Genomic DNA, 1,153,433 nt, shown 5'->3' with positions numbered 1-1,153,433 from the left:
AGAAAGAGACCAGAAATAAAGAGTGTTAGCGAGCGACACGGAGGTTATAAAGATTCAAGAGAGAGAGAGAGAGAGCGAGAGAGACTGGCAAACGAAAGGGAGAAACAACGTGAGAGAGGCTGTAAAACACGTCGGAAAATATTGCATCAAAAACATATATAACAAATAAAGCAACTATCGAAGTGATAATCACAGTTGTTGCATGAGAACGTACATTTTCATGATTATTGCAGCCTGCCTATTGTCTAATCCTGCAAGAATTCACGTCTGCAGCGTTTGTGAGATTTGTTGTTGTTTTTTTAATGTTTTTCCTCTGCCGCTTCCAAGGAGACTCTCTGTTATGATATGCGCGACATACTGAATTATCCTTGGTTGAAAGAGTATAGAAAAATGAAGAAAAGTGGAACGAAGAAGTGACAAGAGATGCTTAAAAAAGCTAGGCCATACAAAATCGCATTTTCTGGACTGCCTGCATCACCTTTGACTTTTAGACTTTTTTTAGGAAATTGTGCTAAAAAAAAATATCAACATTTTCCACCATTTTCACAAAATGTTCTTAAAGCAAGTGAACCTTTAAAGCCCCTTGGGAAGAACAATTTGCTTCGCACTTTCATTGTAGTATTAGAAGATTTCATGAGTACACTCTCCGCTGGGCTCGTAAATACCCTGCAAGTTACATACTTTCAACCTATTCTGGGAGGAAGAAGTCGCCCAGCCCCAGAGAACCCTAAAGGAGGTCAGGCCTTTCCTGCTCCGCTTGTTCGCTCATTGCAACTGTGCTGGAATAAGAAGCAGTGTGCCCCCCCCCCCCCTTGTTTATAATGGCCATGTACTCTGTGACACCAGTATTCCATATTTACTCAATGGAAAATGCATTTGTCGAGAGGTGGGGGTGGCACCAATGGCAAACATGTGGTTTACTTTTACCGTTTCTGCCATTAATTCTCAAACTGTTGCTTTCGATATTGTTCAGCTTATTTCAGAGTCCATAAATAAAGAGACTTGGACAACTGATGTTAATAGGTGGATTTACAGCGCGTTTCAGGAAGCCAATATGCATGTCAAAGCCATGCATGCCAAAGTGCATCTTACGGTAGGGTTAACCTTATGGGAAACACAGAGTCCTCCAGGAGGCTGAGGACAGGGGCTGCTGTTTAGAAGTGGACCGGTCATCAGCTATCTAGACAGGCAAATAGCCTTGAAGGAATGCTCATAATGTTCTTTTAGACATTTATATATTTCCCCCATGTTAAAAACGGGGTCTGTAGTTGGTAGGGGTATGCACCCTCTCCAAGTAGGGATGACCACTCTAGTCAGGGTAAGTCAGATACACACTAAAAGATAACCTGTGCTCACTCTCTGGGCGCTTGCCACAGAGCAGTCAGGCTTATATAAAGAGTCAATGTGTAAAGTATTTGTGCAACACACACACACAGTAACATAATGAAAACACCACAAAAAGACTACACACAGTTTTAGAAAAGTAGATTATGATTTTATAAATAAAAATGAAAACGCTAAAAATCCAATGAGTAGATGTCGAGTTATGATTTTCAGAAGAATAAAAAGAGCTCTAGCGCTTAGAAGTAAATAGGGCTTCAGGGATTACTTAAGGTTGTGCTGGATGTGGACAAAGTCAAGAGTTTAGGCCGCCCATGATGGAGGGTAGGCCGGTTACAGGACCTACGTAGGGCCCACAGAGCAAACTACCGTAATCTTGGTCACAGAAACAAGATGAGTTGATTTTCCTGATGAAGTGCTGGCAAAGCGTTGGTTCAGAAGACAAAGAGCCTATGCTGCGATATGTCGGTTGTGAAGCCGATGCACTGGGTTTCTCCACGCAGTGAAATGATGAGCTGATCTTCCTTCAGCAGTGGCATCGATGCGGTGGTTCCAATGCACCTATGATGCGATGGTGACTTGGTGGCTCCAAAGGAGATGCACCAGTTCTACTCTCGCAACAGTGGGGATGCATCGGTTCTACATTTCACAGCAGGTGATGTGTCGCTGGAGCAAGTATCTGGGTCCACTTCTAGTAAACCAGGTACAGGAGCAGGGGTAAAGACTTTGGCAAGCCTGAGCCTCAAGCAAAAGACGGCAAGCAAAACAGCCCTTGGTGATCACTTTGGGGTGCAAGGCAGAGTCCAGATCTCCCTCAGCAAGAACGGAGCAGGTAGCAGGACCACACAGCAGAAAAGCAAACCTTCCAGGTCAGCAGTCCAGCAGAGTAACAGTCCTTGGTGCAGCACAGGAGTTCTGACAGAGTTCAAATGTATGTCCAGAAGTATCTGATTTGGTGGGGTCAGAGACCTAGTACCTATACCCAAAAGTGCCTTTGAAGTGGGGGTGACTTCAAAGAAGGGTCTTTAAAGTGCACAAGTATCCTTTCATCCTCAGCACTGGCTCCAGACTATAAGTAGGGGGTAGTCGGTCCTTTGTGTAGGGACAGGCACTGCCTATTCAGGTGTAAGTGTCATTTTCTCCTACCCTTCCTGCCCAGGAAGAGCCATCAGCATGCTGATAAAGGCAGATGAGCACTCATACACACCTAATATTCCTGTGTTTGTGGCTGCATAATGTGAAGCTGTCACCCATCCCAAATGAGAAGGTTATGCCCAGATGTGGGTCCCTTGCTCCCCATGCCACTGGAGTCAAGCTAGCCTGGCAGATGAAGGGTGATATCCTGAAACAGGTCCTAGGTGCTTGTTTCCAGTCCAGGGAGGACCTGGCTTGGCAATTCAGGCTGGACTATTCCCATTGGGAATAGGGTCAAGACTGATTTGCATATGCCAAACTGGAACGTCATGTGTAGCAAAAAAACGATGGACTTAGGCCCAGATCTCTGTACTGGAAGTGAATGTTTTACATTTTTCAGCATTCCGTCCATCACTTGTTCTTTTTGACTTTCTAAAAGTAGCATTTCTAAAATAGTAGAGCCGCATCCATCATGCACCTGTAGGGACTACCTGTCCCAGGACACACCAGGGCAAGGAGGAGCCCTGCACCGCAGCACAGCTGATTGTGCTTAAAAGCATGCCTTGTGTCACGTGGCGTGGTGGGAGCTGCATCCATCATGCATCTTTGGGACTACCTGTCCCAAGAGACACCAGGGCAAGGAGGAGCTCTGCACTTCAAGACAGCTGATAGCACCTAAAAGCACGGGGTGTCCTGCAGCGCAGGATGTGCCCTAGTAAGGGCGGGCTCGTCCACACACATTGAAGCCCACAAGAGACTTGCTCGCCCAGGGCCCTGCTTTCAGCTGTATATCAATGCAGATGTTCTAGTCTCAAACCTGACCCAGCTCAACATATAGCCTCTGCACGTTTGTCTGAGTTGCCAAGGTCGTACCCGAATGCCCGAACTCCATGGGAGGTGAGGGCCCTTGTACCACCAGGCCTAGACCCCCTGACCGAGGTAATTTTGATGAAATACGGGCTGTTACTATCAGTAAATCACAAGCTACAAACAAAAATGACCTGGAAGACTGCTCAAACACGCTATTACAATCAGTCATCAATCTACCCCCACCATCGGTTCCATATGTGGTGGTTCTGTTGGGAGTACCCGCATTGAGATAGGACCAAAGGGAGTCCCAGGTGGAACTACTTAATAAGACTTTGAACTGGCCGGGTCGCTATAAGAATTACCCTTCAGTCATGGACAGCAGCATTCTCTTAACAAGAAGGGTGGGCTGGAGTGGTGCAGGACCCATGGATAGGCAAGGGTATTGCATCATTGTAAATTTCAGGTCACCCCGTGTGGCGCAGCCATTGCTTTTTGGCCGGTAAAACAATCAGTGGGCAAGCAGCAGAATTGACTCACTGCCCCTGGGTTATTTTTCCCACTCATTTTGAGGGAAAAGGAATAAGGGGAGAGTGTAGGGTTGGAGGGATCAATGCTGCCTAAAGTAGTGGGATTCTGACATATGATCTCTACTATGCCCTGGCTAACGTGGATTGACTTATTGGGCATAAGCACAGGGCATTGCAAGTAGACAAATGTGCAGATGGGTCCCCGGATAGTGCTGAGGATGCCTCATCTAGTCGGGTTGCTGGTGGAAGTGTCCCCCTATTAGGCGATAGGGCCGCTCAAGCAGTCGGTGCGCATGAATGTGGGGATGGGCCTGTGGAAGGCCTGGTACCACTCAGTATGGTTGATGCTTGGGGTGTGAGAGTGGTAATGTTCGATCTTAGCTCTAAAAACAAATTGCTGTCGTGGAATATAGCAGGGCATTCATCCATGTTGCCCTGCCGTGAGTGGGGCACCTTTATAGATGATTATGTGATTTGCCTGTTCCAAGAAAGCTGGCTAACTAGGCCTCGGTATCACGTAGGATTTGTATCATTCACCAAGGAGGCTGTCACACTAGGGAGAGGCAGGCTAATGGGGGGGGGCTTGACAATTTGAGTTAAGGCAACCCTTTCTTGCTGTGTTAAGAAAGTAGACCTGTATTGCCCAGACTTCATGTGCATTGCCCTGATGCCACTAGGCATGGCAACAATTTACATTTATAATGTCTACTGTAGGCCAATTGCAAACAAGGTGGAATCCAAAGTAGTGCACATGCTGTCCGCCCACTTGGCCAAGCTCCTGGCTGAGGCTGTCAAGATCATTGGAGGGGACCTTAATTGCCAGTTTGAACCTCTTGATGCGCATGTGGGGTTTCAGCTACTTGAGGAAGATAGACTGTGGTCTATACCGGCTCGAACTATGCCCCCATAAAGAAATTGTCCCCCCGGCTCAACAGCTCATTTCTGTTGTGCTTAATCAGGGACTGTAATGGTAGAGCACAAGTTTGATCGACTACATTCTGCTCGATATTTGACTATAGCCCAAGCTGATAGATATGGTGGTGCTTCCCCGTCAGAATAGTGACCACAATGCACTTGCCTTGGAATTGAGAAGCTTCGTTTTTGTAGCTCAGCCAAATTGTAACAAGCCCCTAGAGAGAAGCTGCTGACACTATTAAATTCATTTGGGGAGGATGGTATGGTGCTATCTAAAATTACTGAAATCCATACTCAAATGTTTCAAAAGCCAAGGGACCATTTCTTTGTTGAAGCAAGCAGAATGACCAGGAGACCTGGAGTGCCTTCCTGGTACAGCCATCGATGCATGGAGGCAAGAAGGGCACTGATGGGCGCCATTAAGATCAATGATAGGCAGTTGATGAGGCATGCTAGGTGAGATCACAAAAATGCCATACGGGTTTCAAGGCATGACTGGGCGACTGAGAAGTGGGAAAACGTGCTAGTAGCAGTCAAAAGTGGAGATCCAAGAACGTTTTGGAATATTAACTTAACTGGTTCTAGGGTTTCTTCCCATTGAAAAATATGTAGCAATGGCCAAATGGGGTACCCACTTCACCAGTCTATATTCTCAAGGGGAGCAGAGTGTAGAGTCTTCCTTTTTTTGGCAATTAATATTCCCTAGAAGAGCAGGGCACAGGGTCTGGTTTAGCCGTGGGAGGCTGCTTGTGGTAGTTGTTGACTTGAAGGCCTTGTTTGATCTCATTCCTTGGCCCAAATTATGGCAAGTTCTAGCTGATATGGGAGTTCCAATTAATTTATTAAATTTAATAATAAGGCTCCACGATTGTAATTATGCCCAAGCAAGGTGTGGCTAGTTGGGGGAACTGACTGATCCTATCCACGTCTCCTATGGGACTGCAAATATTTGAGATAGGTTTGACAGTTTTTGCAAAGTTACAGGCTTAGATATTAATTTAGCAAAAACAGAGGATATGGTACTTATTTCTGTCTCTCCTCTAGACCTAATCCTATGTTGAGGAGGACCCCCTTGGAGCGAGTCCATACCTTTAAATACCAAGGGCCTTATTTATGAAGAGTTAGTGCTGCTTTTGCGTCATTTTTTGATGCAAAAGAGGAGCAAACTTACAAAATATAATTATTGCAAAGTCAGCGCTAACTTTTCATAAATCAGGCCCCAGGTGTGGTCCTGGATGAACATTTTCACTGGCAGACCCAGAGATCTGGACCAGAGCAGAACACCGGGAGACTATTGAAAATATTTAAAGCCTCGCAATTTTGCCCCATTTTGCCAGCATTATAAGTTTATAACTGTAAATCATTTGGATCCACGATTTATGGTGCGGAACTCTCGGGTCATAATGAGGACGCAGCTCTAGCTTTCATTGAAAATCATTTTATGAGGCATCTGACTGGCCTCCTGACTAGTACACCATTGCTCCCTCTGTGATTGGATATGGGGTTAAGAAACTTCTCACAGATAGCGAGGCTACGACCCCTCCTGTTCTGGACTAGGCTGTGGACAACCCCAAAATTGAGTCTCTATCAGCAGAGGATGGCCGAAATGTTGTCCATCTCAGGTGCAAGTGATCTTCCCTGGATCAGGCACATGAGAACAATGTTGACGGATATTGGACTTGATTATTTGTGGACTGCTCTGGATGAGGCCTTGGAGACTCCCAAGAGGCAGATAAAGAATGCCTTTTGGTGGTATCAAGTAGGCTTACTACAATCCCAAAGTAATATGGGTTCCTTGACATCAGCTTTTTTGAAGTTAATAGATAACTTCCAGAAAGACCAGTTCTTGGATGAAATAGAGCCCCCCATTGCTAAGAAGCTCTATCTACAATTTAGGTATGGGACAGTACCGCTAGTCTAGTTTACAGCCTGATGGGGGCAAATGGAAAAATCAACAGTTGCCCACTGTCCGCTTTGTGTATCTTGGGTTGAAACAATTGAGCATGTCTTGTTTCTTGCCCTGGTTACTGTGGTGCAAGAAATAAATGGATCACACCACTTTGTCGGAACCTTGGTGCCAAAGAATACAGGGAAGCACTAAGGATTGTCAGGTCTCATAATAGGCAATTTGTGTTTTTTTGCAGTTTCACAATTTTTAATGGCCATGTGGAGGATCAGGCTAAGAGTGCTTTAAAGGGGGATGTACATACTTGCTGTTTAATTTGTTTAATTGGTTTTAGCTTGCCTAAGCAATTTTTGTTATGCTATTTCATAGCTTTTACAATTTTTATTGTTTTATTTTTTAAATGTATGACAGAATTTTTATAATCTATGATGGTGAAGTTTCACCGAATAAAGAGTTTTTGTACTTAGTAAATAGTAAGGTTAAATCTGACTTTACCAATAAAGAGGATTTATCATTACCCTTCCAGTGATATGAAACATATAGCTCCTCATTCTCAAACAGGAAATGCAGCTTAAAAGTGTATTAAGGAATTCCAAATATTAACCTATGAAAAGGGTAGGCCTACCTTAGGTGTGACTTGTATGTAATAAAGGAGGAGTTTAAGGTTTGGCAAGGGGTTTTAAATTCCAAGTCAAAGTGCAGTCAAACTTCACACACAGACACTGCAGTGGCAGGCCTTAGATATGCTTAAAGGACTACTTAAGCAGGTGGCACAATCAGTGTTGCAGGTTTACTAGTAGTATCTAATTTGCAGGGCCTGAGTATATGGTATACCACTTTACAAGACATTTACCAGTTAATGAATTATGCCAATTGTGTATACATCAATGTTACCATGTCTTGGGGAGAAGCGCATGCACTTTAGCACTGGGACAGCAGTGGTAAAGTGCTCAGAGTCTCAAGACCAACAAAAGGAAACAGCAAAAATATGAGGCAAGCAGGCAAAACATTTGGGGGATAACCACCCTAAGGCTGACAGGTCTAACACTCTCCACTCAAAATTTTCATGAACAAGGTCAGACTCACCCACTACACTCATTCGGTAAAATGTGGGGCTGTTCTGAACATTTTTTCCAGGAATATCTGTACCTCCCAGTTGGCCAGTGTCTTCCAGCATTGATGTGCTCATAGGATGTATTCTTATGTAAGCAAAAGATACAGGCACATTGTTCAAGCACTTCCACTCTAAAGTATTGCTCTCACTAGTAGATATAGAATCATCCTTCAGAGTTCTGAGTTTGTAACTTCTGAACCACCTGATTACAGCAGTTTCAATACAAAGCATGTGGATCTGTGTGGATCTTTGAGGCCATGTGAAGATTGGAGTGGTGGGGCAAGGTGGGATGGAGAATGGTAGAGGGCTCCCAAAGCTTTTGTTACGCCAGTGGATGCCCCACAAATATCTACTGGCTATACAATCACAAGAATCTAAGTGCAGGATGTTAAGATAAGGATGAGGTAGCTTCCTTTAGTAGAATTTAGTAGAACATTGGCAAATACTCTTTATTGGGAGACACTGTGCCCAGTTTATGTACAAACAGTTCAAGCTCTCACTCACATTCTGTTTTCGAATTGCCTGGGCCAAGGAATGTGCACAACTATTACTACCACTTTTTAGAAACTCAGATTCACATAGTCAAAATGTGATGATTATAATTGATGTGGAAGACTAGGTATAGCTTTTGGGTAGCGTTTGACTTGATAGAATGTTGTTGTTGGGCTGGAAGGCTCCATAGAAATATTTAAAAATCTGTTTGATTGGCAGGTATTGTAATGATTGTCGATGTTTGTATTTCCAGCTTGTTGGTATGTAGGAAACAAATAAAACCTACTGCTTAGACATAGTACTGCAATCACATCTTTCAGAATTTCATTGAAATGTGAGCTCTTCATCATTTCCATGTTTTGCCACTTTGTTTTTTCAAAAGTGCTTGTTTTAAAGCACCTCACCTGCCCTTAAATTGGTTCTATGCACATCTTGCTTTAATTCTAAAAATAAACTTTTGTTAAAATGTCCCCTCAATGGAAATGCCCAAATTCCACATAAAGTGATGTTTTTTCTTTTCTGAAAATGTATGGAGCAACTTCAGAATTTACAATACATTTTGTTTTCTAAGTGAGCTGTTTCAAGGATGCAATATGTTCCTGGTAGAAAACGAAAGTGTCCCACGTACCTGCCCCCCACACTCCACTGGCTATTTGGGAATTGCAAGGTGGGAGGACAGCCTATACTGGCGTCACTAACCAAGCAGCAGAAAAAGCCTTCAATCAGCATTACGGGTGGTAATCATCATTGACTTTAGAATATGTGAAGTTTTCTTCTGACTCAGATTGCTCAGCTTGACGGACATATTTGACGTTAGATATTGAGCTTCAAACAAGGCCCACCATACAAATCTAAATTAAGCAGTACTGGCTCCATTGCTCACTTAGGGGCTGATTTACTAACATTTTGTGGTGTGTCTGCACTACTTTTTTGGCGCAGCCACAAGTGACGGCTCACTGCTTTAGAAATTGTTAGTGTGATCAGCCAGGCACTCCAGTAATAGCCTTTGGCGCAACCCAAAAAACTCTCAATCGTGGCCCGTTATTAACAGTGTTTATAATGGGCCACGATTAAGAGTTCGAGAGTTGAGGCTAATGGCAGTCCAAGTGTCTCACACTGCCTGCCAGTGTGTCAAATAAATAAAACAGTACATAATATTTTTTTTAAATATACTTACCTACTCCTCTCCGGTCCCAGAGTCTGTCGCAAAAAAGGCAGCAAGGGGTCTCTGAGCCAACCCCCCCAACCATCATGCATGAGAGCACCACCAGGATTGGTTGGAGCAGGCTGGCTCAGCGCTCCGACACGCACTGGAGGCCTGTGCCAGCTTTCCACCCAGCTGTCTAAGACAGCTCAGGTTGGAGATGTTTAAAGTGTGTATGTCAGACTGGCCGTCGCAAGAAAGCCGGCCATGGTGACATGCATACTTTAAACTTTAGGTGACAATATTTATGGTCAAGTCACGCAGTGCAGGGCAGCAAGTCATCTTGGTAGGCTGCACTGCGTGACAGGGAAAGGGCACTAATGTGCCATATTTATCCAATACAGCGCATTCCTGTCCTTTCCCCTTGTGCCATTTTGGCAGCCTGGCACCAATGTGGGAACACTTACGCCATGACAGGATTGTTTTTTTTTTTTGCAGGAAGGGGCACCTTTCTGCAAAAAAACAATCCTGAGAGGCGCTTCTATCTTTCTATGTGTGCTTCCTTATTTCTATGAATGTAGCACACATAGAAAGAGGAGAAAACAAGGAGAAATATATTTCTCCTCATTACACCTCTCCTGATGAGACATATCTTTTTGGTGTATTTCCAGGTTTACCTGGCTTAGTGAATGTAGAAATGTGTCAAAACCATGGAAGCTGCGTGGGAACATCCCCTGGCATAGACTAATGCAACACACGATGTGCGATGTGTTGCATTACTCCAGATTTTTTAAGCCATTCAAAGCCATGCAAAGTGGCTTTGTGTGGCCTGAAAAATCTAATGCAAATCAGGTCATAAATGTGACCCTAGATGTACACCATTCTTCCTCCTCTGCAGTCAGAAGTGATGACTTCACACCAACGCTTTGGTCGGGCTGGTCAACTGCTCTGAAAAATAAAGCAGTAATAAAATCATTTTAGTACCTTTTTTCCTGTTTGCTGCGTTGGCAGTAGTGTGGATGACTCTTCTCAGCCTTTATGGAGGCATCGCCTGTAGCAGCCACAATGCAAAATGTTAGCAGATATTTACAAAGCCAAGCAAGGGCCAGTTTGTGGTGCCTTTGTGGCTCTGAAAAAAAAAAAAAAAGAGTAAGGCAGACTGATGAGGTGGAGGCTTCCACAGAGGGAACTGCATCAGGGTAGAGTGCGGCAGAGTTGCTTGCGACTTGGATGGTTGAGTGGGCTCTAATTGGCCACTTGGAACTCTAAAGCTGCTGCAGCACGTATGTTGGAATGGGACTGCATGGTGTGCTGGAGTGCCACCTGTGGTCGTCGTCAGAGATGTATTTACTGTCCTTTTGATGAGGATTATGCTAAATGGGAGGAGATGGCTTGCTTGTACGATACCTTTTTGATGTATTGAATAGGTTTCATGTATTCAACTTTGATCTATAATGTACTGTGACCTGTGGTCACTCCTTTGTGCTATGTACATGTAACAACTGCCAATGGTGTAACTGTTCTGGTTTTGTTATATGAAAGTGAAAAATGAAGAATAAAAAAGAAGTATCCACCTATGGACTTTGATGCAATCTACTAAGGTCAGTAAATCTGGGATTGTGCCAAAACGGTAGTAATGAAGAGAAATATATGTATTCCTCCTTGTTACTTCCTTTTTTCATGTGTGATGCACTCTGCATGACTCATAGAAAAAGGAAAATGCCTTTAGGATTGTTGTTGTGCAAGAAGGATTCTGCTCATAGGACTGGCACTCTTGCACAAGGCTCAAGGGTGCCTGCATTTTGCGCTAGGCCGCCTAAGTGCACCAGCGCAAGGAAGGAGTAGAAGTGTGCCATATCTCAGTAGATCATATACTAAACTATGTTGCTCTACCTCAGAAATTTTTCAAAAACGAACGACAGTCTCCTCCCCGCAAACTAGATGTGATTTACCACATGCAGAAGTAGCACTGCTCTCTTTAAACATTTATGCATTTCACTTTTCTATTAATAATATGTTCCAACTCATGATTTCTTTGAAGGAAAAAAAAACAATCACTGGATCCAGAGGAAGCGTATTAATGCACATTGTCAGGAGTTAATTGCTCTTCACTGGGGATCTGCAACAACAATTGTTTCAGATAGGCCTTTTGTTAACACTCTTTCTCCCTTCATGCAGAAGGGGAAGGTATCTGAAATTCCCTAAAGCACGAGTCAACGATAATCATGTATCAGCAGCGGCTCTTGTCAACCCAATAAGAGAAATGGAGTTAACGGCTGGGCATATTCTAGTAACTAAGGAGCCTCTGATGTCCCTTGGTTACTTAGCCATAATTTGTGACTGCATTTTAATCATTTCATAATGTCTTAACACCATGCTCATCAGATGTCATGATTCACCCATCTAACAGCAGCATCTACAGAGCAAAGGAGTGACAGATCAGTTGTCAGCAAATACTGCCATTGTAACATGTGCCAATGTCTGCTTATGTTCTATTAATCTCGGTAAACACCTAGGAATCTGTCTGCTAACAATCTATTTTTGATACTAGGGCTCTCCGAGTAACAGGCCCTGTGTAAAGTTGTTACTGAGAAGCTATTACGTGGGAAATATGGGCTGCTATTCTGCACAACTGACCCATCTGGATTGCAAAAGTCTTGTCCCCTGTCACACCCCCTTATTTGTTGTCTCGTACCATCATCTAATGCTCCATAAGTCCGTAAAGTCAGGAGTGGATGGTTAGGAGTGGATAAAGTAAAAAAACATTGAAAAGAAAAAAAGGTTTAAAAGCGAGAGGGAAAGGTGTGTGTGTGTGCGCGTGTAAACAATTGAACATGCTTACTGGGATGAGGGCAAAAGTAAAACCGCACTAAATCATACAAGTACTTCATGCAAGAACAGCAGTGGTTGGCCTATGCCGGGGAGTGCCACCCAGTGATTAATTGCGATTGGAAATAGTTGGAGTGATATCAATAGTTACTACGGAAGACAGCCCAGAAGATAAGAGGATTGAGTGCAGAAAGAGATCTGATGAAATTCCTTTCCAGACAGGTTGAGTCTCAGAAAGTGAGAACAAATAACTCAATTATGGCACATTCTCCTCCTTTGTCTTTAATGTTCTTTTTTCCGTCATTTCATCCCCTCCCCACTCAGTAAAGGCAGCGTCACCTAGAGTCTCTTACTTCGTTTGAGAAATAATTAGATTTTGTTGTCAATTGAAAATAGCCTCAAAGGAACAAACGGGGTCCACAACTACATTCATGGTAACTTTTTCATGTTGCCCCACTAGTGGTAGTGGGGGAGGAAAGGGGACGGGCTTGACTCTTAAGTGACCTCTGCAGTTTATGTTTGAAAAGTACTTTCAAAATGGGGTCTATAAAGGACTTCTAGGGGTATGTAGGCCTGTGACTATAAGCATGAAGCATTCGGGTAATAACAATACTCTTTAGAGCATGTACGTGAATTTGGATAAATATTTTGTTGATTATTAGCAAATGATAATAACATTCACTAAAATTAAGTGGTCCCCCTACAGATTTAAAATTATTTTGTTTCATTAAAGAATAGGTTAATTCTCTTCATTTCCAAACAAAAGTTACCCTACAATAGCCTCGTCCTTCCACAATTCATGCCTTTGGCACACCCTTGCTTTTCTCCAAAAAGCTGGCACTGAGGAGACCCTGGCAACAAGCACCCAAGACATTGTTCTTGAGAAATGTTTATAATGCTTCACGTAGTTCCAGTTGAGGGATTTAAATATCTGTTTAAGGTAAAGGCTAAGGGGGTCATTACAACATTGGCGGTAAAAGCCGCTTACCGCCGTGCAGAAGACCGCCAACACACCGCCGCGGAATTCCGCCACAGCTATTATGACCCACATCTCGAAATCCGACAAAATTCAGACACTCACACAAGTCCGCCACACCAAAGGTCAGTGATAAACTGGCGAAAACAAAACCTCCACCGTCACGCCAACAGAAATACTCCCACACTACCACGACACACGAATCCACGTGGCGGTCTTTCAACCGCAGTAATCCATTGGCGGTACACACTGCCGCGCTCAAAATACACACACACATACCAAACACCGCCACAATGGACAATTCGAAAGACACACACCTGATACATATACACACACCACTCCCACACACCCATTACAATATAAAACACACACCCACATCACCCACAAACCCCTACTACCAAAAAGTTTCAGAAAGAAGGCCAGAGAGAGACACCACCATCTAAAAACTAGCAGCCACAGGCACCCAACACAACTTCCACGCACAAAACACCACACACCACGACATATCACCACACACACCAGCCCACACATCACCTACACCACTCCATGGCACGGCAAAGACACCCCAGGTTCTCGGAGGAGGAGCTCAGGGTCATGGTGGAGGAAATCATCCGGGTAGAGGCACAGCTATTTGGAGCACAGGTGCAGCACACCTCCATAGCTAGGAAGATGGAGCTATGGCGAAGAATAGTCAACAGGGTCAACGCAGTGTGACAGCACCCAAGAAATCAGGACGACATCAGGAAGAGGTGGAACGACCTACGGGGGAAGGTGCGTTCAGTGGTCTCCAGACACCACCTGGCGGTACAGCGGACTGGCGGCGGACCCCCACCTCCTCCCCCACAACTCACAACATGTGAGTAGCAGGTCTTGGCGATTCTGCATCCGGAGGGCCTCGCAGGAGTCGGTGGAGGAATGGACTCTGGTAAGTCAAGCCTTTAACTATCATATCCCCCACCCTACCTGCATGCTATCACAGACCCCCACCCTCGCCCCCTCCCCTATCACTCCAACTCCTCACAAATGTAATAATAACACAAACCACACATCCCAACACCAAGCCCTGCATGACAGAACAAAGCATGGACACCCATCACTAAAGCATGCCCACTGCACATACCCCTAACACCCCCCTCAACCATCATCACACAAGCCCCCACACAGGAATGCTAGCACTGGGGTACACACTCACCCACCCATTGCACACCATGACACACACAGATGCAATAATCATGCTTTTACACCCCTGCAGGACCACTACCCAACGTCACCAGACAGGAGGGTCCAGACATCTCCACCCCACCCACAGAAGAGGCCCACAGTGATGACAGCAGCTCTGTCCAACTGGATCCAGATGACCAGCCCCGACCATCGTGGTCCTTGGGACAGTCAGGTCCCCTCACACAGGCACAGCCCAACACAGACCTTCCACCCTCAGGTAACACCAGCACAGCACCCACCCAGCGGGCCCATACCTCCGTCCCCAGGACACGTCAATCAGCTGTGTGTCCACCACTACAGGTAACCCAGGATAACCCACCACTCCAACAACAGGGACCTGGGGGCAGTGGCAGTGGGCACACGGTCCAGGGGACAGAGGCACAGGAACACAGGGGAACTGGGAGGGCTGCTGTGCGACAGGGGGCGGACATGCCAAGGCAACCCACTCTCCACGAGGCCCTCTCCTCCATCATGGGAGCCTACCACCACTCCCAGGAGAAGATGGCAACGGTCCTGGCCAAGTTTCAGGAGACCCAGCGCATGCAGGAGGAACAGTATTTGGGGCTCAGGGAGGAACTCAGGACCATCAGCTCCGCCCTGGGCACCATAGTAGGGGTGCTGAAGGAAATACAATACTTAACACCAGGAGGGACACTGTGGCACTCCAAGGGGCCCCTGACACTAGCATGGACGATGAACTGCCCACCACCTCCGCCGGCGCTAGTGGACAGGAGGCACCGCCACAGGACCACCACACCAGCAACCCACCCCCTGCAGACAAAGAACCACCCCGCAAGCGGTCCCTGAGATCCAGGAACAAGACAGAGCATGATGCCAAGACCCCCGGCAAGAAATGAGACCACCCTGATTGTCAACCCACTGTCCCACTTTGTAACCCTGTCCATATTGGAACTGCCCCAGCTCCACTTCCTATGCCCATATGGGCAATGCACTTGTGAGACTAATAGACTGGACTCTGCCATGGACATTCCTCCACCATCACCCCTCACCATTTTACAACCCCCTCCAATATTGAGCACTTCAATAAACACCCTTGAAGCACAAAACAATCTGGAGTCAGTCTGTGATTTCGATATTGTGTATTAGCAATGACAGTGACAAATTGCTTTTTCAAATGTAAGACAACATACCTATGTCACACATCTCAAGTCCATGAGGAATCTAAGCAGATGACACACGCTGGAAACCACACCTGTGAAACCGTAAGGGAAATGTACTACTCAGTGACTATATAGTGGTTGAAATCGACAGACAGGATAGAGGTAGAAGTGTTAAAGTACTTGTAGTCGGCAGGAATGTTTTCTCACCTGTGTGTCACTGGAAATATTTCTGGATAACTGAGTCCCTGTTGTCAATGTCTTCTTCCTCTGCTTCCTCCTCATCACTGTCCACAGGCTCCACAGCTGCCACAACACCGCCATCTGGACCATTCTCCTGCAGAAAGGGCACCTGTCGTTGCAAAGCCAAGTTGTGAAGCATACAGCAGGCCACGATGATCTGGCACACCTTCTTTGGTGAGTAGAATAGGGAACCACCTGTCATATGGAGGCACCTGAACTTGGCCTTCAGGAGGCCGAAGGTGCGTTCGATCACCCTCCTAGTCCGCCCATGGGCCTCATTGTAGCGTTCCCCTGCCCTGGTCCTGGGATTCCTCACTGGGATCAGTAGCCATGACAGGTTGGGATAACCAGAGTCCCCTAATACCCACACCCGGTGCCTCTGGAGTTGACCCATCACATAAGGGATGCTGCTATTCCGCTGGATGTAGGCATCATGCACAGAGCCAGGGAACATGGCATTTACCTGGGAGATGTACTGGTCTGCCAAACATACCATCTGTACATTCATGGAATGATAACTCTTTTGGTTCCTGTACACCTGTTCACTCCTGTGGGGGGGGGGGGGGGACCAGAGCTACGTGTCCCATCAATGGCACCTATGATGTTGGGGATATGTCCCATGGCATAGAAGTCAACTTTCACTGTAGGCAAGTCCTCCATCTGAGGGAAAACGAGATAGCTCCACATGTGTTTCAGAAAGGCAGACAACACTCTGGACAACACGTTGGAAAACATAGGCTGGGACATCCTTGATGCCATGGCCACTGTCGTTTGAAATGACCTACTTGCCAGGAAATGGAGCACTGATAGTACCTGCAGTTGAGGGGGATTCCTGTGGGATGGCAGATTGCTGACATCAGGTCAGGCTCCAACTGGGTACACAGTTCCTGGATTGTGGCATGGTCAAACCTGTAGGTGATGATTAAACTTCTTTCCTCCATTGTCGACAGGTTCACCAGCGGTCGGTACACCGGAGGATTCCGCCATCTCCTCACATGTCCCACCGGACGGTGTCTAGGAAAGACAACAGTGACCACAGAGTCAAACTACTCAGAGGTATGTACCCACAGTCTACACAGAACACCATTCATACACAAAATGTGGCCTGTATTTGTGTTGTCAGACAAGGCCTAGGTATGAGTGACGCAGTTGGTAATTAGGCCATGTAGGCCCCTGAAATGGCGGCTGCCTGACCTCTAAACTGGGACAATGGGATGGGAGGTAACTGCGCTGGCGTTGTACACCGTTGCGGTAGGCAGTCGAAGACCGCGGCGCAATGCTGCATTGGTTAACATAGGAACCTATGGGTCCCAGGAGCCAATGACGATGTACGCCAGCGGTGATGGTACGCACCTCCGCGGACGTGACCGCCATTTTCTAACTGTTTAATCACTCGATACCTGATCTTTTACAGGAGAGGACCTACACTGCAAGTGCTGCTGTGACCTCGGTCTGGAAGAGACAATGGCTTGTGCGTCTGGGGAACGGGCCCCTGCCTTGACTGCAGAGGAGATGGAGAAGCTCGTCGACGGGGTCCTCCCCCAGTACATGCTACTCTACGGTCCTCCAGACCAACAGGTAAGTACACAGGGAGCATGTTGTATGGGCTATGCCTGTGTGGAGAGGGCTGGTTGTAAAAATGAAGGGGGCACAGTTCTGCGTGCATGAAGGACTGTGAATGCACGTGCCATATGGCAAGGGTAGGGATGTGGGCCACTCACTTAGACGGTGCAGTTGGTAATGACTTCTCTTCTTCCCCTGTACATGTCATGTAGGTCAGCGCCCACCAGAAGAAGGATATTTGCCGTGCCATCACCAAGAACGTCCAGACCCTGGGGGTCCACCACAGACGGAGCACCCACTGCCAGAAAAGATGGGAGGACATTCGCGGCTGGAGCAAGAAGACGGCGGGGCTCAGCTGGGGATGGCCTCCCAACGTGGGAGGGGTGCCCATCGAACCATGACCCCCATGATGTTCAGGATCCTGGCAGTGGCCTATTCGGAGTTGGATGGGCGCTTGAGGGCATTACAGCAGACACAAGGGGGTGAGTACAACATCATTGAGCGGACTTTGCGCACAGTGAAGGTGTCTGGGTGGGGGAGGAGGGCTGTGGGTTTCCCTAGGCCAGGGCGAGTTCCGTAGGCTAGACCCCTCCGTAATGCAGCCCATGTGGCACCCCACCCCACCTCTGTAGAGTGGCAAGTACAGGTATTAATGCCCCTGAGTCATCTATGTGTGCAGATGTCGTCCATAGCCATGTAGCCCATATCCCAGGAATTGCATCTGTAGAGCCCAACAGCGCAACGTAGTGCAGGGGGCTGCTGTGTCTGTATTGTCCGCCAACGGTAGTGGTAAGTCATGCACTCAACCTGTCTTTCTTCTGTCGCCCCCCCCCCCTTTTTGTGGTCTCCCTGTTCTTGTGTGCATTAGCATCATCAGGCGGAGGTACAGTGGCACCGGAGCATGAGGGAGCTGCATCCCACATGGCCATGGAGGGCCACACCACGGACTCAAAATACACCAGTGGGACGGAGGGCGAGAGGAGCACCACGGCAGTCACAGGATCTGCAACCAGCGGCACAGACTTGTCCTCCGATGGAAGCTCCCTTGTGGTGGCGGCAACATCTCTGCCCCCCACTTCTACAGGTACAGCCGGCACCCCCAACCAGCACCGCTCTCCCAGCAGCCCCTCAGCCTTCGCCCCGTGCCCGCTCACCCAGGAGGGTGGGCATCACCTTCGCCCCAGGCACCTAAGCCCCTGCCTCTGTCACCTGTGCTGCCCTCAGTGAGGAGGCCATTGACCTCCTCAGGTCACTCACTGTTGGGCAGTCTACCATTTTGACTGCCATCCAGGGTGTAGAAAGGGAATTGCAACACACAAATGCATTCCTGGATGGCATTCATCCTGGTCAGGCTGCCCTTCATCAAACCCTGCAAACTCTGGCCTCAGCACTGATGGCAGCCATTGTCCCTGTGTCTAGCCTCCCCCCTCCAACTTCCTCCACTCAGACCCAATCCTCTGTACCCCAGCCTAGCCCAAGCACACCATCAGACCAGCCTGCACACACCTCACCACACAAGGGAAGCTCAGGCAAACATAAGCACCACACATCCCACAGGCACTCACGCAAGCATCACACACATAGACACACCAACATCCACTGCCTCCACTGTGTCTCCCTCCTCCTCGTCTCCCTCCTCCCTCCCTGTCTCGTCTACACTCACACCTGCATGCACTACCTCTGCAGCCACTACGTCCCTCTCCAGCACACCCACCACCACACCCGCTCACGTGCAGTCACCACCCCCACTACCATTCACACGTCCCCTGTGTCCTCTCCCAGTGTTTCTGTGACGCCCCCTCCGAAGATACACAAATGCAGGCACACACCCACCCAACAGCCATCCACCTCACGACAGCCTCCAGCCCATGCACCTGCACCCAAATCCACAAAACTTACACCTCCTACAACCACCACCTCTTCCTCCACTCCCAAACCCCCTCCAGCTACCCGTCCCAGTGTCTCCCAAAAACATTTCCTGTCCAGCCTTAACCTATTTCCCCCCCTCCAACTCATAGGTCCAGTACCAGCACTTCAGCCAAAAAATCTCCGGGACCAGTGGTGCCTGTTGTTACAGGTATGTGGAGTGCACTGGCCACCAGGCCAGCCAGTGGCACGGAGCCACAGCACAGCCAGTCCCCCCCCTGTGAAGCACCAGAAGTTGGACAGTGCCCAGAGGAAGAGGGGGAAGACTCCAGCCAGCAAAGCCGCTCACAGGGGTCCCGGGAGGAGTGTCGACTCAGCTGTAACTCCCCCCCAAGGTGGGGAAGGGGCAGAGGGAATCTCCAAAGTCTGGGAGGAGCAGCACGGCGGAGAAGACCGCCATCATACCCGCTGCCCAGGAGGCCACCGCCAGAGTCACTGCCCAGGAGGCCACCACCAGCCCCATCGTCACTGGCCAGGAGGCCACCGCCAGCCCCATCGTCACTGGCCAGGAGGCCACCGCCAGCCCCATTGTCACTGGCCAGGAGGCCACTGCCAGCCCCATCGTCACTGCCCAGGAGGCCACCGGCAAAGTCACTGCCCAGGAGGCCACCACCAGCCCCAGAGTCACTGCCCAGGAGGCCCCCGCCAGCCCCATCTTCACTGGCCAGGAGGCCACCGCCAGCCCCATCGTCACTGGCCAGCAGGCCACCGCCAGAGTCACTGCCCAGGAGGCCACCACCAGCCCCAGAGTCACTGCCCGCCGTCGTGTTTTAGCACCGGAGCCCGTGGTTAGTGGCTACCGGGTGCTCAGCTTTCTTTTACCCTTCTTCCTGTCTGGGACATTTCTATACCGCCATTTTTTTAGGTTGATGGTATAGTGTTTTTCTATCCCCTAAGCCGGCTCAGGCTGCCTCTCTTAAGTATTTAATGACAGAGGGGAGCCAGCCGCGCAGCGAGTGACACACAAGTAGGCTCCCATTTTTTAACATTGATGATTGTGATAATTACTGTTTGTTGAATTTGACTGCTTTTTAAAAAAATTACGATTTTTAAATAATCACTGTTTGCTGAATTTGACTGCTTTTTTAAAAAGAATTACGATTTTTAAATAATTACTTTTTATTCATGGGTCTTTCACTCTGGGCCTTTTAAACTTACCTTTGACTTCTGTTTCTTTATTCACGCCGTGTTTGAGCACCGGAGCCCGTGGTTAGTGGCTACCGGGTGCTCAGCTTTCTTTTACCCTTCTTCCTGTCTGGGACATTTCTATACCGCCATTTTGTTAGGTTGACGGTATAGTCTTTTTCTCTCCCCTAAGCCGGCTCAGGCTGCCTCTCTTCAGTATTTAATGACAGAGGGGAGCTGGCCGCGCAGCGAGTGACACACAAGTAGGCTCACATTTTTTAACATTGATGATTGTGATAATTACTGTTTGTTGAATTTGACTGCTTTTTAAAAAAATGACAATTTTTAAGTAATCACGGTTTGTTGAATTTGACTGCTTTTTAAAAAAGAATTACGATTTTTAAATAATTACTTTTTATTCATGGGTCTTTCACTCTGGGCCTTTTAAACTTACCTTTGACTTCTGTTTCTTTATTCACGCCGTGTTTGAGCACCGGAGCCCGTGGTTAGTGGCTACCGGGTGCTCAGCTTTCTTTTACCCTTCTTCCTGTCTGGGACATTTCTATACCGCCATTTTGTTAGGTTGACGGTATAGTCTTTTTCTCTCCCCTAAGCCGGCTCAGGCTGCCTCTCGTCAGTATTTAATGACAGAGGGGAGCCGGCCGCGCAGCGAGTGACACACAAGTAGGCTCCCATTTTTTAACATTGATGATTGTGATAATTACTGTTTGTTGAATTTGACTGCTTTTTTTAAAAATAATTACGATTTTTAAATAATTACTTTTTATTCATGGGTCTTTCACTCTGGGCCTTTTAAACTTACCTTTGACTACTGTTTCTTTATTCACGCCATGTTTGAGCACCGGAGCCCGTGGTTAGTGGCTACCCGGTGCTCAGCTTTCTTTTACCCTTCTTCCTCTCTGGGACATTTCTATGCCGCCATTTTGTTAGGTTGACGGTATAGTCTTTTTCTCTCCCCTAAGCCGGCTCAGGCTGCCTCTCGTCAGTATTTAATGACAGAGGGGAGCCGGCCGCGCTTAACCTTTTCAGGAATTCTGCTCTATCGACCACCTGTACCTGTGCTACGTTTCCTGGATTCTCTTCCGGAGGTTGCAGCCAGTCATATCTGCAATCTCTCCAACTTAACTATTTTAGGAGATTTTAATATTCATCTCGACAACTCCGACTGCCCTTCGGCTAAATTACTGGCAACCTCTCTCGCAGCACTCCAACTAATTCAGCATGTATCTGGCCCTACCCACCAGAAGGGTCACACGTTGGATCTTATATTCAGCAATATTGCCAACTTGCTGACGGCCCCTCCCCTGCCATTACTCTGGACCGATCACTCCCTTCTCACTTTCACTTTCCCGTATGATGCCACCCAAGGGCACCTCCCCAGCACCACCACATCTGGACGCATTTGGTCAAAACTGGACCCGGAAGAATGGCGTAAGGCCCTCTTGACTTATGGCAAAACCGGTCACTCATCTGCCCCAGAAACTGCAGACTCTTTTGATAAATGGATCTCATCCTCCTTGGATGTTGTTCTACCCATCAGAACCAGAGTGGTTCCCTCACCCCACAAATCTAAACCCTGGTTCTCCCCTTACCTGCTTGAACTCAAAAAGAACTGTAAAAAACTTGAGAGACTGTGGCGTAAAAACTACACTCTCTCTAACAGAGAGATCTACAAGCAATCAGTCATACCCTATCACCACAATATTAAAACTGCCCAGTCTACCTTTTATGGTGGAAAAATAGAATGTTCTTCATGTCCTCAGAAAGAAATTTTTCAAATTTTTAGAGACCTTACTTCCCCTCCCATTTCTACCCCTATGACGGAAGCCTCCGTCTCCCACAGTGATCGACTGGCATCCTTTTTTCAGGACAAAGTCATCAGTATATACTCTGGGTTTCCCGTCTATATGAATGATCCCTCTATTTGTAATGACACTGATTCCCTTCCTGTAGGAGTCTCTCAAACCTCCTTCCCCCCTCTCACCGAGGAGGTGACCATTAATTTCCTGTCCAAAATTAAATCCGGCTCCCCTCTGGACCCCGCCCCTCCCTCTGCTCTCTTGCAGGTAGCAGGCACCATTGCTCCTCCTCTCACTAAAATTCTTAACAGCTCCTTATCCTCGGGCTCCCTTCCCCAGTCATTTAAACATGCTGTGGTTAAGCCCCTTCTGAAGAAACCCAAACTTGACCCCACTTTATTGGAAAATTTCAGACCTATTGCCCTCCTCCCTATCTCCGCAAAGATCCTTGAGAAACATGTCAACACTGAACTAACCAACTATCTCGAAAGCAATGAACTTCTTCATCCCACCCAAATGGGCTTTAGAGCCTTGCACAGTACTGAGTCAGCCCTCCTTTCAGTAACTGAGATGGCCTGCCAGCTCTTAGACCTAGGGTCTCACGTAGCCATCATCCTGCTTGACCTAAGTGCAGATTTCGACACTGTCGACCATGATCTGCTCTGTCGGAGACTATCGGATGTAGGAGTCGGAGGTTCCGCCCTCTCTTGGTTTTCCTCCTTCCTTAGAGACAGATCTTTCCAAGTCTTGGACCGGACCTTCTTTTCTGGCCTTTTCCCCTTGGCATGTGGATTCCCCCAGGGCTCGTCCCTTAGCCCCACTCTTTTTAACGTTTACTTGTCGCCTTTAGCTAGAGTAGTTGCCCCTCATAATCTGCCCTTGGTCACCTATGCAGATGACACCCAGTTAGTGGTATCCCTCTCCAGCTCTGGAGACTCGCCGGTGACCAATCTCTCCCGCTGTATGAGTGACATCGCCAAATGGATGACCAAGTCCAAACTCAAATTTAACGATGGAAAATCGGAAGTCCTGGTTTTGGGCAACGGCCCCCCCCCCCCTCTTCCCCTTCCCTCGCTCTCAGATGCCTTCAGTACTCTTCCTCCCCCCAAATCTCAGGTTAAAACTCTAGGTGTGATGCTTGACCCCAGGCTTACTATGGACTCTCAAGCCAGTAAAGTTTCTTCTACCTGCTTTGGTCTTATGTGCATGTTCAGAAAGATTCTCTCTCTTCTTCCTCCTACAGCCAGAAGAATTCTCATCCAAGCCTTAATTCTTTCCCATCTGGATTACGGAAACTCTCTGTTCCTTAGCTCCCCTTTTTATGTTATAAAGAAGCTGCAAAGAGTGCAAAATGCAGCTGCCAGGCTTCTTACTCAATCCTCAAAATATTTATCCGCCAAATTGGCTATCTCCACCCTCCACTGGCTCCCCATCAAAGAACGGATCCATTTTAAATCTCTCTGCATTGTCCATAGGGCCCTACATGGTAAAGGTCCCATCTCTCTAAGGAAACGGATCTCCCTGCATACTCCTTCTAGGAACTTACGTTCCTCCTCTCTTAGGTATGCACACATTTCTCGATCTAAGAGAGCCTGGGGCAACAATTCTTTTTCCAGTAAGGCCTCCCACCTTTGGAATACCCTTCCTTTGGAGCTCCGTTATGAATCCTCCGAGCACCTCTTTAGGAAAAAGCTCAAAACTTTTTTATTCTGTAATTAGCATTGATCCCCCCCTCCTATTTGTGCGTTGCTGCTTTTAGCGCTGGAATGCCTTCGGGTCGCCATGCGCTTTACAAATCTTATAAACTAAAACTAAACTAAACTGCCCAGGAGGACACCGCCAGCCCCATCGTCACTGGCGAGGAGGCCACCGCCAGAGTCACTGCCCAGGAGGCCACCACCAGCCCCAGAGTCACTGCCCAGGAGGCCCCCACCAGCCCCATCGTCACTGGCCAGGAAGCCACCGCCAGCCCCATCGTCACTGGCCAGGAGGCCACCGCCAGCCCCATCGTCACTGGCCAGGAGGCCACCGCCAGCCCCATCGTCACTGGCCAGGAGGCCACCGCCAGGGTCACTGCCCAGGAGGCCACCACCAGCCCCAGAGTCACTGCCCAGGAGGCCACCGCCATCCCCATCGTCACTGGCGAGGACGCCACCGCCAGAGTCACTGCCCAGGAGGCCACCGCCAGCCCCAGAGTCACTGCCCAGGAGGCCCCCGCCAGCCCCATCATCACTGGCCAGGAAGCCACTGCCAGAGTCACTGCCCAGGAGGCCACCGCCAGCCCCAGAGTCACTGCCCAGGAGGCCCCCGCCAGCCCCATTGTCACTGGCCAGGAGGCCCCCACCAGCCCCATCGTCACTGGCCAGGAGGCCCCCACCAGCCCCATCGTCACTTGCCAGGAGGCCACCGCCAGAGTCACTGACCAGGAGGCCACCGCCAGAGTAACTGCCCAGGAGGCCACTGCCAGCCACAGCCCAGCTGGCCAGGAGGGCCCGCAAGCCACAGCCCAGCTGACCCATGAAGGACCGCCAGCCACAGCCCTCCTCGGCAATGAAGGACCGCCTTGCCAAGCACTGCTGAACAGGGCAAAGACCGCCATGGAATGCCCCGCTGAACAGGTCTGACACTGGCAACTCAAGCACCGCTGAACAGGGCAAAGACTGCCATGGAATGTACCGCTGAACAGGTCTGACACTGGCAACTCAAGCACCGCTGAACTGGCCAAGGACCGCTGAACAGGGCAAAGACCGCCATGGAATGCTCCGCTGAACAGATCTGACACTGGCAACTCAAGCTCCGCTGAACAGGCCAAGGACCGCTAAACAGGGCAAAGACCGCCATGGAATGCACCGCTGAACAGGTCTGACACTGGCAACTCAAGCACCTACACTGGCAACTCAAGCACCGCTGAACAGGCCAAGGACCGCTGAACATGGCAAAGACCGCCACGAAATGCACCGCTGAACAGGTCTGACACTGGCAACTCAAGCACCGCTGAACAGGCCAAGGACCGCTGAACAGGGCAAAGACCGCCATGGAATGCACCGCTGAACAGGTCTGCCACTGGCAACTCAAGCACCGCGCAACAGGGCAAAGACCGCCATGGAATGCACCGCTGAACAGGTCTGACACTGGCAACTCAAGCACCGCTGAACAGGCCAAGGACCACTGAACAGGGCAAAGACCGCCATGGAATGCCCGCTAGCCCATTTGCGGCAGTGGCAGTGACGCAACTGGGACCGTCACGGGGTGTGTGCTGCACTCTGGGCACCAGTCCCCCTCCAGAACCAGTGGAGAACAGCATCCACTCCGTCTGTCCTTGGCAGGATAAAGCACTCTGGGCACCAGTCTCCCTCCAGAACCAGTGGAGAACAGCATCCACTCCGTCTGTCTTTGGCAGGATGAAGCACTCTGGGCACCAGGCCCCCTCCAGAACCAGTGGAGAACAGCATCCACTCAGTCTGTCCTTGGCAGGATGAAGCACTCTGGGCACCATGCCCCCTCCAGAACCAGTGGAGAACAGCATCCACTCCGTCTGTCTTTGGCAGGATGAAGCACTCTGGGCACCAGTCCCCCTCCAGAACCAGTGGAGAACAGCATCCACTCCGTCTGTCCTTGGCAGGATGAAGCACTCTGGGCACCAGTCCACCTCCAGAACCAGTGGAGAACAGCATCCACTCCGTCTGTCCTTGGCAGGATGAAGCACTCTGGGCACCATGCCCCCTCCAGAAACAGTGGAGAATGTTATCCACTTGAGAGACTGTGGCTTTGCACTCCCCAGGATTGAACAGTGGGCAAACCACCCACTGTAGAGACTTGGGAGACTGTGGCTTTGCACTCCCCAGGATGGTACAGTGGGCATCCCACCCATTGTATAGACTTGAGAGACTGTGGCTTTGCACTCCCCAGGATACATCAATGGGCATGGAGCCCCCTCGTGGATCTGGCTTCGTGCACTCATCCGGCTGAGGTGCACCCCTTTCCCTTCCCCCCTGAGGTGCCTGTTGTATTTCGATCTGATGCCCCTGCAGTGTTCTCTCCGTTTTGATCGGGTATTGAGTGTGGGCCTCGCCCATGCATTTTGGGCCCAGTGGTCCACGGACTATGAATGGTGCAATACCTGCACTACTAATCGTGGTGTATATTTTGTTTATTGTGTGTATATATATGTATATATTTGCTTCCTGTATTTTGATATATTACAATGGTTCAACTCATTTCCTTTTGTCTTTGCATTCTTCTGGGGGGGGTTGTGGGGTGTTACTGTAATGTATAGATATGCATTGGTGTGTGTGTTGTAGTGGGTGAGGGTCTGGGTGGGGGTTGGGATGTTGGTTGTGTGTGTCCCTGTGTTTTTGCCTCCCCCCTCTCCTATGTTGTAGGTGCAGTACTCACCGTGGTCTTCGCCGCCGGCGTTGATGCTCCTCTTAGATGAGCAGGAAGACTAGCGCTGGCAGGATTTGGAGTTCCGGCTCCATAGTGTCGTTTCTCGTGGAGTGTGTAGAGGTGAGCCGGTTCCCTTTGAAATGCCTGTTTCTGCCGTGTTTTTATCCGCAGTGAATCCGCCCCGGAAAAGGTGACGGATTTGTAGGTTGTGATACTGTGGGTGGTACATTGTCTCCCGCCTGTCTGTTGGCGGTGACCGCCGCGCTGTTTGTCTGTACCGCCGTGGCGGTCTGAGTGTTAAAGTGGCTGACTTTGTTGGTGGTTTCCGCCACGGTCATAATTGCAAAATTTTTACTGCCGGCCTGTTGCAGGTCTTACCGCCGCTTTAACACCGTCCGCCAGGGTTGTAATGACCACCTAAGTCTTGATTGTTTTGACCCGAATTCACTCTTTTTTACTTGTCACCCACAAACTCTGTTCCTTGGACTGAGAGACGTTAACAGTGTGTGGCCCAAGACTAATATAGGACATGCTTTAGTGTGGGGGAAAAACTCTAGCCATAACGACTATACAAACCCTGCCTCCTTAATGTAAAACTGATCCATCCACCTCTCATCTCCTCTAAGGAACCACATTGAAAATCCCCTGCTAGTCATACCTCTTCAGTCTTTGTTCACACCAAACGTTCACCCGTCAAACTGTTCACTGTCAATCAAACGCTTAACCTCCTGTAGGCCTTAAAAGTTTTCCTCCTCCCCCACTCCCCATTTCATCTCTGGACTGTGTTAACCTGTCCAACTTCCATGAAATAACTTCCAAACTGTTGAAACTACTTGCCCAAACGTTTGTACCTGCTCAGCAGCTAAACATTTTGACCTCACCAAGAAAACATTCCCCAAAACAAGAAAAAACAACCTGGCTCATCAAATATGGCCAAGCCACCCCAATCAAAGTGGGAGTCAACCTTATTGCCCCAATCACCAAACCAACCTCTCTTTTCCAGGATGAGAGGATGGGGAAAACTTTCCCTGCTCCTGCCGATGCACAAAACAAACTGCTCTCCGGACGCAGTAACCTGCTGTACTCTACCCTTTTAACCCCACACCCTTGCTAATCCTGCCAATCCTGTCTCTAATTTCCCTTGGGCATCACATCCTGTCAGAAAACCATGAGGGTGCAGGCATATCCCTAACACCCACAAGCCTCCATCAGGTAGGGCAGCACCCATTAAAACACAAGACATACTTTAGTGTGGGAAAGGCTGCTTTAATGAGGCAGGTGCAACTTTTACCTATACCGACTGTTAGAAATGGGGTTTCTGGTTGGCTAGGGTATGCACCTCAGCCAGGCAGAACCTACCCACTCTAGTCAGGGCAAGGGAGTTGCTTGGTAGCAGGCACTAACAGTCAGGCCTATCCCAGAGGCACTGTGTAAAGCGTTTGTACAACACATGTGATGCAATATCCCCACCACAAAGGAAACACAACACCAAGTTATATGAAAATATCCTGTATTGTACACAACGCAATTATTAGACAAAACATCACATATCAGTACTATCCTGCTACCTTAGCAGTTGTCAGAACGTTACACATTAGTTACTCTGCAAACTAGCAGTAGTCACATTTAACACACAGGTTACTCAGTATTCTGCAACTTAAGCAGTAGTCAGGAAACACGTTATTATACCAAAGCCCTTGTCATAAGAATATCATAAACGCCCATAGTAGGAACCTTATTAACCATATGGCAAGTCATAAAAACATATTAGTATGGTATGCCCATAATAGGAACATTTACATTCATATATAAACACATCAAAAGTAGGTAGGCAATATATGTATTCACAAAGTCTGTAGCAAGAACTTAGAATTTACATTATCCCTTTAGGGAATACCTGTTTTAATGATGAAGGCACCTCCAGTGCCTTGAAGATGAAAAATGGGGGCCCCAAGCACTCCTCTGCGCCAAACAGGGGGCCTCTACTACTTTGAGGCCTAGGAGGGTGGCACACACCTCCTTTGTGCTGTTGACGGGCCCCTCCAGGGGCCCATGATTACTGGGGGCTCCCCCGGGACTCAACCGGCCCTCCTTAGGTGGGCCAAAGTCCTCAAAAGTAGCGTAAGGAGAGGGGGTGCCATAAACCCCCTCCGTTCTGTGACGGGCCCCACCTGGGGCCCACGATTGCTTGAAGTCCCCCCCCGGGCCTGTACCGGCCCTACACTTGCTTCTAATGACATTCGGGCCCAAAGCAGGGCCTTCCGGTGCCCCGGAGGGTGCTCTATGAAGCAGTCCTTGCCCCGGGGGCACCAATAGGAGCACGCTTGCTCCAGTTGCTTGAAGGAAGGCTTTTCTTCGTGCCCTGGGTGCACCTCGAAGCGCGTTCCACTCACGCTTAGGTGAAACAGCCGCCACGGGCGGCGGCGGTGATTTCTACCACCATGATGCGCTTCCTCAAAAGCATGTGGACTTTAGACGAAGGCCAGGTCACGGCGGTGAAGGCCCCCTCACAGCAGATGAGCACTTTTTAAGGTGCAGAACACAGGAAAGGGGCAGCGCTTAAAAGGGCCAAAGAAATCCCCAAAGAGGCGCTTTCCAAAGCGCTTAATTCAGTAATGAAGTGAAGCACCCCTCGTGCTTAAAAATGGATGCAGGGGTCACGGGCCACAGCAACCTGCCCCTGGGGGACAATGTTCTGGAGAAAGGCCCACAGGTAGAAGGGCCCAGCAACAGTCCAGCACAAAGAAGATGCAGCAGGTGACAAGTCCTTCACAGTGACCCAGCAGGTCACAGGTCAGCACAGCAGCAGTCCATGGCAGTCCCCGGTGAGTCCTTCAAGCCTTCTGTGTCCAGTTCCAAGATGGTTCAAAGAGTCTCCAAATTGTGGTGAAAATTCCCTTGTACTTATACCCAGTCCTTGCAGTGTTTTACAATGATGGGAAGAGTAGGTTCCAACCAGTTAGAGCTGGTTCTGGGAGTGCCCCCTCTCTCCTTCAGCACAGGCTCCAAACATCAGTGGGGGGTAAACAACCCTATTGTGTGAGGCCAGGGCACAGCCTTTACAAATGTAGGTGTGCCCTGCCTCTCCTTTCTCTCAGCCCAGGAAGACTATTCAGTATGCAGATGCACCTCTGTGACACCTCCACCCTATCTGCGTACAGGCTGTCTGAAAAGTATGCACAAAGCCCCAATTGTCACTCTGCCCAGATGTGGATTGGAGTCAAGCTGCAAAACACCAGAGTCATAAGCAGAGAGAAATGCGCACTTTCTAGAAGTGGCATTTCTGTAACAGTAATACAAATACACTTACACCAGTAATCAGCATTTATTATCACCATCACAACCATACCAAACATGCCTACGCTACCCCTCATAAATCAGTCAATACCCCTTATAGATAAGGCAGGGCATTTCTAATGCAATCCTATGAGAAGGCAGCACTCCCAGCAGTGAGAGGCCAAGCTAGGATGTTTGTCACTACCAGGACAGGCCACGCCACCTACTTTAGCAGCTCTACAAGCAAAACTGACATGCCACAGCTATACCTGAATGTCTTTCACTTTAGCTTTATCTTTTGCGATATCTCAAAAACAAATCTCAACAATGTCCTCGGGCAACCTCACTTCCATTCTCACTGCATCCAGCTCCACTCCCAGGAATGTCAAAACAACCACTGGTCCACAAGTTTTCTCTGGGGCTATTGGAACTCCTATGTCCTGTAACAGTTCCTGGAATCTGCCCAACAGGTCTTTGGATTCCAAAGAATTTGGTGCTCCTACCATAAAAAAATCATACAAATAATACATCATGGCTGCTGAACCTGTAACAGTTTGAAACAACTGCTGCAACTTTGCACTAAAAGCTTCAAACAATGAGCAAGAAACATAACTACCCATACGCAACATTTTATCCACAAATATACAAGCTGCAAACTGAATCCCCAAAAGCTTGAAATCATCTGGGCAGACTGGCAACAGTCCAAAAGCTGATTTGATTTCAAATTTTTCCATCAGTGCACCTCTTCCAGCTCTGTGTATTAAGGCTATTGCTGAACCCACTGATGTGTAATGCAACCTGCTTCTTTCTTCATGGAGGAAATCATTGAGAGACATCCTTTTCTGACCATGAGAGATGTTGAATAATCCTGAACTCATCGGGTTCTTTTGTCAGGACTACCCCTATAGGAGAAATAATAACATTTGGAAAAGGCTAACCGGAAAAATGGTTGGCCATTCATCCTTCATCAACCTCTTTCATTAATTTGAGCCACACAGGCTCTTCTTGTCCATGGGCAGAACGCAAATTCTCAGACCATCAACCTTTATAGCCCAACTTAAATTCATACTCAAAACCTTGCAACAATTGTTCCCCCTTTGTCTGCTAATGCACAGTAATGCATCCAATATCGCAAGTGCTCAATTTTAACTGGTGTATGAGCCTTTTCCGATGTTGTGCAGGCCACCTTTTCATCTACCCCTGTCACTACCATTCTGCCACTGTCCCCCTCTGTTGTTCTGCCACTGTCATCCTTGGTGGGGCTCTTTGATTGCTCCCTTTCTGAGGGCAGGACGGGATGTCGCGACCTGCATTTGAAAATTTGTGTTGAAAAAAACAGTAATGCTCCCTGTTGCATGTTCTTTGTTAAAAGTCCAACACAAGGCAGCTGCATTTGTCTGTCCTCTCCTGGTCAATGCCACCCTCCTTTGGTGGGAAGGTCACGAAAGGGATTATAAATCACTGGCCACCCACTAGTTGTGTAAGTCATCAGGGTTGGCTTCGCTGGCACCATTATTTGCAGAATTAGTTCATTATTAAGTCGTCCCCGTATACTATCTGCATCATCCGCTACTCTTGCTCTAAATTCCTCATCATACCTGACCCATGCTCAATCAACAAATGTAATCTATGTCTTGCACATCACATGTAAGTACTTGGTAACTCCACACACCGCTCACAACATTTTTCACAATATACACTTGCATAAATTAAAAATGTAGCCGTCCAATTTCCAATATACGCCAGCAATGTTGGGCACTCGATCAACTTATATTCCTCCTCTTTTGACCCTTCTTTTGCCTCCACTTCCCTGTGCGGCAGTTTGAATATTTCTATGTACTCGCCTTTCCAAATTCTTTCCTTTGTGGCCATGGTAAGATGAGTCTCCAATGGTTTCGTGATGCCCATGTATGGAAGCTTCCTATGTCTAACCTCCTTACTTTCTTTCTTGTTCCCTTCATATTTGTTTATTCCCGTATCTCCTGTAACTGACCCAGTCACTTTCTCCTCACTCCCATCCGACAGAGCCTTACCATCATATCCTATCCCTTGATCTCAGATGTACTTCCCCTTCAGTTACCTGATCCCCGTCTCCTCCCAATTTTCCCCTGTGTTTACACCCTCTGACTGAAATCCAGCCTCCATACTCAACTTGCTTGTCTTACCTGGTTTTAGTGTCGGGACCCGGCCCACGGTCCGCTGGCCCACCATCATTCCTTTTACAGTTTGTACTCCAGAATCTTTTGTCCTTGTGGTCTTTTGCATGGCCTGAAAAACATTAGCTGATGCATCATCAACGATCCTTTGATGCTCATGACGTGATTTATTGGATGGTAACCACCATACTGCTTCGTCCTTGGCAGCCTCCCACAGCTCACGTTCCTCCAACTCCTCCTCATCATAATCAAACAGGTCATGCATGACCACATCTACATCTCCATATCCATCTGCACTTCCGCACAGTAATGCCCCACAATCAATACCACCAACACATGGTGTCCTCTAGAGGGTCCAACGCGTCACACTGACTGGAGTGGGGAGGTAAGCCTTCCCTCAATACCAATGTTACAGACCCTCAACATCTCAGTACCACATAAGGACATGCTCTGACTTCGGGTGGGGTAGCTGAGCCGTATTAAACTCTCCCGGCTGTGCGCGCGTCATAGCCACCAATGTCCCCTACTTGTCCACTCTGGTCAGGAACTGCTAGAACGTTCCCTGCCCTGTCACTCACACGGAGAACTTCATCTGGTATCCGCTGCCACTTACCTCCTGTTGACTTAACAACATTGGCTGAGCCCCCAGACGAGATGCTGCCTGGGCATCCTCACTGGCGACCCACATCATTCTACATGCACACAACTGTCCAGGCCACTTTCCCTCACTGCCTCCCATGGGCACCCTCTGGTATACCCTGTAATATGCTGGCTCCCAGCACCACTGGCCTATCCCTGCACACACTCGACCTACTGTAAGTGCCATGCATAGTTGGCACTGAGGCACTACTCTCCATGTTTTCTACCGGCCACCTTATACCCTCTGCAGCACCAGAAAGCGTGTCCCTCATCCCCCAACCAGTCATTCCAAGTGTCCCCAGAAATGCCTGCCCTGTTGGTGTAGTGCTAGCAAAGGCTTCTTTGTCTGCCCTTCTTCTTGCCTCAACATTCACTGAAGGACCAGACAGGTCCAAAATTGCCCCTACTGTCACACTCACTGCACCTGCACCATTAATTGTTAATTCAGGACAGGTCTGCCTGCTGCCAGACTACAAGTCTAGAAGCAGGCCTTCATCATTTGAAGCCCTGTTCCCGCCTGCACGTGAGCCGCCTTGCAGAGCCATGCAGGCCTCAGGACAGCTCCCAAAGAGGCAGGGGGCACCTTGCCTGGACCTACGGCACCCCCTTGCTGCCCGCTCAGCACTCCTTCCCCTCCAGCAAAGCTCCAGGCACGGAGGGAGGTAAGGCCCTCCTGAGGGCATCAGAGGTCCAAGGCATCTGTCTTCGCTTGGGGAGTCTTCAGGACCACGGACACCGCTCGATGCCGCCTCTTGGCTCGAGAGGGCTGTTATGCCTGGGGGGGAGTGGGTCTGTGCTCACTTCTGGGACACCACTCACCTAGGACTTTCTTTTTGACCTTTTCTCTGGGCGGTGAGCAGGGTATCACAGCCACCGCCACCCCACCAGTGGACCTGTGTTGTGGCCTGAGCCACTTTGGCACCCAGGCCTGATCAAGCACTCCAGGCTGCAGCAAGTAGGTGCGGCCCTCTGCCTCTAGCGTTAGCAGGACCTCCACCACTTTCCTGCTTTGGGCACTCATGCTGAACTCTACCTAAGGGGGGTGAAGCTGCTACCACTGCACTGGGACTGGAATAGCTTTCGACAATCGAGACGAGAGAGGAGGAGAGAGGAGTTCGACACACAACGCTGGTCGACGCTGGTGCCGGGTGGCTCGCGTCGCGGCTGCTCACCACGAGTGCGAGTGCGAGGTGCACGTCCGGCACACGGTTTGCTGCCGCCGCCGCTAGCCGGTGTCTGCCGCTGCTAGCAGGGGAAAAACAGCCGCGGAAAACAGCTCGGGAAGCCGGAAAAGCCGGGTGAGCTGCTTCTGTGGCGGGCGCAGTCGGGGGCTGCTGCTCCGCTCCGAGGTGCATGGTCCGGGGGCTGTAGCTGCTGGCTCGGGGAGAGCAGTTTTCCGTGAGCTTCCGTGAGCAGGCAGGCAGGCGTGACCAGGACTGCTGCCTGTTTCTTCACCAGCGCCTCTGGGGGCCTTCAGTTGCGCCGGTTCGCTGTAACGGTGCGGACTACGGCGTGGTCTGGGCACAAGGAAAAGCCAGAAGCCAGAAAGAGCACCAGAGTCCCAGAGCACCAGAGCACCAGAGGAGCACCAGAGGAGTTCCAGAGGAGTACCAGAGGGGCACCAGAGGAGAGTTTGGGGTTGCCGCCCTACCCTGCTACCATATGGACTAGGTGAGCCAAGGAGGTGAGCCAAGGAGGTGAGCCAAGGAGGGTATCCGTTGTTTTCAGCCACCGTAGCCACCACAGCGGCACCTAGCCATATTTAGTTTCTCTGACCTGACCTAAGGAAAATTACCTGACCTAAGTGACTTAAGCGACCTAAGTGACCTAAGTGGCTCCTGTGGCCAGTGTCGTGGCCGTGAGTGGATCGAGAGTGGGCCACATAAAGTAGCGCATAAAGTAATGCATAAGCAGTGCATAAGCAACGCATAAGTAGCGCAAGTAGGCGTAAGTAGACGCCTTTACAACAGAGACAGAGAGGATCAGAAGGGGCCAGATAGAGAGAACCAGAGAACCAGAGGAGGCCATTAATTGACATATTAAACTGCACTAGAGGGACAGATATCATTCGAACATCACGCTTTTTGTACGGCGTACTGTGCATACTGTGCGTCACCACACAGCAAAGCAAAGTCAAGCTCTACATTCTAGAGAAACGTCCTACAGATCCCGGAAATTTGTTGAAGTTGCTGATCCATTCAAACAGTAAGACTTCAAAAATGGTTGGAACAAGAGGGAAAATAAAGAAAGCCAGAGAGGCCAACGAGGCACTCAGTTATCCAGTAAAATCCCAAAGACCAGAGCAGGAACCCAACAGCTTACAAGATCTGGGGCAAGACCTGGACCCTAGAGCCACTAAATTATCCCAAGGGGAATTTATAACCCAAGGAGTGGTCACAGCAGAGGCCGCAGCAGCAGAGGACGCCCATAATGGGATTCCCAATGATGAAAGCAAACCAGGAGGGACACCCGAAACGGCACCAGGGTCTATGCTGTCTATGCGTCTAGTCCATATCGACTCTGATGATATGGGGCATGTATCACTGAATGCAGGTGAAACGGTGGGGGGCCCTGTTAGCCCTCTGCATAGGAAACAGCAGTATATACCGGCGCACCTGGGCTCAGGTGGGGCCAGGGGAGCAAGGGAAATTAAATCAAAGATAAATACTATTACCAACTACTACAACCATATAAATCTAAATTCTGATTGGCTGCAGAAGCAAACCTTTAAAGCTTGCGACCTCCCATCACAGCCATCAGGGGAAAAAGGTGACAATAATGTGGAGGGCGAGCTGGAGCTCTTAGAGACTGGGCATCAGGATTCCTGTTCATCCCAGCAGCGATCTGCCCGATCATCACGACCACCCTGTGGAACGAACAACTCTTTTGTGGGTAGCAAAGTGGGGTCAATTAGTTCCCCAGAAAGTTCCCCAGAAAGGGGCAGTTTCTCGGAAGAACAAAGACAAAGAAAAAGAAAAAGTAATGAATCACCTCATCCGGAAGCCCAAATGGGACCACTACATTCTGGGAGCTCTCCACTGATATTCCCTTTACTTCATCCAAAACTAGAACCTACGGTCCTTCAAAATGCAAAGGGGCCTGAAACAGAACAATCATTGCAGAAATATTCACATAAGCTCTCAACACCACAGCTTCACCATGGGAGCCAAACTGTAAAAACGAACCTAACGTTGAGCAGATTTGATCATAGTTCTTTTAGTCTGGAGCTCTCCTCGCCTGACAACTTCGTAATTGGTAGTATAGAGCCCCAATTAAACAGTATAACATTGGAAGATTTAAACCTCTTGGAAGGCAGCATAATGCTAGGTCATAGAGGAGAGGACGATAAGAACTCAGAAGGCCAGACAAATAATGAGCAAAGTGAGCAAACCTGGGGAAATAGAGACGATACCTCATTAGATCAACCAATTTTAAGCATCATGAAAGTTATATGCACAACATTGGACTCAATTGCAACAACGATCATGGTCCAGTCTCAAAAATTTGATGATCAACTTGAGCTAACTAAACAATTTACTAACTCATTACAGACCATAGATCATAGGATGGCCTTAGTAGAGGGTGTAATAAGGGAAAATCTGTTGCACCAGGCAGTGGCTGAAAAAATGGACATGATGGACAGGCAAGTTTGTGGCCCACTGCTGGAAAAATTACTGGAAGTTCCGAAAGTAATCAAAGACATAATCGAAGATTGCAAATCTAGTCTCAAGAACACACAGGCGTGTAATCACGAGTCAGCAAAAACAGAATCTAGAGTAACTGAAAGACCAATAGATAGTGAAGACAAAGAAGGGCCCTTTGGCACGGGACGAGACGAGTGCCCAGACGCAAAAACCCACATAGACAAGACGGAGAGAATCAACAAAAGTCCTGTATCTGCAATCGAAATCTCAAATACAGTAGAAAAAAGGACTCTGAGTAAAGGGCATCAACAAACAGGTAGACGGAAATACACATGGAAAAAAGCTAGAGGAAACAACAAAGTATCAGCAAAAAAGGCTTTAAATATGCCGAAACAGGCAAGCCCAACAGGGCAGATCAGGAACACAGGCGATGAGTTTACTCAACAGCAGCCTAAAGATCAGTGCATCAAGCCCGAGAGTCTCGAGAAACCAACTGACAAAGATATTAGTTTTATAAATAAAAATCCTGGATTATTGTGCGATAAAAGCTGCACCCACCATTCTCATATAAACCGAATCCCCATTGGCCCTAGGGGCTACCAAGCATCTGGGTACGACTTAGACAAAGGAAATAGACCAGAAAAAGACTCAGGTTCAAATCACGGGATCAATGAGGCAAACGATCTCTTAGTCAATGGACAACATAAATGGAGCCCAGAGACAACAAAATCAAGTACCGGCATTGATAAGCACCTCCCAGCCATAAAAAGAGAACACTCAATTCAGGCGCATTATCCAAATACAGTAGGAGTCCATAATGGAAAACGTCAGCAGTCTCTGAACTTTATCATCGAGGGGGTAGAACAAGAAAATAGCAAAAGTGAAAACGGAAGGGCAGAGAGCCCAGAATGCACAAGAAGTGAACAAAGTACAAGAAAAACCATGTGCGTGGATAATACAATAGCCCCGGTTCCCGCACCTCGGTCAAAAGTAAAATACTGCTCTCAGGCTAGCTCTGGAAACCACAACTTTAGTAGCCAGCCAGGGTGGGTTACTGATCCACCTGCTCCACCGCGTCCAGTGCTTGACTTGGAAACTAAAGGAAAAAAGGATAATTGGCCTCCACAAAGGCAACCTTACGATGAACTTAGGAACAAAGAGTTGCAACTCGGGAGGGAAAAAGGCCAGGTAGAACGAACATTGACTAGTTGGGCAGCTACTATTTACAATAAAGCAAAGGAAGATAATCAACCTCAAGGAAGATGGTCACAGGGAGGTGTCGGGCAAACCAAGATTCGCACTGAAATAATTAAAGAGCCTGATGCCACAATTACATTTATTCCCGAGTACTCCTCAAGAGGAAGTCACGACATTCTAAATAGGACTAACATCCTACATTTGGTCAATTCTTTGCCAGCTCTGCAGAACGTAACAACTAAAGACCTCCTCTCAGTAAGATTTATGCAAAGGAAAGAATCGGAGAACGGGGAATCAACAGAAACAGTCTGGGCTTCACCTTGGATAGTAGAACAGATTCTAAAATGTTCTAACATGATGAAGACATGGGGAATATCTACTGCTATTCCACAAAAGGAACCATATCCAACAATATTTCTTGAAAAAGCTCCAAAGCAAAATGTGTCGGGCAGGCAAGAGGCAGAAGGCAATTCTGGTTCGATACTACAGGGAGCAATTAGTTCCAAACAACAACTCCCTGAACGAATAAACCTGAGTAATATGAGGTTCTGCCTGTCTGTTAACTCCCCCAGAAACAGCAGGGGCAATCCCCCACAGTTGCAGAATGATGAAGAGCAACCATCTAGAAATTTGTAGCAACAAATGGGTAGCTCAAATATAAAAAATAGAACTAGTCCCACATTAAAAATCTTAAGCTGGAACATTGCAGGCCTAAAAAGCAAAATGGAAGATAAGGATTGGGTTGAATTTATTAAACAGCAAGACATCAGCTGCTTCCAAGAAACTTGGTCTACCAACGTCATTGACCTAGACGGGTTTTCCACTTTTTACATACCTGCTATCAAACAAAAAAAAGGAAGACCATCGGGAGGTCTGACCACTTGGATCAGAACTTCACTATTGGGAAACTCAGCTGTAACCCATGCCATATTAAGCAAGGAAATCCAGACGCTTGCAGTAAAACATGAGGAGTGGTCACTTGAAATAGTAAACGTGTACCTCCCTCCCGTTAGCCGGGCCCAAGTCATGCCTGGTGTGCGGCTCCTCGAAGATCATATCTCAAATAAAAGATCTAAGGGTTGGAGGAACCCAACACTAGGTCACGCGAATAACCGTCCCCCTCAGTTTTGTAAAACCCTTCTTCTAATATGTGGCGATTTTAACACTAAACCCCATTCTATTCTTTGGGATGAACAAGTAGTAGAGGAAGATCACGCCTGGAATATTCCAACGCCCCTCATCCAACATTGCCAAGATTCCAAAAAAGGGGAACTAATCTTTGAAGTACTAATAGAAGGCGGAATTCGCACAGTAAACGGAAGAACCAACTCAGACAGAACTTTTAAATCTACCTTCCGAACTGGAAAAAGACACAGCATAATTGACTATATGGCAATAAACATCGAAGCCTGGCATTATGTTATCGATATGGAAATAAGGGACAGGATCGAGAGTGACCACGACCCATTGCTAATGGAGATAATCCATCCGGACGCAAGCCTGGGGAAGGTTGAGTTTCCACTTAACGGAAATTGCTTAGCAATAACCATGAGACCAAATAGGAAAAACATACTAAGGTCGAACGTGGACGAACCCTATTTGAGTGTACCTAGTCAAACCTGGTTCCTATCACTTAGTACATTATTAAACCTACCAGTTAATGAAGCTTTACCCCTACTGGATAATTTTAACAACTTGCTACTACAAACAACAAAGGAAAGAACTAAGCATCCCCAAACTAACCCTAATACGATGGAGGGCTGGTTCGATGAAGAGTGTTTGAAACTAAAAAAGACACTATCGCAAGCACTAAAGAATCGCCATCTGAACAACCATAATGAGCAATACTTTTATGAATGCAGGCAACAGTACAAAAAATTACTAAGATATAAAAGGAAGACATTTCCACATAAGCTCTGGAAATCCCTCCTGCAGGCAATATCGGCAGGAAACTGCAAAAAGTTTTGGGAGATAGTCAGATGGGGATGCGAAGGCCCTTCGAAGAACCTAGAATTGAATATCAACCCACAACTCTGGGTAGAGCATTTTACCGCCTTGTACCAGGAAGAGGCCAAGACGGCATCCCGGAGTATGAATAACTCAACCAGCCTCATCCAAGGACTGGAAGGTAGTAACCAAAGATCAAACAAGGGAGTTCCACTTCAAACGACCTATGTAGCATCATCAAAAAGGTTTATTAGATCGTCAAATGGAACCCAGAATGAATTAGTCCCAAACGAACTCCTTGGCACAAATGCCATGCAAGCAACCCATTCTATCCCTCGTGCAATGGAGCTGACACCGGAATTCAGCGAGAAAGAGATTAAACAAGTTATTCTCCTTCAAAAACCGTATAAGGCTGCAGGCCCAGACGGCATACCTTCAGACGTTTATCGTAATCAGTTAACGTTATGGCTGCCTGCTCTAACACGCATATTCAACAGTATTTGGCACCACGAGGTAATTCCGACCTCTTGGAAGAAATCAATAATTGTCCCAATTCACAAAAAAGGACCTCGGGACTTGGTGTGCAACTATAGGCCTATCTCACTGCTTGACAGTGTTGGAAAAATCTTCGCCAAATTGATCCAGCTGCGTTTAGATCAATGGCTGGAGGATGGAGATTTAATATCGACACACCAAGCTGGTTTTAGGAGAGGCCAAAGCACAATAGATCAACTTTTTAAGCTGAATATGATCTGCGCGAAATACGCCACCCTAAAAGATTGTGCATTATATCTGGTCTTTGTGGATCTTCAAACAGCTTTTGACAGAGTCAATCGCCAAATATTATGGCAGTTATTGTCAGAAATGGGCATACAGGGGAAAATTCTAAGGCTGTTAATTCTACTGCACACAGGGAATACTGCCAGGGTTAGATATTCCACGAGAAATGATTATACAGCAGAAATTCCAATCCAGCGTGGCGTAAAACAAGGATGTGTTTTGGCCCCAACCTTGTTTAACTGTTATATAAATAAAGTAAGCCAAGATCTGAGGGAATTAAATCTGGATGTGCCAAAACTAGCCAATGAAAGTATACCTATCCTGCTTTTTGCTGACGACGCTGTATTACTGGCAAGAACAGAGATAGCAATGCATCGTCTACTTAGGGGTTTCGAATCATTTTGCACCTCAAGGAGCATGGTAATTAATGAGGAGAAAACAAAGTTTATGATTCTCAACCCAAAACAAACGATGCATTCGACCTTCAGGGTAAACAACAAGCCCTTGGCTCGAGTGACCACCTATGACTACCTGGGTTGCAGACTGGACGAAAAACAGACATGGAAATCACAAATCTACAAAAGTAACATCTCCTTGGCCCAGCACGCCGGAGCGGTACTTAGATTTGCTAAAGCCACAGGCAACCATTCTGTGAGTTCTGCACTGCTTGCTTATAAAACCAAAGCAAGGACGGCAGCACTTTACAGCGCAGAGATTTGGGGATTTAGAAAGACCCCATTAATACAAGTAACTGAGAATAATTTCCTACGCCGATTACTTTGTTTAGGCACTGCCGCACCAATGAATGCGTTGAGAACTGATTTACAAATGAGAAAGGTCGAGGATTACATTGCACTGGCCCCGATAAGATATTGGATCCGTATCTGGGCAAAAGAGGAACTCAAACCATACAGAGATACACTCATGGACATCATGAAGCTACAAAATTACCGAAAATTGCCTTGGTTTAAACACATCTCAACTACCCTGGTTGCTATTGGCCAAGAAGACCTCTGGCTTCATCCAGGGAAAATCAGAAAGCCCAGTTTATCTGTCATTAAAAAGGCATACTGGGACCAAAAGACTCAGAGTATGTGTGAGACACTTAGCCCTTTACTCAAGAGGTACATTTTGCTCAACCAAGAGCTTAAACCAGCAATTTTCATAGACTGCATCTATCCGGAAGAAAAAAGGGCTCTCTATTTTAAATTTCGTATGGGTACATTACCAGTGATGGCGGTGACTAACAGATGGCAAGCCGTCTCACAGTGCGGATCAGAATGCTGTCCTTACCTTCATGGTGGCCAAGAAACATTATCCCACTTCCTTTTATTATGTCATTTTACGCTTAAACTCCGCAAATTGTACTTACGTCCGCTTTTTAGATCATACGGGATCAGGAAATGTAATGAGGCGGAAGTGCTTTGTATGCGATCAGATGAGAAACATATTGTGGCGAAGGTTTCAACTTATATATTGGAAGCGTGGAAGTTACGTTCATCAATGTACTCACAGTTGGCCTAAGTATAATTACTTGTGTTATCCTAGCTATCATTAGTATGAGACATCGCTGAAGGTTGCTGATTAAACCAGGCAAGGTCCTGGGTTATTATTATACTGCTGGCAGGTATCGCAAGAACCCAAATGATTAGTGCAAGAATAGGATATTTAAATTTTAGATCTATAATGTTTTTAGAATAAGTAAAGAGTCTTATGCCAATTATGGCTAATAATCAAGTTTTATGATATTGCAGGGCATATTGGATTCACCTAGGGCCACGTAAAATCAAAAACTCAAGTATAGTTTTTCTTTCTTACAATGTTTTATTTAATGTGATTTTATTGCGTGTGATGGATTGATATTTATTGTGTATTATTGTTATGGCCGGATAGGCTGACAACAATTAAATAAATGGTAAATGGTAAATGGAATAGCTTTCCCTGCTCCTGCAGATGCACAAACCTAACTGCTTTCCCTATGTATTAACCCATCCTACTCGACCAGTCTAGCCCCACTCCCTCGCTAGTCCTGCCATTCCTGTCTTGAATTTCCCTCGGGCCGCATCACCTGCCCAAAAACCCAAGAGGTGCAGGCTTACACCGGACATCCCCAAGCCCCCTTTTTGCAGAGACATGTCAGTGGTCAGGAATCTAGTCTTTTCAATAAACTCAGGGCAGCATCTGTGGCCACTACCTCCTATTTCCAACTCTTGGTTGCAGTGCCTACGAAGTAGAACTTTACAGACAAAGACAGCAACAAAGTGGTAGATGGAAACTGTTGAAATAATCTGGACCATTGGCAGTTACGTGCCCATTACCTTGATCGCAACCCCTACCACTGTCTTTTTATCTCTATTATGTGCAAATCAGCCAGAAACAATAGTCGAACCCAAACTGCGAGGCCCAGTTTGAACAGTAAAAAGAACAAATTCAGTTCAACACAGCAAGCAAGTTTACGGACGTGACAGAGTCATATTCCCGCCTACTGTCGGTAGAAAAGATAAGGAGCACAGGGGCATGCTTCAAATGCTGAATCCATCTGGGTCATGACTGCTGCTGGTGACATATATTTTTGCTTCTCTAACTAAAGGAAAAATAGTTTGATGAATCAGGACCCAGGTTATTGAGGGAGAGAAATAACAGAGCACATACATTTATATATATCTGTTATAACAATATTGGAGGCTTCGGGAGAATATTTTCAGTTTAGAGAGATGAAGATGGCTGCTGATGGGAAATTTGGATGATTTACAGTGGCTATTCCCTTTTCAGTTTGGCAGTCCAGTGGCCATTATCTAGTGGAAAAATCAGCGCGTTGACTTTTACTTGTGGGGAGGGTTCGAGCAATCACTGCTCTAAAGTACAGGAAGGGTCAGTCAGAGGTCTGCTTGTAACAGGAAAAAAGATATATTGGCGTGCGTAAGAAAATAGTTCCCTTTGTTCCCTCTGATCAAATACACGCTACAGTCCCTGGTGCAATGTATCTGTAGTGTATACCAGAGTATCAAAGTACAAAGAGGAAATTTGCATATGCTCACACTGACTAAACTTCTTTGGTAAGATGGCAGAGGCCGGCTTCTGTGAAATGCCCCACAACCCCAGGAAATGTTTCTTTTCCCTGAGATGCTAAAGAAAATGCTTTTTATATTTGCACATTTGTTTTACATAACATTGACATTTCTTTCAAATTGAGCTGATCTCAATGATACTACAAACAAAATTGCTTGGGAAATACAACTACTTTAGAGTGCAAAAAGATAGTCTCTAGGTGTTAAAGCGCATCCCATATTGTTTTTAATCACCATATTAGTGAGATTAAAGTTACTTCCCCTCAAGCGTTTTTACTCTCAGTGTATGCCCAGTTAGGGCAAAATGCGCATGCAAATGTTGAACTACTTTGAGTGATGTCCGTCTTTGAAGGACAAATTCGATTTGCAATTCATGTTGTCAGATCAGTGTTTCTCAAATGTAACACAGTGTTGAACTTTGAAACCCAGGTTTTAGAGCATCACAACCCTGCTACCTTCATTTTCAAGAAAACTAAGGCCCATATTTATGGAAAGTTAGCGCTGCCTTAGCGTCATTTTTTTTTTATGTTAAAGCGACACTAACTTAACTCCATATTTATATTCTGACATTAGACCCTTCTAGCTTCAAAATATCTGCGTTAGCTACATTTTTAGGAAGCAACAATCCACCTTGCGTCAAATTGCGACAATGATATGCCCGATAAGCATTCCCTTCCAAAAGATGATGCTAGTCCTCCGGTGCCATATTTACCTCCCGACGCTAAAACGACACACACTAAGGAGGCAGACCTAAAGATTGAAGCTACAGCCGGTTAGCGTCAAATTTCAATGCCTGGGCAGAGCAGGCGTTAAAGTGCTGTTAGGCACATTTCCATTGGGAAACACCATGGAATGGGCACATAGATGCCCACCCCAACCCCATCATCACAACCACCCACACCACAGGGACACTACTGGAGAAGGGAGCCTATCCCAGTTAAGTTTACATGTATGTGTGTTTTGTGCCACTGGGGGCACCCTGGTTGGCACTGGGTCTGTTGGGGTTGTCTGGGGACACTGGTCCCCTCTGGTGGGCATTGGGGTTGTGGTAATGACTCCTGTCTGTTTTTACACAGCAGTCATTTTTTGGTTGCTTGTGCGTCAAAAAATGACGCTAGGCTGAAAAGCGGTAGATTTCTTGCTGCTAATTAGTCTAGCGTCATTTTTTACCTATTAGCACCATTTTCACTGATGCCATTCCACACCAGCTACCTTATTTTGTTCAGACTCTAGCCAGTCCTTACCACCATTGTGCGTCTTTTTTTAAATATGGCGCATGGATGGCGCTAGGGAATGGCATTAGCTTGCACTACATTTTTTGACAAACAACTGCGGTACCACAGTTGTGCGTCGTTTTTCATAAATCTGGGCCTAAATTCCTTATGTTTCCATCAGAGCCCCATTGAGAAGCTCCTAGTCTCAGCAAATAGGGGTTTGGGAATTGTGCTTTTTTGATTATTTGTATTTTTATAGCGCTTAATACCTCAGACAGGGCATTATGGTGTGGGTTGAAATCACTAATGCTAAAAAGTGAGTATTTTGGACTTTAATTATGCCCAGCTGCTGAGCCTCGCATATCCTGACCGATTTCTAACTTATTTCTCATACCACCCTAATTTTAGTCTTATGCTTATCAAACTGAAGCGTATGTCTCTCTGCATGCAAGTTACAACAGCCTCGCATTTAGATGCAGATATTTTTGTCCATATAGTTAGTTAGAGCTCTCTTCTCAGTGATGAACTGTAAAGGTACACAAATCACAGCTGTCTAGAGTGGCTGGCAACGATAATTCATTACATGAAATGTTCTTACAATGCTGCAGGATGTGATCCTTCATTAAAAGCTGAATGTTGAAATTCTGAGCCCAGCGATAGAGCCTCACAGTGTCAGCGAGTGCCAAAAGCAGTTTGTGTGTTAACAGAGTATGACTGCCAGCATGTCAAGATAAATATAAGGAACCTGATTTTAGGACCCTGAATGTTAACTTTCGCTGGATGACAGCCTGTGTGTCAGGATCTCTTCCCCTGTGAAAGTCAGGATTCTCTGATTGTCAGCATCTGTCTGTCTTTTACAAATGTCAGGCGTGTCTGGCTGTCAGCAGCGTCGAATTTCAGGATTTGTATTTTTTACTTCCAACCAATAACCTGGTGCATTTCTAGAGTTTGCACATTTATCCTTTTTCTTTCTCTTCTAGTACAAGCGATAGAGATGTACAGTTAACTACTCCACCAGTGACAAAACCTGTTAGAACCAGCATTTGCAATGCAATAGGTCTCACATTTGCTTGTGTTTGAGCTACTGACATCATGAATTCATAACTGGACTTTTCTTGCCACATAAATTGGTCACCCCTGCCTCATAATCTCATCTTTTCCTGACATATAATTCCAGTGGCCCTGCATATAACTAAAGCACTTCCATTTACCTTCTTCTTCTATCTGCAGCAAAACATGAAAATGTTGCCATTTAGCATCCTACTTTAAATCTGCCATGCTAGTTCCAATAGACTACCTCTTTCGCCACCGCACCATCAGAGTTGCTGGCTGCCTAACACAATTCCCTCAAAAAAGACACAAGACAGCCACATAGGAGAAATACACTAGAAGGGTCACCCAAACATATCAGGAGGGTTCAAACAGTCATAGTGTAATAAGGATGTTAAACTGGCCTGAATTATAATTGTCAAAAGGAGAGATTATTAAAACATATACAATTATCATGTAAACCTTTATCAGAGATAAACTTTTGGCATTAGACTGTAATGCTCACAATAGCCCCTAAAGGGCAACATAACAAAAATATCATTTGTAAGAAACATGGCCATGTAATCACATTGTTAGCCCCTAGAGGGGATAACCCCATGAAAGAAAACAAAAGAAAGCAATGCAGTGTAACCATATACTTAGCCCCTACATGGCATTTTTTTAGGGTTAGCAGGCCTACTGCAATGATATTACAAACAAGGCCCTTAAAACAAAACTTCTCCCACCCATAAAACAAAAGTTCTAGCCAGGCGAAAGCTTAAAAGACACTGAATGGTGGGAGAGGTTATTATTTTGGGGTCCCCACTAACGTAGTGTGGGGATCCAGAGATGATGTAGATAGAAAGAGTGCTTTGAAGGTGTTCCCATTGTCCTAGGACCACCACAGGCTGAGTTATGAGTAAAAATGTTTTGCAAAAGTAATGCCCTGAAAAGCATTATGGGGCAAATTTCTGTGCTGCAAACGTTATAGTATGTTGACTGCAATGCCCAGAACAGCCCCTAGAGGACACCACAATAAAAATAGCATTTAGAAGAAACTTGGTCATGTAACCATACAGCCAGTCCTTAGAGAGCATAACCACATGAAAAAACAATGGGAGAAAGTAATGCAGTGTGAGTCATATAGTTGGCCCTTAGAGGCCATAGTGTTTACATATATTCAGGGGTTGCAGACCTGTAACAATGATATCACAATCTATGTCCTTAAAACCAGGGCACAAGTCGAGGGTACGTGTGGGTACACAGCGTCCATCCACTATTTTCACAAGGTGGACGTCCTCCACCCTGCCAAGTATTTGTGCCACACTCTAATTTGCTGTACTCATCACAGTGTAATGTTTAAACACTGTAACGCATTCAGCTGCACATGCACATTGTCTGCTTTCCTTCTGAGCAGCAACTTGCAGGCAGCAGTCACAGCTTTCTTTTATTTTATTTTTAATTTTAGCTGGGGCCAAAACAAAGGCCGATGTTAAGTGGGCATCAGGCCTTCTTTTTTTCTCATAGGAGCTATTTGGAGCCTCATACCCACCTGTGAATGCAATGGAGTGGAAACAAAGGCACATGATGTGATGTCACATCACATGTACTTGAGAGGCATGATTTTGACTTTGGTCAGTCCCTGGATTTAAGAGATATGCATGCACAGTAAGAATGTCAGACATGCTGGTCTGTTCCTGTATTTGCACAAAGAGCAATTTAAATATCACTATTTTGTTTTGTTCCTTTTATAGTGCTTCTTATCCCAATGCAGGGTGTCAATGTGCTTTACATCACTTGTACATATTATACATTGACAATAAATTATGTGTGTAAATCTATATACAGGATGTATTACATAGGATAGTGAGGGTTACAAGGTGTGGAAGTGACGTCCACAGCTCCTGTGCTATATTAGAAGGATTACAATTTCTGAGCTGCAAGTAACAAAAGGAACTCTATGTTAAAATCAGTTGCCCACTTGCCTACACTACATAAAATAAAGATCTGTTACGATGTGCTTTACAGGAGACACGTTAACCCTCTATGGTACTTTGATTCAAAACTGGCAATAGACACAACACACATATCTCCGGCAAATGTGTTAATCACCAGAGTTATCTTACCATTATTAATATTCCCTGAGATGCATGGAGCATACAAAGCTCTCTGCAGCAGGTGCCTTAACCCCATAAGATAATGGAGACTTTGCAACCAATTAAGCAGAACAGATGTATTGCCAAGTTCCTCCCTATGCCAATTTCTTTATGGCAAAGATTTAAAAAAATAAATGTTGAAACTGAGGTCCAGATTTTGCCTCAGGGCTGGGTCACCTTTTTGGCACAACCCCAGCGCAAAATCTTATTGGTTAAATCTGGTAATTTGCTCAAATGTAACCTTTACAGACTTAATAAATATATGTGTGAGGTGTTAAAATCAGATGTCACTTCTTGTGAGGTCACTTCCTGTGAGATTATTGGTTGTAATGCCACTTACTGTGATGTCACTTCCTTTAATGCCACTTGCAATATTGCTCCATAATGTCATATACTGCACTTTCATGCCCCAAGATGTCATTTGAATACTGTCTAACTTGGTTAGTACCCCAAATTCCTTTTTCAGGACTCGTGCCCTGGCCTGCTCAAAACGTAAGCAACATCCAGCTGTAAAACAAAAGTTCCAGCCATGAGAGAGCTTAAATAGACACTGAACGTTGGAAGGGGTTGTTATTTTGGGGTCCCCACTAACCTAGTTTGGGGACCCTAAGATGATGTAGACAGAAAAAGCACATTGTCGTGAACATTTTGGTGGTGGTCCCATTGTCCTAGGACCACCACAGAGTTATGATCAAAAATGTTTTGTTAAAGTAATGCCCTGCAAAGCATTATGGGCCAATTTTTCCCAAGTGCAGTAAATATTGTAGCATCAGCTCTCCCTCTGTGCCGGGAGAGCCGCTTCCACTTTGAGGAATTTTGGTTTATGTAAAGCAATCACCAATTTCAAGTGTTATAAGGGGAGAGCCACAAGAAATTACACTGATTAGGTAACTGTGAACAATGTGACCAGCGCTCCATTGCCCCTGATCAAGTTCATACTGTTGTGCCTATTCACTCTATGAGCACCATGGCCGCCTTGCAGCACCAAGGGGAGAGACAAAAGAAATAGTTTGCCCACGCTGAAGTACATAGACAATCGTGCAATAATCCATGTACAGGGGAAGTCTTCAAGGTGTGACAAAAATAGTCTGAAGGCAAGAGAAACGTAAGGCATTTACCAATGACATCAAGTGATTTTTGAAAGGCAAGCCCACGAACAAGTGAAAGTGATGGGCGTAACATGGGCGTGGTTAAAAGCCCACACTACTTGCAACAGGTCAAACCGCTTGCGCACTCGACTTAAAAAGCCCTTCAAAACAACCAGGTAGGGTAGAATAACCGATCACTTGCCACTGCTACCACATGACAATACTTGTATTGGCATTTTGCATTTCGCCACTTCAAAGATAGCAGTAGCATCTAGCCACAGAATGTTCTGATGAAATAGGGTAGCTACTCCCACATTGTAATGACTTCTGTTGCACAACACCTGGTTATTTATGGCTTATTGACATGCAAGGTATCTTGAATCCTAAGACTCAGTACTTCATTGACACATGAGAATATATAAAAATGTGGTGTGAGAGAGTCAAACAGATCAAAAATTGAGTGACAGTTTGTTGGGATTGTCACACAGATAGATTATCCTTATACAGTGTGTAAGAATTTGTCTCTCTTGCTTGGTCACCCTCATTTCAGCTGACTGGTATTGCTGGTTTCTGAATTCTGCTTACTGGGGCACTGCTGACCAGGCACCAGTGTATGTGTTCTGACCCTTAAAATACGGTATATTTAACTAATCCCCACTTGACATAATGGTATATGGTGCAAAAAAATACACCATTGCCATGGGAAGGTAATTGTCTCCTGTGAGCTGCAGCACTTATTATGCCTTCCACTAAATTCACAAAGAAAACATGGCTTCAAGCATACCTGTGTAGCCAGAACTCCTGCTGATTTTAAACATACAGGCAAACCTGTCAAAATAACCTTTTTGACAGGAAAGAACCCTACATTTCAATATTAAATATCACCTCTAAGTAGGCTTTGAAACCCACAACCTAACGTGCATAGTATTTAGAAGTGGTATAAGCGAGCATTTAATGTTGGCATGAACCTAAAGTGACTAGCTCCCTGAGCTTATTTTCACTTTAAAGGAGTGTAACTGTCCTGTGAGAAAAAACATAGTTCAGAGCTAAATCATACCTCTGCTATCTTCTGATTGTGACAAGCTACTGGAATAGTTCAAACGCTATTTTTAATGCTAGTTAAAACCACATTTAATGGTGAAATTGACTTTAATAAATATTTAGAAAAAGGGACTTTTAAGAATTTACACTTTACCGACCTGCACCTTCTGTAGGCTCATTAGCATTAGGCTGCTGGCAGATGGTCTTGCCCATGATTCCCCTTAATGAGGTTTGAAAACTGTTATCAAAGTAGAACAAGCATTGGCAAAATCAATAGGCCTCACCTTTGGGACCTATTGGCTTTGGCAATTGCTTTTGGTGGGACCATACAGAATTGGGACAAACACTGCACAGTATTGTTAAAATAAAATAAAAACTTTGACATAGCCAATAGCTCTCACATAGGCGAGACCAATTGGCTTTGCAAATGCTTGTTGTTAATAGCAAGCCTGGTCTTCATACTATTGAGCTCGAATGGAGAAAATACTCGCCATACCTGCTATATCCAAAGCTATGTCATGTAGGCTCAAGGCAGATTTCAACAACAGATGCATTCATCCACCGAGTTATCCCACAGTCACACTATCTGTAAAGAATAAAGAAACGTGTGTCCCCCTCGCTCAGTTATATGTCCTTCAGTGATCAAAGTGCGACTCTTGTGCAAACTTTACATGGCGAAAGGGAAATAAAAAGTATGTGACTATTGCTGCTGCCAGTAGTTGTTCACTGCCGATAATAAACAAGACCTTCTTTAGGGACATGAGGAGGCATTGGAAAAGCCGGCAAGCAGTGAAGTGCTTGCCTCCGCATGCACCCTGCTGCTACACACAAAAGAGGAATTGCCAGTTGTGTACAGCAACAAGCCATGACATATGGTAGCACCTTCCACGAACAAGTCTAATCAAACATTGACTAAGCCAAAAGACCTCACATAGACGAGACGTACTGGCTTTGCCAATGCGTGTTTTTTATATCAGGGTGTGAGGTAAACACAGGAGGGAGGGTGAGTCAGGCAGCCTACATGAGGGTGGGAGGGGGTGTGGGCAGGCAACAACAATGGAGGGAAGTATAGTGGTTGAGACAAGCAACAATACAAGTGAGAGAATGACACAGAGGGGGAAGAGGTATACGAGAGAGACGCACTTGGGTGGGTGACATGTAGCCAACAAAGGCTAAGCAATTGGCGGGCTCCAAGCCATTTTTGTATACAATAGTGCGCTAGGACATGGTCTTGCAGGCTCGACCCTAAAAAGGCAAGAAATACCAGATCTCATAAGCACCTAAAAAGAAACCAAGGGAATACTGATTCTACTGTTAAGATCCTGAATCTGGTCTTCTGCAATTTCTTCTCTGATAAAATCAATTCTTGGCTGAGCATACACATTTTTGTTTCTGCTGATGATTTCCACAGCAGGTAGTGAAGGGGTGTCTAAAACTGGAGTACCTAAAACATGAGCACAATCGTGTGAGAAGATAGTGAGCTTGACTAGCACTTTTGGGATATACAAAATTAAAGGCCCTGCCTGGATGATTCCTTCTGCATAATAAAGAAGACCCTGTCTTCGCCATATCATCCACCAGGTCCAGATTGGCTGTAAAGGACACCGGGCTGTTTCCAGGTGGGATGGCAGGGTGGGAGCGGTTTTAGTGATGGTAAGGGCTAGCTTGTTTTGCTGTGGGCTGGGCTGGACCTGTTTCCTACCTGCAGCGCTTCAGCACTTTACAATCAATGCAAAACAAATGGATTCTGAGCGTGCCGAACAGAACACATTCACTTGATAACCATTTGTTTTTTAATTTGGTCTCCTTCACGGGGTTTGCCACGAGCAGTGCTGATCGTCGGGGGAAGGATGGTAGAGGGTCTGCTGATGCTTTGCTCAGGGGCTCAAGTACATATATGATAAAGACTCTTCAATTCAAATTAATGTATTTCTTTTTATTATGTGACTGTTGCAGTTTACAATGTTAAATTATCCACTGCGATTAGTGACAATTGTTAGAAGTGTTTTTTTTCATAAGGTTAGAAATATTCATGCTTCTCCACAACTGCACAGTGAGGATACCATTAGTGCATCAAGAGGAAAGTAAATGATGCATGGATTCTTGGTTTCAACTGGTGGACACTGCTTGGTTATCTTTTTTTGCATTTTAGACCAAAGCTTAATGTTTTGTATTCAATTCTTTGAGGTGCCAACTCAGTGCACTGTCTTAAATGCTTCACAAGGATTGGTGGTGGTAGTCTTTAGGGTGCATGGAGTTTTAATGCAGAAGTTACAATGAAAACTAGAGCACCCATCCTTGGCCAGTGCATTTATACCATTTGCTCCATGTAGCTAAAAATCTTTATTGATTCTCATCCATTCTTGAATTAATTCATCCACCTCCTCCTCACCCATTCACTATTCATTAATTTATCCTTGGAGCCATGAAGTCATATCTCTATCTATCCAATGATTGGACAAGGTTTCATATAGATAAATGTGTTGTAAAACACACTATTTGCATATTTTTTAAATGTCTCGCTCCCCCCTGCCCAAAAAGAACCTCCTTGCAATGGCTAGACTCACTTGCTACATGCAGTGAGGACTGGTCTAACAAAATTTACCAGGGCTATTTTTGATTTCCAGTCTGGCCCTGCCATCCATCAAGTAAAAATATGGTGTTCAGAAAGAGACAATCAGCAGGCCTGTGCTAAAAAGGTAACTGACTATAACACAGACCTGAATGCCAACAATACACTTTGCTAGTCGTTGGAGGATGTCCCTCATCCTCCATCTTTTGTTATGATTTACGGGAGTGGGGGTAATTCGAAATGTATTCTCCTGGTGTTGCAGTCACACACTTGTTTTCAATATAAAATTCCACTATCAGTCACTTTCTATGCTCTCCATGCAAACACAACTCACTCAGTGATGCCAGTGCAAGGTCCGGGTACATCATGGTAGGGGGAACTAACATTGCAATTGTAATTGTATTTATATAGCGCTTACAACCCCGATGAGGAATCAAAGCACTTTTTGGTGAGTAGCACTCTACTCAAGGACCCAAGAGGAATTAGTGGTGGATTAGTATAGGGAAATATCAGTACAGTATTAGTATGAGTTAATTTGAGCGGAGGATAAGTGAGTTTGTTAGTTGGATTGACTAGAGTAATGGAGGGGTTTAGGAGGGAGGAATCCAGAAGTGTTAATTGGGAGTTTATAGTAATAGGATAAGGCTTTGAATGAGTAAAGGAGAGATGGAGGAGGGAAGAGTCTGTGGAAAGGGGTAAGGGGGATCACAGTAGTAGAAGGGGTTTTGGATGAGTCAAAGGTGAGATAAATGAGGGAGACGTAGGGGTGTTTGGGGGATCATAGCAGTAAACTGAGGTTTGGGGTGAGTTATATGCAGTAGATGAGGGAAGAGCTTAGGAAAGCTTATATTGGAGATCAAATTAGTAGAATGGGTTTGGGATGAGTCAGAGTGGGGATGGAGGATAGAATGATAGAGACACAGGGTGATGGGGAGACAGAGTAAAGCTTACGAGAGAGTACATTTAATTTTATGATATTTTTTTTTTTTTTTTTTTTTTAATTTTATTCATTTGTATTTTTGTTTCCAGTACAGTAGAACTAGAGAACTAAATAGATATGCACATACATAGTAAGGGAATATATGTGTAAGGAATATAATACTGGGTATAATAATATCAGATGTAAAGTTGCATTGTATAAACAAAGACTTTCAAGATTTGCAATATTTGGTGTTAAATTATAAGTGTACTTTTCTAACATTCATTTATCTTTCCTCAATTTTTCAGTAGCAAAATGCTTGCTGATAAAACAGTTAAGATAATATTTGTTCATTGTGATATAAAAAAGAAAGCTGGGATTCATAATGATCTAATATAACAACTTATCTAGAAGCTATGCAATGACCTATGAACATGTTAAGCATAGAATAATACACACATATATAAGTATATACAAACACACACATCTACATATACACACATGCACACACACACACATATATTACATTTAACCGTGAGTAAATATACATTTGTTAAACTGGCTTTAAGGACATATGTATATTTTATTATTATGAAATAGTACCTATACACATTTCTTAACCCCTTCGCTGCCAGGTCTTTTCCCCCTCAGGTGCCAGGCCTTTTTGTGGCTGTTTGGAGCAGTTCGCGCTTAGGCCCCAATAACTTTTTGTCCACATAACCTACCCACGCCAAATTTGCGTCCTTTTTTTCCAACATCCTAGGGATTCTAGAGGTACCAGAGTTTGTGGGTTTCCCTGGAGGAGATCAAGAAATTAGCCAAAAATGTAGTTTTAAAAAAAATGGGACAAAAGAGCTGCAGAAGAAGGCTTACGGTTTTCCCCCTGAAAATGGCATCAACAAAGCATTTCTGGTGCTAAAATCACCACTTTCCCAGCTTCCAGGAACAGGCAGACTTGAATCAGAAAACCACATTTTCAAAACAATTTTGGCATTTTACTGGAACATACCCAATGTTCACTATATTTTGTGCTTTTAGCCTCCTTCCAGTTAGTGACAGAAATGGGTGTGAAACCAATGCTGGATCCCAGAAAGCAAACCATTTTTGAAAAGTAGACAATATTCTGAATTCAGCAAAGGGTCATTTGTGTAGAGGTTTTCCTACAGAAAATAACAGCTGAAATAAAAAAATATTGAAATTGAGGTGTAGAAAACAGCCCTTTTTCTCCATGTTTTACTCTAACTTTTTCCTGCGATGTCAGATTTTTTAAAGCAATATACTGTTATGTCTGCTGGACTCTTCTGGCTGTGAGGATATATATTAGGCTTGTAGGTCCATCAAGAACCCTAGGTACCCAGGGCCAATAAATGAGCTGCAGCTTGCAATGGGTTTTCAATGTATACTGGGTATAGATCAATTAATTTGCTGAAATATAAAGAATGAAAAATAGGTATGAAGGAAACCTTTGTATTTACAAAATGGGCACAAGATAAGGTGTTGAGAAGCAGTGGTTATTTTCACATCTGTGAATTCCGGGGTGCCCATACTAGCATGTGAATTACAGGGCTTTTCTTAAATATCAATATTTTACAGATGGGGAGCGACCCCTTAGGCAATTTTATTTTAGGCCAATCCTGCCTCACTAGGGGGCAGATTGGCCTATTTTTCTTAGGCCAATCTGCCCCAGGGGGAGCAGTAGCCACTAGACACCAGGGATTTTTTTTTTGTCAATTTCACACAAGGAGAGCTACCCCTTAGGCAAGGGTCATTCCCCTGAGGGGCAAATTCATTTTAGGCCATTTCTGCTGCACTTGGGGCAGATCAGCCTATTTTTATTAGGCCGATCTGCCACCAAGGGGGGCTGAAACCACTAGGTGCCAGTGTTTTTTTTGCGCCAATTTCATGCGAGTGGAGCGACCCCTTAGGCAAGGGACGCTCCCCTGTGGGGGGGGGGCAAATTTATTTTAGACCATTTCTTCTCCCCCTTGGGGGCAGATCAGCCTATTTCGATTTGGCGGATCTGCCCACGGGGGGCGGAGGGGCAGAAACCACTTAGGCACCGGGGATTGGTGTGTGTGTGCATGAGTGTGTTTCTTATATTTGGAAGGAACAAAAGTAGAGAAAAAGAAGGGGCAGTAACACTTGTTTTGCCATTCTGTGTTCCCCCAAGTTTCCCGATAAAAATGGTACCTCACTTGCATGGGTAGGCCTAATGTCCGCGACAGGAAACGCAACATGGACACATCACATTTTTACATTGAAAACTGACGTGTTTTTTGGAAAGTGCCTAGCTGTGGATTTTGATCTCTAGCTCAGCTGGCACCTAGGAAAACCTACCAAACCTGTGCATTTTTGAAAAGTAGACACCTAGGGAAATCCAGGATGGGGTGACTTGTGGGGCTCTGACCAGAGTCTGGTACCCAGAATCCTTTGCAAACCTCAACATTTGGCCAAAAAACACTTTTGCCTCACATTTTGGTGACAGAAAGTTCTGGAATCTGAGAGAAGCCACAACTTTCCTTCCACCCAGCGTTCCTCCAAGTCTCCCGATAAGAATAGTACCTCACTTGTGTGGGTAGGCCTAATGCCTACGACAGGAAATGCCCCAAAACACAACGTGGACACATCACATTTTCTCAAAGAAAACAGAGCTGTTTTTTGCAAAATGCCTAGCTGTAGATTTTGGCCTCTAGCTCAGCCAGGGCTTAGGGAAACCTACCAAACCTGTGCATTTGTGAAAACTAGACACTTAGGGGAATCCAAGATGGGGTGACTTGTGGGGCTCTTACCAGGTTCTGTTACCCCGAATCCATTGCAAACCTCAAAATGTGGCCAAAAAACACTTTTCCTCATATTTCGGTGACAGAAAGTTCTGGAATCTGAGAGGAGCCACAAATTTCCTTCCACCCAGCGTTCCCCAAGGCTACCAATAAAAATGGTACCTCACTTGTGTGGTTAGACCTAGTGCCCGTGAGAGGAAATGCCTCAAAACACTATGTGGACACATCAAAATTATCAAATACAAAGCTACCTGGTTTTTTTTGGGCGGGGCACCTGCGGTTTGAGTCCTGGGCTCAGCAGCCATGTAGGGAAACCTACCAAACCCAAACATTTCTGAAAACTAGACACCCGAGGGAGTCCAGGGAGGTGTGACTTGCGTGGATCCCCCAGTGTTTTCTTACCCTGAATCCTCAGCAAACCACAAATTTAGCTAAAAAATCAAAATTTTCTCAGAACTTTTATCGGTATAGATGCAACAATGCTGGGTGGTAGGAATCTTGAGGATTCCTGCAGATTCCAGAAGGTTCCATCACAATAATGTGGGAAAAATGTATGATTTCCAGCAAAGCTGGGGGTTTGCAGGGCATTGTTGATAAGAAAATGGTGCGGGTGTATGTGAAGCACACCACCCTGGAATCACCCAGATATTTAGTTTTCAGATGTGTATAGGTCTTCTGGATTTTTCTACATGGCAGCATCCCAAAGTCCAAGAAGTGCAGCCCTCACCATTCCAAGTGGGACAATTTTGAGAGTTGGACAAGCTCTCATGGCCCAAATGTAAAACCAAAACCCAAAATAATCAAATGTCCTTTTGCTTTCCATGGAATAAGATGTTTTAGTGTGTGGGGGAGAGCTAAAAGACTGTTACCCCCTTTAGTTGGCCATACTGGTTGGTAGCCACCACCCCACTATTTTTTTTTTTTCATTCCCTGGCATCTAGTACGCTTTTTGCCCACCTGGGGAGTGGATCCGGGGTAATTGCCCCATCTGCTCACCGGTGGGCAGAACAATTTTAGACCCATATATTTGGGGTGGGGTATGGCCATACCCCCACCCTCTTTTTTGGAGAAAAAAAAATCTTCCCTGGTCTCTGGTGGGCTTTCTGTCCCCCTTGGGGGCAGATGGGCTTTCCAAAAATAGGCCGATCTGCCCCCCATGGGGGGAAGATATGGCCAACAATAATGTGCCCCCATGGGGAGCAACCCTTGCCCAAGGAGCTGCCCCCCCAAACAAAACACACTCATGCACACACACACCAATCCCCGGTGCCTAAGTGGTTTCTGCCCCTCCGCCCCCCCGTGGGCAGATCCGCCAAATCGAAATAGGCTGATCTGCCCCCAAGGGGGAGAAGAAATGGTCTAAAATAAATTTGCCCCCCCCCCCACAGGGGAGCGACCCTTGCCTAAGGGGTCGCTCCACTCGCATGAAATTGGCGCAAAAAAAACACTGGCACCTAGTGGTTTCAGCCCCCCTTGGTGGCAGATCGGCCTAATAAAAATAGGCTGATCTGCCCCAAGTGCAGCAGAAATGGCCTAAAATGAATTTGCCCCTCAGGGGAATGACCCTTGCCTAAGGGGTAGCTCTCCTTGTGTGAAATTGACAAAAAAAAAATCCCTGGTGTCTAGTGGCTACTGCTCCCCCTGGGGCAGATTGGCCTAAGAAAAATAGGCCAATCTGCCCCCTAGTGAGGCAGGATTGGCCTAAAATAAAATTGCCTAAGGGGTCGCTCCCCATCTGTAAAAAAAAAATTAAACATCAAAATCCCTGGTGCCTAGTGGTTTCTGCCCCCCCCGCGGGCAGATTGCCCTAATTACAGTAGCCGATCTGCCCCCGGGGGGGCAGAAAAGGCCTTAAAAAAATTGCCCCCCCTAGGGAGCAATCCTTGCCCAAGGGGTCGCTCCCCTTGTTCATATATATAAAAAAAAAATCCCTGGTGTCTAGTGGCTTCTGCCCCCCTTGGGGGCAGATTGGCCTAAGAAGAATAGGCCAATCTGGCCCCAAAGGGGGCAGAAATGGGCTAAAAATTATTTGCCCCCCAGGGGAGCAACCCTTACCTAAGGGGTCGCTCCCCTCCTGCAAATATATAATAATAAATAATCCCTGGTATCCAGAGGTTTCTGCCCCCCTGGGGGCAGATCAGCCTAATAACAAGGCTCCCCCTATTGAAATATATAAAAATAAAAATCCCTGGTGTCTAGTGGGCATTTCTGCTGCCCAATCGCTTTGTCATCAGGCAGCAGAAATGCTAACAGAGACATGAAAGGAAAGGTCTTTCCTTTCCTTTCATGCCTCTCCCGCCCCCGGGGTTTGTAGGAAAGTACCATCTTGCCCGGCATTTTACCCCCATATTTCACTGTATATATGATGTTTTAGTCTATGTGTCACTGGGACCCTGCCAGGCAGGGCACCAGTGCTCATACGAATGTGCCCTGTATGTGTTCCCTGTGTGATGCCTAACTGTCTCACTGAGGTTCTGCTAACCAGAACCTCAGTGGTTATGCTCTCTCTGCTTTCCAAATTTGTCACTAACAGGCTAGTGACAAAATTTACCAATTCACATTGGCATACTGGTACACCCATATAATTCCCTTGTATATGGTACTGAGGTACCCAGGGTATTGGGGTTCCAGGAGATCCCTATGGGCTGCAGCATTTCTTTTGCCACCTATAGGGAGCTCAGACAATTCTTACACAGGCCTGCCACTGCAGCCTGCGTGAAATAACGTCCACGTTATTTCACAGCCATTTACCACTGCACATAAGTAACTTATAAGTCACCTATATGTCTAACCTTCACCTGGTGAAAGTTGGGTGCAAAGTTACTTAGTGTGTGGGCACCCTGGCACTAGCCAAGGTGCCCCCACATTGTTCAGGGCAAATTCCCCAGACTTTGTGAGTGCGGGGACACCATTACACGAGTGCACTATACATAGGTCACTACCTATGTATAGCGTCACAATGGTAACTCCGAACATGGCCATGTAACATGTCTAAGATCATGGAATTGTCAACCCAATACCAATCTGGTATTGGGGGGACAATTCCATGATCCCCCAGGTCTCTAGCACAGAACCTGGGTACTGCCAAACTGCCTTTCCGGGGTCTCCACTGCAGCTGCTGCTGCTTCCAACCCCTCAGACAGGTTTCTACCCTCCTGGGGTCCAGGCAGCCCTGGCCCAGGAAGGCAGAACAAAGGATTTCCTCTGAGAGAGGGTGTTACACCCTCTCCCTTTGGAAATAGGTGTGAAGGGCTGGGGAGGAGTAGCCTCCCCCAGCCTCTGGAAATGCTTTGATGGGCACAGATGGTGCCCATCTCTGCATAAGCCAGTCTACACCGGTTCAGGGATCTCTCAGCCCTGCTCTGGCGCGAAACTGGACAAAGGAAAGGGGAGTGACCACTCCCCTGACCAGTACCTCCCAGGGGAGGTGCCCAGAGCTCCTCCAGTGTGTCCCAGACTCTGCCATCTTGGAAACAGAGGTGTTGGGGGCACACTGGACTGCTCTGAGTGGCCAGTGCCAGCAGGTGATATCAGAGGATCCTTCTGATAGGCTCTTACCTCTCTTGGTAGCCAATCCTCCTAACTTGGTAGCCAAACCTCCTTTTCTGGCTATTTAGGGTCTCTGCTTTGGGGAATTCTTCAGATAACGAATGCAAGAGCTCACCAGAGTTCCTCTGCATCTCCCTCTTCACCTTCTACCAAAGGATCGACCGCTGACTGCTCCAGGACGCCTGCAAAACTGCAACAAAGTACCAAGACGACTACCAGTAACATTGTAGCGCCTAATCCTGCCGGCTTTCTCAACTGTTTCCAGGTGGTGCATGCTCTGGGGGTAACCTGCCTTCACCCTGCACCAGAAGCGCCGAAGAAATCTCCAGTGGGTCGACGGAATCTTCCCCCTGCTAACGCAGGCACCAAAAGACTGCATCACTGGTCCTCTGGGTCCCCTGTCATCCTGACGAGTTTGGTCCCTGGAACACAGCAACTCTGTCCAAGTGACTCCCACAGTCCAGTGACTCTTCAGTCCAAGTTTGGTGGAGGTAAGTTCTTGCCTCCCCACTCTAGACTGCAAAGCTGTGTATTGCATGATTTGCAGCTACTCCGGCTCGGTGCACTCTTCCAGGATTTCCTTCGTGCACAGCCTAGCCTGGGTCTCCAGCACTCCGTCCTGCAGTGCACAACCTTCTGAGTTGTCCTGCGGTGTCGTGGGACTCCCTTTTGTGACTTCACATGGACTCCGGTTCACTTTTCTTCTAAGTGCCTGGTGGGGTACTTCTACGGGTGCTGCCTGCTTCTGTGAGGGCTCTCTGAGTTGCTGAGCACCCCCTCTGTCTCCTCCTCCAAAAGGCGACATTCTGGTCCTTCCTGGTCCTCAGCAGCACCCAAAAACCTTTACCACAACCCTTGCAGCTAGCAAGGCTTTTTTACGGTCTTTCTGCGTGGGAACACCTCTGCAAGCTTCATCGTGACGTGTGACATCCGTCTTCCAAAGGAGAAGTTCCTAGTCCTCTTCTTTCTTGCAGAACTCCAAACTTCTTCCAACTGGTGGCAGCTTCCTTGCACCTTCAGCTGGGATTTCCTGGGCTCCTGCCCCCCCTGGACACTGTCACGACTATTGGACTTGGTCCCCTTGTCTTACAGGTACTCAGGTCCGGAAATCCATTGTCAGTGCACTGCTGGTGTGTGTTCTTCCTTCAGAATCCCCCTATCACGACTTCTGTGCTCTCTTGGGGTAGTAGGTGCACTTTACTCCTACTTTTCAGGGTCTTGGGGTGGGGTATTTTTCTAACCCTCACTGTTTTCTTACAGTCCCAGCGACCCTCTACAAGCTCACATAGGTCTGGGGTCCATTCGTGGTTCGCATTCCACTTTTGGAGTATATGGTTTGTGTTGCCCCTATACCTATGCTTGCCTATTGCAACCTATTGTAATTCTACACTGTTTGCATTACTTTTCTTGCTATTACTTACCTAATTTTGGTTTGTGTACATATAACTTGTGTATAGTACTTACCTTCTTACTGAGGTACTCACTGAGATACTTGTGGCATATTGTCATAAAAATAAAGTACCTTTATTTTTAGTAACTCTGTGTATTGTGTTTTCTTATGATATTGTGCATACACTAATAAGGGATAACTGGACCTGGCACAAGGTGTAAGTACCGCTGGTACCCACTACAAGCCAGGCCAGCCTCCTACAGGGACCTCGCTAGAAGCACAGCTTCCAGCATGATCTGAGGTAACCTCTGATGAGGTAAGAGTGCGATTTGCACGCTGACGTCATCAGACGTCACTGGGGGGTGGGGGAGGTCGGGGTGGAAAAGGAAGCGATTCCCCTTCCATACCTGCCCTGGGGGGTAGGTGGGAGGCTCATGAGGGGAGCGCTAGTGCTCCCCCTGTGGGCCCGGTGCAGGACGAGCTGATCTCGTCCCTGGTCCATGGGAACCGTGTGCGAGGACGAGACCAGCTCATACCGGGCACTGTAGGGGTTAAAGAACTATACATATCTAGAATATAAACATAATCAGATTATAAATAGGCATATGCAGTCCATTGCTGTTTGGATATGGGTATGAAGGACAGAGACAACTCTTGAGTAGTCTTCTGAAGACAAGATAGTTATCCGCAGATCTTGTACTTGGGCGTAATGAATTCCATGGTTTGGCTGCTTCAACAGAGAAGGAGGTACCATCTATTGTGTTTTTTCTTGTATGGTGGTGTTTGAAGGCGGGGAGCCAATCTTAAGGAGAGCTTTCTTTGTCGAATATATTTGGTTATTTTGTTTCTGATGAAAAGTGGTCCTGTTCTATGTATAGCTTTGTGGGTGATACAAATCAGCTTGAAGGTGGATCTTCTGGCAACCGGTAACCAATGTAGTGTTCTCAAGGCAGGGGAGAGGAGGGCTTGTGGCTTTACATGTAATAGTAGCCTTGCAGCTGAGTTCTCAATATGTTGCAGTTTTTTCATAGTAGATGGAAATGATCCATGGTAGAGGCCATTGGCATAATCCAGTTTAGATAGTACAAGAGAGACACTAGCCTGCACCTTGTATGGAAAAAGGTGGGGGAAGATACGTTGCATAGTCTTCAAGGTGATGAAGCTTGATCGTGCTAATTTGTCCAGTTGGACATTCATTGTTAACTAGGAGTCCATGGTAATTCAAGGTTTTTAACTTCCTTAGATACTTGAGGAGGTGGTCCCAAATCATCAGGCCAGGCGTCCAGTGGGTCAATATTTTTCAATTCGCCACATGAGAGTATTTCCGTTTTGGAGGCATTCAGTTTGAGATAGCTCCAAGTCATCCACTGATCAATGGCTCTGTGGCAACTGAAGATTTGTGAGTTTTTAATGTTTTGGGGGCATTCCCATTTAAGGAGTATTTGTGTGTCATCTGCATAGTTGTAGCATGTAAATCGAAAATCATTGATCAGTTCTAGTAATGACATCATGTAGATGTTGAAAAGCATAGGGGAGATGATTGATCCTTGAGGAACACTGCTTTTGTGAGGTAGGGTTTGGACGGGAAGGGAGGACAATAGATTATATTAGTTCTGTCTTGAAGGTAGGATGTAATACAGTTGAGAGCAGTCCCTAATATGCCAGCTTCGTGCAGTCTTTGAATTAGGATGTCATGGTCAACCATATCAAAGGCAGCTGAGAGGTCCAGGAGAAGTAGCGCAGCAACTCCATTGCGGTTGATTGTGTTTTTAAAATCCTCCTAGATTGGTATGAGTGCAGATTCAGTGCCTCTTACGGGCAGAATCCAGTTTGGTAGTCTGAAAGTATGGAGTTGTCTTCAATGAATTGTGACATCTGGGCGAATGCAGCTCTTTCTATCAGTTTGCCCAGGAGAGGCCCATTGGTAATTGGTCTGTAGTTGATGGGGTCATGCAGGTCCAAGTTTGTTTTCTTTAATAACGGGTGTATGTATGCCTTTCTCAGGTCTTCAGGAAAAGTTCCAGTAGTTAAATAGTTATTGATGATTCTTCATACAGGTGTGGCAGCAGAAGTAGATAAAAGAATGCTGTTGAAGATTTGTGGTGGACAAGGGTCAGAAGGGCAGCCTGCAGGCTTGCTTTCTTTGACCAAATCAATAAATTAACTTTGTGATATTTGTTTGAAGGAGTGCAGAGGCTGGGTTGGTTTACTCTCGGAGGGGATTTTAGGAAATGGGCTGGTGCTGATGGTTTTCTTTTGTTCTAAAGAGGAATCCAATGTGCCTACTTTCGTTGTGTAATGAATTGCTGGTTTGTTTGTGAAATCTTGAGTAGTGGGATGGCTTTCTTCCATGCATTTAGGTTTTCGAAATTCATTGAGAATTTTAAAAAACTTATTTAGTTGAAGATTTGGCATTTTGAAATTTGTCTGAGTAGTACCTTTTTTTTTTTTTAGCTTTTTTGATTGATGATTTGTACATTCTGTTCATTTTGCGTAGCTGAAGTTTGTCTTGCATGTTGTTTGTTTTGTGCCAGGTTCACTGCAGCCTTTTGATTCATTGCTTTATCTTTTTTAGTTCTTCCCCAGGTGTTCTCAGTGGTATTAGGCTATACTGAAAGCTTTCTGTAGCCACTCACATTTTGTAACAGAATGTATTGTGTCTAGCTCTGTGTTGGCTGTTAGTTGTGTTTCTAAGTCTTCAAAACTGAGTTTGTTCCATGGTCAATAGATGGATGTATGTAAGATGCTATTGGGTGTGTTGATTTGTGGTGTTTTATGTCGGAAAGTTACCAAATGGTGGTCTGACCATGTGATTGGCGTGATGCTTTGAATGATAACTAGTTCAGGGTTTGAAAAAATGACATCTAGGATGTGTCCAACGATGTTTGTGGGATTGTGTACAATCTGATGTAGGTTCAATGTGACTAAAACAGTGGTGATAGATTTTGGATCGGGCTTATTGGGCTTGTCAAACCAAATGTTTAGGTCCCCAAGAATGCATAGGTTGGGGTATAATGTTATAAGGTTTCAGACTATGTCTAGAAAAGTGTCTGAGGATGTTGAATTGTTAGGTGGAGGTCTGTAAAGGAGGAGGAAGTTGCAGGAGGAAGTTGGTGTAGGGTTGCATCTGGTGAGGAGGACCTCACAACCTTGCATGGAAATGCCTGTTTTACTGAGATGTATTGCTTGTTTGAATATAATATTCAGTCCACCTCCTCTTTTGCCTATAAGGTTTTGTGTGATGGTATGATAGCCTGGAGGAACGGCTTCATGCAACACTAGGGCCATGTCATCTCCCAACCATGATTCCGTTATGAATACTAAGTCAGGGTGTGTGTCAGTAAGCAGGTCATAGATGCGGTGCTTGTTTTTTTAGAGTATTCGAGCATTTATGAGCAGGCAGTTTAGAAAATATCTGTTTGTGGCGGTGTCATTTTGTTTCGGAGAAAGGTAAGCAGTATATTTTGAGCTTGTAGCAGGTGTGTTGTTAGGTGTGATAAGTGTATGAGGGTCACAATAGTCCTGTTTTTCCAGACATCTATCAGGCTTAGGAGGCATTGTGTTGGGTCTGTGTGTGTTGGCGGTGGACTTGGTGGCTGAGACTGACATGATGAGTGTAGTTCTTTCTGTAGAGTAGCCTCATTGGGTAATAGACAGGGGATGCAAAGTTGTTAAGAGTAGCATGTTGTTTATTTTGTTTGTGTCTGTTTAGTCTGGAGGGAGTATTGGTTAGGGATGGCAGAGGAGCATGTGGATCATTATGTAAGGCTCCAAACTGTGCAATGCATGAGAGGTGGGTGAATGAATGTTGCTGTGTTGGGGTGCTTATGGTAGATGTTGTGAAGAGTAAGAATTTAGCAGTAAAGATTGGTCAGGATTTGTATTATTTGTGTAGTCATGAGGATGAGAGTCGGTGTGACGGAAAGTATTATAAAAGTTTGTGTTCTGTTGATGTGCTGATGTGTGTTTGTTTTGTTTTTGTGGAGAAGTGAGAGGACATATTGATGTAGTGGTTTTCTGTGAAGGATTTGTATGTGAGTTAGTGCTGGTGAGTGGTATTAGAATATTAGAGGGCGTGTTTTGGAGAAGAGTTTATAAAGTGTTTAAGAGGGCATGGACAAGAGTTAAGGGTGTTTGTGTTAGATTTGATCACTGGAAGAGGTAATGTGTGGTGGAGTGGAGTGTAAAGATTGTATGGCTGTGCGTAGTTAGTGAAGCGAGGGAGAGGTTGTTTATGGATGGTGTGATAGAAGGCTGAGTTTGTTTTTTGTCATGATGAAAAAGGGTGTGGCAGGAGCAAATAGAGGATAGTGCTGTTGGTTTGCATGAACAGGGAGTGTGTCTGTGAATGGCTAAAAGTACTATATAATGTAGTTTTGTGTTATGTGGGTGACGGCTGGATGGGTCAGTGGTAATGGATAGAGTTGTGTTTGGTGTGAGAACGAATGTGTCTTAATGTTGTAGTTGTGGTGGATATGTGTATAGGTGTTGTATGTGGGATTTTGTGCTGCTTGATGTGACATTGAAATCTGTTTGTGGTGCATGAGTTGGATGCCTTTGATGATATTGGGGGTCATTTTGACCCTGGCGGTATGGGACCGCCAGGGCTAAAACGACAGAAGCACCGCCAACAGGCTGGTGGTGCTTCCAGGCGGTATTCCGCCACTTTTGCCCCGGCGGCCAGGGGATTACGAGTCCCCGACCGCCAGCCTTTTTCTGGCGGTTTGCACCGCCAGGAAAAGGCTGGCGGAACGGGGAGTCGTGGGGCCCCCTGACAGGACCCCATGCAGCTTTTCACTGTCTGCTATGCAGACAGTGAAAAGCGCGACGGGTGCAACTGCACCCGTCGCACGGCCGCAACACCGCCGTATCTATTTGGAGCCGGCTCCTATGTTGCAGCCGTGATCCCCGCTGGGCCGGCGGGCGGAAACCAGGTTTCCGCCCGCCGGCCTAGCGGGGATCTCCAAATGGCCGCGGCGGGGGTGTGGCCGCATTGGCGGCCGCATGGCGGTCAGATCTTGGCGGGCGGCTGATGCCGCCCGCCAAGGTCGTAATGACCCCCGTTGTGTTTAGATGTTGGAGGGTGTATAGGGAATAAGGCCTTTCTGGTAAATGGAAAATTGGGCAGCATTTCTGGCCCTAAGACAAACCAGCGTGGAGAGGCACAAACAGGCAACTGTCCTTCTTCTCTTTACCCATAGCCTTGACGCCCGGGCTGAGACGTCCTGAGCCCTTGGCTGATATAGCTCTATTGGCCAATAGAAACCTAGTCCTAACCCTAACCTATCAGATTCATAACCCTGTCAATAGGAGACTTAGCCCTATTAACCAATCACACCCCTAGCCCTCACAACAGCAACCCTAAAACCTCAGTCCAATAGGAACCCTAGCCCTATTGCCAATCACAATAGAAACCCTAAACACCACAGTCCAGTAGGAACCATAGCCCTATTACCAATCAGAATAGAAACCCCAAACACCACGGTCCAATAGGAACCCTAGCCCTGCTACCAATCACAATAGAAACCCTAAAACCACAGTCCAATAGAAAGCTTAGCCCTAGTACCAATCACAATAGAAACCTTAAAACCAGGGTCCAATGGGAACCCTAGCCATAGTACCAATCTAAACACAAACCCTAATCCTTAAGCCAATACTGTAGAAATACTAGTCCCAGCAACCAATCACAACAACATATGCAACAACCAATAGAAACTTATAGAAGGGCCAAATTAACTTAAGCCTAAGCTCCTGTGGAAGGGAGGAGGGAGGTGCTCCTCTATCCAGAAGCACCTTGGATACAGACAGGCAGAATCCACACTTCCAAGCTAGCAGAATCTACTTTCCAGGTAAGGGACAGATTGAAAACCACTGAAATACTGTATGTCGCTCACTCAGATATTTGGCTTTTTCAATGCAAAAACAAGTGATGCATACACTTTCTAAACGCATTTTAAATCACAGAGCAGATTAATAAGTCTCCTAAATACAATCTGGTTAGCCACCGAGGTGTATGTAGCCTTTTTGTTTTAAAATAGGGGGGGTGGCTTTATGCAGTCTTTTGTCGCAAACTAGGAGGGAAATTTCAAACAATCAAAAGTACAAACACAGCAGTTTAAAAACAGCAAGCTGGCTGAAACACAGGGAGCCTATTGTAAACAGGCACAGTAGCAGTACAAACACTTTTTAACAAATTACAAGAATACTGAGAAAGTCTGGGTCTCTTACCAGTCTCCTAGGATTTCTTGATCACTGAGCTGTATTAGGGCGCAGGGAAAGCTGGGCTCACAAAATCACAACATCAATGAGGCTGTTAGGTATCCCACTCTTCAAGGACAGTAGAAAGACTTGTCCTGTGCTTCATATATGAGAAAAAGGTATGCTGCTGCCAGCAGTCCATGATTATATCCTGGAACATATACAGTAGTTTTATGCCCAAGGAAAGCATGCTGTGTGCACCCCTCCAGACCAAAGATGCACACTCTGAGTCTGACAACCTTTCACACAGCCTAGGTGTAAGCATGTCTACATGATTGTTGTGCACACTGGGAACAAAAACTCACACAGAATACCAGTGAAAACTACAGTTGAGTTATTAAGGATATGGGTGGACTTGTGTAAAACTGTGCAATGGGCATCCTTGTCCAAGCACATTTTTTAAATGATTTTAGTGAAACATAGGTAATATTAGGATGTTAGTTTTTATGGATTTGGTGTGCACTAGAAACCAATGAGTGTAAGTTATATTGTTTTACTTAAAGAATGCAAAAAAACAAGCATTTGCAAAGCAATAGGTCTCACATTTGCTTGAGTTAGAGCTACTGGCGTTGTAAATGCATAACTGGATCTTTCTTGCGACATAAATTAATCAACCCTGCTGCATAATTTAGTCCTCTCTGCCACATAATTCCAGTGGTCCTGCATATAACGAAAGCACCTCCATTTATCTTCTTCCTCTATCTGCAGCAAAAAATGAAAATATTGTCATTATTTATTATATTTTTGTATATTATTATTTTGGGGTCCCCTTAACCTAGTGTGGGGACCCAGAGATGCTCTAGACAAGAAGACTGTGTCCCGCTGAACATTCTGAAGGTGGTCCCATTGTCCTAGAACCACCACAAGGTGAGTTATGGGCAAAAATGTTTTGAAATAGAAACATCCCGCAAAGCATTATGGGGCGAGATTCCCAAGTGCAGTGAATATTGTAGTAGGAGAGCCGCTTTGAGGATTTTCGTGTTTATTTCTGTTTTAAATGCTTCAGTTTGTATATTTTTTAACTGCTAAACTTGTAAAGTGTTCTCATGTAAAGCACTCCTCTGATCGAGGTTGCGCTATATTAAACTTCACATAGTGATGTAAAGCGCTCCTCCGATCGAGTTTGCGCTATATGAAACTTCAGCACTCCTCTGATGAAATTTGCGGTAAATGAACCTTTAAAAAAAATTATTAAATTAATTAAAAAGAACCCCCTCCTCCAGCTTGCAGCCGTTGTGTACAGACACCACAAAGAAACAGCGGCATGCTCAAAAACAGGAAGAGGAAGAAACAGCATATGGCCATGCAGCGCAAAGCAGCGAGGCAAAAGAAACACTAAGGGATGTGGCTGATGGTGCGATAATCCATGTGTTAGGGTCGGTCTGAAAGGAGTAACAAAGCAGCCTCAAGGCGGGACAAACATTAAGGAGTTACATACAAAATCAAGGCAACTTTTAAAGGCAGGCCCAGGAACTAAGGAAAGTGATGGGCATGAGATGGGCGTGGTTAAAGCCCACAGAGTAGATTACAACATGTCGAAAAGCATCGCTCGTGCCCTGCTAAGCTCGACCTAAAAAAAAAAAGCAGCATGTAAGTGGTACAGCTGAGCTAAGAGTGGAAATGTTGAGTACACAGAAGGGCATATTCTTTCAGTGTACTGCCAAAATATACATTTAAAGAGCAGAGTGATGCGGTTCTAAGTGACTTAAATAAATATCAGTCCTGCTAGACAATTTTGCAACATTTTCACCAATTTACCAATGAACAAACAAAAATGTGCTGGTGAGTCAGTACACATGGTGCAAAACTCACAAAGATGTGCTTCGTCGCACCTGCTGAGACATGCAAGTTATAACCAAACAGGGAATCATGAGACAGCATGAGCTGAGTACCTATTATGAACCAGGACAGAAAGAACAGGTGCAGCGTTGGGCACAATCAATATTCAAGGACCTCCAGACTTGAATCAGAAGATGGGAATTATATTTGAGAATGTTGTGTCCTTTTTAAAGAGCACCACTCTTTCCCATAAGGACGCTGCAAGGCGCAACATATATCGGTCTGGTGCATAAGGATATTATCCAAATGGGTGTGCAGAGCTAGTGATGGCGACTAGACATGATGTGGGTAAACAAGAAAACAAGTACGTAACATACAAACATGGGTACTGTGTAAGCATTCCAATGCACCTTTGACGTAAAATGTTACGTAATCCAGTTTCATGTTCTTTAACAGTGCAAATTAGTTATGTTCTTAAGTTTCGTTATTTAAAGGACCTGAAGCGGAGAGTGATGAAATAATTTGCCAAGGATTACACTGCTACTATGATCTACTTAACCCTTCCACAGACTCTTCCCTCAGCCACCCCCCTTTACTCATCCCAAGCCTTTGGGTTGAGTAAATGAGGGATATACCCCCAATTAACACTTCTGGATTTCTTTCCTCCTCCACCCCTCCATTACTCCAGTCAATCTAACTAACAAACTCTCATATCCGCGGCTCAAATTAACTCATAATAATACTAAAACTGTACTCATATTTCCCGATACTAATCCATCACTAATTCTTGTTGGGTTCCAGAGTAGCGTGCTACTCGCCGAAAAGCGCTTTGATGACTCGTCAGGGGTAGTAAGCGCTATATAAATACTATTACAATTACAAGTGAAAACTAAGCAGACCACCTCCCTATGGTTATTACCAATACTATTTCCATTCCTGGATCTTTGTGTGATACCCTGATATCTCCTGGGTGTTATAGAGTTGGTTTGCTTGTATCGAACACATTAGACCAACGCAAATGAAAACAATGTCTGTATGTGAAATGTTCATGACTGGAGAAAGCGTTCGTAATGACCAGGAGTGAGGTGGTCGCCACAGTGAAAACTGCAATCACAACACAGGACCTGTGGTTCCTGAGCCTCCATTACAAATATCTTAGTAACTGAGGGACCCAAGAGGACCAAAAGTCACCGTCCCTTATAATTACCAGGTGTGATAAAGTTCTCTCCTGTACTCCTTTCCCGGAATACATTTCAGCATGTGAAACCTCCCAGAATTTAATAAAAAGACAAACAGATTTTGGTGCAGGAAACACCAAATCTGAATGTTACCCTTCATTTGAATGGAGATATCTTGTAATAGTTAATGTTTTCTGCAGCCATTAAATGCTGAACCCTGGGATATCTGAATTTAACAAGTGTGATAACTATCTTACTTCCCCCTGCAGCACTTGTAATAGTAACCTTAGTCAGTAAGTTATGCACTTTTCCAAGCCTCATAATTCCAGAGGTAGAATGGAATAGGTCAAAACAAGGGTATTGCTTCCTTTTACATTTCTTGTGATCCACATTCTTTTTTCTTCACAATGCAGGCAGACAGGTTGGTGACACTATCTTCCAATGCCAAAACCAAAATAAGAAATACATAAATTCAGCTACAACTTTATTAGAGTAACCTCTTCGACTTCCCCTTTACCTTTTAAAAACTTGAGCTTTATGGGGAGATGTGGGCTAGTGGTTAATACAGTTTCTAGTCAAACAGATCAAAAGATACTAAAAATCTGACAAACATGTGCCTCCTAGTGGCAGGCCCTTTGTAAAGAAATATTAACAGGTCATCTTCCTGCTACTGTATTAAAAGTGTTAAACTTATACTAAAGAGCTAAAACCTTTGCCCGAAAAGTGTTATGATATGATTAAATGACAAACTAGTTATACTATCACACAATCTGCAGCATTATGCTTCATGATTTGCATTTTCTTACCACATAAATTAGTCAGTCCTGCCACAAAATGTTGTCATGCCCTGCCGCATAATTATAGTGGCGCTGTATTCCAGGATTACTGAACTGCCTCGTCCGTTATCAGTCACCTCCACAAGTGATCTATGTAACCATTCCACCTCTTATGACTGTGTCCTTTGTTAACAAACACATTTACATGATTTGAATGTTTTATTTGGACCACAGAGTTACACTGCACTTGTGAAGTTGCACACAGGGATAGTACTTTCTTCATCCGATTGAGAATCAAATAGACCTGTCTGAGAGAAAAAGAGGACCAGGAGGCAAGAACCACAGTGGTAACACTTCTCGCCAGCGTGGATGACTGTGGTGGCGTTCAGCTCCTGTCACACTCCAGGAGGGGTGTGGAGCATACAGGTTAGTCATCGTGTATGCAAATGGCTTCGTGGAGAGGGAGGTAGAGGGCAATCTACAAAGGAGTAATGAGGAAAGATGGTGAGAGGAAATTCTCATTGTGCAAAGCGAAAACCATTGAGTTTGTTACTACTGCATTTATATTGACAAGTTTCTCCTAATGATCTAAAGAAAACGGGCACATGCACGAAAACTATGTGTGAAGTTGGATAAACAAGCACTAAATGAATAAAACTAATTTTTTAAGATTTATTTTTATTTTCCTTAAACCTAATATTTTTCTTACATAGTGTGAGAATCATTCTAGATAGATTAGGACTGAGATTGGATGCAGTGAGGGTAGCCCATAGCAAAGACCACAAGACCTTGTCAAAGACCTTTTCGGCCCCTAGTGCAATTGCGCAGGCCAGCTGGTTGAGATATTGTGCATTCTCAATGACATGACTGAAGAGTCTGATATTACCATGCTGAATCTACCTTCAATGAATCCTAATTGTGACAAATGTATAATCGATTGAAGGATGGACTCCAATCTAGGGGCTAGAATGTTTGCCTATATTTTGCAGTCAATGTTTATTTGAGAAATTGGGAGGTGGCTATGGGGACAGAGGGAGTCATTTCCTTCTAAGTAATTTGATCTATATAAGGGACCTAAAGCCTGAATTACCATCAATGGAAACCTGTCAAGCAGCTTTAACCTACAAGGCACTAGACAGGAATGCCCTCTTTTCCATCTTCTTTTTCTACTCATCATTGAACCACTGCTTATAAAAATTAGAGAGAACCCCTGTATTCCCGGCATCCCTTTTTTCTGCAGGACCACAAAAAAGAGGCAACATAGGCAGAAAACATTCTCTTCTTCACTTCTCATGCTGACATGGCCATACCCAACATCATGTTCACTATCATGTACCATGCCGTAGTGTCAGGATACACTCTTAATAAGGACAAAATGGAGGATCCGCCCTCTTCATCAGCTCAGCTTTTAGGGGCCAAGGCCACAAATGGGTTTCAGACAAAACAAAGTACTTAGGCATTTGGTTTAGTCAAAACCTTAGAGAATCCTTTGACCTCAACAAAAACATAACCCTAGCCAAAATAAAAGATATACTAGATAAATGGTCAACTAGATTCATCACTTAGTGGGGGCATACTGAAACCATAAAAATTATGATCTCTCTACTCATCAACTTTCTAATTTACATGTCACCAATCCACTTGTCGGACTCCTTCTTCACTAAATAGATCTCATACTCAACAACTTTCTTTGACAAACGAAAATACCGAGATTAGCTCTAAAAAAAAAACTAATCCTCCCAAGGAAACTTGGTGGCCCAAATCTTCCATACTACTTTAGATTCTAAACTGCATACCTAGTGAGACAATTTGGCTTACTATTAAAAACAATCTTGTTCTACCTCTCATCTCCCTTATTACCACAAAGAAAATACTGATGGAACACTCTGCATGCATCCTCTCCCCACACAGCACAGTCACTACAGAAAATTGACAAACTTCCTAACAAAATACATTATTCTACATTTGCATTAATGTGGCATAAAAATAACCTCAAATCAGATGGCAAAATACTTTCCTTAGAGAAATGGCCTCATAACTGTATCATTTTTGTAGGAGACCTAGGCTCTCCCGCAGAATTCACACCCTTTTTACACTTCAAATCCAAATTTGAATTTGATGAAATAGATGTCTACCTATTTCTAAGGATTAAAGCTGTCATCACCAGATACAAACCCCCCAAGAACACCTGACTATCCCTCCACACGGATGATCATATCTAAGGAAGGTCACAGAGCTTCTAAACTCTACTATATACTAACTTCCACGAACACATGCTTCACTAAGTCAATACAAGCTACATGGGAGTCTATTTTGAGCAAAACAAACACTACGTGTAACTCGACCCTAAAGTGGCCATCGATTTGGTCCAATCTAACGACTAATAAGATTACACCCTCCTTAGCACAATGCAGACTATGGACTGCATACATGGTCCACTGAACCCTCTCCAAAGTATACAAACTTGGTCTCCTAGATTCAGACAACTGCTGGAGCTGTGGTAATGTAACTGGAGATCTATTCTATTTGCTACTCGAATGCACCTATGCTAAAATATTCTGGTCTGAACTTGGACCTACCACTTATCCTTCAGATAAGTTGGACCCCTGACCTCACCTCCATAGCATTAAGTATTCTACCCTCTGAAACATGTCACGTCTAGACAGTGAAGGTCGTATTTTATGGGGCATACTAGTTTCATCCAGTAGTAAGGCAATTCTTCTGAATGAAAAGACCTCTCTAAGCTCCCAAACTATGCTTGGTGGGAATGGGTTCCATTTACCAGGGGGGTGGATAATTCCCTAAACCCTTACCTAAAAACCTAATGGAGGAAAAAACTAAAAAAATGTTTGAAACTATATTTATACATCACTAGTAATACATCATAATATATGCAACGTTCCCCTTCTCTCAGATCTCTTCCCCAATCCCCTCTTGCCCACACCTCCCGCCTTCCCCCTACTCTCTACCAACCCACTGCCCCACTTTACTACTACTTCTCCTTTCTGTATCTTCTCTTTCCACCGTCTCCTCTCTCTTTCTTCTCCCTCCTTGTCTTAACACTACTCTGAGGTACTCCAACTCACAATACTTCACTAAAGTCCCAGACCTCCTCAATCACCTCTAGCACCCATGATACTTGGATATTATGTTTCATTGATATCATGTTATGTTATGATACTATGTCACCATAACACCATTTCTCTATAGTGAATTGCATTGTAACCTATTTCTTTCAGCATACCCCAGTATGCAACACTTCGTCTCATTCTTCTGTTCTGCTTTTGTACTATTTATTTATAAAACCTAAATAAAAATGATTCTGAAATTTTGAAATTTAAAAAAGCCTGCTATTAACCTGAGGATCAAAAAGGGAAAGATATACGCAATAGGAAGGAAGAAGTAGTTGAAAAGTAAAAGAGGGAAGGTCGATCAATGGAAAAAAAGAGAGATCCTTACCTGCTGCCTTTCTCTTTTCTAAATAATTCCAGTTTGGGAAGCTGTGTCTTGTGAAGAGAAAAGATGGGAATTAAGCACTAAAGAAGTAAGTAACAGTGACGAAGACCCCTGAATCTGAAGTTTAATGGAAACAAATGAAACAAATAAAGCAGTCAAAGGGTTGCCAAAGTGAAAAGCATGATTGGTTCCAACAATTCTGGCACGTACAACAATCATGAACCTATGCCACAGCTACAACCCAAAAGGTATGAGAGATCGAGAAAAAGGGAAGAACATGAGACAATATTTTCAGGTCATACAGTAATGAGCACTGGAAATCCTGTCAACCCATTTGAAGTCCCAATGCTCCTCACCCAACAGAGATCCCAGCTGGCACTGGGGGGGGGGGGGTGGGCAAGCCCACAACAATAGATAGGGCCACTGAAACAGCATAAATCAGCTGTCCCATAGGTGAGCTCCTGGAAAGGCTAAGCAGAGGCACTCCTAGAAGCCTCAGTTTGAGGGAGGAGGCCTGGGATAGAGGGATGATACCAAGCCATCACAGTCAGATTGGTCAAACAAAGCTGTAGTAGAGGAGAGAAGAGCAAAGAGAGAGGCAGAGGAAAGAACAGAGGTATAAGAACCATGTAAGGCCCAGACAACAGCAGCACTAGAGGGCATGTCTAAGCCTTCCTACCTAGAACCATCACAACTTGAATGGACCAGGCTAGAACATGGAGATATCTGTTTAGACAACTCGGAGGAAAAGAAGGGTTGAGCACAAGGCACTTGCGGCTTCACTAAAGGAAGGAATGCACATCCCTCTGAACGTGCGAAAATATATTTGCCATATAAGAGATGTGTCTGGGTATATGTTAATCATACCTGTAAATGCATATGCACTCACTTTAATTTATTGGAATTATGAATTCACAAATCAAGACACTTCTGTTCTCAAAAGATGACGATTATCCTGTTCTAAATATTGCAAAGCGGCACTGTTTCTTTATTATGAGTAACTCCTGAACTAATGCTTTAACACTTAATTGTGCAGTACACCCTAATTCACCTCACTCCAATCCCTCCCACTACAATCCACCCCAGTCCACTCCACCCCAAACCAATTCACCCCACACCAATCAAATCCACTCCAACCCACCACAGTCCTCCCATCCCACCCCAATCTAATCTGCCCCACTTTGGTTCACACCACTCGAAAACAATCTACACCAGTCCAAAATAATCTGTCCCACTCCAATCCAAAACAGTATGCCCCACTCCCATTTACCGCACTCCAATCTGCTCCACTCCAATCTGCCCAATCCAAAACAATCTACTCCACTGCAATCTGCTGCACTCCAATCAAAAAAATCTGCCCCACACCAATCTGTACTACTGCAATCCCAAACAATCTGCCCCACTCGATTCTGCCCCACTTTAATCCAAAACAATCTGCCACACTTCAATCTGCCCACTTCAATCTTGCAGACTCCAATATGTCCCACTTCAATCCAAAACAAGCTGTGCCACTCAAATCCGTCCACTCTAATCTGCCCTACTCTAATCCAAAACAATCTGTCCCATTCCAATCAACCCCACCCTGCCCTACTCCAATCCAAAACAATCTGTCTCACTCCAATCTGCCCCACTCCAATCTGCCCACACTCCAATCTGCCCACACTCTAATCCAAAACAATATGTCCCACTCCCATCCACTTCACCCCAATCAAATCCTCCCCACTCCAGCCCAATTAACCCCACTCTCATCCATTCCACCCCACACCCATCCAATCCTCCACACACCAACCAAGTCCAATCCACCCCACTCCAATCCAAACCACCCCACTCCAATCCACCCTTATACAATCTGCCCCACTCCAATCTACCCCACTCCTATTTGCCCAACTCTGATCCAAAGCAATCTACCCCACTCTTGTCTGCCCCACTCCAGTCCAAAATAATCTGTCCCACTCCAATCAATTTTAACCTACCCCAATCCAATCTGCCCCACTTTAATCTAAAACAATCTGCCCCACTCCAACCCATCCCACTCCACCCTGTCTCACTCCAATTACAAACAACCTAGTCCAATCCAAAACAATCTGTCCCACTCCATTTCGCCCTCTCTAATCCAATTCACCCCACTCCATCCCAATTCACCCCACTGCAATCCACCACAATCCACCCCACCTCACGCAAATCCAATCCACCCCAGTCCAATCTACCCCGCTCCAATTCCAATACACCTCACCCCAATCTAATCCACCCCACTCTGATCCACCTCTCTCCAATCCATCTCACCCACTCCAATCCAACCCACCCTACACCAATACTACCCACACCACTCCAATGCAACCACTCTACCCACTCCAATCAGGTTCACTGCTACCTAATCCATCTCACTACAAACAAATCCACTCACACCACTCCAATCCATTTTACTCCAATACAATTCACTTTAATCCACCCTACTCCAGTTCAATCCATTCCACATGAATTCACCCCATTCCACTCTAATCCACCCCACTCCAAACCACCTTACTCTACCCACTCCATTCCATTCCACCCCACTCCAATCTAATCCACTCTAGTCCAATCAACCCCAATCCACTCCAGTCCAATCCACCCAATCCACTCCACCCCACACCAATCCAGTCCACCCCACCTCAATCCAATCCATCCCACACAACCCAATCCACCCCACTCAATCCAATCCACCACACTCAATCCTATCCACCCCACCCTAATCCACTCAGTCCAATCCACTTCACTCAATCCAGTCCACCCCACTAAATTCACACATCCCCAATCCAATATGATCCAACCCACTCTACTCCAATTCAACCCACACCACCTCAATCCAATACCCACCCGATTTCAATCCACGCCACTCCAATCCAATCCATGCCACTCTACTCCAATTCACCCCACTTTACCCCAGTCCAATCCACCCCACCCCAGTTCAGTCCACCACACTCCAATCCAACCAGCCCACCCCAATCTAATCCACCCTAATCCAATCCACCCCACACCAATCCAATCCACCCAATCCCAGTTCATTCCACCCCACTCCAATCCACCCCACCTCAATGCAATCCAACCCACTCCAATCCACCCCACTCCAAGTGTCCAATGGCAACCATCTAGCTCATATCCACAGTTAGGCACAGCAGATCCTGAAACATTTATGGTTAGAAAAAAAGAACTTTAATGGAATTTATGACTAGCCCCCAATTTTTGGGAGGTTGCTCGTGAGGGTGCTTCTCTGGAGACACACAGTGATGCCAGGATCCCACAGGGCTCTTATTGGACCATTGAAATGCGTATTGGTTTTCTGTCTATGGAAAAGCAGTCCATGATGGTGGTTATCATCAAGGAGAGAGATGGATAAATGCCAAGCCGAAGGTAGCCATAAAAACTGCTTTCACTATTAATGCTTAGCTCCGGCCATATTTCCAAATCAGAAGAGGTATAAAATGGCCAGGGAAAAATTATGTACATTATTTGCCAAGGGCGGTGGGGTGCAGCAGGTAACTGGATCCGGCCTAAAGCAGAAATGTTGTTGAGTGGCTGTATAGCATTGGGGCGAACTTGTTCATTTGATTTCATCATCAGTGCGCCTTTAGCTACCAAATGTCTTTCATGGAAATAAATGAGTTAAGTATATAACTGGTTAAGAGAAAAAAACTTGATTTGGGCATTCCTTTTAGAAAAATACTAGGCGTTTCTTCATTTTTTGGAGTTACTCCATTGCCTGTAGCAGGCATTTGAATAATATTTTGTTTAAACTCTGCAGTGTCTTTTTCGCCTCCAGCCTGTATCTGTATGCTATAATAAGTTTTAGGATTACATTATACAGTTCTAAAAAATTCAGTTTACATATTCTTCAATTTTATATCTTTTGTAACTTTGAAATAGAAAAAACACTAGGCTGTGCCGATTTCCCATTTTTTTTACTGGCCTCCACATATAATTACAGGCAACATATGAATACCGGCAATGTCGCTAAAATCTATTAACCAGTTGGCACCCTAATAAGTGGGTGCTGTTCTGACTGAACATTGGACCAGCTTGCTCAGCTTCCACTCTCTCTCTCGAGACCTTCTGAATGACAACGAGGTTTTTTTAAATTCAGTGATTAGGACTGGAGATAAACCCACAGGGCGCATGTTGTAGATAATGGAACTTGTTAAAATCACACAACATCCTTGAACGCATATAGGGTACAACAACGTCGATTATATGCAGCGTTCAGTTTAGCACGTTATTTTTTATGCTGTTTATTACTCTTGATGTGCGATGCTTCTATTGCTGCAGTGTTCCCGTTTCACACTTTCTGCTGGTAACTATTTTGTATCTAGGTTTTAAAAAGGGGACAGAATGTATCTATTTTTTGAGGAACCTAGGCACTAACAGCTGGACCAGAGACGTTGATAGATTGAATGCAATGCTTTTCTTTCCTAACTATTGTTATAACCTATAACATTTTAACCCCTTCGCTGCCAGGCCTTTTCCCCTCAGGAGCTCAGCCTCTTTTTGGCTATTTGGGGCAGTTCACGCCTAGGCCCTCATAACTTTTTGTTCACATAAGCTACCCACACCAAATGTGCATTGTTTTTTTCCAACATCCTAGGGATTCCAGTGGTACCGAGAGTTTGTGGGTTCCCACAGAGGAGACCAAGAAATTAGCCAAAATACAGCTAAAATGTCATTTAAAAAAAAAGAAAAATGGGAAAAAGGGCTGCAGAAGAAAGCTTGTGTTTTTTTCCCTGAAAATGGCATCAACAAAGGGTTTGCGATGCAAAAATCACCGTCTTCCCAGCTTTCAGAACAGGCAGACTTGAATCATAAAACCACATTTTTCAGCACAATTTTGGCATTTTACTGGGACATACCCCTATTTTACTATTTTCCCATCAGTGACACAAATGGGTGTGAAACCAATGCTGGATCCCGGACAGCTAAACATTTCTGAAAAGTAGACAAAATTCTAAATTCAACAAGGGGTCATTTGTGTAGATCCTTCAAGGTTCTCCTACAGAATGTAACAGCTAAATTAAAAAAATATTGAAATTGAGGTAAAAAAAAAGAGCCATTTCTGTCCACGTTTTCTTCTATAACTTTTTCCAGCTATGGCAGACTTTTGAAAGCAATATTCTGTTACGTCTGCTGGACTCTTCTAGGTGCAGGGATATATAGGGCTTGTAGGTTCATCAAGAACCCTAGGTACCCAGAGCCAATAAGTGAGCTGCGCTTTGCAATGGTTTTTCATTGTATACCTGGTGTACAGCAATTCATTTGGTTAAATATAAAGAATGAAAAATAGGTATTAAGAAAACCTTTGTATTTCCAAAATGGGCACAAGATAAGGTGTTGAGAAGCAGTGGTTACTGGCACATCTCTGAATTCCGGGGTCCCCATACTAACATGTGAATTACAGGGCATTTCTCAAATTGTCGTCTTTTTTACACACTGTCTTACATTTGGAAGGAAAAAATATAGAGAAAGACAAGAGGCAATAACGCTTATTCTTCTATTCTGTGTTCCCTAAAGTCTCCCGATAAAAACGGTACCTCACTTGTGGATAGGCCTAATGCCCGCGACAGGAAACACAACATGGACACATCACATTTTTACTTTGAAATATGACGTGTTTTTTGGAAAGTGCCTAGCTGTGGATTTTGGCTTCTTGCTCAGCCGGCACCAAGGGAAACCAACCAAACCTGTGCATTTTTTTTTAAACTAGACACCTGCGGGAATCCAGGATGGTCGTGACTTGTGAGGCTCTCACCAGGTTCTGTTAACCAGAATCCTTTGCAAACCTCAAAATTTGGCAAAAAACACTTTTTCCTCACATTTCGGTGATAGCAAGTTCTGGAATCTGAAAGGAAACACAAATTTCCTTCCACCCAGCGTTCCCCCAAGTCTCCCGATAAAAATGGTACCTCACTTGTTTGGGTAGGCCGAGTGCCCGCGACAGGAAATGCTCAAAAACACAACATGGACACATCACATTTTCCCAAAGAAAACTGACCTGTTTTTTGCAAAGTGCCTATCTGTGGATTTCGGCGTCTAGCTCATCCGGCAACAAGAAAAACCTAGCAATCCTGGACATTTCTGAAAACTAGATACCTAGGGGAACCCAAGATGGGGTAACTTGTGGCACTCTCACCAGGTTCTGTTACCCAGAATCCTTAGCAAACCTCACAATTTGGCAAAAAAAACACTTTTTCCTCACATTTCAGTGATAGAAAGTTCTGGAATCTGAGGGGAGCCGCAAACTTCCTTCTACCCAGCATTTCCCCAGGTCTCTCGGTAACAAATGGCACCTCACTTGTGTGGATAGGCCTAGCGCCCGCAACAGGATATGGCCCAAAACACTATGTGGACACATCAAAATTATCAAATACAAAAGTACCTGTTTTTGCGGGGAAGAGGGCACCTGCGTTTTTGGTCCTGGGCTCAGCAGCCGTCTAAGGAAATCTACCAAACCCAGACCTTTCTGAAAACTAGACAACCGAGGGAGCCCAGGGAGGTGTGACATGTGTGGATCCACCAGCGTTTTCCTACCCAGAATCCTCAGCAAACCTCAAATTTAGCTGAAAAGAAATCACGTATTCACCACATATCTGTGTGGGATCACCACATCAGCACAAATTTCCTACCACACAATGCTCCCCTCAGTCTCCCAACAAAAATAATACCTCACCTGTATAGGTGGGCCAAGTGCTTGTGACAGGGAAGAGCCAAAAACATGTCAAAATTGAGGGGGAACCAAAGCAGGTCCAAAAGGGTAGTTTAGAAAAATCTTTTTTAGGCTGACAAGTGGGGTAGAATTGTTTTCGGTATAGATGTGACAATGTTGGGTGGTAGGAATTTTGTGGATTCCTGCAGATTCCAGAAGGTTTCATCACAAAAATGTGGGGAAAATGTGTGATTTCAAGCAAAGTTGGAGGTTTGCAGGGCATTGTGAGTAAGAAAATAGTGTGGGGTGCATGTGAAGCACACCACCCTGTACTCACCCAGATGTTTAGTTTTCAGATGTGTCTAGGTCTTGTAGGATTTTCTACATGGCAGTGTCTCAAAATCCAAAAAGTGCAGCCCTCACCATTCCAAGTGGGGCGATTTTGAGAGTTAGACAAGCTCTCCTGGCCCAAATGTAAAACCAATTCCCCAAATAATCAAATGTCCTCTTGCTTGCCTTTGGGATAAGATCGTTTAGTGTGCAGGGGAAAAGCTGAAAGACTGTTACCACCTTCAGTTGGGGTGGGGGTATAACCATGCCCATACTGGTTGGTAGCCACCACCCCACTATTTTGTTTTTTTAATTCCCTGGCATCAAGTAGGCTTTCTGCCCCCTTGGGGAGTGGATCGGGGAAATTGCCCCATCTGCCCACTGGTCTAATTTTTTTTTTTTTAAAGATCCCTGGCGTCCAGTTGCTTCTGCCCCCCCCCCCCCCCACACCCCAGGGGCAGATCGGCCTAATTAAAATAGGCTGATCTGCCCCCTGGGGGGCAGAAATGGCCTTATTAAAAAAATGCCTCCCTGGGGAGCCACTGTTGCCCAAGGGGCAACTCCCCTCATGCCTCTGTTACAAGAAAACAATCTCCCTGGTGTCTAGTGGGCATTCCTGCAGCCCGATGGCTATACGATCGGGCTGCAGGAATGCTCAGAAAGACATGAAAGGCCTTTCCTTTCATGTCTCTCTACCTGCCCCCACCCCCAATCGGAAGAGATATTAAAGCATTTCTCTTCCGATCGTGCTGCAAGGTGAGCTTCCAGCGCAATGGGGGTGGCCTCTGAGGAGGTTAGTGCGTGATCGCCCACTGATATCATCTGATGTCACTGGGGGGAGGTCAGGGGTGGAAGGGGAAGCGATTCCACTTCCATCCCTGCCCATGGGAGGGGGGTGGAAGTCCCACAGGGGGAACGCTAGTGTTCCCCCCTTGGGCCGGGTGCAGGACGAGCTGGTTACATCATCGCCACATGAGCGACAGGGCAAAGGACGTAACCAGTTCGTCCCCAGCACCCAAGGGGTTAAACAGTGTATTTGGAAAATGTTTTTGAATCTGAATATGTGACCCCATTTTCAAAGCATTTGTCCACCTAAACCCACTGGAAAGTCTTATATACCTCACTTGCTCGATGACACAAGTATTGCTAATGTCCATGATGTTTGTGTGGTGTTCCCAAAAGCCAGCATCTCCACTCAGAAAACAGTTCCATCACCACTGGTCTTTGCAACCTCTCTGGTAATGAAACCACTATTTCTTATTACTTGTTGGAGAGATGTTGTACTACTTGTATTGGTGACAGCTAAGTTCAGTCCAGCGTGTCTGCTAGGTTTAATTACAACACAGTCTATCTCATATCTCATTGATGGGCCTTCACATGTTGGAAGTAGTACAGAGGAAGTTCTACATTGCTATTCTTGTTTTCATGTTTTTGCAAATGTGGTGGGGGATCTTTTCTGTTTTTGCACCCTTACTGTCTTGGGTCTGGACTGTGCCATTGCAACAGTGAGTGTTAGTGTCAACTCTATGAGTGTGACTTGTCTGACTCAAGATCCCTGCATCTGTACCGAGGTCCTCTCAAGCAAACCATAAAGCTACAACTAGTCCAAAACTAAATCCACAATATATCCCTTGACCATGAACACAGGAATATCACAACATTGCAACTGCAGGCCTGCTACTGCCTCCCATTGTAGCAAAGGATAACCTCAAAGGCACTATACATGACTTCTAAGCTTCTAAAGCTTTTCCTCTACTTAAAAGCTTAGAAAAAACACTTAGGGCCATATTTATACTTTTTGACGCAAAACTGCACCAGCGCAGTTTTGCGTCAAAAATAATACCGCCGGCTAACGCCATTTTGGTGCGCCGTGTGGGCATCAAATTTATACTTTGATGCACGGCGGTGCAAACCACAGGTTCTAGTACATTTTTTTGACGCACACCGCAGCGTCAAGTCGTAAAGCAAAACGACGTTAACGCGGCGGAAACGACTGTGGGTCGATTTATGATCCCGCAAACCAGATATGCGCCGGTTTTTGACGCAATAGTGTCAAAATACTCCGCGAACACTGCCATTTCAGCAGAGGAGAGCCAAAATGGATCCCAGATGCCACTACAGACCCCAGGAAGATGACAACAGACCAGGAGCCAGCCAAGAAGAAAATAAAGTGTCGCTTCAGTGCAGAGGAGAAGGAAATTCTGGTTAAAGAGGTGACGGAACACCAGCACCAACTGTTTGTCACCTCAAAGTTGACAATCAGTAGGAGAGAGGCTATATGGCAACAAATTGTCGACAAGATTAACAGTGTGGCAGAAGTACGCAGAACAGTCATCGAGTGCAAGAAACGCTGGCATGACTGCAAGCGCAGGACCAAGGAAAAGATGGCCAGGAACAGTAAGGCAGCACTGCAGACTGGAGGTGGGAGTCCAGCACACCAGGAGGCCCTGGACCACATGGAGGAGATGGTCGCAGCCATCATCCCTGAGGAGATCGTCACAGGGATTCAAGGACAGGACAGCGCAGACTACCGGGAGACAATGCACATGCAGGGTAAGTCGCATGGGGAATTAAAATGCACTAATGTTAACTGCCAGCGGGGGGGGAATACCTACTACACAATGCATGTAAGTCATCATTTACATGGGGTGGCATGGGTAAAGGGGGATGGCATGGGGGCATGGCCTGCACAGACAGACTTAATACAATACATGTGACATGCAGGCGGGCCATAGGCCTGGGAGAAGCCCATCTGAAAGACTGGAGCAATAAACACGAAACAAGATCACAATGTGAATTCATCACAAGGCAGGCATGTCACATCACTAATGCCACAACACAGACACACTAATTGTACCCCGTTTCATTGCAGAGGAAGATGGATCTCCTGTGGACATGCCTGTCCCAGAATACCCTGATGACATGGATGACGAGCTGATAAACATTCCCCAGAAAACCATCCAAGAGGTCCTTGGAACCCTCCAGACCCCACCTTCAGTCACAAGGAGGAGCACAGAACAAGCAGCCATCGCAGGGGACCCACCCACCACCCCAATTGTAAGACCTGCCAGCTCCAATACAGCTAAGGACTCAGACGACACAGGCACCAGCTTTGAGAGAACTGTAGTCAGAGTACAGCGGGAGCTGGCCAAGGAGGTGCGGGTAGGGATGCAAACTATGGCGGCCAGCCTTGAGGGGGTGCGTTCGTGCATGATATCAACTGAAGAACAGGCAGCAGCTATGCAAGGGCGAACAACTATCTTTCAGGAAGTAGAAAAAAGGCTGAAGGAAATCAGCACAGCTGTAATACAGTTGACCCAACACCTACAAAAGCAATCCTGTCAACGCGTGCACAAATGCAACATTGAACCCCTCAGGGCTGACCTGGCTGCCTACCATCGTGATGTGGCTGCTATTCTCAAGAACCAGCAGATCCTCCTTTCTGCAGTACTGCCCTTAAGTCCTTCACAGGGAGCAGCGACTGGGATGTCTGACTCCACGTCTTCTAACACTGAGGTGTGTGTTGCCCCTTCACAACAACCACTAACAAGGACAGAGGAGGCAACACACACATCAGAAGAAGAAGACATGGAAAAGATCACTTTCACATGGAAAAGTACCCGGAAGCACTAGTCCCTGCCACATGGTCAACTATTAAAAAGGTCCTGCGCTTTGTAACATGCCAGTCTTACAACAACTCTACTTAATGACTGTTCTGCTTACCACTGTATATCTTGTCAGCCTGCCCTATGATTGTCTCTCTCTTACTCATTGGCAAATCCTGTCCCTCTGCACTGTCTGAAACATCACCCCAGCATGTCAAAAGCATTTCCTTAACCTCTTGTGTAGGATCACAATGGAAGATGTCACTACAATGGACTCACAATCATGGACAATGTACATATAGCACTACAGCACTTTTCAATAAATAGCACTTACACAACAAATCTGTCTCTGGGTAATGTGACATATCAACTGTGCAGTAGATAACTGAAATGTGCCTACTGTCAAATTGCGTAGCTTGTCAATACAACTGTCCTGATATTATGTAGTCAGATAATTCTGCACAGTGCCCATGATTGCATCATACTCTGCCCTTCCTGAGGGACATATCTGATGAAGTGAGAAACCATACACCATCATGCTGTGTTGGACAGAATAATGCTTCCTCAAGGGATATCTAAGTCATCAAATAGTGGCCTCAAAATGTTGTCACCATGCAATATTAACACATATAACAGTGCACACAAATCTAAGCAAACACTACAAAAACTGCATGAATGAAGCTGTCTGAGTTTACATACAAATAGGTAATCATGCTGAACTGTGTCACAAATGACGTATGTGAGTCATGAAGACAAGAATACAAGAGTGCTTACGAGAACTCATCTTATAAGGGTGTCCTTGATCATTACACTGCAGTCAGACCTAAAACTGTTCCCCCAATACCAAGTCTGGAAGCACTGTTTGTGACTTAGAAAACATACTTATCGACAGAAACACATTGGGATCCATATTAACTGTGATTGGTGGTTGCAACGAATGGTGGGAACTTTGCAAGGTAGCTCTGGGGTAGCTGCCAATCTTACAGCTCAATTTGGATTTGTTTGTAGCATAGGACACAAATGTAATAGAACAACATTCATGTACACTAATTCCAAGCCCATGATCAAGTAGCATTTAACACATACTGTTAAGGGTTATTAAATGCTAATCACAGAAGAGGAAACTGAGGGAAAAGTCTTACCTACCCTAATCTACCCTGACTACTCATTACCCACAACTGTCCCTAACTAACCTAAGCTAAACTTACTTATCACATGTAACTAAACGTTCAAAACATGCACCCCCCACCCCACTTATGAGACGGGACACATGGAGGCCAACACATACTAACCTAAACACATACTATACTATCCCAAACAAATATATATTTGTTTGTATTTTTTTTTTTTTACACACACAAGAACCCCAACATAGCCCAACACACGTAACAAGTAAAAATAGAAAGAATCAGGACCCCCCAAGTTTAGTTTAGTTTAGTTTTAAGGATTTATAAAGCGCGTAGTGACCCGAAGGCATCCCAGCGCTAAACCTAACCTGACCAGTGCTAGCAATAGGAGAATTCAGAGAGCTACCTACAGAAAAGAATGGTCTTAAGTTTTTTTCTAAAAAGCAGTTCGGAGTGTTCATGACGGAGTTCAGAGGGAAGATCATTCCAGAAACGAGCGGCCTTGGTGGAGAAGGAGTTGGCCCCCCAGGCTCTCTTAGACCGCAAGATGGTCACAAGTCGAGAGGAGGAGGACCTTAGACTTCGAGAGGGGACATAAAGATATAGCCGCTTTCTGAAGAACATTGGACCCTTATCTTGCAGGGCTCTGTGAACAATGCATAGGGTATTGAAATAAATACGCTGCTTAATAGGGAGCCAGTGAAGTATGGAAAAAGCAGGCTTAGCGGATAAATGTCTGGGAAGATTGACAAGAAGCCTGGCAGCTGCGTTCTGGACTGTTTGCAGCCTTTTTATGACATAAGCCGGGGCGCTGAGAAAAAGTGAGTTCCCATAGTCCAGACGGGAAAGGATCAGAGTTTGAACAAGGATTCTTCTGGCCATAGGGGGAAGAAGATTAAAGATTTTCCTAAGGACTCTTAAAATGCCAAAGCATGTAGAGGAAACTCTTTTTGCTTGATAATCCATGGTCAGGCGAGAATCCACCCAAAAACCAAGGCTTTTTACCTGGTCCTTGGGAGGAGGAAGATTGTTGAAGGCCTTAGAGTATAGTGAAAGGGGAGGGGCTGGGGGGGCATTGCCTAGTACAATGACTTCTGACTTTCCATCATTAAATTTAAGCTTAGACTGGATCATCCAAACTCCAATGTCTTTCATACAACACGAAAGGTTGGCCGCCGACGAATCCCCAGAACTAGATAGTGACACCACAAGTTGAGTATCGTCGGCATAGGTGACCAAAGACAGATTGTACCACTAACACTAACTAAACTAACAGTCTATACTAACCTAACACTAAACCCCCTAAGCCCACTAAGTATGAGAACAAGGAAAGAGGAGGTAGGGGAGGGAATCATGTCCATTGTTACATCAGTCTAGAGGTTGGCCCTCCGGAGGGTGCTCTTTATGGACTTCACACGCCTGTTAATGTGGCGAACATCCCGGCTCAGATGGCTTAACTTTCGCAACACACGGTCCATCTTCCGTTCCATGTTGTGGAATGCTGCAGGGTCAACTGATGGAGCTGGGGCAGTCTGGGTACCGGTGGAGGAGGTCTCTGCGTGGGTGGAGCCAAGGCCAGTGGGCTGTCCTGCACCTGTAGCAATGCTGGGGCCTGGAAGTCCCGCAGATGTAGGGACAACAGTCCCAGCTAAGGTTGGGGTACCTGGGTTGAAGTGGTGGTTGTGCTGGTGGTGGCTGTGGTGGGCAAAGTAGGGCCACCCTGTGGGAAGGCCCTCCATGCCCCGGAGGCCCATTCATGCTGGTATTGATGGGCCATCCTCCTGAACCCCGACTGTACCAGCAGGATGTGCTGGTATCTCATGGCCCGCCTCTGGAACTCACGGACCTGGTCTAGAGTCATGTTTGCAGCTGTGAAGACAAATGCAAATAATCTACATTAGGAACTGCATTGTGTAAAATGGCACAAGAAGTCAATCAGACAATACATCTACAGTACTTGTAACAGCTCATATCACAATACAGATCATTGAATGTCCCTGAGTAAGCACATGGCAGGCCAGCCTACAAAGGTCACATCACAGATAGCACATCCAAAACCTACAAGATGGGTAACAACTGGCATTGACTTGCCATCTGAGTTCTGCCAGTTATCAGCTAACAATCATGCTGCATATCCTCCGCCAATACCTAGGCTACAAATGTCAGTGTACGGAATGCAAAACTATAGCCACATGGTCTGCAAGTTGTAACAGGACTTGCCAGTATAGTACCCATGTGCCATACCTGAGTGTGTATACTAGGTTCCGAACAAACAGTCACTTATTCACATGTATGTGTAACATACTGGTAGCATCAGTCCTAGGTACCCTATTCACAAACCCATGCCTGTGTTTGAGGGTGGGGGGGGTGGATAAACAACTATCAATTCCAAACAATATGGACACCGAGGAGTTTATAGAAAACTCCACACGTGTTTGGCTCTACACACACACCACAGATAAGGTCTATCAACAATTAGGAGTCTGCAAACCCTAGACCAATCATAGCGCCACACATGTCAGGAAATGCAGAGCTTGGTACACAACATATACTTCCAGTAAGGCATGACTTACATCAGACACAGAGTTGCAAGAACACCCATGATCATGATTAGCATGCACACCTAGGCCATTGCACTCGTGTTCCACATACTTGTAGCACTACATGTGGAAGTACATGCTGTTAGGAAGTTCTACCTACAGTTTAATAAGTACCTTGGTGAATAGGGAAGCAGAAATCTGTTGGAAAGCAATTTGCTGTACCAATCTGGGAGAATGTGGGTCTGACTAAATCTGAGCTGACTTCAAGTGCGACTCTTGTTGATACAAGTGTCATCCACATGACTCACCCCAGTACTCACTGTGGTGCCTACGGGAATGGCCTACAATCCCTAGATAATACAATAGGATATGCATTGGCCAACCCAAAACATTTGAGAAACTGAAATCCCACTCATGGAACAAGACAAATGATTGGCCAACGCATCACACCTTGCTATGCGTTCAACACACAGGAGTCCATCACACATAACCAGCAAACACAACACATAACAGACATATCAACACTTACTGGAGTGGTTGGGGTCCTCAAATGTAGCCACCTGTCCCACAGTGTAGGGTGCCGGTCCACCTGTAAGGCATGAAAGGAAGAAATGTGCTCAAAATCTGTGCACTGACCAACAATTTCAAAGACATATACAATGTGTAGGCTGAATAAGGAAATGGCAGCCATTCAGACATGATGATACTGCATCTGATATATCACAGCCAACTTGTACATAGCATGGGTCTCCTGTGACAGGTACATACATATCTGCACATATGCAGTGGCCCTATCATGTGGTGGCAAACATGCCCCGTCATTAGTGACCAGAAAAAAATTATGGAGTGTAATCGTCTCATCATGTGCATCAAAGAGAGACATCCAAAGCCTGGTTACTTGAGGACTGCATTACCAGTCAAACAGCCTATGTGGCCATGACACATTTATTACACATAGGTACAATGTGCAGAGGGACAGGGACTTTTGTAAGCCCTCATGTTGTTACAGTTTCTTAATTTGATGTGCCCCAGCTATGGTGATTTACACCAACTATGGAGATGTGAACCCATGTGCATACCTTTGGACTGCCATCCCTAATTGGAATGTGGCACAACTAACTCCAAAAACCATTCTAAGATGTTAGCTGAGGGCACCTTACACCTTTCCCCGATATTTTCAAATCCAGATCTGACATGTATCCAAAAAGATGAAGGACCACAATAATCCCTAACATTCATAGAACTTCCGTGAACGCTTTCCTTCCACACTCACCAGACTCACATGAGACATATGTCTGGGCCACTTTGCTATCATCGATTGACGTGAAGGCAGCACTCATTTTCTGCATCATATAGTGATTCTAAAGTTAGTCTATCTATTGCGTCAACAAAGTTAGCCAATATGTTAGTACATCTTTACTTCTCTGGCAAATGTGGCCTATATAGACATGATTGGCTCCTAGTTTGTTTGGTTGTCTGACACAAAGTCAGCACCAATTTACTTAACGGAAAAGTATCCTGTAAGTTTGCAGAGCACGTGCTACTTGACAGCTAGCAATTGTGATCCTTCCCATAGTGCATCAATTACCCTGTATGTTTCCCCAATATTACACACAGTCAGCAAGTTAGCTGGCAGATATTGTACAAATCATCTTATGTCACTACAGAGCATTTAATCGTGCACATTTACATGATTAGTACTCACCAACAGGGCCACCAATCACGATTCCCAGGTGGTCCAAGAGATCCTGCTCCCTGGTGATGAGGTCAGCCCACCGGTGCTTCAAATGGTGGTCACTCCTCTGGCTGGCATGCACACGCTGCAGGTGATTCAGCACCTTTCCCCACCAGTATCACCCTGCCTCGATCATCAGTCGCAAGAAATGGCACACAAGCCATATGAAGCCCCCCAACTCCTCTTCACCCATCCTGCCAAGACGTGGCCTACCAGACATTGTACAAATGAGAAAGGGAATATGGGTTAAAGAAATAGAAAGGGGAAAAGGGGGAAAGTAGGGGTACAAATACAGAAGAAAAGCAAACTCAACCACTAAAAGAGCCCAACTATCCCCAAACTAGCACTACCCACAACAGACTCCCACAAACAACAAAAACACTAGAAAACTGGACAAATGTACACAAAACACAGTAGGACAGTATACACCAACAATATTTATTTCACAAATTGACAATAGAGACAGCACACAGGACACAAAAGTACAAAATCAATGGACACTACTCTCAACACAGCCACACAGTCTAGAAGAATCACAGACTGCAAAGTGAAAGTGAAAGTACACCCACTGTACATGATCTGTAAACAGGATATCCTATTACATCACTTCCTGAATAAAATGTCTGTCCTTTTTCGCGTTATGCGTCATATTTTTTTCACACATACAGTTTGTGCGTCATAATTTTCAACTCACAGGAGTGAAAATTAGCCCGCATCCAAATAATAGTGAATAGTCTGTATAATTATCTGGATGCGGCCTAATTTTCACTCCTGTGCATAAAAAAAAATGACGCAAATTCCGTATTGGTGTACAAAAAATGACGCAAAAAGCTAGCAACGTCAAAATTTCACTGCATGAACTGGTTTTGGGCATTTTTTCTGTTTTTATGTTATGTTACATTTGGGACACATCAGAGATAGGCTGATGGCACCCACTATGGTGTTAGTGGTGTATGTTCACATGTGTGACATCATACTGCAGCGGACCATGACCCGCTACTTCCTTCACAGTATTTTGACGGTTGGCTGACACACTAGATGGCCATATGTGTGGCCTACATAGATGTATTGCACAAATTGGGTATGTTTGGCATCAGGAGAGGATAGCAATGTGACACACATATGTACAATGCCTAAATGCCTATGGCTCAATGTGTGTGCTGTGGCAACCAATATATTTGTTGAACAAGTGTGTGTGCATCACATGATGCATTATTGCACATATGCTTGTATGAATGTGAAGTCCATGTGTCCAAACCTTAGATGCAAGTCATTGTGGAACTGAGAGAGGACATGTGTTAGTCATACATGTAGCAACATCCGTTATGTGCACTTCCAAGATTTAGGGTAACGTAGACACCACATATGACAAAGCATGCACCAGATAGATGGCAGACGCTTGTTCATGTCAATGGTCCACATTTTCAACATCCTATGTCCTAGAGTCTTGGTAACAGCTTCCTAGGCACTTGTTGGTGAATCCCACAGTGAGTCATACACATGCATTGAGGAAGTGGGTACCATGTTGTTTACCCAGACAGACAAAGGTGAACCGCAAATATATGATGACGCCACAGTTGAGGTCATTTAACTGATGTCAGAGTCACCAGATCCTCGGGGTCTGTGCACGTTCCCAACACTTCCACCACAAGACAGCTCCAATACTCTGATTAGATTTATCACAGAGTCTAAGAGAGTCCAAGTGGGGAAAAGGGGATTAGGACGGGAACAGCTGGGAAGGAGACCTGTAGGAAGCAAAAGGTTAAAACACAACATCAAAATTACATCTCATGAAATCAGTACCATGCTACAACTCTAAGCTTCGTCTTTTCCGAAAAAACATGAACAACCCTAGAATAGTCCTAAAACTGACTAGGCTTTAGATGACCGAATACCTGAGGAGGAAACAGGAAAAGTTAAATAGGACTTTCAGATTCAAGTACTTTCTTTAGCATGAGAATCAGGAAACACTCTGAGCAATTTCTAAACAACCATATGAATCTCCTTTTAAGAATACATATCAGGAACACACAGCATTACATCTAGAACTCTGGTATTGTTGTGTTCATCTCAGAAAAAAACATTGGAAAGTGAATTGCGCACATTGCAGATTTTTATATGAGTATTAAACACCGTAAAGGATTGTGCACCATGAAATCACACAACGTAGATTCAAGGAATAAATCATGCGACGTGTCAACTTGAAATGCTACCAAGAAAATGTCTTAGAATGGTAGCGCACAGTAATTTACATTATTTATACACGAGGAAAGAATTGCGCGTCTTGACGATTCAAATGCCACCATACAAATGCCAAGAAATGGTAGCGCACAATGAACAACATGAAAAGCAGTCAGGAAAAAAAATTGCGCGTCATGTCGATTCAAATGCCACCATGCAAATGCCAAGAAATGGTAGCGCAGAATTAATAACATGAAAAAACACTCAAGGAAAGAATTGCGCGTGTTGCCGATTCGAATGCCACCATGTAAATGCCAGAAAATGGTAGCGCACAATGAACAGCATGAATTACACACGAGAAGTGAGCCACCATGTAAATGTCAAGAAAAGGTAGCGCGCAATGAACAACAAAATTAAATGCTCATGAAACAAGTTGCACGTCTTGCCAACTCGTAAAACATCATGTAAATGTCAAAAAATATCAGCGCGCAATGAACAACAATGTAATAACGAAGTCAAATCTTTATGGAATAAATTGCGCGTCCTTCCTATTTGCAAACCACCATACAAATGTCAAAAAATGGCAGTTCACAAGTAATCTGTTATTCATTTAAGAATTAAAATCAAGAATATGAAAATTCTCAATTACGGTGTTGGAAAATGTCCAAACACGTCTTACCGCCTGGAAACAGTGATCACCAATGAGAGATGAGTGCAGAAGACTGGAAAATCCAAATAGGCCGCCGGGACAGGAGCTCAGGAAGAAGCTGCTGCTCTGCACCGGGACCTCTGAATAGTGAGCACTGGAAGTTGGGCTGACTCTCTTTTATAGAGTCTTGGCCCAGCCTAGAACCACGCCCAGGCATGTTGCAGAGAAAGTCTCTAGAAGGCCCTGGAAAGAGACCACACCCTAACACACTCTGAATGTCTGCAGCAATACATTGCAAATGTACAGTATTTATAAGCACCTTAAAAATGAATCTTTTGGATGGAATTCTGCAATGCAAAAGGTTAAACAATAACATATCATCACAATGCATAAATTACATTATCTTGCGAGTGTTGGTTTTTTGCATTCTAGATGCCCGTAGAGCACGCACTGTCCTGGTGTTGACAGTACTCCCCTCTCCCAGGCGCGCTCTAGGGCCTGGTTTATCTGGATTCAGATGAAGAAAGCATCTCACAAGTACTGAAGCATGAACATCAGATGCGGAAACCAATGAATTACTTTCAGGGCATAACCTTTCCATGAGATTAAGTACCATAGGTTACGCCCTCTCAGTTTAGAGTCCAACACTTTCTTGACTTCATATTCTTCTTCCCCCTGTACTAGAACAGGAGCTGGATGAGGGCGGACCTTTTGGACTGCCTTTTTTAAGAGGGAAGTATGGAACACTGGATGAATCCGTAATGATTTTGGCAATTGTAGTTTATAGGTCACAGGATTGATTTGCTGAAGAACAGTGTAAGGACCTATAAATTTGGGGTTGAACATGTGCTTCTTCTTGAAGTCTATATGTTTTGTAGAAAGCCCACTTTGTCACCAGGTTGATACTGCGGTCCCTCACAATGTTTCTTGTCATAATGCTTTTTGTATTTTTGTTTGGCTTTTTCTAAATGTTGTTGAATCGATTTCTGAGTTTGATGCAAATGTTGAATGATTTCTGACACAGCTGGAGTGAGAGAACTTTTTTGAGGAATTGTGATGGGCAAGGTGTCAGGATGATAGCCAAACAAACCAAAGAAGGGTGTAACGCCAGTAGAAGTGTGGAAGGAGTTGTTGAAGGCTAATTCAGCTAACCAGAGCATTGATGTCCATGAATTAAGTGCTTTTTCAGCGTAAGCACGTAGGTATTGCTTCAAAGTCTGATTTAGTCTCTCCGTTTGACCATCTGTTTGAGGATGGTGGCTAGTAGATAGGATAGATGTCACTTGGAGTGTTTTACACCACGTCTTCCAGAAGTTGGAGGCAAATTGCGATCCCCGATCGGAGAGGATCACTTTTGGCAGTCCATGATAACGAACCACTCTATTCAGTAAGATAGTTGCCAGTTCACTAGAGGTGGGTAATTTCTTACAGGCAATGAAATGTCCATATTTCGTGAGACTACCTACTACCACCAGAATTACTGAATGCTGTTGAACCACTGGCAGACCTGTAATAAAGTCTAAAGAGATGTGTTCCCACGGACGACTTGGGGTTGGGAGTGGGTGTAACAACCCTTTCGGTTTTGAATGACTTGTTTTAGTGCGAGCACAGACTTCGCAGTTGTTTACCATTGTTTTTACATCCTTTGTTAAGGTAGGCCACCAAAAATAGCATTGGATTAATTCAAGAGTTTTAGGAGTACCAGGGTGACCTGCTGTAGGTATAACATGCAACCAATGAAACACTATCTTGCGAAGTTTGGTAGTGGGCATGAACAAATGAGCATCGTGAAAGGGTAATCATTGCTTGATTGATCTTTTCGGATCTGCTTGGGCCCACGCCTGCCATTTTTCAACAGTGAATGAATTGCGGATGTCTTCAAAGAAATCTTCAGTTTTTATGATACATAGGACCTTGTCAGGAGCAATGATAGCTCTGGAGGTTTGAACTGCAGGCAATGTGGTAGACTCTTGGCGGGACAAGGCGACAGCTTTGCGATTATCTTTACCAGGCCGGAAGGTTACCACAAAATCAAACTCGGCAAAAAACAGCATCCAGCGTAATTGCAGAGGAGTCAAAAATCTGGCAGAACTCATGAATTGAAGATTGCGATGATTAGTATATACTGTGACAGTATATTTAGCACCCAACAAATTATGTCTCCATTCTTTAAAGGCGTCACGAATCGCCAGAAGCTCTTTTTCAGCAATGACATAGTTCAGTTCTGCTTCGTTCAGCTTCCGAGACATGTAAGCTACAGGATGAAGCTGACAAGTGTGTTTGTTTCGTTGTGACAAGACTGCTCTTATCGCCACATCTGAAGCATCAGCTTCCACTATGAAAGGTCGATCCGCATCTGGATGAGTCAAGACTGGGGCAGTGGAGAAAGCTTCTTTCAAAGTTGAAAAGGCTTGGTCTGCTTCTGGGGACCATACAAATTTTTCTTTCTTTCTTAATAACTTAGTAATTGGAGCCACTGTCTGGGAGAAATGATTGATGAACCTCCGATAAAAATGTGCAAAGCCCAGGAAACATTGTACATCACGAACAGTCTTTGGGATGGGCCATTCAGATACGGCTTTTACTTTCCTTTCTGCCATCACCATACCTTGAGGGGTAAGGATAACCCCTAAAAACTAAACTGTGGTAACATGAAACTCACACTTGGTTAGCTTGCAATATAAATGGTGTTTACGAAGGGCTCCCAAAATTTTCTTGACATGTTGAACATGTTCATTCTCATTGTCTGAGTAGATCAAAATGTCATCAATGTAAACTATGGCAAAGATATCGAGGTACTCTCTAAGAACGTCATTTAAGAAAACCTGAAATGCTGCTGGAGCATTGCACAGACCAAAAGGCATGACGGTGTATTCTAAAAGGCCATATCTTGTTTTGAATGCCGTTTTCCATTTGTCACCCTCTCTCATTCTGACCAAATGGTAAGCACCTCGAAGATCAAGCTTTGTGTAGATTTTTGCTTTCTTTACTTGTTCCAGTAAGACCGGAATTAGAGGCAAAGGATATTTGTTCTTGATGGTGATTTTATTCAAGCCCCTATAATCGATACAAGTTTGAAGCTCTCTGTTCACTTTTGGAACAAAAAACAAAGGAAAAGCTGTGGGAGACTTAGAGGGGTGGATGAAACCATTCTCTAAGAATTGATCCAAGTATTTTCGTAAATGTTGATTTTCATGTTCTGACAGGGCATACACACAACAGTTGGGAAGTATCCCACCTGGGACTAGATCAATTTGACAGTCATAAGATCTATGAGGAGGTAAGTTCTCTGCTTCCTTCTCATCAAATACATCTTCATAAGACGAATACTGTTTGGGCAACTGAACTTCTTTCTCTGCGGCGGTAGCTATGTAAGAATGGCAAACTTCCGATTCTTGAGTCCTTTGGAGACAATGGGGGTCATTACGACCTTGGCGGGCGGCATCAGCCGCCGCCAAGATCTGACCGCCGTGCGGCCGCCAATGCGACCACACCCCCGCCACGGCCATTTGGAGATCCCCGCTGGGCCGGCGGGTGGAAACCTGGTTTCCGCCTGCCGGCCCAGCAGGGATCACGGCCGCAACATAGGAGCCGGCTCCAAATGGAGCCGGCGGTGTTGCGGCCGTGCGACGGGTGCAGTTGCACCCGTCGCGCTTTTCACTGTCTGCATAGAAGACTGTGAAAAGCTGCATGGGGCCCTGTCTGGGGGCCCCACGACTCCCCGTTCCGCCAGCCTTTTCCTGGCGATGCAAACCGCCAGAAAAAGGCTGGGGGTCGGGGACTCGTAATCCCTTGGGCAGCGCTGCAAGCAGCGCTGTCCTGGAGGATTATCACCGCCGGGGCAAAAGTGGCGGAATACCGCCGGCCCCGGCGGTGCGACCGCAGCGCTTCTGCCGCGGTCATAATCCGCCTGGAAGCACCGCCAGCCTGTTGGCGGTGCTTCCGTCATTTTAGCCCTGGCGGTTTTGGACCGCCAGGGTCAAAATTACCCCCAATGTTCTTTACATAGCACTGATGAGAACACGATCTTTCGTTCTGCCCAATTAATCTCTGGATTGTGATGAGTTAACCATGGCAAGCCAAAGATGATCCCATACTGGGGAGCATGAATCACGTCAAGGATGAGTTCCTCTTTATATTTCTTTCTTTGATTTTTACCTTCACAAATTATTGTCAAGGGGGCAGTCTGAAGAGTTATCGGACCTCCAGTCAAGAGTTTTCCATCAACTGCCTGGATGGTTTCTGGGGTCGTCTTTTCAATACATGGGATCCCCCATGCACGAACCAATTGGGCGTCAACAAAGTTTCCGGTAGCCCCAGAGTCGACTAGAGCCTTCTTGAAATAGGTATTTTTCTTGACCTGAACTCTTATTCTGAATTTTAGATGTTTGGATTGTGAAGGATCCACAGTGACACCCAAGAGCAACCCTTCTCTGCAACTTGGGTGCTTCAGATTTTCCGACTCGACTGATGCATTGGTTGCAACTTTCTGAACTGGGCCTCGCTTGCTCTTTGTTTTGATTGGACAATCTTTGGCAAAATGACCTTTCCGCCCACAATAGAGACATTGCCCATTTTTTTGGCGTAGGTCCTTTTCATCTTTGGTCAAAGGTCTCCTGATGGTTCCAATTTCCATCAGTTCCGGCGTTCTTTCTCTCGGAGTTCTTGAGTCTTTGTTAACATGAGCATGCCAAGAATGTTTTTCAGTCTTTTTACGCGTTCCTTTTCGTTCATTTAAACGATGATCAAGCCTCAAGACAAGGTTTATTAAATCTTGACAGTTTGCAGGTTGTGGGTCGATTTGCACTAAGATGTCTTTTAGCTCCTCTTTGAGTCCCCTGTAAAACAAGGCCGCTTGTTTTTCTTCAGGCCAGGATGTCTCAGCGACCAGCCGATTAAAATTGGCTAAATATGACACTAAGTCCTGATTCCCTTGGCGCAAGTCTAATAATTCACGATCTGCTGACTGTGTTACAGTTCTATGATCGAAAACTCTCTCAAATTCACGAACACATTTTTTCCAGTTGTACAACAGGGGACTATTTTTACGCACAAGAGGAATAGCCCATGTAGCTGCATCTCCAGACAGATATGACAACAAGAAAGCTACTTTAGACTGGGCATCGGGGAAAGTATGTGGTCTGCAAGTGAAGTGAAGTTCCACTTGAACCAGAAAAGATTGCGCTTTCAAGGAATCACCTGCGAAGCGATCTGGGGCAGCTAAAGGAATGGCTGAAGGAACATTGAGGGAAATGTTAGTCGGATTACCTCCAGAAGTCTGAGAACAAGTACCTGGCCAAGACACACCTGTGGGACTTTGTTCTTTCTTCTCAACCTTATTCTGTAACTGACTCACCCTCTCAGCTAGACTATTTGTCAAATCCTTTGATGATACCACTTCTGACTGGAGCTGGGTGATAGCCTTGACTAGCTCATCCAGTGTGGCCATGATGAGAACATACACAAACCAGGAGGATAATAATTTGTGGGCTCACTATTCTGTCAGAGTCACCAGATCCTCGGGGTCTGTGCACGTTCCCAACACTTCCACCACAAGACAGCTCCAATACTCTGATTAGATTTATCATAGAGTCTAAGAGAGTCCAAGTGGGGAAAAGGGGATTAGGAGGGGATTAGGACGGGAACAGCTGGGAAGGAGACCTGTAGGAAGCAAAAGGTTAAAACACAACATCAAAATTACATCTCATGAAATCAGTACCATGCTACAACTCTAAGCTTCGTCTTTTCCGAAAAAACATGAACAACCCTAGAATAGTCCTAAAACTGACTAGGCTTTAGATGACCGAATACCTGAGGAGGAAACAGGAAAAGTTAAATAGGATTTACAGATTCAAGTACTTTCTTTAGCATGAGAATCAGGAAACACTCTGAGCAATTTCTAAACAACCATATGAATCTCCTTTTAAGAATACATATCAGGAACACACAGCATTACATCTAGAACTCTGGTATTGTTGTGTTCATCTCGGAAAAAACATTGGAAAGTGAATTGCGCACATTGCAGATTTTTATATGAGTATTAAACACTGTAAAGGATTGTGCACCATGAAATCACACAACGTAGATTCAAGGAATAAATCACGCGACGTGTCAACTTGAAATGCTACCAAGAAAATGTCTTAGAATGGTAGCGCACAGTAATTTACATTATTTATACACGAGGAAAGAATTGCGCGTCTTGCCGATTCAAATGCCACCATGCAAATGCCAAGAAATGGTAGCGCAGAATGAATAACATGAAAAAACACTCAAGGAAAGAATCGCACGTGGCGCCAATTCGAATGCGCACCATGTAAATGCCAGAAATGGAAGCGCACAATGAACAGCATGAATTACACACGAGAAGTGAGCCACCATGTAAATGTCAAGAAAAGGTAGCGCGCAATGAACAACAAAATTAAATGCTCATGAAACGAGTTGCATGTCTTGCCAACTCGTAAAACATCATGTAAATGTTAAGAAATATCAGCGCGCAATGAACAACAATGTAATAACGAAGTCAAATCTTTATGGAATAAATTGCGCGTCCTCCCTATTTGCAAACCACCATACAAATGTCAAAAAATGGCAGCGCACAAGTAATCTGTTATTCATTTAAGAATTAAAATCAAGAATATGAAAATTCTCAATTACGGTGTTGGAAAATGTCTACATCTAGATGCAGATATGGAAGCAATTTTGAAAAAAGGATTATCCTTTGTGCCTAGTGTATCAATCAACTATTTTGGACTTTTTACTGATTTAGACGCATTAGGCTTAGAAGATTCTTTGAGAACAGATACAATATTGTAGAGAACAACCTGTCAGGGTTGAAACCTATTTCTACTTTTACTCCCAGTCTTGATATGGTGGGACCAGAAAAAAGAATTTTTGAGAATTTGGTCCTAGAGAAAGTTAAAAAGTTGTGTAAATTTACTCCTAAACCTGTCGCTAATCTCACGAGAAATGAACAACAGGCCCTTCTTAAACTTCAGCAAAATAAGAACATTGTTATTAAACCCTGTGACAAAGGGGGAGGAATTGTGCTTCTAGATACAGATCAATATAAGCAGAAAGTCAATCTTATGCTAGGAGTGTCAGAGCACTACAGTAAAGCCAACAATAACTGGCAGAAGGATGTAAAAAAGGCAATTCAGGAAGTAAGTTTAAAAGCGTACAATGAAGGGCTGATTTGTGACAAAGAATACCTATTTTTGAATCCTTCCATTACCAGAGTTCCCATTCTGTATGGTTTACCTAAAATACATAAAAATGAGGTTGACCCTCCGTTTCGTCCTATAGTGTCCACGGTAGGGTCCATTACTGAACCCATATCGAAATTTGTGGAAATGTTTTTGAAGGAAAGAGTGGTACAACTCCCTGCATATATTAAAGACAAGACACAGGACACATTATTTCGAAATTGGAAGGGGTGAGGTTTAATCCAGATACTGAGCTTTTGGTGACTATGGACATCGAGGCTCTGTATACGAATATCCCTCAATATGAAGCTTGGCAAGCGGTCCATAAACTTTTTGAAAAGGAAGGTATGACTGATCATTTGTTGTTGGTCCTTGTTTGTTTAAAAATTGTATTGGAAGGTAATTTCTTTGAATTTGACGGAAAAATGTACCAGCAGAAGAAGGTAGTTAGTATGGGGGCAGCGTGTGCCCCCAGTGTAGCAAATATCTATGTGGGTCTATTTGAACAGACCCACATCTACAATGAATTTGCCCCCTTCTATGAGAAAATTAGGTTATGGTCCAGGTACATTGATGATGTTTTCTTTGTATGGTCAGGATTAGAAGAACAATTGGACAAATTCTGTGAATGGATCAATCTATGTGACAGAAATCTCAGATTCTCTATTCATAGAAGTAGGGACAGAATTGAGTTTCTGGATATTTGGATAAAAAGCCACAATCTTCAGATGGAAGTGTCTCTATACACTAAATCTACGGCAGAGAATACTATCTTGCATTTTGACAGTTACCATGCAAGTAGTCAAAAACAAGGTGTTCCCTTCAGTCAATTCCTTCGGACCTATAGAAATTGTACGGAACTTAGAGAATATAATATACATGCAGATGTACTTCAGAAAAAACTTTTGCTGAGGGGTTACCCTAAGAGACTGCTTAGAGAATCGTACAAACGAGCAAAGTACTATTACAGAGAAAGCATGTTCCAACAACGTACGAAAGAATCTAAACCACAATTAGTTTGCGTTATTCAACATTCTAACATGAAGGATAAAATCAGGAAAATAATTAACCACAATTGGCAAATCCTGAATTGCGATCAAACTACGGCACCCTTAGAAAGACCCCTTTTGGCGTTTAAGAAGAATCAGAATATTCGCAACAAACTGGTGAAGGCAGCCTTACCACGAGATAAGGAATTTTGTCAAAAGTCCATCACTGGACTAGCTCCAGTTAAAGGAAATCATTAATGTGGGACCTGCAAAGCATGTCCGAAAGCAATTGTAAGTGACTCGCTGGTTTGGAATCGAAGAAAATATAAATTGTCTGACATGACCAATTGCAAAACATCAAGTTGTATATTTTTGATTACCTGTCCCTGCCCGGCTGGGTACGTGGGAGAGACTGGTCGTGAAATTAGAGTTAGAATTTCAGAACATCTATCCAATATTCACAACAAGAGGGAGGGAGCTCCCTTAGTACAACATTGGTTGAAAGAAAAACATTGCTTGGATGATCTGGCATGGACGATTTTGGAAAAAATCAAGGACGTCCCAAGCAAAGAAAAAGAAAATACAAGAAAGAAACAGAAGATCTTTTGGATTTTTACCTTGGAGACACAATGTAATGGCTTAAATGAGTATTTTCCTTGGGAAAATGCTTTAATTTGAATGTTGCTTTGATGCTTAGTTTTATTTTTTGGAATGTAGCATATTTTACTTCAAAATTGAGAGAGTTGGTCATTTTTTTCCCCCCTTGTGTCATATGCATAGGGAGTTGGGAGTACCTACTCCTGTAGTGTTTAGACCAAAATGAGTTGATAGGCCCCCACTGGGAGCTCCAGGGGTAGTATGAGGGTTATCTTAGCCTGGTTTCAATCCTTAGTGGTGGTAACATCTTGTTTGGGGAAATTATATCCTGTGATTTTTTTTCCCTTCCTGGTATCTAATGGTCTAGTTGAGATTTTTTGACCATTTTAATATGGCCGACAGTAAGCTTCGTCGCCCCTTGGTTCGGGTTTTTGTGGCCATTATAAGATGTGTTGTGGTCTTTTGACAAAGAATCAGAGCGAGATGCCTGGCTTCTTAGATGAAGAGTTGCCTATTTAATGGTTGATCTGTTGGATTAGCGAAATATATTTTTGGCTTTCTTCTTCTTTTTCTTACAATTATTGTTTTCTATTTAGAACTATCGACCATCTTAAGATGGCCGCCATTGTTTGCTGCATTTTCCTGGGGCTGGGATCCCGCGTTCACACAAGATGTCTCGCGGTCTTTCGACCGAGATTTCGAGCGAGATGCCTGATTTTAAAATGGAGAGCTCTCCATCTAACAATCTTTGGTTTGGCATCCGCATTTCGCGTATTTAAGAGATCGGTTAATTACAAGGTATGTCCTTTAAGAAAAACTGATTTTTCCTGAAATAAAACAGGGGCTGTTAGTTTTTGCTGCCAGGAACTCAGTTTCCTTTATGTATATGAAATGCCTTGAAAACGCAAAGGCAGAAATCAGAGAACATATCCTGATAGGATGTAAATTTGTATTGGTACAAACTGTCAGTAGGAAACATTAACATTGTTGTAATCTGTAATAGTGGGGGACAGTTTCTTCCTTTTTCGATGGAACGGTCTATCTTGCAACATTAGGGCTAATTTCTCTAGTTGGTGAACGATGGGGCTCCTTAGTCTTTGAGGGAAGTTTTTTGCTTTAATTGTGCAGATTTACTAATTGAAAAGAATGTGGAACAATCGATAGTCTGTTAAAAGAATATTGGCAATTAGTTACCGTAGATGATTCTTGGGTTTGCGTTTTTTCCTTTTTCCTCTTCAGACGGATGGGCTATGAGATATGAAAGTTATGTATTAAGGATGTCCTGAGATATTCTTACCATAGAGACTATCTTGGTAAGTGGAACAGAAAGTTTCTGTGCCTATTGATAGAAGAGTGTGTTTCCACATCTTCTTGTTTATCTAAGGTTTGTCTGTTGAAAACATGGTTAGGTAATTCTTGCTATTTGGTTGTGTATTCGCATAAGGAGTCGTCTGTGAATTGACGTTGAAATCAGAGAACTTAAATCTTCTCTCATCATGGTTTTGGAAATTCATCCACACCTGCATATGGTATTTATTCATTTTTAGCATAGTGAATGTTGGTATTGAATATTTCCACACTCACTGGTGGTTTGCATGTATCGTTTTAAGTCACTTTTATGTTTTTTTTAGTTTCAACTTTTTTTATAATTTTTCGATTGGCATTCTTTTATTATTTTCATCACATCTTTTTCCTTATATTTTGTTTTTATCTTTATCTTTATTTTTATTTTCATTATTATTATTTTATTTTTGGTTTTGGACTCGAATTGGTGATGGTCACTGGTGGTTCACTGTATCTCAAGAATTTGGATCGAATTAATTATCTTTTTTGTATTTTGCTTGTATTAGGATGTATATCAACGGGAAGGACAATAGGATTGATGAAATCTGGGGCATTATATATATCAAATATTGAAAAGGAACTGCCCTGATGAAGGCGGCCTCATAAATTAGAAGGTCACCGCCGAAACGCGCGTAGGCTTGGTTCCTACTGTTGTTTAGATGGATTATGAATTTATGGTGCCAAAAATTCCTCTTTTCTGGATTAACTAAAATGGAGACATAATCAGGATTTGAATATTAGGATGATATCATTGTGACCATCAATAAGGCTCCAAAAAGAGAATTTGTATATATTTAGTTTGCACTTAGATGTACTTATGAAGTTTAGAGTCATATTTTTGTTAATTGTTATGGTTTTACTATTCTCACTGTCTTGTCTTGTGTGGCACCTTCTTTTTGTCAATCAATTTTTGTATACGTGTATGTATTTATAGAGTCTTTGGATTAGTATTTGTTCGCTTTACCGTGTAAATATTTGTATATTTGTATAACTTAGATATTTGTGTTTGTTTTTGGATGTACATACATATGTAATAAATATCATTGTTTGAATTTATGTCATTGTTTCTTTGTTTTGTTTATTGTTTTGGATAGTATTGAATATTGGCTGTAGCTCATTTTTCTTTTCCTTGTACTCAAGTAAAGTGGATGTGGACATAAGAACCTACATGGGGATGGTTCCAACCTGTCACTAAAGACGTGTAATGAGACAGTCAACAGGGCAACCTTGGTGTGCTGAGTGAGATAATGTCTCAGGTCTCATGTTCCGGCAGGTGTCATTACAACATTTGTACACAGGTTAGCCTCTGAAATTCCCACACCATCTGGGAACATCATAGCCTCTGTGGTGATTATTCTTGCAGCTATTCACCACACACGGCCCATCAATATGTTGTGAGCAATGTAATTGTGTGTGTGAACTGTCAGGGTCCTGACGTGTGTGGATTTTTCATGGACATTATCAGAGATTGCTGGTGCTGCTGAAGGCCCCGTTACCAATCCCTGCATACGGCCCTGGGACACTGTCACACTTTGTCAATCATGCATAAATGAGACCCAGACAAGGGATGGGCCATGAATTTTGGTTTTTACAGAGGATTTAACTCATATGATACAGTTAAAAGGTAGATGATGCTATACAATGTATTTGGGTATGCATTGAAGAAGCACATTCCCAAATACCCTCTGATGAATGAGAGGTTTGCTAACGCAAGTGTGGTACATATGTAGCCACACTGATACTTTAGGGTGACGCACATACAGATGCCAGTCAGGCTGACAGGATGCAGGGTGAATCAGGATCCAGCAATTTGACAAGTTACATAATCAGTGGTCTGACTAAGACTGTTTGGAGGAAGAACTAGACAGTTGACATGTTAAACTGTGTATGTCCTGTGTTTTTGAAGGTGACAAATGAACCCAAGGGCTGTGTTACACAGCTTAATTAGTATCAATGTTTAACGGTGTATTTGACAAAATAGCAACTCCTATGCTGTTCCAGGCATCAGTAGGGGCAGTGCTTCTTGAAATGGGTGGGGTGCATGGAGGTGATCACAGGTGTGGGCTGCATCTGTTTCTCACAAGTCCTGTAGGTGAGATTTGCATTCTAATGGCCAACAGAAATTTTCACACAGGAAGCAATCTACAGGTGCTAACAGGGCTTGGAAATTAGAAGCCAGTGTATTAATTGACCTGACGTCCATGCAGTCAGATGTTCTATGACAATGGTATACCATAGGAAAGGGTGTAGCACACTGGATTGCTATTGACATGCTGTGTGTGTAGAGGAGAGAATATCAGGGTACACATCTTACTATTCCAGGGGCCTCTTCAGACAGGTGGGCTGTGACCAGGTGCATGGGTGTGTCAGGAGTTAGGAAATGGGCTGACATGTACATGGAATGTCATGTGCGCAATGCTGCTCATATGTGTGACACTTGTGCTGTCTATGTACTGCTTGTAGGAAAGTACAATCTTGCCTGGCATGTTACCCCCATATTTCACTGTATATATGTTGTTTTAGTTGTATGTGTCACTGGGACCGTGCCAGCCAGGGCCCCAGTGCTCATAAGTGTGCCCTGTATGTGTTACCTGTGTTACGACTCACTGTCTCACTGAGGCTCTGCTAATCAGAACCTCAGTGGTTATGCTCTCTCATTTCTTTCCAAATTGTCACTAACAGGCTAGTGACCAATTTTACCAATTTACATTGGCATACTGGAACACCCTTATAATTCCCTAGTATATGGTACTGAGGTACCCAGGGTATTGGGGTTCCAGGAGATCCCTATGGGCTGCAGCATTTCTTTTGCCACCCATAGGGAGCTCTGACAATTCTTACACAGGCCTGCCTCTGCAGCCTGAGTGAAATAACGTCCACGTTATTTCACAGCCATTTACCACTGCACTTAAGTAACTTATAAGTCACCTATATGTCTAACCTTTACCTGGTAAAGGTTGGGTGCTTAGTTACTTAGTGTGTGGGCACCCTGGCACTAGCCAAGGTGCCCCCACATTGTTCAGGGCAAATTCCCCGGACTTTGTGAGTGCGGGGACACCATTACACGCGTGCACTACATATAGGTCACTACCTATGTGTAGCTTCACAATGGTAACTCCGAATATGGCCATGTAACATGTCTAAGATCATGGAATTGCCCCCCCAATGCCATCCTGGTATTGGGGAGACAATCCCATGATTCCCCGGGTCTATAGCACAGACCCGGGTACTGCCAAACTGCCTTTTCTGGGGTTTCACTGCAGCTGCTGCTGCTGCCAACCCCTCAGACAGGTTTCTGCCCTCCTGGGGTCCAGCCAGGCTTGGCCCAGGAAGGCAGAACAAAGAACTTCCTCAGAGAGAGGGTGTTACACCCTCTCCCTTTGGAAAAAGGTGTTAAGGCAGGGGAGGAGTAGCCTCCCCCAGCCTCTGAAAATGCTTTCATGGGCACAGATGGTGCCCATTTCTGCATAAGCCAGTCTACACCGGTTCAGGGATCCCCCAGCCCTGCTCTGGCGCGAAACTGGACAAAGGAAAGGGGAGTGACCACTCCCCTGACCTGCACCTCCCCTGGGAGGTGCCCAGAGCTCCTCCAGTGTGCTCCAGACCTCTGCCATCTTGGAAACAGAGGTGCTGCTGGCACACTGGACTGCTCTGAGTGGCCAGGGCCAGCAGGTGACGTCAGAGACTCCTTCTGATAGGCTCCTTCAGGTGTTGCTAGCCTATCCTCTCTCCTAGGTAGCCAAACCTCCTTTTCTGGCTATTTAGGGTCTCTGCTTTGGGGAATTCTTTAGATAACGAATGCAAGAGCTCATCAGAGTTCCTCTGCATCTCTCTCTTCACCTTCTGCCAAGGAATCGACTGCTGACCGCGCTGGAAGCCTGCAAAACTGCAACAAAGTAGCAAAGACGACTACTGCGACACTGTAACGCTGATCCTGCCGCCTTCTCGACTGTTTTCCTGGTGGTGCATGCTGTGGGGGTAGTCTGCCTCCTCTCTGCACTAGAAGCTCCGAAGAAATCTCCCGTGGGTCGACGGAATCTTCCCCCTGCAACCGCAGGCACCAAAGAACTGCATCACCGGTCCTCTGGGTCTCCTCTCAGCACCACGAGTGAGGTCCCTTGAACTCAGCAACTCTGTCCAAGTGACTCCCACGGTCCAGTGACTCTTCAGTCCAAGTTTGGTGGAGGTAAGTCCTTGCCTCCCCACGCTAGACTGCATTGCTGGGAACCGCGTGTTTTGCAGCTACTCCGGCTCCTGTGCACTCTTCCAGGATTTCCTTTGTGCACAGCCAAGCCTGGGTCCCCGGCACTCTAACATACATTGCAAGACCTCCTGAGTTGTCCTCCGGCTTCGTGGGACCCTCTTGTGCAACTTCGGGTGAGCTCCGGTTCACTCCACTTTGTAGTGCCTGTTCCGGCACTTCTGCGGGTGCTGCCTGCTTCTGAGTGGGCTCTTTGTCTTGCTGGACGCCCCATCTGTCTCCTCACGCAATTGGCGACATCCTGGTCCCTCCTGGGCCACAGCAGCATCCAAAAACCCTAAACGCTACCCTTGCAGCTAGCAAGGCTTGTTTGCGGTCTTTCTGCACGAAAACACCTCTGCACGACTCTTCACGACGTGGGACATCCATCCTCCAAAGGGGAAGTTTCTAGCCCTTGTCATTCTTGCAGAATCTACAGCTTCTACCATCCAGTGGCAGCTTCTTTGCACCCACAGCTGGCATTTCCTGGGCATCTGCCCACTCCCGACTTGATCGTGACTCTTGGACTTCGTCCCCTTGTTCCACAGGTACTCTTGTCTGGAAATCCATCGTTGTTGCATGGCTGGTGTTGGTCTTTCTTGCAGAATTCCCCTATCACGACTTCTGTGCTCTCTGGGGAACATAGGTGCACTTTGCACCCACTTTTCAGGGTCTTGGGGTGGGCTATTTTTCTAACCCTCACTGTTTTCTTACAGTCCCAGCAACCCTCTACAAGCTCACATAGGTTTGGGGTCCATTCGTTATTCGCATTCCACTTTTGGAGTATATGGTTTGTGTTGCCCCTATACCTATGTGCTCCCATTGCAATCTATTGTGACTATACATTGCTTGCACTGTTTTCTATTGCTATTACTGCATAATTTTGGTATTGTGTACATATATCTTGTGTATATTTGCTATCCTCATACTGAGGGTACTCACTGAGATACTTTTGGCATATTGTCATAAAAATAAAGTACCTTTATTTTTAGTATATCTGTGTATTGTGTTTTCTTATGATATTGTGCATATGACACTAGTGGTACTGTAGGAGCTTCACTCGTCTCCTAGTTCAGTCTAAACTGCTCTGCTAAGCTACCTTTTCTATCAGCCTAAGCTGCTAGACACCCCTCTACACTAATAAGGGATACCTGGACCTGGTGCAAGGTGTAAGTACCCCTTGGTACCCACTACAAGCCAGGCCAGCCTCCTACACTGCTTCTATGGAACTCTGGTCACAGATAGTCCTTGCAAATATTGGATGCAGTTGGACTTATTGCTGTCAAGGGTCTGGTCAGACATTCCTGTTACTGATGCAAAAGCACATCGACTGCCTCATGTATGAGGCTTGTTTTCCCCTTATTGAGTGATGGTGTCTTAGTTGTGAGCCATATGCTGCGATGAGCCATGATTTCAACATGTATGTGTGAAATAGGTGTGGTCCTCTGCTATTGCCCTTCAAAGGTGAAATGTACAGGATATATGTCATTTACAGTGTGTGTGTATGTGACTATTGTATGATACGCATCACATTTGCTCTGGGATTTTCAGTGTCCTAATCGGTATATCAGCAATGCTCCATGAGGCAACACTCTTATTCTGATAGTTAGAGATGAAGGTGTGCAAAAATGAATAGCCAAACGATGATATGGTGATTGTTATAGGTGTTTATTTAAATTAGTTCATAAAGTGGTGATGGTGATTATATTTAAAAGAAATTGTTCACGATATCTTGCCGCCTGCGTAAACCAGCGGCCGTGTTCTGTTGTTCCCCCTCATGTTGCAGGTCACCATCCTCCTCTTCCTCCTCTTCAGGCATGTGTGGCTCAGGTTCCAGGAGGGGAATGTTCCTCTTTATGCAAATGTTGTGCAGAATAGCACATGTTACGATGATCTTACAGACCATCTCCGGGGAATATAGGAGGCTACCACTAGTGATGTCGAGGCACCGGAATCTTGACTTGAGGATGCCAGAGGTCCTCTCAACTATGGTGCGTGTCCTCCTATGTGCGTCATTGTAGGCACGCTCAGCTGCAGTACTCGGGTTGCCAATAGGTGTCATTATCCATGGCTGGATGCCATACCCCTGATCAGCTGCAAGAGAAAATGAATGGGATCATGTTGATGTAGCTAGCCTTGTTGAAATCACCTTTCATGGCAGTTGTTGTCTTGTGTTGTCTGTGACTCTTTTGTGTTATTATGTCGCATCCTAGGCTTGTAGGATGTACCATCTGCATTGTGGTGTTTCCTTGGCTGAATGAGTGTTTGGCTGCTAACCGGTTGTCAGCAGTATGTTTTGGGATTTTCAGTACAGTGTGCCCTCCCTAGCATTGTGACTTGTGATACAGGTGTCCCTGTGTCTTCACTGGGAGTGAGATGATAGTTCCATACTCAGGTTAAGATTGACAGTGTTGTTAACACGTTCATATCAATGTACCCTGGACAACCCATACCTTTAGACTTATGCAATGGATTAATGTAAACACCATTGAGACACTTACAATTTGCAAGGTGACATTTAGGCAACCCACCTCAAACGTTGTGATCTTTGACGTCTTAACATTAGACTGTACACTAATTTCAGATGTGTGACAGGTTCAATGGTGACCTAAGAAACATGGCTAGCGGTGTCACAACCTCAGTGTGTTCCTGTCACCATGTTGCTGTTGTGGTGAATGTGTTGTGTGTCCTAGAGGGTTGCTATGAGGTGTGCATATAAGTAGGTTTCTGTACTTACCAACAAGTAGTTCATTGCCATACCGTCCATCCTGGAAGTGTTCATTGATGGTGCAGTGACGGAAGATGAATGAGTCATGGACACTCCCAGGATATTTAGCCACGATGTTGGTGATCAATCCTTGGTGATCGACAATGGCCTGCACATTGATAGAATGTGTGTGCTTCCTGTTGCGGTATAGGTGTTCAGTTGCAGCAGGTGGCACAAGGCGTACATGTGTGCAGTCGATTGCACCAAGGATGTGTGGGAAGCCACTAATGAGATAAAACCCCTGTTTTGTTTCCTGCTGCTTCTGCAGTGTGTTAGGGAAGCGGATGTGGCGGGGTGTAAGTCCAATGATGGCATCCAGTACTTTGGGCAAAAAGGCAGAGAATGATGGCTGTGATATTCCGGCAACCAGGGCGCCAGTTGTTTGAAAAGAGCCACTTGCCAGCATGTGAAGTACGGCAAGCAGCTGGGTTTCTGTTGGGATGGTGCGGGTGTCAGCAAAGTGGATGCCAACTGCGGCTCAATGTTGCGCAGCAGCTGCTGAATGGCCTGCCAGTTCAACCTGTACCTCTGGATGATGTTGTGTTCCCTGAGGCCCTGAAGGGTTGTTCTGGGGTGGAATATCCTCTCCTGCGCTGCCTTTGGGGTCCCTGCTGGTGTTGTGGTAGCTGCTGTTGTAGCTGCTGGGCTCTGCGTCTGCGTGAACGCTGGATAAGAATCACCTCCGTGTCTCCCTTTTGCTGCTCTGATGTTGCTTCTGTGTGTTCTGATTAAATACAGGTGTGTTTGCCCCATTTTAATGCCTGACCCAGGTGTTAAATTATGGCGCAAATCGGGCTGTGCGTCATTTTCCCGCTCCGACTCCTGGCCATTTTTGCCTGAAAGCATAAATACAAAGCACGGCCGTTTAAGTCATTTTTTGGACGGGAACGCCTACCTTGCATATAATTAACGCAAGGTGGGTTGCCGCATCCAAAAAATTACGCACGCAGCAGAATTTTGTCGTCCTCGGGCATCAAAGTTTAAATACAGGGCAAGGTTTGCACTGAATGTGCGTCAAAATTTTTGACACACATTCGGCGCAGACGGAGTATAAATATGCCCCTGACTTTTTAAAGCGCTATAGTATATTCCCAGGAAATTACCCACGTCAACTCTTCAATCTACACCCTCACCCTAAACACTGATACTATCCCTACACCTAAACCCTTGATGTGGTCACTTCCTCAGTACTATATCTTTTCTGTGTTTTTCTAAATATAAATTTCAGTGGAATACACTTCCTTTGTTTTAAAACATGAGCTTTTAAGAACACCTACTCACAAAATATATTGGTCACAAAGCCCCATGTATCTGATCAAATAGACTTCAGACCAACCCATGACCCGTGATCCACACATGCCTTAAAAAAAAGGTAGTCCACTGTAGCATCCTCCCAAGCCTTGGTACCCACTAATGACTCCGCAACACACACAGTTGTAAATCACACACCTTTAATCCTTTGCATGTACCTGTGAACTCCCACATTCTAAACCAAGCTTTCACTACATTCTATTCTAGCGCTTACATCACACTGATACAGAGTCCATTTAGAGCCAGAGAGGTTCGGTCTTAAAACATACAAGACACTACAACTTCTCCTCTGTTAATTCAAAAATTAAATTTCATACAATCAATAGACATATATATAAAAACATTTACAGCTATATCTCTTCAATCAGCTTTCTTGGCGCTTTGATCATACCACCCAATCTGCCTACTGGAAGCTGGAAGCCGACATCTAGAGTGTCAGAGATTGCTAAAGATGGTAAAGAGTCAGCAGTCTTTTTTTTTCATCATTTCAAATTGAAGACCAATGAATCACAGGCCTAAAGTGAGAAGAGTCTCTAGTAACAGTCTTCCCAGGGCACTGGACAGTCACCATGAGTCCCTTGATAGACACCATTTGGAAAAGTTCATCATCATGGGGAGTATCAGATTTTCTCTTGCATATCTCTCAGACAGTCACAAAATCTCCTTTCCTAAATGAGATGTCCTTTGTATGTTGCCTTTTGTCTGCATAAGCTTTCATTTTCTGCTTGTTAACCAAGTCCCTTACGTGAATCATGTTTTCACTTTTGTCTCTCTTGGTGTCCATTGAAGTAACTTGGTTGTTATTGCTCTCCCAAACATCAAACTTGCAGGACTTTTGCCTGTGGTTGAGTGGGGTGTCGAACGAAAAGTTCTGAGATAGAAAATTAAAGGAACTATCAAACTCCAGTGTAATGAACTGTTGGACCCCTGCATCAGTGAGACTGCTGGTACTGTGACCTATTGAACCTTTGACTACATGCATATGTGCACACACCTGCTTTGCTTTCTCTGCCAGCCTCTCGCGCTGGGAGACTGAAGGGCTGCTTGGAATGTGGTTTGAGTCAGACAAGACGAATAGCAGGCTCTGGGGTCTCTCAAGGGTCACAGGAACACACCAGAGCCCATCTCTCTGTTACTCACGTTCCTACAATACATTTGATTTACGATCTGAGCTGCCTTGAACATTCCTGCCAACCATATGTAACCTGCAAAAAGTGTATAAATACGTGTTCGGCGAAGTGTATAAATACGTGTGACACATTCTGAGACCGCTGCTGAGTGTGTCACACCGCATTGTACAATGCAATAAACCTATGACACTTTTTAACTAAGACTGTGGTTGACTGGCGTGCGTGCAGGTTGAATTGGCAAGACTCAGCCTACACTCAGGGTCAGTTCTGCAACAGTTCATAGAGCAGAATTAAGTGATGTTTTCAAATTGAGCTCCTCAACAAGTCCATTGGTCTGCAGCCATAAAGGTGTAATCTTTTGATGTTTGATGTTCAGATGCTCCAAAAATTCTTTGAATTCTTACTGTTAAAGGGCGGGCCATAACCAGACTTCACAATTGCTGGAATGCCCTATGTCGTGAATATGCCACCTGGTTTTTCAATAACTTGGTTCCTGAGTCGGGGATGAGAGATCTTCAACCAAAGGAAAAGGTGAATATTTATCTACAAAGACCATTAAATGATGTCCATTATCAAGTGGACCAAATAACTCAATATCTATTCTCTCCCATGCATGTCTAGGGTGTTCTGACATGTTCAGAGCATGTGCAGTAACACAGGTCACAAGGCAATTGCATATGAGACAGGACTAGCATTCCTTTTCAACTCTTTCATCTATGTATGGAAACCAAACTCGGTCTCTGAGAGCTCTCTTTGTGGCAATGATGCCATAATGTCTTTCATGAGCCACTTCAATTACTTTTTGTCGCAGACTCTCCAAAATCAGGATTCTTGACCCTCGCAGTATAACTCTTTCCTGAGTTAATGACAATTCATCTTTGACATTATTGTATTTTTGATATTCACCATCATTATTGAGAGGTTGAATGTGTTTGTTCCATGACTGATGTGTACTTCTGTCTTTTACGTTCAGCATGTTACTATCCTGGCTCGTGGCAGTGATAATCTGGGCTCATGATATAGCAGCTAGTGCACTTGACCTGAGGATCAAATTAATGTAGGCCTCAGCCGTCTTGGATACAGTACCGTCACCTTGTATAGGCACTCTTGAAAAGTAGCTAGCAGGATTCTGGTTCTTTCCTGGATGATGCACAATTGTATAATCGTATTCTTGCAATCAGATTCCCCATCGATCAATGTGAAAAGGCATCTTAGCTTTTGGACTGCCAAAGATGGTCAGTAAAGCTTGGTGATCAGTTACCAGCGAAAAAGGCTTTCCGTACAGGAATACATGGAAATGTTCACTAGCCCATATCACAGCCAAGCTTTCCTTCTTGGGTTGTGAGTAAGCATGTTCTATTTGGGACAAACTTCTATACTAGCACAGGCCACAAAATGCTGTCAAGCATTTGGACGTCCTCTATGCAGTGAAAGAATAGAGCCTAACCCGACCGTGCTAGCGTCAACAATAACCTCTCTATGAAGTTTTGGATTGAAGTAGGTCATTTCAGTAGCATTTTCAATTGTGTGTTTGATTCTCTTGAAACTTCTCTCACATTCTTGTGACCAATGAAAAGAAAGATTCTTCTTTGTCAACTCTTGTAATGGAGCACTAACTGTGGCAAAGTCTTGTATGTACCTTGAACAGTAACTGGCCATGCCTAGAAAAGAACATACCATTGAAACATCTTGTCGGGGGATCAGCATTTGACAGAGCTTGTAATTTTGCAGTATCAGGTTTCATTCCCCCATCAGAAGAGATATGGCTAAGAATTTTACTTTTGTCTTGTTGCACTCACACTTTTCAGCATTCAAAGTCAAACCTTCATCACTGACTAAACAACTTACTTGTGTGAGAGGAATTTTCAATCATTTCCTTTTGCAGAAAGTTCTTGACCAGCTTTAACTTCTTTTATCTTCAAAAGGAAAGTTTTATTTCAAGCCTCTACATCAGATATTACGCCACAGATAAGCATACTCACCGCTGGTTATTTTATCCGATACTGTCTTGTGATATGGTAACGGTTGTCAGACTCAGACACGGGAGGTATGCAGGTTTCGAACAACACAATTTATTTTAGATGAAGATTGATGGCTATGGTAGCATACTCATTCTAATTGAGTGGTATATTTACCTTATGAAGTCACAGAGATAATCCCAGATTGATAAAACATTGGCTGGCTGGAAATCAACCCCAATTTTTGGATTGTTAAAAAATAGAATTTCACTTATAGTGGGAAATCAACTCCTACTATGGATTGTTTGAAGATTGAATTTCATATATGACCAATTGGAAATCTACAATAAGAAGATAATGAAGTATTGATAATCCTGAACACGAAAGTACTTAGGTGGTCATTATGACATTGGTGGTGACTGTTAAAGTGGATGCAATATTGCTAACAGGCTGGCGGTAATTGCCGCCAAATTATGACCATGGAGGTGATAACTCCCATAGACTGCCAATATACCACACCATATATACCACACCAACCATCAGGGTGTTAACACCACTGACCACGGCGGTAGCCATCAACAGCCAGGCAGAAGACAAGGTACCACCTACCATATTAAGTCATAGCAAACCGCCACGATTTCCGGGGCGGTACTAACCTCATCAAAAGCCTGGTGGAAACAGAAGACAAAAGACTCACCATCAGAGACACAGAGAAGACCATCGCCGCCATGGAACGGGAACTTCAAGTCTTCTCGATGCTCTTCTATGCCATGCTCCACCTGGAACACCAACGCCGACGAAGACGACAACGGTGAGTACAGCCGCCTAGCACACAAGGGAGGGAGGAAAAGGAGAGTGACCAACACACACACACCATTCACACACTCACCATACACACAACCAGCTGCAGTGGAAAACCGGTCTCACAGGACACACGTCATAATAATGCAAGGACAACCTCTATCCAGAACTGATAGTGTAATTTGATGCTAACAGCCACCATATTGTCCATGTGACAAGAAATACATGAGTCACTGTTCAGAAAAGGCCAATGGCCAGTCCAAAGTACAAAAGGCCCACATGGCCACAGGGCACAGTCCAAGGCCCAACTCGTTCCCTGACGTAATCCACACTACACTGTGCAGGGGCATCATGTTGGGAATAGACAGGCACTTCAGTAGGAAGAGGGGTGGGGGCACCTCAGCTGAAGTGGGGAACTTGCCCACTGGTTCTGGAGGGGGCTTCTTGCCCATTTCACATTGCTAGGGAGTGCAAGGTCAATGTCTTTGAGGTGGGGAACTTGCCAACTGGTTCTGAAGGAGGCTCCTTGCCCATTTCACTTTGCTAGAGAGTGCAAGATCACAGTCTCTGAGGTGGGGAACTTGCCCACTGGTTCTGGAGGGGTCTCCTTGCCCATTTCACTTTGCTGGGGAGTGCAAGGTCACAGTCTCTGAGGTGGGGAACTTGCCCACTGGTTCTGGAGGGGGCTCCTTGTCCCTGGAGGGTGGCCTACCTGCCCTCTGCTGGAAGTGAGGGCTGCTGTGTCCCAACTGGAGGTGAGGGCTGCTGTGTCCCAGCTGGAGGTGCGGGCTGCTGTGTCCCAGCTGGAGGTGCGGGCTGCTGTGTCCCAACTGGAGGTGCGGGCTGCTGTGTCCCAACTGGAGGTGCGGGCTGCTGTGTCCCAACTGGAGGTGCGGGCTGCTGTGTCCCAACTGGATGTGAGGGTTGCTGTGTCCCAGCTGGAGGTGTGGGCTGCTGTGTCCCAGCTGGAGGTGAAGGCTGCGGTGTCCCAGCTGGAGGTGAGGGCTGCTGTGTCCCAGCTGGAGATGAGGGCTGCTGTGCCCCAGCTGGAGATGAGGGCTGCTGTGCCCCAGCTGGAGGTGAGGGCTGCTGTGTCACAGCTGGAGGTGAGGGCTGCTGTGTCCAAGCTGGAGGTGAGGGCTGCTGTGTCCAAGCTGGAGGTGAGGGCTGCTGTGTCCAAGCTGGAGGTGAGGGCTGCTGTGTCCCAGCTGGAGGTGAGGGCTCATTGACCACTGCTGTTGGAGGTGAAACCCTGCCAGCCTCTGCTGGAGGTGAGAGCTTCTTGCCCACTGCTGTTGGAGGGGGCCTCTTGCCTCTCTTAGTTGGTGGAGTGGGAACCTTCCCTTTCCTGGGTGGTGGAGTGGGATCCTTCCCCCTCTTGGCTGATGGAGTGGGATCCTTTCCTTTCTTGCCTCCAGGACTAGGAGGTGCCTCCACTGTCCCCGTGGACTGTTTAGCTGAGGTGCTGGGCTCGGTCGTTGTGACCCTGCTCTTACCGGCAGGACAGAGGGTTGGAGGGGGAACGATGAGGTCAAGTTGGGCAAGGAAAAGCTTCTTAGGGACGGTGGGGTGAGATGAGGGAGGAGGGATGGGAGTGGAGGTTGAGGGAGTGGTTGTTGGAGGTGTATGTCTGCTGGACATGGGTGCAGGTGCATGGGCAGTATGCTGATGTGAGGTGGATGGCTGTTGGGTGTCTGAGTGCATGCATTTGTGTCTCTTAGAAGGGGACAGACATGGTGGGAGAGGACACAGGGGACGCTTGGATGGATGTTGTGGAGGTGTCTGCAAGTGAGGTGTGTGTGCTGCTTGGTGTGGTGATGGTGGTGGTGGTGGTGGCTGTTGATGCAGTGCATGCAGGTGAGAGTTCGGATGTGACAGTGAGGGAGTAGGAGGAGGGGAGACAGTGGAGGCAGTGGATGTTGTTGTGTGTGCAACTGTCTGTTGTTTGTGTGAGTGCTTGTGGCCTGAAGTGTGCAGACTGTGTTTGTCTGTGCCACTCTTTTGTGATGTTTTGTGTGTATGCTTGTCTGTATGTGTGCATGGGATGGGTTGGGGTTGAGGAGATTGGGACTGGGAAGTGGTAGCTGGAGGGGGGACAGTAGGAAAAGGGGCACGAGCTGCCCTCAGAGAGGAGGCCAGAGCCTGGAACGATCTCTGTTGGGCCGTCAATACACCTTGAATGCCCCCCAGGAATGCATTGCATTGCTGCATCTGAGATGCCAGCCCCTGGATGGCATTCACAATGGTTGACTGGCCTACAGAGATGGATCTCAGGAAGTCAATAGCCTCCGCAATGAGGGCAGCAGGGCTCACTGGGGCAGGGCCTGAGGTGCCTGGTGTGAAGGAGATGCCCACCCTCCTGGGTGAGCGGGCACGGGCAACTCGGTGAGAGGCTACTGGGAGGGCGGTGCTGGTATGGGGGTGGCAGCTGTATATGTATCTGGGGTGGTCCCAGAGGTGTCCACCACCACCAGGGAGCTTCCATCGGAGTAGGGAGCAGAGTCAGTTTTGTCACCTCCTGTCTCCGCTGTGGTGCTCCCTTTGCCCTCCGTCCCACTGGTCCCCTCGGCGTCGGTGGACTCTGCCTCCTGGGTCCTGTGGGATGCAGCTCCCTCTGTCACCGGTGCCCCTGCTCCTCCACCAGATGATGCTAATGCACACATGGACAGGATGACAGAAGAAAAAACGGGGGGAGAAAGGGAGCACTGGATCAATTGCAGCAACAACACCACAGATGGCATACACATCACCGTCACACACAGGGATCAGGATTGAGCACCATGCATCGCACTGGCATTCCATTGGCTAGCTACCACAGCAAGATGTGAGCCAAACCCCACCAACTGCACCCCTCCTGGGAGTCACTAAGCCCTGTCTGACATGGAATGCAACCTAGCTAGGTTACCAGATTTAGCAATACAACCATTACTCTCACGCTGCGATCTCTGAGCTGGCATTAAGGGGCACCCACTAACTGACATCCACTACCAGGATCACATGCCACCTACCAATCATAGTTGTAACGCACACTGTACTCACCCCCTTGTGGCTGCTGTGATGCCCTTAAGCACCAATCCAGCTCTGGGTAGGCCACTGCCAGTATGTGGACCATCAGAGGGGTCGGGTTCCGATGGGCACCCCCCACCCTCGTTGGGAGGCCATCCCGAGCTGGGCCTCCACGGTCTTTCGGGCCCAGCATCTCAGGTCCTCCCATCTCTTCCTACAGTGGGTGCTCCGCCTGCTGTAGACCCCCAGGGTCCACACACCCTTGTCAATGGCACACCACAATCCCTTCTTCTGATGGGCGCTGACCTGCAGAGGAAACACAGACAGGAGGACACCATTGCACATACAATCCAGCCTGTCACACATATCGCCCACAAATCCACTTCCATCCCCATTGGCACACACATCACCCAGCACCCACCATGTACACTACCACCAGACATACCTCCCCCCCAAATGACACGATGCAGGATGCACATCTCCATGCAACCTTGTCACATGCATTGTGCCCAAGGTGTACTCACCTGTTGGTCTGTAGGCCCCCACAGTGGCTCAGACTGGGGAAGGACCCCATCCACCAAACCCTAGAATTCCTCTGATGTGAAGGCCGGGGCCCTTTCCACAGTCAAACAGGCCAAGGCAGGATCCAGACACAGGTCACAGCAGCACACACAGTGTAGGTGTTGTCCTGTGGAAAGTCAGGAAACAAGTGAGGGTATAGACAGAAAGTGGCGGTCATGCCTGCGGCGGTGTACACCGTCACCGCCGCCGGTGATCCCCATTTGCCACTGTAGTCCATAGAGCCCCATGTTATCCAATGAGGAATAGCACGGCGGTGCAAGACTGCCTTCCGCCATGACGAGCAACACCAGCGGAGTTACCTTACTTCCACCTGTCCCTACATACAGGACTGGCAGTTGCCATTTTATGATGGTGAACAATATTCGGATAAACTGCGTCGTTTCTATAATTTGTACATACATTGCCATTCCCATTGTCCCATCACATTAGTGCTCTATGTACACTGAGATGGTGGTTCCATTGTTAAAATTGTGACAGCCTACTCACTTTTGTGTCCCTTACATACCTACCACTGTGGAGGAATCGGAGGAGGAGGAGGCAAGCCCCCGTGTACAGACCCCTTGTGGACTTGGCTACACTGGAGGACAGGCACATAATACTCACCTATAGACTGGACAGGGCCACTATCACAGAGCTGTGTGCTCAGTTGGAGCCTGATCTGATATCAGCTATCCGTCATCCCAATAGGATCCCATCTGAAGTGCTCAATTTCCTGGCAACTGGTTCTTTCCAAGTGACAGTGGGCTTGGCAGCAGGAATGTCACAGCCAATGTTCTAAATCGTGCTAGCAAGGGTTTTGTCTGCCCTGGTGAAACACATGTGCAGCTACATTGCTTTCCCCCAGGTGGAAGATTTGACCACTGTGAAGGCAGGATTCTATGCAATGGGACATATATCCAATATTATTGGGGCGATTGACGGTACATATGTTGCGTTTGTCGCCCCCTGCCAGAATGAACAGGTGTTCAGGAATTGGAAGAGTTTTCACTCACTCAATGTGCAAATGGTGTGCCTGGCTGACCAGTACATCTCCCACATCACTGCCAAGTATCCTGGGTCGGTGCATGACGCGGTTCATCCTGAGGAATAGCAGCATCCCAAATGTAATGAAACAACGACAGAGGCATAGGGTGTGGCTAATTGGTGAGCCTGACTCCCCACTCAAAGTATGTCAGTGAATGCCTTCTGGTGTTAACCCTATACCATTGCGTAAGGCTAATGTTTGTCCCTCAATACTTGCAGGTGACTCTGGCTACCCAAACCTGTAGTGGCTCCTGAACCCTGTGAGGAATGCCAGGAGAGGGGCTGAGATTCGTTATAATGATGCACATGGGCGAACCAGATGAATTATTGAAAGGACCTTCGGCCTCCTGAGGGGCAGGTTCAGATGCCTCCATCTAACCGGTGGATCCCTGTGCTACTCACCCGAGAAGGTCTGCCAGACAGAAGTGGCATGCTGCATGTTGCACAACTTAGTCCTCAGATGAAATATGCCTTATCTGCAGGAGGAGGAGACTGGAAATGCCCCAGTGGCAGCAGTGGACCCTGAGGACAGTGAGGATGAGGAGGCAGAGGATGAGGATGTAGGCAACAGAACATTAGTTATACGTCAATACTTCCAATGACACACAGGTGAGACAGTGGAACTGACCATTCCTCTGATTACTGATGTTTTCTGTGTGGCTGTAGCAGGATGGCATTCAATTCCTTTGCATCTCTACTTACTGTCACCTGTGGCTTCTCATTTTGCAGATGTTGGTGATGTAACAACTGTGCACTGATGTGATGACTACAGACAGATACAGGTCATTAAATGTATGCTATCACATTGTTCAGATCATTTGCACATGATGTGACTGTTTCCATATATATGCACATTTTCATCAGATAAAACACTTTCACTCAAGTTGTGTTCAAGGATGTTTATTGTAGTGCAAATAATTGATGGAAAAATGAAATGGAATGGGGTGATGGTTGAGGAAACTCCAGGGTATTGTTCCAGTCTGTTTGTAGCACGGGTCCAGTGTCCAAGGGGCCATAGGAAGGAGAGCAAAGGCAGTTCAAAGTGGACAAGGTGGGGCACAAGGGGGACATTCAGGAGGGTCTCATTTCCTGGTGGTGGTCTTGGCAAGTGTCTCTGGCTTATCTCTGGGTCGCAGGGAACATTTGCGGAGTGGTTCACCTTCTGCAGGAGGAAGGGTGCTGGTGGCCTGTGGGTCGTGTGGCAGGGCCTCCTGCCCACTAGCTGCAGCAGAAGTGGTGTGCTGGTAAGCAGACTGGCTAGTGGGAGAGGCCCGCTGGTGTGCTGGCCATTCCCTCATGATGTTGGCCATATCTGCCAACACCCCTGCTGTTTAGACCATGGTGGTGTTGAGGGCTTGCAAATCCTCCCTGATCTCCTGATGGGTACCTCCTGCAACCGCTTGTTCTCCTGCATGTTGGTAAGGATCTGGCCCATCTTGTCCTGGAATTGTTGGTAAGCCCCCAGGACATTAGTGAGTGCCTCCTGGAGAGTCGGATCCCTTGCCCTGTCCTCCCTCAGGCGAACAGCGGTCCTTTCAGTGTCCATGTTCTCCTGTGCCTCTGTCCCCTGAACGGTGTGCGCACTACCACTGACCCTAGGTCCCTGATTGTCTTAGGGTGAGGTGTGGACTGGGGTCCCTGTACAGGTGGGTACACTTCTGATTAACGTGTCCTGGGGACAGAGGTGTGGGGACGTTGGGTGGGTGCTGTGGTGTTGGATACTCATGAGGGAGGCTCTATGGGGACTGTGAGTGGGCTAGGGTGGCCAACTGACCAGTGGTCTCTGATGGGCCAGGTAGTTCATCCAGATCCTGAAGCCCAGAGTTATTGTCATCACTGGGGGCATCTTCTGCTGGGGGACTAGATAGTCGTGGTACCTCCTCGCCGATGAGTTTGGCTGGGGCACCTGTGGGGATGTAAGTGATGTATTATACTTCATGTCTGTGACATATTGTACATCCCTTGCTTCCTCTCTATTGTTGGTGTTGCCCTGCCACCTTTGTTTATGTATGATGATGTACTGTGCGATTCTTAGTTCTCCATGTTGTGCATGCTTTGGTGATGGGTGTCCATGTAGGGCTGGGAGGGCTGTCCATGCATTGGTATAGCATGCAGGGCTTGGCATTGGGGTTAGTCAGATGTGTAGGTGCAGTGGGTGGGATGGAGTGGAGTGATGAGAGTCAGGGTGAGGGGGTGAGATGGCATGCCGATATGTATTAAATGTCTACTCACCAGTGTCCAGTCCTCCGACTATTCCAGTGAGTCCCTCATGATGCAGTATTGTCAAGACTTGCTCCTCCTATGCTGTGAGCTGTGGGAGAGGAGTTGCGGGTCCACCGCCAGTCCTCTGGATTGCGAGCTGCTGCCTTGCTGCCACAGAACGTACCTTCCCCCCGTAGGTCGTTCCACCTCTTCCTGATGTCGCCACTTGTTCTTGGATGCTGTCCCACGGCATTCACCCTGTCCACGATTCTCCGCCTTAGCTCCATCTTCCTGGCAATGGATATTTGCTGTACCTGTACTCCAAACAGCTGTGGCTCTACCCTATTTCCTCGACCATGACCCGCAACTCATCATATGTGAAACGGGGATGCCTTAGTGGGGACATGGGTGTTGTGTGGTGTGTGTTGTACACAGGGTGTTAAGTGGTGGGGTGTGGGATGTCGGGTGCGTGACGAATGTATGGGTGTTTGTGGCGTGTGTGTGTGTTGTTGTCTCAGTGGTCTTCGTGTTAGTCTCGTGGCCCTTTTTGGTATTCGGAAAGGGTGGTGTGTAATGTGGGTGGGTGTTTTATAGTGCTATGGGTGGCTGTGTGTGGTGTGTGTATCAGTGTCAGGTATGTGATTTTTGTTTTGGCCTATGTTGTGTTGTTTTGTATTTGGGTGGCCACTCTGAGCTTGCCGGTGTGTACTGCCGACTGTTTACCACCATTGAATGTCCGCTGTGGTGATTTGTGGGTCATAATGTGTTGGACTTTGTTTTGTTGGTGTAACGGTGTTCGTACCGACACTTTACCACTGACCTATGGGCTGGCGGATTTGTGTCAGTTTGGTGTGTGTGTGTCATAATACGGCAAACGGATATTCACCACCGCAGCGGTATGTTGGCAGCCATCACCCCGGCGGTAAGCGCCATTTACCGCCAATGTCATAATGAAGGCCTTAGTTTGAAATAAAACTTTCCTTTTGAAGATAAAACTGGTCAAGGACTATCTGTAGAAGGAAATGATTGGGAATGAACATTTCTCATGAAGATATTCATTGCTGAAGGATCTTTTGTGGTAGTGGTGTGTGCCTTAAAAATGTGCTAGTTATTTCATTCTTATGATTGGATGTAGGGGAGATGGGTGCTTCTTCCCTTTTAGGTTCACCACTTGGAAATACTTGTCACATGTAAGATGGGTTTATTATCTGTGAGCACTGATTACCTGTGAGTACACCCAGAGTTTGTGAAAGTAGATGCTTGTGTGAGAGCTCTATTGTACTTCTTCTATGTAGTTGCAAAAACTAACATGCCATTGCTATAATTGGATGCATTCACAACAGACTGTGTGCAAGGGAGTAGCTTCAGGGGGAGGTAATAAATGTATTTTAAGGTAAATAGTTGAGTGCAGATGCTTTCAAGCTACGCCCCTGTCTATATGATACGTTAAATGACATCTTGGAAAAAATTTGCAGCTGATGACACACCAAACCAAGGGGCATATTTATACTCTGTTTGCGCCGAGTTTGCGTCAACATTTTTGACGCAAATTCGGCTCAAACCTAACACCATATTTCTACTTTGACGCCCGAGCCTCCGAACATCAAAATTCAGCAGTGTGTCCCATTTTCTGGATGCGGGAAACCACCTTGCATTAATGACATGCAAGGTAGGCGTTCCCATCCAAAAAATGACTTAAACACCTGTGCGCCTTATTTATACTTCCACGTCATTTTGACGCACGGCAGGGGGAGGGCCTTAAAAAATAGCACACAGCCTGATGACCACCGTTTTTTAACGCCTGGGTCAGGGCAGGCGTTTAGGGACCTGTGGGCTTGGAAGCAGTCCACAGGTGCCCTTCCCTGCCCCCAGGGACACCCCCTGACACCCCACCCACCCCTGGAGGACACCCATGCCAGGTAAGTTGAGGTAAGTATTTTTTTTTAAAGTGGAATGGGGGGGCCTAACTTGGGTCCCCCTACATTCCACTGTGCCCAATGGCCATGCCCAGGGGACAGAAGTCCCCTGGGCATGGCCATTGGGCAGGGGTGCAAGACTCCCGTCTTTGCTAAGACAGGAGTCATTTCAATGGGGGTTGTGCGTCCACAAATGGCACAAGTCCGGTTAGAGACATGATTTTTGACTCTAAGCTGACCTGCACCATTTTTTGATGCACAACCCCCATTCTTCCCTACGCCGGTGCTGCCAGGTTGAAGTCATTTTTTTTTTTTTACTCTGACCAGCCCGCAGCGCCGGCTAACGTCAATCCATAAATAAGGCACCTGCCTGGTGCATTGGAATGGCGTTTGCTGGCGGTAAATCTTTTGACCCAACCCAGCGCTGGCGCTGGTATGCGCCAAAAAGTAGAAATATGGGCCCAAGTCTCTTGTATCTTAACAAATCAACATGTGAAAAAGAGGTTGTAATGTACCTGCTTTTTTCTTTCTTTAAGTTCCAACTGATGATAACTTTCATTAAAATCAAGTCTAGAAAAAAGCCTGCCACCATTTAATTGTGGTATCGTGTCAGCAATGTGTGGAACTGGATGTAATTCTTGTTCAATTGCTTTGTTTGCCTGATGCTTGTCAACACATATGCGTACAGCTCCTTCACTGTCCTTTTGAGGCACTACTACGATGGGAGAAACCCATAGTTTTGGACCAGTGGATTGCTTAATAATATCATGCTTAAGTAATGATTCAAGTTCTTTTTCATCAGCTTTGTGTAAATGAAAAGCAGTTAGTCTATGTGTCTAACCAACAGGACGGACATCCTCATTAATATGCAATTTACTTTTATAGTTATACGTTTTCCAACACCATGAAACAACAAAGGGAATTAACTTACTATTTTTTTATGAGAATTCATGTTTTAATTCACAGGAATCAGTCCCATATCAGCAGCTATACTGAAGCTGCGTAAACAGGCATGTGACATTTTATGGGCATTGATGCCGCCCAAGTATACAGTTTGGTCTTCGGCGCCGTAAGCCGCGGTAAAGGAGAAATACATTATATTTCTCTTCAGGCATTATGTTTATCGATGCACTACTATCAATTATGAAAGGTATCGAACAAGCATCTATTTTCAATGTAATCTTTGGACAGTGTTTGTATGATCTGGCCATTTTAGCAAGTCAACTTTCTTTGACTGACATTTTTCTTCCCATGCAACCAGCTCAACATGTGCATATTTTTTGTTAAACAAACATTGACATGACACAATAATTTTCTTCGCTTTCACTTGTTGTTGAAATGGATGAACTGTGCAATGATGATTGAGAAGACAACTGACTTTGTTTAGTATCAATTTGCCTCAACTGATGGCGCCACTTGACCTTGTGGGCGTGCATCGAACATTGCTTTTGGAATGTTCTGGTGGCCATTTTGTCTTTGCGCCGTGATGCGCTTACTTTTTTCTTCGCTTTACACATCGTCGCAAAGTGGTTCCCTTTCCCATAGCCTTTACATATCTGCATAATGGCGGGAAATGAAAATCGCCATATAAAACACAACTTCTTTTTACATGTAGACATCACTTTGTGTCCTTCAATCTTTATTCATAATATTTTTCACACTCATGGCTGACTCACTCTAGGCACCTTCGGCCTCTATGTCAGCAGCTTGTCTCTCTGCACATTCTTCAGCTCTGGCATCCTTCAACACTCACTCTAGACTAAGAGTTTCTCTTAGCATTCATAGTCTGAATGAATTGTACAAGCATCCATCAATAACTCTGAGATGGAGAGCTTCATCATTAAATTCATTAACTTACAATGTTTGATGAGTACATTGAGCCTTCTCACAAACTCATTGATGGTTCCACCAATTCTTTGACATTCTTGACTGAAAATGTATAGTTCATAATCAACATTTGAAACTGGATTGAACTTGAAATTTAAAGCATTTTTAATCTGATGGTACATGACCTCTTCATCAGTTCTTGGCATATTCTATATGACTTCTTTCAAACCATCACCAGCAAGATTTTTGAGATACTTGATCATCTTTCAGTTATTGGTCTCTTCAAGTGCATCAATGAAATCTCCAAATGTCTTCATCAAAGCAGGCCATCTATTTCCAATATTTTTGCTTTTTGGTGGTATCAAAAGGTGGTGGTGGTTTCAGCAACGTGGAATTGTTACTGGTTATAGGAATGTTTGGCATTGAGGGTGGAGCTCTTTTAAATGTTGTTGGCTGTCCCCTAGAATCTACTTCATCACTGTACCTGACGATGGATCAGCCTCCGGGTCATGCAAGACAGTTTTTGGAGAATTTACCTTTTTATTGGTCTCCATTGGAGCCTACTTATTCATGGAGAACTCTGGGGTTGTTCTGAGCCGCCATAAGACAGCCTTGGTGGTGTGTTACGTCAGGTATTGGAAAGCTCAGTAAACACAACCCCCAGTGCTTCTTCTTGGGTCTCCTCACCTGTTGCAGAGGTCATAATAAAGTGTTATAAAGGTATGCTTTCTTTTTTTCTTATTCTGTCAGCCAAGGCTATTATGTGCAATCTTATGTGATAAATTGATTGTCCTTGACTGCACTTTGCAAACCTGGGCCCATCCGCCTTCAGCTTCAGCGCTCCATGAAATGTATAATTTTATTTTGTGTGGCAGCACTGTACCTTTATTATGGTCTTGGTCATAGCTTCTTGACCAACGATGCGCAGACTTCTTAGTGAAGCTTCCTTTCCATTCACATGCTTCACACTGGCTGGAATTGCGCTTTGACTCCACATATGCCAACTGTTAACTCAGCACTTCAACGAAGGCACACATGGCATACACAAGCAGTTTGACAGGACCACAGCAAACTCTCCAGGAGAGCATTGTCTTTTTTCCCATTATTTATCCCCCAACTCGTCAGCGTCCTCCCCATCCTGGGTACCTGCCAATGACTACACTACACACAGAGCTGTATATCACATATATTTATTCCTCTATGTGTACCTGCGAACTCCAACATCCTAAACCAAGCTTTCATTACATTCTATTCTAGCAAATACATCACACTGATACAGAGTCCGTTTGGAGCCAGAAAGGTTCCACCCTAAAACATGCAAGACACTACAGCCAGCACACTACAACAGGATACATTGCAGCCATGGTGACATACCTGCTCATGCCACTCACATATTTCAGAACTGATCCAAATGTTAGTAAAATAAATAGCAGCATGCATTTTATGTAGCACACAATCCCGGAGCCATCCAAGCACACCAATAACAATATTTTATTAAGAAAAAAGAACATTTATATAATACATAGCACAAAATAAAGGTCTCTGGGTGCCTCGATTACACTGAGAAGGCCAGACAGAGTATCAGGTTTGCGAATCTGCACTACATTTTTCCCTAAAATCTTAAATTTCTTGAACTAACATCTTAGCAGGAAAGGGTGTTTGGAAAAGCTTATTTCAAAAAGCCATTTACTTTTCTTGTGGAAATCTCCAGAAGGAGGCAGAGTTGGGATATTTCATCATTCTCAATTCAAGACTGTTGGTGTTGTGAATTCGTAAGGCTGCTTCCAAATTAAGATGGCTCATGTACTTACTATGATGTTACTTCCTGGTTCATTAGTATAAAAGGCTGATAAATTCACAATATGGTGTGCTGAAACACAGCTGATAGCACTTTTTGTTGTCATCTTCACACATTCCTCTAGGTTTTTTTGTCACACTGTTTGTGCCTTATGATTTACCATGGATTTTAAAATATTCATCCAGATTCTCTACTTCAAATAATTTCCAATCTGAATTTCTGACTTCTTTCATTTTCCTCTGCCAGTTTTCTGTCTTAGTGGGTTTTCCCCCCTTGCAAGCTTTCTTGAGAGCACCTGCTTGGCATGCATTGTTGCTTTGCATAAGTAGCACCGTGGCTACAGGAAGAAATTATGCTTGCCTAAAGCAACACCAAAGTCAATACTGAAGCTCCAGTCCAGAACCCTAGCACTTGGTGACTCAGCAATAGGAAATATTGGTACTCAACTCAAGGATGTTCACTGTACTATTCTCGGGAAGATGAAGGGGTAAGGCAATTTGTTAGAAGCTGTCTCTAGTTGGCCGAGGTATGAACCCTGTCCAAGTAAGGATCACAGTCCTAGTCAGGGTAAGTCACAACACAGTCTAAATTATCATGTGCTCACTGTCTGGTAGCTTGGCACAGAGCAGGCAGGTTTAACTTAGAAGGCAATATGTAGGTATTGTGCAATAACTCAGAGTAACACAGTAAAAACATCACAAAGAGACTCCACACCAGGTTAGAAACATATAGAATATTTATTTGAGTAAAACAAAACCAAAACAATTAAACTCCAATCAGAAGAAGTTGAGATATGCATTTTTAAAGATTAAATCAAAAATAGTACTTAGACGTCACTGGCAGTCAAAAGGTTAATTGAGGTCATGAGGGACAGGTGCAAATCCAAATTTCAGACCATGATGGAGGGTAGTCCGGCTAGAGGACCCAGACAGGTCCAGCTGCCAAAGTACCTTGGATGGAGCAAGAGTCTACATCGAAGACTCAATGCAAGGAGTCACGGAGGTGCTGCGTCATTGTCGATCAAGGAGATGGAGGTGAAGCATCAGTGCCAATCCGTGCAGTCGAGGAAGTCTTCAGTGTCAAACCTCTCAATGTTGGAGGTGCTACATCGATGGCAAGCTGCGATGTCCAGCGAGGTCGTCGAACGACTGCTAATTCAGTGTCTGAGGGTGATGCCTGAGCTCCAGTCAGCCCAAAAGTCCCTAATGCGTCAACGTTGAGGTGAAAAAAACTGCTGAATCCCACTTCTAAGGCCCAGAGCTTGGAAGGAGGCACCTCAGGCAAGGGTGAGACTCACAGAATGCAGAGTCCAGCAGCACCAGGAGAGTTGCAAGTAGTCTTTGATGTCCCTGAGACTGCAGGAGAACAGGGTGCAAGCCAGCAAGCCAGCAAGTCCTTGGAGATCACTTTGGAGGAAAGGCAGAGTCCTTCCAGCAGTGTCAGAGAACAGCAGGCAGCAGGGCAACAAGCGGAAAAGCAGTCCTTTCAGAAAAGCAGTCCAGTTGAGTCTTTTGAGCAGCACATCAGTCCTTCTGACAGAGGTTCAGTTCCAGATCCAGAGGTGTCTTATTTTAGAGGGGTCAGGGACCCAGTACAAAAGTGCCCTTGAAGTGGGGGGAGACTTCAAAGTATGTCTGTCTAACAGGCTGTCTGTGGGGGTAATTAGTCCTTTATGTGTGGTCAGGTCACTGCCCTTTGAAGTGTAAGTGTGAGCCCCTCCCATACTTCCTGCCCAGGAAGATCCATCAGCATGCAGATGAATGCAGATGCAGTTGAGTGTCCTCTGTTTGTGTCTGTCCTGATGGAATGCACAAATGTAGCTTTCAATCCGTCCAGTCCAGACGTGTGTCAGGATCAAGGCTGCGTGCGGTCCAGGTTCCACTGAAGGTCCGCTGCGCGGATTTGCGGTGCATTATGCACACCACTAGTCATCCCTGCTTGTTCCAAGAATGGCTAGTAGTGTCATTTACCCTGTGGTAAAGCTCACATAGCTGCAGGTTCAGGCCATTGGTGGTCAAGATGCACTTATCAGTGCTATTCTATGAAGGGACTACATTTCCCATGTTTTTAGAGGCAGCAGACATCTTGAGGTGTGGCTGGCCTATAAAGCCAAGCCACACCCAACCTTGTGGCTCACTATTTTGAAGACTTCGATGCAGTCAGACCTCAAGGGACCTTCGTCTGGAGCAAAGCAGAATTTCTTCAAAGGCAGCTTGGCAGAAACTCAAAGGTTCCTGTTATTCCATTTGGGAATTCAGACACGAGTAGGTCGTACTCGTGGGCGGTAAGGTCGTGAAGAGCCCAAGTCAGAAGGGAGTTGATTCTTCCTAACTTTCAGCATTCCCCTAGCCTAACGAGCATGGCGTTTTAGGCCACTTCAGTAAAGCGCTTCAGTTCACGACAGCAAACACGCTCAGTAAAGCGCTTCAGTTCACGGCAGCAAACGCGCTCAGTAAAGTGCTTCAGTTCATGGCAGCCAACGCGCTCTGTAAAGCGCTTCAGTTCATGGCAGCATACGTGCTCAGTAAAGCGCTTCAGTTCACGGCAGCCAATGCGCTCAGTAAAGCACTTCAGTTCACGGCAGTAAGCGCGCGAAGTAAAGCGCTTCAGTTCACGGCAGCAAACATGTTCCGTAAAGTGCTTCAGTTCACGGCACCAAATGCGCTCAGTAAAGCGCTTCAGTTCACGGCAGCCAACGCGCTCAGTAAAGCGCTTCAGTTCATGGCAGTAAACGTGCTCAGTAAAGCGCTTCAATTCACGGCAGCAACGCGCTATCGATAAAGCGCTTCAGTTCACAATAATAACGCGCATTGACTTAGCGCTTCAATCAAAAGGAATAAATGCGCATTGGCATAGCGCTTCAGGTCCAGAGGAGAAAAAGGCGCTTTGGTCACAATATTTGAAAGCACTTCAGTTCACAGAAAGTAAAGCACCCTTGGCTCAATACTTAAAGCGCTTTTCATGTACAGGAGAACATTTATCCAAAAAGGGTTTCAAAGATAAAGAAATCACAGTTTCATTGTTTTAGGATGCATGATATGTGAGATACATATTAAGATGCTTTATATTGTTTGAAAATACCTCTTTAAGTGTTTTACAAGTCTTCTAAACTGAGATCTAATGTTTAGAGTTGTATCAATGCATAAGTGGTTCTATGACTGATATTTAAGAGAGTGTCCACGGTCTAAAACTCTGGTCTTCTTGGGACTCTGAGGTCTCAGTTCATTCTGGTGTTGTGATTTACAGAAGGGGCTAGTGCCCAAGCACAAAGAGTATCAATCTGGTATTATGGAGATGCATGTACGCAAAGGCTCTACTGGTGAATTAGATTGTCATTAATGAGTATATGCATGCTTGTTCTAACCTTTTCTTTTTCAGATCTCTCTCCCAGCTGTTCCCTACCTTAATTCCCTTCCCCCCGCCTGGCTTCATCATAACTCTGTGCTATTAAAGCTTTTAGAGTCGATGACGCCAGGGGGTGGGCCTTCTTGTTCAGCAGCGTGCAGATCCCGAGGAAAAGACACCGTGACACGTGTATTGGAGGCAGGCCATAAGGCACACAGAGCAGTAAGAGCATAGAAACATCTGCTTCCTAAAAGTGGCATTTCTAAAACAGTAATGCTAAATCCAACTGTACCAGTAAAAAGGATTTATCGTTACCATTCCAAGGATATGGAGCATGATCGAGCTGCTTTTTTTCATATCAGGAATTACAATTTAAAAGTATATTAGGGAATTCTCAGTGCTGGCCTATGAGAGGAGCAGGCCTCACAGGAATAACAAATGATGAGTTTCCTTACCAGGACATGTAAAACTTAAAATGACATGCCTGCCTACATGGCACCCTGCACTATGAGCTAACAAGGCCTACCTTAAGGGTGACATAGGTAATAAATGGGCCGTTTAAGGCTTGGCAAGGGGTTTTAAATGCCAAGTCGAGGTGACAGTAAACTCTACACACAGGCCTTGCAATGGCAGGCCTGTGACATGGTTAAGGGGCTACTTATGTGGGTGGCACAATCAGTGCTGCAGGCCCACTAATAGTGTTTATTTTACATGTCCTAGGCAAATGTAGTGAGCTTTACTAGGGACTTATAAGTAAATGATATATGCCAACTGGGTGGGAGCCAATATTACTATGTTTAGGGGAGAGAGCACAATCAGTTTAGCACTGGTCAGCAGTGGTAGTGTGCAGAGTCCTAAAACCAGCAAAAACTATCTCAGAAAAATAGAGGGCGGCAGGCAAAAAGATGGGGGAAGACCTCCCTAAGGCTGCCAGGTCTAACACAGTCATGCAGAGAAGGGCATGATATACAAAAACGCTGGTCACAAACAGTGAATGCAAATTGAGCAACAACTATTTGAAACCTGTCTGATTTTGTGATGTGAGCTTTGTACTAATAGGTTGCATACCAAACTCTCCACTGCTATTTGCGACCCCCTAGATTGTGTATAAGCACAAGGATAAAGGCCTCTAAGTAACAGCATACCACCATGCCTGTGTTTGCATTCCAATCAAAAAAAAATTAAACAGTCTGTGCTGCTGAAAGGACTCCTGCCTACTACACCAAGGCTGCTACCATCATTCCCACCTAACCCTACTTTGGTGTTTGAAATGGATCATTTTTTTGCAATTGTGATCCCAAACCACTGACTCACTGAACACCAAATCACAAGAAGGGAGTAATATCCTTTCCATGCCACCTTCATAAATGCAATTCGATAAGTAAGTAAACCTATCTTGTGAGTGAGAAATGCTTTTCTGACTCTCCGAATGGGTTTCATACATACTAAAAACCATTTTACAGTCTCCAATTCTGTGACTGTGTGAATCGCGCAGTTTGCAACTGCAAAATGACTTTGTACGCCAGGACCTAAATCCTCCGACATGAAAGTTACACACATTTCTGTGCAGCGGCCTCCAACCCACTGGGTTGATGTCACAGCCAGTATTAAAGTCTCACACGAGATAATTCCAGACAGTAGCAGTTACATTTTGTTTTATTTTAGGAAAACTCCCCACTCACCTCATGCCCTCGGCTCCTTCTATTTGCCATTAACTGCCACTAAAAGGCCTCTTTATACAGGGATTAAAGCTTAATGATATATAACTATTCTTCTGGCACAACTTCAAAGCGAGCTCATAAAGCATGCCTTGTACGGAGCCGTCGCTGAACCTTCGTGGGGCTCGCATATTTTGCATAAAAGCTAAAGCATTAACTTTAATGAAAAAACTGTCTTCAATGAAGACACAGTTTTATTCATTTGAGAACAATACCGTTTTAAAATCCCAAAAGGCGAAGGCCTGTTTCATATATTCTGTCAGTAAATTTATAGCAACGAGGATATAAAAAGGATATAAAGAAAATCAGATTTGCATAGTGCAGTTAAGACTGCTAATATGGCTTGAATAATTTTGCAGTGGGAGTCTCTGCCTCTCCTTGAAAAGCCACCGGGTAGAGTGGTTCTTTCCTGCTCAGGCCACACAGATATGTATGGACTCACACCTAGTCAATTTCCAAAACCCCATATGTGCCCTTTCACCCCTACTCCTCTAAGCAGTGATGTATACCCTTACTCCACAGCCATGTCTTCAATTTCTCCTGTCTACCACTCCCTCTTTATCCAACATTTGCCACATTTCCCTTCTAGCCACACAACATCTATCTTGTAGTTTCCGCTCCTCTTCTACCGCACGTTACCAAATATTCAATTTGCAACAATGTATCCATTCTTTTCAGGTCTACCTCCAAGTACCAAGACCCAATAAATGGCAGTCGTCAAGCATGATGCTTCTAACATAAGCCCCATCTCGGTACTGGTTCATGAAGTCCACCATGTTAATGTTATTTATCACTGAGGGTCAGATGTACTGACACACTTCCGTGGTAACATCCCTTGGGCGTTTGACACTCCATAAGTAGCAAAACCAAAGAGTCAAGGCTTACCTTAGGAGGTGACAGTATGGTAGAACCTCAAATTAAGCATGATACGAAAAATAGCATAAGAATTCAATGTCGAGCAGGAACTCTCCCCAAAAATAAAAAAGTGTTTATGCGCTTTAGCTTTAGCTTGCAGATAGCATAGAAAATGGTAGTTAAAACCAACATATACACAAACAAGTATTGGCAAAGCTAATAGGTCTGGCTTTTTTTCAGGTTTATGTGTTCTCTGTTTTACTGGCAGTGTGCTGTCTGATATTGTGATGTGACTGAATGTCCACAGAAAAAAACTCATAAAGACACACTTATGCATTAATAAAATGCCCAAATGCATGTACATGCAAATAAAGGCACATGAAGACAGAGGTGGATGTTAGTTGGATGGATGGATGATTCAGTTCTGGAGGCTGTAAACTGATGTATCCCCCGGAGAAGTACTTCCCTACTCCTTAAGGGACCATCGCTCACCAGTATAACAGACTAGGCAGTTGTAAGTCTCTTCAACCTCCATCTTGTGCACTACTCTTGCCCAGGTATTTCAAAATGGATCCCTGATTGTCACTGTTAAACACAGCACGCTCAATCCATGTATACTCTCCCACACTTGAACATTTTACACAACCATTCAACGTTCATATTCCAAACGAATGTAGCAAGGAAAACGGTTACAAGGTGTAATAAATTGGGTTACTGGTTGAGGAGTTAAAACTCTATTCAAGCAGCAACCACAATCCTTGTCAGGGTGAAGTCACAAGCAACCCCTAAATTACCCTGTGCTCACCCTCTGGTAGCTTGGCACAGAGCAGTCAGGTTTAACTTAGAGGAAACATATAAAGTATTTCTGCAACACTTCAAACAGTAATAACAGGTAAACACAACACAAGAAGAACCCCCACCAAATTAGAATAATAGAGTAAATTATAATAAATAAATCGAGCCCAAAACAACAAAAACCCAATCAGTAGAACCAGAGATACGTAAGTTTAAAAACTTCAGTGAAAATAGCATTAAAAAGCACCAAGTGCCAACTGTGGTTATCAGGTCCCACCGGACCAGGACAAAGTGACAATTCAGACAGACCGTGATGGAGTGCAGGCCGGCTACAGGGACCCACTTGGGTCCGATAAACACAGTACATTATTTTTGGTTGCAAACAGGTGTGGATTCTCACATTAAGGATACCTCTTGCAGCAGAGGGGACGCAAAGTCCGAGTGAGGAGATGCATCGTGCAGCAGCGGTTCCTGGGAGCTGCGAAGTGCAATGTAATATCATTGCATGGAGATACATCATGCAGCAGCAGTTGCAATGGGCTGTGATAGAGAATGCGACATGCTTTGGGGAAGTCCAAGCAGCAGAGAGGATGCATCAGTTTTGATGGTGATGTGTTGAGCAGCAGAGCTAATGTACCAGTTCTGCAGGGGATGCACCATGTCATGTACGAGATACATCCGTTCTTCTGAATCCACAGATGGGCTGGCAGAGCACCTTCAGGCCCACTTCCAGGGGTCCAGGACTGGGGAGAACCTCTTGGGAGGGCAGGACTCACAGATGACAGAGTCCAGGTGCTGGGTTCAAGGTTGTTGGAAGCTTGCTCTGTCCCTGATGCTTCTGATCAGGAGGCCAGCAAACTAGCCGTTGGAGTCACTCTGGGGTCCAGGATTTAGAGATGGAGGTCCAGTCTTTCTCACACAGCAAAAGGGCATCAGGGCAGATCATATATCCAGATTAATTAAGTATATTTAAAAAAAGAAGCAACGTGTATAATTTAAAATGTTAAAATATTCTGTGTTAAGGAATTTGAAATTGGAGGCTAACAATTAAGTTGGTATCCTCAGTTTGTTTCATGGGAGATGTGCAAAGACATCAAACAAAATATAGTAAGGATAATGGGTAGCATCAATTGAATTTAGAAAAGCTCAACCCCTCACTTTAAAGTTACAATTTTGATTTTTTTTACATTTGTTTGTAAATTGAATAAGATATTTAATCATTTGTGCATTTATTTGGTGAATGCTTATTTCTGCATTTATGTCCATTGTTTTGAGGTTCAAATCATTGATATTGCTTAGGCCAGAGTCCGCAGATTCCTGTCTCAGGCGATGGGTGGGGGCACGGATTCCAGTAATGATTCAGTGGGGGTGCCGGTTTCTAGTAGTGGTTAAGTGCATTTGCTAATGGATGGGTCCAAACTGGAATGGCATGTGAGCAAAAAAACTGATGGATTAAACCAAGATCTGTGACTGGGGTGAATGTTTGATTTGGTCTACATTCTGTCCATCAACTGTTCTTTTTGCATTTGCCGCCCCAAGTGGGAAGGGTATACCCAGATGTGGGTCCCGTGCTCACTATGCCACCAGATTCAAGCTAGCCTGGCTGAAGAGGGGTGATACCCCGAAACTGGTCCCAGGATGCTTGGCTCTGGTCCAGGGAGGACCTGGCCTGGCAGTTGGGTCAAGACTGATTTGCATATGGCTGGGTCCAAACTGGAATGGCATGGTGAGCAAACTGATGGATTAAACCCAGATCTGTGACTGGGGGTGAATATTTGATTTGGTCTACATTACGTCCATCAACTATTCTTTTTGCACCATTCCAACAGTGGCATTTTCAGAATGTTGACTCAAAATCCGATTTTACCATTAAAGAGATGTTTGTCGTATGACTCCCATTATTGGAATGAGACTGCTGAATTCAGGGTGACAGCGGCACTGTTTGTGGGTGACTGAGTGAATCCCACACCGCCTTGGCAGCTGTTGGCCCAACCATTTCGGTTAGCCAGAAGCACCTCACCCAAAACTGGAAGAAAAGGTGATTTGTGGCAGCCTGAAACATGACACACACTCTGTGCCTTCTCAGGGGAAGTTGTGGTTGATAAGTCTCATTAGAAAAGGGTCTCATACACAAACATTGCCCAAGAAAGAGATGCAGGATGGTTTTCAATACATTTATTGAGAAGACTGCAATCTATGACAAAATATATGAGCTGTAGTTATTAGGGCAATGAGACATAGCAGGATTAGAATGTTGGTGACCAGTGAGAACAAAATAAACAGTCCCAACATATTGGAATAACATAGATTAATTCTACCTAACTCCTAAGCGAGAGCATAGCGGTGATAGCCCAGTCTGTCCATACTTAGTCCATGAGAGGAACACCCACCCCCATTACCTGAGAACAGGGGACTTCGTGCCATCTCCCGGCTGGCTGTAAAGTCAGGTCTGAGGTCAACAATAAACTGGGATGCAGCGTGGACGGAATCCTGGTCGAAATGACCTCCCTAGTGTCCCCTGGCCTATACAGTTTTGTTTATAAGAAGCATATTTCTGTTCAGTGAAAATGCCTGATGTGGGCCTGTGCCTAAGTGTTGGACTGTTTACATACTCTTTTGGCGACAAATGCTAGCTGGATTATTATGTAGTGTTCTTGTCAGCCTTGGACAGAGGTACATGGTGAAATGTTTTGCACATAATAATAATAACAATGCCTTCACAGAATCACAAAGTTACAGCTGATTAGAAAATAAAAACATCCCCACTGAAAGCAGGCTAACTAAAAATGAATACATCTGAATACATGAAAGCAGAGTACATATGTAGGTGAAAGGGCACAGGCTGCAGGCCTAAATTAAGCTAAAATGTGAGTGCCCAAGCAGAGTGTAAAATGAACCCACAACAACTTTTAAGCACAATTCTTTAGACACCAAACTCAGCTGGCATACCTGCTCCCAATTGAAAGTTACAGTTTACGAAATGTAATAAGGTAACTCCAATGTCATCCTATGGGAGATGTAACCCTTCCAGTAGTGAAAATGGTTTTCACTACCAAGACATGTAAAACTTAAAAATACATTTCCCACTTTTTAAATACACTGCAACTTGCCTTCAGGGCTGTTTAGGTCCTACCTTTGGGGTGACAAATAAGTATTAAAAAGGAAGGTTTGGGCCTGACAAAAGGTTTATTTTGCCAGAATGACATAGCAATTTAAGAACTGCACACAGGGTGCAATGGAAGGCCTGAGACATGTTTACAGGGCTATCTAAGTGGGTGACACAATCAGTGCTGCAGGCCCTCTAGTAGCATTCAATTTACCGGTCCTGGGCACGAGGGACTTACAAATAAATTAAATGTGTAGTTTTGGGTGTAAGCCAATTCTACCATGCTATAAGAAGAGAACACAAGCAGTTTAGCACTTGTTAGCAGTTGTAAAGTGCCCAGCGTCCTAAAGTCAGCAAAAACAAAGTAATCAAAACAGGAGGGAAGGCAAAAAGTTAGGGGAAAACGACGCCAAGGATGCCAGGTTTAACACAGGCATGATCTGGAAGGCCAGTAGGCCACTCTTCCTGGGCAGGGGACAGGTAGAAAGGCTTGTCCTCCTAGTAAGATCAATATGCTGCCACCCCAGTCAGTCCTTCTCGGCCTGTTGAGCTGGTAGTAGTCATACTCAATAAAGGCGCATGCAGATTGTGTGCCCCTTAGATCCACAAAGACCAATTCTGGATCTCACTCCATGTCAGACCAGGCCCTCGGCCTGCATGCATGATTATTGCATGTGCTGATGGCTAAAATTCAAACACTCATGCAGAACATGATAAGGGGGACTCAGGGCTTGGCACCTGCTCTTTCCGGGCCATGCAGAGGGTTTTTGTGTCCCAACAGAGTGATGGAGAGGAAAGGAGGAGTAGGTAGAAAAGACCAGGAAAGAGAAATAGTGAAGGAGGAAGAGTGAAGATTGAATAGAAAAGAGTAAACATCTATAGACAGTCTAGGTATCATTTACCATTAACATGCTACTGCTGTCTGAATTGTGCTTTCATCTACAGTGGGCTAGAAAATTATTCTGAAGAATAACAGCAGACAAAAGTGTTATGCTGAGAACCTTTGAGACCTGTCCCTTCAAGCCTGAAACTTCTCACTTTGTTGGCTGGGCACTGTAGGGGAGTGGGTTGCATACTATTGTGAAATAACTTTCTTAGTATAGAGTTTAGGCCAATTCTTCATGTAGTAGTTCATTCAAGTGCTTGACCATTCCCAATCACTCAACTGCAGTGCCAGAGCAGTACAGTAGGGGACTCCAGCAGTAGTTGCAATCAATTATTTGCTGCCTGCTCCTCTACTGTGCCTACCCAAGAGCTCATCAGCTGCATGATGGACATCATAGACTCCTTTGCCATTCGCTTCTGCATAATGTAACAAAAAGCAGTATTGCAGCTGCCTTATACAAAATGTGGAAGATTCTGTAAATAAGTTATTACTGAAGAGGGCTGACCCAAAGTAGACTGTGTTCTTGTGTGTGAGTTGAGAAAATAAGGTCAATATGAGCCATCTGTAGCATGCCCTAAGAAAAGAGGTTAATAAATGACCCCATCCCACTTTATAGCACTTAATTGTGGAGTACTTGAATTTTGAGGCTGGGTATTATAACCAAGTTAATCCTAAAGGGGTAATTTAAGATGTTATTGGTTGCTTTTCAATGTCAGGTTTACCACTGTTTCTTTACTCCCCGCTGGTTAATGTAGCAGAGATACCAGACAAGGAGAAGCAAGTTATCAGCCCAAATATATGTCTTCTATCTGCCATAAGTAAGAGACGTTGTAAGGCATGGGATAAGTGTCAAATTGCCAGGGCTTGCACCTTTCAAGGGTCGCCTTGGTCAAAGATCAGGACAGTGCAGCCATATAACTTTAAAAAAGTTATAATTTTGTACTTTACAGTGAGAACTCTCCGCGCTAACAACTCCATCAAGCCTTCCTAATTGCTACTCTGACTAGATGAAAATGCGTCTAGTAAGCTGGTTAAAAGTGTATGTTTGTTTCAGCAGAGCAGCACTGCATATTTTTACTTTCCACTAGAGGAAGTTTGTTCCAGAAACAGATTAAGAACACAACAAAACTATGAAAAAATTATTTTGTTCATGCGTGAAAAATATTGGAGTATTTGAGTTATCATTGTGCACAGGGGGAATTGTTGTGTGTCATTCATAAGGACATAGGGCCAGATATATGAAGCCATTTAGCTGTTGCAAAGCCTGTGATGTACTAAGTCACAGGGTATAAAACCACTAAATGGCTTCTTACTGTGTACTAAGTCCAACTGATGATTTTATAACAGTTACAGAGTAACAAAATGGGTTTAGAAATACTTTCAGTATCACAATTTAGAAAGGGTGTGTTTAGGGAGTTCCTTCCTGCGATTGAGAAGGCTATGTATCAATGGTTTGCAACTGCAAATTCTATTGTAAATCATTGATAGGTTACCAACTACACCTAGTCATGTGATCCAAAACCAGGCTGCAAATGGTTAGAACAAGAAAAAATACCAACTTTCTAAAAGTGGCATTTTCAGAATTGTGACTTAATATCCGACTTTACCATTAAAGAGGGTTTTAAATTACAATTCCCCAGAAACCATGACTCTCCTACCTGCTCCCAGTCAAAAGTTATCACTTATTAATGGTAATAAGCTAACCTAATGTTATCCTAATGTAGCAGTAGGCCTCGCAACAGTGAAAAACAAATGTAAGATTTTTTCAGTACTAGGACATGTAAAACTTAAAAGTACAACTTTTTAAATACAAGGCACCCTGCCCCATGGGTTGTTTGGGGCCTGCCCTAGGAGTGCCTTATATGTAGTAAAAAACAGAAGGTTTAGGGCTGGTAAAAGATTTATTTTGCTAGGATGACATGGCAATTTAAAAACTGCACACACAGGCTGCAAAGGCAGGCCTGAGACACGTTTATAGCACTATGTAAGTGGGTGGAATAATCAGTGCTGCAGGCCCACTAGTAGCATTTAATTTACAGGCCCTGGACACATGTAATGTCGCCTTAATAGGAAATTACAAGTAAATTAAGTGTGTCAATTAGGTGTACTCAAATTTTACCATGTTTAAAGGACAGAGCACAAGCAAGATAGCACTGGTCAGCAGTGGTAAGGCGTGCAGAGCCCTAAGGCCAACAAAAACAAATTCAGCAAAACAGGGGGAGTGAAGTCAAAACATTTTGGAGAAACCCGCCTTAAGGATGACAAGTCTAATAAATGCAAACACTTTTCCTTTAAGGAAAATAGACTAGATTTTAAAAAAGTTTACTTTATTAAAATGTGATCACAGACATGGTAGTGTGCTGACCCCCAGCAAACCATCATATCTGTGATGGAATCAGAATGAGTCACAATTTGTGACCTACCTCACAAATATTGATGAGGTAGGTCAAATTGCGACCCACTTCAAATGATGATTTTGCAAAACAACCTATTATATGTGCCGGTATGCAAAATGTCAGCGCACAATTTTTGGCCACTTTCAGTGAATCAAATGTTAGTACATCTGACCCATAGAGTATTTGATATTTCTATTGAGAGTGCCTCTGAGTTACTGCTGGGTAATACTGCATGGGATTGGGTAATGGAAGGCAGCTAAAGTATATATCCTCATTTGCCTCCCAACCCTCATAGTTTTGCATAGTCCATGATCATGGTGTGATGAATCAGTGGGTTTAAGCCTTTGTTGTTGCTGTCTTTTCATCAAAACAGTTCAACTTTAATAGGGCTTCCAGAGATCCATACTTCCTTTGTCCTGGTGCAATGACTTAAATGGAGGGATCAGATAAGGCATTAAATGGTCTGATGTTTTTTCAAGGAGGCTGGGTACTATTTGTTTTGCGTACCTACAAATGAGCTCCCCAGGGTAGTTAATTTCATGGGGAAAGTATCTAGGAACTTGTTGGTTGAAGTCAAGAAATTTGATTGGCAGCACATACACTGGGCATACAATTTTGATTATTCGCAAATGGATTCTGACATTCAAGGTCTGTTACATACCACCTCCTCTGTGTTCTCACCTACAGGGGCCCAAGGCACACCTGATCATACATCCTCAAGTGAGGGTGATTCCGGTGTGGTCCTTGTAGGCACTGCAGTATGAGCCAAATGCCATTACACACTGCCACATTTCCTGCTTTAACCAAACAAAAGCTTGACCTGAGAATCTTTGATGCCTGCACTGTCATACTGTATGCAGCTATGTCATTGTTCTTATCATCTACTCTTAAAAGAACACCTATATGCTTTCAGCACAGAGACATGACAAAAACTAAGCTAACACACATCCTCACAAAACAGGTAGTGTTGTTTTTTATCACAAAGTCACTTAGAAAGTAACCAAATATGACATATATAAGAGTTTATGGGACATAAAGAGAACCCTTTATCGTAGTGGAGTTCATTATTCATACCTTTATGGTAGCTGGTACAGAAATATCTTAGTCAAAGTTGAAAATACATTTTCAGTGTATTCTGTGCCACTTGATTGAGCTAAATATGGTTGCATTCTCTTCACCCCTTCTATATTTAAATACTTTTTTCAAAAGTTTCAAACCACACAAATGGTTCACTGCACTGAATGAAATATTTTTAAGCTGCTGGCTAGAGAAATGAAACAACAGGTTGAAGGTCAAATTGAGCTAGGGCAGTTAGCTGGCTACTTATTTTATATCTTATTCACTTCTCCCACCCAGTTTGCTCTTCTAAGAAAGCATTCTCTTCACAAACTCATTTAGTTATAACTTAGGAAAGCTAGCAAACAAATAAAGCTTGTAATAGCATAAATCAACAGCACTAATCAACATAGTTCTCTGTTGATAACTGGGGGTAAAGAAATGGGTTCCTCCACATTTATCCTTATAATCGATCAATGATCAAGCAAGACCGTCTATCTCAAACATTTGCTCTAAAGTAAAAGTAAGTTTTAGCACTGCTCTACCGAAATATGTTTCCAACTTAGATAACAAAGAGAAACCAACAAATATCCCTTCAACAATATAAACATTACCTGTTCCACATACAAATGTTATTAAGCTAGCAAAGGTTGACTATTACCAATATTGAATTATGGAGGCCTCAGTCTTTTCAATGAACACTTTGCTGTTGCTTGGAAGTAATAGACACCTTTCCTCTTCAATTCCATTTGTCCATCATAGGTTTTCTCCCCAATAATGTTATCCAGCAAGAACTCCCACACACTCTGTTGCCAGTAGCCAATGCCCCCACAGAATTAGGATATTCCAGAAACTGAATTGTGGTGGCTTCTTGCTTCTCAAAGACACAACACTATTATTGGGGAGATATCTCACCCAGCTTCACCCCTTAATTCTATTGTGGCATTCTAAGTATTTTATCTGAATAAGTTATGATCTCACAGAGGGACCTTCCCTCAGATGAAATATGATATTTGTTCCCCGTTGTTACCCCTGCTTCACCCACTATTGAGGAAACCATCACTTGATTCTGGTGATCCATACAATTATGCGTCCATTATCTGCCCACTGCTGAAAATGCAGCGCAGATTGTTGGTTTTCATTGGCAAAGAAATATCTTTTTCTAAGATTCCATTGACTCATTGCAAAAATGATTCCAACTGGTCAGAAGAATGTTAGCTTTTGTTGCTGATGACTTCCAGCTGATTTCTTCTGAAAAAGCCATTGCTGCTTTGGGCCTTCTGGACCTATGTGTAGGACTAGATAGCATGGATCATGCAATCTTGACCTCTCATCTACAGCTGACCAGAATCATTGCAAAAGAAGTAAAATGGTTTCATCCTTTTTGATAGACTGTTACCAGACCACCTCACTCCCTCCTTTTTCTCAAAGAGATACCTGATCACATATAAAGTTCAATAGAGATCTTCTCTGGCAATGATCATGTTAAATGTCTCATACGATCATCAGCAACACTAATTCATTTGTTCATCTTACACTGCTATTCCTATACCAATAACACTCAAATCCTGTATTGCCTGTGTCAAGAACAGTTGACTTTAACTTCTTAGTTTCGAATCTGCAATGAGCCCTCCTCTGGTTCCTCTTATTTCTTCAGTCAAATAGGATAACTACCTCCCACAAGTGATGTGGGTAAACTCAGTGACTTCTGCTAGTTTCCTTCAGCTAAGGTTACTTGAAAAGATTCTTCTTTTAATACCACATCTACAAAATGTCTTCCTGGTTTCACACCACCACAGGTATGAGGAAGCCCCATATTAAGATTTTGTAGTGGCACAAATCAACAAACTAGATCTGATTCATAATGAAACTGACCATGTTCTATCCTTTAGAAACTTGATTTTGTGTTGGCAGCCTGGCACAAGCTTTGTTGGCTACCAGCCCAACAACACACCCACTTTAAGGTACTCTGAACAACCCTTACAGCCCTTAATTAATAAGGTCTCGTTGTTGTAGATGAAAAGCTGAGGCAGCCTGATCCCTAAGGTCTACTATTGGTCCATTTCTGACAGCCCCCTTTTTCCAGCGACCAAACCTAGGAGGCATTTTGCCATGGCCCTTCCTTGGCACTCCCAGTCCCACCATCAGATATTTAGGATAGCAACACAAACCTGCCTCTTGGCAGGCTAATTCCATGACGGCTTTTGTCAGGTCCCTTGATATCTGCCCTAGGCACCAAAAAGTCTTCAGGCGAATGCCCTGCTTTACATGTGGCACTATGATCAATGACACTGCTGTGTAAGGAATCCTATCTGAAGATCTGAACCTGGTTCCACATCATTTGTTATAACCTCCACCAGAACACTGTACTACTTCACCTGTGGTATATTTCAGTACTGACAAATGATATGAATGCCATGCCTTCAGATATAGTGTGTGTTGTAAAGGTTAACCTGACATACACAGCCTCCTTTCCGAAATTCCATCCATTCCCTTAGCCCAGGGCCAATTGGATAGGAAATTGTACACACACCCTTTACATACTGAGGTGTTTTGCAACTTCCAAAGTAGTTGATCTCACAAGTATAGCTCTCTTAGGTGATGTGAATTGTAGACCCATGTTGGTCTAGGAGGGACCAGCATCTCTATTTAGCTACATTTTAATTCATGTCCATAGTGGTAATCTTGAAATTCAGGTATGTATTCCATCCAGGACAACCCCTGGTGCAGATTCACAAGGCAGGAATCTACCTCCTGAGTGGGAGCAGTGGTATATTCCTGCACAACAAATGGAACTTTTTAGTGATGGCATACTATGTGATATATTTACCCATCCCTATCACTCAGGCTGAAATAACATGAGCAATCAGTTAAATTATGTGGCTGTACAAGATACTTTATATCTGATGAGTGCACTAATATGTGTGGTTCTGACAGGGGCTTTAATCAACAACGGATACCAAGCACCAAATCACTTAAGGTTCTAAATTTACAGTGTCCTCTCATTCAAGCCATGGTCAGGAAATTCAGACCGCATAATAGAAGATTTGCATTCTCCTACAGACATCTGCACCTGGTCATTATGTAGACAAGTCAATTGTTGGTGAGCAATACACTTCAAACCATTTTCCCAGTTTTTCCTTTATACACTCCCTGAAGCAGGAAAGATGTCTTCCATAGTGCTTCACTGTACAAAAATGGATTATTATTTGAGTTGTGCAGTTGTCACCATCAAGGAATAATGGCCCTAACTTCTCAGAGGAGACCCAACATCACTACATTAACTTGAACTCAGCCCCCTGGTAACTATGGAACAGAGCAGACAGGCATAACTTAGGGAACTTTGTAGAGCATTTATGCACTGCCAAAACTTAAGTCAAAACTTCAAACAAGAGTAAACCCAAACCAACAATTTAATGAAGATCCTGGGTCCACCCTAACTGGTCTTTCTTCAAGAGAAAGAAAAACACCTTCCCACACCCAGGTCATTGTTCTGGCTGTGGGAGCAGGTCTGACATCTCATTAAGGCCAAGAACTAGGCTGGACACCTGCAGAAGAGAGATAATATAAATTAGTCTCTATTAGTTTCATGCAGGGAAAAATGGGTTTTAGTAAATAGTAAAATAGTCTTTGAATTACTTTTGTGGCTAGTTTCTGTCAAAAGTTACAGATTATAGTTTATAATCTGGACTTTGACATTTTCTAGAATTCAGCTACAGCCTTGACAGTGGAAATGGCTTTTACAGCCTAGTCATTGTAGAAATATGCCAAATTTCATGAGTAAATATCAGGCATCCTACCGTGTGTTCAACAAGGTATACTGAGACGATATTTATTAATATTAAACACTAGTTTTTCTAGTTTTTTACCCTTGTCGAAAATACCTATTTTGGCAGGTTTGACAGCAGGTATTTAGGCTGCTGCCTCCACTCTACACATGGTAGGCCCAAACAGGCGAGTCATTAATCCCTATCTTTAGCATCTTGAGTGGGGTTAGAGTAGTGGGGTGTTGAGTGTGTGTGTTTTCACAGAGTTTGGTCTCCAAAAAGTTCATAAATAGCATCTTTTGCAGTGGGAGGGAGGAAGGGGTGGGGAGAAGTTTTGACGAAGAAGAAGAGGATGGAGTGATAGGTAGAGAGAGAATGGATGGAGAGATGGGTGGATGCAAAGATGGATGGAGACCAAATGAAGACTGGATGGAGTAAAGTTTGGATGGGGAGAAAGAAGAATGAAAGAAGGATGAATGGATGGATGAGAGAAAATGTAGAGTGATAGATGGAAAGAAGGAATGATGGATGCACGCATGGATGCAAGGAAGGATAAATAGAAAGAGGAAAAAGGCAAAACTTTATGAGGGAAGGAAAGATGAATGAAAAGAAAGATGAGAGAAGCAAGGCTGTATGGATAGATAAAACATAAGATGGGTGAATGGATGCATAAACACAAAGGATGGAATACAAAAAGGAAAAAGAAAGGAAAGGAAAGGAAAGCCTATTGGAAAAATACTTTCTTAATATAACAAAAACAGTTCCCCTACTTTATGTTAAAAGGTCATCTTGCTGGGAGTGAAAGTAAGATTGTCTCCTGTGCTGTGAAGAGGAAGACGATAAAGACAGCTAAACAAGAAACAAGCATTCTTGCCAGTGTGCCTGCTATCTAAAAAAATGTAAATGAAGCTTTGGGGTGACAAATATTACTTCTTTTGAGAAGTATTGTAAGGATGCTACGAGCTGGGTGCCTGGTTTTGACATCCAGTTAAAAAAAGGTTCCACTAGGTGAGGTTTTTGTATAGTAAAATCTATATTTTGGAATCACTTTTTATTTTAAACCTAAATCTTTTGCGCATTTGGTCTCATACTGTGTGTAATGCAAATACATAAGCCACTATTCCCCTCCTGAGCCAACCAGAATTTAATTCTGTGGCTCTCTGGTTAAACATACAGACATGTGCATCATAGCATTAACAATCAGAGGTTTCATACTGTAAAATTGTGCATGTCAGAACCCCTTTCAGAGGGCCACGGGACAAGCAGCGGTTAGTGGGCCCAACCATGGACGTTGAGGCCTTTTACTCCAGATTTCCTGGGGCCCAATCTCATTTGAATTCTGAGCAACTGGGCCAAGTACCCCTTCTGCACTGCACTTGACTCTCATGGTCAGACAGTCCAAGGCACTTTGGACAGGAGATGGTTACAAGAAAGTGAACACAGGTTCACAACTTAAAATGCACGAAGCCAAATACTCATTTTTATGAACAAAGATTGTGACTAACATAAAGGTAAAATAGGACATTCACATACAACTACACATTCCCCCTGAGGTCAGGGCTCTAGTGTTTTGCTAGGCAGTGCCCCTGATCTCACACCATTCTTGCTTACAGCTGTAGTGGTTATTCCCCATTTACTATAGTCAACATCCAAGGTGAGCCCCACTAGTAGTCCTAGTCTCAAGAGTGCACTATAACTATTTTTAAAGACAGCAGTGTTCCAGTGCCACAGCACTAATTAGCAGCAAGATTCCATGGTGCTGAATGGCCCAAAATCCGCCTTACCTGCACCTCACAGGATCTGAGTAATCGGAGTTCCTGAGCAGCAGCTGATTCAGGTGAGTTTGTTGCAAGATGCTCAAGTGGGATATACTTAGCGGTCGGACAGTCCTCACACGTGGTCACACCTCCAGAGTGACTGAATGTTCTCACCAGCTCCTCTTTGCAGGGTAAGTGTCTGATTCCTTCTACAATGGGGGAACAGGATATGAAGCTCCTAGTATGAATCCTTTGTCCCGAGTGGGTGTGCAGTGTCCCACAAGAGCCTTACTCCTCTCTGCCATGATTCAGAGCAGGTCAAGCGACTTGCTGGTTTCTGTGACCTCCTCTGGCATATGAGGTTAGCATATCCTCACGGTATGCGGGCTTCAGCCTGATCGGCACAGTGAAGCTTTTAGCACCGCCCCCTCTGGCATGTGAGGTCATGACCCACTACCGCACAGTAGCTACGACCCTTACCCCATGGCAATATTCTCACAGTGGCCTCACCTGGCACACAGGGTCACCACTTCCCACTAAGCACAGGCTCCATGCCAATCAGCGCATTGAAACAGATGACAATTCACAGCAGGCCTTCTTTGGCATACAAGGGTCACCAACTTCGTTCTGACAGGCCAATGACCCAATTGGTGCAGCAGTTGTCTCCTCACACCTTGCAAAGGGAGTCCACTTGACAGAGCTCCCCACTAGACCTTCTTAATCCTCCAGCACTCTCCTCTTCCTCACATGGCACACTGGTCTTGGCAAGCAGGTAACCACTGGTTCTCCAGGCTCCAGGGCAGGTGGTATTGGATTTCCTGGGTGATGTTCCCTTAAACAGCAGGGAGACTAGCACCTCCGACCCAAGTAACGCTCACAGCCAAAGTCTTGCAGAGCTTTCCCACCTCACACAGCCCATCTGGCTGCTTTGCAGTTGAAATTTTTGTGGTCTCATCTCTTCTTATAGTCGATTCCAGACATCAAATCTGATTTAGAGTTTAGGTCTTTGAAGTTTATATTGGGGGTCTGCTTCTTTTGAAGTGCCCACTCCTTTGTTCTTCCTCTTGAAAGCAGTCTATCACAGAGGAAGAGACTCCAAACTGTTAGCTCCACAATATTGGCCACGGAAGTGACGGGAGTTGACACCTAGATGTCAGCCACAGTGATATGTGCATCAAAAGGTTAGCCCAGGGCCCCAGCCATACTCTTTATGGTTCTCTTATCTGCCCCATCTCCTTCCTGAGATGTGCCAGGCACTTTCCTTGTGACCTCTCACTGAATTAAACAGCAGCCTTTGAAATGTACAGGGGAAGGCTGGTCTCCCCTCTCCATTTTGTGTCCCATCCAGCTTACAAGAATGCAGCAATACACAAATCTGTCTGGGAATTTTTCCCCATAATTTCCATGTTTCACCATGCAGGTCTTAGTCTCCCAAAATTGAACCCAGGGCACTCCATGTAATGTAGCATCTAAAGGCACCAATATGCCTGGTGCATGTAAACAACCTACACATATTGCACAGCACTGTATCCTCCATGTATTGTACCACTCATATGCGCACACACACCCAAAACATTCACCCAACATGCACACACTGCTCTGTTCTGCTTTATCCATTTATTGTACCTTCCCCAGGCACACATGCACCAAGTGCAGATACATCACTCTTGCGCTGTGCAGAACTACACACCAAACTAATGAAGACCAAGAATGAGTTAAGTACACAGCAACAGAATTTTACAAATTATCGAGCATGTAGGCCTCACTCACCAAGCACAGGTTATAAAGAACCTGTCCACTCCTACTGATCACTACACAATATGCTGCTTAACTCCTGGTGAAGGCAATAGCCTCCCACCATTATGAAGGTAGCGCTTTGGGTGCCTCTCCTGGTCCAACAAAAATGCAATCTGTGAGACAGTCCTATATCATGGCACACACCCATGACTGTATTTGCCTAAGATAACAAAAATTAGAATTAGGGATTCAGACATCAGTACAGCTGGGCACTCAGGGCAGGAGTGCACGTCCATTTGGACTTTTCTGTCCCAATATTTCATTTCTTACCGATCAGCTTTACCAGCATTTATTTTTCATTTAAGGTGTGCATTATTTTATGTGCATTATCTGATGGTGAAAGACCAATAAAATATTTTCCTCTTTTTTTGCCCCACCTTTGACCCTAGCTCCCTGCTCACTGACTATTGTACTCAGGATCACAGTTCCCATACTTTTTAATGCACTTCAAACACTGTATTTGGGACATGATTTAAAGTGAAAGTATGATATGTTTCTTGCTATTCCCTTGGGCCTGAAGCCATTTTTTCCTGGCTCACTGTTAGTGGCACAATAGGTGCTGCAGTCTACACGTGGCATTTAACTCCCAGACCTTGGTTACATTTTCTGAAGCATGCACTATAAGTTTATAGTAAACAGAGATAAGCCAATTTAACCATTATTAAAGAGGAACACAGGCACATTGTTCCTGTTCAACAGAGTTATGAATCCAGCAGAACAGGGCAGATATTAGAGGGAACCACACAAAAGATGTCACTTCCTATACTCATATTAGGTTTCAATACTAGAAACAGCAGGATCCTGACAGTGTTCATGTGTTGTGCAGAAATCCATTCTTAATGACTCACTGTTGTTTCAGCTACCCTATCCGGAATCTAAAGCTATAGTATTGGCATATTTTAAATTTCCATGTCATTTTTTTTTTTTTGTGGTAGGAGGAGGAAGAGGCCGTACGAGGAACTGCTGCTGGAGGCGTGAGGATGTGAGGAGGAGAGAAGGAGAGGAGGCCTGGTGTGCTTGGAGTAGCTCGGAAACTTCGTGGTGCAGGCTTCTTCTCTCCCCCACTCCCCGAGCTTCACGAGCCTCCATGACAAACTCAGCTGCTTTCCGGCCATAAGCCCTAGGTGCCAATCCTAAGTGCGGGTTCTTCCAGCTGCAATAGTTCGCAGTCCAGCAGTCCCAGCAGGATACCTTTCAGTCGCAGTCCAGCGGCAGGAGGAAGAGCTGTGAGCTGTGTGCAACGTGCCACGCACGATATCTTACAGCCGCAGTCCAGCGGCCGGAGGAAGGCGTGGCGCGAAGAAGGAAGGAAGTGTGAAGGGAAGTGTGCAGCGTGTGGCACGTGGGATCTCCCCCTCCTCTGGGCCTGATCAATAGGGGGGTGTAGCAGTCCAGCAACAGTGAGCAGAGTAAGGAATGTGGCCCCAGTCTGGTGGCCAAAACAGCCAGAGCAAAGAAGGGGAACAGATAGGTGTAAGAGGGTGGTGCAAGGTGCACCCCTAAGCACCTCTGAGTACGCCCTTGGCTCTTTGGGATTTCCATGCTCCCCACCCTTCCAGGTCTCGGCTTTTTCTCAGCTTTGTGTGTGGAAGTGGAGCCTTTGCCATTGGTTTACTGATCCATGCCTGTCCCTTACGTGATTTGTGAACGAGGAAATGAAGCAGAGACACTGGGTAGAAAAGCCTGGAATGTGGAGTGCGGAGCATAGAATGTGAACCCTCTATAGCCAGGTACATTAAAGTAAAGTGGTGTGGAGTGGTAAAAGTGTGTGAAGTGTGTGGAGGCGCAAATAAGGGATTGAATAAGAGCAGTGAGGAGCTGTAAAGAACCTAACTTGAGGGAGAAGGTGAAGTTTGAGCTGTGACCCCCCCTGTAGTGGAGTGGAAGTGGCTGACATTAGGTCAGTGTGGCCAGATCTTCCTAGATCTCCCAGGACGGCTGCCTCCCACCCCCCCAACTGCTGTCACCCCCCCAGTTGCTGTCCTAAGAGTCTTGCAGAGAGTCTCTGTGATTGGTGGTGATTGATCTGCTTGTCCTCAGGAAAAGACGCTTATCTCTCTTCTAACGAATCAGGTGCTCTCCTTACTCTCCTTGCTAAGGCACTGGTAGAGAGCGAGGAAGCCCCTTCTCCACAAGGATGACTGCCAAAAGCCTGCGAAGGAGCAGGACTTTTCTTAGTCGAGCATGCAAAAAGACTAAGTCCAATCCCCTAAGAAACAAGGGTCTCCCTCACCTGAATATAAAAAGTATAAATTACGTCCTCCCTTACGTTCAAAAGAAGCCACTTGAAGAACCCGTCCTAAATTAAGTAAACAGTTCCGTCGCTAGCTGCGTGGTCAATGGGGGGAGAAATGTTGATTTAATCCCTGTGAAGTGAATGCCCTCTTCTTCTGGGGGGGACTTAGTGAATCACATACCTCCCCCGGAGAATGAGGATGGCATCTCTGGAATAAGGGATGGAGTAGGGGATTTTTCTCTTCCCGATATTGACTTGAATTTTAAATGGTGCAAGGAATTTTCCCGTTAGTTGTCCTAAGATGCCTTTAGATAGCAAACCCAAATTAAGTTCGAGGACAAGGTCCCAGCTGGAACTTCCTCACACTGGGAAGAACATGAACTGGTCCAGATGAAGGAGAGGCCCAAGGGCATGGGAACCATTGGATCTCCTCCCCCATGAGGAGAACAAGACTTGACCCCTTTATGGGGTGTGTAACAGACTTATCCTCCAGCCACATTGAACATGATATCCGATTTAAATACTCGTGCTGTTTCCTTTTGTACTGTGAACGATAATGCAGTGTCATTGAATCCCTACATCGGCTTTTTTATAAAGTAGGGGAAGCACATAGTATGAAGGAAGTTACTAAAGGTCGTACAGAGACCCCTGAATGTTTAGAGATTTCTGCTTTCTTCAATTTGAATTTAATTTTAAACCATTCTCTATTCATTTCTTATTTTACAGAGATAGAGGAGCTAAAATGTATTGAAAGCAGTGACATCTCTCGGGTATTTCTCGATCAGAGTGTAGAAGCGATAAAGACAAAAGTCTAGTTTTTCTCCCAAACTGTTAGAAACCTGATTCTAGGTAACTGTGAGCAGTTATAGCCTAGAGGCATAGACGTAGTCCCAGAATGGGGAAAAAAAATCCATTCAATTGGCAGCAGTCGTCTCCTGTTTTACATTGAAATGACACTAATCCTCACCGAATGCTTGTCCTTACTTCTTCCTCTGTGAAAAATGTGAAAGTTTCCCATTTCCATGCTAAAAGAGTGGCGACGTTTATGGATGATGCCCCTTCACATCTTTCTGGTGCCAAACAGGAAAACTGGAGTTGGTTGGGGGGGGGGCTCTAAATAGCACTCGGGCGAAGGGAAAGTTTTCACAACCCGGTCATTAACCCCTTAGCTGCTGGGCCTTTTCCCCCCCAGTGCTGAGCCCTTTTTTGGCTATTTGGGGTAGTTCGCACTTAGGGCTTCATAACTTTTTGTCCACATAAGCTAACCACGCCAAATTTGCGTCCTTTTTTTCCAACATCCTAGGGATTCTAATGGTACCCAGAGTTTGTGGTTTCCCCTGGAGGAGACCAAGAAAATAGCCAAAATACAGTGAAAATTTTGTTTTTTCCAAAAAAATTGGAAAAAAGGGCTGCCGAAGAAGGCTTGTGTTTTTTTCCCTGAAAATGCCATCAACAAAGGGTTTTTGGTGCTGAAATCACTATCTTCCCACCTTTCAGGAACGGGCAGACTTAAATCAGAAAACCACATTTTTCAACACAAATTTGGCATTTTACTGGGACATACCCCATTTTTACTATATTTGGTGCTTTCAGCCTCCTTCCAGTTAGTGACAGGAATGGGTGTGAAACCAATGCTGGATCCCGGAATGCTAAATATTTCTGAAAACTAGACAAAATTCTGAATTCAGCAAGGGGTCATTTGTGTAGATCCTAAAAGGTTTTCCTACAGAAAATAACAGCTGAAATAAAAAAATATTGAAATTGAGCTGAAAACAACAGCCATTTTTCTTTATGTTTTACTCTGTAACTTTTTCCTGCGATGTCAGATTTCTGAAAGCAATATACCGTTTTATCTGCTGGACTCTTCTGGTTGCGGGGATATAAAGGGCTTGTAGGTTCATCAAGAACCCTAGGTACCCAGAGCCAATAAATGAGCTGCACCCTGCAGTTGGTTTTCATTCTATACTGGGTATACAGCAATTCATTTGCTGAAATATGAAGAGTGAAAAAGAGGTATCAAGAAAACCTTTGCATTTCCAAAATGGGATCAAGATAAGGTTTTGAGGAGCAGTGGTTATTTGCACATCGCTGAATTCCGAGGTGCCCATACTAGCATGTGAATTGCAGGGCATTTCTCAAATAGATGTCTTTTTTACACACTCTCTTATATTTGGAAGGAAAAAATCTAGAGAAAGATAAGGGGCAATAACACTTGTTTTGCTATTCTATGTTCCCCCAAGTCTCCCGATAAAAATGATACCTCACTTGTGTGGGTAGGCCTAGTGCCCGCGACAGGAAATGCCCCAAAACACAACATGGACACATCCTATTTTTTTTTTATAGAAAACACAGCTGTTTTTTCCAAAGTGCCTTCCTGCAGATTTTGGCCTCTAGCTCAGGTGGCACATAGGGAAACCTACCAAACCTGTGCATTTTTGAAAACTAGAGACCTAGGGGAATCCAAGATGGGGTGACTCTTGGGGCTCTGACCAGGTTATGTTACCCAGAATCCTTTGCAAACCTCAAAAAGTGGCTAAAAAAACAAGTTTTCCTAACATTTCGGTGACTGAAAGTTCTGGAATCTGAGAGAAGCCACAAATTTCCTTCCACCCAGCGTCCCCCCAAGTCTCCCGATAAAAATGATACCTCACTTGTGTGGGTAGGCCTAGCGCCCGCGACAGGAAATGCCCCAAAACGCAACGTGGACACATCAAATATTTTGAAAGAAAACAGGGGTGTTTTTTGAAAAGTGCCTACCTGTAGATTTTGGCCTCTAGCTCAGCCGGCACCTAGGGAAACCTACCAAACCTGTGCATTTGTGAAAACTAGAGACCTAGGGGAATCCAAGATGGGGTGACTTGCGGGGCTCTGACCAGGTTCTGTTACCCAGAATCCTTTGCAAACCTCAAAAAGTGGCTAAAAAAACAAGTTTTCCTAACATTTCGGTGACAGAAAGTTCTGGAATCTGAGAGGAGCCACAAATTTCCTTCCACCCAGCGTTCCCCCAAGTCTCCTGATAAAAATGATACCTCACTTGTGTGGGTAGGCCTAGCGCCCGCGACAGGAAACACCCCAAAGCGCAACATGGACACATCCACATTTTTGGAAGAAAACAGAGGTGTTTTTTGCGAAGTGTCTACCTGTAGATTTTGGCCTCTAGCTCAGCTGGCACCTAGGGACACCTACCAAACCTGTGCATTTCTGAAAACTAGAGACCTAGGGGAATCCAAGGAGGGGTGACTTGCGGGGCTCGGACCGGGTTCTGTTACCCAGAATCCTTTGCAAACCTCAAAATTTGGCTAAAAAAACACATGTTCCTCACATTTCTGTGGCAGAAAGTTCTGGAATCTGAGAGGAGCCACAAATTTCCTTCCACCCAGCGTTCCCCCAAGTCTCCAGATAAAAATGATACCTCACTTGTGTGGGTAGGCCTAGCGCCTGCGACAGGAAACGCCCCAAAGCGCAACGTGGACACATCCAAATTTTTGGAAGAAAACAGAGGTGTTTTTTGCGAAGTGCCTACCTGTAGATTTTGGCCTCTAGCTCAGCCGGCACCTAGGGAAACCTACCAAACCTGTGCATTTCTAAAAACTAGAGACCTAGGGGAATCCAAGGAGGGGTGACTTGCGGGGCTCGGACCAGGTTCTGTTACCCAGAATCCTTTGCAAACCTCAAAAAGTGGCTATAAAAACAAGTTTTCCTCACATTTCGGTGACAGAAAGTTCTGGAATCTGAGAGGAGCAACACATTTCCTTCCACCCAGCGTTCCCCCAAGTCTCCCGATAAAAATGATACCTCACTTGTGTGGGTAGGGCTAGCGCCTGTGACAGGAAATGCCCCAAAGCACAACGTGGACACATCCAAATTTTTGGAAGAAAACAGAGGTGTTTTTCGCAAAGTGCCTACCTGTAGATTTTGGCCTCTAGCTCAGCCGGCACCTAGGGAAACCTACCAAACCTGTGCATTTCTGAAAACTAGAGACCTAGGGCAATCCAAGGAGGGGTGACTTGCGGGGCTCAGACCAGGTTCTGTTACCCAGAATCCTTTGCAAACCTCAAAAAGTGGCAAAAAAAACAAGTTTTCCTCACATTTCGGTGACAGAAAGTTCTGGAATCTGAGAGGAGCCACAAATTTCCTTCCACCCAGCGTTCCCCCAAGTCTCCCGATAAAAATGATACCTCACTTGTGTGGGTAGGCCTAGCGCCCGCGACAGGAAATGCCCCAAAACACAACGTGGACACATCCCATTTTTTTCAAAGAAAACAGAGGTGTTTTTTGCAAAGTGCCTACCTGTAGATTTTGGCCTCTAGCTCAGCCGCCACCTAGGGAAACCTACCAAACCTGTGCATTTCTGAAAACTAGAGACCTAGGGGAATCCAAGATGGGGTGACTTGTGTGGCTCGGACCAGGTTCTGTTACCCAGAATCCTTTGCAAACCTCAAAATTTGGCTAAAAAAACACATGTTCCTCACATTTCTGTGGCAGAAAGTTCTGGAATCTGAGAGGAGCCACAAATTTCCTTCCACCCAGCATTCCCCCAAGTCTCCTGATACAAATGGCACCTCACTTATGTGGGTAGGCCTAGCATCCGCGATAGGGAATGGCCCAAAACACAACTTGGACACATCACATTTTCCCAAAGAAAACAGAGCTGTTTTTTGCAAAGTGCCTAGCTGTGGATTTTGGCCTCTAGCTCAGTCGGCACCTGGGGAAACCTAGCAAACCAGCACATTTTTGAAAACTAGAAACCCAGGGGAATCCAAGATGAGGTGACTTGTGGGGCTCGGACCAGGTTCTGTTACCCAGAATCCTTTGCAAACCTCAAAATGTGGCTAAAATAATACATTTTCCTCACATTTCGGTGACAGAAAGTTCTGCAATCTGAGAGGAGCCACAAATTTCCTTCCACCCAGCGTTCCCCCAAGTCTCCCGATAAATATGATACCTCACTTGTGTGGTTAGGCCTGGTGCCTGCGACAGGAATAGATCACACAACGGTCAATGTTGGTCCTTACGTGAGGCAGCTGTTGACCCTGGGGTGATCCATTCCTGACACAGGCACTAGGTGTAGGCACTCAAGTGGGGTAGAGTTTTTATCAGGACAGGTGAGGAGTCACTGGGTGGTAGGAATGTTGTGGATCCCAGCATATTCCTGTAGTTTGTGTGACAGAAATGCGAGAAAAATTGAGTTTTTTTTCAACATTTCAGCTTTGCAGGGTATTCTGGGTAAGAAAACGTTGGGGAATCCACACAAGTCACACCTCTGTGGACTCCCCCGAATGTCTAGTTTCCAGAAATGTTTGGGTTTAGTGTGTTTCTCTATATGGCCGCTGAATCCAGGACCAAAAACACAGGTGCCTGCCTTACAAAACCAGTTTGTTTTGCCATAGACAATTTTGATGTCTCCACAATATGATTTGGGTGGTGGAATTTGGGGCTGAACTAAATTGGGGAGCTCCCAAGAGAGCACTCTCTCTCTGCTTGCTGCCGCATTCACCTGCTCTCTGGGTTGGCCTAACCCACTATTACCCAGTTGCACGAACAGCTTGCGAAGGGACAGCAGGACTGTCCTCATCACCTCCCTCATAATGTACTGGAAGAGGAGTTATCGAATGGGACTCCTCTGACTGAAAAATCACTCCCAGAGTCTGCGCCATTGTCCTATCCCTCAGATGCTGTCTCAGTATCTGATGTCTCAGTCTCTGATCCTATGTCAGAGCGGTCCTCTATAACGCGAGTGCAGGCAGCAGTCATCCATCAAGATGCCATCTCTGCTATTGGCTAAACTGTTGCTCTAAAACACTAGCCTACGTAGACAGTCACAAAATCGATGGTGTGTGTGAGATACGTGCAACAGTAGAGGCCACCTTACCTGCGCTTCTCCCCTCAATCAGCACGTACTTTCAAGACACTCAAAAAAAACCTTGTCACATACCATTCATCACAGTCTTTAGCACCTCCTGCGCCCAGTCCAACAATCATTATTGGTGCTCCCACTCCCTCCTCCTCGGATTCCCTCATTACCACCCAGCAAAAGTGCCCTTCATCTCTCCATAGACTTTACTAATGTACTCAGCTATTTACATAAAATACAGATTTGCTCTTTGCAGTAGGCATATACACCTTCTGTGCTTCTTTATGGCACTAAAACTGCCACTAGACAAGTCGGACCCTTTTCCCCCCAGGGAAACCACACACATATTGACAAAAGTGATATATATATGACAGCCAACCACCTGAAACTCAACTCAAGCAAAACCGAAATAATCCTCTTTGGCCCACACAAAAACACCTGGGACCCCTCATGGTGGCCCACCACACTAGGCCCTGCACCCACCCCCGCCAACCACGCACGCAACCTCAGCATCATCCTAGACTCCTCCCTCTCGATGACCCAACAAATCAACGCTCTTACCTCCTCATGCTTCAACACACTCCGTATACTGAAAAACATTCAAATGGATCCCCACAGAGACCAGAAAAACTGTCACTCACGCACTCATCAGCAGCAGGCTTGATTACGGAAACGCCCTCTACGCCGGCACCACTCTAAAACTCAAGCGCAAACTACACGCATCCAGAACTCAGCAGCACGACTCATCCTCGACCTCCGCCGACACGAACACATCTCTCCACACCTCAAATCCCTCCACTGGCTCCCCATTGACAAAAGGATCACCTTCAAGATCCTCATCCTCGCACACAAATCACTCCACAACACAGGCCCTGCCTACCTCAACGAGAGTCACCTTCCACACCCCCACACGAAACGTCCGCTCAGCTGACCTCTCTCTCGCCTCTGTCCCCCGCATCAAACACACCACCACCGGGGGCAGATCCTTCTCCTACCTTGCACCCAAAACCTGGACCGCCCTCACAACCCACCTTTGCAAGACCCAAAACCTACTTCTTTTCAGGAAGGGCCTCTAAACCTGGCTTTTCGAACAGTCAACCTCCCAGCCCCTTTCCCTCCCCCAGTCCCCCCCCACCCCCAGCGCCTTGAGACCCTCACGGGTGAGTAGCGCGCTTTATAAATCTCTTTGATTGATATAGATCTACCTCTATATATATATATATCTATCTACATAGATATATCTATAGATATATCCATGTACCTAGATATATCTATCTACATAGATATATATAGATCTATATATACATCTATTTTTTTTTTAGTTGTTGTATGGTTTCCTTGGGGGCCAAAATGGCCACCAGGGAAACCCTACAACATCTAAAAAAAAATATGCCCAGCTGTGCTGCGATCGGGGGCCAGGAAACACTTTCAGGAAGGCCTCGTAAGAAAGGGGTGACTCTCCCCTTTCTTACGAGGCCTTCCCGAACGTGGGAAAGGCCGTTTTCCCCATCAAAGCAGGAAGCGGCCGCAAGGCTGCTTCCTGCTTTGATGGGGAAAACACCTTTAAACGTCAGCGCGCCTCGCGACGCGCTGACGTCACAAAGGGGCGGGTGGGGGGAGACACGGAAGCTTCCGTGTCTCCCGGGGGAAGTTTTAAAAAAAATAATAAATCCTTGGGTGCGACGCACCCGAGGATTTATTAATACCCTTACTGGTGTCGGCCACTGGTCGTGACCCGCACCAGGGAGGGTGTGTGGGCGTCGGCCACTGGCCGACGCCCGCACCGAAAAGGTTAACCATAATCTACATTTTGGCCTCCTATGTTATTGCCCAATCGGTGGAGGATATGATAGTCATTGATACACCGTTTAGTGATCACAAGATCCTTAACCTATCATTAAAAATACAGTTGTCCTATATAGAGTCTTGGAATTTTAAGGGCAAGGACATTCGTTTTAATGGGAAAACAGGTACAATCTATTGGACACCTGCCAAAATGTTATTGTTATGTTAGGTTAAAGAAGTACTTGAATGCTCAGTGAAAGATATTGATGAATGGAATGTGAATCCGTTAAATCACTTCACCAAGCTCATTGAATACATAACTCAAAGTGATCAGCCTAAGCGTAGTAAGCCTCTTCAAAAGAAAGTAAAGCTATCTGTCTTATTGTTGAATAGACAAATTAATAAATTGGTAAGGCAATAGTATGGATGGGAGTCTAAGGATAGGAGTAGGAGAATATCCTTATTAAAAAGAAGAAGAGCGCATGCGAAGTTAGATATAAGGAAGGAAGAGGCGGAACAGAAGTGGGTCGCATTGAGGGAAGCTGCTGTAACAAAAAACTCCCATAAATTTTGGGCTATTATTTCTAAAGGTTGTGGAAAGCGTAGATCCTCAATTGCCCCTCCCTATAGCCGAGGCCGATTGGAGGAAGTACATACTTTTCCCATATGTGGAAAATTGGGATAGGGAGTCATGGGAAATGGACTTGAGCACAAGTAATGGAACTGAATTGGATAGCTCTGGTCCCCCCCTCTGTGACTGAGATCGAGGGGTTTATAAGGTTGAAGCCGGCATCCGGAGCAATGGGCCCCAATGGCAATAATTATACAGGAACCGCTGCTCTGGGCAAGAATTCTCCACCCGGCCATCTGCGTCTGCTATGCACAAGGTAAAGTCCTGGACTCCTGGATTGGGAGTGTCATAGTCCCCCTATGTAAAAAGGGAGATAAATCTCTTCCCAGAAATTATCGTCAAATTGCACTGCTGGACCAAACTGGAAAGATATTTGCGAAAAGTATATTAACACACTTAACTTTTTGGGTTGAGGAAAATGCGATACTCCCTTTGAAACAAGCAGGTTTTAGAAAGGAACATAATACTTTGGATAATATTTTATTAGTGCAAAATATAAATTAAAAATATGTTCAGATCAGGGGCAGAATGGTATATGCCGCATTTATAGACTTCTCAACGGATTTTGATAGGATAGCGAAATTCTATGGAAGAAATTATATGAGTTGGGTGTCCTGCCAAACCTGTTACGTTTGGTTATAGCTCTGCACTCTTCAACCTGGTGCAAAGTTCTGTTAGGAGGAGAACAGAGCCTATCGTCTAAATTACCCACAAAAAATGGTTTGAAGTAAGGCTGTTTATTGGTTCCACTGCTATTTTCTTCATACATCCATGACCTGCCTGGTTTCCCCGTGGAATGAGGATGGCTTCGCACCCAAAATTGGAGTGCGTACAATCTTCTGCATTTTATATGCTGACGATATAGTGGTGATTAACCTTACTCCGAAAGGTCTAAATCAGCGTCTGGCCGGTTTAAATCCCTACTCCACACAGCATCATTTGAAAATTAATGTATTTAATTCCCAAGTAGTACGTTTTCTAGGGAAAAAAAAAATCGGGTGAGAAAGTTAATTTGTCTTGGTCCCTAGGTCAACATAAGTTAGAGCGGGTAAAAACCTATTGCTTCTCTTGGAAAATTGTATCCTGCTTACTCAGTGACCAAGATCACATTCATTATAACGTTAGTAAGGCTTTGTCTCCAACACAAGGTTTAGGTACCTTCTTTAACTCAGTTGGCCGGTGCTATTTTCATCATCTACTAACTGCTTATCAAACAAAGATTCCGGCCACCCTCTTGTACTCTTTAGAATCTACAGAGATCTCTAAATGGGATTTCCTTGACAAGATAGAAGGCCAGATCCTAAGATGCCTAGCCTCTTATAACAACTCAGCCTCAGTGGCAGCTCTAAGGCTTGAATTTAGTATTAAAACTACCTTTGTACAGGGCCTAGCAGAGGTGCTCCGCGGGGCTTACTGCCTAGCCCATAGTAAGGAGCCCACACTAAAACTCAGCCTTCACAGAAATTTTCAGCAGATTAAAAGAAAAATCCAAGTTTTTTAGAAACTATAATCTTGCTGTGCAATTGCTTGAGCTTAACCCGTACCTGATTCCATCACTACAGCCTACTGTCTTTAAATAAATCTTGAAAGAGGCGACATGGTCCAAAGGCTTTTCCCTGGACTTTGAGACCTGTCATCCAAAGAGGAGACTCGCTATATTAACTAAATCAATGATTTTTAAACATTCTCAGCAGTACCTTGTCTGGAATCTCCCTCCTGGGGTGAGGTGTTTTTTCATTCTGTTGAGATTAGATAGAGTGCAAGTCAGAGAACTAACCTCTAAATGGGATGGATCCGCTAACATCTGTGATCTTTGTTAATTGTGGGTGCAGAATCGTAAGTATGTATTTTTTGTTTGTCCGGCTTTAGACACATTTAGGAAAAAATGGTTGAAACCCCTCTGTTTGACTTTTAATATTCTCTCTGCCAGAGAGACCTTGGAATTTTTATATAATCCACCTAATGAAATATTCTGTTTTAGGATTTTTAGATTTTTCCAGTCATTTTTAAATTTATATTGAGTTTTCCTTGTATTGGTGGTAACAAGACGACTGTAAGTGAACTACCTAGACAGTTTTGAGGCTTATTATTTGATTCCTATTGTGCATTAGGAAGAGGTGTCTTCTTCTACTGAGTAGCAGAGCATGATAATGTTTTACAGTACATGTCTGACGGGCTGTGGGCTGGCTGTTTTGTATCCTACTGATTACTTCTTATCTTGTATTTTAAATGTATGCTTTATATTTGTCCTTATAGAAGATAATACTACTATGCACTAGGGAATCTAATAAGAGTGGCGTCTTCTAGAGTACTCTTTTCTGCACTGTATGATGCGCTTTATAGGCAGTATATCATAAAGAGTTAGAGGGGTTGAGTTTAATGTTTTTCACATAGAAGCTAATTTTCCTAGTCTGCTGCACTTTTATAAATTTATATCATTGCTTGTGATTAATTTTAGAATATAAGTTTGGCAGGCAGTATTGTGATTACATCACTTTTTATAGAAAATGTAATTGCTGTTATTTAGTTTTATTTAGGAATCTTATCCTTATTGTTTTAGGACATTTTATGTATTTGCTAAACATGTGGACCTCTTGAGAGTTCCAATTAATGAAATAAAATAAATTGAAATTGTCATCATAGATACATCAAATTCAGTGCTCTATACTGCAAATACCTGTCATGTTGAAAAACACTATGTTACCATACAGTTTGCCACAGGTTACCATATTGGCTGTGCATGACAATGTACCCAAATTGTAATGTAATGGATTTTAGGGATGACATTGTGCCTACAGGCTTCAGATTTTCTACTGATTTCTTCATTTAAATAAACCGAAGATTTTTTATTATCAATATTAATAGTTAATGTTTCATAGCATTAAGAACATAATTAGTAGAAAAACAAGGCATAATTAGTAGAAAAACAAGGCACAATTAATGACGTTTTGAGCCTAGCATCCAATAATGAGTCAGGCCTCGCAACAGGGTGTGGGAGATTGTGATTTAGGAACAGAAGCCGACTTCGATAATAGACAAAAGGAAACTGTACTGCATGTTTGAAAAACATGTACCAAGAGCAAACGGCTACAGCACCTCTGCAGAATGTCAGAACAATTAGCAAGAACACAAATCAATAGTCCAGAGGGGGTGGCAAGCAGATGTTCTCACGCTGTGACTACAAACACCGTGTCACGCACGAGGAGGATCACAACAGAGGATGTGAAACTGATGGATTTGGGCTCTCGTCATCCTTCCAGACATTTTTCCTCTAGAGTTCCAACACTGAATCACTTCTTCAACAGGGACAAATGCAGCCTGATGATGAATACAATTTTTTTTTTAAAAGGAAACTCACCTGCGTTTTTCCTATCACAGATTACTTGGGTTGCTTTCTACTTCTATAGGAGGTTTTATGATTATTTGTGTGGAAACTTATCTCTTTAGGACTGTTTATGCTTTACATCTATATGGAGAAATGCACACATTTACTGATGGGTTGATGTCAGGTCAGAGGAATGTGAGTTGTTACGATTGCAAAGTTTGAGTTGTCTATGATGTCACTTGGAGCCAAGAGGTTGAGTACTCTAGGTTATTGAGTGCTGCACATCTACAATGTTATCTACACCCCCAATCATTTCCTCTTGTGCACCAGATTTTGAATGAGCACGCAGAGGAAAAGGAATCATTGAGAAGCCGTGCACAGCATGCCATTTCTGCCCCCTTTCCCCAACTGAATTTAAAAGTAACATTTATCGGGGGCCGTATTATGCAAAGTGTCATGGGGCACAGCCAACGTTTGCAGCCTCTTTGCATGCCCCCACGGCACTTTGGTATTACAGAAGGGGCCGCAGATGCTTGTGCAACACTTTGTTTAATACAGATAGCCCTGGCGCGCACATAGCACCAACACTGTCATCAAAGGGTGTCCCCTCATCTGCATTGGGGTGTGGTCCCACGCAAATGAGGGAATCTCTTTACCTTTGCATCTGCCCCGTATTATACATGAGTGCGTAAAGGCAAAGAAGCCATCAGGGGGCACTGGTAGTGCGCCACAAAAACGTTAGCAAGCTGTCAGTGCACCCCCTCATGACAGCCCTCTGGTGGAGGGGAAGGATGCCCTATGAACCCCCCAGACATCCCCTTGCACTCGGGTGCAGTCACTCACTGTACCCGCCTGCAAGAGGATCTCTCACCCCTCCTAAAAGTGCAGGCGTGTTGCTGCATGCACAACGAAACACGGAGTAGCTGTTTGAAAGCCGCTCCGTATTTCACTTGAATGCACTGCCCCAGGGCAGCTCAAGTCTGCAGCTGCCCTGGTGTCAGTGCATTGATCCTAATATGGAGCATTCTCCTTGTTTGCACAGGGCGCATCGTTTGAAAGGTGTGCCTAGTACAAACCAGGAAAATACTCCGTATGTGTAATACTGTCTCTGATGTCCTTCAACCGACCCCATCACTTTCGTTAGCACCCTCCCCTTATCCAAATACATAGACTGTACCTGGCCTTGTGCCATGTATTAATACCACCACTGGTAGCCCCCTTCTCTCTCAAAAAATAAAATATACCCACACTACCTTCGAAAATACCCTCCTCCATCTCAATTCCTATTTTTTTTTTAAAACGCAATCCCTAGTGTCCTTCCCCCATCTCTCCTCACCCATCACCCACTGTGGAATGCCTCCCCCGAGGTAGATCAGTCTGAGATTAATCTCAATATAATTAATGGACCTAAAATAGCATGGAACTGAGGAATTTGTGGCAGTCAAAAAATACAAGGCAGCACATTTAAGATTTAAGTTGACGTGCATGCTAGTCCATTGAGTGTGTATTCTACCCAGCCCCCCTCTTGCATAGCTCTCATCCAGTTTGTTTCTATTCTGAGAGCTCCTGACTCAACTCATAGGGCGAATAATGCACCCTTGCTGGAGAGGGTGGACAGTCATCCAGCCGTATCCCTTTCAGTTTTATCACCCTGAGTGATGGGACTTTGAACCCTTCGGACAGCCTTCGTGCATTGATATCTGTGTCGTACCATATACCTTAATACTAAAATCAAATCATAACTCTTGTTCTGACACTGATACCCACACAATTCTCTGCCATAATCCCTGTCTACTGCATTTGATGTGATGGACTCACACGCAGTTCTTCTTAAACACCTTAATCCTGATCTAGTATCGCCCTCACAGACAAACGTTCACTTACTTCTCCAATATGATTCCCACGCATGGTGAGAAGTACTAACACTCCAGCAATTTTAAACAAATATTGGCATTTTTAGTTAACCACAGTTGTTGAAAGTGAGTGAAAGGGAGAATGGGAGAGGGAGTCATTCTCCAGTCCGGTTCGCAATACCCTTAAATGTGCAACAGTAAGTAGCAACCAATTGCCTGAATGACAAACTATTCAAACTTTTCCAAAATATGAAGTCCTCGCGATACTGACTCCAGTTCTGGTTCTTGCGATGTATTGCTGTATAGTGTGATGTATTTGGAAAGTTTGCTGGAAGAAGAGCATTAATTTTGGCCAGAGAAAAGTTTGTTTGCAGAACAAAATATAACAATGCACCTCTAAATGCTGTTGGATTCCTGTAATTTTCCCATCCTTGATTTGATCCCCTTATGCCCCCTATCTTATTTACGGCATTCACAATGGATAACGGAGTAATTACAACTCTAGGCCGCTCTATCTATAATTATGAGGTGACTGGTGGGGTTTATTTCCGGTAATTCAAAGAATTCTGCGCGGTAATTACTTTCCCTGTTTGTTCTCTCTAATTGTAAGGTTTTATGCAGACATGCGTGATTACTCTGGGAGGGCTCGAGGGGCAGCTGTGCTCCCTTCACAGGCCCTCCCCGCTCAGATAGCCCGTGTGCCCTGGAAAAGACTGTAAACGGAAAATCAATTCTCTATCTAAACCTTATTTCACTCCTGCTTATGCAATACAACTAACTCGGATATTCGCGTACATTTAGATCAGTGTTGTTCAAGAAGCCAATCAAAGCGCTACCCGGAAGATGACGCGGGGTCAGAGGGCATACGTAATCCCTAAAGTCATATACCAGAGCAAAAGAAAAACACCCAAAGCATTGAAGCGCAAGTTCATTTAAATTTAGGTTATATCGTTTGTCAACGAGGGGCCTGCGCGGCCTTTCGTGCTGGAAACGTGTGCTGTCCCCAGCTGCTGTTGCAGGATTAATTTTGCAAGATTAAACTATGCAATTTTAAACACACAAGTGAAGGGTGTGATTTAAACTTATTTTCTGCCTAATTAGGATTCTAGTTTCTCAATGTGTCTCCGCCAAGCTGCTGCTGCCGCTGCTGACAGGCGACACTTAGGTGGCCGCTGAAATTCTCAAAACGTTCCCTGTCTCTGCTCGACTGGAAAGCAAACGTGCTGGCGGTAGATTCTATTTTTGACAGCAGTGGGGAGCTGCGCCTGGAGACGGGGCTTCTGTGCCGTTATGCAACTGGATACAGTGAAAGAGCTGGCATGTTTAAATGCCCCCAGAGGCTCTTAAGAGAGGCAATTCAATTAGAAATATGAGGCGGTTTCTGGGCTCCATGACTGGGAGAAGCACATAGTGCTCTCAAATTATATAAAGGGTGTTATCAGCCGGTCCAATTTCCGAAACTTATGCAATGAGTTTGACAAGACTCTGGTCACGGATTCATTTGCATGAAGCTTTGACATGAATGCAGGTGTGTTTTGTGGCTAATGTCTACAGGGGCTTTGGACATATGGCTAATTGCCACACATAGTGGTATATTTATGGGGCTTTTAGCAAGAAATATATCTAGCAGTTCCCAATGACAATGCCCATTTAGTGAAAATGAGTTTCCCTTTAGGTTATGCAAGCAAGGGCAAAATCACAAACTCAGTCAATTTCCATCGGATTGTGTACACTGGTTTACCATCTAGACAGTAACTTCAAGAGAAGCAGTGAACAGGCACTCTGACAGGCCCAGGGAATGATCAGAAACATGTTCACTTACAGTGAAGTATCCCAACATCCCTCTCTGTTTAAAATCTTGTGCTGGGGAATGTCTTAATAAAGATTCTACCTACCACTGCACAATTCAATTTAATAGGTCCCTCGGTAGATAGAATACTATTTGACAATGCTGCCCTACTAGACCGCTTACAGCAGTGGATTCGCTGACGAAGCAGGCCACAAATGTGGCTGAGAACCTGGCATCATTAAAAAAAATAAAAAGTCCTACCTACGCCCATACAGTTGTCTGCATTCTGAACTTCAAGCTCTCTCACAGATAAACATGGCACAATATAGAAAGAAATACAGCTTTATTTTTGAGCCAGCGATCTTTTTTAAATTGAGCAATAGGTAGGTACCACGCCGTGAAGACATATAGAATCACCAAGCAACCTTTCTGCCCCACTAGTCAGACCTAAAATAAAAGGTAAAGTGTTCGGGAAGCCACACCTGTGGCTAGGAAGACTTGGAGTGATGAAGATTGCCAGAAAGTAATTGGAGCATACGTCCTCGTCCTTGTGCAAGAAGAGGTGCTGGCAAGATCTCTAACGTAGTCACTGCATGGGTCCCTTTAGGAAAAGGTTTATTTACAGTTGGAGCATGTGCACTGGAGTACAGGCTGTGGGTGACTGGGTGCATTATCTTGGTGCCACAGTAACAGCCCCAGCAAGCCATCTGCACCCAGGGTCATCATCCCTTACCTTTCTTGTCTGCTTCACACGTTCATCTTTTTGCTGTAGAACAGGTCCCTCATTTGAGAAGTGCCACCGTCACAATGTCAGCAGCCGCAGAACTTGGAGGCACCAATGGACTCCTTCCGCACATTGCATTGTTCGTATTCATCAAGAAAATTTCCAATTTCCCAGGGGTCTCTTCTGCCCCTATTAGGATGGCAAGAACTAGAGAAATATAATGTGAGAGGCAGCCATTGATATAAAGGTAGTACATGAACTCCCACACACACTGTTTGTTGCAAGTCAACTGAAGTTCTTCACTGCATTAATAATTCACCTAACCCTTAGAAAAGCACACCACTTCATGTGCTCGTGTACCTCCCTGAGACATTGTGTAGAATTATGGATGTCTGCTAAATCATCACCAGCACCACAGATAAGCTGCGGGTAATTATTGATTTATTGTATGGGGCTGTGCTTCATGCTGATGGTTTAGTTTTAAAACTGACAGTGCAGTCTTGGGTCCCAAAGTTTTGAGGACTCTCAGTTCCTTTGCCCCTTCTATCAAGCTCACTCACCTAGGAAAACCAATTAGGCTGCTGATCTACCTCAATCTGTTACCGCAGTAATTTGTAGGATAAATAATCCACGCAGGGGAGTCTAACGAACGTCTTTAGGGAGAAACGAAAGTACGATATGTTAAGTGCGGCCAGATTGGGACCAATGTAACTGGTGTCTGCAAGTCAATCTTATCATTCGTGTCATGACTGGTACCCGAATTCTGTATTCGGTCTCGACCTCAGAGGAAGTGTGAGCTCAGATGACTGTTCTCCCAAGCACTCGAACGTCTTGCACTGACTGCTCAAATAAAAAAAAACAAATAGACTATTAAAAACATTTAGTAGAAAGGGGAATGGGAGAGAGAAAAACATATGCCAGTGTACACAAAAGGAGAACCCTGTCGGATATTTCACCACTGTCGCCGTCTGTGCTGGTTTTGATCTGGTCTTGTGCAGTATGTAAACAAACATGTGACATTTCATCACAGTTATGCTTCTCTGCTTCTGTAAAGACCCACCTGTCATGCAGGCCACATATCCTATTCCTACTGGATTTGGTCGTAGATGTTTCCTTGGTTTGACTGCATTGCCTCTGTAACTGTCTTTTCACCTTTGTTGTGGTAATCAAACTGCAATGTGGTCTGTCGTCTATCCACCCATGGAAAAAAGTGAAAAACACCAGGATACTGCAACCGGCACTGTGGGCTCTACCTCACCTGTAACGCATTACTCTCCCTACATTTGTCTCGAGCATATCGAACCCTTATAATTTAACTCCGTGAAACATCACTCATTATTCCCCGCACTGTTATCCTCAATGCATAGACTTATACATATATGGTGTTCTCTGTGCTTGAGTTTTTTCACTACTTAATAGGTCTCACATTTAGCTCCATGTGCACGTTTTCTGAATTGATGCTTTCACTGACTTGTGTCACAAATAAATCACATGCATTGTTCTCCGAAAGATATGTTTCTGAATAGGATGTCCCACAGACTGTCTGTGGAGATGCTCAATGCTTGCCCTCCGGTGGTACCACCTCTCTGCGACCAAGGAGTTAAACCTTCAGTCCAAAGTTTTTAGCCGCCAGAGATCACCTCTGCTGCCGAGTAGCTCATGCTGCACTTTGCAGCTAAAGCAGCAGGCAAAGCAGAAGAGGCCACCAACCTATCAAGGAGAGGTAAGACTGGCTTAGAACGATTGGTCCAGAACCAAATGGAGCAGGACCAGAAGCATGTTCGCAGTGTTGGAGAGTGTGGCTTTGACAGTAGACAGGGCTTTAATACCTGGCCCCACCCATCATTCCTTCTATGGTTCTAAGTTCTCGCAAGAAGACAAACACTCACAGGGGGAACCAGTGTCAATCGAGACAGTGACACAACAGTGAACTGTATTCTGGTTATTTGTTAACCCCATGTTGCTTGTTCTGCCCTAGTTGGAGTGGTACGTCCTGGTCACTGTTGTCCTAGCTCGTGATGACATATGGTGTTTACCACAGCAAAAAGTTGTCAAGGGGTTAATCTGCCTGAGTTGCACTACACCACAGACCCTATTCTTAGAACAGTATCTCTAAGCTTACATACAGCACTCTCTTTATGTCCATCACATTTCTCTTGATTATTACACTGTCAACCAGGGGACCTACCGACATCTCTCATCAAAGCAAATAGGTTCAAGGAATCTACCTGAACACATTAAAGTATTTCTTTTTTATTGATTATGTCCATTGCAATGCTTTGCGTCATATGTATGCTTCTATGATTCGTGGTAGTAACTGTGTGGTTGTCATTAAACAGAGATGCATTCTTAGTCTGATCAGTTCCCGGGCTAAAATGTAAACACTGCTACATACTTCAGGACAAGGCTCTGCTAAACTACTTTACCACGTACAGTGTACTGAGTGACAATTACCTGTGCAGTGCACAGGGCCTAAATATGCTAAGAGCTTTCCTTATCACTTCATCATAAAGTATGTAGTTCTCTCTTTTAATGATTACAAGAACAAAGTGTCAGCACATAAATCTTGTCTTTAATTTTAACTCATGCGGCACCAATATCTAAGACTGGGAGCTCTGTAGTTGCAGTACAGACTTAGGTGCTCCCCGACTGGAGCCAGAGGTTTCTAGTGAAGGAAACCCATATAACGATGCTGAGAAATTTTCAAAAGAATGTCAGACAGATTCTTGTTTCAGTGCTTTATATAATTAATTAATAGGAAAATCACAGAAATGGAGCCATGAGTAACTTTAGCAACAAAGAATATAAGTCATAAGTACAAAAAACTCAGTACAGTTCTGAATCTTGCATAGATTACCCTTTTAAAGTTGGAAATCGGAAACATATCTCCTTACAGAGATCCACACCCTTGTATGTAGGTCGTTAGACAAAGACTTTAATACATTGAGTGGGAATATATGGTTCTCAGGATGGGGACCAATAGAAAATAAGCTAGAAGAAACATTTTACTACAGAATACATTCAAGGATTCTCTCAGGATAGTAAAACATTGAAATTTCAACCATTCATACAGTCTTAGTAGTACAGTGAAGCTGACACATTGTTCTGACATAACCCTGGGACAGGGAGAACAGTCCTTGATACAGTAAAACAACACAACTTCTCTGAAAACACTTTTTGCTTACTCAACTGAAAACTAGACCAGCTTTATTCAAAACAGAAATCAGCAACAGTTATCACATGATATATTGTGGCATTGAGGCAAGACAGAGGGCAGTGTAAATACAATCTAATGTTAGCAGAAGCTCAGTTCATAATGCTCTTTTAATAGATAGAAAATTTACTTTTACAGTCCTCTCCTTTAATCATCACTCAAACTCTTTATTATGCTACATCATTCATCAACTTTAGATGTTTCTACTTAGTCTCTCCTAGATCATTCAGGGTGCCATAAAGCTCGCTTTGCATTGCTTCAACTTGACATCAAATCTCTTCCGCTTTCTTTCTCTTGTTGCTGATAGCTTCTTGTACCCATAATTTATCAATTTTTGGGATGAAATTCCTTAGCAAAACGTCATGAAAATGAGCACACATACGATTCTAATTAGTCTGATCAAGAGAGGGTTAGAAGCAACTTCAAATGTCTTCCTCCTACACTACCCAGCTATTCTCCTATCTTGACAAATCCCCTACCAATGGATCCAAAGAAGAATGCTCCTAATGCTTCCAAGGCACATGATTCTTCCAGTTTGGTTATTTCATGTGTTGTGTTTGTGATATTATTAATATAGCTTTCAAGCTGCTTATCTATTGAAGGAACCTATGTACAGCATGTCCGAGCATGAATGACTTTGCAAACTCTGCCTTACTCCGCGAGGAGTAAATCCAACGCAAGGCATTTTTGCATAATCATTGCAAGCAAGTTGTTATTGATCTATGTCAGTGTGTCCGCACTGTTATTTGCAAGTTCAACAATTTTTTAACCTTCACATCATTTAATGCTACTCCTAAAGAGGGTGCAAGTGCTAAAAAAAATATCACTAAGAATCTGCTTACAGCTTTTCCTATTTCACCTAATATATTTCTCAAGAGGAAACTCTACCTCACTAGTACAATAGCTCCTGGGAAAAACTAATGTTTCATAACAACTGCGTACCCAATTGTGTGGTAGGTGGAAATAAGCAGATTTTCCACATGCGCTTACTGCAGACTTCTAGATTAGAGAAGGTCTTCCCTTTCACTAAATAAGCATGTTCACACTTACTCCAGCCCAACCTCTCAACTGTCATTTCCTTCGGACTGCTGTATTATGCATGATGGTCTTTTTTTTAGCTACTTAAATACTTAGTCTAGAGGGCGATTCCTTTAAGATACTACCTTTCCCAAAAATATGCTCTGCACTCATTTTTCCTTCTCCTCTTTCTTCATCTATTCTTATCCATTCATTCAATGTGTCTACAAACACTCTCTCATCTCGATTAATTCTGCAAGTTCCATCATGCAAGCTATAACTAATGATGATCATGTTATTCACAGGAGTAAAGAATTTCAGCACATATTCACAGTGGCCCCGCCCCATTTTCATCCTTTGTGGCAGTAAGAAATGTGTTTAGTAGCCTAGAGATACAGGGTTTCTCCATTGATAATAGGTACATTTTCTAAAGAGTCATCAAAATCAGAACAAAACACTTTGATGGAATTTTGCTAAGAAAACAGATTTTAGTAAACAGAGCAGGAGAATGAGTATGACAGAGGCAGATGAAAGTAAGCTGCTCCTTCAGCTGCCGAAGTAGGAAGATATGAATAGACAATACAATCCTCAACCTCCTTGACCTTTACACACACTGCTAACATCTGATAATATACATTATAGCTGTACGCATTGTCATGCTATGGGAAATGTGAAACCTTACTTGGGTGAGGGAGGGCTGGCTACAGGGTTAAGAGTAAAATTATTTGAAACCCGAGTTATCTCCAGCCACCAAGCATACAGCAGCCATCCAAGCATAGAAACTGAAATGGCAACTGCAAATTTACAATTATAATCTTGAAAGGTGCCTACACCATGTTCAACTTGAATCAGATCAAAGAACCCACAGAGAAAGAGTTAGTCCTCTAGTCCCTATCCTATTGTCTCTACCCTATCTCAAAATCTACCGGGATTGTTATTCTGTGTTAGCTGGAGGCCTAACCATCCGACCATTACCCTAGCCCTCTACTAGTCCTTTTGACATTTTGGGGGTCATTACAACATTGGCGGTAAAAGCCGCTTACCGCCGTGCAGAAGACCGCCAACACACCACCGCGGCCGCGGAATTCCGCCACAGCTATTATGAACCACATCTCGAAATCCGACAAAATTCAGACACCCAGACAAGTCCGCCACACCAAAGGTCAGTGATAAACTGGCGGAAAAAAACCGCCCACCGTCACGCCAACAGAAATACGCCCACGCTATCACGACCCACGAATCCACGCAGCAGTCTTTTAACCGCGGAATTCCATAGGCGGTACACAACGCCACGCTCAAAATACAAACACTTCTACAAAACACCGCCACATTGGACAATCCGAAATACACACACCTGATACACATACACACACCACTCCCACACACCCATTACAATATAAAACACACACCCACATCACCCACAAACCCCTACGACCACTATTACAGAGAGAAGGCCAGAGAGAGACACCACCATCCACAAACTAGCATCCACAGGCACTCAACACCATCACCCACACAACTTCCACGCACAAAACACCACACCACTACATATCACCACACTGATCACCACACACCACCCCACACATCACCTACACCACCCCATGGCACGGCAAAGACACCCCAGGTTCTCGGAGGAGGAGCTCAGGGTCATGGTGGAGGAAATCGTCCAGGTAGAGCCACAGCTATTTGGATCACAGGTGCAGCACACCTCAATTGCAAGGAAGATGGAGCTATGGTGAAGAATAGTCGACAGGGTCAATGCAGTGGAACAACACCCAAGAAATCGGGACGACATCAGGAAGAGGTGGAACGAGCTACGGGGGAAGGTGCATTCCGTGGTCTCCAGACACCACCTGGCGGTCCAGCAGACTGGCGGTGGACCCCCACCTCCTCACCCACAACTAACAACATGGGAGGAGCAGGTCTTGGCGATTCTGCATCCTGAGGGCCTCGCAGGAGTCGGTGGAGGAACGGACTCTGGTAAGTCAAACCTTTAACTACCACATCCCCCACCCTACCTGCATGCTATCACATACCCCCACCCTCGCCCCCTCCCCTATCACTCCAACTCCTCACAAATGTACCAATATCACAAACCACACATCCCAAAACAAAGCCCTGCATGCAACACCAACGCATGGACACCCATCACTAAAGCATGGCCACTGCACATACCCATACACCCCCCTAAACCATCATCACACAAGCCCCCACACAGAAATGCCAGCACTGGGGTACACGGTCACCCACCCATTGCACACCATGACACACACAGATGCAATAATCATGCTTTTCCACCCCTGCAGGACCATTACCCAACGTCACCAGACAGGAGGGTCCAGACATCTCCACCCCACCCACAGAAGAGGCCAAAAGTGATGACAGCAGCTCTGTCCAACTGGATCTAGATGACCAGCCCGGACCATCGTGGGCCTCGGGACAGTCGGTTCCCCTCACACAAGCACAGGCCACCACAGACCTTCCACCCTCTGGTAACACCAGCAATGCACCCACCCAGCGGGCCCATACCTCCGTCCCCAGGACACGTCAATCAGCTGTGTGTCCACCACTATAGGGAACCCAGGATAACCCACCACCCCAACAACAACAGGGACCTGAGGGCAGTGGTAGTGGGCACACGGTCCAGGGGACGGAGGCCCAGGATCACATGGGAACTGGGAGGGCTGCTGTGCGACAGGGGGTGGACAGGCCAAGGGAACCCACTCTCCACGAGGCCCTCTCCTCCATCATGGGAGCATACACCACTCCCAGGAGACGATGGCAACGGTCCTGGCCAAGTTTCAGGAGACACAGCCCATGCAGGAGGAACAGTATTTGGGCTTCAGGGAGGAACTCAGAACCATCAGCTCCGCCCTGGGCACCATCGTAGGGGTTCTGAAGGAAACACTCAACACCAGGAGGGACACTGTGGCACTCCAAGGGGCCCCTGACACTAGCATGGACGATTAACTGCCCACCACCTCTGCCGGCGCTAGTGGACAGGAGGCACCGCCACAGGACCAGCACCCCACCCCCTGCAGATGGAGAACCACCCCGCAAGCGGTCCCTGAGATCCAGGAACAAGACAGAGCACGATGCTAAGACCCCTGCCAAGAAATGAGACCACCCTGATTGTCAACCCACTGTCCCACTTTGTCACCCTGTCCATATTGGAACTGCCCCAGCTCCACTTCCTATGCCTATATGGGCAATTCACCTATGAGACAAATAGACTGGACTCTGCCATGGACACTCCTTCGCCATCACCCCTCACCATTTAACTTCCCCCTCCAATATATTGTATGTAAATAAACACACCTAAAGCACCAAAAGATCTGGAGTCTGTCTGTGATTTTGAAATAGTGTATTTGCAATTACAGTTGCAAAATTTCCAGGAAATAGTAATGTCAACATACCTATGTCACACAGCTCTAGTCCATGAGGAATCTAAGCAGATGACACACGTTGGGACCCACACCTGTGAAACCGTAAGGGAAAGTGACAACTCAGTGACCATACACTGGGTGAAATCGACAGACAGGATAGAGGTAGAAGTGTAAAAGTACTTGTAGTAGGCAGGAATGTATTCTCACCTGTGTTTCACTGGAAATATTGCTGGATGACTGAGTCCCTGTTGTCAATGTCTTCTTCCTCTGCTTCCTCCTCATCACTGTCCACAGGCTCCACAGCTGCCACAACCCCACCATCTGGACCATCCTCCTGCAGAAAAGGCACCTGTCGTCGCAAAGCCAAGTTATGAAGCATGCAGCAGGCCACGATGATCTGGCACACCTTCTTTGGTGAGTAGATCCACCTGTCATATGGAGGCACCTAAACCTGGCCGAAGGTGGCCGAAGGTGCGTTCGATCACCCTCCTAGTCCGCCCATGGGCCTCATTGTAGCGTTCCTCTGCACTGGTCCTGGGATTCCTCACTGGGGTCAGTAGCTATGACAGGTTGGGGTAACCAGAGTCACCTAACAGCCACACCCGGTGCCTCTGTAGTTGACCCATCACATAAGGGATGCTGCTATTCCGCATGATGTAGGCGTCATGCACTGAGCCAGGGAACATGGCATTCACATGGGAGATATACTGGTCTGCCAAACATACCATCTGTACATTCATTGAATGATAACTCTTCCGGTTCCTGTACACCTGTTCACTCCTGTGGGGGGGTACCAAAGCCACATGGGTCCCATCAATGGCACCTATGATGTTGGGGATATGTCCAAGGGCATAGAAGTCACCTTTCACTGTAGGCAAGTCCTCCACCTGAGGGAAAACGATGCAGCTCCGCATGTGTTTCAGCAGGGCAGACAACACTCTGGACAACACGTTGGAAAACATAGGCTGGGACATCCCTGATGCCATGGCCACAGTTGTTTGAAAAGATCCACTTGCAAGGAAATGGAGCACTGATAGCACCTGCACTTGAGGGGGGATTCCTGTGGGATGGCGGATTGCTGACATCAGGTCTGGCTCCAACTGGGTACACAGTTCCTGGATTGTGGCACGGTCAAACCTGTAGGTGATGATCAAATTTCTTTCCTCCATTGTCGACAGGTCCACCAGCGGTCGGTACACCGGAGGATTCCGCCATCTCCTCACATGTCCCAGCGGATGGTGCCTATGAAGGACAACAGCGACCAGAGAGTCAAACAAGTCAGAGGTATGTACCCACAGTCTACACAGAACACGATTCATACACAAAATCTGGCCTGTATGTGTGTTAAGAGTAGGTCGAGGTATGTGTGACGCAGTTGGTAATTAGGCCATGTGGGCCCCTGAAATGGCGGCTGCCTGACCTCTAAAGCGGGACAATGGGATGTGAGGTAACTGCGCTGGCGTTGTACACCGTCACGGCAGGCAGTCGAAGAACGCGGCGCAATGCTGCATTGGTTAACATTGGACCCTATGGGTCCCAGGAGCCAATGACGATGCACGCCGGCGGTGATGGTACGCACCGCCGCGGACGTGACCGCCATTTTCTAGCTGTTGAATCACTTGATACCTGATCTTCGACAGGAGAGGACCTACACTGCAAGTGCTGCTGTGACCTCGGTCTGGAAGAGACAATGGCTTGTGCGTCTGGGGAAAGGGCCCCTGCCTTCACATCGGAGGAGTTGGAGAAGCTCACCGACAGGGTCCTCCCCCAGTACACGCTACTCTATGGTCCTCCAGACCAACAGGTAAGTACACAGGGAGCATGTTGTATGGGCTATGCCTTTGTGGAGAGGGCTGGTTGTAAGAGGGAAGGGGGCAGAGTTCTGCGCGCATGAAAGACGGTGGGGGCATGTGCCACATGGCAAGGGTAGGGATGGGGACCACTCACTTTGACGGTGCAGTTGTTAATGACTTCTCTTCTTCCCCTGTACATTTCATGCAGGTCAGCGCCCACCAGAAGAAGGATATTTGGCGTGCCATCGCCAAGGATGTCCGGACCCTGGGGGTCCACCACAGACGGAGCACCCACTGCCGGAAGAGATGGAAGGAGCAAGAAGACAGCGGAGGCTCAGCTGTGGATGGCCTCCCAACGTGGGAGGGATGCCCGTCGAACCATGACCCCCCTGATGTTCCGGATCCTGTGGTGGCCTACCCTGAGTTGGATGGGCGCTTGAGGGCATCACAGCAGACACAAGGGGGTGAGTACACTCTCATTCTGCTGACTTTGCGCGCAGTGGAGGGGTCTGGGTGGGGGAGGAGGGCTGTGAGTTTCCCTAGGCCAGGGTGAGTTCCGTAGGCTAGGCCCCTTTGTAAGGCATGGCCCTATGGCCCCCCACCCCACCTCTGTAGAGTGCCAACTACAGCTATTCATGCACCTGTGTCATCTATGTGTGCAGATGTCGTCCATAGCCTTGTAGGCCATTTCCCAGGAATTGCACTTTAGAGCCCAACAGCGCAACGTAGTGCAGGGGGCTGCTGTGTCTGTCTTGTCCGCCAACGGTAGCGGTAAGCTATGCACTCAACCTGTCTTTCTTCTGTTCCCCCCCCTTTTTTTGCAGTCTCCCTGTTCTTGTGTGCATTAGCATCATCAGGCGGAGGTGCAGTGGCACCAGAGCACGAGGGAGCTGCATCCCACATGGGCATGGAGGCCCACACTACGGACTCTGAATACACCAGTGGGACGGAGGGCGAGGGGAGCACCACGGCGGTCACAGGAACTGCAACCAGCGACACTGATGGGAGCTCCCTTGTGGTGGCGGCAACATCGGTGCCCCCCACATCAACAGGTACAGCCGCCACCCCCCCTACCAGCACCGCCCTCCCATCAGCCCCTCAGCCTTCGCCCCGTGCCCGCTCACCCAGGAGGGTGGGCATCACCTTCGCCCCAGGCACCTCAGCCCCTGCCCCTGTCACCTCTGCTGCCCTCAGTGAGGAGGCCATTGACCTCCTCAAGTCCCTCACTGTTGGGCAGTCTACCATTTTGAATGCCATCCAGGGTTTAGAAAGGGAGTTGCAACACACAAATGCATTCCTGGAGGGCTTTCATTCTGGTCAGGCTGCCCTTCATCGAACCGTTCAAACTCTGGCCTCAGCACTGATGGCAGCCATTGTCCCCCTGTCTAGCCTCCCCCCTCCAACTTCCTCCACCCAGACCCAATCCCCTGTACCTCTGCCTATCCCAAGCACACCATCAGACCAGCCTGCACAGACCTCAACACACAAGAAAAGCTCAGGCAAACATAAGCACCACACATCCCACAGGCACTCACGCAAGCATCGCACACATACAGACACACCAACATCCACTGAGTCCCCCTCCTCCTCGTCTCCCTCCTCCCTCCCAGTCTCGTCTACACTCACACCTGCATGCACTACCTCTACAGCCACTACGTCCCTCTCCAGCACACCCACCACCACACCCGCTCACGTGCACTCACCACCCCCACTACCATTCACACGTCCCCTGTGTCCTCTCCCAGTGTGTCTGTGACGCCCCCTCCCAAGGTACACAAACGCAGGCACACACCCACCCAACAGCCATCCACCTCACGACAGCCTCCAGGGCATGCACCTGCACCCAAATCCACAAAAGTTACACCTCCTACAACCACCACCTCTTCCTCCACTCCCAAACCCCCTCCAGCTACCCGTCCCAGTGTCTCCAAACAACTTTTCATGTCCACCCTTAACCTATTTCTCACCACCCTGGTCCAACTCATAGGTCACGTACTAGCACCTCAGCCACTAAATCACCGGGACCAGAGGTGCCTGTTGTCACAGGTATGTGGAGTCCACCGGCCACCAGGCCAGCCAGTGTATCACGGAGCCAGAGCACAGCCAGTCCCCCCATGTGAAGCACCAGAAGTTGGGCAGTGCCCGGCAGGAGAGGGGGAAGACTCCAGCCACCCAAGCTGCTCACAGGGATCCCGGGGGGAGTGTGGACTCAGCTGTGACTCCTCCCAAGGTGGGGAAGGGGCAGAAGAAACCCGCAAAGTCTGGGTGGAGCAGCACGGCGGAGAAGACCGCCATCATCCCCGCTGGCCAGGAGGCCACCACCATCCCCATCGTCCATGAGGACCCCGCCAGCCACAGCCCAGCTGCCCAGGAGGGCCCCGCCAGCCACAGCCCAGCTGCCCAGGAGGACCCCGCCAGCCACAGCCCAGCTGCCCAGGAGGGCCCCGCCAGCCACAGCCCAGCTGCCCAGGAGGGCCCCGCCAGCCACAGCCCAGCTGCCCAGGAGGGCCCCGCCAGCCACAGCCCAGCTGCCCAGGAGAGCCCCGCCAGCCACAGCCCAGCTGGTCAATGAAGGACCGCCAAGTCAAGCACCGCTGAACAGGGCAAGCACCGCTGAACAGGGCAAGGACCGCAAAGTCAAGCACCGCTGAACAGGGCAAGGACCACCGAGTCAAGCACCGCTGAACAGGGCAAGCACCGCTGAACAGGGCAAGGACCGCCAAGTCAAGCACCGCTGAACAGGGCAAGGACCGCCAAGTCAAGCACCGCTGAACAGGGCAAGGACCGCCAAGTCAAGCACCGCTGAACAGGGCAAGGACCGCCAAGTCAAGCACCGCTGAACAGGGCAAGGACCGCCAAGTCAAGCACCTCTGAACAGGGCAAGGACCGCCAAGTCAAGCACCGCTGAACAGGGCAAGGACCGCAAAATCAAGCACCGCTGAACAGGGCAAGGACCACCAAGTCAAGCACCGCTGAACAGGGCAAGCACCGCTGAACAGGGCAAGGACCGCCAAGTCAAGCACCGCTGAACAGGGCAAGGACCGCCAAGTCAAGCACCGCTGAACAGGGCAAGCACCGCTGAACAGGGCAAGGACCGCCAAGTCAAGCACCGCTGAACAGGGCAAGCACCGCTGAACAGGGCAAGGACCGCCAAGTCAAGCACCGCTGAACAGGGCAAGCACCGCTGAACAGGGCAAAGACCGCCAAGTCAAGCACCGCTGAACAGGGCAAGGACCGCCAAGTCAAGCACCGCTGAACAGGGCAAGGACCGCCAAGTCAAGCACCGCTGAACAGGGCAAGGACCGCCAAGTCAAGCACCGCTGAACAGGGCAAGGACCGCCAAGTCAAGCACCACTGAACAGGGCAAGGACCGCCAAGTCAAGCACCGCTGAACAGGGCAAGCACCGCTGAACAGGGCAAGGACCGCCAAATCAAGCACCGCTAGCCCATGAGCGGCAGGGGCAGTGACGCAACAGGGACCGTCACTCTGGGCACCAGTCCCCCTCCAGAACCAGTGGAGACATGCATCCACTCCATCTGTCCTGCACAGGATGAAGCACTCTGGGCACAAAGCCCCCTCCAGAACCAGTGGAGACATGCATCCACTCCGTCTGTCCTGCACAGGATGAAGCACTCTGGGCACCAGTCCCCCTCCAGAACCAGTGGAGACATGCATCCACTCTGTCTGTCCTGCACAGGATGAAGCACTCTGGGCACAAAGCCCCCTCCAGAACCAGTGGAGACATGCATCCACTCCGTCTGTCCTGCACAGGATGAAGCACTCTGGGCACAAAGCCCCCTCCAGAACAAGGTGGAGACTGTTATCCACTTGAGAGACTGTGGCTTTGCACTCCCCAGGATAAAGCAGTGGGCAAACCACCCGCTGGAGTGACTCGAGAGACTGTGGCTTTGCACTCCCCAGGATAAAGCAGTGGGCAAACCACCCACTGGAGTGACTTGAGAGACTGTGGCTTTGCACTCCCCAGGATGTAACAGTGGGCAAACCACCCACTGTAGAGACTTGAGAGACTGTGGCTTTGCACTCCCCAGGATGGTACAGTGGGCAACCACCCACTGTAGAGACTTGAGAGACTCTGGCTTTGCACTCCCCAGGATGTAACAGTGGGCAAACCACCCACTGTAGAGACTTGAGAGACTGTGGCTTTGCACTCCCCAGGATGGTACAGTGGGCAACCCACCCACTGTAGAGACTTGAGAGACTGTGACTTTGCACTCCCCAGGATGTAACAGTGGGCAAACCACCCACTGGAGTGACTTGAGAGACTGTGGCTTTGCACTCCCCAGGATAAAGCAGTGGGCAAACTACCCACTGGAGTGACTTGAGAGACTGTGGCTTTGCACTCCCCAGGATGTAACAGTGGGCAAACCACCCACTGTAGAGACTTGAGAGACTGTGGCTTTGCACTCCCCAGGATGTAACAGTGGGCAAACCACCCACTGTAGAGACTTGAGAGACTGTGGCTTTGCACTCCCCAGGATGGTACAGTGGGCAACCCACCCACTGTAGAGACTTGAGAGACTGTGGCTTTGCACTCCCCAGGATACATCAATGGGCATGGAGCCCCCTCGTGGATCTGGCGTCGTGCACTCATCCGGCTGAGGTGCCCCACCTTCCCTTCCCCCTGAGGTGCGTATTGTATTTCTATCTGATGCCCCTGAAGTGTTCTCTCCGTCATGTTCGGGTATCTTGTGTGGGCCTCGCCCATGCATTTTGGGCCCAGTGGTCCACGGACTATGAATGGTGCATTACCTGGACTACTATTCGTGGTGTATATTTTGTTAATAGTGTATATATGTATATTTTTGCTTACTCTATTTTGATATATTACAATGATTACACTCATTTCCTTTTGTCTTTGCATTCTTCCGGGGGGGTTGGGAGGTGTTACTGTAATATTTGGATATGCATTGGTGTGTGTGTTGTAGTGGGTGAGGGTGAGGGTGGGGGTGGGGGTGGGGGTGTTGCATGTGTGTCCCTGTTTTTTGCCTCCTCCCTCCCCTATGTCGTAGGTGCAGTACTCACCGTGGTCTTTGCCGCCGGCATTGGTGCTCCTGGTACAGGAGCAGGAAGACTAGTGCAGGAAGAATATGGAGTTCCGGCTCCATGGTGTCGTCGTTCCTCGTGGAGTGTGTAGAGGTGAGCGTTTTCCCTTAGAAATGCCTGTTTCCGCCGTGTTTTTATCCGCGGTGAATCCACCCCGGAAAAGGAGGCGGATTGGCCTGTCATAATACTGTGGGCGGTACATTGTCTCCCACCTGTCTATTGGCAGTGACCTCTGCGCTGTTTGTTTGTACCGCCGTGGCGGTCGGAGTGTTAAAGTGGCTGTCTTTGTTGTCGGTTTCCGCCACGGTCGTAATTCCAAAATATTTACCGCCGGCCTGTTGGCGGTCTTACCGCTGCTTTAGCACCGTCCGCCAGGGTTGTAATGACCACCTTTGTCAGTTGTTGGTAGAAAAGGTCTCTGTCATTATAAGTTGTTCATCTCAGGGAGGCTCTTCATATTCTGTTAGCCAGTCATCTGAGTCAAGCTTGATTTTTGCAAGATACATCCAGTCTGGACCTGAGTATTTTTGATTCACCTACCTCTCCCTTTTAGGTCGTATAGTATTGATCAATTCCAAGTCAATGTCGGGATCATCAATCTGGTCCAAATGTTTTTGTTCTTCTAGCTCAATATCTTCCTTAATTGTCTCTGGTCTCATCTTGGGTGTCAGCAGTCAAGTTTTAGGAGTAGTAGTTCTTGGCCAACATTCCTTTAAAGTGCTTGAGATTTCTGGCTCTGGTGGGACCAATTCAATCCCTAGGGTTGAGTAACTTGGCCCAGCTCCAGCTTCTACTCCTGTGGAAAGTTTCTGTGGTAGGTTAGTCTCAGCTTTCCATGAATTGCTGTCCCAGTGAATGTGTATCCTCCATCCAATTGTCAGTATCACAGTAGTTGCTTGAATGACAGTATCCCCACTAGTCTCTGGCTCAGTAGGGGGTTCATGCAATGGAGATGGGAGATCTCCTGCCTGTCCCGCCTTGTCCTCTTTTGAAGACACTTCAAACCTAGGGCTACTTGAGGAACTGGCAGATGTTGGCTCTGCTTCTTCCCCTTCGTACCTTGCCCTCTTGGTGTGGGAGGCATGCATCCCATTTGGCAGACCAGTACACTTGACAGGATCCCCTGGTAAGGTCCACGCCAGCGCTCTTCCTGGTACGACTTGTGAACGTGTTTCTTGATGCCGACCTAGTCACCAGGATTCAAGTCATACTCTCTGGATTCTTGGACAGCAGGAGGAGCCATGTCAACCGGATAAGAGATAGAACGCACCACATCAGACAATGCTTTGCAATACTGGAGAACCATTTTATCTGTTATGTTCACAAGGGTAACTGCCGGGACAGAGGGTATTTGCATGGCTCTCTTCATCAACACTTTATGCGGAGATAATCCAGTTCTTTTTCAAAGGGCACTTTGATATTCATGAGCATTAAAGGAAGGGCGTCAGGCATTTAAGCAATGTAGTAATGAAAGTTTTAGCCAATTTTTCTTTTTTTTTTCTTCACAAATCCCGATGCCTCCGGTCTGTAACTACAGTGATATCTTTTGTCAAAGCCTAAAGCTGTACATATCAACTGCATGACTTCGTTTTTGAAGCCTGCCCTTGGTACATGCTGATGCCAGGCCACTATACACCAAACCCGAAAAGGATCTTGCTGCATTCTACTAATTTTGTCACCCTAAGTGGGAAGGGTATGCCCAGACATGGGACCCGTACTCACTGCACCACTGGATTCAAGCTAGCCTGGCTGAAGAGGGGTGAAACCGGTCCCAGGATGCTTGTTTCCGGTCCAGGGAGGACCTGACCTGGCAGTTCAGGCTGGGCTGTTCCCACAGGGAGCACAGTCAAGGCTGATTTGCATATGGTTGGATCCAAACTGAGGTGTCGTAGTGGGCAACAAAACAATGGATTAAACTCAGATCTTTGTGACTGGGGGGTGAATGTTTGTATTGTTCAGCATTTCGTCCATCATCTGTTCTTTTTGCTTTTTTCACCCTAAGTTGGAAGGGTATGCCAGACGAGGCTCCCATGCTCACTGGTCCACTGGATTCAAGCTAGCCTGGCTGATGAGGGGTGATAGCCTGAAACCAGTCCCAGGATGCTTGTTTCTAGCCCAGGAAGGACCTGGTGTGGCAGTTCGGCCTGGACTGTTCCCATAGGGAGCAGGGTCAAGGCTGATTTGCATATGGCTGGGTCCAAACTGGGGTGGCATGGTGGCAAAACAACAATGGATTAAACCCAGATCTTTGTGACTGGGGGTGATGTTTGCATTGTTCAGCATTTCGTTCATCATCTGTTCTTTTTGCTTTTGTCGCCCTTAGTGGCAAGCTCACTGGCTCAAGGGAGCTTTTTCAAACCCTGCCTCACACTCCAGCATGCAATCAGCCCAATTGCATTATGGTAAATGCAGTATAATTTGTTTTTACTTCATAAAGTAGTCTGTAGTTTTTCACCTTAGTAGGTGCAGCTAGTGCTGTATATCTCTGGACACGTGTTTCTGGATTTAGCCCTTCATCAGCAGAGAGCAGCAGGTCTATCTCTCAGGTTGCTGGAAATGCTACCAAAAATCCTCTCAGGTCCATCATATGTTCTTTTTGCTGTAGATTATATACCTTAGGCACAAATCTGCAGTGTTCTGAACCAGGGATTAAACAAATGAGAACGGAAAGTATAAGCCATTCCGTCTCTTCCCACGTGAGTTGGACCGTGCATGTGTCTCACCATTGCTGGTAGGAGGGAATTGGGCAGAAATGGCTTTCTTTCATTTGACACCCACCAAACATCAGTGGCATCTTTTACACATTCCATCCTTCCTCACTTAGCCTTTTCTATCTCTGGGGCAGCATGCTGCAATTCCCTCAGCTCACTGAATGCATACACAGTATTCAGTAACATATTGGTCACTGTCTATCTTTATGTGTTACGTGGTTCATCTAGGTGAAATGTGCTGGACTTAGGAGCTCAGTATCGGGCGACTTAACCCGCATAGCAGTTGCCTCTGGTGACAAAATAATTCCCGTTCTTGTGTGCAGCACACTTCACAATAGCTATGCTCTTTGGCAATTGGAGGGCATTTAGCAGATTTAAAACATACATTTCATTATGGATGGAGGTAGCAGCTGAATTCCGAAATCCCTGCTGTGATCATAACTGACCAAAATCATGTACAACTCCAAACACATACTGATTGTCATTGTACATGATAACTCATAAGCCTTCAGAGGTATAGCAAGCTCTGGTAAGGGATATCAATTCAGATGCTTGTGCAGAAGTACTTACAGCATAAGAAGCGCTTAAGATACCACCTCAGTCTCTCAGACACAACCCAAGAACAAAGAGGATATGATCAGAATCCGAAAGGCCAACATTCAGTATGTCAGGCCTTGGTTTTGTGCATATCTCAGTTACACTGATATACTCATGGTCGAAGTAAACCTCATCATCTCCCTCTGGGGTCAGTGATAGAGAGGCAGGGTGTTACATCTCAGGATGGAAACATTCTCAGCAGCCAAAATGCTTTTCTCATAGTGGGTTAGGTTGCTATTTGTCAAGTGCTGAAGTGGGTACGAGTCGTGAGTACCTCAATAGAGTGTAGCACCATCATAATCAAAGGATTGCCCATCACAAGACCCTCAGTTTGCTATATGCTAATGGTAACTGCTGCAACCCCTTTAACACAACATGACAATGCTGTAGCCACCAGATCATAAGCAGCTGAAAAATAGCCGATGGGATGCTTAGTATCTCAATGGGCTTGCGTTAGTACAGACAGTGCACACTCATCTCTTTCGAGGCAAAATAGCACAAACTCGTTCTGATAGTCTGGCAGTCTGAGAACAGGTGCGCTGCAAAGTACATTTTTAAGCTCATGGAAGGCTTCCATGTTTCCGTCATCCTTTGATACCAGTTTTATGATATCAGCATGTGTTAGTCTTGTCAAAGGCTTTGCCACAAAGGAAACGTTTGAGTTCTTTTGTCGGCAATAGCCAACCATGCCCAAAAATATCCTCACTTCTTTCTGAGTGGTTGGGAACTTCATTTTAAGAACTATCTCTATGTGTTCTTGTGGCGTTCGCCTCTATCCCTTTGCTTTTTGATGTACCAAATACATGACTTCCCTATGGAAAGTGTTGGGAGCACCCTACCTCACACTCCAGCATGCAATCAGCCCCATTGCATCACAGTAAATGCACTACAAGACTGTTTTTACTTCATAAAGTAGACTGTAGTTTTCACCTTAGTAGGTGCAGCTAGTGCTGCATATCTATGGACATGTGTTTAGCCCTTCATCATCAGAGAGCAGGAGGTCTATCACTTGGGTTGCTGTAAATGCTGCCAAAAGCCCTCTCTGGTCTCAGTACCACTCACTGGCATGCAGGTGCTACAATCAGAGCTCGTCAGCTCACTGGCTCAAGGGAGAATTTTCAACCAGAAAACAGTTGGGAGCACCCTGCCTCACCCTCCAGCATGCAGCCAGCCCAATTGCATCATGGTAAATGCAGTACAAGTTTGTTTTTACTTCATAAAGTAGTCTGTAGTTTTCACCTTAGTAGGTGCGGCTAGTGCTGTATATCCTTGGACACGTGTTTCTGGGTTTAACCCTTCATCAGCAGAGAGCAGCAGATCTATCTCTCGGGTTGCTAGAAATACTGCCAAAAGGGGGTCTCAGTACCACTCACTGGCACGCAGGTGCTACAACCAGAGCTCGTCAGCTCACTGGCTCAAGGAAGCCTTTTCAAACAGGAGACATTTGGGAGCACTCTTCCTCACACTCAGTATTGCAGCTTTTCATGTGAAACCTTATAAACTTTTTCAGTGAAATGACTGAGTAAAGCGATAGTGCTCTGTTTGCAAGCCTCTCCTTAATCATTGAGGCAATCAGGAGACCACCTATGTATTGGATTAGAGCCAAGCTGCATGGCATCTGCAAGTATTCTAGGGTCTTTTTAAGGATCTGGTTGAAATAGGATGGGTTCACTGTGTACCCTTCTGGGGCGCAGCACCACATGAGGGTCTTCTCTTGGATCTGGAACATGAAGAGAAACTTGCTCTCTTTGTGCAATGGGACAGAGAAGAATGTCTGACAAAGATTAATGACCGTGAACCACTCTGCCTCTGGAGGGATTTGGAACAGAATGACAGCAGGGTTCTGTACCATAGGATAGCATAGAATACAAATTTGGCTAATCTTTTGGAGGTCTTGAATGATCCTCCACTTTTTGTTTGACTTCTACAAGCCTTAATTGGGAAGTTGCTTCCAAAAACATCCTTCAGAATTCTTTGCTCTATCATATTCTCAATGACAGGGATGTTCCCTGCAATGGCTTCTGGGGTCATCAAGTCTGAGGGTAAACAGCACCAAAGGGTGAGCTTTAGGGGCTTGGCATCATAGATCAACCCAATTTCTCCCCCAATAAAATCCCAGACTTCTTCTTTGACTATCTCCATTAATTCTATTTAGTAGTGAGGACCAAGTACAGCCTGACGACAGGCTCTAATGACTGTATCTTAAACTCAGCATCAGGTGCTTGGGACTCAATTCCTACTCCATCCTGTGTACAATATATAACGCAATTCAGCTTGCAGAGAAGGCCTCGACCCAACAGGTTTACAGCACTGGTTTATGAGCCGGTGTTGCTCTCTAATGTTTCCGATTTTTACTGCCACTGGGGCAGTAACCTGATTAGTGTGTTGCTGATTGGTGATGTCCACAACTTGGACTTCTTTTTGCAAGAGGGGTAGGTTAGGGACCTCAACAGTTCTAACCATTGAGCGACTGGCTCCTATGTCTATTAGGAAAGATACAGGATGTCCTTTAACCTCTCCATCCACATACAGTCCATTCTGATCCACTTCAAGGACTGCACAAAGTACGCACTCCTCCTCAACAATCAGGCACCATCATTGATCATGATCAATGGAAGTTTTTAACATCACAGGGACTGGGTATCTTTGTGGTATTATTGGATTTTGAGTAATTCTGGGGTTTGGCTGTGGGATTGGGATATGTCCCTGCTTTGGCAGCAAGTTAAAGTTATTGGGTAAGGCTCTAGCCTTTGGAACTTTCTGAACAGCCACAAGGGGTTTTGGTACGGGAAAAACTCCCGCTGTCCTGTTGAAATCACCCCTTGGGATTCTGCAGCTATTTGGTCTGGATTATACCTTTACTCTTGCTTCTAATGTCCTACCCTGTTACAAATATGGCACTGAGTAACAATCTTTAGGGTGCTAATGTTTGACCCTAATGCATTTCCCTGTCCTCTCCCAGTTCCAGGTACAATCATGCTGTAGTATGGGGGAAACTCCTTGCATTAACACTTCAAAGCTGGGATCTATGTTGGACCCCTGGGGTCGGAACCTAAGTCCTTTTTGTCCCTACATTCTGTGCCAACTGGATTTGGGTAATCATGAACTTGTCCCTTAGCCCCTTTCGCTTAGAATCTAAAGCCTCACTGTGAAATATTTGCCATACTGTAGGAACTCATTTTGATTTGCTCTGCCATCAAAGGACACTTAGGATAATTTGATTGCTGATTTCTGGCCTTCTCTTTCTTGGACCACAGTTCCCTAAGCTCTTTGGTGTCACTCCATTCTCTAATGCTTTCAATTAAGTTCTTTGCATATGTTTGCAACCATCTCAACTTCCGCAATTACTTCTCACTCACATCCATCCTAGCATTCCTTCCCAACTTCTTCCGCTGTGTTGTATCGATGCTAAATTCATCTGCCACGTTACGTTTTCCACCTTCACATGGGCCTCTTTTGCCACCTTTGCTGCTTTCTTGCACACATAAAGCAACTTGTTTTCCCTGTAGTACCTTAAATAATCCATACCGCCATTCCCTTTCACTGGGTCCTCAAATTCCGTCTTTAACTGGGATAGGTTTATCCTCAGGGTAATTTGACCTGCACCTGGTGAGCTACCCACAATTTCTCTGTTGATCACGCTTCCCCCTTGATATACTCTTGTCCAAATAGGGACCACAATCCCAGTCAGGTAAGTCACAACACAATCCAAATTATCCTGTGCCCACCCTCTCGTAGCTTGGCACTGAGCAATCAGTCTTAACTTAGAAGGCAATGTGTAAAGTATTTGTGTAATAAATCATACATACAGTAACAGTGAAAATACCACAAAAATACACCACAGTTTTAGAAAAATAGGTAATATTTATCTGGACAAATTGAGGTAAAAACGACAAAGATACAATAAGCACAAGTTTAAATATAGCTTTTAAAATGTTTAAAAGAGTGTCAGTCTTTAGAAATCAATAGTTGTTTCTTTGTAACACATAGTACCTGGGATGCGTCAAGAATAACGAAACACGGGGACCGCAGAGGAAAAGATGTGCGTAAAATTAAGGTGTTGTGCCGAGTTTTTCCAACACAGCACAGACAATTCTTGGTTTCTCTCCACACTGTAAGTGGTTGCGTCATTTTTCAGGCACGCAATGTTGGTTCCTCATGGCAATGCAGGAATATTTCGACGCCCAGGGACGGTGCGTTGAAAATCCTTGACGCACTGGTAGAAGGAGCAGGCGCTGCATCGATCTGGTAGGCGATTTGTCTAATTTTCCATCGCTAGGCAGGTGATGTGCTGAATTTTCTGTCAGGAAGTCATTGCTGCATTGTTCCAGTCAGCGGTGCAGCAATTTCCCAGTTGTGATAAAGGCTTTGCGGCGATTTCTGCAGCCGTTGTGTCGATTTTTTACACATAAGGATTTTCTTGATAGGTGAAGTCTTTGTTGGTCCTGAGACTTCAGAAACAGGAGGCAAGTTCAATCCAAGCCCTTGGAGAGCACATCAGGAGGAAGGCAGAGACCTTCCAGCAGAGTCAGAGGCCAGCAGGGCAACAAGCAGGGAAGGCAGTCCTTCTCAGCAAAGCAGTCCAAATTAGTCCTTTGGGCAGCCAGGCAGTTCTTCTGACAGAGTGCAGGTGTAGGTCCAGAAGTGTTTGATTTGGTGGGGTCAGAGACCCAGTTTATATACCCAAAATGCCTTTGAAGTGGGGGAAACTTCAAAGAGGGGTTTTGAAGTGCACAAGTTCCCCTTTCAGTCCACTCCTGTCAGGATTCGTGTGGAGGGTTATCAGTCCCATGTGTAAGGGCAAGCCACTGGCCTTTGAAATGTAAGTGTGAGTCCCTCCACCCTTCCTCTCCAGGAAGACCCATTCAGTATGCAGATGAATGCAGATGTGACTGAGTGTCCTGTGTTTGTGGATGTCTGGGTGGAATGCACAAGGGGAGCTGTCAGCCAGCACAGACCAGACGTGGATTGGAGACAAGCTGTAAGGCACAGATGGTAGTAAGTGCAGAGAAATACCCACTTTCTAAAAGTGGCATTTCTAAAATAGTAATATTAAATCCAACTTCACCAATAAGCAGGATTTTCTATTACCATTCTGGCAATACCAATCAAGACATGGCTACTCCTTCCAGATCAGAATCTACCACTTAAGAGTATATGAGGGCAGTTCTAATGCTAGTCTATGAGAGGAGCAGGCCGCACAGTAGTGGAAAACAAATATATGTGTTTTTCACTACCAGGACATGTAAGTCCCATATGTACATATCCTGCCTTTTACCTACATAAATCCCTGACCTATGCCTTGCCTAGGGCCTAACTTATGGGTGTCTTATATGCAGAAAAATTGAAGTTTAAGGCTTGGCAAGTAGTTCCAAATGCCATGTTGAAGTGGCAGTGAAATTGCACACACAGGCCTTGCAATGGCAGGCCTGAGACATGGTTAAGGGGTTACTTATGTGGGTGGCACAATCAGTGCTGCAGGCCCACTCGTAGCTTTTAATTTATGGGCCCTGTGTACATGTAGTACCCTTTACTAGGGACTTACAAGTAAATTAAATAGGCCAATTTGGTGGAAACCAATGTTACTATGTTTAGGGGAGAGAGCATATGTACTTTAGCACTGGACAGCAGTGGTAAAGAGTGCAGAGTCCTAAAACCAGCAAAAACAGTGTCAGAAAAATGGAGAAAGACAGGCAAAAAGTTGGAAGATGACCACCCTAAGGCTCTCAGATCTAACATAACGAACTATGGCCATGCTCCCTGTTCTTGGTGCTGAACCCTGAGGAAACACGGAACAGATTCCCTTTGAATGGAGCTGGAAGGGGTCTCAATTAGACAAATGGGAATGATGCTCGGCAAGGGCAAGATACTTATTGCGCCTGATATTGGGGTCTGAGTAGAGGATGGAATTGGGGGCTCCATATAACCAGGGGCGTGCGTGAGGCTTTACTGAGAATCCAGCGGTCAACGCGTTCTCGGGCAACACTGGTGCTGTGGCACTTGGCGTGTCCACCGCTGTGGCATTACATAGGGGTGATCTGATGATGTCACAAGCCCCTCTTTTGCCCTCTGTTCTGTGGGATTTGCACACAGGGCTCATGTCACCTTTCCCCCCGTGGCACCTCATGGCCTTCTGCAAACCCTTTTTGCCTCCTAGAGCTCTTCACCCCCTTGACCCTCCTCTACTGCTGCTTCCCCTGTTGCATGCCTGTAAGAGTATCACATGTTTCCTGATTTATTATCTCCATCTGCCTTTACGTATTGCATGTAACCATTAGGTATATTTTTCCACTTGTCTTGGTTATTGGCGCCAAATAGCCTGACCTGTTGACTCTAACAAATAATGCTCTTGGTTCCGGCAGTTGGTTAATTGATTTCCAAACATCATGTTCACCTGCATCGGCAAAAGGTCATACCCATTAGGTTAACACATGTTTATTCCCAGGTTTGCATTGGAACTTTCAAGCCCTTCCATTTGAGCCACATGCCCATCAGGTATATAAATCCTGTCTAACCTCGGAGTCGGTCCTTAGCCTCGTTCCAGTCATGCACAAGCATCTTCCCTGCACTCACCTTCTGAGTCACCCAGAACCTCCAGCGCTCTAAGCTTTCAAGCCTCCTTGTGATCCTGACTCAGGCGACATCTCAAGTGCCTTCACGTCCAGGGCTATGATTTACTATCCTCTTGTAGCATCTTGCTCCTCATCCTCCAGATTCCAGTTGAAGAGTTTAATTCAAGACTTAGTACTGTTTCTCAGGTTAGTGCACACTAATCCGCAGCTCAATTTTGAGTATTGTCTATGACTGAGTTCTTTTGAGGATAACCACCCGTTCTTGGAATTTGGATATTAAGTGTACCTAAGTTTTGGAAGTCCTGTCACTCTGAACACGTTACCTTGAGGGCGGTCCAAACTTTATTTGACTCTGATCTGAAGGTCTTCATATTTGTATACTCGACAACATCTTTGTATTAAGAATTCAAAAAGACGTTAAGCGCATAAATGTTCTCCTTGTTGTGTTGGGCATTCTGTGGAGTGCCAAAAAACTCTTGTTTTTCCCTTTTGAATTTGTATCTCCTCTCAAGCCTTATTTACGATGAAGCCTGTAATGTTATAGCTGTAAACAACTGTTTAAACACCATATGCTAAGAACGGTTTGTAAACTACTCTTGTTGTTTCTAGTGCACCAAATCTGCATCCACACACAAGGGTCCAGGAAGAATAGATCCTACTGTGCAGTGTTCCAAGGCAGCTGAGCAGACCAGTGATGCAAGTCTATCTTTTTCTTGTTTTATTCCAACCCTTTTCCCCTAGAGTCAGTTAGTGAATTAAGGTTGTTGTTCACTTGATTTCATTCTCTGCCTCGGGGGGATTAGAGCTCCAGCATCGTTTCTCCTGGAGTAACCAGGTGAGTGCGTGACAAACACTAAGAAGTTCTTCTATGAAGTCATCATCCTCCTCACTCTGTTTCTAGTTCTTCTTCAGATATTTCCTTTTCTAACAGAGGATATGCCCCAACGTTCTCACTTACCTCCTCTCTCCACTTTCTCTGCCTTCCCTCGTCTTACCCTCTTCTCCACATATAATCTCTACTGAGAATATTGAATTAAAATTTCTTACTCTCCATTTCACGCGTCACTTGTTTTGAAAGATTTAGTGCCTCAAATTGTTTGGGTCTGGTTTGTGATTTTAAATCATGCATTCTTCTCCTCAGATTCTCTATTAGCGGGATGTGGAAGTCCCACTCAAGGAGAATCAAAGCTCCCCATCTTTGGGTGTATATTTGTGCAATTGGTTAAGCCACACACAAGTGTGTAACCCTTTCTTAGGCCCCATTTCCATAGCTGGGGTGCCTTTGGGAGGAATAATTTCTTCCTTATTTGCATCCTTCTCCCTTTTTGACAGTGGATTCCCAATTTCAACAACAATAGCAAGCAATTCCAGTTCAAACTTTCATTTATCTCACACAATTGCTTTATTCAGTCCACCAATCTGGACAGTGTGTCTCTGTCAAAGGTCACCCTATCACAGCTCTGTTTGACTAGCCACCAGCCAATCACTCCATGGTGTTGCACTGATGTAAATCTCCAATTGCCTGTAGGTCCCCTTTCAATCTTTTTTCTGTTTCCCTGCTATGACTACGCAAACGTGACAAGAATTACAGTGACAAGAATTCTACCTACTCTTGAGGTATGGTGAGCTCTCAACCTCTGAAAGTCATTACTGAGTGCATCCACTCCCTGTACACTAAGGAACAAACTACCACTGAGCTCTGTTAGTACACTCAAACAAGAAAAATGTGTTTCTAATTTGGTGTGTCTGATGCCTCCTCACCTACACCTCTCTTAGCAGGCAAGCTCATCGATTCACTATTCAACTTGAAGTACCTCTCTTCAAAAGTTTAAAAACATCATCAGAACTACAATAATTATCACTTCAACAAGTCTGACAATCAAAGCCACACAATATTTGAACTCAATTATTGTCCTCTGCATCCCTTTACTCTATGTTTACTACAACTCTCAACATGCGCCACTTACTTCATTCCCTTATTTCACATGCAGTCCCTATTGATACTCACGCCGTCATTCTTCTTCAGGCAAACTCATCTCTCCGGAACCAAGATCAAATTGGGATTGGTCAATTTAAATCTCAGGACAAATCGTCAGGACATTGAAAGTACTGTGTTCTGGTCTACAGCCATTTAATTCCTCAATTTATGGGTGGCTCCATTTGGAACCATCAACTCTTATACCAGATCTGTCAGCGCATAAATCTTGCCTTTAATTTTACTCATGGGATGCGCCAACATCTAGGATCGTGAGCAGTGTAGTCCTGAAATGGTCTTTGGTGCTCCCCGACTGGAACATTCCCTTTCTAGATAGGGGAACCCATATAATGATGCTGAGAAATTCTCATAAAAATGACAGACAAAGATTCTCGTTTCATTGCTTAATATAAAGAATTAATAGGTAAATCATAGAAAAGGTGCATAAGTTAAGCAACAAAGCATATACGTCATAGGTATAAAGAACTCAGTACAGTTCTGAATGAAACCAGCATAGATTCACCTTCTAAGGTGGGAAAAGGGAAGCAAATCGTCTTACAGAAATCCTTGCACTTATATAGGGCTTTAGACAAACGCTTTCATATATTCAGTGGGTATGCATGGCTCCCAGGGTTTGGACCAATAGAAAATGAGCAAGAAGAACTATTTCACTACAGAATACATTTGAGAATTCTCTCAGCATAGTAATACATTGAGATTTCAACCATTCTCACAGTCTTAACGATACAGTTCAGGTGATACATTGTTTTAATATAAGCGTGGAACCATCCTTGATTCAGTACAAGAAGAAAAAAACTTCTCAGAGAACACTTTCTGCTTCCCCAGTGGAAACTAGACAAGTTTTATTCAAACCAAGAATCAGCAACAGTTATCATGTGATATATTGTGATGTTGAGGCAAGATGGAGGGCAGTGTAAACACAATCTGTTAGCATAAACTCAGGTCGTAATGCTCTTTTTATTGACAGAAAATCGACTCTCACAAAAGCATCTGCGGCTTGCTGCAAAACATTAACTTCAATTTCTGTCTGTCAAAGCTGAGCACAATGGTTCCTGGGCTTCATGCCCACAGCCTTCCTCGACGGCCTTGCCTCATGCATTGCTAGCTGCTTTTGCTCTCATCTCTTAGACACCACGTTACCTCCTTTTTTCCAAACAACAACAGAAGCACACTTCTATAGAGTAAATGGAGCAAGAGTAACACCTTTGCATACAAAGATGCATTTTCCATTCTGGTGGAAATATGATGGCAGCCATATTTTGAAATGTCAAGGACACGTGGGAACGGATGAATCAGCTAAGGGCAGCAAGCAACTCCCTTTGCTGGGGAATCTCCTGGCAAACAGCTGTGGTCCGGGTGTGATGGTTTAAAGATTTTTTTGAAGGGCGATATGGAGTTTGTATTTTCACTCTGGGTTGCCTTGCCGTTGCTCCTTGCCAAGCATATTCACTTTCAGTTCCTTATTTATAGTGGTTTTGAGTAAATAATTATGTCGGAGGGCTAGCAAATACACACACTACATGAGCAAGTTATAATGTTTTCATTTCTTTCATTTCCAAGCAGCCCCCAGTCCACAGCTTGACTAACATCAGCCCTTTAATTGGCTCATTTTGTTTCTTTGTGCATCTAGTCCATTTCTTGCCTGCAAACCAGGACTCATACTGTCTGCATGCAGCTCTCTGGTTGCTCGCAAATCTGTCCTCTGGTTGCTTGTCCCTGTGATCCAATTACAGCTAGCTATACAAAAAGTAACCTTCAAGATATCTTGAAGCACACTTATGATGGACATAGCTATATATGTTTTCTGGTCTCTATCATTTTCAGATTTTCCAAGATTCTTGGAAAATGTTATTTTTTTTTTATATATACCTTATACTCTGAAGACAACATTTTTTCTTTAAATTAATTAGCATAGAATCACATTAGCACCATCCTCAAATCTCCTGCGCACCCCACCCCCCCCCCCCCCCCCCATTTTAGCAACAACTTGTCTTCTGTTACTCATTTTAGTTTGAGAATGTGGAGAATTGAAAAATACTGGTACGTTTTGCATAGCTACACCTCTATTTTCTTTTTTCCTTACCAAATTTCGTCTACTAATCCTTGAAAGGAGCATCTAACTGGCTTCATCTTCAATATCCCTAATCATATTTTTGACTTGTTTTGGTTCTTTCATGCGTAGCGCTTGTGTAATTATTGCTTCCACTTCATCTGTCCTCTTCCTCACATGATGGTAGCTGGTGCAAGCATTTATGTGGCCTGTCCTGAAGTGTTATATTTATAATACACTTTATGGCTAAATCAATTATCCTTGCTCGCATCTATGGGTTTTTCATAGGGTTCCAGGTATCATGTTCTTAAAAACGATTTCTTTTCTAGACACCCTTCATGTTTTCCATATTTATTACCAGATTTGCTTCATAGAGGCACTTCTGCATGTTTTTAAGACGATATTTTTTTTCTGGCTCGTGGGATGTGTTTTGAATAAGAAGAAGACCTCTGTTGGTTAACCTGAGGCCCCATTAGGTAAAGGGCACACTGTCACTCTTTGCACCGGGGTCTACATTGAACAAGGTACAGCAGATGCAAAGAGGAACTGTGCGCCCTATTAAAGACAATGTACTGCCCCCAGGGCAGACAAAAACTCCTGACTACCTGCCGCGCATTAGTGAAAGGAGAAGGGGCTGTTTGAAGTAGCTGCTCCTACTTTAGTAATGCAGTGGCACCCAACCTACAATTCAATGGGGTAGCAGGGATCCCCCTGTAAGCAGGTCTATGAGTGAGTGACTGCACCCACCTGCAGGGGGTGCAGGGAGGCCCATGGAACCTCCTTTGCCCCTCTTTCAGAGGGCAGAGTGACTTCACAATGCAGCGCAGGTGCATAGTCAAATTTACTCCCTCATTTGCTTGGGGCCGTGTCCCCAAGCAAATGAGCAAACACCCCAGGGCTAGATGTGGTCAGTATCATGTGTATTACAGAAGGGGCTGCATAAGTGTCTGCTGTCCCTTCTGTAATACCAGAGAGCCACAAGGGTGCACATAGTGGACATACATGTCTGTTGCACCCAAGGGGTACTCAATATAATACGGTCCCAGATGTTTAAGCCTCTTGTACCATTTCCATGCTTGTTGGAGTGTACATGCTGCACTTATAAATTTCTTTCAAAATTCATTAATCAGATTTTGCTTAAGCATCTGAACAATTTTGGGTGTGAATGCTGATTACCGGCAGGCCCAAATTGTTATCTAAACTGGCATAAAACACAGATTTGGTAAGTAGTTTGGGGCCTGTTGGCCTTGTAGTACTTTTTCTTTGCAATTTCTGACTATTTGATTATTTTCAGCAGACTCCTGATTTCTGTCCTAAAGATTATTGACTGGTACATCTTGGACACAAAGGGGAGTCGCATGCTCCCTACATTAATTGGCAGACGTAAGGATGTGAATAATATTTACTGCAGCCCTCTCATTTAGGTCCTACTGCAGCTCTCTTATTTAGGCCCTAGTGAACCGCCTTCAAAGTCAGTTCTAGATTCTAGTGTTAGTTAAAGAAAAAAAACATAGGGGCATATTTATTAAATACTTGCTTCGCCCTTGCGAACAGGGTGTAGAGGGGGCACAACAGCGACACACATTTTAAGTTAGATTTATCAAGCCACTCAAGGACACCTTTCGTGGCCTTGTCTGGCTTGATAAATCTAGGGTAACACAACACAGCACAAATTGCCAGGGAAGACATTCCATGGGTGGTGCATGAGTGTTCCCAAGCATCCACCCAAGGATTTTTGCACATTCCCAGATTTACCATTACTGGTAGACCTGGGAATGCGTCAAAATGCTACACCTCCCCAGACGAGGCTTAACAAGGAAAAAAATCATCATTTCTCTTAGCTACTTTCTCTTTCTATGTGTGCTGCATTCTGCAGCACATATAGAAAGGAGGAAATACCTCTAAGGATGCCTTTTGTGCAAGAATGTGCCCCTTTCTGTGGTTTCTAGCTAGCACGTTGTACAGGATGCAAGATTCTCAGAGATTTAGTTAAAGGTCGTTGATGTTAATTTTGAACATATTCTCCTTGCAATGGATGAAGAACAGCTGGAATGTTCTAATTTAGAAAACAGGGTCATTCATGTAAAGGATTGTGATTTTCTGCATTCTAGTTTTTGGGACTTCATGGGTAAATTTATGCACCTGTTCTGTGAAGTGGTTTATATACAAAATGAAGAACTGGGTGCAAAAGGCATCTGTATTTTGCTCCCATTATGATTTCAAAGTCTGCATGCTTATTCCATAGTTGACCTGTGCAGTTAACCTTAAACACAGTTACTTTCTTATTCTGACAAGGTGTGGTTTCATTGAAGTATTTTCAGTTTCTGTCCATCTCTATGAGTTGAAGAACGAAACAGTAGTCTAAAAAGTTCATTTTCTGGTGTGGTGTATTTCATGCTGAGTTAATGGAGAAAGGATTGATCTCCTGTCAATACCCAAGCCTCTATTCATCTCTTATAGGGAGAGCCTAGCTTTACTTCAGTTTCTCACATGCTGTTGACAGAATTTTGTGAAACCTTTTTAATAGCGTGGAAACAGGACCTAATATTTCAGCCCTAAGCTCTGGTCTGATTCTTTTAATAATAGTTTGAGTTACCCTTGGCGTAGGAGCTCACATGTGTTATCATAAAGACCCCCCACTCCATTTTCTGCTTTACTTTTAAGACAAGTCAAGATTGCATCAAATGGTAGCCATGGTATTGCCAAAATCCTCCTTTCCTGGACAGGAAATTGTATTAAAATTGACAGAGTGATAGTCACGGCAGAGAATTTATACCACCAATAGAAACTGGCAGGTTGATTGTGGGTACTGCATTTCATATTTTGCTTCAAAGGATGCCTATTTTAAATATTAGGCAGGTTTTGAAGTGCGTCTTGGTGATCATTATAGAGAATGTCCGTCATTGCTTAAGCTAGATTTCAACACTTGGACTCTTATTTGATTATGATGAAGTAAGTATTTATTTGCCAGAGTTTCACAACATATTGAAGAACGTAGTTTAAAAACCGTTACAAACTGTTAGAAGTAGCTGATGAAGCCTAGACCGAGGAAAGCAGATTACTCAAAAGATATGCTTTATTGAAACCAGGCCACATATTTGTGATGAAATGTGACAAACTAAAATTTCAATCTCTGTTTTTCCTCTCTTTATTCTCCACTCTGCACCCCCTTTTCCTCTCTCACCCCCCGAGGATCCCTCCATATCCCCCGTTTTCTAGTTCTGTTCCCTTTCTTTGCTCTGCTTTCCCTATTAGCAGTATGTTTCTTCCCTCTTTATCTTCAGCTCTGCACCCCCTTTTCCTCTCTCATCCTGCACTGCAACCCTTATCCCCCTCAATTTTCTAGCTTTCCTCTGCTTTCTTTGCTCAGCGTTCCTTCTTTGCAGCCTCTGTTTTCCCTTTTTTTACCCCGCTCAGCATTTTCTTTTCTTCTCTCATCGGGCACTTCCCCTCCGCCTCCCCTTCATTTTCTAGCTCTGCTCCCTTCTCCTCTTTGCTCTGCTTTCCCCTTTGCAGCCTTTGTTTTCCCTCTGCTTGTTCCCCCCTTTTCTCTTTCTGCCCCCTTCCTTTCCTGCTCACAGGCCCTGGCTCACTACTTCAGTGCTTCTTATCAGCCCAATAGCTGGGTACTCTTTAGACTATAATCATAGCTAAGTTTAAAGATATATATCAGCATTTTGGCAAAAAAACCTGTGTTTGTGTTAATTGTAAAAAGTTGAGACTATTTGTGCAATTCCACCCACCATTAGCCAAACTTTACTGCTACTAGATAGAGTGACCACCCATCCGTAATTTTCACGGACTGTCCGTAAATTACCCCTTCCATCTGTTGTCTGTGATGCATGGGTTAACAGACTGCATTAGTTCATAATTGTAGCCTTTTGTCTTAGTTTCTCCAGTGGGTGTGGAAGGCAGGGAGTCTCCTTATGCTCAGATCCCAAGGGAGGGGCAGCCAGATAAAAAACAGGCCTTCTTCCCAGGGTGCATGCTTCCCGAAAGAAATGCAAATGTGCGCAGCAAATAAATCTGCAAATGTACAAAGAGAGGTACTGAAAGAGTGTTCCAAGCTGAGCTGAGGAATGAGTGCTTTTAATGGACAGTTATTGAGCTAGGTATAATCTGTATATTATTGAAATCTATACTTTAGAAGCACTTGTTATCTTTAACCGAAATGTATTAGTGCATTTTGTGGCAGCCTATATCATCCTGTGTGTCATGCATGCTTAAAATAATGACTTACACAGTCACAGTGCTTTCAGGGACCTCGGACCACATAGTACTAACAAGCATTCGCAAAACCAATAGGTTGCATCTATCCACGAGCTACTGACTTTGCCAATGTGTTTTAGCCATGTTGTACACCAGCATGGCTGCTGTTCAGGGTGGTTAAAAGTTTGTGGCATAAAGGAGAGTTGCAAGGAGTGCTGTGGTGTGTCATGTATTGGAGTGGCATAGTGTAGAGTAGCATACATTGGAGCGGCATACGGAAGATTAGATTGGTGTAGAGTAAATTGGCGTAGAGTGTTGCAGAATATGGTGGTCTAGAATGCAGCATCATAGATAAGAGTGCAGTGGTGCAAAGCGGAGTGGTGCAGAATAGAGTGGCATAGAGTGCAGTGGTGTACTGTAGGATGGTAGAGTGCAGTGGCTTAGAGTGAAGAGTAGAGTCGAGTGGCATAGCGGGCAGTGGCATAGAGTGGTGCAGAGTATAGTAGTGCAGTACAGAACAGAGTAGAGTATAGTGGCTTAGAGTGGACTGATGCAGAGTAGAGTGTCATAGAGTGCAATGGCGTACAGTGTATTGGCATAGAATGCGGTAGTACAAAGTAGAGGGGTAGATAGTTCAGTGGCAGGGAGTGTAGTGTTGCACAGTGGAGTGTCAGAGTGCAGTAGTGGAGTTGTCAAGAACCCTCAAACTTGCCATGCAATAACAGCAAAAGTAGTGCTGGTAAAGAAGTATTCGCAGTGGAAAAGGCGATGTCCTTCTTGGAAGAAAGTTTGTCGAGTTGTGCTACACACGTTGCAAAGTAAATCCGGAAGAAAGGAATCCAAGATGGCCGATGAGGAGTTCAAACGTTAAGTTGTCGTTCTAGTGTTGCACTCAGTTTCGTTGCTATGATACGCGCTCGCCGCTAGAGAAGCTTTGCACTTCAACTGTGACCTGACAGGAATCCAGATGTGTTGAGAGAGCTCTCGTTTTGAGGAAAAAGTTTTCTGAGGCAAAATTGGCTTCGCATTGCTTTCACAGACTTTTCAAGTTAACTGCAGATAATATTTACTAGTTTAGAAGCAGTGACAAAGTTTTCACAGCTTGTAAAAGAATTCAGGCTGGAATTGTTTCTGGTGAACATTCAAAGAATTTAAATATATTATCAACCAGAGTTCAAAAGGTTTTACAGGAGAATATTTACACGACGAATTACAAGAAATGTACAGATTATTATTAACAGGAAATATAATTTTCACGCATTATTCTATCATACCAGACTTTTTTTCTATATATATATATATAAACATATATATAGCAACTATTAAAAATAATTTGAGAACATGTAATCAAACGAACTCAATATATGTCAGCACAAAGGTTGAGAAGTAAGCTAATCTTCACTTAGAAAAAATTAAGAACAACTTCTAAGGAAATCATTTACCATTAATTTCTATTATTCAACATCCAACCGTAATAGAGAAAGAAAGTGAGGCAACATCCTCAGGGAACTCAGTGTAAGAGAGTGTGAAATAATAGTTAAAGAAATTAATCATTAGTAAATGTAAATGAATGATGTAGTTACAATAGTGGGTCCCTAGTAATTGTAATTTTGTAGGTACCGTTATCCAGTTAAAATAAGAAGTGAATGGCAGACTGAGTATTAGAAGAAACACCATCTCTGAGACAGTCTCTCAAAATCCCATTCCCCTTTCCCCCTCCAGGGTGCTCAAAACGGAGATTTTATTTCGTTGCGAGTAGTCTGGGTTGGGACTGAGAATTTATTTACTGCTCCTGAGGAAATCACATCAAGGTACCCTGACAGGAGTAGAGTGGCATAGAGAGCAGTGGCAAAGAGAACAATGGTGTAGAGTGTAGTGGCATACAGTGCAGTTTGTTGAGTGCAGTGGCATAGGGTGCAGTGGCATAGAATGGAGTAGGGCAGAGTAGAGTGGCACAGAGTGCAGTGGTATAGGGTGTACAGTAGATAGTTTTAGAGTAGAGTGAAGTGGCACAGAGGTGAGTGGTGCAGAGTAGAGTGCAGTTTTGTTAAGTGGCACAGACCGTAATGGCATAGAGTAAAACGGTGTAGAATGTAGTGGCATAGAGTGTAGTGGAGCAGAGTAGATGAGAGTGATGTACAGTGGATTGGCGTAGAGTGCAGGAGCATAGAGGTGAGTGTTAAAGAGTAAAGTGCATTGGCGTAGACTGTATTGGCATAGAGTGCAGTGGCGTCAACTGCAGTGTTGCAGAGTGATCTAAAGTGGAGTTGTGCAGAGTAGATTGGTGTGGCCTAGACTGGAGTGATGTAGCATGCAGAGGCACAGAGCGTAGTGGTGTAGGGTGGTGTAGCGTACATTGGCATAGAGTAGAGTGGTACAGAGTAGAGAGGAGTAGCGTGAAGTGGCATAGAGTGCAGTGGCATAGAGTGGAGTGCTGTCAGAGTGGAGTAGAGTGCAGTGGCACAGTCGCAGTGGCATGGAGTGGTGTAAAGTGGAGTGGTGCAGACTAGAGTGCAGTGGTGTGAAGTGGTGCAGAAGAGAGTGCAGTGGCATAGAGTGGAGTGGTTCAGAGTGGAGTAGAGTGCAGTGGCACAGAGTGCAGTGGCATGGAGTGGTGTAAAGTGGAGAGGTGCAGAATAGAGTGCAGTGGTGTGAAGTGGTGCAGGAGAGAGTGAAGTGGCATAGAGTGGAGTATGCATGGTGTGGTAGCACACTGCCATTTCAGACAACACGTTTTTGATTGAAATGACCATTACATTTGCACAGATTTACAGTTTTACTAATAAAACTATACAGTGCACAGACGATGATGTGTGGAAATGGCATTCATATTAAAGTATTTGTTTCCAACACAATTCAGAATTAACAAAAAATGTGCTTCATTTGTGTTCTTTATTCTGATAAATTCTGAAATACTTGCACAGTTCATTTAAATGTTGTTATGTGATAGGAAAACTCTCTGTCCTACCCCGAGAAATCAGCAAGATTGTCACATAATTCCTTTCACTTTGAAGTCAGAGAAAGAAAAGTAAACACCAAGCTCTCGTTGAACACAGAGCCTGCCATTTGACCTTGTTCTTTGAATGCACAGCAAATGTGACAAAATAAGAACAAGATTTACAGGCCTGTTTACAGAACGGGAGCACATCCAGAAGGATACTGTAAATAAGGTTTAGGCAAGGGAAGGGACAAATTCAAGCTGCACAGCCTAAAACAAATAAAGCTAGCAAATCGAAAGCAAGGAAATGCGAGTTACAAACCACAGAGCCAGTGGCAAGCAACAGGCATAATTTATTCCCAGGGAAGCTCTTTGAATGTACCTAAACTGGCAGCCACGGATATTTGTGGGGATAGTCTGGTATTTTAGCCCATTCCAAATCTTGCAGAGGTTTGGCCATGTCTCCCAGGTAGTATGAAAAGAAGCCTTGGAGTGGTCTCCATGTTGCAGGAAAAGTCTGTTCACCCATCTTATCAGTTTGACACCAGTCCCTGTGGTGTAGAGCTTCTGACACACGTCATGTGGGGTTAGTGCTAGTTTGTCAAAGTGAAATAGGGCATTTAATGATTGTTTAAGGTGTTTATAAGTAAGGAGTTCGACCCATGTGAAGGATGTAGTCTGCCACAAGGGTTGGAAATCTCACGTCACAAACAAATCCCTCAATTTGAGGACACCTGCAGCATTCCACTGACTGAGTTGCTCTAAGCGCAGCCGTCCTGTGCAAGTGGGAAGGCCAGCAAAGGTAGTGCAGGAGTGTAGGGTTTCTTCGTGTGAGTGAGTTCACAGGCTCTAGCAAGGCAGAGAAAGCTGTACTGGATAACCTCGGATGGTGTTCTGTAGAGAGGTCAGTAGGAAATAATGAGCAGTGCAGTAAGCCGTCCTTAAAGTCTTTACAGATAAACCCCATCTCATACAGGGTGCAGCCAGACAGCCACACATTTGAGCTCTGCAGCTAAATAATAGCGTTCTAAGTCCAGAAGGGCTAATCCATCCGCAGTCACGGGGAGCTTTAGAGCGGAACAACCTACCAAATGGTGTCCCAGTACCAAATCAGATGTGGGGCATGTCTGAATGAGGGATGAGCAGAGGAAGGTTTGCAAAATAATACAGTAATTGGGGTAGCACACCGTCTTCCCTAGTGCCACATGGGCCATTACTGAAAGCGGAACAGAAGACCAAAAAGACCAGATTTCCATTGTTCAGATTAGTGGGGAAATGGTAGATATTAATCCCTAGGTATCGAAAGGTATTGGTTCCCCATTAATCTGAGCTACAACTGTAGATAAAGGGGAAAACACTACCATATGTTAAAGAAACACTGATTACATTTTAACATTGATTCTCATGTTCTTACATTTTGTTTGTGCAATTCACATCCCAAACACTTTGAAGATTCTATTTGTACTTTGACATATAGGGATAAGCCAGATCACCTGTGTGGCCTTTGCTCTGTTGCAAAATAATTTTACAACATGCTCACCCTTCGCAAGCATGAATAGTGGACCATTACACCAGAAGAGTTTGCCAGGGTGGGCGGGTACTGCTTGTTCAACCTCTTGACAGTGCCTGTTCTACTTCTCTCCTCTCTATTGAGGCAACTCCCAGGTTCCCAATCCTTTCTGATACTCTTGGTGGGCCCGCTTGTCTGATATTAGGAATTGTCCCACCTTGTTCTTCTCCTCCTTATTTATCCGGTTCTTAGCAACAACCATGGACATCATTTCGGGGTCACAGGTGCAACCCCTAGCGTGACCCTTATAACACTTGGCACTGCCTCTGCGACTGCTAGCCTCAGAGGTCGCAAAATCAGTGCCATGATCACAGGGACAGCTTGTCCTTATGGACGTTGTTGGGGCCCCACTTCCTTGCGTTTAATCAGCTTTTTATTACAGTAATAGTGAGTAATATATTATTCACTATTTGTGTGATAAAAAATGGAGTACAGTTAGCTGGAATATGAACCTCTTTGGTAGCTGAGGCAAGTAAAAAACACATTTACATGTATGTTGTGTGCATGCTTGCAGGTGAGAGTGTGCTTATGTTAAAGAAACTATGTATGAGTGAATGTGTGTGTATGTGTAAGCATGTCTGTGTGAGCATGTCTGTGTGAGTGAAAGTAAAGATGGAATGTCGTGTGATGTCACTGGCACTACCCCTGGCATTTTGATTAATTGACGTCCATGACAACAACCCTTTGAATAAGTTGCCATGGATCTCCTATCTGATAAAAATTTCATCATCCTCTTTTATTCACTTTGATTGGTAGTCCAGGCTCCCAGCTCTGAGATAAATATAGAGTCCTGCACGTACCCGCTAGTGCTGTGAGACTACCGACAAGATGTGGGTACATCAGATCCTGACATTAGGCGTGAGAGTGTCGCCCACACCATCTGCACTGCCTCATTAATTTTACTTTAGGTTTAAAGTCCCGTGGAGGTTGAGGTGAGCCAGATGTTTTTTCTATGTGTGTTTAAACTGGCATATGGTTACTTACCTTAATGTTTCCCAAACTTTTTGCCATGGGTCTTAGAATGTTCAGAAACATAATCAACATGTTGCTGTTGCTTTTTCTCCATGAAAGATTGGGTAGATTTGGGTAGGGGTGATGGTCTTGACACCGTGCTAAAGGGAATTAATTTACTACTGAACAAGGATGTAATGTGCCACCTGAAAATAGCATACCAGGAGGCAATAACAAAAAGTCCATAGTGAATAAGTAGTGCTATGTATAAAATAGTAAATAAATGCACTGATACCTTAGTAGGGTATTGTCTCTCCTTGGATGTGTCTGTAGAACTGATGTTTGTTCTTGAACTTTTGTCCTGAATTTTGACCCTTCGTCCTGAATTTTGACCCTCCATCCTGCATTTTTTTTTACAGAATTTGCCTCCATACCAGGTGGTCACCTTCCTGATAGACCCATTTTCCCGCCTCCCTCTTCCATTTCCCTCTTCCTACCTTCTCTCCCAGGCATAGCTTGTGGATTACAAAGCTGAACACACCCCTCCTCCATGTGTACATATGGTGGTTGCTGGACAACCATTTCACTGGGCCTGCAGGTGAGCCTAAGGGAGGATCACATGACCTCAACACCAGTCTTTACAAGCCCTCCTTTCTGGGAATCTCAGCCCAGGCACTAAGCCATTAACCAAACTTTACTGCTGCTAGGCCCAGTTTTTCCTGCCTTCCTCCTCTCCCCCTCAATTTCCCTTTTTCTTCCTGCTCTCCCAGACAGGTTGTAGATTAGAAACCTAAGCACGCACCCTTACTTCAGGTGCACTCATTTCATGGTTGCTGGGCAGCCACTTGGCTAGGCCTACAGGTGAGCCTAAGATGTTGAGAGAGGGACACATGACCTCACCACCAGCCTTTACTAGCCCTCTTTCCAGGGTGTCACAGCTAGGAGCACAGAGGACAAGGGTGACTTGCCTGTTTGGACCTGGTAAGGCATCTGGCCAGAAATGCTGCTCTTTGTCCTACCTACAAGCTTTCACCAGAACCCATTCATATCCATAAACATGCACACAAACTCACACCTCTTTCTTCCAACATAGAAGGGCACTCATCCAACCACTCACTCACCAAACACTAGCCACTCATATAAAACACTCCTACCCTTCTACCCCTACATCCACCCACACGTACACAAACCACAACCCTGTACCACAACACAACCAAAAATATATTTTGCCAATATACCAATAACCCACAAAGCACACAACCTCAATCTCACAAACACCCACACTTTCCAAACAAAATCCTTCCACTAGCCTCTGCTTACTCCTTGTATTGCCCTTGCCAACCCTCTTAGACAATTCTTCAACCTTCTATAATTCTTCCTCACCACACAACTCTCCCTTTCTACTCACACACAATCAGTGACAACAATCTTTCTATACTGCCCTCCACCAACAATGCAATATCTTTCCTCTACTCATCCTCCAACCATCACTCGAAGCCCCTGTTTACCTCCTCGCATACAACACAGAGATTCTCCTCTCACAACCAATCCTACAACCCCTCTCCTCCAACGTCCACAACTTGCCAGTCTTAAATATTCAAATGCTACCAACATTCAAGTAGCTACCAACATATCAGCTCATACTACCCCCACCAGACCAAAACAAAGCACACATGCAAATATTTAGCTGAAAGAAATCTCACAGATTCGAAAACACCCAGCCGTCCCAAAATACATACACAAAATTCACTCTTCTCTGAAAACCAACCCTAGATAACACACATTCAAACTCATCTCTACCTCACACTTTCCAAAAAACAAAGGTACCAGTTGCTCAATCCATAAACACACAATATACACAACATTCTTCACTTCTATTATCTGTTCTAGAATTTAGAGCCATAAAACATGAGTCTCATGCTCTAACAGCACACTTCACCCACACACTTTCCATCTCCAATTACGCAAAAGAAAGCAACCCCCCCAAAACACTCTTCATAACCTCGCATTCCCTTGTCTATCGCACAAAAAGCCTATCATTTGAAAACAACTTCACAGGCCCTCAATTCCCTCCAGTCTCACCACCCTCAACTCCAACCAGTCCCACCACCACCTACACACAGACTCAAAAACATGTCTTATAATAACAATAAACAAAAACAACACTTTCCTTGTCCTCCAATAGTTAACAACACCACCAGTAGCACATCATCCACAACTTCAAAGGACAATACTTACACTACAGCAACTCAAACTTTAGACTGCTTACTGATAAAGGCTCTTCCATTAAAAAAGTGCTACATATTTGACATATTGGTACACACAAGAACTGGCGTACATTACCAAACAGAATCATGGCTAGGGGAAGATATGGCATTAGTATTACATTAAGCTGTTCCAACAGGCTATCAAACTGGGACACAAAATTGCACAGGCAAAACAGGCGACAGCTAACGCCATATTTAAGGAGACATTAATGTCACCAAACCTGAGGATGTTTCTTTACAAGGTTTTGAGGCCCTCCTTGTCAGATGCAACCCAACCCTAATCTATTCATGTTAGATTCCCCTTCTTTATAGACTACAACTTAGCAATGGAACATTCCCATTTCTAGACACAATTTCTAACTTTGTTACAATATACTCAAACCTATGCATCCTTGATGACATGAATATAAGGTTTGGCAAACCTAGTTTATCATTCTTCATTAGCCTAGACACACATAACCTACAACAGCTCATTCTAAATACCACACAACACAGGATACATGTTAGATATCATTTTCGGCAACCCAGATCTTGTCTCGCTCCAAAGTATTACTCCAGCCACATGGTCAGACCACTTCCTGTATGCTTCCCAACACAAGAAGCCACGACCCACCAGGCCTAATCTCATCTTGCCTGTGACTACATCTCAACCTTGGAGGTAGCTGAATTATGAGAACTCAGACTGCCTGCTTACCTCTAACATAGTTATGGTTATAATAAATTCTGTGCAAACACTCTAGGGATGACTCCATGAAGCGTTTGTTCTCTTAATTCCACTGAAAATATCTATACATAACAAAAAAAACACACACACACCTTGGATGAATGCAGGGTTTAAAAAAGATCAAACAGAAATGGCTCAAATTCAAACAAGCCGCAAGAGAAAATACACCCTCACAAACATAACTGCATATACAAGTCAACAATCAAAAAAGCTAAAAAAAAATATAATATTCCAACCAAATACACAAAGCAAAATGTACCAATAAAGAATTTTAGAAAATACTCACAGAATTCTGAAAGCCAAAATGCATATAAGGAACCAATTGGATTTCTCAAGAGTTTTGAGAAAAAAAACTGGCTAATCATTATACAACTAAAGCAAACATGTTGGATTCTTATTTCACAACAACAATCCTTCCAGCGGAAAGCTAATGCCCCTTGTTCACCTCACATCTTCAAAATACAATATTTTAATAACGTCAGAGGCCATCTTAGTCAGAACACACATCAACAATCCCTTAACAGCAGGAGTTCTCCCAGAAGACTTAAAATAAAAGCATACATTTACCCTAGTATTAAAGAAAACTAACCTAGACATTGAAAACCCCGACTGCTGCAGGCCTATAGCAAACAGACTGTTCCTGGCCATAGAAAGAGCAGACTTTGCCCAAATGTCACTATTCATTAAAAACAACTCCCTACTTTACGACTTCCAAACTGGATTCCAAACATGAAGAGGCACTGAATCAAAACTAATCTCAATCTAGAATGACGGTAAAAGCACAGTAGACCAGGATGGGGTTGCCATCCTACTTCTCTTGAACATTTCAACAGCCTTTGATATAGTTGATCATGACATACCCACGGAAGTCAGACTAGAGGGCACAGCTCTCACTTTGATCAGATTCTACCTGCACAAAAGAACACATATTGTCTATACTTGTTTATTCTCTTCAAAACAATATAGCATAAAAGAAGGAGTCATTCAAGGCTCAATCATCTCATCCATATTCTTCAACATTTACATGAAATGATTCCCAAAACTTATCAATGGCTTTCACTTCACCTGCTATAACATAGCAAACAAAATACAGATACTTCTGAAACTGGAAATTCCAAAGGACATTGGAAAATCCAAAATCTGCAGTTGCCTCTGGGCAGTTGACCAATTGATGACATATAGCCACTGCAAACTGAATGTGTCCAAAACTGAAATACTCACCTGTAGCGACTAGAAAACCTAAGACCCCCTCCACGCCTGCCCTGACTATCTGGGATCACCACCAAGAATATCTAAAGAGGTAAGATACCTCAGAATTACTGTGCATGCCAATCTGTGAATAAATGCCCAGGTCAATAAGGTAGCCAAATCAAGCTTTCTTACAATGAAAACGCTTACCATAGCGAGGATTCCCCCACTAAGTCCAAGTGATAATTTCTCTTGTCCTAACAAAATGTGATTACACGAATACTCTATATCACTGCCCAACTTTATCAATTTTGAGAAGATTACAGAAAATGCGGAACTCTGCAGCTAGATTCCTCCAACACATAAATATGAGTATAAATATAGATGTGCTTATGATTAGTACAAAAACTTTACTATGTGTCATGTGTATAAGTATATATGTACATGCATATTAATACATATTTAAAAGAATGGGTATTTCTCTATACAGGTATACACACATTTTAATTATTTGTTTAATTCCTTCCAAACTTTATCCAGTACCATCTCTCTTTGACTCACCCCAAACCTTTCTGACTACTATGAACTTCCAAATAATATTTTCAAACTTCCACCTCCTTCTTATACAATTCACCAAATTAACAGGCACACAGGTACACTACTCACAATAACAATAACGACTTCCCTTTTCTAATCCACTTCCATTAATCTATCCCTACTCAAAACACTACCAACCCCATGAAAACTCAAGAGCACAAAATTAACACACTTACCACAACTAATCCACAAGGAAAAATGGAAGGCCATATTACTAACCTACTATTTAATTCTAATCTTGGGTCCTAGAGGAGAGCACTACTTGCCACATCAGGAGTAGTAAGCACTTTAAAAATTACAATTTATTATTTGGAAATTGGTGCAACCAAGGGTTGGTCAATTGCCATTGTCCCAACTCACCAGAGCAGGGGCAAAAGTCCCAAGTAGGCACTATGGGGGTCATTCTGACCCCGGCCGGCGGCGGTAGCCGCCGGCCTGGCTGGGACCGCCAGAAGACCGCCAGAAGACCGTCAAAAGACTACAGCGGTCATTCTGGGTTTCCCACTGGGCTGGCGGGCGACCGCCAAAAGGCCGCCCGCCAGCCCAGTGGGAAACACCCTTCCACGAGGAAGCCGGCTCCGAATGCAGTAGCACCCGTCGCGAATTTCAGTGTCTGCTAAGCAGACACTGAAATTCAAAGTGGGGCCCTCTTACGGGGGCCCCTGCAGTGCCCACGACACCCCTCACCGCCATCCTGTTCCTGGCGGTCGAAACCGCCAGGAACAGGATGGCGGTGAGGGGGTCGGAATCGCCCATGGCGGCGCAGCTGGGGGATTCCTCAGGGCAGCGGAAAACCGGCGGGACACCGCTGGTTTTCCGGTTCTGACCGCGGCCATACCGCCGCGGTCAGAATGCCCTCAGGAGCACCGCCAGCCTGTTGGCGGTGCTCCCACCGACCCCGGCCCCGGCAGTCAAGGACCGCCGGGGTCGGAATGACCCCCTATATGTTTTGCAGCTTTGATATTGACACATATGTTCATATGTTATTGGATTGTCATTTGTTTTTTGGTGCAGAAGAAAACTACTAGCACCATACTTCTAAACAATTAGAAATCTTATATTCAATTGTGAATAGTGACAAGCCAATGGTGAGGATTCAAATGACTGAATATTTGAACATATTTGAGCATCTTGTTGCATGTTTAAATATTTCATGTTTTACCTCTTTTGTTTCAATGTCTATTTGCTTAAGAGAGTGACATCAACTAAACCTAAATAATATATTCAAAATAGATATTACCAGGCCTCTGCTTAAATGATTGTGTTTGAAACTCATTAAGGTTACTTAAGACTCGAGTGTTCGTTAAAACTCAAAGTACTCTGAACTGAACAAGCGAGATCAGGTCAGCCTGTGACAGTGCTAGCTCAATAGTCATATTCTAATTTCTTTCCAAGAAACCTGATTGTTTTCACACACTGTGACCTGGTTGTCCTTATTAATTTCTGTTCACCTGATGCACGTTTGCCATAAGTTAAAGTGTGAAAGGGATCAAACTTCGGATTGCAGAAGCCAGTGATTCATCTTTTGTCTTACACCTGTTGTGCAATTGTATTCAGCTTTCACCATTGAAAAGAACTGTATCCAACTAACATTGCAAACATTTGTAGTGTTTAGCCTTATAAAAAATGTATAATTAGCCTGCAAATTTAATAATTGACTAGGCTTTCCATAATCAATCAATTTAAAGTGTAAATATTACTTCAAGGAGAACAATTTCTAATTCATTGTTTAATCATCTACACATTGCAACAGTGTTATGTTATTGTTTAGTTGTAACCAGAACGTGAGAAACGTTGTCACTGTTCTAATGTTATAATATGGCACGGGAGCAGAGGCAAACAGATATCCTCATTTGCATGGGGCTATGCCCCTATGCAAATGAGGAACACCCTCTGGTGATAGCGCTGACGTTATCAGTATTACAGAAGGGGGCGCACAAGTGTCTGCGACCCCTTTTGTAATACCAAAGTGCCCCAAGGGCGTGCAAAGCAGGCACAAATGCCTGTTGCACCTTGAGGCACTTCTGTAATGCGGTCCCAGGAGGCTACTTTGTTAATGGCTCATTTAAGGAAAATCTGATCCCACATCAAAGCCTGGAAGGGTTTATTAACAATATAAAAATATATAGCATGTGAATCACAGATGAGTCATCTGGAGTATGCCCTGGCAAACTGTGTCGGACCGTGCTCAACAAGGCAAAGTAAAAATGTACATTGGACACAGGTTTACAATAGAGAACATGTGATGGAGTCACACAAAGGGAGTATATACGTATCCAAAGACTGAGATCACAAGAAAGGAAGAAGTGGACCTTCTGATTACAAGAATACAAACACATTTCAGCTGAGCAATTTAATCAACACTTTATCATCTTGAAAAAGAGGCTTGAAACATCAGATATAAGCCTTCCTTTAGGCATTTGTGAAAGTGTGCAGAAATCAAGTCTGCCTCAAGTAACAGTTATGCCAATTAAATGTTACATTTCAGAGTCCCTCTTTCTGGCACTATTTTAATTGTAGAATTCTCAAAACCTATTGATAGATATCATCTCATTCAACTAGTTCCCTCTATGAGAGTCATAAAATTCCAAAGATTCATATTCAGATTTCCAATCAAAGTTATCATCATTCAATATTCAAAAGGGAAGAGGGGAAGGGACCTTTTCCACTGGCTAAACTGCTGACCAGAGCAATACAGACTCAGACAAGGGTACATATTAGTATGAGTGCAACAAAGATGATCAACACAATCTCTAAAATCTTCAATCGCTACCATGATCAAACACCATTGAATGCATTACCCAATGTATTTAACACCTTAATGCGCTCATGTATACAATCAATTTTTTCATGTATGCTAAAGAGAAATTTAAGAAACAAAAATACAAGTTCTGTACCTTTTATACCACAGACCCCACCTGTGACAATGAGGATATAATCAAGAGCCGTTATACTTTGTAATGTTACAGTTTGTCAAGCCTCTAATTGGTCAGAGATGAAGGATAAGATAATTGCGGTTGAGTTGGCTACCTCCTCTAACACTCAGGCATCTTTGCATATCTAATGGATGGATCATCTGTAACTAAGGATTAAGTTGGCAAAGAATTGGGCAGTCTCTGAAGTGTTTCTCAGTTTCCTCTTCCGAGAAACTATAGGTTGTGTTGAGGAATGTGCAACTGTGAGAAACAAATGAAGGCAGGAAGCATGAGTCAGATCAGTCATTAGGTAACCACATATATGCTCTGATCACACCGATGTTATATGTTCCAGACCTCTCAGTGGCCTTCTACAAACAAGCAAAACTTCAGAAGGGTATGGTATTCATGTCATATTCACTTTGGTGTAAACAGGAAAACAGATCAATTCAGAGCCTCAGAGAATAGTCAAGATACAGTCACTATGCTCTGTGTAAAACAATATCACTTCTAACTTCAGAAACAAATTCTCGGCTAGGAGATGTAAAGTGAACAGCAGAGGGCAGAATTAATTGACCAGGCCTGATCACTGTGAAAGGTGGATAATGCTATTGTTATATTCAGGTGTGCAGGTGTGCAGTGCCCATGTGCATACAAGACATCATGCCGTTCTTTCCAATTGAAAGACATCAGGATCACGGGCACTCCTCCACTGGACACCATGTTCTGGGCAAATTAGTGTATGCTCAACAAGAAGAAAGGTTCAAACCTTGTTCGTATTGCTCTAAGACTTGTAGTAAAGTATTGTCTTTGCAGAGGGAATATTTGTCTCGGATGTCAGCAGCAGGCTTGGTATACTTGAGTGCTCCCTATAGTCCCTATAGTCACAATCACTTGTTGAGCCAGTCAAACAGGCTATCAGCGAAGAGGGCTGGCCAAGCCAACTGAAGTATGAGGCAGCTGGGAGACTTACTATTAGTGGGGTTGTAGGCCATAGCTGAGAACAGGGGAAGCAGTGGTATCCTGATGATGTCAGTACAGTGAAACAGCAGGAATAGGGTCACATTGTTTGCAGGAGCAGACACAAGGTCAGGAATGTTTCATTTGGCAGGTCAGCTTATTTTGGATCTGTGGTCTGCTTGTAGTGTGGAATGGGTGATGGATATATTTATGGCTTCTTGAGTGTACATTATGCAAACATAAGCACTTCATTTAATATATGGTGATAACAATGTAACTGTCTACTGTTCTTTTATAATTTTGGAGACATGAACGATAAATTGAATGCAGAAGTTTGTAATTCTGAGATCAATAAAAGGTTTGGTCAACTGGCCTATGGTTAATAGATTATCATGTGGCTCCCTGTCAAGTCATGGGGAATAGAGAAACGGCATCGTATCAATATGAGGAGCAAATAACTTTTTTATTTTGAAAACCTGGACATGCAAAAGTGCAGAGTTTTAGTGGTCAATAACAGTGAAGTCACAATAGGTGGAGCAGCAACAGTGAGAAGTGATTCCACCACAATGTTTTCAGATACTTCAAGTAGATGAGCAACAGTTGCCACATTTGAAAGTAGCCCAGCCACTATGGCATCCAGAGCAGAGGAGTAATAAGAAATCAGTTTATTTTTGTCTCCCTGATCTTGTACTAATACTTCCATAGCAAAGCCCTCCCTCTGTTAACAATACAACATGAAAACTATAGCATAATCAAGCAATCTTAGAGTGAGTGTAGCAGACAATGTTTGTTGTAAAGATACAAATGCTTCTTCTGCCTCAATGGGACAAGTCTCATGGGTGTCCTTCTTAAAGAAATCTTGTAACTGTTTGATAATATTAGTAACCCCAAAAGCCACTACCTACAATATCCCATTATCTCCAAAAGAGAGCACAGGTGGGAGATGGTAATTGCACTGAGTAGGTTACGGATGTGTTCCAAAGTGATCAGCAGACAAGTGTCTCTCCCCTACTGAGATGTTATAGTCTAAATATAGAACAAAGGACAAGGAAACTGTTGTTTCCTCTTGTGTGGCTTGTTTCTTTTTAGACAATTCAGTCAGCAGATAGGGAGAATCTGCCTTGCATTGGTCCAATGGCTAGAAGCAGTTAACAACTCATCAACATATTGAACCACTTTGGGGGACGCCCAGGAAGCAAAAGGTGCTCAGAACTTTCCTGGGTGCCTATAAGAAGACTAATGGTGACAAAAACTTTTAAGATGATCCCCAGAAAATGAGAACGTGAAAAGATATTGACTATCCAGCTGCATAACAAAAGAAAAGAAAGCAGAACACAAATTTACAACAGTGAATCATATAGTGGTCGTGGTATACATGGCAGAAAACTATTAAGGTGTGGCACAACAGGGAAACTCATCCATATCAACACAATTTAAGGCATGTCAATCTTGTAAAAAAATAATAGGTTCATCTACCAGGCTTTTTGATTAGTAAATTAGGACTATTTCAATGTTAACAATAGACATCAAACCCTTTGCAGAACAGGAATGGATAGGCAGATCGCTGCCTCTGCCTCAGGGTGAAATCAGTGTTGTGTAATGCAGCAAGCAGTTTTTTTTTAATTCACTCTAAATTTGATGGGTTTAACAGAAAAATCAAAACCTACATCATTAGCATGCTAGGGTCATAAAGTGGAAATAACTTGATCAAGCACACTAAACTAAGCTGAAGTACGGAACTCTGAGATTTTCAAGCCTCATCTACTATCACCAGTATCAATAAAGTGTAACATGGGCTCACTGTTAATGTTAATGACACATTGTATACACAACAATGTTGATCGAAACAACAGAAGACAAGGAGAATTGGGCAGTGTAGTGAAATATGTGTTTTTGACCACTGACTTTGTGTTGCACCACTTTGCACCAGGATTAGCGGTCTAGAGTTCACCAGTTGCAGATTACATTTTGTATTCAGTTTAGCTGCCTATTGATTTTATCGTAGCGTTAGACATTGCCATGTTAAAGTCGTCCGTGATTTTCCACATTGTAAACTGTGCTTATTTTTGTGCTCTTTCTCACTGAAGAGCTAGGACATAATATCACCAAGAACTAGTACATAATATGGAGGAGGTAGGCAGTCAGCACAATAAGAATGTACCAGACTGATGTTTTTTAGTGCAAGCAGGGAATGGTTTGGGCTTGGGAGAGACAATTTGGGAAACTGATCAGTTCCAACCTGTTTCTTTCAACTCTGACCTACATTAGCCAGCATTTTTTAATATTTCTTTTTTATGGGAGGGGTTTTTCCATAAAGCCCTTCTCCGGTTCTTTAATATATAAAAATAAGGCCCTGCTCAGTAGCGGTGAATTCTGAGACCTCAGTCAGGATTAGACGTCAAATGCCTGACACCTGTCCCGTGAGGGTGGAGATCTCTTCCTGGCATTAGAAAGATGAAGCATCTGACAGGCCCTACGGTGATTAATTTTTACTTGCTTTGCAATTATAATATAATATAACTACATACATATATTTGCTGTGTACATTGCAGTTGAGAATCATTTTGGTATATTTTCCTTTCACTGCTGTGACTATTTTTAAATGTGTGCTTTTAACATGCTAACCGCCTTTTTAGCAACCTCGTGGTGAAATAATAATAAATGTCTTCTTTGAACTGAGAAGTGCATTCCAGAGATTTTTGTCAGCTCGGTCAGTAGTGAAAGCAAAACAGGCAGTTTAGTGTATGGCCTCATAATTTCAGAGCTCTGACCCCACCCAAAGGTGGCATGCTTCATCATCTGGCCTACTCCTCATTGGGCTGGCGCTGCAATGTCCAACAGACTCCTCGAGGGGCTTTTTGCTGGAGATCTTCTTAAAGTGCCAGGATGATAACGGAGATTTTGAGCATATCCTAGTATGATGATGTAGAAGACAGGAAAAAAGTGAGCCTTAAAAATTGACTAAAGATATTCCTAACACAATTTTAATATGATCACCAATATCTATATCAAGGTTAAAAACCTGGGGAAGTTAAAGAAAATAATGTTCCTAGTTTCTCCTAGATGATGCGTTCTATTAAATCACTACAAGATTAAGGTCGATATGTTTCATGCCTGTTTCGCCAGAAAAGATCAGATGGCATTTCAACAGGACCAGAAAAATGTAACCAATTTTCACTAGGGGAGAGTAATAATATTCTAAATAGAGGTATTACCCCATGTGTATGTAGTGTAACTTACACCAACATTTATGTACTTTTCTAATAGGTAACCTAAGAGAACAAAGAAAACAACAAAATGACACTTAAAAGGCATTATCTTCATGGTTACAAGCAGCGTTCACATGTATATCCTGGTGGTTGGTGTGATGTGCTTAAAAAGTCACGCCAAATTCATGCTCTCACATCACAGTGTGTGGGCCACACATGGAAAAACATTACATGGTAAATCAGTCAAACACGGAGAGGACCCTACTCTCCTACAGTGAGGAAAAGGGCCCTTGTGATCATTGTCGATGCAGCTTCACGATGCTAATGATACGCCCATAGTCTGTTCTTAGAGTTGATTGCATGCTAATGCATAATACAAGTATTCCTAACACATCAAAAGCGAGAAATGGGAGACCAATTTGGTTCAAAAGCCCCCTCAATATGTATATGTATTAGTATGAATGTGAAAATGCTCCCACCATCCCAATCATATAGGCTTGTCAGAACAGCAAACATTTGAAAATGCTCACGTCCTGAGTGCACAAGAGTAAATCATCAAGAGATACTAGTACACGAGGTAGAGTGGAGAACGTGCACACTTCTAATATCCCAGGACTCCCCGTACCTATCCAAACTGGTTTTTACGATCGTCACCTGACCAGACAGCAATTTACAACACAAAATATCCCTACATAGTCAGTAAACACTTATAGACTTTACATTTCATAAATTTAAAAGCATGATGGCACTCTCTGACCTAACTGGTGAGGCGAACATTGGGCTGTCCTTCACCCAAGCTCCTCACAAAGAACATTCTGTCTTACCTATGGTGCCTGCAACTATCGTATTGAATCCAGTCCAGCCTTGGTCACTGCATATGAACAAGTCCAAGCACTTCGAGGCCAGCCATGCCACGTCTGCCGGAGAAATTCTTGTCAGTCGTCAATTAAAGTCTGAAAGCATACAGTAACAAAAAATAAAATTAAAAGCATGTGAATCATAGTGTTGCATAGTTTCTCATTATCCTAATGAGGCTACTGGCTTTGGGTGGCAGAATTGCATAGATTGTGGGGTACTAAGTACAATTCCACATCATGTGACACCTGTCGGCCTAATCCGGGTTTTATGGCTAACTAGCAGCGCCTCATCTCTGCCCAAGAACAGGGATGATTGTGGCCACCAGGCGCATGTCAAGAAAGAGTCCTCAGGAGAATCGTGGTCGATCAGATCTCACCCCTTTCCCTCAGTTTCGTTAGTCCAACACAGGCAAAGACAACAGTGGCAGAATAAAGTTCAATAAGGATTTATTGAAGTAACTGCATCTTAGATAAAATGGCATGTATTGCAATAACTAGGTTGATAAAAAACACTAATAGAAAAAGGGTGACAAGGAGTGTGAAACACAAAAACAGTCCCTTCATACTGTCACTAGGAGGAGATATATATATATATACATATATATATATATATATTTCCTACCTAAGCTATGCTAGAGCACAGCACACTAAGCCTAATCCACCCTTCAAGTTTCCCCCCTGGGAAGACATCATCCCCCATACCTGAGCAAGGAAGCTTATAGTCTAGAGAGACTCCCCATATAGGCCAGGAATTCGGTAGTCTAAGCAGGCTGCTGTAGTGAAGGCAAATAGCATGCAGTCGTGGTCATCTGGCTCGAATCTCCCTCTAACATGTATGAGACAAAGGAGTGTTTTTATGATAAAATGGTTGGCATGTCAAGAAAGGGTCCCCAGGTAAGAGTATGTGTGTTTCTGTGAATGTTGGAGACACAGCATACCACTTTTGCCAGCAACCTTATCTGACTGCAGCCTTGAGGAAAGCACAAATTGAAATGAATGTCCTGCTAAGAATGTAATGCTTTCCTAGGCAAAAGAATAACTAGATAGAGAAAAATAAAACAATTCCACAAACGGGGTAAATGCTAGAAAAATAAAGTGATGCTGAATAAAATGTAACTGGGCTAAAGTTTTGCTAAAATAACATGTCTAAAGTATTGCTAAAATAGCTATATAACACCCTCCCCTTGCTGGTTCAAAGGTGGTTTAAAGCCTAAAATAAAATAAAAGCTTAATAAAGTCTATTTATAAAAGCATGTAAACATAAATGTCTATAATGACAAGTTAAAAGACACTTGAGCATGAAGGAAAAGAAGGACAGTTTAAATTTCAGTAGTGGCGCCAACAAAATGAAGTTAAAAAAGTCAGTGTCATTTTTAAAGTCGCCAATTATGTCTGGGACAATTGAAGCCAGGAAATGTCCCACTTCGGCAGGTGGCAAAATATCCAAATCATTGCCAAGGAAAACCATAGAGTACTCGTGTTCCAAAGCCTGAGCTCCAGCTGAGGCAGCAGCATTTCATGTTGTGCCCAATATTGAGTTAAGGGCCGCATTGTCCACAAAGGGCAACTCATAGGCGGCTTCCCATAGCAAAAGCAGCCTCAACGTGCATGCCTGCTAATGAGCCCTCATCGAGAACAGATCAGTGTCCAATGAAAGTAAGCGCGCGTAGGAATATAGACTTTCAGTGCACATTCAATAAGGCACCAAAGGCATCGAAACATTTCGCTTTCAGTCCTCCTTGCTGTGAAGGGACAGCCACTGCGCAGACAAAATAGCAACAGCAAGAAGCCACCTATTATAGCCAAAGTAATTAGAAATCCCCCCAAAATAGTCAAAAATATTGAGTGTATGGCTGAAGGTATTAAGCAAAATATAGAAGAGAAGGTGTGAAAGAAACCAGAACCAACAGCCTTAAAGAAATGCACAATTCCAGTAGTACTGGACGCTTTAAATATTCGTCTAATGAGTTCATCAAAGTGTCTTGGAAAGTTTGTACTTAAAAGGGAATGAATCTCTGCCGATGACCTCACAACTTGAAGCGCATAGGTCTCTCGCGCAGATGTAAGCGCCACATGTTTTTAAAAAAATTAAAGCCTTGAGTTGGCTCAACTTGTCAAAATTCACAATTGAAATAGCAATATGAGGCCAAATGTCTGTTACTCCTCCTTGATGTGGAGTGGGAAAGAGGGCATTCCTGCAACATGTGACAGTTTGGGAGACCAAAATGACATAAGCTATTCCGGCTCGCATTCCACAACAGCTCTCACTCTTTACTGAGCACATGGCTGCCATTTGGGAGCACATGAAATGCAGGTCTAATCAAGGGGACTGGAACTCCTTTCAGATAGCAAGCTAAGTTTGGTGCCAAGGCGTTACATTGCCTGTGCAAGGACAGCTGCTTACAAACCACTGAATGGCTCACAGAAGTCCAGCATTCACTACCTCTAAGAAAGACCTCTTTCATGCCACTGAAGCATTTGTACGAAAAGGGAATCTCCCAGCCTTTCATATCTGCTTACTGGAATATGTTTCAAGCAGGATGTGAATTGAAGTGTTGAAATAGGCAGATGCATAACTCTGTGTAATAGCCATTCAGCAGAAGGTATTTAACCCACAATAAAAGGCAACTTTTCTAATTTCTCGATGTTTAGCATTTTCCTGATCAATTTGTCTTAACCGGGCAGCCGCTTCTTGATGGGAAAGTTTCCAAATCTCATTATATACTGCATATAAGAAGCTTTTTCTGCGTGGTCTCCTGTAAATCTGTTTCGTTAGCCCGGAGACTGAGGTGTTCTTTAACAGCATCTAGTGAGGAACTTTTCAACCATTGCTAGCATAGTTTCCCTACACTGTATGTTGTTACTATACCTGTGTGTTCCAATGACACATAGCGAGAGTCTGGCCTATTTGCTCTGAAACCCCTTTGGAGTTTACAAAATGTGTATGGTACCTATTGGTGTCTACAGGCCACAATAACCAACCACCATAACGTGAAAGTGATGTGTTAAATGTTACAGTCTGGACCCATTCATCGAGCTGATCTTCAGATGTACTTAAATACTTTTGCCATTTATAAAATGTTGCAGGGGCAGGAAAATTGAGCGCATTCAATTCCTTAATTTTTTCCTAAGCCTAAACAACTTGTTTGTTGTACTATTTCATTTTAAAATATAATTTGAACAGGTATCAGGCATGCTCTAAATAAAGCTTTCTTTCCCCTTATTTGCCAATTTTTAGTTCCCCATACACTTTTCAAGTCTATTGACTTCAACTAGTAATCACAGCCTTCAATAGCTAAATGGGAAACAAAGGAATCAGAAAAAAAGAATTTTGTGTCTGTCAATAAAATAAGTTGACTTTTCATTACTGGCAAATTAAAATAATACAACTCAGCATTTTTAACATTGTACCCAGAGAAATATGCAAATTTTTCACTATACGTTTTGGGACTCCCCACTAGTGGAGTCGGACAGTGTTCCCACTGTGTGTAATTAAAGATAGTCATTCGGGTACTTGCTCTGTGAATAAAATGATGTCCATAGTAATTATAACAGAACATATCTCCATAATGTTCTTTGGATTGATAAACATCCTCATTTTCAAATACAGGATAATATTGCAAATTAGACCTCAAAGAATCAACTCTTTTCACATTAAAATCATCAGAAACTACTCCGGGTGTAATCACATCATTCATGGAAAGTTTGACTACATATGGAATTTGAATAACCTCTGTCGGGCCATATATATCAAATAATACTTTATCCCACAGAATCCCATCAGAAATTGGTATAGCAGAAATGTTCACTAGTGGAAGGTCACTCTGGACTTTTTGAGAAGAAAAATGTGGTTTTAGGACCTCAACCAGTTCAACTGTAGAGCGTTCAGGAAGGTAATGACCATGTATCAGTGAGAAGAAGAAGATGACAAACCCAATCCAAAGGAAGGCAAGTACAGTTATTAAAAACCATAGATAGTTCCATGGAAGAATGAAATAGTTAATTTTGAGCAAAAGTATCAGCTTACAAGCTCTTGACAGTTCTGTTGCGGTAGAGACAGATGAGTCAGTAAAGGTGTCATTGATGTCAACAAAATATCCAGAAGCAGTTCATGCAAAAACTGGAGCCGTGTTTGGAAAAGGAGAACTTGCACAAGACTCCCTCAGTGGTTCATAGTAGACTATGACATCCATTTGTGTAGAATTTGAATAGAATCGATCACTATTATTGGTGTTATTTGTAGAGGTAGAAGTTAGTGGAACCAATGGAAGCTCATTTTCCACCCTCCCCAAGCTTGGAGAGGTTTTAGCGTTGCTGCTTAAAACCTGTAGAGTAATATCCTGGTCTGTAGTGAGAAGGTTTTGGGTACTACCCAGAAGTCCCCCTTAGAATTTCTTTAGTACCAGGCAGTGATGGTAAAATGACAGTTCTGGTACCGTGTATTCCCTGGACTAGAACCAGTGCACGGTAATAAGGACCGAACTCCTTTTTCACAGCAATCTTTTCTCATACCAGATCCCCAACTTTTGGAATCCAGTCGGTAGGTGCTATTGATACATCCCTTATTCCCAAGGAGGCGTCACTGGCAGATGTGCTGTCGTCAATGAACTGTTGTACGTCCTGCAAGACACTGGCAATTTCATTTATATAAAAAGGTGGATCTGCAGCCTCCATGCCAGGACCATCAAGGTCTGGAACATACATCCATGTTCCGAACAGGCATTCACATAAAGTACACCCCACCACCAGGGACCTTCTGGGCAGATTTTGAAGTGCTCTCTGGACTCCATATAGGTGTGTAAGTCAACTACGACCCATGCTTAATACTCTGGCTGTTAAGGATTGCTTTAAATCTTGGTTTCATCGCTCCACAACACTATATCCTTCAAGATGAAATTGAGATGAGTATTGCAGTTGGACCCCTAATGAAGCCATGGCGTCCCTGAAAGCCCTTGTGGGAAAAGCAGGGCCCTGGTCCGAGTGGAACGCTGCAACAGTATATGTGCTGATAAAGACTTGCAGATCTTTAATAACAGCTCGAGCATCAGCTGTACATTGTGGCCAAACCCATAGAAATCTAGAGCATGAGTCAACAGTGACCAAAATGTATTTGTTTACACTATCAGGTGTCAGGGAACCACAATGGTCCAAGTGCAAACATTGTCATGGTTTGTAGGATATTAAGAGGGGTGTCTGCGGTGCGCATTTGACGGTGGATCCTTTTATTTGCTGGCAGATGTCACAACAAAGGACATACTGCTTGGTCTGTTTGTAGATACCTGGCCACTAGCAACATGCTTGTAGCAATGATATTGTAGCCACCACACCAGCATGGGCAGAAGCAACTCCCTCATGCGCTGCTTTGATCAATTCTGGTCTTTGGTCTTTATTGGGAATCACACGATTACCCACCCCTGATATAACTGCTAGGGCTGTATTGAGGCATGATCTGCCGTAGGAATATTTAGCAGGATATGCTTTTGGTAAGGCTGTGCCGTCAGCCGAAGCTTTCACAGCAGCTAGTGTTTCATCATCCATAATCTTGTCACATAATTGCTTCAGGATTTTTAAAATGCTGCTACGCAGAGCTCGATAAACCTCCATTGGTAACCCATCTGGTCCTGCTGCCTTCCCCAATTTACCTGCTGAGATTACCCTTTCTACCTCACTGAGCTGTACCGGTTCATTAACCATCCTTCTCTCCTCTTCATCCAGAGTCGGTAACTCTAATCCCCCAAGCCACTCCTTCAATTTCTCCTCTGACGGCTTCAAATCTTCCGTGTATAAGTACTTAAAGAAATTTTAAAAACCCTCTTCCACCTGCTCAGCACTTTTACTAATCTCACCAAGTCCTCATCTCGGATTTCTGTCACCCGATTCCTAACCCTATCTGATTTTATCTTTCAAGCCAACAATTTACTGCTATTCTCACTAAACTCGAAATGCATCACCCTATTAGCTTCACTACTCAATCTAACCCTGCGATCCAAAACAGCTGCCAACTCCAGACTAGCTGTCTGATGTTGCTTAACAAAGTTGTCTAACTCTTCACCCTGCTCCTTACTTAACATTCCCTGCTCACATTGTCGTATTTGAGTCTCCAACCTACTTATTTCTTCACTATATAATTTCCTCGTATATGCAGCAATCCTAATCAGACATCCCCTCAAAAAGGCCTTAAATGTATCCCAAACTATTGCTAAGGGAGCTGAACCCAAGTTTATCCTAAAAAATTCCTCTGAATCCGCCCGCAATTCCGTAACCACCTCATCTTCAAGCAAGGTTCTATCTAGAGTCCACCTATTTTCCCTTCTTTTTGTTGGCAACCTAAGAACTACGCTAACCGCCGAGTGATCCGATAAATGGGCCCCAATGTGTACAACTGATTTAACAAAGTCCCTCAAACCCATATCCAAGAGGAAATAGTCAATTCTGGACTGATGCCGATACTTCTTATTATAATAAGAATAACCTCTCTCTGACCCCCTTTTATGCCTCCAAACATCAAGGAGTATGTCTGAAAATAAACTAAGTTTTCCTTGGTCTAACCCTGTTGGGAGGCATTTTAGCCGGAACCCGGTGCACCCTTTGAATATCTTTAACAATGTCTTCCTCTGATGTTTCCACATTCACCTCTTGCTTTATCAGACGCGCCATAAACCCTTTTAAGTCACCTTCTTCCAGCCCTTCCGGGACCCTGAGAAACCTCAAATTATTTCTCCTCAGATTATTTTCCAGGGATTCCATTTTAGCCATCACCCCTGTTTCTCCTTCTTTTAAATATCTTATCTGCTCCTTATTTTCTTCCACCACCACTCTTAACTCCCCCACTTCCCCCTCCAAAGAGGTGGTACGACCTGCCAGATCATCGATTTTCTTCCCCAAATCTTCACAGAGACCCCTTATCTCCACCTGATTGGCATTAGATGTCTCAAAAGCCACTCTTCAGTTCCAAAGAGAATGCTTTTAACATATTCGCAATTGATTGCCCATGATTCTGTCCGACAGGTTGGGAAACCTGCACTACATTCGCTTCTACTTGCCTCTATATGGAATTCACATGAAGAGGGTGCTGTAACACACTTCCCCCATCAACCCGGAGGTCTGAGCCTCTACCCTCTGGACTAGCGGCAAACTCTAATCTGTCCATTTTGTCCAACTCTTGCGCATTCGTCCCTCCGGCTAACACCCTGGGGGCGCCTGGCAGTAATCTAAAATAAGACCTAACTCTCCTGTAACTCAGCCCACCAACGCTCTTCGCATCCAGTTGCCTCCTAACAGAACTATTATCTTGTTCTGCTTTACTTCTCACAAAAGACAATTTCAGAGGAGGGGGGACCAGACTTTCAATTTCAACTTTTTTCTTAATTTTCTTAGCGCTACGGAGGGAATGCGCTACTTGACCAACACAATTTTGAAATGCCACCTTCCCCCTTCTTTCCCAAACCCGACCTGCCCCTTTACCCTGTTCACCATAAGTTCTAACAAAGTTTCTACAGCATTTATAACATAAGCCTGAAAGAAGCCTTCCAGTCTTGGTACTTTCCTACCAGACTCAAAAGACCCCAAGTCCTCAGCCTGCTGAACAATCCTGAAGCACCTGCTCTTCTTGCTTCCACCGGTATCCACACTTGTGCTGGCTCTGCCTTGATTCCCCCAGAGGGAAACACGGGCCGCTGCCTCTCTGACCCGGTTGAGTTTCAGGGAGGCACTCAGCAACGGAGCAACTCCTTGCTCACAGGAATGCTGTCTCCCCACCAGCTCCTTCGTCCGTCGCAGCCCCGCCGAATCGGAAAACGGGGAAAAACAAACCCTTTTAGTCGCACTTGCCAAACCTTGCGAGCCCCCAGTACGGATTACATTAATTTCGTATTATCTTTTCAAGAGCGGCGTCCTCTGCGACCGGCTCCTCAGACGGCCGCCATGTTCCCAGCCACCCTCCACACTATTGTATGAAAAGATGGAGTGACTACTGTATCACCAGCCCCAGTTATCCCTTATTAGTAGATTAGTAGTGTTCTAGCAGCATAGGCTGATAGAGGTAGCTATGGCAGAGCAGCTTAGGCTGAACTAGGAGACATGCAAAGCTCCTATTATACCACTTATATCATCTAGCACTATATCATAAGAATCACAATACTCAGAGTTACTAAAAATAAAGGCACTTTATTTTAGTGACAATGTGCCAAAATATCTCAGAAGATATACTTCCTTACTCCCTTATGAGGTAAGTAAAATACACAAAATATACAAAAAAAACAAAATCAGGTAAGTAAACAGTTAGAAAAGTAGTGCAACACTGTAAAATACAATAGGATACAATATGCCTAGGGGCAACACAAACAATATACTAAGAAAGTGGAATGCGAACCACTTAGGGAGCCCAGGCCTAGTGTAGTGTGTAGAGGGTCACTGGGAGTGTAAGAAAACACTAAGGGTGTCCATGATACCCCACCCCAAGACCCTGAAAAGTAGGAGTAAAGTGACCCTACTTCCCCAGAAACACACTAAAGTCGTGATAGGAGATTCTGCAAAGACCACAATGGACTGCAAAGCACTGAAGATGGATTCCTGGACCTGAGGACCTGTAAAGGAAAGGGACTAAGTCCAAAAGTCACGAAAGTGCCTGGGGGGGGCAGGAGCCCACTAAACCCCAGATGAAGGTGCAATGTGGCGGTGGAAGAAGCTGAAGATTCTGCAACAACAGAAGATGCCAGGAACTTCTCCTTCGCACAGAAGATGTCCCACAGAATGCTGGAGGATGCAGAGTTGTTTCTACACAGAAACACTGCAAACAAGCCTTGCTAGCTGCAAAGGTTGCGGATGAAGAAAATGGGTGCTGCCCGGGCCCAGGAAGGACCAGGAGGTCGCCCCTTGGAAGAGGAGACAGAGGGGGCACTCAGCAACACAGAGAGCTCATGCAGAACAAGGCAGCACCTGCAGAAGTACTTGAACATGGGTTCAAGAAAACTGAGCACGGCGGCTGTCTCAACACTACAAAGAAGGGTCCCACAAAGCCAGTGGTAAACTCAGTGAGTTGAGCAATACAGGACGGAGTGTTGGGGACCTGGGGTGTACTGTGCACGAAGGATTCCTTGCAAAAGTGCACAGAAGCCCTAGCAGCTGCAGTTCAAGCAGTACACAGGATTACTGTCTGGCGTGGGGAGGCAAGGACTTACCTCCACCAAATTTGGACAGATGGACCACTGCACTGTGGGGTCACTTGGATCCAGCTCCTGTGTTCCAGGGACCACGTTCGTCACGATGAGAGGGGACCCAGAGGACCGGTGAAGCAGAAGTTTGGTGCCTGCGTTAGCAGGGGGAAGATTCCGTCGACCCACGGGAGATTGCTTCTTGGCTTCCAGTGCAGGGTGAGGGCTGCCCAGACCCCAGGAGGGCAGAAGCCTGTCTGTGGGTTGGCAGCAGTGGTAGCTGCAGTGAAAACCCCAGAGAGCTGGTTTGGCAGTACGCGGGGTCCATGCTGGAGCACCGGGGATGCATGGGATTGGCACCCCAATACCAGATTTGGCATGAGGGGACAATTCCATGATCTTAGACATGTTACATGGCCATATTCGGAGTTACCATTGTGAAGCTACATATAGGTATTGACCTATATGTAGTGCATATGGTGCAATGGTGTCCCGCACTCTCAAAGTCCGGGGAAATTGCCCTGAACTATGTGGAGGCACCTTGGCTAGTGCCAGGGTGCCCTCACACTTAGGAACTTTGCACCTAACCTTTACCAAGTGAGGGTTAGACATATAGGTGACTTATAAGTTACTTAAGTGCAGTGTAAAATGGCTGTGAAATAACGCAGACGTTATTTCACTCAGGCTGCAGGGGCAGTCCTGTGTAATATTGGTCTGAGCTCCCTATGGGTGGCAAAAGAAATGCTGTAGCCCATAGGGATCCCCTGAAACCCCAATACCATGGTTGCCTGGGTACCATATACTAGGGAATTATAAGGGTGTTGCAGTGTGCCAATCAGAATTGGTCAAAATGGTCACTAGTCTGCAGTGACAATTTTAAAGGCAGAGAGAGCATAAGCACTGAGGTTCTGATTAACAGAGCCTCAGTGACACAGTTGGGCACCACACAGGGAACACATTCAGGCCACAACTATGAGCACTGGGGTCCTGGCTAGCAGGATCCCAGTGAGACAGGCAAAAACAAACTGACACACAAGTAAAAAATGGGGATAACATGCCAGGCAAGATGGTACTTTCCTACACAACCCCCCCCCCCCCAAACAAGGGACAATAAGGCTAACCTTGCCCAGATGGGTCTTCATTGTCTAAGTGGAAACATCTGTAAAATCCATCTGCATTGGAGTGGGTACCCCTAGGTCTATGTTCCACTGTATAGTCCATGCCCTGTAGGGAGACGGATCACCTCAACAATAAAGGGGTTTTCACCTTTCATTTGTTTAAGCCATAGTAGAGGTTTGAGGTATGTCTGAACAATAAAGTGAGTACCAAACAGGTATGGTCTCAACTTTTTCAGTGCCCAGACCACAGCAAAGGCCTCTCTCTCTATGGCGGACCAACGCTTTTCTCTAGGGGTCAACCTCCTGCTGATAAAAGCAACAGGTTGTTCCTGGCCCTTAGTGTTAAGCTGTGATAGTACTGCCCCTACCCCTAATTCAGAAGCATCAGTCTGGACTATGAATTTCTTGGAGTAGCAAGGGCTTTTTAGGACAGGTGCAGAGCACATGGCCTGTTTTAGCTCATCAAAAGCCTTTTGACAGCTAGCTGTCCACAGTACCTTTTTAGGCATCTTCTTACTAGTGCAGTCATTAAGAGGAGCTGCAATGGAGCCATAGTTCTTAATGAACCTCTTATAGTACCCTGTGAGGCCTAAAAAGGCTCTCACCTGGGTTTGCGTTGTAGGGGGAGCCCATTCCATAATGGTCTGGATCTTCTCCTGCAGTGGTGCAATCTGTTCCCCACCTACCAGGTGGCCCGGATAAAACCCCTGCCCTATCTGGCACTTTGAAGCCTTGATAGTGAGGCCTGCCTTTTGCAGGGCCTCCAAAACTTTCCATAGGTGGACCAGGTGCTCATCCCAGGTGGAGCCAAAGACAGCTATATCATCTAGATACGCTGCACCAAAGGCTTCCAAACCTTGCAGGACTGTGTTCAACAACCTCTAAAAAGTGGCAGGTGCATTCTTCAAACCAAAGGGCATAACAGTGAACTGATAGTGCCCTCCAATGGTGGAAAATGCAGTTTTTGGTTTAGCATCTTCTGATAATTTAATCTGTCAATACCCTACAGTTAAATCAAAAGTGCTGAGATACTTGGCAGAAGCCAGTGTATCTATTAGCTCATCTGCCCTGGGTATACGGTGAGCATCAGTTTTGGTTACTTGATTGAGACCTCTGTAGTCAACACAAAACCTCATTTCTCTTTTACCATCTTTACTGTGAGGTTTTGGGACAAGCACCACTGGGATAGCCCATGTGCTTTCTGAAGTCTCAATCACTCCTAAGTCCAGCATTTTCTGTACCTCTTGTTTTATGCAATCTCTCACATGGTCAGGCTGCCTGTAAATCTTACTTTTGACAGGTAAACTGTTTCCAGTGTTGATTGTGTGCTCACACCAGGTAGTTGTACCTAGTATCAGTGAGAAGAGGTCAGAGAATTGGCCTAGGAGATTTATACAATTGTCCTTCTGCTCAGAAGTAAGGCAATCTGCAAGCACCACTCCCTCCACTAAGCTATCAGCTTCAGTGATTGAGAAGAGGTCAGGGAGAGGGTCACTCTCTTCTTCCTGCCCCTCATCAGTTGCCATGAGCAGGGTTAAATCAGCCCTATCATAGTAAGGTTTTAGGCGATTGACATGGAGCACCCTAAGGGGACTCCTGGCAGTGCCCAGGTCTACCAAATAGGTAACCTCACTCTTCTTTTCAACAATGAGTTGGGGTCCCCTCCATTTGTCCTGGAGTGCTCTTGGGGCTACAGGCTCCAATACCCACACCTTCTGTCCTGGGTGGTACTGGGTCAGGACAGTCTTCTAGTCATGCCATTGCTTTTGGCGCTCTTGGCTGGCCTGAAGGTTTTTACTGGCCTTTTTCATGTACTCAGCCATTCTGGATCTTAGGCCAAGTACATAGTCCGCACTGTCTTGCTTTGGAGCTTTTAAAGGTTGTTCCCAACCCTCCTTCACAAGTGCAAGGGGACCTCTTACAGGGTGCCCAAAGAGGAGTTCAAAGGGGCTAAAGCCCACTCCTTTTTGGGGTACCTCTCTATAAGCAAAAATGACGCATGGCAACAGGACATCCTACCTCCTTCTGAGTTTTTCAGGGAGTCCCATAATCATACCTTTGAGAGTTGTATTAAACCTCTCTACCAGACCATTTGTCTGTGGATGATAAGGAGTAGTGAATTTATAAGTTACACCACACTCCTTCCACATAGCTTTGAGGTATGCAGACATGAAGTTACTACCGCTGTCTGACACCACTTCCTTAGGGAAACCCACTCTGGAAAAGATTCCCAGGAGGGCCTTTGCCACTGCAGGAGCTGTAGTGGTCCTTAAGGGAATTGCTTCAGGATACCTAGTGGCATGGTCCACTACCACATGGATAAACCTATTGCCTGAAGCTGTTGGAGGGTCAAGGGGGCCAACTATGCCAACTCCTACCCTTTCAAAGGGCACCCCAACCACAGGAAGTGGAATTAAGTGGGCCTTAAGTGTGCCACCAGTCTTGCCACTGGCTTGGCAGGTCACACAGGAACAACAAAACTCCTTAGTGTTCTCTGACATGTGAGGCCAGTGAAAAAATGGAACAAGTCTGTCCCAAATTTTGGTCTGGCCCAAATGCCCAGCCAAAGGAATGTCATGTGCCAAGGTCAGAAGAAACTCCCTATACTGCAAAGGGATAACCAATCTCCTGGCAGCTCCAGGTTTAGGGTTCCTTGACTCAGTGTAAAGGAGATTGTCTTCCAATAGACCTTATGGCTATCAGTCACATCCCCATTCTGCTGTTTGACAGCTTGCTGTCTTAAACCCTCTAGTGTGTGGCAGGTCCGCTGTGCCACACTCAGCTCTTCCCTAGAAGGCCCCCTCCCTGCACCCAAAAGCTCGGCAGTGTCTGCTGCCAGCTCATCTGGTGTAGGTTCTGCACAGGGAAAGGATTCCTCTTCCTCAAAAGGGGAATCTTCTGGAGAGGGAGGGAGGGATAGTGGGCAAGGATTTACCCTTTCTACCCTTTTGCTTTTGGGAGCACTTGGTCCATTGTTCCAGGATCCAAGCTTCCCTGTCCTCTTTGCTTCTGGGCCTGAGCCCTTGTGAAAGCAAAGATATGCCCTGGAATGCCCAGCATTGCTGCATGAGCCTCCAACTCCACTTCAGCCCAATCTGATGTCTCCAAATCATTGCCTAGCAAGCAGTCTACAGGTAAATCAGTGGCTACCACAACTTTCTTTGGACCAGTAAACCCCCCAGTTGAGATTCACAACAGCCATGGGGTGGCTAATAGTGTTGTTATGAGCATCAGTCACTTGGTACTACTGACCAAGTAGGTGTTGATCAGGGTGAACCAGTTTCTCAATCACCATAGTGACACAGGCTCCTGTATCCCTGTAGGCCTCAACCTCAACACCATTTATTAGGGGAAGTTGCTTGTACTTACCCATATTAAGGGGACAAGCAACCAAGGTGGCAGAGTCAATACCACCATCACAGTCTCTGTGGTCTCCCTAACAAGACCAACCCCAACTACACTACCAATGGTGAGCCCAGCTACACCCTTTGATATGGTTATTTGTAGTAGACTTCCCACCACCGCTGCTATTACTAGGGACACTAGAGGACGCAGTTGTGGTTGTGGTAGGGGGAGCCTTGGTGTTTTTCTTTGGGCAGGTGGAATCACTTGCCCAATGTCCTTTACTTTTACATAAATAACACCATGGCTTCTTTTGATTGTTGGAAGAGTATTTGGACCCACCACCCCCAGAGGATTTTTGTGGGCCTAGTGAAGACTCATAATGTTTTTTTATCTTTGTCCCCACCCTTGTCAGAAGACTTACCATCGTTCTTCTTGCCATCCTTGTTACCACCTGTATGAACTTTTCTGTTCACTCTTGTTCTGACCCATTTCTCTGCCTTCTTTCCCAATTCTTGGGGAGAGGTCAAATCTGAGTCTACCAAGTACTGATGCAACAAGTCAGACACACAATTATTCAAAATACGCTCACTCAGGAATAGATTATACTGGCTTTCATAGTATGTCACCTTACTGCCATGTAACCATCCCTCCAACGCCTTCACTGAACAGTCTACAAAGTCTGTCCAGTCTTGAGAGGACTCTTTTCTGGTATCTCTGAACTTTATCCTGTATTGTTCAGTGGTTAAGCCAAATCCATCTAAGAGTGCATCCTTCAAAAATTTGTAGTTGTTGGCATCACTTTCTCTGACAGTAAGGAGCCTATCCCTACCCTTACCAGTAAAAGATAGCCACAAGATAGCAGCCCACTGCCTTTGAGGGACCAACTGTACCATACAGGCCCTCTCAAGTGCAGCAAACCACTTGTTACTGTCATCCCCCTCCTTGTAAGGGGGGGGGGACTATCTTATGCAGGTTCCTAGAATCTTGTTCTCTTACAGGTTACTATCAAGGACACTGCTGCTGCCACCATGAGGAACTAACCCCAACCTCTGCCTTTCTCTCTCTACATCTAGGGATTCCCTGTCTAAGGCCAACTGTTGCTGTCTCAGCTTCAGTCTGGCATCTTCCAACCTCAGCTTTCTGAGTTCCCTATCTAGGGTGTCATTCTCAGGGTGGGAGGCTTGGGAATTCTGAGACACAGAGGAAATGTGGTAATTGGCAGAAGTGGACCTGTCTCTAACTGGCTGGACTCTAGTTACCTGGCCTTTTGGAGTGAAATGTGCCCTACTAGTGTGTGACCCTCTCCCACTACCAGTGTCATTAGGTGGCCCGTCAGCTGGCAGGTCTTTGGATGAACCCTCCCCAGAGTCCTCAGGGCCCTCCCCTGATTCTTGCTGGGTACCCCCCTCCTCTACCTCCTGATCCTGGGAGGGGCCAGACTGGTTCTGGTCACTTTCTAGGAGAAGGCTATGGTGTCAGGGAGTCCGGATCCTCAGGGTTTGCGCCTGTTCCCAATATGTCCACCTCCTGCCAGCTCCAAACTCTACTAGCCATTATAGCACAGAGTTAAAGAATGGCCAAGTGGGGGAAGGGATTTTAGGTTGGGAACAGCGTGGAAGGAGACCTGTGGAAGGAAAAGTTAAGAACACAATAATCTGATTACACACTTTGACTTTCATAAACTTTGTTCAGGATAGCTATGGACTGATAACATGAATGAACAAGAGCCTTTATATATCATAACCTTATTTGCTCTGAGTACCTGGAAAATAAATAAGGATTATGCAAGCTTTCATATGAGCGTTTCTTTAGAATACAATCTGAGACTCTGAACCTTGAACAGACTCAAATTATTCTTTGAATATAAACTACTTAATAACAGTGATCAATAAACAAATTAGTTTTAAGAATAATATGCGTTAGGTTCATGAATGATACTGCAAAGGCACACTATAACAGTAATCAATGAACACATTGGTTTTTAGGAATAAACTGTGATAAGCTCATGAATGATACTACAAGGACACACTTTGTCTAGATCTTCAAGATTCAGTTGCTTAAGAATTATTATACACTTTAAATATCAAAACTGGGCATCAAGATTTTAATGTCTAGAAATGATCGCGCTTTCTGACGATCTGAAACACAAGGGTTAAATGCCAAGAATGACTTTCGGACTCTGCCATTGATTCAACCATCAGGATCCAAATGTCAAAATATGATTGCGCACTCTGCCGATCTGAGTTTCAAGTTTTAATTGCCAAAAATGAATCGCGCACACTGCTGTTGATTCGTTCAAAGTTCAAATGTCAAAACATGATCGCACACATTGGCTATCTGAACTACAAGCGTTAAATGCCAAGAATGAATCGCGCACACTGCTGCCGATTCAACCACCAAGGTTTCAATGCCAGGATACGATCGCGCACTCTGCCGATCACAACTGTGAAAGTTAAATGCCAAGAATGAATCACGCACACTGCTGCCGATTCAACCACCAAGGTTTCAATGCCAGGATACGATCGTGCACTCTGCCGATCTGAACTGTGAAAGTTAAATGCCAAGAATGAATTGTGCACACTGTTTCCGATTCAGCCATTAAGGTTTAAAATCCAGAATACGATTGCGCACACTGCCAATCCGAACTGTGAAAGTTAAATGCCAAGAATGAATCGAGCACTCTGTTGCCGATTCAACCATCAACAGCTAAATGCCAAGATATGTTCGCGTACACTGCCCATCCAAACTGTGAAAGTTAAATGACAAGAAGGAATCGTGCACACTGTTGCCGATTCAACCATCAGGGTTTAAATGGCAAAATACGATCGCGCACTCTGCCGAGCCGAACTGCAAGAGTTATATGCCAAGAATGAATCGAGCACTCTGTTGCCGATTCAACCATCAAGAGTTAAATGCCAAGATACGATTGTGCACACTGCAGATCCAAACTGCAAGAGTTAAATGCCAAGAAAACCATCGCACACGCGATGTAACCAAAAGGCCCAAAACTCGAGTATTTCTGAAAATGGAGTCGGGCCTAACTCAAGCTCCGCCTTACCGCCCTGCTGGAAGATCACCAAGGAAATGAAGACAGGGCCTGGAAATCCTAGGTAGGCCTTCGGAACAGGGGCTCAGGAAAATGCTGCTGCTCTGCACCGGGACCTCTGAATAGTGAGCACGTGGAGCTGGGCTGAGTCCCTTAAATAGACCCAGGCCCCGCCCATGTGCCACACCCAGCCAGGCTGCAGGAAGGGATTCTACAAAGGCTTAGAATAGGGACCACACCCTAACAACACCCTGTAATACTGCAGCAAAGCCTTGAAAATTAGCAATACATTGCAAACAGCATAAATGATGTTTCAACATGAATCTCTGCAATGCAAAAGATTAACATGCTGCATTAACACACAATGCATGAATTATTATATTTCATAAGAGTTGGTTTATTACATTACGTCGCCCGTAGAGCGCTCACTGTCCTGATGTTGACATAAGGAGAAGATCTTTGGTAGGGTTCTTACCAATGCTTAAACCTCTTTATATGCAGAGACCCCTCAAACTTTTAAAGTTTAAACTACCATAGGTTGCCTGGACAACCGTGCGAGTAAGTTCTACTGAAGACATAGTTGTAAGAAAGGGTTTAGGACAGAGAGAAAAAAGTTTCGAAACTTTTTAAAGAAAAGAGGAAAATGTTTTGAAACTTTTTAGAAAGTTTGTAGAAGTTAAGTTAAACTGTTTAGGTTAACTGTGTATATTTTTAAGTATTTGGAATATGTTTTTCTTATGAAAAGCACCAATGACAAAGTGGTAAAGCAGTTACAAGTACTTATCCCACCGCTGCCACCAATGTAGGAGGCTGGCCTGGCTTATAGTGGGTACCTGATGGTACTTACACCTTGGCCAGGTCCAGTTATTCCTTAGTAGTATATTAGTAGTGTTCTAGCAGTTTAGGCTGATAGAGGTAGCTAAAGCAGAGCAGCTTAGGCTGAACTAGGAGACATGCAAAGCTCCTACTATACCACTTATATCATACAGCACTATATCATAAGAATCACAATACTCAGAGTTACTAAAAATAAAGGTACTTTATTTTAGTGAGAATGTGCCAAAAATATCTCAGAGGATATACTCCCTTAGGAGGTAAGTAAAATACACAAAATATACATACAAACCAAATTCAGGTAAGTAAACAGTTAGAAAAGTAGTGCAAACACTGTAGAATACAATAGGATGCAATAGGCCTAGGGGCAACACAAACCATATACTGAGAAAGTGGAATGCGAACCACTTAGGGACCCCAGGCCTAGTGTAGTGTGTAGAGGGTTGCTGGGAGTGTAAGAAAACACCAAGGGTGTCCAAGATACCCCACCCCAAGACCCTGAAAAGTAGGAGTAAAGTGACCCTACTTCCCCAGAAACACACTAAAGTCGTGATAGGAGATTCTGCAAAGACCACAATGGACTGAAAAGCACTGAAGATGGATTCCTGGACCTGAGGACCTGTAAAGGAAGGGGACCAAGTCCAAGAGTCACGAAAATGTCCAGGGGGAGCAGGAGCCCACTAAACCCTGGATGAAGGTACAAAATGGCTGCCTCCTGGTGGAAGAAGCTGAAGATTCTGCAACAACGGAAGATGCCAGGAACTTCTCCTTTGCACAGAAGATGTCCCACAGAATGTTGGAGGATGCAGTTGTTTCTACGCAAAAAGACTGCAAACAAGCCTTGCTAGCTGCAAAGGTCGCGTTGAAGAAAATGGGTGCTGCCCCGGCCAGGAAGGACCAGGAGGTCGCCCCTTCGAAGAGGAGACAAAGGGGGTGCTCAGCAATGCAGAGAGCCCATGCAGAAGAAGGCAGCACCCACAGAAGTACTTAAACACGGGTTCAAGAAAACTGAGCACGGCGGTCATCTCAACACTACAAAGGAGGGTCCCACGAAGCCAGTGGTCAACTCAGCAAGTTGAGCAATGCAGGACGGAGTGCTGGGGACCTGGGCTGTACTGTGCATGAAGGATTCCTTTCAAAAGTGCACAGAAGCCCTAGCAGCTGCAGTTCAAGCAGTACACAGGATTACTGTTTGGCATGGGGAGGCAAGGACTTACCTCCACCAAATTTGGAAAGATGGACCTCTGGACTGTCGGGGTCACTTGGATCCAGCTCCTGTGTTCCAGGGACCACGCTTGTCATAATGAGAGGGGACCCAGAGGACCGGTGAAGCAGAAGTTTGGTGCCTGCGTTAGCAAGGGGAAGATTCCGTCGACCCAAAGGAGATTTCTTCTTGGCTTCCAGTGCAGGGTGAAGGTAGACAGCCCCCAGAGCATGCACCACCAGGAAACAGTGGAGAAAGCCGACAGGATTAGGCGCTACAATGTCGCTGGTAGTCTTCTTGCTACTTTGTTGGGGTATTGCAGGCGTCCTGGAGAAGTCAGCGGTCGATCCTTGACAGAAGTCAGAGGGAGATGCAGAGGAGCTCTGGTGAGCTCTTACATTCGTTATCTGAAGAGAATCCCACAGGAGAGTCTCTAAATAGCCCTCAGAGGAAGATTGGCCACCTAGTCAGGTAAGCACCTATCAGGAGAGGTCTCTGACATCACCTGCTGGCACTGGCCACTCAGAGGCCTCCATTGTGCCCTCACACCTCTACATTCAAGATGGCAGAGGTCTGGGACACACTGGAGGAGCTCTGGGCACCACCCCTGTGGGGTGGTGATGGACAGGGGAGTGGTCACTCCCCTTTCCTTTGTCCAGTTTCACACCAGAGCAGGGGCTAGGGGATCCCTGAACCGGTGTAGACTGGTTTATGCAAGGAGGGCACCGTCTGTGCCCTTCAAAGCATTTCCAGAGGCCAGGAGAGGCTACTCCTCTCAGGCCCTTAACACCTATTTCCAAAGGGAGAGGGTGTAACACCCTCTCTCAGACGAAATCCTTTGTTCTGCCTTCCTGGGACTGGGCTGCCCAGGCCCCAGGAGGGCAGAATCCTGTCTGTGGGTTGGCAGCAGTAGTAGCTGCAGTGAAAACCCCAGAGAGCTGGTTTGGCAGTACCCGGGGTCGATGCTGGAGCCCCAGGGATGCATGGGACTGGCACCCCAATACCAGATTTGGCATGGGGGGACAATTCCATGATCTTAGACATGTTACATGGCCATATTCGGAGTTACCATTGTGAAGCTACATATAGGTATTGACCTATATGTAGTGCATATGGTGCAATGGTGTCCCGCATTCTCAAAGTCCGGGGAAATTGCCCTGAACTATGTGGAGGCACCTTGGCTAGTGCCAGGGTGCCCTCACACTTAGGAACTTTGCACCTAACCTTTACCAAGTAAGGGTTAGACATATAGGTGACTTATAAGTTACTTAAGTGCAGTGTAAAATGGCTGTAAAATAACGCGGACGTTATTTCACTCAGGCTGCAGGGGCAGTCCTGTGTAATATTGGTCTGAGCTCCCTATGGGTGGCAAAAGAAATGCTGTAGCACATAGGGATCTCCTGGAACCCCAATACCCTGGGTACCTGGGTACCATATACTAGGGAACTATAAGGGTGTTCCAGTGTGCCAATCAGAATTGGTAAAAATGGTCACTAGCCTGCAGTGACAATTTTAAAGGCAGAGGAGCATAAGCACCGAGGTTCTGATTAGCAGAGCCTCAGTGAAACAGTTAGGCACCACACAGGGAACACATTCAGGCCACAACTGTGAGCACTGGGGTCCTGACTAGCAGGATCCCAGTGAGACAGGCAAAAACAAACTGACACACAAGTGAAAAATGAGGGTAACATGCCAGGCAAGATGGTACTTTCCTACAGCTCTCAAAGAACAAACTAGTCACTTAGCTGAAGTCTTTTCCGGAGTGCTGGAGGAATGTCTGGTGTCAGCTGGTACAGGAACGAAGAAAAGAATTGCCTCAAAAGTCCTGAATGCGAGGATGACAGCAGGGGCGTTACTGTCAAATCAAATGCTGAGATCAGGAAGCAAAAACAAGCCAAGCAGGCCGGCATGCTTCATTCTGCTATTTATAGCCAATCAGGAAAGCAGTTGAATTTCCACATGTGGATGAGTCACCACACCCAATTAGAAGCACATATCTACACCACACCCATTTAGAAGCACGTCTACACCTGCTCACATTAGCAAACAAGCATTGATAAAACCAATTGTGTAACACAGCACATTATGTTTACTTAGAAACATGAAGGTTTAACCAAGAACAGATATATGATTTAACCCTAATCCCTGGGGATGGTGACAGATAATGCAGGAGGCACCTTGGGGATCCCTGACAATATTCTTTGAAAGACTGGACACAATAGTGCAAATCACAGACAGTCAGCATCAGCTGCTCATGATCTGTGTGTTCTAGTGCCATTACCAGAGCTTTGAGCTCTGCTAGTTGTGTGGTGCAGTCCCCTAAAGTCTGTGTGTAAGTATGTTGGGGATGTAACTTGCCATCATTCATGTATCAACTCACGACTGCGCAAGCAACGGAATATTGATGTTTAGTGCCTATCGCTGGTTGAGCTGAACCTTCAGCATACAAAATTGTTTGATATTGTTCAATAGGCAATGTGTTTGCTGGAACTGGGTATTCAAGTTTGTATTGCAAAAACTCTTGCGTTTGTAATTTTGAGTCAAAAATATAGTCAACATCAGTGGCCATCAGAGACATTGCCCATTGGATCCAACGTGGATGTAATGCTTTAGCGTTAGAAACGCCAGCTTTGGTAACAGTGTCAAGGGCTGGGATGGGGGATACGACAATGATGTGTTGCCCCTGGGCCAGAGGTCTTTCTTTTTTGACAGCCATCTGAAGAGCAGTGAGAATTTGCTCAGTGGGAGCAAAGCGTTGTTCTGCTGTAGAGTACAAATGAGATTTGTATGCTATGGGACAGTTTCACTCTCATTGAATGTTACATAGGTTAAACCGATGGCACCAGCAATTACTGTGATGACAAGGGTTTTTTTGTTGTCCCTTGTATGTATGTGTTTTGCTTCAAGCATATCTTTTTGTAATGGTCTGTGAATGCGTGTGTGTTCGACTGTCCAGTATTTGCTGGTAAAGTCAGGACGTCTCAGGTCATTTAATGGTTTAATGTGTTGTGCATAGCCTGGAATATAAGTTCTGCCAAAATGTAAAACCCCAATAAAAACTGGAGCTTTTTATTGTATTTGGAGGTTGTAGTTGTGTGCATTTTCTAAAAATTGGGATGCAAGGCTCTTGCCTTCATCTGACAATTCATATGCCAAGAACAGGACACTAAGGAAGGCTATTTTTGTTTTCTTTTACTTGAATTTGTAGCTGAATTCGGCAAATCCTAGAACAATGCCGGCTACCCATCTTAAATGTTGCGTGAGGTTGTCGTCCATAAGGTAGATATCATCCACGTATGGCAACGCGTCAGGGTCAATGTTGTGTAAAATTTATGTAACTTGAGCTGAGAACAGTCCTGGACTGTTCTTGTACCCCTGTGAGAGTTGGCAGAATTTTCTGAGAGCCTAAGCCGCTGAAACTTGTTAAGTCCCTACCTTCAGGTGCTATATTTTGGCAGAAAAACCCATTGGATATATCCAGAGAAGTTTTGTATTTTTTGAGCACTATATTGTTCATAAGTGCTGTGCTGTGTGTGATTTGTATGGCAAATGTGCGAGTGTGACTGCTTAAATGTCTGTAGTCTAAACTATTCTGTATGAATGGTCAGGTTTAGCTACGGGGAACAATGGATCGTTCATTGGTGAGACACAGGATTCAATTACACCCTGATACTCTAATTGTTTGAGGATTTCCCTCACAGGTGCTTTAGCTTCATGGTTTATTGTATATTTGGGTTGAGGTTGGGATTTGATTGGTATTACGTTATAGGGGGAATCCTTATCCCACCCCACGTGGTTGCGGTATAACGCAGGTGCCTGCACCACTCCCCAATCAATGGCGTGTATTTCTACGAGCTTTCTAGGAACAAAGGGTGAGAAAGATTTTTCAATAATCTCTTCTCCATAAGGGAGAACATGGACAAATAGCTATAGAACAATAGATTCATTTGGCCAGATGGTCCCCCAGCAAACTGTTGGAGCATGCTTAACATGTAGAGAAAAGACACCACTTTATAGAAGCAGACAGACAGGTTTTCATGGGGAACACCTGATGCATTTCAACAAAAGGCGCACACTGATGTCTGAAGACTGGGATCATGAGAAAGGCAGAATACCTACCACGAGGCATGGAAAGTTTCAGCCGAGCTCATTTTTTGGGCTAGGGTGTGAATAAGAGATTTGTAACGTCAGAGATGGACTCTTCCTGTAGGCGTTTGTTAGAATTAGCTGAAAACATGGCTGAAGCAAGTAACAGTTAAGCTAACTAAAAAATCTATTCACAAAATATTAAACATTTCCACATACCCGCTCCTTTTGAATGCTTGTATCCGGACAGGTTAATAACTTTTTACCTTTGAACCCTGTCCATTTTTTTTTACAACATGTTAGATTCATAGGCAGTGATACAGTTAAAAATTAAATCCTCCTAAAGGTTTATTATTTACAAATTCGATTTCTACTCGTCTTTCAGTCCCAAAAGCCAGGAGAGGATGCTAGCCAGATCACGTACGATCATGCGGGACCTCCTTGCTCTTGCATATTTAAACCATCAAAATACAGCTTACACCTTACTGCCGCTGTTGCTGATCCACTGCTGGTTGATACCACATACCACAGTGGAAGTGCCAGTGGAGTGCACAAAGCAGTATATAATCTGAAGACTCTCTAATTCACCATGAAGATACAATAGCAGTCAGGGCAGGCCTGACCTGGAATATTAAAGAAAACAATCTTCAGCAAAGGCTCCCCAGATTATCATCAGGGTCTTTCAATTAAAATCGTAAAATAAGAAGTGAAATTACATGTCCTGGAAAGCTGACATCACAAGAAGCGACAAAACATTTTCAACCCCATGCCGAACTTTTGTATGTTTGTTTTGTTTTTAAATAATAATTACTATTGAAAGCCACATCATATTGATAGAAAGCAATTGTTTCAAGGCACAAACAATAAGACACTAACTGGCAGCAGCTAAATAGATACTTATTAAACTGTGAGTAGACACTAGTTAATTATTAAAGAACATTCTTATTTCAGAAGTCCATCATCAAGGGCGTCTGGATTCTTATATGGGTCTATACTATTATCCACTATATGATGCTATGCTGGATCATGGTTTAGCACTCTGTGTGCGGTTGGAATCGCTAAAACCATTCATAATAATAGAGTCATAGTAATAATAATCGTGTCCTGTTTTATCAATCAGCACTAAACGTTTCAAAGAAAGTGTAGCCCACTCACTTTTGGCGGATTTGGTGCAGAATGATTAAAATGCAGCAAATTCACTGTTGTCAAACCCCCATAGAGACTATTCGAATAGACCAGATGAAAATACACCACATTTAGCAAATTTAGATTGGTTGCCCCCCTCATTCAGTGCCTTTTGATCACTTCATATATTTTGTTCAGCTTTTTAGAGATAGTAAAGAATGCGTCATTGTACAAACGAAAAGTGAGGGTCGTATATACAGCCAGTAAATCAACACAATCAACACAAGTATCAGAAAAACTAAGAAAAACATAAACCTTCTTTTCAATTGGTCAACTGTTTTAAGTCTGGTGTTTCTGACTGTATTAAAATTATGTATAAATACATTTATTCAGATGGCCCTCAGGGTCCTTACATATTCGTGCCCAGAGTAGGAGGGGTTGCAATTTAATAAGATCCTCGAAAAAAAGTCAACCTCACCTCCTTATGGCAAAAAGATATTGCTGTGCATTGCGGGACTGCCAGTAGTCTTTGTATGAACTTATTCTGCAGTAAAGTGAAGTTAGTGTATCCCCAAATCCCTGCAACGAATACGAGAATAGAAACACATTTAATTTTATAAGTACTAAGCAGTTTCCTCTCTGGTTTATGGCCCAGCCTTTTTGCCAACTCAAAGACCGAGATTACAGCCTTTTGACGCTGCAGAACCCTTACAGTCAATGAAAATCTCCATTCAAGATCAATGTCAAATGGGATACCTAGATATGTAAAATTGTGGAGTTTTCTTAATTTCTTCACCTCCCAATAAAAATGTCCTTGTCTTGGGCTGCCTGAGTCCAAATTTCATTAGAAAAGATTTAGAGCAATTGACTGCTAGGCCTAGCCTATCCATAAAATAATTAAAAGCATTTTGCAAACACTGGAGGCCATTAGCTGTTCAGGCCATAAGAACGACATCCTCTGCATAAAGCAAGACTGGTATTCTCTGGACACCAAACTTAGCGATATCTGCCCTCACCCCAATCAAATGATCCTCAAGACCATTTATATGCAGTAAAAAAAGAAAGGCACCAGGACACATCCCTTTCTTACCCCAGAAATTGTTGGGAAGTCCTCAGTTAAGTCACACTGCCTTGTATAACAAACTCCAGCTGTCACATAAGCGTGTAGTCTCTGAAGCAGAGAAATAATAGCACCATTTATGTCCATTTGCGCCATAATCCCTCATAGCCTAGAACGGTCTATGGAGTCAAATGCACAGGTCAAGTCCATAAATGCAAGGTGCATACTGCCTTGTTACGCCTTAGTGTATTTCTGGATTATTAATGACAGATTTAAGGACTGCTCAACTTTACCCAGTCCTTGGTAAAAACCGAACTGAAGGCCCGAGAGCCCACGATTCTCTACCACCCAGTTTTCCAATTTCGCCAATATGACCCTACCCAGGATCTTAATAGTGCTGTCCAATAGCAAAATTGGCCAGTAGCATTGTGGTAGCCTTTTATCTCCCTTTTTAAGTGTAGGCACAATCGTTGCCTCCCTCCACGATCGAACCAAGGTGCCCCAAATTGCACTCTTCAGCACATTGGTAACTATGGGTCCCCAGAATTGCAAATCTGATCTAGAAACATCAGTAGGGATTCTGTCTGGACCAGCTGCCTTGTCAGCGGAACTGCTCTCTATCGGTTGAATGACATCAGCTACCTTAATCAAGCAACACAGATCTAAAGTGGTTGACTCACATATTACGTCTGTCACTTTTTCAAGAGGAGGCTCTAATGCTGCCCTGGGTCCAAAGATGGCTAAGAAATGAGCCACCCAGTCTTCCTTCGAGACCAGGGTCCAACTTAGGTGTAAACTCTCCTACGAGCATCTGATAGTTCACAATTTGCCAGGACGCCTGTGAGTCTTTACTCTCATCAGCGAGTCTTAACTCCTCCCAGGCTTTATTCTTCATCTCGGCTTCCTTCTTGAAGTTGCTTTCTTGTATGTTTTTTTGGCCTCCACTATACTAAGCTTGTCTCAGGGACTTCTCTTAAGTGGCATTTTTAGTGCTTTATGAGCTTTAGAGCAAGCCCCATCAAACCACTTGGGATTAGGTCTATTGCCACTAGGTGCTCTAGTCAATTTGTCTGCCATATATTCCTTGAGGGAAGTAAAAGCCCTAATAACCCCATGAGGGTGGGAATCTTCCTGAAGGATCAAATTGACCTCAGATTTCTTATGCACCAATAAATCATTATGAAAAACCTCCTTGTCAATTTTCCCCCAATGCACCCTAACCCCTTTGTTCTTGCTATAGCTAAACAGGAATTGCTGATTTTCCGGAGCAAAGTTAAATGTAGGTAGATTCCCAAGCACCAGCATTAGAGGATTACGATCACTAATACATGAGGTTATCGTTTTACGCCCTACCAGAGCCGGTAGCAACTCTTTGAACACCAAAATGTGGTCTAAAAAACAGCTCACCGAGCCACTAATAAATGAAGGAATTTGCGTTAGTCCCCAGACATTGGTTCCTGGGCAAAAACCATTTCATTGCCTATACGTAATCTATTTAGTGCATTGCCATATGGGGAATGTTTAAAGTATGTCAACGGGTTCTCATATTCATCACAAATATGACACACTGACAAAGAGCTATTACTACAAAGCTCCACATTAAAATCACCCACCGATGCCATACTACCAAAGCCCCTCTCCTTACATTGCTCAGGGATCTATATAAGGCCTAATCCAACCCATCAACAGTTACTGATACTGCAGAATTAAATATATTGTGATAGTAATTAACCAATAACTAGTCATAAGACTTGTAAATGAAAACAGGATTAACTGGAAATGAGGGTCCGAGGCAAATTCCGTGACTTTACACTCCACCATGGTTATAGAGCCAAATGTTACCAGACCTCCCTTAGCATGCCCTGAGTTTGATGCAGCGGCTATAACAGCTAGGAGACATAACCGTCCAATGACAGGGGGTCCTGCATCCATGGCTTCTGGCAATAAATAACTTGGTAATGGGTTACCAACTTGACCCATTCAGGGGACCCTAATTTCGCATATAAACAGTGACATTCCAAGAAAGTAACTTAAAGGGCCCGACTGTGATAAATCAGCTCCTATTGGCTGTCTAGAGAAAGCTCCCTGAGAGGGCTGCCCCTTCTAATGGCAAACTGAAGTGACTGTCTGAAGAGCCTGGCTTACCCCAAGGATGAGTCAGTCAATCCAACTGGTCTAAAGGCAGTGCTTTAATACCACACCTTGCACAGTTGGATTGAATACGTAGATGTAAGAGGGACTGGACCAAACTTGGCACCCTGAAAATGTACACTCACAGTCACCCAATGATGTTTTCTGCGTTGGACCAATCCAAGCCACCCTTCGTACAGAAATAATATCTTTAGTAGTTAAAAAGGTCATGATCCTATCAAGAATGCTTTTGTAGCCAATAGGAAACCTTATTTAAAAGAGATTAATGTGAGTCCCGGGTGGCCATGAGTAACAATGGAACATTCTCTAGGACAATAATATAGGGAGTACAATTGTGGGGAATATGTGGCCTGATATCCGTATTCATTTGCTCTGTCACCCTATTTGCTGAGACCCTATTGGGTAACCTTACTTTCTGCCAATTACTGGGAGGCAATAACTCCGAAAGAATATTGGGCTTTTGCATATTGGAGGCCATCTGGGAGCCGCCCCAGACTGCCCCCTTCCACTACTGGCTGAATAGTCCCAGTAAACCGAGGTAAAATACTGCCCTGAGGAGCTAATGGAGTATTAATATTTCCTTCCTGCACTAAGCATTGGCATCTAGGCGCCACATTGGAGTCTGGAGCACATAAATCACACTGGTCACCATGTGCACCCACCCCCCAACCAAGCCTCGGTTCACAGAGTATTTTAAGCTTCCCTTCAATAAAGCCCAAGCGTTCTATAAGTGGCTTCAACTTAGAGTCCAGAGCAGCATTTATCACTTCCTTGATCACAATCTTTAAAGTATCTTGTAAAGTATCCGAAACAGACTCCTTTCCCTTCAAGGTAACCTTCTGTTTAGGAGTCTGGTTAGTATTCACCTTTTGACGTTTACTAGCTTTAGCGGTCTCTTTTCTCTTCCTCCTACCCCCCCCCCCCCCCCCCCATAGACTCCTCACCATTTGTGGGCACTACTACCACAATGTCACACTCCAACGGGACAGTAGACACTGAGTTAGACCCATCAGAGCACTGCTGAGTTTGAAACTCCTGAGTAAAAACCAAAGGATCCAGCTGACTTATAACACACAAATCTGTCCCACCTTCATATGGGCTTAGGGGGAGAAAATTGAGAAGAGATGGAAAGAAGCTGTTGCGCTAACTCGATTTCTTTATTAATAACGCCCACCCCCCTTGATAAAAAATTATCTACGCTCGATCTCTGGGAACCTTGTAGAGCACTACGAGCCGCCTTATGCTTTCCTACCTGGGCATGTTATGGCTATAGTCAAATAATAAGAACCTTAATATAATCTTCAAATTGGAGGAAATAACGAATAATATGAAAGAAAAATACAAAATCAATACCTCTTCCCGGCAGGTGTAACAATCAAAGGGGATGGCCCGGCCCGGCCCAGCCTCGACAGGCCGCAGACGTGCCCACTCTTGGCCCTGGCACATGCCCAGGTGCATCCCGCACCATGGGTCTACTGCTCTGCCCTTAAGAGCCTCCTGGAGCACGTGATGTCAGGGCAGCCCCTTGTGAGGCCCGCTGGGAGTTGTATGACTCAGGCACTCCCTGGATTCCAAGTCAAAAGACAGAACGTCCCGCTGCTACCACCACGTGAATGATGCCATTTGTCCCTTTCATATAAAGACATTCACATACAAAGTAGTTCCCTTCGGTGCCAGGGGCTATCATGGCAATGTGTTTTTTTTAAACGTTGAATGCCATAGTTTTTTCATTTTTTTGTAGACGGAAAATGCCGCAGCAGCTTCCCAAAAATAAGGCTTTGCAAAAGCATAACAAGCACTGAAAGCCAAAGGCTCTTAGTCAATGCAAGATATTTTATCTTTGCCACTGTTTTAGTGTTTTTGAACAGTAAACTGTGATTGCCTATTAGAAGCTTTGTGGTTGGTTTAGGTGGTTTAGCAGATAAGGACAGTGTTTGCATGGGGCAAAGGCTGGTGCAAATCTCAAGACTCAACTATACCCAGGTCGATGGATCTTTGACTCAAATTGAGGCTTAACATCAAAACTATAATAGTATGTCAATAACAGTGAAGCACTTTTTGCCCAAGAATGACAGAGAAGCAGATTTGCAAACTATGAAAGTTTGTTATCAGATTTACAAATACAAACTCAAATCAGTCAAATTCATCTAGAATCAATAACAATTTTATTACAGTATAAGTCAATATAATCTGAGAAGATCAGACCAGCAAATGCAAAGCAAGGTTATTTAAGTATTGCAGGTAAATCGCACGAACGAGTATGTGGCTGATGACCTGGACGACTGGTCATCAATGAGCAGAGAACTGATGGTAGGAACTGAGGAGGAGATCTTAGAGAGAGATGACCCCACACATGCTATGTGTATGTATCGTGTTTGCTTTATAATATGTCATGACGTAAGTCACAATGTGAATTTAGTTCACTGAATGTAAAAAGCATATATAAAAAGAAATTAACGTATCGTAGGTAAATCACAAAGGATTTGGTTCCCCTAAATGCCATAATGCTAAGCTAAGGTTTCAGAAGCGAATTTAGTGAAGCTTAGGCAACAGGTGTCAGCAAAACAGAGTCTCTAAAGTAGAATTAGATAAAGGTTCCAATCAAGGAAAGGCGAAAGGGGGTTGTCCAAGCGATTAACTCTATGAGCAGGAATAAGAGAAGCTTGGCATCTCTAGAGAGGCAAAGGGACGGCCATTTTCAAAGGTGGGCAGGAGGAAGTCTGTCTACCACAATAATGCACACTTAAACCGTGGCCTTTAACCACAAGGGCACTCCTATGGTTCCCACAGAGAAAGAACCAATCAAAATTGAACATGAACATAAATTTCAGTGTCAGCCCTGTTCTCGTGAGTCATACAATGGAATATTTTCCAGCGCAGGAGAATTAATAAACATTGCACTAGGGAGGATTCTTCTTCACCAGCTTCTCTCACGCATAGGTGAAAACATTTTCTGTTGAGCTCATTCAAAGATACAATTTGTGACCTTACATGCAATCTGACAATAAGGGCTCAGTTAACAATTACATTGTTGGGACTTGGTTTCTGGAATGAGAGAAAAGATTATGCACAGCAGGCAGAAACAAAACATTTAATCTAACATGCCTTTCAAATCAAGGCTCATCGTGGTTATGTCTAACTTAAAATGAACACACTCTGACCATGGTTAACTCTAAAGGTTAAAAAAACACTTGTCATGGTCAATCAAAATATAAAAGGACACTGAAATGTGAACAAGCAAAGATTATATCTGATCTGCAATAATGTGTTGTCAAACAAAAATGAAAAATGGTGACAACATGTGTTAGATCTGTCAGCTTTATGGTGGAGGAGAAACGTTTTGCCTTTCTTCTCCATTTTTGCTGATCTCTATTTTGCTGGCCTTAGGACTCTGGGCACTTTACCACTGCTAACAAGTGGCACGCTTAATTTACTTATACAGTATGTCCCTGGTAGAGTTGTAGTATGTGTACTCCGGGCCTGTAAATTAAATGCTACTAGTGGAACTGCAGCACTAATTGTGCCACCCACTTAAGTAGCCCTTTCAAACACGTCTCAGGCTTGTCATTGCAGCCTGTGAGTGCTGTTCTAAACTGCCATTTCACCCTGGCCAAATAAACCTTTTGCCAGGCTCAATCTTGACTTTACCTCGGTCTGGCATAACCAGATAGCTGTGAGTGGCACTTAGGCCCTCATTACGACCTTGGCGGCCCTCGAAGATCGGACCGCCGGGCGGCCGCACCCCTGCCGTGGCCATTTGGAGATCCCTGCTGGGCCGGCGGGCAGAAACCTAGTTTCCGCCAGCCAGCCCAGCGGGGATCTCGACCACAACACAGGAGCCGGCGGTGTTGCGGCCGTGCGACGGGTGCAGTTGCACCCGTCGCGCTTTACACTGTCTGCTGTGCAGACAGTGAAAAGCTGCACGGGGCCCTGTCAGGGGGCCCCTGCACTGCCCATGCCACTCCCTGCGACTCCCCGTACCGCCAGCCTTTTCCTAGCGGTTCAAACCGCCAGGAAATGGCTGGCGGTAGGGGGACTCGTAATCCCCTGGGCAGCGCTGCCCTGGTGGATTAAAACCGGCAGGGCCATTGTGGCGGGAAACCGCTGGAACCGGCGGTGCGACCGCAGCGCTTCTGCCGCAGTCGTAATGCCATTAGAAGCACCGCCAGCCTGTTGGTGGTGCTTCCGTCAAAACAACCCTGGTGGTCTTTGACCGCCAGGGTTGTAATGACCCCCTTAGTGCTTTTAGGAGATATTTTCATCTAAATCTTTACAGTTGCATATCTCTGGTACTACTGGTTGGATTTTTGACAATTTGTTCTTGTTATATTTATTAATATCTACTCTATTATTCTAAATTGGTGTGGGTTTTTTCTTGTGTTGTAACTTTACTTTATTACTGTTTGAAATGCTGCAGGAATACTTTACACATTGTCTCTAGTTTAAGCCTGACTGCTCTGTGCCAAGCTACTACAGTATTGAGCACAGGTTAATTTAGAAACCTCTAGAAGCTTCTCCCACTTCAAAGGAAGCACCAGGTATAAGTATTGGACCTCACACACTAACTCTTCAGTACACTCCTGGGCCTGTGGATACTAAGAAGAAGAACTGCTGCGCTGCTTTGGTACCCAAAGGACCACCACTCTGCTGCACTGCTTGCTGAGAAGGAAGATTGGACTTGCATCCTTCATCTCAGGCTGAAGTGACTTCAAGGGTCAGCCATCTGGCCTCCTGTTCTTAGCTACAGGGGCATAACTAGTTTTGGGGCTCCTTGCAACTGCCCAGCTGACCTGCTCCTTGTTCTGCAACTGAGTCAGCCTGAGCCCTGCTAGCCTCTCCTGGAGTGAGTTTCTTACCCCCAGGTGGTGCCCCTCAGGTCACGAACCCTTGGTGTGGCTCAGATGAGCCCCCCTGATGTTTTTGGGCTCTTCATGACTGTGAATGGCCACATTGGCACAAAACCTTGCTGCCTGTGCCCATCACCACCATAAAGCTCCAGCAAACACTCTTCCAGCTACAGCATTGATCGCCGCAGTGATCACCAATGTGAAGCTTCCTCCTGATCATCTGCCACAACAACAGGATCTTTGTGCTACAGCAATGACTGTCCACAACACCCAGCCGTCTCTGTGCTCTACTTCGATCAACACCCTCTTTGATCCCCCAGCTCCTTACAGCTCCTCCCACTGGGAAGGGAACGTTTGGTGTTGGACTGAGAAGGTAAATCTTTTAACGGGGGAACCTGGTACCTGTACCCACCCACTCTCCATTACAGTCGGCCTGAACCTGTGACTTGGGCTTTTAGGTGCTATTTTCACCTAAATCTTTACAAATGCATATCTCCCATTCTATTAATTTGAGTTTCGTAATTTTGATCTGGTTTTATTTACTAACACCTACTCTATGTTTCTAAATTGGTGTGCGATTTTTCTTGTGTTGTGTTCCCTTCATTACTGTTTGAAGTGTTGCATAAATACTTTACACATTGCCTCAAAGTTAAGGCTGACTGCTTTGTGCCAAGCTACCAGAGGGTTTAGCACAAATTAATTTAGGGGTTGCTTGTGACTTCACCCCGACCAAGGATTGTGGTTCCTGCTTAAGTAGGGTTTCACCCCTTTAGCCAGAAACCTAATTTCTTATCACGTTACGAAGGATCCGAAAGCTTTCTAAATACCACCATGTGTTGACTATCATATTTGCTTCCGATTATCAACTTATGCTAGATCTTGATGTAAAAAGCTGATAGAGACATTTACTAAACCCAATCCACTTATACACACCTGATCAGTAAAAAGTAAAAATAAGGAGGGACAGGCAGAGAGCAGAGGGGTCATTGATCATCAATTTAGTGTGGAGAGTGAGTCCCAGGGCATTGCCTCATGGACGGTGGGTTGAGACTGCAGAGCGCAGAAGCAGCCGACCCTAAAAGTCAGTCCAGCTTCCACAAAGCACTGCCCTCTCACTATGTCCTTTCCCCTCTTTTTGCAGCCCTCCACAATCCATTACATTTAATTCCTGCTGTCACTGCAAACTTGCTACCTGAACCTTGAAGTCGGGACCATAGACCATTTGAAATGTGGTTAAGATATTGCAATTTGGTGGATGTCTACAAAATCCAAGTACATTTGCAGCACCATTTCTTTTCCTGAGGTTGAGGTTAAGTCAGGAAAACAAAGAGGCCAGGTGGCCCTCACCACAAAGAATCAATGTCCTAATTGTATAGTACAAGCTAATAAAAATATTTTGACCAACTCCAGGTCTATGAAGGGTCAAGATTTAAACAGTGTACAGAAGAATGAAACTCGTTGCAAACACTTTTCAACTTTGTCAATCGAATAGAGTCATCAGGGGCAAACCCTAGCCACAAGGAGTATGCAAACGTATTGGATCAGAACAAATTGTAAAAAGAGCACTTAAAGGAGTGCTCAAAAGACTCAGAAAACCACTTAATTGAACCATGGGACAGTGCACCAAACTTAAAGGATATGGAAACATTAATCTCTAAATATATTAAAAAGCATTCCCACTCCCTTGGCTGACCGTGAACCTTGCAAGGCCCCTGTGTAATAACGGTGCATTGTCATCTTGGGGGCAAAATGTAAGCGATTGCTGTTTGTCTGAGCCCGCCTCCTGGCCCCCAGCAAATCCTGGTACACCTGGTCCCTCAGTAACGGGCGTAGTGCTTTAGCGCTTTTGGCGTAGCAGGATGGCAGCAGCTGATCTGTGAGTCTGGGCCGCCTCCTGGCCCCCAGCTAATCTTGCGACACCGAGACCCTCAGTAAACGATAGCGTTCTTGCTCTGGAAACTAAGAGTGAATGAGCAAATCAAGTTAATACAGATTCTTTGACCAATGCTTATTGACTTTTCCTTCTGGACAAACTTCAAGCGTCAATTGCAGCCTTGATCCACCACTCAAAAAATGAGACATGCTAGTTGATCTATTAAACACCTTGGCTGTGTTTGTATCGGGAATAGACATCAAATTGGAAACTTTAAACAGCTGATTAGGAGGCAGTGGAATTCGAGGCACGTCACAGTTGTGCATGATCACCTATATTCGATAAATTAAGCCATCTACCTAATTTTATATCATCAGCCTTAATGGACTTAAAAATTCACTGTCACACCACAACCAGTCTGATATGGTGTCTCACGATGATTCAAACAGCTCTTTAGCCATCACTTGAACAAGCCTCGAAGCCCAGATTCATGCTTTAACCACGAATAAGGGTTCATCACTTCGATCAACACCTCCTACGTACTCTGCAGTCCTTCAGCTATCATCCAGAATACTTTTCAAAAGGTCACTGCGATCTACTGAATCGAGGAAATATAATTAAATTGTTAAAAGGGATTCCCCATCTAGCCCACAGTGGCCCCACAGACATTCATTCAATTTCATTGCCTTCTCGTAGTCGTCAGAAAAGCAAACCCATCCTTGTTTCTTGCTTCTCGGCAGAACTGGTGAGCCAAGGATGCCAGGAGAGAGCCAGGGAGTGAGGAATCAAAGTCACTCATTACATGGAAAACCGCTACCCTTTAACCCAAGGCTGTGAAGGCCCAGCAAGTACAAGGATTACGGTAACCTCGGATATTTACAAGCATTCCAAAATCAACAATCAATTTATGTCGACATGTACTTTAGACCTGACAAATCACTTGAGTAAAACGGTGATCTTGGACCAGTAATGAAATAATCTTATGCATCCCAGTTTGAGAAAGTCCACAACAATTCGGTCCTGATCTGGGAATCTGTAACTGGCTAACCTGTGGTCCAAGAATCACACACGCCTTATGATTCTAATAAGAGTCATTCGGTCGTATACCACGGACTTAAAGACGAAAAACATAACTAAATCAGCGAGAAAAGGAGCCGTAAAACATTTGATCAGATCATAAACTATCTAGAAAAGGGCAATTTATCAGCGAACAACTCAAACATCAGTGAAATAGAATAATTTGCATTTTTTAAATAATTCCAACAAATGATTGTTCCCCAAGGAGGATGTCATGCCAGCTTATGCAGACCTTTCTGATCAATGAACAGAGCCATGCTGCAGGACGGCCAGGTGGCCTAGACAAGGGTGCACCAATATCCCCATAACCCTATGACGAGTTTCAGGTGGAAAAAATCATTCGAGAAGATGGGCACCTTTTTGCTTGTATATAGCCCTGGTACCACCCATGGGACACCCCCTTCAAGCAAAGTAACGGAAAACACTATTTGGTTTTATTTTAAACAGCTTTCTAGTACAAACAAATGGAGAGCAAATAGTTTCTCAAGACTTTGAAGTGGTTTTCATAGAGTTTTATTTGATAGGAGAACACACAAAGGACAAATACTCTCCCATTCTTTATCAGTGGCGGCTGGCTTGTATTCATGTGGGGGGGACGAGGGAGGATACACAATAATAATATATATATATTTTTTAAAGCACTTACCTGACGGTGATGCATCTTTCTCTCCTCACGGCCTCCTCCTCTTGTCGTAGCTCCAGAGTGGCAGTGGGGACCAGGAAACTGCACTAACAAATCCTGACGTTCCTTTCATGCTGGTAACCAGTATGAAAGCTGTGTCAGGATTGGAGGGAGTTGCCTCTCTCAGTGCTCACAAGAGTGCTGGAGGCCTGTGCTTTTTCTAACCCAGCTGTTCTTAAGACAGTTGGGGTTAGAGAAGTTTAAAGTGCTTATGTCAGGCTGGCGGTCAAAAGCTGGCCGGCCAAAGGGACATGCATACTTTAAACTAAAGCACACAGCTCCCTGCTGCTGTCACTCAGCAGCAGTGGCCCGCCCTGTCCTTACACTTGGTTCAGGACAGGGTGCTTAAAAATAAAATGGTAATAAATCAACTTTACCATTTGATTTTTCAGTTCTGGGGCATTATTTTTTTTAGCAAGGTGATGCTCCTTCGCTCTCGTGGAGGGGCCGCCCGTTCTTTACATTGGTGTATTGGTACCTTGGGTTTTCCAGTCTACCACCCATGGTTTTTGATACAGAGTCCTACCTACTAATATTTCTAGACATGACTTTGCACCGAAAAAAAAACCTCCTTGAGGAAAGCGCAAGGTAGGAGAATTTATTCTCCAAACATTTCAAACTTTGCATGTGTTCTGCACCTAAAGTAGGAAATGTTCGAAAGTTTGTCTAGGTGTAGTATTTTCTATTGGAAGGATACCCTTCCTGGACAAAACCTACACTATACATCACCTATGGTGCAAAGGTGTGTACATGGCACTATGAAGTCTAAATTGTGTCTTCCTACTGTTTCCCGCCCATGCAATGCAGCACAGAAACTGGTTGGTGCACTGTGTGAAATATTAGTAAATATTCCCCCTACAGTCCAAGTCTTTGATTTTTTGACTCCACCCAGAAATGTATAACTATTAAAATGTTTATATTTCAAAATCTAAGGCACAGTTTTACCACAAACCACAAAACAATTTCCATTTCTGCCACTCCTTCCTTCTGCATACATAGAATTGCTGCTCCTTAGCATCTAGCACAGACCTGTTTCTAGGTCATAATATGAATTTTATCGATCCTGAAAGGAGCAAGGATGTAGTTAGCCCACAGGAACTCGAAACTGCAGGTTCGTGGATAAGTTCTGAGATCACTGAGTGATCTTGCTAGTATAAATAATATGCAATCTCAACCTATGCATACGCAAGTATTCTAGGTGGCTTTGCTAAGACAAAAACTACAGTCTGGAAAAATAATTTGCTGCTTTTGTCAGACAATATTCATCTTAAAAGCCCAAACAGGGATTCGCTGTTTCTCCCTTTCTGAAGAAAATTCCGACAAATAATTTCATTTTCTTTCTACAGTGAGTGTTTTAATTGCCCTAATCATTGACTTTGTTTTTAAACAAAGCTTCTCTCTTGAAACCACTCAATTGCCTGATGTACGAAAAGAGCACAAAATGGCACTCCTTACTGTGTTAATTTGTGTTGATGGCATTAGCATGGCTGTTTTTAATCTGCTCTTCAATAAATTGCCCATATTCAAAGGTGGCATTGATAGGGCTCCTGGGTGGTAAAGAAATTATGTTAAACTTCTAGACTCAGATTCACCTGGCTTGTTTCTGCTGCCAAGTACTTCTCTCATATGCTACAAACTAAGAGCTTGTATGACCGCAGGTCTCAGGCATCACTTCACCGAACAACAGATGTACGTGCATACGCAATTGGAGGCCATCCACAAATCACTGCTGGTAATCTCACACAACTTTTCAGTTCAGTATTGTCCGGAGTCAAAAGTAACGTCGGTGCTTCAAAAAAAGCGAGATAGGGAAGTAGCCTTAGTGAACACAGCAGCAAATTATAAGAAAACTCAGATAATTGTATATTTTTTTGTGGACAGGGAGTTCTCCAACAGCAAAAATGCTATTTCGCTTGCAACTCAAAATATTTTCATGTTGCTGAGCAGAAGAGATTTGGTTTGAACAAAAATGTTATATCTCCAGCAAGTCAGTGCCTCTGTAAATCCACTGAGACAGATGGCCAGGTGCTGTTATGCAAATTTAATTGCATCTTCGCCCTTGAAAGGTCCACTGCTAAATAGCCAAAGCGTGAAATCATGCAAAGTGAAAATCCAATTTTCCCAACTGGCCAAACGTTTTGACCATGGAAATCAGTTTCTTCCTAAGCATAAGTTGCCATGTCTACCAAAACAGAATGTTGAGCTTGTCAGTCTCTGTGTTATTTAGGTAACTGCTACTAGGGGAGGCTTGGGAATTTTAATAGGTTTGCTTTTAAACTAATGGGGTGCTGTTGATTTATTTCATTGTATTTATGTGCTTACATTTATATGGCATATATGACATGATGTATTGTGACTGAACGTTTTTGCATTGTAGTTTGTATACGTGCGCTCAAACTTACAACAATCGAGATTTTCCTAGACTTGGTGCCTGAAAGGTTAGATTTTATTAAAAACACAGAGGCAAGTATTAAACTTACTTTTCTTGCTTTATAAATTTAGCAGGCAAGAAAAACTTCAATGTCCAGAAACCCCGGGATAAAAACTACAACATTACATCACAAACGAATGACCAATCATACGGCGAGTAAAACCATAACAATCTTGACTGAGAGCAACAAGCCCTCTTTTCTTGCGAGAGTCAGTCAATATACAGGGAGTGCAGAATTATTAGGCAAATGAGTATTTTGACCACATCATCCTCTTTATGCATGTTGTCTTACTCCAAGCTGTATAGGCTCGAAAGCCTACTACCAATTAAGCATATTAGGTGATGTGCATCTCTGTAATGAGAAGGGGTGTGGTCTAATGACATCAACACCCTATATCAGGTGTGCATAATTATTAGGCAACTTCCTTTCCTTTGGCAAAATGGGTCAAAAGAAGGACTTGACAGGCTCAGAAAAGTAAAAAATAGTGAGATATCTTGCAGAGGGATGCAGCACTCTTAAAATTGCAAAGCTTCTGAAGCGTGATCATCGAACAATCAAGCGTTTCATTCAAAATAGTCAACAGGGTCGCAAGAAGCGTGTGGAAAAACCAAGGCGCAAAATAACTGCCCATGAACTGAGAAAAGTCAAGCGTGCAGCTGCCACGATGCCACTTGCCACCAGTTTGGCCATATTTCAGAGCTGCAACATCACTGGAGTGCCCAAAAGCACAAGGTGTGCAATACTCAGAGACATGGCCAAGGTAAGAAAGGCTGAAAGACGACCACCACTGAACAAGACACACAAGCTGAAACGTCAAGACTGGGCCAAGAAATATCTCAAGACTGATTTTTCTAAGGTTTTATGGACTGATGAAATGAGAGTGAGTCTTGATGGGCCAGATGGATGGGCCCGTGGCTGGATTGGTAAAGGGCAGAGAGCTCCAGTCCGACTCAGACGCCAGCAAGGTGGAGGTGGAGTACTGGTTTGGGCTGGTATCATCAAAGATGAGCTTGTGGGGCCTTTTCGGGTTGAGGATGGAGTCAAGCTCAACTCCCAGTCCTACTGCCAGTTCCTGGAAGACACCTTCTTCAAGCAGTGGTACAGGAAGAAGTCTGCATCCTTCAAGAAAAACATGATTTTCATGCAGGACAATGCTCCATCACACGCGTCCAAGTACTCCACAGCGTGGCTGGCAAGAAAGGGTATAAAAGAAGGAAATCTAATGACATGGCCTCCTTGTTCACCTGATCTGAACCCCATTGAGAACCTGTGGTCCATCATCAAATGTGAGATTTACAAGGAGGGAAAACAGTACACCTCTCTGAACAGTGTCTGGGAGGCTGTGGTTGCTGCTGCACGCAATGTTGATGGTGAACAGATCAAAACACTGACAGAATCCATGGATGGCAGGCTTTTGAGTGTCCTTGCAAAGAAAGGTGGCTATATTGGTCACTGATTTGTTTTTGTTTTGTTTTTGAATGTCAGAAATGTATGTTTGTGAATGTTGAGATGTTATATTGGTTTCACTGGTAATAATAAATAATTGAAATGGGTATATATTTTTTTTTGTTAAGTTGCCTAATAATTATGCACAGTAATAGTCACCTGCACACACAGATATCCCCCTAACATAGCTAAAACTAAAAACAAACTAAAAACTACTTCCAAAAATATTCAGCTTTGATATTAATGAGTTTTTTGGGTTCATTGAGAACATGGTTGTTGTTCAATAATAAAATTAATCCTCAAAAATACAACTTGCCTAATAATTCTGCACTCCCTGTAGGGTTCGGAAAACAAAATTATGACCAAACAAAATGACATTAAAGCAGCCATCAAATCCTAAAGGTGTCCATAAGGAAAGAAGTCGTCGAGAAACGACGAGTTGGAGTAGGCCCTGATATCTGTAAGAAGGAATCCAGGAAAGGAGAAGCTCCATGTGAGTTACCGGATGCAGCCGCACTTGTTGAAGGCAGCGGAACTGCAGAAAAAAGAACAGGGTGGGTTAAAGAAACTGTTTTGGGATAATACTCGCCTCCGTGTCTTTAATAATATCTAGCCTTTCAGGCACCGAGGCTAGGAAAATCTCAATTTTATTACAAGACCAGAGGCTCATATTATGCTTGCTTAAAGCAATGATATAACAGAGTCAGATGGATGATCAATAGTTTTACAATAAAAAGTTCTAAACGGGTTAACTCTTGACCAACCTGTAGATCTGAGAATGTCATGCAAACTAGCCCCCACCCAGAAAGCCCTAGAGGCCATAGCCTCCCTGACTGAATGAGCGCCAAAGGAAATGGTAGAAATGTCATCCAGGGACATGACCCATCTAACCCAATGGGCTAAAGTAGGAGCAGAAACGGGCTTATGGGGTTTCTGAAATGAAATAGGGAGCTGGGAAAAGGAGAGACTTCTGAGATCTGCAGTTCGACAAACGTAAGTTTTCAAACAATTACCAAACCATAATTTAGGTTGAGAGGGGGGGAAAAAGGGTAATGAAAAGACAATAAATTATTTTTGGGACGTCTATTGACTTGAAAATAAACTCCTAAAGAGGAGTAATGGAAAGAGGAAACATCCAGTGCTTTCACATCAGATACACGTTTAAAAGAAACCAAACACAAAAACTTAGCCAACTTGGCAGATGTATGTATGAGCGATAAGACATCATTGTCCGGCCGCAAGATAAATAATCAAAGCACGAAGTTAACATCCCACATAACATTATATTTGGGAACAGGAGGTTTAGCAAAACCAGCGGGTGCTCACCAATAGGTCTTCCATCCACCCTGACATGTTCTGCAGAAATTGCAGATCTGTAAGTACTAATGGTACAATAGGTTTTCCCTTAGGGTGCAAGGTAGAAAATTCACAAACAAGGTTACATTTACTGAAAGGAGATCAGAACCACTATCCAAACACCAGCTACACCAAACCAACCAGGCTGATTTATATATCCTTGTTGTACTGGGAGCTCGGGATTGCTGTATAAATTGGGCAGCCTCCTCTGAAATTCCTGGGGTTCTCCAGCAAGCCCAAAATCCTCCATGCTATGAGGTATAGGGAGCCCTCTAAAATGAGATTGTGGTGAAGACCCTGAGGGTTGAGGAGCAAATCGGGAAGTGGAGGAATTAGCACCGGGAGGTCCGAGGCTAGTTCTAACATTGTTGGGTACCAAGGTTGGGATTGCTAGAATGGAGTGATCAGAACAAGGGATGACTGTGGTCTGCTGGTTTGAGCAAGCACTCTGGCAAAGAAAAGGAACGGAGGGAAGGCATACAGGAGAAACCAAGGCCATGAATGAAGGAAGGCATCTGTGGCTATAGTCAGAGGATTTCGTCTCAAACTGAAAAAAGAGGAAAGATGGATATTGATACAGGAAGCAAAGAGGTCTGCTGACATGGTCCTGAAGACCAAAGAAAGATAATTGAATACTGAAGGATGAAGTCTCAAGTCACTTGAATCGTAAAGATGCCGGGAAAACCAGTCAGCCACTGTGTTCTGTCTTTTGTAAAGGACTGGTTGGTAAAGGAACCTGCATGCATCTCTAAGCAATTGATGTGCAGTGATGACCCTTGACTGGGCCATGTACCTCCAGTCGAGAGATGACCACATCTTGCGCCCCAACCTGTCCAACTTGCATCTGACTCTAAGACAATAGCTGGGGTGGCAGAGAAAATCGCTCTCTCATTCCATGCGTCTAAATGACTCAGCCACCACAGGAGTTATTCTTTGTATTCTGGATCCAGAGCTACTGGAATCTGAATAAGCTAACCTTTTGAGTAAATGGTGATTCTTCAATCTTTGAAGGGCTCTGTAATGTGGGCCCTGGAAAAATGGCCTGAATGGAGGAAGAAAGAAGGCCTACCAATCGAGCTATTGATTGGAAGGTACAGAGAGGAAGAGACAAAGAATGGCACATTTCCTTTTGTATAAGATCCACCTTCTGTTGAGAAAGTTAGAGGATTGATTTAGAGATGTCTGTTACAAAACCCAGAAATACGAGACGTTGAGAAGGAATCAGAGAGGGCTTCTGAGAATTTATTAGGAACTCCAGTCTTGACAAAAGGTCTTGGCAAAGATCTTAATGCGCTAAAAGACAAGATTTGTCCTGAGCCAGGATTTAAAAATTGTATAGACAGACTACAAGTCTCACACCTTGGCTTCTGAGGAAGGCCAATACGGGTTTGAGGATCTTGGTGAAACACCAATGGGCTGACGCAAGACGGAAAGGGAGAGTTTTGAAATGGAAAAAGAAGTCTCCGCATTGAAACTGAAGAAACTTCCTGTACGAAATATGAATGGGAACCGTCAAGTAAGCGTCTTGGAGGTCCAAACAGACTAACCAATCATTTTAAATTTTAAAGGAGTAGAACTATTAGATGAAAAATAGTTTCCATTTTGAAACAATGGTAAACCATAAAGTTGCTCAAGCGTCTTAGGTTTATCACCAGACAATGTTTGTTTTTCTCCAGAACTAGAAAGATGGTGCTAAGCCTGGTGGGTTGAATGTAGTCTGTTCTATAGCTTGCTTCACAAGCAGGGGTTGCACTTTTTCTTGAACAAGGAGAAACTACTCTTGAGAAAAGTGCAGAGGTTGAGGAAAGCGGCAATGTGTTGAAATCTGACACAAATCGATGCAGTAACCTTGAACAGTCTGAATCACCCAAAGATGTGATGTTAGAGACAACCAAGCATTTAGACAATCCCAATCTTCCTCTTACTAGAGGAGGGCCAAAATTGGAAGTTCTTACCTGAGAACTGGTCCCCTTTGGCTCTATGGCCCTTGTTCCTGATCCACGGGAGCGACTGGGGGAAAGGGAAGGGACGGGCAAAGACATTCCGATTTTAACTTATTTTTAGAAGATTTGTCTAGGGCATGCCTTCAATAAAAGGAAACATAGTCAGACACGTGGTCAGAGGGAAACCATTCTGAGGAATTTGGATGGCATATTGAAACAGGGTCAAAAATGGATCCCCAAAATAATCTATGTGATCATAGGACACTGGATGGGATGAATCATTCAAAGGAGAAATTTTCTGTCTTTTCTCCAGAGGACCAATCAGAGATGTCATCCTTGAAATTAAAATTAGCCCCAACATCATTCAAAACATCATCACCATCGCTATCAGTGTCATGTAAATTAACAATATTAAGGGGAGAGGAAGAGGAGGACCATATTTAACAGAAACGCTTTTTGAAGGCACATTCTGTGGTGCTACACATTTCTTCCCTTTTTTAGGAAGGAATATCCTTAGGGCCTTGTAGCATTTTGGAAAGAGAAGCTTCCAAATTATTTGACACATCTAACATGGATACCGATACTGCATGTTGCACAGAATCTTTGATGAAAGATTTCAAATTATCCTTCATGGTCTGAGATTCTTCATCTTCAGACTTTGTAACAAAGGAATTAATAAATAAATATACCAAAAAACAATATTTTAAATAATTCAAAATCTATCAAAGGTTGAGATATCTTTAAAAAAAAAAAAAATCTCTAGATTTGTAAACAGCAATGACTGGAAAACAGAGTTAAACTGTTGGGAGCCTGTGGGGAGGGCTAACCCTCAAGAGAGGTGTGTAAACAAAGAGTTAAACAGGAGTCTGATTGGAGGGCCTATCCTGGCAGGCCTGAAGGGAGGCATGTTGGGGGCATGTCGTAAGAGAGATACGACCTGGGAGGAAAAACTCAGGGAAGCTGTGAGTCTGATGCATCCGAAATACCAAGGCTTACACAGCGGAGCGCAAGAATAACAGCGCACAGAATGGAATCCTCCAGGGAAGCGGAGCAGTCTCTCATGAAGTCAGCGAGCATGCGAATGCCTCAGAGGATCACAAATGAACATTGATGAACGTTCTGAAAGAGCGCAACGAGCGCAACGATGAAGTAAGCTGAAAACATAAATACCATATGAAAATTGAATACAATATAAGTAAATATTAAATATTAAACATGCGTATACCAAAAAGAATATAACAAATGTGAGAAGAGTACTTATCTTGACAGTGAGAAACAAGAAAAGAGGGCTTGTTGCGCTCAGTCAAGGTTGTTACGGTTTTACTCGACATATGATTGGTGATTCTTTTGTGATGTAATGTAGTTTTTCTCCCAGGGTTTCTGGGTATTGAAGTTTTTCTTGGCTTCTATATTTATGAAGAAAGAAAAGTAGGCACAATATCAGCCTCTGGTCTTGTAATAAAATTTGTATTGTTGCGATTTATCAATAAAATAGATCGAACCGGAAATTAGCAACCACTTCACTATTAGGAGATATAATAATGCTGGGTATTGGAAGTTGTTTATACAAAAGAAAATGTGAACTGGCAACATCTGCGAGTAGCTCATATGTTAACAAACTACATTTTAAGAAAAGGAGTAAGCTGCCACAGGGCAATATCCAAACGAGATGTGCATTATGCCCACCCCAAGAAACCCAGAAGTAATGTTCCTCATCAAAAGACCTCATAAAACCCTATAAAAGCTCAGTAGTGTCAGACAGGGCGTTGCTAATATATAAGCTGATGCAATGTCTTATGAGGCGTGGTTGACATACGTTAAAATAGTCCTGCAGTGAGACAGAATAAGCAGAACATGGTGCTGGAAAAGGTGACCATACTATGTAGTCATGTTTAGCTTTTCTTTCTATGCCAGCTTATTTGGGTTACCTTGGCAGGGTGTAGTACAATCTGGGGTCTAACCCAGAGGGGACTGTGTCGCTGTCTGTGTAGACTCACTCACGAACCTGCAGTTTTCACACATCTTTTGTTTTGAGGCGCTCCAGTTTCCTATGATGCGGCAGTCTCTAATGCCACAGTGAAGATAGACTCCAGCTCTCTAGTCTGGTCCACATAAGCCCTTGATAGTAATAAAGATCCAAGGACATCATATGTTTTATGTCTTGACAGCTCCGTGGTCAATATAATTTCACTTTACCGACCACGTCATGATTTTCACATTCACACCACGTGATTTGCCTTCATGATGTCGCTTTTATGGTTTTCATGGAACATTTACATCAATAGGAAACCAGAAATCACCCTTAACTTCTGAGAGCAACAGAGTAGTTACTGAGGTTCATAATGCTCAACCACAGACACTTAATCAAAAGAATAGCTGTCAACCCATAACAGTTAGGAGTAAAGCAGGCTTCTGTAAAACTTGGAGGCCTTGGAGTAACTGTCAGAACTAGTCAGCTGCCTTCCTATCTGCCATTGCTGCACAAATGTCAACCTGTTTCCGGGAGGCCAAGCTGAGGGGGAAGGAGCAGGATTCACCCCACTCTCTTCTTAAATAAACAAGTGAGCTGCTGATTCCTCTTCAAATGTCTGAGAATAAATGATTCAGCATTGTTGTAAACCGCTCTGAAATCTACCAGAGAAAGTATTGATTCAATAACCCCAGTGAGTCACTGAGAGCTTCACTACGTTTCTATTTCTTCCTTTCTTTCTTTCTTTTCGATTTTCTTTCTTTGTTCTTACCTTTTTCTTTTAATTTTACTTTCTTCCCTTTCTTTTTCTTCATTTCTGTTATTTCCCTTTGTTTACATACCCTTTCCTTCTCCTTTTTTTCTTCCTTTTCTTTTCATTCCTTTTCTACCCCCTCCCTCCATTTTCCTTTCTTCCTTTTCTCTACCCTTTCGTTTTCCTTCTTTCTTTCCCATTCTCTTCTTTTCTCCATTTTTTCTTTCTTCATCTCTCTTTTCTTTCTGTCTTTTCTTGGCCAACTTTTCTTTGTTTTTTCTGTTTCATTCTTTTCTTGTTTTTCCTTGTCCTTCTTTGCTTTTACCTTCTTTTCATCTCTCCTGCAATCTTTCATTTCTTTCGCATCTTCTTTCATTTCCTTGTCTTTGTCTCACCTTCTGTCCTTCCATTCTCCTCTTTGGTCCTTCTTTTTTCTCCTGCTCATTCTTTCTTTCCTTCCTTAATTTCTTATTTAATTTATCTCCAGCTCTCCTTTATTACATGTTTCCCTTCCTTCTCTTCTGTTCATTTTCTTTATCCGTTCATTTCTTTCAGTTATCTTCATTTCTTTCTCCTCTCCTTCATTTGCACTTTGCTTCATTCCCTCCCTCCTCCTTTGTTCCCTTTCTCCTTCCTTTCTACGTGTTTTCCCTTTGTTACATTCCACTGTTCCATTCCTTCTCTCCCTCGTTTACTTCCTTTCTCTCCCACCTCCTTTTCCCTTTGCCCTTTCTTCCTCTCCTTTCTTGCTTGCTTATGTTCATGCCTCCCTCCCTTTATTTACATTTTGTAGACCATATATTAGGCACTTGCTCAGAATTGTTTTCATTCACAAGTAGCTTGCTCGATTGAAAAGGCTGGAGACTCCTGGAAAGGATTCAATATTAATTTAACAACCGAAATATGATTAAACATGGTCACATAAATAATTAATTGGCGTGTCTAACATGACCACCAATAAACTTCAACAAACTTGTCTGTATATGCATTTTACCGCCTTTGAAGAAAGAATACATTTCAACTTCTTCGATAGCTGTCTGCCAGTGGTAACTGTACAGAACTAAGGAAACAACAGTTTATTTTTTTTGTTACATATGTTTTTATTGTTTTGACATAAAATATATAACATTTTAACAGTACATTAGATAGTCCATCTGTAAAGGCGCCTTACGCTGCACATTAATATTGCAATCACCCGTAAATGGTATAGACTGATATGGATCATATCTTGTGTTCTGGCATATAGGCGGCTACTGCTCGGTTTCGCAGCATCTATGTGGTCCTGTACGGACTTTGGCGCCAGCCATCCTTACTCTTTCTTTGCCTCAGAGTGTCAGGTATTGGTGAGGAAAAAGGTAGCATTAAACTCTCGATTTAATGTGGGTCTAGAGAGTGAGCAGAGTCTACGAAGAACTCTTCATTTTTATGGGCGGGCACAAAGTGCTCCGTCCATTCTGTAATCTCTCTTTGGGCTTTAAAGCACGCCACATCAGTCACTTACATTGGTTTGTGGGCTTGCCTTTTAAAATCCGCTTGCTTTCATTTGTGAAAGGCATGCATACGTCATGCCTTTTCTGGTGTTCAGCCCACCTACACAGCACCGGTAAAGTACCAAAAACATACGAGGCTCGATGTTTTCAGCCTGGAGTCCGGACTACTTTATCTGTTTATTTTACAGGCAGCGCGATGGCGCTGCGTTTCTTTTTTGCTTTACAAAGCTAATAGCTCTAACTCGAACAACTGCATAAATCATAATTTACACATAGAGACTATGTACAATTTCGCAATGGAAATATTTATTAAATAGATAATTTTTGCAAAGGAACTAAGGAACATGACATAGGGACAGTTAAAATACGTTGAATGCCTTTTTTGCAGCACAATTATTCAACACATATCTGTACACATTCATATATGATAAACACTGGGTATCAATCACAGATTTCAACAAGTGTCCATTGGCCAGACTCGGGTATAGGAAACTGACATGATATAATACATTATTATGTGTCAGATTGAACAAGTACCCATACTCATACAAAGAATCAACCACTATGTGAGTTAGGGTACAACCGTCGACGTTCCATCCCTTGAAGCAATGCGCATGGGATCATCACCAGGTCTCATCCATGGTGCCTGGGAGTAAGACTATAAGTATGTGGAAAGAAAGGCAGTGTGATCACCACCTACGAAATCAAACAAGAGGAATTAAACTGCGGCGCTCGAGTGGCAAATGACAACTCCCCGCCACGCAGCGGACCAGATGCCAAGGACAGCCAATTATACAACCCGTATATATCGCAGTCATGTGATAATATCCGGAATTAGTGGCACATCTAACGGGGAAGTAACTCCCGAACCTTTCTCAAAACAGGGGACCGAGATGACAGTGTGGCAGACAGGTACGACAATTAAAAAACCTTACGCCATATTGTAGAAATGGGCGTGTGTCGGGTAAGGTCTCTGATAGCCAATGCAAGCCCGGCACTGAATTCCAAGTGTGTAGTCAAGGCGCGGGGGAGAAGCAGCGTGCAACTGATGACGAGCTAAGGTCGAGGTAAAGTCTCCGATAACCAATGCAAGCCCGGCACGGTACTCTCAGTCTGCAGTTAGGCAAGCGCGGCCTCTGGGAATGCCAAGTAAAGGCCAAGTAACAGCAGTGGTTAGAGAGGATGAATTGTGTTGATAGTATAGGGTGTTCATGACGCAGTGATGATCATCTGACCCATATTCCTTTAATACAATGCAGAAGCACGTCCTTTGACCAGTGTTCAACCTCTTTTTTTCCACGTGCTAACTGTATGGCGAGTTGGGGGGTTGTGGGGCGATGAGGATTTTCATTTCATAGTTATGGCTCAGTTAGTAACAGTGCTAAATCTGTAACATTGTTACCACTTCGGCCTTGTTGGATCTGAAATACATGCCGAGTAAGCAGTATAGACAGGCGAGCCAACAAATTTAGAAGGAGGGCCGAACCAATCTGGCTTGGATCTCAGAGCCTGTGCACAACACGAGCCCTGAAAATGTTTCTATGTAAATCATACAACAAATATCACGCAAAATATGAGAACGTCTCTTCAAAATTAAACATTTGATGGGATACCCTCTGGGGTGATTAGTGCACTATACAAATGAATATAACATTTGGAAGCTTTGTCATTAATAAGTCACATTACAGCCCTGCACTGAGAAGTTCCCATTGAAACCAACTGTTTTTAAACATGAACCAGTTAGGTTACACAAGGTCATATTCATGGTTTATAAGCATAGGTAGACTAAGTGAATTGCCCAGAATCAAAGGGTATTAATCCAAGGCAGAGACTCAAATCTAATTTCCAAGTTTAAGTCAGCAGCTCTTGCCATAAGGCCATATCCTGGAAGTGGGAGCGATGGGGGCAGTCAGGAGCCACATCAAAGTTCCAACAGGAGCTCGAGCTGAACCAAAGCCTCGCCTCAGGCTCGAGCGTTCAGTGGCCCGCCCACCACTAGCAAGCAGGCCTTCACATGTTCCAAGGGTGGCACCCTGTCACTATGGAAATAATCTGCTGCACTCCATCCCAGCAGGGCTGTAATCTTGCACAGTTGCAGGCCACGTGCCAGAAGTCAGCAGGGGAAGGGTGGCATTGAGGACATTCACCCACCACACCAGGGATAGCTGGACGAGTTTGTGTTAAGTGAGTTCAGCTTTGTGTTAAAGGTTAAATTGAATAAATTTAAAGCAGGCATTGTGGGAAACTCTTAGGATATATGCTGGGATTCGCTGCCATTGATCTCAAAGTGGTTGCATGGATGTCCAGGTCACCCTCATGAATGGCTTTTTTGAACCACGTAATGAGCCTACAGCCGGGTCCAATCATGTACAAAGTTTGTGTAACAGTATGTGTAGAAGGTTCAGCAAGATCCATGTGCCATAATGTCTTGCGCTTTTGATTCTATTATACAGCAGGAAGTGTCCATTTCATAGACTATATGATTCAACTAATGCCTGGTATTCTCAGTCTTCCCTCTTCGAAGAGGTGCCCAACTCTATTTATTAATGAGCAGTAAAATAATATCCTCAAACGTCTGGGGTTCCCATGCTGCCTTTTCTTAGTAGGTAGTTCCAATTTAGCCATGCTGACTCTGTGTCCACCAGTTCCCCACATGAGTTAAAAGTAGAATCCAATTGTTTAAAGTATGATGCACGTATTAGCAACAGCACATTCACAAAATAATTCAGGAGGCGGGGAGCATGATCATTTTAGCTATTACAATGCCGCCTGGTGCTGTGATGGATAAGGCAGTCCAGAAGGCTGCTTGGGGTCTCAAGCACTCTAGCTAGATTGCCCACAAGAAGCTCTGCCTATGCGTGAGAGATGTTGATACACACATATTCAAAGGTGTTGGGCTCCCACTGTAGTTTTCGGTGTTCCAGCACTACTGTGTTGTGTTAGGGTTTGTCAGAGTGGAAATCATGGATGTCAATTCACCAAAACACCAGGTGTAGCAGAAGTGACATCACACGCCATTTCATCTTTACTTTCACCCACACACACGCACACACATGCTTACTCATACACACATTCACTCAGAGTCAAGGGAAATGGCCAGTTCTAGGGTCAGCACAGAGTCCTCCACCATTTTCAGCTCAGAATTAATTGTTCAGTGAGTTTTTATTGTGACGTTGAGGCAGTAGCCCCACACAACAACTTTAAAGGATTCCCATTACAAAAAATCTGTAGACAGATGCAGTCCTTTCATTCTATTGAGAGCAATTCACTATAATTTTCTCAATTCCTCTCTAATGACAGAGGAATTGAGAAAAACTAAGTAATTGTACCATTTCAGAAATTGAGTTGGAACCTTTCTACAAAGTAAGCCTCTCTCCAATGGATTGTGATCTGATAATGTTTTCCTCACATAAGTGCATGATATAATGATGTTTTTAATGATTCTTACAATTGGTCTTGTGGGTGAGAGAACAGAATGATTATTCATGCATCCCATGGCTTTTCATTGCCAGGAGTCAGACAACGTTCATTCTCAGAGCTATACTTCAAGTGCTTTGGCACTGCATACTGGTAGTGACCATGGGGAGAAGGGGAGGTGGTGCGAGCAACCAAGATCTATGTCAAGGGCACTATTAAAATCCCCTCCTAGTATCCAAGGAATTTCCACTCAGTCTGAGAGTCTTGTGATAATTCATCTAGATGTCTAGTAACATTGCCCCCTCTATTTGTGTTTTAGCCTGGTGCCCTCCGTGTCTACCTGGTATATCTCCTGAAAGAATACTAATTCCCCCTCACCAGTGGCATAACTGCACCAGTACCTTATACCTCATCTTAGCCAAACCTACCCCTGCATATTCCAAATTGCAAAAATATATTTTCCTTTACTGGTCATGTGCGTTAGTATGTGCTGTGTTATCATAAGGTGATCAAACCCAAACTCGGCATAAACTATATAGCAGAATGTGTTTCCATCACCTCATTAGTGTGAAGGATTGGACATCTTTAGGTACAAGAACGCCCCCATCCAACTCCCTGTTAGTATTGGAATGGCATGCCAATCAATAACAGAAAACCTCCAAAACTGTCAACAAACCAATGTGATGGGGTGCATTGAGATGTGTGTGGCTAACAAATGAGGATGGGAGCAAGTACCGAATTGTGCCCATAATTTGAGAGACCTCTACATTTAGCCCAATGAAGAACCAGCCGTTCCATGTTATAGCCCATGTGGCAACCAAAGTAGTAGATTGACCAAACGCAGGGCAGTTAGCGCAGCTGGGTCAACATATATGTCTTTTAGCGGTTCACAAACTGGTTGCAGGCCTGCAACAAGGTTAAGGAGCTACTTAAGTGGGTGGTACAACCAGTGCTGCAGGCCCACTAGTAGCATTTAGGCCTTATACAGCAGGTTCACTCCTATTTTGAGCTATCTCTGGTCCAATAGTGTTCTAAAGGGGGTGCAGGGGATGCCATATTTATGCCTGGCACCGCCTTGTGTGTGTCCCTCTGCCACAAATTGGTCTGAGACCTCTGTCTTCCTCAACCAGTTGACAGTGGTTGGTGCTTAACGCTTTTTGGTGCTTTTTATTCAGACATTAAAAACACATCTTCAGCTCCCCCTTTTTGTTGTGTTGTTGTCGTGCTATTTATTAAAATATTCTCAAATTTTCTACATTGGTTTAGGATTTACATTGGGTTGTGTTTTTATCATATTGCCATTTTGGTACCGCATACTTTACACCTTGCCTCCAAGTTATACCTGTCTGCTTTGTGCCATAGTGTTAGACCTGACAGCCTTAGGGTGGTCACCCCTAACTTTTTGCCTGCCTCCCTCCACTTTTTAGATACTGTTTTTGCAGGTTTTAAAGACTCTGAGCACTTTACCACTGGTAACCAGTGCTAAAGCGCATATGCTCTCTCCCTCTCGGGGCCTGTAGACTAAATGCTACTAGTGGGCCTGCAGCACTGGTTGTGCCACCCACTTAATTAGCTCCTTAACCTTGTTGCAGGCCTGCCATTGCAAGGCCTGTGTGTGCAGTTTCACTGCCAACTTCGACTTGGCATTTAAAAGTACTTTCCAAGCCTAAAACTCCGCTTTGTCTACTCATAAGTCACCCCTAAGGTATGCCCTAGGTACCCCATAGGGCAGGGTGCTGTGTAGGCAAAAGGCAGGACATGTACCTGAGTAGTTTACACGTCCTGGTAGTGTAAAACTCCTAAATTCGTTTTTACACTGCTGTGAGGCCTGCTCCCTTCATAGGCTAACATTGGGGCTGCCCTCATACATTCTTTGAGTGGTAGCTGCTGATCTGAAAGGAGTAGGAAGGTCATATTTAGTATGGCCAGAATGGTGATACAAAATCCTGCTGAATGGTGAAGTTGCATTTAATATTACTATTTTAGAAATGCCACTTTTAGAAAGTGAGCATTTCTCTGCACTTAAATCCTTCTGTGCCTTACAATCCACATCTGGCTGGGTTTAGTTGACAGCTCCCTTGTGCATTCACTCAGATACCCCCCAAACACTGGATACTCAGCCTCACTTGCATACATCTGCATTTTGAATGGGTCTTCCTGGGCTGGGAGGGTGGAGGGTCTGACACTAGCATGTCAAAGGACAGTAGCCTGCCCTCACACAAAGGACTGCCACAACCCCTACTGGGACACAGACAGGATTGAACTGAAAAGGGACCTTTTGCACTTCTAAGCCACTCTTTGAAGTCTCCCCCACTTCAAAGGCTCATGTGGGTATTTAAACAGGGCCTCTGCCCCTACCAACTCAGACACTTCCTAGAGAAGAAACCTATACCAGAACCAGCATCCTGCCAAGAAGACCTGCCTGACTGCTCAAAGGACTCACCTGTCTGCTTTCTGTGAAGGACTGCTGCCTTGCTGTTGCCCTGCTGCCTTGCTGCTCTCTGGCTGTGGTGAAGAAGTGCTCTCCAAGGGCTTGGATAGAGCTTGCCTCCTGTTCCTTGAAGTCTCAGGACCACAAAGACTTCATCTCTACAAGAAGGACTCCTTGTGCGGCGAAATTCGATGCACAGCGTGCCAGAAAAATTCACCTCACGCCGAACCGGACCGACGCAGCCCGACTTTGCATCGAGAAGATCGACGCAGCGTCAGCGTAGCGACCGGAAATTCAACGCACGGCCCACCGGATCAACGCACAGCCGCTGTGACTTTGTCCTGCAACCGGCAGAGGATCCAGAGCCATCCCTGCGTGAAAACGAAACAACCCATCGCCATGTGCGGCCCGAGAAATCAACGCACACCCCTTTGTTTCCACGCACCTCCTCTGCGGTTCTTTGCGGAGATTTTGCATGCGAACCAGGTACTTTGTACTTGAAAGAGACTCTGGCCCTCATTCTGACCTTGGCGGGCGGCGGAGGCCGCCCGCCAAAGTCCCGCCGTCAGGTTACCGTTCCGCGGTCGAAAGACCGCGGCGGTAATTCTGACTTTCCCGCTGGGCTGGCGGGCGGTCTCGTTCAGACCGCCAGCCAGCCCAGCGGGAAAGAGGCTTCCACGATGAAGCCGGCTCGGAATCGAGCCGGCGGAGTGGAAGCTGTGCGACGGGTGCAGTTGCACCCGTCGCGTATTTCACTGTCTGCGCAGCAGACAGTGAAATACATGTAGGGGCCCTCTTACGGGGGCCCCTGCAATGCCCATGCCAGTGGCATGGGCACTGCAGGGGCCCCCAGGGGCCCCGCGACCCCCCCTACCGCCATCCGGATCTCGGCGGTCCGACCGCCGGGATCTGGATGGCGGTAGGGGTGGTCAGAATCCCCGCGGCGGTGCAGCAAGCTGCGCCGCCGCGGAGGATTCAATGGGGCCGCGGTACACTGGCGGGACCCCGCCAGTGGTGCCGGTCCGACCGCGGCTTTACCGCCGCGGTCGGAATCCCCATTGAAGCACCGCCGGCTTGTCGGCGGTGCTCCCGCGGTCCTCCGCCCTGGCGGTCAAAGACCGCCAGGGTCAGAATGAGGGCCTCTGTTTGCTTTTAAAAGACTTAAGGCTCTTGATATCACTTTTATAGTGATATCTCAACATTTACTTATTGCATTGTAATCGTTTTGACCTGCATCTTATCAGATACATATTATATATTTTTCTAAACACTGTGTGGTGTATTTTTGTGGTGCTAGATGGTGTTATTGTATGGTTTATTGCACAAATACTTTACACATTGCCTTTTAATTTAAGCCTGACTGCTCAGTGCCAAGATACTAGAGGGTGGACACAGAATAATTTGGATTGTGTGTGACTTACCCTGACTAGAGCGAGGGTTCTTGCTTGGACAGGGGGTAACCGGACTGCCAACCAAAGACCCCATTTCTAACACATAGTCACCAAGGTGTTGAGCCCTGGTTAATTTAGTGACTTTATGGCTCGCCCTGACAAGATTCGTTTTTATTACTTAAGGTGTGCATTCATCCACCTATTAATAACCCTATTTCTTGCACTCTAACTAATTCAGAAAGTTTTGTCTACTAGTATTGCCCACATGAAAAAGCTGAAACAGATTGCTCCTGTTATCTCCCCTGATAGTCATGCACAAATGGTCAGGGATTATGTTACATCCCAACTAGACCACTGCAATGCTTTAATATGTCAGTATTTCTGTTCAACGCATTACCAAGCATTAGCACCTACAAAATATCACTGTCAGGCTTGTGAGCCATCTCTGGAATAATGATTATGGCCCTCACCACAACTTGCCAAAGCCACGGGCGCCGAAATACCGCCAGCGCTGGTGGTCTTAAGACAACCCTAATACAACTGATCTCTGACTTCTGCCTGAAACCGGGTGGAATTCCAAGACCAGTCGTGCTGGCGGTTGGTGGTGCAGAGGCGGTATCGCCACGGTACCGCCACGCCAAAAAGATACTGCCCACCATATTACAACCTGTAATACAGTGTGGCGGTGTCCAGATGGCGAGGCGCTGCAGGCGGTGGAAGCGCCAGCATCCGTCCCCTCCCAGATGACCTCCTTGACAAACGAGGTAAGTGGATCGTCCTCAGGAGGGATGCGAGTGCGTGTGTGAATGTCGCAAATGCGGGTGAGGGGTAGGAGTGTTTGTAGGTGTGTGTCTGCGTGTGTGAGTGATTGTGTGTGGACAGGGAGGAGGCTGAGTGTTTGTGTGAGTGGATGGGAGAGCGGGTGAGTGCATGTAAGCAGTGCACAGGGGGTATGTGTGAATGTGTGTATGCGCATGGGGGAGTTAATGCGTGTGTGAGTGCGGTGTTTGTTTGTCAGTGAGAATGGGTGTGTATGTCGTGTTTTTGGGGTAGTGTGTTGGTGTGTAGCAGTGTGTGAGTGCATGTGTGCGGGTATGTGGACGTGTGTGCGAGTATATCCTGGCGACAGGAATGCTTATTCCTGTTGCCAGGGTGCAAGACCTCCAGCTTATTCTGGCGGTGCGACCACCACCTTGTGATACCACTAGCGGTATCAAGCCATCTGCCATGCTGGAGGTGCTCACCTCCAGCTCGGTGGAACGCGGTAATGTGGCCGGATGGGTGGAGGCGGTAAACCGCCTAACTCCTAATTCACCCAAGGCCCATCAGCGGTGACACCACCACAGCGGCCCTGGCGGTCTTCAGACCACCAGGGTCGTGATGAGGGCCTATGTCCTGCAGACTCACCAAAACTTACATTAGGTACCAGTGACAAAAGTAATTGAATTTGAAACACTCTGTCTAGAACACAAAGCATTTGAAAATACCAAGCCTCTCTTTTTCATTTTTCATGTTAGTTTGCTCCCTAACGTCCATTCAGAGCTTTGTGTTCCAGCTCTATACTGCTTCTAGAAGTCCCCACTTCAAAAGTACTAGTGGCAGAGTGACAGCCTTACATGTCCTGGGACTCAAACTTTCAAATGACCTTCTCTAGAAACTCAATGGTATTTTCGATTTTAACCAATTCAAATAGGCTTTTAGTACTCACTTGCTCTGGCAATTGTTCTCTTAGTGGTTTGTCCTGTTCTAATGTGAACATGCACTGAATAAATAGTAAAGAATAAAAATATAATAATCAATCTAAACATGCATACACTTTTTTGTAGGATTCCATACTAATCAAATACTACGTTGTAACTGAGTCTTCAGGTACTCCTATTAGGCGGTAGTGATTGCAACACAAGGCTCGCTTAATTGCTGTCGAGAAAATGCAGATTATAAGTACATAAACATGTTTAGATCTGGCTCTACGTTCATGTTATAATATCTGTACCATGCTGTGTTATTTTCGAAAATATTGCTGGTTAGGAAACGTCGGCCTACTCAATGTACATTGAACTTAGCAGCAAACTCTTCAGCTTTCCCTAAAAGTTAAATGGGATAAAACGAAAATACTCTTGGTGGGCCAATTAGACCCCAAATAAGCTGTGGTCTCATTAATTAGAATGAAGGGGAGGCCAGAATACTCTTGACAGTTACCGTTCTTGTTTTCACGGATACCATCTACTATCAGATGCCTAAATGCAAATCATCAGTCCCCTGTCCATCATGTGGGTGTCCCCAGTTGAACTCATTATTGAGTTCAGTGACCTAGCAATATCTCAGTCCTGCACGTTACAATATGTATTAGGATTTCAATCTCTGAGCCTTAAGGATAGCATTCAGTCCTATATTTCAGCTGGTTTCTCCATCAGCCACCACCACCACAGCGAAGGACTCCTTGCCAGCTCTCTTCACTGAAATACTGGATATAGCCCTTCTGATGCTCCACCAAAAGTGCCTTTTTTTGGAGTACACTACACTACTCAAACGTAGCCCTCGCTATTAGTTGGGCCCCAATTCAGTGAAAAGAAATAGGTCACACCCTTTGTGTCTGTCCACTCTCTTTGTGCCTTTTCGCCATTTCACTCTTTCTCACCCTATATGCCATTTGACTCTTTCTGCACTTTTACCTGTTTCTCTTGTTTGCATCTTTTATGCCATTTTATGCTCCTTGTGCTTTTTTTGTCTTTTCACGTACCCGAACCCTCTATACCGTTTGACTTTTCACTGACTCTTTCTGTGCCCATTTTGTCTGGTTCTCGTACTCATCCCCTCTGTGAATGCTGTGTCTCCCTGCTATTTCTCTCTGCCTTGTGCCTCTCTTGCTCATATTTGTTTCACCCCTGATTCCTCCTCATTCTCCACATCTCTCCTGCCTCCCGAGCTTTTCTGCAATCCTCCTCCCCCTTACCTGTTCTTCCTGCATCTTTCTCGCCCGTTTTCTCCCGCTGTTTGCTTCCCACCCCTCCCAGGACTTACTTAATGGCTGGTGCTACATGGCCTCACTGCTGACATACCCATTGACACCCATCTGTGCCTGGACCGCACCCAGCACCAAGGACTCTGGTCCATCCGTCCTCTGTCACTGCACTGACACTAACACTAAACTGTATGCACGCAACACTGGACATCTACACCACCTCTGCACCGTGTTTCACCTCACTCCATGGTAGAACCACTCTCATGCACACACTGCCATTTCTCCTACCTCAATATTCACCTCTCACCCACTGCCACATCACCTCACCACCCTCCATGCCTCACTTGCATGCTCAACACAAGATACCTATACAAACACACCACTTATGTATGATACCTCCTTAACTCCGGTTCACCTCATGTTCTCTTTTTAACAAAAACCTGGATCACATTGGCTGCGGCCCCAGATATCGCCAGGGCCATGCCCCTTAGCTACAAGATTGCTTGCCAGGACAGACCCCACCATACCGTAGAAGACCTCGCAATCATCCATAAAGAAACCATCACCTGCACCACATCAACAGACACACACTCCCTTCATGGAACACCTGCACTTAAGACTTCAACTCAGCTACACCTTGACCTTCACTGGCAGCCTCACCTATTGACCTCTTCGGGCCACACGCCACTTTCAGCAATCTCCTCACTGACTTCATTAGCCTGCTCATCATCAGATTCAACAACTGCCTGCTACTCAGGGACCTCAACTTTCATCTCGATCACGCAACAGACCCAAACTCCACCACTCTTCTTGAAAACCTCGCCAACATCGACCTCACTCACATCATTTGCCCTGATGTACATTGCAGGACACACCCACATATTCACAGCCAGCAACCTGTTCACTTTCAGCCACCACAACATCATGCACTTCCACATAAATACTCCTTGCCAAAAGACACCAAAACAGTTCAAGGACTTGAGGTGCAGATGGAGCAAACTGGCAGACGAAAGATGGACAATCACTCTCTGCTCCAACCAGCCTGCCCCCTCTGGCGACCTGCAAAACAACGTAAAGGCATTCAATAATTGGATCGCAGGCAGTGTCGACAAACTGGCCCCCCTCAAGGAAGACAGACAAATGAGAACTAACTCCAAGGCATGCTAGTACACAGGGGAGCTGGAAAGGAGATGGAGAAAAGTAGAAAGAGCACCACAAGGGACACTTACAGAGTGACCGTAAAGAGGTATCACTCAGATAAAGGAAACCAGGAAAATGTCACTCGCCCAGAGACTGGATTCTGCAAACAATTTAACATGGTGAGAGAATTCTTAAGCCTCGCTGCAGCCACCAACACCATCAACCTCTCAGACTTCATTCACAACAAGATTATAAAGATCTACAGCAACTTTAACCCACTGCAGAAGACTACCTCAGACAACTGCTACCCACAACCAAAGTTATTCTACTCACAGAAAGGACACCCTCCATCACAGATGGCACCGCAAGAATCATTAACACATCCACTCAATGGCCTCCACTGAACCCTGCCCACATGCTCAATGTAAGAATATAACAGATCAGCACCAAAGATACTGCAATCATAATCACCTCAATCCATAGCTGCATTTTCCAAGATGACTAAACTATGAAGTCCAAGCAATCCTGAAGAAACCCAGAGGAACTCAGTAACTACAAACCTATTTCACCCTTACCATTCCCTTCCAAGTTCACGAAGAAGGTGATCAACAAGCAACTATCCACCTACCTTGAATAGAACAACCTCTGACTTCAAGCAATCAGGCCTTCGCAGCAACCAACGGACTGAGACCACATTAATTGCAGCAGCAGACGTTCGGACCATCATGAACAAAGGGGAAACCCCTGCACTCATCCTCCTAGACATCTCAGCAGCCTTCAACACCGTATCCCATGCCCCCTTATCGGTAGACTACATGACTCAGGAATTCAAGGACCTGCCCTCAGATGGGTCATGTCCTTCCTCTCCGACAGAACCCAGTGCATCAGACTCACTCAGCCCAACTCTTTTCAACGTCTATATGGCAACCCTCACCCACATAATTAGAACACACGGCATCAACGTGATCTCCGGTACAGTTGTTCATCATTTGAATGCTGTGCAAGATCTTCAGGTGGCTTACCACGTACATTAGTTCAACAGTAACTCAAGCCCTCATAACCAACAGACTGGACTATGGCAATGCCCTCCTTGCAGGCTTATCCAAACAGCTCACACACAGTTTCCAGACCATCCAGAATGCCACTGCTAGACTCATCCTGGATGTAACCTGCAGTGTACACATCACTCCACACGTAAGAGAACTTTATTAGATTCCTACCCAGAAACCCTGATACATTAAACTACTCATACATGCCAAAAAAAAGCCCTCAACAATGCTGGACTTTCATACCTCAACAGCCATCTACACCTCTACCAACCCTCCAGACCCATATGTTCAGTATCCCTTGCCCTAGCACAGGTCCCACACATCCAGAGAAGCAAGTCAAGAGGACGGCCTTCTCCTACTGAGCTGCCAAAACCTGAAAAGAACCTTGCACAAGACATCAGGACCTCTCCATCCCCCCTCGACGTACAGAAGAAGCTGGAGAAGTGGATGTTCTACTAGGAGCCCATCCGGACCTACAAGCCAGCTCTAGCATCTGGATAACCTCATGGGTGATTAGTAGTGCTCTGCGAATTGACTTTACCAAATTGACAAAACATTATATAAAAACTTAGAATGGAATGAAACTTATCGAGCACATGTTCACCCAAGAAAGGCATCTTGGTGCCAGGAGCCAAAGCAGAAAAATACCACCCCTCAAAAGCATAAAGCAAAGCCTAGAAACTGCTTAACAGAAGAGATAGGTTTTAACGCTTTCCAAAAGGATAAATAAAAAATGGTTGATTTGATCCCCAGGAGTAAGTTATCCCAGAGTAAATATTGGAGTTCTGAGTGCTAGGTGTAAAGTATTTGTACCAACACACACAGTAACTCAATGAAAACACTACAAAATGACACAACACAGGTTTAGAAAAATAAGAAATATTTATCTAAACGAAACAAGACCAAAACGTCAAAAATCCAACATACACAAGTTAAGGTATTAATTAAAAAGCAAAAAGAGTCTCAACTCCTTGAGAAAACAGGTAAAACACTGTTATTGTTGAAAAGTACCTGAGTAGCGCCAAAAAAACATGCACGGGCAAATGTGCATCAAAAAAGGTAAGTGGTGCGTCGATTTCTCACCCGCAAGTGAGAACACAGTTATTGTAGAACGCTCACATGTTTCCTGTATGATTTGTACAACTGTTCCTTTTATAAGCCTTAAATGTGTGATGCAATAGACAACAGTCCGGTCTGTGTCAAAACGTGACCACTGTGAAGCGATGTGGCAGAGGACAACAAATATGGCCTCCACTCAGGGTCATGCTGTGTCCTGACAATTGGCGGTCAGGTATGTCTGTGCATGTAGTGAAGCACACACACATTATTGCTGCTGACTCGCGTGAAGGAGATGCGCAGAAAGAATGCCGCCACAGTTGAAAGGAATCACACTCGCCGCTCGAAAAATGCAGCCGAAGGTAGGCAGTTGACAACATTACGAAAGTTGTGCCAAGCAATGGGTAGCAGTGCCTACCTATTGACAAGTCATAATGCCCCAACTAGAATTCAATCAACCCAAAAAGTGCACACACTTGCCGGACCTCGTCTCTCTGGTTCCTGGCAGCACTTCATTCCTCTCTCCAGTTCTGGGCCTCTCTGCTCCCCGGCACATGCACTTCAGCACAGGGCCCCTCCTCACAATTTCTTTAACTCCACATAGATGAGATGTTCATTAAGCTCTTCGCCAATTTGTAGCATGGTATTTTAATACGGAACACACGTTTAACCAGTAATATATGAATATGGTTTATTCAAGCTCCAACCATACAGGAAACAGGTCTTCTCAGTCCCACTGCATCAGCTGATCTACCACAGAATGCTGAGCAGTGGAACCTTGCCTTGGCATGCCTACATCAGGCAATCCATGTCACCTGAATCAAGTAAATACAAACCATAACACCTACAGTTTGTATTTCCTTCCTAAACATAAGACTGTTATATTGCTGCAGTAGCATAGGGGTTAGATTGCTCCCGACCGCTGAACTAATTAAGCCATAGGGTTCTACCTTTAAAGCATTCATAGATGAGTTCAGTTGCCTCAGTTTTGCCATTTGCAAAAGGCAAAAGGACTCTGGATCCACTTGATTATTGTGTTCCTTCAGGCATAGCAGGCATTATGAGCCTGCTGGGACAAGAAGGTCCCCTGCATCGTAAAGGTCATGTACTCCTACTCTGAGTGACCAGCCTCCAAGTGACCAGCCTCAATGTGAAGCTGGTACACTGAGTCCTAAGCCTGTCCATGATGATTTGAAGACCTGAACCTGTTCTTTGACCTGGAAGACACACTTATTTTGATATGGGACTACTCTTCGCATACTGGGTTGTTGACATAAAGCAGTACATCTTTTTTTGGACTATAATATTGAACATGCCATTTTATCTAGTTTAGATGCAGCACAGTGACTACAGGCCTGACTTGTGTAAAGTTTCACTTATATATGGCACCCAGGTCTTTCCATGTCCAATTTGTGTGTGTGAAGTGTAGAAGGTAGCAAGATTTTGTTTTGTTTTGAATATATGGTTGTTGCGACCAGCAGAATCTATTTTGGTTTGTTCCATTTTTAGATGGCATACGTTTGAGGTTGGAGTACAGCTTCCTCAGGCAGTGGACATGCAAGAGGAGCCCTAGACAACGAATTTGAAGAATGGCGGCAGGAGTGCATTTAGAAATGTTATAAGGACCGTTTAACAGGGGATTGCTCATTAGTGCTCCTTTGGCACCGCCATTTGGTTAATAGCACGGAAATGTGTTCAGACAGCATGTTCTGTTGTTAGAGGAAAATGCATTTATACATAGGGCCCACCCCTTTTCTCTCATTGACTGCTACTTGAGGAAGGCTGAAGACTACCTGCTGCAAGGGCCGTCACCTTTAACAAAGACTGAGTCCACACTGAGGACCAAAAAATGCAATTTAAAAATAACCCACCACACGCCAGTTCCTGGCCTCTGGACAGTGGATCAGCATCCACTGAAAATCAGTACAAAATGGGACCCAAACCATCCCACCATGTTCCTGTTCCAGGTCCTACTTAACCAAGTAAGAAAGTTTTCCGTAGAGTACTTGAAAAGCTGCTGTAATCCAGGGATGTGTCTGCAGGGCCACCAGTCTTCCCGGGGTGAGAGGATATCATCTGAATTCTCTACAACTTGCTGGAGAGCTATGAGTATGCCTAGTTCCTAGTGCCTGGCTGTTTGTTGAGAAGGGAGAAGAAGTGTGCCTGGCCCTGCAGCAGTAGAGAATGTCCAGGGGGAGAAGCTCAACTGTGTTCTGGGAGTATGGCACACCTGAATGAGCAGACATGCCAACAGGACTGTAATCAGCACCAGCCCTAGCTAAGAGGGGGGTCCCCTGGCTTCCCAGCATGGTTTATGTTGCAAGTTATGTGAAGCGCCATTGACCCCCACGTGACAGGGATAATCAATTACCATTAAGTAGTCTTTCTGAACAAAATATAATACAAACAGACCTACAGGTTGAACAGCCCAATAGGAGCACACCTGTGCCTGATTTCTGCCTATGACCTTTCTAATTCTGCTAAACTCTACAAGACATCAGACTCTGCAATCCCTGTATAAAAACACGTCTGTAATTTCTTTAGAACGGGCAACTTGTGAAGCACTCTGTCACTAATTATAAAGAAATTGTATCAGAATGCATCTGTAATAACTTACTACAATTGAGTTCTGATGTCACAATGCCTGCTGCCAGAGTAGGTAACCAAGAGAATAGGCAGGTCAAGTCATGGGACATAATTAAAGCAGGTGTCTACAGAATTAAAAGAAAACATTGCTTTGCTTTTTCTTGCTCTGCTTTCCTAGCAGTGTACAGTGCCAAGCAGAAGGTAGATATTTATGGCAATATGTTTATTTTTCCACATCTTAGGTAATTATAGAAAAGTTAAAACTGTTCGGCATGTTTCTACTGGCCTTTTTAAAAAAAAAAAACATATGGTTTAAAATTACCAATTCCTTTTTGCAGTAAGTATCTAACTGATTTTTTGATGTGTTTAATTTCGCACTAGAGATTCTACTTTAATTGTTTATGTTTGCAAACATGTTTTCTTTCATATGAAAGAGCTATGCACAGAGGATTTAAGTGGTTTGTGGGAAAAGTGACGACATGACCATACGTTACAAGGAATAAACTGCATCCTGCCATACATGATAAAGATATTGCAAGTCACCTAGAAATTCCATAACTTTATAAAGAAATGCATTGTTTGGCCTCGATTCTGATATGGTCATGAAACTCCTCGGTGACCTGCAATATGTTTATAATGTACGTCAGGGTGTACTTTACCCCATATGTAGTCTGATATTCCTGTAGACCTCTGTTAGAGCCTTGTAGTTGTGTTTTGTGGAACTCTATAACTGAACCCCCTTTAATCCACACAGGATCTCAGGGAAACAGCAGCAAACTACCTCGACCACCACCATCGGGACCCAGTAGCCCACCCCAACGGCGCCCTCCCATTTAGACATTTGCTAGCTCTTCAGTGAGAGCCAGTGTAGAGGTTTCAAAGAAGTAAACTTTGGTTAGATTGTTTCAGTCCGAAAACTAATGTGACCCTTGTATCGGGATCATTGAGGCTGTTTCAGTAGTTTATCAGGGACTTTGTGTTAAATATATCGTAAATCTTTGTATTGGTTTCAGGGTAACAATCTGCATGCCAGCAAGCTGAAATTAAGCCTCAAGGTGCTTTTCTTGACTGTTTCCTTCCAGCACTCCGCAGGCTCTCAGCCCTTGATGAAACAGTCTGAAATTCCTGGAGCTGTTTTGTGGTTCTTCCCTATCTACCTTGAAGAACATGAACTGTAGCAGTAACCTCTGGTTCAAGCTTCGGTTGAACTGCCCACTTAATTTCCTATTACTCATGTTCAAACCGCCAAACGCGCCCGTTCATAGCCTCAAACCCTATGGCACCCAAACTTTCAATACATGTTTTCCAGTCTCCAAATGCACGGACGGTGACCCGGCTGATCGAAACACGCATGCTTTTCCGCAGACACTTGTTAAGTACATAGACTCAGCTAAGGTTAAGTTGATGCGGGTCCGTGCTCTTTCTATACATCCCTTGAAGGACTGCAGAAGGAATGATTCACTTCCCGCGCGCTGTGTATCTGTTCGGCAGGCGCGCTCTTTCAAGGACGCTCGAGCCTCTCAAGGTCAGCGGTGATGTGTTTAAATTTCCCGTTGCATTTATAGAACAATTACAAGAAACATTTCTCTCCAAGCATTTTCCGGTAAAAGTAAGTGTCTTTGTGGAGGGGAAACATTGAAAGACAAATAATATCCATCAGTAGCAAGTATCGGACTCGGGACTAGAAATGCAACATTTCACCAAGGCATGCGATTCGTACGCTATTACCACGTTCTGCTGTTTTGTGTTCTCAGCATTTGTGCACCTCTTTCTACCAGTAGTATGGCATTGCCTCGATGTCCGTTGCCAAGCCTGTGCAGATCGTTGTTTTAACAGTACTGCTATCCCAATAAGTACCTTTGTGCGAGTGAGGGGTTGTTAGGTTTCAGTTGACACCTGCATGATGCTAATTTTTACGTTGGTGTGAAGCGGAGGGATTTCTGCTGAGCTGATTTTCTTTTACTGATTGCATGAATTTGGTGTGATGTTGTTTCCGTGACGTTGTCAGGGGTCTGTCTAGTTAAAGGCAAATTGAAAGTCTGATTGGAAAGGTGCTGTGTTGTGAGCCCTTTGGGTGAAGATGAAGAGCGCTCTTGGTCCCACAACAGCTGATGACATGATGTACATGTGGGTTAAGATTGTATGCTGTATGTTCTGTTGTATGCTACGGTGTGACACGTCCTTGTGGTAAGTGCTGTTGCAGCACAGTGATTGATACGCAACAAAACGGCAATATTTGTGCTGTGTTCGATTATACCAAGATAGTTTGTGTAATATGTTATGTGAAAAATTGTCGTTCGTTGTTACTGGTGCCGAAGTATTCATCACTCTTTGGGGGCAGAGTTTTTCATGCGTTTATAAGCACCTACAAAGTGTCGGCCTGGGCAGAGGTAGGGTGGAATGCTGTGTATTTTTTCACCAAAAGAGCGTATTCACATGCAGTCTGGATGGTAACGTGCCCAGAGGTCATGCATCCTCTTATGGAAATTACTACAACTACGGCAGTCATAGTTGGTGATGTGAGCAGAGTCTGTGCATCTTTTTACGGGCAAGAGCACATACTGCTGCTGTATGTTATGCCAAAGAAGTGGGATAGAATTTGCTCCAATAGTCAGAGTTGGCGATCTGTGCAGATCCGCAGGAACCTTTTAACTCTGTTTTAAAATATTCTCCATGCACTGGTGCTGGGGCATTTGTCAGTGTGTGTGCGAGCGGAGGTTGGGGGTGCTGTAATCAAAGTTATGCCACTTAAGTCACAGGGTTTGTGTAAAATCAAAGTGCTGGTTGAAGGGTAAGTGTACCAAATCAGCCACATCCATTCAGCAGGAGAATGCTATGGCTGTACCATGCGCCGAGTAGTCTATTTTGAAGCATATTAGCCCAAAAGTAGGAGTAAAGTCATGGACGTCATTTAGGGGTCGCAGCTACGACCCCTGGCTTGCCCACTGCGACTCCTGGCATCGGAGGTGGCAAAATAAGAGTCAAGAACACTGGGGAGGCCCCATTGTAAGTGGCAGGTTCCACCCTCCTTTTTGGACCATTTTTTATGCATTATTAGTATAATTAGAAGTTAAGCTCCGGGGGCTGGAATGTGACAATCTGACACCTATGTTAAGTGAAAAACTGTTTCTATATGTACGTTGTGTGCATGTGGGTGAGAATGTGTTAAAGAGATCGTGAGAATGTCTTTATGCATGTGCGTGCGTCTGTGTTATGGGCTTTCTCACAGCTCTGTGCTTTCTACCAATATCCTGTCTTGCAGTCTGCCGTATAGCATAACGTAGAAACAGGTAGCACAGTTATTCATAAATTAATAAGATATATACCATTCTACGCTCAAACCATACTGCAACGAACACGCCTAGAGTTAAGCATCCGCAGGAATGACAATGCTTAAGCATTTTTTAAATTATATAATTTTTGTACTGTATTCGGCACGTTCCATTTTCACAACCTTATCGAACTGATACATAATATTTGAGAGCGCTGGTGGATGTTACATATTACCTATGTAGCTATTTTGTTTGAGTACTCAATTGCACAAATTCTCAAATAATTTATTCACAGGCTGAGTCAATACAAAAATCAAGAAAAAACATAACCAGTATTGTCGTCACGCTCTAGCAAACTATTTTGTTTTAATCAAACTTCACAAAGTAAATTATATTTCAAAGTAAGCGTTAAGATAAAACGTTTCCCTTATAAATTACAGATGGAAATTGCTGTGAAAAAAGCTTTGTAAACAACCTTGCAGCCATAGGAAAGCTACGTGGAAAAGTCAGCACACACTTTCATTATATTTTGTCTCCTAATACGTTTTGGAGATACAGAGTACTGATCAGTCCTTATAACCCAGTTCAAAGAAACTGTGAAATTATAGCGCATTCACTTGTTTTACATATTTAGATCCTACTACTTTCAATAATGTGTTAATTTCTATATCGTGCAAAAATATATAGTGTATGTGTATTAATTCTACAGGTACAAAAATAATATCAATTTACAATAGAAGGTAACTCATCTAATTAGAAACTTTCTAAGTACTTAGCGACTGACTTCAACATCTTGGAAATGTGCTTCAAAATGGATATCTTTATTTCAGCCCAGCCTGTAACAGAAACAGAAATGCATTCAGTTATGAGGCAAATAATGTCTATTCACATTACATTCAAACAGACTTTTAGATCTAGGAGTAACATCAGTTATGTTTAGTAGCTACCGAAAATGAGAAGAAATCCCAACCCAGTTACCTGGGGTTAAGTAGGATCCGACCATATCAAATGTGATCCACTATTTTAATCTTCACAAAGCTAAGTTATTCCTCCATCTCCAGTTATGTCATACCAATTTTCCCTACTTCATGAGGCAAGAACACTGAAGATTTCAACACACTTGAAGTGGAGATCGTGGTGGAAGCGAGGTCACAAAGTCCCTGGTCATTACGCCCCTTGACTGATTTTCATCTAAGGAAGAGGTATGTGAGGGTGACATGGCCGAGCCAAATGAAGACGAATGGCAGGACTTCCTCATGCCCCTGCCCAAGGATGTTCTACATGTCAAATTCTGCCTTGCTCAATTCTAGTAACTCCATGCGGTTTCCATTCTGTGTGAATACCGGGCACAAACAAATGTCTGTTTCTTGAGCTCCTCACCTAAAAGGCAAAGGGATGTCCTCGTAAAGAAGTAAGTTCTGGGACCCCTGGAGATACAACCTCTACCCAGACTAATAAACCTGGGGAACATTTCCTTTTGACTGTAATCTCTTACCAAATGTAGATTTGCTTGTTTCTTTGGAATGGTCATCCACTCCAAACAGATTAATTACACATATCGGACACAGGCCTTTTGAGGACTGTTGATTAGTGATTTTATCACCTTATATCTTCTTCTGGTCTGTACTATTTCAACTGCCAATACACTTAAAAAAAAATGAACAGTTATACACACATAAATAAAAGATACTCCTTCCCATTCTTTGTCCATACACTGTATCTCTTTTAATCTATTTTTAAAAGATCCACTGGATCATTCATTTTAATGTCACAGAAAGGGAAAATATAACATTATCTTTGCTTACTCCTACAGTCTGGAGCGCACTATGATCGGGGGATCCCAAAAGTGCAGACATGAATTACATAACATTCTGAACATGTATGCCAGAATATTTCAGGTATTCATGTGCCACAGGTGACATTCATCACCTAGAAGTTAAGGTGTCCTGCTCTACAAGTCTCTTACCAAAATGAATCCTGTTCATGTGCAGGTAGAGCCGGCAAAACTGCTCTCCTTCGATTCATGGCATTCCAACCCAAAATTGCATGAGAGCATATCTTTTTTAAGTAAGAGACACAGAGGGGTCCATCTTAAAATTAAGTGTAAGATGGACTCAATCTCTCATTATGTTTACGTGTGTGTTGGGATGGTAAGTCTTCTGCATGTCTCTGGAGAGCGTGCTCCCCTGCCTTATGGTGATCTACAGGCAAGTGTATTAAAAGTTACTGTATGGTTTCTGGATCCCTACCTCAGTGAACATGACAAATATGTATGTCCACTGAGGATCTCCCTGTTTACATGAACTGAGACCCAAGAGCTTAGCTGTGAGGTCGAGTGCAGCATTCATAGTGCATCCCGATTTCACAGAGAGTTACTACTGCCCTCTCTACCAACGCAGTGGTAGAAGCAATAAATCTATAGTCAGGGATACCTATATCCTTGTACCCTTGGTGGGGGGAGGGGTACTAGCCACCCTCCTGATCAAGTATGTGCAGTCTTATTTGCCTGTTGTCATGTTGCCTTTGTCTACCTGGAATGTGTGTCTGAGAGCCACTATGTTCCCTAGGGGAGAGTGGTGAGGTGAGGCATTGTGTTCAATGTGAGCTCAGCTGTTCTGCTTGACATTCCAGCTCCCTGTCCCCCTCCCTGTTCCTTGGAGAAGCTTGGTGGGCTGGGGTAGACACTTGCTCTTATCTGTGCTTAGCTGTCCTAACTCTGCTAGGAGGGATGATGGTCTGTGCCTCTTGGTCTGGAGTTAATTGAAATTCCTCTTATGAGAATAGCCCAGGCTGATACCCTGAGCCTGTCCTGAAGCCCAGTAACTCATCCTATATATGTCTTAGACACGCAGTGAGCATGACAGAGATAGGTCTCATGAATGGAGGGGCACCCAGGATACAAAAGCACCAGACTCTCTGATTAGATCAGCCTATCAATCAGAGGTGATAAAAGTCTGGCATGAGTGGTCAGTGGTTGTTCAAGACTGGTCTTTGGTTCTAAAAAACATCTACAGAAGACAGCTATGGGCCTGCAGTGTAAAGGCAAGGAAGCTTGCTCATCGCGTCTGAACTTGAGAGTTTTCTCTGTGATGGACGGTTTCTCTGTGATGGACGGATTCTGCTCAGAAGGAATTTGCCAATTGTGAAAAAGCAAAAGGATCAATAATCAGTCTGAATGCAGAAGCAGAGGATCAGCTGTTTGCGAGGCATCAGCTTGGAAGACAAGGAAATTGCAAACAGCTGCTCAAGATAAGGAAGCATGCAGCACATCAACAGAGACAGAGGGAGACGGGGAAGCTTGATTCCACCAATTCTTTGCCCAGACCCCTTCCCTGTGCTGTTGTAGCCTGTGATACTTCCAGTTACAATCTGTAGCTGGGGAAGAGTGTCCTGTGGTACCTTTCTCTTTTTGAACATGGGGGTACCAGGGTGTACTGGCACTCTGGCCACCTAATACCCTCCTACAGCTAGCCAGTGGCTACTGGTCAAGTCGGACTCCGTAAACTGTGCCAAGACATCAGGCACCTGTGATCAGATCCCTGACACCACCAAAGTGGTGTCCTTGCTAAGGATGGGAGGCTACTTCTGTTCTTTGGGTGGTGGGTTCTGGGGCTGATCTGGAACCTTTGACTTCACATCATATGCTGAAACTACACCATTGCTATACAAGGAATGGCATCATGGCTCTAGCAAATGAGGGCAACTCTGTGCTACATGGTCTGTAATATGCTATGATAATTGTGTGTCTACATGATAACTGTATTTGTATAGTGTTTAGTGTCTAGGCACTATAATACTGTTTGGGGTCAGAACTCTGGCCCAGAGGGTAGTAGAGATGTCTGGTCTTAACTGTTTATCCTAGTTTTATGTGTAGTGTATTTCTCTCATGTGTATTAAAGACTTTTCTTTTTCAAAAGTAAAGCACTGACTGGACATTGATCTTATTAGCTGGTAGTACAGTGTACCCTGCATTCTGAACGTCTAAACTCACCTCACCTCCTTGAGTAAGCCTTGCACTGCTCTGCCTCGCTAATCTGAGAAAGTCAAGTGCTGGAGAGGAGTACTTGGTTATCCAGTTTTGGGTCCCCTAGTGCTGAGGTCCCAGGACACCAGTGGGGGACACTCCAGTGAATGGAGCGGGGTAGCCCCCAAGTTCCCTGGTGCCCAGGAAACTGGATCTAGTGGTGTAATAGAGGATTTGTTCCCCGAACATTAGTGGCATTTTCCCATCTAACAGCAGCAGATGAATAAGCATGTGTAGGAGCAGTGTGACACACTGGCGTAAAGAAATCTGAGGGGACCCACCTGCAAAGTACCTTGAGGGGACCCCCTCTCCCTTGCACCCAGTCAGGGACCCTGCCGTCCACGCATAGGGTACTGTGCTTAGGGCCCCCCGCACCACAGGGGCCTGTATTACACCATTGGTGTGACAGCAGGATTGTTCATAGCTCTAAAGCTGACTGAATGTTTGCTGTTTACAGAGGTAGCGCTGTATGATTTGGCAAAAACCTACAGGTCTCTTATCTGCATCTACATTGTTGTGAAAGCAAAAGTCCTGCACACTCCCTGAACATCATCTACGAGCCAGGTGACGGGCATTATCAGAAACAGCTCTACCTATGAGGTTACACACAGGACAAGCTTCACAATAGGAGATTTAGCTGGGGCCATACAGGAAAAAGCACAGCTTGCCATCTTGTCTTGGGGACTCCCCTTGCGTTTGCAGGTTTTGCATTGAACCGACCCCCAAGACCTCTATAATCTAATTTTCCATGGCAAACCGGGTGAAGGGTAGGAAGTAAAGGGAATTATTCTGTTTGGACCTGTACAGGTAGCATTTGGGCCTCTGGGTGCAGCCACTGTGCTCAAACACCACCATTCCAGCCTGCACCCGAGTTAGATTCCTCAGCAATTCGAGGCACTGCATACTTGCACCACAGTGCACACACACTTTTCAGAATCCTACTGCTATATCTGAGTAAGGTTTGCTCCTATATATGCATACTTCTCATTCCCACTGTCTTCTGTTTGCTACCAGTCAGACTATGCTAATTTAAATGATTAGGTACATAATAAAATTAGGTTTGTAGATTGTTTGTTTTTCAGTCTCGCTGGTTATAGACCTAACAAGAGGTTTAAAGTTAGCACTACTGCTGTTCTTTCAATTTTTTACTTTGACCTCAGAATATTTCAGTTACACAGACCATCCAAGGCTACTCAGCCATTTTTTACATCGTAATTGTGCGTGTTCCCAGTAAATACTAAAATCATAAAATAAATAGAGTGGGACTATGTTTTTTAATGGGGTATTATTACAGATGAACAGAACAGCAAGGGAAGGTCTTCACAAGCAGCAGAACAGAGTACATAGCAAAGTGATCAGTAGTATCACAGGTAGCTTAACATACATTAGAGCACACTGGCGATGGTGCATGGAGTTGCAGTAAACAGGAATCAGCAGGAGACATCACTAAACGTATGAGAGGAAACAGCCCCCCGGTGCGTGGAGCACGGTGCTGGCTGATGCAGACTTGACAACACTTGATAGCAATTTTCACCTCTCATTCAGGGACTGGAATCATCCTCATCAGCTTTGGCTTCCATATTAGAAGACAGAGAAGTGATCAGGGGACCAGAAATCCTTGTGGAATGGGCGCACTGGCACCATCTCCCAATATGCCTCAAGCCATTTCTGACACTATGCTTAGTCATGTAGCCAGCACTTAAGGTTGAGAGCGGGGAGTAGGCACCAATGAATGGCAACTTTGGACTTAGCCAGGAGAAATAGCATTCCAGTAAAAGGTGGCAAACTCTGGGTGGAATTTCTTTCACATATCCCAAAAGGGCTACTAGTGATGATCTTGGAGGATATTCGTCAGTGATCAAGGCAAAAGTATTAAATATATCAGACCAGTACTGGGCAGCTGCAGGACAGTCCCATGCGAGGGACTTTGTCAGCTGCGCACGATAACACCACCTGGCCTCGGAGAATCCCATTTTATATAACTGATCAGGTGTAAATACATTCTGTGTATGAATTTAGTGTGCAGGAGGCAGAGCCTATAGCTCGGCGAGAGCCTAATGGATTGGGCACAGCCATAGCACCTTTGTTGTGGAAGGGGTCTAGGTCTGTGTGTATACCCTGTATCCAGAATATACTCAGGAATTGTCCTTCCGGATAGAGGTCACCAAATGCGTGGCGCTTCAGTCATTCTAATTGACAGCAGACACCTTGTCAGTCACAGTGGGGAGCATAGGGTGTCCAGGGAGTGGTATTTATAGCAAATACTGCCAATCAAGTCAAGCACAGCCTCTCCCATGCCCACATCATGCAAGTCACCGCATCCACTATGCTGGTAAGCAAAAAGCGGGACTCATCAGGCAAGGGGCTACACTATCAGACTCAACAGTTTGTGTGTCTGGAATTAGGAAGTGTACAGCCAATAGTGTGCAAACTGCACCTGCACACAATGATAATATAGGTCCATATCAGGGGCACAGAGATCGCCATGTTCGAAGGGATGGGTCCGTCTTTCTCGTGTGACTCTCAGCTGCCTGCCAGCCCAGGCCAGAGCTATGAGGTTAGTTTGGAGTCATAGAAGGAATTGTGCCATGAGAGGAATGGGAATATTGATGAATAAGCAGAGGAATTTGGGGAGTACAATCATTTTATCAATGGCAATCATTCTCGACATGGACAATGGCAGTCTGGACCAGACCAGGGTTTGGTCCTGTAGCCAGGCCATCATCTTGCTGTAGTTCACCCTCCAGAGTTCCTCTACATATCCAATAATCTATACTCCAAGATAGTGAACATTGCAATGGGAGGTCAGAGTCAAATCTGGCTGTTGCTAGAGTGAGCGGGAAGATCACAGATTTAGAACAGTTAATAAGAATACCAGCACGGGCACTGAAGCTGATGATCTCATGAATCATGGGGAGATGTTGGTCGCAGGGTCACAGATATAGAGCGTAACATCATCTGTAAACATTGAGACAAGTATTCTTCCAGAAAGGAAAAGCCTCTATGTGAGTGGTGCCTCAGCAACTGGGCTGCCAGGGATTCCATCACAACAGCAAATAAGATGTGCGGTAGAGGGCATCTCTGAATAGTACTCCTGGAAATGTGAAAGGGGCAGTTAATCTCACCAATAATATGTAACCTAGCACTGAGGATCATGCATAGAAGGTTAATCCAGCCAAGAAAATGTGCACTGGATCCAATATGTGTCAGCAACTGGAATGAATAAGGCCACTCTAAATAATTAAAAGTCTTAGTGGCGTCAAGTAGGATAGCAGCAGAACTAAGCTGGAGATTTATAGAATGAATGAGAGTGAACATCGTGTGCGAATTGAGAGCTGTGCAACACCTGGGAATAAATCTGGATGGTCATGTAGAACAATATCCAGTAGGAGTGGCAGTGTGCGTGTCGCAATCAATTTTGCAAGGACTTTCTAATGATTATTAGGAGAGGGGGGCATAGGGAACACAGCAGTCTGGTGGTTTACTGGGTTTTAGTATGGTGGCAATAACTGGTCTGCACAAGGAAGGTAACAGCTCACCAATTCCAAGATCCTCTTCTTAGACTGCCAGTCGGAAGGGGCAGGAATTGGAGTATATTTATTATAGAAGGACGTGGTCAGGCCATTGAGGCCAAGCTATTTATTTCCGGGCATACTCTGAATAACCTGAATAATATCCTCGGCAGTGAAGGATACATCAAGATATTTTCAATGAGTGTAATCGAACCAGAAGAGTTGGACTGAGTCAAAGAACTTGCTTAGGCGCAGGGGATCATGCAGCACCCTAGTGAGGTACAGGTCTCTGTAGAAACTATTCATAGCATGTATACTGCAGCTGGGATCAGTGTGGATTCCTTGGCTGGCAGAGCCATGTTAGAGAGCGGCCATTTTGCTTCATGGCTCTCTGGTGCCCCCAGCAGTGTGGAACTATTTAACACCTCTCTCCCACATGATGCTAAGATGAGGCATACCCCACCTGATTACTGCATCTTCTCCAATGATGTTCTACTTTCTTCCATGGCTAGTTACTTTACATCTCCCGAATCCAATTACTAATATAATGCACCTGGAGATCCATACTTCATGCATAGTTTGCAGGTAATATTTTGGCACATAATGCAATGTAATGCAACACAGCGTATTTTTCTGTTTATTAATTCTTACTGACATTTACAGACAGAAATAGCTAAACACAGTCAAATGGAATACAATCACAATGCTAACAACAGTGAAAGAAAAAACTAAATGTTAAGTTTTTTTCAAAAAATTAGTCTCAGAATGTTCCAGAGCCAGGATAGCTAAGTGGGGAGGACCAACGAGTGAGGATGGGGAACAGGGGAAGGTATAATAAAACATAACTGTGAAATATGATAGATGCAGTCATTAAATATTAATCGCATTGGGTAAGGCCCCCTAACATTAGGTATCCAGGTTCAGGCAGTCTCCGAGCCAGAGGAGGTAAATGAACCCCTTCAGAGACATGGAGCTTACCCTGTAGATTATCCTCTAATAAGAGGTTATTTTAGTGATTTCAATTGATCATTTCTCGATAATCAGAGCTGCTAACAAAACATCCAGTATCTCGGAATATAGGTCTTGGCCACAAACTTGCTTGCCATTATTACCAGTGACTTGTGGGAATCCCTATATAAAACATATTCTGTAGCAGTGCATCTTCTCAGCAATTGTGCCCACAGATGCCACTATAATGGCTCAACTTTTTCCTCAAGAATAGAACATTCCAGGTACTAGATCAGTCCTGCTACCCGACAGTCTACAACTGAGCTGCGAGGAGCCTCAGGGCTCTGCCCTGAACGCCATCCTTTTTAACTTATATAGGCACCCCCTGGCTGAAATTTTACGTTCCTGTGTGTTATTGGTCTTCTATGCTACAACACCCAGTTAGATATGTCAATCTCCCCAGATTCCAGCTCAAATCACCTCCGATTGCCCCCTTGTCTTCACGAAGTAGCCAGCTGGATGACAAACTGTTAGCTAAAGCTAAATAAAGACAAGACAGGACAGAGGTCATATTGCTAGGCATCAGCATCAGAAACCAGGCTCCGACCTTCTAGAAAGATTGGCTTGGGAGTCTTCTGAGCCCAAAAAGCCTGATATAAAGCATGGGATGTGGCTGGATAACAATCTCACCATGGACCATCAAGCAAAAAAAAGCTTGCAGCGAGCTGGTTCGGCGTTCTTAAAATGCTGAGAAAGGTCCTTCACCTCCTCCCCTTCCCTATCCAGAAGGCTGATTGTCCAGGCCCTTGTAATCTCACACCTCGACTATGGCTTGTATTTCGTTTCTCCCAGTTATGTGTTAAAGAGGTTACAGGCCAAAATGCTGCTACTCACCTTTTCATGAACATCCTGAGGCACCAGTCTGCCAAACTTTGGAACTCCCTACCTTTAGAGTTATGCCAAATGGACCATGAAGTCCCTTTTCATAAGGCTCTAAAAACATGTCTGTTTAAGATCTAGTTCCTCCCTTCCCAAGAATGTTTAGGAACTAGTCCCATCCTTCCCATGGTTGTGTGACTAGTGCAGTGTTGCTTCTAGCGCTAGGAGGCCTCAAGGTAGCCATGAGTTTTACAAGAACAATAGAAAATAATTCAACCATTCAACCGTACAACTGACTAATACCCTTCAGTACACAGGATGACCACAGGACATGAAGAATGCGTGTGAAGAATGTGTGTGCTTTTACCTCCAAAGGTGTGCATCATTTGCAAGGTAGCTCACTTCAAACATGGAGGTCTCCATTTCCACAGAGGGGGGTGATTAAGTTCAGTAATTAACTTCGCTTTTACATCTCACAAGTGGCTGTCACAATCCCATATAAAGCAGTCCACTTGAAAGATGAAAACTAGTATTCTCCAATTATTTTTTTTAAAAGAGTAATCATTTGTTTGGGGGGTGTTTTCCATCTGCTTAAAAAATGGTTCAATAAAGGTGCCATAAATGATGAACACCATGCCATATAAAGGAGTGAATTGTACAAGATAAGGGTCATTCGGCATATGCACCAGTAGATATTTTAAGCAGTGGACTAGATAATGTACCTCCAGTGTTAAAAAGAGGCTATCCCCTGTTCAAATTGTAAATTCTGAAAGGATCTGAAGTTGACTTAACATAAAACATCCTGTACAGAGTTGATCCCTTAAGAAGACCACTCCATATACAAAATGGGCTTCTTGTCTATTGGTACCTTTGTATTGCTCCACAATGGTGCTTCTGAATGGCTACATCTACGAACCTTTATTTGTCTGTTGGTGTAGTGTCATGCAGTGAACATGGAATGCAGATTCAGTTTCACACAATGTTAGAATATAAGTCTCATCCCATAGAGCCAATTAAGGTGGTCATGTTCCACCATTAAAGCTTCTTCTATTGTCGGCAACAAAGGGCTTTTACAGGCTTTGGGAAACATGCAATTTGAGAGTTGATGTGACTTCAAATGGATAGCCATTTAATGGAGTTGAGGTGGTGGTGGCCACATAAACTTTAGAGGAGGGCACTCTGTCTTTTCCTGCCCAAACAAATGTTTTTATCTTTGCTTCAAGTCCGCTCTGCAGAAATTTCAGAATAACAAGTGGAGGCATTCCAGATACCAATTGAATCTTGGTACCGTAGCCATCTTGATTATTGGAAGTTTGCCCCATACAGAGAGTTGTAGTTAGGGCCATAGTGTGAATTTGATGGATGATTTAACAATGATCTCCCATATGCTGTTTTGTACCATGTTTTACAAACCATGGTTTATGATTAGCCCCAAAGACTAAAGATTCTTGAAAAATCATGGGAAAGAGAAATGGCCTAGAGAAGAGACAATAGTGAAATACGTTCCAGTAGTATCTGTTGACAAACTACTCGGGCCAGCTCCAAGTGCGGTAACCCTTCAAAATCATCAATGTATTGTAGACAATACTCTCCCCGACTCAAGGACACTCTCGTCAGTGCAAAGCTTGCCGAGTGGCTGTCCTGAGCTAGGTTCAGGTAGAAGGCTGTATGAAGTGAAGTTGATTTCTAATGATAAGATCATGGTGAAAAATAAATAGAGGAAATAACCGGAGATTGCTTGCAGAGATGCCATCGTTTCAGCATATTAAATCATCCAGTCTAATATCAATGAAATTTCTTCCAAGCTGCAGCCCTTGTAGTCTGGAGCAAACCCTCACTTCGGGGAGAACGGCAGAAATTCCTCAATAATTCTAGATTCTAGATGCAAATCAGCAGTTTGAATCCTGGGGCATAGTTCTCACTAATCCTTTAAAGCAGTGATATCCCTTCCCTCTACTGGTCCCGTCCCCATGATCAGGCCAAAAACGATTCCTACTAACCCCTTGAACACTTTTCTTTGCAGATTCCTCAAGGGCCATTATCCTCAGAATGATTGACTAGGTCCCAAGTAAGGAGGGAACCCACATTGCAGCCAAATATCGATCTAGTTCCTCCTCCTGTATACTCTGTTCTACAGCAAGCTTGTGGTTCGGTAACTACGGGTTTTCACCGGCATGCTCGCGGAAGGAATGACTCCACTGAGGAATGGCGATGGATAGTATTCACTTTTAATGCTCCAAGGAAAAAGTGACCCCTTAAAGATGATGTGGCAACCAAGGTTCAGGCAATCATCATTAATATCATCTCGTTGAATATTGCAGGAGCAAAATACATCATTCATGATGGTTTTACCTTAGCAACACATGGCAGATATGATTTGGTCATGTTGCAAGAAACGTGGCTGACTCACCCGTTCCACTTAACGGGCTATGTTCTTCATCACATTAATGTCAAGAAACCACATAAATTTGGTAGACTCTGTGGTGGCTTGGTGATTTATGTTTCAACCACCTTACAATCAACTTCAGAACAATTACAAATATCTTCTGATGAGCTGCAGGTTAAGTTTAATTTTGGGAATGTTCCTCGGGCAACGCCTGTTGTGCTATTTAATGTTTATGCCAATCCTCGTAAACAAACTACTCCTCGAGATATCTGAAGTTAGATTTACCCATCCAAGCTGGGAAACTGTGCTGACAGGTGACTTTAATGCCAACTTAATTTGTACTCCAGATATTAACTAGCAGCTGGCAGCAAAAAAATGCCCCATGGTGAGTCATCCCCGGAAGCATCCCTTGAAGCAACCGGATCGTATTGGTCAGGAATTTGTTGCTGCACTAGAACACCTGGGCATGAGAGTCCTTAATCAGAAGACCAACCCAACAATGATATTTCACTTAAGTTTACTCACTACACCTCGACCTCCGGATCAACAATTGATTATACCATTGTGACCCTCCGGCTTTTATTCCCGACGAGGAAGTGTAAAATTTAATCTAAGCTGCAAAGTGACCATTCCTACCAGCATACAGAGTTGGCATTGAATGTAACTGGGTACGGTCCTGGGTCAGCGGTTCCAGGTAGACTTTTATCTATTAATCTGAAGTGATTAATATTGGCACATCGCTCCTTGCCGAGGCTGGTGGATAAAGTAAAACTGGCACTACACCTCACAATACCCTTATGTATGACAGCAGTAGATGTCTAGACTATCTTTTTGACAAGATTGATATAATTTGGCTCCACACCTTTTTTAGCCAGTGTCGGATCTGATGTCTTGGCCATCCACAACTCTATTAGCCAAAACTTGAATGCTAAGACTAGAACTGAGGAGAGAGCTTAAAAAAATCCGGAAATAAAATGTGCAACCCTCTAGATGCAAGACCATAAAAATCTTGAGAAAGAACTATAAGCAACAGGTATGGCAAGAACAGAAAGAGAGGCATAAGAAATTCTGAGCAAGACTACTCTTTAACTCCAAACAATCAAATGCCAGGGCATTCTGGGCAACTGTTAATGGAATGGCTTGGGAGGCAAGAGTTATTTTGGCTAGTCTACCTAACTGAAATCTTCACAAGGCACAAGGGTTATATGGTTCAAGGTCTTTGCCGTGCCGATAGTGAAGACGTGATAAACATCCTTCTGCAATTTCAATCGAGCAATATGCAAGATGATTTTCTTGCTCCCCTCTATACAATGGCTGTGGTAACTCAGTAATCAGAAAGGTGCGTAGAGATGGAACACCCGGGCCCAATGGTATTCCGCAGGTACTTTTTGAGTCAGACCCAGAATATTGGTCTGAGACACTCACAGCCTTATATTATGATGCTGAGCTGAGCCCTGCCATCCAGGCAGCTGGAGAGAATCTACTATCAACACAATCTTCACTAGTGGGGATCGATCAAAGCCAGCGAACTATAGACTTATAGCTCTAATTAATTTAGAGGCCAAATATTATGCTATCTTAACACATAATGATCTGGTAGCATGGTTGAATTTGGTCAATTTGGTCCCCTTTAACCAGACTGGGTTTCGGAAGGGCTACGGTACCATGATAAATATACCGTGCTTAACATCGATAGCCGACAAATTGAAATGCTCCAGGAAAAAAATTGCACTTGTGTTTTATAGATTTCAAAAGTGCTTGTGATCGGGTGGACAGATCCCTCCTATGAAGAAAGCTAAGAACCTGGGGCCTGCACAAAAAAATCCTTCAAGCCATTTAATCACTAAATGAAAAGACATTAAGCTAGCGAATGGCACGAGGCTCTTGAGGAAAATTCCAACTAATATTGGCCTCAAACATGGGTGTGTTCTCGCTCGTCATCTGTTTAACTTGTTTATGACAGACTTGTCACCTAACCTAGACAAGATCAACTCTCACCCGCCAAAGTTGTCCCTGCCATCTATATCACATCCCCCATTTGCCAACGATATTGTCCTTTTCAACCATACAAGAGTGGGTTTACAGACGTCAGTCAGTGCCATAGGTGAATTTGCTCAGGTGAATAAATTGGAAATCAATACTGTTAAATTAAAAACGATGTCCATGTGGAACACCTTGGCTCTGCACTTAATCTCAAGTTAGCTGATGCAACCTTGGAAGAAGTCACCCATTATAAATACCTGGGTCTATATTTTAATAATAAGTTGAACTTTTCGGCACATAAGCAACATATAATACGGGAATGCAAGGCACTGACAATCGCGTTTTGTGCCATTGCAAAGAAGCTGGATGGCCCCTCATTTGGTCCTTTGCTGGCTGTCATGACTGCAAAATTGATACCATCTGTGGCTTAAGGGAGTGCAGCACTAAATGGAAAGGATACCTTAACTCTAAATCAACAACAAAGTAAGATCTACATAACATGTTTTTGGCTTCCCTCGGAGTGCGTCATCTGCTCAAGTCAGACTAGAATTTGGTCTTGTGCAGCAACAGTTGGCAAGAAAGTATTTTGCCATCAAGTCATGATATACAATTCGATCCAACCATCTAGGTTCACTAGTAAGCGCATATGGCACTCTGTGGTTAATGACCCTAACTCAGTATACAGTCAATACTGAATGTGTTCCTTACAGGAAACACAAACGCTAGCGCTATGGAATTCCAACCAGACGTATCCCCTCTTCCGAGGTGTGATAAATAGACTAGCAAAATTACACTCTCTACTGGATGATAAACATACATTTTTGGCACAGTCACATGCTTGGATAGTCATGCACAATTATAACTCTCTTGAACAAGCACAGTATCTGAGTACAGCGTATCCAGTATACCTAAAATGACAGATGCTAGCCAAACGATTAGGGTCCTTGCCGTCACTGGCTGATCAAGCCACATGGAGGCACTGCGGTGCGATATCCTGTAGACTGTGCGGTGCTGGGAAGGAGGACATTATCCACCTGGTTTGCATTTGCCCAACATTAAAGAATCTCTGCATCCAGTTGTTGAAATGGCCCTTCATTGATCGAGGAGTACAATCCTGCCGTCCGGCTCTTATGAAAGCGCTCGACTCTGCTGATCCACAGATAAATTGTTGAACTTTTTGGCGGTGCATGCTAGGCTTCTTAAAGTTAATTGAGTTCTTTCTAGCATGTCCAACTGTTCTTTAACATGTATAAATATGTGTTTTGTTGACTGTGACATTGATCCGTTGGGATTGTTGCAGCTAAGCATGCTCTGTGTCTCATTAGAGACGTAAAAGGGCCAACTAACTGACTGATTGTTTCTTGTAGGGTCTCCTAGGACTTGCACAACCTCTGAGTCATCATTATAGGCTGCTGGAACACGAAGCTGCAGGTAGCAAACAGCACTTTTTGAATGGAGTAGGGAGGTAGGTTATGCATTTTTCAGCCTCATTCAGAATGTAGACTGCAGCTATCAAAAAATGCTTAGGCGACACGAACACCACAATTTTTCACATTTTAGATATTTTTAAGAGGCAGTACGTATTTTATTAAACATTGAATATGCACAGATGAGGCACGTTAGGAGTCTCTCTTGTCCTCGCTGGGTTCTGCTAAATGTGTATGATTCCACGCCGCCGAGAGTACTGGATGAGCACTCTATCTTGCAATAACCAGCAGTTACCGTGTTTAGACCTAGTTGACCAAGGAGTTAAGAGTAGAACTAAGAAGGGATTAACTGTTTTTAAGCAGAGAGAATAGTTTCTAAAGATTGCTTTGCAAGGTAAGTTATTCTTTAGAGGTTATAAACCTTGTATTAAATTATTGATTTTTAAATGGATGTTTGCATGATTATATTATCCGATTGTATTCTGAGGTTATACGTGTAATAGTTTTAATTAACTGCCCATGTAAATAAAAAAATAATAATGCAAAAATAATGAATTTTGTCAGGGTAAGCACCTCGGTCCATCACCAGTTCAATATGTGTCCCAAGAACCATTGCATTTATATCACCTGACACACAGAAACAATCATGATAATAATAAAAAGATTAGTAGGGAGAAAAGCCGCACACGGCCCCATAAGCTCTGACCTGAGACTCACACTATAGTGTCTTCCACTCCTATTAACCAAACAAAAAAGAATCACAACAAAGATACCTGTACAGACTTAGCCAGAAGAACACCTAGTAATGAAGGGGCCTTTCTCTGCATGACAACAGATAATTCAGGAATTCACAATAAAAACACCCAAAGCCAACATTCTCAGGTTTCACAATTAAGTTTTAAATTAGCATTCATGAGCATTTATTTATATTAACTGAAATACCTTTTAGTGTATCAGCACTGTAATGAAAGGAAATTATGGTTTCTACTTTATACATAAAGACCAGGATCTGTGGGTGATGTATGTCTCACAGGAAAACAGTTTATTGACTCCATCCATCGTTTAAGCAGCTTTATAAGTATTGTGGACTTTCATAACTTGGTGAATGACTCCAATAATACTACAGTAGCTTTTTCAGCGCCACAGGATTAGCGTCCCCCATATTAAATGGGCTCAATGTCATTGTTGACCAAGAGGAGTATGTTGTATATGTTGTTTTGTTCCCAAAGTTTCTGCAGAGGGGGCTGAAGGTGCACCATCGCATCTGAAGGGACTCAATGCTTTTTAACTGGAACCATCTACTAAGTTCAGTAGAGCAGGAATTTTACTTGGATGACCAGTTGGCAGCCCTCATTGAGGATGCTTCAAATTCAATGGCGGTTGGAGGTCTGCTGACACTGTTCCGATGATGTCACTAATGGACAGTAAAATTCTACTACCTCATGACTTCATGCAAGAAGCTTCTTTTTTTTGTTTAGACTTTTCATGTGGCAACGAGGATGGGATGTGCAAGGGAAAGGTGTACACGATTGCCCCTGGAGATGTCTGTTCATGTTTCAACAATAACAAGCTACATATCTGTGCCTGTAGAGTTTGCTCTTCTAAGAGCACGAGAGGCAAAGGCTAACACTCTTCCCTCACCTTTACTGTTCTGAGATAACACAGCACCGAGACATTTGAGACTAGCATCTGTACTTAAGGTAGTTTTTGCATGTATCAAAGTGCCTCAGCATAGGTATACTTCCTAGCTGTTTCTTAATTTCCTGTAAAGCAAGATGTACCAGAGGACTGAAATGGTGTTTGGCAATATATGCCAGCATAATGCTTAGCTATTTTATTCTAAAGGAGCCATAAAACTCACTTGATCAGTGGTGTGGCTGTGGATTTGGTTGGATATACCCCCATAAGGATAATGTTTAAAGGAAGAGAAACTTTGGGTAAGGTTTATGTGGCCAAGAGGGTACATATTGTACATAAAGCAATTAAATATTATAACTATTTACATGTTATATAGCCATCTGCCTCAGAAAACATGAACTTAAAAATGGATGAAGATACAATATATTAAAAAAAATGGAAAACGTCGTTACATCTTTAGCTGAAAGTCTAAAATTGCTTTATGTTCTACTTGAGAAAGACCCAAGGAGTGTTCATAGTTTATCATCGAAACAGAAGATTTGCTAGAACATTTTTGACTTCCTGTCCTCAGTTCTTCACACATCAGACCCTCTGACAAATCCATCATCGGCTCCTACACAAGCAACCGTCTCACTTGCTTGAGCCAACCTTGACAAACTCCACACATCACCTGATTTCATTACCACAACATTTTTTCACTCACACGATGCTGGTAGGCCTGAAACATTCCAACTGGCCTGTCTTTGTTATTCTTCCTTTCTTGTCCAACATCACATCCCTAACACGACATTCTTTCACTTCACCCTGTGATGATTAACATACTGCATTTTTGTTCCCTGATGCATCGCTATGTTTTCTAACAATAGCTCCCTGTAAGTCATATTTTTCCCTTCACCAAACCTTACCCAAGGTGAATCAAGCTTGGATCCAGCCTTTGACTTTTCAAACTCAGATACATCGATGTTCATGTCACAGTGGTTGGACTATTCCAGTGTTCCCATGCATTTTCCTAAAATAGCTTTCTTAGTGGTTTGCACCCGACTATTGACCGTGCACACATTTTTTAACCAATCTCCTCAGCCTCAAAGACAAATCATTAGATTGTGGAAAATACAAAGGAAAAATCCTTCAGAAACGCATGCATATTTGTAGATTTGAGTTGAACATCCTTATTTGTTATGATAGTCCTGGGCCCTTTCCTGGTGAGTTCCGCTACTTTAGTATTCACCAAAATCAATTTGTTCTAATGAACTTGGTCATTTAATGAACTAATATTATTAAATATTTGCAAGGCATTTAGCAAATCAAAAGGAGCTACAACACCCAAACATGACTTGTAACATGGTTCCTTCAGAATTTCATCTGAAGAGAAATGAACATTCCTCATATTCTTACTCTTGTCGCCGTAAGCAATCTCTTATTAAAGTCCTAAATCTCTGATCCACTACACACTACAGTACTGCTCTCTAGCCTTGGCCATTGTAAGAGCATGTTCAAAATATTAGGAATTAATTCAGTAATGTGCAGAATTAAAATGTAGGCCTTTGACAAAATAATGATATTTTAAACTTAATGAAATGCACTAGGCTGACACATTTACACGCATTAGGTTTGAAAGGCTGAACTACCATTTCCTGTGAAACTGACCTAGGATGAGAAACTGAATTGTTAAAAGTTTTACTAGGCTGACATGAAGTGAAATCAGTGACTTAATGTTAAAAATTTTAGTTTCGACCTTCCCATAGGCATATTTCATAGAATACAACAAATGTAGTTTAGTTTCACTCAGCTAAATGCTTCTAATCATACAAAGGCATTGTACATCACATGAAGAGATAGCCTGTGTTTTAGCAAAATGATGTAGAACCTTAAACATGAAATTGCAATTTCTTAGGGAAAGCAAATACTGAAAACCTTTTTGGATTAATACAAAGTATTTGATAAAAATAATTTATTTCAATGTTGCTGTCGATGGACTATTGTTTGTTGGTGAGAAGAAAACAAGGTGTTCCTGTTCCCATGAGAGCATCAAATGCTGATTGGCTGACGAATGGAAGAAGAAGAAAGATGTTGTAAAGTTCCAGATTGTGTGGTTGTAAGGAAATGCCTCCTTGGCATGGTTACCCCCTGACTTTTTGCCTTTGCTGATGCTAAGTTTTGATTTGAAAGTGTGCTGAGGCCTGCTAACCAGGCCCCAGCACCAGTGTTCTTTCCCTAACCTGTACTTTTGTTTCCACAATTGGCACACCCTGGCATCCAGGTAAGTCCCTTGTAACTGGTACCCCTGGTACCAAGGGCCCTGATGCCAGGGAAGGTCTCTAAGGGCTGCAGCATATCTTATGCCACCCTGGGGACCCCTCACTCAGCACAGACACCCTGCTTGCCAGCTTGTGTGTGCTAGTGGGGATAAAAAGACTAAGTCGACATGGCACTCCCCTCAGGGTGCCTATGCAGTATAGATAAGTCACCCCTCTAGCAGGCCTTACAGCCCTAAGGCAGGGTGCACTATACTATAGGTGAGGGCACCAGTGCATGAGCACTGTGCCCCTACAGTGTCTAAGCAAAACCTTAGACATTGTAAGTGCAGGGTAGCCATAAGAGTATATGGTCTGGGAGTCTGTCATGCACGAACTCCACAGCACCATAATGGCTATACTGAAAACTGGGAAGTTTGGTATCAAACTTCTCAGCAAAATAAATGCACACTGATTCCAGTGTACATTTTATTGTAGCATACACCCCAGAGGGCACCTTAGAGGTGCTCCCTGAAACCTTAACCAACTACCCGGGTAGGCTGACTGGTTCTAGCAGCCTGCCACACTCGAGACATGTTTCTGGCCACATGGGGAGAGTGCCTTTGTCACTCTGTGGCTAGTAACAAAGCCTGTACTGGGTGGAGGTGCTTCACACCTCCCCCTGCAGGAACTGTAACACCTGGCGGTGAGCCTCAAAGGCTCACCCCCTTTGGTACAGCACCACAGGGCACTCCAGCTAGTGGAGTTGCCCGCCCCCTCCGGCCACGGCCCCACTTTTGGCGGCAAGGCCGGAGGAGATAATGAGAATAACAAGGAGGAGTCACTGGCCAGTCAGGACAGCCCCTAAGGTGTCCTGAGCTGAGGTGACTAACTTTTAGAAATCCTCCATCTTGCAGATGGAGGATTCCCCCAATAGGGATAGGAATGTGACCCCCTCCCCTTGGGAGGAGGCACAAAGAGGGTGTACCCACCCTCAGGGCTAGTAGCCATTGGCTACTAACCCCCCAGACCTAAACACGCCCTTAAATGTAATATTTAAGGGCTCCCCAGAACCTAGGAACTCAGATTCCTGCAACCTAAGAAGAAGAGGACTGCTAAACTGAAAAACCCTGCAGAGAAGACGGAGACACCAACTGCTTTGGCCCCAGCTCTACCGGCCTGTCTCCCCACTTCCAAAGACACTGCTCCAGCGACGCTTTCCCCAGGGACCAGCGACCTCTGAATCCTCAGAGGACTGCCCTGCTCTAGAAGGACCAAGAAACTCCCGAGGACAGCGGCCCTGTTCACCCAAGACTGCAACTTTGTTTCCAAAGGAGAAACTTTAAAACAACTACATCTCCTGCCGGAAGCATGAGACTTGCTACACTGCACCCGACGCCCCCGGCTCGACTTGTGGAGAGACAACACTTCAGGGAGGACTCCCCGGCGACTGCGAGACCGTGAGTAGCCAGAGTTGCCCCCCCTGAGCCCCCACAGTGACGCCTGCAGAGGGAATCCCGAGGCTCCCCCTGACCACGACTGCCTGACTCCCAGATCCCGATGCCTGGTAAAGACTCTGCACCCGCAGCCCCCAGGACCTGAAAGATTGGAACTCCAGTGCAGGAGTGACCCCCAGGAGGCCCTCTCCCTTGCCCAGGTGGTGGCTACCCCGAGGAGCCCCCCCCCCTTGCCTGCCTGCATCGCTGAAGAGACCCCTTGGTCTCCCATTGATTTCCATTGAAAACCCGACGTGTGTTTGCACACTGCACCCGGCCGCCCCCGTGCTGCTGAGGGTGTACTTTCTGTGTGGACTTGTGTCCCCCCCGGTGCCCTACAAAACCCCCTTGGTCTGCCCTCCGAAGACGCAGGTACTTACCTGCTGGCAGACTGGAACCGGGGCACCCCCTTCTCCATTGAAGCCTATGCATTTTGGGCACCACTTTGACCTCTGCATCTGACCGGCCCTGAGCTGCTGGTGTGGTAACTTTGGGGTTGCTCTGAACCCCCAACGGTGGGCTACCTTGGACCCAAACTTGAACCCCATAGGTGGTTTACTTACCTGCAAAAACTAACAAACACTTACTCCCCCCAGGAACTGTGAAAATTGCACTGTGTCTAGTTTTAAAATAGCTATATGTGATTTATTTGAAAACTGTGTATGCTATTTTGATTATTCAAAGTTCCTAAAGTACCTACCTGCAATTCCTTTCATTTGAAGTATTACATGTAAAATTTGAACCTGTGGTTCTTAAAATAAACTAAGAAAATATATTTTTCTATACAAAAACCTATTGGCCTGGAATTGTCTCCGAGTGTGTGTTCCTTATTTATTGCTTGTGTGTGTACAACAAATGCTTAACACTACTCCTTTGATAAGCCTACTGCTCGACCATACTATCACAAAATAGAGCATTAGTATTATCTCTTTTTGCCACTATCTTACCTCTAAGGGGAACCCTTGGACTCTGTGCATACTATTCCTTACTTTGAAATAGTGCATACAGAGCCAACTTCCTACAGTGGTTTTATATTAGTTCATGTTCCTAGAGTAGGTTTCGCCATTGGTGAGATTGAATCTCTCTAGACTCATTTACTTTCCAGCCCGATGCTCTCAGACTCTGAGTTTCTTGAACTACTCTTAATGGAAAGTTCTGCTTTGATTTATAACTGATTTTGAATCTGAAACTTTATGCTTTAACCTCTCTATTTGGAACTCTTTATGGGTGCTGGCTGACACTTTCTCATTCTCCTAACCCATCCTTTAGCTTAGAATAGGGATTGTTTTCTTCATGGAACATGCTTAATGCACTTAAATTGGTATTGACTGATTATTATGATGTATTAACCAATGATCAAATTATGACATTCTATGCTGAGTTAAAAAAAAAGAATGAGATGCTAAACAATTATTAAATACAGCTTTTGAACTCACACCAACTTTCATCATTGGCTGAAAATAATAATTGAAATTGTGATGACTATTTAATTGATGTACAGCTCCTGGTTAGTCTCAGCTAATGTCCAAGGTCCATTGGCCTGGGCACAGCAGGGATGTCTCCCTGAATGATATGGTAAGTTATACTTTATAAACCAATATTTAATTGAGATCCCCATGCTCCGACGCCATCTTCAAATATTTCCCCAAAAGTCCATCATGTGCCAAATTGACAGTCTTTTCTCAGGCCAGAATGTGGATTAGAACTGTCCCCTCTCCATAACTCCCCATCAAATATGCATAATTATTCTCTAGCATTCAGTCACAGAGTAGTTCTCTTCTATGTCAATGAGTGAATAGTTTCCATAAACCACTATGTCTATGTTTTCTTAACTATTGTCCATTGCCATGAGCAAGACTGCTAACCCCTCTGCGGCTGTCATAAACTGTCAACACAATTTTTGTACTTGCATCAAAGTAACATCACATGGCAACTTTCATCATTTCCATTTTTATGCAATCAAAAACATTCCAATACTCACTACTTTATCAATTCTTGGCCCTTTTCCTAATCATTATTGTTAAAGGATGTACATACCAGCCAACTTCTGGATAAACTTTGGATGATATGGAGTAATAATCTCACTCGAACATAGTATGCAGGGAACTGTGCCTTCACAGTCGTTTCAACCAGGTCTATTGTGGTCAAATGAAATGGTGTGATTTAAATATGATACAGTGCATGCACAAATGTAATTAACATTTGTTTTATTTTAAGCGAGACCACATCCTTGCCATCTATTCAACACTTCATCATATTCTGCCTGGCTCTAGCCATACACCAATATGTCAACTTGAAACAACATGACCTGTTGGACAGTCTAAAGTTTTACTCCTGGCCCTGTGAATAAACATTGTAGAAAATGATAGGCAAAAGTTTTTCTAGTAAATAGAAAACTCACCAGTGTTGTCACAAATAAGGTCAGTGATTTAGATTATTTCTCCAACAACATCTTATGGGACTCAGAAAATAGGTCCATCTCAGAAAAAATCTTAACATCACTAATAATTGCCAAACCTTGAGATACATTTGACAGGGGTTTCCTATCAATCAATATGTTCTGGTTAAGATGTTAAGATCATTTTTGGAAACTTACAAATCATGTCTTCATCTTCATTAAAATGTGAGACCAACATAACTTGTTCAGATGAATTGGGATTAAGTGTTATCCCTTGGTCTTTCTAGTATTGCCATTCCAATAAATTGTTGCACTGTTTTGCCACATATCCTTTGCCTACAGTCTCCCTTCCCTTGAATACAATCTTCATCCTGGTAAAACTTGTCAGGTCAGTCCTGTTTTTGTCTAGAACACCTAGGCTTAAATCCAGCTTCAACAATCATATTTTATCATCACAAAACACTTTTTGCTACACTTTCTAACAAAATACCGTGTAAGGGGTTCAATATTCCACCAACATAATTACCACTTTTTCTCCTACTTCAATTTCACATTCAGGCATGGCAAGTTCCTGCTCCATTATAGATCCTCATGAAAACCTTAAAGTTGTTGTATTTTCCCTCACTTGGCACACCTGCACAAAGTGACATTTTTCCACATCTCCTGCAAAGAAAATTATTTGCAAAACATATGTCGTCAGAGGAATGGCCCACTCCTCTTTGTTTATATAGTCATACCTTCTCAGTTCCACTGACATTACTTGTCCTTTACTTTTTGTTTGCCAATACTTCTCCTCCACTGCATTTACAACCCTTGACACACCTCCTACCTGCCACATTAAGGGCCAGATGTAGCAAGCAGTTTTGCCCATTCTGTGTCTATGGGAAAATGTGTTCGTATTATGGACCTAAGTTCTCATTTCTATTGCCCACCCATATGACATTTCTTTGACTGGGAAATAGCTTCTAACAAAATAGGAATTTTTGCCAATAATCTTCCTCAAACATTATGTTTATTAGTGCAGTTCACTAATTGATTTGCTTTAGGCGATTCCATTATTTCTACAAAGTTACATGTTGTGACAAAGTTACTTAATTTAGCCACGTAATTACCCACTTTTTCAGTTTTCCCTTGTGGATGTGCAGACTTTGTCTTTTCACCACCACGCTAATGTATGGACCAAAATGCCATTCCTGGACCATCACTGGCATTTCATAAACATGCCTAGGTTCATCTTTAGCATTTCCTATTGGTAACTCTTAAGCGCTCTCAAAGTTTTTCCCTTTAATATCTAGGTTGTGAAATAATACCTCAAATTTCCTGGCAGGTGAACATTTTTTTCCTTTGATGTTAGAGATCTTTTCATCTGTTGTCATGACAACACCAAATCTGCCACCACTGTGAAGAACAAAGGTGGCTGTGACATGTTCGCTGCTGCCATGAATGTCAGTGAGCAATAGAGTAAAACAAGCAAAAGTAATTACCTATAGTAACAAGCCAACAAAACAATTTTAAATAATAAAGCAACACAAATACTGTGAACAAACACTCTCTTTTCTAATCAAAGATGTAGTTCTCAACAGTGGCCAATAAAGTATAGTTCCCCACACAAAGTTTCACACGCTCCATTTCCAGTATTATACTTAAGTAGTAGCAAACAGGATTTCCATGTGAATTATATACATTTTACTCCCTGTGTACTATTGTCTTACTCTGTACAAAAATGTCCTCTTTTGTTTTTCCTCAAATTTATAGCGAAAAGTGGTGTCCAACATTTCCAAAAAGAGATCCGTCACTACCATTAGTGTAGTCAACACACAGCCTGCTACCTTAACTGTGCGCACATTGTTACAAAATGGCAGCCGCTACCGCTACATGAACCTGGGTGTTGTTAGGTCACGCTGGATTTAGTCAGATGCAGCAACATTCTGTTACTGGAGTTTGCGTCAAGAACTGGGGCAGCAGATGAGACACAGCCCTTCAAGCATTTGCACTCGAGATAAGAACGGTGCTGTATCAGCCTTCCATTGCTCAGCTTGATGAACGTGCCAAATCACCAATGATACTTGTGTTATTTTCTGCTCTACTGTTTAATCACTGCACTTCAGCACTGACAATTTCCACAGTACCTTAAAAACACTTTGAAGGGTGCCACATGGTCAAATATTACGAATTCCTTCTCAGCGTCTGGTGGTATGAAATCAGAGAAGGTGGTGTGGGAATGCTTGACCTGCATAAATAATCCACTCATTGGCATGTTTTTACTATCTTCTTCTCAAGAAAATTAACATGTTCAACAGGAATAGAAATGTAGTGGTGAAAGGAACATGGTGGAACAAGATACGGATAGCATGCACCCTTCTACCAACAGGTCTCGTGAGATTCCAAAGTTCATAAAATACATTCCAAGAATGACATACAATGATTTAAGATCGCACATAACATTAAATGCCACTATGCCCAGTGAGAACAAAACAGCAACACATAATTTACGCATAAATGAGCGGATTAAGTTTAAGTCTCCTTGTCTGGTCATAAGCATTCACCGTTAACCAAATGGCACTGCTGATATCACCCCTTTGTGCAATCTGATGTCCTGTGATCAGTTTCTTTTTGCAGGCTCCCAAGGTTATAGGAACCCAGCCCTTAAGCAGTGTGTTTCCTGCCCTGTCTGCTTCCATGTGGAACCGTGCCTCCTATGTAAGGAAACTATTTGCTTAAGTTTAGGAAAGCCCTGAAATGTTGGCTTTACCTTCGCTAATTAGCCCATGAGCTAAGTTTGACACTTTTTCCAATCATAAGTTTACATTTATGGTACATAGATTGCCTTCGGATGAATGTTGATTGTAGAAAATAGGTAATAGATCCATGATCCCCTTACTGGGAACCAGGCACCCCATTGTGGTGCTTGACTCTCTCAGGGTAGCGATGAAGAGCAGTTCAAGGCCTTCTCAGGGGAGTTGGTGTTGGCTCGTAATGAGCACTCACTGACACTTTATAACACTCAATAAATGATCTTCCACACAGTACGTTTTCTTTAGAAAAGGAAATGTACATTTATTACACACACAAAACCAAATACTATGCAATAATGTACAACTATGTACATTGGTTGATGGAAAATACCATCTAGGACAGTGCATAATCGCTGTTGACCCCCATAAAAGGGGTCACACAAATATGTCAAGTGAGTCTATTGACTTTGTCTGGGTTCAAGAGCAACAAACCACATGTTAAAAAACATAATTTTGAACTTAGGTGCAATTATCAAAAATAATAATGCTACGTGAATGTACTATCCTAACATATATACTATGAGCAGTAACAATTGTCATCATTATGGGAAACCAATAAAGCATTTTTCTAATGAGTAAAGGGGGGGTTTGTGTATTTTTATAATACATTTTTAACTATCAAATTGCAATCATAAAAGCAGCCTCTAGAGGCCATCACATTGTAATGACACTACATTGCAACCATACATGTGGCTCCTAGACGGCACTTCAAGCCATGTATTTCCTTTAACCACCTTCAGACCTTTCGGGTCATAATGACTTTAACCATACACAAAGCCCTTCGAGGACGCAATACTCACAGCTGTAGAGCAAAAGCTCTCGCCTTAGTAAAAATATGGTGATAATCCTGGGGAGGTTAGTGTTTTTGTCCCATCTAACTTAGGATGGGGACTTCTCAAGTCATTTTGGGGGAAGGCTAAGCACTTCCTAAGGTGGTTGGTGGTTGGTGGTGACCCCGCCATCCTGAGGCCACCATAAGAAAAGAAACATCTAATTTAGGCAAAAACAGTGTACAATGCTCTGGCCCTGCAGGGCATTATGGTAGCGCTCCTTCTGAAGCTGTGAATATTTTATTATCGTCTCTCCCACTGAGCAGGGAGAGCCGCAATCGTGGTTTTCTTTGCTTTTTCCTCCTCGTTTTAGGGGCACCCGGTCTCACTAAGGCACCCTGCACTTGGTTCATGTTGGGGGTGGCCTGGGGAGCACACCGCTGGCTGTCCCTTCCGGCTCCCTGCTTGGGGAGGGGACCCCACGCACACACCCATGCACACCCCCTCCCTAGGGGCTGCAGTTATCAGATACCTCTTGTACTGACCTCCAGGTGCTGGCCCACCCCGGGAGTAGATTTAGAAACTGTGGTGGGATTCAAAAGGTCAAATGTCACCTAGCTTAAAAATGCCATAAGTCGGGCCCCATTAGGCTGAGTTCGATGATCATAGGCTTGTTTTTCTCTTGGTGGTGAGTTCTACCCACCAGGAGCAGTTGCAATAGACCTCCAAAGTGGTGCAGTCCTCAGGATGCTGGTTCGCCTGGCCCCCTGAGTCAGCTCTCCTCCTGAATGTGAGTTTTGGGTGCAGAAGTCCAGGACTTCCCCCAACTAGTCCTCAGGGAGTGTAAGGGAGCCAGGGTCACTGGCCCTTGGGGAGACCCACTGGTCCTTAGGTCAACTGGGAAGATTGCTTAGTTCTGTGTGAGGATCAGGGCAATCCTCTTTCCAGTTCTTCGTGGCGTTCCCAGGATCCAGCAGTGAAGTGTAGAAAAATCCACAGGCAAGAGAGAGTCTCCCCTTTCTGCAAGAGTTTTTAAAGGGGAGAGTAAATTTCCAGAAGTCAGGTGCTCCTGGCCAATCCTAGGGTACCATGTCACCTCCTCATACCTGTACTACCCCTCCTGCACAGCATGCTGGGACAGTTCAGAATGGCATCATCCAGGATCCACTGGTCATATCTGCTTCTCTGGTCTCAGCTTTGCTCCTCGCCGGGTTTGCTCCAGTTGTCTGGGTTCTCTCCTTTGTTCAGTGGGCTTGGGCAGGCCCATCCCTGATTTAGTGTGACATCTGAGTGATTGATGCAGATCATCTTGGACCACCCCTTTCCTCCTCAGGAGCTGGGTGAAGTACTGTTAATTGTTCCTTTTGTGTGGGACGGACTTTGTTCCTGCTGCTGGAGAGAAATGTAATCTACTGGGCACCGCAAGATGATAAAAGGCCTGGGCTCTGATCATGGGCTTATCCAGAGAAATATGACAACCCTGTATGACTCACAATATATACAGATATAATTTTGGAAATTACAGATAGATTTTTACGCACAGGTTACACTCCAATTCAAGACATCAATGGTCTGTGTAAGCCGGGGGGTGGGGTGAAACTGCTCTCTAAGGCAGTTCTGTCACAATGTGTTTAAAAGATGTCACTATAGACAAAACAGTAAATCACACGGACGTTCCCTGTTAGTGTACACTAACTTTATAAGGCCTATCCTAGGTGAATATCTAATCCTGCAGAGTCCCCATTGCGCCAGGCTACCAGTGTGCAGTTACCTGCCTGTGCAGGACAGTGGACTTCCATGCGCAGCCCACATACATGTGCATGGGTTCATGTGTAACAAGCCAAGCGCCCCTTATCCTTGCTGCATTGCAACAGCCTCATCTTAAAAGGCTGACACTGGCGGTAATCATGCACAGCCTGTTTGCCATATGATTACAATGAGTGTGACACCGGTAGCGAGTCTCATCACCAGTAAAAAGTCCAAAACCAGGTGATCCAAAAAGCAAAAAAAATGGGCATACTGAACAGGCAGAACCCAATGCAACATGGATGCACTCTACAAACAAAAATACAGACAGTGAATGCTTGATAAGCATCACCAGCTAAAAGATCTCCCTTATTGCTTGAGCACATTGACGGTGATGACTGTACACGACTAGTCTTCTGATGAATAAGCACAAACCTTCTATGATGCCTGGCCTCCTTGCAGAGCATAATAGGAAGATAAAACAGGAACCCAAGAAAAGGGCTATTGCTCTGTGAGGTCCTGCATTATTGCAGGGCAAGACAAATGAATACATTTGATACAAGTGTGGACAGCTCACAGAGAAAAAACAACAAACCAAAAACAAAACGTGGCACAGCATTACTAGCTGTGCTGGAGAGGCTGTAAAGGGACCCTCTACTGACATTCACAGGAATTGCATCTGTGATGCCGAAGTAGGTTCTAGTAACATTCAGGGTTATTGCATTATTTTGCTGCTGACCATAGTAACAAAGGCTGTTACTAAATGTTGCTGTGGAATCAGAGAAAGGCTGTGTGCAGTAAGTTCTGTCAGCAAGGTCACTAAGTATGTTATGTTATGGCTATTTATGGAGCGCATACCTACCCTGAGGCCTCCCAGCGCTTAAAATAGAAATCTCCAACAACTAAACATAGGGAACGGATGTTCATACAGCCAGGTTTTTAGTAGCCGCCGAAATGATAGCTTGTGGCTAGTTTCCTGAAGAGAAAGAGGTAAGGAATTCCAAAGCTTAGCACCGAGATAAGCCATTGATTTTCCACCCCATTTAACTTTTTTTATTGGAGGAATCATTGTTAATACTGCTGATGATGACCGAAGTTGTCTGGTTGGCTTATGCAGGAAAGCTAAGGTACGCAAAAATGGAGGACCCTTAGCATAGAGAGCACTGTGAAACAAAGAGTGCCTTGAACTTTAATCGTTGTTCAATGGGCAGCCAGTGTAAGGCTGAAAGGGCAGGTTTAGCCAATTGATGTCTGGGGACGTTGTAGACCAGGCGAGCAGCCGTATTCTGGACCACTTACAGGTTCCTTTTAACATAGTTTGGGGAGCCTAAAAACAGGGCATTTCCATATTCCAGATGTGAAATTATAAATGCTTGTACAATGAGTCTTTTTGCTATAAATGGGAGAACTTTGAAAACTTTCCTGAGGAGTTTGAATATCCCAAAGCAGGTGGAAGATATTTTCTTTGCCTGATGGTCCATTGTAAGCCATGTGGTAAGTATGTGAAATTTGACTTGGGCAGAGGGTAAGGTATATCATTACAAAACACCAGAAATTCATGAAGAAATATGTTTCAGGGCCAGTTTTGGTAAGGTATCAAGAAGATAAACGAGGTTTGCTCATAAAAACACAGACATTTCCGGTAAAAAGGTAAGTTGAATGGGTTTTATTGCTACAATACAAATTTAAGAAAACGCAATGAAATTCACAGTTTGGTGTGAGTATACATCTAGAACCCTCACGACGTGCCCTGTACTGTTTCTCGGTTTCTCTAGAATCCTACAAGTTGTGTGAGGCACATAAATGAAGTATCAATATAACTTATGTTATGTAATAAAGTTGTTATGTGCCACCTATTGATATAGATCTTACATATCATTTTCAACGATGTATTGCCCATATCTTGAACTTCCTGTGACAGGATACAGGAAGAGAGGGGTGCTGTCCTACATTATTGCAAACAGTGGGTTAAGTGCTATACCAACCATATTGTGAACCAGATACGCCACTTACCTCCTGAATGAAGGCTAAAGAGAAACATGGCTCCCACAGGGGGACTGCCGCAGGAGGTCAACCCCATTTTCAAGTCAAGCTGAGAGGCTGAGGAGTGGGCAAAAGAAATCAGTGATTCCTCATACAGAAGGCACCACAATGACAGTGATCAAGGAGGCATCGATGATCGATGCAGCATGAAGGGGAAAGGCCAGAACACAGTGAGATACTTTCTAGAGGAGGAGACAGCTGACAATCAACCCACAATGGGCCAATTGCACATAAGAATGAAGAAGTGATTAGAGACTGAGCCAAACGAAAGACAGAGAAAGAAAAGGGATATGTCCACATGGCTATAATTAGAGGGAAAGGTAGGTTCAATTGGGGAAGGAAAGCAGTGGAGACTGACAGCCCTGCCTTTTTATGTTGAAGGTATGTTTGGCACTGGAAGAAATGGGGAGGCATTCTAGTGAAAAAAAGAACATTGGAGAGTGCCAGGCTTTCCTTCTCCTCATTGCAGGGTGCATGATTCAGCCACGGAGACTGGGACATATAAAAAAAAAACATGATCTAGGAATTGGGATTTCGGACCTTTCTGAGGAGAGATCTTGTTGGAACTATTGTGAAATAAAGAAACAATAAATGATCTCCTTGAAAATTCTGTTGAGAGTGAACCCATTATTGAAGCTGTAAATGTTCTCCTTCCTTTCAGCTGTGGGGTTCATCTAGTAAGTTATAGGTAATAAAGACAGAAAATAATATATTATGAAACTTGCTTTTAAATACAATGCAAACCTACAAAAATATGTAATGCCCTTGTTAATCTGTAAGATGATGTAAATTTGGGACCAATCAAGAGGCTCGGCAGTTTACTTTTGTGATTCATGCACAACTGCATCTGGCGCAATTAAGAAATCAGGCCAATCCAATTAATTAAGAGTGGCCTCAAAGTGTCTAAAGGCAGTGCAGTTGGTATGCTCTTATGTGATGAACAGAGGAATCACTTAGTGGGTTAATTCATTTAGCTGAGAGAGAAGGCACAGACGGGCAATAGGCAGCTTCTTCTGTCTCCATCAGTACACAATTTCTATGACAACTACTCCATTCACAACATAATCCATACAATCAACATGCCCTAAAACTACACAAAGATTGTATCATTAGCAACATTTTGTCTCACTGAAACGAATGGAAAGCACTGCGTGAGAGAGAACCGAAGTTCACATGCTTTTGGTGTTTATTGTGGAATGGACACCAGTACTGAGGTTTCATTATTAATAGACTGAAATTACCAGGTTTGCATAAAAGCAAGCCCAAATCAAATTAAGGCTCGAAATTGAAACAAATGATCATTCACCAAAAAGAACGTACAACTGAGCCCATCAAAGCAAGACCTAGTTGACCAATTCAAGACAGAAACAGAGGATTACACTTGCATGCATTACAGGTGCATACACTGGGACACCTCTTATGTTAACGGCATTTAAATTGTGGTCCCTGTAATTGTGGTATGGTACAGCAACCATCTATGATTAAACAAAAACGACAATAAGACGCACAAACATTACTCTCACCCCTTCAACCTTGTAGCTTCATAATCTTTGCTCCTCCAATGTTTTTCCACGTGCTCACAAACACTGCTATCGGGCACCCTCAGTACACCTTGCTTCGGGCTCCTAGGATCACATCTGGGGTACCCACACATGGACTGAGTCATGCACTACTGCATGTCCCAAGGCCCTCTAAACAGGACTACAGCCCTCGTACTGACAAACTACTAACCTGACTCAAGGCACTCGTTACTGCATGTTGCAGGGCTCCATATTGGAGCACAGCCGGTGTGCTTGCACGCTGCTGACAAGGCACAGATGCCAATCATCTCTAAAAGTCAAATAGCCCCAAATGCTAAAGCAACCCCGGCAGGTGGATCCCACCAAGGTACACTTACTTCAACTAAAGAGTACTTTGGGAATGGTGTCAAATCCTATTTAAACATACCTAAGGATAATTTAAATATGGCCAAACAGGAAAATCTGCCTGGAATTATAAATGAAATAGTTCCACGGACAGAGATAAGCCAGAGAGGTGAATCCCACCAAGGCACACGCGACCCACTGAATCTGACATGAGGAAGGAACTCAAATGCCATACAAATACGGTCAAACTTAATTAAATGTGTAAGTTGCAGGAAAAACTCCTGGAATTATATTATATAGCACTCACTACCATTGCTCTGGGAAGACGGTCATTCAGACTGGAGGAACCATTATTTGATATTGTCAGTTCAGACTGAATGAACCATGATTTAAAAGGGTCTGTTATTGTGTTTGTGTTTGGTAGTGCCTAGTTAGTGGAGATGCTAAATTATTTTATTTTGAAATGATCGTATTAATGTTAAATTAAATTGTCTGACCTAGGACTATCTTTGTGATGATTGACATGTGTGGGTCCACCGAAGCACTTTAATTTTTTTTTCCCGAATGGAGACGATCAATTGTCTTGTTTCTTGGACAGAGAGCAATGCTTTTTATGCGTGCAGCACAGCCTAGGCCAGTGTTTTAGGATGCAATGGTGTGCCTGCACTATATATTACGTTTATGCTAGTTTTATCAGCGTACTTCTAAGGTGTATATTTTGGAGTGTGACAGTGCTGGGACTTTGGTAATGCTTTGGCTACTGTTTGGCATTGATGCACTTGAGGGCAAAGACGTTCTGTCTGGCATGACCATCTGTTAGTGGCATCGGAACAATGGTGTATGGTGCTACTGTTGGGTGCAGAAATACCCACACATGGGTCATCAGAGGTGTGTTGGTTGCACATGGTAAGAGTTATCTATAGACTGTCAGTGACAACCGTAAACAGTGTCAGACCAAAAACAAAACCTTTTAGGCAGGACCAAGCTACAGATACAGGTTGTACCGATTGCTAGGCTGTGTGTTGCTTTGGGTTTGAAGGATGGGAACAGTCAGAGAGAAAAACTAGTTATTCTACAAACCAGGGGACCTTTTATACACCAGTGTGATGCTGAGTGGCGGTTACTGAGGGTGAGTAGATAGCTCTGGTTACCCTGTTAAGAAATTCCCACGAAGAAATGCACAAGAGAGGCAAAACATCTTCACAGCCACAAATATACTCAATCTGACAGGAGTCATGCAGCTAGATGCAAGCCATTAATACATACTGAATAAGTGAAGATCAAGACACTAACTGCTCTCCTTTTGACTAAGTTGTATTAATGATAAGACGTGCTGTGATGTCACGCCAGTGAACACATGTGCACTACAGGTCAGTCAGCAACAATAACCAACCCTTTTATGCAGGCCCAAGCCACAGATCCGTTATGCTATCCACATCTGTGTAGCACCCCGTTGCTCCACACCAACAAGACACCCTAGCCCTCTCTTCATTTGGGCATACTTCTAGTATGGTTGATGTGCTTGTGTTTAGCAACAGAAAGACGAGAGAGGGAGGGGTTTAGACAGCGATAGGGACAGAGACAGAACGCATGAAAAGGAGAGAGGGGCAGGGTGCATAGACAGAGGGAGGGACATGGAATCAGTGTGCATGTGTTTGTGTGCACGGGAGCAAGGAATAGCCGGTTGTCTAGCTGCTGACTGAAACTGGCCAGGTCAGGGAATAAGAATAAAAGCTGGTCTGTTCAAGAGATGCTATGCTCGGCAGACTCCTAAGTGAGTAAGAGGTAACGCCTTCTTCCCTCTCTGGAAGTGTCAGCATTCAGAACACAGACCGCTTTGTTTCCACGGTTGATACACTTATTTACGTGCTCCACAAACTAAAGAGAAAGGTGGCCGTAGTAAGAGCCAGCGTTAATGGTATACTGCCTATTACCCAGGGCGTTTTGCCTTGTGAGAGGCTAAAGTGTCAGGGTTCAAGATGTGCTGCTGAGCATGCAGATGGCAATAACCTAGCTTAAAGTAGTTTGGGCTTGGCGAGCATAGTGTAGAGCCTCATACTATAATGCTTACTTATATGCTCTTCTGAAGAATTTATGTAGTTTGCTCAAATGAATAACAAAACAAAGATGACAGTTGAGGTAGAGTAATAATACATTGAGGTATACATGAGTATTGGGATGTAAATATTCCCTGCCTGGTAAACAGACAAGTACCCCTTCCCTGACTGTCAGACTGCATGTGAAAGTGATCTCCTCACTTTTATTTTGGCTCTGGCATCATGTTAAGTTAGTGTGCGCACATAGGCCTTGTTCCGTTCCTGACAAGACGACATCCAGAACCTGGACCTGCCTTGTGACCTGGAGTGCCACACAAATTATGCCTTCATGTTGTGCAGTGAGCTACTGTCTCTGCCCTAGGTACTTCACTTAAAGCGATGGTGGCACCCTACCAGGTTTATTGAATTTATGGCATGACCAGATTTTTTTCTTTGTCAGTGAGTGTGGTCCACTGAACTCTCTTGCATTAAGTTTCACTGTTATGTGAAATTCAGAGCCATGCATTCACATCCTGTGTGCACAACAAGTGCATGTGCAGCACATGAACAGTTCTAAGAAGCTGTTTGTTGTACGAGTCTGAATACAGGACCCGCTGGATCCATTTTGGTTACCCCTGGTTTCACAGGGCACAAGATGGGGGATAATTACACTAGACAGTGAAAATGCAATGGCTGTATTTCAGTGGCTAGAGTGTGGAGACCCAGACAATAAAGTGAGTAGGTTGGAGAAAGAGCTCCCTTTAGACATTCCATTAAGTTCTTGTTAGCAAAGGACTGCTGATTAGTTCTCTTTGAGCCTTACCATTCGGTAAGCCTTACCATTTGGTAAGTTTTAGGGTGTAAGTGGCAGGGCCGCAATTTATTTTCAAGGATGAGGACGTTTCTAGGCAGCTCAGCCCCTTTATCTCTGATTAATGCTTCAGGAAGGATGATAACAGCCAGCCGCAGAAAATGCATACGTCGTAGTGCCCACATTTTGAGTACTCTTGCTTGGAGCTTGCCTCACTGCTATCTGCTGTAAGAAATATCCCTCTGCACAACAGCTTTTTCTGGAGAGCAGCCTGGAAATAACATTTCAAAGACAACCATCATAAACCAGCTTTAAAACCCTAGTTAGTACGGATCTCCAGTCTGACAAATGTGTACAAGAGGAGGGTACAAATCAACCAGCTTTATTCCAGTCCAGTCCTTCATGACCAGGAAGGGAGTGCTCTGGAGAGTACTTGAAGAGCTGCTGTATAACCAGAGCTGATGTGTGTCTAACAGCCAGTCTCCCAGAGATGAGGGGACATCACCTGGAGACTGTAATTTGAGGACCTGCCTAAAGAACCTAGAACCCTGTCTGCTAAGAGGGGTCAGAGTGTGCCTGCCCTTCAGTTGGAGCAACTGTCCAAGAGGCAAGGCTTGTACCCAACATGTGGAGCATTCAGAGAAAACTGAAAAACAAAGAGAAAGCCAGGGGTTACAAGTGCTGCAAAGGGGTCCCCAAGTCTCTCTGCACTGTTCCAGGGTGAACTATCACAATTGCACCCTAGTGAAGATTCCTGTCTTGTCCAGCAGATCACCACAGACCTGAGACACTGGGACTGTCACTGCAAATGGAGTTAACAAAAGCTGTGTCACTGCAGAAGTGGGAAGCCAGCCAGTCTAGAAACCCCCAGATGTCACTGAGGATTCGTAATGTGGAATCTCAGCCAGGAGGCTCCAACAGCTTTGTCCAACCGCCACTGCTTAATATTGGTTATTAAGCAGGCCTACTCAGTGATTCGGCCCTCCAACCCTGACAACGCAGGACCAGCCTACCTGAACCACCGCGTCTCCTTCCACACCCCGCCAGATCCCTCCGCTCCACCAAGATGGCCCTGGCCACCATCCATCACATTCGCAAAACCACAGCCGGAGGACAATCCTTAACCTACATTGCAGCAAAGAGCTGGAACAACCTCCCCCTGCACCTCAGACAAAGCCCGTAGCTCACCATCTTCAGGAAGAATCTCAAGAAGTGTCTCTTCGAATGAGGCACCTCCCCTCCCCCCAGCGCCTTGAGACCCTCACGGGTGAGTAGCCGCACTTTACAAAAACTAATTGAATTGACTGATTGATGTGGATGGCCCGAGTAAAAGGAAGGCCCAGCGCCATAAGTCAGAGTACATCCACTGTTTGTTGTAGAGACAAACTCAACCATAGTGGGAAGGAGAGGGGCGATGTGAAGAAGGGTGATGTAGAGCTTCACTGTTAGATGCAACTGTTTACAACCGTCCATTATGCTGTCATTGTGTTGTAGAGTATTTAGATTAGCTGTGTGATCCAAGAGCATTTCTTTTCCTTGAAAGATGAGCACTGAGCTGGGCATCACATGATTGTGTCTGTTGGCTGGCTTTTCAGTTCTGAGCTCAAACATGAAAAAGCATCCCTGGCCTCCTGTCATCCATCTCAATCCCTACCATCTTCAATGCTGTGTGGAGTTATTTTCACTGTCAGTGTGGGTCTACAGCGCCTCTCGCTAACAGCAGAATGATGAAGTTGATTAAGGTACTGTGCTGCCTGTGTTCACCTGCCCTTATCAGGTATGTAGAAACCTGGGAGAAGGAGAAGGGCGAGACTATCAACCACCATTTTGCCACCATGCTTGATTCTCAACAGAGCTAAATGAAGCTAGATGACACAGGAAAAGTATCAGCCCCCGGTGGTGTCACAGTAGGAAAAAAAATTTGTTTCACACTTGTCACGTCTCAGCAGTGAATAACCGGATGTCGTTCTGGTTATTCATGCTAATGACTTCCAAAGGAAACCATACATAAGAACTTAACCATTGTATGGTAGATAACTTTGTCACTAACTCCTGTATCATAACCTTGTACATTTCTTACTGAGTGTTCATATAACCTCTAAGTTAACTGACTTATTGAGATTAATTAAGACTTATTCTGAAGAGTGGTGGGGGGGATTTAAAACCTATACTTTAAAAAAAAGAACTCACTGTTGGAAGAGATAGTGAAGGCAGGAGGAATAGAACTGGCGAGATTATGCAGGGGCTACAAGGATGCACAAGTTCTAAATCCCATAAAAATTATGAAGATCATTAGGAAGCAAGATACATTGCTATTACATTAGCACTTTTACAAACTCCCAAACACGCCATGCTCCTTCAGGATGTGAGCCAGAAGCACTAAAAGATCAAGGGCTGCAAACTAGTTGAAATCCATGATCATAGCATCTCAAAGATTGGGGATTTTCATTGTAGACACCAGCAATAGCATAGAAAACCACTATCAGAGTGAGTCTTTGAAAAGCTAGAAGTTCAAAAGAGCTGAAAAGCTGTGCTATCAAAAGATCAGATTAAAACCAGAGATGATCAGGATCACACTGTATGCCCACAATTAGAGTCAAGAGCCGTTCACACTAAGGCCCTCTTTACAACATTGGCAGTAAGTGCCGCTTACCGCCATGCTGACTGCCGCCAACATACTGCGACCGCGGCAGTATACTGCTACCCCTATTATGACCCGCACATAGAAATCCACCACTATACAGACACACACACACACAAGTCCACCGCACCAAAGGTCAGTGATAAACTGGCGGTACCAAAACCCATACCGTTACACCAACAGAAATACGCCCACTGCATCATGTCCCACGAATCACTGCGGTGGTCATTCAACCGCGGTAAACCATTAGCGGTACACACCGCCGCACTCAAAATACACACACACTAACAAAACAACACCACATTGGACAATTCAAACTACACATACCTGACACACATACACACACCACACCCACACACCCATGACACTATAAAACACACACCCACACTACCCACAACCCTTTACAACCCAAAGATTTTGGTGAGAGAGAGACAAGCCAGGAGCACCCACTGAATCTGAGCCACAAAACACCTTCATTCATACACCCTCCACACACCTCACAGCACACACCCCAACACATTACCCGACACACCCTCACACATACCACTCACACTAAACCCATGGCACCACGAAGACACCGCAGGTTTTCAGAGGAGGAGCTAAGGGTCATGGTGGAGGAAATCATCTGGGTAGAGCCACAGCTATTCGGATCACAGGTGCAGCAGACACATATTGCAAGGAAGATGGAGCTATGGCGGAGAGTCATGGACAGGGTCAATGCCATGGGACAGCACCCAAGAGCAAGGGATGACATCAGGAAGAAATGGAACGACCTACGGGGGAAGGTGCGTTCCGTGGTTGCAAGACACCAGATAGCTGTACAGAGGACTGGCGGTGGACTCCCACCTCCTCCCCCACAAATAACAACATGGGAGGAGCAAGTCTTGGCGATCATGCATCCTGAGGGCCTGGCAGGAGTAGAAGGAGGGCTGGACTCTGGTAAGTCAAATCTTCACTACTTTATCCCCCACCCTACCTGCATGCCATCACAAACAACAACTTCTACCCACACCCACATCACCCCACCACCTCACAAATACCACACCATCACAACCCACCCATCCCAATAACAAGCCCTGCATGCAACAACCATGCATGGACACCACTCACAGACCTGCATGGGCACCCATCACCACAGAATGCACACTAGTGACAATCACTTAGCCAAACCAATCACAACTCACACAAGCCAAAGCTACCTTGCTAATAACAACCATAGAGGGAAACATATCCATGCACAAGATGGCACATGCAGAAACAATAACACTGCATTTACATCCCCACAGGACCCCCACACAACATCACCGGAGAGGAGGTGCCAGCCACATCCAGTACCCCCCCAGAAGAGGCCCACAGTGATGACAGCAGCTCTGCACTCCTGGATCACAATGACCAACCTGGCCCATCAGTGACCTCTGGACAGTCGGTGACCCAGGCACAGTCCCAACCCACCACAGAGCCTCCCCCCTCAGGAAACACCACCACAGCACCCACCCAGTGGGCCCATCCTTCTGTCCCCAGGACACGTCAATCAGCAGTGTGTCCACCACTACAGGGACCCCAGGCAACTCCACAAACACAGGACGATCAGGGACCTGGGGTCAGTGGCAGTGGGCACACGGTTCAGGGGACAGAGGCACAGGACAATAGGGAAGCTGGGAGGACTGCTGTGCAACAGGGGGAGGATAGGCCCAGGGAACAGACTCTCCATGAGGCACACACCAACATCGTGGGAGCATACCACCATTCCCAGGAGACCATGGGCCAGATACTGGCCAAGTTGCAGGAGACCCAGTGGCTGCAGGAGGGACAGTACCTGGGGATCAGGGAGGACCTGAGGGACATCCACACCACCCTGGTCACCACTGCAGGGTTGCTGGCAGACATGACCAACACCATGAGGGAAGCAGTGGCACACCAACGGGCCCCTGACAGTAGCCAAACCGAAGAACAGCCCTCCACCTCCGCCGACGCTAGTGGACAGAAGGCCCCGCCACAAGAATAACAGGCCACCAGCACCCCACCCCCTGCAGAAGGATAACCACCATGCAAACGGTCCCTGCGATCCAGGCAGAAGCCAGAGAACATTGCCAAGACCACTGCCAGGAAATAAGACTCTCCTGATTATCACCCTTGTGTCCCACTCTGTCACCTGTCCACCTTGAACTGCCATTGCTCCACTTCCTATGCCCCCTGGACAATGCATCTGTGATACAAATAGACTGGACTCTACCCTGGACTTTCCTCCATCAGCAACCCAGCCCATTGCAATACCCCCTCCACTTATTAGCACCTAAACACACACCCTTGGAACAAAATCAAATATGGAGTCTGTCAATTGTTTGACAAATGTATTCGTTTCACAAACTGTAAACATTGCAATTCAAATGTACTGTAATATTTACATAGGTATGATCTTTAGTGGGCAGCAGTAAACACACCAAGAGCCAGAGTGGGGCACAGAGATCTGAAAACAGAGAGGCCAAAGGGTACAGTAAGTGGCCATAGAAATAGGGAATTCAGGCTGCCATGTTCAATGTCCAACACAAAACTGCAATGGACGGTGAAGTTACAGTGTCTTACCTGTGTCTCACTGGAAGGACTGTTGAATTAGTAGTTCTGTTGTGCACATCTTCCTCTGCCTCCTCTTTGTCACTGTCCACAGGCTCCACCGTTGCCACACGAACATCCCCAGGCTTATCAACCTGCAGAAAAGGCACCTGGCGTCTCAAGGCCAGGTTGTGCAACATGCAACATGCAACGATGATCTGGCACACCTTCTTGGGTGAGTAGTACAGGGATCCACCTCAGATGGAGGCACTGGAATCTGGCCTTCAGGAGGCCAAAGGTTCACTCAATGATCCTCCTTGTTCGCCCATGTGCCTCATTGTAACGTTTCTCTGCCCTTGTCCTGGCATTCCTCACTGGGGTCAGTAGCCATGAGAGGTTGGGATTAACCAGAGTCACCTGCAAATGTCGAGGGATACCTGTCGAGGACTCACCCTTAGGGCCAAACCCACACCCATATACCTACATCAACTGGGTGGGGACCATGGGCTCACCTATTAGCCACACCCGGTGCCTATGGAGTTGAGACACCACATATGGGATGCTGCTATTCCTCAAGATAAAGGCATAATGCACAGAGCCAGGATACTTGGCATTGACATAGGAGATGTACTGGTCCGCCAAACACACCATCTGTACATTCAGAGAGCGAAAGCTTTTTCTATTTCTGAACACTTGTTCATTTCTCCGAGGGGGGGGAACAAATGCAATATGTGTACCATCAATGGCACCAATGATTTTGGAGATATGTCCCAGTGCATAGAAGTCAGCCTTCACTGTGGCCAAATCCTCCACCTGGGGGAATACGATGTAGCTGCGCATGTGTTTCAGCAGGAGCAGACAACACTCTGGTCAGCACGTTTGAGAACATAGGCTGTGACATCCCTGATGCCATGGCCACTGTCGCTTGGAAGGAACCACTTGCCAGGAAATGGAGCACTGACAGGATCTGCACTAGAGGGGAATACCTGTGGGGTGGTGGATAGCTGAGATCAGGTCTGGCTCCAATTGGGCACACAGTTCTTGGATTGTGGCCCTATCAAGTCTGTAGGTCAGTATAATGTGCCTGTCCTCCATTGTCGCCAGGTCCACCAGGGGTCTGTACACGGGGGATGTCTCCATCTCCTATTCATCCTCAGTGGTTGAACTCTAGGGTGAAAAACGGTGAGCAGAAGGTCATATTCACACATATTTCAATATTACTATGCAATTTTTGCTTTACAGAAACAGTATGTAAACTTGTAAGTCAGTTGATGTGCCAGTGTCTGCTGTGACGCAGCTAGGTGCCATGGCTTGTGCCCCCCTGAAATGGTGGCTGCCTGACCCGTGAGGAGAGACAAGTGGAAATGAGGTAATTCTGCTGGCGTTTGTGCGCCGTTTGAGTCGGCGGTCGACGACTGCCGCGCAACACCACATTGGTTATCATTGGGCCCTATGGGTTCCAGGAGCCAATGGCGATGTACGCCGGCAGTGACGGTACGCACCGCCGCGGACGTGACCGCCATTTTCTATCTGTGCACTCACTTGCTGCCTGACCTTTAACAGGAGCGGACCTACACTGCAAGTGCTGCTGTGACCTGTGTCTGGAAGCGACAATGGCTCGAGTGTCTGGGGAAAGGGCCCATGCCTTCACTTTGGAGGAGTTGGAGAGACTCGTGGATGGGGTCCTACCCTAGTACACTTTTATCTATGGTCCTACAGACAAACAGGTGAGTACACTGTGAGCATGATGCGTGGGCCATAAAGGTATGGATTGCTGTGTGTGTAAGCCTCGTTGGGGGGGAGGGGGCAGGGTCTGAGGGGTCCTGGGCAGAGTGCTGCATGTATGGTGGGCACTGTATGTGCGTAAGGGGAACTGGGGGGATATGTTGGGCCATAAGTATAACAGTCCGGACGGTATGACTGATACCTTTTCTGCTGTTTTTTACTGCAGGTCAGTGCCCATCAGAAAAAGGGTATTTGGCGTGCCATCGCCAAGGATGTGCGGACCCTGGGGGTCTCTGACAGGTGGAGCACCCCCTGCCGCAAACAGTGGGAGGCCCTGCACCACTGGGCAAGGAAGACGGAGGAGGCCCAGCTGGGGCTGGCCTCCCAACGAGGAAGGGGTACCCATCGTACCCTGACCCCCCTGATGTTCCGCATCCTGGCAGTGGCCTATCCGGAGTTGGATGGGCGCTTGAAGGCATCATAGCAGCCACAAGGGGGATGAGTATAGATTCTGAATCATGACTTTGCGCGCATTAAGGTATTACCTGGGTGGGGGATGTGGGCTGTGGGTGCCCCTAGGCCACGGCGAACATGGCACAGTATGTTCAATGATGGGCAAGCTCAGATGCTCTCCAACCCCAATAATGTTAGTGGGCATCTACTACTGGGCAGGGTCCTGTGGGTTTCAGGTGTGCAGCTAATGACGTTAGGCATTGTACCCCATGGGCTGGTGGCTAGCATTGTAACTGGTAGTGCATGGCCTAGTGCATAGGGCTGTTCCCTGTGAGTTGTGTACACCAACGATAGTGTTGTTGCTTGCATTGACCAAGTGTATCCTCTATCTCTCTCCCGCCTTTTTATTTGGTCACCCTGTCCTTGTGTGCATTAGCATCATCTTGCGGAGGAGCAGAGGCACGGGCGATGGAGGGAGCTGCATCCCACATGGGCCAGGAGGCCAAATCCACAGACGGTGAGGGCACCAGTAGGACGGAGGGCGAGGGGAGCACCACGACGGAGATAGGACGGGACAGTACCGACAGCGACACCTCCTCTGATGGCAGCTCCCTGGTGATGCCGGACACCTCTGTGGCCACCCCAACTACAGGTACAGCCATCACCCCCGTACCAGCACCGCCCTCCCAGCAGCCCGTCAGCATATTTCCTGTACCCGCTCACCCAGGAGAGTGGGCATCTCCTTTGTCCCAGGCACCTCAGGCCCTGACCCAGTCAGCCCTGCTGCCCTCAGTGAGGATGCTATTGACCTCCTGCGATTCTTCTCTGTTGGGCAGTCAACCATACTGAATGCCATCCAGGGTGTAGCAGGGCATTTGGAACAAACAAATGCATACCTGGAGGGCATTCACTCTGGCGTGGCGGCCCAACAGAGAGCATTCCAGGCTCTGGCCAACGTGCTGATGGCAGCCATTGTCCCTGTCTCAAGCCTCCCTCCTCCTCTACCCAGTCCCAATCCCCTCAACCCCAGCCTACCCCAAGCACACCTTCAGACCAGCAATCACTCAAATCAACACACAGAAGTGGCTCAGGCACCACACTTCATCTCACAGGCACTCACACAAGCACCATCCACATGCAGACCCACCAACATCCACTGCCTCCACTGTGCCCCCTCCTCCTCCTCCTCCTCCTTGTCCCTCCCAGTAGCGTCTCCACTCACACCTGCATGCACTACATCATCATCCACCACCTCCATCACCAGAACTCTTATCACTACACGCCCCTCACTGGCAGTTACCACCCCCACATCCATGCACATGTCCCCTGTGTCCTCTCCCACTGTGTCTGTGAACCCTCCTCCCAAAGTACACAAACGCAAGCACACAGACACCCAACAGCCATGCACCTCACAACAGCATCCAACCCATGCACCTGCAGCCAAACAAAGCAGACTGACACCTCCTACAACCACTCCCTCTAACTCCACTCCCAAACCTTCACCGTTTTCCTGCCCCAGTGTCCCTAAGAAGCTTTTCCTCACCAACATTTACCTATTCCCTACCCCTCCCCCCATCCTTCACCTCGGGCCAGGGTGGCCAAAACCCAGCCCAGCACCCCAGCCACACAGTTCACGGCAACTGTGGTTTCTGCAGCAACTGCAGGTGTGAGAGGCTCCAAGGAGTCACCCGTCAGCCCAGCCAGTGTGCCAGCACCACCTGCCAAGGCCAAGAAGGGTCCGCCACCTAGCAAGGGCAAGAAGGGGACACCAGCCAGCAAGGGAAAGAAGGCATCACAAGCCAGCATGGGCAAGAAAAAGACACCAGCTGGCAGAAGCAAGGAGGCACCACCATCTGCCAAGGGCAGGAAGGGGCACACAACACCAGCCATGGCACTTCAGCCGTCTGAGGTTGCAGGTGAAGGCCTGGAGGCTACCACCACCACTGCCAGCACCGCCACCTGCACTGCGGCCAGCACTGCCACCTGCACCGCAATCAGCACCGCCACCTGCACACAGTCAGCACCGCCACCTGCACCGCCGCCAGCAGCACCACTGCCAGCAGCAGCAGGCCCAGTGGACTGCCGTCCGAGGCTGCAGGTGAAGTCCTGGAGGCTACCACCACCACTGCCAGCACCGCCACCTGCAGTGCAACTGGCATCCACTGAACAGCCGTCACCCCCGGCGAGCAGTGTGTAGTGGTGAGTACGTGGGCTGCAGTGCGTCCTGGCCCCTGCAACACCGGTTGGTGTGACACACAGGTAAGAGACTGTGACCTTGCCCCATCCACGATGAAGCACACTGGGGACAAGGCCCCCTCCAGAACCAGTGGAAGAAGCCATCCACTCAGCCCCTCCTTGCCAGGATGAAGCACACTGGGCACAAGGCATCCTCCAGAACTAGTGGAAGAAGCCATCCACTAATCACATCCTTGCCAGGATGAAGCACACTGGGCACAAGGCTTCCTCCAGAACCAGTGGAAGAAGCTATCCACTCAGCCCCTCCTTGCCAGGATGAAGCACACTGGGCACATGACCCCCTCCAGAACCAGTGTAAGAAGCCATCCACTCAGCCCATCCTTGCCAGGATGAAGCACACTGGGTACAAGGCCCCCTCCATAACCAGTGGCATAAAACATCCACTAGAGAGACTGTGGCTTTGCACTCACCAGGACCAAGCAGTGGGCAAACCACCCACTTAAGGGACTGCTGCTTTGCACTCCCCAGGACCAAGCAGTGGGCATGGAGCCCCCTCCAGGCCAGTGGCGTTGTACCATCTTCCGGCTGAGGTGCCCCCCCTTTACCCGCCCCCCTGAGGTGCCTGTGTGTTTTTGACCAGATGCCCCTGCAGTGTTCTCTCCGTATTGAGGCAGGAGTCAAGTGTGGCCTTGGCCTATGTGTTTTGGCCCAGTGGGCCACGGACATTTTGGAGTGGGTATTGTCCCTCCTTTTGTATATATTGTACATACTGTTTATTGATTTAAGTACGTATTTTTTTTTTTAACTGTACTATTACACTCATTTTACTCCATTCCTTTTGTCCTTGTGTTATTCCTGAGGGTTACGGGGTGTATATGTAATGTTGTTGCATCTGTTTGTGTGTATGGTGTTGGGAGTGGGGGTGTTGCGTGTGTGTGTCACTCTCTGTTTTCTCCCTCCCCTCCCTTGTGTACTAGGTGCAGTACTCACCGTGGTCGCCTTCGCCGGCATTCGTGTTCCTGGTGTATGATAAGGTACACCTGCATTGGGGAAAAGTGCAGCTCTGGCTCCATGGCGTCGTGGTTCTTCCTTGAGTGTCAAGAGGTGAGTTGTTTCCCTTCAGTGTTCTGTTCCCGCCATGCCTATGATGGCGTTGGTACCGCCACCGGAAAAGCTGGCAGATAGGCATGTTGTAATGCAGTGAGCAGTACATTGTCTTCCGCCTGGCTGTTGGCGGTTACTGCTGCAGTGTTTGTTGCTACTGCTGTGGCGGTCGGTGTTTTAAAGTGGCTGTTTGTGTTGCCGGTTTCCGTGTGGTCTTGATTCCAATTTTTTTTTTACCACCGGACTGTTGGCGGTGTTACCACCGCTTTATCACCGACCGCCAGGGTTGTAATGAGGGCCTAAATGTTCTTTGTAATTACTAGGGTTTGCAGAGGGACCACTCATCCTAGGCCAAAACATGTGGGCAGTAGCAGACACCTTTACTGACAGGGGGTAAAGGCTCAGGCAATTGGAAAGATGACCCCAAATGTGATGAAATATCAAAATAATCTGAGTCTGTTGGACGTACGGAGAGTTTTGCACAGTATAGAGAGGGACTACACATTTTTTTCTCACGTGCATTGTACCTACTCTAGGATTGACAGGACATATCTATCTAAAGACAAGATGCCTGTAATATAATGTGCCGTGACATGCTCTGTGCGGTCTGCCATCGCAATCTTCATAGAGTCCGAAAGATACGAGGTAGCGTTTAGGAAGAGACCATTGCAGCACCCTTCACAAAGGGCAGAAATAATTGGAGAGGGCCTTAGTAGGTCTTAAAGGTAAAGTGCATGAAAATGATAAGAAAGCCTATATCTTGCCAGCTAAAGACTGAAAACTAAGGGGAATTGTTCAACCTTAACATAGGTAAAAACAATATGGGGGCCACCTGCAATATGGCGAGAGAGTTAAGGTGGTGCTTTGCTGGGTACAGAGTGCTCAGAGCTGGTACCTACTGCTCAGAGCAGGTCCCTTGATAAGTTAAGACTTCCTGTAGATTAAGCCGTGGCGGCTCCAATATAAGATGACGAAGATGTCAAGGTAATAAAACAACCAAGATGTTCAAAGCTCTTGGATCAGATGGTTTCACCAGTGAGTACTGTAATACTTTTGCCCTGGGGCCGGTACCCAGAATGGTGAAAGCATTTCATATTGCATAGATGCTAAAAGCAGAAACGGGTTCTCTCCTAAAGCCATTAAAGATCCATAGCTATGCAGCTCTTAAAGTCCGACAATGCAGCTCAATATTGATAAAAAATATATATGACGCTCTTGGTGGTATCGTTAGTTGGACGCATTAGACATTCCTTAATCTTTTACGTGGCCTGTTCCAGGAAAGGACAAGACCCCTCCGTAGTGTCTTTGCTCCGCATAAATAAAAACAAGGCATAGCAAGCAGATGCCCGCAAAAACATCTGGAGGAAAAAGTCCTAAATCAGAAAAAAAAACCTTAAGCCAGAGGAGTATTTCTGCCCACAAAAATGTGCGATGCTTAAAAACAACAAAAAGAAGTCGAAGGAACAATGCTCAAGTAAGGCAGTAAGCAGTACTAACAACAAGTACAGGACTGAAGGTATCCAACAAAGCTGGAGCACAAGGAGTGGCATTTCCCCTATAGTTGAAGGGGGCTGTCAACCTATCAAAAAATAGGATTTTGATTCCATTACAACGCAGCGAGCAGAGGCATTTGATCTATCTTCATATTGTGGAAGAGCAGGAAAAGGAACTGTGTGACAGGAAATGTGGGAACCTAGGACTATGCTCCCAAAATCCAGGTTCCTTATCAACATTATATTGATATGAAAAGAAAAATGTGTCATAGACAAAGAAAGTGCTCTTAAACATATGTCGCACATCTGCCCACTTTTCCTACAATGACCATTGGCCATCGACTTCCAATCTGCCAAAGAAAAACAGGCAACAACAAAGAAGCTGGAGATTGCTGCATCATGCCCAAAGGAGCATGCTGCCTTGCACCCGACGTGGGTTAGAGCAGCTGACACCGAACAACAAACAGTGCAGGTAATCCGCGAATGCCACATTCTACATGAGGTCTGGAGCTACACTAAGTAAGGGCTGTGGTACGTCTTGATATCATGACCCCATGCCTTGTAGGCCCAGCAGCAGTTCCATCTCTCTTGGCCGTTTTGCCCTGCTTATGAGGTGCAACAGGTGGACAGACTGGCTGGTTACTACCCAATCTGATACATGAAGACTAGTCTGCTTTCAGTGGCCGTTGGCTCGTATTTACAAAGGGGGGCAAGATCTGGGGGGAGGGGGGTACAATAATAAAAAATAAAAAAACAGACTTCCCGTAGGACGTCCTGTTCTCCCTCCTATCCTCTCTCCTTCCAACATTTGAACAGGGACCCAGGAAACTGCACTAGCCAATCCTGGTGCTGTTTTCATGCAGGTAACCTGCATGAAGGAAGCAGCAGGATTGGTGGAAGCGGCCACAAGAGCGCTGAAGGCCTGTGTTTTCTCTAACCTAGCTGTCTTAAGACAGCTGGGTTACAGAAGTTTAAAGTGTGCATGCCAGGCAGCCTGTCACAAGACGGCCGGCCAAAGGGACATGCACACTTTAAATAAGTGCACAGCTCCCTGCTGCCACTCGGCAGCAACTTCCCCGCCCGTCCTGACACTCGGTTCAGGGTGGGGTGCTGAAAGATAAAATGGTAATAAAGTTTATTACCATTTTATTTTTCAGTTCTGGGGGCCATTTTGTTAGCGGGGCAATATTCCTCCGCTCTCATGGAGGGGCCGCCCCTGTCTGCTTTAGTCATATGCGTCAAACATTTGACAATATGAAGTCACTTAAATTCAGTAATAACATTTCCAGTAGATATTTTATCTTCCTGCAGATTCATCACCTTATGCCTAGCTTCCTGGTGACCCACTAAAACAACAGTTCCCCAGAGCCAGCAGGTAGCACCGTGCAGTTTCACACGTGACTGCCTGTCCAGGATGAGATGACATTGGGACATATAAGGTACCAACCATCACACTGTCAGTTTCTGGTACCTTCACCTGCCCCCTAAGAACGAAAGACAAAATACATGTAAAAGACGTACAGTGCAGGATAGGTTTGAACACACTGGGATCTTATGAATCACTGCAATAGTTTGGCAAGGGAGGAGGTGAGGCAATGAGGACTCTGCAGGGGATTTAGTATCCACCAGAAATATGGCTACCAAAGCAAACAACTTTTTTATAATAATGGAAACGTCTACCTGCAGATTCCTCACAATATAAATAAGTCAGAAAGCAGTACCCACCAAAAAAGTGGGCTCGAGTAATGCCGGTTTACAAAGAAGTCATGTAACACAGCCATTGCAAAGTATCCATGACTGTGAGTCTTTGCTGTGAAGCATTACATGTTTGGCACACGTATGCATAGATGAGCATGTGGCTGGCAGGCAGGTGCCAGCCATCAGAGGTTTCTCTTATGTATAGTTGAAGCAGCAATGGCCCACATGGAGTGAGCACCAACGTCAGCCACGGTGTCCTGCTTCATCAAAGGAAGGCATGGCAGATCTTGGTGCAAAGTGTAACCAAATATGACTGTGTCCTTGGTTACCTCTTTGCCCTTCTTGGCTCCAGCAAAGCCCACAAAAAAGCTGAGCTACTCTAGCTTCCCATGTGTTACTGTCATGACGATACACACCTGGAGTCCAGCCTACGCAGACACTCCTCCAGTCAGTGGTGTTAAAAAAGTTCACGAAAAACAATATGAAGAGAGTTTGGTGCAATGATTTCACAAAATATGTGCACATGTAGGCCTCAGTTTTTTGGAAATATTAGAGAAACAGTGCCATGATTTGCATGTGCTAAGCGCAATTTATGAGTGAAATTTTTCTACTAACCTTTTGATTAATGAATGGTTGTTTCAGAGAAACCGGCTTTGCAAATTAAAATAAGTCTGTTAACGAAACTGCGCTATGGTTTGAGGCTGAATGCCAAAGTAAGAGTAACATACTTTACAAAGAAATGCCATGGACATGTTCTTAGGTTTCAGACATGACTATTTACTTAGCAACTGACAACTGTCAATACACAGTACTTTTATAATCGCAAAAAAATCATTTACGTCTTTTCATTAAGACGCTTATACATTAAATACGTTTCCAAAATCCCTCACGGGGGGGCACCATCCTTGTTATGAAAAACCCTTATGGAGAATGCTGTCTTGACCGACCTATTGGTTATGACTGACGCCTGATAATACGAGTCTGCTGTGAGACACCCAGGGCCTAAAACCACAGACCACATTGTTCATATTAACAATACCTGAAATTCAGCTCGTCCCACAGTGGAGTTGATATGAAAGTGTGTTCAAAAGGCAGGGTGCTGAAAAGTATAAAATGGCCAGAAAGGGGGAACTCCGGGAAATGTTTGGCAGAGGATGCTTCTACAGCTTGTGTTGAGAGGTCTCCGTCTTAAGAGACATAGGATTAGCCCAGAAGGGCGTGCACATTTATTTGGAGTATTTTGGAGCAGACCAGTTTACAGATTTTTTTTTAGCAGACCAACTCTAGGCTATGAGCAGGTTTTATTTTTGATGCGGTTGAGGGATGGAGAGGGACACACTCGAGGTCCCAGAGCCCAGGGCCCCTTTCAAGATTGTGGCCCATTAAATGTTGTGGGTCCCTGCTCCTACAAACAGAACAATTAAACCACAAAATACTGCAATTCACGACCAGCGTTTGGTTTCAAACTTTTCTTACGAGGTTAGTTGGGCTGAGAGAATATAATTTTAGAAGACACGCGTTGACTTCTGCATGAGTGGGGTCGGGGCAAAGGGCGCAAGAATACAAGCAATTCGTACAAAATGTTATATTTCTTGCAGCATTCAGATAAACTATTGATTTAAAAAAGAGCCTTATTTTAGAGAAAGGTCACTGCAACACGGCTGAATGTGCTGCCTGGGAAGTTAAGAGAAAGCACTGTGGTTTTACAGTGCCGGTGGTGTAATAAAACCAATTTTCACATATTATATTAACACAAAACTACAGAACCACAGTTGTTGTTAGGTGCGCACTCCAATTGCAACACCACATTTTCTTCGCAATGCAGGACGCCTCATTCAGCTGTGTCAATGTATATGATAAAAGGTTTTATTTTTGACAACGATTTTATAGGTGTCTCTGACAGTGAAAACGGAGGTCACAGAGAGGTCAAATTTGACCCTGGGCCTTTTATAACTCAAACAACTTGTTTATAGTTGAGCTTTAGAAAAAATAGTTCTGGGTTTGGTGTTCCTTTGAAGGCAAATGTGTCCTTTTTAGGTTTCGCCTGCACACATGCGCTTGCTTGCTGTGCTTGCAAAATATTTTGTGAAGAAAAAAAAAATCTTAAAAGGGGCTTAAAACCCACCCCTTACTTACCTTAACTTACCATTCGTTCATTCCAACATTCTCATTTACTTGCTTCTCATTGTCCAGCATGTCGTCTACTTTCAGTTCCTGCTCTACTTTTGCTGTCAATGCCTTCAAGTGGAGTTGGGACCAAATAGAGCTTCCGGTCACTCGTTAATGACCACTGTCCTTCCACAAGAGTAATTACCCTTCTTGAGTAGCAAATGAGGCACTAAAGTGCCCACGTACTTGCTTCATCACTCTGCAGACTGATTGTTGTACCTACTGGTTCTGATGCCGAATACTCCTATCGCAGACAGAAAGTGACTGCACCTGCCCATGCTTATGCCCACCTCACTCACTGAACCGCAGCAGAGCCGCCACAGGATGTGGATTGCTGTGATGACCCCTCTAAAAACAATAGACTTCTGCCCCGTAAAACTGATAATCTGAAAGTACTTATTCTCAAATCATCTGTAACCTACTATTGTCATGAACTAACCTCTGGTATTATGTACATTGTATCATCATTGCTTTGGCGTCACGCCTACTCTACTATGCATGACAAGACTTTGAAGCCCATAAAGTGACGCAGATTTTCTTTGGATCATTAAAGCTTGAACGTTGGCCTTTCTTGCATATATTAAGCCTTCACATAAATGTTCGTGTTGAATCTGGGAGGTGCCATGGGGAGTCCTTTATTGACACAGAAGGCTGTATTTTTTTCTTGTTTTTTTCACTGACCTCAGGACCGTCTGGACAGCAGTTTGTCGCTGGGGGCCTGGTGGAGAAGGTGCAGGGGGAAGCCCAGCAGGTTTTAGAGACAAGGCAGAGGAGTTTTCATCAATCAACACTTTTCTGTTTCTCTTTGGTCCAGTACTAAAGGCCCAAACTACCCCCTTACTCCCTCTCTTTAATTTCTCACTAATCTGCTACAATATGGCCCTTGAGCTTTCAAATCATGGGTGACAAATGAGTGTAGAGTTTCATGGAGAAGTTAGAGGATGATTGCTGGCTCCAATTGTTTTAGTGCATGGTGCCTGCCCGGCTACAGCAGGCCACATCCCTTCAAGCTGCAGGCCTTGCTTTCAAATCTTTCGGATCTGGCATGGACAGCCATCAGACTGGCACTTGTTATCTTTTTATCTTGCACCCAAATTGTCAGTTGTGTCCTGGTTCCTCTGTGGAAATAGAGGGCTTGGGACGTGCTGTCACAGGGCACTAATCTACTGTTCTTAGTTGTAATACTTTATAATAGTCTCACCATCCTCTAAAATGTAGCACCTTGTTAGACCTGACAGCCTTAGGGTGGCCATCCCCCAACTTTTTGCCTGCCTCCCTCCCTCCACTTTGCTGCCAATGTTTTTGCTAGTTTTAGGACTCTGCGCACTTTACCACTGCTAACCAGTGCTTAAGTGCATATGCTTCCTTCCTTAAACATGGTAACATTGGTTCATCCCCAATTGGCATATTTGATTTACTTATAAGTCCCTAGTAAAATGCACGACATGTGGCCAGCGCTACTAATGGGCCTGCAGCCACCCACATAAGTAGCCTCTTAACCATGTCTCAGGCCTGTCATAACAAGGCCTGTGTGTGCAGTTTCACTGCCACTTCGACTTGGCATCTTCTACATATAAATCACCCATAAGGTAGGCCCTAGGAAATCCCATAAGGCAGGATGCTATGTAGGTAAAAGGCAGGACATGTACACGTGTTTTATATGTCCTGGTAGTGGAAGATTCCTAAATTTGTTTTCCACTACCATGAGGCCTGCCCCTTTCATAAACTAGCATTAGGACTGCCCTCAGATACTTTTTTGAGTGGTAGATCCTGATCTGAAAGGGGTAACCAGGACATATTTAGTATGGCCAGAATGGTAATAGAAAATCCTGCTTATTGGTGAGGTTGGATATTATACTACTATTTTAGAAATGTCACTTTTAGAAAGTGAGCATTTCTCTGCACTTAAAACCATTTGTGCCTTACAGCCTGTCGCCAGTCAGTGTCTGGTCTGTGCTGGCTGACAGCTAACTTGTGCATTTCACCCAGACAACCAGAAACACAGGACACTCAGTCACATCTGCATTCATCTGCATACTGAATGGTTCTTCCTGGGCTGGAAGAGCAGAGGCCCTGACACTTGCATTTCAAAGGCCAGTGGCCTGCCCTCACAAAAAGAATTGATACGCTCCCACTGGGACCCTGGCAGACAGGACTGGGCTGAAAGGGGAACTTGTGCACTGCAAAACCACTCTTTGAAGTCTCCCCCACTTCAAAGGCATTTTTGTGTATATAAACTGGGTCTCTTACCCCACCAACTGAGACACTTTCTGGACCTGTATCTGAACTCTATCAGAAAATCTGACTGGCTAAAGGTTTGAAGCTGGCAAATGGTTTATTGTGCCAGGTTGAAATGGCAGTTCTGCACGCACATGCTCTACAATAGAATGCCTGAGACATGTTTAAAACAAACTTAAGTGGGTGACAAAATCAGTGTTGCCAGCCACTAGTAGCATTTACTTTACAGGCCCTGGGCACAATTAGTGCACTTTACAAGGGACTTATAAGTAAATTAAATATGCCACTTGGGCATAAGCCAATGTTACCATGTTTTAAGCAGATAGCACAAGCACTTTAACACAGGTTAGCACTGCCAAAATTCACAAAGTCCTAAAGCCAACAAATTCTAATTCAGCAAAAAAGGGAGTAAGAAGGCAAATAGTCTGTGGATGACCATGCAGAAAGGGCCATTTCCAACATCTCCTTATGCCTGGCTTGATATTGCCTGAACAGCTGGGCCTTATTCCAGGAAGCTCAACCACTCATAACCTTATAACTCCCAGCAAACTTTGTAGATGCCAAGAAGGCTTTTGACCTGACTGAATGGAATATATGTTTGTGGTACTCGGCAAGATTGGAGTTGACAAAAAGTTTCTCAAGTTAATTTGTCTACTATATACTGATCCAATGACCCATATTTGTGTTATTGACTGTGTCAGAGGCCCTATAGGGATAGGTAGGATAACTTATTTTTCCACTAACTACACCTACTAGACAGTGCCTTCCTGAATTTCTCTTAAAGTGGACACTTGATCCAGCTTGTTACTGAGGCAAAAGGGTGCACAGAGACCACGTGGTCATCATCAATAGTAATTATGGAGTGGCCATGGCTAAACTACAACATTACTAGAAGGATAAGACTTCCATTGTCCCTTGGTAGCAGCAATGCCATTATGCAAATGGTAGTTTTGCCCCGGTTGCTCTGCCTATTCTTAAAATTACCCATAGCTTTATCCTGCACATTTTCCTGTAATTTGCAACAGCAGACGATCAGGCTTGCATGGGCAGGAAAGCAGCCGAGAGTGGAATGATCTATGTTGATACTTCTGTATGAGCAGAATGTCCTCGTGGCTCCTGACACAGAGCTTTATTATAATATTGCTCAGGCCCAGTTTCAACATTATTGGATCTATGGCCCTCCCTGGGCCACATTTGTGGATTGAGAGAGATGCAGTATCACCCATACTTCTTGAAGTAAAGCTTTTTGATCCCCCCCATTAGAAAATTCCAAAGCATTGACGCTGTTGGGACTACTATACATGTGTGGTGCTGGTTACTGAAGCACTCCAGTGGTTTTATATTAGCCAGGAATATGAATCGAGTGGTGTGCTTGGCTCCCAATTTGTTTAAAGTAAGGTGTATGTAACAGCTCTCATGTATGCAGATTGAAACAATGGGGGACTTGTTCCAAAAAGTCAAATTTAACCCCCTAGACCAGATCTATAGTCAGTACTCTGCCCTCCCAGTTTTGGTGAGCTTTCTCCGTTATAGAATTTAGTGTGCTCCCCAATTGTTGAATGCAAACCTTCCAACAGTAACTGACCCTTCCCACAATCAACTTACTTGACACACAATGCTAATCTTAAGCACATAACTTCTTGACTACATGCCTTTATTTGGAGTAGCGGACCGCAAGGCAGGACAGTGTCTTGCCAGAGATGGCAGAATGATTTCAACAGCAACATATCTGATGAACAATGATTGTTTTGATGTGTAGTCATCAAAATATCTCCCTTAATAGTCAAAATAGGCAAATACAGCTCCTGGATAGTCTCACAGGCAATAAATTGCACTCTTCAAATCAATATAACAACATTTGTACAACAATTCTGCTTCACTCTTGTAAAATTTCACAGGTTTGGTTCAAGAGAAGATGCTTGATTTCACGTGTCATAAGAAAGATAATGGCTTTATGCATGTCTTGAGTATGCCCTGGTATACAGGTATTCTGGAACAAAATATTCACAGAACTTGGCAGAATGATTGATATTAGAATACCATTGGACTCTCATGTTGATCTACTGCAATACATAAAAGGTATTCTGGCACTGATTCGTAAATAAGCTGCAATGCCATTGGTTCTGACCAAAAGAGGAGTTGAGATGCAGTTGGGTTGGGCCTTCCTAACACTATCAGTGATTGGGTAAATTATCTTACCCAAATGATACCACTACATTCGTACTTGGTGCAGTGTATTCCAGACTACGTTACCAGTGCACAGCTACCAGTGGTGCAGCCAGTGCAATACACTGGGGCAGAGAGGCGGGACGAGACCAACAACAACAGCCCCTCAACCTTGCTGAAGTTCAAAATTTGAACAAGGACTTTACATTTTGAATTTTTTCGAGACACTTTTGCTGTGTATTTGAAGGCAGAGGTCAAATGTCAGTCTAGTCTTCTGACCAATTGCTTATTCTTTTAAAATGTAGACTAGTGTTTTGCCTTTCTTTCGCTTACTGCAAAGTGTGAGGATTTTGTAAAGTGAACTATGTAAATGTCACGCACTCACCTGGTTCTGACTGCGGAGTTGACGCTAGACCTCTTATCCCCAATGGAGGGCAGCCAGTGATCAAGGAACCAAAACCTTTAAATCATACACTGCCCCCTGAGGGGCGGGGGTGAGGCGGGGGTAAAACATGAAAAAGATAGACTTGCATCACTGTGTCCGCTTTGCTGGCTTCGACTCTGCGTAGGAGGATCTGTACTCCCTGTACCTTTGGGTGTGGATGTGGGTGAGGTGCACTAGAAACAACAAGAGTAGTTTATCAACAGTTCTTAGCAAATGGTGTTTAAATGGTTATTTATAACAATGTAACTTACAGGCTTCATTACAAATAGCAGATACAAATTCGAGGGAATACTTAAGTTTTTTGGCATTCCACAGAATGTCCAACACAACAAAGTTAAATTCGACACTTGAAAGTCAAGATTGTGCACTCAAAGTCTTTCTGATATCTTAATATAAAACCTTGTCAAGAATACAAACATGAAGACCTTAAGTTCAGAGTCAAATAAAGTTCAGAGCGCCCACGAGGTAAAGTGTTTGGAGCGCTAGGACTTTCAAAACGTAGGAACTCAATGTACATTTTCCAAGAACAGGTTTTTCTCCTTGAAAGAACTCAGTCTTAGACAATACTCAAAACTTAACTAAGGATTAGTGCACACTAACCTGAGAATCAAGTACTTAGCCTAGTCTCTGATTCTTGAACTGGAATCCGGAGTAAGGCTCAAAGCTGAGGAGCAAGAAACCACAAAAGGAGGTAGAGTTGTAGCTCTGAACATGAAGGCACTGGAGATGTCAACGCAGTCAGGATCACAGGAAGGCTTGGAAAACTAGAGCAATGGAGGTTCTGGGTGACTCAAAAGTTGAATGGAGGGAAGATGCTTGTGCAGGACTGGAACGAGGCCAAGCCCTGACTAAGGTTCAGAAGGGATATTTATAGCCGATGGGAAGACTGTTCGTGAAGGGCACATGGCTCACATGGAAAGGCTGTAAAGTGCTAATGGAAACCTGGGAAAAAACACTAATGAATGTGACCTTTGCTGAAGGTAGGTGCAAGTTATGGTTGGAATCAATTAACCAAACAGTCGTAACAAAGAGCACTAGCCATTAGTGTCAATAGATCACGCCAGTTGGCACCAATAACCAAGGTAATTGAAAAAAAACACCTATATAGTTACATGCAAAAGGAAATGGCGGATGGAACTAATAAACTAGGAAAAATTTGATGTTCTTACAAGAGTACAACCAGAAAGTCCAACAGTACAGGAGGTTCAAGGGAGTGAAGAACTCTGGGAGGCGAACAACGGTTTGGAAAAGGCCATGAGGTTCCACAGGGGAAAACTAACATGAGCCCTGTATGCAACATCCACAGAACAGAGGACACAGGAGGGGTTTGTGACAGTAAAAACCCTGGTAGTGCAAGAAGAAAGGCTGTAGGGTGTCGTTTTTTCTATAAAAAAAAAATTAATAAATATAAATGAACTGTTCAAATATCTAAAAAATAAACAGGAAAGTACAAATAAAGTGTTTTATTCTTATTTGAAAAAGTGATAAAAATGAAGAGTTTAATAGGGTGAAAGCAAATCAACACTTTACTTGGTGATAAACAAATGACAAACATTCACTGAAACTAAATTACCGCACATTAACATTATCATTTGTGTGGCATATAGTTTTATCACTAAAATTGTATGTCTGTGCAAATTTACTGGTCATTACAATGGAAAATGTGCTGTCTGTAAATGAGGGTGTGCTGCCACACCATGCTTTAGTAACATATTTGTAACAGTGCACACTACACCCTTACCATTCTGCTGCTGAATGGTCCTGGCTCATTTGTGAAACTTGTTCTTTGAGTGGTGCTTGATTTTTTCTGAATCCCTGTGTGTTCAGTGAGAGCACTGACGGCAACACCACTGCCTAGTAGAGCCACAGGAGCTCTTCCAGCACTGGGACCTTTCTGTTAGTTCCATCTGATTCCCTCGCTGAAGCAGACAGGCTCTGAACAGCAGAATAACCATAAACACATGCGGGACTCATTTAATGCACACAGAATGGCCGTGCTATGCCTGTGCTCACTTCTGTGAACACAGAGTGTGCCATTCGATCCTGGCTGCCTGACACCATCAGAGGTCAAAGAAGAAGTTATGACCATGCTGCTAGGTGGCTTCCGAAGACAAGACAGTCACATTAATCTAAGTGTTCAGCGTTATGGGTGGAAGGGAGACAATGGAAGTTAGTAAAAGAACACTGCTTACTTCGGACAGAGTGTGAGAGCTGGGAAAATTAACAGAGAGAGCAGAGTTAAGGGTCTATCTTGATTTTAAGAGCCCAGGCACAAACTGGCCATACCACCCTTATTTCATGTCTTTGCAGGAAAATTGTGATGCTCCTGACTAGTGCTGTATGTATTATGGTTATGAGCCAAAGACCCCCTGTGTTCCGGCTCCCTCTGCTCTTTTTATTTGTGTGTTTCAGGACTGACCAAAAGACTGTTTTAGCTGTCTTACTAGCCTCATGGTTTCTAAAAAGTAACAATCTTGCATGGAGAAACCTGGCTTTAGGTAATCCCACTTCAGCTATTATTCAGAGAGAGTGTCATTTGCATTATGTTCAGCCCTTCAGAACAGCATCCATGCAATAGGGCAGTGGATAAGCCCTCTTCAGCCATTGGCTTTGTTGCCAATGTTTGGTTTTGCCTTGTAGATAACTGTTGGTCTTTAGGATGTCCAGTAGTCTAAGTATAAGTATTTTGCCTCCTTACAGATACATCTGACCTCGAGATATTTCCTTTAGTTCACCCCCAACAGCTCACCTGCAAATGCAGACTAGTGCTAATTGTGTAATGTGAGTAATACTATTACTGCTGCCATTGCACTACAACCTTTTTACACAGAGCACCAGGCATCACTGCTGCAAGCGTCAAAACCATGCCACCATCTTGAAACAGTATTCTGCATACTCCATCATTCTTTACAGTTCCAAGATGGCAGACCAGTGCAAAGCTTTACTTTTTTTTTATTGGAACACTTGCTCTCCACATTTAGTTGCCAAATTTACTCTTTTGTTTTTCTTTATTTATTTTAACATATGCTTACACTATAAAGAAAAGTACCACCTTGCTTTTAGAAGGCAAGTGGGACTTTTTTTATGCTAAGCCTCTTCCATGCAAAAGTCTACAAAGATCAGATTGACATAGTCTGCAGTGCTGGCTTAAGTGAGTAGCCAGAAAATTAAAATACTCCCTCCACTCCCATTACGAACCAAAGCTCTTTTGGCACTAAACAAATGAATCAGGTCATCACAGCCCTCCCCAGCAGAGCTCATGTCATTTATCCAAGCATGTATCTATTCATACATTCAACCCCCCATCCACCTACTGATATCTACCGTTTCACTTTTACATTGTCATCCATTTATTGTTTCATCCATCATTCAGTCTTTCGCCATTTGTTTGTCCATCCATGTCCAAACCAACCCATCCATATCCAAAACTACCCATCCACCTCCAAACCTATCCATTAAACCTATCCATCTATCTATCCATCCACCCTTGCATCTATCCCTCCTGGCTACCATTATTCAATCCATCCTTTGGATCATCCATCCATTCACCCTTTCACCCCATCTTTCCATCCATCCACCATTTCACTCCATTCATCCAACCAACTAAATCCATAATTTCATTAATTCATCCACCCATCCATCCACTCTTCCATTGTCCCATTTACTCTTCCACTCGCCCATCTATCCTTTTACTCATTTATTCATCCATCCATGCCTTAACTCATCTGCTCATCCATTCACACTTCCATTCACTCATCCATCCATTCTTTCTCTCATGTTTCATTCCACCCTTTCATCCGTCCACCCTCCTTTTCACTAATACATCTATTTTTTCAATCATCCATCCATTTATCTACCTTCCATCCACATTTCTTTCAAAGGATGGATGGATGGATGGATGAGTGGATAATTGGGTGAGTGAAATAATGGATGCTTTCACTCATTAGTCTATTCCACACATCCATCTCTTCACTCATCCGTCCATGCTCCTTTTCACTCATCCCATCCATCCATTTCACTCACTCATCCATCCACCCTTTTACTCATCCATCAATCCTCCCCTTCACTCATACATCCATCCATTCTTCTCTAATCCATTCATCCACCCTCCCTTTCACTCTTCCATCCATTCTTTCATGGATCCATCCTTACATCCATTCATCAACCCACTCATCCTTTTTTTTTACCCATCCATCACCTTTCCACTCATATCATCCATCAATCCATCCTATCACTCAATCGCCTTTTTATGCTAAGTTGCAGAGAGCAAAGACCCATCAAGAACTTCACCTCCACTATATCAGTCATATTTGGATGTTCATTACGCCAGCATCCATCCTTTCGCTCATCCATCTATCTACCCTTTCACTTTGTCCATCCAGCCAACCCATTACTCAAACCATCCATCCTTTCACTCAGCCATCCATACTTCCATTCACTTATGCATCTATACTTTCTCTCATCCTCCATTGATATTTTCACTCATCCATCCATCTTTTCATCCATCCACCCTCCCTTTCATCCATCCGTTCACTTATCCATCCATCCACCCTTTTATCCATCCATCCACTGTTTCACTCATCCACCCATTCTTTCACTCATCCATTCTTTCACTCATTTATCCACCCATATTCTCATCCACTCTTCCACTTACCCATCCATCCACTCTTTCACTCACTCACTTTCAATCACGTAACCACCCACCCACTCCCATTAATTATAAGCCTTTGTCTGCTGAGTTGCATGCAAAAGAGGAATATCATGAACTCTTCCTACAAAGCGGGGGTTCACGACGCCCCTAGTGCCGGTCAAAGATTGGCTTATGGGAGTCTTGATAAACTCAGAGGACATTCATGTTTCAATGTAGCTTTCTTCAAGAACTTTAAATTATAGTGGTGGACCGATGCACCACATACTCAGCCTGTGTATCCTACGCCAAACACTGCTCCTTCCTACTAAGCGTTATACCCGTGTGTGAGCAGTATGCTTGGATGAGTGCAGTATAGCCATCATGTCTTTTGAGTGCGCTCAGAGACGTGCCTGTGTGAATGTAAGATTAACATGGTCTTTTCTGAGTACATGGCAAGTGGTCGACAGGTTGAAAGTTGCGGCTGTGTGAGTGCAGATTCAGGCATTTGCCTGTGTGAGGGCAGTGTGAGGGATGCACCTAGGGGAGGGCAGCAGTGCGAGTGTAGAGTCCCTGCATAGTATATCTTAGTGTGCATGCACTTTACAATGCAAAACCTATTTGCTTTGGTAACGCTTCTTTGGGTTAGAGTTTGAAATGCAGAAACACCGTTTTTTTAGGCCACTTTTTTACACATCATCAGATGTTTGACATTGTCCAATTCCCCTTCTGGCCTACACATGGCACTGAGATGGCACTAGTTTTAGTCTCGAGATCTAATCTGATTGATGTCAGCCGATACAACCTCCTCTTTTCCAGTCTACATATAAAGCTTTGGATCAGGATGTCCCTCAAGGGTCTGCTGTAGCGCAACTCTATTTAATCTTTAGCTATGTCCCCTGGCATCTCATGGAGTAAAATTGATGAATTATGTGGATGGCACGCAGCTGATCATGTCTATTGACCAGACTGAGCTTTTGTGTGAGGGATATTTCATTGTGGCTATCTGTGAACTCAGAAATGTAATGGTGCTAAGACTGAGATTCTGTGCTCTTGTTACAACAGATCCTTAGGAGTGCAACCTTCTGATTTCTGCCCAATACTGGGAGACCTTGTTCTCTCCACCTTAGTTTCCATTCGGAACCTGAATTCCCAGATGGACGAAGATCTGTCACTAATAAATCATGTAAATTAGCTGTCATCCACTAGCTTCGCCATGTTGCGAGTGTTATGCAAAATCACTTGTGTCATCATATGCGACCTCTGGTAGTACAATCAATTATTTTAAGTAGGCTGAACTATTCTAAGGCACAATTTCAGGTTCTTGAAACTACATTTTGAAGCTATTTTACAGAACCAAATTCCTGTTTACAGATTAGCACTACAATGTCCAAGTCACTCCTCTGCATCGGATGCTGTAGACACTGCATTGGCTGCTTCTTCAAAGACGATAATGTTTAAAGCTATGTGATTTCTCTATGAGGGCATCTACACGCTAGGTTTGTTGTACCTGCAGCTGAAGTTTGTGGGATACATACCTCGACGCTCTTAGCAGTCGGCTGACGCGAATCTAGTAGTTGTACCGAAGATCTGGCAGAAATGGCTAGGGGTCAGAGCCTTTTCAGTTCAGGCTGCTCATTTATGGCACGCTCTTCACCTTTCTTTGCTCACCACACATTATTTGCTAATATTGAGAAAAGGCCCTTGAAACCTGGCTTTACGCACTCCAATCCTCAACTGTGATCAATAAATGTTTTACTAATAGCAGCGCCAGGACACCTGTACAGGTATTAGCAGCGCTCAACAGTTTGATAAAATCTTAAAACTGGCCGTGGTGCCTTGCGGCGACTGGTCAACTTGACCCAGGCAGTAAGGGGTCCATATATTGATTTTTACATTTGTACATCGCAACAAATGCACAGGAACTGGGTGCCCTGTGTTCGCACTAGACATAATACAGCAGTTTAAATTTGAGAAAAGAGAAGAGTTTTAAGATGTTTGAGGAAGCCCACAAGTTAGAGCAGACTTCCTAGGAAAATACAAGCTATTCCATGCTTTAGTCGTCTGACCACCCATGGTGGGCAAGTGATGTTGGATAGGAGCAAAAGACTAGAGGCAAACTAGAGGTACCAGAAGGGATAGCATGTGTGCAGCAAGGTCTACAGTGAAGTGGGGATTAGTTGACGCAGGGATTTGAAGAAACAAGGGTTATTGAAAGCTTTTAAAAGTCTATCTGTAGGGCACCCTGGCAATGAAGCTAATATACAGTAACCCAACTAAAGCAACAATGAGTACAAGAGGTAAATAATTTACAGCAATCAAGTTTCTTAAAGTCTTCCTAAATGCCAGTTGGTAAGAATTAAGATACAGCTGGCAGAGTAAGGAATGCAAAGGTTTGGCAACTGAATCGGCAAAGGAGCGGCTACGAGCTCTAAGACTGCAGATTCTGGGCAGGACCAAGAGCCAGGATGGGACCGAGTGCATATTACGCACGGGTTGACAGGCAGACATAAGTGTTGTAACCATACAATTTATGTATGTCCCATAGTTCATACTAACCTGTATCATAGTTATTGGTCTAATGTCAAAATGGATAAACGACAAAATCAGTATATAAGTTGTAAACTCATATATTAGTATTGATTCTGTATTAGTGGTATAGTCCAGCAGCTCCTAAGAATGTTGGGCATTGGAATGCCCTGGAGCTTGCCTTGGAATGTTGGTGAAGGACTGTGGAAGAGCTGGAGTTGGAGAGACGATGTTTGAGGAGCTTAGTGATTAAACAGCATAATATATAACAATATCTTACCTGGTTACTTCATTATTCAAGCAACGTTAATTGGAGGAATATAACATCTTTATTGGCGACGAGGATGGGATTCCTGTGCAGGGGGCAGTGAAACTCCTCACCCCTGATTACTTTCATCGTTTCCGTTGGATATTCAAGAACTCCAGTGTGGCGGTTGGTGCTTAGTTCTTCTGAGCTTAATGGTGATCTTTGGAGATGGTGGTGTAGTAACCGCGCAGTTCTCCACCCTCTGTAGTATCCAGAAGAAGAGCCATTGTGCGTGACGGGAGCGTCCAAAATTGAAGTACTTCTTTTGTGAGTCATTAAGTTTAAGTGCCTCGCTTCTGTCAAGTTCCAGAATTTTAGCGCTTCACGGCTGGTGAAGATTGCCTGAAGAAGTGGCGGCGATACTCTTCCCTGGACACGGTCGGGAAGTAACGATTGCCAGACAGGTGGACCTGTTCCAAGGTTACAACGCCTCGCTATCGGCGCAGAGTTGTGAGGAGGAGGTGCGACCCAGGCAGGGGGGGCGTCGCTCCTAAATTGAAGCGGCATTACGCTGCGGAACCGGAGCCGGGCGTCGCCCTCTGATTAAATCAGTATTGACATTGTAGAGGTGTAGCCCTGCATTCCCGGCACTACGCTATTCGGTGAGGTGTTGCCACAAAGGAGGTGGGAGTGTCGCTGTTAGATATTTACTAGAGGTAACGAGGAGCAGTGTTTTTGCAGGGCACGGCGCTTTGCGAGAACAGTTTTCTCATGGCTGAACAAACGCTGTATGAAAGCTGGCACGAATTCCTCGGAAATTTGCAGCTCGCGTTAACCGCATAAGAACAGATTTGAGAGACCACAGGTATTTGCTGCTCTGCAAGCGAGATATAGTCTGCATCTGAAGGGCTTACTGTCCTTTTTGTTCCATATTATTCCCTATTGAGACTTTTATTGTAGTGAGGCCAAGACTGATTTTCAGCACGTTAATAGTGAAAGACAAGTATCTTAAGGAAGACTTTGACTTGTGAAAACTTTGACTTGTGACAACTTACGTAATGGCGGCGGCTGGCATGTCACAGCCCCCACCATTTTTGAACGAAATTGGCGAACCTATTCTACCCTGGAAAGAGTGGGAAAAACTATTTGATTCTTACTTGATAGCAATCGGAGGGGAAAAATTCTCCGCATTGAGAAAGCAGCATATTCTTTTGCACAACCTGGGAGTACATGGTCGGAAGGTATATGAAAATGTAACAGACCCTGATGTTGGAGTGGATGGTGAAGGGGACGGCTTGAATGATTATGAGAGAACGGTTAGGAAGTTAGAGAATCATTTTGGCCATAAAGTCAATGTAGTACTTGAGAGACATAATTTTTTTAGTAGAACACAAGCTAAGGACGAGAAAATATCCAGTTACATTGCATGTTTGAGGGGACTGGCCAACACCTGTGAGTTTGGTAACCTTGAGGATTCCTTAATACGTGACCAGCTAGTAAGATGTACCAATAATTTAAAAATTCAGGAAAAATTGTTAGTTCACAATCCAACCTTGAAGGAGGCGGTGGACATAGCCAAGGGGATAGAACATACGGTGGAGTGCATGAAACTTATTAAACATTCCCCGGGGGTAGAAGATGTCAAACAGGTTAAGGAGGTCAAAGCTCATCCCAAACAAGAAATTAGTGCACTTAATCTAGATGAAGATTGCAAAGTTCATGAAGTTTACCTTAAGAGAAACACTTCGAGTAACGTAGATGGGATTAAGAGTAAGTGTTTTAGGTGTGGTAACAGCAGACATCTGGCCAATAATCCTATGTGTCCGGCCCGCAACTGCTTATGTCGGAAGTGTGGTGCGAGGGGACATTATGCGAGGGTGTGCAAGAATGAGAGGGTTGAGCGTAATGAGAAAAAGAATGTACATATTATTGAAGAGACCCAAGATTTAAAGAACAAGTTTGTACTGCAACTGAAAAACTTGAATGAGTATGAAAAAAGTGGTCCTTTATACCCTACGTGTTTTATCGAACTGGATGGTATATGTGTAAGGGTATTTGCAGACTCGTGTTCTCCATTTACGTTTATGGATTACAGTGTATTTGAAAAGAAAAAAAAAGAATAAGGGGTATAAATTACTACCTGCAGACATCTCTCCTGGGGGTTATAACAATGACCCTATACCCCTGAGGGGTATGTTATGTCTCCGGATAACCTTTAAAGATCGTCATACTAAAGGAAAAGTGTACTTCACAAACAAGGGCTCCAATCTTTTAGGGTGGAGACACCAAAGAGAATTAGGAATTAAGCTGGACCCTAATAATGATGAACCAGTTCTACAAGTGTGTGAATCCAATTGTGGCATGAGTGTCTGTGAGGAATTTCCAGACTTGTTTGGAGATAGATTGGGATTGCTGAGGAGTTACCAACATAAGATAAAGATGAAGGATAATGCTATACCTAAAGTCCATAAGGCCAGACCGATCCCCTATCTAATGCAGGAGCCTTTAAAACAAGAATTGAACAAGCTGGTAGAGTCAGGGGTCATAGAACCCATTGAAAGTTCAATATGGTTGGCCCCCATTGTAGTCACTAGTAAATCGGGAGGAAGAGGAATCTGGTTATGTGTTGACCTTAGGGACCTTAACGCCAATATATGGGTGGATAGGTTTCCCCTTCCCAGGATCAGTGAGATGTTGAGCACCATGGGCCCAGCCAAATACTTTAGTGTGATAGACCTGTCCTCGGCATATCACAAGGTAGAACTTCATCCTTCTTCTCGCTCCCTCACTTCTTTTATCACCCCATATGGGGCATTCAGATTTTGCAGAATGCCCTTTGGCTTAGCATCGGCGGCGGCTGTTTTCCAGCGTATCATGCAAAGCATATTGCAGGGCATAAACCGGGTAATGTGCTTCCAAGATGATATTCTTGTTTATGGTGTTACGGCGAGCGAACATGATGCTACCTTGCGGAAGGTGTTTACTGTGCTGGAAAGTGCTGGAATGACTATTTGTAGAGATAAATGCCAAATTGGAGTGGAGTCAGTTGAGTATTTAGGTCATAAAATCACAAAGGATGGGGTGGAACCTAAACTTGACTTAGTGGTAGCTGTGAAAGAGGCACCTGCACCTACCAGCAAGCAGGAACTCAAGTCATTCCTAGGTTTAGCTGAGTACATGGCCAAGTTTGTGCATAATTTTGCAGAGCTCACGGCTCCTATGAGAGTATTGTTGAAAACAAATGTCCTATTTGAATGGAATACGGAATGTCAGGAGGCTTTTGGCAAGGTGAAGGAGGCTATTATGAACTCTCCGAATCTAGGAAAATTTGATTTCAAAAGAAAAACATGGGTCACTACTGATGCCAGTGGGAAGGGACTGGGAGCCACCCTTTCCCAAGTTGTAGAGGGACAGGAAAGAATTATAGCATTTGCGTCCAGATCACTGTCAGCTGCAGAGATGAATTATTCCACCATAGAAAGAGAAACGCTTGCATGTTATTGGGCTATCAATCATTTTAGTTTTTTCTTATGGGGTCTACCCTTCACTATTAGAACTGACCACAAACCCCTCACCAGTGTATTCACCATCAAGGGAAGAGAACATGCCACCCCACGAATCGCGAAGTGGATTTTAGGATTGGAAGGATATAATTTTGGAGTGGAGTATGTTCCTGGGTAAAATAACGTTGTGGCTGACTTCCTATCCAGATCACCAAGGGGGGCTGGAATAGAAGAAGGGAGGGACACCCTTGAACCGGTACTACACATAGAATTGGCTGGCCTCACCAGGGATGAATGGATAGAGAAAAACTCAACTGATTCCGTATTAAAATCGCTTCGGGAGAAGATAGTCAAAGGTTGGCCAGAGAGAGCCAGATACCTCGAAGAAGAACTCAAAGGATACTGGGAACTGAGGTCAGAACTCCACATATTTGAAGACATGGTAATGAGAGGTGAGAGAGTTGTACCTCCGTGTGAGTTGTGGAACAAATTGGTGAGTTTAGCTCATGAAGGGCATCTAGGGAGGAGTCTTACCAAGAGTAGACTTTGAGCATCCTATTGGTTCCCCACCATGGATAGGTTAGTGGAAGACGCAGTAAGGGATTGTATCAGTTGTGCCCAGAGCGATAAGACAAATGTTACAAGGAGGGCTCCATTGTCCCCTATTCCTATTCCACTTAAACCATGGGACAAGTTGGGCTTAGACATTTTAGGACCCATATCACAAATTGGTGTTAAAGGCAAATTCATTTTTGTGCTAGTGGACTACCACTCACACTGGATGATGTTCAAGATAGTGAATCAGGTGACTACCCAAGATGCAATTGATTTCTTGTCAGAGGCCTTCTTGAGAGAAGGGATACCCAGCACCCTAGTGACAGACAATGGTGTGCAGTTCACCTCAGAAGCTATGAGAGAGTTTTTGATGAAGTGCGGTGTACATAATTTTAGAACAGCACTGTACAACCCCCGTGCGAATGGTCTAGTTGAGAGAGCCAATAGGATAATAAAGGAGTGTTTACAATTGGCGTCAACACGACAGGTACCGTGTGAAGTAGCTCTTAAGCAAATGTTGTGGTCGTATTACACCACGCCTAATTTGGTTACGGGAGTTTCACCATTCTTTTCACTCAAAGGAAGGCACCCGGGTACCAAACTTAGTCCTAATTGGCTGAAGGGAGGGGAACCATTCGATGAGCAGCGAGAGGAAGCTGGAATTAAAATCAGGCAACACCAAGAGAAATACCGGAAGCGCTACAATGATCGTTTTGGCGTCCAGAGGATACCCTGGAGGGTGGGACAATGGGTTAAAGTTAAGCTGCCTGAACACAAAAAGGAAAATAGTAGCAGGTTTTCTCAACCAAAAAGAATCATTAAGGTGCAAAAGAATGTGGTAACGCTAGAAGATGGCAGGATGTGGAGTATGGACAGAATTTCATGCAGCAAGGAACCAACTAGTATGCCCAGGCTGGATTCTGACGAGGAAATGGAGGACGTACCGCAGCGTTATTCTCAGAACAGACACGCCAGGACTACTAAGCGCCCGTTATGGCACAAAGACTTTGTTTTTGAACAGTAAGGAAGGGAGATATGTTGTAACCATACAATTTATGTATGTCCCATAGTTCATACTAACCTGTATCATAGTTATTGGTCTAATGTCAAAATGGATAAACGACAAAATCAGTATAAAAGTTGTAAACTCACATATTAGTATTGATTCTGTATTAGTGGTATAGTCCAGCAGCTCCTAAGAATGTTGAGCATTGGAATGCCCTGGAGCTTGCCTTGGAATGTTGGTGAAGGACTGTGGAAGAGCTGGAGTTGGAGAGACGATGTTTGAGGAGCTTAGTGATTAAACAGCATAATATATAACAATATCTTACCCGGTTACTTCATTATTCAAGCGACGTTAATTGGAGGAATATAACAATAAGCTTGATAATAAGGATTGAGCTTTTGTCATAAATAGGCTTGTGACAAGTACTAAAACTCTTAAAACTGGCCCTTTTGTCAATATGAAGCCTGTGAAGGCATCTGAGACTTTTTGAGACAGGTGCCCTGTGCAAGAGAACAAGACAGAGTCAGGCAGCCAGTTGCTGAATTAGCTATAGCTTACAGAGCTGGTTTTCAGGTACAGATAGATACAACACATTACAATAGCTGTATAAAGGACAGCTTGTAGCTCAAATAACTGTGAAACAAGTGCTGAACGTCAAGAAGCAAGGACTTGATCAAGAGCTTTTGAAAGGGTAGAACAATTAGGTTGATCATCCAAAATTATCCCAAGCTGGGAAGTGAGGGCCACCATTCACTAAACCACAAGGAGACAGGACCTCCAATATTTAGAATCTCTGTTTTTTAGAGTTTCATTTAAGAGAGCTCCTCTTCACTCAAGAAGCTGTAGTAGAAAAGAAAAGCAAAGTTGTATTGTGACATCTGGCGGTCCCCCTATCCACCTAAGTAATATTCAAGGATCATCTGCTTAAACTGACACCTCTAGTTGGAAAGAAAGGACCAGCCTCATTATGGGGCCACATAAATACTGAACTGGGTGGCGCTCAAAGCAAAACATTGAGGGACGCAGCAAGATAGATTGCAAAATAAGGAGTTAAATGGAGTGGAGGAAACTGCCTGGGCACAATGTTATAGAAACAATTCAAACCAGCCAATGTCTGTTGCAACAGGACTCGTCCTCTAGTAAAGTAAGTGTAGCGTCCCCCCGCATCCTATATCAAGTGATGTTGGCCCTTCATACTCGGAGCGACTTTGATACAGTACAATGAAACTCAACTAGGCCCTTCTGTTCACCCTCAAAATGGCAGCTAGTATTTAGAAGGGTGGATAGTTACTTATTAATCTCCTTTCCAGAAAATGACACCATAAACGGTAAAAAAGGTAAAAACTAGTAGGGATATTAGGGCCCTATTGGGCTGCTTTAAAAAGTAGGACTATAAGAGCTTTTTTCCATTTCAAGGGAACAGTGGCAGTGTCAAATGGAGTATTACTGGTGGTGGGATCCAGAGCATCCACTGCCATACAGAAAAACAGCTGGGCAGGGATCCTGAGAAAAGCCCAACTTAATACCCACTCTGGCAGAATTGACTTCATCGATCTCAATAGCTGAGCTATTGTGAGGGTGGGGCTTATAGGTATTGGGAATAAGGTCCAAGCAGCCCGAGATAGAATGGGCCTCAGCCAGAACAAATGAGACCTACATAGCTTCAATCTTGAAAACCAAGAAAAAGGATATGGCCTCCAAAGTTCTAAAGAAGAGGTTATGTATTTGCTACACACTATGGGTTGCTCGAACTACTTTTAAATAATTTGTTACTGCTATTTGCAGCCATTTTAATGTAACTAAGATAAAATCAATAGACATTTCAATCAAAAGCCATTTGTACAGCGCACAGCTGCTTCGACAGAAACGTCCCAGCGCTTAGGTGAAAGACTGGTTACCAATGAATACTGTGAAGAAAGCGGGGCTAGCCTTTGTTGGAAAGAAAGGTTTTCAGTTCTTTCTTGAAAGTCAATACAGAGGCAGCTCTGCGCAGGTTCACTAGGAGTGCGTTCAACAGCTTGGTTGTTAAGACTGTGAAGGATCTCCCTTCTTATCTTGCCTTTGCAAATATAGGGACTTGCAGAAATAGGAGACTATGGGCCTCATTACGACCCTGGCAGCTGGTGGTAACACTGCCAACATACTGGCGGTGTTTTGCCAGCTATTATGACGGTGGCGCAATAGCCACAGCCATACCGCCGGCCCCTCCAACATACCGCTGCCCTGGGGATTATAAGTCCCTGACCGCCAGGCTGTCCACGGCGGTAAACACCGCCATGGAAAGGCTGGCGGTAAGGGGGACTCGGGGTGCCCCTGCACTGCCCATACACTCGGTATGGGCAGTGCAGGGGCCCCCAGGCACAGCCCCATCGTGCATTTCACTGCCCGAATTTTGGGCAGTGAAATGTGCAAAGGGTGCTACTACACCCGCTGCACATCACGATCCGGCTGCAATGTTGATGTGACTTTTACGCTGGACCAGCGGACGGAAACACTGTTACCGTCTGCTGGCCCAGCGGAAAAGTCATAATAGGGAGCGAGAGATACCGCCAGCACTGGCGGTAAACTGGCGCCCGCAGCTTCAGCGGTCTTTGGCAAAGATTGCCGAAGTTGTAATGAGGGCCTATTTGACTTGAGCGATCTGCATTGCCTATAAGGACAGTCTTTTTATCAAATAGGAAGGAGCCTCATCAGAAAAATCCTTAAATGCTAGTGTTAGAGCTTTAAATTTGATCCGATTGAAGTTACTTCAAATGGGGGTGCCAGAGACTGCCTAAAAGGGACTACTCCTTCATTTTGGACCAACTGAAGTCTGTGAATTAAAAAGGCACGAAGGCACAAATACAGACTATTAGTATAGTCTAAACCAAAGGATACCAAGGTGTGAACCACCGTTATGAGTCTCCTCCAGAATCAAATGTAGCATATTCCTCAGGGTTCTAAGTTGAGCAAAACAGACTGATGAGACATGTTTGATTTGAGGGGAAAAAGAGAGACTCTAATCAAACAGTATTCCTAGATTTCCCGTGTAGGAAGGGGGGCTGGCAGAGGATTAAGTTCCTGCAGACACCAAAGGATAGGGAGGCAGGACAACATGAACCAAAGAAAAGAACTTTGGTTTTGTCTCAGTTTAATTTAAAGTTAAATAAAAACATGGACGGGGCAGACTTCGCTAGTCTTTTTTATAACTTTGAAGCATAATATTTAATTTTAATACACAGGTCATAATTCTCGTGTCAATCCTTTTCCAATGCTTTAATCCTACGCTTAGATGTTCTTAAAGCCTCTACAGGGGTCAGAGGAAGTTTTACAATACTATTTTGTAGTCCTGACAGGGACAATATGATCCAAGGTGTTTACAATCCAGCTATTTTAATTGTTGGCTGAGTCTTTCAGGTTAGCATCAACAACTGGAGGTGTTAACAGAAGGGCAGAACTCAAATTATGGATTTTAATCTTGGCATGCCTCGCTTTCAAGATAAGCAACGCTTCACGTTTAGCAGATCCAGTAATGGATGGTGACTTTAATAAGATAATAACCAGTCCAGCTGAGTGGTATAGTACTGATATTAGTAACAACAGCAGGAGTAGCATAAATAAGATCAATACTACATTCAGCACTATAGGCAGCTATTGGGACCAGTTTTTCAGACACAAAAGTTAGCAGGATTCATTAAGAGTACAGGTTCGCATAAATCAATAAGAGTACAGGTTAAGGAGAGCTGGACCACATGTGTCACCAAATCCAGTAAATACCCTCTTTATGCACCTGAGCTGTATTGTGGGCACATGCATCCGGACCCCGTGGCTTGGGTGACAGCGGGCGTCACTACATGGGGCAATCTATTCACTCACAAAATACTGTCCATGTTCGAGAGCCTGGTGGATGATTTTGGTATCCCCCAGGGGGCACTTCATCCTGTACGCTACTCTCATGATACAACTGTATGTAACCTGGCATAAAAAAACATGACGAACCACAGACGCCCCTTCTCTTACAAACCTTGCTGACACATGGAGCTGAACGCAAAGCGGTTACATACCTGCATAACTCCGTTCTAGCGGGAAACCATCACTTAATCAACTACGCACCTATTGGGATACTGCACTAAGCTTAACCCTGACAGTCGAATAATGGACCCAATGTCTGGAGATCCCAAAACTGACCTCCACAAATGCCCGCTTTAAGTACACACAGTTCAACTATTTACATCATACTTATCTTACTCCTGAGCACCTAGCACAAATGTACCCAGGGTCATCTGACAGCTGCCCTCATTGTAACACGCACCAGCCGATTTCCTACATATGGTATGGTATGGTGCTATCCAGCAATATCGTCCTACTGGGATGAAGTCACGAAATTTCTATTAGAGGCTACGGGCATCCACCTCCAGAAAACAGATACACATTATATACTGGGACTTACCTCCCGACCTACATCTCGCAAACAGTTTCATAGATTCACAGATGTAGCTTTAGTCCTGGCAAAGAGTCAGATAGCAATTAGTTGGAAGTCTGCCGTACCCCGCCGCGAAACAAATGGCTATCAGGCTTGAAAGCCAATACTAACAGCTGGGGGTTAGGCCACACAACGCTGAAGACAACCCCGAATTGGCAGGAATACTTACAAAAAGGTGGTGTCCGCCATGAATCTGGCAGCCACGATAGAACACCCACCTGTACACCAAGCCACCAAAAGCAACATAGTCACCCTAACCTCACCAGGACACTTACAGTGCGCCACACACCTCCCACCCCTGCCTAAGATCACATTAAACCTACACATCTGTCTCTGTAGCACATATTTTATAGTGCACAACTCTCCCTGGTGCCCTTCTGGATACAATCGCACGCGCAAAACATACAGGAGTCACATCACCAAATGCTGTCGACAAACAATATGCGGTTATAAGGGCAGAGTAAATTGCTACAGGGAACAACAAACTCTATCGGGAGTGAATTCAATTGTTGAGATGTAAGGTGAGAACCAGTTGATACTGAACGTTCTTTAAGCTTTGTCGATATGTACTTGGTTAATGTAATCCTGCCTCTGTCATGCAACTGTTTCTTGTTTCCAGAAAACAATAAAAAAAGATTAAACAAACAAAAAAAACTAAAAAAACTAAAAAAAGAGTACAGGTTAGGGAGGTGGAGTCATCATGTTCCTGATGAGAAATCCGTGCAGTTTCTCCACATAAATGGATATCCCGAGATCAGGCGTGATCGCTGTACTGTTAACAACCTAAAGATGAGTAATAATGTGTAAGGGAGAATGAGTTACAGTAGTACAGATTCCAAGGATGAGGGTGCTATGCTCGCTGGACTACTGTCTTCAAACAGTCCAAGTAGAGAAGAGGAAGGATTGTTCTCAGGATATTTAATTGCAGAAAAACGACTGTTAGTTTGGTGACATGAGTGCTAAAAGAGAGACGAGCTAAAAAAAATGGTCAGATTATGAGCTGAAATTGCAGGAGGCGACAGGAGACCGAAATCGTTCAGCCACAATTTAGGTCTTCATTTAGTAGAAATACCAAAAGCACGATTTTCGGTTTTGGAGGATCCAAGCATTCAAGCTGGGACAGCACTCATACAGCTCTTAAACTGTTGGAAAATGTTTTTGATTTTCCCCCAGACAGAGGAGCCGAGGATCCTCAGCATTAGCAAAGTAATTACAAGGTAATTAGCACTAAGGGAGCCAAATAGATGTTAAAAAGTGTGGGACTCAGTGCCAAACCATTTGGCACTCTACACGTGCTGGTTTTCAAGTTAGAGTTGTATGGCACGAGCATTACAGCCTGCCCATGGATGCTGAAGAAAGGGGACAATCATGCCAAAGAACAGTCTCTCACTTCAGTCTCAAAGTCTATTCAGTTAGATGGAGTGAGAAACTGAGTCGAAGACCACAGTGAGGCCTAAGAAGAATAAGAGATGCACTAGCCCCACCTCCCACTCTACTCTAGAAGCATGAACATTTCATCCACAATGTTTGTGAGGACCATTGTGGTCCAGTAGAGGGTAAAAAAACAGATGGGTGGGGGTCAAGGGTGTTGTAGTTTTCAGGTTAGATTAATCAGATGTTTACATACTATTGAAGAGGAAGGACTCAGATGGGTTTGAAGTTCAAATAAATATTAGGGTCTGAGGAAGGCTTTTCCAGCATGCGGATGGGCATGGCTTGCCTTCACCTGCAAGGAATAAGTCCAGCAGTTACAGAGCAGTTGCAAAAGGATGTCAGGAACTAGGGTTATCATTTCAGCTACAGAAATATGAATCTTAGGAGAGAAGAGGTGTAGTGGTGAATCAGAAGAGATGAGACAGTTTAGCTGCAACATCCTCTCCTGATACTGTGTTATAGGACACTAAAGGAAAGTAGACTAAAGTATGGCCACTCACAGAGCTGGCCAGTTGTTTCAAGCTTCTCTAAATTGTCCATAGAATTACTAACATTTTGGACTCAAAGAAATGAGTTAAATCGGTGAAGATACCCAGCATAACACCAACCACCCCACCTTTCTCCCACCGAGCTGCTTGTTGGCATTGTGGGGTTTTTGGCCATTCCAGGAAACGTTTCTCCCGTTTCCATTCTCACCCCTTTTTCTCAGGGTAAGAACCCCAAGTTGTCTCTAGAAACGACAATCTGGCTGTTACACAGCCACTGCTGCTACACAATCCGTGAATGTCGTTAGCTCTGCCTTACTGCAGGAATCACACAATTTGTCAGCTTTCTCCATGCCACCCATCAGGCAGCACTAATGCTCTCATGTCACTGGGGCTAAACGCCTGTAACCAGTACCTGTAGCCAAAATCTGATAATTCACTTTTCAACTAATTATGTTTTCACCTTTTCAGATTTCCTTTCAAAGCAGAACTACAAGAACAAGTTACTTACCAATAGTAATGCTCTATCTTGGGAATACTCTACCTTTTGGCAGGTGTCACTCTGACTCTGTAAAGGTTGCAGTAATTACTTTCGGAACGCTGATAAGGAGCTCCATTGAACTCCATGACAAATTCACCCCACCTCTGGAAGTGTTACGACATTGTGGAGCTGTACAAAAGCGCCACCCATGCGAGCTGACTTCATTTTATCATAAGGTACTCTGCACACTACAAAGCGACACATCAGTAAAAACAAAAAAACTTTGAACCAAGAGGGTGGAGGAGTCCAAACTCCCCACAGACTGGAGAGTTGGGAGTATTGAGAAATCTGCAGTTAGTGTATACAGCACAAAGAGATTTATCAAAGTCACATAACCTGTTCTTCTTATGAGATGTCTAACTGCAGATGTCTCACCTTTTGAGCAGATACCAAAGCAGTGCCTCTTAGTATTGCAGGACCAACCATGCAGAATGTCCTTCTCTGCGATCCTGCGAATCAAGGAAGCAAAGCCTAGGGAAGGTGCGGAATGATACCCAAGTAGCCATATGGCAGATGTCCAGCACTGAAACACCCCTGGTGAAGGCTGTTGTGGCCTTGGCACTAGTAGCATGAACTTGAAGCCTCCAGGAAGATTCTTCTTAGCCAAAGCATAGCACCTTTTTCGGCAGGGAACAATCCACCTATTTGTGACTCAACCTCTCCTTGTTGGTTGACCAGAGTTGTTCATTCTCTCGTTGCTAACTTAAGGGCTCTGTTGTGGTCTGATTATTGAAGTCTATCCTACTCCTTAACAGGATGTGACAAAGAAAAAAGCAGAATTATAGACAGGCCACATGGAGGTTGACACCAACTTTGGTAGAAAAGGCCCAAAGCACCAACTTGTCAGTAAAATAGGTGGTATAGGGTCGTGTTACTGACACTACCTGCAATTCAGTGACAAGGCACATTGTAGTATTGGAATAAGGAGGAGAGTCTTAAGGTTTAGAAGTCTCCACAAACATCTGTTCATAGGTTTGAAAGGTGTGCACATTAAGAAAGTTAAAATCAAGTTAAGGTTCTACTGTGGCTTGATAAAAGATGCAGGAGGAAACATATACGTATGCCATTCAAAAAACTTCTGAGGAAGTTAAATTCAATTTCAGACTTAGGCCCTCATTACAACCCTGGCGGTCCAAGACCGCCAGGGCTGTTTTGGCTGAAGCACCGCCAACAGGCTGGCGGTGCTTCAGAGGGGATTACGACCGCGGCGGTAGCACCGCGGTCGCACCGCCGGGGCCGGCGGTTTCCCGCCAAATTTGCCCCGGCAGTGATAATCCGCCAGGGGATTACGAGTACCCGACCGCCAGCCTTTTATTGGCGGTTTGAACCGCCAGGAAAAGGCTGGTGGTACGGGGAGTCTCAGGGCCCCTGCACTGCCCATGCTGCTGGCATGGGCAGTGCAGGGGCCCCCTGACAGGGCCCCATGTAGCTTTTCACTGTCTGCTATGCAGACAGTGAAAAGCGCAACGGGTGCAACTGCACCCGTCGCACGGCCGCAACACCGCCGGCTCCATTTGGAGCCGGCACCTATGTTGCGGACGAGATCCCCGCTGGGCCGGCGGGCGGAAACCAGGTTTCCGCCCACCTGCCCAGCAGGGATCTCATAATGACCGCAGCGGGGGTGCGGCCGCATTGCAGGCTGCCCGGCGGTCACATCTTGGCGGGTGGCTGTAGCCGCCCGCCAAGGTCATAATGAGGGCCTTAGTATCAAGACAACTTGCATTTTGGAAATCTAGAAAAAGTCTATCATCAATATAATGAGGGTGCCAATTGCCAGCCCCTTCCTCATCATCCTCACCTTGATGGCCATTATGAATTTCATGTACATCTGAGTCCAGCGCAGAGGCAAATGCACTGCAGGAGAACATTCCAAAACCACTAGCTAAACACTGGACAAGATCTAGCCAAACTCTCTTTCCGATTTGAGACTGGTGTCAGGATTGGAACGGGGGCTGGCATCTCTAAAGCCGGGGCTAGCATCAGCACAACTTAAGTGGCCTCCAGCAAAGTAGTCAAGATACCTGGCGCTGGTGGTGGAGCCCTAATGGGGTCAGTTGGTGTCAGGGAGGTCCTGCCACTAATAATCTGACTGGGTCCCAGCAGATGTGTGGGGGCTGAAGGCAGTCCAGCAGGAAGTAATTGTCCTGAAGAGCTGCAGCATTGCCACCTTGAAGGCATCTACATAGAGTCATGGAAGGACCAAGAAACTGTTGGCTCACTGGCTCAAACTGCAGACTGAAGTTGGAATCGGATAACTCATGCTGAGTTAAGGCCTCTGAGTGCTGACTCCATGAACCTTCCATTGAGTGAGAGTGACAGGAAGAGGACTCATGTCTGGACTTCTTGAGTTTGTACCAACATTTGCCCTTGGACTTCATCTTAAACTTATCAAAGAAGGAGGCAGTGGAGCTGCATCAGGTTAGGGAACAGACGTGGGCCATGATTTCAAGTGTGACCAACCCTGCTTCTTATGCTTGGTGGAATAAAGCTTCACCTCTTGCTCCAAGATTAATTTCGATCCCTTAGTTCAATGCAGGGATCATCATCAGAACATAATATCTAAGCTTGAGAAATAAAGTTTATGGTCACATAATCCAAAGCCTGTTGAAGTTTAAATCTGAACAGGGGGGTGCATGCTCATGAGCGCAGCTATTCCTGCTATTATGCTCCTCTAATCTTTGTGGCACTGCACCCCCCGGCTCACGGGCTCTAACTGGTACTGCCTGTTTGCACGGACTGAGGATTCCTTTGTTACTGGTCTCGCCATCCGTTGGCTAGTACACCCCACACTGCCCTAATTAGGACAGTAGCACTGTTGGCGCCATATTATTGTGCTTCCTTGCTTTTTGTTGTGCCTAATACAGATTTCTATTTCAGCAGGCATTGGATTATGTGATCCATAACCTTTATATCTGAGGCTTAGATTTTATGTCCTGATGATGAGCCCTGCATTGAACTAAGGGATTGAAACGTCGTCGACTGAAGTACCTTGACTCGGTCTTTGAACAGTCTTTTAATACGAGCGAGGATACTACAATATTGTGACCTAATTTTCTGACCTGTGTAATTTGTCACCTATGTGATGCCTGAGTATTTTTACTATGTATTTTTACTATGTCGTTTACCTGATGTATGTTACTTATTCCGTACCTTTGTTTTGTTTTCCCACTACACTGACTTAAATTTAAATAAATGTGTTTACTTTTTACATTTGCAAATTGAGCACAGACTCCATATGATTTCTAAGTGTTATTTGATTCTTATAGCTTTACTTAAGGGACCGCTGTTCCTCTTATAAAATACTTTGACCTCTGGTCCCTAAGTACCTGTGGGTTTTCCTTGTTTTCTAAAGTACCTCATGCTAGGTGTAGCATGAGAGCAGCACTAGGATTGCGTACGGAACCTGTGCTGGTGTCCCAGGGACTGCTGGGACAACATCCCCCCACACACAAACTTCAGATTTGCAGTGACCGTCACTGTGTAAAACACAAAGAATTAGTGGTTAGAGGCACCACAAATGTACTTTATTACAGTATTTGGATCTTATATTTAATTTACATTTTTACTAGTAAAGCTTGTCCCACACCAGACAGAGGTTTCACACCAGATACAATTTCAGAAATAACAGCCTAAAGATCTAATAAATTATATATTTTGTATGTTAAAACATAACTAGAAAGAAACATTGGGTAGATTAGAGAAGGACAAGAAAGCATTGTTAAAATGTAATCACAGTTATTAATTAGTTCCACATTGCCAATCACTGATTAAAGCAAAAAATGTGCTACATAAAAGAGCTCAGCTTGTCAACTACTCAAAGTGCCAAATGTGTAAGCAGGGTATTAATAAGTAGCTGCACAAAAATTAGTAGAGTGACTGGTAAGTGCTGTTTCACTTTTTTAAAATGAGAGGAAAGTTCTTCACTGACATGAGCAATATAAAATTACTGCTATGGATTTCTGGATAGTCCTGCTAATGTTTGCATGAAATAATTGTTTTAATATGATCTATCTACCATGCGGTCACCTTGGGAGGCTGCAAATCTCAAAATGCTATTTGAAATTATTTGAGATATAGTAGCATGTGTATCCTATAGCTTGTGCACAAAATTCAGATCTTGGTGCTCTCTGTTTTATTAGGGAATTAAGAACAAACTTTTTTTTATACTCTTCTCTTGTCGATCTCTGTGTTGTCGACTTCCCTCACCAAATCAGGACTTCAACCTCAGAATGGTTAATGTTGAGGTGATTTGCTTAACAATTTTGGGCTTTGGCATCCTGCAACAGCTGTTACTCATATCCTGTATGGGCACAAAGGACTGAATAGTTCACTTTCAAGAGTGCCATCGTAGACACTTTCATTAACAAGACACCTCCAGTAAGTGCTAGAAAGTGTTGAGAATGTTTTATGGAGATTGAGGAGTACCCATGTTAAGTAAATGTTTCTGTGAGCTTCCCATTAAGCTTCCTTTAGCTACCTGCGAAAAAGTGTTAAAGTGAAAGCTCATGATAATGTGAAGCTAAGCCTATAAAGTGAATGATTAATCAATAGAGGAGGTGAAGTCTAAAAAAGTTGTATATATATCCTGTATTTATGACATGATATAAAATACATGCCGGGTGGTTAACCTTGGCAAATCCTACAATAAACCTGTCATTAACCTGGTTATACCTCGAGGACCAGTTTGGTAAAGCAGTGAATGTGTAGAAACTGAATAGGTCTGTAAGGCAAGGGATTATCAGTCATGTTCATGTTATCTTGAGGGAGGTTTTGCAAAATTCAATTAGACCAAAAAATCATCAGTCCAACAAAAATCTCCTATGTTCACCAAAATTCTTTATTGCGAAAATTCATACATATATAAAAGTCAGCACACAACAGCCAACACGTGTCTCGAGGCAAAGCCTATAAATGATCATAGGAAAAATAGAAACATCTTAATATTAGTAACAAAATACTTTATAATACTTTATAAACACATAGCTAGAGCAAGCAGCACATCATCGTCATGTTCTCTGTCAGAATAACCATACTCTCGTAGAGAATGAGGTAGTGAAACACATGCAGCACCAGTTGTTCTGCCATCAGTCCCAGATATACTGATGTTCATGTACTGTTGCTTCAGAGACTGGCCTTGAATTATGAGTTGGCACATGTGCACCCAACTCTATAAGGGAGGCGCCTGTGTTGATGGTCACTTGCAGATGTGGGTGGAAAAAACAACCTGTGCAATAACAACTTCCTATGGTTTCATCATTGAAGTTTGTGCTGAACAATGGGGTTCCACCAAACCTAAACCTTCCCACTTCCAAGTCACTTGTGACAACTGTCTTGCAGGTACTCGTGCAGGGGTGTAGGGGCAAAATTGTTGAAGCTTATCTTTAGCTTTAGGCTTTGGAACTCTTCGAAAGATCTGAAGGGTTGTTCTCTTTTGGGGTCACCTCTGTGTGTTGGCTGGACGCTGAGCGGGGTGATGGAAATGTGCAGTGGTTGGTACAGTCAAGTGGTATGACGTTTGCATTGGATGCTTAGTGAAATCAAAAAGAGGTTGATGATTTGGTTTTTGGAGTGTGCTGGTTTGGTGTCATACTGTACCACACTGAGAACTGTTGGTTGATATTTAACCATTGGGCTTTGATTCAGGAGCGGATGCAGAAATCTGCCTGGATATTTCTGTGTTAGGGCACTCATCAGCTCTTGATGGAGGTGTCTGTATAAGACCTGGGGTTGAAGTAGTTTCCCTGAAGTGAATCTGAATTATGTTAACACTGAAGGGAACCAACCCCGAAGCCCTCTTTCATGGATTGGTAGGCAGACAGGTTGTGTTCCCTTTCGGTTCAACATTATTAAAGACCTCGACTTCTTTGCCATTGAGGAACTGTATGTCAGTCAACTTTATTCCTTGCAAAGGTTCTGATCACTTTCCAATCACCACTATACTAGACATGTAGAGTAATTGATAATTTAGCCAAGACTACTTCCTTCTGATAGGCTCTAAAGTAATAAAGGCAGGTACCAGGCATATATTCTTAGCAGAAGTTTACCAACGCTCATATTGTTTGTTCTCACTGTAGTAAACAAACTTGTTGTAGAGTTGAAGTTCTATGAGCTGTTCTCTGATATAAACAAAACCCTGATTCACTTCGTGCAAAGACAACCTTTGATCTATTGTTCTGGTATACATTACAACAGGTTGGACTATTAGCAAGGAAATACAACCAGGTTGCACTTAAAGGGTTCTTTATTTGGAGTATGATTCACAATGAGAACTCTATACGACAGATGAGGTGACCAAACCGCTGAATGAATGTCTTCATTAACTTTAAAGAGAGCCCCGTTTATTCTTATAGATCACATGATGATGCTTAACTTTGAATAAAACACACAACAAGAGAAATTTACATATGGATCATACAAAACACCAAAGAAGCGGGTGGTCCCTGTGAAACGTGTTGTAAGGCTACAATTCCACTGGTCTGACTCACATAAATAATTTCTCATATGAGCCTTTCAGGATTGGGAATAAGGCCTGAGGAATTTTACAATTGAAGTTTATTTCCAGAATGTATTATTAAAGACAATGATTGTGAAAAGTATGTTTTATATGATAAATGTACTATACTCCCCTTGAGATTTATGCAAAAAAAACCTCTTGATTCAGACGTCCACCTATTCATCTTAGCTTGATGCTGCTACTAAGCAGGGGGTTTCTTTTGGTGCTTATCTAGATAATTCTACATAATTCCCTGAACCTGCTTGAATTTGAGGACCCCTCAAGATGATTAATAGAAAATAATTCAGAGTCCTCTATCATCTGACTTTTAGCCATATGCTTTCCACATGAGCCATCATCTATCTGGTGTTTTACTGCTTATTTAGAGACTTGTCAAGGTGGTGGAGCTTCAACTCATATTTTTATTTAATAACTGTTCATATATAAAAACAAAAACAGATACATTTATTATTCAGTTCACATACTGACAAACATTTCATTTCAGTACGGACATATATTTAATCATCTAATCAATGAGTGTTACAATATTGTATGTATATGAGAATGTGCAAATTTTTTATAAAGAGTGTAGCGGTCTTTTAAAATTTCAGGTGTTCATTTAAGGTGTATAAAGATATTTTCAAAATCTGAGTATTACCAGTACACCTGATATCTGTGTTTAGCGCATTCGTTTAGGAAATAAATTGGGACATGTGGGTTGCACCCAGAGTTCAGGTTTAACTTGAGATGGAATACTTGTTAAATAATGCAAAACTGTGATAAACACTGTTGCAAAGTGCCCCTCTTTGGATGCTCACCCCCCACTTTTTGCTGCTTGATGCTGTTGTTTTTGACCTGTTAGTGTACTGATGCCTGCTAACCAGACCTCCATACTTATGCTCTTTCCCTTAAACTGTATGTCGAATTGCATAGGCCAATTTGGCAAGGACTTTAGCACCTCTGTAAGTCCCTAGCAATTGGTACTAGTAGTGGCCAAGGTGATAAAGGGGTCACCAGGGCTGGAGCACTGATTGTGCCCCCCCTGTGTGACCTGAGTAAAAGTGGGACTTCAGAGCTGCCATTTCAGCCTGCACGAGCAGCCTGATGCTTGAATGCGACTCTTCCCACACCAGGTGCAGACAGAGTCCCTGTACTGCCCATAAACAGGTCAGTCACCCTTAAGGCAGGCCTCTTATGGCTAAGAAGGCAGGGTGCACTGTACTGAGTGAGGACATATGTGCATGGGCATATATGACCCAGTGACAGCATGTAAAACGTAATGCTATCATGAGTAACCAGTGGTCCATAGGATAACATGGACTGGCACCTGGGCAGTTCCCAGATGTCCAGCTCCAGGATGGACCAGCTGATTCCCCCAGTGTTTGGTATCAAACGCCTTGCTTTTTAACCCGCTGCACAATGCCGATGCTCAGGATTAACTAGCATGTGTCCTTGTGGCACCCTTTGAGGGTGCCAACCAAGTTACCGAGCTCGCTACTGTTTTGGTGGGCTCTCATGAGACTCTGCCACCACAGACAAGAGTCTGCCCTACTTCTGGTTGTGCTAGCACTTAGCCAGGATGGAGACAAAAAGGCCTGGGCAGGCAGGTCACACCTCATTCTTCCCAGGATAGCTAGTGTGAAAAGTAATCAAGGCAGTCCTCTGTTACAAGTTACTTCTCTTCGGTAACGATTTATCTGGTAGAGACATATTCTAGTTTCATATTCCTTACCTTAGAAGTTCCCCAGGCGTCAGACTGGATCCGGATATATATATTTTTTTTACCAGTACTCTTGCGCACCATCAGGTGACGTTGGTCTACTCCGCATCTGTCGTCGTTGGTGTTGTGGTCGATGTGATGATGTTGGGGTCAGATATGGGCGCCGCCTCGGCGACGTCAGTTTCTTTTCACGAATTTCCATGCCAAAACACAGAGCCATGAAGAACACTGAGAAGGTGCGCCAGAGCTAAGGCCCTTAAAGGGGAATCCCTGTCCCTAGAAATCAGTTCACAAGCAGGGAGGATGGGAGGGTGGGTCGTTCGGTAAGGAATCTGCAACTAGAATATGTCTCTACCAGATAAATCGTTACCGTAACATGTTCATCTGACAGAGACTTATAGTTGCAGATTCCTTACCTTAGAATAGATACCCAAGCAATGCCATCCTCGGAGGTGGGCTACGAACCAAAATCAAACTTAAAAGTCCTGGAGGACCGAAAGACCAAAGCAGCTGTCTCTGCGGACCAGACTGTCGAGCCAGTAATATTTAGTAAACATGTGCAATAATGTGCACGTTGCTGTCTGGCAGATGTCCAGGACAGGAACTCCGCGTGCTAACGCTGTGGTAGCAGTTGTTGCTCTGGTTGAGTGAGCACGCAAACCCTTGGAGGTTGCTTCTTTGCCAAAGTGTAGCACATTTTGATGCAGAGAAGTGCCCATCTGGAGATGGTACGCTTCTGCACCACCTTCCCTTTCTTCGTACCCACATACCCAACAAAGAATTGATCATCCACCTGGATAGAATGCCAGCACTCTTTTTGGATCCAGGCAGTGGAGTCTCTCCTCCTCATGAGAAGGTGGTGTATAAAAAGTAGGCAAAGTGATGGATTGGCCTACATGAAAAGGTGTGACAACTTTGGGAAGAACAGCGGCCCTTGTGTGCAGCACTACCTTGTCAGGATGTACAGACAAGAATGGAGGCTTGGAAGAAAGAACCTGAAGCTCACTCACTCTGTGACCAGAAGTGATAGCCATCAGGAAGACAGACTTGAAGATAAGGAGCCACAAAGGACAACTGTGCAACGGCTCAAAGGAAACACACATCAAATAAGTGAGGACAAGGCTGAGATCCCCCTGAGGCATGATAAATGGAGTGGGAGGATACAAGTGGGTTGGACCTTTAAGAAATCTATCTACAACAAGGGATTTGAAAGGAGAAGGTTGATCTGGCATCTAAGAAAAGCCAAAATAGCCTTTAAGAGTGCCCAAAGCAGAGCCATGATGAGCTAGCGAAAGAATGAATAAAAGAACCTCAGAAAGGGGGACAGAGAGAGGGTCAACAGACTTGTCTGTGCACCATGCCATAAATTTGTGCCAACAACAGGCATATACTGTTTTGGTGGAGGGACGCCTGGCTGCCAAGATAACATCGCAGATTTCAGTCGGAAGGTCAAAAGGCGTCAACTGCTGCCGCTCAATCTCCACACAAGAAGGCGGAGACTGGACAGCTTTGGGTGAAAAAATTTCCCCGGCTGCTGCGACAGAACATCCTCCCGAAGAGGCAGTCTGATTGGAGGATCTGTTGCCATGCTCAGTAGCTCTGGGTACCAAACTCTTCATGCCCAGTACGGAGCCACAAGAATCACTTGGGCCCATTCGTTTTTAATCTTCTTGAGAACTCTGGGCAGAAGTGGTGTTGGCTGAAAGGTGTACAGGAGGCCTGAGCTCCACTCGAGATAAAAGGCATCACCGAGCGAAAACCGACTTGGAAACTCCAACGTGCAAAACTGCAGCCATTGCGCATTCTTTGCGGAGGCGAACAGATCTAACCACAGCTCTCCCCACTGTTGAAAGAGACCTTGTGCCACCTCCAGATGGAGACGCCATTCATGAACGACTATGCATCGATGGCTGAGTTTGTCTGCGCTAGCGTTCAGAGATCCCGCCAGATGTTGAACCACCAGGGAAATGCCCTGATGTTCCAGCCATGTCCAAAGGCAAAGAGCCTCTTGACAAAGGGTACATGACCCGACTCCGCCCTGTTTGTTGCAGTACCACATGGCGGTGGTGTTGTCGGTGCACACTTGCACCACTTTCCCTTTGAGAGAGGGAAGGAATGCTTTCAATGCAAGTCGAATCGCCTGGAGCTCCAATAGACTGATGTGGAGCTCAGACTCCCCTGGAGACCAGAGGCCTCTGATCTCTGCCTCTCCCAGGCGGCCGCTCCATCCCAGAAGTGACGCATCTGTCACGACTGTGAGATCTGGTTGGGAAAGGGCGAGGGATCTGCCGTTGACCAAATCCTGATTTGAAAGCCACCACTGCAGATCTTTCACAGTCCCCTCTGAGATCTGGAGCATGTAGGCGAGATTCCCCTGGTGCTGCGCCCACTGAAACTTCAGGTCCCACTGCAGAGCCCGCATATGCCTTCTGGCATTCGGCACTAATAGGATGCAGGAGGCCATGAGGCCAAGCAGCCTCAGAGAAATTCTCGCCGATACCCGGGATAGAAGCTGAAACATCAGAATCATAGTCCGAATATCCCAGACTCGATGATCGGGAGGATAGGCCTGAAACTGCGCTATGCCCAGAATGACTCTGAGGAAAGGGAAGGTCTGATAGGGAGTCAGGTGTAACTTTGGCATGTTTATAGTGAACCCCAGCGAATGCAGGAGGTTTGCAGCAGTCTGAAGGTGGGGAATGACTTTCTGGGGCACGTCTGCCTTCAACAGCCAGTCGTCGAGATAGGGAAAGTCTGAAATTCCCGACCTGCACAGATGAGCTGCGACCCCTGCCATCACTTTCTTGAACACCCAAGGGGCGCTGGTAAGGCCGAAGGGGAGCACAGTAAACTGAAAGTGCTCGTGACCTACCACAAATCATAGGTAACGTCTGTGGGCAGGCAAGACGGGGATATGAAAATAAGCATCTTGCAAGTCCAACACCACCATCCAGTCTCCTGGGTCCAAGGCAGAAAGGACCGGAGCCAAGGTGAGCATTTTGAACTCCTTCCTGAGGAAGAGATTGAGGGTTCTGAGGTCGAGGATAGGACGCAGGCCCTTGTCTTTCTAAGGGCACCAAAAAGTAGCAGGAATAGCAACCACGGCCTACTTCTGGTGCAGGAACCCTCTCTATGGCCCCCTTGGCCAAAAGAGCCGTGACTGCCTCGCAGAGAAGTACCAAATGATCCTCCGCTAGAGGGCCAAATGATGGAGGCATGGCTGGGGGGGGGATGTCTCGAAGGGGAGGGAGTAGCCCCTTCGGACGATCTGCAAAACCCACCTGTCCGTTGTGATGGATTCCCCATGGGCCAAGTGATGGCTCATCCTGCCGCCAACTGGTCTTAGGTGGGGGGACGGATTAGGAAGGTTTGGAGGCTGTAAACAGGGAGGGGGTGGGCTGGGCAGACCTCTGGATCCCTGGTCCACAAGCCTGTGGGATTCCACGTCCGTAGCCACACAGGGGCTGAACAGCATGCATGGCACGGTGGCTAGGGAGGGGACGTGACAGGGAGCCACTTGCGTGTCCACGAAAGGTGTGAAATGCCGACTGGTGGGGGCGAGAGGCAGTGAAAAGTCCAAGGTACCGAGCCATAGCACGGGAGTCCTTGAATCTCTCCAGCGCCAAGCCCCCCTTTTCTCCGAAGAGATGAGTGCCATCAAAAGGCATGTCCATGACGGTCTGTTGGACATCCCCCCCGAGAAACCAGAAGTTACTAACCAGGCATGGCGTCATAATGCCACTGTCGATGCAACTGATCTGCCCGGAGAGTCGGTCATGTCACGCCCACATTTTAAAGTGAACTTGGCAGCAACTCTCCCGTCTGTAACCGCCTGGGAGACGATCGCACGGGCCTCCTCTGGGATCTGTGGCAAAACGTGCACAACAGTGTCCCAGAAGGAGTGGGTATAACAGCCCAAAAGGCATGCAGTGTTCACTGACCGCAATTCCAGACTGGAGAAAGAAAACATCTTTCCAAGATTTTCCAGCATTTTAGATTCCCTATCTAGGGAAGCGGAGCGCTATGCGCAGGATAACGAGGATGACTGAATGACCAAGCTCTCAGGCGTGGGGTGTTGGGTGAGGAATTTAGAGACGTACCAGGCAGGTCGATGGCAGCGAGCAATTGTCCTATTCACAGGAGCCTCTGTGCTGGGTCTGGCCAAGGTACCCAGTAGGACATCAGTGAGGGCTTCATTAAATGGAAGAAGAGGTGACGAAGCAGAGGCCCCGGGCTGAAGCACCTCCGTCAGGATATTAGTCCTGACCGCAACAATAGGCATCTCAAGGCCGAGGACCCCAGCTGCTCTCCTGACCACCATGGAATAAGAAGCTTTGTGTGCCGTAGCCACGGTAGGAGGAGACAGCATGCCAGTGTCTGGGGAGGTATCAAGACCGCTGGCATCGCCAAATTCCTGAGCCCCGACCATGTTCTGCTCATCTTGCTGGTATTCATAAGGGTCCAGTGACTCCTCCAATCCTTCCTCATTTTCATACCCTAAGTTAAAAGGGTCTGAATCCAACCAGAGGTGGCTAGCCCTCGTCGAAGTCTGAATCGACGTTCCAACCTCTGGGTCGTCGATTTATGGGGCCAGCCGCAGTCAGGAGCATTGACGGCTTTGCCGGCTCTGGGTGAAGGTCTTAATGGTACGACTGGTGCCACCACGAATCTGGAGGGCCCCTCGGTAGCCGGAGCAGCCGGCGTGTTACTCAAAGGGCCCCTTTCTGAATTTTCAGGCCCCAAAGGCACCACAGAGGGGGTGGAATGCCCAAATATGAGGTGCATGTCCTCACAAAATTCTTTGAGTTGGGCAGGGGTCGATCTGGCTCCCGGAAATTCAGGAGGCACGGAGTGGACAGAACGACGGGGTGAAGTCGAAGAAGGCTTAGCCTTCTTCAATGACTCCTTCTTCTTACCCGAATGTCCTGATGATTTGGAGGGGGACGAGTGGTGATGACTCCGCGGCCGGTCTCGAGACCGTCCCCTCAAGCGAGACCGGGAATGATGCAGAGTCGAGCACTAGGCCGCCATGAGCTTTAGGGACCACTCCCTCAAAGCCTCCGGGTGCATGGCCCAGCACTCGGAGCACGACTTAAGGTCGTGGTCGTGCTCCAGACACCACAAACAGACTCAATGAAGATCTATCACCGACATCATTCAATGAAAATCCTCGCATTACTTGAACCCGGTCTTTGGGGACTTCCTAGACACACCAAAAGTCACCAGAAAATTCGACAAAAGTGTTGAGGCGGGTCAAAAAGTGACCAGGGTAGCTCTTCTCCGGATCAGCGTGTGGCGCGGAAAGAAAAGAACTGATATCACCGCCCGAGGCGGCGCCCATATTCAACCCTAATGTCATCACAGCGACCACAATGCCAACGACGGATGCGGAGTCGACTGACGCCACCCAACGGCGCGCATGTATACTGCTCGAAGAAAAAATCTCCGTATCCAGTCTGACGGCTGGGGAAATTCTAAGGTAAAGAAGCTGCAGCTATAAGATTTGTAACTACTCATCCCCCCAGTGAAGGACAAAGCCGTTCCCGCCCTGTCCAGCCTGACAGGTGGGAAAATTAGTTATGCAGGAGGCGTACACCGCCAAAAGACTAGCCACACCTTTAGGGTGGGCTAGGATGTCTGTACAGCCAAGGAATGGTTTTGCCATCTTGGCTACCCTTAGAAGTAGTGGGTTCTGGAAAGATAGTGACATCATCACACAGGAAGTTGTCACTACAGGGGTGGACTAGCCGCAGGGACCAGTAGACCATTGGCCACTGTCCCCAAACCCTTAATGCCCCCTAAACAAGGATTTAAGGGTCTCCCCTCACACCACACCCTCAGTTCTTACTTGCAAAGAGGAAGAGACACAAAGAAGATGTTATTACCGACAACAGGACCTGGACTCCAGCCGTAGCACGAAGAGAGGACACAGAAGTGACTTAAGGAGACCACCACTGGAACTGAGTGACCAATGTGTGCCCGGGGTGAAAGCTCTTTGGTTCCAGCAAGAGTGACCTGAGTGGACATCGAGAAGCCAAGAAAGACTCCCCTGACTGGGGGTACCAGTCCTCTGCAAACTGCAGGAGTAAATGCTGTGCTGAAGTCGAACAAGTGCGACCTGACAGGTTCTGTGTGAGTGAGTCTAAACAAACTCACTTTGCAACATCCAGAGAGTGGGAGTGAGGTCTCTGCCAAGTTTCAAGCATTTACTCCCTGCAGACAATGTCCAGCCATCAAAGTGTCAGCGGACCAGTTGTACAGCTACCACGGCTTGTCAGTCACCAATCCGGAAACTGTCAGCCATTCGGACATCACCGACCCCAGAGCAGACCCCCGCATAGAGACTGACATCGGCAACGACCCCTCTATTGTGATTCTGCATCCTTAACAGAGTGACCTCGAGAGGAGCAGCAAAGCCTCTTTGGCGCGATTAGCTTCCGTGATTGACAGCTAGAAGCCCCCTCTGCACCCAGAGCCACCAGATGTGGTGGCGAAGTTCTAACTCTTGATTCCTCGTCCTGGCCCCCCAAAGTTCTCTACACACAAAAGTACCCTTCTGTAAAGTGGTGCAAATGTGCCAACAGCCACAGACCTGTCAGCACCATGGACAGCTAAAGCACCTCTGCACCCGGACTCCCTGGGCAAGAAAATAACAAACTGACTGTTGACTCTTGGTCTACGGCCCTGCAGAGTCTTAAGTCTAGGTTGGTTACCTGGAACTCACCCTACAAGTGCAAGGGTGCACACTTTGATATTCCCCATTGATTTCAATGGTAACCATTTGACTGCAAGAAATACAGTATTTTCCAAAGCATCTAAAATTCCTAACTCTGGTTATATGCAAGATAAAAAGTTTGTTCTGGTGTCTAAATTTATATAAAAATAAGCTTTATTCTTCTAAATTGAGGTTGAATTTCTTTTGAGTTGTCTCTTTTACTTATCGTCCATGTTGGTATTGTGAAATGCTTTACACATGTTCCTCTAAGTAGCCTGACTGCTCTTTGCTACACTACTAGGACTGAGCTATGGTTTACTAGTGTGACCCCCGAGGTCCACTACTGGGTAATGTGCTAGTATTACATGGTGAGACCCCACCGCCCCAAAGTCATACCACATAATACTGTCACCTTGCTACAAATATAAACATTCTTTACAGCAATGCACTGAAAGGTACCCAAAATCAGAGAAATCCAGAAGGGCTTTATGCATAACAGAAAACTTGAAGTTACTATTGTGGATGATGTCATCTCTTGCATTAAAAGAAAAAGCTGCATTTCTTCGATAACATCGACAAAGATGAATATTGCATAACATTTGCACAACCTTTAAAACAAATTCTAGCTTTTAGGGTGTCACCACCAGCTGCCAACCAGAAAGAAGTACATTACCTCAAGGTGAACTAAATAATCTATCTTGCAAACAATGTCTCTCTTTATGCAAAGACAACACTTTTTTGGGACAAAGTACACAAAGCCAAACTGACTTCTGTACTGACCATGAACAAAGGAACTGGCAATAGTTCTTTATTAAACTCTGCTTTCTTTCATCCATGCAACCTTAATAAACCTGCCCTACCACTATAGGTTCATATGGGATCCGGTGACCCATCTTTATTGCTCAATAGAGCTGCATTTATTTTTTTAAGCTGTGAGAACTACAGCGCACCTTAGCATTTTTTCACACATTTACAATTAGTCATTTTGCTGGCAACCTTTATTTTTTCCTATTTATTACTTTCATTTTTGTAGGCTTGACAAATTTCCCTTTTGAAGACTTAAAGTTATGGGGTTCTTAATAGTCCAGGCTGTAAGTGCTTTATGCACTCCATCCACTTTTCTTACTGTCTAACTAACAGCACATTAATACTCCCTTTTGGATTACTACACCAGTAGAATTCTGTTAGAATCTTTGAATGATAACATGACCCGGTAATTGTGCATGTATCAAAACCATGTCAACATCACAGCCATTTAGGCCAGGAGAATTCTGTCTAGATTGGTTGAAATAGCTGTAATGTATTTCATTCCAAAACTGTCTTATGCCCTTGTATGTACAGTAGCTCACATAATATGTATTTTTTTACTGAGCACTTCTATTTATCTGACTGTTACTTGGTTAAATAGAGGTTGACTGGAAACATAAGCTGCATGGTTTCATTTATGAATAACTATAATGACCGACACTGGGCTATCCAACAGACTAACTGCAATTTTTGGATGATACCACAGCAAACCATTGTTGTTTACATGATCACCTGTGTTTATAGTAGATGTACAGAATAGTTTCTCTTTTGTTACTGTCTATTTTGTCAGTTGATCTTTTCAGAAAAAGATATAGAGGACAAACTGGCATCTATATAGACTACAAGTGTAGAAACCCAACAAATAATGCTTGTATTCCCAAGCAGGACTTGTTAGAGGAGAGGCATTCTGGCCTCCACGTCCCCTGGGACTAGATGCTCCAGGCTCCAAACTCCACACTTTTTGTCATCTCAGTAAATTAACTTCTTTTTCTCAACACTCTGCTCTCACAGTTACTCGAAAGGGCATCAGGGTTGCATCCTATAATGTACCCACCATCTATCCCTTCTGTGCCAGATGGTCGGCTTGTACCAAAAAGCTTTATAAGCCAAACAGGTGGACTCACTGAGGTCCAGCCGTAGACAAAGGTTACAGACCTTAAGCTACTCTGACCACAGGAACTCACTACTGAAATTAGGGGAAAAAATTAAATGGCATATTCTCAGGTCTGCCTCACCCAACAACCCACAAAGAACAGTAATTCTCATATAACCTAAACCCGGGCTTAATGATCCGATACAGCTTCCACAAAATGAGGAGGATATATCCTGGATAAAACTTGTCATATCACACTGACCAAGTAACTATCCACCAAGAGTAATTCATGTCAGCCCAAATTACATTTACTTCATTTAATGTGGCTCAATGTCCCTTCCAAAACTGGACTTTATTTATGCTTTACTATGATAAGGAGGTGCAAAAATACAAGAAGATGGAAAAATGTATTTAGGTTAAATTCATATATCACCATTGACATAACTGCAAGTTTTCATATTTTCAAAGGTATACATTTTTGAATGGCTACAACCCATAAAACCTAAAACGTTGTCAAAACTACTCAAATGCATCAGTTGAGGTAAATTATTAAAAAGTGATACCATAGCGCTGTACAAAAGACAAATATAAAGCATTATCTAACACAGAGAGTTTTAAATTACGTTTTTTCGAGTAAGTTAAGGTTGCATTTGCACGTTTCATCATGTGTTCTAGTCTATAGCATCATTTAGTATTTTAATCAACTGCCTTAACCTATGCATTTTGTAGTTTGACACTATCTTAAGTGATGTTGCCAGCACCCACTGTAATCTTAAATCCCATTAAAATGTGTTTCCAATTAACTTTTTTTTTTTTTTTATTTAATGGCAATGACAGCAAAAAGTTAAGAATTGGGTAGCACGCACAGTACAGATTTTAGAAGAGTAATTACACTTAGCTTGGGAATAAAATATATAAAATGTGCTCCACTAACAGCTGTACAAAGATTAATCTAAATTCTGTTAATTTTTTTAATCTTTCAATCATTCCTGTGAATGTGATTTTTCATGGATAAACTACTGAGGTGCACTAACTTCACTGTATGCATGTCCTTTGGGCACAAAGTTATTGTATTACTGATAATATATATTTGTTGGTATGACGGTACACCTATTAGTACAAACATGTCATTCAAAATGAACAGCACAAGAATATCAATTTGCAATTGTCTGTGCAGTACTACAGTATGCAAACAGCATGACCTCTGAATCATGTAAGATTTTGCTGCTGGTGTTGGGGTTATATGCATGGTATTCATTTTAATCCCAGAATGATTTATTCTGGTTTTCATCCCTCAGGGATCAAAAAATTGAATCTCTCTAAACAGGATGTTACTATGACCAGCTGTTTGAAGCAAATAGGAGCACTGACACAGCAGTACAAAGTACTATGTAAAAAGTCATGCTATTATTGTTAATACTGTGCATATCGTGTTTTTTGGATGCTTTACAAATAACTTAATTCACTGGACACATGTCAAATTACTGAAAAAAACAGGACAGTATTTAGCATGTTTCATTTGCCCACCAAACATTATCACTTAATGTATCACATTTGATAGGCACATATAACATATCTGGCCAGTCTTGACCAAAAGATCCTAACAAATGTCATTTGGAGAGGTCCATTGTTAAAAATGATGAAAAATCATTTGAATAAACATGTTTTATGGTATACATCACCAAAAATCTTGATTTCCCTTTTGTTTTTCCTAGCAGGCTGCTACAAATATGCCAAATGTGAGTCACATTTCAGATACTGCAGACACAAAAATTGATTTTGAACTGCAATTAAAAGTTTAATTTAATAACGGCATAAAATTCACTAAACTAACTTACCGTAATTATGGGATATATATTTTGCTTTCTTTTGATGAGGCATTGACACTATTTTAATAACAATGTGATCAAATCAAGTCAGTGCATTTCACTTTCCATAGAAATGCATGCTGACTGTGTAAGAGCTGATATGTGGAAAATCTATAAATCATACATAGAATCCAAATGACAAAATGTTTCCCATGACACTTAAGCACAGACAGAATCATGTGTTAAGTAGCATATTTTGGTGTAGAACAGCACTTCAAAGTTACATGGAACATGAATTCTTCAGTATTCTATCTGTTAATCACCAGTTTTACTTTTCAACTTCCTATTTTTACTTTAACTGACTTGTAGGATCTTGTTTTTTCTTGTTTCCACCATCGGACTACGTATTTATCATCAAAATGTAGAGTGATTATTTTACAAACAGCTACAATAAATGCAGAGAGCATGCCCGCAAAATAATATTATTAGTTTATAGCAGATCACAAATGCAGGTTGTCTCATATCTATTTTGAGGCTGACATTTGTAGCAATGTACACTTGTTTATTTGACAGTTTTAGAAAATATTTTTGTTTTCATAAAAATAAAAAGGTTACATATCCAATGCCATTTTTAGGGCAATCTGGCTATCTCTTAAAGTACCTTCTCTTTTGTCTGCTTTTCCTAATAACATTTATGTATTCATGAACAAAAAAGGACACAAGAAAAATAATGCACATAATTATTATTACTTTTTAGCATGTTACAAATATACAGCTGGATCAAATAAGAGCACAAAGTTATAAAACTGGAGAAGATGACTTAAGAAAATAGTATTGTATATATATTTTATATATAAAATTCTACAGTACTTACTATTGATACATCATTTTACAGAGGTTGTTGCTGCTAGCACACAATTTGTACATCTTTGATGTCATAAACCAGAGAACATGTTTTAGACTTTGGATTATTATTAAGATACTAACATTTGTATATACATATGCATATATTTATCAGCTTATGTTAGTGTTCACAATCAATGCATTACAGTAATTATTACAATCAGGATTTCAATGTATTGGTACAGTGTAGTGTTTAGCCACAGTTATAATGCAATGCATTGCACATTCTTAAATATTACCTACTGGATTTACACTTTCACACAATGTTCACTATATACATAAAGTGTGATTCCTGAACAAACATTAATTATAAACAAGACACTTGTTTTAATTAAAACATGTTAACTCTGTACCTTCAGTTTGGAAAACTGTTTTAGCAAGCAAAAGGCACCACCTGTCAACAACTGATCCATCATCCAACTTCACAATGTATGCACACAGTTGAGGTAAAAGGAAAATAAATGCTTGCTAGATGGTAGGGTGTGTTTTCAGGAGCGCTGTTAAATCTGCTTTTGGTGTCTTTTAGTAACAATTTGGTAAGGAATGTACACTGTAAAAGTGAGCTACAGTTGTGCTATTTCAACAACAAATAACCCATTTCAGACAGGGAGCAAAAAGTTTAAAATGCATTGTCACCACAATCTGCTAAAGCAAAACATTACAGTGACACAGACTGATATGTTTGTTTGTGAAACTATCAGATGTAATACCATAGTGCGAGGCAAAACAAGATAATCAGAAATGTGAAACCACATTGATATGGGTTTTACCACAGCACCCAAGGCACATAATGGTCTCTAAATGCAACAGCTATGGTCAAATTCATGACAAACATGCATATAGTTCTTCTAATACAGAGGATATATGCAAGGTAAAAAATAAAAATGAAGATCATATATTGAACTGCCACTGGTTCTGCTCTGCTGCCAACTTGGAGCAAATGGAAAACAAGATGACTAACAAATGAAAGCAAGAGAAATAGTTCAATGACATTAAATATGGCTAAAATGCTATGGATGTTGTTTTCATCCTGCTCAAAAAGTAGAAATGCAAGTGCAGGAATAACTTATACATTCAATACAAATGTGATGCGAGATGTTACGTGAAACAAGATATTTAATGCTGAGTTATGGTGTTGCACTTTGAGGTTTTCAATGGTTAAAAAAGTGGAACGAATGATGTCATTTATAGACAAATTAAGATCAAAAGAAGAAATTGTGGAAACATGACTAAAGATAACACCAAATATGTCAAATGTATATTTTCTGGACAGTGGTTGTATTGTTCCCTGTTATACTTCAAAGAGGAGAAATCAGTGATACGAAGAACAAGCATTTGGAATGCAATAGGGTCTCGCATTTCTCCAAGTTACAGCTATTAGCAGTTGTAACCTCCCAACCGGATTTTTTTTGCCACACTGAATGGAAAAAAAGCGTGATCGTGCTGCTACAGTTCACTCGTAGTGAAAATTATCGGCAAAAGTGCAATTATTAACGTAACCAGCAAAAGTACAATTAACTATGTAACACGGTCGATGTTATGCGAAGCGCTCGACTTCTGCCAAGTGAGATCGCGCTGCAAACAAAAGATAAAAAGTAGCCCACAAACCTGACGGGAAACAGTGAGCCTCACATGTTTTCAGTACTTGGTCACTGCGTTCGAGGAGGGCTAACCACCCGAAAAGGAATGATGTATGCGTGCCTTCCTCTAATGAAAGCAAGCAGATTTTAACAGGCAAGCCCACGAACAAATGAAAGACATTGATATGACATGGACGGGGCTCCGAGCCCTTTTCTAACTCCTAAAGCGTCTTGCAAGCGAAACGCATGCGCAAGCGTATGCAACACAGGCTCGACCCTAAAAAGCACCTCATATCTCACAGAAACAAATTGAGCCAATACTGAAAAAAGGCATTGCAGGACAAAGACTTCCAAATGTACACATTCAGCATTTTGTTTTACAATGTGAGTTGGGTGGAATAAGAAAAAAACAAATTTAATGTGACAGACCAACACATAAATGGTCACCCTTAGCTAAAATGGCTAACCTCTTTTTCAGCAGATCGTCATCAGATTATGACCCTAAGCTCAGTACTTCTGAACCCAAAGCTCCCAACAGTGATTTCTTTACTATCTCCTACTCCTCCATTGCAAATTTAACCCTGCAGTGAGTGCAGTAAGTCTGGAATCTTTGCCCGGACCCACAGAAATGGGCACTTATCCCCACCCCTCTTTCCCATTGTTGGTTGAAGTCCGGGTATTCATCTTGATACTAATCTTTCTTTTTGATCTCATGTATTTTTAAGTTATAAGTGCCTCTTTTTTCCATCTAAAAACAATTCAAATGATACTACTGTTTACTGACAACATATTTCATATCCCTATAATGAATGCACACATTCAATACTGCTTTAATTTCAGTAACTCCACTCTTCTATTTGTTCCTACAAAATCCATCAACCAACTTCAGCTACTTCAAAACAGGGCTGCAATCTTGATTTGTACAGTGACCCGACACCATCCCATTTCTCCTTTTCTGAAAGAATACTATTAGCTTTCAGTTTACCAAAGTAGTGTTTCCAAGGATACGAGAGGAGACGTTGCCACAAAAAAAAGGAAACATATGGGGTGCCTGGAGGACCTATTGGGGCATCTAAGAAAGTATGAGACCACTCTCTAATATGAACTTGTATGTTACCAATAGGGAGTGAGAGGCAATGCGAGAAGCCCAAACCATACCGTGTGGTTGGAAGATAATAGGGCCTCATAACTAGGCTCTGCAGGTGTCATGGTGAAATCTGATATATAGAATGAAAAATAAAATAAAAAGTGGTTTTAGAAAAGTATTGTTTTCAAGGCTAAGGTTATAGTCAACAGAGCAATCGCTAATTCCTAGATTTTATTGCTGCTAAATTTAGCTTACACACGGTCTTCTGGAATCTAAGGTAATCGTGTGTAATTTCTCATTGCTCCAAGAACAGTTACTTTGTGTAATCGCCTTTTTCAGAAGCTGCGGCCAGGAATTGGTAAACACTACCCTTTATCTATTTGATCTGAATCTGCTTACTCATCAACATTAGAAAGCTATTGGAAACAGTTTTGTTCCTAAATTTGTCTCCTCAACTGCCGTACGTATGGCCTAGGTTATCATAGTACCAAGAAACTTTGGTGCACCAATTCTTTAAAAGTAACCTACAACAGGACTTTAACATAAATAATAGCTTAACCTACCCATCCACACTGCTGGGCTACAAGTGCCACCAGAAATGCATTGAAACAGATCCAGAACAGGCTATCAATTTGGATGCGACTGCTAAAATTTAAATAATAAGTTATATCATCCTTTGAAGAATATGATTGAACCTTGATTTGAGAAAATCTGGACTGGCTATCAATTTGGATGCGGCTGCTAAAGTTTAAATAATAAGCTATATCATCTTTTGAAGAATATGATTGAACTTTGATTAGAGAAATCTGGACTTGGACTTTGGATCATAGCAATCTTGGAACAAAAGATCAATTAATTCTACTATTTGGATTTGGACAGTGATACTGTAATTGGGGATTATGTTGGAAATAATCCTATTAATTTTCAGAAATATATGACAAAACATTACCAATGTATACTGACTTATGAGTACTATTATTTTTCATGTTATAATGAGTGCCTCTTGTACTTTATATTTACAATAGTGCTTTTAGCATCTATCAAGACCTTTTGGGTGTGGTCTTTCAAGAGTGCACCATTTCTAGATTCGACATTCTTCGTTGATATTCACCTCGCTACCCAGAGCGCCTAGTTTTCTCCCAGTACAATACACCCACAGGTAGTTAGAGTACAGATCCAGAACAGGCCACCAACAAATGAAGGCACCAAATTACAGTAAAAGTCATGATAAAATGCCTTTTTACAAGGCAACTCAAGTGCTCCAATCGCCAATTGCTATTTTGCGGACAGCACTGAAAATCTTCACACTGTTTCTGGGTTCACTGTACACTCTAAAAAATCAAGTTAGTAAAACTCCTTCATGCACGGTTTACAATTCTACTTTTTTTAAAACATTTACAGTGACCCACATGCTGTTACTTATGAATGACCTACTATATACCTGTTATGACACGGTAGAAAAGAGTTGGAAAATACTCCTATCCAGTGGAGGTCGTCAGTCTATGTTTTCCCCTGGTTGAATGCTACCTTTTGGTTCCAGGCTGTGCCAGAAATAAGAACAGAGTGATGTGTCTCTGCAACTATACACTGCAGACAAAGGTCCTTCGTGTATTGCTCTTCATAAATGCTTAACAAAAGGGCTAGATAGGGAAATATACTAAGGACCACTTGGTACTTCTTAAATAATTGGACAATGTTCAAATACTTTTATCACAGCAGTCTTTAAGTAGATGTTATCAGAACTGTGCTGTCTAACTCTTCATTGTCTGTTTTTAACACGGCTGAACTCCTGTTTTTTTTAATCAATGTATACTCCAGTTGCAAATCGATATTTAAGATCATGCTGATAAATACTGTATTTCAAGAAAAGGGTGACACATCAAAAGATATTTGGGAATGCAGGATATGATGTAAAATCATCAGCATATGGATTACTTTGAAAACTTTCACAACTTGACAGATGTGCCTTACAATGCATCTTCCATAAGCGTAAACTATCAGGGTGGATGTTTATTTTTGATTTGTTTCTTTTTGTTATATCTTGAAATAAAAACCTTCTAAGAAAAATACTTTACATTGTTACATCAATGATTTTTATGCTGCTTTATAATCTTTAAAGATTGTAAACGTTTATTACATAAAATATGTACTTTGTAAGTTCTTTCACTTACATTTCAGCACACACTGAAAATGGAAATAGTGCTGAAGGAAGTGTGGTCTAGGCTTTACTGAACTAGCTGTGCTTTTAGGAAAAGAAGAATTCAGACACTTTCAGAAACCGTGAATCTACAATTTGAAATAGTAAATGAAGACTTGCCAACTACCTCTGATCTAGGACAAACCCCAAGGGAGCTTTAATAAACCACTATTCAGTGACTAAAGGATGATGTTCAGCAGATCCTCTGTGAAAGGTTTAGATTCAAAAGGGTCTTCGGGGACATAAATGCTATTGCTTCGTCAACATAATTAAAAGGTATCAATTTCTTCAGCAAATTTGTCCTGATATAAAATTACCAGGATTATCTTGAACTCTCTAGAGAGAGTATCACTACCAAAGACCAAAACTAGTCAGAATTGTTAATCTTAACAGTTTTTTCTATTAGCAACAAAGCACTGTAACTTCCTTGCATCCTTAAATGTAAGGATTTACATAAGATCTTATCCTCCACAAAATCGTCATCTCTATTAGTAGTCGAATAGTATTTTGTATACCTGTTCAGCTTAGTCATAGGATGAAGGCATCCTTCATCATGCCACGTTATTTCTGGGTTTAAGTTTTATATTTATGCTAGGAGTTATTGCCTTCTACAGGCTATGACTATGTCTAGGTGATATGCTAATCCATCATCCTTTTCATTCATACTGAATTATCTTCAATGTCGCCTGATCCAAATCTGCAACCCCCATAACCCACATAATTGATCATACCCTTGTGTATCAAAACCTGCCATGGGACTATGGAATATGTGGATCCAAACTTCTTTCAGCAGATAAACATAAAGCAACAGGCGAATGGTCACTGCCACGCCAAGAGAACGTGAAAATGTTTACACTTTAAAATGCAGAGTAATGGATCACAATGTAGTCAAAGCCAGTATTGAAACAGTGGAGGGGTCAGGCGAGGTAGGATACAAAAGGTCATTAGGAAGAAGGCACCTGCGTGAAGAAAGTCTATTTAGGTTTTAAAAAAAGGGCAATTGAATTCTGTACATATTAATGTTTATGGAAGTACAGTAATTCTGATGCAGCATTGAATCTGCTGTTGTATCCTGGGTGTAAATTGACAAATGCTCTGGTGAGGACTAAGGGCCTTGTTACGACTCTCGCAATCAGAGTGCGCTCAGAGGAGGCTGCCGTCATACCAGCGGCCTTGCCCCATGTCATATTACAATGTTCCCACCAGGCTGACCGGCGGGAACATCGTATTATGACGCTCCTGCCAGTCAGCCGGCGGGAACAGTGCTATGGTATCGGTCTCGGCTCCCTTAAGGGTGCTGGGCAAGAGGGTCCCTGCACTGCCCATGACACAGTCATGGGCAATGCAGGCGCCCCTCTGTGGCCCCCAGTACTTTCTTTTGCCAGCCTTTTCATTCTGGTTGAACCACCATGATAAGGCTGGTGTAAAGGGGACTCGTGCTCAGCACAGCGGTCTTGAACTCAGCATAACCATGTCTGAGCACGAGTCCGACCGCCATCAGCCCGTCCGGAACCATATTCCTGGTGGGGAGGGCGCTCCCCTGGCAGTCCGACCGCCAGGGTTGTAATGTGGTGTCGGACCACCTGGACTGCAGCGGTCCGACCATTACCACGAGTCTGGTGGAAGCCCTTAGTTTCTAGAGAGAAAAAAAAACACGAAAATCATGGTTTAGCATGCACAATGGAAGGAAGAGGGCTTAATAATAATTTGTTCTTGAAAATTAAATCTAAATTGTACAACATAATTTTTAACTAGAATTAACAGTTAAGTTAGCTAGAAGGTAGAAGTGTAGTTAACCCAAGAATTGAAAGTAATATTATGACTGGTATTAGAGGCACACAACATCAATAATAGGTTATAACCGCCAAGTGGTTGGTGGGTATTAAGAGGATTACTGAATGGAGTAAATGCAAAACGCTGTGCAGTCATTAGTATATGGGTGATTTGTCTCATAAAACCATTGTTATAAATGTTAAACAGTTATACATACCAGTGAAGACACTTTAAGCACTTATAGGTACATGAGTTACTATGGGGTTCTAGTAGTTTCGACCGGAACCCCTAAAAGGTATTATTTAATAAAGTAGTAGTTTAAGGAAAAGTGTTGTGTCATCTTCCCGTTGGTTAATATCTATGAGAGAACTGATGAAGACATGGGGAATGTAGAGTGTAGCTGGATGAGAATGGAACATGTTTGATACTCTCCAATATCAGCATAGTTCAACTGAAAGAAAGTATTAATGGCTACGCTTCAGCTGTTTCCTGGGCAATTTGTGGTATGATTCTGCTCTCAAGTGTGGTGTTAGGGCACTCCAGCACCTACAGCCTGGTACCCCTAGAGTCCGGTCTAAAGTTTTAAATTTGACCACACTGTGTCACTAAGGACAAGTAATCTTATTACCTTGTGGATGAGAAAGTTTTTAAGTGCACTCAAATTTAACATATTTCCAGGGCTGAGGCACAATAGTAAGCAATCTATCAACCAAAAGCAAAATAGCTACATTTGTTAAGGTATGTTAGAAAGGGGTTATGCAAGAAGAAGGAGAGACTTGAGGACCATACAGTCATTGGTAGATGGCTCAGTATGATTTCATGGTCCACTGTGTAAAATATGAAAGGTTGTTCTAAATAACTATGTAAATAGTCGTTTCTTATATCTCTGGGCTTGACAATCTTATACCTAACATCAATAATCTGGAGGTTTAGTTCCTTCTTAAGGATGGAAACAGGCCAGAGGTTTTAAACAAAGTTTTTTTTTAACTGGCAGACTTCTACATTTACTCTCACTTTTGAGATTAGCAGAAGACTGGATGTAGAAAAACAGCTACTAATTTCCATAGGATTGAGAGTATATTACATTCAATGCATTTATAAATGAAGTCTTTGTATCTGCTATTTTGATTTGCATTTAAAAGTGTCTGACTACAAGTGTTGTTCTGTTATTGTTGTAGTAGGTCCATGATCCTTTATAAAATGTGTAGGTCTGCTTATACAAGATGCCACCCTTGTTATTTAAAGGTGGGGCACTCAAGAACGTACTATGCATGGTCTTTTGTGTCCCTTAATCATCTACAGATTTACTCAAAATTGTTAATAAGTCAAACATTTTCAGATTTCTGATATTACAGTACTGCAAGTGTCATCAAGACAACCTACGTTAATGTTATGTTATGAGGTCTTATATAGCGCATGGCTACCCAAAGGCCTCCCAGGCATGAGACTGAAGACTTCAAAACACAGGATACCGACAAGGATCAAAAGAGCCAGGTCTTAATTAGGCGACGAAAGAAAAGTTCAAGGCTAGTTTGCCGTAGGCCCATCGGCAGGAAGTTCCACAACTTAGCACCCAGGAAGGCTACTGATCTTCGACCCCATTTAGCCTTTTTTTATTAAAGGGATTACGGCAAGGGTCGCCGAGGAGGACCCAAGATGTCTGGCCGGAATATGGAAGGAGGCAAGGGTTCGTAAGAGTGGGGAACCTTTGTTGTGGAGAGCTCTGTGGATGTAACATAGCATTTTAAATTTTATCCACTGCTCAACTGGGAGCCAGTGCAAAGTAAAAAAGAGCAGGTTTGGCCGATTCATGTCTGGGTATGTTGAAGAGCCGGCGAGCGGCATTGTTTTGCACCACTTGTAGTTTCTTTTTAACATATTTTGGAGCACCGATGTACAGGGCACTTCCATAGTCCAGGCGAGAGATAATAAGTGCCTGGATTAGGAGTCTTTTTGCAATAAATGGGAGTATTTTAAATACCTTTCTGAGGAGTCTTAAAAGTACCAAAGCAGGTGGAGGAGATTTTCTTAGCTTGATGATCCATATTTAACCATGGATCAAGCCATACTCCTAAACTCTTGATGTATTCTTTAGGAGGGGACAAATCTCCTAAGTAGTGATGCAAAGGAGAAATAGAGTTTGGCCGAGAAAGATGTCCTAAGATCATAACCTCTGTTTTATCTCCATTTAACTTGAGGTTACTTTCGGACATCCATTCCGATACTGCCCTTAGGCAAGGAGCAAGTGCTGTCTCCGATGAATTCTGCTCAGTCGTAAGGGAGACTATCAGTTGGGTGTCATCTGCATATGAAATTACTGAGAGACCATATGGCTCCACTATCTTTGCCAGCGGTGACATAAAGATGTTAAATGAAGTAGGGCTAAGTGAAGAGCCTTGTGGCACTCCCCAGCTGCTATTAAAGCAACTGGAGAGAAACAAGCGATCTAATACCTGAAATGATCTTTCCTCTAGAAAGGAGGAGAGCCAGCTGAGAGCCTTACCCATAATTCCAATCTCCTTCATTCTTTGACAAAGGATACTATGATCCACAGTGTCAAAGGCGGCACTGAGATCCAGAAAAATTATCGCTGAAACCAGCGCCCCTGGTTAAGGCATTTCCTAACCTCTTCCATAATGCCAATCAGTGCTGATTCAGTGCTATGTAGCGGTCTGAAGCCCATCTGCGATGGATGAAGAATATTTTTGTCCTCAAGAAAATTACAGAGATATGTGTAAACATGTTTTTCTAGTATCTTGGAGAGAGCGGGCAACATAGAAATGGGCCTATAGTTATTAAGCACAGACGCAACTAAGTGAGGTTTCTTAAGCAAAGGTTTCACTATGGCAGGTTTCCACTGATAAGGAATGCTACTGCTGGAAAACAACAGATTCAATATGTCAGTCAAAAAAAGGGGCTATGACGGATGACCCCAGCGCTAAAATTGTAGGAGGTGCTGGGTCCAGTGGGGAGCCATATTTAAGGGTATCCAATAGTGCTGATACCAGTTGTGGGGAGAGCGGTGGAAACTGCGAGAGTACAGCTGTATGGTTGGTACATTACTCCCTAAGGGCTTGGGTACCGAGAGTCCCGATCTGGAAGGTCGAATAGATGTCTATTTTGCTGGAAGAATAATCCCAGATTATTACTGTGTTCATAAGATGCTTCCACAGATTGAATGTGAGGGTGTGAGTGAGCAAGTTCTCTTAGAAGATGACAGATCTCTTTGGGAGAGTTAGAGCTCTGTTTTATTTTAGCGGAATAAGTACTTTGTGCTCATTTTATTTCCGCATGAAACAGCCTAATGCCTTTCCTATATTCATCTTTTAATGAGATATCATAAGTTTTTCTCCATCTTCTTTCCAAACGCCTGCAATCCCTCTTTAGTACACGTAGGTGGGGTAGAACCAGGGAGCACCTTTTTTCAAATGACCTCTCGCCCTCGGCGTGTATGGGAGGAGAATATCTAAGCTTTTCGTGATCTAGTCATTAAATAGCTCAGGGAGCAAGTTAAATTTCCCTTTAAGGCCGGTTTCAAGCTCTCTAGAGTGCTTATCCAGTCTCTGGCAATAAGCAGATGCCAACGCCTATAGGGCTGAGATGATATTTGGGCAGGTTTACCTGCACCCGGAGTGGCCAGGTTAAGCGCTATTAGAGAGTGGTCAGACCAAGCCAAAGGAATGAGGGGCAAGGCAGTTAGACCGGCGGCATTACCAAAGACTAGGGGGCCACATGTACCAATGTTTGGTTTTGCGACTCACAATTTGCGAGTCGCAAAACCGAATGTTGTATAGTGTCAATGACACTATTAGCGATTCACAAGGGAGTCGCAAATGCCCACCTCATGATTATTCATGAGGTAGGTTGCAATTTGCGACCCCCTTGGGAATGGCTGCCCTCACACGGATGGTGGCCTGCTGGAGACAGCAGACCACCATGTCTGTGACTGCTTTTACATAAAGCTGTTTTTTTTTTGTTTTTTTAAATGCAGCACGTTTTCCTCAAAGGAAAATGTAGTGCATTTCAAAAACTAAAAATGTAATGTTTTTGTTTCATGTTTTTTAAAGCAGGCAGTGGTCCGTAGGACTACTGCCTGCTCCGAAAAAAATGTTTTCACTGACATTCACAAAGGGGAAGGGGTCCCATGGGTACCCCTTCCCGTTTGCGAACGGGTTAGTACCAGTGTGACAATGGTACGAACTGCGACTGTTTTGCGACCGCATTTGCGGTCACAAAACAATCATACATGGGTCTGCGAGTCGCAATTAGGAAGGGAACACCCCTCCCTAATTGCGAGTCGCAATCCCCTTTTGCGATTCGGTAAATAGTTTACTGAATCGCAAAAATGGGTTGGTACATGGGAAAGTGCATTTTGCACGTCACAAACAGCCCGATTCGCTGTTTGCAACGTGCAAAAGCCTTCGTACATGTGGCCCTTGGTCAATAGTATGACCTATATTGTGTGTAGGTCCTTTGACCAACTGTATCAGATTCAAAGCGGCAATGCCAAATAGGAAGCTTTTAGCAACAGCGTTGTCTTGAATTTCAGAGTGGATGTTAAAGTCGTCAAGAATAGTAAAATTTGACTTACAACAAATTAATTCAGCAATTTGCTCAGGAAATGTTTGTAGGAAGTGTTGCACTGAACCAGGGGGACGATATACTAAAGCCCCTGAAAAGCTACACTGAGAATTTAATAGAATGCAGAAAAACATACTCTCACAGTCAGGCAGCTTGAGGGGTGGGAGGTAACCTTCACTGAATCCTAAAAGATCATGGCGATTCCCCCTCCTTTAGCAGAATCTCTATCTAACCTGATTATCGAGTAGTCTTTGGGCAGACCTAAGGCTACACCCGGAGCCGATCCCTCATGAAGATAGGTTTCCATAAGAATGAGAGCTGTAGGTTTATGATCGCTCAAAAGAAGGTAAATATCGAGATTATGGGCAGCAAGTGAACGGCAGTTGGCCAAAAGGAAAGTGCTTTGAGGGGATGTCTGAGGCCCATGGTCTGTCAGTGATGTTAAAAGAGCAGTCTTATCCAATTTTACACACAATTCTCACTTCTCTACCAATTGAAGACAAAATTCACTACCCCGTGGTGTTACTGCTGGAAGAAACCATGGAAATTAAGATTTTGCGTCTAATTAAATCAATAGGTAACCTTGTTATGCTATTACTAATATCACACTTGGCTCAGTCTCTTGTTCCAAAATACGTAAAGGTACTGTGAAAGAGCTGAGTGAGGAAGAAGCTGCTATGGCCATTATGAATAGCTCAACTTCTATTGGGTCTTTACATAAAGGAGATGGCCCAGGAAATAAGGCCTGATGTGTTTATAATCCAGTTCAGACTGAAAAATTGTGTGATGATGATTTTTATGCAGATGATTTCAACACACTCACTTGAAATGCATACTCTACACTCTGGAACCCAGAGGGTGTAGTCACATTCAGGGGATTATCTTTATATATAATTGTGGATACAAATATGCCTGAGAAGAGCAAGGGAGAGGCTAAGCCTAGAGTGCACTTAAATAGGGGTGTAACCTCAAATGTAATGGTCCTCTACAAGTCAGTCTTAGAAAGAAAATACAGCCTAGGAAACGCTTTTGGGCAAATCCCTTTAATGTAATTTCATTTTCATAATTGGTATTTAGCATCCCCAAGAAACATTGTGATAGTTTTGAAGCCTTAATTCATTCAAACGTACTGAGCAACAGAGCAAAGGAAGCTAGGACACATTTCCTAGGACCAATGGAAACATACTGAGACATTACCCTGCTCAAACCACTAGCTTTTCATATGTATCTATGCACATCCAAGAATGTTCAAAGAGATCTGGTACCAAACCTCAAAGGCCAACTTAAAACCTCTGGCAAAATCTCCTCAGGTTTTCATTACCCTATTTTCCACAGGCAAAATATATATTATCCTTCTGATGAACCTAAAGTTAGCCAATAATAAGCTGTTCATGCCCTTGACAGAGGCAGGGCTGCGCGACTTATCAAATCATATTGGAGGACATATGTCAAGTTAATACTGAGTTCTTCAAGCTCAGCCAACAGAACTTCTGAAGATGTTTTAATATTTCAAAATCTTCAACTCTATAGACTATCAGTATTAGCAAGTGAAGCAGCATCCTGAAAACTGTGGAAGTTAGTCTTTAGTACTTTCCAACAAAGTAAATATGTTTAATTAGAGAGTGATAGAGAAGTTTCAAAAGAACTCTGGAAGCATATTGTATGCGGAGCACAGAATTCGAAAAAGTGGGTCCGGGATTACGTATGAATTAATCACTTTTGAGGCTGCATGGCATCACTAAAGTCGAAATTTAGGTACACTTGTCTTGAGCATAATATATAACCATTCTCTAAAAAAAAATAGTAAACAATTTGTAGGAGATTGGGAAGCAAAGTGAAAAAAACTGCCATGAACCATAAATTGATGAAATTCATCTGTTGGTGATAAGTGCACCTTTAATTCATATTTGTTATTCAGTGAGCACAACAATGATCTAGTTTTAGGAGCACAGGACAGATGAGCTCAGATAACCACCATGAAATATAAGGAAGCTGAGGAGGATATATAGTGTGATAAGACATTGTTATTTTACTTATTACTGCTAGCAAGATACAGAAGTATCAAGTTATGGATATCATATTATAGCCCACACATCTTAGGCAATTCAGGTGAAACATGTCATGTTTCTTGATAGAGATTTAGTGCACATTATGTAGCCCTGGACACATTGCTTCATCCGTTTTCAATTTGACCTCAATTCCAAATTTAACATCAATTTAACCAAGCTAGCAAAAAGGATTAAAGATTAATTGAGTCTATTTAATCATGGCAGATAGCAGCATTTGGGCTCTAAATACTTCATCTTGACAAAGTATGAGGAGTGATAAATGTAAAAGACTGAACTATTCACAAGGCATTGCCGAAAATTTCAGTCAGGAAATATGGTGCACTACGATAACAAATGGTTTGTGCCAAATACAAAAGGAATTCTATTCTATGGTCTGATAAAAACAGTAAGTTCCCATGGAGGCTACTGGGTACATCCTGAATTGGTGTTCATGTTTCTTCAGAGTTTGAAACTGACCCTATATGTCTTCATATTGTCAATCCTCTCCAATTCTCATCTCAGCATCATCAAGAACACCCCTGCAACTTCTTACCAAGACACACTGTGCAGAGTTCCGGACACCTGCCCTCGGTAGCACTCACCTCCATTCCCATTTGAAATGCAGAATCTTACCAGCCAATGCATGCATTCAAATCTCTCTGTTCCGATCCAAGTGATTCCTTTCCTTCTAATTCCCCTCAATCTACCAATTTCCTTTTAATATTTTAATGGAATTAAACCCCATTTGCTAGTTCCACAGTGTTCTCTGGTTTTCCAATAGATGGACTACAACGAAATTAATTGCTATATATATTCACAGTGGCCAATGTCTATCCTTTCAGGGCAATCACTTCTTTTATTGCATTTAATTTTCTGTACTTTGGGACAAACTTAAGATTATTATGGGAGATGTTTTTTAGAGATTCAGTCTGCTCCATCATAATATATTTTGAGACAAGTATATTCATTGTTTTTGTTACCTCAGATCAATAAATATTAAAAATACTTCAGAGTACTTCACTAAAGCAAAGTAGTTATATCAACTATAAATAAATTAAAGTGTATGCTGTAGCTGCACTAACTGTTCCACCCTGAAATATGTTAAATGTGAGACAGTAAGAGTAACTTATTTAAAATTATATACCTCAAATGTACCTAGGTGAGGTAAATTATTTTTCTTATGTGAATATGACCTTGTCCACTCGGGCTGAAAACCAAGAATTCCTTTAACTGGGTTCTCTTATGTAGTTGAAGTAGCCGGCTGACTGTTATTCTGTTATGTTGAGGTTCAAGGATTTTACACGAGAACAGTTGCCCAAACTTGTTTTTAAAAAAACAAAAAACTTGAAAACAAAACAATTATGGTGGACCAGAACTTCATGGAATGTGGAAATGATGATCTACCTTTCATGATTTACACATATCTGAGCTGTCTTATATCTTTGCGGTCAATAAAATATTTCCTGCACCAGTACTTCATTTGCTGACATATCTAATGATCTTGTCACATGAAACCAAAAACCTAAGCAACAATGGATAGGTTGATATAGGAACTGGTCACCTTTATTAGTTTATTTTGCATCTCCTTCCTTTAAATAGGGAAGTAGAATTTCTCCTCATTTTACCTTAAGCATCTCTAAGGAATATTAGACGAAGGTTGCTTCCCATTTTGAGCACCCTCCTGAATAGGTAAACCAGCAAACAAAGAACACACTGGAATGATTATTCAAAATGGATTGCAGTAACTACCAAAAGGTTGAGTCAGTAGACTTCTGTAATAGAATAAAAGAAATGCAAAGAAGAATGTCAGCAGATGGTTGGCTCATTTTGAGAACACAATCCTCCTTTAGAGTTAGTAAATAATCTGTGCCTGAAACCAGCTACTCAAATAATCATTAGAATCCCTATTGAAGTCGGAATGTACTGCCCAATTACCTGAAAGTTCAGTCTTTAGACTGGCATAAAAAAATAAAAGCTATCCAAAGAAAAAAAAGAAAACTTATTTTGATGAGATAAAAATAAGTTCAGTAAAATTACATGTAAACACAGTGATAGGTAATCACAATTTAAATAAATAAATACAGTGTCTTCATATTAGAGCCTAAAATCCAAAACATATGTTATGTTCACCAAGCTCAACTGCACATCTAATTTAGATACACTATGTATACGTATGGATGCTTAGTATCCCTTTTACTTGCTATGTTTTCTTGCTTAAGCAGGTGTATTTCAATTTCAGTTCCAAATGTATAAAAATTAGATTAATGTTGAGCTTCAAACAGGTTTCATGAAATGTGTCTACATTTTACATACAATCATAAATATGATGTATTAATTTTGTGTAATATACTACTGCTGCAATCAAACATAGCAATGCAATGTAGTGAGAAATGTTCCTTTAGGGTGAATGTAATGTGCAATAATTTCAACTTCACAACATCACTGATTGATGCCCATCACCAAGTTTTCGGAAGTGTTGCGTACCAACTGGTGGACTTGTATGTTGGTACCGATGAATAGCTGTTTGATCCAAATAGGGTGAAGTCCTGTAATTCACTGGATTCCCAAAGGAATCAAATGTAACATTGTAGTGTTGCACTGGTGCCTGCTGAAATGTAGGTGACATCTGTACATGCCCAGAATGACTTTGGTTAATATCTTGTTTCCAAGACTGCCCAAACGACTCTGTTCGATACATGTACACAGAATCAGTCAATTGTCTGTCATCTGGTAAATAATCGACAGGCGGAATTATATATTTGTTACTTGCAGGCTGCTTGTATTTCCCAATATTTAGTATTGCGTCAGATGCAGCGGGTTGCACTTCTATTCGCTTAGAAGGTGATATCACAGGATTCTGATGGCTTCCAGTGTAAGAGTCTATGTAAGGTGTATCTGGTGGAAAATTGAAGTTCATACCATATCTTTTAGACGGGCTAGCCCGATTTCCATAAGCAAAGCTGCTAGGCAAGGAAGGGGGGCTTACTCTATCATTAGAATACCTCGGGGAGGTGCTGTGGTAAATAGGAGGGCTAGTGTAGGATGGCGGTGGCTCTTTTAAAGAAGCTCCTTGGTCAGTACCATTAGATGGTGATGCATGCCTGGGAGATCTGGGTGGCATGATTACACCTGCATTACTTGTTACCTTAGCAAGACTTATATTTTTTGCATCCGGTTTTAATGAAGAGCTATTCAAGTGAGTTAAATTCCTTGGACTTGAATCTGCTAGATCTCTCATTTCTTCTACATGATTCTCAGGATCTACTCCAGGGACATTGTCATATTGCGATGCATTGGACCCTCGCTTACCTTCATCAACATTTAAAACTTTATTCTTTTGCTTCACAATTGTTTTGAGTTCCTCTGAATTGGGCAAAGGGCCTGCTATTACATGGTTTACAGGTCTATCTTTACCTTCTACAAAATATTTTGTAGTAGTGTTATCAGACGGTTTATTCCACTTGGGCACAAGTTCTTTTGTGTTTGAAGTAGCATTTGCATTTTGGTTTGCCACAGCATGATTGTAAGGTTTAGTGTTGTCCTGCCCTGTTGACTGAAGATACTTTTTAGATTCTGTTTCTCCTTTAGTTTGCCCAGGTCGCGGATCACTGTGTCCTCGCTTTTGCTGGTTTGAAGACTTTTCCAAGGAACTCCTCCTTCTCCGTTGATCTTTTTTGGGAGACGTTTCTTGTCCTTTCTCATAGGATGGTAACTTGTCTACCTTGACCTGAGTCGGTACCCTAGCAATATTCTTTTGTCCATTAATCATATGATAATGAATAACAGGCTGAGGTTCTGGTGGGATCACCCCCAGTGGTTTCTTTGGAAATTCATCCTCTTTTGCTGTTAGAAAAAGACAGAAAATAAAAACATCATAATGTTGCACAAAATGCTCATGGGCTTATCACTGGAGTATTTATTAAAAGACCCATTGAAAACTTTGTTCTTAAGATAACCAACTGTACCACTCATATTTTATTGTAACTTGCTATATTTTTACTCTTTTGAAATGTTCAATAGGTTTTCTTTCCAACCGCTATCCTATGTACTGAAATGTTTCATTATTCACTCCATACAAAATTGCTACTTTGATTAGGCCTGATCCTAAGACAGAGAATACTACATTCTTAGCCAAAACGTGCTGACTTCCTAATACCTAACATTCTAATTCTAAACAAAATCCAATTTCAAACCAAAAACAGTACAATATTCTTAATGGCACAGAAAAAGGTAATTATAAAAGAGAAGAAAGCTGCAACGATACCTAACCGGCTCAACCCAGCACTACACTTGATGCTAGATTTATAGTGGGAAAAACAATGTCTTTATTTTGCCCACCAGAGCATACTAGAACCATTCCAGTGGCTCTACTGAAGAACTACTCTGGATATTTAGTATATCTCTCAAAGGTAAGCGAGTTATGGATCCCCACTGAAGAAAAATGCTATACAAAGGTACACCGTAGTTTACTATTTCAGGTCTCCTACCTTTGATGAATACAATACAATGAGTTTTTCAAAATGCACTTGGTCTTCATGAAGGAGTGACGTGGATTGTGAAAGTTTTATTGCCTACCAAACCTAGAGTAGTTTTGTTAGGATTGCTCTAAATACTGCTCTGTGCTGCAATAGTTTGGGGGATGCATTTGCTCTTTATAGAAGACCACATATTGCATTGGCATGGATCGCCAGATATTCAAATTGTAAGGAATCTGTAACCACTGACCATCATCTAATTCACGCCATGGAACTTACGTGGGATGCAGTCTATATGTGAAGTAATTATGTTTAACTTGTCCACTCAGTCACTTTATTGTTAAAGTACACAGTAGACCTCGAGAAACATTACAATAAGCAACTTATATTCAGAGAATTGTAGTACAATATCAAGTACAGAGAACTGAACTACAATATCAAGTACACGTCATGAGATTGCCTGCTCAAAAAATGTTTTGCATTTTTCTTTGTCAGGAATGCCACTGTACAAACAGCACTCATGTGCTTCAGTTCAGTGAATCTCCTAAATTATTTTCAGCTAGGTACTAAATCTAATTGAACTGAATTAACTAACCTTTGAGTTGGACTTACCTCTAACCTACCATCATGGAAACCCAGAGCACTCTGGAATGGCATGTCTACCTTCTCTCAACCCGTCTCTTGAGTGAGCATCACAGGCCTGGTTATTTCTTGCCCATGCTAACCCCGAAGTTTTCCGGCCTACTGCCATCAGTAATAGTTTCTTACACACATTACTTTTTTTGGTTTTGGATGTTGCAACAGCCATTGAATATATTTCTAGAGCGAATCCACTGGACCCCAACCACCTTGTAAAGGCAACTAATGGCAGTCAACTTGGAGTGGCACTCAAGGTACCGTAATTGAGCAATCTGACTCGCCAGATTAACCTGGTCCAACTCGAACTACTCTGATCAAAGATGCCCCAAAAAGAAGGAATCAGGCGCATAGGAACAAATCCAACCCGCAGCAAGCAGCCACACCATTTGATGGGGTCAGAAACCTCTGCCAACTTTTTCAGCCACCAGGAAGCCTCCTCAGGGTTGCATACCCAGTTCAGGGGGACCCAATCTACAAATGTTCACTCCGGGCCAGTCTCTGAAACACAGTGACGGTCTCCAACTGGCTCACAAATCCAGATTAGTGCCACTCATGCAACAAAGGTTCAAACCAGACAAGGCCCTGGAACTCAGTCTCCATGCTCATGCAAAATACTAGTGTGCTGCATTCTTTGGTCAACTCCAGTATCAGCTTCAACTGGCCCATGCAAGAGGCACGACAATACCCCTCTGTCGCAAATCAAGCTTAGAGGCACCCTTTCTACAAATGTCCACTCCAAGCCAGGTTCTGAAACACAGTCAGTCTCTAACTGCGTCAAAAACCCAACTTAGTGCCACTAACCCAACAAAAGTTCAAATCGCGCCAGGCCCTAGAACAGAGTCACCAATCTCCAAAGTCGTGCAAAAAATTCAGGAGCCTCCTTCTAAGGTTAACTCCAGCACCAGCCTCAACTGGCCCATACAAGGCAAATTGTGAGGCAATCACACTACCAACTATGACAACAATAAGGGCACTCACCTGGATGTCAGAGTCGAACAAGTTCCTACAAAATTGATTCTGACCCGCACAACTGTCTGAGTGTCCAGATTACACCTCAAATAGATCAAATTTGCTGAGGCTTTTTAAAAATTCCCAGAATTTATCTAATGTAACCTCGGAAGACATTCTAGGAATTTCATTTAAACTTTGGTCACCAGTAAGAGTGGAAGAGAATCGACAATACTAACATTCAAATCACCCTCACTAGCGGCACAAATTCTGACTAAGCAGACTTTTGAAGAGTGGAGGACAGAGCTCACGAAACCAGCAGCCCCTAAATATCTTTAACTATTGAGGGCCCCAGGAGAACAGTTAAGGTCACCCGCACACTCAATTCAGTATTCTTAAAGGGGCTGGAAAATCCCTGTGTAACCTGTCCTACAATAAGCTGCAAATATAATGCTCCGATTCCAATCAAAAAGGTCCAACAAGGAGAATAGCCTTAGAGACCACTGACAGATCTAAACAAAGAATTGACTGGAGCTGGTTGTCAGCTACACTTTCGAGCAATATTAAAAATAATTCCTAGCCCAAACAGCGATCCACGTCAGGTAAGCCTCAAGAGGAAACCAACCACAAACCTGATATCATGAAACATGGCTGGGTTATCGAAGCCACTTGAATCTCTAGCTGCCATCTCATTCCTTAAGACAGCAGACCTCCTTTGCTTTCAGAAAACATGGGCAATATGTCCCATCACAATCTTAGGATTTCATGGACTGCACCAAGCTGCCACACGATCAAAAATATTTGTAAGACCGTCAGGCAGCCTCTCAATCTATGCACCCTTGGGCATGGATCTGAATGTCGAACCCCTCGAAAGCCAAGAAGAAATGATCCAGATAGCTATTGTGGAAGGTATATGAGTAAAGGGCCACCCCCTGAAAACCTTGCTCGTTAATGTATACTTCAATAGTTTAGGTGGAAATCGCACAAATCAGCTGCTCCAATTTCACGACTTTCTAGAATCTGCTCTGCGAAAACACAACTCTTAAAGTAATCGTATGTGGTGACTTCAATCAGTGCCACCTGGGAGCTGATCAACCATACCAGGAGGGAGCAGGCCACACCACCAATACGCTTGTCACTTTTCAACAACCACAGCTTAAAATTGATCCGGCATTATACGAAAGGTACCCCTTCTGGGTCTAAATTCCAGTAGTCATTTAAGGGAATAAATACTTTGGATTATGCATTCACCACAGCAAAATCTTAGATGCCCTTGTGAACTTTCAGATCCAAACCCGTTCCGTGTGACCACATCATTCTCGTCACATCTTTAAAGGTTAGCTCCAAAAGATTTGGAAACCTTAGGACAGCTGCTGAGTCAATTGGTGAAAAAAGCAGGAACCTAATCAGAAGGATTAAATGAGAGCATTGCTACCTGTGGAAACTCAAAACATGGGAATCCTCCAGAGGCCCACACATTAAGATTATGAACAGAGAACTTCTTGTGGCCGAGTGGGTCCCAATCATTAATGATATACACCAAGTGCTTGGAAATAAAACCCCCTCTTACAGAAAATAAAAAAGCCATATATCTCTCCTAGCAAACTGAAGAATTGCAGACTATAGAAAGCCTATAAAAAAGAATTGGAAAAAAAAAAAAAAAAAAGAACTTAAAGCTCAGTCACGAATCCTAAACAAACAGCACAAAAAGATGGTATCGGCAGAAACACATGAGCAGGCGGGTACTAAATAGATGCGAGAATATACAGTAACGGGCAAGCAGAGCAAGACGAGCTATGGAAGTATCTCAAGAATAAAACGAGTCCACCAACTGCCAGAATCAATGTCAGCACTGAACAGCAGTGGACTCTGCATGTACAAAATCTATGTGTGTCAAAAACTCCTATCTACATGGGCCCAGATGCTCCAACTACCTGCCAGCAGGCCCAAACCCAGGGCTTGAGATCACAAAAACTATTACCTTTCAAATCCTGAAGAAGACCAGAGCGACAGGAACGCCAGGCCCAAATGGCATACCTGTCAAGGACGTCAAGGGAGATCCTGACCTGTGGTCCGTCATCTTAACCTCGCCTTCTAAATCTTGCCTAGCAACTATGCAAGCCCCAGAGGGCTACATCCTGAACCCAATATACAAGAAGGGTTACAGGAGTAATCCATCCAAATAACCCCTCATCGCTCTCCTGGATATCAAAGCCAAAGCTTAGGCCTCAGTCTTACTGAAAGACCTGGAACGCTGGGCCGAAATATACAACATAATACCACTTAGTCAAACAGGATTTAGAACTATCTCCTCCACAATGGATAACATAGTGGCCCTATCTTAATTAATCTACTGGGCAACAAGCAAGAAACAACTCCAGCTTTGTGTCTGTTTTGTGGATTATCCATCTGCCTTCGACCAGGTTTACAGAACAGTCTATGAAGAAAGCTCAAAGATTGGGGCATACCTAACAACATACTCCAGGCCATGGTATCCCAATACACCTCTACTTGGATACGGGTTAAGTTAACACCGACAGCGGTTAGCAGGAAAATCTAGACAGGCAATGGCCTCAAGCAAGGCTGTGTGTTAGCACCCTTGCTATTTAACCTCTACACTGCAGACATGGTTGCAGCATTGAAACAAGCAAATCTAATCCTGCTCCAAACTGGAAGTACTAAGGCCCCACTATTCCAGTATGATGATGACTACATTCTTCTGGAACGTACTGGAGTTGGCCTACAGGGACCAATTAATGCCTTGCATAAGTACAACCAGGACACCAAAAAGGTGGCTAATGGTTCTAAGACCAAAGTATTGAGTTTTGGTACTTCAATTAAAAAAATCTAACCACACTTGGAGCCTGGGATCACTAAAAATCTAAACATCTGATAGCTGCAAATACCTAGGTATCAACCAAAGGAGGAGCCCAAAAGCACCTTATGCCAGACTGCAACAAAGGCAAAATAAATTATAATTGGAATGTGCAAACTAAATAATGCCCTGGAAAGCCCTTCCACCGTCCCCGTAAGATGAGTAATAGTAGCAACTCTCCTACCGACGATCAGGTACGGCCATGAAGCCTATCCAGGCCAACTAGTCAACACCAAGGATAAGTATCAGCTCAAGGCATATAAAAAGGTCCTCAGATTACGCACATCCCCCGGAAGTGCTTAATAAGGCTGGAATGCGGTCTGGAGGGCAAAACATGGGCAGGTATGGCATCCTTCATAAACTACTACTGTAGGATCAAAAGCCCCCACCCAATACCATGAAAACCATTCTCCAATACATCTTCGCTCAAGAAGGGAGCCCATGGTTGCTATTGCCACCCTTCAAACCGACCAGTCGGTACTGGACAGTCTGCAGCTCTTGTGTGCCTCCATCAAAGCAACTTTGAAAAAAAAAAAACGAAAAGACTGTCAAAGGAAAATGACATGGATAAGCTTAGTTAATCCAAACTATTGTTAGAAGTGAGGCAATCATACGCTAATGCTCAATCGAACTGCCTCAGAACTCAACCCTACCTCAGCTGCGCCCTTTGGAAAGTGTGCCTGAAACAAATAATGTTTGAAAAGCTAATACGTCTACGAACTAGAGAAGTAAACGCCAAGTGGCAGTCTTGCCACTTCGCGCCTACAAGTATGAATCTTTTATTTACCTATTACGCTGCTGCCCTGCACTCTTGGGAGTCACACTGCCCGGGAACTGGTTGATAACAGCTGTGCATGTACAGGCTGTAATTAGAGAAGGTAGGCGGAGCGGAGTACTCAGCCTCTGTGTAGACAGGAGCAATTCAAGCCCTGTTCAGTCCGGCTGCAGAGCATTCAGCTGAGTCTGGCAGCAGAACATCCCCTGCAGTGGCCTCCAACTGTAGCTTGGGAGTCAACCCCAGTGTGCCGGCCCAAAAAAACTTTCTATATCAGCACAGCCCTGCAACCACTGGAATACCTCAGTCTGTACCCGCTTGCGAAAATGCATGTTATTGCTTAGTCTGTCTTTTTTTTTTTTTTTTTTCTCAGTTCTTCTGGTCTTCCATCTTAATCCTCCCTAAAGAGCTCTAGCAACACTATTTTAATCTCAAACACATTATGGTATTATTGCTTTTAAGTGCAATGTGTTATATTGGTCTAATGTCCATCAGGTTCTTAAAATTGTAGTTATTAATTAAGCATACAATACAGTACTCTGACAGCAAATAATTTAATAGTGCTTTGTTGTTATTTGAGAACTCAGACATTATGCCCTCATTTTAGATTTTTCGAGCATTAACCATAATTTCTATGGGAAGGAGACCCTAACATTTTTAGAATTTCTAAAAAAAAAAACTACTTTAGGCATAACAGTTTGGATTACATCAAGAATACGTCAAGTGTGCCACACTTTTGTAATAAATATAGAATGTTAGCAATCTAGTTGTTCATTAGAATACTGTAAGGAGGCAGAGTTTAAGGGCACTGACTCTGATAATTGAGGGCAGGGAGGAGGATGGCAGAGGTAACACGTTGACCATGCTGGGCAGGCAGGAGGGGCAGTGGCAGCACAACCAACCATGGAGGCAGGGAAAAAGGGCAACAAACCAATCATGCAGGGCACGCAAGAGAAGCTGTGGCAATATAACAGACCACAGATAGCAGACCACTGAGGGCAGAAGACAGAGGCAGTGGCAGTACAACCATACATGCCAAAAGACCCAAATCAGGGAGACGCATTATGTTTTTAAGCCCAAAGGGCCTTATTTTATTTGTCTGCTGTCCAACATCTCCTCCTTTTCAATGTAAGTCAATTGGAAAAATCAATTACCCAGTTTTGTTTTCAAAAACTGCCTCTTACCAAGTTCAAAATGTTGGTACATTGGTCACAGAGTGCAGGATGTACGGTGTAGGAACATGGATTCGGATAACAGAGGGCAGGAGGGAGATAGGCAGGGGCACAAAACTGGCCTAACAAGGGAAGTTGTCAAGGGTTGCAGCAGCAGAATACACCACAAAGGGCAAGCTAGATGGCAGTGCAGCACAATGGATCATGGAAAGTAACAGGGAGGGGACAGGGCCACGCACATGGACAACAGAGAGCAGACGGGAAAGGCGCAGGGGCAGCAAGCTGACAATACCGGACAGACAGGAGGGACAGCTGCAGCTTAATGGAGAATGGAGGGCAGGAGGGGGAGGGGCATGGTTATGACAACGGACCAGACAAGGCAGGAGGGAATGGATAGGGGCCTGCACATGGAAAACTGAGGGCAGGGGGCAAGGGAGCATGGCAGGAACAGCAAGCTGGCCATAGAGGGCAGGTGGGATGGGCACTGTAAGCACAACACACCATGGAGGCCAATAGTGAGTCTAAAATGGCACACACACAGACAATGGAGGGAAGGTGGGAGGGGTCGGGCAGCAAGCTGACCACACAGGCCAGGTGGGAGGGGCTGTGGAAGCACAAAAGACCATGAGTGGCAAGTGGGAGGGTTAGTGGCAGCATAACGGCCTTTCTGGAGCAAAAGGGACGGGGTAGGCGATGCACAAAGGACCATAGAGGACAGATGAGGGGTAGGGGGCGGACACAAACAAGAGAGGACATGGGAAAGGGCTTCACAACAAACCACACAGGGAAGCCAGAAGGAGCAATTACAGCACAACAGATCATGGAAGGCAGAAGGACGTGGCAGCAAAATGGACCATGGAGGACAGGAGAGAGGGGATAGGGGCTTGAAACTCAGAGAGGCAGGGTGGAAGTGGCAGGGACAGGCGCACCCATGTGTCTATGGTGGGGAGGAAGGGGCCAGTGGTAGGTCCATGGAACATGGTGGGCAAAAAGGAGGGGGCGGGTGCATGCACACAGACATCTGAGGGCGGGGGAAGGAGGATAGGGGTGCCAAGCTAAACTAAGGGACTAAGCAGGAGGGAAATAATGGGGCACAGAATTGGGCAACATCAGGCAGGAGGAGTGGGCAGGGACAAAAGATAAATGGAGGGCAGTGGCAGCGTATTGGACTATGCAGGGCAAGAGGAAGAGGGCTGGTGCATGGACTTGGACAACACAGGGTAGAGGGGGGAGGGGGGACAGCAAGTCAACTGCTAAGAGCAGGCCAAAGAGTAGAACAACTGCCACACAGGGCTGTAATGAGGGAGCAGGGGCATGGACTTGGACAATGGATGGCAAGGAAGAAAGGGGCGGGAGCAGCAAGCTTGGGTGGAAGAGGCACAATGCCAGGCCAGGTCCTACATCCCACCAACCCCACTCCCCCATGCATTGTGATGGGCATCTTACTTACTGAAAAAAATCCAAAGGTTACAGGGACGTCAAAGTTCGGTAATAGAATAAAAAACACCTTCGAAATTCACTTAAAAACAGAGGTTACAAGGATGTTATAGTTAGATTTAGATTTTACACACAAAAAAACATAGAAATTCAGCTGTTAGAGTTATTTCAACTAACTATAATTTGTGCCCACGCAATGTACTACTAATTACCCCAGATATTACATCATTCATGACATCTTCTATGATATCACTGATAATATCACTGTAACAATTGCAGTAAAATTATTGATGAGAAAGCTGTGCATGGCTGGGGCACAAGTTATAGTTACCTTGGGGCACAAGTTATAGTTACTTGAAATAACTAACTATAACAGCTGTATTTATATGGTTTTGTGTATGTAAAATCTGAACCTAGCTATAGCGTCCTGAAACCTTTGGGTTTTTTTTTTAGTGAACATATACACACATATATATATATGTATATACATACATACATACATACATATATATATTTATAATAATGTATGTATTACCTAGTGGCAGTCACCACTAGGTAATTATAGTTAGGACCATGTTTCCTTGGAAAAAACGTTTTTTGACTTGCTTATATCTCTGGCACTGTTTGATGAATCTTCACAAAATTTTCCCCAAAAAAAGTGCCCTTTGAATTTTGTTGCACATGAACACTTTTCGGGTGATCCCTCAATTGGGGAATGAGAAAAAGAGGGAAAGGGTCAAAAAAGTGTTTCCCATGTTAATTCCCATAGGACCTTTAAACATGACTACAGCCCGAACCACCGGACAGAATTACACAAAATTTGGCAGAAAGCTAGCTTTCGATAATCAGATTATGCTTTCACTTATTTGGTGAAAATCCATTCAGTAGTTCATGAGAAACTAAAGAAAATCCAAATTTGTATATCTGAGGTCTCAAATAAATTGTGAATATTCATTACATTTTGCAAATGCTCGTGCAATTAGAAGTCCTTAATTGGCTGGCCACAACCTGAAAAGAAAGTTGCAGCTGCCATTTTATGTTACGGGAGAGGGTCCCTGGGGCTGAAAAACAAAATGAAAAGTAGTTTAAGGGGTCAGGGTGTAGGTACCCTGACCCCAGGAGTGTGATATGGGGTGTCTGAACATCAAATTATGGGTTTTAAATGATTTTTCTTCACCATGCGCAATATTCGCGATTAATCAAGATTAATCATGAATAAGCACAACAACAAAAAACATTTCATAGACTCAGTTATACACATTCTTTCACTCATACATGCACTCAGACTCATGCGCCCATTCACTCACACACTCGGACACTTATGCACCCACTCAGAACCACTCAGACTCCCACACCCACTTTCAGACCCCCTCAGACACTCATGCACCCACTCACAAACTTACTCGGATCCTCACGCACCCACTCACAGACCTACTCAGACCATCACACACCCACTCACAGGCCCACTCACGCACCCACTCACAAACCGACTCAGATCCTCATGCACCCACTCTGACTCACTCAGACACTGACACGCCCACTCACAGACCCACACAGACCCCACTCACAGACTCACTCAGACCTTCACACACCCACTGGCACTCACGCACCCACTCACAGACCCACTCAGACCATCATACACCCACTCACAGACCCACTCAGACACTGACACACCCAATCACAGACCCACTGAGACCCTCATAGAACCACTCAGACCCTAACACACCCACTTTCACACACAGGCAGATACTTTCACATCCAGAGACACCCTCTCATACCTAAGAGAGAGAGAATGTTCGGCTTTGCATTGTGGGGGATTGGGTGGCTATGGGGGTTGACTGCAGCGATCCCCTGCTGTGCATGGTGTACAAATTCACCTGTTATAGTTAGAGTAATCTCAAGTAACTATAACTCATGCCCTAAAGTATCTATAACTTGCGCCCCCGCCATGCAAAGTTTTTTCGTAAAATATTTTACAGCAAATATTACATTGATATAATCAGTGATGTTATCAAATATGTCATGAGTGCTGTAATTTGTAGAGAATTAGCAGTGCATGGCGGGGGTGTAAGTTATAGTTACTTTAGGGCACAAGTAATAGTTGAGATAACTCGAACTATAACTGCTGAATTTCTATGGTTTCGTACATTTAAAAGGTGAGCCTAACTATAACGTCCCTGTAACCTTTGATTCTTTCAGTGAAAATAAATATTTTTTTCACTGAAAAAAACAAAGTTTACAGGGTGTGCATATATTCACAGAAAAAACGAAAGGTTACAGGGACGTTATAGTTAGCCTCACATTTTAAACATACAAAATCATATGTAGGCTCACATTTTAAACGTACGAAACCATAGAAATTTACCAGTTGTAGTTAGAGACAGGCAAGTAACTATAACTTGTGTCCTAAGGTAACTATAACTCGCACCCCTGCCATGCACAGCTTTTTCGTCAAACCTTTTACTGCAAATATAACAGTGATATTTTCAATGATGTTATCAAAGATGTCACGAGTGCTGTAGTTTATGGGGTAATTAGCAGTGCATGGCGAGGGTGCAAGTTATAGTTACCTAAGGGCATGAATTATAGTTACTTGAGGTAAATAACTGGAACTGGTTAATTTCAATGGTTTCGTATGTTTAAAATGTGAACCTAGCTATAACGTCCGTGTAACCTTTGTTTTTTTCAGTGAATTTCTATGTTTTTTTTTTTTAACAAATAGTAATTTTCATTACTATGCATTAATCCAATTACAACCACGCATGGCGTGGCAGCTGGCCACAGGGCCTAGCCTTTGACCAGGCCCTGAGGTCAACCCCCTATAGGCACCCAACCTTTCACCGTATACGGCCTTCGCCTGTGTGCAACAGAGGTTGCCCGCAAGCCCTGGCCTGCAGCCAGAGCCTGCGGCCAACCCCTTTCTAACCACCCAAAGCCACCCTTCACACGGCCCTTTGGCCGCACGCAGCAGGGGTTGACTGCGGCCTCTCTGGGTGTGATAACAGGTTTGACAGGGTGTATTTGGGAGTGAGAGTGGCTGTGAAAGAGCGTACATCAGTGTTTTACTGGGTGCGTCAGTGTGCATGTGGGTCTATGAGTCAGAACATGAGGGTGTCAGTGAGTCTGTGAGTGGGTGGGTAAGAGTCTGAGCGGGTCTGTGAGTGGGTGCGTGAGGGTTTGACTGGGCAGTGAGTGGGTGCACAAGGGTCTGAGTGGGTCTGTGAGTGGGTGCATGAGTGTCTGAGTGGGTCTGTGAGTGAGCATATGAGTATGAGTGGGACTGTGAGTGGGAGAAAGACTGAAAGAGAGAGAGGGAAAGAGGGAGAGAGAGAGTTTTTTAGGCTTTAATTTATGATATACTTAGAATGGAAAATGTCTTCACAATCTGAAAAGACAAATGTATTTGTCAATTGAAAAGAGCAAGATCACCTTTCAGAGTGAGCCTCAAACATTTAAATAAAAAAAAAAAAAAAGGAGGGAAACGACCAGGGATACACCTGGATTCGAACCCTCAACGCTCAGTATGAAGTTCTGCAATCTTCACACTTCAGCTATTATTATTATTATTTTTTTAGTCCATGACTATCTTTATTTATTTATTTTCTAAAATGACCTTATGGTCTAACTTGGGACAGAGGGGGTGCCTCAAGGCCTCCCCCGTGGTCCCACTGCTCCATCAAGCAGGCAGCTGCTCTTAACAGCAGCTGCCTGGTTTATGGCGCAATGCTTTCATCTCTGTTTCGTGCGTGCAGCTATGAAAACTCTGCTTTTTGACAGCAGGACCTGTTTGACAAGTCCTCCTGTCAAAAGGCGGAGTGTTTGCAGTGACTTGGCTGCATCTGTCAAAGCTGCAAGCCAAGCCACAGCAAACAGCTGCATCCCCGTGGTGGGCACCCCAGGACATCGCAGAAGCTGGGGGTTTGGGGGAGGGGGGGGGTAGCAGTCCCTAGGGCCATCAGAGGCTCCACGAGGGGGGGCTACGCGGATTTGCCCCTGGGAGATGGTGTCCCTGGGGCTGCGGGGGGCACGTGGCCCCCGCATTAATGCTGATCTTTACCCCAGGGAGTTTACGTTTCCCGGGGCTATGGGAGGCGTGTAATCCCCCCAACCCCACCCATTACAACTAAAGATGCCCCCAGGAATTGGCCCACCCGGGGGCTTGATAACGATGAAGCATGGATGCCTGCGTTTTGTTGTTTTTTTTTACATTTTCGCCATATCTGCTGCAAATTATGGTGATTTTTTTTAATGCTTTTTTTTTTTTTTTTTTTTAGCTCTGGGGGTCCCTTTGGGACCCCAGCACCAGAGCTAAGGGGTCTGGGTGTTCGTATCCTGGCTCCTTTTGTATTTTTTATTCTTTTTTTCTGGGACTCGGCCTAAGCCAAGTCCCAAGATGGCTTACAACACTTCAACTGCTTCCTTGTTGAAATGTTGTCAGCCAATCAGATCTCAGCACAAGATCGGGAGGGGTAGCTAATCTTTCACATCCCTAGATATATAAATTAGGATTTTCTTTAATTTCTCTAAAACTACTGAATGAATTTACACAAAAACAAAAAAGGTCTCTTTCTGGACCAGGACCTACCTTTCTGCCAAATTTGGTGTAATTCCATCCAGTTGTTTTCCTATGGAAAAATGAATGGGGGAAAAAATGTTTTGGGTCCCCCCACCTTTTTGTCCCCTCCCGCCTCACCCCCTCGGTGGATCACCCTTAAACTTTCCAGACAGCAACTGATGTGACTGGCAAATTTTTTGGGAAAGTTTTGTAAAGATTTGTCAAGCGACACCAAAGATATAGGCAAGTAAAAAAACAACTCTTTTTATATAGAAACTAGGTCCTAACTATAACCACTTAGTGGCCACTAGTGAGTGAGTGAGTGAGTGAGAGAGAGAGAGAGAGTGTTTGTGTGTGTGTGCGCGCGCGCGCGCGGGCACACACATACACACGACTACTCTTTAAATGAACATTTCGTGTATGTAACGTGTGATAAAGAAGCTGAATCCCAAACTGATGGCTGTACGCGCCAGCTATTGTCCTCTACAGCATATTTCAGAGAGCCAAAGGTATTATTTGCGGCTACAATGCATCTACACAATAGCGGGAATTATTCATAAAGTGGCCACAAAAAATCCACTCAACAAAATGGTGACAGAAAGAGGAGAGGCTCACAACAGGAAACAATGGCTGCGCTACATGACTGTTCCACTGTGATGGAAATGCGTTTGGCAGACATTAAATCGGCAGATCGTTAGGGAGCCGAAGCCTTCCTCAGCGAGACAATTGTAGCGCTGCGGGAAGCGCCGTGCTCGTCTGAGGGGCGCTCGGGAGCCTATCCAACTCTACAAGCAATAATACTAAAGCGATTTACGTATATTGCGAGGTTTGTGGTGCAGAGGGGGGGGGGGGGGGGGGGGGGTGAATCAATGACTAAGAATGATAAAAACAAATGTTATGATGATAGGATGTCAGTCTATCGACCCGAGGTGTCACAGATATTACAAGGGGAGGGCTCCCAGGCGGCAGAGATCACCCCGCAGGCACACACATATGGTTCGTGGAGTTCTCTCAGCTGGAGGTCAAATTTGAAATGGTAAAATGCACAGCTCTAAGGGAAGCGAAGCACAGAGGAATCGGATTACACGCTTTCATTTATGAAATACTGAACCTCGAGGCCAGAGTTTCGCGGGGTTTAAGCTTTTCTATTGAAGACAGGGACCGCAAAGTGCATTGTTAAAAAACAAATTGAAGAATGCTTTGCCTTGAGACCCCGACAAAAAATGTAGGTGATCATTTGAAAAAAGTACACATTGGTTAAAATCAATACGATAACATATCATAAAGAGAACACACATATGAACAAATGCACGTTTTCCAATACTGTACGTGCTTTTATTATAAAGGGTAGTTTACGCATACATTTTATCGGCAGTATTTCAGTTCGACTTTAAAATTAATAAATAAGGTTATTTCAGTGGTCTTTGCTGCCACCCAGTGGCACTCACTCTGAGCTGCAAGGTATGACAGGCCTACAAGCTGCGGATTACAAATTTGAACAGAGGAAGTCCATAATGTAATGTGAAATACAATGATCTTAAAACGAACGTTCTAAAATAGTTCCATCTTAAGTTCAACCAATGCAGAATAAACATTAACTTATTTCCAGTGTACAATCTCACAAACTAAAGAGTACTTGATCTAAGAACCCTCTTCTCGATCTAGGGAGAAAAGAAACCGTTTGGGTTAAATAACTCTCACCCACCAGGGGTACTCGCCTTGCTGGCATGCTTCATCACAGAGGTCCTTCTCATTCGGTTGGGGAGCAGGGCATGCTACAACCTGTGAAATGCAGGGAAGCACTTCATTGGAAAAGGAACAGGGTAGTGAGCGGGGGTAGGGTTACTCTTCAAAAATACCTGCCTGGTAGCCCTAATCTCTACTGTGAATGGCGTACATGTCATCTATGGGTTCACAATGATAATTTACAGATTTTTAGGTCTTGTGATGACCAAGATCTTTCATGTGAAATTAACAATTATATGCTGTAAATACTTACTTGTAAAGGCTATCAGTAAACTCTCTTTATCCACTGGTCTACTGCAGCATCACTGACATTTTGCTTCAAGCATACAAGCACAGGCAAATGTTCAGCCAATAGTTTACCCGACTGCGAGTGACAGCATTCTGTTCCTGCACAGTGTGCTCATGTGCACAGTAAGTAGTCCCCTCCAGTCAGGGAGTACTGGTGTAATGTATGCTTTTAGACAATGCATATTCTCACATGTGTGCCTTTATTTAAAAAAAAAAAAAGTTAGAAATTGGGTTTCTAGTTGGCAGAGGTATGCACCCTGTCCAAGTAGGGACCACTATCTTAATCAGGGTAAGTCACAACACAACCTACATTATCCTGTGCTCACCCTCCAATAGCTTGGCACAGAGAAGGCATGCTTAACTTAGAAGGCATTTTGTAGAGTATTTGTGCAGTAACTCATACAGTAACATTAACAGTAAAAAACACCACTAAAAGTACTCCACACCAATTTAGGAAAATAGATATTTATCCAAATAAATATCAATCAATCAGATTTATAGAGCGCAACTACTCACCCGTGAGGGTCTCAAGGTGCAGGGGAGCGGGGGCAGACACAGCCTCATTTGAAGAGCCACGTCTTGAGGTTCTTCCTGAAGATGGTGAGCGATGGGCTTTGTCTGAGGTGCAGGGGTAGGTTGTTCCAGCTCTTTGCTGCGAGGTATGTGAAAGACCTTTCTCCGACGGTGATTTTCTGTATGCGTGGGATGGTAGCCAGTGTTTGCGTGCGGAGCGGAAGGGCCTAGCAGGGTTGTGGAAGGATATGCAGCGGTCTAGGTAGGCCGGTCCGATGTTGTGAACGGCTTTGCAGGTGTGGGTGAGTAGCTTGAAGATGATTTGTTTCTTCATTGGGAGCCCGTTGAGGGTCCTTGAGTGCTGGAGATATGTTCCTGGCGGGGGAGGTTCAGGACGAGCCTGGCGGCAGCGTTTTAATGAGTTACAGATTTCTGATGTTTTTTTTTGTGGTGCCAGCGTAGTGTGTGTTGCCGCAATCAAGCTTGCTACTGACTAAGGAGTGGGTGACTGTCCTGTGGCAGTCTACTGGGATCCATTTGAAAATCTTTTGGAGTTGGCAGAGGGTGTGCCAGGAAGAGGAGGTGACCATGTTTACCTGTCAGGTCATTGTTAAGGAGGAGTCGAGGATGATTCTTAGGTTGCGGGTGTGGTCAGTAGGAGAAGTCAGGGCGCTGAGAGATGTGGGCCACCAGGAGTGTTCCAGGCTGAGGGGGAGTTTCTGAAGATGATGACCTCAGTCTTGTCTGAGTTGAGCTTGAGGCAGCTCTCTCTCATCCAGGCAATAACAGCTTCCATTCCACAATGTTCATTCCGTGGCCTCAGACGATGGCTGCGGGTGGGGCCATGTATATGTTGAAGAGTGTTGGGCTCAGGGAGGATCCCTGAGGAACTCCGCAGCTGACTTCTTTAGGTTCGGATGTGTATAGTGGGAGTCTGACTTTCTGCGTTCTTCTGGTATTTTGGCCGGGTAGGGTAACAACGAGACAGGCTGGAAATTCGTTAGCCCTGATAGGTCAGCCGAAGGTTTCTTCCGGAGGGGGCTTACCCAGGTGTGTTTCCAGTATTCAGGAAAAGTGGCTGTTTTGATGGAGCAGTACATTGTCTTGCTAAGCACCGGTGCAATAGATGTGCTGGTTCTATTGTAGATGTGGCGGGGGCAGGGGTCTGTGGGGTCTCCGGAGTGAGTGGTGATCATGATGCTTTCTGTTTCCTCAGTGGTGAGAGTGGACCAGGCGTGGATGGTTTGGGTGAGTTCTGGGGAGGTGGGGGTCAGTCGTCTGTGCTGACGCTGGACTAGTTCTTCGGGGAGGAAACTCGTAAATGTCCTTGATCTTGCGGTGGAATAAGGTGGCGAATTTGTCACAGAGGTCTTGAGACCGGGGGATGCTGATGGCTTCGGAAGGGGGATTGGTGAATTTGTTGATAATCATGAAGAGTTCCTTCATGTTGTGAGTGGAGGAGTTGACGCATTCTCAGAGTGTGTTTTTTTCCGCATTCTTTATGCGTCGGTGGTGGAGGTTCTGAAGGAGGCAAGGTCTTCGTTGGTTTGGCTGTTTCTCCACTTCTTCTTAGGCCTCTGCACTTGGATTCTAGGAGTTCGGTGGTAAACCAGCTGGCTTTTTTTAGGTTGCGATTGGTCGATGTTAAACGGAGGGGGGTTAGGGCGTTGGCACATTTGGTGATCCAGGAGTTGAGGTTGCGTACTGTGGTTTTGACGTTATTGGAGGGAGGTGGGGGAGACTTGGCGAGTGTTGTGGTGAGTTGCTCATCGCTGATTTCATTCCATTTCCTGTGGGGAGCCCTTGGGGGCATGGGTGCGGTAAAGGTGAAGTTAAGGCAGTGGTGGTCTGTCCAGTCCAGGCTCAGGGAGATGGTTTTGATGGTAATCCGGTTGCTTGAGGTAAAGATGGGGTCCAGTGTGTGTCCTGCGGCACATGTGGGTGCGGTGACCAGTTACCCGAGGCCGAGGGTGGTGAGATTGTCTAGTAGGAAGGTGGTGTTTTGGTTGTTGCGGTCCTCGATGTGGAAATTGAGGTTGCTGAGGAGGTAGTCAAAGGACGCCACGGCCAGGGGGGTGTTGATGTCTATAATGGAGTCAATCAATGCTTGGCGGGGACCGAACGGTCTGTAGACCAGCGTGCCACAGATGGAGGAGTTGTGGTCGGCATGGATCAAGAAGTGCAGGTGCAGTGCTCCTCCGTGTTGGCTGTGATGCGTAGTGAGGATTTGTGTACGATCGCAATTCCTCCGCCGGGATGGAAGTGCCGGTCCTTCCATAGGATGCTGTAGCCATCCGGTACGGCAATGGCGATGTCTGGTCCAGAGGTGGGGTTGGTCCAGGTCTCGGTAAGGAAAGCAATGTCTGGTCTGGTGGAGTCTATCAGGTCCTACAGTTTGGTGGTGTTCTTATGGAGGGAGCATATATTCAGAAGGAGGCATTTGATGAAGTTGTGGTGGGCGTCGATGGTTCCGGGTGTGCTATGTTTCTTTTGATTGCTGTGGCTGCAACTGAAGTTGCAGTTCCAGCAGGAGAAAGGTCCGTGGTGACCTTGGGAGATGCAGTGCAGCAGTCGCAGTCGAATCCAGGGATTCTGGCGCTGGGCGTGGATGGCCGCAGACGGGCTTGCCTTTGGCGCGCCAGTGGAGCATCCGCCATTAAGAAGGGGAGGGAAGCAGGGTTTGGTCACCTGGGAGGTGGGAGGGCAGCAAAGGTGCTTTGGGGGGATGGGGTGGGGTCGGAGGGGCTTCAGCGGCACGAGAGGAGCTGGGCAGGGAAAGAAGGAGAGAAGGAGAGAAAGGAGTAAATGAGTAAAAAAGGAATAAAAAAAAAGGTGAGAAAGACTGAAAGAACAGAAAAAGTTACTTTTAGATGGCCAGGGATGAGGGGCAGGCTGAGATCCAGGAGACAAGGAGCTGCAGCAGCAGGAGGAGCTGGGGAGAGCAAGAGATGCTGACAGGTGTCAGTGGAGTCGCCCTCTCACAGCGCTGGGGCCGCCATTAAGAAGGGGAGGGAGGCAGGGGGTTTGGTCAGCTGGGAGGCGGGAGGACGGGAAAGGCGCTTCGCGGGTTGGCAGGCGGGAGGAAAAGGGCAGGAGAGATGGAGTGAAGGAGAGAAAGGAGTAAAGGAGTAAAAAAAAAAAGGAGCAAAAAGAGGTGAGAAAGAGTGAAAGAGCTGAGATACTTACTTGTGGATGGCCACTGGACCACCAGGGATGAGGCACAGGCGAAGCTTGCAGTTGGAGGAGGGCCTCAGACTGAGATCCAAGAGACAAGGAGCAGCAGGAGGAGCTGGGGAGACCAACAGACACTGACAGGGGTGAGTCACCCTCTCACAGCGCTCTGGCCGCCATTAAGAGGGGGAGGGAGGCGGGGGTTCAGTCAGCTGGGAGGCGGGAGGGTGGGAAAGGTGCTTCGCAGGGTTGAGGGGGGTGGGGCGGGAGGAAAAGGGCAGGAGAAAAGGAGTAGAAGGAGTGAAAGAGAGAAAGGAGAAAAGGAGTAAGAAAGGAGTAAAAAGAGGTGAGAAAGAGTGAAAGAGAGGAGATACTTACTTGTGGATAGCCACTGGGCCTCCAGGGATGAGGTGCAGGCTGAGCCTACGGGTGGAGGAGGGCCTCGGACTGAGAAGGCTCTCAGTCCGATCCAGGAGATAAGGAGCAGCAGCAGGAGCAGCTGGGGAGGGCAACAGAAGCTGACCAGAGGTATCCAATATGCACAAATCAAGATATCACTTTTTAAAGGTTTAAGTGAGTTTCAATCCTTAATAATCAGTGGTTGCATCGTTTTAACACAGTACTTGAGATGCGTAAAAAATAACACAGAGCGCCGCAGAGGAAGTATGTTGAAAAGTAAAGCGATGCATACATTTTTCTGGTACCACAAAGGCGATGCTTTACTTCTTTCCATGCTGCAAGGCGATGTGTCGGTTTGCAGGAGTACAGCCTTGCTTAATCACTGCAATGGGACGATGCATGGAAAACCCAGAACGCATTGAGGAGAGGCAACAGGCACTGCATAGTTCGGGCAGGTGATGTGGTGGTTTTTCATCTGCGAGACAGTCGCTGCGACGATGGACCAGGCGTTGCATCAAAGTTTCCAGGTGTTGTGTCGATTTTCCAACACAGTGGATTTTCTGCTCCTTTGTGAAGTCTTTGATAGAGCTGAGACCTCAGAACAGGAGGCAAGCTCAATCCAAGCCCTTGGAGAGCACTTGAGAAGGAAGGCAGAGTCCTTCTAGGAGAGTGAGGGGTCAACAGACAGCAGGGTAACAAGCAGGCCAGCAGTCCATTCAGCAAAGTGGTCAAGTTAAGTCCTCTGGGCAGCCAGGCAGGCCCTCTGATAGAGTCCAGTTGTATGTCCAAAAGTGTCTGATTTGGTGGGGTCATAGACCCAGTATATGTGTGTGTGTGCATGTATGTATATATATATATACACACATATATATATATACACCCACACAAACACACACACAAAAGTGCCTTTGAAGTGGAGGAAACTTCTAAGAGTGGTTTTGAAGTGCACAAGTTCCCCTTTCAACCCAGCCCAGTCTGCCAGGAGCCTTGTGGGGGGTTACGAGTCCTTTGTGTGAGTGCAGACCACTGGCCTTTGAATTGTAAAAGAGAGCCGCCTCCACTCTTCCTGCCCAGGGAAAACCATCTGTATGCAGATGAATACAGATGCAGCTGAGTGTCCTGTGTTTATGGCTGTCTGGGTGGAAGGCACAAGGGGAGCTGTCAACAGGCACAGACCAGACGTGGACTGGAGTCAGGCTGTAAGGCACAGATGATAGTAAGTGCAGAGAAATGCCTACTTTCTAAAAGTGCCATTTCTGAAACAGTAATGTAGAATCCAACTTCACCAGTAAGTAGGATTTCTCACTACCATTCCAAACATGACAAGTCTATTCCTCTCAAATCAGAAATTACAATTTAAAAGTATATAAGGGAATCTCTAATGTCGGTCTATGAGAGAAGCAGGCTTCACAGTAATGAAAAATGACTTTGGGGTGGTTTTCAATACCAGGACATGTAAAACTTATAAGAACATGTCATGCCTTTTCACTCACATAGCACCCTGCCCTATCGGTTACCTCGGGCCTATCTTCGGGGTGACTGCTATGGAAGATAAAGGGAATTTAAGGCTAGGCAAGTAGTTTTGTTTTTAATGCCAAGTCGAAGTGGCAGTGAAATTGCACACACACAGGCTGAACAATGACAGACATGAGACACGGTTAAGGGGCTACTTAGGTACGAGACACAATCAGAGCTGCAGGCCCACTAGTAGCATTACATTTACCAGCTTGGTTTACCACATTTAGTGCACTTTACTAGGGACATATAGGTACATTTAAATATGCCAATTAGGTATGAGTCAATGTTGCCATGTTTTAGGGAGAGGTCACATGCACTTTAGCTCTGGTTAGCTGTATTAAAGTGCCCAGAGTCCTAAAGCCAACAAAACTGAGGTCAGAAAAAGAGGAGAAGGAAGGCAAAACATTTGGGGTGACCCTTCAGAGAGGGCCATTTTCAAACACAACCCCCTTTCCAGCCTCAAGACAGGGTAGGCTCATTAACACCTTGATGGACGTACCTGCTTATGGCGATAGAACGTGGACAACAAGCCACTACTACAGAGGCACTTGCTATTTTTATGTCTTTCTGAACTCAGTTGGGTCCCTCTGTCTACACTCTCTGGAGCCACTGAACTGACCTTTGGGGAACCCATACCCTCATCTATGGACCCCATCTGTGAAGCTCCTCATTTTCATTTGCTTACAGATGCATCCCAGCAGGCAGATTGTACCACCATGGCCAACAAAGAGATGTGGCCCATTTCTATTTCTTGGGTCTGACTTCTGTCCCCAACCCAAGGAAAACTTTGTCGATAAGGAGAGCAACCAACGGAGGCCACTGACAGCTGTCAACGTCAAGAGCCAGGCCGCAGGGTAGGCTTCTACTCCAGCCGTAGGGCTGGCAGGGAACTCCCTATGGGCCCTGAGGTTTCCCTGACCTCTGAGGTGTTTCAGAGTGGCGGGGCAGTAGCCCTAGGGGTTTTGCACCCTACTTCCACTCTACCTCCCTCCAGTTCAGTGGTGGTATCCTGACACTAGTCAATCAACCCGGGGTCTGTACCCTGAGGCTGAACAGGGGACAAGGGTGAGTCCTCCCTCAACAGGGCCCTACATCTGGGCTTCCGTACCTTTCTCTGGCGAGTGGTACTTTCAGACTACTGAACTGTCAGGGTGCCCTTAGGGGCCACACCTCCCTGTTCTCTTGCCACCGGTGGTAACTCATTTCCCAGAATCCTGTCTATGGGCATCTGGGGACTAACTATGACCCTTTTCTGGGTAACCTTCTCACCCCACCTCAGGGATGCAGGGCCATAGAGTGGAAAAAATCCTCCCCATGGGCTGGAGTCACCCTACACACCTGGCCATTGTACAGCTCTGGGAAACTAGTCTCTCCACAATTATGGTAGGACTAGCCCCAGTGTCCCTCAGAACAGTATCTGGGACCCCATTCACTTCCACCTGTTGGAAGTGATGACTCCCACCCTTAGGGGCCACCAGCTCACCCTCCGAGTCTATCTCTCAACTGAGGGAGATTATGGCATGGTCTATGACTTGCCCCGGGGGGGCTACTTTTCCCTAAGGCCCCATTGGCCACCCTTGTAGAGGTCCCACCACTAGATGGCTTCTTTGGACAGGCAGAGTCCCCCGGCTTGCGTCCTAGCTGGGAGCACTCAAAGCAGCAGGGTTGGAAATGGGGTAGCCTGTGCCACTGACCACCAGAACCACCGCTGTTTCCCAGATGGGGCATGGGAACCTTTTCCTCCCCTCTTACCCTGGGACTTGTCTGGGTCATCTTTAACCTCCTCCTCTTTCTCTTGGGGGTTAATTGAACCATCCTTCTTGGGGTCACTCCCAGATACCTTTTTGGACACTCTGGTGCTAGCCCAGATGCCCGCCTCCTCAGCAAGTTTCCTGGGATCAGTCAGCTTACTGTCAACTAGGTGCTGGCGCAACTCTGTAAAACTGATACAGAGCAGGTGCTCTCTCACGATTTAATTGTACAGCCCAACATAATCATTTACTTTGCAGCCCCTCACCCAGCCATTCAGTGCATTTCTGGGGTAATCAAAGAAATCTATCCAGGATTGATTGGGGAGCTTGTTACTGTCCCTGAATCTTTGGCGATACTTCTCAGGTGTCAGTTCAAATTTGGCAGCCAAAGTGGCTTTCATGGGCTTGTGCTTGGTCTGGTCACCAACCTCTAGTTTTAGAAGTGTGCCCCTCACAAGTGCTGGCATGTGTTTCCACAGGCCTGCCACCAGTTCTCTTCAGGAACCCCATGTACCCTCAGTGCAACTTCATTTTCATAAAACCACTTATCAATGTCTTCTCCCACCACATAACTGGGCACAAAGTTCATCGGTACATGAACCCTCTTGTCTCTATCAGATACTGTACGTATGCTGCCACCATCACTGCTGGAGTCCGCCTGTCAGTCCAGCCCGAACTGCCAAGCCAAGTCCTCACTGGACTGGAAACAAGCATCTTGGGACCGCTTTCAGGGAATCACACTTTTTCAGCCAGGCTAGCTTGACTCCAGCGGCTTGGGGAGCAAGGGCACACATCTGGGCATACCCTTCCCACTTAGGGCGACAAATGAAAAAAGAACAAGTGATGGACGAAATGCTGAACAATGTCAAACATTCACCTCCAGTACTGAGATCTTGGGCTAAAGTTTTTGTTTTTTGCGATCAGCGCCATTCCAGTTTGGACCCCGCCATATACAAATCAGTCTTGACCCTGCTCCCCATGAGAACAGCCCAGCCCGAACTGCCAAGCCAGGTCCTTCCAGGACTAGAAACAAGCATCCTGGGACTGGTTTCAGGGTATAACCTTTCATCAGCCAGGCTAGCTTGACTCCAGTGACATGTGGAGCAAGGGACCCACGTCTGGGCATACCCTTCCTACTTACAGCGACAAATACAATAAGAGTAAGTGATGGTCGGAATGCTTAACACTATCAAACATTCACCCCAGTACAGAGATGTGAGCCTAAATCCACTGCTTTTTTGCTAGCCATGCCATTCCAGTTTGTACCCAGCCATATGCAAATCAGTCTTGACCCTGCTCCCCATGGAACGGTGCAGTCCGAACTGCCAGGCCCTCCCTCGACTGGAAACAAGCATTCTGGGACTGGTTTCAGGGTATAACCCTTCAGCAGCCAGGCTAGACTGATTACAGTGGCATGGGGAGCAAGGGACCAACGGCTGGGCATACCCTTCCCACTTAGGGCAACAAATGCAATAAGAACAAGTGATAGATGGATTGATTCCAGTGGCGCAGTGAGCACAGGACCCACAAAAGTATCTTAAAACTTGGCTTTTTAATAATTAGTTGGGCTTTGCATCTCTGTAGCAGTGCTTAGACACCTCCAGATCATTGTGTGCTTTAGAAATATATTTATCATAACATAACATTCAGGCAAAAGAGATTCTATTCACCTAGGAACAGTGCCTTGATGTCGTGCATCAGAAAATAGAGCATAGGTGGATAGTGATGAGGTCAAAAGTATTCAATCTGAGATCATCAACATCTGATGTGAAAAGTGTATCAGTGTTTATCACAAACAGTAACATCAGACCCATGCTGCATTTGTTGGGCCTCTTGTCAGTCAGCATCTACTCATGTACCCAATTTAAGCCTCATTACAATATATCGGCCTACACATCATTAAACCCTTTCTACTAACAGCTTCCTCTAAAGGTCACAGATTTGTAATAAAGAACTACAATGTTCACCTGGCTCAAACAATGTCCCTGCACTGGAAGAGATACTGCCTAACTGCTTGGGAAGAAGGCTTTAGAATCCTCTGCTATCCTGTGCAAAAGACTGAATATGTATAGATACATGGTTTTAATCTCTTCTCCTGAAAGCTCCTGAAATAAATTAAATATCAAAACATTCCATGTGTTTGCATTATATAACATTTTGACAGTTTGAACAATATGTAGTCCATGACAGTTTTTACAATATTAAAAAACAGTTGTCTTATTGGTCCGTCTGATTTACGATGATACTCATTCTAAAATGCTTTAATTAATGACCTTTAAGTGTAGTTATGCTTAAGGGACACAAGTTTTTATAAACAGACATATATATTTAAATCTGTTTTATATTTTTCTTATGTTTTACTCACAATAAAAATATTCTGAAGCCAGTGAACATTTATGCAGGCATGCAACTACTGATAAAAGGAAATGGAAAAAGCAACAAAAAAAAATAAAAGAAATGTTCAGACTGCAACAAATTCGTACAGTCTCACTACCCTAAAGAACAAACATCTACTCATTGGAAATAAGAAATATCTTCCTCCAGGTCTAATAAAATGTACTTCTGTTCAATTAAATGGAAGATTAAAACTTAAGTCTAACAAAATGCTACACTTTTATAACGAAAGTAAGTAATAAGCATCAGAGAGGATAGATTGTTTGAGGACAAAGATGTGGACGTGGATCTCTCTTGTTAACTATTTCTTTGTCATTTAAAAATATGGTCTGTCATAAATAAACTTTTGAAACAGCTTGTTTCCTATCTGCACCAACCTCTCATTGGTTATTTAATTAGGCCTGCAGTATAGGAAAGAATTTAAAGTCAATATCTCCAATTTCAGCAACATGGTATCTAGGACTGCCTTACTTTTGTCAGAATACTCCCATTGTAGCTGTGGTGAAGTCTGAGTAGAATATGGGGAAATCAAAAGAGTACTGCTGTTGGAAAAACCTGTTTTGCTCAGCATACCAGTTTATTTTCTTCCTCACCTTGATGAGCATTTGTAGCAAGCACATCCTCATTTTTGCTTATGGGCCACTACACATCATTTCTAAGAGAAAATATTGTGGGAAACTTCTTTCTCAAAAGATGAGCCATCAAATCCCAGGTTTCTTCCAAACATGATTCATCAGATACCAACAGAGGATCGGCATTTGTTTACCTGGATAAATTATTTTAGAACTCACCAAAATTCCCAAAAGAGCTGTACTTTAAGACTAAAATCCATTTCTACTTTTCTTATATGCCCATTTGACTCTCAAAAACAGCTATTCATTATAATACATTTCAAAAGAACAAAAAGATGAGGAGCATCCTCACCAAAGGTAATCTAACAGATAAGGTTATTTTATTATTTTACATAAATAGCAAAAGCACATTGTTGGAGTGCAAACATTATTAATAAAAATTGTGACATTAAAATATTGTGAAATAACGTATTAAAAGACTTAATTTAAATTGTGTATTAATAAAGAAAAATTAGTAGCTGATATGGTGGACACCATAAACAATGTGCATTAACATGAGAAAATAATATTGAATGAAAATGTATTTGTTTAATAATTAAATTTACTGAAAAATGAATATGAATATGTACTAAAAGGATTATTAGTTTAAGCATTATGAATTGTTTTATTCTCCATGTTTTATTTTAACATTGTTTTTAAAAGGCCTCATGTTTTAGTAATTTTCCAGAGGCAATGTGTTAAAAGTGTTAACTCTGCAAAATGATATTTCTCTAAGCATCCTGTGTGACTTGCTCACTATGGAAAAGTTGTGTTTTTCTGTTGTAACATTTGTCTGTCTTCCCGGGATGAGATATTGTGTACCCAGGAACAATAGTCTTCAGTGCTCATGTATAACCTGCAACAATTGTATTTTACTGTGGAAACTTGTGATCTGGATCAGAGAAGATGAGCCAATCATGAGTGCAGGAAATGAAGAAAAGATACTTCTGAAACGTGGAGAAAAGCTAATTGGTACTGACCTAAAATACCCCACAGTTTGACCAATAGAAACTTTGCTAGGTGCTTTCTAGGGTTTTGATATAGCAAAGTTTAGGTGTTGTCAGGCCAGTTACTTGCAGATCTGAGGGTTCTACAGATTCTTTTTTTCTAAGCTAGTGAAATTATGTGTTCCTGTTGTCTTAACTTTTTGTCAATGATTCTGGTATATGAGGCCCAAAATTTACTGAGCTGTTACCCCGTTCATAATAACGATCCTGTACAATGAAGACCATATGCTCCACTGTTGAAGACATGGCTGCTTCCTATCTATTTAGGAGAGGTATAACCAAATGTGCATTTGCCTTTCTTACAGATTTTTATGTTTTCTCTCTTGAGAAAATCCAACCGCTATTTTTGGTTAGCACCACAGTCATATGTTTTCCAAATTAATTTTTGTTTTCTTTTCTTTTTGCATGATGCCTAAACATGCTTATCGAATTAGAGTATCCGTTAGGGATGCCAAAATCTAAATTTGACTGATGTATATAATTTGATTGTAATCAATTCATCTGTGATAACTAGATGTATTCTGTGTCTATCATTGTTGTTATTCTGCATGGTGGTTCTTGAAAGCTTAATGATAAATATTCTGTCTAAGTTAAAATTCTTCCAAAGATTTGGTCGGCCTGTATTGTTACTGTACTTGTATCATTTGGTCTTGTGTTTGATTTACGTGATCTTAGCATTGTTAATCTAAAGGGAAATAAATGTTTGAACTTTTTTAAACTGGTGTGGTGATTCATGGCCACCTAGGTCATGGTGCGTATTAATTACTGTCTCCAAATTGAAAGTGGTGTTTATTGATTTGATATTGTTAATGTTGACTGCTAGGACATTATCACACTACTATCTGAGTCCAAAGATGTGTGTCGACCTCTGAAGGGTAATTGATGGCTACCCTATACGTGTCACCTTATAAATTAAATATCAAAAGAAATATTAGACTGGACACGCCCACAACATCATCTAACAAACATTTCTATGAATTTCATGCCACATTTTAAGGGTCTCATTAACAATCATAATATTACTCGAAGGGAAAGAGACTCACAGTAGTGACCGACTGGTGTAAAGTATGGCACTCAGGGTCACTGTTATGCATTTAAGGCATTGTAGGCATTGTGTTCTATATACTATGTCATTTAGAACTTCCCTGAGCATGGGTTCTACTGTTGACAGTTGGATCTTTGCTGGCAAGAGGGAAACCACGCTTCGGGCAGGTTGCTGAATAAAGCTCAGTTCAATCCTTTTACTGAGAAGCTTTCTTTATTTTACCAGTCACCTCATGCTGTCTGGCTGCACCCCGTCAGTAACCATGTGTGTGCCCTCTCATTGGATAATACTGCTTAACTAAAAATCTGGAATGATGAGAGATAGATTCAAGGCAATGAATGGCGGTGGACTATAATAGCTAATGTAGACTCTGCTATCAACATTCAAATACTTGTCTTTCTGTTTTGTCCTATTTAAAGTAGAACATTCTACCCTAAGTGGGTGGAATTCACTCATGCTTCTGGCTATACCAGTTGTTGAAGTCCTTGTTACAGACCCTCAAATGTCATTCAGGTCTATAATTAGGGAGAGGGCCTTTAATGACTGTTTTAGCACAAGGCAGCAGTCAAAATGATATTTCAAAAACTGGAAGGGGTCAAGATTATTAAATGTATTGCAATGAGTTGCAACCACTTGCTTCAGAATCTTGGACTGTAAATAAAACTGGCCTGAAACTAGAAGGACTGGTCAAATGATAAGAGGTTTCTACTGCGTGCCACAACAAGGAATCTCTTTGTATAATTTGTTTTTACAGAATATATATTACTGTGACAGAATTAGAACACAAATTAAAACAAGGAAAATGAATTGTTCAGAAATTTAGATTATGTCTATAAAAAAGTAACTTAAAATGGCAGTAAATGTTTATATTAAATGAATAGTAAACGCTGCTCAAGTAAATCTACATGACAGCTTTTATACTTTCCACGTATATTAATACCCATGCTTTTATAAAAGATTAGGTACAAAAAATAAAATGTACACAAAGATTTTTGAATGGAGTTTTGAACACAAGTTTAAAGAAGAACATAGAACATATAGAATGCGTAGCACCACAATTTAATTAATATATAGTTTTTATAGTGCTATAGTGTGAGGAACTGTTCAGGATACATTGCATTAAGAATTAAGTGCATACAATGTTTAACATAACACATTTCCCAAATATTTATATAAAAATGTTAGAAGTGCTGGGGTGTAAAATTTTCCCCAAGGACATTATTTCCAATGATTGACAAAGTTATGTTTTCATTTTACAGGTTATGGCCCTCATTTCGAGTCTGGCGGTTCTTAGACTGCCGGACTAGCAGTGGTGGTAATAACACAGCCGGGCCGGCGATAAAGACCGCCATATTACGACTTCGGCGGTTTGATCAAAGCCAAACCACCGAAACACTGACGGGACCGCCAGCCGGGCCGTAGGTAGCCGTAATACCACCATCGGCATTGCGACTCGGCAGACCGCCAGCATTTTCATGCAATGCTGGCACTTTTGCCCCCGGTGACAGGAATCTCCATTCCTGTGGCTGGAAGACACCCTCCCACACGACCACATACCTACATTCACGCACCCCCACTCACACCATTCACTTTTATACACCCCCACACACTCGCACCCAAACACGCACTCAGATACACCCATTGACTCGCATGCTTGCACTCAGACATACACATTCACTTGCATGCACGCACTCAGACATACACCCCCCCTCCCACCCACCCCGCAGTCACACAAACAGAAACACACTCGCTAAACCTCCCTCCCCCCCCCCTCGGCATACATGCACTTACACACACACACACACAAACACACACACACAGACACCCCTTTTTCCACCCAGCATTCACATAAACATACAAGCACACACACACACAACACCCCCTCTCCATACACGCACTTACACACACACACACACACACAGACACCAACTTCTCCCCAGGAATTCACACAAACCTACAAGCACTTACACATACACACACAAAGACACCTCCCCCACCCTCCCACCCGTCCCTTTTCAGACAATCAATTTACTTGCTTCAGCAAGGTGGTCGTTCAGGAGAGGATGGGTCCCTCCGATTTCCACCACCGGCACCGCACCGTCGTGCAGGAAACTGCTGCGCTGTATTACGGATCGTAATACGGCGGGCGGCGTTCTGTTTGCATGGCGGTGACAGAAACTGCCTCTATTACGACGGCCAGGCTGACCGTGTCAGATTGCTGCCCGAAATCAGCATAATGTCGTAATATGGCGGTCTTCAGACCACCAGCACTGGCAGTCTTTTGGCACCCGCGGCTTTGGCATTCTTACGAAAAAAACTGCCGAAGTCGAAATGAGCACCTATGTCTCTGTTGAGATGTCTGTTTTCAGCCAAATGAAAGACTTTATTGTTCAATACATGAGCCTGTTAAGGTAACAAAGAAGTGCTAGCAAATAAGGACCGGAGTTTCAGTTTCTAGAAAGATCTAAGCACTATGTAAATACAATTGTAGGGACATTGCCCCAGCATGACAGCAGCCGGGATGCCAGTTGAAATCTTTATTGAGACAGATCAGAGGTAGAGATCACAGCGACAGAGATTATCACTGAGACAATTTGCAGAAAAATAGCTATCAGATTGCAAAAGGAAAAGAAAGAGAAAATCAAGAGAAGATCTCTAAGGCATGATTCCCTCCTGAAACATAAAACACACATTGAAACAACTACATGTATTTCACACAGCACAACCAAGCGCTGTTCTAAAAAAAAGTTAAATAAAATAGACAGACTTGGATTTTAACATGGATTTATTTTTTTCAAAGCCAACATTTCTTTAAACATATTCAAATACTAAGACCATTGAGAACTATCTGTTTCCAGAAATCACTCAAGCATAATTCATGTTAAAAGGCCACAGAGTATAAATGTGGACTGATTTTATAAATAGACACAGAACTGTTTGAAGCTATACACCCAGAACACAGTGTTTAGAAATAAACGGCCTGTTTTGCATTTATACAAGTAAACAATTTCCAGAACAGTAAATCTGACCCCTTAGCTGCTGGGCTCCACCCCCCACCCCAGTGCTGAACCCTTTTTTGGGTATTTGGGGTAGTTTGCGCTTAGGCCTTCATAACTTTTTGTTCACATAAGCTATCCATGCCAAATTTGCATCCTTTTTTCCAACATCCTAGGAATTCTAAAGGTATCCAGAGTTTGTGGGTTCCCTGGTGGAGACCAAGAAATTAACCAAAATACGGCAAAAAGTTTGTTCTTAAAAAAAAATAAATAATGGGAAAAAAGGGCTGCCGAAGAAGGCTTGTGTTTTTTCCCCTGAAAATGGCATCAACAAAGGCTTTGCGGTGCTAAAATCACGATCTTCCCAGCTTTCAGGAACAGGCAGACTTGAATCAGAAAACCACATTTTGCAACACAATTTTGGCATTTTACTGGGACATACCCCATTTTTACTACTTTTTGTGCTTTCAGCCTCTTTACAGTTAGTGACAGGAATGGGTGTGAAAACCAATGCAGGATCCCGGAAGGCTAAACACTTTGGATAAGTAGACAAAATTCTGAATTCAGCAAGGGGTCATTTGTATAGATCCTACAAGGGTTTCCTACAGAAAATAACAGCTGACATAAAAGAATATTGAAACTGAGCTGAAAAAAACTGCCATTTTTCTCCACGTTTTACTCTGTAACTCTTTCCTGCCACGTCATATTTTTGAAAGCAATATATCGTTCCATCTGCTGGACTCTTCTGGCTGCAGGGATATATAGGGCTTGCAGGTTCATCAAGATCCCTAGGTACCCAGAGCCAATAAATGAGCTGCACCTTGCAATGGGTTTTCATTCTATACCGGGTATACAGCAATTCATTTGCTGAAATATTAAGAGTGAAAAATAGGTATCAAGAAAAACTTTGTATTTTCAAAATGGGCATAAGATAAGGTGTTCAGAAACAGTGGTTATTTGCACATCTCTGAATTCTGGGGGGGGAGGGGGGGGGGGGGATGGCGTGGCCGGCAGCCGATGAAGCTGCACGTGTAGAGCGGCTCTCCGGGGCCGAGAACGGGACCCGGACCGAAACCTAGCCATCAACAAGCCCCGAAAACCCCATCAAACTCGATCCCAACATTGGCGGTCCCCAGAACAGAACTCGGAGCAGTGGCGGCATTCTCGAACAAGTAAGAAAGAAGAAAATACGATCGAGCCCCGGAGCTCCAGAAAACCAAGATGGCGGCCGCGTGGGGAACCGGGCCCCACATTGTAGAAATAACAAAGTTCTCCGACCCTAAGACGCGATCTCGACAACCCGATACCCCAAACTGATGCAGTGGGGAAGCGGCGACCCCTACAGCCACATTAGGAGAGAGGCGAGGAGCAGCGGCGTGAACGTATCGGCGCGGAGCCCGGAGGCCTGAAAATCCAAGGCGGAACTGGCACCGGGGTGAGGGGGCACACTGAGACGCCAGGCTCCCGGAGGCGACGGTGCCCACTGGGAGCCCCCATCCCGACGAGGCTGGGAGCTTGCAGCATCGACTGGGACCCTGGGCGAGCAGGCGAGATCCATCCGCGGTCTAGTACAGGATTGCAACCCAGATCCCGTGAACCCGAGCGTCCATCCAACCGGAGATCGAAGAGACGACAATGGAAACGGGGGAGCAAACTGAGCACTCAACCAACTCAAACGCAGTGAGTAACCAATGACCCAATCACCTCCCAGGAGCATAAACCCCCCCACCCCCCCGAAGGGCCCCCGAGGGACCACTCCAGAATCTCCACAGTAGCGACCGGGCCCCAACATCAGAACTAATAACATTAACGTAATCCAGCCCACTGGGGGCCCCCATCTCGACACGGCTGGGAACTTGCGGCACCGACTGGGACCCTGAGCAAACAGGTGAAGTCGGGGTCCATCCGCGGCCTAGAGCGGGACTGCAACCCAGATTCCGTGAACCCGAGCGACCAACCACCCGGAGATCGGAGAGACGGCAATGGAAACGGGGGAGCAAACTGTGTACTCAACCAACTGCAGTGAGTAACCAATGATCCAATCACCTCCCAGAAGCATAAAACCCCCCGAAGGACCCCCGAGAAACCACTCCAGAGTCTCCACGGTAGCGACCGGGCCCCAACATCAGAACTAATAACATTAACTTAAACCGACCCAGCCGCGCACTGGCCTAAGTACCCCTGTCGAACTAAGAGAATTGCACGCCGACTGCAACTTATTTTGCCCACCAGCGCCCCAGTGGGTGGCCCCGCCGCGTTGAGGGCTGCACAAAACGCTAACCCCCTCGCTTAAAATCCTAATCATCTAGCTGACGAAAAGTAACGACCCATTGAAGGTGTGCCCTCCGAAGACCATAATTGGATGCCCATATCCTAACCTGCCGCAAATAGACGTCCTCGTCTCCACCAATACATGACAAAGCTAACAAAATGGGCAAGCCCAAAAAACGTGATGGTCAAGACCAAGAAGAATCATCGACAGACAAGATGTCCGGACTGCCTCTCCACTCGGCCTACCAGAGTACAACAACTCAACAAGAAACAACCCTGGATACAATCCTACAAGCCATAAGGGAATCTCGCGAAGCACTCGAACAAAAAATAGACAATCTAACGGTGGACTTATCACTGCTGAGAGATAATCATCGAAAACTCACAGAAAGAGTGGGGGCCACGGAAAAAACATTAAACACGGTGACGTCCACACAAAAAACATTGACTTTAGAGATGTCCGAATTAATATCCAGGATCAAAACCCTGGAATCCAGAGCTGAGGATGCCGAAAATCGGAGAAACCTGAGAATAATCGGAATACCGGAAGGTATAGAACTCTCAGCAGTGAACACAGAGACATTCCTAGAAAATTGGCTCAAGGACACAGTCCCACCAGAAGGCTTTTCAGCATTCTTTGCGATCGAAAGAGCACACCGAGTCCCCGGCAGACCCCCTCCACAGGGATCCACACCCCGCCCGGTGGTAGCAAAACTACTGCACTTTAAGGACAGGGACTATATCCTTTCGCAAACTCGTATTAAAGGGGAAATCATACTAAACAACCAGCGTATCATGATATTCCCCGATTTCACCAAAGAAACCCAAGCTCAGAGAGCTTCATACAATAACCCTAAACGAACCCTACGCGAGAAAGGCATCAAATATGCAATGCTGTTTCCGGCTAAACTGAGAGTTGAACACGAGGGCAAGACGCACTTTTTCTCAACCCCACAGCTGGTAGGAGATTGGCTAGAATCCCTAAACTTTACATCTCTAAGCGAACCGAGTAGATCATCCCGCGCCCCTGGCAGGAAACGTGGTAGATCCTCTAAAAGAGCACTAGAAACTGCACCCTCCAGACACCAATCACTACAAGGTATGCGCGAAGCAGTAGATGCAGTAGCGGCCTTGAACAGAGGAGCCCCACACCACTCGCAAACCTCAGGTGAGGTCTCGGACCACGACTCGAGCTGCGGGAGTCTTTCAATCTCATCCCAAGACACTTGCACTTATCTACCAAAAGTGACCCCCAGAACGGCGGAAGAACTCATCTAACTCCGCAAGACCCTGACAGTGTTCACCCAATTTACTAAGCGATCACCCCCTATATACAACCCCTGCAGAGGTGAACCCTCTAGGTAACCACTAGGGTGTAGTAAACCTCGAATATTCACTCACGGGCAGCAAATATACTTCAGCCGGGTCCCCGGAAAGTCCCGGGGTGTAAGCTCTCAGCCCTGACGCGCCTCCCACCTCCAATAGGAAATAAGATAATTTGTATGGTTTGGACCGGGAAAGTTTTGTTATCCGGTCCTGGGGAGAGGGAGTTGGGGAAAGTTCGAGTTAGAGTTGGGAATGGGACAATTCATGCAAACACAATCTCTTTAAAAGGCAGATCTCAAACTAAATTTAGGTCGCCTAACTTAGCCTCACTCGCTGCAGAGCCCATGAGTAACTCTGTCAACACAACCAAGATTAACCAAGATAATGACAACTCACTATAAAATAATAACCTGGAATGTAAGAGGCCAAAACAATATGTCCAAACAATACAAAATCCACAACTACCTTAAACGAAGGGGAATACACATAGCCCTACTACAAGAAACTCACCTGATAGAGCAGGAAGTTAAAGCCCTTAGCAAAAGATGGAGAGGTCAAATAATTGCCACTAACTACTCAGCCTATGCTAGGGGAGTTCTTATGTGGATCCGTCCCGGGGTTCCTTTTCAGATACTCCACAAGGTTATCAATAAAGAGGGAAGATACGTGATAGCAAGTGGAAGATTAGGTGGCAGAGAAGTGACAATAGGAGGAGTATACGCCCCCAACCACGACCAAGGCAAATTCCTCGACAGATTATCGCTAGAATTAGGTCCTCTTCTGGCTGGCACAAATATAATCGGGGGAGACTTTAACTGCATTACTAGTAACACCCTGGACAGATCGCACCCCCCAGTATCACGATCCCAATCGCTGAAAACGGCAAAGCAATTCATAGAATGGCAACAACACTGGTAATTAATAGACAGTTGGAGAACACTTAAACCACACTCTAGGGACTACTCATACTACTCTCCTGTACATGATCTACATGTTAGACTCGATTCCATCCTGGTATCCCCTGAAATACAGAGCGACGGGGTGTTTGCGGAATATCTTAGCCGAACGATATCTGACCATAACCCCTTGATAGCTTCACTATCAAGGGAGAGACCGACAATCCCAACTTGGCGCCTCAGAGCGGAAATGCTCGGAGACGAAGCGTTTAAACATACATTACATACTGCTATTGGAGAATTTTTCAAACACAACGAGGGTACGGCATCTACTAGATCCATTGAATGGGAAACTTTTAAAATAGTAATCCGGGAAAAATGTATTGCTGAAAACATAGGTGCCCGAAAATCAATCGAAGCAGAACTTCTTCAACTGGAAGACTCTCTTAGATACCTGGAAAGAAAGTGCCCCACACAACCTAACTTACACCCTGCAATAGTGGCTGCTAGGATGAAAATTCACGTAGCTGCTAATACACTCGCCCGCTTCGATTATAAACAACACGTAACCAGACTACACTCAGTGGCGGACAAAGCTAGCACCTTACTAGCCTGGCTCGTGCAACCCCCAAAAACTGTAATAGTCGAAAACTCACAAGGCACACACGTTTACACCCAAAATGACTTTAACTCTGTCTTCCAAGAGTACTATGCACTTCTATATGCCCCCCACCATAACACTGACCCCTACCCAGTTACGTGAATTAGAGACCCTCACCACCCCCAACCTGTCAACTGAAGACATTTCGACTCTAGCGACGCCTATATAGATTGCCGAAATAAAAACCGCAATCCAAAGTACGGCCAGGGGTAAAGTCCCCGGAGCGGACGGGCTTCCATTTTACCACCAGTATCAAGACTTGCTAGCCCCCCACCTCTGCGCATTATATGCAGAGGCGTGGAATAGTAACTCCCTCCCCCAATCCACTAACAATGCTATTATGATCCCCCTGCTGAAACCAGATACACCCGCCACAGACATTCGCTCTTATCGCCCCCTATCAATGCTCAACATAGATTACAAAATATTAAGCCGGATCTTAGCTGACAGATTACTCCCCCATATGCCCTCATTGATTCATCAAGACCAATCGGGTTTCATACCCAATCGTAGCACATCCCAAAACATTAGACGCCTCATATCAATACTCCATTCGTTGCCCCCAAACTTACCACAAGCGGCGATCATCTCGGTCGATATAGAGAAGGCATTTGATAGCTTAAGATGGGACTATCTGGAACAAGCTATGCTAAAGTTGGGGCTGGGCAAAGGATTTGTAAGGTGGACCAAACTACTATATACTAACCCGACTGCAAGAGTAAAAACAGGCAACTACATATCCCCTTCGTTTCAGGTTGGCAGGGGCACAAGACAAGGATGTCCATTATCCCCCCTTCTTTTTGCAATCGCAATAGAGCCCCTAGCGCATATGGCAAGAACAGGTCTCTACTATAGGGGCATCCCAATAAATAATTGGGCCCACTACATTGCACTATACGCTGATGACATGTTGCTCTTCCTACAAACCTTAGAATCAGACTTACCTGGGGCCATGAGAATGATGGACAGTTATGGAACTGCTTCCGGACTTCGGATTAATTGGAGAAAGTCCACCATCTTCCCACTGCACAAAGAAACCCCGGAACCAAATGACACAAGAGGCCTCCCCTGGTCACCTAACACATTCAAATACTTAGGAGTAAAGATTTACCACTCAGTAAATGACCTACTAGAAGGAAACATACAAGGAGCACTCAGAGGGATCAGAGCCAGTATGCGCTTCTGGGAAACACTACCACTAACAGTCACAGGCAGAGTGGCTCTTCTTAAAATGATAGTGCTGCCCAGACTGCTGTACTATTTCTCAACTATCCCACTCATAATCCCGAAAGCAGTATTCAAAGAGATAGAGTCCATGTCTACAAACTTCGCTTGGGGTCCGAGTAGACATAGAATGGCACTAAGAACACTCCAGAGACCTACAGCTGAGGGTGGCCTAGCCGCCCCGGATATGGAGATATACTACTGGGCAGGACAACTTCAATGGGTCGCAAAATTATTATGCAGCCCTCCAACTGACGCTGAACTATGCCTTCCCTTAAACTGCCCCATAGACAGGATACTGGGCATACTACTGAACCCCCGAAAAACCAAACAGCTGCTCCCGATAGAATGGGAGTCTGCTAGACACTGTTGGTCCCAACATCTGAAACGCTCCCGCATTAACACTCCTTACACCCCGGAGGCCCCATTGTCCTGCATGATCCATATCTCAGGGAAGCAAAATATTTCAGGCCTCAATAAACTGATTTCTCATAATATTACTAAACTAGGAGACCTATACGGGAGAGGGAAACTCCGCACCTACACTGAGCTACAAACACAATATAACCTCCCCCCGGTTTATTCATTACCCACAACGCCATCATTAAAATCGCTCAAAAAACCTGGATAACAGGAAACCTTGAACCCCCCACTCATAATAGCTGCAATACCATTTGCTCCATTGGGGATCTAAAAGGTGTAGTATCTGGAATCTATAAAGCGCTACAAGCCAGCACATGCCTACCCCTAGAAAAACTTAAAACCAAATGGCAATCGGACTTGGATGTCGCTTGAGATGAAAAGCAATGGGATCGGATCGTCTCTCATATCTATCCAGTATCCAGAAATGCCAGGTTCAAATTAATAAACCTATACATCTTTCATAGAGCTTACATGACCCCACACATGATTTCCAAAATCTACAGAACAAACTCCACAAGCTGTCCCAGATGCACGGAGCCTGCAGCCAACCTCATACATATGCTCTGGAGCTGCCCCCAACGTAACACATTCTGGGAAGAGACTTTTGCTAAAACATCAGCCTGCACTGATAGAACATTAATCAAATCCCCAGCAGTGGCGTTACTGGGGGACTTTCCACGCCCGACAGCCCTTAAAATCTCCAACAAATTTATAGACCTTGCTCTAATCCTAGCAAGACGGGACATAACCACAAACTGGAAATCACCAACGGCCCCACAAATATCCAGATGGCAAAACTCTTTAGTGAAGTGGGCAGAAGCAGAAGGAACGACACTGCTTCGCCAGGCACTACGCGAACTCCGACCAAGAGACGACGCATCCCAATGGGAATTAATCCTGGAAAAACTAAAATCACCAAATGCATTCTCCGAAGAAGCAAATAGAACCACTACGGACTCAGATACAGACTCAAACGCAACACAGGAATCCTAAGGCTCTGCTAGCGAAGACGGTAACAACTAACTCTATTGAGACCTGCCAACTGTGAATAACTTTTACATAATCTGTAGCATGAGGGGAGGGAGGGGGGAACAGTTAACTTAAGCACCTCTGCGATAATGTTATTGTTATATTCAAAAACTGTAATAAAATCTTTAAAAAAAAAAATCTCTGAATTCCGGGGTGCCCATACTAGCATGTAAATTACAGGGCATTTCTCAAATGGACGTCTTTTTTACACAGTCTTACATTTGGAAGGAACAAATGTAGAGAAAGACAATGGGCAATAGCACTTGTTTTGCTATTCTGTGTTCCCCGAAGGCTCCCGATAAAAATGGTACCTCAATTGCGTGGGTAGCCCTAATGCTCGCGACAGGAAACGCAACATGGACACATCACATTTTTACATCGAAATCTGATGTGTTTTTTGCAAAGTGCCTAGCTGTAGATTTTGGCCTCTAGCTCAGCTGGCACCTAGGGAAACCTCCCAAACCTGTGCATTTTTTTTTAAACTAGACACCTAGGGGACTCCACGATGGGGTGACTTGTGGGGCTCTCACCAGGTTATGTTACCCAGAATCCTTTGCAAACCTCAAAATTTGGCCCAAAAAAACGTTTTCCTCACATTTCGGTGACAGAAAGTTCTGTAATCTGAGAGCAGCCACAAATTTCCTTCCACCCAGGGTTCCCCCAAGTCTACAGATAAAAATAGTGCCTCACTTGTGTGGGTGGACCTAGCGCCCGCGACAGGAAATGCCCCAAAACACAACGTGAACACACCACATTTTCCCAACACAACGTGAACACACCACATTTTCCAAAAGAAAACAGAGCTGTTTTTTGGAAAGTGCCTAGCTGTGGATTTTGGCCTCTAGCTCAGCCGGCACCTAAGGAAACCTACCACACCTGTGCATTTTTCATTTTTGAAAACTAGATACCTAGGGGAATCCAAGATGGGGTGACTTGTGGGGCTCTCACTAGGCTCTGTTATCCAGAATCCTTGCAAACCTCAAATTTGGCCAGAAAACACTTTTTTCCTCACATTTCGGTGTCAGAAAGTTTTGGAATCTGAGAGGAGCCACAAATTTCCTTCCAGTGTTCCTCCAAGTCTCCCAATAAAAATTGTACCTCACTTGTGTGGGCAGGCTTAGTGCCGCAACAGGAATAGATCACACAACGGTCAACGTTGGTCCTTACATGAGGGCAACTGTTGACCCTGGGGTGATCCATTCCTGGCGCAGGCACTAGGTACAGGCACTCAAGTGGGGTAGTATTTTTATCAGGGCAGGTGGGGAAACACTGGGTGGTAGGACTTCTGTGGATTCCAGCACACTCCTGTAGCTTGTGTGACAGAAATGCAAGAAAAAAATAGAGTTTTTATTCAACATTTCAGCTTTGCAGGGTATTCTGGGTGAAAGAAATTTGGGGAATCTACACAAGTCACACCTCCGTGGACTTCTCCCGATGTCTAGTTTCCAGAAAGGTCTGGGTTTAGTATGTGTCCCTATATGGCCGCCAAGCCCAGGACCAAAAACACAGGTGCCTGCCTTACAAAACCAGTTTGTTTTGTGATAGATAATTTTGATGTCTCTACAATACAAACCAATATTGTCCCGTTTCACAGACTGTGCTTGCGAAGGGACAGCAGGACTGTCCTCATCATCTCCTTCATAATTACTGGAAGAGGAGTTATCGAATGTGACTCCTCTGACTGAAAAATCACTCCCAGAGTCTGCGCCATTGTCCTTCCCTCAGATGCTGTCTCAGTATCTGCTGTCTCAGTCTCTGATCCTATGTCAGAGCTGTCCTCTATACCCTGAGTCAGGCCTTGAGCAGCAGTCATCCAACAAGATGCAATCTCTGCTACTGGCTAAACTGTTGCTCTTAAACACTAGCCTACGTAGACAGTCACAAAATTGCTGGCGTGTGTGTGATACGTGAAACAGTAGAGGTCACCTTACCTTCGCTTTTTCCCTCAATCAGCATGTTCTTTTAAGACACTCAAAAAACACGTTGTCACATACCAATCGTCACAGTTTTTAGCACCTCTAGCGCCCAGTCCAACAATCATTATTGGTGCTCCCACTCCCATGTCCTCCTCCTCTAATTCCCTCACTACCACCCAGCAAAAGTGCCCTTCATCTCTCCATAGCCGCCCCCCCACCCACATACATTTCATTTGTATTTTAGCGCAGGTAATGGCTGACTTTACTAATGTACGCAGCTATTTACATAAAATACAGATTTGCTGTTTGCAGCAGGCATATAAACATTCTGCGTTACTTTATGGCATCAAAACTGCCACTAGACAAAAGTCTCATCCTTTTGGAGTAGAAACATAATCACAAGATTTACTTGACTTTTTTATTGTTGCCTAAAAGCTACAGTTGAAACGCGTCAGTTGAAGTATGTGCATTGCTTTGAAGACGCAAGCTGCAACTGCAAGACAACTGGTGGCAGATATATATATATATATATATATAGAGATCGCTTTAATATGTGTGTCCGGTTTTCCTGGGGACCGATCGCAGCCCCCAGGGAAAAAACACATGCACTAACAAAATCGATATATATATACACACACATATATATATATATATATCTACGTAGACATAGATATATATATATATATATATAGACCTATATATTTTTTTAGTAGTTGTATGGTTTCTTTGGGGGCCATAATGGCCCTAGGGAAACCATACAACTAATAAAAAAAAAAATATTATTGCCCCCACAGGGGGTCGCTCTGCCCACGGGTGACCCCCTGTCAAATTTTTTATTTTTTTTATTTAGTCCCCAAGGGACACCTACCTTTTTATAAAAAAAAAAGATGCCCCTGGTCTCTAGTGGGGTTTCCTGGCCCTCGATTGCAGAGGAAGGCTGTTTGAGGCTGTTTTCCCCATTGGAGCACAAAACAGTGACGTCAGCATACCTCGCGGTGCGCTGACATCACAAAGGGGCGGATGGGGGGGGGGGGGTCACGGAAGATCTTCTGTGCCTCCTGGGGTGTTTTAAAAAAAATAAAAAAATACTCGGGTGCAACACCCTCCCTGGTGTCGCCCACTGGTCGTGACCCGCACCATCGAGGTAGTGTGCTGACTCCCGCACTCAAGGGGCTAATGTGCAGATTTATAAATAATATTTTGTCAAGAGTTTAAGGGTTTAGTAGTAAATGTTAATTTATAGCAGAAATGTCCAAGCAAAAATGAATGCTCTTGTTCATTCATGATTAGTTTTACAACTGATGAGGTGGATGCACTGAAATTGTGGATCAGAGATGAGGGCACCATTCTCAGGAAAACTGTAAAATACCTTTAACATTAATGATTTAAGATTTGTTTTCAGGTGATTGGGCTGCAGCTGTGTTAAGCTGTGCTGAGGGGACCGGGGTATTACAAACTCAGGACTGCCATTTCGGTATGGATACCGTGGGCAAGCAACAGTTATATGATGTTCATTCTTAAACTGATATATTCCAAATTCAAGGTTACAACAAACATGTTGTAAATTCTGCAGCCCGAGAGCCCAGGGAAAAAGAGCAGGGTATGGGTGAAGACTGCACCCAGAGCTTGATGACACTGACCACAACCTACAAAGTCTGAGGACAGTAGAAAATATACAAGGCATGGTTAAACTTAAGTTGCATTTCCCCTGTCAGTCCACAGACGTGTAAAACATGTAGCTTCAGTCATGCCACCAATGATGTTAATGATGAAGTGATATTTGATGTCACTAGTGGTTAATGAATGATATATTTTCTAATGTCATCTGTGACTTCAAAAGCGAGATTATGAGAAGCAGTCCAAGTAGGAGTTAGGATTTTGAAGGTCACCATAATAGCTATATAAATATTTATATATACACATACACACGTATATATGTATTTACACACACTCACTCAAAAAAACAGCATAAAGTGACATTATTGTTAGGTATGGTAGTAAGATCTTAGCTTACATTAAATTAGCACCCCACCATGCACTGTTTATAACCACATCAATAATGACATGTTAAATTCTAGAAATGATGACATTGTTAATGACATCTCACCACAGTACTAAAACGGCAGACTGAAGAAAAGGTTTCCTCTGCCAATCAAAAGGCCCTATTTTCTATTTGTTTTTCAATACTTCGGGGCTCTCGTGGGACCAAACTTCCAGATATTCCCAACTTTTTCTCAGCATTAACCTCTTCATGCCCTAACCAAAGCCCCCATTTAAATGCTAATATCTTGAAAACGGCTGAAAAGATTTGCATCTAATCCCAAAAAGCAAGCTTTCGGAATAAAGTTCTTTTTGCCACTTTGGTATGATTCCGTTTTTTTCCTGCCCCACAGCGGTGGTGCATGTGCGGGTTGGGTTCCCCGCTCGTATCCTGAAAAGCTTTATTCCCCCGAGAAATATCTACTACACCCGGAAGGATCCATGCACGCCTTAATCATGGGCGTTGGCCCCCCAAGTCACCCCGGAACACAGCAGAAGCTGGACCTGGGGGTGGCGGTCCACAGGGCCATTATTCGCTCCACGAAGGGGGCACGTGCCCTCCTCCACCCCCATTAATTTAAATGAAAAGCCCTGGGGAGCTGGTGTCCCCAGGTGCGGGGGAACCTTACTTTCAATGAATTGACCCAGGGAGATGGTGGTCCCCGGGGCATGGGGGGCCGAGCAGACCCCGCATACTATTGAATCAAAGACTTAGGGAGGTGGTGGTCCCTGGGGCAGTAAATGTAACCCTGGCGGGGTACCCCAATGCACCCCTCTCCTTTATTTTTTTACATACCACTGGGACCTGGGCCACACAAGGGTTCTCTCTTTTTTGTTTTTTTTCAATTTTTGCTGCAAATTTGCAACGGCATCTAGTAGTTGTGCTCAAAACTCCTATGGGAATTAACATGTAAAATACACATTATTTTAATCCCCACCCACCCTTTCTCAGCCCCTGCTTGACAGAACACCCCAAAACTTCCCATGCACAACATGATTCAATGGCACACCTTTTTGGGACAATTTTGTGAAGATTCGTGAAATGGTGCCAAAAATATAGGCAAGTCAAAAAACGCTTTTTCTATGGAAACATGGTAGTCACTATAACTACCTACTGGTGACACACACCTATAGATAACTTTTTGAGTGACCAGCTTATACTAACACACACACACACTTGACTGCATACACGGAGAAAGAATGAAATAGGTCCTTATTCACAAATCTGAAAAACACTGGGGCAATAGAGAAGTTGTACCTTAATCTGAATCAGCAACATAAAATCAGTACTTTTATTATGACTTGTTTTATTGTGCATTACCTACTCCAACGAACATCAGTTTGGTTAATACTTTCAGGCAAATCTTTCGTTTGCTGGACTCTAGGTGCTGCTGAACACAATTATGTTAAAAAAGGCAAAAGGGAACATCTTTGAAATGAATCATGTTGAGAAGTACAACCACTTAACACAAAACCGGTACTTCTTAAATTAAAACAACACAAAACACAGACCAGATGGCTGGACAGACACAAAGAATCGTAAACATGCCAGATTTGACTTTCTTACCTTGAGGGGGGAGGTCCATCTTGGCACGTTTAAGTTCAGACATGGAGTTCTGCAGCTGTTCTATTACAAAGTCATCTTCAAAGTAGAAATCCTTGGCTAGGCTCTCTTGTAGAAATTCTATAAGTTCCTCCATGGACAACTTCATTAGATATTCTAATCACAGATAAAGACAATGTTCCAGGAAACAATGTAAATACAATTTAATAAAGTCTACGTGTGCTGTAGTTTACTTTATGAATTATTTGAAATGGTTATTATGGCAGAGTTAAAGCATGGAACTGTAAATGCAGAGATTCTAAAATGGAGAAAATGTGCAGAACGTAAGAAGTGACAATATCCTTAATCGGAAAAAAAGGGATCAATTTACTACACATACCAGCCTGTACTTATAATTTGGTGTGGTATTCATTGCAACAATCATTCAGGCTGAAATCTTTAATCCTAGGCACTAACTTAGGTTCAGTAGATTTGTATTGCGCAGATTATCAACCATGAGGGCATTTAGATGCCGGAGGGTAGGTATGGAGGTGTTCCTAGTTGTACATCCAAGAGTTCAGATTCTTGCGTATGTCGTGGAGTGTTGGTCCTGATATGTAGAGAGCGAGATTTCCAGCTTTTGGCTGCATTGAAGGAGAAAGCACAATCTCCTGTCTTGCTTCTGTGGATGCAGGCGATTCATGCGGGGGACTACATTTCTTTGGGTGAAGGGGTTAATATTTCTCCCTCATTCTATCCACATTTGTCACAAGACCCCCATTTCTCTGACAAATGCCACATACCTTGCACGTGCAATTTACATCCCACCATCTCATGTACTCGTGCTATTGTTCCTTTAACTGACAACAGGATCAACATTTGAGGGATGTGTTTCAGGGATAGCATTTCAGTATAGCAACTTCAAAATATAGATATAAGTTCTTCAATTTGCATCAATAACTTGACATATTGGGTAACAACTGACTGAGGTGTGACGGGAGGAAGTATGCCTGCTTATTAGAAATTTCAGCAAAAATAAATAAGTAACCTAGCTTGAGGACATTTGGAGCATGTGTCACCTCAGATTTGTAACTGCCCAGGTTACCCTGGGATGAAACAAGTTACCTACTTGCAACTGCAGTTCACCAAGTTTGGTATCTCTCATACACTCACCTGCTTGAATCATTCCCCTTTGTCTGGTTGCAGTCGACGGCAACACTAGACCACAAACAGCCACAGAAAAAAAGAAAATAAGCTTTCTAAGTTCAGGAAGCACAACTACCTGCATTTAAATGGCAAACTCCTGCCCTCTTCAAGTACTCTCTTTTCCACTTACCCAGTGTCCACCATATCCCAGATTTCAAAGCAAAAGTGTGAACTGGAAAAAGGATAAGGCGAGTCACAAGGCAGAGAATGGAGCAAAGTATGTGAATCAATGAAACATGTTCATGCCAGAGACCTCTTGTTACATTCAAATTGTTTTTTTTCATGCAATGGCTTTGGTTATTCTCTTGGAGGGAACACTCCAAAACATTTCATCTCCCGATGATAGGCCTGCCTCTTTCTTGAGCCAATAAAGGCCTTTACTTTGCCTACCCTGAAGGGTCTTTCATACGCTCACATGTTTGCATCAGAAGAGTGAGCAGTATCAGCAAATGTTAAATAAAGGAAGGGGAGACAGAAGTAGGCTTACATTAACGAAGAAGTTGCTGCAAAGAACTGCTTGTACCGCAGCAGACACCCTCGCGGATTCAGTGTCCAGGACGTAATGCTTAGTGAACATGCTGCAGCTCTTCGCAGGCAGCTAGCACCGCCCCACTCTTCTTGTGGACTGTGTTCAGTCTCAGTTTGAAAGAGGAGTACCGGCTTTGTTGCGGAACAATGTATTTGCTGCCTTTAACCTTCTAGTAAGACCCTGGTTTTAAAGAGGTCGACCTTTATTGGGGTAGCTGAAAAATATAGCGAGTGCTGGTTTTAAAATAAAACTTTTAGGCAAATTAAAATACATAAGGATGACCAGGAGGATGGTGAAAATAAGAATCAGCGGACACCGAACAATGCCGGGTGCTTCCAGAACTCAACAAACATGACTGCCCACTTCACTACAAAAGATCATACGGACAATGATCTGCGCTGGACAGTGATTGCGGAGATAACCACAAGTACCAACATGGCCCAGACACTACTAGCACATGAAAAACGTTGGGTGTGCAGATTACAAACTAACCTCTCTGGGCTCAATGATGGCATACTATGGAATCAATTCAATGCCTTACAAAGATGTGCCCACTGTAGGGTAGATGAGTTTGTCTGACACACGAGACACAGGTATTATGTTTTCTAAAGATCTGAACGTTGGCTGTGAATATACTAATCTTCCAACAGTCACTCACAAACTACCCACTTAACAGGACTGATAGTTGAACCCTCTCACCCATATAGCACACACATCTCCACGTGAAACTACATGAACATGAAAGATCAACAATAGAGAGCCTTTACAAAATTGTTATTAAGTTACGCATTGATATTCTGAAATAATAGGACAGTGAACATGGCCATTCTCTTGGTGACAATTACCAGAATGCAATTGCAAGTACTCCTCATCTAATGTAGAGACTGTACACTTCCAAATGAGAGGATCATATCAAGAGCCTCTTAAATAATACAATGCATTTGGTACTTTGGATAAGGCGGGACACTTGACATGACAAAAATTTGACCTCTATCCACATAAGGCAGTGCCACTCTTGTCTGCCGATGACAGTAGTACAAAGATGCCGGCCCCACAGTGCATTAATCAATCTAACTACATTTCCCATGACACCGATGCTGGTCACATGATACATGTTGTGACGTAACGTAACGTTACTGATCTAGGCACCTCACTTTGAGGAAACATTTCCTTCAAAAAGGATGGAGGATAACACCATAACTGGCAGACAAGACGTTTTCGGGGTGTTACTATGTGTTGAAAGGTAACATGGCACCCTTGGTGACATGAGTAGAATAGACACTACTTACCAAGTGAGCAAAAAAGAATGAATGACACCTGAGGGCAGAGCAACTGACAGTCAGTCTATTCCCTCCCCCCTCCATAAAAAAATGTGATAACTGAATTATTAAGGACACTATCTCAACATGTGACTACAGGGGCATACCCCGCCTCTTCTTACGCTGCACAGAACTTTCGCAGTGAACTTCACAGTGTGACCTCACCTTGTATATATGTCTCCTCTTCAAAGCTTTCAAATACATGTTAGTTCAAGGCAGAAACATGTTGACTTTATAAAGAGTGTAGGGCCATTATGTCCCATTGCCATCTTACATCTGTTTTTATCTATTAAACAGGTATTCCTGGCTGGCACAAGATATTTTTAAATTTAGGAAGACCCCAGCAGGATATTATCCAGAGAGCTTCCCCGAACATTGTTGAGCCTGTCCAGGTTTATAGGTACTAGTATGAGACTCAATGATGAAGCATGTCACTTCTACAGTGGATGAGAGTCTTTACCCGGTGGGTCATTTTCCATTGAATTACCATAATTAAAATGGTGAGTTCTGATAACTGTTGGTTTCAGGATACCTTTTGTGTTGAAAAAGACAAAGAGCTAATGATGCTGATTAAAAAAGAATAAGCCCTAACTATATAGAAGAAAAGTCACCTTCTAAAACCTACAGGGATCAGAGCCTTTTTAGAACTTCTGGAAGGTTTTGAGAAGAAGATCTTGAGGGCAACAGGTTCATTGAGATGGAAGACTGATAAGGCCTGGCTATGCACGCAGGATTACTGTGCAGGGTGAATTCATCTTTAGCACACTTTATGTATAATTCCTTGAACTTAGCCACTTGTAAAGATTGTATTCAGTTCCCATGCTTTGGGGGCATCTACACAGGCATGGAGACCCTGCAGAACTCTGACAGAATCTGGAGATGCTCCACTGTAACAAAATTGCTCTTAAGCCCGAATTCAGCCAGATCTAAGAGGCATGCAAGATACTGATGCACCCAGTCATGTACGATTTACATAGTTAAGGAAACATTTACAATTTGGGCCGTATGTTTTTGTGTAAATTACCTTGGCCTTTCCTGCAGTGGTTCAGGATCACTAAATGGGCAACGTCATAGTGCTCCAGAGCCACGGTATATAACTGAACGAAGATGGACAGGGATGACTAAGAGAGAAGGGAGAGGCAATAAACAGATGTAGGAGGACTAGGTACTAGAACTGTTTGGGCAACACTAGCGCCACAAGAGAAAAACGTGACATCGCTTACACCTCACCTTGGCTATTGTCTGTGACAGGAGGGGAGAAATAGTAGAAAGACGCAGTTGAATGTTGTGCTCCAAACTGCCAATGAAAATGCTTCTCCCCTAATCCGCAGTTGTTAGTGTCTGCTGTCAAATAACTAGCATTGCCCGCTTGCTTTTGTTGCAAAAGGTGGACTGGGTCATCCCAGCCACAAAAACAGTTTCTGAAAAAGCTTCTGATTTATCCCTTCGATCTGCTGCGTGTCCAACATTCCCTAGTCCCTGAAAGATGCTTCATCTTCAGTGAAATGCAGTGTTAAGTTGCCCATGTCCACAGTTGGTGCGCTTCTTCCAACAGTACTGGGAATGGCTTCCCCTTCCTGGTTTATGTAAAACATGGATCTGTTTTCTCCTAGTGAACAACTGTTGAAGCTTGATAACTTCTGGGTAGGAATTGGGTGAGGCCCCTGTGTATAGCTGGAGTTTGAGCACATTTATGTGTCGTGTCTATTTGCAAATGCCCAAAGTCCTTTTGCTGAGAGGTCCTGATGGTAAGCCCCAGTTATTCAGTGAAATATCTGTGTTCCTTACCATACTGAATGGTGGTGATTAGAAAGAGAGGCCCATAGCGGTGTTGCTGTTTTTGGACCACAAGAATGGCCATAGTCCTTTGACTGAAACTTTTTAAAGGCGAGTCCTCAGCAATCCAAGGGCAGGCCTGTGGTCATTAGGAAACTAAATGGTTGCGGGTCGAAAAGCAGGCAGTGGCAGTATTGTTTTGTCAGCCCACAACTGAATGTTGCTAAGTCCCATATAGACCCTCTCCTTATTCTGCCTCCACCTCATCATCTTCTGCAGTATCATGATCAGTCTGACATCGGACAAATAAAAAAGGTAGTATCTCAGGCTGCTGCTGTGATGGAGGTAGTGGAGGCTGCTAAGGGTGTGGCTATGTCAAAGGTGGATGGGGTGCTAACAGGAACATGCACCATAATAGGTCATGCAGGTCTACCAAGACGTGCACCATAGACAGCTAATGATAACATTGCTCAGCACAAGATCAGTCATAATGTCTGCCATAGTGAGTGTGGCCAAACCACTATAATTACTTTCTTCCTCAGGACCATATAGAGACATCAAGAGATCACCCTGCGATGAGTAATGTATATCCTGGTCCTGGTAAAAAAAAAAAATGACATTTTTCACTTAAATAGGCAGAAATGTGGGCTGGTCCAAAGATGCCCTGATATTTATCATGACCCTCTTCCAAATTCATTCCCTGTAGCTTTACAAGCAGTACAGGCCATACCTTGCTGAAAGACCATTGTGATGGCAACTGGATTAATGAAATTCCCATGCAGGTGAAGAGGTGACTACTGTAGTCATAAAGAATTTTGTCATTGATGGGACGGTCGTCAACTATGTGTCAGATCTCTTCATTGATGGAGTAGTAAGTGGAGTAGCCGATGATGGGGACAACATCGAAGAATCTGCCATCACTGATTTTGATGATGAGGAAGGATGTGTTTTTTTTTTTGTCAGACGGATGGTGTTATATGGTTCCTACTGTGATAACAGAACTGTGTATTAGGACAACAGAACTTCAAAATGTGGGAGACTAAGTCCGTCCATACCGTCAGAATCTGATGTCCCAAATCCTGGCTTACTCACAGGGCCTCGTCTAAACCCCCAAACCAACCGGGGTGGAAGGTGGTTGTGGCAACCTAAATATGACACTCTGACTCCCCAGTGAAGTCATGGAAACAGATCTTACCCTTTTGCTAAATTACTCATGCATGCCCACGCGAGATACGTAGAAGATGCAAGATAAGTTTATAATACGTTTATTGAAACAGTCCTAATCTAGCATAAAGTGAAAGAGCTGTGATAATTGTCCAGATGAAACAAAGCAAACTAATCAGCATCATAAACATGGTTAAAATGATAAACAATCCAACCATGGTGAATGTGATTCTAGATGTTGAAGCAGTTGCAGAGGTTCCCACATAACCCTAAAACTATACTTGAGAGCATAGCGGGTGTCCCCTTCTGTTTGGTCCGATCTAAGGGATTAGCCCCAGGCCCATACCTGTAGACAGTGTCTGAAGTCCGCCTGTAGTGTAGATGGCAATCCTCTCGGGATGGTAGATTAGCACCAGCAGAGCTGCATGTCAAACAGTATTCGTACCAGGATGGTAGTGGCTGGAATGCCCTCTGCCCCTTCTATGTCAGTGCATTGCTTATATAATAATCCCTACTGTGTTTGAAGCACAGGTCTGATGCAATGCTGTGCTAGATGTTAGATGTTATCTCCTAAACGGGCAACACAAACTAGCATATTATGTACACTGTCATTAGCCTTGGACAGAAAGTACTGACTACATGTCGTGCAAAGGCTAACAAGCAGCTCGTTCCTTATATTCCTAGAATAAAGGTAAGAAATTAAAATAAGTAAAAATCATTGCTAAAAACAGACTTACTAAAACAAATAAAATATGGAGCTAAAAAAGGGGGAACCAACACGGGTCCAAGAGGTCCTCACAACAATGACATGCCAAGGATGACTTATTAGTGGAAGAGTAAATAACTCCAGAGATGGTGTTGGTTTCAATGTGGTCTTCCACGACAATGACCTTATTGATGGTGTTTTTGGATGGAAAACATGTGAGAAGTGGATTACCTCAGACTACTTCATTGTCTTAATCTCAGTCTTCTTGAGGGCTTTGAAAGATGATTTTTGCTTCTCTATATAAGAGACTTAAGTATACTTTTAGCTCCCTCCTTTTCGTTAGAGGGCGACAAAGGGACACTCTATCACAAATGATAACCTGATGATGGAGGTTCCACTTTCTTGAGCTGATAAAGGACTGATTTCCCTACCATTAACATTCTTGGTGAAAAACTCTGGTAAATTTTGCACTCTGGAAATCTTTGGCCTGGGTACCGAACATGCAATATATCCACAAATCATGCAGGTCCTCTAAGTGAAAGTACTTTTGCCACAAGCCCCACATGGTCTAAAGAGAGCTTTCCTGAAACAATCCAACATGATGAAATCAAAACACAGCATCTGCCCCAAACAGACAACAGTTATACAAGAAAAATGCTGCAAATTGAGTTGGGATGATCCAGGATCCTTCACGCCTGGAGAATTCTTAGTTTGTCTTATTGAAGAGGAATAAGCAGAGCTCAGTGGAGACTCCCTGCGCACACAATGTGCAGTAGAAATATGAGCTATGGCAACCTCTAGGGTAAGTGGAGTTCAGAGCATTTCAACTATATGATAACAGTTTGGGTCTATTCCAATTAGGTTTACATGCTACTTCCTGCATACAAGACTTGTGGTAGAAATGTGAGCTATGGTAGGCTCTGGGGAGAGTGGACTTCAGAACTCTAACTTAATTGGTTGGAGTGCGGGCCATTTCCACCATTTGCAATCAGGTAGATGTGATTCTAAATTCCTACAGTTCATTCTCTTTTTTGTGGCTGTTTGTAGAGTAGTGCTGGCACTGTATGCAACCTGAGACACGCTTGACAATGGAGAATGGTTAAGCATGTGGATCTAAGAAGGATCCCATGCTGAAGAGTCAAATAAAACCCTGGATTGTGTAATGCTCTAGAAATTTGACCATTGTGAAAACGGAGGGATGGTAGCTGAAGATGACAGTATTTCATTCAAATATCTATATGAATCACACAAACTCTGAAGGAGAATCCTGAAAAAAATATGATCTGGTCGTCTATGCCCCTGAACCCGCCAATAACAAGAGGGCAAGGGGTTTCTTGCTATGCTCGGGCTATCATAAAGTATTTTCTATTTTTATTTTATCCTGACTCTCCAACGTGATCTGCTATTTCAGCTTTCGAAATGCTGGATTTGCATAGATTAAAACAATAAAAAACGGCAATAAAGACGACCAGTCCAAGAGCCAAGCCACAGCCATTTTCTGATGCATGCACTGGCCCACTGTGCCCGTACATATCCACCTCCGCGTTCCTTGTTGCACAGGTAGGCGCTCCATGGACGAGGTAGAGTCCCCCCAAAGGAAAGACCGTGCTACTCTTCTACTGCAATTGTGCTGTTGGGAGCAGGGCTTGCCTCGAGTGCTAAGTCTTAAGAGTGACCCTTAACTCAAGAAATAACAGATCGATTTGTTTTACGTCAATACCTCTTCCAGCTTCTCCAGCTGTTTTGTGATTTGGCAATGTCTATACGGATAAAATGCAAACTATTAGCAACTGGAAAATGAAAAAAAACATGAAAAGGGGCATGCAAAATTCCTAACAGCGAGTAGAGGCTACATGCTTCAGAGGCACAAATAGTAATCACCAGGCAGTAACCTGCACTCACATGGGACAGCCAATCAATAGCAGCCTATCCACGCACTGCTGCCCCTCATCTGTGAGCAGCTGGTGCGGGTCGTCGACCACCACCATGTAAAGCTACGTCAGAACAGGGGAAAGTGGCTTCATGGGGATTACTGTACAGCAACGTCTTAGGTGTGTCAGTTGCACAGAGCACAATGGGGCGACACCCGATATGGGTCTGCCTGGGGGAGAGAAGAAAGTGAAATGTATGTTTGTAGGTAAAGATAGACCTCGACTCTGCAACAGCTTGCACCAGAAGAGCCGCAGGGATACTAAATGTTCATCAGGAAATTAGAGTGAGAACTTCAGGGCAAACTCAATACCACCTTCTCTGACCTTATAATGTTTTACTATTGGGCGTAGAGCCTATTAGGAAAGAGTTTTGCGTGTTAAGTTAGGAAAGGTTTGCAAAATTAACATGTAATAGGAGACGCTGCTTTCTTTTATGTAAATTTGTTTTAGGAAGAGCAACACAGAAGCAAGAGGTAATCCATATAGTTTGTTGGAGGGGTTGTACTTAATATTGAGGATGGTGGTGCTGAAATCACACTTGCTTTAGGTGATTCTAAAAGGAGTTCTTGTTTAGTGCCAGTTGGGCTAAAATATTACATAACGGCAGATTATTTTATAATGTGATCTGTATACTTGGAAGTAAAATTAATGAAGAAGTATTAATTTAGCTCCAGTATTAATTTAGCTCTAGGGTTATTAATTTAGCTTTAGGAAGACCAGTAAAATCTAGAGAAAGGAGGAAGAAACTCCTGTGGCTGAATTGCAGACTCCTGTGAAAGGAAACCTAGTCTGAAATTTCAGTTTCCACACAATATGTCAAATAGGGCAAGAAAATATTTAGAGAGTACATCTTCATTCCAACACAGGTTAAGGAAGTGCAATGCATCAAACAAACACAAATGTAAAAGAAAACAAAGAACCTTTTTAAAATTTCAAACAGTATGGTTATATTTTACATGCCTCTTTTGTGTGTTGTGTACAACAGGTATTTCTATGGCTCCACTCTTGTGTTGGCTCTTAGTGACGAGCTAGACCAAGCCAAGACAGACAAGCTTCGCTCCTGCTCGACTCGCCCATTAAATTTCTAGCCGTGCCCAGTATGTTGGATTCTTGGGGGATTCTGAATAAACGTCTTTCACAATTTTAGAAATATGTGTTCAAGTGACCGTACATAAGCACCTCTCTCGGATACTGAATAGAAAATGTTTGAATGAGCAGCATACCCAATGTTTTCTCTTGACCCTATGACAACTTGGGATTCCACTACAGATGCATGATGGAAGCGGGGTGCGGACCTCCACCTGCTTGTTTCACTCTATGATATCAGGATCCTGGAGTGCTAGGGGCAGATGGGTGAGAGGAGAACTGTACAGAGCCGAGAGCAGTGTAACGTGCATTTAGGAGAAAACAAGGTGACAGGCGTTTTTGCAGAATGGAGGACAAGGGCCTTCTAAAGAATGTGGGGGTGACTGAGCGAGCAGCTGCTTCATAGTGTCTAAGGAATGAATCCAAACATGAGTGCTGTGTGTCTGTGGGGGAATAACAGGAAAAGCAAACTCGGAGAGCAGTGGCAGAAGCTGGGAGCACACATGAGACTTTTCACACTGAAAAGTATCACCTTTAACTGTTAATGACGCTCTAAATGCAAATTATATGACATTTACACACATAAATATTGATGAAATCAAGAGACAACAAATAAACTGGAAGAGCGTTGAAGCCTACTAATGTCAGCTAAACCTAAACATCTTCCTTGCTGCCTGAGACAGATTGTAAAATCCTGCAGTGGAATTGAAGATCTGAAATAATACATTTCTTAACTTTTTGAAGATTCATCTGTGCGACTTAATTTTAATTGACTGCATTTGTAAAAAAAGAAAATCTGCAAATCTACCTAGAAGTGGGCATTGTGTCAGGGATTTGAGGCAAAATATTTACACTTTTGTGCAGCGACAACCAAAGTAGGTTCAAAGGGTAAGTAACTTATGTCATATATGCGCAAATGAAAGGCGGAAATGATTGATTGACATTTTGCATCAGGTTTCCTATTCAGGTGCTGGACGCGAGACACTTTCTTACTTCGGTGCAGTTTCAAAATCGTGTAAGACATCGCGGTTAGCACTCGCTCTCCTTCTAGTATGTAGATGTCCCATATCCTTAGGCTTAAAGTAAACGGAGTCTATAACAAGAAGGCAAGAGAAGTACAGTCAAGTGTAGTTCGTGTAAACCTTTTACTAACACTCCAAGCATGACCTAGAAAATATTGGAGAATCATTCACAAGTTAACATGAGGGTAGTCTACATGTTTGGTGAGCCAGACATTCACGATTAATGAGGAGTGAGTGAGTGAGTGAGTGTGTGTGTGTGTGTGTGTGTGTGTGTGCGCGCGCGTGGGCATATCAAGGCCAAACGTCCAAGGATCGGCCTGATCATGTTGCTGCCCATTGGTCCATAATCTTATGACAGCGCGTAAAGCAGACGACAGAACAGAGGTTTTACCTTGCCTCATGGATGGAGGTGTGCATGGTCACGGTGGACCTGGTTAGGAAGGAAAACCACTAAGAGGCCAACATAGGAGAAGATACTTGGAATGCAGCTTGGTTGAAAGTGGAGCAAATGTCACAGAAATTCACATGAAGCACCAAACGTCTGTTAAAGAATTTGGCGTAAGGTAGAAGAAGCCCAGTGCAGCCTGTATCGTTATATAGCGTACAGTGGTGGCCAGCCACAACTTACACCTCACTGTGACAAAAGACAACAAAGAAGAGTAGTGACCATATGCTCAAGTGACTGCAGATCAACAGCTACAAAAAAACTGAAAAAAATGTGGGGGTCGTAAATAATATTTGTTTGCGTTAAATAAGAGATTCAACCGGACAGACAGTTAGAAGAGGGTCTTGTCTCACCACAACCAAAACGTTTGCACATCTCCTTAAAAAGAAGCGTGTGCTTGTGTTTAACATGCACTGTTAACGAAAAACACATTTGGTGCCTCGTTTGTCAGGCAATAAATGCACTCCAAATATTAAAAACATTAAATAAAGAAGCATACATTATATATCACCAATATTATTTACTGATTCCATGTACTTCGGTACACAAGCCCCCTCATTAAAACTGACCTACTCATTACCTTGTATTCCTTCACCTCGATTTCAATGTGAGCATGCTATCCATGTCAAAGATGCTTCAGTATGCAAAATAATACTACCTAACCCATGTGGTGATGAAAAACCCATAGAAATACATAGCTTACTAACCCGATCCAGGAAGCACTGGAAAAACCACTTCATTGTATACAGGCTGGAGTGGAGCTCCTGGGAGTCCTGCAAAGAAGCAACAGTTGAATATAATTTTACAGCAGGGCCAAAGGGCTTGGACTCTATAACACAAGTGACAGACAGTTGGCAGATATGTACAACCCTGGCCGGGGAGGACCATACATTGATATTAGAGGTCCTAGATTGGCTGTCATTTTAAAATCCAAGCAGGTTCTGTGACAGCCAGTGATCTTCTTCTGAATACCTGTATCCCAAAGTCAGCCAATTTAAACCAGTTTGCTGACGTTGCTTTACTTTCACACATTTAATTGAGGGCTGTGGAGCAGCAGGTAAAACTGGGAGGAGTACGTTTATTATACTGCAGCTTTCAGATGTACATTTAATTACAATCTGGTAATGTAAGGAAGAAAGTAAACAGGATGAAGCGGATAAGTCTCAATTGAGAGACAAAGAAATGTTAACTGGCTTGATGGAGTGGGTCATGTACCAGGGAAAGACCATCCCAGCGACCCAATCTACAGAGACATGGAGTCTTACAAGCATTATAAGAGCTGCTAAAGGAAATGTACATGGATAAAGGCCAATGGGCCTCGGTTGTCAAAGAGGATATTGTCCTTACCAAGCCGTTTCTCGGATCTCGTAACCCAGTATAAAATGGGAAGTTTGATACCGAGGATAATGCCAAGTTAAACATCCCGTCATAAAAGGGAGTAACCCATATTGACCATCTCCTGGAAATTAACAGCCTAGGAACAGGTAGAGCCCGGTTGAACCCAGGTATATGGGCCCACAATTAGGTTAACACTTCTATATTCATAATCCTCGAAGCAACAAAAACTCAACAATTTACTTACCAAATGCTGCTTAAGTTTATTCATAAATTTCTTTAATATCCTATCATGATGCTCTTGAAACCTTAATAGTTTAGGGAAGCCAGGGACAAAAAAGCCTGTAAGAAAACAAAGTAGTATGGGTTGTAAAAAACACAAACTGCAGTCTAAAAGCAAGTTTTTTTTTTTTTTAATTCCCTTTTCTCTATATCGAAAATGTAGACTTTAAGATGCCATTCTGAACCTAGACTATTACATTCTAGGACTGCAGAAATTATCAAAACCCGACTATTTCATAATTGCTCGGAAATATAAATACAAAACAAATACGTGTGCCAAATAAAATAATTCAACTCATGTTTTTGCAACCAGGCTAATTCATTAGCCCACCCCAGTTATTACAGATTGAACTGCTTGTGTGTGGTGGATTTCGTTACTGAAAGAGTATTACAGTTGTCTTACAACAAACTACAGTTAACACGTCGTATAATATAGACGAAAAACCTAAGGATTGCAAAACAAATCTTAAACAACATAAATATGAATATGGATACTTGAAGAGCCAAATCAGTGCAGAAAGTGGAATATGAGCAACATCAAACACACTTCATGTTTGAACACATGGATGCAGCAAATACATCAGAAAATGTATGGGCGGAAGCACAAAACAACCATTACTTGGCCAAAAGTTACATTATATATGATTACAGTTTCTGTACTCTACGAAAGGAAGTTACCCGAGAACTGTGAAATACCACAAGCCACTAACAGATAAGTGTAGCCCAAAGAGGAAAACTGTACTAGAAATGGCAATCAGGCCATAAATATAAATACCTACAAAGATGGGAATACATCCAGTGAAGTTTCAGTGGTGTGCGTACCCCAGTAGATAGGTGAAGAATGCAGTAAACACTGTCAGTCAGGGAAGTTGGTACTCAACAGCCAATCGCATCCAGTATGAAGATTAGTTAAATGATAAAGATGATAAAAGCACGACCCAAGTAACAAAAACAGAAAAGGTGTCATAAGTGTTGACGTGCCTCAACTTGCACCCAGATAAGGGCTGCCATGCTCTGCTTGCCAAGCAAACCTCATAACCAGGCATAAAATAACATAACTACATCGCTCTAATGAGGAAAGAGAAAACCATCAACGCTTCTGGAAGCCGTGCCCATCCTAAGTGCATTTTCCAACTAACAGGCCGGAGACCAGGCATCTGGACTTAACCAAAACCTTGCAGGAAAAACTGCAAATTTGTCTTTGCTAGTACCTGTGTTACAATCATGGCTATTCTGAGCAATGCTTTCAGTAACAGGCTGGGGTATAATAAAGTCCTATTAATATCATCTTGTGTGTGTGTGTTCACCGATTCAAGATGGGTGCAGGAACAGGGTTAAGACCCTAACAATTCCAGCGAGTTCTCTGGCAGATCTGTTGTACTAAACATCACCTACCCAACAAATGTGTGTAGCTCATGGAGAAGGGAGTGCTCCCTGTTTTGTTTTTCTCTGAAAAGCTATACCCTGGAAGCTATGGAAATCTAGCTCGGTGTATTCCAGAAAAAAGGGGTACTCAACAGCACCTATCACCAGCTCATCTTTAAAACATGAGCTTAATTTTTGCATAAGTAGGATGCAGAAGAAATATCAAAGGGCAGGGTGATTTGTTCTGGAAGAGAAGAGTTCTCCAATTACCATTTTCTGCTGAACAATCGCTAATGTTAGATATTACTTGCACATTTTATTTGTGAGCTACTAAATTTGTTTTGGAGTAATTGACGATAAATATTCAAGTATATCAGCTACTCTAATGGATTTACTAAAAAATTCTACTTAGAAACATGAGGATCACGCTGATGGCTCCGAGTACGGCAAACTCATTTCTGTCCTTGCTTTCAAGGCTCATCTCATAGTTATCCTTCATTAACCTAATGAGCCCATTAGGTCTCCTCTTCCTCTGAAAAAAGAAGCAGTCACCTTTCCAAGCAAAGTAGCCACCTCCTTTGAATGGTCTGCATTTGGTTGGCTCTCAGCCAGAAGCAGAGACCATATCAAACTTCATAGACTAGTCTTCAACGCTGGTCATGGCCGGGCATTCTATATACCTCACCACAGCCCAACTTGTTCACTACAATCTTCTAACATTATCTACTCTCAGATACCATACGCCAATCCGCCTAGCTTGACTTTCACTCACTATATCTACTTGGCTCTCTTCACTAGAACCAGAAACAATATCCATTAACACCACCTTAAAACACCTCAAATTAAGAGAATCACAACATGATTTAGACCATGTCACCTCCCTAACCTCAGTTTCAAAGGATAAAAATTAAACTAGAAATATATTTAAGAATTTCTTGTTCTTGCTGTTCATCCGTCACCTTTTAGCTTCCATGTCTCACACCTCAATCTCAAGTATTTTTTGAATTATGTCATCAAAAATCTAAAATGCAGAAAAACAAAGAAAGTAACACGTATTTCCCTTTCACAGAGTGTTAAAGAACCTATTTTATGCCTTCAGGGTGCACTAGCAGGAAGAAAAACAGCCTAAGATTGTGCAACTGCTTCATGAATGTTGATGGGTGTTAAACGTTGTGTTTCTAAAATACCTTTTTTTGTCTTTTATACCTTATATTCTGGATAATCTTATTTGAAGATAACGTGTGGACTACATTTGAACTCGTTTCGTCAGACAACAGTCTTGAAATGGAAATGAATACAAATGGCCGAGTGGCATTCACACTGTAAGCAGGTCGTGTTGATTTGCGCAATTCTGTGGCAGTAGAATTTCCCGCGTAATTCTGAGTTTACAGTAATTCAAACTGCTGTGGAAGAGAAACACGCCCTGCTAGCATTTCAGCATACGCCATAGAACACAGGGACTCAGACAATCAGATGTTCATATCTCTCTACAAAAAAAAGTTACAAGTTCTACTCTGAAAAACGTGGCACACTAGGATATCAGCTGGCCCAACAACCTCTTTAGCTGTGCAACTCTTGGGCACTTGAAATACAAAAAAAATTTGAAGTTAAAATTGCTACAATTCTTTGTTGTGTATCTTTAGGAAGATGAAACCGGCAATAGAACCGGGTATGTGCTTAGGAGTTTATTATAGTTTGTAATGACAACATACGGCATGTGGAGCACACATCTGTTCTACAGCTGTTTTTGCCCTAGCTTGAGTCTTTAGACACGTGGAGAGTAGATAAAACAACCAGGAACAAAACCCGTAGATTTAGCTTGTTTCTAATATGGGGAAAACTGGATCCGTCGTCTGTATGGAGTTGCACGTCATGGACAGTTGCCATAATGTCCAGCAAACACACCATGATCAGCTTCCAATAATTAATAATATAGTTCCAAATTTTTGATAGCTTATATCATGCCCACCGGCCACATCATTGGCAATTAACAAAATGCCCTGTTACAACCGAAGAAAACTGAAAATTGTGGTCCAAAGGGTTGAGTATCGTAGACCACCGGTTTATAACCTGGGATGCGTGGACCCTACTCCGACTATAAAACTAAATAATATTAACAAATTGATTAAATGCGTATACAAAAGGCAAAAAAAAATATTGACGTAATTAAAAATGTTCTGTAAATGTGGAGGTATTGGAAACCGGGGGCTTGGAATTAAGTTAGAATTCTTATTTTGATTCTCAGGAGCAACTGAAATATGGCCGATCGCGGCCTCATCATGAGTACTGGAGAGCCGCACACCACGCTTCTACCGAGGCCGCCGATCGGCCATACTGGATTCCTTTTGTTATACTTCAGTAGAACATGCATTCGTGGCAAAAAAAAAAAACGACTAAGTAATATGCTCAGTGCTTAATTTGCAAAAGAAAGTGTTTTGGTGCCCAAGGCTCTGCTCAGAAGCCTGTGGCCAATGCAATTAAATGTCAGCGCGCAGAATATCTGGGCTGCAGTCTTAAATCCATCTCATGCCTCTTTAATCCACTACCAGACTCTCTCAGAACCTTTTTATCTCATTCTTAGGGATTTCTGTTGTTTTCTTTGTGACCGGTTTCTGCTGTCTCTTCCTCTGCCTTTCCTTGTGTTTGCTGTAACCTCTCCTGCTCTTGGTAAGTGTGTAATTCGGAAAAATAAGTGCTAGACCCCAAATATGCGCGTACTGATGCCCCCGCCGGCTCAAATTAAGCACTGCGTGTGCCTAAGCATAGCATAGTGCTCAGAAACCAAACTAAGTTAGAAAGTTCTAAACTTTCCATTAACATAAACATTTGGATTTTTGCTTACTTTGTAAATTAAATAAAAGAGTTCATGTTTTGTGTATTTGTTTGACATTAACATGTTTCTGTGTCTGAGTACTGGAAATGTCACATATTCACTTGATATTTTTCGACAACGTAATTGCCACACAACAGGTGCATTCACATACGTTTATTGCCCATTTGGCTGGTTGTATACATAATTAATACGTTTGGGCCACCTTGGGCCGAGTTCACATAAAAGTGAAAGGATCCAGTTGGGTGGATAATAATGCGAAGAGGAATCGTCCTTTTTATGCGAGTTTATAATGTCTAACAGATCCTTTATTCCCCCAATTGTTTCAGCTCGGTCCATATTTTCAAGGACAACGCAAGAAGCTGTTGATAACCTCAAACTTTAAGACTCTGCATGGAGCTCTTGGAGAGTAATTATTTCTTAATTTGCAGCAGCAGCATGGTTAGCAAAGGCAGTGACAAAGACCATGCGGCTCATTCTGAAATCAGAGGTATACAATAGGTTGCTGCAAGATAGAGTTGAGATGCTGCAGAATTTTACATACTTTGGTAGTAGATAACTTCAGGTGCCCGAGACCACACCATTTAGGGGGAGGCAGTGGAGCAACTGTTTTGTATTCTGTTTGTATGGTAACTACCAGCCTGTTCTCAAGTATCTGGACAAGTAGACTGGCCTAAATCTAAAGGCTGCAGGAATTTTCACTTTCAATAATCCAAACAATAGATAACATATAGTTGTAGGTGGTCATTTTGAGCAGCCTTTAAACTGAAACAGCTGAACCCTGCTTTGTAGGCACCTGCTTGAGGGATCCCAGTGATTTTCTTGGCAACCACAGCTGAGGATGTTTCTCAGAGTTGAACATTTTGTTTCTTCTCTGTGTAAATACACAGCAATTCTCTGGTAGTAGTTTATGATATGCAAGTCCACTATTAACAGTCACAATCTAAGTGAGGCAAAGCAAGTTGTTCAATATCAACTTTCCAGTGGTCAAGTGGCTGCTGGCTGACAGTGGTCTGTTGTCAAATTCCCTAATCTGTGGAATGACAATAACTTAGCAGATAGAAGCCTTATCTCTTCCCTGCTTGCTTGGTGCTTGCAACACCAAGCCAGCAAGCAGGGCAGAGAAAAGGCCAGTGTGCAAAATATTTTTTTACCTGTGAGGAAAATGCTGAAAACCCTGTGACTCCATTGAGATGGGGACGGGGTGAGTTTTGCAGGGAAAAGAGCCTAAGGGTGCAGGATTCAGAAGTGACAGGAGAGGAGGTGGAGTTAATACCTATCAAGGCCAGTGAGTGATGAATGAATCAGGAGAGGATGCAGAATAGGAACAGTACAATTCCTTACTTGCAAAATCTGTATGTTTCAGCCAAGTTTGCGGAATGAAATGGGAAGAGCAAGGATGCAGAATAGAAACAGCACCAATCCTTACATGGGAAATCTTTGTGTTTCAGGTCAAGGGATTCCTTGCCTACTTTGAGGGAAAGAGAGGCCAAGAGTGACACCTGGGTCTACCTGAACCGTTGGAAGAGGGGTCAGACCCTGAAGCGGGGAATGTGAACCCTTAGTGCCGGTGATACAACTCTTAAAGACTGGCATAACCATTGAGAAAGACCTCTATTTTCAATACATAGACTTTAATAGTAAATACCTTTACAAGTGTTGGGTTACTGCAAGAAGAGAAGTGGATACAAAACCTACTTGACATATTGCATAAAATCACATTCAATTAGAAAAGACACAGTGTACCGGGTGACTCCTTACGGAACACATATCCAATGATATAAGTAACAACCCAGCTCAGGAGAACATGTTGGGATTTCTGAGGCCCTAAGCCAAGCGTTTGATTTCTGTTTGCCAGAAAGGGCTTGAACCAGCTTATGGCTGCTCTCAACATGCGGAAATGGAGGAAAAGATTATATTCTACCACATCAGAACATTTAATAGCCAATGAGGAGTGAAGCTGCGCCTCTTAGGTGGGGAGTTTAAGGCACCATCGTTACAACACAACTGTATTTCAGCAGAAGAAAACCACTTGTAGATATAAAATGCAAACATGTAGCTAAGCAGAGTCTTTTATCTGAAGAACCCACACACAAGCCTTCACTTAACAGTACATAATAGTACACAAGGCGCTGCAATGCTCGAGGGCATTAAGGCCTTGAATATAAAACCCTCAAGTGAAAGGCAGGATGAAGACAGAAATGCGAGCACAAACACTTGGCAGTGATAATAGGCTTACACCAAGATGCAGATGCAATGGAGGGGAAACAAAGGCTCTCAGCTTGCTTACTTCACAAATTCTTGAGAGGCATGCTTTTGACTTTTATTCATTCCCTATATATAAAAGATATGCATGCACTGTAAGAATGTCAGATGGGTTGGTCTGTCCCATACAAATAATTTAAATACCAGTATTATGTTTTGTTTAAAACGCTTTCCATCTCAATGTATGGTGTTGGAGTGCTTCATATCAGACGCACACATTATACATTGACAATACATCATATGTGTGTAAATCAATGTCCATCATTATTCATATAAGACAGTGAGGGTTACAAGAAGGAGTCACGTCCTTTATAGTTCACTGGTCTATGTTAGAAGAATTACAATTTATCAACTGCATGTAATGAAAGAATCTCAGTGCTAAAAGCAGTAAATCACTTGCCCACCTACATAAAATAAAAATCTGTCACCTGCGAATTACATGATGTGCTTTGCAGAAGACACATTATCTCTTTGTCTACTTTGATTCAAAACTGGGACTAGAGAAAACACAAATCTCTCCAGGAAATATATTAACCTCCAGGTATCTTGCCATTACTATAGTTCCCTGAGATTTACTGGGCACACAAACATCTCTGCAGCAGGTGCCTTGACATCATAAGATATGTTAAAATGCAGACTTTGCAACCAATTAACCTCTCGAGTGCCTTGGACGAGGTCACCTCGTCCTGCACCCGGGAACTGGGGGGGGGAGTGCTAGCGCTCCCCCCTGTGCTAAAGGCAGGGATGGAAGGGGAAGCCCTTCCCCTTCCACCCCTGACCTCTCACCTCCCCCCTGTGACGTCAGCGCGCGAGCGCGCGCTGATTTGTCGCAGGGCCTCCCCAGCTTCCAGCACGATCGAAAGAGAAATGCTTTGCATTTCTCTTTCGATCACGTGGGGGAGGCCCAGAGAGGCTTCAAAGGGAAGGAAATGTATTTCCTTCCCTTTGTAGAGTCTCTGAAGCAATCCGGCTTTTGAAACCCCACTAGACACCAGGGATTTATTTTTTTTGTTCAAATGGACATAAGGGAGCGACCCCTTGGGCAAGGGTCGCTCCCAGGGGGGGCATTTTTTTGGAAGGCCTTTTCAGCCCCCCTGGGGGCAGAAGCCTCTAGGCACCAGGGATTTTTTTTTTGTTTTCTTTTTGTAGGTGGGGAGCGTCCCCTTAGGCAAGGGTCGCTCCCCTAGGGGGCAAATTATATTTAGGCCATTTCTGCCCCCCTTGGGGGCAGATTGGCCTATTTTGATGAGGCCAATCTGCCCCCAAGGGGGACAGAAACCACTAGACACCAGGGATTTTTTTTTTACGTGAATTTCACGCAAGGGGAGCAACCCCTTAGGCAAGAGTGGCTCCTGTGAGGGGAAAATGTATTTTAGGCCATTTCTGCCTCCCTGGGTGGCAGATCAGCCTATTTTGATTAGGCCGATCTGCCCCCAAGGGGGGCAGAAACCACTAGGCACCGGGGATTTTTATTTTTATTTTGGACAAGGGTCACTCCCCTGGAGGGGAAATTTGTATTTAGGCCATTTCTGCCCCCTTTGGGGGCAGATCAGCCGATTTTTGCTATGCCAATCTACCCCCAAGGGGGGCAGACCCCACTAGGCACCGTGGATTTTTTTTTTTGGGCGCCAATGTCACGCAGGGGGAGCGACCCCGTAGGCAAGGGTCGTTCCCGGGAGAGGGAGGGGGGGGGGTTGGAGGGGCGGGGGGACAAATTTATTTTTAGGCCATTTCTGCCCCCCCCGGGGACAGATCGGCCTATAATTAGGCCGATCTGCCCCCAGGGGGGGGTAGAAACCTCTAGACGCCAGGGCACATTTTTTTTTTGTGTTTTTTTTTTGTCTGTTTGTTTTTTTAAAGATGGGGAGCGACCCATTAGGCAAGGGTCGCTCCCCTGGGGGGGAAATTGTATTTAGACCATTTCTGCCCCCCTTGGGGGCAGATCGGCCGATTTTCGATTGGGGGGGGGGGGCAAATTTATTTTAGGTCATTTCTGCCCCCCTGGCCGGCTGAGCTAGAGGCCAAAATCCACAGGTAGGCACTTTGCAAAAAACACCTCTGTTTTCTGTGAAAAAATGTGATGTGTCCACGTTGTGTTTTGGGGCATTTCCTGTCGCGAGCGCTAGGCCTACCCACACAAGTGAGGTATCATTTTTATCGGGAGACTTGGGGGAACGCTGGGTGGAAGGAAATTTGTGGCTCCTCTCAGATTCCAGAACTTTCTGTCACCGAAATGAGAGGAAAAAGTGTTTTTTTAGCCAAATGTTGATGTTTGCAAAGGATTCTGGGTAACAGAACCTGGTTAGAGCCCCACAAGTCACCCCATTTGGATTCCCCTAGGTCTCTAGTTTTCAAAGATGCACATGTATGGTAGGTTTCCCGAGGTGCCAGCAGAGCTAGAGGCCAAAACCTACAGGTAGGAACATTGCAAAAAACACCTCTGTTTTCTTTTAAAAAATGTGATGTGTCCACGTTGTGTTTTGGGGCTTTTCCTGTCACGGGCGCTAGGCCTACCCACACAAGTGAGGTATAATTTTTATCGGGAGACTTGGCGGAACGCTGGGTGGAAGGAAATTTGTGGCTCCTCTCAGATTCCAGAACTTTCTGTCACCGAAATGTGAGGAAAACGTGTTTTTTTAGCCAAAGTTTGAGGTTTGCAAAGGATTCTGGGTAACAGAACCTGGTCAGAGCCCCACAAGTCACCCCATCTTGGATTGCCCTGGGTCTCTAGTTTTCAATAATGCACAGGTTTGGTAGGTTTCCCTAGGTGCCGGCTGAGCTAGAGGCCAAAATCTACAGGTAGGCACTTTGCAAAAAACACCTCTGTTTTCTTTCCAAAAATTTGATGTGTCCACGTTGTGTTTTGGGGCATTTCCTGTCGCGGGCGCTACGCCTACCCACACAAGTGAGGTATCATTTTTATCGGGAGACTTGGGGGAACATAGAATAGCAAAACAAGTGTTATTGCCCCTTGTCTTTCCCTACATTTTTCCCTTCCAAATATAAGAGAGTGTGTAAAAAAGACGTCTATTTGAGAAATGCCCTGTAATTCACATGCTAGTATGGTCACCCCGGAATTCAGAGATGTGCAAATGACCACTGCTCCTCAACACCTTATCTTGTGCCCATTTTGGAAATACAAAGGTTTTCTTGATAGCTATTTTTCACTCTTTATATTTCAGCAAATGAATTGCTGTATACCCAGTATAGAATGAAAACACACTGCAGGGTGCAGCTCATTTATTGGCTCTGGGTACCTAGGGTTCTTGATGAACCTACAAGCCCTATATATCCCCGCAACCAGAGGAGTCCAGCAGACGTAACGGTATATTGCTTTCGAAAATCTGACATTGCAGGACAAAGTTACAGAGTAAAACGTAGAGAATCTTTTTTATTTTTTTACCTCAATTTCAATATTTTTCTTTTTCAGTTGCTATTTTCTGTAGGAAACCCTTATAGGATCTACACAAATCACCTCTTGTTGAATTCAGAATTTTGTCTACTTTTCAGAAATTTTTAGCCTTCTGGGATCCAGCATTGGTTTCTTACCCATTTTGGTCACTGACTGGAAGGAGGCTGAAAGCACCAAAAATTGTAAAAATGGGGTATGTCCCAGTAAAATGCCACATTTGTGTTGAAAAATTGGGTTTTCTGATTCAAGTCTGCCTGTTCCTGAAAGCTGGGAAGCTGGTGATTTTAGCACTGCAAACTCTTTGTTGATGTCATTTTCAGGGAAAAAACCACAAGCCTTCTTCTGCAGACACTTTTTCCCATTTTTTGAAAAAAACTAAATTTTCACTTTATTTTAGCTAATTTCTTGGCCTCCTTCAGGGGAACCCACAAAGTCTGGGTACCTCTAGAATCCCTAGGATGTTGGAAAAAAAGGACGCAAATGTGGCTTGGCTAGCTTATGTAGACAAAAAGTTATGAGGGCCTAAGTGCAAACTGCCCCAAATAGCCAAAAAAAGGCCTGGCAGTGAAGGGGTTAAGCAGAACAGATTTACTACCATGATTCTCCTCCTTACCAATTTCTTTGTGGCAGAGTTTTAAAAGATGAATGTATATATTGAGGCACACATTTTGCGTCAGAGTTGCAGTAATTTTTTGACACAACCCATATGGAAAATCGAATTTGTTAAATATTGTAATGCACTAAAATGTACTCATGGTAGTTCTGCTAAACACATGTGTGGGAACTTAAGACCTGAAGTCACTTCTTGTGATGTCACTTCCGATATCACACACTTTGATGTCACACGCTATATCACTTGCATACCACCTGGGAGGAGCCAAGATGGCGACCGGGAAGGACGCTTCGTAAAGCGCTCCGTCTCGGGCTCGCCTCCAAAACGATTGCGGGGCACCCTGGGGTCGCCAATATCCTCATACAGAGGAGTAACCCGCTCTAGGAGCCTCTCTCCCCTTGCTGACGGCCACGGGGGCGCTGGGGCGGCTGAGTGGAGGAGCCGCCGAGGGACAACATCGCCTCAGGACTGCGGCCGCCATTTTGCCTCGGCGCGAGGCTCGGAGCTCCGTCCCGGAGCCCCTGAGGTGAGGTGGGGGTGCGGCGGTGGGGGGATCCCGTTGCGGGAGGGCAGCGGACCTGCCTCGGGGCTCTCCCCCCCTCCCCCCCTCTCTACCGCTGGACAACCCTCTCCACTGCCGTGGTGGGGAGGGGCGGTGGGACGGTGAAGCCGTGATTGGGGACCTTGGGCGGTTCCCCCCCCCTTGGCCTGCGTTCTGGCTGCAAGGCGTGCCCCCCCCCTTCGATTTAGGGGGGTCGCGCAGTAAAAGTCACGGGGCTGAACGGAGGAGCCGCCGAGGGACGACATCGCCTCAGGACTGCGGCCGCCATTTTGCCTCGGTGCGAGGATCGGAGCTCCGTCCCGGAGCCCCTGAGGTGAGGTGGGGGTGCGGCGGTGGGGGGATCCCGCTGCGGAAGGGCAGCGGACCTGCCTCGGGGCTCTCCCTCCCCCCCCCCCCCTCTACCGCTGAACAACCCTCTCCACTGCCGTGGTGGGGAGGAGCGGAGGGGCAGTGAAGCCGTGATTGGGGACCTTTGGCGGTTCCCCCCCCCTTGGCCTGCGTTCCGGCTGCAAGGCGTGCCCCCCCCTTCGACTTAGGGGGGTCGCGCAGTAAAAGTCACGGTGCGCATCTGGAGCCCTGGCGGTTTGCTCTACACGCCCCCCTGGTCACTCCTAGTGGCTCCTGCAATTCATGAACGTCTGCGGGCTACGAGTGGGGCCCCCCCGAAGTATATTATGATTCCACCATTCCCCCGGTAAGAGGAGCAGAACCCTGCATGGAAGCCCAATTGGAAGTGAGTGCATATGGCAATTGACCTTGTGAGGGTGGGGGACCCACGCCCAGGCCCTGAATCGTTGGAGCCGACATGATGGGCATATTGGATTGACTTAGGAGATCATCCCGCTATCCGCCGCCCCCCGCTGGCGCCGGGTGAGGGACCTGGAAACGGGCAACCAAGCAGGAACTCATTTCGTGGAATATTAGGCAGTTTGTAATCCAAAAAACTTAAAGCGCATGACGGTGGGGATCCGTGAGTACACACAGCCCTCCATATCCGTCCAACCTGGGGCTCGAGGAGCTCATGTAAGCGCAGTAGAAACAGAGACCCATAAATCGAGTCAAAATGGCCGGGAGATCAAAATCAGCGAGGAATCAGGACCGGGGCACGCAGGGACCAGCGCCTGGGGACCAACAACCTACTCCTACCTTACAATCACTGGAATCTACACTTTTGGCCCATTCTACACAATTCGAGAGAGTACTCCAAGCAATTATGGACACTAAAATTTCATTAGAAAATAAAATAGATACGGTATCGCAAGATCTAAATATTCTTAGAGCGGACCACCGCAAATTATCCGAAAAAGTGAAGTCAACGGAAGAGACGCTAAATGACATGTGCCCCAAAGTAACGGACAACCAAAAACAAATTCTCCGCCTGGACCTAGAGGTAAAAACACTGCTGAGGAGAGCAGAAGAGGCGGAGGGAAGATCACGCCGCAACAACATACGGTTTCTTGGTCTCCCGGAAAAATCAATAGAACAAAACACAGAGATTCAACTGGAACAGTGGTTAGCCAAAGAGGTCCTGAACGGAGCCCCGTCGAAATTCTTCTCAGTAGAAAGAGCACACAGGACTCCCGGGCGCCCCCCAGTACCGGGCCAGTCCCCAAGACCGCTGATAGCCAGGTTCCTGAACTTTAGAGACCGGGATGCGATACTGCAACAATTCCGCAGCAATGGTCCATTTCAATATGAGGACTCCACTGTTCACGCTTACCCAGACTTCACTCAGGAAGTGCAAAGACAACGCAACTCCTTTGCTCAAATTAAGCAACGTCTCCGTGAACATGACATAAAGTATGCTCTGCTATTTCCCGCTAAATTAAGAGTACTAACAGATGAACGCACCCACGTGTTCACATCTCCGGAAGACGCTTGGACATGGCTACATGCCAAGGGGTTTGCCCAACCCCGAGAAGAAACCGGTATTAACGACAACTGGTCCACAGCATCCAATCGGAAACGCCCCAAAAGACGACCCGGGGGTCAACCTACGGAGAAACAGGCTGCGGAAGAGAGAGCCAGGGTCCTGAAGGAAACTCCCCTGCTGACACAAAATGCTTTTGAGACACTCAGAACCCATCCGGAGGAGGGTTCGGAATCGGATTCAATAAGCTCGAATTCCACACTGACGGGGTCGCTGAAAGGCCCAGAGATTACTCCCCGGACTGCGGACATACTCTGAACAACTGATGCTGACCCACCACCAGGGCGGGACCCGCTGCCACAGAAGGAGAACAGGATTGAATATTGTGTGTCCCGCCGACAGCGGCTGGATATATCGCTTGAAATTATGTATCCTTGTTTCTCTGCTTTCAGAGTCAACTCCTGTATTTAGCCTGCGTGTAATTGGAGGTGACGCGCGGAAGGGGAGGGTTGGCTTGCTGCGCCCCGGGGATGCCCCCCACAACTTGCAGGCTGAATCTGCAGAAGGATGCGAGCCCCTATAATGAGCCGCACCCGGATAGTATTATAGCTCCCCCGCAGGCATCCACACGGACACTGCCTAGGTCGCACCTCTCTGGGGTGTGCGTTTGTTTTTTTGTTGGTTCACAGTTGGGGTTGGGATCCAGTTGGGGAGGGAGGGAGGGTAATTACCAGTTTGTACACCGCAGGTCTGCGCATAACACAAGATACATAGATGGAGGTTGGGGAACGGGCTGTAGTGGCGATGGGGAGGGGGAGGACTGCTTGGACCCCATCAGGGACCAGACTGTTAGATGCACCACTACGAAACAAACATGGCCCAGCAAACAGCCCACAACGTAAGCAAATATATCATAGTCACCTGGAATGTCAGGGGTCTAGGGAACCACAGAAAAAGGTCCAGGGTGCATGCAAGACTCAAACGCCAGGGCACACACATTGCAATTTTACAAGAAACCCACCTACTGGACCCAGACTTACAAGAACTGCGGAATAGATGGGGAGGTCAGATCGTAGGCACATCTTATTCAACCTTTGAGAGGGGGGTCCTGATATGGATGGCAGGGAGTGTTCCATTTCTTCTAACATCATACAGGATAGACCAGGGAGGTAGGTACGTGGTGGTGGAGGGTAAATTAGACGGAAAACAATTGTCACTCATAGGAGTATACGCCCCGAACACTGCGTTGCCTGTGTTCCTGAACACGCTCACCCCAGCTCTATTGACTAACCCTGCAGCACCTGCAATATGGGGTGGTGATTTCAATAATACGCCGGACCTGACATTGGATAGGTCAAGCCCCCCCACACATTCAGCGGCCAACAGACGCCCCGGGTGCCCACTGGTGACATGGGCCAGTGACATGGGTATCTGCGATTTGTGGCGCATGAAGCACCCGCAGCGCAGAGAATACTCATTTTACTCAGTACCACACAAAGTATACACTAGGATAGATCTGCTATGGGGTACCCGGGACATTTGCACAGTAACCAACGGGATTGAATACTTAGCTAAGTCACTATCAGACCACTCACCGCTTAAAATAACTTTAGATTGGGGCAGGAGGCGACAAGCGATCCCAACCTGGAGATTACAAGTGGAAGCGTTGCAGGACCCTGCATTTAAAGACGCTTTGAGTACAGCGCTCAAGCAGTACTGGGAATTGAATGCTGGCACTACAAGCTTAAGAGCAGTAGAGTGGGACGCACATAAAGCAGTGACCCGCGGGCACTGCATTTCCACTACATGGGGGGTAAGACGCACACTCCATGCAGAGGTTACCAAACTGGAAAAGAAACTAAGAGCACTAGAAAACGCAGTGGCCCGCAGCGAAACACCATATACGTCATTAAAAGATGCGCGCGCAGAATACGCAGCTGCAGACGCCACACTACGCCTACATGACTACAAATATCACTTGACCAGATTACAAGCGGAAGGCGACAGATCGGGTAGGCTGCTCGCATGGCTCCTGCGGGAGGAACGGCAATGCCCCCCAATAGGGGCAATAGTGTTAGGCGTAGGCGCAATAGCAACCACACAGGATGAAATTAATGATGCATTCAGGAAATACTACACACAGCTATACAGCACACGCACATCATGCACCCCCCAACAACTCGAGTCCTTTTTGGTGGAATCCTCTCTGCCCCAACTCACACAAAATGACAGGGAGACATTAGAGGCCCCCATCACATTAGGAGAACTAAATAAGGCTCTTGAACAACTACCTAGAAATAAAGCTCCAGGGGCAGACGGCCTGCCATCAGAATACTACTCCACTTTTGCAACACACCTGGTCGCACATCTCCTAAAAGTCATGGAAGAAGCAGAGATCAAGGGAAGTCTCCCCCCCACAATGAGAGAGGCAATGATAGTGGTCCTCCAGAAACAGGGGCGAGACCCCACTGACGTTAGGTCCTATAGACCCCTGTCTCTACTAAATCTAGATTGCAAACTACTTGGCAAAATACTAGCCAACAGGCTAGCTCCTCATATGCACACTTTAGTACACGAAGACCAGAATGGATTTATCCCAAAACGCAACACCTTTCTCAACATTCGTAGGCTACTAAGCGTAATGGGCGATACCCCCCCGAGTGCATCTGAGGAAGCAGTGATCTCGCTAGACATCGAAAAAGCATTCGACACACTAGAATGGGACTTCCTGTTTGCCACCATGCAGCGAATGGGCATAGGCCCAAAATTTATAAGATGGGTACGCATACTGTACACCAACCCGCAGGCCAGGGTGAAGACAGGAGGAGTCATATCAGAGAGCTTCCCAATTAGCAGGGGAACAAGGCAGGGCTGTCCCCTTTCCCCCCTGTTGTTCGCCCTGGCGATGGAACCACTGGCCGCGCGTGTCCGTGCAAAAACAGAAGAATGGGGGGTGGTAAGGAACGGCACATCCCACGTCATATCATTGTATGCAGATGATGCTTTGATCTATATACGCAGTGTTGGGGAGGCACTGCCCCCGGTGATGTCATTGCTACGCGAGTTTGGAGAGATATCGGGCTTGATAGTTAATTGGGGGAAATCCTGTATATTCCCACTGGTTGGCCGGTCCCCAGCGAGACGAGAGAACACTTCACCAGGCCCATTAAAATGGTGCTTCGACACATTCAAATATCTCGGGGTTAACGTCTATCACAGTGCTGAAGACCTCAGGGATGGCAACCTGGGGAGAGCGGTGACATCTATAAAGAGCTCATTGCGTTTCTGGAATAAATTACCGCTCTCACCATTGGGAAAAGTTGCCATAGCCAACATGCTAGTGCTGCCCAGGCTGCTATATCACTTCGCTGCCCTGCCGATCATAATTCCTAAAAGTTTCTTCAACAGTTTAAACTCTGCATTGGTGCAGCTGGTATGGGGTGATGGCAGAAGGCGAGTCGCACTCAACACACTATATCACCCAGTGGCGGCGGGTGGACTGGGAGCCCCTAACTTTGAGCTCTACTCTGCGGCAGCACAGCTGCAGTGGATCTCAAATTGGATTCATAACTCGGGGTCGGCGGAAGCTGCCTGGCTGGTAACCCGACTCCGGGGAGTCCCCCTGCTTGAGTGGCTCTCGAGCAAGCAAACTAAAAGCACATGCGCAAACCCATTGATGGCAGCAGCACATGCATACTGGAAGAAGTATATTCAAAAAGATGCCAAAAAAATTCCCTACTCACCTCTCATACCACTAGAACGAATCCCTGGATGGGTGACAACTGGTTCTCACCTATCCGCAACCTGGATAGAAGCGGGCATAAGCACGGTAGGAGAATGCTTCGAGGAAGGAAAACTAATGTCCTTCGAAGATATACAGGCCCTCACAGAGATCAGCCCAGGGCAATTTCTGACATACCACGCTATATGTCATGCAATTAGAGGTACATGGGGGCCCGGGGACGCTGAGCCAGACATCTCAATAAACCTACACCATATGCTGAGCTACGACACACGTGAAAAAGTAGTCTCAAATACATACAAACTACTAAATAAGCCCCCGGAGTCTAATCTGCAGAAAGCCCGAGAAAGGTGGAATGCCGTACTGCCTGACCCGATCACAGAGACAGAATGGTCAAAAGCCCTGAGCCACACACGCGAGGTCTCAAGGAACCCCAGATTCCGATACACACAATTTAATTACTTACATCAGACTTATTTAGCGCCAGCCAGAATTAAACGTATGTTCCCTGGATCGGACCCAACTTGCCCTAGATGTAAAACCCCAGCAGCACAGTTTTATCATATGGTCTGGGAGTGCCCGCAGGTAAGGGGGGAGTGGACCGCGCTGACCACTGCACTGTCGGAAATGACTGGCCTGGGCTTGGACGCGAACCCCAAATCCTGTCTACTTGGCCTCAGGACCAGAACAAAAAGGAGCAAATTTATGCACAGATTCGTAGACCTGGCTTATGCAATGTACAAAAGACTAATAGCCATGAACTGGAAGGCCTCTAAGGCCCCTGACCATGGAGCTTGGCTCGCTCTTACGCTTCGCTGGACACGTGCTGAATATCAGGTACTAACGAAACTGGCGCGAGGTGGTCCTCGACACTCGGGCTGTGAAACCTGGGGCACATTGGTCTCCAAACTAGAAACAAAGAATGACGAAAAACCTCCCTGAATAGCAGTCAGACGCGATAACATAGACAATTGCAGGTTTCACCCCGGTTGCAATACCACAGTAATCATGAGTAGCGCACACACCTGCCAATGGTGCCTAAGCACAGATATAAATACACTGCACCCCCAAATACACACTAGCCAATTAATACACACAGCCCATCGTCCCCAATTAGTAAACTCAGGGTCTTCAGAAGTTAAGTTGCCCCTTCCCCCGCCCCCCGCTCTCTCCCGTCCATCTTAGGGTTCGCCCTGAACTAGAACTCTTGCAGGCATCGAAACCTCCGCACGAAAGATAGTATCAAATGCGCGAACTAGCAATGCCTGTAAGTACAGACATAAAAGCGCGGATCTAGCGGTGTACGAAAGTTATTGGTTGTTTGTTAAATCTAATAAATAAGCGCCCAGCAAACTATTGTAACTGTAAACATCCTATCACTGCTGCTAAATGGATGCATCGAAATGTTTGATTTTATTGAAAATTTAATAAAAATATGTTAAAAAAAAAAAAAAAAAAAAAAGTAAAAAAATATTAAAAAAAAAATAATCACTTGCATACCACCTAACTTGGTTAGTCCCCCAACTTCCTTTTTTAGAACCTGTGCCCTGATATAAATGAAATGGTATTCTAGAAAGGTGATCAAGTGAAAAACAGTTAAAAGTACTAAGTTGACTCAAATATATTGAAGACATTGACCATGGCACACCTCACTTTGAAATTGAATTACTGAAGAGTGCTTTCTAGTCCAGTAAAAGCTGATAATTAAATTAATGATAATTTTTAGGTTGAGCGTGCAAGTGCTCTGGCCTGGTGTAATCTATCTGTGGGCTTTTCACCATGCCCACCGCACGCCCATCACTATCACTCGTTCGTGGGTTTGCCTTTCAAAAATACTTTATCATTGGTAAACGCTTTACGTTTGTCCCTCCTTCGGGCAGTTTGGTTACTGCCTTGGCCATCAACCCTGTTACATGTATAATTGCACGATTACCGATACGTTTGACAGCGAGCAAACTTCTTTTTCCTTTTTGTGTCTCTCCTTTGCGCTCATGCTCATGGTGGCCGTGGTGCTTTGAATCAGCTCGCTTATGTCAACTGTTTTACTTTTCAGTTTCAATTTATGTGGCAAGAAAAGTCTAGTTAGGAATTTACAACGTTAACAGTTATAACTCGAGTAAATGCGAGACCCAGTGCATTGCAAATGCTTGTTTATTTAGTGTTTAGTACCACTTATATTACCCAGATCAACATTGCTCCTTTACCTACCTTGGAAATATAATAAGCATCGCTCTGCCATACTGAGATATGAGCATGAGAACTTTGTTACCATCCCACGCAAATGGCATCGAATGGACGGCATTGCTTAAGGCCTAAGAGTAGTCCACCCCATTGACATGTATTTGAGATATTTGCCAATATTTGTTTGTATAGATTATATTGTTTTTTTTCTGTTTTTCTTTATTTCACTCATATATTACAATATCTAACGACTAACCTCTCACTTTAAAAATCATTAAAACCGTGTTTTGTATTTGCAATGCAACACTTTATAGCTGCTATTAGCACTAACTCAATTTCTCTCTTCCTTCAAGAGATTACTATAGAAAATAACATTTGAGTTCCTGTTTTTTTCTTGTTCAAAGGGAAGAAACAGAAGGCCATCCGTTCTCTCCTTGTCCAATTAGGCCACATGCTACCTCGAGCTTTGTGCAAATGCGTTCGAAAGCCAGAACCTTTCAAAAAATTACAACACTTAAATTCAGGAAGGCGCGTTTTTACATTGCAGGGAACTTGGACAGAGAACGCTCACTTCAGGCACGGCAAGACTTTTAGCCTTTTACCTCACAGCCGGTATCTGTGTTTCTGACTTTTAAAGGGAGTTTTTAAACACAGGTGACAGGCTAGCAATTAGGCTTAGAGCTACTGAAGGCTTTTGTGAACACAGCAGAAAGCTGCAGCCCTGCTCTAAACGAGCAGAGTTAACCATTTCAAGGGAAAGTTTATAACCCCACACTACAGTTATCTGAGGTATGTACACCATCATCTCATTCTATCGCATGGGAGTCATAAAATGAGAGAAATTTACTTAGGCACTCAAAAGAAAATAACAAAGGTTTCCCCTTTGAATATATCTAGCATGTTAAACTAGGATTACATAGTGCCTGTCCATTAATTTATAAAACCCCTGGGAAATGATTTTCAGCCTAATCAAATCAAACAGAATAAACTGGCAAGATTGCGAGAGTACAAAAATAGCGACCTTTAAGATATCCACTTTTGAGAGCAACTAGAATCCCATTTACGACGTCTTCCCTCTATTCGCTCATAAAAAACAAGGGCCTGACTTTACATCAGGCTTTTATTAGGAAGACCTAAAGCGAATTTTGCATTTGTACACATAATGCTGGGATGTTTTATGTTATATTAATAGAGGTTTGTATAGCACTGCATTACCATCACTAAGGCTTCACAAGTGTTAATCTAGGTTTAATCTCTTCTACAAATGAGACGATCCCTATAGTTCAAGTGTGTATTTGGGGACGCCCAGGCTACACGCCAGAATGAGATGTCTGATCCTGGAATACCAAGACAGTGACTGTGGCATCTACAGATACATCGAGCAGAGCTGCATCATCGAATGCAGCAACAGGAACACAGAGGGAATGGGGCTGCTTTTTCGACGGCAGCAATTTTAAAGTAACACTGTGGAAATGTTTTTATTAATAGCTATAGTTAAGAATTTGAGCTATTTCACAATGAAGGAAGCTATCTACAGAGTAAGCTGTCTGGGTATGAAACAGCATAACTTCTATCCATATTTCATCGACCATTGCTGGAATGTAAATGTTTGCCCTGTGAAGGCAAGAACCTCATAAGATGTTCGCTGGCTGCATGAGTTTGCTTCGCTGAAGACACAACTGCCACGTGCCTTTCCGATGGGCGCACAATATTTCCAATGCACATCTCTGTTACAAACCTCGATTAGAGGAAGCATTTCTAAAACTTTCTGAGGTGAGAAGTTATTTGGCAGAAACACACAGTTAGGGCACAAGTCCGGCTCCCTCTGCGCCCGAGGGTTTCCTGGATTGTGAAAGGTCATTATGTTTCTCCTCATGAGAGCAGATAATCGGGAGATGTACTGACACAGTTTGAAGTTCACACTGAGTCTCAAAATTCTTCCAACACAGTTTGTTAAGGAGCCAGTTAGTATAATGCAGACACTGTTCGAAATTAAATGCTTTCCCTGTTTGGACTCTTCCATCCAAAAATAAATCCCTCCTGAAGAGATTTTCAAACAGGTTTCACAGATGCTCATCAAATTTGGGTCAATTAAACATTGGTTAAATGAGCTGGATGCTGACTTAAGTGCTATCTCAAACAGGAACATAATCCATAATGAATTAAGACCTCAAGAAAGACAAAAACACTGCATCACCAGAAAGTTTTCTTAGAGGATGGTCTCCATTCTAAGTAGATAAAATATTTAGAAAACATGTAAGTGATATAGTCATTTACTTGTTAAACTGAAATAAAATCAACAGTTGGTTCTAAAAATATTTGTAAAACCACCCACTAAAACGTAAATATGTTTTCTTACAAATATACATAGCCAGCGTTTTATAGGGTATTTAGATATACAAGCAAACAAACTTGCTGGAGAGGCTGGTTTAAGGGGCTTCAGATGGTAGCATTCACTCAACTCAATGTAAACAAAAAGTAAATTGAGTCACATCTTTGGAGACCTGTATTCCAAGCAAAAAGGAAAACGTTATATCCCTGTAACGCTACCTTTTGCATTTAGTAGCAGGCGCAGACCTAAAGAGAATGTGGAACCAGATATGTTTAAAATATCTAGTCTCAGCATCTTTTTTACTTCATTTGGATGAAGTGAGTGTAGTTTATTTGGTCAGATGAGCCTGAAAAGTTTCCACAATACTTCACCTGCTACGCCATCTCAAGCTAACACTTAGTAGAATAAAGGGACTAAAAGGCCCATGATCCAATATGTAGAAAAGAAAACTCTTCTGTGTGGCTGAACGCACTAAGTTTAATTAAATAAAACCAGTAATTTTATTGGACTGCTGGAGGAAGTGCAGTGTGAAATGGGTGAACCCAAATGCAACATAGGGCAAAAGTCAGATGCTTTAGAATCCTGTACAAAGATCTGTGGGACTTGCCTTTGATGATTCAACACCTTCCAAACTAAGGCCCTCATTACGACCCTGGCGGTCACAGTAATTTGGGGAAAGGTACTGCCAACAGGCTTGCGGTACCTTTTCCCAAATTATGACATTGGCGGTTTGGCTCAAGATAAACAGCCAATGTACCACTCCGTCCGCCAAAGTGGTAGCCGTCACAATCCCACCCTCAGGATTATGACCCCACCTACCACCATGGTTTTCGTGGCAAGCGTACCGCCACGAAAACCATGGCGGCAGTCACTTTCAGTGCCAGGGAATTCCTTCCCTGGCACTGATACGGGTCTCTCCTGCCCCCTCTCCAGGGGCCTCCCCCACCCTTTCCTGCCCCCCCACACATTTTCACACACACATACACACATGCATAACCACATCCACCCACGCATACACACATAAATACCCACACACCGCAACACACACCAACATACTCTGCAGCACACATGCATTCACAACACACAACATACACGTACACTCACACTCAGGCATTCACGCACACACTCAACGCCACTTTCACCTGCATACACATAATCAGACTGACACCCCCCCCACACCAAACACACAACACCCCCCAACCCCTCTCCTGTCGGAGCACCCGACTTACCTGCATGCAGGGGGTCATCCGACTGGAGACGGGACACAGCAGCAGCGTCCGCCAGCTAGACACCGGCAGGCCGTATAATTGCCCATGATACGGTAGGCGGTGTTTTGCTGGCGTGGCGCTGCTGCTGGCAGCACCGCCACCTTACCGCCGTCTGCCACCATGACCGTCGGCGGTATTCCACCAGCCTTCTGGCGAAATTCCGTCAAGGGTCATAATGAGGGTGGGCGGCTGGTAGCCACGGCGATATCATGTTGTCGGCCATCGCCGTGGCAGTTACCGCCAATGTCTTAATGAGGGCCTAAATGCCAAAACTCTACCGCTAGTGATTTCCAGAAAAGTTAAACTCACTTTCATGAACAGTTTCCAGATGCTTGCTTAAGAATCTATTTATTTTCTTCCAGCAAACATTCCACTGTTAATTAATTTTGAACTCGGTTTCATAGTCTCACAATTTCTCAGTTTCTTCACATAATACGCAAATTAAGTATTTGTGTTCTACACCTTCCTTACTTTCCCATCAACAGAGGAGTTCGTGCACAAGCTGGCTCCACACAAATTACTTACCCAAAATTACACCAGAGAAGGGAATCAGATAATCAGCAAAATAATCTTCAGTAAGATTTCACTGAAGAGAGTATCTACTGTAGAGCAGACATACAAGACACACTGATTGCAAAACAGGAGAGCAATGACTATTACTGAAACATCATGGACATGGCTTGAACAAGACTGCATGAACACCTTCTGTGATAGGAAATATTTACGGTGAGTAAACTATAGAATGCAGGATAAAACCCATCGATTATGAAGAATTTGCAAGATCAGGAGCACTGTATGTGTTTAACTGTTGTTTGATTTTCGATGCATTTGTGTACTCCAGATACCATCTGAAGTTCCTTCTCGAGTCAAGGTCAAGATCTACTCAGCAAGAACCATGTAACAATGACATTCTAGGAAATGAAGATGAATGAAGGTTACTTTTTTTTTTTTTTTTTTAAACTGTTTTTTATTTATTTTAAATGAACAACCAATAAAGCAGAAACATACAGTACTCACAATATCCCAATGGGTACATGGCATTGGAAGTCATAGAAAGAAAGAGAGTTCACATGGCAGGCATATCAGAGACTAGGAAATGCAGGCGGTGAAAAGAGGAAAAAAACAGTAGAAAGTAGACCAAGTCTGGGAGCACCAAACTTCAGTACAGAGTTACTACAGAATTTCCCCATCTGGTCGTCAAATATCTAGTAGGGTAAACCTCAACAGAATTTACTCCTCTGTCTCAGAGCTTTCGTCTATGAACGAATCTGCATTCTCATTAAACCTCAAGCAATTGGGCCCAGAGCAATATCACTTAAGCTGCTTTTTCATCTGTGAATGACAGCCGAACGTGGTGTTCTACTGCCACCCCCATTCGGTAAGATCATGTAACCACTAAGCCACCAGCGGAACTCTAGCCCCCATCCTCCCAACAGCCACCCAGCATTTCATTAGGAGAACAGCAAGTAGGGTAAGTTTGTACGGGATTTTCGGTCCCCTGGGCCTGCCCACCACTCCCAGTAAACAGGCAATCGGTATTAGATGAATCACTACTCCAGAGGCTTTCTCAATTTATGGTGACACTTGTCCCCAAGAAAGACTGGACCCTGGCACAGTCCCAAAACAGGTGCAAGAGGGTGGCTCCTAGTTCTCCACATCGCATGCATTTAAGCAGTTTGAATCTATTGTTACAAGAAACTGTACGCACCAGAGCAGATGCCCTGGTTCAGTCAGAATCCGTAATGGGTGCACTCAATTCATATTCCCAGGCTCTGTGCACCGTAAAGGGGCGTTTCCGCATGTCACCCGAAGGGCCTCATAAAACAATGTAATTAAGTGTTGCCCCTCCCTCCACGTGATAAGCCCATCAAGGACTTCGGAGGCCTGGGGGGCCCCCGGAAAATCTATCCATAACTCCTTTGCCACATTCTCAAGTTTAGTGTAATGTAGAAACTGGCCAGGGCCCACCCCAAACGTGTCCTGCGCTTCTTAGAATGCAATAAAGGTCTGACCGGGGTATAAATCTCCTGCCCTCCAGTGTTCCATTGACATGTCTGTATCAATGTCCTGAAAGGTCTCCAAATCCCATAATCGTAGCTCTGTGGCAAAGGGTGCCCCGCAGGTAACCTTCCATACTGCCCTCTGACACATCACACCTATGATCGTAACTAAATATGGTAGGGGGTACTCTGACCTGCCCCTCCCGCATCAGCAACTGGAGTAAGGTGTTTCCCCCTACCTGGATCCACAGCAGTCGCTTCTCGCAATTGTTTGATTCTGCCAACCACCTGGCAGCATTCTGCAGATTTACTGTATAATAATAAAATTGTACAACTGGGACAGCTAGCCTTCCGTCCTCCAGATCTTTATTATGGACTGCCAATGATACTCTACGGTGTTTTCCTGTCCATATTAAAGAAACCATCAGGGTGTCCAGCCTGTGAAAAAAGCTGACCTCAAAAGGAAATAGTGAATTTTGGATGAGATGAAGGCAACGCGGTAGGAGGACCATCTTTGCTATAACCGCCCTACCCATCACGGAAAGCGGGTGCCTATTCCAAAAAGCGATGGAACCCTCAAGACATTCCTCAGCTTGTGGTCTGACTGTGTGTATGTGACCCAGATCCCCAGGTGCACAAACCCTCCAGTTTCCCAACAAAGCCCCACAGATGGCAGTTGATTTTGAGGTTGCCCTATCAATCCCCCAAAAGGGAAAAAGAGTGATTTGCGACTACTGACTTTAAGCTCAGACACTTTGCCAAATGTGTCAAGTAACTGCATTAGGTGGGAGACCAATTCAACAGAGGATTTAAAATAAACCAAAGCATCATCCGCATACAATGACACATTATGAGTGGAACCGCTCAAGCGGATTCTCCAGGGACGCATCCCTCTCCTAAATAACAGAGCAAGGGGTTTGATTGCAAGCAAAAAAAGGAGGGGCAAAAGGGGACACCTCTGTGGGGTTACCCATCCAACAATCCAAGGTTCAGATATTTCCCCGCCCAACCCGACACGGATAGAGGGTTCAGTATACAGAAGTTGTATCCATGTGTCGAATTTAGGTCTAAACACCATGCCTCTTAATACAGCCATTAGATATCCCCACTCCACTGTATCAAATGCTTTTTCGAGGTCTGAGGAGACCAGTGCCAGCTCCTCCACCCTGCCCAAGGTGTCATGTGTTAAGTGCGCAAACCTACGCAGGTTGTGGGTGGTGCTGCATGCCAGTATAAAGCTTTATTGGTCCTCATGAACCAGTTCACGGACCACCGTCTGTAGCCTAGACGCCAAAAGTTTGCACAATTTCCTGAGATCCAAATTAAGCATGGGGAGGGACGTGTATGAAGAAGGATCCGCCAAGTCACCCCTGGGGTTTAGAATTAGGCTCACAATCCCCTCACGTAAGGTTACAAGCAATATCCCCCTCTCCGGAGCCTCAAGAAAAATCTTGAATATTTTTTCCTTGAGTAAAGTACAGTAATGCTGAACCAAATTCTACAGGGAATCCGCCCCTACTGGGTGCCTAGGATCTATTGAGTGACTTTATGGCATTAACCAACTCCTCTAATGTAATTTCCTCTTCCAAATCCTGCCTGTGCCCCTGCTGCAACTGGGGCAGCCTGACCCTTGCAAGGAACCTGTCTCTCACCACCCCCTGTGCTTTGAAGGCCTGCACAGTACACCAATATAAAGTGCTCCAAAAAGGCAGACAGTATATCCTGCCTTCTGGTCTGTAGCTCTGCATGGACATTCCAAATGTGTAAAATGGGAGGTATCTCTGCTTCATGTCTCAGAATCTAAGCCAATAGCTTACTCAATTTGTCACCCCCCCATGCAAGACTGACTATATGATTTAAGGCCTTTCCTATCCAGGGTATCCCAGAACCTGAGCATTTCTCTGTGTATCTCCAGCACTGTTGCAGGCACATCTGCCGTTGACACCTTACAGCCAACCTTCACTCATGTAACTTGAGGCCTGCCATCAACCGCCTCTGCACTCGACAGACAGTGCCCAGACATTCTCCTCTCACTACTGCCTTAAGGCCATCCCACTCAACTGCTCTAGTGTACATGGTACCCCAGTTCTCGTTTATATAGTTCTGCAAGTATGTCACCACGTTTTCCCAGAAAACAGTGTCCGTTAGGAGATCAGCAGGCATTCACCAATTCCTAGTCCCGGAGGTGTATCCCCCCATAAAAGTGTCAATAGTACATGGGTATGATCTGAGAGAAACCGGCCCAGGTGTTGTACCACAGCTAATCTTGTATGTTCCACACCTTCCACCAAGAACCGGTCCAGATAACTGTAGGTGTTATCCATCTGTGAATGGTAGATGTACTCATGACCCCTGGATGAAAAGCCCGTCAACCATCTAGTAGACCGAGATATTCATTACTGCCTGAAGCTGCCCCACCTTTAAAGGTTTAGTACTCCTCCTGGTCAGGTGGCAGTCATCCAAAATGCAACTGAAATCTTCCTCCCAGGGTATGGGTAAACCCACACCATCCTCCAAAAGACCTTACATTCTACTATAAAAATGTTGATTATCAACATTAGAGGCATACAAATTAAATATAATGATTTCTCGGCTATCCAATACGCTCTGCAATATTAGATAATATCTCTCCACGTCTGCTTCGCTGTAGGTGTGTCTGGAGGGGACACCCAAATAACCACCCCCCTGTCATATGGGGAGTAGAAGGCTGAAAATAGGTGACCCCTCAAACTTCTTACTCAGTTTATGCATTTCCGAACCCATAAGGTGTGTTTCCTGAAGACAAGCTATTTGTATTTTATGACACTTGAGGAATGAGTGGACCCTGTAGCGCTTGGAATAGTCCCTTAGCCCCCCGACATTCCATGTAGTGTGTTGAAAGCTGTGATCCCTCCCCAATGCTCGCCCGAGGGGTCTCCCACATTGGAGACCTCCCAGAAGGGGAACCAGTGTTCCGTCTACAGCTCTGCACTGACATAACAAAGAACCCCAAACCATGGGGTCATAACACAGATAAACAATCCAAACTCCCACCCCCCACTCTGATAAACAGCATATCAACAACTCACGATACTGCAAATCCAATACTTTTCTCACTGTCAGGACCCACAGCCTAACCCCTACAAACCCAACCATTTCCTACCACTGTATGTGGGAAGGTTTTTCAGATTCCCCATACATAATATAGTGCCATCATAAGTATATATTGAATTAAACATTTCCAGCCCCTACTTAGCATTGCCCCTCCCCCAATAGGAGTCCACTCTTTAAAGAGAGAATAATGGTCAGTCAGTTCTACTTCTTATTATGATATTAAGGGCACATCAAATCACAGAGTCAACCTGCATCAGTGGAGTTTCAGGAGCTCCCTTCGCCCCTATCACTCCAGACAGGGGCCCAGAACAGGTCAATGCCATGGAGCCATCCACCTGAATAAGCACCCTGGGGGTCTTTCTTTCCCGGGAACTGCATGCCTCCGGGATTGGTCTTCATTCTAGCTCTCAAGGAGGTTCTACCAGCACCACCAGATCCCTGAGTCACAGACCTCCAGGCTCTAGTCCCTCCTCTAAGCACCTTTTCCCAGATCTCCAGCCACGGCCAGACGTTTTCTGGATGATCGAAGAAGTGAGAGCTGCCCTCAGAGCACACTCTCAGTTGGAAAGTATATTGCAGCATGTAGCGGATGCCCATAGCACGAAGAATGGCCTTTACTTCGAGGAACGTTTTCCAGGCTCCTGCATTCCACTAGTGCAGTTAGGGTATATAGAGACCTTCTGGTTCTCATACCGGGCAGTATCAGTTTTCCTGGAAACTCAGAGGATGCAGTCCCTGTCCTTAGAATTCAGGACACAGGTTATTTTAGCCTGTGGCGTCGCACCAGGGAGAGGCGGGCTACTAATGCCCGATGAGCTTTTCCCAATGGTGAACATGGGGGACAAACCACTTGGTTTCAGGGTGTCTCAAATCCATTACTCTACAAATTGTCCTGTAGCACTCCTTTCTGCCCGTCCCAGGAACCCAAAAAGTCTCACATTGTTTTGTCACGACTGTCCCTCCGCATTTTCCACTCGTGCCTCCAAGGCTCCTGATTGAGAAGTGACCTCGGCCATCTGCTTATGTAAGGTAGCCACCTCAACCTGAAGCTCCCCTATAGAACCCTCAGCTACCCGAACCATATCAGACACCTTGCAGAGGTCTGTGTAAAGCAGGTTAACCTCAAAGGCCACAGTCTCAATTTTGTTCTCCAAAGCAGTTCTAGTGTCCTGGATGGCCGCCAGCAGAACCGCCCTCAAGGGCTCTTCGGCGGAGAATTCCAGATCCTGGTCCCCCCTGCCAGCTGTCTTTTGGGTATGCCGCAGGGGGGTGGCCGGAGTTGTGTAGCGTTCCATGGTGTTCGCCTGCACGGGCCTGGGCTGCCTGTTCTTCCCCCATCTGTGAGAGCTGCACAGCAGTACCTGGTGCCAGAACCTCTGAGCCGTCAGCTCAGGTTGGTGCTGTACAATAAGTGCATCACTCTCAAAAAGCAGGGCTAATCAGCAGGGTGGGAAAGAGAAAACCATCCTCACACCCAAGGGGAGAAAGCACCAATGCCTCTTGCGAACAGGGCTGGCCAGCCGATACCTGCTCTACAGGTGTGTCTGTGGCGAGGTCCACCTCTTGTCTAATGTAGGAACAAGAGTCCTGAGAGCAGGGGACGGGTTCGGCATTGAGAGGATCGAAAGTGCACCGCCACCTGTCCAAGCGTGCAAGGTTATTTGGCCCAGTCTAGTGATCCTGTTGAGGAGGTAGGTAAGATAGTTCTCGTTGAGTAGCCAAGCCCCCCCCCCCTTGCAGGGCCAGCTAAAGTCAAGGGGGCCCCCAAATGAAGGGCAGCATAGATCAGGACCACCCCCCACTCATCTGAAGGTTCCCCACAAGGTGCCAGGATTCACGAGGCCACCCAGCGACACAACCTGTCAAAATCAGGCCAAACAGCCGCTCAGCTGTCTAAAGCTAGACCTAGTGCAGAGTTATCACCATCGCCGGGGACCTGTATGGGGAGGCCCTCCTGTAGTCAGAACCCTTCGGACTCCGCAATCTTTGGCCAGCTGCAGGGCCTGTCCAGGGTAAAGGCACAATGTCAGGCAGCGCAGCCAAGTGGCCCCAGCCGAGCTCCCAGGAGAGTGCATGCAGCCGAGCACTTTGTTCGTGATGGAGAGGCCACGTGGGATTCAAGCCGCTGTCGGCGGTAGGCCCCACTCTCACTCCGGCCCCCTCCACTCTGGTCCTCTTCAGCCAGCCAGCTCCACAGCTCCTGGTTCCACTCCGCAATGGCCTGCAGGATAGCCCTAGGCCTCTCCCCTCACACGCTCATCAAGCGGTTCCCTGGCCTCGGAGAAGTGGATGACCGGGCTCGGTTTCTGCGGTAATGCCCCGCAGATATCTTGGGCCAGTTTCTGGTTATTAGGTAGGATGTTGCAGGATAACGCTGGGATTACCAGGAGCCTTCTAGGAGAGCGTCCTTTTGGCTAGCTTGAGCGGCCATGCCCCTGAGATGAATGACTTTAAAGATTAGACAGTATAAAAACCATCATCAGGGTATGTATAAGTTAGACTTTAAGAAATCTTACATCGTGTCCATATCCATGACAGAATTGGTCAAAACAGAAGCCTATAGGTTTCTCACCAGTGTGCAGTAGGGTAAGTGCTGTGTAGTCCCAAATTTGAAAAGCTGTTGCGACATCAGGATCCATAGTGCCAAGACCGCAGGAAGAAGAAAAACAGCAATCTGCTGAATCACCTGGGAACGCTGCCGGAGAAGAAGCTTAAGTAAATCTATCATGATTGTGATATCATAATGTATTAAAATTTCCCGTGGATCCTGTTACCAAGAAACTTGGGACTGAGTGGATGGACCCAGTCAATAGGAAAATTGAACTTCTAATGGCTATAACCTCAGGCAAGTTAATGTGATGTATCCAACTACTTAGAGGTCAACAGGCTACTGATGCTGCCTTACTGGAGATCTCTGAACTGATTAAAAGTACCATTGATGCTGGTTGTAGGGCAATACTGGTATTGTTTAACCTGTCAGCAGCATTCAACAAGGTTTCACATGCCAGGCTGTTTGCACGCTTAATGGGAGATCAGCATCAGGGGCAATGCCTGGAAATGGTTGAAGTCTTTTCTTGAGGACAAGAGTCCGGAAGTATGACTACCTCCCTACTCCTCCGCAAGCCACAGGATCTCAGTAGAAGTTCCTCAGGGCTCAGTGCTTAGCCCCTCAATGTTTAACATCTGTACGTCCCCTCTGGCTAATGTGGACGAATCATTTGGGGATAAGATTATTTCTTATTTATTTCTTGTGTGGATGACACCCAGATTTTTTTCGCATTCTGCAAAGATCTGTCCATTGAACAGAATGCCATTCAACCCTGTATTTCGGCAGTCTTTCAGTGGATGACCTGTAACCAATTGAAGTGCAACACCAAAAAGCAGGAAGTGCTCAGTTTTGGGCACAATGTTGTTTTTAATTTGGATGTTCACTGGCCTACTGGGATATCCCCACCGGATATCTAATTTGACTCTGAAAAAACATGGGGATTAAATTTGATAATAAAATGTCCTTCCATAACTAAATTATTTCAGTGGTAGGCAGGTTGTTGGCATCTTACACATGGCAAAAAACACTCTGCATTTTCTTCTAATTTCAACTAGGATCACAGTGGTATTGGCCCTAGATACATCCAGGTTTGACTATGCCAATGCACTATATGCCGGCCTGCCAAAGTACTTGTTGAGAAGACTCCAGGCTGTTCAGAATGCAGAAGGTAGGCTGATAAATGTTTTTTTCTAGACAAGAGCATATCACTATGCACTTGCACTGGCTCCCCATGGGAAAACTGATTCTTTTCAAATCCTCTCTGTTAATGCACATATTGCTCCATCATTCAGGACCTGATTATCTAGTTGCCTACATTGCCTGTTATAACCCAATAAGAGCCTTACGCTCCTCCAATAACCATCTGGCCAGAATTCTAACAGTCAATCTATCCAACTCTTTTTTGGGCCAGGTTCGTACGAACAATGTCCCTTTGAATGTGTGACAGATAGATGATGAAGTATTATTTAAGAAAAAACGTAAGACTTGGCTTTTTCACAGTAGTGATCGCCTCATGTTCTCTCTGATTATACCGATTAAAGCCGGGACACACTTTTGAGCAGCTGTGCGCTTTAGAAACCCCTACACATCAACATTACAACACATTAACCATCTGCAGGTGGGAAGAACACGAAGAATTTTATATTTTGTTCAATGATATCATTCAAGGAAAAACCCCAGGCATCTGAAAGAGAAAACAAGATTCCCAAACTGCCACATCAGGCGTAAACAGAGTACAATGATGAAGACAATCTGGAAAATAAATCACGTTGCGCTCCCTTCCCCCAGACCAGTAAGGCCAGGATCCTCGCAATGTGACAATAAAAGGAAAGCATGACGGAAAGTGGCACCTGCTCATTAGCTAGGGCTATTAGTGACGAGGTTTTATGTGATGGCATTGAGTGCAGGATCAATCAAAGGACCATGAGCACTGAGCCTTGCAGGAGTCTGTGAGGCACCTCTGAGTGACTCTGTGCTAATTGCTGGTCTGTAGGGGATGCTGGTGCTTTGCAGTACCACAGCGACATTTCCAATTCTCTTATGCTACATTTGAAAACGGTCTGTCCTATACTAGATTTCTTATGTACGGAGGCTTCCCCTCCTTACCATGCGAGCTAGTATGAGGTTCCAGTTCTGTTAACACAGAAGCAAAGACCGTCAGTGCAGAGTTTACAAATTCTACTTCATGAAGACACTGGAAGGATTCTGGATGGGTCTGCCATGGACAGTGGCATAACGAAATTGAGGGAGCCCACCTGCAAGGTACATGGGGCCACCCCCCCTCCCGCCAGACCCAGTCAGTGTACTGCGTGAAGGGGGCCCTCTGGAGCTTGCCCCAGACTACCTGGGCTGCAGGGGATAATGTTATGCCACTGGCCTGGGACAACAAAGATATTAGATAACTGATTTTTGATCTACAAGCATTTAGGACAACATGCATTTCCCACTGAAACATTCTTGGTTTTAAGTCCTCAAGGAACTCCCGTGGGTTGGGCTGATGCTTCACTTTGAGGTCACACTAAGCAGAGATGTCCCTAGCACTGACAATTCTTAACTCCTCTGATTCATTATGCCTATCCAGGAAGAAGACAGCAAGCAGCCAATCGAAAGAGATGCTCACTACGATTTTGCGTTTGAAAAATCGAATCTCAGAGTTCCTAAAGATGTGAGTTTCCAATATGTGTGCCTGAGAGGCTCATGACCCTGGGCAGAATACACATAAAGAGTTCAAATCAGCTTCAGAGAAGTAGGATTTGAATCCTTGAATCATATGTTGTGCATTACTCAAGAGAGCCCATGAAAAAAGTAAGAAAACAGAAGAAAAATATTTCCAAAAACGTCATGAAGGGCATGTTCCTCCTTAGCTGAGTCATATTCCATGAGTGCAGAAAACAAACAGAATGAAGGATAAGCCAGAAGATGTAAGGGGGGATGAAACTGAGCACAGTACACCCACACAAGAGCATTCATTTTTTTTTTGTTAGGCAAAGTATGCCTTTGTACCGTGCCGGCTTTTATGGTCAACTCCAAGTCTAAATGACAGGAGAAATGGCATGTAAGACTGAAACAGAAAGCCAACATTCTATGTTCATCTGTGATTCCAATTGGTCTCTCACCCTGCAAATGATGGAGCACTGTTCATGGAGATTGTTTTCACAAGTATGTCAAAGAACATTCCAGGGAGTAGATATTGTTTCAATATCCCCCTGCTTGAATCCCTGGCCTTCCAACATTCCTGCTACTTTTACCCTGAGGCCAGAAAACAGCACCCTAACTGAAATTTTAACAGATTTATTATCAACAGTTGAAGATTATCTGTCAGGCGTGTATGTTTTTTAATGCATAAAGTTAAGTTTTTGTGTGCCCGCTGCTGCCTTTATAAGCTGTAGGTTTGTAAAAGAAGGAGCACCTTAATCTGCAGATTGTTCCTTATACCATCACAACACAGTGTTTGATACTATGTTTGTATGCTGGAGATACTGATTTCCCGCAACACAATATTCACCTGACATTCCACTTTTGTTAAATGGCTTTTTGGTTGGATTAGTTTCGCCTCATTTCAGTTTCAGTACGGCACTAATCCAGTGGAACTGTCACCAGCATTGCCCATTAAGGAGCCCTCATCGAAATTTTAACTAAACTGAATATTAAAATTTCTTGAGAAGGCTATTTGGGATTTTCTTTTGGATAAGTTATTTTAATCTACATATAGGAGAGCACAACGTCTTTAATGTAAATTAAGTCAAATATATTTTTGAACTATTATACCTGGAGGCATATACAGCCACCTATTACGAGTGGATTGGGAAATTTGTTGAGGCAAGGAATACATTGTAAGAGTTAATATGACGACAAGCTGAGGAGTTAATTAAAGGACAACACTTAGTTTTGGTCTTCACACGAATTGAATTATGAGGTTTCAGAAACAGCCTTGAACAGTGGTGAAAAGCAAGCAGAGAAATCTTAACATGGAAATGAAAAAGGATCAAGGAACAGCCTCAGAGGCACGAGGATGAGATTATGTACTTCAAATTCCACTACTGCCATACCTCCTACTGTCTCGTGGGACGTCCTGCCAGGTGAGAGTCTGTGTACTGTTGTCATTTTCACAGGACAAAACAATGCAACTTGCACTTGAAGTCGATGTGCTTGTGTATTGAGTAGATCCACTCCCATGCTCTCGTCATGTTCTGTTTTTCTTAGCACTTCAGTTGTAGTGGGCAACATATTTAAAGAATCGTGGTCCTGCAGTTCTTAGAAGCTGTACCCAAACCCTTCTTTCTGCAGTGGGCAGAGCCCTCAACACCCAACTATATGGACGTAAGGTACCACAGACTCAGAAGTTTAGGGTCTATGTTGTGGGGCTCACTTACAAGCAACCGACTAGGCATTTTATTAAATTTATACTGATTAGTAGCAATATATGATATGATAAACGGTATAGAAGATATGGAGGAATAACAGCTTGCCTGGGCACCAAATGATGCACGAAATAAGGATCATATAAGAGCTGATGCAGTAAAGTCTCTGATAGAAAGTAGTGCTACAGAAGAATCTAAACAATGATCTTAACTTTGAGATGGCAGTCTGCTGTCAATTTCAAAAAATTCTACTGTACTATCATTTCAAACAACTATAAATATTAGCACTTTTTTCACAAATTTCATTAAAACAATCTAATTCTGTTAATACAATAGTATTTAAGATTTTATATTTTGCTTTAGAAGTACTTCATTTCTACATACATAAATTATTGGAATTGTCTATATGCCTTACCGTGCATGGAATGCTTAGGACCAGAGAGCAGTTTTACCAGGGCCCAAAATGCATCTTCTTCGTTTAAGTACATGAGGAGCAAAGCAGTGATTTGACTCATTCCTTGGCAGTAGCCAACTTCCTAAAAATCAAGAGCAGGGCAATTGCAATTTAATTTTCAAATAACATTTATTTATTTCACATTCTTCAGCAAGTGCAACACAGATAGTCATGGGTCAGCGTACTGTATACAAGAACAACGTCGGAACAATGCCAATCCCTTATAATCAACTACCATGAACAAAAGATAACTACATTTTCAAAAAACACAGTCTCTAAAAATAACATGGAGCCAAAAACATCAGAGATTTACTTACTAAGTGATGGCTGTAAACCAACAGCTGAGAAGGGAACAAAAAAAATCATAGATTTTTAAGGTAGTGAAGCAAGATGTGCATCTGATATAGAGGGACGGGGTGGTTGAATTTAGTAACCAAAGGTTGCTTTGAGCAATGCAGAGGTGACTAGACAGAATTTACACAGAACGGGGAACAGAATAAGAAGGCTGAAGACAAGGATGGAGGCGGAGAGGGGAAAGGTATGCAAAAGTGATTGAAAGGTTTAACTAAAGGTAGGTGAAAGTGACTAGACCAAAAGGTTTTTAAAACGTTGAGTTTTTTAGACTTCTGTAGAACTGGAGGTCTTCTAAGCATTGTATGCCAACAGGTAGCAAACTCCAAATGGATGGGACTGCTCAGAAGCACAGCGACTTTTCATAATGTAAATATTTTGGTTTCCAAACTTACATTATCATAGCTTCTCAAGTTCTTATTGCCACGACAGATTTGAAAACAGATTCAGGACAATCTGAGAGCTGGTTGTGAGTGGCCTTGAAAGTGATGCACACCTATGTGAATTGTATTCTTACATCTATAGGAAGCCAATGAAGGTCTTTTCGTAATGGTAAGATAGTGTCATACTTTGTAGTTCCAGGCACCAACCTGGCTACTGAATGTAAGAATGCTCTCATAGGCACTGGGAACGCCTGAGAGAATGGTGTTGCCATTTTCCAAGAAAGACAAGACAACAGTGTGCATTTCTTTAAATGTAGGAGAGGTTTACGTTTTTCCTCGAGCGCGCCGAGGCCCTACCAGCTATAGAGGTAGGGCCTCCTGAGTTCGTGAAAGATAAATATTGATTCAGACTTCCAAAGATTTACATCTTTCAACATGACGGAGGGGAATGAGAAACTCGGAGAGCCATTCTATGTTAAATTGTTATTTGTGAGGACGTTTAATGAGGGCTGCTTTGGTTTTCTCTAGTGTAAGCTTAAGGAAGTTCATTCACATCCATTTCTGAAGATAAGTTAAACGTTTTTGAAGTGCAGATGGCCTGTGACCCTAATATAACGTTTTTCATAATTGTAAGAGACTATGTTGTGGGATTCCGGTACAAAGTGAGATTCTCTTTACGAAAAGAACAGAACATCTATAGGCTTGATGGAATTTGTTTTTGATTCTTTAACAATTATTGTAGGATGTGCTAAGTTCCATTGCTAAGTACAATATTATGACAGAGAAATAAGGATAGATTTTCTGACATTCTTTCATTAAACGTAATTGAAATTTCAGTCTGATTTTCTGAAATCACACTTCAGAAACTGTAACACAAAATTGTATACATACAAGTGACAATGCAGAGCTATGGAAATACAATTTAGATATGTTTGTTCAACTTGCACGCCACCAATGCATTGCAGCTGCAAATATGTAACTCTGGTGGCTCGGGAATGGCGGATTTCCACGTTTCACTTAATAGCATAATTTCTCAGCAAACTCTAGAAGAAATGTATGAACTCACCTAAAACCTATTTTATTGCTACCACATATTCACTTTTCACGACAAATACAATAAGAAAATAGAAGTAGCAAAGGGTATGTCCACTCCAGTTCCTAAACTTTCAAAATAGAATTCGACCATAGGTGCAGGAGCTAGGGGATGCTAGACTGCCCAAATGCTTGACAATGTTTTCACATGTCTATTTCAAAGGCAAAACTCTTCCTTTCTGTTTTCACCTCAGTCCCACAAATGAAGCACAAATGGGGCAATTTTAAGTTTGGGCGGAGGGTCTTATACCCCACTGGAGGATGCCTGCCTGCCTTGCAGGGATCACTTTGATGAAGGAAGACACTGCTGTGGCGGCTCCCTTCACTGCGCTAATAGTTTGCCGAGTGGCTCACATGTTTAAAGTTTCTGCTTGTCAAATGTTGTTAGTACTAGTATAAAAATAAACTCCCAAAGTGGACTTTATGCTCTGAATAAATAAAAAAATGCCCCTGACCTGCATGGTGGACACTAGTATGAACAAGCATTTTCAATGCAATGGGTCTCACTTGAGCTACAGCTATCAGCATAACTGGACTTTTTTGCCACATAAATTGGTCAACCCTGCCTCATAATTTGGTCTTTCCCTGCCACACAATTCCAGTGGCCCTTCATATAACTAAAGCACTCCCATTTACCTTCTTCCTCTATCTGCAGCCAAAAATAAAAATGTTGCCACTTACCATCCAAATTTAAATCTGCCATGATAATTCCAATAGAATACAACTTTTACCACCCCACCATCGGAGTTGCTGGCTGGCTAACACAATTCCCAAATAAAAGACACAAGACAGCCACAGAGGAGTAACAAGAGAGAACCTAGAAGGTTCATCCAAACATATCAAGAGTGTTCAAACAGTCAAAGTGCAATAAGGTGGCTTGAATCATGGTCATAATTACAAAAAGAAGAGATTAATAAAACATATACAATTGTCATGTAAACCCAATAAAAACTTTTATCAAAAATAAACTCTTAGCATTAGACTGTATTGCTCAGAACAGCCCACAGAGGACACCACAAGGAAAATTGCATTTGTAACTAACCATGGTCATGTAACCATATAGTTAGTCTCTAGAGGGCATGAACACATGAAAAGACAATGGCAGAAGGTAATGCAGTGTAACCATATATTTAGCCCCAAGAGGGCATAGCACATAACACATGTTTAGTGATAGTAGGCCTACTACAAAGAAATTACAAACAAGGCCTTTAAAACACAAACTACTCCCAGCTGTAAAACAAATGTTACAGCCATGAGAGTGCCTAAAAAGACACTGAATGTTGGGAGGGTTTATTTTTGTAGGGTCCCCACTAACCTAGTGGGGGGTGGGGAGGACCAGAGATGATGTAGTCAGAAAAGGTGCTTTGTGGTGAATGTTTTGAAGGCGGTCCCCATTGTCCTAGGACCACCACAGGCCGAGTTATGAGCAAAAATGTTTTGTAAAAGTAAGGCCCTGCAAAGCATTATGGGGCGAGTTTTTGTGCCTGCCAATATTGTAGTATGTTGACTGTAATGCTCAGAACAGCCCCTAGAGGACACCACAATAAAAATAGCTCTTGTAAGAAATATGGTCATGTATCCATATACTTAGCCCCAAGAGGGCATAACCACATGAAAAGAGAATGGCAGAGTAACCATATATTTAGCCCCAAAATTACTGACAGCAGTAAAACAAAAGTTCCAGCCATGAAAGAACGTAAAAAGACACTGAATGGTGGGAGGTGTTATTATTTTGGGGTCCCCACTAACTTAGCGTGGGGACCCAGAGATGGTGTAGACAGAATGAGCATGCTGTGGTAAATGTTTTGGTTGTGCCACTACACACTGAGTTATGAGCAAACATGTTTTCTAAAAGTAATGCCCTGCAAAGCATTATGGGGCGAGTTTCCAGAGTGCAGTGAATATCTTAGTATCAGCGCTCCCACTGTGTCAGGAGACCCGCTTTGAGGATTTCTGTGTTTTTTACATGAAGAATTTATCAATTCCAAGTGCTTTTGAGAAAGCTATGAAGCGAGAAGGGAAGAGTCAAAAGAAATTACTGATTAGTTAACGGTGTGAACAATGTGACCAGTGCTTCAATACCGCCAATGGCGTTTGCGCTGTTCTACACTGTTTGTGCTGTGAGCACCATGGCTATAATGGTGCACAATGGGAGAGACAAAAGTAAAAAATAGTTTGCCAACGCAGAAGTATGTTGGAAATCGTGCAATAATCCATATAACACGGTCAGTCTGCAAGGCATTAACTAAACCGCTTTAAAGCAGGACAAACATACAGCATTTACCAATTACATCATTGAAAGGCAAGCCCACGAACAAGTGAAAGTGATGGGCATGAGATGGGCATGGTTAAAAGCCCACAGAATACTTACAACAGGTCGAAAAGCGCTTGCACGCTCGACCTAAAACGGAGTGACTGTAGGGAGGGTAGAAAGACTGCCAACTGTGATGTGGCAGCCTTTGGTGGACAGACCACCAGATAAAAGGTTTCTGACAGCCATGCCAGGTGAGGCTTCACCATAGGATTTGCAGTGCTTCTCCAGACTCCTAGTAGAGCTGTAAAATTTTGGTAGAAAAGCCAATTTGTGGATGATTCCCCAGCTCCTCAAAACTATATGTCTTCTAAAGTCCCCTTCTGGCAAAGTTATATTTATTTATGTATTTATGCAATATAGTGGCGGAGTGCTGCATCTCACACCAAGGTGCCTGTAGATCAAGTTTAAAGAAAAAAAAAAGCATTGCTAATGAAGCTGACAACACTAGAGAGTTTTAAGATCCTTTGTGAATGTGGGATATTACTTTTTAATTCACTCAATACTTTTGTGGCTTTTGCAAGAATAGAGCTAGTTTATATTTTTTGTACAGCTCAAAATACCACCTGCCACATGTTTTTAGACTGGTTCATAATTGCACCACTGTAAATAAAACCCATGATGAGCTGCATTGTAGCTCCAAACCTGACAATTGTGCAAATGTAATTACTATTTTGTAAACAGTCTCTGTAAAAATAATCAATCTTCAAACTAGGCAAACACACCTAATCTGCCAACAAGCCTTGGCAAGGAAGCTTGCATAGGACACTCCAGGGTACCGTAGTGTAATACTTCGTGACTAATAAACTTGGAGGCAGCTAATACAGCAGGGGACTATTTAATAACAAGGAATGTACAGCTGCCCAATTGTGAGAGGGATTTATTGGCTTACTGGGCCCATTTGATCACAGGTTTTAATGCTAATTCATATGCTCTTCTTAGTGAGCCGACCTGTGGTATAAATTCCTGTGCACAAACAAGCACTTCACAGTGAAAACAACACATATGTGGAATAGAGAAAGTCGCTATTCCACTTAGGGACTAACAGTGTCACTGTAATTAGGGCTTCCGGTTTTATGGCATTTTTTTTTTTTTTTTTTTACATTTCCTTCTGTAGTTATCCATATTTATTTTTTGGTAATCTTTTTGATATTTATCCATATTTATTTTGTGAGTAAACAGAGTCATAAAATTGTATATTTCCACATTATTTAACTGGTAAACATGCATTCATACTTTCGTGCCTGTCGCATTCTAGCAAATTAATAAGCCAAATATCTCAAAACACTATATCCACAGGTAAACATTAGCATATTTACAAATATTTTAACATATTCCTGCATTTAAGGAAATCTCATCATGATGTATATCTGCTCGGATTTTGGTCTGGAATTAAGGACAGCATGAGGAGTCACTCTCAAGAAGCACAGTTTTATGTATATTCCACTTTTGAAAATAAATACAGAAACACAATTTGTGTTTTTATCTGTAAAAAAAATCAGCACAAACAGAAAGCTGGGAGCAGTAATTGTAATGGAACCCATACCTACATTGTTGACAAAGTCCCCAATAAGAATGAAATAGAATTTTTGCTTCCTCACTTATGAAAAAAAAACATTTTACAAGAGGCTGAAATGACTGATAAAGCTTAATATCTATAAGGGTAGCTAAATTCAAGTGTTTTCCAGAGCACAGAAAGGGGTCTGTTACTTACCATGTAAGCATCTATTCATAGCGTGTAGTGCTGCAGACTCACAAGCTATGCACAATCCTGCCATCTAGTGTTGGGCTCGGACTCTACAAGTTGTTTTTCTCAAGGAAGTCTTAACTGGTGATGTGATTTTGAGTTTCCACCTCTTTGAGGTAACTAATGCCATGTCCAACAGCTCCTCTGTTAGATTGTCTATTTTTTCCTGAAATGGTGGGAGAGTGATGATGTAGTATTGTAGGATAGTATTTGCTCTTGAACATGCATGTAACATATATCCAATCCAACAAAAGAAATTCGCTGCCCTCCATGAAGTTAAGTTATATGTAATTTATTGCAGCATAATGCAGCTTCACCGACATGTTTCGACCAAACAGTCTTCATGACAGTGAATTTATTTTGCTGCATTGGATTAACCTGGAAGTCTCAGTGTGTCCTTCCTCTCCTGCACCAGTTGATAGAGCGTGCTTCGTTTTACTAGCTACAGACCACATTGCAACATATATATCCAACCAAAAGAATGCATCAAGGCACCCAAGCCTCCGGACTTGGGCTTGTGCGGTGGGCATCATTGCAGTGTTTGCTTCTCAGCTCCAGATGGCAGTCCACCATTAAAGAAAACAAGCCACCAGCAATATCAGGTCATGCATTTACTTGGCACACAGGAACACCCAACACGTTTCAACCGTGCTACAGTCTTGATCATGAGTTCAAGACCGTAGCACGGTCGAAACACGTTAGGTTCTGAATTTATTCGTACAAAACCATAGAAATTCAGCAGTTAAAGTTAGAGTTCTGGCAAGTAACTATAACTCGCACCCTTAGGTAACTATAACTCGGCCTTCGCCATGCACAGCTAATTACTCAAAATATTCTACTATTGATTACATCTTCTATGCCATCTTTCATATCACTGCAACATTTGCAATACAATTATTGATAAGACAACTGTGCATGGCGAGGGCGCAAGTTATAGTTACCTTAGGGAGCGAGGTATAATTACATGAAAGAACTCTAACTATAACTGCTGAATTTCTATGGTCTTGTACGAGTAAATTCAGAACCTAATTATAACATCCCTGTAACCTTTGTTTTTTTCCAGTTAATTTCTATGGGTTTTTTTAACGTACAGTAATTTTAATTACTATATGTTATTCCAACTACCGCCTTGTATGGCCTTGGGCTGCATGAAGCGGCACTTGGCCACAGGGCCTGAGACCAACCCCCTATAAGCACCCGACCTAGCATTGTGCATAGCCTTTGCCCGTGCCCAATAGGAAGTTGCCTGCAAGGGCTGGGCTTCAGTAAGGCCCTGTGGCCAACCCCTCTAACCACCCAACCCATTGCTGTGCACATAAGTTGGCTGCGGCCTCTCTGGGTGTGATAATAAGTGAGAGAGGCTGTATCTGGGGGTGAGAGTGGCTGTCAGTGTCTGGGTGTGAGAGTTCATACATCAGTGTTTTAGTGGGTGCGTCAGTATGTGCCCGGGCCTGTGAGTGGGTGCATGAAGGTGTGGGTGGGTGTGTGACAGTCTGAGTGGGTGTGTGAGTGGGTGCCTAACTGTCTGGATGGAGCTGTGAGTGGGTGCATGAGGGTCTGAGTAGGGCTGTGAGAGGTGCATAAATGTCTGAGTGAGTGTGTGAGTGGGGGACACTGATTGAAAGAGAGACAGAGAGAGAGAAAGAGGGAGAGAGACAGTTTTTTTGGCTTTGATTTCTGATTTACTTAAAAGGAAATTTGTGCACAATTCAAAACGAAAAATGTAGTTGTCATAAAAAAAAAAAAATAATAATAATTTGTACATTATTAGAAAAAAAGAAGGAAACAAGTCCAGCTGGACTCAAACCCTCAATGCTCAGTGTGAAGCTATAGCTTTTTTCTTTTTTTTTTAGCCCTTTATTTGGGGCCACAAAGAAGCCCTCAAGGGCTCCCCGCTGTGCCTCCATATATTTTTTTAAAATAAAATGTCTCTTATTGGCTATCTGGCACCGCAGGCTATGCCTCAAAGGCTTCCCCTGTGGTGCCATTGCTCCAGCAAGCAAGGAGCTGCTTTTAACAGCAGCTCCCTGCTTCCTGAAGCATTACATCTCTGTTTCCTGCACAAGTGCAGGGAACCGAGATGGAAGCTCCACTTTTAGACAGCGGGACCTGCTTTACAGGTCCCTCTAGCAGGTCTCACTGTCAAACAGTAGAGTGTTTGCTGTGGCTTGGCTGCAGCTTCGAAGCTCCACAAGGCGCGTGCCCCCCTCCCACTAAATTTAGAAATTACCCCGGGGAGTTGGTTCATCAGAGCAAAGGGGTCACGGTGTCCCTATCTTGGCCCCTTTTTTTTTAAACATTTTTTTTTTACTGGGTCTTGGCTGCCAACACTTCCTGGTTTGACGTGTTGGCAGCCAACTAGAGCTGTGAATTTCCTTGCACTAACTAGTTTTTGTTCGCAAATCCTTTGTGGCCAGACATATACAAATTTGAATTTCCATACATTTCTAGAAAAAAAACTACTAAACAGATTTACTCCAAATAAGCGAAAGCGTAAACTGCGTAGCAGAAGCTAGCTTTCTGCCAAATTTGGTGTAATTCCATCCAGTGGTTGGGGTTGTAGAAGTGTCTAAATGTTTTAAGGAAATTAGCATGGGAAACACAACTTTCTTTCCACCCCCTTTTCTCCGCCCCGCTTGACGGATCACCCTGAAACCTTCCACGCGCAACAAGAATCACTGCAATACTTTTTGGGGAAAAATCTTGTGAAGATTCGTCAAACGGTGCTAAGGATAGAGGCAAGTCAAAAAAACGCTGGTTCTAACTATTACTACCTAGAGGCGACCGCCACTAGATAATATATATATTACAGGGTGGGGCCAGAGTTATGAATTTCCATGGTTTTGTACGTGTACAATCTGAACCTAACTAAAACGTCCCTGTAACCTTTGGATTTTTAGTGAATTTCAATTTTGTTTTAAAAAAATTCTATTTCCTAACTATAACATCTCTGTAACCTTTGTTTTTTTTTTCAGTGAATTTCGAGGATTTATGTTTTTACGTTCGGTAAAATGCCTGTCACAATGCACTTGGAGGGAAGGTCAGGATTTGGATGCAGGGCCTGAACTGGTGGTGTGCTTCCCCACCAAAGCTTGCTGTCCTGCCCCCCTCCTCCTTGCAATCCATTGCCCAATTCCATGCCCCTACTCCCTCATTACAGCCCTGTGTGGCTGTTGTTCTGCCACTGACCTTTGCCCCTGCCATGAACAGTTAGCTTGCTGCCCCATTCACCTGCTCCCTACCCTCTGTTGCCCGAGCCCATGCACCAGCCCCTCCCTCCTGTCCTGCATGGTCTGATGCGCTGCCACTGCTCTCCATTTAGCTTGATGTCCCTGCCCACTCCTCCTGCCCTCCACTGCCCAATTCTATGCCCCATCATTGCCCTGCTGCTTAGCCTATGTGCCTAGTTTGCTGCCCCTACCCTCCTTTCCCATGCCCTCCAATGTCTGTGTACTTGTCCCTACTCCCTCCTTTTTGCCCACCATGTTCCATGGACCTGCCACTGCCCCTCCTATCTACTTGGAATGTTCTGTTGAACTGCCACCATCCCACCTGCCTAGAATGGCCAGACGACAGACACCTGTCCCTGCCACCTCCACCCTGCTTGTCCGAGCTCCATGCCCCTATCCCCTTCCCTCTCGTCATCCATAGTCCATTTTGCTGCCACTCCCTTCTGCCCTCCAGGCTCTGCTGTGCTGCTGTTGTTTCCCCTGCTACCTCCGTGGTCTGTTGTGAAGGCCCTTCCCCTGCCCTTTCTTGTATGTGTCCAGCCCCTATCCATCCCTTCTGACCTCTGAGGTGCTTCCTGCATGGTCCTGTCCCCTCCTTCTTGCACAACATGGACGCAAGGCCCATTAACCCGCCTGTTTGCCATGCATGGCCTTCTGTGCTGCCACAGCCTATCCCATCTGCCCCCTGTGGTCAGCTTTCCCTCCATGGTGTGCTATGCTTCCAGTGCCCATCCCGCCTACCCTCTATTTTCCATTTGCAGGCCCCTATCCCCTCCCTCCTACCTTGTCTGGCCCATTGGCGTGCCCCCTTCCCTCCTGCCCTCCATGGTCTGTTATGCTGTAATTGTCCCTCCTGTCTGTCTGGTATGGTCAGCTTGCTGCCCTTGCCTCTTTGCCCTCTGCTCTCTGTTGTCCATGTGCATGGCCCTGTCCCCTCCCTATTCCTTTCCATAGTCCGTTGTGATGTACTGCTGCCCTGCTTGCCCTGTGTGGTGTATTGTGCTGCTGCAACCCCTGATGCCTGCCCTGCAAAGGTCAGTTTGGTGGCCCTGCCCATCTCCCTCCTGCCCTCTGTTATTCGAGCCCATGTCCCTACCACATTCCTCCTGTCCTCAGTGATGCAATCTACTTGCCAACATTTTGAACTTGGCAAGAGGGCCGATTTTGAAAAAAAATAAACCTGGGGAATTGATTTTCCCCATTGATTCACATTGAAAAAGAGGAGATTTTAGGCAGGAGACAGATAAAATAAAGCCTTCTTGGGCTTAAAAAGATCGGGAATCGCCTGGCTGAATTGGGCCTTTTGGCATGTATGGCTGTACAGCTACTGCCTCTTCATTGTGCCTTCAATGGTCTATTGTATTGCCACAACCTCTCTTGTCTGACATCCATGGTTGGTTTGTTGCCCCTGCCCCTCTTTACCCTTCCCTCCATGGCCCGCTGTGCTGTCACTGCCCCTTCCACCTGTCCATAGTGTCCAACTTGTTGCCTCTGCACCCTCCTTCCTGCCCTCAGTTATCCAAGTCTGTACCCCCAGACAAGTGCCTCCCCACAGTATTCTGAAGAACAACGAGGTTGCTAACATTCTATATTTATTACAAAAGTGTGGCACGCCTGACTTCATCTTGATGTAATCAAAACTGTAATTCCTAAAGCATTTCCTATAGAAATTATAAAAAAGGCAGGGTCTTACTCCCATAGAAATTATGGCTAGTGTTCTAAAAAACTAAAATGAGAACACATTTTCTTGGTTCTCAAATAGAGACAAAGCACTTTTAAATTATTTGCTATCTTGATTTTTTTATCCAGTTGATCACTTGATTATGTTACACTTAGGGGAGAGAATGTGGCATTACGGCCAGAGCTGCAGATTTTGTAACTGGGGAACCAGGTTTGAGTTTCAGCATCAGCTCGAAATCCTGTGATTCTGGTCAAATTACTTTATCTCCCCATACCTTAAGCCCAAAAGGAATGTGTCCTTGTGTAATGTAACTGATGCTCATGTAAAGCACTCCCATACCTTCGGGTCAAGTCTGCGCTAAAAAAAAACAAAAACAATTGTGTGTTTTGCACACTTCTGTCACTGGGCATTTGGGTGATATGTGTGCTACATTTGGACTCTATTTTCTCTGGTGGCCATCTTGGGGGACCAATTTGTAATGAAGCTCCCTAATCTCCCCATTTGCTGCAGTATCCTCAGTAGAAAATATGTTCAGTTTTCCACCTCGATTCCTTCAAGATGGCGGTCTGATGTGCCACACTTTAGGCATAAATCAGAATGCTAGCACTCTAGTTGCTCATTAGTGCACTCTAGTTGCTCATTAGTACACTGTAGTAAACTGCTGATCACTAAGGAGTTAACTGGTAGTCTGTTGCTGGTGTTGAAAGTGCATGTTTCAGTCTACATGTCAGAATAGTTTAATGAAATAGAAGAGGAAGATATTTGAGAACTCAATTAAAACATGTCCTAATTTTTCTTTCTACAGCACTAACCATAATTTCTATTAGAAAATGAAACACCTCATTTTGTTCCTTTCTAAATTAAATGTTTTAAGTTTCACCAGTTTGATTCAATCAAAATGGCTTCAAGTGTGCCACACGTTTGTCAGAACTAAGACTGTTAGCACTCTAGTTGCTCTTTGGAACACTCTGGGAGGCTGAAGTAGAACACAAGGGATTCAACTGACAGTCTGCTCCAGTTGGAAGTATATGTTTTACTGAGAACGTCAGAGTTCATTCTCATGTTGCTGGGAAAGATAGCAGAAAATATGCACTCATTTTAGCTTCTGGAGAACCTCCCTCCTTGGAAAAATCATGAGAAAACAGTTTCCTCTCAAACATGAATCATGAAATACCAGCATAAAGCTTTTTCACAGGGTAAAATCACCTTAGCAACAAATGATTTATATTTTAACTAAAATCCATTATCACCCTTTATACATTCTCCATTTTGTGACCCTCAAAACCTGCCATTCACTACAATGCATTTCCATGGGCTGCTATCATGTAATGGCTGCCATCACAATCTGGTTGAAGTGCTGACAGCCAACCACATCCCACCATGAGATCTGTGCTTAGGCTCCACCCAGGTATACAAGTTTATTTTTCCTTTAATATCTGAAAAACTACTGGACGGATTTACACCAAATAATAAACAGTGTGCTTTCCCGGGGCCAAGAGCTACCTTTCTGCCAAATCTGATCTAATTCTGTTCAGCGGTACAGGCTGCAGTCATGTCTAAAATCTCTGTAGGAATTAACATGGTAAACACGCTTTTTTTCAAATCCTCCCCCCCTTTTTTTTTTTCCTCGGCCCCCCCTTGACGGATCACCAAAAAACTTTCCATGCACATCAATACACTTTTTTGGGAAAATATCTGGCGCCAAAGATATAGCTAACCTAAGATGGCACGGTTGTCTGAAATAATGTGCGTAAAACTGTTTGTCCTACAAGTGAGTGTTTGTCTGGCATGAACATCCACACAAAAGTGTTTTGTAAATGTATGCGGGTTTGTCCATGTAGCCATCTTATAAATGTATGTTAAAGGAATGTTTCCTAACAGAGCCCTAATGCACCTTTCTTTCCTGTGGAATGAGTTCTTGGAACTGTTGGTAGAGGTTCTTTAGCCTTTATATAGCAAATCTCAATGTATTTTACAAACCATCTTGCAATATCTGCTCTTGGGATGACATTACCCTTCATATGGTTACAAAAAGCAACAAATAGTGGTTGTGACTTTCTGAAAGTCTTGGTTCTCTCTATGCAGTACGAGAGCAACATCAAGTGTATGAAGGGCCCTGGTTTTGGAAAGAAGACAAACAAATCCGGTGTTTGATTAAGGTGGATAGGAAAGATAACCTTTGGGATTATTTTTGGGTTTGAACACAGACAAATTTTATCCTGGAAAACTTGAAAATAAGGTTATTCAATGGTTAGTGCATGGATCTCACTAACTATCCTTATAGAAGTTATAGCTACAAGGAAAGCTACCTACCAAGAAAGGAACTGCAAAGGACAGTAAAGCAGTTGACATTGGTCTTGTGGGCACTACATTTAAATGTCACGAAGGAACTGGAGGTGTACTTGGTGGGATTATTCGTTATAACCCTTCCAAGGAAGCTTTGATGACTTATATTCTGAAACGTGACTGATGGTTGCAGTTTTGCAGATATGCTGCAATTGCTGCTCGATGCAGTCTTATGGAAGTGTATGCTAAATGCGAGTTTTGCAGATGAATCAACTAGCACTCTATTTGTTTTGCTATAGGTAAGCAAGGGTCTATGTTTTGAGCTATGCAATGGTGTAGAAAACCTTTCCATTTGGCTGCATAACAGGCCCTTGTGGTTGGGCGCCTTGCTTCCTTTAGGATGTCCATGCATTCTGGAGGCAACTGTAGGTATCAAACTCTAGGACAAATTGTTAGGTTGAGTTGCTTGGGATTTGGGTGTGACCCTGCCCTTGCTGTGACTGAGAAGATTCAATATGTTGGGAAGCTTGTTGCAATGCACTATGGCCAACTCTAATAGTGTTGTGAACCAGAGCAACCGAGCCCAGGTTGGAGCTATGCAAATCATTTTGAGACATGTTTGTCTTGAGTTTCCTGACCAGATAAGGAATGAGTAGGAGAGGTGTAAAAGTGCATGCAAATAACCCTGATCAATTCATCCATAGAGTATTACCCCTGGCCTGTGGATGTGGGTGCCTGGAGGTGACGTTTTGGCATTTTGCATTTTCCTTTATGGCAAATGAATCTATTTCTGGTGCTCCCCAACCTTGGAAGTATTCTTGGAGGATTTGAGGGTGGAGTTCCCACTCCTGGACTTGTTGCTGTGTCCTGCTTAGTAGGCCGACTACTAAATTGTCCACTCCCAGAAGATATAATGTCAGGAGGTAGATGTGGTGGCCAATCGCCCAGTTGCAAATAGTTTGTGCTAACTGAAATAGGTGTATTGAGTTGTTTTTTAAAGTAATACATTACCGCCATATTCTCTGTGCGGAGAAGAACATTCTTCCTTGTTACGTTGGGGAGGAAAGTTTTGAGAGTCATCTGAATGGCTACACGTTCTAGTACACTGATATGAATTGTTTCCTGGTGAACGGTCCACTGATCCTGTACTGCGATTTCCTCCATGTGCTGGCCCCATCCTATGAGTGATGCATATCTGGTGACAGTCACTTGCGGGGTTTGGGTCCAGAGAAGGTCTGACCTTCAGTGTGAAGAATGATGGACCCTGGGTGAAACCAACATTAGATGCCCTAATTTGTCCTGCGCTTGTGACCACTGAGATGCTAAATATTTTTTTAATGGGAGCATTTGTTATCTGGCATGTAGAACTACTGCTATGCAAGAGGCCATCATGCCTAGAAGTGGCATCATCACCCTGGCTGGCAGGTGCCAACGTGCCTGAAAAAGAGCTAGTTGATTTTAGAGATTGAGAACCGTCTACAGACTGGGTTAGGCCTTGGAAGAAATCAAACTGAGTATTGCTCCCAGATACAGTCGTATCTGAAGAGGTTGTAAGTGGGACTTTGTTACATTTATTGTGAATCCCAGTTTGTGAAATAAATTGATAGTGTCCTGTGTGTTGTGTAGGCACCTCTGTTTGCTGGAACTCTTGATCGGCTAATCGTCAACATATGTAAATACATGAATGTTCTGTCTCCTTAAATGTGCTACTACTACTGATATACATTTGGTAAATACTTCTGGGGGTGTTGTTAACCAAAATGGTAGTACTTTGAACTGGTAGTAATGACCACAAATAGAATGTATTGACAATGTGAGTGGTGGACTGGTATAAGAAGTTATGAGTCCTTCAGATCTAGCAGTGTCATGAAGTTGTGTTTTTGTAAGAATATTACATCCTGTAGTGTTACCAAATGGAATTGTTCTGATAGGATGCGAAGGATGAGCTGTCGTAAACCCAGAATTGGTCTTACTGTTCCATCTTTCTTGGGTATCAAAAAGTATAGGGAGTACACCGCTTGGACTTGGTGTCTATGAGGTACAGGCTCTATGGCACCCTTTTGCAGCAGAGATTTTATTACTTCTCTGAGAAGATGTAGCTGCTCAGGGTTGAGGGTTTGTTTGCAAGGAGGAATGTTTGATGGCTGGCTTTTTAATTCTGTTGCATGATTGGGGAGATTGTAGATAAGTCATTGTTTAGAAGTAGAGGGTCCCTTGAAGGAGTTCCTCTGCCTTTCCCTCTTTGCTTAAAGCCTCCCCTGTATTAAATCTTGCTACTACTGTTTCTGATAGGTTTTGGTGTCAGGAGCTGTGTTTTTGGAATTCCCTCCTCCCTGATACCGCTGAAAGGACAGTTTTTGTGTACTAAACTGTAAGGCTCTTTGTGGTCTCAGTATCCTTCTTTATTGTTATTAGTTGGGAGTTAACCTCAGGTCGAAACATTGTTCCCCCTCAAATGGGACATTAAGCAAGTGTTGTTGCACCTCTGGCTTGAACCCTGAGATACGTAACCAGGCGTGTCTGCATAGTAGTATAGAGACGTTTATTCCTCTAGCAGCTGTATCAGCAGTGTCTAGGGCGCAATGTATAGCTGCATTAGATACTTGTCTTTCCCCTGCATCTAAGTATTTCCACTTCTTCCTGGATTGATCAGGGAGATGATGTATGAGATCTTCCATCTTGTCCCACGTTGCCCTTTTATACCTGGACAGGAGTCCCACTGAGTTTGTTATACTGCAATGACTGGCGTGCCCAGCTGCCACCCACTTCCCTGCCGCATCAATGCGTTTACTGTCTTTATCTGGAGGTAGCGCGCCTCCAGAACTTTGGGAAGCTGCCCTCTTCCTTGCTGTTGTTACTATCAGGAAATCGGTTGTTGGATATCACCTAATATAAGGTGGGTCAATGGGTGATTTCAAAGACACTGGACCTGACTGGAGCTTTAAAAATTTCCTTGCAGACCTTGATTATGGAACTTATCCTTAGCAGATATTGTACTGATCTCTCTGTTTTGGAGAGTGTTTCTACTAGGAAGTCTGTCTCCTCCTCTGTGTTACCCATTTGTACATTGTGGTATTTAGCAGCACACTGGATACCACTGTGATAAGATGATGCATCATCAGGGTGAGATGCTTTTGCTGGCATTGGGCGTTTTAGGTCTGTGTCTTGTAACACTATATCATAATTGTCCCATGGGTCTGGGCTTCATGGGAGTCCTTCTTGTGAGTCTGGCTCATGTGTGTAGTGACTGTGACTCTCTGCCTCTTCCTCAATGGAGTGTACGGAAGATGGAGACATGGGTTGCAGAGAGGGATTAAAGTCAATTAGCACATGACGTGTGCTTTACTTTCTGTAGATGCCCTCTTTGGAGTCTGCTGAGGCTTGTGAGAGTCCTGCCTTTTCCTTTTTTGAGACTTTTCCGATAAATATTTCTCACCTGTTTGGTGCTTTATCCTCAATCTCCTGAAGATTTTCAAAGACATTTCATTCTAAATTCTCATCAAATGTTTTGGCTGTTTGCTTTCTTCCCTACATCATAAGGGCACAGGGTTTTGGCGTTGTAGTTGTCGATGCTGAAACCTTTTTCACAACTGAAGTCTGGCGGTTATTTGGATACCTTTTTCAAATTCGATGTATGTCTTGGCTCCAATAAGGTGTGTGTCAACGCCATGAACTTGCTCAGGTCCAATGGTTTTGTTGGTGCTGGAGGGTGGCAAGGGGTTGGCACCAGGGTGTGTGCAGAAGTTGATGACTTTTTCCAGCACGGAGTTAAGGCACGTTCCCAGTATTGGCCAGAACCCGAGAGATGTGGCGCACCAAGGCAATGTTGGCAGGGGTGAAATGTATCTTCTTTATGTGGTGTGGGTCCTGTGTACTCACGGACCTTGGCTTGGTTCTCATCCTGGGCCATGCACCCAATAGACTCTAGCTGCGTGATTGTTCAGATACCCGCAAGACTGACTCCCCATCTTCTTCATGCTGGCTAAACTCATCCGATGGGACACAGTGCAGACTGGCCAAGATGGCACCTCTTTCTGTTACAGCCTCGCCTTCTTCATCTCCGGCAACTTGAAGTTGTTGTTCCTCTTCTGGGGAGAATTCTGTTTCCACCGCCATCTCCGTAATATAGGCTAGCTGGTGGTCACGTCTGGTGTGAAGTGTCTTTTTACTTTTGAACAGGTGGCAGACTGCGCAATCCTGTTCCTAATACTCTGGCGACAGGCAGAGACTGTAGACTTCATGTGTGACCGAACAGGCGTACTTTGCCCTGCAATGAGGGCATATACAAAAAAAATCTGTCTTTTTTACCCTCCAATACCCGGAACCAAATATTCTGGATGGGTTCTGGAAGGGAGCTGCATTTATAAGGTTGACCGTAAATCCTATGGTAGCTGTCAAAAAGTAACCCAGTGGTGGTAAAAGTCAATCTAACAAAAGGGCAGTTGGACATGGGCATTACCTTGAGGAGGTTGAGACTCGACGGCACATCACCAGTAAAAATAAAACTTCCTCAAGAAAAACAACTTGTAGAGTCCAAATCCAAAACTAACTAGAGTGTGCATATTATGTGTCTCTGCAGCCAACAAATACTATTTATGCAAAGCAATAGTGTTCTTTACAATAACGTTTCTAATGAAACTTGCATACAATTGAGCATAGCCTAGATCAGTTACTGCTGAACGTGTACATTAAATCCACAGTTTATTTTAGAACAACAGCATTTCAATTTACCGTATTGTATAGGGAATATGCAGCTAACACGTGGAATAAAGCTTGCTGCCTAGAGAGAAAAAAAACAATGTTAAATATCCCTAAGAAGGTTGAATAATTTGTGTGAATGATTCAAACAAAACTACTCCCTCCGAATGCATCTCCCACAAGGTAAACGCAACTCTATTAAAAAACAAAAGCTTATTAATAACTCATCATGTGGACAAAGTTTAATAGTATCATAAAATAACATGAGTGCAAAGGATTGATAAAACAATCGGAGTTATAAGTAAATTCAAGAGAATGATACATAAAATAGAAGAAAAAGTAACTTACTTTTGGTAATGAACTATCTGGTAGAGACATATTCTAGTTGCAGATTCCTTACGTTAGAATTTCCTCCAGGCATCAGTCTGGATCTGGAGATTTTTCTTCACGCAGTACCACTGCACGCCGACTCCGCATCTGTCGCTGGCGTCATAGTCGCCAGATATGACTTCACTGGTCGTATATAGGCATCACCCTGGCGTGCTGACGTCAGTCTCCTTTCATGACTTTCCACGCCAGAAGCATGGAGCCATGAAGAACAGTGACCCTGGTGCCCCAGACCTAGGGCCCTGAAAGGGAAGCACCTATCTGTAGAAATCAGTTCACTGAGCGGGGAGTATGGATGGGTCGGTAAGGAATCTTCAACTAGAATGTGTCTCTACCAGATAATTCATTACCAAAGGTTAGTAACTTGTTCATCTGATAAAGACTTCAAGTTGCTGATTCCTAACCTTAGAATGGATACCCAAGCAATACCATCCCCAGAGGAGGGTTTGCAAACCAAGATTATACTAGGAAGTCCTGCAGGACCAAACGGGCAAAGTACCCGACCCTTCAGACCCAACTGTCCAGGCAGTACTGTTTGGTACATTTTTTAAAGGATGCTCACGTTTCTGCCTGATAGATGTCCAGGACTGGAAGCCTGTGTGCTAATGCAGTGGTTGCAGCTGTTGCTCTAGTAGAGTGAGCGTGCACGCCCTCCAGGGGTTGCTTTTTAGTCAATGTGTAGCACATTTTAATGCAGAAAGCAACCCATCTAGCGATGGTTCTTCTCTTCATAGTCCGACCTTTCTTCGCACCCACATAACCCACAAAGAGTTGATCATCCACCCGGAACTCTTTGGTACAATCAAGATAGAATGCCAACTGTCTTTTTGGTCCAGGCGGTGAAGTCTCTCCTCTTCCTCAGAAGGATGTGGGTTGCGTAAAAAGCAGGCAAAGTGATGGACTGGCCTACACGAAAGGGTGTGACTACCTTAGGTAGAAAGAAAAGCCTAGTACGAAGCACCACCATGTCACAGTGGATGAAGATGAAAGGTGGTTTTGAAGAAAGAGCCTGCAGCTCACTCACTCTTCAGGCAGATGTGATAGCTACAAGGAAGACTGTTTTCAGTGCAAGCAGGTGAAGTGGGCAGTTGAGAAGTGGCTCAAAGGAAGCACACCTCAGAAAAGTAAGACTTAAGTTCAAATTCCATTGTGGCATTATTAATGGGGAAGGAGGAAAGAGAGGGGTAAGATCCTTTAGGAATCTTCCAACAACAGGAGATTTAAACAAGGACGGTTGTTCAGGCAATCTAAGGAAAGCCGAGATGGCAGACAAATAACTCTTGTGGGTGCTCAGAGCAGAGCCCTGCTGGGTCAGAAAGAGAACAAGAACCTCAGAAAGAGGAGCAGAGAGGGGGTCAGTAGACATGTCTGTACACCATGCCAACAATTTGTTTCATCATCAGGTGCATGCCATTTTGGTGGAGGGATGCCTGGCTGCCAAGATAACATTACAGACTTAGGGCAGAAGGTCAAAATCTGTCAACTGCCACCGCTCAATCTCTACGCAAGAAGGCGGAGACTGGACATGTTCGGGTGGAGAATCGTCCCCTGCTGCTGCGACAGAAGATCCTCCAGAAGGGGCAGTCTGATCAGAGGATCAATGGCCATACCTAAGAGGTCACGATATCATACTCTTTGTGTCTAGTTCGAAGCCACAACAATGACTTGGGCCCTGACATTCTTGATCTTCTTGAGAACTCTGGGCAGAAGTGGAATTGGTGGAAAGGCGTAAAGGAGGCCTGAGTTCCACTCGAGACAAAAAGCGTTGCTGAGCGAGTGCTGTCTTGGAAACTCCAATGTACAAAACAGCTGACATTGCACGTTTTCTGCAGAGGCGAACAGATCTAGCCAAGGTTCTCCCCACTGCTTGTGCCACATCCAGGTGGAGACACCATTTGTGTTCAACCAGGCATTATGGCTCAGTTTGTCTGTTCTGGCGTTCAGAGAACCCGCCAGATGTTGAACGACCAGGGATGTGCCCTGATGTCCCAGACATGCCTACAGGCAAAGAGCCTCCTAACAGGAGGTCCACAACCCCACCACGCCCGGCTTGTTGAAATACGGCATGGCAGTAGAGTTGTCCATGAATAACTGCACCACTTTCCCTGTGAGAGAGGGAAGGAATGCTTTCAATGTTAGCCTGAACGCCTTGAACTCCAAAAGACTGATATGGAGCTCAGACTCCGCTGGGCGCCTCTGATCTCCACCTCTCCGATGTGGCCACCCCATCCCAGGAGTGACGCATCTGTCAATAAGATCAGAGCTGGTTGGAGAAGGGAGAGGGATCAGCGTCACGCCCAATCGCGGTTCAAAAGCAACAACTGCAGATCTTGCTCAGTCCCCTCTGAAATTTGGACCATTTCGGAGAGATTCCCCTGATGCTGCACCCACAGGAACTTCAGGTCCCACTGCAGAGCCCACATATGCTATCTGGCATGTATCACCAGCAGGATACGTGAGGCCATGATGCCCCAACGCCTCAGAGTCATTCTCACCGAAATCCAGGAAAGAGGCGGAAACATCAGTATCATAGCCTGAATATCCTGGACTCGTCACTCGGAAGGATAGGCCCAAAACTGTACTGTGTCCAGAACAGCTCCGGTGAGAGGGAGTGTCTGAGAGGCAGTCAGGTGTGACTTGGGCACGTTTATAGTGAACTGCAGCAAATGCAGGAGGTCCGCTGTAGTCTGGAGGTGGGAGACAACAGCCTGAGACGAGGCCAACTTCAACAGCCAGTTGTTGAGATAGAAGAAGACTGAAACCCCTATCATGCGCAGATAAGCTGTGACCACCACTATCACTTTGGTGAACACCCGATGGGCGCTTGTAAGGCCTAAGTGGAGTAGAGTCAATTGAAAATGCTTGTAACCTACCACGAACCGCATGTAACATCTGTAGGTAGGCAGGATGGTAATATGGTAATATGCGTCTTGCAAGTCCAACTCTACCATCCAGTCTCCTGGTTCTGGGGTAGATAGGACCTGAGCCAGAGTGAGCATTTAGAATTTCTCCTTCCTGAGTAAGAGATTGAGGAACCAGAGGATTAGTATAGGGCGGAGGCCCTGGTCTTTTTTGGGCACCAGAAAGTAGCAGGAATAGCAACCATGACCTACTTCTGGCACAGGGACCCTCTCTATGGCTCCCTTGGTCAAGAGAGCAGTAACCTCCTCGCAGAGAAGTGCAAGGTGATCCTCCGTCATCTGATCACAGGATGGTGGCATGGATGGAGGAATAGTCTTGAAGGGGAGGGAGTAGCCCCTTCGGACTATTTGCAAAACCCACCTGAGTGATTGATGGTGTGCTAGCAGGGCAGGTGATGGGGAATCCTGCTGTCAAGTGGTCCCTGGTGGGGAAGCATCAGACTAGGAAGGGTTGAAGGCTGCAGCGGGGTGGCGGGTGGTGGACTGGCTAGACCGCTGGATCCCACATCCACACAGAGGCTGAGCAGCACACGCAGGGCAAGGTGGCTGCCAGGGAACAGATGTGGCTGGACGGCCCTTCCATAGCCATGAAGTGGCAAAAAGTAGACTGAGGGGGGCGAGTGGCAGCAGCGAGGCCAAGAGACCAGGCCGTAGCCTGGGACTCCTTAAAACGCTTGGGCGCCGAGTCTGCTTTGTCTCTGAAGAGACAGGTGCCATCAAAAGGCATGTCCATCAGAGTGGATTAGACATCCCCCGAAAAGCCAGATGTCCTTAACCAGGCATGGCGCCTCAAGGCCACCATTGAAGCAACCGATCTGCCTAGAGAGTCGGTCGTGTTCAGCCCACAACTGATCGTGAACTTAGCTGCGTTCCTCCCATCAGCAACAGCTTGGGAGAGAATGGCCCGGGCCTCCTCACAAGGGACCTGTGGCAGCACTTGTGCTAACGTGTCCCATAAAGTATGGATGTAGCAGCCCAATAGGCAAGTGGTATTCACGGACCGCAATGCCAGGCTGGAGGAAGAAAACAGCTTCTTCCCAAGGTGATTCTGCATCTTGTAGTCCCTATCCGGGGGAGCAGAAGGCAACTTGCCATGGGATGTTGAGGTTTGGATGGCCAAGCTCTTGGGGTTAGGGTGTTTGGTCAGGAAAGCTGTGTTGTTAGGCACAGGCCTACAGCGGGCTATTGGCCTATTAACAGGAACCCCTGTGCTGGGTTTGGACCAGGTCCTCAGCAGGACATCAGTGAGCACTTCGTTAAAGGGCAAAAGGGGTTCTGATGTGGAAGCACTATGCTGGAGCACCTCAGTCAGAAGGTTAGTCCTGACAGCTAGCAAAGGCAGCTAGAGGCCCAAAATCTCAGCCGCTCTCAGCACCACCATAGATGTCCCCTCCTCTGTAGCCACAGGATGGAGACAAAGCATACCATTGCCAGGGAGGTGGTATGGTATCCAGACCACTGGCTTCACCCAGTTCCTGAGCCCAGTCCATAGAAAGGGTCCAGCGCTCCCCCCCCCCCCCATACTCTCGTCTAACTCGTGCCCATAAGAATAAGAGTCAGGATCCGACCTTGGGACCAAGATCTCTGTCGAAGTCAGAATCAGTTCTATCAACACTGCTGTGGCTCCATGTCAGAATCGGCAAGGGGTATAGGATTGACGACGCCCACAGGCCCGGGCGGTGCAAGGAGCGTCAATGCCGGAACTGTCGTCAGGGAAGGTCACAGTGGTACGACAGACGCCCATTGAGATCTGGAAGTGGATCCCTGGGTGCCAATTGGAGTCGAAGCCGCCAGCTCAGAACCTGAAGTGACCCCTGCCATCCATGTGGGGCCCGAAGGCTCTACGACAGGGCCAGACTGCCCAAAGATGAGGCGCATGGCCTCGTAAAAATCTTTCTATTGGGCACGGGTGGCTCTGGCTCCCCGAAACTCAGGGAGGTGTGGAGCCGACCCAGAAGTAGGCCTCGAAGACAGAGGTCTAGAACGAGAATGCTCCTTCTCCCACATCGTGTCATCCGACCAACGGGGTGAAGTCGAAAAGCCCTTGTGCTTCTCTGAATTCTTCTTGTGCTTACCCGAATGTCCCAATGATTTTGAATGGGACGACAACGAGTGGTGATGGATCGGCGAGCGGTCTCAGGACCTTCCTCTCAACCAAGACCAGGAGCGAAGTGGAGCTAGATGTCAGGTCATGAGTAGCTTTAGCCTCTGGGTTTATGGCCCAGCACAACTTTGGGTCGTGGTTGTGCTCCAAACACCACAGGCATATGAGGTGCTGAGCCGTCACCAACATCATACAGTGACAGGAGTTGCAGGGTTTGAAGCCAGTCTTCCGTGATGACATCCTCGACGCACCAAGAAGTAAAAAAACGTCAACAAAAAGTGGAAAGGCCAGTCAAAAAGTGACTGTAGGGGTAGCTCTTTTCGGATCTACATGTAGGCTGACACAGAAAGATAAGAACCAACATCAGCGCGCCAGGGTGGCCTGTATACGACTCGCGATGTCATATCCAGTGAACTCGACACCAATGACGGCAATAGAGTCGACCGACGCCACATATTGGCGCACAGGAGTACTGCTCGAAGAAAAATCTCCGGATCCAGACTGATGTCTGTGGGAAATTCTAAGGTAAGAAATCTGCAATTAGAAGTCTCTATCAAATAATTAAGAAAAAAAGATGACAAAAGCTGCATTAACAACTGGTTTCTGCAGATCTGACTTTAAAAATACTTCCACATAACTTTTGAATAAAATTATACTTGTTGTCTTCAGTATGCCAAGAAAAAGCTTAAATAGAAATTAACTCACTATTAGGGACCTGATTTAGAGTTTGGCAGATGGGATTCTCTGACACAAATGTGACACATATCCTGCCTGCTGCATTACAAGTTCCACAGTATATAATGCACTTATCATACGTGGGTCGGGATGCAGGAAAGTGCCCCTTTTTGCATTTCACCCCACACACACTTTTTGCCCCAGAAAAGAGGGTTCTGGGTAGTTAAAGGTGACCTGTTCCACTGGATGTTGTCACCTCAGGGGCGAATTAGCTGCAGGAGCCATCTGCCCATTGGCCTCTATTCTCCACACCCCTAAATCCGGGATTTAAGGGACACCCCTGACACCAGAACCTCAGTTCTGATCAACCAAACGTCAAAGAAGGACCAAAAGAAGCTCTGCATCACCGACAACCGGACTCTGCCCACTGATCCAAAGCAAAACAGGGAAACTCTGTCCTTAAGGCAACAGACTGGGAACTACGTGATCAACCTTTGTTCTTGGCTGAAACTATTAAATCTCAACCAGAGGGACATATGTGGAACCCAGAAGTATCTTCAGACTCCCTTGGACTATTGCCACTAGTCCCCTGCAAACTGCAGGTAAAAACACCTGCAGGATCTGAAGTTTCACCAGGTGTTGGGCCAGCTGTGTAATCGTCAAAAAACAGGTGGTCCAGTGTCTTCTGGGAGTCATAGTTCACCCTGGCTACAAGTTTCAGACTGCAACCTCACTCCTGTGGACCCCGGTAACTTTACAGAGGATTCCTGTACCTTTACCGCTGCCAAGGGATCCCAGCCTGGTAACAAACTCCTTCACTTGACGCTGTGGGTACAGCATGCAATTTGCATCTGACACCTGCAACCCAGCCCCCACTGAGATTTTGCATCCCACTGTCAGCATCGTTGTGCGAGTGTTAAAATCAGCACCAGTGCAAGCCCCATTCAGCACCACAGGCAGCCAGGGCAACTCTGTACCTGGACCCCACGGACCTGGTAGAAGTGAAATGACTGTTGTGGCCTGGTCCCAGTTCCTGCACAACCTTGAACCTGCAAGGGTTCCCCGCAGCTCGACCTCCAAGTGGTCATTTATCACCAGTGGCATCCCTGCCTTTGACTTCAACACGAGTCCCGTTCAGCAGCCAGACAGTCAGGACAACTCTGCACCTGGACGCCACAGGCCAGGTAAAACTGCTATGACTGTCATGATCTGCTCCCAGAGACTGCACTAATTTAACCTCTGGTCCCCCACCCACAGCACCCCCCAAAGGTTCCATGCAACTCGCCTTTTAAGTGAATTTTTACAACACATGACATTTTCCCATTGATTTTAACGCAACGTTTAAATGCCATTTCTGCAGTGATTTCCTATTGTTTCTAAAATTGATAACTCTGGTTCTACTGGACTTATACTGTTTGTTTTGGTGTCTACATTTATATAAAAATAATCTCTATTTTCATAAATTGGTGTCCCGTTTCTTTGAGCTGTGTCAATTATTTATAGTCCATGTTTGTGCTGTGAAATGCTTAACACATATTCCTCCTAGTAAAGCCTGACTGCTCTTTGCCACACTACCAGGACTGAGCTAAGGATTTGCTAGAGTGAATCCAAAGACAATCTCTGGGGTATTGTGAGAGTACTACATGGTGAGGACTAACCACCACCCCACATAATACTCCGCTTTCCTACATGGGATATCCATCACATTTGTGATGGAGAATCCCGCCCGAACTCTAAATCAGACCCTAGCTCTGGACGGTCGTGTCTCCAATCCACATAAGCAACAGACTTGCAAGACTGCATCCACTTTTACCCAAAACAGAGTTTCAGACTAAATAACCCAGAGAGAGAACTTGGCAAGCTAGCAGTTCAGTGATGTTCGCTTATTCTTTGTGTACCAAGTCTCTTTACCACAGAGTGCAAGCCTCCTATAGAAATGAATACTAAATCGACATCCTGCTTTGCATTAAAAGACCACTGTAAGAGAATGAATAAAAAGTGCACACACAGCGAAGATCCAGTAAAAATGGGCTTGAATTAAATTCAAAATTGACTGATTGTACCAGAAAACAATAGGGGGTATCCATGTAAAATGGTGACCAGTTGCGCTTTAGCAAAGCTGCATAGATTTGTCAGCCTGTGCATGTTACCTAATGACTCCTTTTCATTTTCCAAATACTGATCAGCCTGATAAACTCTTTGAATCATAGACAAATGAATAAACGTAATGTATATTAGTTGCTTATGTGGTTTTTACTTCTGCTAGCTTAGCCCCGCAACTCTGAAAGGACAAAGCATGACTGTTTATGGTGCGGCAGGCTGAGCCTAGATTGTGAGTTGCAGATTGCACTCAATTGTGCCATCAAGGTGAAGCCAAGGTGGCGAAAACCCCATCGGCCAAGGAAATTGATCACACAAAGCACAAACAAGCTACAGAAACAACTGGGATGTTGAAATCTGTGGAGATAAAGCTGGAGAGCCAAACCGAGATGTTTGATGCCATCCTACAAGCCATAATGGTTTCAAAAACAACACTGGAAGCCAAGATCAAATTGGTGAGCTTGCTACAGATCGACCATAGGAAAGTACCTGAATGAGGGATAAAGAATAAATCTGTCCTGGCCTCTCGACGACCTACTATACAAGACCTGAGATAGCAGGTTGGTGACTTAAAAAGTATGGATGTTGACACACAATTTAGAGCCACAGATGCGCAGGGACACTCTTGGCGCAACAATGTCAGCCCAAAAAGGAAGAAGGTCAAAATAAGGAGGATTATGTCAAGAAATGAATACTCTAAAATGTGTACAATGGGACTCTGCCTAATCTTTGTGGTACAGAGAGCACACTCTATACCAAGTCGTTCTCCACAGCCCGGGGTGCCTTTCAGGCTAGTGTTCGCTAGAATATTGAGCTACCACGACCGGACCTGGGAGCAAGGATCTTGAGCAATAGAAAATCAAAAGGTGTATGTCCACAGGTACAAAGTCAGTGATGATCCTGCACTGAGATTAAAATAACCTTATTGATACATAATGTACAGGATATTTTGTTATACCCAGCCATGCTATGGATTGCTGCCAAGGGGGAGACATTTTTCTTTACCTGCCTGCTGAGGTGTGGCCATTGGCCATGGAAGGAAAATGCTGGTATGCATAGACCACACACTGAAGGGACGCCACATCCCTGGAGATGATCCAAGAAACCTGCGGAGAGGAAGAAAGACGCCTGGTCGACTAAGCCAACAGGAGAACAAGCACCACAGGAACGGGTACAATTGTTGTAGGACATCATGAGGTACAGAGGTTCACCAGAATTAGGACCATACCGTGAACAATACATCAACTTGGCAGCAGATGATTAATCAGAGGAGCTGTCCATGCTGGAGATCCTGGTGCCATCACGGGTCGTTACCTCGATGACTGAAGATATGGTTGTACAATATATGGGTAGTGCAAGTTTGAGTTCATTATACATAACTCTGCGTGGGGAGGAGACGTTGGGTGGCAAGGTTTAGGTTAACTACTTATCCTTGTAAGTGACATGCTCTTCAAGCATCCCAGGAGGAACTTGAAATCTTAGTTGCACGGTCCATGGGTAGGTTTGACAGTGCCTATGTTTTGGTCAATGCCCAGAAGGGAAAATGTACGATGGCTAAGGCATGCTACCATGCATCGTTGAGAATGAGATGCAATGGTGCTCTGGCGTATGAGGCATTCGACTTTATACCTGGCAATATGCCATACAGGTATATACAGGGATTTCTTTTTGGCGCTGGGCACAACAGGGCATGAAGGATGAGGGAGCATAATGCCTAAAAAGCTATTTGTCCATTAGTGAATGAAAAGTGAATTTAGTTGCATTACCCGGAATGTGAGGGGTTTGGGTACCGCCGCCAACAGAAACTGATTGTATTTGCAAGCTAGACATTATAAAGTGCACATTGCAATCAGCAAGAAACAAATGTTATTAAAATTTAGCTGGAGAAATTAAGGAAACAATGGGGAAGACAGGGAATGGGGACAGAATGTTCTGTATTCCCAAGATGAACACTAATACAGATTGCCCCTGGCACACTAAAAGTTGCATACACACATACAGATGGGAGGTATGTGATACTAGAGGTACAGCTGGATGGGGAGGCTCTTAGAAGGGCCACTATATATGTATCTCATGTCAGTCAAATGCAGTTTTTTTAACATGTTATATTCCAGGCGGATTGGACTATACAACATGTGTTGTACATTGAGGGGGGTGTTCTTGTTGTTTTAGATGTCAAGAGAAAGCGAGATTGGGGCCTCTGCTGCAGGGGGCACCTTGCAGAATGGTGACTTAGAGGTTGCTACAGAAAACAAGGTGTGGCATTCTAGAAAAAAGCAATGTACAAGGCTTTGATTACTTGTATAATAATTCACCTCACTAGGTACATGCATTTTCCTTGTCGGGATGCACAGACCCTCACCTGCCATGGTAGCATGCTTCACCACTGGCTTGTGCTCCACATTAGTAGAGGTGTGTAATACCTAAAGGCGTCCATAATGATCAACCACTAATAAACTATGTTGGACTGATGGGATAGTTATGTTTTGCTAGTCCAAAATCTTTATTCCACTTTAATCTTACAATGAATTATTAAAAACATTCTACAGGTTACTCATAGGTGATTTTAATATTATATCACCCAATCCCAAATTACATTCCTACCAAGCCTTAAGGGGTCATGAGGTGTACATTTGCGGCAATGTTATTAGGGTCAGGTTGACAGTTGAAGTTTTTGTATATGCCTATGATTTGCTACTGAAGAAATCTGAGAGGTCTTTGCATAGTTCCTGTGATGGGGTGATATTGCTGGTGGTGACTGCTGGTGTAGTGAAGTCTTTGATAATCAAGACCTCTTTGCTGCTGTTGAAGGTGGCATTGATGTGGTCTAAAAGGGTCATTCGGCTTGGTTTCCAAGATTTGTTGGTAATAGCGCCTCACGGCAGACTTAAAGGTGTCTAACTGTGCCTTCCTAGCTGTCTGCAGTGTTGTTTGCACATTCTGAGTTCTGCTGTGCATCAGCTGGCCTGGGTACATGTTCTTGGTGGTTTGCTCGGCTTGTGTGCGGCCAATGTGTTGGCGTGTGCAAAGAACCAGTCATTAAAGTTCTGTAAATTGTAGTGTATCACCCAATGTAGAGCCCTGCTAAAGGAGTATAAGAACAGCACCAGGGTGGAAGCGGGTGTTAAAGTGGTACGAGCCCTACATGCATATGGGATGTTGCGATCATTTGCGATGATTCAAGCTCAGTATGTGATACCAGCTGGACAGTCTATAGCTCATAATGCCTACATCAGAGCTGCTAGAAAAACAAAGGGAATGGAGGATATACGACACCCACCCTGCTGAGATATGTTACAAAAGAAGTATCCAGCATCGAACACGGATGTGTAGTGATCAGTTTACATACTGCTATGGCACCTATGGTTAACAATGACTTATAACAGCTCAATGAAAGTGGGAGCAAGGTGTTAATAAGGAAATTCCCGAAAAGTTCTGGCCCAGGATTCTGGAATACACCAATACTACAATAGAAATGCCAGATTTAAATTTAAAAAACAATTCTCTGCACCAAGTGCATTTACCCCTATTGGCCAAAACCCAGGTGTACATGATGGCTGTCCGAGATATCTGTAGGAGAAAGCAGATTTCTACCACATAGTTTCGGAGAGTGACCACATCATTCAATACTTGGTGAAGATATTGGACATAATGAATCAAGTCTCGTGTAAAAGCACAGTTTTTAACACTGTGAGGTGTTCAATAGGTCAAATGAAATGCCCCAAAATTGTTAAAACAAGAATGCAGATGTGGAAGCCTGGCACTGGTGACAGCTGAACAAAATTAGCCATAAAACGGAATGTTTACACAGCCCTTGATGCTGGGCAACGGCTAGATAGATGGGCTGCTAAGGAGCCGACTGCTTCATACACACAAGAGTGTCCACAAGAATAAGGCAACTGATGCTGGCGTCATGATCCTGTTGGCTACAGGGACTAAAATGGATAATAGATCCCACCCCCAACCTCCAAAGAAGACCGGGGTTATGTACACTATTGATGATGAGTGTATTTTATGCTACCACTTTGTCCAGAAGAATGTCCCAGAGGGCAGGGGTTGAAAGGGGAGACAAAGTGCTTAGGCCTGTGAAACCGCCAGAGACGAAATGCGACAAATCATATGGGAGCTACTTGTATTCCTGGTCTTCTTTTTCTCCATTATTTTCCCTTCCCTCCCTCTTTCACCTCTTGCTTGGTGCCATGAAAGTGAGAAACAGCACAGGGGGTACGTTTGTGGAATGAATCCCCTTTTCTTTTACTTTGCCACTTCGCACATGTCCGGTATCCCTCCATGGACATGCGCAAAGTGCTCGCAGTCAAGGGGCGTGGGTCAGGGCTCGGGAGTTTGTTACAAGGGTTTGACTCATTCTGACAGTTGCTCTAGATTTATAAGTTATTCTTTGATGTTCAAAGTTAGGGATGAAGTGGTGAAGTGGTGATATGATGAATGTCATTAGACAAATATTCACAAAAGAACACTTAAAAAAATTAAATAAAAGAGAAGGTGTACCTGAGTAAACCTGTATGCTCGGTCTCTGCTTTTCGCGGACTTCTGAATTGTGACTCTTGTCTGTGCTCAACTTAGACGCTGACTGTATATTTTGAACTGGAATTGTCAAAACTCTCAGAACTGAACACACATGACACTGAAGCAGTCAGGTCAAAGGAAGAAGAAAGGTTTCTGCATTACCCGGAGCCTTAGGAGTTGGTGTTATGTTATGCTTTATCAGGGAAAGTAGTTAAAATACAACTCACCGAGTACAGCATTAAAGAAGAAGAGATCTTAGTCTGAAGGAGGACAAGACATTTGTGTCGAAAATAAAAGTCATCTCAGAGCTTTACAACAGGGCTCTCCCAGTGGTGGCTGCTGCCAATCTAAAGTGGCCGGGCGGCAGAGGGGTGGCGGTGGGGGTTGTTGGAGAACGCCGCTGCTGCTGACAGCCTCCGTGCTCCTCTTGTCCCAGCAGTCCATGCGACACAAAGTATAGGCTCCCCACCTAATCCAGACACGGCTCTCATGCTATACATAGCATGAGAGAGGTGCTGAGACTGACCTGAGCAGGCTGGTCTGACATTCGCTCAGGCACAGGGAACCTGTGCTTTTTCTCCACCCGGCTGTGCAACACAGCTGGGTTGCAGAAACATGAGTGCACATGTTGGCTTGGCCGTTTGAAGATGACCAGCCAAACCAACATGCACACTTACAGTGCCCACCACTTCTCCTCCCTGCCATGGCCCGGCCCCGTCCTAGACTTCATTGCCTTCAGAACAGACAGTGATAAATAAAATGATTAGAACATTGTTTTACTATCATTTAACTTATCATCTGCTAGCTCTGAGCAGTGGGGCAGCTCCTGCACCATTATGGAGGAGCCTCCCCTGGGCTCGCCAGACTTTTCTGTAATAAGAACTACTAATGTTCAGTGAAAATGATCCCAAGCTACAATGAATATTATTAGCGCTGTAATAGCGACCATATCAGACAAATTACATTAGTGGGCACCATATGAAAGATTACCAGCAGCGATCACCTCAGACATTGTTACCAGCACTGATGAAAAAAGGCTTAGTCGACGTGGAATGGATAACATCCATAGCTGCAGTGCTGCTGCCACCAAGGTAAATAGCACTAGTAAGAAGTCTCCCCAAAGCGTCATTATTAATCACAAGTAACAGCTTTAAATATATGTTGGACATTCACCATACACACATTTTCGTCTGGAACCCACACTTTTTAATTTTAGTATACATATATTAATTCAACTAAGCAAAAGCTTCTATTTGGTCGGCTGTGCCGCACACAGGAGAGCTACTTACATGTAGCTGGAGGGCTACCAGTAGCTCACGAGCACAAGTTAGATGCGGCGGTACAACTAACTCATTATTAGCCACCAGAGGGCGCAGAGGCATCAAGTAATACATTTGAGAAACGTACACATTCTTTGACATGCATTATTTTGATTACAAGGTGCTTCCCTTAGAATGGAATCCATTAATTGTAATGCATTATAAAAACACACACACAATTTGACTTACTTAACTCCGTATCGGTCCCTGAACATGATATGGTCCCGGTAAGTGCGGTTGACATCAAGGTCGATTTGTCGGATATCGGGAGACAACAATCTCGCTCTTAGTTTCAAGATCTATAAAATGGAATTGTGAATAAAACACGTTGCTAGACGTCACGACAGGGTTAAACAGATTACCGCAGAATTCCAGTATTTACCATTTAATGTGTTTTGTCTAATGTATTTAACAGCACCAAATCCCAGCACGCAACAAAATATGTTATTGTAAGGACCAATCAATACACCGAAGAAGGCACACAGCTCACCATTATAAACAGAAGGCGGCGCTTCTGACGATGCAACGCATGTTATCAAAAAGTTTGACCAAATCCGCAGATACGCAATTCCGACGAAAGATAATGCATATTCATCTCGGGCCAAAGCCACGGTATAGTAGATACCGTGTTTCCCGTTTATTAGTCACAATTTAAAATAACTATTAGTATTATGTTTAATTACTTTACTGCTAGAAGTCTTTAAAACTAAAGACTTCTAAAATTCAGCACAAACTGTGGAAACATTTCTGTGGGATTAGGTCACCCAAAGGTCTTCATTATGGCGCATTATTTCCTAACATTTGGAGAGGAAACCTTCACCAATATAGTGATGGATGGGTTCTGGAGGAGATCATTTTGTACAACAGTGGCCTTTTTGTCATCTAAAGGAAGCCAAGAGTGCTTTATCTTTGCTGACAGCGAGTTTCACCTTAAATTACGATCTGGTCTTTTGTAAACACGTTTGGGGTCTCTCAGACCCATCAATCAATATAACCGGACGGACTCCGCAGACGTCAACAGATCAGAGACGAGCAGCAATGCGCCCCGCACATCATCTGTTACATTCAAACCCCTGCAAACACTTATTGCTAGAGCCCGCCTGCCTCCCTTTAAACTAGAGTAACACATTCCCAAAGGCAACCCCTTGTGCCTCTCTCAAGCTTCAGTACAACACAGACACCAGGTACCACCTGGGTATGCAGATGCAAGCTTCCCTCCCTCACATAACAGACACCAGGTTCCACCTGGGCATGCATACGCAAGCTTCCCTCTGTCCCATAACAGACATAGACATCAGGTGCCACCTGGGCATGCATACGCAAGCTTCCCTCTGTCCCATAACAGACATAGACATCAGGTGCCACCTGGGCATGCATACGCAAGCTTCCCTCTGTCCCATAATAGACATAGACATCAGGTGCTACCTGGGCATGCAGACGCAAGCTTCCCTCTGTTCCATAACAGACAGACACCAGGAGTCACCTGTACATGCAGACGCAACCTTTCCTCCCCCACATAACAGACACAGACGTCAGGTACACCCTGGGCCAGGTGTGGCCTGTCCTTTAGCGAGGAGGGGCCATGCCCCCCAACCTTTTGCCCCTCATGAAGAGTGTCTGTCAGGCTGAACAAAGGTCAGCCTGACAGCCACTCTTCATTTTCAGCTCAGCCAGGAGTGAGACATACGCGATTTGCGCAGATTCCTGGCTGCCTGAGCTGAACTTTGCTGGGCTGAGGAGGTCACAGCTCCTATGAGCGTGACCTCTCGGCTCAGCAAAGGTGCCTCGAGGCCCTCCCCTGGGTGACGAGGAAAGCATCACCCATTGACTTCACCCTAGGTGCTTCAGGTTTAAGCGCTAAAGCGCCCAGGGCGAGTGTCAATCAGTGACACTTCGTCAGAGAGTGGAGTGGGGTCAGCAGTCTCAATCACCCCATCCCACTCTGTGACGATGCTGGGACTGCTGCCTTCCCTCATTGGCTGACCTAAGGTTAGCCAATGAGGGAAGGCAGCAGTCCCAACCCTCCTGGGACCTCGAGGCTGAAGTTAAGTAAGTGTGTGTGTGTGTGTAATGTTTTAAAATGAATGTTTGGTACGTGCGTGCATGTTTGAATGTTATGAGTATTAATGGATGTGCGTGCGTGTGTGAAAGAATGAGTGTGTGTGAACATTTAAAATTAATGTTTGGTGCGTGCGTGCATGTTTGAATGTTATGAGTGTTGTTAATGGATGTGCATGTCTGTGTGTGAAAGAATGAGTGTGTCTGCCTCCCGCCCGCCCCCCTCCCTCCTAAAGCTGCCGGCCGCCACTGCCCTGGGCAGGCAGACGCAAGCTTCCCTCTATCCCTTAACAGACACAAGGTACACCTGGGCATGCAGACGCACGCTTTCCTCCCTCACGTAACAGACACAGACACAAGGTACACCTGGGCATGCAGACGCACGCTTTCCTCCCTCACGTAACAGACACAGACACAAGGTACACCTGGGCATGCAGACGCACGCTTTCCTCCCTCACGTAACAGACACAGACACAAGGTACACCTGGGCATGCAGACGCATGCTTTCCTCCCTCACGTAACAGACACAGACACAACAGACACAAGGTACACCTGGGCATGCAGACGCACGCTTTCCTCCCTCACGTAACAGACACAGACACAAGGTACACCTGGGCATGCAGACGCATGCTTTCCTCCCTCACGTAACAGACACAGACACAAGGTACACCTGGGCATGCAGAAGCACGCTTTCCTCCCTCACGTAACAGACACAAGGTACACCTGGGCATGCAGATGCAAGCGTCCCTCTATCCCATAACAGACACAAGGTACACTTGGGCATGCAGATGCAAGCGTCCCTCTATCCCATAACAGACACAAGGTACACCTGGGCATGCAGATGCAAGCTTCCCTCTATCCCTTAACAGACACAAGGTACACCTAGGCATACAGACGCACGCTTTCCTCCCTCATGTAACAGACACAGACACAAGGTACACCTGGGCATGCAGATGCAAGCTTCCCTCTATCCCATAACAGACACAAGGTACACCTGGGCATGCAGACGCACGCTTTCCTCCCTCATGTAACAGACACAGACACAAGGTACACCTGGGCATGCAGATGCAAGCTTCCCTCTATCCCATAACAGACACAAGGTACACCTGGGCATGCAGACGCACGCTTTCCTCCCTCACGTAACAGACACAAGGTACACCTGGGCATGCAGATGCAAGCGTCCCTCTATCCCATAACAGACACAAGGTACACTTGGGCATGCAGATGCAAGCGTCCCTCTATCCCATAACAGACACAAGGTACACCTGGGCATACAGACGCACGCTTTCCTCCCTCATGTAACAGACACAGACAAAAGGTACACCTGGGCATGCAGATGCAAGCTTCCCTCTATCCCATAACAGACACAAGGTACACCTGGGCCTGCAGACGCACGCTTTCCTCCCTCATGTAACAGACACAGACACAAGGTACACCTGGGCATGCAGACGCACGCTTTCCTTCCTTACGTAACAGACACAGACATCAGGTAGCACCTGGCATGCAAACGCAAGCTTTCCCCCTTCATATAACAGACATACAAGCAAACACACGCAATGTAAGCTTCCCTCTGATTGTGTGCATGAAAGCTGAAGGCGTGTTTGTTGCTGTGATGGTGTCCTGGGTTAGTGCGTGACATTGCGTGAGTTGATGCAATGAGCGCATGTGTTCTCTGTTTGTCATGGTGGGCTTCACACAACCTTCTGTTGGTATTGTTTCTTCTGCTGAAAGGTCTGAAGACAGGACAACACAGTCCAGCCTTCCGTTCAGCTTGTGCTCAGCTTCAGCAGCTGGCATGGCTTACTGTCACTTCCTGTTAAAAGGCCACATTACGCTCGTCTGGAACGCGTCACTCACGCTTTGTCTGCACGGTTAGACAGAAACGTCACGCCGCGGCCCAGTCAAGAGTCACCAGGGGCTCCCAGAAGAGGATCAACTAGCAATAAAAATGATAACAAAATCGAAAAAGTAGAGTGTTCAAGACTTTTGTTCTCTCCCCTCAGGGCTTTTAACAAGGATGAAAAGGCTGTGGGGTCTCTGAAAGAGCCGTGACCTATGCAGGGAAGGACACAGCTAAAACATGGAAACTCATATCTGTGCTTCCTATAGTGTGCTGCCTGACTCGTATGTTGCTGCTTCTCTGCTTTCAGCTATTGCGTGCAGATATATATAACAATAACTGACATACACCTAAAAAAACAGAACTATTGGCTTAGTCAATGGGTGCTACCTATATAAAATACATGGGAAGGAACAGTGATTCTGTTAGAAATAATAATAAATGTTTCAATTCTGAAAATATGAGACCGAATTAAACATTACCAAGGTCTGTGGAAGGTGGTGGGGTCTTCAGACTGCATCAATCATTCCCCTTTTTCCTTCAAGCCACATTCCTCAGCAGTCTAGGTTAGACACCTGTGCTCTTTTTCTCTTCACAACATCTTTCTGAAATCCTCCATCTGCATATCTCGCATCTCACCTCTTTCCTCTTCGGCACCGTCTTCTTACTCTCCACTGTATGTACTTCCTCGAATCTCCTTCACTTCACCACCTCCCACACAAAGACAAAACACACCCGCTCCCCTAAGCACTGCATGTTCTTGTACTTGCTCCTGGTCAAAATTATGAGGACGGTTTATCTCTTTCCCATCCATTCACATAGAACCACAGTTGCAATTGGCAAATGTGAGCATTGCTCTGTGCACTCTGCAGAGAGGCCAAGGATTGTATGATCATGCATCCTGAACACCTTTTCAATCTGTAACAGGATCTGTGAGAAACTTGCACTCTCTGCAGCCTCTACCCCAGAACTCTCAAAAGTAGTCCATTAGAAACAGATGGAAAGGACTCAATTCAAAGTATCCACTACACAAGAGTGCTGAACAAAAAAACTACAGCAACTTAACATTCAAGAAATAAGCCCTCTTACGGAAAGGAAGACTAAGTCAAACATGTGAAGTAAACAAGAATTAAATCGCTGACTTAAATTGCCTTAACGATTTCAACATTCATTGTTCACAAATCGAGCACGGTTTTGTCTCTAATGTCAAGGACACGATCACATGGCCCGATAAGGACCAGTTTCAATGTTAGCTTTTCATTACTACCCGGTCTGAGACCCAGAGGGACCCAGCCCACTTAAAGCCCCGCGTGTCCCAGATGGCATCTTGTGTTTTTGCTTGTTGAAAGGTACAGGCAGAGATCATCAGTCCCAGATGGTCTGGGAGTAAACAATTACCTACATAAACATTGACATTGCTCTGAGACGTGGCACTGCTGTCCAAATAACTGGGTTTAATGTACCTGTGGCGGATCACAGGTCAAAGTGGAAAGCAAGACAGGGACAACGACATAATCAAAGAGTTGTGCTGTCGGTGAGAGATAGCTGTGCTGTCCGTACTGACCGCACAGTAAGTCAGCTGCGCAAGGGATGGCTCTGCTGTCAGTCGCAGCTGGACACGTGGGCTATCGTCCCTGTCACTGAACAATCAACCCCCGCCCTGGTGCTGCTCAGGGGGACAGCACAGACAGAGCCGGCCCAGCTCCCCTTACGCTACTCGATGCAGATACCTACAGACCTCTTGCTCTCTCTGTGCTGTTATCTTCCACTAGTTCGCTCCGAACTGAATTATTCCAAGATGCACATTTCTGAGGAATGTCCACATATCCGAAATTTTATTTGCTACGCCCAGAACATTGCTGACGAGCTTTGAATCCACATCTGATTGGGAACCTCTGTAGGTTATTAGGGGCACAGGCTTTAGAAATACCGAATACATTATATTTTGACCTGTGTGGATTCGACTATTTGGTTGTCCAGTCTTTTGCATCATTTGCTGGTCATGATAACAAGTACGTTATTAATATTTCTTTCGGCTAATCTGTTCTCAGTTTCTATCCACTTTTCCTTCTCCATTTCTCTGCCAAAACAGTCCAAGGGGTGCTGAAGCCTTGCACCTGACAAGTGTCACTGCCTTGCCTCCTTAATGAGTTTCAAATTCAACAAATTGAAAAAAATGTCCACAGAAGTAAAATTTTAAGGTTTGCAAATTTTTTAAGGAAATGATGTGTAAACGCCTTTTCATGCAATGTATTCAGGTAACTTTCATTTCAGAAGTATCAGGGTGAAGATATATGCTCAAGGAATCTCTGACTCAATCGAGTATTTGAATCCACCCGAACCTCTGAGAAGTCACACTCTGAGAAGCTTGGGTGCTGGGCATTCGGCTAATTAACAACGGCACAGAGGTTTAAGCATCTCTGGAAAGTGATGGTTTCGCCCAGTACAAGGAGCCACAGAAAGAAATGACCCCCAAAGAGCAACAAAGCAAAAAGAAACCAATAGCGGACACGCATATCTAAAAGATACCTGGACAGAGACCAGCCCATCTCAAGCTGAAAATGAAAGCCACAGCAGACTGAACACATCTTGATCAACAATTGGCGAGATCCCGACAACATCAACTGTATTTCACGTTGAACTAAGTTTTAGAGACAAGAAAATGTTCAGAAGGCTAGAGAAAGGACAGTTTTAATGATCACCAAAAGAGTGAGGGGACAATCTCTAAAATAACAAGCATTGGTAATGCAATGGGTCTCGCGTTTGCTCGAGTTAGAGATATTTGCGTTGCAAACTCCTAACCCGACTTTTCTTGACATATAAACTGAAAATGAAAAGTAAAACAGTTTCACATAAGCGAGCCCCTGGCCGCCATGAGCGCAAAGCAGACACAAAGGCCAACAGAAGTTCGCTTGCAGTCAAAGGTATCAGTAAATGTGCAATTATCCATGTAACTGGCAAAAGAGCAATTATCCATGTAACAGGGTCGATGTCATGCAAAGCACTCAACTACTGCCGTGCTGCTTACGAAATAAAGAGAAAAAGTAGTCCAGAAACCAAACGGAAAACATGGCACCTCGTATGTTTTCAGTAGTTGGCCGGTGCGTTTGAGGAGGGCTAAACACCGGAAAAGGCTTGACATATGCATACCTTCGACTAATGAAATTGAGCAAATTTTAAAAGTTATGCCCATGAACCAACCAAACCGATGGGTGTGACCCTGGCCTGGTTAAAAGCCCACAGCGATTACACCAGGGACAGAGCCCTTTGCACGCTCGACCCTAAAAAAGCAGGTTAACACAGAAACATAGAAGAGGTCAAAGAAATGAGATGAGAAGGGACTGGTACAAATGGAGAGAAAAGTTCTGTTTGACTTTACAATTTTATTTTAAGACATTACGCTAACGTTCTCAGGAGTCCGTGTCTCTCGCCGGGACGGTAAGAACACGCTGATTAGAGCCATTAAAGATGTATAAAAGGCGTTGGGAAATGAACACCTAGGAAAGTAGATCAAAACTTCAGATATGGGTCTGAAGACAGGAGGAAGATAAGGATGTGACATACCATTCAAAGGCAGAATAACACCAACAACCTGGACAATATCCTGCTGTGGCCCACTTTCTAGCCTCATATCATACTCCCCCTTTACAAGTACCACAGCAGCTACCCACATTACACAAAGGGAATCACTTAATGGGGTAAACATTGACTTTTACTCCCCTGCAAAACCAAAATCCTTCCTCTGGTGCATATAGCTTGATTGGCTGGTCGAGAAGGGGGTGCAGCCCCACAATAAACAACTTTTCAGGATCTTGATTTCCAAGTTGGGGTCTATTCAATAGAATAGGGACCGTTTGGCCTTTTGAACAGGACATTCAATCCCTTACTCATCTACTCAAATAAAAGCAGCACATGGAACTTCTTCAAGTGGCCTTCACGCCTAGGACCCGCATCCACGCTAGAAACCTCAGAATCATCACTTACAAGGTCACCATGAAATCACAGATCAACGCCGTCACTTTGCGCATGCTACGTAATGCTACGTATGCATGCTACGTAAGATCTTTAAGTGGCTTTTAAGTGGCTACCCCTACACACGACAGGCCCCGTGACACAGGCCCTCATCGTCAGCTGACTTGACTACAGCCACACCCTCTACGTAGGAAGCAAAAAAACTGAGCACACCACCTGCAGGAATTTAAGACCATATAGAACGCCGCAGCCAGACTCATCCTCAGCCTTCTACGATGAACCCACATCACACCCCACCTCAGGCAACTCCACTGGCTCCCTGTACAGAAGAGATGCCCATTCAACATGCTGACCCACGCACACAAGGCTCTATACAACCAAGGACCTGTGTACGTAAACCACAGCCTTAACTTCCAACAACCATGAAGAAGACTACACTCTGCCTCCCTTTCACTTGCCTATACTCCCCGCATCTACCTAAGTAAAAGTGGAAGACCCTCCTTCTCCCACATTGCAGGAAAAACCTGGAACAGCCTCCCCACGCACCTCCAGACCATCACCTCACTTCCGGGATTTTTAATGGCCATATTGAACTGGTTGTTCGGATGAGTCTCTGGGACCAGTAAGCGCCTGGATACCCTATTAGGTGATTAGCGGGGCTTTATAAATCCTGATTGATTGATGTACAACAAACTTAAATATGACTAGCAATACTGAATATTGAACACTGTACATACGAATTAAAGAAAGGTACAATTCAGTACGCTCTGGCTTTCCACGGATTGCTGTCAGATGACCTCAGTTAACTTGCCTAGCACAACCCAGATCACCTGTTAGTTCCAACTTGTGTCTTCAATAAACTTGCAACAATCTAATATTGAACAACAAAACGGTGTGGTACCCTTTGTGTATGCCACAGAGCGATAAAATTGTATGCATTTTGTTAATAAAGCTAAGGGTGGCAACACTAAGTTAGTGCCACTGTGCCTAGATGGACTGACAGAATTAGAAGTCTTCACAGCTCTTAGTTTACACAGATGCCTGAGGAATGGAGGCGCTGCATCAGTCTGCCACGCGGACTCCGCTAGAGGAGCGCTTGTAATACTGATGGAGAAGAAATGGGCGACCGTCACAATCAATCCTAAATTCCCAAGGCAGCAGTCATGGAGACTTCAACATAAATAAATATAGTGGGCCAATCACTCTGGTGCTCGAATAAGGGACGGCCGGCCCGACTGCGGCAATACTGAAGTGACAGAACGTAAGAGTGGAGATGTGTTATCAAGAGAGTAATTCTGGTCGGATGTCACTGAGAAACTCGGGGGAAAGAAAAACTTTTTTTGATAAATGGGGTCCGGGGAACAGTACAGCCAGTAATCAAGGGTGAATGGGAAGGTATGCTATTTAGATGTACTTTGAAAAAAACACTCAAAAGGGTACCAAAATTACTTTGAAAGAATTTAGCTGGCAATCAAGTAGACATTCTGGTTATATTGTCCTGTCCTTCTTTGACAGCAAGATCTGTGTTGCAATTATTTAGCCAATCACCATTGTCAGAAAGAGCCACACATCATTCGCCAAGCGAACAAAGTCGGTTTTCCTGAGCCCCCTCATAAAGCCAGCCCGCTGGCGCCCGCGCGGCAGGGCCCATCAGATGCAGACTGTGAAGCTTGACAACAGCAGCAAACACCCCTGTCCTCAAAGGCGCACTCCAGACAAATTAAAGGATTTGTGAAAGCCGCTAGCAGAGAGGTAATGTCAATATCTTCAGTCCTGACCCCAGTGCTGGGTCATTTCTTTTTAACTACAACCCAACCGTCGATTCATTTATAGCATACACTTTTAGAAAAAACTTTAAGCAGCGGTGGAAGTGCATTAAACAAAGTATGAGAACTATGATGCTGCATGCAGTGGGGACGGAGTCACGGAGCATGTGAGCGAGGTCAAAGGTGTGGCTAAAAAAAAATATATATTCTGTAAGTTTTTTTCGGTCTTTCACCATCAGGTATCTACATAAAAAACAGCATGCAGCTTAAATGAAAAATACATTTAAAAACGTTGTTCCTCATTGGGAAATGCACTATGGCACATCATTAGTTGATGCACTGCAGAGATCTGTGTGTAACCAGAGAGCCACATAATTAAGTCTTGGTTGCTGTAGTGGAGGAAAGTGGCTTGTGTATTATTAGTGCTACGAGGTCACAGCCTGTGTCAGAAAGCACTGTGAATATGTAATTCAATATTTTAAACTTGCATTACACCCAGTATAAGATAGTCTGCTACAAAATGAGTATAATGTTTAAGAAAAATGTACGTCGTGCATGTTTTTTTTTACATCACTGAAAGCGCAATATAAATACATTTACAATTATAAGCACGCACTTCACAGCCCAGTTGTTAACTCTTTGCACTACCATTCAAAAATAATAGATCTTTGTCATCATAAAGCTTTGAGTGATTAGGTCAATTAAAGCCAGTACTGGCTCCAAAGCATCTTTTTACAATTGTAGATTAACTAGTAGCTCACATTTGCATATCTTTAAGGCAAGCAGGCACCCTGGAAGAAAGGCTTCTTTAGCTGGCCGCCGTGCTTTGGTTCCACTGCACAGGAGACTCACCGAATGATACTTCAGCTGAATTATTAAAACTGTTGGAATTACCCGTCCCAGAACTGTTGTCTTTTACAAGAAGTAGGGGAACGATATTTCATAAATCATAAAAGTATGGGCACGTTGTGCTCCTCCGATCCCGCCCACTTCGACCACTGATTTCAGAACGAGCAGTGAAAGCTGGAATACAGGCATTACTGCAGAAGGACTTCTTTCGGATCAGGGAAAGTGTCCAATTTACAACATACTACAAAAAGTAACCTGTACAGGTGGTGAGACGAGCACCTGCCCTTGGCAATGTGACTGTGCATCTATTTGAAAGTTACAATCAGGCCAATATTACACACAACGGTGGCTTTATTATAGATGTTACTTTTTAATTGCCACAAATTTGAACAGTCCTTTTCTCTCCTGTGATGAAGGCACTTCCAAAAAAATCTAATTCTGGGATAGAAAAAGAGAAAATAGTTTCATCTCGTATGGGGTTATGTGTTGGAAATGATTTGCAGGACAAAACCAATGTAACTGTCCCAAAACCTCTCCTCGACACATATAAAATCTAATGCACTTTCCACCTGAAAAGAGAAAAGGCTCAGAGACAAGAATCGGCTTCAAGAGTAATAACCATACCTGAGCATCTAGCAACGTCCATTCCTGCATCCAGGCAATTACATAATGAAACTGGACTGCAGCCCTGATAATTCACGAAACTCACGATGTCCGGTTGAATTAGAAGTGCACACTCCCTCGAAATTCACAATTTTAATAATGGCATGGCTCTGGCCGTTTCCAGTGCAGGGTACCCTCAGTTCAATGAAAGCTGCTGAGTTCTGAGCCAGGAAAAGGGCATTTGTGCATTGCTGGGCAGCAAGGATGTGTGCTACACTCAACATACACAGCAGTTGTGGTACCTAGTTCAGGTCACCATAGGGCCATCAGAGGATGCTGGCCCAATTGTGACAACTGGAGTAATTTACATCTGGTGTCCTTGGCCTAACAGTCTACTGAACCCAAAACTAAATTACCAAGTGTTCCCTTTAGCACCCGACTCTTAACTTAGCGAGGAGGAGCAATGCACGGCTTACTTTGTAGACATATTTTTTTTATATATATATACAGTGTGTGCGCGGGTGTACTGAGTTTGGCAGAATAACTTTCACATTTCAGGGCTTTTTTGGTTTTGTCCTCACTGTACCATAACCGACCTTAATTTTTTTTCAGCGAATTCCATTTTTTATGATGTACCGCAATCATCTTACCTGTATCCATTCTTTCCTATTCATGGCCTACTGCCACGGCCTATGCTCAACTCGTTTCAGCCAATGTTGGCCACAGGGCATGCCTGGCCATGCACTGAGCTTAATTTGCTAGCTGACACATTTTATGCGTATTCATAAAACAGTGCCAACTGTTATTAATGACTGAAATATTTATTGGCACACATTTATCTTTCCCCCTCTTAAGGGATCTGTTAAAATGGCATAACCAATACAAGCTAAACCTTATTAACGTCTGGAAATTGTGTGCAGATTCATCAAATAGTGCAAAATAGAACAGCAAATGAACATTCCTCTTAAACTCCCACCACATGAAATATGTTCCAATTGACCTGCATGAGATTGAGAAAACCGAGAGTTGAACATGCATAAGTCTCTGATAATTTTAGTGCAGCTCCATCAAATAGATATATATATATATATATAGTGATGGAAGCCTAGGCTACTCTCATGGACAACCTCACAAAGTGCTCATGAGTCAAAGGAGTAATCTTGACATTGTGGCTAAAGGTTTAAGCACCATACTTCTACCAAAGCTCTAACAGTCATTTCTGAGTCCAGATCTGGGCAGTTCAGCTCTTTCTCTTATTCCGCTCAGACTCGTCCAACCAAAGTCTTTGTCACAAAGTGAAATCAGAAAGGTGGGGTGCAGCTTGGAGACTCTTGTCAGGAGCAAGATAAAAGAAGAGCACCAAAGAAAGCAATCAAAAATATTGTGTAGTGGAGATTTCTTTGGTTGTTTTTGTTTACAGTTCAACTACTTCTCTTAAGGGTTTCAGACATTCTATGATCACACAGATAGTAAAGTTATGTTAAGAAGCTCACGTATTTGGAAGGAAAAAACGTAACTTCCGTTTTCTGATTTTTCTTAATCTCTACTGTAAGAACTCGTTTCAGACGTTCATGGGGCATGCAGAGGCTACTGGTGTGGTGGTTGAGGTCTTTTACTCTGACGTTCCAGGGCCAGACCTACTATGGACCCTGAGCAACTGGACCAAGAACTCCATTTGCACTTCAATTGACTCTCAGTGGTAGTTGTGAACGAGCAGTCGAAGGCGGCCTTGGGAGATGGGGAGAGGGTTGTGTGAGGGGGAGTGTAGATACAGATTACTGAACATGACTCATTAACCAAAGTACACTCAGCAATGTGCATAAATCAATGTCCAGTCAAATACTAACTTTATATGAAAAAGATCTATTTTATTTTGAACTAAATGCATTCAAAGAAGTATACCACATTTGAAAGAAACAACACAATCCACTTGAGGCTGGAGCTCTGATAGTTATCTGGCAAAACCCTGTCCCACCCTCTTCCTTGCATTGCGGTTGGGGTTATACCCCATTTGCCGGTGGCCACATCCAGGGTATGCACAGTAGTAGGAGTTATTCAAGAGTCTCCTGTTATTCTTAGGAAACAGTCAAAAGTGTCTATGGTAAAGAAGCACCATCAGCGGGGAGTCACCCAGGGCCTGACTTGCCCGATTCAAGTCTTACCCATTTCAGTAGCACAGAAGTGTTCAGCGTTTCAGTGGATGCCCTGACCAGGCTCTCTCCCAAGTGGCACTGCAGGCCTCAACATCAATCGCAGGTGCTCCAGGCTTCTGCTGCTGCTGTAAGCTGAGCTTTTCCCCACACTGGGGTAGGGAGATGATCTTTGTGTTTGTGAAAAAGTCCCAGTGATGGAGCAACATACTCTCACCATCCTCCAGAGTCCACGGTATTGGTGGTGGCCAAGTCTCGGTGCTCAATTTTGACCCGCAGGTCACAGCTTCAGTTTTCCCATACGACGGCCTGAACTTGGCATTTTTCAGTACTGGCAGCTCCTCCGGGCATACAGGGTTGCTGGCAAGGTGTAGACCTCTCCAGTGCACTCACCTATACCACAACACCATCCACAAATGCTCCCAAAGGTCTTGGCACTTAGTTGGCAGTCAGTTTTACAGTGGCCCCCTTTGGCTTAAAGGGTCAAAGCAACAAGGCAGTAAAGGCTTAGTGCTCCCCGCACGGCACTCAATATAGAGCTAAGTCCATGGTAGCCCTCTCCTGGCACACGGGGGTCGCCAGCTCATCCCAGCACAGAGGCAATGACCTGATCAATGCACAGTCGTCTTCTCACACCTCGAGTCCAATTAATAGGGCACCCCACTGGAGTTCACCCCCTTTAACGCTTTACTCTTCCTCATAGGAGACAATGGTCCTGGCAGGCAGGAAGGGGATGGTGCTCCCGGCTCCAGAGCAGGTGCTTTCGGTGTCCCTGGGTGATGGCCCCTCACCCAGCAGGGAAACTAGAAGGCCACGGCCCCAGACCTGGTCACAGGCAAAAGTCTTGCAGGGCTTCCTCTACTCACACAGCCCGTCAGGGTCCTTGCAGATGGCTAATTTTAGGGTCCCAACATCCCCCTTTTTATAGTCCATTTCCAGACACCTTGGTCCTCATTACCAGTGTGGCGTTCTTAAGACTGCCACACTCGGGGTGGCGGTCGGACCGTCGCCATAGTGAGTCTGACCACCGGCATTGAGTCGACACCTGGTGGTCTCTGCGGTCGAAATCCGCCAGGGCAGCCCTGCAAACAGTGCTGCTCTTCGGATTACGAGTCTCCTTTCCGTCAGCCTTTGCATGGTGGTCGGACTCGCATGAAAAGGCTGGCAGAAAGGGGGTGTCTGGGGCCCCCATGGACAGCCTTGTTACGCTTTTCACTGCCCTAATTGCGGGCAGTGAAAATCGCGACAGGTGCTGTGGCAGCCAAAGCACCACAACACTGTCGCTGGCTTGATTACGAGCCGGCATCAATGTTGTGGTGAGTTTCACGCTGGGCCAGCGGGCAGAAACGCATGGGCGGTCATCCGGACGCGGGACTTTGGCAGGCAGCCTCCACCGCCTGCCAAAAGTCGTAATGAGGTCCTCCAAGTGTGATTTAGGGTCTGGGTCTTTGAAGTTTTATGAAGGAGAGAGAGAAATGTGTACAGCTCAAAGTAAGCAGAACCCTTATTTTGAAGTGGACATTTCTTTCCTCTCTTCTACCTCTTCAAAAGCTATCTGTCACAGGAGAGACTCCAAAGCTGATAGTAATGCAACACAGGCCATGGGAGTGACTAGAAGTCATACTTGGATGTCAGCCACAGTGATATGTGCAACAAAATGTTAAGCATGGGTTCCTAGTCCTACTGTTTCTGATTCACTTATCAGGCCCATCTCCTTCTAGGGTTGTGTCCAGGCCCTTTCCTTGTGACCTATCATTGAATCAAAGAGCACCCTTTTAAGTGTACAGGGTGTGTCTTTCTCTCTCTTCTTCCAGTGTGTTCCACACAGCTAATAGGAATGAAGCAATACACAAATCGTTCTGAGGGATTCCTTTATTCTCACGTCTTCAAAAGGTAGGCATGGACTACCCCAAATGAAACCATCCGAGGTGAACATAGGTCCTGCACACATATTTACAGCACACACAATCACTCTGTGTGCACTGCTCAGTACTGTATCCTTTCTGTATCATGGTGTGCTATTTGCAAACACACAGTCAGAATACACACTCACCATGAGCACGCTGCACAACACTTCTTCCTGCATGTATTGTACTTCTCCCAAGAACACATACACCGAGCATATGCTTTCATAGCACATGCAGGTCACAGCACTATATCTCTCATGTAACATATCTCTCAAAGGTATAAATGTACCCAGTACAAACCCCCACTATGCAGGTACTGCAGAGCACTGCTATACCCTTCACAGGTACACATACATCCAGAGCAGAGTCACCACTCCTGTGCTGTGCAGCACTATACATCTAACTGATGTAGGTCAAGGGTGAGTTAAGAACACAGCAGTTTAACTTTTTAAAAGGTGAGTGAGCCTGTAGGACTCACTCCAGTGACACAGGGTAACAAGCATTGGCAAAATCAATAGGTCTTGCCTATGCAAGAGGCTTTGCTTATGTGTTATAACCATTTTGCACATCAGAGTGGCTTCTGTTCAGCATCACAAAAAGTTAGCGGCATAGAGGAGAGTGGTGTGGAGTGTCGTAAAGTGAAACAGCATATAGTGGAGTAGAGTGTCATAGAGCAGAGAGTCAAAGTGTTGTTTATTGCAGTGACATACAGTGGAGTCATGCAGAGTGGCATATAGCGGAGTGGTACAGAGTAGAGTGGACTGATGTAGAAGTTCATTGGCATAGAGTGTGGAAGGCGTAGAGTGCAGTGGCACAGAATGCAGTTTTGTACAATGCAGCCATGTACAATGCAGTGCGTAGATAAGATTGCTGCATAGTAGAATGTAGAATGCAGGAGTGAAGTGACGGAGTGGTGCAGAGTCGAGGGGAGCAGAGTCAAGTGGCGCAGAGTCGAGTGGCGTGGCACAAAGCGCAGTGGTGCAGAGTAAAGTGGTGTAGAGTGATGCAGAGTAGAATATAGGCCCATAGAGAGGAGAGCTGCAGCATGCAGTGGCGTAGAGTGGAGGGAGGCAGAGTAGAGAGCAGTAGAGTGCATTGGCATAAAATGCATTAGGGCAGAAGAGTGGCATAGAGTGCAATGTTGCACAGTAAAGTGTTGTAGAGTGGAGTGGTGTAGAGTGCATTGGCGTAGAGGTCATAGGCAGAGTGCAGAGGCATAGAGTGGTGTCGAGCGGAGTGACGTTGAGTGTAGTGGTGCAGAGTGAAGTGCACTGACGTAGAGTACCGTAGAGTACCGTGAAGTGGCGTCAAGTGGACTGGTGTAGAGAGCATTAACATAAAGTGTTGCAGAGTATAGCAGCATAGAGTCAGTGGCACACAACATAGCGTCGTAGAATGCAGTTGCGCAGTTAAGGGCGGTGCAGAGTCGAGTGGCATAGGGTGCTGCAGCATAAATTACAGTGAAAAAACCAATAGAGCTGTAGAGTAGAGTTGCATGTGGTAGAGTGGTAAAGTGCACAGTGGCATAGAATACAGTGGTAGAGAGTGCAGTGATGCAGAATAGAGTGGCGGAGAGTTCAGAGGCTTAGAGTGCAGTGTTGCAGAGTATAGTGTCAGAGTGCAGTGGAGTAGATTGGCAGAGTGCAGTGACGTAGAGAGGAGTGGCATAGAGAACAATGCCACAGAATACAGTGGTGCAGCATAGATTTTAGAGGCGTTCAGTGCAGTGGCACAGACTGTTTCAGAGTAGAGTTTAATGGCGTAGAGTAGAGTGGTGCAGCATAGAGTGTAATGGCGTAAAGTGGTATAGAGCGCAGTTTTGTCAAGTATATTACAGTGTTGTTCAGTGGACCGCTGTAGAGTGAAGGGGTGTAGAGTTGAGTGTTACAGAGTAGAGCAAAAGGCATTGGCGTAGAGTGTATGGGCACTGAGTGCAGTGGCATATAGTTCAGTGTTGCAGAGTGGAATTGGCATAGAGTACAGAGGTGTAAGGTAGGCAGGCGTAAAGTGACAGTGCAGTGGCGCAGAGTGTAGGGGTGTTGTTTTGGTGTGAAGTGGAGTGGTGTAGATCTGGTTCTCAGAAAATTTATTTTACCTAGTAGCTCAGGGTAGCCAGCATAAATCTTTGATCTCTACCAACCACAAAACAGTCCTTGCCCCAAGGCTGGGGTAGCTTCTGCAAGATCTTGCAAAATATAGATTAACGTTTTACATGAGGCAAAAACGCCATTAAAGAAGAGGATTTAATGATAATTTCTATTGACAATTGTTCAACAGATAATGCAGTCTCTTTCTCTTTCTCTTTCATATTAAAAAAGAAACAAGGAGTTGGCAAAGACAATATGAAAAACATTGAAAGAAAGTGACCCCTTAAAACCAAGGGATCAGGAGCAACTGACAACCACAAACAAGAAAATCCCCTAGGTAACTTTGAGAGGAAGGAGCCCATGTAGAAAGGCTAAGATATAAGTAAAATAATAAGAGGAAAATACAGTGTTCTACTAATCAAGATGTCGTGTAATACTGTGCAAACCCTACATACACCAAATACTTCATTAATTTAAAATGTATGCATAAAACACAAATATACACAAAAACACTTAGATAACAGCAATCATCATCATAAGAATAAAAAGAACTAACCATCAATCTTTAAAATCAATTTCACCCAATCACTTATGTCGCTATACAGATATGGATTTATATTACACCTCAAATCTGTATAGGGCAAGGCTGATAACGGACCATCAAAATTATGTGTTTTGATCATACACATTAATCAATGCACCTTCAGGACTTAAAATCTATGCAATCTTTCAGAGACTTACATCTTTCATGCAGCTTGTAAATGTGACATTCATTTATTTTAAATACAATGTATGAGCCGAATATAGTCACTCATTTTGTTGGAAGGACCTTTCTCCATTTTTGACATGTTGGGCACTCCTATATAGTTATCTGGAGGGCATCCGACCCTTAATTATATAAAAAAAAGTTACTAAAAGGAGGGTTTATTCTTTCCCCTGATACTTTAATTTCACTCAGAGAAATCTGGCCTAAATATTCTGAGGCCACATTTTGTTGCGGGCAGGAACAAATGTATATACATGGCCTTGTACAATGCGGACGAAATTTGATGTCACCCAACTTTAATGTGGTCCCTTGGGTACACAATTAAAATGCATACATCTGCGCAATGGCAAAGAAATATAAATGTTCTATATTGCCTCTTCCTTCTTCAACCGGTATCTCCAAGACTTGAAGGAACAAAGAAACAATACTGAAGGATTTTACTTACATTTTCACTCTTCTACATGGGCTCTTTTCTGTTAAAGTAACCTGCAGAATTTTCTTGTTTGTGGGAAAGCGAATTGGTCTGACATTGGCTACCAGCCTTTTAGCTTTACCAATGCTAGTTTTGTTTCATCACAGCTTTTACAAACCTTTATTGTCGGGAGAACTACTGGGCCCTCGCCACTATATATGGAAAACAAGCGTGTCAAAAAGCAAACATATTTTCTTCTCAAAAGCACACACTATTATAGCCTCTAACGTGTGTGGATGGGTCCTTGTGAAAGGGCAGAATACCGCCACTCACTGTTGTGTTAACCAATGGCTGGAGTGGGCTGTACAACTGCCCCATGCCGTATACAGTAGTCAAGGGAAGAAAAATGCGAATGACAACAACAAACCAATGGATGGGAAGGACTGTCTGAACACCCCTATGAGTAATTATACTATATATATATATATATATATATATATATATATATATATATATATATATATATATATATATATATATATATATATATATATATATATATATATATCAAAAACGAAGTTGTCCTCATGTGAAAGCGCACTCCCAACAGGTTATATAAACGTGAAGAAAAAGCAAAGCCAGCAACTCACAGTGAATTCTTTAAGCAGTTTCATTATTCCAGGCCTTAGGTTATAAAATCATCTCTGGACACGGGTTTCAAGGTCAATCCTTTCTTCAGCAGAGAAAAATATAAAAGTGTTTCACCCTCGTAGGTGCAGCCAGTGCTGGAAGTGTTCCAGGCATTTCTTTCTTAGTGAAAAGACCGGCATGGCTTCAGCTTGTCTAATTACAGGCACCTGATTAGTCTCTTTAAATACCTGTCCGCCCCAGTGGGCCTCTCAAGTGAGTAACAGTGCATGCTGGTTGTGGTGGTCCTGCAATTTTTTCATTTTGCCCCAAGTGGGTTGCTGGAGCCAAACGAAATAATGAACCAAAGTGCAAAACCTTTGTAGGCGAATCCAAAGTAAAATTGTCAGATTTGCTGTGAATAACCCAACCTGATTGCTCTTATGTGACAATCCATTTTTAGTCACACAGACCTGCTTCGATGTGCAGTGGTGCTGCCTTCCCAGCTGGACAGGCCGGTTAATTATCAAAAACGAAGTTGTCCTCATGTGAAAGCGCACTCACCACAGGTTATATAAACGGGAAGAAAAAGCAAAGCCAGCAACTCACAGTTAATTCTTTAAGCAGTTTCATTATTCCAGGCCTTAGGTTATAAAATCATCTCTGGACACGTGTTTCAAGGTCAATCCTTTCTTCAGCAGAGAAAAATATAAAAGTATTTCACCCTCGTAGGTGCAGCCAGTGCTGGAAGTGTTCCAGGCATCTCTTTCTTACTGAAAAGACCGGCATGGCTTCAGCTTGTCTAATTACAGGCACCTGATTAGTCTCTTTAAATACCAGTCCCCCCCAGTGGGCCTCTCAAGTGAGCAGTGCATGCTGGTTGTGGTGGTCCTGCAATTTTTTCATTTTGCCCCAAGTGGGTTGCTGGAGCCAAACGAAATAATGAAGGAGTGCGCTTTCACATGAGGACAACTTCGTTTTTGATATATATATATATATATAAAATTTTGATTAAATCACTCAGTCTTGGCTAATGCCAGACCTAAAAAGGTAGAACGAGCTTCAGTGAGCTTTGCTAATAGAGGGCTGATATCAAATAAACTATGCAAAAATATTTGAAGGTGATTTAATTTAATCCAAATTAAAAGCGAAACAAGGAAAGAGAAGAATTACCTCTGCATCGAGGGTAGAGCCAAGTTGGGGGTCCTGACAATTGTGGACTATCAAAATATACTTTCAAGTCCCTTTGTTTAGAGATTTGCACCAGGTGCATCACATAATGAAACTAGTGTGGTACTTACATCATAAAGGTCTTGTTTCTCTTCTTTCATCTTCGGGATTTCAAGGATTAAACCCCAAATCTCACCTCTGAGTTGCAGTGGAATGCCTTTGTAAATTCTTCTATGAAGCTACAAAATAAAATCATTGACAGGGCTGAATAACAGAGCGAAAACCTGCACTTAAATATCACAACGTGAAGTTTTCAATTAAGCATCTTTGTTTTCTTTTATTTCTTTACAGACTTTCAATATAAAATGGGAAAACATAAGGAATAAAAACACTTCTAAGTCATTTCTCGCACACTACCCATACCAAAAGTTAAGTATCATAAGTACCTGAGTGGGTCTAAAACAGCAATTGAGTGGCTTTGCACAAAGTTCAACCGCTGCATGACGTAACATGGAGATGAACTACTGCCCCATGCAAAATTGTTGCAAAGATATGAAACATTAACAAAATAAATCTTTCACAATATGAAAATGGTGAACACTGCATAAAAATGACAAGTCACGGGCCCGACAGGCATATTCCTGGCAGAATGCAAAATGTTGGGGGTCAGGGGGCCTGCAAACCTGCTTGGGATGCCCTGTGATGCTCACAACCTCAAAAGCAAGCACAGCAGGTCACCCGAACTCTAAAGGTAACCCAAGGAGAGACCGTAAGACTACCTATCTACCTGTGTGAGAAGGTTTCAGTCCAGGCCTACATGATGAATCACATTGATCAGTGCATTCTGGCCACTCTGATTGATCACAGGGGATGGTCTGGTAGAGTGAAATCCAGAAGATTCCACTTGTTCAGCATAGCCATTGAATACTTGACTCGTCCCTAGACACAAATATCTAAAACGATTGATACATACAGCGTGTTTGGCAGCAGCACACTTTATCTCCGGGTTTATCGGATCTTACACTGAAATTAATAGGTGGATGAGTTATCTATTTGTTTCAAATCATGATTCTAGTCAGCACAGTACAACCTAAATCGCCTCTAGATTTTAGAGAGATTTCTGATTGTTAACTATTGTTTGCTTAGGGTTATGAATGTTCTTGACCAAAAATGAAAATGCTGCACTTTACATAACTGGCTAACAAAGAAGGGGTGTAATAGTTCTAGATTTACACTGACTAGTATTGGCTCATTGACAGTATTGACTGCTTACCGCATGAGGGCAATACCCCTATGCTCACAACTATGAAATACATTTAACTAAGGCAGAGTAAGCAAATAATAATAATAATAAAAATGTGTTTTGAAATTCTTTGAGTAAATTAATAATCCTTGAGTACAATAGTGGTCAGAGATTAACTACTAATCGTCACATATTTTTATTTTAAACGGACCGCTAGTTATAAAAGGTAAGCATAATCAACCGAATTCATAGTATAGATGGTGTACCTGCTTTAGGAAGAGGGCTATACCACAAAAAGATACTAACAATCAATTTTCAAACCTGTCTGTTGCCTTTATTTTCCTCATTTCCCTTACCCTCGCTGTCTTGTTCTCTTCTTTCGATTAAATATTGACCACTCTTACAAATGAATTGTGAAGGCCACTTCACTATTAAACAAGCACAAATATCTACTACTTGAATATACGATTAGGACAGACAAGTGCTTATCACTTAAAAAACCTGCCTCAAATTCAGACTAACCTTTGAAGCACATAAATAACATGAGCTTGCTAATAAACATTTTCTTAAAATTTGAATCTTTAAGACTAATACGGCTTATCAACAATCCATATGAGACCAATAACGCTATTTGTGACGTACAAACCATCTCCGGTAAAACCAGGCTTATATCGACAATGTTACCTATAAACCATTTGAGCAACTTCTGGTATAGCCCCCTTCAAACCGCGTTGCACACCCCTATCAAACATCTTTTTGACTCACTGACTAGGGCCCCCGTTTGAACGTCCCTGCCATAAAAACCTAATTCCGTCACTTACAACACATAAAATGCATGAAGTGGTTTGTAAGCACAAGTTGTAACACAAGAAACATGGATACAACTGCCTATAGTATTTATTAATACATTTATAATAATTATGCTTGTTTCTCCTTTTCGCTTGTATGTAATGTTCATCTGCATTTGTTTGCTTCTACTTTTTCTTTATGTAACATATATACGTACATGAATGGAATTTCTGTATTTCTTTAACTAATAATAATTAAACAGCCTTGAAAAAGCCCCTAGCCTGAACGCCATTGAGAGGCGAAACAGGTGTTGGCTGGTCTAGGTTTTCTAATGCCACGCAATTAAATAGAGGCTTTTCATTTGTTTTCAACTGAATTAAAATAAACATATGTGAGAATTATAAACTATTTTACTCAAGGAATATCGAACCATGTGTTTATTATTATTATTGAGAATTGCTTACTCTACCTTACTTAACTCCATAGGTGTGGGTGTCAGCCAGTGGCCGACACAGGGAAGGATTAGAAAGGCCCATCTGGTGCTTTGCACCAGAGGGTTTCCTTTTTAATCCCCAAGGCTCAGGCTGCTCAGGAAGAGCTTCCTGGGCTCTTGGTTTTGTATGTAATGACGATCAGCGAGCACAGTGTGCTGACATCATTGCATACAAAGCAGTCATCTGAGTGAGTCCAGGGTGGTGTCCTTCGCATTCATCCTGCATAACTTTCTTAGCCACAATGCCCTGCAAACCTCAAATGTTGAGTAAAAAAAACCAAAAAAACTTCATTTTCCTCATATTTCTGTGATGAAAGATTCTGGAATCTAAGGGGAGCCACACATCTCATACTACACAGCATTCCCCCAAGTCTCCTGCTAAAAATGATACCTCACCTGGGTGGGTGGGTCAAGATTTCTTGACACAAAGGGTCCTAAAGTGTTATGTGAAGAGATATGCAATAAGGGTAGCAGCAATATTTCGAGCCATGCTCAGCTGCCTCCCAATGAAACCTACCAACTAAAGACCTTCCTTCTTGAATAGAAGTCAAGAGAGTATTTGAGGGTGGTTTGCATTATGTGAAACCACTAAAGTTTTCTCACCTACAATTCACTTGGCCCAGCCACACAAGTGGGGAAACATTTTTATTGGCACAGGCACTGGTGGGGCAATGCTGGATGGTAGGACTTTTGTGGATATCTACGGATTCCAGAAGTTTCCATCACAGAAATGTAAGAAACATTTGTGATTTCAGGCAACGTTGGAGTTGTGCATGACACTGTGGGTAATTTTTTTTTTTTTAAACTCACAAGCTCCATGCAGGTCACCCCATCCTGTATTTCCCTAGGTGTCTTGTTTTAAAAAATTTACAGGTTTGCTAGGTTTCGCCAGGTGTCGGCTGAGCTAGCAGCCAAAATCCACAGCTACCCACTTTGCAAAAAAAAAAAAAAAAAGGTGTTTTGAGTGGGAAAAAAATTATGAATCCATGTTGCGTTTTGGACCGTTTTCTGTTGCGGCAGTAGCTCTGCCCACACAAGTGAGCTTCTATTTTATCAAAAGAATTGGGGGATGCTGAGTGGAAGCAAGTTTGTGGCTCCCTGCAGATTCCAGAACTTTCCATCACAGAAATGTGAGGTAAATGTGTTTTTTAGTTAAGGTTTGAGGCTTGCAAGAGATTCTGGGTCAAAACAACTTGGTGAGAGAGACACAAAGTCACCCCTATCCTGGATTCCCCTAGGTGTCTAGTTTTCAAAAAGGTAAATGTTTGCTAGTTTTCTCACAGCTATCTACTGTGCAAAAAAACCTGGTCAGTTTTGAGGGGAAAAATTTGATTAATCCATGTTGCATTTTGGCCTGTTTCCTGTCGCAGGCACTAGGCCTACCCACAAAAGTGAGGTGCTATTTTTTCAGAAGACATGTGGGAGGATAGAGTAGTACGACATTTGTTATTATCAATTGGATTTCACTGCATTTGTGCCTTCCAAGTGGAAGCCAGTGTGTAAGAAAGAAGACGTTTTGAAAAATACCCTCTAATTCGTGTGCTTCTACAGGCACCTAAAAATTCAGAGTTGTAGAAATAACCACTGTACCTAAATTTCATTACTTGTGCCCATTTCAGAAATACATAGCTTATTATACCCATTTTTCTCTATATATATTTCACCAAATAAATTGGTCTATGCTCAGTACACGGTGAAAAAACATTGTAGGTATCAGTTGCTGGCTTTGGGTACCTCAGGTTCTTTGAGAACCTACAAACCCTATATATTCCCACAACCAAAGGGTCCAGCAAACGTAACGGTACATCGCTTTTGCATATCAGCCATTGTGACAAAAAGCTACGGATGAAAAACACAGTCACAAATGGCTGGCTTTTCCTACTGTTTTTAGTATCTCTTGATTTCAACACTTAGGGCCTGATTACAACTTTGGCGGAGGGGGTTAATCCGTCCCAAATGTGACGGATATCCCGCCCGCTGTATTACAAGTCCATTATATCCTATGGAACTCGTAATACGGTGGGTGGGATATCCGTCAAAGTTGTAATCAGGCCCTTTGTTTGTTTGTTACTGTACTACATTCTGTATTCTGATTTGTTAAAGTTGTGCAACAATTTGATCACATTATGCGGACAGTGCAATTTTCACTGTGAATTATATTATAAAAGCGGCTCAGTCTGGAGGTGAGCCATGAGGAAATTCTTGATTCGTAGCGAACAGACCCACATCTGTCTCATGCTTAGGACTTTAAAAAAATTGTCAGATTTACCGCAACATTTGACAGACTTTTGCTAATTCCATATATTGATTGGTTAACTATATTTCTGCCTTGTATGTTTTTTTTTATGCATTAGATAAACCTTCTTGGTTTCTAACTTGTACAACTGCTCAAGAAGCTGTATTTAATAGTTTACGCTGTCTGTTTATGGGGACATTGCCTTATCTTTCCTTGGTATTCACACCGGCCCGATTCTGTGAAGGCAAGTAAGCTTCCATTTTATCAGATTATCAAAGTTATCAACAGTTTTATTGGAGAGTGAGGGCATATAAGAGAATAAAAAATGTTCCCCTTTCTTGGATTTTTTTCTATACTCTTGGTTCCTTCGGTCTGAACAAATTAGATTATTGACAGTGTTCCGGTGTTCCTGAGCTGCTCCAAGCAAAAAGTGTAAGAATCAATGGGGCGAATGAAATGCACTGAAATTTGGCTTGGACTGAGTGTAGTTAGGTACTTGTAGTCTGATGGGGATTATTGTGGTGTTTTCATTTATAGTATGTGAGAGGTTTTTGGTTATGCAGTTGTTAGTTGTGGGCTATTAGGAGGCTTGGTTATTGTGATGTTGATGATTCGGTCATATTTTTGAGAACAGATTGCTGGAGCTCATTCTAGGTCTTGTCGTTAGATGTTCCGAAATACCAACTTATTCTGAATTTTGTTGTATTTTCTTAAGTTTAGTAAATGGATGCATCAAAATCCAAGACCTCTAAATACATTTATATTGAACTTGCCTGCAAAGTGGAGTTGTGTATTGTGAGGCATCACATTCATGAGGAAAGTCAAATTTCATTGAGTACTAATTGTTTTGTTGAATGTGTTCTAACCTAGACTGGTGTTTATATATTCTTTGGTGCACAGGAATATACCAGCTGATCAAAATGTGGGTTGCAGCTATTCGAAAATATTCCATAGAGTGGTTGACAGTGTTGCAAGGTACTATTCCTATTAAGAGAAATTGATTTCCCTTATTTTTCTTTCATTAGGTTAAGCAGACAAGGCATTTTTAATTGGATTTGCTGTTACTTATGTTTGCTTACAGTTCTGAAGGCATCACATCCTAGTAAGCTGTGCTGCAATTGGTTGAATGTCATAATTAACTGCAGTGTTATTGGCCCGTTGTTACTGTAGCTCATGCTGTGGCTGGTTGTTGTTTACTATACTTGCAATGTGATTGGTTGGTAATTGCTGTTTATCTAAAATCATCTAGAAAATTCAAATAAGTGGAAAATGGGTGCTGCACTGAAAAAGTCTAAGGTTCCTATTATAGTAGGAGAAAAGATGCCTACTGAAGATTCTCCTGCTTGTGAAATGATGGTAAATTCAGGTCTTCAATCATGTATGTGGTTGAGAGAATGCAATGAGATTCCATCTGATGACAAGAATATGCAATTTCCGTGAGAGGGTTCCTTTAGTGTGAAAAAGCTTGAACATCTGAGGCATGTGATGAAAGATTCTTGAATCTAAGGGGAGTGGCAAATTTCATACCACAAGGAATTCCCCCAAGTCTCCTGATAAAAATGATACCTCACCTGTGTGAGTGGGTCAAGAGGACTTGACACAAAAAACAAGGTCCTAAAGTGTTATGTGAAGAGATATGCAATAAGGGTAGCGGCAGTATTTGGAGCCATGCTCAGCTGCCTCCCATTGAATTGTACAGTTCAAACCAATAAATGAGTGGGATTGAGTTGCAATCGAAAAGGAACGAAGAATGAAGAGTCAGGTTAGAAATGTTGTGAGATATTGGTTATATTCTAAATCGGGAGTACAGAAGACAGTGTGGATAAAAAGATTCTGGGAGTGGGTGTGTTTCCTGCATTTGATGATGAAACAAATAAAAAGAACAAAATGATAAAAAGAAATTAAAATGGAAAAGACCGAGATGTGCATATCAGATAATTAATTGCACAAAGGCCTGGGCAGACTTAAAGAAATACAGGGATAAGTGGAAAAAGAAAGGAAGTGGTAAGATGCGAAAGATGAATCAGAAGCTGGATCAGCCTGAAAAGGAAATGGTTGCAACTGAATCTCATTTTTGAAAAGCACATGGAGGAGCAAATGTGCACATTCTTTGGACTAAGTCTAATCTCTCTTCATTCATGACAATTTTTCCAAAGAGGTGGAGAGGACTAGTGGATTTCAAAGGTCCTTCAGGTAGATTTGAATAAGTTGTCTTAAATTACTGTCCAGAAAGATTTGTATACAGAATGCTGGGCAGCTATTGCAAGGCCACAGAGGTGCCACAAAGAGTTCCTCGTCAAAATAGTTCAACGTTTGCTGTTATAGAGAAGTGATAGGAAGTGATAACATATTTAAACATATTTGAACCCAAAAAATGATAGAAAAAAAGGTGAGTTGGCCAAAAGCTCTGAGAGCTACCCACAAGCCAACAGAATCAGTTCATGATTACTATAAGACACAAATGAAGATCTATGGAAAGTATAGCGGTTTCGAAGAGCCAACAAAAGGAGGCATAGTGGGTTAATGTCAGTTTTTGTTTTGGTATTGTGTTCTGAGATGAGTTCTCATATACAGCAAGGTGTGATGCGTTGGCAGACAAAGTATTGGTGAAATACTCAAACACATGACAAACTGCAGAGATTGGTTAGATGAGAAGCAGAGAAAACTAAAGGAAGAGCTAATGAATGGACAGACAAATCATTTTTAGAAGGGTGCTAGAAAACAGGTGGTAGACTTTGTTTTTGAATCCGGTTGTGTTGATGAAAATTCTAGTGCAAGTCTGAATATGCAAAGAATAGATACAGGTTGGGAATGCGGTTCCTCAGGGTAGAGGTACAGGGTTTGTGAACAATAGTGTGATGAATGCAAACATTAACATGCTTAAGAAGAGTACTCCTTGTCGTTATTATGGGTGCCTTGGACACTGGAAATGGGAATTTAGACAGAATCCAGATTGAATAAAAAATTATTTTGTTCCCCAAACACAGCGGATACGAACCAGACACAGAATGAAATGCAGCCAGATATCCCAGTCCGACTACTTCTGAACATAACTGGCACAATCTAGGACAACTCAGTATGAATATTCCTGTAGCTCCAATGATGCAACAAAACATAAGAAATAAAATACCTAATTTCTTGCACAGTTCTAGTTTATAACAAAACCATTTAATGGGTAATAATTGTTTTCCTCAAGCATTAGGATTTATGAATGTAATTCCTACTGGACAAAATCAGTTGCAGTGATGATATGCGAGATGGGAGGAAGATCGCATGCTTGGTGCAGTCCTATAGGTAGGCCAGACTGGTCCATATTTAGAAGGTGAAGTGAATAGCTACCCAGTACATTTTTGATTGATCCAGGTGCTACCCTACTCCACAGTTCATACCATGGAGATTCCAAATGAACCCCTATTACGAAAAGAAGTCCAAGTTATAGGCATCAGTAACAAGGACTATCCCTTTAAAAAGTGGGTCAATAGCAGTGCTTAATTTGGAAAAACAATAAATAAATATAATAAGTGCCAGGGCCCTCATCAGGAGGCCACTGCAGCAAGCACCACACATTGTCCCTGCCAGCGCTGTCACTGACAGTACCAACACAACTATCATAAATCTCCTACAAGGATGCCAATTCAGACTATTACAGGGCCCATGAATGGCTTGGGCAGCAGGTGATAGTCATTTTCAATGTATACTGAATTAATAAACAACTGCTGCTGTGCCAATCTCTAAATTAGACAAACAGTGCCACCATGTGGTAGACAGTCACAGGCGCTGGTGCTGACAATTAAGTGGCGAGCACCGGAAACCACCTGCTCAAATTAACAGCTGGTCGATAGAAAACAACCACTTATTCATGATATGTAAAACAAGTTCTGTCCATTTATTAGGTAGGGATCTCCTTTGCAAAATGAACTGCATGATTTATTGCACACCGAATGGTGTAACAATTCAGACGCAGGATGAGGATTCGAATTTAAGATAAAATAGTAGGAGTCAAAAGTCCATTTATACCGAGTGCTTACAAAGGAAGACTTTCCTATTAATTTGAGACACATTGAAAAAGGACGCATGGGATTTAACAGGCAAAGGTAATAGGACTGATTTTAAAAAGTACAGCCAGTAAAACGGATGCATCTTACCCCAAAGTCCTCAATACAAGCTTATCTGAGGGGCACTGAAGGGCATGAAACTGGTGATTGAGAAAATGATTGAGCAGGCATGTTAAGAGAAGGGCTAGGTAGCCCCTGCAACTCACCATTGATGGGAATTTAAGAAACACACAAAAAAGGAGGGCATGCCAAAACCTTCATAAAATTAATAAAGTGGTAGTCCTGCTTTGATTTTGTTTCAGATTGCTGCGGATATACATTAGTACACAGTCAATGACTTGCTCATAGCGTTCTTCTCCATTTCGCTTCATGAGGACAACCAATATCTTTTCACATTTACATTATTGAATAAAGTTCTTGTGTGGTGTTACATCCCACAAGGATATGTTGAGAGTCACTCAATCTTTAGCCAGATTATAAGGAAAGAGTTGGAAACTCTGCAACTGCTCTGGTACTCAGACTCGATGCTGGAAATTAATGGCTTAATGACTGCATATCAAACAAAAGAAGGCTAGAAGTCGGATACAAATGCGCTCTTGAACATTTTAGCAGACAAAGGGCATAAAATATCACTTAAAGAAATGCAGTACTGTATGAATGAGGTCACCTATTTGGGACATCTGACTGATAAAGGAGTGAAAAAAAGTGTCCAAAGATCGCGTTTCTGAAACCCTGAGAATGAACCCAGTAAACATGTACAGGGAAATGACAGTGTTGTTGGGAATACCTCAGATACATTTTATTATTTTTCTGCTTGTTTTCCAGGTGGGGTACAGTGCACCCAACTATCCCCCCCCCCCAACTAAAAAGGGACGGGCCCACGACCCTATCTCTGGACCCCCTATGCATGTGGCAGAGGGAGAGTGTCATTACTCTCCCCCAAGGAGAGGAGTAGGAGTCCGGGACCCTACCTCTGGGCCCCCAACACATACAAAGGATCTGGAGAAGCACTGCTGCACTCCCCCGGCTGTGGTGGACCTGCCTCAACTCCCTGTGACAAATGTCTGGGTGCAGCCGGGCGGCCACCACAAAGGAAGAGTCCATGAGTGCTGCCTGCTCCCGGTGCAGCAAAGGAGACTGCTGAGCAGGGGAGCTTTCTGGGGCAACCAGGAGAGGACTCACCGAGCTGCCTACAAGGCAGAGAGGCATGCGGGGTGGCCAGGTGGGACCGAGTACAACCACCAAAAGAAATAAACAAGGCAAAAAGGAAGCAGTGATGTGTGAGGCCGCACAGCAGCGTAAAAAGAACGCCATCGGTGTCACTAATGAAATATTCACAATCTTGGGAGGAAGTGCCACATAATGCCCTGCAGGGCTTTGCTCAAGCCCATGGTTCTTGCCACTTGTGGTGGCCCCAAGACGGCAGGGCCCCCTCAAACAGCAGGCAACAGCTCAAACCAAGGAAACCCCCTAGGAAAGTTTCAAAATGCACTGACCTTACTTCTGCAGGGTCAGAGGAATTAAGACAACCCTAGGCTTCACAGTAACGTTCAAGCACTCTCAAGGCTGGAGCTTTTGCGCTGGGAGTGGCACGCCCACTAAGGGCTGTTTCTATGGCTAAGTTTGTTTAAGAAAGATACAGGCACATTGTTTATGCTTTACTTAAAAGTATTATTCACAATGCTTCATTTAAAGATGTTGTACTGCTGACAAAATGATAATCCAGAAAGGTTGCAATATTGTATTAATTATAATGTGTGCACATGTTTGCAGTGCTTTATTACTTATACTGATTGCACATCAATTATGGTTACTGAAGTCAGTAATGGAATGAGGCATTAGGAAATGTGATTCGGTCCTTAAGTCTGGCAAAACTGACCTGGTTTGAAGGGACACCCTCCTATATGTTGATGTGCTACACTGTCAGAGACAGAGAGAGAGAGGTACTGTGATTGGTGGAGACATAACTCTTTAGGGGTCAACTGTAATGTTGACAAATCTATTTCCACTAGCTTTATGTATATTTGTAAAATACTGCATAACATTAAATAGTGCTTCTGTAATAAATGTGCAATTCCTTTTCTACAGAAAAAGCACAGCCTGGACAATCATTTATTGAGTGTTATTACAGTGTGCCAGAGAAGGGTAATTACTAGCCCACACCACCTCCGCTGAGTACACCTTGGACTGCTTTGTTTTGTCAAGTGATACAATGGGATGTTTGGTTTCCAGTGAAGGGTCGATTGTGGAACCAGTGCCTGTGCAGCCCACACAACTAATGGCATGTATTCTTACAACAGGACTTTTCTCTCACACGTTGATGATGAGGAGGGCCAGGAGAACTCCTTTCTTCAGCTGCACTTGTATCTTGTAATTGATGCCATTGCATTAGATTCCTGCAATGTTCAAGGCCATGTACTGACGTACACTCTCTCTCTCTCTCTCTCTCATCAGGTTAACTTAGCAACACCATCAGCAAAAGAGAATTATGCCAATCTCTCAAGCCTGTGGATTGAGTAGTCATGAAGAAAAGCGTTCAAAAATCTTGCCTCGAGTCAAGGTGGAGAGATCCTTATCAGGTGATGCCTCCGCAAACGCTGCTGTGAAATGTGGAGGCTTGCCACAGTGTATCAATGAATCTCAAGCGAAGAGAGTGAAGACTACAGGTGAAGACGTTTTGACAACAACCAATGATAGAAAGTGGTAAGCTCAAGTTTGCTGCGTGAATCCAGAGGGGGTGGTAAAGATCAAGAACAGCAATAGAAAAAGCAACAAGATCAAAAGACTCAAGGAATGAAGCTGAAAATTTGAATCTCCAAAACCCTTAAAGTAAATCAGTTGGCAGTTGATAAAGAGAGTCAAACTGTTCCAGATGAGAACGAGAACCAAGTAGCAAGTGAAGAAGATACAGTCATAAGTGGATCTGAAGATAGAAAGGCACATCAAGGAGATAAATGGCGAAAGTCTGTGAAAGGCAGAAAACAAAGTGTACAAGAAAGTCCAAAAGCCAGAGACAATCGGAGAAGAACTAGCTAATGTCACTAAAAGTGAACAGCATGTAGCAAAAACAAGCAACAACTGAAAAAGTGCCACACAAAAGTAAGCAGCTCCTGAATATTCCCTACTTGGCTTATGTCAAGCCAGATGTAGAAGTTTATGATCTGACAAATTGTTAATAGTTTTTGAAGAACTCCCATGAACTGCTGTGTATAAACAAAAGAGATATATTCCTTTGTTTGACTGATCAGCAAGATTTTTGTGCATATTATTTTAAAGCTAGATCCTGTTATTTTTTTTTTTTAACGTAGGTATCCAGTTGAAGATATTGGGGTTTCTTTTCTTGATTCACACTGAACATATATGAACTAACCCTACAAGAAGCTCAACATTTAAAAAAGATGAGGAAACTGAAGTTTTACCTAACTATGACAATTAGCAAGCAGAGGTGCTGCATAATTTTGGGTATAGTTTTATTGATTATAATTATAGTGTTAGTTGTCCTATTTTTATCCTTAATTTCACAAGTTGGATATGCTTCACCTCACGTTGGGAATAGTGAATTAATCGCTACACACAACAATATGGAAGACATGAGATTAACACATTGGGATAGGTCTACAGGCAATTTTAAAGAGAACAGATATAACTAACAAATGAATGGAGTTTTCTGAAATAATGAGGATATACAACTGTCACACATATACCTTCTTACCTGATTCTGTTTCAGATGGGAACACATACTTCCAACTTCCTTTCAACTTATTTTCTACCTTGTAATATTTTTGTCAAAATTCATCTTGAATTTTTGTGGAACCCCCACCTCACTGACTTCAATGTTTCCCTGGGAGAGCTTCCTGGCACTGATAGTCTGAAATATATTTCAAACTTTAAGACTAAATTTGCATACACATTCTAGTTTGAAATCTAGCACAATTACAAATGTTTTTATGTGCAAGCTGAGTGATGAGAAGCATAAGTTAATTAAATGGTATAATGAGAGAAAAGTGAAAAATATTAAAAACTGGGAAGATGCGAAACAGAAAAAAAATTACAAGAAGAGGCAGAAGAAAAGGTCGGGAACTCAAGAATGCATCCTAAATTGAGAAAGGAGGAAATGAGAAAACGAGTGTATGTTTTGTGAAAAGTCTGGAAATAATGCACCAACAGAAATGGTTGTCAAGAGTAACATTTAATACCAATTTAAGATTCTAACACCACTTATTTTCTTTTACATCTAAGTGGTCACATTATCTTGCTTAAATTCTTAGAATCAATTTGTTTTTAAAGGGGTTATAAATTGTGTATGTGGAAAAAAGGTGCATGCAACACCTGCAAGAAAGAGGAAGAGAGGAGATGAAATTGAGTTTGAGAACATTAAGGCTTGTGTCTATGATGCTATAAAGGCTTCGAAAGAATCGAGATGCAAGAAGCTGAAAATGATGGAGACTGAGTTAGTAATAAAAAGTAGTGGGATATGTGATGACTGAGTCATCATCAGAGGAGGGATTTATTAGAGATATTTCTGATTAATGTGAGCTTACTGATAAGAATATTTTGCACCAAAAAAGCACTTTATATAACTATTTTCTGCGCACTGACCAGAAAACGTATGAAATAGGCTCGACTTCATCTTGTATTTTCTGTGTGTCCATGTCTGGTCTCACTCCATCTCTGTATCAGCAGAATTTGAAGACATTACATACTTTGTTGTTGTTTTGTTCTTTGTGAACTCTGAAGGCTTCTTCTGTCAAAATGTAACTGTTCAAGGACCCCTCCTGTCTGTTACAGGAAGTCTATTCATTACATGAGTCTGTCATTGTTTTAAGTGTAACTAGATTTGTACTAAAGGGATTTCAATAATGTTTATTTAGAGGATAGTGTTAGATGCTGCATTACATTCTGTATTCTGATTTGATAAAGCGGTGTATGGCTATCACCTTAGGCTGACAGTGTGATCTTCATTGTGAATTTTATTATAAAAGAGGCTCAATCTGGAGATGAGCCACAAGTCAGTCTTGATTCTTAAAGAGCAAATCCAGGTCACTCTGTCTCAAGGTTAAGCGTTCTAATATTTAGTCAGACTTATTGCTGCATCTGACTGAGCCTTACGCCAATTCCCTATATTGAGTGAGTAACTATTTTGCCTTCTGTAACAATTTCTACATTTATTTAATAAACCTTCCTAGTTTCTAACTTGTACCACATCTCAGAAAGGCTTATTACTGATTACACTGTCTGCTTTATTGATATTTTTTATTCTATTATGGGCACATTGCCTCTTCTATTCTTGAGATTACCGCTGCCCCTGATACTGCGCAGGAGCTTTATCTTCTATCTTACAAGATAATCAAAGATAGTGTCAACATATGCGTGTCTATAAAAGAATCAATTAAACAAAACAGTTGCCGACAATATTAGTGCTAAAGAACGGTCTTAAGTCTTTTTTTTTTCTAAAGGTTCACACAGAAGTAAGAGATATGACCTGTAAAGGAAGGTGATTCCAAAACGTTTATGGCTTCAACTGAAAAGTGCAGCTTCTCAGAAAATCGAAAATAGATGGGAGAGAGTTATCCAGCGGACGTTGGGGGATCATAGAGATAATATTAGGGTGCTGGATGCAATAACTTAATTAAACAGGCATTTGCAATGCAATGGGGTTTCGCGTTTGCTTGAGTTAGAGCTATTAGCATTGTAAATTCCTGAATGGACTTTTCTTGTCACATGAATTGAAAATGAAAAGTAAAACAGTTGAGATAAGAAAGCAGATTCAAAGTGCCACGGCAGCCATGAGCGTGAGCGCGAACGAGAGACACACAAGGAAAAAGACCTTTGCTCGCAGACAAAAGTATCGCCAAATGTACAATTATCCATGTAACAAGGACAACATGTAACAAGGCGGTAACAAAACTGCCCCAAGGAGAGACAAACGTAAAGCATTTACCAATGATAACAAAGGATTTTTGAAAGGCAAGCCCATGAACGGGCGATAGTGATAGGCGTGCGGTGGGCGTGGTTAAAAGCTCACACATAGATTAAAATACATCAGAGCGCTTGTGCGCTCAACCTAAAAATATTGGGATGAAGCTTAGGGAAGCAGCATCTGTGTTCAATGTGCATTTAGCTCTGCTGTCACAAATTTTATTATTTTTCTGTGTAGAAATTTTTATGAAACACTGAACTGTAAGTGCTTATTATATCAGCCCTCTTTTGAGTACCTTTAGTTAGAAAGGAAAGCAGGGACTGAATTTCGCCCTGATACATAGGAATTAGCCATCAATCTGTCTCTTACCAACGTCATCATCTCCTTTTAGGACCTGCCTTTGAGCTCATGCCTCAATCATTAGAGATATCTCCTCCAATTACAGCAGTGCCAGTTTGCTCCAAATTGCTGGCTGTGCCACTATGGATGTTTAGCTGCTCTCTGTCCGAACAAAATTCCAAAAACCTTTCACCATCCACAAGAACGGGCACTTGAGTGCGTGTAAAGAATCCGTTTAAACCTTCAGCATCAGTAAAGTATGACGTGTTTAAGCAGGACACTTGCCTTTCCCACAATACTCAGTGTCATTTTGCACAGATCTTGGGTAATCATATGTGATTGACAACATCATAAATAAAGAAAACATCCTCTAGAGTAAATGTATTAAATCCGATTTGAAAACGGGGGCATATATATCGCTTCATAAATTACAATGTGTTTTTTAGCGCATCAATGTTAATACATTTGTAACAGATAAATGGTCAACAGTATATCTGAAAGTTACTCAAATAAAAATGGCATCAAGCCACACAAAAAAGCACCAAATGTAGACACAATGGTGTTGATAGTATCCACTGTAGGCAAAGTCAAAATTCTTGCTAAAGAAGTGCACTTGTATTATGACGTAGTGAGCAAATAGTGGATCATGTAAAGAAAAATAATATAAACTGAAGTGCTCAGATCAGCCCTGCTCTACGTAACGTGAAAAGCTTGCATATAGCGGACCTCATAGAAACCGAAGTTGCAGAGGCATAGAGAAATTTACCGCTATGTTGACCATGTTTTACCACTCTTCATACAAAATCTGCAATCCTATATCAAAGATACCACTGACCTTTTAAAAAGGATTCTTTACACTCAACCAAGTGCCAGTACTCCTTTTGGAAGGTGAGACGTTTTGGGGAATCTTTAGAGATATTTAAACCTCAAGACTTTCTCCAAAATCCTGCATCCTGAACATACAATTTTACTGATCACTCAAACCGACCACATTCTCGCTTCCCTGTCACTAAAAACATCAAGTGTCAGTGGTAAAGACTAAGAAAAAAACTGAACGTTTTCTCTCAAATGGCTGATTTCATCTCCCAGTCATTCCATTATTAGAGACCCCAACCATTCAGACTGCCTTCATATTATTTCACACCTTTCAGGTTCTTGCTACTGCTATACAACTACCTTTCTGAAATTCATGTCATCGTCCGTTCTTATTCACATTTCAAGCCTCTTTGCCCCATACATAACAGCTCTTCTCATTCCCAGATGTAAACAGCTTCGAAAAGTGTTTCATTTGGCAGCAAAACTTTGTTGCTCAGACAAGCAGCAGCTAAACCAAAGCCCTCTAGTACCAACCTGCCCCTAGGTCATTCACCGCTTCACATGAACACCAGCATATGTTAAACTTTTGTTTTTCTTTAAGGCATGGGGAAAGTAAGTGATTTGCTCAGCAATCACAGGGTGTTGTTGAACCGATACAGGAATTTGAACCTGGTTCCCACTTTCAAAGTCGGCAGCTCTTTTGACAAAAGACCACATCTCTAAAATGAAGGGTGAAATCTCTAAGGGACATAACGAACCGTCCTCAAACCTAGGGCATTAGGAAAACCAATTCATAACCTCCCATTCCATTCAAATAAACCCTCGTTGGAGGTATGTACGCGCCTTGATGTGGAACCCAGTCCATTTTCACTGCTGGAACACTACGACTGAAAAAGCATACAGTGAGAAATAGGCACGTTTGGAAGTAAAATCCATCACTTGAGAACGAGATTCAGGGTCGAGATGCCACGGTTGGTAAAGCGCCCATAAACCAACCACCTTGTGCGCACAGCCAATTTCCCACAGCAATGATCAATCTATCCCGCAAAGACTGAACCAACTAAAAAACGAGAATCATAAAAGGACGAAAAAGCTAAAGTAACGCAGTCTGGGAGCAGCTACTGTCTAATTCTCAGCTGTCTGAGGTGCGATTTCAAGGCTTCGAGTAGGTTGCTAAGAAAAGAACATCAGTTAATAGTATTCAGCGAAAATGGAAATCTCTTAACGTGTGTTGCAATTGTAAAGAATTTAGGATGGTGTGATGTATTAAATAAAACTTTAAGGTGCAATAGTAAAATAAATTAGACTGCACAGTAAAGATTTACATACAATTAAATAGTAGCCTGCAGCACAATAATCAGATGCTCACAATTCAACACTCACTTTTTCCAAGTCATCATTTTAAACACTTAAGTCCGATTTCCTTTAACATGCAAAGCGCTAGTTAATAGAAAAATCAATTTGTAAATGATTAGGTAAGGGGTACACATACGCAGAAGGTTGGGAGATTTGGAGAAATAGGAGATCATTCTCTTGCACAGAAGGAACTCTTCAGAAAAGAGTGCTAGTTTACATATTATTTCTTGCATTTTAGTACTTTTCTCAATACTCTTTCAATTAATTGCCTCACGATTTAAAAACATTATGACAGTAAAAAATGAATAATACAAACACTTTTATAAAGTACACACTTCTCAGTCCATTGACGTCAAGAGTACATTACCCACAAAGAGCCAAAGTCTCTTATTTAAAGACCTCATCAGGGCCTCCGGTCCCACTGGCAACCAGCAAACCAGCCATATTGGAACATAGAACACCAGTTCCCTAGGCAACCAAGAATCCAGTGTCACTCACACCCTTTCCCTTGCTCTAGCTCCCACCAAGACCTTCTGCCACACTGGTTATCCGGATCCCCAGCTCCACTGCACTCAAAGCCCCAAGCCCCACTCACATGGAAGCAGTGACACCCGGAAATATCGTCTTCTTGATGACAAGAGCCGTGGTCCTGTTGGAACCAGCACCTTTGTCAAATTAACAAAAGGCACCACGCTTAAGTAAAAAAAAAACAAAAAAAACTAATATGTGCTCCTAGACCACCAGCACCCGGCTCCCACAGACACACTATATCCCTCTCCCACTAATAATCAGCACCTTGCTCTTACTGGCACAGCACCTCGTTTTCAATGGCAGCCAACATTCCCATTCTCCTGAATACCCACACCCAGGTCTTACTAGGTACATGCTCCCCAGGCTCACTGGATACTTCCATTAATATTCCTTGCACCAGACCCCCCCAGCATCCAATGTGGTAGTTCTGCTGAACTCCAGCATCCGTGGCTCATAGGAGCCAATCACTTTTAACTGCTGTCAACGTCAGCTATTAAGGTGACCGTCTTAGCACAAGCTTCTTGAGCCCAGCTCCCAATGGCATCCAGTAATGCTTGCCTACTAAGACTTCGATGATCTTGCTAAATAACTACCAAAGCAGGACCTTCTCTGACATGGAAAGCCGTGGCACATAAGCTTGGGTAGCAGGAACAGTGCAATTACCAGTTTTGAGGACACAGCACGAATAGGTCCCTGAGCAAAACCTTCCGCTGGTCTGAAGCAGTTTCACTAGTTATTATGTGGTCATATGCTTCGTTTGATAGACAGACTAGCAATCATCCAATGAGCGACAGAGGTAGATACCTGTAAGTGGAACAGTGGATGAAGATGCTATCTGCTCCACCCAGTGCATTCCCTCCCCTTTTGCTTGAGTCCCTGGCAGCTTATTTGCGGGTCTTGGTAGTGCCAAGCCTACGTGGAGACTTGCGTTCAATCTCACAATTCAAGGAGGACAGAGCAATAACGACCTTTCCGCTCTGATTCCACCCACCCCCCTTTATTAAGGAGGAAATTGACAAATGTCTCACTGTGTGTGCATAATTTCCTAAATGTGTGTTTAAGCATTCATGTGTAGGCCTCCGTTGGCCACCATAATGCCAGGGGGTGCCCTTTCTGACATTAGGGCATCCCTTGTCATAATGGTGGGCAACTACCATTATTGCATAGCGTTGCGTGTTCACTATAAGATAATGGACTTGCAGCATATGATGGCAGTATGGTAAGGAGCTCACCAATTGTGTATTAAATAACAGTTATAAACCTTCCACTAGCTTGTTTGATTATCTTGATCACTTGTTAGAGGCATCAAATAATGTGGTAAATTCAACCTCCTACTGCACCACTTGCCTGGCTCCGTTGTTTGCATGTATTTTCGAACACAACTGACACCTTTAAGCAAGTCACCATAGCAGCCTCAGCTGAAGCAATACCAGGATGGGGTTCACCCCCCTGCTCGGTCAGTGGGCCACTAACTCTTGATCTAATGGATCACAAGAGAGAGGGGAAAGGCAAATACCGTAAGTACAGGATGACTCAGTTTGGAATACTGTGGCCATCTCAGACACAATGGAGGCCGTCACCGGCTTGAATGCAGCCATCCAAAGTGGCACTTTTTGGCTTCACAATGGACCTCATAAGAAACGCTCGAGATTTACTGGAATGTAATGCTGGAACACGGGATTTGAGGATAGTGCAATGCAAGTTTAAAAACACTTATTAAGCATGTGTGAAGGTTATAAAAAAATATAATGGCTTGAGCATGTGAGTGCTCAAATATATGCCAATACACCGAACAGGGACAGTATTGGCAGCAGCAGGTTGAGCAACCACACTAATTTTCTTTTTTCTTTCTTTTTTTAAACAACTTTATTTTTGGGGTAACAACATAAAGTAGGGGAAGGGGACAGAAAGGGTACACATGAGCAAACATTATTACCACAGGCTTCTGTTAATCGTTCAGGGACTTAGATAGTTCAGGCATACTGACATACAATAGTTGGTGGGGGGGAGGGGTCACAAAAATTATATTTGACCTTCATCAAAACCGCCATCTCAATGTCCATAGCCAATGGCAGGTAGTGTCCGAGCTCTTGTTGTCGTCTGAATAGGACATGTTGCAGATGCCGGAGCGCCAGAGTCTGAGACATAGTCAACATAGCACCTCCCAAACTGCTGTCCCTTTTTATAAAAGTTACAACAGACGCCAAGTCTTATAGAACTTATATATGCCATCACGGACAACTGCCGACAATGTTTCCATGGTGTATATAGGTCATAACTTCCCCCACCATCAAGCAAGCGTTGGGGGGCTCTGTGACGTCCACGTTTGAGCTATGCTTAGGCAGGCCACCAGTAAAAAATGGGTGATGAGTTTTCCTAGGGGGGTGGTCATGGGATAAAGGGTGTCCTAATAAGATCGATAATGGGTACTGTGGGAGCATATTTTTTGTGATGACCACACTACTGTTTTGATGCACCATTAGCAACACATTTAGAGGATCACCAGAGCGAGGGAAAATTTCAGATATCACATTTAACAGGCACCTCAGCAGCTCGGTTTGGAACAAGTCAGAGCCATCAATTACAAAATGTGCCTTTGTGTCTAGTCATGTTGATCTGCCATGGGAAGTCTATGTGTGAAGATTATATTGTATTATATGTACACATAAAAGTGTTTTCGCTGCATTTTCATGAAAAAAAATATATATATATATAAACAAGCCAAATATTTCACACTGTATAAAAGAAAAACTGCAGCAGCCATAAAGGTTCCAGTTGATACCTCAGAAATGTGGCTGCAAACACAGGTCAAATGATTTGAAAGTAGATAACTGAACGCAGCTTCTCAAAGATGCCATATTAGAACGTACTGCACACCCACAGAATAAGCGGGCGTGTAAGGCGAACACATGAAAATGAAAACCGAGTGAAAGGAACTGTGTGCGAATTTCAAGGGGAACCACAACCCCAGCAAGTGAAAAGAAAGAAGCTAAAATATAAAAAGATATGTCCTGCACATGCAGAGGGTGCAGAGTCGACTTGTGCCCTAAATACTTAGACAATGGATCACTGAAGCCACCAGTCCATGAAACGTCAATCTCGGTAAGAATGAGAATTCAATCTGGGATGCCTGAAAGAGCAGCACTGGAACTACCTTCTTCGGCTATTACCTTTCTCAAGATTTTCACCGTAATGAAAGCGAGTGAGAAGACTTCAAAATTATGATTTCCTACCTTGCCTTCAGTCAACCAGCCTTTCCAATGCCGCTCACTAATGCCATGCAAAGGTTTCCTTTCGTAAGGCACACACTCTTTATACCTAGGTATAAGGCAGATTCGAGGACTGTGGGGCCTTTTGTAGCTGGACACATCGGCTGCACGGGGATACGAGGAGACTGCATCGGGGCACCAGGAAAAAGGAGGTTACCGTTTTAACATCATATCACTAGGGGAATGAGAAAGTAGCTATACTTCATGGTTTTTGGGGATGTGTGGAAGATTTAGTACCACCAAAAACATGTTTTTATCCGTGTGGCTGAGGATTAACATGTTCCCACACTGTTAACAGAGTAGCTGCGGAGAGACCTGTAAAAAGAGAGCATGTGTTTGTGTCTTTACCGGTCACATATATACCCAATACAACATGCATTTAGGGACATCAGTCGTTTATTAGGTCGGGCCTCCTAGGTAGCACATGCTGTCTGTTGCAAGATATATCGTGACTTGCCAAGAACATAGCGGGAGCACACCCATTGCTGATCATTGGTTGGTTTCCTGTCACTCATTTACCTGCATCTTTCTTGGTTCTAGCTTGTCAATCTTGTATTTGTGCTTCCAACAGAGCAGACTTTACCATCTCTTGACTGCCTGGCATCCCTTCTTCCACTGCCTACTTTCCAAACACTCTTTTTTAAATGTGTGTGTTGAGCGCTTCATGAGAGTACGTTTTCCCAAGCAGCCTCCTTCGTGTACCTCTCTCCCCCTGCACTCCGTGATGCTCTCCATTGCCTGTGTCTCTCCCTGCCTCCTCTCTGTTGTGCTCAACCATTTGCTTCTCCATCCATGCCTTCCTTTTTCTCCCCTTCGTTACTTCCACCCAATCCATTGGTTACTTTCATAACCCCAGTGTTGCTTCCGTAACCTCCCTTCCAGGCACCCTCAGTTGCTTCGGCCTTCCCAGTCCACTTTGAAAAAAAGAAAATAAAACATGTTTTATTTTCAGTTTTGCTACTAATCGAACTTGGCTAGGTAACTGAAAAGAAAAATAAGCAAAGCACCATCAGTTTGTAGGCACGGACATGCATGGTACGCGCACTTACAAAATGATGTGGGCGGCAGTGTCAAAGGCCTTTAAAAAAAAAAAAAAAAAAAAACTTTAGTCACCCTGCAGACCATCTTCATGCTGTGCAGTGTGACTCAAAATCCCACTGTCAAAGCCAATGGTTTGCAAAAGTGAGAGCTAATGGCTTTGCCAAGGCTTGTTTGTTAGGCTGTGATGCAATGGGAGAGGAGGAATGATTTGGAATATGCAAAACAACGTCAAGGAACATCCTGAAATGTCAATGACCTAATGTTTTCCTAAATACGAAAGTCTGCATGGGCGGCCTTAACTCTTCAGGCAAGGACACAGGCCACTCAAAAGACAAAGAAGATCTCATTACATAAACAGCATACACACCTTTCATTCCTCAGACTGATCCCATGCTGCTGTCTTACTTTGATGAGCTCACCCCATTTGGCTATATAATCACTAATCAAGACATTTTGTGATGTGCAACCTTTCTCCTTGTATGAACTTTTGACTACGTGGCACAGGTGTGGAGGATTGCAGCATTATCAAAAGGAGCTGCAGGCAAAATAGAGGGAGCTTAACCTTGTTCTGTCATGACCTCTTTTCTGTATAGAGTTAATTTAAATACAAGTCTCAATAGTTTGGATTTCAATAGTTTTATGACATGCATGTAAATGGGTTCAGATCCCAAATTCAGGCTTAGGGCATTACAGAGCCTATGTGACTGTACATTCAGTGATCTTTATGTTTCATCCTCTCAGATGCTGAGTTACTCATTAGGTGGCTATTGTGCAGAAAGCTCTGGTTAGGGGTGCATCGAGTAGTCTTAATGGAAGGTGCACAAGACCATGAATTTGATGATTAAATCAACACGGAGCAAGTGAAATGCTTTTTATGATGAGTTTTGTTGCAATTAAGCTGAACATAAAATCTGACTGACATATTTTGAAGTCTTTGGAGTCTCGCTATGTGTAATTGGGAGCCTAGAGTCATTGGTGTTATAGTAGCCGAGAAATACACAATAAGGGCTCTACCCAACTCATACTGTTGCTCAATCCAGAGGAATCACAGGATGTGTCAAAAATGGAGTGCTGCATGTTTACAACCTTTGCTCTGTGATGACCTAAAAAGTGAAAGAGAGGCTGGCATGATAACATCCAGAAGCATCTTACTTTTGCAGAACAGAAAGGTGACGTTTCAGAGGCAGTTAATCTGGATTAATATGTCTAGTTGACAGGATTTATTTGAGATTCTTCATGCAGAGGAAGCTCTCGGTTATCCAGCGGAATGAGTAATCCAAGCACAACGTGAAGCTGGGCTGATTCTCTGACTTCTTATCCAATCGGAAGTCGATTAGTGTGGAAGATCGCCTCTTGCTGCGGAAGGAGCTAAGACAGAAATATCACCAAATGTGAAAGCACAAGAGGAGTGCCCCTTGAGCAATGACGTGAAATACGAGGGGTGGGGAAATTCAAACACGGACCCATTTTTGAATAATGGATTAGCCTAGTTCAGCATAGGTTTAGAAATGCTGGCCAACTGTTGGAGCTTCACAAGTAGGACAGTGTGGGGTACACTGTCCTAGGCAGAGACAAGTCAAGGAATAGAAGGGCAGTTTCTTTGCCCTCATCCAGGGAGATGAGCATCTCTTATCTCATATTAGCCAGTGTAGATTCTGCCTCCCAACCCCCCTCCCTCCCATCAAACCCCATTATTTAGCTTGATTTAGGGTGATTATTTAGCTTAGGGCAGGAGATTGGACCCTGACTGAAGGGTGGCCAGAACGTCTGAGTAAACAAATAGTTTTTCAAAAGTGTGGCATATTTCCGTGGACCAGGAAGTAAGAGAGTAAGAGAGTAAGAGAGTAAGAGAGAGAGAGAGAGAGAGAGAGAGAGAGAGAGAGAGAGAGAGAGAGTGAGTGTGAGTGAGTGAGTATTGATCAGGTTATTTGTGCCTGCCGCAAATGGGGTGAAAACTGTTCTGAGGCAAGAGGAAAAGCACAAGTTCATAGGCTTTTTCATTACTTTGGGTGGTCAAGTTCAGAATCTAATTTTTCTTCAATTCAGACTAAAGGAGGTAAAAGAGGATTTTACTGCGGGGAGTGAGATTAACCTCTTTGCTGGTAGGCCTTTTCGGCCGCCTCTACTAAGCTTTTTCTTGCCTATTTGGGGTAGTTAATTCTTCGGCCACTGTAACGTCTTGTCCATATACGGTAACCATACCAAATGTGTGCCCTTTTTTTCTGACATTCTGGGGATTTTAATGGGCCCGAAGATTGTTGACTCCCCTGTAGGGGACTGAGAAAATGGCCAAAATATAGCTAGATTTTGAGTTTTGGTGGAAAAATGGGAAAATGTGCTGCAGAAGAAAGTGTCTGTTTTATCCCTGCGAATGGCATCAACAAATGGTATAAGGTACTAAAATCACCATCGTCACAGCTTTCAGGAACAGACTGACTTGAATCAGAAAAACACATTTTTCAACACAGTTTTGCCATTTTACTGGGACATATTCAGTTTTTCCTATTTTGTTGTGCTTCAAACCTCTTTCCAATTAGTGCTAGAAATGGGTGTGAAACCAACAATGGGTCCCAGAAAGCTATACATTTCTGAAGAGTAGACACAAATCTGAATTCATCAAGGGGTCATTTGTACAGATTCTTCAAGGTCTTCCTATAGAAAGTAACAGTTGAAATAAAAAAATATTGAAACCGAGTTAAAAAAAACAGCCATTTGTGTCTACGTTTTTATAACTTTTTATAACTATGGAAGATTTTTGCAAATGATATACTGTTAAGTCTGCTGGACCTTCTGGCTGCAAGGATATATATGGCTTGTAGGTTCCCCAAGAACCGGAGGTACCCAGAGCCAATAACTGAGCTGCACCCATCAATGGTTTTTCATTGTGTACCGGGTATACAGCAATTCATATGGTAAAATATAAATAGTGAAAAGTAGGTATCAAGGAAACCAATGTATTTCTGAAATGGGCATAAGCTATGGAGTTTAGAAGCAAGGGCTATTTGCACATCTCTGAATTTTTCAAAAACCTTACTGGATGCGAACGTATGTAAGAAGGAGGAGAACCCAGTCATCCCAGCCTTGTATGGAGTACCCAAAACTCATAAAAATACTGACAATCCTTCGCTCCGCCCAATTATCTCATCGATTAATTCCATGACAGAACCATTGTCCAAATATGTGGATACCTTCGTATGCCCCATGACAAAGAGCTATGCCTCTTACATCCTAGACACGGGAGACATGATTGCTAAGATTGAAAATGCTCTGTTTAATGCCCGGAGTCAAATCGTAGCTACATTAGACACAGAAGCACTATATACCAGCATTTTGCAAAAAGAAGCAATAGAAGCAGTCTCAGTCCACGTGGAGAATCACAAGTGGACCTTTCGTGGCCAAACTGATGGAAAGAGCAGCGTTCGCCCTTGAGAAAGACCTGATTAATTCATTTTAGAGTGTTTAGAAACCGTGCTTTATACCAGTTATTTTGAATTCAATGGAGACATCTATCAGCAGATTAAAGGGACCAGTTGGTGCCCCAAGTACAGGGAATATATATATGGGAAAATACAAACGTAAACATATATACAATGAAGTGACACCATTTTATGAGTGTGTCAAACACTGGTCACGGTTCATTAACAATATTTTCTTTGTTTGAACTGGAGAAGAGGAAGGTCTCAAAGAATTTGTCTCATGGCTAAATGCCAGCAACAGGAATTTGAAATTCAATCCTAAATTTGGTAGTCTAAAGGTGGACCTCTTAGATATCAGGAGAATGGTGCTGCATGCAGGCGAGTTTTTATAGGAAGCCCACTGCATGCAACACCGTACTTCACCACACTAGTTTCCATTGGAACTGTCAGAAATACTTTATTCCTTTTGGTGAGTTCTTAATGATTAGATTTTACTGCACTACCATGGAAGACTTCATGCAGTACGGGGATGATCTGAAATTCAGTTTCCTGCAAAGAGGATACCTCAAGGGCCTTCTCATACATGTTTTCAAAAGAGCTAGATATTACAAGAGAGATGCTCTTTCGCACGGTAGAGACACAAGAAAAGAGAAGAAACTGGTGTGTGTCATAAATCATTCCAATATAAACTATCAGGTAAGGAAGGTTGTTGAGAAAAATTGGAAGATACTGAATACGAATGAGGAAGATGAAGAGCTGGAAAAACCTATCTTTGCATTCAGGCGCAATGCCAGTCTGAGGGATAAATTGGTGATTAAAAGATTGAGATATACCACAGAAGAACAACAAAGAATCATAGATGGAACAACTTGGATTAAAGGCAAACACCATTGTGGCACATTTCATGCCTGTTATACAGAGCAACGGGAGTACTGAGGACATAGAGGGCCTCTTAAAGATATGCCCAATTGTAGAAGCTGTAATGTCATATACCTTATGGTATGTCTGTGCGGTCATGGGTATATTGACGAAACTGGTAGATAGTTTTGGATTCACTACAGTTAGCACAAGTCAGCAATCAGGATAAAGAGGATACACGTACCTTGGTTCAACACTGCCTGGATGAAAGACACACAGAAAAAGATCTTAAGTGGCTCATATTGAAGAAGGTAAGGCACAAAAAGGGTGTCAAATGGTGGAGGTCAGAAAAGAGGGAAACATATTGACTATTTTTCTTGAATACGGTGGAGGGCTTAAATGAAGAAATTATCTGGAAAGCAATGGCATGACCAAAATTTAGGATCCACCAGGAGAGGGGCTTTTACCATACCCTCTTCATTTAGTGAGCACCTCATTCATGTGCAGTTACCTCCTCTGGGTCTCTATAATACAGAGGACTATCTGTTGGGCCACATATACATTAAAGGGTTCTGCAAGGTTCCGATACAAGTAAGACAACAGGTTAGCCATGTACAAGTAACACAGAACACGATCTGTTGGGGGCTTCCTCCTGATTTTCTCTCACATTTATTCTCACATCTGAACTTGTCCCTGTTGGAATGCTTGTGGGCAACCTTATTTTTATTCTTTTCACGTTTTTTCATTGTTTCTTCATCTTTTCTACAATAGAGAGCATGCTCACAGATCTGTGCACAGCATTCTAGAATAACACACGCCTGTATTCAGTCCTACAACAGAGAAATAACATAGATCTGCCAACATCAGTGATATGTAGGACAAATCTTTGTCTAGATGTTACTTCTCTGACACATAACCACAGGTATAGACGTAGGTGTTTTTTTCTTAAAAATTGTCAAAATAGACAAATGTTTTGCTGGTAAGAAGATAAATTCATATGGATACTGGGCATGTATCCTTAATCTAACACACTCAAAGATGGCGTCCTAATTTTTACGATCATGCCCTTGATCCATAATCATTGAGTGCGACCTGTTTTGGGGGTCGTGAAAGGGGGGTTCCCACTCGTGAGAGTGAGCATGTTTCTTCCAGTATTGCTTAATTTAGGTACGCGTTTCCTAGTAAAATAGTACAGCCACATATGGATGCTAGTGTTCAACCTCATATGAATACACTACATCAGTGGTTCCCAAACTGTGGTGTGGGGACCCCTGGGGGTCCGCAACTTCTTGAAAAATTAAATAATATTAACAGATTAGGTCCCCAGCTTTCAATAATTAGTCAGAGGGGGGGCCTCGGATTACAGTAATGATTCAGTGGGGGTTCCCGGGTTCCAGTAATGATAAAGTGGGGGTCCACAGAAGTAAAAAGTGTGGGAATCCCTGCACTACAAGATGGCGGCGCAACTCTTTTGACCACGCCCTGCTTTTGATCCACTCGTAAGATCAAGCGTTTTTCTTCCAATGCTGCTTAACTTAGGTACTCTTTTCCGAGTAAAACAGTACAGCCACAAAGGGATGTTAGTGTTAACCTCTTAGATGAATATACTACAAGATGGAGGCACAACCCTTTTGACTATGCAGTGCTTTTAATCCAAATCAGATGGCTGGAAATGGAGGTCAAGTGCGGCATGTCACATTGTGAATATATGTGCAATAGGTTGAGTATCGACTCCATCTTGAACTCCAGATGTTCTGAAGGAGCCGCTGACGGTGTTTCAACTTCCCCCAGGGCCAAAAGAACATATCAGGTAAGGGATAACCTGCAATGATAGACATTGAACATTTAGCGGCGTGTTAACACTTAGGTTTTGTTGTCAGACCGCGTTCCTCTTAGACCATGAGGGGATTTGTAGCCTTCAAGATGTGGGGCTTACTGGGGACATCTGTAGAAGTAGGATCCTTTGCAGGTGCTGCACTACCGTTGGTTACAGTATTTTTGAATGGCCTACAGAGAATACTCATCATTCATGTGCCGGCAGGTAGGAGTAAGAAGCCACCTAGACCAGTTGTGTGATGGAGGGGGGGGGGAGGTTTACTTACCCCACTCCAAAAAATCCTGTGCTTGGCATGCATGGTATGTGCCATGGGTGAGGGTTGTCTTTCTTGAGTATCACAGATAGTGTTTGGTGTTAACACACAGGAGACTGTAGTTTGTAAACAAAGTGCTGTCAGCGGATAGAATTTCCATCATAAGTTTGTTGAGAAGTGATTCTTGGATAGTTGATGGAGGGTGATAGTTTCTGAAGATAGTCTAGGTAGATTTGAAATATTTCAAACCAATGTTTCTAAAGTGTCTGGTGTGGATGGTGCAGAGCAGTAGCAGCAGAATGTGGTTGCTATTGTATGTGGTAGGTATGTAGGTTGTGTCTGAAATGTTGCTGGAGACGAAGCAGCAATTCAACCACTCCTGGGTTTGCACTGCTAAGTTTAAGGTTTCGAAGTTCTATGGCAATATAATGTCTAGTGAGTACACTCTTACCAAGTTACTGAACCAGGGAGAGCATGCTTATTGTCAAAGAGAGCTCCAGCAGTTAGGCTATCAGGACTGCATATCTCCAAATTCTTAGTCAATGCCATTAACCATTAAAAGACAACACATAGGAACCTAACATTAAACCCTACTTTATCACCATATCATTCTCAACCTTCCCTCCAATGCTTATACCTTCACAGCACCATTAGATCGTTCTTACCAAAAAACACCCCTTCACATTTTCCATTTAAATTGGGGCTAAAAAGCCAGTCAGGATATAGACAAATTCCCCAACTACTTCCCTATAATCAATCACGGCTAATGAAAGTTCTTTAAAGGGATACTGCCATCTGGCTTTACAAATTAAATGACCTTTGCAAACCCCTTCAGTCCTACCTACAGTTGGTCAGCAACACCCTAAAGATCACGAGCAACAGATCTTTCTACTATCCTTTCATAGGACAAGTCATCTGTGGAATCCAGCAAGCTTCCACAGTTGCACCTTCAATGTATAATCTATAGATGGAACCAATACAACTCCAGCAAGATATCTCAAAGTACCAGCAGACAATGACAGTGAGGCCTTTAGGTCTTATATAAATAGGATCCAAACTGAATATTTCAAGACTACCTTAATTCAAACAAAACTGCACCGAGCTCATCGGTGATGGTTACATTCAACCTCAGATGCAGATTTGGCTCTCTGATATGACCCTTTAAAGCTTTTCTCCCACCGTTTTAACCTACAAAGACCCACGTGGTTTCCCCATAAACAAAACCTATTCTTCAGGGACTATCAGACTATATGACAAAGAAAGGCCAAACCTTTTTACTTTGGCTCAGTGCCCTCCACAAAATAAAATGTCCCTACTCCAAGCATAACTGACTGACTGTCCAAGTCCACATTCTATCCCATACTAATTAAAAGAAAAATCTATAATAAGCAGTCTCCTGGACTTAACCAAGCTGTCCTATGTGCAGCCTTGTCAGGCATAGAACTCTCAAGGCTGGCGGATCCCAAAAGCACAAAAAGAAGACAGACAAGTACTCTCCACTTGGGCACCCAGGCTCTGGAATTAACTCCTTTAATTACTGTCTTCACATCTGTACTGGAAGGAACACAATACCAAATAAACACTACACCTGTCAGCAAATTAACTCCACCCCTACCAGTTCATGATACTCTCCCATCCTGCTCTCTTACCCACACCCTGTACCCCAAGATCTTCTTTTCCCCTAACTTTAATATATTTGAACTATGAAGACGCATATGTGTACTAACAGTTACTCTGAAGCCCATGATGAATATGCTGCCCCACAGTACTGGGTAAAGTACTTCATCACCCCCGTGGGCCAGATCTAATGCATAAAAAGACAACATTAAAACAAATTGAAAACATACTCTAGGACAAGACGACTGCCCATCTTATAATACAGATATCTCTAACTTTGAAAATGTTTCTATACTGGTATGCTTATCAGAATGACTGAAATCAGGTATCCTGCTCGGTGCATGCGTACAAGGTAGTGCTCCAATGCATTTAACAAGTTAGTGCTTTAGGAGATGTGAGTGGGGGGGGTCTGGCATGACTGGTAGCTCAAGTTGGTGTATGACAGAAGGAGCAGCTGTGGAGGTGGAACTCTGTGCAGAAGACAATATTTGTTTGCGTTTGACTTTTAAAGCTGTTCTGAACAGTGCCAATGAAGAACTTCCAGAGGAGGGACAAGTGATTCTGGGCTTTTGGCTCAGTTATCTTCAGCAGATGGTTGGGAATGAGTTTTTTCATGAAGATGCTCGACTGGGCCAGACCTTGGAAAAGATGAAGGAGATGAATCTCAGTGGATCAAAGGCTTGATAGGTTAGCATTAAGTGGATTCTGAGCAACAGGCAGGATAATTCCCAAGGGCCACCCCAGTCCCATGTCATCTGTACAATGAACAAGCATTGGCAAAGCCAATAGGTCTTGCCTAAGTGAGAGCTCCTGCATTTGCCAATGTTTTAAGCTATGTTGTAGAGTAGCATTGGTGTTGCAGAGCATGACTAAACGTTATTTAAAAAAGGCTATAAAATATATTTAAAGCAGTACTATGAAATGGGAATGTAAAACAAGAGTGTGTGTGTGTGTGTATATATATATCTATATATATATATATATATATATATATATATATATATATATATATGTGTGTGTGTGTGTGTGTATATATACACATACATATATATATTTTTTTAATAATTGCCTAAAAGACATTGGCAAAGCCAGTAGCTCTCTCACAGGCAAGACCTATTGGCTTTCCCAATGCTTGCTAGTGCTGAAATGATAAGAGCGAAAGACAAGAGGAGGGAGCATTTTCTCTCTGGGGAATGGAGCTGCAATCGAAAGCACGAGGAAGTCTTGAAATGCTTCCGGATTACAATGTAAACATACATTATCACATTAGAGGATCATATGGGGCAATTAAAAGATCAATTCGCATTAACCAAGTTTTTGAAATTTAAATAGTGAATTGTTCTGTACAGTGCACTGCAGCAGTGCGTAATGAAACTTGAGCAAAGACCCTGGAGGTCCCCCCCTGGATCCAGCAAGGGGCCTGCTGCCCGTGCACTGTGTGGGGGCCTTTGTTATGGTTCTTCGGTGAGACCTCAGCCATCTAGTCTATCATCTTTGTTATGTCACCCAGCCTCCAATGACATAGTTTGGTGTGTTGAAGCTTGGTTGCTTGTATTGTTTCACTTAGTTTGGGTTTTAGTATGCCAATATTATTCAACTACGTATGGTGGTGTGTGCTAATGGCATTCTGCAGAAGCCTGTGACACGTGGCCAGGCGCCGACTGTATGCTCCTAATAAATCACACTGCTACCGTTTGCTGTATTACTGAGCTACTGCCGGGGTCAACAGCGCTCACTTTATTTATGACCTTGGTGGTGAGCCGAGCCCACTTGCCCTCACGCTGCAACATTATATCAGAGAGCCCCGTGGCTCTCTACATCCCTCCCAGGTTTTTAACCAAAAGGAACCACCCACAGAGAGGTTGCTCGTTGATCAGTTAAGAGAGGATCCCAAGGTAAAATAGAAAAAAGATAAAAGGTCAACCGGAACAAATAAAACATTTAAAAACCCCTTCGGTCCAACATGACAATACACTTGTTACCATGCAAAATCCCTAAGTCTCTGACTGGGTGCTGGTTTGGAGCTCAGAAATTTGTGCATATACCACTCAACATCCTCCCCTTGTTCAACACCAATTCTTAGGGCTCTATTGAGAGTTTGCATGAATCTTTCAATGTCGCCGTTGGCCTGGGGCCAGTATGGCATAATCTTCGGTGACATATTGCCAGTTGACCTAGATAGTCTTTGAGCTCTTGACCCTGAAAAGCTGGACCATTGTCTGTTCTGATCTCATCAGGAGGCCGATCAGGGCAAATGTTTTCTCCAGCATGGCCTTATATTCTCAAACGCTGTTGATGTGACTAACTCTACCACCGGAAACCGGGCATGAGTCCATCATGACCATGGTCAGCCGCCCATCAGGAAAACTCCCAAAGTCCATGCTAACTTTCAAACATGGCTTTGCGCATGGTGACTCCGTGATCACCGGAGCGGTGGGCTGATCGATGGCGGTGATGGGGCAGTTCGTCCCACAGCTTCCAAACTCCTTGCATAGCCATGCGCCCCTAGTGGTCCAAGGATTTTTTGCCTTCGGGTCAAGGCATTTTTAGCACGAACTATGACAGTGTCTCTTCCAGAAGCCTCTGCTAACTCTTCCTAGTGTTAGAGTCACAGGGCAGGCCGCCTTCACCACCATCATCACAAAACTCTCCATCTTTTCCCCCTCTTCCTCCATTACGTCAGCCAGTTGAAACACTGGGGGATACCTTGACAGATAATCGGCTGGGTTGTTCACCCCCAACTGATAGATGACTTGGAATCTGTACGGCTGAAGCAGGACAGCCCAGCACTCAATCCTCGGGGAGCTAGCCATGGGGATCCCGCAAATAGCGATGCTGGGGGCTTGTGGTCTGTGACCACCCGAAATTCTTGTCCATACAGGTACAGGTGAAAGTGCTGACCGGCCCGGCAGATTGCCAGTGCCTCCCTTTCAACCTGTGCGTATTGAGCCTCTACTGCAGACAAGGCCCGACTGGCATATGCCACCGGTGCCCACTCCTGGTCGTGCTCTTCCTCAAGGAGAACTGCCCCTAGCCCAACGGGGCTAGCATCCAGCACTACCTCCATCTTTCTCTTGGGGTGGAAATAAGCCATAGACACTTTATCTGGCAACGCCTCTTCACATACTGGAATGCCTTACCCGCTTCTGGACTCCAGACCCACTTAGTGTCAGCCTTCGTCAATCATCTCAGAGGCTCAGCCTTCATGGCCAGATGAGGAATGAATCGACCGCAGTACGTTGCCATGCCAAGGAAACCACTGGACACCATTTAAATCTGCAATTATGTAATCCATTATTGGTGTGATGTGCTCTTAATGGCGCGATTCAGCAATCACATATCCACACAGAGGCGAATGGCACCCGGCTTCTTGGGGTTTGGCGCGATCACCAATGGTGACATCCAAGGAGCAGGCCCAGTAATCTTCTCAATCACCCCTTGGTTCTCTAGGGCTTAGCAGCTCTTTGTCTACTGCCGGCTGGAGATGAAACGGCACCCGGCGGTGCTGCAGCGCTGTGGGAGTCACAGCAGGGTCAACATGCAGCTTGAGCTGTTTCCCTTTGAGTTTGGCCAGTCCTTCAAACAACTGTGGGAAGCTATTTAGTATGGACTCCGCATGCGTGTCATGGATCTGGCGTGCAAAAAAAAACAAGTTCTAGATCCGCAGCAGTGTGGCACCCGAGAAGAGTACCACGGTTCCCTTTCACAACGTAAATGTTCACTTTCGTCGAGCACTGTTGGCTGATCACAGTCACTTCAATAGCACCTTACAAAAGGAGGGTGTCACTCCAATCATAGGTGTAGATTTTCGTGTTACAGGGCGTCAACTATGGCCTCTGTGACAGCTGGTGGTATAGCGCACTGTCCATCACATTAACTGGCGCACCAGTGTCAAACAACACAGTTACTCTGGTGCCATTGATCTCGACATTGCTCATGGGTGAGCGGGCGTATCTTTTGTTGTCTCCATCCGGTGAATGAGATGACAAAGAAGCCTTCCTCATCGTCCTCTTCATATGCCATGCTTCCTGCTCCCGCTACACCAGCGTCTGTGCCTTCCGTGGGCATCAGCCGTCTCAATGTGGTGGCCTTGTCTTGTCCACCTTCTGCTTCAGCCGCCCCGCACAACACACCTTGGCAAAATGATTTACATTCCCACACTTATTGCAGCTTTTACCTCTCGCTGGGCAAACACCTGGCGTCTTGTGGTCATATCGGCAGCTACTGCATTCACCCTCACCTTGCTTTTGGGCACGCGGCGGGCGCTGGGTGGATTGACGTGTCTGTAGAGCATCGACCTGTTCCTCTTTCACCACTATTAGTCTTGTGGCAGCAGACGCGACTGCCCTCTCACGGCAGCCATGGCATCTGCCCGGGTAGTTCTCTACAAAGCCAAGTTAAAACATAAGTTGATATCTTCTTCCGCCCGACACTTCTCTTAGTCAAGCTTCGCTGGTCCCGCAGCTAAAGCACATCTCTCTGGAGCCAAATATACCTATAAATTGGTATTTTTGAGATAGGCACACTATAGAATAACGTTATACAGTTTTATAATTCGTGGAAGAGTGAATACACTTTCACACATTCTTTGCAGCTAGCATGCATTATACAGGTTTTTATATTTGTATATAGAAGATGTAACCTTCTTTACGGTCTTCGAATCAGTGTACTGAAAAATGCATATGCGCTTTCATACGCTTAATGTGGCTACATTTAACTGAAAGAGAAGCTGACCATAAACTTATAATGCCAAAGAACATAGTGCTGTGAAAAGCACGTGACTGGTGGTGATGTTGGAGGACGCTCACATATCTTAGCGGGGCATCACTCTCTTGCCAATGTTTGAGGGATTTTTTTGTTAGCCTTTCATTGTATCTGCCGTGCTGCACTCCACTCTTGCATTCCCAAGCTGCATGTAGCATAGAGAGCAGGAGAGACAGGAAAGCAGCACAGGCAAGAGGTAGGGAAAAGATGCACAGGGGAGGTCAGGAGTTACGGAAAGGCACTGGTGCGGGAGGGGGGTAAATGGGGAGAAGCACACAGACTTGTGGAGTGTTCACAAAAATTAAACAAGCTGGGACCTCCTATTATTCTGGTAAAGTCACTTCTCTCTCTGTGCCTGAAAAACAATCGGTCATCTGCATGTTACATGATGTGCTATTTAAGGGTTATGTTACAGCCTCCTAAATGGAGCATAGGAGTGTCATCAGTTGGCTCCTTGCAGACACATCCTCATTCATCTTTTCTTTAAACAATGCCAAATGCAGGAGCTCTCCGGAAGAAATAGCTTCACCTTTGACCTTTGTATTTGAATGCACAACAAGTGAGCAGAGATAAGAACAAGATTTACAAGCCTGTTTACAGGAAGAGAACCTTTAGAGCCTAAGCCAGCAAATGAGAAGCAACAAAATGTGAGGTACATACCACAAAGCCAATGGAAAGCAACGGGCAGAATACATTCCCAGGTCAACTTTCTGAAACTCCCTAAGATGTCTTTCAGATACCACACAGCTGCGCTGTCTGGTAGGCAGGGACCTAAAATGACATGTAGATCCTTTAAACTGTAATCCCCTGGTCTGTTGAGAGGCTGTAAAGGGATGGAGCACATCAAGTCCCACGTTTAAGCTACCAATTCAGTTGACTAGAAGGACATGCCAAGGAGGCATTCCAGTGTGGAGTATGGGCCTCGCTTCTTGTCAGAGTACCACCCCACTGGGCCAGAAAACTTAGGCCCTTATAGTGGTTTGTCAGGATGTCCACCATCTGCGAGGTGGGCAGACAAAATAATTACCATCTGCCATACATAGAGATCCCCGTCTCCGTGGCAGGGATCTCTATGTCTTTGGAAGAGGTGCTGCTACCTCATCTCATCTGAAGGCATTGAAAGTTTAATGAGCAACTTTTTTTGTTTTACAAAAACAAACTCCCAACGCAACTCCCAAAGCAAGAACAAAAATTATGACCAAGAATCTCACACCAAGAGTGTGTGGGCCTCTTTTTAATTTTTCTGTTCTGTGCAGAAAAAAAAGAGCGTTGGGCCGTAGACTCTAAATAGTGAGCATGGTCTAAGGTTTCCATTGGTAGGGGCACTCTGGCAGAAAAACGACAGTCCACCTGAATCTATATAGAGTGGGCAGACTGTCAGTTTGGCAGACAGGGAACTAACTCTTATGTTGGCGGCAGAGTGCCCGATCTGTCAAACTCTAAATCTGTCTGCCAAACTCCTGATGAGGAGGCAGTCTCAGTGCTAGTGGTCTCCCCGCTTGCCCCTTTAAAACTTTCCCACTGGGCAGACTCAACCCAGTGGGAATGGTGAAACAGCATTTTTCCTGGCTCATAATTGAGCTGTGGCAATGCTGCCACATGCAGGGTGCACCAGCACCCTTGAAATGCGCACTGTCTGACAGCAGCATGGGCAGTGCAGGCCCCCCCCTGTGGCCCCCTGCACTTTTTCTCCACCAGCCTTTTCATGGTGGTGAAACCGCCATAAAAAGACTGGCGGAGAACAAGGTTATAATCAGCAGGGTGGGGCTGAGTTCAGTGCTGCCCTGACCCATGGGCATCTCGGATCCTAGCAGGGATGCCGGTAGGTTGGGGGTCTGCCCGCCAACCTTGTAATTTGGCAGTCGGACTGCCACAGTGGTCCCACCGTCACTGCGAGTCTGGTGGTCCCTAAGTCCCTCATTTCACCTCACAAGATCTTGATTAATGTCTTACTGCTTACTGTAATACTCCTCCATACAAGCCTGTGTGGGAAGGGAGAGGTGCCACAAACCAAGGGAGTTTTCATGAAAAAGAAAACTGCTTGGTTGCAAAAGACTTATTGTGGGCTTACCAAGAAGTTTCAGCCCGCCCATTGCTTACTGTTGGTTGACTTTACTATCACTCTTGCTTGCTGCTTATTCAATGGCTTTCCTTGTCCCCAGCTTGTCTATCTTGAGTTAGTCTCTTCCCTGGAGCATATCCTCTTACATCTCTCTGACTGGCTCGCTTCTAGCCTTCCACTTTTACTGACTACATTGTTCTTTTTGCTTAAGCAGTCCATGCAAGTGAATGTGCTTTTCAGCTCTCTTCCTCATTTGCTTTTACCCAGCCAAATGCCCATCTTCCAGTGCTCCATGTTGCTATCTCCTTCGCGATGCAAGCTCTTGCTCATGTGCTTCTCTCCCTGCCAAACACCCTTCCTCCCTCCCTCCCTCACACTCTGTGTTGCTTTCTAGCTGGTACTTTTCTCCCCCAGCCCAGTGTTGCTGTCCTTCGTCTGGTGATTTTCTCCTCCTAAGGTCCTCTTCTTCCACCACATCCACCCAATGTTTTATATTTTTTTCCCTTGGTGAGGACAGTGTTGCAAATTGCTGCTAGGCCCTTTGCTTTAAAAAAATGCTTTTGCGCAATGTTCTATGTACTAGTCCTTCTTAGATCTGTAAATTAAAAAACAAATGGCACCCGTGTCATTTTGTAGGCACAAATACATGACGACGCATGCCCAAGCCTTCACAACGACGCAATGCACATTTTTTTGACTTTGCTTTTCTTTTTTTTCTTGCCCACGGTGCACAGCATCATCAAAAGGCATAGGCAAAAAAGTAATAGATCCCAAAGGCAAGACATATTGACTTTGTCACTTTGTCAATGTGTGTTATTATAGCGACACTTTGTATTCTACCACTTTTTAAATGTTATAATCGTTGAGCCTGCAGAGAAGAGATGGGCAAGTTAGTGTTCTCTGCACATACAAATTTCCAAGAGACTATAATTTACCCCCATATGATCCTCATTACACGTTTGCTGAATGTTAGTGCAAGTATATTGGATGACCAAAATCACAGATCCCTACAGGTATTTGGTAATGGAGATCTGGGAGTGCCAAGTCCTTTTCCATGTTTTTTGTACGATTTTGTGGAAAACTCCACTGACATTTCCCATTTCCATTTGATCAGAGCAAGTCAAAAATGTCAGCTGGTTGACAGGTTATGAGGAAGCAGGTCAAAGGAGGGATAGGGGTAGGTGGACGGCAGCGTTGTCTGCCCCCCATGTGGTGCTGCAAGGGTCGGGCAGGACAAGGCTTTGCCCATCTGCAACCATGGACCTGTCTTTGACTCTGCAGTGAAATCACACCCAGCAAAACCCGGCTCAATGTTTTTGGACCCTTGAAGACATCGGCTGCCTCTCATGGCCCAAAAGAGTAACTCACCTAGAGTTAAACCTCCAGGTAGGATACTGTAACTTGTAACAAAGGCCTATGTGTGCAGCAAAATTAGTTCTGTTTCAATGGCTAACACTGCTGCTGGCACTGTTACAACTACTACTCCTCTTGCTATTCTTAAATTTTTGTTCTCTGGTGGATGCTGGAATGATACGCTTTCAAGTAGGTTTCACAGTTTTTACATCTCTTCTGCCTGCTTTCTATTTTTGTAACACTAAAAGCCCTGGAAGTGTGTGAAAAATAACACTTGCTAATATGCTGTCTCCTAAAAACTTGCACGGATTATTAACTTTCCATTGCAGCACCACAGGAGGGCCAAGGCTTGGGGCCCAGACCACAATATTCAAGAGCTTTTAAAGCGCTTTTAAAGTATCCAATGGGCTTACATAAAAGAAAGGGGCTGTAGGCGGAAAGGAGCTTTCATCAATGAAAAACAGCTGGGGTTTCATTCAGTCTACAGCACTTTAAAGTTTCTAAAGCTATAGAAGGTTCTAGGTGTGATGTGAGAAGAACTGTCTAAATTAAAAATTTGAGAGCAACAGTTACTAACAGTGCATGTGTATTTTACACAGAGTGCAGTATTTGGCTAAACCAAGTCATGGCAGTTTAAAATATGAAATTGATCAACTTAACCAAATTTATCTTGAACAAATAATTTAATTTTATATAGCACTTCGTACTACATTTCTGCAGTTTTCAAACGGTGTAAACAATAGGTGTGACTACTCCCTGACTTAAGGGTTCTAAATTTAGTCACAAAGATACACTAGAAGGCTGAGTTGAGTCGCCTTGCAAACGCTCAGAATCATGATGGTAGTGGAGAACGTTTAAACGCCTTGACGCCATATTAGGAACTCTATTGAGATTTTAGTGCTGCCGTATATGGTCATTGAGATTTTAGGCCATGTAATTTACAACCGCACTATGAGACATTTATTACATGTATGTGCTTTTTTGATGTAAATTGTAAAGTATTGTGGGGGCAGAATGAGGCCAAAATATTGCTGAAAGGTATCAGATGGAAAATATGGGGATGCGTACTTAAAGTACTGTGTGTCACAGAAAGAGACCCAAATATTGCAGGGAGGGAGTATACAGAAAATATTGGAATGCGTAGAAGTGTCATGTCAAGCTTAGAGTAATGCGCTTCTTTCTGTTCTAAGGGGCCACAGGGTGCGTTTGACTGCAATGTACTGAGACAGGAAAGCCATTCCTTCAGTGAGAGAATACACAGCAATTCGGCTTCATAACTGCTGTACTACCTTGAAACAAATGACAATAGCTGCAAATATAATGAAACAAAATACTGAGACAAACAGTGCAATATTTACAATACATAGCAATATTCAAAAACTAAGATACTGAAAAGGGGATTCAACAAAAAAGCAAAACAAACTACAATAAGCACTAGGAAAGATATATTAAATAAAAAATGAACGCATAATAATAGGTCAGTTATAATTTATTGCCATTTTTTCTTACCACTAATCCACACCTAAACAACACATAAAACATAATGATTATCAAACCCCAAAATTAGTTAATTTGTTTCAGAGTGCAATAGTGCAAGTAAAGATATAAATACATTTTTGCCATTACAAAATCATAACACATAAACTGAGACAGTTCTCAAAGTAACCAAGTTATACTTTCCTAGAGGTGCACGAAGTGTTCAGATTTTTTAAAATTCACAACGCTGCCAAAGTTTACAAAAAAAGTCCTTCAAAGAGGGCATTTTTTGGGAGAGAAAAGTACTGGAATGCCTATATTTTTGAGGGAAAAAAATCTTAAAGCGAAATGAGTTTTGCTTGAACAATCAGCAGCAAAAAGAATTGCTGGAAAAATCAGAAGCAAAACATTGTTTAATAGTCATTCTACTCATAGCTCCAGATATGCAAAGTTGACAAATCTCCTTAAGTTTAGAAGTTAGATAACTTCACACAACTTTGCAGGCAGAATTTTAGTTTCCTACTTCGCTAAGCTTTTCTAGTTCTCTCTAATAAAAACTTCCTGGAGTTGTATAGTGAGACACAGTACCACTGAGTCGATGTATTTTTTGCGTTGTGATCCTTTTACTGGGCTTTCAAGAGAAGAGTACACAACAATCAGCATTTCAATAATTATTTATATATCCAAGAGGTATGGACAGACATCTGTTTCTCAATAGTTTCTGAGAGGCACCAGTACCAAATCCTTTTTCTCAGCAATAAACATCTGGGAAAGGGGAAAAAGGAGAGAGGGCTCATGGGAAAGCAGGTAATATGTCACTAGTGCCTTGGTTACACTCAGTGCTTTAAATGGGAAAATAGAAGTGCAGGTACTCTGTACCAGAGTACCTGCTTGTTTCTGAGAAGTGCCGGTACTCTCCAATTAAAAGTATTACGTTTTTCTTGAGATGTGCCGGTACTCTCCCCCTCAAAATAAAAAAGTGCTGGTACTCAGTACCGGAGAGTACCGGCCCATTTAAAGCACTGGTTACACTAAGAAAGAATTTCAGAAGAACAAGTTACTGTTGGTAACATTCATTCTGATTGATACTGTAACCACAGATTCCTCATCTTTAGAATATTCCAAAGTCCAAGACTAGATCTGGGAGATTTAAAACACCACTGACCTTGCCCAACAACAGGTGAGCTGTTTGGCTCAGCACTGATTTCGTTCCACACCAGGACTGACAAACAAAACAACAAATAAGCACCACTTTTAGAGGAGTAACTTGTTCTTCTGTTGGACACTTCTAGCTGTAGACTCCTCACCTTTAGAATACATACTCAAGCAGTACCACTAAAAGAGGAGGATCTGTGAAATTGCTCAGATTAAAGAATTCAGCAGGTCCAAAAGGTTTAAATTCCCTTCACAATTGGTCCAAAGCCAGCCTGGATTTACTGCAGACAGAACGAGGGCCAACACGAGCATATTGAATACGTCCTTTCCTAAGAAAGAAGTAATTTAGAATGGGGTTCTAAAATAGGATGAGGGCCTCTGTTCTTCTTCAGCAGAAGGAAAAATCATGAGTAACAGCCAGTCCATATTTCCGAGGCCAGCGCACTCTGTATGACTCCTATGGCCGAAAGCACCTGCACCTCTTGAAGCAAGAGGGACAGGTGCTCCTCTGAAAGCAGTTATGATGTGGACGAAAGCTGCAGAGGATCAGAAAATAATGGCAGGACACAGCCCATTGAGCAATCTCAATGACACATATGCTGTTGGGGGAAATGTTGAACCTGTCTTCTACAAGTTGGCTGTATGCCACAAAAGGCAGTCTACTGCAGTGAGGGCAAGGAATTGGGAAGGGTTCTGCAATTTATGGCTTGGGCATTGTCTGATTTGTCCCAGTCGCCGATCCTGAAAAACTGATGCCTGTACCGGGAGCAGTAGGCATTGGTGCTGCCAGTACATAAAACCTCTGGAGTAACCCCAAAAGGGACTAAACTGCTGAGTAAACTGTCTAGCTGGAGTGGAGATGCCCAAGGAATGTGCTGCCGCCCAGCTGTCTTTATAGCATTCCAAGGCAGAATCAGCCTTCTCACCAAACAGATGACATCCCTTGAAAGGCATATCCATAAGTGATGCCTGCCATGTCTCCACAGAGAAGCCTGTGGATCTCATCCATGCATGACACCGAAGCACCACACTAGTTCCAACTGGCCTGTCCAACAATCAGTAGTATCCAGCCTGGATCTTATGACATATTTGGCAACCTCCTGGCCATTGTGAATAGTCTGAATCAGGATGGCCTGAAATTCTTTGAGGACTGTCAGCAAGATCTCACTGACCATGTCCCAGAGAGTGTGGGAATATCATCGCAGTAAACAAGTGGCACTGACTGATCACAGGACTAGACCAGCACATGAATAATGTGTTTTCTCTGAATGTCTCAATTCTCTCCAAATTTCTGTCTCGGGGGGAGGGCATAGTGAAAGAATTGGCGTTAACCAAGCTGGTAGAAGCTTGAACCACCAGACTGCCTGGTGTGGGGCGTTGTGTCAAGAAACCACGGTCACCTGGCACTGGTCTGTGGCATCTGGGTAGCTGCCTGTTTCCCAGTGGGCAAAATACAAGTCTTAGACCAGGAGCCCAGTAATGTGTCAGTCAGGGCCTTACTTGGGTGGTCTGTGGCATCTGGGTAGCTGCCTGTTCCCCAGTGGGCAAAATACAAGTCTTAGACCAGGTGCCCAGTAATGTGTCAGTCAGGGCCTTACTTGGGCAATACAGATTCGGAAGAAGCCTGTCCAGGCTGTAGACCCTCAGTCAGAACTTTTGTCTTATGTTGCAGAGCCCAACACAAGTTCCAGAGACAATGATGTCACCAAGGGTGAGTCTGCTAGTGGTAACCCAACTGGAGGCCCCTGCAAATCCTTGGGGCCTAAAGAAGCTCCGGAGGGAGGAGGTGTGTGTGTGTGGTGGTGGTGGGGGGGGGGGGGAGGGGAGTGTGACAAAAATGTGCAACATGACCTCTCTTAAAGCCCCAATTAGTTGCAAAGTTGCCAAATAATCCGGTCTCCTGATATACTTCAGTAAAAAAAATTGTTGTCCAGAGAAGTTCATTTTTGATTTGTGCTATTGGATCAATAGAAAAGTACTTGCTGATCCAGGCTGAATTTTTCTGGAAAACATTTTTTTAAATGGCGGATGTGTTGCAGTGATGATGTAATATTTCAGGAACCATGGGACCTACATACTTAATTTTGGTCTCAAAACATAGGTTTTGGAGGTCAAGTAGTCTTATAGAGACAGAAAAAAAACTCCTCAGAGCAACCGTTCTGCCATTTTCCAAAATGACGGCTATAATAGAGGAAGAGACATGTATAGAAATGAAACAAATAATCATTTTTAATCCTTTTATGTATACGCCAAACAATGTTTATGAACTGAATATGAAAAAAAATTATGTTTATCAGTTATGGTTTTGACACATTTTCATAGTTGACTTTATTTGTTGTGGCAATCGCTCGTGGTATATTTGCAGAATTTGAACATTTGAGAAGAGCATATTGACAGGGACATCTTTTTGTAGCACAGATTTTGCAAGTTTCAGAATTACATCAATAATTTCCCAACCAAATTCACACAACTCTTCCTCTACATATGCATGATCCAAAACATTTACACATCTACCGATCAAGTGGAACACACTTTTAATGTGTCCCTGCACAGAATATAAAGTTGGTGGAAAGTCACTTAGGGGGACTGATCTCTTGAACTCACTGTACCGCAGATCACCAAATGTGTGACAGTCATAACTTGTTTTCCACACAAGCACAAGGTATTTTTCTACGTCTTTAAGGTCACGTTCTTCTTCTGTGTCAGCAAATCCTTTTAGAAACTTCACAGGTTCAAACATTAAAGCTCAAAGCTTTGTTCCAATTTTGCTCATAGTGTCATCACCCGTAAAAATATGTGCCTCGATAAGAACACTGGGCATCTCTGGGTCAAGTTTCTTGTACAGAACATGAAGCGGGAATACGTGTCTTTTCTCACCTGTCCATAACATCCATAACTCTGACAATCCTTGACTTAGGAACATTGCAACAAATCTAAGTAGCACAATAACAACTTCTGTGTCACTTGACAGTACAATATCTCGTTGGGACCCATTTGGAACGGCCCACTCACAACACACAACATAACACAATATGGCCCGTACCTTTTGACTATATCTCTGCAGGCACCAACTCCTCATTGACAATCATTCTACTTGCAATAATTGGAAATACAGTATTCATAAAAGCATCAGCAATGTTTTGGCGAGTTAACTTCTCCAAGATAATCTTGGTCGATGTTGATGACAGGAATTTATCAAGTTGCACCAGTATAGATGTCGAATCTTTGAAGCAGGCAAGGTCAATTGTTCCACCTGTAGACGTTCTTTGACAGATAGTTGAAGATAACTGTCAAGGACAGGGTGCAATTCTTGCAAAAGGCACACTGACTGATATCTGTAGAACAGTCTGAACAACCTCTCTGAAGTTTTGCATGGATGAAATCTTGACCATTCGCAACTGGGACATATAGTCCACAACAACAGCAGTTTTCAATGAGGACACCTTATCGAATTGAAATTCTTCAGGTCAAATGCCCCGACTCAGCCAAATCTCCTCCCACTCCACCTCAGAACAAATCATCCGGATTTGCAATTTCTACCCAAGCTAAATTTATTTTCTAATCATACAAAATCTGCTTTAACTTAGACCTACTGAAAGACCTGGACTATGAGGAGTACCTGTCGAGGGGAAGGCTCAGACAGCAGGTCCCAGCATCGACTGCGAATGGGACTTGCACCGTTTCTTACAGTTTTCAGTGAAGAACAGCTTCAATTCAGTTTCCTGGATTGTCTTTCGATTCACAAGGGCAAACTCTTCACACAGGTCAGTGTCTGTGCCCTCCCAGTGCAAATCCTCCTGCTGCCTCTACTTTGGACGAACTGAGAGCCTGCCTGACTCTCAGCTTGAGGTCCTCCTCCACCCGCGGCTCCTGCCTGCGCCTCATTCCTGGTGGCCTAGTGGCTATCCGCAAGTAAGTATCCACTCTCTCTCTCTCCCTTTACTTCTGCCTTTCTTCTTTTTTACTTTGTTCTTATTTTTCCTCTCTCTTTTTTTTCTTTTTTCCCCTCTTCGCTCTTGCCTCTTCTCCCTCCTGCGTTCTCCCCGCACCGCTGTTGGTAAACTCATCTGCAGGAGGCCCAGATCCCGACCCCAGATCTGCAAAGACATCACCAACCTTGTTGCCCCCCAAGCTCTCGCTTCCTCCAACAACATCCTACTCGGCGACCTCAATTTTCACCTTGATACCCTTGATAACCGCAACACCTCAAACCTCCTTGACAACCTCACAACTCTCGGTCTCAAACAACTTGTGAAACGTCCCCACCCACAGAGCCGGACACCTTCTCGACCCCCATCTTCTCAGCAGGGGACCACATCACCATCTTCCACACCTCTGAACGCCATTGGACCGACCACAAGTGCATCCACTTTACTTACACAAAGAATACTGCATGCCACCACACCTCTCTGTACCCCAGGCAGACGCTGGGGCGAAGTCACAGAAACACAGTTCACCAACACTCTCAACCCCTCCCTTCCACCAGACGCAACGGACTCTAATGAAGCCGCAAGCAACCTACACCGCTGGCTCTCAGACTGCGCCAACAATGTGGCTCCCCTAAGGAAATCAGCAGGGAATTGTCCAAGCAAAACTCCCAAGTGGTTTATGCCAGAATTACAAGAATCCAAGCACACCTGCAGGCGACGGGAATGTGAATGGAGGCTCAGCAAATCCACAGAAGACTGCAGAGCCTATAAAAATGCAGTCACCAGACACCACCAGAACATCAGAGATGTCAAAAAAGCTGCCTTTCAAGAACGCCTCAACACCAGTACTCACAACAGCAAAGAGCTCTTTGCCATCATCAAAGAGTTCATGAATCCCGGGGCAGACACCTCGTCCATCCCTCCCTCCCAAGTCCTCTGCAACAACCTCGCCACCCTCTTTCACTGTAATATCCAGGACATCTATGAAGGCATCAGGAACCAAAGCCCACCAGCACCGCTCACCACCATGGACCTAGCACCCCGCCAGATACCGAACTCCTGGACCCTCATCACCATAGAGGACACAAAAACTGATGAACTACACCCACTCAGGAGCATCCTCAGATACATGCCCTCATCACATCCTCAACTTGGCCAGCGTCTCCATAGCACCTGAGCTCTGCCAAACCATTAACCTAGCCTTCAAGACCGCCACATTCCCCTCGTACTGGAAACATGCTAAATCAGCCTGCTACTCAAGAAACCTACCACCGATCCTAGGAATCTGAAAAACTACAGACCCATCTCTCTGCTCCCTTTCCCAGCCAAGGTAACTGAGAAAGCCTTCAACCAGCAACTAACCGAGTTACTCGAGACACACCACATCCTAGACCCTTCCCAGTCTGGATTCAGAAGCAACCACAGCACCGAAATCACACTCTTAGCATCCACTAATGACATACGCATCATACTGCACAACGCGGGCACCGTTGCACTCATCCTCCTCGACCTTTCCGCTGCATTTGACATCATCTCCCATTTCACCATCTGCGATAGACTGCACGATGCCGGCATCTGAGACAAAGCCCTGAACTGGATCAGATCCTTCCTTACCAGAAGAACACAGAGGGTCAGACTTCCAGCGTTCACATCAGAACCTAAAGACACTAGCTGCAGGGTGCCACAAAGGATCCTCACTCAGTCTGACGCTTTTCAACGTCTACATGGCCCCGCTTGCTAAGATCACCAAACAACATGAGCTAAACATAGTCTCCTACACCGACGACACCCAACTGCTCCTCTCCCTGTCCGAGGACTCTGTGCAAGCCAAGAGGAATTTCCACAACAAGATAAAAGCAGTCGCTGCTTGGATGGAGGTCAGCTGCCTCAAGCTCAACTTAGACAAGACAGAGATCCTCGTGATCGGCTCCATCCCTTCTGCCTGGAATGACTCCTGGTGGCCCATCGCTCTAGGTAACGCCCCCGCTGACGATGCACACAACATGGGCATCATCCTGGACTTCTCTCTATTGATGACCTACCAAGTTAATGCAGTCTCCTCATCAATCTTCCACACCCTTCATCTCCTGCGGAAGATTTTCAAATGGATTCCCCCCAACAGGAGGAAGGCAGTCCCCCACGCACTCATCACCAGCAAACTGGACCACGGCAACGCACTCTATGCCGGCATTACCAGAAAACGTCAATCAAGACTACACAGAGTCCAAAATGGAGCAGACAGACTCATCCTGACACAGCCAAAACGCCTCCCACCTCAGAGACTGACACTGGCACCCAGTCAGCAAGTGCATCACATACAAACTCCTGATCCACACCTTCAAGGCACTGCACAACATAGGACCAGCATACCTCAAACACCACCTCACCTTCTATGTACCCTACAGACGTCTCCATTCCTCCCATCTCGCCCTTTCAGCCATCCCCAAAATCTGGAAAAGTACAGCAGGGAGAAGATCCTACTCCTACTTAGCAGCCCAGACATGGAACACACTGCCTCTCAAGCTCAGGCAGACCACATCTCTGAAGCAGTTCAGGAAGGACCTTGAGACCCCATGGGTGATTAGCCACGCTTTACAAATCCATGATTTATTGATTGACACAACTTGAGTTGTGTCCTGAACTCAAACACCAGAAACATACCAAGTGTGGGCCTGTCACAGACATTTGCTTTAGACAGACCCAGCAAAGATTACACTCTGTTGTTTCAAGGGAGTACATACTAGAGAAAACTCATCAACCACACAGAAAGAAGTGTAAATGAGCTCTGGTTCAGCGTACGAAGGCACATACAGAAAAGAGCTGTCGTCAGTGAGCAGAGGCAGGGGTTATATGCAGCTCAGTTCGGCACTTATGAGAGCAGAACAAAGTCAAAATAGAGCTGTACGGCACCACTGCAAGTGTGCAAGAGCAATGCTGTTTTAAACAGTTTTTTTTAGTTCTAACAGCTCAGCTGGAGTGTAGACTTGTTTTCATTTTGAAGTAGGCATCTCAAAGCAATATTCATACAGCAAATTACTACTGCAGGCTGACTCGTACAAAATGAATCTGGTGTGGTTCAATGTGATGAGAGTGGTTTCAGGTTCGTTTGTGACTGATTTATCTTTTGAGGAAGGTATAATTTGAATGCCAAAATTACTTATATGGTCTCTAGCTTGCTAACTTCTGTTGTTAAATGCTACAGTCATACAAAAAGTAGTTTTTTTATGGGCTTCATGTCAAATTATTTAGATATATTACTTCATCCATATTAAAAATCCAAATTCTCGGGATTATGACATGAAACAACACATAACAAAATAACACGAGATTGTGAAACTAGGCAGAACCGCACAGTTAATAATGAGGTAATGATAAGTCATTTCCTTTATTGTTTCTCATTAGTGTAGCACTAACATGTGTAACCCACTAGAGTAAGGATCATAAAATAACTTTATAGAATGAATGATTTGTTGGAAAAGGTAACATAGGGAGCCCATAGCTCAGTCTCCGTGGTATCAGAGCGCTACTGCTGGGAAGACTAGGGGGGGAAATGTGGTGGCTGAGCCGAGCCACTGTCAGCACTATGGCCAAAATTGCCAGTGACACAGATTTACATGTGGGGGCAAAATGTGGCCACAAATAATGTTTTCAAATGGTCTCCCGCACTAAAATCTGGGTTAAAACCTATGGAATGAGGAATAACTTTTTGGACCAGTTTTTTCCTGGGTGAAATTCTGTCACCGCAGGTAATAAAGATGGAGCAGGGAAGGTGCATGGCAGAGGAAGGGGAGCTGGGCGGGTAGCTGTGGGCCTGGGAGACTGTCTCAAGTGGGAGGAGTATTCTTTGCTTACAGCCTGAGCCCAGTGATACCGCAATCATAAAATCAGAGTGTAGGATCTCCGGGCCAATTATAGTTAGGGATACTGTTCTACGCAACTTGTAATCGTCCCGATTAGTTTTAGGACTAATGACGAAAGTGACTGCAGATGCTGCTATATATATATACCAGTAGGAAAAAGATTACTAGGAAGACTATGGAGCACCAATATGTACACTTCTGTGCAAGGAATAATATTTACTGCAACAAAAACTGCATACTTTCAAGCTGAGGAGGGTTTCCGGTGGAGGCTTGTTTTTATTTTCTTAAATTAGGGCTGTAGGGTAATCCTTTCCGCTTTAGCCTACACCCATCTCTGACATCAGGACTAGGAGGAGTGCAGGCTTCACAAACCCCACTGCAGCAACAAGGAAGGAACAAAAGAGTTGCTCTCATGAACATCTGGTAGAGATCCTGTGCCACAAATGGCCTCCTCATGTTTGAGGAAGGCATCACTGGAAAGTGAAAAGCTTCGTCTTTCCAGCGATGCCTTCTTCAAATCAATACCTGCTTGTTGATCACCGATAACCCGTAATCCACGATTAGGAATCCAGCAGACACCAGGAAATTGTGTTTTTGGGGCGGAATCAAACCCTCTAGCATGCGGACTGACCTTCCTGGGAGGGCGTATCAGACCCAAAGGATTGCACAATTGGGGACTCAGAAGAAAATAAAATGGCTGTCAAATTTTGTGGAGAGTCAACCTATCTGGGATTAGGCCTGAGAACCCTGAAGGACATTTTTTGCTTTCTCCTGAGGTGGCGGGAGGGGCTATAGGGCTCTCAAAGTGGGGCTGGTCAGTCCATCTCAGACCCCCCAGGAGAAAATAAAATGGCCCAAATCAACTGGATCACCTGGGAATCAATTTATTTTGTGAGGGTCAGCCAAGGGGGCCATGTATGTAGACCATGTTTTTCTCCTTGTGGACTTGTTTTAAAGTCTGATGGACACAATTTTACTGTTGATTTCCCAAACTATTGCCTGCAGGAAGGACAAATGCATGCATTCTTTCAAACCTTGCAAAACACCTTTACACGTGTGTTGACAAGTTCAAAACTGTCCCAATGCATCAATGTGGCCTACATTTTTAATTATCTGCTTTCCTAAAGCGGGACACTTAATTTGGTACCTGGGTGTAGTTTCTGTCCATATCTGACTCCAATATGGCTTTATTTTAGCTGTCTTCCATCTAAAATTGTCTCTGCTGCATGTAGGTCACTGGTGTATAAAGATTACCATGATGTTTTCTCTAAATCTCCCTCTTTCCAGCTCAAAACGTTGGTATGTATGATAGAGTATTACAATTGCATTTATATAGCACTATTATTGGCAAAGCACTTTATAGGTGGCAGCACTCTGCTCCGGAACGCAAAGTAAGTGGATAATACTTTGGTTATTCTTGGTTACTGGGATTAGTCTTCTGTTCTTACGGAAAACAGTAGTTGCTTAAAAACATAAGTCTGACAATTTTACATGCATTCTTTTTATCTACCAGCTGCAGGCTGTTCCAAAACAGAAAAATGTTAATGAACAGTATTTTCCTTTTTCAGGAAGAAAGGTACAACCCTATAAGCACCATAATGAAAGAACAGTGTCTGGTGTGTGCTCACCCTTCATCCACATGAAATATGCTGTGATGCTCTTAGAAAGATTATTGGATTTGTTGAGTCCTTGATTCTATAAAAAGGGTGCCTGCTCTTCAGGCAATAAGTACTATGCAAAACAGCTTGTTATGGCATCAAAAAGTGCATGCTGCTCGACTGCTTAGGAGACTGGTTAGGAGAACAGCCTGAGACTAAATACAGTGTAGGAATGTACAGCACGAGAGTATGTCAAGGAAATTACTCCACTATTATTCCTGCAGGTTGACCTTTTACACTAGGAATCTGTGCATAGATTGTAAAGGAGCTTGTCCAATCACTCCTTCATTAAGATAATAACTTTTATGAAGACAACTTTCATACAGAAACCAAGCTATTCAGTGAGTTCTACCGTGCTGGTACTGTGGAATGCAGTACAGTTTGATGTCCGCGAAAAGGATTCCCACAGGAGTGGGTTCGTAAGAAGCTACATAAAGCCCGGAATACTGTGCACACCTTCAATGAACTGCTTGCAATAAATTTCTCAGACAGGTGGGAGGTATACATTCTCCTTACAATCCAGGATGAGCACTTCACCAGTCACCGTTTGGGGGCAGCTGGCAGACGTTCAAAAGCCCATACACGATTACAACACATACATGTATGAAGTGGATAAGAATGACCAAGTACATCAGCCATACAATGAGTTTAGTAAAACTCCCATATGGTATAAGAAGCTGTTTACCCTCCTGATCTACTGGCAATGTGCAATGCATATGTGGTTTACAGTCAGACCACCACAGGAAGACCAATGTATTCCTTGATTTTGTTAGCTGTAGCCGAAAGTCTTATTGTTAAAGAAGCCGTCCTTCTATTTCATCTGCTGTGGAGTATGTAGCCAGGCTGTAGGATCAGCACTTTCCAGACTGCTTTCCAATGACAGAGAGAAAGAGTTGACCAGGTCGGGGATGCAGAGTGAGCTCTAAGCAAGGAGAGAGGAAGGAGAATCAGTATTACTGTCCCCAGTGCCACCAAAACTAGCTTCACTTTGTACCATACAAAACTGAAGTTCTAGGAAACTGACTGAAGTGGAGATGTCACAGTTGTGGTATGTACCTTTCAATGGATGTGCCTAGATACATACCTTCAGCAGGGCACTTGACTAGGCAAGCAGCTTTGCAAATTGTTCCCTCTAGCTTGGAAAAATCTTTACAACTGGACCTTGTTTATGGTCTGCTTTCCACCTTCATCTTTAGAACATGGATGAGGTTCAGTACGCCGAATGACAAGTACATGATAGTCACAGCACTGTACACAAGGGGGGACAGAATGCAACATATGCCACGCCGTCTCAGAGTATCCTATGCGCAAAAACCTAAAGCCCTAACCAAAATCTGAAGCCTGAAACACATGGTCCTCAGTGTGAGCTGTTCCTGTTGTGGGTGCTGGGCCCAGCCATGCAAGTGGGGTAGCATTTGTATCAGGGCAGGTATGGGAACAATGGGGGGGTAGGAATGTTTTGAATTCCCAAAGATTCCGGAATGTCCTCTCATAGAAATGTGAAAATAAATTACCTTTTAGTGCAAGTGTGAGGCTTGCAAACCTTACTGGTAAAAAAACATTGTGGGTTTGTGGGAACCATGTGAGTCACACCACATTGGGTATCTAGCTTCCATAAATGTCTGGGTTTGGAAGGTTTCCCTGGGTGGTGGCAGAGCACAGGCCCACCCATACAAGTGAGGTAACACTTTTATCAGAACCAGTGTAGTAAAGCTGGTTGGTAGGAAATCTACAGAGCCACATGTGAAGAAAATGCATAACTTTAGCTGAAATTTGTGTTTGAGAGGGATTTTGTATAAAATAAATCATGAGATCAACAGAAGTCACACCACCCAGGACTCTCCTGGATGTCTTCTTTTCACAAATATTTGGGTTTGGTATGTTTCCACGAGAGGCACCAGAGCTGGGCCCAAAATCCACAGCTACCCATACTGGGAAAAAAAATATTAAAAGGTTGTTTTTGAGTCGAAAAGCTGTAACTGTCCATGTTGTGTTTTGGGTCTTTTCCTATTGCTGGCGCTGGGCCCACCCACACAAGTGGGATATTGTTCTTAATCGGGACACTTGTGGGAACACTGGGTGGTAGGAAATTCCTGGATCCCCACAGATTACAGAATTTTCTCTCACAGAATATGTAGAAAATGTTTTTTTTTAGTTAAAGTTTGAGGCTTGCAAGCCTTGTGGGTAAGAAAACTTTGTAGAATACACACGAGTCACACCACCCTGTTGCCTAATTTTGATAAATGTCTGGATTTGGGATAAATGTCTGGGTCTGGTAGGTTTCCTTGGGTGACAGCACAGCCTGGACCCAAGTTTGGCAGCTACCGACATTGTAAAAAAACACTGATTCTGTTGAATGAAATGTCATGTCTCCAGGTTGCATTTTGTTTTCGTTTTTTTGTGTCAGAAGCGCTAAGCCCAGACACACAAGTATTTTTATCGGGAGACATGGAATACAGAGTAGTAGAACATTTGTTATTACTAATTGGATTCTTTAAATTGTTGGCTTCCAAATGTAACCCAGTGTGAAAGAAAGAATGCATTTTGCAAAATGTCCTCTGAATCACAATGGTACGATTAACACCTAATTCATAGGAGTAGAAATAATCACTATATATAAACTTAGTATCATATGCACATTTCGGAAATTCTTATGTTTCCTTAATACCCATTTTTCATTCATTATTTTTTACCATATGAACTGTTGCCTGGCTGGTTTGAGCTCAGAAATCATTATAGGCTCCTGGCTCTGATGGCGGCTCTGGAGGTTGTGTTTTTTTTAGAAAATCTACAAACTCTATATCCATGTGACCAGAAGAATGTGACAGACATAACAGTATACTGCTTAGTGTTAAGTGTCCATCATGACAAAATACTGCAATGAAATCGCTGTCATCAATTTCTATTTGTTTCTACTTATTTTCATTTTTATTTCAAAAATTAGTTTTCCTGAGAAAACCTTTTGGGATCTACACAAATCACCTCCAGCTGAATGCAGTTGTGTCTACCTTACAGAAATGTATAGATTTCCGGTATCACCTATTGGTTTCAATCCTGTTTCCACCACAAACTGCAATCAGTTTGAAAGCACAAAAATGAGAAACAGAGACTACCCTCTTAGAAAATTCAAAAACTGTAGTTAATTCAATTACGATTAATCCTCAAATCTGAGAAGATGGTTATCCTAGCACAGCAAATCTTTAGTTAATGCCATTTTCAGAAACAAAACATACACTTTCTCGTACAGCACTCCTTTCCTACTTTTCCCCCAAAAAACATAATTTTGCTATATTTTGGCTACTTTCTCAGCGCACTCCAGAGGAATCCTCAAGATTAGGTACCTTAAGTATTTTCCAGATGTTGGAAAAAGGATGCAAACGTGGTGTAGATAACTTATGTAGACAAAATGTATGAAGGCATAAGTGCGAAGTACCTCCAATATCAACAAGCATTTGCAATGCAACGGGTCTCGCGTTAGCTCATGTTAGTGCTGATAGCGTTGTAAACTCATAACCTGACTTTTCACATATCGGCTAAAGTGCATTTATTCACGTAACCCGAAAAAGTGCAATTAACTATGTATAGCGCTCAATTTCTGCCAAGCGAAATCACGCTAGTAAATTTGAGAAAAAGTAGTCCACGAGCCGGACAGAAAACTGCGAGCCTCGCACGTTTTCTGTACTTGGTCGATGCGCTCGAGGAAGGCTAGCCACCAGAAAAGCATGACCTTTGCATGCCTTAGACTAATGAAAGCAAGCAGATTTTAATAGGCAACCACACGAACCAATGAAAAACACGGATGTGACGTCAACAGGGCTCCGAGCCCCTTTCTAAACACTAAAGAGTCTTGCTGCGATACGCATGCGTGAGCGCATGCAACGCAGGCTCAACCCTAAAAAGGGCTCAGCGCTCTGGGTGGAAATCTTCACCAGTTGAGGTGTTAAACTTACAGGTTACAAAACAATTCTATAACAAAATGTACTGTAAAATGTACCACTTGCACTTTAGGTTTAAAAACGTTTGCACAAGAAGAACCCCTGCCAGCCTCCAAAACCTTTTGGGCCAGTCAGGCTTGCTCATTGCACTTGCTCTGTTGAAGACACAAATTACTTCAATACTCCACTACTTTCAAATGTTATCATTTAACACTTCCAAATAGATTTGTCTTGTTAAATCGACAACTTTCGAAACTGTTTTGGCATTCTTCTAAAAAAGATATATTTTTTCTGGCCAACACAAATAAGTTGCCATGTCAAGTAGATCGTTTATGTGGTACTTAAATAACCTTAAGACTGCACCAAATTAACAGGTTTTTTAATAAAGTAACCTTACACCTTCATGTATTACAACATTCTGCCACAGGAAATACCAAGAGATGCATTATCATAACATAGAAGAAGTAAGAACACACTAAGGGTAAAAATATTATACCCGTTGACCTCTTAAACCATACAAAAGTTCATTAAAAGCCCAGAAGATGGCAGAATATAGAAGGGAGACCTTATGGGAGATAAAAGGAGAAACTAGTAACAAGAAAGGTTGTACTGGAGTAAAAAGAAAAGTTGATCACAAGGTCACATCATGCTAGTTGTTTGAAGCGATACTAAACTGCTCACAGGCCACTTCAAATTAATCAGCTCTGCTCACCCTTTCTATGGTCAATGCTCTTTAATAGGTTGTCACTGAAAGGTTAACTACTGGGACATGGTTCTATCTACCATACTCTCTCAAGATATTGTAAGTCATCAAGGGGTTGTTTATAAGGTCACAGGACTCAAAAGTGACTTTACATTTTTTTTATGATCTACAGGTGATATTTTTACGCCTTACAATTAATGGCCACTAGTTCAAGTTGTCTTCCTGTTGTTTTAAATCACTGGCCTCTTATTTCTTCCAGTGACAGTGTTTCTCACATTATGGTTATGCAGACTAAATGTGGAATTTGAAGTGTGAAAATGAACACCCAAATAAAATCTAATAATTAATTGAAAACCTATAGTTTAAGAATTGTAATGTATGTCACGTATTGCCAGAATGCAAAAAATAATCATAGAACTATAAGTATCTCTTTACTATATAGTTTCAGGGAAACAACATTAGGAGGAAATTAAGCTGACATTGCTAACTACACTTTAATTATTCACGTGGAAGCTAACATTCTGCTCAGGAACCAGCTACTCTTAACCTGGTCTAACAACTCTTGTGGCAGGCCTTGTGATGTCACAACTCAACTGCAATGAAATATGTTCCAAGCAGCAACGTCACAACTAGATTAAAATAAACTACTTGTAATCTGAAAGGTACTGCAGCCCTACATGTACTGTATCATTCATCCATCTAACCTGGAACCACTGAAAGTTTTATGTTTATAGTATATCGATGAAAGATCACTTTAGTAATGAATTAAGAAGCATGTCAAAGGAAACATTCTAATTTCTATTGTGAAATCTTTTTTATATTTCCTTAAGGTAAAACCTAAGTCTTTGCACTTTTGCAAATTAAACTGTATTATTATAAATATAATGCTGGCTTGTATTAAGATGTTGTGTCCTGCACATTTACCTTGGCTGTTGGTGAAAAAATAGCCTTGTTCTGAAATTGACATAGGCAAACAGTAACTACAGATTTAGTGAAGTGAGCTTTCTATAGTACCCCTAAGTATTATGTTTCAAGGTATCCTCGCATTCTTTTCACAAGAAGAGCTTGGCACCTGCCCATTAACTACAGAATTTCGTATAAGATAACATGTCTCATTCTCCAATTGCAGTATTATAGAAAATGCATACTAGACGTACCAAATTGAAGCAAAAGTTCCAATGGATCACACAGTGAATCTCTGATCTGTTGCTCTGCATATTCGCACTTAGAATATTTTAACTACTTGCTGAATTTTTGCCATGCCATTAAACATGTATTTAACGTCAGTGGGTCTCTTACACTATGCAGCTTACTGTTGGTAAAGACCAACACAATTTATTGTATGCATTAGTACCAGTTAACAGGATGCCTGTGAGTAAAGCTCACCTGAAATGAATTCTTGGTATTAAGGGACACTAGAAATCTACTCTATGGTTTTGATCCCCTAACAGAACAGAGGTAACCTTGTCTGTCCAGAGCTTAGTAACCTGCAAGAATCCCAGGGGTGTTTTGTGCAATTTCTCTTTTTTGGCATGGAATATTGCTGGGGTCAACAGTAAAATGGATAGTAGAGATTGGCCCTCCCTGATTTAATATTATGATTTTATTATTTTGCAGGAACCTGGGCTACATTACCGGTAGTTCTTAGTGGCTACTCTTGTTTTTCTATTCCTGCCGCTCCTACTACTTCAGAACGACCAAAAGGAGGCTTACTAATTTGGGTTAAACTTGGAGTTAAGGCCAAAATAACACAAATGAACCTTAGCTGCACAGAGGCTCGGGTGCTAGAACTTACTGCCTCCCACTGGCTCCCATCATATTACATTTTATATTATTAATTTTTATAATAATGATTGTTTCAGTACTCCCAATAGGAATTTCAAGATTTTTTTTTTGTATTGTACAGAAACTTATGTTTAATTTTAATTCTGCTGTCTCGGGCTGCAACACAATGATCTGCGGAGATTTTAATGCTAAACGTTGTTATACATCATCTGAAATTAGTGGTAGGTACCAGTGTCTCGGGGTAGTAGCGTGGGTTCCTCTGATTTGAGAGGTGAAAAGTTAGATCACTATGTTTTGGGCCACGATCTTATTAATGTGCACAAGTTTGTTTATGATAGAGTACCCAAGGTATATACCTATCAGGGTGAGGGGTTGTGAATCCACTATTGTCCACAACTGTTTTCGTACTCAAGGCTTTTCATAATATTTGTATAAAAGAGAGATATTGTGCTTAGTGTTTAGTAACCACACTCCTTTGACTGCTACATAATTTTTTTACCTATAGAAACTATTGTGGGGGTCGAAGGAACCAATCTTGCAGCCATTTCCCTAGCATAATGGCCTCAGGCTCGCATGGTGTTGGCTTGATCCTACAAAATTTCTGGGTGAATTTCTCAGGGATAACCAGGATATTTTTTTGAAGTGTTTGGCTGAGATCTCCCCAAGGGATAATCTATGCATCAACTTCAGCACACTTTGTAATTTAATTAAAGATCAGCTGCCCAAGCCTTTTGTTAGGCTAACCTGTCCTCCTATAGACTGGTTTGCTAAATCATGTTCTCAAGCAAATAGGGAAATGAGGCTTCTTTTGTAAGCCAATCCCAGAAACCCTGATGCGACTGCCAAGGCATGGGTTAGATATAAAGAGATGTTGAGAGGCAGGAAGCGAAAAATTCAACAAACTAGTCAGGATCATTAACCTGTGCAGCATCTCTCAAACATCCCCAGGAATTCTGGAGAGTGGTTAGGGAATTGCAAGCACAGGGGACAGCTCCCTCCTTATTGAGTAGTCATATTACTGGGGACTGTGCACCTTTTGGCTTATCTAAACTGAGATTTAGGCGCAAAAGTGAGGTTTGGCCCTAACGACGAATTATCTGACCCTATCAACCTAAAGTGTGGAGTCCGGCAAGGATGCGTTTTAGCACTTCTTCTATTTTTTTTATACATTAATAAGCTTAAGACTCTTTTAAGCACTGCTACTACCCATGTTCTCCATATCGAATCTGTCTCTCTACCCTTATTGTTGTATGCTGACAACGCTGTGCTTATGGCACAGATGCCAAGTGCCCTGAGGAGTCTGGTGCATGCATTCACAGAATTCATACTCTACCTTGACCTGCTCACCAATTGCACTAAACCACAGATCATGGCTTAAGGCCCCAAACACTATTCTATATGCACTTTACGGGTAAATGATAACCCTATGGAGAGTGTTTTCAAGTTCCCATACCTTACTTTAATTTTGGATTCTAATGGTTCTTGAGGGGAGAATGTGCGTTTTAGAAATTCTAAATTTAAGCAAGCTTTTTGCTCACTTTTGAACGTTGGCAAACTGTAAGGGGCAATCCCATAACCTCTCTCCTCAAAGTTTATGCTCAGCAATGTGTACCTGTTGCTAGTTATGGATGTGGAATATGGGGTTACAGTGACTGCAGTATGTTGCAAGCTGAAGAGAATCACTTTTGAAGATGGCTTCTCTCTCTTCCACATCCAATACCCCATTACATCTATCATGAAGAGATGGCTCTGCCGTAACAATTGATTAACCCAGATCTGTGTCTGGGGGTGAGTCTTTGAAAAATTACAACACACCGCCCATGATTTTATTTTGTGGTGTTGCTATGTTCGCCCTAAGTGGCCAGGGTATGCCCAGACATGGGTCCCTGGCTCACTAGGTCACTGAATTCAAGCTAGCCTGGCTGATGAGGGGTGATACCCCGAAACCGGTCCTTGGATGCTTGTTTCCGCTCCAGGGAGGACCTGGCCTAGCAGTTGGGCTGGACCGCTTCCATGAGGCAAAGGGTTAAAACTGATTTCCATGTGGCTGGTTCCAAACTGGGGTGAAGTGGCGAGCAAAATAACCATGGATTAAACTCAGATCTGTGAATGGGGGTGAGTGTTTGAAAATTTTCAACGCTCCATCCATCCTTTTATTTTGTGGTGTTGGTATCTCTAGGACTCCATTAAACTGGGGTCCCTTGTATTGTGGCTCTTAGTCTAGAGCATAGGTACTCGCAAACATTTTCCTAGGGGCCACAAAAGTTGGTCTGTGATGTGCCCGAGGGCCAAATCGATGCCAGCCAAATTGCGGCTGAGCCAGGGAGTTGTGAGGATTGGCGTTTAGGTATGGGTAGATGAAGCAAAGGATATAGATCTAGTGGCTCAATTGAGCAATAGGAAACTAGAAAAGCTGGGATTAATCTCGGTTTCCCCACTTTTACAAATGGTGTGATCCTAAGCAATTGCTTACTTTCACTTTCCCTCCGTTTTCTTCATTATCACATAGAAGGACAGTGGAATGTCAGGGTCTGCACTGTACAAATCTGCTCCTGTGTTTGATTTATTAAACTATAATGTTGTTCATGTACAATAGAAACCCAGGCCACTTAAGAAATGCACTTAACATTTCACTTGTCTCTTTAATTCACTTTTATCGCATTTGTCAGGGTAGGGGTAAGAATGAATGCATCTAAATTCATGTTTGAAAACGATCACTTTAAAATTAATACTTCTCACTGCACTGATATAATACGTTATACTTAGGTGAAAAGGTTCTGCATGTTAACTTAATACACTTTTGGAATCTTGAAGCAACTGTTACATTTTTACACTTTTTCTGCAAAATGTCTTTTAAAATGAACATGTTTCTAAAGTGAAGCTCAGGACTCCCTAGTTACTTTGTTTCCTTAACACCAGTTAACCTTGAAATAAACGACTGGCTCTCTTTTTGAGATCTTTTTATCATCACAGCCTAATCAAGTGAACAGCAACCTTGTAGTTCTGTTGCTCAGGGAGGCACATTTAATGGTCAGGGTCTAAAGTATTCTCAGGGGCTCTTTTACTCACATTATCAACTGTATGCGTTTGCACTTGGAGCTTGGGTATTCTGTGGCGTGCTAACGTTCAATGTATTTTTGTTACTCTGAACAAATCTAGTCTGTTTGACAATCCTTTATCTATATGTAAGACCACTGGGAAACAATTGTTTCTGGACAAAGGTACTGAATGGGAACATCTAGAATTGAGCAAACCGCTTGTACGGAATTATTCTGTTTTGAAAATCAATGTTGGTCTAGAGCCTTATTTAACATATGTGACTGAGAGTTTCATTGATAAAACCCAGGGCGGACATCATATCTCATATGTTGTGTTTTCCCAGGGTCTTTATGGCAGCTTAACTGATAAGAAACGCGTCTGTGACACTGTCTCCACCTGGGCTTAATTGCACTTCATGATATTCTGCATATTGTATAAACCTTTTAGGATACGTTATTTATTACCGCTTTTTAAATCTCACAATTGTATACAATGAAGAGTCACTTTCAGGTTTTTCCAACTGTTGCAAAGTGGAGATTCTTGTTTTAGAGCCAGACGTTTTCTTAAGGCAGCTGTGCTTTACCGGCCAAGTGTCGATCTCTACCAACGTACTTTCATGCTGCTGTTAATGTTTGTCATGTATGTTTTTAGAATTGTTTTATGTTTATCTTTTATGATTTCATTGGCATTTCGAATAAAGGGAGCTTTTCTTTTACTTTTGAATTCATATTTAGCTATTTTGTCCGGCCTGCGCTACTTTACAGTGAAGGAGGGAGTCAGTGTTGCCCCGCTTTCCTAGATTTAATCAATGAGGACCATTCTATAACTTCAATATTCAATGCCAAAGAAACGAATTACGTGCAATTGACGCTGCTATACAGACCATGCTGAGGCTCAGAGATGGCAGATGGCTATTGCAGCATACACGCACCTCTCAAGATGGATTAAAAACTTGCTAAATCAAAACTTGTTCCATATAGGAAAAATAATCTTATATTCAACAGATCATGCAAGCTCTGCAAATAAACACCACTTGCCAGCACTGAAAAAATGCTGATATAAATATATTTATGAGACAGACTAGAATAATTCAAGCATGTTATAGTATGGTGCGAGCGGTCTTGGGGGTATATGGCTCATAAAGAAACACCTAAACAAAACAACAAGTGCTTTAGAAAAATGTTAGCAATCCTTGAAAAACACTTCTCAGTACAATATTATTGGAGACGGGCTGGTGAGAGATTGCTGCTTATCTGAAAGAGTCAGAAACACCCCTGTTACAAATGCTGAAGTCTAACCTTGAGTTCGAAGACACGGCCTCCCTTTAATATGTTTTCTATCTGAACGAATCTGGACAACATTATTCAACGCAGAAAAACTTGACTGGGGAAATAGATCACACATTTCAAGTATGAGTTAGCTGAAATGGTACCCCCCATGTATGATCACATTAAGTTCACTTGTTTTAAAAATACTTTTCTTCTCGCTATAGCCCTTACTTATCTAACATTTTGCCACCCGGTGTCAGCAGCTGGATGAGAATGGGCAAACAAAAAGCAAGTAATTGGCTGCAATGGTACGATAAATGGTCACACATCTGAAGCATTTCCTATTATTATGCCAATTTTACACCTACTCGGAACAAAACAGAGTTTCTAGCACTTACTAAAACATTTTAGACACCTTAATCAATCATTTAAAATTGTAATTAAAAATAAATGAATTAAATCTGAAAGTGCATTACCATTTACATGTCTCAAGTGTTCATTTGTATTGCCAGTAGCTAGAGTCGGTTTTGGGTCATCTCATTGCTTATGACTGGTTGGCTTCTTGCCGAACTCATTTGCTTGCGCGTTTTTTGCAATAGCTTTCCTGCCTCTTGTGTTTGGTTCTCCCCTAACGCATGGTAGTATTTCTCAATAGCTAAGTGATATGCTTTCAATGCTTACATTCAGAGTCATGGAACCACTTGTTATTTCTTTTAGTACTCCATTGCAGTGCATTTATTTTCTTGTTCTCTCCCACGGCTACTGCTTCCTACTCACATCCTTCATGCTCGTCTATTGCTTTCCCCACCAGTCCCTCGTCCTGCTCAGCTGTTATCCGCTCTTTATTTTTTTTTAGCACCCTGCTACTTCCTCCATTGCAGTCTAATCCCTCGTGTCTATTTTCTTATTTGTATTTTGCTTTTTTTCAAGAAGGCCCACCAGCTGAGATTTGCCTCCCACGCTTTTGCACACACTTTTTATATTTTTAAATGTATCAATCCAGTGTGGATGTCCACAAACAGTTAATGAAAAGTATATAAAAAAATGTCCATTGAAGATTAATGACATGTTTACATCATCAAGCTGCGAACTAAGTGCACATGCCTGCTTATAAATTAACTTGATGGGGCCGATAATTTGACTTTTTTTGCCAATGCCAACAAGTACAGCCAATTGTTTTCCTTTTAGCAACTGTTGTTCATCATTGACGACAATACACACCAATCAAGAGTTAAAGGTATCACCCTAGCACAACCTTCGTTACAAACATATATACACAACACCATAAAAGCTAGGACATGGAAAGAGAATGTATTATTGGGTCCTTTCCTACTATTGGACAGGTCAAATTCACTTACCTTACTGCCACAAATTACCTAACGTTCACAAGGGAAGATATACCCCGCCAGAAAGACCCACTGTATTAAGAATAGCCTTAGACCACTGGTTGTGGCGATAAAACATATGCTGAACATCTTATTAGAGGGGTCCATGATCACCCAGATAGAGATTCTTTTGACAATGAATGTGAAGTCGTCGTGCATAGGTATCTCCTTGGGAGAGTCCCTGAAGGTCATACAGAGATTACTAGAATCGATATCCTGGAACTCCATTACTGCAATCAAATTCATTTTGGACTGTGTGCACACCGCACTTGCTCAAAATTATTTCATGTTTGAAAAGGAATTCTATTTACAGCTCCATGGAACGTCGTTGAGCAGTACTTTTGCGCTGAGTTTGGAATGCCTTAATGTCCATCATTTTGAGACAAATCAAATATACAACATAAATAAACCTTTCCATTCACAATTTATAATTTTGTGAAGATATATTGATGACATTTCTATTATTTGGAAAGGTAATGAAGAAGATCTATCAGCATTCACACAATAGAGCAATAGTATCAATCGTTATCTTAAATGAACCATAACTGCAAACAAGAAGGAAATAGCTTATCTAGACCTTCTGATAAAAGCACAAGAAAGAACTCTTGTCTGTGAAGTATACAACATAGCAACCAGCAAGAACAACCTTTTAAGGTACAATAGTTTCCATCCAAGATCACTGAGAAACAGGATTCTAGTTGGTCAGATCCTCAGATGTAGAAGGAACTGCACTATAACATTAAACTACAAGAGACAGCAACTAAACTCCCAGAGGAACGTCTTTAAGAGCAATATCCAATTAAGATTATTAAAGTGTTCAATAAACAAGTGAAGAACAACCCCAGGGAACAACTACTATCAAAACATACCAGATAACAGAACAAAATCTGCTCATATACATTTAGTATCCATTCCAAGAACAGAAAGACCACCATCTGCAAACATTGGAGGATTCTCACATTTGAACAACTGAAGTATGAAAAGCCAATCGTTTTCTTTTAGACATGGCCAATTCTTAAAAGATCACTTTGCACATACATGTCCAAGGGACCGTATCCCTGATGCTTCCATCAGGCCATTGTGTAATCTAAAAAACTCTGGATCTAGGCTTACGAACATCGGGGATCATTAAGAACCACACAAATTGCGACAAATGTGGTATATATGGTGACCTGCAGTTGTAATTTAAAATATATCGGAATGAACACCAGGAAGGTGCAAACATGTATAAATGAACACTGTAGCACCTTCTAATGCAAAAAAAAACAACAAAGCCGATGAGACATTTTGTGGGAAACAGGCACTCCGAGGACAACAACCAGTGGTTTATAATTGACAAAATAAACCATATTGCAACAAACAATAAATCTAAATTACTAAATCTAAAGCAACAATGGATTTACCAATTAAAAAACAACTAATAGGGATTTAATGACGGGGTGTGCTGGAATCTATTGCACAACTGATACATGTCATTGGTAATAAGTAAATCATGGCTTCTAGCTGCTTAGCTAACACTGCCCATTCTGATACAAAATCAGACCTTCCAAGACTCACCTGCAGCTTTGTAGTAGGGACCCCACTCTATTCAAGGTAAAGGAGATATCCAGGTCAGATAACCCCTGCTCACTCCCTTGGTAGCTTGGCACGAACAGTCAGGCTTATCTCACAAGCGATGTGTAAAGCACTTGCACATAACCCACAGTAATACAGTGAAAACACTACAAAAGGACACCTCACCAGTGTTAAAAAGTACAATATTTACAACAATGTGGTTAAAAACCAAGACAAAGCAGTGAACTTCAAAAAGACCCCTTTATTCCAGGTGTCTTGAAGTCACGTTGTATACTAAATCACATTTATTAGTCAATGTTTCGACCCTATATAGAACTAATTAAAGGGTCATCTTCAGGACTAAGAGTTTTTTTTATGATGGTCGCACCTATATTTGTAAGGTTTTTTCTTTAATTCCAATAATTTCTTCAGGTCAATAACATTTTTATGATTTTCACCAGGTCGAATAACAAAATCTAATCATCTAGTTATCCACTGTCGTGACGCAGAGTCATATATGCCCTACTTTCCTTTTGGAGCACTTCGTTTTAGTCTCTGCGTGTGTGCTTTATGCAGTCGCCTTTCTAAAAGTGGCATTTTCAAACAGAAAATAGAAAAGTCAACTGTAACAAAAGATGTATTTTTAAATTGTGAGTTCCGAAACCCCAAACTCCATCTCTCTATATGCTCCCAATGGGGATCTGTGCTTAAAAGATATTTAAAGGAAGTCCCCATGTTAACCTATCGGAGAGAGAGGCCTTGCATTAGCAAAAAACGAATTTGGCAGTATTTCACTATCAGGGCATGTAAAACACACAAGTACATGTTCTACCTTTTTAATACACTGCACCCTGCCAAGCCAAGGGGCTACCTATGGCCTAGCCTAGGGATGACTTACATGTAGTAAAAGGGAATGTTTGGGCCTGCCAAGGGGTACACTTGCCAGGTCGAATTTGTCAGAGTAAACCTACAAACACTGCAATGGCAGGTCTGAGTCATGTTTACAAGGCTACCTCTGTGGGTGGCACAATCAGTGCTGCAGGCCCACTAGTAGCATTTGATTTACAGACCCTGGGCACATATAGTGCACTTCACTAGGGACTTACTAGTAACGCAAATATTCCTATCATGGATAAACCAACCACCAATACAATTTACACAGGGAGCACTTGCATTTTAGCACTGATCTGCAGTGGTAAAGTGTGCAGAGACAATAAACCAGCAAAAACAGATCTGAAAAAATAGGAGGAAGACAGTGGCAGCTGCCACTGAAAAGGGGTGGTGGGTGGGAAAGGGTGGCAAGGGGTGGGGGAAGCAAATAGGGTTTTTTTTAAAAAAATGTAAAAAAAAAAAAAAAACACTTACATGAGGGGAGACATGTTTGTCTCCCCGGCTGCACAGGCTCCCGGCCAATCACTACGAAAGCAGCCTCGTGATTGGTCTGAGCAGCCTGCTTCGCCACTCAGACTGGGAATGGGAGCCTGTGCATGTTCTCTACCCAGCTCTAGCCAGGTAGAGAATATGCAAAGTGCCGGCCAAAAATACATGCACACTTTGTATGCACATAGCCCTCCTCAGGGCCCCTCCCTCCAGCCCAGCCCCACCCCACAAGGAAAAATAAAATGATAACATAATGTTATCATTTTATTTTTCCTTTTTGGAAAAACAATTTGGGCGTCACTCCTCCGCCTTAGTGGAGGAACCGCTCCTGGAGGAAGAAGGCAAGAAGTTTGGGGATAACCATGCAAAAAGGGCCATTTCCAACACAATGTTTTAAAACCACCTACTGTCACTTCGCGGAGGTCAGAATGGATTTTCAGTCACTAAGACACTGCGTTTGTCAAGTGACTAGAAGGTCTACTCCAATTTTTCAAGGGTTAGCATGCTTACTGATCTAATTCGCCTTCTTCGAAACACAGGAACATACCAAAAACACTTGTATCTAACAACAGCACCTGCTGTCCTGCAGAACATGGCTCGGTCAATGTTCACTGCATTGTTGAAGAAGTGCAGAAAATAGTACACTGCCACTTCCCTTAAAAACTACTGTATCTTACACTGCAATCAAAAAGAAACTTAGGTTTTATGGAAGAATCTGAATGGCAAGCCTCTAACAACCACTCCTCATTGTTGAGGATCAAATAATTCTAGCTTCTCTAGTAATCGCCCTAGACTTTTTCATGGGTCGGCACCGTTTTGCAGTGCAACATCAATACTGGTTACTGAAACTTAAAATGAATTATCAAGATAAAAAATCAAATGTCGATAATTATTAAATAATGTGAACACACCAGGGAAAGGGATCTAAACATAAATCAGTATCACCATTTTAAAGCTGTTGACTGACAACAGTGTGCATCCTACTAATCTATAAAAATGTCTTTGGTGAAATTTCATTTTGGAATCAAGTAACCGTCATGCATCAAAGTAAAGTATACATACTTACTGACCAAATTGGATAGTAAACGTCTACGACATGAACCCCCATCATACACACACCAAAGGACTTAATGGTGCAAACTTCACCCCTCCATCACAACTGAGTCTCACATTGAAAGCAAACTGTTGAGATCCACGGGCCTAGCCATCAATAGGCGGAACCAGGGTCCAAAGGTGTGAGGTAGTTCTGCTGTGCCTCAATCAGGGCTGCATTTTACTATCAAACTAGGGGCAAGGCGACCATTTTCCTTACTTGCTTTTAACTCACAAGTCTAACAACAGACAGCAACTTTTTATTTGATGAAGCCCATGAGAAGAAAGGCTGTTGATCAACTAGATAAGGGATATCCGACAAATACAAATGTTGCATCAAATGAAATATGGTGTGAAAATGTAGAGAGCCGCCAAAACCTCATGATTAGAATGCATTTTTAAGGAAAGGATCTAAAAAAGAAGCAACTAATGGGCACCTGGTCAAACTCTTTAAACATACCAATGCAAAGACAATAAACAACAATATTTCGGCTTTTCCATTTCATAAAAACACATCAGATTACTGAACATGAAGCCTTCTTGAAATTAAGGAGCCAACTCTTTGTATACTCTGTGCAAGCAAAATATTTTGCGGATTAAGGAGAAAATATATATTCCAATCATATCTCTACATTCCTAGCAATAAAGAACAAGAATTGATGAAGCCAAGGGTTCTTGCATGTGCCTGTGCTATTGGCTTTACTAATGCTTGTTTGTTTTTGCCACAATGTATGGCTTTGGGGAAAAGCCACTGAAAGACGGTAGCAAGTGAGCACACACAGCAGCAACCTTTCAGTGTTTTCACTGTTATCACAAAAACGCTTTAAAAAGGGGGCTGGGCTGTGGATGTGTTAATATGCTGACCATCTCGGAGTGTTCACTGATGAAGTAGACAGTTGTGGACGGGGGTCAATGTCTCAGAAGCACACAAAAATTATTTCGGTCCGAGAAGCTCCATAGGACGATCATGGAAAGGAACACAACAAATCAAGTGTAAAATCCCTCTCTTTATTCTCTTTTTGCTGCTAAGTAGCGTCTGGTAAAAGCTATAGATGTCTCCAGCCAGACCTAAAAGGGAGTCAACGTGTGTTTTGTTTAATCAGATGGGTGAATCCACAACACAGTGAGAAAAGGGAGGAGGAGAATACACCTTCAGTTAGATCAAGCCTTAGAAATACCTGATCAAATTGAACATTGCTTTCTGAAGGAGAATCAAAAGCATAACAAATGCAGATTATGTGTAGTGGCAGCAAAAATACCAACTCTGTATAATAATTTGTTTATAAAACCACCTTATGGAACCACCTTTCTCATTCCCCTGAAACGCTGTACAGTGTGACATTGTTTCTTTTATTTCAATGTAAATTTTTTGGCCAAGAACGTGTCTACTTGTATTCAAGTTCTTTACTTAATATGTCTGAAGTCGTTATCGCAGAAACTCCTCGTGCTAGTACTGTGGTAGCAGCAGTTGCTCTGGTGGAGTGAGCGCTCACAAGCCGTCAGGGGGTTGCTTCTTTGCCATAGCGTGGCACATTTTGATGCAAAGTAGTACCCTTGATGAGATGGTATGCTTTTGCACCACCTTCCCTTTCTTCGCACCCATATATCAAACAAAGAGTTCATCGTCCACCCGGAAATCTTTGGTACAACGGACAGAATGCCAACACTCTTTTTGGATCCAGACGGTGGAGTCTCTCCTCTTCATGAAAAGGATGCGGAGGTGCATAAAAAGTAGGCAAAGTGATGGATTGGTCTACATGAAAAGGTGTAACTACTTTGGTAAGGAAGGAGGCCTTCCTACGTAGCACCACTTTGTCAGGGTGAACAGACAAAAATGTGGCCATGTGGCCTCCCCATCCCAGGAGTGACACATCTGTCACTGCTGTAAGATCCAGATGGTGGAGGGAGAGCAATCTGCCATTGAACCAATCCGGATTCGAAAGCCACCACTCCAGATCTTTTACAGTCCCCTCCGAGGTTTGGACCATGTTGGAGAGATTCCCTTGATGCTGCGCCAACTGGAACTTCAAGTCCCACTGCAGAGCCTGTATATGCCGTCTGGCATGTGTCACTAGCAGGATGCAGGAGGCCATGAGGCCCAGGAGCCTCAGAGTCATTCTCACCGAAACCCAGGATAGAGGCTAAAACATCAGAATCATAGCCTGAATAGCCTGGACTCGCTTTTCGTGAGGAAAGGCCCGAAACTGCACTGTGTCCAGATCAGCTCCAATGAAAACAAGTGTCTGAGATGGAGTCAGGTGTGACTTCAGCATGTTTATAGTGAACCCCAGTGTGTGCATAAGGTTTGCCGTAGTCTGAAGGTGGGAAACGATTTTCTGGGGTATGTCTGCCTTCAACAGCCAGTCATCGAGGTAGGGGAAGACTGAAACCCCTAATCTGCGCATATGAGCTGCAACCACCACTATCACTTTCGGGAACACCAGAGGGGCGCTGATAAGGCCAAAAGGCAGCACGGTAAATTGAAAGTGTTTGTGACACACCACGAATAACAAGTAGCGTCAGTGGGCAGGCAAGGCGGGGATATGGAAATAAGCTTCCTGCAAGTCAAAGGCTACCATCCAGTCTCCTGGGTCCAAGGCAGACAAGACCTGAGCCAGACTGAACATTCTGAACTTCTCTTCTTGAGGAAGAGATTGAAGGCACAAAGATCTAGGATAGGATGTAAGCCCTTGTCCTTGTCCTTTCTGGGCACCAGAAAGTAGTGGGAATAACAACCACAACCTACTTCTGCCGCAGGGACCCTCTCTATGGCTCCCTTGGCCAACAGAGCAGCAACTTCCTGGCGGAGAAGTGTAACATGATCCTCCAGTAGGCTGCCCTAGGATGGAGGCATGGCCGGAGGGGCAGCCTCAAAGGGTAAGGAGTAGCCACTTCGGACAATCTGCAAAACCCACCTGTCTGCTGTGATGGATTCCCAGTGGGGCAGGAGATGACTAATCCTGCTGCCAACTGGTCTGAGATGTGGAGGATGGACTGGGAAGGCTTGGAGGCTGCAGCACGGGCAGACTGGGTAGACCTTTGGTTCCCTGTCCCACAAGCCAGTGGGATTCCCGTCCCCGGCCACACTGGGGCTGAGTAGTATGGGTGGCATGGTGGCTAGGAAAAGGATGCGACAGGGAGCCATTTCTGTGGCCACAAAAAGGAGGACTGTTGGGGATGAGGGGCAGTTGAAAGGCCATGGGACTGAGCTGTAGCCCAGGACTCCTTGAACCTCTCAAGCACTGAGTCCACCTTGTGCCCGAAGAGACAGGTGCCATCAAAGGGCATCTCCATAAGGGTCTGTTGGACATCCCCCCAAAAAACAGATGTCCTCAGCCAAGCGTGGCACCTCAAGGCCACTGTCGACGCAACCAATCTTCCCAGAGTCGGTTGTGTCCAGCATACATCGAATAGTTAACTTTGCTGTGTCTCTCCCATCAGCAACAGCTTGGGAGACGATAAGTCGGGCTTCCTCCAGGATCTGCTACAAGACTTGCACAACCGTATCCCACAAGGAGTGGGTATGACAGCCCAAAAGGCATGCGGTGCTCACTGACCGCAATGCCAGACTGGAGGAAGAAAACATCTTCTTCCCAAGTTGGTCCAGCCTCTTTGATTCCCTATCCAGGGGAGTGGATGAGAATGCGCAAGATGAAGAGAATGCTTGCATAACAACGGTCTCAGGTGTGGGATGTTGCGACAGAAATTTAGGGTCATTCGGGGCGGGCCAATGGCGGCAAGCGATTGTCTTATCCACAGGAGACCTTGTGCTGGGTCTTGACCAAGTACCCAGAAAGACATCAGTGAGGGCTTCATTGAAAGGAAGGAGAGGCTCCAAAGCAGAAGCTCCAGGCTGAAGCACCTCCGTCAAGAGATTAATCCTGACCGCTACAGTGGGCAGTTTGAGGCCAGGGACCTCAGTCGCCCAACTGACCACCAATGAATAGGAGGCTCCCTCCGACGTAGCCATGATAGGAGGAGAAAGCATGCCAGCGTCTGGAGAAGTATCCAGACCACTGGCCTCACCCAAATCCTGTGCCCAGTCCATGTTAGTATCATCTAGCTGGCATTCCATAAGGGTCCAGCAACTCCTCCAATCTCTCCTCATATTCGTACCCATAGGAAAAATGGTTTGAATCCGACCTGGGGTGAGTAGTGCCCATCGAAGTTGGAATCGGCGTCGGCCAACTCCATTCAGACTCTGGGTCGTCAGGAATTAGGATTGGGTTGATATTGATTGTGGGCTCAACAGACGTCGGGAGCATCGACGACTTTGCCGGCCCCCGGGGAAGGTCGTGATGGTACGACTGGCATTGGCACAGATCCAGCAAGGGATCCGGAGGGCCCCTTGGAGGCTGAAGGCGAGGAACCTAAAGGGCCCTCAGCTGAACCCCGGCCCTGCAGATGGAGGCCTAGAGCATCAACGCTAGTCCCGCGTTGCATCAAACGAGCAATGGGGTGAAGTCGAACAATGTGTAGCAGGAATCTGTAACTAGAAGTCTCTATCAAATATCATGTTTAAGAACAGTTACAAGTTCACCATCTAACAACTGCAGCTCCAACCTCAGGTATGACCCACAGCACCATGCTAAATATCCACATTCTACTTATGAAGCACATGAAATGCACTGGTCTCCTATCCAACCACCGGAAGATCTTAAAAAAACAGCAAGTGTGAGTATCTATATTACAACATCTCTGCTTCAGTATATGCCCATGCACAGTCAAGTTTGCTGCAACATGATTGGAGGACTCCTCCAAACTTAACCCATAAATTCTAGATTTTCTAGTTAGACTGAACTACAAACACATACAACATGTGTATCAAACACATACCACAAAGGGGGTAGCCTCCTACTCGAAGATTCAGAAGCAATAAGTAGTATGATGCACTATACGAATGTAAGAATACAACAAGCTATCCATTCTCAAGTAAGAGCAAAAACATTGAAAACAAATTAAACTAGGAGTAGCTGAGCACATCATAAGAAAGTTTCAAACCATGCCAAAGAACGAAGTAAAAATAACTGGTGAGGGATACATGCCCAGTCAGAGAGGAAAAGGGAATTGTCCATCAACAATGTGTGAAGCTTTTTCAACCAAGTACAGAATCATTTTCTGTTTCAGCAAGATACATCTGGTACGCACAGTCTGTGAATGGGAAAGAGCCAACTCATAAAAGTAAACATATTTTACAGCACATAGAAATAACATTCCTTTACCTTTTCACTGGTCCTGTACTTCCCCCAGTTCTTCAACATTTTTAACCACTTGCCAGTTCTTTCAATTTCAAGGTGCTTTTGCTGAAAACCAGAATATAAAATTCAAGTTTAAATAACTTGTCAAAAATAGATTTATCGTTTACACAGATACAGAGCTTCCTAGAAATGGGTCATAATCAGTGGGGCAGAATATGTTCTGGAGTTGTAAAGTTGTTTGGCTGGAAGGACAAAGCCTGTCTTTGCACATTTTTATTTGACCACATTAGTCCATTAGTCCAGTTACCACTTACAGAACATCAATTGTGTACCTTTAACCTCTCCACCAGCCTTCCTATTTACAGGGAGCCAAGAGGTTACTCCAGATAGCACTTCAGTGTCCCCAACAAATTAACTAGCCCTTAGCGCTGGGGGTCTACCTATAACATTCACCTTCTAATGTCTTACACCTACGTAAGACATGCCCCTCAGAATTAGCCTTGCTAATGTGATTCATCATGACAGTGGCCCATCTCAACAGCCCCATCTCTATCCGAACGTCTATAGAATACCAGCCCCCTGGCCTTCTCCCATCATGCTGTCTAGCTAGGAATATGAATTCCACATCTCTGTGAACCTGAAGATCAAGACACAACCACTGACGAAAGAGCCTGGAGAGAAACTAGCAGGCAACAAGCATAGTCACAGAGATATGGAGATACACAGGCACCATTTGAGCAAGGCTCTGTGCGCAAAAGATGGCATGCACAGGACACTAGTGGAGAGTGTGTGCATATGTGAAGGGGTTTGGATGTCTAAGCTGAGCATGGCAAACATACATATTTTAGGCAAGTGTAGTGGAATAGTTCTTTGTTTTACCACATCACCAGGAGAGACATGATACACGGAAAAAGCAGCATATCGCAACAAAAAAGCCATCCTAAGAAACAATGTTCACATGTAAAAACCAACACACACTCATTGATATACTCTCCACCTACCAGCAGCTAGGGCCCACCACAAAACACTTTTTAGTCCCATATTCTGCTGCTGTTACTCTCTGGTTAACGGTCAGACCCCCACCCTTACATTCCACAGAATAAGCTCTCACAATATGAGTGAGTGTATGGTTGAAGATGTATGAACTGCATACAATCGTTGAGAGTGAGATAATACTCCAAGGTTAAAGGCGGACTTCCAGTAGCCAAAACTGTGCTTCATGTTGTAAGGCTCAAACAATGAGTGACACTCACCTCCAAGGTCAACAGGCTAGGGCCCTAGGAGTCAGACTCTACATCAAGTTGTGAAGTCAGTAAGTGAGACTGTGCTCAAAGATTTAATATTCACATCCGGTAAATGATCCTATGCTCCCACTTGAGAAGCCCACAAGAATTAAATACAAGTAGGCCCACCCCCGTGAGCTCATTAGTTTCAGGGGTGTGGAATTTATTAAAATATCTACTTGTCCATGGGGCAGGTTACTTCTTAAATCTACTTGTCCTGTAAAAAAAAATCAACTTGTCCCTTTGGTGCCATGTGGTGTGGCGACAAATTATGGCAGCAATCTCATTATGTAAGAGCTCTGATAATAGCCTGTCTGATTATGTCAGGGCTACTACTATAGTAGGGCTTGAGTGCTTGCAATTTCAATCCCTACTATAGCAATTTCCTTATTTTGCCACCTTCCCGCAGAGCTACATACTGCAATAATAGTAAGCAATAGTTCCAGGGCTGGAATGTCTTTGAGTCTGCAAACCTACTAACTTGCATGTTTAAGGATTTCACCAGCTCTTCTCTAATCTTTTCCCATAATGAGAAAGGTTGGAAATGTACTCCTGACAAGGGCAGAAGTAGAAGTTCTTCTAAGTTTGGAGGGAAAAAAAAAAAAGGTTGGAGGGAAGGTGAACTTGTAAACGCTCAACAGATTTTCACATGAACAAATCTACACATGCATATTTGCTTGTGCTAAAATACAGTTCACAAATATTTTCTACGAGTACGATTTCCTGGTCTACTTCTGTAAGTTCTTGTGAATTCATGAAAGCCACTAATTCAAAGACATGGACCATGGGTGTACTTTAGTGACATTCTTTAAGAATTGGGTACGTAATTAGGTCTGGCGTTAAAGACATTTTGTCCCAGATTCAAGAAAAGTGGTGCTTCACATTGTAAAGCGCCACTTTTCTTGCGCCCCCCCTAACGCTACTATTTAAGATACGGCACGCCATGGCGGAATTAGTTACAATAGTGTCAAACGTTTTATGCTATTGGGACGCTTTGCTCCACTAGCATCAAAACGTCTGACGCTAGTGGAGCAAATTGCAAAGAGGCCTACTGATTCCAAAGGGTGCGTCCTTTTAATGTCTGCTTTAAGTAGGTGTTAAAAATAACACCAAAAATGGCACAATGAAATCTTGTAGACTTCATTGCGCCATTTTTGTGGGCCTCCTTGTGGCAGAACACCCATTTGCATACATTATGCATAATGTGGCACAAATGGTCCCAAAATGGCACAGTGCAGTGATATGGTGCAGTGTTTTGGGCAAACTAATGCCACATTAATGTCAGAAAAATTACGCTAATGTGGCATTAGGTGGCACACGGCCATCCTTAAATTTGGGCCTTTGTTTTTAATAAACATCTATTTCTCTATCTATTGGCTGGCTTTATTGTGAGTGACATCATCATCTCAGCATCATCTCCTATGCCGACGACACCCAGCTCGTCCTCTCCCTGACCAAAGACCCGCTCACCGCCAAAACAAACCTCCACGAGGGACTAAAAGCCATCGCCGATTGGATGAACAACAGTCGCCTGAAACTCAACTCCGACAAGACGGAAGTCCTCATCCTCGGGCGCTCTCCCTCTGCCTGGAACGACTCTTGGTGGCCCTCCGACCTCGGACCCCCGCCCACCCCTGCCAACCACGCAAGAAACCTCGGCTTCATCCTGGACTCCGCCCTCACCATGTCCAAACAGGTCAGCGCCGTCTCCTCCTCCTGTTTCAACACCCTTCGAATGCTCCGCAGAATCTTCAAGTGGATTCCAACAGAAACCAGAAAGACGGTGACCCAGGCCCTCGTCAGCAGCAGACTTGACTACGGCAACGCACTCTACACAGGCATCCCAACCAAAGACATCAAACGACTCCAACGTATCCAAAATGCCTCCGCCCGACTGATTCTCGACATACCCCGCCGATGTCACATCTCCCCTCACCTGAAGGAACTCCACTGGCTCCCGGTAGACAAGAGGATCACCTTCAAACTCCTCACCCACGCTCACAAGGCGCTTCACAACACCGGACCCTCCTACCTCAACACCAGACTTAACTTCTACACTCCAACACGTCAACTCCGATCCGCCAACCTCGCCCTCGCCATCGTACCCCGAATCCAGCGCAAGACCTCCGGCGGCAGATCCTTCTCCTTCCTCGCCGCCAAGACCTGGAACTCTCTCCCCATACCTCTACGCCAGACCCAGGACCTCCTCACATTCAGAAGGCTCCTCAAAACCTGGCTCTTCGACCGCTAAACAGCAGCGCTCCACGCCCCCCCCCTCCCCTCAGCGCCTCGAAACCCTAACGGGTACATAGCGCGCTTTATAAATATTGTGATTGATTGAGTGATTGCATTCTGCTCTTCCACAAGGAGCATATTGGCACACAAAGTAGTTTTGTGAAGTGCCAGGAACCACTGTGGCAATCAGTGTCGTAATGAAACTGGAGAGGGGCCCCCTGCAAAAAATATGGAGGGCCCCTCCATCCAGCCTAACTCAGGGCAGGTGCTGTGCTGAGGGAGCCCCCTGGAAAGGGGCTGCGGGCCTTTGTTATGCCACTAGTGGCAATGTGTGCTTTTTTTAGACCTAAAACTTATTTTTCTTTTTGCCAGTTTTTGTTACAATTGTATGGGCCAGGCAGCTCCCACAACAATAACGTGTTACAAAAACCATGTCAAAATAAGGCAAGCATTGACAAAACCAAAAGACTCACAAAAAATAAAATGTCAGATCGGTTGGCTTTGCCAGTGCTTGTTTATTTTTATGCTTCTTATAATCTTGTTGAAAACGGTCACACTGACTTTCCATTAGGAATATTTTTTGGAAATACTAGCCTGCAGCAACACATTTTACTACATGAAGCTTCGAAGAAATAGCGTCTTTCATAGAAACAAAACGTGTTTTTTTCCTACTTGCATTTTTTTCAGAACATTTAATTTTGAAAGCAAAAAATCACTCTTGCTTACAAGCTGCTGAAAACATTTGCATCTAACCAGAGAGCATTCTGGGAGCATTATACTTAATCTCATTCTGTTAAATTTTTCAAACAAGTGTGTACACTTTTTTTTTTTTTTTACTGTAGCCACTGCCAGTAGTGCAGTGTGACCTTAAAACGTTTATTTACAGCGCTCACCCTAACAATGAAGGCTTTTAATTAAGGAACCATGAATACAAGTTCAAACAGCATTAACTTTTGGACACACATATACCTCAACTGCAGACAATTCCCTTCTCTGTAAACTGGCAGCCAAAGGGTTTGTGCTGCAGGGGGGTTGGGCCTACTTGTCCCAATGACAAAATAAACATGAAAACTAGTTGCCCTTGACTCCAAACAATATGTCCCGGACATCGGGCGATAGGAATTCCCCATCCCAGGATCTACAGCAGAGGGTCTTAACCTTTAGTCCGGGAACCCCTGGGGGTCTGCAAAGCCTTCTTATAGGGACTCCGACTGCTTAGAAAATTAAATAGAAATGAACATTAATATAATGAATGTAATTAATGAAGAGAAGGGTAAAATGGATCTTTTTTAAATGTTTTGTAAACGTGACTGATTTTCAAACTGGAAGCTAAAAATTAAGTTGGTGTCTTCAGATTGGTTTGTGGGGGCAGTGCAAGTGCATCAGACGGAATATAGTAGAGAGAGGATGGGTGGCCTCAATTGAATTTAGAGGTGCTTCAACCTTTCCATTAAAACGAAAATGTCAATTTTTTACATTTGTTTATAAATAAAATTAAATATTTCTTCAATTTGTGTATGTATTTGATGAATGCTCGTTTCCCTATTGGTTAGTATTTCAAATTATTAAAATTGATTACGGTGGCCTCTCCAGATTCCAACAGTGATTCAGTAAGGGCCCCGGAATCTAGTAATGATTAAGTGGGGGCCCTTAGAAGTCAAAAGGCTAACAGCCACTGATTTACGCCACTAGTGTGGATGCGAGCAATATTTCAGTCTTTTCGTGTGTGCGCCTTCAAACAGTGTTGAACAAATAACCAGCAGTGACTTGTGCCTAACTCTTTGCATCTCTACACTCCTGGGCGTCAGGTATGAATCTTAACACAAGCCTGCCGCTGGAAGAGCCGTCTGGTGCAAACAGTGTGAGACATCTCATTTTAACACTCCAAAGGGTGTGCAAAATATACACTGGAATGTTGAATTTAACGTGTTGCGCCTTAACACCTGGCACCGAAATAGCGAACAATGAAAATTGGTTATCCGCGGTCTATTTTTATAGAGAAGTCCCAATTCACTTGTGAGAATAGTAGTGTGAAAGTTTAAACATGGCATGCCAGAATTCTTTATTTCACTTATTATCATCAAAGTCTTGGTTGCAAGATGAGCTACGTTAGAGGAAAAAGTGCATTAAAGAAACACGGTAGGAGCCTGTCAAATATTTGGGAGAGAATCAGATGCAAAGCTATAAAATGAAAAAGAATGGTGCATAAAAGAGAAATAAACAAATGAAAAAACGTGAATTCCGACTCGGTAAGAATACCTCGGTAGAAAAAAACGCAATTGTAGCAACCCATTCTCAGAGGTATGAGTATGTAAAAGTGTGTGCACGTGCGTACCATGTCTCCAGCGTGTATACCGCTGCCATCGTCAGTCTCTGTGCAGAGGAAACTGACTTACACTTGGGCCTTGGCCGTTGATGGCAGCATGGACAGGTTGAGTGTGTGGGAGTGGAACAACCTACAAGGGGTGACTGGCTGTGGTTTGTATGGCTGAAGCGAGAATCTACGAGTGTTCAGTCAGAACCCGTGAGGCTGCGTGAAGATAAGCGTACAACCAGCTACCCAGCCACAGGTCCCAACATCTCAGGCCTGCCCGATCGTTCCAAGAATTGACGCAGTGGGCACACAGGGGGTGGCCTGGAGTCAAGGGTCACCCCAACAAACCAGCATCCTTGTCGTTATCCGTTCCTCCCGCTTGTACGTGCATTCGCTCATCCAACTAAACAAACTTAAATCCTGCACATTCTTACGGAATTCTGAGTCAAATGCGGTACACCTTACTTAAAAACATAAGTAGACAAACGCGTCCAAATCCCGTGGGCGGATTTTCTTTGCAGTGGGTTTGTTGTGACTGTGCTAGGGAGGAGGCGGTTGTGATGGTTAAACAATCCGCAGGGCACGGGAGGCTGCTTGAGCATCCCGAGGCGGTGCCAGCCCGCTCAGTCAGGATCCGCAGCTAGCAGTTAGCGGCGGGAAGGCTATGATTTAGTCGGCTCTTAGATTTCAGCTCCAAAACACAGTTGTAACCTGCACATCAGCTATGATTAATGTTTTTGGTTTTCTAGTACCTGGGCGAAACCGGTTAATGAGTCGTGAAAGTGTTCCCTCAACTGCCGTGTAGGCAAAGACTGTGGCGAGTGCAATGCAGAGGCCAACCTCAAACGATCCCTCGTAAACCTCTTTCTGCTCCCTCATCAAGGTTGATTATGACACAGAATATTCACTTGTTAAGAACCAATCAGTTCCTCAGGGACCCCTGACTGAAGATCAAAATCAAAGAAATCATAAATCCACATCTTAACAAAATTACATAGGGCCCCAAGGAAGAAATGCAAACGTAATGCTTTATCGTACTAGAGCAAAGTGTGTTGCAACCTCTGGCCATCTAACTGTTTCCCCCAAATGATAAGTGTTCTTTTTTTTTTTTTTTTTACCTTTTAGTAAATTTCTCTGGTGAAACTCACATGGATGGAAAAGCATTCTGACAAAACTGTACACGCAGTTGATTACGGCTCTTGCACCCCTAGCATATCACTTGTGTGGGCCAGTGACTTTTATGCCAGCAGAAACTCACTAAGTTAAACAACTGCAACTGAAATATGAAGTGATTTGCAGGTCACAATTTCGAGCCCTGATAAGGCCAACTCAATATTCAACCATTTCGAGGTATGTACATTGAGTGCCATAAATTTGGTAATTTTAAAACCTCTTGCATACAATGCTTAGAAAAAGCACCAATGAGGTATGACTCGCTATTTACAAAGCATGAATAATATTGGACCAGGAATGTTCCATTGGTATACGGCTGTCTACCACTCCCTTGAGTGCACAACTACATGTGAGCCTGGGACCAATACTTTTAATTTGGCCCTGGAATCCTGCTAATCTAGGAGGGGCACAGAATGCTAGGCCTGTAACCTAACTACTAGAGGTCCAGGACCTGTCCTATGACCTTGAGGGGTGCACCAAGTTTGCCTTTATAGTTGAACGTGGACTCCTGTCCTTGTCCTGCATGTAAACATAAAGCAGCAGTGTACTGTGGTTTGTGAATTTTTGAGTATGACCAGAATTTTTCATCTGTATCATTGAGAAGTGTTGCCTGTGGACCCTTCTTGTGTAAAGTTCTGTTGTTATGGAAAACACAGAACCTTGCGCTGACATCCTGTGTGCACGTCTACTCCACGTGAGTGTACCGCCCACCTGTAGGTGGTAGTAGGACTCTGAGTACTGAAAGCAGTGGGGTCAGTTCTAGGAGCCCCTCGTTATTGTTGGGAAAAATATATATTCACATGTATGAACCTATAGATATTATACGTTAGTTCCAACTCTCTTTACCCTTATCTGAATCCCAGTAAGACTTCCCTACTGACCTCTCTGACACCTATGCCAGTTGTACAAACAAACCTCTCCAAGCCACGTTGTTAAGTTTAGCTCGGTCTCACACTTTAAGTTCAGCCAGCAACCCAGCCCCCATTTCTTTAGGGACCACCTGTTGTCTGTTCACGTGCTCATGCTCACACTGCATTCTGTATATTTTTACACTATGGACTTCTAGTTTTGTATGTGTAGCATTTCTTTTGTATGTGCGTGCCCATGTTTGGACTGTGTCCCCTTTTTGGGTTGTGCAGTGACAGCACTTATTAACATATATAAATGCCTGACTTATATGCTTCAGGGCAGAAGATGCCAGCTTGTAAGACGTTACACTGGGATGTGCGTCTGCCTTCTGCCTTGGCCTGCCAATAAACCTTGGTACCTCATGAAAGCATTTCATCTGTTCCGGAGCCTTGCCTGGTGTTTGTGTTTTCTTTGCGTCACTCTGAGGAGGGCTGAAAAATAGTTTCCTAACAAATGGCGTCAGAAGTGGGACGTGTGAAATGCCACCACGGGTAAGTTAATTGAATGCCTGTTGTTGTGGCCTTTCAACGCTTAGCTAAGAGTTAAACTGGGGATTGATATAAATAAAAATATAGCTGGCTATTTAATAGGTGACTGAGGAGTAACTAAGTTACCCGTATCATTACATTAAATGATAGTGGCAAATTCGTGCGGCGAATTGTAATTCCACGCAGGAGAACCTGGCCAGACTGAAGATAATTTCTTTCTTAAATAGGTGACTGAGGAGTAACAAAGTTATCCGTATCATTGCGTTAAATGATAGTGGCAAATTCGTACGGCGAATTGTAATTCCACGCAGGAGATCCTGAACAGAAAGAAGAGAATTTTGTTTTCGTTTAACGGGAATCCCAGAGAGAAAATAAATTAATTAATTATTTGAAACCCTCCTGGAGTGTAGCTTGGGAAGCATTTGATCGGCTGGCGCCGGAACACAGGAAATGATTTTTAAATGCGCGCAAACAAATAGTCTGTCATTGATCAATGGCTGTATTTGAATTATGTGTTGATTAAGTGTAAATGCGTCACTATGTTTCATTGCAATGATTTTGAATTATTTGTAAAGTAGTGCAGCACTGCAATAGACAAGAAAAACTGTTTTATGTTGTGCCTCTAAATTGTCAACAGCTCTTGGTTTCTCTATCCCTCTCTATCCACCACGCATAACATTTTTCTCCCCTGTTTAACAATTTTTTTTGCAGGATACAACCATTTTGTTTATTTTTTCAGATTATAAAATTGTGAGGGAAGAGCACAATGGGCAGCGGCAAGTCTAAAGGAAATGTAATGGTGGTAAGCCCTAGAATGCTGAAAAAGACTAAAAAGTTGTTTAAACAGTTGACAGGAGAGAAAGGTTTCAAATTACCTCCAGATAGCCCTGCAGCCCAGGTTCTAGAAGATACAAATTGTCTGGAATATGTGACACCTTTGTGCGCGCTAGTTTGGACTAGGAAAGGGAATAACGGGAAGTGGGCTAGATTTGGTTCTCTTGAGGTAGAGGATATTGAACTATTGACAGAAACCATAGAATTACGGGGTGACCCATCATGGGATTCAAACTACATAAGCGATTGCTTGCAGCAGTGGCTTTCCATTGCTAAGAAGAAAGCTCTCCTTTCAAAAAGAAAAGACCAGGAAATAGTCTCCACAGAGTCCAGAGACTGTTCTACAGTGGCAATGGTGAACAGGGAATGCGAAAAACATAATAAAAAGGAGCTAGAACTAGCAAAGGATTGGCCCACAACATATAGCCAATGTTTTTTGGAATTAAGTAACTATGTGCAAACAGAGCAGCATTTTTTGTCACTATGTAACCACTGTGGTTTGACAACAGCTGAAGTAGACAGAGTTAAAACAATACCAAATGCCACTACTTCGAGAAGGGCTGCTGCTCTGCTGTGTATTTGGACTCACCGTCAGGTGTATATTGATATAAATAAATTGAAGAAACTATTTATCACCTCCAAGCCTCATGGCCTTTATGTAAAATTGGGGGAAGGAGGGAACAATGAGCAAATATCTAGTAGTACATTAACTGAGGAAGAGATACCGTTATTAACAGAGGAAGAAAGGAAAAGACAGAGATTGGATGTGAATAGTGAGTTCAATTCATGGAACACAGGTACAAATAACAATGAGAGCAGCCCCCTAAGATTGGATCAAAGCATCCATTCTGCAGGGCCAGTTCCACCTCCTCCAATAACTTCAATTTACCCATCACTTTCAGGCCCCTATGTACATTGTGAAAGAAATAACACACACAGGCAGGTTCTAGGTCCAAAACAAGGCATGCCCTGTGTGCCTTATTTCCATATTTCCCTGGAGGGTGATTTAACTAGGGTATCTGACATGCCAACTAGAGCCAGAGAAGGTGGTGCCACAACACCAGTCCTGAATAGACACCTGTCCTTTGGGGGGGACATACCGCTTGCTTTTGAAACCCCTGTACCAACTTCCACTTTTGGTCTAAGGGAGGATTTAGGGATGAGTGCACAAGGAAAAAACAATGAGGAGGAACACAGGCAGTTAGCTCACCTAAGGCGGGAGACAGACAGGTTCCAGGAAGAAGTGAACACAGAAAGGGAGAAAATACAACGCTCCATTCATAATCTCCAGGATAAGCTAGATAGCAGAGAACGGCTGATACTTACACAGTCTTGCACACGGGCGCTAAAAGGAAAGGGTGAGAACTCCTATACTGATGATGTACTATTAAACGCTAAAATGACTGCACCAAAAATAGTGTTAGGAGGGACAGCAATGTTAAAACCATGGACCCCCTTGGAAGCAGCTCAAATGGCTAAGGATGCCCCAGACCCATTCACAGCCAGTGTGAAATATTATGAATGGCTCCATAAAATATGCATTGCTTATACCCCCCTTCCCAGAGACGTAGAAATGTTACTAAAACTAGGATATGGTAGCAGATGGTCTTTAGTAAAGAGTGCGTTCCAAATTCCACAGGAGAGGGACTGGACAATACTGACTAATAATATGGATGTCACAGAAAATAGATTGATTAATTGGTTAGAGTCTGTCAGGGACACAATAAATGGCTTAGCAGTAAAACATGGTGATTTTTCTCAAGTAACAGCCACGTTGCAGAAATCAGGGGAATCAGTGGCTGATTACATCCTAAGGTTCAATGAAGCATGGGATAATAGTGCAGATGTACCACGCACGACAGAGGCATATAAAGTATTGGCAACTCAGACCCTTATGAATGGATTATTAGCATCTGTGGCCCATAGTTGTAAACTACGCCACCCTGACTGGTCTGCTAAAGGATATCAAGAGTTGTGCACACTTCTGGCAACTATGGAAAGGGATGGTATTTTTAAAGTAAAGAAGGACTCAGCTAAAACTGACAAAGGGATGATGTTGCAACAAGTACAGCAAGAGGAGGAGCCAGAGGGAATGTACTATCAAGGGGCGCATAAAAGACAGGATGAAGGACAAGGATACCAGAGAAGAGACATAGCTAGGGATCAGTGCTATGTTTGCCTGAGGTATGGGCAATGGGGCCGAAACTGTAAAAATTATAGAGGTAGAAGAGACAGAAATGACAGAAATGACCGGTATGAGAGAAAAGACAGAAACAACAGGTATGACAGGTTTGACAGGGACAAGGTCCAGCCATCAGCACCACCCATGCCTAGAGACATCAACCAAACACAGCACTCCCTGAGGAATCCCTTTCAGGAGCGACATGGATCAGCATAGGACCACGTGGAGAGAGAGATGACCCAAACAACAGAAAACCGTCGAACACAGTGCTTTATGATGAAGGTATCTGACACGCCTGAGGAGAATCACATGTTCCCAATTAAGGTAGGAGGTAAGGAAATTGATTTCCTAATAGACAGTGGTGCAACTATCTCTGCAGTAAGAACCAAATTGGGTCCCAGTAGTGGTAAAACAGTAACTACTGTAGCTGTAAATGGAATGCTGATGCATGAAGAGTTATCAGAACCCCTTCCAGTTTCTGTTGAGGATTTCACAACTACCCATCAGTTTCTCCTGTCACCAGATGCACCCATCAATTTGCTGGGAAAAGACCTCATCTGTAAATTGCATGCAACATTATATTTTTCACAAAATGGGATTTACTTACAAGTGCCTGAGGACAGATTAGAATTGGCTAATAGAGCACTTACTGCTTGCAAATTGAGTGCAGACTCTATGCTATGTCCAAACCCAGTTTTGTCTCTCTCTCCAACACGATACCAATGGACCCTGTTACAGGGAGATTTCTACAATGACATGTTTCAAGAATTGTTTAAATACAGCACTGACATTGAGATTGACTTGATGACCAAGTTAGTACAGTTGGCATTAGTACCTGGGCCAAGACACTGTACTGCAGCATTTTTTACAGGCCCAGTGCCTGAATGGTACGCCTACATGGCAGACAAATATTTGTACTGGACAACGGAGTTGCATGAAGACACATTGTATGTAGGGAAAGAGGGTTGTGCTGTCAGCATTAAGCTAGGATCACAGGAAGAGAGGTTATTTCAAGTACCAGCTTCAGAACCACATGTGTCCATAGCTGTAGCACCAGGATTTTACCCTAAAGATTTGGGCCCCATGGTCCAACGTCTCCGGGTCTTACCAAGAACTAAGGACTTTACATTTCCTTTGGGAGTTGTGTCTGTGTTGGGAGATGGAGAAGAATGGTGTTGGACGTTGTGTATGCTCAGAAATGACAGGACTGCAGTTTTTGACAAGATTGAAGGAAATATGGCTTTACAGCTGACAAAAAACAAGCTCCTAGAACAAGTGAACTCAGAGGTTTGGGCAAAACACAAAAATGAGGCAGGATTGTTAAAAACATGCCCTCCCCATAAAGTGAAGCTTAAGGAAAATGCAGAACTACCTTATGTGCGTCAGTACAGACTGTCACCTCAGGCAGAGGAGGGAATAAAACCTGTGATTGAGTCCCTTTTACAACAGGGTATCATTAAAAAGACCACTAGCCCCTGTAACAGTCCAATAATTCCGTTGCCCAAGGGCAACACTGGGCAGTATAGATTCATACAGGATTTACGCCAGATAAACAACATTGTGGTTCCCTTAGCACCTGTTGTGCCTGACACCAATACTATATTATCTTCTATACCTGCTGAAGCAGAGTTCTTCTCAGTTATAGATCTCTCAAGTGCGTTTTTTAGTATTAGAGTCCATCCAGAGAGTGAGTACCTCTTTGCCTTCACAATAAAAGATACCCAGTACACTTTCACAAGACTGGCCCAAGGATTCACAGAGAGTCCCACGGTGTATGCACAGGCAGTAAAGAGAGACCTGGACAGCCTACACCTAGAAGGCAACAGTGACATCTTGCAGTACGCTGATGATCTGCTTGTGGCATCCCCATCACTAGAGGCTTGTGAAAAAGACACTGTAGCTCTGCTGAACCACCTCCAGAAGAGAGGACACAAAGCCTCATTGTCAAAATTTCAGTGCTGCCAAAAAGAGGTGACTTACCTTGGTTATGTGGTATCCAAAGGTACGCGCTGCATATCACCTAACAGAATAAAAATGATTCAAAGCATGCAGGCACCGTCCACCAAGAAAGGAATGATGTCCTTCCTGGGGATAATGAACTACTGCCGCCAGTGGATCCCTGAGTACAGATCCTATGATGCATTCTTGAGGAAATGCACACTACAGGATGCACCCAACAACATTGTATGGACTAATGAACTTGCAGAATGTTTCAAGAAACTGAAAGGGACATTGTGTACTGTGCCAGCATTGGGGCTCCCTGATTACAAACTACCCTTCCATCTCTATGTGTCAGAGCAAGACGGCATTGCAAATGGTGAACTGACACAGCAGCATGGCTCTGGAAAAAGACCTGTGGCGTATTACTCTGTGACTTTGCCTTTGGCAGTGACTGGGCATCCAGCCTGTTTGAGAGCAGTGGCGGCAGCCGCTGTGATGGTAGAGAGGTCGGCTCCCATTGTGATGGACTACCCTTGTATTGTTTGTGTGCCACATTCGGTACAGTTGTTGTTGTCATCAGCAGCAACACAGCATTTTTCGGCAGCCAGGCGCACGGGTTATGAGGTCACGTTGTTGTCTAACACTAATATTACCATTAAAAAATGCCCCCCCCTGTTAATTTGGCAACATTATTACCTGCCATAGGTGATTCTGATGAGACCCCCGACCATGATTGTGTTGAGGTTGTAGAAACATGCACCACACCCAGACCAGATTTACAACAGACACCTCTAGAAAAGGCAGACTATGAGTGGTACACTGATGGTTCCTCCAGTAGACTAACAGACACCGATTACAGAGCAGGGTATGCGATAACAACAGTAGACACCATAATTGAAAGTGCAGCTCTGCCCCCTGGCACATCTGCCCAGCAAGCTGAGCTGTATGCTGTAACAAGAGCATGCATCCTAGCCGATGGGAAAAGTGTTAACATTTATACTGACTCACGTTATGCCTTTGGAGTTGTCCACGATTTTGGCCAGCTGTGGCAGTATCGTGGTTTCATAACAGCAGCAGGGCGCCCCATCCAAAATGGCCTTTTAGTAAATGTAGGAGGCTGGACTGGCTTGTAGTGAGTACCAAGGGGTACTTGCACCTTGCACCAGGCCCAGTTATCCCTTATTAGTGTATAGGGTGTCTAGCAGCTTAGGCTGATAGATAATGGTAGCTTAGCAGAGCAGCTTAGGCTGAACTAGGAGACGTGTGAAGCTACTACAGTACCACTTAGTGTCATATGCACAATGTCATAAGAAAACACAATACACAGTTATACTAAAAATAAAGGTACTTTATTTTTATGACAATATGCCAAAGTATCTTAGAGTGTACCCTCAGTGAGAGGATAGGAAATATACACAAGATATATATACACAATAGCAAAAATATGCAGTATAGTCTTAGAAAACAGTGCAAACAATGTATAGTTACAATAGGATGCAATGGGGAAACATAGGGATAGGGGCAACACAAACCATATACTCCAAAAGTGGAATGCGAACCACGAATGGACCCCAAACCTATGTGACCTTGTAGAGGGTCGCTGGGACTATTAGAAAATAGTGAGAGTTAGAAAAATAACCCTCCCCAAGACCCTGAAAAGTGAGTGCAAAGTGCACTAAAGTTCCCCTAAGGACAAAAGAGTCGTGTTAGAGGAATAATGCAGGAAAGACACAAACCAGCAATGCAACAACTGTGGATTTCCAATCTAGGGTACCTGTGGAACAAGGGGACCAAGTCCAAAAGTCACAAGCAAGTCGGAGATGGGCAGATGCCCAGGAAATGCCAGCTGCGGGTGCAAAGAAGCTTCGACTGGACAGAAGAAGCTGAGGTTTCTGCAGGAACGAAAAGGGCTAGAGACTTCCCCTTTGGTGGACGGATCCCTCTCGCCTTGGAGAGTCGTGCAGAAGTGTTTTCCCGCCGGAAGGACGCCAACAAGCCTTGCTACACGCAAATCATGCGTTTGGCGTTTTTGGACGCTGCTGGGGCCCAGGAGGGACCAGGAGGTCGCAAATTGGACCTGCAGAGAGAGGGGACGTCGAGCAAGACAAAGAGCCCTCACTGAAGCAGGTAGCACCCGGAGAAGTGCCAGAAACAGGCACTACGAGGATGCGTGAAACGGTGCTCGCTGAAGTTGCACAAAGGAGCCCCACGTCGCCGGAGACCAACTTAGAAAGTCGTGCAATGCAGGTTAGAGTGCCGTGGACCCAGGCTTGGCTGTGCACGAAGGATTTCCGCCGGAAGTGCACAGGGGCCGGAGTAACTGCAAAGTCGCGGTTCCCAGCAATGCAGCCCAGCGAGGTGAGGCAAGGACTTACCTCCACCAAACTTGGGCTGAAGAGTCACTGGACTGTGGGGGTCACTTGGACAGCGTCGCTGGATTCGAGGGACCTCGCTCGTCGTGCTGAGAGGAGACCCAAGGGACCGGTAATGCAGCTTTTTGGTGCCTGCGATTGCAGGGGGAAGATTCCGTCGACCCACGGGAGATTTCTTCGGAGCTTCTGGTGCAGAGAGGAGGCAGGCTACCCCCACAGCATGCACAAGCAGGAAAACAGTCGAGAAGGCGGCAGGATCAGCGTTACAGAGTTGCAGTAGTCGTCTTTGCTACTATGTTGCAGGTTTGCAGGCTTCCAGCGCGGTCAGCAGTCGTTTCCTTATCAGAAGGTGAAGAGGGAGATGCAGAGGAACTCGGATGAGCTCTTGCATTCGTTATCTAAAGTTTCCCCAGAGACAGAGACCCTAAATAGCCAGAAAAGAGGGTTTGGCTACCTAGGAGAGAGGATAGGCTACTAACACCTGAAGGAGCCTATCAGCAGGAGTCTCTGACGTCACCTGGTGGCACTGGCCACTCAGAGCAGTCCAGTGTGCCAGCAGCACCTCTGTTTCCAAGATGGCAGAGGTCTGGAGCACACTGGAGGAGCTCTGGACACCTCCCAGGGGAGGTGCAGGTCAGGGGAGTGGTCACTCCCCTTTCCTTTGTCCAGTTTCGCGCCAGAGCAGGGGCTAAGGGGTCCCTGAACCGGTGTAGACTGGCTTATGCAGAATTGGGCACATCTGTGCCCAACAAAGCATTTCCAGAGGCTGGGGGAGGCTACTCCTCCCCTGCCTTCACACCATTTTCCAAAGGGAGAGGGTGTCACACCCTCTCTCAGAGGAAGTTCTTTGTTCTGCCATCCTGGGCCAGGCCTGGCTGGACCCCAGGAGGGCAGCTGCCTGTCTGAGGGGTTGGCAGCAGCTGCAGTGAAACCCCAGGAAGGGCAGTTTGGCAGTACCAGGGTCTGTGCTACAGACCACTGGGATCATGGGATTGTGCCAACTATGCCAGGATGGTATAGAGGGGGCAATTCCATGATCATAGACATGTTACATGGCCATATTCGGAGTTACCATGGTGAAGCTACATATAGGTGGTGACCTATATGTAGTGCACGCGTGTAATGGTGTCCCCGCACTCACAAAGTTCAGGGAATTGGCTCTGAACAATGTGGGGGCACCTTGGCTAGTGCCAGGGTGCCCTCACACTAAGTAACTTTGCACCCAACCTTTACCAGGTAAAGGTTAGACATATAGGTGACTTATAAGTTACTTAAGTGCAGTGTAAAATGGCTGTGAAATAACGTGGACGTTATTTCACTCAGGCTGCAGTGGCAGGCCTGTGTAAGAATTGTCAGAGCTCCTTATGGGTGGCAAAAGAAATGCTGCAGCCCATAGGGATCTCCTGGAACCCCAATACCCTGGGTACCTCAGTACCATATACTAGGGAATTATAAGGGTGTTCCAGTAAGCCAATGTAAATTGGTAAAAATGGTCACTAGCCTGTCAGTGACAATTTGGAAAGAAATGAGAGAGCATAACCACTGAGGTTCTGATTAGCAGAGCCTCAGTGAGACAGTTAGTCACTACACAGGTAACACATTCAGGCACACTTATGAGCACTGGGGCCCTGGGTTACCAGGGTCCCAGTGACACATACAACTAAAACAACATATATACAGTGAAAAATGGGGGTAACATGCCAGGCAAGATGGTACTTTCCTACACAACCCCCCCCCCCCAAACGAAGGACAATAAGACTAGCCATGACCTGATGAGTCTTCATTGTCTAAATGGAAATATCTGGAGAGTCCATCTGCATTGGAGTGGCTACTCCCAGGTCTATGTTCCACTGTATAGTCCATTCCCTGTAGGGATATGGACCACCTCAACAATTTAGGATTTTCACCTTTCATTTGTTTTAGCCAAAGTAGAGGTTTGTGGTCTGTCTGAACAATGAAGTGAGTGCCAAACAGGTATGGCCTCAACTTCTTCAGAGCCCAGACCACAGCAAAGGCCTCCCTCTCAATGGCAGACCAGCGCTTTTCTCTAGGGGTCAACCTTCTACTAATAAAAGCAACAGGTTGATCCTGGCCCTCAGAATTAAGTTGTGATAGGACTGCCCCTACTCCTAATTCAGATGCATCAGTTTGGACATAGAATTTTTTAGAGTAACAAGGGCTTTTCAGGACAGGTGCAGAGCACATGGCCTGCTTCAGCTCCTCAAAAGCTTTCTGACAGTTTGCTGTCCATAATACCTTTTTAGGCATTTTCTTGGATGTGAGGTCATTAAGAGGGGCTGCAATGGAGCCATAGTTCTTAATGAACCTCCCGTAATACCCAGTGAGGCCTAGGAAGGCTCTCACCTGAGTCTGAGTGGTAGGGGGAACCCAATCAATAATAGTTTGGATTTTCCCCTGAAGTGGTGCAATCTGTTCCCCACCAACAAGGTGTCCCAGATAAACCACCTTACCCTGCCCTATCTGGCACTTTGAAGCCTTGATAGTGAGGCCTGCCTTTTGCAGGGCCTCCAAAACTTTCCATAGGTGGACCAGGTGATCATCCCAGCTGGAGCTAAAGACAGCTATATCGTCCAAATATGCTGCACTGAAAGCTTCCAGCCCTTGCAGGACTGTGTTCACCAACCTCTGAAAAGTGGCAGGTACATTTTTCAAACCAAAAGGCATTACAGTAAACTGGTAATGTCCTCCAATGGTAGAAAATGCAGTCTTAGGTTTAGCATCTTCTGACAATTTGATCTGCCAATACCCTGCAGTCAAATCAAAAGTGCTTAGATACTTGGCAGATGCCAGTGTATCTATGAGCTCATCTGCCCTGGGTATAGGGTGAGCATCAGTTTTGGTTACCAAGTTGAGACCTCTATAGTCTACACAAAACCTCATTTCCTTCTTTCCATCTTTAGAATTGGGTTTTGGTACCAGTACCACAGGAGAAGCCCATGGACTGTCAGAGTGCTCAACCACTCCTAGTTCCAACATTTTCTGAACTTCTTGCTTTATGCAGTCCCTGACATGGTCAGGCTGCCTATAGATCTTACTTTTGACAGGTAAACTGTCTCCAGTATCTATAGTGTGCTCACACCAAGAAGTGGTGCCTGGCACAGTAGAGAAGAGTTCTGAAAATTGTCCTAGGAGATTTATGCAATTATCTTTCTGCTCAGCAGTAAGTCAATCAGCCAAAACTACACCTTCCACAAGAGCATCTTGTTCTGTGGAAGAGAAGAGATCAGGTAGAGGATCACGGTCTTCTTCCTGTCCCTCATCTGTTGCCATGAGCAGGGTGAGATCAGCCCTGTCATAGTAGGGTTTCAGGCGGTTGACATGGAGCACCCTAAGGGGACTCCTGGCAGTGCCTAAGTCAACCAAGTAGGTGACTTCACCCTTCTTTTCAACAATTGTGTGGGGACCACTCCATTTATCTTGGAGTGCTCTTGGGGCCACAGGCTCTAAGACCCACACTTTCTGCCCTGGTTGGTACTGAACCAAAACAGCCTTCTGATCATGCCATTGCTTCTGGAGCTCTTGGCTGGCCTGAAGGTTTTTACTGGCCTTTTTCATGTACTCAGCCATCCTTGATCTGAGGCCAAGTACATAGTCCACAATATCCTGCTTAGGAGCTTTTAAAGGTTGTTCCCAACCCTCCTTTACAAGTGTGAGTGGACCCCTAACAGGGTGTCCAAAAAGAAGTTCAAAGGGGCTGAAGCCCACTCCTTTCTGGGGTACCTCCCTGTAGGCAAAAAGGAGGCATGGTAGAAGGATATCCCATCTCCTGCGGAGTTTTTCAGGGAGACCCATAATCATGCCTTTGAGAGTTTTATTAAATCTCTCCACCAGTCCATTTGTTTGTGGATGATAGGGTGTTGTGAACTTGTACGTTACGCCACACTCCTTCCACATGGCCTTTAAGTATGCAGACATGAAATTGCTTCCCCTGTCTGATACCACTTCCTTTGGGAAGCCCACTCTGGAAAATATTCCCAGGAGGGCCTTTGCCACTGCAGGAGCTGTAGTGGTCCTTAAAGGAATAGCTTCAGGATATCTTGTGGCATGGTCCACTACCACCAAGATAAACCTATTGCCTGAAGCAGTAGGAGGGTCAAGGGGGCCAACTATGTCAACACCTACCCTCTCAAAGGGAACCCCAACCACAGGCAGTGGGATAAGGGGTGCCTTTGGAGTGCCACCTGTCTTGCCACTGGCTTGACAGGTTTCACAGGACTTGCAAAATTCTTTTGTGTCCTCAGACATCCTAGGCCAATGAAACAGGGGAACAAGTCTGTCCCAAGTTTTCATTTGTCCTAGATGCCCAGCTAAGGGAATGTCATGTGCCAGTGTTAGGAGGAACTTTCTGTACTCCTGAGGAATCACTAGTCTCCTGGCAGCTCCAGGTTTAGGATCCCTATGCTCAGTGTACAAGAGGTTGTCCTCCCAGTAAACTCTGTGAGAGTCACAGACATCCCCATTAGCCTGTTTGACAGCTTGCTGTCTGAGACCCTCTAATGTGGGACAGGTTTGCTGTGCCACACTCAGCTCCTCTCTGGCAGGCCCCCCTTCACCCAAAAGCTCAGCAGTGTCTGCTTCCAGCTCCTCTGGTGTAGGTTCTGCACAGGGAGGGAATTCTTCTTCCTCAGAAGTAGAATCCACTGTAGAGGGAGGGATAGTAGGAAGTGGTTTGCTTCTACTAGCCCTAGCTTTAGGGAGCACTTGGTCCATTGTTCCAGGATCCAAGCTTCCCTGTCCTTTTTGCTTTTTGGCCTGAGCCCTTGTCAAAGCAAAAATATGCCCTGGAATGCCCAGCATTGCTGCATGGGCCTCCAACTCCACATCTGACCAAGCTGATGTCTCCAAATCATTCCCTAATAGACAGTCTACAGGTAAATCTGAAGCTACCACAACTTTCTTTGGGCCAGTTACCCCCCCCCCAGTTGAGATTTACAACAGCCATGGGGTGGCTTTGTGTTATGTTGTGAGCATCGGTTACTTGGTACTGGTGTCCAAGTATGTGTTGTTCAGGGTGCACCAGTTTCTCAATCACCATTGTGACACTGGCACCTGTGTCCCTGTAGGCCTGGACCTCAACACCGTTTATTAGGGTTAGTTGCTTGTACTTCTCCAAGTTATGGGGGCAAGCAACCAAAGTGGCTAAATCAATAGCCCCTTCAGAGACTAAAGTAGCCTCTGTGGTCTCCCTAATCAGACCAACCCCAACTAAATTACCAAAAGTGAGCCCAGCTACTCCCTTGGATTGGCTATTAGTAGGTTTGCTCCCACCACCACTGCTATTAGTAGGGACACTAGGTGTAGCAGTAGGGGTTGTAGTGGTAGGAGCTGTGGTGCCTTTCTTTGGACAACTGGGATCTGTTGTCCAATGGCCTTTTATTTTACATAAATAGCACCATGGTTTCTTTTCCTTGTTCTGATTAAAGGAGGATTTGGACCCACCACACCCACCAGAGTGTTTTTGTGGGCCTGATGAAGACTCATTTTTAGATTTGTCCCCACCATTGTCAGAAGACTTACCATCCTTCTTTTTGTTGCCATCTTTGTCACCCCCTGTATGAACTTTTCTGTTCACTCTTGTTCTGACCCATTTGTCTGCCTTCTTTCCCAATTCTTGGGGAGAGGTCAGATCAGAGTCCACCAAGTACTGGTGCAACAAATCAGACACACAATTATTAAGAATATGCTCTCTCAGGATTAAGTTATACAGGCTGTCATAATCAGTAACTTTACTGCCATGTAACCACCCCTCCAAGGCCTTCACTGAATGGTCAATAAAATCAACCCAGTCTTGTGAAGACTCCTTTTTGGTCTCTCTGAACTTTATCCTGTACTGTTCAGTGGTTAAGCCATAACCATCCAGGAGTGCATTCTTAAGAACTTGGAAATTATTAGCATCATTTTCTTTTACAGTAAGGAGCCTATCCCTACCTTTTCCACTGAATGATAGCCATAGGATAGCAGCCCACTGCCTTTGAGGGACATCCTGTACAACACAGGCCCTCTCAAGTGCAGCAAACCACTTGTTAATGTCATCCCCCTCCTTATAAGGGGGAACTATCTTGTGCAGATTCCTGGAATCATGCTCTTTTGCAGCATGACTATGGGGAATACTGCTGCTGCCACCATGGGTATCTAAACCCAACTTCTGTCTTTCCTTCTCTAATTCAAAAGACTGTCTATCCAAATCCAGCTGTTGCTTTTTAAGCTTCAGTCTGGTTTGTTCATCCCTCAACTTATTGAGCTCCCTCTCTAACATTCTGTCATCAGGGTTGGTGGGAGGGACATTTCTAGAAACAGAGCTATGATGGGAATGAACAGAAGGAGACCTGTCCCTTACAGAAGCCAACTTAACAGCTTGGTTTACAGAAACATTACTACCAGTATGGTGAGAATAAATGCTTTTGCTATGATGTGAGACAACACTATTTCTATGGTGTGGCTCATCATCATTACCATCTATGCTAGATTGTCTAGTAATGGGCAGGCTATGAAGTTTCTTTCCTGAATCTTTTCCTGGGGGAGTCCCTGAATCAGATTGGGAACTATTAGGTACTTTTTCAACAGATGGGGCACCTATGGCCTTATCCTGTTCTCTAAGCATGTTAATTAACAGTTCCAAGGCAGGATTCTTCCCTACACTCAAACCTCTCTCTATACAGAGACTCCTTGCTCTTTTCCAGCTAAGGTTGTCATATGCAAGTTTGGACAGATCAACACTTTGGCCTGTGCCAGACATTTTTTAGAGAGAGTTAAAGTGATAGAGAAAGAGACAAAAGTTTTCAGAACTTTTTGGAAAGACAGAAAAAAAACTTTTTAAACTTTTTGAAAGTTTAGAAGTACTTTTCAGCACTTAGAAAAGAGTGAAAAGAGGAAATGCAAAACTTTTTGGCTATGTGTATATACACTGACCTTGTTTTGTATATTTTTCTCTTATGAAAAGTACAATGACAAGAGTGGTAAGCAGTCTCAAGCACTTATCCCACCACTGCACAACCAATGTAGGAGGCTGGACTGGCTTGTAGTGAGTACCAAGGGGTACTTGCACCTTGCACCAGGCCCAGTTATCCCTTATTAGTGTATAGGGTGTCTAGCAGCTTAGGCTGATAGATAATGGTAGCTTAGCAGAGCAGCTTAGGCTGAACTAGGAGACGTGTGAAGCTACTACAGTACCACTTAGTGTCATATGCACAATGTCATAAGAAAACACAATACACAGTTATACTAAAAATAAAGGTACTTTATTTTTATGACAATATGCCAAAGTATCTTAGAGTGTACCCTCAGTGAGAGGATAGGAAATATACACAAGATATATATACACAATAGCAAAAATATGCAGTATAGTCTTAGAAAACAGTGCAAACAATGTATAGTTACAATAGGATGCAATGGGGAAACATAGGGATAGGGGCAACACAAACCATATACTCCAAAAGTGGAATGCGAACCACGAATGGACACCAAACCTATGTGACCTTGTAGAGGGTCGCTGGGACTATTAGAAAATAGTGAGAGTTAGAAAAATAACCCTCCCCAAGACCCTGAAAAGTGAGTGCAAAGTGCACTAAAGTTCCCCTAAGGACAAAAGAGTCGTGTTAGAGGAATAATGCAGGAAAGACACAAACCAGCAAGGCAACAACTGTGGATTTCCAATCTAGGGTACCTGTGGAACAAGGGGACCAAGTCCAAAAGTCACAAGCAAGTCGGAGATGGGCAGATGCCCAGGAAATGCCAGCTGCGGGTGCAAAGAAGCTTCGACTGGACAGAAGAAGCTGAGGTTTCTGCAGGAACGAAAAGGGCTAGAGACTTCCCCTTTGGTGGACGGATCCCTCTCGCCTTGGAGAGTCGTGCAGAAGTGTTTTCCCGCCGGAAGGACGCCAACAAGCCTTGCTACACGCAAATCGTGCGTTTGGCGTTTTTGGACGCTGCTGGGGCCCAGGAGGGACCAGGAGGTCGCAAATTGGACCTGCAGAGAGAGGGGACGTCGAGCAAGACAAAGAGCCCTCACTGAAGCAGGTAGCACCCGGAGAAGTGCCAGAAACAGGCACTACGAGGATGCGTGAAACGGTGCTCGCCGAAGTTGCACAAAGGAGTCCCACGTCGCCGGAGACCAACTTAGAAAGTCGTGCAATGCAGGTTAGAGTGCCGTGGACCCAGGCTTGGCTGTGCACGAAGGATTTCCGCCGGAAGTGCACAGGGGCCGGAGTAACTGCAAAGTCGCGGTTCCCAGCAATGCAGCCCAGCGAGGTGAGGCAAGGACTTACCTCCACCAAACTTGGGCTGAAGAGTGACTGTGGGGGTCACTTGGACAGCGTCGCTGGATTCGAGGGACCTCGCTCGTCGTGCTGAGAGGAGACCCAAGGGACCGGTAATGCAGCTTTTTGGTGCCTGCGGTTGCAGGGGGAAGATTCCGTCGACCCACGGGAGATTTCTTCGGAGCTTCTGGTGCAGAGAGGAGGCAGGCTACCCCCACAGCATGCACAAGCAGGAAAACAGTCGAGAAGGCGGCAGGATCAGCGTTACAGAGTTGCAGTAGTCGTCTTTGCTACTATGTTGCAAGGTTTGCAGGCTTCCAGCGCGGTCAGCAGTCGTTTCCTTATCAGAAGGTGAAGAGGGAGATGCAGAGGAACTCGGATGAGCTCTTGCATTCGTTATCTAAAGTTTCCCCAGAGACAGAGACCCTAAATAGCCAGAAAAGAGGGTTTGGCTACCTAGGAGAGAGGATAGGCTACTAACACCTGAAGGAGCCTATCAGCAGGAGTCTCTGACGTCACCTGGTGGCACTGGCCACTCAGAGCAGTCCAGTGTGCCAGCAGCACCTCTGTTTCCAAGATGGCAGAGGTCTGGAGCACACTGGAGGAGCTCTGGACACCTCCCAGGGGAGGTGCAGGTCAGGGGAGTGGTCACTCCCCTTTCCTTTGTCCAGTTTCGCGCCAGAGCAGGGGCTAAGGGGTCCCTGAACCGGTGTAGACTGGCTTATGCAGAATTGGGCACATCTGTGCCCAACAAAGCATTTCCAGAGGCTGGGGGAGGCTACTCCTCCCCTGCCTTCACACCATTTTCCAAAGGGAGAGGGTGTCACACCCTCTCTCAGAGGAAGTTCTTTGTTCTGCCATCCTGGGCCAGGCCTGGCTGGACCCCAGGAGGGCAGCTGCCTGTCTGAGGGGTTGGCAGCAGCAGCAGCTGCAGTGAAACCCCAGGAAGGGCAGTTTGGCAGTACCAGGGTCTGTGCTACAGACCACTGGGATCATGGGATTGTGCCAACTATGCCAGGATGGTATAGAGGGGAAAATTCCATGATCATAGACATGTTACATGGCCATATTCGGAGTTACCATGGTGAAGCTACATATAGGTGGTGACCTATATGTAGTGCACGCGTGTAATGGTGTCCCCGCACTCACAAAGTTCAGGGAATTGGCTCTGAACAATGTGGGGGCACCTTGGCTAGTGCCAGGGTGCCCTCACACTAAGTAACTTTGCACCCAACCTTTACCAGGTAAAGGTTAGACATATAGGTGACTTATAAGTTACTTAAGTGCAGTGTAAAATGGCTGTGAAATAACGTGGACGTTATTTCACTCAGGCTGCAGTGGCAGGCCTGTGTAAGAATTGTCAGAGCTCCCTATGGGTGGCAAAAGAAATGCTGCAGCCCATAGGGATCTCCTGGAACCCCAATACCCTGGGTACCTCAGTACCATATACTAGGGAATTATAAGGGTGTTCCAGTAAGCCAATGTAAATTGGTAAAAATGGTCACTAGCCTGTCAGTGACAATTTGGAAAGAAATGAGAGAGCATAACCACTGAGGTTCTGATTAGCAGAGCCTCAGTGAGACAGTTAGTCACTACACAGGTAACACATTCAGGCACACTTATGAGCACTGGGGCCCTGGGTTACCAGGGTCCCAGTGACACATACAACTAAAACAACATATATACAGTGAAAAATGGGGGTAACATGCCAGGCAAGATGGTACTTTCCTACAGTAAAGAACTTGTTAAAAGCAATACTACTACCCAACAGCATAGCAGTCATAAAATGCGAGGCACATACAGGGGCTAACACCAAGATAGCCAGAGGAAACGCCACGGCTGACACAGCAGCAAGAGAAAGCATGTTACAGCCAATACAAATGGTGCCCCTAATGGCAAAAAGCATTCCTAAAATTCAGCTTATTCAGAGACAGTTGTTACTAGCTGATGTAAAGGAAGCACAATGGTCTGCAGCACTAGCTGAGGAAAGAGTGTGGACTGATGCTGGGTGTTTGCAAAATGATGAGGGATTGTGGGTCCACCAGGATGGGAGACCTGTGGCTCCAAGTAGTATGTTCCTTCCCCTTGCAAGGCTTGCTCATGGACCCACTCACATGGCACAAGGGGGGATGAATGAGCTAATTAGACAGGAATGGTTTGCACCAGGGATAACAGCATTCACTGCACAATTCTGCTCCCAATGTCTTGTCTGTGCCCTGCATACTAAAGGCCGGTCCCCTGCTACACATGATCACTTACCAGTACCACAGGGGCCATTTACCAATGTCCAAATAGACTTTGCCTATATGCCCCCAGTGAATGGATTGAAATATTTGCTGGTGTGTGTGGATCAATTTTCAAAATGGGTGGAGGCGTTTCCCACAAAGAAGAATGATGCGGCAACTGTGGTGCGATGCTTGATGAAAGATATCATACTCCGATTTGGGGTCCCCCAAGGCATTAATAGCGACAGAGGGGGTGAATTTGTGGCTGCAGTGGTGCAAAAGATGTGTGAATGTTTGGGAATAGAGTGGAAACTGCATACCCCTTACCACCCCCAAAGTTCAGGACAGGTGGAGAGGATGAACTCCACTATAAAAAATAGATTAGCAAAAACAACTGATGCAACAGGCCTGAAATGGCCTTTAGTGCTGCATGCCATAAGGGCAACTCCATCTAGGACAACCCTTTTGTCCCCCCATGAGGTCCCATGAGGCCCATGAGGCCTATGTCTGTGGGGTTGAGGTTGCCTCTCCCAGCATCTCAAGCAGCACTGCTGTGGACAGATGAAAACATTTCTGACTATGCTATAAAATTGTCATCAGTCTTGAGGCATCACCATCTCCAGGTGAAGGAAGCCTTGACCCATCCGTCCTCAGAGCCCACACATCCTTTTAAAGCTGGAGACATAGTCATGGTGAGAAAAATAAAAGATGTTTCTCTTAGTTCTAGGTGGACTGGACCACACCTTGTGCTACTGGTAACGCGGATGGCGGTGAAGGTACAGGGACGTCCTGAGTGGATTCACAGCACTAGGTGCAGATTCGCACCATCAACAACAAAGACCGACGTGCCTACAACGGATGAGCACATGCAACCCGTGGAGCAGCACAGCATACCAGAAAAAGGGGAGACAGACCAGACCATTCCCAAGAGCCACGCTGAGGGTCCGTCATCAAGTGTCAGGTGACACCAACTGAAGCAGTTGAGTGAAGCACACAACGTAGTCTCGAAGAAAGGTGATAGTCACACCTGCAGAAAAATAGACTGAAGAGGACACTGCAGGGCAGGTCCGTGAAACCGCCCTTGAACAAGACTACTGCAGACTAGTAGCGGAAGACGAGGACAGAACACTGCGTGCCATTGCCTTACTGAACAGACTTCATATCTATTTCTATAACTTTTGAAAAAAAAAAAAAAATGCATTGCATAGTACAAATAATATTTTTTAGTACCTTAATTTTGTATGTACTAACAGTATTTAGACAAACAGCTGACCATCCCCTCATTGCGGTACATGAGAAAGTAGCCCAAGTCTTAGGTCTTGAAAACTGCTGGATGTGAAGAGAATTATCCAGAAACCCCAATGACCCCATTGGCTTACATGGGACACCTGTGCCTATACAGAGTTATGCACAAGGAAAAGGATGCCTTATACCAAATGTAACTTGGGACTGTGGAGAAGGAAGGATTGGATGGTACCCACGTTGTACCATACTGCCCAATATTCAAGCTGAATACCCAGTGTCACCTATGAGAGAGAAAAATGCAGAGGACAGTGCTTTTCCTGTATGTATAAAGCATCAAGTTTCAGGATGTAACCCAGATTCCCGATACTTAGGATACCTCGCAAGTAGCAAGTGTCCTAACATATTAGAATTTGATGATACCACGGGTAATTGGAATTTAAAGGACAGACAGTTAATAAGTAGGATCTGGACAACTAAGAGGCAAGGAAAGAAAGTTACGTACACTTTACATTACTGGAACATCACTATTCTTGGAGAAACACTGTTGATAACACCTGATGGTCTTCTATATGATCCACTAATTGAACAAGAAAATTATGATACTAGGGCATCAAGTGTGATTTCTAAAATATTAGAATATCCTTTATGGTCAGCTCGCTGCTCTTACATGGCGTCGTGGGCAAATGTTACTTTTATAAACTCTGCATGGATTGATTATAAATGGTGTGACCAATTTCAGAACTCTTTCCCTGAGGGGGTAGGCCTTCCTCTCAGTAAATATCACACATTGGACACACAGTTACAGGGCAGTATGTATTTCATTTGTGGAACTAAGGCTTACAAGGTGCTTCTGCGGCATTGGGAAGGCATGTGTGCTATTTCTCATCTAACACCAAACATTTCAGTTGTACCGCATATTGCAGCGCATGAGCCATTAAACCTGGGGAGTTTTGCTCATAGGTATCAAAGTGATATACATACACCTATTCTGGAGGCTAGACAAGGTCTATTTTTTGAGCTAATGCGTATATTGATCCCTGGATATGACGTATATGATTTGGAATTGGCCCTTGTTAACATGTCTGCTGAGCTAGCCATAGCATTCAATGCAACAAGAGATGCACTTCAAGAGTTGCAGGTGGAAATTAATTCAGTGGCTGCCATGACTATCCAACATAGAATTGCCCTTGACCTCCTGACACTACAACAAGGAGGACTGTGCGTTTTGTTGAATTCCTCTTGCTGTTATTTTTTAAATAAAAGTGGAAACATAGCAAGGGATGTCACCCAAATTAAAAAAGCAGTTAGAATATTTCATGGAGCAGAGAAAATGTCTGATTCTGATGATTGGTCCTGGCTTTGGTCATGGTTACCAACAGGATGGCTGAAGAGCTTAGTTCTAGCGCTATTCGGTATCTTTATAACAATAGTGGTACTTTTGTGTTGCCTCCAGTGCTGTTGCTCCATGCTCCAGCAGTTCTGTAGTAAGAACATCTATTCATTTTCTGCTGTTAAAGTCCTACATCCTACAGAGCAGGAGATAGCCCTCAGATATCTTACAATACAACAAGATGTAGAGGAAGCACACAAAGAAATGTTTGATTTAATGGCTATAGACCCATGAAACATGAATGTTTAGATTAAATACTAGCATATCATTTAGTCTATGTTTAAATAATGAATACCTCATGGATGTATATCTAGATGACAATAGTTGTGTTTCATCTGAACAAAATGTGTAATGCCATCCAAAGACATGTATTTTTGATACGTTAACACTATATTTCTGCACTGTATATATATATTTTTGCAATCAAGTATGATATTACTATCAAAAAGGAGATATTGTTGGGAAAAATATATATTCACATGTATGTACCTATAGATATTATACGTTAGTTCCAACTCTCTTTACCCTTATCTGAATCCCAGTAAGACTTCCCTACTGACCTCTCTGACACCTATGCCAGTTGTACAAACAAACCTCTCCAAGCCACGTTGTTAAGTTTAGCTCGGTCTCACACTTTAAGTTAAGCCAGCAACCCAGCCCCCATTTCTTTAGGGACCACCTGTTGTCTGTTCACGTGCTCATGCTCACACTGCATTCTGTATATTTTTACACTATGGACTTCTAGTTTTGTATGTGTAGCATTTCTTTTGTATGTGCGTGCCCATGTTTGGACTGTGTCCCCTTTTGGGGTTGTGCAGTGACAGCACTTATTAACATATATAAATGCCTGACTTATATGCTTCAGGGCAGAAGATGCCAGCTTGTAAGACGTTACACTGGGATGTGCGTCTGCCTTCTGCCTTGGCCTGCCAATAAACCTTGGTACCTCATGAAAGCATTTCATCTGTTCCGGAGCCTTGCCTGGTGTTTGTGTTTTCTTTGCGTCACTCTGAGGAGGGTTGAAAAATAGTTTCTCTACAGTTATAGCATGGCACACAATGGAGGACGAGATAGCTCACCCAGAGAGTGACAGTGTAGTATCTACATTTCTGTGGCTGGGAGGTGGAGAGCCAGACACTAAAGTGAGAAGAATGGAGACAGGGCTGCCTTTATAAAATTCATGAAAACTGTTTGCAAGAGGCTGTTAATTAGCTGTTCCTGGGCACTGCAATTTGGTATATGGTAGGAATGAAAAGGAGGGACAGCAAATTTGTTCAAGGTTAGGAAGTTTCTTGGCCACACCTGCCATTTTGTCGGTCTCTCATTACTCCTTCATGAAGGCTGATGGCAGCTGGGTGCAGGAAACTCGCACAGCATTGTGGGTGCTTTTGCTTGAAGCCAGCCCACGTGCTCTGCGAGGAGATTCACTTTATAGATAGGCTGTGTTCGGAAAGGAGCCTGAGAAGCACAGTTGAAAGGGAACCAACTAAACAGTTTCTGAAGCTTGAGACAGTGGATTGACATTCCCTGTCTGGAAATGTATATAAAAGTGAGATCCAAACCACTCCTCATTCACAAGTTATTCTTGAACAAGGAAGGAAGCGCTCCGTAGAATACTTGAATACCTGCTGTATAACCAGGAATGGCATCTGCCTGACAACCAGTCTCCAAGTGGTGAGAAGACATCACCTGAAGTCAACAGTTTCTGCTGGAGAAGTCAAGTGTCAGCCTGATCAGTCTAAACACCTGCCTGCTGAGAGAGGGAAGGATTGTGCCTGGCCCAGCAGGAGGATAGAATGTGCAGGAGAGGTCCATGTATTTTCTTGTGATTGCAACCCCAGATAAAGATCGTCCACCCCAGGGTGTGACAGGAGAGGTCACATTCTGTGAAAGCATCTTCTGCACCTGACTGCTCAGTTCCTGGTGTGAGCTGCATTAAGTGTATGCCAGAAGTGTATTAAAACACAGCAGGTTCAGTCATCTGGTGCTACCACTGCTGATGAAGAGTGAAGGTCTGTGCCAACACTGAGTGGGGAGCCAGCAACTGGCCAGTAGATCACTGTCAGAACATGCAGCCTGGAGGCCGTAACTACCCATACCGAGTGCCTACCCACAGCAGATTTCAAGAGCTGCAATTACTGAGCTGGCTGCTGCCATAAAGACTCATCTATCCAAGTCAGTCTTTTGACAACATCCAGAAAGTTTGCCACTGAGGTACCACCTGGAAGATTAAGACTTACACATGGGCAGAGACGGCAAAAGTGAAAATGCTGGCAATAGTGGGATAAGAGTCCAATTACAATGAAGGGAAGAGGTTGCAGAGCCTCGCTATCAAATGCAACATTCTGAAATCCTGTGTCTCGTAACCATTTAACTGTACAGTTCCCAGTTCGTCAGTGATATTAAAAGGACTTTCTTTTCCAGTAAAGGAAGCACTGGACATCTTCTGTGGGGTGACTATCGAGTTCTGAGCTCTTGAGCACCAGGCTATCTCCCTGATGAGCACGTGACTGGTCGTCCTCACTAGACTGAGATTCAAGTGCAGAAAGGGTTTAATTTGATCCTGTTTGCTGTGTCACAGTAGAATGGGCCCCAGGACACGAGTGGCAAATTACCTCAATCGCCATGGTTGGGGTTAATTTGCCTCTGTCTACCCTGAGGGTCAACCCGAAAAGAGGCATTTCTTATTACTGCTGTTACTTAAATATACCTGCTCGCAGAGGGCTTAAATTAACAAAAACATGGTAAGAAGGGAAACTATAGGATTCCTAAAACTGACTAACTTTAATTTCCTGAAAAAGTTATTTCATTGCTCCTGCTATGATCTGTACGCAAAATACACAAAAAACTAAACTAATATTGGCAGAAAGTGGAAAACAGCAAACTATTGGTTATAAGTACATGTGACAATTGTGGTTTGAAAAACATATTGCAGGCCTCACTCATTCTCATCAACTAATCACCGTCATGTAATTGGTGAGGAAAAGGTACTTTTGAGACACAGATAAACAATGAATTAGAACACTTCAGAAATAGGTCTCTATTTCCTCCTGAATACTGAAGTTTTTTTGCAACACATGTACAAGTCGATTTGAAGAAACAAGTATCTTGAAAGCAGATGAAACTACAGAAAGAATGGGCTCAATGATGGTCACAACATTGTAAGTACCTCCCACACTTCTACCGCAGAAGAACTGGAGTTTTGAGTAACTGTGGCTTGGAAGGTGCAACAAAATTAAGGAAATGTTGCTGAGTAGCAGTGGGTGTTTCAAATCCCTACATCCAAGTCTCATAGCACAAATCTGCTAATGACCGGATAGACTCCATGGCACCCTTCACCTCTAATCTAATCTTCTACTCCCCACCTTCTTATTTGAGTGTCAGGGTCAAATTCCCTTTGCTAGACAGCCATTTGGCACTGGGATGCCTAGGACTCTCTTGCTCAACTTCTAAAATTGTGATTATCCACTTACCAGCTTCTTTGACAGAAACTACAATACCAGCCTCTAGTCTAAAGACCCAGATAAATTAGATGCATCTCCCTATTTCACGATTTTTGGTGTGGTAAATATCTGGCTCTAAACGTCATAAGAATTCAACCCAAGCTCTCATTCAATTCACCCTAATGTGTCCTTGATACTCTGGAAATAGTAACAAAGAGCAGACTACTGCAGAATCTTCCCCTTGCAAGAGGTAATTGACTTTGCTACTTATACCCTCTTTGACCTTTACCTACCACTTCTTCCTATAAACACCTAGCCGAGATGACTATCAAGAAAAACAGGGCTCGTACTGTCTCTGCATTTAGTATTTCTAAAATTACCACTTTATAAACCTGATATTGCAATGGCAGCCAAATAATGAGATGTCATATATTCTAATTGGTTGTCACACATGATATGACTGTCTGAGATGGTCTATGAAATAGCATGTGAGTGCTTTGACTTCCTTCTATGTGCTATTCGCTGTCAAAGCAGGTCAGTCCAACATGACTACTGGTCCCTCCACCATAGGCCAGGCAGCAAACATCAGAATTGTGGTTTAACTAAGCACTGGTTTTCATACAATATACCATTTGTTGTGGCTGTCACCAAGTAGGGGAACAGTTAAGTCTGCTACCGTTTTAAGACGGCTTTTGATGTGTCAGGGCAATGATGACAGTTACCCATCCCATCCCTTTAGAAACATACTACACTTTTCCCAGTGTTCATATGTAACACTCCGAGCTAAATGTGTAAATTCTAGATACTTTTGTGAAGTAAGTTTTAGTGGAAGCTTAAGCCCTCATTCGGTCCACACTGTATATTATCCTCACCAATAATTTCAGTTACTTGACGTAAACATAAAAGGTGGTGGCCTGTAAAGGGGGCATGGTATAAGAAATAAGACAGTGCCTCCCTTTGCATGGTCACCCAATATTTTTTGCTAATTGGTATGGCTGACTTTTGAACTCTGCACACTGAGGCACTGCTGTTCAGGCCACAGTAGATGGGATCTGACCCCAAAACGTGGTTTAATTGGCTAATCCTCATTTCCTCACTTCCCAAAAAGGTGATAGTATATGGGAAAGTTAAAAGTTACCTGTGGATTGCAACACGTTATGGCATTCACTACGCAGATAAAGGAAACATGGCTTCAGGCCTACATGTGTAGCCTGACTCCTGCCAGTTTTAAACCTGCAGGCGAACCTGTCAAAATAAACCTTTTTGCCTGGAAGGAAGCCTACATTTAAATATTACAGAAATCACCCTTAAGTCGGCCCTCATAGCCCACAAGATAGGGTGCAGAGTATATGAAAGTGGTACATGCAAGAATTGTAATGTTGGCACGTACCCCACAGTGCCTATTTTCAGTGTGAAGGGTTGTATCTTATGAAGAAAATGTAAAGTAAAGAATCAAATCACAACTCTGCTAAATTTAGACTTTGATAACATACAGAGGTGATTAGACCAATTTGCTAAAATCCAATTAATTGGTGCAGTCTGATTTTTAATAAGAATTTACAAGTGACTTATTTTGAAACATTACACTTTATCTGCCTAGCTTCCAGTTGGCTAATTGGCATTAGATTACAGGCAGATGGCCCTGTCAGTGCTTCCCTTTAAAAAGGTGTGAAAACTGTTCCCAGAGTATTAATAAATTGAAAAAGACCAGGTTGAGGTCTGCCCAATCAAAGTTAAATGTAAAGGGAGACCTTGGGATGAGAAGCCTTTTGCAGCGTAGACCCTCTGAAGGTAAGTTGGCAAGAACTCAGTGGATGGGTGAAGCTGTTCCCAAATCTAGCTTGGTGAAGCTGACGAGGAGGAGGCTGCTCATTTCCCAAACAGATCTCAGAATGGCACACAATTTCTCTTCAGGGGCAGAAAGGTTCTGTTGTTTGAACATGCCTCAAAATAGTGCACTGTAGAATAGTTTACAGTAAGGTAAACAGATGTGCTACACAAGTGGGAAGGGCTTGTCCCTGGGACTTTTTTCTGACTGGCTAGTAAATCCTATAAAACTGGCAGCTTACCGACAGCTCATCAGAAGACATTCTGAATTTCAAAGTGCGCAGCTGACCACTAACTACTGGAACTGGCTGGACCCTACTGGTAGCCTCTGTTGTGGTGCGTCTTGGCACCTAAGTGCTACCCCTGAGGTCTGGAGAGCCAAGGGAGACTTATGTTTTTTACAAGAATGCAACAAAAAAATTGGGACTATGCTGCAGCTCTGAAATCATTTTCACAAACATGATTAGGGATTAATTAGTAATGTGTACTAATTGCCCAGGGTACAAGAAAATGTCTTGCAAACAAATCAGATTTTAAGGAAGCTATTGCTATTATTGGGGGTATGGAGAATGCTACTATGTGGGTGAAAGAGATGAGAGGTGGCAAAACATAGAGGCCTGTTGTACAAGTGTTTCAGTGAGTGTAGAAACAGTCAAAGTAGTGAAAGGAGATTGTGTTCAATAAATTAAGAGGAATGACAATAACACACCTAAGAGTAAAAACGACAAAGAATTCCACAAATATTTTGGATACGATAATGAGGCACATCTTTCTAATAATTTTAGGTTATTTGCTAGATTAACCACATGTAAGCAGTGTGGTGAAAAGGGACACTGTGCTAGAGTGTGTAACAGCATGAAGATGCAAAGTATGTCTTAGTTTAGCCTGAAAAAGAAATGATTTGAAGTGTTAAGAGTGATGGTACAGATGAAACTTATCCTCTGGTGATGCCTTAACATTAAATATTGATTGGTGATAAAGCTGAGTGTTAGCGGATTCAGGCTCTCCTTATACAATGGCGGGAGGTAAGAAATGGGTGAGTATTTTGTTGCCATCAGATAACAATCTGGTAGGCTATGGTGTGGTGTCAAAATTGATGCCCTTGATTATAGTGTGAGAAGAATAGAATTCCAGACAGGGAGGCTGTGGGGGAAAGTTTATGTGGCCAAGGGGACAATTTACTAGGCTGGCATCAGCAAGGTGTCATGGGTATTACACTTAACTCAAATATCTAGGAGAAAGGTCTCTTGCTTGAAAATTCAGTTGATAATTCTGCTATTTATGGTGAATGTCCTGATTTCTTTAAGGATACTTAAGCTCGTTGAAGGGATTTCAACATAAGGTCACTCTCAAAAGGAATTCTGTTCCTTTTGAGCATAAGGTAAGGAAGGTTCTCCATTTGATGTTGGATCCCTTAAGGGAAGATCTTCAAAAACTCATGGATGCTGGAATAATTGAAGAGACAGAATCACTGAAGTGGTATGTCCCATTGGGTTTGGCACCCAAAGAAGGTGGGAGAAAAATAAGGATGCATTTTGACTTACGTGACCCCAACAAACACATCTGAGATGACAAACAATCACTGGCAAACTTAGGTGGGCCAAGTTGTTTAGTGTGATAGACCTATCCGCATCTTATCAGATTCTTTTACAAGAAGAATCTAGAGCCTTAAAATTTGTTATCACCTCTTTGGGAGCATACAGGTTTCTCTGCATGCTTTTTGGGTCAGTGTAGGAAATTGGGTTACTTGTTGCCTGGTGTACAAGCCCTGGTCAAGCAGCAATCACAATCCTAGTCAGGCTAAGACACAAGAAACCCCAAATTAACCTGTGCTCAACCTCGTGGTAGCTTTGTACTGAGCAGTCTGGCTTAACTTAGAGGCAATGTGTAAAGTATTTGTGCAATACTTCAAACAGTGAAAATATCACACAAAAAGATCCCACCCTTCAATCCCAGGAAGACCCATTCAGTATGCAGATGAATGTAGATGTGACCGAGTGTCCTGTGTTTGTGGTTGCCTGGTTGAAATGCACAAGGAGGCTGTCAACCACCACAGACCAGACGTTCATTGGAGACAGGCTGTAAGGCACAGATGGCTTTAAGTGCAGGGAAATGCTCACTTTCTAAAAGTGGCGTTTCTAAAATAGTAATATAAAATGCAACTTCACCAATAAGCAGGATTTTCTATTACCATTCTGGCCATAGTGCTGCTTACGCCTATCAGATCAAAATGTACTACTCAAGAAGTATATGAGGGGAGTCCTAATGCTACCCTATAAAAGGAGCAGGTCTCACAGTGGTGGAAAATAAATTTAGACGTTTTTCACTACCAGGACATATAAAACACATTTGTAAATGTCCTGCCTTTTACCTACATAGACCTACATCTGCCCTATGGGTTACCTAGGACCTACCTCAGGGGTGACTTATATGTAGGAAAAGGGGAGTTTAAGGCTTGGCAGGTATTTTTAAATGCCAAGTCGATGTGGCAGTGAAACTGCACGCACAGGCCTGGCAATGGCAGGCCTGAGACATGGTTAACGGGCTACTTATGCAGGTGGCACAATCAGTGCTGCAGGTTCACTAGTAGCATTTAATTTACAGGCTCTGGGCACATTTAGTGCACTTTACTAAGGACTTATAAGTAAATCAAATATGACAATTGGGTATGAACCAATGTTACCATGTTTAGGGAAGATAGCATATGCACTTTAGCACTGATTAGTAGTGGTAAAGTGTGTAGAGTCTTAAAAACAGCAAAAAAAGTGTCAGAAAAGTGGAGGGAGGCAGGAAAAAAGTTGGGGGATGACCAACCCAAACACAGTCAGGTCTAAAAAGGGGGAATACACAAAGCCACACTCTCAGCTACCCAGTCATGTGACCCAAAGACTGGATGCAGGCACCAAATGGCTAAGGAAAGAAAATGGCAACTTTCTATAAGTGTCATTTTCGGAATTGTAATTTAAAATCAGACTTCACCATAAGTTAGGATTTTAAAGTGTGATCCCAGAGACACCAAACATTTTCTGATTATCTCTTCCCATTTGGAAATTATACTTATAAAATGAAATGGGGTAACTCCAATGTTATCCTAAGGGAGAGATAGGCCTTGCAGTACTAAAAAACTGATTTTGAGTTTTTCATTACCAGGACATGTAAAACTTAAAGGTTTGTGTCCTTCTTTTTAACATTGACGGCAGCCCTTTGGTTGTCCAGAACCCACCCTAGGGGTGACTCACATGTATTAAAAAAGGACGGTTTGACCTGGCAAAAGGGTTACTTTGCCAGCGCAAAATGACAACAAGCTCTGCAATGTCAAGCCTGAGATACGTTTAAAGGGCTATTTAAGTGTGTGGCACAATCAGTGCTGCAGACCCACATGTACCATTTAATTTACAGGCCCTGTGCAGATATAGTCCCAATGTACTTCGGACTTCCAAGAATATACAAGGTATGGGTCAATTCTACTGTGTTTTAAGGAGAGCACCCAAACACTTTAGCGCCGGCTAGCAGTGGTAAAGTGCACAGAGTCTTAAGGCCAGCAAAAATGTATTCAGCAAAAAGTGGAGGGTAACAGCAAAAAGTGTGGAGGTGTCCCTGAAGAGAGAGCCAGGTACAACAGTTAGAATCAGCTGCAACATGTTTTCAAAGGTTGGTAAAGAGAGTTTTGGTGGGCATACCACATTTTGTGGTATGGAGTGGACAGGTGTGAGCATGATAATATTGTGTGTGGTGCAAAGTTTTGGTCTAACATATTAAAAGTAGAAGGGTAAATTTAGGATAACATTTTCTTATTTGGGACATATTATCTCTTCTAAAGGGATTAGACGTTAAGTAGGAATTGCCCAAAAGTATGATACAGCCAAGCAGGAAAGATCCTGTGCGTTCATTCGTGGGCTTGGCAGCATTTAGCTAAAAATTTCTTACAGATTTTGCAAATTATCCTTTCCTTTGAAATCTCAACATAAAAAGGGGGTCAAATTTAACTGCAATGGTGATTGTGTCAAAGTTCTTCAAGCAATATAAGGAAGTATTGTTGTTTTACCAACTCTGGGTCAGTTAGATACATGCAGGAAAACGTTGTTCACTGATGCTAGCCTGTCTGGGTTAGGGGCTGTCCTCGCTCAAGTTGCCGATGATGAACAAAAGGCGATAGCGTTTGCACCATGTTCTTTTAAAGGTGCTGAAGAAAGGTACTCTGTAACTGAGCGAGAAGCCCTGTAGAAGGGCTGTTCAAGTTTTAAAAAAAAATCTTGTGGGGTTACCATTCACTGTTATGTTAGGTCACGTCCCTTGGTGCAATTATTTTCTTGAAAGGGTAATGTGGACTTGACCCTGAGAATTAGAAGATGGTCTGAAGGTTTGTTTGATTATACTTTTTGGGATAAATATGTTCCTGGTGCTAGTAAAAAGATGTAGACTGTCTAGATTACCTCCTCCATGTGTTGATGAAACATATGAACCTGCAGTTGTGAAAGTGTGGGCAAAGGAGGATGCTCTAATTTCTGAGAAATGGGACATACTTTACAATGAAGATGCAACTCTCAAAGCAATGTCTGATTTTGTAACCAAAAGTTGGCCTGATGTCAAGGAAGTGGCCAGTTGTTTGCATGGATTTGGGAATGTCTGTGATTAGCTTAATCTCTTTCTAGGAAAGGTGTGCAGAGGTTCAAGAGTTATTCCCACTTAGAGCTTGGGGGAAAAAGTGAAAAAGTAATAAATGTGGCTTGTGGGGGGTAGAAGTCTAACCAAGGCAAGGTTAAGACAATGATACTGATGGCCTGGTTTTTATCAGCAGGCTGAGGCTGTGGCCAAGGATTGCTGGTCATGTGCAGGAAATGATAAAAGCAGGATAGCATGATATCCTCCTTTGTCACCAGTTGAACTGCCAACTAAATCTTAGGTGAAGCCGAGTCTGGACTTTGTTGGGCCATTTGAACTTTTGTCACACAATGAACATTATGTTTTGATGCCAGTTGACTATAATTCCAATTGGCTGGTCAATGCTCGAACTGTGATTGGATTTCTTAAAGGGTGAATTTGCAAGAAAAGGTCCTTGGTAACAAGCAATGGTGTTCAATTTATCTCTCAAGAAATGCAAGACTTCTCAGGAAGTCTGTCTAGTTCATCTGAAAACAGCTCTTTAATTTCCACAATCCAATGATCTGCCTGAACTGATTAACAGAATGGTTGAGAGGTCAGTTCAGTGGGCAGCGGAGAATAAAGTCTCCTTAAATGAAGTGCTTTGTGAAACTTGGTGGGCTCATTGAGTCACATACAATTCCATCACTTTAGAATCTCCTTTTTCCTTCCTGTTGGGGTAGAATACGAAATTCTAAGCTCAATCCAGGTTTATGGAGGAATTTCTTCTGAAGTTATTTCTAGAAAATACAAAATGTACCAAAAGAAGTATAACTGTAGGTATGATACCATGTTGTTGGAGTCTTAGAGCTGGCACAGGTGCTTGGATGTTTGGTTTGCTTTCTGGCATCTATACAACAACCTTGAGGCATAAGCGATTAAACCACTACTCTTGGTGCTCAAAGCAAAACTCCTTCTCACCTTGACATGTGAGCTGGCGGCTCTCCCTGGGAAATTGAGCACCTGGTTAAACCTGCACACAATGAATACTATATTTCATGTTCATAATTGTACCTGCCAAGCAGAAATAAGGATGGAATTCAATATTCAGCAACCAGCCTTGAAACGTATATTTCCTGATCTTTTGTCACGCAATACACCACACTAGGGATCATACCTTAAGACATGGTATGTGGCATGCTTTCACAGCTCCTAATTTATGCTACGAATCTTGCCAATCTTATCTAAAAATAAAAAAGTGCCTTTCTTACCTTGCAACTAAAAGAGTTATGGGATCCAGAAACGTCTGAAGTACAATTTAAACAAGTACCCCATTATCCATGACATGGAGACGTTGCAAAATAGGAAATATGCAGGCTTTACAGCAGAGTGCGTCTGTGGACAGAAACTGGCTAATTACCTCTCCTGCCCTTTGACCAAATCACTGACATTACAATTTATCCACATTCATTTTCCATACTCCTCATTAATAGTGTTCAGGCAAGCATAGCCATCATACAAGGACTATTCAAAACAATATCTCGGGGCACTTACAAATTAGAATCACTGTTGCATATTGTTTGTACTTGCCCTGTGCTTTTACCCAAGCGATGAAGATGGCTAAGATCACTATCCATCAAGCACAGGTGTCGGCGGGTAATATATTATGCAGAGAGGACTACAAATAACAGCAAGTCTCGTAAAAGTTATGGAGAAAGTTCTGCCTCCTACAAAGACCAAAGATCCCCGCTGTACTCTGGAGAAAGCTTAATGAATGCTCTACTCTATCTGGAGAAACTATGGGGGTCATTACAACATTGGCGGTAAAAGGCGCTTACCGCCATACAGAAGACCGCCAAAACACCGCCGCGGCCGTGGAATTGCGCCAGAGCTATTATGACACACATCTTGGATTTTGCCGAAATTCAGACACCCACACAAGACCGCCACACCAAAGGTCAGTGATAAACTGACAAAAATAAAACCTCCACCGTCACGCCAACAGAAACACGCCCACACTATCACGACCAACGAATCCACGCAGCGGTCTTTCAACCGCGGTATTCCATTGGCGATACAAACCGCCGCGCTCAAAATACACACACATCTCCAAAACACCGCAACATTGGACAAATCCAAATACACACACCTGATACACATACAAACACCACTCCCACACACTAAACACAATATAAAACACACACCCACATCACCCACAAACCCCTACGACCACAATTCACGGACAAAGGCCAGATATACAGAGAGCACAGCAACTGAGAACCCCACCACACAGAGGCATACAACACCATCACCCATACAACATTACACGCACAAAACACCACACACCACTACACATCAACACTTACACCACCCCACACATCACCCACACCACCCCATGTCACGCCAAAGACACCCCCGGTTTTCCGAGGAGGAGCTCAGGGCCATGGTGGAGGAAATCCTACAGGTAGAGCCACAGCTATTTGGCTCACAGGTGCAGCACACATCCATAGCCAGGAAGATGGAGCTATGGCAAAGAATCGTGGACAGGGTCAACGCTGTGGGACAGCATCCAAGAAAGCGGGAGGACATCAGGAAGAGGTGGAACGACCTACGGGGGAAGGTGCGTTCAGTGGTCTCCAGGCACAACATCGCGGTACAGCGGACTGGTGGCGGACCCCCACCTCCACCCCCACAACTAACAACATGGGAGGAGCAAGTCTTGACCATCATGCATCCAGAGGGCCTCGGAGGAGTCGGTGGAGGAATGGACACTGGTAAGTTAAATCTCAACTACCATATCCCACACCCTACCTGCATGCTATCACACCCCCCCCCACCCTCACACCCTCCCCTATCACTCCAACTCCTCACTAATGTACTCATAACACAAACCATCCACCCAACACCAAGCCCTGCATGCAAAAACAAAGCATGGTCACCCCTCACCAAAGCATGCTCATTGCACATACCCATAACAACCCCCTAACCATCATCACACAAACCCACACACAGGAATGCTTGCACTGGGGTACACAAACACCCACCCATTGCACAGCATTACACACACACATGCAATAATCATGCTCTTATATCCCTGCAGGACCACTACGGAACGTCACCACACCGGAGGGTCCAGACAACTCAACTCCACCCACAAAAGAGGCCCACAGTGACGACAGCAGCTCTGCCCTACTGGATCCTGATGACCAGCCCGGACCATCGTGGGCCTCGGGACAGTCGGTTCCCCTTGCACAGGAATAGGCCAACACTGACCTTCCACCCTCTGGTAACACCAGCACAGCACCCACCCAGCGGGACCATACCTCCGTACCCAGGACACGTCAATCAGCTGTGTGTCCACCACTACAGGGAACCCAGGATAACCCACCACCCCAACAACAACAGGGACCTGGGGGCAGTGGTAGAGGGCACACGGTCCAGGGGATGGAGGCACAGGAACACAGGGGAACTGGGAGGGCTGCTGTGCGACAGGGGGCGGACAGGCCAAGGGAACCCACTCTCCACGAGGCCCTCTCCTCCATGATGGGAGCATACCACCACTCCCAGGAGACGATGGTGACGGTCCTAGCCAAGTTTCAGGAGACCCAGCGCCTGCAGGAGGAGCAGTATTTGGGGTTCAGGGAAGAGCTCAGAACCATCAGCTCCACCCTGGGCACCATCGTAGGGGTGCTGAAGGACATACAAAAAACCATGAGGGGCACCGTGGCACTCCAAGGGGCCCCTGACATTAGCATGGACGATGAACTGCCCACCACCTCTGCCGGCGCTAGTGGACAGGACGCCCGCCACAGGACCACCACACCAGCACCTCACCCCCTGCAGACGGAGAACCACCTCGCAAGCGGTCCCTGAGATCCAGGAACAGGACAGAGCAAGATGGCAAGACCCCGCCAGGAAATGAGACCACCCTGATTGTCCTCCCACTGTCCCACTTTGTTACCCTGTCCAGATTGGAACTGCCCCAGCTCCTCTTCCGATGCCCATATGGGCAGTGCACCTGTGTGACTAATGGACTGGACTCTGCCATGGACATTCCTCCATCATCCCCATCACGATATTACTACCCCCCTCCATTTTTGAGCACTTAAATAAACAACCTTGAACCACAAAACAATCTGGAGTCAGTCTGTGATTTGCTAAATTTGTATAATCAATGACCGTGTCAACATGCGTTTCCAATTGTAAAGCCAACATACCTATGTCACACATCACAAGTCCTTGAAGGATGCAAGCAGATGACAAACGTTGCTAACCACACCTGTGAAACCGTAATGGAAAGGTACAACTCAGTGACCAAATACTGCTATAAAATGACATACAGGATAGAGGTAGAAGTGTGAAAGTGAATGTAATGGTAAAAAGAAAACTGTTCTCACCTGTGTGTCACTGGAAATATTGCTGTATGACTGACTACCTGTTATCTATGTCTTCTTCCTCAGCGTCCTCCTCATCACTGTCCACAGGCTCCACAGCTGCCACAACACCGCCATCTGGACCATCCTCCTGCAGAAAAGGCACCTGGCGTCGCAAAGCAAGATTGTGAAGCATCGAGCAGGCGATGATGATCTGGCACACCTTCTTCGGTGAATAGAATAGGGAACCACCTGTCATATGGAGGCACCTGAACCTGGCCTTCAGGAGGCCGAAGGTGCATTCGATAACCCTCTTAGTCCGCCCATGGGCCTCATTGTAGCGTTCCTCTGCCCTGGTCCTGGGATTCCTCACTTGGGTCAATAGCCAGGACAGGTTGGGGTAACCAGAGTCCCCCATTAGCCACACCCGGTGCCTCTGGAGTTGACCCATCATATAAGGGATGCTGCTATTGCGCAGGATGTAGGCGTCATGCACTGAGCTAGGGAACATAGCATTTACCTAAGAGATGTACTGGTCTGCCAAACATACCATCTGTACATTCAAGGAATGATAACTCTTCCTGTTCCTGTACACCTGTTCACTCCTGTGGGGGGGGACCAGAGCTACATGGGTCCCATCAATAGCACCTATGATGTTGGGGATATGTCCAAGGGCATAGAAGTCACCTTTCACTGTAGCCAAATCCTCCACCTGAGGGAAAGCGATGTAGCTCCTTACGTGTTTCAGCAGGGCAGACAACACTCTGGACAACACGTTTAAAAACATAGGCTAGGACATCCCTGATGCCATGGCCACTGTTGTCTGAAATGATCCACTTGCAAGGAAATGGAGCACTGACAGCACCTGCACGTCAGGGGGGATTCCTGTGGGATGGCGGATTGGTGACATCAGGTCTGGCTCCAACTGGGTACATAGTTCCTGGATAGTGGCACGGTCAAACCTGTAGGTGATGAGTAAATGTCGCTCCTCCATTGTCAACAGGTCCACCAGCGGTCAGTACACCGGAGGATTCCACCATCTTCTCAAATGTCCCAGCTGACGGTGCCTAGGAAGGACAACAGCGACCACAGAGCATCAAAATCCCAGGTATGTACCCACAGATACACAGAACACGACACTAAAGACAAAAATCTTCCTGTATGTGTGTCGAGTGTAGGCCTAGGTATGTGTGACGCAGTTGTAAATTAAGCCATGTGGGCCCCTGAAATGGCGGCTGCCTGACCTCTAAACTGGGACAATGGGATGTGAGGTAACTGCGCTGGCGTTGTACACCGTTGCGGTAGGCGGTCGAAGACCGCGGTGCAATGCTGCATTGCATTGGTTAACATAGGACACTATGGGTCCCAGGAGCCAATGATGAAGTGAGCTGGCGGTGATGATACGCACCGCCGCGGACGTGACCCCCATTTTCTATCTGTTCAATCACTCGATACCTGATCTTTGACAGGAGAGGACCTACACTGCAAGTGCTGCTGCGACCTCGGTCTGGAAGAGACAATGGCTGCTGCGTCCGGGGAAAAGGCCCTTGCCTTCACTGCTCAGGAGTTGGAGAAGCTCGTGGACGGGGTCCTCCCCCAGTACACGCTACTCTACGGTCCTCCAGACCAACAGGTAAGTACACAGGGAGCACATTGTATGGGCTATGCCTGTGTGGAGAGGGCTGGTTGTAAGAGGGAAGGGGGCAGAGTGCAGTGAACATGAAGGACTGTGAATGCATGTGCCACATGGCAAGGGCAGGGATGTGGGCCACTCACTTCGACGGTGCTCTTGCTAATGACTTCTCTTCTTCCCCTGTGCATGTCATGTAGGTCAGCGCCCACCAGAAGAAGGACATTTGGCGTGCCATCGCCAAGGACGTCCGGACCCTGGGGGTCCACCAAAGACGGGGCACCCACTGCCGGAAAAGATGGGAGGACATTCGCCGCTAGAGCAAGAAGACGGCGGAGGCTCAGCTGGGGATGGCCTCCCAACGTGGGAGGGGTGCCCGTCGCCCCATGACCCCCCTGATGTTCCGGATCCTGGCGGTGGCCTACCCTGAGTTGGATGGGCACTTGATTGCATCACAGCAGACACAAGGGGGTGAGTACACCCTCATTTTGTGGACTTTGCGCGCAGTTGAGGGGTCTGGGTGTGGGAGGAGGGCTGTGGGTTTCCCTAGGCCAGGGCGACTCCATAGGCTAGGCTAGGCTCCTCCATAATGCAGGCCATGTGCCACTCCACCCCACCGCAGGAGAGTGCCAAGTACAGGTATACATGCCCCTGTAGCATCCATGTGTGCAGATGTCCACCATAGCGATGTAGCCCATATCCAAGGAATTGCATCTGTAGAGGCCAAGAGCACGGCGTAGTGCAGGGGGCTGCTGTGTCTGTATTGTCCGCCAACGGTAGCGGTAAGCCATGTACTCAACCTGTCTTTCTTCTGTCTCCCCCCCCCCCTTTTTCTGCTCTCCCTGTTCTTTTGTGCTTCAGCATCATCAGGCGGAGGTACAGTGGCACCGGATCACGAGGGAGCTGCATCCCACATGGCCATGGAGGGCCTGTTGGGCAGTCTACCATTGTGAATGCCATCCAGGGTGTAGAAAGGGAATTGCAACACACTAATGCATTCCTGGAGGGCATTCATTCTGGTCAGGCTGCCCATCATCGAACCCTGCAATCTCTGACCTCAGCACTGATGGCAGCCATTGTCCCTGTGTCTAGCCTCCCCCCTCCAACTTCCTCCACCCAGACCCAATCCCCTGTACCCCAGCCCATCCCAAGCACACCATCAGACAAGCATGCATACCCCTCAACACACAAAAGTAGCTCAGGCAAACATAGGTACCACACATCCCACAGGGACTCACACAAGCATCACCCACATACAGACACACCAACATCCACTGCCTCCACTGTGTCCCCCTGCTCGTCGTCTCCCTCCTCCCTCCCAGTGTCATCTACACTCTCACTTGCATGCACTACATCTACAGGCACTAGGACTCGCACCAGAACACCCAGCACCACAGCCCGCTCACCTGCACTCACCACCCCCACTACCATTTACACGTCCCCTGTGTCCTCTCCCAGTGTGTCTGCGACGCCCCCTCCCAAAGTACACAAACGCGGGCACCCACACACCCAACATCCATCCACCACACGACAGCCTCCAGTACCTGCACCTGCACCCAAAACACCTAAAGTGACACCTCCTACAACCACCTCCTCTTCCTCCACTCCCAGACCCCCTCCAGCTACCCATCCCAGTGTTCGTCAGAAACTCTCCCTCAGCAACGTTGACCTCTTTGCCCCCACCCCTCCAATTCATAAGTCCCGTAGTAGCGTCTCAGCCAAAAAGACTCCAGTACCAGTGGTGCGTGTTACAGGTGTGTGGAGTGCACCGGCCACCAGGGAAGGCAGTGTGACACGGAGCCAAAGCACTGCCAGTCCACCCCCTGTAAAGCATCTCAAGTTGGAAAGTGGCCGACGGGACAGGGTGAAGACTCCTGGTGGCAAAACTGCTCACAAGGGTTGCAGGGGGATTGCAGTGTCAGCTGTGACTCCTCCAAAGGTGGTGAAGGGCCAGAAGAAGTCTGCACAGTCTGGTGAGAGCAGCACGGCGGAGAAGGGCGCCATCCTCCCCAGCGGCCGGGACGCCACCGCCAGCACCGTCGTCACTGGTCAGGAGACCACCGCCGGAGTCATTGCCCAGGAGGGCAGGAGTATCGTCACTGGTCAGGAGACCACGTCACTGGTCACGAGACCACCGCCGGAGTCAGTGCCCAGGAGGGCCCCGGCTGCCACAGCCCCGCTGGGCAATGAGGGACCGTCATGCCACACACCAATGCACAGGTCAGAGACCGCCATGGCAAAGCACCGCTGAACAAGGAAATCACCGCCATGGTGAAGACCGCTGAACAGGGCAAAGCACCGCTGAACAGGGCAGAGAACCGCTGAACAGGTCAGAGACCGCCATGGCAAAGCACCGCTGAACAAGGAAATCACTGCCATGGTGAAGACCGCTGAACAGGGCAGAGAACCGCTGAACAGGTCAGAGACCGCCATGGCAAAGCACCGCTGAACAAGGAAATCACTGCCATGGTGAAGACCACTGAACAGGGCAGAGAACCGCTGAACAGGGCACAGACCGCCATGGCAAAGCACCGCTGAACAAGGAAACACCGCCACATCAAGCATCGTTATCCCATGTACAGCTGGGACTGTGACGGAACAGGAACCGTCACGGGGAGCCTAATGCAGTGTGGGCACCATTCCCCCTCCAGAACCAGTGGAGACTGTTATACACTTGAGAGACTGTGGCTTTGCACTCCCCAGGATGGAACAGTGGGCAAACCACCCACTGTAGAGACTTGAGAGACTGTGGCTTTGCACTCCCCAGGATGGAACAGTGGGCAAACCACCCACTGTAAAGACTTGAGAGACTGTGGCTTTGCACTCCCCAGGATACATCAATGGGCATGGAGCCCTGTCGTGGATCTGGCGTAGTGCTGTAATCCGGCTGAGGTGCCCCCCCCCTTCCCTTCCCCCTGAGGTGCCTGTTGTATTTCTATCTGATGCCCCAGCAGTGTTCTCTCCGTTTGTGGACAGTTATCTATTGTGGGCCTCGCCCATGCATTTTTGGACCAGTGGTGCACGGACATTGATATGTGCATACCTGCACTACTTCTCGTAACGTATATACTTTTGAATGTGTATATATATATCTGTATATATTTGGTAACTGTATTTTGATACATTACAATTTTTGAACTGATTTCCTTTGGTCTTTGCATTCTTACGGGGGGGTTGTGGGTTGTTACTGTGATGTTTTGAAATGCATTGGTGTGTGTGTTGTAATGTGCGAGGGTGAGTGTGGGGGTGGGGGTGTTGCGTGTGTGTCCCCCTGACTTTTGCCTCCCCCTCCCCTATGTCGTAGGTGCAGTACTCACTGTTGTCTTCGCTGCCGCTGTTGCTGGTGTTCGTAAATGAGCAGGAAGACAAGGGCAGGTCCTCCTTCCTCGTGGGATGTGTAGAAGGTGAGCATTTTCCCATTGCAAAAGCTGTTTCCGCTGTGTTTTTATCCACGGTGAATCCGCCCCGGAAACGGTGGCGGATTGGCAGGTTGTGATACTGTGGGCGGTACATTGTCTGCCGCCTGTCTGTTGGCGGTGACCGCCGCACTGCTTGTCTGTACCGCCGTGGCAGTCGGAGTGTTAAAGTGGCTGTCTATGTTGGCGGTTTTCGCCACAGTCATGATTCCCTTTTTTTGTCTGCCGGCCTGTTTGCGGTATTACCGCACCTTTAACACCGTCCGCCAGGGTTGTAATGACCCCCTATGTTTCTGAATCATTTTCAAACATTCTCTCTCGAATATTGCAGAAATCATAAAGTTGTTTAGGAGAGATTGTTTTTAGTAATAACTTTTGTATACTTTTATATTTGTTTAGCTGGTGGTGTTTTAGAGTTTCTTTATGGGGGGGGTTTCCCAGTTTTATTTTTCCTTCCAAATATTACACGCTTCTGGCTTTGCACTATTCCTGGAGAATCATGCATGGTACAATTATCTTTTAGACAATTATGTACTGGATAATTGTAATTAGTTGTATAATACACATTTAGTGAATGCGTGAAAGTGAGAGAACAGTCTTGTGCTTCTGCTTAAATCTGAAATAGCCACTGATGTGCCTCAGGGGTGTGGGAGAAGAATGGAAAATGCTCTTACTCCATTATGCTCTCTCTGGTGCCATTAAACTATTAGGACCTGAGCATGGGCTTCAGAATGCCAAGACTAGGTCAACACATGAGAAAGAAGCTTATTTAAACAAAATAACAGGGCATTGCCATACACACCAGCATGATATATAGTAGGCAAAATGTCTTAAAGCTGAGGAAGAAACTGGAAGTCAGCTATGCAAGAAAGTTACTAAATCAAACATTTCAGGTGCCTATGGACATTCTGGACAATTTGCAAACTACAACAGTCATATGACGGAACAAATAAAGATAATTAGTATAGTCCAACCATGATCCAATTAAGGAAGGGACTCTGGTGATTCTACGAGCAGTTGCAAGCAAAGTTTGGATCTTCCACATGGGTATAAGCTGAAAATACTAAACAAGCATTTGCAATTCAATAGGTCTCGCATTTGCTTGAGTTAGAGCTATTGGCATTGTAAGTTCATAACTGGACTTTTCTTGCCATCATAAATTGGTCGACCCAGCCTCATAATTTCGTCTTTTCAAACCATATAATTCCAGTGGCCATCAATATAATTACAGCACTTCTGTGTACCTTCTTCCTGTATCTGCATCAAAAAATGAAAATGTTGCCATTTAGTATCCTAATTTAAGTCTGTCATGCTGATTCCAACAGAATACCGCTTTCACCACCCCACCATTAGAGTTGCTGGCTGGCTAAGACAATTCTCCAAAAAAATACACAAGACAGCCACAGAGGAGTAACACGAGAAATAAACTAAAAGGGTCACCCAAAAATAGCAGGAGTGTTCAAGCCGTCATAGTGTAATAAGGATGTTAAATTGTCCTGAATTATGGTCATAATTGTAACAAAGAGAGATTATTAAAACATATACAATTATCATATAAACCTTTACTGGAAATAAACTTTTGGCATTAGACTGTAATGGTCAAAACAGCCCCCGGAGAGCACCATAACAAAATATCATTTGTAAGAAACATGATCATGTAACCATGTTGTTAGTCCCAAGAGGGGTAACCCCATGAAAAATTACAGAAGAAAGTAATGCAGTGTAGCCTTAGAGGACATTTTTAGGGCTAGCAGGCCTACTTCAATAGTATTACAAACAAGGCCTTTAAAACAAAACTTCTCTCAGCTGTAAAACAAATGTTCTAGCCAAGAGAAAGCTTAAAAGACAGTGAATGGTGGAATGGGTTATTATTTTGGGGCCCTCACTAAACTAGTAAGGGGACCCAGAGATGATGTCGACAGAAAGAGCGTTTTGAAGGTGGTCCCATTGTCCTAGGACCACCAAATGCTGAGTTATGAGCAAAAATGTTTTGTAAAAGTAATGCGCTGCAAAGCATTATGGGGTGAGTTTTCATGTCACAAATATTATAGTATGTTGACTGCAAAGCTCAGAACGGCCCCTAAAGGACACTGCAATAAAAATAGCATTTGGAAGGAGCATGGTCCTGTAACCATGCAGTCAGCCATTAGAGAGCATAGCCACATGAAAAAAATGGGAGACAGTAATGCAGCATAACGATATAGTTAGCCCCTAGAGGGCAAAGTGCATTACACATTTTCAAGGCTAGCAGAACTGTTACAATGATATTACAAACAAAACCCATAAAACATAACTTCTCCCAGCTGTAAAACAAAAGTTCCAGCCATGAAAAAAAACAAAAAAAGATCATGAATGGTGGTAGGGTTATTATTGTGTAGTCCCCACTAACAGTGTGGGGAGCCAAATATAATGTAGACAGAAAGTGCATATTTTGGTCAATGTTTTGAAGGTGGCTCCATTGTCCTAGGACAACCACGGGCTGAGTTACAAGCAAAAAAGTTTTGTCAAAGTAATGCTCTGCAAAGCATTATGGGACACGTTTCCGTGCCAAGAATATTTTAATATGTTGATATGACTGTAATGCGTAGAACAGCCCCTACAGGACCTGCAATGAAAATAGAATTTGCAAGAAACGGTCATAGTTAGCCCTTAAAGGGCAAAAACACACAAAAAGAACCGCAGAAAGTAATGCAGTGCAACCATACATTTAGCCCCTAGAGAGCATAGTACATTACACATATTCAGGCCTTACAGGCCTATAGTAATGATATTACAAAGAAGGCCCTTAAAACACAACCTACTTTCAGCTGTAAAACCGAAGTTCCAGCCATGAGAATGGTTAACCAGGCACTGAACAGTGGGAGGGGTTATTATATTGGGGTCCCCACTAATGTGGGGACCAAGAGATGAACTAGACAGAAAGAGTGCATCGTGCTGATTGTTTTGGTGGTGGTCCCATTGTCTTAGGACCAACACAGGCTGTTAAGAGCAAAACTGTTTTGAAAAAGAATGCTTGTAAAGCATTATGGGACGAGTTTCCTCAGTGCAGTGACTATTGTAGTATCAGCTCTCCCGCTGTGCTGGGAGAGCCGCTTTCACTTTGAGTATTTCTGTTTTGGTACAGGATTCACCAATTGCAAGAGTTTTAAGGGGAGAGCCACACGAAATGACTGATTAGGTAACTGTGAACAATATGACCAGCACTCTAATACTGCTGATTGAGTTCATGCTGTTGTGCCTGTTCGCACTATGGCTGCCATGCAACACAAAGGGGAGAGACAAAATAAATAATTCTCCCAAGCTGAATTATATTGGCAATGGTGCAGTAATCTATGTAAGGGGTGCAGTCTGCAAGGCGTGACAAAAACAGTCCCAAGGCGGGACAAATGTAAAGCAATTACCAATGACATCAAGTGATTTTTGAAAGACAAGCCCATGAACAAGTTAAAGTGATGGGCATGGATAAAAGACCACAATAATTATAACAGGTCAAAGCACTTGCATGCTCGACCTAAACAGGACACTAATATTCATCAAAAAGACCTTTGGACTGAAATGTAAGTCCAAATGTCAGTTGAGCTGTAAGAAATGAAATAGGTTAAGAACTGCCATACTTGTTCAGGCTTCAATATAATTTCTCCAGGCATACAATTTCTGTCACAGTTGAACATGGCTGTCCAGACCAACACAGAGGTCAAAGCATTATAAAGGGAATATTTTGAGAAGAATCAGTCAAAGATCACAAACGTGACAGGCCTCCAGCAGGGAGCCTAATTTAAGCAGAATTAAAGGGTCAGAATGCCAGCTGTGTCCCTAGCTTTTACCACCTTCTCTCAATTCACTGAGGCATTCAAGGGATTCTTGGAGTTGTCCTTGAATCAGAAGCCAGAGGAGCAGACGGACATTTCCCAATGTAGGTCTACAATCGCTTTATATTAGCTGCTGAGATACAACCTAAGTAATAGTTAAGGATATTCCTGGAGTTGTCGTTTCTGTGCTCCAATTTATATTTCAAAAAGCTCCCAATCTTGCATAATATATACCAATGCAAAGAACATTCAATGATGTTTCAAATCTAACTATTTACTGTAAGATTCTGTAACAAGATTTATGAATGATGAGATCCCGACTATGACTTCGAGGTGCATGAAACTAAGACTCTTTTGGTGGGCAGCAGGCCCTGGCGCAAGAGATCTGACCAGCGTTTGTAAGTCAGTGTGAGGTCACCGTCCGCACGTGAGTAAAGGCGTTGAATGCAGGAAAAAGTTTCTGGCCAGTGTTTGATCATCGTGTCATGACTGAGCTCCCGAAGGAGCTGGAGTATGGGTGTTTGGTGTTCCACTTTGGTGGTGTGCTTCAGAACGCATCATCAATTCCCAAGGCAGTGAGCATCAACGAGACAGAAAAGCATATCATTAGTTGTGGAAGTCGTGTGCATCACTACGCTGTTCAAGAATCTGTACTTGTCATCAGCGAGTTCCCATGTGCGTGTATAGGTCAGAAGGCGGTGAATTATAGCTCAGCAGGTATGCTGCGGTTGACTTTGGAGGTGTTGGTGTGTAATAAGGAGGGTTGTGTGGCACAATCCGCTCTTTTTTGAGTTTGAAAAAGAAAAGTTTATTAATAGTTAATACAGTAACGCAAATATATAGAATACAACTAATAATTTAAATGAATAATATAGTAACAGTACACTTACAATAGAAAATTCTCTCTTAAGAAAACCAGCTTGCGTATTGATGGAAAGCATGACAAATATTCATCCATTGTATATACATATGAAATTAGAAAGAAAATATGCTAAAACATAAAACTGTACCAAAAGACAATTCATGGAGGTTTAGAGACCTCTTCAATTCTATGAAAGTGAGTACAGGAAGCGTAAGCCAAAGAGTTTAAGTAATTTGTCATGGATATCCATAGCATATCTCTTTTAATGGCAAGAGATATCGGGGAAACGTAAGCATCATCAAGTCTAGGATTATAACATACACCAAATCACCAAGCTTGAAAGGATAACTTTAAAGAATCCTTCCAAGATTTAGTAATTTGTTGAAATGCAACAGTTAATATTAGGTCCAAAATGAAAATGCTGTTCTTTTGAAATTGAGTCCATTCTTCCGCAAGACTTGCTAGAAATATATTTGAAAAGCTTAAAGTAATCTGAGTATTAAATACAATCTTTATCTGATTCCATCCCCTTACCCAAAACTGAAAAGTGAAAGGACAATCAAACAACATATGGCGCATTACAGGACCAACAAGAGGATGAAAAATTAGGATTCATTATATGTAAAGAAACTGGTGAAAGTAAAAATGTATTATATATAAAGAGTAAAGTTTGGACTGCATTAGCTGTTCTGGAGGATTTCCGTATTTAAATACAAATTTTATTCCATAAAGAAGTGGAAAAGGAAGATTCTAAATCTTTCCCCCACTGCAGTTCTGTTGTAGATTTAGGTCTTTTCTCAGGAGGGGCAGAGATTACGTGATAAATGCGAGAAGCTGACGGGGCTTCTAGCAAAAGATTTTTTATTTGAGAAGGTTGAACATTAGATTGCGATACATTTTTTTTTTATAAGATCCATTTTTTGAGAGGATTACTATATTGATTAAAATATATTTTATTAGCAGTGGAAGACAGAAAAGAAAAAAGATGTGTTTGTTCAAAAGAAAGAGGAAAGACATCTTCAAGTATTTGGTGCACCCATCTTAAACCTCTTATATGCCACAATCTCCAAAGCATTCTTCTATTATTCTACTTAATATATTTGTTATACTAAACTGATGAATTGAGAAACTGATCCTTTCTATCATTATGTGTAATATAGATGGGTTGTAAGAGTCTACAAGAATTCTTCAAAATAGGAAAATAAATAAAAGCTGGTTTATGTGTAAAAGTTAAAACTTCCAGAAATGAAAAGCGAGCAAAAAATGATTTCTCAACATTAACCCATAATGGTGGAACCATAGAATCATCCTCGTTTAACAAAAAAGAAGCTTGTTTAAGGGAAAATGCTATAAGGAAAGAATGAATGTCGGGAAAATTAACCCCTCCCAGACACTTGAATTACATTATTTTTTAAGAGACATTCGGGGTTTTTTATTAGCCCGTATAAATTTAGATAAAATGGAACTCATCTCCTTAAAATAATGAGATGGGATACTAGTTGGGATATTTGATAAGTGTAGGAAGTTGGCTCTGTATATACTATTTCAAAGTAAAAAATAGTGTGCACAGAGTCCAAGGGTTCTCGTAAGATAGTGGCAAAATTAGATAATTCTAATGCTCTATTTTGTGGTAGTGTGGTCGGGCAGTAGGCTTATCAGAGGGTAGTGTTAAGCATTTGTTGTACACACACAGGCAATAAATGAGGGACACACACGCAAAGGCTTAACTCCAGGCCAATAATTTTTATATAGAAAAATATATTTTCTTAATTTATTTTTAGAACCACAAGTTCAAGATTTGAAGTAAATACATAAAATGCAAGGTACTCCACACAGGTAAGTTAGGAACTTTGAATTAGAGCAAAAACATATACAGTTTTGGTTAAAATGGCAATCAGCTATTTTAAAAGTGGACACTGCAAAAATCAACAGTTCCTGGGGGAGGTAAGTAATGGTTAGACTGTGAGGTAAGTAAGACACTTACAAGTCTCAGTTCCTGGGCATAGGCAGCCCACCGTTGGGGGTTCAAGGCAACCCCAAAGTTACCACACCAGCAGCTCAGGGCCGCTCAGGTGCAGAGGTTAAAGAGGTGCCCAAAACGCATAGGTGCCCATGGAGAACAGAGGTGCTCCGGTTCCACTCTGCCAGCAGGTAAGTACCCACGTCCTCAGGGGCAGACCAGGGGGGTTTTGTAGAGCACTGGGGGGGGGGACACAAGTAGGCACACAAAAAACACCCTCAGCGGCACAGGGGCGGCCGGGTGCAGTGTGCAAAGCAGGCATCAGGTTTTTTATTGCTTTCAATGGAGGGACTCGGGGGTCACTCTAGCGGTGCACAGGGGGGCTTCTCGGGCCAAACACCACTTGGGCTAGGCAGAGGGTCGCCTATGGGTTACTCTTGCACTGAAGTACAGTTCCTTCTGGTCCTAGGGTCTGCGGGTGCAGTGCTTGGTCCAGGCGTCGGTTCCCTTGTTACAGGCAGTCACGGACAGGGGGAGCCTCTGGATTCTCTCTGCAGGCGTTGCTGTGGAGGTCCAGGGGGGTCGTCTCCGGCTACTCATGGGGTTGAAGTCGCTGGGAAGTCCTCTCTGTGGTGTCGGTTCTCTGGATCTCGAGCCGGAGGCATCAGGTGCAGAGTGTGAAGTCTCACACTTCTGGCGGGAAGAGTGAAGTTATTTAAAGTTGCAAGAAAGTTGCAGAGTTGTTGTTGAAATTGAGCAGAGCAGCTGCTCACGGGCATTTCTTGGTCCTTTGATCCAGGGCAGTCCTCTGAGGCTTCAGAGGTCGCTGGTCCCTGTCTGATGCGTCGCTGGTTGCAGGTTTTCGAGTCAGGAGACAGGCCGGTAGGGCTGGGGGCAAAGCAGTTGTTGTCTTCCGTCTTCTCTACAGGGCTTGTAGGTCAGCAGTCCTTCTTGTTTCTTCAGGTTGCAGGAATCTGATTTCCTGGGTTCTGGGGTGCCCCTAAATACTAAATTTAGAGGTTTGTTTAGGTCTGGGAGGAAAGTAGCCAATGGCTACTGTCCTGGAGGATGGCTACACCCTCTTCGTGCCTCCTCCCTGTGGGGAGGTGGGCACATCCCTAATCCTATTGGGGGAATCCTCCAAAACTAAGATGGAGGATTTCTAAAGGCAGGCGTCACCTCAGCTCAGGGCACCTTAGGGGCTGTCCTGACTGGTGAGTTACTGCTCCTTGTTTTTCTAATTATCTCCTCCAGCCTTGCCACCAAAAGTGGGGGCAGTGGCCGGAGGGACCGGCATCTACACTAGCTGGGATGCCCTGGGGCGCTGTAACAAAGGGGGTGAGCCTTTGAGGCTCACCGCCAGGTGTTACACTTCCTGCAGGGGGAGGTGTGAAGCACCTCCGACCAGTGCAGGCTTTGTTCCTGGCCACAGAGTGACAAAGGCACTCTCCCCATGTGGCCAGCAACCTGTCTGGTTGTGGCAGGCTGGCAGAAACTGGTCAGTCCCACACTAGAAGTCGGGTTGGTATTCAGGGGACATCTCTGAGATACCCTCTGGGTGCATGTTACAATGAATTCCACACTGGCATCAGTGTGCATTTATTGTGCAGAGAGGTTTGATACCAAACTTCCCAGATTTCAGTGTAGCCTTATGGAACTGTGGAGTTTGTGTTTGACAAACCCCCAAACCATATACTCTTATGGCTACCCTGCACTTAAAATGTCTAAGGTTTTGCTTAAACACTGTAGGGGCATAGTGCTCATGCACATATGCCCTCACCTGTGGTATAGTGCACCCTGCCTTACGGCTGTAAGGCCTGCTAGAGGGGTGACTTACCTAGGCCACAGGCAGTGTGAGGTTGGCATGGCACCCTGAGGGGAGAGCCATGTCGACTTAGTCTTTTTCTCCATACCAGCACACACAAGCTGTGAGGCAGTGTGCATGCACTGAGTGAGGGGTCCCCAGGGTGGCATGAGACATACTGCAGCCCTTAGAGACCTTCCCTGGCATCAGGGCCCTTGGTACCAGGGGTACCAGTTACAAGGGACTTATCTGAGTGCCAGGGCTGTGCCAATTGTGGAAGCAAAGGTACAGTTTAGGGAAAGAGCACTGGTGCTGGGGCATGGTTAGCAGGGTCCCAGCACACTTTCAATCAAAACTTAGCATCAGCAAAGGCAAAATGTCAGGGTGTAACCATGCCAAGGAGGCATTTCCTTACAATAAGGCACAATGTGCTCTAAGAACGCTGTGACTAATGTATGTGCGTCACCACAATGTGTGCGAGATAGCAGAGAATGGGAAACGAGCTGCACCTCTGAACATGAGTGGTAGGGAAATCACTGTTTTCAATAAACATGATTCTGGTCCTTGTTTGGAGCGGTCATCTAAAAGAAAAAACTTAAAGCTTGTTTTGCTCTGATACAGACAGAAGTTGGTTGATCAGCAGTGGCACTGAAACAACATGTAGAACAAGTAGCTGCTCCATGTCACTGTGAGACTACCTGTATTTGAATTGGAGTAGGAATTTTATTAAATTACTTAGACTATTGGTGTGTTCAAAATTTAAAGGCAAGTTGCTAAATGTATTTTCCAGTTGTTTATGACAGTGCATAATCTTGCAGTTGCAATGACATGCATTAGACAAATAGATGGCCAATTTGTTTTGGAGGGGGGAGGGGTGGTTCAGGTAGTTTCCATCCACTCAAATGTGGGAAATCTCTTTGTACTACTGCAAAATTCCCTTTATCTGTAAGTGGTACTGCATCTGTTCATTGCTGCAAAGTTGCATATTCTGTATGTTGCAAGTTTGAATTATTTTACATTGGACAGCCATCTGTATTTCAGCAGGACTTGTACTATGTAACGTTATGTATCGCAAAGTAAAAATGGAGTCTTGGTGAGAGATTTGGAAAATTAGCATACAGTCGTGGTTCTCTAGCTGGAATCTCCCTCTGAATTAGTTTCCAACTATGTGTTGGGGATTCACATATTGGTTGTGTGAATGCTTATGTCCTAAGAACAGGTGAAGAGGAGAACCCTGTCTGACAAGGCATGGCTACGGACGTTAATAGCATGTACTTATGAGCCACATTTGGTTAGGTGTACACCTGGGGAAGAGCAGCACAAAATGCAAAAGTGAAGAAGGGTAGTAAACTATGATCTGATTAATCGTGGGGGAGTACCCTGGGTAGTTTGAAAGTGGGGAAGAGTAGTATACTGTAGCAGGAGGAAGCAAAGGGGAAGTGTAGTGGCCCGCGGTGTTGTGACAGCGAGGCACAAGTTGAGTGCTTTGAGACCAGTTACCAGCGTATTCCAATGGGGAAGTCTGACAGAAGCATGGTACTGGAGGAGGCAGACACTGGAGTTCTGGAATCAGTCACTGTTGTGCACGGATGGGAGGATTTGGCTTTCACTGGCATAAGTGTAGAGTGTGGTGTGTTGTTTCATCTTCATCCTGGTAACTTAAGCCATTGGTCCGGTGTACTGACACTGACTGCTGTAGGTGATACTACTGAATTCCACCAGCCTGTGAATTTTCTATTTTCAGAAGTTTCAGACTGCGCATATTGAGGTTGTCATCATTGTGGAGAAGAGATGCTCCATCTGAAGTTTGCGGGTGCAGATTTAAGAGTCTTTCATCCATATGCACATTTTGGTTTGTTCAGCTAGTGTGACTGTGTGTTTGGGGGGGGGGGGGGGAGAAAGAGAGAAAGAGAGAAAGAGTGTGTGTGTGTGTGTGTGTGTGTTAGTGTAATGTTGAGTGTGGCTGCTAAGAAAATGTGATGTATGGAATGTTTTAGGTCTGTAGTGGTGTGGCCTGACAGTAAAGTACAATGAGAAGGAGCATGGACTACTGACAGGACCTCTCAGGCTGTGGGTGTAACCTAGGGGTCTAACATGAAATAAAGAACAAACCTCTTACCCAAGTGACTGCGGACTCTTGTGTGAAGACCCTCCCCTTTAACTACCACACAAACATTGTAACATCCTGCTAGGGTTAGAAAACACAGATGAGTCATGTATGCTAGGAGGTCGTAGCATTTCCTCATGAGTAAAACTGTGGGACGTGAATATTTGCTATGATGTGTGTGAAGCACTAATGAGGAACCTACAAGAGAGAGAGAGGAGAAAGGGAGACGACAGGCAGTGAGGCAGCTTGCCAACTTTCTGCCTTACTCCAGTGACCTAATAAAGCACACAAATTACTATTATGATTTCCATTTACCAAGAGCACTTCCCTCCTGTTTGCAAAAGCAAAATAGAGACCGCGTCATCTATCTGAAAGGCATCCATTTCGATGCCAAGCACACATTTCTATGGCACCATACCAAGATTATACATTAACTGCTTTACTCTTCACTCCTGCTCTGTTAAACAGGAGTTTTGTTACTAGGCGCTGCTCTTTCAAACATTTAGCGGCTCTTAGTGACATGTCTAAACGGACTCCACCACGATATTCTATGGCAAGTTGGTTCGGCACTGACTTGCCATTACGCACCCTGGATGGATGTCGGCCAAATGAAATAAGTAGACAGTCATCAGGCTGTTTACTGCCAACCCCTGCCTTGGGCAGGCATGGGAGACTTCCTGCAGAGGCGGAAGAACGAAATCGTGAGTAACATAACTGAGCTGCTAAACAACAGCCATCAATAGAGTAGCGGGAGCTGCCGTGGAGACAAAGACGCATTTGACTGCTTTGCTGAGGAAGGAAAAACAATAAAGTTGCAGGGACTCACCTGATAATTGGAACAACCTATAACCCTATAAAAGTGAAAATGCCGAGGCGTATAGGCACGCACTAGGGAAGAAAGGGTGTTTTAATATCGCTGAATTCCCTTCCCTGCCTTTACTCAACATGCTTGAAGAAACACTGAAGTAAACAGACGGTGAAATGTTAGTGAAATGCAGTGTAACGAAGAGTTGTAAAAACATCTTTAAGTAAGTACTTTACAGATCAAAGGACAATCCTTAACCAATTCCACTTCGCACTAGTGGTCTCAGTAGGTGAGGACAAACTGGAGTAACAACATTCCACAAGGGACTAGAAACCCACCAGTGTTTAGAGTTGCTGTTGCTGAGTCACACTAATAGCGTCGGAGACCTACCAGTGTCAGCTTTCAAGAGAGAACCAACCAAAGAAGCATTATAACTGTCACAAATGAACCAGCACTGAGCCAAAGAATTAACAGGATAATTCCATACCAACCCTCGGTTACATACATAAGATTACAGACAGGCACCATACTTCTTTTTGCACTCAGACTTCGAAAACTGTCTTTTATGTTTTTTAAAGGAAAAGAGGAACTTGTACCCTCAAAGATGTCTTTGTGACATAACCAATGTAGATACCAGCAGGTGTGCAATTTAACTTGTGGGAAACAGTGGTTGCATACTGGAATTTATCTGTGCACAAAATTTAAGCCGAATCTGACTTTCTCTATAACGAATAAAAGTAAGAAATAATTGTGGCAACATTGTCCTGTTTAACTAACCTAACCAGGTGCCGAAGAGCAAAGAAAAGCGTCTTATAAACAGCCTACATTCACATTTTCCAACCTGAACGCTAAACAAATCAATCTTTCTGGTGATATAATTTTTGGGGCATTCAAAAGTAGAACAGGTATTTTCAAAGGCACGAGATCAACATGCACGAACACTGTGAAAGGGCTCTTAGAAAAGAGAGAGACCTGACAGAAACACTGCAGAATAAACATGTGGAGCAGAACATGGCATTTCAACATCAAAGACCAGACACAAAATGGCTTACCCGTTCTAGTGCTGTATCATACGAAGGTAACTCTTTCTCGCTAGTGGAAAAGAAACAAATACAAAATGTAAGCCATATGCCTCATAAACATGAAAGCTAAAAAAAAGATCACGGCTTTTCATATTTATGTTTTTTAACTAGGGAAACTGTTCTCTCAAGACAAATATAACCTGTACAAAACATGTATTTTCTAAAGCTGGTGCAGATGTTTCTTGTAGCTCTAAGATTCTCATGGACCGGGATGGTTAATTGGTGCTAGATGTGGAAGAAGCAGGTCAACCATCCCAAAGCGGAGTCACAGGTGCTAAAGATGGGTCAGACAAACGTCAGTTGTAATGGGGCAACCATAGTTCCATTGAAGAACAGTCGGCAATTTTAACGGATGCCATGCAGGGCAGGTGTCAATCCCAAGTGATGCCATGTTCACATAGGTTTTATGTAGAAATTTAAATGGAAAAAGAGAAGTACTGGTACTCACTAGCCGGAGTAGTTGTCTCCTTATAGGAAGTGCAGGTACTCTCCCTTTCAAATAAAGAAGTTCAGGTAATCAGTCCTTGATAGTACCTGCCCATTTAAAGCACTGGTTCTTTGCCTGTTCTCTGCTGTGTGACCTAGAGAGGAATTATTTCCTGCAATGTAGGAGCAGCCTTCCATTCTCCGGAGGAGAAACATTTTCTTGCACTCGAGAAGACACGTGTCATGCTGGCACCTATCTCTTGCCATAGTAGCCGTCACTCTTGATGTTAATGAACTGATCTGAACCTCTAACCCAATAGCTCTGGGAGCAAACATTTTCTAAATCTGGAAAACATGGAAGCTTGGTGAACAATCGCTTTAAAAAATACACAGTGCTTAATTTGTGCCGGTGGTTGCGGGTGGTAGACACAGGCACTCATTTTCGGGGACAGATACTTAATTGCCATCATCAGACTGACACAGAGCAAGACAGTGAACAGAAGACAAGTAGGAAAAGAAGACAGAAGAGAAAATATGAAAAAAGAACCTATGAGATAAATAATGAGACATAATGCATGGTGTAGTGAAAGTAAGAGGCATGAGGGGGAATCCAAACTAGGTAGCCTTGATATGCTGCAACCGCAGGGTTCGATAGCGGGCCCCTGTACTTTTAACTTTTAAAAAAAAATATGTTAACCACTGAAATTACTTCCAGCAGTACTGTAGTAAGGTGGATTGAAGACTACAAGTCCTAAATGACAGAGGCACTTTACTTTATTTAGGACTTTAATTAAGCGTTAAGTGTTTCAGAAGATGGTGAAACGTGGATACATGTTGTATTCAGTAACTAATAATGTCATTTACCATCTCAAATTAATGCTCCATGAATTATATGAACGAGCCACCTAATGTGACAATTTTTTGGTTGCCAGGTCTACATAAAGAAAGAATATGCTCCCTTGTTAAATGCTTCAGATAGTTTCGAGATACTATAAGCTAACAAAAATGCCAATGCAAGGCACCATTTATAGAATTCACAATGAGCAGAGTATACACAGGGAGATGATACTCTCTCTGTTGCACCTAAAGTCATACTTGTGAATCTACATATGCCCTGGTGTATAGGTAAGTGAGCGTCCCACAACTAGGGGCATACCTAGCCTAGAGGACTTTTAGTCTAAAGCTCACCTCATTAGAGTGCCCAAAGCTGGTGCAGACCTGCCAACCTACGCCAGCACTCTATGTCACACTACGTCGGCCTCCTTCACAAGGTCTCCTGCAGAAAGCGAGTTTCCAGCTCATTCTGCAACACGTACATCAGGAGTGTTCTAACACTTCCCAAAGAAAGTTGTCTGCAGCTACAAAATATTTCAAAATGTTTTTTTTTTTTGGTGGGGGGGGGGGGTGAGGAGGAGGGGGGTGCCTGACAGTGTTTTTCCAAGCCTTGCTCCTTGATCTTGCCCATCCCACGCACTCCATGGTTGACTAGGCATGGTTGGGCTCAAAGGCTCCTCCCGCCACACTGGACAAAATTGACTCCTAAATTGACAAGTGTGCTGGTGGCAGACATACAACCTGACCTTACGGGTGCTGGCTGGTATACTTTTACGCTGGCTTGGGGTTCTTTTCAGGAGATAATCTGAAAAATACTTCTCTCTTCTCCCCACTCTAATTGTACTGCAACTGCCACATTCTGTCAAGAGAGGACCTCCGAGTACAAAAATTAGTTTGTTCCCTCCCTGTCCACGAGCAACATTGTGCCCCTTTCCCCATTGCCTCTGTATGTGGCCCACCTGTGGGTGTTTTTATTTTATTACCCTAGGCCACACCAACCACAGATAGCCCAGTTCCTGGTGCAGCTTTGTTCAACGTCTCAAAAGTAGATTAATTAAAAAACAGAGGGCTCTGCAGCCCACTTGCTAATTGTATCCTGATTATGTGTCAAGGGGCCATTCACCATGCACTTAAGAGACCATCAGGTGAAACACAGTTACACCATGTCCAAGAAATCACCCCACATACTCCCCTCTTTCAGTGTGCATCTTTCACTTTTAAGTCCTCCATGCTGTGTATTTGCCTGGATAAATCCTTCTCTGATCTAGATCAACTGATTTGTGAGCCAACAGGGTAAATATAATGTTTATATGTGACTGCAGAAATACGTGTAATAAAAACAAGTGTGAAATAAATTGCTTTTATTATGTCAGTAAAGATAACTTTGCACGTTTGAAATTGAAGTTTTGGATATTCTAATACCAGTAAAGCCCTCCAAGGTCATTGCATGCGAAGTGCTGCTGTCTCATACATAAAAGGTCTGCAAAACATGCTGCTTATGTCGTTAGGATTCTGTGAGAAGTTGGGAAAAAGCAATTTTTCCTTTCATTGGCGGAAACTTCCAGAAACAAAAAAAAAACAGCCGACGATTTCATTCACTTCTTTTGTTTAGAAAGTGGACAACAGACATCAGTAGCACACTCCCACTGAATATGTCAGCAAAACATACATTTTATTTTCTATGGCAGTGTGAAACACGACTTTGCAATCCGCCAAATTAAGGCGTGGCCTAATTCACCTTAGAGAAATGGCGTAGTGGGGTGAGTGACGCGGCAGTATGTGTGCCCAATGATTCAGCAAACCATCTTGCCAGATGGTGGCCCGTACCCATGACATGAAGGTATTGGACAGTAATGTGCAATGGGTGTTCTGCGGCATGCCACCCCAGTACGAGTCAAGTGCCCCAATTATGGATTTATGGAGAAGGAAATGGCCAGGCGGGAGTCCTTCCTGTCATTAGGGTTTTGATGGGTACAAAAGAGCCATCTCAATAAAGATCCCCCAACGTACGTTAGCCTACTTCATGCCAGAGGGCGAGCTCCCTTGCAGAGGTGATCGGAACTTCCCTTGGGGTTCCCAGCAGCGCAGAAGCATTTGGCTGGACACTTTTGGTAATTTGGAGACTATGCTTAAAACAACGGGTGCCACTTGGAGTAATGCAGGAGACGGAGGAGACTGGCGCAGAGATGAAATAGATGCAAACTGTGTAGCTGGTCCAGGCTGGTGGTGTTGTGGCGGTGTCTGATAAGTACGGTCCTGCCATCCATTTGGACACCCATTATAACTGTGAGGCCAGGTAATAGTGCTCAAAGTTTGGAACTGCAAGTCCCCCTTCAGCAGTCGGTAATTGTAGTTTGTGTAGCACTGCCCTGCATTTCGTGTTAGGCCAGGCGAGGTCTCTTGTGAGTTTGTCTAGTGTACGGAAAAAGGATTTCGGGACATACAAGGGGAGGTTGGAAAAATGATAACTTGCGAAGTAGCATGACCTTCTTCACGAGGGCCACTCGCCTGGCAAGCAGAAGGGTTTAAAAAAAATCAGATTGTGCTCGTATCGAAGACACTGTGTGGGTAAGGTTACCATGGAGCAGGTCACCAACGTCTCGGTAAATGCAGATTCCGGAATTTCACAGGCTTCCAAGTTAGCTGGGCACACCGAGGTGGGAAGTAGGGATCTGGGACAGCGGTGCCAAAGGAACATGATTCCTCCAGGTCACTGAGTCTGGAGATCATGTCAACCCGGTAGAATATGGGTGCTATATATTAGGGAATCTCCTATGTTTTACACAGGTATAAATGCAAGTCGTATACACACACATAGATAAACATTTCACAGTCTTCACGTAAACGTAAGACGGTTTTTCCAAATGTCAACCTAGCGAAACAATATCGCTCAGCTGGGATCCTGACATTCTTCAGTCACTGGATGACCACTTCCTGCATAATGGCCAGGGCCCTGTTTTTGTGAGGCACTCTGACCTCAGATTACTCAACTACCACAGAAGAGATTATGACTCTTCCTCCTGCAACCAGGTACAATGCCATCTTGTTAACTTACTCGACCCTCTGAGTACTCCTAGGAAGCCCTTTAACTAGACTCTGTGGGGCTGCTCATGCTGCATGACTCCAGAGAACTAGAGGTGCAAGCAGGCCCTTCTTTTTTTGCACAGTGGACTTTTTCCCCTGGAACTTACCTCAAACTGCACACGTTCTCCTGCAAGCCCTGACACTGACATCTGCAGTCACAAACTGGGCTGCTTGTGCTGCGTGGTTCTGCCTCACCTGCCTGGCAAATGCAAGCGGGCCCAAAACCTTGAAGTGGACGGTGACTCCACTGCACGCTACTCACCATGTCATCTGCCATGGGATGCTTACACTAGGGTGCCCACAATACCCCGGCACACTTTAAGAAGGTCTCCTCACCACCACTAGAGGCCACACTTCGCCTGATAAGGACACTGGCACAGCATCTAAAGATAGTAAATTAGATGCAGTGTTGGCGGTCATTGAAAGCTCTCCCACCTCGTTGGAACAAAGGACATACCCGGTGGCAGCTGTGACCTAACCCTACTGTGAGCGGACAACCATAATCTGGTGGACAAGATCCATGCTGCTGAACAACCTACATCAACGCTGCAAACTCAGATGAGGGAAACAGAGATGAACCTAGATGTCCTTCAGGAACATGTACGCGTACTAGAGAAGGGAGCTGAAGTTGCAGAAGGGCGCTCCTGCAGGAACAACTTTCACGCTATTAACCTCCCCGAAAAACGTGAAGGATTCAGATACAGTTTCATACGTGGAGGGTTGGCTGTAGAGCATTCTACCTACTAAAGCACTGTCTTCCTTCTTCACAGCTGCACTGGCCCATCGAGTGTCCACACAATGACCACTCCCAAGAGCGAATCCATGCCCCATGGTCATACGCCTGCTGCACTATCGTGACTGGGAGGCAATCCTACAAGAAGCCCGAAAACTACCAGATCTGACAGCAGAGAATGTACAAAAAATGATTTTTCTTGATAATTCTCTGACAGTGCAAAGGCAACTGAATTCTTTTCTCACAGTCAAACAGTGCCTACGAGCCCTAAACGTCAAATATCCACTTCTGTTCCCAGCGATACTTTGTGAGATACACAACAGTCAAACAACATTCTTCACAGATCCTAAGGCTGCCCAGGAGTGGTTTGAAACCTTCAATCTCGCCCCCTCCAGGCTCCGCTGAGCCCAACGCTGCCCCAAGGACTGCCTCAACTGGGGAGGGCCACAGACACTGGCGTCAGGCCAGCTTCCCACATTTCTGCAGTACCCCAGACCTGGAGCAGATGATCCATAAATGCCGGATGGCCCTCCAGGCTGCTGCCACAATCCAGGACCTGTCACTTCTGTCAGAGCTGGATAAAGTTATGTCCAAGTCCTCCAGCAACGAAAGCTCCACATTGACTTGGCTCTCCAGGCTAGACTCTGCCACACCCGCATGAGTGATGCCCCAGACGGCTGAAGACCTTGACTGGCTCCACTGTGCACTGAATGGAGCACTTTTGCCCAGTTTGTGACGATGTATAGTCATTTGTCATGATTACAACAAGCATGTTCATGTTGGATACTCCTTCATCCTTCACCTCCCCCCCCGACACTCTCTCCCTCCCCCTCCCAGTCCAGTCTGCTGTGTGCAGAAGAAAGAGGACCAGGAATGAATGGTGCAGGCAGAAAGTGGCGAGTGTGCTGTGTTCCACTCACAGCCATTCAAAATGAAGTACTTTGTGTTTAACAAGGCACCATGGTGCGCTGTATCCCCTGTGGCCCCTGGGTTTCCTCGCCCAATCTTGTAAAAGGAACAGTGAGGGTTCACATGTGCTGCAGGAGTTTGGGGTTCCAGCTGTGGGTCAGCAGAAGACTTAGATTAGTGTTCACGCCGTAGGCCTCTGGGTGGCCCGCTATCAGTGGGACTATGTGGCCAAACCCTCCAGGGAGTTTAACAGGGAAGGCCGAGCGAGGCGATCTCAACACCAGGAGGGAGCCGAGCATGCATTTGTGTGGCCAGCAGGGCAGGAGTAAAAAGAAGGCGCTGTCTGGCCGAGCCTGTAGTGGGAGCCAGTTGGCTGCACCACCAGGCCGATCAGGTGCATTGGGAGCAGTCCCTTGCAAGGGTCCCTGCTAAAGTGTGTCGTCCAAAGTTCCACTGGCAGTACTGGGAAAGGTGGGGATGGATAACAAAGCCGCCCACCGCATGGGAGACTGTCCCAGCTGGATATAGATTATGGTCCGAGAATGCAGCCCAGTGGCGTCCGCTTATCCACCTCGCCATTCGTGCACGCGGGCCGAGGCTATGCACTCACGATGTATTGCTCAGTGTCGGCACAGCTGATGTAAAATTCAATCAATGAATGGCATGCTGGGGTTGTCATGATGCAAGTTGTCACAGCAGCATTACGCCCCTGATGCAGAGCGGAGCGAGGAGGATGAATGCAGGATATTGGGGCATTTGGTGAGGAGACCTACAGCATTGCATCTGCCACTGTTGCCACGTAGGTCATGCCACAAACTGCCAGCACTGATTACACCACCGAAAGTCCCTAGTCCTTGCAGCAGTCTTACAAATATCATTTACAGAAAGATTCATAAAGGCGACATAACCATGATCCCGAGTACTTACTCAAGCTGTCTTACCCTTTTTCCGCTTGACCAGATGCTTAATGGTTACCTCTCAGACCCATCCCTGCCTGCCACATTCAAGATACAAGGGGTTTGGGGAAACACCTCTGCTCACCTATTCATTCATCTATAATTCTCTACCTCTGCCTCTTCATCTTGAAGTCTTCAGAAAGCTCAGAAAATACTTGAAGACCCACTTCTTCACAAAGCATATGGAAGGTACTAACCACGAGTTTAATTTCCAAATTCCCTAACTATTTTCCATATTCCGAGAGCACTTTGAAGCAATTAGTCTGCTGTGCAATCAAATATGTGCTTACAAATGCAATTAAAACATGAAAAGAATACACGAGAGGTACTAAAAAAGGCTTGTTTATAGGTAGCATGCATTAGACCATGGTTTGGTCACTAAAGTAAAGAGCACTGTATCCAATTCTGTTGGTTCTGTATATTATCAAGCAATGGAACTTGGAAAGTCACTGGTCTTCAAGTCTTGACTCTATGAAAGTTCATAAAGACGCTCCCCAGATTCTCCATTGTCACTGATAAACACTGATGTGAAGAGTGCATTAGTGCAGCTGCACCATTCAACAGGGGTGTGCATGGATGATGCCGTATGCACTCTTATTCATCAAGCATGTACGACACAAGCATCACTTTATTTACTGATCCAATATGGCAGACACCACTTGCAGCGGTTAATGAAAAAAAATATTTTCACTTGCACAAAAGTGAAATTGTGAAAGCTGAGTGCAACGGCAGCAAATGGAAGCTGTTGGTCCCTGCAAAAAAAGTGTTATAATAAGCATTTTAAGGACTGCAAGAGGTTGGGGAGCAATAAAGGAGTGGATGAGGGGTACCAAAGTTGAAGTGAGTAGGGAGCGCAATGGACAAGGGGGAGGAGAATTAATAAAAAAAATGCAGAGTGGGGTAGGAGAGAGTAACATGGAGTACATGAGGTGGAAGCCTGGTATCCAACAGGAAGAGCATCACATGAGGGAGGGAGCAAGTGTGGAGAGCATTTTCAGGGTAAGCTGAAGGGAGAGAGATGACCTGTAAGAGTGCCTTAAGAATCCAAAAAATAAGTAGTTTTTTAAGTGTGAGCAGTAGAAGGCTATATTTCAGAAGGGGGACAAACACAAAACAAGCATTTGCAATGCAATAGGATCTCGCATTTCTCCGAGTTACAGCTATTAGTAGTTGTAAACTCCCAACCGGACTTTTCTTGCCACATTAAATGGAAAAAAACAGCGCGATCGCACATCTACAGTTCACTCGTACGGACAGTTGAAGACGGCATGCAGGTAGAAAAAAAAATGCAAATAAAGAGCACAATTGCGCTGCTACAGTTCACTCGTAGTGAAACCTATCGGCAAAAGTGAAATTATGCAAAAGTGCAATTAACTATGTAACAGGGTCGATGTCATGCAGAGCACTGGACTTCTGCCAAGCGAGATCGGGCCGGGAAAAAAAGATAAAAAGTAGTCCACAAACCTGACGGGAAACAACGAGCCTCGCATGTTTTCAGTACTTGGTCGCTGCGCTCGAGAAGGGCTAACCACTGTAAAAAGGCATGACGTATGCGTGTCTTCCATTAATGAAAGCAAGCAGATTTTGAAAGGCAAGCCCACGAACCAACGAAAGACACGGCCGTAACATGGAAGGGGCTCCGATCCCTTTTCTATCTACTAAAGCGTCTCGCAAGCGAAACGCAAGCGCATGCGACGCAGGCTCGACCCTAAAAAGGTAGGCAAGCCATTGACTAAGAAGAAAGCAAATGACACAACAAAGCTAACAAATGGTAAGCAATAGGCGAGCTCTAAGCCCACTGTAAGCTGTTGGTATTTTCCACAAGAGCCTTGCTAGGCAATACGATATATATATATATATGTTTTTAAATAAAATAAAATAAAAACTTCCAAACTGAATCTCTCAACTTACATATGTCAATACACACTAGACATTTCACCAAAGACCTCTTGATTATCTGATTAGATAACTACAAACCAAAACACCTGCAGTGTCTAAACAAGTCCATTCATTAATAGGTAACAAGTCAACTGAAGTTTATTTACCAGACCATATCCTATTAATAAAGAGCACAAAAATTCACACACACACTCATTGATACATTCAGTATAAAAGTTTCAGACTTTTCACAGCCATTAAAAATCTTCCCACAGTACAAGTCACTTTTAAAATTGCATGGCATATAAACATCTTGCTACATCCAGAGGCGAACTTATCTCATTGTTTGAGTAGCACTGGTTTAAAAAATAATGCATCAGAGATAAACAAAATGTAAACAATCTAACACTATGTAACCTTGCAACTGCTCCCTCAATCCACAGCCTTCTAAAAAAAACGAAACTCTCACAGTAAGCATATAATGGATTTAAGCCTACTCTGAATTTTAAAAATTAATTTTATATTGCTAGGCTTGGCAAATCTGTCTTATATAGATATATTGTTAAATCCTGCCATGAGTGTCGTAAGAAATGTTTTCAACTCTTCAGAGCCACATAAATAAGGTCTCTTACACTTGATTCTGCTATGTTCCGGCCACATATTTCTTTCTGAGATAAAAGCAAAGGGGTTTCTATTATAAAACTGTCAAGATTAAAATATCTGGCAATTACAGGCATTCTTAGCATCCTTGCCCACATTAATTCACTATTAGTTATTTGATACCCAAAGTAAAGGACACCTTCAACTGGAAAACAGTTACTTGATAATACCAAAACCTATGCTCTGAGTCATAGCAATATAAATACAAGATTTCACAGTAGCTTCCACTCACACAGCTTGTGCCTTTATACGTTTTGGTAAACTTAACAGAGTTTTCAAACAGTGGCCCTCCACTTTCTCCCAATCAGACCTCTAAAAACATAAAATCTCTGCCCATATAACATTTGCAAAGTTACCATAGCTTTATATGCAGTCAATACTGGCTTTAAAGAAGATGGGCCACCTAAATCATCCCTCCCCCTTCACTGTTGTTGGTGTATGAGATTTTAAAGTGCTTAAGTGACTTTTCCTATTTAGCCTACAATTGAAATTCATTCCAGCATACCTCTATGATGAAACTTCCTCCGCTATTGGCTCTCCAATTGACTGTGTAACAGATTTACATTTATGGGCAAACACCACAATTATTGTTTATTTCCATAATATTAGGTATTGCATTTGCATAACAATATTTATTAAATGCAATTACATTTGTTTCAAGCCCCATTTGTGTCATGTCCATTGTTGCTAAGTCATCAGCATAAAGTAGTCATGGGACAAGATGCTTCCTACCCCCCCCCCCAAAATACTTGGAGAAAATGAATGGGTCTTTAAAAGAAACACTGGCAGATCAGCAAGATAAAGTGCAAACACAATGGGGTTAATACGCACCACTGGCATACACAATTTTTATTACGATTTTACAGAATAGTGAGCCACGTTTTTGCAACTCCAATCTCGCCCAGCTCCGCCTAAGTAATTCTAGTAATGCTGATAGTGGACCTCAGGGAATTTTCAAATAATCTAATTTTTGCCTCAAGATCTTCCGGTCAGCAAAATCGAAGACAGTGTAAACATTTATAAAATAGCACAACAGATTAACACGTTTAGACTGACTCCTGGGAAACTGTCTCAAGGCTAAAACAATGATTTAAGGTTGAATGTCCTGCTTTAAATCCTCCTGCCGGAATTGAGATACGATCATTGCTGTCAATCCAAACCTTCATATATTGGAATATAGCTCATGAGTAAACTTTTGCTCCAACATCTACTAAACTAATGAGATGAAAAATTGTTTGGATCTTTTTTTTTTTTTTTAAATGTGTAGCATCTCTCCAATTTTGAGGGACTGTACGCACTTAGTTATATATTGGAAAACTAAGGCAAATATCCTGGTCCACCACCAAATTTGCTTTAATTATTATTACAGGCATCTTTAGGACCATCTGCTCTTGACAAATGAAGAGCGAAGAGTAACTTTTTCAGAGAATTTACACTCAAGAACGAGAGTAGTTCCTCATCACATAAATGCAGCCCAGCCTTATTATGTTAACTTCCATTGACATAGGATTCTTTCAAACACTCAAAGTAAGCTTTCTTAATGTAGCATATACCAGGGCGCACTTGTCTCTGCACCAGAACCATTCTGAACTAATATTCAAACCTTTGTCATCTCCTTTGACAAAATGACCTTCATCATTTGCTCCCAAAGTAAATAATAATACTAGATCGTATCATTTTTATCAAGGCCTTGTATTCCACTTTGGTTTCAGAATACTGTTTGTACATCTCTCATCCCAGTCGTGGTTATGATTCTGCTTTCATTTCCTCATTTTCTTTTTTTAATTTTGGCAATGAACATCAAACTATATGTCCTTTTTTACTTTCCTAGGCACATACTTCAAACTGTGAATCTTCTTATTCAGACTGACTATCAAACAATAAAAAGACTTCTCTTTTCTTTATTATTATACCAATCAATAATATCCTGTTGATTTACCAAGCTCACCAAATTCAAAGTACCCACAACCTGTATTTAGTAATGCTAGATCTATATTGTCTATGCACATTGCTGAGTGCCTTGTAAAATCAAGCTGCAATGGGTTAATTTGGTCTTCATTGTTCATCTTCAGATGTATTGAGGCTCTCAAAGTTAAATGATCGCTTCCACCTAAATTAACTAAGCAGCTCTAAGGGTCAGGCTTGAATAAAAATATATTATATACGATAAGTCTGGTTGCCGTGTAAAACAGCTTGCGAGGCAGGTATATGTGGTTAAAACAATCATTTAAAGATCTAAAGGCCCAGTGCACAAGACAGTTTTTCATATCGTGGGCCATTCTAGGTCTAATGCAGTTTGGAAAAACCATTGACAATAGGTCAACGTGACATTGATCCTCCTGCTTTGGGTTCAAGCGTAAATTAAAATCCTGCGTTATCACAATTAAATTATTAGGAAACAAAGGACATAGATTACTTAGATCATCATTAAGTGGCTTTTGCTGATTCATATAGAAAGACTTATTCCTCAACATTAGATATTCAGTCAACAGAATTATTTTCTCTACTAATGCTACATTGCTGTTCTATGCATGCATGAATAAAAACACAGTCTGTCCATAACTGCTTTATCCTCTTTGCTGCCTCTGTAGGTATTCAATTCGAAACCAACTGTGGGACACTCAGAACTTATGGTTCTTGCTTGGGACAAGATTTGAGCAAATGCATCGAAAATAGGTTTTGTTTCTGACAAGGCTCCTGGAAGCATATAATATCAATCCCTACTAGTACTCGATAAATGCAATCCAAATCTGCTTAAACAGTGAACATTCCAGAAGTAAAATAGCAAGTTGTCTGGAGAATACTCATTCTATTCCATATCGCTGATACTTGTGACTTCACACATGGGACTAAAGCAAGCATATCAATTTTCAATCTGTAAATACACTCTGCCAAGGCTCTTTAGTTTGTGGCAAGATTATTTTCCGATTTTCTCAACTTAATCCCACAGATCCCTTTTGCACCTCCCAAATTTCATTGTTCAAGGATAAATAGAATTGATTGCTGCATAAACCAGCATGATTGCTTTAGAATGCCTTAGCGTGAACTTGCTTCACTTCCTCTCTTGGTGCTATTCTTATTTCTCAAAGAGTTTGCTCATGCTCGGCATTACCGATCAACTTTAATTACCACGAACGATGAAAGCCACGTGTCAGAGACTTCCTTCCTGTCTTTACCTTGTACAAAGGGTACGTGTATCATTTAAGGATAGAGTTCTCAATGAAGGACGAATACCTTCTCCACTTTTTACATTTCTTTTGTGATCGGATTATTTTAAAACACAGAAAAAGTAATTATTCCCTTCTTTATTATTTAGATAGGGTCACTCCAACTTTACCTTAGATACTTGTTTTAGCTTGTGTTCCTTGTGGGATACATGCTGAGGTTCTATCTCTCTAGATTCAACCCAATGTTTCTGTTTCACGTGGAGGTGATCACCCTTTTTTATATTTATTTATTCCCGGACATCTAAGCTATTATTCCCACTCTGATCTAACACATTATTCAATTCACTCACGTTCAGATTTTTTACCACCTTTTTCAGAATTAATTTTCTCAATTTTGCCTTGCCTTGGGGGATGGGTGGCTTTGTACCCTTTTTGCCCTCAACTGTTTTAAAGATTCTTTCTTTAGAATACTCTCTAACATGTTTGGACAAACTTGACCCTTTCAGATAGTCACAGCTGTTTCCTTCAATGCATGTAATACATCCTATTAAAAAAATCCCCTTGCCTTTTGATCAGCACTGGTCTATGTAAAATATAAACAATGGTATTCTCTTCTACCTCTTTTCCCTTATGTGAAGGTACAGGTTCCTTTCCTTTCTATGGACTTACTCGTCTATCGGCCTAACCAATGATGGTATGCAAGCATTAATGTGTTTTAATTCCTTTACTACATTCTTAAGCAAACCATTTTGAGTCTTCATCATATTATTATTTAAAACTACAGTCTCAAAAAACAAGTTGCTTACCTTCGGTAACACTTTTTCTGGTGGATACAATATCTACCTGTGGATTTCTCACCTTTTGAATACTTCCATTGCGCCAGCATTCAAGTGAATTCTTTCTTTCTAGCGCTCCACGTCGTCAAGGACGTCACAATAGAAGGGCTCTGTACGTGACTCCATCTGAAGTCATCGGAGCCATATGAAGTAGTTGCTGGCGTGCTGACGTCCGTTTCACCCACTTTTTTTTGTGTCTTAGAGGCACATCGCAAACACAACATTTGCAAACTCAACTCAATGATTTATACACATTTATGCATATAAACATACATTCTATATATACAATTTGTAACACATATCACACATATAAACATTCCTTCTTTGTACATCCAGACAGGCAACAGGGAGGCGGGTGGGTCAGTGAGGAATACACAGGTAGATACTATATCCACCAGAAAAAGTGTAACCGAAGGTAAGCAACTTGTTCTTCTGATGGATACATCTACCTGTGGATTCCTCACCTTTTGAATAGAGTCCCAAAGCACTCCCGCGCTGCCTATACCATGAAATCCTGTATCACTGAAAGGGCAAAATGTCCGTCCCTCCTCTCTTCTGACTTCAAGTAGTAATGTTTTGCGAAAGTGTGGAGGGAAAGCCCAGGTTTCTGCTTTGCAAATGTCAACCACTGGTACACCTCTAGCCAAAGCGGAAGTAGTAGACTACTACTCTGGTCGCATCAGCTCTAATACCCTCGGGAGGTTCTATGTTTGCCAATGCATAACACATTTTGATGCAAAGGATGACCCACCTTGACAACATTCTTTTGTGGACCGCTTTGCCCTTCATCTTGCCTACGGAACCGATGAACAGCTGATCCTAACAATCACTCATCCTGTCCATTTAGAAGCTCAACGCTTTCTCTGGATTCAGACAATGTAGATTTTCCTCCTCCTTAGAGGGATGGGGAGAAGGGTAAAAGGATGAAGGGTGTTGTACTGCCACAAATGAAAAGGAGTCACTACCTCTGGCAGGAAAGCCACCCCGATTCTCAAAACCACCTTGTTGGCATGTAAAGTGAAAAACAGGGGTTTTACACTCAGAGTTTGCAGCTCACTAACACGTCTAGCCAACGAAATAGGTATGAGAAAAACAGTTTTTACTTAATGGGCATCTATGTAACGGCTCAGTGTACTCATCAGGTATGATAAAAACAAATTTAAATCCCACTGAGGCTTTATAAATGGAGGGGGAGGAAGTATTTTAGTCAAACCTTCAAGAAACCTTAAAACCATACGGGACTTAAACAAAGAGGGTTGATTAGGTAAGCAAATAAATGAAGAGAATGCAAACAGATAGCCCTTCACTGCCGCAACTTCAAAACCTTGTTGTGCCAACTAAAGAGCAAATTGATAAAAATTGGATAAGTGGGCCTTTAAAGGATTAACATGTCTGTCCTCACACCATTTGACAAACTTGGCCCATCTACCAGCATAAAAAGTTTTGGTGGAGTATCGCCTGGCTGATAAAATAACATCCAACATTTCAGGGGGAAGACAAAAGGAATTCAGGCTGCCCTGCTCAATCTCCAGGCATGCAGGTGCAGGCTTTGGAGGTGGGGGTGTAGAATCTGCCCCTGCAACAGTAAGAGGAGGTCTGCTCTGCGAGCGAGACAGAGCGGAGGGCACAGTGAGAGCTGCAGGAGGTCTGTGAACCACACCCTTCGTGGCCAATCCAGAGCTCTTAACATGAACTGGGCCTGATCTTGGCAAATCTTCCTCAGAACTTGAGGAATCAAGGGCATTTTGGGTTGGGGTGGACGCCGCGTAAGGCAGTCGGTTGCTCCAGCTCAAATAAAACGTGTCCCCCAGCGTTCCCTGAATCAGATACTGGAGGCTGCAGAACAAGGGGCAGTCTGTGTTCTCCCAAGTAGAAACAGGTCTATCTGAGGCATCTCCCACAACCAGAAGACATGAAGAACCATCTCTCAATTAAGTCTCCATTTGTGGTCGACTGAGCAGTGCTGACTGAGATTGTCCGCACGTACGTTGAGGACTGTGGACAAATGATTTGCTATTATGCAAATCCCATGGTCTTGAGCCCAGGATCAGAATCATAGAGCGCCTCTGCAGAGAAGATATGACCCTACTCCTCCCTGCTTGCTGATGTGCCGCATCGTGGTAGTGTTGTCTGACAAGACCTGTCCTGACCGATCGCGAATGGAAGGGAGGAAGGCCGTGAGAGCCAGACGTATAGCACGCAATTAGAAGAGATTGATATGAGGCACCTGTTCCTATGAAGACCAAAGACCCCTGACCTCCAGATACCCCAGATGTGCTCCCCACCCTACAGTGGAAGCATCTGTATTGACCGTGGCCATCGGAGTTGGCAGGCAAAATGGCCTTCCTTGTGTTAAGTTGCTATCCACCAACCACCACTGAATATCCGTTGCACTGCTCCTTGAGATCCTTAATGACTCCTTGAGATTCCCGCTGTGTTGAAATCACTCTTGCAGAGGCACCACAGGAGGGCCCTCACGTGCATGAGTGACCAACATAATGCAGGAAGCGAACAGACTGAGCAGACGCAAGACCAATAGGACTAGAACGCACGCTCCATTTTGAAACATTGGAAACATAGCCTGAATGTCTTCAATCCTCTGTGGAGTGGGATAGGCACAATTCACTGTGGTGTCCGGTACCGCCCCAATAAACAAGGAGCGCTGAGAGGCCTCCAGGTGAGATTTGGGCACATTGATGGAAAACCCCAGGTTGAACAACAGCTGGGTTGTCAAATGCAAGTGATGCTGCTCCAACTACGGAGACTTGGCTTTGATCAACCAAACATCCAGGTAAGGGAATACTCGTATTACCCACCCTCTGAGATGTGCAGCTACCACTGCCATCACCTTTGTGAAGACTTGAGGTGCAGAAGTAAGACCAAACAGAAGGACTGCAAACTGGTAATGCTGCGACCCTATTGTAAACCGGAGATACTTCCTGTGAGACTGGAGGATGGGAATTTGAAAATATGCATCCTGCAAGACTATGGAAACCATCCAGTCTTCTTTGTACAGTCCAAGAAGCCCCTGTGCTAGTGTCAACATTTTGAATTTTTCCTGTTTGAGGAACCAATGCAAAATCCTCAGGTCTAGGCTTGGCCGTAAACGACCATCCTTTTTGGGGATCAGGAATTATCTTGAATAACAACCCTGATCCCTTTCCTGCTCCGGAACCAACTCTACTGCACCCTTTAAAACCAGATTTTGTACCTCCTGCTGAAGCAGCAGCAGATGCTCTTCGTACAAAACTTTGCTGGGGAGGAAAGGGAGAGGAAAGCTCCTGGAAGGGAAGGGCAGAGGAGGATGAAGTAAAGGAGGAGGAATGCTGGTGTACCGCACCACACTGATTAGCTCTCACAAGACCTCTGTAGGATCTATAGAGAGGGTTTGCAGATTGCTGTTATTGGAAGTGCTGCCTCCCACGAAAGGAGGAGCTCCAGCCTAACGCCCTAAACCTACGCCGCAGAGGTCTGTAGGTCATGGAGAGTGTCAGGAGACCTAAGGACTTGGCAGTGGCCTTGCCCTCCTTAAATCCGCTAAGGCTGAATCCACGTTGGCCGTTAAACAACCTGGATCCATTGACACATCAAGGGAGAACTGCGATACTCTCAGCCATGCATGCCTTCTGTTGGCAATTGAAGTCCCCATGGCTCTTGCAACAGAGTCTGCCGTATCCAGGCCTGACGGTATGACCTGCTTCGCTTCCGCCTGACTATCCTGCAATAGTTCTGCAAAATGACTCTGCACATACTGCAGCAGTTTGGGGATGATTTCTTTGGCCGAATCCATCAGCGCATGGATGTACCTGCCAACAGGCAAGTGGCATTCACCATCTTCAAAGCCATACTTTCTGATGAAAAGATCTTTTTCACCGACAGTTCCATTCGCTTCGACTCCCTGTCAGCAGGAGTCCTGGGAAAGAAACCAGGTGTAGACCTTGAAGAAAATAAAGCCTGTGCCACCAGGCTTTCAGGTGTTGGATGCCGACTTAAAAACTGATACCTCCTGGCAATAGATTTAGAAACCGCAGGAGAGGAAACAGGCTTCTGCCACAGATCTAAGACTGGCTCTGACAAAGCTTCATTGTGCAGCAGGGGCTCCTATGCCGCAGAGGAAGAATGAAGAACCTCAGTTAAAATGTTTGATTTTAATTCTGTACTGGGCAGTGGTAAGTCTAGAAGTTCTGCTGCCATCCTAATTACCCCATGGTATGGGGTAACCTCTGGAAGGGGTATGCCCCCAGGGAATAATAACTTCCATTCAGGGGATTTGCCCAGCCCACCCACCACCTCAATGCCTTCACACTCCTGAGAAGGCATTAGAACCGCCCCTTCTTTGAGGTCCTGACACTTCTGGTCCTTCAAGAGCATCACGGCTTCCCTCCTGGATCTTAGCCACGGCACTGAAAAAGAATACGCCAGCTTTGAAGAAGCCTGTTGCGGTGCCAGAGAAGCTGGGGTAGGCACAGGGACCTTACACTGGGCAGTGGTAGAATGACCCTACGCCGGATGAGATTTATCCGACGGCGGAGTCAGCGCCACCGTGCATTCGATGGTGTTTTTCTCAGCGCCGTTACAGGCCATGGATACAGAGCCATAGGCATGAAAAGCAGGAAAGGAGTCTGCCTGTATGGCGCTGGGAAATTTCCCAGAGAGAAGGTCAATGGACCAGTGAGGCCCGCAGGCGCAGCAGATGGGATTATTGTTCAATTAAAAATGTTAAAGAGCATTTAAACAGTTTATAGGACCCGTTCCTAAGGCTGGAAAGGTTAGGAATTCTTGCTCCTGCTGTGGAGGGTGAACCGGACCTTTCGCCTGCTCTTCAATCTCCTGGTCCGGTGGAGTCACAGGAGAGCACTGCGCCACAGTTCTCGTGGGTGACCCGAGATCTCCACCAAAGACGGCACTGGTGGCACATCAGGCGACTTTGGTTGTGGCGGAGACAGAGTGGGGCTCACTTCCCAAGTTGAGTGGCGCTAGGACTTCAAAGCCGGAGACAAAGATCGAGGATTGGTATCCCAGGATGACCGACGCCGTGAACAATGGCATCGCCGTTTCTCTTGTGACTTCGAGGACCTGTGGCACGACGACTCCCCTCGAGGCCTGGATCTATGACTGCCTGCTTCTCCTTTTTAGCCATCGCCAGGAAAAACTTTGCCTTCCTTTCTTTTAGTGCCTTAGGGTTCATGCTCTGACATGAAGAGCATCCCCTGACGTTGTGGCCCAAACTAAGACACCAGAGGCAATTTTTGTGCGGGTCCGTCAGAGACATGTGACCTCCACACTCTCGAAAGTGTTTGAGCCCAACTTCATCGGCAGACAAATTGTCACACAAACAAAACTTCAACAATGAAATTCTCTCAAAACAGTGTAACCATGCGGAAAGGTAGAAAAACCGTTAGCGTTGAAGGTGCGGAAAAAAGGGAACTGATGTCGGCATGCCCGCAAGGACATCTTATGGTTCCGATGACGTCAGACAGAGTCGCGTGCAAAGCCATTCTATTGCGAAGTCCTTGTCGACGTGGAGAGCAAGAAAGAAACAAATACTATTGAATGCTGGTGCATTGGGAGTATTCAAAAGGTAATGAATCCACAGGTATATGTATCCATCAGAAATTGCCATGTAAAATATTCTGCATAGGAAGAACACATATTGAGAAAGTCGCTGAAGCAGAAGCATCCAAATTTAGCTTTAGCAATATTAGCGAGCTTTCATTCCTCTTTTCCTATCTCACCCTCTTTCATCTCCCCTTCCAAACTGCGTAGTTAAACTTGGTTTGATGGTAAATACATTGACCAAATTTCACCTAGAGCCTCTTCTCTATGACCAGCCTTTGAATACTGGCTCATCAGGTGCTTCTGGGAAATCTGCATTGACAAAGATAAGAGCAGTCCTAGGTAATCCATTTCAGAGTTCAATGAGAGCCGAACCTATTATCTCCTGAAATAATGAGTCAGATGGAGTGGCTTCATCATTTAAGTTTAACGTATATGAAGTTATTGGAACATCTTTGGAGCATTTTTGCTTGGAATGCTTTGCCGAGGCTGAAAGTTCACCAGATGGCCCAATAATAATAATAAAAGTATTTTCTTAAATGGCATTCAAAATCCTCTAATAAGAATACCAGTTAAAAACTCACATTACTCATCCCTCCTACCTATGTTTTCCTTGACTGCCTCAGGCTTCACCTATGAGCAAATGCTTCCATGTTACAGTCTTAATTTTCTGCTCACCACGATTACTATTGAAGTCCACACACCCTTTTTATGGGCATCTCTCAGACAGCTGACGATAAGTATGCCAAGTCAACTGAAACTTGGGTGTTGGTGTCTGGGAGGCTGGCCCAAATGTATTCAGGATCAGGCCTCTAGATGTTTAGATGTTTTTTTTATTTTTTAAAAACAAAGGCTTCCCATAGCTAATTACATTCAAAAGTTAAATACAGTGCAAAAGTGGCCATATCAGAACACCATGCATACAAAGAATGCAAACAAAAAGCAATAAATGCCAACCATTTTTGCACTAACCATCTCTTCAGTTATTCAATAGTTCTGAAAAAGTGTAGCACTAAAAAGGCACCCAACAATAAGAATACTCATGATGAATTACTGGGATTGTTGCACGTCATTGCATACTAACATTTTCCCTGTACAGTTCTTTACAGATTACAGTGCCTTTCTGTGTTAGTCTGAGAACATCTTGACATTCAAAATTGCTAAATTCTAAGAATACAGATAGGAATCATGCTGTGGGGTTTTGAAGATTCAGCAAGGAACCTAGAATGTAGTACCGTTTTAACTTTTAGTCCTAGTTGTTTACAATGTGAGGCTGCATAATTCTGACAAACTCCCACTTAAAACCTGATAATGTAACCTTAGATCATAACCTGATAATGTAATCTTAGATCCTTTTATTTAGAGATCCACCTACCCATGCAGGCCTGAATAAACAGCGGACATGAGAGAGCCTGATGATTTGCTTGACAACAGTAAAATGTCCTAAAGTTTTTGATACAATGACACCAGTCTTGGAACCAAGTTACTGCTAGAACTGTAATGAACGATCTGACAACATGATCACTAGGAAATGTTACAGGGTTACCTAACTAGATGGAGAGATTCTAAAGACAACTTTCTACTATCTTTCACAGGCATTCCTTGGGATAAAAGGTTTAACATATTTTAATTCCTCAATGTTGCTGAAAGAGAAATGTTCCATCTACACGATGACATACACAACTTAATGATGACCTGACACAAAACAAATTTCTTGTGATTACGCAACAATCTATCACGCAGAGCTAGCAAATTACCGAAATGGAAGTTAGAATTAAACTAGCATAAAAGGTAAACACAAGTGAAACAAAATTATAACAAAATTAATTCTTATTTTATAGAAAAGTATCTCCTCACATGCAAATAAATCAACAGTGTGGACAAATGGACCTGAAAACAACAAAACAAAAAGGCTTACACCATATGAAACATATACAATATATTCCATAGTGGTTATAGAATTACTATTTCATATGGTAAACCAATTGTCTATTTATTTATGCTTTCCTTAATTCTTTAGCAGTTGCTCATATTAAGAAAAGCAACAGTTTTTTCAGCAGAAATTTGAGTTCTGTTAAAGAGTTTAACCAAGACCATTATCAGAACATATGTGGCAAATATTGGTTCACATTGCTATTAGAGCTCAAATGTTGGTTCAACATGTACAATCGTCAACAGTGAACACTCCAAGTATAACCAACGCAGTTTGTCTAAATGATGACACATCATATATTAAAAGGTTTTATTTCATGGACAAGGCACTAACTTTGGACATGCAAACTATCACAAAGTCAGCACAAAATGGCTACCAGTGCCACATCAAATCTGTAGTCTTATGTATCAAATCGTCTGTTGTGTGGGCTGGCAAGAAACAGGACCCGTTTTTACGGTGTTTGTCTTGTTTTTTAAAGTTGGACCACACGGTCAAATAGAATTAGCTGGAAGTAGATACGTTTCCAATAAATAAGAATTAATTTTGTGCCAATTTAGCACACTGTTAATTACTCTTTATGCACTGCGTAATGACAACAAAACCAACTGAATCTTCAAATCGGAATCAATGTGAAGACTTGGCATCCTAGGGATTTTCCTTAATCTAGTCTTATTTCCTACATGGGAGGAAGAATGCGCATATATTCCTCGACGAAGTCGCTTTTTCATTTGTACTTCTGGAGAACGAGACACTTATATTCTGCAAGCAACTGAAGAAGCTGCACATACAGGAGTGACCAGCGCCTCATCTTTTAGGTCAAACACCTTGGAAGAAAGCTCCTGAAAGATAAGTATTTAATGTAATGCTTTCAAATGTCTCATTTTATGCCTCACATGCCACCCTTACATCTCAAGACTCAAAGCATCATCTGACACCAATGCGGCCTTTATCTAATAACTCTGTCCGCTAATATTCTCAAGCACCGTTTGATGCTATGTTAGAATGGCTACTAATTCTTCAGTAAAAAAAAAACTGACCTATGCTCTACTGGTCGTCCGTTGGTTCGCAGACAACCTGTTTAGGTTGCTGCAGCGCATATAATAATCCAGGGCAAGAGGCAAGCAGACAGTCTGTGGCAAAACTCCTTGAAATGTTGAGATTTACAATAAGCAGTTGCATCATGTCAGGCTGTAAAAGTTAGATTGTACACCCGCTGTCTTGGTGCTATCAACTAATTATTGAGTCAGCTAAGTTGCTGATGTGGTGCGCCAAAATAATTTCTCATAACATCTACAACCGGATGATTTTTCCACAATGTGAACAAGCACTGGGAAAACCAATAGTTCTTGCATATGGGACAAAATCTTTGTCAATGCTTAGCCATATTATATATAAGTGTGTCTGTCATGCAGCATGGCTGAAAGTTAAAATAAAAAAAAACAATGACATGGTCGACACCGATCACATCACAGCGCTTTTTTTATATATGTGGGAAGGAGGATGGTGCGAGAAGGCAAACTGATGGGCTGGGGGATGAGGCAACACGGACCAAAGAGTGTGGGGGGAATGCTATATGACTGCTAGTATCGGGGGTAAGTAGCAACACGACAAGGGAGGGAGGACAGGGTAAGGAGTAATGCAACAAAGGAAGGGTGGGTGGGTGGGGGGTAAGGAGTAACTAGACAAGGGTGGGAAGGCTGGGGCAAGGAGCAACAATACAAAAGAGGGAGGGCGGGGGCAAGGAGCAACAAGACAAGGGTTGGAGGGCGGGGGCAAGGAGCAACAAGACAAGGGTTGGAGGGCGGGGCAAGGAGCAACAAGACGAGGGAGGGCGGGGCAAGGAGCAACAAGACAAGGGTTGGAGGGCGGGGGCAAGGTGCAACAAGACAAGGGCGGGTGGGCGGAGGCAAGGAGCAACGAGACAAAGGAGGGAGGGCGGGGGCAAGGAGCAACAAGACAAGGGTTGGAGGGCGGGGGCAAGGAGCAACAAGACAAGGGAGGGAAGGCGGGGCAAGGAGCAACAAGACAAGGGTTGGAGGGCGGGGGCAAGGAGCAACAAGACAAGGGAGGGAAGGCGGGGCAAGGAGCAACAAGACAAGGGAGGGAGGGTGGGGCAAGGAGCAACAAGACAAGGGAGGGAGGGTGGGGCAAGGAGCAACAAGACAAGGGAGGGAGGGTGGGGCAAGGAGCAACAAGACAAGGGAGGGAGGGTGGGGCAAGGAGCAACAAGACAAGGGAGGGAGGGTGGGGCAAGGAGCAACAAGACAAGGGAGGGAGGGTGGGGCAAGGAGCAACAAGACAAGGGAGGGAGGGTGGGGCAAGGAGCAACAAGACAAGGGAGGGAGGGCGCGGCAAGGAGCAACAAGACAAGGGTTGGAGGGCGGGGGCAAGGTGCAACAAGACAAGGGAGAGTGGGCGGAGGCAAGGAGCAACGAGACAAAGGAGGGAGGCGGGGGAAGGAGCAACAAGACAAGGGTTGGAGGGCGGGGGCAAGGAGCAACAAGACAAGGGTTGGAGGGCGGGGGCAAGGAGCAACAAGACAAGGGAGGGAAGGTGGGGCAAGGAGCAACAAGACAAGGGAGGGAGGGCGGGGGAAAGGAGCAACAAGATGAGGGAGGGCGGGGGCAAGGAGCAACAAGACAAGGGAGGGAGGGTGGGGGCAAGGAGCAACAAGACAAGGGAGGGAGGGTGGGGGCAAGGAGCAACAAGACAAGGGATGGAGGGCGGGGGCAAGGAGCAACAAGACAAGTGAGGGAGGGCGGGGCAAGGAGCAACAAGACAAGTGAGGGAGGGCAGGGGCAAGGAGCAACAAGACGGGAGGGCGGGGGCAAGGAGCAACAAGACGGGAGGGAGGGGGCAAGGAGCAACAAGACAGGAGGGAGGGGGCAAGGAGAAACAAGACGGGAGGGAGCGAGGGAGGGGGCAAGGAGCAACAAGACGAGGGAGGGCGGGGGCAAGGAGCAACAAGACAAGGGAGGGAGGGCGGGGGCAAGGAGCAACAAGACAAGGGAGGGCGGGGGCAAGGAGCAACAAGACAAGGGAGGGAGGCCGGGGGCAAGGAGCAACAAGGGAGGGAGGGCGGGGGCAAGGAGCAACAAGACAAGGGAGGGAGGGCGGGGGCAAGGAGCAACAAGACAAGGGAGGGCGGGGGCAAGGAGCAACAAGACAAGGGAGGGAGGGCGGGGGCAAGGAGCAACAAGACAAGGGAGGGAGGGCGGGGGCAAGGAGCAACAAGACAAGGGAGGAAGGGCGGGGGCAAGGAGCAACAAGACAAGGGAGGGAGGGCGGGGGCAAGGAGCGACAAGACAAGGGAGGGAGGGCGGGGAAAGGAGCAACAAGACGAGGGAGGGCGGGGCAAGGAGCAACAAGACGAGGGAGGGAGGGCGGGGCAAGGAGCAACAAGACGAGGGAGGGAGGGCGGGGGGAAGGAGCAACAAGACAAGGGAGGGAGGGCGGGGGGAAGGAGCAACAAGACAAGGGAGGGAGGGCGGGGGCAAGGAGCAAAAAGACAAGGGAGGGAGGGCGGGGGCAAGGAGCAACAAGACAAGGGAGGGAGGGCGGGGGCAAGGAGCAACAAGACAAGGGAGGGAGGGCGGGGGCCAGGAGCAACAAGACAAGGGAGGGAGGGCGGGGGCAAGGAGCAACAAGACAAGGGAGGGAGGGCGGGGGCAAGGAGCAACAAGACAAGGGAGGGAGGGCGGGGGCAAGGAGCAACAAGATAAGGGAGGGCGGGGCAAGGAGCAACAAGATAAGGGAGTGTGGGCGGGGGCAAGGAGCAACAAGATAAGGGAGGGAGGGCGGGGCAAGGAGCAACAAGATAAGGGGAGGAAGATTGGCAGGCAAGCAGTAACAAGTATGAGAGGTTGAGGATGTTTGGGGCAAGCTGCAAAAAAGCTAAAGGAAGGTGAGAGGAACACACTGGGAGAACAGGGCTTAAACACAAATTAAAAAGCAGCTACTAACAAACAGGACACAAGTAAAGCATCAACTCTTCAGGGGAGGGACATACACACAAAGAGGAAGGAAGTCTACAACAAGTGACCTAAGAAGAAACATGTACCCGACAGGGACAATTAAGCCAATCAATGGTAAGCAATGGGCAGCATTCAGCCCACTATACAGAAAACAAAAGTGAATTGGAAAAAGCATTAAGGTCAATGGCATTTGCAATACATTTCAAACCTCCCTATAAACCTAATAATATTCTGCATTGATACATCCAAATTTGGCATTTTCCTTAGGTGATACATTTCGTACATTTTGCCTGCAAGGTAAGTTAATTTTTGTATGACAAGCTTACATCACGACTTCTTTAACCCTAAGACACATATCAACACAGTAGGCAAATTTGAGAGGGGAGTTACAGAGTAGCTCAGGTCTTAACCAGTTCCTAAACTTTCCAAAGAGAGGGTTTTGAACAAACAAACATAATTAGTTAATTCCATACCTGGTTGCTGTTATGGAAAAAAAGCTTTGCCAAATGATTGCACTTCAAAAGTGACTTTTTCTTCTTGAAGCATCCCAGATGATATGTGCTGAAACTATAATCTGCGAGCTGCTGTTCTCCATGTAAATCTCCTTCAGAAGCACTCCTGTATGATGCAACATGCTTGGGCTTGTTCTATTCTAGGGTACTATTTATGCATTATGTGTTTGGAGCACATTTGATGTTATCAGCCCAACCATTAGGCAGGCCACAAGTCGAATGCGGACAACAAATGGAAGCATGACTAAACACAGATCTCAAGGAGAAAAGCGGAAATTAAAATGTGTTAAGAGCTCACTTTAAGGGATTTACTAGAGTGACGATTCTTCTTGTGCAAGCATAAAAATACTCAGCAGCCGGAATAGTCCCACATGGACAAACATAGGCAGACATTTTACAAATGTAAAGTTCACTAATGCCGGACATGCAATGAAATGAACTATTTCAAGAAACAAAACTTGCTCATAGCGGCTAAGGGCAGAGCAGAGAAGACAAGGGTGACTGCCTGTCTGAGCCTGTACAGGCCAGCAAGGGCAGGGGGCAGAGATGCTGCCTACACCCACACAAGACCAAGAAACATCCACAAAGACAACCATGCACACAAGCTCACAACAAACACACCTCTCTCTAACAACAAACAAGGTCAATCCACCCTCAACTCCCTCACCAAACACCAAGTTGCATGACACACTCCTACATTCCTACATAAAATTCTACCTCTACATCCATACACCCCTTCAAACCGCAACTCTGTACTATATCACAACCTTACTTGTGTACATTTTGATTTTCTACCAATAACCTACAAAATACACACCCTCAACCTCACAAACTCCCACCTTTTACAAACAAACCCCTTCCACTGCCCTCTGCATACATGTAGCATTGCCCTTGTCACACCTTTGAACATGGAGCAAAGACAATGCCAAGAACAGAAGTTAAAAAGAGCAGTGATGTGATGACGTTTTTTTCTATAAGTCAAGCCCGAGCTGGTGAGGGAGCTCAGCGCACCATCCTTTCCACCTGGCATGGCGGCAAAGGATTCAGTAGAGTCCCACTCTTGTGAGCACGGTTCTAGGCAATATCTAGTATTAAGAGCAAATGTGCAATGTTCATTTCAACATCCTGATACGAGAATAAATATTCTCATTATACTTATTGTAGGCTTCGATAGGCTGGAAATTTAGCAACAAAAGTCCTGCTGAGTAATTACCAATCAGGTTTCCAACAATCTAATGGGATGGAAATTCCACCTCCAATTGTCATCAACGATCTATTTGTCACCTGTGACAAAAATAACATTTGTACCTTTATCTTACTTAAGCTAACCACTACCTTGAGGAAATGCTGCTTAATCACACCGCGATAACCACTTGATTAAGATGAATCCGTTTTTACCTGGCTCAGGTAATGTAATACTTATACATTATCTAAACCAGATCTGAAGGACTACACTGAGAGAATCACAATCAAATCGAATTTTCAACACTTACTTCAGCCCACTGGCCAGCATGTTTGACAAATGCAACATTTTTTATCATATGTAAGTGATCAGCAATTCACTCAGTTGTAGGCAGAAGGGAGGACCTAAGCTTCACAAACACACCTGAGTGCCTAAATCAAGTCCAGCTCTATATGCACCAAAAGTGGCTCCACATTAAGTGTTCAAATATGACCACTACTCTTGGGTACACCTGTCCTGATACCATTTCCATTAATACCTGTGTGGCGGTGACTCAGGGGCAAAATGTGACTATAGTTTAAAGCGTTTCGTCAGTCATATATAATCCTGGCTGTAAAAAATATATGATTTACGCAACGTCTTCAAAGTTTCTGAAATGGTTCCCTAGAAGTAATCAAAAAATCCTCAAAATCGAATTGAAAAGATGATTTGCACCTGAGGCCGTTATAACAAGGACCTACCACACTTGGACACTGTCTGCACGTACCAACAACATGCTTCAACTTAAATGGAGCAATCTAAAGTCTAAGTGAACCGGACAACTGATGAAGAACAGAAAATGTATGGTTTATTTACGTAGTGCTTTTACCAGCTAGAGTCATGCTGTACACATTTCATAACGGGCTCACTGCGAGGTGAATTATTTCGAAGACCTTCAAGGAAGCCTCACCTTTATATGAACCTCATGCATGACCAGGTGAGAGAAAACGTGCGGAGATGAGATTGTGGCAAGGCAAAAGCAGGAAAAAGCCATCCTACTCACTTCCCTACAGTCCACAAAATAAGGTATACTCTGGCTAACATAAGGGCTCAAGCTGGGCAAAGCTAACACTGTAGCTGCCTATAGGCCCAATACAACGCGTGCTCTTCAACGAGTCCAGCTTGTTAGACAAGCGAACTTTACACGCCGGGAGATCTAATAGCACACTACTAAAGCAAAATGTGAGAACAGAATGATAAATGGTCCTCAGTTTTAAACTCATCAGATATCAGTACTGAAAGCTTAACTCACTGAATCGCCTTACCAGCAGGTGTTCGGTGAGATCTATTTGCTATTACTCTGCCTCGCAGTCTATGCATTTCATGAACCTTTCTGCCATTACGTTGTTTTACTTTATTCCAGGCACATGATTTAGTTAATTGATACCTTCAAGTGCGTTTCATATACTTCTGCCTCAAGGAGTCTAGGTCACACAATGCAATGCAGTTTGTTCTTGTGCTCAGGATCCAGATACATGGCCTCTACCAGCTTACCTACTTGCTGGGAGGTCACACCAATGCAGGACCCAGACACGGGGGACTGCAGCCGAAATAAGTATAGGAAAGGCGTATGACAGACACGTACAGCAAAGGAGGTCCAGCAACCCAGTCTCTTTCACAGTGTAAGAAAATTCTGCGGCGGCTTACAGGGAGCCAGTAGACCAGTCATTCCTTCCACCTTTGCTGAACAAATAGTTGTCCTGATGACAAGGCTGACACTGTAATGTAACTATTTGTCTGGAAGAAGTTCTTATAAGGGCAACTTGTGACCTCACTTACAACACGCCTGGGACAAAGTAATTCAGCGCTCTTTTTAAAGAGTATATTACTCCATACATCATATACCAATCACACGAGTTACGGAAAAACAAACCAGAAAACGTCTGAGATGTAAGATTTGACACAGTCCAACATTTTCAATTCACGCTTAAAACCAAAAAAGTATTTGAATGTGCAAATAAACAAGAAGCTTGTATCCAGAAGTGTCGTCCTATTTCTGGCTTCTAAATGTGAGGTGACATCATAGTTTGAAAATAATGAAGCCTCAGAATAGTGTAATACATTAGATATACACAAAATAGATAAACATTGAAATGCCCATGGTTTTCTCTAAAAGCGAGTGTTCAGTCACTATGAGCTTAGGCACTCAATACACCCACTGACTCATTCTTACATTCGCCCACTTACCCACCTGCAAAAAAACAGACATATAAACTCAACAGGTATATGGAACATAAACTAAAAGAATATAAACAGAAGAAAATAAAATAATCCACCACCTAAACATGGAGGTCATATGCTTGCAATACAAAACTACAACTAAACATGACTGGAGGAGGCCATCTTGTAGTGGTATTGTACAGTGTATTGTTGTTTTAAAGTTCCAATAGAGCTGCCATTTACTGTGGCAAAATGTTAGCCATCTTTGAAAGGTAAACACAGTGATACACTATCTATAATACCATTCCCAAGCTGGCGACTCCAACATCTCAATCGGCGGCAACCCTCAAAAGCTAAATTGTATAATTTATCCCTGTAGTACAGTTCCAGCATTGACAATATAATGCTTCTAAACATGGTGGGCATCTAGGAACATAAATACTTATAACCTATGGACAATACCAATCAAAGATAACCACTCAATTAGAAAACAAGGTGTTAGAAATTAGGTTATTGGTTGACTAAGATGTGAGCCCAAGTTAGGCAGCAACCATGATCCAAGTCAGAGTAAGGCACAAAAAAACCCAAATTAATCTGTACTCACCCCCTGGCAGCTTGGCACAGAGCAGTCAGGCTTAACTTATAGGTAATGTGAAAAGTATTTGTGCCACACTTCAAACAGTAAAACAGTGAAAACACCACACAAAAGTATCCCACACCAGGTTAGTAAAATAAAGCAGTTATCATTTTTAAAGAATAAACTGCAATATAGCTCGTAAAAGCATAAACACAAACCGCAGCCATCTGGTTGTACTGGACCGGGCCAAAGTCCAAAAGCTCAAGCAGACTGCAATGGAACCTTCTCAAGTTTTGTGCCAAGAGTCCAGCTTATACTGAAGAATGACGTGAGGAGCAAGGAGAGCGGTGCAGGCGGTGGTCAGCATGGCACAAGGAGCAGGCCTGGCGTTGCAAATGGTGGGATGGAGTTTCACACTGGCAGTCCTTGGGCTGACTATGCTGCTGTGCGAAGGGACAGGCTTTTGCCAGCTCACGGAAATTTTTTGTGCACGTGGCATGGTTCCTGTGCGAACAGGCCCATTTGCCATCACAAAGAGCCAAACGCTGGAATTTAAGAGCTCAAGAGCCACACCAAGGGTCTAGGACCCGAGAGTCACCTCTGGGCGGTCAGGAACACGCTGAAGACGGGTCCAGGAGCTGTTGGAAGCCTGTAATGTCCCTGAGATTCAGAAAAGGAGGCCAGCAGACTAGCCGTTTGCGTCACTCTGGGGTCCTGGGTTTAAGATGGGTTCCAGGTCCACATCTTCCTCTCCACACAAGAGGGTAGCAGGTCAGCACAGCAAGGCAGCAGCTCCTTCACAGTCGCAGCACAGCAGTTTGTAAGCCCTTTCAGCAGTACAACAGTCCCTTCCTGGCAGAGTATTTACAGGTCCAGAAGTGTACTGAAGTGGTGGTGCCAGAGGTCCTTCTTTTATACACTTAGGCAATGGTTCTGGAAGGTGGGCAAAGCTTCTAGACAGTGGCTTTGAAGTGCTTGGAATTTCCTGCCTTCTCCACCCTGGCTCCAAGCTGGCTGAAGTGAGAATGCAGGTTTGTTAGGCCCTTTGTGTGAAAGCAGAGCATAAGTTATTCAAGTGTAAGTCAGACTGTGCTCAGCTCCGTCCCCCATCCTGCCAGCAGATGGCCCACTCACGCACATCTAATTCCTCTATTGTGTGACTGTCTCGGAGGAATTCACAAAGTCTGTCAGTTACACTCAGTCATGTGATCCAAGCCAGGCTATAGGCACAAAGGGCTAAGGGCAGAAAAATGCCAACTTTCTAGAAACAGGATTTTTTAAATGGTGATCAAAAACTCAACTTCACCACTAAATAAGGCTTTTCTTCCCAATTCCAAAGACTCCAAATATGAACTCATGAACTTGTTAGCTCTTCCCATTTGGAAATCACACTTATAAAATGTAATAATGCAACTCCAATGTAATACTATGGGAGGGATAGGCCATGCAGTAGTGAAAAACTTACGTAAGAGTTTTTCACTATCAGGGCGTGTAAAACAAAGAGTACATGCCCATCTTTTAAAGTATACTGCATCCAAGGCTCTGCAATGGCAGACCTGAGTCATGTTTAAATGCTAACCATTTGCCTGATACAGTAGGCTAGCATAAAATGGAGGAAAATATGAAAGACACTCAAACAGGAAGAAGAGGGCTAACCCAACTACCTACTATATATGTATATGTGTAGTTTTTTATTTTTTTAAATTATGAATAGACAACTACACCGCTCGTGCCCCCGTAAGAGGCTCTGGCAAGGATTATCGAAGTACAAACCTGCTACCCACAGGGTGTCAAAGGAAGCAACCAATAACAAAATCTTTGCTAATTGCAGTAATTGGTGAGATTACATTGAACAAAGTGCCAGTTTACAGGCATTGAGAGAATAACAACAATCCACCCTTAAAGGCCTACTAGCCTACAAGTTGGGCTTACTACTTTTATTGTACCTTGTCATAATAAACAGATCAGACCTAGGGCATTTGACATAACTTTTCCATGTGAACCAATTAGGTCTATACCCTTTACCAATAAATAGTCACCATAACCAACCAAGCCTTACTGCACTGAGCATAAACATTCTTAGAAGGTAGCCATCAATAATTCAGTCATCAAATTAAACGTGTGTACACAATCAGAGAAAGCAAAACAATACACCCAATAAATATCCCTCCCAAGAGAGCATAACAAGGATTCTCACAGTAGGAGGAAACCAGTAGGGGAAATCAACACCAAAACGTTTGCCTACCACAGTAATCTAGGGGACTTCCTGTAACGCAGCACCTCTATACAGACTTTAATAGAGGATAATGACAATCCACCTTTTAAAGCATGTTGCCTTTAACAATTGATTTTTCACAATAAATTAGACAACTGCGTTTGTCATACATTCTCATAACAAAAAAAATCATACCTGTCCTTCAACATAACCTTTTCCAATGAAACAATAGTGTCTATGTACGATTTCCTACGAGGCGACTACTGGTATTTAGTTACAAATATGTAAAACAATTACAGTTGACAAAACAAACTAGAACCCTTCCTAAAATGGCATCACAGGAATTCTTGAAGTGCAAATCTTTTCGGAGGGTTTGTTACAGGGTTACCAATGCCAAAACACCTGTTTTCGATGGTAATCTACGGGATTCCATGGAAAACTATACATGTGAATAAGCTTTACAACTGTGTGCGTCAATTCACTATAAAGGAAATATTAATTTTAGCATATAACATTTGCTGTTTAGAACTAAGGTCTACTACTTTGTTGTAACTTTCATAATAATTCAGGCCTATAGCCTTGATCAATGGCTTGTCTCCATACCCAACTCAATACTGTTGTGTTAAACATAAATCTTTTCCACAAGGCAAACACTGGAATACAAGCGTTCTATTTCAGCGAGGCACACAATCTCTGCTCAATCAAAATCTGGATTCAGTCCACATTTGGGCAGAGCCAATGCCATCTTCTCATTAGTGCGTCTTAAACGTCTTTCTCAGTTAATCAACGAACCTCAAGCAACAGCTGCCATGGCATGCCAAACCAAACTGCACGAAATGTATCCACAGTGATGTGAAGTAGGCCACAAAGATTTGCAAATTATCGTCTCCATTCATAGTTCACACATTAGAATAGAATAAAGACACAAGATGCGAACGTGTTAATTATCAAAGAAAGCCCCCCACTTCTATACTTTAAAAGATTCTCCCCAAAAGCTCCGAAAAGTACAAGTATGGCATTACTTAGTTTTTGTACTCCGAAAACAATGGGTTGATGCCTTAATTGGGAAAAAGGATTGTCTAATTGCAAGCTTTTTCTTTTTGTCTTGTAGCGGAATACCTTTCTCTCGGAAAGAGCGGTGCAATGCTGCAGGTGCACAGATGACATTTCTCTCTGTAGGTCTCCGGTCTGAAACATTAAAAGCATCAAAGATCCCTGCATGAGGCATCTCACAAGGAACAGCTCATCCATACCCAAGAAGTGAGCACGTTTAACTGCCATCATTAGGTCGCTCTGGCGTCTGATGGTGCTACCGAAGACATTTACATTCCCTCAAACTACTTTAAAAAGACTGCACCAGGGTAGTGTGAACAGAGATATGTAAAGATTTCAAACAATAGACTCCATGTTATGTATGCGAATACATATAATATAAAGATATATATACACTTGATATGTCAGGTATTTAACTCTGTAAGTGGTATTGCATAAAAATTTGGGCAGAAATGTGCCACAATGGTCAAGCTAGAGAGGCAGAACCTTAAAAAGTACACTGCCCTGTCCTAAAAACTACCCAACCCCCGCCCTGAACCTTAAGACATACCACACTGTGTCCTAAAAACGACACCGACCCCCTGTCCCCACCTGGAACACTAAAACCTACCCCGCTCTGTCCTAAAAACTACCTTACACCGCCACCCCTGCCCTAAACCTTACCCTGCCCTGTCCTAAAAACTAGCCCAACCCCCCGCCCTAAACCCTAAAAGCTACCCCTTCATGTCCTAAAAACTACAGTGAACACCACCCCCACACTGAACACTAAAACATACCCCACCCTTTCATAAAAACGACCCGACCCCTCACCCCCACCGAGAACCATAAGACCTACCCTACCCTGTCCTAAAAACTACCTAACCCCCCGGCCCTGTACCCTAAAACCTACCCTGCACTGTCCTCAAAACTACCCCGACTCCCCCATCCTGAACCCTAAAACCTACCCCGCTCTGTCCTAAAAACTACCCTGACCCCTCACCCCACCTTGAACCCTAATAACTATGTCAACCTGTGCTAAAAACTACTGAGCCCTACACTCTGTACCCTAAAAACTACCCCGCACTGTCCTAAAAACTACCACGACCCCCCGCTCTGTCCTAAAAACTACCCTGAACCCCCCAACCCTGCCCTGTCTAACAAACTACCCCAACCTACCCCCGAAACTCAGCCCCAGTCCCTGCTCTCTGCTCCTTCTTGTTCCGCCTGGACAGCTAGACCGCTCTCTCTGCCATCATAGAGGCATGCTTGCTAGATGCATATGCATGGTAATGGCAGCGTGGTAAATGCATAGCGTTGCATTGACCGCATTGTAAATGATGTTTCGCTTTCCCCTTCATCTTTCTCCTTTACGCTCTTTATTTTACACTCTCTCTTCAGCTTTTCCCTGAACAGCACTTTTTTAATCCAATTATTTGCTTAATGTGGTTATCTGTATTTTTGAAGTTAGCGTAGATTTTAGTATTCAGTTACTGTATTTTATCTCAATTCTCTTGGTATACTGGTTCTCAGGAGTATATGTATATTATCTATTTCTTCAATAAAATCCTTAACTTAAATTAAAAAATAATAATAACCTTACATGTTCAGTTCTTAGGGGCAGTAGTATTAGTGGGAAAAGGCATCTTGTTGTTCGTGGGACAACCATTTTTATGCCTTTAGCTATCAAGGAGACAATTTTTTCAAAACAAGAATTATCAAGGCCAATAGGCTTCACCTTTAGAAAAAGAGTGCCAACAAATTGGCTTTGCAGATGCTTTTTTACATTGATGTTCCTTTTTTTTTTTCCAAAGCATTGCGATGCATGTGCGCACAAGGCAGCCATCTTATAAACCAGTCCAAGACGGCCACTCTGTGCACACATCGTGACATGCCTGAGGCCATTCTGGCTTTTCGATTTACCGTTTCATGTTGCCACATCAGCACAGTAAACTAAAAACAAAACAAAGCATACAGGATCGCTTAGACTGAAGTAGGAGGCTCTGTTGCACTTTGCACCTATCAGGTCAACAAAGAAAAAAAAAGTATTGATGTAGCCTATCCAAGAGGCTACATCACATGGCTTTGGCAATGTATTTTGCCATGTTGTACACCAGTGTGGCTGCTGTTCAACATGGCTAAAAGTTAGTGGTGTGAAGTCTCGTAGAGTTGAGCTGTGGAGTAGCATGCCGTAGAGTGGATCTGTTGGAGTAGAGTGTCTTAGAGTGGAGAGGTAGACAGTGGATTGTTGTAGAGGCAGAACATGAGGCAGAGTGTCGTAGAGTGGAGTGGCAGCGAATGAGGTGGAGGAATAGAATGGGGTGGAATAGAGTGGAGTGGGTTGGGTTGGAATGGACTGAGGTAATTGGCTGGATTGGCGTGGGGTGGGGTGGAATGGGCTGAGGTAGATTGGAGTGGTTGGACTGGATAGGTTAGATTGGACTGGATGAACCGAAATGTAATGAGGCGGATTAGATTGGCCTGGGGTGGGTGGAATGGACTGGAATGCTAGGAATGAGGTGGGGTAGATTGGGGTGGGATGGGGTGGACTGGACTGGAGTGAGTTGGATTGGAGGGGGGTGAATCAGAGCGGGTGGGGAGGATTAGACTGGATGGTTTTGGTGTGGACTGGATTGGACTGAATTGGATTGGAGTGATTTGGTTTGGATGGAGTGGAGTGGGATGGGGTGGGTGGACTGGACTGGAGTAGGGTGGACTGGGGTGGGGTGGACTGTAAAGGGGTTGATTGGGCTGGATTGGATCAGAGCGGGCAGTTTGAATTGGGGCGGAATAGGTTGGATTGCAGAGGGGTGGATTGGAGTGGGTGGGCTGGATGGATTGGAGTGGGGTGGACTGAACTGGGGTGGGATGGAGTGGAGTCAAGTACAGTGGGGCGGATTGGGGTTTGAGTGAGCAGGAGTGAGGTGGATGGAGTGGAGTGGAAAGGGGTGGGGTGGACTGAAGTGGAGTGGATTGAAATAGGTGGACTGGATGGGGTGGACTGGATTGCAGTGGGGTGGCATGGACTGCAATAGGGTGGGGTCGATTGGAGTGGGGTGGATTAGGTGGAGTGGATTGGAGTGGGGTGGGTTGGAGTGGTTTGCTATGGGTGGATTGGTTGGACTGGATCAGAGTGGGGTGATCAGAGTGGGTGGATCAGAGTGAGGTGGGGTGGGTGGAATGAATTGAATTGGAGTGGGATGGACTGGACTGGATTGGAGGATGGGGCAGAGGGGTGGATTTGAGTGGTGTGGACTGAAATGGATGGATTGGATTGGACTGGAATGGGGTGGATTAGAGTGGGAACAACTGGATTGATGGGGTGAATTGGATTGGAATGGATTTGATTGGGGTGGGTTGGTTCTGGAGTGGATTGGAGCGGGTTGATTAAGGTGGAGTAAATTAGATTGGGATGGATGGAGTGGGGTGGGGTGGGTGGACTGGACAAGAGTGGGTTGGAGTGGAGTGGGGTGGATTGTACTGGAAAGGTGTGGAATTGATTTGAGTGAGCAGACTGGAGTAGGATGCACTCTAATGGATTGAGTATGTTGACCTGGACTGGAATGTGGTGAATTAGAGTTGGGTGGAAGGGTGCGGATTTGATTGGAGTGTGGTGGGCTGGATTGGAATGGGGTTTGTTGAATTGGAAGGGGCTGAATTGGAATGGGGTAGGTTGGCTGGAGTGGGTGGATCGAATTGGAGTAGGGTGGGGTGGGTCAGAGTGGTTTGGATCAGACTGGAGTGTGGTGGATCAGATTTGAGTGTGGTGGATCGGATTGGAGTGGGATGAAGTGGGATGGATTGGCTGAGATGAGGCAAATCAGATTTGAGTGGAGTAGATTGGACTGAGCCGGACCGGAGTAGGGTGGACTGAGGATTGGGATGGACTGTGGTGGGGTGGATTGAATTGGTGGGGGGTGGAACGGAATAGAGTGGATTGGAATGGAGAAGGGTGGATTGGAATGGAGAAGGGTGGATTGGATTGGGGTGAGGTGGATTGGTGAGGGGGATTGATTTGGAGTGGGGTCGACTGGATTGGCCTGGATTGAAATGAGGTGGATTGGAATGGGGTGGATTGTTTTGGTTTAGAATGGAGTCGACTGGATTAGTGTGTGGTGGATTGGATTGAGTGGGGTGGATTGGATTGAGTGGGGTGGACTGGATTAGACAGAAGTGGGATGGACTGGAGTGGGGTGGACTGGTATAAGGCGAGGTGGTTGGACTGAATTGGGGTGGGGTGGATTGGATAGGGGTGGATTGGGTAGCATTGAGCACCATAGAGTTGAGTGGGGGTAGCATGCTGAAGAGTGGATTTGTTGGAGAACAGTGCCTTAAAGCAGAGTAGGGGGGAGTAGACTGTCGTAGAGTAGAGCAAAGGGGAAATAGAGTTCAATGACAGAAAAAGTTATAGAGGTCAGAGTAGCGTGACGTAGAATGAGGTGGGTGAAATATGGTGGAGTGGATTGAGGCAGTTGGGTGGATTGGAGTAGAGTGCGGTGGGCTGGAATGGGGTAGAGTGGTGTGGAGTGGGGGTGGACTGGAGTGGGTGGGCTAAAGAGGGTGGATTAGAGTGGGGTGAACTGTAATAGAATGTGATGGATTAGATTGGATTAGACAATAGGACTGGTGTGGGGTGGATTGGACAGGATTAGATTGAATTGAATTGGGGAGGGTTGTGGTTGAACCGACTGGAGTTGGGTGGGGTGGACTGGAGTGGGGTAGGGTGGATTGGACTGGAGTGGGGCGGATTAGATTGAAGCAGGGTGGATTGGATTAGAGCGGGATGGATTGGATTAAAGCAAGGAGGACTGGCTTTTGAATGGGGTTGTTTGGAATCGGTGGGCTGGATGGATTAGAGAGGGGTGGGGTGCAGTGGAGTCGACTGAACTGGGGTGGAATGGTACTGGGTGGAGTGTACTAAAGAAGAGTGGGTGAACTGGATTGGAGTGGATTGGAAAGGGTGGACTGGATGGGGTGGATTGGAAAGGGGTGGACTAGATTGGAGTGGACTGAAATGTGTTGGAGTGGATTGGAATGGGGTGGACCCGAGTGAGGTGGATTGGAGTGGGGTGGATTGGAATGGGTGGACTGGATAGGGTGAATTGGAGTGGAGTGAAATTAAATAGAGTGTGATAGTTTAGATTGGGGTGGGTGGATTGAAGCGATAGGACTGGAGTGGGGTGAATTGGACTGGATTAGAATGGGGTGAATTGGACTGGAGTGGGGTGGGGGATTAGATTGGATTGGGTGGATTGTGGTCGAATGGACTGGACTGGAGTGGGTTGGATGGAAGTGGAGTGGGTTTGGGGGACTGAGTTGGAAAGGGTGGACTGGATTAGTGTAAAGTGGGGTGTATTGGACTGGAGTGGGGCAGACTGGATTGAAGCGGTGTGGATTGTATTGGAGCAGGATGGATTGGAGAGGGGTGGGATGGAGTGGAGCCGACTGAACTGGGGTGGGATGGACTGGAGTAGAGTTCGGTGAACTGGATTGGGGTGGATTGGAATGGGTGGATTGGAATGGGTGGACTGGAGTGGGGTGGGGTGCACTGAAATGGAGTGGAGTGGATTGGGGCGAGTGGATTGGAGTGGGGAATTGAATTGGGTGGTAGAGTGGAGTGGGGTGGACTGGAAGGGGGTGGACTAGAGTGAGGCAGGGTGGATTGGACTGGACTGGAGTGGGGGGATTTTTCCGAGTGGGGTGGATTTGACAGGGATGGATTTGAGGGGTGGATTGTGGTGGACTGTATTGGAATGGAGTGGGGTGGATCATGTAAGAGCAGGTTGTACTCGAGTGGGCTGGATTGAAGTGGGGTGGACTGGACTGGAGTGGGTTTGATTGGATTGAAGTGGTGAATCATGGTGGTTTGGAGTGGGGTGGATTGGACTAAAGTGGGTGCATTAAGATAGACTGAACTGAGTTCTACTGGGATGGAATGGGGTGGGTGGATTGGACTGGGGTGGGGTGGACTGGGTTGCAGAGGACTGGATTGTATTGGAAAGATGTGGAATGGATTTGAGTAGGTGAATTAGAGTAGGATGGATTGGAATGGAGTGGGTGGATTGTGTTGGACCGGAATGCGGTGGATGTGAATGGGGTGTAGTGGGGTGGATTTGATTGGGGTGGGATGGAATGGAATGGGGTTTGTTGGATTGGAATGGAGTGGGTTGAATTGGAGTGGGTGAATTGGAGTGGGGTGAATTGGAGTGGGGTGGATTGATGTGGTATGGATTGGATTGGTGTGTGGTGGAGTGGGGTGGATTGTGGTGAACTGGATTGGGAAGGAGTAGATTGGATTGAAGTGGAGTAGCCTGGATTTAGGTGGATTGGATTGGAGTGGGGTCGACTGGATTGGGCTGGATTGAAATTAGGTGGATTGGAATGGGGTGTATTGTTCTGGATTGGAGTGGGGTGGATTGGATTGGAATGAGGAGGATTGGGGTGGATGGACTGAGTGGGTGGAATTGATTGTGGCTGACTGGATTAAGTGGAGTGGATTGGAGTAGGGTTAAGTGGGGTGGGGTGGTTGGACTGAATTGGGTTGGGTGGGGTGGATTGGACTGTGGCTGACTGGAGTGGGGCAGATTGGACAGGGTGGATTGGAGTGGGGCAGACTGGATTGGATTAGGTTGTGAGGTTTTGAGTGTGGTGGACTGGAGTGGATTTGATTGTGGTGAGTGGTTTGGACTGGAATGGGGTGAAGTCGACTGGAGTGGGATGGATTGTGGGGTGGACTGGAAGTGGTGTGGATTTGGATTGGTCTGAGATTGATTGGATTGGTGGGGGGTAGATTGGACTGGACTGCTGTGGGGTAGATTGGACTCGATTGATGTGGGATGGATTGGATTGGATTTGTGTGGGATGGATTGGATTGGATTTGTGTGGGATGGATTGGATTGGATTTGTGTGGGATGGATTGGATAGAGTGAGGTGGGATGGATTGGATAAAGTGAGGTGGATTGGACTGAGTGAGGTGGATTGATGTGGTGTGACGTGGGGTAGATTGGTGTGGACTGGAGTGGGGCACACTGGACTGGAATGAGGTGGATTGAGGTGTACCGCACATTTATGTTTTAAAGCATTTTGCAAATTACACATAAGAAAGAAACAATGTGGCTTTACCTGTTCAAAATGTTTTACTGGATTATATGATATGACAATAGACCAAACAAAAAAGAGCACTGAAAGAGGTACATTGACTGTTACAATATAAAATTAATATAACAATTGTACCTAAACTATGGCAATTGCAGTGTAATAACTAAAATTGAAAACTAAAAGAGGGGGAATCAATAAATATCATTTTTACAAGAATACCATACTAGAGCTACTCACTATAATCATAAAGACTTTATATGTTATCTAATATAGAATATATTAATAGTTCTTATTTATAAATATATTGCTAGGTAATTATCAATTGGTTTTCAAAATGACTGATAAGTAGATGTGTTGTGAACAACAACCAGCAGTCAAATCAGCTCCTTTTCCGGTAAAAATAATTATCCATGACCACCATGTATGGCTTGATAATAATTACGTGTTTTTCCAATTGGCAGTAAATTTTAGAGCAGCAGTTATTAAGAAATCAAAAAGTTTGTTATTTGAATCTGACAGTTGTGATGAAAGTAAAATCGATTCACAGATCAGCATAGCATATGAAAGTTTTTCTGAGAAATGAAATGTTTTTATAATAGCATCCCAAACCTCTTCCCAAAACTTAGAAACAATATTACATTCATAGAGCACATGTTTTAACAAGCTTGAATGCATATTAAAGTGCCAACAATTAGGAGAATTTAGTAGTTTTGCATTAAATAGTTTTATGGAGTCCATAATCAATTAAATAATGTGAGGGAATTAATTTGCTATAGGTACACGGGTAACCAACCAGAAATGCTAGGCAGACATATTTTTCTCCATATGTCTTGAGAAATAGAGATATCTAGTTAACTATTCCAAAAAGAGGAGAGAAAAATGATTTTATTCCGTTAAAAATTATTCAATTTGTTATGATACATTGACACAGCATGAGATGAAGTAGCTATTGTTGGAATGTAAATAACTAAACCAGATATGCTTTTCACAGGAAAATAGTTGGGAAAGTAATCAAGGATGTAATTACATCAAAGTTCCTATTTAAAAATATCTGATTGAAGCAGGAAATATTTTTGTTGCAGTTCTTCAAAAGTTAAAAAAGTGTTGTTACAATATATATCTTATAAGTGAAACATACCAGCATTTATCAAAGATTGCCAAAATATCATACTCCGTTTACATTTTAACAATGGATTATGACATAAGGATATAGATGGGAAATAGATGATTGATAGAGTCTCAATCTTGGAATGTTAATTTTGTAGATTTCGGTATTGGGGGTCACCTTATCCTTCTGCTAGAAGAAGAAAAAGGGCCTGATTAGGAGTTTGGCGGTCCGACCACCACTATGGCGGTCTGGAGGCCACCACCAAGCCGGTCCCAGTCATGAAAAGGCTGGTGGAAAGGCAAGTCATGATCAGCACAGCTGTACCGACATCAGTACCGCCATGCTTGACCACAACTTGCATTGCTGCCAACGCATTGGGATCCATGATCTTGGCGGTGGAGGCAGTCTTCTGGCGGTCTGACCACCAGAATCCTAATCTGAACCACCGTAAACATAATCAGGCCCATAGTCAGTAACGCAGGTAATGGAGACGGTGATATCAAACTTTGTTCAATGAGAAGCTATGTAGGTACGTTATTAAAGTCTGTTTATTAAACCAAAAAGTGCTTTGTTAAAATAGGTGATTTATGATAATTAAAGAAGTCTAGTAAACCAAAAACACCATTACATTTTGTAATTTTTAATAGATTATACCTGGTGGTTTATTATTCCAACTAAATCTAGAAACAAGTTTATCTACATCTTTATAAAATTTAAGAGGGATTTGAGTGGGAATCATAGAAAGGAGATAAAATATTTTGGAGCAATAACCATTTTCATTGAATCAACTTTGCCCCGCCAGCATAAGTGTAAAGTAGACCATCTATGAAATTTGTCTTTGATATGATTAAGAATATATTCACAGTTCAATGTGATCAATTGTTTAATGGTATGAGAAAATAGGATACCAAGATATTTTAGTTTTTCTGTTATTTCATTATTAGGGAGCATATCAGGGGTACAAGACACATTTAAAAGCAACAAATCTGTCTTATTAGCATTTACAGGGTAAACCGACATTTGGGAGTATGTTTGAAGTAGATTTAACAAAGGAGGAAGGGAAGAATCAGGATTACTAACATATAGTAAGACATCATCAGCATATGGTGAAATGTTTATATCAACATCATTAAAAGTAATAACTTTTATTTCCATACAATTCCTGATGGCAATGAGTAAAAGTTCAATAGCAAGGAGAAAAAGTAAAGGTGATAAGGGACAACCTTGACCAGTGCCACTAAAAAGAAAAACATTGCTAAAGAGTTGGCCATCAATGAAAAGTCTGGCGGATGGACCAGACCAGAGTGCTGAAATCATACGAACAAAGGAATTGCCAAAATTAAACATAGATAAAGTACGAAATATATACTGTCAATGTACTTTGTCAAACTCTTTTTCAGCATCTAATGCTAGGACACCAGAGGGTAGAGATAAAGCTGATGCAGCCTCAACTACATGGAATAATAATCTAGTGTTATTTAAAGAATGTCTATGTTAACAATACTATCAAGCACAGAAACCAATCTGGTTGAAAGAATTTCTGCATAAAGTTTACAATCTTAGTTAATTAAATATATAGGACGGTAGTTTGAAACAATAGTGGGATCTTTATCAGGTTTAGGAAGAACTACAACCAAAGCTTCATTAATGAATCCTGAAGTTGCTCCTCAAATACTAACGTGAGTTAATACTTTAAGTAAGTGAGGTGGAAGCTAAGGAGAAAACTATTTATAAAATTCAGCAGGTATACCACCTGACCCGGTGATTGATCCAGTTTAAGAGATTTAGTAGCCAAATTAATTTCTTCTAAAGAAATTGGTACCTCTAATTTATCTCTTGCTGATTGGGTAATTTTAGGAAAACCACAAAATTACAAATAATTGTCAATATTACACATATCTGTAGTTAGGGGATTATTGTATAAATTTGAATAGTATTCCAAACATTAATTAACTATTTCTTCATGAGATAATGCTAGTTTACCATTTAAGTCATGTATTGCATTAATCTGGATTTTATTGTTTTTAATACGGAGATGATCTGCTAAAAGTTGTCGGGATCTATTAGCTCTGAAGTAAAGTTTAGCCTTATTGCTTAAAATGTGTATGCCACTTCTTTTGCTTAACACAGAGTTTAACTCTGTAATTGTATTTTGTATTTATTACCATTAGATGTGTTAAATAGTCTAATGTTTTGCTATTTGTTAATCTGATTCTTTATGTTTAGCATTAAATGTTTTATTATCATATGCCATAATTGATATTGTTACCCCTTTGACATATGCTTTACATGCATCCCAACGATTCTCAAGTGAAGTAGATCCTTCTGGATTGAAAGAAAAATAATCATGTAATGCTGAGAAAAGTTTTTATTTATTTTTGCCATCAAGGACAGAATTTGTATTCATGTACCAGCAAGAATTTGATTATTGCATGGAGTAAAGCTGTAAAACACCTGAAATAATTGCATGGTCAGAGATATCTATGTTAAGAATTATAGGATCAGAAACTGATTGGATTAATTGTTGGGAAATGAATAAATAATCAATTCAAGAATAGGAATTATGAGGGTTGGAGAAAAATGAGAACTGTTACTCCTTTGGGTGATGTAGACGCCAACGACCTACCAATCTGATTGACTTAAGAAAAGATTAAGAAGTGAAAAAAGTTTTAAGAAGACAATATTTGGCTTGAGAACATCTATCTAACAAGGAGTCATATATTAGGTTAAAGTTACCACCAATAATTAGCAGTACATTATCTAACTTAATCACTTCAGAGGTAAAGAGAGACCAAAACTTAGGATCATCATTTGTTGGATCATACACATTAATTAGATGAAAAATGGTAGTATCAATTTTAATTTGTGCTGTGATATAACAATCATCTGTATCTGATCATTTGCTCAGTAGCTGAATATTTCGGTTTTTTTTTTGTTGCAAAAAGGATAGCAACACAGTTCTTTTTGTTAACTGCAGGAGAAGAAATAACATTACTAACCATTTTTTTTAAATGTATATACGATAAAACAGTATCATCTAAACTGGTCTCTTAAAGTAGACAAACGTCTGCTTTATGTCTTGAAAAATAATCGAAAACTTAGTTCTTTTAACAGAGTGTCTTAAACCTTTAACATTAAAAGAAACAATTTTAGGTTTATTAACATATCCATATTCAGTAAAGAAAAAAGACATTAAAAAGAAGGAAATTATAGCTTATAGTACTGAGAAGTAGCTCTAAAGGTAGATGAAAGGAGAAAAAGGAAGAACAAAGACAAACATAAAAAAGACAAACTAGAAACATATATACTATTCAATAATTAAACACACCCATGTGCAAAGTGACCTGCCTAGACAGTGCCATCATAGTAACAAAATCGGAAAAGTAAGCTAAGTGTAATAAAATAAAAAAATCGACCATAAGACTCAAGTAGAATTATCATAAGTCTTCATGGAGAGTGGAGAATGCCAATCTAAAAAGGCACAAACATCATTAGGGTGATAAAAAAGATTTTGAAATAGCATTGTTCCAAATTCTCATAGTAGATGGAACAAAAAGGCCATATTTAAATCCACAGCTTCTTAATCGTGGTCGAAGTTCAGTGAATTCCTTGTGAATTCTGACAGTTTCTTTGGCAAAGTCCTTTTGTCTGAAGATTTGATTTCCATTGACCATTAAGGTTGGACTGAATCTTGCCGCTTTCTGAATCATTACTATAAGATGGTGATGCAGAACTTCAAAGATTTCTAGACATGGTTTAACATCACTTGGATTTTGATGAGAAGGAATTCCATGTGCCTTGTAGATTTCAAATTTTTCTGGAAACTTTAAACATCAAGGTTTCCAAATATTGCCTGCAGTCTTTGTCTTCAACATCTTCTGGTAAATTAAAGATGCACAAGTTATATTGTGTATTATGAGTGTCTATGTCAATTAAGAGAGTATTCATGGGTTCAATTTTGCAGTAAGAGGGGTCATACTGTAAATTTTTGCCACGTTATCCTGACTTTTTATTGTATTGTCAGAGACTTTCATCGAGAAACTTTGCAGATATTTTTAATTTCTGATGTCAAGTTTTCTGTATTAGAGAATACTGCCTGTAATTCTTCCAATAAAGTTGTTAAGGAAGGCTCAATATAATCAACAAATTTTGACTTAACTGGCAGAGGAGAATTTGTTTGTTTACATTTGTTATTTATAAAATGCACATTCTTTCCTTCCATATTTAATAAAAAAGTTGTAAATAACTTAATCTTACGTCAAACGAACTTTAAATGAAGGAAATATACAGTTATACAAGAAAATTACTGGAGTAGTAGGCTGTGCAGCAGCTAAGACTAGCTGTTGGAGTGATGAAGGCCTCAGTCGCGCCCTTTTCTGACTATGATTCCGCCCCCCTGACAGGACGCTTCAGTAACAACAAATATGAAAGCTCGGTGGAAGGCTCAGGGTGACCAACGCCTTCCAAAAAGCATGCAGAGCCTCAAAACTGGGTTCCCCAGGAAGCACTTGCCACAGACAACCAGCAATGCTGCAAATAAAGGTGAAAAAAAATAGTCTGAACGCGTTTAAAATTCGTCGATAAATGCAGGAGTTTCAGGAGTTTATCGGAAAGCGGCCATCTTGTTTTGCGTGCTCACGCGGCTCTGACAATGTGGCTTTACAATATTTAAAAAAAGATAATCATTATCTTTTGAGAAAAACACCCACAAGCAAATACATTACAAGACATGAGTGCAAGGACAAAAAAGAAGACTTTGAAAAATTAAAGAAAGTTAACTATAGAAAGTAGAACTTTGTAATTTTGTTTGTCCAGCTGGTCACGTTGTTTCCAGTCAAACGCCTTCTATTTGCAGGCACTAGAATTTAAAAAGAACAAAACAGTACCTCAATCATGTTGGGAGCAGCAGATGGGTACTGCTTAAGACGAATGAATCAGTGCTTGCTCAATGCTCCACAGAAAGGAACAGAAATGACGCTAGGTATGCAGTGACCAATTACGAGGCTATCAAGAAGAGTGTCCTGCAAGCCAACATATAGTAAACAATGGGTAGGCTCCAAGCCCTTTTTTAGTTAACAACAGTGTCTCACAAGTGAGAAGAATGTGCTAGCGCATGCCAGCGCAGGCTCCACCCTAAGAGGGTATGAAAAAAGCGATGCATCAACATGCAGGGGAGCATCACAATTCAACAAGTGGGGATTAGTGGAGTAGGACCAACAAGAGGAGGCACAAAGAGGAGTGGCCAGCACCAAAAAAGAGTGCAGGGATTAGTAGGCCATCCTGAAAAAAAAAAAAAAAAGATATAAGTGAGGAAATCAAAGCAAGCGCACATATGGACTACTTTTTAAGTGTTTACATCACAAAATGCCACGGGCTGGTGTCAACAATGATCGAAAGTACTATTAGCCAATGCCAAAAGCAAGCAGATCAACAGTAGGAAATAAATGAATAGGGCTGTCCAAATGCCCCTTTCTCTAACTGGAGATATATATATATATATATATATATAAATATGCGTGTGACACAAAATCTCTATGTAGTTAAGACAAAGTAGAATAGGAAGCACAGAGTGGGGGTCAGAGGGCTATGAGAAAGCCTACAGCCTTTCACTGTCACACGGTCCCCATTTGTGTTCCTATTAGGTTTTGGAGATGGAGCATCAAGTAGTCATTTTGTCAGCTAAGTACCAATATGCGTTATTTGATGCATTTACTTTGCTGAAAATTTAAGTGATGGTTAGTGTCATTTTTGTTCATCAGACTGTCATAAAGACGATACTGTTCACTAATGCTAACATGTTGTATTTAGAGCTTGTTTGTTTTGAATTTGAAAGTAATGTGACCCAGAGTCTTTCTTACAGATGTAAGGGAAATACTGATCTCTGTCATACGTTTTTTTTTTTGCAACATTTTCTATGCTTGCCTTTTAGGTTCTCCACTTACAAAATAAACTTCGTGTTCTGACTCCTTTTTAAAACACTCTTCACTGAGAGTAGAACTTACATCTACTAATGCAGCCTGATCACTCCCAACTTCCATATCCAAAGATGTTGCTTTATTTTCTTTCCACGACAGCTGGGGACAATGTAAAGTAAGATGGCAACTATTACCAACAACCATTGGAAGAGCCAACCAACAGCCTCCCGAAGTTACATCAACCCAACATACTGATGTATATGCATGCATGAATCACCAGGGATGTGGAAACATATAGCATGGGATGGCCGATAACCTTGGAGCGGAAAATACAAATAAAAAAAACTGAATGCAAAAAAGTGCATTCAAAAAGGAGCAGCCTAGCAACAAATAGCCGCTGCCTGGAACTCCAAGTTTTAAAAAGCTTTTTTTTTTTTTTTTTTTAAGAATGACAGGAGGCCATAAAACAAATAATATTCATACTTTCGCATGAAGTTACTTTTTCCGAGATCAGTATTTAAAAGAGGACAAAACATCACATTACTGTTAATATTTAAGACAGCTGATGCCCCACAATAAAGTCTGTGGAGGCTGACTGGCAGTGAAAGCGGAGTAGGGTGTCCTCTAAGTGAATTTATCCATGTCCCTTCCATGGTAAGTGAGGAGTGGGCCGCAGTGACTGGCCCGCAGGAAGTGATAGGCAAGGCAGCCGTGCACACCACACTCATGGTGGGCTACTGATGACACACTGGCCTCAGCCCTATCACACACAGAACATGGAAATTATGGACAGCAGTAAAACAAACCTTCCTGACGCACACAACCCACCCCAAGGTGCAGGATGAGTATAGCGAGAAAATAGTATCGTCGACTGGTACAAGACCGCAGGCTTGTTGCAAGGAATTGCATGAGGAGAAGGACGTCAATAAAATCCGTAGTCTCAGGAAGTGGCACCCGTGACAAATGCTGGGAAACACCCACTCCACAACCCAAAATACGCACAAGTATGTAACTGTGTCGTGAGAAAGCATGCCTGTCGATTCCTGTATCACACCTTTCACTGCCTCTACTTGCCTGTATCTACCCACCTGTTTCTTCCTGTCTTTCTCGGTCTCTCAGTCTTTCTAGGTCTGTCCCCATTTTTCTCGGTCAGTCTTTCTCTGGCTTTCCCCAAATGTGTCTCTCAGACTATCTCTGTGTTTCCCAGTCTTTCTTTGCTTCTCCTAGTATTTCTCTGCCTCTCCCATTTTGTCTCTGTCTCTCCCAGCTTTGCTGCGTCATTCCCAGTCTCTCTCGCTCAATCTCCTCGATTTCTGGTCTCTGCCTCTTCCTGAATGTATCGCTGCATTTCTCTGGCTGTCTTTCTCCTATCTCAATCTCACTTTCCTCTCTTGCTCTCTCTTTCCCTATCATTAGCTTGTCTTTCTATTCTTGGTGCTTTAGCTCTATTCCCGTCTCCTCTATAGTTCTCTGACAGTCATCCGCTATCTCTCCCTGTCCTTCTGTCTTTACTATCTTTTCGTGTTTATGCGTCTCTCTGACTGCCTCGCCACGTTTTTCTCTTACATTCTCTCCTTGTTTTTCCGAGCATCTCTCGTGTTGACTCTCCTGCCTCCCTACGTCAGTGTATTTCCCTGTGTCTAAGTACCACAGTCTATCTCCGCATCTGCAGGGACAGAAGAGCTTTTAGCCATAATCGAACACCACATCCGCAGGAAAAGGAACGCGTTTGGCCACAGTCCATCTGCAGAGAGAGAGGCTTTTTTCTGACCACAAGCTGCTCTGCACTTGCATGAACAAAAGTGCCTTGTAGGCCCACAGTGCCAAAGCATGTGCGGGAACAAAAGACTGCTGTGGTCTTAATCTGTCCCACATCTGTGGGGACAGAAGTGGGTTGCGGGCCTGGAACAGAAAATGATACTGCTTCCCATCCATTAAAAAAAAAAAAAAAAAAAACTTTAAAAAACGTGCTTTTGTCCCTTTCCCACAACAAAACAAAGTCAATGCACCCCAATATCAATAAGGACATCTGGCTACTATCGCAGCATCCTGAATCAACTTCCAGTGGTCGAAGGGGGCTAGACCTGAGGGGCATGATGTGCCTATACTACTTTAATCTATAAAAACAATTCCACTAATTTTTAGGAAAAGACAACCGTCCCGGGACGGTTAATTTCAACAGTTGAAATGCTTCAACTAGAGCATAAGGCAGGGAGTCTCCGGTGCTGTGAAACCAAGGGATGGCAGACAGTAAATGTGCCTTCTTATCAGGACGCCAACTTGCCTGAAAGAAATGTAACTGTGAGCAACTGGTTAACCCTTTCAGTGCATCTGACGGCGAGAGCCAGGGGGATTTTCTTTACAAAGAAACAGCCTCGGGAGCTGGTGGGAGGGCTTGCCAGTCTCCCAACAATATTTCTGTATTTTCAGGGAAATGACAGCACACTGTGCGCGCTGATGTCATTGCCCTGAAAACAAAAGTGAAATGAGCCGATCGGCTCATTTCACTTTCTCGGCATTGGTGCTTGTGGGGCTATCTCAGCCCTCCCGAGCGCCGATCCAGACGGGAAAGGTATTGTTGGAAAGGGGAGAACCTCCAGAGTGGATCCCTGCTTGGGGATTGCCCTGGGAGGGTGATCCCTTAGAAGGAATCACCCCCTCTCCCCCCTCCACACTCCCCAGGGGCAGAAAGCCCAGTAGCACATCAGGGAATTTTATATTTAATGAGTGTAGGGGTTGGGGCTGCATGTCAATGCCCCCACCCTAAAAAAACAGGCACAGTCTTTCTGCACCCAGCTGGGGTCCGAGGGCGGAACAGAAAGCACGCTAGGCCTTGGATTTTTTTTTTTAATTAGTGGAGGGGTGGAGGCTGCCCGGAATGGGCATGATCATGCCACCACTCCCCTGTCAAAAATGGGCACAGTCTTTCTGCCCCCTCCTAGGGCAATAGCCCGCCCCCCCGATCTGCTCCTCCGTTGGAGCAGAAAGCCCATTAGGCACCAGGAACTTGTTTTTTCATTAGTGTAGGAGAGGGGGTTGCCCAGTATTGACTCGGCAAGGACCACCCCAACCAAAAAAGATGGGAAAATTCTTTCTGCCCGACCCTACCCCCAGCGGGGGGAGCCTACTAGACACCAGGGACTATTAGGACTGAGGCTGCCAAGAATGGGTATGGCATTGCCTCCACCCCCTGCCGACTAAAGCATCTCATCTCAATGACAAGCAAAAGGAGATTTGACTCTTTTGGGTGCTGATTTCATATATGGGCCAGGAGAGCTGGCAATGGCGAACAGGTGCACTTTCTAGCGCTCAGGTAGGCTGCTACCAGTAAAAACCTACAAGACTCAGTCACTTCTGTAAAGTAGACATCTGGGGAAGTCCAGAGTGGTGTGCTGCAAAAGCACCCCAAGCCATTTTCTTATCCAAAATGCCCTGCAACCCTCAACTTTGCCTTAAGTCACTCATTTTCCCTACATTTATATAATGGAACCTTCTGGAATCTTTAGGAATGTAAAACATTCCTACCACCCAGCACTGTCCACCAGGAACGGATCCAACCATCGTCAATAGGAATCTTCACGCAACCAGGGTCAAAAGGAGTCTCCACACAAGTCCTCCATTTGTCCTTGGTTTGATCCCTTCCAGTCGCATCACTAGGGCCAGCCCTACAACTGTGCAGCGTTTTTATTGGCACAGGCGGGGCAATGCTGGATGGTAGGAATTTGAGGATTCCTGTTGATTCCGGAAGTTTCCATCACAGAAATATAAGGGAAATGTGTGACTTCAGGAAACGTTTGAGGTTTGTAGGGCATTGTGGGTAAGAAAAACCTAATGGGATCCTTGTAAGTCCCACAATCCTGGATTCCCCTATATGTCTAGGTTTAAAAAATTTATAGGTTTCCCTAGGTGCCGGCTGAGCTAGGGTAAAAAATTTAGAGCTACCACACTGTAAAAAGAGAGTCCGTTTTTGTTGGGAAAAATTAGCGGTGTCCATGTTGTGTTTTGGGCCATTTCCTGTCACGGGCACTAGGTCTACCCACACAAGTGAGGTACCATTTTTATCTGGAGACTTGGGGTAATGCCAGGTGGAAGGAAGTTTGTGAGTCTCCATAGATTCCAGAACTTCCCATCACAGAACACTGAGGAAAATGTGTTTATTTAGCCAAAGTTTTAGGTTTGCAAGGGATTTTGGGTAGAAAAAAAAATGTGGTGTGAGTCACGCAAGTCAGCCCTTCCTGGCCACCCTCGGGTGTCTAGTTTTAAAAAATGAATTTCCCTAGGTGCAAGCTGAGCTAGGGTCCAAAATCTAGAGCTACTCACATCGGAAAAAGAGGTTCTGTTTGGGTGGAAAATTATGCTACAGCCATGTTGCATTTTGGGGTGTTTACTGTTGCGGGCACTAGGCCTATCTACACAAGTGAGGTACCATTTTTATTGAGAGACTTGTAGGAGCATACAATAGTAGAATATCTGTTATTACCAATTGGATTTCATTGCATTTATGCCTTTCAAATGTAAGCCAGTGTATAAGAAAAATGACATTTTGAAAAATACCCTCCAAATCATACTCTAGTTCAGGTACCTACAAATTCAGAGATGTAGAAATAACCACTACTTCTAAACTCTATATCTTCTGCACATTTCAGAAATAGGTATGTTTCCTTGATAACCATTTTTCACTCTGCCTATTTCGCTATAAGAATTGGTCTATAATCGGTACTCAAAGAAAAGCCTTTGTGTGGTGCACCTCAGTTGTTTGCTCTGAGTAGCTTGGTTCCAGGAGAACCTACAAACCATATAGATCCCTGCAACCAGAAGGGTTTAGCAGACGTAATGATATATTGCTTTTGTCAATCTGCCATTGTGTCAAAAACTTACAGATGAAAATTTTGTCACAAATGCAACTTTTTAGGTCGAGTGTAAGCATACGAACTCTTGTATACTTTTAAGTATACTTCTTCTGTGGGCTTCCAGCTATTTCATTTGTTAGTTTCAGTGTCATTTAAAAATCATTACTTGCTAGTGGTCGGCCGAACCTCTTTATCCCTCCGCCTTCTGTGTGGGAGCCGGGACCAACTACTGCATAATTACGCTTTGTCCTGTTTATCTGATCTATAGGGGACTTTTTTTACCTTGTTTCCTGCTCCTGTCCAGGGAAGCTTCCCTTTTCATTTGCAGAGCATTCTTCCTCTGAGTTTAGCTGTAAACAAGGCTATAGATCAGGCTGTTATCTTGGTCACATTTGGTCTTTGTGGGCTCTCTGTGCCCTCTCTCAGCTGCCTGGCTCCCACCCTTCCTTGGCTTGGATTTTCTTTAGCAAGTGTGCCTGCGTGTTTGCTGAAAGCAAGGGCAGAGGATTACTTATAGCCTAGGCACCCAGCTCTACCAGGGCTTCTCAATCCTTAGAGACAGTGCCCACTTCTGCTCCATACTGGGATCCCACTCACAGCTCCATCAGTGCATCTCAGATCACACACTCCAAGCCCTCAGCTGTGCAAGTGCCAGGAACCCCACACACTGTCTGCCAGAGCACCTCAGTTCTTGCAGTCAGTACACTCTGCTGCTCCAATACTGAGGCCTTGGACGCAGCTCCATCAATGCACCGCAGTTCACACTCTCCAAGCCCCTGAGCCATGCCAGAACCCCACACACGCTGTCTGTCAGAGCACCTCAGTTCTTACAGTCAGGACACACTGCTGTTCCAGTATTGGGACCTCAGGTCCAGCTCCATCAGTGCACCTCAGTTGACACACTCCAAGCCACTCAGTTGTGCCCGTGCCAGAACCCCACACACACCATCTGCCGGAGAACCTCAGTTCTTACAGTCAGTCCACTCTGCTGTTCCAGTACTAGGACCTCCATCGCATCTCCATCAGGGCACGTCAGTTCAACCCCGGCGAGGTCACTTCCTTTTCTATACTGGGACCCCGCTCGCATACAGTTCCATTACTGCAGCTCAATTCTAATATTCACTCCCACTGCCAAGCCAATACTGGACCCAAAAAAGAGCAAAACACAGCTCAGTCAGTGCACTTCAAGCCTAACATCCAACTCCACTGTTCATGGGAACCACCACAGCTCCGCCAGAATCCATGAATTCTAACATTCAGTGCACACTCCTTCTCAGTACTAAGGCTCACACACACGCCCTTCAGGACTCCTCAATTCTGTGGTTCAGAACAATGCCACTCCCATCCTGGGCCCCACTCCCAGCTTCACTAGGGCACCTCCAGGCTAACACTCGGCAACAGTGGCACACCAACACTAGGTTCCACACATAGCTCCATTAACATACCTCACTTCTGACCTTGTGTGCCTGTTACTATTCCAGTACTGCAGCCCACATACAGCTCTGTCAGTGCACCTCAACCCTAACCTGCAGCACCCCATTATTCCAATACCAGGAATTACACGGCACACTGATTCTCATTCCTCACCCATTGCCTTTCAGTTATTCCAGCACTGGTGCAGGACACAGCTCTGTCTATACGCCTAATCCTGATCTGAAGTGCCCCAATTTAGTTGTATCGGGGTTCACATACAACTCTGCTAATGCACCTCCTGCTGTTCTGCAGTGGCCCCTGCTGTTTCACACTCTGACTTCTGTTGGAGGACGTGGGGGAGCCAATTACATCTATTCTTAGCTGCCATCTTTATTTGGGAGGTTCTGTTTCACCTATCTCACTCCGTTCTTTCCTTTACTCTGTTTACTCTCAATGTTTTCTCTCTCCCCCACTGTTCTCTTTCCAGCTCTTAAAATCCACACATTAACAGTTATGCTCCTTCTTTCAACTGTTTATTCGACTCCTCCCTTTTTTTATTTCCCTCTTCCTACCTGCTCTCCCAAACTCACAAAAACCAGTTTTTTTGTTCACTTGTTTCATTCCTCTCTTTTTTCCTTCATCAGGCGTTCATTATTTCACCATTTTTTTTCTTCCCTTCATTCCTTCTTTGTCTTTTTAACTTACTCTTTCCTTTGACTCGGTATGGTTCTTTTCACTCTTTTTTAAAAAAAATTTTAAGATCTTTCTTCCTTCCTTTCTCTGGTGTTTTTCTTATCTTTACCTGTCAATTCACGTTTTACTATAAATCCCTCTTTTTCCTGTCTGTATGTGGAAGCCATAAGTTACTTGTTGGGACCGGAAGTGTCAAAGTGGTTTTCCCATTCTGTGTCTGTACATACATGCCTTGGTTCTTTGCAGCTTGTTTTTCTCACCAGCTCTCTTTTTCTGTAATGTTAATTTTTCTCTTTCTTTTCACACTTCTTTCATTATTTTTTCCTCATCATCTGTCGTTCAGTGGCTTTTTTTCCTTTTTTCTTTTGTCTCACACGTTTGCTCTATTTCTTCACTTAGTTGTTTTTTTATTTTCTCATTCTTTCTTTCTTTCTTTCCCTTCTTTCTTTTATTTCTTTGCAACCCCTCCTCTTTTTTCCTTTTGCTGTTGTATTCCTTTCGCTTCTCTTTTTCTGCCCCATCTTCTTTCTCTCCCAGGGCCTAGTTATCAATGGAGCAACAGGTGCAGTGGCACCGGGACCAGAGACCTATGGACCTCACTCAAGTCTAGTTACTGTTGTATTTTCCTTTCTTACTCTAGGGCCCATGACACCGTTACTACGCCACCTGTCACCTACATTTTTACTACTGACTCCCTCTCTCCTTTCACTCTCCAATCCGTCCCAAGTGATAATTTAGTTATTGTGTTTTGAGCATTACTCTCTAATGCCAAAAGTTTATTTCTGATAAAGGTTTATATGGTAATTGTATATGTTTTAAGATAGAGGAAGAAGGTAAATGGAAGTGCTTTAGGTAAATGCTGGGTTACTGGAATTATATGCAGGAAAAGACAGAATTATGAGGCAAGGTGGACCAATTTATGTGACAAGAAAAGTCTTGTTATGAATTTACAACACCAATTGCTCTAACTCAAGAAAATGCAAGGCCTATTGCATTGCTTGTTTTCTGGTTATTTTCAATATTTCTTTTTTTAACAGTTATTTTCCTTGGGAGAATCTTGAGGGATGTACACATACAATCCCTTGCTGAATTCAGAATTTTGTCTAGTTTTCAGTAATCTATAGCTATTCTGGATCACCTATGGGTTTTATACTGGTGACACAAAATTCTTTTTTTTATGCAGTTCTGCATGTTCCTGAAAGTTGAGAAGATGGTGACGTTAGTACAGCAAACTGTTTGTGGATGCAATTTTTAGGGAAAAACTGAAACTTATCTAGAGCAGGTTTTCCCTAATTTGTTAAAAAAAACTAAAAATTTTGCTATATTTTGTCTATTTTCTCAGTCCCTTCCAGGGGAATCCACAAACCCTGGGCACCTTTAGAATCCCCAGGATGTTGCAAAAAAAAGGACGCAAATTTGGTGTGGATACCTTATGTGTACAAAACGTTATGGAGGTCTAAGCAAAAACTACCCCAAATAGCCAAAAAAGGGCTCAGCACTGGGGTAGGAAAGGTTTAGCTGCGAAAGCGTTTACCTGCAATTCTCAAGGGTACTTGGAAGCCAATATTGCCTTAAATTGATGGAATCACGAGAAGCTTCCTGGTAACACATATTTATTAATTTTTAATGGTATTGCAAGGGACTTACAAGTTGAACTGTGAAGTGTGTGCTTTTAAAGGACCGTTATTTAAAAACTATGTGTAGTCTGGGTATTACTAAAATCTATATTTTGGACGTTTCTTTGTATAATAAACCTTTTGGTCATCTTATAGCAGCCTATCTTCTACTGCGTACAATGCAAGTTTAAAATATTGACCTACACATTCACAGTGCTTTATGTCACAGACAGGAACCTTGTGAAACTAAGAACGCGCAAGTCGGTATTCTCCACTGCAACAACAAGGGTTCAATTCTGTGGCTCTCTGGTTGCAGGCACAGAATCTCCGCAGGTGCCTTAACTAATAGAGGTTTCATAGTGTAGGATAGTACTTTTCTCACTGGTTAACTTAATTTACATGTATTTTTTCCAATTAGGCTGCATGTTATTGTATGTGTAGTTGTCAGAGGAGCAAAGCCCAAAAATGTTACAGAATATTTTATTTCTTTTAGCCACACCTTGGACCCCACCCCCACAATCACTCAATTTACCCCTATTTGCGTGCAGCATCACAGTTCCCATACTTTATTAATGCACTTCGACCACTGCTTCCAGCTCACAGCCTTACCTCACTTACTTCCACACTCTGGAAGCCCGTTCACAACAGCACAGTGGTGTCCTCCATACTTGAGCCCCTGTACCTAGCAAAATCATTCTAGCCGTGTTCCCTGGCCAGGGAAGCTGAAAGGGATATCAAATTAAAGTCCCTTGGAAGAGCTTTCCCTTACTTGAAAATAGATTGAACTGTGGTGTCTTCAGCATAAGGGAAGTAAACATAGGGGAGAAGAGCCTCAGATATTTAAAGTACCAATCAGGGTATAAGACATGGATACAGGAAAATCCCTAAACCAATGAATGAAGGGTGAAAAAGTATTAATGAAGGTCACACTGAGGAGTGGTTGACGGATGAATCTTTCATTCTTTCTTCTCACAGAGCGGCCTGAGAGGAAATGGCACGTATAGTCCCAACATGAAGATCTTTTTTACTGTGACCCTAGGGAAGCACTTTGTTTGAGGCTTTTGGGAAAGACCTTGGTGAACCAGGCTCTCACCTGTAACTTCAAGCCTTTGAGTCATACACGGAATAGAGTCTTGTTCAGCTGCCACCCTGTTCTGACTCTCTTCTTTTGGCAACTCCTAACTACAGAGGCCAATCTGTCCAAGCAACTGCGGGGGCAGAAGTCCATTGTGGTTCAATACGTTCCCATGTCTGAAAGGGCTGAGGTGTACTGTGGGCCCAACCTCTCCCTAGGTCTGCAGAGACTGTAGTCCCCACCAATATATAATGCTGCTATCACAACGGCCATATAATTTGTCAATCAATCAACTAACATTTTCTTCCAAGTACATACAAGCAAAAATTTACAAAATTAAATTCACTGTTTCCCTAGACCTATAAAAATAGGTACGTGAAGCAAACTACATTTGCGGCTATAAATCGGGTATATTACAGTATCAGACATATTCCACAAAACTGAAGCAACTTTTAAAAATGTCATATGCCCGTTATTCAGCAGGGAGAATAAAGCAAGTTATGACCTGTCATCTATTCTACTGAATCTCATCTTTAAATTACACTGATGTAATACAATTTACATCTAGATGGGGATATTACTATCCAGCTTTTTATTGTTTTGATGAAACATTCTGCTGTAGCCCTTGGGTGTTCAATAAAAACAAGGTAAGTAGAAAGTGACATTTAACACTCATATATAGCGTTTTAAATATAAGCCACAGCATACAACCTATTCTCTGGTGAAAGAAAGTGACAGCCAAGGTGTTTTAATTATAACATCTTAGCTCCTCGGAATGTTTTGATTCATCAGTGCTATACGCAGTGCCAAATACTGAGCTTCGTGGTGTAACTTCATTACATCTCTCAGCTCACTTGATTCCACCACGTAATTATCTATACTGTTGTTCTGTGCAATGGTCATTGCAAGACAATGTACATGACCTACACGTGCGATCAATATAAGAAGCAAGGGACAATTCGGTTTGTGGTTTATGCATCGCAAATTGGCCGTTAACTTGTTTTACATAATTATAGTACCATACTTCAAATTTAAAGTGCCGATAGTATCGCTCGAAGCATAGATTTTCAACCATTAAACAACAAAAGAACGTAATTGGAGTAAAATACACAATGGATACACATTTGGTCTCAAAGTTCACTGACAGAGACCCTTTATTTTATAACAACAGCACGGGTACAAATTTTATGTCAAGACTGGAGGCTCTATTATGCGTTCTTTTCTTACTTTATTTTGAATAGCAGCAGTCAAGAACTACAGCTCCCATAGAGGATTAGCAACCGACTGTCCAATGGGAGCAAAACAGGAACTGAAACTAGGCCAATCAGTAGAGGCCATAAACCATAGAGAGTACCCTTGACTGCAAGCAGCCCTCTTTTCTTGCTGCTCGCAGTCAAGATAAGTACACTCTTTCGGTCTTTCCATTTACTTAATGTGTTTTATGCCGTAGTGTCTTCTTAGTTTACTATTCCGTTATTATTACATTGTTATTCTGGCATTCTGCTTTCATTGCGCGACATACCAGTAGCCCCCCCCCACCTCCGTGCAACCGCTAGTCCCTGCACGCGCGCTAACCGCCGTGTGTTCTAATTGCCCTGTCTTCCGTTTTCTGTCAGCGCGCTTCAGATTTAACGCACGTCTGACAAATGGAGCTGCTTTCTGACCTTCGCGTGTCGAAGCAGCCTCTCAGGACTCCGTTTTTTCTTCGAAGTCGGACCTCCTTGCTCTTCTCCTTCCGAAGTGACTGCTGAATTGTAGAACTCCCGGCCGGCTCTCCCCTTCGTCCACGCCCTCGGGGAGGAGCCGTATTGTGCCTTAGAGAGCGTGTTGCTCTCATTAACCCCTACCTGCCCAATAGCAAGAATTTTTGACTTAGCTGAATCAGCCAGATTGGAGGATTCCCCAATCGATCTCTTGGACCTTTCCCTTTGCACTCAAAGAGCCTTTTGCCTTTTGGGCAATGCGAATTCGGCAATTATTCATGAGAGACGCAAGGGTCTCCTCCTCAGGATGGACCCCAAACTGGCTAACCTGGCTACTCGGGATCCCGGCATCCTGGCCGATGGCAAACTCTTCGGGATTCGTTTATCAAGGACCTTAGCCGTTTTGTTTCTACCTTCTCGTCTCTGGACGAGGTCCAACAATCATTGAAAAAGGTCTTCAACCAACGGGTTTTTGCCCAGGCCGGTAGAGGTAGGAGGCGCATTACCATCCGCTCATACCCGAATCACGGCTCAAGAGGCTATCCCAACTCCTTCGGCTCCTATTCCCAGGAATTTAAACCCCACTTTTACCCCCAAAGATCAAGGGGTTTCCGCAATCGTGGTCAACGCTTCTCCAGATCGTCCAATAACCAAGGTAAGCCAACTTTCTGGCCTTCCCGTGGGAGGTCGCTTACGCTTCTTCCTTCAAAAATGGAAGTCAATTACTTCAGACCCATGGGTTCTATCCACTATTCAGGGATATCGTATCGAACTCCTTTATCCTCCTTACCAGTCCTATCTTCCGCCTCTTCAAAGATTTTCTCTCGAAATGTCCTCGCTAATTTCTTTAGAAGTTCAATCCCTCCTAGACAAAAATGCCATCCATACTTGCACCCAGATCCTGCCGGCTTCAACAGCTCTATCTTCCTCGTCCACAAAAAGAACAAAAAACTAAGACCTGTAATCAATCTAAAAGCATTCAATCAATTTTTCGTCTATCGACACTTCAAGATGGAAACCATCATCCATCTCAGGGATATTTTACTCCAATTCGATTGGTTAGTCAGACTAGATTTGCAGGACGCATATCTAACTATTCCTATTCATCCTTCCCACAAAAAATATTTACAATTCCATTGGAATTCAAAAACGTATCACTTTTCCTCCCTTCCATTCGGTCTATCTTCGGCACCTTGGTGCTTCACAAAACTATCGATCCCTGGGCATCAGACTTATTATCTATCTCGACGATGTCCTTATCATGCACCAGAGCAAATCTTCCCTACTGTCCCATCTCCAGATAACATCCACTCTCCTCACAGAACTCGGTTTCCTTATAAATCACGAAAAATCCGTGGTGATTCCTTCGCAACAAATAGAATTTCTGGGCTTCCAGATAGATTCAGTATCGGCCTCTCTTCTCCTTCCTCGTTCCAAGGTTTCTGCAATCAAAAAAGAGTTGGTTCTAACACTTCAAAAAGACACTATTTCCCTCAGAGCTCTTGCAAGGGTCGTCGGCCTTCTCTCCTCTTCGATCCAGGCCATTTTCCCAGGACCACTTCATTACCGCGCCCTCCAGCGTCTCAAAATCCTTCATCTCCGTCGAGGGTTGGTCTTCTCCGACCTCGTGTCTCTAGATCAAGAATCTCAAATGGAGATTCAATGGTGGATATCCCATTTAGAGGCTTGGAACGGCAGATCCATCTTCCCCTCTGTGCCCGATCTTGTGTTAGAATCAGATGCAAGTCTCACGGGGTGGGGCGCCCGCTGTGGTTCGATATCGACTGGCGGTATATGGTCCGCAGAGGAGTCCAGATTGCACATAAATTGTTTAGAGCTTCTTGCAGGCTCCTTTGCGATCAGAAGCTTTACGAAAAACAGAGCACGATACTCCATCCTACACCGTATGGACAATATATCCGCGGTTCGATATATCAACCACTTAGGAGGCACCTTGCTCTTCTGGCCAAGAGCCTCTGGGATTTTTGTCTTTCCCACAATTTTTCCCTTCTAGCCGAATATCTCCCAGGCTCCTTGAATTCCAATGCAGACTGGCATTCGTGCCATCTCTCGGACTCCAGCGATTGGAAACTACACCGCTCAGTCTTTCTTCAAATCGAAAGAAAATGGGGTCCTTTTCAGGTAGATCTTTTTGCATCCAGACTCAACACTCAGCTTCCACATTTCTTCAGTTGGCGTCCGGATCCTCTGGCCATCGCTACAGACGCTTACCTCCAAGATTGGTCCAGGACTCTCAATTATGCCTTCCCTCCCTTTAGTCTAATCAACAGAGTTTTAAATCAGGTCAGACGTCAAAAGGTGTCCCTTGTCCTGTTAGTTCCTTTCTGGCAATCACAAGTCTAGTTTCCACCCCTCTCGAACTAACAGTGGACTTTCCAATCTTACTACCGACGTTTCCGTCCCTTCTCCTGGACCCTTTCGGGTGTCCCCACAATCTAATTCTCAACAAATCACTAACCCTTTTAGCTTGGAACATCTCCGGTCTTCCCAACAGTCCTTCTCTATTTCGTCAGAAGCTACGGAGTTCATCAATAACGCATGGGCAAGGCGAGCCTACAGATCAGCTTGGTCTCTTTGGTCAAGCTGGTGTGTGGGAAAATGTGCCAATCCCTTTTCAACAGATTTAAATTTAATTATCAATTTTCTAGCTGCCCAGGCGGGTATGGGTAAATCCTATCGGACAATAAACCTTTATAGATCTGCTATATCTATGAACCACTCGAATATTGCTGGCAATCCAATCGGGATCCATCCCTTAATTTGTCATCTACTAAAAGGTGTGAAACTCTCGAGACCTCCAACCGCCAAATATTCCCACGTCTGGGACGTTTCCCTAGTCTTGAATTTACTCCTCTCCTGGCCAGATAATTCAAGCCTTTCTCTTAAAATGCTTTCTGCCAAGCTTACTATGTTACTATGCTTAATTTCTATCAAAAGGGTATCAGATGTTAAGTCTTTAGACGTGTCCGCCCGTCAGTTCTTACCCTCAGGTGTTTTGTTTCATATTTCCAAACGCACCAAAACTAATTTACATTCTGTCTTCTATCCCTTCTTTCCTGATAAACCAAAACTGTGTGTGGGTCTTTGTTTAAAAGAATATGAAAAAAGAACTGGTACCCTGAGAACGTCCTCTTCCAATCAATTGTTGATTTCCTTTCGCAAACCACACAATCCGGTGACTTCTGCAACTTTGGCTCATTGGGTTAAATGGATTATGTCACTGGCAGGGATTGATACCTCCGTTTTTGGAGCCCATTCTTCTAGGGGAGCTTTGGCCTCCAAAGCCTTCGCCCTGGGGTCCAGTTTGGAGGACATTCTCAGGTCAGCAGATTGGTCTAATGATAATGTTTTCAAAACCTTCTATTGTAAACCTGTTAGAACTGCTTCATCATTAGTTATTGACAAGCTTTAAACTCGCATAATAGAGCCTCCGGTCTTGACATAAAATGTAGATTTTCCTAGTAATTTATGACGGAAAGTCTTAATTTTATTAAAGACACGGAGACGAATATTATCCCAACGCAGTACCTTTATTAATATGTAATTTCTTTCTCCCTCCCAGCGACTCCTGCATTGCCTCCAGCTTGAAGAAACCTCTGGATTTGGCATTGCAACCTTCTCGAGATTATCTTCCTTCTTCAACGTCCTCTCGGTTCATCGCTGTGGTTCAAGAACTTTGTTCCGTTTCCTTGGCCTTGGCTATTGTTGGACTTATTTACCCGCTGTTTTATGACTCTAGTTGTCTTGCTCGTTCAAGAAAAGAGGGCTGCTTACAGTCAAGGGTACTCTCTAAGGTTTATGGCCTCTACTGATTGGCCTAGTTTCAGTTCCTGTTTTGCTCCCATTGGACAGCCGGTTGCTAATCCTCTTGGGAGCTGTAGTTCTTGACTGCTGCTATTCAAAATAAAGTAAGAAAAGAACGCATAATATTCGCCTCTGTGTCTTTAATAAAATTAAGACTTTCCGTCATAAATTACTAGGAAAATCTACATTGTGCTACGCTACTCACATCGAGGGAGAACTTTGTGGGCCCCTGCCACCCACCCTCAATCAAGGATACACTGAAACGAACGCGTCACGAAGAAACTACGCCTCACGTAAAAAACTATCTTGAGCTATATCTGGATCAATTGACACCCTTCCATGAAAAATTGTAGATCAACAAATGTCACAATAAGACAACTGAAAACAAGGCTGTTCGAGCTATGCCCTGGAAATTCATCTTCCTCATGTCTCACAGCTCAAAAAGGGCCTGCTCCTTTAGAGTATTAACTCAAAATAGTGACTTTTAAGTGCCTCATATAGTCAGCCGGTTAGAGATGTTTCCACATTGTGTAATGCCTTCCCTCGAGATGTCAAAAGGGCTCCCATGTGCCTTTACTTTGCATCTTTGTGTTTTTTGAGAAAAGTATATCACACGATTATTACAAGGTGCGATTTTAAATCACCATTTGTTTTACCCACAGTGCCATTTTTCTTTTTAATAATAATTCAATTTTTAGAATCTCCCTTCTTGGTGTATAGGTATGACCACATCCATGGACTCTAGAATAATTGTATTCACTTACTCATTATTCCTTACAGTAATGAACTCAATATTCAGTCAGTTTTTTATATTTAACAAATTATTTTTTGTGACCAATCCAAATTGTAATCGATAAGGTACAATCCTCTGATGGTCCTGTTGACCCCCCCTTCCAGTCTCTCAGTGATCTTGTATCAGCTTGTCTCCATTTTAGAAGATATAGGTATGAAAGGGATTCATTTTGATATGCTTAAATCCACAAAATGTACATTTGAAAAGGTCTCAACCAAAATATTCTTTAATTGAAAATATTCTAAATAAACAACACATGTTTAGGATATGTCACTGAAAAGTCAACAATATATTAAGCTGAACAACAAAAGTATAAGTATAGTACACAAGTGTTACATAAATTACAATAGTTGCATTGGTGCAGTGCTCATGGAGTGTGGGAAAATGATTTGAGCATAACTAAAAATAAAAGGTAGCAGCTTAGTGAGTATTAAAAAACATGGAATTCACAGAAACCCATATAATGGTCTAAAGTAACACTGATTTCATGAAATATAGCATCCGAGCATTTGAACAAAGATTGTGGTGACGTTTCAACCCATTAAATGATGATTTAAAACAGATCTTCAGAACAAATTAGTGGCTACACTCAATCTATATGGAAGCTGTTAAAGGTCAGTGGATTGACTAAATCAGTATGTCATGCGGGTAGCTCCAAGGTCCACTCACATTGTAGAGAAAACAGAGAATGAAAACTCCTTGTGTAGTGGGTATGCTTTTTTAGGGGGCTATCTGGGTCACAAACTCTACAATAGCCGGCACTTGCTCAGGTTCAAAATTTGCAGGCTTGAGAAGACTGGCAACAAATGTTCAATGATTGTACATGTGACTATTCTGTCTATGTTACCATCAGGTTTCCCAGATGAGGATAAGTCTAGATCGCAATCCTGGAGAAACACACCTGCTGATATCAATAGCTCCCAATGCCGCATCAGCGAGCTGCGCTCAACTACAAATGGACAGTGGTGGAGGTTTGAGAGAGCTGATGTCAGCATCCATACCTGATAGCAACATGGCACTGCTTGACCACTTATTTATCAAAAGGTGATTGTAGTAGGAAAAAGTCAGACACCTCACCAGGGATCGATGTCTACTTGTGAGGCCTAATCCAGAGACATCCCTATACAATAGCCTGGAGTGGTGAGCAATGAATGCCGTTGGGACCCCAATTGATGATCTGAATGTAATCAGAGCTTTCTGTCCCATTCCCTCAGCTTTGAAGTGAGGATGAAATACAAGTTTGACATATGGAAGGGATGCCTCCAGGGAGGTTCATAAGCCAATAAACAACAAGAGTGAATCTGTCACTTGTCCATCACTGGCATCTGAAAGATTTAGCCTTTGGAGTAGCTGAATGAAGCACAAAGAAACATCAAAAGGACACAGACATTTGATCTTGTTGGAGATGCGTCCACTGCAGTTACCCACTCAAGCTCAGTCCCAGTGCACTCCAACTCTCCTGAATTGTTCACCAAAAGACATAAGTGCCCCCCTCGCTAAAGAGGACCTTTGCTCCTGCCTTCAGAAATTTCAGAGTCAGTGCAAAGTTGACTTGATGTTGGCAATGATCAAAGTGTAAAAGAACTTTTCCAAACTACATTGATGTCGACCAGATAAGTAGGAGAGTGGTAGAAGATCTATCATAGAAATCTGTAACAAGGACAAGGAGGACAGAATTCATGTACTAGAATCACAGAGACATACTGATTTGCACATGGCATATGGAAAAACCAGGTGAGGTGTGACAATGGTCTGGTCTGTAACACTGCAAAGTTTGCAGAGATGAGGAAAAAGTCCATACGTTGGGCAGAAAGAAACTAGTTGATGTCAGACACCATCTTATTATCACAGCTAAGATGACTGCCTACCCACAAAAAAGATCCCCTATTATGAGAGTTTAGGTGACGGAGTCCAGGCCTTGAGAAATCACTGAAATGTTACTAGACCTGCAGGTCCAGTGACTTCAATAATCTACTCGACCCAAATGTTATGTATGTGACCATAAGCTTGTCTCAAATTATGTGATGCTGGGCAAATATATTTCACCCAGTCACTTTTTCTTTATTATCACTTATGAGAGCACATTTAAATATGTGAGTTCAGCATGTCAGCTGTACAAAACGTTCTTGTTTAATTTAAGAGACATTACCTTTGTCTATGTGTAATAAAAATGTTGTTCACACATAGGGTACACAATGCCTCTGACGTGCCTCACTAACAGCATTGTCAGGAATGCAAGGGTAAAATTATTCTCAGTTCAGATTTTAAAACTCTCACTTTTAATATATATATATTACTAAAGCATGAGGAGGTAGTGCACTGCCATTTACAGACACTTTCCACTGAAATGACCTAACACTTTTCCACTGACATGCAGTTATACTAACAAAACTATATGGCATATGAACCATAATGTGTGGAAATCCACTTTCAGCAAATATTTATCATTTGCACATCACCAAGTAAAATATTATGATTTGTTTTCATCCTATTAAAATCTTTGTTTCCATTTGTAATGCTATGTGTATTTAACCACCAACTCCATTTTGACCATTGACTCCATTTTGTGCCCTGCTTCAAGTTGCCTTCACGGCAGTGCAGGGTTTTTCCACACACAACTTGTTTACCACATGGAACGTGTTTTTGTTTTTCTCACCAGAACAGGGTCATACCGTGCTGGAACATATGATGGGGGATGTGGACAAGATACAAGTGCAAAAGGCTGAGAAGGTTTTCATCACAGAAAGGTACAGCTCAGTCACAGGAATGCGCATTAGGGCTCGGCTAGTTCTTTTGTGTGTTTTCGATACAAACGAAGTACAGCCAGCGTTTGATTTCATAACAGAGGGAAGGGTGTTCTAGAATACTCTCCTAGCTTGTTTAAGGTATAAAAGACAGGGAGTCTGTGCGGCGAGACAGGAGCGGATGCGCTGCCCGGGATATTTTGATTCCATGTGGTTTCCTGCCTTGGCCGTTTGAGGGTTCCCTGGTCGTTTGTGCTGGCGAGGATAATTGATTTAACCTCCATCGTGATGCACTTCAACTTTTGATTATTTACTGTTGATGCATGGCACATTTCTGTCTATGATTGTTTAACTGCTGTGATTATTCTTGTAAATGTTTATTTTAATATATTTGTGTGCTTTTATTTGATATCTGGGAAGTGCCTTAATAAATTAATTACTCAGACTAACAGTGCTGCATTCTTTGGCAACTTTTCCTCCTAGTTCAGGCAAAAGCAATACAACTTTTCACTTTAGAATTACAAACTAAATGCTTTCCCGACTGCTGAACTATATTTTTAAATATCTGTAGAGTTAATTTACAAGCTATTTAAATGTTGCGTGCCCAGCACGATTGTCAGTCAGAAAAACAAAAGAAAACACCAATCTCTAGGATAAAATAAGCAGCAATTTGTAATAAGACATAAGCTGCCATTTGACCTTTGCCTTTGACAACAGCAAACGTGACAAGATAAAAACAAGATTTAAAGGCATCTTTATTGCTCATTCACTTCCTGAATGAACAAAACACCTTCAGCTTGAACGCTCTAGCCAGACCAGCCAACAGGCTCTAAAAATAGCTTGCTCTGATAAAACGGACTTCCCATAGTGGGCAAGTGTATTTCTCGAGGCCTGTGGGTCTAGTAATATTGAATGGTGACAATGTCACTAAGTTATGAAATCTGTCCCAGAACATTTTGACCAAGAGAATAACACTGAGCTGATCACGGAGACCATAACACAGAAAGGTTTCGGAATTTGTAGGTGGTTTCTATGTAGTCTTCAGTTGTAGGTAGGTGTAACAAATTACTACATAACTATAGTTAGGAAATCTCATTGGTTTAAACTATCTTATAGGGTGAGGCAGGCGTTGGGGCCTTAGCCAGGAGATGAATGAGATCAGAAGGGGAAACTTTGAATATGGCAAATACAGAGGTGATGATTTAGGCAAAAGTGCCACTCAGAAGAGAACAGATGGAGATCCCTGAAATGAGTAATATTGACAATGGTGATGAAGACTAACTTAGCTCTCAGGATATGCCCTAGTCTCTTGAGGGGACTGGATTGAGACCGATGTTTTTCTATTGATGACTATGGAAGCTGGCATGAACATGAAGATTGAATACGTTTAGATCATGAGTTGACTGCAGATTTGTCTGTGGCATCAGTCTCTTACAGCTGGAAATGTCCTGCTATGGTGCCTCTGGTTTGTCAGGCGTAGTGGGAGTGGAGAGGGTAATAAATTTGGCCCATCCAATGACAAAGCTGTTAAGGATGGGCTATAAATAAATAAAAAGCCAGACAATTTGGGCCGCCAGTGTGGGTGATAAACGTGAACAGCCACAGGGACCCACAGAGGGAGTCTTCAGTGGAAGGTCTGTTAAAGTGCATACACCAAAGGACCGAATATGAAAGAGGCAAGCTTGCAAATACCCATACCTTCACTTTGTTGAGTGTTATGAGAAGGGTTCTATCACAAAATTAACAGAATAAAAATAATACAGTGTGAAATAGTAGAGTACAAGATCACAATCAGGAAGTCGCAGACACCTAATTTGAACACATCAACAATGGACTCCTCAACTGTATTACGCTAGTAACAAAACGTTTTGATGGCAAACGACAAGGTGAACTACCATTAAGTACCTCCAGTGTAGTAAGGATGGTGGTTCTTTTGACTTGGGATCATTTTTAGGTCTGGCAAGGGCTCACTCTGAGAACAATAAAGAAGGACAACTTATTCGATGACTTACAAGATCTGAACAAAGGGGCTCACCAATAACATAGATTAGGGACGGACAGGGAAATATGCTACTCACTGAGCTTGAGGTTAATAAAACATCTTTAGACTATTACATTTCCTTCAGGGGCAAGCAGACACAGCATGACAGAGAGACATCAATTCTTACTCAGACAAAACAGCACTAACCTGTGCAACACTCAGCTGCGTAGAGACAAAGAATCAACAAATGATGGAATCAGAAGTAAAGGGGGCCAAGAGGGACATAGCCCCAGAGAAAACCATACTGATCTATTTTTTTTTTTATCAAGTGTACTCTGACCTGTTTGGTTTGCAATTAGTGCACATGTCCTCCACAGTTTTGCTGAAAGGATGCCCTATTCCAAAACCAAGAAAAGATCCCTTGGACCAATCCTACAGGCATATTTCAATGGTAAACTTGAACTACAAAATACTTAGCAAAGTTTGAGCAAAAAGACAGCACCCCAATTTGCTGATCAGTAAATCTGGATCAGAATGGGTACATCCTAAAATGTAATACAGCGCTGAACATCAGGCACCTATTTAGACTCCTCAAGGAAACGGCTCAAACATTAGAGTGCCCAACTGTGATTTTGATTGACCTAGGAAAGGCATTCATCATGCTTAGTTGGTAGTATTCAGGCAGATGAGCCATGGGCAGGGTCGTGGGATGGACATAGGGGGGCAGACGAGAGAACATACACTGGTGGATTTCCCAACTATAGGAATCTCTTATGACGAGGGTCCATACAGGTCACATAATCCTCCCATTATTTCATAAGCAAAGAGGTACTCAGCAGGGGTGCTCTATACCCACCATGCAATTTGCTCTAGCAATAGAACTCCTAGCTAGTGAGATGAGGACGTAAAGTAAGGCAAAAGGTATACCCCTGAGAGATAAAACAAATTACCTCACTGTATGATGATGCCGCCTATTGTTCCGGTAAGACTGATATATGGGGCTAGACAGTATGGTCGACATCTTCAATGCAGTCAGGCAGGTATCGGCCTCTGAGTCAATGTGGCCCACACCTGATCATTTCCCATCATAGAGAACACAATTATGGTGCTCAACATGGTGTAAACCTTAGGTATAACCTGGGAACCACACATTTAGATAACTGGGAGCACCCGTCTACCAGGCAGATGCAAAATGACTAACAGAACTAGGGCAAATCGATTAGAATAAGGGGCTGAATGAAGTTTGGGAAAACACAACACCCCTCGGTCTGGAGCCAGAGACCTGGCCTAAATGATAGTGCTGCCATACTTGCTACATCATTTCACCAACCTGCCTATGGGATGCCAAAATGGACACACGGCTGTCTGATATGGTCTGCGGCTCTCCAAGGCAACAGGTAGCAATGAGTAAATTAAAGCTCCCGGTGACAAATGAGAGCACAAATATATCTGTGTGCACCTCTCCGGTAGATGGCACAATGACTCCATGGCACCCAGCTAGCATACACAGGATTTCTAACTGACAAAATCAGTGAAAGGGAAGTGAATTATCTTTTAATAACCAACAACCAGCTATCAGAGGACATCTCTGCCCAATGCAGGTTAACCTGAAGTGCTGGAAAAGATGCCTGCCAAAAGCCTTTCCAATACACATCTATGCACCTGCCCAGCCAAGGATGGGGCTTCCAGGACAACAGGGATCTTTCACAACTGGATTCCTACAGAGACCGAGATTGTGTGGGACTATTATTCCTTGAACTCCTTAAAATCATTTGAAGACTTTATACAAGAGAATGGAATTCTACTGGGACCGTTCCTGCAATAAAGGCACAGAAGAATACTTTCAGCGGGCTATGGAGCACAACTCATGAGGCTCTAGAATCATTGTAAATGATTGGGAATAGCAGATTACTGATTCTGTGGTTTTGTATAGCACTCCACAAGCACGACTAAAACCAGCCTAAACTCGTTGAAGGAAAAAACAGTAGCTGAACAGAGGTAGGGAAATTAACAAAAGCAAATGGCAAAAGATACTTGCATAAACACAAAGTATACAAGACAACGCTTTCAACATGCCCCAAATGCTATGACAATTTTCAATTATATGACGTGGGACTCTCTAGCAACTAGACAGTTTGGGAGGGTCTTACTGATCAAATTGTCATCCACAGGGAGGATGAGGCTGTGTATCCCAGTGCTCTGCCTCCTTTGTCTTTCTCCATGCCCAAACGCTAAGACACAGGCACTACATTTGTAAACGTGGCCTTTTTACTAGAAAAGAGAGCTATTTCACAGACCACAAAATCAATCACAGCAATCCTCCTTTGAAAATGGAAGACGTGGATTCAGAGGTGGGCGGAAGCCAAGACCATGGACCTACACAAGGTGGAAAATAGGGGGCAATGTGAGAGGCCAATGGCACAAGTATGGAATCAAATGTTACTTTTCTTTGCATCAGACCAAAGGGTCAACAACACACCAACAAGTCTCAGATACCACGCACCCAACGTCAACTGAACAGTGGCCCAGAAAACAAGACGAGTGCTCACTCAAACTGAGTAAAGAAACAGTGATTTGTATTTTTTTAAATTTTTTTAAAGGTGTGCCCTCTTCCTAAGGTGTCGGGCTCCCTGCAATACAGGGGCCATGGTGCTGGCCAGAATGATGAGCAATAGCACCTCCCTTCATTGGGTGCGGATGAGTGGGGGCTCAACTAAGAACACACTCAAACTAACTAGGTTCAGTTCTAGAGCTTACGCTTGACCACCTTGGACTAGGACAGTGACTTGGTAGTCACCCTTACTTTGGTGACAGATTTTCCCTTGAACCTTGGGCTCCTTTCAAACATCAAAAGAGCTAGAAAAAGTAATGTGTATGCACCTAGTAGAACCTAATCTCTTCCTTCTAACAACTCACTCTATTACTCTGCAGGAAAAATTATGAATTAGGGAGGTAAAAGGGACCAAATCAAGAGAGAAGGTGTAAGTGAGAAGCAGTAAGGGAAAGAGCAAAGGAGAAGGAAAGAAGCAAAGGGGGGAGAAAATGAGAGAGACCCAAGGTAAAGGAGAGAGTAGTGGGGACAGCAAGTGATATAAATAGAGGGACAGCCCAGAGAGACCATTCTAGACATAACATCAGGAGCCTGTCTGACTATGTGAGAATACAAGGGGACAGACCCCGACCCTCTACTTCCTTGGAATCTATCAAATGGTGTACATTTCTCACCAGCCCACTTACCTTGAGGGCGACCTATTAGTCCTAGATCTTTTCACTACTATCCAAACCTTTCGATTGCTTCATGGGTCCACTGTTTAGGACCATCCCTGGAGAGGCAATAATTTGATAAGTGCGATTTACAGGCACAAACAGAACATAAATTACATTCCTCACTCTACTCTCTAATCTCCTCCCCACATATTGATCCCAACAGCTTTCTTTTGCCAACTATCCCATTTTATATATTAGAGCTCTCTCTTAACTCTTTTACCTGTGCTCCCTTTTAAATCCCTTTTCTCTTCTTTCTTCCCCCTTCCAGGTTCTCTATGGTTTATGAAGAATCCAAAAAAAGGCGTTGAGGCACTATATAGAAAAACTAAAATAAATTACTGCTGTAGCTGTTGAAACAAGGAAATCTGTTGTGGCCAATTATGTGGCCATGGAGCCATGGTATTTAATCAAACTTGTGTCAAAGCCTCTGCACACCTATTAAGAAGGGCAACCTAGGACTCGGAGAGACATACTTCATTGACAGAGGCACAAAAGCTGATGAAGAGCACTATATTCTTTAGTGAGCAACATTCAGAAATCAAATCTGATCCATCCCCTTAATCATGTTCTCTTGATCTAAAAATGACACAATGATACCACAAGTATTCCCTTTTCGGCAAAATTTCTACATGCCTATTAAGTAAAACAGTAAGATATTCATAAAACGTAAAACCCAGCCCATAAATTCCCCTGGAGCCAAATTTCCAGTTAAATTAATTCCACCAAAACAGCAACTGCTTTGAGGTACTATAGGCTGTTTCCTGAAAGGTAAATGGAATGAAAAACAAGTCTTGTTTATGTTGGCTCACACAGTGAGCCAAAAAGTTAGTAAAGTAGTCTTTCTTTTCTAATAAAGTTGCATTAAACGTCTTGTGCTTTAATCAAATTCATTCAGAAGTAACAAGAAGAATTCCTAAATAGCATACAATTCTTTTCTAAAGTGCCAGTCCCACAATAAGGCATTGCCCCAAAGTACTCTTGTTAGAGAAAACAAACCATCAGATTTTCATAAATATATGCCTATTTTTCTAGAACTGAACCTGTGACAGATAGATTATTATTTGGAGTGGGTGAACATTCAAATGAACTAAATTAACCTGAGCTCAATCCACTGGTGGCTATGTCAGAGAACAGACAGGCTCAACTTAGGGCAATGTGAAAAGTATTTATGTAGGACCAAAACAGTAATAAGTCAAAATGCAAAACAAAAGAAAGCTCAAAGCGGATTAGAAAAACTTAATAAAATGTAATAAACAAAATGACATAAAAATGCCAAAAATCCAACATGAGGAACTGGAGATGTGATTTTTAAAATAAGTTTTAGTATGAATAGCATCAATATGCACAAAATGGCAATTATACTCAATGGTAACTGTACACTGAGACACAATTTGAGGCTGGCTAAAATGCAGCTCAGATCTGACACCCCAACTAGGTTTGTCCTGGTCAAGGATTTTACTCCCAACTTAGTTTATGTCCCAGTCCATCACAGAAGTACACTTCTAAAGCCCCTCAGGACCTTAGGGGAGACACTTAGATACTCACACGTTGTTAGGGAGAGGCCAACAGCAGAGTCCAGTCCAGGTCCATTGACACTGGTCAGATGGGCAGGTGCAGAAAAGCCATTTTCAAGCTTGTTGCCTCACTTTAGCTTGAACAACAGGTCAGCATTATGACCACTGGAGTCCACTTCTTTGTCCTGGGTACAAGAGGGAGCAGGTCTAGTACTTCAGGGCTTCTTTGGGGTCATATACAGCAGGTCCAGTCCTCTTCTGATCTTCCTCTGGTCCAGCAGTGTTTTAAAGTGGGTGCCTGGAGATGCCACCTTTATACCTGTCACAAGCTAGTGGGTGGAAATGACTTCTGGGCACGACAATCAATGGGGCACAGGCTCCCAGGGTCAACCATACTCACTTTGGCCATCTGCATCCAAACGAAAGCCTCTAGCCACAATAAACTTGAGCTCAGGGGAAGGGGGGAGGCAAAGGGTGTGCGCGTGTGTGTGTTGAACTATTCCTCACACATCGAACACTAACATCCAGGCTGAAGCTGCCACAGTACCCACAATAATTCCAGAGACAGACGTCTGATAGCACAATAGCAGAGTTCTTGAACAGCCAGACTGTGGATACACAAGAACTGTCTTGGTATCCTGTTCCCTCCCTTTCAAGTGTTACAAGGGGATCAGCAGACCTGTCAGGTATAAGTTGACACTGTGGTGTTAAAAAGAGGCCCAAAGCCCTACCCTGCAAATTATACTGAGCTCAAAGAAGTCATCTCTGCCCAATCAGTTCAGCTTATTGTTTGCTACTGGGAAGGGGGTCTCTTCCCCCTCCCCCCAAATTTGTCATACCTGTTCAAAGGCTGATCAATGGCTGAGAGTTGAAAGAGGTTTATGCTAGTTGAACCTCTGACATTCAGGTGGATAAAGGGTAATTTTCTAACATGTACGTCTCCCTAATATTTAGTAAAAATCCAACTTCACTACTGAAATGGATTTTAATAACTATTTAAAATAGGTAATTATTTTTCTAAATACCTGAAATACAGTATTGGGTTGTTAGAAATGGGGTCCTTGGTTGACAGTCAGGTTACCCCCTGTTCAAGCAAAGACCCTCACTCTAGTCAGGGTAAAAGAGAATCACCCTCAGCTAACCCCTGCTTACCCCCTTGGTAGCTTGGCAGAGCAGTAGGCTTAACCTCAGAGTGCTAGGCGTAAAGTATTTGTACCAACACACACAGTAACTCAATGAAAACACTACAAAATGACACAACACAGGTTTAGAAAAATAGGAAATATTTATCTAAACAAAACAAGACCAAAACGACAAAAATCCACCATACACAAGTCAAGTTATTAATTAAAAATCAAAAAGAGTCTTTAAGTAGTTTTAAAAACACACTAGCGCTGCTAGAGTGAAAATGTACCTGGTGTGCGTCAAAAATAACCCCGCACGGGCGGCGTGCGTCGAAAATAACTCTGCACGGCGGTACTCGAGTCAAAAATCCAGCCGCACGATGAGTTGACGATCCAGTCGCGCAGGTTGCGATCTCCCAGCCTCCGTCAGCGATGCTGCGCGTCGTTTCTCCTGCTCCGTGCGTCGATTCTTCGGTCGCGTTTCCTGCGAGCGTCGTTTCTCAGCCGCGGAGCTGGCGGCGCGTCGTTTTTCAGCCGCCGATCGGATTCGCGTCGATCTTTTCCCCGCACGGCGCTCTGTGCGTGGATTTTCTTGTCTTTAGGCTGCCAGCTTCTCCTTTCAGGGTCCCAGGACTGGATGGGCACCACAGGGCAGAGTAGGAGTCTCTCCAGAGGCTGCTGGCAGAGAGAAGTCTTTGCTGTCCCTGAGACTTCAAACAACAGGAGGCAAGCTCTAGATCAAGCCCTTGGAGATTTCTTCTCAAGATGGAAGGCACACAAAGTCCAGTCTTTGCCCTCTTACTCTGGCAGAAGCAGCACTGCAGGAAAGCTCCACAAAGCACAGTCACAGGCAGGGCAGCACTTCCTCCTCAGCTAACAGCTCTTCTCCAGGCAGAGGTTCCTCTTGATTCCAGAAGTGTTTCTAAAGTCTGTAGATTTGGGTGCCCTTCTTATACCCATTTTAGTCTTTGAAGTCACCTTTCTTCAAAGGGGACTCACACCTACTTGTGAAATCCTGCCTTGCCCAGGCAAGGCCTCAGACACACACCAGGGGGTTGGAGCCGGCATTGTTAGAGGCAGGCACAGTCCCTTCAGATGAGAGTGACCACTCCACCCCTCCCTCCTAGCAGAGATGGCTAATCAGGAAATGCAGGTTACACCCCAGCTCCCTTTGTGTCACTGTCTGGTGTGAGGTGAAAAACAACCCAACTGTCAACCGACCCAGACAGGGAATCCACAAACAAGGCAGAGTCACAGAATGGTTTAAGCAAGAAAATGCTCACTTTCTAAAAGTGGCATTTTCAAACGCACAATCTTAAAATCAACTTTACTAAAAGATGTATTTTTAAATTGTGAGCTCAGGGACCCCAAACTCCACATGTCCATCTACTCTCTAGGGGAATCTACGCTTTAATCATATTTAAAGGTAGCCCCCATATTATCCTATGAGAGAGACAGTCCTTGCAACAGTGAAAAACGAATTGGCCAGTATTTCACTGTCAGGACATATAAACCACATTACTATATGTCCTATCTTATCCATACACTGCACCCTGCCCTTGGGGCTACCTAGGGCCTACCTTAGGGGTGCCTTACATGTAAGAAAAGGGAAGGTTTAGGCCTGGCAAGTGGGTACACTTGCCAAGTCGAATTTACAGTGTAAAAATACACACACAGACACTGCAGTGGCAGGTCTGAGACATGATTACAGAGCTACTTATGTGGGTGGCACAACCAGTGCTGCAGGCCCACTAGTAGCATTTGATTTACAGGCCCTGGGCACCTCTAGTGCACTTTACTAGGGACTTAACAGTAAAACAAATATGCCAATCATGGAGAACCAATTACGTACATATTTTAAACAGGAGCACTTGCACTTTAGCACTGGTTAGCAGTGGTAAAGTGCCCAGAGTAACAAGCACAATAAAATCAGAGTCCTGCACACATCAACAACCTGGGGAACAGAGGCAAAAAGTTAAGGGAGACCACGCCAAGGATGAAAAGTCTAACATGGGTTTAATCTATACTCTGGTTTTGAGCTAGACCTGCCACAAGAGAGCGTTTGCATGCTAGTCACTGTAAGAACCAATATACCCTCCCAGGTCAGTTGTGTGCTACACAAATCCAGATAACCATGTTAATTTTCTACACTTTTAAATATCATGCATCCTCCCTTGTAGGCTATAAGGGGAGATTAGGCCTGTAAAAAGTGTTTATTATGCAATACAGAGTAGGCCCGAAGCCATATTTGCTCTGCCACCAAAGTGGATGGCATTATAGGTGCTGAAGTGCACTGGTGGCATTTAACTTCCAAGCCCTGTGTAGATTTTTTATTCCATACTAAAGACTAATAGGCTAGCTGAACAGACACTTAGGAACATGCCAATTCAACCAGGTTTTGAAGGCGAAGGAAAGGCACTTTATTTCTGGTTAGCAGGGGTAAAGTGCACTCAGTTCCGAAGACAGCTTCAATATAGGATGGGGCAAAAGACAAAAAATCTGAGGTGATCACAAAAAAGGTGTATTTCCTGCAAGCACTTTATGTTTATAGCCCCTATAGCCATTTTTGATGAACATACAGAAAATTACATCTCGGCTATTTGACAAGGCGAAATACAATTTCGCTGTTTTAGGACCTTAAAACACAAAAAAAAAAAAATACCAAAGAACTGCATAAAAAGCAGGATGCTCAGTCATTATTAAGGGGCACCCAGGTTAATAAAGTGAAATTATCTGATCCATTACTTTTTAAGGACTAAGTTAACCCATGAGGCATCTTGGCACTGCGGAAATAAATTACAACTCAAACCAGATAAAATATATCTGTTTAGACGTCAGCTGGAGACCCCTTCAACAAGACCGCTATTTCTTAATGTAAGAGATTGTGGATGGGTCGGAGGTAAGTTGAGAGGCTGTTCGCAGCTTTTGGCCAAGGCATTTGACAGCGTGGCTCTACCTAGCGGGAGTGGTCAGTGCGCAGAATAAAAAGCAGTAAACGAGAATCTGTGCTCAGAGGTCGGAAGTCTTGTGCCAACAAAAACTCTTGTATACGCAGATGCAGTCGAGACCACAGAAGGTTTTGTGGATAATGCAGAGAGAAGGTTTTAAATGAGACACACAGTGCTGCTAAAAACCAATGCAATGTGTGACGCCTCTCAGGTGAACTGTTCACATTTTTTTCACCCTTATGACTCTGAGGTTGAAAGGTTTGGACCCTTTGTCGATTTTTAGGGCTGTCTCAGGGTCATCCAAAACAGATCCCACACAATATGCGCACATACGAACAAATTGCTGTAGTTGGTAAACAGAGCTGAATATATGGTAAGGGATGAATCAAGCTTATAAAACAGGAAATACTTTTTAAAAACTTTGAATGGCAGTTTAAAACAACTTGTTTTCCTACAGTGTCGGTGTACTGCACAGCTTTTAAATTTAGTTACGTGGTACTGTAATTAAAAGGTATTGCCAATGTCATGCTTATGTATGAAGCCCAATGCCTCACAATCTCGCCATACAGCTCTAAAAAAAACCTGTCAGATTCGTCAAATGTGAACCTGGCTAAGATTATTCAACTGGCTAAAAATGAGGGAGGCCTGGGCAGCTCCATAAACGTTCCCACTGACACACAGGAGAAGAAGCATTTTTTCCAGTCATTTTGAGGATAGTTTAATTCATCTACTTCGTAAGAAAAATGGACTTCAAGTGGATATCAAAAACGGATAATCCGTTTTATTTCAATGTCAAGCTGCCTCCGTCAGCAATTAAGACATAGCTACAATACTTATGTGGTGTACTAATGAGTAACTAAGGACGTGATTTAGATCTTGAAGAGCGAGTTACTCTGTCACAATGGAGACAGCTGTCTTGTCCGCCAAAATATAAATCCCTATTATATCCTATTACGGAGTAACTCAACAAAATGTAAATCAGGCCCTCAGTCTATAGGGACAGTGTGACATAGTACAGGTTTTAAACATAACACTGTATTTTTGTATTAAATGTTCTGTACTACATTTGTATTTAAACAAATAACTATATTGATCACTCCATCTCAGGATAGAATAGAAGCATTGCCACCCAACCTTCCATTTCTCAAAAGATGGAGCCTTGCGATGGACAGCAGCCCCTCTTTTTCCTGTATTACACTTGAAAGTTAATATTGGAGGGCCATAGACAGAAAAAATATTCATTAAACTGTTGGAAATGGCCCTTTCTGCAGGGTTATCCCCAACCTTTTTGCCTTTCACCTCCTTTTGTTCTGGCCCCCTTTACGACTCTGGACACTATCACTGCTAATCAGTGCTAAAGTTCATTTGCTCTCTCCTCTAAAACTTGGTATGATTGGTTTACACCTATTTGGCATATTTAATTTACCTTTAAGTCCCTTGTAAAGTGTTATACCATATACCTAGGTCACGTAAATTAAATGCTATAGGTGGCCCTGCAGTACTGATTGCGCCACCCATCGAAGTAGTCTTTCAACCCTGTTTCAGGCCTGCCACTGCAGGGCCTGTGTGCACAGTTAGCTGCCACAACATTGACTTGGCATTTCAAAATACTTGCCAAGGCCTAAACACCCCTCTTACTACATCTAAGTCAGCCTTAAGATAGGGCTGAGTTAGCCCTATGGGCAGGATGCTGTGTATGTAAAAGATAGGACATCTACCCTTATGTTTTAGATGTCCTAGCAGTGACAAACAGCCTATTTCATTTTTCACTACTGTGAGGGCTGCTCCTCTCATAGGTAACATTGGGAATTCCCTAATATATGTTGAAGTGGTAATTTCTGGTCTGGAAGTAGTAGCGTGGCATATTTGGTATGTTTGAAATGGTAGTGAGAAAAACTGCTTACTGGTGTAGTTGGATTTTACATTACTACTTTAGAAATGCCACTTTTAGAAAGTGGGCATTTTTCTGTGCTTATAACTCTTGTGTTTTACAGCGTGGCTATAATCCACGTCTATGGCAGAGTGACAGTTACACTTTGTGCATACTTTCCAGGCAGCCATCACATAGGAGGGGCTGGGTGCATCTGCATTCTGATAGTCTTCCTGGGCTGGGAGAGAGGGAGGTGGAGCACACTTACATTTGTATAGGCTGTGTCCCTGCATCACACAATGGGCTGATTTACCACATACTGATGTCTGGAGCCGGGGCTGGGTTCAAAGGGTTTGTGTCACACTTGAAAGGGTTCTGTAAAGTCACCCAGTGAAAAAAAACATTCTGGAGCATCAGTACAGGGGCTCTGATCCCATGACTTTAGAGCTCTTTTGGAACTGGGACTGAACCTCTGTCAGAAGGACTGCTGCGCTGCACAAAGGACTCATCTGGACTGCTCTTCTATCGATGCACTGCTACCTACTACCTGCTGGGTGGCATAAAGGACTATGTTTGCTTTTCTGCTTGATGCCCTGCTGTCAGCCGCTCTTTGACTGTGGGTCATCGGGCACTGTTGGACTGCCAGGGGTAACTGCCATTTGAACCCCTTGCTTGATGTGTGCTCGCCTGCCTGTCTGCCTGTTAGACTGCTGGAGAGACTGCCACCCTGCAAGAAGGACTCTTGTGCTGCCCTGCCTGCCCCCTTGTGCCCTGTCCCCAAATGTTCTCTGCAGAGCCCAGCGCGTGGGGAGTGCTGCTTAAGGCTCCTTGCCACTCTGAAACTAGTGCCTGGTATGTACTTTGCTTTTTGCTTCTTCCTGGGATACTGGTGCATGAGGAGCAGTTTTCTATTCCTATGGCGTGTGGAGCGCTCTATTTTGGCCTGCCTTTGTGTGTGTGGAAAGCATCAAACAGTGTGGCCAGCACCCCTTCACTTTCCTCGGGTTCCTCGACCTTTGCCGCTCTGAGCAACCTGGTGCCTGAGATTGCCCAGGGGCAGGAGATAGCAAAAGCCAAAAACCAGCGTCGGCACGGAGTGCTGAAAACCCCACTACCCACCGGTGGCCACAGCAGTAGACTGCCAAAGGAGAAGCCCCACTTCACAGCAACAGCACTGCCTGGACCCTGCGTGGCCTTTAGAGAGGCACGAGCCAGGGAGAGGAGCACTGCCCCAGAGCGGTAACTCTTTCCAGCGCAATCCCTGACCAGGATCAGGATGGAGGAGGAGAGAGGTTCACAGCGACTGCAGCGCCGCAGCGCACTCGTGGGCCATCACCTTCATTGCCTTAATGAGCGGGAGACCCAGCAGGATCTCCCCGCTGTAATCTGCATGCAGGGACCGGAGGTGGGGTTCCCTGCACTCCTAAGATGGGTGCGTGCCCTCCACGCACCACCTCGCCTTACGTTGGGTCGGCCCCAAGGCCTTGCAGGCTGGATAGTTGATCCACTTGGCAACCCCCAAAGAGAGGCGAGGGGTTGCCTCCCTAGAAACTGTAAAAGGCACCATATAGCCTCTAGTAGGTGCACCGATGCATCAGAGTCATACTTGTCGTCAGGGAAATTCTGCAATCCCTGTAGTTGGCCTGACAGTGCTCCGGCACCATACCTATTTCTCTGATACAACTATTTTCACAGAGCTTTAGAGAATTACCACACAACACCTAATATGAGCGCAGATGTGCTACACCCAATGTTCTGCTGAGGGCATTGCAACTATTGTGACATGAGAGGATTAATATGTTGTTATGGCTGCACTTTACACCTGGCTTATTACTACTGTGTGTCATTTAGGGTCTCCTAGAGCCCAGAATAGCTAATACTACTTCAGTATTTACATAGTGTGCACAATTATCATGCCTCATGTGTTTATGATGGTGCTTGGTGGTACAAGTGTTTTTCTATACCATTTCAGGTCCTAATGTACGTCTCCTTCACCATACCTTGACCTGAATTATGCACAGTACTTATGATTTATGACATTTTAGTTCCTAGAACATAATGACAATATAAGCAACATATTTTTTATACAAACCTGCGTGGAGTATATTTTGTGGTTTAATTGTTGTATCACTAATATGAGTGTGTTTTGCAAAAGCCTTGCACTTTGCCTCTAAATATAAGCCTGTCTGCTCTGTGCCAAGCTACCAGTGGGTGAGCACAGGTTATCTTTGGTGGGTAACTTACTTGAGTTCTGCCTGGCTTAGGTGCATAACTTAGCCAACAAGCAACCCCATTTCTAACAGCAACCTTTAAGCCAAATTCGATGTTAATGAACTGTAATGTAGAGGTAACACCTGAACACAGCTGAACCGATCTGTGTAGTAACATAGAACTTCCCATCATAAGCATATGGCATGTTAAATATGCTAATACAGGACCAATGAAACCTCAACCCCGGCTGTATTTGAAATCCCAGTATATTCATCCTGGCTATGACTTCTGTGTTGAATGCCTTATCTGGTAAAGACTCTACCTAGCTGCAGATACCTTATTTTGGAATTATCCCCAGATGGCAGACTGGATCTTGAAAACTTTGAACAGTACCCCTGCTCTGCCGGTAGATGGCATTGTTCAGCTCTGCATCAGCGGAGACATCCTCTCTGGAAGTGAAATGCACCGTACCCATATAGACACCACCTTGGCTGCTGATGTCAGTTCATTTTCACGAGTTTCCACTCCAAGAGCACAACTCCATGATGAATACTGATCACTGGTGTGAATTTCAGGGCCGTGTTCAAGGGGAAATCCTCATCCGTTAATCAAGTAGCAAAGTGGGGAGGGTCAGTAAGGAATCTGCATCTAGATAAAGCCTTTACCAGATAAGGCATTACATAAGGTAAGTACCTTGTTCATCTGACAGACTTCTAGACACAGATTCATTTCATTAAACTAGATAAGCAGGCAATGCCTCCTGGGAGTTAGGTCTGTGACCCCAATTTAGACCAGACAGTCCTGCAAGACAGAACAGGCAATATGCCTGTCCCGATGGACCAACACTGTCCAGGTAGTAGTGCTCAGTAAAAGTGTGCAAGGAAGCCCACATTGTAGCCTGACATGTCCAGGACCAGAATTCCGCGAGCTAATGCAATGGTCACAGTTTTGGCTCTGGCGGAATGAGCACACAAGTCCTCAGGTGGTTGTTTCTTAGCCAGTGCATAACAGATCTTTATGCAAAGCACTATCTATCAGGAGAGGTTTTGTTTCTGCACAGCCTTCTCTTTCTTGGACACGATAAATCCTATTAAGATCTGATCAACCACTCTGTATTACTGTATGGTCAAGGTAGAATGACAATGCTCTTTTTGGGTCCAGACAGTGGAGTGTCTCCTCTTCCTTAGGAGGATGAGACAGGGCATAAATGGTAGGCAGGGTGATGGTCTGACCTCAGTGAAAAGGAGTGACTATCTTTGGAAGGAAGGAAGCACGTGTCTGAAGAACCAGTTTGTCAGGGTAGAGGTAATGTACTGAGTATGCACCAAGAGTGCATGCAACTCACTGACTCTCTTGGCCAACATAATGGGCACTAGAAAAGCGGTCTTGATGATTATTAACCGAATAAGGCAGTTGTGCAAGGGCTCAAAAGTTGCGCAGATCATGAAACTGAGGGCCAGGTTCAAATACCACTGGGGTATGATGAATGGCTGGGGCGTTTACATGTGCTGCAAATCTTTGAAAAATCACGTCACAAAAGGTGACTTCCATAAAGAAGGTTGGTCTGACAACCAAAAAAGTGCAGAGATGGCTGTAAGATAGCCCTTAACTGTGCCTAGAGCAGAGCCCTGCTATGCAGAAGAAATAACAAATAATAATACTTGAGAAAGAGAAGCAGATAGGGGATCAATGCTTCCTGAAATACACAATGCCACAAATCTGTCACAGCAGCAGGCGTAGATCGTCTTGGTGAAGGGGCGCCTGGCTGCCAGAATAAAAGCAGCTAGACAGGAAGATCGATGCTCATGATACAACACTCTCCGTGGCTAATCTGGTGCCCAAGAATAACTTGGGCCCAGTGGTTCCTGATCTTCTTGAGAACTCTGGGCAGGAGTGGTATTGGTGTAAAGACATATAGGAGGCCGGCGCTCCACTCATAACGAAGCATCCCTGAGCAAGAGCCACTTTGGAAACTCCAGCGTGCAGAATGGCTGACATTGGGTGTTCTTAGCAGTGCCAAACTGATCTAACCAAGTCTCTCCCTAATCTTGAAACAGAACTTACATCACCTCTGGATGGAGATGACACATTAGTATTCTGCTTGGCACAAATGGCTGGGTTCATCCATCTGGCATTCAGAGAGCCTGCCAGACGTTGAACCATCAGGGAGATGCCCTGGTGTTTTAGCCATGTCCTGAGACGTAGTAGAGCCTCCTGAAAAGGGTCCATGTATCCACTCCGCCAAGCTTGTTGCAGCACCACATGGCAGTGTTGTTGCCCGTGAACACCTCACTAGCCTTCCCTTGATGGAGGGAAGAAAGGCCTTCAATGCCAAGCAAATCACCAAAGCTTCAACAAGTTATGTGGTGCCCAGACTCCGTCGGAAACCAAAGTCCTCTGATCTCCACTTTCCCCAGATGGCTGCCCAAGAGTAGGTGGAAAGCATGTGTCATTAGAGTCAGTTCTGCCTGGGGAAGGGAGAGGGTCCCCCACAGTCCCAATTGTGGTTCATCAGCCACCACTGCAAATCAGTTCCCTCCAAGAACTGTCGGAGAGACTGCCCTGATGATGTGCCCGTTGGAACTTCAAGTCCCACTGCAAAGCCCACATATAGGAGCTGGCATGATTCATTAGCAGGATGCAGGAGGCTATGAGGCCCAATAGCCTTAGAGTCTGTTTCACAGAAACCCAAGATAGAGGCTGAAACATTGGTATCATAAACTGAATATCCTGGACTCGTCGTTCAGGAGGATAAGCCCAAAACAGCACTGGGGCCACAACAGCTCAGATGAAAGGGAGCGTTTAATAGAGAGTCAGGATAGAGAGTCAGGTGCGACTTTGAGTCATTGATAGAGAACCCAGCAAGTGCAGGAGGTTCACCGTAGTCTGGAGATGGGAGACAACTGCCTGGGGTGAGCCCGCCTTCAATAGCCAATTGTTAGGGTAGGGGAAGTCTAGAACCCCAGACCTCTGCAGGTATACTGCAACTACTGCTATTATCTTGGTGAACACCAAAGGAGTGCTGATGAGGCTAAAGTGGAGCAGAGTGAATTGAAGGTGCTCCAGTCCCACTGTGAACCACGGGTAATGATTGTGGGCGGGCAGGACAGGGATGTGAAAATATGACTCCTAGAAGTCCAACGCCACCTTGAGTAAGTGTGAGCATTTTGAATTTCTCCTGTTTGAGGAAGAGACTGAGAAGGCGCTGGTTGAGTAAAGGGGCCTCCTTCTTTCTTGGGAAAAAAGAAAATAGCAGGGCTAGCAACCATGACCTACTTCTGATGCCAGCACCGTCTCTATAGCTCCCTTGGCCAAGAAAGCGGACACTTCCTTGCAGAATAAGGAAAGACGCTCCTCCATTTACCAATCCTAAGTGGGTGGCATGGTTTTAGGGGAAGCTACAAAGGAGATGGAGTAGCTCCTTTGTACAATTTGTAGTACCCAAAATTCTGACATTATTAACCTCCAGTGGAGCAGGTGATGGCATACCCTGCCTCCTACTGGATGCCTGTGCTGGGACTAGGGTAAACTAAAGGATCTTGAATGCTGCGACTGCCAGGGGAGTGATGAACTGGCACGACCTCTGGCTACCTGTCCCATGTAGTCTTTGTACTCTGCCACAAAAGGGTGTGGAACCTTGCTGGACATGGTGGCTGGGAGGATATTGATGCAGTTGGAAACCCCTTCTGTAGCCGAGGAAGGGGCAAAAGGTGGACTTGGATTGACAAGGTGCCACAGTGAGACCTAAGGACCTGGCCTTAGCCCTGGAGTCCTTGAAGCACTTCAGCATTGAGTCTGCTTATCCTCCGAAGAGACAGAGGCCTTCAAAGGGCATGTCCATAAGCAAGGCTTGGACAACCCCAAAAGAGCTGTCCATCCCCGAACGAACGGCAAACTTCACTCCATCCCTCATGTCGGCAATAGCCTCAGTGAGTATGGCTTGAGCACCCTGTGAAACCATAGGCAGCACTTGGACTACCAATCTCTCTGGAGTTGGGTGCTGGGTGAGGAAACTGGGGTCCCATGGAGCGAGGCAGTGGCAGCAGGCAATCATCCTGTGCAGGGCTTGAATCAGGCCCTGAGATGGACGTCAGTGAGGGCTTCATTAAAGGCGAGTAAGGGCTCAGTGGGGGATGAAGCACCTCTATCAAGACTGCCACTGAGGGCTGCTGAAGATCCAAGACCTCAGCCACCCTACGCAGCACATTAGCAAAAAGGACCCCTTCTCCGTAGCCACAGTAGTTGGGGAAACCAGGACAGTGTCAGGTGAGGTGTCTAACCCACTGACTTCCTCAATCCTCATACCGGTTGTTCTCGGTATCATTCAATAGGTAGCAATATTCATCAGAGTTGCCATACTCCTCAAATTCGTCCCCTGTACCTGGCCTGTCAAAGACAGAAGGACATAGCTCCAATCTGGAAAGCATGGATCCGGATGGCACCGGGGTTGGCGATGTGAACGCTGATCCTGCTCTGTATTGGAGTCGAGGAAAATGGGGATGATGTCGTTGATGGTGCCGGGGTGCTGGTACAGAAGTCGGCTTAAGAGAAACTCTCAGTTTCGTTGGTGCCACCACTCTGGACCCAGCTCTGGATCCAACAGGTCTGATTGGTGCAAAGGGCATAACCACCGGTGAGAATCTAGTAAGGGTCCCTTCAGAAGCTATATGGCCCAAAGTTGCACCAGAGGGGTCAGGCTGCCCAAAAATTAGGAGTCGCTTTGAGAAAACCGGGAAAGCACAGAGACGACCCTGATGGGTCTCCACAGAGGCCTGGAGTATTGACTTTTCTCTTGTCTGAAGAGTTGGACAGATGTACAGAAGTCAAAGACTTCTTAGAGTTCTTCTTTTTCTGATATTTACCCAATGACTACTTCAAATGGGGGTTTGACTGTCGGGTGTTGCTCTGCAAGTAGTCCAGGGACCTTCCATGTGACCAGGATCTTGACTGTCATGAGTTTGTTCGACATCCGACAGCAACAAGCTTGAGAAAGCGCTCCCTCAATGCTTTTGGGTTCATGGCACAGCAATCCTTGCATGACTGAGTCAAGGTCTTTCTCGAAGCACCATAGACAGATCAACTGGGGTGGTCTGTCACAGACATCTGCCTATTACAAGCACCACATGGTTTGAAACCAGACGGTTTCTTCAGGGACATCCTATCACACTAGGAGAAAAGATCTCAAAAACTAGTCAACAAAAAGTTCAAAAAGGTAAGTCAAAGTGACTAAGGGTGTACCTCTTCACAGATCTGCTTTATCTGGCACAGAAAGGAAAGAACAGATGTCAGCGCACTGAAGTGGTGCCTACATAGGTACCGCATATGTCCCTTCTGGTGCGGCCAGCAACACTGACACAGAGTGGAACAATATCACCTTCGGGCGTGCAGGAGAAATGCTGGAAGATTTCCAGATCCAATCTGACGCACATAGATAACTCAAAAGTAAGGAATCTGCCGCTAGATGCCTATCAGATACCTCTGATCAAATCATGCATAGCTATCTGTTTGTCATTACAATGGGCCCAAATACTGTTTTAAAGAACATAGCAGGCTACATAATAGTCTTTAAGCTCCGCCTGTCCCTCCGTAAATCACGTGCCCCACTGTCACTCTGTGCCAGTGCCAATGATCCCATCCCCTGAGTATTATTAGCCTTCTAGATCTGATGCCTGTGTGGCTGCTCACAAAGAAAATATCCCAATACTTTTTATAACAGATTTTTTTCAGTCCTCTCTCCCGCATATATTCTCGTAAACCCTGCTTCCCTTCTTTAGTGTCTCCACTGTGCAATTATGGCCAATTCTCAGCCCCACAATGGTACTCCACTGAACCTGTGGTGATTCAAGCCAAACCAGTGACTGCTTGCTGTTCACACACAATCCTCAGATGTGCACTTCTCCGCCTGTAAAGTAACCTGCCAACTACAAATGATGTAACATACAATCTTATAGTGATGATGCCTTCATCTGCCCCTTCCTTTTGTCGAATTATGGAGATCTCATTTACTTTACGATTCGTGTTTTAAAATCCATGTTATCATCCTGGGCAATGTACCCGTCATGTGTGACTTGCTTATACACTGGGCATTTCCGGTAGATGCAAACAAAGCTTTCCTAAAACAAGTGGCTAAGCCATCGTAACAAGGGAGCCTAGACCGGGTCAGCTGGGAGGATTATGTGCATGACTGGGTCGAAAGAAACAAAGAATAGCAAAATACCTTCAAAATGCATTACAGTTAAATTTAGCTAATGTTCCAAGCATCTGGATGGTTTTCACTCTCAACATTTTCTGCAAAAAAAACCCTTAAAAGCAATGTAAAAGTAACCACTCGCTGTGCTCTACAAATAAAAATCATTGACTGGCTTCTTAGAACACTGGAATGCCCGCAGGTGCTCTGAAGACAATGAAGTTGTTCAAAGTTAATGAAGGCTGGTGTAGCCCTTCGCTCCAACTTTCTTTAAAGAGCCTACTTCAATTAGTTTAGGAACCTTCCACTGGTCGCAAACACTCTCAATTATATCTCCCTGCCACACCCCTTCAGCCCAGAATGTTTCCCAAATTCGTTCAAGTTGCCTTAGCTATTGCGAGCACTGCGCAGGGACCCATTTCATACATATTTTAGAATTCAATGAAAACTAAAGTGTAATTTGCACACGTCTGCCATGCAATATAGTTCTAAAATAAGGTTGGAGACCGAAGGTGGTAAAAATCAATAACCTCATTTGAAGAACACGATTGATAAATATACCTGGCCTTTCTCGCCTGAAATCCATTTTTTGCTTCATCACTTCTGTTAATGCCAAGCAGCGGATAGCTCCAGCAAGCTAATGCCGATTAACGATGTTCAAAACTTTTTCAAACAAAGGCTACTACGCAACACTCTTGCTCCAAATAGCGCTCATTACGGCTACCTTGAATATTCCACAACACGGCAGGCAATCTGAACACCAATAAGGTGTTTCTAAACAGAGGCACAGCTTATGTACATGAAAGCTCTATTTTAGGACCTGCTGAGGTCCAAGAGCGTTGATCTTTAAGCGCCTACTCTCCAAATACCATTGGCTGCGACTGAGCCCAATCATTATTTTGACAGAGCCTGGCAAGAGAACAGCGCTCCCAAAAACCCACTCTGTTTTGGAACACACAAAGCAAAGTTGCCATTAACGCAAACCTTTCTTGTTTTTAAACAGTTAGGTGTATTGTTGCATTATCGAAATGCAGAACTAACGTGAGAAACTACGGCACAGAGAGCACCATTGTAAAGTCAATACATCAACGTGGAAAACCGTTAAAAACGTCCCTTAATTTAGCAAATATTTTTTTTTTAGGGAAGAAGAAGGCGTCATTCACAGGCAGCTATTATCTATCACTCATTGTATCATTTCACCTGAAACTTGGCCAGAAATCTATGGAAACCTCTAGAAGACGACTGCTTCTAGAGAAGTTATTACGAAAAAAAAAGCTTCACTAGTACGAGAAAAAGGAGGCTTTACCGACACTTTTATTCAGATGATATCGAATTAAGCAGAAAAGAATCTACATAAAGAGTTTAGTGAACTTTGTGAGGCAGAGATACTTACTGCCTCCGCCTCTTCCCACAGTTTGAAAAGAGAGCCCAGAGAGTAACCTCGGCGTGGTATGATGGGGGCTGTCACCTCACTACCTCTATTCTATATTCAGGCGGGAAAACAAAAGTGGTCAATAGCACTGGACATCTGTTAGGAAATTACCCAGAGCTGCACTGAAGAGCATGTTCTCTGTAAAATACTATAGGTTATCTGCCTCTCTAGGTGCTCGATACAGGGGCCAATAGTGGAAATAGAATTCTAAAACTGTGGGTACTTATGATTCCAGAGTACCTGTGAGCCATTGAGAAGTGATGGTACTCTCTCATTAAAAGTATTGAACCTCCGCTGAGAAGGGAAGGTACTCTCTTTCAGATTAAAGGAGCGCAGATACTAAGAGTACATGCCTATTTAAAGCACTGGAAGAGTCACTAAAATAAAAAATTCAATCTAAGATCTGTAATTTCACTTTACCTTGGGAGCCATCGACTGAAATGTTCCAGGTTGCAGGAATGACTGTAGCCCCCACACTGGCTATGTTAATTTTTATAGGAGAACATACTAAAGATTGCCATTTGTGTCCAAACTCAAAATTCTAACATGTTTAAGCGTCTGAGAAAGTGAACTTTCTCTCTTGTCAACCTCTCCTCCTATGGCTACCACTGACTAGGTCTGTCTTTGTCAACTGTCATGTTAAGGATCTCTGAGTGCCCCAGAAGGATGCATTTCAGCGTGTTTTATGGCCACATTTCAACATTTTTACATAATGCAGCTCGAATTAGCAGAAAATGAGGATTAGAATGCAAAGCTATTTCAAAAATGTATTGCTCGTGACCCCAAAAATCCTAACATACCAGTACTCATAACCCTTTACGCAGGGATCACAGACTACATTAAATTCATCGAGTTATAACTCTCCTACCAGATACAGCTGTAAATTGAGTGCCGACTGAAAGCTGGCCCATGGGGAGGAAGTTACAGACCTTCACGCTCTGTAGAGAAGAAGAGGAGGGTGTTTAAAGAGTGCTTCAAATGTGTAATTCCAAAAAGAAACTTTGTTTTTGATAATAGGTGAAATATAAGAAGTTGGAAACATTCTCACCAGTTCTAACACAGAGTTGTGCAACCAGATAAAAAACGAAATGCCGTAATGGGAAGGAGCTTACGTCCATAGAAGTAAGATTTTTTTTTTTACTTCGTACGTTCAGAAGGTGTAGGGTTTTTAAAGCTTAATATTTCCTACAAAGGCACTTTTTAAGACTCTATATAGAAGCTAATGCATCGTATAAACAAAGTTAAAATATAGAAATATTTAAATGAAGAACTAAGGGTAAGTAAGTCTTGAGGTTTAACTCAACGAGCAGGAAAATAATGCCAGATGGATCAACTGGAAGCAAGATAAAGTTGCAGGGAGGACTGGACTATGGATAGGGTTTACTTTGTGAAAACACAGTCACATGAAGGCAAGTACACTGCAGAGCTCTTTCTGGAGATATATTTCACTTGTAAGGTAGTAAAGCCATTTTTAAAATGAAATGTCCTTGTAATGCGTTTAGCAGTAGTCTGTTTAGTGCTGCTATGCTCTGCTCTAAATCTCAGCTTTGCAGAACAAGCATTGGCAACGCCAGTAGGTTTCGCCTCTGCAAAATCTGTTGGCTTTGTCAATGTTTTTTGCGGGTTGTGGAGCAGCTGAGCTGCTGTGCAACTTGTCGTCTTATCACATTTCAGGGTCTACAACGCTAAAGCAAAACGTTTAAAATAAATAAATGGGATTCAAAGCACAGCCATGAGGAAAAAGAAGTTCTCTTGCAGTCAAAGTTATCAGCAAAAGTGTAATTATTCATGTAACAGGGTCGATGGCCAAGGCGGTAACAACACCGCCCTAAGGAGGGACTACCAATGAAAACAAAGGAATTTTGAAAGGCAAGCCCACGAACAAGTGAGTGTGATGGGCATGAGGAGGGTGTGGTGAGAAGCCCAGATACATGCCAACACGTCGGAAAAGCAGCGCTGGCGCACTTCTATGCTCAACCTAAAAAGGACAGTTCCACAAGACAACCCTGCACCTCTCCTAGGGGTGGTGACTCACCCAGGAGAGCAGTGCAGAGTCTCCTGTGCAGGAGAGGGCTGAGGAATGTTCGCATTTCATAGCCTTTTTAATCTTGGGGCAGGAGCATGCATCCAACTGCTGGGAGCAACAAAAAAAAAAGACTGCTTTACAGGTTCTTAGCTTTACTGGACGTAAATAATGCACCTAGAAAGAGCGGCAAGACTTGTGTCTTAAACTGAGTACGCTACACAAACAACTTAAGGGCACAGTTTTTTTTAATTAACAAACAATTTAATATATACACCCTGTCCAACTTCCACTACACTGCCTCCAATGACCTCAGTCTTAAAAAACAAATTATTTTTTATTAACCCTTTTGAACCTGTTCAGGTGATGCTGTAACTGCTGCCTGATAAATACCAAGACACCCCCCAGGGCCGGTTGCCTATCTCCAGAGGAGCCCACCCTCAGGAGACAGCAGTTTGCTGTTGCTTGGCGGGAGCTTTGACAGCTCCCACCAAACGACAGCAAACGGTAAGTCCACTTCCAGCAGGCGGGAGCAGGATAACTGCTCCCGCTCGCTGTGGACAGGCTTTTCATCTGTTTTCAAGAAAAAGATGAAAGGATTGCATTTTCAAATGCTCCCTGCTTGTGGGAGTAATGCCGGTTCCCGCTGGAGGCGGGGGAGCCGGCTGGGTCCACGGGGCCCTGGAGGCTCCCCGGCTGTCCCCGATAGAGAAGTAACACTGCTGCTGAGATCAAAGATTGTCATTGTCACTTTTAACCACTACAACAAAGCACCACATTATACATATACTAAGAGGAAGTACCCTTGTTTGAAAGAGATCCAACCCTTTGTAATCACATCCTCTTATCTAGATGAGGATTCGTGTTATTGCAGACTTCTAAAGACACTCAAGGAACAATAACATTGTCAAAATTACAGACACAGAAGGTCACTGAAGACATTACGTCGGGGACCTTTATGCAGCTGTAGCATGGAATATGCACTATACATTTACCCAACGATGTAGAACTTACTAGTTAGTCAGTAGAACGTACTACAGTTGGGTAGACATTTTGTGCAAAACTCTGGCCTCTCTTTGGAAAAATAAGCAGGTCAGGATGCATTCTGGCACTAATGCTCATTTCAAAGAAGTTAAACGTCAACACACTCCCTAGGGTGCAATGGGAGGTTGGCACATACCTGGCCAGCGCCAACCCCCTACCACGCACAGTCAAAGGCTGTGCGTGCTGTGGGCTAGATGCGTATGGGAGGCTGGCCACAGGGCATGGCCTCAATCCATGCAGCACACTGCCGAAGCACAGGGTTAGATGGCTATGGAGGATTGGCAGGAGGGCCTGGCCAACTCCCCGCCACGCATGCCCAAAGGTAGTGCCTGGCACAGTTAGATGCCTATGGAGAGTTGGCTGAAGGGCCTAGCTGCAGGCCAGGCTCTAGGGCCCATCCGTCGCTGTGTTAAAAAAACATAGAAATTCACTGAAGAAAACAAAGGATACAGTGACTTTTTAGTTATGTTCAGCATTTACACGCACAAGACCATAGACATTTTGCTGTTACAGTTAGAGTTATTTAAAGTAACTATAACTTGTGCCCTCACCACCCACAGCTAATTACCCCAAATATTACATTTTTCATGACATCTTCTATGGCATCATTGAATGCAACATTTGCAATAAAATTATTGTTGAGAAAACTGTGTATGGCAGGGCACAAGTTCTAGTTAGACCTATTTCAAGTAAATATAACATCTGAATTTCTATGGTTTTGTATGTGCAAACTCAGAACCTAACTATAACGTCCCTGTAACCTTTGTTTTTTTCTGTGGAAAAAAATAAAAACATATATATATATATATATATATATATATATGCATTTCCAGGGCTCCGCCAAATGCTGCTGCTCCACTAGCATGGGGGGGGGGTGCAACACGTGAGGATGGACTCTTGATATATGCCAACAACTTTCCAAAAACAGGTTGAGCACTCACAGAGAATTGCTGCATTCAAAGTAGTTTATTTGCCATCAAACAGTGTAAACACAATGAAAACGTTTAGAGAAACGCGTTTCTGCGCTCTGCTTTTCTCAATGTCAAAGCAGCCACCATTCTCCTGACGTATAAATACAGAAGTTAATTACATTGATGCAAACAAAATTAATTCATCAACAGAGTAGATGCACTCACCAGTTTAACCCTCAATGAAACACAAACACCACAGCGGCCACTTGGCCTATGCAAATTGTATACTACCGTTCCATATACAATTGTACAATAATCAGTCATTTACCAATCAAGATCCAACATAATTAGTTAACTGGCTGTCATATACGGAATTCATAATGCATTACTGTTTATGTGAGAGTCCTTTGACATAATCAACCAAAAAAAATTTGATATTTAAAAAAATATACATCCCCTGCCATTGTGACTGGTGGCAAGCTAACTGCCATTTCCAGAGTGCACTAGCTCCGGCAGATGAAACATACATGACACTGCATTCATCTCAATCGTACACATCATCCATTCAGATATCCAAGTAAGTTCAACTGTGAGGAATGGCATCCTTAAAGGGATAAAAAAATATATATATATATATATATATATATATATATATACACACACACACACACACATATGCATATACACACGCGCGCACACACACACAGACATCTTCAAGATACAAAGATATGGAGTTAAGAATAGTCAATCTATACTTATCAAGCTACATATACTTTCATGATATTCTATAAGTCAATATTTTGGTTATGATATTTTGGCATGATGATGCTTTGTCACCGACATCTATCTGGGTGGTCACTATTATGAATCGTGCAAGCTGTAGTCGCTATTGTGAGTGTATCTGATGTGGTCACTATTTACACAATGGTCAAAGCTGTTAGTAGCCTAGGACTATATTCAATGATCAAAATTTGTTCTCATTATACAAAAATGTTGGAAAGTCCAGTTCTAGTCTATGCCGAAGTATGGCCACCAAAGAGCCTATCCTCCATCCCGGAATATCCACATTTTGACCATTGAGGTATAGGCCTGGCAAGCACAAGTAGTGAAATCTTGGCAATCAAACACTCCAGAAGAAGGTTACTTATGATGCAAATAGATTAACACTCCCATCTATTCTTCGACTATTCGAACACAAAATCTGGAAATGTCTGGATCTACGGGGCTAGAAATGATGGAAATAATATATATGTTTTTCTCTTCCATGAATGATATAGGAATAGGTACAGCCATTGACCCATTTCTCATAGATTTAATAATTTGCTGGAAACTTCAATTACTTTAGGAAACATTGTGATAGACTGTTATACAATTAAATGTCCAGACAGCAAACATACAATTACTTCTACAAATCCGGAGCTAATACTTCCAAAACAAGCATTAGTAATGCTAACAGGTCTGGTGTACGACTGAAAGAGAGTGATCGGTCACTAATGAGTTTAGGCATGTAATATTTCATCCATACACATTCTTCATCATTCTTGCACCCTTGCATCCTATAAGAGACCCACAGACATAGGTTTGCACTCACCAACTCCCCCATCCACAGAGAAACTAAACAATATATCCAAGATAAAGTAAAATAATAAAAACAGACAAAAGGAAAACAAGCTGCATTTATGTAGCTGAGATATGCCTGCAATAAAAATCAAAGTAAGAATTAGACATAGGAGCAGATCGAAGTCTTGGCATGGTATTTTGCATGGTGTAAGAGCAATGTATTAATTACAGAACCTTAAAAGAACTATTGGCTTTTGCATGTGCTTTTCACAATAATTAAGTCAGCCCTAATGCCTTTGTTGTAGTTTTCCATTAACCCTATTTGCCTATGGCATTTGTCACTACTTGTTGTGATGAAATAATTAGGTCTATGACTTTTATCATCAGCAAGCGACCATAAACAACTCAAGCCTACCAAGTAGATCATGTGCTTTTCCACAAGGCAACTATCAATCTAAAGCTTGTTAATACAAACTTATAGCTGTCAAAACAATATAAAACACTTCCTAGGGGGACTAACAAAGATTGTCACAATTTATCAGAGATGGTAACCAACTTCAAATTCCTTACCTACTACGTCAATCTGCTGGCTTTCACATAACAAAATGATCTTATAGAAGCTTAAACAGGTTTAAATTACAATCTATCCATAAAGGCCTATTGGGTGTAACAAATGCTTTTCATAATAATAAATCAGAACTACTGTCTATGACCTAACGTTTAAACAGATCAGACCAGTGGCATTTAACATAGCTTCTACAGTGTGTCAATCTGTTCTATAATCTACCACTGTCTTATCACTATAACTAACTCAGGCCTAAAGTATTTGCAAAGGCTTTGCAACAACTCAACAATCAGTCAAATTCATAAAATAATTTACACAATCACAGCTGTGTAAACAATATACAATGTTAACAAAGATTATGACAAATTAAAAATTCTACCCCAAGGTTTGTTAAGGAAGTAACCAACAGTAAAATCCTTTGATATTCCATGTGATGAAATACCTGTCCAAAGGCTTTAAAGCAGTGAAATATCAATTTACATTTAAAGCTCTACCCTCCTTAACATATACTTGTCACAATAAATATATCAGATCCACTCCCTTTGTCAAAATATTTCATATTAAACAGATCAGCTTTAAGGAACGACTTGTCACCAAATCAGGCATATTTTACTGAGCATAAGGTTTCCCACAAAGAATAAGGTGCAAGACAAGCCCTCTTTTTCAGTGGAAGCACGGAGCTCCAACCCAATCAAAAGCTTGTAGAGGAAGATAAACACGTGGGAGGAGCCCAAGCCCCTCACTCAGTACTGCTTACTAAAACACTTTCACTGTTGACCACATAAGGTAAAACGACAGCTGTGTCTAAATATATCCTTCCCCGCTTTTTCTCTTTTTTAACCCATTCCCAGGCAGGCTGTAAATGCAGTTATGTGCAGTTCATGACATGTCCACATATTTGTGTGTAATAACGTCAGGGATAGGGTTACTATCAAGGATAAGGATTACTGTTTTGTTTTTTGACACTTTCCAGAAGCACCACTGTCTCTGAAATGCACTGAGACTTTCTTAGGAGCAAAGTGAGAAGGAAAGGTGTTTCCAAAGCATTACAGGGTGAAACATTTTTACCCAGGGGATGGTGTTCATTTTAACTACTTCTAACACCCAACTAGCTGTGATGTCTACCTCCTACACATTGAAGTTGAGAAGTCAAAGGGAAAAAAGACACCTCCAAAAAGCATTTCTTAAGTGTGAAAAAAATATGCCCAACACATACAAATCTGTACTGAGGTGCACCACTGGGTGCATTCAACTAGTCTCTTTTCCTAAATGAGAAAACAGTTGACATATGAAGTGTTATATCTAAAAACAGTAAGTGTATGACCCTCGGTTGTCTTTAATAGAACATTCAAGGTGCTTCATAGAAAGCAGGTGTACTTAGAACATTATTAGAAATGTTTTAGTTTTAATACACTTCAATGGAAAATATGACTTATTTGACCAAAGAAAAGTTACTACGCTGGCCAACTCCACCGAAGAGCAAAAAATAAATACGAAAGTAAATTAAAAAGGGGAGAAGGACTAACAGAGAAGAACTCCAGACCCGGCCACTAGGTGGTGAAATAATGCACAGCATGTGAATCCAGAAGACTCATGCTGCAAAAACAGTTGAAACATACATGGATGTCAAATAAAGGATAAAGAATGGAAAGGCAAAAGACACACTGGCAAGGTAATGTCCTGCCCATGTTCCAATAACAAAGCAATATTGTAGTCAGTACTTTTTCTTGTTTTCAGTCTTCAAGTTGACCTGAAATATACTAATCCCTAGACGTTTTAAGGCAGTTTTCAGTTTTTTTTTGTTTGTTTTTTTGTTATAACATTATTGCATGTGGAGAAAGAGAAACTTTTCCTTTCAGAGTCAAACTGGCATCATTTTGTTAAAGGAAAATAAAATCAATCTTCTGGGAAAACTACTACAATAAATCGTGAGAAGAAACCTACAGCCAAATTAGCAATCAGTCCCACTTTATCGTGCCATAACCAAATTCCTTCATTAGTTTTGTGTAACAGGACAAAACTATGTACAAGCTACACTGTTTAGACATTCTTTCAGTACACTTAGGCTGTATGCTATAATGAAGAAAGATTTTCCCTACTCAGGCCACACTGCATGTAAATGATGTACTCGAAGTGTTTTTCATTGTTCATTAGATGGCAGACAGTGCAGTTGTCTGATATGCGAAAGACATATTGAAGAGTTTAAGAAATTTGACCTGGATATGCATTCCGCCTGTTCTTTGCGATTGGCTTTGTGTAACTCACATTTTCTTGCTTTCCATTTGCAGGCTTGGGCTCTCGAAACTTACTTTATCCGTCTTGATGCCAAAACCTTATTTACCAGTATTCTTCCGAGAGCTCCCCTTCTGTAAATAGGCCTGTAACTCTTGTTATCTCGTCACATTTGCTGTGCATTCAAAGACCAAGGTCAAACGTTAGAAGCTTTCTTCCAAGGGTGCTTGCTTACTTTTCTTTCTCCGACTTCAAAGTGAGAGGATTTATGTGACAATCATGGTGGATTACTTGGAGTGTGAAAGTTTTCTTCTAGCACATAACATCTTTTTCTTATCCCGTCACATTTGCTGTGCATTCAAAGCCCGAGGTCAAATGCCAGTCGCTGTCTTCTGAGGGCACTTATTTACTTTTCTTTCTCTGACTTCAAAGGGAGAGGATTTATGTGACAATCTTGCTGGGTACTCTGGGTACGAAAGAGTTGTTTTTTCCTAGCACACAACAACATTTAAATGAACTGTGTAAGTGTTTCAGAATTATGAACACACAATTGAAGTACTTTTTTTGTTATTTCTGAAGTGTGCTGGAAACAAATACTTTAATATGATCAAAACAAATCAAACTAGGTGATTCATTTTCCACACATTTCTGCCTGTACACTTTATAGTTGTATTAGTAAAACTGTATGCGTGTGCAAATGTAATGGTAATTTCAAATGAAAATGTGTTGTCTGTACACCCTGAATAATAATCTACTTTACATCACACAACTCTGCACCACTTTATGCCACTGCAGTCTGCACCACTCCGTTCTACGCCACTGTATTCTATGTCACTTCACGCTATGCCTCTCTACTCTGGATCTGAGACACTAGTGCTTTACTAGTTATCTGTAGACATTAAGTAGAAACCATATCCTTGGACCTACTTCACCTACATCCATCTGACATTCATTCAAGACAAACAAACACAATATACTGTAAGCACGGGGTCTGGAGAGTTTTTTTACATCGTTTGCTATGATTTATATATCTCTCGCATTCGCAGCCCTGTTCATTTCCTGCCAGGGAGCCTCGAGTTGAGGCCTCAACTTGACTTCAGTGGGTAAGTTCACATTACATGATAATTGTGATATTTCACAATGGCAGGATCACAAGTGCTGCTTTTTGCCCTGCAGTTGCAGTGCTCACAGGAGGCATTAAACGCCACTCACTTCACACATTACGTGTGTTTCACCAACGCTTTTCATTCACTTTTGGAAGCTATGATTTACTGTTTCAGCATACTTATTTGATCAAACTCCTGTCTGATTCAGAACATTTAAATCAACACATTGTAGCAATCTGCACTTGGAAATGGTGAATAGTCAAAGCTAGTGAATTTGCTACAAAGTGTAAGAGTACATTTGTATAAGTAGATTTACACATGTGTACATTTACCTTTGTGACTAGGTCCCTCAGTCTGAATGGGGGTGTCAAGTTAGACTAACTCTTCCCCCAAACTCTGATCATCATAACTCTATTTGCATGTGAAATGTTATTGTTTGATCTCTAGAATGGCTAATGGCACGAAATCAACCAGGTGAGCAATTTCATTTTTACTTTCACACAGTACTACATTTAACCTTGACCAGCATCTTGGGTTTCTCTACTGTGATGCAATTATATGCATAAAAAGGTAAGTTCTTGACCACATTTGCATTCATCTATTTAATGGGTGGCGGATAGCAGAGGAGCGGGTGGAGTGGAGAAAGTTAACACTGCTGAGTGACAGGAGCAGCAGGTGGATGAGCAACAAAGGAGCAGGGAGTGTTTAAAAATTAAACAAGCATTGGCAAAGCAAATAGGTCTCACCTATAGAAGAGCTTTTGGCTTTGGCAATGTGTTTTTGCCATGTTGTACACCAGTGTGACTGTTGTTCAGTATGGCTAAAAGTGAGTGGAGTGTCACAGAGTACTGGGGAGCTGAGCAGAGGGGAGAAGAGTTCAGTGGCAAATAGTGTTGTAGAGTGCAGTGTTAGAGTGGAGCGGAATGGACTGGGGTGCAATATTGTAGTGTGGGTTGCAGTGGCTTGAGGTAGTGGGATGGATTGGATAGGAGCAGAGTAGGGTGGTTTGGATTAGGGTAAAGCGGGGTGGATTGACAGGAGAAGGATGAATTGGATTGGGTGGACTGGATGCAGTGGATTGGAGTGGGGTGGACTTAAATGTGGTGAGTGGATTGGATTGGGGTGGACTGGAGTGCGGTAGATTAGATTGGGGAGGGTGTATTGAATTGGAGTGACAGGACTGGAGGGGGTTGGGGGGTGGACTGGAGGGGGTGGGGTGGAGATGGTGGGGTGGGGTGGACTGGAGGGGGTGGGTGGGGTGGACTGGAGGGAGTGGGGGTGGGGTAGACTGGAGGGGGTGGGGGCGGGTTAGACTGGAGGGGGTGAGGATGTGGGGTTGGTGTGGTGGACTGGAGGGGGTGGAGTGGACTGGAGGGGGTGGGTGGGGTGGACTGGGTGGGGTGGACTGGAGGGGGTGAGGGGGCGGGTGGGTTGGACTGGAGGGGGTGGGTGGGGTGGACTGGGTGGGGTGGGTGGGGTGGACTGGAGGGGGTGGGGTGGACTGGAGGGAGGGGGTGGGGTGGACTGGAGGGGGTGGGTGGGGTGGACTGGAGGGGGTGGGTGGGGTGGACTGGAGGGGGTGGCGTGGATTGAGATGGAGTGGTGGGACTGGTTTGGGGTGAGGGTGAATGGATTTTAGTGGGGCAGATTGGAATGGGGGAGACTGTTTTGGATTGGAGTGTGGCAGGTTTGAGTGGCTGGGTTGGGAGTATTGGAGTGAGGTAGATTGAATTGGGGTGAGTGATTTGGGATTGGAGTGCGGTTGACTGAAACCCAATAAATGTGAATATTTCACTGTTTTACAGGCAACAGGTCTTGGAAAACAGACAGCTGAAGCTGTCTATTGGGAAGACCTAAAAATGATGGGTCCAAGAAGGAGGAAAGCAACTCGGGTTGCTTTTGGTTTCAATAACGGAGGACATAGCCTCGTAGTTCAGGATGGGATGTCCATAATGGAACAGTAGCAAGGTTGATTTGTTTAAGCTCATTTGAGACTGAAGAGGCAAACCAAGCAAACAAATCAGGGGACACTGGAATGTGGCCCTGGGTAGCTGCCAGCGGCTATGATTTGTTTAAGTATTCCAACCACCACTTTTCCTATTTTACTTCGTCTGAGTGAGAGCTCTACTTATAAGAAAAACTGAGAGAAATTGTTCATGTGATGCCAATAGTCTGAAGTTGAAATTTAAATCTTAAAAAATGCAAACATGGGTATCTGTTGTAATACAAAAGAAGAATTTGAAAAATTAAACGTTACTAAGATTAATCATCAATCAAAGGTCACCAACTTGTTATAGTGGAAACGATGCACCATTAGCTTTTGCACAAAGTTCTTCATGATAACTCTAACAAAGAAACAAAGACTTTGCAGGGTGCATATGGTGCTGCTATTACCAAATCTTAGACCTGAAAATCTGTTGAAGAAGCAAGCCTTAAAGGCTATAAGAGGAATCCTCTTGGAACATCAGGCTCTGGTGACAACTAAATAGCCAGCAAAACTAAGAGTGGTTCGGTTTCTATCCTGGAAACGATAATGTGACATTCTCTGAAAATAGTCACAGGTAGTGCCTAGTTCTCTTGGTATTCAAGTATTTTTCACAATAGAATGGCAGACCTGCCAACTCAATAAAACTTTAACCTGTGTGAAGTGGGACGTGGTCCACATGAAAAGAGCCGGTCCTCTAGAAGAGCACTGCTTCTGTCAGGGGCACATCTGCCTCCTCCACGATTTCCCCGTACTACAAAAAGCAAAAAAAAAAAAAAAAAAAACGCTTGATGAGGCTGCTGCCACCGATGTCCTGGGGTGCTTACACACTCCTTAATTGCCATTGGCTGCTAAGGGCCTCTAAAAATAGCCATATTCTGCAGTGGTTTTCAGCTAGTTTCTGTCCCAGCTTGTGATATCGGCTCCTCACTGGGTGATCATGTGAGGAGAGCCCATACCGTGTGACACACGGTGCCGTTGTGTGCGTTGGAAGGCCGCTGGGCATTTGTCTGGTGGACTGAAGCGCTTGGAGGCTGGTTTTGAAGGCTAGGACCGATTCTGGTGCCTTTTTCACTATCTCGAGTACCACCAGGCTAATTGCAGCACACAGAGGAGGCTTCAAGAGACAAAGAATGACAGGGAAGAGTGAAGGAAGAGAGAAAATGTCCAGAGAGAGCGAGGAGAGAGGGAAAGAGAGTGAAATGTATGGATGGAAAATAGTGCGAGGAGACGAGGCTGGATTGAGCATTTTGTCCAGGTCTGCTTTTGTTTCCCCAGCCCAGTCCTGTCCATGTCTCTCCTTTTCTTCTTCCTACCACATTAAGGGGGTTATTCTAACTTTGGAGGAGGTGTTAATCCGTCCCAAAAGTGACGGAAAAGTGACGGATTTACCACCAGCCGTATTACGAGTCCATTATATCCTATGGAACTCGTAATACGGCTGGTGGTATATCCCTCACTTTACCGTCACTTTTGGGACGGATTAACACTCCTCCAAAGTTAGAATAACCCCCTAAATTCCTTCTTAGGGAAACAAACATTAATTATATTTGCTGAAAGAAATATATTCAAACCTGTATTGTTGTGGGTTAGAACAGGGCAGTGCAGACAGTCTGTTAATGTACGCGGTGTACAGGACTAATTCATATTATTTAGCTGTGCACTGATCACATTGCAATGCCTAATGGACAGGTTTTAATAAGCACTGGGAAAGCTAAAATGTCGGTCTTGCGGTTTCAGTTATAAATCCAAGCTATTGGATTGCCGAGCAGGGAAGCTGCGAGGTGGGTGAACCTTATCCGCAGCATAGCGACTCAACATGGTTGCCAGGGAAGCCAAAGGGTAGTTCCTAAAACCATTAGAGGAACATAACTTTGGCAGGCTAACAATTTATTTGTTTTGCCAAAAAAATTAACCAATGTGTCTTGCAGGGAAAAAAAATAATAAAAAAGGATTGCTTTTTGTATACAATGCATGTATGAGATAAAGAACTGACTGGGAAAACACCCAGGTATCAGGAAATAAAACTGAAAGAAATAACCGGCAAAATCAGGGGTCGAAGAGGCAGGCTGGAGAAATCTAAAAAAAATATAGATTGTAAAAAAGCAATAGGAACACCCACTGTAAGCCCCTGGAGGCAACAAGCATAGTTTGGACGCGGTCAGCGCTCCTTCTGGTCTCCTTTTACGTATCAACAGTTTGAATGACCGTAATGAGGAAGTAGGATTCACAATTCCTTGATTTGTTTTGGCTAGTCTATTCAAATCAGTTATTTTGAGTATCCTTCCCCCAAAGGAAGTCCAGTCCTATATTCGCACAAGGAAGTTTAATCTCTTCCTACTGGGTGGGGTTGGCCTTTTTTGTAGGCATCATGTAACTTCTTTGGAACCAGCACACAGAGCAAGAAAGGATGCACCTTTACAGCAATGAGGCAGATCAACACTGAGTATTCCAATGGGACACCCACGGAGGCCTGAAACATGGGGAAGAAGAACAAGTTACTTACCTTTGGTAACAAGGTATCTGGTAGAGACTCTATCTAGCTGCAGATTCCTTACCTTAGAATTCCCTGGTGTCAGCTTCGAATCCAGAATTTTTTCTGCAGAGCAGTACCCTCCTGATTGGAGGACCGATGCTCATTTTCAGAAGCTCTGGATGCCAAACTCTCCGTGCCCAATCCGGAGCTACTAGGATTACTTGGGCCCGGTCGTTCTTGATTTTCTTGAAAACTGTGGGCAGAAGTGGTATAGGCGGAAAGGGGTACAGGAGGCCTGAACTCCACTTGCGACGAAAAGTGTCGCCTAGCGATAGCCCCCTTGGATACTCCAACGAACAAAACTGTTGACATTGCGTGTTCTCTACGGAGGCGAACAGATCTAACCAAGGCTCTCCCCACTGCTGAAAGAGTCCTTGCGCCACCTCCGGATGGAGACACCATTCGTGATCCTCTAAGTATTTTCAGCTGAGCTCGTCCGCCCTGGCGTTCAGAGAACCTGCCAGGTTTCGAACCACCAGGGTCATGCCCTGCTGTTCCAGCCATGTCCAGAGACGTAAAGCATCTTAAATGGTCCACGACCCCATTCCGCCCTGCTTGTTGCAGTACCACATTGCGGTAGTGTTGTCCGTGAACACCTGCACCACCTTCCCTTTCACAACAGGAAGAAATGCTTTTAATGCTAGTCGGATCACCCGAAGCTCCAGCAAGTTGATGTGGAGCCCAGATTCCGCAGGAGACCAGTGACCTCTGATCTTCACCTCTCCCAGATGGCCGCCCCATCCCAGAAGTGACGCATCTGTCACTACTGTGAGATCTGGTTGGGGAAGGGAGAGGAGTCTGCCTTTGACCCAATCGCAGTTCACTAACCACCATTGCAGATCCTTTGCAGTCCCCTCCTAAATCTGAACCACGTCGGTAAGATTTCCCTGATGCTGTGCCCATTGGAACTTCAGGTCCCACTGCAGAGCCCTCATGCTCCATCTGGCATGCTTGACCAATAGGATGCAGGAAGCCATGACTCCCAACAGCCTCAGAGTCTGTCTCACCGAAATCCAGGATAGAGGCCGAAACATCAGTATCATAACCTGAATATCCTGGACCCGCTGTTTGGTAGGATAAGCCTGATACTGCACTGTGTCCAGAAGAGCTCCGATGAAAGTGAGCTTCTGAGAGGGAGTCAGGTGTGACTTCTGCACACTTATAGTAAACCCCAGCGAATGCAGGAGGTCCGCCGTCGTCTGGAGGTGGGTGACGAGAGCCTGGGGCTTAGAAGCCTTCAGCAGCCAGTCATCTAGATAGGGGAAGACTGAAATCCCTGACCTGCGCAGATAAGCTGCCACCACCGCCATCACCTTTGTGAACACCAGAGGGGCACTGGTGAGACCGAAAGGAAACATGGTAAACTGAAAGTGCTCGTGGCCCATCTTGAACCGCAGGTAACACCTGTGGGCTGGCAGGATGGGAATGTGGAAATACGCATCCTGCAAATCAAACGCTACCATCCAGTTTCCATGGTCCAGGGCAGACAAAACCTGAGCAAGAGTGAGCATCTTGAATTTCTCCTTCTTGAGGAAGAGATTGACGTCCCATAAATCCAAGATAGGGTGAAGGCCTTTGTTCTTTTTGGGAATCAGAAAGTAGCGGGAATAATAACCACTGCCTACTTCTGATATTGGGACTTTTTCTATGGCTCCCTTGGCCAAGAGAGCCATAACTTCCTCTCGGAGCAAAACCAGATGGTCCTCCATCAGCCATTACTTTGTCGGAGGGATAGAAGGAGGGAAAGACTGGAAGGGAAGGGAGTAACCCTTCCGTATGATCTGCAGGACCCACTTGTCGTTGTGATAGAAAGCCAGTGATGGAGATGAAAATGAATCCTCCCTCCAAATGGACGGATGTGACCCTGCAGAACTACACTAGGAGGGTTTGGGTGCAGTGGAGGGGGCTGTGTGGTGGCCGACCTCTGGCTAGACCCTCTGGGTCTGATGGTACCACGACCACCTCCTCTTATGGGATGTTGTGAAGCCTGAGGACCGTGGCTAAACTGTGACTGGCGTGGTACCACGCCCCTTCTGAAGCCTCGAAAGGGGCGAAAGACAGACTGCTGTTGGGCTGGTGCTGAAAGACCCAAGGATCTGGCAGTAGCTCGAGAATCCTTGAACCTCTCAAGCGCGGAGTCTGTCTTTTCGCCAAAAAGGCGAGAGCCATAAAAGGGCATGTCCAGCAAGCTGGACTGGACATCCCCTGAGAAACCAGTTGAACGTAGCCAGGTGTGGCGACGTAGGGCCACTGACGTCTGATGAAATTGCTCTGCAATTGTAAACTTGGCTGCATTTCTCCCATCCTTGACAGCCTGGGTGAGAGTGTCCTGTACGCCCTCCAGGACATGGGGCAGTACCTGTGCCACCATATCCCATAAAGTATGGGAATAACGGCCCAATAGGCAAGAGGTGTTTATGGACCTCAATGCCAGGCTGGTGGAAGAAAAAAATCTTCTTCCCAAGCTGGTCCAGCCTCTTTGATTCCCTACCCGGGGGAGCGGAAGGGAAGGCACCATGGGAAGTAGAGGCTTGGACAACCAAGCTCTCAGGAGTGGGGTGTTGAGTCAGGAAAGTAGGGTCGCTCGGAGCGGGTCTATGGCGGCGGCCGACCGTCCTATTCACAGGAGCCCCTGTGCTGGGTTTGGACCCTGTACCCAATAGGATGTCTGTTAGAACCTCATTGAAGGGCAACATCGGCTCTGATGTTGTCACCCCCAGTTGAATCACTTCTGTCAGGATATTCGTCCTGACTGGCACCGTAGGCAAATCTAGGTCCAAGACTTCAGCTGCCCTACGCACCACCATAGCAAATGAAGCACCCTCCTCCGTAGCCACATTAGGAGGAGAGAGCATACCAGTATCTGGAGACGTGTCCAGTCCACTGGCCTCCCCTGGATCCTCATACCAGTCCTGTTGCAAACCACATTCTAAAGGGTCCTCAGACCCCTCCCATTCCTCTCCTGCATCTGGCTGATCTAAATAATGCTCAGACAATGATCTGGGCCGAATTGGCTCAGTCGAAGTCGACGTCGTATGACGTCGCTCCGGATCATCCGGAATAAGGATGGGGCTACCACGGGTGGGTGCCGTTGGCAGAATCGTCGGAACCAGCGCCGAAGGAGGTCGACGGTGAGCGACTGGTGCTGGTCCGGATCCGGTATCGTATCCTGGGGTCCCCAACTGTGCCGAGGCTGAAGCCACCGGTGTCGAATCTGAAGGGGCCCCTGCTGACCCCGTGGGGCCCAAAGACCCTTTCACGGGTACAGCCCGCTCAAAAACGAGATGCATGGCCTCGTAAAATTCTTTTATCTGAGTGGGGGTCGATCCAGTCCCCGGAAAGGGGGGGAAGACGCGGAGTCGGCCCTGGCGACGGCTCCGCAGAACCGCGCTCGGAACATCGACGTTCCACAGACGCCTCGTCGGCCGACGGGCGTGGCAAAGACGAAACCTGCTTTGACTTCTTCTTCTTCTTGTGCCTCTTACCTTCAGATGACCTCAAATGCGAGGAAGAGGACTTGGGGCTCCGGGAGCGGTGCCGAAACCTCCTCCTACTGCGGGACCCTGACCTTCGCGGAGTCGTGCCGACCGAGGACAAATGTCGGGCCGCAAGATGCTTGAGGGATCTCTCCCTCAAAGCCTTCGGAGCCATGGCCAGACAGTCAGAGCCCGAGGTGGAGTCGTGGTCCTTCTCCAGGCATCAAAGACAAACACAGTGCAGGTCCGTCACCGACATCGTGCGATGACACACACTACACGGCTTGAACCCTGTCTTTCTCGAAGACATGACTTCAAACAGTCCAAAAAGCCTCGACAAACCGTCGAAGGGTAGCTCTTTCCAGAACTGCGCTTTAACCGGCGCAGAAGGAAAAGAACTGACGTACATGCGCCGAGACAGCGTCTATATAGACAACGTTACGTCATAGACGGCTCCAATGACGCTGACGACACACGCAGAGCTGGTCGACGCACGCGGATCCGAACGACGGCGCGTGCAGGGTACTGCTCAGCAAAAAAAACTGATTCAAAGCTGACGCCAGGGAATTCTAAGGTAAGGAAGCTGCAGCTGGAAGTCTCTATCAGATCATAAGGCATATCACTGGAAGGAACAATACACCAGATTAAGACATTCCTCTACCAATGGGGACCGGACACCTGTGCTTCGCTCTCTGCCTTCAGCACAGGCATAAGAGATTGACCAAAATTGCACTCCATGTATAATTTAAACAAGTAAGTAAACAGCTCTTATGTCAAACTAGACATAAAATAAAAAAAATTGCACTTTACCACTTTAAACACATATCTCTGAAATATGCTTCACGACATTTGTTGAGTGGTGTACTAACAGCAACGTGCCGGATTTAAACAAACAGCAGCAACTCAACACTCTCTCTGCATTCATTTTCTTATATCAAGTAACGCCATTGGGTGGTGTCAAAATACAAAAACCTAAACAATGCCCAAACGCTACTGCTCACTTTACTGACGGCACATTACCCACAAGCAATAATTCATACAGTCTGGTCAAGCCCTTCACAGGGACCGTTGGACACAGCTATCTTCACCTGGACCTCTGAAGACAGGGCGGTACCTTGAACATGTAGGGGACAAAAACTACCACCATTCTCATCACCACAGGTTGGAGAATGGAAGCAATCTTAAGACTACACACATACACACAAAAATATAGACAATAACAAATACCCCTATTTGACTGTTTATAACCTTTCAAGAGTTCATGGTTTCTTTTTAGTTTACTATTGCGCAGCAGAGCTATGTACAACAAACGTGCATGCAATATAATAAACAATATTAAAACACCAGAAAACATCACACGAACGTTACAAGAAATCCCTAAAAAAAAAACAGCATCAGGACACTATTGCACCAAATATAGTACCGTTCAAAATAATCAATTTCACAAAAAAAGGAAAATGCTAATAAGGATAAACTTAGATTATAGAAATGGGAATACTACTGAATTAAACTTAAAATGCATAAGGAAAATGTTTAGTACGTTATTTCATTTGAAAAATCCACGGAGCTTCTCAAAGGTATAAACGCAGTAATGGTGTTCTTGTAGAGTTTGCTTTCAGACCAAATGTAAAGTATGCAATGCAACCCAGCTGCACACTTTAAAAAAGATATAACCCACCAGAAAGTGCCAAAAGAAACATTTTTGGTTTTTAGTGTTAAAGGATATTCCATTTAATATGTACACTCAAAGAATGAGTTTCTGGCTAAATGTATAATTAATTAGCAACATTTATTTTCAAATTTCAAAACGTATAGCTAGGCATTGTCTCTAAGTTTTTGATAAACAATTTCACCTTACTTAATAGTCAGTTCTCAATTTTTCAGATGTTTTGGGTGGAAGTCAGCTGGGTACACTCCTCGTTGCAATAACAGTAGAGTCATGGGCACTAGAGCAGGTGAAAATGGGCGCTCTGGCTGCACTATGAATTATGAAACACAGCAATAATTAGGGCACAGTGGGACTCTCATGTCTTTGGACCTCGGCACCACTGCACCAGCTGCATCTAAGGACTCATGAATGCGATACAGTCAGAATTTCAGTTGAGTGATACAGCCATCAGGCAGAATTTATAACAGCACTTCCATAATTATTACTGATTAACTGAAATCTGAAAGTTGCATAGAAAGCATACAACAATTAGTCAGTTATTAGAAGAATAGTCTGCCTGAATTGTAATGACTTGTTCAGTGACTCTCTAGCCTGCGATTTAAGTTGTACTGAAAGGTCAGCTTCGTACTCTCCTGGTACAAACCACACTTGTGACAAAAAACGTACAAGAAGAAATGTTGGGAATAGATGGGTACTGAAGCCACAAATACACTTTCACAATATGCCAAAATCTAGCTGCACCCTGTTGAAAATGTCAAGGGAGTGGCCAGTCAACAAAAAAATGGAGAAAAGAAGGTGCAAAACCACAGCTCGTTTGGTGTTTCAATGAAGAGAAACGTAAGATGTACCTCCCTGTAATCAGTCAGTAAAGTGTTTCTGGTTCAACCTGCAATGTTTAGATTTTAACCTTAGCAAATGTGGGAAAACGAACATGGGCTTAAGTTATTATTTACTAGAAACGAAACACATTTGGCAAGTAAAATATGCACTTTTGTAAAGGCAAGCACTGTTTACTTTCAACTTGTCCTTTCAACGGGCTCAGGACAAACAGCTCGAACAGCAACAGCAGATCCGTTATCTTTTAGATCCATCAATTATGTCATTTATGCACATAAACGTCTGCAAAACACTATCAGAACAGTATTCATTCTTCAGACCACAGTATATTTCTACAGCTTATAATTGGGCTATGTATAAAACACAAAGGGAAATAGGATACGCTTTATGATACACAAGCCATTGCTTAAGGTATAGGGTGTAAAACCTAAATTGGTATTTTAGAATAAGATACATGCATAAAATTGCTTTAAATATATGGAATGTCCCAATACAATGTGTGTAAAATTAATCTGAGTGTTAAAAGTTTACAAAATATATTTTTGCAAAATGATTCCAGCACTGAAAAGCAGACTGTATTTGTGCTATCCTTGATCAACTGGTTCCACCTAGTTTCATCCACACCAAAGATCAATTTCAATCATAGACTGCAAAAAAGAATAGGGATTTAATAATTGAAAATCACAAAGCACGAAAATTCGTAAAGTATTCAGCAAATTGAATTTTACTCGGGTTGTATTAAAAAAATCGATACGGTCACAAAAGTTAGGTCTACAGTAAAATATAAGTGATACTGCATCTCCAAAAAAATCACTTACTGCAAGAAACCAAATCGATCTGTGACTTTGTAAATAAGATAGTCCGCATCTTCCCAAGGCTCAATCTTTGCACCATCTCGCCCCTAAAATGAAAAAAATGAGAAATGGTCTTACATCACAAAATGCTGAACAGCAAACTATGCTGACAAACTTTCTCTGTGTACACAATTAGACGACTTCATTATGATTGGATTCAGAGCCATCAGAAAGCCTAGCTATAGGACTCCCCACATGTTGCCTGACAAATTCTGGAGAAAGCAACAGTGAATGGGTGTCCCTTCCCCCCCCCCCCAACAGCTGTACCTGTATTGTCCATGGGCAATGAGATAGACCAAAAGGTGGAGGGAAGTCCTTCAATCTGACAAGACACTACCACTGTTCTCTAAATCCAGGCAATCTCCTGCCTTTCCCTTCAGCTGTCCAGAAGTGTTGTTGTTGGAGTAGGTATGTAAGGTACAGGGCATCTGAGAAGGGAGCTACAAAGTGTAAATCAACTTATTGAGTTGTACCACCTGTGGCGAGAACTAATTTAAAAAAGTAAAACATTTAGGGGCTATTCTTATGTGGTCTATCCATGCATGCATACTTGTCCAAATAAAACATTACTCGAGTCAAAGAGAACATCTGTACCACTGGGGATTTCAGAGTATTCTGTAGAAAGCTTTATAAACAAATGTCCAAATCTAAAATGAAAAGGAGGGCAGCCATGCCCTCAGCCACTTTTTAAAAAGTCATAAAGGATTATGTCCCATATGAAACCTTTTAAATACATGTAAAGGGGTATACTTCAGTCACGGCTGACGTTCGAGGCACATTTAAACAACATATGTTTTTAAAATAAGTACATGTTATATATGGCTCCTTCTGGAAGCCTCTACCGTAAATACCCCGACTGAAATCAGGTTATTCACTCTTGTGACTTCATAGGGAACAAGAGTTTCTCACTGTTCTAACATCAGCAGAGGAAGCCCTTGGTTCTACTGTGCTCTCCCACCCAGGTCTGAGGTGGCAAAATAGCATTTGGTGGTCTCACCTGCCTGACTTCCGTCACTCTTGGCTCTTCACAGGCCCAAGGGAGGTGGAAGAGCATACGTCGTGCTCTACTGCCGCCAATCACCACATTCCTTTTCAGGCTAAGGTCTCTGCAGACCCACACTTAAGGGGAATTCAAATCTCTGCAGGCAAAACTATCACAGACCCACTTAGTGCATCTCCGCCTTGACGCTCAAGGAGATCAGAGAGCATGGCTGCAGCCGGATGGAATTAGTATGACTAGGCTGGGTCCAAATATAGTAATTTGTTTTGGGTGGGGTGCAGGAGAGGGAAAGAGACAGAAGAGAGAAGAGAGGGTAGTAGGGTATGTAGCAGGAAACCAGGTGTAATGTTTTAATATGGGTGGATGGGGAGAGGAAGGATTAGAGAGGATGGTAAGGGAGGGTGGCATGAAAACAGGGTGTTTTATGCAGAGGCGTGGTGGCAGTGGTTGGTAGAATGCCAGGTTGTTTTTTGTTTTGAGACAAGGCGGCGAGGATATGTTACGTGTGGCTTCCCGTTACCCCTCTGCCCCTGCGCAGCAGTTGAAAGCAGGCACAAGTGACTGGGGGCAGTAGAGGCATGCAGAACAGAACATTTAATTAACAAGCAGTGGCAAAGCCAATAGGTCTTGCCTACACAATAGCTATTGGCTTTGGAAGTGTGTTTTGCAATGTCATACACCAGTGTGGTTGCCTTTCAACATGGCTAAAAGTTAGTGGCTTGGAGTGTCAGAGTGAAGTGGGAGAGTATAGTGTTGTAGAGTGAATTTGTTGTAATGTCATAGAGTAGAGTGTCAGACTTGAGTAGAGGGGAGTAGAGTTCAGTGGTTCAATGGCAGAGAGTGTCGTAGAGTGGAGTGCAGTGGAATAGTGTGGAATGGGTTGGAGTGGATTGAGGTAGTCGACTGGAGTGGATAGAGATAATAGGGTGAACTGGATAGGACTAGAGTGGGGTGGATTGAGTGGAGTGAGGTGGAATGGAGTGGGTGGATTGGAATGGGATGAGGTGTATGAGATAGGGGAGGATTTGAGTGGGGTGGATCAGCTAGGATTGGGGAGGTTAGTTTGGACTGGAGTGATAGGGATGCGGTGGACTGGGATGGGGTGGATTGGACTGGAGTGGGGTGGGGTTGATTGGATTGGGGTGGCTCGATTGATTGGAGTGGGCTTGACTGAACTGGGATGGGGTGGGGTGGATTGGAGTGGGATAGAGTGGGTGGATTAGAGAACAGTATGGTTGTTTGGAGTTAGAGGGGTGGATTGGAGTGGGATGGGGTGGGGTGGATTGAAATGGAGTGGATTGAAATTTGATGGGGTAGATTGGATCGGGGTGTGGTGGGCTGCAGTGGAATGGATTGGCTTGGAGTGGGAAGGGGTGGATTGGATTGGGGTGGGGTGGATGGACTGAAGTGGACTGGACCGGAGTGAAGTGGGAAGAATCAGAGTGCAGTGGGGTGGATGGATTCGACTGGAGTGGGGTGGATTGGATTGGGGTGGGGTGGGTGGACTGTAGTGTGGTGTACTGGAGCGTATTGGATTGGACTGGATTGTGGTGGACTGAACTGGGATGGGGTGGGGGTGGATTGGGGTAGAGTGTGTGGAGTGGGGTGGAGTGGATTGAAATGGGGTGAGTGGATTGGGGTGGGTTGGACTGGGGTTAACTGGAGTGGGGTAGAATTTACTGGTGTGGATTGGACTGAGGTGAGGTGGATTAGACTGGGCTGGGGTGGACTGGAGTGGATTGGGCTGGGGTGGATCTGATTAAGTGGGGTGGAAATGAGTGGATTGGAGTAAGGTGTATTGGATTGAGTAGGGTGTATTGAACTGAAAGGGGTGGATTAGGGTGGGGTAAAGTGAATTGGATTTTGGTGCAATGGATTGGAGTGGGCAGACTGAACTGGTGTGAAGTGGATTGGAATGGGGTGCATTAGATTGGAATGGGGTGGATTGGATTGGTATGGGGTGGATTGATTAGAGAGGTGTACACTCGATTGCGGTGTGTAGATTAAGGCGGTTTGGAGTGAGATGGGTTGAACTGGAGTAGGGTGGAATAATGTAGATTGGAGTGGGGTGGATTAAAGTGGACTGTATAAGAGTGGAGTGTCTGAGTGAGGTGGATTGGGTAGCAGTTGACTTGATTGGAGTGGGTTGAAGTGTGTTGGATTGGCGTGCGTTGGAATGGGCTGGAGTGGGGTGAGGTGGACTGGACTACAGTGGGGTGGATTAGACTGGAGTGGGGTGAATTCTGGGGTAGGGTAGGTTGGACTGGAGTGGAGAGGGTTGAATTGGGGTTATATGTATTGGATTGGAGTGAGGTTAAACTCCATTGGGGTGGATAAGAGTAATGTGAGTGGACTGGATTGGTGTGGGGTGGACTGGATTGTAGTTGGGAGGAAAGTGGTGGATTAGAGTGGGGTGAACTGGAATGGAGTGGGGTTGATTGGATTGGGGTGATGTGGACTGGTTTTGAGTGGGGCAGATTGTTTTAGATTGGAGCAGGTTGTTTGGGATTGAAGTGGGGCAGGTTGGAGTGGGGCAAGGTGTTTTGGATAAAGTGGAACAGACAGGAGTAGGGCAGATTGTTCTGGACTGGAGTGGGCAGATTGTTTTGGATTGGGGCACATTGTTTTGGACTGGAGTGATGTATATTGTTTTGGATTGTAATGGGGCAGGTTGGAGAGGGGTGGATTGGAATGGGACAGATTGTTTTGGATTGGAGTTGGGAACCTGGACTAAGGCAGATTGATTTGGACGCGAGTGGGCAGATTGCATTAGGGTGGACTGGAGTGGAGTGGATTGGAGTAGGACGATTTGGATTGGAGGGGTGGACTGGATGGGAAAGGAGTGGATAGGAGTGGGGTGAATTGAACCGGGATGGAGTGGGGTGGTTTGAATTGGGGTGAGATGAGGTATATTGGACTGGAGTGGGGCATATTGTTTTGGATTGGAGTGGGGCAGATTGGAGTGGAGTAGATGGGAGTATGGCATGCAGTTTTGGATTAGAGTGGTGCATATTGCTTTGGATTGGAGTGGGGCAGATTGTTTTGGATTGGAGGGGGGAGATTGTTTTGGATTGGAGCAGATTGTTTTGGAATGGTGCAGATTGTTTTTGATTAGAGTGGGTGAAGTGAAGTGGGGCAGATTAGACTGGGCGGTTTGGGAGGATTAGAGTGGAGTGGATTGGATTTGGGTGAGTAGTTTAGAGTGGGGTGGATTGGTGTGGGGTAAAGTGGGGTGGGTTGGAGTGGACTGTAGTGGGGCAGATTGGAGTGAGTGGATTGTACTGCATGAGTGTACTGCATGATTATGTGTTAAAGCATCATTTCAGAAATTACACATAATAAATAAGCAATGTCACTTTCCAATATTTCAAACAAGTTATCTTTTGAGAAGAGCACCTATGAGCAAAAACAAAGAAAACTTGAGTGGAAAGTGAGAAAAGACGACTTGGCAAAATAAAAGCCAAGCCAGCCACAAGTGCAGGAGCAGAGATTTTACTGATGAAATGTATGATTAATAATGTATTGATCTTGATGAACTAATGTGTGATTTATCTAATGAACGCTAACAAAACGGGTGACTTTTGTAAATGGCCACCATAATCCATTTTGTTCTCTACTTAGGCTACCTTCAGCTAACTTTGCAGTTGCTTTTTATTGTTCAATGCTTACTCAAAGAAAGATTGTGTTTAATAGTGTATAGACGTGTGAATAGCTTCCCCTAGTGGAGTTTTGTGTTATGCCTTAGAAGGTCAGATTTATTAGGTCATTGCAGAGTTTGACTGCCCTATTGTTTAGAAAATGTCACTAACGTGTGGTTTCTTTCTCGAGGATGGAAGTAGATGCAACATTGTTAGACGTTTCCTCCTGAACCTGAGATTCTAATGAGTTTGAACAATGGAGGCACAGACGAGACGGAAGAGAAGAAGAAATTGTTATAAATTGTGTTTAGTTACTTATGTCATCAATGAACTTTTTGTTATCTAACATTAGTTTTATTGGCTGAATGTGCAACACCCCATGTCCTGACCAATTGTGAGCTTTGTAAAGATTATTATAACGTTCTGTCACTTATTCTTTGGGCAGACTTTATGAGATTTTCCAGAGACTTTCTAGTGATAATTCCAGAGTTAGAATTAATGGGGAATTTTTCAGTCACGTAGACGTAGACATAGATCGTTTCTACTGATGGTGTCCCCTTACTGAAGCTAATCTTATTGTTCTTCATAGATCTTATGGGTAATGTATGAATTGTGAATTGTCACATGTGTCTTTTGTTTTACAGGTACCAGCTGGAATTCGTGCATTAAGTGCTGCATAATACTATTTTTATTATAACATGAGTTAGTATGTTTTTTCTAAATTTGTGTTTCTAAAACTTTTACATGACGCCCAACATGTTAATGCTAATTAGTGGTTAGTGAGGGAGTTTATAATTACATGCTCATGATTCATATTAACGTTCTTTTGATCTATTGCTTCCTGGTATATTATCTTGCTGGCGCAGATTCTGGTGTTATTAAGTTGTGTTAGAACTCTCAAATTAATTTGTTTACTTGCTTTGAATAAACTCAGATATATAAGGCGTTCTAACCAACCAATAATGATTCCTTATGTGTATCATTTGTGTTTTAGAATTATTTTCGTGACTTTAGCATTGTTAATATAGGGAAATAAATTTTACAACTCTTCTTAATAAACTGGTGTGGACATTGCAGTGAAATCAGATTGCCAATTTCTCGTTTACTTATGTTTATTGTGATGATTATGACATGCACTACTGACATCATCTATAATCAATGTCGTGTCGCTCCATCGACCTAAGGTGTGAGATCCACTATTTTGGTCTGAGATAATAGCTCGGATTTCTTGGCGCTGGAGCAGTTTTTGGTAGCAGAGTTACGGTTTCATAATTATTACATGATGTCATTATGATGTCATAATTTTGTGAAAGAATTTTTCTTGAAATTGTTTTTTTTGTGCTAATTGTTTTAAAATGTTTTACGGATGTGAGAAAATGAGTTGCCTTAAGTGACTTTCCCCAGTCCTTAGAAACGCTCTAGGTTGAAGGGTATGTTCTTAGCGGTGTTTTGATTGAATCGAGTGAGTTGAGATTATTTTGCGTTTGCACTGCTTGAGCTAATTTGCAGATGATTGAGATGTTCACGAGTTCAGAAGGAGTGGGCATACTCCAACAGAGTTTAAAAGGAGTGGTCGTACTCCAATAGTTATGAGAGCAGGGAAGCGACGTTCTTCAATTGAGTGTGGCGCTTAATGCAGGAAAAATTGTCCATGTGGCTGTTGATGACGGACCTAATGAGAGAGGTCTAAGACTCCGGAGTATATTGACAAGTGTAGAGAGACACTTTGTATATAGTGTAATTTGTCTATTTAGTAGACCAATCCGGCGTGGTTGGTAAATCGAGCTTGTAAGAAAATGTGTGCAGTTGAAATTATAACTGGGATTTGGTGAGTACTAAGTGCACTAGAACAATAATCCATCTGAGAAGTGAAATTTGCAGGTCGAATTTTGCTTACGAATGTGGGGAACTGTGAAAAAGAGTAACTGTAGATGCGAAAGCTGAAGGCATAATTTGGAAGGTTCCCGACGTGATTGTGTTACCCTACCTGTAGTAAATAGACAAATTTGTTTTCATATTTTTGGTTTAAGGTTTTGCTTGTGAATTAATATTGCATTATTTTGGTGAGTTGGTTGTGTGAAAGTCAAGCTGAAAGACTGTCAGCGTCTCAGCGGTCACGCTGAGAGGGGGTTGTGTGTATTAGTGTGCAGTAAGTGGTGCCGCGCTGGGATAGGTTGGTTAGTAAGAAGGGTCGCACACATATTCGTCTATCAGTCAAACACTTGTGTAGTGCGGTAGGAAGACGAGATCGTAGAAGAGGATTGTGGGATTGTAGTCACTCTTTCTGATTTGTTATTTTTTCACGGATTTCGTTGTTTTGTTTTGTTTGAAAAACATTTTGTGAATCACTTCTAGATTAAATCATTTTTTAACAGATTTTGTTGAAAATGAAGTTTCTCAAAGCTTTAAGAAGTGCCTTTAGAGGAGATGAGTATTCCGGCAAGAGAGGGAGAAATTTGTCCACCAGAAAATACTCCAACATATATCTTGATTGAGGAGAGGGGTACGGGAGTGTGCCTCTGGTTGAAACACTGTGTTAAGATCACAAAGAAAGAAGTTTGTTTGGCTTTTCCAGAAAATGGCACTTTTAATTTGAGGATTTTGGAGAATCTGAGGCAGAAAATGTACAGTTTAAAACCTCCGAGACCAGCTCAGTATGACGCTTTAGCGATTTGGGAGCTAGTAGCTAAACAGCAACAAGTACTGAAATTTGAGAATGAGGAGAGTAGAAAAGACATTAGCAGAAGCTAGATGGGATGAGGAGCAGAAAGAGTGGAGACTAGCTACCCTACGAGGAATTAGATTATTTCCAGCAAGAACAAAAGATGACGAGGATGAGTCTAAGGCTGAAAAGAAAAAAAGTTCTTTAGCAAATAAAGAATGAAAATTAAAAGATTTGAAAAGAGTTATATTTAATGATGATGATGAATTGGATGAGGATGAATTAGTTTATGAGATTTTGCAAACGTATCCACCACCATATACTGCTCAAGGAGGTCAAGGAACCAGTGAGAGTACAACTAGTGAGAGTTGAATTAGTAGAAGTGGGATTGGTAATATGAGTACTACTGCACCATCCACATCGGGGTTGTCACAGGATATCCTGAACAGCGAAGGTGTTCAGATGCAGAGTAGTTTTAATGATTCATTGAACAATGGACAGCAGTTGGAGATAAACATTCCTGAGACTTATGCAGAAGTTCTGATCGTAAGGACGACTACTAATTTAGTGTTGTCTCCAGGTCAAGGGCTGAGTTTAATTCAGAAAGGGCCTGTTCAAATACAGATTCATCAAATGCAGAGCATGAGAGCAATGCAGAAACAGAATACTGGATCTCTTCCTAGTCCAGATGCAATTTCAGTACCTATTACTTTGGGTCCGCTTATGCCACTATGGGCCTGATTCTAACTTTGGAGGACGGTGTTAAACCGTCCCAAAAGTGGCGGATATACCACCTACCGTATTACGAGTTCCATAGGATATAATGGACTCGTAATACGGTAGGTGGTATATCCGCCACTTTTGGGACGGTTTAACACCGTCCTCCAAAGTTAGAATCAGGCCCTATATGTCCAGAGTAATAATAATGGAATGAGTTCATTGGTCCAATTTCAGAATGGAGATTTGTAGAAATCGACTCCAAGGCAATAACAAATCCTGAATGAGACTAGGTCTTTAATAGATTTGCCTCCTGTCGGGAATTCTGGGATAATATCCCGGAGCAATCAGGAAGGGAGATTATTGTCTCCACAGCAATGTGCACACACAGTATAGCAAGCCCTGAGTGCACAGTCAAATGAGATTTCTTTAAAAGGTATATCCACACAAAAAATAACAAAATGGGTAGAAGACCTAGGTAGTTCAAAGACCACAGAGAGGCAAAATAGGGAAGACGTCTCAATAGACAGAGTAAGATTGTCGATGGAAGGAAACGAGCTTCTTGAAAGGACAATGGGTGTTGACAGACTTAAGTCATATACCGAAGCGCAATTAAGATACTTGTGTAAGATCATTACAAAAGGAGCAGGAAAGGTGCACCAGCAGTTACAAGAAGTAGCAGATGAGTATGACATTGATCTAACAAAATTGAAAAGCCTGAAGAGAAGTTATAGGTTAAATCTTGAAGAAAAAGATTTTGCACACATGAGGTCTGCAGGGATGAAAACATTTCTTAGGGAATTACTTGAAAGGGTACAGATTTGGAGAGCCTTAGACACATGGGAAGGCAGATGGGTCAAGAAAAGAGAACGGCCAAAGAAAGAACATGTGGCGCAGACAGGAGAATCGGTGAAGATGTTACCGATGAGAGAAACACCAGGAGGGATTTTTGTTCATGTACCCTGGAGTAGGAGTGATATTTTAAGTTTTACAAATAATTACCCAAGGTTGAGAGAGAAGCCAGTAGAACGGTATCAGCAGACAGATAGGTTTGTGAAGCTTGTGAAATGTCTGTGGGAGGACCTGAATACACTCTCTGATATTCTTGTTCCAGCAGATTTGGGGATTGAGTGCAAAAGGACTGTGGATTGGCCGATGTTGGACTTTTGCTTATGCAGGGTCATCCCCAGTCTTTTTGCCTCCTACCTCCTATTTTTTTCTGACCTGTTGCTGTTGGCTTTTCAACTCTGAGCACTTTACCACTGCTAACCAGTGCTAAAGTGCATATGCTCTCCGTGTAAATTGTATGTAATTGGTTTATCCATGATTGGCATATTTGATTTACTAGTAAGTCCCTAGTAAGGTGCACTAGAGGTGCCAGGGCCTGTAAATCAAATGCTACTAGTGGGCCTGCAGCACTGGTTGTGCCACCCACATAAGTAGCTCTGTAATCATGTCTCAGACCTGCCACTGCAGTGTCTGTGTGTGTATTTTTACACTGTAAATTCGACTTGGCAAGTGTACCCACTTGCCAGGCCTAAACCTTCCCTTTTCTTACATGTAAGGCACCCCTAAGGTAGGCCCTAGGTAGCCCCAAGGGCAGGGTGCAGTGTATGGATAAGGTAGGACATATAGTAATGTGGTTTATATGTCCTGACAGTGAAATACTGCTAAATTCGTTTTTCACTGTTGCAAGGACTGTCTCTCTCATAGGATAATATGGGGGCTACCTTTAAATATGATTAAAGCGTAGATTCCCCTAGAGAGTAGATGGACATGTGGAGTTTGGGGTCCCTGAGCTCACAATTTAAAAATACATCTTTTAGTGAAGTTGATTTTAAGATTGTGCGTTTGAAAATGCCACTTTTAGAAAGTGAGCATTTTCTTGCTTAAACCATTCTGTGACTCTGCCTTGTTTGTGGATTCCCTGTCTGGGTCAGTTGACAGTTGGGTTGTTTTTCACCTCACACCAGACAGTGACACAAAGGGAGCTGGGGTGTAACCTGCATTTCCTGATTAGCCATCTCTGCTAGGAGGGAGGGGTGGAGTGGTCACTCTCATCTGAAAGGACTGTGCCTGCCTCTAACAATGCCGGCTCCAACCCCCTGGTGTGTGTCTGAGGCCTTGCCTGGGCAAGGCAGGATTTCACAAGTAGGTGTGAGTCCCCTTTGAAGAAAGGTGACTTCAAAGACTAAAATGGGTATAAGAAGGGCACCCAAATCTACAGACTTTAGAAACACTTCTGGAATCAAGAGGAACCTCTGCCTGGAGAAGAGCTGTTAGCTGAGGAGGAAGTGCTGCCCTGCCTGTGACTGTGCTTTGTGGAGCTTTCCTGCAGTGCTGCTTCTGCCAGAGTAAGAGGGCAAAGACTGGACTTTGTGTGCCTTCCATCTTGAGAAGAAATCTCCAAGGGCTTCATCTAGAGCTTGCCTCCTGTTGTTTGAAGTCTCAGGGACAGCAAAGACTTCTCTCTGCCAGCACCTGGAGTCTCTGGAGAGACTCCTACTCTGCCCTGTGGTGCCCATCCAGTTCCTGGGACCCTGAAAGGAGAAGCTGGCAGCCTAAAGACAAGAAAATCCACGCACAGAGCGCCGTGCGGGGAAAAGATCGACGCGAATCCGATCTGCGGCTGAAAAAGGACGCGCCGCCCGCTCCGCAGCTGAGAAACGACGCTCGCAGGAAACGCGACCGAAGAATCGACGCACGGAGCAGGAGAAACGACGCGCAGCATCGCTGACGGAGGCTGGGAGATCGCAACCTGCGCGGCTGGACCTTCGACTCATTGTGCGGCTGGATTTTTGACTCGAGTACCGCCGTGCGGAGTTATTTTCGACGCACGCCCGCCCGTGCGGGGTTATTTTTGACGCACCCCAGGTACATTTTCACTCTAGCAGCGCTAGTGTGTTTTTAAAACTACTTAAAGACTCTTTTTGATTTTTAATTAATAACTTGACTTGTGTATGGTGGATTTTTGTCGTTTTGGTCTTGTTTTGTTTAGATAAATATTTCCTATTTTTCTAAACCTGTGTTGTGTCATTTTGTAGTGTTTTCATTAAGTTACTGTGTGTGTTGGTACAAATACTTTACGCCTAGCACTCCGAGGTTAAGCCTACTGCTCTGCCAAGCTACCAAGGGGGTAAGCAGGGGTTAGCTGAGGGTGATTCTCTTTTACCCTGACTAGAGTGAGGGTCTTTGCTTGAATAGGGGGTAACCTGACTGTCAACCAAGGACCCCATTTCTAACAGCCGACAAGTGAGCCACAAAGAGATTTGAAAACAGGTGCACCATCGCCAGAAGTAATGAAATATTACTATAAAGTTGTTGCGTTCCTGAAAACAAACGTTTCGCTGAAAAATATTGATTGGCAACGCATAGACAGAGCAGCACAGGAAGTAAAAATCAATTCATGCATATTATGAAAGGTTGCTTAAGGCATATAAACATTTCAGTGGTACAGAGACAACTGAGAAACAGGACATGTATCATTTTGTGTTTAGGTTTGTTGAAGGATTGAGACCAGAGATTAGCCAGATGATGAAGAATCATTTGATCTGTGGCAAGCCAAACCGATTGATGAGGTGTTGCAGTATGCGAAATACTGTAGTGACGAGATTGAAATGAAGCAGAAAAAGTTGAAGGAAAAAGCAATGGTGATACAGATCAAGGCTGCACAGACAAGAATGCAGGGAAATTTCCAGACGCAGTTGCAAGGAAATGGCAAGTTTCAGAGTCAAGGCAGAGGTAGAAGTCGAGGTGGAATGATGCTTCGTGTTGTAAATAGAAATGTGGATTTGAATTCAGTGATGGTACAGGATGAGCAGCAAAGAAGAAGAGTGTTACCTTGTCATAATTGCGGGGTAATTGGATATTGGAAGAGATAGTGTCCGTTAAATCAAGGTAGTGTTGTGCAACAGACCAATAGTGTCAATTCATATCATAGCATGAAAGGACCTAGAGTGAGAGGTCAAAATCAGAATTTCCAGAATAATGTAAATACTATGCAGGGTTTTCAACCTTTGCAGCCGATGCAACAGATGCAAAATGTACAACCACAGGTACAACAAGCACAACAAGTACAAATGCCACAGGTACAACAACTGCAGCCACAAGTGCAGAAGGTGCCTGCACAACAAATTCACATGCCTACACAAATTCAAATGACACAGGGTCTGACAGATCAACAACAGGTGATGCTTTCGCAGGTGGTCACGAATCAGAAATCAAACTAAAATGAAAAACAGTTGATCAATTTCCTTTACACAGTGAGAATGAAATAAACCGTGAATAGCCATTGGATAGTTCAGATGAGGAGGATATTATTATGGCAGCATCATTAGAAGTGGATCAGAAAGGTCCTTATGTAAAGGTTAAAGTACATGCCACCAAAACGGGTGACTTTTGTAAATTGGCAGAGTATGACTGCCCTATTGTTTAGAAAATGTCACTACCGTGTGGTTTCTTCCTCGAGGATGGAAGTAGATGCAACATTGTTAGACGTTTCCTCCTGGGCCTGAGATTCTGATGAGGTGGAACAATGGAGCCACAGACGAGATGGAAGAGAAGAATAAATTGTTATAAATTGTGTTTAGTTAATGATGTCGTCAATGAACTTTTAGTTATCTAACAGTAGTTTTATTGGCTGAATGTGCAACACCCCATATCCTGACCATTAGTGAGCTTTGTAAAGATTAATATAACGTTCTGTCACTTATTCTTTGGGCAGACTTTACGAGATTTTCCAGAGACTTTCTAGTGATATTTCCAGAGTTAGAATTAATGGGGAATTTTTCAGTCATGTAGACTCGGGGGATTTATAGATCGTTTCTACTGATGGTGTCCCCTTACTGAAGCTAATCCTATTGTTCTTCATAGATCTTATGGGTAATGTATGAATTGTCGTATGTCTTTTGTTTTACAGGTACCAGCTGCAATTCGTGAATTAATTGCTGCATAGCATTATTTTTATTATAACATGAGTTAGTATGTTTTTTTCTAAATTTGTGTTTCTAAAACTTTTACATGAAGCCCAACATGTTAATGCTAATTAGTGGTTAGTGAGGGAGTTTATCATTACATGCTCATGATTCATATTGACGTTCTTTTGATCTATTGCTTCAAGGTTTATTATCCCGCTTGCGCAGATTCTGGTGTTATTAAGTTGTGTTATAACTCTCAAATTAATTTGTTTACTTGCTTTGATTAAACTCAGATATATAAGGCGTTCTAACCAACCATTAATGATTCTTTATGTGTATCATTTGTGTTTGAGAATTATTTTCGTGACTTTAGCATTGTTAATATAGGGCCTGCCTTGATTAATTATGAGGCTGCAAAGAAAAGTGCCACACAAACCATCCAATGGTGAGAGACAGGCGAACTCCAAGCCCTTCACTGTACACAACAGAGTCTCGAACGCGAGACGCATGCATTAGCGCAAGCACTCGCAGGTTCGACCCCAAGAAGTGAACAAATTCGATTTTTTCACTTCACTGTTTTTAGTGACATTACAGACAACTCAAGTTTTGCTAATCTGACGCCACTCAGAATACCACCTAAATTCTATATGTTTTATCCAGACAAACTATTAGGATGGACTTTATAAAGTACATTTTAAAATGATTTTTTTTATGGTTGACAAAAAAACACACCCAGAGCTAAATAAATGATATTTCTTCCGTTTAAACATATTATTAGATATGATGTAGCCGAAAAAGCAAAGACAACAGTCTCGAAATACATAAAATTTAAAACACACAAGCAAATTGACAATTAAATGATAAAAGCAACAACTAGATGTACCAAAATGCTATGAGTTTTTACTGAAGACATCCTTATTGAAGGCAAACATGTGAAAAGTTCAGTGTTTTAAGTGCTACATCAATCTTTGAGGTTTTTTTTAAATTGTGACTTCGCGGGCAAGTGGTCTGTGCCAAGGGTTTGCTCCCTTACTGAAATTGGTATATAAGTATTTTATTATCTGAAATGTTCTGCAGCATGTCACTACCACCTAACCAGACTGAGCTCCTCTGAAGAGTTTTGATGAAACAAAACATGATGCTGGGAAAGTCCATAGTGAAAAGTGTACTATTTAAATGTAGGGATATTGCTGTATTGAAATTGGTCAGCATTTTTAATAAAAATGAAAGATGCTAAATTACTTGTACCTTAATCTTGAGAATCCTTACGGTAAGCAGGCATACAAATGTGAAAAGTTCTGTAATGCTCTGTTAGAACTATACAACAATCTGCGTTTGCATACAGAAAATGAAACCAATATCAATTTGCAATTGAGACACCCAGACATTCCCACCTCATTCAGTGGCGGAGCGCAAAATGATAGGGCCATCTGCAGAATGAGGTAAAGGGCCCCTGACATGACCATATGTTACAGATATTCAAAGGCCTTGACCCAAAAGAAGTGCCCTCAATGGTGGAAGTACCTCAGAACCGCAGGGGCGTGCATTACAATTCTGATTTTTGTAATCTAGAAAAGCAGCAAAAGGGAGTGCACATTCCATTAAAATGCTACCTGTAATCAAACAGAGATTCCCGTAAGTCGAAAAAGCCCAAAAAAGTTATGTAATGTTTGTAAATGTAGGTCTGGCGTTAGCCAAGACCTTTGGATGTTAATAAATAAACATCTCTATAAATACAAAATAATGGCATTTCAGTCAGCCGTACTCTGTGATGTCATTCACATTTTGCTTCGACCCATCACAGCATACAACATGGGGTACAATGTCAGCCCACTTCAGCCATTAGCTGAGCTCACTGTGCGTGAATGAATTCTACTCTTGCACAATGTGTACAACCAAAAACAGTCCTCTTCAGTTCCGTGAACTACAGTGCTAATATCAGCTTTTTTACTTTAAAACTTCTTGTTTCCCTTTGTAATTTTTATTAAAGTCCTCCAATTCACCATCCTCAGCCAATGGTCCCTCACTGCCACTTTCAGAGCACCAAATACTGCCCAGACATATCTGCTGTCTTACAAAGACTAATATTCTATTGAACATGCACTTAACACAATGGAAGAATGGCAGTAGAATATTGTATGTAACTGAGATGATGTCCTACAAATGCTATCCCTGATCGACTACGCTTATGAAATAAGCTTGATCTGATGCACATTGTGGCAATACCTTCTCGCTGTATATTTGACATGTACTGAGTAATGTGAAATATGTTAAGTGTTCTATTTTCACGTATATTTATGTAACTGTCTTAATAAGAAAGTTGCATATACATGCCATATGTAGTCTGCCTCCTATTTCTAATTTCCATCTCTTTAATTTCATTTGTTATTGTTACTTTACTTCCCTTTCATGTAGAATTAGTCTGTATATTCAATCACTTCTCAGTGTTCTTTTCCTTACAATGCGGTTTTCATGTCCCTCTTGGTCTGATTCTCACTTTCAACCATGACTTCTATTTTTAGTGCGTTCAGGTTTCCATGCATCAGGATTCTTTAAGAGATAGTGATGAGGCGCACTGGTTCTTCCGTGCCGAATTGCAGGGGCGGGTCCTCCATTAGGGCGGAGGAGCGCCCCCACCCTTTGCCCCTCTCCTCCCTGCCCCCACCCTGCCAGCAGCAGCAGTCCAGACAAGTAGTTTCCAACTTAATCGCAGGATACACTTTCTCAAACTACTCAGTCGCGGTTCACAGGTGTAACGGGGCAGGGCGGCACGCAGGAGGGATGCGGGAGCACGGGAGAATAATAAAATATATTTTTTTTAAATAACACTTACCTCCTCCGTCATGCCACGACGCTCCTCTCCCTCGTTGTCACCACCGGCACAAGCTCCCAGCCTGCCCTGCGCCAATCCTGACGCTGCTGGGCTGGAGACAGTCTATTGCACATGTGCGTTTGGCCGGCCCAAGATGGCGGACCAAACACACACATGCGTTCTAAGGGGACTGCACTGTGCACTCCCCTCACTGCTCGTGACCCCCAATGCCCAGCCCCTTTTGCGGGGGCGACACTCCTTCACCCTAGCGGAGGAGCCGCCACTGCAACTACTTACAATAATAGTGGGTGAATTCTTTAAACCTCTGTGAGTAATGACTGCACGATATACTGTTAACATGACATTTATCTGAAACACACATTTTTATTTAACTACTATTTTTTCTATACACAGGCATCATAAAGTCCTACTAAGTCAGTAATTACTTTGCGCTTTAGTCAGGTACCATTCATCCTCCCTTTTTCTTGGCCCTCAACTTTTAAGCTTTTTTCACTTAGGTGGCACATATATTATGCCGGCCCTCATGAGACCTTAATATCGGGCACAAGATCAAGTGCTAACAACACACAGACCGCATTGACCATGCATATTCTGTCACATCGACCTAAATGACGTAGGCCAAAAGCACTATATTACTAATGGACTCAAGCTGTGTGTCTGAATATATACATACTCACTATTTGTGCTGTAAATATTATTTTCCTTTTGTGTAAGACCACGAGATACAAAGCAAGCTTTAACGTTTCTTGTCAGCACTAAGCGTCTTTCATAGTATGAATGTTCTCAGATTCTCATGAGGTTTCGAAAATAAAGGCGTTTTTAACACATTTGGAACATTTCCTTCTTTACCTCAATTGTTCTGAGAAATTGACTTATTGATTAATCATTTACTTAAACCTTAATAACTGAGCCCATGTGAACCATTGCTCTTTGAATATAGAGCTATAGCCAAGTTCACTCTAGCAGAATGGGTGGATTTTGCGTATGCTGTAAATGTTCTGTTGTGGAGTCCGGAGTCAGGGTAGTTTGACCTAGCCCTTCCCCAATATGTGTGCCTAACAGAATCACATATGCACTTCTTCCCTGAATTATGTGTATGGTGTGCCTTTACTACATGCAAACTTAATTATTTAAAGAATGTTCAAAAAGGTCACAACCTGTTATACATTTTAATTACGATCTGTGGAATTCAGACTTTCACAGACACATTTGACTTGTTTGAAATCATTCAGGTCAACCTACACAAAATATGGCATGACACCTCTTTCTGTCACTGGTATTTAGTGAAAGGAAATAATATTTTGGCAATGTTCTGTGAGCATCACAATGCATCCCATCCACAAATGACAAGCAAACAAAATCGGGCAGCCACAAATGAGGGTGAGCAAGACCTACTAATGCAGCCATGAAATGCTTGACTTATACTAAATCACCTTGGTCTATGCTATTTACCGTCTGCTGTTTCGTGAACTGGTGCACGGATAGTCCGCAGAAATAATGATGCATGTAGCTAAAATGATCTGTGTCACGTTAAAGAACGTGTGTTGATGGCTGTGTAACCTGGCTGAGGAGGCTGATGGGGTGTGAAAATATCCTTAACCCTTTTGGTAATTCACATAAAGAAAAAAACGTTTTAGATAAATCAGTGTCAAAAGAAGCATGTTACAGTCTCTTAACGAAACTCGGGATGATTCACCCTTGCGTTCACCTTCTGCTTCAAGTAATCCATTAAAGTCAAAAACACCTATGTCAGACAAACGAATACACACCACAGCCACTACCCTTTTAAAACTCTCTGCAACCCCAACAATCATAATGTACAAATTTAAACCATCTAGTGCATTTTAAGCGCAGTTCGTTTGTGGGTTTATTTGAGACTAGCAATGAGATTCAGATCATTACATTGAGCTTGACACAATTTTAGACTGACTGTTAAATTGTTCAAGGAACTGAAGAAAGATAACACAAATATGGTGCAAATTCAGTCAACCTCCTCATTACTAAACATAAATGATATCAAAAATGTTTTTTCAAACAGTGACCCTCCCTGCCCTCCCCCCTTGACCCCCCCACCTAGCGCCTTAAGACCCTCACGGGTGAGTAGCAAGCTCTATCATTTTTTTGATTGATTGATTGATAGCACTTTAAATGTTCAAATGCAGTCTGCGCTGATTTAAATCTGCATCTCTTACACGCTTAATACTAGACCACATAACTCTGAATATACATAGGGATTTAAAGAAATTATTTCTAACAAACATGGATTAAGTTTGAGGATAGTAACCTTGTGGAAAATATTGAAAATTTTAAAGCAGATGACACATCTATTCTAATACCAGTATTCATGGAGGAATGGCTTTGGTTTCTTCTTTTTAAATAGGGTCACTCTACCCAGTTATCTCAGTTCGGTCCGTGTACCCACGCAACCCAACAAAGAGTCGGAACCACCACAGCAAAGCATACATTCTGCAAGACAAGCTCGAAGACACAATAAAATGGTAACTAGAGGGCAGAAGTTCCACAAACTCACTCCAAAAGTGGATCAGGAACAGAAAAGGGGAACCAACTAGGCCGAATCAAGGAGACAAGGACATTATGGGCACTTACAGGCACACATGAATCTGGGTTCTACTATGAATCTAGGAACCTCCACAGAAAGATGCGAAAACACCTAGAGATTCAAAATACCTCGAAACAGTCCAAAGAAACAACATACAACCACAATAAATCAGACCAAGACACAGAGACCGACATTATCAGTTCACAAGGAAGTCACAACATTGGCAATCCCACACAGAAATACTAAATATCACAAAACACAAACACGGGAAGGTGTGGGGTCCAAAGTGCACTGACCAAAGTTGACAAGAGTGCAGAAGAACAGTAATCAAAAACGTCATGAAGTCCATTGCTACTAGGCAGCAGACAAGGCGGAACTCATGCATACCACAGAGGAGCCAGAACAATAACACCACATCCCCTCTGGGAGGAAGTTCTGAGAAAAACAACAAATTGGGAAGACACCCACTATTCAGAAGCCCAAATTAAAGGATGCATCCATGAAGTGGTTGAGAGGCTGTACGGCTGAGAAAATACACTGTCAGTACAAGCCTTGATACCCACAAGATAGACAAACATGTCAAACCCAGGAGACCTGTTAGAACAGAGGCAGACAAATTGAGACCGGAAGTCCTGTAGGTTTCACAACCAGCAACAAAGATCCAGCACTGTCAGTTCCGCACCATGATCACGGAGCCAGGAAAGGGTAAGGCCATACCGGAGTCAACACCACACAGCTCCAATACACCCAGACAGACAGACAGACATAGAATAACATACAACGGCCCATTACATGACTCCTCCAAATGCTAAGTCCTGCAGTAGGAACTGTCAGCAACAGAGTCCACGAAGCAATGAGAGCAATCACAACCACAGCCCCAGTGCAGGGAGTTGAGAAATGTCAGCACCAAACAAGAAGCAGCACCACATGCCTCAATAAGCCCAACAAGGAGGTTTAGGTAAACAAAGAGCCAGTTGAATAAAATCACAAGTTCAATAAGTCTCAGAAAGTCAGAGAAACAGACATAAACCTCACAGAAAGAACAGGGGAAATAGCAAGAACCCGTGGCCCATATAAGGTTGAGCACTGCCACGGAACCCCCTCAATGGACAGGATAATGTCTGAAGAATTGATAACATATGGTGCAAGGAAAAACCTCAGCCAGTCTCGTAATACCCCACTAGGCAAAGAAGTCTGTAAAATACTTTCACAGTCATCTGCAATTTCATTGTGGGGAGAAAAAATGCAAACCACCACAACATGGAGGAGGAAAATCAACCTAAAACGCAGGAAGGGAAGGCTTGTACCCTCTAGACAAGTGGAAATCACACAATCCACGACCCAATCATCCAGGCTTCAAGAGACTGACACCCCTCCAGTAAAGGCTGAAATTCAACTGCACCAGAAGGATTTAGGAAACTACAACTATGGCAGCTAGAGTCACAGACGAAAACACCACCAAGTAAGATGACAGAGAATTATAGCTACTGATGGAATAAAACAAAGGCCCGGAGGTCAGAATGTCAGCGACCACAATCAGAAGGCCACAAGTGATACATATTCTAAAGGTGCCTGGCAGAAAATACAGCAGCCAAGTGGGCTTGTAGGGCCAAGACCAATACCTAGCAAAAATGTGACTCCCACAAACCACAAAAGATACAAACTCAGGGTCACATCAGTATAATAAAATTGAGGCTCTCGAATGCACTTGACATCTGGCCATCTCCATGCAACGGAAGGAGACCCAATCTGGATAGAGACTTTGTATATGAAAGTTACTGACTTTTCGATCAGGGGAAATATTTTTGAAGCACCTTTTAATATGAAGATATCCTCAAGCAACTAACAGACTATAACAACAGTGGGGATTGACCTGTTAACCTTCAGGGTGAAAATCTGAGATCTTACTCAGTAATGTTTCCAGGAATAGATCACAAGGAGCAGGCTACAATACCACTCAAAACAAGGCCAGGCAGCAGCATATTTTAAAAAGAGCCATAACAACTCCAGTGATTGAGCAGACCTTTAAGAAGTCACAGAGTTAGTGTGACAGAGGAACCTGAATCCAAGAAATTTAGGTTGAGAGTCCGAGATTTACTACCAGGTGAAGAGAGGCTCTCATGCACAATAGTTGAAACCCAGTTTGCTGCGCCCAATGCTACCAGACAGACAACAGGGAAACTACTGAGCATAACCAGCAGACTCAGGACGAAAGGGTAACGGCGTCCAACCCATAAAGAGGCGCTGCCTAAAAACCCCAATACCCGGCTTAAAGAACTGCCCACCAAAACCTGCACTACAGCAAGTACCTGTTTAGCTGAAGTAAAAGCCACACACAGATCCTGCTAAAGTGTACAAAATAGAACCGTTCCAAGGTTGATAATGATATAGTTGCCACCAAGAGCCTCTCATATAGAGAGCGGGGTAGTTCCTGTACACTGAGGGAGCAAGAGAAAAAAAAGTCTTCAGCCCTCCATGCTGTCTGGCAGTCCAGCACAATTACAGGATTACAGGAGAAGGAATAACACAGAGTGTCGAATAATTTTTAGTTGAAAAAAAAAAGAAATAAGTTCATGCAATTTTCCACTTCTTTCTTTAAATAGGAGAAAACAGGCAGGACGGACCACATTGCCTGGCAAAGACAAGAGGGACAGCACCTAAGGTCATGCTTACCATGCAAGTCGGCCATCTGTGTCTCCACATTCCAGGATGATACTGTAGTTGATGGCTCTGAGGCCCTCAGCCCCCAACACCATGCCTAGCAAGAGTCAGGGGCATGTCTCGGAGGGCGGGCCAAAACTATTCCCCCACTCCTGTCCGACCCCACTATCGGGACCTCAGAGAGAGGAAACATGCAGTTAGTCATGCACCCCCCCAGACAGTTCAGCAGACTACAGCTAAAACAAACTCACATCTTTAGGAAGTGGGTGTAAACAGGTGAAAATATTTACACTAGTCTAGGTCTTCAGATGAGAAATTGGAAACAGTGTATTGGTTTAAAAAAAAGGCAAGGAAGCGCCAGGGGTGTAGAATCAACCTCTCCAGATGCAAGAAGATCGTTACATTGACATTAGGTTAAGAAAGCACATAAGCCCAAAACTCACCAAACATTGTTTGTTACAGGCTTCAGTTCATACACTCCAACTCCTCAGCTGTGCCAGTGGCAGGAAAACCACACACCGTCTGCCAGAGCACCTCAGTTCTTACAGTCCGTACACACTGCTTCTCCAGTACTGGTACCTCGGGTGCAGCTCCATCAGTGCACCGCAGTTCACACTCTCCAAGCCCTCAACCATGCCAGTGCATGATCCCACACACACTGCCTGCCAGAGCAGAGCACCTCAGTTCTTGTAGTCAGTACACTCTGCTGCTCCAGTACTAGGACTTGGGCGCAGCTCCATCAGTGCACCTCAGTTCACAAACGCCAAGCCCTCAGCTGTACCAGGAACCCCAAACACACTGTCAGACAGAGTACCTCAGTTCTTGCAGTCAGTACACTCTGCTGCTCTAGTACTTGGACTTCGGGCACAGCTCCATCAGTGCACCTAGTTCACACACTCCAAGCCCTCAGCGTGCCAGAGCCCCCCACACACTGTCTGTCAGAGCACCTCATTTCTTACAGTCATTACACTCTGTAGGACCTCAGGCGCAGCTCTATCAGTGTACCTCGGTTACCGTGCGATGTTATTTCCTTTCATATACCGGGACCCCGCTCACATTCAATGCCATTGCAGTAACTCAATTCTAATATTCAGTCCCACTGCCCAGCCAATACTGGACCCAAAACAGCAAAACACAGCTCAGCCAGAGGACATTAAGTCTAACATCCACGCCCTCCTACTGTTCTGCAGTGACCCCTGCTATTCCATTCTCTGACTTCTGATTGAGGCCCTGGGGGTGCCAATTATTAAATCTATTCTTAGCTGCCATCTTTATTTGGGAGTGTCTGTTTCACGTATCTCACTTCATTCTTTCCTTTAATCTGTTTATTATTCATGTTTTCTTTCTCCTCACTTTTCTCTTTCCAGCTCTTAAAATCCACATATTAACAGTTTTGCTCTTTCTTTCAACTGTTTATTTCTACTCCTCTCCCTTTTTTTTTGGTTCCCTCTTCTTCCCTCTTCCTCTTGCTACCTCCTATTTCAAACTGGAAAAACGTGCTTATTTCTTTCCTTGTTTCGTTCCTCGCTTTTTTTCCATAAGGCATTCATTCTTTCACTATTTTTTTCTCTTCCCTTCAATCTTTCTTTGGTTTTTTTTATTTGCTCTTTCCTTTGACTCGGTGTGCATCCTTTCACTTTCTTTTAGAACTTTCTTCCTTCCTTCTCTGGTGTTTTTCTTATCTTTTTCTGTAAATTCACAGTTTACTATAAATCCCTCTTTTTCCCGTCTGTATGTGGGAGCCACAAGTTACTTGTCGGGACCCGAAGTGTCAAAGTGGTTTTCCCATTCTGTGTCCGTGGGAAATGTGTCAGTACATACATGCCCTGGTTCTTTCGCTACTTGTTTCTCTCACCATCTTTTTTTTTCTCTAATGTTAATTTTTCTCTTTCTTTTCACACTTCTTTTATTATTTTTTCTTCTTTATCTTTCATTCTCTAGCTAACTTCTTTTTTTTATTTTGTCACACATTTTCGCTGTTTCTTCTCTTAGTTGTGTTTTCATTTTCTTTCTTTCCCTTCTTTCTTTTATTTCTTTGCGACCTCTTCTATTTCTCCTTTTTGTCCGTTGGATTCCTTTTGCTTCTCTTTTTCTGCCCCATCCGCTTTCTCTCCTGCGGCCTAGTTATCAATGGAGCAACAGGTGCAGTAGCCCCGGGGCCCAAAGACCTATGGACCTCACTCAACTCTAATCACTGCAGGATTTTCCTACCGAAATTGCAGTCAAATATGTTCTTACTCCGGGCCCCATGACACCGTTACTACGCCACATGTCCTCCCGATCTTTACTCCCGACTCCCTCTTTCCTTTCACCCTCCAATCCATTCCAAATTATATTTTTGCTATGGTGTTTTGAGCATTACACTTTAAAGCCAAAAGTTTATTTCTGATAAAGGTTTATATGATAATTGTATATGTTTTAATATAGAGGAAGAAGGCAAATGGAAGTGCTTTATTTAAATGCTGGTCCACTGGAACTCAATAGCAGAAAAAGACGAAATCATGAAGCAGGATTGATCAATTTATGTGGCAAGAAAGGTCTGGTTATGAATTTACAATACCAATAACTCTAACTTAAGAAAATGCTAGACCTACTGCATTGCAAATGCTTGCTTTGTTCTCCCCTCCCTTATCCTCACTGTCAACCTTCTGTATCCCAGGTGCCTCATCCTCTATTTCGCTCTCTCCTGTTTTATCCTGAACACTTCCTCTAAACTGACTCTCACCATTCCGTGGCAATTTTTCTCCTCTCCCTCTCTCTCGCGGGCGTGCGCTTACCTCCTTAACCATATCTCAGCACATCCCATGTTAACTCTCCATCTCTTTTGACTGGCGCATCTGTATCGTGCCTTTCTGTCTCAGTCTTCCTCCTTCCCTCTCACTGGCATAACAAATGTATGCCCCTCCTCCTGCTGAGTGCTGCGGGAAGATCTGTGGCTGACTGTGGTGCCCCCAGCATCTCAGATGCTGCGGGTCCGACGTTACGCCCCCTGTTCTCTCTTTCTGCTGTGACCTTTCCCCCTTAACTCTGTCTTTAGTAGCGCCATTTTCAAATTCACAGAAAATACGTTTATTGCATCAGTATGCAAACAAGTCTTGCATTTACATAACATCTAAGGTTGATGGGTGCCCTAAGACATTCTCGCTCTCCCTCTCCTTGGCCCGCCCAAAGGCAGGCAAAACAAACACACTGTGTGCAGCGCTGACCAGTTTCGGCTCGCTCCAACAACCTTACCCACCAGCCAAGCGTCAATCGCCATTAAAATGTTTGGCTTCCTTGCTGTCAAACAGTAGTTGTCCTCTTTCGTGGCACCACTTTTATCAGATTTTTCCATATTAATTATGTCGGGAAAAAGGGGACGCAGGTGTGCTGTTGCCACCTCGTGCCCAGATGTTCAATATCTGATCCTGTAATTATCATGCCGAGGCCCTGCCAGCACTCAGATGATATGTTTGAGTTGGCAAATCCTCTGCCAAGATGGAGATTTAAAGACGACTTCTCACACACAGCAACCTCAGACTGACAATCCACTGCATGAAGACGCAACAACACCTTCCAGTTCAGCTGCAGCTGTTGGGCACAACAGTAGTTTTCTCTGCTTCACTGATCAGAGCACTGTCAGTTTCTCTATATGACAAGACGAGTGAATATCACATATTTACCAAACTTCCTCAGAGTTCATCAAGATTTCTACTCCAGTCACCAAGAGCAACATAGGTTCCGCCTCGTGAATAGTACCACAACAATCAAGAAAACTATTCTGTGGCAGGGTACTATGCCAGTAAACACGATACACAGCTCGAGGAGATGAGTCTTACGCAGTAGGTAGTATGACCATACACGCCGCCATTACCCCTAGCTCTTATTGGCTACTGAATATAAAAACATGAGATCACTGCGTCTGAGTTTCAAAATTACAAACACCTCCTCAAGTAGGACTTTACTGCTTCACAAGACAACTGTAGAGTGTCAAAAATACAAAGGGAGTAAATTTGTTATCCAGCTAAAGAGTATTAACAAAAGAGGCCCTGGGTCTCCAATATTCAATTACAGACCTAACATGGATATACTAGTGATTACTTGATAATGGGTTTTCTTTAAAGGGCTACAATCAAACTTGCATCCAAATGGTCAGAAATCATATTTTTTCCATTGCCCTGATAACTAAGGTATTACTTTTACAAAAAGACTACACATCTCGTAATTCAAGTACTATGCAAAGCAACATTTTAAACATAACTGTGAAACACAGCCAATAACAAATGAGTTTGCAGACTGTAAATAAATATCAACAGAAGCCTTTGAAAATAATCTACAGAAGAAAATGATGTTATTAGAATCCGCACTAAATAACTATTTGTAACGTGGAACCTAAAAACAATACTAGCTTCTGGGACAAGACAGTGTGACATCTGAATCAAGCTGTTGAGTATGGAGAAGATACAAACAAGGGCGGCACTTACTTTATCATACTTGGCAACTATTTCGGCTCGTTCCTGGGCAGCTCGGATTGCCGCATCCTGTTCTGTGCCAGAATCTGTGAATTAAAGTCAGGAATGTTCATTCGTGTTTTGATTTCAATGGAAACAAAATTCAAACAATGATTCTGAAAACCCTTACTATAGTTTCAGAAGAATTACAATTTAGCAAGCATCACACTGTCAACTCAGTTTTTCTCAACTACCAAATTCGGATTTAGCCCTCCCTGGACTCCAATGAACTCAGCGGGAGGAAGGAGGGCCTGCTGGGGAGGGAGCTAGCGAAGGAGGGGCTGCTGGGGAGGGAGCTAGCGAAGGAGGGGCTGCTGGGGAGGGAGCTAGCGAAGGAGGGGCTGCTGGGGAGGGAGCTAGCGAAGGAGGGGCTGCTGGGGAGGGAGCTAGCGAAGGAGGGCCTGCTGGGGAGGGAACTAGCGAAGGAGGGCCTGCTGGGGAGGGAGCTAGCGAAGGAGGGCCTGCTGGGGAGGGAGCTAGCGAAGGAGGGCCTGCTGGGGAGGGAGCTAGCGAAGGAGGGCCTGCTGGGGTGGGAGCTAGCGAAGGAGGGCCTGCTGGGGAGGGAGCTAGCGAAGGAGGGCCTGCTGGGGAGGGAGCTAGAGAAGGAGGGCCTGTTGGGGAGGGAGCTAGCGAAGGAGGGCCTGTTGGGGAGGGAGCTAGCGAAGGAGGCCTGTTGGGGAGGGAGCTAGCGAAGGAGGGCCTGCAGGGGAGGGAGCTCGCGAAGGAGGGCCTGCAGGGGAGGGAGCTCGCGAAGGAGGGCCTGCTGGGGAGGGAGCTCGCGAAGGAGGGCCTGCAGGGGAGGGAGCTCGCGAAGGAGGGCCTGCAGGGGAGGGAGCTAGCGAAGGAGGGCCTGCAGGGGAGGGAGCTAGCGAAGGAGGGCCTGCAAGGGAGGGAAGGGAGCTAGCGAAGGAGGGCCTGCAAGGGAGGGAGCTAGCGAAGGAGGGCCTGCAAGGGAGGGAGCTAGCGAAGGAGGGCCTGCAGGGGAGGGAGCTAGCGAAGGAGGGCCTGCAGGGGAGGGAGCTAGTGAAGGAGGGCCTACCAGGGAGGGAGCTAGCAAAGACGTGCTAACGAGGCAAAGCCCAAGACATGCTTTACACAGCTCACATTTCTCAGAAGTATGGAAATACTAGTGTCCTAGAAACACAATATATTCCATTAACTATCACAAAATACAAAAACATTGCATCAAAACAATTAAAAAATGATATTTAAACTGTGTAAAGGCTTTATCAATCAATTCCGCTCCTATGAATTATAGCAAACACACAACTGTCCTGGATGTTAATTAGAAGGGCCGGGAGATGGGAAACGCCGTGGCAGAGAGGAGAGGGGTCAAGAGTTAAGGAGGGGAGGCAGGAAGGTTAGTCCTTGCAAGCTTTCTAATCACGATTTGACATGCTGTTATCTATGTATGTATGTAAGTTTCAACTGAAACATAAGTAAACCTCGTTCTGCTGCAGTGTGAGGAGGGGTATAACTGTGAAAATTCTACAGAGCACACATAGATGATTTACTTCATTATCGGTTAAAACATACTTTTTGCTTCTATTCTACTCACAGCACCTGCCTTCCACAGTGAGGCTCTCCGCCAGAGTAGGACGTGAAAGGACAGAGAAAATGCCTCTTACTTGCCAGCCTAACCCTGGACAAACAAATGCCCCTCCCCCGACACTCAATCAAATCTGTGCTCACCACATCGGATAGCTTCCCTGAGGTCCTTCCAATGAGTTACCCCTTCTTCCCCTGAGATAATGGTCCAGTGAAAGCATAGACTATTGTAAATGCCAGCATCCGCTACATCGTGCTTCTCCTACATCTCCCTCTATTTCATCCAAAGGAAGGAAGAGTGCTACTTTCGTTCAGACCACAGGCGGGCATTCTGCTGTCACCACTAAAGGCCAACAAACCCCCAACTAAATCAGAAACATAATATGGAACATCCCTTGACCCAATCAATTAATCAAAATTCTTTATTAGCGTACCGAAGGTGAACATAAAAGCAAAATAAAAACACAATCCATGATAAATACATAAAATAATTAAGATTCATATAAAACAGTCAACATCGCTGATCCCAAGGAGCCAAAGAAGGACCTACTATGAGAGAAATCATTGTAGCATACTTTTCCTTGACTGGACGGCTAACTTCAGGAAGGATTCTTCTCGATAACAGACCTCCTCACTGATCAACAACGACAAATATTTTTGAGCCATCCTAAATTGACCCAAACTATACTTCCCTAGAAATGGGGAAATAATGTGGCTAGAAAATATCCAATAAAATTTGCAAAAAAAAGTGAAATGAAGGATAGTTTGCTCCAAAACGCCGTCACATGGGCATGTGTCCCACGTAAGGTCAATAGAGTAGCCCAAGGGGAAACAAAGGAGGTGATAAACTGCGGCTGCTCTTAAACAAAAAAGGAGTGATCTTTCGCAACTCCCCATTTTTCATGTTAGATAGGGCTCAATACCCTCAGGCTCCTTCATAGTAAGATATTTGTGCACAGTGACTTTACATCCTTTAGCCCTTCCGTTAAGGACCGTCTTGTTTCCAGAAACAGTGCTTTTACAACCCTTTTATCTGCACTAGTAGTCCGCAACGGTGAGTAAAAAAAACTTCTTGTGGGCTAAAATCTAGTAAAACTGAGGCGACATAAGCCAACAAATGAAGTGATAGACCTCTATTCTGAAGAAGGTAACCAGTAATAACTTTTCTATTTAGGCTGGCCTCAGGGTTGGCTCAGACTGGTACCCATAGTAAAATAGGTGCCAGTTTGATGCAATCTTAGAAACAGGACAAGCCTAACTCTCTGTGACAGATACAACTTGAGCTGGCAGGGGTTTGGTTCAGGACTTAACTATGCATGTGATTCTCTTCGACCTGTAAGAAGAACATTTAGAGTTGCCCCAAATCTCTGCACCAATACAGGCAATACCACACATTGAGAATTATAAACAGAAATAAGCGGGTTCAAAACTTTACAACCTACTGGCCAGGGGAAGATTCAGAAAAGCACCAGCCGCCCCTTCAGAACTTTAAGAAACTCACCCATGCACCCAAGCAGACAAACATCATGCCCAAATAAGGGATAGTAAATATGCTATCCACATACTACTGAGGGCACACTGTGCTTCGTAGGACTTGTTGAAATTAGTGGGCTAATCCTAGTTAGTCATATATTTGGTGAAAGAATCTACCAGCCTACTGAGTGCAATAGGGGTGCAGGCAATAACAACTGTGTTGCTGGCTTATAATTAGGCGGGAATGGCCAAGCTGCCTATTTTCGGAAAGTCTTTAGAGGGGGGTATTAAGAAAGGGCTCAGGTTGTTAATACATAGGATAAACAGCGAGGGTGGCATCACGCAGCCCTGCCGAACCCCATGTTCAATTCTCAATGCCTACATACACTCTCCACCTAGGCCAAACCACACTCTTGCCCCCCAGATTCTCATGTAAAGAATACAAAAATTGAAGAAGCGCAATATCCAACAACAGCCTCCGTAATTTGCTATGGTTCACACTATCGATAGCCGTTGATAAGACCATGAAAGTTAGACACAGTGGGCAGCGCACAATTAAGTGGCGATAAAGGAACTGCTCCACTATTCCCAGCTGCCCTCTAAAACTGTACTGGCTAGGGTGCAATATATTCTCGTGCACAATCCCTAATCCTGCTGTAAAAAAAACAGATCAATGATCTTTACTCGGGTATTGATCAGGAAAATGGAGCGATGGCACTTTGTTCCAACCTATTACCCATCGTACATATAGGCATTATCATTAAAAGGGAACAGGATCTCGGGAAATTGGACAGGAGTGGGGCCCAGAATTCGGTATTGCACTTGATCAGATCTCTAGACCCTCCCTCTCTGCATTAATTTATCCAAAACATGTTCATGATCACCCAAACACACTGCCGCTTAAAATCACTTACATGCTGGGCAGTTCAACAACTCTCTTGATGGAGTGAAATGTATAACGGCGACACTTTAAGCCTCCAGAAACATATCTTTCTAAAGCTCCTTAACCATATATGTTCTAAACAAGTTTATTCATTCATTCATTCTCAAGTCATTGAGATTCCATTTTCCCAAATCTCTGTGTTGAGCCTTCATTATAAAAACTCTCTATAAAACATACACCTGAGGCAATCAGAATAAGACTGATAGGAAATCAGGGCAAAACACAAAACCTGTTTTACTTTAGCACCAGAACCAAAACCTTAACTTTTGTTTTTTGTTTTACACAAAAAAGATTACTGCGTGCCATGCTGGGCAGGAGCTTTGTAAGATAAATGGCATGCACAGTAATATGATTTACTGATATCAGAATTCCCAAAAGGTTAAACGGGTCCTACTAATTTAGGCAGTAGCTTCAGGGAGTGAGTTCATGAAAAGCACATAATACAAATGTCCAAAACGCACAATTGAATGCTTGCAGAGTCCTGTGTAGATGACAGACAAAGATCACCTGGTGCTCTTTGACCCAATGGCTTTGATCAGTACAGTATAGGCATTTCTTTCAAACTTTTATTAAAAAAAAACAGATGTTGTTTATTATCGAAGATGCTGTTAGATCCTTGCCACATTTCTAGCATACTGCTCAATCCACCAGATACATTTGAATAAACTTTACATTATATGCTAGCTGCATTGATAAATAGTTCTTTCTCAAGGTAACTTCAGGCTTTCACAGATGCCTAAAATCAGAATAACTTATCAGTGATTGCATATCGAATAGCCACCAACTGCCTAAGCCTTGAAGGCGCTCTCCTCCAATATAAGTGATTTTTTTTTATTACACAGCGCCCCCACTCAATCCATTATTTTCTAATCTCCTGGGAGTGTTTGCTGAAACTTTTCCGTTCAAATGGGAGCAAAGTCCCGTTGAGGATTGTAGGGATTTACTTAAGATCATCATCAAAGTATTTCTGCAGCCTGCTAGAGAATGCCACAGTGGTAATGAGATCTTAAGTGAGCATCAGTGATATTCAAAAACACTATACAGGTAGCAGTGAACAAGACTGCATCACATCACAGAAGGTGTCACAAGACAGAAAAAAATCAACAATAAAGTGCTGAGCAGAGGGGACTCAACAGCAGAATCTGGTAAAAAGCCTAAGCCCGCTTAGCTAAGCTTGCTGTGCAATTGGAGCTTCCTCTAACTGCCTGCAATTAGCAAAACAAAGCATTGCACCCCCACCTCCAGGAAATGAGCAGGACGTGCTTGATGTTCAGTCCTATCACCTTTGGGGTCCAAGTGCTTCACAACTCGGACTGTGGACACTTTGGGGGGGAAACGGCGCACTTCGGAGGTGTCTCTTCTCAGCATGTTTAATTTTTCTCTTGGATTTACTGTCACTTGGTAAAAATGTTAAACGCTGCCAAGCACCCTGCACTCTCATCATTGATTTTGTGTTTAAAATTCGGCCTCGGATAGTTATCTTTATTGTTTCCTCAGTATGAGGTGAAAGAGGTTACAGGCATGTCTTGTCCTTAGGACACGGCCATTATAGCTCCAGTCCATTTCCCAATTAACTAATCTCTTTGGTTTGAGTTTTGGAGGTATAGTTGGGTTTAGCTGGTCATCCAGTACAGTTTGAGGGCTTGCTTAGCATTGATTCACTAAACCTACATCTGTGCATTCCTTAATTTGCTAAGGAGTGCAAGCTTGCTCGAGTGGTCGGTGCCTGCAGTCATCCACTGAGTCTACTCATCAGCGCGCCCAGCCTGCCCGCATTGGCTCACTCATCCAACGGCCTGATTGACAGCTCTCCTCTGCACTGCTCACGTGGCTCCAGAGGACGACCTGAGAGTGCCCCTAGAGGATGCACTTCTACGAAGGGGGGAGGGGACGGGTTTGAGGAAACATTTCTTCCCAGAAGGAGAAGGGTGCAGACTACCCCTGCACTGTGCTGCCCTGGAGGACAACCGGTAGACTTGTGGACCTAGCAACTGGGTGATTTGTGTGAAAAACATGAGAACGTCTGTGCTCCAAGCATAGAGGGTGAGTACAATAGCAGCATTTGGTTGCGCACAGGACACTGGCATGTGCACAGTATACATAGTTACATCTATGTTTATAATATCTTCATCTGCTTCATCCCAATTATTTTCAGGGGCAAAAATGGAAGTACTCCCAAGGTTGGGCTTCCTCATCTGCCAAACAAAAGTACCATAGTGGGGAGCTGCGGCCAAGAGGTCAAGGGAGCTGCAGGTCGAAAAAGTTTGGGAACCACTGGCTAAAGGTATGTAACAGACTTCAATCTTCTAGTATATTCTGCTAAAAGCACTTCATCTTCTTCAAACAACAAAACTGGCTTTGCTAACATCCATTTCTAGCAGGGTTGTGTGCATGTAACCTATGAAGATGGAAAATACCATGGTGCACCACAAAGCTCTTCCAGACACCTTTGAACATTCTGCCCATATCACCTGTGTAATTAGGTCCATGTACACAATACTTTATTTGTGAAACTTAAATGACTACCCGTTACCCATTACCAATAAGTCCTTCTGCATGCTGCTGAAATCTATTTGGAGCTATACAATTTCAAATAGTGTCCTGTAGATTTTTCTGATGGAATCCAAAAGGGAAACAGGCCTACATCTTGAAGAGCTACAGCAATTGCCCTTTTTAAGTCGAAGCCTATGAGACAGCCAGCCGTCTAGTTGCAAAGACATATTGGGGACATGCCGAAAGCTTCCCTAGGAATGCATTCCGCCCATTGCTTACAATTGGCTTTGTGTTTTTGTAACTCAAATTTGCCTGCTTTCTATTTTCTGGCTTTATTTGTTTTAGTCTGTCCAGCATGGCTTAGTCCCTCCTGTGGAGTAGCCAGTTTACCACCTCTCTGACTTGCTACTTGCATTCCTACATTTTTTGCTTTTTTGTGAGGTACTCCGCGAGAGTACAGGTATTTTCAGTGGTCTCCCATGCAAGCAGTAAATAAGGAAGAAGTAGACATGCTGTATTTCATGGAAGAGGTTTCCTGCATTCTATCTTTCTGCTTGTTTGAGTCTACTAATCTTTGCCACTGCCAGTTCAGCAACCTTGCATGCATGGTTATTTTTGTCAGTGCCCTTTACTAATAGCATAACAATACAATCCTCTTTCTCAATTTCGTGGGCATGCCATAGGAGCTGAAAGTAGGGGAGTAGGGGTTGCTGCAGCAACCTCAAAATAACCATGCTGGTTCTCAGAAGCGAATGATCATTAAATAGGCCTTTAATTTTTCCTCCATCTCGCCACATTTGCTGTGCATTCAAAAACAGAGGCCAAATGTTAGGCTCTATCTTGTGAGGGAGGTTGGTGTTTACTTTTCTTTCTATGACTGCAAAGTGAGAGGATTTATGTGACAGTCATGCTGGGTACTGGGAAAGGCTGAACGATGTTAATTTTTTCTAACACAACAAAATGTCAATGCCAATAAATGAACAGTGCAAATATTTCAGAATATATCAGAATTGGGAAAGCACAAATAAAGCAAAGTGTACTGGAAACAAATATTTGAATATGATCAAAACAAATAAACACACTAAGTTATGCCAATTTCCGCACAATATTGTTTGTGCACTGTATATTTTTATCACTAAAACTGGGTGTCTGTGCAAATACAATGGTAATTTCAATTGAAAATGTGTCGTCTGTAATGGCAGTGCGCTACCACCCCATGCATACTTCGGTCTACGACAATCTACTCCACACCACTCTACTCCAATTTAACCACTCCATGACACTCAACACCATGTCATTTTACTACACTCTATAACACTACTCTGTCCTACACCACTCCACTCTACAGCACTCCATGCGACTCCATTCTATGACACTCTATGCCACAACACTCTACCTCACTGACACTCCACTCTTATGTCACTAACTTTTAGCAATGCTGAACAGCAGGCATGCTGGTGTACAACTTGACTGGAACAAACTGGCAAAGCCAATAGCAGTTGTGCATATGTAAGAGCTATTGGCATTGCCAGTGCTTGTTGTAAACAGTATAATTTCTGCCCTTAGCTAGCAATGGGGGAATCCAAATGATCCCCCTACATTATTTGAGACGACACGCACTATGCTATCCAGTTATGCAGGACTTTTAATGATTCTTTATGAAATCCTCTTTTTGCCTAAAAGTGCGACAGAAGACAGGAAAGCTGTGCACAGTAACAGGGCATGAGAAAGGAACATCTGAAGGTGTGCTAGTATGCTACCGGACGGAGTGACCACATTAAGGGGAACTGCCCTTACTTGTCTGGACATAAAGATAGATAAAGGGGGCATACACAGGACAGGATTTAAGGAAACAGGACAGGCAAGAGTATATATCATGGCTGAAGGATGACTATGACAGAAATCGGGCTAGCCATGACCTATGTAAATTGAACACAACCTTACCAAGGTCTGTCAAACTTTCCAGTATGTGTGGTAACACTGCTTGGACGTAAAGCAGCATAAAAACACCAGTTTCCATAACCAATTCAGCCTTTCCTCACCAAGATTCTTCAAATGAGCAAAATGACGACAAATTATATTTAGAAAAAATTGGTATAAGCATGACCAGTTGCAAAAAAGAACCATCACAGTGCATTGCAGGTCTTTTTGAATCAGAGCAACTATTTTACAACCTTACAGATTCCTGTGGCTCTTCCCAGGTTTTAAGATCAAGCGATTCTCTTCTTGCCTTCATTCTTCCTTTTATACTTTAGTAGTTTATTTAAATTTAAGATTAAAAAACTTTTCTTTCACTACAAGTCTGCACTTTCAGAAAGTAAGTTTATCTGGTCATTACTACATCGAGTTGCTTGAGCACCTGAAACAGTTTCTGCTTGATGTCTATCTATTAACTATTGCTCGTGGTATCAAAAGCCTGAGCATGAATTACGGTGAGATTATTTACTCAAGAGCCTGAGAAAAACAATTGGTACTTGTCTGCAAAAAGTCAAAATACCACACAGTGCTAGACACGTCACTAAAGTCTACCGATAATTCCATGTATTTGCGATTCACAGGCAACAACGCTAAACCCAGAATACTCCCAGAGTCACCTTTAAACTAATACGTGAGAATTCAGCTGTGTTATAAGAGTACCTTCAGGTTTTTATCTCAGGTTCTGCACGCCATTGCTCTCTTGCTAAGTTTGAGCTTCACAAATCCCATTGCTTACTTACAACATAAATAAATAATTGAGGACTACAAGGCGATGGCACGAACCCATGAAACAGTATGTGTCCCTGGGGTACTAACATAGAACACCATGCAACGCCTACATTAAACACAGCTTATCTGAGACGCACAGTTTCATGCTTCATATAGGTAATGCTTATGAAGGTTCATGGAGAGTTTACCTTAAGGATAAGAAGGCAACACATTCTAGTGCCAGATCATTTCATCACATGGTGCCAGCTCACTGTACTAAAGAAAATGAAACTATTCCTCCCAGAAAGCACCTTCAGAATGGTCTTTGAAGCCCGTACTCTTGCTTCTTCATAGTGGCAACGCCTTGTTCCAGGTCTCCCAGACTATACACTGCCCCCACTTCAGTGCTTTATACAACGCCGCAGCACACCTCATTAAGAGCTGATGAAATATGACATCACCAACACCCGCTTAATGGAACCAGGACTCTTCTTTCCCGCCCACACTTTAAAACCAGCAGCTCATCTACGAAGCCATCAAAACTGGTGCCTCCACATATCTGGCTGATGAGCTCACCATTAGCAATGGCTTTAGGTACACCCACAGCCAGGATATCACATGACAGAGAGGTGATAGTACAGGGCAGCATGCCTTCTACATACATGCCCCAGGATCAGCAAGAACATCTCCAATTAAGAAAAGAGTAGAAGAAGAAACATTTATTTAAAGAACACTATGTCACAACAGAGTAAAGATATCTGTTCACTCTCAGAATCAAGGAAATCCTCCGACCACTCACTGACTATTCTTCGCCTTTGACTCCGCACAGTACTCTGATGCTTTTCAGCCACGTTTGCTCTTTATAAATATCACATCTATACATAAATTACTTACTCATGCCACATATGCTGCAGTAAAATCAACAAAGTAAAATGTGAATATTAGTAGGAATCACTCAAGGTAGGTAATGCTTTTTATCATTCCCCAAAGTGGGCACTTCTGGAACCATAACCTACCCGAGGCAGAGGATATCTCTGTGACCACAGAAAACTTCTCATAAGCGTCCACTGGGGGTGCCACAGCAGGACCCTACCCTGTGGGTGGCGGTCCCAAAGGACATCAGTGGCTCCCCAAGGGGGGGGACACGCGACCCCCCCTCCAATGTAGAAGAAGCTCTGGGGAGGTGGTGGTCCCCGGGGGTTCGAAATGTACCACCTTCACTTTTTTATTATAGCCCCAGGAGTTGGTGGTTCCCAAGGTGGGGGAACACCCTCTGCACAGAATATGATGAGTGCCCTGGGGAGGTGGTGGTCCCCGTGAAGGCCGGGTGCCCCCCATACACATTTTGATGTTTACTTCGGGGGGGGGGGGGGTGGGTGTGTGTGTGTGTGTCCCCACACCTCGTACAGAATATCATGTATGCCCTGGGGTGGTGGTCCCCGGAGCTGCAGGGGGGAGCCGCATTGCCCCACTACATCCCATAAACTTGAAGCCCTGGGGAGGTGATGGTCTCCGGCGCTGTTAAGGAGGCAGACAGGCCTTCCCCACACAAATACAACATTTTGCCCAGAGGAGGTGGTGGCCCAACCCATTTTTTATGCATAGTCCCGGGCAGGTGGCGTGCCCCGGAACTACGGTACGACCTAGCTCTCCCCACCCCATTACATATAAACATTGCCTCTGGTACTTGGCACACCCAGGGGATTAAAATAGAGGAAGAGCGGAAGCCTCTGCTTCATTTTCATTTTTTTTTTTTTAAATTTCCGCAGAGGCGCGATTCCGCTGCAAATGTTTTCAAAAGAAAAAATGCTTTATAGCCCCATGGGGGGGGGGGGGGGGGTTCCCTTTGGGACCCCAAGCACCAGAGCTAAGGGATCAGAGTGTCTGTACCCTAGCACTTTTCGTTTTTTAAAATTCTTTTATTTGTGAGACTCGTGCTGTAACAGTCTCAACATAGCTGACAACGCTTCCTTGTTGAAGTGTTGTCAGCCAATCAGATCACAGCACAAGATCTGGAAGGGCAGGAAATCCTTAACAAAAATAACAAAATAACAAAAAGGCCTCTTTCTGGACCAAGATCTACCTTTCCGCTAAATTTGGTGTAATTCTATCCAGAAGTTTAAGCACTATCACTGTTCAAAATCTCTACGGAAAAATTAATGGGGAAAATATGTTATGGTCTCCACCCCTCTTTTTCTCGGGCCCCGCATAACTAACTGACTAACTGATCACCACGAAACTTTCCATACAGCAAGTGAAGTGACGTCCATTGTTATACTCTCTCTCTCTTGCAAAGGGCTAAAATACTTCCCATTTTAAAATAGACATCACAGACTTAAAATATCAACTATCACGAAACTAAAACTGCCTCCAACAATAACAAGGTCATAGTTCAAACTGCATTAAAACCAAAATGTTGAAAACGTGCTTAAGCCGTACAAAAATAAAGGACATCTAAACATGTACGCTTGGCTCAGCTTGAGCAACAAATCTCAATTAAAAGCCCCAGATGCAAGATATCAAAGCCTGGCCATTCGATTAAACATTCCTATAAAGGACTATCTGCAGCTGTGCTTTTTACAGTTTCCTGCTTAAAGATAAAAAATGACATTAACAGGCACAGTAGAAATGCATTTCAGTATCTGCAGGCTAAGTTAATATTAAGATTTTTCACGACAGTGCTGCGTGGAAAAAATGACATTATTTGATAGTCATGAATTAGAAACACTTACAGATATAAAATTTATGACACACACTGAATGTGAATACTGCGCTAATCTGGCCCCCTAAGGGCATACCATGAAAACTGCCGAAGAATGTCGGTTCTGAGAGCATTAAGAATTACTTAAATAAGAATGTCTGGATGAAAGGAGTACAATATTATATAGTAATCTAGAGCACATTTTAAATTTATGTGATGGGAAGTACAATGTATTTGAGTATTACAGAAGTTGTGAACATGAAGCTTATGCATAGCCAGCGAGCTGAGAATTCCGAGTGATTGAGCCGCTTAGAATATTAGGAGGACCGTATAACAAAAAGACAGTGAGAGATGTTAAACGTGGGTGCTACTAAGGGCAGAAAGACAGTGAGAGATGTTAAACGTGGGTGCTACTGAGGGCAGAGGGTGAAAGGATCAATGCATTGAGAATAATCACAGAAAAGGTGTCCCGGGGTGACTCTTAGAAAGATAGAGCCGTACTCCATTCTGATACAGTGGGACTCCAGCCTCCATACCTCAATACAAGGACGATCCTTCAAGAGTCTCAAGATAATTGGGGGGCAGATCCTGACGTAACTGTGCCTTTGGTAAGCCCCAGTGTTCCTTGAAGTTGGGTACCATACAGGACTTACCTTAAAGACTGGGCAGATTAATGATTCAGGTAAACCAATGCCCGACTAGGAAGGATGCAAAAGATTATTCCTTAGGCCACTATGACCTTCCACAGATTGCTCAGATGGGTGTGGAAGAGGGGGCGGTGGCCGACAGAATGGGCAAGTGTTTCAGCATAAAAGGCAAGTGTTTACAATTGAAGTCTTTCACTACACCGCCGTTGAGAAGCCACAATTCTGAAAACGTTATTAATATTTGATCTTGTAGAAGATCAACATGCGTGAAACGTCATGTTAGTTTCATCTTCCAACCACATCGAGAAGTCATAAACTAGGAATTCACTACATAACACAGATTTGTGAATATTCACGCCATTTTCAATGTCTCTAATAAGTTACGGACTGTTTGCAGGGAGTGCTTCCCAAACGTCTAATTCAAAATCAATTGTTGCTTACTATCGTTAGGAATCTCAATGTGAACGCACGTCTGCGCAGCAGGCTCGATATGAAGTAAGACAAGGTTGAAAAAAAAGCCCGAAAATCGTAGTACAGGCTAGCGTATATTTTCCTGGCAAAAGAGGACTGTTCTAACCGGTGGTCACTATAACTCCTTCTTGCTATTACTGAAGATGCACTATTAACTTCATTCATGTGCAAAGAAATAACTTGCAAGCATTTGGGCACAGGGTTCGAGTTCACATAAAACACCCAACACAAAAGCACAGTGCAGGTTCCTGTGGCTAAAACAGAGGCATTCCAAGCTTTTCCCCAATCATGCCAACCACACCAGATGTCAAGCCATATGCTTAAATCACCTTCAATAGTATATGTTTAATATTGTGCGTATCTTTATCAACAAGTGCAGCTACCATTACAGAATACCACTAGCTGGACCCTCTTCCACAATCTTATAGAGCCACAATAATTTCAGTTATATTATTTTGATATTCTACAGCGGTACTTTTAGATCTCATAAATGCAGGTGTTCTTGATTTCTGTGGTCTGATTAAATTATATCAAAGTTTCGAAGCACAAAATATCAATACTAAAATAAACAAACTTTAAAAAAGTAACATTTCTTCCTGCTTGTTTTATCTTGAACAGGAAGGGTGTGGCCCTTTTTTCTGAACAGCAGAACTTGCCCTGGCTGTACTTGGTCAACTGTCAGCTGGCACAGGTGAATACTGCCACCTGTGTTCTGTGCAATGGCAGGCACAGCATGGGTTTTATTGACTGAAAGAACTGATCACTTCCAGGTCATCGATGCTAGCCCGAAGCCTTCTGACCAACAGTGCTACATGTGTTTCTATTACTTTTCTGGTGTCCTTCAGAAAACATTATTTTGGGATTCTTTCTGGTGAGCCTGGCAGGCTTGGTTTCATTCATCAGCATCTTGCATGACATTGTACGGATGAAGCTGCTTCTTCCACTGGCATTAGCTTTCAGTAGGGTGCTAACTTAAGTTCCTATGTTTCTTTTGTTCTTTACCTTAGTGCTGACTAGAATGATTAAGATGCTTAACACTCCTTGTAGAAGTGATTCATATCTCTGACTAAAGAGGACTCAGGAACTCTGGTAGAGTAAAGCAATATTTCTTATTGAAAAAAATTATCAGTTTGAAAACGTTGAGAAATAGTAAGGTTTCATAGCAAATAAGGATTATTAGCAAGACAGTTTCACTTTCAAAGAAATGGCAGGCCAATTTTTATACTTGCTTTCTTGCTGCAAAAAGTAACAAGACGATTAAGCTAATCATGTACCTGACTTTGGAGGAGGGCTTTCGGTTTTTGAAAAAGTGTCACTGGATAGTTCCATTACCCATACGGAGTTGTGTCATTAATGGAGATCAAATGGGCATCTAGTCTTGCATATCACCTTGTTGAAAGGACAACAGTACACTAAGATGTTTTAAGTTACATATGTCGGACGCGACAGCACCTTTCTTGACGAGTCTTGACGTACTTTTACACGAGGCGACTACCTAACGCGTTGAAGATACCACCAGAGCTTTAGCAATGAACTCTACAGCCTGCGGTCCAGGGATATGCACAGTTTACTACAGATACAGCTCATTAACAAACCAACAGCCTAATCTTCGCCAATGGAATCACTGGCTGAAATTTCAAATAGCCAGGACGGGTTTATTGTAAGGTTATGAGGCTCACGTCAGGATTTCCATCTCTTATTGTAAGGTTATGAGGCTCACGTCAGGATTTCCATCTCTGATACCGCTGCAGACTTGAGAAAATGTAGGTCAAGTCAAGTTTGATTGGACTCCAATTGGAAAGCTTCTGTATGGTCCAAAACAATCACACAAGTGAAGAAGTAAAATGTGTGTTATTTTCAGCCACTGACACTGATCAATTAGGCTGTCAATGACTGTGAAATGAGAGGGCGCGGTGTGAGGGAAGCACGAGGAGATGGGAGAGCGGTGTTGATTTCAGGGGCAGTATCTAGGTCTGGAAAGGAACAGTGAGGATAATGGCAGCGGCGAGGGCAAAGGGACAGGCAAGAAAATACCTCTTTGAACTGACATTATTAAGAAATGTGTGTTTTTGCATTTAAGAAATAGGACTGCTTTTACATTGCAAACAACTGATGTAAACTTTACTCTTTTATCCCCCCCCACTGAGTTTTGAAAATAAATGATGGCTGCTATCGACACAAAAGACATAACTTAATGGTAACAGAAGTGGAGGTGCAAAGGGATATGTAAACATTGCCATTTGAATTCTTATGTCCTTGTGAAGAGGTTAAATTAAGTACTGTCTGCCCAATCCTAGAAAACTTGATAAGCCACACATGGGTAATCAGACCAAGCCGTCATCTAAAGGAACCTTGGAAGGCGTCCGTGATTCCAAAATCCAGGTACATGTTTATTAGCTAGGGTAGTTCATATCACTTAGTAAAGTAAAGTACCTGACATTCTGTGTCAACCCTCATCACTTCGTTTGCCAACACACAGATTTAAACTGCAGCATCTAATAAAATGATGTGGCACATTAAGGATTCATCATTTCTCTCTGCATCACACAAGTGAAGAGAGTACAGTAATAGCACATTACTGTTAGTTGTGAAAATAGCTGTAAGGGTTACACATAGTTAGCATTTGAAGAGGAAGGGAGATTATAGCATAACTATTAAGTAAGAGACCCAAACTAAGGAGGGAAAAAATCCCTCGTCTGTCAATGTAATATGACAGTGTAGATCAAAGTGGAAACAAAGCGTATTCTAAATTTAAGTGGGAAAGGAAAGGGAGCAGTAGTTAATTTGGGCCACTGGTTGCAGGAGGCGAGAACCTGCACTTAAATGCCAGCGGGACCTAATTTGCATCATCACACTTTGACTCGAGCAAGAGACAAAAAGGAAGAAAAATGAGACTGAGCGGGATTAAGAGGGAAACAACAGAGAAGGAGGGGATTAACAAGAGAACCTTCAAGAGCGAAGGGTGAAAAAAAGTTAAGGGAGCAACCAAGAATTAGCAGCCTTGATATTCCGCAATCCCAGCATTTGAAAGAGGCAGTAGTGAGCTGCTAATACAATCACCTATCTCTGCACAAGGATTACTGGTTCTTTAAACCCTGTGATTAGAATTCAGGATAAAAGTGTCGTCAAGGCTACCTAACAATAAAGAAAAGGAACCAAAAGCTTTTAGCACTTAAAAATAAAATACTGACATTAAATATAGCACTATTTTTCTATAAGATGCCAACAAAGTGTGTACAGAGACAGGTAAGTATTTGTTAATGATAGTGATTACAGGTCACATAAGCTAAAACAGAATAGTTTTAGGATGGGGCTGTGGTGTTGGCAAGTGCTTTCATCATGCACTCATTGCCCACAGATAGCCAACTGCAAATTATCGTTATGCTCAGTTGATTCCATTATTAACACTAAAAAGCTGTTAAATCGGACAGACACTGGAGGAGCAGCATTTTTATGGACTGCAACATGCATGCACTGCAGCCTGCAATGAAAATGCGGAGTGTGGGCAAAGTGTAACAGCTGTTCGTCTTTCAAATGTTCTAGCACAGGTCATGCCCTGCAGGCCACAGTGAAAGAGAGGTGTGCGGTGTAGGCCCCTCTTGCTGACCCTCCAGTCAAGAGACTACATCGGTAACAGCCACAGATCTGCACATTCAACCCAAGCGCCTTTGTCCGAATTCGATGAAGATGAATCACTGTGGAATGATTAATTTCCATATAATGTATTTTTCAAGTGCCCCACTGTGCTAAATCGGTGCCTGGGTGCCATCTGAAAAACTGTGCCTTAAATAATAATAAAAAATGATAGCAAATACACCACTGATACAAATCAGATATAAGGAGGAAATGGAAACAACACTGATAGTGTGCCACCCAAGTAAATATCAAGCAGATTTCCTTCAAACATTTTTCACGGGCTGGTGAAAGAAACCAAACACCCTCGCCAGATGCTAGAGCATCAGGACCTTATACATTGCAATCACAAAATAGAGTTAAGTGAAGTATCTATCCCTTCTTCACACTGACTATCACAAACAACCCTTTGCCCACACCTTTTTAAATCTGGAAATTCTTCTCTACTTTGCATCAATTATACATATCTCTGAAATCCTTAGTCCTACTAACTACACTAGCTGTTCCTTAACACACAGCTCCACTTTACAGTTACCCATAGCTAATCACATGAACCTACACCACCACGTTACTCTCTTCAGATACTAATGTGCTGTAACTAAGCCACAACTTAATCTTAAAAAACAAGTTACTAATCTTCTGTGGCACTCTTTCTGGTGGATACTTTATCTGACCACAGAGCCCTCACCTGAAGCTTTGAGGGCCGAATGGGTACACACTTTTCCTTTAGGACCTGCTTGTCAAGGCAGCACTGCTTTGTGTACATATATACTGATGGCCATATTGTGGCATGACAGACATCAAAGACAGGTACTCTACATGCGAGACCAGGTGGAAACATCTGTCCTTGTGGAATAGGCTCTCAAACCTTCCAGAGGCTTTTTGGCCAGTGTGTACCAGATCTTAATGCAGAAGAATATCCACCTTCATATAGTTCTCTTATGCACCGATTTGTCTTTCTTTACGCTTAAGAACCCTATGAAAGCCTGATCGTACACCCAATGGTTTTTGGTACAATAGATGTAAAAGGTTAAAGCTCCCTAGAGATCCAAACAGTGTAGCCTCTCCTCCTTTTAAGGAGTGAAGTGGGGCAAAGAACACTGGGAGAATGATGGATTGTTCAATGTGGGAAGAAGTCACAACTTTCTGCAAGACGGCCACTCAAGACCTCAACACCAGTTTGTTCTGAAAAAAGGTGGTGTAGGGCGGTTGTGCCAGTAAAGCCTGGGGATAACTAATGTAATGTACTGAAGTGGTCGCAATGAAGAAGACAGCCTTGAAAGTCAGAAGACACAATAAGCAGCTGTGCATCAGCTTGAAGGAAGCACACATGAGAAATGTCAAGACCAAGTTAAGGTCCCACTGGGGCATCACAACAGTCAGAGGGAACATGTGTAGCAAACTTTTAATGAACAACATCACAACCTGGGATTTAATCAAGGGTGACTGTCCAGCAAATGCAACAAAACAGGTGTAGATTGCTCAAATTCTGGTGGACAACCGTGGCCTGCTCCTGTGACAGAAGATCCTCCCAAAGTGGCAGCTCACGCCCCGCAGTTCTGACTATCACACTCCTGGCCCAAATTGGAGCGAGTAGAATGACTTGGATGCGGTCATTCCTGATATTCTTTAAAACTCAGGGAAAGAGAGGCAGACATGGGACGATGTAGATGAGTCCCATGATCCAGCTTCAATTGGAATGCATCTCCGAACAGGTTTTTGGAGAATGTCCTATGCAATCAAGTGTTGATATTGCACATTATCAATAGTGGCAAAAGATCTAGTGAGTATGTACCCCACTGTCAAAAGACACCCTGTGCCACGTCAGGATTCAAATACCCTTTGTGATCTGCCAGGCACCACCAGTTGAGTTTGCCCAAAATGGTGTTCCAAGATCCCACCAGGTGGCTCATTATCAGGGAGATGCATTGATGCTTCAGCCAACTTCAGAGGTGCAAAGAATTTTGGTACAGGACATGGACCCCACCTCGCACCGGTTTTTGCAGTACCACTTGGAAGTCGTGTTGTCCATAAGAACCTGCTCTAGCCTCCCCTTGATAGGCAGTCCTTAAGTCTCCAGACCAGATAAATAGCCTGCAACTCTAACAGATTGCTATGGAGCCAGGTTTCCAATGGAAACCAGAGTTCTCTGATCCCCACCTGCCCCAGATGACCTCCTGATCCCAGCAGTTATGCAACCTTCACCACCTCTGGTTGGGAAAGGGAGAGCGGTCTTCTCCTGGTCAACACAGCTGAACAGCAACCACTGAAGATCGATTGTGGTCTCTTCCAAGACCTGAATGGCATCTGTCAGGTTTCCTTGGTGGTGGATCAACTGAGACTTCAGGTTCCATGGCATAGCTTGCATATGCCACCTGGCATAGTCTAGAAGTAGGATGCAGGAGTTTAAGGGGCCAAGAAGACCCAGAACTTCTCTAACAGTGATCCAGGACCTTGGTTGGAACATTGGGATCATAGATCAAAAGTCCTGGACTCACTGCAACAGAGGAAAGGCCCAGAACTGCACAGTGTCCAAGACCGCTCCAATGTTAGGAAGTCTCTGTGAAGTCAGATCTAATTCAGTTTGTTGATCGAGAAACCGAACGATATCAGGAGGTTTACAGTTGTCTGGAAGTAGTCCCCCAGTGACTGTGGCGAGCCCACCTTCAACAGCCAGTCACTGAGGGAGGGGAAAACTGGTAATCCCGACCTCTTAAGAGGGGCGTCTACCAACATCTTCTCTTTGGTGCAAAGCCCAGGGGCAAAGGTGACGCTGAAGGGTAGCACAAAAAACTGAAAATGTGTTTGACCTACACTGAACTGCAGGTAATATCTGTGGCACTGCAGGACAAGTATATGAAAATATACAAGTTTTAGATCCAAGGACACCATACCATAGCCTAGATCCAGTGCAGATAGAACTTAGGCTAGAATACGTGTTTTGAATTTGTCCTTCCTTAGTAAGACATTCAAAAGGTGAAGAGCTTAGACCAAAGCTATTTCAGAGTTCAAAGACTTCACAATGGCTCATATGGAAAATAAAGCTCACACCTGTTGCATTAGAATGGAGAAGTATGTGTTTTAGAGCCATTCTAATGTGGCAGGAAGGTGCGGCGGGCAAAAAGAAACAGTAGGGCACAGCCATGCAGAAAGAGTTGAAGAACCCAACTGAAGGATGTGATGGAGTGCCACCCTGGGAGAAAGTGCTGGATCCTGCCTCTCGCAGGGTGGTTGCACAAAACTGATGCAAAGCTAAAGTGGCATGGTGGCTGTTGCAGTGTAGAAGGAAGTGGGATGACTGAAGCCTGTGGTGGCCTGCTTGCTGCCTGTCTGATCCACAACCCCAGCTGGGAAGAATGACACTGACTATTTGGCAGCTCTTTGGAGTAGCCTTTGGATTTTCTAAACTGGCGAGGAAACAGTTTGGCAGTAGATGAAATACCTAGGAAGTGTGCTGCGGTCCTACTCTGCTTGAAACATTCTTAAGCAGAAACAGCTTTCTTCTCGAAGAGGCAAGAGCCATCGAAAGGCATATCTATAAGTGATGCCTATACATCTCCTGATGAACCTGCAGACTGCATAGTGAAGGAGCACTACAAAAGCCAGCCCCAGACAATCAGTGGTATCACACCAAGCATGAATAACGTATTTTCCTGCATCTTGAATCGTATGATCCAAGAAGGCCCTAGATTCTTACAGAATTGCCCGCAAGATCTTGCTGGCCAAGCAACTGAGGGATTTACATCTGCCCCATAAACATACAGCATTGACAGACCTAAATCCTAGGTGAGCCAAAGAAAGCATTTGTTTTTCGAACGTCTTAATCTTCTTTGACTCATTGTCCAGGGCAGAAGTCTTCAGTCTGCTCGCCCGGAACTCCCCCCAAGGGGGGCTCAAATTATACAGGGGGGGTAGGCTCTGGCCAAAAGAAGCATTGTGCTGATAACAGGGCTTTGCTTTAATCGGAAAACAATGAGCAGCTGTAAACCGCTCTGTAATAGGCCATCACTAACATGTTTTGTCATTTATATCCAGCTGGGAGTATGTGTCAAAACGAGGGCGGGGGGAGTGGGGGTGGGGGGAGGGGACTCCAAAAACCCTTCAAAACCCCCACCCCCAATTATCACACTGTGGATTCTTTTACACATTAATAAGGCCTGCCTGACCAGAATAGTATGTTTGGCATCATGTATTTGATTACATTTCTAAACAAGCATTTGCAATGAAATAGGTCTCACATTTACTCGGGGTAGAGATAATAGTGTTGTAAATTCCTAACTAGACTTTTCTTGCCAAACAGTGTAAAAATAAAAAGTAAAACACTTGACATAAGTGCGCCGATTCAAAGTGCCCTCGTGAGCGCCAAGAGAGAGACAAAAGGAAAAAGAAGTTCTCTTGCAGTCAAGGTTGCCGGCAAAAGTGCAATTAGCCATGTAACAGGGTCGATGGCCAAGGCAGTAACAAACCCGCCCTAAAGAGGGACAAACGTAAAGCAGTTACCAACGAAAACAAAGGATTTTTGAAAGGCAAGCCCATGAACGAATGATAGTGATAGGCGTGTGGTGGGCGTGGTTAAAAGGCCAGACACATACCAGAACGACAGAAAAGCAGCGCTTTGTGCCCTGCTATGCTCAACCTAAAAAGTAATAGAACTTAACGGCAACGTTCAAATAAGTCTAAACATATTTAAGCATTGCCAATTTATGAATAGTTGCAAAAAATTTGAAAGGGGGGCTCCAATTATTTTTTTCCACTGAGGAGCACAACATTAAAAAGTTTGAAGACCACGGGTCCAGGAGGTGGAAGAGAACAAACTGGGTTTGACCTTGCTGGTGAAAGCCTGAACCACCTGACTGTGTGGAGTAGGGTGCTGTGTAAGGAATCAGTGTCACCAGGCACTGGTCTGTGGCATCTGGTACCAGCAGGCAAAAACAGGGCTTGGCTCAAGTTGTAGGTCCAGCATCTCAGCTGCTCAGAGGATCACAACAACAAAGGAAGCACTCTCTTCCTTTTGGGGCCCCAGAGGTGAATTAAAACCTGTGTCAGAAGCATTTGTCTTTTGAATGGCAGAGCTGCTGATGCGTGGAGAATTCTGGCCCAGTGGATACCCTGTCAGAAGTTAAGGTTCCCAGGTGGACCCAGGCCTCCTTGTCAAAAGCTTGGGGGAAGTAACCGGCTATTGGCTACCGAGGCACACATTATGTCAACTCTCACTACTACCTGAAATTAGTGTACTTTACATTTTCTACTGTTGTTACTGAATTTACGCAACGTTATTTTCCAAATATAATGCTGTACTTTATAAACGTTCTTGAAAAATACCCTTTTTTGATCTTCAGTACAGTAGGAAAATGCTTCTGAACCGTACCGTCCATGAGGCCAACACATCCGGAACACAAATTAATCATTGATGCTGGATTATAAAGTATTGATGATTAAGGCATTATGAAGTGTTGAACAGTAAGTCTCAATGTTCTCTCTCACACTGTACAGAGGTGGTTGGTCACTGATGCTGGCACTCCACCTGCCCAGTGCATCATTATGCATCTCTGTAGTTTCCATGCCTATCTACTAATTTCTGGTTTTCTCTTCCTGATGGTGTTCCTTTGCCTTGCATTTCATAGCCACTGTGCCCCTCTTGCATGACCTATGGCATTCTCCAAGAGGACTACTGTTTGGGAGGGTGTGGGGCCGAGCTATCCATATAATAGTTTTTTTTTTTAAAGAATGCAGTAACCACATTTCTCTTACTACTGCTGGAGTTGGCAAAGTACCTAGACACTTGCAATACGGTGCCTATGTCTCACATTTTATGTCCATTCTATTTATGGAGATTGTGTTATTTCTAATGCACTAACTTAGTTAAGGTGTGGATATATGAGGGGATAGGACAAAGAAAAAAAAGAGGTAGAGTTAGTGAGAAGGGGTGAGCGGTCGTGCGATCTGATGAAAATGTAATTAAAAATGTTTGTTTTCAGTTTCTTCCTGAAGAGTAGGATGGTCCCTCTGGGATACCGTTGCGGGGTTACTGCCATCCAGATGGGAGAAAACAAGGGCTTAAACTATTGATCTGAAATCCACTCCTCAGAGAATAAGGTTGACTTTTTTCAGGCGAGAGAGTTGGAATCAGACTGATTTGCTCTTCTTGGCAATGCATTCTCTGAGTGAGAGGTTAGAGTTGAGGGTGAATCCAAGGGATTTGGCCTTTTCTGTTAATTTCAGCGCAAAGCATTTTAGGTTTAAGTTAATGTGCAAAGGCTGAATCAAATAATGTTAAGCGCTATGGCCAAACAGGTGGAATTTGATCTTAGTGGGTCTTAGCATCAGCTAGTTTGTTGAAATCGAGATTTGAATATGTTTGAGGCAGGCTCTGAGTGTATATACGACATTGGTTGAGGATACTCTGATATAGAACTGGATGTAATCAACATACTAGTAGCTCTTGATGGCGCCCAAGTGATGGAGCCTGGAGAACTCCGCAGGTGATGGAGTCTCCACGATCTTGTTGTTCCTATCTGAATAAGTTGCTGTCTGTTGCTGTGATAGGATGAAAAACTGTTGGCTTTTGCAGTGAAGCCCATTCGGTGTTTCAGGGTGTGGATCAAATCTGGATAATTGACTATGTCAAAAGCTGAGACTGAGGACTAAAGGCAAGGGTCATTGAGGAAGAGGGTGTGTCTCTTACTACATGGAGCATTGCTGTTTCAATACTGCAGTGTGGTCTGAAACCAGACTGAAAGTCTTGTTATCTCCTCTAGTTGGGTGATGACCGCTTGCTCAATGATTTTTCCAACAAAGAGAGGTAAGTTATAGCATAAAGGTTGGCAAAGCCAGCTAGATCTAGTGTAGGCTTTTTCAGCAAGGGTGGGGGGAGGTTGTCTGGTCTTGAGACTGTCTGTGACAGTGCCCTTGGTTAGCAAGATACGGATAATACGGAGAAGGGGAATGAGGGATTCTCCTTCCAGAGACTTGATGATAGAAGATTGAAGATGGAAGCACAGCCTCTTTGTGGGAGGTCGTTTTGAATACGTTCAGAATGCTGGAGAGGTCTATGTGAGAGATAGTGTTGAAAAGAAGTCTTTTAGCGGTGTCGCAGCTGGGTATAAGTGGTGGTGTGCAGGACAATATTCAAACTTCTGATTTTGGATTGGATTGGATTGGATTTTGAATTTCGCCATGATAAGAGATTGGTAGCATTGCACATGTTGGTTGATAGTGGGATAGCTGGTTCTGGAATGAGGCTGACACAGTGTGACTGCCTTAAATAGGGCATTGCTTTGAATGATTGCTCTTTTAATGAAGGCTCTGTAGTAGGTGGCTTTAGCTGTGGTGATGATGGAACAAAGCCCCCCCTGCCATTTTTCATTAAGATCTAGGATGTTCCAGGATGCTAACGGCCTAGGTTTGGCAGGTACAATTTTTAGAAAAGCATAGTATGTCTGGATAGGTTGGTTAATTCTAGGAACAGAATTAGTTAGGAATAGAAGTTAGCCATATCCTTTCTGTAGTTCCCTTCAAGTGTGGGACTGGCATGTGTGATGGTGAGACATTCAGGCCAGTCTACGAACACGGGTGTGGGGGGCAGGAGGGATGTAGAGAGGATGAGTTCCAGTTGCCTTTCGAGTGGGTTGGGTTTCTGATGTGGTGTTTTTTTCTAGGGTGTTGACCGGAGAATCAAGGGCTTCCTTCAGGGTTTTGGTGCTGGAGTCACGAGTAGTCTGAAGTCTCCTACGAAGGTGTAGAGAGTATTGGGTGGAGGTAGAAGTGATTAAGGCTGGTATTTCTTCAATGGGCCCTTGTATGGTCCATGTCCTTTGTAGAAGAGATCAAGAAAGATTGTTTGGCAAGAACAGCAAGGAAAGTGGAAGGAGAAGATCTCGAAATACTTAAGTGTGGACATGCTGAAGATGGTGCACAGCCAAGTTGACTTGTGTATGGCAGTCCATCTTCAGGTGTGCATGTGGGGGTCTATGTGCTGGATTTTGTATTTCGAGGGGAGGAGAAGGTTAATAATATGTATGGAGAAAAGCATAAACGAGGTTGCTGTGGTGAAAAAAGTCTAGCTTGTGGTATGTGAAGATGTCGATGATTTCAGGGGGCAAGACCTTTTGCTGAATGTGTGTTAATGAGCCTGAGTTAAAAATGGTGTAATGTGGGTGGTGGGTGTTTTCTACGGGGTAGTATGCAGCTGAGGTTTCTGGTGTAAGATATGTGAATGTGGTGAGTAGGTTTGAGTGGTCTTCGTGTGAGAATGAGAATGCTATGTGTGTAGTTGGGTTTGAGAGGCATAATGGTGGGTGGTTTTCCTTGGCAGCAGCAGTTCTGATCTAAACAGGTGATGCCTTTATCTTGGCCACCCTTAGCTTGGGATACCTGGGAGAGAAACGCCATTGGAGACTGTCCCTTGAAGGCTTCAGAGAGAGAAGGGAAGCAGCGATATCACATCCTGGAAAGAGGGATCCTGGGAAATTGAGTCATGTCACTTCCTGCTGAGATAGATGATGAAATATCTAAAGATGTTTTCTTTTTTAGATAGATTCCAGGAACATTAAATTTGCTTACCTGTTCTCCTTCTAAGTATGGTTTTGACGACAAACCAGTGATTTCACTTCCTCCACAGAGTGATATTAGAAAATGCAGCAATGACACTTGCTGCTATGATGTCTGCTAGGTAACTGGAAGATGACGCCAGGAGACATTAGCGTGCTTTACTAGACACATCAGATAATTGTAAATAATGAAAACTGGTTTGATAAGAAGACTTACAAACACTTCATAAAATGGAGCACAGAGCTGGACTGGTTATGCAAGACAGAACAATATTAGAGTGTTTTGTGACTATTTCCGATAGAGGTAGAAACAATACATTTTAAGAATTTTCCTGAAGACAGACATCTTGTTGGAGTCTTACTACCATGGTTAGGGGGTTTCCACTGTTGACTATAGGTGCATTTCTCATCATATGGATGACACTAGCATCCAATACAATGTTTGATATTTCTCTTGCGGTCTACCCCTGTGCGTACAAAACATCCTCACTACAGATTAGCTTACAAACATGCTGCATGCTTTTAGGCTTTATACACATTTTTGATCCCTCTGTTATGGCATCCGCCCGATAGGACAGCTGTAATATAATTCATTTATTCTTAAACCAGTCCTTGATGTTTAGTCAAATAACTCGGACATCCTTTAACAATCATGTCTGGCCGTTAAAGAATATTAAAATAAACAAATTTGAGCTCCAGCCACAATTGTTAAGGGTCGACTGCCAAGTATAAGGAAGTGTGAGGAAGGGTGGGGTGAATTGGTTTGGAGTTGATTGAAGTGGGGTGGATTGGACTGGGGTGGTGTAGACTGGTCTGGGGTGGCGTGGATTGGATTGAGGTGGATTCAATTGGGGTGGGGTGGATTGGATGGGGGAACTGAATTTAAGTGGGGTGGACTGGAGTTGAATGGTGTAGATTGGATTGGAGTAGGATGGGGTGGATTGGAGTGGGGTGGATTTGTTTGAGGTGGATTGGGGTGATCTGGATTGGAGTGGACTGGATTTAAGTGAGGGGGATTATGGTTGCTTGGGGCTTACATACAAGGGCACATACAAGGGCACAATTTAAGAGGGGGCATTTTGTGTTTGGAAAAAAAAAATATATATATATATATATTAAGACCTTATCAAAGTCGACGCAACACAGTTGAAATTAGATCTGTACTTTGTATAAGAATGCTACTAGTCCTTAATGGATGTGTGGTTATTATACAAAGCCTGTGTGGTGGCACGGGGATTACAGTGTGGAAAAAGAACAAAGGGTGACAAAGCCAGTAAGTCTGACTTTATATTGTTTATTGCACGTCTATACCATAAACAAAAAGGAGAGAAAGGAAATGGGAATATGTGACTAGTGTTTTGTTTTTTAAAAAACAAGCCTTTCAGTTAAGGGTATTATTATTAGCATTATTATTATTACTATTAATATTATTATTACTACTATTTGTGAAGGGACCTACACTAAATCACCACCTAACCAAGCACTCAAATCACAGGCAGCTTCAATGTTATGTCTTTACAACAATTTATAGCATAAGCTATAAAAAGGTGTACATGAAACATAAATAGTTTGTACTTAAAGTTGTTATAAAAAATACATTAAAAGCACCCTTTGCTGGAACTGAAGAGACAAAACTATTTTAGGCAGATGTGAACAATGTGCACAACTTTAGTGCAGGCACTGAAAGTGAAAGGAGGCTATGAGTAAAGGGGGCTGACCCGCTGTCGTAAGAAGAAGAAACGTGAATGACAATTTATCAGACAATGACCAGAAGCCCTTGAGTGTATGTCAAATACGTATTGTGAGGGGAAAACAATAGCATGGTGAAGCCGCTAAAGCCATCTTAAAGGCTATACCTATAAAGGAGATAGAGAACTATGTCCATGGAACATAATCATACAAGAGGCATCCCTAATTGACTAAATCTACTTGTGTGGGTTTGGCGGCTTCTGAAGTGGAAGCTGCAGGAAACGCACGCGCCTCCAAAGCAGTGAGAAGCCGAGGATTCGCGGGCTGACGGGCGGCACAAGAAACCTGCACCAGAGGCTGAAGGAAGCACTAACGCGAGACCGTATGTTTGTTGTCTAATTAAAACGGCATTTCCCATTCAGCTCACATTTTTGTCCCCCCACGTTCGTTATTTACATTTTGCATTCCATCACAATTCCGCGACACAGAAGGGCTTGACATTGGCAGAGCAAACAAAAGGAGGGAGGCAGTTCCATCTGCCCCGCATCAGAGGAGGGGCGCCTCAATGTCGGGCCGCGGGAAGGGGGCATCTGGCCCAGCCAACCACTTCTGCATTAATTCGGCACTGGCGAAAGCACAGCGGCGGATCCTTTGTAATAACAGCGGCAAGGCTTCAGAAGTGTCTGAAATAGCAATAATCGATGAGGGACGTGAACGCATTCTTTCAGGCACCCTCTGCGGCTACAATTTTGCCTGCGGAATTCAAGGAGCTAGACAAAGTCAAGAGAGGCCAACTGGTTAGTCAAAAACTTGCTACACAACTGAGCAGTCCCTTTCTTAAGCAGAGCATTTCCCTTTGAGCACAAGATGAACTGTTCCCTTTCGTTCCAAGTGGATTCCCCGTGTTATATTCGCATTTTGCTTATTCACCTCTGAACCCCGCACAGCGCCGCCAGGGGCAGCGTGCACCACTTTCAGAACATTGCCCTGTCTGACTCTCGTGCTATTATTCAAGATGACAGAAAACAGGTTAGTCCGGTCGGTCTGTGATTCCACCGAGCCCACGGTCATAGACCAACCCGTGACGTGGAAGGTGCATGTTCGACTGAACTCTTCTTACAAGGGGGTAATAATACAGGAACCGCTGTTACCAATTTCGGCCACTATCACCGCCCATTAGCAGTTGCAGACTCAGAATACAGAAAAATCTGAGGGACCCGGAGGCAGGGCTCCTTTCCCCGGATTCCACGCCCTTTTCATCTCTCATTTTCCAACTGCGTTAAACGAGGAAAATGTGAGCGGCAATTAAAGTGGTTTCACGGGTCGTAATTCCCCAAGTCAGGAAAACCTGTAATTGTGAGGGGCCCAAATGTGCAAAATTACCACTCTGCACAAGTAGAAATGAGGGTTTAACTGGGTTACTGAAGCAATCTCTTCCGCTAGAGAAAAGGGAAATCTCTTTCGGATGTCCTGCTACAGTCACTGCATCAGGATCAAATCAATCAATCAACTAACTGTTAAGAGAAAAGTCGTGTAAGAATCCATCTCCTTGAGCGACAAGGCATCGTTACCTGACCCAGCCGCGTCCTTGCAATAGATCAAAGACCCAAAGGGGGCCACTCAGAACGGGCAGAATGGGATTAGTAGCAGCAAACAGTCGAACAATGGTTCCGCGGATCTAAATGCTGCATTCCGCAGTAAGGCGATAGCTATTTTTAGCACAGGAAATGTAACCCACAAACGATGCTAGGCCAAGGGCCGAAGCAAGGACCGCAAAGATCGATACCACAAGAGTGCACAGGACAGAAATACACAACTATCATCATTTTCATCAACGACCTCAGATCATTTTCGTACTCTCTAGATGTGTTTTGAAGAAGTAGTGGTGCCTTCTAAAAACAACAGAAAAGAGGTGCATTATGTGCATCAATGAAAATAACAAAAACAGTTAACAGGCACAATTACTATGGTATGGTTGCACTCAGACAAGGCAGCTATTTACGTTTTGTTATCCAGACAGACCAAGGGAGTACCCAGAAAATTTAAATACCACCCACATGGAATGAAAGTGGCAGCAAGCAAGCAAAGTTAAGTCATCGCTTTCCTCCCTAGAAGAGGTCTCTTGTCTCTTCCTTTCAAGTATCTATCCATTCATTTCTTTCATCCTTCCATCAACCCACTGATATCCACCATATCACCTTTACATTCCGTCATCCATTATTCATTATTTCACCATTCTGCCCTTCCAGCCATCCATCCATATTCAAACCTACCCACCCATTGCCAAATCTATTGATCAAATGAACCCATCCATCCACCCTTTCAGTCATCCATACCCCATCCACACTTTCAATCATCTTTCCATCCTTTCGCTCATCCATCCACTAACCCTTTTGCTCACTCACTCCATACATCCATCCATCCATCTTCCCTTTCACTCACCCATCCTTTTACTCATGCATTCACATATGCATCTACTCAAATACCTTTCCCTCATCCATCCTTCCTTACACACACACACACACACACACATCATCCACCCTTTCACCCATCCATACATTCATTCACCCTTTCAATGATAAATCCCTCTATCCACCATCCCTTTCACTCATCCACCCACTCTCTCACTCATTACTATGGTACTTTTGGGCTTTCATTTTATTCGTCCATGTTTCTCAATTTGAAGGCAGTATTATGTTACACTTGCTCAACGAATTTACGTTTGTTTCACTGTCTTTCAGGAAACAGTTGCCCTTCCTTGAGTATGTCAAACAATAATGGTTAAATACTTTCATCTTTAGGGACAAGCCACTCCCTCAGCGAAAAAACATCAGTCCCTGGGCGCAAAGGGTACATGCGGCCATGTGAAAGACTGCCATTAGTAAAATACAATGGCGTTTCACTGGAGACCAACACCTGTATACTATCAATCTATGATTACTTTAAAAACGGTTTTAAAAACTGTGATGCCTTGGCGAAACTTCAATGCCACATGGTAGCACACGCAAGGGCCGCCTCCTCTGCATGTATATATAGGTAAAAGTTTGGACAGGAGCAGGCTCGTTTGCTTAAATCACAACCCATTAGGGATGCCATTTGCTTGGGGTAAGTCTAAAGCTCTGTTTTCTAAACAAAGTATTTTCCTTAAATGAAAAAAACAGCACAAAACCAGACAAAGCATGATCGTGAAAAAGAAAAATTCAGCAGAAAGAGGTCAGGGCATTTTCCTTCTTGTGTGCTGTTGGAAGTTTTCCCTTCCTGCAGGGTAACCCAACTTTTTGCCGAACCCTATTTTTACTAGCTATAAAACTCTGTGCACATCCCCCTTGCTAAGGTGTGCTCCTCCTTTCAACATGGTAAAACTGGTATACCCCAGATTGGCATATTTAGCTTACCTATAAGTCCCTAGTATATGGTACTCACCGTGTAGCCAGGGTCCGTTAGTCAAATGTCACAAGTGGGTGCAGCACTCCTTGGGCCAACCTCTACAGTGACAGAGTAAAACAGGACTGCGGGCCTGTCACCATTAGCCTAGATGTACAAGTTTTAATTACAAATTTGACCTGTCAGTATAATATAACCCTTTTTGACAGGCCTAAAACTTACTTTTAAAGATTCATAAGTCATCCATAAGCAGGCGCTATTACCCACAAAGGTAGGGTGCATGGTATTTAAAATTAGGACATGTAAAAGTTTAATGTTAAGCATTTCCTTACAGTGAAAGTGCTCTCAAAGCTATTTTTTCTGTAGTTGGTGTGGCTGTTTCAGAGGAAAGCACTGGGATGCAATAGTGAATACCATCCTGCATCTCAGGTATGGGACTAGTTCTAGAAAATAATTTAAACCAATATGAAAAATAGTTGATTAATTCAATTCAATGGTGATGTTAGATTTGTTATAAATATTACGAAAAGATAACTTTTAAAAAGTTACCTTTGTCCGGCCTGCAGCCTCTGGATGCCTTTCTTTAAGTATTCCACTGTCACCAGGAAACTTGATGGCTACGCTATGTTGAGGTATCAACTGCTCCCACAAGCAAATTATAGGTGATCTGAATGGGCAGTGATGACCTACTGAACCTGGCAGATTATCCACAGGTGTCTGGGAGCATCCCCTTTGTTAATGAAGTGTCACGTTCTACTCGAATATCACATCCTGTTTAACAGATGTGCTGCAGTATTATAGGACACTTGCAACACATTTCAAATAGATCTACTCTATCATAAGAAAATGTTAGCTGACACTTGGGCAGGGTCTTCCTATTGTGTTGACAACCAATCAGGCCACAATCACAGTGGGACTCTCTTTGACATCAGAAGGTCATAGCTGCTCTGACAGGTTTGCTGGATTTAAACATAACATTTGGGCGCACTTCAAAAGAGGGAAACAGAATGCCACAATACAGTGTGTATATCCACTGTCTAGTTGTTGAAAGCTCAGCTTCTATTTTACCACACGTCTGTCCCTGAGTTTGCTGGGGGTACAGGGACTGCCTAAAACTGGATTTTATTGTTAAATGTGGGATGACACCAGGATCAGCATAGTACACTCCCCAAACAGCCCTCCATCCATCAGAGCTCAAGTGTAGAGTGGATGAAGATTTCCACCATCTTGAAATTGCCCAAAGTGGGAAGAGTCAGCCGGGGAACCATTACTCCATTGGTTTGGACATCCCAGGGTTCATTTCCACCTATTAGCTTCTGGCAGGTATAAATGTGGCACCTCCAGACACCAACTTCAGATCACTTCTGGGCCTGTAGAAGAATAGAAGAGGACATGACCTGCTGTGTATAACCTGAAAGAAAGCCCTGAAAACTGGATCTGCACATACCCAGGACAAAGAAGTGGACTTTAAGCGTCATAAGGCTGACCCACCTGTTATAACTGCAGCGGCACAAGAAGCTACAATATGTCTTTTCTTGCAGCTGACCAGTGGCAACTGGACTGGACCCTGCTGTGACCTCTGTCTGACACACTGAGTCTCTAAACACCTCCCATGATGTCCTGGGGGAGGCTTTAGAAGTGTAGTTCGGTTATGAATTGGGACTTACAAAAACTTCAAAGTCGGAAGGTAAAATATTTTGCCCAGGACATACCTAGGTGGTGTATTTAACTCACCCTCCATCAAACTGCGCATAAGTCCTGTTCTACTGTGATCACTGACTATCATTGGTGCATTTTTGTGCTTTTTCTACTTAAAACTTTAAAAAAATCATATCTCCAGTTCCCCTTACCGAATTGTTCTCATTTTGTTTATTATTTTTTACTCTATTTTTCTAGCTCGTTTTGGAATTTTTATTGTTTTGTATTTCAACTTTATTACTGTTTTAGTACCACATACATACTTCAAACATTGTCTCCAAGGTAAACCTTCCTGCTCTGTGAAAGCTACCAGGGGATTGAACACAAGTTAATTTATTGACCTTGGGAATTTGAACCAACAAAGAGTTTGGTTATTACGCGAAGTGGGTATCTACGTCCTCTCCCCACCCCCCAAAACTAACACCCCAATTTCTTAAACATGGCAAGCATGTCACGGGAGGGTCGTGATGCTCATGAAAGACCTGCTACCATACTTACCTTTGCTGTTCAGCTTCCAAATGCCATATTAAATCATAAGAATTAAAATGTGCAGGTCATCCAGATATTTGCACTGTTTATTTGAAAACGTGTTGACTGCTTTAATAATTAAATGAAATTAAACAAAACAAAAATATACCATAAGGAGCAATGCATTGCCATATGCAACATAAAGAACATTCTATTAGGGAAATACAAAGGAAAAGTAAAGTAGAAATGAGACCCAACAACAGCGCATCATACACCAGCGAACTCCTGAAGTCAGTCCACAGACAGAAAGGAGAGAAAATGGTGGTGTACAAAAATGGTCAACACTAGAACTAACTTCTGCTTGTTCATGCCAAGATGATCCAGAGAAGTCTCTTTGAGCTCACTTGAACAAGCTTAACTGGTTAGTCCTCCTCTCTTTACAAAAGCAGACACTTATTAGTGAAAATGATGGTGAAACTCTCCAATTCGGACAGCTCTTTCATGGTAGCTAATTGTCGCTGCACATGAAATGATCATGGTTAGGGCTTTAAAAGCACCTTTAAGACACTCGAGCTAAAGGTCTGTATACACACGTTAGAGGTTCTTACTAGCGGCGAAAGGTTGGTCACGCTGTAAGCAACAGAACCAGAAGTCAACCTAAATGTTGTATTCAGATGGCAAAAACTAAGATGCCAGAGTGTTTAACATATATAAGAGCCACACCTTAGGAAGCGAGACATCAAAATCCATGTATGTCAAAATCATCTAGGAGTCGAATTTGGAGCATTTGGTAGCTAACAAAACATGAATTTTGAAGCCAAGACGTATACGGCATGGAATAATTTCTTGACACGGAGTACTAGCAATAACAGCACGGCCAACTGACTGCTTCACTGATGCTGAACCTGGGGCACAGTGTCAAAACAAGCAAGCTCAGCACACCAAGCTCAAGTACCCCGAGTATCCAAATGTATTTTAATGCCTTACAATTTAAATATAGTGCATCAAACCTGCTTGAATGTTAAGATTTACATGCTTAAGTTAAAACAAATATATAAATATATTTTTTTTAATAGCTGTCTCTATCCTCACATACCAATGACATGAGGCATGCCGAGTGGTTTCTGCCGCCCACCAAGTTACAGATTAACACAGTAGCACATCCAGTTCCTCTACTTCATTACCCATTCATCATGAGAGCACGTATTGACATTCAGGTTAAATATGAATTCCCTATTGCATTCATCTGATTGTGATGTTTCCAGTCAATGTTTTCTCTTTATTGACTCACATCTCCAACTCTGCTTCACCCAAACCCCACCTCCTGCACAGTTAAAGCCTCTTTTTTAAGCCCCGTCAATCTTCGTCTGTGGAGGACCCTTACCGTGAGGCAAAGGTTTTGGGTGCTCTTTCTAAATAAAACATGCACGCCAAATATCCAATAGAAGATGGCACAAAATTATATTTGTGTCATATTTTCAGACACCACAGGAAAGAAATCAATTTTCAGCCATGAGAATCGGAATTCTGAGCGGGCGGAAAAGACAAAAATAAATCAAAATACAAAATGATAAGCAGTCTTGTATACATGTGCAATAATCCCCAACTGACAGTAACAAAAGCAGGAAGACAATGGGTACACGATACATATAACAATGGCTTCTAAATGTAGGCTGTCTTCAACAAAGGATTAAAAAACAAGCTCTGGCAAAGTCAAAACATCACACCTTGAGATCTATTGGCTTACCAATTGTTTTTAGTGATGCTGTACAAAATGGTTTAGAGGAAAAGGAAGAGGCACAATGACACAGCAGTAGCACCATGATGTAGCCACGTGCACCAAACAGATGCGTGCCAACAAAATGATCCAAGCATTTTTTGTGGATGGGGTGAGGGAAGAAACACCGAGGGCATGGATTGGGGGAAACAACGGCGGGGGTATAAGCAACACCGAAAGTGGGGTAGCAAGAAGAAGCAATAGGTTAGAGAGAAGGACGCAGGTGGGAGGAAGCACCATGGAGGGTGAGGCTGTGGAGGAATAGCAACATCTGAGACAGCAACATGCATCCGGTAGGGGAGAAGCACACTGATTAGAATGTAATGTCACATCACTTACGAGTAATCTTCTTTACCCCTGGTCCTGATGCCCTCAACCCATTCATCACGTACAGAACTTAAAAAGAACAGAGGAATGCTCGTAAGTGCCCCTCCCACTCTTACTGGAGGCTACATAGATAGCACTTACCCAGCATTTCACCTGGACTTACCAAGCCCCCAACCAATGAAGGCTGGCAGCCCGGATGGGAGGGAGGGGCATAATGAATGGGACGAGGACATCACGAGCAATGAAGATTACTGCTAAGTAATAGGACATTACCACCAGGTCCAACTGTCCTCGTCCCATTTATCACTAGTGAGCATACCCAAGCAACCTTGCAGGCCCTTCATATAAACCCACAGAAGAAGCACAGGAAAAAAGAAAATACACCAGAAACCACTTGAATAATGTAGCACTATAAGTGAATTAAATAGGAGAGAAAAAAAAAATACAAGACACAAAAGAATGCAGAACGTTCTGCAACCTGTAAAGTCTCACAAAAGTATTAAGGGAAGCCCAGGCAGCAGCCCTACACATTTCTCAAATGGAACTCCTCTGAACTCTGCCCATGAAGCTGCAACTCCCCTTATAGACCTGCCCTGAGCCCGAGCTGGAGGAGGAGGAGGACCGGACGCAGCTTAAGCTAAAGCAATCAGCTGCTTGAGCCAGTGGCTGACAGACATTGATGAAGCCTTGTCCCCCTTCGAAGAGGAACCAAAAGAAACAAAGAATCACTCTTAAAATCGTCTTATCCACGTACACCAAAGGCAGGCGATTTTTAAATGAAACGAAAGCATAATGTGATCATTAACAGACACTATATTTTCCATTTCAATGGCAACTACATTTTCAGGCATGCAGTTTTAGTGATAACACTATATTGCACACAAATGATAACATGTTAAACATGTTTCAGTGAATGTTTATCATGGGTACATCACAAAGTAGTGTCTTGATGTGTTTTGATCCTATTAAAATCTTTTTTCCATCACACTTCAGAATTATGAAAAATGTGCTTCGTTTTTCACCTTCCTAACTGCTGAATATATACAGTTCATTTACAGGTATTTACATTTTGTGTGTTAGAAAGAATGTCATCCGACAGGCTTTCCACGCACAGTTTACTCATCAATACTTTTATTGCAAATGTTGCAGTGATATTATCAATGATGTCATAGAAGTTGTCATGAGTAATGTAATATGGGGGCTAATTAACACTGCATGGCGAGGGTGCGAGTTATAGTTACCTTAGGCGAGAGTTATAGGTATTTGTGATAACTATAACTGCTGAATTTCTATGGTTTGTGTGTGTAAAATCTTAACCTAACTATTACGTCCCTGTAACCTTTGTTTTTTTTAGTGAATTTCTAAGGTTTGTCTGAATATTCTGTTTCCTAACTGTAACCTCCCTGTAGCCTTCGATTGTTTTTTTCAGCAGATTTCTATATATATATATATATATATATTTTTTTTTTAATGGAAATTAATATTTAGTTGCCATACATTATTAATCCAATAGCCACCGCAGACGCCCTTTGGCTGTGCACAATGGGAGGGTCTATGACCAGGCCCTTCGGCCAACACCCAACCTTCAGCCAACCATGCATGGCCTTCACCCTAACTATAACGACCTAACTATAATGTCCCTTTTTTATGGGCGAGCACAAAGTGCTCTGTCCATTCTGTAATCTCTCTTGGGGCTTGAAACCACGCCCACGCCAGTCACTTACATTGGTTCGTGGGCTTGCCTTTTAAAATCAGCTTGCTTTCATTTGTGAGAGGCATGCATACGTCATGCCTTTTCCGGTGTTTAGTCCACCTACACAGCACCGGTAAAGTACCAAAAACATACGAGGCTCGATGTTTTCAGCCGGACTACTTCATCCGTTTATTTTCCATGCTGCGTTTTTTTTTGCCTTACAAAGCTAATAGCTCTAACTCGAACAAATGCGAGACCCGTTGCATTGAAAATGCTTGTTTCCTCAGCCCCTGCTTCACGGATCACCCCAAAACTTCCTAGACAGCAGCTGAAGTGACTGGCAAACTAGTTTTGAAAATTTCATGGTATAAACACAAGAGGGTGGACATGGAGCTGAAAAAGGCACAGCACCTGTGCTCCTAAGTCATAAACAATAAACCAGAAAGGGCGCAGTTCCGAAAGAAAAGAGAAGAAAGAGAATGGGATGGTTGGAACTCGAACTGTAACAGGGAATCCTTTAGGTTAAAAACTGGGGCCCTCACTCCCAAGTGAATGTCATGCTTCATCATAGAGCTAGCTCCTCATCCGGTTGGTGCTGCAATGCCCGACGGGCCTCGCGAGAGGGCTCTTTCTCTGAGATCTTTTTGTGTCTCGCCGTAGTGATGAGTGTTTGTGTGTGTGAGGGTATTAACTGTGTAGGGTGGAGTAAGTGAAGAAAAAGTTCATTAAAACGGTCTGTGGGATACCTGATCAATTTTAATGCAATCATTCTCTAGACGCTTCGTCTATGGAAACTAGCAGCTGCCAGTAGGTCATGTATATTGGGGGGGGGGGGTGTATATATATATATACAGGGAGTGCAGAATTATTAGGCAAATGAGTATTTTGACCACATCATCCTCTTTATGCATGTTGTCTTACTCCAAGCTGTATAGGCTCGAAAGCCTACTACCAATTAAGCATATTAGGTGATGTGCATCTCTGTAATGAGAAGGGGTGTGGTCTAATGACATCAACACCCTATATCAGGTGTGCATAATTATTAGGCAACTTCCTTTCCTTTGGCAAAATGGGTCAAAAGAAGGACTTGACAGGCTCAGAAAAGTCAAAAATAGTGAGATATCTTGCAGAGGGATGCAGCACTCTTAAAATTGCAAAGCTTCTGAAGCGTGATCATCGAACAATCAAGCGTTTCATTCAAAATAGTCAACAGGGTCGCAAGAAGCGTGTGGAAAAACCAAGGCGCAAAATAACTGCCCATGAACTGAGAAAAGTCAAGCGTGCAGCTGCCACGATGCCACTTGCCACCAGTTTGGCCATATTTCAGAGCTGCAACATCACTGGAGTGCCCAAAAGCACAAGGTGTGCAATACTCAGAGACATGGCCAAGGTAAGAAAGGCTGAAAGACGACCACCACTGAACAAGACACACAAGCTGAAACGTCAAGACTGGGCCAATAAATATCTCAAGACTGATTTTTCTAAGGTTTTATGGACTGATGAAATGAGAGTGAGTCTTGATGGGCCAGATGGATGGGCCCGTGGCTGGATTGGTAAAGGGCAGAGAGCTCCAGTCCGACTCAGACGCCAGCAAGTTGGAGGTGGAGTACTGGTTTGGGCTGGTATCATCAAAGATGAGCTTGTGGGGCCTTTTCGGGTTGAGCATGGAGTCAAGCTCAACTCCCAGTCCTACTGCCAGTTCCTGGAAGACACCTTCTTCAAGCAGTGGTACAGTAAGAAGTCTGCATCCTTCAAGAAAAACATGATTTTCATGCAGGACAATGCTCCATCACACGCGTCCAAGTACTCCACAGCATGGCTGGCAAGAAAGGGTATAAAAGAAGGAAATCTAATGACATGGCCTCCTTGTTCACCTGATCTGAACCCCATTGAGAACCTGTGGTCCATCATCAAATGTGAGATTTACAAGGAGGGAAAACAGTACACCTCTCTGAACAGTGTCTGGGAGGCTGTGGTTGCTGCTGCACGCAATGTTGATGGTGAACAGATCAAAACACTGACAGAATCCATGGATGGCAGGCTTTTGAGTGTCCTTGCAAAGAAAGGTGGCTATATTGGTCACTGATTTGTTTTTGTTTTGTTTTTGAATGTCAGAAATGTATATTTGTGAATGTTGAGATGTTATATTGGTTTCACTGGTAATAATAAATAATTGAAATGGGTATATATTTTTTTTTTGTTAAGTTGCCTAATAATTATGCACAGTAATAGTCACCTGCACACACAGATATCCCCCTAACATAGCTAAAACTAAAAACAAACTAAAAACTACTTCCAAAAATATTCAGCTTTGATATTAATGAGTTTTTTGGGTTCATTGAGAACATGGTTGTTGTTCAATAATAAAATTAATCCTCAAAAATACAACTTGCCTAATAATTCTGCACTCCCTGTATATATATACATGGAAATTCACTGAAAAAAACAAAGGTTACAGGGACGTTATAGTCAGGAAACAGAATTAAAAAACCTTAGAAATTCAGTAAAAAAAAAAAATAGCAGTTATAGTAGTTATCACAACAAACTATACAATGTGCCCACCTCGCCATGTAGCGATTACCCACAATATTACTTCACTCATGACACCTTCTATGACATCATTGATAATATCTGTGCAACATTTGCTGTAAGATTATTGATGAGAAAGCTGTGTCTGGCAGAGGCATGAATTATAGTTACCTTAGGACACAAGTTAAGTTTTCTACACTGTATCTCACTTCACTCTATACCGCTCCACTCCATGCAACTCTAGGTTAATCCATCCTATACCATTCCAGTGTACGGTATCACACTGTATACTACTGCTCTCCAATGTATGCTACTCTACTCAATGCTATCCCAAAGAACGACACTCCACACTACGCTATTCCACCATATGGCACTCCACTCTATGTTACGCCACTGTAGGCTCCTCCACTGTAAGGCACTTAACTCTAGGGCACTGCACTGTATGCTATTATGCTATACGCCCCTCTGCTGTACGCTACTCCACTCTATGCTATTCCACTCAATTCCACTCCATTCTACGCCACTCCACTCCACTCCAAGCTATTCCACTCTACCTTACTCCACTCTACTGTACACTATTCCACTTTATGCCTCTGCCACACTCCACTGTACGCTATTCCACTCTACGCCACTCCACTTTACGCCACTGTTGTCTATGCCACTCTACCCTATTCCACTGTATGCAACTACACGCTACGGCACTCCACGTTACAATATTTCACCCTATACCACTCCACTGTACCTCACACCACTGTTCGTTATCCCACTGTCTGCCACTGCACTGTACCTCACTTCATCTACACTAAACTCTACACCACTCGACTCAATGCTATTCTACTGTATGCCACTCCACTTTATGCCTTTACACTGTATGCTATTCCATTGTATGCCACTCCACTCTATGCCAATCCAATGTACGTTACTATAGTCTACGTCACTCCACTCCACCACACTACACTATATGCTATTGAACGTCACTCCACGCTATTCCATTAGATGACACTCCACTATATGCTATTTCACTGTATCCCACTTCACGGCACTCCAATGTGCGGCACTCCTCTATACACTATTCCACTGTATGTCGCTGTACTACAGTCCACTCTCCACAATTCCACTGCATGCTATTCCACTGTATGCTAATCCCCTGTATGCCACTCCATGCCTCTTCAGTATTCTACTGCATGCAACTCCACTCTACACCACCACACTCTATGCCACTCCTCTGTATGTTATTCCTCTGTATGCCACTCCATTTTACACTACTCCACTGTGCGCCACCCCAGTATACACTACTCCACTGTACACCACCTCACTCAAAGCCCCTTCAGTCTACGCTGTTCACCCGTATGCTACTCCACTCTATGCTATTTCACTGTATGCTACTACACTCTAGTTCACTCCCTTTTATAGCACTCCACTCAATGCCACTAAACTCTATGCTATTCCACTCTTCAGCGCTCCACATTACACAATCCCACTCTAAACTATTACACTGTACACCACTACACTCTACCCCACTCCAGTCTATGATATTCCACTCTCTGTTACTGTGCTCTATGCCACTCCGTTCTACACTATTACACTGTGCCCTACTACACTGTAAGGTATACCAGATGGCAGGAACAGTGCACAGCATGTGTATCTGCAGCTACACATGCCATCGAACACCACAATACGCCAATCCACTATATGCTATTCCACTGTATGGCACTCCAATATATTTAATTACACGGACTGCTATTCCACTCTACTACACTATATGTTGCTCCACTGTATGGCACTCCACTCTAGGACACTAAATTCTACGCTATTCCACTCTACGTCACTGCACTTTATGTCACTTTAGTTTCCGTCACTCCACTGTGTGACACTACATTCTACGGCACGGCACTGTAAGCATTTCTACTTTACGCCACTCCACCCAACGTTATTCCTCGCTATTCCACTCCACTGTATGAAATTACACTCTACACTATCCCACTTTATGCAACTCCGGTGTACGCAATTCCAGCGTACACAACTCCTCTGTACACAACTTCACTCAGCACTATTTCTCTGTACGCCACTCCACTGTATCCTACTCCACTCTATGCTATTCCACTGTACGCCACTGCAATGTACCATACTTCACAACACTCTATGACACTACACTTAAAACTCGATTAGTGACAGAAAACTGTACGATCTGAAATCTATTTTATTAAAATTCAATGAGAAAAAACAAAGGATACACATTTGCTATAGGTAGGAAAAGTTTATTTATTTGTTTTATAAAAACCAAACAAACTACACATACAATACAAATTTTAAAGTTATAGTTGTAATTTACACACCACTTTTAAATTGCTACAATACTACTTATTCTTTAGATACTCATTTTTGTGTGGTTTAATTTGGTTTGCAAGTTTAAAGTTATACCTTTAATTTGCAATTTACACTTTCAAATGATTATAGCCTGCAAATCTCCATAAACAGTGTATTGAGCTTGGTAGCCACACTGCCTTAACTGGGTTTTTACATGATGGGTTCCTGTTGATCTGAGGTCCGAGTTTCTCAACAGTAAACATGGGGCTTCCGGTGTAGAAGGCCGATATCATATCCTCACAAAAAGACTGCATGATAATGAGATTTACAATCACTTTCTATTTTAAAAGATGGTGGCAGGTCCAACCCCTAAAGGTAACAACTGCCAAATTGTTTTTCATCTTCACTTACATTTTAAATATCTGGTCACATGGAGTACTGTGGTGTCCTACATTAACATTCTAATATGCAGGATACCACATATCTCTCCCTTTATACGCAATGCAGAATCTCACCTAACAGCAATACTACATAACATAAAAATGAAAAAATCTAAGCTAACTATATCATTTGGCATTATAAAGCTCTCCAACCTACTGGCTATCCTTATGTTGACTTTCCTCAACTCCCTTAACTTTGTCTCCTCTTGTACATTTCTTGCTTCTTTCATTTTCACAACCATGGCCCTGGGCCTTCACTATCCTGTTCAAGTTCCAAATGCGTCTTCAGTTTTCAATGCATCCCTAAATAATTTTAGACTAAAGAATACAATATTTTGATGATTGTTCGTAACTTTCATTCACTTTCACTATCTCAACCACTTTAGTCACCAATCTCTGCACAGCTTTTCCACAGTCTACATATACTTTCTATTCATTTACTTTTTTCTTTACTTTACGTTTCAACTCACCATCGACTTTCACATCAACACTTTCATTTCTTAGGTGGAGTAACTGTATGCCTCCAACCACTTCTTAATTTCATCCTTCCAATCTTTAATAGCATATTTAGCCACCTAAATCGCTTCTTTCAGGGTCCTTTTGAGACTTTGCACAATTCTGCTTGTTTCTGGGTGGTCCAACTCAAATCACTTATGATCAATCCCTCTTTCATTCAAGGATTGAGTAATTTCCTTAGAGATAAATTGCACTCCATTATCTGTAAGTAATGATTCTGGAAAACCTTCTCTGGCAAAAATCTCAGCTAAAAAAAATACTCTCACTCTTGGAGTTGATTTCGTTCAACACTTTCAACTCCAACCACCTAGAAAACATTACACTGACGCCAAAATTAATCTTCCCTGCATTTCTCCACTAATAGGTCTTACTATATCTACAGAAACCTCACCCCAAACTTTGCCTGGTAATTTCCTGACAACTATTGGCTGCTATCTTCTTTTAAATACTTTGTCACTTTGACAACACTCTACATTCTCTTGCCTCCTTCAAGGCCTGTCTATCCATTCCTGGCCATCAGTAAATCATTTGTAATCTCTCCTTGGTTCTAGAAATTCCCTGAGGATTATTTTGCGCCACTTTCACCAATCTCACCCACAGACTCCGAAGGGACCAATCGTGTTCCTTTGTAAACTAAATCATGATTGACTGATAACTCGTCTCCAATAACCTCTTCACTCCTCATCACATTTTTTCCTAGATAGCTAACCATTTTTCATCTTTATTTTTCGGTAAAATACAATCACCATGTACTTCTATCCTCAATTCTTCTATCTCACTTGTTCAATCACTAATTACACATACTTATTCCTCTTCATCATCTGTTCCTCCCTCCACTGCGGTACCCTCTTTGACCTTTCTCAGTAACCAATTTACCCACATAAGTACAAACTCCTGTAAAGATATCATGCATTTGATGATTCTGCTCAGAACATTGTCAATACACTTTTCCCTAAACACCTCTTTCAAAGGTTTATGATCGATTCCCACTATGATTATTTTACCCCAGACAAAACATTTACATTTTTGATTGCCCAAAAGAATGCATGTGCTTTCTCTCTTGACCAGCAATGCGAAAATGAAACTAGGTTTCAAGGAAAAAGGTAAGGAAGAGTGCATCCAATAAAAAACAAAGTTTATTCTGTACAACACTCCCGCCATTTTTGTCTGTACAACAGCTAAATTATTCTCTTCTGTTTCTCCAGCATCATCTAGAACTACTTCACCTTCCATCTTACATCAGAGCACAATACCATTCATAGCAACATTTTGAAATGAACGATACCGCAAGTACCTCTCCTAAAGGATAAATCAATACATACGAAAATCAAGAAAGAGCAGAAAGGTAATGCAGTAATGAAATGTTATCAATAGAAGAATGCATAAACCATGGTGTGCTTCAGGTTTTGGAAATGGTTTTGCAGGCTTCGCACAGTGCAGACTGAACACATTTGCAGCATTCATGCATTCAATGGATAAAAATGAGAATACCCAACCTGAAAATTAAGGAATTATGAACCCTGCATGGATGCAGCACTGGGAGTAAATTAAAGTTGTGTCTGTCCAATAGCTTACACTAAACCTTCTGAAGTGGGAAACTGGATGATTTTACTGCAATAGATGGTACCTGCAGGTGCAAGTGTACAGAGAAGAAGGTGGCAGTGTCTTAGCAGTTTTGAGGGCTGCTGCTCTATGAGCAGGACCTTCTTTGGAGAAAGTGAGATAAACTGAGGACAAAAGTAACCAAAAGAAAATTCAGCATACTTTATACGTCATTTTGAGAAAGTTTGCCCCAAGATTTTACTTGATTGTACTACTTTGCATGCTGCTCTTGTCATACCAATCTGCAAGAAAAAAAAATATATATATATATATATATATATATATATATATATATATATATATATATATATATATATATATATATCCAAAACAGTTGCGGTTTGCCAGCTTGAGCCTGACTGCAGGTGGTGCAAGGTAGGGCACTACCGCTAGTGCCTAAAAACTTCCACAAAACCTCCAGGAAGTAATCAAAGCCTGCACTCGAATGTCGATTTATCACAATGCCGGGGACAGTGGAAGTGATATTACATAGCCTTTGACCATAGTGGCATCATAGGAATTGATATCTGACCTCTGACTCTGAATCCCATGAAAGGATGCCACATGGCCTTGATCCTGTTATCACAACAATTGGCATCACTTACACCTAGTGTATGCCGCAAGGAGAAATTTTATTGCTAAATTACACGGAACAAAAAACATTAAAAAAAAATCATACTGGACATGTCCACTTATATTAATTCATATAGATCACATACTGAATATAAACGTTATTATTGGGTTGAATTACTCTTTATAATTGTTAGCTTTGTTTGTGATCAATTTCAAGGCATTATTAATCGTCTGAATCACAGAGTTGAAGGTTTTTATTCAAACCCATAATTTTTCATGTATTCTCAATATTGAAACCTGGCAATACATTGAGAAAATACATTTCATTTTATGATGTAGTCTAAGAGTTTGCAGTACACAACCGATTATATTTATTTTATTGCACTGAAAGTGTAATGTCCCAGTGGGAGCTTCCGAAAGTAAATAGTGCTCACGTGGACACTGGTTACCTTCTTTTCTTGTGCCTGCTTTAGCTTCCTCTGAGGCCATGAGTCACAAGGAGCAAGCCAAGGGCAGCAGCTGCTATGCATGACAACCCCTAAATGACATCATTAATTTATCATTTAAAGAAGGATGCCCAGTTCAATGTTTATTGATACACCATCTAGGAACTCTGTTGTGCATAGTGCATCATTGTTTTCACAGCTTCTAGATGGAAATACATTGCTTTAAGATGTGGCAGTCAATTTTAACTTTAAAACAATGGTATACTATGCACAACACCATTAAAGGATGGACTACTGTTTCTCTGTTTACAGACATAGGCATCCAATACGGAATTAAGTTTAGGTTACCATACTTTTTAAATTTATGTTCCATATGGTTTTTGAATTGGTGTCACCGTGGACGAGTGAGTGGGTGAATGGAATAATTATTCTGTGGGTGGATGAATGTATGTATCAGTGCAAAGATATGTGACAGAGTGTGTGTACGATAACTTATTGATTGTCAGTGACTCAAGTGGTACTTTCAGCTTTCAGACAGACCTATTGGCATTTTCAGTGCTTGACCCCTCTGTTACCACACCGTTTGTGAACAAATCCCGATCCAACTTAGTCTAATTTACCTTTGAATTTGCATGGTTATTCACATGGTTATCCCTCAGGTATGTACTGATTTCCTATCAAGGAACTAGACAAATTGTAACATATTTAACAATCAATTGTAATGATATAGTTTTTTGCAAGCTCTCTTCTTAAGGTGAAATTATATGTCGTTTACGTAAAATATTGTTTTATTAGGGCTACATACTATTTAGGTATGCATTTCTGAAAAACATTTTTTCTCATGAGCATTGATGTGGGTAGACTTGAGTTTATGCTTTCTAGTAGGTTTTTAAAGATGTTTCCCAAGTGAGGGCGGGGCCTGGCTGAGCGGTAAGATGGCTGCACTTTAAGGTGGTTCTGCTGGCCAGACTTTCTATCCTTCATAATCCGCCATCCTTGGGCTTCTTGGCCCGCAATTCATGGGGCTTGGAATATTGTCTAGCTGTGGGACCTCTGGACTGGGCGGTTGGTCTGCTGTTGATGCCAAGTGGCGGGCTACCGGCCAAGACAGCGAGGCCCTGTCACGCGGCCATGGTTGAAACATACAGGTGGACCTACAAACACCATGGGAGCTGTGGAGGCTACGCTCATGGACATACCACCCTCAGGGTCTGGCTGGGGTGACTGCTGCACTGTGGCTGTGAAAAAAGAAGGCAACCTAAACTTTAATTTTATTTTCGTACTGGAAGCATATGTATGTAAACAGAGAAACAGTAGTCATCTTTTAATGGTATTGTGCATAGCATATCATTGTTTTAAAGTTGAAATTAACTGCCACATTTAGAAGCAACTTACTTCCATCTTGAAGCTGTGAAAACATGGATACACTATGCACAACAGAATTCCTAGACGGTTTATCAATAAACACTGAACTAGACAGCCTTCTTTAAATGGTAAATTCATGTATGTCATCTAGGGGTCACCATGCATAGCAGCTGCTGCCCTTGGCTTGCCCCTTGTGACTCATGGCCTCAGATGAAGCTAAAGAAGGCACAAGAAAAGAAAGTAACCAGTGTCCACGTGAGCACTGTTTACTTTCTGAAGCTCCCACTGGGACATTACACGTTCAGTGCAATAAAATACATATATTCAGTAGTGTACTACAAACTCTTAGACTACATCATACAATTAAATACACTTTTTCAATGTATTTCCAGAATTAATTGTTGAGAATACATGAAAAAGTATGGGTTTTAATAAAACCTTCAACTCTGTGATTCAAATGGATTATTAATGGTTTGAACTTGATCACAAAGCTAACAATTATAAGAGTAATTCAAGCCAATAATAACGTTTATATTCAATGTATGATCTTTATGAATTAATATAAGGGGACAGGTCCAGTATGATTTTTTTATTTCTTTTGTTCCTTGTAATTTAGCAATAAAATGTATCTTTGTGGTATACACCAGGTGTAAGTGATGCCAATTGTTGTGGTACCAGGATCAAAGCCATGTGGCATCCTTTCATGGGATTCAGAGGTCAGATGTCACTTCCTATGATGCCACTATGGACAAAGGCTAGGTGATATCACTTCCACTCCACTATCCCTGGCATTATGGTGAAATGACATCCATGGCTACAGTGTGTAGTATATCATTAGTGTACTGATTCAAGGTTGCTAAAATAATGCCTCTACACATGAGAGCCATCTTGGAATGGTAACATTTTGATACACTATAATCAATCCCACTCCAAGATGGATAATCAGTTTAGAAGTAGTGGCAGTTCAGGATGCATCGCACTGCAGATGAAAGTAATGGTAAGCAAAAGTCACGGTTGGACTGCCTGGGGAGTTGCAGGCTGCTCCTAAAAAATTACACAGAAAGAAATTAAAGGGGACCATTGAAAGGAAAGAAAAGTAAAACTAAAAGACTGGTCATCAGACACTCATTTTCAGGCAGAAGTGCACAAGGGATAAGGAAAAATGCTGTTACTCACAGGATGATTGAGCCAATGTCAGAAATGGCCTAATCCATTGCTCCATACAATATGATATCATGAGGGAAGTGGAATATGGACAACATCTGATCAGACACAAGGGCGCTGACCCTATGACCCTAATTTATCTATATGTATGTACAGTTGATTTTTTTTTTTTTTTTTAATTAGTGCATTCCAGGTGAATTCACCTTCCAAGCCACCCTACCATATGGTCTAGCAAGCCTTATCACAGTGCAAAGCATCTACCTCTGACTTTGCAAAAGAAAGTACTCAACACCAAAATCGTTGCTCACTGCAGTAATATGTGAGATTCAATGTAACAAAATACCGGTCTACAGGCATTAACGCATTATAATGCCAGTTCACCCTTAAAAGGGCCTTTAACATATGTTTTGCACAATAAAATGGTCTGGCATACTACTTTATTAGACCTATGGCATCTTACATAACGTTCTAATATGAACCAACCGGGCCTATAAGCCACTGGCCCATTTCCATAACCAACTCAGACCTACTATGTTGGGCATAAACATAGACTTTTCTAAAAGATAATCATCTCATATACAGGCAGAAGTTTAGAAATATGAACCAAATAGGAGTTGGCAAAACAATATGAAACCTTCCTGAAGAGGGCCTAACAAAGAAACTCCTAGTGCAAATCTTGTACCTTAGACAAGTCATAGAGGTGGCCAACACCAGACCCCTTGCCTAGTGCAGTAATCTAAGAAAATGCACATAATTCTATACTTGTCTTAAAGCTGTAACACAGTGTAATCATAATGTCTTGAAGCTTTAATGGCTTTAAGATATTCTTTGCAGAATTTAAAAAAAGTCAGGTCTACTGCTTTTGTCATAAATGTTCATAATAAACAGATAAGACCTATGAAATCTGACCTAAGGTTTCGCAGTAAAACTAATCAAGCCTATAATTGTTATTGCTGGCTAGTACCAGGGGTGGCTCTTCCTTAAGGGTGGAGGAGCGTCACCCCTCCCACTCCTCCCTGCCAGCAGTGGCAGCTGCAAACCTTTTACCAAAAAACAATACTAAACTATGTTTATTATCTGTTTTTGGTAAAAGGGGCAGGGCCACAGGCTGTGACAAGCCCTGAGGGGGAGTGCTCAGTACGCATGTATGTTTGGCCAGACGTCATGGGCCGGCCAAACACACATGCGCAGTAGGCTCTCTACAGCCCAGCAACACAGCTGGCGGGCTAGAGAGAGCCTGCACAGGCTCCCAGTCTGCCTGAGGGCGCCTTGGCTGGGCGCTAGGATTGGCCACAGGGCAGGCTGGGAGCCTGTGCCTGCAGCCAGCAGAAGAGCGGATGGGTGGTAGCAATAGAGGTAAGCGTTTTTTTTATTTTATTTTTTTACTAATTTAATTTTTATTCTCTCCCCAGTGTAATGACAATACCCCCAAAAGGCCCGCTGTTTTTAACGTATGCGTTTCACAATAAATACTTCATGCCCACTGCCTTTGCCATAACGTTTCATATCCGATCAGGTCGATCACACTGATTAAAGATTTGTCATCGAAAACAAATCAGTCTTGCTACAGTGAAAGATTAGTACAAGCACTTTTATTTCAGCTGAAACGCAAAACATCCGCTCAATCAAAATCTGTACTCAAGGAAGTCAACAAAAACCACTCTGAGTTGTGCTACTTAAAACTCTTTTTCTCTACTCACGTAAGGTAAGAAAGACTGTGCTGTCAATCCAGACCTAAAATTAGGGGCTCATGGTCCTAGGCTGGTGGCAGTCTACAGGTACTACTCTTTACATTTAATTGACAGAGTCCACATATATAAATAATTGTATGCAATTATATTCTAAAAGGAGTTAAGACAACATAAACATGTTTTCTTACCACAGCAGGCAATACACTGCTCAAAGATGTGCTAATAGCATTACTTCACCAAATTAGCATGAGAAGTGGAAGTGACACCACAAACCCTTCAAATCTGGGAACTTGTATGAAGTACCATCACACAACCTTTTACCCCGATAAACAATTGCGCTTTTTCAAAAATATCACTTTAATTAAAGCTATTTACATCAAAGACACTGTAAAAGTATTCTACAGGGGCTGCAAGAAGCAATGCATAGCTAACTCTTGCACCCTCCTGACACCCACGCCCCCTCATTTTGGAAGCATTACATGCCCAGCCTCTGTAAGAGTCATCCTGCAACAACTCAGTGCTGGAGTCAAGTCAGGGGAATTTAATTAACACTGTCAAATTAACACACTGCACTGTAAATAACCTATGAAAAGATAAACATGGCAAGGCAAAGGCAATTGAAAGAAATCGCGGTCAATGTTTAAACCTTTTAAAGCCGTACTACTTTCTCTCTATTGGTGCCACCGGTAGCTCACAGCATGCTACAGCTTACTAAACAGGCGTGGCGGGGTAACGAACCACGCTAGTGAAGGACATGGGAGTCAAAAAAGACTTATGCTTTTACTGCCAGGATTCGGTTTGCTTTTCTTATCTCGGTTTTCGCTTTTTTGTGATAGGTGAAACAAAAGGGCACTTGTGCCCTGTTCTGTTTGTAATTTTCAATTACGTTTTGGTTTCCATGTGCAGGTTCTGCCCACGTGAAGGAAAATAATATTACAAAATGTATCTTATGTAAATCATCTGCCACTGAGAGAAGTACATTACAAAAATCTCAATGACTGTTGCACATTAGGAGACCAAAATGCTGGTTTCATAGAAAAAAAAAAAATCAAGAGTTCTGCTTCCCTGTATACACTACATGAGTACGCTGCCTTTGAATCGACTGAGGAGGCTTGTGGTTAAAAAAAATATATTTCTGACTATATGGAAGTACTGTTCACTGAAGCCCACTGCCCAACATTCCAGATAATAATGAACAAAAGGGATTTGTACAAATGCCATTGTGTATGGATGGGTGGGTCAGCGGCATTAGCATAGATCAGCAGCTTACTTAACATTCCAGGCACATTCAAAACAATGGATCCAACCAAACGTCAAGAAATAATTCATTGTTCTCTCCTCATTTTTGAGCATCTTAATTTACAAGGAGTGTAAATACACTTAGACACTAAAAGGCACAGAAATGAAGCTCAAGAAAGCAGTGCAATTCCATGGGATTCGTACTCAGGATTGATAAGATCTACATTATGAAGCAAAAAAGACAATGAGATTGATTAAAGGGTAACTCTCCTGGTTTGTGATCTACACTCACCTCTTTGTGCTCTGCAGACACTTGAGCACAATACTCCAAACTGTAATGCAGTATGGGCATTCACGGGAAGGAAAGACTGGTGGTGCGCAATGTGTTGGCATCGTACGGAGACTAGGTTTGTGTCTTTCCAGAATGCACTATGCAAGACAACCAAGTATAATCAAGGAAACTACATGTCCCATGAACTTATAGGAATCTCACAATAGTGGTAAGAGGAGGTTTAGTTCCCCATTGTCAAGAGTGTCCAGGTCGGATAATTGTGACTCGTTGCTTGAGCTATGACCTAGTCACCTGACTAAATGGAATAGCCTTGTAGACTATTGTGATTATCTTTTAGAATTGACAGAAGTCTCAATCAAATTGTATTTACAAAGGCAAAACGATTGCTAAAGTACTATTTCAGAGCTATCCTTCAATGATTATAAACGTGTACTGGCACACATTGATATCAACGTGAGTTAAATACAGAATCCTCATGACTGATATATTTCTCTTGATTTACATATTGTGTATAGACAGCCATTGAGATTAGGAAAGTGATTTCTTGTATCCAAATGTGCTTTACAATTTTGATGAATGATTGTTACACTCAGTTTAAGAAATAATCTTGAATATATTTCGAATACTGGATCAGTGAAAGAATAAAGCTAGTTCCAAAGACTTTAGACCTTAATGTCATAGATAATATTTGGGTTTCAGTTCTCAGGAATTTCTGAGTTCCACAAGAACATGGAGTCTCATAAACACAGTGATCTTTTGAAGGTATATAATATGTAATAGAACGTTTTGGATGTTGCAATACTAGTGATAAGATCTTTATCTTGATTTTAGGTAAAGGCTATACCACAGTGCCCATTTAAAGAAGATAACCCATAGTGTGGGGTTTTCTCAGTAACCCTCAAATAAGTGCTCTCTGAGGGATAAATAAACAAAACATTTGATTTCTCGTAGAGACAAGTGGATTTGTGGTAAATTAATTGCCAATCCTCCATAATACTTAATTTCCCCCTATTTTTGGTAATCTTTTTCTTGGAAGAGAAAAACATATCCTCAATTTCTTTGCATGCTTTTTTCAATTGTTTCCATCTTAACATTAGATTTTCTAAAACATCTGCATTATTTTGCAAGCATAATACCAATTTGATGTTATATAAATATATGTTTGTGTATATATATTTTACCTAGTGACAGTTGTCACTAGGTAGTTATAGTTAGAACAATGGTTCCACAGAAAGAGCATTTTTTTGACTTGCCTGTATCTTTGGCACAGTTTGACAAATCTTCACAACATTTAAAAAAAAAAAAAGGGTGGAGGTGATTCTTGTGCATGGGAAGATTTGAGGTGATCTGTCAAGCGGGGGTAGAGAAAAAAAACGGAGGGAGGGTCAAAAAACGTGTTTCCCATGTTAATTCCCATAGGAGTTTTGAACATGACCACAGCCCAAACTGCTGCACAAAATTACACCAATTTTGGCAGAAAGCTAGATTTTGTTCCGCAGATTGTGCATTTTGGTTACTTGGTGTGAATCCGTTCAGTAGTTTTTGAGATATTAAAAGGGAAAATACATTTGTATATCTAGGGCCACGGATACTCCCAGACAACTTTGTGAATAATAACAAGCTTGTGCACAGAGTTCTGGACCTCTGATTGGCTGCCCACACTTCAACCAGGAACTGTTGCCAGCCATCTTGGAACTCTGCTTCTGCCGAGTCCCACAAAAAGTAAAAAAATAAGACAAAGAGCCAGGGTAGAGTCACCTTGACCTCTTAGCTTTGATGCTGGGGACCCAGAGGGACCCACCCAGCCAGGGATAAAAATCACTTTTTGAACACATTTTCCTGTGACTTCACGACAATGTCGCAAATTTGCAGTACTTTTTTATTTTTAAAAAACAAGCGCAGGCTGCTGCGCTTCTTTCTAAGAAGCCCCTGAGTGGGCCAGGTCTCAGATGCACAGACATTTTGAACACGGGGTGGACTGCCACCTTCCTAGGGCACAATTTCTCATCAAATGTGGGGGGAGAGCGGTGCCCACCAACCTCCCCCTCCAGACCCAGGGACTGCCAAATCCCCTGCTCCCACCTTGCAGCCCTGGGGACCACCACCTCCCTGGGCCTTTAAAATAAACACATGCGGGGGAGCCACCCAACCCCCCCATAGCCACGGTAACTGCCACCTCCCCAGGCCACAACTTCTATTGTTATGTGGGGGCACGCACAGCACCCTCCTCCCCTCCCCCAACGATGACATCTTCGCAATGGCAGGGGAGCGTTGCCCCGCTGGCTTTAGCCAACAGCAAAAAAAAGAAAACAATATTTAACTACTGTTTTATTTTTCTGTTGCTGGCTGAGGCAGGGAGGGACAGGGCTGGGTCATGGGGGGTGGGGAGGAGTAAGTGCAGTTAACTACACATGTCTATTTGGCCGGCCGTTCTAGGGCGGCCAAACAGACATGCGCAGTTAGGTTTCTCCAACTTGGCTGTATTTGACAGCCCAGTTGGAGATACAGTACAGACTCTCTGTGCCTCAGTGAGAGGCAAACCAGTCCGCTCAAACCAATCCCCGCGCTGCTCTCATGGTCATAGCAGGACAGCAGCACGGGGATTGCACAAGGAGTCTTTGGGACCAGGAAGCAGAGGAGTGCGAGGCTGCTGGCAGCACCAGGTAAGTGTTTTTTATTGAACTGCCCCGCGTGCTCCCCCCACCCCACGCGTTCAACCAATGCTGCCCCTGCACCTTCTCCACCCGCCCCACCACTTTTATGTTGTGTTGCACGCCACTGCCAGCACCACTGGGGACCACCACCTTCCCAGAGCTTTAAACAAATTGATTGTGGGCAGCTGCCTGTCCCCCCCTTTCCGCCACCATAGTCCCGTGGACTGCCATCTTCCCGGGGCACTACTGCTAATGAAATGCAGAGGGGCCGCCCAGTTCCCCTGCAGCCCAAGGGACTGCCACCTTCCCGGGGCACATCTTTTAAATCTAAAAGGGGGAGGCAATTGTCCACCCCCGCCGCCCGGGACCCCAAGGCTAATTTTGAAAAAGATAGGGGACCCCTGCCTCCCCAGAGCTATTTACATTGGAGGGGGCCGTTAGGCCCCCCTCGAGGACACTCTGATGGCCCTGGTGACCACCACCCCCCCAGGTCTGGCTTCTGCTATGTACCGGGGTGCCCATCCCCAGGAAATAGCTGTTTACTCTGACTTGGCAGGAGGTTTGACAGCTCCTGCCAAGTCAGAGCAAACACTTCACTTTCTGCAAGTGAGAGCTGTCAAACAGCTCTCACTTGCAGAAAGTGAAGTTTTTATCAAATATATGTGCAGGGAAACAGATGAAAACATTGCTTCCACAAGCAGGGAGCCACTATTTAAAGCAGCTCCCTGCTTATGGGAGCAATGGCGGCTCCCACAGGATGCAGGGGAGCCAACTAGGACTGCGGGAGCCTTGAGGCTCCCCTCATAGCCCTGTCACTCTCCCTCTCTCTTCTGTCCCAAACAGGAATGGAAAAGAGAGATTGCCATTGTAATGGTCTCTCAATACAATGACTTCAAAGAGTCAGACTAGCAATATGTTTGGTACCAATGTTACAATTACATTTGGATTCAGTACAGAGTCACTTCTGGCCTCATGGTCAAGGTCTTGTGCTGTCACTCAGTAGGCTAATGGTATAAATCCTAGTATCCCTTGCCAGTGTGTCTGTTTATTTTCTAGTGTTTTCACTATTAAACATTCCTAGTGATGGAACACTGAAGTCTTTTTACCCTAAAAATCTGTGGGTTGAATGTCATAGCTATGTCTGGACACTGCACAGTAACGAGTCACCTCTGGCCTAGTAAATAAGGTCTCAGACATGCAGACTAAAGGTTAAGGGTTCCAGTCTAGGTGAGTCTGAGGTTATTTATTGCTTTAGTTTCTTTTCAACTATAAATATTTAAGTTACATACTGAAAGGTGATTTCACTCTTTTTAATTGACAAACATTTTTCTTTTCTATTTGTCCAGAAATATCTCATTCTAAGTACATCATTCATCAAAGCCTAAATCACTCTCTCTGGCTCTTAATCTCTCACTTTCTGTCCCTTTCAGGGCTAGGTGGTTAGGGAGGTTGGCTGCAGGCCCAACCCTACCACACATGGCCATAGGCCATGAGACGCCCAAGGGTGGTTGGTTATAGGGGGTTGGCCACAGGGCCTGGCCGCTGATCAGGCCCTGCAGCCAACGCTGTCCCAAAGTTGGTTGGATTAATGTATAGTAATAAAAATTACTATACGTAAAAAAAAACATAGAAATTCACTTTAAAAAATCTAAGATTACAGGGACGTTATAGTTAAGCTCACATTTTAAACATACAAAACCATAGAAATGTACCTGTTACAGCTAGAGTTATCTCAAGTAACTATAACCCATGCCCTAAGGTAACTAACTCGTGCCCTTGCCAGGCACTGCTAATTACCCCACAGATTACTGCACTCAAGACACCTTTGATATCAATACAATATCTGCAGTGAAATCTTTGACGAAAAATGGTGGGTGCATGAGTTATAGGTAACACACACACACACACACACACACACACAGCTGTGAAGGTAGATTCATTGGATAATAGAGGTAGTGATCTCTACAACCTACTTCATGTGAGAGAATGTAAATGGGTGGATGGACTTGTTGGACAGCACAACAAGTGGACTCAAGGACCTGTAGATTATCAGTCATGCAGCGCTGAGATTGATTTTCCTAGTGACATCTGTTGAAGTGCATAATGAGTACATAGTTAACAATCTGATAGGGGATATACCTCTATATATGTGTAAAGTTGGAATACTGACACCTACTGGATTGGCGCTGCTCTATGTTCTTGCATTTCCCACACTGATCTGAGAAAACAATTTGGTTGTATTCAATTGCCTCTGTTCTGACTGAACAATGGCGATATATGTAGGATTAGGATCATCTGTCAGCACATATTGCTGAGTGGCTCCTAGACGCTGTGAGGGCCTTCTGTTGCATTAGCGCGATGGTGAGGTATCACCAAGAGCTATGATTATTGATAACATTAGGATATTTATTGGAGACTGCACGTATTGGTTCCAACTTGCATACCTACACAACTGAGGCGGTTTTTATTTGTTTATTTTAACCATGTATCATTTGATGTTTTTGTCTATACAATATTAATTGGATATATGAGAGGGTGGGTGTATCAAGCTACTCATATACCGAGTGTTGAGTAGAGTGATCTTGGTTTAAACACTGTCATACTTGATAGGATATAGGGCCACGTATTGAGGTTTTCTTCTTTCTTCATGCAGGTGCGTTAATCAGATGAAAATGTCCTGATGAGACCATATTAGTCTTTCTGAAGCTATTGTTCACTGTACTGGGGACTGTACAGTGTCTTGTAATATATGTTCAGTAATTGAGCACTGTGTCGCTTGATCAATGTTCTCATTGTAGATCATTGCACCGTGCCTTCAAACAGAAATTATTTAAACAAAAAAGTGCCCTGTACTTGTTAACCAGTGTTGTCATTTATTAACTAAACTGTGAATTGATTTGATTAGCTTAGAAGCTTTCAGTGAGGTATCTGACTGAGTTCCACAATACTACTGTTGCATTGTGACATCCTGCGGTTTGAGCAGCCCCATCTCTCTGCCAAACTGCAAACCCATCATCCCCCACAGGGCCATGCGTAACGTTTTCGTATAATTTGGTTTGTTATGGACTTTTTTTAGGCAATAAAACTTACTATGAATCCCCATTCCATCCAAATAACATGCTCATGGTAAAACTGTCTGGCAAGCTCTATCGACCTTAAATTGCAGAATTGGAGCAGCAGACACATCCTCCTATTGCTTTGCTTCCCATCCGCTCATTATCAATGAATGGTGGTGAGCGGATCCGGCATATGTGGCTGAGAGTAGGTGACAGGGCGCGCAACTAGAGGGATTAAGGAAGTGGGACATGATAGGTATATCTACCCTGGGAGATGCAATGTAGGACACGGTCCTGAAATCCTTCCAAGAGCTTCAGCCGGACTTCTGCCTTCATCACAGCCAATTCTATTGCTACCTGCAACTTTGTCGTGCACTCGCCTCTTACATAGACAACCTTGACTCTCTTCCTACTACAATCCCCAGGAAGGTGACCACCTTGCGGAGGAATTAGGCGATCATACATTAGACACATTATATCATACACTACTCATACACAGCTCACATACACTGTCAGCCCTTCAAATAACCTGGGAGATGGACCTTGGAACTCATGACAAGGACAACTGGCCTGACGCTCTAAGATTGCCTCAGGAGGCGGCCATTTTGGCATGCCAGTGACTCATATACCTCACACCTGCGACTCATACAGCTTAAATACCTCTACAGGGTATATTACACCAGATATTGCTTATGGCGCATAGGAGTGGTGGACTCTTCATTATGCCTATGCTGACGTGCGGGGGACAGCTCCTTCCTCCACACAGCGTGGGGATGTGCGGTCTTGAGCAATTTCTGGGACAGGGCAACCTCCTGTCTTGGCAGGGGGCTCTCCAGGGCAATACCTGTAAACCCAAAGTTGACCTTCCTGTATGTTACAGATGGCCTTGGGGGCAACAGGTTCTAAAGGGCGGTCCTGTTTTTAGGTCTGACCTTGGCAAATAGAGATATTGCAAGAGAGTGGCAAGCCAAGGCCCCTCCATCCTTGGCAGTATGGAAGAGAGGTCTAGTTCACAGTATGGGCCTGGAGGTCATGGTATATTAAGCCAGGGTTTGCCCTCAAACGCGCAGCAAGGTCTGGCAGAGTTGGGAGGACTATGGGACTATTATTTTGCAGCCTGTCTGCATGGAAACACTCCTTATTGAATGAAAAGATTGGCTAGAATGGACATGTGAGTTGGAGAAACAAAGCGACAACACGTAATAATATCTGAAATGCATACCACTGCTTACTGTTGGGTGGCGGGGTGGGGTGAGAAGGTTTCTCTGTGCATTTTGTGTTATTGTAGATATAATTTTGAGTTTCCCTCCTTTTTCTACAACTGCCGGCCAGTTTGCTATGATAAAACTCAATAAAATTTGTCATGAAAAAAAACACTTAGCAAAATCTTTAAAACATTCAACAAATACACATATACAGGGGGAATCTAAGTAAGATTCCACGCAAGCAAATAATCGTTCACTTTTCCTTAATGTCCAACAAAAATCAACTGCCAAATGTGGCTGCTCTAGACCTGAATGTGTATCCTTGGAAACACAACATCAGGGGGAAGAAAAACACAATGAAACTTTGGGGCACATGAACAATATTTCACCAATCAATTTCAACCGTTTTTATTTGTGCAGTTGTTCAATAACTGGATAATCTCCGTATCAAACCAAAGGTGAATACCTACCAGTTCAAAGTTTAAAAGCCTTACATTCTTATAATACTATCAGCCTAATGCATGTACAAACCATACATCTACCTCTCCCATAAGATCGTGCTATTCACAAGAGCCTACGAGTTTTCTGAATGATGCGGGTGCCAAGGCTCCGTCACCACCTCTTTAAGATAACTTTTATGAGGGATTAACAGTTCAAATGAACCGGTCATATCTGTACATACGGTGGATCACCTGGCTTTCTGAATGTGTCAACACCGATAACAAATACAGTCCATTGGTTTGGCTGATCAGCCTTCTCAATTTGTTTCTAATCTCCATTTAGTTGTCCCTTTGTTTTCTGTACCTCTAAGAAGCTGACAAGCTTATCCACTCAGTTTGTGTAACTCACACAACTGGCAAGATGGATACAAGGTGACATTTCAATCATGTAGCACATGACAGAAGATCTTATATTTGTTTTTGATCACTGTAACTGTGCGTATTACTTTAACACTTTAGTAAAGAAGAAAGGGTATACATAAAGAAAGCTGGAACTTCTGCTCATAGAATATTTGTATACAAAATAACACTGGCACTTGACTGCAGAGAGCGAATCCTCAGAATCAGCTGGGTTGCCGATTTCCCCTTCTGAAGATGTGAGTGACACAGCACATGTTGGTTGGACTCATGACGTATCGATGATTTGAGAAATGCTTTTGCTCTCTGGGGTTCAATTACAAAGGTAAGGGAACTGCGTGTAACCTGCAATATGCATAGCTTCCTGCTACACATTGTCGAACTTTACAGGTGTTTTAGCTATTCAAGTACTTTCCTGCGCTACACAAGCATGAATCGTGGACTTCACAATTTTATGACAAGACCGGAGGCTCTTATTATGCGTTCTTTTCATGCTTTATTTAAATAGCAGCAGTCAAGAAAACTACAACTCCCAGCAGAGTTAGCGACCTCGTAACCAATGGGAGTAAAACTGTAAAGGCAACCAGCCAATCACAACAATACATGAACTATAGAGAGTACGCTTGACTGCGCACAGCCCTCTTTTCTTGCTGCTGCGCAGTCGAGATAAGTACTCTCTTTGTTTCCTCAGGAATTGTTTTATGCTTATGTTGGTATGTGTTAGTTACATTTCTGCCGAAATGCAGATAAATTAAAGGTTTCCAACCTTTTTAGTGTCGCGCGCTTTCACGCGTCTATTTTTCTTCCCCCCCCCCCCCACCACCGTCAAGTTATTCAGGTCCTGCTGTCGAGCGCGACTCAACGGTCACGTTCGAACAGCTGTCCCTGCTCCTGTCAGCGGCACGCACGGCATTGCGCGGCTGAGGAAAGCTTACCGCGTCAGGCCCCTTCGACGGTCGGGTTTCCTCTGAAATTCTTCACGCGTCTCTCGCCTCAGGGAACACGCCTTGTCTCCGCCCATTAGACTCTGTTCCAGCCCTTGGGGGCGTGCCTGTTCAGTTGGGAGCGTTTTGCTCCTTAGTTAACTCTTCATTAACCAGTTTTGGTGATTTTTACTCTATTTCATCCGTTCTTGGTCTAAATTGTCAAGATAATAATGAATTCTAATTCCCCTTCGTTGTCAGAATCAGGGGAGGAGGAGGATTTGCTCAAACAAGATATAAGTGAGTTTATACATTCCTCCATGAAAAGTGCTTTTAAAGCAACGATGGATAAGATGTCTAAGAACATCGAAAATTCAGTATTGTCCATGGTGTCCAAAGCCAAGGCCCATTCTGCGGGGGAAAGCAGAAAAAGGAAAATATTGTCGAACAAATCACGTAAGGGCGCAGTTAAGGCAAGTGAGCTTTGCTCACACCAGGATGAGGACTTGTTTCCTCCCAGGCCTCCTTCCAAGGAGGGGATTTCGGTGCCCATTGCGACACCTCACAAAAAATGCAAGAACAAAGCGAAGCATATTTCAGCGCCAAGTAAATTAGTGATTGAAAAAATTTTGGACACAGATGATGATGATATGGACATGTCAGACCAGTCTGATAACCCGGATGAGGCAATTTCACTTCCTTCCCCACCTCGAAAAAGGGCAAAAATGTCTTCAAACGAACCCACTTCCAGTGTAATGGACGCCGATGGCGTTCCTATGTTCGACCCATCCCTTATCCACCACCCAAATTCAACGGAATGGCTCCCGTTGGACCATGTTGGCGCATATATTTCCGCTCGTTTACGGTTGCCCCTGGATAAGCAGACTCGGGCCAAATTGAAATCGGAATGCCCCAGACCGGCATTGGACTCTAACATCACGGCCACTCCAATTATAGATGAGAGTCTCATCACATTTTTTACAAAATACGGAAAGGACCCCCGTAAGGGAGTTGATAAAGCCTGGACCACGTGCCAGGATAAGCTTTTGGATGTGGTAGGACCTCTAGCGAGGATTTTCGATCTGGCCGAAACAGCAAGGATGGAAAACGGGTCAATCGACCCTGCAGATCTCTCGCTATGGATCCAACGGGCCTTTTGCCTCTTAGGAAATGCTAATTCGGCAATAATTCACGAGAGACGGAAGGGTCTTCTCTTAAAGATGGATCCTAAACTGGCCAATCTCGCCACTCGGGACCCCGGTGTCCACGCTGAGGGCAATCTGTTTGGCAGTTCCTTCATCAAGGATCTAAACCGGTTTGTTTCAACCTTCTCGTCTATTGATAAGGCTCAGCAATCGATGAAAAAGGTTTTCAATCAGCGGGTTTTCGCCCGGGCCGGTAGAGGTAGGAGTCGCTTTACCGGCCGTCCCTACAGGAACCAAGGCTCCAGAGCATATCCAAACTCTTATGGCACCTACCAACAAGAGTTCAAGCCTCAATTTTACCCCCAGCGGTCAAGGGGATTCCGCGGTCGCGGCCAACGTTTCGCCAGATCGGCCAACAACCAAGGTAAACCAACCTTCTGGCCTTCCCGTGGGAGGTCGGCTTCGTTTCTTTCAAAAGAAGTGGGAATCAATTTCTTCCGACCCATGGGTTCTTTCCACAGTACAGGGATATCGCATAGAACTTCTTTCTCCCCCCTTTCAATCCTCTCCCCCTCCTCTCCCAAAGTTCTCCCTCCAAATGTCTTCTCTAATTTCCGCAGAGATTCAATCTCTTATCACAAAAAAGGCTATCCAGCACTGCAGTCTGGATCCGTCAGGTTTCCTCAGTTCTATCTTCCTTGTTCACAAGAAGAACAAGAAACTTCGTCCAGTGATCAATTTGAAGGCCTTCAACCAATTCGTAGTTTATCGTCATTTCAAGATGGAGACTATCATCCATCTCAGGGATATTTTGCTCCAATTCGACTGGCTAGTCAGATTGGATTTACAAGACGCATACTTAACCATTCCCATTCATCCTTCCCACAGGAAATTCTTTCAATTTCAGTGGAATTCAGAAACTTTTCATTTTTCCTCCCTTCCGTTTGGCCTGTCTTCCGCTCCCTGGTGCTTTACAAAGTTATTGAAACCAGTGGTAGCTTATCTCAGGTCGTTAGGCATCAGACTTATCATTTATCTGGACGAAATTCTGATTATGCACCAGAACAAGGCTTCTCTTCTGAATCACCTTCACATAACTTCTACCCTTCTTTCAGATCTGGGTTTCCTAATAAATCTCGAGAAATCAGCAATCATACCTTCACAACAGATAGAGTTCCTGGGCTTCCAGATAGATTCTGTGTCAGCTTCCTTGCTCCTCCCTCAGGCAAAGATCTCAGCAATCAAAAAGGAGCTAGCTTTAACTCTTCAAAAAGACTCTATTTCTCTCAGAGCCCTTGCAAGGGTGGTAGGTCTCCTCGCTTCTTCCATTCAGGCTATCTTCCCGGGGCCCCTTCATTACCGCGCTCTACAACGCCTCAAGATTCTTCATCTTCGCCGAGGTTTGGCTTTTTCCGACCTCGTGACTCTCGACCAAGAATCGCAAATGGAAATCCAATGGTGGATATCCCATTTAGAAGCCTGGAACGGCAGGTGCATCTTCCCCTCTGTGCCAGATCTTGTATTAGAATCAGATGCAAGTCTCACAGGCTGGGGCGCCCGGTGTGGGGCGATATCGACTGGCGGTACATGGTCCGCAGGGGAGTCCAGATTGCACATAAATTGTTTAGAGCTTCTTGCAGGCTCCTTTGCGATCAAAAGCTTTACAAAAAACAGAGCTCAATGCGCTATCCTGCTTCGTATGGACAACATCGCGGCAGTTCGGTATATCAATCACCTCGGGGGCACCAGATCCAGACCGTTGGCACTTCTGGCCAAGAGTCTTTGGGAATTTTGCCTGGCTCACAAGTTTTCTCTCATAGCCGAATATCTTCCAGGTTCCTTGAACGCCACTGCAGACTGGCATTCTCGTCATTTATCCGATTACAGCGACTGGATGTTGCACCGCTCAGCTTTCCGGTATCTCGAGAGGAAGTGGGGCCCATTTCAGATAGATCTTTTTGCTTCCAGACTCAACGCTCGGCTTCCCCGTTTCTTCAGTTGGCGTCCAGATCCTCTAGCCCTAGCCACGGACGCGTTCCTTCAAGACTGGTCTCAGTCTCTAAACTATGCGTTTCCTCCTTTTATCCTTATCAACAGGGTTCTAAATCAAGTCCGACGCCAACAGGCGTCCTTGGTTCTTCTGGCTCCCTTTTGGCAATCACAGATCTGGTTTCCTCCTCTTCTCGAACTTGCGGTAGATTTTCCAATTCTTCTTCCGAATTTCCCATCTCTTCTCCTGGACCCAGTCGGGCGTCCCCACAATCTAATTCTAGACGGTTCCCTAACTCTGTCAGCATGGTTTGTTTCCGGCCTTCCCAACAATCCTTCCCGATTTCGTCAGAAGCTACGGAATTTATTAACAATGCATGGGCACCAGGCACAAGACGAGCATACGAGTCAGCTTGGGCTCTTTGGTCAAGCTGGTGTGTGGGACAATGTGCCAATCCCGTTTCAGCGGATGTCAACCTGATTATTAACTTTCTAGCCGCCCAGGCGGGTCTAGGCAAATCTTATCGGACAATCAATCTATACAGATCGGCAATATCTATTAATCATTCTCTAGTGGAAGGTACTCCGATCGGTTCCCACCCTTTGATCTGTCGCCTCCTGAAAGGCGTTAAGCTTTCCAGACCCCCTTCTGCTAAATACTCACATCTTTGGGACGTTTCACTGGTATTGAACTTTATTGTCAATTGGCCGGATAATTCTTTCCTAACACTCAAAATGCTGTCTGCTAAACTTACTATGCTTCTGTGTTTAATATCCATGAAGAGAACGTCGGACGTTAAGTCCTTGGATGTTTCCGCCCGTCAATATTTGCCATCGGGAGTTATGTTTCATATCTCCAGACGTACTAAGACTAATCTACATTCGGTCTTTTATCCTTTCTTTCCAGATAAACCAAATCTCTGTGTGGGTCTTTGTTTAAAAGAATATGAAAAAAGAACTGCGGTCCTGAGAACGTCTTCATCTTCCCAATTGTTAATATCATTTCGTAAGCCCCATAAGCCTGTGTCTGCGGCTACGTTGGCTCGATGGGTCAAATGGATTATGTCTCTGGCCGGGATTGATATTTCAGTGTTTGGGGCTCATTCAGCCAGGGGTGCCATGGCCTCCAAGGCTTTTGCCTTGGGTTCCAGCTTGGAGCACATTCTCAGGTCCGCAGATTGGTCCAATGATAACGTGTTTAAAACCTTTTACTGTAAACCTGTTACATCTGCCGCTACTATTGTTGTTGATAAGCTTTAAACGCGCATAATAAGAGCCTCCGGTCTTGTCATAAAATGTAGATTTTCCTAGTAATTTATGACGGAAAGTCTTAATTTTATTAAAGACACGGAGGCGAATATTATCCCACCACAAGTACTGCTTTTAATCTGTACTTTGTTTCTTCCCTCCCAGCGACTCCGGCTCTTCCGCCAGCTTCAGGATGAATCTACCGGCTCTATTCTCTCATCATGCAGCGGGACGGCGCAGGACGTATCATCGCAAACTTCGAGGGATCTACAAATTCATCCACATACAGTTCGCATCATCACTATGCTGCAGGACTTCTGTTCAATCTCATTGGCATTTGCTATTATTGGACTCATCTATCCGTTGTTTTATGTTTCTAACTAAATTTGCTCGCTCAAGAAAAGAGGGCTGTGCGCAGTCAAGCGTACTCTCTATAGTTCATGTATTGTTGTGATTGGCTGGTTGCCTTTACAGTTTTACTCCCATTGGTTACGAGGTCGCTAACTCTGCTGGGAGTTGTAGTTTTCTTGACTGCTGCTATTTAAATAAAGCATGAAAAGAACGCATAATATTCGCCTCCGTGTCTTTAATAAAATTAAGACTTTCCGTCATAAATTACTAGGAAAATCTACATTATGTGAGAATAAGTGTTGCATTGAGGTAAACTGCTAATCTGGACGCATTTTCCCAACACTACATGTGCATACCCCGTACACTGTGTATTGGACACGTGGGTTACAAAATTAGGAATGCTGTATTTTAACCACTTTATTTTTCCTTTCCTGCAGATCTTTACACAATAAATGCCTCTATTTACTACACACACACACACACACACACGCTGTGCACTCTAGAGCACTTCTCCTGCCTGAATCTTTCATGCGCATGTTGTAAGAAGGTGGTCACTTCTAACTTCATTCTCACCGAAGCAGCATGAATGTTAAATAAAGACAGACTTTATGCTGAACCTTATGGAAGGAGACACAGGAGGAGACAGAGGCAGAGAGAGCACCGAAGAATGATTAGATACAAAGGATGAAATCCTTTTGAGGGAATGAATCATCTATCTAAAAAAAATAAAAAAATTAAATAAATAAAAAGACAGTCAAGCAGGTTTAAATGGCTCACTGGCAAATCTAAACTGATACTGTGGCACCAAAATCACCTTTTATTTCTCAAGTCTATCATGTACAAAATTGAGGGTCAGCTTACCAAACAGCTTTCCAGTGCCAAATCTAAACTGATACTGTGGCACCAAAATCACCTTTTATTTCTCAAGTCAATCATGTACAACATTGAGGGTCAGCTTACTAAACAGCTTTCCAGTGCTTTTGAGGGTGGAGGCAGCATGATCACTGAAGAGCAAAGATGTAGCACCACTTCTCAAACATCAGTACTATCGCTCTACTTCCCACCAAGTGATAGCAGTGGGAAAGCTTCCAGAACTTAACATACCATTTTCCACTCTGGTCAAAAGGAGTGCCCAAATAAATTATATTTTGTTTAAGTAGGTAACTTGGGACTCAGTACTTTCCACACTTCTACTAAGATGTGATGAGATACATAAAAACAGCAGAAACATTAGCCCAACATATAGAAAGACAGCAAGGAACATTAGTCAAAGTTAGAATTGGGTTAATAAGGAAGTTAGATGTGTGAAACATGCCAACTTAAAACGCTTACTGAGATGGATTTCCAACTCACTTAAACAATTAAATTATCCTGTTGCGCAGTGCTCTTCCAAGGTTTTCCAATTGGTAGCCTCGAATAGATCCAGCATGGTGATGCTACACGAATTATGTAGTTTTTCAAATGCTGGCCTTGTAAAAGATACTACACTTTTCTTGTTCATTTGTTTTTTATAATTCAAGCTGGATTTGACTACTTCTGGATCAGGGCTTTTACTGGGAGGTTTAGCAACATAACATAACAAGAAGCTCATAATGTTGGCTTACAACATTTAGCAAATCATAGTTTAAGAACTGTAATTGCTGATCTGTTTAGTTTCAGACTGGTAAAGATCTTAGTCACCTCCTTACACTTCTGTTACGCCAACAGGAGAGCAGGGAACTTTACTTGTAGTATAACAGCGAAGAAGACCAGGTCTGCTCAGCACATTTATGGATACAACTGTTTAGCTTAACAGAAACCTTTCGAAATAATACGGATTTGATGAGACATGGGCACAGCCAGATGCTTTACATTGTGCCTCTGCAAATGTAGGTGGTTTACCAAGTGAAGGAAGGAGATCTGTTAAGTTAAAATGGCACAGCAAAGTGTCAAATCCAGGACCAAATATCAAATGAAATTAGCATAGACAAATCGGTCCAACAGCGATTCTATTCATTAATTAAAATACTTGATCTCTTTCTAAGTGGCAGCTACAAAGAGAGTGGAACCTAGAAATAAAACTGATCTGCACATGTAATCTGCCTTGAGAAATTAGGTAACATTCATGATATCTCCCAGGACATTTTGCACATTTACAAATTCCCAGTCTTCCTCATGCAACAAAGGGAAATACAATCTAAATATCTAAGTACTAATTGAAAAGTACACATTCTCAGTACAATACATTTATAGCAGATGGAAGTACATTTTCCAAAGTATAAAGCGCAAACGTTTTCCCCCCTTTCATAACATCTACTATACATGCTACCTCTCACACTGACCAATAAACCAATCTAAACATGATAATAAACTATTGAGCAAAAATACACCTTTCTTCTTTGAACCTGTATAGAGAATTAGAGAATATGTAGTTGGTCTAGATGTATGTTAGGTGGGTCTATTAGCCCAGAGGTCATATGTATCAACTCCACAGATGTCTTTTTAACCTCGTGGTTACAGGCTCAAGTCATGGTGGATCCACTCAGCCTTTCACCCTTCGAAGATTAGGCATGTACTAAAGGTTCAGTTTAATACTTCCTAAATTCCATTACATCTGGTACATTTGTCCTCCTCCATAGATTTGAAAAATATCGAAATTCTCAATAGATGTACTACTTTCTATAACCCAATTTATTTTTAACTTTTTTAAACTAAAATGATGTGGTTCCTTGTGACTCCTAAATGTATCTGCCACTTTCAAAAGCCTCATTGTTCTATTACTTTGCATTTCTAAATGTTTGGTACTTTCCAGTCCCTAACCCATCTGACATTTTCTTTATTGAAAAATGATCTGGCACATTTTCAATCCTAATCTAATTTAGATCTAGCATTTTCTCAATCAACATTCTCAGACACTTCAATTGACCCAAACATCCCGGAGATGGCATTCCAAAAAAGAGAATAATAATACATTTACAGTGAGTTGAGAACTCATCCAGTGACCACAGGTTTGAATTCTGGAAGACTTCACACAGCCTTTAATTCTGGCGTTGAAAAAAAGGGACAAGCACTGTGTTTGTAACACTATTTAAACGACCAGAGGAAATTCGGTATTTAATGGGTGCTGTAAGAATAGTTATGATTAGTGCTATGTGCATTAGTGTTATTATTGCTATTTTAAACAGCAAAGATTTGATGAAATAATTAAAGTAGGGAAATACCTTTGTAAATCGGGCTAAACCAAAACCAGCACTGGGATTTTTTTTTCCAGAAGGCCTCTTTTCTCTTTCTTTTTCTTTCATTCCTTTACACGTCACCTACTTCAGCCACCTGCTGCCATAAACTCCGGAGAGCTGGTGAAAATGAGACACATAGCAGAAGTGGGCTTTAACATCTGCCTTCAGAGACTTCAGCCCCACGGGAAACACATGAACAACTAAATGACAGGTCTGTAAATGGCTTCTCAACATTTAGTTGCAACAAGCTCGATCTTCATTCATTTTTGTAACCCTTTCCAATAGAGGAGCACAAACAAGACTCCAACATCAGATATTGTATCCTCTGTGGGAGTTAGCTAAGTTGTCTAACTTGTTCGCCTAGTACCAAGGTCCTAAATCCCTAATGACTCACTGATGTACAGAGCACTAGGTTTCAGAACTCTAGTCTCTTCAGGCCATTCAAAGCTGTACACTAGAAAAGCAGCTATTAAAAGAAAGGAAGTAGTGATAAAAACATCGATGAGAACAGAAAGGCAACGAAAGGAAGCATCAACACATTTTATTCACTTGGTGAAAGGCATTGTTCATAGCACTTCTATAGTTTCAGTGCAAAAATCACAGTGATGCAATAATGCAGCTAAAAGCAGAGGAGATGCACTGAATGTAAAGAGATGCAGGACACATTATTAAAAAAATGTCAAATCGTTCACAAACCAAAGAAGCAATTGGAAGGTCACCATTTACTTGCTGAACATTTAGGATGACCTTAGTTGAAAAAATTGTAGAGGACCCCAATTTCACTGTCTACTCCATCTGTACCACACCAACACCTAGACCTAATAAGAACCACTGCTTCCTACTAAAAAAAACAGATAATGGCCCAAAATTGAGCATACTCTGGCAATCAATCATAGAGAAGCAGAAGACTAAGGGGTCCCACAAATTAAAGTATTAATGAAGAAACTCCAACTCCTTGAGAAGACGAAAGGATCCTCCGAGATAGAAAGCAGTATTCTGGAACCAAACAGGAGCAGAAAACATTAGCATGTAGAAAGTGCAGGTAGAAGCAGATCTTCAAAATGACAGGAAGAAATGATATGATGTTCCCCTGTTTTTATTGAAAACAGTAAATGAAAAGGAGTTTTTAATTTTCTCCGATTTGCTTGTATATTCTTTCTCTTCTCTTCCTCAACACAGTGAGCCTGAGAATTTTGCTCCACAAACCCACATAGGGCCTGACACTGCTTTCAAGATGCAATAGTCATCAACCAATAAACTGACAAAATATAAGTTGAGGGTCCCCCCTCTCCCATACCACCTCAATTGTGTAAATACTAACTTAATACCTGGTACCGTAGGGGGAGAAAATTTGTGGAGAGAAAGATGAAGACTGCATGGGATTCGGTGAACTTCACTGTACACGGGTAGGCGTGTGCATGTGTGTACTTAAACAGACACTTCTACACTTCCTAAATTCTAACTCACATGTGTAGCAAAACGCTTCACCTTGTCACTTCCCTTTGCTGACAAACCTCTTGAATGTATTGGCAACTAAGCAGCACCACTCCTGTACTCTCTGCTCTTCACCTACTGTAGGGAAATAGTATAGAAGAGGTTGGGGGGAAAAGAGCAATTCCTCCACTGAACATTTGAGCAGTTGTGTACTTTTCATCAAATCGGCAATTCACTACACTAAAAACGTGTTCAAGAACAAACAACACAAACCTCTGCCCTGAAGAATACATTAAGCAATGAATGTGGCTGAAATAGACATTCAGAACGAAACATTATGAGAAATTAACCACATTACCTCAAGCGTTAAACATTACCACAGTTTTGAGTCATTTGTGACTTCACTATGATAAATAATAATAAGAGATGTGGCGGATTCATCTTTGTAAAAACATGCTGAGAATCACAAAATTATCGCCTACACTTCCAAGATTATCTATTGTGATATTTATAAGAGGGGATAGTTATTGTCTTGACATGCTAAATGAAACAAGCACTGGCAAAACCAGTAGGTCTCTTTTTTTTAAATTATTTTCATTAATCAACAAAGAACAGATATTGCACTATACAGAACTCAATAATATTTAATACAGCATACTTTGTCATCTCGGAGGCAAGTTACATTAGATAACAAATCGACAGAGGTACAGCACTGCAATCGAAAACCATCCTGGTTAAGTGTCATGGTAGGACGAGTCTTGACCTCCCTTGTCTTCCAGTGTGGACCCACCCGGTGAATCACTCGATACCCCTGTAGGTGACCCATCCTCCCCAGAGTAGGTCTCTCTGTGGTAATAGTGTGCTGCTTCCAGCTTCACCCAGTGCAGCTAACTACCAGACTGCAGATTTATTTACTGATGGGCGAACTCAGCTTTGCAGCTCATTTACTACAAAATATGTTGTTTGCTTTAACAGAAATAAATTGCTGATATGTTTCCTATAAGCAATTCAGGTAAGGCCTCTAGACGATCTAGACAGAACTGAAAAGCGGCAGACTGAAGGCAAGCTGCAGCACTAAATAAGCAACACTTGCAGATTATTATAAGGAATACTTTTTCCTACACTTGAAAATCCTTCCAGATCAGAAGTGGCTTTTTATACGCAGAGCCCCTAGAACAGTAATAACTGTAAACAAGTCTATGTACAATGAAGGGGTTATGCTGCCCAAAGTCCAACTATAGTACCGCGATCAAGGTAACGTGATATCCATACAATACCCTTAATCAGTCTGACCTAAAGGGCCACATTTCACCACAACATTAGATACAATATGGGAGGCATTTAGGAGAACTGCTCCGTCACTGCTGCTGATATTGAGTGGCAGAAACAATGACTGTGAAAGGTAAATCGCTGAGATACCCAACTGCAGTTGCAGATGAGATTACTTCCAGAAAGAAAACCCTGTAGGTATCGCTAAATTGGGAAACTGGGGGATGCTGTGACAAGGAGACATGTGAAATAATATAGGACTTTAGGACATCACACCAGAAAAATAAAACATTAAAGACAAACATATGAGATGCTTCCAAAAGTACAATTCAAATATCTTGGCTAAATTAGGCTTTCCTTTTAATCACACAAAATCAGAGTGGAAATAGTACAGAAAAGTGGGTGGAAAAGAGCCATTCATAAGCACATTGAGAACCCAAACTGAAAAACGCAGAGAATTCTGCGGAGGGTTTGTTTTTTGTTGGGTGGTCCTGTCAGACCGTCCGTTCTCCAGTGGTTCTGGCCACTTGTTCCTTAGCGGAGGACATCCTGCCATAATTAGAGACCACCCCCCGTTCCACCCCTGTGGCAGATATCGCTTTGACTGTGATGATAGTGCCTACGTAGGGTAGCAGATGGACTTTTATTGCACATGAATGTAAAACAGGCCATCATCTTTTTTCTGACCACTTGGCACTCTCTTTCAGCAGGGTTTGTTGCTGAAATGAAAAAGACCCAAATCCCTGAGTAAGTTTCCCTGCACATTAGGGTCACATTCACATTTACCTTCCAGAACCTCATGCACTGCATGGCTGTCCAGTGAAGAAGAAAATCAATGACAGTTGTCTGCCCTAAGTAGAGTGGAGCAATAGCCAATAAGAAGCTGAAGTCCAGTTGCAGACTGATGAGTTACGGTTTCTGTCTGAGGAGCCAGCAGGAGGTCTGCAGTCGAAAACCTAGCACTTGCCTCGAAATCTGAATGCTAAGAGGGAACCACAAGACTGGCAGGTTCGAATTTATGGCAGGCATTCCGTCATACCCAACTTTAAATGAGGGCCTTTGGAGGCGTCCTGGAGGTTGCTCCTCTTGAACAGCACAAAACACACAGTTCCCAGTGCTGTAGGTCGAGGAAACTGAAGTCTTTGGTGTCCCTGAGACTTCCAACAGGAGGCAAGCTCTACTCCAAGCCCTTAGAGAACTTTCTCAAGCAGGACACACAGCAAAGTTCACCCTTTCCACTCTTTTCAGGTAGAAGCAGCAACTGCAGGTCAGTCCAGCAAAGCAACACAGCAAAGGGACAGTTCTCCTCCTCCAGCTCGTCTCCTGGGCAGAGGGTCCTCTTGATTCCAGAAAGATTCTAAAAGTCTTGGGTTTTGGGTCCAATACTTATACCCCCTTTTGCCTTAGAAGTTGGCAAACTTCAAAGCAAAGTCTCAAGTATTTTTTAAAGATCCTTTCTTGTCCAGGCCTGGCCTCAGACACACACCAGGGGGTTGGAGATTGCATTGTGTGAGGGCAGGCACAGTCATTTCAGGCGTGAATGACCACTCCTCCCTCCACTCTAGCTCAGATGGCTCATCAGGATATGCAGGCTACACCCCAGCTCCCTTTGTGTCACTGTCTAGAAGAGAGGTGTAACAAAACCCAACTGTCAAACTGACCCAGATTGGGAATACACAAACAGGCAGAGTCACAGAATGGTTTAAGCAAGAAAATGCCTACTTTCTAAAAGTGGCATTTTCAAACTCACAATCCAAAAACTAACTTCACCAAAAGATGTATTTTTAAATTGTGAGTTCAGAGACCCTAAACTCCACATTTCTATTTGCTCTCAAAGGGAATCTGCGCTTTAAAGTGATTTAAAGGTAGCCCCCATGCTAACCTACGCGCGAGATAAGCCTTGAAACAGTGATACCCGAATTTGGCAGTATTTCACTGTTAGGACATGTAAAACACACCAGTATATGTCCTACCTTTTAAATACACTGCACCCTGCACATATGGCTACCTAAGGCTTACCTTAGGGGTGCCTTACATGATCAAAAAGGGAAGGTTTGGGCCTGGAAAGTGGGTTCACTTGCCAGGCCGAAGTGGCAGTTTAAAACTGCCCACACAGACACTGCAGTGGCAGGTCTGAGCCATGTTTACAGGGCGACTAATGTGGGTGGCAAAACCAGTGCTGCAGGCCCACTAGTAGCATTTGATTTGCAGTCCCACTAGTAGCATTTGATTTACAGGCCCTGGGCACCTCCAGTGCACTGTACTAGGGACCTACCATGGATAACGCAATCATCAATACAATTTACAGAGGGAGCATTTGCACTTTAGCACTGATCAGCAGTGGTAAAGTGTGCAGAGACAAACCAGCAAAAACAGAGTCCAGTATACCATAAAAGCAGGAGGTTAGAAGGCAAAAAGACTGGGGAGACAAGCCAAACAGCTGCCAAGTCTAACACGGAGCAGATGCGACCACCTCATCAAAACACAGGGCTTACTGAATGTGAGGACCTCAGGTTGATATTAGGAATACTCTGGTGTAGGATGCCATAATTATCAAACCCAATAAAATCTTATGCCAAGATGTTTAGGTTTGTTTGGAGCAATATATATAATCTATTCCACGTTCTCCCTGAGGCATAATAAGCAGATTTGGTAGTCGGAGCACCAAAATCAGCAGGTCTCTGCCCTTTTCCCAATAAAATTTGGCAGGTTTTACCTGGGGAAAATTGTGGGTGTGCGTTTGCCCTCAAAATGTATCATTTAAGAAGGGGTAGTAAAAAGAGTTACCACACATCCTGGAATTTGAAGAGCGTTATGAGTAGAATTCAATATCAACTGGGACATGGATGGCAGTAAGTTTAAACAGATGTATCATCACTCACCCAACCACCCACTTTGAAAGAGGGAAACAGATACCACACTGTCCATAACTTTTGTATTCAGTGTATTTTTCTTTCAAAAATGAAATGGATTGAAAGATTTCAGATATGTTACATAACTTTCTTATTATGTTCAGACATTTTTGTTAGATCTGGAGTCTACAATCATGGGAAAGAAAATGGGTCATGAAGTTCTTCATTCTGAACTGCAAAATCAAAGTCTCTTGTGCGCCCTCCTCCCACACAACCTCTATGCCTATTAACTTGCTACCGCTCCCCAGTACATTCCTTCATCTATTGAAACCTCTACCTTAAAGGATTTTTTGATCATCGGAACCCACTCAGCAGAAAACAAAAATGTTCCAGCGACTGAATTCTAAACTTCAATGTCCCTTTTATGTCTCTTTAAAAAAAAAAAAAGTCTTTATAGTTGCACTTTCGGACTTGTCTACAAGAAAGCCAGCAACTGTTCGGAGCACTTCTGGAATCACACTGTCTCCAAGTTGAGCATTAATTTATATTGGTTCAACAGCTTTTCAGCAAGACGGAATTCAATAAAATTCTATTCACAAAGACCTTGATGACTAGGGGAATCCATCCTTAGCTCTTCGCATGATATTTGTTGGTCAAACAAAAGGTCTTCAAAGAATCAAAGCCAATACAAGTGATAGCCAAATGCTGTAAACGATGCAAAGCCCAATTAAGCAAATATATCCTGCAGCGGTAAAGTATGGGCGCTGAGGGATTAAAAGAGAAAATCAGATCCTGCCTAGGTGGGGAAACAGACCACTTTTGCCAACCACCAGACCTTTTCCAATCCTGGGCTCCACACGCATGCCAGTCAAAATTTCTTCCACTGCCTTAGGAGGGAATATAGCGGCTGCCGGCCTCATAAAATGGACTTAAGTTGTCCCTACCTATAAATCTAAAAGGGCTACGCTCCCCTGCCAAAACAGTCTTGGTTCTGGGTTACAGGCTACCAGTGCTTCTCACACACAACCCTTCTAATGTAAGATTTTAACAACTTATGCACAGGAATTAATAAACTGTGGATCTTGCGTTACCATGTGTGTATTTTACAACATATTACGGCACGCAGGCATTGCCTTAACGTTATTCTTTGCACACAGACTTTAATACTTCTAATTAATTACAAAATTGATTTTTGGTGCGTTTTGTTCTGAAGTATTATTAGAGGATAATGACAGATCATGTTGCTTGGCTGCCTCTCCTTAGTGATAAACAATACTTCATATGATTACGTTTGAGTTAACATATATGCCTCACTGTTCACAGATCATCAATTAACTATAATTATCCAAGTATAGTTTTCATGTCCCTTCACGGGTATAGTTTTGTTGTGCACATGCCTAAAGTGTATTTTCCTTTGGTAAATAGAACTTGAAAATAAAAATAATTAGATTCCTCCTGCGTTTCAGAGGTTTTTGTTGATGAGGACTAAACCTAGGCACACAAGCAGAGAAGACAGCCCTTAAAACGCACCTGCATGCAGTGCAAGCCGTGTATGGTATGAATGGCCACAGGGAATCTTTCATCAGTTTGCATAATAGCCTGATCCATGTATGTGCTAATTAGCAGCATTGAGAATAGAACCTACATTTCCTAAAACACCACTTTTGTCCAATCACCTGCTGTCTCCAGTAAACTTTGGAAAGCAAGTGCTATCGTGACAGTAGTATATACTACCCGCCTCTCACGGATACGGAAGCTGCTTACAACAAACAGACCACCCAAGAGTCACAACTCACCATACAGACACTACTTACCAAAGGTTACCCATCTGTATTCAGAACCCAATACAAGTACTTTCAGGTATTTGATTAATTACTGGTGTCCCGTTAATCAGCTTGTATTGCTTCCAAGGATTTGTGTAAAGCAGGGCCACCACCGAAGTGTCGCATAGTGTTCCATCAACACCCATAAATGTACATAGCCCAAACGCTAATGATTTGAAAATCAAATCTTCGGAAGGATCAGGATAGCATAAAAACACAATGATAACGGTAGTGGAACTCTTACTAAAACGCACCCACCCTGGAGTACTTATTTTAATTCCAATATTAAGCTACTTTATGCAGTTAGAACAGTAAAGGTTAAAGTGTGGAACTGGCTGAGCTACTGCATGGGTGGTTATAGAAAGACTACTTCAAAACGTGATATGAAACAATTCTGGCCTCAAGCACAAATCTCAACTTTAACAGAAACAGTTTCTTCTCCTCCCATGTTCAACAAAAGGGACATCACAGGTAAAATATATAGAAGCACTCAGACAGCATGAGAAGAAACGTAATAGCAAGAAAAGAATATGCACCACTAAGGAGTTCTGCGTCTCACACTCAAGTGTCCCCACTTTCGATTTGCAATGGTGCAAATGACAAAATCCTAATAAAAAAACAAAAATCCAATAAGCTAGGGGGATGGCCACGCCAGCGTCTGTAATGGCTGTGACGCTCCAGCCGCAAGAGTCCCAAATGTTGTGTATTAAGGTGCACCACATGTAATCTGGCACCATCATAGGCGTGCTGATGACTGCAGACATTGTCCCAACGTCAGGGGGCTGGACAAACTGACAGATGGCTTTGGGGAGATTGGGAGGCACACACGTGACCAGCGGCCTGGCTCCAGTCTTGGAGACCCCACGGCGACAGGTGACACAGATGAGCCTGAGACTCGGGATACCTAGCCCTCCCGGGCCACCTGTGTTCTCCCCCGCTCACATCCTCCAGTTGGGTGCTCCACCAGCCCCCTCCCTTCTCCCACTGCCCTCCATCCTGTTCTCGCAACCAGCAGGGCCTGATGCCTGGCAACTAGGCTGCATATCCTGCTCACTTGATTAATCCAATGCTCAATTTGCATTGTGAGGTGGTTAGACTACCGCTTTCAATGGCCGGCCAGACTGCAATCAATGAGATGGTGGTGCTAACTAGATTTTCTTTTTTTATAAACATACCAATCCCACTTACGAACTTCTTCTTTCAGTCACTGTGCACTCTGCTACTTCGCCTTGTGTAGGCAGGACGTCTACCCCGGATTGGCTGAGACATACTGACCCTATCATAAGTGCGTGGTGGCTTTGGAATGCCACACTTTCAGATTTACTACCTAGTGGTGCAGTGCCAATTTGTGTACCACTGGTACCATGAACACAAGTGACTACCTTACACCATACCCAAACAGGACCAAGCAGACACCTTGCCCCTACAAGCCATACTTTCCACAGGGGATACCCCCCTCCCCCGGACCCTTTAGACATCGTTACCCTTTTAACAACCAGTTGGGTCTCCCCTTATGTGGGTGAGTAACTGCTGTACTCCCTTTCCTAGCCCATCACCGACAATCTTTGGTTGGTGCCTGCTACTCGTCACGCGCACACTAGCCAGTTTCAACTTGCACACCTTTGGGGATCTTTTCCCCGACGGACATGTATTATCACATGCTGACGATACTCGCTTTGCGGATGTCAATCCGATGGACCACTTCATTCTTCACCGCATACTTAGCACTTTAAACGCACAGGTCACCACATACCCCTTGCCACCCAAGTAGTTCACACCCCTGACAACGTTGATCACTGACCCAACGGGTAGAAGCATGGTGTTCAAACTATACTAAACTAGCTTATCTTTACTGGCAACCCAAGATGGTAAACTTAGGGAGACCTGGGAGCATGAATTGCAACACCCACTTATGGATAAAGTTTGGTATTATAGTTGTCAACAAACAAAACTTACATCTATGAATCACAGACATAAACATACCCATTTTAAATTCCTCAGATGTGCCTACACTACCCCTAGTGCATTTGCAAAGTATGACCCCCATCAGATCCTGACAGTGACCAGAAGTCAAAACATAAGAATCCATAGGAAGAATGGTTAAAACACTTGCTATGCTCCTTTTACAGATTTATTTAGCTTATCGTGCCCCAACGCCAATTTATTAACTACCACTTGGCCTCAGTTTTGTTTTGAAATCCACTATGTTATGGTGATCGAGCCTGTTCAAGATAGAAAAAGAAGTGAAAGACAGCAGCATTCATGCACGCTGCCATACAACATGAGGGGTACTGGAGGTTCCCAAATTCTACTCACACAAATGCTATGGTGAGTCATATTTTATCAGGTCGAGCTATTTTTAGAACCTACTGGACCTTTCTTGTGGGTTGACAAAGAACAGGTGTTTTGTTCAGTCAGAAAGTGAAGGAGGCCTTTAAATCTTCTTGTCATGTATGCTCTGTGTTTAGAAGCATAGGTCAAAATTCAGTTTGTCTTACAATTAATTTTTTTCTGACTGCAGACTTCCAGGATTTTGTCAGGTTTTTCCTAACAACATTTAAATAGCTAACTCAACTGTACAAACATTTCAAAATATATTTCAGTAGTCGTGAAAGACCATTGTTTGTACTTCTGTATGATGAAAAAATATTTTAATAGGATGAAAACAAATCAGAACACTTTACTTGGTGATGTTCAAAGAATAAATGTTTTCTGAAACTCGATTTTCACAGATTTGTGAATACCCTGTATACTTTCATCAGTAAAGCTGAAAGTTAGTGGGAAGGTTTTAGATATTTTTTAGAAATTGTATCTCTGTAAATGACAGTGTGCCACCACATCATGCTTAAGTAATATATATATATACATATATATATTAAAAATGAGTGTTTAAACAAACCTAGAAACACTCCTGACCTGGTAGCAATACTATTAGTAAACTAAGGGGCAAGTAATGGATCACGTGTCCCCTATTTGTGGGCTAGATTCTTTTTATACATGGAGCAAACGTTTAGTCCATTTAATCAAACAAATACGTTTTCTTGTACAGAATAAATGCAGAGCTCACATATTTGAAGGTACATTCAGGTGAGAATGAATAAAGGGCGATTCTGTTAAGCAAAATATCTTCCAAGGCTCACACAATTGATACCCGTTTAAGGGTCAAGTACATTACAATTATGGTCGAGTAGATTATTCAAGTTACTCGACCTGCAGGACTAGTAACATTCTTAGGATTTTTCGAGGCCTGCTTATGCCTGACGTTGAGGTGTTCATTTTATAGCATACCCCGTTTTCAAGAACGTCTGTGTCTCACAAAAAGTCACAGATAACTTGCATGTAAGATACCAAGGCATAGCCTTCACAGGTCAGTGCAATCGTTATAAAGAAAACAAAAAGCAGTGCATATGAATGAAGAGGAGGATGTAACATGGTATGAAAATGGGAATTTATCCATTAGCATCCATATGAGCTCTGCATGACAACCTCACAGTGACATTTCTCTCAGTAACACCAACGCTGAATGGCATGATGCAGATTTACCGCACAAGGTCGAAGCCAAGGGATATCACTGAGAAGCATCATTACTTGCAAGGATCTCTTAGTATTTCCCACAGTGGAATGAATTAGCAGTTGTATTTTCTTTTGATTTCTAACGTTTTCTCTTGAGGTTCATGTTCTCTTGAAAGAGTGTCAGTTTTTTGTTTCCACTGTGAGCTCTGGCTATCTTTCCTCCCACCCTATCAGCAGGTTGCATCTGTTTCTCAATGGGAAACCCATTCAGCGTCTTTTATGCCTTGATAATGCACCTAAGAACTAACCTTAGCAGAAAAAAAGACAACAGATTAATACATGGTTACAAAAACTTCTGAAACAAGTAATTAAGAATGCCTTTTTCTGGAGTTTCCAGTAGGTGGATTTATTCTCGTTAATTTGAAACTAAGATTCTTGCATATACAGAGACATTTCTCCCAGCATATGTTTTCATAGGTCACTTCAAGCTCAAGAGTCTTCTCTAGGTACTGCTATTGAGGTTCTACCTTAATATATGTAACATACAATTTCATTAGGGCCGACCGGGAACAATCTCAATGATGAGCCAAGAAGTTCACGTTGGATTTCGATTAGCATATCTTGATGCGGTCTCTCTTCGTGAGTGTCCTTTAACACCAGAAGACGGTGGTGTTGAACAAAATACATGGTGGTGGAGATGATGATAATGAAGCAAGGTGATGCAGTGATGAAAAGCAGGGATAGTAGCAGCAAAGCACTGAGATGGCAGTGGGGCATCAAGGAGGTAGAGCAAGGAATTAGGGCCACACAGCACTGAGATTGTGATAGTAGGGATGAAGGATGAATTTTTGAGTTTCTCTATCAGGCTTGCCCCACTAGTAGCTCGCGAGCTACTGGTTGCTCTACAGCTTGCAGCAGGCCAGCCTACTAAATTAAAAGCTTTTGTTTGACTGAATTAATAGATGTACACCAAAACTGATAGTGTATATTTGTGATATATTAACCTTAAATATTGCTTGCTTAGTATACTGAATGTTTTGCAATATAATGACAATGCCACAGTGTACAGAACTGAGCTGTTCCTAAGTAAGCCTCGATTAGGTCTAGACTCCATCTTGGTTTTCAAAGAAGCCAATTTTTCATCCATTTCTCATTGAGACCGCATGCAGCAAAATGTGTGTTAATGCTTTGTGAGGACTTGCTGTTTGTGGAGATGGCACATGGAGATGCTCAGAGCTGAGGTGGATATTAGAAAAAAGAACATTCATCTGCACAAATAACTGCACAATTACAATAAGGTACGTCAGTGCAGAAACTTGTAAGCCAGATATTGGAATCATAGTGCTTACCTCGCTTTTTTTTTCCTTTAGGTAGTCAATGAAATGAGTACTTTGTGTCGCATAATAGCAAGACTAGCTACAGTGAAATTAATCCACAACTGTGGCACAAGATGTCTACAAAAGTTAAGTAACAGTATGGCTCACTTTGCAGTCCCAAGTCTACTCCTTTCTGTGAATGGATCACTCAAACTCGTCGACGAAAACAAGGTAAGCAGAACAATGAAAATGAGGAGTAACAAATAGACCACATTTTGTGGATACTAACGTCACTTTTATTCATGTGAAATCAATCGTTTGTAAGTGACTGAAAAGTGACAGGTCCATAATTAATATAACAATGCAAAGAAGCATAATCATCATCATCAGATAAAATGTGTCAGCTGCTCATTTACACTCGCATTACAAGCAAGAGGGATTGCCACAGTTTACTTGGAAGGAACAAATTAATCTCATGGATTACAGTAACACCTTGAATATGGCTAACCGCTGTTTTGAAAGTGTCTCCTCAGCCAGCTTTATCTGGACTGCTGCACAAGGGGTTCTTATTATTCATTCAATGTCATCTAAGGAGACGGCTAAAATATTCTGCACCAAACCTGACATGTCCTTGGTTAAATCCTACTTTACAGTTAATAGAGTATGTTCTTCCAATATACACTGTGTGATTGGATGTTGTGCTGGCTGGCTTTCAGTTGAAGATAGCCAACAGTGTGACATGCAGAGACTAAAGCCTGTTGAAAGAAATTAGGAGATGTGTATGTTTTATAGCCCACCATTTTATTTTTGAACCATCTTTAATAACTAGATATTAAATGTCAGTTCCATTTTTTCAGACTGTATCTGAAAGTGTCCTTTCAAACACTGCCTACAACTCATCCAGATCTGGAAGTCCAACACCTACCTGAAGCTCAACCCAACCAAGACAGAATTCCTGTTATTTGCCAAGAGAAACAAGCAAGAAATAGCACAAACCTACCTCAATGACAAGAACCCTGATGGCTTCAAAACTCAACATTCACGAAAAGCAAAGTCACATGAATTTATTTTGGACAGCAAAATCAATCTCAAGGAACACTCTGCCAAAAACAAAAATGGCCAGGTACTAGCTCTCTCTTCTAAACTAATTGAAACCAGAAAGTGACTTCAGAGTTTCCCTTCAAGCCCTCACACTCTTGCAAATGGATGGTGGCAACGCTCTGCTCTGTTGCTTCCCAAGCTCTACAGTGGAACCCATTAAGGGCATCCTACACACTGCAGCAGATCTCATCCAGGCCAGAAGAAATATTATATCACTGCCATCTCCACTGGCTCCCCTTACCAGTCAATTTCATCTTTAAAAAGCAGCTGCATCATCTACAAAGCCATATTGACCATCACTACTGCTTACCTAGCAGACAAGCTCACCATCTCTGGTAGCTCTCAGCACGCCATCAGTCAGGCCACCATCAGACTAGAGACTAAGAAGTGTAAAAAAAGAAAAAAAACGAGGCAGCAGGCCTTTTGCATTAATACACCAAAGATCTGTAAGAACATTCCAGTATCCATAATGCCTGCCCAATGCTGCTCTGATTAAGGAAAGAACAGAAGAAACGTCTTTAAAAAACACTATATCACTATGCAGTAACAATTCAATAACTAGCTAGCTCTACTACCACTCACTGATCTATGCTTGCTTTCGACCATGTACTGCACTCTGCTACCTATCCAAATAGAGTGTATGATACTTTTTCTGACCAAATATATCAACTACATGATGCTGGTGAGCCACTGGCCATATAAAAGCCTTTAATTCCATACCGAGGCCTCTCAGAAACTGTGCACCTGAATTGGAGAGAATCACCTTCTCACCAGTAGGAAGACAAATGTATTGACCCTTCATGGAATGCATTAGTGTGGACGACTGCGATTGTACAATGCATTCTTTCCTTTTAAAATGCGCTTAATGTCCAATTTATATCTTTCATTATCACTATTCATTGTTTAAAATCACGAACATTTATTAGTAAGGAGGTGAAAAATTAAACAATCTAAAAAATATCAGGTCCATTACACAGTACAACTTTAAAGGAGTACGTAACCTAGGTTGACAAAAACAGCATACAATGTGACACAAGATAAGGACTGTCAGAGTCCACGAACCAACCTTTTAAATACCACTGACCCTATATATATATATAAGAAAGAAGTGACTCAAACAGATGATCTCATTAAAGAACAAAAATATATTTCTACTACAACGTTTCAGCTTCCGCCTTCCTCAGGTAGTACAAGATGGTTTGCTCAGTGGCTGCACAGCTGACACTGGTGGATTTTCAAAAAGCATCATGAGTGAAGATTCCAATTGGAATGTGGAATCAATGCAGTCCTGAGAACTCTTCGGATATGCAGAAATCAAGTGGTATTGTCAGTGATGTTCAGTCCATCAGGATGCAGAGATTTTAAACGGTACATCCAGAAATTTTCTCTGATGTCCAGTAGTTCTTCCTTTAAAACATGCTCCACAGGGAAAATCTTCAAATCTGATAGTAAATGGTCCACAAGGTTAAAATGGTTGGCTACAGGCTGGTCAAGTTTCTTGTTAATTATTGCCGATTTGTGGTTCCTGAATCGTGTAAGGAGGTCATTCACAGTTTGACCTACATATTGTTTTTTACAGCTTTGACGTTGGCACTGAATCACATAAATAATGCATCTAGAGCGACATGTAAGATGCTGTCTTATTCCATAGGTCCTTTTTGTAACAGAGCTAGTTACTGATGATGTTTGTAAAAGGTATTCACATGTGATGCACCTTTTGGAATCACAGCAATGAACTCCTGCATTTGTTACAGCTTGCTTAAGTTCAGCTCTCACAATAAGTGATCGTAAATTGGGAGCTCTGCGGTAAGCAATGACTGGCGGTTTTGGAAAAAGCTTTTGCAATTTTTCACACGTAGATAGTAAGGGAAAAGTTGTTTGTATTATATTTCTGTAGTTGGGAGCTGATGGATGATAGTCAACCACAAAAAGGATTCTGTCACTTTTGCTTCTTCTGTTGTTATTCCAAATAAGTGCTTCCCTGGGTAACTGCAAAGACTTGTCAATTTGTTGCAGAATGATATGCAGAGGATAGCCTCGCTTTTTAAATAATCTAACAAGCTCCTGTAGATGGCCTTTACAAGTGTCTTCATTGCTGCAGATGCGTCTTATTCTGAGTGCTTGGCTGTAGATGATGCTGAGTTTAGTGTGGCGTGGGTGACATGAAGTCCAGTTTAGATACAAATGAGCATCTGTAGACTTGTGGTACAGATCAGTTATAATTTTGTGTTCATGAATGGTGAGTAACACATCCAGAAAAGCATTTAGGTTTCCTCCTGCTTTCTGATTGGCTGTGTGTGTATCTTTCCACTGTTGACTTTAGGGAATTAATGTTCTTTTGGCTTTTCTGTGTGCCATGAGAATAATACTCATTAGGAGGGCATCTTGTACTACCTGAGGAAGGCGGAAGCTGAAACGTTGTAGTAGAAATATATTTTTGTTCTTTAATGAGATCATCTGTTTGAGTCACTTCTTTCTTGGATATTACATTTTCTTGTGGCTCTTTGTATCCTTTGGGATCCAGATTTTTGCCCTGGCTGGCTGTTGTTTTCTTGTGATCCTGCATCTTCCAGTATATATATATATGTATATGTATATATATATATATATATACATACATATACACACACACACACACACACACACACATATATATATACATACATATATTAGGATATATCTGCTATTCATGTTTATTGAAGAAATACAAGCAATTATAGTAGTCCCAGAGACGACTAAGAAAAAGAACAAAGTGCTTACTGTCCGATTTATATCTTTAATTATCACTGTTTGTTTAAAATTACGAACACTTATTAATTAGGAGCTGAAAAAATTAGGCAATCTAAAAAATATAAGGTCCTCTACACAGTACAACTTTAAAGGAAGACTACGTAACCTAAGTTGACAAAAACAGCATACAATGTGACACAAGACAAGGATTGTCAGAGGCCACCGACCAACCTTTTACATACCAATGACCCAATATCTTTTTATCTTAAGATTTTTTGCTATTTATTTTTATTGAACAAATACAAACAATTATAACAGTCCCAGAGAGGACTATGGAAAAGAAGTAAACATTATCTAATTCCAGACATTTTCCTCTGTAGGTGGTAAATTCCCATATTTACACACCATCAAAAATATAAGTGCCTAGCCACTGCTCAGAGAGCTTGCCAAGGATAAATCAGCTGGAGTGTTTTGTCAGCTTCAAAATCTATTGCACACATTCATTCATCACTAGGCCATCCGTGTCCTGCCTGGTCTCAACTATGCAAATCTCGTCCTCGCCAATCCCATCGCAGTATGTTTAGGGTAGTAAAAAAGATATCAAGTACATGTGAAAACATATGTCATATAGCTCTAGCCTGAACGATCTACTTAAATTTGGAAATGCTAGACTTTTCTGTATTCGATATGTTTCTTATTTTCTTTTGAGAAAAAACAATACAAACATTCAAACCCTTCAGAAAAATGCAGGACTTCTTCAGTGCATTATTACACTGAATGCAATAACAGTCCCAACAATATACAACTTGCAGCATTGTCCCTGTTTGCAGTCTTACTACAAAGAGCTATCGCCCTGTCTTGCAAACAGCACTGTAGGCCATTCTCTCAAATATAGTTGAGTGGCCCTTTCAACTGTCACTTCGTCATAAGTGGAGGGCTTTCTTGCCTATTGCAATTCCCAGTTCCTGATTCAATGCTATTCTTCCCCATCTTTGTTTGTCCTGCCCGTGAAGCATTTAGGTTTCCTCCTGCTTTCTGATTGGCTGTGTGTGTGTATCTTTCCACTGTTGACTTTAGGGAATTAATGTTCTTTTGGCTTTTCTGTGTGCCATGAGAATAATACTCATTAGGAGGGCAAGTTAGGAATTGAAAATATATGCCATATTAGTGTAATTGCAACCATGTCTTCTTGCTCTCATGCTAACTTTACTTAGAGGAAGTGCTCATTTATGACGTTTCCAGTTTCTCTTTCACATCTTAGCTTCTGAGATAAAGATTTGATTAGCTTGCTCAGCCAAAAGCATTTACATTCTTGTCACATCTGTTGCCTTCTTCCTTTCTACCTTTTACTATGTCATGTGATTCCCATTGAAATATTGCATTTAAAACCCCATATATTTGTGTCATGCCTTTGATTCTACTGCGGGCCACTTTGTCACCAGAATCTGTGATTCAATGATATGTATGTATTTTCCCTTTTTGTTAATAAACCCTACCCTGCTTTGACTGACGCGCAGCCCACCGCCTGCCATCTCTTTCTCCTCATCGACAGCCTCTGCTTCTCAGACATTGCTGTAACTCGATGCCTCTCGCTCCCCTCCTTGTTTTCCATTCCTCACCGCTTGTCCTTGTCACTATTGATAAAACTAACAGCAGCAACCAGCCATTTTTTAAAGTTATTCTCTATACTTCTAAGATGGCGATCACATTTTAATGGATGCAATGCGCAGGCCATCTTGACTGAAAGATACATTTCCAAAATAGCTGGCTGCCAGTTGTGGATATGCCTGGGCACCCGATGCAATTTGGCAAGAGTTTCCAAAGCCAATATCTGCAGATGTCTACCATGCTGCGGCTTGACAAAACATGGCAGATTCTTTGGCAGTCTCTTCTAACTTATTCAACATTCAATGTTCACCATTTTGGACCAACTGCTAAGCCATTTGCAAGCACAATTTATTAACTTGGTTCCAATCTCGAGACGGGTTAATTGGAGTGAAAATCTGTTGTGTGTAACAGTGATGAAGACTGAACAGAAGTAAACACAATCATGATGACTTTTCTATTGTTATTTACACTGTCCTGCCGCTTGTTGGACTTGTCTGGAATCAGCCTCCTCTTGTGAAAAACGAAGCTCCCATGAATGTTGTAAATTCTTACCAGACTTTTCATATGTACAGTATAATGTGTGCGACCAGTATTAGATGAAAAATAAAAGCAGAATAACTAGCGAAGGGGGACATTCTGAGTTAAATATGCCTAAATGTAAACAAAGATACATTCTGTTTAGGAATATTTTGACTATATTGGAAAAAGAGGCAAAATACTTGTGTTAGTAACAATATGTATAGTAACTGATTTAAGATGGAGCAATAGATTTTGTTCATGCATGGAAAGTTAAGTGTAGAATGAATATGTGTGATCAAGAAATAAATCACTATGTGTAAAATGAAGTAAAAAAAAACAACAGGGAAAATACAACTTACAAACAATACATTCAAAAATAATGCCTAGTCCGGTCTACCACTTATACAGAGTAATGAGTTTTTTAAGACTAGATAACTTAAAATGCAACAGCTGTGAAAGTAATGCTCACATCTTTCCATTATATCTCACCGGGAAATCACCTACGAGCTATATTACATCCCTCTACTGTGCTTATCTAAGCTCTTACGTTACGTGGGAATGCGGTAGCTCACAAAGCAAAGTAGCAAACATTTTCATCACAATTTTGGCATTTTAGCTATGACTGCTTTCAGGTACCTACTGCATCTAGGATGGCTCAGTGCAACCAAACCGTACAGTAAATAAACCTAAACGAGTCCTTAAATCAATTATATCTATGATGTTGCTTTCTGAATGTCAAGGATGCTGGACGCTAATCCCATATCAAAATGACGAGTGAAGACAAGTAAGACAGTGGATGGAAATCCTGCTGACGAACAATTCAGTTCAAGTAAAGACAACTGCCCGCTGCAGGTGAAGTGACAATGTTCCAGCACTTGGGGGGCTGCAAATAGGGGGTGCTTGACAAACTGAACCACACAGAACACGCATTAGCAAAGCCACTGGTTTCTTCCACGCAAGATCTACTGGCTTTGTCAATGTGTTATTTTTTTTTATACACTGCACAACAACACAAGCTGCTGTGCAACATTTCTTAACGTAGAAAAAAGTACTATGATGTTGTCCAAGTCATAGAGCTTTTTTTATTTTTATTTTAAGCCATGTTGCACAGCATCTCGCACTGCTGTGCAATGTGTAAAACAACATTGACAAAGTATAGGCGAAACCTGTTAGCTTTGCCAATGCTGGCTGAGAATGAAACTCCATGTTTACCACCTTTAGTGCTGGCATCAGGGTGCTCCGAGTTGGAGTATGAAGTCTTCTGTCCTTACCATGGGCAGAATAGTACAGCAGAGCGCAAAGTTAAGAGTATCAGCGTTGGCTCAACATACTGTGTTTCTGGGCAAATCAAGTAGTCTCCCCAAAAACATAAAAAGCGGAAAAAAACATAAGTGTTTGTGTAAAGTAACTGGTGCTCATATCAAGCGCTCCAATATCTTTGGGTCTAGTAGAGCAGGAGGGATCTGGGGGTTTGGGTGAACCCAAAGGAGTGGGCAGGGATGAACGAGAGGATTGCAGCTGCATGAAGAGGACTGCGGACAAATGCAATGGCATATTGTGACTATAAAGCGAGCACAGTGGAAGCGATGAGACTATGAAGATGTGGCGTCCAGAAAGAGCTGCCTGATAGGGGAGCCAGGTTTGAGTCGCAGCATCTGCTCAACATCCTGTTATCCTGGGCAAATCATGTAATCTCCCCAGTGCCTTAACAAATGTAAGAAGAAGATGAATAAAACGAAATGTGCCTTTGTCTAATGTAAATGGTTCGATACCTTCAGGTCAAGTACAACACGAGGAGGGGAGGAGTTTGCAGGAAAACAAAAAAAGAGTGGGCAGGAATGAAGGAAAGGACTGCTGAAGCATGGAAAGGACGCCAAACAAATGCACTCTGTAAGAGTGCATGTGGAAACAAAAAAAAGGAAGAGTACCTGCAGCCAGTGGAAGGGCACTGGCCACAGGAAGCAATACTTGGTCCATGCTTTAGGGCATGCACTTAGACTCAAAAGAGCAGGATGAAGGCAGAGGCCAGGTGGAGCCGCTCACCTAAAGGAAGACAGGAAACAGTAGTGATGTGGTAGTAGAGGTAAGTAATGGGTGAGCACTAAGCCCCTTGCAATATTTTATTTCCATTAAAACAGATTTTGCAAGCACAGCACAGGCGAAACCTAAAAAGGAAATGTCCAATGGATAGAACCTGTAGCTACATACAATTATGTGGTAAAGGCTAAAAGGATGTTCTGTGCCATAAAATTCTGTGCAGTTGCTAAAACACCCTTGAGAAGATTGCATACCTGTGACTGTCACTGTTTTATCACATATGTTTGCGAACCAGTAACTGCTTATATTATAACTTTTAGGTTTCGAGGAAATATTCCTGAATATAAATATGGTTCAAGTTATCTGTTTTTATGAAGTGAGATGAAGTTCAAACATCTGGGAATGTGGAATAGTGTAGATGTGCAGATATCAGCCACTGGGATATTTTTCACCTAAGGATACAGAGCGTTGAATAATGAGCAAAGCACGCATTGTCCATGATGTCATTCAGAACTTCACGGTGAAACTTCCCGATATGGATAATTATACTCTTGTACAATTTTACTGTGTTGTATCCTGTCAAGGCCCACGCATCCACAGGATTTTCCCTTCCCTTCCCTTCTAAAATATATATAGTCTCCTGCCACATTCACCCATCTAAATGTGTCCCTCTCTCACACTTCCTTCCACAGTACACTCTTCCCCATCCTCTCACTCTTACAATAAACTGGGCAAATGCGCTCTGGGACTTCCCATAGATCAGTACAGACTCAAGGGAGTCAAGAGAGCAGGTAAGTGGAAAAACCATTGTTTATGCCATTCCACTGCTTCCACAGGGCCTGGGAGACCCTGATGACAGAGGAGGTGGTGGATCACCATCTGCCAGTTCACTGCTTTCATCTGCACTGTGGAGACCCACGAAGACTCCGGATGATCAATATCCATTACACTACTGCATCCTCTATGTCTCTGGATACACATGATCCATAGAGGAAAGACAAGAGAGGTGCCACTGCACAGCTTCTGAAAAATATGACATCAGATCAGTGAAGAAAAAAAAAAATCTGGCACTGCTATAATGTTACAATAGTGAATTACAGACAGTGGCTCTTTCAAATGATAATAGTGGTGTCTTATAGAACTAACAAACAAATGTAACGTATACACTGCTTTCAATTTAATGCTTTATGTATGTAAGTGTAAGCATATATATTTTAATTGCCTACAGAATAGATGTTTGCTTCAAGGAGTGAACATGTATGCCAGGAATGGACACAGGTCTACAGGCAACCAGTGAAAGGCCTATAGAAGGAGGTAAATATTATTTCCAGTTCAGATGAATATTTGTCAGGTCTGCAGTCTCACAGGGGCTTTAAATACCATTTGCATGAAACAAGGATTTGAGGTTCAGGAAATGATCCTGTGATCTGGACCTTAATAATGATGATCATGATCGTGTTTTTCTACAGTCAGACCTTTCAATACATCTTGTGCGACCTCTGTAAGTACTGACTGAGACCAAATCCATCATGGTTACAGTATCAAAGAGTTTATAATCGTATATATTTGTACCTTTTTAAAACAGCCTCCAGTAGGGGAGTTACTAAAACAAGGTACACCCGGATTTGATAAAGATTGCAGATAAGCAAGGTTTCCTTCCTCAATACTATAAGCAAGGCCACTGGACTTGTGTGACGCGGCGACCGGAGCGTTTTTTGTCTCATAATCCATACTCTGCTGCACCATGCGGTTTTTAACCAAAAAAAAGTTTCTGGCTCAAAGAGATCAAAAAATACCAGAATGTGCTTCTGTGCAGTGGAAAGCCCTTCACAAAGGTTGATTGGTCACCGTTCTGCTGCTTAATGTTGTATTTGGATGCCAAACCAGTACTAATGTGAAACCTTTGTCCAGTGTTTGTCAACCCTGCCACATAATTTGGCCCTGCCCTGCTGCATAACTTCAGTGACTCTGGTTATAAGTAGCAACATTATAAAAGCAAGAGTAGAAGACATTATACAACCAAATTAATACAAATTAATTATTGGTGGTTGATGCATTAAAGTTCGCACATCTGAACACAAAAGAACAATGTCCAATAATGAATGCAGCGAGTCCTTAACAGGGTGCCAACCTGGTAGAAATTCCCAACCACCAAGGGTATTAGTTGCATTAGATCAAAAAGAAGGAAGCTTCCTTTGAGCAGTGCTGGAAAGTAATTATACAACCAAGTTAAATGAAAAAAGGGCAGAGTGAGAGCAACAGCCAGGCTATTCTGGCATGGATGACTGAACGAACGAATGAATAAATGAATGAATGATTCAGATGTTTATTAGTGCACTTTCACTACAGCGGCCTTTCGGAGCTCAAACTGTGAAGGAAAGTGAATAAGCCATAGCCATAACCAAAATTAACTGAATAGATGCTTTTTAGAACTCTTTCGAAGCATCATGATGAGAAATGTTATGAAGAGAAACTGGAAGCTTGTTCCAAAGTTTGGATGCTAGTTCCAGGAAGGCCGGCCTTCCAAATAGAGAAAGGCAGAGTGGAAATGACACCAGAGAAGGCAGGATTAAAATACTGGCTTGAAATAAGTGGGCTCCAGTTACATAGTGGAAAACACACAGGTTTAAATTCAATTCTTCTTTTGACTGGCAACCAATGTAGCTTACAGCGAAGAACTGTTACACTGTCACGGTTGTGTAGCCCAAAATTAGTATTACAGTCATATTTTAAAGGCGCTAATGTCACTAAACCAGTTTTAAGGGTTGTCCAGATGAAAGACCTTCGCATAATCTAATCTTGATGAAATAGCTGTTACTACCACCAGGACCTTCTATTGTTGAGGAAAGCATGGGAGAATCTTCTTCAAAGTATGAAGTTATTGAATTGACTGGCTGGTCCATACAGAGGTCCTTATCAATTCGAAATCCAAGGTGCTTCGCTGGGTCACTAAAGGGGGTAGGGGCCTAATCAACTACATCAACGGCTGGTGTTCCCAAGACGGTCAGGACCACAGCTTAGTACCTCGGTTTTGGTAATAAGTTTCAGCATAATTCTTATTCATCCATGATTAGACAGGCAGAAGACAGCAGTGGAAAGGGAACGGCATTCCTGCGTAAAGTAGTTGACTCAGGATTTATGTGTATCATTCTCATCGGACATACACTCTATTCCAAAGGATCTAATGACCTCAAAGAGAACCTTCTTACATATGATGGACACGAATGGTGACAGTTAAAAGGACTAGGGCACTCACCCCCCAAACCTGAGTGGGTGCTGACCCAAAAGAAGATATGATCAGTAATTGTCTTTAAAAAGAAAGGAATGATATGAACAAGACATGGGTGGGACATCCTATTCTTACGGTTATCGGTTGATTAGACTGGGATGAATAAAAGCAGAACGATCCAATAAAATGAGCCTAGTAAAGCAGCCCTCAAACAAAATATCACGGACTTGCCCACTAAGTATGACTGTATTATGACTTATTCACCAAGTAAGGAACGGGCATCACTGCAAGACAGTGACCACTGATTGCTTCAATCTTGAAGTGTTCTCTTTATATCAGGTTTTATAAGCAATTATTACACAAAAAAAGGGGTAAGGCCTTGGCCCTTGAGAAAATTCCACCTAATTTACACAAGCTTCAGCCTGTGATATGGGGCAAATACACCTCCCTTGTAAATAATACTATTCTGAACGGAGCACACATTCCCAATTATACTACTGAATACAAATGTTGCAGAAAAGACCCTGTGAGATACACATAAGTACATTTAAATGACAGACCATGTTTAATCGTTTTCACATGTGCTTTACTAGCCACATTGGAAGCTTGGGGCAAACATAATATTTTAGCACATTCTAAGAGGGGGGTGGTCAAGAAAGAAAACCAGCAAGTCAGATCAGACATTCAAGAGTTATCTGCTCCCAAAAAAGCAAGTCTCCCTTATAAAGGAGCCACTGTTCTTGGCTTTTCTGAAACCACACTCCGATTTCGACAATGTCCCAAGAACACCTAAGAGCAGCTCATTACAGGATCTGGGGGAATTCCATCTAGTCTTCTTGGTATGTTTACATTATGGAAACTATCTCTCCGTGCACTGGAGACCCGCAGGGCAAAACACAATGGGCCTGATTACAACTTTGGCGGAGGGGGTTAATCCGTCCCAAACGTGACGGATATCCCGCCCGCCGTATTACAAGTCCATTATATCCTATGGAACTCGTAATACGGTGGGCGGGATATCCGTCACATTTGGGACAGATTAACCCCCTCTGCCAAAGTTGTAATCAGGCCCAATGTCTTTTCCTGTAGATAAGGAGATGTGCCAAGGTTGCTCTCTTGCCCAGCTACTTTTCTCTTTAAATAGCAATCAAGTGGTGAAGTTCATGAACACTGGCAATACTGATGCTCCAAAGGCTCAGTGTTTCCAAAACTGCAACTAATTATTTGCTGTTGATGACCTAATGGCCTTAAAGACACCAAAAGGCTTGAATAACTTATTAGATACATTTCACACATTCTACAGACTAAAAGGACTAGAAATTAACACTGCCAAAACAAAGTTGATATTTAGACCGTACACCTCTACTGACAACAAGTGTGTGTAGAGCAATGTCAAAGGATCATGACTTACACATACATGAACAAATATAACGCTTAACAAAGTAAAATAATGAAGAGAAACTTAGATATAGGAGCTACCTCTTAAACAGACTAAGGTTTGCTTTATGATGTTTAAGATAAATTAATAATAGCGTATTAACACCTGCTTCAACTGCACCCTTACATCAGTCCAGTGAGGAGAAATGCGTTCAAATGACATAAGACTGTAAAGTTCCAAGGCTCCATTACTTCGGAACAACTGCAAACGTGATAATACCACCACACCAGCTCTCGATATTTACATTACTTCCCAGAGGCCAAGAAAACTAAGGTGTAGGAGCTTTCCCAGATCTACCAAATGTACACATAAATGGCCACAATTCGTGGTGGCAATTTCAATCTGTATGTGACCTTTCTCTAAACACTTGAGTATTTAAAGCAAGCACTGGCAAAGCAAATAGCAACACAAGAAGGATGGAGGAAGGCAAAAACAACACTTGGAGGCATGACAACAACACAGCGCCGGGTGAGGAGGTGGACACAACTCAAAGAACCACACGGACGAGTGCAGCTGGGAAAGTGTAAATACCCCCATGCTTCAATGGTCCTTCATCTATTGCACCACCCCATAGCCCGAGATTCTACACTACAGACTTTTGTTAATGTCGCCTTATAGCGGGTGCCATCTTGAATAACATATTTCTATTTCGGCACAGTGTTTCATTTCCACACATTGCATTATCAAAAATGAGGCACATTCATAGACAAATGGCACCTATGATATTTTATCAGCTGAGGACATTTCATCAATTTGATTGATAACATTTCTATTGAACATAAAATCGTTACATCATAAACTACCACATTCTATACAAGTCTCAATCCATGAAAAGGTTTCTACAGCTATACATATACTCTGTAAATATGTTTTTCAATATATAAATTCATACTTCATGGTTAAGGTTGCAATTGTTATATAAATCGATTAACAGCCAGAACTTATTTAAAGTGCCATATGCCATTAATATCTTTCATTCCACATTATAAATAAACCTAAAACCTCAATCTTTAAAATAGCAAGTGCTGTGCAAATGGTATCAAAGTTGTCATCAAACATAAATATAGAGGCTTACCAATTAAAGTGACAAGTGCTGAGCAAATGAAGAAAGTGCTAAATACAACATATATATGCCAGTTATAAGCCTCTTTACAATCCATCTGCTCAACACAGGCATTTAGAAAAACGCAGATGTGAGTATTAAATACTAATGCAGGAAAAATCATTAAGTGCATGATCCATATATATCTAATTTCAAACATCCTGCATTTCTCACAAAACTGCTAATATGTTTCGACCATAAGGAGAAGATCAATCTTCTCTTAAAGGGTAGTAAATGCCAGGACCATATTGCAAAACTCAACTTTATGTGAGCAACCTAAAAACAAGCTGCTTTCAGTAGTGCAAACAAGAATTTCAAAGTGCTTAAGTGCTTCTACAGTTGTAACGGGAGAAATCCTGGCCCGATAGTCATACAGACTTGGCTATTTGAGTAGTAGCAGTGGCCCTCCTCCTCCCCCCCCCCCTAGTGCCTTTAGACCCTCTACTGGTGAGTAGTGCGCTTTACAAATTCCTTGATTGATTGATACAAATGTCCCAATGATCTTGCAGAAATGGCCAGGAAGGAATTTTGCAACCCATTCACACATCAAAATAATCATACATGGAGTGCTACAGGTGTACATGCAGTTCTGTATCAAGATTGTGACCCCATTGCCTCTCCGTTCCCAACAGAATAATCATTCTGGACTCATCTTTCTGTAGCTCAAGTTCACAGTCCCCTGTATGGGATCTAGTTTGATATGCTTGATGCCACAGAATGTTAGGTCATTTGGAACTGCTTGGAGTAAGTTTTATCATGAATCTTGATGGCTCTAAGGTGCTGTAGAACACGGACCTTCAGCTTGTGAATTGTGCTACAGCATATTTCTTCAAACAGGGGCACTTGAGCACGCAGACCACAAATTTTGTTTTACCTGTTATTTTCTCGTGGATAGTGCAAGACCTACCCTCAAAAGTGTTGTAGGCTTGTCTGTTGATCCCATGTTGTCATGCCTTTCAGTGCCCACAGCGCCAGAACCCCAAGTTTGTACATATATAGCCACTATATAACATCGCTGAATATCCCAGCCACAACACAGCAGACCACGATGGAGAAGCAACCTCCCCCCCCCCAATTTATCAAATTGTTTCTACTGCTCCGAGGTCCCCTCAGAAGGAACACTCGTGGCCCCAACTGTTATTTGTGAAAGGACCTCGGAGAAGGAACTCCGTTCAGGAGAAACAATTTGAGATATATATATGCACCTAACTGATGGGTGCGTCGGCTTTTGGTGGAACTAGCATTCTCCACTATCAATGCGTCAATTCCTCTTCTCCCAAAGGAGTGGACACCGCATGAAGGAACCCACAGCAATACTCTTGACTTAAAAGTTGCTTCGAATTCATTTGCATGCTACCATAACCATCTGATGCGTTTCAGCTGCCCTTCAGCCTTGCTCACAGATAGTGAGGCACCATTTTGCATCATTATTTATACATCATGCCAATATGACTGCATCGTAGTCAGAGTAAACAGACTAACATAGCGGTTACTCCACTCAGGTCATGAATAAGAAAAGAAACAGCATTGAGAATATTATTCTAGAACAGGGTTGATATATACATTCTCATAATTTCAGACAAAAATAGTATGTACCACTATAATACCATTTCAGAAATGCAACTGAAATATAAATTCCCAGAGTCCAATAGTGGCTTAAGTGCCATTCTCATTACTAAATTTTAAATAATGAACCTCAAATTGGGTAAAACATTATCAGTTATAAAGTGCACTATGCCATTACCTGGATTTAAAGAATTTTAATTGTACATTGTTGTTCAATACGCTGCCCCACCATCCCCCCCAAAGGAACTCAATGTTTTATAATAACTTCATCCAGCACAAGTGGGCAGACTCCTTTCGTGTGTTTGAATGTATAGCGCTGACTTTACAATTAACTGCAAACTACTGTTACATAGCTGGGTGCCTGCAGAGGGGGTGCAGGCCCTGCAGCCAACCACTGCAGTGCAAGGCCAAGGGCCATGCATGGTGGTGGTTGTATTAACATGTGGTAATGAGATATTACTCGGAGTTCAAACAACTATAGAAATTCATTGAAAATCTAAGGATACAGGGTCGTGATAGCTGGGTTGATGTTTTACCCATACAAAACCATAGAAATTCGGCAGTTATAATAATACTTACTCGAAGAAATTATAACTTGTGCTGTGAAGTAACTTTGCTACGAGTTACAGTTTCTTAACATAGGCATAAACATGAGTATAGCTGTAACTGCTTAATTTCTATAGTTTTAAATGGGTAAAACGGCAACCTTACTATAACTTCCCTGTAACCTTTGGTTTTGTTAGTATATATATATATACCCTTATCAACCCCTAAACTTACCCAACCCTAAACCCTCAAATTTCGTTACCACCCAAATCCCCTTAGCTACACTTAACCCTAAAAATACCCTTACCCTCTCAAAACACTAAAAACGTCCTCTACCACACATGCCTTTATAACGAAATATTAAGTATTTATCAGGTAAGTGAAACGCCATGAATATATACATTATTTGATTGTAAAAGCATATGCGTGGGAAAGGCACATGCATGGTGAGGTCTGCGTTGTAAAGGATGCTCCCCCACGGGGCGAGCAGACATACGACAAGGGATAGAAATATACAATATGAGGCAGGCAAATGAGAGTGACAATGAAAGCAAACCAATGGTGAGTAGTGGGCGAGCTCCGAGCCCCTGTGTGCTCACGGTAAGCCACAATCTGCCTTGCAAAAACTGCTGTCTCTCGAGTAGGCTCGCTCTCAACATAGCTCATACCAGATCAGCCTTCTGGCCCAGGCCACCAGTGTATACAATTATTGTAGCAGAATATGATGACCATCTGACCTTTACAAAAGGGGGAAATTTAGATTATTAGCACCTTTACTATGGGCACGTTTCTAAAGCCACGGCGCTATGTTGAATAGAGTGTGGTACTGTCGGGATACCACTGCAGTGGAAGTAGAACGTTTATAAGAAATTACACTAAGGTACAACGTAATGTGCTCCTGTATCACGCAAAAGCAGCTAATTCAATCCTGATTTTGATTTATATATATCCATAATTGAAACTGTGCATGCGTCTGAGTGCTCAGTACAGACTAGGTCTCGGTGAACCGGCTTTGAGAGCACTTGAACTATTTGTCTTGTATCGGAGGTTTGCCGAAGTAAATGAGAACAAAAGCATTACAAAAAAAATCTTAATTCGGTCATGCGGCACTGCCATACAGCATAATGATCAAAGCATACCTTCACCAGGAGCTGCAACTTTTTTTTTTTTTTTGTAAACTCCTTTCATTTCAAATACAGTATGTTGTTTCAGGCACGTTTGCTTGGTTTCAGCTGCCTGCTTCCTTATATTAGAATAGGCAGCTTCTCCGTCAGTATAGCCTAGCCCTGAAGCTGACAGACAATCTCTAAATATCCAATGCTTACATACTTACAGCAAATATTCTAACCCCTTGCCGCCATATTGTGCCTCAACATGTTTCTTTTCACATTTATTCACATTCAGGTCTACTGACTGAAACCGGATGCGAATGCTCCATTCCGCCCTCTGCCTTGGTTTACTTCAGTCCGGTGCGGGAGCGCGCCGAGTGATTAGTGACATGGACTGAAGGGCTCTGTTTAGGATGAGACCTTCATTTCTCAGCGAAATGACAAATGATCGCTCCTCTGCGAGGCTCCTATTTATACATTGGGCCCTTGTCCTCAGCTCCCACAAAAATATGTGGTCTGGCCTTCTGCAAGGTTGTGAACCGCAAGGTCTTTTCAAGTCAGCCGCCATATCTGTTTTATTGGAAGCCCTTCACAACCCACAAGGCATGGATCATTCCTTGTTGAATCATCAACTCCTACAAGTTTGCAGATTAATAGCTAAAATGCTGTTTAAACAGGTACATTTTTTATTTTATTTTTACAAAAAAAGAATAAGGACTGTGTAAAACTCATTCTCCAGGAGGTGCTGGCCTCGAAAACACCAAGTACAGGGCATAACCATTAAACTTCAGGAATCCCTAAGCCAGTCAGCAAAAAATGTGATTGCAAGTGGTGTGAAGATCCCCTGGCAGACATGCTCAGGGGATAAACAGATCTCCTTAGCACAACCTGTCACAAACGAGTATAGAAAGCACTCGTCCTCACTACAGCAACACAAGCTCAGGACCCTTGAATACTAATCACCACCAGCAGTCTCCCTGCTCAGAAAGGGCAATAGTGTCTTTCTGACCCCCATGGAGGCAGGTATGAGGTTTGTTCCAATTAGGGAGATTGGTCCAATATGTCCCGGGGAGAGGGGTAGACTGTCTACCCGACACCAGGAATTTTGACTTTGTGGCAAAAGAAAGGTGCGGGTATTACAATCTGGCACTGACCACGTCCCCACCCCTAAAAAAGGACATTGAGAAAAAAAAAAAAAGGACACACATTTGGCTTAGATTCCTTATTTGGAAAAAAAAGTTATGGAGCCCAAAACGCAAACTACCCCAAATTGCCAAAAAAAGGCACTGAGGGGGAGACCCCAGCAGCTAGAAAGTACAACTGAGGCAGTGTGGCAATGGGTCAAGTGGTGAAGAAACGGTGGCGGTATGCTTATGTTAGGAATTGTTTGGACTTTTTTTTTTTCTTTTTTACAAGCGTCATTTAGCAGTACGGATAGTCAATAATCTATGCACGGTTATCCCTCACACTCACTCTAAACAGTATGTGCACTCAGTAATTTTTCTTTGGTATCTATGTGCTGGGAAAGAGGACGGTCCTAACTTCTTCGCTTTTCAATACCTTCGGCCTGTGTCCTACATAATACAACTTGGAGCTGGACATGTAACTTTAGATCATGCTGAACCAATCAACAAACAGTCAATCTTAAATCTGTGACAAAGCACTATGGAAATACCGATTTTAAACTGGCCTTTCCAGTACTAAAGTAGCTTCTCTTGTTGGGCTTTTGCTGGAGAGGTGTTCAATGATTTATCTTTTCTCATTTGTTAAAACAAGGAATACATGTAAAAGGCTCTCTATGAGATGTGATTGCAGCTCTCTGAACCACTAATAACCTTTTTAAGTCTGCCGTTAGCAAGTTACTAAAATTATATATATGTGATATACCTGCTTATAGGGGCTTTCAGCCAGCCCTTCTTATCCACTGATCCTTTACTATAACATTAACATTTTACTTCCACCCATTACAACATACAGTATAGGACAAAGTGTCAGTCCACTTCAGCAACTGACTAACTTCTCTGGAGTGACAACATTTTGCCTTTTCACAAGGGGAACATCCACACAAAGTAGTTCTCTTAAGGGTCAGGAACTACTATGGCATTGTGTGCTTTTTGAGACCAAATAAATATTATTGCTTTTAGCCAATTTTTTTTAGATTGATGAGGGCCAGTAGCTTCCTCAACAATAAAACTTTGCAAAAAACAAGGAAAAAAACAACAATCACTGATAACCCAAAAGGCCGGCAGACAATGCCACACTAGCTGGCTTTGCCAATGCTTGCTCTCTAATTTATGAAAGCATCAGATGATAGTTGAGAGTGTCAATCTAACTGAGATCATATCTACTTACTTCCTGATGAATGGTCTTGACCATACATGGAGGACCTTGTGCCCCAAAACATACTGGTGACACATGAATGAAGGATCTTCTAGTAGATCATCAGCACTAAGAGCCTGGGCTGCTTTATTCATGTGGAGAGGAGGACGGTAAAAAATAGATCAGGTACACCAATACTTATTTTACTGTCACTTATGACACTAAAGGAATAAGTAAATCTGGGTACCCAGTGACTGATATCTAAACACTATTACAGGGGTGTTCCTCCGCATATGACCGTCTTTACTTTCAAAGCAGCATAAAGGGCACCCAGTTCTTTAGGTGGGAATCATACCAATAGGGTGTGTTATTTTACTGATACAAAGACTTTGGTTATAAGAGGCATTCGAGTAAGACATTCGTAGAGGACCCACGCATTACAGTATTAAATAGGTACCATGGTAGGAGTCACATTTGAAAAGGCAAAGACACACAAATAAGGACGGGCATTTATTTCTAATGAGCACAAAGGAGTCTCTTGATCAAGATACAACTTATTTGATGACAATTTCGTAGTCAAAATAAGTTAGGCAAAAAGGACAAAGTTCGAAAGCTTTCAAGGAGACACTTCAATTGTACTGTAAGTAAATCTACTATCATGCCTTGAGATCCTCATTAATATGACCTTTAATAGCTCTACTTGTTACAGTCTAGCCACCGAAGTGTCATTGGCATAAGGAGAATTTCAAGCTACATGCTTTGATCTTTCACATCTACCACCGGAATCAATACTCCTGGATTAAATGGTATAGCTGTGGGTGTAACTAGCTTAAAGAGAGGTGTATGATATGGCTAACAGGAAAACAAAGATTGCACTATATTCTGTAAAAACAGCTATATGACTTGCGTTCATTGGAAATCTTTGAAATAACGGGGAACAATTTGTTTGATCCTGTGAATGAGCATAGGGCCAAGGCAAAGGATGCACAAATGGCAAAACAAGTCACAAAATCTACATATGGAATAGCAATGTATTCTAGAGTAGAAATCCAAAAGACATGCATTGATCATCAACAAATTAGCAGAAACAACTTTTTTTTTTTTTTTAAAGGAACACCTAGGATCAAAGACAACATGTGAAAGGTAGCTGATCAAAGCCATTTTTTATACCTTCTGAAGGCCTTTTCAATGTGGTTGTGCATCACTATCATTGATCGGTAGCTGCCAGTCTTCACCATGCATCACAATAGTCACCTTGTGAAATCTGGATATCCCCAACATTACATACCCTGGTGAATACCTGAGCGTTTCACAGTCCATATGTATTTCACTGCAAAGCTGCACCGGCCTAATCTGGGACAAGCCACTGAAAGAGCCAGTAGAGAGTCGTGAAATGACAGCCTGGCCCCTACTGCCGGTGGGTTACTGCCAGCCTCACACTTATCTTGTCCTGCTCAGGAACTCAGAATGTTAATCACAAAAAGAAAAAGATGCTGGGGACATGCGACCTTTGAAGGAGTAGATTTTTTTCCTTTCCCACTGCTCACTTTTAATGGGTGTTGTGTAAAACAAAGCAAAACGTATTCAGAATGTACTTTGCATCTTGGTTATCAAGAAGTTTAGGAACTAGGAGTTCTTCCTCATGAGCGATATCGCCAAGACATAGACAAGTTTGTTGATATTTGTTTTTTTTCCTGTCTGTGGTCAACGCAAGATACAATCTTCAGGACTAGTCAGATTATAAATAGTAACTAACAAGTATAGCTACAGAAGCTTATGTTGTCTAATGAGGCCAAGGTTTTTCTTTTTGCATTTGAACAGAGGAAGGGTTTTTCAAAATCTCCATAAACACATGACTACACAAAGGAAGTAAAAATAGGGATGAGAGGCAGCTTGATTTTGGCTCCAAAAGAGCATGGGTTAAGCGCTTCACATATCCAACGGGCTGCTTGATCGGAAAAATGAACACCACGTACAGTGAACACTCAGAAGTCAAATTGTACCGCTAGTAACAAAACAAAAATGAACAGCAAATCACAAAATCAACATTGGCAGGGCCAACAGGTCTTTTATTGGGTGCCAGACTACTGGCTTTATCATTGCTGATTTTGTTTAGTCACAGTTTTTGCAAAATGTTGTTGGAGAGCAATTCTAAAACAACGCCTGAACATTGGTGAATATTAAAGATAAGTTCCATAAATGCATGCCCTGCAGAAATATTGATGGCAGATGATAAACAATACAGAATAATGAAGTTATTCATTAGTGCAGGAAAGGATAGTCAACTATAAATCAGATGGGGAAGGACTGTTGGGTATTTATGTATGTTAGATTTCAGTGAATTGCTGAAGTGTTTCAGAGAGACTGTGTTGAAGGGCGGGGAGGGGGGGTGAAGAACGAGCAGACTAAAGCCCAGAAAGCCACTCTGAAGGGTATTCATTAACGCTTTTTAACTATTGACTAGACTAACGGTAAGATTGGTATTCAATAAATATAGTAATTATTAATATTGTAGCAATTCACGTGAGAAGGAATGATTGGCAAGTTGTGCACAATAAGAAAGAGGTGGCTGGTGGGTCACTGGCACAACATAAGGTTGTGTGGGCGCAGGTTTAAGTGGTGATTGATCTGACAATTATGTCAAATAGGATATCTTCTAGACTAATGATGAAAGGTGGTTAAAGAAGGCAGGGTAAGTTCTACTAATTGCACCAATGAACAAGTTACTTGCTGCCTGTAACATTTTTTTTCTGGTAGGGACAATATCTAGCCACAGATTCCTCAACTTTTGATTATTCCTCAGGAGTCATACTGGATCTGGAAACCTATGAGCAGTACTTCTGGCACTGGGAGATGGTGCATGTGGCTTTGCACAGACACAGTTCCCCCCAGAAATGATGGGCAGAGCCTATATTTGGCACCACTCCCGTGTGATGTCAATTGCTTTCTAAAGTCTCCGCAGCCCCTGATGCAGAACCCTGAATGCAAATTGGTGAGACCAGTGTGCAGAGTCTAAGACTTGGGGTCTTATTAATAGAGTGCAATCACAGATTGGGGAGGACGGGGGGCAGTGAGGAATATGCGGCTAGATAAGCGTCTCTACCAGAAACAGCAGTAACAAAGACTTCTAGTCACAGATTCCCCCAACTTTTGAATAGATACTAAAGCAGTATGTATCTTGAGGTAGGCAGCGGTTGGACTCAAACCATAAAGTCTTGCAGGACGTGGCAGGTACAATTCCCCTCTCAGGGAACCTGACTGTCCAGGTAACAAGCATAATGAATGTATGGAGGGACACCCATGGAGCCACCTGGGAAACGTTCAGGACAAGAACTCCGCATGCCAATGCAGTGGTAGTAGCTTTGGCTCTGGTAGAATGTAGTTTTTTCTGGAAACTGTTTTTTAGTCAATGCACAGTAGAGCTTAATGTAGAGCATGAGCCAGCAAGAAATGGTTCTCTTCTGCATAGCTTTTTTTTATTTTTGCTCCAAAGAACCCCACAAAGAGCTGATTGTCCACCTAGTATATTTTGGAATGATATATGTAAAAGCTCAGCGTTCTCGAAGGGTTCAAGATATGGAGTATCTCCACCTCCTTAGAGGTGTGAGGCAGAGCACAGAATGTGATGTTTTGACAAATGTGAAACAACATCATAACTTTAGGCAAGAAGTATGCCAGCATCCGCAAAATCAGCTTGTCTGGGGGAACCAGTGGTGTACGGCATGTTGACATAGAGCTTGGAGCTTACTCACATGCCATGCTAATGTAATGTCAACAAGAGCCCTGTCTTAAGGGTGAGGAGCTTCATGGATAGGGTGTGAAGCGACTCAAATGGAGAGCACATCAGAAATGTAAAGATCACATTAAGGTCCCACTGTGATATGAAAAATGGAGAGTGAGGAAACAAACATTGTAAAACTTTAAAAAAACAAAAGAAAAGTGCATAACAATTTGTCTCTTAAATAATGAGTGCTGATCCGGGGACCGCAAAAAAAAAAAGTCAAAAGGTACCTTTTAATTGTGGCCAGAGGAAAGCTGTGCCCGGCTAGAGACAAAACATACAACAAAATGTCAGATAACTGCCTGAAGGGGGAATCTACCTGCCAAGCACCGCACCAAGCCTGAAATTTGTTCCAACAGACTTATACAGACTTATGTTAAGGGATGCACAGCTGTCAAAATGACATCAACCACCTCCGCTCAATCTCCAAGCTGGGTGTGATTGGCTGAGCACGTCCACCCTAGTTTTCAACAATCCTACCAAGAGGGTTTCCCTCCCCTCACCAGGAAGACTCCTTGGTGGTCCAACCATTTCCAGAGGAGCAGCACCGCCTAGCACAGGGTCTGACGCCCCCTGTGCCCTGTTTGTTGCTGTACCACATGGCAATGGTGTTGTCCATGACCACATGTGCAAGCTACACCTTAATGGATGGAAGGCTTTCAACACCACGTGGATGGCCCCAGCTCCAGACGGTTGATATGGAGTCAGGACTCTGCCGGGGACCAGGGACCTCTGATCTTCACCTTTCGCAGATGGCCACACCAACCCAGAAGCAATGCAATGGATAGGGAGTGGGGAATAGTCAACTGGTCAGCTCGTTGACCCTGACTGAACGGGTGGGCAAAACATGCTCAAACGCAAAACTGCTGGGCGCCTTGAGAGTGTAGTCTGTCTTGTCCCCAAGTAGGAGAGTCTTGTCGAACAGCATGTCCATGAAGGAAGACTGGACCTTGCCTGAAAAACAGTGGACCGCAGCCAAGTGTGGCAGACAATGGTGACACCGGTTTCAATGGCCCATCCAACGAAGCATTGGTGCCCAATCCACAACAAATTGTGAACTTGGCCATGTCACAATTGTCCTGCATGGCCTGGGCAACGACAGGTCAGATATACAGGAACACCTGAGAAGGCTTGGGCCACCAAATCCTAAAGCGCATAGTAATAGCACCCCAGCAAGCAGCTTGCATTTACTGATCTAAGAGCCAGAATGGTGGACAGAAAGATTATTTTTCGAAAGTCTCCACCTGTTTTAGGCCCCCTTTTGTGGGAAGTATTTAAGAATGTGTTAGGGTTAGTCTTGCTTGTAGACGGCTGCACCACCAAGCTTTTAGGGGAGGGGTGCGGAGATAAAAATGTCAGGTTGCCTGGGGCCAGGCGGTGGGGTCATTGAATCTAGCGGTCCGCCGGGCGGGCAGAGCAAGGTTTTGCCCATGCCCCCCCAAAAATGTATCTATAAATGGAAAGAAGGGCTCAGTGGATGTTTGATCCGGATGAAGGACTTCTGTTAAGAACAACCTTCAAGGTAGGAAGCTGGAGTTCAAGGACTTCGACCACTCATCATGGCGTAAAAAGCACTCTCATACATGGCAGCACTAGGGGGTGCGAGGAGCCCGGACTCAAAGGAGGTATCAAAGCCACTGGTCTCCTAAAGGATGTCATACAAATTCTCCTTGTTATACGGTTGGCCAATCTCTCACTGAAGTCATTGTCCAAATTTGTGCAGTACATGGAATTCAGGGTGTGCTTTTGTCTTTGTGGAGAAATTGGTGCTCTATGGCAGCTGAACGCGGTATTTGTCGGATGGGCGCTGACTCGTCATCAGAGATGACAACTGGAGCCTCCTCTTCCAGCATCAAGGGAGACCGTATTGGCGTCGACTGTGGTGCTGGAGGTAGAATCAGGACATGAACCATAGGCGGCCCCTTTGTGGACTCAGAGGGTCAAGCGGTCACTGAGGGTGAACCCGCTGGTGGTAATCCAGGTGGAGAACCTCTCGGCTCTGATACTTTGGAGCCTATCCTCTGTAGGCCCCACAGAGATGGCCTCCAAGAACTGTTCGATATGTTTAGGAAGTGCAGACAGGCCCGAGAACTCAGACTGTGCCTGAACAAGTTGTGGCTCTGAAGTCGAACAACTTGAGAGCAAGTGTGAGACGCACAGGCCACCCCAGCACCTTTTCTGGGGAGTGTTAATGGCAAGTCCTGCTTAGATGGCATGCATTTTTTCTTTGATTTACATCAGGACTTTGACTGAGACGGAGACCGACCTCTGGAACAACTCCTGTGACTTTTGGATCTCGACCAGAACTGAACATTTAAACTTGGGCCAGTCTCAGTGCAGAGGCTTCCGGTGCTTGGTGACGTAGAATTTCGCCTCGCAGTCTCATATGATCTTCAGGTTCGTCAGTGCACCGTCACTGCAGGCCTTGTAGACACTGCTTGAGGCACTGCTAGAGTTGTTGCTTGACAACTGGAACCACAAGTAAATATGATGAGTATCGGAAAGAATGGAATTAAAGTCCAAAAGGGAGTGGTACCTAGAAAGGATCCACATGTCATTTCTGGATCAGAACAGCATCAGTGTGGAGCCGCACTGCGCCAACGTCCGGCGTGCAGAAGTACTGCTGAAAAATTTCCACATCCAGTCTGATGCATGGGGAATATTCCAACTGTGAGACATCTGCAGTTGGAAGTCTATCACGTATGATGATCAAGGAGTTGGGAAGGCCTGGGTGACCAGAGAATGCAGATGTAGTCAAGGTGCAGTCGGACTTCATAAAACGTGAGCAGAGACATTACTGGTAAACACACGCCAGAAAACACATTCACCAATGAGCTAATTAAAAAAAAAAAAAAAAAAACACAGAGACAGGGTCTCAAAAGATCTAAAGCAACTTTGTAGCTGACAAACTGAATAGACCGTTTTGACTCTGAGACAAGAAGAGAGCAAATGTAAAGTGAAAGAGCTGATTTAGTCTGACTAGACTATAGACGCCAAAACTGCTCGGAACCACAAAAAAAAGTGTTACAGGCTGAGAAGCCTTGGGACAGAAGCCAGACATTTGAAAGTGACAGGCAGTTAAGTTAGCATGTAAATGAAATCTATGCAGAGACTTGGGAAATGCCACAACAAGTGGTCTTCTGTCCCAAGTTTTTCAGTGCATTAATAGCAAAGAAGAAATGGTAACCTAAAACTGTCTATTTGTGCAAGAAATCCATATTTTATACAGTTCAGATCCAAATAGGAACATACAAAATATAAGGACAGCGTATAGTATTCGAAGGTTAGTTTGGAAGATGGCACATATGACCCTGAGCAGCCAAGAATAGTCAGCAAGAAGAATTGACAGCAAAGTGAACTTTCCATCACATCTGCTGACCTCGTGGCTAAACACTTTAATTAGCTAACACGGAGATCACAGAAGCAGCACAGCTGAAGGAAGAGAGACACGGAGTTTACCATATCATTACTGGAGTGTCGTAATTCCGAACACTATTTTGAATTTCAACTGGTATGCAACATATGAAATGCGGTCTTTACCACTTTGGATATTACAAGGCAGTTAAGTACAAAGAGGGCCTTTTTTCAGTACTTCACAATGCAGAACTTTACACCACGGATAAGTGTTTAACTTATAATTATTTATATAATTTAAAGGGTTCACAGTTCGGTACGTGTTGGCAAGGTTTTTTTTTTGTTTTTGTTTTTTAGAGCTCAGGGATGAGTAAAGGTACAGTTTTGTACGGCTTTTTAGGGTTCACAGATGAGTATGGGAAGCAGTTAGTAACATGTTTTTATGGTGCAAGGTTGGGAATGGCTTGGTAAGGGGTTTCGGGTTCAGGTGAAGATATGGGCTTGTAAATATTTATTTTAGTGTTTTTAGGGTTCAGGGGTGGGTAGTTGAAGGCGTTAGTAGCAGGATTTTAAGATTTAGGGTTGTATAATGGCATAGGGTGTTAAGGGATTTTTACGTTTCAGGTAAGGGTATGGACTGCTTAGATTTTTTAATGTTTAGGGTTGAGTAAGGGAACGGATTAGTAAGGGGTATTAACGTTTTTGAGATTGGTATGGACGCCAGTGAAGTAAGGGGTATTCAAGTTTCACGAGTGGGTAAAGAATGCTAAAGGGCTTTATAGGGACGAGGGCTCAAAGCATAATGTGTTGTTAAGTACCACAATGCCAAACAAAGCACTGGAAAGGTCAATTCGTTGTCGTGCATGTGCTGTAAAGGTATGCACTGTAACAACTGGTATGCATTTCAAAGACCTTGTCTCCAAAAAAAGAGTAAAACTGATTCAAGGCAGTACAGAGACTGGAAACAAAAACTGTGCATGACTGAACCAAGATTCTCCAAAAAGCAAGGTGGCAGGAGAGTTGTAATAGAGACAGCGGCAAGTCAGAATACCTAAAAGTAAATAACGTAAACAAAATACCAACTGGAAAATGCCTCATGACATGATCTGCTGATTTATTTTAGATGTTTTATAAAGCCACGGACTGCCACTTTGTGGTGCTAAAGGCGGAGAGAAGGGTAGCAGTTTTAGGTAGTTCAGCACCCTCCTTCTCAAATGATTCAACATTCGACGTGGTGGTGGCCTACAGGGTGGTGTAGGTCGAAAGGTGAGATTTTTACTTCGATTGGGCTATATGATGGGGGGGGGTCCGATTGTTTTCTTAGATGATCGGGGAGGCTTCTTTGAAGAGGCTTGCCCTCTTTCTTTCTTCTTTTTTAAGTTGATTATTTATGAATTGCCAAGCGCATTCCTAAGTGATCTACCATGAAAACAGACTGACTTCCCGACACGAGCCCTTCGGCTGAATCTTCCGTTCATAAGCAGATGTGCATTGTAAAATCTCGGGTTTCGCTTCGAGGTTTAGGTCACGCACAGCAACAGGAGATGGTTTGGGTCTGCATTCAACTGGTGACAATGCAGAGGACCTTCAACATTATTTATTCTCTGCACGAAATAAGGCCAACGTGGTGATTTAAGGGTCAGTGTGATATGAGAAGTTTGCATGATATGTATTCTAATCTATTAAATGCAATTCGGAAATGCATAAAAAATTAAGAAACATGAATTCAATGGATAAATGCTAAATCCAAGTCCAGTACTCACCTGAAAGTACGCAAAATGATCCTTTCACCCTATGTCTTATCCTGACCCTAACCCTATTCTAAAGTCTAAATCTGGTCTTAACTTTAGGCCTCACCCCAGGCCCAATGCTCATCTAAAAATGTAACCCTAGCCATGGGCCTTAACCCCAAGGTTTCTGGTAACTCCGAGTCCTAAACAGCAATGCAATTTTCTCACCACGTCAGCAATTTTGATAATTAAGACCTAATATGTTTTGACCATAAAATATTAAAAGTTGACATCAAAAGTAGTGACCGCATGTGGCAACATCTGCATCTATTACTTCTACACGTTGGTTAAACTTCAAAAGTCTAGGTACAAATCATTTCATTAATAAAAATACATAGATGAGTATTAGTATGGGACATAGCTTGGGTGATACAGCCAGCATGCAAATACAGCACTTCTAGTCAATATGCCACTTAAATTATATGATGAGCAAGATGCATAAATGAAAAGGCAAGAGCAATGCATGCTGCCTCCAGTGTGGGTTAAACAGAGCAGAAGCCCTTCACATGTTTGCATAGTATCTGGCTATAGGGAATTCAACAATAACGTTTTTATGGAACTAAGTCATTTTGGTCAATCAGGGAGAATTATTAGGAACAGGGTTTGATACACTTGAGGAGCACCAGGGCGTAGTGATTCCTGCAAAGGTAACTGTAAGGTAATGGTAAGCTAAGTATAGGCTTGATGAGAACACTGCACCCCGTCCACATTTTAAAAAGCAATGCTTGGCATTTATGGATGATTTTTCATGTCATGTTTTTTTATAAAGCACACCAACACTCACAGGAGCTTTTAGGAGCTAAAAGAGATTCCTTTCTGAGCTAGTGACTTGTAATAGGCTATAGTTAAAAGGCCATGTTTTTAACATATCACTTAATTATAATAGGTTGTTCTTGGAATGGATTATTTTTTAAATGTTGCTCCACATTTTTGCCAATAATACTCTCAAAGTTTTCTTGCCCCAATTATTATGCTTTGTTTTAGACACCAGTAAAATGTAATGCTTTTGAAATCTAATGGATTAGATACAAATTTGTGGATTTTTTTCAGAAGAAATTTAGGTCCCATTTTGTGATAAATTTAGAACCAGAGACAGGCGGCTTTGAATTACTTTTCTCTACGAGCAGCCAATTGAATTGGCAAATATGGGTGGACACAGATTCAAATTTCTTTAGATTAAAGATGGTAATAGCAACAGTACTTTACATTTTCTGTAGTCTCAGGATGTTCTGTTCTTTTTTATGTACGCCTAAATAAGTGGCATTGCAAAATTCAAGCCATGACTTAACAAATGTGTTGGTTAACTCTACCATTTGAGGAAAGGGGATGACACAGGTAAAACCAACACAACATGTGGAGATGATAAATACAGGCTTTTATAGTCATCAACGTTTGATGATTGAGATTCAAGTCATGATCCATTCAGAGCCCAAAGATCCTTATCATTGGCATTGGGACATGGCACTCTCCTAGGAATTAGTCCAAAGTGCATTGTTCCTCATTTTAAGGCCGTTATTAATAAATAATCAATATTTCTGATTTAACTTCAGGATTTATTTATTTTTAATCTAAGATTGGATAGCTTCCAATGCGAAAGATAGGTGTAATTCAAGATCCATGTTCTTTTCTGATAAGTTAACTATAATATTAGTTGCATATCATCCTCATAACAGATGTTTTCCTTAAACCCCAGGGTGCTGCGGGCGAGCTGGTCTCGTCCAGGCACACGTTTCCTGTGTGCCCCGGACGAAACCAGCTCGTCCTCCACCCGGCTAACACCCCTCGTCAGGGATGAAAGGGAAATCGCTTCCCCTTTCACCCTCCCCAGTGACGTCTGCGCGCAAATCTCACGCTCCAGCTCCAGCTTTTGCATTTCTTTTTCGACCGGGAGGAAGGCCTTTCCTTTACTTTCTTGTCTGTCACAGCATTTCTCCTGCCCAATCGCCAAGCGATCGGGCAGCAGAAATGCCCACTAGACACCAGGGAATTCATTTTTTTGTCATATTTCAAATAAGGGGAGCAGCACCATGGGCAAGGGCCGCTCCCCATGGGGGGCAAATTATTTCTAGCCCATTTCTGCCCCCCCCGGGGGCAGATCAGCATAATATTATTAGGCCAATCTGCCCCGGGAGGGAAGAAAACCCCTAGACATCAGGGATTTTTTTTTTGCATATTTCATATAAGGGGAGCGGCCCCTTGGGCAAGAGCCGCTCTTTAGGGGGGCAAATATTTTCTAGGCCATTTCTGCCCCCCCTCGGGGCAGATCGGCCTATTATTATTAGGCAAATCTGCCCCGAGGGGGGGGTGGGGGGGGGGGGGCAGAAAACCACTAGACACAAGGGAAATTTTTTTGTGCATATTTCAAACAAGGGGAGCGACTCCTTGGGCAACGGTGGCTCCCCGGGGGGGGAAATGATTTTTAGGCCAGTTCTGCCCCCAGGGGGTGGGGCAGAAAACCACTAGACACCAGAGATAATTTTTTTTGTTGTTTATTTTTTTATGTGTGGGATCAACCCCTTAGGCAAGTGTCGCTCCCCTGGGGGGCAAATTGTATTTAGGCTATTTCTGCCCCCCTTGGGGGCAGATCAGCCTATTTTTGTTTGGCCAATCTGCCCCCAAAGGGGGCAGAAACCTCTAGACACTTGTTTGGGGGGTGGGGGGGGCAGCCCCTTCGGGCAAGGGTCGCTCCCTAGGGGGCACATTACTGTTGGCCATAACTGCCCCCCTTGGGCAGAAAGCCCACCAGGGAAGATTAAGAGGTTGGAGGTATGGCCATACCCCCACCCCAAATAAATGAGGCCAAAGTTGTTCTGCCCACCAGTGGGCAGATTGGGCAATTATACCCGATCCACACCCCGGCGGGGACAGAAAGTGTACTAGATGCCAGGGAATTAAGAAAAGAAAAGAAAATAGTGTGGTGGGGGCTTACAGTCTTTCAGCTCTCCCCCGCACATTAAAACATCTTATCCCATGGCAAGCAAGAGGACATTTGATTATTTTTGGTTTTTGTTTTACATTTGGGCCATGAGAGCTTGGTAACTCTCAAAATCATCCCACTTGGAATGGTGAGGGCTGCACTTTTTTTTTATTTTACTTTAGGACGCTGCCATGTAGAAAAATCCACAAGACCTAGACACATCTGAAAACTAAACATCTGGTTGATTCCAGGGTGGTGTGGTACACATGCACCCAGCACCATTTCCTTACCCACAACTTTGCTGGAAAGCACACATTTTCCCCACATTTTTGTGATGGAACCTTCTGGAATCTGCAGGAAGCTGCACTTGTCAGCCTAAAAATGATTTTTTTTCAAACTGCCCTTTTGGGCCCACTTTGGTTCCCCCTCAATTCCGACATGTTTTTGGCTCTACCCTGTCACAAGCACTTGGCCCACCAACACAAGTGAGGTATCATTTTTACCAGGAGACTGAGGGGAACGTTGGGTGGTAGGAAATTTGTCCCGGTGCAGTGATGCCACACAGAAATGTGGGAAAAGTGTGATTTTTTTTTTTAGCTAAATTTGAGGTTTGCTGAGGATTCTGGGTAAGAAAACATTGGGGGATCCATGCAAGTCAGACCTCCCTGGACTCCCTCGGATGACTAGTTTTCAGAAATGTCTGGGTTTGGTAGGTTTCCCTAGATGGCTGCTGAGCCCAGGACCAAAAACGCAGGTCTCTCCACCCCCCCCCCTCAAAAACAGGTAGTTTTGTATTTGATAATTTTGATGTGTCCACATAGTTTTAGGGGCATTTCCTGTTGTGAGCACAAGGCCTACCCACACAAGTGAGGTGCCATTTTTATCGGGAGACTTGGGGGAATGTATGGGCTGAAACGTACACCTGAATAGGCAGTTTGCTGTCCCCAAAGAAAGGGCTGCATATCCTTCTGTACTGGTCTGGAGCCTCCACCATGAAGAAGTACTGTTGAGCTGCTACAAGACTGCCACTCTGCTGTGCTGACCTGCTGCCCTTCTGCCTGGGAGCTAGAAGAACTGGACTTACATCTCTACAACCCAGATTGACTCCAAGGGCCAGCTGACTGGTCTCCTGTTTTCTGTAGTCTCAGGGACACAAAAGACTTCAAGTCACCCTGCTACAGCACCTGGGCTTTGCTTGCTGCAAGTCTTGCCCTGCCAAGCAAAGCCGACCCAGACCTGGAAGCAGGTATAAAGTTCTGCTTCAACCAAAACCCATGCAGCTTCATTGGAATTGGCTCATCTTTGCCTTTAAGTGGGTTGGAACAAGTGTATCCTCGCTGTTGCAGAGAGTGGACCTTATACATCGCCTTCGGAACCAGCGCATTGCCTTCGGAACCAGAGCATCACCCACTGAGGGGGCAGAAGCAGCATATCACATTCTTAACCAGCGGATCGCACTCGGACCCGATGCATCGCCACATTTGCAAGGAGAGAATCAGCGCATCTTGTCCACTGAATGGGTCGACACCAATGTATTGCTTCAACTGCACCTCTCATCTTCATCGACCACGAGACAACCTTGATCAGGGTACTTTGGTTCAGCGGGTCCAAGTGGGTCCCTGTGTCTGGCCCTCGCTCTATCGTGGTCAGCCTAATCTTTTGACTTTGCCCAGGTCCAGGACGACCAGATATCCCATTTAAGCGATTATTGCTTTCAAGTGCTATTTCACGTCTATTCTTTAAAAAAATCATATCTTGACTTCTACTTATTGGCTTTTTGTTGCTTTGGTCTTGTTTCATTTATTAAATTAAGCTCTAGTTTTCTAACCTGGTATAGATTATTTTTGTACGATATTTTCACGATTTACTGGTTGAACAGTTTTACAAATACTTTACACATTGCCTCTCAAGTTAAGCCTGACTGCTATGAGAGGGTGAGCGCAGGTCAACCTGAGGTGCGTTTGTGACTTACCCTGACTAAGACTGTGGTTCCTGATTGGACAGGGTGCATACCTCTGCCAACCAGAAATCCAATTTCTAAGAAGACTGCTCAAAAATATCCAGATCTGTTCTGATGCTGGCGGAATATTCTAAGGGAAGGAATCTGCAGCCAGATAAGAGTCACTACCAGATAAGGCACTACCAAAGGTAACTTGTTCATTAGGGAAAAACACTCTTTGCATGTCTGAAAAAAATGGAAGACTGGTATAGTTGTTCTCTTCAATGTGCACCTCACAAGGCACACTCACAAGAGTCAGAATATTTAGGATTTGTTAGCTCCCCATCAATAAACTGCTAAAAAAAAACGAACTATGGTCAGCGCCAGAGAAGTTATGCAATTCTGTGGCTTCAGCATTTTCCATGTATTTATGTATTTACTGCACGCCACATTATTTGTTGCCTAGTTTTACAGATTTAGAAAAAATGTTCTACCAGATACTGATCAAAACACTGCCAGAGAATGTGTCACATAATACTGCATAATGTGCCTTTTCTTGCTGTGTAATTCATGCCTCCCTTGCCACAAAACAACAGTCACCTTGACAATTGCAAAGCTCTGGAGACTGGTTTGAGGGCCCTCATTATAATGAGGAACCCGATATTTCACAGAAACCAGTGAAATATTTTACATTTTTCAAATGGAACCTGTGAAATATGGGTTTTATAACACAGCATTTTGCACACCAAAAACACAATGGCTGCCTCACATTTGACTTTTCCAACCTACTCCCTTACTGGCCGAGCCTGACAGACTGTGTTTCAGATCCTACAAATTAGGGGAGGAGATGCTGACCTGGGGACAACTCTTCCAGTGCATGGACATGTGCATTCACTTCCATCAGTACTAGGAAATGTGCGTTTTTCCTCTTCCCCTTGCTGCACACAGTACATACAAGTATTTAGAAAAACAACATTTGCCCCTGGTTAACACAGGTGTAAGGTGTATTTAGGGTCCATCAACTAAGATGGCGTACTGAACTGAGTTTATACCATCAGCGTACATACTAGAAGGGCAGCTGGTAAAATTGAAGGCCCCCCCTTTAAGGGCCGGCCCCCATTCTAATGCTCAGTAACATAACGGACGTTCACAACTTGAGAGTAGTCAACATAATCAATATAAATCTGGTGGTTGGATGCAGACGGCTTGATTTTCCCCTCTTTACACCACTAAAATCATGGACATAACTGCACGCTGACTTAAGAGAAATCAGGTGTCATATTAATTTGCATATGAAACAGCCACATGTTATGATAATGTGCATTCTTTCTTTTAGTGCTTCAGGCACTTCATGCTCCTTGCAGCAGACATGACAGGTTAGGTTAAGATCATTTTCTATCCAGCACCTTTTGACAGCACAAATGTTTACACAAAGTCATCGAACTAGGACACTGCAGTTCCTAATAAACATTATCTGGCTTTAAGAACATCAATCATGACATGAGGCTGAGGACATGAGAAAGTTTCATATAAACACCAGAGAAACATCAGCATCTTGCAACCATTGGGGAGATCAAACATACCCATCAGATATGTAGATGTGATCTACGAGCTCCTAGTGATGGAAATGGGTGCCTCCTGACAACACCTATCCACACAATTCAAGTTCAAACTAAATGAGCTGAACCCATGTAAGGTAACGTTTGGACTAACTAGTTAAGACTATCATCTCGTTATGTACGACTATCTTTCAACATCTGTGCAAAGTATGCATGTATGTTCTCTGTGTGATGTATACTGTGTAAACCAAACTACAAATCAACAGAGCTTTGTTCCAGCCAGATGTTTGAACACAGAGTTAAAAGGGTGGTAAGTGCGAGAGTGAGCCTTGCTGTGTGGCCGTCTCACCTATGTGACACACACGTGTGGTTATTCCTCAATGTCACTTGGATGAAAGAGAACACGAGTCAAAATGCAGCAGTCATGACTGGGTTGGGAGATATAAGGAACGGACATACTGTGAAAGTCACTGCTTGTGCACGGTCTTCCTGTCGCTTCCGACATTGCTCTGTGTCCCTACGGCTGACCAGAGCATTTGACAATCGAAGGTCAATAGTTAAAAACTATCACTCTTTCGTACGCAATTATTTATCTGTGTCACCAAGGTTTCAACGCACAGTCACTGACTTCAGTGTAGAGGGCTATCATGGAGTCACTTGTTTCAAGCTTATTAGGTGTCTTTTGCCGATTTTTAAAGAGAAAATCATGCCACAAATAAAAATAATTCTACCTCTGCCTTTCATGGGTCAACCACATCAGAAGTATTTTAAAGTTAGTGTCAAGCATTGTTCCTCCCACCCTGCCATTAAATGTTGTCAGATGGTGTCAAAGGCGATGAGGTGGAGAAGTTCTACCACTGCTGGACTCTGCTTGCTTTCCACATTTACTCATTGTTCATATTAGCTAGAATAAGATTAGGGCACGCATGCATTTTACTCGGTTCCCAAGAAGAAAGGCTCGTTCGTTGTTAGAGCAAAACGGAAGTGAGGTGTCTGTCAGGGAACAGCGTTATTCAACTTGGGGCCAATATTAGCAATGAGCAGGTCCATGCTTCTTTTTAAAGTCTCTGGTTGAACAGCCCATACATGGACGCTTCCCTCTTTTGATCTCTGGTCCCTAGGTTACAACATTCCCTCTTAAATTATCTCACATTTCGGAAGTTATCGTTTAGCTCATGTTCAGAAGCTTCTATGCCCTTTCTCTGGCAGGAATAGCTGCTTAATATTCCAAAGGTGTGGAAACATCCTGGGGAGAAAAACAGTATCCCATCAACATAGCTCCAGTCAGCCCGACATCTTCCTCCTTAACCACCTGAAACTTCTTCGCCCACTTTTGAGTGCTTATTTGCCAGTGGACAGAAGCAGGATGCCATCAACGCAATCCAAATCTGCCCAGCAGCATGCTGATGACTGTGGTCTGATGGGTCTTAAATAGGGAGTTCAATAAAGTGGTTCTCATCCCCCTTTTCCTCCTAGTGGAGTAATAATAGCCTTGCCCCTACACCGAGAAGAAAATGCATCCCCAACTGGTTGGACCGGGTAGACTTACAGGTGAAGCTCTGCTCCTTTTAACATGAGGTCCTGCCCTCTTTTTCCATGGTCTGCCATAAAAGAGGACAGATAAAAATGGCGGATTCTCCGAGCTTTCTCACTTTTGAAGATGGTCATGTCAAAGGCTGTGGCCAGCTCCTGTTTCCTCTGCAACACCTGCCAGCAGAGATTGGAAGGTACGCAACACCCATCTCTACTCTGCGGCAGGAGGAAAGCAGTGGAAATACCTCACTGCTGCCCTGGCCTGTGTTCCTGAAAAAAGGAAATGGGGCCGACCATAGAGGCTGTTGAGTAGCCCAAAGCCACGTTACTGATAGCCACCAAAAAGACCCTGAAGATCAGTCAGTGAAGCTTAATGAGACAAGAAATCAGCTGAACCCAGAAACAACCCTGACTCGTTGTAAAGGGAGAGACCAAAGTAGCACCCAGAGGTTTCAATCCTTTTGGAGGACCATTCAGGTAAGAGTGGTATGATTCACTTGAATGATGACATGATGCCCCAAAACATATTAATGGAATGAGTTGATATCCACTTTACAGACAGATACTCCTTCTAAAACGTGGTGCATTGTAGCTCTTGGGAGGAAGCCCATCCAGATACGGCTGAGCCAGAAATACCATATGCCCCCTCCTCCTCCCCCAGCGCACCCCCGAGTCATCACTCTATATTATAAAGGGTCTGAACTGCATAAGACAGGCTCATTAGCCTTTTCCTGTCAATGACCCCATGATGCTTGGACTCGCACTTCATCAAGAGATAGTCCAGATGGCAGCTTGATGTGAATACTGGGGCATATACGTCTCTACATTTCCTACATAGCCCAGGAAGAAACATGTATCTTTCTTTGACTTTGGAAATGGAAGGGCATGAAGGACATCTACTTTATCTACTTGTTTTCTAATCAGCCACATATGTGAGGAGGAAATATAATGGTATGTAATGGTCTACAACTTAAAATTTCAGAACTGAGTTTTACAGGCCTCTTCAGCCATCCCTCTGTACTACAAGACCACATTTGTTGGCATAATAAACGATGGTCCCATTTGGGTTGGCAGTGTGACAGACAGCTCTGCTTAGTGTAGGTCAGCAGGGGAGCAATAATCAGGCCCCATTTTCTTGAGCCCAATTGGTATTCCTGGCTACCCCCTCATACACTATGAAGAAATATTCTGTATACTCTGTATTGGTAAACGTGGCTACCCATTCATTTACTGGGAAGAAATCTCGTAAGTCAACCTCTGGCTCTTTTAGGGCCCGGGCGATAGAGTCTCTCCTTCTCTTTCGAGGGTGTGGTGGAGTAAAAAACGTAGGGAAAGTGACGAATTGCCCAACATGAAAAATTAGTCATGACTTTTGGCAAGAAGGCCGCCTTCGTCCACAACATCACTTTATCTGAGAAAAAGGTTTTGTAATGAGATTGTACTGAGAGAGTTTTGAGTTCACTCATGCAATGAGCCAAAGTCAATGCAACCAGGAACCCAGTCTTCAGAGTCCAAAGAAATAGCGGACAGTGGTGCATTGGTTTGAACAGTCATATGAGGAAACATACGAGTCAAACCTTTAAGTGACAAAAGGTGATTTGAACAAGGGCAAATGGCCTGGCAAATATGAAAAGGATGAAAAGGCAGACAACCTTTAACAGAGCCCACTGCAAGTCCTTACTGGACCAAAGACCAAATAAACAACAAGACATCAACAATTTGGCCTGTTATGGGAACAAAGTTAATGCGGAGCCGTATGATGCTACCCACCAGCATGCGGGAGCAAAACAAATTCAAATTTCTGGGTCTAGTCTGACGCATGGAGGTATTCTACAGGTGGTGAATTTGAAGTTCTTGTTCTTAAGTGTTTATGTGGCTGGCCTGCTGGTAAGCCTGTCGGTTAGGCCTTGCATAAAGTTCATACACCCATTTTCATCCTACAGTGCCTACTGAAGTATCCGTGCCTCACCTCAGCCTTTCTCTGGGCAGACCCGGGGTACCTGACTAGTTGAACTCAGCAGGTATACCTGTAAGTCTCCATCCTCTTTTTAAGGAGGTCTCACCCTCTTTTTCATTTGTGTGCCAGAACAAACGCCCAGAAGGAAATAAGGTATCCCTGGACTCGTGTACCTTCTTGAGAATCAGGCACCAGCCCTCGAAGATGGCTTCTGCCAGTTCCAAAGCCTTCCACAACCTTTGCTGTTGCCACGAAAAACAGTGCATATGGGAAGCTATACAAAATGTACATCATGTATGACTCTCCTTTACTCCCTGGCGCCAGAGGAATGCAGCATAAAGTAAGCTGCTCCTGCCTTGCCACGTGAGCCTGCAAATACTAAACTGGGATTAACTCCAAGGTCATCCAGGTGCACAATGCCTCGCTATAGAGTGGAATGGGTCTAGGGTAAGAATTGTTTTTAATAAGGTGAAGATTATTCATTCGATGGAGTTGATTACCCGGTGGCTGTAGTCATGCTTGCAAATGTACCATTTTTAGTCCTTATATCTGCAAATCCTCATAATCAGGACACTTGTCCTACATTATCCAGTTTACTTTGGCTTCACGTTCATCAGAGAATCTTTTGCAAAGTTTTGCGTAACATGAGCAAGATTCACAAGGTACAGCTCCAGAATACATAAATCCAATTGAAATCCAGAACAAAAAGATTTGGCAACAAAATGCTTGATTTCAGAGCAAACAGTTCTAGGATGCCTTGCTGCCATCTTTGAACAGAATCCCCAAACTGCATCACAAGTTTATTTTACTTGGAACTAAAAAATATTTTTAAAATACTATCTTGTTTTTAGCTCTATGAAGCTGCTACGTGTCAAATATTGCTATGGAAGTAGAGTGACTAAATATATATGACATTTTGTTAGCCCAGCTGTATAAACATAAAACTGTAAAATCAATCCAAATCACCAAAATGATAATTGATAATTTGGTCTCAGAACAAATAAAGTACATAAACATTCACCATTGCTACATTTTAATAACAGTTCTACACAGATTAGTGTAATAAATACAATGCATGTTCAAGAATCAATAAAGATTTAGCCATACTGACAAAATGACCTATCACCATAACATTATCCGCATCCAGGCCTTTCATAGGAAATGGCAACCAGAGATTGGTTTGTCAGGCTCATTGTGTGGTGCAAAACTAGGCATGCACCTTCAACTGATTAAGTACATTCTTCCTAAAACATGGCTACTAACAAGTGTTTACGTAAAACGGGATAAATCTGGATAACTGAAAACAACTGTAAAACTATCACAATCGACTGACCAATACATTGGCAATGGGGTGATTTCACAAAAGTGCTTCCCAATAAGGAGCCAAAGCGGTTTTCAGATCATCTTAGCTAGATAAAACATTCAATGGACAAATTACATTTTGGCAATCATAGCTGCCTAAGGAACAGGAGCTGAATTCTGCTCTATTCCTTTACCAATCTTGAGAGGCCAGACATTCCTCCATATCTTACATATGAACATTCAGAAACTGTAGCAGAATGCTCACATGCCTGTCAAGGAGACTTGGCAGAATGATCAGGGCTCAAACTTCTGTGAGATGTTCTTATTAATGACCTGCACTCAGTTGTAGTCACAGTTACATCCAAAAAAGTGATTGTTTGCTGATCACCTCCACGTTTATGCACTACAAGCTAATGCTACCTTTAGACACCCCCAATAAAGGGCCAGGGTGCAAACTAATTTCTAAAGGAAAGTATTTTCAGCGACAGCTGCCAACCAAAGTAAGCACATTCACATTCCTCGCTCCATAATACGGACCACAGTAGCAACCCAGTATGGTAAATACTTTGTGTAGCGAAGATCTGAATGACTCTTGCCATGAGAGAAAGATCATCCGGCAGACAGCACAACTAATATACCAACAAATAAATCAAATGCAACATTTGGAAGTTCACATTTATGACACAACGTATACAACAGCCCAAACAGGACTCAATGATACAACTAGTCTCTTGCTCGCGTTTGCTAAGTCAGTGTAACTTCACTGTTGATTAGAACTCAAATTTATCAGTAATCATTACCTATCACTAAAAACTCATCACCTTAAATTTGAAAAATAATGAACGTCTAAAAAAACGCGAGAATTCATAAACCCGGCTGTAAACATGTAAAGTATTCAGACTAACAATATGCTGCTTGTGTTCACTGCATTCCATTACCACCATGGACTCTCAAAGTGCAAACGCTCTTCTCCTTTGTTGCCTGGAGAATGCTGGCCAGAGAAGTGGACAAAGAGTTCCAAGACCTAAGCAACTGAAAGCATAGCACTTCATGTATACCGAAGATATGGCAACACCGTTGTGCCTTCCACAAAACATTTGCTAAATTAGTTGATGTATAGAATTATGGGCGGAAAAGGTGTCCCTGGTGGTATATTTTTTTTACAGAATAATGCTAGGACAAGCACATTTGAGCTGCCTCTCGCCCATGAGGACTACAATTAAATAAATCTAACACAAGGGACATTTTGTGGATAAACAAAACCATGTTTCTATAAAATCTTTATGTGCAACTTCACAAAGGTTGAAACGTGGGCAATTTTTACCTAGCACCAGAAGAGATGAACAAAGCATGTATGAGTGCCACTTATTTGTCTTATATTTAACGAGAAATTACTCCGACCAAAAAATGATGGCTGCGAGGGCTGGTAAAACATGTTATTGTTGAAGCTGCTTCTTTGGCGCTTGAACAGGTCCTTCTGTCACAAGCCGACAGAAAGAAAATAAGCGAGGAATCTGATGGCACAATTAAATGTACAGGGTCTGGGAAGAGCTGAATGCCAGGAATAGTCAGCAACTGCTTAACCATATAATTTCACTGCTTATAATTCTAATAAATAAACAAAACGATTGCTGTTTGAAAACCCTTACTATTACGAAAATTTCTACCAATTTAACAACATCTGACTTTAAAGTCTTTCGATTTCTGGACTGCATTTGTTAATAACACGTCAACATTAGAATTGTTTGCTATTTTTAAAATCACTTGGGCATATTTTGCATTTAACACGACTTGAATAAGCATTGCTTTCCAGACATACTTTGAAAATAGGTGTCGGAACTGTCAGCGTTCAACAATTGTAATAATGCAGAATGGTTGAAAAAAGATTTCTATGAAAGTTGTAGGAAACTTGCACGCATCCATATTCAGAGATGCTGCAGATGAGCATGGCCTGCTACTTTATGTTCCTATATACTTTCCACACCCCTCTCCGCTTTCCAAAGTGCTCCATATTTCCCAGTACATGCCCCTTACATACTAGTCTCTTCTTCATAAAAACTCTCAAACACTGGTTTACATATTTGTTTAAAATGCTTATTATTTTTCATTTTTATAACTTGACATATGAACTGAACAATGTCATGCAGTTAGCACACAAGCACCCAGCCATTCCCAACTTGAATCTCCCTCACTTCCCCTTGCGCCCCCGGCAGGTCCAAGCAGTTTGTGATCACCAGTAGTGCACCCTACCATACAGTTTTTTTAGGTCAAGCCTAAGCAGCGTGCACGCGCTGTCTGAAAGACATTCTGTATTCACTCTTTGGGTTTTTAACCATGCCCACTATTGCCATTCGTTCTTTGTTGTGCTTGTCTTAAATACTTCCTTTTTTATTGGTGCATTTTTCTAAATGTCCCTCCTTTTGTGTGCTTAACTCCCTCCCAGACGACTTCACTAAGTGAACATTTTTGTTGGCCATCACACTACTTCCACGCTTCCTCCTGTTAAAGTGTGTGATGCGAGCCTTTCTCTGAGTCACCCTTATCATAATGACAATAGAGCAGCCATTTTAGATAAGTGACAATGTGTCATCGGCTCAAACGTGGAAGGCGTGTATCACAGTGGACATGAGGTAATTAAACACGTTTTGACTGGAGAACTCATATTTAAAAAAAAAAAAACATAGGTATACATTCCTAAGAGATTTGTTTAAATGTGTTGTATATTTTGTTGAACATGACTTCTGTTTTAAAATAACATTTGTTCTTTCAGTTATTTAATGAGTTAATCTTTCTCTCGATCATTCTTTAGCCTTATTAGTAAGGTACATACATTGTACAAGGGCTGATATTTGTTCGTCAGCATTTGATGCACAGCAATCAAACTCAAAGGGCAACACGCAAGAGCGTATTATATACAAGCAGGTGACTTTCGTCACCAGCTAGGAAACCGGCGTTAGGCAACAGAGTGAAATGGACTTGCTGATACTGTGCTAATATCCACCTATTCATCCCAACTGTATTCTCCTGCAGTTTGGTACTGTGTGGTGATCCAGCAACCTTTCTCACCAGATGATTTGTAGTAGTAATTCTACTACTACTACTTATACCCAGGTACACGATGATGATCATGTCCCACACCCAAAACAGTGATATTTTCCCCGTGACTCCCTTGCCCCCCTGCATTCACCCCTCTCCAGCTTCACGATCCTGAACCATCGTTTGTGTTCTCACTTTCAATGGCCAAAGTTAATCATAGAATGTGCAGGTGAGTGCTGTTGACAGCGAGGGGGGAGTATACATGACTGAACAAAATTAATGAATAATATTAACGAACCCAGAACAGAACTCCCAATTTGATGGAACGAGATCTGCCTAGTTTCTCCCGACTTGAATACTGGGCATAATAGAACTCCTTCCGGAGTTATGGCAAGCAAATGAAAGGGATATTGCATCTGCTTTGTTTGAGGCAAAATGTTCTGACACGCATTTGGTACCTTTAATTCTCCCTTTTTCCTGACTTCCCTCTCTCTACCTCCTTCCTGCACTTTCTTATTCTCTTCACAACGCTCAGTCTTCCTCTTTGCCTCTGCTAACGCGCCTTGTCCTTAGTAGGTAATCTTACAAGGGGACGAGTATAGGTCGATGACTCTTTTGGATCGCATACAGTATCCTAGCCAAGTGGTGACCAGAGGAAATAAACTTTAATCCCAAGGAAACATACACCACCATTAACCTTGTCTAGTAAGAAAATACCATCACTCTCAATAAGGTTAGTTCGTTTGATTCCCTATTAGTTACAATACTAATCGAAACCTTTATTTCAATATATCAATGGTTAATCAACTTTATTAGCATCAATGAGCAATAATTCATCAAAATTTTATTCATGAGCAAAACAACATCAATCTAGGCAATGCAAGTCAGTCAAAGTCAACCTTTAGTCACCTTGTCAACCTGCCTATCTCAAACTAGCATCAGCATGTGAGTCTTCATGCGAAAACAGTTTAGTCAAAAATCATAAATTTGGAAAAATCTATATGAGAGAGAAAACATGTTATAACAGCGCAGTTGGTACCTAGAAGGTAAAAGCACATATTAGTCAGTCAAGTTATAGCTACCTATCCAAGATAGATCAGCATCAAGTCAGTCTTCGTCTCCAGGACATCAGTCATCAGTAAGGCTCGGACTCACAGGGAGCAAGCCCAAATTTTCAGCACTTCGGACAGCGTCTCCTGACATCATCAACTTTCGCCTCTCCACTCTGATTTCTCTTCTTGTGTCATGACCTTTTATTAGGGTCTCTCAGTCTGTCCCACAAGTTGCTAATTGGTCAGCCTTATCAGGATTTATGACTCTAACCTATAGTTTTTGTTTACCACTTATTCGCATCAGTTCGAGCATCAAGTTCCATTAATATGATTGGTCCTTCTGTCGATGAGAACATCATCCGGCTCTTCAGGTAACGAAATTGATGTCCACTGCTCTTAGTCAGTGGTTCCATTGTTCAAGTCCCGGGAAAGTATATTTAGCCTACTCTACACATAATTGTATCAATTTGTTCTGATCGTCTCCTCTCTGCTGGTGAGTTTGCAGAATTTCTAGCAGAGCTCATTTTGAACTCTGTACAATTCAAGGTCCTTTTCTCCAGTTCCAGTCTTCGGCAGCCCATCGCGTTTGCATGTCTGAGCGAGCAAGGCCCAGTGCCGACCAGACCTCTAGTTCGGCTAATTTTAAGGATACGAAGCAACATACAACATAGGTTACATTATCAGTTATGGCATATTAATACATAATATTAAAACTTTCACAATCTTTAGTACTGTTGACACAGATGGTGACCACTCCCAGTGGGCACATTTTGCACATTACACGTTATTTTCATTTATTAGTTTAAATTGTCATTTTTCTCGTTAGTATGTGTACGCAAATCATTAGAATATTCTCATATTAGCATATCAGCTGCAACATCTCGTATACTTTGTTTACATTGTTAGCTTAAACCCATGCCATTTTCCAGGTAACAGCTGTTACGCTTTCATTCTCTGCCCCATTTTAATGCCTTACTATGTAGATTTGGATGTTTGTTCAGTACCAAAATCTCAAGACAATGCGTTGCTTTGTCCTGTCTGTCTCATCCAAAGGCCTTGTTCACTTAGTCCTTGAAGCATGCATGTGACGTCACCCTCTCCACTTACATGTGTGGCAAGCCCAGCTGCGAGCCCAGGCAGGCCTAGCCCCATGAACATCACCCACTCCTTGGGCCTGAGCAAACTTTCCAGGAAACCTGTACACCAGCACTGAAAGAAACGGAGTACCTCATTGTTTAGGTCTCAACTACACGTTAATGTCTTATTGGTTAAATAGAAGGTTACAAAAATGCTTATAACACTTTTTTATTATAATTTTTCAACATGCTGCACAGCACTCACAATGCTCTACCACAAACACTTACAAAGTCCCAAAAGTGAGCCCTATTGCCTATGCCAAAGCTTGTTCTTACTGCCCCCCCTCCTCTGGTGGGGACCTTAAAGGGGGTGGGGGTTCTTCTTCTGAAGTATTGCATATGCTTTCCGTTAGTCGGCAGAAGGCTCTTCGCCGGCCTCAAACTTTTTCAAACACCTTGGGGCAACCGCAGCTCTCATGCCACTCTCTCCGCCTCCATACATCTGTTAATTCACTCTTGCCAAATGTCCCTTGTAGAAGCATGAGTTTAACCTCACATTCTGGCAACATCTCTTTCTGTCACAACAAGGCCCAGCACAGCACAGTGATTCAAATAATTTTCTTAATTCCTTCTATACTAAGTCACGTCATGGTTTTGCTCTTTGCATACATGTGACAAATTGTTTTCTAAAGCACTCAAATGTCAATGTCAATCAACTGAATGTGTAATTATCAGATATTCCAAACAGGCTAAGAAACAGTATGTAGGAAGTTGGCTCTGTATGTGCTATTTCAAAGTTAAGAATAGCATGCACAGAGTCCAAGGGTTCCCCTTAGAGGTAAAATAGTGGTAAAAATAGATAATACTAATGCTCTATTTTGTGGTAGTGTGGTCGAGCAGTAGGCTTATCCAAGGAGTAGTGTTAAGCATTTGTTGTACATACACATAGACAATAAATGAGGTACACACACTCAGAGACAAATCCAGCCAATAGGTTTTGTTATAGAAAAATATCTTTTCTTAGTTTATTTTAAGAACCACAGGTTCAAATTTAACATGTAATATCTTGTTTGAAAGGTATTGCAGGTAAGTACATTAGGAACTTTGAATCATTTCAATGGCATGTATACTTTTCAAATTATTGACAAATAGCTACTTTAAAAGTGGACACAGTGCAATTTTCACAGTTCCTGGGGGAGGTAAGTTTTTGTTAGTTTTACCAGGTAAGTAAGACACTTACAGGGTTCAGTTCTTGGTCCAAGGTATCCCACCGCTGCCACCAATGTAGGAAGTTGGCTCTGTATGTGCTATTTCAAAGTTAGGAATAGCATGCACAGAGTCCAAGGGTTCCCCTTAGAGGTAAAATAGTGGTAAAAATAGATAATACTAATGCTCTATTTTGTGGTAGTGTGGTCGAGCAGTAGGCTTATCCAAGGAGTAGTGTTAAGCATTTGTTGTACATACACATAGACAATAAATGAGGTACACACACTCAGAGACAAATCCAGCCAATAGGTTTTTGTATAGAAAAATATCTTTTCTTAGTTTATTTTAAGAACCACAGGTTCAAATTCTACATGTAATATCTCATTTGAAAGGTATTGCAGGTAAGTACTTTAGGAACTTTAAATCATAAAAATTGCATGTATACTTTTCAAGTTATTGACAAATAGCTGTTTTAAAAGTGGACACAGTGCAATTTTCACAGTTCCTGGGGGAGGTAAGTTTTTGGTAAAATAGTGGTAAAAATAGATAATACTAATGCTCTATTTTGTGGTAGTGTGGTCGAGCAGTAGGCTTATCCAAGGAGTAGTGTTAAGCATTTGTTGTACATACACATAGACAATAAATGAGGTACACACACTCAGAGACAAATCCAGCCAATAGGTTTTGTTATAGAAAAATATCTTTTCTTAGTTTATTTTAAGAACCACAGGTTCAAATTTAACATGTAATATCTTGTTTGAAAGGTATTGCAGGTAAGTACATTAGGAACTTTGAATCATTTCAATTGCATGTATACTTTTCAAGTTATTGACAAATAGCTACTTTAAAAGTGGACACTTAGTGCAATTTTCACAGTTCCTGGGGGAGGTAAGTTTTTGTTAGTTTTACCAGGTAAGTAAGACACTTACAGGGTTCAGTTCTTGGTCCAAGGTAGCCCACCGTTGGGGGTTCAGAGCAACCCCAAAGTCACCACACCAGCAGCTCAGGGCCGGTCAGGTGCAGAGTTCAAAGTGGTGCCCAAAACGCATAGGCTAGAATGGAGAGAAGGGGGTGCCCCGGTTCCGGTCTGCTTGCAGGTAAGTACCCGCGTCTTCGGAGGGCAGACCAGGGGGGTTTTGTAGGGCACCGGGGGGGACACAAGCCCACACAGAAATTTCACCCTCAGCGGCGCGGGGACGGCCGGGTGCAGTGTAGAAACAAGCGTCGGGTTCGCAATGTTAGTCAATGAGAGATCACGGGATCTCTTCAGCGCTGCAGGCAGGCAAGGGGGGGGTTCCTCGGGGAAACCTCCACCTGGGCAAGGGGGAGGGACTCCTGGGGGTCACTTCTCCAGTGAAAGTTCAGTCCTTCAGGTCCTGGGGGCTGCGGGTGCAGGGTCTTTTCCAGGCGTCGGGACTTAGGTTTCAGAGAGTCGCGGTCAGGGGAAGCCTCGGGATTCCCTCTGCAGGCGGCGCTGTGGGGGCTCAGGGGGGACAGGTTTTTGTACTCACAGTATCAGAGTAGTCCTGGGGTCCCTCCTGAGGTGTTGGATCTCCACCAGCCGAGTCGGGGTCGCCGGGTGCAGTGTTGCAAGTCTCACGCTTCTTGCGGGGAGCTTGCAGGGTTCTTTCAAGGCTGCTGGAAACAAAGTTGCAGCCTTTCTTGGAGCAGGTCCGCTGTCCTCGGGAGTTTCTTGTCTTTTCGAAGCAGGGGCAGTCCTCAGAGGATGTCGAGGTCGCTGGTCCCTTTGGAAGGCGTCGCTGGAGCAGGATCTTTGGAAGGCAGGAGACAGGCCGGTGAGTTTCTGGAGCCAAGGCAGTTGTCGTCTTCTGGTCTTCCTCTGCAGGGGTTTTTCAGCTAGGCAGTCCTTCTTCTTGTAGTTGCAGGAATCTAATTTTCTAGGGTTCAGGGTAGCCCTTAAATACTAAATTTAAGGGCGTGTTTAGGTCTGGGGGGTTAGTAGCCAATGGCTACTAGCCCTGAGGGTGCCAAGGGGAGGGGGTCACAATCCTAACCCTATTGGGGGAATCCTCCATCTGCAAGATGGAGGATTTCTAAAAGTTAGAGTCACTTCAGCTCAGGACACCTTAGGGGCTGTCCTGACTGGCCAGTGACTCCTCCCTGTTGCTTTCTTTGTTCCCTCCAGCCTTGCCGCCAAAAGTGGGGGCCGTGGCCGGAGGGGGCGGGCAACTCCACTAAGCTGGAGTGCCCTGCTGGGCTGTGACAAAGGGGTGAGCCTTTGAGGCTCACCGCCAGGTGTTACAGCTCCTGCCTGGGGGAGGTGTTAGCATCTCCACCCAGTGCAGGCTTTGTTACTGGCCTCAGAGTGACAAAGGCACTCTCCCCATGGGGCCAGCAAAATGTCTCTGGTGTGGCAGGCTGCTGGAACTAGTCAGCCTACACAGATAGTCGGTTAAGTTTCAGGGGGCACCTCTAAGGTGCCCTCTGTGGTGTATTTTACAATAAAATGTACACTGGCATCAGTGTGCATTTATTGTGCTGAGAAGTTTGATACCAAACTTCCCAGTTTTCAGTGTAGCCATTATGGTGCTGTGGAGTTCGTGTTTGACAGACTCCCAGACCATATACTCTTATGGCTACCCTGCACTTACAATGTCTAAGGTTTTGTTTAGACAATGTAGGGGTACCATGCTCATGCACTGGTACCCTCACCTATGGTATAGTGCACCCTGCCTTAGGGCTGTAAGGCCTGCTAGAGGGGTGTCTTACCTATACTGCATAGGCAGTGAGAGGCTGGCATGGCACCCTGAGGGGAGTGCCATGTCGACTTACTCGTTTTGTCCTCACTAGCACATACAAGCTGGCAAGCAGTGTGTCTGTGCTGAGTGAGAGGTCTCCAGGGTGGCATAAGACATGCTGCAGCCCTTAGAGACCTTCCTTGGCATCAGGGCCCTTGGTACTAGAAGTACCAGTTACAAGGGACTTATCTGGATGCCAGGGTCTGCCAATTGTGGATACAGAAGTACAGGTTAGGGAAAGAACACTGGTGCTGGGGCCTGGTTAGCAGGCCTCAGCACACTTTCAATTGTAAACATAGCATCAGCAAAGGCAAAAAGTCAGGGGGCAACCATGCCAAGGAGGCATTTCCTTACACAGTACAAGGCAAGGTGAAACCTCAAGCCAAGTCCCTGCATTCTCACTTCTAGGTAGAAGCATTACTAAGAAAATATTTCATAAGAGTACAAATATATAAAATGTTTTGTGCCTCAATAGCTTTCCATTTCAAAATCCAAATACTGCAGCCAAAGGACCCATTAATAAATATCCCACAATGTGGCCATTTCCTGGCTAGCATCCCAATTTCCATAAAATGGAAAATGAGAGCTCTGAAACATTATTAAATATATCTGTACAGCAGTTGCACATGGTCTACACCTGCTTTTAGGTTTCATTAATCTCTAGTTTTTTGTAGTTCCTTGGGTGGGTCATACTATTAAAACAAAAAACACATTCAGGTGATTATTTTCTCCATTTTGGTTAGCACGTCCATGCTCGGATACGCTTTGTACACGTGCAGTCAAGGGGCTACCCAACTTCCACAGCAAGGGTGATCATAGATAAACCGCTGAATGGCAAGTAGACATTCCAACAAACACTGCGCAATCTGAAGCATTGACACTGGCTGGGACTCTCTAGCACTGATCAGGCACCAGACAAAATGAAAATCACGATGGAGGAAAGTTGCATTGTTTAATTGAATACTTGTGATCCAAGTTCAAATACATCATTCTCACAAAAGGTAAATATCTGGTGTTGTAACTAAATTGTAGGGTGTGAGGATTTACATAGTTTGATACTGTAAATGTAAAACATTATTTTGTGCAACAAAGTTATTTTACAGAAGACTGGGGCTTGTTTCGATTCAAAATGATCACATGGGAACAAATGAAGACAGTAGGGAAAATGGTTATCAAAACAGACATTGACATAGGAATGCTCAAAATAATTGTGACGAACAAATTATCAATTTACATCCATTCATCTCCAGTGGGCACATCATGGTAAGAATTAGCACAAATCACGTTTGCCTAGAGAATTTTAGTAATATGAGATATTATCTAGTTCAAATATTTTCATTTTATTGACCCTGAAAGCATGAAAAGTAAAGTTAACATCGTCACGAACGTTTTCATTCATAACTTTGATCTGAGGGACTAGGATTGTGTACTGATAAATGTGCATAAAATAAACAGCAATTTATGTAGTCCACAAATACAATTCGACCCAAAAATATTGCCCACAGACAGGGCCGGACTGGGAACCCAAAGCCACACCGGCAATTTTGTCAGACGACCCATGGCATTTCGGGGGAGAGAGGCGAGAGGCTGCAAGTGTGAGGCACCGCTGCTTTTGTTACTGGAGGCTGATACTGCAGCACTGCTGCAAATCCGGCCCCCACCAATGCAAAACCGGCCCCCATCCTTCCAGTCTCCAGGAGAAACACCTGATGGCTGCTACGTCCAGCCCGGCCCTGCCTGCAGATACCGGCTGTCTGGCCCCGCCTGCAGATACCGGCTGTCTGGCCCCGCCTGCAGATACCGGCTGTCTGGCCCCGCCTGCAGATACCGGCTGTCTGGCCCCGCCTGCAGATACCGGCTGTCTGGCCCCGCCTGCAGATACCGGCTGTCTGGCCCCGCCTGCAGATACCGGCTGTCTGGCCCCGCCTGCAGATACCGGCTGTCTGGCCCCGCCTGCAGATACCGGCTGTCTGGCCCCGCCTGCAGATACCGGCTGTCTGGCCCATCTAGCCTCCTAATTTCTCAGGATGATAAAGCAAGTCAGAGTCTGCTGTTTGTGCCTATTCAAAAGCTCTTTGGATGCTGCCAGAGAGGGTGTGCCAAACATACATGGATAATATATAAAGCACACTTCCCACGACAGACTGGACAAGTATTTTCTCTACAACAGAAAGAAGCAGAAGAGTAACTATCCATCTATTTTACATCTCAGAGTTTCTACAGTCCATTCTTGTTCCCAGTACTACAGAACGTTTAGATAAAGAGAAAAGCAAATAATCTGCAACTTTCAGAACTTTTCTTTGTGCAATTTAAGTAGGATAGCATGGGGCTAGGAATCTGACACCGAACTTTTAAATAAATATTTGTATTTAATTAACAGATCAGCCATGCTGTCATTACAGTAGGTAAGACATATTTACACACTCCACTGATTAACAGTTCCTCTCTCTAGAAAGACTCCTTTACAAAAAAATATTAATTTGCTTCTTCCTTCATGTTGTCGCCTACACAACCCTATCAAGAAGGTGCTTAGGAAATCGGCAAAGGGGATGGGGAGGGTCCGATACCAAGCTTACAGTCCCTTCAGTGCAATGGTGTCAGGTGCTCCTTGTCAATTTCTGTCATCTAACCTCACATCACCAACATCTCCAGTGCTCCTGGGCACATATCGTCCTAGCATCTTATCACTCTCAAGTGAACTTATTCAGATATAAAGTGCCAACTTTGTTCCCACTGGATGTCTTGGTTTGGCACCTCTTTTCTGTTTATTAGACCATTTGTGTAAACTTTTTGAATTTAGGTGTTGCCAACCACTAAACAAATCCATCTACTTTACACTTACTGAAGCCTATCTGCTTCAATTGTTTGTTCAGAGCTCCTTTTAAAAACGATGCACTTGTAGAAATGTCTTGATAGACCCTCAGAAGAGATCCTCCTTCAACTTGCCAGTGGGCTCAGCCCAAGATGTTATCCAGGGACTTGGTTATCATAATGTGTTGTCCTGGAACGTGTGCATCCTAAGCAATATCCAGGACTTGCGTATCTTTAGTGAAATGCACCACAATCTTCTCTCTCAACGTGAACATCTCATTACAATCTTCAGGTACATCTTGGCATTAACTGTTTTGCTGTTCCAATTGTGGGGCTTAACAGAGGGGAATGACAACGTGCCTTATTTTCAAAAGTCTCACTTTAAAACTGGGATATTACTTGCTGTGCACTACAGTACATTTAACTGCACGCTACAACATGCCCTGCTGCTCTCCATACCATAAGTGCCCAGTGTCTCGTTTGTACTTCCCACAAGTTTATCCTGTCAGGTTATGGCACACACATGGAGTTTCCTTCCAGAATGCTCCAATGTCACACCTCTACACCTTCAGCATCTTTCCAGCAGGCCCTAAACTGTGGGCTCAATGCAGGAACAGACTGCTTCCCTTTCTAATTCCTTCCAAATCCCCTCAAAGTTGTTCTCGGGCCTACCAGCCCCTAGATGTAGGACTGTGCTGTGGCACACCCCCTGTGATGGTTCAGTCACCTTGCCTCTCTCTTGCCAGCATACTGGTAAGCACATCCGTCTCTCAGCCAGTACAGAGAATATCCTGCCCAGTGATGCTTTTCTTCTGAAAACCTGGATGTCTCAGGTTATTAGTTTCTCATTAGACATCTGCAGGCACATGACTCCGTGTCTCTGCTAAAGTGTGAACCAGAAGATAAAGCTGGCACCAGTGCCCTGGGCCCAGTTGCTCGCCTACCCCTCCCCTACCAAACCAGTACGTTAAAAAAGGAATAATATTCTCATTTTAGTCAGAACATCAATTTCTGATGAAAACTTAGTCTTCAGTCCAAGTCCTCTGAGCACTCACTCTCCTCCCCTTGGCTCACGATGCTTGCAGCGTTTGTAAACCAAGCTAACTAAAAAGGATAAAATATAAGCTTTGTTTAATGTACAGTCCATAAGTCGCGTGTCCAAAAACACAGTAAAGGATTATCCAAACATATCCACTTTAAAAAGCACATGTCACATGTTTGAGCCTCTGACTAACTTCTCATGCAAAGGCTGCAGAATAGGCTCTTAGCTTACCTTCGCTTGAGAAGAACCAAGGGCAGGAGAAACCAGGTTGTATTTTCACTGGGAAATGTTTCCCTGACTGACTACACTAGCCGAAAAGTATGAGTGAAATGCTATACATCAAGAAGCCAAAACAATCAAGAAATATGGTAACTGCTTCTTAAAGTTATTAAAACGTATTTCAGATTTAAATTATAGTCCAGCAGAATTACATACTGGCAAAGTTCTTTTACAAAATGGAGTAACGCGATGCATCATTTCCTAACAGTGGCTGCCAGAGTAATGTTATTTACAAACTCGAAGTCTTTAGGAGCAAGCATCTTCCCACGACTGACACTGGCATGGCTTCCGCTAGTTTTGAGGAAATTTGACAAATATGCTTTACAATGGCGCACGCTGCAAATAGAAAAGTGTCTCGATAAATGGAGGGCTTGCTGTGGGAGGACGCAGTGCTGCCCTCCATAACGATTTTAGTCAAAAACTAAAGGTCATCTGACGAGGACAGAGCCTGGCAAATCTTTAGCACAAATGTGAAAAACATTCTGAACCAAATGTGTGCAGAGTAGCTGGATCGTGAATAGGTCAAATCAACCTCCAATTCTTTCAGCGTGATATTCATTAACACGTTCCACAGAGGTAACATGAAGATGGATAAAATGAGGGGAGATTAAAGCAGCCTGAAGGCACTCCCATATTACATAAAAGGCCTGAAAAAAATGTTTTTAAGTATATGGGAGCAATCCACAAGGAAAATGAATGCTTTGCTGGAGCACCGAAAATCCCTGACTCGCACTGTTCCTGGTTGTATTCTTGCACCTCGTATGAAGGTTGTAACTTGCTCAAACAAGTCTTGGCAATTCCAATAGGTCGGGGTTATGTAGTGCTTTTGTGTCACTGATGGGTATAGGCACTCAATAAGTCATCATGAATGCACTCTGTCAGTTATCTTTGCATTCATCCATCCATTGACTCATTCTTGTATTCACCCTCTGACACAAATGCAATAAAATGCATACAAAATCGACAGCATATACAAGATAAATTAAAAGAAAACATGTTGCTGCCTAAACACGGTGGACATCTGCCTGCAATATTGAACTAAACATAGCAGCAAGTGTCCGTCTGGTAGAAGTTTGGTAAATAGTCTAGTGTATCATTTTTTTTAGAGTTTCAGCATGACTGCCATCTTTACACTCAATGTGTTGGCCATTTTGAACTGGAAAACAATGATGCATGAAGAACAGCAGCATTCCAAAATAGTCTCCTGGTTTAGAGGAAGTGGGCATGTGGGATGTTGCACCAAGCAAGCGGCCTGTTAGCACTGCCAAAAGAGCAGTAGTATCTTCTTTAAGGAACATTAAAATAGGAAGAGAAGCAAATAAATGAAAAGTAACTATAAAAGGAGGAAACTAAAGAACTGTCCCATTGAGGTGCACTAATTTTCATTTGGATGTACACATGTGATCAGAAAATATCATTATTCACAAGGCAAGAAAGGCAATGACTGATGTGGACTGAACCATTAATTACCCCATGCACTACGCTTTCATGGATGGAAGCAGAGTGTAAATTACTCTCAGACAGACCAATGGCAGAACAGAGCCAACCCAAAGGCCATTTATCTATCTATGTAGATGATTAAGATAATTAAATATTAAAGTAAAAAAAAAAAAAAAAGGAAGTTATAGAGTTAAATAAAATCTTAGAAATGTACTAAAAAAACAAAGGTTAGAGAGACGTTCTAGTTAGGTTCAGATTTTAAATCACACAAAACCACGGACCATATACAGTTGTAATTATACTTATCTCAAGACACTATAACTCGTGTTCTAAGGTGACTATAACTCGCGCCTCAGCCATCCACAGGTTTCTCGTCAATAGTTGACTGCAAAAGCTTGGGGTTGTATTATAAATTATGTCATACACAATGTCATAACTGATGCAATATGTGAGGTAAGTAGCAGTGCATGGCAAGGGCGCAACTTATAGATACCTTCAAGCATGAGCTATACTGTCTTGAGAACCATAACTGTTGAATTATATGGTTCTGTGTGTGTGTAAAATCTGAACCCAACTATAACATCCTATCCTTGGCCACCAGCCATGGAAAGACTTGTGGAATGGGGGACTCGGGGGCCCCTGCACTGCCCCATCATGCATTCCACTGCCCGAGTTAGGGGTCGATCTGTCCCCGGGGCAGAAACCATTAGACACCAGGGATTGTCTTTTGTTTTGCTTTTTTGCAGGAGGGGAGCGACCCCTTAGACAAGGTTCGCTGGGCAGATCGGCCTATTTTTATTAGGCCAACATGACCCCAAAGGGGGGGGGCAGAAACCACTAGTCACCGGGGAGCGGCCCGTTGGGCAAGGGTCGCTCCCTGGGGGAGGGGGGAGCAATTTTTTTAAGGCCTTTTCGGCCCCGGGGGGCAGAAACCACTCGCCACCATGCATTTATTGTATTTTTGTTTAGAGATGGGGAGCAACTCCTTAAGCAAGGGTCGCTCCCTGGAGGTGTGGGTGGGGGGGGGGATTTGTTTTAGGCCAAACAGATGGGCCTATTGTAATTAGGCACCAGGGATCTTTTTTTAAAATTTGTTTTATTTTATTTTTTTAGACGTGGGGCGCGCACCCTTAGGCAAGGGTCGCTCCTCTGCAGGGTGGAAACCACTAGACACCAGGGATTTTTATTTTTTTGGGTCAATTTCATGCAAGGGAAGCGGCCCCTTAGGCAAGGGTTGTTCCCCTGGGGGGCAAATTTATTTTAGACATTTCTGACCCCAAGGAGGGCAGAAACCACTAGGCACCAGGGATTTTTTTTTCTTTGCACCAATTTCACAGAAGGGGAGCGATCCCTTAGGCAAGGTGGGCAGAAACCACTAGGCACCATGGATTGGTGTGTGTGTGTATGCATGTGTTTTGTTTGTGGAGGCAGCCCCTCGGGCAAGGGTTGCTCCCGATGGGGGCACATTACTGTTGGCCATATCTAGCCCCCTTGGGGGCAGATAGGCCTATTTTTGGAAGGCCCATCTGCCCCAGAGACCAGGGAAGATTTTGCTTTTTTTTTTAAAAAGAGGGTGGGAAGGTATGGCCATACCCCCACCCCAAATAAATGTGGCCAAAGTTGTTCTGCCCACCGGTGGGCAAATGGGGCAATTACCCCCAATCCACTCCTGGGAGGGGGGGGGGGCAGAAAGCCTACTAGTTTCAAGGGAATAAAAAAAAAAAAATAGTGGGGTGGCGGCTACCAACCAGTATGGGCATGGTTATGCCCCCACCCCAACTGAAGGGGGTAATAGTCCCTCAGCTCTCCCCACGCACACTAAAACATCTTATTCCACGGCAAGCAAGAGGACATTTGATTATTTTGTGTTTTGGTTTCATATTTAGGCCATGAGAGCTTGTCTAACTCTCAAAATCGTCCCACTTGGAATGGTGAGGGCTGCACTTTTTGGACTTTGGGATGCTGCCATGTAGACAAATCCACAAGACCTAGACACATCGGAAAACTAAGCATCTGGTGAGGTCCAGGGTGGTGTGCTTCGCATGCACCCCACACCATTTTCTTGCCCACAATGCCCTGCAAACCTCCAACTTTGCTGATAATCACACATTTTTCCCATATTTTTGTGATGGAACCTTCCGGAATCTGCAGGAATCCACAAAATTCCTACCACCCAGCACTGTCGCATCCATACCGATAAAAATTCTGCCCCACTTGTAAGCCTAAAAATGTTTTTTTTTTTTTTACATAACTGCCCTTTTGGACCTGCTTTGGTTCCCCCTCAATTTCAACATGTTTTTGGCTCTTCCCTGTCACGGGCACTTGGCCCACCTACACAAGTGAGATATCTATTTTTACCGGGAGACTGAGGGGGGCGTTGGGTGGTAGGAAATTTCTGCAGGTGCGGTGATCCCACAAAGAAATGTGGGGAAAATATGATTTTTTTTAGCTACATTTGAAGTTTGCTGAGGATTCTGGGTAAGCAAACACCGGGGGATCCACGCAAGTTACACCTCCCTGGACTCCGTCGGGTGTCTAGCTTTCAGAAATGTTTGGGTTTGGTAGGTTTCCCTATATGGCTCCTGAGCCCAGGACCAAAAACGCAGCCCACCCCACAACTCCCTAACCCCCCACCCCGCAACAAAAACAGGTACTTTTGTATTTCATCATTTTGATGTGTCCACATAGTGTTTCATGGCATTTCCTTTCGCGGACACTAGGCTTATCCACACAAGTGAGAAACCATTTTTATCGGAAGACTTGGGGGAATGCTGGGTAGAAGGAAATGTGTTTCTCCTCTTAGATTACAGAACTTTCTGTCACCAAAATATGAGGGAAAAGTGTTTTTTGCCAAATGTTGAGGTTTGCAAAGGATTCTGGGTAACAAAACCTTGTGAGAGCCCCACAAGTCACCCCAGCTTGGATTCCCCTAGGTGTCTAGTTTTCAAAAGTGCACAGGTTTGGTAGGTTTCCCTAGGTGCCGGCTGAGCTATAGGCCAAAATCCACAGCTAGGCACTTTGCAAAAAACAGCTTTTCAATGTACAAATGTGAGTGTCCACACTGCGTTTCCTGTCGCAGGCACTAAGCCTACCCACACAAGTGAGGTACCATTTTTATCGGGAGGCTTGGGGGAACACAGACTAGAAAAACAAGTGTTACTGCCCCTCAACATTTTTTCCTTCCAAAAGTAAGACAGTGTTTAAAAAAGATGTCTACTTGAGAAATGCCCTGTAATTCACATGCTAATATGGAGACCCCGGAATTCAAAGATGTGCAAATAACCCACTGCTTCTCAATACCTTATCTTATGCCCATTTTGGAAATACAAAGGTTTCCTTGATACCTATTTTTCACTCTTTATATTTCACAAAATGTATTGCTGTATACCAGGTATATAATGAAAACCCATTTGATGGTGCAGCTCTATTAGCTCTGGGTGCCTCGGGTTCTTGATGAACCTACAAGCCCAATATATCCCCGCAACTAGAAGAGTCCAGCAGGAGTAATGGTAGATTACTTTTAAAAATCCGACATCGCAGGAAAAAGTTACAGAGTAAAACGTGGAGAAAAGCTGCTTTTTTTCACCTCAATTTCAATTTCTTTTATTTCAGCTGTTATTTTCTGTAGGAAAACCTTGTAGGTTCTACACAAGTGACCCCTTGGTGAATTCAGAATTTTGTCTACTTCTCAGAAATGTTTAGCTTTCCGGGATCCAGCATTGGTATCATACCCATTTCTGTCATTAACTGGAAGGAGGCTAAAAGCACAACAAATAGTAAAAATGGGTTATGTCCCAGTAAAATGCCAAAATTGTATTGAAAAATGTGTTTTTCTGATTCAGGTATGCCTGTTCCTGAAAGCTGGGAAGATGGTGATTTTAGCACCGCAAACACTTTGTTGATGTCATTTTCAGGGGATAAAAAACCACAAGCTTTCTTCTGCAGCCTTTTTTTCCCCATATTTTTTTTTTTAAGTTTTGCCGAACTTTGGCTAATTTCTTGGTCTCCTCCAGGGGAACCCACAAACTCTGGGTACCTCTAGAATCCCTAGAATGTTGGGGGGAAAAAATACGCAAATTTGGCGTTGGTAGCTTATGTGGGCAAAAAGTTGAGGTCCTAAGCACGAACTGCCCCAAATAGCCCAAAAAAAAGGCCTGGCACCTGAGGGGGAAAAGGCCTTGCAGCGAAGGGGTTTAAAAAAAAAAAAACACATTCATAGGTTATAGGAGAAAGTTTGAAGTAGCATCTGTACCCACACTTAGAAAATAAATACGATGTAGTGTCCTTCCACCGCCTAGAACTTGTTAAAACAATTTATTTTTGTTTCCATATATGGGATAGGATGGTCCTTGTGTGCCTAAAAATTAAGGTTTTAGTGAACTAGTATTAAGGATAAACAAAGATAACTGTGTGCTTTAGGCAGTTGATCCATGTGGACTTTTGCCGAGAAGCATGAAATAGTATAAGCAGAGAAGCAGGATATTGACAAAAAGCGCATGTTACAGAACTAATATTTTTGGGTCATGCCACTGTAGCGGACTGTTTAATCGTTAACAAATGAGCAGCCAAGAATTCCGTATAATAACAATAGGAGCCCTGTGCTTCTTGGTATGTAACACGCTACTTGCATTCCAAAAGATTAAAATACATTTTTGTGAAACGCCTGAAAAGATTACTCAACCTCACCTTATAGTCGTTGCCAAGTGCTACTAATCTTTTAGTTTTACGAATGTAATAAAAATGCACCTATCACATCTGAACATCCATACATTTGCTGATCTATGGAAAAGTCAAGGTCAGTATAAAGTTAGCAGTTTGTAACACTAACATTTAAGTTCAGTTCTTGGAGTGATAGCAACTATGCAAGATAATATGGGGTGACATACTAGCCTGGGTTTGGTTGAGACCTCAATTTACATTCATTAGTCAGTCAATGAAGCCTCAGTATCCAGCAAACTTTTATTACTAAAGAAAGGAGATATAAATGTAAGAAAAACAAGCATTTGCAATGCACTAGGGTCTCGCATTTGTCCGAGTTACAGCTATTACCAGTTGTAAACTCCCAAACGGATTTTTCTTGCCACGTTAAAAGAAAAAAACAGCACGATTGCGCTGCTACAGTTCAGACGTAATGAAACCTACCACCAAAAGTGCAATTATGTACGTAACCAGCAAAAGTGCAATTAACTGTGTAAAAGGGTCGATATTATGCAAAGCGCTCGACTTCTGCCAAGCGAGATCGCGCTGCGAAAATAGAGAAAAAGTAGTCCACAAACCTGACGGGAAACAGCAAGCCTCGCATGTTTTCTGTACTTGGTCACTGCGCTCGAGGAGGGTTAACGACCGGAAAAGGCGTGACGTATGCGTGCCTTCCACTAATGAAAGCAAGCAGATTCTAACAGGCGAGCCCACAAAGCAATGAAAGACACTGACTGATGTGGACGGGGCTCCGAGCCCTTTTCTAATTCCTAAAGCGTCTCGCTAGCGATACACATGCGCAAGCGACGCAGGCTCGACCCAAAAAATCATGCTCATGTGACTCCTTAAGGTGAGTACATACAAGCAACTTCAATAAACCATATACTTGACAACAAAACGCTTGGTCTCAAGGGATTCTTGCTTGTATCTGCCACATCGGCAGTGCACCAGGAATGCTTGTGAAGCTGACTAGACAAAAGCACATCTTAAATAAATATATATACATTCAATTGCAAATAATTGGAATGGCTAACTTGATCTGCACACCCACTGAATGCAACAGCACTATGTCTATACAGATCAAACACAATGCTATGGAAGACAGACACCAAATGAGGCTAAACTGACCCAGCCACACAGAATGTAAAAGTGAAAAATTAGAAAAGTTTAAGATGTGCAAATCAGGCTGGATTTCTTGCTTTCCACAACCTGTTTATAGAACTGACTGTGCCTTATATGGCAGCCAGCAGTGCTGCCTAAAGTAAGACCATCTTTAATAAAGCGCTCTTTCTACTGGTTTCCACCTTCTGAAATGGCCGGGTCTTCTCTAACGCAGCCAGGTGCAATGTGCTCAATACAGTGGTTTGTGGGAGCAGTGCTGCTGTAACAATTTTTAGAGTGGAGGTGCTGCCATGTTACCTCAATGCAGTTATAGGGACTGTGAAAAATCTAAGAGTCATACAAAGAACAAGCATTGCAAATGAGTCACGCCCACTTAGCAGGAGAATGTAAGGGTGTGGTAAGAAGCATTTTGGAGCACACAGTCGCAAAAATAGTACTAAAGCTTTGTGTGGTAGCAAACCATCATTTACAGATGGCACATTTTAAACTGAAATGTTCCCCAAATTCGCACAGGCATGCACTTTTACTGACACAACTTTACAGCGCACAGATGATAATGTGTGGAAATCGGATTTCAGTAAATATTTACAATTTCACACCACCAAGTGAAGACTCTTCGATGCTTTTGATCCTATTAAAATGTTTTTTTCCATCACACTTCTGAATTTGTTTTTAAATGTATTGTGGGAGACACAGGATGCTGCCCAGGCAGCTGCAGACCAGTAGAAGCGAAGGGGAAGAAGAGGATCACACCAAGTATCTCAGCACTGGCACTGGCAACACTAATGTAGGAGCAGGACTTTTTACAACATTAGCACACATCAACACAGACATTGGTGCAACAGAAGGTGTGTCCATGCTTCATCTACTTAGGGGAAGCAAGTATACCACTTTTGTCTGCACTCAACGTAATTTGTATCAATCTTACAATGCATCGCTTCACTTACCGATGTGAAGAGAAAGATGGAGCAGAAGTGCCATGAGTGGAGGCCCCAGTGATACAGTGAAGCATGAGCCTAATGTACGCTAGCTAGACATTATACGGGACAACCAACTACACTAGAGGATCAGTGGTACTCCACTAAACAAGTGGCAGGTACTAGGTGCAATCCCAGTTAAGCCCTCAACAAGGAGCACCAAGTGTGGATTCCAGAATCTACTGCTGAACATAACTGGATGCTTATATTAATACATACACAGGAAGAGAAAAACAGATCTCAGTAAAAGAATGAAAAAGGGATAACAGACCAAAAAAACAGTCCAGGCCGAACTACAGACATACCCTAGAGCAGAAAACAGACAGCAGAGAATGGGACCTGAAGCTTGAAAGATGGCTGTGTGTTTCTAGGTACGACTTCTCCAAAGAAAATGTAATGAGCATATGTTCACGACATGACTTATATTTGTCAAAAGTACTGGCAACAATGGACAGACTTGCTTATGATGCCAATACATCAGTGCAGAGTGTTGCCAAACTCCACACAAATAATTTCTTTGCTCAAGTCACAGACATAAAGATGGGCAAAGGAATGGGTGTAAACACGGTTCTCACATTAACGTATGAATAGATATGAATGGTACATCTCCACAGCTTACTCAGCAAGTATGGAAGGTGTAGGTAAAATGTCTTTAAAAACATAGGGGCGATTACGACCTTGGTGGATTGGCTACTCCGTCACAAAAGTGACGGATATCCCGTCCGCCGTATTACGAGTTTCATTATATTCTAAACGACAGGCAGGCTATCCGTCACTTTTATGATGGAGTAGCCTATCCGCCAAGGTCGCAATCAGGCCCATAGTCCTTTAAAATTGTGGACTGAAATCCTGCCCCAAACCCCTGTCTGCAAAATTAATAGGTGCCAATAGGGGAAGAAGAAGGAAAACTATTTCTTTCAAACAAAACTAAAGTAAAGGATGGAAGATATAGTGAGGTTTCTCTGCACACTCTTTCCTGGCCAGAAGTGTTTTACTGGTTGAAAACACAGGCTGGGAAACGGGTCAGGCAGTTCTCTTTTCCAAGGAGGAGATTGAGAGGTCATATTCCCTCTCTGTCCCAACCAGCAGCCAAGGGTAGAATTTGTGTGTGAGATTAGATTTCAATCCCATGCTACAAATGACTTGACCTCAAGCATGTTTCTATGATGTAATAGTAGTGAGTGATTGTAAGATTTACACATTAAACCTGTCTGCATGTTCATAATACGTACAATCAAAGTGGAGCTTAGAAAAGTTTGACGTTTCAATTTTCAAGAAGCCCTTAAAATAAAAATATGTATTCTGTGTTAAAAAAAAAAAAATGTTTAAAACTACTAACATCCCTATTTTTAAAGGCTTAACACCTATACAAAGCAGGTTTTCTTACTTTCAATCACATCTACTGCCGTGTCAGGTCAGTCAAAGAATAATACAATAAAAATGCCCCTCTGGGTTAATTCGACAAATCACTGCCACAGAAGTCAATATCTGCAGTGTTACTTACGAGCAGAGTGTGCCAGACCCAGTAAAGCAATATCAGCCTAATACATATTTTATGGGGATGAAAAGAAATTCAGATAAATCAATAGTTTCTGCGTTGGATTAGGCGCGGCTGGACCAAACGCATGAATAAAACATGCATGAACTTGGTTTGACTGTCTCCCAAAACAATACTAAAACACACACTGCCTGCAAAGCATGTTACACCAACTGGAATACTAATGAGCACTCTCATGTGTCAGAAAACAAAAGTGAAAAGTGAAACAATGTATTGCTGTAGGACTGTTCCTTCTATGTGTATATTTAAATTAGGATTGAAGATGTAATGAATTCTTAGTTGATAAGGGTAGAAAAAGAACAAAGTTTGAGTAACTTGTATCATGTTGAACATTAACAAAATGAATAGAACATATAAAGTAATATAAACACATATGATATGTATCATGTATTCAGAAAGTGAAAATAAATATGGCCAATATCACGCTAGAGTAAGTGTATACTCAGTCACATTTACTCGAATAGTACAAAGGTGTAAACCCAGTTTGCCACAGTACAGTGACACTGGCATGATAAAAACACGGGTTAAGGCCTCACAGATTGCATGCTACAATGATTTGCACACAGGAAAGAACGCTGCTAACAAACAGTAACAGAGTCTCTTCACCATGATTTTCTCTCAGTGCGCATATTTAACCTAACCCATGCTGGTTCCATATGAATAAATGTCATGGCTTGAACATTGTATGCGGGTGTGCAGTGTAATATCCTACTTAACCATCAAGGCTTCTCCTCTTGTGATCTATATTATATATATCTATACAAGAGAGAGAGTGCGTGTGTGTACACACAATTATAATTCCTAGAGAACTATTACTATGTACTTCTGTATGCGGCAGCCTGAGTTCCATCGATATAGCAACTGCGACATATCATATATACATATGTTGGTAGTATGATAATATGTGTTTGCACACACTAACAAAAATGCTTTAAAGCGATACATACAAAACACCAGCTGTACATTTTTGAATATTTTCCCCAAAGACGTATTGAAACTCCTAGGGCTGTGGCATCATTGTGAAGACTACAATGCTAAAGCCTGGAGGGTTTAAACTTTCAGGTGATGGCGTGAACAGAAGCGTACCCGTGAAGGGCACCTATAAGCCCGATTCTGAAGACGTGACAGATAAGAGAGGGAATGAAGTCAATTAAATAGTAAATCTAATTTAAAGTCCAATTCGTGTCCAGATTTTCTGAAACCCCCCCAATGTGTGCACTTCTAGCCCGTGCCAGCTGAACGCGTGGTGCTGCGCCTACCTTTATTCCCCACGGCCGCGCGGCGCCTCGACGGTGACACCAGCTCTTTCACAATCTGCAAGACTTGAATCATCGCTGGTTAGCAAGACGAGGCACCAGCTGCGCCGCTTCTAATTCCAACAGGTTTCATCACTGCAGCGCCTCGCACGTCTGCCGCCGGAGCGCGAGCGGGGCTGACGAGGCAGCGCGGAGACAGGCTGCAGAAAAGGGCGCGCTCCCCTCTCTCACAGCGAGCCCGGGAGGCAGAACTAGCAAATAAACGATGATGGACTGCCCGCGAAGACGTGATGGACCCTCGGCGCCGGCGGCTGATCCGCATGGGGCAAACCCTCGGCCGTGTGCGGCTCCCAGCCATGTGCCAAGGCAAGAGCATCACTCAAGTTGGAGCTTTTTTCCTACGAAATCACTGCCGCTAAACTTTATATCGTTTCGGATGCAGAGAGGCGGTAAAAATAAAGCATATCCATAATTATGTTTTCGAGATGCCGATGCCAGCTAATCAATCCCCAGTCTTAAAATATTTAGAAAGTAACGCCAATTCCAGGGAAGCAATAAACGTGCGTGCTATTGCTGCAGCGCATTTCACCCGAGAGACCTTTGAGGTGATATGGTAAAGCGATCACCTCCAGAAAATAAATGTAAAAAAAACATAGGGGGACGGTTATAAACGTGCTAATCAAAACAACGTGTTGTACATGAAAGGCAGCACAATGCGCAGCCGATAAGCACATTCCACAGCACCTGCTACACACAGTCCATCCCCACTTGCTGCCCCCATCAAGCCCCCGTGACCCCTCCCTGTGCACACACCTCTCACATTCCAACACAAGACAAGAGTGCTGACACACTGGCAGCGGGGAGGCTCCGCTGAACGCCTGGTCGTTCCCATCACCAGAGAGAAAACATCACAGACCAGGCTTCATCGGTTTTTGCTTCTTAATTGCAAACAGCCAAACCCACACAATTAGTAATCTAAATAGTTAAAAACGCATAGAGAGGATGGTCGCTATTAGAAAATCTCTTCCTAGGGATTCATGTGCGCTTCTTTCTACGAAGTTTACATTTCTGAGGCCACAAATTGCCCACCAGTTATCCAGGCACACAAGGAACTGACAAGAGAGAAGGGCTTTCAAGGACCTATGTTTATCAGAAAGACTGCAAATAATGCAGGCCTTTTCATAAATACCGGTAACTGCATACCAATTGCACATTTGTACCCTGCACGCCGTAATTCTGAGAATCACTGCTGTGCAGGAGTTGTTAACATTCATCAACAAACTGTCATTGAATGGCGTCAAATGGCAAATCTTCAACTTAACAGCTTCTATGCATGATGCATGAGGTACTAAACTTCATTCACCCATTAGTTATTCTGAGATACTGCACAACATTTCCCATTGTTCTGGTCACGACCACAGTCCAACATGTAATGGTAACTGGAGGATCGTTAACAGGGCATTTTATCATCATCATCATCCTTTTCCAGACTATTTTAGGAGGTATAACACCCAACCTTGCAACAAGCACTTAACGTACATTTCCCAGGTAAATACCAGTTATAAAAACAAAAACAGAGTAAACATTATCCAACAGTTACAGAGACGTAAACGAAGATTTGTAAGGAAAGCCCAAAAACAGAAAGAAAACTAGGAAAAGCACTCAAACTTTGTAGCCAGGAAGACGGGGCACATGGACATTAAAGAGAATTAGAGGGGCACTTACCCCCTAAATGCAGGCAGACAGCAGAATAATTGAACTGTGACAATTTTGGCTGTCAGTGAGCTAGGATTTTATCCAACTGAGTGGATTCCTGCTTCATTTAATCTTTATATCAGCAGTCAGTGGGCTACAGTGTTAAATGCTGACTGTGTGTCAAGTCATAGTGCTGCAATTCCACTGGAATATACAGTGTTCTTTAGATAAACGCGCATTGAGATTATAGCGTATTCCACACTCCTCCTTCCTGGTCTGAATCCATCCTGTCTGTCAGAAGCAGTTATTCAGTCAGAGAGATCCCTCTATGTTTATACATCTACGCTCTGGAACAGGCTCTCAAACTGAATGAGAATCTCAAACAGCTATCTGGAATTCAGAAAAACAATAAAGACTTGGCTGTTCACAAAATCATGATTCGACTTATGCTCAGATAAACGTCACTTCGGAATATATACACAGCATGTGAATCTAGCTTCCGTTTACTGCTCTGTGTGTGCTGCTGCATACCACTGCATCAGGCATGGAACACATGTCCAGGCCCGCGCTCAACACAAAACACGCAAAACTGAAAAATTCCCCACTGGACCATCAATCATGGAACATTTTCATCAAGGAGGATGAATGCGTAGGCGCTCTTCTTGTGTCAGAAAGGTTTAATCTGCAATTAATTAAACATTTAAGACACCTTCCAATGTCTCAAGTTTTCTCTTCTTGATGATCTGCTTTTCAACCTCCTCGGCAGGGATCCAGATTTATTGGGACTTTATGAGGATCATATTTCCTGATGATCAACTTATCCTAGTATGGGCATTCAAAGGTGAATAAGTAATTATAGGGCCATGTGAAGAATTTCCTTCTGTACAACAGGCAGACTCATTTCTATGCATAATGTTTTGTATTGTCGCTTCAAGTTGGCAAAATCTGAACAAATAAAACTAAATGGCAACATATTCTTTTTGTGTCTTATGTTGAGTGCAACTCATCTAAACAACTATGGTATTTTAAGTACTTTCTTACCTCATTGGTGGAAGCCTATTGAATTTGCGCGTATAGACCTATCAACTTGTGTCCAAGGTAATTACCAAGTTACTATACTGCTAAGAACATGGATTAATCTGTGTGTTGGCCCTGGGTGCACCTGGCTTTTCCGCAGCTGCAGATGCGCTGTCAGAATCAACTTGCAAGTGGTTTCTGTGTAGGAGCTACTCACAAAGGCAGTGAATGCGGGGACTTGATTTAGTGGAACATTATATTTTTACCCGACCGTGTTCCAAAGTCATAGGAATCCGGATCATCTTGATGCAGAATTAATTCAGTATTGTTTCTGAAAAAAAACACATTCGTATTCTGTAAGAGAAGGGAGTCGTAGTGGGTGAGGGGCAGGGGAGGTGTGTGTGCATATCCTTGTGCGTTTGCCTACTCTGCCACGCTCCGTAATGCTCATCTGCACATCCTGCTTAAAGCAAACAGTGAGTCTTCTGGCAAGGAAACAATGAAAGCATGACTGAAGTAGAAGAAGTAACTATAACAAGACACTGGGCATCTTGTCCATCCATCAGCTTTTCCGACCATCCTGTTAAACCTAATTTCTGAAAAATGAACGAAGGAATGTTGACTGCACACATTCTGGAAAACAGATACTTGGTAGCCACAAGTGAGGAGCAGATGCCTGATTCTATTAGACGACAACCAAAAATCAATGCTGCACCACCACATCAGTTTAATCTGCAGATTATTATTTTAATTCGGATATTTCCTTTTTCCTTTGATCGTAGACAACTGTACTTTAGCTAGTGTACCATAGATAAAAGAGTAAGGGCCTGCAGTGATTGATTTGTAAGAATGTAAGTTCCTGGGCCCTCATCAGGAGGCCAATGCAGCTTGCATCACCCATTGCCCTTGCCAGTGCTGCAAGTGACAACACCAACACAGCTACTAACCATCACACTCATACAAGTGTGACACTTTAGGCTATTCCAGGCCCTCAAAGCTGTAATAATGGCTTCGGTGGCAGGTATTACCAACTGGTGTTGTTCTCGTCTCTAACTTTAACAGCACCAGCATGTGGCCATAAGTGCCAGCATTGACAATTAAGTGCTGGTGCAGAGCACCGGAAACTATTGACTCAAATTAAACACTGGTAAGGGGAAAGATTCATTCAACGTATAAACAGCGGACATGCAAGTGCTGGTCTTTTTCTGAGAAGTACTGAAGAACTGAGGAAAAATGGCACCTCTTCAAACTATAATCAGACCCACAGCAGGTTGAGGTCGTCCAAAAGAACCGGAACATAGACACTATTAGATCAGTGTCAGCAGGTTCCAGCGGTGCGTACCTTCTCAACAAAGACATTTCTGATCACTTTAAAGCACGCGAAAAACAGACCAGAATAGGTACAAGACCACAGGATGAGGCCAAGAGGCGAGTATTTGATATAGAAAATGAGTCACGTCGTAAGCAAGTAGCAAACACTATGTACAGTTACATTTCACCCTCAAGCAGAAGAACCATAACTACAATAAGTTATTCATTAATAAAAACAAAGTAAAACAACTGTATTAACATGTTTATGAAGGCCTCATTTATTCCCAATCTAACCCTAAAACAAAGGGTTTGTACATTTTACTGATTCAAACTTTGTGGGTTTCATCATCAAAAGGCTTCAAGTACAAATGTATTCTATAAGGAAATGTTCAACAAACAATGTGAACAGTGCCTCAACAATTCAAAAAATCATTGTCACAGGAACATCAATGTATAAATATATGCAAAATAGAGAGGGAGATATAGTGTATCTGTGTACACACACACATTCCCTTGTATTTCTATTGAGATTCACACTAATTGTGACCACGTTTATTAATTTGTGCATTGTGCCATCACCCACTGGGCACCTTGCAGTATTGCAAGGGCACACTAACCCACATATGTAGTGTGTCCTATTTTTATATAGTAGAGCTCTGCTCTGTGGGGTTAAAAGGCACACTCCGGAGGTGTCTTACGAATATATAAAAATAGGAAATGGAAAGCCATATTTCACCACCATGGGTCACTGCAGTTTATATAAAGTTTACCCTGGCCAAAACACAGTGGTGCTTTTGGCACAAATGTGTCTTTTTATCGCATATGCGGGTGGTGTACATATACAAAACAGACAATATGCGATATTTATCTTTCTATGCCATATATGCCATTTTTGGCGCTATTTACAATTGGCTTCTTAGGCAGAACCACTGGAAATATGTGATTCTGCTGCTGATGTGTCCTACACATAATCATGGATTTGCTGCATTTGCCACATAAGCCATCATCTGCAGCAGAATATGGAGATTTTAACAAAAAATAGTTTCTGGATCAAACAGATCAAAGATTTACTGAAAACATGGTGAAATGTGTACCTGTGCAGCAGGAGGCCCTTCACAAAGGTTGAATGGTCAACCTTCACACTTGCTTAATGCAGTACTTGGGAATTAAACAGGTATTAATAAGGTGAAATTGTGACCCGGACAGGGCTACCATGCGTAAAAATGGATAAAATAATAAAGTAATACTAAATGTGATGCGTTACACAACATTGCCTTTTCTTACTGCATAATTCAGTGAACACCGGCACATAATTTGGTCATCCTCTGCTGCATAATTCCAGTGACCCTTGCTTACAGGAAAGTTAAACAGACCAAATGCCGAGTTCTGATGTACAGGCCATGTTTTAGAGGGGAAACATAGGCAATTTACTAGTTTCAGCTGTGGTAAATGGCAGAGAGTTCAAAAGCCAGCAAAAACCAAGAGTCCAGAAAAAAAAAAGAAAAAAATCTGGCGTGACCATGCAGAGAAGGTGGATTTGTTATACGCACACTTCCTCTATATTCCTACTTAGGTGTACACTTACTGTGACAACCACAATATTTTTTTGAAGTATGTGACACCTGCTCAGTTTTCTTATGGCTGGCATTCCCAATCATGAGGTGCCACCACCAACTAGGCACCTTGCAGCACAAGTTGTGCACAGTACAAGGACCCACTCAGCTCTACGCCACGGTCTCCCCCAACACAAGCCTAGGACACCTTTCTCATGTGTGTCCTTAACTACTAAGAACCACTCCTTGCTGCTCCAGCTAGAAGAGTTTAAGTGTATTTAATCCATAGAATCAGACAGAAACAGAGGGCACAACCTCCCTGCCACTTTGGAAAACTTTACAACATTAATATGGTCTCCCTAAAATAACAATACTGAGGTAGGGCGGAACTACAGAGATGAATTTACTTTTACGGGAGTTTGTAAAGTGCTCCGATTCTAGTGAGGAAACTAAGATGAAAACTCATTGATCTTGAAAAGAACTACTCCGGGTAGAATTGGGTTTCGGATACTGCGTGTTTCAATAAAGTTCACATGCCATTGTATCCACGGAAATACTATGAACTTTCTAAAAATATGCATTCATTTTCTAATTAGTTTTCACTGCTGATAAGCATCAAAAATATGTTAATCCGCTCTGAAGCCTGATCTTATTCACCAGGCACCTAGTCTATGCAATGAGCATGGCCTCCTCCTGAGGGGGTACAGTGAAACCTAATAAGGAGAGATCTGCCTAGGAACAGCACACAGCTTAGACACTTGTCTTTCTGAATAAAGCTATGTTTATTTTAGGTTGGGTTTTGTTTGCTGCATTGATCACCAAAAACATAGATTTTCACCATCAAAAAATCTGTGTAATATCATCAAAAAAAGATTGACCTTTATGTGGGTCACAGATAAGCAGAACTGCAACTGTGAACTTAACCACACATGGTATTATTAACCAACCAAAATGTTCTCCTTCAGCAACACTGGAGAGTTGATATTCTGAAATCAGCACCAATCTCTCCACCAGGTGCTCTACTTATTGAGCTACCTTTTCTTGAAGGTATGAATAGGGTTAAAAAATGAGTGAAAGATCACCGAGACTGGCCTAGTATTACAAAAAAGCAGCATTGCCAAAGCCAGTAGATCTATTGGATTTGTCATTGCTTTTAGCCATATTGCACAGCAGTATGAGTACCGTACAGCAGTATGAGTACCGTGCAGAAAGGCTGAAAGTTTAAGAAAACAAAAACGGCACCATGACCTGTCCTGCATTTTGTTTTTTAAAAATTGCTGGTAGGAGAGCGGGGGCAGCATCTCTGAGGGAGGAGGGACATGCAAAACAGAGGGTGTGGATCCCTCCCACCCCGCCTTCCCGCCAGCAATAAAAGTGCTCTGATGTGGCTAGCTAGCGATGGCCAGAATAAAGTCCTTTAAAAAAAAAAAAAAAAAAAAAAAAACTTTCAGCTATGTTGCTCAGCAAAAAAATTCACAAAGTCAATAGGTCGCACAGGCGAGACCCATCAGCTTTATCAATGCTTCTTTTTCATAGCGGCACGGGAGGGTGGGAGTTTGCAAGTAACAATGCCGGAGAGACAAGCAATGTGGGATGGGGTGGGAGAGGCTAGCAACAATACAGGATGGGAGGGGTCAAGCACCAACATGAAGCCGGGTGGAAGGGGGCAAGCAACAACACACAGAAAGTGGGAGGTGAAAGCAACAACAGAGAGGCACAGGAGCGTGTGGGGGGCAAGCAACAATACGGAGATGACAGAAGGGCTGGAGGGGGTTAGAAGCGCATAAGGGAGACTACAAGCAAACATGCACTTTTGGAGTTCTTTAACCGAAAGAAGTAGCTTTGAGGCTGCGAGCAGTGGAAGGGCACAGATATTTGGCCATGCTCCAGGGAAGGGTCAAACACACAAAGAGGAAGTGAAGCCCACACACTGACCAAAGAGAAGTAAGGAAATGAGGGACAATTAAGTCATCCTGTGGTGAGCAATGGGCGGGCTCTAAGCCCACTGTAAGTTAATAAAATGTCTTTCACGTGACACCAAACGCGCTGTCTGAGGCAACACCTAACACATATGAACATACTAGAGAAAACCTGGAGTTGTGCAAGTGAGATTCTACTCAATATCCTAAAGACATACAATTTCCAAAAAGCTTGCAGTTTTAGTGGTTCAACACATTGTGTGGTTTTGGTGTAGTACTTTATCTTTTGAGGTAAATGCATGGTTTTCGTAACAAGTATTAACAGTGAGCATTAGTTTGAACACTTTCGTATTCAGAACGTTTGGCATAATCTTTTTAAGTAAAAGACTGCTTTTTAAAAATGACAAAAACTGAAACAATTTTAAGGCTTTGCACTTATGTGCATAGGAAATGTAATAAAATAAAAAATAGTACACCACAATTAGAGCGGAGCTGCAACACTAAACCCTTGACTCATATCACACCACTTTAAAAGCTTAGTTACTTTTAATCAATGTCAACATTTATTTCTGGTTAAAAGAAACATCAAATACGGGCGCATCGACTTTCACTATAACGTCATAGTGAACTACCAATGGCCCAGCTACATGCATCGGAGATTCTGCAGGACATGTTATACTATATTTGCATACTGAGGCCACTGGAATGGCGATGCAGCTTCAATTGTGTCAGTATCTTTCAGCCATGTTTCGACGGTTCCACCGGAAAGAGGACTTTGGGGGTACATTAAGATTAGTAATTCTTAGGAAGCAGGGGGACAGTGGCCTCCGTCCTGTTTCTGCAGCGGTCCACGCGGCTACGGTATTTAAGAAGGTTGCAAGAAGAGATGACCTCGTTGTCTCTCGCGCTGGGTTCCTGGGCATAAGGGCGATCTGGTCTGAAAGAAGGGCCGTGAACGGAATAGTATCTGCGTTGACCTCTGCTGCAAAGCTAATGCAATCAGAATTGGTTCCGATTTGATCTTCAGAAGACACGGGAATGGTAACTGGAAGGCACCCGGCGTTATGTGCGCTCGTCGATCCATTCTAATTTCACACCAAGTATTGTCGAACAAAAAAAGGGATTTTTGTCTCCCACTAGGGCAGCGCGTGCTAGCAAAAGCACCGGGGAAACGAGATTAACAATGGGCCAATTGTAAACAAGTTTATCCTGTCAGGCCACTGCCCATGACTTCAGGTGAGGAACGAGAAAGCCGCAGGGGGCAGGCCACACTGCCACGCATGAGAAATTGTTTCGTGAATAATTAAAACCGCTCTTCAGCCAAGGATGTCGTAGGTAGGATCTGCTTTTTATTACACACGTGGAGCTCTTGCTTTAATTAAAAAGTTTCAGCATTAAGGAATTTACATAAAGCCCTCCGCCCTCTCCCCGAGCAGGGATATTCAACGAGCAATGCACACTAACAGACCCCGCCGACGCAATCGCACATTTTACAGCACATGATCCGTTTTCTCGAGACTACCTGCTTGTGCGTTGCTGCCCAGGGCCAAGCACGGGCCGCGCTGCGTCACTTCCCCTGTGTGTGTCTGGGCATTAAAAAAAATCTAAACTATACCGCCAACTGCCCCGGCAGACGTATTCTGCCTTTGTTATTACCGCGCAAATCCGAAGAGGAGATACACCCATCAGACTCATAAATGTCCACTTGCATCGAGCCAAAACTGGGAGTTACCGGCCACTTAGATACATTTAATTGTACAATGCATTTTAGTCTCTACATACCATGACAGCTCCCAAAAGTCCAATTTTCATGAGGTCATAAAGAACTAGGAAATTCTGTTCTATAAGCTAGGTGAGGCAAGTGTTTGAGTTACCTTTTAAAGTTGTCTCGTGGCACTTCGCTCATAATGTCCAATGGAGACGCCTATAGGAAGCTTCGCTGAGTAACAAATGAATGAAATGTCCCCGAAGCATTCAGGCTCTGGTTTGTATTATTCACTATACAATGAGTGTTACTGGAACTCATTTTCATAGTCAACTGTAAACTTTGGAAAGCGGTCTCTGACCCGGCCGGCCTTCCTGTAACTACGCTGAACACTGTCCTGAAATAAAACGTGGGTAGGGTCCCGGTGAAAATGTGCAGAAACCCTCTAGTAAAGTACTGCAGCAGGGTTCTGTCTTGTTACGTTTCCCATAAATCCATCTTCTTTTCCACACCATTATATGATTCTAAAATGTATGAGCCTAAACACGGCGCAATGTAGCTGCAGCTTTGCCACAGTGCATTGTAGGGAATTGATGAAGCACAGCTGCCTGGCGCGCGGAGGTGACAGGAACTCTTACATGTCCGCTGCTTCCTTTCAGTGTTATACATCATTATTTTCATTCTCCTGTAAACCTGCTGGCCTCCTGGCGGGCTGCTCCTCTTCAGGTGGACAGGGTCTGTGCCACATCCCTTGAGAGCCCACAGTAATGATCGGAGAGCCCCTGAAACGCATGCCTATCTACAGTGCTTCTGAATTAGTTTTACACCAAGGCAGTGAAATGAGGGGCCATCAAGAGCTTAGGCACACTGCTGACTGCTTTGTGAAGGGCTCCTCGCCCCCACACAGAGGAAGAGGGTCTGGGCAAAGTCAGCTTGGCTGCAGGGGGGGCTTAAGCATGGCTGACCCCAGTTCCATCAGCCTAGTCGTTCTACAAGCAGTCAATCCGCGGTGCACAAACTGCTCGCCTTTTTCAATAATGCGCGTGCACAGGAAACTACATTCAAAGGTATTTCCAAAAATAGATGGTAAGAGGTCAAGATGTCTATGAAGCAGGTCCGAAACCCGTCTGCTCTTATTCATTCTGAGGCAACAAGAACAAACGATGGACAGAATGCTGAACAATGCAAACATTCACCCCCAGTCACAGGGATCTGTGCTTAATCCATCTTTTTTTGTTCACCAGGCCACCCCAGCATTCCGTCCATCATCTGTTTTTTTGGTTTTTGTCGCCTTAAGTGGGAAAGGTATGATCAGACATGGGTCCCATGCTCACTGCACCACTGGATTCAAGCTAGCCTTGCTGATGAATGGTGATGCTTGTTTCCGGTCCAGGGAGGACCTTGGCAGCTCGGGCTGGACTGTCAAGACTGATTTTCAAATGGCTGGGTCCAAACTGGAGTGACATGGTGGGCAAAAATACGATGGATTAAACCCAGATCTTTCGGACTGGGGGGTGAATGTTTGCATTGTTCAGCAATCTTTTTGCTCTTATTCATTCTGAGGCTGTGAAAGGATTACCTCTGATTTAGGTAACGGTAACACCGGTTATGTATGCGCACACAAATTTCAAAAGCGGTAACAAGCGCTACGTAAAAAGGATTTTAAAAAATAAGGGCCTCATTTAGAATTTGGCGGACGGGTTACTCTGTTGCATGACAGATATCCCGTCTGTCTCATATTCATCATGTTTGTGAGGAGTAAGCCATCTGCCAAACTATAATTCAGGCTCTAATTTATGCTTATGAATATTTAAATAGTTAATCCCACAAGGAATGCCAGCAAAAAAGAGTACAAACTTGCTACTAAGAATTTATTTTTATTTATTTGTGGAGCACAAACCATCATCAAAGGGAATCTTTGGGCTAGGAATTGACCCAATAGGGCCACAATGAGACCTACCCTTAGAGATGACCAGCAGACAGAAAAATATTCAAAGCTTTTCAGAATACATTGGCCTCGATTATGAACTGCACAGTACTGGCAGCATGAGAACCATGCGGTAACACTCCACTAATATTATGCAATTATGAGTTTGTTCCCCCAGACTGGGGAATAACTGCATAACACAGTTTTATTGGGGAGGAGTTCCACACTTTTTCCTGTGCTGGGTGGATTCATGCTCACATTTCCCACCTGCTCTAGATAGCTGGTGAATGTAAACTGGGGGTCCAGTGAGGGGATCGGAAGGGGGAAGAGGGTAGGTGGGCAGTAAGGGGAACAAGCATTTGCAATGTAATGGGTCTCGCGCGTTAGAGCTATTAGTGTTGTAAATTCCTAACTGGATTTTTGTTGCCACATAAATTGAAAATGAAAAGTAAAATAGTTGACATAAGCAAGCCAATTCAAAGCACCATGAGCATGAGCGCGAAGGAGAGACACAATACGAAAAAGAAGTTCGCTCGCAGTCAAACGTATTGGAAAACATGCAATTATCCATGTAGCAGGATCGATGGCCAAGGCAGTAAAAAAAAACTGCTCCAAGGAGGGACAAATGTAAAGCATTTATCAATGATAACAAAGGATTTTTTTAAAGGCAAGCCCAGGAACGAGTGATAGTGATGGGCGTGCGGTGGGTGTGGTTAAAAGGCCACAGGTAGATTACAACACATCAGAGCGCTTGCCCACTCGACCTAAACGGGCACCCTGGCAGTGGAAAAAAATGTCATGCTCCCCCATTGTTGAAAAACAATGCTCAGGCAGGGCTCAGGCGTGGGTGGGGACAGGGACAGAGGCTTAGCTACTGTGCTAGCTGAAGCCTCAATCGATTGTACAACTGGCCAGTAAAATCCAGGGGCAGAATAAGACTACGACTCAAACTAGGGTTAGACGGTCCACAGAACACCTGAATAAATGTGTACGTATTGATTAATTAAAATCATAATAACATAATAGTATCAAGAAAAGCATAATATACATCAATATAATAAGGGTTTATTTTTAACTTATCAGGAGCTTACTTTGTGGTAAAGGCCGATCACAAGGCTTCTAAAAATAAAATGGTATTGATGATTAACCTAATGCAATTCAAGACTGAAAAGAAAAAAAACATCAGGAGTATGCTTTGATGAATTGAAAGAAAATAAACATACAGGTTTTGTAGTTGTAGTAAAAACATATGTTTAAGAAGGGCAACAGCTGTCAGAATTGAATAAATGGGATATTGGAAAAACTGATGAAATGTGGGCGGAATACAAAACGCACTATTCAAGGAGAACCATACCACTTTCATAAAATACGAATGCTTGACAGGGATGTTCTTTGTCCATCGAGTGTTGCTGTCTTTATATCACCAAAAGGCTCTAGAGTGACTTTTTCCCCCAAAAAAGCTTATCCCCTGAGAACTTAGAGTGAGTGGACACCCATCTGGCTCAGTTCTAAGGTACACCTGTTGAGTCACACAATGTGTGTGTGCCTTACTGGTCAGGCTCCACAATTCATACTGTCAATGTGTGACAAAGGTATTGAGCCATCAGAACCACATAGAAGCTAACACACAAAAACTCTGCTGAATACAGATGATGAATCTTTACATATTATTTATTTCATTTAGCCGAGTAGAACAACAACTGTACAGACCATACTTGTGATGTGACATTTCACATCAATACTGAATACTGGAACCATAACATACTGGATGCTGTAACCATGCAAGGGTCTGCCATTTAAAATGAGTCAAACCTTTTAATTTTTCACTTTCAAACTATATCAAACGTAGAATATGGTGATCCATCTAAGTTCCTAACAGATAAGTATCAGACAGAGTAGCAGGCTGTCTCGAGAAACCACACCTTTGCTTGATTTCTTGAGGTATTCAGGAAAGTCACACGTATACCTAAACCAGCGATATGAGGCCACGGTAGCCACCCAACCAGTTACTTCATTGAAACTGATGACATTCTTGGAATGCTCTCGAGGAGCCCCCATCAAGGACCACACTGGGTGGACCCATTCTAATCTTAGAGTATGAGCCCCTCTGTCAGCCTTGGAAATCAGAGACAAAAGGCAGCGCTCCTGGCATTCCCATGTGCATCATCACAGGCGCAGGTGAAAGCAGGTACTTTCACAAATGTTCAGTAAGGACTGGATGCAGTTTAGAGTTTCTAGTAGAAACACGGAATCTTCACTGGTGCTGGTGCAAAAACTAGCTTGCCTTTTGTTCACTCGAGGGTTTCTGGAGAAGTGGGTAGTAAGAGAAAATGCATCTGCCTAATGTGGTCCAAATGAGACAAAAGCGACTCTCCAAAACACAGACTTTCTACCCTGGCCTCTCTGAAATGAGATTGGAAACGGAGGAGAGGAAAAAAGGGGGAGCGGGGAAGGGTATAATGACTACAACGGGACAATATAAGTGACTCAAAACTGCACAGTTCCCATCGTGTGAGCAAAACCCCACATTATTGTATCATAAACCTAAATATTCGTATACCCATTCTCACACATTGTCCAATATTTTCTTGCTCTAGTTCTATTGCTTCAGTTTTTCCCTCCTCTTCTCTCCCCTTTTCATTTCTGTTCCTCTGCAATCTACTCCCTTAGATCCTTTTCTCACTAAGAAGCTATTAAAAAAAATCCAGGAATTGCTGAGGGAGATTGATTTTAGCACATCGTATCTGTAATTCTCTGCATTTAAATTGTAGTTCCTATTTCGACAAAAACGTCTGAGTGCCACACTTTTCCCAGAACAAAATAATTGTTCTCCGATCCAAACATCGGTCGTTTCGCACCCGAACAGTTCAGCCCAAACCTCAGCTCTATGAGATAAACTGGGGCGGCTGCCAATCACAAAACATATACAGTGGTCTGGATCTCATAAAGCAAAAGACAACCTCAAAACCAGTGAATATCACTACTGAAGAGAAAGCTCCAGTCCCTTCAAAGATTCAGGTAATCTCTCTCAGATCAGTCGCCAGTAGTTAGTCATGATCAAGACGCTTCCACATAAAAGTAATTAAAATGAGCAGCTTGCTGCTGGAAAAAGGCCCAAGGCAACGGAGTATATTGAAGAAGAGCCAAGAGACTGCTCTTTAAATCTACATTTCATTGGAAATCTGGCAGAAGTGCATATCTAAGCAGATTTCTCGAAAGAGGAAGGAGACAAGAGTTACAGCCAGGCTTCCAACATGCCTCTTTCTAGTACATGGAAGTGTAAGCCAAACATATATAATTTGAGGAAAACACAACATGTTTAAAAGTGGGCATGTGTTGCATGTTTTCAAAGCACCTCTTCATTCAGGTTATCTTTATCTTGCAGAATGAATTAAGTGAGATTTTAAGGCAGGAAAAGGTAGAATGATTTTGAACCCTTTTTTTCCATCCTACATGGACTGTACTCCCATCATTAATTTTAGGTTATGACAAACAGCATATATCTTTTAGACTATTTTTGTAGTAGTAATTTTTATGCTTTGATGTAATGATAAACTTGAAAATAACACAAAGAATAGCAAGTAGCATTAAAATACCAAAAAGGTGGAGTATAAATGAGCTGACATACTGATTGCTACGGAATCTGAAACAATAAAACTACAACCCTTCACTTGCTCTAACTTTCTACAAATATTATTTGAATTGATTATGAAGGCTTTTCGGTAACTGTGGAGACACTAATCTAACATTAGTATTGCTATTTTTTTTACCTCTTGCACAGCATTCACACCTCTACATTTTTACCTCTTTCGATAATTCCATATGCTCTAAGAAGTTGCATACCCAGCTGATAGTATTATTCTCTCCCTTCTAACACAGCATTACAGACATTCATCTCCAATTTTTATATTCATGCTCAAACGTACTACAAACAAGTGCACTGTACCAAACTTCGCTGTTGGCACGATGTGCATAAAGCACAATACACGTAAACAACAGTGAGTGGCTCAGCCCTCCAAAGGTGCTCCTTTAAGCGGCATGAGAAACACCCGATGGCATGTCACCCACCCTAGGTGAGGAGCATTCAATGAGACGGGAGTCTGTGTCTGTACTGAAGGTCCTCCCCCTCCTTCCCTCCAGCATCCGTTATCGTCCGCTCCTTCCACACGTACTTCTAGGCCCTTCAAGGAAGGTAAATGCTGTCTCCACCTGAGAGAATACAAAAGGTCTTTCTTTCACAAAACACCGTCAAGTAAAACGGACACAGGATAGATGCCTGTGCATCCAAAGGCAACTTTTCCTTTCATAACTTGTTCCGCCTAATCAGCTTCCCTAGACTAAGAAAAAGGGACAAAAAAAAATATTTTCTCTTTGGGACAGCACTTACTTTTAACAGAAGTCATTCTCATGACAGCTTCTTTTACACCTTCCTTCCTGAGCACAACCGCTACAGTGCCCCATTCGACTTCATGGTCTTGCTTACCCTTTGTGGACAACATTGTTGATCTCTCCACATACATAATCTTGTCACCCCAGCCTAGGTTCACATCCTGTTACAGAAAGGTTTTAGTTAGCACTGTGAGGCTCTGGGTTCCATCCACTGCTGGCCACCACAAAGTTGACAAGTACCTATCACGCCTGGAAGAGAAACTTCATATTCTCTTCCTCATGTGCTACAGCAAGGAGTGATCACTATTAAACATCTTTAATCCAAGCAGCGGCCTCCTCCAACTGCATCATTGCTGTGTCACTTCAGTCACACGCATGGGTCGCCTTCTTTACCAATGTCATTCACTTTCTCCTCACTTGCTCCATTCTAGCTTAGAAAGCGAACATCCTACTGCCCACCTTGAACTTTTAGAACATTTTCTTCATAGAGGCCATTATGAACCTCTAAACATTTGACATCAAGCTGTAATCCCTGATAACGGACAGCCCCTCACCCACCATCAGGGCTTGCTTTTTGAAGAACACTTCTGGGGAAGGGAATGTTTTTAGTGTGCGCCAGTGGAGGCACTCTGGGCTCTTTAGCACTGTCTTTAAACATTTTCCGACAGCTCACGGAGCCAGTACAAAATCTCCAGCTTCACCGTCCTATATGCAATGCACCTCAATGAGCTATAGCAACATGTACCCTCGGTACTTCACCAGGGAGCATTATTCAATATTAGGCCAGTCTCTTCAGGGCCTGTCTCTCTGCTTCTCTGTGACAGTAGTAATTGCATTGCATCTTGTCTCCAAATGTTACAAATGATGCTTTCAAGAAAAAAAATGATCCATTTGTATACCCAAGTATAGGTAATGTTTAGTTACCGCTACTTGGCAAGCACATATGGTCCACTTTAAGGTATTATGTTTATGAAAGAGGGCCGTTACCTTTGTTTTATCTAGGGTAACCTTAATCTTGTTATCTCAGCAATAAGTTCATTGCCTATCCCCCAGCCTTTGGTTGCGCAGTCTGAGCTGGTGACTACCTCCTGCAAAGCCTTCAGCAAATGTAACATATGTGCGTCTCTCATATACATATAGTCCTCGAAGAATGGCACGCACACTCAGGGGGAATCTGCAACGGTTTATTTACACCAAACAATAAGCCCCTGGGCTGCCTGTGTGATATAAATTAAGCATTGCAATCTATTGCTGAGTGCGCACTCCATTCTTCAAGGACTGACGGATTTATGCAGTCGGCAGCCGCGCCTGACTTAACGCGCCATCCCCACTTGGGCCCGGGATTTGTAGCGGCTTGTACTTTCGTTTTTTTATATAATACATACATACACACACACACACACACACACACACACACTAACAACGGTGTTAATGTACTTCATTGCACCATTGTTTCAAACAGTTTTGAATTTTTATCTTGGGAGACATACCCTAACTACACATTTCCCTGAAACTCAATTACGCTTAACAGAGCTTTCTCAATGCTCTACGCCACATTTTCCGACAACAGCTGCACCCATCTACATTGCAAAAGGCAGCCATTTAAATTGATAGGCAAGCAAAGGGAACCAAGTCTGTTTTTTGGGGCAAACAATATTGATGACATTATATTTTTCTAAAAGCCTGTCTGAGATAAGTCTATCAACTTCTTTTCATCGGCAGTTTTTGTAAAGCTGTCAAAAGGATTGTTGCGATAAAGTTTTCGACTGCATTTAACTGGGTATTTATCCTGTAAGTACGCACATCCGATTACAGCCCTTATAGAAAAATAAAAATAAACATGCTGTAGCATGATCCTTTCCAACACCGTGTAGTCACACACTACTGTGTAAAGGGGACAAGATCCTAGACTTACCCAAAATACCATTGTCAGTAACATATATGGAAATCTTGCATAGCCTTTTTTTCTCTCTGTATTTATTAGATAAGCTTAATAGTATTGTGCAGATAACAGCCAAACAAGTTGTATAGACATATATATATCCCCAAGCCTACTGTTCGAGTCCGAAAAGCTACATTACAGAAGCTCAATTTTAGTGAATTTTCTACTCTGCTGTGAAAGGCTTCCTTCTTTTTATGGTCTGGCCTGACAGCGCAGCTGCACACAGACAATTATGTGAGCATAATTATGAGATAGGGACTTTGACTCACTCACGTGTTGGAAGCCAGGAGTACATATTTCTATTGAGCAGACATGGCGTACTTCCACCAAAAACAGAGTTTGCCCTCCAGTCAACTGTGATTATTTTATTTAATCATTAAGCAGCCTAAGCTTCAACTTTCATGGTCACATGACATTGGAGTACTATTAAAGTGTCTTACATAACAAGATAATTTATGCTGTTTTTCTCGGGCAGTCATTAACCTACATAGATTTTTAGGTCTGGCTTGACAGTGCACATTGTTAATCACTTTTAGAATTCTACATTATGCCGTCTAAAAACCTCTCCTTTTGTGTCATCTTCAAAACCTCATCCTTCTATCTTACATTCAAACTGAATTTACACTCTCCAAATGACTCTTTCAAAGGCCTATTGAAAAGCTCAGCTGCCTGCAATCATCACTGTAATGTGATACAGGCACAGAAAAATACTACCAATGGAGCCATTCTTATGGTCTGGCTTGACAGTGCAGCTGTCACCAAACAATTATGTGAGCATCACTAGAAAGGGGCTTTGGAGCTCCACCTATGTGCTGGAGGCCAGGAGTATGTTTTGGTTGGGCAGAAGTTCTGCATTTCCATAAAAAAGGTGCATGTTCTCCACACACCTGTGATCATTTTATTTATTGAGCTGCCGAAGCCTGAACTTTCAGGGGAACACATATGACAATGAAATGCTATTAAAGTGTCTTAGATAACTAGTTAATTTATGCAGCTTTTTTCTGGCAGCACAGAGATGGGAGGGGAATAGTCATTAACCTAGATGGATTTTTAGGTCTGGCTTGACAGTGCAACTGTCACCTGACCTTTCAACACAAATGCGTGTGTGTTCCTATGTTATTTACTTGTAATGCTTCACCTTACCATACAACATTCCTTTAAAGCCAAACTTATTGGCATTGCCAATGCTTGTTACTAATTTAGTTTGGGTCAACAAGCAAACTAATGCAAAAAGGAATTGGTGTGTGTTTATTGAAACACTTGAAGAAATATGTCTTGGTGTTTTAACAACAGGGACAATAAGCCATGTTTTTATTGGAAGGCTTCTGGGGTATCACTATATCGGTGGACTTAAAAAAAGATATACCCGCTCATCATTGGCAAAGAATAAATAGTTGTCAGGACCTTGAGTAAACGTCCCTTATTGCTTCTGTAATATGCAATCATCTAAATGTAACCACTGTGCCATGTACATTCTTTGAAACTCACAACAGGACTTAGATTTACTACAACAGCCAGGGCAACAAAGTGACTTACAGAAGACTTTTGTACAAAGGCAGCTGAATGGCCTGCAGGGGGTTGTGTATGCAGCAGCGAATCTAACTTATACAAAGTATTAAAGCTGCATTAAACACTTTTTTTGAGTTATCAGTCTAGAAGGTCAAAAACAGAGACAGTATACTTTACTCATTGGATAAATGGCACAGAAAGAGATGAAAATCCTAGATCTGCGGTATTTGAAGACAGAATGTTCACATGATGAGTATCCAGGGACTTTTGGCAGATGGCAATGTTCACGGTTATCCAACTTAATCATTACCTCAACTTTAGAAAATCTGCAGTTTAAAGTTAAACCACGGAGATTGAACTGGTCAGTGAATATGTGTGTATAGTGCGCAAAAGAGTCTTCACCTGTAGACAGAATGCTCCTGTGCATTCCCAGCATAAACTGGAAACATCAATGCCTTATTCAACTTACACATACAGCCCAAAATCCCAAATAGTGGGAGAGAGAGAGAGGGGTTAATCCAAATGAGAGGACCTTGGACAAAAGAAGTTTGGCCTCGCTTTCAGATCAGTTTAAAGCTTGGATTCTGAAGACAACTTGAGATGTGGAATACAGGAAAATCCCTGCACTAGTGAAAAGGGGACCCAAGTTAGGGAAAGACCTAAAAAACAAATCAAGCAAGCTATGTTAGGGAAGATACAGTCCTTTATGTATGACCAATGAAGTGACCTGTGAACCCTAGATAGGAGACTGGGTTACTTGTGGACCCATGCCATTCACATGAATGTATTCAGAAACCTATGAAGTTGGGTCAGCGTCACACTTCCATTTACTTATCAATAATGTGGGCACAGTGTCAAGCACTGAAGCCTACACTGAATGCATTGGTCCACCTAGCCATCAGGAGTTGATATTCCAGTACTTATAAGATGTTATATTTCTGGAGTTCACCTTGCGGGACACAGGTTGCATCTCAAACTCTGAATGGTGAGAGGGAGTAAGTAAACCAAACTCTCCTTCACAACTAGAAACTCTGGAAATGTGTAAACGCCACTACTTAACATTATATATGATACTGAATACTATTACTACCACTCAAACTACACTCTGTTGCACCCTAATACAAACCAACAATCGCTGAGAAACGGTGGGGAAACATTACAAAAAAAAAATGAATCCACACTTTGAGAAACAAAAAGGAAATAGTGTGATACCAACTGAGAATTGTTTTTTAGAAGCAGTACGTAGTCACATGAGGGTGATCATGTGGGATATGCACTTTACGAACCCGTGGGCACGAGGCTTATGATGGTTTTCACTGAGGAAAACAGGAGCTTCTGGATCGAAAAATTGGACATAATGAATGCATTGTCTTTACTAGTACTCTGTGAGCATCTTTGCAATTCATAAGCCACATCTCCCCTTCACCTGACAGAAATTATAGGACTACTGGTATAACAAACTTTACCTTAATACGCAGTAGACTACATGTTGACAAACTTTCAACAGCCAGTTCAACTATGGAGAAGGGATTTTTAGTAGTACACATGAACAGGAGCATATGAACCTTCTAAAGGGCGGGAGGTGGTGCAAACTGACTGACGTAAAGCTCTTTGTAACAAGTACAGAAAGCCAACATTGTCCACCATTCTGACCATACATCACTGAAAACAAAAGTCATTCTGCACCATTGTAACTGACATAAGAGCAGCAGAAAACAAACTCCCAATTCTGCGTTTCAAAGCTATTTGCCCTGCATCCTCACCACTCCTTGTCTACTGTGAGATCTTGCGAAGGGGGAGGATAGGATACAGGAAAGGTCCTTCATAAAATGAAATAGTAGTTACCTTCTTCAATAGGTCTCAACAGCTCTGTTTTCCACTGCATCTTAAAAATGGTTTTCTACTTTCTAGGAAAATCTTCACAATCTATGGAATATGGTTTTCTCACAAATGCCTTTTCAACGTGCTTAAAAGAATACATTAACAAAGGCAGAAGGTGAATGAAATAATGTTTTTACATTTTTTGTGAAGGTTTAGTCCTGACTCATATCTTCTTTTTCATTTACTTTAAACACTATACTTTTAAAAATGGCTGCGTTAAATGCTGAGACGAAAAAAATAATTTAAAATACTTAAAACGTATATACACGTTAACATCAGTCTAGGGGTGACTTGAACAAAACAGGCACTGGCACAGCAAAAACAAACACTGGGACGGGAAACGGGGCTCCGTTTTCAAAGGTAAAGCTGTTGGTGTTGCCAATGCTTTTTGAGACAGATCCTAACAGAAATGATGAGGGGTAGAGAGCAGGAAAACACAGGCACTCCCATGGAGTGGTGAATACTATGCAATAGAAGGATACAACTCATTCGTGCAGAATACCGAGACCGAAATGCTCCTGGGTGTGATAAATACAAGCATAGGGAGGAAAGCCATTAATTCAAGAGCAGACAACTGAGATAGACAACAAAGCTATTCAATCACCAGTAAGGGGCGGACCTTAAGCCCCTCTCTAAGTATATGTTTGTACTGGAAACAAGAAGTAGTTCAATAAATAGGAGCAAGATGGCAGCGATAAATGCTGGCGAGATTACAGCAACTATTTTAGAGACAGCATTCAAAACAAACTAGTGAGTGGAACGACTAATTGTAGTAGACACAATGCATCACACAAATAGGACATTACTGCTGGTAAGAAAACAATCCAAATCCCAGAATACCCATGAGCCGGCAGTGCAGCTCTCAAAGGGGTGAAATAAGAGGCCACCAAGTCATATGTTTGCAGAGATCGCCCTTAAGAGTAACTCACTGACTCATAGTTCTAGTGAGCATTACATCAAACTGCCAACATGTTTAGCATTTGTTCTTCTGAAGCAAGACATGATAAACTATTTGGCTGGAAAAGAAGAAAATCTTAGATAATTGTAGCTCCGAATAAATTCAAGGCAAATATTTCAATCCCACAACACTCCTGTGACAATATTCTTTGCAATGCAATACAACCTAAATTGTCAATCAGAAATTCGCGCGTTTGAGGTTCTGAGCTTTGCAGTGATTTAGACCGCCATGTTGGAAGCATGGGTCCCTTGCGATTCATCGTTACACCTTTGCCTGCCTGGAGTCGTGGACAGCAGTACAGGTGTCGCAGCTATGTTCCTATCCCAACGAAGAATCAGAGAAGGAAATCGCTGGAGGTACATTTATGAGAGCGCAGTGAAGGATGGAGCTAGAACAAAGATTTTGGCATGGCACTTTTGTACATTAACTGACTTCATCGAACTAGAATTCTGTTGTACTGAATCTAAGGGAAGTGTATTTGTAAAAAGACAAAAACATTGACAAAGGGAATTGTATTGGAGTTTGTGCAGCGAATTGGTTTCCTCAAGCTTAAAGGCAGGTAAGGCATGCACTGTAATTAGCTCAAGCCTACCAGGCAGCACAAGCTGTTGTGGGCGCACACAAACCGACAGGAGCTTGCAGTTCGCCTACTGCTTACCACTGTTTGCCTTTATTGTCACTCATTTGCTTGCTTCATTATTTGAGGGCTTTCTGTGTTCCATCCTGTCCTTCTACATTAGTCCCCTCCCCTAGAGCACGGCCTCTTACTATCACTCTGATAGGCTGGCTTCTATCCTACCACTGCTCACTTTTAGGTTGCTACTTTTTTCTTGTGCTTCAGCGCCTCATTGGTGTGCACACACCCTCTGTGTTTGCTATCTCCTCATGTGCTTCTTCCCGTCCTCTCTATGCTCTCCTTCCTGTGCCGCTTTTGCACTCCCTTGCCCACATCAGCTTGTTTTCTCCAACCCACTCCTCTGTTGACTTCCACTTTTAATAACGTTTTTATTCATTATTTATTATGAATCAATATTTATATTTTTATGTCACCTTACAAATAATAGAAAAAAACGTTTGCACTTATTTTTTTAATTTATTGATCCATCTCAAATTGGTAAATACAAAAATAAAAATGGCACCACTTCATTTTGTAGATATACATACAAAATGAAATCATCACCAACGCCTACAAAATGCAGAGGCCGCTGCAGCCATGTGATCTCATGTTTTTTTCCTTCTTTAGGTCATGCTGTACAACAACTAACTTTCTCATACTGTACTGCATTACCAAAATGAACTGGCAAAGTCAAAAGGCTCGAAAGGTGATGACTGACTTTGCCAGTGCTTGTTCTAGATGGGCAGCAAAGCAAGCTTCAGTCACAAATAGAACAGATCGAGTTTATTTAGCAGTAATGTTTGTTTCTCAAACACACCGTCCTCCTCTCCCCTCACTGGGCCACAGAATTCACCCACTGGAGGGGGCACAGTAAGGCACTGAAAGAAGCGACGCATGCCTCACTTACACCCTGAAAAGATCTCCATTTGACAGCAGTAGTGCAAGTTGTTTTGTTACATAACGCACCCATAACCTTCACCACCCCAACCCCGCCATTGTCCAGACGACCCAATCCACGCACCCATTAACTTCACCAACCCCGCCATTGTCCAGACGCCCCAATCCACACACTCATAATCTTCTTCACCCCAACCCAGCCATCGTCCAGATGACCCAATCGACGCACCCATTAACTTCACCACCCCCAATCCCGCCATCGTCAAGACGCCCCAATCCACACACTCAATCTTCTTCACCCCAACCCCGCCATTGTCCAGATGACCCAATCAACGCACCCATTAACTTCACCACCCCCAATCCCGCCATCGTCCAGACGCCCCAATCCACACACTCATAACCTTCTTCACCCCAACCCCGCCATCGTCCAGACAACCCAATCCACCCACGAGAACAGGTAATGGGAAGCAGATGTTAGCTTCAGCTAGCGTGTGTGCACACCCAGTCCGCAGTGCAGCATGAGAAACAGCAATGCAAGCTTCAGACACACAAAGTGACTACATTTCACTTTTGGTCAGACCGTGCAGTGGATAACAAGAGCCAAAGTCGATAGAAGGTAGATTTTTGCACACAAGTATATGTAGGCAATGAGGTGCGGAGGCATACAACAGGGCGTGCAGATGATGCACAAGTGGAGCAAGGAGGCAGGAAAAGGTCCTGGCCAGAAAGTGAAAAGGCTGAGTGGAGTGTGCAGCGGCTAAAAGAAAGAGGTGGGAAGGGAGGCAATAGGGTCTTCATCCGAAGAGGATGGGACGGGGTGGGAGGCGGGGGCAAGGTCTTGGGGAAGGAGGCACAAGAAGCCAAAGGAGCACAGAAGACACGTAAGGAGACCCTGGGTGGCCAAAAGCTGGGATGCCTCATACTGGGCCCCTTTGCTGTATGAACATAAAGGGGCACCCGCTTTGCATTTCTGCGGGCAAAAGCAACTCCACGTGCTCCACGTGGACTCGGTATTTTTTTTAATTTGATCACAAATTACAGTACAGCTCATGCACTGTGAAATACATCAGTGGTGAAGGTAAACCTTAAATACTGCTCGTGTACGCAGTCGCATTCTCTCCAGCACTCAAGCCATAGCAGACACCTACTCATTTTGGACACTGGACAACAACAGTTGTGCAAACCATCATTAGTAATATCTGGAGCCGTGCAAGTACGATTTGGGATTTAAACCATTAAGACCCGTTGCTATTTCTTGAAAGCACTCAAATATTGGGAATGGAGTATGCCCAGAACCACTTTAAAAGAGACTGCGCAAATGTGACGTCTTCTGACTAAACAGGGATTTGCTGTACTCGACACAATCATCTCCTGCAGAACTTACAGGTTTTACCAAAAATGGTTTCTTGCTCAGAGGTATCAGAAGTTCTTAAAGTTATGCACATGGGGTTCAACAAGAAGTCTGTCATTTTTCAAATAATAACTGGCCGCTTTCAGCTGTGGATTGTTATATTCCGATTGCTAAATGGACTGGGGGAAGGGCTTTTGTCTGCTGCAAAAAACAATATCTTAAATACTTGAATGTAATGCAAACAACATGCAAAGAATGATTAGTCCTTTTCGAGACCTTTCCTTCACATGTTTACCCAAGGTAATGTTTAGTTATCTGAGCAGAAGGCACTTGAACTTTAGAAGAATTCAAAACATGTTGCGTTCTTTTTATGGCCCAATGTCTTGAACCACTATGTACCTAACATATATGAAATGTGCCGTACTGTTCTGTAGAGTTGTTTATTCTTCCCAAAAATGTATTCAAATTTTCATAAAATACAATAGCTGAAGAACGCCACACACATTTAGTAATGTCATAAGTGATCGAACACATGTACAGTAAGGGAATTGACCATAGGATGTCATAAGGCCTCTAGCGACAAACGCTGCAAATAAAAGTCAACATTGCCAAAAAGTCTAGAGTCTTTTTTTAATGAAAATTACTTCCATAGACACTCAGTCTTGCAAGTCAACCGAATCAGACAACGCATTTTATAACTAAACTGACAAGGAAAGAATTGTCAGCTTTTAGCACAAGGAACGTGTACAAATAGGCTTCTTTTCTTCCAAGTGCAACGTTGTATATATTTTTTTGGTTACAAAATGTGTACCCTGTGAGATAGAAACGACAAAGCGGGGCTTACAAGAAAGGCAAGCTTATTAATCACGGCTGAATAACAATTTATTTTGGAGTTGCCAAATTTGTATTTATTGTTTCTAAAGAAACCAAAGGCATATGTACAGTTTAAGAATACTTAAGATTATACTTTATATAAGTATGTTAAAAAGTAAAAATAACTTAGCCAATAATGACAAAAATGAGCTGCATAATTTGCCTTTAAAATATGCCACACACTTTTAATTTCCTTGATTCAAAATTGATCTTTCATTGCTTCATAATTTAGTCCTCGCAGCCACCTAATCTGGCCTGCATAATACCAAAGCAACCCCCTTTTGTGCATGAATTCCAAGGCACCACTTCCATTCCGCAGTAGTGTCTCCCACTGTGGCAAATCCAATAACAGGGGCTAAAAAGCCTTTTCAGGGGCGCATGTGATAATAAAAACTCAAACACCTAAGGACCTGTGAAAAGGAAATATATAGAAAGGAAAATATCTCAATGAGATGGGATTAATTTCTACAGTACTGGCCGCGCATTACCTCCGAGTCTGCTTTTGAAAGGCACGAGGAGTTGGGACAGCCTCAAAACCTGCCCAGGCCTACCTTCCCTGAACCAGTACAGCAGGGAACAAGCCATGAGCCAATAAGGGACTCATCAGCGTAGACAATGTACATCTTCACTTGGCACAGGAAACGATAACACAGCTTTATCATGCCCCTCAATTTATTGTGAATGTGTCTATTTACCAATCAAAGCAAACGTGAAAACAGTGCGCTATATCTTTAAATACATCTAAAAATATACAGGCAAATATATATCATATCATGTATTAACCACATATTCACATCCATCAACCTGCTTGTCTGTGACAGCAAAGAATTGAATGGGGTGATGCGTGAGTCTACATTTAAAAAGAATGCACGCATACACAATCACACCTGCCGGGTAATAAATCAGACTTTCACACACTTACTCAATTGTCCTTTACACGTGGAACTCATCAGGACAATGTCGGCAAACGCGAGATACATTGAAGAAGGTACTTGCGCTGGGGAGGCAGACGTGGAATCTCAGAGGTTAGGGGTCACGCTCGGTTTTCATTAGTGCTCTGAAGTAGCCTCCTGACTCTGCGAGCCCCGTAGAAGAGTTTGTGTAAAAAACTTTGAAAAGCGTGGTTTCCTGCAGAAAATCCACATGAATCTTTTTCCACATTTTTAAAGTTATTGGTGATTTTATGTGTCAGTGGTTTAAGCCGAGGCCGTGGGGTTCGATTGGTACATTTAACAAGCATTAACTAAACCAATACACCTATCATGCATTCTAAGTCTTAACTAGAATTTCAAGAACATGTTTGCTGGAGTGAAAAAACAAAAAAAAAACAAGATTACGTTCTCTATTCAATGCGTTTTAGAGAGAAAGAATGTAATGTGTGAAGATTCAGTTCACTTCTGAAACATACAATAACCCCCCATGCTTTACAATGTAAGCACCCAAAAAGCCGACTGCTGGAGATGAGAGAGAAATACACTTCTGGGCGGAGCCAAAGACCTCTCTATGTCTAGTATGAAGTACTGGTAACAACAGCTAACGCAAGGGGGCGCTTTTAAGGAAGACTAATAAGCTCTGTGATACCTTCTTGATGGTCATCAGTGCCAACACCAGTACTGAGATCAGTGTCTGATCAACAAGGCCTATATGGTGACAGATGGGTCACTTGGGAGCCTGTCTCCCTTATGCTCACGGCCCTGCTGATGTATAAATAAGCAGGGCCAAAAAAAGGGCATTTGGAGTGGTGCCAAGTAAGGACGCTGTGATGGAGCTGGCAGGACTGGTAATGAGTCAGGAGGCACCGAGTGCGGACGGTCTTTCACAGCTCTGAGCTGTACTAGCGCCACTGTGGACTTCGAAGCAGGCAGCCCTGAAAGGACCGTGCTCTTGGCTTTATTCCAGGCATCCCAAAAAAGATTGAGACCAGGGGGATAACAGCATATTGACGAATCCCCAAAAGCTACTAAAATACGCCCACAATATAAGGATCGAAATCAGCCAACTGATTAAAAGCTTCTGATGCACTGTAATGAAATCATTTGGGGCGGGAACAGACGGCAGAAACTATGGACCCATGGAGTCATACGGAGAGGGATCACTGGTAATGGCTTGTTGCCAATACAATCAGGAGCCATGGAAAGAACTTAGCATGCAGTGTAATATCCTCCCCCTCCAAACTGTGGTCACAGAGGGAAGGGGCGGTAAAGGGCTGTTGCAGCACAGAAGTTCATCTCCTAGAAGGACTTCTAGAGTTGCACGTCACACATTGTCTAAGCAGGCGGCACTGCCTCTGGAAGCAGATGCTTTCTCTTGCCTTCTTTGTACATGAAAATGAAAATTCAACTGACCACTTCCAAACACTGCCTTTCCTCTTGATCTCTGCCCTTTGCTCACTGGCTGCAGTGGAGGAGGGGAGTGAGGATTTTGCTCGGTCTGGTCACACTGCGACTGTCACATGGTGCTCAAGAAAGATCGTCGCAAAGCAAACACAAATGATGGACGGAATGCGGAACCAATCAAACATTCGCCCCCAGTCACAAATCTGGGTTTAATCCATCAATTATTTTCCTCACCATGCCACCCCAGTTTGAACCCAGCCATATGCAAATCAGTCTTGACCCTGTCTGTTCCCCATGGGACCAGTCCAGCCCGAACTGCCAGGCCAGGTTCTACATGGACCGGAAACAAGCATCCTGGGACCGGTTTCAGAGTATCACTCTTCATCAGCTAGGCTAGCTTGAACCCAGTGGCACAGTGAGCCCCTGCAGGACCCACGTCTGGGCATACAAGGCGCACTTATGGCGACAAAAGCAAAGTAAACACAAATGATGGACGGAATGCGGAACCAAACAAACATTCACCCCAGTCACAAATCTGGGTTTAAACCATCAATTCTTTTGCTCACCAAGATGGTCGGCTTGACAGTTTGGTACAACCCTCTCTCCAATGAGTCACTAAAGCAGAACGAGACCAAGTCCCGATCTGCATCCAAAGAGAGGCTGAAGGGGCTGAAGCACCAAGGATGGAAGGAGAGGATTTCTCAGTCCCACATTGCCACGGCTGCTTAGAACCTCTGCAATGATATTCATTTGCATCCCAGCAGTGGGTAGATGGCCCTGCACTGTTCTCACGTCCCAAACACCTTGTGCCCCTTGCCGGGTTTGAAAGCAGATGTTTTACAGTTGGGGTGGATGGTACTTTCTCTTCCCCCCAGGAGCTAGCCTAGCACCTTTTGAGTATATTCAAAGAGGCTGGCCCTCTAGACAGCACTGAGTGGGCCTTTGGAAAGGGTTTTTTGTAGCTCACTGACAGAAGGAAAATTTGGTAGAGTCTACATTATGAGCACCTAGAGCCATCTCTTGATGTCTCTACGTGGTGGTGAAATCGATATCCTGCAGTATACGCCAATGGACTAATCATAGCTAACGAAGCGCATGTTTGCAAAACGCCACTTTTATACAGACAGAGGCCGCAGAGGGTGTAAGTGTCAGCAGGTGCAAAAAGATGATAACATCGCGTTCTGGCGGAACATTAACCTATAGCAGCATAGGCTGGCGGAGGTGAAGAAAGAGCAGGGTAGCCCAAAAAACGTACACGCTTTAAAAAAATATTAGGTCAGGGTAACGGAGTAAGGAACTGGTGATCCTAGGAGAAGTAATCCACATAAATGGATGGGAAAAAATGTTGTGTAACTATCACTCTGAGTAAGTCGGCATGATCGCACTTGACACATCTATTTGCTTTCTACTTTGAAATAGGATGTTTATATCGAATTGGTTTCCTTTTCAGGTAACTGGTTTATATCTCTTTTGAGCAATCCCTCAAATTTAATTTTGATTACTGTTCTCGCCTTCGTTTTCTGTGTCTGGCGTTGTTTTACGCCTTTTGGGGCCTCTGATTTATAAATACTATACATCTTTTCGCTGTTTTTTGTATTGCTTTTGGTATTTCGTAAAAACAAAATATTTGGAACCAAAAAAACGCAGGGCAAATCTGTTGCACACCCATACAGTCATAAGGCATTCAAATCATACTCACAAGAGTCAATGGCAGAATGCTAGAAAAGTGCTGAGAGTTTCAGCCAAAAAGCAGAGCATTAACTGCCATGGAAACTACGCGATGTTTTCACCTCCAATAAGAGGCCTGCGAGTTAGAGTGCTGAGTCACCCCAGCACAACAATGCCGATGACAGGCCATTCACAATGTACTATGACACATGAATGGAGCACTTCTCCAGCGGCCGCTCAAACACCACCATAGGGCAAGAACAATGTCGCCCTTCCAGTTTGTGCGTGCACCCATGAAGCTGCGTGCACCCATGGCCCTGCGTGCAATCATGAAGCTGCCTGCACCCATGGCCCTGCATGCAATCATGAAGCTGCCTGCACCCATGACCCTGCATGCACTCATGACCCTGCATGTACCCATGAAGCTGCCTGCAATCATGAAGCTGCATGCACCCATGGCCCTGCATGCAGCCATGAAGCTGCATGCAATCATGAAGCTGCATGCACCCATGACCCTGCATGCAGCCATGAAGCTGCATGCAATCATGAAGCTGCATGCACCCATGGCCCTGCATGCAATCATGAAGCTGCCTGCACCCATGACCCTGCATGCACTCATGACCCTGCATGTACCCATGAAGCTGCCTGCAATCATGAAGCTGCATGCACCCATGGCCCTGCATGTAGCCATGAAGCTGCATGCAATCATGAAGCTGCATGCACCCATGGCCATGCATGTAGCCATGAAGCTGCATGCAATCATGAAGCTGCATGCACCCATGACCCTGCATGCCTCCAAGGGCGCAGTAACAGCACCTCAGGGCCACAAGAGTAAGCACAATGCTATACACAAGTGACAATGATAAGAAAGACTGGACTCTTAAGGAGCACCCGGTTGCTTAACTACAGTCAGAAATGAACCCAACCACTCAAACCTGCACGCCTACCCAAAAACAACAGAACCCGCGCTGAATACCGACCACAGTAGTCATCCGAGCAGGCAGCTCATCTTCATTTAGTCTCAGATTGATAAGGTAGCAGAATACTGGGTTGCCATAACACATGCACACGTGGTCAGAGGTTGCCAGCAGCACCTCTGACCACTCCCAGTCTCAAAACCTGGTTCAAAAAGAGGCACTTAAACACCAATATTGTAATGGGATAAAAACGCCACAAAGACGGTTCTCGAGTCTGTCCATTCTTTAACCTAAAGTAGGGATCTGAATCGGTGTCTTATAACGCTAACCGTGGTATAACCTGCAAGCGCAAATAACAGCAATCCTTTATTACAGGTAGAAAGAAGGAATTCGCACCATCCAACAGAATACAAGCAACGTAGATTCAGAAGTAAGAGCCCACAGAATTGGAACCAGTGAGAATTTTCAGGACACACATATGCATTTCTAAACAGACTATTAGGCGCTGCTTCCGCCAGGGTGTGGGCAGGCCATCTATACTCCCCACATGTGGCTAGAAACAACCTTACTCGTAACTCGCTCTATCTGCCTCTTTTCTGTGAAACCCCCAGCAGAAGTTGTGCCACGAGCCAGTGTGTCCCTGTATCCAAAGGTGGCAAGCAGCATCCTATGCAATGTCCTTGGTGAAGGAGATCCTGCAGATCTTCCTCTTCAACCCCAAGCTGAGGCAGTCTGTGCTGGCTCCTAACAAATAACTGATTCATGGAAGATAACCGCACCACTGAACTTAGAAGTCAGCCGGGTACCTACTAGGTCTCTAACCAACCCCCTCAGGTATTCTTCCACATGTCACCCACAGACTGACCGCCAGGAGCTAGGGCAGAACACCACAAGAGCTGTGATGCTGCACGCTTTTCCTGACAAACCAGCAATATATATATGAAATTTAAAAGTGTAATACTCCGTTTAGACACAAAGACCACTCCAGTTCTTAACACGCTATGGCCATTGGTAATACTTCTGGAACTTTTGGGTAAGTTTATTTTCCAACCTAGGGCACAGCTTTATGTATGCGAGCTATGAATACCTTGTTCATGCATATTCTACCTGCAGCAGAACTGAATCTGCTGGTAAGCGCATCAGATTGCGGATGCCCGCTGCGATGTACTAGATGCACCCCCCCCCCCTCAGACAGAATGCAACATCTGACAAGAGTATGGTCTGCTTGGAGCAGCCAGCTATTTCTGCAACTCCGCATATGAATGCCCAAGGTACTGAGATGCAATGTTTGCATTACACCACATATGGAGCCTATGCATGTATGCCCTTGTCACCACAGTTTCTCCTCTCACGAAATATAAGAAACCAGATTCACAATAAATGAATGTATAAACAGACACCACCTGAAACAAAGTGTGCTTGCATGTAAGCTAGAGTAACAGTGCCTGACATGCGCTTCAAGTCATGTCACCCATCTGCATGTGATTGTCCTGATAACCCATCAAAGGACAAAATAGTGGCCACGTTGTAACACAACAACAAAGCATGATTACCACTTTGTAGTGGGTCCAAAGTAAAGGGATACAGTCTGCAGCGGGGTGATTCCTTCACAGAGTACGTTTAATTTGACTGAGTAACAGAAATGGCAAAAATAAAAAAATAAAAATAATGTAAAAATAAAAAATCTAGGTATGTGCGTCCTCCCTGAAGTCCTTTAAACAGATGGGTCATCTAATTGCCAAGGCCAATCAGGTATTTCACCCCTTCAGGAAAAAAGGCAACTTATAACAATGTGAATATTCTGACGTGGAAAGATTCCTTCACCAGGCACATATTGGACAGCCCTCTACTGCAGTGATACATTACTTGGTGCCAGCTATCAATGGGGTGGTCTACCGTCACATTAGTACCCTGCTCTCAAATTACTACTATAACCCCCGACCCTCGTGATTGGAATCACTTAGGTGGTCTTTTCCTCGCCATTCTTTACAGTCCTCCTTGCATGTCCCAAAAGTTACCTTATGCCACCTGGAACGTGGCATCAGGGAACTTAACCTGTACCAGGCGAAGTCTGGGTCCTGATGGCAGAATTGCAGCCAATAGGAGTCGAACTCGATCTCTACATCTCTTCTCCTCAGCCTCCTCTCGCCAAAATATATCTCCCTCTGCACTTTTCAGTCCTCGCGTCCTCTCCTTCCATCACTTCAAATGAGACTTCTCTCGCCCCCTCTGCTTACACCCCCTTCCCTCGCACTGGCTCTGCTCCTCCTTACACCCCCTTCCCTCGCACTGGCTCTGCTCCTCCTTACACCCCCTTCCCTCCCACTGGCTCTGCTCCTCCTTACACCCCCTTCCCTCGCACTGGCTCTGCTCCTCCTTACACCCCCTTCCCTCACACAGGCTTTCCTCCTCCTTACACCCCCTTCCCTCCCACTGGCTCTGCTCCTCCTTACACCCCCTTCCCTCACACAGGCTTTCCTCCTCCTTACACCCCCTTCCCTCGCACTGGCTCTGCTCCTCCTTACACCCCCTTCCCTCCCACTGGCTCTGCTCCTCCTTACACCCCCTTCCCTCCCACTGGCTCTGCTCCTCCTTACACCCCCTTCCCTCGCACTGGCTCTGCTCCTCCTTACACCCCCTTCCCTCCCACTGGCTCTGCTCCTCCTTACACCCCCTTCCCTCGCACTGGCTCTGCTCCTCCTTACACCCCCTTCCCTCCCACTGGCTCTGCTCCTCCTTACACCCCCTTCCCTCGCACTGGCTCTGCTCTCCCTGCACTGGCTCTTTCTGAGCAAATTATCGTTATCACTCGTGGTTACATTATTGCTAGTAAGCCTGGCCGCAGTGTTAGTTAAACAGAGTATTTTCTGTTGAAGCAAGTGTTTCACCAATTTTACATTACGGGTGAAAGCTTATTTATTTTCACGTAACTCACACAAACAGAGCACCTTTAATTTTAAACAAAGTTACGTTCACACAAATAGCATTATTTGCTGCTTTTCTTTCGCCCTCACTTCCCAATTTTAAAACTCTTTATAAAGTTCAACTTCTTGCAAAGTGAAACATGTTGGCTGAACACTTCATAGCTCAAAAAGTACTTGCTCGATACCCTATTGTGAACAAACCGAACTGATTCATCTATTTGTCTTTGGGAATTCCTTTTCACAAGCAATCAGCTATACCTCCTCTCAGGTGACTGACTGACAATGGAAGCCCATAAGTTGGCAAAAGAAGATGATCCTTAACATGGTGTCCACTGGTAGCCTTTAAAAGCATTAGCCAGGAATGGGACACTGGAGTTCGTTCTCGTGTGTCTCTTTCTTTCTTTTTTTCTCACTCTCTGTGTGTCTCTTACTCCCCTCCACCCCCCACCACCAGAATAATGGAGGCCCATAAGTTGGCAACAGAAGATGATCCTTAACATGGTGACTTCTGGTTACCTTTAACAGCCTTAGCTAAAAACGGGAAACTGGAGGTCAAACTTGACACTAATTTAAAAGGCGTAGCCATACGATCTGACTTCTTTACCCTGCTTGAATTGAGGCAAGACAGTGGTAATGAGCGCCAGGTAGCAGATCTACAGTCAAGAATGGCAACAGCTATAAAATCTTATGAATAAAGAATTTAACATTTCTACACTGGCTGGTTTTATAAAGTTTACAAACGCATTTAATATATTACATGGCCTTCTATGAACTAACCTGTAAGTGGCACCAGAAAGGGAAGAAATTTGGTGCGTTTCAAAGGATGCTTGACAGAGAACTAAATGTTGTGTCTAGCTATTACCACCAAAACATAAACATAACTTCCCAGCACTTGGAAAAATGGCTTCCTGCTCCTTGCATTAATCTCTCCAAAAATACATTATTGCAGCTGAGGAAGGTTGCTTTATCTCAATATCTGCTACTTCCTTTTCCCACAGTGAATACAAGGAGAAGATGCCGGGTGAGCAGTTTATCGAAAGCAAAATAGACAGTTGTATGATACAACCACCCATGCCTGAACCACACACATGCCTAAACAACACGGTCTGAAACACGACTTGTCTTTACCACGCATGCCTTTACAACAATTTTTTTTGTAAAAGCATGATTGGTAAAGGAATATGCGTGGTGAATTGCACACCACAGGTCCCCACGCCCTGCGCCGTAACACCAAATACCCTAGCCCTTAAAACTGCCCCTTTCCTATCGCCCTGAGCCCTAAAACCTGACCCAGAGTGTTTAAAACTAACCCTTCCTCCCCCCCATGAGGCCTAAAATCCTGCCCCATGCCAAAAACGACCCCGACACCAGCCCCCCTCCCCGCCCTGAGCCCTAAAACTGACCCCCCACTTCCCCGCCCTGAGCCCTAAAACCCAGGCCCTATACTTAAAACTACCCAACCCCCGCCCCAAGCCCTAAAAATGGCCTGCACTGCCCTTAAACTACCCTGACACGCCCGCCCTGCCCTTAAAGCTACCCCTTCCCCTCCACCCCACCCAAGGCCTAAAACCCTCCCCCTGCTAAAAACTACCTCGACCCCAGTTCTCCGTCCTGAGCCCTAAAACTGACCCCTACCTCTTAAAAATGCCCCTTCCCTGAGCCCTAATACCCGTCCCTAGTCCTTAAAACTGTTTTTAACATATTCTTTTCACAATAAATACATACCCTTTTCATAGTAAAGTGGTCAGGTATGTAGCTTTAATCATTGGCTTGTCACTATCAGTGCTGTTCTATTGAGCTTTTTTTCTCACAAGACTAGAAGTTAAGGATAAGCACTATTTTTCTGCAGAAGCACACAACTTCTTCTCAATTAAATGATGCATTCAAGACAATTTGCATGTACACAAAGACCAACTGTGATCTCAATAGCACTTCTTTAAGATCCTTTTATGTTGATCTCTGCTGTCAAGCCAGACCTACAATTAACAAGAAATAACCCTGAGCACTTCAAACTGCCCAGTGAAACGAAAAAGGCCCTTACAATGAACTGCAGCAGATGTTAGTTCAGATGGAAAAAAGTGTGTTGAGCTCTTGTACAAAATATTATTATTTTTATCAAAAAGAAATATGTATCAGCAGTTTCCTTTACAGAAAATCTTTCCATTGGGTGTTGTTGCACTTTAGGTAAGGAGCAAAACCAGATGGTGTGTGCGGAAATGGAAGAGAAAAAGGTGCTCAATAAAATATTTTCAGTTAATAAGTAGATGCAATATGTCATAAGCAACACATATTAAACGTACATAATGCATAAGTTATACAATTAAGGTAATATAATCAAGCCTGCATAAGACTAAGCACTGCACTAATTTTCGATATTGAGCATGAAAGCTTTCATCTCATTTGATGCCAGACTGGCCATACCATGCATCAGGCATTTCCCCGAGAAGCTGGAAGGATGGGGGCTGCTTTTGTGACTTGGGGGCCAGTTTTGTAGCAGTGCAGCAGTTTTAAAAGCAACAGCTTTCAGGCAACAATAAAATGTCCAAGAAAACGTACCTGCTTGACACAGATAGTTTTGGCTAGTGGCAATTTTGACTCATCTAAGGTAGCACAGAGGGTTAATATGCCTGCTGCAAAGAACGTGTACTCTGCAGATGCAAAACAGTATCTTATGTGCAGTGCTCAGTGCGATACTGCTTTTGTCACAGAGATCCTTTTGTTACTGTGCAGTTCATAAATTACAAACATAATTTAGCACAGTGAGCTATGAACTGCCAACAAAGAGCTGCAGGCAAACTGCATGGTACAGTTTAGAAAGTTATTTTGTCTTCCCAGTCTTTGAGTATTATTGTAATTTTGCTAAAAGGGAATATTTGGGTAGAAATAAATTGTTATTAGTAAAGTCACCCATAATCAATGTTCTGAATCCTGAGTTTATGCTTCCTCAGACCAAGCAATCTTGAAAAATGCCTACCAGTACGGATGACGTGAATCCTACACCTTGAAGTCCCCTTTGCCAACATTTTCTATAGATTGATTTACATACGTATGATTCACTGTCTCTGTATTTGTGTTTGATATAAAGTTCTCAAACACCCTGCGCTGGTAAGAGAGGTGCTACAAAACAAACAAAATACATATATAATGTTTTCCCTTACAGTGTACTCTTCTACTGCAGGAATAAGAAATCTTGCTAACTATAGGCAGTAAGCTAAATCAGTATGTTAATCACTTGTTGCTGGAATATGTATGCAGATCTGAAACAGTAGTGTATTATATATATATATATATATATATATATATATCCATCCTACTGGCTAGTCGCCAGCAGGTAGTTATAGTTAGGACCTAGTTTCCATAGAAAAAACGTTTTTTGACTTGCCTACGTTTTTGCCATCGCTTGACGAATCTTATCAAACTTGTCCACAAAAATTGCCCTCTAGGGTCTTGTTGTGCTTGGAAAGTTTGAGGTGATCTATCAAGCGGAGGCTGAGAAAATGAGGGTTGGGGGTGTTGGATTGGAGTCGTCAAAAAAGTGTTTCTCCTTTTGTTAACTCCCATGGACATTTTAGACATGCCTGCAGCCCGAACTGCTGGACTAAATGACACCAAATTTGGCAAAAATGTAGCATTTGGTCCGCAGACCACCCTTTTTAGGGTCGAGCCTGCGTTGCATGCGCTCGCACATGCGTATCGCAGCGAGACGCTTTAGTTATTAGAAAAGGGCTCGGAGCCCTGTCGACGTCACGTCAGTGTGTTTGATTGGTTCGTGGGCTTGCCTAGTAAAATCTGCTTGCTTTCATTAGTCGAAAGACATGCCCACTCATGCCTTTTCCGGTGGTTAGCCCTCCTCGAGCGCAGCGGGCAAGTACAGAAAACATGCGAGGCTAGCTGTTTTCTGTCAGATCGTGGACTGCTTTTTCTCTATTTTCCTAGCGCGATTTCGCTTGGCAGAAGTTGAGCGCTTTACACAGTTAATTTCACTCTTTCGGGTTACGTACATAAAAGCACTTTTGCCGATAGATGAAAAGTCGGTTTAGGAGTTTACAACGTGATCAGCTCTAACATGAGCAAACGCGAGACCCGTTGCATTGCAAATGCTTGTTATATTTGTGTACATCTGTTCAGTAGTTTTTGAGATATTAAAGGAAATCCAAATATGTATATCTGGGCGGAGCCTAAGTACAGATTTCATGGTGAGATCTGATTGGCTATCAGCACTTCAAACAGAAAGTGATGGTGGCCATCTTGGGACCAATATCCATGATAGCACCTATTGAAATGCACTGTAGTGAATGGCAGGGTTTGAGTATCACAAAAAGGAGAACACAGAGGGTGATAACAGATTTTAGTTCCAATATAAATAATTTGTTGCAAGGTGATTTTACCCAGTGAAAAAGCTTTTTGCTGGGATTTCATGAATCATGTTGAGAGAAAACTGTTTTCTCTTGATTTTCCCACAGAGGTTATGGAAGGTGCTCGGGAAGCTAAAATGTGAGAAATTCTCATTTCTGTAAATTCCCACTATCTTTCATGTTCATATGAAAATTAAGTCTGACGTACTCAATAAAGCATGTACTTCGAATAGGAGCAGTCTATCAGTTGATTCCCTTGTGCTCTACTGCAGTCTCCCAGAGTGTTCTAACAAACAACTAGAAACCCAACAGTCTTACTTATGACAAAAGTGAGACACACCCGAAGTCATCTTGATTGAATCAAACTGGTAAAACTTATAACATTTAATTTATAAAGCAACAAAGTAAGGGATTTCATTTTCTCATAGAAATTATGGTTAGTGCTGTAGAAAGAAAAATTAGGACATGTTTTAAGTGAGTTCTCTAATATCTTCCTCTTCTATTTTAATAAACACATCCTGACATGTAGATTGCAACATGCACATTTTGAATTTATGCCAAAAGTGTGACATATTTGACCGCCACCTTGATGGAATGGAAGTGGAAAAAAAATGAAAGCATTTTCTACTGAGGATACTGCATAAATGAGGAAATTAGGATGCTTCACAACAAAGGAGTCTCCCAAGATGGCCACCGGAGGGGGGAAAAAGAGCCCAAATATCACCTAAATGTAGCCCAATGACAGAAGTGTGCAAAACACAATTTTTTTGGGCAGTTTTATATAGTGCAGACTTGACCCGAAGGTACTGGAGTGCTTTACATGGGCATCAGTTACATTACACAAGAACACATTCCTTTAGGAATTTAGGTATATGGAGATTAAGTGATTTGCCCAGAATCGCAGGATGTCGATTTGATGGAGGAACTCGAACAAGGTTCCCCAGTTGCAAAGTGTACAGCTCTGGCCATAACACCACATTCTCTTCTCTAAGTGCAAGATATAATCAAGTGATCAATTTGATACAAAAACTTCCATAGAGCAAAAACTTTTAAAGTGCTTTGTCGCTATTTGGGACCTCCGAAAATATGTCCTCGTTTTAGTTTTTTAGAGCACTAAACATAGTTTCTATTGGAATAAGACCCTCTCATTTTTTGGTTGAGCGCGCAAGAGCTCTGACGTGCTGTAATCTATCTGGGCTTTTAATCACACCCACCGCACGCCCACCACTATCACTTGTTCATGAGCTTGCCTTTCAAAAATCCTTTACGTTTGTCCTTTCTTGGGGCAGTTTTGTTACCGCCTTGACCATCAACCCTGTTACATGGATAATTGCACGTCTGCTGACACGTTCGACTTCGAGCAAACTTTTTTTCTTTTGTGCCTCTCCTTCGCGCTCATGCCCATACCGGCCGTGGAGCTTTGAATCGTCTCACTTATGACGACTGTTTTACCTTTCATTTTCAATTTATGTGGCAAGAAAACTCCAGTTAGGAATTTACAAAGCTAATAGCTCTACCTCGAGCAAATGCGAAACCCACTGCATTGCAAATGTGTGTTAGGTCTTGGGGGCTGTCTCGAAAAGACATGTAGTGTTCAGTCTGTGGGCTTCAGCCCGCCCACAGACTTTCAATTTGCTTGCTCCATTGTCACTCTCAAGTCTTTTGTCCCCATTTGTCCATGGCATGATTATCTCATGCCACTCCTGTGTTTGACCCTTCCCCCAGAGCATGGACCAAGTACATGTAAACATCCACAGATCCTATTTTGGGAGCCTCGGTGTCTCATAGCCATAGTGGTAGTGTTTTCAGTTCACTTGTTCCTTTTTTTTTCTCAATACAGTTTCATACAGTGCGAACACCACCCAACCGTATTATTAGACCACTTTAAGGACGTGCAAGGACACATTTGCTTTGAAAGAACAGGGAGTTAAGTGACTTGCTCAAGATCACAGGATACTGTGCCAATGCCAATAATCGAACTCAGTTTCACAGCTCCACAGTCCGCAGCTCTGGCAGTAACATCATGTCCTATCTTCCTGTCCTGAACCCCCCGTAGCTTTCCAGGTTACCCCCTACCCCTAATAGCCATAGGGTTTCTAACTATACACCACTGGCTCACTTGTGTTTTATTTATATTCCTCCCTCAGGCCAACTGCTGTGCTTGGTTTTGCTCTGCATGCCACCGGTCTCGCCCTCCAAAGCTTCACGGGGATGGTCGTTTCCCTCACGGTCTGCCTGCTATGCTGAAGCACCGCAGCACTCCACACCCTCTGTCAAGCACTTTGTGGAAGTGGATGTCCTGGTCTCTGGCACACAGGTCCTGCTCCAGGCCTCCCTCCTCAGGGTCCAATGCCGCAGAGCAGATAGCTTCGTACTCCGGGTAGGGGTTATTGGAAGAACGCTCCTCCATCTAGTTTATACCAGCTTTCTCAAGCACTGTGGCTTAGGTTCTTAGCGGCCAGCAATTTGAAGTAGTAGGCTATTCAATAGTTATTTGTGCTTAATGTGTAGGTTTTCTTGCCCATTCACAGTGCTAAGTGTATGTACATTTTACTGTGCGCCTAAACTCCCCAAGTAGACCATCCTGTGAAAACCACATTGCAAAATAATTGAACCAATATAGAACTGGGCGTGATTAGAGTGCATATTTTTGGCTGTCTCTTTTCTTGCGCACTTCCACCTACCTCCTACCCACCAGTGTTTTGTTCTGTTTCTAGTATCTGTTTACTAGCAGAACCAGTTCTGGAGAACAGGGCAGATTGACATCAGAGTCTTCTGGGCAACACTTGAAAAACCTGACTTTGGCTGCTACGCAAAATGACCAAAGTAAAAAAGTATTGTTAGTTGGAGAGCTAAAATGCTTAGGAATTTATCTGCATGCATTTGGACCGGGCCCTTTTTGCAGCACCACCCTCAAACGTTTTCCTTCCTTCCTCCTATTTCTTCTGACCTGTTTTTGTTGGTTTGAGCCCTCTGGGCACTTTACCACTGCTGACCAGTGCTAAAGTGGAAGTGCTTTCAGTCTAAATTGTATTGGTGATTGGTTCATTCGTGATGAGCAAATCTGACTTACTAGTATGTCCCTAGTAAAATGCACTATGTGGGCCCAGGGACTGTAAATCAAATGCTACTAGTAGGCTTGCAGCACTGATTGTGCCACCCACATAAGTAGCCCTGTCACTGCAGTGTCTGTGTGTGCAGTTTTAACTGCCAGTTCGACCTGACACGGGCACCCACTTGCCTGGCTCAAACCTCTCCTTTTACTACATGTAAGTCATCCCTAAATTAGTTCCAAAGCAGCCCCATGGGCAGAGTACAGTGTACTTAAAAGGTAGGACATGCACAGATGCATTTTACATGTCCTGGTAGTGAAATACTGATAGATTTGGGTTTCACTATTGTACGGCCTATCTCCCCCATAGGCCAACATTTGAATTGCCTTGAAATATCTTTTAAGTGCAGTTTCTCATTGGGAGCAGATAGATTAATGGAGTTTGGGGTCTCTGAATCACAATTGAAAAATATATATTTTGGTAAATCTGTTTTTTAGATTGTAAATTTGAAAATGCCACCTTTAGAAAGTGGGCATTTTCTTGCTTAACCATTCTGTGCCTCTACCTGGCTGCTAAATACACGTCTGGGTTAGACTGACAGTTGGGCAGTTTGTGAATTTACCTTAGTCAGTGACACAAAGGGAGCTGAGGTGTGCCCTGCATATCCTGATGGGTCCTCCTGGGCTAGGGTGGTGGGAGGAGCTGACAGCTACACCTCGGTTCCTTGCGCTGATGTTGAAGATTTGACGCCGAGGGACGATGCGGGTAAAATCCAGATGCACGGCAGCGACGGATCCACGCTGAAGCAGGCGATGCATCGATTCAGCTGCCCCTGCATTATTTCTGTCTTTTTTTTCCAGCCGCAGCGCAGACGCTGCCTCGATTTTTTCTGCTGCAACCGCCGCAGTAAATGGACTTTTCTTTAGGTTACTAGCTTCCACTTCCAAGGGCCCAGGGACTGGATTTCGCACCACTTGGCAAGTCAGAACTCCCTGCAGAGGAGCACAGGCAGTGGCAGATGAAGTTTTGATGTCCCTGAGACTTCACAGCAGGCGGCAAACTTAGTTCAAGCCCTTGAAGAACCTTGGAAAGCAGGATGTAGAAAGCAAAGTCCAGTCCTTCCACTCCCAGGGCAGAAGTAGCAGAATTAGGCCGGCACAGCAAAGCAACAGCCGGAGTGGGAGGTCCTCTTCCAGCATCCAGCTTTTCTTCCTGGCAGAATGTCCTCAGTACAGAAGTGTTCTGAAGTTGTGGGGTCAGCAGTCCAATAATTATACTAATTTCTGCCATTGAAGTAGGCAAACCTCAAAGGAAAGTTTTGGTAGTGCACAAGGCCCTGCCTCTCCCAGTTCTGGTCCCAGACACACTCTAGGGCAGTGGTCTTCAAACTGGGGGGCGGCCCCCCCCTACGGGGGCCTGAAGTGATCCGAGGGGGGAGGGCGTTTGTTTTAAGAAGAAACATGTTATTGCACTTTTAAAAAGGTAACAGTACTTAACTGCAATGTTTAAATACACCTAGACATATTTAAACATTGCCATTATCATAAAATAATTGTGAAAAATTCTGAGGGGGGGCCCAATGATTTTTATTTTTCAACTGGGGGGCGTGGCATAAAAAGGTTTGGAGACCACTGCTCTAGGGGGTTGGAAACTGCTTAGTGTGGGGCAGGCACAGCCCTATTAGAAGTCCTGGTAGTGAAATATGGAGACACCCCAGAACGGTGAGGGTTGAGTGTCAGGGACAGTTAGATAATGTTCGACAAGTCTTAGGAGGGTGAAATGGGGTCATTTTACAAGGCACTGGATGGTGAGGTGGGTGGTAGTTTGGTTAGCACATGTGAGGGGCTATGTGATGTGTTTTCTGGAGAGCATATGTTCAGTTCCTGTTTTCCAGAGCTAAGCTAACACCAGGTAGAGTATAAGTTCTCTGACCCCCAGGAAACTTGCACTGGAGGCAGACCGCTGGGTAAGTACCAGAGCGTCTGAAGAGGGGTGCTCCTGAAGGGACGCGCTCAGGTTTTCCCCAACTAAGGGAGGTTGGGGAGGTTTGCAGTGACCCTGGTAGGTCCCAGTGTAGTGGGATGGATGAAAGGTCCCATGTCTGGTCTCAGAAGAGGGAGAGTAGGGGTAGGCAGAGGCCAAGGTTGCCCGAGACCTATTCTCAGGGGCTGGAGGGTTCCATGAGAGAATACCAGTGGGGAAGCCTAGTCTGTACCGGGAGACCGTCTGCTGAGGTGGACTCCATAGTGTCAAGAGAACTTGCGGGTGGGCGGGGATGTCTGTCACAAGCGTCTTACCAGTTCTTGTGTCTGGCAGTCCCACTCCTGGTTTGGACTGGATCAGTACCATTACCTTTTAGGTAAACAAGTACTGCGCATGGGAATAGTGTGTTTCCTCATATTGATAATTACACAGTTACATGTGCGTATGCTCTATTGAAATTTTGAAACCTAAAAGTGTATTTTGTAAGGTTTTCATTTCAATAAATCATATGCACAAACAACTCTCTGTATTTCCTCCAGAAAGTAATGGCATGCATTTTGCTGTGTTTGACCACATGGTGGCGAGTACATGTTTACATCCCTAATGCAGTTTTGCACTGTCCTAAAACCAAAATTAGTGTCCCTTCAGAACTGCGTGAAATGCCTACAGCTTTTTAAGCTAACACATCAGCATAACTGCCCGGTGAAAACATACTTTATTTTTAAAACCCTTTGTACTCGCGGGGCAGAGCTTCCGAAACGCACTAGAGAAAAAGCAACAATGGGTGCTATCTCCACGTTCAATAACAGTTGTTTGATCGACAGCCGCTACCCGTGCCAACATACCAATAGCCTAATTGAAATGCTGACATTTTAAATAACATTCTTAGAAGATTAACAGTATGCTAATGCACTCGGCGATAGGCAAATATCATTTATGCCGAAATACATATAAGGACATAACCTTGTTCTTCATAGCTCTCCTTTAACCTAAAATATGAGTGTAAAAACTGTGCTAATAACTAGTACTGATGGGCAAGAAGATCCGACTTCCAAAACGTTCACTTTCTTATTCTACCCTGGTGGTTGAAGGGGTGACATAAGAGGTGTACTTGCTAAAACTCTAGGTTTGGATTCAGAAGGAATACGCTAAAGGCACGTGCCCCGTGACACACTGTGTGATGCGGTGCCTGCAAGCTAGGCGTTGGCAATGTAAATGCATTTGTGTACGGCTCTTGGGCTGTTTTGACTGAGTTACACAAATGTATTAAGATTGCCAACGCCTATAGATCTGGGATTGCTGAGTCCTATTGCCTTTGCCAATGCTTGTTATAATTTCTAAAGGAAATGCTTTAGGTGTTACAGGTTTGATTACATCAAGATGATGTCAGGCGTGCCACACTTTTATAATAAATATAGAAAGTTAGCAATCTAGTTGTTTATTAGAATACAGTGATGAGGCAGATGTCAGGGGGATGAACTTGGATAATTGAGGGGAGGGAAGAGGGTGCAAATGCAACAAGTTGACCACACTGGGGAGGCGGGAGGGCAGGGGAAGCCAAGGTACCATGAAGGGCAGAGGAAAGGGGGACAGGTGCAACTAACCAACTTTACAGGACAGGCAAAAGAGGCTGTGGCACTATAATAGACCACAAAGGGCAGAAGGAAAAGGCAGCAGCAGTACAACCATACATGTCAACAGAGCTGATTCAGGCAGGAGACTCCTAAATTGTTTAAGCCCAAAAGGGCTTTATTTTATCTGTCTCCTGCCTAAAGTCTTCTCTTTTTCAATGAAAGTCAATCGAAGAAAATCAATTCCCCAGGTCTTTTTTCCAAAATCTTCTTCTCACTAAGTGCACAATGTTGCAAGTACAGTACATTGGATCACTGAGGGTAGGAGGAATGGGGTAGGGATGTGGATTCGGATAATTAAGGGCAGGAGGGAGATTTCTTAATAATTTTGGTGACTGACAGATCTCCATGAAGTGTTTTAAAGAAAAAGGATACTTTAATGTGGGGTCACATGGCATGTTTTAATTATTAAACCAAGCTTGGCATCAAAGAAGAACTTTACTCAAGGAAGTGTGTTTGCTTGATCTCAGTAGTTTGAGAAGTTAGTGTTTCGAAATGTGCCAGCAGTGCTTCAAATGCTTATAAAGCTAGAGACATCCAGACGAATTGCGGACCTAAATTAAATTAAAAAAATAAATAAATCTATATGACTGGACAAGTGAGCTTTTCTTCCCTTTTATAAACTATGGGTCTCAAACCTAAAACATAGATGGTGGACCTCAAGGATACAATTGGCTGGTTGGAGGAGAACATTTTTTTCTTGCAGCTACAGTTAAAGGACAATGCCACATAAGGTGGCAGGGTGAGCACAACCAGACCTGCAGGTCTAAGTGGGGGGTCACACGTCCCCTTTCCCGTTTTTAATTAAAAAAATACTTTGGACACAGTGTCCATAACCCTGCACTGGAAAGCCCCAGCTATTTGCTTTATAAATCCCCTAATTTGTTTTAAAAAAATAAGAAACCTAGGTGCCCAAACCCAGAAAGGCATAGGCATACCTGCATTCACAAACTATAGTCCATGGTCTCTGTGTCTGAAAACTATGGAAGTAGATTCATCACTCGCCCACAAGATTCATACTTCACTTGTTTGCTATGGAGGAGCTAGACTATGGATGGCATTTTGGCTATGCTGAGTCCACTGCCAGGATAATTAAAGCACAGTATATAAAACCTGTTAACGCACTGTCTATTGAACGGAGTCTCCTTACTGAGGCACTGAACTGTAGGCATCATTTTAAGTGTGACATGTCCATGGTCTCTAAAAATAGTCTGCGTATTATTGACACATGTAGGTGCTGTTAGAAAATTTAAAAGCTAAAAAAAAAAAATCTCATAAAAATATCCACTTATGTGTGGACTTTTAAGAGAGTCAGATTTTGCTGCTGGATATTGGAGAGGTTGAGGGGGGGGTGGATGAGAAGGTTCCTAGTCTCAGCCGCAAGAGTGCAGACTCACAGGACAACTACCAAGGAGGGCAGGACTTCTGTGGAATAAATTACTTTTTATTTTATTTTATTTTTTACACATTACATTTGAAAGAATATTCTGAACTTCTTATTGGTTAAACCTTCAGGTGCCTTCCATCACATCAAAAATTGCCTGACGTACAACAAGAGGCATAACGGTCATTTTGTGAGGAACAGACAACCATACACATCCCCAGGAAGGTCTTTCCTACCTAGCAAGAAGAACAATGGCTGAAGAAGCAGACAAGGAGGATCTTGGAAATTCAAAGGCTCCAAAAGAGGAAGTGGATGCTTACTACCTTCGAGAAAGGAGAAAATAAAGAGCAGGAGAAACACACCAAAGACCTTGACGTGTGAGAGTTCTTCACAAGGCGACCGATGGGGAGGGGGAAGAAACTAAATACAAGAAGGGTCACCTGTAAATTATGTGATCAAAAACTTAGCGGGAGGCAGCAGGGGCACTACTCCTCTGGAACAACAACTGTGCATTGGCATCACAATTCAGAGCATGACCAGTATTACGGAATGTTCCTGGAGGAGGGACGGCCTGGTGGTCCCGGCAGTTGTAATCCGCTACGGCAGCCATGGTAGTTCACACTGCCGTGGAAAAGATGGCGGAATGGGGTGCCCCCCTCCCCATGCACAGCCCCATTGCGCATTTCACTGCCCAAATTACAGGCAGTGAAATGCGCAACGGGTGCTGCTGCACCGCCACATTGGCGCAAGCTCGATTCCGAGCCGGTGTCAATGTTAAGGTCCTCTTCACTGCCAGGCCGGCGGGCGGAACACTGTTTCCGCCCGCCGGCCCTGCGGTGAAGTCAGAATACAGCCAGCGGTGTCCTGATGGCACCAGCGGTCAGGTGGCGGGTTGAGTTTGGAGGGCGGCCTCCGCCTCCTGTCAAACTAAGAATGAGCACCTCATAATGGTCCCAAAGGGGTGCTGAAGGTAATGGAAGAAAATTCCCATCTGAGCATCTTTGCACTCTACTGCATTAGGACAAGATCTAAACTCCCATCAGAAGAGCTTGTCTATATGACCAGGACCTGAGGTTAATCTTTGTTATGTGTGGCTCTGGGGAGTGCGGAATGGAATAAATTTGAAGAAATGGGTTGCAATGGATCATCATCATAAAAAAAACAAAAAAAATAGAAACTAACTGCAAACACTACCATTAAAGTGAAGCTATGGCTAAGAATAGTTAAAATAAAAACTTTAGGATGTTTTACTACACAATGGAAATCCATGTAACAAAACACAATAACAGTGACGACAAAAGAAACCCTGAAGATAACTTGCCCACCATAAGCTATGCTATGCTTATGATCGCACAATATTTATACTAATAAGTAACCACATCTAAAAACACAACGTAATTAAACACTAAATCATACTCAAACCAATTAAAACAAGCATTTGCAATGCAATGGGTCTCGCGTTTTCTCGAGTTAGAGCTATTAGCGTTGTAAATTCCTAACTGGACTTTTCTTGCCACAAACTGAAAATGAAAAGTAAAACAGTTGACATAAGCAAGCCGATTCAAAGCGTCACGTCCGCCATGAGCATGAGTGCGAAGCAAAGACACAAAAGGTAAAAGAAGTTCGCTCGCAGTCAAATGTATCAGGAAACGTGCAATTATCCATGTAACAGGGTCGATGTTGAAGGCGGTAACAAAACTGCCCCAAGGAGGGACAAACGTAAAGCATTTACCAATGATAAGAAACGACTTTTGAAAGGCAAGCCCATGAACGAGTGATAGTGATGGGCAAGCGGTGGACATGGTTAAAAGCCCACAGATAGATTACAACAGGCCAGAGCACTTGCGCGCCCGAACTAAAAATACTACATTCAAGGTCGACTCTTCATAGAGTTAATGTTAACACATAGGCAATCTCAACTGTAAGATTATTTATGACATTTGTCATTGAACCGGTCACATCAAAAATGTTGGCCTAATGAACTGTACTCAATTTCTGAATTTGCCTTAACTAAAGAAAAGTTTGCATTCCCCACTCAATAAGGCGTTAGGGGGATTCAGGTTGACCTTTACGTTTTAGAGCGAGTCTTAGCCTTGTAAATGCCAATGTTTCAATTGCTATTTATAGATCTAAAACTGCTTCTACTGGCAGAACACATACTTTCCACGCTAAACGGATGTGTCAGGATGTAGAAAGAATATATTAGTGAAGGAAGGGAGCCTCAGCTAACCAGCTGGCTGACACTTAATGCTCTGCAATCACCCAAGGTCTTTGTATTAAGTGATTATTCAAATAGCAATCGCACTCGAAGAACCCTCAATGTGACTGCAATTAAAGGGAGAAGACGACAGAACACAATCAGCACAATGAAGACTGCAATGCTGAACAGCAGTCTAAGGTTGTGGCAAACTGAGTTACATTGACTAAACCTTGATTTGTAATTCTAGCCCAGGGACTGGAAATACAAATGATATTTTATCTCTGAAAGACGTATCCTATGTTCATGATAATCCGGTAACGATTCGGAGATCCTTCAGTGGGTGCTATTATTGCCACCAGCAGCTTTCCAAGATGGTTTTGCCTGGAAGTAGCCTGAATTCCTCATTTTCTGGTTTGAAACAATGACCTCTTTGATTTGAGTATGCAGCCACATTATTACTAATTGCTATAATTGAACCTCTAAGTATAACTCTCAACTTTCGTTGTGAATGACAACTATTGTAGGCTCTTTGTTTCCCTCCAGAATCATGCCCTCTGATGGGACGTGCAGGTGGGGGAGGGTGGCCGATGGGGGAGTAGAGAATGAGTTGCTGTTCTTCTTTGAACGTGTATGTGCCTGTCTTGCCTTTACACAAACTTTTCAAGCTCTTTCTTATGAAAGAAATTCATACGATGCCGAGGACCACACACCGCTCTTTAAAAATAGATGATAATTGTTAGCGAATGCATGTACTATTTGAGTCCCTCAATGCATAACCTGTTTTTTCTTAATTAAGACATTTCAAAAAGATTTCATACACCATGTTCAATATCAAAAATCAAGTTCCCTGATTACTGTTGTAAAATATAATGTGGGGTCTCTTTTCACCAACTTCTGTGGCAAATTGTCACGGCCTAAGAAAAAGTGAAAATCACCCCTTTTTACTCACGAGTCACAAGAAATGGCTATCCACCCACATAGCGTAACACCTCTCTACAATCTCTAGTGGGTATACACAAAGATTTTTCCCATGTGGATATGGTCTTTGCTAATGTCCTTAACATAACACTACCAGATAGCAATGTTAACCAAGGAATGGATCGGACTCCACATTACAAAATAGGAAGTTAATGTGTATAACTGCAAGTACAATTTGCACCATGATTAAAATAGCAACCTAGTTGTGTTCCGTTAAGCATGCTTGAAGAATATATTACCATCGGTCAGTCTCTTGGCACGTCCTGACGAAAGATGGATGGTGAGGATGTTCAGATAACATTCTGAATCAAGGTAAGAGAGACTGGTAGTCGGCGTAAGGGAAGGTTCTTCCTTTAAAAGGCTCAACTGAAAGCACCTCAGAGCAAAAGCCAAACATGAACTCAACTAAAATTCCTATGTTACGATGACCCTCCAAGTGCGCTGGCTTTTGGCACCCTAAGTGGGGTGTTTCAACACTAAGGGCCATATGTACGAACACTTTTTCCCATAGACACAGAATGGGTAAAAACCTTTGCTACATCTGGCCCTAAGTGTAAAAGGGTTTTTAAAAATCTGTGCATCCATTTTTTTTTTTAAAGAAAACTATGTTCGCAAACCCAAAAAGTCCCTCACAACTGACTCACTAACTAACTAGTCTTAAATCTATGTACTTTGAAGGGGGAAGGTTATGTTCAACGCTTCCAGGGTGTGCACCCTGAAGGTCACCTTCATTGTTGTGATTGGTGAAGCTGGTTTGGTTATACAGAGGTCTGTGTTTGCGTTTTAGATTCAAGATTAGATTTGAGTTTTGAATGAATTTCCATTTGCTGATCAGTCACAAACTTGCCTGTTAATATACAGTTGTATCCGTCTATAGCAGACCAGTGATTGAGGATAAATGATCAAGTCTGGCTTCAATAAACCAGTTGCAAAACTATGAAAATGTACTAATCACAAGGGATAATGGAGCACGTCTGATAAATATTTTCAGTGTTTCCATATTTCAAGCCTAGGATAGCTGCATCTCACAACCGACTAGAACCGGATGCTTGGTGTACCCAATTACAACATCTATTGATATCTGCCTGATCCATTTCAAACAAATGTATATGAAAACACAATTTCCATGAAAGTTCTCGAAAAGTTTCCACTGAGTGGTAATAAAAAGCAATGCCATTTATGCCTAGGAATATGGCTTGGCAAAGATGTGCGATTAAACAGTCTTTAGGTAGAAAATCTTAAAGAAAGAGAAAATGTTCAAAACATGAGGAGGGTTACAAATAATTTGACAAGACAACATGAAATATCGTAATCAAGGTAGAGCATTTATGGAGACTATAGAGAACAGCAGAAGTAATAGAGTATACTCATCTGAAATACTGGCTCGGTTGAAGGAAGAAAATATCTTCTTTGCAAAAGCACGGGTTATAACAATTCAGTAGTGCATTTATGTGGCTCAGGAGAGAGAGTGCATAAACCACTGGAGGCTGGAAAGAAACTAGCTGGCAGCATTAGGCTAACAAATTAAGGTTATGGGCGGTGATCTGTGGGTGTTGGGATATTTGGTATGAAAGTGCTCATATCTCTTCATTGGCATATGTGGAACGACTGCGCTTCGGCAAGCATGAAAACGGGGTGTTGCAATGACCCACCAGGAACATGGTAGATATATCAATGTAAACAATCTCCCATATGGGAGAAGAGATTCACGGTTACTGCTGGCGGAATTACATTCTGCTAGTTGTTCATGAGTGGATTAGTAGTCTAAATGGCCATCTGATGTAATTATTAAATTAGTTTATTCAAATGGCAAGACGATGTGAATGGGGTACGTTTTTACCAATATATTTAAAAAAAAACGAGTGATATCAGGTCTGAGGGAGAATGGTGAAGACACAATGCAGGAAGCACAGAGACAAGTGATGTGAAGTGAGACTACAAATAAACCATGAAATCTGGTACAACAGCTGAACATATGCAGAGAATCGACTGTTCCATGGAAAGTTTAAAATCAGTACGATGTTTTAGAACTGTCATTTTTCTAACCTTATGTGCCAGTACCTGGATGAAACCATCATCAGGGCCGAATGGTTGGACAAGACCTTGTCTGCGCACACTTGCGCCATGTTACACACACTGTTTTAAAACTATGACTTATTTGCACCATTGTCAAGTTTGCAGGGCGGCCCATAATTTATTTTATTTTACAGCCTGTTCCTTCTTACCTCTATTAGAATGGTGGCAGACTTTGTGGTTCACTTGTCTAACCATCTTATTTTGCTGATAACTTTCACATTTAGGTTTTCAAAATCAAGAAATCATTTCAGACTCTCTGGACCCTTCCCAAAAGGCAATCAAAAGTGAGCAGTGTTGCTTTCTGATGGATGACAGCCCAACAGCAACTGATTACCTCTTAATGAGCCTATTCATTTTCAACATTATCTGGTGGCTGTGTAGGGACGGACAATTTTTCTTTTTTAACCACAACAGTTTGCCAAATATCCCCATGTTTGCACTTCACAAAAAAGAAAAAGTTTTGCCCGACTAGATTTGGTTCCCTACATGGTGTGATAATTATCACGTAAACAGGATCAAGCCAAATCTGAAGACGTATTGCATTTTTCGCGGACATTGACCTCTTATGGAGCCTTTCTTTGCACAACAGCACTGTGAAGCAGAACAACCTTTAGGCCCTCATTACGAGTGGCTTCCTAGTCCCCACAGGGCCGGTAACAACAATTATGAGATCTGTAGGGATACCTAGGATCTTTTTATTCCCACCCGGAGGTTTCAGCTGCAGAAAACACCCAAAATCTGTGTGAAAGTAGGAAAATGAAGATTTACAGGGCAATCAATCTCTGAATAACAGATTTGTCAGGGTCCAACTTACATTGGACTGTATTTTCCTCACCCCAGCCAGAGTTACCAATATCCCTGGTATCAGATCAAGGGTGTTGTGAACTCCCCTCTGCAAGCCTCCCCAGCTTTATCAGCTACAGCGGGGATAGGGTTCTTTATGGGACTCTTGTCAGCAACTTGACAGGTAAAAGCTCATAATAAAAACCATAGGAATAAAGAAAGATGGGTTGAAAGAAAATGGAAAAAAGGATGGATGAGTGGATGCATAAATGGGTGAAAGGATGGATGAGTGGTTGGAAGGATGTATGGATGAGTGGGTGAAAGGATGAGTAAGTTAAATGATGGCTGGATGGATGAAAAGGTGTGTAAATGGATGAAATGATGGATGGATGGGTGAATGATTGAATTATGGAGTAGGTGAAAGGCTGGGTGGATGAGTGGGTAAAAGGATGGTTGAATAATTGGGTAAACAGCAGGGTGGATGGGTGGGTGAAAGGAAGAGTGGACGAAAGAATTGGTGGGTAAAAGGATGGCAGAGTAAATGGAAATCCAAGAGTATGGATGGATTGATTGATTGGTGGGCGGGTGAAATGATAGCAGGGTAAATGGAAATCTAAGAGGATGGATGGCAAAGTAAACTGAATTGTGAGAAACTGGATTATGGATGTATGAATGGAAGGATGAACAAAAGGATAAATAGATGGATAAAAGGCTGTATTCATGGATGAGTAAGTCAAATGATGGATTTATGGGCAGAGGGATGTATGGATGCATATGTGGGCACATGGTTGGATTTGTCAACTGATGGATGGATGGATGAATAGAATGATAGATAATGGATGACAGAACCCAGAGGTGAAAGATGGCTTTTAGGAAGTAGATGGAAGGGTGAAAGGATGAATAGCTAGATGCTTGGATGGAAGAGACAAAGAAGAACTTCTGGAGAAGTTTGAGCTCACTTGCTTTGCTTGCTTGGTGCAAACAAACCTTTGGTTCAAAGCAGGACGTATTTAAAATTTGGGGCTACTCCCGTCCCTGATTTTGGTAGCTTTGCAGGTTCGGAAAATCTGGCCCATGTACCAGGTGTTTCTAAGGGCCTAAATCCTTTATGGAGGGTATTTCTTGCACAATCATTTTGTTCGTGTTAAATGGGGATATGAGTGAAATTAACTGTTACAAAAGCCACAATGATTTTCACGCAGCAGTGTCAAAGTGAAATTTTCTATATGTTCAGTTTCCCAGTGCAAAACTATGAAACTATCAGGTCTAACTTACTTATTTGTACTTAAACTCAACAATTTTTTTTTAATTACCTGTGTGGTACAATACAGCACACACAGGAGATGTTATTTTAATATGGCATCTACAACAAGAAATGATACACCCTATTGAAAATATAGCATGAGGTTTGCCCACAGCCACAACCTCTCACTCCCCCACCCCTTGTTAGGTCTTGCCTGCGACAGTGCATTCAATGCATGCTTTCTCACTTGCGAGAGATTCTGTACACATCAATGGCCTTGCAGCCTGCCTATTTGCTTACCATTGTCTGGCTTCGTTGTCACTCTTTTGACACCTTCTGATTAGAAAGCATGTGCCAGCTTCACTTCCTCTTCGTCGGATGGAGCATGGACCAAGTACTGATTGTTTCAGTTTGATTGCTGGCCTTGCCCTAATCTTCCTGTGATTGAGAGTGGAAGCGTATTGCATTCAGTTCTATGGCTGGAGTGGACAGTGAAGTGAGAGAGTGAGGACAGGGTTCCCCAGAGAAATTCAGTGAGGGGCTGCTGATTTTGTGTTCTTCCTGAGAACTGCAAGTATTGGCAAAGACAATAAGGCCTAGCCTATATAAGAGCTATTTGCTTTATCAATTTATTTTAGCCATGTTTTACAGCAGCATGGCTAAAAGTAAAGAAGAAAAGCTCTATGAGACGCTGACCACGTCATAGTTTTTTTTTTTAGTTTTTTTTTTTTTTTTAACATTCAGCCATGCTGCTCAGCAGCCACGCTGTTGTACGGCATAACTATACAAAACACTGTGAAAGCCAATAGCTCTTGCATAGGTAAAATCTATTCGTTTTTCCAGTGCTTGCTTTACGATGCAATTCTAACAAATCCAAGTGCAGGAAAGGAATGGTCACGCAGTGAAGAGACCATGTCCACTCTACCCGCATAAGAAGCAATCAATGCGTGGAAATTCTATTCCTATGCTCTAAAGAGACAGGTAGGAAACGTTTTTCTGATGAAAATAATAGAACTATCATGCATAAGTAAAGCAATGTAAATATGCATGTATTTTGTACGTATTGGATTAGGCGGTGAAGGTTTTAGTGGAGCGCAGCCAAAGGTACAAGGCATTAAGGAACAATATTCAACCAAAGTTAAAGGCCACTGTTGTTTCGGAGACAGCTCTTCCACCGAGCGCAGCACTTGATGCTATATTCTCAGGCTCGTAAGACAATGCAGCACGGAAAGGACCACCAAAGTGTGTGTACCTCGTAGGCCGGGCTCATATACCTGTGATAACGGCATACCCATCCTCCTCTTACCAACAGTCAAGCACATCCTTTGCACTGGTGTACTGCCATTTGTTAAATTTTGTTTTGACCAATGACTTTGTGTTTCACCACTGCGCATATTAGTTGCTCAATGTTCACCAGTAGCACATGGTATGTTTTGTTCAGTTTAGCCGCCTATGGGCTTTGACATTGCATTAGTAATTACATTCTGTATTCTGCCTATTGGCTTTGACATGGCATTAGCCATTACTTTCTGTATTCAGTTGAGCCGCCTATGGGCTTTGACATTGCATTAGCCATTACATTCTGTATTCTGCCTATTGGCTTTGACATGCTGTATCCAGTCTAGCCGCCTATTGGCTTTGACATTGCATGCCTATTGACTTTGACATGCTATTAGATATTCTGCGTATGGGCTTTGACATGATATTATATATTGCATTTTGTATTCAGCTTAACTGCCTATTGGCTTTGACATGATATTATACATTACATTTTGTATTCAGCTCCGCTGCCTATTGGCTTTGACATGATATTATACATTGCATTTTGTATTCAGCTCAGCTGCCTATTGGCTTTGACATGATATTATACATTGCATTTTGTATTCAGCTCAGCTGCCTATGGGCTTTGACATGATATAAGACATTGCATTTTGTATTCAGCTTAGATGCTTATTGGCTTTGACATGACACTAGACATTGCATTTGATATTTAGGTTAGCTGCCTATTGCCTTTAACATGACATTGCATTTGATACTTAGGTTAGCTGCCTATTGCCTTTGACGTGGAGTTAGACATTGCAGTTGAGAATCCAAGCTGTATTTTTCCAAGCTGTGTTTTTGCACAAGATGTTTTTCTCACAGTAGACTAGACATGATAAGAGAGAGTACATGGGTGTTGTTTTTCCTCGCTTGAGCTTGGGAACAGGAGTAGTCTTGGAGACCTGGCCAGTCTCCAAAAGGCTTGCTCAGTTTCCCAGGTCTGAGAGGAGGGGGCACACCTTTGTAACGAATGTAACAGGCTGCAGAGAGTCAGATTCGAATCTGCCGGACCTCGTGCTGGAGCTTGGCGCCAGCTGCCAGCAATCCCGTGTGGGTAGATGAATCTCTTTCTCGCGGCTGACAGGGGTCATCAGCTTGCAGACCTTAGAAAGATGAAGCTGTAGATAGTTTCCCACACGGTGAAGTATTTGTTTTGCTTTGCATTCAATATCTTATAAATATAACCTGCTGTGTATATTGCAAACTGATATATTTTGTTTGATTAACGCGGACTTGAAAGCTACTAATTCGTCATACATAAAAATTGGGGTTGGGGAAGAATCAACAACAATAAAAGTCTTCTTTGACCTCAGAAGTGCATTTCTGGTGTGTTATGTTAGTGCTTAGAAACTAAATAAGAGGAAAGCACTACAATTGGTACCAGAAGTGGGGTCGGTCATTAAGAGGTGATTAAGAGGGTGTTGACGAATCAGTAGATTTCTAAGTGCACACTTTAAAAGTGTAATTGTTTTTGTTGTTTGGAGAATTACAGAAATTGTTTTTTTTTGGAGAATCACAGTAGCACGGCAGACCATGTCTGAGAATGCATGTGTTGGTAAACTGCCCGATGGTGCTAAGAAAAACTGTGAATTGTTTTCTGTTTGGAGAATTACAGAAGCACAGCAGACCATTTTTGAAAATGCATGTGTAGCTAAAATGCCTGATAGTGTTTTCAGAAATAATTTCTGTTGTACATATGTAGAAAAAGGGTCTTTTGGAAGTAATGATGACAGAAAGGTCTGGATACCTTTATCTGCTTACAGAGAAATGCAGGAGAAATGTAGGCAGTTGGAACATGAAAATAGGAATTTACGTGAGCAAATTAGCCAGGATACAATAATTCAAAATAATGCTGAAAGTTATAAAAATGCTGTTTTTGAAGAATCTTTCTTGTCCCATTCCAGTAATGAGGGGGTTAAGACAGCTCAGAGCTGCACTGAGTTTTCGTGTGATGCATTCCTTAACTGATAACATGGACGAGAGAGACCAGAATGTGATTTACGAGTTACCGTTGCAAAATGCCCAAGTAAAAGTAAAACGAAAGATTTTAGAGCAAGACACCCCCAGTTTCATTAGCTTGTTTGATTTTTGGAAAAAGAATAGCCCTCATTTGAGAGAAATCCTAACACTTTTGTATATGGTCACTGTGAAAAATAATATGCAGCTGCGCGCTTGTGATTTGGCAAATGAAATAATGCAGACTTTAGGTTTCTGCGCAGTGCAAGAAGGAAATACTTATGTACATTTAAATCAAGAACAAGGAAAGAAAATAGTGCCCCTAGCTAGAATCATACAATGGATCTGGTACTTGCAAGACAGGGCTAGAGTACCACAGGTAAAAGAGTTACCAATGAAATTGTGTGCACCATTTGAATTCGTGTCCACTGAAGATAAAAAGCATGTTTGTTTTACTAATGATTCATTGACTGAAATGTTGTTTTCTGGCACCGTAGAAGGAACAGCGAGCTACGTGAGATGTGTCATTTTTACGCTGATTTTTGGTTCATTGCTAATGTTTTAGCACCTAACTGGTTCAATTACCTTGCAGATGTTAATGAGAAAAATTCAGAGAGAGAAGTGTACACCCAGAATTCTGCCTTAGTGGGGATGGCTAAGTGGGTGCCCCAGAAATGTGAACAGCTGAGAGAAAAAGCCACTTACAGGTGGGCAGAGATGAGAGAGATGCACATTCCCCTAGATTTGATAAAAACTGTGCAGCACGCACAAAAGCAATCTGTCATGCAAGCAGTCACAGAGCAGTTGGGGAGAGGAACGTTACCAGGACAGGAATGGCAAAGTGATCAGGTTTTAGGGAGAGTGATTGCTGCAGATTACCAAGGAAAAATCGAAATTATGCTGATACCTAGAAAAGAATCTGATTCATTCATACAAATTGGAGACAGAATGGCCCAAATTGACAAAAGTGCAGTGAATGGAGGTTTGGTAAAGAATGAGTCTGCCCCAGCCCTTCTGACAGTGCAAGAAAAGGGAAGCTGTGGCGCAGCAGATAAAAACCTCAGTACTGATGTGTGGGCTGAAGCCCCAAGTGATCCTCCAAAACCTGCAGAAATTATAACAAAGGGCCTCAAAAACGTCCTGCTGATTATAAAACAGGGAAAGAAAGAGGAAGGGTGCAGTTTAAATGAAAAATGTTATTTGCAAGAAAAGACATACTTGTTTCTTTTGCAGATCCTACCACGTTTCGCCACTGTCCCTGAGTGTGCTGTGTGGTCCCCCTTCCGGTGTGTGCGTGTGGGGTCGGGGAAGGGACCGAATCCCCAACCTGAACCTGGCTGAGTAAAGTGCCAGCACCATGGATCCATTTTGCGCAAACTGCGCCTTCAGTTCAAGTTCAACTTGTTTGATTGCATTCTTCCACTGGAACTAAGCTGTGTTTTTTTTTTTTTTTTTTCCCTCTCGTATGGAACTCTGACTTTTGCTTATCTTCCAGCAAACCTTACAGGTGGACCGTGCCCCTTTACATGAGTAGAACTCATGCCACATCAAATTGCTAACACTGTTGAATTAGAGACTCACTCAGAGTATAAAAATTGCCCAGTCTTTTCTGTGTAGATGTATCTGATGTGAAAGGTTATGAAATCAATGTGTTAATTCACTTCTATTGCTTTACAGGGATTGCTTTGATCATTCAAATCTGACTTGCTGATAATGTTTTTTTTGTGCTGATTTTTTTTTTTGTTTTTGTTTGAAACAAGAGATATGTGAAACAAAAATTAATTGGTCAAAGGGCGGAATGTACTGCCATTTGTTAAATTTTGTTTTGACCAATGACTTTGTGTTTCACCACTGCGCATATTAGTTGCTCAATGTTCATCAGTAGCACATGGTATGTTTTGTTCAGTTTAGCCGCCTATGGGCTTTGACATTGCATTAGTCATTACATTCTGTATTCTGCCTATTGGCTTTGACATGGCATTAGCCATTACTTTCTGTATTCAGTTGAGCCGCCTATGGGCTTTGACATTGCATTAGCCATTACATTCTGTATTCTGCCTATTGGCTTTGACATGCTGTATTCAGTCTAGCCGCCTATTGGCTTTGACATTGCATGCCTATTGACTTTGACATGCTATTAGATATTCTGCCTATGGGCTTTGACATGATATTATATATTGCATTTTGTATTCAGCTTAACTGCCTATTGGCTTTGACATGATATTATACATTACATTTTGTATTCAGCTCCGCTGCCTATTGGCTTTGACATGATATTATACATTGCATTTTGTATTCAGCTCAGCTGCCTATTGGCTTTGACATGATATTATACATTGCATTTTGTATTCAGCTCCGCTGCCTATTGGCTTTGACATGATATTATACATTGCATTTTGTATTCAGCTCAGCTGCCTATGGGCTTTGACATGATATAAGACATTGCATTTTGTATTCAGCTTAGATGCTTATTGGCTTTGACATGACACTAGACATTGCATTTGATATTTAGGTTAGCTGCCTATTGCCTTTAACATGACATTGCATTTGATACTTAGGTTAGCTGCCTATTGCCTTTAACGTGGAGTTAGACATTGCAGTTGAGAATCCAAGCTGTATTTTTCCAAGCTGTCTTTTTGCACAAGATGTTTTTCTCACAGTAGACTAGACATGATAAGAAAGAGTACATGGGTGTTGTTTTTCGTCGCTTGAGCTTGGGAACAGGAGTAGTCTTGGAGACCTGGCCAGTCTCCAAAAGGCTTGCTCAGTTTCCCAGGTCTGAGAGGAGGGGGCACACCTTTGTAACGAATGTAACAGGCTGCAGAGAGTCAGATTCAAATCTGCCGGACCTCGTGCTGGAGCTTGGCGCCAGCTGCCAGCAATCCCGTGTGGGTAGATGAATCTCTTTCTCGCGGCTGACAGGGGTCATCAGCTTGCAGACCTTAGAAAGATGAAGCTGTAGATAGTTTCCCACACGGTGAAGTATTTGTTTTGCTTTGCATTCAATATCTTATAAATATAACCTGCTGTGTATATTGCAAACTGATATATTTTGTTTGATTAACGCGGACTTGAAAGCTACTAATTCGTCATACATAAAAATTGGGGTTGGGGAAGAATCAACAACAATAAAAGTCTTCTTTGACCTCAGAAGTGCATTTCTGGTGTGTTATGTTAGTGCTTAGAAACTAAATAAGAGGAAAGCACTACAACTGGTGCATAATGTGCATAAATTTGTCAAAGGAAAACAGTCCAAATCTGGAAAATCAGCTGCCGGATCAGACGCTACGCCACACAGTTTCTCCTAATCACCTCATTGCAGAGGCAAATCCTGAAGACAGCGTTTAGGAAGCTGAGCAGCAATTACCGCTGCTCTGTAACGAGGCAAGAGGTGCCTGTCTGCGGAAAGCTGCAGGGCGCGCGCCAGACCATCAACTCATACCAGAATCACGATTTGCTGAACAGCAGAGTTTACATCCAGACAAGATGTTTGGCTCACAACATCAGATTTCCTACCAGCCCACTGCTGCTCCAGACTGCACAAACATGAAGGAAGTAACAATTAGCATTCATTTGAATTTTCATAAACACATAGCAGGTTTTCTGTGGCCCTCTATCACTTCAGTCATCATAATTTTAATTACTGCGTCAAAAGACAACTAATGACTCTAAAGGTTAGGAGAAGGTATCACAAACACATCAATGATTCTAATGTTTAAGTGAGTCACCACGGATCATGTAATGAATGCATAAGTCATCCCTACCCTCAATGGCTGGGTTACTGAATGACTTTAGGCCAAACACGGTTATCGGCAAGAACATCAGTGTTTCTGGGCTCGGGCTGAATATTAATGAACTGGGATTGCTGACACAAATAGAAAAGCCTTACATCTTCATTAAGGTTCCGTTATCTTCATGGACAGGCGGACCCGATGACAGAGCAGGAAACAACTTAGCCGGCTTCCTTGATCGAACACAAACACCTCTGTGTCCAGGGATATCTCCTTTGTGGAAAGGGCTATTTTCAGGTCTGCGCTAAAGAGCAGAGGTCTGAAAAGAGCAAAACAACACAGGGGAGGCATTTTTTAGGTCTTGGTAACAGGCAGATTTAGCTATCATTGGCAGATGTATTGTTTCCAATACATATAATTAGGGTGGGCTGTGAATCAACCACGTCCTGTGATTGAATGTCTTTGTTGTCTATATCATTTGATGGATTTCCTCCTTTTTCTTGCATTTGTCTTTACAAGGAGCATTCCGGTCTCACTTTTTTTCTGATTGGATGAGTTGTATCCTTCAAATGCCCTCTTGAGGGGATTCTTTTTAGGTTGGTTCTAGGCAGCGCGCAAGTGCTGACTCTCAAATCTACATTTGTGGGTTTGCACCACGCCCATCACTTTCATTCGTTCCCTGGCCTGCCTTTCAAAATTCCTTTGATTTAGTAGATAAATGCTTTATGTTTGTTCCACCCTGAGGCTGCTTTGTTACCGCCTTGGAGACTGACCCTGTTACATGGATTATTGCACGAGTGACCATATACCTTCTTAGTGTGGCGCACTGCTTTTTTCTTTTGTCTCGCCACTTCATGCTGCGTGTCCGTATGTTGCTTCTTTCTCTTCCTTGTTTTGGGCATGCCACGGTTTCTTTGTGGTGTCTGCGCACACAAGCTGCACTCTAGAGGAAGGTTCTTTTTTTATTCACCTAATAATTTCTTTTTTTCCCCAAAAGGTTCATATAGCACAAACTCAGAGGACCACTTTACATGTGGATCTGAAGTGTCATATGGCGCAAACTCAATTGAAGGATCGCTTTACATGACTACATGAAGTTTCATATATCGTGACCTAGATCTGAAGAGTGCATTACATGAATACCACTTAACAAGTTTATCAGTTGAAAAATATACAAACTGACGCATTTAAATCAGGAAAAAAAGCCACAGAAATCCTCAAAGCGGCTCTCCTGGCACAGCGGGAGAGCCAATACTACAATATTCACTGCACTCTGGGAAACTCGCCTCATAATGCTTCGCAAACCGTTTCTTTTTCAAAACATTTTTGCCCATAGCTCAGCCTGTGGTAGTCCTACAGCAATGGGCCTACCACCAAACCATTCAGCACAGCACTCACTGTCTAGATCATCTCTGGGTCCCCACACTAGTTTGGGCAGGACCCCAAAATAGTAACCTCTCCCACCATTCAATGTCTTTTTAAGCTCTCTCTTGGAACTTTTTTTTTTTACAGCTGGGGGTAGTTTCTGTTTTAAGGGCCTTGTTTGTAATAGTACTGCAGTAGGCATGAAACTGTGTATGGCACTACCATATATGGTTACACTGCATTACTTTCTGCTATTCTGTTTTCTTGTTGTTAAGCACTCTAGTCGTTGACTACATGGTTACATGACCATGTGTCTCATAAATGCTATTTTTTATTATGAAGTCCTCTAGGGGCAGTTCTGAGCATTACAGTCAAGATCCTACAATATTCACTGCACTCGGAAACTTGCCCCATAGGGCATTCCTTTTACAAAACATTTTTGCCCATTACTCACTGTGTGATGGTCCTAGGACAATGGGACCACCATCAAACCTTCAGTATAAAGTGCTCTCTCTCTCTAGGTCATCCCTGGGTCACCACATTAGGTTGAGGGGGGGCAAAACAGTAACCTCTCCCACCATTTAATGTCTTTTTAAGCTCTCTCATGGCTGGAACTTTTGTTTTATAGCTGAGAGTAGTTTGTGCTCTAAGGGCCTTGTTTGTAATAGTATTGCAGTAGACCTGCTAGGCCTGAAAATAGGTAAGGCACTACGCCCTCTAGGGGCTACATATTTGGTTACACTCCATTACTTTCTGCCATTTTTTTCATGTCCTAATACTCGCTAGGGGCTGACTATATGGTTACATGGCCATGTTTCTTACAAATGCTATTTTTATTATTGTGTCGTTCTGAGCATCACAATCAAGCTACTACAATATTTGCTGCACTCGGAAACCTGTCCCATAAAGATTTGCAGCGCATTCCTTTTACAAAACAATTTTGCCCATAACTCACTGTGTGGTGGTCCTAGGACAATGTCTAGGGCATCTCTGGGTCTCCACACTCGGGGGAAATAATAACCCCTCCCACCAGTCAGTGTCTTTTTAAGTTCTCTCATGGCTGGAGCTTTTGGTTTTACAGCTGGGAGTAGTTTGTGTTTTAAAAGCCTTGCTTGTAATATTATTCTAGTAGACATGAAAATGTGTAGTACACTACGCCCTCTAGGGGCTAAATATTAGTTTACACTACATTACGTTCTGACGTTCTGTTTTCATGTGGTTATGCTCTCTAGGGGGTGACTGTATGGTTACATGGCTATGTTTCTTACAAATATTTTTAGGGACTGTTTCCTAAGGAAGAGGGTAAATAAAAGTGCTTTGGTTATATGCAGGGTCACTGGAATTATGTGGCAGAGAGGACCAAATTATGCAGCAGGGTTGACCAATTTATGTAGTAAGAAAAGTCCAGTTATAAATTTAGAACGCCAATAGCTCTCACTCAAACAAATGCAACACCAATTGCATTGCAAATGCTTGTTTTTTTCTTTGTGTGTCAGCACTCCACAGGAGGGCATGTTTCTTTTGCTCTCACTGTCTGCACATACTAGCAAGTCATTTCAAGCAGCCAATAGCTAGAGACCAACATGTTGGCAACTTGTGGTACACAAGGCTGAAGATAAACTTTCGGAAAGGAAGCACTTTACTCCCAATGTTTGGAAAGAGAGAGTTGATGGAATTCTTAACAGTTAACGGAGTCTCATCAGATTCCCAAAATATATTACTCCCTGCCTCCAAAAGCAGTATTACCTTCAAATGTCTTCGCTAGGAAGCCAGAGTCCTTCAAAAGGTCCTTTGTATAACTCACAAGGTCTTGCACATGTCTACTCCCGATAGCTTGTCCCCAAACTAAAAGTATCAAGTGGACTTAAATCTCTACTAAATACAGTGTCTCTGCTTCTAGAACCCTCAACCTTCAAAAATGAACATACAATAGCACATTGCTTTTCAGACAGTAACACCAGAGCCTGTAACTGTCATCCTGACCTTTGCACCACTGGTTCGGTAGGCACCTTCAAAGAGTTCAAATTGAACTCTGTTCCTGAAACAACCCCCAATTTTTCAATTGACAACGCCACGTTTTCGATTCTGCCTCCCTCCTCCTTTCCATTCCTATATTATCCTTAACCAGTTCCTCTTTATTTCCTATCAACAGCTACCCTCTCCTGATCTCTATTTCATGGCAGCCGTTTCCTTTAATGAATCCACCTAGATTAATTCAACACACTCACTGAAACCAGTGATGTATAATGATGATCTGTTTTTGCCCTTTTATATGGTGAACAATGCTGCTGTGATATCTGGCAGTTTGCTGTGATTTCCTGTTGTCATGTCATCTGTAGGTCTGGCCTTTGAGACAGCTTTAGCAGCAGACATGTGTAAGTGCATACTAAATGACGCAGGCACCATTTTCTTTAAAATAATAATGGACATGCTTTTTTGGAAACAAAGAGGGCCAGTAGCGAATCTGAGCCGACGATCCTCCCAAACAGTAAATAAAAAGTAATATCTGTGTGGAATGGGGGGCTACAGAAGAACAGGTAGGGGTGGGGTTAGGGAGAAAAATATGAAGTGGCCAGGGAAGCAATGTTAAGTCACAGGGGTATAAACCAAAAATATCCAGAGTGAGGAGAGGAATGGACTGTCTCAGGGGGTGGGTAATGAAGCAGCAACAAAGAACATGTTTTTCAATAGGAAAAGCACACACGTAGGAGAGAGCAAGTGGGAAGAGGAGGGAGCAATGAGGGGGAGGGCTGATTTATGGAAGCTTTGCGATGAACAGAGGAAAAAAACATATGCCCTCTAATCAAGTGCTTAAAGAAAGAAATAGTTCCTAAACTGTGAGAAGTGGAAGGATACAAGTCATCCAATCAAAAGGATGGTAAAATGCCCTGCTCTAGGGATAGCTGAACAGAAGAAGAGGAAGCAAAACCATTAAGAAGCAAGCAAATGACAGTGACAAGAAAACCAAACAATGGTAAGCAACGGGTTGTCTGAATCCCACTTTGTGTTTTTGGCATGGTTCACAAAAGGTCACAGGGATGCGGAATTCCTATCGCCCGCTGCCCGGGACATCTTGTTTGGGGTCAAGAGCAACAAGGTTTCATGTTTATTTTGTCCTTTGGACAACTGGGCCCAGCCCTCTGCAGCACAAACCCTTTGGCTGCCAGTTTACAGAGAGGGGAACTGCCTGCAGTTGAGGTAATGCATGTCCATATGTTAACGCTGTCCTAACTTGTAATTACATTAAATGTAAGCCTTCATTTTTAGGGTGAGCGCTGTAAATAAATGTTTTAAGGTCACACTGCACTACTGACAGTGGTTGCAGCAAAAAAAAAAAAAAAAAAGTGTACATACATGTTTGAAAAGTTTACCAATATGAGGTTAAATATAATCCTCCCAGAATGCTCTCTGACTAGATGCAAATGTTTGCAGAAGCTTGTAAGCATGAGTGAGGATTCTTTGCTTTTAAAATAAAATGTTCAGAAAAAAATGCAGCTATGGAAAAAAGTTTCGCTACTGTGAAATTTTAGGTGTTATTTCTTTGAAGCGTCTTTTAGTAAAATGTGTTGATGCATGCTAGTATTTCCAAAAAATATTCCTAATGGAAAATCAGTGTAACATTTTTCAACAAGATTATGGGAAGCATGAAAATAAACAAGCACTGACAAAGCAACCAATCCAAAACTTTTTGGGAGTCTTTTAGTTTTGTCAATCTGTGAATGTGTGTCTTGTTTTGAAATGGCTTTTGCAACACTTTATTGTTGTGGGAGCTGCCTAGCCCTCACAATGGCAACATACACTGCCCCCCCCCGCAAAAAAAAAAGAAAAAGGTTCTGATCTCTAAAAGCACACGTTGCCACTAGTGGCGTAACAAAGGCTCTGCAGTCCCCGCTTCAGGGGGCCCCTTCAGCACAGCACCTGCCCTCAGTGAGTCTGGAGATGGGCTCCTCCATGTTCTTTGCAAAGGGGCCCCCTCCAGTTTCAATACACCACTGATTGCCACTGTGATTCCTGGCACTGAACAAAACTACTTTGTGTGCCAATATGCCCCCAGTGGAAGAGCAGAATGGCATCACTCACAGTAAAGCCAGCTGATAGAGAAATAGAAGTTTAACAAAAACAAAATGTCTTTGTTAATGCCAGACCTAATTAGGGACCCAATTCTTAAAGAAAGTCACAAAAGTGCACCCATGGTATATGTCTTTGAATTAGTGGCTTTCATAAATTTATAAGAAGTATACCAGGAAATTGTACTCCTATAACATATTTGTAAACTGTTTTTAGTATGGGCAAATATGCATGTGTAGATTTGCTCATGTGAAAATCTATTGAGCGTTTACAGGTTTACTTTCGTTCCAGCAACTTTTTCCCAACCCTGTAAGAAGTTCTACTTCTGCGATTGTCAGGAGTAAATTTCCAAAGTTTCTTATTATGGGAAAAGATTAGAGAAGACCTGGTGAAAATCCTTAAGACATGCAAGTTAGTAGGTTTACAGACTGAAAGGCATTCCAGCCCTGGAACTATTACTTACTGCTTCGTCCAGCACCAGTATGTAGATCTGAGGAAAGGTGGAAAAATAAGGAAATTGCTACAGTAGGGATTGAAAATGCAAGTATTCAAGCCCTACCTGGTAGTAGCCCTGGCATAATCAGAGAGGCTATTATCAGAGCTCCTACATAATGAGATTGCTGCCATAATTTGTCACCGCACTACATAGGCACCAAAGGGGCAAGTAGATTTGTTTTAGAGAACAAGTAGATTTAAGAAGCAATCTGTCCCATGGACAAGAAGATATTTTAATAAATCCACACCCCTAAGGTCTTTAGCACACAGACAGCTAAACGCAATATGTAGGCGACACCTAAAACAATAGGAGAAAGGCCACATCAGTGATTTTTTTTATTTTTATTTGAAATGTTTAATGCAAGCCTGTGGCAGCCATGTTCAGATGTTATTTGTTTTATTTTTATGGCTATGTTTAGAATAAAAAATACAAAATATTTTACCATTGCACAGCATGCCAAGGCCAGGCCTATTGGCTTAGCCAATGCTTGTTTATGTCTTTTAACTTTTCCACCTGTCACTGTGAAACATGTGAACAGCAATGGGTTCGGTTTGCGCTACGTAAAACTACAAAATGAATAAACATATAAATAAAGCCTCCTATTTGTCTGATATACTCATACGCGTGGGTTCATTTTGAAGCATGCATATTCTTGTTATAAATTATACTTTATTTGTAGCTGAAAAGTTGTGTAAATGAAAATCGGAATTTTTCACTTCAGGGCCACTTTCTAGATTGGACTGCAACAACAGTAGAGAGCCTTTTCATACATCAGTCACTGAGGTTTCCCTAATCTGGACTTCTAACTAGACAGTTAACTTTGAAAGTGGTGGGATATACGTAAGAAAATAAGTATACCCAATATGTATGTGGTCATAAGTCTTACACTCAACAGGGGTTGAGCCTCACCCTTCCAAGAAAACACTGAATTGTTTTTCATCAATAAATATGGAAATTGGCTAAACAAAAAAAAAAAAAGCATGCAATACTGCTAAACAAATCTGGTTATACATCAACTGGTGATTTATTTTTTAAATATGAGCATAGCAACTTCCTTCACGTCATTTTTCCATCTTGCCTAGACCTGTGCTTCTATGAAAGGGACACGGTGGAAAACACAAAAGTAATACAAATATCACATTCATAGGAGAAAGACACCCGAGCAAGACAAATTCTATAGTGCTACAGTAATGCTTCTGGCCCATCACACATAAATTATAGTAAGAGACAGGTTCTAGCTACTGCCTGGGACAGCAGTAGTGATACCACAGAAAGTTTTAACAGTATAGATGTACCTCCACACAAATTAATAAATAGCAACTAAATTCAGCAATACTTTTTCAGACCTGAGCTTGAACTTTTCTTCAAAAGCCTGGGTGAAAACATCTTTCATAAATAGTCTCTTAATTCAAACATGAGCTTGCCAGGATCTGAAAATGCAGGCATTCCACGTTAAATACGTTTTTTTTTTTTTTTGCATAACCTCTCCCCCATAGAAAAATAGTACCTTGTCATTTTCACTGTGTACTCACATTGTCACTCATGATGCAATTGTGCCTTTCAGGTCCCTTAGCATCATCATGTACAAGAGCATTCATTTCTTTAACGCAGCCGTTCAACTATAGAGACATGAATCTTGGTGAGTATCTACATTGGCCTGCATGTGTCTTTCTTGCAAATTAATCAAATGGAGGAGTTACCACCTAGCTGCAAAGTCCTCTGCATTTCGTGGATTTTAATATTACCAACAGCTTAAAACAGACTTCTAAAATGTGGTGGATAAGTTAAGAAAAAGGGGCTTTCCATCAACAAAGTGCGAACCAGTATTTAATGCCACTGTAGAGCCCTTTTCCAAAAATGCTTAAGAAAACATAGTGGAATACCATTTCATGTACTATTATTCTGTTTCTTGACAGTGCAATATTCAAAATTTTAAATATTGAATGATGTAATCTTCAGAGATGATGAGATCCAACAGGTTCATATGAGTGCATAAGACTAAGAGACACGTAATCATTTTCATAAGAATATTACAACGGAAGCAATGCATTTTGCTTGTATATTTTCATACTATCTTTCTTTTTTTAAGTCTGTGTCTAAACATTTCTGCCACCATCCTTCTGTAGTTTTTCTCAATTCCTCCTCTGCTGTAATATCTCTCAGCAGTCTGTCTCTTCTATTCTACGCCTCAGCAGTTTTTCTCTCCTACACTTCTCTGCTGAACTTCCTCTCTTTTGTCCGTTGCTGGTCTTAACTCCCATACCCTTCTTTTCAGTAAACCTTCATCTCTATGTAGTGTCTTTCCTCTGTTGGGCCTCCTCCCTCGCTGCCCTGAGCTTTACTTTCTCATATGACATCATTCCTCTCTGCTGTTGATTCTACTGTGCTATCTTGTGCAAAGCAACCATCCAATACTGATCTGCTCTCCACGCTATTACCCATTTCCTGAAATTTCTCTCTGCCATTTCCCAATCTACTGTTGACCTTTCCCTCTGCAGTGTGTCTCCAAGCAGTTCGTTCTCAAGGCAATCTCTCTGTTCTTGTCTGCTAACTATCTGGAGTCTATCTCCTACCATGATTTCTCTTTAGGACATGTCTCTTTGTATCATCTCCGTTCCCATTTCTCACTGATGCTGCGCCCTGCTGTCTATTTGGTGGGCAGTGTGCCTCTCTGCAATGTTTTGCTACCTTCTCTATTTGCTGTCTTTGCCACGCCTCCGAAATCCTTTCTTTCTAAAGTTGCATTTTATGCCCTCTCCTGGCAGCACAGTATATAGCAGTGTACTGTTGTCCCGCAAGCTGTCCTTCAGCTATACAATCTCCTTTTACCTGTCTCCCTTTTGAGAGCAACCATTCTTCTTTGTATTCTTTGTCCTTTCCGCCTCTCTATAGCCTGCTACTGTTCCTAGGCTCTGATAATTTCTTCACATGCTTTAGCACATCAGCGAATAAAAATATATATTAACAAGCACATCAAGCAAAAGGGGCAATGCGTTTGTATGAAACCCAAAGGGGGGGCGCTTGAGGTAAAATATTTATATTACCTCAACATTTTGTTGAAGGGTGATAGTAGAATGCCTAGAAGTGACAGTAATCCGCCAGAGAGACGGATGATTGAGCTAAGAATATAAAAATCCTTCAATGCCGTCAACAACTTATGCCAGGCTGGAACTTACGGACTGTTCAAATGTGGGGCCCAGCAAGAAGGCCACACAGAGGCACTGGCAATGCGCCTCCTGGCAGCTACTTTGCTGCTGCGCCAGTGTGTTTCATACAGCACGGGCCCAGAGGCAAAGGAATTCCCTCATTTGCATGGGCCCACACCCTCATGTAAGTGCGCAGGTGTGCTCCAGAAAGATCCCTCCCGTAGTGAACCTAACTGCAGTATGGGATTCAGGACAGCTCCTTTCAAGTTTGAGATTATTTCACTGCTTCATTCCTTGACGTATCGAAAGCCTACTATAGCTGTACTAATTGCCCTATCAGAAGTCAGGATAGGGTCAAGCTTCCTTCACCCATATTCTCTGATGGCCTCTGATAGAGTTTGGGGAGAAGTGAAGTTACACCATTTGCTGAGTAGGGTCCTATCCCCCTGCACAGGGCATGTGTAAGCATGTCCATGGCATTGTAAACGTGTGAGAGGGATTACAATGAAAGGTGCCCCTCAGACATGCACAATCTATGGAGCACTGCAGATGCTCCTCCTCTGGGCTGCTGACATGAACACTGTGCAGTGTCTCCAGCTCAGGTGAAAGAAAACAAATAAACTGGCATATGATATCTGGGGCCCTATTGTACATACAGCATACATTCTCTGTTTGCGCCCTACTGCATATAATACGCTGTCCCCAGGGCAGTCGCAAACTCATGCCGCCGTGGGGGCAGCGCATTCATGTAAAAAAATGGAGCAGCTGCTTTGAAGGGTAAACGGCCTTAAGGCAGACTCCCGAACAACGAAGTCCTGGTTAACGAAAGCGGAACACCGCTTTCCTTAACCACGACTTCGTTATTTTGTGCCTTAACCACGCATGTGCTGAACAACGCACATGCGTGGTTAAGGCACAAACAAGGGAGTCGGCTGAGGAGGACGACGCAACGAGGCGACGATTCAGGTAAGTGGGGCGGGGGTGGGGGTTTAAGTTTTAGGGCCGGGGGTGGGAGTTTTAGGTTTAGGGCCAGGGTTGGGGGGGGGTCGGGGTATTTTCTGGTTTAGGGGCGGGGTGGGGGGGTCAGGTTTTAGGTTTAGGGCCGGGGGTGGTGGGGTCGGGGTATTTTCTGGGAATTAGGGGCGGGGGTTGGGGCTTTAGGTTTTAGGGGTGGGTTGGGGTCGGGTAATTTTAGGGGCGGGGAAGGGGGTTGGGGGGGGTTTAGGTTCAGGGGCAGGGTGGGGGGCTCGGAGTAGTTTTAGGGGTGGGGGTTGGGGTACTTTAGGTTTCAGGGATTGGGTGGGGGTTGTTTTAGGTTTTGGGGGTAGGGTGGGGGTCAGTTTTAGGGGTGGGGGTTGGGGTTTTAGGGGTGGGTTGGGGGGGGTCGGGTAATTTTAGGGGCAAGGGTGGGGGGTTGGTGTGGTTTTAGGGGGGGTCGTGGTAATTTTAGGGGTGGGGGTGGGGGGCCAAGGGGGACGCATGCAGGAACAATGGATGCCTATCACTAATGCCTTTACCAGGAATGCCTTTACAACGAAAAATCGTTGTTAAGGCATTCGTGGTAAAGGCATCAGTGGTAACAACGAGGTAGTTGTTCCGACCTCGTTGTTCTGGCATTCGTTGTTCCGGCAGGCGTCGTTCCGACATACAACCGCTTTGAAGCCACTCTGTGTTTCTCACTGGAGGCGGGAAACCGCCTGCACTTTGAAGGGGATTAGAGATCCCCTTGCATGCAGGTGCAGTGACGGACTGCACCCACCTGCAAGAGGTTGTCTGGGGGGTCCATGAGACCCACTTACCTCACTCTAGAGGGCTGCAAATAGGGGGCGCACTGACAATGCGCCTCCCGGCAGCTTCTTTGCCGCTGCGCCAGTGTGTATGATACAGCACGAGTCCAGAGGCAAAGGAATTCCCTTATTTGCATGGGTAGACACCCTTATGTAAATGACGGAACACCCTCTGATGATCGTGCTGGCGTTTTATGTGCACCAGCGCTATCTGTATTACAGGAGGGGACGCACACGTGTCTGTGGCCCCTTCCGTAATACCAAATTACCCCGGGAGGGCAAAACGGGCGCAAACACCTGTTGCGCCCCGGGGCACTTCTGTAATACGGCCCCTGGTCTGTTCACATTTCTGGAACACAAAGGGCAAACAGCAGCCTGTCCTCCTTTGTCAGTGTGTGCTGGAGGAGAAGTGCTCCACCACCTCCCCCCGGCATCACCCGCCCCTGCTGCTAGATCAGTGATGGTAAAATACTGGGCAAACTCTAGCATACTAGCGTCCCTGAATTTTATCTGTTGGGCGTATATGGCCGATATAGTGAGTAAAAACAACAAAACAGTATGCTGGTTTTTGGAGGGCCGGTGGAACATGTTTAATACAAATCACACAAATGTCCTTTGTTCTGCTTGCGAGAGCATGAGATACCTACAATTCTTCTGTGGCCTATGCTCTTATTTGTTAAAGCCACTGTGCTTTATCCAAGAGACTGCTACACTTCAGGCCTTCGTTGGCGCCTTCGGGAGCACATTTAAAGTTGTCAGCATTTGATGTATAAGACAAAACAGACAAAAATACAACTTCCTGCGCCTGGCAAAGCGCTGAACTATTAGAGCATTGTACAATATCAGACAAGGCTTCTGCCTTTGATGTGATCGCAGCTGCAGCCATTTCAGTCTTCTTGGATAAGGCGAAACGAAAGCAAGTAAACAAGTTGCAGGTGAGGCCTGTACACAAGTCCAAATGCTCGGAATCAATTAAAAGCCTCGACATGCCGAGCTGAACAACGAGACTGGCAGAACATCCAGTTACTCCGCAGGATTTCAACTCTTAGCCATGGCATGTCTGCAAGAGGCTCCTTCGCTGATGGGAGGTGACTTGGGGGAGGGGGAGGGAAATGTGGCAGAGGTGGGAAATAGCAGCAATTTACGATATGGTGAATTTTCCTGCCTGAGAAAGTGTGGCTTTTTCGTTTAAATAATTCATAGTCACAGTAATCAAGCTATGACAAGTTATGGAATCAATGCTAGTTTGCTCCTGTTGACAATTAGCTGGCCATTGTAATTTGAGGCTATTTTTTCTAAATATACGGAGTATTTCAGAGTTAGTTAAAAAAAAAGAAGTATACTAAATGTAAGGGTTTTTTAGAGAGCTGATAAAATCAGTACAAATATAGATGACCGTCTATGCATTTTAATGTAAAGTCTGTGTGTCATGCAACATCCCATACTAACAGGGTTTCGTTGGAAAGAGGAGAGAGAAAAGCAAATAGTAGCCCATTAATAATTAGATATACTAGCCGGAGATGGAGAAAGAAAATGGACATTCGTTTTTGACAACCACAAAGATAATTTGACATGTGTCGAGTTGAAACTGAGGAGGCAGACATAAATAAAAACAGAAATACATGATTAGGAAGCGTTTTTGTCATTTAAGATCACTATTGTGAAAAAAGTTGTTGTGCATAAACTAATCTACATCTTTCTCAGAAGATAACCATCAGGCAAACACTCATCAAAATTACTAACACTACAAAATTATAGTTTGCAAAAAATATACAACCTCTCTGAACAATGATTATCATACAGCAAAATTTCTACTCCAAAGGTTTACCACTGGGGGTAACCAACACCAAGGGCCGGATGTAGCAAAGGTTTTTACCCATTCTGTCTCTATGGAAAAAGGTGTTTGTACATATGGCCCCAAATCTCTTGCTTACTAACTTCATTGGGGCGAGTCCATGTAAAAAAATATACTAGTCTACATCCTACACAGTGTAAAAACAATCCACACTGGAATGCTTCCAACGAATTTTTTTTTTGGATAAACCGTTAATAGCCATTTATGTTGTTTTTAAAAAAATTCAACATGCATCACAACATAAACAACTATTAACGGTTTCATTGGACAGAGAAGACAGCACATGACGAAGAAGATGGGCAGCGAAGAAATAAGATAGAGATAATGACATGCTGCGAAGAAGACAGCAGTGAAGAAAGAAGATGGCATGTGGCAAAGAAGAAAGAAGACAGCAACGAAGAAAGAAGACAGCAGCAAAAAAAGAAAGAAGAAGGGCAGCGAATAAAGAAGACAGGAGATGGCTACAAAGAAAGCAGATGTAAGTGGAGAAAGAAAACAGAATGCAGAAAGAAACAAGCATTTGCAATGCAATGAGTTTGCTTGAGCTAGAGCAATTAGCATTGTAAATTCCTAACCGGACATTTCTTGCCACATAAATTGAAAATGAAAATAAAACAGTTTCACATAACTAACTGGACTTTTCTTGCCATATAAACTGAAAAGTAAAAGTTTCACATAAACAGAGCGGACGGCCATCATCAGTGCAAAGCAGACACACAAAAGGAAATAAAAGTTCACTCGTAGTGAAACCTATCGCCAAAAGTGCAATTATCCATGTAACAGGAAAAAATTCAATTATCCATATAACCGGCAAAAATGCAATTATCTATGTAACCGGCAAAAGTGCAACTAATTATGTAACAGAGTTGATGTCATGCAAAGCGCACGACTTCTGCCCACGAGATCGCGCTGCGAAAAAAGAGAAAAAGTAGTCCAGAAACCGGACGGAAAACATGCAGCCTCATATGTTTTCAGTACTTGGTTGCTGATCTCGAGGAGGGCTAAAAAACGGAAAAGGCATGACATATGCATGCCTTTCACTAATGAAAGCAAGCAGATTTTAAAAGGCAAGCCCGCGAACCAATGAAAGAGACTGACGTGACACGGGTGTGGTTTGAAGCCCAAAGAGAGATTACAACATGGGACGGAGCACTTTGCGCTCGCCCCTAAAAAGAAGTACCTTCCGTGTCATAGCCAGAGGAAGGACATTGGCCAGTGTCCGAAGGAGTACTCGGGCCAAAGGCAACACGATGGCATGAATGGCAAAGAAGACAGCAGAAAGTGAAGCAGAAAACGTGCAGAGGACGTGTTGGCCAATCAGGAGCATATAAATCAGAGCAATGCACGACCAAGCCAACGGTGAGTTCAGGCAAGTAAGGGGTGGTTTCTAAGTCCCGTTTAACGTGTTTTTTCCTTTAAATCAACAAAGATTTTGCAAGCACAACACACGAACGTGCAGGCGAAACCTAAAGAGAACATGTATTGCTCTTTTTGCCTTGTGAAAAGCATATGCTCAAATACAGCAAGCCTGTGTTGGTTATGGTGGCAATCAAATTGATCAAGGCAATACGTCTGATCTGTTTATTATGAAACGTTATGATAAAGGCAGCAGGCCTTACATTTTTATTGTGGAAAGAATATGTTAAAGTCAGTAGCCATTCAAGAGTAGATTATTATTACTATTCATTAAAGTCTGTAAGAAGGTATTTTGTAACATGAAATCGCACAGATTAGTGTAGTAGGCAAGGGGTTTAGTGCTTGTTGTCCTCTCGAACCAACACTGGTGACAAAAGATGTTCACTGTGATAATCCTTGTAAAACCATCTTGAGAAGAGAGTATTTTACTATGGCTGAAGCACTATGCCTTGTGGGAAAGCTTTTGCTCAATACAGTAGGCCTGAGTTCATTATCGGGACAGGCCAATCATTGCTTCACTTGGAAAAGTTATGACTAATGCAATAGGTCTGATCTGTTTATTATGAAAAGGTATGACAAAGGCAGTTGGCATCTTATTTTTTGTGACAAGCATTTGCTAAAACTAACAGGCTTTTAATGATGAACTGTTATCACACTTTGCAGGTATTTGTTACATGAATGTTGCAGAATAATGTAGACAAACGTTTTGGTCTTAGTCACCCCACTGACAAAGTCTGAGCTTTCACTGTGATTATCTGTATTAGGAACATTTGAGATGGCTTGTATATTGTTTTGCCACCTGCAGTTTATTACATATTTCTTAATGGATATCTGATTGCATGCCAACTTATGTGCACTTCTACAGGCCTTTGTTGGTTATGGTGCCAAACCAATGGTAAACAGTATAGGACAAATGGTGAAAATATGTTAACAACAATAGCCTTGTAAGGGTGAATTCTTATGACACTGTGCTGAAGCATGGAGGCAGGCATTCTGTTACATGTAATCTCACAGTCTACCACAGTAGGCAAGGAGTTTCGCCTTGGAGTTTATGAGGGGGATTAGGAGGTAGGTGATGCATCAATCCAGAGTCCTACTTAGTTTCAGCAGCACCACTATAGTTGCAAGGTCTAATGCCAGAGGCAATTGACCCCTGGAGACCGATTACAGAGGAGGTAAGATAACTGGGTGCAATTCGCGGTAGTATTCAGTTCTTACAGCCCGAAACACACCTGGCCCGGGGGTCTTACCAGGATTAAAGTCAGTTCACCGATCAACGGGTATTGACCCTTTCAAGAAAGGCATTTACCTGCGGCAGAGAGAGAACCATAATACTCTGCGAAGGAAAAAGCCATCTTGGGCACCGTTGTTAACTTTGATCTGGACTGATCAATAATTATAGGAACCACTCTGGATTCCATGTCTTTGGTGGCCAACCCATAGAGGAGTTTGTTAGACTTATCCTATCACTCATATGTTCGTCTGGTAGAGGCCTCCCAGCATCAATGGGCCTCCTCCAAGCAATGCTCACACAAGGGGGTCCTATCCACGGCCAATTACCGGCTCACATGCTCAATGTGATGATCTTGGTTACTACATTTCAATTTTAGAATGGCTGTCTCGATGTCTGTGATCTGAAAGTCCTTCTCTCAGGACTTGCCTCCAAGACCAGGTAATTCAACTTGTGGTGGATTTGCAAGCCACTCTGGCAATTCCTCTGTCCTTCGATTGGTCTCTAAGAACGGCTGTAATTCATTGAACAGCAATGGGGGGGGGGAACGGGACGTCGGTTAGGAATCAACCATTAAGGCGCCACATTAGTCTCTCACCTGTCTCCCTGTCACTAAATTAAATTGTGACTGCTTAAATCCATCAATGACTCAAGAGGCACTTTCTTCTAGCAGCCAAACCTACTGGCATTACGAACACTTGTATTATTTATTTATTTTGCAAACAGGCACAATACACAAAGTGTAAAAATACCGAAAAATGTTACAAAAGTAAAAATGTAGCATGCATGTACATGCAAAAAAAAAATACTCGGAAATAAGAATTGAAATATCAAAAAGGATGACCCATTACAAAAGTAATTAAAAAATAAATACATAATAGCAGAGACTGGCCTACCATACCTGACACTCCAATGGACTGCTTTCTTGGTGGATGACATGTGCAAGAGTGAAATGCCATCACTCGCCATGAAGAGAGTCAGTGGCTGTAGTGTGGTGACCCACTGCCTAATTCTGAAGTCTGTGACCAACGGAAACAAAATGGCAGTGACAGCTAAGAGATTAATGGATGAAAAAGGCTGTGTGTTTAAAAAAATAAATCGTGAGTGGCGCAACAACTAAAGCTCTCTCTGGGCCACACATAACACAACAAAAACATTGCAGGACGGTTCAGTGAACAGAAAAGCTTGGCGAGTCAGGCCTGGTGCTACAGAGCGAGACAGGAGTGCGTGGAAAGACCACAAAATGTACCTTCATGAGCCCCAACCTGCTTCTTATCTGTATACTTGTTTATTGGCAGTTCATTTTATGCCATGCTGCGAAGTGAGAAGCTGCCACTGGCTGTTATCACACCTCCTTACACTTCGATACATGAGCACTTGTTACTGAAACAAAAGTTACAAGCTTTTCGCTCCATTCCCAATTCAACAAAAGGGCAGACATTTTTTATCAAGCTCACCCAGAAAGCAAAACATTTTCTATGGCAATGGCTGTACTTTTTGCTTTGGTTGCACTGTTACAAAAAAGCGAAAACTAAAATGAACCCAAATGTAGTATTTAGCCCCAGGCAGCAGGTTTAGATTTGCTATAAATCCTATCAGGTCTACAGAATGCATGCAACATGTTTGTGCATATATACAGGCGTTCACCCTGGTGGGCCAACTGTAGAGTACTATGTGTAATCTGTCTTGAAAGTGAGCTTGAATCCAAGTGGGAGATGCCCCAGTCCTTCATCCTTCACAACTAGAAACAGGGAGAATAAATAGTGTAGCATAATTTAAAAAGGGCAAGGAACGGTTGCATGGTAACTAACACAGTAAGCTGGAGGACAACATGGACAAAGCATTCATATTGCATATCTGGTATGCTGGGGTGTGGAATTAATAAAATATCTACTTGTCCATTGGGCAATAGTTCCAAGGGTGAGATGTCCTTTTAAGTCTGTGCAGACCTACTACTTTGCATGTTTTAAGGGTTGCCAACAGCCCTTCTCTAATAATGTGCAATACCAAGAAAGGTTGAAAATGTACTCCTGCTAAGGGTCAGAAGTAAAACCTCTTCCTGGGTTGGGGAAAGTGAGCATATAAATGCTCAACAGATTTTCACAGGAGCAAATCTACACATGCAAATTTGCTTGTGCTAAAATACAGTTCACAAATATTTTTAGCAGTATGATTTCCTGGTCTACTTCTGTGCATTCTTGAAAATTCATGAAATATGTAAAGCTACACTAATGCAAAGACATATACCACAGGCGCACTTTTGTGACTTTCTTTAAGAATAGGTCCCTATCTGGGTCTGGCATTAATCAAGACCTTTTGTTTTAATTAAAATTCCATCTCTCTCTCTCTCTCTCTATCCATCTATTTTTTACTGTGAAGTATCACAATCTGTTCTTTCACAAGGAGCATATCAGCACGCACAATAGTTTTGTTCATTGCCATTTTGACAAACATGGTGAACAGACCTGTTGTGATCCAATCTTGTTTAGTTCCTAACCAACCTTTTGCGTTTGGTTGGTTAGTAAATACGTGATCTTCAAGTTACTGGAATTCTCCATTGTTAGATATCTGGACTGAATAATATGCTACAATGTTCTTTATCTCAAAGGAAATAAATAGGTCAGTACCGTGTACAGCTTCCAGAAGTTATTTTACGGAACGCCACCATCCGTCTGATGAGCACCATCAGCACCACCTTAGCACTAATAAGTCACATTTGTCCTTACAAAGTTTTAATTCAAACCCTTTCATTAGTGAAGAGACAGCTGCAGTTACATTTCTCCTGTCGAGGGACTTTTTAATTAATGGTTGCGGATTTACATAAACTTATATCACTATTTATTCCGCTGGACGCTAGTCATTGTTTTTAATCAACACTATCCTTCTAGAACACAAGTACAATATTTTTCTGATCTAAAAACGACTAGACGTATGTCTGGTGCTCTTAAGACTGCAAGCGATTGATTCTATAAGAGGCAATGTATAGATGTGGTGGTGCCTGCTCTGTAACCCTTCGCTGAAAGGTTTCTTTGCCAGAAAGAAGCAATCGAGCCAGCTCTCTGCGCCAAATGACAGAAAGTATTACTTGAGTACAAATAATATTCACATTCTTCCAGATCGCTCTGCGTTGCTGCTACACTGCAATGGAAGGCACGGAAATCCCCTAGGTTACAACACAAAAGAAGGAAATTAAACACACACGACGAAGAAGAAATGGTTTCACAATGTATGTATCTGAAACACGGAATGAGAGGGAAATCAAGCACGTCCCCAAAAATGGACACTGCGTGAATTCCGGTTTCAGACTGTCACCACCTCGCCATGTCTGCAAGAGTGTTACCAACTCAAGAAAGCACAAGACTCCTGAATCCTTCTAGAATACGTAGCAGAGCATTTGGAAGGTTTCTTTGAGAACTTGGAACGGCCTCGTGTACACGGATGAGCGCTGTAAAGCACCAATTCTGTGACTGGCAGAGTAGGATTAGGGACCTTAAAGTACTGCAGTTAAATAATTGTACCATTCAACTCCTGAAGCAAGACTGACTGCTACATATAGGATTCTAAAGGCTATCCGGGATATTGTGGGGCATTTTAGGAGTCCCAGGGCAAGCAGGTGTTACTGGACCCCAGTTATTACATCCTCTGATGTTCTGGGGCTTACCTTACCGTTTGTTCCAAAACTGAACACCAATGCTCAATATCACACATAAAATGCAGGAAGCAAAAATGTACACAATTATTTAAGGAAAGTTAGACAGTCCGTCCGTACCAATTTTGGATTGCTCCTGGATCACTATACAATCATTGGGGCTCGTCTATCTCTCCCAAGAGTGATAGCTACGACAAGAGCAATACTGCTCGGTCTGCTGTCTCTATGCCACTGAAGTAGCTGCTCCCACACGTTGTAGCACGTTGTACTTTTTAGGGTCGAGTCTGCGTTGCATGCGCTCGCGCATGCGTTTAGCAGGGAGACTCTTTTGTATTTAGAAAAGGGCTCGGAGCCCTGTCAACTTCACGTCAGTGTTTTTTATTGGTTGGTGGCCTTCCCTAATAAAATCTGCTTGCTTTCATTAGTCGAAGGCACGCATATGTCATGCCTTTTCCGGTGGCTAGCCCTCCTCCAGCGCAGCGACCAAGTACAGAAAACATGCGAGGCTCGCTGTTTTCCATCGGGCTCGTGGACTTTTTTTTCTCTAATTTACGAGCCCGCTCTCGCTTGGCAGAAGTCGAGCGCTTTACATACTTGATTTCACTTTTTCGGGTTATGTACATAAATGCACTTTTGCCCGATAGGTGAAAAGTCGGGTTAGGAGTTTACAACGCGATCAGCTCTAACATGAGCAAACGCGAGACCCGATGCATTGTAAATGCTTGTTTTGCTTGTTAAGTCTTGGAGCAAGGGCATATTCCTCTTCACATTGCTGCCATCGGTGGGGCATACCATATGTACATATGGAGGTTACACTTCCAATGGCTTTAACGATGTCCACAGATCATGCAACTGTGCGCCAGCACTTGCCTCCAGTTAAAAAGAGGAGAAGCAGCAACGGCACAGGTAGGCAGAGGCTGAACTTACATGCCATGGAAGGAGAAACCTTCTTCTCTGGATCTTCCTTGGGACTAAGCCTCACGTCCACCACTCAAAAATGAAGAGCCCACCCCAGGTAGCAGCAGTGATCCTGCTGGGGATTTCTAGTATAACCACCAACTATATTTACAGATTTCTTCTGTTCCAAGCCGGCACAACACACTTCTCTTCCCTGGGATGAAACCCAACAGTGGTTGCAATTTTTCCTTAGCGCTACTCCATAATAGGCACTCCATCTTGTCTGTCTTTCATAGGCTCTTTGAACTCCCATCTTTAACTCTTCGCAGACTTCTCTGGGGGAATCCAGGTGCCTATTGCAAGCACTGATTCGGGGAGCAAGTTGCCTCGCTCTGGGCACATGCAGCAAGGGTACCAGAGTTACAAGGACTAACAGTGCGGATGCTTCCTAGGACTGCATTGGGGAGACATACAGTTCCTCTTGAACCGTTCCTTGATAGCCTTCTTTTCTAAGCATCCTTTCCTTAGTATAGAGACAAATACTTACATGCAATTTGTAGGTGGAGATTCTGGATTTCATAGGCCCAGTCCTAGGACTGGTTTCAGATGGTTCCTGTATTTCTGATTGTTCCACCAAGACTGGTCAAGCCACAGTCTTGGTCATCCCGTAAGAGCAGCCCCTACCTCATGATCTGTTGGGGTAAAAACTCCTGGGAGAAATGGAGCAGGAGGGGCATGGATTCTCCCTATGTCTTAGAAGGGGCCTATGCCGCCTATCTTCTTCACCCTGGTTCCCCAAGGGCTCTCTAGAATGCTTTAGCTTAACAGTGAAAAAACAAACAAACAATCACACACACACTCCTACCTTGCTCCAAGTACACATGCATACACAATTCTCCCTCTGCAGACAACAGGTAAAAACAGCCTGTCCTGCAGGTGTAAACAGTCACCGTTACCATTGTCAGCATTGTACAGTCCAGTGAGCTGACCACAGTTATGCTCAGAAAAGGAGGACTTTAAAGGGCACCCTTCCAGACCAGACAGACTTGCTCTAGTTCTCAAGTTCCACGCAGGCCCTCACCTTATGTGCATGACTGTTGTGTGCAGATGCCGAAAACAAAAATCAAAATTGCCAAAGCTGTTCTTTCCATTTGTGCCTCGAGTCAGGGTTTGGTCATAAAGGAGATGTTTTGGTTTCTTACACTTCCTCTATCTCCTGGCATTAGTCATTCTCCTCAGTGTCAGAAAAAAATAAGGGTGTATCAGTGGTTTTATCTTTTAACAAATCCATGGTGTTTATAGCTGCAAATCCAACTGACCAGCAGTGGATCAACCGATTTAGAATGTACCCACAGGGAAATATTTGAGAAGTAAGGGAGTTTGCAAGGAAGATTAGATCATAATGGTTAAGAGGACAAATAAATACGTAATACGCAAACAAATATTTATTTAATCTTTGAACATCTGCGGTTGAAAATAGGTTGAGCCAGTCTTACACTATTTGGTTCATGGCCTAGATTTGGAGTCAGCAAACTTTATACACAGAAAAAGAGAATTTAAATATATAGATTGTTATTGCGTGTCCCAAAACGTGAATGGATATGGCAAACCTAAGTTTGCAGTGTATTATCATAGTGAACTCAAGATTAACAAATGCATGAAGTCCTTGGCCTTGTTGCACAAATATATGCATTTAAAAATAGGAAGTCACTCCCAAAATGTCAAAGGCAGTGAGTGATACGATGCCCAGATTGAAATCTACAGACTTCCTGATCGAGGTTTCGGACTCGCAACATTTTCAATCATTAAACAATGTAATTGGTTAATATTATAAACATCTTCGTGTTAAAACTGAGCAGGTTTCATAGAAAAAAATCCCTGTCTTCGTGTGCTGAGATTATTCTGTCTTGAAGAGTAGAGACAGAATTTTGTTTTTGCATATTTTCAAAAAAACATGAATTCATCTGGTGACAATTTTGACAAGCACCAGGACAGTAGACTGTACGAATTCCTTAGACCTCTGTACCACAAGCACAAAAACATGGAGGTGTCACATCTGATCAATGAGCGATCTGAAAGGAACCAGTAATATTCGAATTTTGAACCCATACATGAAACAAGAAAAACTAAACACTCGCAAATTGATTCACAAACTTTTCGAGAGAAAATCCTGAGGCAGAGATGTTATGGTCACTGTTTAGGATGTGTATAATGTCAGTACATGAGAAAGCCAAGCACCAAAAGATGTAACACAGAAAAGTAGCATTGAGTAAAGGCAAATTAGGCTACCACAAGCCAAGATCTGTAAGGTAAAGTTTCAGCAAACCTCCATGAAACAAATCCTAAAGATAAAACGGCAGGAAATTGATCCAGCCACAAAAAAGAGTGGCTCCATTACTCAGAATTGCAAAGAATTTAGAAGATGATCACAACAAGGAGTTTCATTCCTAATATGGCTCTTTGTTCCACGTATTAACTAACAGCTGTTAACCAGTTAAGTTGTTGCAAAAATAGGACAGAAAATATATATATTTATATATATGCATGCTAAAAAGCAAAAAAAACACACAAGGAAAAAAGATTCTTTTTTAAAGCACCTGCTCTGGCAAAAAAAAAGAAAAAATAGAACGTCTTCCTTCTCAATAAACTCTTTTTTTTTTTTAATCTACCAAATCTTTAAAACGAGTGATGTAAAAAGCTGTAGAATCATGGATACTAAGTTCATCCCAGAGCCTCAACAGTAGGTCTTATGGACAACTCCTACTATACAGAACCGAACACAATGTGTTAGGGTTGGCAACCTGGTGGGTTGGGCACAAGCACTGGAAGAGGTCAGTCCCTGTTCCCACTGGCTTCCTACCACCAACTTCTACACAAGGATGAAGGTCATGCCCAGTGGGGTTGGATACAAGGAATGTTAAGTGTATATAAAAAATAAAAAAATAAAAATCACCCAAAAAACATTAAGGGCACATTATGGTTTCTTATGCTCATAACAGGTGTTAAAAAAAACGGATGAAATTTCAGCCTCCCAAAAAATAGTTAAACAAAGGGTTGGTTACAAAACAAAACCAAGAAAACCTTGAAACTGACCATAAACGATAACTTGTGCCCCTGCCCTGCTCATGGCATTACTGGCGACATCTCAAAGACATCACTGATGGCATTACTGCAGAAGACTCAAAGAACATCATTAATGAAGTAAGTGAAGAGATCACATAAACACTACCAATGACATCATGGATGACATTACAGCTGTCTACACTACATCAATCCATTCATGACCATTTTCATTTTTGAAGGTGTGATTTGACAGCTTTTATCCTCTCACGTCACAAACTAATAAAACCATTTGGGCAAACTATGCCGTTGGCTTACACACAATATGGTCTACATTGATGGCATATGTTTTTTCGACTTTAGACAACACCATTCCCTTCAAGTGCTAAGATCACAACTTTTATGACTGTCTTGCACAGATTAAAAGACACTTAGCACCAAGTCAACATAAACGTATGATATAACAATCCTCTCTCTGCTCCCACAAGGTCACTCTAACCCACACTACATGTGTATTTTGAGAATTCCTAGTCAATGCTGTCATTGTGTGATTACTGTGAGCTTGGTTTACGTCTACCATAAAACTCCAATACACAGGTTAAGTGATGAAAACTAAAGGACCTATTTAACTAACCAAATTATATATAAAATCTTTTGTCAAGAACAGTCTACTAGGTGCAAAAACATGAATTCTGAAAGCACGGATTCAAAATCATCCTCATAATTGAGTATAAAGACTTAAAAGAATCATTAACTGCGATTATCTGTATGAAAAAAGAGAAGAGATGTGTGTCAGAAATGTTTAGAAGAAATTAGAAGCGGCAATTTTGCAGGCTCAATAATGTGTTGGTAGAATGAAAAGGGAATACACAATATGTGAGCAATGTGGCGGTCCAAAAAAGCTATCAATTACAATGATCATACCTTCTTTCCAAGAAAGAGTTTCAAAATCCAACAGATCTGTTAAACAAAAAAAACAATGGCAGACTTTGACACATGATGACTTATTTTTTAAGCAGGAATCACGTGGTGTTGTATACACAAAAAAGAAGACCGTCTAACAAATCCTAATTAATGCAAACATTCTAAGGCAACTACACAGAACATTCTGATGACAAACTAAAGGAACTCTTCTTTGTTCACATTAGGTTCCTTGCAATAATGAAATAACAGGTGAAGTTACACATTTAAAAACAGGAACACAGACCAAATACATCACTTTGCTAAATGTGACACAAGAACATCATGTAGTTATTAAAATGTCCATGTGGAATTTTATATATAGAGCAAATGTTAACAACTATGAAACTAAGCCTTTCAAAATGTAAATCAGACATATGCAAAAATAACAAACTTATGAGTGGGAAGGTAGTTTTTGTGAAAAGAAATCAACTTAAACAAATCAAATTTCATATTTGTGAAATAGCTGACCAAAACCCAACAGGAATTGACAATACTAAAAAGACTATTCAGGCTAGATAAATAGTGAAATCAGTTACTGAAAAGCTACCAACCGGATGGAAAAAAAATAAAAAAAATTATTTTCTTGCTATTTGTGGGGCTCTTCAACCAATGCTTTAATTGAGAACACTGAGTTGGCATTAATATTAAAGAACTTTGTAAGATTCCAAATAGCCATTTGTTATGCCCTTCAAAAATCATGCAGCGATGCTGTACCCGATTAGTAAATCGCAAAATGTGTTTAACACATTCAAAAAAGCCATTTAGCAGTCACAACTCTGACTTAGCAAATTGTACAGTTTACAACCACTAACTGCCTTTATACATCTGCCCTTTATGTTTATAGCACTTATTACAAAACATGGGCATAGTCTACGTAGAAGGCGGGTGCCCAGCTCAATATAACATTATTTCTATTAAGTGGCCTATGCATTTGGCGCTGCAGCGTAACATAAGGTGCTCTTAACACTTTGGCCTGTTCCTTATGAAATATATACTATGTGCAATTGAGGCACCGGCGCTACAACATATAATCTATATACTGGAAGAAATAAAAACTTTGGCCTTCCTGCAAGACAGTAATGTCAAAATGTCACAAGGATTCCAACCAGGTAAATCGTCAATTTAGGGTAAGGTCCACTGTAAAACTACTACATTAAATCTAGACGTGCGTGCATCATGATGACAATTATGATTTCAAATTCAGTAAAATGAAAATAATAGGAAAAAGTAAGTAAGACCATCAATATAACCAGCTTCTACAGAAAGGTTTCACTGACAGGGCAATCACCTACCAACGCACCCTGCTTCTCCAGAAAATCTCCACAGGCTAATGCAGAACGTTTATCCAGAAAATCTCCCCCATAGAAACAACCCCTCAACACCATATCGAAATATCTAGTTTATCCAGAAAATCCCCTCTCACGGGGCTATCAAAGCACCCCACTTGATCCTCTTCCTCTAAAGCACTCCACTAGATTCCAATAATACAGGTTGTGAAACTGTGTTTGGAGGCAGGCTACTGAATGAACACACAATTGCGGCTCTGGAAGAAGTATGCAGCCCAGTTTGGTATGGCTTTGGGACGTGCATTCATACTGTGATACTTTGGATCGAGAGGGCCCCGGCATCGTGCACAACGCTACAGTAATGCAGTGTCGAGTAGAGTTGTTCTTTAGTTGGGGGCTGCACAGTAAATTGCTGTGGTATAAAGTGCCATGTGCGTGCTCATAAATGTAGAGTGGACAGCTTTGGTTAAGGAGTAGAACAGATCCTGTTCGTTGTGCTGTGTAGTGAATGTGTCCAGCATAACTAGCTGTGCTCGTACTCCACGGTGTACAGCCAACCAGTATTAATGCTAAAGCGCTGCCTCTGATCGCAGTGCGTTAAGTTCAATAAGTGCCATTTATTCGGCGTTGTAAAGTGGAACAAAATCACATAAAGTGCTGCCCAACTACTCCGTACTGATCCCTATGTCGATGTAGTTGCACTTGATACTGAACAATTAAAGGATGTTAACTTGCTGCACATCGCAAGACTATCAGTGTAGACAGTGCTGTAAACGTTATGTAACGTTTAATATATGTCGTTCACTACTAGCACCGTACGCGGCCGTGCACAGAGGACAGCATGAGTTATACAGATGGCTGACTATCTTTGTGCTGTACAGAGCAGAGTTACTTGATCTAAAGTGCAGTCCAAGTAGTACACCGCACTATACACAGCAGAGTGCAGTGAAGCGCTGTAATTTATAAAGTGCTGCCCGGGTACTCTACTTTGTATTGATGTTCTCGCGTCATCATCTGCATAGTTCAGCGCGGTCCATGCACGCAGCATTGTGTAACTAAGCAGAGACTCCTAGCTCTTTTGATTTACACAGGGCACAGTCCCGGTACTCACTCATGGCTGCTTCCATTCCGGCTCTTGGCCCACCCGCTTAAGTCCCAGGTATCAGGGCCCCTCCTGGGCCCCTGGCGCCGCCCCTGACCATAGGACCCAGCAGCACATCCCCACCGCTGCCACCCTCGGTGTTCCGGATCCGGGCCCAGGACTTAACTGCCCCGCACACTTCCGCGTCAAGAGCCACGCCCACCTCCAGAATGCTGGCCTACAACCACACCTACCTGCACTTAAAGTCACGCCCACTCCTCCCCAAACCCACCATTCACAGTTTGGTGACACGCCCATCTAATTCAGATGCACGCCAATCAAATTGAGATCAGTCCCTACCTGGATACAACAGCGGCTACATTTTTTTTCCGATCGTAACCACCCTACCTGCTTTGATTGCAATGCCACGCCCACTTCCTCCCCTCCCCTGAAAACGCCCATCCCAGCTTACATTCTACGCGACGCCCGCCCACGGGTCCTCCTGTTCGAGCCAACCTTTCTGAGCCCAAGATCAACAACCAATCGATACCTGCGGAGGCCACGCCCATATTTACATTTCCAAGGTTGCGACAGCTTCTCTCTTCTTCCTATCCCAGCGCCAGATTCTTGAACAGTATTTGGTTATGTTTGTTGTTGCGGCGGCGCATTCAGAGGAGCAGCCTCTCTGGGATTGCACCGGGACCCTAAATCGCAGCGCTTCAACCACGTTTCAGAATGTTTTGAGAATTTGTTAATTTTTCATCTGAAAATTGCAGGATGGTGTCAAAATAGCAAATAAGCCTCTTTTATGGGGAACGCAGCGCACTCTATGACTGGGGTTCGTACTGTGAATTAACTGTCCAAGTTTCCAAGAAACCAGTGTTTCTCCATCGAAGACAAAAACCCTCGAGGCCGGGGAGAAGGGGGCGGGGGTTACGGAGAGTGATCGTATCAGAAAGCTGTGCGCGCCTCGAAGCTGTCTAATAATACGCAGACGCGGCGGCCATCTTTTCAAGAATACGTTTTGCTTTGGTTACCGCGGGAAGCGTCTAAGAATGTTCTTTCAGCGTGCAACTGTAAACTTTTACACGTGTACAAACAAATGCGGTGCAATTCAACCAGTTCAAATGTCTTAGTGCCATGCGCGAGTAGCTCACCAAGAGCAGGTCTTTGCTTTGCACTCTGGGATTTGCAGTCTTGTTCCTAACATAAAATGTAAAATTTTCTAGCTATTGTGAAGGAAACTTTCAATTCTATTAAGGACACGGAGGCGAGGATTATGCAGTCCTTTCGTCACTTTATTCGCAACAGCAGGTTCAAAGTTCAAAGATCGGAAAAAAAATAAACTTCAAGCCCCATGATGCCCAAGTAACCATAACAACCCAGAGCCAATTCAATGTCCATAACGAGGAGTATATATATATAACTGATGGGCACAGTCCTTCCTCTTCTTCACCGAAGAAAGTTAAGGAACTCGCGACTTCATTCTCCTTTGGAATCACCTCCCACAAAATAAGGAAAAGATCAGACACCGGAACAGACATGCGTCAAAAGCAATGCACCTGCTAGAATAGCCAACATGTTAATGAACAGAATAAGAACATTAGAAGCAAAATAAAGAACAAGATCATCACGAAATTGAGACGTCATTATTATTCATAAAACCAATAACCTTCGCAGATAAGAAAAAATACCACTGACCTGTAAGAAAAAGGTCTCCCACAAATAGTATATAACTTAACTCGGAAGGGAAATACTGCTATAGTGTGAGGGAGGGATAATCCTCACCTCCGTTTCCTTAATAGAATTGAAAGTTTCCTTCACGATAGCTAGGAAATTTTACATTCTATATCAGGACCGGAGGCGAGGATTATGCAAGTTCAAAGTTTACCACTAAAGATGCAGCTTCATGGAGAGGTTTAAATTAGAATTTCTTAAAAACCGACTCCTAGGACCAATCTGCTGAATTCATGATATCTTCCAATCTCCCACCGACCAGAATGGCCTTGAAAGCCATCACACCTCTAGTGGAATGAGCTCCAAAACGCCAAATGTCAATCCCAGATTCTGACATGACCCAGCGAACCCACCTAGCAATGGTAGGGGAAGACACAGCCTTAAACGGCTTCTTGATAGTAATCAAGAGTTGCCTTTCTCCCGGAGGTCTATCCTCCTCCGTGACAGCTTCATAAGTCTGTAAACATCTAACCACGCATAACTTAGGGTGAGAATCAAAACTGAGATACAAAACAAACCTGGTATCTGTTTTGGTCCGCCTAGAAATAGTGAAAGTAACCCCTTTCGGGGTGAAAACCCGGGCTGACACATCCAAAGCGCGCACGTCTGAAACACGCTTACAAGAAACAAGGCACAAAAGCATCTCCAACTTAGCGGAAATCTGTTTCCCGGATAGATACCGATTCTCTGGCCAAGAGGAAAGGAAATTAAGAACCTTGTTAACATCTCATAATCCAGAGTACCTAGGTTCAGGAGGTCGGGGCAAACAATCCCCTTTCAAGAGTTTACTTACCCAGGGGTGTTCCCCAACCGGGACATCATTGATTGTATTATGCCCTGCTGAAATCGCAGAACGAAAAGAGTTAATGGTACAGTAACTCAAACCCGAGGTAAAAAGTTCTGGCAAAAAATTGACTATGAACTCAACAGGGGCCCCCACGGGATCCACATCCTCTCCAGACACCAACGAGCCCTTCTGTTCCAGGCCGATCTATATCGCTTGATGGTACCTGGATCCCACAACTGTCTGATAAGGGCTGTAGCGTCCCGTGAAAGGCAGACGTTTTCCCAACGTCCCCTGAAATCCTCCAAGCCATGAGATTGAGGTGTCCTTGAAGCACCAAAGGATGAGGGCGACCCAGCGGATCCCGGAGGACTCCCAAGGCACATGGTAGTCTGAGAGGGGCCATCCATGACAACCCCAGAAGAGTGGGGAACCAAGCTTGAGCTTTCCAAGTCGGAGAAATCAGGAACAGTGACTCCCGCTGACATCTGACCTGAGCCACCACTCTGGGAATCAGAAGAAACAGAGGAAAGGCATAACATTGGTCGCTCAACCAATCCTTCCAGAACGCATCCACTGTGCTCGCCCCCGGATCAGCTTCTAACTGAAGTAAGTGGGAAACTGGGCATTCCAACGAGAGGAAAATAGGTCCACAGAACAAGGACCCCAACAATCCATCAAAGACCGAAAGATCTCCGGCAATCGCTGGTATCCCTGAGGTAACAGGAATTCCAATCCGCCACCTGGTTCTGAATCCCCGAAAGATATTCTGCTGTAACCGAAATCTGTCTCTGGAGGCAGTAATGCCAAAAATTCTTCGCCAGGTCCGCCAGGACTCTGAACCGAGTGCCGCCCCAGTCTGGTTATGTACTGGGCAGCCAAGATATTGTCCATCCGAAGAAGGACACAATGGGAAATCTTGTAGCAGGTTACAGGACCGAATCGCAAACGAGCCTGCAAGAAGCTCCAGACAATGGATGTGAAGGTTCAACTGCTCCGAAGTCCACTGACCACCCATGGAGATCTGGCTCCCCAACCCAGTCTGCTGGCATCCGACTCCATCACCATGTCGGGGAGAGAGCCAAAAATGGCATTCCCATTCCATGCATCCATATGGCTCAACCACCATTGCATCTCCGAACGAGCCTCCGAAAAGAGCTTCACCGGAGCTGAATAGGTATGTCCTTTCCGGAGATGAGAGGCTTTCAGACGTTGCAGGGCCCTGTGATGCAGGAGACCCAGAAAGATGGCCTGGATAGAGTACGACAAAAGACCCACAATCCTGGCAATCTGCTGGAGGGAGGTCGTGTCCCTGCGGAGAACCTTGGAAATCTCCTTCTTGATCCTGGAGACCTTGTTTATCACTGGACGGAAACCCTTGTCTTTCTTCTTGACCAGGAAGATGTTGCTCAAGAACCCCCTAGGGTGAAGAGATGCTGGGACAACAGCCCCCTTGCCCAGGAGAAGCTGGACCTCCGCGTCTATCAATTGGGAGTCCTGAATGCTGAACCGAATGGGAGGAGGTCGAACCGGTTGAACAGGGGTCCCATAGAACTCTATGCGAAACCCCAACACTCTCCAAAACCCAAGGGTCGGACGTAAGTCGCGCCCAATTCTCTGCGAAGAGAGCAATTCTGCCTCCTAGCTCTTGAGGGGAAAAAAGGGTAGTGCTCACCTGTGCTTCCTCCCTGAGAGTTGGAGTTGCCTCTGTGGAAACGCGAGGAGCTTCCTCAACCAGAGCCTCTGATGGGAAAGAAGGACCCCTGAGGGCCATCGTTCCAACCGTTATTCCACTTTCCTTGGGCTCTGGAGAGGCCTGTTTGCAGGGAGCGGCCGGAGGAGCGACCCCTCCCTCGCCCGGCCCCAGCAAAAACCTTCCCCAGGAAGATCTTGCACATTCAAGACTGCGCTTTATCCAAGGCGGAGAATGTGGACACAAATCTCCCAAGCTCCTTCACGAAGGGGTCGCCCAAGAGATTGCCCTGGGCTGCCGCACCAGCCTCAGATGTTGCCAGTTCCCCCAATTTAGGGTCAATCTTGATCAGGAGGGAGCGCTGTCTCTCCGTAGATATAGCGCAATTGGCGTTGCCCAATAGACAAACCACCCTTTGTGCCCATCCCGCGACCAAGTCCGTCTGTAAGTGCTCTCCTGAGGTCTTAGCCGAATCAGCTAATTCGATGATCTTTGTCAAGGGACCCAAAACATCTAAAAGTTTATCTTGACAAGACCGCCAAGAACGATCGATCCCTTTCTTAGGATCGCGCATGTACTTAGAGAAAAAAGTACATAGCTTTGGGTCCATTGAAGGCGTAGCCGCCACCTTGTCCCCAAGCGCCGGCCTGGGGCATTCCGCTCGCAAACGGGCCCAAACCTCCTGCTCCGAAGGATGGCGGATAGCCTTAGCCACATATGCCGCCACCTTGGGATTGGGGACCCATTCGGAGGACCGGGGGTGGTAGATGTCCTCCAGGTCAAACACATCAGAGTCCCAACCTTCTTCCTCAACACTAGAGGTGTTCGCAGATGGGCGCCAAGGTCTACCCATAATGCGGCCCTCTTCCGATGAGCCCCCGTCACTGGAGTCACCCCCACCCCCCCCCCCCCCGAATGGGACGATCCCACTAAGGGATCCAGTGCCAGGGAAGCAGCGCTGCCATGCTTTCCGGGCAAAACATCCTCCCGGCAGGGTACAGGATCAAGCGTTCGCGCACTCTTGCAGAGGGCCTCCCTTAACCGGGCGAAACCTTCAGGTGCCCTGCGTCACGCTTCCTGGAGAAGAAGGAGTCTTAGAAGTACTAGCCCAAGGGTCCAAATCCCCCAAAACGCCAGATGAGTTGGACACCTTTTCCATAAGCTTGTCCACTCTATCCTGCAGGGGTGCCAGGGCTTTCGCCACCGCCTGTGAAACCAACCCGTCCATGCCCTCAGAAAGATGGCGCTGGGGAGGCCAGACTTCCTCCGTCCCCAAAGAGGGGGCGTAGGCATGATCGATGAAAGTGTCCATGGAAGACGAAGACATCTAACACAAAAGGAAAATACACTAAAAGCACCACAGGAGAAAGGATCCAGGGCCAGACCAGACCAAATACGCCACTTACCCCTCTAAGGGGCGTCAATGAAAGGGGTGAGAGCACAAAATGTACAACGCCCAACCTAAATCAAATGGGCACCCCCTTTGCCGTGCTCAAAATGCTGGGAATGCCAGAAAATATATATAAACCCTAAAAGGTTCCCACAAGGGAATGTAAAGTTTTGCAGGATAACCTGCTCCTACCACCACGCGGTGTAGGCAAGGGTTGGGAGCCGTTAGAAATCAGGAAACCCCGAGGGCAGGCTCCTGACAGGCTCAAAACGATGAGAGAATGCAGCGCGCGAATCGCTGACATTCTCCAATTGTCAAAGCACGATACGTGCCCCTAGTGGTAACAGGGTGTCACCACACCACGCGCTCGGGCAAACGCCTACCACACGAAGACCAAAAAATGCTTGGACTTTGAGGAGCGTTCCTCACACAACCAGAAAAATACAGTAATGTCAAGGCAACAGTACAATAACGCAAGGCAATCCCCGAACCCCTGAATTCACGAGAAGGAGCGAGGACTTAACTGACGGGCAGCAGTGAAGAAAGAGGAAGGACTGTGCCCATCAGTTATATATATATATATATATATATATATATATATATATATACTCCTCGTTATGGACATTGGATTGGCTATGGGTTGTCATGGTTACTTGGGCATCATGGGGCTTGAAGTTTGTTTTTGTTCCGATCTTGTTTGAACTTTGAACCTGCTGTTGTGAATAAAGTGAAGATTTACTAAAGGAGAAAAAGAAATAAACATTTATTGAAGGTTGTTTCTACACACTATTGGCTTTACGTCAAGCAGAATGTTACTGGCAATTAAATGGGCGATATGGAAAAAGGTATTTGAAGATATTTGAGGATTTGTGGCACCTCGTTGAGTGCGGAGAGAAGAACGGCTCTTTTGCTTCATTGTCTTGGAGCGGAAGGTGAAGATGTGTTTGATCATCTCCTGGATGTACCTGATACTGAGGCCCTGAATTTGAACAAATATGAGAGATGTTTGAGGAAATTGGACTTGCATTATTTACTTAAAGTAAGTACCATTTTGGAAAGGTACTATTTTGGAAAGAGAGTTCAAAATGAAAGTGAGTCAATTGAAAGCTATAATCACTGATTTACGATGCCTGGCTTCATCTTGTAAATTTGGCAATCTCACTGATGAGAGACTAAGGGATCAATTTATCCTAGTTTGCAGTATTGAAAAAGTTAGTGATGAACTCTGGTTAAAAGATGAGCCATCGCTAGAGGAGATTCTTAATGTTGCCAAGAAAATTGAACATTCTCTGAGATGTGTAGAAGTAATGAAGAATTCTTCTGATAAAATAGGAAAGGAATCTGCTCAGGAAGTGTTGGCAATCCAACACGAGAAGAAGAAAGATCAAAAATCTTTCATCTTGCTGAACAAAAAGGGAGCAGGGAAGAAGTGCTTCAGGTGTGACAAGGAAGGACATTTTGCCAATGATAAGTGTTGTCCTGCCTTTGAAAGGGATTTGTTAATTTTATAAAAAGAGAGGTCACTTTGTGGCAGCCTGCAGAGCAAAGAAAACCAAACAAGTGGTGAATGAGGTTGCTGCTGTTCGTAGCAACGTTCGGGAGGATGAAGGATGACGCAGATCTTGATTGTGGGCAAATAATTTTACAAGTGGGGACTGGGAAAGGTCCTTCTGATTTTATTGCGGTCGAAGGAGAAAAAACAAAGGTTCTGTTTGACTCTGGTGCAAAGATTACTATCATTGTGAACAGGTTTTACCAAGATCAGTTGAGAGGGAAGGTCAACCTAATGAAATCAGACATTAAGCCCTGCGCCTACGGAGGAGAGCCTATTGAACTTCATGCTTACTTTATAGGCTTCATTGAATATGAAAGACGCTACACCATGGGGAAAGTTTATGTATCCAAAAAGGGAGGTAGCATAATAAGCTGGATGCATCAGAAGGACTTGGGAGTAATGTTGGATCCCAATAGCTTCCTGCCTATCATATTGAGAGAGAGGCCTGACGTTAAACTGGTGAAAGATGAGAAGGATAATATGTCTCTGTAGGATAAGTTAAGGGCAGAGTTTTCTGCTGTTTTTAGCAAAGAGCTAGGATGTTTGAGAGGCTATAAACAAAAGATTAAGTTATCTCAGCATGCTAAACCTGTGTGTAATAAGGTATGGAACATCCCGTTAGCGGTTAGACAAGAAGTGAAAGCTGAGTTGGAGAAGCTTGAGAGTCAAGGGGTTGTTGAGAAAGTGGAGGGTACACAGTGGTTGGCTCCCCTCGTTGTTGCCAGGAAGGCCAATGGAAGCGTAAGATTGTGTATTGACCTCAGGCAACTTAATAAATGTGTGATTGTTAACAGATATCCCATACCTAACATTTCTGAGATGTTGATGACATTGGGTGAGGCGAGAGTTTTTACCACTATTGATCTTGCCTCTGCCTATCACCAGATTTAGCGAGTGGAGTCATCAAAAGATCTCACTGCCTTTGTCACTCCATTTGGTACCTTCAGATATGACAAGCTTCCTTTTGGATCAGTCTCAGCAGCTTCAGTTTTTCAGCGTGTAATGGAAAGCATACTTCATGATATAAGAGGATGACATACTTGTGCATGGTAAAGATGAGGTGGAACATGAGGAAAGAGTAAGGATGATTCTTAGGAAGTTGCAAGAGTACAACCTCACTGTTAAGATTGATGTGTAGGTTTGGTAGTCACACCATAGATTACTTGGGCCACACTTTACCAGGGGGTGGATTAATGCCCAAAGCAGAACTGGTAGGTACCATTCAGAACTTGGTTGCTCCTGTGAACAGAGAGGAACTTCTGAGGTTTCTGGGAATGGCGGAATATTACAGTAAGTTCATTAGGAACTTTGCTGATGTTACTGTAAACTTAAGACCTTTGTTGAAAAAAGGGGTTGTGTTTGAGTGGGATGCAGAGTGTGAGAGAGAGTTTGTGCAACTGAAGAGTAAGTTATTACTAGCTCCCAAGTTGAAATACTTTGACTTTAGCAAACGCTTGATTGTAACTACAGATGCAAGTTTGAAGGGCCTGGAGGCAGTGCTTCAACAAGAAGATGGGGAGGTTGAGAATACCATCATGTTTATTTCCAGGAGCTTGAAAGGGGCTAAAGTGCGTTATTCGGTCATTGAAAGGGAGGCCTTAGCCGTTTACTGGGCCGTCAGGAAACAAAAAAATAAATTGTGGGGCAGGTCATTTGTGGTACGGACAGATCATAAGCCTTTGTGTGAGGTATTTAGGTCCAAAGGTATTGATGCTGTGTCCAGCAGGATTACTCGTTGGATTGTTGCTTTACAGGAGTATGATTTTGAGGTGAGGTAGATACCAGGGGTGGATAATGTTTCTGCTGATGCTTTGTCCAGGTTAGTGTCTTCTGAATGTGTTGACATGGATGGATGTAGTGATGGGTTGGATCAAGAGGAGTGTGTTTGTGAAATTCATTTTGAATGGATATCTGAACAACGTTGGCGGGAGGAACTCAAGGCTGATGAGACCTTATGCGCTGTAAGGAATTTACTTGAGTCTGGATGGAAGCACAAGATTTGCAAGGTAGGGACTTTTGGCTGGTTAAAGATCAACTGGCGGTTGAGAAAGATTTATTGTTCAGCGGTACCAGACTTATCCCTCCCACTAGTTTGAAGGGGGAATTGTTAGGACAAGTGCATAAATCGCATTCAGGTATTTCAAAAACTAAGGAAAGGTTACGAAGGTCGTATTGGTGGCCTGGTATGCACATCCAGACTGAAAGGATGGTAAGGGACTGTGTGCAGTTTTCTCTGTGCAATAAGTCTTTGAGAGCTAGAGTTCAACCTATGGTGTTGAGGAAACTTCCTATAGGCCCTTGGCATGATATAGCATTAGAAATTGTAGGGCCGATATGTAGTGGTGATTCTCAGGATTATGTGATTGTTGTGATGGATACTTATTCCAGGTGGCCGGAGGTGCATTTTGTGGGAGGTATTGAAACTAAGGCTGTCATCAAATTCTTGAAAGATTTATTTTCCAGGGAAGGGATTCCTGAAATGTTGCTCATGGATAATGGAGTACAATTGGTATCTAGAGAGATGGAATCGTTTTTGGGTGGTTGCGGTATAGTTCACAAAAGGTGTGCGTTGTATCAACCAGAAACAAATGGCATGGTCGAACGGTTTAATCGTGTTGTGAAAGAAACAATGGGGGTTATTACAACTTTGGAGGAGGTGTTAATCCGTCCCAAAAGTGACGGTAAAGTGACAGATATACCACCAGCAGTATTACGAGTCCATTATATCCTATGGAACTCGTAATACGGCTGGTGGTATATCTGTCACTTTACCGTCACTTTTGGGACGGATTAACACCTCCTCCAAAGTTGTAATAACCCCCAATATCCCTAGCCAAAGATAATCACATGCCCTGGAAAGAAGAGGTGTTGGGGAAGGTGCGTGAGTACAAGTTTACTCCCCATACGGTCACCAAGGAAACTCCCTTTGCTTTGTTTAGAGGTAGGCAACCCAATACTATTTTGGAACCATCTTGGGTTAATAGATATTTGGGTGACAGGGGAAAGAAGTTGTTCTCCAAGAATTGGTCTGCCAGGGAGGAAGCCGTCAGAGAAGCTGGAAAGAGGAATTTTGATAAAGGACCAGCAGTAAAAGAAGCTGAGGTTGGTGTAGGTGACTGGGTTAAAATACAGTTAACAGGTGTGAAGGGAAGTGTGAGTAAGTGGTCGAAATGTATGCGAGTGATTAAGATGTTGAAAAATGCTGTAAAAACAGAAGATCATCACATCTGTAATTTGAACAGAGTGGTGAATTGCAGCAGACTGATGAGTCGGAATGGACTGTGGTTGCAGCGGGACCTCTCTCAGGATAAGGAGCTGGAAATCTTCAAGAGGAGTTCTAGAAGAATCAATAGAAGACCAGCTCAACTTAGAGACTATATTTTAACATAATATTGTTACCTTCTAAGTTTCTTCTAGGATAACCTTTGTGCAGTTCTTCTTTATTGTAGTATTCTCTTATTCCCTGTGTTGAAGGTTATGGAAGGGAGGTGTGTGGTAATCTCCAAAGCGCTAGTTTGAAGGAGACTCTGGCGCATGAATGAAGAAAGGTGTTTGAGTGTGGTTGTAATGGTGGTGTGAGAAGTCTGTTGCCATGACAGTGGTTCGAAACGGATGTGTGGACGGTATTTGACAGTGGCTGGGTGAAGCGTCGCTTCTATCTCCAATAAATCATTCAAATTTCACTTACCTCATTTTGGAAAGGTGTCCTTCTTATAATGTGACAAGTGTATTATTCACAATTAGTGCAATAAAAATAGAGCACCGGGAGCTAGAACAAGACCCTCATTGGTAGATGTTGTAAGTAAAAAAAAAAATAAAGTTTGTTGTGTGTGCTTATGGATGAGAAAGTATGAGTGAATAATTGTTGGAGTGAATGTGAGCGAGTGTAAGTGAAGTAGAGAGAATGAGTCAGTGTGTGTGAGAATAACAGAGCATAAGTGAAAATGGCAGTTAGTGCAAGTGAGTATAAGTATGAGTGACAGAGTAAGAATGAGTGACAGAGTGAGTTAATGTGTCTGAGGGTGAATGTGGAGTTATGCATGCAAACCTATTAGCCCTGGCATACTGAACATAATTATTGGCTTATAGACGCACCCCGGAAAAAACACAGCAACAGGCATACTGGAGTCAATTGTTAGCATGGCAGTCACCTGTGAAAAATACTGGTTCTGGCATGCTGGACGTAGTTCCTGGCATAACGGGCACCCATGGAAAACTGCTTCCACTCAATCACTTGAGGAAATTGTTGGCTTGGGGGTACCATGGATTCATCAATAGAAAGCTTTATTCAATTATTATAAGATAATCATTAAAACAGCACAGATATTACAAACATTATCACAAAAATAAAAATACAATAACAAGCAATCAAACAACTATCATTTTCTGCTTAAAACAAAAACTTATAAAAAACATTAAAACAGACCTGAATGTTAGACAAAGATCGCAGGGAGAGCAAGGTTGGCTTGTGTAAAATCGTTTTTAAAAATGTTTGGGTGGACCTAGCATAATATTTACAAAAGAAAACTAAGTGCTCAAGTGATTGCACCGCATACTCAAGGGCAAACTAAAACAGAGCCAAAGGCACAACGGCCTAAGAGGAAATAAAGTAAAGGTCTTATAGTCCTTAGTAGGAATCTGGCCAAAAGTGCTCGGTCCCAGGAGCTCAGAACCCAGGACAAGTAAGGCTCAAGTCTTGGCATAGTCTGGATGATTGCATTCTTTTGTGGGCTGTTTTTTCTTAGCTCTTTCCGATCCCTAGAAACCTGTGCAAACATAAAAAAAAGAGTTGCTTGATCTTACAGACGTCAAATTTGGCAAGGGAGGAGGGAGATGCCCTCGCTCCTAATGTCCTTGGACAAAGACTTCACATAACTCAAGCACATAATTTGGAGACCTTTGTCACAATCCAGCCAATTAAGTATTGTCATCCTATTCAGGGTGCTAGACTTGTTAGCCAAAATAGAAACTCAAAGGGAGAGCGGGCTACCCTGATCAACTCTGAAACATAAGTAAGGCCCAGCTCCTCATGGAGAAAACAGTGTGAGGTCAAGGGTGGAAGGTTGAGGAGCCAACAACAAAAAACGGTTTTCCTCAGACTGAATAGAAGCAGCCTCTCTGTATTACCATACCCTTGCACCATACATTAAAATAGGAAGGCACTTACATTGAAAATCCTCCAAGAGGGACTGTAGAGATTTGTTGCCCACTCTCTAAGCAAAAGCAAACAGGGCTCCCACTGCACAATTAAAATGGAGGCACTGATTTGCGACACAAGGTGTCCAAGAGTATTTCTGATCGAATACAATCCCTAAGTAGGAAAAGTCTGGGACTCTTTTGATGCGCCTCCCTTTAAACAAGAAAGATCCTTTCTTTCTTTACAGGTCTAGAACAACAGCCAATGTGCTTAGCTTGAGCAATGTCAATGTCCATATCCAATCCGTCCATGAAAGTGACAAAACTATTTATTAAGATCCTCAGGTTATGGGGACCTTAACACAGCATCATCTGCAGAAAGCAGTGCCAGAATTGGTGTGGCTTTCATCATGGGTATATCTTTCCTAACCCTGGATAAACAGGAGTTAAATCCATTTATGTGTAGCAAAATCAAAATCAGGGCGAGGACACAGCCCTGATGGACTACCCTAGTTAACACAAATGAGTCTGTGCATTCCCCTCTGGGCCCAAATCCAACAGATGTGTTCAACCTACAATGCAACACCTGAAAAAAGATGACCAGGTCCTCACCAACCCAAGATCAGAAAGAATAACCCAGAGTTTAGAGCGATTTACTCTATCAAACCCCCACTGCTTGTGTCCATGAAAGAAAGGAACAGCAAACCTCCCTTGGCTAGAGTATATTTACTGATAATTAAGTGGAGATTAACACACTGGTCAATTGTACTCAGACCTTCCCTAAATCCATATTGGCCAGGTGTAATTATTTGTTTTGCATTCAGCCACTCTTTCCTTTTAAGGGCTACTGGCCCATTTACCACTACCATGGAATCCAGGAGTGAAATTGTTCTATAGCACTGCAGATCTTCCCTGGAACCCTTTTTATAAACTGCAATGATCGTACCGCCACTCCATGATTGAGGAAGACCACATACAATCGCACTATTAAGAACATTTGTGAGTATTGGAGCCCACAAGTCCACAGTTTCTTTATATAAGTCCATCAGGACACCTTCTGGGCCCGGTGCCTTTCTAGAGGGGGTTGCAATGATCGCATCTCTAACTTCAGATACATCAAACTTGATGGGGAAGTAGGAAGAGTGATCTACTAGCTTGGAGATATTTGTGGCGTTAAAAGAGTGAATACATTTAAAATGGGAAACCCAATTCTCAGCGGAAATATTGGACCCCAATCCAGTGGTCAAGTCTTCAGTGGGCTTAGGCCGATTGACAGTTTTCCAAAATGCACCAGTATCTCTAGGCTGGGTCACAGCTATCAGGCCATCCCAGATTTCCAGTTTAATAGTGCACTTCTTGTTTCTAATTGACTCCCTGTAGGTGGCACAACATGCTTTCACTTTGGCCCTGTCCCTAGGGACAGCAGTTAAAGGGTGTGTTTTTGGCCTTGCACTTATGTTGAGGAGCAAAGCTGCAACCAAAAAGTGACTCCTGCATCGACAAGGCCAGTGCTATCTCCGAGGGCGTGGAACTGCTTTATCAAAGGCAGGTGGCAAGACCGGATGCGCAGTAGAAGGTGGGTCAGGTGCCATACTCATGGAGGAATTAAGGGGGTCAATTAGATCCACAGACAGCTGTCTCTTTGCCAAATCTATCTCCTTTGTGATGACTCTCATAGCCCTTGCTAAAAAACCTATCAAGAGATGCACGGTTAGGTGCCACCGACGGGCTGGAGGGCGCAGCCTTTCTCTTTCCCATTGCACAAACCAGGAAACGGTCACACAGTAGATGGGCAAAAAAGTATTAAATAGAAGCAGGAGTTGGATATCATTAGATTACATAGGAATGGGGTTAAATATAGTCACCTTACTTCCTGGTTTCTGGTCAATGTCCTCTTGAAAGACCAAGAGAGTGAGCCTAACCCATCCTCAAATAGCTGCAGACGGGCCCGCTCTTCACCTGGGCACACGCCCAGGCCCACCCCACATTGCAGTAAAATAGCAGTCCTTAAGTGGTGCCTGACTGGTGTTGTAATGCTCTCCCAACTACTCCCTGGTCTAAAAAATTCTGGAGCATATAGTACGCCTCCTCCAACTGCAGAGCATCATGGCAAAATGCTGGCACTAGCTCACTGGAGATTCTACTCAGCATAAGGACAAACAAACATGATATATGCAAAGGGGGCAACCATGACAAAATGATGACCATAATGTACATGAGCTATTTTGTGATAAGGGTAACCCAAGGTATATGATGACATTAATTGAAAAATTCAGACACTGGGATTTTGTAGGTAAATTTTGCTGGTGAACACTGCCTCCACATTGGCTGTCCATGGAATCTTCTCCTCTAGGGATATGAACACACCTAAGTATAGAAAACCACCAGCAGTGACCTGCAGTCAAGACCCCCATCCGAGCCTCTGAAGGCTGGGAACCATCGCACACACCTAAGTATTGGAAACCAAGGCTGGGGCCGATATGAACACATCTAAGTATTGTACACCACGGCTGTGTATCGACCATATCTATCTGACCATGTCTTAGTGTGGTGGAACAGGACTTTTAACCAGTATACTGGTGCCCAGCGAACCCCTTGCAAACCAAGCATCGTAGACTTGCATGTACCCATACCAGACACAGGCCATTATTCCCACTGAGATTGGTCTCCTGTAACAGTGGAACATCTGCCCCTGTCCCCTTGGCCTGCTTGAGAACCGCTCCTCCCTTAACCTTGTCTAACAGGCTGTTACACTACCATGAGACTGCCCGTGGGACTTGGTGGTAATTGGGCACTCATAGTGTGTCTGGATGGCAATGTGAGTAAAAGGGGTAGGCAGGAGGGCAGGCAGCTGCCAAGTCAACATGAACCAAAACTAAGTGTAGGATACATGAACATATGGGTAGTGTATATTCCTACGCCACATTGCTGACTTTGAAAACAAATAAGAATCCCCTGCCCCCCCACACACTTCGATAACTAGAAGCACCTGTCACTGGCAGACCATCACTAGGCCCCAAAAGGGAGCCCTGCCCCAGCTGCCCCAATGGATCCCCATGGCCAATAACTGTTCTTAAAACATGAACTACTCAGGTATGCTCACTACCATCTACATAAGCATACACTTTATTACCACCAGAGGCTTCATCATGAATGCAGACTCTTGTCTTTTTCACTACGATGATTCTGCACCGGACATCTGGGAGGACCAAGGCCCCCCCTCCACATCCTTATTGTCGGTAGGTCACTCAGAGCCCTTCCAGGTTGAGGTGGATCTATTGTAGCACTTCATCGGAGTCCTGAGGGGCTTACCCTTTTTCTCCCTCTCAGGGGAATTTGAGTAAATACTCAGAGGAGTGTGAGGTCGCACATTAATCCGTTCATCTATCCACTGAAATACCTCTTCCGGGGAGTCAAAAAAGAGCCACTTGGACTGTTAAATGATTCAATTCAATTCAATTAATTTATTTATGTTTTGGAACTCTAAACGAGGTCCACATAATAAAACAATATAAAACATACAAAGATGAAGAAGGCATAAAATATCAAAATATACATGAATCATTAAACAACTGGACAAAATGTAAATATAATAATAATAATATAATAAAATAATAATAAGAGTGGTTTGATCAATTGATCTCACACAATTGTGGCTTCTCTGAACCTCTGATCATATCACCGCTCTCCAATATCTTCCTTGGACAACCGAAAAGAACCATTTGCCTCTTAAAAAAAATGTACAAAAACATTTAAAAAAATTAAAAACTCTATAACAAAACAATTCACTTGGAGGGGAGTACAATGCTTGGAGAATCTCTGGTGCCGACATCAGAGAGAACTGAAAACAGATGGGTCTTAGCCATTTAAGCCGATAGGGTGTAAAGGAAGGACAAACAAATAGAACATGATTTAGGTCTTGAGTTTCGGCAGAGCAGAAGTTGCACTCTTTAGTTGAACCATACCATTTTGGTAACAATACATTTAAAAATAACAATCCCAATCGCAGTAGCAACCAAAACTGCCTCGCCCCATGCTGTAAGTTCCAGTTTACGTAAAGTTGTTTTTTTTTGCTATTAAGGATTTTGATAAAATCAAGAACATTCTCCTTTTTGCACAGCTCTTTAGGTCCAATCGATGACTTAAGGACCAAGTTGCCTGTTTTAGGCCACTTTTCAATTGCGGGGAAAGAATAGCCAAGACCTGCTTGAAATATACTTCGAGCATTTCTAGGGCGTATGTAAGATTCTCAGAGAAGGTATACCTGAAGGTATTATTTTCCGCAAAGATTTATTTTTGCAGTAAGGCCTTTGGAGTATTATCCTCTGCTTTCATGAGAGAAGCAGCCCAACGGACGACCCCGGCTAGACCCTGGGCAAACATACTTCCTAAGACCAATTCCAACCGGGCAGCCACTGAAACGGCTGTATTTACAGATAAAAGCTTTCTGAGGATCTTACCCTCCTGAAGATTCAGAAACCTCCATTTGGAGGAATCTATGAATTCCAAACTATAGAGAAGAGAAGCAGAGATCTTAGCTTGGTAAACCGCTAGGAGATGGGTGAAATGTCTTCTTCCCATGGCCATATATAATGCCCCAAACCTCTTGCTTGAGCATCAGCTTTAGATTTATTAGAGGTGATGTGGGCTATGTCACTAAGATTCCCGCATACAAGTATCCCTAAAAAGGTATAGGAATTCACGATTTCCAGTTTTTGGTTACCTAGTGCCCAATGGAAATTTTAAGATTTCACTCTCTGGTTGCCATGGAAGTGCAAAATCTTGCTCTTTGAAACATTAATCTTTAAAAAGTGGGACTCAGAGAACTGTGACAAAGATTGAAGATGGTTCTGTAGGCCTTTTGGGTTTAGATCAAAAATAATATAATCCGCATACAGTAAACAACAGACTGGGCGCCCGCCTAATTGAGGGGGAAAACCCTGACTTTGAGATAGAAGGGAGGGCAAATCTGAGATGTACAAAGAAAAGAGCAAGGGAGCCAAAAGGCAACCCTGCTTTAATCCATTCAGAGGAGGCATCTCGGGCGATAAGCCTCTATCTGCCCCCAAGAGGATTCTGCAACAGGTTGAGGAGTGGAGAGCAATCAATAGCTCAAGAAGGGTGGGAGGAATACCCAGAGTGGCCAGTTTTCCACATAAGAGAGCTCAATCCTCTTTATCGAACGCTGTTGAGAAATCGATAAAAGCGGCGTAAACCTCTCCGCCTCTTAATTTCACCTATTTTTCTGTGATGATTTGTAGCATTGAAATATTGTCTTTTGTGCCATGATTGCGCCTAAACCCCGCTTGGTCCAAAGGAATAACATTATTCTCCTCTGCCCAATCAGTGAGTCTGGAAAGCACACATTTTGCAAAGATTTTTCCTACTGCATCTAGAAGGGTGATCTGTCGATAATTAGCCGGGCAATTGCGGTCACCCTTCTTAAATAGAGGTATAATAATGCTACCAGTCCATGAGGGAAGGATACATTGAGAAATAAAGCACCTATGAAAAACCACATATAAGATCTTACTCTAGGGACCAATATCTTGTTTTACTATGGAAATGGGCACATTATCAGGGCCCATTGCAGCAGAGAAACGCATAGAGCGAATAGCTTGTTCTATCTCTTCTACTGACCAGAAGGAGGTGGGATATGGCTCCTTACTTTCAAGGAGCTGCAAAAATACCACCCCATTTGAGGCATACAGGAAGGCAATGAATTCAGACCACCGGGTAGTAGATATGGTGACGGGAGAAGATCAGATTCTAGTTCCACACCCCTCCCCAACCAGGGCCCAGAAACATCTAGCTTGACCCTTTACTGCTGCTTCTCTAAGAAGAATCCAAAGTTTGTTACAGGCATCTCTTGCTATGCGTAGCTTCATACGCTTCCTTCTCCTTTTTAAAAGAGCCACCCTGGCATTTCTTATGGAAGTATAGTCTTGATACTGAGCCCGAACCAAGCTGTTTATTTCCCTATTTAAAGAGAGGATGCAAGATAATCTTGCGGGTACTTTTGGGGATGTTCGGGGGAGAGTTCGTAAAATTGTTCAGTTCATTCCCCTCCCAGGTATCCAAGACTGCAATCACAGAATCCAACGACTCCCTAACACCTAGTAATTTTCTAGGATCTCACTGGGTCCTTCCTGTCTTTTTATCAAAGACTGGGATTACCCCATCCAACTCCTGAACCCCGGGCATTAACAGATTCAAATCTAATGAAAAGGAGATAGTGTTATGATCACTGACCAAAGTGTTCATAACTTTTAAATCAACTAACAAGGAGAAAGTGCTATACCGCAATATCACATAATCTAAGATTGCCTTTCCCCCTGGAGCAAGGTGGGTAAAAGAGGCAGGGGAGTCAGAAGGAGATCTGCCATTTGCGATAATGCAGTCGCTTTCCATGAAGCGATTGAGCAAGAATTTCCCTCTTTTATTTGTTCTAATCGATGAAGGGAAGAGGCAAGCTGGAATTCGCAGGGCTGTCTCTCTCTCAACCTCACAGACTTGCGAAACGGCATGGTTAGATATCTTACAGTTTAGGTCACCTACCAAAACTATAAACGAGGGAGACTCACTAGCCAATGCATTTAATATGTGGGCAAAGACTTTTTGTATCAAAACATCGTGATACGAATCAGGCGGGATGTAAGCGTTTATCGATAACAAAGAGGTAAAACCTATATTGTCTTGCAACTGGAGAGAAAGAGCCATAAAAAGGTTACTGGGGTCTTTAAAATATTCGAAATTCCACTTAAGTCTAGTTGACAGCAGCCAGGCCACACCTCCTTTGGCATGCCCCCTCCTAGATGGGGTAGCCTTGCAATCGATAACATAATAATCATCCCACAATAAATCTCCATCGGACCATGTCTCTTGAAGGCAAACCATATCGGGTTTTAGGGAGCTAAGGGACAATAACTTTTCATTCGCATATTTTATCCCTGCTATATTCCAGGAGATAATATTTAGGCCTGCGCTAGTTAAAGTAGCTGGATAGAGGTCTGGACCCCCACGCCTGAGACAAGACGCCCGGGAGCCAACTCCACCCATCCAGATCAGAGACGGTTTGGTCAGGAAGAGCCCGTATCTCCCGCACAAACTAATGAGACTTTAAGGGCCTGCATGTCCATCCTAGACCCAAACTCATGATGGCCAGGTTGATTGTATAACTTAGATACTGGATAGCAGTCTGTCAGCCTATCTAAGATTTTTTCCCCACACCTCCCCAGGAAGGCTAGAGCCAGGAAAAGGAACCACATCAATGCCCCTGCATTGCAGATAGTCAGCATTTTGGAGGACCAAGTTCATCACACGCCTACAGTGAAATGTAATCCTTGATTTACAGCCTTCATCATAGTCTAATAATGAAAACAGAGCAATGTCATCACTTTGAATTGAGTTCAGTGCGTTAGAGTCTGAAAGCAATTTAACATAGAGGATCTATTCAAAATTAGGTCAACATTGAAAAGGGGGATAAAATCTAAAGTGAGGGAGGCCCCATAGTGACCCTCTGCCCTGGGAACCCCCATCCAAGGGGCATCTTTAATGTCTCCTGCGGCCTCAAAGGCAAGAATACTGGAGCTTTTGGGTTCAGTGCAGGAGACCACCCAAGAGCAAGGGGCAGGTGAGCGCCCTCCTGGGATCCCATCCATGCTCCATTGGAGATGACAAAGTTGGTAAAGTTGGCCCTGGAGAGGGGCAAGGCTCCATAGTAGGTTGAACAATCTAATTTAAAGGCTCCAGACAAGCTTGTGAGGAATCACTTATCTGGGGAAAATGTACTTTTCTTCTGCTTTTTTTACTGGACCTTCGGGTTTTTTTTCTTTTTGATTAACTCACTTTTAAGGGTCTTCCTCTTACATGTCTTGTTTTTCTTCCACTCTTATTGAAGGAGACTGCCCATCCGTGGAGCCCTTCTTGCGGTTAGAAATTTGAAGATTTTAAATATTTCCTGAGCATCAGGGTTAAGATTTTCCTCTTGCTTAGCAATATCTTGCGGTGAATCAAAGATAAATCTGATAAAGTCCACTGGACTATTCAGTGGGGACCTCTTATCAAGTGGTTTATTTCTGTGAGGTTTAGAGGGCTGAGTACTTGTCTCGGCTCTGGAGTGCCTACTAGGAGAGGTCTGTTCTTTTGTGGACAATAATATCAATGGTGCCACGAATCGTGCCTCACCAGGGTCTATGAGCAGATGCCCATTTTTGTGGTCTTTAGTCAGCTCCTTCAAAATAGCTGTTACTGATTCAAGGATACAGTCTAATCCACCTACAAATTTCTCCAGCAATTTTAGGATAGAAGAGAGCAGATCTTCCAAGCTGTTCAAGGAGGCTGTTAAATGACTTTCATCTTGACTGGAAAGAGGAGCATATATTTTGTATATTCAGCTTGCGTAGTCTTTAGCCGCTTCGAAGGATTGACACTGTTGTTGCACTGTTTGGGTGTAGTCTGGAAAAATCATTATTGTATCGATACTGGATTTTCCCTTGGAGCCAAACATGTTTAAGGATTGTGTTGCGGTCCATCTAATTCAAGAACTTCGCTATGACTGGTAGGTGCTTGGCCCCTGAGAGAAGGCACCTCACCAGAGCCCAATTTGCCCGCTCGATCACAAAACATGGGACGAGAGCCTCCTAGGGCATAATTTCACGTATCCATTTGTCAAGGAAGCGTTCTATGGAGGGGCCTTCACACCCCTCAGGAAAGGTGACGAATCGGAGGTTGTTGCGGCGTGCTCTGCCCTCTACATTCTCCACCTGTGCCGCCAGTTCCTTGGTCATGGAGGTGAGTTGGATACTGTTTGTTGCAGAGACGCAACTGAGTCCTCAACTCCTGAGATCTGGGTCTCCGCTTTGGTAATCCGCTCCGTTGGAGGCCCTAGAAACAGAATTTTAAATACAAGGGATCTTAATGGCAGTAAGAGAAAATTTGAAATGAGTGTAGTTGATATTTATTTTGTGCTTTTAATTCTGATGTGTGTGTGTGTACATATACAAGTTTGTGTTTTGCTAAATTAACAATTGTATATAGTTCGTTTAGAAAAGTGGAAGGATTTGTAGTGGTTTCTCTTCCTTTGATCTCAACCAGTCCTATTCCCTAATGAACAATTTCTTGCAATTTATTAGATGATTGGTCCTTGATATTCTGTCCTACTGATATTGTGGGTTCCATATTCAGGGGCATACCAAAATTAAATACTCAAAATGGGAGTTTGCTTTCTCAGTACAAAACACAGATAGCCTGACATGCAGGGAGAAAGTTCACACTTACTAGCAGGCACAAAACATACATTTTAAAACATGTTTTATTTACCCAATGCACCGCTTTTATTAATTTAGTTAATAATATACAAATATTCACTGTCAGTGTAATAAAAAATAAGCTGGAAAAAGGAGGGCGACGCCACGGCTCTCTTCTTGGCACTGATTTTGCCACCTCTGAGGAAAGGGGTTGCAAGGGCAGTGCGCTGGTTTGCAGGAAGCAAGCCAGGGGTCGCAACTGCAACCGCTGTTGAAACTTAAATGACATCCATGAAGTTTAGCCACACTACACGGCATTAGGAGTGCTGTGAAGCATGGCTAAAAACCATTAACAAAGCCTATAGGTCACAAAGACAAGACCTACTGGATTTGCCAATGCTTGTTTACCTAAGGGGTGTGCATTATATTTTATATGTATTTATCTGAATGTGAAAGTCCAACAAAAAATATGGCAGATTGCATTTTTTATGCACTTCAGTTTCTGGATGGCATGTGAACTACTTTGTACGAGGTAATCATTGAGGCCTCACCTCCTGTGCCACCTAGCACACATCAGCTAAGCAATTGTGTGTTTTCTGGAAGCTGCAAAAAATTGAAATGTCTTGTTGCATTGTTTAATAGATAACATAAGATCGTCAGCCTTCATGCCTTTCTAAGTTTTTTTTGTTTTTTTTGTTTTTTACAAAGAATGTGGCTTGAGACTCCTTAACCCACTATTTTGGTACCACTGCCAATGTTTCTGCCCAACACTCTATTCCACTATGGAGCTCTCAAATGCCGTCGAGTGCGGGCTCGGATAGCTACGTTCAAAAGGCTCTTTCACACGAGCCAGTTTTCCTAATGACTTCAGCGGCTAATACTTTTTTCTTGCTTGTGACTGGTTTCTTTGTAACTGCAGGGCACGCATCCCGGTAACCAAATGTCAAATACATGAAGTGAGCTAGCTGTCTGAGGCTCTCTGTGACTTCTTGTGCTATTTTTGCACGGCAAGGGAAGTGATTTTTTTTTTTTACAAACTACAAGTCTGAAAGCTTGTTTGCTCCTTCTTTTTCCTACTTTACTGGAACGCTAGCATCTGCCCTGCTTGTGAAGAGAACTCCAAGAACTGCAATTGGGAGGAATTGCTCTATCTCTCATTTGCATTCAACGGAGAATGATTTAATATTTGGAACACTGTTAGGGCAACGTAGCAGTCCACCTAGCTACCCCTCCAAGCAGTCTTTGACTCTATCTCTGCCTTTGATCCTGTACAACAAGAGTATCTTTTTATTAAACTCCAAGCTGTGCTAGACATTGATAGCATATAGGTTTCTAAGGCCATGCCCTCCTGTCTGGCCGTGTGTTTTCCTTCTTAGTCTTGGAATGTTGTGTGCAGTGTCAGACTGGGACAGAAGATAGGGCGCTCACCAGAATAAAAGTGACCACCATTGGCCAATCAGCTAAAACCAATTGCCCTGATTTGGAACTAGGGCAGTTTTGAACTTGCTGTATAGGAGTTTTGCAAGATATGGGAGACTGCAGGCGTTTGAGCTGGATATAGGCAACACTTGTGGTAATATTGGGGAAGTCCACACTAAAAACCGACCCACCAAACCAATAAAAAAGGTTGCAAACCTCCAAAGAGGCAGCCCATACACTAACCTCTCAGACCAGGCCTTGGGACACTGCCTGATAGGCCATTACGACCCTGACTGTGTAGCCAAGGGAAGTTAACTCGTTTGACCAGAAAGACTGAGAAAAGAGGTTGACTGCTCCTGGTGGGGACTCTATAATAACTGTTTTCTGACCTGAAATCTGACTTCTGTAGACCACAAAATGGCCAAAAAAGGAGCATATTGTCGGGGGCGTAGCTTGATCAGTAAGATTTAGGGGGTGTGAGCTTCCATTTTTGGCAATCAGGCTGGCATATGATGTTTAAATACATTATACAACAAGCAATGTTCATTAGAGAGGCCTAAGGGGCAGTGGCAAGGGAGAGTATTGTAGATTGATAGGAGTACTTAGAAAGAAAACACAATGGGGCATATTTATACTCCGTTTGCGCCGAAATTGCTTAGTTTTTTTTAACGCAATTTCGACGCAAAACTAACTCCATATTTATACTTTGGCGTTAGACGCGTCTAGCGCCAAAGTCCATGGAGTTAGCGTCATTTTTTAGCGTGGACACCTACTTTGCGTTAATTATATGCAAGGTAGGCGTTCCCGTCTAAAAAATCGACTCCGAGGCATGTGCGTGGGATTTATACTCCCGGGCAAAAATCACACCCGGGAGTGGGCGGGTCAAAAAAAATGACGTACGGCCGCTTTTGCGCCGTTTTTTAGCGCCTGCAAAAGGCAGGCGTTAAGGGACCTGTGGGCTCTGAAGGAGCCCAGAAGTGCCCCCCCATGCCCCCAGGTACACCCCCTGTCACCCATGCCCACCCCAGGAGGACACCTAAGGCTGGAGGGACCCATCCCAGGGACATTAAGGTAAGTTCAGGTAAGTGTTTTTTTTTAAGTTTTTTTGTGGCATAGGGGGGCCTGATTTGTGCCCCCCTACATGCCACTATGCCCAATGACCATGCCCAGGGGACAGAAGTCCCCTGGGCATGGCCATTGGGCAAGGGGGCATGACTCCTGTCTTTGCTAAGACAGGAGTCATTTCTATGGGGGTTGGGAGTGAAAAAAAATGGCACAAATCGGGTTGAGGCGAAAAAATTGCCTCAACCTGACTTGCCCCATTTCTTGACGCCCAAGCTCCATATCCCCCTACGCCGGCGCTGCCTGGTGTACGTCGTTTTTTTTAACGCACACCAGACGGCGCCGGCGGCTAACGCCGGCTAACGTCATTCAATAAATAAGGCGCCCGCATGGTGCTTCAGAATGGCGTTAGCCGGCGCTAATTTTTTTGACGGAAAACTGCGTTGGCGCAGTTTTGCGTCAAAAAGTATAAATATGGGCCAATATTTTTTAAAATGACCAACACTTTTTGTGACTTTCAAAAAAGAGATGGGGAGAGTGTCACTGTATTTTTGTTGGTGTGTATGTCAAAATTCATGATGAAATCTGTCATCTCACAATGCCAACTGAAGGCACCTGTACCCCCCTATTTATCAGAAAATAATTTTTCGGGGGTGGTGTAAAACCCCAAACACAACCACCCAAAGCTACACCAGTGCATATTGTATTTTACTGTATTTGCATTTATATTGGACCAGGTACTTGGATTGGTATCCAGTCATAGTGTTCTCAAAACAGGGACCGAGTCTGACATTTTGAAGAGCAGCCAATCAGATTGGCTGAGATAGGAAGTACTTTCAACAATTCTATTTAGACTCATTGTGACCAATCAGAATAGGTCTTTGTGTTTATACCATTTTGATGTGAAGCTGTGCAGCTAATTAGACTAAATGGAACAGCCAGCATGTTTCTTCACCATTCTGTGGCCCAATAAGGCATGATGAATTCATAAAATGTTGTGCGAGGTGGAAGAAGAGTTCAGCAGTCAATGTTCCCCTGTTCCAAACAATTCTACTATTTGCTGTCATTTTCCTGTCTGCTATCATAGAAGCAGATCCCCAAAAATGATGACTATGCCTGGTGATTTACTTCTGCAACATGTGGAAAAGGTGCTTCCCAACTAGCATTTTGATCATGTACAGCACACTGCTGCCCTTTGACTATGTCTACACTATACCAATAACTTATACCTACATATATACATATGATTTTTACAGGGCTGGCTTTAGGGCTGGTGGTGCCCGGTGCAAAACCCTTTTTGGAACGACCCCCCCCCCACAACCCCCTTCTCCATGAATTCCCTCACTACCACCCGCCAACAGTGTGCTTCATATCTCCATAGCCTCTCTCTTACATAAATGTAATTTAGGGTTGAGCCTGCAATAGCATGCACTAGCTAATGCTTCTTGCTTGCAAGACACTCCTGAAACAGAAAAGGGCTTTGAGCCTGCCTGTTGCATGCCATTTGTTGGCTTGCACGGCACTCTTCTTTACAGCCTTGTAATTGGTCACTGCAGGCATATCATCCTTTCCGTTCCTGTCTGTGGAGCAGGGACCAAGCACTGACTGATTCAACGTAATCAGTGCCCGTCCGCTGCTCCCGACATGATTGAGATACACTTTTGTTCTAGTGCCCTGCAAACAGAAAGTGTGTGACTGACAAAAACGTGCCGAGCAGGACAAACAAAATTGTAAAATTTTATTTTCTATAGTTAACTTTTTTCTTTTAGTTTGACAAGCCTTTTTTTCTCACTTTGCACTCTTTTTTTTAATTTGCTTGTCGGTGCTGTGCTCAAAAGATGATGATTATCTTGTTCTAAATATTGCAAAGTGACATTGTTTCTTTCTTATGTGTAATTTCCAAAAGTGTGCTTTTACATAATCGTGCAGTACAACCCAATCCACCTAATTTCAATTCAACCTGCCCCACTCCAATCCAGCCCATATCACCTCACAACAATACACCCACTCAGTCCATTCCATCCCAGACCAATCCAATCCACCCCACTCAAATCCAAGCCATTCCAATCAAAATCCCTTTCCCCAATCCAGTCCACCACACTCCAGTCCTCCCAACCCATCACACTTCAATCTGCCCCAATCCAATGCAAATCAGTCTGCCCTACTCCAATCCAAAGCAGTCTTCCCCACTCCAAACTGCCCCACACCAACCTGCTCCATTCCAACCTGCTCCACTCCCATCTGCCTCCCTCCTTTCTATGACACCTTAATCCACTCCACTCCAATCTATTCCACCCCATTCCAATCCAAAACAATTTGCCATCCTCCAATTGTCCCCACACCAGTCGACCCCACTCCAGTCTGCCCGACTTCAATCAAAACAATCTGCCCACTCCAAACCACAACAATCTGCCCTACTCCAATATGCCCCATTCTAGTCCAAAGCAATCTGTCCCACTCCAGTCTTCCTCACTCCAATCAAAAACAATCTGCCCCACTCCAGTCCAAAACAATCTGCCTCACTCCAATCTGCTCACCTCCAATCCAAAACAATATGCTCCACTTAAATCTAAAACACTGCCCCATTCCAGTACAAAAAATCAGCCCCACTCCCACCTGCCCCACTCCAATCTTTCTCACTCCAATCCAAAACAATCTGCTCCACTTCAATCCAGAACAATCTTCCCCTCTCCAGTCTGCCCTACTCCGATCCAAAATAATCTGTCCCACTCCAAGGTGCTCTGCTCCAATCCAAAACAATCTACTCCACTCCAATCTGCCCCTCTGCAATCCAAAGCAATCTGCCCCACTCCAATCCAAAACAAGCTGCTCCATCCCAAACCACTCCGCCCACTCCAGTCTGCCCCAGTTCAATCCAAAACAATCTGCCTTACTCCAATCTGCCCCATTCCAATCTGCATCACTCTAGTCTGCCCCTGTCCAATCCAAAACAGTCTGCCCCTTCTACAATTCGCCCCACCCCAATCCAGTCCACCTCACCACAATCCAATCCACCTCACTCCATCCAAATTCACCTACATCCACTCCACTCCATTACAATCCACCACAGTTAACCCCACCCCAATCCACCCCACATCAATCTACCCAATACAGTCTACACAACTCCAATGCAATCCACCTCACCTCACCCCAATCCACTCCAACCCACCAGACTCCATCCCTCTCCAATACACCCCGTTCCAATTCATTCCATTCTACCCACTCCACTCCACTCCAGTCCCATCCAGCACACTCGAGTGACTCCAACCCACTCTAGTCAATCCACCCACTCCAGTCCAACCCACCCACTCCAGTATAACCCACCCAGTCCAATCCACCCCACGACTCCAATCCAACCCACTCCAGTCCACCCCATTCCAAACCACCCACCCATCCAATCAAGTCCACCCCATTCCAATCTAACCCACCCCACTCAAATCCAATCCAACACATTTACACCCAGCCCACTCCAATCCAATCCAACCCCTTCCAACCCAACCCATCCCACTCTAGTCCAATCCATTGCAACCCAATCAACACCACTCCAATCCAGTCCACCCTACCCAACTCCAATCCCCCACACCAATCCAACTCACCCACTCCAATCCACACACTCCACTCCAATCCCCCCCACTCCAATCCACCCACCCCAGTCCAATCCACCCTTCTCCAATCCACTCCATCCCACACCATTCCAATCCACCCCACTTCACTCCAGTCCAATCCACCCCACTCAAATCCAGTCCACTCAAGTCCAGTCCAGTCCAACCCACCCCAGTCCAATTCCACCCCAATCCAATTCCACCCCAATCAAATCCACTCCAATCAAATCCACCCCACTCATATCTACCCCAATCCACCCCACCCCAAGAAAACCACCCACTCCAATCCACCTCAATTCAATCCTCAATCCAATCCACCCCACCCCAATCCATCCCACCCCACTCCAATCGCCCCACTCCAGGCCACCCCATTCCTAACCGCCCACCCTGCTCCAATCCACCCCACTCCAATCTAACCCACCCCACTCCAATCCAATCCAACCCATTTCAACCCAACCCAGGCCACTCCAATCCATTCTAACCCCTTCCAATCCAACCCAGCCCACTCTAGTCCAAGTACTGCAACCCAATCAACCCCAATCCAATCCAATCCACCCTACCTAACTCCAAACCCCCACACCAGTCCAATTCACCCACTCCAATCCGCACACTCCACTCCAATCTACCCCACTCTAATCCACCCACCCCAGTCCAATCCACCCTTCTCCAATCCACTCCACCCACACCATTCCAACCAACCCTACCTCCCTCCAGTCCAATCTACCACAATCCACCCACTGAAATCGAGTCCACTGAAATCCAGTACAGTCCACTCTAACCTACCCCAGTCCAATTCCACTCCAAACCAATTCCACCCCAATCAAATCCACTCCAGTCAAATCCACCCCACTCCTATCCAACCCACTCCACTCCAATCCACCCCACTCCAATCCAATCCACCTCAATCCAATCCTCAATTCATTCCACCCCACCCCAATCCAATCCACCTAATTCCAATCCACTTCAATCCAATTCACCCACTCCAACCAACCCAACTCCACTCCAATCCACCCCAGTCCAATCCACCCAACTCCGATCCAATACAGCCCACTACAGTCCAATCCACCCCACCCACTCCAATCTATCCCACTCCAATCCAACCTACTCCCATACAATCCACCCTTCTCTAGTCCAGTCCACTTCAGTCCAATCCACCCCACTCTAGTCCAAACCACCACACTCCTGTCCACCCCACCCGACTCCAATCCACCCCACCCCAATCAAGTTTGGCCACGCCAAACCAATTCAATTACCTCACTCCACCCCACCCCACCCCATCCCATCCTATCCCACCCAATCCCACGTAACCCCAAACCACCCCACCTGATTTCAATCCACCCCACTCCACTACAATCCACCTCATTCAGCCCATTCATTTCCACTCCAGTCCAATCCACCCCATGCCAGCCTAATCCACCCACTCCAATCCAATCCACCCCATCCAGTCCACCCAATCCAATCCACCCCTCTCTTTTCTAATCTAATCCATCCCACGCAACTTTAATCCAATCCACCCCATTACCTCAATCGACTCCAACCCACTCCATCCTATTCCATTCCAAGGCACTGCAGTCTACAACACTTTCTGCCATTGAACCACTGAACTCTACTTCCTTATACTCAGTTCTATGACACTGTCCTCTCTGTACTCCACTCTAGGATGCTCTACTGCAACAAATCCACTCTACAACCCTCTACTCCAAAAAATCCAGTCTACAACACTCCACCCCACTAACTTTTAGCCATGCTGTACAGCAGCCACACTGGTGTTCCTCATGGCAAAACCACATTGCCAAAGACAATAGATCTTGTATAGGCAAGATCTATTGGCTTTACCATTGCTTGTTTATAGTGCTACTCGTAGTTTCCTCGCACTCAGTTCTGTGATCTGCATGGTACATGTTCTTTGCAGCAGGCACATTAACCCTCCATGCTACTTTATGATGAGACAAAACTGCCACTAGACAAAATTCGGATCTCTCACCAGTAGGAACATTATCCACCAAAGTAATCTTGACCTTACTGTTGTCTGAAAACCTAAAGATATTTTTAAACAGAGTCCCCTCCAAAGTCAGCGCCAGGTCCGGCTGCACCGGTCGCACCGCCCTAAAGACGACCCTGGTCATTTATATGTTCATATATCAGCTCTACCAGTGTAACGTCGTGCTCAGAGCTTCCTGTGCCCAGTAATTCCCAAGCAGGAGGATCTTCCCGAAATGGGAGAAGGAATGAGCTCGCTACAAGCAATGATGTGCTTTATTTGTGTCTCCCCCTTTGTCCTAGAACCCTGATACACTTCTTAGCCCCTAGCTTTTTTATTGAAACTCTACTGAGGGCCTTAAGGTTGTACTATTGGTGTTTGCTGGTGAGTGTTTTTTGTCTAATCCACTTGTTTTGCAAATCAGCACGCATTGTTCTCTGCGAGAAGTATATTAGTTCGGGCAATAAGGCTTGTTACAGGAGCAGTTTATGAAAGATTCAATTTTATTTTAATTCTTCAAACAATTTCCATAGAAACAGTTGTTGCTTATGAGTTTCAATAATGCCATTATCCAAATGCCATGGGTTCAGCAAATTAATTTCAGCTAGTATAATGCAACACACTCTCTAACGTAAGGAACTGTAATAAGCAGCTATTTGGAGCACAGTAGCTCCCACATACACAGATTGCATTGTTTTTGTATTATAATATTTCTTTAGCACTTACTACCCCTATAAGGGACAGTAAGGCAGTCACCCTCATGGGTACATGCCACACTGTATAGGGTGTGTGGGCTGGAAGGGTGTTGTCTTTGTTTTGATGCTATATGGAAAGTATTTCCATGTCATGTGCGACGACTGCTCTGGTGCGGTTAACGTTTTATGGGACATAGCACTTGGCAGTGAGATGGAGAAGAAGTTTGAGAGACAGGCATGCATTTTATGGTTTTCACTAAGGTAGCAGCTTTGAACAGCTCTACAGGTCTTTTTATGGAATCTCCCATGGTCATAGTCTACTAAGCTGGTTAAGGTACCGGGTCCTAAGAAAGTTAGTTCAAAGTTTGTGATCCAGAAGCAATTAAGATTTTGGAGCAAGATGGTAGGGAGGCCTGATGGGATGTAATTTGTTATTCTCGTCCCATATATGATCGTCATTGTGAGATTTCAAGAAGCAGTCATAGTATGTTGCTAGTTGGGATTCCAGTGGTGGACTAAATCAGAGTCTTCTATTGGCCAGCGTATCTGGTAGATGTCTTCAATAATGACATATCTGCTCGATTGATGATGGATGGTTTAATGCTTTGGACTGGTACTGTTCTGGGTGATGTGATATCACTTGCGGGGGGATTTCTCTTATGTTAGACAAAGAGGGTCAAGCAATATGAGAGAGTTATTATGCAGCATCTTTTAATCTACAATCTACTTCCGACAACTGATTGTTATGCTATTACTATTAGTGAGGACCAGGACGGAAATACATAAATTGACATATCTATATAATATCTAGGCCAGACACAGGTCAGCCTTCATAAATTACATTTACATAGAAAGTTGTGTGCTGGTTGAGTGATTATTATTCTGGGTCCTGTCGGGACGATGTAGTTATCTTGGAAATACCTATGTTTTCACCTCTCTTCTAAAGTGTAGAATCTCCTGAATGCTTCAAAAGTTAGCTGGTAAGGTCTTTCATAACTTGGCGTCTTCTTCCGAGAAAACTGCACCTGCTATGGATTTCCTAAAGTAAATTGATATGCTGATCTGTGATGGAAGTCTCGAGCGCTGTGCCATGTTTTGTCTTATTGTTTGAGTTTAACTTGTAGGTATTATGGTACATTTCTTTGGCAGGCTCTGTGGAAAATGCAGATTCCCGTAGCTAGATGAAGGTTGCTCATCCATCTGCAGGTAGCTAGTAGAGTGATTTTAGGACTGGGGCCAAGTGTTTTCTTGGGTGGAGGTGGAGAAGGTTTCTTGCAGTATCGTTTTAGATTAGTTGTATTTGGCATATGATGAAACAGGGGACACCAAGAAACAGGCTGTTGGCATACTCATGCTTAAGTAATATGAATATGAGGTTATCTTGTAGCTTTTATTGGTATGTGAGGTGTGAGAAGAAGAATTGCAGTGTTTTCATTGCATGATATCAAGGATAGGTCTAACTGCATGCTTACTACTCAGTTTCTTGCCTCTCTTGATGTCATTGGAAGGGTCTCAAGTTCCTTGGGCCAAATTGCTGTAGGCAGGTGTTTTTGCCATTGTCATGATGCCTGATGTTTCAGTGCTGAGCTATAGGTAACACACTTATTATCGATGCCATGATAGTGTGAGACAGTCGTCAAGTTTTGGGTTTCAAACATCTTGTAAGGAAATGCCTCCTTGGCATGGTTGCCCCCTGACTTTTTGCCTTTGCTGATGCTATGTTTACAATTGAAAGTGTGCTGAGGCCTGCTAACCAGGCCCCAGCACCAGTGTTCTTTCCCTAACCTGTACTTTTGTATCCACAATTGGCAGACCCTGGCATCCAGATAAGTCCCTTGTAACTGGTACTTCTAGTACCAAGGGCCCTGATGCCAAGGAAGGTCTCTAAGGGCTGCAGCATGTCTTATGCCACCCTGGAGACCTCTCACTCAGCACAGACACACTGCTTGCCAGCTTGTGTGTGCTAGTGAGGACAAAACGAGTAAGTCGACATGGCACTCCCCTCAGGGTGCCATGCCAGCCTCTCACTGCCTATGCAGTATAGGTAAGACACCCCTCTAGCAGGCCTTACAGCCCTAAGGCAGGGTGCACTATACCATAGGTGAGGGTACCAGTGCATGAGCATGGTACCCCTACAGTGTCTAAATAAAACCTTAGACATTGTAAGTGCAGGGTAGCCATAAGAGTATATGGTCTGGGAGTCTGTCAAACACGAACTCCACAGCACCATAATGGCTACACTGAAAACTGGGAAGTTTGGTATCAAACTTCTCAGCACAATAAATGCACACTGATGCCAGTGTACATTTTATTGTAAAATACACCACAGAGGGCACCTTAGAGGTGCCCCCTGAAACTTAACCGACTATCTGTGTAGGCTGACTAGTTTTAGCAGCCTGCCACAAACCGAGACATGTTGCTGGCCCCATGGGGAGAGTGCCTTTGTCACTCTGAGGCCAGTAACAAAGCCTGCACTGGGTGGAGATGCTAACACCTCTCCCAGGCAGGAATTGTCACACCTGGCGGTGAGCCTCAAAGGCTCACCTCCTTTGTGCCAACCCAGCAGGACACTCCAGCTAGTGGAGTTGCCCGCCCCCTCCGGCCCGGCCCCCACTTTTGGCGGCAAGGCCGGAGAAAATAATGAGAATAACAAGGAGGAGTCACTGGCCAGTCAGGACAGCCCCTAAGGTGTCCTGAGCTGAGGTGACTCTAACTTTTAGAAATCCTCCATCTTGCAGATGGAGGATTCCCCCAATAGGGTTAGGATTGTGACCCCCTCCCCTTGGGAGGAGGCACAAAGAGGGTGTACCCACCCTCAGGGCTAGTAGCCATTGGCTACTAACCCCCCAGACCTAAACACGCCCTTAAATTTAGTATTTAAGGGCTACCCTGAACCCTAGAAAATTAGATTCCTGCAACTACAAGAAGAAGGACTGCCTAGCTGAAAACCCCTGCAGAGGAAGACCAGAAGACGACAACTGCCTTGGCTCCAGAAACTCACCGGCCTGTCTCCTGCCTTCCAAAGATCCTGCTCCAGCGACGCCTTCCGAAGGGACCAGCGACCTCGACATCCTCTGAGGACTGCCCCTACTTCGAAAAGACAAGAAACTCCCGAGGACAGCGGACCTGCTCCAAGAAAAGCTGCAACTTTGTTTCCAGCAGCTTTAAAGAACCCTGCAAGCTCCCCGCAAGAAGCGTGAGACTTGCAACACTGCACCCGGCGATCCCGACTCGACTGGTGGAGATCCGACGCCTCAGGAGGGACCCCAGGACTACTCTGATACTGTGAGTACCAAAACCTGTCCCCCCTGAGCCCCCACAGCGCCGCCTGCAGAGGGAATCCCGAGGCTTCCCCTGACCGCGACCCTTTGAACCTAAAGTCCCGACGCCTGGGAGAGACCCTGCACCCGCAGCCCCCAGGACCTGAAGGACCGGACTTTCACTGGAGAAGTGACCCCCAGGAGTCCCTCTCCCTTGCCCAAGTGGAGGTTTCCCCGAGGAATTCCCCCCTTGCCTGCCTGCAGCGCTGAAGAGATCCCGAGATCTCCCATTGACTTCCATTACAAACCCGACGCTTGGTTCTACACTGCACCCGGCCGCCCCCGCGCTGCTGAGGGTGAAATTTCTGTGTGGACTTGTGTCCCCCCCGGTGCCCTACAAAACCCCCCTGGTCTGCCCTCCGAAGACGCGGGTACTTACCTGCAAACAGACCGGAACCGGGGCACCCCCTTCTCTCCATTCTAGCCTATGTGTTTTGGGCACCACTTTGAACTCTGCACCTGACCGGCCCTGAACTGCTGGTGTGGTGACTTTGGGGTTGCTCTGAACCCCCAACGGTGGGCTACCTTGGACCAAGAACTGAACCCTGTAAGTGTCCTACTTACCTGGTAAAACTAACAAAAACTTACCTCCCCCAGGAACTGTGAAAATTGCACTAAGTGTCCACTTTTAAAACAGCTATTTGTCAATAACTTGAAAAGTATACATGCAATTTTGATGATTTGAAGTTCCTAAAGTACTTACCTGCAATACCTTTCGAATGAGCTATTACATGTGGAATTTGAACCTGTGGTTCTTAAAATAAACTAAGAAAAGATATTTTTCTATACAAAAACCTATTGGCTGGATTTGTCTCTGAGTGTGTGTACCTCATTTATTGTCTATGTGTATGTACAACAAATGCTTAACACTACTCCTTGGATAAGCCTACTGCTCGACCACACTACCACAAAATAGAGCATTAGTATTATCTATTTTTACCACTATTTTACCTCTAAGGGGAACCCTTGGACTCTGTGCATGCTATTCCTTACTTTGAAATAGCACATACAGAGCCAACTTCCTACATTGGTGGATCAGCGGTGGGGTACAAGACTTTGCATTTGCTGGACTACTCAGCCAATACCTGATCACACGACAAATTCCAAAATTGTCATTAGAAATTGATTTTTGCAATTTGAAAAGTTTTCTAAATTCTTAAAAGACCTGCTAGGGCCTTGTGTTAGATCCTGTTTAGCATCTCTTTTAGAGTTTAAAAGTTTGTAAAAGTTTGAATTAGATTCTAGAACCAGTTTTAGTTTCTTAAAAAGTATTCCAACTTTTAGAAGCATAATGTCTAGCACAGATGTGAATGTGGTGGAACTCGACACCACACCTTACCTCCATCTACAGATGAGAGAGCTAAGGTCACTCTGTAAACTAAAGAAAATAGCAATGGGCCCCAAACCTACCAAAGTACAGCTCCAGGAGCTTTTGGCAGAGTTTGAAAAGGCCAACCCCTCTGAGGATGGCAACTCAGAGGAGGAAGATAGTGACTTGGAGGGAAATTCCCCCCCTCCAGTCCTACTTAGGGAGAGCAGGGCTTCTCAAGCCCTGACTCCACAAATAATAGTCAGAGATGCTGGTTCCCTCACAGGAGGGACCAACAACTCTGAAATCACTGAGGATAACTCCAGTGAAGAGGACATCCAGTTAGCCAGGATGGCCAAAAGATTGGCTTTGGAAAGACAGATCCTAGCCATAGAGAGGGAAAGACAAGAGATGGGCCTAGGACCCATCAATGGTGGCAGCAACATAAATAGGGTCAGAGATTCTCCTGACATGTTGAAAATCCCCAAAGGGATTGTAACTAAATATGAAGATGGTGATGACATCACCAAATGGTTCACAGCTTTTGAGAGGGCTTGTGTAACCAGAAAAGTGAACAGATCTCACTGGGGTGCTCTCCTTTGGGAAATGTTCACAGGAAAGTGTAGGGATAGACTCCTCACACTCTCTGGACAAGATGCAGAATCTTATGACCTCATGAAGGGTACCCTGATTGAGGGCTTTGGATTCTCCACTGAGGAGTACAGGATTAGGTTCAGGGGGGCTCAAAAATCCTCGAGCCAGACCTGGGTTGACTTTGTTGACTACTCAGTGAAAACACTAGATGGTTGGATTCAAGGCAGTGGTGTAAATAATTATGATGGGCTGTACAATTTATTTGTGAAAGAACACCTGTTAAGTAATTGTTTCAATGATAAACTGCATCAGCATCTGGTAGACCTAGGACCAATTTCTCCCCAAGAATTGGGAAAGAAGGCGGACCATTGGGTCAAGACAAGGGTGTCCAAGACTTCAACAGGGGGTGACCAAAAGAAAGGGGTCACAAAGACTCCCCAGCAGAAGGGTGATGAGACAACCAAAACTAAAAATAGTAAAGAGTCTTCTACAGGCCCCCAAAAACCTGCACAGGAGGGTGGGCCCAGAGCCTCTTCACAAAACAATGGGTACAAGGGTAAAAACTTTGATCCCAAAAAGGCCTGGTGTCATAGCTGTAAACAGCATGGACACCAAACTGGAGACAAGGCCTGTCCCAAGAAAAGTTCCACTCCAAACTCCCATCCAGGTAACACTGGTATGGCTAGTCTCCAAGTGGGATCAACAGTGTGCCCAGAGCAAATCAGGGTCCACACTGAAGCTACTCTAGTTTCTGAGGGTGGGGTGGATTTAGCCACACTAGCTGTCTGGCCGCCTAACATGCAAAAATACAGACAGCAACTCTTAATTAATGGGACTAGAATAGAGGGCCTGAGGGATACAGGTGCCAGTGTCACCATGGTGACAGAGAAACTGGTTTCCCCTGGCCAATACCTGACTGGAAAAACTTACACAGTCACCAACGCTGACAATCAGAGAAAAGTACATCCCATGGCAATGGTTACTTTAGAATGGGGAGGGGTCAATGGCCTGAAGCAGGTGGTGGTCTCCTCAAATATCCCAGTGGACTGTCTGCTTGGAAATGACCTGGAGTCCTCAGCATGGGCTGAGGTAGAGCTAAAAACCCATGCAGCAATGCTGGGTATCCCTGAACTGGTGTGTGTGAAAACAAGAGCACAGTGCAAGGCACAGGGTGAAAAAGTAGAGCTGGAGTCTGGAAAAATGGCCCAGCCTACCAAGAGAACAGGAAAGTCAGTTGGGAAACCAACTGCAACACAGCAAAAGAAAGGGAACCTCTCTTCTCAGGAAGAAGTTCTGCCCTCTGAGGGAACTGAGCCTTTGGAGCTTGAACCTTATCAGGTTGAGCTCTTAGGCCCAGGGGGACCCTCAAGGGAGGAGCTGTGTAAGGGACAAGAAACCTGTCCCTCTCTTGAAGGCCTTAGGCAGCAAGCTGCTGAAGAGTCCAAAGGCAAGAAAAATGGAACACATAGGGTCTATTGGGAAGATGGGCTCCTGTACACTGAGGCCAGAGACCCCAAACCTGGTGCCACTAGGAGAGTGGTAGTGCCTCAGCTGTTCAGAGAGTTCATCCTAACATTGGCCCATGACATTCCCCTTGCTGGACATTTGGGACAAACCAAGACGTGGGAGAGGTTAGTCAACCACTTCTACTGGCCCAATATGTCCAACATGGTTAAGGAGTTTTGCCTCTCCTGCCCCACCTGTCAAGCCAGTGGTAAGACAGGTGGGCATCCAAAGGCCCCCCTCATTCCACTTCCTGTGGTGGGGGTGCCCTTTGAAAGAGTGGGTGTGGACATAGTTGGTCCACTGGAACCTCCCACGGCCTCAGGAAATATGTATATCCTGGTAGTAGTGGATCATGCTACCAGGTATCCTGAAGCTATTCCCCTTAGGTCGACTACTGCCCCTGCAGTAGCCAAGGCCCTCATTGGTATCTTTACCAGAGTGGGTTTCCCTAAGGAGGTGGTGTCTGACAGAGGTACCAACTTCATGTCAGCATACCTAAAGCACATGTGGAATGAGTGTGGAGTGACTTATAAATTCACTACACCTTACCATCCACAAACTAATGGCTTAGTTGAGAGATTCAACAAGACATTAAAGGGCATGATCATGGGGCTCCCAGAAAAACTCAAAAGGAGATGGGATGTCCTCCTGCCATGTCTGCTTTTCGCTTACAGGGAGGTACCACAGAAGGGAGTAGGGTTCTCACCCTTTGAACTTCTGTTTGGTCATCCTGTAAGGGGACCACTTGCCCTTGTTAAAGAAGGCTGGGAGAGACCTCTCCATGAGCCTAAACAGGACATAGTGGACTATGTACTTGGCCTTCGCTCTAGAATGGCAGAGTACATGGAAAAGGCAACCAAAAACCTTGAGGCCAGCCAACAGCTCCAGAAGTTTTGGTATGACCAAAAGGCTGCACTGGTTGAGTTCCAACCAGGGCAGAAAGTCTGGGTTCTGGAGCCTGTGGCTCCCAGGGCACTCCAGGACAAATGGAGTGGCCCTTACCCAGTACTAGAGAGGAAGAGTCAGGTCACCTACTTGGTGGACCTGGGCACAAGCAGGAGCCCCAAAAGGGTGATCCATGTAAACCGCCTTAAGCTCTTCCACGACAGGGCTGATGTCAATCTGTTGATGGTAACAGATGAGGATCAGGAGGCAGAGAGTGAACCTCTCCCTGATCTTCTGTCATCAGACCCAAAAGATGGTACAGTAGATGGAGTGATCTACTCAGACACCCTCTCTGGCCAACAGCAAGCTGATTGTAGGAGAGTCCTACAACAGTTTCCTGAACTCTTCTCCTTAACCCCTGGTCAGACACACCTGTGTACCCATGATGTGGACACAGGAGACAGCATGCCTGTCAAGAACAAAATCTTTAGACAGTCTGACCATGTTAAGGAAAGCATCAAGGTGGAAGTCCACAAGATGCTGGAATTGGGAGTCATTGAGCGCTCTGACAGCCCCTGGGCTAGCCCAGTGGTCTTGGTCCCCAAACCTCACACCACAGATGGAAAGAAAGAGATGAGGTTTTGTGTGGACTACAGAGGGCTCAATTCTGTCACCAAGACAGATGCTCATCCAATTCCAAGAGCTGATGAGCTCATTGATAAATTAGGTGCTGCCAAATTTCTAAGTACCTTTGACTTGACAGCAGGGTACTGGCAAATAAAAATGGCACCTGGAGCAAAAGAAAAGACAGCATTCTCCACACCTGATGGGCATTATCAGTTTACTGTTATGCCCTTTGGTTTAAAGAATGCCCCTGCCACCTTCCAAAGGTTGGTGAATCAAGTCCTTGCTGGCTTGGAGTCCTTTAGCACAGCTTATCTTGATGATATTGCTGTCTTTAGCTCCACCTGGCAGGATCACCTGGTCCACCTGAGGAAGGTTTTGAAGGCTCTGCAATCTGCAGGCCTCTCTATCAAGGCATCCAAATGCCAGATAGGGCAGGGAACTGTGGTTTACTTGGGACACCTTGTAGGTGGAGGCCAAGTTCAGCCACTCCAACCCAAGATCCAGACTATTCTGGACTGGGTAGCTCCAAAAACCCAGACTCAAGTCAGGGCATTCCTTGGCTTGACTGGGTACTACAGGAGGTTTGTGAAGGGGTATGGATCCATTGTGACAGCCCTCACTGAGCTCACCTCCAAGAAAATGCCCAAGAAAGTGAACTGGACTGTGGACTGCCAACAGGCCTTTGACACCCTGAAACAGGCAATGTGCTCAGCACCAGTTCTCAAAGCTCCAGATTATTCTAAGCAGTTCATTGTGCAGACTGATGCCTCTGAACATGGGATAGGGGCAGTTTTGTCCCAAACAAATGATGATGGCCTTGACCAGCCTGTTGCTTTCATTAGCAGGAGGTTACTCCCCAGGGAGCAGCGTTGGAGTGCCATTGAGAGGGAGGCCTTTGCTGTGGTCTGGTCCCTGAAGAAGCTGAGACCATACCTCTTTGGGACTCACTTCCTAGTTCAAACTGACCACAGACCTCTCAAATGGCTGATGCAAATGAAAGGTGAAAATCCTAAACTGTTGAGGTGGTCCATCTCCCTACAGGGAATGGACTTTATAGTGGAACACAGACCTGGGACTGCCCATGCCAATGCAGATGGCCTTTCCAGGTTCTTCCACTTAGAAAATGAAGACTCTCTTGGGAAAGGTTAGTCTCATCCTCTTTCGTTTGGGGGGGGGTTGTGTAAGGAAATGCCTCCTTGGCATGGTTGCCCCCTGACTTTTTGCCTTTGCTGATGCTATGTTTACAATTGAAAGTGTGCTGAGGCCTGCTAACCAGGCCCCAGCACCAGTGTTCTTTCCCTAACCTGTACTTTTGTATCCACAATTGGCAGACCCTGGCATCCAGATAAGTCCCTTGTAACTGGTACTTCTAGTACCAAGGGCCCTGATGCCAAGGAAGGTCTCTAAGGGCTGCAGCATGTCTTATGCCACCCTGGAGACCTCTCACTCAGCACAGACACACTGCTTGCCAGCTTGTGTGTGCTAGTGAGGACAAAACGAGTAAGTCGACATGGCACTCCCCTCAGGGTGCCATGCCAGCCTCTCACTGCCTATGCAGTATAGGTAAGACACCCCTCTAGCAGGCCTTACAGCCCTAAGGCAGGGTGCACTATACCATAGGTGAGGGTACCAGTGCATGAGCATGGTACCCCTACAGTGTCTAAATAAAACCTTAGACATTGTAAGTGCAGGGTAGCCATAAGAGTATATGGTCTGGGAGTCTGTCAAACACGAACTCCACAGCACCATAATGGCTACACTGAAAACTGGGAAGTTTGGTATCAAACTTCTCAGCACAATAAATGCACACTGATGCCAGTGTACATTTTATTGTAAAATACACCACAGAGGGCACCTTAGAGGTGCCCCCTGAAACTTAACCGACTATCTGTGTAGGCTGACTAGTTTTAGCAGCCTGCCACAAACCGAGACATGTTGCTGGCCCCATGGGGAGAGTGCCTTTGTCACTCTGAGGCCAGTAACAAAGCCTGCACTGGGTGGAGATGCTAACACCTCTCCCAGGCAGGAATTGTCACACCTGGCGGTGAGCCTCAAAGGCTCACCTCCTTTGTGCCAACCCAGCAGGACACTCCAGCTAGTGGAGTTGCCCGCCCCCTCCGGCCCGGCCCCCACTTTTGGCGGCAAGGCCGGAGAAAATAATGAGAATAACAAGGAGGAGTCACTGGCCAGTCAGGACAGCCCCTAAGGTGTCCTGAGCTGAGGTGACTCTAACTTTTAGAAATCCTCCATCTTGCAGATGGAGGATTCCCCCAATAGGGTTAGGATTGTGACCCCCTCCCCTTGGGAGGAGGCACAAAGAGGGTGTACCCACCCTCAGGGCTAGTAGCCATTGGCTACTAACCCCCCAGACCTAAACACGCCCTTAAATTTAGTATTTAAGGGCTACCCTGAACCCTAGAAAATTAGATTCCTGCAACTACAAGAAGAAGGACTGCCTAGCTGAAAACCCCTGCAGAGGAAGACCAGAAGACGACAACTGCCTTGGCTCCAGAAACTCACCGGCCTGTCTCCTGCCTTCCAAAGATCCTGCTCCAGCGACGCCTTCCGAAGGGACCAGCGACCTCGACATCCTCTGAGGACTGCCCCTACTTCGAAAAGACAAGAAACTCCCGAGGACAGCGGACCTGCTCCAAGAAAAGCTGCAACTTTGTTTCCAGCAGCTTTAAAGAACCCTGCAAGCTCCCCGCAAGAAGCGTGAGACTTGCAACACTGCACCCGGCGATCCCGACTCGACTGGTGGAGATCCGACGCCTCAGGAGGGACCCCAGGACTACTCTGATACTGTGAGTACCAAAACCTGTCCCCCCTGAGCCCCCACAGCGCCGCCTGCAGAGGGAATCCCGAGGCTTCCCCTGACCGCGACCCTTTGAACCTAAAGTCCCGACGCCTGGGAGAGACCCTGCACCCGCAGCCCCCAGGACCTGAAGGACCGGACTTTCACTGGAGAAGTGACCCCCAGGAGTCCCTCTCCCTTGCCCAAGTGGAGGTTTCCCCGAGGAATTCCCCCCTTGCCTGCCTGCAGCGCTGAAGAGATCCCGAGATCTCCCATTGACTTCCATTACAAACCCGACGCTTGGTTCTACACTGCACCCGGCCGCCCCCGCGCTGCTGAGGGTGAAATTTCTGTGTGGACTTGTGTCCCCCCCGGTGCCCTACAAAACCCCCCTGGTCTGCCCTCCGAAGACGCGGGTACTTACCTGCAAACAGACCGGAACCGGGGCACCCCCTTCTCTCCATTCTAGCCTATGTGTTTTGGGCACCACTTTGAACTCTGCACCTGACCGGCCCTGAACTGCTGGTGTGGTGACTTTGGGGTTGCTCTGAACCCCCAACGGTGGGCTACCTTGGACCAAGAACTGAACCCTGTAAGTGTCCTACTTACCTGGTAAAACTAACAAAAACTTACCTCCCCCAGGAACTGTGAAAATTGCACTAAGTGTCCACTTTTAAAACAGCTATTTGTCAATAACTTGAAAAGTATACATGCAATTTTGATGATTTGAAGTTCCTAAAGTACTTACCTGCAATACCTTTCGAATGAGCTATTACATGTGGAATTTGAACCTGTGGTTCTTAAAATAAACTAAGAAAATATATTTTTCTATACAAAAACCTATTGGCTGGATTTGTCTCTGAGTGTGTGTACCTCATTTATTGTCTATGTGTATGTACAACAAATGCTTAACACTACTCCTTGGATAAGCCTACTGCTCGACCACACTACCACAAAATAGAGCATTAGTATTATCTATTTTTACCACTATTTTACCTCTAAGGGGAACCCTTGGACTCTGTGCATGCTATTCCTTACTTTGAAATAGCACATACAGAGCCAACTTCCTACACATCTGCTGAACTATCCATTGATTTTTAGGATGGTTTGCACATCATCTGCAAAAACACCTCTTCTTTCCCAGAGATCTTCACATGCACACACTCAAAATCGTGCTTGCCCTTATTCAGATGATGTCTTTAATTTAGTGCTACAGAAAACAGCGGACATACTGCACCCTGTAAGCCATGACTGAGGTGCATTGGGAGAGCAGTGTGTGGCTTTAGTGTTGGAATAGCTCGATCACTCTTTGATCTGAACTGAGATGCATTCACAATTGGTTGCAGTGGTGGTGACAGCGGGAGGCAACAGTGGCAGTCTCCTGAAACAAGATTTGGTACCTGCCGCTTCTTTCTGGAGTGCTTTGAAGCTTCTGTGGGAATTTGCTTTCTGTAGTGCTTTGAAGATTCTGTGGGAATTTGCTGTTACTGCACAGGAAAGGTGCTTACTGTTTCCACAAAATGTCAGGATACATCCACGTGAATGCCCTACCAACAGTAGTACAGTGTGTAAAGTTTGCTAATGCGTGTCATATATTCAGTTTCAAGAACTCTCAGCATTTTCATGTTTGCTGGTCCTGTGCACACCTGCCCTTAGTCACTGTGTGCATATCACGAGTGAGGCCCTGAAATTGGCTTGGTTTTTACGATTGCACTGCACAGTGCCAGGGCTTCTAGACTTGCCTAACTTAAGATGCATGTACAGCCCGTGATTATGTTCTACAAAGGAGGCACTGTTCATTTTCTGGTCCTGGTGACCTCTGCATTGTCTAGGCGCCTTATCATGTTTCTCCTTCATTCGATTCTGACATTGAAATAGTTGCACCATTATGGTGCATGTATTCACAATCCATAGGCAAAAATGATAGTGATGTTTTCTCATGGGAGTTCAGGATTTGTTTTAACAGCAAATGCTAACATGTGTAGTGTAGGATTGTGCTTGGTTCCTAAGCAGTGGCACTCTGCTTGAGGTCTCTACTGTGTGCCCACAAAGCCTGGGGACAGAAAGGAATCACTGCCTGTGTAGTGGATTGCTCTGAGAGCAATGCCCTTGGCAGTCTCTTCTGCGTGCAGTAGTCAGGTGTGGGTTGAATGTGATTGGTGCAGAAGACCCTCAGGCGATGGAATAGAGGCAAGAGGTAGCAGCATTTGAGAATACTGCATCACAGCCCGTTGCGTATGTTTACATTGATAGTGTTATCTCAGTGTCTTTTAGGGGAAGTGTGGTGGCTCCTTTACACCAGTGTGCTCGCTTGATAGACCTGTGAGCAAAAACCTACCCAAATGTAACCAGAGCTTCTAATTTACTGCGTTGATGATACAATGTTATTATGCAAAGCCAGGTTCATGGAGTTCAACCACGTTTTCAGCAGTTTGCAGGTTAATGTGAGGTAATAGGGCACTCTGAAGCTACCATCTTTGAATTTGCGTCACATCCTCAGGGGTCAGCCCGGGCTTGGACAGTTAGCTCGAGGGACAGAGCTGGATGAGGCATTCTTTGCACTAATCATGATGTGATTTATAGGGGCCCTCAAGCTCTATCCATACAAATGCCACTACTCATGTCACTCTTTCCTATTATAGCAGTTACTAAAGGAAGTGGCATTACTTTTCCAACAATAAAGCAACACCAAAATCCCTGATTTTTGGACCTCCGCTCCTTCTAGTGAGTGGTTTAAAAGGACCTATTACCGCCACTATCCTGGTTTATTTCCTGCCTTTTTTAATGGTCCTGATATGATGCATTGAGATTTTGCAAGGCCTGAGCTCCACTGTGGGCACCCCTATTGCTTTGGACAGGATGTAGTGGAACATGATAGGCGCTATCCTGTTCTCTTTGACAAAGATAATTCAGTGTCTGCGTGAAGTAAATCCATAAGAAAAATACCAATTCAAAAAGTAAAACACTTGTTTATTTGTTCAAGTCCTGAATAATAAAAGACCCCAGCCGCTCCTGCTCAGCTCCTTCTTTAACTGCCTCCAATCCCCCACATTCCAGGCAGTACCGTTCTAAGAGCAGGGAGAGCAGGAAGATACCATTTCACATAACATAAATAAACGAAGCGTAAAGGGGCAAGATATAATTACCTGAACCTTGAATTACAATTTGCATGCATAAATGTTTCCCCAACAAACAGAATACCACACTGCGGTTGAGATGGGAAGCTCAAGTTTGCAATTTGGATTGTTGCTGATGTTGAGAAGACAAGGTTGAGGATGTGGCCTTTGGAGTGTGTCTTTTGTGTGACATGCTGTACCACGTGAGTGTATTGAGGAGTCTGATGTCTTTTGTTTTTTCTTGGATTTGTGATGTCTGGGAGGTTGAGACCCCAGTCCTGCACCTGCATGTTCAAGAGCTAAATATTTTTGTTAAGGAAATCTTTAAAAAGCTACCATAGTTATATAAATTTTGAACACTTTAATGTTCGTTGCAAAAAAAAAAAACCTGCTGTTGTGTTGGAGAGAATATCATCATTTGCATACCCCAGTACCTTGTCTTTCAAGAGGACTAAGTTGAGCAAGTACACGGATACATAATTTTACTCCAGCTGTGGATCTGACGTGAAGTGTAGAGATTAAATAGAGGTAGGGCCTGAAAAAATGGCCTGTTTCAGTGCTGATGTGTTTTTTTGCTGTGGTGGACCTCGCTTCTCATTTTAAGCTATGTCCATTTACCCAGATCTAAGCCACTTTTTAGCCAAGAGCTGCACTGAATAGCAATGCTATAAAGGCTCATGTCATCCTGAAGCATCACTCTTAAAAAAGTATTTATTGCCATGATACCGCCTAAAGTAGAAATACCCCAAGGACAACTTGTTTGAGAGTGAAGAAGTAACACTCCATCCAGTGCACAATTTTTCAAGAGTTTGGGTAAATATTTTGGCGTTGCTGTTAAGAAGCTATCAGATAATCGTTTCTAGGGTTTCACGCATCACTAATTTTCATTTTGAAAAGGAAGTTATCCCTAAAGTGATGATCCTGCTGTATAAAGGAGAATGACAGGATTACCAACTACAGGGTTCTGTTCAAAACTGCAAATTTGGATTTCCTTTGTGGCCATTTATTTGATTTTTGGTGACTTTTTCTATGTTTTCTGCTTTTTATTCAGATTTAGATCACCTAATTTGTCTATTTTAGAAAGTATAAATGTATTTTTAGTCATATTGTTAATGCTTCAAAGTAGTCCATTATGCTTACGTTTACAGGTATCCTACATCAGAAGCCATCACACGCCTTTGAGTAAGCAGCCTGTGCTATTATGATAATAACTAATATATGATTTCTCCATAGCTCACCATTCACGTGCCCCTGCAAGTATTACAATCTTTATTTTCTATTGTTTTAGTTCTGTTTCCCCTGAAGCAGACCGTTGTTCTGCTGCGGGGGAAATTTAGGGGCACCCCAACTTCTGTGCATCTGGTAGGGCAGGGTCCATGCCCCTTGAAACCTAGGCTTCTGGAAGTGTGCTGCTCCTGATATCCAGCTCTGTTATAATACTGAGCCCACAATTTAAATTTCTTCTGCGGTAACATGTTCGCGGATGTTAAGATGATGGTCAGAAACCGTAAAATATGGCATCTTGATTTGCACAAGGGAATATCATCAGCTAGTAGACCAGGGAAACCACGTTACCCCAACATAGCATTGACCTTTGTTTTTATCGCTTTGTTCTACTTTTACAATGGTTCCAAAGCTTTATCCACCTGTTTCCTCCCCCACTTAGGAAGGTTCATTACATTGGGGGGTAACCACAAAATGCATCTATTTTACACTCCCCATTGCTCCCAATCTTGCTGCGTACAGAAGGTTCTCTGAGGACCATGCCAAGGTACAGTTTCACTTCATCATTTGACCGAAAGTGTTTCTCATTGTCTACTTGGAAGGAGACAAAGCAGCAGGGGGTTACATTTTTAGAAGAAAGGAGTACCATTTCCCACAACTGGACATTGCTGAAGCATGAGTGTGAGCACACACTCTATGGTAAGACAACTATGATGTCCCCTAGAAAGAAAGCTACTACAGTTGAGACAGGGAAAACAGAATTCGGTTACTTACTTCACACATTTTAATCAGTTGATTTCTGCAAGAGAATGGTCAGAAGAGATAACCTGAAAGACTTTCTTGCAGACATTGATTCACAGTCATGACATGTACTGACTTGGGGCCTGATTTAGAGTTTGGCTGATGGGTTACTCCTTCACAAACGTGACAGATATCCAGTCCGCCGTATTACGATTTCCACAGAATATAATGGAATCATAATAGGTGGACTGGATATCCACCAAGTTTGTGAAGGAGTAACCAGTCCTGTAAACTCTAAATCAGGCCCTTAAGTGAATATGAATATATGATTTGATAACTGCTGGTCAGATCACAAGAGTGAAGGACAACTGCATGATAGGAAAGGGCACTTGTGATTTGATTGCCTCAAAAGTACCCCTCTCCAGTAGACAAATATAGAACCGATGGAGGTAGGTGGTGGTGTTCAAGGAAGAAAGGGACAATTTTAATTTTCGATACCGGTACTCCACTTGAAACAGTATTTTTTAAACTGCCTAGCTAGACTCAAAAACAAGCAAATTCTTTCTGAAAACTAGAAAGCTCAAAGCATAATGAGGATAAGTGATAGGGCCCACAACATAACACTGCTAGTTTTAGCACAGTGGATGTGATGCCTCGCTTAACCTTGAATACATCCGTCTTGTGTGCGACGAGACTTGTGTGATGGTCATGGTAGACTCTAAAGTAAGCTAAAACGTCTGTAATGCTGGAAATGCCCAATAGCAAAGTGTTCCTTGTTTAGTGTGACCCGACTGCGGGTGATTCCATCTAGTCAACAGGGCCTAAACTGTGCACACAAGATTGGAATGCGGTAAACATACAGTTGAAATGATTTAATTATTTCCCAAATTATTGATGCACCACAGTTTTCAGCTCACACGCACCTGCTCAATGCCAGGATATCCTTGCTGGTGATAGTCTGCTTTACAAATACACCTAACATGACCTGTATGATGCTGCATAAGGGTAGCATCAACTGGGAATTCTTCACAGCTCCCTTTACCACCCATCACTGTCAGTGGAATTGATTTGGTAGAAAATTAACTTCCAGGCATTTGCACACAAAACAGCCTTTGTGAATACTGTGTAATGCTATTTGGTATGTGTAATGTGCATTCCATTTTCCAATATTTTATCAGGTTTCATCAGTGACACTGGTAATACCTTCAGGGTTCTTCATACTGTGTGTGCATGTGCGTATGTTTGTGTATAAAAATGTTTTTTCCATTTGCTGCTGATTTAATACTCGTGCCCGGCAGGCTGTAGTCGGTGGCTGTGGTAGTATTATAGGCCATATCCGGAAGAACTAGTTTGGTACTTCTCATCCTTTAGCCCTATGAATATTTGCTGACAAATGCTACAAGGTAAGAAGATATACATTTAAGAAGAATATATGTGTCTATTGGTGTTAGGTCTTGTTAAAGATAACATCTCACGTGTTTTCGTTGGATGACTATCTTGCTGCTTCAGACAAGTTAGCAAGGGTGAGTTAAGGTTTCCATTTCTGAAACCTGTATACCTAAGTTTTCTTTGTTTGAGCAGTGTGAGTGGTCTCTCATAGCTCACATGAAGCCTGTAACCACTCTCTCTCATTGCCTAACAGTCCACTTCCCTTTTCCTCTTACTCCTTGGCTGTTTTCTAAATTGGAGATACATTGCAGCACTAACATTTCTATTACCGGCCCACTCCGAGGCTAAATAGGCACACTGGCTCGGATAGTCCTTCCCAGTCCCCACAGTTTTCGGGAATGACATTTGTGGATGGGTAGAAGGTACTAGGTGCTGGAGAAATGTGCCTTGCGACATGAAATATTGCAGCAGTGAACGTTTGCATACTTCCCCAGTAGATATCTTTAGCATGTATCTGTACATGAGAACTTTTGTTTTTGTACCATTGGATTTGCTAATGAGGGAGGTGCTGTATTAATTGATGTTGGGTGTGGCTCGAGTTAAGAGAAGTGTGGGGGTCAACACAAATGTGGTAATATGTAGCATAACAAATGCTTTTTCTTGGTCTCTGCAGATAACAAGTTTCAGAGTGGTTTAGCAAATAACAAAATGTGGTGTGGAAATGCCACCAATTTGTGTGTTGCACTTAGAAATGTAATCCTGATAACAGTGAGAATGGACTAAAAGCAGTGCTTACAATGTAGAGGAATAGGTGCTGGTGACCGAAGCTGGTATCAGAAGCCCACGGGTGTGACAAATACCATGGCTGCATAATCTGGAATCCATCTCATGCCTCTTTATGAACTACTAGACTCTCTTCGCCGCTTTACCTCACTCTTGCAAGTTCCTACAACCTCCCATTGTGACAGCTGCTTCGTCTTTCTCTTTCTTTCCCCTTTGTGTGTTTTCCTTCTCTTGCTCTTCGTAAATGTCCAAGGAGGAAGAGTGAGTGCTGATCCCCCATAATGAGTGCCAGTCAGCCTCACCAACATCCACTGGCTGAAATTAACCACTGATCAAAAGCAAACATTAGAGTTGCCCTAAATGCATTGTTTAGGTATGACTTTGATAAATGAGACAAAGCAGTTTATAGGCTAGAACTGAAAATGATTCTTTGTGTAAGCAGTAAAATGGATGAGCTCAAGAATGAAACGTGTGATAACCAAGTGTACAATTCAGATGTAAAATTATGCAATGTATGTGGAAGAATATTGCAAAACTGCCAACAGAAAGAATGTGAGGCTAAGATACTCACGTGGTCTAATCCAAAGTCTGATTGACAATGTATCAAACCAATGGTTGATGATTTCTTGGCCAAAGAAGGCCTTTGTTGAAGAGGTTGAACCAAAACCTCCTGGGGTATGTAGAGACTACAGTACATATCAAACTTAAAAACAAGCATTGGCAAAGCCGATAGTTATCACCCATGCAAGAGCTATTGGCTTTGCCAATGTATTTTAGCTTCGTTGTACACCAGTGTGGCTGCTGTTCAGCATCGATAAAAGTTAGTGGCAAAGAGGAGAGTGGTGTGCAATGTTGTAGAGTGGAATGACAAAGAGTAGAGTGTTGTAGAGTGGCAGAAAGTGTTGTGTATTGGAGCGGCATAGTGTGGAATTGTGTAGGGTGGCATACACTGGAGTGGCATAGAATGGACTGGTGTAGAGTGTATTGGAATAGAGTATTACAGAGTACAATGGCCTAGAGTGCAGTGGCATTGAATTCAGCAGCGTACAATACAACCTCATAAAATGCTGTAGCGTACATTACAGTGGTGCATAGAAAAGTACAGTAGCACACAGTGGAGTGGCGCAGAGTAGAGTGGCGTTGAGTGATGCTGAGGGCAGTGGTGCAGAGTAGAGTATCAAAGTGCAGTGGCATAGAGTGTAGAGTTGAGCGTCAGAGTTCAGTGGCATAGAGTGGTGTAGAGTAGCATAAAGTGGTGCAGAGTATAGTTCTATACAGTGCAGTGGCATAGAGTAGAGTGGCACAGATTTCAGTGGTGGAGAGTGCAGACTTGCAGAGTGGAGTACAGTGGCGTAGGCTGTAGTGATGCAGAGTAGAGTGCATTAGGGTAGAGTGCAATGGTTAAGTGTAGAGTGGCATAGAGTGCAGTGGCATAGAGTGCAGTTGCGCAGAGTGAAGCAGGGTGGTGTAGAGTGCAGTGGAATAGAGTAGATTGTTTCAGAGTAGAGTGAAGAAGCATAGAGTGGCACAGAGGGTAATGGTGTAGAGCAGTGGTTCCCAACCTGTGGTTTGCGGACCACCAGGGGTCCGTGACACATTCCCAGGGGGCCTGCAGGTGTGGGCAGGTAGGGAGACTCTTTTCCAGCTAGGGCCTCTGGCAAACACATGAGCGTCTTTATATTTATCACTTCCTTTGTGCAGCACTTTTTTAAAAGCACTGTAAAGTTCCTTCAAAAATAAGCATCAAGATAACTGTAGTGATGAATGTACCTGCTGGAGAGAGATGAGAGTTTAGTCTAGTGGCAGTTTTGACACAAAGGTAGCGCAGATGGTTAATATGCCTGCTGCAAAGAATGTGTATCATGCAAAGAACAGTATTTTATGCACGTAGCACAGTGTGTTTCTGTTTTTGTCACAGAGTTTCTTTTGTTACTGTGCAGTTCATAAGTTACAATTGTAATCTAGCACAGTGAGCTATGAAATGCCATTAAAGAGCTGCATGCAAACTGCAAGGCACAAATTAGAAAGTTGCTTTTTCCCAGTCTTTTATTTTCCATATGTTGCTAAAAAAGGTTTGCTTTTGTAGAAATACATTCTTATTATTAAAGCCAGCACTAACCACTGTGTTGTGTCCTGAATTCTAAGTTTGTGCTTCTTAAGACCAAGCACTTTTAGAAAATGCCTATGAGTGTGGATGACATGTGAATCCTACACCTTGTAGTCCCCTGTAAAGTGCTCCAACACTCTACACTGGTATGAGAGGTGCTATAAATCAAATGAATTACATGTGCGAGAGACGTTATGGGGAGATTAGAAGCCCATATGGTTTTACTTCCTTTCCCCACCACCTATTTATGTGAAAAAGCTTTCTCAACTCTTATGTACCTAAACAATAAAAAACATAAAATGCTTGGGGAATGTAGAATCTGACCCAGGGATGCAACTTTCCTAAATAAAACCAAACATTGAAACGCTAGTCGTTGAGATGCAGCGCCAACCTTCCCATTAAAATGTTTAAATTTTTTCAATATAAAATAATTATATCTTTAGTAATTCGAGTATTTGTTTGGTGTGTACTTGTTTGTGTATTTTTTGCAAATACCATTTTAATGTTTGAAATTTAAATTGTACAAATTGCTTTGGGGTCCGTGCCTTCCGGTAATGATTCTGTGGGGGTCCTCAGGAGTCTAAAGGTTGGGAACCACTGGTGTAGAGTAAGGTGTTGCAGAATAGATTAGAGTGACATACAGTGGATTGGCATAGAGTGCAGGGGCATGGAGTTGAGTGTTACAGAATAAAGTGCATTAGCGTAGAGTGTATTGGCATAGAATGCAGTGTTGCAGAGCGGTGTAGGGTACAGTGGCATAGAGTGGAGTTCTGCAGAGTAGATCGGTGTGGCCTAGACTGGAGTGGTGTAGAGTGCAGTGACAAAGAGTGCAGTGGTGTAGAGTAGAGTGGTAAGAGTGCATTGGCATAGAGTAGAGTGGTACAGGCTAGATCAGAGAGGGGTAGTGCGAAGTGGCGTGTAGTGCAGTGGCATAAAGTGGAGTGGTGCGGAGTGCAGTGGCAAGGAATGGTGTAAAGTGGAGTGGGTGCAGAGCAGAGTGCAGTGGTGTGGAGTGGTGCAGAGTAGAGTGGAGGGGAATAAAGTGGAATATTAATGGTGTGATAGCACACTGCCATTACAGACAACACATTTTCAATTGAAATGACTACTCCATTTGCACAGGCATACAGTTTTACTAATAAAACGGTACAGTGCACAGATGAAAATGTGTGGAAATTGCATCACCTAGTGTAATGATTTCTTTTGATCATATTAATGTATTTGTTTCCAAAACACTTCGTAAGTAACTAAAAATGTGCTTCATTCATGTTCCTAATTCTGATATATTCTGAAATGCATACACAATGTATTTAAATGTTGTTGTGTGCTAGCAAAAAACTCTTTCATACCCCCAGTATCCAACAAAATTGTCACATAAATCCTCTTACTTTGTAGTCAGATAAAGAAAAGTAAACAAGCGCCCATGGAAAACAGCACTTGACATTTGGCCTCTTTGAATGCACAGCAAATGTGAAAAGATCAAGATTTGTTTACAGAAAGGGAACACTTCTACTGTAAACAGGGTTTAGGGAATGTAGGAACTAAAGCTGCACAGCCTAAAACAAATAAACACAGCAAGTGGAAAGCAAGAAAATGTGAGTTACAAACCACAAAGCCAATGGCAAGCAACAGGCAGGATGCATTCATAGGTCAACTTTCTGAATGCCCCCCAAGATGTCTTACCAAATCAGACAGCTGGGCTGTCTGGTAGGCTCCGACCCAATGAACCACCTTGTGCTCATCTTTCTTTCCATTCCCTCCACCAGTCTTCTTTAAAACTAACAAGCAAAGATTACTTTGCCTTTTGTTTTTGTTAGGAAACTGAAAACACATAAAATTACCAACTGTGTTCACCCAACACTAAAATATTTATGGAAATGTTAATAAATTGCAAAACTGCACAGTTAGTGTGTAGAGGAGCAGCTGCACAGTTTTTCACATTCCTGTTCAAAACCACCTAACTGGTAAATAGTTTAAGCCTGCTGTTCTGGGAGAAAAGCACTGCTCTTTCTATTATGCAGGATTCTGGCCTTCTGTCTCTTCCTTGCCACTTAGGCAAGCGCAGCGCACAGCCTTTTTCTTTTGGGGGAGAGTGCAGATGTCCAGCTTTCGTCTAGTTTTCTTAATGCAAATTATACATTTAATATTAAATAGTTGGCATTGATTGCCGCTTTTAAATGGTGCACTATTTTTTATTCAGGATGGTACGAGATATATATGAAATTTTGTAAAATAAAAAAGTAACTTAAGCAATAATTCCCATGTCATAACAAAAATGTGTTTTCACCCACCGGCTATAAGAGGGCGGATGGTAGCAATCCATAATTTTTAGAATGTTTCATTTACATATATCGATCGCATATTCTGATAACCTAGACCCTGGGTCTGGCATTGGGGAGTGTTCCATTTCCTCTACGCTTCCTGGAGGCAGCTAAAGGCTTTTCTGGCATGGTACAGATGCAGATGTGTCGCACCCCTTTAGCAAGATACATGTGCAACCCGTACCCTTTTATAAGTAAACAGCTCAGAGGAGAGGACAATCACAACCCAAATGCAAATCGGCCAACCACACCACTAGGAACATTGGTTGTTTGTGGATGCTTAGGCAAAATATTATGTTGATACTAAGAACTACTAATCTGGTTTTAAAGAGATCCTTTTTCAGCAGAGGCCTAGAGACTTGAGAACCTCGTGTAAAACAAGCATTGGCAAAGTTTTTAGAAAAATATTATTTTAGTTCCCAAAAGTATACATTACCATAGTTGTCCATGGCACTGTAGGGAACTACCTTGTTTGTAGATGTGCTCCTTTTGGAAGGGAAGTGTCATCACTCACAGTGACGTTACCCATTGGCTGAAGAGGGCTGACCCACTGCCAATGCTAGATGCTGTAGTCTGAAGATGGAAAATGTGAATAACACAACATCAGACCAATGAATGGAGAGAGTTGGCTGAAAGCCCCTAAAGATAAGTACCTTATAGATATAGTTATTGTAAAATCAAATGGTTTTGGCTAACGCCAGGCCTAAAAAAACCAGAAATAAATAGTACATCCACATATCCGCACTTGTGGGATTTTTTATCAGCTCTCTCGATCTATTGTCTGCTCAACTGCCATTCACATTTTGCTTTCATTTACTAATGTATACAGCAATCGGACAGTCCATGTCATCCATTGCTTCTATCTATAAATAGCTTCTGTGCCATGGCTGGTGGGTCAGTACTTTACATTGCCAATGTTTTCTTTATCCTTTTTATGTTTTCAGTTGTTATTTTTGTTTAAACTGTGTGTTCAGTTTACATGAATTCAAAGTTTTTATAAATTTTTCTTTGCAACATTAGGAATCATACTTTCTTGTGATGTGCATTGAAACTAAAAAAGCTTTCTATACCTGTTCTAAATAAACACCTGCCTGCTAGGAAGCCCTTGTGGAGCTCTGTTAAAATTTTATGAACTGGTTACTTTTATTTAAAGTAAACATTTTGGGCCTCATTTAGAACTTGCCGGATGGGTTACTCCGTCACAACAGTGACAGATATCCTGTCATTATAGCCGATGGGCTATAATGGGATTTAAATTTCGGCAGATGGGTTATGGGAGGTAAATTGGGGAATTACAGTTTGAGCCACAATATGTTTAGGTTCCCCGCTTGACAGATCTGCATGAAACTTGAAATGAAGAAACCAAATTGGATGTGCTTTTCTTCTGAAAGTTTTATGCACATTTGTTGAATGATGCCAAATTAAAAAAATAAAATAAAAAACGTTTTTTTCCTCTATCTAGCATATATGTATATAAACATATATACAAACAAACAAACAAATAATAAATGCAATGGGTCTTGTTTTTGCTCGAGTTAGAGCTATTAGCGTTGTAAATTCCTAACTGGACTTTTCTTGCCACACAAACTGAAAATAAAAAGTAAAACAGTTGACATATGCAAGCCGATTCAAAGTAACACGGCCGCCATGAGCATGATCACGAAGGAGAGACACAAAAGGAAAAAGAAGTTTGCTCGCAGTTATCAGCAAAAGTGCAATTATCCATGTAACAGGGCCAATGGCCAATGCGGTAACACAACCGCCCAAGGAGGGACAAATGTAAAGCATTTATTAAAGAAAACAAAGGATTTTTGAAAGGCAAACCCTGATAGTGATGGGCATGCGGTGTGTGTGGTTAAAAGTCCACATGCATGCCAACACGTCGGGAAAGCAGCGCAGAGGTGCCAGTTGCATAGGTGAAGGGTGGAACAAACAATACATTTTAAGGCCCTGTGTTTGACATATAGAGTTACATATGGGGCAGGAAGTGGTCCCTGCTCTCATGATTAGCATCTCCAAATACACCCAAAATCTGACCTGGACTTTGGGTACTCGGTTTAGGAGAGAACTCCTTTGAAGTACAGGCCTCCAAACCCCAAATCCACTACCTGAGGTTCTGCACTCTGCTAAAGATTACATAATTCATCCCAAAAAACACTAAACTCTTTTTTCTCTAAGATTGTTGTTATTAGGGTCAGCCTAAATCTCAGTTTTTATTTTTTCTCTCTTATTGTCTTACCACAAGGATACATTTTAGGTGTAGGTCACAAGTACCTTAATTTATTCAATAATTCAATAATCTATAACTATATTGTAACTGTTATGTTGTATTTACATAGGGCACAACCAGCCACTACATCAGCATCGTAGCACACCTGCTGACCAGAGACATTCAAATCCCTAGGATGCTGAGACTGGACCTCTTTTACACTCAAAGCTGAAATGCAAACATTGATATATTGTTTATGAATGCACATATATGAATACCACCCAGGAACGCCTCACAGACAAAACACACATTTTGCTTTGGGCAATGACTTCTGCGTATTCACACATACTGGGGGGTGGGTGTAAAGGGGGTTTAAAAGGAGTTTAAGTGACAGAAGTTGGCACTTTTAGTTGTTAACGTATTTGAGGCCGGCGGGTGTTTAGTGAAAGGACAGAAGTGCTTCTCACTTTTGCAACTTGTAATAAGGGGTGGGCGGGGGTGTGGATGGGGACAGGGGAAATTTACAACAAAAAAATATTTTTTAAATTAGCGTGATTGCACTGTGTAAAACCCAGCGAGATCGCTCTGTGTAGGAAATAAAAAGAAAAAGTAGTCCAGAAATCATGCTGAAAACATGGAGCCTCGTATGTTTTCAGTAGTTGGCCGGTGCGCTCGAGGAGGGCTAAACACCAGAAAAAGCATGACGTTTGCATGCCTTTCACAAATAAAATCAAGCAAATTTTAAAAGGCAACGAACAAACAAATAGGCATTGTTTCTCATAATAATGAAATAGTTTTTACAGGTGCCATTGAGGAACATTTCACCTCCTTGGACCAAAATCTCCACCACTGCATCATTGATAGCATATACCCAGAGAGGAATACATATTATAGTATATATTATGTTCGGAAGGTGACATCATTCTCAAAGAGTTTATCTAGTTTAGAAATAATGCCCGGTTGTGACATTGACTGCTCTGTTTCAGCACATGGGTTGGTATCTTATCAAAGGAGTCTGTCTACACAAGTACATTATTAACTGCTAACTTGCCCATATGTAAAGCACTTTGTCGCGCCTGGATCAACATCATGCAATAGAAAACTGCTAATAAAAGAATAAATAGACTAATGTTCCACATCCCAAAGTTCCCTATCCGAACCCCCTTTCAGATGCATCACTGGCTGCGGAACAGCTCTCAAGCGTTTGAACTTTTAGTCTGGAGTTTCCACTTTGTCATTGAAGGGCTAGCCCTTTCTGAAGGTTCCCTGGAAACGCTTTGGTTAGAGAAGAAGATTAAAAAGGTCATAGAAGAGAAATATTCAGATTTTTATTTTATTAAAAAATAATAATGCAAAATTCTAGTCAGACCTGGCATTTCACACTCAGTTTTCATTAAAATGTGACAAGATGTACATCTGTGAGTCTCCAAACTATCCCTTCTGTCCAATAGATTTAATTGACTGTAAAATGCTGCCCAGCCATCGAAAGAGATTTGAGTGACATTTTACACACCTTTTGTGTAAGAAAACAAACCAAAGCAGTTCTTTCTTGACTATCACCCGCTGCTCAACCCCCTACAACTGGTGCCAAGTAGGTAGGGAAGGGAGGTCATCCATGTGACTCATTAGACCAGAGTCTTTTTCAACCAACTCTGCCTCGTATTTGGTCGCAAAAAGATCCACATGTATGACATTTATGTGGCCCAGTAGTATCCCGCAGTAGGAACATTAACTCACTGAGCTTTCCAAACAGATGTGTCTGCTGGCCAAGTGTGTCAACTGGAATGGGACAACCTATGAGTTAAGGTGCCTGCTCATAGGTTTGTGTCTACCCAGCAAGTGTCAGCATCCCATATTAGAAAGATAGCTCAAGCGGATAATGTGTCTGCTGAGGGCACTGGTTCGAACATTAGTAAGTAAACTCAGTGGGATCTTGTGTTTGTTGCAAAGATCAAGGTGTAACGTGCAGGTGATAGGTTTAAACCCTTGTAAGATAGCTCGCTGCAAAGACCTGAATGTAATGTAGTAGGTTTATGGCTTTCTTCCCGTAGAGTTAATTCAAACGTTCATTCTTGTGAGCGCAGTTAATTGAGAATTGTTGAGTTGAGCAGTAAATGAGACCTATTTTCAGTGTTAAGAAAGTTGTCAGTTTGTTTAATTTGATACATAAGTGACCATTATTGGTATAATTACTTACCTCGATCTACAGTACATCATATAATGTGCTCTGGGTAGAGATGTTGGTTTCCTTGCATAGCTTGAAGATATTCTGCAGCATATACTTCAACAAATTCTGTCCTATTTAATTATTCATTTTTACACATTTTCTACACTTTGGTGGAAAATCCTTTGCTTTTTTCTGAGATCTTCAGAAAGTATGTAGTTTCATTTCTTTAGGTTTCACTGTTAACTGTATCTTGTGAGGGCTGTGATTGCACCCATCCATGCTCCCTATCAGCTCGTAAGCGTAGGCCAGCCTGGACACTTGACAAACCACCACTCAACCCACAAAGGGTGGTACTAATCAACTGCAGCCAATTGCCTAGGGCAGGAGGCAACCCCTTATTTCATGAGAGGAGGGAAATTCTGCCCCTGGTTGAGGGCAAAGAGAGGAACCCGAATCCAGACAAGATTTTCATGCCTGTCGAGGCTCTGACTCACTTTAATCCTTGATGCAGGGATATAAGGATCTGTAGGACTAAGAATAGGCTTCCAGGACATCGAGGCGGGGGACATGGCAGGTTGCGTAGCGGTCGTAACTCGCTAGACGCACTTCCCGCCGTGCCTGGGGGCGTGGCACGCGTAAGCAGTGATCGGCTGAATGTGCCGCTTGACTGCACGCTCGGCTTCTCGAGTCACTCGAACTTTGGAAACCCAGCAAATCCAGGCTCCGGGTGAGGTACTCGGCGGGAGGCCCCGGCACTGGGGCCGAGCCGCGCTGGAGCTCCGCCGGGTAAGAAGAGGCTCAGCGAGGATTCCCCTTTGGGGGAATCCGGGCAGAGTCAGCACCGGCAAGGCCCCCGGGAAGGAGCCTGATAGCGCGACTACGCACCTTTCTTCACCCTCATCGAGTAAAGGAGGAAATACAAGTAAGGTCGTGGGGGCTGTGGGGGCCAGGGGCACTGCCAAACTCAGCATTAGTAAAGCTCCTGGGAAAGTGTCCCGGGAGTTTGACAGCGCGGTAATACGCCCTTCTTTATCCTTGAATACAGGAAAAATAAGTAAGGCGGTGGGTGTTGTGGGGACCAGAGATAGTGTAGATAAAAGCCCATCCCCACCTTTGCCTTCCGTTAACACCTTGCAGGGGGGGGGGGCTGGGTTAGGACGAGGAAAAAAGAGATAAGGAGGTTACTGGCAAACAGCATAAGATCAAAGGCAAAACTTCCGACCTAGCGAACTGTTTATCCAGAATTAAGAAAAAAGGAAGTGAGGGAAGACTAGGGAAAAAAAGCAATAATAATAAACATAGATTTGCGCCCTCATTAAGAGCTTATTTTAAGGCTAGGCCAGAAGACATTGTGCTGGTACCGGGCCAAGGAAAAATGGATACTTATATGTATACCAGAAATAATGCAGTCTCCAGTGAGGGGGGTATGAATGATCCTCCCCCTTTGACTAACAATTCGGCTCACCAGGTGGATAAACAAGCCGGTTTTGAGGTTTTATTGAGGCAAGATAGTAATTTACAGGAGGTAGGAGTTACGGTAGAAACAACCACCAGCCCCCACCCTTTCTCAAACCCTGGCCCCCGACCCAAGACATAGCCATTCTATGGAGGAGATGATTCTCGCCATTTCGGAGGACATAAAAAAAGGCTTTGCTAGCTCGGAGAGCAATCAAGGAGAGATCAGAGAGGCCTGTGAGGTACTGGAAAGAAAATTTGATAACCTAATGGAGAGGATTCAGTCATTGGAAGAGACGGTAGGAGGGATGAAGGAAGAGTTAAACCACCAGAAGGAGGAGATTTGTGAAAAGGAACAAGGATTACAAGTAAAAATTTAACAGTTGGAGAACTATTCGCGTAGAAACAACATAAAGCTGTTAAAAGTCCCAGACGGAGCAGAGGGAGCAAATCTGAAGTCATATGTGGTTTCTCTTTTTAAATCTGTGTGTGAATTGGAAGAGAGTCGAGAAGAGATTGAAAAAGATATTCAGAGAGTCCATCGTGACCCTTTTACGAGGCGGCCAAACAGCACTAGACCGAGGAAAATCTTGGTTAATTTCCTAACTTATCATTTAAAGGAAAAAAAATTGAGTAGTGCATTGAAACAGAAATCATTAAGAGTTGAAAACATGACATTCGAGATTAGATCCGATTTATCTAAGATTACAATGGACAGGCAGTGGGAATTGGGGAAAAGGTTGGATGAATTTAAAAAGTTAGGAATTACGGCACAGTTGAAGTTCCCAGCATTCTTGAGAGTAATGTATAATAATAAAATGTATAATATAAGGGAGACAGTCAGGGCGGATGAGCTGTTAGAATTTATAAGAAAGGAACAGACCGATCATGTAAAATATATATATATATTTTTTGAAATCATAAAAAAGGCTCCCAAGAAGGCGGGGTGCTCTAAAATAAGGCCCAAGTTGGCTGATATAGTGGGGGGTGATGGGAGGGGGGGTTATTCATTGGGGGGGGTTTCTTTTTTTCCTTTTGGGTTTTTTGATCTTGACTTTTGTGTGGAAATAGTTCCTCATTCACCGAGGCAGAGGGAAGGCGGGTTACTTTGGAATGATTAGACTAAACAAAGGTCAGGGGTTGGGGGAGTCTACGATCAAACTACTTTCCTGGAATGTTAATGGTCTAAGGACGAAACCAAGACGGAATAAAATCTTACAATACCTAAAAGATTCTCCGGCACAGATTTTTATCTTACAGGAAACTCATTTGGCTGCAGATGAGTGTAAGGAGTTATTTAAGGTTCAAAAGTGGGTACAAATGTGTTTCTGCACCGCCAACAATTTTCACACAAAGGGAGTAGTTATTTTGGTTAAACAGGGATTACAAGCTAGATTGGAGATTTTAGAAACAAGGGCAGATCATGCTGGTCGTTGGGTCTTAGTAAGATTTGACATTGGTGAGGTAAGGTTGGTATTGGTTGGATTCTATGGCCCGAATTGCGATGATATTGAACCTCTTAAAAGGGTTTTTTCTCAGCTAATCGATTTTTCAGATGCAGTTATCATGACGGGGGACTTTAATGTGGTGCTCGATAATAGATCAGATAGAACAGATATTTGTCGATCCTTGGCACGCCAAAATCACAACATTATTTAAGGAGAATGATGAAGGACTATGGTTTGTGCGATATTTGGCGGAAGAGGGAAGGGGGGCTAGAGTTTTTTCATTCTTTAACAAGAAATATAGTCATGCTTCACGTATTGATTATTTTTTAGTGGATGATAGGTTGTTGGAAAATGTTGATAGGATTGAATATTTACCCCCGCATTTATCAGACCATGCAGCGGTAATGCTGCATTTGACGCTCCCACAGAAAAGAGTTTTTAAGAGGTGGACACTGGAGCGCGCACTATTGTTGGAAGAGGATGTTTTGGTGCAACTACGTAGAGAGACTGACATTTTTTTCAAGGTCAACATAGGTTCAGTATCGTTATCAACGGTTTGGGACTCCTTTAAGGCTGTAATACGAGGGGAAATTAGGAGTATCGCATGTCATAAACACAAAATAGTCAGAGATTAAATAAATATGTTGGAGCAAGAAATGTTATCATGACGGGGGACTTTAATGTGGTGCTCGATAATAGATCAGATAGAACAGATATTTGTCGATCCTTGGCACGCCAAAATCACAACATTATTTAAGGAGAATGATGAAGGACTATGGTTTGTGCGATATTTGGCGGAAGAGGGAAGGGGGGCTAGAGTTTTTTCATTCTTTAACAAGAAATATAGTCATGCTTCACGTATTGATTATTTTTTAGTGGATGATAGGTTGTTGGAAAATGTTGATAGGATTGAATATTTACCCCCGCATTTATCAGACCATGCAGCGGTAATGCTGCATTTGACGCTCCCACAGAAAAGAGTTTTTAAGAGGTGGACACTGGAGCGCGCACTATTGTTGGAAGAGGATGTTTTGGTGCAACTACGTAGAGAGACTGACATTTTTTTCAAGGTCAACATAGGTTCAGTATCGTTATCAACGGTTTGGGACTCCTTTAAGGCTGTAATACGAGGGGAAATTAGGAGTATCGCATGTCATAAACACAAAATAGTCAGAGATTAAATAAATATGTTGGAGCAAGAAATGTTAGTAAAATGCGAGAAATTGGTTGGTAAAGGAGAAGGGGCCCAGGAGGAAGCAGTAAGAACAGAAATGGCTGAGTTAAGAACACGAATAGCAAACATTTTACAGGCACGTATGGTTAGGAAATGGGAGGTTAGCAAATTAAAACATTTTGAATATGGGGAGAGCTCAGGGAAATTACTTGCCTGGAAAGCTAAAACAGATCAAGTTAGGGGTCATATTAAGGAAATAGTGGTTGAAGATACGGGTGTTAAATTATTTCGTACGGAAGACATTGAACGAGGGTTTCAAGATTTTTTCACATTCTTGTACACGGAGCAGGCAGAGGTGCGAGAAGAAATGGTTGAGAATTGGTTAGCTCAAGATGTATTACCAGAAATTTCGCAGCAGAATCAGGAATTTCTTAATGGCCCTATTACGGTGGAGGAAGTGCGGGCAGCCTTAGCTAAGGGTACGGAAGGGAAAGCCCCGGGCCCGGATGGCATCTCAGTGGAATTGTATAAAGTATTAGGTGAGGTAATTGTCCCGTTCTTGGCTGAGTTATTTGGTAGGGTCTTTGTTAATGAGATAAGTATGCCGGCTTCGTGGAATGAAGCAGTCATTACATTGATACCGAAACCCGGGAAAAACCCAGCTTATTGCTCTTCTTATAGACCTATTTCATTATTGAACAGTGACTATAAGCTGTTTACTAAAATAGTGGCGGACAGGTTAAATAAGGTAGCAGACAGCTTAATTCACCCCGACCAGAAGGGCTTCTCGAAAGGGAGGCATTTGCATGAGTTGACATATGAATTAATAGGAGCTATAGATTTGGCAGTAACGTTGGAATCCCCCTTGGGGATTATTACGGTTGATGCTGCAAAAGTTTTTGATCAGGTAAACTGGGTCTACTTGAAACTTCTGCTAAAAAAAGCTAATTTAGGAAATAATCTCTGAGGGGTAGTGAATCAGATAGATAGGGCTCCTATAGCCAGAATATTAGTGAATGGGAACCTTACAGGGCCGATAGCTATAGCTAGGGGCACTAGACGGGGATGTCCGCTATCCCCTGTACTATTCAACTTATACATGGAACCATTTGTGAGGAAAATTCGGCGGAATACGATGATCACTCCTTTTAGTTGTCAGGGCTGGGAAAGAAAGCTCGCTTTGTATGCTGACGACCTTTTGTTATACACAGATAATTTAGAGACTGCATTTCCCGAGATCCTTAAACTGGCCGAGGAGTTCGGTAGGGTGTCTGGCTATCAAGTGAATGTGGAAAAAACGGAGATCATGGCTTGGAATATGGAATATAAATCTGCTTATCGTAAAAAGGAAATTAGATATTTGGGAATTTTGATACCTCAAGATATTAACCAGTTAGCGGAGAGGAACCAGGAATAATTGTTGGCAGAATGTAAGAGTTTATTACAAGGTTGGATGCATCTTCCCTTGACGATAATAGGTTGAGTAAATCTGGTAAAAATTGCTATTCTTCCGAAAGTGAACTTTTTGTTTTCTACCTCCCCACTTCCAATGCAGAAAATATATATAGAAAAAATGCAGCACCTCATAAGCAATTTTATTTGGAGATCTAAGCGTGTTAGAATCTCTCAGAAGAAGTTACGTCTGCGTAAGGTTCAGAGCGGTTTGGCACTGCCTGATTTGCAATATCATGCATGGGCCTTTCTTTTGAAAAATTTTAGATTCTTTTTTCTTGCGTCAGACTCCATGACAACGGGTTTAATGTTTAAGATAATGGCCTCTAGAATTAATGGTGCTTCAACCAACTTTATGTTTAAATTTGGAGACCCTAAATTTTTCAAAAAGATAAGGTTGAAAATTATGCGAGGGCTGGCAGAAAGTTGGTATCACATCAGGCAATCTGCAAAACGTACCTATTATAACATTGACGCACCGATCTGGGACTCCCCGGGAACCCCGGAATGTTTTCAAGATGTTCTGGCATTACCGATAAGACAAGCGGGACTAGAATATTGGGGAGACTTGTTTTCGGAAGGGATTCTTCTCTCTTGGGAGGAATTGCAGTCAAAGACGGGTGGTTCTTTGTCCAGATTGAAATTTTTACAAATAAGAAAATGGGCTCAGGGGATTAAGGAAGGTGTTGGTATGCCTAATCCATTGAGTGAGATCACCCCGAGCCCACTAGGAGGTTCTCACGGAGTGTCTACTTGGTATTGGGGGATCCTGGAAGGGGTGGATGGTGAGTTCGTATTACCTAGCGATTTGTGGAGGACATTTTTTCCAGAAGAGGCAGTTAAAAGGTGGTGGGAAGAGTCATTAAAAATGCTTTTTGGTATTGTGAAACCAGCCACTCTTAGGAAAAATCATTATTTTACAATACATAGAGTGTATATTTCCCCTGAGAAACTATCTAAAATGCAAAGAGAGCAGGAGGTGGGATGTCCAAAATGTGGTTTAATGCAAGCAACTGATATTCATATGTTTTGGGAATGTCCTGATATTCGACTCTTTTGGGAAGGGGTATGCAAAACAATCTCAGGTATATTGAATCGGGGAATTGAACCCTCTCTCCAGTTAATAATTTTTGGGCAAGTTCAAGATCAGCAGGGGTGGTCAGGTCGGGATATTATTGCAGATAAGAAGTTTGTATTTTATGCAATACTGTTGGGGAGGCGAGAAATTTGTAGAAAATGGACTTTAAAGACCCCCCCCAAACCACTCAGAATGGCTCAAGGATGTTTTTTGTACAGCAGAATTGCATCAAAGGATGGGGGGAAAGGAAAGGATGTGGGGGAATTTTTGGGTGTCATTAATGAACTGGAAATCAGGAGATTGATGTATAGATGTTTGTATAATTAATGTTGGAATGGAATTGTATTTGTGATATTTGTCCAATGATTTTACACCCTGCTTTGAAATCCTCATAGAACTGGGACAGTCTGAGGATTGTTTGAGAGTAATAAGCAACCCCTGGCCGAGAAAAACTTCCTGCATTCCGGTTGAAAAGAAAAGGAGGTTTGCATATGGCCTAGGGTGAATGAGGACAATATAAAAAAATTAAAAAAAGAATAGGCTTCCAGTTCTTCCCAGATAGGGACCAAGGGCCAGATGTAGGAAGTTCCGATTATGCGAATTGGAAATTGCGAGTTGGTGCGACTCGCAATTTCCGATTCGCAAAATCGGATGCAGAACGGTGTCTCAGACACCGTCTGCGATTCGCTATGGGGTCGCAAAGACACCACCTCATTAATATTAATGAGGTGGGTCGCATTTTGCGACCCCAAAGCGAGTCCCTGCACTCACAGGGAATGGTGGCCTGCTGAAGACATTTTTTCATTTTCTCACTGATTGCTGTGTCGTGTGCTGTGGTTTGCCACCTCTCTGTCACTCTGAATTAATTGTGATTTATTTATCATTTACTATAGGCCTACCCCACCGTGAACTACCTGTTCAGGTAGGACACACACTTTCACTTTGAGCACCGTACTTATTACAGGTGCTCCGACCCTGACGAATGCCCCTGACCCACCAGCACTTAGTGAGGGCAGAAACATGTTGGTCATGTTCAACCCCTTTTAGACTCCAAGAGACATTATCCTCTAACGAGCCTTCCCCCTTAGTTTTAGTCTTACCAACATGCACCACCATTAAAACTAACAAGAGCCACCGGTGACATGTTAGGTAATTTTATTATTCACCCCCTCTGGATCACTGTAACTATCCAGTCAATTCAATTTCAGCACTCCCTCTGGTTCTTTTAACCAGAGGTTGAGTCCGCCTGAGTAGTATCATCTTACTTAGGTGGGGCTAGGTGGTCATATGATGAAGCAAGACACTATTATGTGTGTGAGACCACCTAGTCCGTAAAGGAAAATCCCCTGCTACTCCTGTAGGGCAACACAGCACCCCCTATCAAGCAACTTAATGCAACCAGGAACTGGTTTAAGACTAACCCAGTCTTACCCCCCGTTCCTACTACCCCACACCTTTTGTGATTACTTAGTTTCTTTTGGGAGGCGGTGTGGGTTAGCCTTGTTTCCCTTGCTCTCTTTCTGTGTATTTGGCCTGCTGAAGACAGCAGACCTCCATGTCTGTGACTGCTTTTTAAATAAAGCAGTCTTTTTTATTTATTTTGCAGCCCGTTTTCCTTAAAGGAAAACGAGTTGCAAAATAAAAAAAATAACGAAACCATTTGGTTTCGCTTTTTCAGAGTAGGCAGTGGTCATTTGGACCACTGCCTGCTCTGAAAAAACATTTTGGGCAACATTCACAAAGGGGAAGGGGTCCCATGGGGACCCCTTCCCTTTTGCGAATGGGTTACCACCAGTGTGACACTGGTGGTAACTGCGAATTGCTTTGCGACCGCATTCGCAGTCACAAAGCAATTTAGCATAGCGATGCGAGTCGCAAATAGGAAGGGGACACCCCTTCCTATTTCCGAGTCGCATTCACAATTTGCGAGTCGGTACTGACTTGCAAATTGTGAATGTGCACCGCGATGAGCATTTTGCATGGCGCAAACTGCGATTTTCGCAGTTTGCACCATGCAAAATGCTTCCTACATCTGGCCCCAAATGTACATGTGTGGATGTTGGTAGCGGAGTACTCACTACTGATGTACAATAAGTTTGAGTGGTTGAACTGTGAATAGCATGTGGCAGAGACTTTTCGTGCTATCGCAGTGTCTTCAACGCTGTGGTCCAAACATCCCTGGTTCACACAGACTGTATCCACGGAAGGAAATCCTGTCTGACCCGGCTGCTTGATGTCAATAGCATTAGCATTTGAAGACTGTTCCTACCTCAATTTCCTCTTTCCTGCAGCCTGAAGTTAATCAGCTTTAGAGCCTCAGAGGTCACCCAGGCCCTCTGCACACAGCTTAAAATAGTAAAATATGAGAAGTAACTTTCATCAGACAAGTGTGCAGCTGCAGGTCAAGCAGTCCGTTGAAAATGTTTAGATCAAAGCTGAAGTATAGGGAAATACAGCTGGATTTTGAATACAACATTATTATTGAGCGATATCGGGGATGGGTCCAGTGAATCTTCCTGGCTCCTGATGCAGTGTGCAAACTGTGGGACATATGCTGTGGTTCGTGTAGGGAACAAGGGAGAAGTCCCCAACTATACTTTGCAACAGTGCCTGGCACACTTAAAGGTCAACCAGCAGGTCCCTTTGTCACAGCTAGAACCTAACACTCTCATGACAAATTCAGGCTCACATTATTACAAAGACACCAGACTGTCACTTCCCAACTCGATAAGAGACAAACTAATATTTGCAAATATGTATTCAGTGTGTGAAAGGAGTATAGGTTTGTGTATGGCATGTTAAGGTGTATCTGTATAATTCTGGTGTTCATAACCAACCAAATGTAATCCTGTTAATAGCCTTAGAATAAAAAAAAGATTGCGAAAAAACTACACAGTTCTAAACGTGCGCCTTACAGATTGCATGCTGCTTTTTAATGCAAGTGCATAACTAACTGAGCTACAATATCTCAGGACCTGCAGGTAACATAAGGATCACTGCAATAAAAACTGCACTGGAACAAGATTCAGATTCCAGCAGAAGCAAGGCAGGAGTTGCCCAGCATATGGGCAACAAGAATTCCAGTGCACATAGGGCCAGATTTACAAGGCCCATGCGCCCCTTAGCAACATATTTGCAGCAATATTTTTGCAGCAATTGTGACGCTAACTGTAGGAGGCTGGCCGGGTTTGAAGTGGGTACCAAAGGTACTTATACCTTATACCAGGTCCAGTTATCCCTTATTAGTGAAATGTAGTCAGTGTCTAGAAGCCAGGCTATCTAGAGGTAGCTGTAGGCAGAGCAGCCAAGGCTGAACAGGAGATATGCAAAGCTCTTGCAATACCACTGTAGTCACCCAGTACTTACACTCATGAAAGACAATACTCAGTGTTACAAAAATAAAGGTACTTTATTTTAGTCACACAATGCCAAAAATACTTTGTAGGCTATAATCCCTTAGGAGGTAAGTAAATCACACAATATATACACTAGTAACCAGAAACAGGTAAGTACACAGTAGGAAAACAGCGCAAATAGTAAAAAACACAATAGGTTGCAATGGGCCTAGGGGGAACACAAACCATATACCAAAATGGTGGAATGCGAAAGTCGGTTTCCCAATTAGACAAGTGTAGCGTGTAGAAGGGCGCTGGGAGTGTAAGAAAACACCAAAGGTAAGTAACATACCCCACCCCAGAGACCAGGAAAGCAGGAGTAAAACACAAGTTGGGACTGGCGGAGCCACTTTAGTCCACCACCCGTGTTGCTGGATCCCCGCCTGACGTCTGGAGAGGTCACCCAAGCCACCGGTCGTCACTGCAGAGAGGTGCCCGCTGAAGCAGGGAAGTGACTCTGTCACTCCACCGGAGATTCCTTCGGTTCTTCTGGTACAGGCTGAAGACAGGCAGTCCTCGGAGGATGCACGACCTGGAAACTGTTGCAGTTGCTGGCAGGAACTGAAGACACAATGTTGCAGAAGTCATCTTAGGTTCTTTGTGGCAGTTTTGTAAAGTTCCTGGAGCAGTCAGTGGTTGATCCATCTGTAGAAGATGAAGTAAAGGATGCAGAGGATTCCTGCTGGAGTCTTGCAATCCGAATCTGAAGAAACACCCAGAGGAGAGACCCTAAATAGCCCTGATAGGGGGACTGTTCAACTAACCAGGTAAGTACCTATCAGGATGGGTCTCTGACATCACCTGCTGGCACTGGCCACTCAGATATTCCCAGAGTTCTCTGACCATCCTGAAAACAAGATGGCAGAACCCAGGGACACTCTGGAGGAGCTCTGGGCACCACCCCTGGGGTGGTGATGGACAGGGGAGAGGTCACTCCCCTTTCCTTTGTCAACTTTCGCGCCAGAGCAGGGACTGGGGGTCCCTGAACCGGTGTAGACAGGATTATGCAAGAAGGGCACCATCTGTGCCCTTCAAAGCATTTCCAGAGGCTCTGGGAGAATACCCCTCCCATGCCTGTAACACCTATTTCCAAAGGGAGAGGGTGTAACAACCCTCTCCTAAAGGGAATTCATTGCTCTACCTTCTTAGGATTGAGCTGCTGAAGCCCTAGGAGGGCAGAAGCCTGTCTTTGAGATGAACAGCTGGGGATGAAACGGAAACCTCAGAAGGCTGGTATGGCAGTACTGGGGGGCCATGGTGGAGCTCCCAGAGTACAGGGGATTGTGCAACCAATACTGGAATCAGTATTGGGGTACAATTCCCAGTTGTTAGACACCTTACATGGCCATATTTGGATTTACAACTGGTCCACACTATATACACATCTGTGTCCCGCACAATATGCTTTGACACAAGCACATTAACCATCTGTCATATTTTCTGATGCTTCTAACCTGTGGCCTAAAAATGCACACACACTTCCTTCCAATAAGTGCAGCAGCTACCAAAGTTAAGGCTTCAACACTATACCATGAAATTTGCTGGATAAACATTGATTTCTGAAGCAGATGCCTTAATTTCATTACTTTCAGTGTGTGGACCCTGCATGTGTTCAGTGCCTTCTAAGGACAAGCATTGGCAACGCTCATGCAAGAGCTATTGGCTTTGCCAATGTGTTTTAGCCATTGTGGACACCAAAGTGGCTGCAGTTCAGCATGGCTAAAAGTTAGTGGCGTACAGGAAAGGGTGTGGAGTTTTGTAGAGTGGAATGGCGAAGAGTGGAGTAGGGTGTTGCAGAGAGTGTTGTGTACTAGAGTGGCATAGTGGAGTTGTGTAGAGTGGCATGCACTGGAGTGGTGTAGAGTGAACTGGTGTAGAGTGCATTGGCGTAGAGTGTTGCAGACCATAGTGGCAGAGTGAAGTGGCTTTGAGTGTAGTGGCATTGAGTTCAGTGGTGTACAATGCAGTGTCATAGAATGCAGTGGTATAGATTAGAGTGGTGCTTAGTAGAGTGCAGTAGTGAAGTGGCACAGGGTAGAGTGGTACAGAATGAATGGGGTGGTATAGAATGGAGTGACATAGGGTTGAGTAATGCAGAGGGCAATGATAAGAGTAGAGTTAAGTGGCATAGAGTGCAGTGGCATAGAGTGCAGAATAGCACTGAATGATAGAGTGCAGTTACAGAGTGGTGTAGAGTAGCATAGAGTGGTGCAGAGTAGAGTATAGTGCTGTACAATGCAGTGGCAGAGTGCAGTAGAGCGTAGCAGTGCAGAGTGGTGTAGAGTTCAGTGGCGGAGAGTGCAATGTTGCAAAGTAGTGTCAGAGTGCAGTGGTGTAGAGTGAAGTGACAGAGTGGAGTTAAGTAGAGTGCATTGGCATAGAGTGCAGTGGTTAGGAGTAGAGTGGCATAGAGTACAGTGGAGTGGCGTAGAGTTCAGTGGCATAGAGTTTTTCAGAGTAGAGTGAAGTGGCGTAGAATGGAGTCGTGCAGGGTATAGTGCAATTGTGTAGGGTGGCAGAGTGTAAAGGCATAGAGTAAAGTGATGTAGGGTGCAGTGGCATAGAGTGCAGTGTTGCAGAGCAGATTAGAGTGACGTAGAGTGATTGGTGAAGAGTGCAGGGGCATAGAGATGAGTGCAACAGAGTAAAGTGAGTGTAGAGTGTATTGGCATAGAGTGCAGTGGCATTGAGTGCAGTGTTGCAGAGTGGTCGAGAGTACAGTGGCGTAAAGTGGAGTTGTGCACAGTAGTTTGGTGTGGTGTACAGTGCAGTGGTGATATGTGCAGTGGTGTAGAGTAGAGTGGCAAAGAGTGCGATGGCACAGAGTAAAGTGGTACAAGGTAGAGTAGAGAGGTGTAGCATAAAGTGGCAAGGAGCGGAGTGGTGCAGAGTTCAGTGGCGTGGAGTGGTATAAAGTGGAGTGATGCAGAGTAGAGTACAGTGGTGTAGATTGGGGTGCCATCGAGTGAAGTGTTCATGGTGTGGTAGCACTGCCATTAAAGACAACACATTTCCAATTGAAGTGGCCATTACATTTGCACAGACATACAGTTTTAGCAATAACACTATGCAATGCACAGACAAAAACGCGTGCACATTGCATCTCCCTAGTGTAATGATTTGTTTTGATCATGTTTAAGTATTTGTTTCCAACACACTTCAGAAATAACAAAAATTTGCTTCATTTGTGTTCCTAATTCTGATATAATTTGAAATAATTACATAGTTCATTTAAATGTTGTCGTGTGCTAGAAAAAAACCTCTTTCCTACCCCCAGCATCCAGCAAGATTGTCACATAAATCCTCTCACTTTGAAGTCAGAAAAAGTAAAGTAAACAAGCATTTGCAAAGCCAATAGGTTTCGCCTTTGTTTTTTCTTTTGCATTCAATCTTTTTAATTGGATTATAAATATTAGAAAAAGGTCATGATAATGTTTTATTTAAACTTGATAAACCATTAATAGTTGTTTATGTTGTGATGTATGTTGAACTAATACCGTAGGGTTCTAAACTCACAATTTGTACCTTATTAAACATGGCATTGTATTAGAGTATAGTAATGTGTAGTTAGTAAAGGGCTACTGCACCTGCTGTACAATTCAGATAATGCCTCTTTAAACAGCAGGATAATCACAATTGTGACTGCCTGTTTAGTAGTAAAATATAGCAATATTTGGGGTTTAGAGGAGTTCTTACAGCTTTTGAGGCCAGTGCCATGGCACCTGCTGCACCATTCAAATCATGGCCCTAGTGCCTGCAAGATAACTGCACTGGTGACTGCCTGTTTAGTAGTAAAATATTGCAATATTTGGTGCTTAGAGGAGTAATGACAACTTTTCGATCTGTTGCCACTGCACCTGCTGCACCATTCAAATCATGACACTATTGCAGTGATCTTAAAATATTTTTTGGGCTAAGTCCCACCCCCAGGATTTTTTTTTTGTAGGGGTTGGGCACCCTCGCCACCACCGGAGGAACATTTCTGGACTCTGGTACATCGACAGTTTCTCCACCTGCATTATCTGGTTATGTTTGACAAATAATATTAAACATAAGAGTGTTTAGCAAACTGAAGAATGCAGAGTGCCTGTGGTTAGATGACAGAGGCTTATTACACAGTTCAATCAAGTTTCCAAAAAGACTTTGCCCAAAAATGTACACTGTTGCTTTATTTTCTGCATAAAACATATAATTCCACTTGATATAAATAAAAATACTTTCAAAACTAATGTGACGGGTGTGCCTGTTTTTCCCCCATAGAGACAGTCAATCTGCAGCTGTATCTTTGCTACTGCCATCCTCAGACTGTGCTCCACTTCCAGTCTTAAACAATACTTAAACTATACTTTGTTTTCAATACTGCAAGAGCTGAGAACCCAGTCTCGCATAAATACGATGAGCTAAAAGGCAGGAGAGTTTTGACAGCAGTTTCTGAACATGCCTGTTCTGCAGGCATTTTCAGCCAAAACTCCCCCAGTGACAGTTGGGTGAATTGCATCTGCAGCGTATGGTCACTCTGGAGCTCAACTAGTTCTTCCTGCACGAGAATCTGAAGATGGGTCCCCATCGTCACCATAAATGGCTGAAACACCCAATCATTCATGTGGTCATTGTTCTCAGGGAAGTACTTTTGTAAACTGTACCCAAGAGATGTCAGGTGATTTTTGTATTAACAAAGCAACTCTTCAAATGTCATATTTGGTTTTCTCAAGAGAAGCTGCTAGACATTGGAATGGCTCAAAGAGACCAGCTTAAATTTTTCTTCTTCATAAATCCAACTTCTTCTTGAATGCAGATATTTTTGTACTCATCATAAAAGAAGTGATTTCCTGTAAAGAAAGATTGAGAGAATTTAATTTCTCAAAGATGTCAGCAATGTATCACAAGCCAATGGGGATTGCATAGTTGTTCGGCTTTGCAGGGGTTCAAATCCAGAGGAAATTGACAAACTTAATTCCATAATTAAAAAATGCGATTCAGTACTTTCCCCCGGGATAACCACTGAACTTCTGTGTGAAGCAGCAAGCCATTATGCTCAATTCCCATTTATGCACATAAAATGGCAAACAGACACGCTCATGTGGGGTGGATCTTAAGGAAATTAACTAATTTTACTGCAGGATTCAGCACATCCTCAAGTTCACTGTCAATGTTTTGAACAGCAAGGGCTTCCTGCTGTGTCACATAGTGGGTCCACAGAATATATGGAACCACTTCCAGCACTTTAGCTTTAAGACCTGCCCTAGCACCACACATCAAAGGAGCACCATCTGTGTATATTCCAACATAGTTTTCCCACTTTAAGGCATAGAGACCAAGGAAGTCATTGACAGAGTCAAACAGGTTGGATGCTGTTGCTTGCCTCTTGATTGACTTGCAGAATAGAACATTTTCCAGGATTGCAAATTCATAACAGTTTCGGGCATAAGCAATTAAGTTGGCTTCCTTTGACAAGTCAGTTGCGTCATCAAACGAACCAACTCGATTTCAACTGGACTTTGAGTTGTACATCAGTGTCTTCTGACATGTCAGAGATGTGACGGCAAACTGTTGTGTTAGTGATGGGTATTGTTTTTTACTTCTATACTACTTTTTCGCCAAGCATAGCCTTAGCCACATCAAGACTTGCTGGCAGAATCACTTTTTCTCCATCTGTAAAAGGCTTTTTGTTTTTGGCTATGTGGTATGCCACTTGGTATGAAGCTTTCAAGGTATTTGCTTGGGAGGATGCCGCATTTTTCATGGTTTCTTTCTGTTGAATCATCTTGGGCAACTTCCTGGCAAAAAAGTCTCTACTCTTCCCTGCTAGAGACCCATGTTTTGCATCCAAATGACACATTAGGTTGGTTTCAAACTGTTGCTAGCTAAGGTGACACCACAAATCACACACTGTGGCCTAATTTCTTCAGTAACAACGATGCAGGCGAAGCCGAAGTACAAGTAGGAGGCATCATACTTCCTCATTTTTGCAGCTTTTCTCTCACCATCTGTTTAATCCTTTCCTTTGAGAATCCTACCATCTTTTGGCTGGAGGAAACAATCCATGTCAAAAGTGTGCTTGACCTAAGATACAAAATTGTGAACCTGCATATTAATAAATAGCAAGTATTTGCTGTTTTCAAACACACATCTGCAATCGCACAGCTGCAGGAGGTTAAATAGGTTTTTAAACTTGCAGTTTAAAAAAAAATCCTTCTCAAAATGTTCTTCTTGTTATATATAAAATATGGATAAAAGAATAGTTCAGTGATATATGGATAACCAGTTATTCCAGCTGATCCAAGTTTTACATGGTTGCTCCCAATCCCACTGCAGTTTGTGCTTGCAGGTGCCACTGACAAGGCTGCACAATTCATTTTTTTAAAGGTTAAAGATGTGGAACTTAAGCATTGTCTCCTCATCCATCACTCCAAACCCCCCCTCCCCCCAAAAAAAGAAAACTTGCTCTAATGGTCCTGCCCCTCGAATAGAAGTGTTTCTATAAGTATTTTTCTCTCCCTTGCAATAGAGAGAAAAATAATCAAGAAATGTTTCTTGCATGTTCTCAATAGGTCTCTTGTGACAAAAAAGGAAATGGTGAGTGCTATGGCCACTGCACTTTCGCACTGAAAACAGGCACAGTTAAATCACGCACTGCGAAGTGCAAGTTAAAGCCCATGCCAGGATTTAACAACAGGAGGAATGCAGGTCCTTCAGAATAAATCCTCCAACCTCTAAAATTCCAATGGACTCCAGATGCCAAGTGCTTACAGGAGAGGGAGATATGTGTGCTCTGACTGCTAAATACCAAGTGAGCTGTGGTGGGTGCAAGGGCAGCCCTGGACATCCAGTTGTTTTGCTTCACTAATGGCCGAGATGAAACACTCATGCACTGACAAAAATCTCTGGAATGCACTTCTTAGTCCAAAGAAGACATTTATTATTTCACTTCGTAAGGTTCGTAAAAGGAGATTAGCATGCTGAAAGTACACGTTTAAAAATGGCTACAGCAATTAAATGAAAACATGTCTACTGATTTTCCGCTGCAATATACACAGCAAATATTTGTATCTATATTATAATGCAAAGCAAATAATGAATTAAAAAATATGCATCACCATGAGGCAAGGGCACAACTGCTTCATCTCCCTCCTATTCAGCATCAGATTGCCAGATCCCAGATCCATCAATTGAGGAGAGAGATATCAATTATCTTCATGGGAAGGATGACACACTCCAGCATCCTGGATATGCCTTAGATCTGCAAACACTCTCTGTCCCCGGTCCATCTGGTCTCGTCCTCCTATACTTTGAACAAACAAGAGAGGAACATTCTAGAACCTCCCTCTCACTGCAGAAGTTTATTTTATTCAAAAAATGCTGTTTGCTTTAGGCCAGCTTTGAAAATAATACGTTGGGACTTTGCCACAATCCCAAGGTTGCCAATTCCAAACAAGACCGTTCCCTGCCGTCTTAGTACATTCTTATCAGCCTAAGCCCTTGGTGGGAAAGAACACGAAAAATAAAAACATGTGCACATTGTACAATGTGGAAAACTATTTTCAGCTTTTAACGTGGTGGTGGCTAATGCTAAAGTAAAATCAATAGGCAAAATAAAGCTGATGGTCACTAATGTGACGGTGTGCTGCTAGGCTAAGTGCAACGTGGAGTCAGTGGTCAAAACATAAATATCATTACACCAGTCTAAGAGTGCTCAGGCAGAAGCAGCAGAATGGGCAGTGTTTAACTCCCCTTCTCCACCTCCCAATATCATATGAGGATGCAAAAAATAGCCCAAGGTACGACCAGTATTTTGGTGCCTCTGTGAAATTTGTGTTACTGGATCAGGACATATTGGTTTGGAACTAATTTGATGTAGCATTTTAAGACGTGCACTTATGCAATGTTTGTATATCACTTCTGACAATAGATTTGTTCATTTAATTTTTCTTCTTTCCAAGGCCAATGCAGTCTGGACTGTGAGTGAGTTGCAGCCGAAAGGCCACATGCCATATAAGACACAGCCAGAACTGCCATCTTAAGATGGCTGTCTGAGTACTGCATAACATAGATTACCTGACTGGGCTATGCTGGCTAACAGGTTCTGCTGCAGCCTGGGTGTGCCGCCCTGCTTCAGAGCAATCACCTGACCTGAAGAGAGGGCTAAGCAGTGCACTGAGTGCCCTAAACCCCTCTTCACTGTTTAACCCCATATTATTTTCTCCATTCGTTCATGTCTTAGTGCTTGGTGACCACAGGTTTGTCAGAGTCTCTTGGCAAAAATTAGAAATTGGGCCGTGACATAGCAAAAAAAAAAAAAAGGTTGACAAATGCACCGTTTTTCTCGTTACTTGAAAAGGTTTACCAAGGGCTGGACTGGTAACCCAAAGCAACCCTGGCAAATTTTGTCAGGCCAGCCCCATTAAGTGCATAGTGAAGGCAGTGAGTGAGTCTGACCAATACAAAGGGGGCTTTCAGGTGGTTCTCCCCCAAGAATATTTGGGGACAAAAATGCTGCATTCTACAACACCTTTGTCAATATATATTCAATTGTATTAGCTTTTAAAGCATAGTAAACAATGACCTTACTATGCACTAGGATTCGACAATCTTTGTTGGTGCTCTTCAATGGTTCCCTTACTATCAACCTTCAAAAGTTTCTCTCTTCTCACCATAGCACCTCTCTCACATGTAATTTATTTATTTTATAGCACCTCTCATACCAGTGTAGGGTGTCTCAGCAATTTACATCACACACACATACAGAAACAATGCATCATGCATGTGTAAATCAGTGTACGGAAAATGTTATTTAAGACAAAGGGGACTAGAAGGTGTAGGATTCACATGCCATCCATACTGGTAGGCACTTTTGAAAAGTGCTTTGTCTGGAGTAGCACCAACTCATGATTCAGAACTCAACACAGTAGTTAGGGTTGACATTAATAATAAGAATTTATTTCCACCCAAAAGAAACTTTTTAAGCAACCTCAAGATAATGAAAGACTGAGAAAATACATATCTTTCCAACTAGTACCAAGTAGTTTGCATGCAGCTCTTTGATGGCAGTTCATAACTCACTGTCCTAGAATACGATTGTATCTTATGAACTGCACAGTAACAAAAGAATATCTGTGACAAAAGCAGCAACCCACTGAGCTATGCACATAAAATATTGGGCCTGAATTAGGGAAACTGGCACTGCACCCAGATGCGGTGCACCATGGCGGAAGTTAGGGGAACTAGCGAGCAAAGCCCATTGAGGCACATTCTAAGCAGTGGTGTACCTCCTTTTAACACCTGCGCTGAGCAGGTGCTAAAAGTGCAGAAATAAACGACGCCGAAAAATCTCTTAGATTTCTTTGCAACATTTTCTCAGCTTCCCTAATAGGGGAACGCCCCCTTTGCATACATTATGCCTGGCGCAGGCATAATGTTGTGCAAAGGGTTACAAAGTGTCACTGTGATGTTGGCCTTGTTGGGCCACATTAGCATAAAAAAAAATGATGATCATGTGGCGCAAGGAAGCGCTAGGGGCTGTTAAATCTGCCCCTCTGTTCTTTGATGTGCATGGTGCACGTTCTTTGCAGCAGGCATATCAACCATCTGTGCTACCTTAGATGACTAAAAACTGCCACTAGACAAAACTCTCTTCTCTCTCTAGCAGGTACATCAATCACCGGAGTTAACTTGACACTTATTGTTGCCCAAAAAAGTGCTGAACATACAAGGAACTTTGCAGTGCTTATAAAACTATTGCACTTCTACAAAACCGCTGCATGCTCCTCAATCAAAACCACTTTAAAACTGTCAACACCTTTAACAAAAATAAAGTCCTAGTTTAGGGGATGGTTTCAGCATATAAAATGGGACAAATTTACATTACTGGACAAATTATTTTCTACCTAAATGCTAAACATTCAGGATTCGTGGGGCGTCAGAAACGCAGGTTAATTTTAGCACATGTAAACCACATGTAAACCAGCCCTCCCTAACAACACTCTTCTAGCCGTCCGGGAAATGCCCGAAGTTGGCTTACCTGCAATTATTTTTTAACTCCTCTTCTTGGAACCAGCGAGGCAGTGAAAGTCAGAAGGTACTGCGTTGGCAGGAACCAGGAGGTGAAGTGCAGCACCACAAGGGGAAAGGCAGAAAGCAGGAAACAAGAGGCAGCAACCGGGAGGCAAAAAGGCAGGAGTGGAGAAGAGCCACTAAAAGCATTTTCCCTCGCATTCAGTGCTGCTTTCGCTGTGATTGGTGCAACGTCACAGCTAATGGTGCTGGCTCATGATTGAAAGATATGACAGAGCAACCAATCAGAGAGCTCCATTGGAGATTGGGGGAAAAGGGAATGAAACAAGCATACTTTCGATGTTAGAAAGTACACAATGGAAGGTGAGGTTTTCTGATGAGATGCGTGCCCCCCCAAGGATGATGCCATGACCTCCTTGGGGGCAAGCCCTATAGTTTGCTGACTAGTGCTCTATTGCCTGCAAGGTAACTGCACTTGTGACTGCCTGTTTAGTAGTAAACTGTAGAAATATTTGGTGTTTAGAGGGGTTCCTAGAGCTTTTGGCCCTGGTGCTACTGCACCAGCTGCACCACTAAAATCATGACCCTATTGTCTGCAAGGTAGCTGCTTGTTTAGTAGTAAAGTTGAGCAATAATGTGTGTTTAGAGGGGCTCTGACACCTTGTGGCACTGGTGCCACTGCACCTGCTGAACTATTAAAACCATGACCCTAGTGCCTGCAAGATAACTGTGACTGCCTTTTTAATAATAAAATATAGCAATATTTGGGGCCAAATTTAACAGAAAATGATGGTGTGTGGCGCTGCACCATGTTTGGCAGTGTCACGCACCATCATTTTCAAAACGCAGGGATGCACCGTATTTAAAATAATATGGTGCACTCCTGTGTTTCCCCCGTGCCGGTGCTAAATTTGCACTAAATTTGCTGCCAACGCAGCCACCCTTGCACCAAAGTGTAAGGATGGCTGCGTTGAGGGGGAGATTGATTTTGTGCAGGAAGGAATACCTTTCTGCCCCAAAACAATCTTAAATGGTGACTTGCTGTTTCTATGTGTGCTGCAGAATGCCGCACACACAGAAAGAGCAAAAAACAAGGAGAAATTAAAGCATTTCTCCCCATTGCACCATGGGTGGCGTTAGATTTTGGTGCTGCCTCTGGTTTACGAAATCTCGTAAATCTGAGGCAGCTTCAAAATGCAATGGGTGTTGCTGTGTCATGCCCACAGCAACACCCATTGCACACCCCTTCCATGTACAATGCTGCATGTGAAGGGGCCGTATTTATAAGGTGGTGTAAGCCACAAAAAGTGGCTTAATGCCACCTTGTAAATACGGCTCAAGGCACTGCACCACCGGAGCGTCACCAAAAGCTACGCTACGGTGCACTAGGGCCTCATCAATATATGCCCCTTGGTGTTTAGAGGAGTTCTGACAACTTTTGGGCCTGGTGCCACTGCACCTGCTGGGCCATTAAAACCATAACCCTAGTGCCTGCAAGATAACTGCACTTGTGACTGCCTGTTTTAGTAGTAAAATATTGCAATATTTGGTGCTTAGCGGAGTTATTACAACCAGAACCAAAAAGATCAAGAAGGATGTCAAGGAGATATACGATCAGGAGCTGGATGACTGGAAGGGAATAGAAGTATGAGAAATAGGACAAGAAGGAAGAGGATCTAATAATGCAATGGGGCGATTAGCAGAAGGAGAATGAGGATAAAGATGCAGACCAAATGGTTGAGAAGGAGCTGGACCTAGACCTGATACAGACGGATCAGTAAAATGCAGATGAAGAGTACCAGGGGGACCAAACCACAAAGAATATGAAGGGCCAAAAGGGCCAATGCTTGGAGAACAATGATCATAAGTAGGAAGAACATAACCAGGGTCTAGAGTATGAGGGGGGCAGAAGCAAAGCCAAGACAAGTATATGGAGGAGCTAGGGGAAGGACCAGAACTAAGAGGAAGAAGGGAAGGACAAGAACAGCAATAAGAGGAGGACCTGAACGATGAGGAAGTTGTGGAGAAAGATGAGGACAAAGGGACCAGGAACAGGCTGATGTGGAGGAGCAGAAGGCCCAGAGGAGAAGAAGGATCAGGAGTTGGAAACAAATAGTTTAGGGCACAAATATAAGGATACTCCCTTAGCTACAGAGGCAACACTTCTTGTGAACTATTATTAGCTACTCTTCTTTGGCAGAGACCCTTTAGGAACCCCCAACTTTGTAACTTACTTAAAGTACTGCTTAGCAACCTCAGCTATTTTAAAATGCAGTCTGTTTGAGACCAATAAAGATAACCAGAGCAGATGTGCTATTACATCATTCGTGGTTGCCACTTTCTTTGGGAGCAGAGTTCGTCTGACATATCAGGTAGACTATCAGTCATTGGCTCCACTCATTAGAATGCCACACCTCATGACTTCACCCTCTTTCTGATATGCTCAGCTTCTGGTATACCAGAGTACACATTTCCAGCACTGGTTTAGAAACAATGAGCCTTTGGTAGGGACTGTGTTGAGCCTTGCACGGTTTCCCATGCCCTTATCCTATGCTATTCTTCCCACCACACTCTGTGTGCTTGAACTTCACCCAGCCCATTCCAATGTACAAGAGAGAATTGTGTCCTCAGAAAACCCTGTACTATTTTAGCGAAGAACATCATGGCTGCATGACTGCATCATAAAAGGTACAGCCGCTCAACCATTACCAAGACTTCTAATTTCCATATCTTTCTAATAGAGCAGGCTATAACCAATAAACAAACAATTTTCTCTCCAATATCATCTCCGTGCACCCATATCTAATTTATTCTGCAAAGAAAAAGGTTAAGCATCAACATTTTAAAAATATGCACACAAAAAACCCCGAATCCCCTCACAGAGTTCGTGCAGTGATGACATATTCTGTCATTTGCATATTCCAATCTGAATGCAGTGACAGCATTAATAAAATCAATTACATAAACTGTATAAAAATATAGTTTTTTGCCTTTTTGGGAACGAAAAGCACAGATTTATCACTGATTGCAGGAGCAGCTCACCCACTGGAGAAACATTCCAGCCATGGTCTTCAGAGGTTAAACACGTGCTAGCTATGGTGCATCGGTGTCGTTTTATTGAGAAAGCATTGACGACTAAAGATGTGGAGTTTAAGGGTTATTTTTATTTGTCTCAAAGTCTGCGGGTTGAGTGGACTTGGGTATTTGACTCCGTTTTCCCTGTGCATCTCCCTTTCATTCTTGCATCATTGTTTTCCACGCTTCTGTTTCAGTCACTACTGCTCTGTCCCTTGTCCTTAGCCCTGCTATGTGTCCTGCTATTAGATCATCACAGCTCCTTGTCAGTAGCTTATTTGCCTGCACCTCATCTCACCTGGTTTTCCAAACTTCCAGCAATTCTACCCTCACTCTTCCCCAACTCACTACACATTCATTTCTCAATGTGTAGGCATCTGAAATGATGCATCCGACTGTTCACAACACCAAGTTAACAATGTATTGATGCAGAGACAAATAAAGTTATTGTGGCAGCATGTATGGGTTGTAGCATCATATGGGGCTGTCCTTAAGGGTTGTAAGATACTTGCTTTATATCCCTTTTTAATTTATGTACCTAAAGTAGCCCACATGGTGCGTTCTTTAGTGCATCTTTTCTATATTGTAGACTGGTGGGTCTGGGCTCTTGTGACGATAAACATTTAATGCCACCCTTACGTGGGGACGTCAGTTCCTTTCTTTCTGTGCATCTGAACAAAGATCCTGAACTCCACTCCTGACTTTGTTGTTCTTCTGACTACTCAAAGCATTTCCTCATTGTGATAGGGAATGATGTACTCTCTGAAAATGACAGGATTCAAGCCATACGATGGCTGCAAAGAGCAGAGATCGGTGATGGTCCTGCACAAGATGTGCTTTTGGTGCCTGGGCTAAGGATATAGTCCTAAATTATGTGTTAATTTTGCCCTAGTGCAGTCGAAGGCGATTCAAGACCTCGAGGCGAAAATGATATCAGGAAATACAAGAAGTGCTGTTTTCGCACAAATCTCTAGTCTCAGTCCAGGTCACTAAGCCATTCCCACGACCGCTCCATTTCCTGCTCGAAGTCCTTCTGTATGTCCAAGCATAAGAAAGCGAATGGGACTTGACCTCATCTTGTGAATTTGCTACCACAGAGAAGGTGTAATCACCATCTCGGCCACAGAACAGACTCCTCAATTGGTCCCATTGTGCCCCGAGTTTTCTGGCCCATCATTGGCATTGCAACAGTGCAAGGCCTTCAAAGAGGCCATACTGCACATTTTCAGCATACTTTGAGTTCCATCTGATTTGGAACTGCCAAGGCCTCCAATCGGCTTACCGGTGGCAGGCCCCTACCCAGTGCTATCTGTCCCATTTGGACCTTTTCTGGGCCTTTACCAACTCCAGTCCAGATTTCTACTCCCGCCTAGAAATCCACACCAGGTCCCAACTCTGGTGGATGATTCAGTGACAAAGCCCATGTCAGACTTCGGCTAGAGCTTGACTGATCACACACTAGAAAATTACAAAAGTGCAACCGGTTGTGATGCACCCTAATAACCCTGTCGATCTGAGACCCCATTACTTTTACTTTTTGACTCTACTCCTGTGCCATAACAGGGTACTCCCAAATATTTTGGTGATGAGTGGTAAGCAGTGCTGCATGCTCTTCCCTCATTAACCTGATGAAGCCTCATACTTTGATTTACAGTACACCAAAGTGGCTGGATACCTCCCCTGATGCAGAGCCTGACTTGTGACATGGGCCACAAATGGAAGAGAGTGCCTTATTTGCAGTGGTGGTTTGGAGGGCAACTGAGGAACTGGAATTTACAGCTGCCCTCCACTGAAACTAAAACAAACGTTTTGATGAAAACTTTACAGTCTCGGCCAGCAACTTCTGTGCCTTTGCTCCAATTCAATGATGCCCTCACAAATACCCTGATGGCTACTTGGTTGAAACTATGCTCTTGCCCACGTTTTAGTCAGCAGGTGGCCAGACATCATAGACTGGTGCCTGGTAATGTGGATTTTCTCACCAGACTATTCCGAAAAAGTCTCAACTACAGGCCTCAAATAGTAAAGTGAACCTAACTGATTTCCACCCAATCCCCCGGATCGAGAATCCAAAAAGAAAATGTATGTTCTCCTCTACCAGTCTAGCGCGGTGATCCATTAACACATTCTGCCTATTAGGGTGATACACATGTGCCTTTTGGGGCATGGCCAGCAAGATCTTGCCAGCAGTCCAGTACAATCTTAGTCCTCTTTGGCTCACACAACCCATGACGTGCAGAACTTGGCCAAGTGTGTCATCTGCATACATTTTTATATCAAGGACTGCATTGGTATAGCAGGCTGTACCACTGTTGTTCTTCATAGCCATATCTGGATGAGGTCCACCGGTTTCTTCTTTAATGTACGGGTGTCATTAATAGATATGCCCTTTGATGGGTCTCATCTTATTTGGGAGAAGGTGAACTCTGAATTGGAATGCTTAAAAGACAACATATCTACAACATATTCCTTGGGGGATTTGACCTCTGCTAAACAATTTTGAACCTATTCAGGAAATGTAGGGGCTATTCCAGAGGGCTTGCAAATAGGCAGACAGCCTTCCGGGCCAGTGATTCAGCAGACCACCCAGCCATTTCTTGGCCACAGGTGAGGCATTGATAGACAGTGTGCAGGCTAGCAGGGGCGTCAGTTCTCTACCTCCTCTTCCTTTGCTACACCAGCAAATAAATTGCGTTAGTTTGCCCTCAGTTGTGCATGACAACCCAGTAGGAGGTAAGTGTTACTGAGAAGGTGGGGTGTTAGATCCTTACGGTTGCAGAGGAGGTTATGCGGCATCTGTTGCAAGGTGTCCGTTCCTTACGACAAGGTGGGGTCAATGAATCCAGCAAGTCAAGACGCGAGGGGTCGACTTTGCGATGCCGCAATCACACCACGGGCCACAGGTGCTGTGGAGGAGTCGGGTGTCACGCATGTCAGTGACATGGAACTTGGGACTCATGGTGTGGTGGGACTTTGGAGGCGCTGCAGCAGCGTCAGGCCTGCGGCGTCGATCATGGCCATTGGACTCAGCGAGTACCACGGCTCTGAAGTCGCTCTGGAGTCGATATACTTGGTTTCTTCTTGATTATACCAGAACTCACTCACAAGGGCCCATGAACTGGATTTGGCACCACTTGGCAAGTCAGGACTCTCAGCAAGAGAACCCAGGTGCTGGCAGATGACTTCTTTGATGTCCATGAGACTTCTTAAGAGGAGTCAAGCTCAGTCCAAGCCCTTGGAGAACCTTTGGAAGCAGGATGTAGAAAGCAACGTCCAGTCCTTTCACTCCCAGGACAGAAGCAGCAAGCAGTAGGCCAGCACAGCAAAGCAACAGGCAGAGTGGCGGCAGAACCCCTCCTACAGCATCCAGCTCTTCTTCCTGGCAGAACGTCCTCAGTCAAGAAGGATTCTAACTATGTGGTGTCAGAGGCCCAGTACCTATTCCCATTTCGGTCTCTGAAGTAGGCAAACTTCAAAGAGAAGACCCTGCCTTTCCCTGCCCTGGCTTCAGACACACTCCGAGAGGTTGAAGACTGCTTTCTTTGAGGACAGGCACAGCCCTATTCAGGTGGACGTGTCAGCTCCTCCCACCACTCTAGCTCAGGAAGACCCATCAGCCTGGTGATGCTCCATAACGATATGCAGGGCACAATTCAGCTTCCTTTGTGTGACCGTCTAGAGTGAATACACAAACAGCCCAACTGTCATCCTGACCCAGATGCGTATTCAGCAGACAGGCAGAGGCACACAATAGTTAAGCAAGAAAATGCCCACTTTCTAAAAGTGGCATTTTCAAACTCACAGTTCAAAAAACAACTTCACCAAAATATGTATTTTTAAATTGTGAGTTCAGAGACCCCCCAAACTCCATATCGCTATCTTCTCCCAATGGGAAACTACATTTAAAAGATATTTCAAGGCAATCTCCATTTTACCCTATGGGAGAGATAGTCCTTGGAATAGGGAAACCCGAATTTAGCAGTATTTCACTATCAGGATATGTAAAACACACCAATACATGTCCCACTGTTTAAATACACTACACCATGCCCATGGGGCTGCCTTGGGCCTACCTTAGAGGTTACACTTGTAGTAAAATGGAAGGTTTGGGCCTGGCAAATGGGTGCACTTGCCAGGTCGAAATGTCAGTTTAAAACTGCACACACAGGCACTGCAATAGCAGGCCTGAGACATGTTTGCAGGGCCACTCATGTGGGGTGGGGGGGGGGCACAATCGGTGCTGCAGGCCCACTAGTAGCATTTGATTTACAAGCCCTGGTCACACCTGGTGCACTATACTAGGGACTTACTGGTAAACAAATATGCCAATTAGTGATAAACCAATCAACAATGCCATTTAGACAGAGAGCACTTGCACTTTAGCACTGGCCAGCAATGGTAAAGTGCCCAGAGTGCTAAAGCCATCCAAAACTAAATTCAGCACAGGATCAAAACAGGTCAGGAGCAAAATGTTTGGGGCTAACCCTGCAAAAAGGACCTACAATGAGATTCAAACCTTCCTCCGACAGATGGATCTTGTAAATTGTTAACAAAGGATATGACCAACATTTTCACTTCTCTCTGCCATATATCCCTCCCACACCAGAGGGCACCATGCTGTGAATTGTAGCATTTACACTTTTTTGCAAACTGTGCTTGCTTGTCTTATGGCTTCAGCACAGAAGAATCTAGATAGGCAAGTCATCCCTCATCTGTCGGCACCATTCTTCTTAAATGGAGCAGACCCATGTCCATCCAGGACTCCACATAGGCAACCATGTTCAAGACAACCCATATGGACAGACAATGGGGTAATTTGTGCTATTTATGACTTTAGCAGTGAAAACAGGCTTTGCAAAACCAAGTGGTCTCACCATTTGAAGGCATTACTAGACTTTTGACAATGATTTTTGACAATGCTTTTTCTGCATCAGCTAAACAAAGAAAAATAATGCTCACTTGCTGATGCAGGATAACATCGGCAAACAATGCAAGATAATGTATATGTACACATGCAACACCAAGAATGTGCAGGTTTGTGTCATTATATATATATATATATATATATATATATATATATATATATATATATATATATATATATATATAAAACAGAGGTTACAGGGATGTTATAGTTAGAAAATAGAATTTAAATAAACACAGAAACTCACTTAAAAAACAAAGGTCTCAGGGACGTTATAGTTAGGTTCTGAATTTACTCGTACAAAACCTTAGAAATTCACCAGTTATAGTTAGAGTTAGTTCAAGTAGCTATAACTTGGGCCCTAAGGAAACAATAACTCATGCCCCCTGACCTGCATAGTCTTTTTATTAATTATTTTACAACAAATGTTACAGTGATATTATCAATGAGGTTATAAAAGATGTTGTGAGTGCTGTAATATCGGGGCAGGGCATGGCGAGGGCACGAGTTATAATTACTTGAAATAACTAACTATAACTGATTAATTTTTAATGTTTTGTACGAGTAAATTCAGAACACATTATAACATCCCTGTAACCTATGGATTTTTAAGTGAATTTCTATGTTTTTATAATTTTATTTCCTATCTATAACGTCGCTGTAACCTTTGTTTTTTTCAGTGAATTTATATGTTTTTTTTAACATAAAGTAATTTTCATTACTATACGTTAATCCAATCACCACCACGCTTGGCCTGCGGCTAGTCCCTGTAACCAATTCCCCTAACCACCCAACCCCACGCTGCACACGGCCTTTGCCCTTTCCAGAAGTAGAGCTTCAACTGCGTCACCTGCTATTTTATATTTGTAAGTGCTTCCTATTGAGGTTTAATTTCTAGGAAATGAGCATCTAGGTCAGAACGGCCTAGCCTTTTAACATTTTGTTTTGGGAGGGGGACGATTTCGGACCCGGAAACCCCATGCCCCAGGGCCTGGCCTTTTATTATTTAGTTTTTTTGTGGGAGGGGGTTGCATAGCCCCGCTCCCCTGTCTGATTTCGGCCCCGGGGACCCCATCCTCTGGGGCCTGACCTCACCATATACTTTTTATGAAAGGAGGGCTGTGCAGCCCCCCTGTCCCGTCCGATTTCAGCCCTGGGGACCCCATCACCCTTGGCACACTCATCATTCCTGGGAGTTGAGGACTGTGGGGGGGTGAGGAGGGTCCCAAAGCCTCTGCAATCCCAGCTGGCTCTCCGCCTCAGGCAGGAGGCTGAACTGCTTTTGCACACCGGGAGCTGCTAAAGATGCAGCTCCCGGTCTGCAAAAGAAATTATTTCCTCTGTTTGGGAAACAGAGGAAACCTCCGCTCCCAGCAAGTGAGAGCTGTTTGACAGCTGTCTCTTGCTGCAAGCTGAGTGTTTACTGTGACTTTGCAGGAACTATCAAAGTTCCTGCCAAGTCACAGCAAACAGTTAAATCCCAGGGGTGGGTACCCCGGGACATAGCAGGAGCTGGCCCTAGGGGGTGGCGTTCCCCAGGGCCACTAATGGCTTCTTGAGGGGGGCCACGTGGCCTCCCTCCAACATGTAAATAGCCCCAGGGAGGTGGTGGTCCCCGAGCCCGGGTGTCCGTGACTGACCTCCTTCAATCTTTAAATTCAGCCCCAGGGAGGTGGCCCTCCCCGGGGCTGCAGGGGAGGGGGTATATGCCCCCCACACAAACTTCTTATTTAGCCCCGGGGAGTTGGCAGTCCCCAGGTGTTCTGGGGGAGGCTATTGGGCCTCCCCCATATCAAAGTTTGCTTTTGCCCTGGAGAGGTGGCAGTCTCCAGTGCGCGTAGGTACCATGCACCCCCCTGCACTTTTCTTTCTGATCGCCCTGGGGAGGTGGCAATCCCGGGGGCTTGTAGAAGCCCTAGGAGGGGGCTCATTGTGCCCTCTCTTTTATTAAATCCCCCAGTGCCCCGGGACCAGGCCCACCCAGGGTAATTAAAAATAAATGGGTGGAAAGCCGCCTTTTTTTTTAAACGTTGGAAAAATTCACTGATCCAAATCCGCAGATTTTCTCTTTTTTTTTTAATGCTTTTTAGCCCTGGCAGGGTGTCTCTGGGAGCCCAGTACCAGAGCTAAGGGGTCATGGTGTCCCTACCCTGGCCACTTTACTTTTTTTGTAACTTTTATTTTCTGGTACTTGGCTGAAGCCAAGTCCTAAGATGGCTGCCAACACTTCCTGGTTGAAGTGTTGGCAGCCAATCAGATATTAGCACGTGAACAGTTGGATGCGCGGAGGATCCAAAACTACTGAAGGGATTTACATCAAATCACAAAAAGTTCACTTTCTGGACGAAGAGATAACTTTCTGCCAATTGGGGTGTAATTCCATTCAGCGGTTTGGGCTGTAGTTGTGTTCACAAATTTGAAAAATCCCATTAACGTAAAATGGGGGAAACGCCTTGTGGGACTTCCCACTTTTTCTCGGCCCCGCTTGACAGATCACCCCTGAAATTTCAACACAGCAGCTGAACCGATCAAAGTATAAGTATAGAAAATTTTGTGAAGCGGCGCCAGAGTTATTGGCAAAACATAAAACGCTCTGCCTATGGAAAAAAAATGGTCCTAACTATAACTAGCTACTAACAACTGCCAGCAGGTAATACATATTTTAACTTACCAGTCTAAGATGACGGCCACCAATCTTGGAGTGATACATTTAAAAAAAACAGAATGCACAAAAGTGCATACAGGGAAAGGACCACGGCTGGAGTGTCAACGAAGCAATGGAGGAAGGGTGGGGAAAGGGTAGAATATAACAAAGGAGGTGGGTCCCCAGCAGAGGGCTCATGGGAACAATTGAGGGGAGAAGAGGAGAACAATGTTTGAAGAAAGCAATGTCTATGATGGGTGGGGTGGGAGAGCAACAAATGTGAGGTTTTGGGGAGAAGATAAATCATGGGTTGGGTGGGAAGTGGGTGCAGAGGAGGAATGGAAGAGCTTGAGTTACGATGAGGAGGACAATTGTAAGAACAAAATAAGACAAGTAAACAAAATTTAAAAAAAGTCAAAGCAAAAGCGTGACTAAGTGGTGGGGGGAGCAATAGATGAGCTGGGGAGGGGATTGAATCACCAACAGCGCAGAGGGATGGGGGCATATTTGAGGAGGAGCACCACGCGAGGGAGAGAGCACGGAAACACATGCACGCCCATGAAGTGCAAACTTCAAAGAAATAAGGATTGGTAAATACATTAGAATTGGCCTTGGCCTCCAGCCTGTTGGGTTTGTCAATCCTTGCTTTGTTTTGACATGGATTTCGAAAACCTTTATTGTTGGGGAAGTTGCCTGACCCTCATCCATTTTTTAAAAAATGGTTAAAAGCCAAAGTATTTTTTGATCTAAAACACACATTACCATAGTAGTACCCGCCACTAATAGGAGCTACTTTATGTGTGCATGAGCTTCTTGTAAAAGGGCAGAATTCTTTCACTCATAATGAAGTTAGCCAATCCCACCAGTGGGCTGACCCACTGCCCAATGTAGTAGGCTCTGCAGAAGAAAAATGTGAATGAAACAAGAAGAGTAGCTAAACGTCGCAAGACTTAGTCTTCGTGCTATTTGGTGTCCACGCCAACTTCACTTTATCATAGGGATGGTTTTCCATCTCTTGTACCCGCCACCCACCTCCTTTACAGTTGTGTTTTTTCTTGTCAGGCTATTGGCAATGCATTGATCATTGTGGAGCAGAAAGGCCTTTGTGTAACTGGAAAGGTATGCCAGGGGTTAGCTTGATTAGTAACGACATGCAACTTAAAATACATGTCTGTTTCCCCTGGGCTAGTAAGTCTGTGATGTGATTGCTATAGCAGTTTCAGAAGATCACTTTTTTGCTTAGGCTATCTGGGACTAAAAGTTTCTGTTTAATCGGGCGCTGGTTCTACAGAGCTATTTGGAATAGTTTTTAAAATCCCTTTACAGAAAGTGGTAAAATGCTCCAGGCACAATTGACTTTCAACTGCGCTGAAAATGAGCGCGTGGGGATGATATAAAAACCACTCTGCGCCATCAAACGCTTTTCGTAGCATGCGTAGAGAAACATGTTTGATTCCCACTATACGTGAGGATGTGGAATTTATTTCTGTAGAGCATTGATGGAAAGAGTGCTCACTGGTTGGGAAAACAGTACAAATACTTCTTTCATTTTAGGCAACTATTATTCCTGTTTTTGTCAGGTTGCCAATGTACTTCTATTTGTATTAATAACATTTCACGACAGGTTATGCTTCTTTCAGAGGGGTACCTTTACTTGCACTCCTGCATTTCACGCTTGCAGATGAGGTACGTTTTCAGCCTCGGCAAGTAACTTATCCTTTCTTCTCGTGGTCACCGTACTCGTGATGGAATCCCCCCCACCCCTAGAAATATTTAAATAAAATTATTTTACGAACTCCTTTCCCTTTAAGGAATGTCTATAAAACAACTGCCATGCCAGTAGGCACGCCTGTGTTTTACCTGTCCCCGTCAACAATTGTGTCGGACAGGTATAGAAGGTAAGCGACTAGGCTCTCTAAAGATGTTCTTTTTTAACTTTGCTGTAGGTATGGCCTGTCTTCGGGTGATGTGGCTTCTGCTTGTGGTTTGGTGAGGTATGGTAGACATTTGGCGACGCCTGAGGTACTTGGCCCATGGCTCACATGCGCTTGGCCTCTGTTAATCCCTTTGCTGTGTAGGCACCCTGATGCATGCTGTAATTCCTTAATTCCCAGCATCATCTTGACATTGTGGGGCTGATTGTACAGGGGTTGCTCTTCCGTTCACTAGGACAGAGGAATGAAAAGGACACAATGGTTCACTCAGTTCCTCTAAAATCAGGCTGTCTACCTAGGAATAGAAAACCTCTTGCAACCTCTTGCAGGGAGTTAATATCCTACTATCTACGGATGGAGGGGGGTCAAGGAGTGTTTTCAACTTTTGGTCCTGGTTCTGAAACCAGTTGAATCATTGCACTCTATAATCATCCTAAAGGGCTTCCACTTGTTCATTGTGGACACCAAGTTTCAAAGGGTCTCTCTTGCTGTATTAAGGTCCTGATGCTGTATTAAGGGGACTGTATGGCCTCCATTAACCTAGAAAATGTATATTCTCATGTCCCAGTGACTGTCGAACAGTGCTTCTTCAAGTGTGGAATTCTCTTGGGGGAGTATCCATTCCAAGTCCTGGCTATTTTACATTAAGTCAGCCAAAAGTCCCAGAGAGGAGCATCATTGTTCACCCGTATCTGGATAACTGGATGGTTCATGCGGCCCCTCCTGTTGTCTCAATCTCACACACTAGTGTGTACTTTGCTTCAGTATTTCGGGTTTATACTGATTTACAAGATATCTCAATTGATTGCTTGCCAGTATCTGTTTCTCCGTGACAGCAGAGCTCTCAGTTTGTCACGTCATCTAAATTATTTATTGGTGAGGAAGTTTGTCTGTGGTTGACATGGTGACATGGCATCAGACATTGTCATTATGGTACACCAGACCATGCTCTGCTTTAAACCACTGATCCAACATGTATTTTATTGGTGGAACCCATTATCAAAGGATTGTGGAAACCTGAATTCATTGGGCTGTCACGTGTTGGGTGAAAAAACCTTATCTGTCTTTTGGGATGCTCATTCGTCCTCCCCCCTTCTCCACCAACTTTGTTCCAGGGACATGTCAATGGACATTTGGGAGATATATGCGATGTCCTACCCTTGGCCAAGGTCTAGTGCCTCATTTGTGTGGTCTACAGATGGTTCCTCTGAAGATCCAACTGGAAAAGATCATTGTAATTCTGATCACTCCTTTTTGCCCATGCAGGGTGTGGTTACCCATTTCTACAACACTTACATGGTGCTTCATCATGGCATCTGTCCTTGCTTCCATCTCCACTGGGGAGGGTTAGGTGGACAGAGGTATATGGTTTTTCCACTTTCTTTTCCATAGCTTTGAACTGTCCAGTCCTTGGCTACATCTAGACCAGGAATACTAAAATTCAAAGTCAAAATCAACTTTATTCTGTCATATTGATATAGACCACAAAAATAAAATACAAATGACAATAGCATTGCATGGCAAAGGAGAGCAAATTAAAAAAGAACCCTCAGAGGTAAAACCGAGGAGCAAACAGAGTACAATTACCAAATTCAGTGCAGCGAATAACATTAAATTAAAAACTGCCAATGGTTTCTCTATGGGGAGGTTGTGTCATGAGACCAAAAAGAGGAAAGTTACAACTTGTGGCATATGATAATACAAGCATAATATATCTGCTGTAATAATGCTGAAGATACAAGAGTTAAGGTACAACTTGGCGGTGAAAAATGTTTGATCTATACAAATAGCTAGACTGGAACGGATCTAAGACCAGAGCAAGCAGGATGCTCATCATTATATAGAATATACCTAAATGATTTCCTTCCCTTGAGCACCAGCTTTAAAAGGGCATAAATGCTGAAAACAATCTCCTCTGATCCCAGGGTCTGTAGGAAGTGCAAGGCTTCTGTGCCATCATACAGGGAGTTCCTATTTAAAAGAAGCTCTTAAATCAGGGACCTATAAGCGGAGTAAAAGGCACAGAAGGACATTACATGTAAGGTGCTCTTTGTGGTCTTCTGATCTCATGGACAAGGCACACGATTGCACAATCAGTCATTGCACTAGGGAACAGTAACCAATCTGTGAAATAGGTTAAGACAAACCCTGAGCAAAATAAAGTGCTGATAGTGCTGTGCATCTTACCACAGGAATGGCCGAATTCTCCTGAGGAGCTTAAGCTGCATATAAAAGGCAGCACAGAGGAGTGCAGATGGCTTTGCCTATCTCTAATCCTCCCAAATTCTGTAACACGTGTCCCTGAGTTTTTTCTTTGGGCATCCTGGACAAGGAACGCAAATGATCTTCAAATAAGTCTTGCTTGCACAGGGCCACTGCCATGTCCCTAACACTCCTCAGCCAGGTAATTTCTAGGGGCCGAGAGAGGGACAGGCAGTCCTCAATTAGCATTACATTTAAGGAGAGGGCCTTGTTGACCCAAATCCTTCACCATAGCAGCTTTGGGCATGTCCATGAAATGTCCTCAAGCTGGTTAAGCCCCAGCTCCCAATTGCTGTTGAAAGATGGGCAGTGGTAGAGCCAGTAAGCGACATGTGAATTTATTTTCTGTGATGTGTAGCGGCGATACCGCCTGTGATCCCCAGACCCCCGCACCATTAGTAGGCAAACCAACACATGTTAAGCGATACATGGCCGACATGTGGGCAAGCAACCTTTTGCCCAGTTTAGTGGAAAAGAAAAATACTGCAATCATACACCTTGCTAACTGATTATTTCTATTTTATATCTGTGGTTGCCAAGACCCCCTACAATTAATGGTTACCCCTAGGTAGTTCAAGTTAGTCACATGTTGAACAGGGCTGGATTGGAGCTTGAAGGCAGGTCTCAGGCCCACCATGTGACCACAAGACATTACATAGGATTTGGTGATGTTGATCTTCATGACAAGTCCCTCCATGAAGGATGCAAAGGCATCCGAAACACGGTGCAATGCTACAGGTGCATGGCCCATGATGATGGCATCGTCAGCATACAGGCTGGTATTGGTTACTTTCCAATCTGGGGAATTCTTGTCATTCCTGAGGCTTGAATCCTGAAGCTCCTCCCGGGCTTTTCATCCGAGGGCATTTTTCTTTGCTACAATCACCCTTTTATATGTCTTTCTACTGCGCACAACCTTGACAGCGGACCTAGGCTGGTTGTGAAGCGAGACCATTGGCTCTTTGTGGGACTTGTAACATGCTGCATCAAACCAACCCCTTATCTTACCTTGCCCCGCACGAGTCGCCCTACATAGTGCATGTGACACGGTTCCTGAAGGGGTAATAAACATGTTCCTAAAACTGGCTGCATCAGTCTCAGCATCTAGGCAGGTCTCAGACGAGGTGCAATTGCCCGTAACCAATTGAGAAGTGAAGGTTTCAATGTTAAACGCCCACTTAATGCGAGTGCCCTTTTCTCTCACGTGTGGAGATGCCAGTAATTCGCCGAGTGCTACCAGCCGTCTCCTGCCATCTCCTGATGGCTACAAAAAGACGCTGGGGAAGCTGGTCACTCAAGGAAAGATGACATACCAGTTTGCTCCCTTGCCTCGGCAGTTACATTGGAATATAGTGGGATAAAATCAATTCCAGGCCCCGGTCCCTTACCCACAAAAGCTAAAGGAAAAAAAAAAATCATGGAACTATATTCATTCACGAAAACACATTGAAATTCATTGTCAAATGGTTAATATTATTGGCAAATGCATCATGAGAAAAATGAAATAGAGAGTTCCCTTCACAGTCGATTAAGCCACAAGCGTCTTTAAAAGCAGGAGGGCAAAGATGAGCGCTGAAGTCGCCAAATCAGACCCAGCTCCTTGCCACCTCTGGAGTCAAGGGAGTCAGGTTTTGAGCTAATTTCGATGAAATACAGCCGCTGTCTCCAACAGGGATGTTGTAAAAGAGAACTATTCCCAGCTGTGAACCTGAGACAAATTCCAGACCCAAAACATGATAAACGGTGTATCTACAACTTAGTGAAAAAGTTTTGTTTTGACCATAAGTCGTCAAGCCACCTTTTGGGAGACCGGATGAAGATGGAATAACTGGTGAATAAAGCATTTTGAACACATTGATATGCCCAGGGATACTCATAGTACGGCCTAGGGGCTGCATGCGGCCCGGTTGAGTATACATATATGACCCTTCTGTTGTTTCATTAAAACATAGACAATTGATCCACATTAACTATGTAATATTTTGCATCGGTGAACTGATTTGGAGTGCTGAGAAATATTTCATCACATTTAAAAAGATGTTTAGCAAAAACGCAGGCTTCTGTTTACTCGTTATCTGACATAAAGGAGAAGAGGCACAGACATTATCCGCAGCACTTATCTCTAGGAATAGCCTCATGTTTAAAGACATCCAGCAACAATATATAAAATTATAAAGTTGCTTCAACTTTTTTTTTAAAAGTGTATTTCTCAAATGTGGAAGTGTTTCACCTCAATACATCAGATTATATTGCTGCAGTGAGTGGTATGTATAAAAATGTGAACTTGGACATGATCATGCCCTCCTCCATCTCTGATGGCAATGCCATTAGCAAAGAGAGACATAAGTAATTTGTCACGGGAATCCTCTATGTGGCCAGGTTGCTTTTATATATGAGAATATTATAGTCGATTAAATCAAATACAAGATAAGTTTTTATACAGCACATATTGGGAACTCATGTATTTTAAGTTGTTCTCACATACGATAATGAAGCAAAAAGAGGCCAGGTGAAATGGTGAAATAAAAGAATTACCTAGGATCACACAATTTTGTCAAGTGAAGATGTTAGGATCAATCCCAGGTGTTTTACATCGCTCAATTCAGCCAAACAAAGGGCATCCCTTGCTCTCTCTCACTTTATATGAAAGAAAAGTTGATGCTTTATCTTTTATTTTTGGCACATGTTTAGATGGGTGGTAGGCAGAAGACACACAAAGGATTGGCTTGTGATAGGTCAATGATCCAAGAGAACCTAGAGTTGAAAAAGAACCAGACATCTGTCTAGAGCTTGGCTCATGCCTTCAGAGGCTCACCCACCTCTATCACATATTGGCAGGTAGGGAACAGAAGTATAGGGGGCTTACTAAAGGGAACTGGGGCACAATGTAGGCCTTCTTGCTTCAAGGTGCCAGACTTTCTCACTACACCACCTTTTGGAGATTAGGCTACGAAACTGGGTGTTCTCTCCCTCATGTATATATTGGCTTAGCCTATTTCTTATCACATATTTACTTCTAGTGGTTAGTTTATGTTTTTCATATCTTAGGTAAATATGTGAAAAAATGGACTACCAATGAGCACACAATTTGTCACAAGGGGAGGCTGGGGTTAAAATAAACTGTGTCTTCTGGCTCCGTAGTTTCCATCTTGCTCATTACACAACAACCAGGGTGCTATTGGTTCTAATAGTGTGCCTTAGGCACTACTGTTGCCAAAGAAATGCCACTCTGTTGTGGAACCTGCCCAGACCTTTAATATAGCGATCATAGCCTGCATATTTCGGTAAAGTGGTAAAGCCAGGATTAAACTTCAAGTCTCCCAGTGCCATGGATACAAGTTTTCAACTGTACCACATCTAGCGGTGGAAGATGGGTGTTTGTGCCTGCTCACCTTAGTGAACTGCACACCTTGTAGGGGGTCTTTATCATTCCAATTTAATAATTAGGGTATTTCCTTTCTACATTTGACTCGTGAAACGTAGTAATTACAAGCAGATAATACTTACACCAGGCTGTGGTCAAGTGATAGCAACTCAAATATAGTTTAATGCTGTGTGGAAAATCAGTCTCTTCTAGACTAGGGACCTAGTTTAGTGAGCAGAATGGAATGAATACCTTAAAATAATTCCATGCCTCACCAGTCTACACCATACACATTCTGTTCTCCCTGTATGCCAAACGTACACCCTCTCACCAAGCCGCACCCTGCTGGCATCAGTGCCCTTTGGTCATACCACAAGCCATACTGTTTGCCCCTGGGAAAATGTTTGAGTACCCATGATCTAGACCATCCTTCATGGAATATACCCTTTGTCCTGGGGGTTGGGGGGTCCCTAGTTCTTTTGAATCTTGAATTCTCTAAGTTTGAAACTGTTGACCCCGAAAGTCACTTTTCTGGCGGCTATCACTTGTGTGAGTCATTTGGTTGATTTGTAAGCTTTTATCTGTACTGCTCCTTCTCTTAGATTTCTCCTTGATGTGCTTCATTTATGTCCTCCTCCTTTCTTCAAGTCGAAGGTGCTTCCCAAACTTCATGTTGTCGCAGGGTTGGTTCTCCCCATTTTTCCTCCTGATGGCTGACCCGGCTGGGTTGGATTTCAATTACTTGTATATTGGTTTTGCCTCTAGCACTAATCTGTCTAGGATGAAATCGTTTTGTAAAACCGATTCTTTACATATTGCCTTTAGCCTGATTCACTTAGCCAGTAAACCTTCTGTTTCCACTGGTAGTAGATGGATCGGATTGCCCATTGCATTGATTTAAGAGTCCTCTGTGGTGCCCTCCCCTTTAGAATTCAAGACTGGTCCACTAGCTGGTTTGCAGCTCTGTGTGCAGAATCTAAATGGGCTTCCTGTTGCAGATTGCCGAGCAGCTTCTTCTGCCTCCCTTGACGTGTTGCTCATTACATGCTTCAGATTGTTTCTTATCTTTTGGTTCTGTCTGCTGTTCACAGTGGATTTCTGTGTTTTGACACTGCCCTTGCTAAAAAAACATTTCTTGAGAGGTTTCACTTCCTCTTTGAGTAAGTCTTGGGGATTGGTGATTTATGTTTGTTTTGCCTATGGATTGTCATCAGCCAATACAGTTTTTTTTATGTGCATTGCAGTCTGTATGCTGTTGTATTTTCTGGATACCCCCTCAGTGCTTGCTACAGAACTGCCACTTTGTGGAACCTTTTCACCCTGTTGGGAGATGGGGGCTTGGAAGGAGGGGGGCTTATTGCATTGCAGACTTCTAGAGACTTTTAAAATCACTGCCTCTATCCCCCACCACCCCACGAACACTAAAAAACTGCACCTGAGGCTGCCGTTGATGTCCTGGGGAGGTTTCACACCTTGTAAGGGAAATCGGATGAGCAGAGCCTCCAAACAATTAGCTGGAAACCTGCTCTTTGCAAGGGTTTTCAGTTGTGTCCACATCGTACAATATCGGCTCCTCACCGGGTGACTGTGTGATGGGAGCAGATATTGTGTGACACACAGTGGCACTGTGGGTGTTGGAAGGTCTGCTGCCATATCTAATTCAATAGAACTCTTGCGAGAAGAGGGACAAAGAGGTAATGCCCGGGTTACTTACCAGTGATCTGTATTATTGCTTGCCGGAGGCTTGTTCCAGGGAAGCTAAAATCTCATTCATTATGACTGTGGCGAAGTGAGCAAGTCTAGGAGTAATGAAGATACCTGGCCGGTTCTTCAACCGCTTTTTCTTATCCATCCACTCCCATCTTGAGCATGAGGTACTTACACAGATGCAGTGTAAGTTATGAAAATATATGTGAAATGGTTTACCCTTTGTACATGGGCAGGAAGTGAATTAGGCCTTCTGCCATTTCGCAGGAAGGAAAGATGTAAACTATTTCAAAGCCAAACTGCTATACTGGTACATTGGGCAAAAAAGTGATTAGTTACGCACCCATTTTTGACCACCCTATCCGGGATCTATGATAACACTAGACCACAGAGATAATGTATTTCATTAATTATGAATTATTTGACATAAATACTATTAGTTTTGTCATAATGTAAGACAAGTATGTATTAATTAACTTATGAGAAATAACTCATACTTTCCAAAAACGGGATGAGACATTACATTATTATCCAGATAATTCACCTAATACAATTTATAATAATTAATGCCCTTTCTGTAGCTCAGCAAGTTAAGCACGGACTGCTGCAGTTTGTGTGCAAAGTGAAAGTCAGAGGTTCGAAACACCGTAGATGTGCTTAGTCTTTCAGTCTTCCTTAGTCGAAAAATGGAGCACAGCACTTTGAAACTATTAGCTCATGGCTCTTAGAACTATGTAAACACTAAATTATTATGATTAATGTCTCTGACCCCAGTAAACCACAAACGCATTCCTTATCCTTGTTTGTTATTCATCTTATTTAAATCGCATACTTTATTTATATAGTAGAATATATTTTCTAAAATAAAAAACCTCAAGTATAGTTCCCTTAGTGCTCAGAACCAAAGGCATATCAGGTGCACCAATGTTTCCCCTAGTACCTAATCACAAAGGTGCAATAGTCTCTGCTAGCATCACTTTGCTGTGCTCAGAGGAAGTTGTGCTAGTCTACATTCAGCACACGTGTGGGACATATTGTTCAATTGACGGCAACTGGTTTACTGCATTCCATTCCATACCTTTGTGACAATAAAATCATGTTGTTATATATGGCTCTCATAGAGAACCTCTATCGTTTATTTCAGTTTCTGGAAGGCATAACTCCTTGAAATGACGTCAAAACAGTTGATAAAACTGGTTATCAACTGCTGTGATATCAAAAGGCCTTTCAGGCCAGGCTGACAGACTTCCCTTCGAGCCTGCCAGCGCAACTCTCCTCGTCTGATTTGACTGAAAGCAGAAAGCACAGCTGCAGAAGCGAAGGTGGTGGGTTTTGGCTAAGGATAGCAGGTAAGATATTTTTTTTTCTTCACATTTGCATCATGGAGGAGAGGGGGTGTTATGTACAGCTCTCCCGTTATCTTATGCCCATGAGCAGTAGTTGAAGGCAGGGGCAAATGGTTTTGGAGCCATTCATAACATAAAATTATAGCTGGGTAAAAATGAATTACGGGTATGTTTTTCACCTCAGGCTCTGAGTGATATCATAGACAACCTGAAATTTGATGTCGGTGTCTAATTGATGTCACTCAGAACTGCTCAGTGAAAAACACCCCCATAATTCACTGTTACCCATCTATAATTCTAAATTGAGACTCAGTTGCCACCATATTTCTCTCACTTAGGCACCACTGCCTAGGTTTGTGCTATAGAAACACCATATACATATTTGTGTTTGGGTTGTTTGATTTTCAAGGAGAAATCTATTGTAATTATCATGAGTCTTACCTTCCATTGCCTGTCAATTAGAAGAATGAAATGCCTAGAGTACTCATCAGCTGTGTTTATTCCTTCTTGTCCTACTTTTTCTTGTACAGTATTTGCGGAATAATTTAATGCACAATTCCTACAGGAAGCCTACCTCGAAGTGGCTATGAAAAACCTAGTTCGTAGAGCCCTACTCCACCCAGAGACTAACTTTAGGAGGCTTCTTTTACTACTTTTTTCCTCTTCTTCATGCATGAGAGTTGTAAGTACTGTGATGGGGAAGACTATGGATAGTAAAGATTACTGGTAAGTAATCAAGGCAGTGCCCTCTTGTGTATTCTTTGGGTCTGTTCTGTCTAACTGAGGAATACCAAAGATTTTGCATTTGATCGAGGCATAAAACAATACAACAGAAACCACTGGACACCAGGGATTTTTTTTAACGCCAATTTCATGCAAGGAGAGTGACCCCTTAGGCTAGGGTCGCTCCCCTGGGTGGGGGGGATGGGGGGGATTTATTGCAGGCCATTTCTGCCCATTTTAATTATGCCGATCTACCCCCAACGGGGGCAGAAACCACTAGGCACCAGGGATTTATTTTTATTTTTTACAGATGGGGAGCGACCCCTTAGGCAAGGGTAGCTCCCCGGGGGGACAAATTTATTTTAGGCCATTTCTGCCCCCCCCCCCCTTGTGGGAATATTGGCCTATTTCTATTAGGTCAATCTGCCCCGGGGGGCAGAAACCACTTAGGCACTAGGGATTGGAGCGTGTGTGTTTTGTTTGGGGGGCGCAGTCCCTTGGGCAAGGGTCGCTCCCCATGGGGGCACATTACTAGAGGGGGGGCAGAAAGCCTACTAGATGGCAGTGAATAAAAATAAATAGTGGGGTAGTGGCTACCACCCAGCATGGGCAAGGTTATGGCCCCACCCCAACTAAAGGGGGTAACAATCTTTCAGCTCTTGACCCCTGGTACACTAAAAGATCTTATTCCAAGCGCAAGCAAAAGGACATTTGACTATTTTGGGTTTTGGTTTTACATTTGAGCCATGAGAGATTGTCTAACTCTCAAAATCGTCTCACTGGGAATGGCGAGGGCTGCACTTTTTGGACTTTGGGACACTGCCATGTAGAAAAATCCATGAAACCTAGACACATCTGAAAACTAAACATCTGGGTGAGTCCAGGGTGCTGTGCTTCACATGCACCCACATCATTTTCTTACCCACAATGCCCTGCAAAACCTCCAACTTTGCTTGGAATCACACATTTTCCCCTGATTTTTGTGATGGAACCTTCCGGAATCTGCAAGAATCCACAAAATTCCTACCACCCAGCATTGTTGCATCTATACCGATATAAATTCTGCCCCACTTGTCAGCATAAAAATGTTGGTTTCAAACTGCCCTTTTGGACCCGCTTTGGTTCCCCCTCAATTTCAACATGTTTTTGGCTCTTCCCTGTCATAGGCACTTTGCCCACCTACACAATCATATTTTTTATCAGGAAACTGAGGGGATATTTGGGTGGTAGGAAATTTGTGCTGGTGCAGTGATCCCACACAGAAATGTGGGGAAAATGTGATTTTTTTTGTGTTTTTTTTTTTAGCTAAATTTGATGTTTGCTCAGGATTCTGGGTAGTAAAACACGTGAGGATCCACGCAAGTCACACCTCCCTGGACTCCCTCGGGTGTCTAGTTTTCAGAAATGTCTGGGTTTGGTAGGTTGCCCTAGATGGCTACTGAGCACAGGACCACTTGCCCCCCGCTTCCCCTCGTCTCAATTCCCTGCTCGTCCTCTCGATGCCTTTCTGGTCCTGCGTCACGTTCCCTTCCTAAGGCTTCTTTTCCTACGATCCCATCTGTTGGAGAGCGCTCTGCGTCTCTCCTGGCCTCCTTTTCTTCCAGTGTGGTGCGCACCACGAGGCCGCGACCCCAGAAGTGCTCCGCGTTGTGCAAGGTAGAGCAGGTCTCCAAAGTGCCCCCGGGGTGCTTTGTGAGGAATCCTTCACTTGCTTCACGGTCCGACGTGGAGGTCAGCCCGTGACAGGGACTCTGTAAAGCCCAGACAAAACCTCTGCCATGTTAGCTGAGCTCGACCAAATGAGAAATCAAAATGAAATTGCCTCTTTCTGTAAACAGGAATAAGGACTACAGCAGAACACAGATCATTTTGATCAATAAGGTATAGGGTGTTCATGGTACAGTCAAGACCTCTCGGACTGGTCTAGTAGTCTGGATAATGGTTTTGTGTGATGTGGGTATACTCAGGAGAATTGGGTTGGGGAGAACTACCTGCTTTTGAATTAGGCAATCTCTTTTCGAATGTCCTAAACAGGACCCACCTAGGGTGGCTTGCCCACCTCTACCCCTTTCATTATTTGACATGCCATTCCACCACCCTGTATCCGCTCACTACTGTGCTACTCTCTCCCCCCATTCAAAAGTCCTCACTCCTTCCCTTTTATGGTTTGCTGATATTGTTGCAATTGTAATGTCATTAACTTAAACAGTCAAACAAAGTACTTCAAACAAAGGACGTTGAGATTTTCCCATCATTTATTGGCACAGAAAGTGACAACAGTACATTTCTCATCATCCATCTGCACAGGATGTGACATCAGTGGTTTCCCACCAAAACGGTCTTTAAAAATAAGAAGCCAAACAAGTGTACTTCATTTCCCATCATACATCTGCACAGAAAGTAGCACTGCTGTATTTCCCATCATCCACCTGATCAGGAAGTGACATAATTCCCTTCACTCAACTCTTCGTCAACCAGGCATCCCCAGCAAAGGGCGGACACAGACAAGGGCATTCATTATTTGGGCCTGCTAGCCCCTGTTCCAATAAAACCTACAGGGTAAGATAAAATGATGTCCCTCACCCAGCACCCTATCCTGACAATCCCAACCTGGTATCCATCCCACTACACACTACATGACAGACATTCCAACTCAGGCTCATTCATGCTCACTGTAAAATACTTCATGCACCGGATATTGCAAACTTGATCAAGTATTATAAGACATCCTCTTCACATCTTGACACATCCTAGATGTCCTTCTCCCACGAGCTAACCCATCCATCATGTGAGCCGCACACACAAGAAGGGACGATTCCTCGGTTATCCATAACGCCCTCCAGGTCCTGCACACTAGACAAGCAAGTAACACTCAACTAAATGGAACTGCTGACATGGTATTCCCACTCTGTGCAACTCAGACTGCTGCCTTCCATCTCATCTACAGGATACCGCCTAGCAGAACGACTTCATTGATGAATTATTAGATCTCCTCACCAGCGCATCCATCCGACTACCCCACACTGTCCTCTTAGATGACTTCAACCGGCTCCTCCTGATCTCTGGATTGGCATTAAAATGGATAAAATCTTTTCTTTCAGCAATATCTAATTGTATCTTTTTATATCCTTTTTCATCAGGGAGCCTCAAGGATCTAACATAAGCACCCACATTATTTAACATATACGTGCCATGGCTGGCAGCTTTGATTAGAGGTTTCTCCTGCATGAAGTATGATAATGACATTCTAAGTGGAACCCAGTCATTTCTCCATCTGTATGCTGGCTATTTTTGAATGACTGAACCACAATTATTTAGGCTCAATGCGAGCTAATTGAAAAACTACTATTTGGGGCTAACGACCTCCGCTGGTGTTCTAAATGGTGACCTGAAGAACTTGGTCCCTTATCCCCTTCTACCTTCTGGGCCTGAAATCTGGATGTGCTATTTGTAATTGTATTTATATGGTACTTACTACTGGTGAGGTGTTAAAGCACTTTACGCAGGACAGCATGCTGCTCCGGGAACCCAGTGCTAGTGGTTAGTCCAGTGTTTATTGGTTAGAATTAATTATTGGAATTGATCTTGAGCTCTCAAGGAAACCATTCCATGCATGTTTCCAAGTTTCTTTATGGTAGACGAAATTATTAGGACTCAGGCGTGATTAGTAGGGGAATGCGAGGTTATGGAGATGGTTGATGGGATTAATATATGAGCTAGAGGGGATGCAGTAGTATTACTGACAAAGGAGTTAGCTAGCTTTGAGAAGAGGTGTGGGCAATATGTAGAATTGCAATAACAGTTTAAGGAAAACACATGACAGAGTAGACTGTGTTCAAAGAAATGAAGAGTGCAGGGATGGGAAGTAGGAATATGTAATTGAAGGTAAAAGGGAGAGGTAACAATCAGAAGTTTTAAGTCAAGGTTGGTTTTCATGCAGGACTGTAGGGATGTAGAGGGTGTGTTTTCACATAGCAATCTGAGGATTCAACAATCCATAAAGAACAACATTATTTGCATGTGATAAAGTGTTCAACTAGATGATTTTGACAGGCACAAGATTCTAATGAACATTTTATCCACTGCCCAAATACTACTAGACCACCACTCCAGCAAAAACAGCTGAGGGGATGGAAGGGCAAAGAAATGACCGGATGTGTATATTTAGAAATATCAAGATTTACACAGGACTTGAAGGATGTGCTGACGCCAACACAATGAGAAACCATAGGAGGTGAATAATGCAAACATTGAATGGAGGTTCTACAGGTGCTGAAACAGATGTCTTTTGAAGTTCACTGTTAAAGTTTGCCTCACAGTGTTACATAGGATCTATTTGTATACCTCTGGTTTAGTATGGCACAAGATGAGGGGGAGGAGGCTTCACAAACAATGGAAATGTACTGGCTGCATTCCTGTGGCTGGAAGGTGGTGATCCAGACGGTGAAGTGAAGTGGGAGGGGGTGGAGCCTGATAACATTTAGAAACTCCTGGTGAACTTTGTTAGCTAGTGGACCCCATCAGTTGTTCCCGAGTGTTGTCCTTTGGAAGCGAGGAGGGGTGAGCGTGGGGGCTCTAGTTTCAGCTGCTCAAGGTGAGAAAGTTTCTTGGCCACGCCTGTTCTTTTTCTGTCCCCAACTGCTGTGTCGGGCAGTTTAAGAGATTTCACACGTTCCTGTGCCTCTGTTGTGGGTACACCTGCTCGGGGCCAGCCCTAGTGCTCCCTGCTGTGAGAAACAGGCTTTGTTTACACACAGGCTGGGTCTGGAAAGAGTGTGTATGCACAAGGACAATTAAAAGAGAACAGCCTGAACCCGGGTCCACAGCAGGAGGTGATGGGTACACTCTCTACATCTCCTGCTTGCAGGAATGAGCCAGCACACAGCACGGCTTAAAATAGAAAATCAGAGAAGCGCGGTGTGCTCACCAACACAACCGGACTCCACTGTGAACCTATTGTTAACTATCAACAGGAACCCTTCACAATTCCAGTCCAACAGCATAAAAACAAAGAGGAAAAAAACACCTTCAACAAAACTTCAATTTACTTACATAAATGAAAAGGAAAACAAGTCTGTTTACTAAAAGGAACAAATAACTGTACACCAGTATTTAACTTCCTGCTTTAAAAACAATTTCTCCGCTAGAAAAAGATGTAGCCTTTTCATGTTCACAACAGCACGTAAGTAACAATCATAAGTAACCATCATAGTCCGGAAGCGGAACATCCTCTGCTTATGAGTTCAGGCTGAAGGAAGAGACAGGCAAGGCCGCACTCATCCTCCTTGACCTCTCTGCTGCATTCAACACTGTTTCCCACTCCACCCTCTGTGCCTGACCCCACAGCGCCGGCGCCAGTAATGAAGCACTGGAATGGATCAGGTCCTTCCTCACCAAAAGAACACAGTGACTACAGCCGTTCACATCAGAACCCAAAGAAACATGCTGTGGAGTGCCCCAAGGATCATCAATCAGCCAGATGCTTTTCAACATCTACATGGCCCGCTTGCCAAGATCATCAAACAACACGGGCTAAACAGTCTCCTACGCAGACGATACCCAACTGATCCTCTCCCTGTCTGACGACCCTGTAAAGGCCAAGAGAAATTTGGGATTTGGATGAGACCAATCGCGCCTGGATGGAAGTCAGCTGCCTCAAACTCAAATCTGACAAGACAGAGACCCTTGTAATCAGCTCCATCCCTTCTGCCAAAAATGACTCCTGATGGCCTACCACAGTGGGAAATGCTCTAGCTCCCACGGACCACGCATGCAATCTAGGCATCATCCTGGACTCCTCTCGGACGATGACCTACCAAGTCAACGCTGTCTCGTCGTCATATTTCCACACCCTCGGACTTCTTCAAAAGATATTCCATTGGATTCCCTCCGACAAGAGAAAGACAGTCTTCCAAGCACTTGTTACCAGCAAACTGGACCATGGCAACACACTATGCCGGCATCACCAAGAAACTGCAATCAAGACTACAAAGAATCCAGAATGCAGCAGCCAGGCTCATCCCAGACATCCCCTGACACAGCTGCATCTCCCCCCCACCTTAGAGACCTACAATGGCTCCCAGTCAACAACCGCATCACATACAAACTTCTGATCCATACCTACAAGGCACTACACAACACAGGACCAGCATACCCCAACCACCGCCTAGCCTTTTTAAGTACCCAACAAACAGCTCCATTCTTCCCAGCTTGCCCTTGCAGTCGTTCCCAAAATACAAAAAAGCACAGCAGGAGGAAGATCCTTCTCACACCTCACAGTCCGGACATGGAACATGCTACCTCTCACGCAAACAGCACCTTGAGACCCTACAGGTGATACCCCGCACTTTTGAAAAAATGGATTGATAGCCTTCAACTCCGCAAAGAGCATCAGCACATCCATCAAGCTCACACTTCCAGACTAAGTCAAGCACGGCTGCCTGCCCTAAATTCCTCTTCTGACATATTATAATGAAAACTCCTTCTATAAGCCCTACACCTGCATGTAACTTATCATTTCTTGCCCTTTCAAGTACCTGTACAATACACATTCAACACTCACATGGTATGATATATATATATATGGAAAATGTCACTAACCCAGTGTACATCTGTTCGTGACATGAGACGCTGCAGATTCACAGGCTGTGCATTATCCTGCCATCTAGTGTTGGGCTCGGAGTGTTACAAGTTGTTTTTCTTCGAAGAAGTCTTTTCGAGTCACGAGACCAAGGGACTCCTCCCCTTTCGGCTCCATTGCGCATGGGCGTTGACTCCATCCTAGATTGTTTTTCCCCGCAGAGGGTGAGGTAGGAGTTGTGTATATAGTAAAGGTGCCCATGCAATGGAGTAAGTATGTATATACATAATGTGTCTAAAAGTGATATATATTTACAAATGTACAAGTTTTATCAACATATAACATATAATTTTCATCAACTTATAACGGCTACAGGCTCCCGGGGAGGCAGGAGGGTGCATGTGAATCTGCAGCGTCTCATGCCACGAACAGATGTACACTGGGTAAGTGTAATTTTCCGTTCGATGGCATGTGTAGCTGCAGATACACATGCTGTGCATAGACTAGTAAGCAGTTATCTCCCCAAAAGCGGTGGTTTAGCCTGTAGGAGTTGAAGTTGTTTGAAATAATGTTCGTAATACTGCCTGTCCTACTGTGGCTTGTTGTGTTGTTAACACATCTACACAGTAATGTTTCCTGAATGTATGAGGCATAGACCATGTGGCTGCCTTACAGATTTCTATCATAGGTATATTTCCTAGAAAGGCCATTGTGGCGCCTTTCTTTCTAGTGGAGTGTGCCTTTGGCGTAATAGGCAGGTCTCTCTTTGCTTTAACATAGCAAGTTGGAATACATTTCACTATCCACCTGGCAATGCCTTGTTTAGATATTGGATTTCCTGCATGAGGTTTTTGGAAGGCTACAAACAATTGTTTTGTCTTGCGAAATTGTTTTGTCCTATCAATGTAATACATTAGTGCCTTTTTGATGTCTAATGTATGTAATGCTCTTTCGGCTACCGAGTCTGGTTGTGGAAAAAAGACTGGGAGTTCCACTGTTTGGTTTAGGTGGAACTGTGATATAACTTTCGGTAAAAATTTGGGATTTGTGCGTAGAACCACTTTATGTTTGTGTATTTGTATAAAGGGTTCTTGCATAGTAAATGCTTGTATTTCACTTACTCTTCTAAGAGATGTGATAGCTATTAGGAAGGCTACTTTCCAGGTTAAGTATTGCAGCTCACAAGAGTGCATGGGTTCACATGGTGGACCCATGAGTCGTGTTAATACAATATTGAGGTTCCATGAGGGAACTGGTGGTGTTCTCGAGGGTATGATTCTCTTCAGACCCTCCATAAATGCTTTGATGACTGGGATTCTAAAGAGTGATGTTGAATGTGTAATCTGCAGATAGGCAGATATTGCTGTGAGATGTATTTTAATGGATGAAAAAGCTAGCTTTGATTTTTGTAAGTGTAATAAGTAGCTTACAATGTTTTTTGCCGACGCATGTAGTGGTTGAATTTTATTATTATGGCAGTAATAAACAAATCTTTTCCATTTGTTTGCATAACAATGTCTTGTAGTAGGTTTCCTAGCTTGTTTAATGACCTCCATACATTCTTGTGTAAGGTCTAAGTGTCCAAATTCTAAAACTTCAGGAGCCAAATTGCTAGATTGAGCGATGCTGGATTCGGGTGTCTGATCTGTTGTTTGTGTTGAGTTAACAGATCTGGTCTGCTTGGTAGTTTGATATGAGGTACTAATGACAGATCTAGTAGTGTTGTGTACTATGGTGCACCATGGTTGGCGAGCCCATGTTGGTGCTACTGGTATTACAATTATAAGTTTGAGTTTGTTTTGACTCAATTTGTTTACTAGATACGGAAGGAGTGGGAGAGGGGGAAAAGCGTAAGCAAATATCTGTGACCAACTCATCCAGAACGCATTGCCCTTGGAGTGAGGGTGTGGATACCTGGACGCAAAGTTTTGGCATTTTGAGTTTTCTTTTGTTGCGAATAGGTCTATTTGTGGTGTTCCCCAGCTTCGAAAGTACGTTTGTAGTATCTGGGGATGAATTTCCCATTCGTGGGTCTGTTAATGATCTCGACTGAGATTGTCGGCTAACTGGTTTTGAATTCCTGGGATGTACTGTGCTATTAGGCAAATGTGATTGTGAATCGCCCAATGCCAAATCTTTTGTGCTAAGAGACGCAGCTGTGATAAGTGTGTCCCTCCCTGTTTGTTTAGGTAATACATTGTCGTCATGTTGTCTGTTTTGACAAGAATGTGTTTGTGGGCTGTTAACGGTTGAAATGCTTTCAATGCTAGAAACACTGCTAGGAGTTCTAGAAGATTTATATGAAGTTGGCTTTGTTGAGCGTCCCATTGTCACTGTATGCTGTGCTGGTTGAGGTGTGCTCCCCACCCTACCATCGAAGCATCTGTTGTGATTACGGATTGAGGCACAGTGTCTTGGAATGGCCGCCCTTGGTTTAAATTTATAGGATTTCACCAAAGAAGCGAGGAGTGTGTTTAGCGGCCTATCAACACTAGATCTTGAAGTTGACCCTGTGCTTGCGTCCATTGTGTTGCTAGGCACTGTTGTGAGGGCCGCATGTGTAGTCTTGCGTTTGGGACAACGGCTATGCATGAAGACATCATGCCTAGAAGTTTCATCACAAACCTCACTTGACAGTGTTGGTTTGGGTGCATGTTTTGTATTACATTTTGGAATGCTTGTACCCTTTGTGGACTTGGAGTGGCAATCCCTTTTTGTGTGTTGATTGTTGCTCCTAAGTATTGTTGTATTTGACACGGTTGTAGATGTGATTTTTGGTAATTTATAGAGAACCCTAGCTTGTGAAGTTTTTCTATGACGTATTTTGTGTGTTGAAGACACTGTTGCTGAGTGCTGGTTTTTATTAGCCAATCGTCTAAGTAAGGGAATACGTGCATGTGCTGCCTCCTGATATGAGCAGCTACTACCGCAAGGCATTTTGAGAATACTCTTGGTGCTGTTGTTATCCCGAACTGTAACACTTTGAATTGGTAATGCACGCCTTGGATTACAAACCTTAAGTATTTTCTGTGGGAAGGATGTATGGGAATGTGGAAGTAAGCATCCTTGAGATCTAATGTTGACATGTAGTCCTGTTGTTTGAGCAAGGGAATCACGTCTTGAAGTGTCACCATGTGAAAGTGATCGGATTTGATGTAAAGATTCAGTGTTCTGAGGTCTAATATGGGTCTCAGTGTTTTGTCCTTTTTTTGGAATTAGGAAATACAGGGAGTAAACACCTGTTCCTTTTTGATGGTTGGGTACTAGTTCTATTGCTTCTTTTTGTAACAATGCTTGGACTTCTATTTGTAACAGATCCAAGTGTTGTTTGGACATGTTGTGTGCTCTTGGAGGCACATTTGGTGGTAATTGTCGGAATTCTATGCAATAACCATGTTGGATAATGGCTAGGACCCACGAGTCCGTAGTTATGTCTTGCCAATTTTGGTAATATTCTGCGAGTCTCCCCCCCACAGGTGTTGTGTGTTGGGGGTTTGTGACGTTGGAGTCACTGTTTAGTTTGTAGGGTTTTTGAGATTTGGAATTTCCCTCTTGGTTTAGGGAACTGTCCACCCCTATATTGTCCCCGAAAACCTCCTCTTTGGTATTGGCTCTGGTATGTGGGTCTGGCCTGTGAGGTGGAAGGTTCTGTGGCTTTGGCCCGAAACCCCCCTCTAAAGTGTGGCTTCCTAAAAGTGCCTCTGCTCTGTGGGGAGTAGAGCACGCCCATGGCTTTGGCCGTGTCAGTGTCTTTCTTTAGTTTGTCTATAGCTGTATCCACCTCCGGCCCAAACAATTGTTGTCCGTTAAAAGGCATATTCAGCACAGCCTGCTGGATCTCTGGCTTAAATCCAGAGGTGCGTAGCCATGCGTGTCTCCGAATGGTGACCGCCGTGTTTACTGTTCTGGCGGCTGTGTCTGCTGAGTCCATAGCCGATCTTATTTGGTTGTTGGAGATACTTTGGCCCTCCTCCACAACCTGTTGGGCAAGCTTCTGAAACTCTTTGGGAAGGTGTTCAATGAAATGTTGCATTTCGTCCCAATGTGCCCTGTCATATCTTGCCAATAAAGCCTGCAAATTGGCAATTCGCCATTGATTGGCTGCCTGTGCTGCCACCCTTTTCCCCGCAGCATAGAATTTTCGACTTTCTTTGTCGGGTGGTGGTGCATCCCCAGAAGTCTGAGAGTTTGCCCTTTTCCGGGCTGCTTCTACTACCACTGAGTCAGGAGTTAGCGGTTGCGTAATGTACACAGGGTCCATAGGGGGAGCTTTGTACTTCTTCTCCACCTTAGGTGTGATGGCTCGGCTCTGCTCTTCACCGGGTCTTGAAACACCTGTTTGGCGTGTTTTAACATGCCTGGTAACATTGGTAAGCTTTGGTATTGGCTATGTGTTGATGACAGGGTATTGAATAAAAGATCATCTTCTATAGGTTCCGAATGTAATGCTACGTTATGGAAAGTAGCTGCCCTGGAAACCACCTGCATATAAGCAGTACTGTCCTCTGGTGGTGAAGGCCTTGCCGGGTAAGAGTCCGGACTATTATCAGAGACTGGTGCATCGTACAGATCCCATGCATCTGGGTCATCTTGGCTCATCCCTGTTGGTGACTGCATCATTGGGGGTGTTGCTATTGGGGACAGATGTGGTGAAGGCGGTGGCTGTGGAGAAAAATGTGGTGGTGTTTTTTCTTTAGGCACCTTTGCTTTTGGCTGCATTTCCGTTTCATGGAATGCGAGCTTCCGCTTCATTTTAATTGGGGGAAGAGTTCTTATTTTCCCCGTGTCTTTTTGTATATGGAGCCTCCTCTGTGTATGGTCTGGCTCTCCCATCTCTAGTTCTTGTCCAAACTTGTGGCCTTGTAGTTGTGAGGAAAGGCCCTGTTCCTCCGTATAGGAGCTTTGTTTTGGCACCGAAACCTTCTCAGTAGTCTTTTTAGGCTCCGAAGAAACCTTTTTTGATTTCGGAGTGCCGATGTCTCGGTGCCGAGTTTGGTCGGAGCGGGTATCTCGGTGCCGAGTATATTCTGAGCCGGTATCTCGACTGGAGTCGGATGTCTTCAGCTGCTGTGTGCCCTTTTTCGGTGCCGATGCTTGGTCACCGTGTTTTCGGGTGAAGCCATGGCCTGTTGGCGGTGGCGTCCCCTGGGCCTTCATGATTTTCGAGTGAGTTTTGGCCGGGGCTGGTTTACTCACGGTTTATTGCCTCGTCGGCTGCTCACTCTCGGGCTCGTCAGAGTCCGAATCTGGGATGGAGAATGTCTCCCCCTCTTCGACATCGGTGTGTCCGGCCGGTGTCGACGCCATTTGAAGCCTTCGAGCTCTCCGGTTGCGCAGCTTCTTCTTGGACCGAAATGCCCGACATGCCTCGCATGTATCCCCTGTGTGTTCGGGGGACAAACACAGATTGGATATTTAGCGTGGCATTTGGGGCAGAAGCGGAATGGGGTCCGTTCCATGAGCCTTGAAAATGCACACGGTCGGGCCGACCAGGCCCCGTTGAGGAGTGGAAGCCCCGAAGGGCTGCCGGAGCTCTTCTTTTCTTTGGTGTCGATGTGCTATGTGTAACCAGATACCGATCACAAACAATACCGTCAAATTTTCTGTTTGTTAACTAACTTTTCCGAACCGAAATACGGAGCGAAGAGGAACACGCCCGAACCCGATGGCGGAAAAAAACCAATCTAAGATGGAATCGACGCCCATGCGCAATGGAGCCGAAAGGGGAGGAGTCCCTCGGTCTCGTGACTCGAAAAGACTTCTTCGAAGAAAAACAACTTGTAACACTCCGAGTCCAACACTAGATGACAGGATAATGCACAGCATGTGTATCTGCAGCTATACATGCCATCGAACATATAATATATATATATATATATATATATATATATGGAAAATGTCACTTACCCAGTGTACATCTGTTCGTGGCATTAGTCGCTGCAGATTCACATGCTGTGCACAGTCCGCCATCTGGTGTTGGGCTCGGAGTGTTACAATTTGTTTTTCTTCAAAGAAGTCTTTTCAAGTCACGAGACCGAGGGACTACTCCCATTTAGAGTCCATTGCGCATGGGCGTCGACTCCATCTTAGATTGTTTTGCCCGCAGAGGGTGAGGTAGGAGTTGTGTATGCTAGTAATAGTGCCCATGCAATGGAGTGAATGCGTATGTACATAATAAAGTTTTAAGTAATATATTTACAAATGTTTAAGATCTACTTCTAAACGGCTACAGGCTCCCGGGGAGGCGGGTGGGCGCATGTGAATCTGCAGCGACTAATGCCACGAACACATGTACACTGGGTAAGTGACATTTTCCGTTCGATGGCATGTGTAGCTGCAGATACACATGCTGTGCATAGACTAGTAAGCAGTTATCTCCCCAAAAGCGGTGGTTCAGCCTGTAGGAGTTGAAGTAGTTTGAAATAATGTTCTTAATACAGCTTGACCTACTGTGGCTTGTTGTGCAGTTAACACATCTACACAGTAGTGCTTGGTAAATGTATGAGGCGTAGACCATGTTGCTGCCTTACATATTTCGTTCATTGGAATATTTCCTAGAAAGGCCATGGTAGCACCTTTCTTTCTGGTTGAGTGCGCCTTTGGTGTAATAGGCAGTTCTCTTTTAGCTTTAAGATAGCAGGTTTGAATGCACTTAACTATCCATCTAGCAATGCCTTGTTTTGAAATTGGATTTCCTGTATGAGGTTTTTGAAAGGCGACAAATAATTGTTTTGTCTTTCGAATTAGTTTTGTTCTGTCAATGTAGTACATTAGTGCTCTTTTGATGTCTAATGTATGTAGTGCTCTTTCGGCTATCGAATCTGGTTGTGGGAAGAACACTGGTAATTCTACCGTATGATTTAGGTGGAATTGTGAGATTACTTTTGGTAAAAATTTCGTATTGGTCCGTAGAACAACTCTATTTTTGTGTATTTGAATAAATGGTTCTTGAATGGTAAATGCCTGAATCTCACACACTCTTCTTAGAGATGTGATGGCAATTAAAAATGCAACTTTCCACGTTAAGTATTGCATTTCACAAGAGTGCATGGGCTCAAAAGGTGGACCCATGAGTCGTGTTAGGACAAAGTTGAGGTTCCATGAAGGAACTGGTGGTGTTCTTGGTGGTATAATTCTCTTTAGGCCTTCCATAAATGCTTTTATGACTGGTATCCTAAACAATGAAATTGAGTGCGTAATTTGTAGGTAAGCAGAAATTGCCGTAAGATGTATTTTAATGGAAGAGAAAGCTAGGTTGGATTTTTGCAAATGTAGTAAGTATCCTACTATTTCTTTTGCAGATGCGTGTAAAGGTTGGATTTGATTATTATGGCAGTAATAAACAAATCTTTTCCACTTATTTGCATAACAGTATCTAGTGGTAGGTTTTCTAGCTTGTTTTATGACCTCCATACATTCCTGTGTGAGGTCTAAGTGCCCGAATTCTAGGATTTCAGGAGCCAAATTGCTAGATTCAACGATGCTGGATTTGGATGTCGGATCTGTTGTCTGTGTTGTGTTAACATATCTGGTCTGTTGGGTAGTTTGACATGAGGTACTACTGAAAGGTCTAGTAGTGTTGTGTACCAAGGTTGCCTTGCCCATGTTGGTGCTATTAGTATGAGTTTGAGTTTGTTTTGACTCAACCTGTTTACTAGATATGGAAGGAGAGGGAGAGGGGGAAAAGCGTACGCAAATATCCCTGACCAGTTCATCCATAGAGCATTGCCTTGGGATTGGTCTTGTGGGTACCTGGATGCGAAGTTTTGGCATTTTGAGTTTTCTTTTGTTCCAAATAGATCTATTTGAGGTGTTCCCCAAATTTGAAAGTAATTGTTTAGTATTTGGGGGTGAATTTCCCATTCGTGGGTTTGTTGGTGATCTCAAGAGAGATTGTCTGCCAACTGGTTCTGAATCCCTGGAATAAATTGTGCTATTAGGCGAATGTGGTTGTGAATCACCCAATGCCATATTTTTTGTGTTAGGAGGCACAACGTGTTGAGTGTGTCCCTCCTTGTTTGTTTAGATAATACATTGTTGTCATGTTGTCTGTTTTGACAAGAATGTATTTTTGGGTTATTATGGGTTGAAATGCTTTCAGCGCTAGAAATACTGCCAACAGTTCTAAGTGATTTATGTGAAACTGTCTCTGATGTATGTCCCATTGTCCTTGGATGCTGTGTTGATTGAGGTGTGCTCCCCACCCTGTCATGGAAGCATCCGTCGTTATGACGTATTGTGGCACTGGGTTTTGGAAAGGCCGCCCCCTGTTTAAATTTGTACTGTTCCACCATAGAAGCGAGATGTATGTTTGGCGGTCTATCAACACCAGATCTAGAAGTTGACCCTGTGCTTGTGACCATTGTGATGCTAGGCACTGTTGTAAGGGCCGCATGTGCAATCTTGCGTTTGGGACAATGGCTATGCATGAAGACATCATGCCTAGGAGTTTCATTACCATTTTGACTTGTATCTTTTGTGTTGGATACATGGCCTGTATTACTTTGTGAAATGTTTGAACCCTTTGTGAACTTGGAGTGGCAATCCCTTTTGCTGTGTTGATTGTCGCTCCTAAGTATTGCTGTGCTTGACACGGCAAAAGGTGGGACTTCGCGTAGTTGATCGAGAAACCTAGCCTGTGAAGGGTCTGTATGACGTAGTTTGTGTGCTGTGAACATTGTCTTAGCGTGTTGGTTTTGATTAACCAGTCGTCTAAGTACGGGAACACATGTATTTGCTGCCTTCTGATATGTGCAGCTACTACTGCCAGGCATTTTGTAAAAACTCCTGGCGCAGTTGTTATTCCAAATGGCAACACTTTGAATTGGTAATGTATTCCTTGGAATACGAACCTTAGGTATTTCCTGTGCGAAGGATGTATTGGTATATGGAAATACGCATCTTTTAGATCTAATGTTGTCATGTAGTTTTGCTGTTTGAGCAGTGGGATTACATCTTGTAACGTGACCATGTGAAAGTGGTCTGATTTGATGTAGGTATTTAGTGTTCTGAGATCTAGTATCGGTCTCAGAGTTTTGTCCTTTTTGGGTATTAGAAAGTACAGTGAGTAAACTCCTGTGTTTTTCTGTTGAATTGGAACTAGTTCTATTGCGTCCTTTTGTAGCAATGCTTGAACTTCTAGTCCTAGAAGATCTATATGTTGTTTTGACATATTGTGTGTGTTCGGTGGGACGTTTGGAGGTAATTGGCGAAATTCTATGCAATAACCATGCTGGATAATTGCTAAGCCCCAAGTGTCTGTTGCTATTTCCTCCCAAAGTTAGTAAAATTGTCTTAGTCTTCCCCCCACAGGTGTTATGTGATGGGGGTGTGTGACTTGTGAGTCACTGCTTAGTTTGAGGGGTTTTGGGGCCTTGGAATTTTCCTCTATTTCTTGGGAATTGGCCCCCTCTAAATTGCCCCCGAAAACCTCCCTTTTGATATTGACCCTGGTAGGTAGGCCTTGTTTGTGAGGTTGTGGTTTCTGTGGGTTGACCTCGAAACCCTCCCCTAAAAGGTGTTTTCCGAAATGTGCCTCTGCTCTGCGGGGAGTAGAGTGCGCCCATGGCTTTGGCCGTATCGGTGTCCTTTTTGAGTTTTTCGATGGCAGTGTCTACCTCCGGCCCAAACAATTGCTGTTCATTAAACGGCATATTGAGCACAGCCTGTTGGATTTCCGGTTTGAACCCAGAAGTGCGCAGCCATGCGTGCCTTCGTATTGTGACTGCAGTGTTTATTGTCCTTGCAGCTGTATCTGCTGCATCCATGGAAGACCGTATCTGATTATTTGAGATACTTTGTCCCTCTTCCACCACCTGTTGCGCTCTTTTTTGGAACTCCTTGGGTAAGTGTTCGATGAAATGTTGCATTTCATCCCAATGAGCCCTGTCGTATCTTGCCAAAAGTGCTTGTGAATTGGCAATACGCCACTGATTTGCTGCTTGTGCTGCAACTCTTTTTCCCGCAGCATCAAATTTGCGGCTCTCCTTGTCTGGAGGTGCTGCGTCGCCTGAGGTATGAGAGTTGGCTCTCTTACGAGCTGCCCCCACAACTACTGAGTCTGGTGTTAGTTGTGTTGTAATATATATTGGATCTGTGGGCGGTGGCTTATATTTTTTCTCCACCCTCGGAGTTATGGCTCTGCCGTTAACCGGATCCTGAAAAATTAGTTTTGAATGTCTTAGCATTCCTGGGAGCATGGGAAGGCATTGATACTGGCTATGGGTGGAGGATAGGGTGTTAAAGAGAAAGTCATCCTCAATTGGTTCCGAATGTAAGGAGACATTGTGAAACTCGGCTGCCCTTGCGACCACCTGTGTATAGGATGTACTGTCCTCAGGTGGTGACGGTTTTGTAGGATAAGAGTCTGGGCTATTGTCAGACACTGGAGCATCGTAGAGGTCCCGTGCATCGGGATCATCCTGACTCATTGTGGTATGAGCTGGTGAATGCATCAGTGGTGGAGTTGTTGCTGGTGATGCATGTATTGATGGTGGTGGAGACGGTGGTGGGGTTGTTTTCCTTGCCACCTTTGCCTGTGGTTGCTTGTCCTTTTGTTGAAAGGCAAGTTTCCTCTTTATTTTGATTGGGGGAAGAGTGGTTATCTTCCCTGTGTCCTCATGAATATGAAGCCTTCTTTGTGTGTAGTCAGGCTCTACAGCTTGAAGCTCCTCTCCAAATCTATGTAATTGGGAGGTTAATCCTTGTTCCTCCGTATAGGAACTACTTTTCGGCTCTGAGGCTGGCTGTTTCGGAACCGAAACCTTTTCGGAAGTCTTTTTAGGCTCCGAAGAAACCTTCTTTCTTTTCGGCGTGGTGTCTCGGTGCCGAAATTCTTCGGTGCCGCTGTCTCTGTGCCGAAGTTTCTCGGAGCCGCTGTCTCGGCTCCGAGGTTGCTGTGTGGCGGTATCTCGACCGGAGTCGGATGACTTCGACACCAGCATGCCCTTTTTCGGTGCCTTGGATGGGTCACCTAGTTTTCGGGTTAAGCCATGGCCTGTTGGCGGTGGAGTCCCCTGGGCTTTTGTAGAACTCTTGTGAGTCGAGATTTTCGACGTCTTACTCACGATTTGGTGTGTTTCTTCGGCGTTGAGTTCTTCCGAATCCGACTCGCGGGTGGAGAAAGCTTCTTCTTCCTCCTCCTCGAAGCGTTCTTGACCTGTCGGCGTGGACGCCATTTGCAGTCTCCTGGCTCTTCGGTCTCTCAGCGTCTTCCTCGACCGAAACGCTCGACAGGCTTCACAAGTATCCTCCTTGTGCTCGGGGGACAAGCACAGGTTACAGACCAGATGGTGATCCGTATATGGATACTTGTGATGGCATTTTAGGCAGAAGCGGAATGGGGTCAGTTCCATGAGCCTTGAAGTCGCACGTGGCCGGGCCGACCAGGCCCCGAGGGGGGGATCGAAAAAACCCCAAAGGGCCA

The 1,153,433-nt window shown here is 43.8% G+C and overlaps 1 protein-coding gene and 1 long non-coding RNA gene across 2 annotated transcripts; one reads left to right on the top strand and one right to left on the bottom strand.

The window, feature by feature from the left end:
* Nucleotides 1-285,035: 285,035 nt before the first annotated feature.
* Nucleotides 285,036-1,036,254, bottom strand: USP6NL (USP6 N-terminal like). The gene is made up of 15 exons (XM_069229194.1): nt 1,036,073-1,036,254; nt 806,694-806,767; nt 781,208-781,290; nt 672,389-672,428; nt 611,877-611,957; nt 540,319-540,426; nt 520,170-520,279; nt 505,981-506,029; nt 488,130-488,250; nt 453,238-453,332; nt 452,363-452,428; nt 451,182-451,281; nt 440,496-440,648; nt 395,312-396,670; nt 285,036-285,600 (listed from the first exon to the last, which is right to left on the bottom strand). The coding sequence occupies exons 1-15, from the start codon at nt 1,036,086-1,036,088 to the stop codon at nt 285,518-285,520; spliced, it is 2,538 nt and encodes an 845-aa protein (XP_069085295.1). The 5' UTR covers nt 1,036,089-1,036,254; the 3' UTR covers nt 285,036-285,517.
* Nucleotides 619,658-641,693, top strand: LOC138288051 (uncharacterized). Its single transcript, XR_011202318.1, has 2 exons — nt 619,658-621,056; nt 638,806-641,693. It is a non-coding gene; the product is annotated as an uncharacterized lncRNA (long non-coding RNA).
* Nucleotides 1,036,255-1,153,433: the final 117,179 nt, after the last annotated feature.

Source organism: Pleurodeles waltl, chromosome 4_1 (genome assembly GCF_031143425.1).
Source record: "Pleurodeles waltl isolate 20211129_DDA chromosome 4_1, aPleWal1.hap1.20221129, whole genome shotgun sequence".
NCBI classification, from domain to species: Eukaryota; Metazoa; Chordata; class Amphibia; order Caudata; family Salamandridae; genus Pleurodeles; species Pleurodeles waltl.
The sequence above is the reverse complement of the archived record's forward strand: the minus strand, read 5'-3'. Positions and strand labels throughout refer to the sequence as shown.

Excerpts from the sequence above, each read along its gene's own strand:
- USP6NL (XM_069229194.1), bottom strand. Across the intron at positions 506,030-520,169 it reads AGGGACCGATACGGAGTTAA|GCAGCAAGCTTTATTCCACG; the intron begins GTAAGTCAAATT and ends TTTTCTCTCTAG. Across the intron at positions 453,333-488,129 it reads TCCTAAGCATTCCATGCACG|GCTTTTTTGTCCCTGGCTTC; the intron begins GTAAGGCATATA and ends GTTTTCTTACAG.